General features: G+C 44.9%; 3 protein-coding genes and 1 non-coding gene across 5 annotated transcripts; 2 read left to right on the top strand and 2 right to left on the bottom strand.

The window, feature by feature from the left end:
• Nucleotides 1-6262: 6262 nt before the first annotated feature.
• On the top strand, nt 6263-20269 carry LOC116979188 (E3 ubiquitin-protein ligase MSL2-like). The gene is made up of 2 exons (XM_033030734.1): nt 6263-6472; nt 17088-20269. Exons 1-2 carry the CDS (start codon nt 6313-6315, stop codon nt 18092-18094), a joined length of 1167 nt encoding a protein of 388 aa, XP_032886625.1. The 5' UTR covers nt 6263-6312; the 3' UTR covers nt 18095-20269.
• Nucleotides 20270-111372: 91103 nt separating this feature from the next.
• sh2d1a (SH2 domain containing 1A) lies at nt 111373-150464 on the top strand. The gene is made up of 4 exons (XM_033030975.1): nt 111373-111573; nt 137238-137301; nt 146913-147030; nt 150097-150464. The coding sequence occupies exons 1-4, from the start codon at nt 111440-111442 to the stop codon at nt 150141-150143; spliced, it is 363 nt and encodes a 120-aa protein (XP_032886866.1). The 5' UTR covers nt 111373-111439; the 3' UTR covers nt 150144-150464.
• A 26173-nt stretch (nt 150465-176637) lies between these two features.
• On the bottom strand, nt 176638-1001466 carry tenm1 (teneurin transmembrane protein 1). Of its 2 annotated transcripts, XM_033030732.1 has the most exons (31): nt 1001181-1001466; nt 776538-776820; nt 692100-692360; nt 437076-437319; nt 407887-408125; nt 394296-394466; nt 380270-380484; nt 375282-375492; nt 364295-364396; nt 360387-360581; nt 355128-355328; nt 322858-323043; nt 322727-322753; nt 321021-321167; nt 311668-311884; nt 308457-308576; nt 306306-306567; nt 297313-297580; nt 293922-294065; nt 288420-288669; nt 284432-284452; nt 277931-278163; nt 267483-267637; nt 243508-243874; nt 234719-235229; nt 223570-223742; nt 217454-217689; nt 209780-210076; nt 200938-202546; nt 185091-185233; nt 176638-178455 (listed from the first exon to the last, which is right to left on the bottom strand). In XM_033030732.1, exons 2-31 carry the CDS (start codon nt 776755-776757, stop codon nt 177703-177705), a joined length of 8178 nt encoding a protein of 2725 aa, XP_032886623.1. In that variant the 5' UTR covers nt 776758-776820; nt 1001181-1001466; the 3' UTR covers nt 176638-177702. The 2 variants fall into 2 exon arrangements, with proteins under 2 accessions (XP_032886623.1, XP_032886624.1); XM_033030733.1 differs by lacking the exon at nt 322727-322753.
• LOC116979428 lies at nt 975462-975653 on the bottom strand. The gene has a single exon (XR_004413724.1). It is a non-coding gene; the product is annotated as a U2 spliceosomal RNA (small nuclear RNA).
• Nucleotides 1001467-1010778: the final 9312 nt, after the last annotated feature.

The following is a 1010778-nucleotide window of genomic DNA, read 5'->3' as shown; positions in this document are numbered from 1 at the left end:
CCTTTATTTTGAGACTGACGCCTTATCCAGAACAGATAAAAGTACAGTGCAGGAATAAATTATTTGGCCATTAATGTCTGTGCCAATCATGGTGCAAAGTTTAACTGATCTCGATTGCCTGCATGTGGTCCATACCCCTCCATTCGCTGCATATCCTAGTACCTATCTTAAATGCCACTTAAAAGAAATCAACCTCACTCTAGAATGTTGACAATTCCTCAAAGTATTTTGCATGACATAATGAGGTCACTTGTCACTTCCCATTTTAAATGCCACGGAAGAGACATTTGCCTACTCAATCTCCTGTCATGGCAGTCTTGCCATCCCAGGAACCTATCTTAGTGGATCTTAACTGAAGTCTCTCCATAGCAAGTACATTGGTCAAGCTGCACATCATTGTATAAGACAATTGTGTAAATATATAAGACGTCCCTGCTCTTAAATGCTCTTGCAATAAAAGTGAACATATAATTTGCTTTCTTAAATGCTTGCTGTGCGTGCACGTCTGGTTTCCATGTTTTATCAAGATCCTGTTCAACATCAATATTTCCCAAACTTTTTAAAACAACTTTCATGCCAAAGTAGATGTTAATTAAAAAAAACATTGTTGCTCATTACACTTGTTTGTGTCCCCTTGAATCCTCCCTGCGATTTTATTACCTGCGCACATTCCCATTTGGAAATGTTCCATTTGGCGCCCTCAGCCATATCATTAATACAGATTTTGTATAGTTGAGGCCGGGCAGTGATCTATATTGCCTCACAGACTGCCAACCTGAGAATGTTTTTTTTTTTTTTTTTGCGTTTTCTATTCGTTAATCAGCTTTTAATCCACACTAGTGTATTAGCCCCAATTCCAGGCTCTAACCTGTTCAGCAACCTTCTGTGAGAAACCTTATCATGAGTCTTCTGAAAATTCAACACATCCATTGATGGTTCCAAATCTGTTCAAATAGATGCATCCTCAGAATTCCAACTGTTTGGTTTTAGAGATACAGCCTGGAAACAGGCCCTTCTGCCCACCAAGTCCACACCGACCATCTATCCCCGCACATTAACACTATCCGACACACACACACACACGACAATTTTTACACTATACCAAGCCAATTAACCTACAAACCTGTACGTCTTTGGAGTTTGGGAGGAAACCGAAGATCTCGGAGAAAACTCATGCAGTTACGGGGAGACCGTACAAACACTGTACAGACAGCACCCATAGTCAGGATCGAACCCGGGTTTCAGGTGCTGCAAGCACTACAAGACTCTAGCGCTGCGCCACTGTGCTGCCCTTGATTTAGCCAAACGTGATTTCCCTTTCATAACTGTAATCGCCATTCAATAATTTTCTAAATGTTCTTGGTATCATATCCTTTAAGATTCCAACATTTTCCAACTGTAATGTCTTGCCAACAGTGGATAATTTTTGCTACGCTTAAATCTGCTGGTATGTTGACAAGATGGTTATCGCAGCATTCGCAATCTCCACAGACACCTTATTTCAAGACCTGGGTCATTTAGTCTTTGGGATTTCAGTTTTCAGGCACATTAACTTCTCTAGTGCAACAAAGTGCTGAGGAAACTCTGTGGGTTTGAGTCAGAAGAGGGGTCCTAATCTAAATCACCTGTCTAGTTTCTGCATGGTTGCTGCCTGACCTGAGTTCTTCCAGAACTGTGCTGCTTATGATTCCAGCATTTGTAGTTTTGTGTGTTTCAATTTCTCTGGTAATATTTATTTCTTTACTCAGAATGTATTTTCCAAAAGACAGTTGGTTCTTTAGTATTCTTGCATATGCAATTCACAGGTAAGTCCAGGCCACACAATGTGTTATATTAGCAACTGCTGTTGGATATTGCACAATTCCCACGGTAAAGTCAGTTAAGAAAATGGAATAGGCAAACAACGTGAAGAGTAATCCTGCAAATATTTTGCATTCTGGATCCAAGGATGATTATTTTACCTTCCACTTGCACCAGTTAATATTGTCATGAGGTACAGTGAAAAGTTTTGTTTTGCATTCTATCTAAACAGATCAGATATACTATACATAAATACAATCAAGTCAAATTCAAGTACAATAGATTGAGCAAATGGGAAGATGGAGTGCAGTATATAGTTCTCAGCATTGTAGAGCATCAGTTCCTTAGACAAAGTCCAATGTTCACAATGGGATAGAGGTGAATCAGACAATATCCTAGCTTATGGAAGGACCTAATCTGAGGAAATACATTCTTGCCATAGAGGGAGTACAGAGAAGGTTCACCAGACTGATTCCCGGGATGTCAGGACTTTCATATGAAGAAAGACTGGATAGACTCGGCTTGTACTCGCTAGAATTTAGAAGATTGAGGGGGGATCTTATAGAAACGTACAAAATTCTTAAGGGTTGGACAGGCTAGATGCAGGAAGATTGTTCCCGATGTTGGGGAAGTCCAGAACAACGGGTCACAGTTTAAGGATAAAGGGAAAATCTTTTAGGACCGAGATGAGAAAAACATTTTTCACACAGAGAGTGGTGAATCTCTGGAATTCTCTGCCACAGAAGGTAGTTGAGGCCAGTTCATTGGCTATATTTAAGAGGGAGTTAGATGTGGTCCTTGTGGCTAAAGGGATCAGGGGGTATGGAGAGAAGGCAGGTACAGGATACTGAGTTGGATGGTCAGCCAATATCATATTGAATGGCGGTGCAGGCTCGAATGGCCTACTCCTGCACCTATTTTCTATGTTCTAAAGCCTGGTAAAAGGGCAAGAAGCTGTTCCTGAGTTTGGTGGCGCATTCTTTCAAGCTTCTATACCTTCTGCTGGGTGAGCAGGGAGAATGAGGAATTATCAGATCAGGATAAATCTTTCATTATGGCTGCTTTTCCGAGCCAGTGTGGAGTACATGAAGTCAATGGATAAAATCATGAGAGGAATAGATCGGGTAGATGCAGAATGTCTTGCCCAGAGTAGGTGAATCGAGGACCAGAGGACATAGGTTTAAGGTGAAGGGGAAATGATTGAATAGAAACCTGAGGGGTAACTTTTTCAATCAAAGTGTGGTGGGTGTATGAAACAAGTTGCAGGAGAGATAGTTGATGCAGGGACTATCCCAACATTTAAGAAACAGATGGGGAAATGGGTAGGACAGGTTTGGAGGGCTATGGACCAAACACAGGCAGGTTGGACTAGTGTAGCTGGGACATGTTGGCAGGTGTTGGCCCATTGACCGAAGAACCTGTTTCCATGCAGTATCACTCTTTGACTATGATTGAAGCCTGATCTTTGTGATGGACTGAACTACATTTACAATTCGGCAATTTCTTGTGCGGAACTCTTCCCAAATCAAGCTGTGATACAACTTAACAGTGTGCTTATGGTGCAGAAATTTGTACGTCATTGAAGGTATGCTGAATTTCTTTAGTCTCCTAAGGTACTTCCTCTCTCCTTTTGTGTTTAGCTTAAAAAGTTTGTGATCAATTAAAAAAAAATGTACACATGCAATTTACACTTTGAATTCTCTCCTGTCATTTGCTACAGTTCAGCACTGCTGCTGGTAACTCACATTGACTAACATCCAGGTTTAGGAACAACCCATCAGGCTATTGAACACAACAAACTACCTTGGTTGAACTAAGGACTTTGGGCTTGGTTTTGCATATGCACTTTTTTTTCTCTTGAACTTTTTTTTGTTTGTTTATTAATATGTATTGAGTGTTTATAAATTTGTTGTGCTCCTGCAAATAAGAATTTCACGGTTTCTTAAATCATTCATGACTTGATGTGGAGGTGGAAAGGGTGCAGAGAAGATTTACGATAATATTGCCAGGACTCGAGGGCCTGAGCTATAGGGAGAGGTTGAGCAGGCTTGGACTCTATTTCTTGGAGTGCTGGAGGATGAGAGGTGATCTTATTGAGGTGTATAAAATCATGTAACTCAGTGGGATGGGCCGCATCTTAGGAGAGAAGGAATAGAATGCCTTTTATTGTCATTCAAACAGACAAGGTTTGAACGAAATGTCATTCCTGCAGTCATGACTTTACAAAAAAAAAAACCAAGACACACACTTAACACAATTTACACAAACATCCATCACAGCAAATCTCCAACACCTCACTGTGATGGAAGGCAAAAGTCTTATATCTTCCCGTTGTTCTCCTCCCGTGGTCCAGCAGTCCAACTGCAGTGTCGAGGCGACTGGGGCTCACGATGTTAAAACCTCCGGGTGTTTAAGCTGCATGGGGCGATGTTAGTCCCCGTTCCGAGTCATTTAAACCCCGCGATTCCGGCGGGAGAAGTTGCCGTTGCGGGAGCTCCGAAAAGCGGTCTCCCACCAGGGACTTGCGAGCTCCCGATGTTCATGTCCGCCGGGCCTGCGGCTGGAGCCTCCGAAGCACCGAAGTCGGGTTGCAGCCGCGCGCCACCACAGCTCTCCCCCTCCGAAGTCGGCCAGCTCCGCGATGGCGAGTCCGCAGACACCGCGACTGGAGCCCTCAGGTTGGAGGCCGCCGCCGCCGGCTCCACGATTTTAGGCCCAACGACACCGGAGACACGACAGGAAAAAAGTCGGGTCCTCGTACAGGGGAGAGATTAAACTTGTTGCACCCCCCCCCCCCACATATACAGTTAAAAAATAATAAAAATTAAAACCAAAAACACATCTAACGGGACAAAAATTAAAAAAAACAATGGACTGCAGTTGAGCTGCTGCTGTTAGGTGCCGCCCACACCACACCATCTCCACTTTGACGTTTCGTGTCGAGAAGAGTCTGAAGAAAGGTCTCGACCCGAAAAGTCACCCATTCCTTCTCTCCAGAGATGCTACCTGTCCCACTGAGTTACTCCAGCATTTTGTGTCATATCTTCGGTGTAAAGTAGCATCTGCTGTTCCTTCCTACACATTTGGACGGGTCTGTGGATAGGGCAGCTTTAGAGGGAATATGGAGCCAAATGCAGGCAGGTGTGACTGATGTAGATGGGACAGCATGTGGGCAAGTTGGGCCTGTTTGCACGCTGTTTGAATCTTATGACCAGGTTGCCAAGAACAGTGGAATTCTCTGCCACAGAAGGCAGCGGAGGCCAATTCTCTGGATGTTTACAAGAGAGTTCGATTTTGCTTGGTGGAACAGCGTCTCATATTTCGCTTGGGTAGCTTACACCCCAGCGGTATGAAGATTGACTTCTCTAACTTCAAATAATCCTTGTTTTCCCTCTCCATCCCCTCCCTCTTCCCAGTTATCCCACCACTCTTACTGTCTCCGACTTCATTCTATTTCTGTCCCGCCCACTCCCCTGACATCAGTCTGAAGATGGGTCCCGACCCGAAACGTCACCCATTCCTTCTCTCCGGAGATGCTGCCTGTCCCGCTGAGTTACTGCAGCATTTTGTGTCTACCTTCCGTTAGATTTCGCTCTTCGGGCTAACGGAATCAAGGGATTATGGGGAGAAAGCATGCACTTATTTTGGATGATCGTTCATGATCATATGGAATGGTAGTGCTGGCTCAAAGGGCCGAATGGCCGACTTCTGCACCTATTTTCTATGTTTCTATAACAGGCACTAGTCCGTAAATCTTTTATTAGACTATGCATGGAGGACAGTCAATCAACGCATATCTTTATAAGTACCATTGAAACAGGCAATAGGTATTAAATGAGTCCATAGAAGAGATAGAAATCAAATTTGGAAATGGACACGGATCATTATTGCAATGTTGTAAAAGATATAGAATGTAGATTCATTTTCTAATGAAAGACTTGGGATCTATGTCGACAGACAGACACGCAGACACACACACACACAGGCACAGACACACGGACAGACACACACACATAGACACGCACATACATGTAGACACACACACGCACATACATATAGACACAGACATACACAGATAGACACAGACAGACACACAGACACGCACATACATATAGACACACACACAGATAGACAGACACGCACACACACATATACACGCACTCACACACACACAGACACACGCACACAGACACACACACACACACATAGATAGACAGACAGACACACACAGGTAGACACACACATATACACGCACACAGACACACACACATATACACGCACACACTCACAGACACAGACACACGCACACAGACACACACACACACTCACACATACACACGCACGCACCCCCCCCCCCCCCCCGTGCAGCTTTTGAATGGAGATCCTCCCGCCAAGCCGGTGATTGACGGCCCCGCCGCCCAATGGGGATGCGGGACGGCCCGGGGGGCGGTACAGAGCGGCCAATGGGCGGGACTACAGGGGAGGGGGGGCGGCGTCGCCCCGGGAGCCGCCATGATGAACCCCGTCACCGCCGCCACCACCACGGCCACCGCCACCGAGATCTACGCGGCCGCCTGCCGCTGCGCCATGTTGCTGCCCGCAGCGCCCATGCGGGCCGACCTCGCCCGCCTCGTACCCTTCCTGCGGCAGTGGCTCTCCTGCGCCGTCTGCGGTAAGCGGCCCCCCATCCCTCACCCACCCCGGAGATTGAACACTCACTCACTCATCGGGTCGGGCAGCGACTGAGGGGGAACCTTCCTCACACACACATTACTGTTGATGTCGGGCAGCGGCTGAGGGGGAACCTTCCTCACACTCATTACAGACATGGATGATGACAGAATGGCGGTACTGGACCGAATGGCCTACTCCTGCACCTATTGTCTATTACAGTGGGTTTGGGAGGGCAAAGTATGACAAGTGATGGGTGTAGGAGATAGACACAAAATGCTGGAGATACTCAGCATCTGAGGGAGGGCTTTATACTCATTACTCTGGGGGTCGGACAGCGTCTGAGGGAGAGCCTTCCTTATACTCATTACTGTTGATGTCAGGCAGAGACTGAGGGGAACCCTCCTCACACACATTACAGACATGGATGATCAGCCATGATCACAGAGAATGGCGGTACTGGGCCGAATGGCCTACTCCTGCACCTATTGTCTATTGCTTATTACAGTGGGTTTGGGAAGGGCAAAGTATGACAAGTGATGGGTGTAGGATTTTGTGTCTATTTGTGTCTTTCTTTGGTTTAAACCAGCATCTGCAGTTTCTTCTTATACAGGCACATTATTGTTGGGTGCGGTGGGGGGAGGACAAAGTCTGACAAGTGATGGGTGTAGGAGATAGACACAAAATGCTGGAGAAACTCAGCATCTGAGGGAGAACCTTCCTTATACTCATTACTCTGGGGGTCGGGCAGCATCTGAGGGAGAACCTTCCTTATACTCATTACTGTTGATGTCCGGCAGCGTTTGAGGGAAACCTTCCTCACACACATTACAGACATGGATGATCAGCCATGATCACAGAGAATGGCGGTACTGGCTCGAAGGGACGAATGGCCTACTCCTGCACCTATTGTCTATTGTTTATTACAGTGGGTTTGGGAGGGCAAAGTCTGACAAGTGATGGGTGTAGGAGATAGACACAAAATGCTGGAGAAACTCGGCGTCTGAGGGAGAGCTTTCCTTATACTCATTACTCTGGGGGTCGGGCAGCATCTGAGGGGGGAACCTTCCTTATACGCATTACTGTGGAGGTCGGGTAGCGTCTGAGGGAGGGAACCTTCCTCATGCTCACTACTCTGGGGGTCTGGTAGCGTCTGAGGGGAACCTTCCTCATACTCATTACTATGGAGGTCGGACAGCGTCAGAGGGGAAACTTCCTCACACTCATTACAGTGCGTTGGGGAAGGCAAAGTCTGACAAGTAATGGGTGTAGGATTTAGACACAAAAAGCTGGAGAAACTCAGCGGGCCGGGCAGCATCTGAGGGGGGAGCCTTCCTCACACTCATTGCTGTTGGGTGGAGGCGGGAGGACACAAAGTCTGGCAAGTGGTGAGGTGTAGGAGATGCTGATTTACGTCAAGATTGACACAAAATGCTGGAGAAACTCAGCGGGTCAGGCAGCGTCTGAGAGGAACCTTCCTCACACTCATTTACTGTGGGGGGTTAGACAGCGTCTGAGTTGAGCCTACGACAGACTCATTCTGAAGAAGGGCCTCGACCCGAAACGTCACCCTTTCCTTCTTTCCAGAGATGCTGCTTGTCCCGCTGAGTTACTCCAGCTATTTGTGTCTTTCTTCGGTTTAAACCAGCTTCTGCAGTTCCTTCTTACACAGGCACATTACTGTTGGGTGCGGTGGGGGGAGGACAAAGTCTGCCAAGTAATGGGTGTAGGAGATAGACACAAAATGCTGGGGAAACTCAGCGGAACGGGCAGTGTCTGAGCGGAACCTTCCTCTGACTGATTACAGTTGGGTCGAGAGAGGGGAGAGGACAGATTGACACGTGATGGAATATAGGAAGAAACTGCAGATTCTAGTTTACACTGAAGATAGGCACAAAATGCTGGGGAAACAGTGTGTCGGGCAACATCTGAGCAGAACCTTCCTCTGACTGATTACAGTTTGGGTTGGGCAGCACTTGAGGTGACCCTTCCTCAGACATTACATTACTATGGGGGGGGGGGGGGGAGACAGAGTCTGACTAGTGATGGTGCAGGTAGGAACTGCAGATGCTGGTTTGCACTGAAGATACTGGAGTAACAAAATGCTGGAGTAACTCGGCAGGTCAGTCAGCATCTGAGGGACCCTCCTATAGACTGATTGCAGTTGGATGGGGAGGGCAGGGGAGGACAATATCTGGCAAGTAATGGGTGGATGCAGGTGAGAAGGACGTGCACTGGCCTCATGATAAGCTGCTGGGAGAAATGACCTGCCCATTGGTTAATAGCTGGACATTAATGGCTGGCCATTGAGCAACATCTGGATTGATCAACAGCTGGACCACTGATCGCCATCTGGACTGATTCACAGCTGGCCATTGAGCTACAGCTGGATTAAATAATCATTGCCCATCTGTAAACAACTCAACGGATGAATACCAGAGATAGACACAAAGTGCTGGAGTAACTCAGCGGGTCAGACAGCATCTCTGGAGAAAAAGGATGGGGGACCCTGAGTTACTCCAGCACTTTGTGTCTTTCTTTGGTATAAACCAGCATGTGCTGTTCCTTGCTTCTACATTTCGATTGATGAATAGTTGAACTATTGATCTACAGCTGGACAGAATAGCTAACCTTTGATCAAGATCTTGACTGGTTATTGCCTGGGCAAACGCACACAGGCACGCACCCCAAGGCAAAGTTTGCCCCAAGGTGCAGCTTTTGAACTGCTGTTTAACAGCTAGACTGAATAGGTGTTAACTGAATAGACCGAATAATTGATCACATCTGGACTGATAATAGATTATATTGATCAACATCTGTACTGATAGATGAGCCATTGATCAGCAGCTGGACTGATTAACAGTTGCTACGAACCAAAAGCGGCTGGGCAACACGGTGTCGCAGTGGTAGAGTTACTGCCTTACAGCATTTGCAGCGCCGGAGACCCGGGTTCGATCCCAACTATAGGTGCTGTCTGTACGGAGTTTGTACGTTCTCCCTGTGACCTGTGTGGATTTTCTCCAAGGTCTTTGGTTTCCTCCCACATTCCAAAGAGGTACAGGTTTGTAGGTTAACTGGCTTGGTGTATGTGAGGGTATCGTTGGTCAGCACGGACCCGGTGGGCCAAAGGGCCTGTTTCCACGCTGTATCTCTAAACTTAACTAAAAGCAGGACTGATTTAGAGCTTACAACGCCATAGACCACAGTTGCTATCTGTACAGAGTTTGCACCTTCTCTGGTACATTTGCACGTTCGCCTGTGGTTTCTTCTCGCATTCCAAAGATGTACAGGTTTGTACGTTAATTGGCTTCTGTAAATTGTCCCTAGTGTGTAGGACAGAACTAGCGTATGGGTGATCGCTGGTTGGTGTGGGCCAAAGGGCCTGTTTGCACACTGTATCTCTAAACTAAACTAAGAACTGAACAATTAACATAACAGATTGTCTTTAAAATTAATTAAAACTTGAAGTCTCTAATGTATTGTCCAAAGGCATGTTTATTTTTACTCAGACAAGGAAGCTGTTACAAGTAAACAATACAATAAATTCATTCTTCCTGGTTTCTCACATATATAAGGGATGCGACCCTGTAGTTGTTTGGGTGCCACGTGAGCTTTTCTCCCTCAGGCTGCTAACTGCCCTCATCATCCTTTCATCAAAGTTCAGAACTTTCTCCTTTGATCCTAAGTCATTACATCATCTTTGTAAAAGTATGATCAGTCCAGATCAGCGGACTATGATGTCATTTTTTTCAGAGCTCACCCAAGGTGCATATTCATGAGATTTCCAGCCCTCTCCCCTCCACCTAAACGACAGTCCTGAATCGTCACCCATCCATGTTCTCCGGAGATGCTGCCTGACCTGTTGAGTTACTCCAGCACTTTGTGTTCTTTTGTACATTCACAACTACGCTTTTTTTGACACACTTTCAGGATGTGATTGTTTTAAATGGGAGACTTCAAGCTGTGATTGTTTTGGTAAGGAAGTATTAAAAATCAGATGCAGTGCTGAACCAATAAGCAGAAGATGTACTGATAAAGAACTGGATTAATAACAGTTGGATTAGTTATACAGACTGACCTCGCCAGGGCTCAATCTTGTAGTTCATGGTTTCAGGTTGAGGAACACTCAGATTGTTTAGTTTAGTTTAGAGATACAGTGCGAAAACAGGCCCACCAGGTCCGAGCCAACCAGCGATCCCCGCACATTAACACTACCCACTTGGGACAATTTTTACATTTACCAAGCCAATTAACCTACATACCTGTACGTCTGTGGAGTGTGGGTGGAAAACTCCGATCTCGGAGAAAACCCTCGCAGGTCACAGGGGGAACAAACAAACTCCGTACAGACAGCACCTGTAGTCGTGCTGGAATCCGGCAGCAACTGCGCCACCGTGCCGTGGTGTCTTGAGTAAAACACAAAATGCTGGAGAGGATCAGGCAACATCTCAGCCATTGTCTTCTTTGGCATGCACTTCTTTACACGCCTACTGATCAAGCACGTTACAAAGTGGTATACTCACTTAGGTCCTTGAATATGGACCAGTCCACCGACTCAAAGCAGTCACATAGGATCTCATCTGTTTTACAACTTTCTGGCCCAAAAACAGAAACGTTACTGTTTCAGCTTGTAAGCAGGGAGTAGCAGCACAGCCAGGTGATCAGATTGCCGATAGGCGTTAACAAACCACTGGCATGCTAATAAACACTTTGGTTAATAAATATCTGTGTTAATGATACATTCCTGAAAGCAGCTGGATTAGTGATAAACTACTGGATTTATATAAACGAACAAAATACCAGGTGGCCTTGGAATAATTGTCCTCCTAATCACTGGTCTGTGATTATCAGCTGGCTTGATACATTGAAGGCTTCATACAGTGAGAGGGGAAAGATTTGAAAGGAAGCTGAGGGGCATCCTTTTCACACAGCGAGTGATGCATACATGGACCAAGCTGGCAAAGGAAGTGGAAAGGGCAGGTACAGTTATGACATTTAAAAGACAATGAGCCAGGTACATGGAGAGGAATTGTTTAGAGGATATGGGCCAGGAGCAGGCAGGCTGGTCGAGATTGGTTTGGCAACGTGGATGGATGAGTTGGGACAAAGGGCCTGTTTTTGTCCTGTCTGGTTCTATGACTCGATGTCAACCCTTAAAATTGCAGACTTGTCGGCCTTAATAATGTTCTCAACTCTCAGACTGGGACTTGATCTATGGAACACAGTCAGAACTGAGAGTGCTAATCTCTGGGAAGATGTTTGTTACATCTGAGTAGTTACAAATTCAGAACAGTAAAGCAAGCCTGAGTGATCAGAGTGCTGAAGTGCACAGTGATGAAGGTGAAATTATGTGGCCTTCACCATGCAGATCCCCGTTTTGTTTTTGCCTCAGACACATTTTGGATGTGTCAAAAATATATTGAAAACTCCCAATGTCCAATAGATAGGAAAAAGAGAAGATTAGCATGGTTAAAACTATAGACATTTCCAGTGGAAACCAATGGGACAGGGACTGCAATCCTTGACCATTGGCCGCAGGAAACCAACAGATAATATGAAGAATCCTTGAAATAAAATTGCAGACTAAGATCTCAGTGTGCTTTACCGAAAGTTTATTTCAAACCACCCCTTTTTCCTCCTCCACACCACAACTTACAAAAAAAAAGTTATTTATTAGTTTTGTTACAAAGCAGTCTTGGGATTGTTCGATATGATATTGTTCGCATAATTACTGCGGATGGGCCAATTGTTTTCTGCTGGCATCATCCGAGAGTTTCGGCACATAATCTGTGTTGGTTCATCGCTGATTTACTGGAGGAATGCATTTGTTCCAAACGAAATCTTTCAGATGACGAGTCATTGTAACTGCCAGGACTCGCCACTGAGTTCAGCCATTGTAGGTTCATAAGTTCATCAGTTGTCAGAGCAAAAATAGGCCATTCGGCCCATCAAGTCTTTTCCGCCGTTCAATCATAGCTGATCTCTCTCTCCCTCCTAACCCCATTCCCCTGCCTTCTCCCCATAACCCGTGACACCCTTATTAATCAAACCAGCTTTTAACTAGTCTTTGTGCTTTGCATCAACCTGACTTGCTCTTTTGGAAGGTTATCTACCTGGAATCTTTCTTCACATGTGCTATCTGCCTGCTGAGCATTTTGAGCATTCTTTTTTATTTTAAATTCCACTATCTACAGTGATTTTTTAATGTTTGATCTTATCTTACTCTGCTCTCCTGCTTTCATCCATCCCCTTCTATTTCCATCTCTTCCATGCTATGATTAACTAACCCTGTTATCCATTTACCTGTCACCACCACAAGTCTTCCGTCCCTCACACCAGTGTCTCACTTATCATAAGCATTTATTTTGTTCCTTAAAACCCATCCCATTTTTAATTACATCCTTTTTTTTTCCTATTTGTGGTCAGAAGTTTCTCTGTTTCTTTCTCTACAGATGCTGTATTACTTGCTGAGTATTTCAAAAGTTTTCTTCTTTACTTTCTGATCTGTTAAATCAAGGGCCCGCCCATTTGCCTTAGTACTTAGCTTGTTAAAGCATATACAACCCGGAAGGAATTCCTATCAGTTCGTATTTTTATGGTTTCTTTCACAGTAACTTAACAGAATGGATTATTTGTAACCTCGTACAATTCAAGAATGTACGTAACATCGCAGCCAAAAGTTGAACATGCCTGATCTCTTACTCTAGCTCCTGACTCACTCTTAAACTGTAGAACATCGGGATGGTGAACGGGAGGTCTGCTCAGCCTCACAGGATAACCGTGGTAATGTTGCTTTAAACCTGATGAGAATCACGCAGCTGTAAAAATGAAGCACAGGCCAGGCCCAGCAGCATCTGGCCCCGTGATTATTTAGGATGAATTTCAATGATTTACCTTTCATGGCAGAGAAAACCAATTATTTGTTCATTTACTAGATTTACTTTCCCAGTTAATATTTTTGAAAATCACCAGCAAAGGATACCAATTTCATTTCATACTGGCAGAGAAAGCAGCCATTCGGCCCATCTGGTCCCTGCCAGCTCACAGGACAGCAATCTGATTAATTCCACTCAGTTGTACATCTGATTCTCTCAAACACACACACCCATTAAAACCCATTTGATTCTACCTCCAAGGGATAATTGATGGTAACTAATTAACCATCTTTGGATGTCCGACTGAACAATGCGTATCAAAATAAAATGCAAATGTGCAACACATTACTATTGCAGTGATAAAACAGTGCTACTGCCTCAACTCTAGAGGTCTGCGTTTAACCTTGATCGTGGCTGTTATCTGCATGGAGTTCATATTACTCTCCTGGGTTTACTGGCCGCTTTTACATGTGCAAGTGGTTCTTGATCCGAAACGTCACCTCTTCCATCTCTCCAGAGATCCTGCCTTTCCAGCTGAGTTACTCCAGCATTTTGTGTCTATCTTTGGTGTAAACCAGCAGCTGCAGTTCCTTCCTACACCAGTAGTTCCTTCCTACACCAGTGGTACACTGTTTGTTAGGTTAACTGTTGCTGCAAATTTTCACTAGCGTAGGTGGGTGGCAAGAGAACCAGGGGGGTGGGGATGTGCGGAGGGGAGAGAAAAGCGATGGATTAGTGTAGATGGTTGCACGATGGGAGCATGTCAGTTTCTGTGCATATAACTAATATAGAATCTAGCTCTTATCAGTTGGCAACAGTCAATTCCCCATATTTTCCTTTGCAATGTTCTGCAACTGATACTCATTGCTCACCTTTCCTTTTTGTTATTAATTCTAATAATAATAATAATAATAAATACTTTATTGATCCCCTCAGGGAAATTCAGATGTCCAGAAGCCCCCAACCAACAAACCCACAGATTCAAAACGAACGCAGACAGAAAATACATAGAATTCAATGTGGACACTACCTGAGAGCAATAAATACTTAAAAAGACCAATAATTAACAATTAAAAATTAAAAATTGCAAAATGCATCCCCCTACAGCCGAATTATAAATCTAATGGCTGCAGGGGTGAAGGATCTCCTGAACCGCTCCGTTCTACAGGGCAGGGAGAGGAGACGGTTCTCACGTGCTTTACTAAATTCCCTAGAGTTTGAGTTTGATGGACATTAATCAAAAGCCATTTTTAAATTAAAGCACACCATATCATATAGTTAAAACCACCCATTGGATTGTGGCTTAATTCAAGTCAAGCAAAATTTCCCTCTTCCGTATACATGTTGACTTATGTTTGTTCAGCAACTGTGGCCGGGCTTGAATGCCATCACCTCCTACAAGGCGAAATCAGGAGGCAGGTCAAACAACAGCGAAGCATCACTCCCTGACGAGCTCAATGCGTTCTACGCACGGTTCGATAGGGAGAACACTGATGTGCTTTCCTGAGCCCCCATTCGCCCTGACGGTATTACAGTCACAGTCACAGAGGCCGACGTCAGAAGATCCTTCGGAGGGGTGAACCCTCGGAAAGCGCCTGGACCTGATGGTATATCCAGTCGAGTTCTCAAGACCTGTGCAGACCAGCTGGCGGGAGTTTTTGTGGACATTTTCAACCTCTCACTTCTGAGTTCTGTGGTTCCCACCTGCTTTAAGAGGGCATCAATAATACCGGTGCCCAAGAAGCGTAAGGTGACGTGCCTCAATGACTATCGACTATTGGCACTAATGTCTGTGGTGATGAAGTGCTTTGAGAGGTTGGTTATGGTGCACATGAACTTCTACCTCGACATGAACCTCGACCAACTACAGATCACATACCGCCACAACAGGTCAACGGAGGATGCAATTTCACTGGCTCTCCACTCCGCATTGGACCACTTGGAAACACTTATGTCAGGCTGTTGTTTATAGATTACAGCTCGGCGTTTAATACCATCATCCCTTCCAAGCTAGTTACCAAGCTCACGGAACTGGGTCTCTGCGCATCCCTCTGCAATTGGATCCTCGACTTCCTCATCCACAGACCACAGTCTGTTCAAATTGGCGGAAACACTTCATCCTCAGTAACAATTAGTATGGGAGCACCTCAAGGCTGCGTGCACAGCCCCCTGCTTTACTCACTCTATACCCATAAATGTAGCCCGACATAGTGCGAACTCCATCATCAAGTTCGCCGACGACATCACTGTTGTTGGACGAATCACAGATGGGGACGAGTCAGAGTATAGAAATGAGATCGACCGATTGACCAAATGGTGCCAGCACAATAACCTGGCTCTCAACACCAGTAAAACCAAGGAACTAATTGTGGGCTTTGGTAGGGGAAGGATGAGGACCCACAATCCTGTTCACATCAATGGGACGATGGTGGAGAGGGTCAAAAACTTCAAATTCCTAGGCGTGCATATTTACGAATATCTTTCCTGGACCCAGCACTTATATGCAATTATAATGCAATTATAAAGAAAGCACATCAGCGACTCTACTTCCTGAGATGATTATGGAGATTCGGAATGTCGAAGAGGATTCTCCTAAAGTTCTACAGGTGCACGGTAGAGAGCATTCTGACTGGTTGCATCGTGGCCTGGTTCGGCAACTTGAATGTCCAGGAGCGGAAAAGACTACAAAAAGTTGTGACCACTGCCCAGTCCATCACTGGCTTGGACCTCACCACCGTCGAAGGGATCTATCGTAGTCGCTGCCTCAAAAAGGCAGCCAAAATCATCAAAGACCCACACCATCCTGGCCACATACTCATTTCACCATTGCCATCAGGAAGAAGGTACAGGAGCCTGAAAACTGTAACGTCCAGGTTCAGGAACAGCTTTTTCCCTACAGCCATCCGGCTATTAAACACAACAACAAATAAGCTATGAGCTCTGAATTGCAAAAGACTTATTATTGCACTATATTTGTTATTTATTGAACTTTTTTTTTCTCTTCCCCTATGTACTATGTTTATATATTCACATATTCTGTTGTGCTGCAGCAAGTATGAATTTTATTGTCCCTTCCAGGACATATGACAATAAAACACTCTTGACTCTTGTTATTGATCATCTGCAAGTCTATTCGAAATTTGTATAATGGCAACTTCTGGAGGGGAATTTTTGATATCTTTTCCAAAATACTTAAAACTAAATTGTACCCCGATATAAAACTGATCACATTAGGTATGTCAGAGGCCTGTTCTAAGCTAACGATATTTCAGACGTTTCCTCAACTATGGCCTAATAACGGCAAAAAAATTAATACTTAAATTTTGGAAGCAGACAACAGTTCCTACAGTGAAGATGTGGATTACAGATATGTCCAAGACATTACATTTGGAAAACATTAGGCTTGCCTTGGCGGAAAAACCAGAACAATTTCTTAAGACATGGACACCTTTTACTGAACTTTTACAATAATAGTATGGTGAAACACAAATTTTAATTTTAATTTTAATCCACCCGGCGGCAGGGGGGGGGGGGGGGGGTAGATCTGTATGTGCTGTTCAGACGTGTCAAGGCCATTACCACACTCAGTTACATAATGACAACCATGTAGTGACCAATTAATGGGTTCTGATGTTTGTGAGTAATTTTTGAGTAATGCACAGTTTTTCTTCTTTCAGTTGTGTTGGAACTGCTTCACAAATACTTGTAACCATATTTGAGAACTTTGTTTCTTTGATTTAGGTAATCTCCTGAGAAATCCAGTCGGGCCAAAAAAGTCAGTGTGCCAGCATTTTGTTTGTAAACGATGCACAGGGCAGAAAATGCGAATGAAGCCTTTCTGCAGTTGGTGCAAAGACCATGGAACATTTGTGGAAAATGAGCAACTTCGTATTCTTCTAACTTGCTATAAGAAACTTTGTGACTATATAGCTAGTTGTGCCATAATGGAGGATATTTCAGAAAACAACACCTTACCAGTTAACTTGAATATTTTGTTAAAAGAAGGTATGATGCTGGCGCAGGATGAAATGGAGTCTAGTGAGTTATGTTGCACAGAAAAAGCTATGAAAATAATAAGTAAATTGACGCCTCTCCAGGTGGTACAAGTGCAGGTGGTGCAAAAATCTATCATTTCAAATCAATCAAATGACATTGTCCACGTCAGTGTGAAGGACAGGAAAAAAGCTGTTAATGTCTTTACGAGAAAAATTTGCAAACAAACCATGTTACAGAACAATAACAGTTGTAATGTAGAAAATAATAAGGATAAAAGTGGAATTCAAGCATTCACTGAGCCCATTCCTACATCATCCACGCCACAATGTAACACAAGTCCACCTGCCTTAAAGAAACCGACTGATAACAGACATACTAGTGTCACTGAAAGATTGAAAAATATGGTTAAAAGTTACAATGCTAAATATAAAACAGTAAAGAGATTAAGAATTCAGGAATATGCTGGTTCAGCGAAATCTATGTATAAAAAGCCAAGAGGGAAACCTGGGTGCAAGTGTGGGAGGGCAGCGTGTGCCCCAAGTGTTTTGACTTGCAGGGGGCAGAGGTGCCCTTGCTATGCAAATCGCAGGGCATGTCTAGATTGTATCTGCTGTGGCTGTAACAATTCCTACATGGAAAATGGCACAAAGAAACTGGAATCCTTTGCTGTTCCAGAAATAGCTCATAAGCAGAGCAAATTACTAAAGAGTGTTGACAATTCAAGTTCAATGGGTCAGACAAAACAGATGTGATTCTTTATATTAATAACACTAAGTGTAAAACATTATAAGAAATCTTGAAACATTTTAATTGATCGAAGAAAGAGTGCCAACACTTTGAACACAGTATACCAATTTACATTGCAGTTACTGTTTGACAAAGTGACTTTGCGTACTAATCTTGGCATGGGAGATTTTCTGCTTGTCTTTCGAGGAACCAGTGTGAATATTAGACACTATCACTCCAAAGCAGAAATCCTGATGTCTTAAAATTAGAAGTAGAATTTTACAAGGCTTGTATTTGGCATAATTATGCTGCATTTAGTGCAAAGTTAAGAGCAAATTTGCATTGCAACAGCACTAAATATAAATAGTTTACTCAGATTATTTTTGGCAAAAGCACATTTTTATTGTTCAAAGCTCAAATAGCGCTCTGGCACTGTTAATAGAGCTGATAAAAGACTTCATAATTCTTTATGCACAATGACAAACACAAATAACAGGTGGCTGTCACTGTACAATTTCATTAAAAACTCAAACACTGCTGCATGCAAATATTTACGCATTTTAAGATCTTGCGATATCAATCGGGCCATGTTCACAGTATTTTATATTTCCTTTATTTACAATTTAAAAAAACAGGAGGGATCCCCATTTAATCATTTAGATTCCTAGGACTAGGTTTACTATATCTGAACCAGAAACAACTTCACAACTATTTCAGAAAAAAGAATTGAAGTTGTATTTGTATCATTTTATTTTAAATGCAAACAATTGGTTATACTGACACTGTGGGGAATTTTTATTCATGAAAAGAGCAGATTTGGTAATTGACCTCCTTAAAACAAAAGACTGATTGCATCCCACTCACTTTATTTTTTAACAGTGGGAAGTCAGGAACTGTCATTGAATAACTCCCAGGAGGTGGGTTGGCAATTTAAATATAACAAAGCTGCAAACGTTATATTGAACCACATTTTTCACAATTAACCCTGAATGCCTGAGTTTTTTAGGCCTTGGGATACCTGGCAGATAAAGGGAGGGGAATGCTGAATGCAAAAGGTAAGTACCTTTTTGAGTAGACGGCTGCTTTATTTTCTTTATCAAAGCCCATACGCCTGTCTGATAGGGACTGGTAGACTTCTCTCCTCTTCTCTGCCACAAATAACCCTTTCCAATCAATTCCTCGGCAACTTGTCCGATCTATTTCACAATATCTTGTGATCCTCCCTGTGGTCTTTACTCAATCTGTCTTTTAGATGTTGGTCTCTACCTTTTTCCAATGTCTGATCTTCCCTCTTTCCACTCAGTTTGCAGCCTCATTTACATCTACATCTTACATCTACATTATCCATCCAACCTCTCGGTTTCATTGGTTGGGTCAGGGAAATGGAGATAAATAAATGGCGAGCAGGATTGGGAATTAAGTTTGCCAGTGCCTGCAAGAAAGCCATACCAGTTTCCAGGCCAATGCCCAACTCTAAACCCAAGTCTTCTGCCTCTCAGTTTTTTACCTGTTGCAGCTTATTTTTTGATAATATTGGAATTATTGAACCTGTTCATATGAAGGATTGTCATTATTAATACAATGAGCACTTTAGCCACTGTCACATCAATTGTGCTTATTACACCACCATCTTGGTGCATTAGCTTTGAGTATCTGTTTAACCTCGTTTCTTTCAATGATTTCAGTTTTTCCATTTTAAAAAAAACATTAAAATAAAACAAGGAGAGATGAATATGAATGTAATTCTTTGCAACGTTTCAGATTTTTGAAGGACACTAATTTCCTCCAAAAATGTATTAAATACTATGTGAATTGTATTGAACTGCACTAAAACTTTTGTTTTAATAGATTGCCTTTCTTTATCTCCCACTTCCTGACGGGGTGTAAAGCAGCAAGCTTAAATACAACAGTGTCTAGTGAAAATTCAATCCTTGTTAATTGGAGACTTTTTGCCACCCTTATGGAGTTGAAATGTAACAATATGTAGCTAAGATATTGATACATTTTAATAAACTTAGTGCAAAATGTTTGTGCTTCCGTTCTTGAAACATAAAGTTGCTAAAGTTAGAATTTTCATGGTCCATTCCGAAGAGTTGTACATGCATTGGTTGGATGCTGGGTGGATGTAGGGGTGTGGGCTGAGCTGCAAGAGGATTGATAGCAGTTCATGGTTTGTAAAAATAAATGCTTGATGAAACAGGTTTTAAGTTTTGTTTTATTCTGTTCTGTTGATTTCATAATAATGCTCCCAATTTCCTGTGCTATTTATTTTCCTCATGAATTCTCTGCAAGGATGAAGAGGTGCTGAAGAAGCAGGCCTCCATTTTACATTTTTGCTGAGCGTGATGTAAAACTCTGCCAATGGCTCAGTTCCTGGTCTCTTATGTTTCATTCAACAAGTGCAGCATGCAAATGTGCTGTGTGATTGTAGTTCACTGGATTTGATCACTGGTTAGTGTTCATTTTGCTGACGCCAGGGTATTGTTGCTTTGAATGCCACTTGGCTCCAGTACCTCTGGCGTGCAAATGTGATCAGGAAGTTTGCAACTGATGTCTTTGCAAGCGGTGAGCTAGTTGATCTCTAAGTGGTGTCACAAACATTTATAAGAAGGTTATTATTTTCAAGAAGGACGATGAAAAATTGCTGGAAATAAAAAAAAATTAAAGTTCACTACCAACTGTCAAATTCTTCCATTGTTACTTTTTACCAAATCTCTTATAACACAAACATTTTAGAAAGATTTGTGGCATAATTCCATAAGCTTGCCAGGCCTTGTCCCGCCTCTTTTCCAGCTTTCTTCCTCTCCAACTTTACTATCCTGCCCCCTTTCCTCTCCTCCCCACACCCATTCCCTTCCTCCTTATCCCTCTGGCTTTACATTTCTCTCCTCTGACACCCTATTGTCTCATTTTCACCTCTAGCCTTTGTCCACCCATCTGCAAATCAAAACCCCCCTCACCTGTATCCACCATTGGCCAGGCTAGGATAGTGTTAATGTGTGGGCATCGCTGGTCGGTGTTGACTCGAAGGGACAGTTTCCGCGCTGTATCTCTAAACTAAATTAAACTAAATCTTTGTCTCACCCGTACCTCATTTCCAGCTTTCTGCTCCCGACTACAATCAGTCTGAGGAAGGGTCCCCGTCCCGAAACATAGCTTATTCATGTCCCCTTAGAGATACTGCCTGACCAACGGAGTTGCTCCAGAACTTTGTGTTTTACTCATAATTCCACACTAGATTTAAAAACATCATCTTTTGGCACATGGGCACCGCTGACAAGTGAATAATGTATTGTCCATCTCCTAAATGCCTCCAATGAGCGACATCCTTCATTTGCTGTAGTATTTCTGGTGACGGATCAGTTACTGTGCCACAAGGACATAGCATGATTTAGATCCAGCTATGATATTGCATTTCCAAATGAGGTAACACAATTGCTTTACTAATGCAGTAAAACTCACTTTAATGCGCAAGCTCAGGAAATTGGTGGTGCTGGACTGGTCGATTTACACACTTACATTTTATTTGAATTCATACAACAGTAAACTTTTAGTTCACTTTTTTTCCTAGATGTAGCACAGTAGTATGTACATTTTCCAGCGAAACAGGTAAATTTAAAGGGAGCTTGGCAAATGAGGTCTTGCAAGTTGTAAAGTTATGCCCACGTCCCACTTAGGAAACCTGAACGGAAACCTCTGAAGACTTTGCGCCCCACCCAAGGTTTCCGCGTGGTTCCCGGAGGTTGCAGGTGGTTGCCGGAGGTTACAGGTAGTGGAAGCAGGTAGGGAGACTGACAAAAACCTCCGGGAACCGCACGGAAACCTTGGGTTTGGGCGCAAAGTCTCCAGAGGTTTCCATTCAGGTTTCCTAAGTGGGACAGGGGCATAAGCAAGAGAAACAGACCACAGAGAGTTTCAAGGGATGTGTAGGAAAGAACTTCAGATGCTGGTTTAAATCGAAGGTAGACACAAAATGCTGGAGTAACTCAGCGGGATAGATAGGATCTCTGGAGAGAAGGAATGGGTGACGTTTCGGGTCGAGACCCTTCACACTGATATCAGGGGAGTGGGCTGGACAGAGATAGAATGTAGTCGGAGACAGTAAGACTGGTGGGAGAACTGGGATGGGGGAGGGGATGGAGAAAGAGGGAAAGCAAGGGCTATTTGAAGTTAGAGAAGTCAATGTTCATACCGCTGGGGTGTAAGCGAAATATGTGGTGCGGTTCCTCCATTTTGCGCTGGGCCTCACTCTGACAATGGAGGAGGCCCAGGACAGGAAGGTCAGATTGGGAATGGGAGGTGGAGTTAAAGTGCTGAGCAACCTTGAGATCAGGTAGGTTAAGGCAGACTGAGGGGAGGTGTTCAGTGAAATGATTGCGCTTGGTCTCGCCGGTACACAGGGGTTGACAACTGGAACAGCGAATCCAGTAGGCGAGATTGGAGGAGGTGCAAGTGAACCTCTGCCTCGCCTGAAAAGACTGGCAGGGTCCTTGGATGGATGGTTTCAAGGGAGCACGGGAAAAGAGGATTAGTTTAACTTGGCATCATGTTCGGCATGGACATTGTTGGCTGAAGGGTTGAGTTAAATGGAGTGGCAAAGAGGGGCAGCAGAGTTGCAAGAGTGTTTGGGAAACGAGGCCATGATGAGTTTCAAGGTAGCATGGGAGAGAGAACCAGGCGAGTTTAAAGGGAACTGGGGCCTTCATGTGTACTTTGGATCTCAGGAATCAGGGCTCCAGTATGTTACAGGGAATACAGGAACTGGATCCCAGTGTGTTAAATGTTATAGGTGGGACCCAATTTTAGTGAGCAGGGTTTGCCCTGTGCTAATGTACTTGGGTAACTCAATGGTATGTACTGCACCCAATCCTCAGGCCACAGGTCTCTTACCATGCCTCAGTTTATTGACGTTGGTGGCCATTAGTGTTTTTGGAGCAGATGGCAGAATACGTAGTTTGCGTTTGATCCAAATTCTCATCAAGATAGGTTACCACAATCATCTCCAGATGGTTCTACAGACATGATTGTCATCAGACATATGGCGTGGTAATTCCTAATTACCCTGTTCTGCCTTTTGCATACAAAACCACAAAAAATTAACAAAGCCACAGCCTGGCGTGCTGGAGTCTCTTGAACGGCTGTAAAGCTCACGATACATTCATTAAGAGCTGCATTCTTCCCGTCGGAGCTTCAGATCCCTCAACCAGACTCGGCTTCATTATTTGAATGAAAAATAATCTTTTGGGATCGCAATTGCATACCTATCAAAGATCATTATCATTACTATTTGTAACAGACACAAAATGCTGGAGTAACTCAGAGGGACCGGCAGCAACTCTGGAGAGAAGGAATGGGTAACGTTTCTGGTCGAAACCCTTCTTCAAACTCCAGACTTCAAAGTGAATTAAGATCTCGACCCGGAAAGTCACCCGTTCCTTCTCTCCAGAGATGCTTCCTGTCCTGTTGAGTTACCCCAGCATTTTGTGTCTATCTTTGGTGTAAACCAGCATCTGCAGGTCCTTCCTACACACTACTATTTGTGATGCAGCAGGATAGGAATTCACCCAATTTGGTGATTAGAATGAACATGATGCTACAAAAAGACCTCTGCTGTAAGATTTCTACAACATGTTTCCTAAAAATCAAGCTAACATCTGTTAGCTCACCCACATTTATACTGGTCTACGGTGAATATTTTGACATCTGGTGCTGGTGCAATTAATAGCGGAGAAAGAAACTCGACTCAAGTTAAAACGATCAACCTTAACCTCTAGCCACATCTAAAGATTTCTCTAGCACAGATATTTAATCTTTAGAATCTCAGCTTTGTAAGGTTAATAGGCTCTTTTGTGTTACTGTTCACTAAGGAAACCGACAAGGTTAGAGTAGCAATGTTACAAAATTTTAAGATTTTAAAAATCAAGTCTGCAATTTATCCCATCAGATAAAGCATAAAAATAAGTTTAATTTGACACCTAATTCACTTTCATATCTCAAGTATTTAAAAAGTTATGGCCATTTTCATACTCGGAAATTAGCATCTTGTTCCCTATTGATTTTCTATGGAGATAACAAAAAAGCTGTGATTGTGGACAGTCAGAAGCCCATAACTTTCTTAAAAATTAAGGGAACTGAATGAAATTTTCAGTTATCATAGATTGAAGCATGCTGAAACAAATATAAAATAATCTTACTTGGATGACCTGAAATTAAAGCATATAATTGTATAATTCCAAACTTCAATTACTAGATCTAAACATCTATCCATTTCTTAATAAATGATTAACTTTTTTAAATAGCCTAAGTGTCCAAATAATATTCACAAATAATTCACTATAAAACATGATTTTTAAATCTCATTTACATTAATTTATAGGCCAAATGGAAGGAATTTAGTGTTCAATTGCTGTAAATTAATGGCCATTTAAATCAGCTTTCTAGTGGGATCCTGTGAACGCGCTGGTTTAGAACGTTCACATTGCGGTGGATTTGTGCCCCCAAATGCCCAGAAAAATACTGCGGGATATAATGGGGCCAAAATTAGCTACTCGCAACATTAAACTTTGTATAAAGGGATCTTAAGAAGCCCTTTTTAACGTAAAAATAAACAGCCTACCTCCTGTTGTCCCCTGTATGAGATCTGGCCCGTTGTCGGCGGTCGGGGGTTTAGAGGTTAATTTTTAACCTACTATAACAAGTAAGGAAAGCCCTTAAAACTAATAATAGCTCAAGCGAGGGAATCTTCCAGCGATTTTTCGTTAATAATTAACTAGGCTGAAAATCCTCGATTTGAACAGCCTAGGGGAAATCGCGTTTTAAAACCCGCCCCCCTCTAAACGGCGCCAAAAATCGCGCACACGGGCTGGGACAGATTTTCAGCGACGCTTCAGGTCGGCTTTGCAACATACCTAGTTAGAGTTACCAATAAAATATTCCTTGTTGAATCATCCCACATACAGCTAATAGTCATGGCTGGTACAACAATATGTCAAAAGTCATATAGAAACACAAAACTATAACCATATAACCATATAACAATTACAGCACGGAAACAGGCCATCTCGGCCCTACAAGTCCGCGCCGAACAATTTTTTTCCCTTAGTCCCACCTGCCTGCACTCATACCATAACCCTCCATTCCCTTCTCATCCATATGCCTATCCAATTTATTCTTAAATGATACCAACGAACCTGCCGCCACCACTTCCCCTGGAAGCTCATTCCACACCGCTACCACTCTCTGAGTAAAGAAGTTCCCCCTCATGTTACCCCTAAACTTCTGTCCCTTAATTCTGAAGTCATGTCCTCTTGTTTGAATCTTCCCTATTCTCAAAGGGAAAAGCTTGATCACATCAACTCTGTCTATCCCTCTCATCATTTTAAAGACCTCTATCAAGTCCCCCCTTAACCTTCTGCGCTCCAGAGAATAAAGACCTAACTTATTCAACCTATCTCTGTAACTTAGTTGTTGAAACCCAGGCAACATTCTAGTAAATCTCCTCTGTACTCTCTCTATTTTGTTGACATCCTTCCTATAATTGGGCGACCAAAATTGTACACCATACTCCAGATTTGGTCTCACCAATGCCTTGTACAATTTTAACATTACATCCCAGCTTCTATACTCAATGCTCTGATTTATAAAGGCTAGCATACCAAAAGCTTTCTTTACCACCCTATCTATATGAGATTCCACCTTCAAGGAACTATGCACGGTTATTCCCAGATCCCTCTGTTCAACTGTATTCTTCAATTCCCTACCATTTATCATGTACGCCCTATTTTGATTTGTCCTGCCAAGGTGTAACACCTCACATTTATCAGCATTAAACTCCATCTGCCATCTTTCAGCCCATTTTTCCAAATGGCCTAAATCACTCTGTAGACTTTGGAAATCCTCTTCATTATCCACAACACCCCCTATCTTGGTATCATCTGCATACTTACTAATCCAATTTACCACCCCTTCATCCAGATCATTGATGTAAAAACTATTCCCTTCAATATGTTCATAAACCCAAGGTGGATATTTAGTTTAGTTTAGAAATACAGTTTGGAAACACGCCCTTTGACCCACTGAGTCCATCAATCTCAGCTGACCATCAATCACCGTTCACAAGTTCTATATATATAGGAATGTTACAAAAATCAAGCCTGCAATTTATCCCATCAGATAAAGCATAAAAAAAAACTCTTTAATATTTACCCAATTCACTTTCATATCTGTAGATGACATATGCATGTGACCCTTAATATAGTTACCTCATCACTACTAACCACTCCCCATATCACAAGTATAATTACAACCTCCCCACCCACATATCGCTCTCTAGTTTCCGTGACAGACCACGTACAGCCAGTACTCTCTGTAATGCCACAGTATGAATGTAATAAAGAAGTAAAGTCACAGTGTGTCGATAACACTTCTTTACAATATCTTGAGTATTAAAAAAGTTATGGTCATTTTCATACTAGCATCTTCAATTAGCATCTTGTTCCCTATTGTTTTGTATTGACTTAACTCAAAAGCTGTGATCGAGGACAAGCCTTGTCACTGGGGCCGTTTTACACAAACCTAGAGTATTGTGTGCAGTTTTGGTCCCCTAATTTGAGGAAGGACATTCTTGCTATTGAGGGAGTGCAGCGTAGGTTTACAAGGCTAATTCCCGGGATGGCGGGACTGTCATATGCTGAGAGAATGAAGCAGTTGGGCTTGTACACTCTGGAGTTTAGAAGGATGAGAGGATATCTTATTGAAACATATAAGATTGTTAAGGGTTTGGACACGCTAGAGGCAGGAAACATGTTCCCGATGTTGGGGGAGTCCAGAACCAGGGGCCACAGTTTAAGAATAAGGGGTAAGCCGTTGACGACATCCTGGTCTACGGTAAGGATGCCGCTGAGCACAATTTCAACCTCCGCCAAGTCCTAGACCGGGCCCGGAAGATCAACTTGAAACTCAACCCCAAGAAGTGCCGATTCCGCATCCCCGAGGTCACATATGTTGGACATGTATTCACAGCCTCGGGGCTGAAACCTGACCCACAGAAAACGACTGCCATCTCCGAGATGTCATCACCCACTGATGTGCCCAGCCTGCAACGTTTCCTGGGCATGGTAAACTACCTGGGGAAGTTCATCCCCGACCTCAGCGAGCTGAGTGCACCCCTGAGGGATTTGATAAAGAAGGACACGGCCTGGGCTTGGTTCCCTCAACACCAAAAAGCTTTCGACATCCTTAAGTCCAAGCTGATCAGTACCCCCACACTTAAATTTTTTGACCTGCAACGTCCCATTATTATCACCTGCGACGCCTCTCAGTTCGGGCTCGGTGCCGCTTGTCTACAGCTCCATGACGGCCTGCAACTGCCAGTCTCCTTCGCGTCCCGTACCATGACCCCTGCCGAACAGCACTATGCACAGATCGAGAAGGAGCTACTGGCCGTGGTGTTTGCCTGCTCCAAATTCAAGGACTATATACTCTGCAACACATTCACCATTGAAACAGATCACCAGCCGCTTGTCACCATCCTCAACAAGCCGATCCACGTTGCCTCATCCCGACTGCAGCGCATGATGCTGCAGCTCCAGCGTTTCACTTTCAAAGTCGTTTTCCGGGAAAGGCAAAGACATGTTCGTGGCCGACACGCTATCCCGCGCCCCGCTAACATCCACCGATCGCCACCCCTATGAAATGTCTGACCTGATGGTGCTCAATGTCAATATTGTCCCTTCACAGCAGATGAAGTCCCTGGTCAAGCACACTGCCGATGATCCTGCCCTGCAACAGCTTGCTGCCATCATCCAGCAGGGCTTGCCCGACCGTCGTTCCGCTCTGCCAGCTGGCGCCGTGCCCTACTTCCTGGTCCGTGATGAGCTCGTACTCCACGACGGTAGTAGTGCCTGCTGCTCTGCACGACCACTATTTTCAGGGCGCTCACCGCGGTCATCCTGGGGCCGAAGCCACCTTGTCTCACGCCCAGAGCCAGTTCTACTGGCCTGGTATGGCTCAATACATCCGGGAGAGGGTCTCTTCGTGTTCCACCTGCAACAGCCTCGCCCCCCACCAGCAACGACAGCCGCTTCTGCAGCAGCCTGCACCCGAACTGCCCTGGATGGCGGTTGCCACTGACATTTTCGAGTGGCGAGGCAAACACTTCCTGGTACTTGTCGACTCCTACTCCAACTGGTTCGAGGGTGACCAGCTGCATTCCCTCACCTCTTCGGCCGTTGTCGAAAAGCTGCGCCGCCATTTCTCTACCTTTGGCACCCCGGCCAGCCTGCAGTCGGACAACGGCAGCCAATTCACGAGCTCCGAGTTTAGGGCTTTCGCAACCAGCTGGAACTTCCGCCACTACACCAGCAGCCCTGAGTACCCGCAAAGCAACGGTCTGGCCGAGCGCGCCGTTCGCAGTGCAAAGAACTTACTGGAACAATGTCATTTGTCCAACTCTGATTTCTTTCTAGCCCTCCTCAACCTTCGCAACATATCCCGTGACCCTGCCATGAGCTCCCCTGCTCAGCGGCTCATGTCTCGCACTACCAGACCACCGATCCCGGTGGCCCAGCGCTCACTCGTCTCCTCTGTCCTCAAGCCCGCTGCTGTTCAGGAGCGCATTGCCCTTAAACGCGATGTTCAGAAACGCTCCCATGACAAGTCCTGCCGCCTCCTGCCGCGCCTTTTCCCCGGTCAAGTTGTCCGCATGCAGACCCCCACCGGTCACTCCCGGCTCGCTACCGTAGTCGCCACTGCTGGGTCTCCTCCGTCCTAACTCGTCGACCATGCAGGAACCATCTACCGCCGGTCCCGCCAACATCTGCGGCTCGTCAACGAGCCGCGACCACCACCAGCAGATCCTTTTGCTCCCCCGCTGAAATTTCAGCCTCCAGGCGATGCTCGGCCCATCGCTCCTCGCATGCCACGGTCTCTACCCTCACAGCTCTATCCGTCCGCTCCTCCTCCGGTTCACCCTCCCTCACCTGCCGGCGCGCAGTCCCCGGCGAGTCCCGCATCCCCTCATGCCTTTCTGCCCTTGTCTACTCCGTCCCCGCCCGGCTCACCTGTTCCAGTGCAGCCGTCTGCACCTGTTGCCGTACTGCCTCCACTTGTTCCTGCAGGGAGGGGAGATGGCGAGATGCGAACCCGGTCGGGACGTGTTGTCAAGCCGCCTGTCCGCTATGGCGATTTTGCTTAACCATTTCTACTCATTTGATTGTCAGCGCATGAGGCGTGGTCGCCCTGTCACTACTTTGTTTGTCTTTCGTTTCCAAGGGGAAGGATGTAGATGATATATGCATGTGACCCTTAATATAGTTACCTCATCACTACTAACCATTCCCCATATCACAAGTATAATTACAACCGCCCCACCCACATATCGCTCTCTAGTTTCCGTGACAGACCACGTACAGCCAGTACTCTCTGTAATGCCACAGTATGAATGTAATAAAGAAGTAAAGTCAGTGTGTCGATAACACTTCTTTACAATATCTTGAGTATTAAAAAAGTTATGGTCATTTTCATACTAGCATCTTCAATTAGCATCTTGTTCCCTATTGTTTTGTATTGACTTAACTCAAAAGCTGTGATCGAGGACAAGCCTTGTCACTGGGGCCGTTTTACACAAACCTAGAGTATTGTGCGCAGTTTTGGTCCCCTAATTTGAGGAAGGACATTCTTGCTATTGAGGGAGTGCAGCGTAGGTTTACAAGGTTAATTCCCGGGATGGCGGGACTGTCATATGCTGAGAGAATGGAGCAGCTGGGCTTGTACACTGGAGTTTAGAAGGATGAGAGGATATCTTATTGAAACATATAAGATTGTTAAGGGTTTGGACACGCTAGAGGCAGGAAACATGTTCCCGATGTTGGGGGAGTCCAGAACCAGGGGCCACAGTTTAAGAATAAGAGGTAAGCCGTTTAGAAAGGAGACGAGGAAACATTTTTTCTCACAGGGTTGTGAGTCTGTGGAATTCTCTGCCTCAGATGGCTGTGGAGGCAGGTTCTCTGGATGCTTTCAAGAGAGAGCTGGATAGGGCTCTTAAAGATAGCGGAGTCAGGGGATATGGGGAAAAGGCAGGAACGGGGTACTGATTGGGATGATCAGCCATGATCACATTGAATGGCGGTGCTGGGTCGAAGGGCCGAATGGCCTACTCCTGCACCTATTGTCAGACACATACAGATTAACATGGCGGCAGCCACAATCCGATCTGTATGTACTGTGAAAGTTTTTAGTCAGATATTTAATATGAAAATAGTGATCACGGATAGACAATTACACAATATGGATAATGATCATGTTGCCGATATCGGGGCCTAATTAACTTATTTCGCATCATCAGATTAAAGTTAAATTACACCAAAAACTAAATAAGAGGTTAAATAAACACCCTATATACCTTTTGTTTTCGCGTGAATTTGCGATCCTTGATTTTAAAGGCCTTGAATTTGAGCCCCGACTTTCAAATCCAGCGATTCAATAGATCAGCATCGTGATGAAATAAAAATGGGAACGGATGACAGAATGGGATTTCCTCTACATCATAAGCTTGTTGTAAGAGGAAATCCTCCCTGACAACAATGTAAAACCTGTAGTTTACTCACCCCCCCCCTCCCTAAAGCATCTCGAGTCCCACGCACAGTAGTCGGCAGATCTGGAGCTCCACTGATGGCAGGGATTGCAACAACGCCACTGCATATCTCTTTTTTGCCTCCACTCCCTACACACTAAGGGCAATTTTACAGAGATAAATCAAGCTACAAACCTGGATTAATCTACAAACCAGAGCACCTGGAGGAAACCCACGTGGTCACGAGAAGAACATACAAACTCCACAGACAGTCTCGGCAGTCAAGATTGAACCTGGGTCTCTGGCGCTGTGAGACATCAGCTCTACAAGTTGCATCACTGTGCCACCAACTTGGATATTACCTGGTCCAAGAACTCTATACCTATTTTAATGCACCTTACAATCAAATAAAACATCACCACTTCTCTGTCATCTTCAGGTCTGAATCCTGCTGGAAATCACACATGATATTAGCAATACCCTGAGATCTGCTGTTTCTTTCATAGGACCAAAGTCATTACATCAATTGAAACTTTTTCTGCTATTACAATAGCTATAAATGAGTAATTCAATAGGAAAACAGGCCCTTCGAACCACCGTTTACAACAATCATCAGGCACCATTAACATTAATCCCAATTCTTTTTTTTTTAAATCAAAATCTTTTTTATTTAATTTTCAGGCCATAACAAAGTGCAAAATTGTCTATTTGTTACAGACGGAGTGTACGAAAAGAGTAAATAAAAAACAACTTATGCTAACATATAACAAGACAACAACAATAAAAGAAAAATGAGATACCAAAAATAATCCCTCCCCAGTCACTGCCAGTGAGCATATGCAAATATCAGCCTGCCACAACAATAATCCATGATAAATGAATGTGTAGACTGTTAAGCTGTTAAACTGTGCTTGATGATCAAGCGTTTATAAAGTCTGGAATGCATTTTAAAAATGTCCCCACGCTTTCTGAAACCTTCCATTTGAATGTTGAAGTGATCCCAATTCTGCTCACCAACTCTCTCGAAATTCTACTTCTCACCTGCACAATATGGGCCAATTAACCTCCAACTCTTTGTGTTATGGGAGGAAAACAGCACCAGTTGGGGGCTTATACATTCACAACAAGGATGCTCAAACTCCACGCAACACTGGATATCAGGATTGAACCTGGATCAATGGTAGTGGCTCCAATAGCTGCTGCACCACCACACTGCCTACTTAATCAATATCTGCAGCTGATTATAATTGTCTACAATTAATTGCAGATGCCCAACAGCTTTGGTTTTATAAGTCTACCAAAATCTTTTACTACTGTGGTTGTTGCTATTCATGGTTTCTTCCATGTGAAGTCTGATATTTCCCCAATTAAGATTCTTATGGAAATACAGTAAACCTTTGTTATGATGGACCATGTGGGGAGAATGTTGCCCGTTATTGCTAATTATCCGCTATAACCGAGTACGGTATTATCATTGTATAAGAAGTGGAAACAAACAACTGCAGTTGCTGGTTAATACACAAAAGGACACAAAATGCTGGAGTAACTCGAGCCGGTCAGGCAGCGTCTCTGGAGAACACGGATAGGTGATGTTTTCGGGTCGAGTCTGTTCTTCAGGCTCTCGTTCTGGAACCCAGGTGAGTTGATGGCCCCAGCCTGCTGGCGGCCGGGCATGAGGCGAGGATCGGCGGAGTCAATGGTCGTGGCTCGCAGGTAAGGGATGGTGGTGGTGTCGGCGGTGGCAGGCGCAGCTTGGAAGCAGCGTGAGCCGGGTCTGCAAGCGGCCAGGGATGGCGTGCGGGCAGCCAGTGGCCGGGCTGGCGGCGTGAGCTGGGGTCGGCGTGCAGGCAGCTGGCACTGCAAGTGGCCAGGGAGGTGGGCGAACCTGGGGTGAATAAAAGAAGATGGACACAATAAGCTGGAGTAGGCAGCAGGGAAGACAGCATCTCTGGGTAGAAGGAATGGGTGCCGTTTCTGGGTCGAGACCCTTCTTCGACTTCCTATCCATTATAAAGAGATCTGTTAAAACACGCTTTTACTGTACACTCTTGCCGCTTCATATCTTCTCTTGCAGTGATGAAACCTAGGAATGTAGCAATGAAGCATCCCTTTGGAATAGAGCTCAATGTCTCCTATACAGTTTAATTGGTGCATAGAGTTGCCAAACCTCAAGATTTCGTTACAGCAGAACACTATCATGCCTTGGAAAAATAATAGCATTTCTTAATCATCACAGCAACTCTACCAATCTATATTGTGAGGCTACCTTCAACAGATGAACTGCAGTAGATCAAGAAGGCAAATCTCCACTTCGATGGGCACTTATCAGGCAATATGCAACAGAAACTTTATGGAAATGCTTTTATTTAAATATCCAAAACTGTTACAAGGATAAACAATATGCATAACGCAGCTTCCTTGGTGAGTTTTTCCAATTTCAATAGACAATCGGTGCAGGAGTAGACCATTCGGCCCTTCGAGCCAGCACCGCAATTCAATGTGATCATGGCTGATCATCCCCAATCAGTAGCCCATTCCTGTATTTCAATATACACCTTTCTAGCTATGAGATCCCAACTTTTATCAATCCTTAGAGAGAATAGAACAATTTAAAAACAATTCAATTGTTCCCTTTGTCCATTCTGATTTCGCTGCAAATTGAAATATGAACTAATATTCAAAAGCAAGAATCAGTTTTTTTAAAGTTCCAAATACTGATAGACTTAAAATTTTACTTCGTATTTCAAACATTTGGCACGGAACTGTGCTATTTTTCCCAAATAAATGTTATACTGTCAAACAAAATCTAGTGTGATGAAATGCAAAATCCATTTTTATTACATATGATTTATTGCATATAGTTTTCCGTTCTACAAGGTTTAGAGATTGTTATTGCTTGTGTGCCATATTCCATTGGAACATAGGAACAGCACAGGAACTTTTGGACCACAATGCCAGTGCCAAACGTGATGCCAAGAAAAACGATCTCATCTGCCTGCACATAATCCGTATCCATCCAATATCCATGTGCCTATCTTAAAAACCGCTTAGACACCACTATCGTATCTGCCTCCACCACCAGTCCTGGCAGCACGTTGCAGGAACCCTCTGTGTAAAAAAACAACTTGTCCCACACATCTCCTTTTAAACTTTGACCCTCTCACCTTAAAGCTATGCCCCATTGCCTTTGATATTTCCACCCTGGGAATAAGGTTCTAACTCTCTACCCTATCAATGCCAGTATGTTTGTAATCTCTTAACTTTTTCACTAGATGGCATTAGAGTAAAACAACAGAAAGAGCACCAAACTGGAATGGAACGTACCGGCTAATAAAAATAGGCGGCCATTCCACCCATTAGGTCCATGTTAGCTCCCGGCAAAACACTCCAATCACGCCCGCACTCCCTTTCATTAGACTGTGGTGCATTATCTCACGCAAGCCATCAACTCTCATTTTTGAAACTCTTGCCACTGACCTGCAAAAAGAGTAGAACACAAAGTGCTGGAGGGGACCAGTCTGAAGATGGATCCCAACCCGAAAATTTATCCACACATAGATACAACCTGAGCCGCTGAGGTACTGCAGCGAGGGCGGTACGGTGGTGCAGCGGTAGAGTTGCTGCCTTACAGCACCAGAGACCTGGGTTAGATCCTGACCAAGGGTGCTGTCTGTATGGAGTTTGTACCTTCTCCCTGTGACCCCATGGGTTTTCTCCGGGTGCTCTGGTTTATAGGTTAATTTGGCTTCGGTAAAATTATAAAACTTTCCCTAGTGTGTAGGATAGTGCTAGTGTACGGGGATTGCTGGTCGGCACGAACTCGGTGGGCTGATGGACATGTTTCTGCACTGTAACTCTAAACTAAACTAAACATGTGTTCTACATTAGATTCCAGCAACTGTTCTTTGTGTCTAACTACAGTAGCCACTACAATCGCTACTGTTGCAGCTACTGTAAATTACAGCAGCCAATTAATCTACCAGCACAGCTTTGGTTCCTGGCAGCAATATGCAGGGTAAGATGGTGATCAAAAGAAGAATGCAGTGAATGTTGTCGATGGCTCTCAGAGGACGTACAGGCAAAGTTTTAACCTAAATATTGAGGATCGAAGTTGATCGCTCAGTGAGTGGCAAGCACTCGTGAATTTCTGAATTAACAAAAGTTTGCAAAGGAGAGGTAACCAGCACGAAAAAAATAAAGAACCAAGTCAAGAGTGTTTTATTGTCGTATGTCCCAAACAGAACAATGAAATTCGTACTTGCAGCAGCACAACAGAATATATAAACATAGTACACTGTAAACAATAGCATAAACAAACAGTTACATACACGCACATAAAACAAACAAATAATAACAGTAAGACAGATATGAATTAGTCTTTTGAAGAATATTAATCTGTTTCTATCCTTGTAGAGGCATGGATGGGCCGCGCACTTTAAATTATTGGTTTTACATGCTTTATACCAGCAATCATACTCTAACCAAAGGGTGGCTTAGCTATTTTTCACAGGGAAAGTCATCTCAACCACTTCCTCCACTGGCTGAAGACCTTTTCCATGGCTAGCAGCGTGGATTTTGAACATGATTTTTACCACAAAACAATTCCAAGGAAAAAAGCACAGAATTGCAGGAGAATAAAGCTACCGATCCAAGGTACGATTTAGACACAAAATGCTGGAGTAACTCAGCAGGACAGGCAGTATCTCTGGAGAGAAGGAATGGGTGACGTTTCGGGTCGAGACCCTTCTTCAGACTAATTCAGACTGTAGGTACGATTTAATTATATTAACTAAAAAACTAATGTGATATAAATTAATGTTTTTTTTCCTCCATTGAGTGCGGGTTAACAGATGCATGTTAACCATTTTAAATTGTACCAGGGTCTCTCCACAGAGTTGTGCAACCACTGCACTTTATTATTGTAGACAAGACATTTCTTCACAGTTGTTATCAGGCAACTGAACCGTCCTGTGATCAGATAGTGTGGTCCTGACCAGGGGCGGAAAACCCGGGGGGGCCAGAGGGGACACGTCCCCCCCATGTTTTGAGAGGTGGGCGACATCCCCGCCAGGTTAACCTGCCTGGACCTGCGGGAAATATGGCCAGCGTGGAGAAGCGGTGCTGGTGTCCCGTCAGTCCAGACGGGGCTGTTAGTTAACCCGGTGAGACAGGCAGTTGAGCTGCATTTAGCGCTGGATTGAGCCTCCGAAGCCTCGCGCGCGCGTGTGAATGTGCGCATGCACGCACGGCCGCCAAAAAATTGTGTCCCCTTCCCCTCCATGTTTTGATAGTGAGTTCCGTTCTTGGTCCTGACCTCCCATCTACCTCATTACCAGGTGGCGTCTCACGATGGTAGCCTCTATTTTGTGTGGTTTGTTGCTTTTTATTTGGTCTGACTATGGCAAATCCTCGTACGTTGCAAAATTGCAAAACATATTTGGCTAATAAAGTATGATTTATTAAGTATGATATAGAGAGAGTACAGAGGAGATTTACTAGAATGTTGCCTGGGTTTCAACAACTAAGTTACAGAGATAGGTTGAATAAGTTAGGTCTTTATTCTCTGGAGCGCAGAAGGTTAAGGGGGGACTTGATAGAGATCTTTAAAATGATGAGAGGGATAGACAGAGTTGATGTGATCAAGCTTTTCCCTTTGAGAATAGGAAAGATTCAAACAAGAGGACATGACTTCAGAATTAAGGGACAGAAGTTTAGGGGTAACATGAGGGGGAACTTCTTTACTCAGAGAGTGGTAGCGGTGTGGAATGAGCTTCCAGTGGAAGTGGTGGCGGCAGGTTCGTTGGTATCATTTAAAAATAAATTGGATAGGCATATGGATGAGAAGGGAATGGAGGGTTATGGTATGAGTGCAGGCAGGTGGGACTAAGGGAAAAAGGTTGTTCGGCACGGACTTGTAGGGCCGAGATGGCCTGTTTCCGTGCTGTAATTGTTATATGGTTTGTTATATGGTTATGATTATTGAACTTTCTTTAATTGGACTATATCGGACTTCAATGTTATGTCTTTGCACTAAATGTTGTGCCGATTATCCGTTATCTTTGCACTGTGAACGGGTTGATTGTCTTCATGTGTAATCTTTTTTACTGGAGAGCACACGATCAAAAGCTTTTCACTTTGTCTCGGTACATGTGACAAAAATAATAAACCAAACTAACTAATCTGAAGAGTCTCAAGAAGGATCGCGACCTGAAACGTCACCCATTCCTTCGTTCCAGAGAAACTGCATGTCCCACTGAGTTGCTCCAACATTTTGTATCTAACTAAATTAAAAGGTGCCTACTGCATTGGTCATTTTGGGACAGAAAAATGAGCCAGGGTGGCCACTGTAGGGTGCTCCTTCTAATTGTGTACATCTGAAGTGAAGACCATGGAGAATCACCAATCAGGGTAAACATGGTTCAATGGTTCAATAGAGCTTTATTCGCCACATAAGCAACTGCAGAGTGAAATTATTTTTGCATCTATTACACATGCAGGCACCGCCATATTTTGCCGCCAGTAATCAAAGTCCAATGTCTAGAGGGCGCGCGTGCACTCGATGTACTGGAGCAGTTCCCGTGAACCGATGTCCCTCTCCTCTCCTCGCCCGGCCACCTTTGTGTCCCAGGGGCACCTCCTGCCGCCGACCCTGATGGTGCTGGAGGCATTACCCCGGCTCACCCTCCCATTGGCCCTTGCTCCTTGCGTCCGACCCTCCTGATTAGTACGGATGTCAGAGGTTATGGGGAGGCAGGAGAATGGGGTCGGGAGGGAGAGATGGATCAGCCATGATTGAATGGTGGAGTAGACTTGATGGGCCGAATGGCCTAATTCTACTCCTATCTCTTATGACCTTATGACCTCCAGCTCCCTCCCGGTTACGCCGTCCGACGAGCCTTCGGGCGGGTTTCCCAGTCCCCACTGGCTGACGAGCCTTCGGGAGGGTCCTGATGACCAACAAGCCAGCACCTTACAGAAACCAACAGCTACAATACAAGAACCTGTGCCATCAGTAAATGAAAGGGGGGAAGAAACCCAGAGGAGCAATGGTTAATGCTCAACAGCCAAAAATCTGTAGCCTCCCTTTGATCTGGTATTGTGTTGGTTCACATGCTTGTACAATGGTGTTTTATCATTAATGTTTTATTATTATTAATGTTTAGTGTTTTCTGAGTCATTCGTAACTGTCACTGTATTATTATTATTTTATTTATTTATTTATTCCGAACAAGTAAAGACATTAAAGACATTAATAGTAACAAAATCGAAATTATCAAACAATTGGACATTACAATCAATATTTACAAAGCAATGAGAAGAACAAAAGCAAAGTTACAATGTCCAACTCTGTGTCTGTACAAGCTCGAAAAGGAGTGAGAAGAAGAATGTATGTCATGTTGTTATTTGTGGGTGGAGCACCAAGGCAAATTCCTTGTATGTGAATACTTGGCCAATAAACGTACTTACTTACACATCAATATCCCGACCGTAAACATGCTGCTGCAAAATAATAATCTGTTTCTAGACGATCTTGAAAATCCGCATTCTGTCGATTCATGTCTTTGGATGTTGAGAGATTCGCCCTCCTGCCTGGATCACATTGTATAGCTTGCTGTCGCTGTTGTAGAAATAGATGCACATCTATTAAACTAGATGGTGTTTAAATTCCTGGGATGTCAGGACTTTCATATGAAAAAAGACTGGATAGACTCGGCTTGTACTCGCTAGAATTTAGAAGATTGAGGGAGGATCTTATAGAAACTTACAAAATTCTTAAGGGGTTGGACAGGCTAGATGCAGGAAGATTGTTCCCGATGTTGGGGAAGTCCAGAACAAGGGGTCACAGTTTAAGGATAAGGGGGAAATCTTTTAGGACCGAGATGAGAAAAACATTTTTCACACAGAGAGTGGTGAATAGAAACATAGAAACATAGAAATTAGGTGCAGGAGTAGGCCATTCGGCCCTTCGAGCCTGCACCGCCATTCAATATGATCATGGCTGATGATCCAACTCAGTATCCCGTACCTGCCTTCTCTCCATACCCTCTGATCCCCTTAGCCACAAGGGCCACATCTAACTCCCTCTTAAATATAGCCAATGAACTGGCCTCGACTACCCTCTGTGGCAGGGAGTTCCAGAGATTCACCACTCTCTGTGTGAAAAAAGTTCTTCTCATCTCGGTTTTAAAGGATTTCCCCCTTATCCTTAAGCTGTGACCCCTTGTCCTGGAATCTCTGGAATTCTCTGCCACAGAAGGTAGTTGAGGCCAGTTCATTGGCTATATTTAAGAGGGAGTTAGATGTGGCCCTTGTGGCTAATGGGATCAGGGGGTATGGAGAGAAGGCAGGTATGGGATACTGAGTTGGATGATCAGCCATGATCATATTGAATGGTGGTGCAGGCTCGAAGGGCCGAATGGCCTACTCCTGCACCTATTTTCTATGTTTCTATGTCGAGAGAATCGCTCTCCAGTCTGGATCACATTGTATAGCTTGCTGTCGCAGTTGTAGAAATAAATGCACAGCTATTAAACTAGATGGTGTTTAAATGGGCTGGTTTTGGGCTAAACCTGAGAACATATGGACAGCCTTTTATTATCTGACTAGACGCCATCATATTGTCATGGTTAATTATGTTTGGCTTAAATGGTTCAGGAAGTTCAGTTATATTATTTATAGTTTAGAATTTGGTCCCATTTTGTGTCAACTCGCTTTTGCACAAATAGTATCAAAATCTGACAAGATGATGCAGACTTCTAATTTGGATCAATATTTAGCATTTAACATTCTGTTCCTTGAAAGTGGCGTCACAGGTAGATAGGGTGGCCAAGAAGGCTTTCGCCACATTGGCATTCATCAGTCAGAGTATTGAGTATAGAAGGTATATATCTAAGATGCTGCTGCACCCGCTGAGTTTCTCCAGCTTTTTTGTGTACCTTCGATTTTCCAGCATCTGCAGTTCCTTCTTAAATATTGAGTATAGAAGTTGGGAGGTTTTGTTACCGTTGTACAAGACATCGGTCAGGCCACATATGCAGCATTGTGTTCAGTTTTGGTCACCCTGGTTATAGGGAAGTATGGTGTCCAGTTGGGAAATGTGCAGAGAAGAATTACAATGATGTTGCCAGAACTCTAGGGCAGAGCTATAGGGAGAGGTTGAGCAGGCCAGGACTTTCTTCTTTGGAACGCAGAGGGATGATCTTACAGAGATGTATAAGATCTTGAGAGGAGCAGATAGGGGTTTACTGAGGAAGAACATTATTGCCATAGAGGGAGTGCAGAGAAGGTTCACCAGACTGATTCCTGGGATGTCAGGACTGTCTTATGAAGAAAGACTGGATAGACTTGGTTTATACTCTCTAGAATTTAGGAGATTGAGAGGGGATCTTATAGAAACTTATAAAATTCTTAAGGGGTTGGACAGGCTAGACGCAGGAAGATTGCTCCCGATGTTGGGGATGTCCAGGACAAGGGGTCACAGCTTAAGGATAAGGGGGAAATCCTTTAAAACCGAGATGAGAAGAACTTTTTTCACACAGAGAGTGGTGAATCTCTGGAACTCTCTGCCACAGAGGGTAGTCGAGGCCAGTTCATTGGCTATATTTAAGAGGGAGTTAGATGTGGCCCTTGTGGCTAAGGGAATCAGAGGGTATGGAGAGAAGGCAGGTACGGGATACTGAGTTGGATGATCAGCCATGATCATATTGAATTGCGGTGCAGGCTCGAAGGGCCGAATGGCCTACTCCTGCACCTATTTTCTATGTTTCTATGTTTCTATGTTTACAGAGACTTTTACTCAGATGACATAGGTTTAAGGTGAGGGAGGAAAGATTTAATAGGAATCTGTGGAGCAACTTTTTTTTACACAAACCCTGGTGGTGGCGGGTGTATGGAACGAGCTGCCAGAGGAGGTAGTTAATGCAGGTACTATCACAATGTTTAAAAAACATTTGGACAGGTACATAGGTATAGTTTAGAAGGATATGGGCCAAACCCAGGCACGTAGACTGGGGCATGTTGGTTGGTGCCGACAAGTTGGGCCGAGGGGCCTGTTTCCACACAGTAGGACTCTTTGACCCTATTTTAAGTACTGTAAATAATGCAAGTATTCTTAAAAAGTTAAACATTATCCTTGTGTTTTAAACGGAATATTGTTTTAGCTATTAAGTAAATCAGACATTAGATGAAAGAATAATCAGCAACATCGTGATGGATGCTACAGAATCGTAGAATCATACAGCAGGGAAACAGGCCCTTCAGCCCGACTTGTTGATGTTATGGTTCAGGACCAAAAACACAACGAGACCTGAAACCTATCCATGTTCTCCAGAGATGCTGCCTGACCCGCTGACTATTTTTTTTTGTAAACCAGTATCTGCAGTTACTTGTGCCTCCATCATGCCAATCCAACCACTCCTCTTAACGAACACCTTCTCATCCAGGTAGACTAAAAATGCTGGAGAAACTTTGAGATAGCCTTTGCTTTCTCCCTCCTTCCCCTCCCCCTTCCCAGTTCTCCCACAAGTCCTACTATCTCCGCCTACTTCCTTTCTTTTTAACATCCGACCCCCCCGACATCAGTCTGAAGAAGGGTCTTGACCCGAAACGTCGCCTATTCCTTCTCTTCGTGGATGCTGCCTCACCCGCTGAGTTTCTCCAGCATTTTTTGTCTACCTTCGATTGTTCCAGCATCTGCAGTTCCTTCTTAAACCTTCTAATCCAGGCAGCATTCCAGTAAACATGGATACAAAATGCTGGAGTAACTCAGCGGATCAGGTAGCATCTCTGGAGAAAAAGGACAGGTGACGTTTTGGGTTAGGACCATTCTTCAGACTGGACTACAGAGATGCTGCCTGACTCGCTGAGTTACGCCAGCACTTTGTGTCTATCTTTGGTGTAAACCAGCCTCTGGAGTTCCTTGTTTCTACTGCATTCTGGAAAACTTTTTCTGAAACTCTATTACCCTTTAGATGAAAATGGCTGCACTGTCCATACATCTAACTCTTATTTTTGTCATGTGTGATTTCAACTTTCACTGCAGTGAACATTTGGCTTGTTCTATTTGCCCCTTTCTAATTGCTGGAATGAAGACTGAACCATTCTACACGTGGACTGTAGCCAGGGCTGCTCGTGTCTGCATGCTCATACTCTGAGAAATGATGGGCTCACTTTACTGTTTTATAAATGGTCCTGTGGTATCATTACAAAACCTGTAATTCATTTGATCCCCTGTGTGGTTAGATTGAACCTTTTTTGATCATCGCTGCAGTCAGATGCATCTTTAGCGCGAGTATCTGGGCAATATTTAGAGCAGAATGTAAAGATTTGAGAGGGACGTGAAAGCAAAAATGATAAAGTAGTGAATATGCACCATTTAAGTTGTTGACTTTCAGCATGTACAGGCAGTTTAACCTGGCATCACATCCAGCATTGACATTATGGGCTGAAGGGTCTGTTCCTGTGCTGTATTGCTCTGTGTTCTATGTAGCACTATCTAATGGGCCTGTCCCACTTAGGTGATTGTTTAGGCGACTAGGCTGTCGCCACATGGTTGCCGGGGTGTCGCCTGTATGGTCGTCAGTCGTCTCCTCAGTCGCCCAAAGAGTCGTAGCGTCTTTCTGGTCGCAGCTAGATTTTCAACATGTTGAAATTTTTTCGGCGACAGTGGGTTTGACGCCAATGAGCGTAACTTGACTTCTCCTGACGTAGGTGTTGTCGTAGGTTGTTGCCAGGTTAACGTAGGTTGTCGCTGGTGCAGACCATTTTGTTTAGTTAGAGTGATGAATCTTGCATAGACAATGTAAAATGTTATGTCGTGGGGTGGGTCCAGTCACCGTTTTTTCGGCGACCTGCTACGACTAGGACGGTCGCCGGCAGTCGCCTAAAAAATCGCCCGTGGGACAGGCCCATTAGCCCTTTTTTATTTGCACACACACAAGGAACTACAGATGTTGGAATCTTGCACAGAACACTCAGGCGGTCAAAATGTGTAGGAAGGAACTGCAGATGCTGGTTTAAATCGAAGATAGACACAGAATGCTGGAGTAACTCAGTGGGACATCTCTGGAGAGAAGGAAATGGGTAAAGTTTCGAGTCGAGACCCTTCAGACTGAATGTAGTGAAGGAGAGAAACCTGGAAAAGAGGCAGCAACAGGCCAAAGCCTGGCGAGTGATAGGTGGATACAGGGAGGGGTGCTTTTGATTAGCAGATGGGTGGACAAAAGGCTAGAGATAAAAAGAGGACCAAAGGATGATAAAAGGGGCCTGAAGGAGACAAAAAGGGCATCACGGTGGTAGAGTTGTTGCCTTGCAGAGCCAGAGACCTGGGTTTGATCCTGACTACGGATTCAGTCTGCACGGAGTTTGTACATTCCTGTGATCCCGTCTCCAATTAGATAGATGGTAGCTCAACACCACTCTCTAGTTGGTGATAGGTTGGTTCAATTGCCCGATAACAGCTGGGAAGAAACTGTCCCTGAATCTGGAGGTAGATAAAAATGCTGGAGAAACTCAGCGGGAGAGGCAGCATCTATGGAGCGAGGCCTATTTCCTTCGCTCCATAGAATCTGCCTCACCCGCTGAGTTTCTCCAGCATTTTTGTCTACCTTCGATTTTCTGGCATCTGCAGTTCCTTCTTAAACACTGAATCTGGAGGTGTGCGTTTTCACAGTTCTGCACCACTTCCTTGAGGGGAGAGAGGAGAAGAGGGAGTGGCCGGGGTGAGACTGGTCCTTGATTAGCTGCTGGCCTTGCCGAGGCAGCGTGAAGTGTAGATGAAGTGAATGGAAGGGAGGTTGGTTTGTGCGATGGACTGGGCAGCATTCATGGATTGTATTCGCTGGGGCATGGCATGGAATTGAGAGAGTGGCAATATTTAAAAAACCCGCTGTACTTTTAAAAGGCAGGCAGCTTTTTGATGGAATTAATGACAATGGTTGGAGATCTCTCTGACAGTACCCAGAGGCGACGGGTCTGAACTGTGTACTTGTTCCTCAGAGCAGTAGACAGCACACATGGTTAATTCTCAGATACGTGAATTCTCACTCCTCTCCACATTATTCATTGGAGGTAAATTAAATGTAAGGAAAGCTATGTAAAAATAAAAATGCTGACAATACTCGAGGTTGGGAGGTATCCATGGAGACAAACAAAATGGATGACCTTTTATCCATGCTGGTAAAGGTTAATTGAACTAAAGTATTAACCCTAGTCCTCCCTTGGGTTTGTATGATTGGATGAGTTTGTTTATGAAAGCAGAGACTAAGGTAATTGGATGGTACAGTGGTGCAGCGGTAGAGTTGCTGCCTTGTAGTGCCAGAGACCAGGGTTCGATCTTGACTGCGGGCGCTGTCTGTACAGTTGGTACGTTCTCCCTGCAACCTCGTGGGGTTTTCTCCGGGTGCGCCGGTTTCCTCCCACACTCCAAAGACGTGCAGGTTTATAGGTTAGTTGGCCTCTGTAAAGATTGTCCCTGGAGTGCAGGGTAGAACTAGTGTACGGGTGATCGCTGGTTAGAGTAGACTCAGTAGGGCCGAAGGGCCTGTTTCTACCCTGTATCTCTAAACTAAACCAAACTAATTACTGTTGAGTTTGATGCTGAAGGCCACAAGACTCTGGGTTTGGGCTCTGATCCAGTTCCCATGGGTGGATGTTTGATTCAGACAGTGCCAAACATTGAGAGCTGTTGAGAGATGAGCCTTTGATACGACATTCAGTCCATCACCTAAACCTTTATCATCAACTCCATCCCAGCCTATTTTAGGGCATCTGCTTTGTGAATACATGCAAAATTATGCGAAAAGGTAGAGAGCCAGAAACCTTTTACTCCAAAGTGGAAATATCAAAGATTAGAGGTTATGCACAATGAGGGCTGAAGGGCCTGTTCCTGCGTTTAGATTGTTTGGAGATACTGTGCGGAAACAGGCCCTTCGGCGCCGACCGGCGATCCCCGCACTCTAACACTGTCCCACACACACACTAGCGACAATTTACATTTACACCAAGCCAATTAACCTACGAACCTCTATGCCTTTGGCGTGTGGAGGGAAACCGAAGATCTCGGAGAAAACCCACGCAGGTCACGTACAAACTCTGTACAGACAGCGCCTGTGGTCGGGATCGAACCCGGAACTCTGGCGCAGGCAACAACTCTACCGCTGCGCCACCGTGCGGCCCATGTGCTGTACTGTTCTATGTACTTTATTCGTCCTCAAATGCAGAAACAAGGGGACTAAAATGCATTCTTTATGAATAATTCCCAGCACAGGCATGGGTGATAACTTCAGATTAAGTTAGAGCTGAGTACATTGTTTCCAGTCCTCTGTGGCAGTTTCTGAATGGCCTTGGTGCTACTCGGAGTGACGGTTAGTGGTGTCATTGTATCGAAAAGGATTCTTATGCTGGAAATATCCTTGGCCTTGACCTTGAACAAAATGAGAAGGTTTTGTAGAATCATATGTCTTCCATACAATCTGAAACTTCTTCAGTAACATTCCTGGAATAATTTAGTCCCTTTTTAAACAGATACAATACAATACAATACCTTTTATTTGTCATTTGAACCTCACATGAGGTTCAAACAAAATTTGAACCAAGAGATTGACCAAGAGTAAGCCAATGAGTCGTGTTGGGGCTTTGTAAAGTGAATGCCATATAAAGGGAAGGTGGATAAAAATGCTGGAGAAACTCAGCGGGTGAGGCAGCATCTATGGAGCGAAGGAATAGGTGACATTTCGGGTCGAGACTTCTTCAGATAAAGGTGATACTTTTCACATGTGTCTGCTCAGAGCAAGGGTCTTGTGGGTTGCAGTTGCAATTGGAGTTCTTATCCAATCATTTGTTCAAGATAGGGCAATAAATATAATTACAGGTATAAATGTAAATAAAGGCACAGTTTCTAATTATTTAATTTGTTCATAAGTATTAGGAGCAGAATTAGGCCATTTGGCCCATCAAGTCTACTCTGCCATTCAATCATGGCTGATCTGTCTTTCCCTCTCAACCCCATTCTCCTGCCTTCTCCCCATAACCTTTGACGTCCTTACTAATCAAGAATCTGTCAATCTCCGACTTTAAAAATATCCATTGACTAATAATAATAATAATAAATTTTATTTATGGGCGCCTTTCAAGAGTCTCTAGGACACCTTACAAAATTGAGCATGTAGAGGAAAAACATGTAAGGGGAATGAAATAAATAGTAGAGACATGACTAGTACACAAAGTAAAGACAGAATTCAATACAAAACACAGTATGAGGCAATTAATGCACAGATGAAAAGGGACGGGGACGTGGGGCTAAGGATAGGCAGAGGTGAAGAGATGGGTCTTGAGGCCGGACTGGAAGATGGTGAGGGACACGGAATTGCGGATCAGTTGGGGGAGGGAGTTCCAGAGCCTGGGAGCTGCCCTGGAGAAGGCTCTGTCCCCAAAACTGCGGAGGTTGGACTTGTGGATGGAGAGGAGACCGGCTGATGTGGATCTGAGGGACCGTGAGGGTTGGTAGGGGGAGAGGAGGTCAGTGAGATATGGGGGGGCCAGATGGTGGAGGGCTTTGTAGGTGAGGACCAGGATTTTGTAGGTGATCCGGTGGGAGATGGGAAGCCAGTGAAGTTGTTTGAGGACTGGAGTGATGTGATGCCAGGATTTGGTGTGGGTGATGAGTCGGGCGGCTGTGTTCTGGACCAGTTGGAGTCGGTTGATGTAGGTAGAGCTGATGCCAAGGAGAAGTGAGTTGCAATAGTCCAGTCGGGAGGAGATGAAGGCATGGATGAGTCTTTCAGCAGCAGGCGGTGTGAGAGAGGGTCTGAGTTTGGCGATGTTGCGGAGATGAAAGAAGGAGGTTTTAATGACATGGCGGATGTGAGGCTCAAGGGAGAGGGTGGAATCAAAGATCACGCCAAGGTTGCGGGCCTGGGGAGATGGGGAGACAGTGGTGCCGTCGATGGTGAGAGTGGGGTGAGAGTGAGAGTGAGACTAGGACTAGGCCTCCACAGCCATTTGTGGTAATCAATTCCACAGATTCACCGCCCACCTCATCTCCTTTCTAAAGATACGTCCTTTTATTCCGAGGCTACAGCCTCTGGTCCGAGACTCTCCCACTTGTGGAAACATCCTCCTCGTATCCACTCTTTCACTATTCGTTAAGTTTCAGTGAGGTCCCACCTCAATCACTTGGACGCTTATTGCTTTAGCATTTACACATTTATCAAAAGACAATTTTATTAAATTGAGACTAAATTTCAATGAGGTCCCCCCTCATGCTTCTGAACTCGAGCGAGTACAGGCCCTTCAAAGGCACAACAAATTGTTATCTTGTTTCAACATGTTTTTAACTATTTCAAAGGTTTTAATGCACAAAAAAAGAAAACCAAGCTGGCTAAAACGTGCTCATTTTGAAAATGAACAAGACTATGTATCGAACTTTTAATCTGAAAGTGAAATTTAAAATGTGTTCACGAGGTGGCAGTGAAAGACCATGTATGAAATGGTAGGATTTAGTTTCCCTTGTTCCTTCGCTGGTTCATAGTTTGACCACTAGGTGTGCTGCCCGCTCTTCTGCAGAACCAGACTTTATGCATCAGCATAGTAAGCCAATCCTAGTTCAGTTCAGTTCAGTTTAGAGATACAGCGCGGAAACAGGCCAATTTGGCCCACCGAGTCCGCACCGACCAGCGATCCCCACACATTAACACGGCTCTACATGCACTAGGGTCAATGTTACACTTATACCAAGCTAATTAACCTACAAACCTGTGCGTCTTTGGATTGTGGGAGGAAACAGAAGGTCTCTGAGAAAACCCACGCGGTCACGGGGAGAACGTACAACCTCCGTACAGACAAGCACCCGTAGACAGAATTGCACCCAAGTCTCTGGCACTGTAAGGCAGTAGCTCTACCGCTGCGCCTCCGTGCTGCCCTAATATGGTTATAGAACCATGGAGTCAAACAATATGGAAACAGGCCTTCAGCCCCCAAATCCACGCTGACCATCAACAATCCACTTACATTAAATACCCGTTTTTATTCTTCCCAGAGCGCCCAGTTTAGGAATAAAGGGACGTTCCTTTATAAAAGAGCTGAGGAGGAATATCTTTAGCTAGAGGGTGGCGAATCAGTGGAATTCATTGCCGCAGACGGAGGCCATCTTTGGGTATTTTTAAAGCGGAGATTGACAGGTTCTTGATTAGTAAGGACGTCAAAGGTTATGTGGAGAAAGCAGAACAATGGGGTTTTGGAGGGAAAAGTAGATCAGCTATGATTGAATGGCGGGCTAGACTTGATGGGCCAAATGGCCGAATTCTGCTCCTAGAGCGGCAATGACGATGGCAGCCTCGCCTGTTTTTTCATCTTTTTTTGTTATTTTTAATGTGTTTTAAAAGTTTGTTTTAATGTTCTCTGGTTTGTTTTATGTGGTGGGTGCTGAAAGAACTCCAAGTAAGCATGCAGATGTGGCAGGCAGTGAAGAAAGCTAATGGCATGTTGGCCTTCATAACGAGAGGATTTGAGTATAAGAGCAAAGAGGTCCTTCTGCAGTTGTACGGGGCCCTGGTGAGACCACACCTGGAGTATTGTGTACAGTTCTGGGGAAGTTTGGGGAAGCTGTTCCTGATTCTGGTGCTTTCAAGCTTTTCTATCTTCTGCCCATTGGGAGTGGGGAGATGACCAGTGTGTAAATGAGCCATGATTAAGTTGGCTGTTTTTGGAGTTGATGGTGGGGAGTTTGGTATCATAGAAACATAGAAAATAGGTGCAGGAGTAGGCCATTCGGCCCTTTGAGCCAGCACTGTCATTCAATATGATCACTGCTGATCATCCAATATCAGTACCCTGTTCCTGCTTTCTCCCCATGTCCTTTGATTCCGTTAGCCCTCAGAGCTAAATCTATCTCTCTCTTGAAAACATCCAGTGAATTGGCCTCCACTGCCTTCTGCATGTAAAATGGCGATGCCTGATATAATAAAGAATAAAACTCTTCATTGTGAATGCTACTGGAGAATATTACACCCAATGAATGTGCAAGAGGTCGAGTTGTTGCCTGACAGCGCCAGAGATCCGGGTTTGTTCCCGACTGTGGGTGCTGTCTGTACGGAGTTTGCACGTGCTCCCTGTTTACCGGGTAGGTTTTCTCGGGGTCCTCCTGTTTCCTCGCACACCCCAAAGATATGCAGGTTTTCAGGTTAGTTGGTGCCTGTAAGTTGTAAAATTGTCCCTAGTGTGTAGTATAGTGCTAGTGTGCAGGGCGATGGCTGGTCGGCACTGACTCGGTGGGCCGAAGGGCCTGTTTCAGTGCTGTATTACTAAAGTCTAAAATTCCAAAGTCTAAAGAAGATCTAGAAATGTGGAAAGAACAAATTGTTTCAATCCACCGCTTATACTGAGAGGTTATATATAATGCGTTGGTTGCACGATGGATGCCAAGGCTGCAAAGATTATTAACAGATACATTTAATGAAGCAGTGACAGTGATGGCAACTTACAGTTACTAAATCTTGAAGATAAAAGAAAAGATGAGGTGGGCCAGCTGTTTTATACCTCTGACAAGAGTGCGCACTTTTACCGCAACGTGCAGTGTCTAATGTTCAAAGCCAGTTAGACCCAGATGGTCGATTTCTGAATGGTGCATCTGATCTTTGTAATAACACTAGAATGTTGCCAGCCCAGTCACATTACTATATGTTCCCAGCCTCTAGACATTGGCAGATCCTAGCTCAGTGGTTTTAGTCTCAAAGGTTAGTGTGGGCAAAGGTTTTGGGATAAGGTTTCGGCCTTGAAGGTTGGGCAGTGGGAAGTGGCGCAGCGGTAGAGTTGCTGCCTCTCAGCACCAGAGACGTGCGTTCAATCCTGACTAACGGTGCTGTCTGTATGGAGTTTTTATGTTCTTCCTTTGACTGCATGGGCTTTTCCCCGGGTTTTCTGGTTTCCTCCCCCGCTCCAAAGACGCGCAGGTTTGTAGGTTTGTTGGTTTCTTTAAAATTGTAAATTATCCCTCGTATATAGGACAGTGCTGGTATATGGGTGATTGCGAGTCGGTGCGGGCTCGATGGGCTGAAGGGCCTGTTTCTGTGCTGTATCTCTAAATGCCAAAGGGTGAATACAATCTCTACTTTAGACACAAAAAAATGCTGGAGTAACTCGGAGGGACAGGCGGCATCTGTGGAGAGAAGGGAACGTTTCGGCTCAAGACCCTTCTTCAGATTTTACCTTATCTCTTTTAGATTTTTATTCTGAATAGAACAGATATCACCCATTCTATCAAATTATATCATAGTAATAGCCCCATTGAAGCATATCAAAATAACACTGCATAAATTAATTCAAAACAATTACTCCAGCACGTTGTGTCTTTCTTTGTAAACCTGTATCTGAGATAAATTATCCACATTGCATGAGAGTCATAGAGTGATACAGTGTGGAAACAGGCCCTTTGACCCAACTCGCCCACACCGGCCAACAATGTCCCAGCTACACTAGTACCACTTGCCTGCGCATGGTCCATAACCCACCAAACCTGTCCTATCCATGTACCTGTCTAATTGTTTCTTAAACAATAGGATAGTCCCAGCCTCAACTACCTCCTCTGGCAGCTTGTTCCATACAACCACCACCCTTTGTGTGAAAAGGTTACCCCTCCGATTCCTATTAAATCTTTTCCCCATCGCCTTGAACCTATGTCCTCTGGTCCTCGATTCCCCTAATCTGGGTAAACGATTCTGTGCATCTACCCGATCTATTCCTCTCATGATTTTGTATACCTCGATAAGATCTCCCCTCATCCTCCTGCGCTCCATGAATAGAGACCCAGCCTACTCAACCTCTCCCTATAGCTCACACCCTCTAGTCCTGGCAACATCCTCGTAAATCTTTTATGAACTCTTTCAAGCTTGACAATATCTTTCCTATGACATGGTGCCCAGAACTGAACACAATATTCTAAATGCGGTCTCACCAATGTCTTGTACAACTGCAACATGACCTCCCAACTTCTATACTCACTTCCCAACTTCTATTCTCGTCAATGAGCATACATCAAGCAAGTAGTTGTTCTTGCACGATTGTTCTAAAAGTTTCAACTCTTCAGATGGCAGGGAAAATGCTGTTCCACCTTGTCGTGATACTGACCAGTTTTCCTTGCTTAAGTATAGACAAGTATGCAGAGTTGTAAGAACAGGTTTTGTGTGAGCCTAGTATGCTTCATTTGTTACTCAGAACTGCTGTAGCTTTGGGAGCAACAGCAGCAGGAGTTTAGCAAGAGATACGACTGATTGGCTCTAGCCCAAGTGGGAGGAGAGAAGTGAAAACAGTTAAAGTAGAGGCCAAGGACAGGCAGACTTTACTCAGAACTGCTGTAGTTTTGGGAGCAACAGCAGCAGGAGCTTAGCAAGAGATACGACTGATTGGCTCTAGCCCAAGTGGGAGGAGAGAAGTGAGTCAGTGCCGGGAAAACAGTTGAAAACTGAGGAATTTGGTTTGTAAATTGGTAAATCAGGCAATTTATCAGTCAATTTAAGCAAGACGGCTCTTAGCGAGCGGCAGTGAGTGAGCGAAGTGCCCTGTGAGAAAAGTGTGAGTCTTTGGCTCGAGAGTCTTCGGCGAGGAGGCTGAGGAGAGGAGACCACGCAATACGCTTGAGAGGTAGAGACGAAAGAAGGAGATGTCAGGCAAGCTGATTCAGTGCGATGCTTGCAGTATGTGGGAGGTCAAGGACACCGCTGGTGCCTCTGGCTGCTACAAATGCAAGAAGTGCATCCAGGTAGAGCTCCTGAAGGGCCGTGTTGGGGAACTGGAGAAGCAAGTGGATGACCTCCGGTTCGTCCGAGAAACTGAGTCGTTCCTCGACAAGTCCTACAGTACGATTGTTACACCTAAGGTACTGGAAGAGAGAAGGTGGGAGACAGTGAGAACGGGAGGGAAGCATGGAATGCCAACGTCCCCGGGTGTTGTACCTCTTGTGAACAGGTTCACCCACTTAGAAGCTGTCGGGACAGAAGAGGTGTTTACACTGGGCGGCGGACTGGCTTGCGATGCGAATAGGGCTGTTGAGCCAGAACCAAAAAGGCCTAAGGCAGGCAACGCCATTGTAGTGGGAGACTCCATTGTGAGAGGTACGGACAGGGGTTTCTGCGGCAACAGACGGGATGCGAGGATGGTGTGCTGCCTTCCTGGTGCCAGGATCCAGGATGTCACGGACAGAGTGCAGAAAATCCTCAAGGGCGAAGGTGAACATCCGGAAGTGGTAGTGCATGTCGGCACAAACGATGTCGGAAAGAAGGGGATGAATATTCTGCAGCGTGACTTTAGAGAGCTCGGAAAAATGCTGAAAAGCAGGACCTCCAGGGTTATTATCTCCGGTTTGCTTGCAGCTCCTCGTGCTGGCGAGAGCAGGAACAGGGAGATACGGGACCTGAACATGTGGCTGAGGAACTGGTGCACGGGGCAGGGATTTAGATTCTTAGATCACTGGGATCTGTTTTGGGGTAAGGGGGAATTGTAAGGGGATCTTATAGAAACTTATAAAATTCTTAAGGGGTTGGACAGGCTAGATGCAGGAAGATTGCTCCCGATGTTGGGGAAGTCCAGGACAAGGGGTCACAGCTTAAGGATAATGGGGGAAATCCTTTAAACCGAGATGAGAAGAACTTTTTTCACACAGAGAATGGTGAATCTCTGGAACTCTCTGCCACAGAGGGTAGTCGAGGCCAGTTCATTGGCTATATTTAAGAGGGAGTTAGATGTGGCCCTTGTGGCTAAGGGGATCAGAGGGTATGGAGAGAAGGCAGGTACGGGATACGGAGTTGGATGATCAGCCATGATCATATTGAATGGCGGTGCAGGCTCGAAGGGCCGAATGGCCTACTCCTGCACCTAATTTCTATGTTTCTATGTTACATAAGGTAAGCTATACCTTCACTGTTGCTCACGCCTTGCCAATTTAGGTTGACTGGTTAACCTGTACCAGAGGTTTGCTCTGCCCATTTACTAAACCACATTACACAAAAAACATTTAAAAGCCCTGTCCCACTGTACAAGTTCATTCAAGAGCACTCCTGAGTTTAAAAAATAATCAAACTCGTGGTAAGCATGTAGAATGAACGTAGCGGGTACGTCGGAGCTCGGGGACGTATCTTAGCGGTTCGTAACGCTTACATGCAGCTACTCGGGAAACATGGTAAGCTCGGGAAGACTCGTGAAGATTTTTCAACATGTTGAAAAATGTCCACGAGAGCCCCGAGTACCTACGAGAGGCCATTACCGTAAATCTCCGAGTTCGAATCAGGGCAAACTCGGGAGAACTCTTGAATGAACTCGTACAGTGGGACAGGGGTTTAATGGTGACACAGTGGCGCAGCAGTAGAGTTGTTACCTTACGGCGCCAGAGACTAGTAAGTTATAGGACTAAATAGTAAATCAACCCGAGTGTGTGTAGGATAGTGTTAGTGTACGGGGATCGCTGGTCGGCACGGGCTCGTTGGGCTGAAGGGCCCGTTTCCGCACTGCACCTCTAAACTAAAATAAAATACCAAAGTATACTTTAGCAACGAACTGAGGTCCGACCAGCATCTGTGAAATTGTATATTGCTAAAGGTGTGTGTGGGGGCGGGAGAGAAAATGGAGGGAAATGAAAAGCACAAAGCATGAAAGTATGAAATGATATTACTGAAGGGAAGATAAATTCTAATTAAAACTCATTTACTCCTTTTCCAAACGTATTGTCAACATGGCCAATGAAATGTTATTAGCTATAATGGAAATATTTGAGGGAAATTTGGGGGATGAATTGAGAAGATAACGAGGCCCGTTCATGAAATGGAAACCAGATGACATTTATTGCAGAACACACAGATCTATCTGGTTTCACACAATCATTGTGCCCCAGATGTATGTGCGATGTTTTATACCACGAGACGTTCAACTCAAGCGTAACCGTTAGACACCTTCTTCTTGTACATAAGGATTGTGCTCTTGAATTTAACACCTGCAGCACTGAATGTGTTATATCTCGTAGGCTACCAGTGAGTTGAGCAATCCCACAAACTGATATACAGTCACAGCGTGACCTTAATAAGGTTTTTTTTTTAAACTGACAAAACTGTGTGTTTTTAAAAAAAAACTACTGGAAATAAACTGGAAGGTGATATTTCAGTGGAGATTTTTTCCTCACAACCTTGATTGGAAATTGATATTTTGGAAATCTAACGCAACCAAAAAGTAACTAAATGCCTAACAAAATCAATAATACAGAGATGTAGAGTGATACAGCGTGGAAACAGGCCATTCGGCCCATCTTGCCCACACCGGCCAACATTCCCCATTTACACTAGTCCCACCTGCCTGCGCTTGGCCAATATCCCTTTCAACCTGTCGTATCCTCTTAGAATAAACGGGAGGTCATTTAAGATTGAGGTGAGAAAAAACGTTTTCACCCAGAGAGTTGTGAATTTATGGAATTCCCTGCCACAGAGGGCAGTGGAGGCCAAGTCACTGGATGGATTTAAAAGAGAGTTAGATAGAGTTCTAGGGGCTAGTGGAGTCAAGGGATATGGGGAGAAGGCAGGCACGGGTTATTGATAGGGGACGATCAGCCATGATCACAATGAATGGCGGTGCTGGCTCGAAGGGCCGAATGGCCTCCTCCTGCACCTATTTTCTATGTATCCATGTTTCTTATAGCACATGCCTCAACAACCTCCTCCCCCTTCAGTAGTCGCTGCAACTACTTATGTTAAAAGCTATTTTTGTGTGATTGCATCTGTTTATGTACTGATTTACAATCAATGAAACATCTTAGTAAAGTTTACAGTTAATGGCAAGAATCTTAACAGCAACAATGTAGAGGTTCTAGATCTAGAGGTTCAAGTCCATAGCTCTCTCAAAGTTGCAATATAATTAGATGGAGTAGTAAAGAAAGTATGTAGTTTGTTTAGTTTAGAGATTCAGCGCGGAAACAGGCCCTTCGACACTGAGTCCCCACCGACCAGCGAGCCCTACACATTAACACTATCCCACACTAGGGACAATTTACATTTATACCAAGCCAATCAACCTACACCTGTGGAGCGTGGGAAGAAACCGAAGATCTCGGAGAAAACCCACGCGGTCACGGGGGGAACGTACAAACTCCGTACAGACAGCACCCGTAGTCGGGATCGAACCCGGGTCTCTGGCATTGTAAGCGTTGTAAGGCTGCAACTCTACGGCTGTGCCACCGTCTCCATCTGTCGTGAGTAAATAAAGCCCCTGTCCCACTTAGGAGACCTAAACAGCAACCTCTGGTGACCTTGCCCGCCACCCAAAATAAAATCAAGGTCGAGGTGACCTGCAACCTCCTACCACCTCCCACGCATATGTTGAAAACCTTCCTCGACTATGAAGAAAACCGGCTTCGACTAGACCTGTGACTAAATAATGATCGATTTTTAAAACGGCAACCTATTTTTAGTCAAGGCCGGTTTTAATCATGATGAAAAAATAGCAGCAACCTAGATGAAGCCTCGACCACGCGGAAACCACTTTCAACCATTAGGGAGAGTGACCAAAACCTCCGGTGACCTCATGGAAACCTTGGGTGGCGGGCAAGGTCACCAGAGGTTGCTGTTTAGGTCTCCTATGTGGGACAGGGGTTTAAGGAAGTCATGTTGCAGCTTTATTAAATGTCAGACTCCGGCCTTTGGTGTCTACCTTCAGTGTAAACCAGCATCTGCAGTTCCTTCCTACACATTGATTACATTGTAGCGAGGCCACCTTGGAGCTTGTGCAGTTCCGGTTGCCCCATCACAGGGAGGATGTGGAGGCCTTGGGGAAACTGCAGAAGAGGTAAACAAACTTGGATTATTTTCTCTGGTGTGGCTGGCGTTTCTCTGGTGGTGGTGGGGGGGGGGGGGGGGGGGGGGGGGGTGACCTGATGAAAGTATATACATTTATGAGAGGCACAGTTAAGATAGACAGACAAAATGTTTTTTTATCAGAATGGAAATGACAAAGACTGGAGGTCACGGTTTTACAAGATCACAAGTTAGTTCACGAGTTATAGGAGTAGAATTAGGCCATTCGGCCCATCGAGTCCACTCCACCATTCAATCATGGCTGATCACTGCCTCCTAATCGCATTTTCCTGCCTTCTCCCCAAAGCCCTTGACACCCATCCTGATCAAGAATTTGTCTATCTCTGCCTTAAAAACATCCATTGACTTGGCCTCCACATCCCTCTGCGGCAATGAGTTCCATAGATTCACCACCCTCTGACTAAAGAAATTCCTCCTCACTTTTCTATAAGAGCGCCCTTTAATTCTGAGGCTATGTCCTCTGGTCCTAGACTTTCCCCCCAGTGTAAACATCCTTTCCACATCCACTCCTTCTATGCCTTTCATTATTCTGTAAGTTTCAATGAGGTTCTCCCTCAACCTACGAAACTTATGCTAACCCACTCATTCCTGGAATCATTCTCCTGAACCTGTTCTGGACCCTCTCCAGAGCCAGCACATCCTTCCTCAGATATGGGGCCCAGATTTGCTCACAGTACTCCAAATGTGGCCTTGTAGAGCCTCAGCATTACATCCCTGTTTTTGTATTCCAGTCCTCTTGATATAAATGCAAGCATTGAAACTGCCTTCCTTACTACCGATTCGACTTGCAAATTAACTTTTGGGGAGTCCTGCACCAGCACTCCCCAAGTTCCTTTGCGCCTGTGATTTCTGGACTCTCTCTCTTTGAGATCAGAGAGGGCAAGCTTAGAGGAGATGTGGGGGATAAGTTTTTATACCCAAGGGGTGGATGCGTTGAACCTGCTGCCAGTGGTGGTGTGGAAGCAGAGAGAGTCGGGGCCTTTTAGATAGGCACATGGATATGCGGGGAATGAAGGGATGTGGATCATGTGCCGACACAGGAGATTAACTTGGCATCATATTTGGCTCAGACATTGCGGACCAAAGGGCCTGTTCCCGTGCGAGAGTTACTCAGCGGGTCAGGCAGCATCTCTGGAGGACTGCATAGGCGACGTTTCGATCACTTGCCAGCACTTATCCCACCCCTTCTGCCGCCCCTCTCTCTACCATCGGGACGACAGATGGCACAATGGGCTAAGTGTTCGGCTGGCAACCGAAAGGTAGCCGGTTCGAATCCCGCTTGGAGTGCATACTGTCGTTGTGTCCTTGGGCAAGACACTTCACCCACCTTTGCCTGTGTGTGAATGTGTGTGAATGTGTGTGAGTGACTGGTGGTGGTCGGAGGGGCCGTAGGCGCAGATTGGCAGCCATGCTTCCGTCAGTCTGCCCCAGGGCAGCTGTGGCTATAGAAGTAGCTTACCACCACCGAGTGTGACTGAGGAGTGAATGAATAATGCGATGTAAAGCGCCTTGAGTATTAGAAAGGCGCTATATAAATCCCATCCATTATTATTATTATTATTACCAGCTATCTTGCCTCTACTCCAAGGCATAGACAAGGTAAAGAATCTTTTACCCAGGGTGGAGGTGTCAAAGACTGCAGGACAGAGGTGAGAGGGGGAAAGTTTAAAGGGAGATGTGCAGGGCAAGATTTTTAGACAGAGAGAATATGGAACATGCTGTCAGGAAATCAGTCGAAGCAGATGCGATGGTGGTATTTAAAAGGCTTCTAGACAGGCACATGAACGACCAGACAAGCAAGGGGCAGGCAAAGGTTCCGACTGATCAGGTGGGTTAAGGAGGACTGAGCGGAGCTGTTCAGCGAAACGATTGTCGAGCCTGTGCTTGGTCTTGCCGATATACAGCAGTTGACACCTGGAACAGCGGATGAGGCTGGAGGAGGTGCAAGTGAACCTCTGCCTCACCTGAATTTGCTTAAAATGAGGAGAAGATTTTTACCAATGAAGTTTTATTTTTAGGAGGATGTTTCGGTAACCGGCTTCCGGCTCCCGTCTCCGCACTAGTATCTTTGCTCCGCTACGGGATCTTTAGTGCGGAAACGGAAGCCGGTTACGGAAATGAGGCCGAAAATTACCCATGAATCTGCCCATGATCGCACTGCGTCTTTTTCGTTGAGTGGGCCATCTTGCTCGCGACAGGATCTTTGATGCTGCCTGTCCCGCTGAGTTACTCCAGCACTTTGTGTCCTTTTGTGTATTAACCCGCATCTGCAGTTCCTTGTTTCTACAGAGAAAAAGGTGGTGCAGATTTTAAATGAATTTGTTGAAACCGATATAGGGTCATAGAGTCACACAGGGTGGAAACAGGCCCTTCGGTCCAACTTGCCCACGCCAACCAACATGCTCCATCTACACTAGTCCCCCCTGCCTGTGTTTGACCCAGATCTCTCTAAACCTATCCTATCCATATACCTGTCTAAATGTTTCTTAAACGTTGCGATAATACCTGTCTCAACTACCTCCTCCGGCAGCTCGTTCCACACACCCACCGCCCTTCATTTGAAAAAGTTACCCCTCAGGTTTCTATTAAATCTTCCCCCCCCCCCCCCCCCCCCCCCCTTACCTTAAACCACTTAGGACACTTGTACGGAAACCTCTGGAGACTTTGCGCCCCACCCAAGGTTTCCGTGCGGTTCCTGGAGGTTTTTGTCAGTCTCCCTACCTGCTTCCACTACCTGCAACCTCCGGCAACCACCTGCAACCTCCGGGAACCGCACGGAATCCTTGGGTGGGGCGCAAAGTCTCCAGAGGTTTCCGTTCAGGTTTCCTAAGTGGCACAGGGGCATTAGTCCTCTGGTTCTCGATTCCCCTACTCTGGGCAAGAGACTCTGTGCGTCTACCCGATCTACTCCTCTTATGATTTTGTACACCTCTATAAGAACACTCCTTTCATAGAATCACAGAGTCATGGAAGCAGGCCCTTCGGCCCAACTTGCCCACGCCAACCAACATGCCCCATCTGCACTAGTCCCATCTGCCTGTGTTTGGCTAGATATATGCATAGTACTTACTTAAAAAAAACGTAAACATTATCATTCCAGTTCACTTACGTGTGAAAAGAAATCGCTTGAAACCACAGAGCAATGTACACAAACGTGTTCGGCAGGATGTTACAAATGAAGGTGCAAGTTGGTACATTGAAATGTTATCTTTTTGTGCCCGTAAATGATAAAGATCATGTCAGTTACAAAAAATGACTTTTAACTTTCTGTAAAATCATAAACAATGTAAGCTGCTGTTTGGGAATATTATATGTACCTCTTACTCTCTGCAAAATGATAGGCTGCATGAACGTTGATTTCTCTCATTTCAAGTAACTCCAGCATTCCTTCCTCACCCTCTCCAACCTAGACATCCCACCAGTTCCACTGTTCGCATCCTCTCGTTAGCACCTCTTCCCCAGCCAACAATGGGCCATTATGGACTCCACCCTTCCTGAGGTCATCTGTTGCCAGCCCTGTTCTGTTCTGGCCTTCTCTGTCTTTCATTCCGAAGAAGGGTTCTGATCCGAAACGTCACCTATTCCTTTACTCCAGAGTGAACCAACCGAATAGTGAAAGGCCCGGATAAAGTGGATGTGGAGAGGATGTTTCCACTAGTGGGAGAGTCCAGGACCAAAGTTCATAGCCTCAGAATAAAAAAAATTTCTTTTAGGAAGGAGATGAGGAGGAATTTCTCTGGTCAGCGGGTGGTGAATCTGTGGAATTTATTGCCACAGAAGGCTGTGGAGGCCAAGTCAGTGGATATTTTTTAAAGCAGAGATGGACAGATTCTTCATTAGTACAGGCGTCAGGGGTTATGGGGAGAAGGCAGGAGAATGGGGTTGAGAGGGAGAGATAGATCAGCCTTGATTGAATGGAGGAGAAGACTTGATGGGCCGAATGGCCTAATTCTGCTCCTATCACTTATAAATATAAACTTGATGGCCGGCTGAGTTACTCCAGCAATTTTTGTTCGTCTTTGGTATAAACCAGCATCTGCAGTTCCTTCCTACGCAAAATAATCGGGTGGTTGGGTTCAGGGGGAGAGTGCAGCACGTTTAATCACCAGGGAGTTTCTGACCAGTGGGAACGATCGTAGGCAATGAGACCTGGCACTACCACATGCACACAACCTGCACTTGTCCTCACAATCTGCCCTGGCCCTGGGACTGCACCTGCTGGACTCACTTTAGCATCTTCAATGTGTGGCTTGTAAAGGAAAATAACAAAATGGAGCAAACAGCAACCTTTATCCTGTATCTGAACTCTGCAAATGACTTGATTGTAATCATGTATAGTCTTTCCGCTGCCTGGATAGCATGCAACAAAAAAGCTTTTTACTGTGACTCGTGACAATAGATTAAACTAAACTACACTGACCTAAACTAAACTAAACTAAACTGAGCCAAACTAAACTAAACTATACTAAACTAAACTAAACTACTGAGCTGAACACCTGTGTAAGAATGAACTGCAGATACTGCTTTACACCGAAGATAGACACAAAATGCTAGAATAACTCAGCGGGTCTAAAGAAATTATTTCCTCATCTCCATTCTGAAGGTACGTCCGTTTATGCTGAGGCTTTACCCTCTGATCTAGACGCTCCCATTACTGGAACCACCCTTCCCATTTCCCCACCATATAAGCCTTTCATTATCTTGTTAGATTTCAATGAGATTCTCCCCCCCCCCCCCCCTGTTTCTATGCTGTACAACTCTAATAACGGTGTGAGTTTCTTCCACATTTGAGCGCAGCAGTAGAGTTGCTGCCTCATAGCACCAGAGACCCGGGTTTGATTCTAACTACGGGTGCTGTCTGTACGTAGTTTGACCCCGCTGGTTTTCTCCGGTTGCTCCGGTTTCCTCCCACATCCGAAGACGTGCAGGTTTGTAGGTTAATTGGCTTCTGTAAATTGTCCTGAGTGTGTAGGAGAGAACTAGTGTACGGGTGATCGCTGGCAGGCACGAACTTGGTGGGCCGAAGGGCCTGGCTCCATGCGGGATCTCTAAACTAAACTAAACACATCCCAAAGACAATGTGAAGGAAAGAACTGCAGTTACTGCTTTAAACCGAAGTTAGACACAAAAAGCTGGAGTAACTCAGAGGGTCAGGCAGCATCTGAAGAAGGGTCTCGACCCAAAACGTCATCTATTCCTTTTCTCCAGAGAAGCTACCCAACTAGAATAGGAGGGGCAGGAGGCAGATGGTGAGGAAGCACAATCTTCATACAAAGTTGGGTTGACATAATGTCGCGACACTGGGCAGTGAGAGGGATGTGGTGGATCATTGTGAGGGGTATCTCATTCGGTTCGTTTGGAATGAGTGTCATCCAAAGCGTTATGATTAGAGCCAGGATTTTGCCAAGTGCCTTTTCATGCCCTTTTTGATGATTTCAGGATTTTGCCATTTTGCCTTTTTCACGATTGAGTGCCTAAATCAGCCTTTTTTTGCCGTTTTAATGTAACTTACAAGAAAATTGACACCACCAGGGCAAAACCCGGCTGTAAGTGGGTGTTAAGTGGTGATTGGAGAAGGGTGCATGGGAAAGTGTCCAGTCTTTGCAAACTGGAGTCATGCTTTAAGTAGGTGTGATGTGTTGGTTGCGGTTACCAGGGTTAAGTTTCTGTTTATCGAAACTGCAGTAGAACTCGTTCAAAGGTCATTGGTCAGCTGACAATTGTCCAAGGAGCGGGGGTATTTCCTCTTGTAGCTTGCGATTTCTTGTAAGCCCTTCCACGCTGAAGAAGAGTCATTTGCTGAGAACTTGCTCCACAACTTCGCAGAGTACCTTTCCTTGGCAGCTCTGATTCCTCTTCTCAGCTTGTACTTGGCCTGCCTGTAGAGGTCTGCATCCCAGCTCCTGTAGGATCTACCCCTGCAAGCGTCAAAATGCCTAAAGTCAAGCCAACGCCTTGTAAAAAGCGGAATGATTTGGTGAGAGTGTATGGGAGTAATATATTCTCTACAGCCAACTGTGTGCTGTTTTGCAATGCGTGTGAGAAAGCAGTGAATCATGAGAAGAAATATTTCATCTCCCAGCATGTACAGACAGCCAAACACTAGTTGGCAGCAGAGAAACAGAAGGTAGGAAATACGCAAGCTTGTCGCCTCACAACATTTACTGCTGGCTCCAATCGTAATTCTGAGTTTTCGAGTGACCTGTGCAAAGCATTCATTGATGCTGGAATTCCACAGTGGAAATTGGAAAACAAATCTCTCAGAGGTTTTTTTAGGGAAATACACAGAGGAACATATACCAAGCGAGTCATCATTACGGAAAAATTGTGTTGACAGCAACTTCAACATTGTTGAGCAGAAAATTAGAGATGAAGTTGCATGCAACAAAATATGGATCTCAATAGACGAGATAACTGATGCTGTGGGGAGATATGTTGCCAATGTGGTCATCGGTAAACTGGAGGCAGGTCAACCATCAAAGGAGTATTTCTTGACATCGGAAGTATTGGAGAAGTCAAAGAGCTCAACTATTGCTCAGTTGTTTACATCTTCACTGGCTGTACTTTGTACTTAAAGTTCCTGGTGATGTAGGTAAAGACATACAAGGAAATGTGAAAGAGTGATTTTAGCTAACAAAGATCTTGAAGAAATACAAAACATAGCTAAAGTTCTCAAAGGTAGTTGTAATGCACCATATATCGACATGAATGTAGAGCTTGTAGCTTGTTTCAGGTATGCACCAGTGACCTCAGCTGGGGTAGAAATAAGTTTTTCACTACTGTAGCAAATTCTGTCTGACAGACAGCATAGTTTAACACATGATAATTTGGAAAAATGCTGGTAGTTATGTGCAACAGGCAACTTTGGTCATTTAATGTAGTATACCTTTATAAGTATCATTTTTAACCATATTTTGGTGGTGGAAATAAATGCCTTATTTGTCAATAAATTCAACACCATTGTGCCAGCGCTACTACACTCCAAACCTTCCGAGTTGACTGTGCCTGAACACCTGTCGGTGGATCACCAACTTCCTGACAGACAGGAAGCAGCATGTGAGGCTGGGAAAGCAAACGCTCAGCATAGGAGCACCGTAAGTCTGCGTACTCTCTCCTCTCCTCTACTCTACTCTCTCTACACCAACGACTTGACACCTCTGTCAAGCTTCTCAAGTTTGCGGATGACACAACCCTGATTGGACTGATACAGGATGGGGAGGAATCTGCCTACAGACAGGAAGTGTCACAGCTGGCGTCCTGGTGCCATCGCAACAACCTAGAGCTCAATGCTCTTAAGAGAGTGGAATTAGGGATTGTAGACTTTAGGAGAGTTCCCCCTCCCCTCATCCCACTCATCATCAACAACACCACAGTCACATCTGTGTAGCCTTTTAAGTTCCTGGCAACCATCATCTCCAAGGACCTTAAGTGGGGGGGGGGGGGGGCAACCATCGACTCCACAGTCAAAAAGGCACAACAAAGAATGGCAGCTGAGGAAGCACAATCTGCCACAGGCAATGATGGTCCGATTCTACACGGCCATCGTAGAGTCTGTCCTCACCTTCTCCATCATGGTCTGGTTTGGCTCAGCCATCAAGCACGACATCCGGAGGCTGCAGCGAATCGTCCCATCAGCAGAGAAGGTTATTGGCTGCAACCTTCCCTCCATTGATGAACTGTACCCTGCAAGGGCCAGGAAGCGAGCGGGCAAGATCATCTCTGACCCCTCACCCTGGCCACAAACTCTTTGAATCACTTCCCTCTGGAAGGCGACTCCGGATTGTCAAAGCTGCCACAGCCAGACATAAAAACAGTTTTTATCCACGAGTAGTTGCTCTACTCAACAGCCAAAAATCTGTAGCCTCCCTTTGATCTGGTATTTTGTTGATTCACATGCTTGATCAATGGTGTTTTATCATTAATGTTTTATTATTATGAATGTTTTCTGAGTCATTCGTAACTGTCACTGTGTGTCATGTTGTTACTTGTGGGCGGAGCACCAAGGCAAATTCCTTGTATGTGACTACTTGGCCAATAAACTTACTTACTTACATACCTTTTTCGTGCCTTTTTTGTAATTTTATTTTGCCTTTTTGCCTGCCCATTTCAGAGATTTTTAGTGCCTAAACATCCTGGCTCTAGTTATGACTGTTGAATCTGACAAGAAGCTTAATGAAAGCTAAAGGTACGGAGTTCAAAATCGCAATCAAAAACAAGAGATACTGGAAATACCCTGTTGCCACCTTCATATAATTTGCTACTTGGTTTTTACCTGCAAGCTCAGCGGGATTTGTCCTGTATTCAGTCCTGTTTTCAACTGATTTAAAGAGCGTCCTTACTGACTCAGTGGGGTCAAGGAAAGAGCGTTAACCTCGCGGCCCTGTTTCCACCAATCTTTCCACCACCACGCACAAGAAGCACAAGACGTCATTGTATGCAGATGCCGAGAAGTGTGTTTAGCTCTGGCTGAACAATTTCTAATCTTGTGATGTGGACTCGATAAGGAGACTGACTCGGTTTCCAAAATGTGGGGGTAAATTAACAAGTACCTCGGTTTAAATGTCGGCTTGGACAAGTGTGAGGTGTAGTACAATTGTTAGAACATTACGTTTTTTATGTATTTTCCTAAGATCAAAAGACATAGGGGCAGAATCAGGCCATTCGGTCCATCGGGTCTGCTCTGCCATTCGATCGTGGGTGATTATTTTACCCTCTCAACCCTATTCTCCTGCCTTCTCCCCCCTAACCTTTGATGGATATTTTTATGGTGGAGATTGATACAGTGATTTCAGAAAGTATTCAGACCTCTTCACATTTTCCATATTTTGTTACGTTACAGCCTTATTCGAAAATTGACTAAATTCTTTTTTTTATCATCAATCTACACACAATACCCCATAATAAAAAAGTGAACACAGGTGTGTAAAAATGTTTACAAGGTAATTAAAATTAAAGAACTAAAATATCACATTTAGATAAATATTACGACCCTTTACTCAGTATTTTGTTGAGTCACCTTTGGCAGCGATTACAGTCTCAAGTCTTGGGTATGATGATACAAGCTTGGCACACCTGTATTTGGGGTATGATGCTACAAGCTTGGCACACCTGTATTTGGGTAATTTCTCCCATTCTTCTCTGCAGATCCTCTCAAGCTCTGTCAGGTTGGATGGGGAGCGTCGATGCACAGCTATTTTCAGGTCCCTCCAGAGATGTTCGATCGGGTTCAAGTCCGGGCTCTGGCTGGGCCACTCCAGAACAATCACAGACTTGTCACAAAGCCACTCCTGCGTTGTCTTGGCTGTGTGCTTAGGGTCATTGTCCTGTTGGAAGGTGAACCTCTGCCCCAGTCTGAGGTCAAGAATGCGCTGGAGCAGGTTTTCATCAAGGATCTGTCTGTGCTTTGCTCCGTTCATCTTTCCCTCGATCCTGACTAGTCTCCCACTAGTTAAAAATGTTAATACTGGATGCAATATTAAACAGAGACCAATTCTATCTCCCAGTATTCTATCCAATGTTTATACATTAACTGACACCTCCAAAAATAGTTACAGAGTACATAAGGTCATAAGTGATAGAAGTAGAATCAGGCCATTCGGCCCATAAAATCTACTCCACCATTCAATCATGGCTGATCTATCTCTCATAGAAACATAGAAACATAGAAATTAGGTGCAGGAGTAGGCCATTCGGTCCTTCGAGCCTGCACCGCCATTCAATATGATCATGGCTGATCATCCAACTCAGTATCCCGTACCTGCCTTCTCTCCATACCCTCTGATCCCCTTAGCCACAAGGGCCACATCTAACTTCCTCTTAAATATAGCCAATGAACTGGCCTCGACTACCCTCTGTGGCAGAGAGTTCCAGAGATTCACCACTCTCTGTGTGAAAAAAGTTCTTCTCATCTCAGTTTTAAAGGATTTCTCCCTTATCCTTAAGCTGTGACCCCTTGTCCTGGACTTCCCCAACATCGGGAGCAATCTTCCTGCATCTAGCCTATCCAACCCCTTAAGAATTTTGTAAGTTTTTATAAGATCCCCTCTCAATCTCCTAAATTCTAGAGAGTATAAACCAAGTCTATCCAGTCTTTCTTCATAAGACAGTCCTGACATCCCAGGAATCAGTCTGGTGAACCTTCTCTGCACTCCCTCTATGGCAATAATATCCTTCCTCAGATTTGGAGACCAAAACTGTACGCAATACTCCAGGTGTGGTCTCACCAAGACCCTGTACAACTGCAGTAGAACCTCCCTGCTCCTATACTCAAATCCTTTTGCTATGAAAGCTAACATACCATTCGCTTTCTTCACTGCCTGCTGCACCTGCATGCCTACTTTCAATGACTGGTGTACCATGACACCCAGGTCTCACTGCATCTCCCCTTTTCCTAGTCGGCCACCATTTAGATAATAGTCTGCTTTCCTGTTTTTGCCATCAAAATGGATAACCTCACATTTATCCACATTATACTGCATCTGCCAAACATTTGCCCACTCACCCAGCCTATCCAAGTCACCTTGCAGTCTCCTAGCATCCTCCTCACAGCTAACACTGCCCCCCAGCTTAGTGTCATCTGCAAACTTGGAGATATTGCCTTCAATTCCCTCATCCAGATCATTAATATATATTGTAAATAGCTGGGGTCCCAGCACTGAGCCTTGCGGTACCCCACTAGTCACTGCCTGCCATTGTGAAAAGGACCCGTTTACTCCTACTCTTTGCTTCCTGTTTGCCAGCGAACCCCCAATGCCGTGTGCTTTAAGTTTGTATACTAATCTCTTATGTGGGACCTTGTCGAAAGCCTTCTGGAAGTCCAGATACACCACATCCACTGGTTCTCCCCTATCCACGCTACTAGTTACATCCTCGAAAAATTCTATAAGATTCGTCAGACATGATTTACCTTTCGTAAATCCATGCTGACTTTGTCCAATGATTTCACCACTTTCCAAATGTGCTGCTATCCCATCTTTAATAACTGACTCTAGCAGTTTCCCCACTACCGATGTTAGACTAACTGGTCTGTAATTCCCCGTTTTCTCTCTCCCTCCCTTCTTAAAAAGTGGGATTACGTTTGCTACCCACCAATCCTCAGGAACTACTCCAGAATCTAAAGAGTCAGTTTTTATGTTCCCTGCCAGTTTTCTTTCATAATCTATTTTTCCTTTCCTAATTAAGCCCTTTGTCCTCCTCTGCTGGTCTCTGAATTTCTCCCAGTCCTCCGGTATGCTGCTTTTTCTGGCTAATTTGTACGCATCATCCTTCGCTTTGATACTATCCCTGATTTCCCTTGTTATCCACGGATGTACTACCTTCCCTGATTTATTCTTTTGCCAAACTGGGATGAACAATTTTTGTAGTTCATCCATGCAGTCTTTAAATGTCTTCCATTGCATATCCACCGTCAACCCTTTTAGAATTAATTGCCAGTCAATCTTGGCCAATTCACGTCTCATACCCTCAAAGTTACCTTTCTTTAAGTTCAGAACCATTGTTTCTGAATTAACAATGTCACTCTCCATCCTAATGAAGAACACAACCATATTATGGTCACTCTTGCCCAAGGGGGCATGTACAACAAGACTGCTAACTAACCCTGCCTCATTATTCAATACCCAGTCTAAAATAGCCTGCTCTCTCGTTGGTTCCTCTACATGTTGATTTAGATAACTATCCCGCATACATTCCAAGAAATCCTCTTCCTCAGCACCCCTGCCAATTTGATTCACCCAATCTATATGTAGATTGAAGTCACCCATTATAACTGTTTTGCCTTTGTCGCACGCATTTCTAATTTCCTGTTTGATACCATCTCCAACTTCACTACTACTGTTAGGTGGCCTGTACACAACACCCACCAGCGTTTTCTGCCCCTTAGTGTTTCGCAGCTCTACCCATACCGATTCCACATCCTCCAAACTAATGTCCTTCCTTTCCATTGCGTTAATCTCCTCTCTAATCAGCAACGCTACCCCACCTCCTTTTCTTTTCTCTCTATCCCTCCTGAATATTGAATATCCCTGGATGTTCAGATCCCAGCCTTGGTCACACTGGAGCCATGTCTCCGTGATCCCAACTATATCATAGTCATTAATAGCTATCTGCACATTCAGCTCATCCACCTTATTACGAATGCTCCTTGCATTGAGACACAAAGCCTTCAGGCTTGTTTTTACAACACTCTTACCCCTTATACAATTATGTTGAAAAGTGGCCTTTTTGATTTTTGCCCTGGTTTTGTCTGCCTGCCACTTTTACTTTTCACCTTGCTACCTATTGCTTCTACCCTCATTTTACACCCCTCTGTCTCTACGCTCACACATTTAAGAAACCCTTTCCCTTTAACTCCATCCTCCACTATCCCATTCGACACCCCACCCCCCTTATTCAGTTTAAAACCACCCGTGTAGCAGTGGCAAACCTGCCTGCCAGAATGCTGGTCCCACACCTGTTAAGATGCAATCCGTCCCTTTTGTACAGTTCCCCCTTACCCCAAAACAGATCCCAGTGATCTAAGAATCTAAATCCCTGCCCCGTGCACCAGTTCCTCAGCCACACGTTCAGGTCCCGTATCTCCCTGTTCCTGCTCTCGCCAGCACGAGGAACTGGAAGCAAACCGGAGATAACAACCCTGGAGGTCCTGCTTTTCAGCATTTTTCCGAGCTCTCTAAAGTCACGCTGCAGAATATTCATCCCCTTCTTTCCGACATTGTTTGTGCCGACATGAACTACCACTTCCGGATGTTCACCTTCGCCCTTGAGGATTTTCTGCACTCTGTCCGTGACATCCTGGATCCTGGCACCAGGAAGGCAGCACACCATCCTCGCATCCCGTCTGTTCCCACAGAAACCCCTGTCCGTACCTCTCACAATGGAGTCTCCCACTACAATGGCGTTGCCTGCCTTAGGCCTTTTTGGTTCTGGCTCAACAGCCCTATTCGCATCGCAAGCCAGTCCGCCGCTCAGTGTAAACACGTCTTCTGTCCCGACAGCTTCTAAGTGGGTGAACCTGTTCACAAGAGGTACAACACCCGGGGACGTTGGCATTCCATGCTTCCCTCCCTTTCTCACTGTCTCCCACCTTCTCTCTTCCAGTACCTTAGGTGTAACAATCGTACTGTAGGACTTGTCGAGGAACGACTCCGTTTCTCGGACGAACCGGAGGTCATCCACTTGCTTCTCCAGTTCCCCAACACGGCCCTTCAGGAGCTCTACCTGGATGCACTTCTCGCATTTGTAGCAGCCAGAGGCACCAGCGGTGTCCTTGACCTCCCACATACTGCAAGCATCGCACTGAATCAGCTTGCCTGACATCTCCTTCTTTCGTCTCTACCTCTCAAGCGTATTGCGTGGTCTCCTCTCCTCAGCGAAGACTCTCGAGCCAAAGACTCACACTTTACTCACAGGGCCGCTCACTCACTGCTGCTCGCTAAGAGCCGTCTTGCTTAAATTGACTGATAAATTGCCTGATTTACAAACCTCAGTTTACAAATTCCTCAGTTTTCAACTGGTTTCCCAGCACTGACTCACTTCTCTCCTCCCACTCGGGCTAGAGCCAATCAGTCGTATCTCTTGCTAAACTCCTGCTGCTGTTGCTCCCAAACCTACAGCAGTTCTCTCCCTCCTAACCCCTTTCTCCTGCCTTCTCCCCATAACCTCAGACACCCATACTAATCAAAACTTAGTACTATCTCCGCCTTAACAATATCCACTGACCTGGCCTCCACAGCCTTCTGTGGCACAGAATTCCACAGATTCACCATTATAGAGCCAACTGTTTGATCTTGAGATCTGTTGACAGAACAACAGCAGTTACTGGTTTAGAAATTGTAAGTTCATTAATAATTCATTGATTAATTGTCCCTAGTGTCGGGTCGGATAGTGTTAGTGGTCGGGGATCGCTGGTCGGCGCGGACTCGGTGGACCGAAGAGTCTGTTTCCGCGCTGTATCTCTAAACTAATCTCAACAAAAAAAATGAAAATGTGGGGAGATGGAAATTGGTAATTTGTGGCATTTTATACTGTCATCCTTTAACCCTTCACCCCGCCATAACGGCACCACGCTAACAACTAATTATAATTGTGTAGGAAGGAACTGCAGATGCTGGTTTACACCGAAGATAGACACAAAACGTTGGAGTAACTCAGCGGGACAGGCAGCATCTCTGGAGAGAAGGAATGGGTGATGTTTCGGGTTGGAGACCTTTTTTCAGGCCGAGAGTCAGTAGAGAGGGAGACAGAGAGATATGGAGGGACAAGGTGTGAAAACAAGAGATCAAAGGGGACGATGCTCAAGGAAAATGGAGAATGGTTCATTGCTGGCTGAGGGGAAGGTGCCAGCGAGGCATTCAATCAGCAAAATGTTATCTGGAGGACAGCGAAACTAGTCGGAGAACAAATCATATGTGAATGCATGATGTGTGAAGGAATTGCTGAGTAATAAATAATAGCACAAACAATTCAACGATCTGCGGTTTGTGGTAAGACAATGCTGAAAGTATTTATTTGCATAAAATGAATCGAAACTGGGAAAATAATTTCATTTGATTTGTTTCACTGCAAAAGTGGGAAACGGAAAGAAGGGGGATGATGGAAATAATGTATGTGCAAGTCAACCTGAGAAACATGCAGAGCATGAATAGTGCAGGGCAGGCTGGACTTATGACACAGTTCAGCAAATTCCTTCTTGTGCTATTCCTTTACATTTAATTAAAAAATCTGTGTATTTAATATATATAATTGAACATTATATCATTATTAAATGTAGTTATAGATTTATATAATAATCGCAAGGATAAGATGCAAGGATAAGAGGTAATAATAATAACCGTTCACTAATAACAAAATAAATTAATAATCTATTAAAAGTAATTTAAATTTCAGCCAGGTCTCCTAACTCACACAGCAAGTGCTCCTCTATTAAAGTTGCTTGAAAAAAATTGAACATCTTCCACATTTTCTCACTTCCTTTAGACTTTAGATTGTAGAGTTGTAGGAACAGGCCCTTCGGCCCTGCGAGTCCGGGCTGACCAACGGTCCCCGTACACTAACACTATCCGACACAGAAAGGACAATTTACAATTTTTACCGAAGTCTTTGGGAGTGTGGAAGGGAAGCGGAGCACCCGGTAAAAACCCCGGTGGTCACAGTGAGAACGTGCAAACTCTGTACAGACAGCATCTGTAGTCAGGGTGAAACCCGGGTCTCTGGCACATGCAGTAGGGCAGCAACTCTACCGCTGCGACACTGTGCCGTGCATGTCTGAATAATTGACCAATCCACAGCAGTCCAGACTTGATGTGAAGAGTTCTTAGCAACTGTAGAATCCAAATTGGCTTCCAAGAGCTGACGATATTATAACGCAATGTTGTCGTGGGACCCAGCAGACACCCTTGAAGGCGCTCATGGTTTCTGCAGCATATCTGTTTCTGCAGCATATCTGTTTTGGCAAAGCGTTAAATGACTATTTCCCATCTGTGGAGAAGGACATTCTAGTTGGAGATCTCAGAGAGGGGGAGGGTGTAAACAAGAACAAATTGTCATCGGGTAGAAGGAGATGTTTGATGACTCAGCAAATGTAAAGATGGGTAAAATCTCCAAGGCCTGATGATTTTCAGCCAAGGCGTGTGTGCGTGTGCGTGTGCGCGTGTGCGCGTGTGTGCGTGTGCGTGTGTGTGTGTGTGTGTGTGTGTGTGTCTGTGTGTGTCTGTGTGTCTGTGTGTCTGTGTGTCTGTGTGTCTGTGTGTCTGTGTGTCTGTGTGTCTGTGTGTCTGTGTGTCTCTGTGTGTCTCTGTGTGTCTCTGTGTGTCTGTCCCGAAGATAGACTCAAAATGCTGGAGTAACTCAGCGGGGTCGGGCAGCATCGCTGGTGTAAAGGAACAGGTGATGTTTTGGGATGGAACTCTTCTTCAGAAGGGTCTGAGAAATGGACGCCAAAATATGATGCCTCTTGCATGTTGGCTCCGCGGACTATTTCTGTACACTTAGTTAATTGGGGGGGGGGGATCAGGTTTGGCAATACTCTACTGGACTGTTTGTAAGAAAATAATCTCACTGAGAATAAATCATCATTGAACCATTGAATTGAATTGAATATATTTTATTAGCCAGAGGTTGCAGGTGGTTGCCGGAGGTTGCAGGTGGTGGAAGCGGGTAGGGAGACTGACAAAAACCTCCGGGAACCGCACGGAAACCTTGGGTGGGGCGCAAAGTCTCTAGAGGTTTCCATTCAGGTTTCCTAAGTGGGACAGGGGCATTAGCGACCCGAATGAGTCCTGAACTTAGGACAACATTTAGAACAGCCACTCACACTGAACAAGCATAACCTTTATTTCATTTCCACCTGACACCTTTCTGACACCACATGGTGGTGTCAATTGTAACATTTGCAGCAAATTTTATCCGGTGAAAACTATGCACCTTATCCTTAAGGAATATTAAGTAGATAGACACAAAATGCTGGAGTAACTCAGCAGGACAGGCAGCATCTCTGGTGAGAAGGAATAGGTGACGTTTCAGGTCGAGACCCATCTTCAGATGGAAGAAGGGTCTCGACCCTAAACGTCACCCATTCCTTCTCTCCAGAGATGCTGCCTGTCCCGCTGAGTTACTCCAGCATTTTGTATCTATCTTTGCTTTAAACCAGCACCTGCAGTTTCTTCCGACGCAATATAAAGTTGATGTTGTCCTTTGGCAATATTGTACTTGATATTTGGGCAGAATTGCAGACCGCTGATGTGCTGGAGGCAATGAGCGCGTTGGAAAAAAAATCCGGTTGCAATAATCGCACGCTCATGTTTTGATAACCTTCTGGAAAGCGCCACCTCTACAGTATTTCACTTGCTGTCAGCAGTCAGCCATGAACAAATGGCTTAACAAATTGCAATCTTGTACACTAGAGGCTACAAATACCACTTGCGTAGAGAGACCTTTTAACATGGTCTTGGAACATTGCCAGGTGACTTCCCTTAAATTCCTCATTCTCATCAAAAACATGCAACGCAATAGAAAACTATTTGATGTAGACTGTGTGAATTGGGTGGTAGCAGCATCTCAGGAGAATGAGAGAAAGGATGTGAGGAAGAAGTGAAGTTAACAACAAAGGGCAGCACGGTGGCGCAGCGGTAGAGTTGCTGCCTCACGGCGCCAGAGACTCCGGTCTGATCCTGTCTAGGTGTGCTTGTCTGTATGGAGTTTGTACCAAAGATCCTATAGCAAGCAACAAAGACCACTCCTTCGAAATGCAATGGGCTGACGTGTAGTACGCAATGGAGTGGAACGTGGGCCTTTTTTTCATCCATTTCAGTAACCCGACCCGACTCGCAGTGTAATCAACGTTGCGGGGGAACAGTTTGTGTTAATAAACTATAATTCCGAAAATGAGAAGATTTTTCCCAAATAACTTTTATTTTTACGAGGATGTTTCCGTAACCGGCTTCCGTCTCCGCACTAGTATCCTATGGGATCTTTGGTGCAGAGACGGAATCCGGTTACGAAAATGGGGCCGAAAATTACCCATGAATCTGCCCATGACCGTAATATGTCTTTTTCGTCGAGTGATCTATCTTGCTTGCTATAGGATATTTGCTTTGTACGTTCTCCCCGTGACCTGCGTGGGTTTTTTCCAGGATCTTTCGTTTCCTCCCACACTCCAAAGACGTACAAGTTTGTCGGTAAATTGGCTTGGTGTATGTGTAAATTGTACCTAGTGTGTGTGTGTGTGTGTAGGATAGTGTTTATGTGCGGGGATCGCTGGGGATCAGTGCGGACTTGTTGGGCCGAAGGGCCTGTTTCCGCGCCGTATCTCTAAAACTAGAACTAAAACTAAAACGAAACATAGAACGTAGAACAACACAGCACAGGAAAGGGCCGTCTCTGTGCCAAAAATGACGCCAAGTTAAACTAATCTGTGAGTTTGCGTTTATTTTCACGTGCACCAAGGTACAGTGAAAAACTTTTGTTACGCGCTAACCAGTCAGCAGAAAGACAATACATGATTGATTAGAATCGAACCATCCACAGTGTATAGATACCTGATCAAGGGAATTCAAGTAAAAAGTCCTGCTGTTGGAGTAGAGATTTAAAAGAGTGGAGTGAGTGAATGCGTGATTGTAGATCCACTTGTGTGACCAGTGCACAAAGAGGCGCCTAGGTTGGGCGCCATCTTGGAATGGTTGGAATCATGCTCCATAGAAACATAGAAAATAGGTGCAGGAGGAGGCCATTCGGCCCTTCGAGCCAGCACCGCCATTCATTGTGATCATGGCTGATCATCCCCTATCAATAGCCTGCCTTCTCCCCATATCCCTTGACTCCACTAGCCCCTAGAGCTCTATCTAACTCTCTCTTAAATCCATCCAGTGACTTGGCCTCCACTGCCCTCTGTGGCAGGGAATTCCATAAATTCGCAACTCTCTGGGTGAAAAAGTGTTTTCTCACCTCAGTCTTAAATGACCTCCCCTTTATTCTAAGATTCTAAGAGGGATCCACATCCCTCTATTCCTTTTGCACTTCAATGTGCCGATCTAAAAACCTCTGAAATGCCACTATCGCATCTGCCTGGCACAAGGAGCTGCAGATGCTGGAATCTTGTGTAGAACACAAAGTGTTGGAATAACTCGTAGGGTAAGAAACTGTTCCTGAACCTGGACCTTCCAGTTTTCAGACTCCTCCACCTTCTACCTGACAGCAGGAGTGAAAAGAGAGCATGACCAGGGTGGTGTGGATCCTTGATGAAGCTGGCTGCCTTTTCGTGGCAGCATCTCTGATAGAACCCTTCAATGGTGGGGAGATCATGATCTGTGATGGTCTGGGCTGTGTTAGTCACGTTTTTGTGGTCTCCTTCATTCCTGGGTGTTCGAGTTGCCGAACTCAGCCGTGATGCGAACAATCAACATACTCTCTACTGTACACCTGTAGAAGCTCAAGGGAGTATTCATCTCCTCAATCGTCTAAGGAAATAGAGGTGTTGATGGGCTTTCTTTATGAATGCATCGATGTGCAGATCTTCGGAGTTATGCGCGCCCAGGAACTTGAAGCTGTTGACTTTCTCCATCGATGAAGGCAGGCTTGTGGATCCTTCCTCTTCTAAAGTCTACCTTCTTTAGTAACTTGTCAGTTTCTTTGTTGAACTAAATTAAGGCGCATGTTGCAATCAAAAGCGCTTGATCAATTGGTTGGGAAGAAAGCCAAACTGTAAGAAAGACGACTGCTACTGACATTGAGAGCTGGGTTGTTGTGTCAGCACGATTCAATCAGGCGACCAATCTCTCACCCACACTCTGTCTCATAGTTATCTGTAATTTGTCCAACAGCGGTGGTGTCATCAGGAAATCTGAAGATGGAGTTGGAACAGATCTATGGTTCTGGAGTGAGTAGATCAGGGGGCTGAGCACACAGCCTTGTGGTCCCACACTGATGACGGCTGTGGGTGAGGGAGCGCTGTTGCCAAATTGTACGATTGTGTTCTCTGGGTGAGGAGGTGCATGTGAAGCACATTCCAAAACTGCTGACTATTAAAGGCAAAATAATTCTCACCAACGGAAGTTGAAACGCTAAAGATAAAAATCAAAACCACTGCTGCTGAATTTGCTGCCTTGCTCTGATCTTTTGTGCATGACTAAAGTAAATTTGCTGACTGTGTGGGACATTTATTTAACCTTTTTCTTTACTATGTGATGCCCAAGCATTTATTATTGTCCAGATACACAGAAATGCATTGTTGAGTACAATCCAGGCAGATTATACCATCCACAAGTGCAATCGGATTATCAAATTCAATATTTAGCAACAAATATTAATTTATCTCTCTTATTTTATTTTTCACTATTCAGCATTTTTATTTTCAATAACAACTTTTCAGGACTTCGTTCATAAAATAATAATTCTGAGGCTATTAATCTCAGGACTGAATAAATAGATGGGAGAAAGACTTAATTAATTTTAATATATATATTTTTTTCCTTTTCAAAAACTTTATTCGACACAAACATATCATACAACACATCAAATCATAAACAAAAATTACACTATATCAAGTAATCATTATAATGCAACAGTGCATTCATTGTTTACAATACTCTCAACCCCACGCGGTGACCAGCGCCCACGGAAGGCCTCCAGAGTCCCCGTGGACACCGCGTATTCCCTCTCCATGGGCACACGGGCACGGACGTGGGCCCAAAAGAGGGGCAGGCATCCGACACTAGCCTGACCATCGACCGCCCGCTGCCTGGACCCGCGAATGGCCATCTTGGCCAGGCCTAGGAGCAAACCAACAGGTAAGTCCCACCCCCCCCCCACTCGGCTCTCCCCACACCCTGCCTTGTGTCCAAACACTAGAATCGTAAGACTAATATGCAACCAGAACTTGAGGACCAACCCCTTCAGATATTGGTACAGGGGCAGTAGCCTCTCGCACTCCATATGAGCGTGGAACACAGTCTCTCCCTCGCCGCAGAAAATACAGGCGGCGGACCAGCCCGTGAACCGACTCAAAAGTTTATTACACGCCACTGGGGAAAAAAAAGGGGAGAGAGCGAGAACGAGAGAGATGAGGAGAAAGAACGTAATAGAGAGAGAGAGGAGAGCGCAGAGAGAGAGAGAGTGAGGAGAGAGAGAGAGAGCAGAGCAGAGGAGTAGAGAAGAGAGAGAGATGAGAGAGAAGATGAGAGGAGGAGAGAGAGAGAGAGAGAGAGAGAGTCAAGAAGGAGAGCGAGAGAGAGAGCGAGCGAGAGAGAGAGATGAGAGAGGAGGAGAGAGAGAGACAGCGAGAGAGAGAGCAGAGGAGAGCGATAGAGCTAGACTGAGAGCGGTCGAGCGATCGAAGAGAGCTAGAAGCGAGCGATAGATGCGTAGCGAGAGATAGCCTAGAGAGCAGCCGATAGCTCGATATCTTATCTCTCTTCTCTCCTATATTCGAGCTACGATCTCGCTCTCTCTCTGTCTCTCTCTCTATCCCTCTCTCTCTATCTCTCTCTCTCTCTCTCTCTCTCTCTCTCTCTCTCTCTGTCTCTCTGTCTCTCTGTCTCTCTGTCTCTCTGTCTCTCTGTCTCTGTAACAAATGTCATCAATTTCTTGCGTATTTACAGTCAATTTAAATAGTCTGATTGGTATGTGCAGGAAGGAACTGCAGATGCTGGTTTGCACGGAAGATGGATACAAAATACTGGAGTAACTCAGAGCTTTCTTCAGACTGGAGAAGTCTTCAGACCCGTAACGTCACCCATTCCTTCTCTCCAGACATGCCGCCGGTCCTGCTGAGTTACTCTAGCATTTTGCGTCCATCTTCAGTCTAATTGACATGCTTGAAATAGTGAAAAGAGCTTTCTCCATCACAAGTTATGGAGAGGGTCAGAACTGGACCTAGGGTTGAGATTTTTGATTGGAGAAAGGCTAACTTTGATGAGATGCGAATTGATTTAAAAGGAGTGAACTGGGACATTTTGTTTTATGGGAAGGATGTAGAAGAGAAATGGAGGACATTTAAAGGGGAAATTTTAAGAGTACAGAATCTTTATGTTCCTGTTCGGTTGAAAGGAAACAGTAAAAAGTGGAAAGAGCCCTGGTTTTCAAGGGAAATTGGACATCTTGTTCGGAAAAAGAGGGAGATCTACAATAATTATAGGCAGCATGAAGTAAATGAGGTGCTTGAGGAGTATAAGGAATGTAAAAAGAATTTTAAGAAAGAAATTAGAAATTAGAAATTAGAAATTTCCCCTTAAGGGGGAAATCTTTTAGGACCGAGATGAGGAAAACATTTTTCACACAGAGAGTGGTGAATCTCTGGAATTCTCTGCCACAGAAGGTAGTTGAGGCCAGTTCATTGGCTATATTTAAGAGGGAGTTAGATGTGGCACTTGTGGCTAAAGGGATCAGGGGGTATGGAGAGAAGGCAGGTACAGGATACTGAGTTGGATGATCAGCCATGATCATATTGAATGGCGGTGCAGGCTCGAAGGGCCGAATGGCCTACTCCTGCACCTATTGTCTATGTTTCTATGTTTCTATTCCTATTACATTTTAAAGTAGTTGTAACCTTTTGAGTGATGTGAAATCAAACATGATCACTGGTCAACAATGTATTGCACAATAAATAAGCATAATACAATCAATCTACTATTCAATAAATCACTGGAAGTGTATTCTAACTAGTGCAGAAATCATAAACGAGGCGACCTCTAGCTTAATATTCACCCTGAAATTGTAAATGTAACTGCTTTAAATTAAACATGTGGCGCTGTAACAAAATGATGCAATATTTTACTACTCTGAAAATTTAGGTTTCATTTGAAAAATGTCAATAAATTAAATATGTACTGTGCACATTTGTATTATTGTGTCAGACTTCACACAGCTAAATAGTTTTACCATTTTGCTTTTTTTAGTGATTGATCAAGTAATATTTTCTTATACCTCTTTTAATATTTTCAAGTCAAAATGTGCATGGCTCATAATAGGAAAGTGATTTTATCTGATTTATTCCTGAGCAGCTGACTTTTATGATGGTTTTATGTTGAAACCTTTTTGAAGTCTATCTTGGACCTGCTGGATGGTATTTGTATAATGTGTGGATCAAGTCAAGTCAAGAGACTTCATTGTCATGTGTCCCAGATAGGACAATGAAATTCTTGCTTGCTGCAGCACAACTGAATATTGTAAGCATAAATACAGAACAGTTCAGTTCAATATACACATAAATAAACAGATAAAGTGCAATAGGCTGTTGCACTTCAGAGTCTGTTTGAAGTTGTGTTTAATAGCATGATGGTTGTGGGGAAGCAGCTATTCCTGAACCTGGTTGTAACAGATTTCAGGCTCATGTACCTTCTGCCCGATGGTAGCGTAGAGATGAGTGCGTGGCCAGGATGGTGTGGGTCCTGGATGATGTTGGCAGCCTGTTTGAGGCAGCGACTGCGATAGATCCCTTCATTGGTGGGGAGGTCAGAGCCGATGATGGACTGGGCAGTGGTCACAACTTTCTGCATTCTTTTCCGCTCCTGGACGCTCAAGTTCCTGAACCAAGCCACGATGCAACCGGTCAGCATGTTCTCTACTGTGCACCTGTAGAAGTTCGAGAGAGTCCTCTTTGACATACCAACTCTCCGTAGTCTTCTCAGGAAGTAGAGGCGCTGATGTGCTTTCTTCATAATTGCATCAGTGTGCTGGGACCAGGAAAGATCTTCGGAAATATGCACGCCCAGGAATTTGAAGTTCTTGACCCTTTCCACCACGTTGATATAAATGGGATTGTGGGTCCCTATCCTACCCCTTCCAAAGTCCACAATCAGTTCCTTGGTTTTGCTGGTGTTGAGAGCCAGGTTATTGTGCTGGCACCATTTGGTCAATCGGTCGATCTCACTTCTATACTCTGACTCGTCCCCATCAATGATACGTCCCACAACAGTGGTGTCGTCGGCGAACTTGATGATGGAGTTCGCACTATGACCGGCTAGACAGTCATGAGTATAGAGTGAGTACAGCAGGGGGCTGAGCACGCAGCCTTGAGGTGCTCCCGTGCTGATTGTTATCGAGGCTGACACATTTCCACCAATACAGACAGACTGTGGTCTGTGAATGAGGAAGTCGAGGATCCAATTGCAGAGGGATGCGCAGAGACCCAGATCTGAGAGCTTGCTAACCAGCTTGGAGGGGATGATGGTATTAAATGCCGAACTGTAGTCAATGAATAACAGCCTGACATATGAGTTTTTGTTGTCCAAGTGGTCCAGAGCAGAGTGGAGGGCCAGCGAGATTGCATCCACCATTGATCTGTTGTGGCAGTAAGCGAACTGCAGTGGGTCCAGGTTCTTGTCGAGGTACGAGTTCATATGCTCCATAATCAACCTCTCAAAGCACTTCATCACCACAGACGTTAGTGCCACTGGGCGATAGTCATTGAGGCACGTCACCTTACTCTTCTTGGGCACTGGTATTATTGATGCCCTTTTAAAGCAAGTGTGAACTTCAGACCTCAGAAGTGAGAGGTTGAAAATTTCCATAAAAACTCCAGTCAGCTGGTCCGCACAGGTTTTTAGAACACGACCGGGTATACCATCAGGTCCAGGTGCTTTCCGAAGGTTCACCCCCCTGAAGAATCTTCTGACGTCGGCCCCTGTGACTGTGACTGAACTACCATCACGGCAAATGGGGGCTCGGGAAGGCACATCAGTGTTCTCCCTATCAAAGCGTGCGTAAAACGCATTGAGCTCGCCAGGGAGTGATGCTTCGCTGACATTTGAGCTGCCTCCTGATTTCGCCTTGAAGGAGGTGATGGCATTCAAGCCCCGCCACAGTTGCCGAACATCTGTCTCATCCTCCAGCTTGGAGCAGAATTTTGCCAAATCCTCTTTTGCAGATTCGCTCATCATTACATCCATATACTCGATCGTAAGGCTGTGTCTGGAATATTGCGAGCAATTTTGGGCACCATATCTGGAGAAGGATGTGTTGCCTCTTGGGAGGGTCCAGAGGAGGTTTACAAGAACGATCCCAGGAATGAGTAGGTTAACCTATGATGAGCGTTTGTCGGCACTGGGCCTGTATTCGCTGGAGTTTAGAAGAATGAGGGGGGGGGGGGGCCTAATTGAAACTTACCGAATAGTGAAAGGCTTGGATAGAGTGGATGTGCAGAGCATGTTTCCACTAGTGGGAGAGTCTCGAACTAAAGGTCATCATAGCCTCAGAATTAAAGGGCGTTTTTTTAGGAATGAGACCAGGAGAAATTTCTTTAGTCAGATGGTGGTGAACCTGTGAAATTCTTTGCCACAGAAGGCTGTGGAGGCCAAGTCGGTGGATATTTTTAAGGCAGGGATAGATAGATTCTTGATTAGTACGGGTGTCAAGGGTTGTGGGGAGAAGGCAGGAGAATGGGGTTAGGAGGGAGAGATAGATCAGCCCTGATTGAATGGCAGAGTAGACTTGGGCTGAATGGCCTAATTCTACTCCTACTCCTTATGACCTTATGAATATTCATGGCTGCCTGGACCTCTTTGCTGGAGGCAGATACGAAGCATGGTGTTCGTGTTGTACTAATAAAACATTGAACCATTCAATTAAGTGGCAAAGCTGTATTTCAACTCGCCTTTAGCCCCACAGACCAAAGTTCAACTATCATGGTGCAATCTTGCATAAAACACGGTCTAAACATGGTGCTTCTGAGGACCCCATTCTGGCCACCTTGTGGGTGGCACGGTGGCTCAGCGGTAGGGTTGCAGACTGACTACCTTACAGTGATCTTATGGAGGTGTACAAAACCATGTGAGGAATGGATCAAATAAATGCAGTCTTGCTCAGAGTAGAGGAATCGAGAACTAGAGCTTATGATGAGAGGAGAATGATTTAATAGGAACTTGAGGGGTGTCTTTTTGACACAGTAGGATGGTGGGTGTATGAAATGAGCTGCTGGAGGAGGTAGTTGAGGCAGGTACTATCGCACCATTTAAGAACCATTTAGACAGGTACATGAATAGGATATGTTTAGAGGGAAATGGATGAAATGCAGGCAGGTGAGACTGGTGTAGATGGGACGATGGTAGTTTGGGCAAGTTGGGCTGAATGGCTTGTTTCCATGCTGTATGACTGTCCCCAGCTCTGATGCGCAAGGCATTTGCATAAGATAATTTGTGCTTGCTGATCACATTAGCCCTTCTGAATGAGATTTCCAGTTAAATGTTTAAGGCAATTTCTCAGCCTTGAGCTCAAAGCCATAAGGAATTGAATGTTAAGGTTCTGGGTGAAATGTCTGAACGTTTTATTTGCTTGGTGACAATCTGTCCACACAACATTGCAACAGTGACCTAAATCAAATGTCCCCATCATGGAGCAACAGTGACACAAAATTGCTTCTAAAATGATGTTTAAAAAAATAAACAGACGGTCCCCTGAGGATTAAACTCTTTGAAGGAATATCACTTGCTGAATGGTCTTGGTAAAGGTGCATTATGCAATCAATGTGCAGGCATGATGGTGCTGCAGAATTTAGCTGTGTATCAGGCCAAAGGCACTTCACACTACTCAAAACGCCTTGTAATCTAATTTCGTCACGCCCTTTCTGGCCAAGTTAAGACTCTACATTTTTTAAACTACTTTGGACAAAATGGTGCTGGAAATGTGGTGACTCTGCAGTTTAGTTTAGTTTGGAGATGCCGTGGGGAAACTAGCGATCCTTCGGCCCACCGAGGCCGTGCCGACCAGCAATCCCCACACGCTGTCTCAGTGTAAACTACTGTTCTAACAGTCTTCCACTTCAGCACGATTGTGCTTACGTATAGCGAGTTTTTACTGATCTGTGTGCAAAACACTTTCACGTTCACAATTCAGACTTTAGTCTTTCGAATACAGTGCGGAAACAGGGCCTCCGTCCCAGCGATCACCCCGCACACTAGCCCTATCCACGCACTAGGGACAATTTACAATTTCACCCATGCCAATTAACCTACAAACCTGTACGTCTTTAGAGTGTCGGAGGAAACTGGTGCACCCGGAGAAAACCCACACGGTCACATGGAGAACCTATAAACTCTGTATAGACAGCACCTGTAGTCAGGAGTGGGGTGGGAGATTGCAACCTTCACCCTGTTTCGACGAATGCAATCAACCCGGCGTGCACAATCAAATAAGATCAAATAGAACAAGTTGTCGTACAACTTTAGGCACGCTATACACAAGAAGAAGAAGAAGTAATCAGGAGCGAACCCGGGTCTCTGGTGCTGTTAGGTAGCAACACTACCACTGTGCCACTGTGCCTTTTAAACATTTAAACTTTGCCTCTCTCCCCTTAAAGCCATCCCCTCTAGTCCCGGAAAAAAAAAGGCTCTAACTGTCCACCAATGCCTCTCATCATTTTTTATACTTCTATCAAGTCTGCCATCAGCCTCCGACAATCCAGAGAAAACAATCCAAGTTTGTCCAGGCTCTGTTTACAGTTAATACCCTCTAATCCAGGTAGCCTTGGTGGCAAGATAGAAAGGCACTTGTGTTACAATATCTCATACTGTGAGCAGTTACCCAGGTAAATTGTGTCCACAACAAGCAGAACAAACAAACTCCCACAAATGACATCCCTATCCACCTGACATCAATCATCAGTGAACCACTGGAAGCTGTCCTTGACATATAAGCAGCACTTAAATAAATACTATCTCCCGATGGAGTTTCCACATGGGATTTTCAGGGCCCTTGATTCTTTAGAATTGAGAGATACAGTGCGGAAACAGGTCCTTCGGCCCATCGAGTCTGTGCCGACCAGCGATCGCCCCGTACACTAGCACTATTTACAGAGGCCAATTAGCCCTACAACCTTGTAAGTATTTTGAGTGAGGGAGGTGACCGGAGAAAACCCACGCAGGTCGCGGGGAGAACGTACGAACTCCGTACGGGCAGCACCCGTAGTCAGGATCGAACCCGGGACTCTGGCGCTGTAAGGCAGCAAATCTACCGCTCAGCCACTGTGTCACCCCATATTCAATGCTGTTTCATCGACGCTTTGATACAAACATGAACCAAAGAATGTAATTCCAGAGAGGAAATGCGAATACGTTGCAGTGGTTGAGCTGGTGCCTTATAGCACTTACAGCGCCAGAGGCCCGGGTTCGATCCTGACAACAGGCGCTGTCTGTACGTAGTTTGTACGTTCCCCCCGTGACCTGCGTGGGTTTTACCCAGGAGCTCCGGTTTCCACCCACACTGCAAAGACATGCAGGTTTGCAGGTTAATTGGCTTGATATCAATGTAAATTGTCCCTAGTGTGTGTGTAGGATAGTGTTAATGTGTGGGGATCGCTGACGAGCGTGGACTCGGTGGGTCGAAGGGCCTGTTTCCTCGCTGTATATCTAAACTAAACTAAACTAAACGCCACTGTGGTAGCAGTTGACTGAGTGTAATTTCAGGAACTTGTGCTAGCACAACATTCCCGGAACATCTCCACTGGATGGAGACATTCCATGCACGGCTGGAAGATAGTTGTAATTGAAGCCACTCGTCACAGCCCCAGTTCTAGTCTGCAACAGGTCCTCAGTATCCCAGGCCCAATGAATAACTCTTTCATCAATGATCTCCCTTCTATCAAAAGGCCCCAAAAATATGGACATTTCTTTTGCAGTTTCACAAAAGATGAAGAAGCTGTTCCTGTACAGGACACAATAATGACAAACTTCTGACACGGTTGGTAAGGGGAAAATTACTATTACTTCACTTGAATGCTAAGCTATGACTATTTCACCAGTGAAGTCAAGAGTGTTTAATTGTCGTATGTTTCAACAATGAAATAATGATATTCGTACTTGCTGCAGCTTAACAGCTCCTTAAATACCATAATAACATACTCCAAATGTGGCTGAATCAAAATGTATAGAACTGCAACACAACTTATGCCCATCGAGACTGCGCTGACCAGCGATCACCCCGCACACTAACACTGTCCCGTGCACTAGAGAAAATTTACAATTTTGCTATGCCAATTAGCCTACAAACCTGTATGTCTTTGGAGCGTGAGAGGAAACTGCAGCAGCCAAAGAAAACCCATGCGGTCACAGGGAGAACATACAAAACTCCGTACCGATAGCACCTGTAGTCAGGATCGAACCTGGGTTTCTGGCGCTGCAAGACAGCAATTCTACCGCTGCGCCTCCGCGCGGCCTTAAAATGGTGGATTTCTGCAAAGCAATTGTACATCTGAATTTCCCTTGGTCTGAAGACGGGAGCAATGTGCATGGTGCATGTAAGGCACTCAGTGAGGGAAGTTGCTTATCATTTCAGACTTCGTATGGTCTATATAGCTGGTGGCAACCATACAAACAGCTTGTGACTTAAGCATAAACAGAAATTTCACCCACGATTTGAAAATGTGAGTTTCGTTTCTTCTGGAGGTAAAGGCAAAAATTAATAGTTATTGTGGTTTAAATGAGAAGCAGAAGCTAAAATAGAAAGATTAAACGAGAACTTACCGTTTGAAGATTAATCATTATTTTATGAGAAGTTGAAGTGAGGGACTACGTGAAGAGCCCACCAGCCCGCATGGTGGTCAATCTACAGAGGAACTGTATGAAACCACAGACCACTTGCATGAACTTAAACTATAGAAAGATTAATAACCCTTGACTTACTGAATTATCTTTATGAGAATCAGGGTTGGGAGTGGAGGGCACGTAGTCCCTCACTTCAACTTCTCATAAAATAAAGATCAAACTTCAAACGGTAAGTTCTCGTTTAATCTTTCTATTTTATATCGAAGTCACGTGAGTGACTAGGTGAAGCCTTCAAAGCTCTGTGGTTTCATGCAGTAAACCAATCTGTGTGTGAAACACTTGAACAGATACACCATAAATGGTAGAAAAGACATGGGTTATTAACAACATCATGCTAACTTACATACATGTCTCTTGCCCTTAATCGGACCACAGTCCCAATTGGCTTTGAGCTAGACAATAACTCATGCAACACTGTTCAGAATTCTATCTGCAATCATCCAGACATATTCAACCAAATTTATAATTTCTGAAAGTGCACTATGTAAGCCTCCTGCTGTTGCAAGAAGATGACCAAATGGGAATATCCATTCTATTGGCTGCTAATGAGCCAGCCCCCTTGGAAGAGTGAGACTTGAAATTATTTGAATTCACACCCGCTATTAGCTGCTTCCACTCTATTCATGTTGAGATAGTCTGCACTAGCAATCTCTTGAGAAAACTATTAAATAACAATGAAGAAACTATCCTTCATCTCATAGGTACTAGTAAGCACAGTGTACCTGTATACATAATAACACCCCCAATCTCCGATCTGGTGGGTATGCTGTCAAATCCAAATTGTACCCAAACGTGCCCGTTTTGCTTTATGAGATCATTCCCATAACAAGCTACCCTCATGTCAGTTATGACCCAGAGACCAAGCTGGAGATTGAGTAAATACTGTGTTCTATGTGCTGAAATCAGTTGCTAATAGCATAATTAACTTAAAAGATACTGCTCCCATTAGGAATACAGTAGATGAATATCTGCACAATAATTTTTACTGATACTCATTCCACACTACTATGAGTCTAGGCTTTAGAGTGTTCATATAAAATACACCTTGCATAACGTTAGTCAACAGTGGGTGAATAAACCAATCATTTCTTATTCCACTTATAGTACTAGAGAGAAAGACAAAGCAGCACGAGCAGTGTCAATTGTGCTATAATCACTTCTCTAAGCCCTAAACCGAAAGAACCACAAACCTCTGCTACTTCTGTTTGAAAGTAGCTCACCTGTGTCTTCTTCACAAACTTTCCATACAACCGTGCATAGCTAGCTTCACGTGAAATAGGCTGAACTAGCCATCACTCGTGACTTCGAGTAAGTAGGAGCTTCTTTCAGCCGCCTTTTACAATGGACACCCTGAATGAGTAGGCCAAATTGGCACTATAAAATTCATGCCACCTCATCTTTAATATTGTAATAGGCATCTACTGATAAAACCTCTGAGTCTTATCTGCTACAAAAGCATGTTGTCTATAAACTCCATGACACAGTGCCCTTTTGATCTGAGTAGGGCAGCATTAGCTTTAGAATCTTTGTAAATAGCCTAGGCCTGAAGACAACCCCTAGGTAGAGCCTCAAATTTCCACCACTGGCTTGTCATCAAAAACACCAGATGTATCTGCCTCTCGTGTATAGATATGGAAAAGTATGCATCTTCTAGATCGATTGGAGCCCAAAATCCTCCGAATCAGCTAGATTGCTGAAAGACAATTGTCCATCTTAAATTGGTTAACCAAACACATGATCAGACTAGCCAAATCCTAACCTGATTTGGCATGCTCCACTTTTCTTCAACCTTGAGAAAATATTAGAACTACATCCCTCTTGTTCTTGGGCAGACGACTCATCCTTTGTGAGCTGTCTTTGTTTCCACTTGGATAACCAGTTTCCTTTATTGACCATAAGGACAGAAATGTTTGGCTTCTCTTGCCGTGGAGGAATAATTAACCAGAAAATGAAACTTCTAATCATTCGGCACTCAAATACACCTGGACCATTTCCAACACTTCCCTGCCATTTTTTGACCTCACTATCTCCATCGCAGGTGATAGACTTCTGACCGACATCCAGTATAAACCTACTGACTCCCATGGCTATCTAGACTACTCTTCTTCCCACCCTGCTTCCTGTAAGGACTCCATCCCCTACTCCCAATTCCTCCGTCTACGCCGCATCTGCTCCCAGGATGAGGTGTTTCACACCAGGGCACCGGAAATGTCCTCCTTCTTCAAGGAACGGGGGTTCTCCTCCCCTACTATAGATGAGGTTCTCACCAGGGTCTCTTCCATACCCCGTAACACTGCTCTCTCTCCCCATCCCCCCACTCGTAACAAGGGCAGAGTCCCCCTAGTCCTCACCTTTCACCCCACTAGCCGTCACATACAACAAATAGTCCTCCCTCATTTTCGCCACCTCCAACGTGACCCCCACCACTCGCCACATCTTCCCATCTCCCCCCCCCCCATCTGATTTCCGCAAAGACCGCTCCCTCCGCAACTCCCTGGTCAATTCTTCCCTTCCCTCCCGCACCACCCGAAGTCCACAGGCTGAGCAGGGCGGAGATTCATGCTGGCGGCCCTCGGCAAAGGGATCCCAGGGCTCCACAATGTTTAAATCAGTGCAGCCCGAGGCTGGGAGCTTCGCAAACCACAGCTCCGCGATGTTGCAGCAGCTGGCCCAACACTCCAGAGCTTCAAACGGCGATCCATGTAAGGCATCGCCCACACCGTGGTGAATCCAGTATGTATTTTAAAACCCTGTTTAATGACAACATACAGTAGGGTAGGATCTAAAAGTGTCACACTGTCAATGTCAGGTAGTCATGATCCTCTAGTCGTGGGGGTAGGGGATTGGGAGGGGGGGCCTCACAAGTGAAATAGCTTAGGGCCTCTCTTCATCTAAATCCGGCCCTGCATGGCAGCGTGATGTGTGGATGAATTTTACGATAATTTAATGAAATTGATAAGATCCCACAGCCATTCATGGAAAGGGTTCATAAGGTCCATAAGGTTCATTTATTGTCACATACACCAATTGGTGTAGTGAAATTTCACTGGCCATGTCAGTCATACAATTTAAAAAAAGCAACAGACTCAAAAAACACATTTTAACATAAACATCCATCACAGTGACTCCTACACTGTGATGGAAGGCAAAAATAAAGTTCAAGTCCTTCCCTTTTTGTTCTTCCTTGGTCGGGGGCCTTGAGACATCATGACTTCACAAATGGAATGTTTTAATTGCTTTCTATTCTTGTGACAGGATCTAGTCCAAACATTCACAGCACGACGATTCCCTTAACCGAGTGTAAAATATTGCACCCTCTCTAATTCCTCTTTAATTCCGACCACATGATTTTTTTCATTTGTGAACTAATCTGTCTGCTCAGAATACTTTGAGAAATTAAGGCTATAGAACACTGACTAAGTCATCAAATCTCATGGCACAGATGACTGGAACTCTTGAACAAAGCAATTCGAGTGGAAAAAGCTAGGTTAAGATTATTACATATTGTACTGCAGAAGTTCACAAAATACATGCAATCAATCAGAGCCATTAAGATTATCCTGGCTCATCTGCCACGTTTCTTTCCATCACATCATCCAAGGAATTCATGCTTTTCATCACAAATCTTCCCCTTTAACATGCCAGATTTGCCGGTACAGAAATAATTAATCTACGTTAACAAGAGAGTTGTGGAACTTCTCTTTAATGGGATTATAATATTAACATATTCCCTCACAAGCATATTGAATATAAAGCACTGGAGTAACTCAGCGGGTCAGGCAGCATCTATGGAGGACATGGTGGCACGGTGGCGTGGCGGTAGAGATGCTACCTTACCGCGCCGGTGACCCTGGTTCGATCCTGACTACGGGTGCTGTCCACATGGAGTTTGTTCGCTCTCCCCGTGACCTGCGTGGGTTTTCCCCGGAAGCTCCGGTTTCCTCCCACTCTCTAAAGACGTACCGGTTTGTAGGTTCATTGGCTCGTTAAAATAGTAAATTGTCCCCAGTGTGTGTAGGATAGTGTTGGTGTGCCAGGATTGCTGGTGGTCGCGGACTTGGTGGGCCGAAGGGCCAATTTCCTTGCTGAATCTCTAAACCAGGGGTGGGGAACCTTTTCATGTTGGAATGCTGCATGCTGTAATCTAATAAGGCCGCATCCAAGAAACTTCAATTAGATAGACTTCAAAATGTACATTATTTTGTTAAAATAACCCTCATGACTTACTCATGTTTTAATTGTTGCCGTCAGTCGGGGATGATTATTTTGTTGAATCTTCTTTTGCTCTTTGGTATTTTAAATACATTCATTTTAAGATTAAAATAAAAATAATAAAAGTCGAACAAAAACATATTAATAAAAATAAAAGGATTTGTTCTACAAAACTTGGATTCATTCAAAAGGCCGCACTTAATGGCCTAGAAGGTCGCATGCTGCCTTAAGGCCACAGGTTCCCCATTCCTGCTCCCAACTGAACTAAACAAAGACATAGTGTTTGAGGTGTCTGAAGAAGGGTTTCGGCCCGAAACGTCGCCTATTTCCTTCGCTCCATAGATGCTGCTGCACCCGCTGAGTTTCCCCAGCAATTTTGTGTACCTTAAACAAAGACATAGATAGGTGACGGTTCAGGTCGGGACCTTTCTTCAGACGGATCAAGAGTCCTGATTCGAAACGTTGCCTATCCATGTCCTCCAGAGATGTTGCCTGACCCATTGAGTTACTCCAGCACTTTGTGTTTTACTTAAGATTCCAGCATCTGCAGTTCCTTGTATCTCCTTTAATTATGCCATTTAAATTCAAAAGAGAAATGGGAGCCAAATTATCTCCAGTGAGCTATATTCCGACATTGGCTGAAGATGCAAAATGATTGTTTGATTATGATGCAAAATAGGCAATATTGGATTGACATTTCTGATATGTGCCTTGCCTGATAATATTTTCCCTCATCGTAATTTTAAACTCACTGAGCAATCCGGTGCTCCTGGAGTGGGCTCCTATATATCGATGAGACCAAGCGTAGACTGGGCGATTGTTTCGTTGAACACTTTCACTCAGTCCGTCATGGCCGACTCGATCTCCCGGTCACCAAACATTTTAACTCGCCTCCCATTCCCACGCTGACCTTTCTGTCCTGGGCCTCCTCCACTGTCAGAGTGAGACTGCACGCCAATTGGAGGAACAGCACCTCATATAACACTTGTGCAGCACCTCATATAACACCCCAGTGATATGAACGTTGAATTCTCTAACTTCAAGGAACTCCTGCATTTCATGCATTCGTAAGTGTTCGCAGCAGAATTAGGCCATTAGGCCCATCAAGTCTACTCCGCCATTCAATCATGGCTGATCTATCTCTCCCTCCTAACCCCTTTCTCCTGCCTTCTCTCCATAACCTGTGGCACCTGTACTAATCAAGAAAAAGGCTTTAAGAACCTTTTTGCTATTGTATGTGCCTTCACCACCACCCCCGGCATGGCATTACAGCCACTCTCTTTGCCCCGCACATCTCCTTTAAACTCTGCCCCCTTACCTTGAAGCTGTTTAGTTTAGTTTAGTTTAGAGATACAGCGTGGAAACAGGCCCTTCAGCAAAACTTACAAAACCTGTACGTTTTTAGAGTGCGGGAGGAAATCGAAGATCTCAGAGAAAACCCACGCGATCATGGGAGACTGTACAAACTCTGCACGGACAGCACCCGTAGTCAGGGTCGAACCTGGGTCTCTGGCGCTGTAAGGCAACAGCTCCACTGCTGCACCACTGTGCCGCCCTCTAGTCTTTGACATTTTGACATGTAAGCATCCCCATTTTTATTTTAAATGCATTCATCTCATTAGTCATCACAATCTAAGGGTGGCGCAATGCGGCAGCAGTAAAATTGCTGCCTTATAGCACCAGAGACCCGGGTTCAATCCTGACTATGGGTGCTGTCAGTACGGAGTCTGTACATTCTCCCCATGACCCGTGTGAAGTTTTCTTTGGGTGCTCCGGTTTCATCCCAAAGTCAAAAGACGTGCAGGTTTTTAGATTAATTGGCATGGTAAAATTGTAATTTGCCCCTAGTTTGTGTAGGATTGTGTTAGTATGTGGGGATCACTAATCAGCGTGGACTTGGTGGGCCAAACGGCCTGTGTCTGCACTGTAACTCTAAACTAAACTAATCATCCACCACAATATCCTCCATCAATTCCCCAGTCAATATTGAAGTGAGATACTGATTTAAAATCTCCGTCATCTCCTTGCCATTATCTCCAGCACTCTCCTGCCTTTTGCTTAATGACAATAGACAATAGACAATAGGTGCAGGAGTAGGCCATTCGGCTCTTCGAGCCAGCACCGCCATTCAATGTGATCATTGCTGATCATCCCCAATCAGTACCCCGTTCCTACCTTCTCCCCATATCCCCTGACTCTGCTATTTTTAAGAACCCTATCTAGCTCTCTCTTGAAAGCATCCAGAGAACCTGCCTCCACCGACCTCTGAGGCAGAGAATTCACACACAATCCAAGCAGCAATCTTCGAATGAGGGAATCATCTTGTCCATGATAACAACCTATTGAGCTAATGACCCTATTGAGAATCATCCTTACCTTCTTTTATTGATGTGTGTGTGTGTGTAAAATATTTTGTTATTTTGTTCAACATTACTTGACAACTTCCTTTCATTGTTCCTCAGTCACCTTAGTTCTTTTCTTGACTTCTTTTCTAATCCCTTTTGCACTCTCTCATCATCGATTCCTGCTATGCTCGGTAGTTTTGTGAATGCTTCTTATCACCAATTGTTCCCTTATGAATTTGTTGATCCATGAAGCCGCACAAACGTTTAATTTGTTCTTTCCATTTTGGCAGAACATATTTTTCCTGTATCTTGATCACCAATTTAAATGTTACTTTTATTATTCTCCATGGCCATAATCTTGTTCTTTTTATCTTCCCAATTTCTAAGCCCAGCTCCGGAAAACCATCTTGTCTCGAATCTATTGAGCTGGCTCTTATCATTCCTTCTCAATTATCATCCTTTAACTTATGATCACAATTTCCTTAGATGCTCGCCTACTTTTATATCCCCTTAGCCACAACCAATTCTGAATCCTCTATTGTTGAGTTAAGGTGTCCTGAACACATGACCTGATTCCCCTTCCATCCTTTATTTATTTTTGCAGTCCAATTATATCGGGGTAGTTGAAATCCCCCATGAATATCATTCTATGCTTCTTAGTTATTTGCCTGCACGTTTCTATATTTAAGAGGGAGTTAGATGTGGCCCTTGTGGCTAAAGGGATCAGGGGGTATGGAGAGAAGGCAGGCCTACTCCTGCACCTATTTTCTATGTTCTATGTTTCTATGTTTCCATCTCCACTTTCCACAACTAGGAGGACCGTTATACTTAGTTTAGTTTCATAAGTTCATAAGTGATAGGAGCAGAATTAGGCCATTTGGCCCACCAAGTCTACTCCGCCATTCAATCATGGCTGGTCTATCTCTCCCTCCTAACCCCCATTCTCCTGCCTTCTCCCCATAACCCCTGACACCCGTACGAATCAAGAATCTATCTATCTCTGCCATAGATATATGCATTGACTTGGCCCTCACAGCCTTCCGTGGCAATGAATTCCACAGATTCACCAACCTCTGACTAAAGCAATTCCTCCTCATCTCTTTCCAAAAGGAATGTCCTTTTATTCTGGTCTTAGACTCTCTCACATCCTCGCCACATCCACTCTATCTAGGCCTTTCGATAACTTTCAATGAGGTCTCACCGTCATCCAGCGAGTAGAGGCCCAGTGCTGTGAAATGCTCATCATATGCGAACCCACCCATTCAATATGATCATTGATGATCATCCAAAATCAGTACCCCGCTCCTGCTTTCTCCCCATCGCCCTTTATTCCGTCTGCCCTAAGAGCTATATCTAACTCTTGAATACATCCAGTGAATTGGCCTCCATTGCCTTCTGTGGCAGAGAATTCCACAGATTCACAACTCTCTGGCTGAAAACGTTTTTCCTCATCTCAGTCCTAAATGGCCTACCCCTTATTCGTAAACTGTGTGACCCCCTAGTTCTGGACTCCCTCAACATCGGGAGCATTTTTCCTGGATCTAGCCTGTCCAATCCCTTACTCTATTCTGACTGCTTCTTAAGGCTTAATGGTGAGCTATTTTCCCCGTCACTTAATGGTGAGCTATCCTATTTAGACAAGTTCTATAACTTTAAAATGGTCTTTAAAATGATGAGAGGGATAGGCAGAGGTGACGTGGATAAGCTTTTTCCATTGAGAGCAGGGAAGATTCAAACAAGAGGACATGATTTGAGAATAAAGGGACAGATGTTTAGGGGTAACATGAGGGGGAACGTCTTTACTCGGAGAGTGGTAGCTGTGTGGAATGAGCTTCAGGTGGAAGTGGTGGAGGCAGGTTCGATTTTATCATTTAAAAATAAATTGGATAGGTATATGGACGGGAAAGGAATGGAGGGTTATGGTCTGAGTCCAGGTAGATGGGAGAATAAGTGTTCGGCACGGACTAGAAGGGCCGAGATGGCCTGTTTCCATGCTGTAATTGTTATATGGTTATATGGTTTAGGACATAATGTGAAGAATGGTTCGGACCAAGTGGTGGCAGGGGTAGAATAGTGGTGAGAGAACAGGAACAATGATATGATCTAGAGCTAAGATGGTTGAAAACATGACCACTGATTGTTGATAAAGGAACTAAGAAATGCATAAGATGTGTCCACCATCTCTTCCCAGTTTCTCTGGCTATGCAAAGGAATGTTGTTGGTTTCTCTAATATTTAATTGGGGTGGATGGAACTAGATGACGGAAAATTCCAGGAAGTGGTCAAATGAGATGCTGACCTCCTCTTCCTCTATTCCCCACTCCCTATCTCCCCCACTCCCCTCCCTCTATATCCCCCTCACCCCCCACTCTCCCTTATCACCGCCTCCCTCTTCTTTCCCCTCTCCTCCTACCCTCACCAATCCCTCCCTCGCCTCTCCTTTCCCCTGCCCTCAGTCACTCCCTCCATCCCTCCATAACCCCTCTCCCTTCCCTACCCCCCTCCTCTCCCCCTATCCCCCCCTCCTCCCCCACTCTCTCATCACCTCCCCCACTCCCCCTCCTCACCTCTCCCACTTCCCCCACCCCCTCTCCCTCCCTACCCCATCCTCTCCCTCAATTCCCGCACTCTCCCTCCAAACCTCCCCAGGATCACGAGGTTTCCGCCCCTCTGACCGGAGGTTGCCTTGACTGGAGGACGCGCCAACCAGAGGCCACGCTGACTGGAAGACACGCTGACCGGAAGCCGCTTCGGGCAATGCCGGGAAGAGGCGGGTGCCACTGGTGACAGGCAGCGGAAGCGAACAATCAGTGCGGCGATGGTGCAGGAAGGGGCGTCGCTGTCCCGGCGGTGACTGACAGGAGAGGAGACCAATCTGCTCATGTGCGGTTTCTAAGATTGTTAAACCTTAATAACTTTTAAAATATACCACCGATCGGAACAAACCCTATTGCACTTGCAGCACAGGAGAATGGTGAGTAAGGTGACGAAATATCGTAGTGCTATAGTGTACCGTTTTTGCGCAAATGTAAAAACAACGCAAACCAGAAGGTAACAAGATGAGAGTTTTAGTTATGGACAGATAGACAGATAGACAGATAGATAGATAGATAGATAGATAGATAGATAGATAGATAGATAGATAGATAGATAGATAGATAGATAGATAGATAGATAGATAGATAGATAGATAGATAGATAGATAGATAGATAGATAGATAGATAGATAGATAGATAGATAGATAGATGTCTAGAAACCTGACTAAATATTAAGGGTCTTGAACTTTAGTCTAATTTAGTTTACTTTAGCGAAACAGCATAGAAACAGTGTAGGGAGTTGATGCGAAAGTTGGCTAACATAGAACTAGTGTGAACAGGTGATTAATGGTCAGTGTGGACTCAATGGGCCGAAGGGTCTGTTTCTATACTGTGTCTCTAAAGGAAACTATATTAAACCAACTAAATTGAAGTTATCGTGGTGTTCATGAGGTGTCACGGGTTATGCGGAGAATGAGGTCGGGAGGGAAAGGTAGATCACCCTGAATTACGGATTAGGCTTGACGGGCCAAATGGCCTAATTATGCTCCTGGCACTTGAACTTTTTGGATAGATACATGGTTATACAGGAAATGAAGGAAAATGAATTCCGTGCAGGCAGATCGGTCTTTGGCTTAGAAATGAGTTTGGCAGAAGATAGTGTGACGAAGGGCCTCTTCCTGTGCTGAACTGTTCTATGGATAATGAACTATTTCATCTGATAGTGAAACCAAGTTCAAGTTGAACAACGTTTCAAGAGAACGAAGTCTAGGCATTGCATGCACATAAAGCGCATTCTTATCAGCAAATCAAGGAAAAGCAGTAAAAGGTACATTTCAACTTACTTGTTAAACCACAGCATCCTGGTTTTGTTTATTATGTAGACCTTGAATAATTACAGTTTCAAACAAAGCCCATACACTCTCTGTGGTTTCAATAAAGGTTTCAATTGGGGCTTCAGTCTTGGAACGGTTGTGGGATTGTGTGGGTGAAATTTGGAAGCCAACCAAATAGGTCTAGAAACAAGAAACAAGAAAGCAAATGCAATAGAAATATAGAAACATAGAAAATACATGCAGGAGTAGGCCATTTGGCCCTTCGAGCCAGCACCGCTATTCAATATGATCATGGCTGATCATCCAAAATCAGTACCCCGTTCCTGCTTTCTCCCCATATCCTTCCTCAAATTAGGAGACTAAAACTGCACCCAATACTCCAGGTGTGGTCTCACCAGGGCCCGGGAGTTTAGAAGAATGAGGGGGACTTCATCGAAACATACAGAATAGTGAAAGTCTTGCACAGAGTGGATGTGGAGAGAATGTTTCCACTGGTGGGAGAGTCTAGGACTAGAGGACATAGCCTCAGAATTAAAGGACATTCTTTTAGGAAGGAGATGAGGAGGAATTTCTTCTGTGGGGGCCAAGTCTGTGGATATTTTTAAGGCAGAAAGAGATACATTTTTGATTAGTACAGGTGTCAAATGTTCTGGCGAGTAGGCAGGAGAATGGGGTTAGGAGGGAGAGATAGATCAGCAATGATTGAATGGCGGAGTAGGCTTGATGGGGCCAAATGGCCTAACTTTCCTCCTATCACTTATGACCTTTTGACCTTTTAAACTGCAGATGCTAGTTTACAGGTCAGTATCTGCAGCCTTATCAGATTCAGATTCAATCTTTATTAATAATAATAATAATAATAATAATATATCTTTTATTGTCATTGTACGTCAGTGCAACGAGATTTAGTGTGCAGCTCCACTGATGTACAAGAAAGGTAAATAAATACAATACATAAATAAGCAAGCTGAATTGATTGACGTGACCATCTGAGGGAGACTGTCCAAAGGGGGTGGGTGGGGGGGCACTCATTAGGGCCGGTTCAGAGCCGCTATAGCTCTTGGGATAAAACTGTTCCTGAGTCTGGAGGTTCGGGCGTAGAAGGCCTTGTAACATCTGCCGGAGGGAAGTAGTTGAAACAGACCGTGGCAGGGGTGTGATGAGTCCTTATGGATGCTGAGGGCCTTCCTGAGGCACCGCGTGTGGTAGATGCCCTCCAAGGCTGATAGCTCTGTCCCGATGATCCGCTGCGCTCTGTTGACGACGCGCTGAAGAGCTCTCCTCTCTGCCTCCGTGCAGCTGAGATACCACACAGAGATGCCATACGTTAGTATGCTCTCTGTGGTGCAGCGGTAGAACGTTGTCAGCAGCTGTTGGGGCAGACCAGTCTTTTTTAATGTCCTCAGGAAGAACAGTCGTTGCTGTGCCTTCTTGACCAGCGCGGCGGTGTTTGTGGACCATGTGAGGTCTTCTGAAATGTGAGTGCCCAGAAACTTAAAGCTGGACACTCTCTCCACACTTTCCCCATAAATGGAGATTGGGGCATATTCTCCAGAATGGGACCTCCTGAAGTCAATAATCAGCTCCTTGGTCTTGGAGGTGTTTAGTGCCAAGTTGTTATTGGCGCACCAGTCCGCCAGGTTCTGCACCTCCGCTCTGTATTTTGTTTCATCACCGTTGGTGATCAGCCCAATCACTGTTGTGTCGTCTGCAAACTTCACGATGGTGTTGGTGTCGAATGCAGGGACACAGTCGTGAGTGAAGAGGGAGTAGAGCATGGGGCTTAGTACACAACCCTGTGGTGTGCCGGTGCTCAGGGTGATGGTGGAGGACAGGTGCGGGCCCAGTCTCACTGCCTGCGGTCGCTCCGTGAGAAAGTTCAGGATCCAAGCGCATATCGGTGAGCTGAGGCCTAGCTGGTGGAGTTTGGTGGTGAACTTGGTGGGGATGACCGTATTGAATGCAGAGCTATAGTCAATGAAGAGCATCCTCACATACGTGCCCTGTCTGTCCAGGTGAGTCAGGACAGTGTGAAGGGCCAGAGAGATGGCATCCTCTGTCGATCTATTTGCCCTGTATGCAAATTGATGGGAGTCCAGTGAGGCAGGGATGCTGGATTTAATATGGGAGAGGACCAGCCTTTCGAAGCACTTCATGGGGATTGGAGTCAGGGCAACCGACCGGTAGTCGTTGTGGTTGGTGATTTTGGACTTTTTCGGCACCGGCACTATGGTGGCTGTTTTCAGGCACTTGGGGACCGTTGCCAGAGATAGAGATAGATTGAAGATTCTCATGAATACCTCCGCCAGCTGTCCAGCACAGTCCTTTAATACTCTTCCCTGTACACCATCCGGGCCTGCAGCCTTGCGTGGATTGATCCTACGCAGAGCGCTCTGTACCTCCTGAGTGCTCAGTGTTAAGGCCTGTCCCTCCGCTATGGCCGGGGTTATTCCACACCTGGTGGTGTTGCCAGTATCGAACCGGGCAAAGAAGGTGTTTAGTTCGTTGGCCAGTGTGATATCACCGTGGGGGCAGGCGGGGCTGCTCTTGTAGTCAGCGATGTCCCTGACACCCTGCCACATGCTTCTGGTGTCCGCGGTATTGGAGTGGACTTCTACCCTTTACCTGTGGATGACTTTGGCCTTTTTTATGCCTCTGTTCAGGTTCGATCTGGCCGCACTGTAAGCAGAAGTGTCCCTGGATTTAAAGGCATTGTTGCGTGCCCTTAGCAGATCCTGAACCTCCTTGTTCATCCAGGGTTTCCGGTTTGGGAACATCTTTATTTGCTTGTCCACTGTGACAGTCTCCACACAGCAGTTGATGTAGGAGAGCACAGTGGATGTGTACTCCTCCAAGTCTATCTCTGTACCACTGGTAGCCTGTTGTGCAAACTGGTCCCAGTCGGTGCGATCAAAGCTGTCCTGGAGTTGTAGGGTTGCGTCCTCGGGCCATATTTTGACCGTCCTTATTGCAGGTTTGGTCTTGCGGATAAGGGGTTTGTATGCAGGCAGTAGAAACAGTGAGAGGTAATCGGATTGTCCCAGGGATGGGCAGGGGAGAGCTCTGTATGCGTCCTTGATGTTGGTGTACACTTTATCCAACGTGTTTGAGCCCCTGGTAGGGCACTGCACATGCTGGTGGAATCTGCGGAGTGTGGCACGTAGGTCGACCTGGTTAAAGTCCCCTGCAACAATGAAGGCACCGTCGGGGTGAGCATCCTGCTGCTTACTGATGGCCGAGTGCAGCTGTGCTAGCGCTAGGTTAACATTAGCCTGTGGTGGGATGTATATGGCCATGATGATAACCACAGTAAACTCCCGAGGCAGGTAAAACGGTCTACATTTAAGCAGTAGGTATTCCAGGTCTGGAGAACAGTAGCTCTCTACTGCAGTGTGGTTGGTGCACCAGTCATTGTTGATGTAGATGCAGAGCCCGCCACCCTTGCTCTTACCGGAGTCCTTTGTTCTATCAGCACGATGCAGTGACCGGTTGGTCAGGTCCACAGCCCCATCGGGAACCAGCGCGCTGAGCCTGGTCTCTGTGAAGATCAGCACACAGCAGTCTTCCAGGGATCGCTGGGTGTTGATCGAGAGCCTTACCTCATCCAGCTTGTTGGTGAGTGACCGGACATTCGCCAGAAAGACGCTTGGGAGCGATGGTCTTTGTGGAGCCCTCCGTAGCCAGTCCTTCACCCCCACTCGCCTTCCACGTTTCTGCTTCCGTTCCCGGCGCTTGCTCCGTCTCCTGCCCTCCGGAGTGGTGATCCAAGGGGCTTTCCTGCCCAGCTCCGACGGGACGGTAAGGGTACTGTAGTACTCACACGCCAGTTTCTCGCAGCCACGTCCGATGCTGAGTAGTTCCGAGCGGCTCCATGTGCGACCAGTCGGGATTGCGATGCGGGTCTTGGATTCCCTCGTCCTGTAGGTGAGTTTCTTCTTATGGTTCCTGGGGTTTCCGGGGTTACTAGGGTTCCTATGGGTTCTAGGGGTTCTGGGGTTTTTAATTACCTTGTTTTTCCAGCCGCGTTCGGTACCGGGCTGCTCCGAGTAAACTCGGGCTTGGGAGCGCAAAGCCGCTGCGTCTGGACACGCCGCCATTGTCATTGTGCATTGTACAGTACAGAGACAACGAAATGCAGTTAGCATCTCCCTAGAAGAGCGAACATAGAATAATGAGCAGTAAACAGTAGTAGCAGTGCAATTTTTCTGGGGGATGGAGTGTCCGGGGGGGGGGGGGGGGGGGGGGGTGATTGGCAATCACCAAGGTGCAGAGTTAAGTAGTGTAACAGCCGCGCAGGGAAGAAGCTGTTCCTGGACCTGCTGGTCCGGCAACGGAGAGACCTGTAGCGCCTCCCTAATGGGAGGAGGGTAAACAGTCCGTGGTTGGGGTGAGAGCAGTCCTTGACGATGCTGAGCGCCCTTCGCAGACAACGCTTGCTTTGGACAGACTCAATGGAGATGAGCGAGGAACCGGTGATGCGTTGGGCAGTTTTCACCACCCTCTGCAGTGCTTTATGGTCGGAGACAGAGCAGTTGCCATACCATACTGTGATACAGTTGGTAAGGATGCTCACGATGGTGCAGCGGTAGAAGTTCACCGGAATCTGAGGAGACAGATGGACCTTCTTCAGTCTCCTCAGGAAGAAGAGACGCTGGTGAGCCTTCTTGACCAGTGTTGAGGTATTGTGGGTCCAAGAGAGGTCATCGGAGATGTTGACTCCCAGGAACCTGAAGCTAGAAACACGTTCCACCTCCGTCCCGTTAATGTGGATGGGGGTGTGCGTGCCGCCCCTAGACTTCCTGAAGTCCACAATGAGCTCCTTGGTCTTCTTGGAGTTAAGGGCCAGGTTGTTGTCAGCGCACCATGCTGCTAGGAGCTGGACCTCCTCCCTGTAGGCCGACTCATCATTGTTGCTGATGAGGCCAATCACCGTTGTATCATCTGCATACTTGATGATGGTGTTAGTACCATGTACAGGTGTGCAGTCGTAGGTGAAGAGGGAGTAGAGGAGGGGGCTCAGCACACAGCCCTGTGGAATGCCGGTGTTCAGGGTGAGGGTTGAAGAGGTGTGGTTGTCTGACCTAACAGACTGGGGTCTGTTGGTTAGAAAGTCCAGTATCCAGTTGCAGAAGGAGGGGTCGATGCCCAGGTCACCGAGTTTGGTGATCAGTTTAGAGGGTATAATGGTGTTAAATGCTGAGTTATAATCGATGAACAGCATTCTCACGTAGGTGTTTCTGTTGTCGAGGTGGGAGAGGGCGGAGTGAAGTGCGGTTGAGATGGCAACCTCCATACTCCTGTTCTTACGGTAGGCGAACTGATAGGGGTCCAGTGTGGGAGGTAGGCAGCCTTTGAGGTGTGCCAGGACCAGCCTCTCGAAGCACTTGGTGATGATGGGAGTAAGTGCAACTGGGCGGAAGTCGTTGAGGCTCGCCGCAGTGGAGTGTTTTGGCACCGGCACGATGGAGGTGGTTTTAAGGCACGTGGGGACAACTGCTTGGGCAAGTGACAGGTTGAAGATTATCTTAACTGGATCACTTGTATTTGGATTAGTTGGCATAAGGAACTGCAGATGCTGGTTTATAAAAAAAAGACCGTAAATGCCTGAGTCACTCAACGGGTCAGGCAGAATCTCTGGAGGATATGGATAGATGGCGTTTTGGCTTGGGACCCTTCATGGTGCAATGGTTTCTTTATTGTCACGTGTACCAGGTAAAGTGAAATATATTTTTTTCACACAGCTCCGCAAGACTATCTCCCTACATAAGCACAATCAGTAGAGTATGCACAGAACAGACACTTGAGTCCATATGCAAGAGGTACCATTTTGGCGTCATTGTCCAGTCCCGGCTGCAGTCCCGATGTCCTCTCCACGCCCCTCGTTCCCCTGGCCTCCCGCAGCCGACCTCCAGGGTGCAGAAGATAAGACTTCCCCCGGTACTTCTCACCGGGCCTTAAAATCCTCCCACCCCTCCTCTCCAGTTCCCGATCCACGGAGCGAGCAGGGCCGGGCTCGGCACGGCCATCCCTCTCCTAGTGTCAGGCCCGTGTTCTGGGCTTTGGGAGCAGGCATGATATGCCTTACTGAATAGTGAAAGGCTTGGATAGAGTGGACGTGGAGAGGATGTTTCCACTAGTGGGAGAGTCTAGGACCAGAGATCATAGCCTCAGAATTAAAGGAACTTCCTTTAGGGATGAGATGAGGTGGAATTTCTTTAGTCAGAGGGTGGTGAATCTGTGGAAGACTGTGGAGGCTGTCGATGGATATTTTTAAGGCAGAGATAGAGATATCCACAGACTTGGCCCCCACAGTTTCTTCTTTTGTACGGGTGTCAAGGGTTATAGGGAGAAAGCAGGAGAATGAGGTTTGGGGGGAGAGGTCAGTCATGATTGAATGGCGGAGTAGACTCGATGGACTAAATTACCTAATTCTGCTCCTATCACCTTATGACCTTATGATCTTATGAAACATACAACACAACTTCAAGGACAGAGTTGCTGCCTGTCCCGCTGAATGACTCCAGTACAATGTCCCCTGGGAAAGTTTTTATAAGCAATATGTATTGAGAACTTACATCAGAAATAATGTCACGAATTGCATATTGTAGAATTAATAGAAAGGTTTGAAGTGGGCAAACACGAAATTAAATAGAAAATGTTGAAATTTAAAAGGAAATGTTGAAAATGCAGAAGGAGCAGAAAATCAAGATTAATGTTGTGATTGGGGCTGCTCAGTTGATTCTGAAAGAAATGGTAATGAGTAAATTTTTTCAGCGTCTGACAGTTTTGTTATTGTAAGCTTAGTTTAGAGATACAGCGCGGAAACAGGCCCTTCGGCCCACCGAGTCCGCGCCGACCAGCAAAAAATTAAAAACTAGAGCATTTATAATTTTCCGTTGCCGCCTCTTGTAAAACTCTGGCATCTACATCATTGGGATTTATCAACTTTTAAGCTCATCAATTTCACTAGCACTATTTTTTGACAAGTAATTATTTCCATCAGTTCCTTGTTCTCACTAGAACATTGTTTTTTTAGTACATCTGGTAAGTTTTCTGACGGAGAGTGGTTATTTAATTTATCTGCCATTTCGTTATTCCCATTATAGTTTCCCCCCTCTTTGTCTGCGAGGGTTAGAAATTTGCCCTCACTAGATTTGTTGTACATTCCAATAGTCTGTTTTTATGTTTCCCCTAAGTCTAATCTCATGTTCTATCTTATCATTGTTTAAATCAATTTCTTGGCTTTTTTCCCCATAAATTCTAAAATGGTTTCTGTTATCAGCTTTCTGATTTTTTTTTTGGCAATATTATAGACCTTTTATTTTGAATTAAAATGGGCATCGGCACATGGTCACCTCAGATGTGCTCAGTCCCTGCCTTACTTTCTCTACACTGACACACCTCCCAATGTTATTTTTTTAATTCACCATTGACGCCACCGTTGTTGGACGAATAACAGGAAATAGCAAGTCTTGAGTTGAGGAGGGAGAACATTCATCTGGTTAAGAGGTGTCAGAACAACAATCTTCCTATCAACGTCAGTTTAGTTTAGTTTAATGTCACGTGCACCGAGGTACAGTGAAATGCTTTTGTTGCGCGCTGTGCAGTCAGCGGGAAGACAATACGTGATTAGCTAGACCGAGGTGATGGTTGTTGACTTCAGGAAGGCAAAGCTGGTGGATGAGGCATCTCCCTTCGTTGACGGGACGGCAGTGCAGGGAGTCAAAAGCTTCAGGTTTCTGGTGGTACACATCTTCGTTTAGAGATACAGCGTGGAAACAGGCCCTTCGGCACACCGAGTCCGCGCCGACCAGCGATCCCTGCACACTAAATTAAATTTAAATTTCTTTATTTATATAGCACATTTTTAGTCAACTTGCATTGACCCCAAAGTGCTTCACATAATTACATCCACACACACAGGCAAAGGTGGGTGAAGTGTCTTGCCCAAGGACACACACAGGCAAAGGTGGGTGAAGTATCTTGCCCAAGGACACAACGACAGTATGCACTCCAAGCGGGATTCGAACCAGCTACCTTCCGGTTGCCAGGCGAACACTTAGCCCATTGTGCCATCTGTCGTCCCGTATCTATACTAATACTATCCTACACATACTAGGGACAATTTACATTTTATACCAAGCCAATTAACCTACAAACTTGTACGTCTTTGGAGTGTGGGAGGAATCCGAAGATCTCGGAGAAATCCCACGCAGGTCACGGGGAGATAACGTACAAACTCCGTACTGATGGCATGCGCAGTCATGATCGAACCCGAGTCTCTGGCGCTGTATGGCAGCAACCCAACCGCTGCGCCACTGTGCCGCCCCTCTCTCAGAGAGAGAGAGAGAGTGAGAGAGAGAGAGAGAGAGAGAGATTTTCAAGCTCCTATACCTTCTTCCTGATGGCAGGGGTGAAATGAGAGTGTGGTCCGGGTGGTGTTGGTCTCTAATGATGCTGGGTGCCTTTTTGAAGCAGTAACTCCTGTAGATCCCTTCGATGGTGGGGAGGTCAGTGTCCGTGATGGACTGGGCAGCGTTCACCACCTTTTGCAATCCTTGTCGTTCCTGGGTGTTCGAGTTGCGGAACCAGGCCGTGATGCAACCAGTCAATATGCTCTCCGCTGCACACCTGTAGAAGTTCAAGAGATTATTATTTGACATCTCCTCAATCTTCTAAGAGAGTAGAGGCGTTGATGGGCTTTGTTTTATCATTGCACCATTGACCTGGGTCCAGGACAGATCTTCAGAGAGATGCACGTGCAGGAATTTGATGTTTTTGACTCTCTCCACCACCATCCCGTGAATGAAGACAGCTTTGTAGATCTTTGTCCTTCCTCTTTCAAACAATCAGTTCCTTGGTTTCACTGACGTTGAAATCCAGGTTGATGTTCAGGCAAAATTGGGTCATTGATGCAGAAACTGCTTGGTTCTGATGAAAACAGTCAACCTTTGGACTGAGAGACCCCCATAGCTTACACCCATAGCAAACCTGGCCTCACCCTATCAAAGATACTCTAACCATATCTTCCACATCTCCTCTGCAGTTTAAATCTATCTTTAATTTGTTCTCGAAGGTAGACACAAATGTACCGACAATGAAACAATGAATGAGGACCAGCGAATGGAACGGAGGGTAGTGTTTGGAGTCTGTAGAGTCCAATATTGATTTGGGAAGGCTGCAACGTGCCTACATGGAAGATGAAGTGCTGTTCCTCTCACTTACTTTGGACCTTGTAATGACAAGGCAAATGGCTGCAAGCAAATAGGTCAGAGTGCAATTGGAATGAGAATTAAAATGACAGAGAAGAGGAAATCGAAACTTGGAGCTCCACAAAGTGGTTTCCCAATTTGATTTCTCTACTGCAATGAAGCCCATATTGTGAACAACACACGCAGAGCATTAGGTTTGACAGAATAGAACATTTCCAGCATTTTACTTTAGACTTTGGAGAAAGTCTAAAGTAAACAGGAAACAGGCCCTTCATCCCACCGGGTCCGCGCCGACCAGCGATCACCCTCTACACTAACACTATCATAGACACACTGGGGACAATTTAAAGTTTTTACCAAAGCCAATTAACCCACAAACCTGTGTGCCTTTGGCATGTGGGAGGAAACCGGTGCACCAGGAGAAAACCCTCGCAGTTGCAGGGAGAACATACAAACTCCGTAAAGACAGCAGCCGTAGTCAGGATCGAACTGGGGTCTCTGGCGTTGGAAGGCAGCAACTCTACCGCTGTGCCGGCATGCCGCCCTTTTCTGCTTTCTTTCAGTTATCAAGCAATTAGAGTGCTCTGGATCTACATCTTTCTCCAGGTTCATTAAAACTGACAAAACTCGGGATTAAAATTGATCAGTGCAAATACAATTCTATGACTGGGCATTCTAATGTGTGCCTGGTTTAGTATCAAATATTAGTTGTTTTAACCAATAGTGGTAGTTTAGTTTAGTTTACAGATTCAGCGCAGAAACAGACCCTTCGGCCCGCCGAAGGTGGCACCGACCAGCGATCCCCGCACACTAACACTATCCCACACACACTGGGGACAGTTTGCACTTATAGCAAGCCAAGTAACCTACAAACCTGTACATCTTTGGTGTGGGGCAGGAAACTGAAGATCTCGGAGAAAACAAAACCCACACAGGTCATGAGGTGAATGTACAAACTCCCTACAGACAGCACCCGTAGTCGGGATTGAATCCTGGTCTCTGGCGCTGCAAGCGTTGTAAGGCAGCAACTCTACCGCTGCGCCACAGTGCCACCCTTTCCTGTTTTCTTTTATTTTACCGGCATTTAGAGTGTCCTGGATCTACATTTTTCTCCTGGTTCATTAAGACTGACAGAACTCAGGATTAAAATTGATCAGTCCAAGCAGAATTCTACCACTGGGCATTCTAGTGTGTATTGTATTTAGTATTGTGTATTAGTTCATTTAACCAATAGTGGTACTTGGTGTTTGCAGAGCATTGTGTAATTAATCAATGATATTTGAGAGATGAAACCAAGGTATTTAAGAGGCCAATAAAAATGAAAAAAAAATCCATGATGCATCGTTAATCCAAAATATTAAAGATAGACACACAATGCTGGAGTAACTCAGCGGGACAGGCAGTATTCATGGAGAGAAGGAATGGGTGACGTTTTGGGTCGAGACCCTTCTTCAGACTGAGAATTAGGGGAAAGGAAGACTGGAGATGTGGACGATTGCAAAGAGAATGTAAGGTGTGAAAATGACAGATCAAAGCAGACGATGCTCAAGGAAATGTACAATGGTTCATTGCTGGCTGAGGGGAAGGAGGCAACGAGGCATACAATCGGTAAAATGTAATCAGGAGGCCAGTGAAACTCGTCAGAGGACTAGGATGGGGGCAGGACGGAGAAGGAGGGAAAGCAAGGGAGCTTAGAGAAATCAATATTCATACTGCTGGGGTGTAAGCTGCCCAAGTGAAATATGAGGTGCTGTTCCTCCAATTTGCATTGGGCCTCAATCTGACAGTGGAGGAGGCCCAGGACAGAAAGGTCAGTGTGGGAATGGGAGAGGAAGTTAAAGTGATTGTCAACTGGGAGATCGCCTCGGCCTAAGCAAATCCAAAATATTAATATGGATCACAAATTCTGTACACAAATGAAGAAATGCTTAAGCGGCCTTTTCACGGGGCGACTTGACGCAAGAGTTAACCAGAGTTTAACATTGTGGGAACCTCGTGCGATAACAGTACGGCATTCGTGGACCACCGTGGACCACCGTAGCGCTAACGGCAGGTAATCGTGTAACTTGGTGACTCGGGAGAAAATTCAAGAAAGTTTGAATTTCTCCAAGAGTGACTTGTACACTTGTGGTTGAGTATTGCAACATTGTATGGACGTAGTGGCCAGTGCGATATCCGTAATAACTCTTGCGGGTACCGTGGGAACTCCTGCGAACGGTGAACCCGGAAGCTGGACAGAGGGGACAGAAGGTGAGTAAAAATTGTCTTCTGTGGGATTGAATTTAAAAAATAAATAAAAATAAAGATTTGCATCCGCATATGGACATCAACTTATTCATGAGTTATGTTAATGAGATTCAAGAAAATAACTATAATCTTTAAAAGGGACTTTAAAAGGGACTTTACTGAAAGGTTACGCATTTTTATGGTCCGTGAGAAATTTTTCACATGTACTTCTTTGAGAGATACAGGTCGGAGTCCTCGCCGACTAGCGATCGATGCCTTTCCGAAGCAGGGTCCGGAACGCTACCAATCAATGATGTACAGAGACCCGTGTAAGGAGTGAACTGCACATGCTGGTTTAAACCGAAGACAGACACAAAAAGCTGGAGTAACTCAGCGAGTCAAGCAGCATCTCTGGAGAAAAATAGCTGATGTTTCGGGACGAGACACATCTTCAGACTCAAATCCGATTAGGCTGTCTGAAGAAGGGTTCCGATTCGAATCACCACCTATTCTTTTTCTCCAGAGATGCTGCCTGACCCGCTGACTTACTCCAGCTTTTTATGTTTTTCTTCCCAGATCTGACTCACCTGCTGAGTTACACCAACATTTTGTGTCCTTCTGTGCGTATTAACCAGCATTAACCAGCGTCTGCAGTTCCTTTAGACATTACCTAACTTCAGATTTTAGAGATATAGCGCGTGGGAACTCCTGCGAATGGTGAACCCGGAAGCTGGACAGAGGGGACAGAAGGTGAGTAAAAAAGGTGGTTTCAATATCGACAAGGGAACATGTGTCCTTCGAGGACGTCCCACCTAATTGTCATTGTTGGATAATCTTTTTAACAGGAACACTTGCAGAGATGGCTCCCAGAAAATCTCAAAGAAAGGGGGTAAAGCGTGTCAGAGATGTTTTTGCCATGTTGCTCTATTCAGTTTCTATATTGTTTCAGTTTCTATATCTATATTGTTGCTCTATTCAGTTTCCCAGGGGGTCGGGACGGGACTGGAGTTGGGAGGGAAAGGTGGGGGAGTCGAGGGAGAGGAGGGGGAGACAGATGGGGGTGTCTTCATTTACTGGCGGCGGGTGTCTGTCACTGAAACAGGCAGGTGAGATTTCACATCCACCTTGTGTGTGCCTCTCTCTCTCTCTCCCTACCTCTTACACAGGCTGAGAGACTCTGCCTCTGTGAGTGTACGTCTCTTTCTCCCCCTCTCCCACACACAGTAAGACCGAGGTACTGTGCTCAGTCCATCTGTGTCTCCCACATACACAGTAAAACATGTCTCCAATTGAGCCAATTCAACCAAGGGAGGATATTTATAGTGTGTGAAAAAAAAAGTTACATCATTTGTGTCACGTGTAGTTCACGATGTTCATTCAAGATTTAACGCGAAAGCTCGGGAGACGGACAAGTCACTCGCACAAATAACAGAAATGCCGAGTACCGTGGGAACTCTTTATCTACCCCCCGTTATATCGTGCGAGACTCGTGCTGGACCACGACCACTTCACTCTGGTGACATCTTGCGTCAACTCGCCCCGTGAAAAAGCCCCATTATCTGTACAAATGAAAAGTTTACATTTCATATCTGAATGGGAGATCCTTTGCACTACATTTGCACAATAACACTTACTCAAAGTTTATATTCAGATATTCAAAAAGAAAGCACGGAATCATGTGAAAATAGTTTTAGTTCCACAGTTCATGTCCATGAGTGAGTTCAGTACAAATTACTGTTTGATCTGCTGTTATTTACTTTCTCTTCCACTTTTAATTTGCAACAGTGTAATGCAAAGTCTAAACATGATAAATGGAATTCTTGGTTATGGATAGTGTCATAGAATAAGCAAAGCGTGGAAAACAGGCCCTTCGGCCCAACTTGCCCATGCCGACCAAGATGTGGGCAGGTAGCAATGGCAAGTCACTTGGTTTATGTAGCAGCCGTAACTTAGTACAATCTTCAGTGGCTTCAAAAGAATTATATCAGAAAAGAACTACAGTACTGATCTCAGGACCTCTTACTAGTTGCTGGTAGGATGTCTCAGTTGCCTGATAACAGCCAGGAAGGAAAACAGACCCTGAACATGGAGCTGTGTGATTTCGCACTTCTAAAAATCAATTAAAAATGGTGAAAATTAAAAAAATACTGCAGATGCTACATAGAAACAAAGAAACATAGAAAATAGGTGCAGGAGGAGGCCATTCGGCCATTCATTGTAATCATGGCTGATCATCCACAATCACTAAACCTGTGCCTGCCTTCTCCCATACCCCTTGATTCTGCTAGCCCCTAGAGCTCTATCTAACTCTCTTTTAAATTCATCCAGTGGATTGGCCTCCACTGCCTTTTGTGGCAGAGAATTCCACAAAATCACAACTCTCTGGGTAAAAAAGTTTTTTTCTCATCTCAGTTGGCCTCCCCTTTATTCTTAGACTGTGGCCCCCTTGTTCTAGATTTCCCCAACATTGGGAACATTTTTCCTGCATCTTCCTGCATTTTTCCTGCATCTAGCTGGTCCAGTCCTTTTATAATTTTATATGTTTCTATAAGATTCCCTCTCATCCTTCTAAATTCCAGTGAATACAAGCCCAGTCTTTCCAATCTTTCCTCATATAACAGTCCTGCCATCCCGGGGATTAACGTTGTGAACCTACGCTGCACTTCCTCAAATTAGGAGAGCAAAACTGCACAATACTCCAGGCGTGGTCTCACCAGGGCTCTGTACAACTGCAGAAGGACCTATACTCAACTCCTCTTGTTATGAAGGCCAACATGCCATTAGCTTTCTTCACTGCCTACTGTACCTGCATGTTTACTTTCAGTGACTGGTGTACAAGGACACCCACATCTCGTTGCATTTCCCTTTTTCCTAATCTGACACCATTAATATAATAATGTGCCTCCTTGTTCTTGCCGCCAAAGTGGATAACCTCACATTTATCTATATTAAACTGCATCTGCCATGCATCTGCCCACTCACTCAACCTGTCCAAGTTACCCTGCAGCCTCCAAGCATCCTCTTCGCAGTTCACACTGCCACCCAGCTTTGAGTCATATGCAAATTCGCTAGTGTTACTTTTAATTCCATCATCTAAATCATTAATATATTGTAAATAGTTGTGGCCCCAGCACCGAGCCTTGCGGCACTCCACTCGCCACTGCCTGCCATTCTGACAGGGACTCCTTTATTCCTACTCTTTGTTTCCTGTCTGCCAACCAATTCTCTATCCATGTCAATATCCTACCTCCGATACCATGTGCTCTAATTTTGCCCACTAATCTCCTGTGTGGGATTTCTGAAAGTCCAGATACACCACATCCACTGGCTCTCCTTCATCCATTTTACTTGTCACAACCTCAAAAAATTCTAGAAGATTAGTCAAGCATGATTTCCCTTTCATAAATCCATGCTGACTTGGAGCAATCCTTTTACTGCTATCCAAATGCGCCATTATTACTTATTTAATAACTGACTCCAGCATCTTCCCCACCACCGATGTCAGGCTAACTGGTCTATAATTCCCCGTTTTCTCTCTCGCTCCTTTCTTGAAAAGTGGGATAACATTAGCTACCTTCCAATCCACAGGAGCTGATCCTGAATCTATAGAACATTGGAAAATGATCACCAATGCGTCCACAATTTCTATAGCCACCTCCTTGAGTGCCCTGGGATGCAGACCATCAGGCCCTGGGGATTTATCAGCCTTCAGCTCCATCAGTCTACCCAATACTATTTCTCGCCTAATGCAAATTTATTTCAGTTCCTCTGTCTCCCTAGATCCTCTGTCTTCTAGTACATCTGGAAGATTGTTTGTGTCTTCCTTAGTGAAGACATAACCAAGGTCCCTGTTCAACTCTTTTGCCATTTCCTTGTTCCCCATAATAATTTCACCTGTTTCTGCCTTCAAGGGACCAAAATTTGTCTTTACTCATTTTTTTCTCTTAACATACCTAAAGAAGCATTTACTATCCTTCTACATATTCGTGGCGAGCTTACTTCATCTTTTCACCCCGTATTGCCCTTTTTGTTACCGTCTGATGTCCTTTGAAAGTTTCCCAATCCTCTGGCTTCCCGCTACTCTTTGCTGTGTTACACACCTTTTCTTTTAGTTTTATACCCTCCAGAACTTCACTTGCCAGCCACGGTTGCCTCTTACTCCCCTTAGAATCTTTCTTCCTCTTTGGAATATAATAATCCTGCATCTTCGGGATTATGCCCAGAAATTCCTGCCATTGCAGTTCCACCGTCATTCCTGCTAGGATCCTTTTCCAGTCGACCTTGGCCAGCTCCTCTCTGGTGCCTTCATAGTTCCCCCCTTGTTCAACTGCAACACTGACACTTCTGATGTAACCTTCTCCCTCTCAAATGCTGGAAATCTAAGGCAAAAGCACAGAAGGTGCTGCCAGGAACAGCCAGCAGGTCTGAGCACCTCTGTTGACCTGTTGCTTATTTACAGCTTGATCTGTTTTAGAGTTCTATTTTGGGATGTGAATCATATGGAGGCAGAGGAGATTAGTTTAACTTGGCGCCCTGCACAAAGGGCTGGAGTAACTCAGCGGGACAGGCAGCATCTCTGGAGAGAAGGAATGGGTGGCGTTTCGGGTCGAGTCCATTCTTCAGACAGAATGATGAGATGGGCTCAGGATTAAGAAGGGTCTCCTTTCCTTCTCTCCAGAGATGCTGCCTGTCCCGCTGAGTTACTCCGGATTCCTGTGCCCACGGTGTAAACCAGCATCTGCAGCTCCTACTTCATGTTCAGGCATGGGTATTGCGGGCAGAAGTGCCTGCTACTGTGCTGGGAGGCAGTGGGTATCAGGGTAGATCTAGCCACTGATGTTGAACACATTCTATGCCCCAGCAACTTGCAAACGACGCCAACTTTCCACATCCACCCCCGTGTGTCTGCGGCGAGGATTTGGGGAGTGGATCATCAAGAGGTGCAACTTGTCACTTTCATTTCGCAACCAGGCTCAGCGCGGCTTTTAGAGCAGCGGCTGCCGGAGCCTCGGCCACAAGGCTGTCTGTGTCTGTGCGCCACGCCGAGGGGGTGGGGGAGAGAAGAATGGACCATCCAGTCTACCAGGGAAAGATTAACAGAGAGACAGGCGAGAAACTTCTGGGCAGGAGCGGCAAGGACGGCAGCTACCTGCTGAGGGACAGCGAGTCGCTACCCGGAGTGTTCTGCCTGTGTGTACTGTGAGTACTGTTGTCTCCAACTAGCTGTCATTTAACTGCTGCATCCACCGGTAACATCTAGACCCCCCCCCCCCCCCCCTCTCTCTCTCTCCCCTGACTCTGTCTGAAGAAGGGTCTCCAACCCGAAACATCACCCATTCCTGCTGCCTGTCCCGCTGAGTAACTCCAGCACTTCGGTGTATAACCAACATTTGCAGTTCCTTAGAAACATAGAAAATGTAGAAAATAGGTGCAGGAGGAGGCCATTCGGCCCTTCGAGCCAGCACCGCCATTCATTGTGATCATGGCATGATCATCCTTCCTACAAACCCACCTGTCACCGTTGGGCGATAAATCGCACTTATCAGTACCTTTAAGAAGCACCTTGCCAGTTGCACAAGAGCATAAACGTATTTTTCATAAATTCTTAAGTTCCATTGCAGAATTAGCCCATCAAGTCTACTCCGCCATTCAATCATGGCGGAGTAGTCTCTCCCCCCTAACCCCATTCTCCTGCCTTCTCCCCCTAACCCCTGACACCCGTACTAATCAAGAATCTATCCATCTCTGCCTTAAAAAAATATCCACTGACGCCCTCCGCAGGCTTCTGTGGCAAAGAATTCCACAGATTCACCACTTTTTTTCCAAGGGTTTAAGCTGAAAGGGTAACAGCCTTCATTTATAGACACAGTGTACTGGACTAACTCAGACCAGAAGAAGTCTGCAGAGATGTTCCCCGACCCACTGAGTTACTCCAGCACTTACAGTGGCAGGTAGAGAGGTACATGGTGGATAGGACATGTTTAGAGGGATAAGGGCCAAACGCAGGCAGCTGGGACTAGTGTAGAAGGGACATGTTGGCCGGTGTGTGCAAGTTGGGCTGAAGGACCTGTTTCCACACTGTATGACTCTATGATTCCATGACACTTTGTCTCTATCTTTGGTATAAATCAGCGTCTGCAGTCCTGTCTTTCTGCAGGTTTCAATTAGTTCCCTGCTTGTTCCTGCAAAGTTGTACTGTACATTTAGATTTTCAAGTGAAGCAGTTCCTTCAACCCTTTCCTGTCTGTAATTTGGGCAGCGGGTAATTTTTCAATCCCCTAGTTTTCCTCTTGATTTGTGCATCAAACTATCCGCCCACCACCTCCCAGTTCGATCGCAAGCTTTTCACAACTTTTCACTGTGCCTTGGTACACCGTGACAATAAACTAAACTGAACTATAATACCAATTGAATGAGATTGATTAGTGGAGATTCACTGCCACACTGATCGTGAACATCCACTAACGGCGGCGTGGTGGTGCAGTTGTTAGAGACGCTGCCTCACAGCGCCAGAGACCCGGGTTCGATCCTCACCACGGGTGCTGTATGTACAGAGTTTTGTACATTCTTCCCGTGACCATGTGGCGTTTCACCCGGGTGCTCCGGTTTCCTCTCACACTCCAAAAGACGTGCAGGTTTGTAGGTTAATTGACGTCTGTAAAATTGTCCCTAGGGCGTAAGATGGTGTTATTCTGCGCAGATTCGGTGGGCCGAAGGGCCTGTTTTCGCACTATTTCTGTGTGCTTAAGCAAAGCAAGAATTTCATTGTCCTATACAGGGACACATGACAATAAACTCACTTGAACTTGAAGTTCAAAGTCCCTGGTCATTGCACTGGGACAGTTGGATTTGATGCTTCTTTAAGGTCTTTGCAATGCAGTCCTAGTCAGATTACTTTTTACTGTAACAGGATTTATAGTTTGACACTAATTAACAAAATAAATAGTGTTTGAAGTTACCCATTGAAACAGATGCAGACTCATCGGATCATAAATTCATGGGAGCAGAATCAGGCCATTTGGCCCATCAGGTCTACTGCCATTCAATCATGGCTGATCTATCTTTCCCTCTCAGTGGAATTGTTACATTAGGGAAAAAAGTATATTTGGCCCATTATGTTTGCGCTTTTTTGTGGAACATTCCGTCAACCCCTGTCCTCCATAATACAACCCGGTCTGCTTAAACAAAATATTACAATGGCTTTTGTGGAATATAATGGAAACGTCAGACAAATGAAATATGAAATGAACTGGATTTTGAAGTATATTTGTGAAAATGTGTTGATTTTCATTTAGTGTTGATGAGAAAAGATATGTAAGGGAGTTTGTAAGATAAAGTGGACGATGGAGAACAAAAGGACACAAAGTGCTTGAGTAACTCAGCAGATCAGGCAGCATCTCTGGAGAATATGGATAGGTGACGTTTTGGGTCAGGAGCCTTGTTCAGACTTAGTCCCAACCCGAAACATCACCCATCCAAGTTCTTCAGAGATGCTGCCTGACCCGCTGTTACTTCAGTACTTTGTGACCTTTTGTGTAAACCAGTGTCTGCAGTTCTTTGTTTCTACAGGTGTATTGGGCAAACTGGTCTCCGGCAAAACGTTTGTTATACTGCGTTTTTTTTTCTCCAGTTTCAGGAGCCGACAGACTTGTTTTTCTAAGACTGTACATTAAAGGAGAAAATATATATTTTTAAAGCCGCATGTAGTTAGGCATGAGGGAGAAGTCAGCCAAATGGCCAAAAAGATAACCAATCCATTTACACACTGAAGATAGAGACAACATCCTGGGGTAACTCAGGGGGTCAGGCGGCATCTCCGGAGGAAAAGAACTGGTGACGTTTCATGTCGGAACCTTTCTTCAGACTGAAAGATAGACAGACGTTCTTCAGATTGGCCCATTGTTGGCTGGGGAAGGTGTGATAACAAGGTGGAGGAGGCACTGCCGATGGTGCAGCGGTAGAGTTGCAGGTTAATTGGCTGCGGTAAAAATCGTAAATTATCCCCCGTGTGTAGGATAATGCTGGTGTAAGGGGTGATCGCATGTTGGCGTGGACTCGGTGGGCCGAAGGGCCTTGTATCCACGCTGTATCTCTACAGACTCACGATTAATCAAGAGGGATACAAGCTTGCAGTAGAACTGGTAGGACCTTTACACATCGACTTGAATTTGACACGGAGTTTATTTCGTCAGGAGCAAAGGTCATCGACCACCAGACCCGGGCTGACTTTAGGTGCAGATTGTTGGAAACCGAGATCCAAAGTCAAAAGATAGACACGAAAGATAGACACGAAAAGCTGGAGTAACTCAGCGGGACAGGCAGCATCTCTGGGGAGAAGGAATGGGTGACGTTTCAGGTCGAGACTCTTCTTCAGACCCAAAACACTAGAGTAACTCAGCGGGTCAGGCAGCACCCCGCTGAGATACTCCAGCATTTTGTGTCTATCTTCAGTATAGGCCAGCATCTGCACCTTCTTCCTCCACATCAAAAGTAAACAAATTAAGGAGCTGAAACAAAGTCATTCAACCCACCATGTCTATACCAACTTTCAAACCCCATTTGCTTGCTTTTGATCCTTAGCCGCATATACATTAGCAACTTGAACGCTCAGTCACTGCATGAAAGCACATCATTTGGTGCAGGTTAAAGCCAACTGATGCAATCTAGGAAAACAGTTTATATTTTGAAGCCATTTTTTGCAAAATGTTATTCTTCACTCATTTTTGCTTGCACGCTTTGTTGCTGTTGTCTTACCTGAAGCTGTGGCCATGTTTATAATTTTGAACAATGTTTAAATTTAAGGAATATCCTTACAAAACGATGCTAAGCAGCATTTAGATTTTTGAGATTATGAAGCTAGGTCTTTATTCTCTGGAGCGCAGAAGGTTAAGGGGGGACTTGATAGAGGTCTTTAAAATGATGAGAGGGATAGACAGAGTTGATGTGGACAAGCTTTTCCCTTTGAGAATAGGGAAGATTCAAACAAGAGGACATGACTTGAGAATTAAGGGACAGAAGTTTAGGGGTAACATGAGGGGGAACTTCTTTACTCAGAGAGTGGTAGCGGTGTGGAATGAGCTTCCAGTGGAAGTGATGGAGGCAGGTTCGTTGGTATCATTTAAAAATAAATTGGATAGGCATATGGATGAGAAGGGAATGGAGGGTTATGGTACAAGTGCAGGCAGGTGGGACTAAGGGAAAATAATTGTTCGGCACGGACTTGTAGGGCCGAGATCGCCTGTTTCCGTGCTGTAATTGTTATATGATTATATGGTTATCTGCATTAATCTTCAATCGGCTACATGGATAAGAAAAGTTGAGAGGGATATGTGCCAAACGTGGGTAAATGGGACTAGCTTAGAGGGGGCATCTTAGTTGGCATGAATGAATTGGGCTGAATGGCCTGTTTCCATGCTGTATGGCTCTATGCAGTTGTGCAGGGTATTGGTGAGTATTGTGTACAGTTTTGGTCTCCAAATCTGAGGAAAGACATTCTTGCCATAGAGGGAGTACAGAGAAGGTTCACCAGACTGATTCCTGGGATGTCAGGACTTTCATATGAAGAAAGACCGGATAGACTCGATTTGTACTCGCTAGAATTTAGAAGATTGAGGGGGGATCTTATAGAAACTTACAAAATTCTTAAGGGGTTGGACAGGCTAGATGTAGAAAGATTGTTCCCGATGTTGGGGAAGTCCAGGACAAGGGGTCACAGTTTAAGGATTAAGGGGAAATCCTTTAGGACCGAGATGAGTAAAACATTTTTCACACAGAGAGTGGTGAATCTCTGGAACTGCCACAGAAGGTTGTTGAGGCCAGTTCATTGGCTATATTTAAGAGGGAGTTAGATGTGGCCCTTGTGGCTAAAGGGATCAGGGGGTATGGAGAGAAGGCAGGTACAGGATACTGAGTTGGATGATCAGCCATGATCATATTGAATGGGGGTGCAGGCTCGAAGGGCCGAATGGCCTACTCCTGCACCTATTTTCTATGTTTCTATGTTTCTATGTACTGAAAACATGCTGCGGACATGAGCACACTAAACCTTTCATAGCAAGGTCCCGACCCGAAACGTCACCTATCCATGTTCTAACCAGGGATTCTACCTGACCTGTTGACTTACTGTACTTTGTGTCATTTTTTTGTAAGCCAGCAGCTGCAGATCCTAATTTCTACATTTGAAACTTTCATAGCGATTCACTTTTAAGTTTCATATTCATCGTTAACACTAACTAAAAAAATTAGATCATAGGTTAGCTCTCATGCTGAAAATAAGTATATTTGCACTGCCTTAAAGAAATATATACAAGTATCAAAAAAAATTACTGTGGGAAAGTATACACATGTCACTTCAGTTCTTGGATTTCATAACATTCTTTTAAACATTTAGTGTGGTTTAGTTTATTGTCACGTGTACTGAGTTACAGTGAAAAACGCTTTTGTTGTAAGCTAACCAGTCAGCAGAAAGACAATGCATGATTACAGTCTAGCCAACCACAGTGTTCAAATGCATGATAAATGGCATAATGTGAATAATGTTTACTGCAAGGTAAAGTCCAGTAAAGTCTCATTAAAGATAGCCTGAGGGTCTCCAATGAGGTAGATAGTAGCTCAGGACAGCTCTCTAGTTGTTGGTGAGATAACAATGGCAAGCTGTTTTCAGTTAAGCCTGTGTGTGTATGTGTGTCTCTGTGCACCTGCTTATGATCTGTCTGACGCATGTTCCTTTCGCTAAAAGTTGAGGACGAACAGTTTGATCTGTAGAACAAAGTGGCATGTTTTTAAATTTGTCAGAGATGCAAAGGCAGGTGGCAAGTTCAACTGTGAAGAACTTGCAAGCTGCTGGAAATTTAAATCGATCAGATATCTCGTTCAACAAAGTCAATGGGACTGACTTTCAGAAGTAGGTTGGAGTCATTTATTTGTCACTAATACATTGTACGTTTGAGCTACCAAATAAAACTGAATTTCTGTCCACGAGAGGATGAGTGATGTTAAATGAGCAGTTAAGAAAGTTGTTGAGAGAGTATAATGTGGGAAATGTGAGGTTATTTAATTTGGTTGGAAGAACAGAAATAATAGGTAGGTTTTTGTTAGGAGGTAGGAAGAAGAAGGGTCTTGACCCGAAACATCACCCATTCCTTCTATCCCGAAACGCTGCCTGTCCCACTGAGTTACTCCAGCATTTTGTGTATATTTTTGAATGTGATTGTTGGTTGTGTTTGTTATTTTTATAGCAGTGACTACACGACAGATGCATGGTCCTGATCAGACAAAATTAATTAAACAAATCTGCAACTATCAGTGTTTACATGAAACAGATTTCATCAGAAGATTTACAAGGATTTTGCCAGGACTAAAGGGTCTGGGCTATAGGGAGACGTTGAGTACGATGGGACTATATTCCTTGCTACGCAGGAGGACGAGGGGTGATCTTATAGAGGTGTATAAAATCATGAGGTGTATAAAATCTCTGCCACAGAAGGTAGTTGAGGCCAGTTCATTGGCTATATTTAAGAGGGAGTTAGATGTGGCCCTTGTGGCTAAAGGGATCAGGGGGTATGGAGATGGGGGTATGGCAGGTACGGGATACTGAGTTGGATGATCAGCCATGATCATATTGAATGGCGGTGCAGGCTCAAAGGGCTGAATGGCCTACTCCTGCACCTATTGTCTATGTTTCTATGTTTCTATGAGAGGAATAGATCGGGTTAGATGCACAGAGTCTCCTGCCCAGAGTAGGTGATTCGAGGACCAGAGGACCAGAATCTTCCCCTTTTGGTTTTCCGCAGAGACCTCTCCCTCCGTAACTTCCTGGTCAATTCGTCCCTTCCCACTCAAACCACCCCCTCTTCTGGCACTTTCCCTTGCAATCGCAGGAAATGCTACACTTGTCACTTTACTGGACTTTACCTTGACCCCATCCAAGGACCCACGCAGTCTTTCCAGGTGCGGCAGAGGTTCACCTGCACCTCCTCCAACCTCATCTATTGCATCCGCTGCTCTAGGTGTCAGCTGCTCTACGTTGGTGAGACCAAGCGTAGGCTTGGCGATCGCTTCGCCCAACATCTCTGCTTGGTTCGCAATAACCAACCTGATCTCCCGGTGGCTCAGCGCTTCAACTCCCCCTCCAATTCCGAATCCGACCTTTCTGTCCTGGGCCTCCTCCATGGCCAGAGTGAGGCCCACCATAAAATGGAGGAGCAGCACCTCATATTTCGCTTGGGTAGTTTACACCCCAGCAGTATGAACATTGACTTCTTCAATTTTAGGTAGTCCCTACTTTCTCCTTCTTTCCCCTCCCCTTCCCAGCTCTCCCACAGCCCACTGTCTCCGCCTCTTCCTTTCTTCTTCCCGACCCCTCCCCCCCCCACATCAGTCTGAAGAAGGGTCTTGACTCGAAACGTCACCTGTTTCCTTCGCTACATAGATGCTGCCTCAGCCGCTGAGTTTCTCCAGCATTTATGTCTACTGAGGACCAGAGGACATAGGTTTAAGGTGAAGGGGGAATAGGTTTAATAGTAATCCGAGGGGTAACTTTTTCACACAAAAAGGTTGGTGGGTGTATGGATCTAGCTGCCAGAGGAGGTAGTTGCGGCAGGGGCTATCCCAAAGTTTCAGAAACAGACAGGTACATGGAATGGACATGTTTGTCGGGATGTGAGCAAAATGCAGGCAGGTGGGATTAGTGTAGCTGGGACGTGTTGGCCGATGTGGGCAAGTTGGGGTGAAGGGCCTGTTTCCACACTGTATCACTCTATGACTCTGTGACTATCAAAGCTATCTTCAATTTGACTTCCACCGTTAACCTTTAGCCAAGATATCTTTGGGTATGATTAAGCCTTAAAAATGATCTCAGCAAATATGGATTCTGTAAAGAAGGAGGGGATTAGATGATGGAATATTTCAATTAAAAAAATATTTACAAATGTATAGCCTGTGTCTAATTTTATATCCATTTCATTAATAAAATAATATCCACATATAATTTTAGAATCTCAAAGATACCAATTTGCTATTACATAAAATAAATGGTTTTGATTAAAATTCAATCACAGTTGTAAAATATATTTGTAATATCTATTGCATAATAATCCATGCACTTCATATTGTATCGTAAATTTTTTAAGCATTGGTTTTCTAAGCCTGGTGTTGAGTTCATTCACATAATGAACATATTTTGCTAATTTTCGCTTACACAGATTTAAAATGAAACAGGATATTCGGCCAATATCATAAATTCATAAGTGATAGGAGCAGAATTAGGCATTCGGCCCATCAAGTCTACTCCGCCATTCAATCCTAGCTAATCTATCTCTTCCCCTCAATCCCATTCTCCTGCCTTCTCCCCATAACCCCTGACACCCGTACTAATCAAGAATCTATCTATCTCTGCCTTAATCGTTCATGTTGAACATCATGGTCCATATGAGCCTTGCCCCTCACTATTTTAACCCTTATCCTTGACAGATTATTCACCTTCCTTTGTGTACTCAGCCAATGTGTCTTCAGTTGCAGCTGCATTATCAGATTCAGTTGCTGCTTTCGGTGGTGAGTTTTGCATTCTAAAGGGCCTGTCCCACGGGTGTCTTTTGCACATCACGCAGATAGCGCGCGAAGATTTTGTACATCCCAAAATCCTGGGGCGCTGCCCGCGACCGTGCATCACTGCCTACGTCACCACGCGCGCGTAAAGCGCACCATGCGCGCGTAATGCGCACAATGTACACATCACGTGTGCGTCACGACGCGCGCGTCATGCATCGTGACACGTAAATGATGTTGCGTAAATGATGCGCAAATGCCGCCCGAGTGGGACAGGCCCTTGAGCAATTATTGTACACAAAGGTTTCTCAAAAATCCTCCCTTGAACAGGTTTTGACTTTCCTAAATGAGGAAGCATATTTTCTTCATCAAACCTTTATAAACTTACGGATAGCTATCATAATTGTCCCTCTTCTTCTCTTTTCTTCTGAGAGAAACTGACATTTCTCAAGAGCTGAAAAGTATTTCCAAGGTCAGCATTTGCTGCTTGACCTAGTTGCCCATTGACTTGTTGCAGTCTCTCTGGCCACATTATTTCCCTTGGTGTGACAAGGTATGGAGCTGCTGGACTGATCAGAATGGCTTATGAACCAAAGATAGACACAAAATGCTGGAGTAACTCAGCGGGACAGGCAGCATCTCTGGAGAGACCGAATGGGTGCATTTCAGATCGAGATCCTTCTTCAGACTGAGAGTCAGGGGAGAGGGGAACTAGAGGTGTGGAAGGGTACAAAGAGCACGTAAGGTGTGAAAAGGACAGATCAAAGCAGACGATGATCAAGGACATGTACAATGGTTCATTGTTTTTAAGAAGGAACTGCAGATGCTGGAAAATTACAATGGTTCATTGTTGGCTGAGGAGAAGGTGACAACGAGGCATACAAATGGTAAAATTAATCAGGAGGGCAGTGAAACGTAGGAGAACTAGGGTGGGGGAGGGATGGAGAGAGAGAGGGAAAGCAAGGGTTACTTGGTTAGAGAAATCAAGAATCCTACCACTGCCCAAGCAAAATATGACTTAGAGAATCTGGGGATTGGGGAGTTCCCAAAGACCAACTCTCCTTGTCCGTATGAGTTTCTAAGAGGTTTTGAGAGTAGCCAAGACATGACATATGTAGGCGATGGAGTACACTGCTTCCACCATGCACTAATGGTGGAAGGAATGAATGTGTATGGTAGGACTTTGGCACACTAACCAAGTGTTTTGGCTTGTCCTGGGTGTTGACAAGATAGGCACAAAATGCTGGAGTAACTCACTGGGTCAGGCAGTATCTTTAGCTGTCCTCTACATTTCTTGCGGTCTCAGGCAGAGCTGTTGCAAAACCAAGCTGTGATGCATCTCGAGAGTATGCTTTCTGCAGTGCATCTGTGGACGTTGGTAAGAGTCATTGGAGACACGCCAAACCTCTTTAGGATGTAGAGGCGATGTTGTGCTTTCTTGGCCATTGCTTCAATGTGGTTGGGCCAGGACAAATTGTTGATGTTATTTACTCAGAGGAACCATCTTCACTTTCATAAGGTCATGTGATAGGAGAGGAGTTAGGCTATTCGGCCCACAGAGTCTACTTCCCCATTCAATTATGGCTGATCTATCTCTCCCTCCTAACCCCATTCCTCTGCCTTCTCAACATAACCCCTGACACCAGTACAAATCAAAAATCTATCTATCTCTGCCTTAGAATTATCCATTGACTTGGCCTCCACAGCCTTCTGTGGCAAAGAATTTCACAGATTCACCACCTTCTGACTAAAGAAATTCCTCCTCATCTCCTTCCGAAAGGAATGTCCTTTCATTCTGAGGCTATGACCTCTGGTCATGGACTTTCCCACTAGTGGAAACATCCTCTCCACATCCACTCTATCCAGGCCTTTCAATATTCAAACTAATTTGGCACTATTGCTGCTGATTGTGACGTACTCCACCCTGCTTCCTGAAGTAGGTAGCTATCTCCTTCATCTTGCTGACATTGAGGGTGACACCATGTTACTAGGATCTCTATCTCTACCTTCCTTTACTCTGCCTCGTCATTGTTTGAGGCCTACTATGGCGGTGTCATCTGCAAACATGTAAATGGAGTTGAAGCAGAATTTGACCGCACAGCAGTAAGTGTAATGGCTAGTCCAGTTGAGTTTCAATGGTGAGTGAGCAGTGGTCATGCCTCTGTAGTCCATGGGTTGTTGCTTAGACACTCTCTTGGAGATGGCCATTACCTAGTATTTTTGTGCCCTAAACATTACTTACCAGTTACCAGCCCATTTCTGAAAGACCCTTATGCCCGGCCGTGTGCAGGCATGAACTGTTGCCTTCGCTGAAGAGTGTGAATGGTATTGAACATTATGGAATTGTTAGCAAATCTCCCAATGAAAGGAAGATAGCTGAAGATGGTTATGTTTAGAATACGCTCGTGAAGAACTCATGATCATATCGTGGCACTGAGATGATCGACCTCTAACAACAACAAGCATCTTCCTTTCTGTGTGATGCGCCTCCATCTAGTTTGTTTAGCTTATCTTCACCTTCACACCCATTGACTTCTGTTTTATCTGCATTCCTTGATGCCACACTCGGTCAAATGCTGCCTTGATGTCCATGGATCTTCCTGCCCACTCGGCCACTGAGAAGCATCTCTTTGGGTCTGGAAACATGAAATGGTTCGGCCAACCACCTGCACATCGATTGGCAACTGACATGCAAGCAAGTAATGGACACTTTAACTCGGAACAAAAAGGTACAAAGTGCTGGTCTAATTCAGTAGAAGGTTCCTCGAACAAAAGCCCACCTACTTTCCTGATCTGCTGAGTTACTCTTCGGCCCAGCGAGTCCGCGCCGACCAGCGATCGCCAAACGCCAACACTATCCTACACACGAGGGATAATTAACAATTTAGTTGTAAATTGCCGGTGAGTCTGCAAACCTGCACGTCGTTGGAGCGTGGGAGGAAACCGGAGCACCCGGAAAAACCCCACGTGATCACGGGGATACGCACAAACTCCGTACGGACAGCACCTGTAGTCAGGATCTAATCCAGGTCTCTGGCGCTGTAAGGCAGCAACTCTACCACAGCGCCAATGCGCCCTTTGTTATCTTATATATTCACTGCACGGTGAAATTCTGTTGCATCTGAGTATTTATATTCTATGCATTTCTAGTTGTTCTCACCAATTATATAGGTACCAGGAACTGCAGATGCTGGTTTACAAAAAGAGACCCAAAGTGCTGGACACAAACTCACCGGGTCAAGCAGCATCCCTGGAAAAAATCGACAGACGACGTTTCGGGTCAGGACCTTTCTTCAGTCTACCGATCGTAAACGCCACTTATCCGTGTTCCAGTACTCCAGAGTACTCCAGCACTTATATTCTATAATGGCCCCCACAGTGGTAATTCCAGTCATGTTATTCCTGACGACAAAGGCTGAACGCCAAGCAAGATACAAGTGTAGAGGCCATCAATAGAAGTTATTTACCGATAAAAATTCTGGAAGAAACATTCAATCAGACAATGGTTAGAATGTGAAACTTACCTGGAGTAGTAAAAAGCATTAGGGCTATTAAGGAGATATCAGAGAAGTTGAAGATTACCTGAGGGAAAGATATGGGGATCCATTTTGATGTAATTGCAATTGCACAGCAGTCGATTTAGGGACTTTCTATTGGATTAAGTAGATTGAACAAGGCAAAACTTTCACAAAATAAACTCAGTGTGATTGCCAGCTTGATTTAGCCCCTCTACCCTTCCTGTTTTAGAGTTGAAAGCACAGCGTGGGCCATAGATATACACTATCACTCTCCACATGGTGAAGAATAGTTTTATGCAATACTTATCACATTCTGCCACCCAAATCAAAAGCAGACAAATGTTAATGGGGGAGTGTTGTGTAGATTATATATCTTGATTAGACACCCTAGGCAAATGTGAATTTAACGTTGAATAACCAAAATGGATGTTGAGCATAATTTGTATCTGGTAGATCATTTAAATGTGTGTCTTGTACAACTTTGCATTTGTCAAAGTGATCTTTCATTGTTGCATCTGTGCTAATTATTGTAATTCAATAATTTAATTGTTCCGTTGTCAGCACACATGGTAATAAAACACTCTTGACTCTTGACAAATGAGAAAGTACTTCATGAGTGCAGTACAATTGGAATTGCAGGCACATCTCAGTCCTAAATGGCCTACCCCTTATTCTTAAACTGTGACCCCTGGTTCTGCACTCCTCCAACATGGGGAACAATTTTCCTGCATCTAGCCTGTCCAATCCCTGAAGAATTTTATATGTTTCTATCAGATGCCCTCTCATCCTTCTAAGTTCCAGTGAATACAAGCGCAGTCGACCCATTCTTTCATCATATGTCAGTCCCAAGGAGTTTGTCCGAGGTTATATTCAAATGGGGTAATAATAATAATAATAATAATAATAATAATAATAATAATAATAATAATAATAATAATAATAATAATAATAATAATAATAATAATAATAATAATATATTTTATTGTCATTGCACATAAGCGCAACGAGATTTGGAATGCAGCTTCCATCCGATGTCATAACTTAAATAACTAATAAAATTTAGATTTAGATACCCCGAGAACATGGATTGTAAAAAGAACAGTAAAGCAGTCAAAACAGTTCAAACAGACTAAAATGCAGATGTGTCTGTGCGACGTGGCCATCCGAGGGAGACAGGGGGGGGGGGTGGGGGGCACTCAGCAGGGCCGGTTCCGAGCCGCTATAGCTCTGGGAATGAAGCTGTTCCTGAGTCTGGAGGTGCGGGCGTAGAAGGTTGTGTTGTTGAAATGCTTCACTTAATGCTCATAAGCATAAGGAAATGATCTATCAGAAAGCAATGTTGACTCGTGTTGGTTTAAGTTGATTGCCTAACAGCGCTGGTTCTGACATGAATGCTGAATGAATGACATAGGAGCCAAACTAAGGCACAGTTGTGTGCATGGCTCCATGATGCATCTTATGACCATACGGGATTGTCCTGGTTAAAACGCTGTTCTTCCTAATCGTCTTAATTTTGAAAGAGAAGGAAGTATTTTCTGCAAAGTGAAAAGAATTAGTTATGTTCAATTTGCAACCATAGCTTTCACAGACACAGGATTTCCTGATCCATTGAGCCACAAAATGCGACGTGTTAACTATTATCTAAGTGTTAAAAGAACATTTGTGAAAAACATATTTTAGAAACAAACTAAAACAATTGTTTCATTCGAAGAAGAGCTGTAAGTGGATCACACGGCCAACACTCATTCATCATCCGCCAATTTGAAATTGTTCATTCCATCTTTCACATGTTAGATATGTGAAATGTTGTGTTGATGCACTTGGGTCCCTGTCCAACATTGGGACTTAAGCACATTATTGAATCATAGAGTCATAGAGTGATACAGTATGGAAACAGGCCCTTCAGCCCAACTTGCTCACACACGCCAACATGTCCCAGATACACTAGTCCCACCTTCCCACGTTAGGTCCATCTCCCTCCAAACCTGTCCCATCCATGTACCTGTCTAACTGTTTCTTATTTGTTGGGATCATTCCTGCCTCAGCTACCTCCTCTGGCAGCTTGTTCCATACACCCACCACCCTTTGTGTGAAAAAGCCACCCCTCAGATTCCTATTAAATCTTTTCCCCTTCACCTTCACTTTAAACCTATGTCCCCTGGCCCTCTACTCGATTCACCTACTCTGGGCAAGAGACTCTGTGCATCTACCCGATCTATTCCTCTCATGATTTCATACACCTCTATAAGATTTACAAGCATGTTGCCTGTTGAGGTATTTTGCTTCATGGGACTGATAACAAATGCAGAAGAAATGTACGATTTGCATTCTGATCTAATTGAATGATTGCAATTGTAATTAATTTATTGGCCAAGTATGCCAAACGTACAAGGAATTTGATTTGCCAACAGTCATACAAAAAAGCAACAAGATCCATAACCACATAAAAATTAAACATAGACTTAAACAGCCACCACAATGGCGTGTGAGAATCCCCAGGGCACACAGCATAAGCAGAGACCCACTGTCCAATGTCCGGGCCACACACACGCTCCTTCACCGTGATGTGACCAGTTGTAACGACCGCTATCACTCTCTCTGCGGTCCCAGTCCGCACGAACAGTCAGAAAGCCGTCCACACTTGCACTAGACTCCGGGATATCCTCATGGAGCCATGTCCCCGCAAAACACCGAGATCACTGCATTCACGGCGCTCCCACCAAGTCCTCACCACCTCAGGCAGCACGTCCATCTTGTTTTTTCGGAAACCTCACATTCCCCACCGTGATGGAAGGCAAATAACTTAAACCATCTTTCCTCCTTTTCTTCCGCGGACGGGGCGACCGAAACTCCCACAGTCGGGGCGATCGAAGCTCCTGCAGGCGGCAATCGAAGTTCTCGAGCTCGGGGCAGTCGAAGCTCCTGCGGTTGGAGCTCCCGCAGTCGATCCCTAATAAAGGGACCGCCAGCTCCACGATGTTGAAGCCACAGTGCAGACGGAGATACGATGAAAAAGTCACATCTCCGTCGAGGAAAGAGACGAAAAAGGTTTCGACCCAACCCCCCCCACACCCACACATAATACAAAAACTAAAGGTACACTAAAAACATTCAAGTAAACACAGTAAACCCAGTAAGCAAAAGAAGAAAAAGAGGAGTTGGCGTGGCTGCCATCTATGGTGCCGGCACTAGTCATGTTATGCTTGGCCCTCAGAGTTAACCATTTTGGGTTCATAAATCTGTCAATTCCAGCACTAGAAAGGCAGTCACGGTGGTAGAGTTGCTCCCTTACAGCGAATGCAGCGCCGGAGACCCGGGTTTGATCCCGATTACGGGTGCTGTCTAAACGCAGTTTGTACGTTCTCCCCGTGACCTGCGTGGGTTTTCTCCGAGATTTTCGGTTTCCTCCCACACTAAGCCGTACAGGTTTGGCAGGCTAATTGGCTCGGTAAAATTGTAAATTGCTCCCAGTGTGTGTAGGATTGTGTTAGTGTGTGGGCATCACTGGTCGGCGCTGACTCGGTGGGCCGAAGGGCCTGTTTCAGACTATTATCTAAATGGTGGACGACTAGGAAAAGGGGAGATGCAGCGAGACCTGGGTGTCATGGTACACCAGTCATTGAAAGTAGGCATGCAGGTGCAGCAGGCAGTGAAGAAAGCGAATGGTATGTTAGCTTTCATAGCAAAAGGATTTGAGTATAGGAGCAGGGAGGTTCTACTGCAGTTGTACAGGGTCTTGGTGAGACCACACCTGGAGTATTGTGTACAGTTTTGGTCTCCAAATCTGAGGAAGGACATTATTGCCATAGAGGGAGTGCAGAGAAGGTTCACCAGACTGATTCCTGGGGTGTCAGGACTGTCTTATGAAGAAAGACTGGATAGACTTGGTTTATACTCTCTAGAATTTAGGAGATTGAGAGGGGATCTTATAGAAACTTACAAAATTCTTAAGGGGTTGGACAGGCTAGATGCAGGAAGATTGCTCCCGATGTTGGGGAAGTCCAGGACAAGGGGTCACAGCTTAAGGATAAGGGGGAAATCCTTTAAAACCGAGATGAGAAGAACTTTTTTCACACAGAGAGTGGTGAATCTCTGGAACTCTCTGCCACAGAGGGTAGTCGAGGCCAGTTCATTGGCTATATTTAAGAGGGAGTTAAATGTGGCCCTTGTGGCTAAGGGGATCAGAGGGTATGGAGAGAAGGCAGGTACGGGATACTGAGTTGGATGATCAGCCATGATCATATTGAATGGCGGTGCAGGCTCGAAGGGCCGAATGGCCTACTCCTGCACCTAATTTCTATGTTTCTATGTTTCCTTGCAGTATCTCTAAAACTAAAACTAAAAACTAAAACTGAGGTTTCATAAATATGAAGCTTGATTCCTTCAGAATTTAACTATTGTTGTAAATTAAAAAAATATATACATATACATTGAAAACTGAGGACTGGCTGTAAACTCTGTGGTTTGTTATTTGTCAAATGATGTATCATTTCCATTTCCCACCAGTTTCCTCTTTTAACGTATTCACTCCTTTTTCAAAGTCTTTATTATCATGCATGTATAATATAATGAGGGGACTACACAGGGTGAATGCACGGGATCTTTTTCCCGGAAGGGGAATCAAGAACAAGAGGACACAGGTTTAAGGTGTGAGGTGAAAGATTTAGTAGGAATATGAGGGGTGACCTTTTCATTTAGAGGGTGGTGGTATTTGGATAGCTGACATTTTGGGTCGAGACCCTTCTGTGGTTTCTTGTTCCCCACAGTTTCCTGTTGGCAATAGCATGGGTTCATTGTGCGGCCTCCGTTTCTCAACATGCTCCAACTTGTTGATCTTTAGCTGGTCTACTTGCCTGCGAGCTACAGGACTGTTATACAATCACAACTGTACTTAGTGATTGTTGGAAGGAACTGCAGATGGAGGTTTAAATGGAAGAAATACACAAAATGCTGGAGTAACTCAGCGGGACAGGCAGCGTCTCTGGAGAGAAGGAAGGGGTGACGTTTCGGGTCGGCGCATTCGGATAGCGGTAACAGGATCGGTCCGAGTCAGCATGGATTTCCGAAGGAGAAATCATGCTTGACAAATCTTCCAGAATGTTTTGAGGATGTAACAATGTAATAATGGACGAGGGAGAGCCAGTGGATGTAGTGTACCTGGACCTTCAGAAAGCCTTTGATAAAGTCCCACACAGGAGATTAGTGGGCAAAATTAGAGCACTTGGTATTGGGGGTGGGGTATTGACATGGATAGAAAATTGGTTGGGAGACAGGAAACAAAGAGGAGGGATTAACGGGTCTCTTTCAGAATGGCAGGCAGTGACTAGTGGGGTACCGCAAGGATCGGTGCTGGGACCGCAGCTATTTACAATATACATTAATAATTTAGAGGAAGGAATTAAAAGTAACATTAGCAAATTTGCAAATGACACAAAGCTGCGTGGCAGAGTGAACTGTGAAGAGGATGCTATGAGGATGCAGGGTGACTTGGACAGTTTGGGTGAGTGGGCAGATGCATAGCAGATGCAGTATAATGTGGATAAATGTGAGATTATCCACTTTTGTGGCAAGGACAGGAAGGCAGATTATTATCTGAGTGGTGACAGATTAGGAAAACGGGAAGTACAACGAGATCTGGATGTCTTTGTACACTAGTCACTGAAAGTAAACATGCAGGTACAACAGGCAGTGAAGAAAGCTAATGGCATGTTGGCCTTCATAACAAGTGGAGTTGAGTGTGAGAGCAAAGAGGTCCTTCTGCAATTGTACAGGGCCCTGGTGAGACCGCATCTGGAATATTGTGTGCAGTTTTGGTCTCCTAATTTGAGGAAGGACATTCTTGCATTTGAGGAAGTGCAGCGAGTTCACAAGGTTAATTCCTGGGATGGCGGGACTGTCATTTGATGAAAGAATGGAGCAACTGGGCTTGTATTAACTGGAATTTAGAAGGATGAGAGGGCATCTTATGGAAACAAATCAAATTATTAAGGAATTGGACACGCTAGATGCAGGAAACACGTTCCTGATGTTGGGGGAGTACAGAACTACGGGCCACAGTTTAAGAATAAGGGGTAGGCCATTTAGAATTGAGATGAAATACTTTTTCACACAGAGAGTTGTGAATTTATGGAATTCTCTGGCTCAGAAGGCAGTGGAGGCCGATTTACTGGTGGCATTCTAAAGAGAGTTAGAGAGAACTCTTCGGGCTAGCGGAATCAAGGGGTATGGGGAGAAGGCAGGAACGGGGTACTGATTGTGGATGATCAGCCATGATCACATTGAATGGCGGTGCTGGCTCGAAGGGCCGAACGGCCTATTCCTGCATCGATTGTGTATATATCTATGAGACGCTTCTTCAAGCTACAAACCTGCATGTCTTTGGAACGTGGGAGGAAACCGGAGCAGCCGGAGAAAACCCGTGCAGTCACAGTACAAACAGCACCCATAGTCAGGATCAAACCCGGGTCTCTGGTGCTGTGAGGCAGCAACTCTACTGCTGTGCTACTGTGCGATTTTGGTTCCAGATAGATTCTCACTTTGGATTATCTCTGTGAAAATGTCCCTATTTACCGACATTCCCAACATTGTAAATTCTGCGTTCTGGAGTAGTACCTCAATTGGTCGTATTAGATCTTGGCATCTTGTGATCGTGTTACTTCTAACTTGTGGTTCATCAAATTGTAACCCACTCCTCATTTGTGGTTTTCATTGAAGGGATTGCAAGCGTCACCAATCCTATTATTTCTTTCATGCACGAACGCATCTCAATTATTGAGTCTGCTGCTTCACCTCAAATCTATCATTGTCATTGCCATTGTACCTGGAAAGGTTGCCAGATAGTGATTCAACGATCTGTCTGCTTGCATTACCTCCAGCTGGCAAACCAGAAGGCATTCGAGTGCTGTGCATTCAGAGTCAGACCTCACAACCAGTGGCTTTCATTAAATGCAGTTCATTAAGTCGACCAAAGAGAAATGCATAAATGGACTGCACAGTGGCGAAGAAGTCGAGCTGCAGCTGCCTTACAGCGCCAGTGACCCAGGTTCGATCCCGACTACGGGTGCTGTCTTATTAATCTATGAATAATAAAACTCGACACATTATTACCACATACCACGGCATTAATAAAATAGTATTTAGTTTAGTTTTATTGTAGTCACATGTACAGTGAAAAGTGTTTTTGTTGCGTGCTGTCCAGTCTGTTAAAAGACTATACAGGATCATAATCAAGCTGTCCACGGTATACAGATACAGGATGAAGGGTATAATGTTTAGTGCAAGATAAAGTCCTGTGAAGTCTGATTAAAGATAGTTCGAAGGTCTCCAATGGGGTAGATGGGAGGTCGGGACCGCTCTCTAGTTGATGAGAGGATGATTAAAGGGCCTATCCCACTTGGGCGTCATTTGCGTGTCACGCAGGTGGCGCGGGAAGATTTTGTGAATCCCAAAATGCTGGGTCGCCGTGCGCGACCGCGCGTCACTGCATACGTCACCACGCACCGTGCTCGCGTAATGCATGCCATGCGCGCATCACGTGCAATGATGTCGTGTAAATGACACGCAAATGACGCCCACGTGGGACAGGCCCTTTAGTTGCCTGATACATGCTGGGAAGAAACATGTCCTTGAAACTGCGTTTTCAAACTTCTGTACCTCTTGCCTGATGGGAGAGGGGAGAAGAGGGAGTGACCGGTGTGAGACTGGTCCTTGATTATGCTGCTGGCCTTGCCGAGGCTGCATGAAGTGTAGATGGAGTCAATGGAAGGGAGATTGGTTTGCATGATCACTGGGCTATTACCACAGCTATCTACAGTTTCTTGCAGTCTGAGATGGAGATGTTGACTTACAACTAAGCAGTTAGTGCTCTTTGGGAAGTGGTTGTAGCACTATCAAGGGGGTCTATGGGATCTGCAGTGCAATGTTTCTTGTGGGTTGTGTCTTTCTTTTGAACAACGTACTGTTCAGTCCATTCACTTTTCAGTAATTTCTTGTTGAAGGCGGCACAGTCAACGTGAAAGACAACACACTCAGACCAAAGAACCTTCATTGTAGAACCACCAATGTACAATATGACTGATCGGTTGTGGAACTTGTTTTAATGATGGTAATGTCTTGTCTAATGGGAGCTGTGCGGCTGGAGGGCACGATGGAAACTTAACCGACTTTGCCAGATCAACTGAGTCATGAGTGTTTCATTGTCATACCTACCAACGACAAAGCAATGAAATGCTAGTATTACATAACTGGAAGCACAATGCACACAGATAATATATAATAAACAAACTTTCGATAACCTCAATAGTGGTGCAAAAACCCCCCCAAAGTTTAATGTTTTATGTGTCATTCCTAACTGTCACTGTATGTCATGTTGTCACTTGCGGGCGGAGCATCAAGGCAAATTCCTTGTATGTGAATACTTGGCCAATAAACTTATTCATAAACTTATTTATTCATTCATTCAAAGTCCTTAATGAAACCAATGACCATCCATAGTTCATAGTTGAGGTTCACGTTGTTTAGGATTCAAGACCCTTATGGTTGTTGGGAAGAAGCTCAAGCTATGCAGACTCCTATTCCTTCTTTCTGATGATAGTGTTATAAAGAGAGCATAGCCATGGTGGTGAGGGTCTTTGATGATGTTGAGTACCTTTTTGAGGCAGTGTCTCCTATAGATCCCTTCGATGGTCAGAGGTCAGTACCAGTGATGGACTGGGCTGTGTCCACCAAACCTTTCAATCTCCTTCATTTCTGGGGCTTCTGTACCTGTCTAAATGTTTCTTTAACATTGCAACAGTCCCTGCCTCAACTACCTCCTCCGGCAGCCGGTTCCATACACCCACCACCCTTTGTGTAAAGAATGTTAGCTCTCAGGTTCCCATTAAATCTTTCCCCCCCTCACCTTAAACCTATGTCCCCTGGTTCTCGATTGCTTTTTTACTTGATCTATTCTGACCTATCTTGCTTAGTACGGGTGTCAGAGGTTATGGGGAGAAGGCAGGAGAATGGGGTTATGAAGGAGAGTGAGATCAGCCATGATTGAATGGTGGATTTGACTTGATGGGCCGAAGGGCCTAATTTTCCTCCTATCACTTATGACCTTATGATCTCATGATCTAATTAAAAGTGACATCATCGATGCATCTTTCATAAGAACATAAATTCTTCTTAATATACCTGATAAAACCTCATTAAGAGAACACTTTGTTGACCTGTCTCCAGTGTTAGCAAGGTTTGCAAAACCCATGCCTAACACATTATGTGCAGTGAACATTGCATACGTGTGGTTTCTATCAACGTGATGAAGCTGTTTCACACCAGGCACCACACGGCCATTGTGGAGTGCAGCAACTCAGACGATGGGAGACCAGTCTCTGCTACTTCAGTATAAATGCTCGCTGGTCGGTGAGCCATTTAACACGTAGGCATCTTTTCTCTCAAACGCACACGAACAATCGGATCGAATCGTAGACCCATAGAAAAATAGGTGCAGGAGTAGGTCATTCGGCCCTTCGAGCCAGCACCGCCATTCAATATGATCATGGCTGCCCATTTAAAATCAGGAACCCCGTTCCTGCTGTTTCCCTATACCCCTTGATTCCTTTAGCCCTAAGAGCTAATCTAACTCTCCCTTGACACCGCCCTCTCTTCCCTCTTCATTTGTCTACCCGTTTACCCATCCACTCCTTGACCCCTCTCTGTTCCTGAATCCCTTCACTTTGAGTAGGAAGGAACTGCAGATGCTGGTTTAAACCAAAAATAGACACAAAAAGCTGGAGTAACTCAGCGGGTCGGGCAGCATCTCTGGAGAAAAGGAATAGGTGACGTTTCGGGTCGAGACCTTCATCGGGCTGTAGAAGACTATCCCAACGTGGGAGGTGGGACTAGTGTAGCTGGGACATGTTGGCCAGTGTGGGCAAGTTGGGCCTGTTTCCACGCTGTATCACAACATGCCTCTATAATACATTACTGTTACAGCGTGAAAACAGATCTTTCGGCCCACTGTGTCCGCACCGACCAGCGATCCCTGCACACTAACACTATCCTACAAACATTAGGGACAATTTACATTTATACCAAGCCAATTGACCTACAATCCTGTGGTTCTTTGGAGCGTGGGAGGAAACCGAAGATCTCAGAGAAAACCCATGCAGGTCACGGGGAGAACGTGCAAACTCCATGTTCCAAACTCGAAGTTGGGATCGATCCCGGGTTTCTGGCGCTGTCAGGCAGTAGCTCTACCACTAGGACACTGTGCTGCACAAGGTTGGAAGCTACCTAAGTGGAACATGAGATGCCGTATCTCCAGTTTGCATGTCAGCAATTTAATGTGTAGTGGCACCTCATGTTTGACTTAGGGATTACGCGCTTGAATAGCGGAGCATGAATCAAAAACACGTACATTAAACGTGCACGTGTCTGAGCCGCCAGCAGTAAACTTGAGCGCACTTGTTCCAAAATACCACTGTGTAAATCAGGCTTTGCTATGAAAAGAACAGCTGCATTATTTCAAAAACGCATAAATCAAGTGCACCTCAAACGCGAGGAGCCCATGATCAGCTTTTGCTACCAATCATTTCCAAAGTTCAGCGGTTTATTGCCAGTGCAGAAAAGGATAACCTCCTTATTGTGATAAACTGGACAGTTTTAAGATCAGTAAAGTCCTCAGACTTTCTAGCAGACATTAAACCTGGTGTACCATAACAGCCAGAGTCTGAAATACATCTGTGGCGGAGAATTCCACAAATTCACAACTCTCTGGGTAAAGACATTTTTCCTCATCTCAGTCCTAAATGGCCTACCCCTTATTCTTAAACCGAGACCCCTGGTTCTGGACTCCGCCAACATCGGGATCATGTTTCCTGCCTCTAGCGTGTCCAAATGCTTAAGAATTCTACATGTTTCTATAAGATCCCCTCTCATCTTAAATTCCAGTGAATACAAACCCAGTTGACCCATTCTTTCATCATATGTCAGTCAAGCCATCCCGGGAATTAACCTGGTGAACCTAAGTTAAACTCCCTCAATAGCAATAATGTCCTTTCCTCAAATTAAGAGACCAAAACTGCACACAATACTGCAGGGGTGGTCTCACCAGGGTCCTGTACAACTGCAGAAGGACCTCCTTGCTCCTATACTCAAATCCTCTTGCTATGAAGGCCAACATGCCATTTGCTTTCCTGAACTGCCGTTTGCTGTACCTGCATGCTTACTTTCAGTGACTGATGTACAAGAATACCCAGGTCTCGTTGCACCTCCCCTTTTCCTAATTTGACACCATTCAGATAATAATGTGCCTTCTTGTTCTTAACCTCACATTTATCCACATTATACTGCATCTGCCATGCATCTTCCCACTCACCCATCCTATCCAAGTCACCCTGCAGCCTCAGAGCATCCTCATCGCAGCTCACACTGCCACCCAGCTTTGTGTCATCCGCAAACTTGGAGATGTTACATTTAATTCCCTCGTCTAAATCATTAGTATATATTGTAAATAACTGGGATCTCAGCACTGAGCCTTGCGCCACCCCACTAGTCACTGCCTGCCATTCTGAAAAGGACCCGTTTATACCTACTCTTTGCTTCCTGTCTGCCAACCAGTTCCAGGACAAGGGGTCACAGCTTAAGGATAAGGGGGAAATCCTTTAAAACCGAGATGAGAAGAACTTTTTTCACACAGAGAGTGGTGAATCTCTGGAACTCCCTGCCACAGAGGGTAGTCGAGGCCAGTTCATTGGCTATATTTAAGAGGGAGTTAGATGTGGCCCTTGTGGCTAAGGGGATCAGAGGGTATGGAGAGAAGGCAGGTACGGGATACTGAGTTGGATGATCAGCCATGATCATATTGAATGGCGGTGCAGGCTCGAAGGGCCGAATGGCCTACTCCTGCACCTAATTTCTATGTTTCTATGTTTCTCTGTCCATGTCAATACCCTGCCCCTCATGTTCCCATCGTCACTTTCAGAAATATCTGTAGTTGAAAATACAGTCTCATGAATTCCGTATCAGTGATTACATTACAAGCTAGTACGTGAAACGTTCATTGTCCACTAATATAATGAGCCGCATGAATGAAAGGCTTTATCGGTTACACTTTGTCAACCCTCGAACCACGGGAAGTGCAAAAATGGTGAGATGAAGGAGATTGTGTGGACACCAAAAGCTAACGCGCCAACTGGGAGGAGTAAGTCGATGTGCGGCACGGTGGTGCAGCGGTAGAGTTGCTGCCTTACAGCGCTGGACACCCGGGTTTGGTCCTGACTGCGGGTGCTGTCTGTACGGAGTTTGTACTCTCTCCCCGTGATCTGTGTGGATTTTCTCCGGGTGCTTCGGTTTCCTCCCACACGCCAAAGATGTACAGGTTTGCAGGCTAATTGGCTTGGGTAAAATTGTAAATTGTCCCTACTGCATGTAGGATAGTGCTGGTGTGCGGGATCACTGGTCACCGCGGGCTCGGTGGGCCAAAGGGCCTGTTTCCGCTCTGTATCTCGAAATTAAAATAATGTAGGTAGACACAAAATGCTGGAGTAACTCAGCGGGTCAGGCAGCATCTCTGGAGAAAAGGACTAGGTGATATTTTGGGGCGGAACCCTTCTTCTGACTGAAAGATGGAGAAGTCAGGAAGATAGAGAAGTAGAGGATGCAGAAAAGTTCAAGAACTTTGTCATGAGAGTGGAAGGGCGTAATTTCTCTCATCGGGCACCTCAGATCCTACAGAACTGGAGTGAAAGGAGACTTTAGGAAGGGGATGAGGAGGAATTTCTTGAGTCAGAGGGTGGTGAATCTGTGGAATTCTTGCCACAGACGGCTGTGGAGGCCAAGCGGTGGGGTATTTTTAAGCCGCAGATTGACAGATTCTTGATTAGTCAGGGTGCCAGGGGTTATGGGGAGAAGGCAGGAGAATGGGGTTGAGAGGGAGAGATAGATCAGCCATGATTGAATGGCGGAGTAGTCTTGATGGCCTAATTCTATTCCTATGACTAAAGAACTTATGAAAACAAATCATGTTGAATCCTGAGGGATTATCCAAGAAGATGTCCTTTTCCGGCTCGATAGACATAGGTTTAAGGTGAGGGGAGAAAGATTTAACGGGAACCTGAGGGGTAATTTTTTTTACTCAAAGGGTGGTGGGTGTATGGAACGAGCTGCAGGAGGAGGTAGTTGAGGCAGGCACAATCGCAATGTTTAAGAAACATTTAGATAGGTACATGGATAGGGTAGTTTTGGAGGGATATGGGTCAAATGCAGACAAGTGGGACCAGTTTAGATGGGGCATGTTGGTGGGCGTGGGCAAATTAGGCTGAAGGGCCTGTTTCAATGCTGTATCACTATGACGATGGCTCTATGGCTGCTGAGGTCACAGCTACTCAGTTAAGTTCTCACATTTGTGAGATCTTGCAACACATCAATAGAGTAACACGTTAAAACTGGTTTACAGTGCAAACTTCTACTACCATTCTGGAGAGGCCACAATTGAAGTTGACTGTGTTTCTTGGACTTTTATAACATCACTGCGCGGGTGTCAGGGGTTATGGGGGGGAAGGCAGGAGAATGGGGTTGAGAGGGAAAGATAGATCAGCCATGATTGCATGGCGGAGTAGACTTGATGGGCCGAATGGCCTAATTCTGCTCGTAGAACTTACGAACCACTACAATGGCACAAATCTGTTTTTCGATGGAAGAAGATTCACATAAAAAAACATCTGATAAAATGTGAAATTAATGTGTTGTGGCTGTGTTACTTTGTTCTTTAAACAACTGCCTTTTGAGGTAATTAAAACCCAGTTTTCTATTTGACAGATGTTCCGGGGTGGTTTACACATATCGTGTGTTCAAGACGCCGTCAGATTCGTGGACTGTTGAAGTAAGAGAAATTTACTTTGTAAACAAAATTTGACTGCACTGTTTCCATTCAGTTCGAAGAGTTGGTCTCTCACTGTGTATGTGGACGTTTAGGGTGTCGAGTTCAAAGCATGACAATGTTAAATGTTGTTACTTGTAAGGTTTTTGCAAAGCATGACCGGGGTACTGATTGTGGATGATCAGCCACGATCACATTGAATGGCGGTGCAGGCTCGAATGGCCGAATGGCCTACTCCTGCATCTATTCTCTATGTTTCTATGTTTCCAAGTAATAACAGAGTGAGGGTGCTTTCTGCAGACCCGGTAGTTCTTGTCCGGGAGAGTGAAAGGCTTGGATAGAGTGGACATGGAGAGGATGCTTCCACTAGTGGGAGAGTCTAGGACCAGAGGCCATATCCTCAGAATTAAAGGACGTTACTTTCGTAAGGAGATGAGGAGGAATTTCTTTAGTCAGAGGGTGGTGAATCTGTGGAATTCATTGCCACAGAAGGCTGTGGAATAGCCGTTCAGTCAGGGATATTTTTAAGGCAGAGATAGATAGATTGTTGATCAGTACGGGTGCCAGGGGTTACGTGGAAAAGACAGGAGACTGGGGTGAGGAGGGAGAGATAGATCAGCCGTGATTGAATGGTGGAGTAGACTTGATGGGCCGAATGGCCTAATTCTACTCCTATCGCCTATGAATCTTAGGAGCTTCGATCATCCCGACAAGAAGGCTTGTATATCGGGCCGTCCGTAACGACGACTGCGGAGGGTCAAGGCCCCAAACACGGGTGAAGAATAGGAGGAAGACTGACTGAGCTTTATTGCCTTCCATCATGGTGATCACTGTGGTGGATGTTTATGTTAAGTTCTATCTTTCCTTTTAATTGTGTTGTGTTTTAATTTTATGGCTGCATGGTAACTCAAATATCACTGTATTTTAATTGGTGCATGTGACAATAAATGTGAATGCGAATGTGAATGTGAATGTGAACTTACAAAGTGTGGTTGCGTATGGTTTTGGCAGAACATGATCGGCTAACCCATGTAGGGTAAGACCAGAGAGAGGCTGTTTTCAGCAGACCTGGTATTTCTTGTCTGGGATATGATTCCCCTGTTGGATTTGGCAAGCAAATATTTCGTGCAAGCACTAAAGGCTAAAGATGAGCTAAGAAGGATGCTTATTAAACCTTAAGCATCCTTCTTAGCTCATCTTTGGCCTTTAAGCGGCCTTTTCACGGGGCGACTTGACGCAAGAGTTAACCGGAGTTTAACATCGTGGGAACCTCGTGCGAATACAGTACGGCATTCGTGGACCACCGTGGACCACCCTAGCGCTAACGGCAGGTAATCGTGTAACTTGGTCACTCGGGAGAAAATTCAAGAAAGTTTGAATTTCTCCAAGAGTGACATACACTTGTGGTTGAGCATTGCAACATTATATGGACGTAGTGGCCAGTGCGATATCCATAATAACTCTTGCGGTTACCGTGGGAACTCCTGCGAACGGTGAACCCGGAAGCTGGACAGAGGGGACAGAAGGTGAGTAAAAATTGTCTTCTGTGGGATTGAATTTAAAAAATAAATAAAAATAAAGATTTGCATCCGCATATGGACATCAACTTATTCATGAGTTATGTTAATGAGATTCAAGAAAATAACTATAATCTTTAAAAGGGACTTTAAAAGGGACTTTACTGAAAGGTTACGCATTTTTATGGTCCGTGAGAAAATTTTCACATGTACTTCTTTGAGAGATACAGGTCGGAGTCCTCGCCGACTAGCGATCGATGCCTTTCCGAAGCAGGGTCCGGAACGCTACCAATCAATGTTCTCCAGAGACCCGTGTAAGGAGTGAACTGCACATGCTGGTTTAAACCGAAGACAGACACAAAACGCTGGAGTAACTCAGCGAGTCAAGCAGCATCTCTGGAGAAAAATAGCTGATGTTTCGGGACGAGACACATCTTCAGACTCAATTCCGATTAGGATGTCTGAAGAAGGGTTCCGATTCGAATCGCCACCTATTCTTTTTCTCCAGAGATATCGAGACCCTTCTGATATGCTGCCTGTGGTCGACAAATGCGTAACCTTTCAGTAAAGTCCCTTTTAAAGTCCCTTTTAAAGATTGTAGTCGAGGGAGAGGAGGGGGAGACAGATGGGGGTGTCTTCATTTACTGGCGGCGGGTGTCTGTCACTGAAACAGGCAGGTGAGATTTCACATCCACCTTGTGTGTGCCTCCCTCTCTCTCTCCCTCCCTCTTACACAGGCTGAGAGACTCTGCCTCTGTGAGTGTACGTCTCTTTCTCCCCCTCTCCCACACACAGTAAGACCGAGGTACTGTGCTCAGTCCATCTGTGTCTCCCACATACACAGTAAAACATGTCTCCAAATGAGCCAATTCAACCAAGGGAGGATATTTATAGTGTGTGAAAAAAAAATTACATCATTTGTGTCACGTGTAGTTCACGATGTTCATTCAAGATTTAACGCGAAAGCTCGGGAGACGGACAAGTCACTCGCACAAATAACAGAAATGCCGAGTACCGTGGGAACTCTTATCTACCCCCCGTTATATCGTGCGAGACTCGTGCTGGACCACGACCACTTCACTCTGGTGACATCTTGCGTCAACTCGCCCCGTGAAAAAGCCCCATTAGTGCTTGCACGAAATATTTGCTCAGTTCAGTCTTTAGAAATACAGCGCGGAAACAGGCACCTCGGTACACTGGGTCCACGCCGACCAGCAATCACCCTGCACACCAGCATTATCCTACACACTGGGGCCAGTCGACATTTTTACCAAAACCAATGAATCTACAACTTGCACGTTTTTGGAGTGTGGGAGGAAACCGGAGCTCCTGGAGAAAACCCACGTGGTCACAGGGAGAACGTACAAATTCAATGCAGACAGCATTGATTGATTGATTGAACCCGGGCCTCTGGCGCCGTAAGGTAGCAACTCCACCGCTGCACCACCGTGCCGCCCAGAATTATATATACAAATGCATATATTTATCTTCCTCCTAACTGCGGCCCCACCCAACACGACTTGGTCCAATAGCGATGAAATGATCTAAGATAATAATTTGTCAGTATTAGAATGGTCTAATTGACCATCTCATATCATTTTGATTGTCCCATTAAAGCAATAACATTAAATTCTGAATGGTTTACATAAAGATAGACTGAGATTCAGACCTTATCGTGGTTTGATCTTCAGCAACTTTGCAATTCATTACTGAGCTAAACATATATCCACTGGCTTAATTCTTACACAAATTTATCTCTTTAATTCCTGCCGTGAATTCAGTGTTTCTATTAATCAGTCCTATTTATCTTCCCATTATAATGCAGCTTATTTAAATTCTGTAAGTAGATGGGGTAAAGGGCAGAATCATTTAATATGCTCTGGAGAACAGAGGGACAGTGGGGATTTTCAACTCAATAAATAAAGATGCTAAATAATGTGTTGGCGGAAGTTATTGTCTGCTGAGCCTCCATTGAATTTAACGCCAGAAAAGTCAGTATCATTGCAGTTGATGATATAAAAAGAACAAATACAGTTTGCTTACATCATCTAGTTTTTGCAGATATTTATACCCCACACGAAACTAAATTCCATCCGCACCAACGTCAATTTTCATCCTCTTTAAACTATTCCCCAAAATAGCTGCCACAAACACAACTTCTTCACCCAGTGGGTTGTGAATCTGTGGAATTCTCTGCCCCAGAAGGCAGTGGAGGCCAATTCTCTGTATGCTTTCAAGAGAGAGTTGGATAGAGCTCTTCAAGATAGCAGTCAGGGGATATGGGGAAAAGGCAGGAACGGGGTACTGATTGTGGATGATCAGCCATGATCACAGTGAATGGCGGTGCTGGCTCAAAGGGCCGAATAGCCTACTCCTACACCTATTGTCTATTGTCTAAAATACTTACGCAAAATACCAAGTGCTGGAGTAAGTTAGTGGGACAGACAACCTCTCTTTGTTTTACTCAAGATTCTCGCATCTGCAGTTACTTGCAGTTTGTGTTTTATTCCAGATTCCAGCATCTGCACTACCTTGTGACCCAACTGCATTTCGTTGTCTCTGTACTGTACACTGACAATGACAATTAAAGTTGAATCTGAATCTGAATCTGAAAATACTTACTTAGCTGCACGTCAAACGTTTTTTTTTCAGTTCAACCATGTGGTGGTGGGTTTTACATTCTGACTTGCCCACGGGTTACATATTTCCCAATCTACCCCCGAACTGAATCATATTGATCATGCAGTATGAAGACATCTTTGGAGGCGAATAAAGAACTACCACTGACTATCTTACGCTTGTTACTTTCATTTTGGGTATTCTACATTATCAACTCTCGTGCAGAACTCGATTAACATCAGATGAAGGGCCCCAACTTAAACCATCAACTCTCCATTTCACTGATGAGTTCCTCCTTTTTTCTCAAGCTTCCGGTTTGCATCTGAGAAAGATGAACTGCTTAGTCATTCCTGGTCATAATAATAATCTCACAGTTGTTTAAATTTTTTTTTTGCAATTTCTCGGCAGCACTGAACTTGAGTTTTAGTTTTAGAGACACAGCGTAGAAACAAGCCCTTCGGTCCACCGAGTCCGCGTTGACTAACGACTACCCATACACAAGTTCGACCTTATACAATAGGGACAAGGTACGGAAGTCAATCAACCTGCAAACCTGCATGTCTTTGGAGTGCGGGAGGAAACTTGAGCACCTGAAAGAAACCCACATGGTCACGGGGAGAAGGTGCAAACTTCATACCGACAGCACCAGTAGTCAGGATCGAACCTGGGTCCCTGGCTCTGTAAGGCAGCAACTCTGCAGCTGTGCCACTGTACCACGCCACCATGCCACCCTTCATTCTAAACATGCAATGTTTTTCCAGTCAAATTTCTCATGTAACTTTCATTTAGAGTCATAGAGTGTGGAAACAGACCCTTCAGCCCAACTTGCCCACACCAGCCAATATGTCACAGCTACACTAGTCCCACCTGCCCGTGTTTGACCCATATCCCTCCAAATCTGTCCTATCCATGTACCTGCTTAACTGTTTCTTAAACGTTGGGATAGTACCTGCCTCAACTACCTCCTCTGGCAGCGTGTTCCATACACTCACCACCCTTTGTGTGAAAAAGTTACCCCTCAGATTCCTATTAAATCTTTCCACCTTCACCTTAATCCTATTTAATTTGATCGCAGTCTTGAACTGTCGTTTAGCATCATAAGACCCTTGATGCAAACAATTAAAATCTTGTTATAACTAACCAGGTTTGTTGTATGATTCAGCTTCCCTTTGGTGAAGTTAAGGGGCTGTCCCACTTGGGCGACCTAATTGGTGAGCTTAAGAGAGTTTGAAAAAATGTCATGTTGAAGAGCTCCTTCGACTATGTAGAAGACCTCCTTCAACCTCCTTCGATTATGTTGAAGACTAGCTTCGACTAGCTATGACTAACTTCGGGAAAATTGGACACCGAATTGTGGAGAGTGAAGACGACCTCCTTCGACCTCCCTTCGACTATGATGAAGACTATCTACGACTACCTTCGACTACTTTCGATTACCCTCGATTACCTATGACTAATATGCCGACCTACTACGACTAAACCTACAAGTATAAAAAGTATCGATTTTTCCCATGGCGACCTTTTTTAACTTGCGGGCATTTGTTAACATATTGAAAAAAACGCGGCGACCTAGCTGAGGCCTCGAGTATGTGGAGACCACTCTCGAGCATGAAGGAGAGTTACGAAGACCTCCTACAACCTCGTGTCGACCATGCTGCGAGTATGAGTCGAGGGCAAATTCGCCAGAACTCGCGGATTAGGTTGCCCTAGTGGGACAGCCCCTTTAGCGTCATTCAAGTCCGTTCAAATCAAGTTGTGTTTAATGTCGTATTTGCAAGCACACTGAGTTACAGGTACAATGAAAACCTAGCGTGCAAAATTATCACAGGCCCATGAATTCAGACAACCCTCAAAAACACAAATTATACATAAATAACTTACACCCCCGGCATGGGGGACGGCCATGTGGGAAGGGGAAGGGTGGGAAGAAGAAAGGGGACCTGGTGCGCGGGGGGGGGGAATTGTAAGTTTGTAAGCGCTATTTGTGTGGCGACTATTTGCATACCTACCTTGGGTAGGTTAAGGGGGGACTTGATAGAGGTCTTTAAAATGATGAGAGGGATAGACAGAGTTGACGTGGATAAGCTTTTCCCATTGAGAGTAGGGAAGATTCAAACAAGAGGACATGACTTGAGAAGTAAGGGACAGAAGTTTAGGGGTAACATGAGGGGGAACTTCTTTACTCAGAGAGTGGTAGCTGTGTGGAATGAGCTTCCAGTGGAAGTGGTGGAGGCAGGTTCGATTTTATCATTTAAAAATAAATTGGATAGGTATATGAACGGGAAAGGACTGGAGGGTTATGGTCTGAGTGCAGGTAGATGGGACTAGGGGAGAATACGTGTTCGGCACGGACTAGAAGGGCCGAGATGGCCTGTTTCCGTGCTGTAATTGTTATATGGTTATATGGGTGTGCAAGCAAAGAATTTCACTGCGACAATAAAGTATTCAATGCAATTCAATTCAATTCTGCAAGACTGTAAAAAGAAAATAAGGCTGCAAAAGAAAACAGGTCCAAGGTAGTGCAAGAGGTGATTCATAACTTTCTGTTGCTGTCCCACATTACCCGGACCTCGTGATGTGGGATTTCAGGCTTTCTACTTTCTGTCCAACGATGGGAATCAGGATAGATGTCGGGAAGTCGTGTTGAAGTTATTTAAGAAGTTGGTGAGGCCACATTTAGAGTACTGTGGTCAGTATTGGGCACCATGTTGTCAAGCTGGAAAGGGTGCAGAGATGTTGTCAGGACTTGAGGGTCTGAGCTATAGGGGGAGGCTTCTTACATCCCAGAGGTATGAATATTGATTTCTCTAATTTTAAATAACCCTTGCTTCGTTGGTATCATTTTTTGTATCCGCTCGTTATCACCTTTCCCACAGCCAACAATGGACCATTGTGGGCTCCATTTTTTCTTGATCACCATTGCTGGCTTTGATTTGTTCTTTTCATAACTATCACTCATCTGTTCTTTGCACCTTTCTTGATTAGTACGGGCGTCAGGGGTTATGGGGAGAAGGCAGGAGAATGGGGATAGGAGGGAGAGATAGATCAGCCATGATTGAATTGCAGAGCAGACTTGATGGGCCGAATGGCCACTTCATACCTCGTGTTTCCCTCTCCCTTGACTCTCAGTCTGAAGAAGGGTCTCGACCCGAAACATCACCTATTCCTTTTCTCCAGAGATGCTGCCTGACCCGCTGAGTTACTTCAGCATTTTGTGTCTACCCATCATCTTATTCCTTTTTAGTTCCATTTAACCGTGGAATCCTTTCTCTCTCTCCGTGATCCTGCAACTGCCGGATTAGCTGCACCTAATTTTTATTTCACCAGCCCATTTCTGCTCCTCCTTTCTGATCATTGTCAGCTTATTTTTTTTAAATTTATTTTTTATATAATATTTTTATTAGAAGTGATGTACAATAATATGACATGAATAACATATTACATTTCATGTACAACTTCTTATTTTTAATTTAATAGCAAAGAAGAGTAAGAAAAGCAAGAAATAGAGAGAAAGAGCTCTCTAGCTCGAGAATAGCTCGAAAAAGTAAACAAGAAGGTGATGTGAAATAAGCAAAAATAAAAAGAATAGAGAAGAGAAAAAGAGAAAAAAAAAGAGAAATTGAAAGGGATATACCTCCTTCGTGTCTTTACCCATCCTTCGCCCGGTTCTGAAACAATTAATTTCAAGGTTGTGTTGCACCATATGCTTGTAATAAGTTGATAAATAGCGACCAGGTCTGATTTGCCTGATAGGACGAATCTCATATTTTATTACCTTGGATCGTCACAATGTTAACGTGACTTTGTGAATCATCTGTGGATTGTTGCTCGTGTCTTATTATGTGTGAGTGAACAATTTTTAACTTGCAGGGAATTTACAATAAATTCCGAAGAGCGTTCAAGATGAAGCCGAAAGCAGAAGTTAAAACAGGAAGTGTGGGATGTATTCATGGATTTAAGCACTCTACCCAATTTATATCCTGACGGTTTCAATTTGACTCCTACATTGTTTTCACTTCCTTCTATATCTTAACCAAATAATTTTTTTGGCTAATTTGTAATGGTGGTCAACATCTCGGGCAGCACAGTCACACAATGGTAGAGTTAGTGCCTTATAGCGGGTTGGATCCTTACTACGGGTGCTGTCTGTACGGAGTTTGCACGTTTTCCCTGTCACTGCGTGGATTTTCTCCAGGTCCTCCGGTTTTCTCCCACACTCCAAAGACGTGCAGGTTTGTAGGTTAATTGGCTTCTCGAAATTGTCCCTGGTGTGTAGGATCAAACGGACTCGGTGGGCTGAAGGGCCTGTTTTCATGCTGTATCTCTCAACTAAGCTAAAATAAACAAGTTTGTCCTCGGAATGAATGAATGAATGAATGAAATAATTTAATTGCCACACAACCAAGGTTGGTGGTATTTGGGTTGCCAGCAGCGGTACACTAATAAAGAACACAACCACAATAAAAATTTTACACAAACATCCTTACACATGCATGTGATAATCCCCCTGAATTGTGGAATTGTGGAATTGCATGAAATCATCATGAATGTCATCTGAGCCAAAGAGTTACACGTTGCAGGATGTGACTAATGAAATAAGAGTAATAATGACCATCAACGAAAATATGGCTCTTATTAATGTTGCAGTTATAGAGAGATGAGGAATATAGCTGGGTCTAATCTGAGCTCCGTGGATTGTCACCTTGTCGTGGTGGAGAAGCTTGTGTGGTCCTGAGATCCTGAGAGCGATGCCGTCTGAAGCGATGCTCCTGGTAGGGCCACCCATGGCGGTAAGGTCGAGGGGGGGCACTCTGACAAAGAGCAATCCAACCAAGACCTCAATGGTGGAACAGGCGGAGGACGATGGCTGACCTTAGTGGAGCGTCACAACGGCCGGGAAGGCGGATGAAGGCTGCAGCAGAAAAGGGTCTCCGGTCGTCTTGAACTCCACGCCATTGGATCCTGACCCAGATCTGTCAAGGACCGTGGGGTGGCTGTCTGTGCACCAGTCTCCCCACGTTAAACAAAGTCACGCACCGACGTCCTCCAACCCTGGAGACACCAATGGTCAGCCATGACCGAAGGGGGCTTAAGAAGAATCTGAGCTAGGCTTACTTACAATAGCTATGGAATAAAAGGATGTACCTGTAGAAATGAGATGAGGAGGAATTCCTTGATTAGATTTTCTGTAGAGATTCTTTCAGAGATGATGGTGGTGAATCTGTGGAATTCATTGCCACAGAAGGCAATGGATATTATTAAGGCGGAGATAGATAGATTCTTGATTATAAGGGTGTCAGGGATTATGGGGAGAAGGCAGGAGAATGGAGTCGGGAGGGAGAGATAGATCAGCCATGATTGAATGGCAGAGTAGACTTGATGGGCCCAATGGTCGAATTCTGCTCTGACAACTAATGAACTAATTAACTTTACTTGTGACTAAATTCTCCTTTTCTTTCTTTCCTCATGTGTTCATAGACAGCGCCTGGAGTCCATAAGAGATTGTTTCGAAAGGTGAAGAATTTAATTGCTGCCTACCAGAAGGAAGATCAAGGTTTAGCGATACCCTTATTGTACCCAGTGTGCAAGCAGAAAGGTATCAAATAGTCTTTGCTAAACTGAATCGTATGTGATTGAAAATAATATTGTACTTATCCATCCAAATGCATCTTTCGTACAAGTGCGTCTTGATTGATTGATTGAATGATACAACATGTAACCAGGCTCTTCGGCCCATCAAGCCCATGCTGACCATTGATCGCCCATTCACATTAGGTCCAAGATCCCACATTCGCATCCACTCCTTACACATGCTACAGGCAATCTATGGTCCCTGCCTCAACTACGTCCTGTGGCAGCTCGTTCCATATACTCATCATTTATTACTCCTATTATTGATGTCTGGTGTTCAGTGTTCATTTTTTTTTTAACGTTGAATGATTCTTGGGGCTGATGATATTTCATATGTTGCATTTGAGCTGCAAGTGCAAGCTGTTGATCGGTAATTGATATTGGCTATGCAAGTGATCGCAATGTGTGATAGCTGCTCTTTGCAACTTGCACAATAGATGCAACTGCAGGGTGACCAAGAATGCAAATTTGAGCTAAGTCCAATGTCTTTCATTTTAATAAAATATATCAAAATAATCTTTATCCAGAATAAAAATGATAGACAAAGCAAGAACGGTGCAAAAATTCTTCCAACATTGTCGGAGGCTTTACATACATTCACTAGTGTGGTATTGTGGTGTTCGCATATCATTACTCCTGACACCTTTGCCACTCAGGGTGGATGTAATGCTGAGGCTCTATAAGACGCTGGTAAGGCCGCATTTGGAACATTGTGAGCAATTTTGCGCACCATATCTGAGGAAGGATGTGCTGGCTCCGGAGTGGGTCCAGAAGAGGTTTAGAAGAATGATCCCAGGAATGAGTAGGTTAACCTATGATGAGTGTTTGTTGGCTCTGGGCCTATACTCGCTGGAGTTTAGAAGAATGAGGGGGGGGGGGGGGGGGGGACTTTAGTGAAACGTACAGAATAGTGAAAGGCTTGGATAGAGTGAATGTGGAGAGAATGTTTCCACTAGTGGTTGAATCCTGGCTGAAACCGAGCAGCCATAGTACCCAAACTTTGATCAGAACTTATGTATTGCTAGGCCATTTTAGTCAAGTTGGTGTGCTCTGAAGAAATGGGACAAGCTTCTGAATGGTGCCAGCAAGTCTGTGGCTCAGATCAGTGTTGCATAGTCAATTGACAGATGGATGGGATTTTTGCAGAAGACATCCTAGGAAATGTAAAATGCATGAGGTTAATTGGATAGATGCAAACTAAGTGTACGTATTGTAAATAATGTTGCGAGACAGTTACCCTGTTAAGTGTCGATTGGTTGAAATGTTGAGCCCTGTCAGGTTTGTTGGCATCCCAGGGTAAATGTTGCATTATTCAAGGTTCTGTTAGCCTCTTCTGGAAGCTTCACCTGCAACAATGTAGGAATTTTCTGTAATTGGCCTGTGTACCTGTCAGTAATGTATTATTGTAATTTGTTATACTTGATTGGATTGTAAATATACCACCCCTCTGTAGTTCGGCCCCTCAAGGTTCGGGGACCTAAAAAAGGCAGCCCCCACAAGGTCCTTTGTCGATCTTCTGGAAGAGCGCTTAGGACTGTGTGACCTTTTGGAGTGTCTCTGCTTGCATGAGGCTTAAAGCCTTGGCCAGGCAGATACAAGGATCGAACCTGCGGTGGTTTAGTTGTTCCAGTGCTTGAATCAGTGTTTTATTGACTCACCTAGACTGGGGGGAAGCTTAGAACAAGCTTATTTACAGTGGGAGAGGCTAAGACCAGAGGCCATAGCCTCAGAATTAAAGGATGTTGTTTTAGGAAGGAGATGAGGATGAATTTCTTTAGTCAGAGGGTGGTGAATTTGTGGAATTCTTTGCCACAGAAGGCTGTGGAGGCCAGGTCAGTGGATATATTTAAGGCAGAGATAGATGGATTCTTGATTAGTACAGGTGGTTATGGGGAGAAGGCAGGAGAATGGGGTTAGGAGGGAAAGTTGGATCAGCTATTATTGAATGGCCTAATTCTGCTCCTATCACATGATCTTATGATCACGTGACCCCCTGGGGTGAGATCCTTCTCTTCGTTTGAGGGGCGTCTCCACCAGACGCTGCCCCTCAATATCCAGTCGTGGATGGACCCTAGACTGTGGTCCTCCCCCACAGAGCCTTGGCGTTGGCTGCACCGAGCTTCAGTGCGTCCCTTAGCACGTACTCCTGCAGACTGGAGAGGACCAGTCGGCATCATTCCCCGACGGACATCTCGCTCCGCTGGGTGGTCAACAACGCTCGCGCAGACCAAAGAGCGTCTTTCACCGAGTTGATGACCTTCCAGCAGCACTTGACGTCCATCTCCGAATGTGTCCCTGGGAACAGTCCATAAGACTGAGAATCCTCTGTTACAGAGCTGTTCGGGATAAACCGTGACGGGGATCCTTGCATTCTTCCCCAGACTCTCATCGCAAATCCACACTCACAATAGACAATTGGTGCAGGAGCAGGCCATTCGGCCCTTCGAGCCAGCACCGCCATTCAATGTGATCATGGCTGATCATACCCAATCAGTACCCCGTTCCTGCCTTCTCCCCATATCCCCTGACTCCGCTATTTTTAAAAGCCCTAAATTGCTCTCTCTTGAAAGCATCCAGAGAACCCGCCTCCACCGCCCTCTGAGGCAGAGAATTCCACAGACTCACTACTCACTGTGAGAAAAAGTGTTTCCTCGTCTCCATTCTAAATGGCTTACCCCTCATTCTTAAACTGTGGCCCCTGGTTCTGAACTCCCCCAACAACCCACAAGAGGTGGGAAACCGTCTCGTCTCCAAAGCAGCCGTCCCGAGGGCAGTGTGTGCTGGTAGTGAGGTTACGATGGTGCAGGAAGCATCTGATCGCCCATCTATTCTTTTCTCTTTCATGATCCAGTTTAGATATTGTGGCCAAAGGCACAATTCAGATGGAGTATTGACCAGATATCCATTCATATCGCATACCTTCTGCTTGAGAACTCATATTTGAACTCAGTTTATAGACTCTGATGATAATTTATGAAAAGCTGCACATTTTTGTTTGCTGAAACTGTATTTATCTTGTTATTATCCGCAGGTACTGTAAACGAGGAAGATTATCAAATGATGAAAAGTGCTGAATGATGCCTGCGTTTTTTCAATATCAACCTGAATTTTGACTGAATTCACCAGTAGTGTTTTATGTCAAAGTACATTGCACCAGTCAATTTGCAGACATCTTCACTGATCATTCATTGACTGTCAGACCCACTATTCAACAATATCATTTTCAGTTTTTTGTTTTTAATTTCAGAGTACCAGATGCTTAATATGCAATTAGTCCTTTCCAAAATAAGTTTGAAGAATATACTCTGTCTTCTATCTGTATACTCTACGAAAAAAAGGAATCTTAATTTTCCATGTATTTATTTATTTTTGCTTCAAACCTGTTTGAGAAGGGACGTCTGTACGCTCAGTGCCGGATTTACGTATAAGCTAAACAAGCTATAGCTTAGGGCCCCCACTTTCTAGGGGGTTCCCCGAAAAAATTGAAAAAAACGGGGTGTACATTTCCAAAATATAAGCGTCTTGCACATGCGCACAACCACGGCCAGCGCATCATCGGCCGCCCTGCGCATGCGCACTGCAACGGCAACTGGTCGACGCTGGGCACTTTCTCTCTCGCTTTGAATTGTGGGAGATTTGGCCGCCATCTAAATCCGGCACTGTGTACTTTCTAAATTGTTTCAAGGCAGCTGTTGTGAAGAATGAAGAGTTTTATTGTCGGAACAATGAAGTTGTTACTTGCGCAGCCCAACAGATAAGCAAATGGCAGTACTCTGTAGCTTCCTGGGAAAAAATACAAAAATCTGGATTTTTTTTTTCAAAGGTTGCTTGATGTGTTTTTTTTTAAATAAGCAAGAAGTGCTGACCCTATTTCACTCTCCACATGTGCTAGTGACCTGCAGAGTGTTTACAGCATTTTCTGTTTAAAATGTGAATACATCTTTTAATACAGTCCGAATATCTGTGAATCGTAATGGTGACAGTGTCAAAAAAAAACTTTCTTTGAATGGGTGGCACCTTGAATTTATTCAAGGGTTGTCTTGATTTCTTGGTGAATTGGATTCTATTGACATTCCTCCAATGTACTCCTGTCCTGCCTAGAAGACTGAGCAAACAGTCAATTTCTCTCAATAACAATAATGTAGGTGCAAATGTCCAATTGAATTACATGTTCCTGATCCCGTCACATCCTGCAAAGAAAGCATGAGTTAAGGGGCTGTCCCACTTGAGTGACCTAATTGGCGAGTTTAGAAGAGTTTGAAAAAATGTCATGTTGAAGACCTCCTTCGACTATGTAGAAAACTTCCTTCGACATCCCTTCAACCTCCCTTCAACTACGATGAAGACTATCTACGACTACCCTTGACTTCCTTTGACTACCCTCGATTACCTACAACTAACATACAAACCTACTACGACCTACTACGACTAGGTAGACAAAAGTGCTGGAGAAACTCAGCGGGTGCAGCAGCATCTATGGAGCGAAGGAAATAGGCCTATTTCCTTCGCTCCATAGATGCTGCTGCACCCGCTGAGTTTCTCCAGCACTTTTGTCTACCTTCGATTTTCCAGCATCTGCAGTTCCTTCTTAAACACCTACTACAACTAAACCTACGAGTAAAAAAAGTATCGATTTTTTCCATGGCAACCTTTTTTTACTCGCGGGCATTTTTTAACATCTTGAAAAAAAACGCCGCAACCTGGCCGAGGCCTCGAGTACGCTGAGACCTCTCTCGAGCATGAAGGAGAGTTACGAAGACCACCTATGACCTCGTGTTGACCATGCCGCGAGTATGAGTCGAGGGAAAACTCGCCAGAACTCGCAGATTAGCTCGCCCAAGTGGGACAGGCCCTTTAGTTTTCAATGACATTTAGCAGAGTTTGAGGGCCTGGAGCTATAGGGAGAGGTTGAGCAGGCTAGGACGAGGGGTGATCTTATCGAGGTGTACAAAATAGATTGCGTAGCATCCTGCCCAGAGTAGGTGAATCAAGAACCAGAGAACATAGATTTACGATGAGGGGGGAAAGGTTTAATAGGAACCTGAGGGGTAACTTTTTCACGCAAAGGGTTGCAGGTAAATGGAACGAGCTGTCAGAGGAGGGTAGTTGAGGCAGGGACTATCGCAATGTTTAAGAAACATTTAGGTCTTGAGATGGCTGAAGAGGCCAATACTGGAGCCGCAGACATTATGTCTTTCCGTGAGGAGACTGGTGCACGGACAGCCCCCCACCACACGGCCTTTGACAGAGACAGACCCGGGTCCAACGGCATGGACTCCACCACGGCTGGGAGTCTCTCCCTGCTGCAGCTTTCTTCCACCTTCTTGGCTATGGTGGTGCTCCACTGGCTGGCCTGGCTCCATCCTCTGCCATCGAGGTCTTCTTCTTGGGAGGGGGTTTTGTCAGGAACGTCTCCATTGTCCTTCCCACCATGGGTGACCCTGTCAGGAGAACAGCTCCAGGCAGTTTAGCTCTCAGGATCTCAGGCACACCCAAATATCTCCACATGACAAGATGGTGACCACCGGAGGCGTTTAATTGAACACATAAACATCGATGCTCAATGCAAGATGGCGCCCAACCCAGGCAACTCTTTGTGTGCTTGAAGTGAATCTGCAATCACACAATTACAATCACTTCCTTACTTATAAATCTCTACCGATGCAGCAACATTTCCCTTTATCATGTACCTGTACACAGTGTATGGTTCGTTTGTAGTCATGTATTGTCATTCCGCTGACTGGTCCGCTTCAACAAAAGCTTTTCACTCTACTTCGGTGTACATGACAATAAACTAAACTCAAAGATAGCGAAGATAGACAGAAAAGGTTGGAGTAACTCAGCGGGACAGGCAGCATCTCTGGAGAGAAGGAATAGGAGATGTTTCAGGTCGAGACCCTTCTTCAGCTTAAAGGGCCAGTCCCACTTGGCCGTCATTTGCGCGGCACGCAAAGATTTTGTACATCACAAAATCCTGCGACGCCGCACGCGGCCGCGCGTCACTGCCTATGTCATCACGTACCATGTGCGCATAATGCGCACCATACGCGCATCACGTGCATGTCACGATGCGCACATTGTGTGTCGTGACGCGTAAATGATGTCGCGTAAATTACGCGCAAATGACGGCCAAGTGGGACAGGCCCTTGAGTAACATTTCATTATGAGCCAAAGTTATCAACAATATCGAGCTTCTAGATTTTCACAATGACTTTCCCTTTAGATTTATTAAGAAATATTAGAGATTAAATAAATGTGTGCAAGTATTTGTGATCAAGAAAAAGTTCTACCAGTAGTCAAGGAGTTCCTTCCAATACTTACAACTATAAAAGAAAAGGTATTTTGTCTATTAACATGTAAGGAGTTCTGAGATATGATAATACATAGGAAGTTGACACTTAGGATAACTGCTACAGTGATTTTTTTAAAGAAAATTTGTTTCTATGAAACACACTTGATATATTTCCTGATTTTCTTTAAAGTCTAAATTTTTTGTTGTTTAAAATGTGTGTGATTTACCAATAATCGTGTTCTCTTCAACCTTTCTTTTGTAATCGTGACACCCTTTAATTCAAAGTGTGAAGTTTGATGATACATAGGTTTTTTGTTTGATTAATGCATTTGGCTACTTGGTTAGACATTAAGGTTTGGCAACAATTTGCTTTTGCATTTTTCATCTACGGCAGATCAGTTGTCGTTCCACAGGCTTCCGAAAAAGTGTTTAAAAAAAACCCAACAAAGTTATTTGTAAAGCTAAAAAAAAAAGAATGAATAAATGATACTTCATTGTCAAGTGTGACAAGTCACAGTGATATTCTTTGTTTTGCATACGCAAGGTATGCAAAGAGTTGCCACATAAAGGGCACCGACTGAGTTACAAAGTATCCCATTTTAACACAAACCATCACATGAAATCACAAGAGGATATGATATTGTTTTTGTGTAATAATTATTTTGGATTTTCTGCCATCATCTCCAGAAAGAACTCTTCAAGTCCAAGTATGGATACTCTTCAAGTATGGATGCTAGAAGCCGTTGTTGAAGTAAAATATTGACATATTTCCGCAGACCTTTATCTACTTAGAGTGACCTTAATGTGATCAACCATTCTTACATCCAGCAGCTATTGAATAATAATTCAGACTAGATACGGGTGTCAGGGGTTATGGGGAGAAGGCAGGAGAATGGGGTTGAGAGGGAAAGATAGATTGAATGGTGGAGTGGGCTTGATGAGCCGAATGGCCTAATTATGCTCCTATCACTTGTGATCTTATGAACGTAGGTACTCTGGCTGATTTAAAGGTGTCATTTGCCAGCATAGGATTAATATTCAGATTAATTTTAATGGACTAAAGAAGAAAGTCTCGAAACACTGGGGTAACTCAGCAGGTTGGGCAGCATCCCTGGAGTACAAGAATAGGTGACGTTTCGGGTTGTGACCCTTCTTCAGGAACACACCAACCTCTGACATGATTGAGAACAATGAAAAACAAAACCAGCCTGAATCTTTCTGGCTGATATTGATACTTTGTTATCACATGTGACGTTGCACAATGTAATTCTTCCTTCTGCCTACCATTCACAAGGTATGCAAAGAGTCGCTATGTAAAGGGCACCAACAAAGTTACAAAGTATTAATTACAGTCCCCAATGGTCCCTCTTTGTTCTCTCAGTGCCCCAACCATGATGGGCCACCCTTGTATGTATGGGTATGTGTGGAGCCTATACATGCTCAAAGACTTTATTGCCATTGCCATTGCCTTGGTCTTTTGTACTTAATCAATAGTTTGCAGCATAGTTGTACAACTTTCATAGTTAAAACCAGTAAGGAAATACATTCTATCAGACAGGTACTAAATGTTTATTTTTATATCATGGATTTCATTAAGTAATGTTATTCTATTGAATTTATCCACGTAAAACAAAATAAAAGTATTTTCAACCTAAACTGCTGCTGCTTTCTTTGCCTTCATTGCATATGACGTTATTCCAATAAGCAGAAGAGCAAAAATACTGGAGTTGACATTTAAAATAAAAACAGAGTATACTGGAGATACTTAGACGCACTGAGTCTCTTATCCTGAGTGACAATAGACAATAGACAATAGACAATAGGTGCAGGAGTAGGCCCTTTGGCCCTTCACATTCAATGTGATCATGGCTGATCATCCCCAATCAGTACCCCGTTCCTGTCTTCTCCCCATATCCCCTGACTCCGCTATTTTTAAGAGCCCTATCTAGCTCTCTCTTGAAAGTATCCAGAGAACCTGCCTCCACTGCCCTCTGAGGCAGAGTGGGTGAATTGAGAACCAGAGGGCATAGACATTGTAGTCACAACACTATCAATTCAATTCAGAGGCATTTAAACTTTTAGACTTTAGAGGGAGCGGGAACAGACCATTCATCCCACTGATTCCGCGCCGACCAACGATCACCAGATACACTAGTTCTACCCTACACACTACGGACAATTTTACTGAAGCTAATTAGCCTATAAACCTATAGATCTTTGGAATGTGGGAGGAAACCGGAGCTCCTGGAGAAAGGACACGCTCTCACAGTGGAGAACGTACAAATGGCGTACAGACAGCGCCCGTAGTCAGGATCGAACCCGGGTCTCAGGCGCTGTAAGGCAGCAACGCAACCGCTGCGCCAACATCCTGCCCTAGTCATCTCTGAAACCTTCTGTTTAATATATTTCCTTAAATTTCCTTTGTGCTTTATTTAAATCTGATAGTCCCTCATTTTTTAACACGTGTTAAAATACCAAAATTAGAAAATTTGGGCGTCACAGTGGATTTCACTAATTGTTTGTCTGCTAAATCAGTGCTATATTTTGCCCGAGTGAAAAAAAAATTACATCTTGTTTTACTTTCAAAGTTTAAAAAAAGACTTTCACTTTCTTAGATGATATTTGCAGGCTGCAAGCGGCAAGCAGGCTGTAGATGAGTGCAATCAAAGAGATGCTCCATATTGGACAGTGATACTGGATTCCACCAATCCCCTGTACACCTGTAACAAAACCTCCAGCATTGCTTCTCATTCACATGGCGTCCTGACTTGTGAAGTGTTTTGCTAATGTAAGCTCGCAAAACCCACAAATTTACCCTAGGTTAGAGATATAGAGCGGAAACAGGCCCTTCGGCCCACCGAGTCCGCATCGAGCAGCAATCATGCTATCCTACACACACACTAGGGACAATTTACATCTACTGTACACCCAGTCAATAAACCTACAAACCTGTACGCCTTCGGAGAGTGGGAGGAAACTGAAGATCTCGGAGAAAACCCACGTAGGTCACGTACAAACTCTGTACAGACAAGTGCCTGTAGTCAGGATTGAACCCGGGTCTCCGGTGCTGTAAGGCAGCAATCCATCGCTGTGCCACCATGCCACCCTTTAGGAGTTCTGAAAGTGGAAGCACCATAATTTGTACACCCAGTGTCATTGTTATCCCACAATACGCTGGGCATTTTTGCAAGGCCCTTTGAACAGTGTAAAGGTTAGCACATGCAACAAAGTAGCTACATATCTCGCAGCAACTGTATGCTTTAATTTAGATTGCAAAGCATAGAATCTATGGTCATTATTATTCTATGCCTGATTCAATGTGTGGAATTATTCCTGCGCACATTTCATTTTTCAGTTTCCGTGGCAATATGATTAATCGACTGTGAGAAAGGTTTTCATTTTACCATCCAATGATTCGAAAAATACGTTAAAACCCTTTGCATCTGACAAGTTTGTGAAGCTTACCCTTCCAGTTAGCAGATATGGAAACATAGAAAAATAGGTGCAGGAGTTGGCCATTCGGCCCTTCCAGCCAGCACCGCCATTCAATATGATCATGGCTGATCATCTAAAATCGGTACCCCGTTCTTCCTTCTTCCCCATATCCCTTGATTCCTTTAGCCCTAAGAGCTAAATCTCTCTTGAAAACATCCAGTGAATTAGCCTCCACTGCCTTCTGTGGCAGGGAATTCCACAGATGTGGAGCTTGTAAAAGATTTAGGTAGGCAATGGTGGGTGCAATATTGTAGGCTTCATAATAGAATCAGGAATGTTTATTGGCTGCAGTACAATACAGGTCTACAGTGGAGAGCATAGTGACAGGTTGCACTAGGGCCTGGCTCCGCAATTCGAATGCCCAGGGAGAAAGAAGATTGACGAAAGTGGTGAACACTGCCTTGTCCATCACCTCCCCACCAGTCGCTGCCTCAAAAAGGCTGGCAGTATCATCAAAGACTCACACCATCCTGGCCACACACTCATCTCCCTGCTACCTTCAGGTAGAAGGTACAGGAGCCTGAAGACTGCAACAACCAGGTTCAGGAATAGCTACTTCCCCACAGCCATCAGGCTATTAAACTTGCTCGGACAAAACTCTGATTATTAATAACCCATTATCTGTTATTTGCACTTTATCAGTTTATTTATTCATGTGTGTATATATTTATATTATGGTATATGGACACACTTATCTGTTTTGTAGTAAATGCCTACTATGTTCTGTGTGCTGAAGCAAAGCAAGAATTTCATTGTCCTATACAGGGACACATGACAATAAACTCACTTGAACTTGAACTTGAACTCTAAGGTACCTACAGGGGTTGCTGCCTCAAAACGGCAGCCAGCATCGTCAGAGACCTACACTCTCATTTCACCCCTGTCATCGGGAAGAAGGTACAGGAGTCTGAACACGGTAAAGTCCAGGTTCAGGAGCAGCTGCTTCTCTACAGCCATCCGGCTATTAAACACTACAAACTATTGTATTATAGAGTCATTGAGTCTTACAGCGTGGAAACAGGCCCTTTGGCCCAACTTGCCCACACTGGCCAACATGTCCCATCTACACTAGTTCCACCTGCCTGTGTTTGGTCCATATCCCTCCAAACCTGTCCTACCCATTTACCTGTCTAAATGTTTCTTTAAACATTGCGATGGTACCTGGGACAACTACTTCCTCCAGCAGCTCGTTTCATACACCCACCACCCATTGTGTGAAAGAGTTACCCCTCAGGTTCCTATTAAATCTTTTCCCCCCTCAACCTTTAACCTATGTCCTCTGGTTCTTGATTCCCCGGGCTCTGGGCAAGAGACTCTCACCCTCCTGTGCTTCAAGGAATAGAGTCCTAACCTGCGCTCCATCCATCCATCCTCGAGTCCTGGCAACATTCTCGTAAATCTCTGCACCCTTTCCAGCTCGGCAACATCCTTCCTTTAACATCAGGGAACCTCGTGGAAAAAAGACACAAAGTGCTGGAGTAACTCAATGGGATAGGCAGCATCCCTGATGAATATGGACAGACGAATAGGTGAAGTTTTGGGGTGGGACCTGTCTTTGACAGATTGGGGTGGAGAGAGTGGGGGGGGAGGGGAATTGCAGATGGGGGGGGGGGGGGGGGAGAAGGGAATTGCAGATGGGGGGGGGGGGGGGAGGAAGAAAACTGGAAGTGAGAAGGGGCAGGACAAAGCGTGGAAGGTAATAGGTTGATACAGAACCTTTGCGAGTTTCTGTTCTCACCAAGAACAGGCTGTAGCTGGGGGGATGTAGGGAGTGGGAATGGGGGTGGGAGGAAGGGGTGTTGATAAGGAAACGTTGTAAACATTTCATATTGAAGATCTTTGATTATTTGAAGCTGCACTTCTATGTGTAGAAAGATGCACTAGTTAGTTAGTTAGTTAATTTAGTTTATTGTTACGTGTACCGAGGTACAGTGGAAAGCTTTTTGTAGTGCGCTATCCAGTCAGCGGAAAGCCTACATGTGCTTATAGTTGAGCCGTCCACAGTGTACAGATAAAGGATGAAGGGAATTATGTTTAGTGCAAGATAAAGTCCAGTAAAGTCTGATTAAAGATAGTCCGAGGGTCTCCAATGAGGTAGATGGGAGGTCATGACTGCCCTCTAGTTGGTGGTAGGATGGTTCAGTTGCCTGTTGACAGCTGGGAAGAAACAGTCCCTGAATCTGGAGGTGTGCATTTTCACACTTCTGTATCTCTCGCCTGATGGGAGAGGGGAGAATATGGAGTGGCCGGGGGTGAGACTGGTCCTTGGTTATGCTGCTGGCCTTGCCGAGGTAGCGTGAGGTGTAGATGGAGTTGCTGGCCAGAGTGAGCACCACCGGAAATTGGAGGACCAGCACCTCATATTCCGCTTGGGCAGTTTGCACCCTAGCGACATAAACATTGACCTCCAATTTCCAGTAGCCCTTGCTGTCTCCTCCTCGTCTCAGCTCTCCCTCAGCCCTTGGGCTCCTCCTTTTCCTTTCTCCTGTCTTCTCCCCACCCCCCTCCTCCCACCCTACATCAGTCTGAAGAAGGGTTTTGGCCCGAAACATTGCCTATTTCCTTCGCTCCATAGATGCTGCTGCACCCGCTGAGTTTCTCCAGCACTTTTGTCAACTGTTAATGGAAGTAAAGATGGTTTGCCTGATGCTGTGGGCTGAAGAAACTGTCCCTGAATCTGGAGGTACACAAAACTGCTGGAGAAACTCAGCGGGTGCAGCAGCATCTATGGAGCTTAGGAGATAGGCAACGTTTCGGGCCGAAGCCCTTCTTCAGTGAATCTGGAGGTGTGGGTACACTTAACTCAATATAAAATGGACCAAAAGTGAAAGGTGCAGCTGTGGCAAAATTTCCTCAGCAAAATAATAATCGACGTGCGGAGCAGGCTGTGTGTACAGGTGGTGGACACAAAACTTTAGGGAGCTTCAAAAGGAACGAGGGAAGTTGATGACATCTGAACAGATTCATGGTTATTACAGTTTATGAATAATTAATATCAATTTATCATGAAAGAGGGTGATTATTGAATGATTAGATTAAATGGACACAGACTGCTGTCAGATATGTGTCCTGCTGCAGAATCCTTCATCAATTCTGATTCTGAAATCAAACTTGTCATTATTTGATCTTCCACGGATGCAAGAAACGGTAGACAAATCAGATTTGATTTTATGGTTAAAAATAACTCTCCTCTCCGTAATCTAAAAAAATAACAAACTGCCCGCCAGGCAGTTGAGATTAATTAATTCATTCACAGGATGGAGATGCCACGATAGAGCTGGCGATTATTGCCTGTTCCTGATCTCCCCCTGGGCAGTGAAAACAACACGGGTGGAACAGATGGTAGAAATAGAGTCATGTACATAAGTGATAGGAGCAGAATTAGGCCATTCGGCCCATCTAGTCCACTCCACCATTCAATCAAGGCTGATCTATCTCTCCTCCTCCTCACCCCATTCTCCTGCCTACTCCCCATAACCCCTGACACTCGTACTTATCAAGAATCTATCTATCTCTGCCTTAAAAATTATATGTTTTTGTTGCGTGCTATCCAGTCTGCGGAATGACAACATACGATTACATTTGTACCATTTATGGTGTGTAGATACATAATAAGGGAATAACGTTTAGTGCAAGGTAAAGCCAGCAAAGTCTGATCAAAGATAGTCCGAGGGTCACCATTGAGGTAGATCATAGTTCTGGACTGCTCTCTGATTGTGGTAGGATGATTCAGTTGCCTGATAACAGCTGGGAAGAAACTGTTCCTGAATCTGGAGGTGTACGTTTTCACACTTCTATACCTTTTGCCCGATGGGAGAGGGGAGAAGAGGGAGTGGCCGGGGTGCGACTCGTCCTTGATTATGCTGCTGGCCTTGCCGAGGCTGTGTGAGAGATGAATGGAGTCAATGGAAGGGACTTTGATTAAACACAAAATGCTGGAGTAATTCAGTGGGCCAGGCAACATCTGGAGAGAAAGAATGGGTGATATTTCGGGTCAACACCCTTCTTCAGACTAATCTTCAGACTAGACCAATTCCTTCTCTCCAGAGATGCTGCCTGTCCCACTGAGTTACTCCAGCATTTTGTGTCTATCTTCGGTTTAAACCAGCATCTGCAGTTCCTACACGGACTTAGAATAAAGTTACTGAACAATTTTTTCTGTCAATGTACCATGTCCAAAGATTGTTCTCTTTTCAATAATCTGAACAATTAATCTAAAGTTTAATAATTGTACCGTACCATTCCTTTGTCTGACAATAATGCTCCACTGTATTTAATTTAAATTAATGTTGAATTAATTATCTGCCACTCACAAGCATCTAAATACGCTTGACATTATTATCATTATCAGTTCCCCTTCTTTGTTATTCTAATTGAAGTTAAATAGAATAATTGAAACAGCAGGAGCAAAAATTCAGCAGTTAAGGAATTCAATTTTGGATAGATATTGGAAAGCATCAACCCATGAAGTTCAAAAGATGTTGGTTGCTTCGTTGGAGTTAACTAGATCTAGCTCAGGCAATTGTTACAATAACAAGGGCGGCACGGTGGCACAGCGGTAGAGGTGTTGCCTTACAGTGCTTGCAGCGCCAGAGACCTGGGTTTGATCCCAACTACGGGTGCTGTCTGTACGGAGTTTGTACGTTCTCCCCGTGACCCGTGTGGGTTTTCTCCGAGATGTTTGGTTTCCTCCCACACTCCAAAGACGTGCAGGTTTGTAGGTTAATTGGCTTGGTGTATGTATAAAATAATTGTCCCTTACATGTGTAGGAAAGTGTCAATGTGCGGGGATCGCTGGTCGGCGTGGACCCGGTGGGCCGAAGGGCCTGTTTCCGCGCTGTATCTCTAAACTAAACAGAGTAAGTCTTATATAGAACATAGAATATAGAACATAGAACAGGAACAGGCCACAATGTCTGTGCCAAAAATGATACCGTTAACTTTGTTTCTCTAGAAACTACATAGAACTACTATCTGTTCAAGAAGGAACACAAAATTACTGGAGAAACTCAGCGGGTGCAGCAGCATCAATGGAGCGAAGGAAATGGGCAACGTTTCGTTTGAAGAAGGGTTTCGGCCCGAAACGTTACCCATTTCCTTCGCTCCATAGATGCTGCTGCACCCGCTGAGTTTCTCCAGCATTTTTGTGTACCTTAGAACTACTATCTACCTCGTTGGTGACCCTCGGTCTATCTTTGATCAGACTTTACCTTGCACTAAACATTATTCCCCCATTATGTATCTGTACATTGTAAATGGCTCGATTGTAATCATGTATTTCTGCTGACTGGCCAGCACGCAACAAAAGCTTTTCACTGTACCACGGTAAACTAAAAATGATCTCTCTACAACTGTGGCATACCTTATTAAATATTTATAGATTGTTTTGTTTTATCATCTTGGAGACACAGGAATGTAAGATGAATTTGAGGATGAAGATAATGTTGTAGATATTAAACAAACATTGTAGATATGCAGATATAATGGGGAGCAGAGCATTTAATGATTACCTATCTATATATTACTAAAACTCTCATCTTGTTTGTGATTCTGTGTGCGCGCGTGCTCCCAGAGAGCAGGAGAGGGGAGAGAAGAGGGAGGGGTGAAGAGGAGAGGGAGGAAGTGTTGAGGGATGAGGGGAAATGAGCGGCACCTGCGTAGTTGGGGACTATGGGTGAGTGGTGGAATATTGCGTTGGGGGAACGGGTTACGATGGGGGAATATTTGAGTGGTGGAATATTGCGTTGGGGGAACGGAGCCCAACGGGTCCCACTTAGTCTGGTGGAACATTAATCGTTGAACAGTACAGCACAGGAACCGGCCCTTTGGTCCACAATATCTGTGCCGAGCATGATACCAAGTTAAACTGATTTACTCTCATCGTATATGATCCATATCCCTCCTTTCCTTGCATATCCAAGAGCCTATTTAAAAGCTTATTAACCACTACTATCATATCCGCCTCCACCACCATTCCAGGCATTCGCCACTCTCTGTGTCAAAAAAACTTGCCCCGCACGTCTCCTTTAAACTTTGCAATAGAGTTGCTGCCTTACAGCGAATGCAGCGCCGGAGACCCGGGTTCGATCCCGACTAAGGGTGCTCTATGTACGGAGTTTGTACGTTCTCCCTGTGACCTGCGTGGATTTTCTCCGAGATCTTCGGTTTCCTCCTACACTCCAAAGACATACAGGTTTGTAGATTAATTGTCTTGGTAAATGTAAAAATTGCCCCTAGTGGGTTTAGGATAATGTTAATTGTGTTAATGCGCTGGTCGGCGCGGACCCAGTGGGCCGAAAGGGCCTGTTTCTTTAAACTAAACTAAACTATACTAAGCTATGTCCTCTAGTATTTGCCATTTCCACTCATAGAGAGTCATAGAGTCATGCAGTGCAGAAACAAACCCTTTGGCCCAATTTGCCCACACCGACCAACATGCTCCATCTACACTAGTCCCACCTGCCTGCGTTTGGGCCATATCCCTCTAAATCATTCCTATCCATGTACTAGTACAAATGTTTCTTAAACGTTGTTCTGGTCTCAAATACCTCCTCTGGCAGCTCGTTCCATACACCCACCACTCTGTGTGTGAAAAAGTTACCAGTTCAGCTCAGTTCAGTTTAGTTTATTGTCACGTGTACCGAGGTACAGTGTAACGCATTTGTTGCGTGCTAACCAGACAGCAGAAAGATCGATCCATTTACAGTGGGCGGATACATGATAAGGGAATAACATTTAGTGCAAGGTAAAGCCAACAAAGTCCAACCAAAGATAGTCCGAGGGTCATCAAAGAGGTAGATAGTAGTTCGGGACTGCTCTCTGGTTGTGATAGGATGATTCAGTTGCCTGATAACAGCTGAGAAGAAATTGTTCCTGAAACCCCTCAGGTTCCTTTAAAATCTTTCCCCCCTCACCGTAAACCTATGTTCTCTGGTTCTTGACTCTGGGAAAAAAGTTTGCACTCTCTCCCCAATCTAGGGCATACTTCCCTCCTCCACTTCCTTTCGACACAAGACTCTCTGAGAGCAAAATCCAATTCCTATCATAAATAGGCAATCCCATCTTTTAATCAATGGCACCTAGTTGTAGACTGCCCTACAAGAAGAAACACCTTTTCTTGTTTCGCCCTGTCAAGACTCATCAGGATTGTATAGTTTTCAATCAAATCCCCTCTCAGTCTTTTACATTCCAACAGATGTGAGCCAAGCCTGTCCATTCTTATCTCCTTATCTCAGGCTTTACCCTAACCACTTGGGTATTGTCTAGTAATACTCAACTGCTTCCATTGCGGTTGTATCCATCCTTAAATAAGGGCATTTCAAGTTGAGACCCTTCTTCAGACGGGTCTCGACTCGAAAGGCACCCGTTCCTTCTCTCCAGAGATGCTGCCTGTCCCTCTGAGTTACTCCAGCATTTTGGGTCTATCTTCGGACCATTTATGCTTACTCCCTATTTCCTGTTACTTTGCCAAATGTCGATCCACTTGATATGTTATTTCTTACACTATGAGCTGTTGTTTTCTGCAATACCCTTTGATTTGATACCTTATCTCAGACCTTCTGATAATCCCAGTACAGTATATTAATTGATTCTCCTTGATCCACAACACATGTTATAACTTCAAAGAATTCCAATAAGTTGGTCAAACATTATTTTCATTTCACAAAACCATTCCCTGATAATCATCTAAATTCTCTGCTATAAAATCTATAACAAAAGCTTCCACATCTTGGACGAGAGAGAACATGTTCTTGTTTAATCAAGGTGCTCTCCACGAACAGCTAACCAAGATCGATCAATGCCTAGGATCACAGAACCCGACCTTGGGGCCTCTGAATCCACACTAACCATCAAACACCCAATTAAACTAATCCCACTCTAATCTTACGTTATTCACCCACTTTCACATCAAATCCCTGCACAATAATGAATACACATCAGAGGTAATTTTACGGCAGCCAATTAATCGACAAACCAGCGCATTGTTTGGGAAATAGGAAGAAAACTGAGGACTAGTGTGGCACGGTGGCGCAGCGGTAGAATTGCTGCCTTACAGCGCCAGGGAACCGGGTTTGATCCTGACTACGGGTGCTGTCTGTATGGAGTTTTAGACATTCCTTGGCACTGAGTGGGTTTTCCACGGGAGCTGCTGCTTCCTCCCACATTCCAAAGACATGCAGATTTGTACGTTGATTGGCTTCGCTTAAATTGTAAATTGTCCCTAGTGTGTGTAGGATTGTGCTAGTGTATGGGGATCGCTGGTCGCCGCAGACTCGGTGGGCCGAACGACCTGTTTCGCAATGCATGTCTAAACAAAACTAACTAAGAGGAAGTGCATGCAGTCACAGGTAGAACGTGCAAACTCCATACAGACAGTAGCAAAGCTGTAGGATTGACCCAGGTCATTAAATTTATGAGGCAGCAGCTATGTTGGTTGTGGCACTCCATCCTATTCACTAAAGAACCAAATAGAGGCACAGAGTTGTAAATCCCAATCAAAGGCCCTCCAGCTCAGCACATCCATGCCGATCCCTTTGCCCATTCACACTAATCCCATTTGCCCACACTGGGTCCATATCCTTCTGAATCTTGCCTATTTCAAATTCCTGTTTGGATATCTCTTAAATGCTAAGACTGTATCGGTCTGCAGCACCTTCTCTCGCCAGTGTTTTGTAAAATTGTAGCGTAATGTCCAAACTTTTATATTCTTTGAAAAAATACACAAAGTGCTGGAGTAACTCAATGGGCCAGGCAGCATCTCTGGAGAACACAGATAGGTGGGGATGCTTCTTCAGACTTTTACTTTCTATGCTCTGACCTATGAAGGCAAGCATGCCATATACAATCTTCAGCACTCTATGTAGCTGTGTTGCCATTGTCACGAAACTATTTCTTCTCTGTGGATTGTCACCTTGTCGTGGTGGAGAAGCTTGTGTGGTCCTGAGATCCTGAGAGCGATGCCGCCTGGAGCTATGCTCCTGGCAGGGCCACCCATGGCGGTAAGGTCGAGGGGGAGGTCTCTGACAAAGAGCAATCCAACCAAGACCTCAACGGTGAAACAGGCGGAGGAGGATGGCTGACCTTAGTGGAGCGTCACAACGGCTGGGAAGGCGGATGAAGGCTGCAGCAGAAAAGGGTTTCCAGTCATCTTGGACTCCATGCCACTGGATCCTGACCCAGATCTGTCAAGGACCGTGGGGTGGCTGCCTGTGCACCAGTCTCCCCACGTTAAAGAAAGTCACGCACTGGCGTCCTTAATTTAGGGAATAGCACCCTGGAGACACCCATGGTCAGCCATGCCCGAAGGAGGCCTAAGAAGAAGGAACTATGGATTTGGACACCAAGGCACCGTTGTTCACCAAAATTCCCGAGTGTCCTGTAATCTACAGCCTATTTCCTTTCCCTATTTGACTCCCAAAATGTATTACCTCACACTGGTTGGGAATAAATGACATCCATGAATATCCCACCCAATTTTCATCTTGTGTCCAGCTATATCTAAAACAACTCAACTCACTTTAGATTCAGTGCATCTTTACTTTCTGGACTAGCCTTTGAAGGACCTGATCTACAAAAATGACTAAAGATTCCATCTGTTTAAGAAGGAACTGCAGCTGCTGAAAAAATCGAAGGTAGATTAAAATGCTGGAGAAACTCAGCGGGTGAGGCAGCATCTATGGAGCGAAGGGAAAGGTGACGTTTCGGGTCGAGACTTATGAGTACCGAATGGAATCTCCAATTGATTTTGGGAAGTTTGAAAATAATTTATAGCACGATAGTATTGGATATTCAATTTCTAATGAATTACATTAGAAAATTCTCTATTGGATCCCTTTGTGAAAATTAGCACAATAATTATTGAATACTGCAGTAATAACAAGTTATAATTCAACCAATGTCATTTGGCAACTTAAGGCCACGATTAGGGAATAGATCCAAATTTGCAATTGTAAAATTTCACAAATGAGCAGGGTGAAAATGACAATACCACTAATATTCTGCTGATGGCAGCACAGGTCGTGAAGTTGGGAGCTAATTGCTATTAGAGTCAGGTTTCAGAGTGCTTTAAAATTATTGCAGTCGTCTGTCCTTTTATTTGGCTTTGGCAGTATCAGGAAATGAAGTGAATATCAAAGGCTCGCAGACATTTTTGGGAACAAATACATACATTTCCCATAATAGACACAAAATGCTTGAGTAACTCAGCGGAACAGGCACCGTCTCAGGACAGAAGGAATGGATGACGTTTCGAGTCGAGACCCTTCTTCAGGTCATCCACTCCCATGCACACTGCATGCCCCTGTCCCACTTAGGAAACCTGAACGGAAACCTCTGGAGACTTTGCGTACCACCCAAGGTTTCTGTGTGGTTCCCGGAGGTTGCAGGTGGTTGCCAGAGGTTGCAGGTAGTGGAAGCAGGTAGGGAGACTGACAAAAACCTCTGGGAACCGCACAGAAACCTTGGGTGGGGCGCAAAGTCTCCAGAGGTTTCCGTTCAGGTTTCCTAAGTGGGACAGGGGCATAAGTGGGACAGGGGCATAAGGGGCAATTTACAGAGGCCTGTTAATCTAAAAACCTGCACGTCTTTGGGATGTGGGAGGAAGCTGGAGCACCCGGAGGAAACCTACTTGGTCACATGGAGAGCGTGCAAACGCCACACAAACAGCAGCTGAGGTCAGTATTGCACCCGGGTCTCTGGCACAGTGTGGCAGCAGTTCTACCAGCTGGGTCACTGTGCTGCCAAGTTGTTGGAAGTTTAACAAGCAAGAGTGAAGGATTCATCCAACATGGCGGCTTTTGCCCACCAGCTTAGGTGCTCCTGAAGACTTTGCCCTGTGTACGTTATCTGAGAAATAGGGCGTACATTGGGTTAGACTGTGGGCACATGGTCAAACCGCGGAAAAGAGCGATGGAGTGGCCAAGATTCCAGCTGAAAACTTGGGGCTCGAGATTATATAAGACGTCTGTCTTTGTGAGCTCGGACATTGCCGTTGTGCATCTAGGCGTCCATGTAGAAACCAGTTGGCAGGGTTTCACTGTAGCTCCACAACCTGTCATTGTAGAGTTAGTGTGGGATGTTGAGGCATTGTGCTGTGAGTTGGAGCTCTGCCCACTGTTTGGATGACTTCCTTTATACAATACAACATTGTCTCTCTGCCAGTACTCTTGCTCTGTATCACCTCATCAGCCAACTAATCCATCATGTCGCAATGCAACAAAAAGGAACTGCAGATTCCTGCTCACACCAAAGATAGACACAGAATGCTGGAGTAACTCCGCAGGCCAGGCTGCATCCCTGGAGAAAATGGACGTGATGTTTTGGGTCAGGACCCTTTTTCAGACTTCAGGTTCCCGACACGAAACATCACCTATCCATTTTCTCCAGGGATACTGCCTTGACCACTGAGTTACTCCAGCATATCTATCTCCACTATATATCACAAGTTGTGCCAGAGATCTCTTCCCGCCTCTACACTATTTATCCATATCATAGCTAATATTCAACCTCACCACCACATTCCTGCTCTATCCCTATATCATGTGGGGTGGGGAATGCACAGTTTTCTCTGGGAGTCTGGACTAGTTGGTTAACAAGTGACATGCATTGGCAGAGTTACAATGGTGGGGCTATGAATACAGTTATCTTTAGAGGACGGACAACACACTCAAGAGGGCAATCCCTTTTCCGACAGGTGTCAACCTCGGGACACAGAGGCGGTCGGGCAAGGAGAGGGACGTTGGTTCGCAGGCCGAGGGAGACGGAGGAGGCCCTGGGCTTAACTGGGCTTAACTTGATCAGGGCCACTCCAGTGCATCCAACATGTGGACTGGACTTTGGACTTTGTTTCTTTTGTAAATGCTGTCAAAATATGATGACCTTAGTTTAGTTTTGTTTACTTTATAGATACTGCGTGGAATCGGGCCCTTTGGCCCACCGAGTTTGTGCCGACCAGAGATCCCCGTACATTAACACTACCCGACAGTCACTAGGGATAATTTACAACTACACCAAGACATTTGACCTATAAACCTGCACATCTTTGGAGTGTGGGTGGAAACCGGAGATCCCAGAGGAAACCTAAGCAGGTCACAGGCAGAACGAACAAACTCCGTACAGACAGCACCAGTGGCCAGGATCGAACCCAGACCTTCGTCGCTGTAAGCCAGCAACTCTACCGCTGCACCGCCCTGTGCAAGAATGTTACTGTACATTTTTGCTCATAAAGAACCGATACTAGGCATTTGTGACATTAATTGTCATTCCAGGCACTGGGCCTGTACTCGCTGGAGTTTAGAAGGATGAGGGTGGGACCTCATTGAAACTTACCAAATAGTGAGAGGCCTGGATAGAATGAATGTGGAGAGGATATTTCCACTAGTGGGAGAGTCTACTACCAGAGGTCATAGCCTAAGAATAAAAGGACGTACCTTTGGAAAGGAGATAAAGAGGAATTTCTTTACTCAGAGGGTGGTCAATCTGTGGAATTCATTGCCACTGACAGCTGCGGAGACCAAGTCAATGGATATTTTTAAGGTGGAGATCGACAGATTCTTGATTGATACGGGTGTCAGGAGTCATGGGGAGATGGCAGGAGAATGGGGTTGAGAGGGAGAGATAGATCCACCATGATTGAATGGCGGAGTAGACTTGAGGTGTCGAATGGCCTAATTCTGCCCCTCGAACTTATGAACTTAGAGTAGGGTGGTTGTTCACTGCAGATCAGAGAACATTATGGAGATATTCAATAAAGATAAATATAACGTATTCAGCAAATCTTCCGTAGTCCTGATACAGAAAATTGACAGAGAGAATGTTTCTAATGAAGGGAGTGTTAATGTCAAGAGGACACAGACAAACCATAATGGCAATTTTTTTACAGTGCAAATGATTACAATGTGAAATGCTGAAAATGAAAGGGATAAATCACGGCAAACAATAAGATGCAGGGGCGGTGTGAAGGAATAAAAAGATTAGGATTAATTGGAAAGATTTTAAATAGCTGGCACAAGATGAGACAAATGATCTCCTTGTGTACAAAATAATTGGTGTGATCCTATTTTGTGATTCTGTGCCAGTCCATAAATGTGATGAACACATACAATTATAATATTCTCTATTATATGGTGTTACATAATATTCAGCTCAATTGCTTCTCAAGCTTGTTGTGCCCATTTATGATTCTTCTATGTTCCTCATCTCCCACCATATTTCATCTCTTTCTGAAGATCTCTGAGATAACCCACGAGGTCACGGGGGGAACCTACAAAATCCATACAGACCGTCCAGCTAATTCTCGAAAGCTTCGAGTGGTTGAAGCAAGCATTCCTTTAACATTGTGCAGGAAGGAACTGCAGATAGAAACATAGAAACATAGAAATTAGGTGCAGGAGTAGGCCATTCGGCCCTTCGAACCTGCACCGCCATTCAATATGATCATGGCTGATCATCCAACTCAGTATCCCGTACCTGCCTTCTCTCCATACCCTCTGATCCCCTTAGCCACAAGGGCCACATCTAACTCCCTCTTAAATATAGCCAATGAACTGGCCTCGACTACCCTCTGTGGCAGGGAGTTCCAGAGATTCACCACTCTCTGTGTGAAAAAAGTTCTTCTCATCTCGGTTTTAAAGGATTTCCCCCTTATCCTTAAGCTGTGACCCCTTGTCCTGGACTTCCCCAACATCGGGAGCAATCTTCCTGCATCTAGCCTGTCCAACCCCTTAAGAATTTTGATGCTGGTTTACACCGATGATAGACACAGAATGCTGGAGTACGAAACTCAGCAGGTCAGACAGCGTCTCTGGAGAGAAGGAATGGGTGTCTGAAGAAGGGTCTCGACACTAAACCTCACCCATGCCTCCGTTCCAGAGACGCTGCCTGTCCCGCTGAGTTACTCCAGCACTTTGTGTCTATATTTCTTTAACTTTGTTTGCCTTTACTTTAACATTTTACTTTACAATGCTGACCCTTGTGAACTCAATCTAAGTACTTACATGTTTTATGGCCTTGCTGACAACGCTACTTTTAATTGGAATAATGCTTGATTTCTTCAACCTCACTTAAATATTGTGTGGCTGTCTCATGGGCCTGTCCTACTTAGGCTATTTTTTAGGCGACTGCAGGCGTCTAGACTGTCGCCACATGGTCGCCGGGGAGTCGCCTGTATGGTCGTGAGTCGTCTCCTCAGACGCCCAAAGAGTCGTAGCGTTTTTCTGGTCGCCGCTGGATTTTCAACATGTTGAAACATTTTCGGAGACAGCCGGCGACAGTGGTTCCAGGACTGTAATCCATCGTATCCATTGTTCCAGATGCGGACTCTTATACACCTGCAAGACCAAACGTAGACTGGGCGATCGTTTCGCTGAACAGCTTCGCTCAGTCCACCTGGACCTACCTGATCTCCCGGTTGCCAAACACTTTAATTGCCCTTCCCATTCCCTCACAGACCTTTCTGTCCTAGGCCTCCTCCATTATCAGAGTGAGGCCAAACGCAAATGGGAGGAACAGCATATCATATTTCGCTTTGGCAGCTTACGCCTCAGCGGTATGAATATTGATTTCTCTAACTTCAAGTAACCCTTGCATTCCCTCCCTCTCTCTCTCCATCCCTCCCCCAGCCAAGTAATACCAGCTTCAAAGTCGTCTTGTTTAGTCTCACTACCTGTAACTCATTCTCACCTAACACACAGCTAACATTGGCCTGTTTCCTTTAACAGTGTTACATTTTTGCATATCTTTCATTCATTTGTTCCATTTCTCGCAACATCACTGTCTATATTTCTAATTTCCCTTTCCTCTGACTCTCACACTGAAGAAGGGTCTTGACCCAACACGTCACCTATTCCTTTTCTCCAGAGATTCTGTTTGATCCGCTGGGTTACTCCAGCTTTATGTGTCCATCTCTGGATTAAACCAGCATCTGCAGTTCCTTCCTACACGGTTCCATATCTTTAGATAACACTGTTTTCACCTGATTGTATATTATGCTGAACTACTACATATATTTTTCCTTTCTTTTATTTCCATTCTACTGTCTCCAGCACGATTGAGATAGTTATTTTTTAATATTTCTTTTTGATCCTTAATTAAAATCTCCCATCTTTCTATTTCTGTCATGCCATCTTATTAATTATAAAATTTCTCAACACCAATCAAAAGCCTCGGCTAGTCTATGCTTTACTTCATCTTATCTTTTGTGATAAGCATGAATTTTATTAATGAAAAGGCTACATTAATATGGTTATGCCGCATTTCTTTTCTAATTCGGCTTTCTGGAAAGGCGAGTTTAATTATGGTGAATAATTGCTTTTAGAAAAATAGAAGGAAGATATATTTACAATAGTTGAGGATTACTATATCGTGTGACAGCAACGGAAGAATCTGTGCTATGTCCTTTGTGGAAAGATGTTTCAATAGGTGAGTATGGATGGTCTTGCTTGAGCTAGGACAGTAAATTGCCTTCTCGAGTTTGTTCTGCACCTTTTCATGTCTTTAGTTTCCCTCACCCCTGTCTGAAGAAGGGTCTCGACCTGAAACATCACCTATTCTTTTTCTCCAGACATGCTGCCTGACCCGCTGAGTCATTCCAGCATTTTGTGTCTATCTGCAGTTCCTTGTGTCAACAGTAAATGCTGTTGCAGGAACAGCAAACAAGGTGCCACATGGTGAGTTGGAAGCACAGCAGAATGATGTGCCTGGAATCACAGCAAATTGTTATACAGAAAACAAAACTTATTTACTTGTACAGACAGCACCCGCGGTCAGGATCGAACTCGGGTCTCTGGCGCTGTAAAGCAGCAACTCTATTGCAGTGCCACCGTGCCATCATGAGAGCAATAGACAATACACTAGGTGCAGGAGTAGGCCATTCGGCACTTCAAGCCAGCACCACCATTCAATGTGATCATAGTTGATCACCACAATCAGTACCCCGTTCCTGCCTTCTCCCCACATTACCTGACTCCGCTATCTTTAAGAGCTCTATCAAACTCTCTTTTGAAAGCGTCCAGAGAACCGACCTCCACCAACTTCTGAGAATTCCACAGACTCACAACATTCTGTGTGAAAACGTTTTTCCTCATCTCTGTTCCAAATGGCTTACCCCTTATTTTTAAACTGTGGCCCCTAGTTCTGGACTCCCCCAACATCGGAAACATGTTTCCTTCCTCTAGTGTGTCCAAACCCTTAATAATCTTATATGGCTCAATAAGATTCCCTCTCATCCTTCTAACTTCCAGAGTATACAAGCCCAGCTGCTCCAATCTATCAACATGTGACAGTCCTGCCATCCCGGGAATTGACCTGGTGAATCTACGCTGCACTCCCTCATTAGCAAGAATGTCCTTCCAGAAGATAGTGCACGGCAGAAGCCATTAAACATGAACCACAACACAAGGTGTTGTTTCTGTTCCTTTTATTTGTAACCTCCATGTAACATCCATGTTCTCCAGAGATGCTGCTTGACCCGCTGAGTTACTCCAGCACATTGTATCCTTTTATTGTTTCAGATTGACTTTCCAAGCGTCACCTATCCACCAAGAGTACTTGCAATGAAACAGTCTTCTGAAATAGCAACAATCCATCATTCTTTCTTGCGTTTGAAGCCAGGTTCTGACAGCAGCAGAAAACATGTTGATTGTCTGCAAAATTCACAGGTGAGTCCATATGGGCATTCTTTAATATCAACCACGATATCACACGCAGTCTCAAGTTTAGTTTAGTTTAGAGATACAGTGCGGAGTCCGTACCGACCAGCGATCCCCGCACATTAACACTATCCTACACACACTAGGGACAATTTGAACTTAGACCAAGCCAATTAACCTACAAACCTGCACACTTGGAGTGTGGGAGGAAACCGACGATCTCGGAGAAAACCCGAGAGAATGTACAAACTCCGTACAGACAGCACCCGTAGTCGGGATCGAACCCAGATCTCCGGCGCTGTAAGTGCTGTAAGGCAGCAACTCTACCGCTGGGCCACAGTGCCACCCAAGTGATGTGTTTCACAACACAACACATGGATGCTGTGTCACCAATCCTATCAGATGAGTCAGAATCTTATAGCTTTAAGATGAGCCGCCAACTTAATTTTGACAACAATTGGAAAGGAAAGCACGAATGTACTGCTGTATTCTCTTTATCTGCTGGTATCTGTTGTAAATTGCTGGGATGTCAGCCACGCACCATCACATTTGCTGTATATTTTAATAATTAGGGAATCACATTAGAAAAGCAGCAATCTTCTTTCATTTTATAGTTAAATTTGGAATATGTTTATTTGAAAGATACAGCATGGAAACAGGCCCTTTGGCCCACCAAGACGTACTCTTTAAGCACCTTACCTTACACTGCCCTCTGCTCTATTCTCTCAGCAGGTTCTACGTGAAGCCCCTGAGCATTTCTGGCATTTTCGGTGTCCATTGTTGCAAAATTAAAACCGGTCATAGATTCAATGGAGTTAGGCTCCCTTTGTGTCAAAATATTATTTAATTCTACGTCATTTGGAAAGTGCACGACGACTCCTGAGTTCTCTCGATCGTCAAGGCATCACTTGAGGTCTTGCCAATGAAGGAGTTAGTGTAGGTGTGGTGGACTGGCTTAAAGTGAAGACAATATAGAACAGTACAGCACAGGAACAGGCCTTTCGATCTGGGGTGGCCCAGTTTCCATCCTAAATACGGGTGCTGTTGGTATGGAGTTTGTATTTCTCCCCGTGAGTTTTCTCCGGGCGCTCCAGTTTCCTCCCACATCCCAAAGACGTACAGGTTTATAGGTTAATTGCCTGTGGTAAAAATTGTAAATTGTCCCTAGTGTGTCGGACAGCGTCATGAGAGATAAAAGTAGTATTAGGACATTCGGCCCATCAAGTCTACTCCGCCATTCAATCATGGCAGATCTATCTATTCCTCCTAACCCCATTCTAGCGTACCCCAGCGTTAACCCCATTGCTGGTGTACGGGGATCGCTGGTCAGCCCTAACTCGGTTGCCCAAAGGGTCTGTTTCCACTCTGTATCACTAAAGTCTAAAGACCCACAATATCCAGGGCGAATATGAAGCCAAGTTAAACCAATCTCTTCTGCTTGCATGTAATCAATATCTCTCCTCTCCCTGCATAACCAAAAGCCTCTTAAATGCCACATTGAAGCGCTATTGATTCAAGAACCAATAATCAATTGGATATTAAGTTAGTGCTACTCACAATAAGCTAAACATTGAGTCGTTTAGCTCCATGATGTAGATGTGGGTGGCCACACTAATCATTGACCACTAGGAAATCGAGGTACTCACCTAGATGTGCTATAATGTAATTTCATATATTATACAAAATATTATAATGTATTATCAATATATTTTACATATATCAATGGATATTTTTTGGCAGAGGTATATAGGTTCTTGATTGTCAGGGGCTATGGGGAGAAGGCAGGAGAATGGAGTTAGGAGGGAGAGATAGATCAGCCAATGATTGAATGGCGGAATAGAAGGAACTGCAGATGCTGGAAAAATCGAAGGTAGACAAAAATGCTGGAGAAACTCAGTGGGTGAGGCAGCATCTATGGAGCGAAGGGATAGGTGATGTTTCGGGTCGAGACACTTCTTCAGACTGATGTGGAGGATGGGGGGGGGGGGGGGGGGGGAGGAGAAAGAAAGAGGTGGAGACAGTGGGCTGTAGGAGAGCTGGGAAGGGGAGGGGGAGGAGAGAGAAAGCAAGGACTACCTGGAATTGGAGAAGTCAATGTTCATACAGCTGGTCGTGTAGGATAGTGTTAATGTGCGGGGATCGCTGGTCGGTACGGACTCCGCACTGTATCTCTAAACTAAACTAAACTTGAGACTGCGTGTGATATCGTGGTTGATATTAAAGAATGCCCATATGGACTCACCTGTGAATTTTGCAGACAATCAACATGTTTTCTGCTGCTGTCAGAACCTGGCTTCAAACTGCCCAGGCAACAGATAATCCTCCGACATTTTTGCCACCTCCAACGGGATCCCACCACTGGCCACATCTTCCCATCTCCTCCCCTTTCGGCTTTCCGCAGAGACCGCTCCTTCCATAACTCCCTGGTCAATTCGTCCCTTCCCACCCAAACCACCCCCTCCCCTGGTACTTTCCCTTGCAACCGCAGGAAATGCTACACTTGTCGCTTTACCTCCCCCCTTGACTCTATCCAAGGACCCAAGAAGTCTTTCCAGGTGAGGCAGGGGTGGCTACCAAGGTCTGACCCAAACCAATGTCATAGAGTCGGTCATACAGCACGGAAACAGGCCCTTCAGCCTAACTTGTCCATGCCGACAAAGATGCCCCATTTGTCCCATATCCCTCCAAATCTTCCTAAACCTGTCCAAGAGTAGAGCCCAAACTACACACACACACACACACATATATATGTATATATTTGTGTGTGTGTGTCTGTGTGTATAAATTTGTGTGGAAATATATATATATATATATATACACACACACACATGCGTATATATATACTGATATATACTGTATATGCACGTACATTTATACACACACACAATTTACACACACACACACATATATATATATATATATACCTTTTTATCGGTTATTATCTCATTTATAGTGTACTATGTTTACATATTCTGCATATGTTTGCATATTGTGCTTGCTGCAAGTAAGAATTTCATTGCTCTGTCTGGGACATTTGACAATAAACCACTCTTGACCAGTGAGAAGTTCAGCAAAATCACATTTTGGCATAGTCCTGCATTGATTCACTCCACTATTGGTGAATGAATGAGATTTAATATCCAGCCCCATTGCGCTACATTTATTTATAAACTTCCATACAGAATCAGTTGATTCCACAAATCCAGAACTAATGTCCATCATATCTTGCTTTTGAATGCAGATTGCATACTTAGTACATGAAAACACGTAACAATTAGCAGGTCGCAATGGCTGGCATTAATAGTGTTTACCAGGAACTTTACAACATAATTAAAAATATTAACAACTTGTCCGGCTTGCCCTGCTCATATTGTAAATATGTACTGGGGTCAGCCTAGACTACATTCTAAAATTAATTACACAAAAGTTAGTGAAGAAGTCACATCTCAATGTATACCTCTTGGTATGGTTATACCTGAAAAATAAAACCAAATTGCTCTTTAAACTAGCAATTACACCATCAAATTGATTTTTTTAATTGAGGAAATAACTGTTTTTTTTAATGGTGAACAACAAAGATATGTTTTTTTACTGGGAAAATAATGAACATCAGCCTTTCACTACCACCCACCACCAAAAGCAGTTTAAAATAGGTGTACTGTGCTTTACACACCGATCGACATAGTCTTCTTGTTCACAGTATTATAGACCATTCACAATTAAATAAAAAATAAAGAATATCAAAATTAAACATCTTTAGCTATCCTATGTCGCCCAGTAATGCCATGTATCCGTGGACAGTCACTGTGTGACAGAAAATAAGTGACTGAACTCTTGTGAGGAACACAGTTAGCATTTTTCTCGTTGTACATTAGGGACAAAGTACAGTATTTAATGAATGCACTCAACTCCTACTAGTGTAATCAGGAACTATAGTATAGATTTATGTCTGATCTGGACTGATCACCCCTGGTGTGACGTCTTTGATTATGAACCCGATCAGTTTCCAACCTCTCAAAGGAATGCTAAACAATGGTATTATTCTAATACCATATTTTATCACATTTGAAGGCAGCTTGAAAATCGACATTTCTCCATCACAATATGTACAGGATATCATTCTAGAAAAAGAGTACAGCAAATCAATAAATGTTTTGAAAAACAGGCAGTCTTTGGTGACTGATAGGCAGGCTTTCCCACGCCGTTACCTTTTTCCTATTTCACTCTGCCTCATGAACTGGATGTTGTTGGCACTGTCGGAAAGATCCGGAAACTGTTCCACGGGCAATACAAAATAGCCGTCGTAGCCTTGCACTCGTCCATTGCTCAACAGCTGTGGCTTCTCCCCATCAGTCCAGGACCTCGCCCCTACCTCCCCCTCTTGCAGCCGCCGCTGTTCCTTTGCCCAGGCACGGTCTACGGCCCGCTGCCTGGCCATCTCCAGCACGTGGACCTTCTCCTCGTCGATGGTGGCGCCGTAGCGAATGTTGAAGCCCAGGGCCCCGTACTGCAGCTGAATGTCTGCGAACCTTCTAGTCCTTCTGTTCACCACCGAGGTCATCTGAGAGACGGTCACGTTGACGCCGTTCTCCAGTACGCGGCCTCCCCCCGCGTTGCCGACGATGATCAGGTCTTCCTCCAGAGGCCCCGACTTGACGAAGTAGTGCGTGTCCCGGCCGTCCACGGTGAAGTGGAGGTTCTCCAGGTAGTCGGCCCCGTTCAGGATGGCGGCGATCCGCCTGCTGTCGTCGCTGGCCACCCCGATGATGTCGGCCGTCACCAGGCCGTCCTTCACGGCGAACTTGACCCCCCTGCCGAAGACGGAGGCGACCGCGGCAAACCTCGGCCGCTTGTCCTGGCATTTGTGGTAGTTCCTGATGTAGGCCTGGGGCAGCCGCTCCAGGGAGATGAAGCTTTTCAGCTGCTTCTGCAGTTCGCACTGTATGCCCAGCACAACCTGAAAGAAACAAAACAACTCCTGTTTAGTGCAGGAAGGGACTGCAGGTGCTGATTTAAGCCAAACATGCACACAAAAATGCTGGAGTAACTCAGCGGATCAGGCAGCATCCTACCACAACCAGAGAGCTCTACTGAACTGCTATCCACCTTTTTGGTGACCCTCGGACTAGCCTTGATCAGACCGTGCTGGCTTTACCTTGCACTAAACATTCTTCCCTTATCATGCACCTACACACGGATCGATTGTGATCATGTAGAGACAAAATGCTGGAGTAATTCAGCGGGACAGGCAGCATCTCTGGAGAGAAGGAATGGGTGACGTTTCAGGTCGGGACCCTTCTTCAGACTGAGAGTCAGGGGAGAGATATAGGTGGTACTAGGAGAAATGAGAAGCAGAGGGATTTCCTGTTTAGGAGGAACAGCATCTCATATTTTACAGCCCAGTGGTATGAACATTGATTCCTCTCACTTCAGGTAGCCCCGACATTCCCTCTCTCTCTATCCCTCCCCCACCCTGTTTCCTTTATCATCCTTACTTTTTTGCATATCTTTAATTCATTGTTCTTTATCTCCCCACATCACCATCTATATCTCTTGTTTCCCTTATCCCTAACCAGTCTGAAGAAGGGTCTCGACCCAAAACGTCATCCATTCCTTCTCTCCAGAGATGCTGCCTGTCCCGCTGAGTTACTCCAGCTTTTTGTGTCTTTGTCCTGTTTAGTTCAGTTTAGTTTAGTTCATTATTGTATTGTCATGTACTGGGATATAGTGAAATGTTTATTTTGTTGCATGCTATCCAGTCAGCGAAAAGACCATGTGATTACAGTGCACAGATACAGGAAAACGGATATAACGTTAAGTGCAAGATAAAGTCCGATTAAAGAGTTCAAAGTTCACCCATGAGGTAGATGGGAGGTCTATATGTTTCATGATTTAATATAACTATGTAATGGAATAAAGGTAATATTTCCTTCAGCAGAATCATGAAGAAGTCCAACAATCCGTAAATATTTCTCCCAAATCTGTACATTTTTATCAATATCATCTAAATATAAAACCTCACATTCAAAATGCCATCAACATAAAATTAATATGCCCCAATGTCCAATATACCGAACATAACATTCAACTAGGTGCGGCACGGTGGCGCAGAGGTAGAGTTGCTGCATTACAGAGCCAGGGACCCAAGTTCAATCCTGACTACGGGCGCTGTCTGGATGGAGTTTGTATATCCTCCCTATGACCGCGTGGGTTTTCTCCGGTTTCCTCCCACATTCTGAAGGCATGCAGGTTTGTATGTTAATGGGTTTCTGTAAATTGTCCCTAGTGTGTGGGATAGAACTGGTGTACGGGTGATCGCTGGTCGGTTTGGACTCGGTGGGCCGAAGGGCTTGGTTCCATGCTGTAACTCTAAAATTAAACTAAACTAAATCTAGCTGGATATTCTATGACTCTTAAGGTATATTTCAGGGAAGATCTATTGAATGCGGCTGGTCACGGTATTGTTTGAATAATTCTGAGAATGTATTACATCACAATGATAAAATCATTCATTTAAAAAAGCCTGCCTTAAGAACCGAATAAATTGTTCCATCATTCACTGCAGAGCTGCACACTGATCCAATTTCCCCACCAATGTAGTGATTGACTTGTTTTCAATTGTCACTTGTGATAATCTACTCCCATTCTGATAAGAATCTATGTGAATAAAGTCTCATCTCCTGCACTTCATTGCAATGCATTGCTATAACTGGGGATCAAACTACAGCCCTTTCATATATTTGTTGCGATGGAACTGTTCTTGTGAGAAGAGTAAAATATTAACACTGCAAAATATGATGAAATCTGCAGTATATATATATGATTTGCAGGATACAGCATAGAAATAGGCCGTTCGGCCCACTGAGAAATAGGCCGCTCGGCCCACTGAGAAATAGGCCGTACGGCCTTCCTGAGGACATTAAAAAAGACTGGTCTGCCCCAACAGCTGCTGACAACGTTCTACCGCTGCACCACAGAGAGCATACTAACGTATGGCATCTCTGTGTGGTATCTCAGCTGCACGGAGGCGGAGAGGAGAGCTCTTCAGCGCGTCGTTAACAGAGCGCAGCGGATCATCGGGATAGAGCTACCAGCCTTGGAGGGCATCTACCACACGCGGTGCCTCAGGAAGGCCCTCAGCATCCATAAGGACTCATCACACCCCTGTCACGGTCTGTTTCAACTACTTCCCTCCGGCAGACGTTACAAGGCCTTCTACGCCCGAACCTCCAGACTCAGGAATATTTTTATCCCAAGAGCTATAGCGGCTCTGAACCGGCCCAAATGAGTGCCCCCCCACCCACCCCCTTTGGACAGTCTCCCTCAGATGGTCACGTCAATCAATTCAGCTTGCTTATTTATGTATTGTATTTATTTACCTTTCTTGTACATCAGTGGAGCTGCACACTAAATCTCGTTGCACTGACGTGCAATGACAATAAATGATATTATTATTATTATTATTATGATGACCATCGATCACCCGTTCACACTAGTTCCATAGACAGACACAAAATGCTGGAGTAACTCAGAGGAAAGGCGGCATCTCTGGAGAGAAGGAATGGGTGATGTTTTGGGTCGAGAGTCAGGGGAGAGGCAGACTAGAGATAAGTAAGGGCAAAGTGTGAAAACGACAGATCAAAGCAGACGTTGGTCAAGGAAATATAGAATGGCTTATTGTTAGCTAGTTCTATTTTATCCCATTTTCACATTTGCTCCCGGCACTAGTTACAGAGGTCTAACCTACAAACCTGCACGTCTTTGGGATGTGGGAGAGATCAGGAGAAAAAAGGGGCACCTGGAGTTAACCCCATGCATTCACAGGGAGAACGTGCAAACTCCACATAGACAGTGCCCGAGGTCAGGTTTGAACCCGAGTCTCTGGTGCAGTGAGGCAGCAGCTCTACCAGCTATGCACCACTTTAATATAAAACCTAGTAAAGTAACGAAGCAGACATTTGACAGGTTCTTGATTAGTAAGGGTGTCAAAAGTTACAGGGAGAAGACAGGAGAATGGGGTTGAGGGGGAATGATAATTCAGCCATGATTGAATGGTGGAGTACACACGATGAGCGGAATGGCCTAATTCTGCTCCTGTGACGTGAACTCAATATCAATATATATTTTTATAAAGGTTCTCACTATTTTGGGCAGATAATCCCAATCCTTGCTGAGTTTAACTCTTGATATTGCCCATGTTATCTTGGTTAATTTACTTGGCATTAGCAGATTCTGAACTGAACATGGGATAAAGCAGGGTTGAAAGCAGAGTTAATATATATCAAAGGTATTGAGTATTATGTTTTGATATGTGTCTGCTTACGATATAGGTAAAACTAGCACGTATTAGAGGGAGAAAGATGGCTCTACACACACTTGAAGAATTGAATTGAATTGAATCCTTTATTTGTCATTCAGACCTTTCGGTCTGAACGAAATGCTGTTGCCTGCAGCCATACATGTAATAATAACAACACACAATAAACACAAATTAACATCCACCACAGTGAGTTCACCAAACACCTCCTCACTGTGATGGAGGCAAAAGTCTTAGGGTTACTGTCTCTTCCCTCCTCTTCTCCCTCTGCGCTGAGGCGATCCCCCACCGGGCGATGGTAAGTCAGTCCCGCGGTTCAAGCTCCGCGGCCCGGGGTGGTCGAAGCTGCCGCCCTCCAGTCCAGCGGACGCAGCTGTTGCAACGGGAGCTCCGGAAAACAGGCACCAGCCTGTGACCTGCAAGCTCCCGACGATGTCATCCACTGGCCCGCGGCCGAACCCCGGATTCAGGTCGCTGCCGCCAGAACGCCGCCTCAGCCACCGGAGCACCGTCTCCGCCCCGCACCGGGCCGCCCACACGGGAGCGTCTCAGCCCCGCACCGGGCCGCCCACACGGCAGCGTCTCAGCCCCGCACCGGGCTGCCCCCACGGGAGCACCTTTCACCCGGGAGCCGGTCCGCCCTCACGGGAGCGCCTTCCAGCCGGGACCCAGGCCGCCCTCACGGGAGCGCCTTCCAGCCGGTAGCCGCGCCGCCCACACGGGAGTGTCTCAGCCCCGCGCCGTCCGCCCTCACCGGAGCGCCGAGTCGTGCCGCTGCCCGAACGTCGCCGCAGCTCGAAGACGGCCAGCCTCGCATTGGTGAGTCCTGGCTGGCTCAACCTCCGGATCCTCGAGGTCGGTCGCAGGTTGGAGGCCGCCAGCTCCGCCATTAGGCCTCAGCGCAGGCGGGGGAAGAGAAGGGGGATACGACAAAAAAGTCGCATTCCCCCGAAGGGAGAGACAGAAAGCCCTGTTCCAGCCCCCCCCCCCCCCCCCCCCACACACATAACACAACCTGGTAACCAAACATTTAACTGAACTAGACAAAAAAAACAACACAAAAAAGTAAAAACAGACAGACTGCAGGCGAGCCGCAGCCGTTTCACAGCGCTGCCACTTCCGGATCATGGTGGGATCAAAAGCAAGAATGATTTATTTCCTAGTTAAAGGTCACTGACTGATTTACATAATTATATGCACGAGTCTGAGCAGGTGCGAGAATGAGTATAGCTCATATGCATAAATTACATGGATATTGTCACATATCGTAAACTGCTCATCACAACACAGTGAGATATTACTTTGAGTATACTTTAACCTCTAATTCATGAGAGGGATGATGAATCATATTTCTGGCTGGTAGCTGGCCAGTCTAATGGAGACTTAGGAGAGAGCTTTATGGCATTTTTTTGTTTTTGGGTCAAAATCACCAAAAGGTATTGATGAAGTTTTGGTGAATCATACAGCAATTTTACATTTTTATATGCCTCGTTGTCACCTTCCCCTAGCTAACAATGATCTATTCTACATTTTCCTCGTCCCCTTTGATCTCTCGTTTTCACACCTTCCCCTTCCATATCTCTGTGTCTTCCTCTCCCCTGACTCTCAGTCTGATAAAGGCTCTCGACCTAAAATGTCACCCATTCCTTCTCTCCGGAAGTGCTGCCTGTCCCGCTGAGTTACTGCAGCATTTTGTGTCTGTCTTCAGCATTTTTACACGCTTCTAGTAACTGTATAATGAATACATCATTAACATAGTTTTGAATTAATATGTGATCCAGCATAAAATCAGGGGCAGCATGGTGTCGCAGCGGTACAATTGGTGCCTCACAGTATCACAGACCCGGGTTCGATCCTAACTACCGATGCTACCTGTACGGAGTTTGTACGTTCTCCCCGTGACCGCATGGGTTTTCTCTGGCTGCTCCGGTTTCCTCCCACATTCCAAAGACGTACAGGTTTGTAGGTTAATTGGCTTTGGTAAAAATTGTAAATTGTCCCTAGTGTGTGGGATAGTGCTAGTGTACGGGGAAATCGCTGGTTGGTGCGGACTCGGTGGGCCGAAGGCCCTGTTTTCGCGCTGTATCTCTAAACTAACCAAAACTAAAAGAAAATCAGGGAACATTATAATGCTGGTTACTAAGACTGGGCAAGCTCATTGGTTTTGCGATCTATGGGAATATACTGGTTGTACAAACTGGTTGCTATTAAATGTTAAATTGGAGAGAATGGTCACATTGTTGTTTGGTTACCACGCAAATAAGTGGGTCCTGAATTACTATCTGGAGATTGGACATTATTACCTTCCATCAAAGTGGGGAATGTGGGGAGCCTCTGTGGTGGATGTTTATGTTAACTTTTATTGATGAAGCTGTGTGTCTTGTTGCTTTTCACTTAGTATGGCTGTATGGTAACTCAAATTTCACTGTACCTTAATTAGTACATGTGACAATAAACTGACCTTGAAACCTTGACCTTGAAACCTTGACCTACGAGTTCAAATCTCATCATGGTAGCAGGGGAAATTTAAAGTATGCAATCCTGATCCTAATCCTGTGGAAAATATATTGGGGAGAATTTCAAATGCATTCTTGTAATTTTGTCCGGATTATCGGAGGCGCCGGATCACCAGTGTCTGGAAAATCGATGGTGGACTTGTACAAGGATTATAACCATATAACCATATAACAATTACAGCACGGAAACAGGCCATCTCGGCCCTACAAGTCCGTGCCGAACAACTTTTTACCCTTAGTCCCACCTGCCTGCACTCATACCATAACCCTCCATTCCCTTCTCATCCATATACCTATCCAATTTATTTTTAAATGATACCAACGAACCTGCCTCCACCACTTCCACTGGAAGCTCATTCCACACCACTACCACTCTCTGAGTAAAGAAGTTCCCCCTCATGTTACCCCTAAACTTCTGTCCCTTAATTCTGAAGTCATGTTTTGGATTGGATTCATCCGTAATTTCCTTTAAGTTTACCAACTGCTGAAGTAATTTGAAGATAGACACAAAATGCTGGAGTAACACAGCGGGACAGGCAGCATCTCTGGAGAGAAGGAATGGGTGATGTTTTCGGGTCGAGACCCCTCTTCCTATGCTGAAGTAATTTGCCTTGGTTCATCCATGCAGGACGCTACTTGAAAGAGAGTTTGCAGTGTCAGTGATGTTCCCATAGCAAAATCCATTGCTTTTGTTAAAAAAAAGGGGGAGAAATTGTATAACAAATGAAAACTGGTGGAAGGTATATTTACATGCCATACCTTGCTGGGATCCCAGTCTTGTGTTCTGGTTTGAGTTTTCAGAAGTTCATACGTTGCTTCCATGACGTTCATTTCAGGCTTTGGGAATCCAGGAACCACATTGTGCAACTGAAATCCAAACAGCTCCAGCCAGCTTCCAATGTCTATGACCAGAAGAAGCACAATTAAAACAGTAAGATGAAGTATGCTCATTCAAGCATATCTCTGTCAATTATTATTCTGCTATTGTACATTATAACAGTTCCAACTAACAGTTCAAAGGGTGGCACGGTGGTGCAGCGGTAAAGTTGCTGCTTGTCCCACTTGTCCATCATTTGCGCGTAATTTAGGCAACATCATTTACGTGTAACGATGCACGACGGGCGCGTTGTGACACGCACGTGATGCGCGCATGGTGCGCGTTACATAGGCTGTGATGCGCAGCCGCGCGGCGTCGCAGGATTTTGTGATGTACAGAATCTTCGCACGCCATCTGCGTGACGCGCAAATGACGGCCAAGTGGGACAGGCCCTTTACAGAGCCAGAGACCCAGGTTCGATCCTGACTACGGGTCTGTATGCAGCTTGTATGTTCTCCCCCATGACCGCGTGGGTTTTCTCCGGTTGCCCGGTTTTCCTCCCACATCCCAAAGAGTTTGTAGGTTAATTGGCTTTGGTATAAATGCAAATCGACCCTGGTATCTGTAGTGTAGTGCTAGTGTACGGGGATCACTAGTCAGGCACAGACTCGGTGGGCTGAAGAGCTGTATCTCTAAACTAAAAATAACTAAACTAGTTATCATTAATTGCCCTCAACTGTTCCAGGTTCACTCCAGACATTCACTGCAAACTCTCTCTGTCACACATTCACCAGACAAAGCAAAGAGTTGAGGAGGAATGAACCTATTTGGGAAAACGACCTTTTGATTTTTGCAAATGTTGGCCAATACTTACCCGGTATAACATTAACTTTATGAACTATCAAAGATAGTTCAAGGGTCACAGTTTAAGGATAAGGGGGAAATCGTTTAGGACCGAGATGAGAACAACATTTTTCACACAGAGAGTGGTGAATCTCTGGAATTCTCTGCCACAGAAGGTAGTTGAGGCCAGTTCATTGGCTATATTTAAGAGGGAGTTAGATGTGGCCCTTGTGGCTAAAGGGATCAGGGGGTATGGAGAGAAGGCAGGTACAGGATACTGAGTTGGATGATCAGCCATGATCATATTGAATGGTGGTGCAGGCTCGAAGGGCCGAATGGCACCTACTCCTGCACCTATTTTCTATGTTTCTATGTCTCTGTTTCTATAAATCAGGATGAATGGAGATAACCTTAGATAAGGTGAAAGAGTTGGGGGAAATAATACAGCGGTCTGTATGGAGAGTGAATAAACAACATAACTGGACTAAATCAAACAGTGGGGCATCTAGGAACATATGTAATGGCAATGTGGAGCAGATTTTGCCCTTGTAAGGTCTGGACAGCAACAAGGTCTCTTGCAAAGTGAAGCCCCAAACAACTCCGTAAGTAATGATAGACCAAAATCCAAAATCCTGGAGTAACACAGCGGGGTAGGCAGCATCTCTGGAGCTGGGGGTTGGAGTGTGAGGTAGATCAGCCATGATTGAATGGCGGAGTAGACTTGATGGGCCGAATGGCCTAATTCTACTCCTATTCCTTACGGCCTCATGAGACAAGGAATGGGTGACGTTTTGGGGCAAAACTGAAGAAGGGTCTCAACCTAAAACATCACCCATTCCTTCTCTCCAGAGATGCTGCCTGTCCGGCTGAGTTACTCCAGCATTTTGTGTCTATCTACTCTGATAATATCGATAGACACAAAGTGTGCTGGAGCAAGTCAGCGGGTCAGGCAACATCTGTGGAGAAAATGGATAGGTGACATTTTGGGTCACGAAAGGAGAAGAAAAAACCCAGGACTAATCAGGGCCAGAAACACATGATATCTGGCTAGTAATCTAATAGAAGAGAGATTAGTTGAGGCCTCATTTGGACTATGGTACTTTGTATGATAAGCGAGTCTGAAGTCTATGTTCAGAGGTACAGCATGAAAGCAGGCCATTTGGCCCACGCCAACGATCGATCACCTGTTTAAACTAAAGATAGACACAAAAAGCTGGAGTAATGCCCCTGTCCCACTTAGGAAACCTGAAATGAAACTTCTGGAGAGTTAGCGCCCCACCCAAGGTTTCCGTGCAGTTCCCGGAGGTTGTAGGTGGTTGCCGGAGGTTGCAGATAGTGGAAGCAGGTAGGGAGACTGACAAAAACCTCCGGGAACCGCACGTAAATCTTGGGTGTGGCGCAAAGTCTCCAGAGGTTTCCGTTCAGGTTTCCTAAGTGGGACAGGGGCATCTCAGCGAGACAGGCAGCATCTCTGGAGAGAAGGAATGGATGATGTTTCGATTCTGAAGAAGGGTCTCGACCCAAAACGCCACCCATTCCTTCTCTCCAGAGATGTTGCCTGTCCCGCTGAGTTACTCCAGCTTTTTGTGTCTATCTTCGATTTAAACCAGCATCTGCAGTTCCTTCCTACACACCCATTCACACTAGTTCTATGTTATCTCACTTTCATTTCCACTCTCTACACAATAGGGACAATAATTTTATGGTTGCCAATTAATTTCAGTTTCAGTTTCCCTTTTAGTTTAGTTTATTGTCATGTGTACCAAGGTACAATGAAAAGCTTAACCCTACAAACCCACATGCCTTTGGGATGTAGCTGGAAACCAGAGCACCCGAAGGAAACCCACAAGGTCCCAAGGAGAACATGCAAATTCCACACAGGCAGCACCTGAGGTCAGAATCAAACCCGGGTCTCTCATGCGTGAGGCTGCAGCTTCATCATCTGTACCACTGTGGCAACCTTGTGAAGCTGTGATATGAATGTTGGTGGAAATGCTGAGCCACATATATTGTCTGCTGGATTTCCTGTACCATTGCATGTACTGAGGAAGTACATTTTCCACAGCCCTTTCTGAGGAAGCTTAAACAGACTGCAACACATGAAGCAGACAATTGCTAAGTCCTGCTGTTCATTGAAATTTCCATTGCACAAAAGTGATTTACTGCCTGTTCAACTGGTTCCTGCCTGAAGGATCTGAAAATGGGAACAGCAGTAGGTTGTTCAAACATGCAGCCGTTTCTACCATTCATCTCAACTATTTCAGTTGAATATTCTCTGACACTCTAATGCAAATACCTCCTGATTTTCCTCTTGAAAATTGCAGATAAGTCACTGTTCAGAGGCTTTTGTGACAGTGATTTTCATTGTTCTTTGCATAACTAAGATGGTTCTGATTTTAGTCTGTCATTTTGTTCCATGTACAAAATCATGAGAGGAATAGATTAGTTAGATGCACAGAGTCTCTTGCCCATAGTAGGGGAATCGAGAACCAGAGGACATTGGTTTAAGGTGAGGGGGGGGAAAGATTTGATAGGAACCTGAGGGGCAACATTTTTACACAAAAGGGTGGTGTGTGTATGGAACAAGCTGCCAGAGGAGGTAGCTGATGCTATTGTGTCACTCTACCTATTGCAACGTTTAAGAAACAATTATTTTGCCTGTCCCACTTAGGCGACTCTTTAGGCGACTGCCATGGACTAGTTTTAATGGAATTCACCTACGACACCTGGCGACAACCTACGACAACACCTACGTCAACAAATATTGGACTCTTGCATATGGACCTAGCGATTCTTGCATTTGGACTCAGTGGGCTGTTTCTGTACATTCTGATTTTAATTGGGAATTATACTTATGTGTGGCAATTATCTTACTGATGTGTATGCCAAAATGAATTTCACTGTACCTTGGTACACGTGATCATAAAGAACCATTGAACCTTTAGGACACATTTAGTGGAATATGGGCAGTTGGGACTAGTGTTGATGGGACATGTTGATTGGTGTGGTCAAGTTGGGCCAAAGAGATTGTTCCCACACTGTATATGACTATAACTCCATGAGATGCTGCTGCTAATGAGAAGTGACCACTTAGAAGCAATGGTGCAGGATTGATGAGCAGGAACTGAAGGCAAATGTTTATTAACATTAGTGTTCGCAGTCCCTTGTAAATCCTCAATGCCACTCCTGGTTGACGGCAGATTATTAAACTCAGCAAAAACTAGCAGGGAAGAAGGATGTTCTGTGTCTTTCTTTAATGAAACACATTTGGAAGATTGTTGAGTTGTAATCTATTGCAATGCCTTTGAATATTTTGAGATGGCAGGATATTAAAATGGAATATTTTGCAGAATCAGACTTTTAAGTCTGACACTGTGAGATGTTAGAGACTAGCGAGAGACAAGCCTCATCATGTTCTCATAGATTTCCTGTTGAGTTACTGAGGATATCACGCAACTGATAGAGGTTAGAGATGAAAATAATTCATTTAAGTTTCTCATATCAATTGAGGAGAAATATTGTATTAATTTATGTGCCCATTAAATATTTGGATGACAATGGATGAAAAGTTCATGAGTTCAAAAGTGATTGGAGAGGAATTAGGCCATTCGGCCCATCAAGTCTACCACCATTCTATCATGGCTGATCAATCTCTCCCTCCTAACCCCATTATCCTGCCTTCTCCCCATAATCCCCGACACCTGTACTAATCGGGAATTTGGCAATCTCTGCCTTAAAAATATCTGTCTGAAGAACAGACATAAACTTTTCCACATTACTTTAAACACAAAATACGTGGTGCTTCGTATAACAGATGTAATGAGTAGTGGCTTGAATGAATTAATTTGGATAAAGACTGGGATTTAAAAATACATGTTAAATATTTTTGGTACTTACAACACAAGTGTTGGCATTGCAGGGACATGGGTTAACAGATCTAAAGCAGATGAACTGTGTAGGAGTGAACTGCAGATGCTGGTTTACACTGTGTAAAATATAAATTGGTTTATTCAAGAAATATTAAACGAAAGGTTGGCTATGTAAGGAATGGAGGGATATGAATTATGTGGAGGCAGGTTAGCGTTGGACTTGACATCATGTTCAGCACAGATGTTGAGGGCCGAAGGGCCTGTTCCTGTGCTGGACTGTTCTATATTTTATGTTTCAGATGGTTAAAACATATACTTTGTGGAGAAGCATGACTAATAATTTCTGTTTTCCCCCCCGAACAGAACATGTTGCTGTAAAGACTTTGTCAATCTGTGCATATGACCCACTGGTGATGTCACTGTGACACACATGATGACTATAAATAATTCGGTAGCATCTTGTGACAAACTCCAAAAGCCTACACTCAACATGGATGGCATCGTTTTCTGCACAGAATCTTTGCATAAATTGTCCCAGGGGCTATGATAGTTTTAATTACAGCGCAGGTTTGAATGACAGTGAACCACAAACAGCAATCTGGCCTCTCCACCTAACATAGTGCAAGTTTTTTTGCATTTTCACTGTTTCAAATTAAAACAAGGCTTGGCCACTTTCATTGCCATCAGGAAGAAGGTGCAGGAGCCTTAAAACTGTAACGTCCAGATTCAGGAACAGCTTCTTCCCTACAGCCATCAGGCTATTAAACACAACAGTGAATAAGCTCTGAACTACAAAAGACTATATTATTATTGCACTATAATTGTTATTTATTGAACTTTTTTTTCTCTTCCCTCGTTATGTACTATGTTTACATATTCACATATTCTGTTGTGCTGCAGCAAGTAAGAATTTCATTGTCCCATCCAGGACATATGACAATAAATCACTCTTGAATGTGATTTATTTTCAAAAAGAGCATACCAGAACTAGGAACTATTATATTTCTATATTTAGGCGGCACAGTGGGGCAGCGGTAGAGTTGCTGCCTTACATTGCCAGAGGCCGGGGATCGATCCTGACCACGGGTGCTGTTTGTACGGAGTGTGCACGTTCTCCCTGCGACTGTGTGGGTTTTCTCCAGGTTCCACACTCCAAAGAGGTGCGGGCTTGTAGGTTAATTGGCTTCTGTAAATTGTCCCTAGTGTGTAGGATAGATCAAGTGTGCGGGTGATCGCTGGTTGGTGCGGACTCGGTGGGCCGAAGGGCCTGTTTCCCCGCTGTATCTCTAAACTAAAGTAAAAGTAAAAGACACTACCAGTCATGGAACAGTCATGGAATGTGAAGTGACAGTCAAGGCCACTCAATTACTTTTATGCACCTGGGATCTCGCAGTTTAGTTTAGCTTAGAGATACAGCAGGGAAACAGGCTCTTCGGCCCACCGAGTCCCCACCGACCAGCGATCACCCGCACTCTAGTTCCATGTTATCCCACTTTCTCACCCACTCCCTTCATACTGGGGACAATTTACAAAGGCCAATTAGTCAACAAACCTGCACGCCTTTGGAATCTGGGAAGAAACTGGTGCACCCGGAGAAAACCCACGAGGTCACAGGGAGAAGGTACAAACTCCCCACAGGCAGCACCAGTAGTCAGGATCATAATCGGGTCCCTGGCACTGTGAGGCAGAAGCTTGTTCTCTGTGCCACCCATAGTTATGTCATCATTACACTAAACCACATTCTTCATCCACACCTATCAGGGTTCTTGAACCAACCGGACAACCCTAATCCTATCTTGTCACAGACCACTTTGGACCACCTCTTGCATTGCCATGGACTTAGAACAGAGAACACAGAAAAGTAGAACATGCACTTTGCCCCATAATATCTGTGGTGAACATGATGCCAAGCTAAGTTAATCTCTTCTTTCAGACCAGTTAGACAGGTACATGGATAGGACAGGTTTGGAGGGATATGGACTAGTGTAGTTGGTACATGTTGGGCTGAAGGGCTAGTTTCCACGCTGTATCACTCTACGACAACACTAAATGCCTACACATAGATTCATACGCCGTTGAAACTGACCATTCGGCCCAACTCACCCATGCCGACCAATATGCCCTATCTAAGCTAAATCATTTGACCTGCATTTCTCCATTCCCGGCCTATCCATGTGCCTAGCTAAAAGTCTCCTAAATGCCACTATCATACCTGTCTCCACCACCACCCCTGGCAGCACGTTCCAGGCACCACCACCTTCTGTGTATAGATCAGCCAGGATTTAATGGCAGAGTAGCCATGATGGGTCAAATGGCCTAATTCTGCACCTTTCACTTATGAACTGGCAGCAAACAAATGCATAGGAAGGAACTGCAGATGCTGATTTACACCAAAGATAGATGCAAAAGGCTGGAGTAACTCAGCGGGACAGGCAGCATTTCCGGAGAGATGGAATGGGTGACGTTTCAGGTCGAGACCCTTCCTCACACTGAGAGTCAGGGGAGATGGAGATTCGAGATATTGATGAATAAGGTGTGAAAAGGACAGATCAAAGCAGACGACGATCAGGGAAATGTAGAATGGTTCATTGTTGGCTGAGGGGAAGGTGACAACGAGGCGTGCAATCAGTGACATTCATCAAGAGGGCAGTAAAACTAGCCGGAGAACTAGGGTGGGGGTGGGACGGAGAGAGAGGGAAAGCAAGGGTTACTTGAAGTTGGAGAAATCAATATTCATACCGCTGGGTTGTAAGCTGCCCAATAAATGCATCCGAACTAAAAGGTCCAAATTGCATTCTAATGTTCTTTTGCTCAAAGAGATATTTTTTGGAAAGCACCATCACCTGATTACCCACACTTTGCATATCTTGGAGCAAATTGTCATTTACTGTCCCCGCAAAAAGAATGATGAACAGCTCACAGCTAAAATAAGCACTTTTCTTTGAAGCAGATTAGTGATGGTTCTTGCAACTGTCTGGAACAGAATCAACTCCTTTTTTTAATTTCACACTGATTGAATTTGGTGCATCAAACTCTGACACTGAATGAAATTACTTCATTATATGTTTGTACAGCCCTTTCTGTACTATTATCTGTCAGTCCGCCTTGTAGTTTTCAGCATCCTTAACAGCTTTTAAAAAATGAAATATTCATAAATCTTGACACATTTGAAATAAGAATGCTGCTCAACCATTAAAGCAATCAGTCACCCAGGACCATTTGACAGAAAGTAGGAAAAATCTGCAAGTCTGGAGTATCGACAGCATTTTTAACTTTTTCGTCCATATTACTGCAGGGTGGTGCAGTGGTAATGGCGCTGTCTTTCAGCGCCAGAGACCCGGGTTTGACCCTAACCACGGGTGCTGTTTGCACGGAGTTTTAACGTTCTCCCCGTGACCTGCGTGGGTTTTCTCTGAGATCTTTGAATTCCTCCCACACTCCAAAGACGTACAGGGTTGTAGGTTAATTGGCTTGGCATGAATGTCAAATTGTCCCTAGTGTGTGTAGGATAGTGTTAGTGCGCGGGGATCACTGGTCGGCGCGGACTCGGTGGGCCGAAGGGCCTGTTTCCATGCTGTATCTCTAAACTAAACTATAATTTAAAGAAAAATCTCTAGAAATTGTATTGCATCCTTTAGAGAGCCAAGAGTGTTTAATTGTCAGTAGGTACACAAAAATGCTAGAGAAACTCAGCGGGTGCAGCAGCAACTATGGAGCGAAGGAAATAGGCAACGTTTCGGGACGAAACCCTTAATTGTCATATGTACCGGCAACGGGAAAATTAAATTCCTACATCCTGCACCTTAACAGGCCCATTAATACAAGAACACATAGAACCTGGCGGACTGGTGCACACGTAACAACTTGTCACTAAACACCTCCAAGACCAAGGAGCTGATTATTGACTTCAGGAGGTCCCATAATGGAGAATACGCCCCAATCTCCATTTACGGGGAAAGTGTGGAGAGAGTGTCCAGCTTTAAGTTTCTGGGCACTCACATTTCAGAGGACCTCACATGATCCACCAACACCGCTGCGCTGGTCAAGAAGGCACAGCAACGACTGTTCTTCCTGAGGACATTAAAAAAGACTGGTCTGCCCCAACGTTTTACCGCTGCACCACAGAGAGCATATTAACGTATGGCATCTCTGTGTGGTATCTCAGCTGCACGGAGGCGGAGAGGAGAGCTCTTCAGCGCGTCGTCCACAGAGCGCAGAGGATCATTGGGACAGAGCTACCAGCTTTGGAGGGCATCTACCACACATGGTGCCTCAGGAAGGCCGTCAGCATCCATAAAGACTCATCACACCCCTGTAACGGACTGTTTGAACTACTTCCCTCCGGCAGACGTTACAAGGCCTTCTACGCCCGAACCTCCAGACTCAGAAACAGCTTTATTCCAAGAGTTATAGCGGCTCTGAACCGGCCCTGCTGAGTGCCCCCCACCCCCCCTGGACTGTCTCCCTCGGATGGTCACGACACACAGCTTATTTATTTATTTTACTTTTCTTTTTCATCGGTTGGAGCTGCATACTAAATCTCGTTGCACTGACGTGCAATGACAATAAAATATATTATTATTATTATTATTATTATTATTATAAATATATAACAATTAATACCGTAATTGAATAACCATTATACTTGGTGACCATAATAGTGTTACGCTGAAGTCCATAATGCAACCAAAGATACAACCAAAGATGCAAGGAACTTCAGATACTGGTTGACACCGAAGATAGACACAAAATGCTGGAACAAGCAGCATCTCTGGAGAGAAGGAATGGGTGACGTGTCAGGTCGAGACCCTTCTTCGGTCCCGAAATGTCATCCATTCCTTCTCTCCAGAGATGCTGCCTGTCCCGCTGAGTTACTCCAGCATTTTGTGTCTATCTTCGGTGTACACCAGCATCTGCAGTTCCTTCCTACTGCAGGGACGATGTGGGCCAAATGCAGGTGGGGGGACAAGTGTAGATGGGACATATTGGCCGGTGTGGGCAAGTTAGGCTGAAAGGACTGTTTCCACGCTGTAAGACTCTTTGACTTTATGAGTGTTGATTCAGATTGTGCATGTATATTAGATTCTTGACTGTATTCAAGTATTCCCTGTTACAGGATTGTAGCAGGAGCTATGCACAAATGTCCACAGGGACTTCTGTCTGAAGTGATAACTTGGTATTCTTGAGAGTACAATAAATTATGAATAAATCCCACTTTGTGCCTTGGCTACATTTATTTTGATCCGTCTGGAATCAAACTCAGACTCGATGGTAATAACTGCTTGAAGCAGTCTTTTTAAAGAACAGCTCTGATGTTACCTTAGTCATAAACAATTCATAGTCCAAAAATCCATTCCCTCTGCTATGCATAATAAGAAAAAATAAACGGTTCTATGAAGGCCATGTATCCCAACCTATGATTCTGAAAATAATCCAATTAAAATAGTGAAGTGTTTTATCTGAATAATAAGGCATTTGAACAGGGCAAAATTCCATGTAAAAGTATATTTAATTCAATAAACCAGGGCTCCTTCATGGCTGAAAGTATGATTTAAAAAAAAATTAATGCACTTATTCGGACGACACAGGCATTGGAGGTTATGAGGCTCATATTAGATTAGCTAATCTAATCGATAAATTATATCAAAATACCACATATTGGTGTATCAATACAAATAAAGATAGCCAGAAAATATAAAAAGCTAGCACAAAGTACGATCGATCAATGTAGGATCATATTTAGTTGATAGTTCTTGCATATTTAGAGCATTACAAGATAATGTCTCAATAACAGAAACACAAGAACAAAGCGCAGGAGTGGCGGCATTGTGGCACAGCGGAGGAGGTGCTGCCTTACAGCGCCTGAGGTTGCTGTCTGTACAGAGTTTGCACGTTCTCCCCATGACCTGCCTGGGTTTTCTCCGATATCTTCGGTTTCCTCCCACACTCCAAAGACGTGCAGGTTTGTAGATTAATTGGTATAAATGTACAATTGTAAAATGGTCCCGAGTGTGTGTAGGGTAGTGTTAATGTGCGGGGTCTGTGGGGACTCAGTGGGCTGAAGGGCCTCTTTCCACGCTGTATCTCTAAACTACACTGAGGGAGATTCACTTGTATCGGGGAAGGTGATTGTTCATAGGATCGGGAGGGGGGGGGGGTTGCCCTATGCATAGAGATGAAGCAGACAAGTTCTATACCCTTGAGAGTATAGAACAAAGTGGGGTGTTCCTACTGAGGCATTAAAACATTCTGATGGGTCCTGACAGGGGATATACAGGACTGATCTATTCCTTGAGTAAAAAAATGACACCAAGTGCTGGAGTAACTCATCATGTCCGAAAGCATTTCTGGAGTCTGAAGAAGGGTTCCGACCCGTGACGTCACCTATTCCTTTTCTCCATCAATGCTGCCTGTCCCGCTGTTACTCCAGCATTCTGTGTCTACCTGGAGAACATGGACTGTTTCTGCTGTGTTAGTCTAGCACCTTGTATCTTTTCTTTTCTGTGAACCAGCATTGTGTAAACCACTAATTGTTGATTCACACTGGGAACAGCAGTGGTCCCAGCCCCGATCCCTATGGACCACTGATAATCCCCTTCTTCCATTGGGAATCTCCTTGACTCCGTCAATCTCTGTCTGTCGGCACTGGGCCTGTACTCGCTGGAGTTTAGAAGAATGAGGGGGGACCTTATTGAAATGTACAGAATAGTGAAAGGCTTGGATAGAGTGGATGTGGCGAGGATGTTTCCACTGGTCATAGAGTGATACAGTGTGGAAACAGGCCGTTCGGCCCACCTTGCCCACACCGGTCGGTCAACATGTCCCAACTTGTGGGAGAGTCTGTGACTAGAGGTCATAGCCTTAGAATTAAAGGACGTTCTTTTAGGACGGAGATGATGAGGAATTTCCTTAGTCATAGGGTGGTGAATCTGTGGAATTCTTTGACACAGAAGGCTGTGGAGGCCAAGTCAGTGGATATATTTAAGGCAGAGATAGATAAATTAGTAATGTCAGAGGTTATGGGGAGAAGGCAGGGGAATGGGGTTAGGAGGGAGAGATAGATCAGCCATGATTGAATGGTGGAGTAGACTTCATTGGCCAAATGGCCTAATTCTACTCATATCACTTATGATCTGAAGACGGTGTCTCGACCCGAAACGTCACCCATTCCTTCTCTCCAGAGATGCTGCCCGTCCCGCTGAGTTACTCCAGCATTTTGTGTCTACCTTCGATTTAAACCAGCATCTATAGACCTGTGGCATTAACATCAGTCGCCATGAAGGCCTTTGAGCACATAGTCCTCACCCATCTGAAAACCCACACTGCCCCCATCATGGACCCTTTCCAATTTGCATATAGGGCCAACCGGTCTGTTGAGGATGCTATCAACTTAGCTCTTCACTATTCCCTTCATCATCTGGAATCACCGAACACCTATGCACGCATCCTGTTTATAGATTTTAGCTCGGCCTTTAATACTATACACCCGATTAAACTCTACAATAAAATGTTGGACATGAGCATCCACCCAGCCATGTGCCATTGGATTCTACACTTTCTAACAAACAGACAGCAAAGAGTCAAGGTGGGTGAAAAACTCTCCAGCCCTTTGACTCTCAACATAGGAGCCCCCCAAGGGTGCGTTCTGTCACCCCAGCTCTTCTCACTTTACACCAACAACCTCACATCCCAATGCAGCTCAGTTAAAATTTTTAAATATGCAGACGACACAACAATAATTGGCCTTATCTCAGACAACAAAGAATCACAATACCATCTAACAGTCGATAGCGCAGTCAAATGGTGCGCAGACAACAACCTCCAGCTTAATACTTCAAAAACCTTAGAAATCATCATAGATTTCAGACGCAATCAAAACCACAAACCCCCGGTCCATGTCAACTCTCACCCCATAACCTCCACGAACTCATTTAAGTTTCTAGGCACCTATATCTCCAATAATCTAAAATGGCACATCAATGCAGACCACGTCATCAAGAAAGGTCAACAACGCCTATATTTCCTCAGACAGCTCAAAAAGTTCAGAGTCGATAAACACCTCCTGGTCCGTTTCTATCAATCAATCATTGAAAGCATCATCACCTCCTCAATCACAGTCTGGTACGGTAACACCGATAGTCACTCACTACACAGAATACAACGCATTGTCTCCAAGGCCTCCAGGATCATCAACTCCCCCCTCCCCTCAATCCATTCCAGTTATCTCCAACGTACCTCACAACGGGCCAAAAAGATCATCTCGGACCACTCCCATCCAGCAAATCACCTTTTTCAGTCTCTCCCTTCGGGGAGGCGCCTCAGGTCACTTGCTACTAAAACCACCCGCTTTAAAAACAGTTTCTTCCCCTCAGCAATAAGAACTCTCAATTCCGTCCAATAATCAGACAATAATATGACTTTTGATGTATACAGTGTCTTGTCTATGGTCTTTGTTTGTTCTTTTGCACTATGTATTGTTGGTGAGATTTGTGATTTGTGATGTGGTATGGATGCCCTTTATTACGGTGATCTGTGTTATTAGTAGTATGTAACAAAAGCAGTGTACCATCATGTACCGAACCCAAATAACACCAACCCTGGTTGCGTGGCAATTAAAGATTCTATTCTATTCTATTCTAATCTGCAGTTCTTTCCTACGATCTTATGATCTATTGATCTTATGACTCCCACTCTCCATCCAAGATGGTGCCCAACAGGTGACTATTTGAGTGCTGGCCACAGAAGCAGGTCCACAAACTCATATTACAATCGTTCCACGCTCTGAAATCTGTCTATGCACTGTAAATGGATCGATTGTAATCATGTAATGTCTTTCTGCTGACCGATTAGCACGCAACAAAAGCCTTTCACTGCACCTCGGTACATGTGACAATAAACTAAACTGAACTGCTCTCTCTCCTGAAGCCAGCTAGCAATCCATCTGCGACTTGTTTTCTGACTCCATATTATCTGACAATCATTACTCTATTAAGGAATACTTTATCAAAGGCCCTTTGGAAATTGAGATAGATTTCTTTTCTACTGCATTATCATTGTCTACAACTCCCCGCTACCTCTGCAAAATATTCAATAAGGCCAATCAATCTAGAACTCCTCTTTTGAAATCAATGCTGGTAATTCATTATGATACTTTTCATTACACAGTGGTTTTCTATTCTCTCCTTCAGTGTTGATTCCACTATTTTCCTTGTGTACTGCTGACTGGTATGTCCTTCCCTAGATCTGTCTTGTCCTCCTTCTTAAGTATATGCATTATCTTATGTATTTGGTCTTTTTTAGATTTTACAAAGATACAGTGCGGAAACAGGCCATTCAGCCCATCGAGCCCACGCCGACCAGCGATCACCCTGTACACTAACACCATCCTACACTCTAGGGGCAATTTACAATTTCACCGAACCTAATTAACCTACAAACCTGTACGTCTTTGGGATGTGGGAGGAAACCAGAGCACTCGGGGAAAACCCATGCAGGTCACGGGGAGAACGTACAAACTCCGTATATAGTCAGGATTGAACTCGGGTCCCTGGTGCGCAAGGCAGCAACCCTATTGTCTTTAATGAAGCTAATGGAACTAAATTTTAGAAACAGAATCAATGCATCACTGTTAAGGGCCTGTCCCACTGTACGAGGTAATTCAAGAGTTCTCCCGAGTTTCCCCTGATTCGAACTCGGAGAATTACGGTAATAGCCGCTCGTAGGTCCTCGGGGCTCTCGTGGACATTTTTCAACATGTTGACAAAACTTCACGAGCTTACCGCGTTTCCCGAGTACCTGCCGTTAGCGTTACGAGCCGCTAAGAGACGTCCCAAGCTCCGACGTACCCGCTACGTACATTTTACGTGCTTACCACGAGTTTGATTTTTTTTTAAACTCGGGAGAGCTCTTGGGTAAACTCGTATAGTGGGACAGGCCCTTTACTATACAGCATGCTGGGTTTAGACCCAAAGCATTGACCTCCCTATTTGCCCACAGATACTCCTCGACACGCTGAGTTCCTCCAGCAGATTGCATGGTGCTCTTGTTTCTTGTGTTCTCATCCCTACCAATTGTTATAATTGTGAAAAATAAATCCACACAGAACAATCAAATCTGTTAGAAGGGCTGACAATTGAATGGAATATTAAACATGTCCCATGAAAACTGTGGACCCACAAGAGATTGTGGATGCTGGAGTCTTGAGTGAAACACAAAGTGCTGGAGGAACTCAGCAGGTCAGGCAGCATTTGGAGAGGCAATGGACATCTGAAGACATCTGAAGAATGGTCCTGCTCCGCAGTTTCCTTTCCCAGATGCTGCCTGACCTGCTGATTTCCTCCTTTCCAATGAAAGTTGTATCTCGTCCACTTTAACCTTTATGGAAAGCCATCGTCAAGAGGCATCAAAGGGCGGTGCAGTGGCGCAGCGGTAGAGTTGCTGCCTTACCCAAGAAACAATCCTGACTACGGGTGCTGTCTGTACGGAGTTTGTACGTTCTCCCCGTGACCGGAGTGGGTTTTCTCCGGGTGCTCAGGTTTCCTCCCGCGCTCCAAAGTCGTACAGGTTTGTAGGCTAATTGGCTTGGTAAAATTGTAAATTGTCGCTAGTGTGTGTAGGATAGTGTTAGTGTGCGGGGATCGCTGGCCGGCGTGGACTCAGTGGGCCGAACGACCTGTTTCTGCTCTGTATCTCTAAACTAAACTAAGTTCAAATGGAGCAGATTCATGTTCTAAACTTCAGCTCTTACATGCCAACTCTTACATAAACGTTGACCATCATTTCATAGCTTTTAAGATATTTGAGATCTCCTTTGCACTATAAAATTACATCGAATATAGACACAAAATGCTGGAGTAACTCAGTGGGACAGGCAGCATCTCAGGAGAGAAGGAATGGGTGACGTTTCGGATCGAGTCTCGTCTTCAGACTCTCCAGTGATGCTGCCTCTCCTGTTGAGTTACTCCAGCATTTTGTGTCTATCTTCGATGTAAACTGGTATCTGCAGTTCCTTCCTACACATTTCCTTTGTACCAAGATCTCCTTTGCAGATAATACCAAGTTATGCATTGTTCCTTACCTGTAGTGAATTGTGCGATGTCCTGAACAGTGCTGACCGGGTTGTTACTTTTAAATGAATACAGGTTGAATGGAAAGAGATTGTTATTTAAGTCCTTCCAGAGATCGTAGTTTGGTGTTGTCCAACGACCAGACACAACGTCATAATCACGGCGGCCTAAATGCAAGAGCTGGGTCAGGGGGTCGTAAAGCCCTCCGTGAAAACCAATAATCACTTGGAAATCTGTGTTGGTATCCCGGTAGATATCTCCATAAGGCGTGTATTGCATCTGTTTAATGACCTGTCCAGAATTGCTGAAGACAGCCAGGGGGGTTCCTGTGTTGTCACAGGTCACGTAAAACTCTTCGCCATTGCTGACCTCCATGGCGATGAGATGGCCCTGGAGGTCGTAGTAGAGTGACGTGATCTCAGAGTTGGTGTGGTTGTAAATGTGAGTGACTCTGGTTGGGTTAATGAGGTCGGCGTAAAAGAATTGCAGGTGTTGGCCGGCGTTTGTTTTCTGGGCGACGCGCCTCCCTAACCCGTCGTAGCGGTACAGCACGCTCCAGCCTGCGATGGCACTGTACGCTCTGTCGAGCAGGCCGTTGGAGTTGTAGTCGAATACGGTGTCTCCTCTCTGCTGGAGGAAGCCATCCTCATCCGTCTTGTACGGCACCTCCCCGAACCGGGTGATCCTGTCTCGCAGGTCATATCTCAGCGGGGTTAAATGGGCGCTGTTTTCGTAGCTCATCAAGTTAATGTTGCCGTTCAGGTCATAGTTGTATCGCCACTGGGGTTTGTTGTTGATGGACACGGTTTGGAGCTGCCCGTCAGCGTCGTATTCGTAGGAGTGCTTTGTGAGATTGGTATCGGGACCCACTCTCACTTCGCACACTATCATACGTCCCATGTTGTCATATTGGACCGTCATCCAGTAGGTGATGGACCTGAGGATCTCAAATTGGACTTCTCGCACTTGGCCGTTGGCATTGAACTTCTTGGTGTGTGTCATGACGGTGGTGGTGATGATTTGGTTGAGATCGTAGTAGATCACGCTGAACTTTCCGAACTGCTCGGACCGGCCAGAGACATCGTCATGTCGATACAGATCGATGGGCAGTGGGGTTTCGTTGATCATGGCCTGCATGCTGGTAATCCGGAAGTTATTATAACTGTAGTCAAACCGAGCGTTGACGAGGTCTTCGTCGCTGAACCTAAAGATCTGCCGTGCCACCAGTGGTCCTGTTTGCCTGAATCGGACCGTGCAGGTGAATCCTTCATGCACCAGCTGGATGGTTTTAATCACACCGGCAGCCTCGTCGTAGGTGAAGTTGACCTGAGTGGTGTCGTAGAGAATCTCGGAGAACTTGGACAGTTTGGTGTACTTGTAGACCACCATGCGCCCGGTGCCAAGGAATAATGTCTGGAGCAAGCGGCCGTCCTCCATGTAATCCTGTATGACGGAGGCGCTACCATCAGGCGGAGTGTAGATATTCCTATAATACCCGACGGAGCAAATGGTCTGCATGGTGTGTCGGACCATGCTGGGCATGGTGACTGAGTAAAGTCGATCAGTCAGGTCGTAGTCAAAAATGTATCTTCGCTGGCTGTGCAGCAGGAGCGTCACAGACTGTTGAAAACAAAGACGTTACTTGATGACAATTCCACATACCTGTAAAAATATTAGAGTCATAGTGTGGAAACAGGCCCTTCGGCCCAACTTCCCCACACCGACCAACATATCCCATCTACACGTCCCACCTGCCTTTGGCCCATGTACCTGTTGAAATGTCTCTTAAACGTTGCGATAGTCCCTGCCTCAACTCCCTCCTCTGGCAGCTCCTTCCATACACCCACCACCCTTGGTGTGAGAAAGTTACCCCTCAGGTTCCTATTAAGTGTTTCCCCCCTCGAGGGACCATTGATCAATATATCTGGGTTGATGTGTCGGTGGAATGGGCCGCTGGAGGCCCTGCAGCAGCCGGGAGATCTCGTGGATCAGGCGCTGCTGGCGGCCCCGACAATACGAGGTGCTGCCCGCGCTTGATTAATTTGACAATTAACTGCGTTACAAGTGCACATGAACCAGGCACGTGCCGTCAGGGTAGACAAGGTAGGCCTACCTTAAATAAATTATAAAATGGTAATTATTAAATATAAATAGTAAAGGCATGGGAGAATTATGCCTATCTAAGAGATCGCTCTTAGAGGTAGGCATAATTCTCCACGTCTTTCATGCGCAGCACTTGCATCACGTGAAGGTCTGTGCAGCCCACGTGCTGTCGTCGCTGCTTCAAGCCGTCAATTTCAAGGGGAGCTGAAGGCAGCTGAAATTCTGCCTTTGCTGTACTGCGCATGTGCAGTGCAAGTTTCCTGGCGAGTTTTTCAAATATGGATTGTCATTATCTTAAGTGTATCTTAGAGAGAAGAATGGAGTTCGTGTACCAATAATGTGGTAGGTAAATCCTTTCACAGCGTTTGGGGAATCTGGCCCGGGGTAAAGTTGCGGGGACGGCAGGAGCGTTGTGAAGGAGGGGATCGGGGACCATGCCAGTAATCCACTTGTGACACTCCGGGCACGGAGCCACCGCATTGTGGCCGGGGAGTGAATTAGCTCGGGTCGCTGCGAGCGGCCGCCGGGACCGGGCAGCCCCTTCTACCGGCCCCCACTCACCTCTGGCAGTGCTCTCCATCTGAAAACCTCTCTCCTGCCGCTCGCCGACCTCGCTCATGTCAGCCGCTTCCCGCAAATCTTTAAATTCCGACAGCGCGATCAATTGAGGTTACTCGGCTGTCAGAATTAAAGAATTTGCGGGAAGCGGCTGACATGAGCGAAGCCAGCGAGCGGCAGGTGAGAGATGTTCAAAATGAGAGCACTGCCGGAGGTGAGCAGGCCGGCAGAAAGCGCTGAGATCCCGGCAGCCCTTCGCAGCCACCTGAGCTGCTTCCCTCCCCAGCCATAGTGTGGTGGCTCCGTGCCCGGAGCGCCGCGGCAGCGGTGAGTGAGTGAGTTACTGGCATGATCCCCGACCCCCTCCCTCTCAACACTCCTGCCCTCCCCGCAACTTTACTCCCGGCCAGACTCTCCACACGCTGTGAAAGGAACTCTACCCCCAATTGGTCCCATGAACAAGTATTGCCATTCAATAAGATGACAACTAATTCAACTTGTCCCGGTGTGCTCCCGTTTTTCCCACCATCTTTCCACCTGCCGTCATCCTCCATCCCCCACCCATTCAGTAATTCAAAATGAAGGAGATTTGGAAGCCTTGGGCAAATTGAATTGTTACTTATTTTTATTTTTTATTTTTACGGAGAGGAGAACAATCTGCGCATGCGCGGTTTAAGATTTTTTTTTAAAAAGCCGACTGACTGCCTACCTTGAGTAATTAGTGCCTGACATGAACAAACCAATAATCAGAGCTTGAGAATTCAAGTATCATTCAAGGTTAAAAGCAAATGTTGCAAGAAACCACTCGGCAAGTCAGACTGCGACTGGAGAGACAGAATTAGCACATGAAACCGGTCCACCTGGCCCTCTGATTGAATTTTTGGTATGCATCATAACAGCAGTATTAATTATTTGGTTGAAATCGTGGGAGATTGCGCTGAACTTTCCAAATTGTTCTTACTGGCCTGAGACATCATTGGGTCGATAAAGGTGAATGGGCAGTGGAGTGTTATTGATCATAGCCTGCATGCTGTTAATTCAGAAGTTATTATAACCGTAATCATGAATTACGGGGTGTTCCCAGGGATAAACATAGGCTTGGGTAACATGTGCTGTTGGAAGACCATCAACCTGGTGAAAGAATCACATTGTTCTACCTGAAACCAGTTGGTCTCCCAGCAGAGTAAAACGTCTGCCAGGGAATGTTGCCGACTGGCATATTCCAAATTGCAGGAGTACATGCTGAGGGACGCGCTGAGAGGCTCTCAGTCTGAAGAAGGGTCTCGACCCGAAACGTCACCCATTCCTTCTATCCAGAGAAGCCGCCTGTCACGCTGAGTTACTCCTGCATTTTGTGTCTATCTTTGGTGTAAACCAGCATCTGCAGTTCCTTCCTACGTTGGAGCTCGGTGCAGCCAATGTCCAGGGACCTTGTGCGGCTGGACATTGAGGGGCAGAGTCCGGTGGGGTCACAAGGGATGGGATATCGCCACTGAGGGCCCATTGACAGGCAAGAGTGTTTTATGTAAAGATAGGTGCTAACATTACTGAGTATAACACCACCCTCTGCAACCTTTTGTGTTCGTAGGTCATAAGTCATAGAAATCTATTCCACCATTCAATCATGGCTGGTCTATCCTTCCCCCCTAACCCCATTCTCCTGCCTACTCCCCTTAACCTTTGATGGTCTTGCGAATCAAGAACTTATCAATCTCAGTTTTAGGGTCCAGGAAAGAGCGTTCATGTCGTGGTCCTGTTTCCACCGAGCTTTCCACCACCACACACAAGAAGCACAAGAAGCGACAAGACAGACACCGTTGTGTGCAGATGCCGAGAAGTGTGTCCAGCTCTGGCTGAACAACTTCTAATCTTGTGTGTGGATTCGATAAGAAGAAGAAGATCTCTGTTTTATAAATAACCAATGATTTGGCCTCCACATCGGTCTATGTGGATGATACCTGACCCGCTGAGTTACTCTAGCATTTTGTGTTTTTTGCTCAAGATTCCAGTATTTGTGGTTCCTTGTGTCTTCTGAATGCTTCTGTTGGATCTGTTCTTTTAGATAATGCCCTCTTGGTCGTTAATGTTTCATGAAGGTAAAATGGGAGGAGCTGGCAGTGGGGAAGTGAAACGATGATTGCCATCGTCTGCACCATAGCTTTTAATTTAATTTCTGAGCTCTTTCATATCACTTCATTTCCCTTCATGTTTCACCTTTTGAAGGTTATAGCTCACTATCTTTGAAAAGAAACTTAATTCTTAATTTAGGAGCTACTCCTGATGAAATATCCCGTGGTGTCTTGCAGCATATTTTCATTTATATCTTTTCAAGATCATTTAACTTGGATGTTGGTTTTGGATGATGGGCATAATTTCTCTTTGCATAATTAAACCGGCTACAAGGAGTTTGTTCGACTGGAAATGTGCCACAGGTTGACAGGGTGAGAGCGGAGCTGCAGTAAGTAACAGTGTACTGTAGATAGAGAAGGAATGGGTGATGCTTTGGGTCAATAGACGATAGACAATAGGTGCAGGAGTAGGCCATTCGGCCCTTCAAGCCGGCACCGCCATTCACTGTGATCATGCTTGATCATCCATAATCAGTACCCTGTTCCTGCCTTCTCCCCATATCCCCTGACAATGCTATCCTTAAAAGCTCCATCTAACTCTCTCTTGAAAGCATCCAGAGAATTGGCCTCCACTGCCTTCTGAGGCAGAGAATTCCACAGATTCACAACCCTCTGTGTGAAAATGTTTTCCTCGTCTCCATTCTAAATGGCTTACCCCTTATTCTTAAACTTTGGCCCCTGGTTATGCACTTCCCTGACATCAGGAACATGTTTCCTGCCTCTAGCGTGTCCAAACCCTTAATAATCTTATATGTTTCAATAGGCTCCCCTCTCATCCTTCTAAATTCCAGAGTGTACAAGGGTGAAGACCCTTCTTCAGAATGAGTTGCACATCAGAGAGGGTCAAGAGGAGGTTGACGTGAATGACCCCCCACAAATGAGTGGGTTAGGATCTGATGAGCGTTTGAAGGCACTGGGCCTGTACACGCTGGAGTTTAGAAGGATGAAAGGGTGAGAACCTCATTACCGAATTTTACTTTACCGAACTTACCGAATAGTGAAAGGCTTGGATAGAGTGGATGTGGAGAGGATATTTCCACTAGTGGGAGAGTCTAGTACCAGAGGTCACGGTCTCAGAATAAAAGGGCGTACATTTAGAAAGGAGATGAGGAGGAATTTCTGTAGTCAGACAGTGGTGAATCTGTGGAATTCATTGCCACAGATGGCTGTGGAGGCCCAAGTCAATTGACATTTTTAAGGTAGAGATTTTTGATTAGTAAGGCTGTCAGGGGTTGTGGGGCAAAGGCAGGAGAATGAGATTGAGAGGGAAAGATAGATCAGTCATGATTTAATGGCAGGGTAGACTTGATGGACTGAATGGCCTAATATTCTTCTCCTAGAACCTACGAATCTTGCGGCAGCATATGAACATCATATCATACCCAGAAACACTCAGGACTCGAGGGCCTGAGCTATAGGAAGAGTTTGAGTAGGCTGGGACTCTATTCCCAGGAGCGCAGGAGGATGAGGGGGTGATCTTATAGAGGTGTATAAAATCATGAAAAGAATAGGTAGGCAAATAGAGTCTCTTGCCAAGAGTAGGGTATTTGAGAACCAGAGGGCATAGTTTTAAGGATGGTGAAAATGATTTTATTGGAATCTGAGGAGTACATTTTTCACACCAAGGGTTGTTGGGTGTATGGAACGAACTGTCAGAAGAGGTAGTTGAGGTAGGGACTATCATAACATTTAAGAACCATTGAGACAGGTACATGGATAGGACAGGTTTAGAGGGATATTGGGCCAAATGCAGGCAAGTGGGACTAGTGTAAATGGAACATGTTGGCCATGGTGGGCAAGTTGGGCTGAAAGGTCTGTTTCCACGCTGTATCATTCTGTGACTAAATAATAGTGGCTGTGTCGCTGGTCATTAGGCTGCCTACGAAAGTCACTGATCAAATCTTTGGAGAAGGAAGGACCAGGTAAGCAATGAGGATGATATAAGTCACACAATGACAGAAGTGGATCACCGGGGAAATGTACAACACACAGGTTGTCTGCTGGTGGTCTGTTGGTTCAGTCTAAACATACAATACGACTTAATTTAACCACAAGAACTTTCAGTTTCTCTCCCCACATGTTCCTGCCAGAGCAGAATCAAACGCAGTACTTCTTTGCTTTGTAGTTTGAGCATGTAATTCTGATTTAGGTTACTCCCACAGTTCATGCCTGGTGTGTAAGGGTATAGTGTAATGACTTTTGCAAGAAAGTAGAACAGCGCAGCGCAGGAACAGGCCCACAATGTTTAGAAACATAGAAACATAGATAATAGGTGCAGGAGGAGGCCATTCGGCCCTTCGAGCCAGCACTGCCATTCATTGTGATCATGGCTGATCGTCCCCTTATCAATAACCCGTGCCTGCCTTCTCCCCATATCCCTTGACTCCACTAGCTCCTAGAGCTCTATCTAACTCTCTCTTAAATCCATCCAGTGACTTGGCCTCCACTGCCCTCTGTGGCAGGGAATTCCATAAATTCCACAACTCTCTGGGTGAAAAAGTTTTTTCTCACCTCAGTCTTAAATGACCTCCCCTTTATTCTAAGACCTCCCTTTATTCTAAGTTTGTGCCGAACATGATGCCAAGTTAAACTGATCTCATCTGCCTGGAAATGATCCATGTCTCTCTATTCCCTGCACTTCCACGTGGCCATCTAAAAGCCTCTTAAACGCCACTATTGTATCTGCCTCCACCACCACCCCTGGCTGCGCGTTCCAGACCCCCACCATTCTATGTATAAATTGTGGCCCCCGCACATCTCCATTAAATGTTCCCCCTCTCATCTTATAGCCGTGCCCTCTAGTGTTGGAGATTTTCACCCTGGGGGAAAAAAAGGCTTTGATTGTCTACGATCAACAGATACTAGATATGAGCTATTTTAAAACCACGGAGCATTGCTTTTGTGCCGGTCGGAACTGCAGATGTTGGTTTACACCAAAGATAGACACAAGATAGAAGATAGGCACGGTGGATCATCGGTAGAGTTGCTGCCTTACAGCACCAGAGACCCGGGTTCGATCCTGACTATGGGTGCTGTCTGTACAGAGTTTGTACGTTCTCCCCATGAACAGAGGGATCTAGGAATAACTGTGCATAGTTCCCTGAAGATGGAATCTCATGTAGATAGGGTGGTAAAGAAAGCTTTTGGTGTGCTGGCCTTTATAAATCAGAGCATTGAGTATAGAAGTTGGGTGTAATGTTAAAATTGTACAAGGCATTGGTGAGGCCAATCCTGGAGTATGGTGTACAATTTTGGTCGCCTAATTATAGGAAGGATGTCAACAAAATAGAGAGAGCACAGAGGAGATTTACTAGAATGTTGCCTGGGTTTCAGCAACTAAGTTACAGAGAAAGGTTGAACAAGTTAGGTCTTTATTCTTTGGTGCGCAGAAGGTTAAGGGGGGACTTGATAGAGGTCTTTAAAATGATGAGAGGGATAGACATAGTTGACGTGGATAAGCTTTTCCCATTGAGAGTAGGGAAGATCCAAACAAGAGGACATGACAAACAAGAGGGTAACATTAGGGGAACCTCTTTACTCGGAGAGTGGTAGCTGTGTGGAATGAGCTTCCAGTGGAAGTGGTGGAGGCAGGTTCGTTTTTATAATTTAAAAATAAAGTGGATAGGTATATGGACGGGAAAGGAATGGAGGGTTATGGTCTGAGTGCAGGTAGATGGGACTAGGGAAAAAAGAAAAAAAAAGTGTTCGGCACGGACTTCAAGGGCCGAGATGGCCTGTTTCCGTGCTGTAATTGTTATATGGCTCTATGACCTGTGTGGGTTTTCTCCGAGATCTTCGGTTTCCTCCCACGCTCCAAAGGCGTACAGGTAGGCGGGTTACTTGGCTTGGTATAAGTGTAAATTGTCCCTAGTGTGTGTTAGTTAGGATAATGTTGGTGTGCGGGGATCGCTGGTCGGTGCGGACCCGGTGGGCTGAAGGGCCTGTTTCTGCGCCGTATATCTAAACTAAAATGCTGGAGTAACTCAGAGGGTCAGGCAGCATCTCTGGAGAAAAGCAATAGGTGACATTTCGGCTCGAGACTCTTCCTCAGCTTTTGTGTTACCTTTTCCGAGTAAGTGTAGCTCCATATTTTTCCATCTGCCAGCACCCGGGATATAATCCGGCCGCTCTGATCATATTCCATTCTTTCCACCCAAGTTCCTCTCTGCATGCCTGTAACCAGACCCATTGGGGAGTAGGTGACATTGACCTCGTTGAAGTTGTTGCTGGGTGTCCACAGAACCGGCCGCCCCGATCGGTCATACTGGATCTTGAGAGTAAATTTGCGGTGGTCATCGTAAATCTTTCCGATCCTGGTGACCCGGTCAAAGTCTATGGACAGCAGGTTTCTGTTGTGAGCCTGGTGGGAAAGAATCAGCAGATGTAATTAACGGCATGGCATTGCTTTAGCCTACATGGTCAGGATAAAATATAAAGCAAAGTACTTTGTGATATGGCGTCTTACAGCATGGAAACAGGCCTTCATCCCAACTTGCCCACACCAACCAACGTGCCCCATCTATATTAGTCCCACCAGCCTGTGTTTGGCCCCTAAACCTGTCCTATCCATGTACCTGTCCAAGTGTCTCTTAAGCGTGATATCTGATGCGATACTGATTAGCCTCACATCTAATTTATTTTCAACAGGATTCTCCATGAACACCCTGCAGATCTCAGCCATGTTCATTCAACATGACGAAAGGCTTAATCCCTATGAATTGTAAAGTTTAAGCTAAGTAAAGTGTATTTACTGACTGGATGTTGCAGGACTCATGGGCCTGAGCTAGAGGGAGAGATTGTACAAGCTAGGATGCTGCTAGGACTCGTGGGCCTGAGCTACAGGGAGAGATTGGACAAGCTAGGATGCTGCCAGGTTTTGAGGGCCTGAGCTACAGTGCAGCACATTGGAGCAGCGGTAGAGTTGCTGCCTGATAGTGCCAGAGACACGGGTTCGATCCTGACTAGGGGAGCTGTCTGTACGCCTTTTGTACGTTCTTCCCGCATGGGTTTTCTCCGGGTGCTCCAGTTTCCTCCTACAATCCAAAGATTTTCACGTTTGTAGGTTAATTGGTTTCAGTAAGATTGCAAATTATCCCTAGTGTGTAGGACGGTGATAGTGCATCGCTGGTCGGCATGGATCCGGTGGGCCGAAGGGTCTATTTCTGTGCTGTTATCTCTAAAGTAAAGTCTGAAGATTGGGCAAGAACCATAGAAACATAGAAAATAGGTGCAGGAGTAGGCCATTCAGCACCGCCATTTAATATGATCATGGCTGATCATCCAGAATAAGTGCCCTGTTCCTGCTTTCTCCCCATATCTCTTGATTCCGTTAGCCCTAAGAGCAATATCTATCTCTCTCTTGAATCCATCCAGTGAATTGGCCTCCACTGCCTTCTGTTGCAGAGAATTCCACAGATCCCACACATTCTCTGGCTGAAAACGTTTTTCCTCATCTCAGTCCTAAATGGGCCATCTCTTATTCTTAGGAAAACGCCAGCAGAATATGTATACATTTCACTTTGAATAGGATTTTGAATAGAACCAGTGTTTACAATGATGTAATAGGAGGTGGAAGGTCCATCAATGTTGGTTGACTTCAGACACTTGATCAAAGCATTTAAAAGTAATGCCCCTGTCCCACTTAGGAAACCTGAACGGAAACCTCTGAAGATTTTGCGCCCCACCCAAGGTTTCCGTGCGGTTCCCGGAGGTTGCAGGTGGTTGCCGGAGGTTGCAGGTAGTGGAAGCAGGTAGGGAGACTGACAAAAACCTCCGGGAACCGCATGGAAACCTTAGGTGGGGCGCAAAGTCTCCAGAGGTTTCCGTTCAGGTTTTCTAAGTGGGACAGGGGCATTAGACTTGCATTGAAATACTATCTATTGGGCAGTCCCAAAACACTTAACTAATGAGGAACTTTTGAAATGTAGCCACTGTTGGAACATATAACTATTTTGCCCGAGGCAAGATATTCTAATGAATCAATTGAATTTCAATGTATATAATTCCTGACTGAACAATTTCTCAAGATCTGTGATATTTAGGCAATTGATTTTATTTTGATAAATTAAACCTATTGTTCCACTGAAATATGCATAAGCAGCACAAATCTTGATAAATTATTTGATTGATTAAGTTTAACATTTCTTTTTATAATCTTCATCGATGAGTTCTGGCACAAATGCAGAATTTGAACAGCATGCATTAATTTTTAATTTAATATTCAATTTTTTACCTTTGCTTTTTTTCCCACTACTCATATTTATTTCAATATTTTCTTCCAAACATTTCTGAGACATCCATTTTGCCTTTCCAATTGGGCATTTCTTCCACAACTCCATTAAGACTGTCAAACACAATTTTGTTGGCCAGACAAAAAATGCTGGAGTAACTCAGTGCGACAGGCAGTATCTCTGGAGAGAAGTAATGGGTGAAGTTTCGGGTCGAGACTCTTCTTTAGACTCAGTCTCTCAGTCAGACTCAGGGTCTCGACCCGAAACGTCAATCATTACCATTCTCCAGCATCTGCAGTTCCTTCCTGCACAAATTTGTTTGATCTTTGATCTTCTTTCCCCATGAAGTTGAAGCTGTTTCATCGGTTACTGCATGATACCATTTAATTTAAGAAAGATCGAAGAACTCCACACAGACTCTCTGCTATCGTCTTATCAATCCATTGCACAAGCCTGAGGTGCATACCAACATTTATGGATGTCTGCATCTACATCTATCTCCATTAATTATTGCTATTTTCAATGAGGTAGCAATACTGTGTCTCCTCTATGGATCTCCCCCTTGGCTAATGATGATGCTTAATGGATTTCTTCTCCAGCTTCCCACCATGTACTTGGATACACCAGATCAGGCCCCAGGAGCTTTATCTACCTTCATATGTTTTAAAATATAGTTTTAATCATATATCATGGTTTGGGAGCAGCTCCATCCGATGGATCATTTAATTAGCTTCGTGCGATGCATCATAGAAGGCATTTTACAGGATGCAATAGACAATAGACCACAGGTGCAGGAGTAGGTCATTCGGCCCTTCGAGCCAGCACCGCCATTCAATGTGATGCATCATTGAATGTTTGGGAACAGCTCCATTCAAGAGTGCAATGAAACTGCACAGAGTCGGGGATGCTGATCCTGAGACCGGCCTTGAGCACAATTCCCAGTCAGGAGGTTTGGGTGATTAATTGATTAAAGATAAGGAAAATAATAACCGGAGAGAATTTCAGTCAACTTAATGATGGGAGTATCAACAATGGTAAATCTCAAGATACTCTTAAAGGTGGCACAGGGGCTTACAGCACCAGGGACCCAGGTTCGATCCTGACTAAGGGTGCTGCCTGTACGGAGCTTGTACAATCTTCCTGTGACATTCTTGCCATAGAGGGCGTACAGAGAAGGTTCACCAGACTGATTCCTGGGATGTCAGGACTTTCATATGAAGAAAGACTGGATAGACTCGGCTTGTACTCGCTAGAATTTAGAAGATTGAGGGGGGATCTTATAGAAACTTTAAAAATTCTTAAGGGGTTGGACAGGCCAGATGCAGGAAGATTGTTCCCGATGTTGGGGAAGTCCAGAACAAGGGGTCACAGTTTAAGGATAAAGGGGAAATCTTTTAGGACTGAGATGAGAAAAACATTTTTTACACAGAGAGTGGTGAATCTCTGGAATTCTCTGCCACAGAATGTAGTTGAGGCCAGTTCATTGGCTATATTTAAGAAGGAATTAGATGTGGCCCTTGTGGCTAAAGGGATCAGGGGGTTTGAAGAGAAGGCAGGTACAGGATACTGAGTTGGATGATCAGCCATGATCATATTGAATGGCGGTGCAGGCTCGAAGAGCCGAATGGCCTACTCCTGCACCTATTGTCTACGTTTCTATGTTTCTATGACAGTGTAAGTTTTCTGTGGGAGTTCTGGCTTCCTCTCACACTCCAAGGGTGTACAGGTTGGTAGGTTAATTGGCTCTGGTAAAATTATAAATTGTCCCTAGCGTGCAGGATAGTGCTAGCGCACGGGGATCACTGGTTGGCACCGTCTCTGTGGACTGAAAGGCCTGTTTCCGCGCTGTATCTCTAAACTAAACTAATAATGAGTGCAGGAAAGCAGTGCAGACGCTGGTGTACACCGAAGATAGACACAAAAAGTTGGAGTAACTCGGCGGGTCATTCAGCATCTCTGGAGAAAAAGGATGGGTGACATTTTGGGTCGGAACCCTTCTTCAGATCCTAATGAGATCCAAATCCCCCAAAAGGAGGAATGCGTGGGGATTGACTTCTGCACATAAGCCCCTGACAAAGGAATGACATTAGGGTGCAAGGTTATTCTGTGGAAATAACTGCAGGAAGTTTGGGAGTGGTCTCCTGCAGTAATATTTTTTCTCCGAGAGAGAAAAAAAGAAAACCTTTCAATCTCTCAGCGCTGAAATCAAAGTATCAATCAATTGAATTATTTAAAGCACCCATTTATTAACGTGGAAAAAATATTTATTTTGTATTCAATTTGTTCACACATTTAATCTTCATTTATTGCAATTATTGGTTTATATTAAAATAGGGAGATGTGTGAATTTTCAAAGGATAAATTACTTTGGTCAGTTTGATTAAAAAAAAATCGAATCCATTGTATATTGAAATCTTGATGGATTATTTGCAGAATATTAGAATAAACTGTTTACATATTTATTGAAAAGACCTTGATAAACAAAACATTTTAAATGGAGTCGGGCTTATAACTCACAGCAAGTAGTCTATTGTTCAGCAAAATAAACCAATTTACTCAGTCCCTTTGAAGAATGGAAGGAGCAGAAACTATAAAAACATATCTCAATAAAAACAGGACAATTTCCCCAGCAACTGTTGTGAGGTGAATATAATTATGTTTAGAAAATCAATCTCAGATAACCAAACATACTTGTTTAAGAAGGAACTGCAGATGCTGGAAAATCGAAGGTACACAAAAATGCTGGAGAAACTCAGCGGGTGCAGCAGCATCTATGGAGCGAAGGAAATAGGCAACGTTTTGGGCCGATACCCTTCTTCAGACTAATCCTGAATAGCTTGAAGAAGGGTTTCGGCCCGAAACGTTGCCTATTTCCTTCGCTCCATAGATGCTGCTGCACCCGCTGAGTTTCTCCAGCATTTTTGTGTACCACCAAACATACTTGACAGGTATAGAGCATAATCATATCCATTTTGAAATCTGATCAGTCTGAAGAAGGGTCCCGACCTGAAATGTCAGCTATCCATGTGGTCCAGATATGCTGCTTGACGCACTGAGTTACTCCAGCACTTGCGGTCTTTATTTAGTACACCAACATCTGTAGCTCCTTGTTTCAACATATCCGTTTCTGTTTCCATGCTGTAGGACTCTATGACTAGTTTGCAGATGATGCTAAGATAGGTGGAGGGGCAGGCAGTGTAGAGGAAGCAAGGACTCTGTAGAAGGGCTTGGACAGGTTGGGAGAGTGGGCAGATGAAATTCAGTATAGCAAAGTGCGGAGTCATGCATTTTGGTAACAAGAATAAAGAATCTTAGAATTAAAGGGGAGGTCATTTAAGACTGAGGTGAGAAAAAAACTATTTCACCCAGAGGGTTGTGAATTTATGGAATTCCCTGCCACAGAGGGCAGTGGAGGCCAAGTCACTGGATGGATTTAAGAGAGAGTTAGATAGAGCTCTAGGGGCTAGTGGAGTCAAGGGATATGGGGAGAAGGCAGGCACGGGTTATTGATAGGGGACGATCAGCCATGATCACAATGAATGGCGGTGCTGGCTTGAAGGGCCGAATGACCTCCTCCTGCACCTATTTTCTATGTTTCTAAGCAGATTATTTTTTAAATGGAGAGAGAGTCCAGAAATCGGAGGTGCAAAGGCGCTGGTGCAGGACTCCCAAAAAGTTAATTTGCAAGTCGAATCTGTAGTAAGGGGGGCAAATTCAATGCCAGCATTTATATCAAGAGGACTGGAATACAAAAACAAAGATGTAATGCTAAGGCTCTATAAGGCGCTGGTCAGGCCACATATTGTGAGCAGATTTGGGCCCCATGGCTGAGAAAGGATGTGCTGGCTCTGGAGAGGGTCCAGAGGAGGTTTACGAGAATGAGTGAGCATTTGACGGCACTGGGCCTCTACTCGCTGGAGATCAGAAGGTTGAGGGGCCACCTCATTGAAACTTACAGCATAGTTAGAGTGGATGTGGAAAGGATGTTTCCACTGGTGACAGAGGCAAGGACCAGAGATCATAGCCTCAGAATTAAAGGGCGTTCTTTTAGAAAGGAGGTGAGGAAGAACTTCTTTCGTCAGAGAGTAGTTAATCTGTGAACTTCATTGCCACAGACTGAGGTGAGAAAAAAACTATTTCACCCAGAGGGTTGTGAATTTATGGAATTCCTTGCCACAGAGGGCAGTGGAGGCAGTGGAGGCCATGTCAGTGGATATTTCTGAGGCAGATATAAACAATAAAAATACTCTTTAATAAAATCTGACAATGTGCACTTTAATCACGTGATTTTTTCTATTACAAATCTCAAATTGTGGAGTACAGAGGCAAGTAAATAAATGATGGGTGTTTGTCCTAAACATTATGTAGGGCACTGTAGCCAAATTCTTGATTAGAACGGGTGTCAAGGATTATGTGGAGAAGGCAGGAAAATGGGATTCGGAGGCGGAGATCAGCCATGATTGAATGGTGGGGTAAACACGATGGGCCGAATGACCTAATTATACTCCGACAACTTGTGGACTTGTGAGTATCCAATATCCCCTAGCAACCTCTTTCAATCTTTATTTAATATAATAAACTTGTGAATTTGTGACTCTACCACTTTCCTGAATGAACGTCCTATTCTGTGATTAGCCATTTCCTCAATAGATTTGATAGACAGTGTCTTTGGTTGCACGATGTACTTTGATTTGCACCACCTGGTGTTACTCTTATTCATTTTAATCAATTTTCAAATGATTATATTTTATCTATGTATATTGCGTTTTCGGGCTGCAAGTAAGATTTTTATTGTTTTACTGGGGACCATTGGGGTAGCACAGTGGTGCTGCAGTAAAGTTGCTGCCTTTCAGTGCCAAAGACCCGGGTTCGATCCTGACTGGTGCTCTCTGTGGGAGTTTGTACGTTCTCCCTATGACCGCGTGGGTTTTCTCCAGAATCTCTGGTTTCCTTCCACACTCCAAAGATGTACAGGTATGTAGGTTAATCGGCATTGGTAAAATTGTAAATTGTCCGTAGTGTGTAAGGTAGTGTTAGCGTGCAGGGTGATCGCTGGTCGGCGTGGACCTGGTATATCCATGCTATATCTCTAAAGTAGTAATTGATCTGACTCTTGAGTTTTTGTCATAGAGTGATACAGTGTGGAACAGGCCCTTCGGCCCAACTTGCCCACACCGGCCAACATGTCCCAGCGACATTAGGCCCACCTGCCTGCGTTTGGTCCATATCCCCCCCCAAACATGTCCTATCCATTTACCCGTCTAACTGTTGCGGAAACATTGGGATAGTCCCAGCCTCAACTATCTGCTCTGGCAGCTTGTTCCATACACTCACCACCCTTTGTGTGGAAAAGTTACCCCTCAGATTCCTATTAAATCTTGTCCCCCTTCCACCTTGAACCTACGTCCGCTGGTTTTATTACAAAATCAACTTCCAATTATCAGAGCATCAATCCCGTTCGTCTAAAATTCCCTTCTAAACGTAATGCATTTAAGAAACATACTCACCCTGAACCTCCTCCCAAAGACGGCGAGAGTCCCCTTTGTCTGCTCCTTCCTCTGCCTCCACTCCACTATGTTAGGATTGTGTTCAGTGGGCAATGAGATGTTACATTTTCCCATTGTAGGGTTTGCTGCTCCGGCCAAAAGGTGAGGTTCGGTCTGTAGAGACAACTCCATTCCACTGGCAAAGGTCACTCGCAAGGAGCCATCGGGGCCAACCCAGTAGGTGTTTTGAATGTGCTCTGGAACAGAAAATCCCAGGCATGATTAGTAATTACATTTCATTGCTTTAGTAGATAGACACAAAATACTGGAGTAACTCAGGCAGCATCTCTGGATAGAAGGAATGGGTGATATTACGGGTCGAGACCCATCTTCAGACTGAGCTGAGACTGACCCTTGTTTAAGATGCTGGAAAAATCGAAGGTAGACAAAAATGCTGGAGAAACTCAGCGGGTGAGGCAGCATCTAAGGAGAGAAGGAATAGGCGATGTTTCGGGTCGAGACCCTTCCTCTGTCTGAAGAAGGGTCTCGACCCAAAACGTCACCCGTTCCTTCTCTCCAGAGATTCTGCTTGTCCCGTTGATTTATCCCAGCATTTTGTGTCTATCTTCGGTGTAAACCAGCATCTGCAGTTCTGCATTACAATCGAGCCGCTCACAGTGTACAGATACAGGATAAAGGGAATAACATTAGGCCAAGATAAAGTCCAGTAACGTCTGATTGAAGATTGTCCGAGGGTCTCCAATGAGGTAGATAGTAGCTCAGGACTGCTCTCTAGTTGTTGATAGGATGGTACAGTTGCCTGATAACAGCTGGGAAGAAACTGTTTAGTCTAAACTAAACTAAATTTGCATTAATGATTTACCTTTAGAAATTATAATCATTATTTTTACCCTTGTGGATGATGCCATTAGCAGGGGATTGTCAATATTATGCAGTCTACAACAAATTACAAGATGCTTAGGCATATTTTGATTTAACAAATGTCCATAGTTTTCACTGATCAATGCAAAATTATGCCAATTTGGGCTATGGGTTGGTGTAGTCAATACTGAGGAGGATTCCAACAAAAGAAAGGATGACTGAGTAAACTTGCAGAATGGGCAAATATTTTGGTAAAACGATACTTCAACACAGATAAATAGCAGGTCCAACATATTGTTAGTAACATTATTAGGGTGGCACAGTGACACAGTGGTAGAGTTGCTGCCTCACAGCGCCAGAGACCCGGGTTAGATCCTGACTATGGGTTCTGTCTGTGAGGAGTTTGCCCCTTCATCCCGTGATCCAGTTTGTGTTTTCTCCGAGATCTTCGGTTTCATCCCACACTCCAAAGAGGTACAGGTTTGTAGGTTAATTGGCTTGGTATAAATGTAAATTGTCCCTAGTGTGTGTAGGATATTGTTCGTGTGCGGGGATCGCTGGTTGGTGCGGACTCAGTGGGCCGAAGGGCCTGTTTCCATGCTGAAACTCAGAACTAAACTAAAAACTAAGAAAAATATGCAGGCCACTTATTTATGGAAGTTGAGAGTCAAGGTGGGGGATGTCTATAAAGTCATCAGCCATTAGTTCAGACACAGGTTAGCAAGATCAAAAAGAAACTTCACATCACCTAGGGTTACTTCAAGAGGAATTCAATTGAAAAATATTGAAGGTACATCAAACCCTCTACAAACCTTGCATTCACCACAGAGCATATCATTTGAGACATCAGTTTATGAAAAATAGAAAAATGTAGAACATGTAGTCTTCCTGAAGACTAGCTATAGAGACCACACCACAAACGAGGTGATCTACCGGGAAACTGCAACAAAGACTCTCAGCCAGGACATAGAGGGACGCAGGATGAAATTTGCAGGGCATGTACTCAGAATGTCACCAGAACGTGCACCTAAGATAGCAATGACATGGCAACCTGGCAGAAGAAGGGAAAGACAAAGGTTTTAGGTGAGGGAGGAAGGATTTAATAAGAGCCTGATGGGTAGCTTTTTTATGCAAAGGGTTGTCGGTGTATGGAACAAGGTGGTTGAGGCAGGTACTATCGCAACGTTTAAGAAACACTTAGGCAGGTACATGGATAGGACAGGTTTAGAAGGATATGGTCCAAATGCGGGCAGGTGGGACTAGTGTAGATGGGACATGTTGGCCGGTGCGGGCAAGTTGGGGCGAAGGGATTACATTCCACACTGCATCTTGACCACTTCCTGTCTGCATTGTAATTAAATTTGCGCAAAAACGATCCCCCATAGCGCTACAATTTTTCGCCACCTTACTCGCCATTCTCCTCTGCTGCAAGTCAAATAAGTTTCGTTTCGATCGGTGAAATAGTACAAAAGTTATGAAGGTTTTGAAGGTCCCCCCTCCCCCACATCCCCCCTCCCCCAACCCCACTCCCCCACATATACTTTCCCCCCACACCCCCCTCCACCACACCCCTCCCCCACAAACCCCCGTTCCCCCAACCACCCTCCCCCACCCCCCTCACCTCCCCCACCCCCCCTCCCCCACACCACAACACCACCTCCCCAGAGTGGTGGAACATTGCTTTGGGGGAACGGGTTGCGTTTAGGGAACAGGTGAGTGGTGGAATATTGCGTTGGGGAATGGGTTGCGTTGGGGGTGGGGTGGGGGGGGGACTAGGCCTCCCGTGTGACTGGGACCCAACGGGTCCCACTTAGTTTAGTGACTCTATAACTCTTAGAGAACATTTGGTCGAGCAAAGAGAATCATGTCGGAAAATTTTGCAAAAACTTAATTAAATTTTACAGAACCCTGGTCTCAGTCTGCTGCCAAATGAACCAATGAGAAAAATACTTTTAAAACCTCAGCAATGTTTCCAGTAGTTCCACTCCAGCCCTTTCTAATTTGGCACACTGCTTGCCTTAACCTGGGACAATTTGAATGCACATTTTAAATTGAATGATTGTCAGTAAATTGATTGATTAACAGATGGTTCTGCAGAATAATCCGCTATTGTTGCTCTCTGGAGGTAGAATAGGTTTGACGATTGATAGGAATGACAGAGTTCCATTTTATTTACGACACGCTATCCATCCATTGAGAGTATTGTGATAGAGAAAGATGAGCATAGAAACATAGAGAAACAAAGGATGAATGGGTGCAGGTGAATAATAGAGTAGGCCATTCGGCCCTTCGAGCCAGCACTGCCATTCAATGTGATCATGGCTGATCATTTAAAATCAGTACCCCGTTCCTGCTTTTTCCCCATATCCCTTGATTCCTTTCGCCCTAAGAGCTAAATCTAACTCTCTCTTGAAAACATCAAGCGCCCTGAACAATGGGAGATGATGGTTACCTTTGAAAAGTTTGTAGAGGAGGGAACTGCAAATGCTGGTTTAAACCAAAGAACCACACAAAAAGCTGGAGAAAAGGAATAGGTGACGTTTCAGTTGTGAAGAAGGGTCTCGACCCGAAACGTCACCTATTCCTTTTCTCCAGAGACTTTAGAAAAGTTGTTGACAATGAGACAAGAATTGAAACATCAACCTTAAAGGGCCTGTCGCACTTAGGCGATTATTTAGGCGACTAGGCTGTCGCCACATGGTCGCCGGGGTGACGCCTGTATGGTCGTGAGTCGTCTCCTCAGTCACCCAAAGAGTCGTTGTGCCTTTCTGGTCGCCGCTGGATTTTCAACGTGTTGAAACATTTTCTGAGACAGTCGGCGACAGTGGGTTTGACGCCAATGAGCGTAGCTTGACTTCTCCTGACGTCGGTGCTGTCGTAGTTGTCACCAGGTTAACGTAGTTGTCGCCAGGTGACGTAGGTTGTCGCCGTTGCTGACTTCGGCTTTTTTTGTTGTTAAGGTAATGATTCTATTTCAAGTTTTATGTCGAAGAGGGGTCCAGTCGCCGGATTTTCGGTGACCTGCTACGACTATGACAGTCGCCAGCAGTCGCCCAAAAATAGCCTAAGTGGGACAGGCCCATAACTGGTCTAATTTCTGGTTGTTAGAATTATGAAATATTTACGGGGGAAGATAAAGAGACTAATTACTCTTCATTTCATTAGGGAAAGACAAAGTTTCATCCTATCAATATAAATGGTGAATATCAAGTCACACCACAGCGTCGATAGCAAAACACAAAGTGCTGGAGTAAAGGACCTGTCCCACTTACGCGACCTTGGCTCGCAAATTACGCGACCTCGTGGTCGCTTGAGGCGTACGGGCACCGTATGTCCACACGGGGTCGGTCCCACTTAGAAGCGCGGAGTTGTGCGGAGCTGGTCCCGACATCGCGCGGGGCTCCGAAATTCTGACAGTGGCCGAAATCTTTGCGCGCCAACGGCCTGTCGGCATGCAGGCACATTGCGGTCGTACGCAGCGTCTTGACGTCGTACGCAGCGTCTTGATGGCGTACGCAACGTGTTGACGGCGTACGCCTAGCGCGTGGTGTTGCGTGATGACGTCACCGCCTGGCGTGGCGTTGCCTGATGACGTCACTGCCCGACGCCGTGCGATGCCCAAATTCAGTCGGCCCGCTTCCTGCCCAGCTGATTGGTAAGCATGACGCAAATGACATCACGCACGAACTTAGCGCGTACTTAGTGCGAACTTCACATGAACTCCGCTTCTGTTTGGTCACGCCAAACGCACGCAATCGCATGCAAGTGGGACAGGCCCTTAACTCGCCAGGTCAGGCAGCATTGGTGGAGAGAATGGATAGGTCATGTTTTGGGTCAGGTGCCCTCTACAGAAGTCTGAGAAGGGTTCCGACCCAGAACGTCACCTATCCACATTCTCCACAGATGTTGCCGGAACTGCAAAGTTACTCCAGCACTTGGTGTCCTTTCAAGACAGTTCTTTCTGTTCCTTACACTGAACAGTCAGACTCTGAAATGTCCTCACACTTCAATTAGAAATAGTTTCATGTGCTGACATGTGCACACGGGGGTTCAATGGCGAAATTAGATGAATTTGCAAATGGGAAGTTACTTTAAAATCCTACACAAGCATTATAAATTTGCAAACTCAAGAAAAGAATGACGAGGTACATTAGTTAAAAAAAACAACATTAATGAAGCTGGAGGACTTCAGTAAGGATCTACCTCTTGAGCAAAACACACAGTGGAGGCACTCGGCTGTTCAGGCAACATTTGCGGAAGATAGACTCAAAATGCTGGAGTAACTGCTGGAGTAACTCAGTGGGACAGGCAGCATCTCTGGATAGAAGGAATGGGTGATGTTTCAGGTCGAGACCCTTCTTCATTCCATTCCTTCTATCCAGAGATGCTGCCTGTCCCGCTGAGTTATTCCAGCATTTTGTGTCCATCTGCAGTTCCTTCCTTCAACATCTGTGGGGGGAATCCATGCTCTCCAGAGACGTTGCATGATCTGCAGTATTACTCCAGCACTTGGTGTCCTTTTGTGTATTAAACCAGCATATGCAATTCTTTGTTTCTACATTCTAAGAATTGTTTTGAGTTGATCTCAAAGTTCAGATCAAAGTGTACAACCACTTGAAATCCCAGTTTTTGGCTCACCAAATGTAGTTAAGTTTTAATTCATGGTTTTTTGTTTTAGTTTTAAGTTAGTTTACTGTCACATGTGCCGAGGTACAGTGAAAAGCTTCTGTTGCGTGCTAACTAGTCAGCGGAAAAACTATACATAATTACAATGGTGCCGTCCACAATGCACAGATACACAGTATAAGATCATTAGGGGAATAGATCGGGTTAGATGCACAGAGTCTCTTGCCCAGAGTAGGGGAATCGAGGGCCAGAGGACATGGGTTTAAGGTGAAGGGAAAAGATTTAAAAGGAATCTGAGGGGTAACATTTTCACACAAAGGGTGGTGGGTGTATGGAATGAGCTGCCGGAGGAGGTAGTTGAGGCAGGAACTATCGCAATGTTTAAGAAACAAGTTAGGCAGGTGCATGGAAAGGACAGGTTTGGAGGAGAACCCGGGCAGGTGGACTAGTGTAGATGGGACAAGTTGGCTAGTGTTGGCAAGTCGGGCCGAAGAGCCTGTTTCCACACTGTATCATTCTATGATATGATTCAAGTTCGCAAGCAAATACCAAGTTAACACAAACAAAAAAACAAATATAATGCATTTGCAGATAGAATTTAGGAGGCAACGAAAATGGTCTGTGTATACCTTGCCTGAGTATATAAGCTGCATTGGTAGCTGAGAAGTTGGTTGTAACAGCGAAGTTCTCTTTGTTTGATAGATTTGCCTCCACTTGTACGGATTTGTCCACCTCGCTGTAGAAAGTACTGACCTGTCCCGTTGGAAACGTCACATTTGTCAGGTGGCCATCACTGTCGTACCTGAGTTAAATAACACAAAGGTTTTAAAGAAAAAAAATCAGATCAATAATGTATGTTGGCACCATACAAAGTTACCTTGTTAGAGAAAGTTCTCCGCCAGGGAACAAAGGATTAAATATTAGAACATAGAACAGTACAGCCTAGTAACAGGCCCTTCGGCCCACAATGTCTATGCCGAACATAATGCCAAGACCATTTCTTAAAAGCCTGCACATCATCCATTATGAGTGAAATGTTTAAGTTTTATGTGCGATGCTCCGGTATTCCCTGGGAAACGTCTTCTCATTTTGCACTGTACAAATGTTGCTTTGCAAGATGACAATAAAGGATGATGATGATGATGATGATGATGCCTCCATTCCCTGCATAGCCTATTGCTTATCCAAAAATCTCGTGAATGTCACCATTGTATCTACTTTAACCACTACACCTGGCAGTGCATTCCAGCCACTCACTGCTCTCTGTGTAGAAGAACGTGTGTGGAGGGTTAGGGGGAGAAGGCAGGAAAATGGGATTAGGATGCAGAGATCAGCCATGACTGAATGGTGGAGTGGACTCATGGCCCGAATGGCCTAATTCTACTCCTATAACTTGTGAACTTGCTTTATTTTAGTGTTATTTTCCCATTTGTTTGTTTGTTAGACCAAAGCCAATGATCATTCAGGTTAGCCGGCTAAGCAGTATTGAATACAGCCACTTCAGAGTGTTTTGGGACAACTTGATCCAGGCAGTCAGCTATTCTGATATTGTTCAATCTATTCAAGTGGGTCCAACGTGTGTGCATTTGCCAAGAAGATCTGGAAAAGTAAGCAAGAGTCCTTGTCAAGGTTCATTTTGAGCAGCTGCTAACAGAGGGCTCTCTGATCCTCCTACAGTCATATCTACTGTATCCGCTGTTCCAATTGTGGACTCCTCTACATCGGCGAGAACAAGCGCAGGCTCGGCGATCATTTCGCTGAACACCTCCGCTCAGTCCGCCTAGACCTCCCTGATCCCCGGTTGCTAAACGCTTTAACTCCCCCTCCCATTCCCACACTGACCTTTCTGTCCTGGGCCTCCTCCATTGTTAGAGTGTGGCCTAGTGCAAATAGGAGGAACAACACTTCAGCACTATTTTGCTTGGGCAGCTTACACCCCAGTGGTATGAGTATTGATTTCTCTAACTTCAAGTAACTCTTCCTTTCCCCCTCTCTCCGCCCCTCCCCCACCCTTGTTCTCCGACTAGTTTCACTGTCCTGATTAATTTTACTGATTATATGCCTCCTTTTCACATTCCCTTCAGCTAACAATGAACCATTCTACATTTCCTCATCATCGTCCGCTTTGATATCATTTTCACACCTTACCCTTCCACAGCTCTCTAGTCTCCCACTCCCCTCAATCTCAGTCTGAAGAACGTCACCCATTCCTTCTCTCCAGAGATGCTGAGTTACTCCAGCATTTTGTGTCTGACTTTGGTTTAAACCAGCACCTGCAGTTCCTTCCTGCACATTGTGGGCCCCAAGGGCCTGTTCCTGTGTTGTCCTCACCTATGTTCTATGTTCTTCCTTGTATCTCAATGTTTTGAAAAGCACTCGGCTGCGGATAATCCCACCAAAGATTCACCTAAATTCCCAAAGAGGATAGCAGGAGGCCTTGTGCCAGAGCTGCCACTGTCCTTGTGCCATCCTTGCACTAATGAGGCATCCCAGGACAACACCCAAGGAAAGTAAGGGAAAATAGATAAGTATCAGCAAGGTGAATGACACACAGGGGAACTTAAAACTGATGGAGTTGTCACAATGCTGTTACCCTTATCCTCTCAGTAGAAGTGAGAGGAGGGAAGAAGATGCTGATGTAGCCATTCTGGTGAGCTGCTGACTTGTACCCTGTAGGATTCACTTATTCTGGGTAGGCCCGACTCATTATGGAGTGGATGAATATTTCAGATCACGTAAGGGCGGCACGGTGGCGCAGCGGTAGAGTTGCTGCCATACAGCGCTTGCAGCGCCGGAGACCCGGGTTCGATCCCAACTAAGTGTGCTGTCTGTACGGAGTTTGTACGTTCTCCCCGTGACCGGCGAGGGTTTTCTCCGAGATCTTCGGTTTCCTCCCACACTCCAAACACATACAGGTTTGCAGGTTAATTGGCTTGGTAAATGTAAATATTGTCCTGAGTGTGTGTGGAATGTGTTAATATGCGGGGATCACTGGTCGACGCGAACCAGGTGGGCTGGGTGTCCGCGTTGTATCTATAAACTAAACTAAACTAAACTAAACTAAAAGCATTTGCCAAACAAATTGAACTTTCGTTTATTTTGCAAAATGTCTTCTGGCGTTGCTGGTCATTTAATATTGAAGGTGAAGCTATTACATTCCTTGTGTGGTATGGTGACTGCAACCACTGTTTGGGTCAGTAGAGAGCTATCCTACACTCTGCCTGTGACTGCGGGAGAGATGTGTCTAATCGTTTAATTACATTTTTAATTAACTGTTGAGCCTTCACCATTATTAACAGCTATGAATCATAAGTATACTATCAGGCTTATGATTCAGAACAATGTGGTTTAGTTTAGGGTGGCTACAGTGGCACAGCGGTAGAGTTGCTGCCTTACAGCGCTTTCAGCGCCAGAGACCCGGGTTCGATCCCGACTACGGGTGCTGTCTGAACGGAGTTTGCTCGTTCTCCCCGTGACCTGCGTCCCACACTCCAAAGACGTATAGGTATGTAGGTTAATTGGCTTGGTGGATGTGTAAAATAAAAATGTCCCTAGTGTGTGTAGGATAGTGTTAACGTGCGGGGATCGCTGGTCAGTGTGGACTCGGTGGGCCGAAGGGCCTGTTTCCACGCTGCATCTCTACACTAAACTAAACTTTAGAGAAACAGTGTGGAAACAGGCTCTTCGGCCCACCGGGTCCACACCGACCAACGATCACCTGTACGCTAGTTCTATGTCATCCCACTTTCGCATCCTACACACTGGGGACAAATTTACAGGGGCCGGCTATGCTACAAACTCGCACCACTTTGGGATGTGGGAGGAAAACAGAGCACCCGAGAAAAACCCATGCTGTCACAGGGAGGACATACAAACTGTTCAGACAGCGCCCATGGTCAGGATCGAACCTGGGTTTCTGGCACTGTAAGGCAGCGACTCTACCTCCATGCCACTTTGCCCCTCTGGTAGTGGACCTCCCTGAGCATTGCACTCTTGATGGGATCCTTGGAGCAAACTCATTCAGAGAAAAAAAGTATTCTGGGTGTCACGAAAACCTTCACTTGTTTTTCTGGCATTGCACAGACTAATTTATTTTCAAATGTTAATAAGTATGGTAGGATAGAAATTTGTCTTTGTTCAACGGCACTAGTTGAGCATAAGATCATAAAATCATAAGATCCTAAGATGTAGGATTAGGCCATTCAGTCCATTGAGTCAGCTCCACCATATGATCACCACTGATGTGCTTTTCCCTTTCAACACCATTCTCCTGCCTTCTCCCCCTCGAGCTTTGATGCCCTTACTAACCAAGGAGCATCCTTGGAGTACACTGGACTATCAGCAACTTGTTGTATTCCTCTCCCAACAATCTACACGAGGAAAACAGCATTGCTGATATTCTGCCCACTTCACCAGAGTCAATAGAGTTTAATTTCTGCTTTAGTAAATCCAAACATTTCGTGAAGATAGGCACAAAAAGCTGGAGTAACTCACCGGGACAGGCAACATCTCTGGAGAAAAGGAATAGGTGACGTTTCGGGTCGAGACCCTTCTTCGTCCCTCGACCCAGAACATCTCCTATTCCTTTTCTCCAGAGATGGTGTCTGGCCCGCTGAGTTACTGAAGCTTTTTGTGTCTATCTTCTGTTTAAACCAGCATCTGCAGTTCCTTGTGTTCAAGAAGGAACTGCAGATGCTGGAAGATCGAAGGTACACAAAAATGTTGGAGAAACTCAGCGGGTGCAGCAGCATCTATGGAGCGAAGGAAATAGGCGACGTTTCGGGCCGAAACTCAGTTCCTTTCTACACAAACATTTCATGGTGCAGGTTCTGCAATAGACATTCTGGACACCAGAGGGCGCAGTGGACCGTGGTCTGGCCTCCATTAATTAGAGAAGTCCATTATAAGATATGACAATGGACAGGGAATAACTCTCGTTGAAATAAATAAAACACAATTTAATGTACAATGTGCAACAGGAAATTATGCCCAATCATGTATCGCAAGAAAAATTGAAGATGTTTGTAAATTAAGCTCCATCCAAGACCGTTAAAAATTGCAGAGAATTGTGAACGCATCTCCGACCATCACACAAACCAACCTCCCTTCCATTGACTCCATTTACACCTCACGCTGCCTCGGCAAGGCCAACAGCATAATCAAGGACGAGTCGCACCCTGGTCTCTCCCTTGGATCATCTTTATCTTGACTAGACTTTATCTCTTGTCTATTGTCTATTGCACTAAATGTTATTCTTTGGCTCTTATGATGCTGAGGCTGGACAAGGTGCTGGTAAGGCCACATGAGAATGAGAATGAGAATGAGAATTTATTTATTTGTCATTCAAAACAAGTTTGAACGAAATGTCTTTACCATGCAGTCATAACAGTAAAAAAAATGCAACAAAACACACAATTAACACAATTTCTGCTTTAGTAAATCCAAACATTTCGTGAAGATAGACACAAAAAGCTGGAGTAACTCACCGGGACAGGAACATCCATCATAGTGACTCTCCTCCAGGCACTGTGATGGAAAGTAAAAAAAGTCTTATCTCTTCCTTGCTTCTTCTCCTGCGGTCAAGCAGGAACATTTGGAGTACTGTGAGCAATTTTGGGCACCATATCTGAGGAAGGATGTGCTGGCTCGGGAGAGGGTCCGGAGGAGGTTTACAAGAACGGTCCCAGGAATGAGTAGGTTAACCTATGATGAGCGTTTGTCGGCACTGGGCCTGTACTCGCTGGAGTTTAGAAGAATAAGGGGGGGGGGGACCTCATTGAAACGTACAGAATAGTGAAAGGCTTGGATAGAGTGGATGTGGAGACGATGTTTCCACTAGTGGGAGACTCTAGGTCACAGCCTCAGAATTAAAGGAGGTTCTTTTAGGAAGGAGATTAGGAGAAATGTCTTTAGTCAGAGGGTGGTGAATCTGTGGAATTCTTTGCCACAGAAGACTGTGGAGGCCGTCAGTGAATATTTTTAAGGCGGAGATAGATAGATTGGTACAGGTGTCAGGGGTTATGGGGAGAAGGCAGGAGAATAAGGTTAGGAGGGAGAGATAGATCAGCCATGATTGAATGGTGGAGTAGGCTTGGCGGGCCAAACGGCACAATTCTACTATCCCTTTGACCTTATGACCTTGTGAGTACGAAGATGAGATTGGTTTATCTTGGCATCCTGTTCAGCATAGGCATTGTGGGCTGAAGGGCCTTTTCCTTTATTGCACAGACCAACCTGTCCACATTTGCATTTAAGTCCTTATTGTATTACAAGCAGCAGTGCTCTCAGCACAGCACCGAACTCCACATGTCACAGACCTCCATCCTGAATATTGTCCTTCTACCCAAACCCTCTGCCTTCTATCAGTAAACCCTTTTCAAATCCATACAATCAAGTCACTATTAATCGGATATAGTCTATATTTGAGTCTTTTTCCGTCATATTTAACCATTTAGCTCATATCTGTGGCTCATACATTTTTGAGTGATGCTTTCATAATTTTTATTTAATTCAATGGAATTTTAATTTTTCATAGTCCTATATGTCGGTGGCCGACTAGGAAAAGGGGAGATGCAGCGAGACCTGGGTGTCATGGTACACCAGTCATTGAAAGTGGGCATGCAGGTGCAGCAGGCAGTGAAGAAAGCGAATGGTATGTTAGCTTTCATAGCAAAAGGATTTGAGTATAGGAGCGGGGAGGTTCTACTGCAGTTGTACAGGGTCTTGGTGAGACCACACCTGGAGTATTGCGTACGGTTTTGGTCTCCAAATCTGAGGAAGGACATTATTGCCATAGAGGGAGTGCAGAGAAGGTTCACCAGACTGATTCCTGGGATGTCAGGACTGTCTTATGAAGAAAGACTGGATAGACTTGGTTTATACTCTCTAGAATTTAGGAGGTTGAGAGGGGATCTTATAGAAACTTATAAAATTCTTAAGGGGTTGGACAGGCTAGATGCAGGAAGATTGCTCCCGATGTTGGGGAAGTCCAGGACAAGGGGTCACAGCTTAAGGATAAGGGGGAAATCCTTTAAAACCGAGATGAGAAGAACTTTTTTCACACAGAGAGTGGTGAATCTCTGGAACTCCCTGCCACAGAGGGTAGTCGAGGCCAGTTCATTGGCTATATTTAAGAGGGAGTTAGATGTGGCCCTTGTGGCTAAGGGGATCAGAGGGTATGGAGAGAAGGCAGGTACGGGATACTGAGTTGGATGATCAGCCATGATCATATTGAATGGCGGTGCAGGCTCGAAGGGCCGAATGGCCTACTCCTGCACCTAATTTCTATGTTTCTATGTTTCTATGTCATTTCTTTTCTTTTAGCATAATGATTTATGCTTTTTTTTCAAGAATTAAAAAAAAAAGCCACAATAACATAACTATAACCGTTAGACTCAAAACTTTAAGGACATGGGTTTAAAAGGTAGCCTGACGATTCGTGTAGTTCTTATGAAATGCCATCTTGTGTAATGTCATCATAGCAGATTTAGAATTATTATACCTAGGGATCGGAGTCGGTCGGAGTCGGATACACAAGAAATCAAGGAGTCGGAGTCGAAGTGTTTTGGGTATCAACTCCACAGCCCATTCATTTTAACCTTCTGGATCAGCCTACCATGGGGGATTTTGTCAAATGGCTTACTAAATCCATATAGAAAACATCCAACTCCCTACCCTCATTGATCAGATTTGTCACCTTAAGAAGCGCAATTATGTTACCCAGAAAATTATAGTTCCTTAACCAGCTTTTCCCTAAGTTCCAATTTCCATCAACGTAACACTTCACCTCAAAAAGGCCTCTCTTCCAACGTGGCTGTTCTGCTGAACAAACTCTTTCTTTTATTGGCTGCTGTGCCTCTTCCTCAACCAATTTAACGCCTGCCTTTCAAATGTCCCGCCTTCACATGAAATGAAGCCTCTTTTCAATCAAAACACAGCTTTCTCCCCCACTCTCCCACGATTTCCCTCAAAAGTTGCCCTCTCTCCTCTCAAAATGGCTGCTCATCAATTCTCTATTTGACCCTTTAAAAAAAACCCATAACATTGTGTTCACTGTCCCCAAAATGGATTAGCCTACCATGAAACCCTAGTTACCTGGCCAGGCTCATTCCCCAACACATGGTCCAGACTGCAGATGCTGGTTTACACCGAAGATAGACACAAAATTGTTGGGTAACTCAACGGGTCAGGCAGCATCTCTGGAGAAAAGGAATAGGTGACGTTTCAGGTCGGAACCCTTCTTCAGACTTACAAGGTCAAGTTTATTCCCTTCTCGGGTTGGACCTTTCACATACTGTTTCAAGAAACCCTCTTGGATGCACCTTATTTGTGCAAAACATAAACCTCAGTGTTGCTTCAAACATTATAGGATTTACCCTGTTGCAGAGTTGGATTCTTTTCAACCTTTCACCATGCCGATTGTCGAGGCAGTAAAGAGCAGTCCACATTGAGAGTCCACATCAAGCCTTGTGCATATAATGGATTAAGCCACCTGCTTTTCATTTGTTTTACAACAGTGCGGAGTTACTAAGGAATGAAGGTTAATCTCACTCATATGCTCATTAGAGCATGAAATGTAAATGGATGTAATAATAAATATTCAAATTAATTATGAGCAGTCAACATTGAACTGCTTATATTTATTCTGTCACTGGTAATGCTTTTTCGTCGGATGTTAAAAGAGCGGGGTTTTCTGGGTTTGTTTCTGTTTGAAGTCTGGAAAAGTGGGAGTGTTCGCAAAGATCGAAAGGTCTTATGGGCCTGTCCCACTTGGCGATTTTTTTAAGCGACTGCCGGAGATTGTCATAATCGTAGCATGTCGCCGTAAAACCGGCGACAACCTACAACAGCACCTACGTCAGGTGAAGTCAAGCTACACTCATTGGTGTCAAACACACTGCCGCTGAAAAGTTTTCGGCAAGTTGAAAATTTAGCGCCGACCAGAAAGACGCTACGTCTTTTTGCGCGACTGAGGAGACGACTCCCAGCGACCACCGGCGAACATGCGGTGACAAACTAGTCGCTTGTAGTTGCCTAAAAAATCACCTAAGTGGGACAGGCCCATTAAGGTCTTGCTGGTAAGGTCCTCAAACATATTTGAGGAATAGATAGAGTCTATGCACAGAGTCCTTTGCCCTGTAGAGGGGAATCAAGAACCAGAGGACATAGGTTTAAGGTTTAAGATGAGAGGGGAAAGAGAGCAACTTTTTCAAACAGTGAGTGGTGGGATATGGATGTCTTTCCCATGGTCACTTTCGATATTGGGGGGCAGGTGTGGTGGAGATGCCCCTCAAATAAGGGAAGGGATTCCACCCCAAGGGGCCAAGGAATTTGTTTAGTTTGGTTTAAAGATACACCGCGGAAACAGGCCCTTCGGCCCACCGGGTCCGTCCCGCATATTAACACTATCCTACACACACTAGGGACAATTTTTTTAAACATTTACCAAGCCAAATAACCTACACACCTGTACGTCTTTGGAGTTTGGGAGGAAACCGAAGATCTCAGAGAAAACCCACGCAGGTCACGGGGAGAACGTACAAACTGTGTACAGACAGCACCCGTAGTCGGGATCGAACCCGGGTCTCCGGGCTGCAACTCTCCCGCTGCGCCACCGTGCCGCACTTGGCATGGGTGTGGGGTAAAATGTTGCAAACACTAGGTTACATTGTAGCCTCTGAGAATGTCAGAAGAATTTTTATGCACAGTGCCTGTTCTGTATATATCTTTTACTCTGAATACATTTTATTTGATAAAACAAAACTCTCCCATGCCGATCAAACATGCACCATGTACACTAGTCACACTTGCAGGCTTTTGGCCCATATTCCTCTAAACCTCTCCTATCCATGTACCTGTATAAATGTCTTTTAAAAGCTGTTAGTCGTACGTGCCTCAACTACCTCCTCTGGCAGCTCGTTCCATGTAAACCTCACACAACCATTATTTTAATCCGACATTTGGGGCTTGTTTAGCCATTTGTGATTAGTTTAGTTCAGAAACACAGTATGGAAACAGGCTCTTCAAGTCAAGTCCGTGCTGACCAACGATATCCTGTACACTAGTTCTATCTTATACGCTATTTTTCAGAAGCCAATTAACCTACAAACCAGTAGATCTTTGGAGAATAGGAGGAAACTGGAACAGCCGGAGAAAACCCACGCGGGCCATAGGGAGAACGTACAAACTCCATATTTGCAACACCCACAGTCAGGATCGAACCTGGGTCTCTGGCAACTCTACCGCTTGCCAATAAAAATGATGAAAAGACGTGAAGATAACCATGGAGAACGAAATAACTAGGAACTGGGCTCACCACGTTCTTAACACACGTAGTTAAAAGGATGAGTAAAAGGGGAAAGCTAGACACTGGAGTAACTCAGCGGGTCAGGCAGCATTCTTGGAGAACATGGATAGGCACAAAGTGCTGGAGTAACTCAGCTGGTCAGGCAGCATCCCTGGAGAACATGGCTAGGTCTTTTTCTTCTTCTTGCGTATGGCGTGCATGGCCTAAAGTTGTAGGTCAACTTGTTCTATTTGTTTGTGCACGTCGGGTTGATTGCATTAGTCGAAACAGGGTGGACCAGGTGAAGGTTGCAACCTCCCAACACCATGGATACGTGACGTTTCGGGTCGGAACCTTTCTGCGGATGGATTCATTAGAATAATGAATTGAGTGAAAGAGGAAGCTTTATGTTCTGATTTTAAAGGACAGGCTGCAACTTGCTGTTGAGATTGTGCAAGATCAACTGTGGTGTGCTGGCTGGCTGATAACTGTGAGTTTGAATGGAGATGTATCAGACATTGACAGTCCCTGGGCATCAATGACAGGTTATGGGATAGTCTAGCAGCCCCCTGCACACGCAGCCTGGCTCCGATGATTCAAGGACATGCACACTGGTGGTTTGGTGTCAATTGATGGACCGCCTTGAGCACAGATGGCCAGCTGTCAGAGATTTGACAGGGCCAGCGCTAAGATACTATCAACTTCAAGGAGGCTACATATGATAGCCTCCAAAATGGGTGAGATTTTATGGTGCAAGATTAACCCAATGTTCATTGATTGCAATTCAGTGAGCAAGCCAATCTGGTGCTGCTTACCCATTGATGGCATTGAAGACTTTTTTTGCTTGGATGGTGTGGATGTGGAGAGGATGTTTTCACTAGTGGGAGAGTCTAGGATCAGCGGTAAAATTGGAAATTGTCCCTAGTGTGTCGGATAGTGTTAGTGTACGGGGTGATGCACGGACTCGGTGGGCCGAAGGGCCTGTTTCTGCACTGTATCTCTAAAGTCTAAAGTAAACATGGACAGGTGACGTTTCAGGTCAGGAGTCTGAATGAGTGTCCTGACCTGAGATGTCACCTATCCACCTGTTCTCCATGGATGCTGCCTGACCCAACGAGTTATTCCAGCATTTTGTGTCTTTCCCTGATAAACCAGCATCTGCAGTTCCTTGTATCCTCCATCACCTTCCAATCGAGGTGGTTCAAAATTAATACTCGTCTGTCAATGATAATATTTTATAATTTAACTAATTGTACTTTAGTGTTTAATATGGGGTGGGAGATTGCAACCTTCACGTGGTCCACCCTGTTTCAATGAATGCAATCAACCCGGCGTGCACAATCAAATAAGATCAAATAGAACAAGTTGTCCTACAACTTTAGGCTGTGTACCCCATACGCAAGAAGAAGAAGAAGTGTTTAACATTACACATCATATCAAGTACAGTTAATAAACCACAATCAATAATGTAAGTAACATTATTATCAGCTTACTCGTAAACTGTTGTCCATCCATTTTCATTGTTCTTCGTTGCCAACAGGCCGGTGTTGCCGTGGTAGGTTAGCATGGCCAGGTCGTTGCCATGGGTGGATACCCTTTTCAAGGCTCCGTTGTTGCTGATGGTCAACCAGTACACTTGTCCCTCAGGCACCACGAGCCAGAGGGGTGCCCCGTTGGCATCGCGGCGAATGTGGAGAGAGTTGCCGTTGTTGCCGGAGATGGTGCTGACGTCGCCCTCGCCGTTGTAACTGAAGTTGTAGATGTAGTCGCCCGTTATCAGGTTCAAGGTGTTCAGGTGAGTCCCGTTGACGTTGAAGAGGTACAGCTCCTGGTCGGCGGGCGACGCCACCTCGTACAGGTTGGAACGGCTGTAGCGGGGTTTATTCCGGGTCACGGCGCGGATACGGATGTTGGCAAGGTCCGCTATGTACAGGGTTCCATCCGGAGATACGGCCAGGGAGGTCGGTGTCTTCAGTTTCCCATCCTTGGCATAGCCGCCATCACCTGAACCAATGAAGATACGGCTTTATTAATAACATGGGGATGTCCTACACAGTGAATGGTGGGGACACTGGGGAGTGTTATACAGAGATAGAGATGCAGTGTGGAAACAGGCCCTTCGGCCCACCGAGCTGAACAGCGATCCCCGCATATTAACACTATCCTACACACACAACGGACAATTTACCAAGCCAATTAACCTACGAACCTGTATGTCTTTGGAGTGTGGGAGGAAACCGAAGCTCTCGGAGAAAGCCCACACGGTCACGGGGAGAACGTACAAAGTCCGTACAGACAGCGCCCGCAGTCAGGATCAAACCTGGGCTGGTCAAAAAGGCTTATGGCACATTGGCCTTCATCAGTCAGAGTATTGAGTAGAGAAGTTGGGAGGTCATGTTGCAGTTGTATAAGACATTGGTGAGGCTGCATGTAGAATATTGTGTTTAGTTTTAGTAACCTTGTTACATGAAAGATGTCGTCAAGCTGGAAAGGGTGCAGAGAAGATTTGCGAGGATGTTGCCAGGACTCGATGGCCTGAGCTATAGGGAGAGGTTGGGCAGGCTGGGACTTTATTCCTTGGAGCGCTGGAGGATGAGGGGTGATCTTATAGAGGTGTAAAAGATCACGAGAGGAATAGATAAGATAAATGCACAGAAGATAGATTCAACATGCTGGAGTAAGTCAACGGGACAGGCAGCATCTCCGGAGAGAAGGAATGGGTGAAGTTTCGGGTCGAGTCCCTTCTTCAGACTGATGGTAAATACACAGAGTCTTTTACACAGAGTAGGGGAATCGAGAACTAGAGGGGTCCGTGGGATTTCTCCAAGATCTTCGGTTTCCTCCCACACTCCAAAGACGTACAGGTTTATAGAAACATAGAAGATAAGAAAATAGGTGCAGGAGTAGGCCATTCGGCCATTCAATATGATCATGGCTGATCATCCAACTCAGTATCCTGTACCTGCCTTCTCTCCATACCCCCTGATCGCTTTAGCCACAAGGGCCACATCTAACACCCTCTTAAATATAGCCAATGAACTGGCCTCAACTACCTACCAAGGTTAATTGCCTTGAGATAAATGTAAAATGATCCCTATTGTGTGTAGAGTAGTGTTAATGTGAGCCACCAAGCTGCCTTGATTTGATTAGTTACGATAAAGAAAAGCTTCCCTCCTTTTATGCCTCCTTTACTAAATTATGATGTAAGAGTTTAAACAGTTTTATAAATATCATTTTCAGTTTTAGAAAGTGCGGTGTGATGAGGTGGTGAATACAGGCGTTTATCACTAGTGGCCGGGTCTCTGCTGAAAGTCTCAGCGGTAAGCAGGTTATCTCTCAACTTATTGGAATTTTCTGATAAGTCGCAGCCAAAACCGATCCTGTTAATATCATAGGTACACAAAATTGCTGGAGAAACTCAGCGGGTGCAGCAGCATCTATGGAGCGAAGGAAATAGGCGACGTTTCGGGCCGAAACCCTTCTTCAGACTGATGGGGGGTGGGAGAAAGAAGGAAAAGGGGAGGAGGGGGAGGAGCCCGAGGGCGGGCGGATGGGAGGGTGGGAGGAGACAACTAGAGGGTTAAGGAAGGGGAGGAGACAGCAAGGGCTAGCAAAATTGGGAGAATTCAATGTTAATGCCATATGGACGCAAGGTCCCCAGACGGAATATGAGGTGCTGTTCCTCCAATTTCCGCTGTTGCTCACTCTGGCAATGGAGGAGACCCAGGACAGAGAGGTCGGATTGGGAATGGGAGGCGGAGTTGAAGTGCTGAGCCACCGGGAGTTCAGGTAGGTTATTGCGGACTGAGCGGAGGTGTTCGGCGAAACGATCGCCCAACCTACGCTTGGTCTCCCCGATGTAAATCAGCTGACATCTAGAGCAGCGGATGCAGTAGATGAGATTGGAGGAGATAGGAGATACAGGTGAACCTTTGTCGCACCTGTTAATATCATAATCCTTGGCTGCTGCTAGACTTTTCCCTGGCGACTCAAGTTCACCTGCTAACTGGACAAAAATCAAACGGTTTTCTGGCGAAGTCGGCTTCTTTTTGCCATTCATTGGGTCACCCAAACAGCCCAGTATCTTTTGTGTTACATGTTGCTCAGTTTAAAGATACAGCATGCAAACTGTATGGCCCTTCGGCCCATCGAGTCCCCGCCGACCATCGATCACCCGTTCACAATCGTTCTTTGTTATCGCACTTTCTCATCCACTCCCTACACACTAGGGTGAATCTACAGAGGGACAAATTAACCTACAAACCCGAACGTCTTTGGGATGTGGGAGGCAACCGGAGCACCCAGAGTTGGTGAATCGTGGACCAGAGGACATAGGTTTAACGTGAAGGGGAAAAGATTTAATAGGAATCTGAGGGGTAACTTTTTCACACAAAGGGTGGTGGGTGTATGGAACAAGCTGCCAAGAGGAGGTAGTTGAGGCTGGGACTATCCCAACGTTTGAGAAAGAGTTATAGTCAGGTACATGGATAGGACATGTTTAGAGGGATATGGGCCAAACGCGGGCAGGTAGGACTACTGTAGCTGGGACATGTTGGTCAGTGGGGTAATTTGGGCCGAAGACCCAGAGAAAACCTTCGAGGCCACAGGAAGAACGTGCAAACTCCACACAGGCAGCACTCAAGGTCGGGATGGAACCTGGCAGCAGCTCTCGTAAAATGAACAAAGAATCCTTAGGTTTGCAAAATAAATCTATATTTCAATCACAGGTTTTTTGCCATCAGTAATAAGATTGTGCTGATACTGATCACAGGACTAGGTTTCCCTTCATCATATTGCCCCCATCTATCTTGTTTCCCCCAGCCTGAGAATTTGCTGATATTCATACCGTTGTCTTCACACTGGTGTGTAGTGGGGGGGACGGGGGGGGGGGGGGGGGGGACGGGCCTGATTTGACAATAGGCAAAAATATCAACAAGTTACTGCCAATGATAAAATCCTTTCCCCTGCTCATGAATCATGCATTAACTGTGTTGGCATAACATAGCCCTCAGTTTGAATTATAAGGTCATAAGTGATGGGAGGTTAAATTAGGCCATTCGGCCCATCAAGTCTACTCCGCCATTCAATCATGGCTGATCTAACCCCATTCTCCTGCCTTCTCCCAATAACCCCTGACACCCGTACTAACTAAGAATCTATCTATCTCTGCCTTAAAAATATCCATTGAAGTGGCCTCCAAAGTCTTCTGTGGCAAAGAATTCCACAGATTCACCACCCTCTGGCTAAATAAATTCCTCCTCAGCTCCTTCCTTTAATTCTGAGGCTATGACCTCTAGTCCTAGACTCTCCCACTAGTGGAAACATCTTCCTCAACATCCACTCTATCCAAGACTTTCACCGTTCGATACGTTTCAATGAGGTCTCCCCCTCATTCTTCTAAACTCCAGCGAGTGCCATCAAACGCTCTGTATAGTTCTATATAATAACAACAACAGGGCAATAAACAGAGGCGGAGGTAATATCAAGGAGTATAGTCAACCCACAGGTAATATTTTACTAACTTACGGAACTAAATATTTGAATTTCATGAGGAGCACAGTGAATCTATGCAAGACTTGACAGTTTCATGCCATTCATTTACAACAAACAACAGCTCTGCATCTCAAGAAACATCTACTCTTTAATTCTGACATCTATTTTGCTTCAATTTTCCTCCCCTCTTCTTTCTGTCTGAAGGGTCCCGATGCGAAACGTCACCCATCCTTTTTCGCCAGAGTTGTTGCCTGACCTGCTAAGTTACCCCAGCAGTTTGTGTCTATCTTCAGTATAGACCAGCATCTGTAGTTTCTTTCTATAAAAGTAACACTTGTCACTTAGCTTGCAGATACCTACACTTGCCCAAAGTGCCATTCTCCAAGACAAAGGGGAAAAAAAATAGAACGAAAATTTGCACAAATGTAAAATTTTAAACAATAATCGAAAGTTTGGCCTACTTAAACTAATCTCCCCAACCAGTACGTGATCTATATCTCCCCATTCCCTGCATATTCAGGTGCCTATCCAAAACACTCTTATTTGCCCAAAACATATCTGCCTCCATCACTATCCCTGCAGTGTGTTGCAGGCACCCCCTGTGTAAAAAACTTACCCCAAACATCTCCTTTAAAGTTTGCCCCTTTCTCTCGAGAGCAATGCCTCTCTAGTCCTTGACTTGTCCATCCTGGGAAAAATGTTCTGAGGACCAACCCTATCTATTATCTATCGTCATTATAGCCACTTCTATCAGATTTACCCTCAGCCTCCAATGCTCCTGAGAAAACAATCCAAATTTGTGTAACCTCTCCTTATAGTTACTGTCTACTAACCCATGCTGAATTGTGGCGAACCTACTTTGCATCCTTTTGAAATCCCCCAATCTTTCCTGTAATGGGGTGACCCGACATCACACAATACTCCGAATGTATCGAGACAATAAATCTGTATCACGACTTCCTGACACTAAAGGGCCTGTCCCATCAGCATGCGACTGCATGCGGCGCGCGCGACCTAACGTGGTCGCTTGAGCCGTACGGCCTCGCGGGGCCGGTCCCACTTTGATCGCCGGAGCCGTATGGAGTTGTGCGGGGCTGGTCCCGAAATTGCGCGGGGCTCCGAAAAACTGACACTGTCCAAAAATTCCCCGCGGCAACGGCCTGTTGGCCCGCAGCCGCATTGAGGCCGTGCGCAGCGCCTCGACGGGCGTACGCAGCGTCTTGACGGCGTACGCCAGCGCGTGGAGTTGCGCGATGATGTCACCGCCCGGCGTGCCGTTGCGTGATGACGTAACTGCCCGACGCCTTGCGACGTCCAAATTCAGTTGGCCTGCCTCCTGCCCAGCTGATTGGTGAGTAGGATGTCGGGACCAGCCCCGCACAACTCCTGCGGGCTCCGCGGTTGGAAGTGGGACCGGCCCCGCGAGGCCATATGCCTCAAGCCACCATGTTTAGTCGCGCTAGATGCGTGCAATCGGATGCTGGTGGGACAGGCCCTTGAGTATAAAAAACGCACCGATCAATGAAGGCAAGTATACCATATGCCTTCTCTACCACTCTATCTACATCCAGGGAGCTAAATTAAATGGTGGAGCATGCTTGAGAGGCCCAGTGTCTCCTCCCTGGTCCTAACTAATGTTCATAAACTGCTATCAGAGTTAATGCTCAGCATATGTCCCAATAGATTCAAAAGTGACAATGGTAGTAATACAAAGAAGTAAAAACAATGAGACATGTGAGGGCCAATAATAAATGTCTACTTCAATTCAACACTCTTGCTATGCCATCTTATATATCAAAAAGGGCAGTCATATAAAGTCATAGTCATAGTGCTCGGAAACAAGCCCTTCGGCCCCAAACGTCTATGCTGACCAGAAACCCCATCTAAGGTAGTCCCATTTGCCTGCATTTGACCCACATCCATCTAAATCTGTCCAAGTGTCTTTTAAATGTTGTTATAGTATCTGCCCCATCTACTTCCTCAGGCAGCTCATTCCATATACCCACCAACCTCTGTGTGAGAATGTTGCCCGCCAAGTTCACATTAAATCTTACCCCTCTCACCTTAAACTGATGTCCTCTAGTTTCTGATTCCCCGACACTGGGTAAAAGCCTTTGTGCATTCACCCTTATCATTTCATACACCTCTGCAACATCACCCCTCAGCCTCCTGCGCTCCAAGGAATAAAGTCCTCACTTGCCCGACCTCTCCCTGTAGCTCAGGGCCTCGGGGTCCTGGCAACATCCTCTTAAATCCTCCCTGCACTCTTTCCTTTGTGTCAATGGAAATTTTATTCAGGCCCTCGGGCTTGGTATTGGACCGCAAAAATCACTGAATCAGGTGAAGATGTTCGACTGAAGGGGCATCAAGGTGGTGCAGCGATAGTTGCTGCCTTACAGCGGCGGGTTCGATCCTGGCTACGGGTGCTGTCTGTACGGAGTTTTTGTATGTTATCCCCGTGAGCTACGTGGGTTTTCTTCGAGATCTTCGAGTTTCCTCCCACACTCCAAAGGCGTACAGGTTTGTGGTATAATTGGCTTCGTGTAAGTGTAAAATTGCCCCTAGTGCGTGTAGGATAGTGTTAATGTGCGGTGACTGCTGGTCGGCGCAGACTCGATGGGCCGAAGGGCCTGTTTCCACTCTGTATCTCTAAAACTAAAAACTAAACTTTAATAATATATAAAGAGCAGTCACAATCTCAACCAGCGCAACACAGGTGCCACAGCCGACAATTTGTAGAATACATTCACAACTAAATTGGAGAATATTTCCAATTTTGATACGTCGAAAGTGTGAAACACTGAGGAATATTTCCAATACTTGGCGTAAGCATTTTTGAAATTGCACAGCTTAGCTTTCAGATGTTAAAATTACTGGGCAATCCATTCCCAAATTGCAACCTCCAGACAGACAGCACTTGTCAAATGGCAAACACTTTCCAGTCAATCGAATCACTTAACGACAATGTGACTACAGAACAGGCAACTCATGAGAATAAAACCTTTTGGACCTAATGGCCAGTTTCTAAGTTGCACTACAACTTCTACATTATATTTTCTTTATACTTGGATTTTTCTTGGATTGCTTTCTCCACAGTACAACTAAATGTTGTCGCAGACCGGAACCTGCCAGGTAGGCCTAACCCGCCTGGCATAGAAACATAGAAAATAGGTGCAGGAGTAGGCCATTCGGCCCTTCGAGCCTGCACCGCCATTCAATATGATCATGGCTGATCATCCAACTCAGTATCCTGTACCTGCCTTCTCTCCATACCCCCTGATCCCTTTAGCCACAAGAGCCACATCTAACTCCCTCTTATATATAGCCAATGAACTGGCCTCAACTACCTTCTGTGGCAGAGAATTCCAGAGATTCACCACTCTCTGTGTGAAAAATGTTTTTCTCATCTCGGTCCTAAAAGATTTCCCCCTTATCCTTAAACTGTGACCCCTTGCTCTGGACTTCCCCAACATCGGGAACAATCTTCCTGCATCTAGCCTGTCCAACCTTTTAAGAATTTTGTACGTTTCTATAAGATCCCCCCTCAATCTTCTAAATTCTAGCGAGTACAAGCCGTATCTATCCAGTCTTTCTTCATATGAAAGTCCTGCCATCCCAGGAATCAGTCTGGTGAACCTTCTCTGTACTCCCTCTATGGCAAGAATGTCTTTCCTCAGATTAGGAGACCAAAACTGTGTGCAATACTCCAAGTGTGGTCTCACCAAGACTCTGTACAACTGCAGTAGAACCTCCCTGCTCCTATACTCAAATCCTTTTGCTATGAATGCTAACATACCATTCGCTTTCTTCACTGCCTGCTGCACCTGCATGCCTACTTTCAATGACTGGTGTACCATGACACCCAGGTCTCGTTGCATCTCCCCTTTTCCTAATCGGCCACCGGGGACTCGCATATCTTTCCTAATCGGCATAGACCGGGGACGGAGGACCCGCGCAGTGGATCAGAACCCGCCTGGAATGCCCGGCTCACCCGCTGCCGATTGAGGACCCGTGTGAACCCCCCGGTGCACAAACCGGCTGCGGGAGCGGGCGCGCGGCCTCCAGGGGGGAGTTGGCCGCTGTAGGCCCTGCAGCACCCTGGGGCTCGGCTGGACCGGGCGCCGCTCCAAGAGGCCGAACACGAAGACCGCATGCGACCTACAGCGGTGGAGCAGCAGCAGAGGACACCACGGCTGCACTTGGCCAGGCCAACCCTGCAATGTCGCCATGACAACGGGCCTTCAGGGTCAAGATCCCTGCACTTAAAACTACTGGGACTTGAAAATGGCGCCAAACTGGCGACTCCATACTGTCTCAGTGTACGTCTGCTACACACTCGTACTGTATCTGAGGCTTATCTAAGATGTATCTAAGTGCTTATGTATAGTGATACTTGTACTGAACTGTATACAAAAATAAATGTCACTGTACCTCAGTACATGTGACAAATAAAGTGCCATAAATGCACAGAGAAATACAATCCTCTTGCCCAGTGTAGGTGAATCGTAGATCTAAGGACATAGGTTTAACGTGAACGGGAAAAGGTTTTAGCAATCTGAGGGGTAAATTTTTCACGCAAAGGGTGGTGGGTGTATGGAACAAGCTGCCAGAGGAGGTAGTTGAGGCAGGGACTATCCCAACTTTTAAGAAACAGTTAGACAGGTACATGGATAGGACAGGTTAGGAGGGATATGGACCAAGTGTGGGACTAATGTCGCTGGGACATGTTGTGGGCAAGTTGGGCCAAAGGGTGTTTCCATGGATCTATTGACTCTAAATGGATCATTACCTGAAAAGCAATTGCAGTTGGGGTCGATCTTGCAGTCACATTCGGTTGAGGTGCCAGCGAAGATGAAGATCTCGCCGTTGGTGGTGACCTGCTGTATGCGGTTGATCTTCCTCTCGTCGGTCTCGGCGATGTACAGCACGCCGCTGTGGGAGACAGCGATGGCTCTGGCCGACTCCAGCGTGGAGTGAATGGCCATCTTGCTCAGGAGATAATGGTTGATGCCTGGCACCTGGCAGTGGATGGGCCGGCCTGCCACAATCCGGACCCGGCTCGTTTCCAGAACCTGGAGCACGATGTTGTTGTCGAGCACATAGAGAGAATTATCGATGGGGTTGACGGCCAGATCAGTCGGCCACTCCAGGCGCACCTGCAATAAAATCACTCCGTCAATGAAACATGAGCATCGAACAGTACAGGCTCAAAAAGCTGGATGTGTAGGAAGGAACTGCAGACGCTGGTTTGCAACGAAGATGCTGAAATAACTCAGCGGGACAGGCAGCGAGCGTCTCTAGATAGAAGTTAATGCAGAGATGCGGCCTGTCTTGCTGAGTTACTCCAGCATTTTGTGCCTATCTTCTGTTTAAACCAGCATTGTTAGATCCTTCCTACACATCACTATACAGCACCGCAGCGGGTCTTACGGCCTCCAATGTCCGTGACAAAAAAGGTGCCAAGTTAAACTAATCTCCACTGCCGGCACGTGATCCATATCTCTCCATTTTCTGAATATCCGCATGCTTATCTAAAAGCCTCTGCTATAGCATCTGCCTCCACCACCTCCCCTGGCAGCACGTTCCAGGCAACCACTCCTTTCTGTGTAAACAAATCAGCCCCGCATATCTCCTTTAAACTTTGTCCCTCACCAGATCCATTTTTCAAGACATGGACACCCTTCACCGAATTCTTACAAGGATAGTATGGTGCAACACAAATCTAAATTTAAATCCGATTCTGGGTTGGGTCAGGTGGGAGGGGGGGGGGGGGGGGGGGGGGGGAGGAAGAGGGGCAAGTATATCTCCACTTTCCTTTTTTTTCTCTTTTATCTCTACTTTCTTTCCGGCCACACCACTTTGGTAGTCCAGGGGTCTTTTCTATGTGCTTTTTCGAGCTATCTTTTCACCTCACTTTTTCCCTCTCTTGTTTTCTCTCTCTTCTTTTCTTTCATTTTCAGGTGATAAGGGTTAAAAATGAAGCTGTACAACAATTGTATAATTTTAGATGCCGAATGTTTTGTCTTTGTACAATTGCTTCTAATAAAAATAATTAAAAATGAATATATATATATTTTAAACTTTGCCCCTCTTAAACCTAAAGCTATGCCCTATTTCTTCTCTGTGAGAAAGGTTCTGAATGTCTACCCTATTCCCTGTCTCTCATAAAGCTGTATACTTCTATCATGTCTCCCCTACAAACCTGTACATCTTTGGAGTGTGGGAGGAAACAGAAGGAAACCCACGCAATGAGACATTAAAAACTGCGCCCAAAGTCAGGATCGAATCCGGGTCTCCGGCGCTGTAAGCGTTGGAATATATTGGAACAAAGAATAGACAAGCATGCAGAAAACCCTCCATCATCACCCTCCAAGCTAATTTGGAATCCAATTTGACAACTTACACTGAATCCCATGGGTTCTAATCTTTCGGACCCAGTCTCCCTTGTCAAGGGCCTTTTACTAAAGTGCACATTGACCACATCAAACGTTCTTCATCATCGATTGTGTTACCTCTTCAAACATTTCAATCAAATTGGTCTGACGTGATGATAGACACAAGAAGCTGGAGTAACCCAACATCTTTCAACAATTTTAAGACAGCTACACTCATCAAAAAACATACTTTTGCATCAAAGATAAAACGATGAACAGAAATCAAGGCGTGTTTGAAAAATCACAAAAAAATTGTGTAGACACAACTTACCTTGTTGGATATGAAATAGCATTGACTCTCAGTTTTAAGAAGGGTCTCGACCCGAAATGTCGCCAATTCCTTCTCTCCATAGATGCTGCCTCACCTGCTGAATTACTCCAGCAGTTTGTGTCTACCTTCGATTTACCAGCATCTGCAGTTCTTTCTTAAACATAAGGTATGTTGTACCTTGTGTTTAAACCGAAGATAGACACAAAAATCTGGAGTAACTCAGCGGGTCAGTCAGCATCTCTGGAGAAAAGGAACAGGTGGCGTTTCGGGTCGAGACCATTCTTCAGACTGAGAGTCAGGGGAAAAGGAAACGAGAGATATAGACGGTGATTTAGAGATATAGAACAAATGAATTAAAAATTTGCAAAAAATTAACTGTTTTAATGGAAACAGGCCATTGTGAGCTATGGGTTAGATGATTTTAAAAAGTCTCTGTCAGGTCTCCAGCAACCTCCTCCCTAGTCCACCACAGCAGCCTGGGATACTTCTAATGAAACCCCAGAGATTTATCCATCTTTAAGACTGCAAAGACATCTGACACTTCCTCCTTTTCCATGATAACGTGAACTACAATTTCCCAGCTCCCCACCATCGAAGGGATCTATCGCAGTCGCTGCCTCAAAAAGGCAGCCAACATCATCAAGGACCCACACCATCCTGGCCACGCACTCATCTCTCCGCTACCATCGGGCAGAAGGTACAGGAGCCTGAAATCTGTTACATCCAAGTTCAGGAACAGTTTCTTCCCCACAGCCATCAGGCTATTAAACTCGCCATCAAACAGACTCTGAACTGTAACAGACTATTGCACTTTATCAGCTTATTTATGTGTATATTGAACTGAACTGTTCTGTATTTTTGCTTACAATGTTCTGTTGTGCTGCAGCAAGCAAGAATTTCATTGTCCTATCTGGGACACATGACTATAAACTCTCTTGATTTGTCTTGACAGCTCTAATCCCCAAACTTTCCAGCTACGTTCAGCTATTTTCTTTTGCAGCAATAGAACTTACAAAGAGGCAATCTATGTTTAATTTAGTGATGGCTAATGAGCCATTTTTCGTTAACAGTCTGAAATGTGCAATCATTCATGTTGACAGAAGCATACTGTCGTTGAAGGGCACAAAGTACTGGAGTTATGCCCCTGTCCCACTTAGGAAACCTGAACGGAAACCTCTGGAGACTTTGCGCCCCACCCAAGGTTTCCGTGCGGTTCCCGGAGGTTGCAGGTGGTTGCCGGAGGTTGCAGGTAGTGGAAGCAAGTAGGGAGACTGACAAAAACCTCCGGGAACCGCACGGGAACCTTGGGTGGGGTGCAAAGTCTCCAGAGGTTTCCGTTCAGGTTTCTTAAGTGGGACAGGGGTCAACAGCCCTGACAGCATCTCTGAAGAACATGGATTGGTAACGTGAGGGTCTCGACACGAAACGTCACCCATCCACGTTCTCCAGAGACGCTGCCTGACCCGCTGAGTTACTCCAGCACTTTGTGTGCTTTTGTGCATTAACCAGAATTTGTGGGCTTTTGGTTTGTACATAATGTAGTTAAAAACAAGCTATTAAGATTGTAGATTGTAGATTCAGGTAAAACGCAAAGTGTTGGAGTAAATCAGCGAGTCAGGCTGTATCTCTGGTGACATGGATAGGTGACGTTTTGGGTCAGGACCCTTCTTCAGTCCCGACCCATAATGTCACCTCTCCATTCCCTCCACAGATGCTGCCTGACCCACTGAGGTACTCCAGCACTTTGTGTTTTGCTCAAGATTTCAGCATCTGCAGTTCCTTGTGTCTCCAGATTCAAAATAAAATGCTTTGCCTCTTAATTTGTAAACCAAGGATCCCCTTTAAAATAATTTGAATTTGCAAATCTAACATAGACACAAAATGCTGGAGTGACTCAGCGGAACAGGCAGCATCTCTGGAGAGAAGGAAGGGGTGACGTTTCGGGTCGAGATCCGTCTTCAGACTGGTGTCAGGGGAGAGGGAGATACATAGATAAGGAAGTGTAAGGTGTGAAAATAGGACAAAGGGAATATGAATATTGTTATATGGTTATATGAGTGCAGGCAGGTGGGACTAAGGGAAAAAAGTTGTTCGGCACGGACTTGTAGGGCCGAAATGGCCTGTTTCCGTGCTGTAATTGTTATATGGTTATATGTTATATGGTTATATGGAATAGAGACCAAGGAAAATGTAGAATAGATCATTGTTAGCTGGGAGAATAAAACAACAAAGCAGAGATAAGAAGTAATTGGAGACAGTAAGACTGGTCGGAAAACTGAGAAAGGGGAGTGATGGAGAGAGATGGAAAGCAAGGATTACTTGAAGTTAGAGAAGGCAATGTTCATATCGCTGGGGTGTAAGCTGCCCAAGTGAAATATGAGGTGCTGTTCCTCCAATTTGGAACAGGGATAGATCACTAAAGTGGGAGAACTGGCTTATGGATAAAGCTATAATGAATCTGAAACATCACTGCCTAATTTCTTATTCATGCAACATTGCCATGTGCTGGAACTTACTTTGAACAGTTATAACGCATCTCATTTTGAAGGATATAGGAAGTATTTTGCAGTTGTTCATGAGAGGGAACTAACTGTTCCTGGTTTAAAGGTTTGCATAAGTTGTGCTAAAAAAAATGACGTGACATAGACATACGATGGTAGCCTCGCCAACGGTCCGTCTCGTCATTTTCTTATTTTGTTGTTTTGTCTGTAGATAAATGTATGTTTTAGTGTATCATTAGTTTTGTATCATGTGCAGGGGTGGGGGAAACCTTTTTAATCTCTTTCCTCGACGGAGATGAGACTTTTTCCGTATCGTATCTCCATCCGCACTGCGGACTTGCATTGTGGAGCTGGGGTTCCCTTGGCTGGGGATTGACTACAGGAGCTCCAACCGCAGGTGCTTCGACCGTCCTGATCGCGGGAGCTTCGATCGCGCCGACGCGGGAGCATCGATTGCCCCGACGCGGGAGCATCGATCGTCCCGACTGCGGATGGTTCGACTACCCCGACCGCGGGAGAAAAGGAGGGAAGAAGATAATACGTTATTGCCTTTCATCACAGTGGGGAATGTGGGGGAGCCGCTGTGGTGGATGTTTATGTTAATTTTTATGCAGTTGAGTGTCTTGTTGCTATTTTGGTGTGACTGTATGGCAAATCAAATTCCTGGTATGTTTTTACATACTTGGCTAATAAATTAATAACAATAGCAACAGCTTGATGAGATCCGACAACTTCTTAAAAATAAGACAGTCATGAATATGGAAAATTGTAAACCGTAATGCAAAGCATAAGGAACAATTATGAAAAATTGTAAAAACTACTGAGGGTTCTGGTGATCAGGAAAGATACAGGGAACAACAAAAGGGGGGCAAGGGGGCGCAGCGGTAGAGTTCCTGCCTTGCAGAACCAGAGACCCTGGTTCGATCCTGACTACGGGTGCTGCTTTAATGAGTTTAAACGTTCTCCCCGTGACCTACGTGGGTTTTCTCCGGGTGCTCCGGTTTCCTCCCACACTTCAAAGACGTACTGTATATGTTTGTAAGTTAATTGGCTTTGGTATAATTGCAAATTGTCTCTAGTGTGTGCAGGATAGAGTCGGCGTGCGGGGATCGCTGGTCGGAGCGGACTCGGAAGGGCCTGTTTCCGCGCTGCATCTTAAAAAAAAACTAAAGAAGTTTTAAAACATACAGTATTATCAAAGAGGGAAAAGAATGTACAGAAACTATGGGTGTTCAGGTCAACAGAATAGTTTAAAAACATATAGAGATCAGAAGACCAGAGACCAGGAGGATGTTATTGGCGATGATGACGGATGCGATGGGCGAGGAGTAAGGCCGGTTGGAGAGGGAACTAGGTTTGGCATATCGTGCCCTCAAGGTCTGCTGCGGGAGGCTGCCCCAGGACACAAAGGTGGACGGGAGAGGAAAGGAACGGAACGTCACGTCCATGGAAGGTGATGGCTGCAGGCTCGCAGCAGCCTGGGGCTCGCCTGGATCGGGCACCACACATACGAACTGGACCGTGGACTGCATTTTGAAAATGGCCCCATCTCCCTCTCTCCCCCATCTCCCTCTCTCCCCCATCTCCCTCTCTCCCCCATCTCCATCTCCCTCGCCACTCAAACTCCGGGCACCACGCTTACGAACTGGACCATGGACTGCATTTGAAAAATGGCCCCATCTCCCTCTCTCCCCCATCTCCCTCTCTCCCCCATCTCCCTCTCCCTCCACTCAAACTCCATTAACAGTTCTGCCAGTTCACAACAATGGGATCAAACCTGTCTCTATGCAACTATAGGCCTATCAGGGAACATCCTTGCCTCAGGTAATCTGTTGCTATCCCTGATTTGTCCTGTTTTTGTTTCTCTTCCAGTTCCTCCCCCCTCACTCTCCCTACTACAATCAGTTTGAGGAAGGGCCCCGACCCAAAATTGTCTATTGTCTATTGTCTAAAATGTCAATGGTCCATTTTCTCCAGAGATGCTGCCTGACCCGTCGAGTTACTTCAGCATTGTGGCTGTTAAAATAACACGGATAAGAAAAGATAATCAAAAAGGCAAATAGGACGCAGTCTTTTCCGTCTGGTGGAAGGATAGATTAGCCTTGGATGAAGCACAGGGAGGATTTACTTGGATTACAAGGATTAATTACAAGAAGGGATTACATATACAATGGTTAAAGGGGGAGTTGATCAATTTTCAAGATGCTAAAAGGAGTAGACCAGGCTAATGGAGAGAGGCAATTTCCACAAGTCAGGAGCTCAGACTGATGGGGTAAGGAATAAAAGTTAAAGCCCTGTCCCACGGTACGAGTTCATTCCAAGAGTTCTCCCAAGTTTGCCCTGATTCGAACTCGGAGATTTACGGTAATGGCCACTCGTCGGTACTCGGGGATCTCGTGGACATTTTTCAACATGTTGAAAAATCTTCACGAGTCTTCCTGTGCTTACCTGCCATTAGCGAGTCTTCCCGAGTACCTGCCATTAGCGTTACGAGCCGCTACAAGACGTCCCAAGCTCCGACGTACCCGCTACGTTCATTCTCCGAGCTTACCACGAGTTTGATTTTTTTTAAACTCAGGAGAGCTCTTGGAATGAACTCGTACCGTGGGACAGGGCGATTAGAGTTCAAACTTTGTGGATTGAAGTCAGGGAATAGTTGGGTATCTTCGAAGATAACTGAAGATATCCAGAGAAAACCCACGCGGTCACGGGGAGAAGGTACAAACTGCGCACAGACATCACCCGTAGTCGGAATCAAACCCGTAGTCAGTATCAAACTGTCAACGCTGTAATGGCTCAGTCCCACTTAGACAGTTTTTTTGGCGGCTGGCATAGTCGTAACAGGTCGCTGAAAAAACGGCGACTGGACCCCCCCTACGACAATGTCTACGACAAAGTCTACAACAACCTACCACCTAGTCGACATCCAGCCACGGCAAGCTACCGACAACCAGCGATCAATTAGGACGTCCATCTACGACCACACCTACGACAACCTACATCCACCCTCGACAAGCTACGACAAGGTAAGACAGTTCAGTCGCCGGTACCTGCCGCCGGTCGCCGGTTGACGTAGATTGACGTAGGTAGTTGCCAATGGAATTTATCGAAGTCAGCACCGGTGACAACCTACATCATCCTGGCGACACCCTACGACAGCACCCACGTCAGGAGAAGTCAAGCTACGCTCATTGGCGTCAAGCCAACTGTCGCCGAAAAGTTTTAAACATTTCATAATCCATCGGCGACCAGAAAAATGCTACGACTCTTTGGGCAACTGAGGAGACGACTCACGACCACACAGATGACATCCCGGCGACAGCCTAGTCCCCTGTAGTCGCCTAAAAAATCACTTAAGTAGGACAGGGGCATAAGGCAGCAACTCTAAAGGGGCTGTCCCACTTGGGCGACCTAATTGGCGAGTTTAGAAGTGTTTGAAAAAATGACATATTGAAGACCTCCTTCGACCTCCTTCGCCTATGTTGAAGACCAGCTTCGACTAGCTATGACTAACTTCGGGAAAATTGGACACCAAATAGTGTCAAGTGAAGACGACCTCCTTTGACTATGATGAAGAAAGACTATCTTCGATTACCTTCGACCACCCTCGATTACTTACGACTAACATGCCGACCTATGACGGCCTACGACGACTAAACTTACGAGGAAAAAAAGTATCGATTTTTTCCATTGCAACCTTTTTTTACTCGCGGGCATTTTTCAACATGTTGAAAAAAAACGCCGCGACCTAGCTGAGGCCTCGAGTACGTGGAGACCACTCTCGAGCATCAAGGAGAGTTACAAAGACCTCCTACGACCTTGTGTCGACTATGCTGCGAGTATGAGTCGAGGGCAAACTCGCCAGAACTCGCGGATTAGGTCGCCCAAGTGAGACAGCCCCTTAACGCTGCGCCATCGTGCCGCCCTCAAATAGTAGATATCTGTAGTCAGCTTTTACAGACATCACGCAATACTGTGAAACTTGTTATTTTTAAATCCGAAATTGGTAGATTATTGTTAAATCAAAAGTATTAAGGACCGGTGACAGAGGTGGGTAAATGGAATGAAATGACTCAAAGAGCTGAATGGTTTTTGTGACTATGTGCTCCTAAACCTTTCAAACAGTGTCAACTCTTTCTGTACACAATTTGTGCCTCAATTTATTCCTACATAAACTGACTTACGCCGAACATTACAGCCGTTTAATGGAGAACGGAGCTTCTTGCAAATTGCAAAGGTACTGCGGAGAGCTAGACTTTAAGCTTATAAGACTAAGTGGCTGCATCTTGGAGTGGACGTGATAGTCGGTCTCTAAATGAAAGAGAGCGCAGAATGTGGAATGTGATTTAAAGGCATTAAGTATCCAATTTCAAAAATTCCCTTATAGCACAAAGCAGAAAACACATCGATGTCCAGGGTGAGAGACAGTAAGCCATTTAGATCACGTTAATCAGATCATGGAGCTTCTCTAGGGCACATACTGATTAGTGATTTAAATCAGCTTGTTTACCCAAATCTGATTGCATCCATGTGACTCTGGCTTAGCTGGCTTTGCACCATGACGGAAAGGCAATTTATCTGCTGAATATTCTGAATTATGGGCGGCACAGCGTTGGACTTGCTGCCTTACAGCGCCAGAGACCGAGATTCAGTCCTGACTTTGATCCTGACCACGAGTGCAGTCGGTATGGAGAATGTACATTCTCCCCGTGACCTGCGTGGGTTTTCTCCGGGATCCTTCTGAACCTTCTGAATGTTGTAGTCGGCAAGGCAGAACTCTGCATATCGCCAACTTGGACAACCTTACATTGTTATCAAGCCGATTAACCTACAAATCTGTGCGTCTTTGGAGTGTGGGAGGAAACCGAAGATCTCGGAGAAAACCCACGCAGGTCACGGGGAGAACGTACAAACTCCATTCAGACAGCACCCGTAGTCGGGATCGAACCCAGGTCTCGGGCGCTGCATTTTGCTGTAAGGCAGTAACTCTACCGCTGCGCCACCGTGACTGCCCGCTGGTTTTCTCCCACACTCCAAAGATGTACAGGTATGCAGGCTAATTGGCTTGGTATACGTGTAGATTGTCCCTAGTGTGTGTTGGATGGTGTTAATGTGCGGGGATCACTGGTCGGCGCAGACTTGGTGGGCCGAAGGGCCTGTTTACACGCTGTATCTCCAAACTAAACTTAACTAAAGCATCAGAATTAATAAACTGTATAAAGAAAAAACGTCAACCCTTCATCACTTCAATCTAATTTCTCTGACCTTCAGATATTAAAAGATAATTCTTGCCTTTCATGACTTAGTTTGTTATTTTACCATATGTTGAATATTAACCATATAACCATATAACAATTACAGCACGGAAACAGGCCATCTCGGCCCTTCAGGTCCATGCCGAACACTTATTTTCCCCTAGTCCCATCTACCTGCACTCAGACCATAACCCTCCATTCCTTTCCCGTCCATATACCTATCCAATTTATTTTTAAATTATAAAATTGAACCTGCCTCCACCACTTCCACTGGAAGCTCATTCCACACAGCTACCACTCTCTGAGTAAAGAAGTTCCCCCTCATGTTACCCCTAAACATCTGCCCCTTAATTCTCAAGTCATGTCCTCTTGTTTGAATCTTCCCTACTCTCAATGGGAATAGCTGATCCACGTCAACTCTGTCTATCCCTCTCATCATTTTAATGACCTCTATCAAGTCCCCCCTTAACCTTCTGCGCTCCAAAGAATAAAGACCTAACTTGTTCAACCTTTCTCTGTAACTTAGTTACTGAAACCCAGGCAACATTCTAGTAAATCTCCTCTGTACTCTCTCTATTTTGTTGACATCCTTCCTATAATTAGGCGACCAAAATTGTACCCCATACTCCGGAATTGCCTACCATTCCTTGACCTCACTATCTCCATTGCAGGTGATAGACTTCTGACCGACATCCACTATAAACCTACTGACTCCCATGGCTATCTGGATTACACTTCTTCCCACCCTGCTTCCTGTAAGGACTCCATCCCCTACTCCCAATTCCTCCGTCTACGCCGCATCTGCTCCCAGGATGATGCTTCCACACCAGGGCATCTGAAATGTCCTAATTCTTCAGGGAACGGGGGTTTCCCTCCTCCACCATAGATGAGGCTCGCACCAGGGTCTCTTCCATACCCCGCAACACTGCTCTCTCTCCCCATCCCCCCACTCGCAACAAGGGCAGAGTCCCCCTAGACCTCACCTTTCACTCCACCAGCCGTCACATACAACAAGTAATCCTCCGTCAGCTTCGCCACCTCCAACGTGACCCCACCACTTGCCACATCTTCCCATCTCCCTCCATGTCTGCCTTCCGCAAAGACTGCTCCCTCCGTAACTCCCTTGTCAATTCTTCCCTTCCCTCCCGTACCACCCCCTCCCCGGGCACTTTCCCTTGCAACCGCAAGAGATGCAACACTTGTCCCTTTACCTCCCCCCTCGACTCCATTCAAGGACCCAAGCAGTCGTTCCAGGTGCGACAGAGGTTTACCTGCATCTCCTCCAACCTCATCTATTGCATCCGCTGCTCTAGATGTCAGCAGATTTATATCGGTGAGACCAAGCGGAGGTTGGGCGACCGTTTCGCTGAACACCTCCGCTCGGTCCGCAATAACCAACCTGACCTCCCGGTGGCTCAGCACTTCAACTCCCCCACCCACTCTGTATCCGACCTCTCTGTCCTGGGTCTCCTCCATGGCCAGAGCGAGCAACACCGGAAATTGGAGGAACAGCACCTCATATTCCGCTTGGGGAGTCTGCATCCAGGCGGCATGAACATTGAATTCTCCCAATTTTGTTAGTCCTTGCTGTCTCCTCCCTTCCTCACCCCTCCTGCTGTCTCCTCCCATCCCCCTAGCCTTCGGGCTCCTCCTCCTTTTTCCTTTCTTCTCCCCGCCCTCCCCATCAGTCTGAAGAAGGGTTTTGGCCCGAAACGTTGCCTATTTCCTTCGCTCCATAGATGCTGCTGCACCCGCTGAGTTTCTCCAGCATTTTTGTGTACCTTCCAGAATTTACCATATTGATGTTCCTCTGAATCATCTGTGGATCCACATCTAAATCTGTAGTTTTAACATGCTTGTCTGGCCACGTAAATACCTACTTAATTGATTGAAAATTGTGATAAATATGAATGGGATCAAGTTGATGTTGAATTGGCATGTCTTGTAATGGTTGAAATAAGAAGGATTTTAAATGGGGCTGAAAATACAAAAATAGCATTTAACACGATGGAAAAAATTCTGACTAGCGTTTAAATTAAGCTGGTGATGGGAGACTGTTTTGAATTAACAACTCATTCACAGTCAATAGGCAGAAAATGTACGACACAAAATGCATACTGACAGTGATGGCCTTATTAACATAGATAGACACAAAATGCTGGAGTAACTCAGCGAGACAGGCAGAGAAGGAATGGGCAATGTTTCACGTCGAGAACCTTCTTCAGACATATGCACGATACAACTGACTGCCCACTAAAAGAAGACACAAAGTGCTGGAGTAACTCGGTGGGTCAGGCAACACCAACGGGTCCCACTTGAGAAGGCAGGACAATGGGGTAAAGAGGGAAAGATAGATCAGCCATGATTGAATGGCGTAGTAGACTTAATGGGCTGAATGGCCTATCACTTATGAACTTATAAACCCAGATAATGGCCTCCACAGCCGTCTGCGGCAATGAAGTCTATAGATTTACCATCCTCCGACTCAATAAATTCCTCCCCATCTCCTTTCCAAAGGTACGTCCTTTTATTCTGCGGCTATGCCCTCTGGTCTTAGGCTCTCCCACTGATGGAAACTTCCTCTCCGCATCCAGGTCTTTCACTAAGTTTTGTGGTCCAACCTTATTCTTCTACACTCCAGTCTATGCAGCTGATGCAGGACACTAATGCTTATAGGACAGCATGGTGGCACAGCAGTAGAGTTGCTGCTTACAATGCTTGCAGCGCCAGAGACCCGGGTTCGATCCCAACTACGGGTGCTTGTCTGATTAGGAAAAGGGGATTAGGAAAAGGGGAGATGCAACGAGACCTGGGTGTCATGGTACACCAGTCATTGAAAGTAGGCATGCAGGTGCAGCAGGCAGTGAAGAAAGCGAATGGTATGTTAGCATTCATAGCAAAAGGATTTGAGTATAGGAGCAGGGAGGTTCTACTGCAGTTGTACAGAGTCTTGGTGAGGCCACACCTGGAGTATTGCGTACAGTTTTGGTCTCCTAATCTGAGGAAAGACATTCTTGCCATAGAGGGAGCACAGAGAAGGTTCACCAGACTGATTCCTGGGATGTCAGGGCTTTCATATGAAGAAAGACTGGATAGACTCGGCTTGTACTCGTTAGAATTTAGAAGATTGAGGGGGGATCTTATAGAAACTTACAAAATTCTTAAGGGGTTGGACAGGCTAGATGCAGGAAGATTGTTCCCGATGTTGGGGAAGTCCAGAACAAGGGATCACAGTTTAAGGATAAGGGGGAAATCATTTAGGACCGAGATGAGAAAAACATTTTTCACACAGAGAGTGGTGAATCTCTGGAATTCTCTGCCACAGAAGGTAGTTGAGGTCAGTTCATTGGCTATATTTAAGAGGGAGTTAGATGTGGCCCTTGTGGCTAAAGGGATCAGGGGGTATGGAGAGAAGGCAGGTACGGGATACTGAGTTGGATGATCAGCCATGATCATATTGAATGGCGGTGCAGGCTCGAGGGGCTGAATGGCCTACTCCTGCACCTATTTTCTATGTTTCTATGTTTCTATGTACATAGTTTGCACATTCTCCCCGTGTCCTGCGTAGGTTTTCTCCACAGACCTACAGGTTTGTAGGTTAATGGGCTTGGTATAAATGTAAATTGTTCCTAGTGTGTAGGATAGTGTTAATGTGTGGGGATCACTGGTCGGTGCAGACTCGGTGGGCTGAAATGCCTGTTTCCGCGCTGTATCTCTACTACATAAACTAAACACTACATGGAGGAGTCTACATGGAGAAATTCTGCATGGTGGGCTGCAAGTAAGAATTTCATTGTTCAATCTGGGATATATGGAAAAAAAAAAGTCTTGACTCTTGTTTCTTGAGGAGAATGATCAATGAATCTCAGAGAGAAAATGGGGTGAATATATCTGCTGGAATGTTCTGAAGGGAATCATCAGTTTGCCCATTCAAACAGTAATAAGTTCCAGACATCTGCATGGTGTACAGCGGTGAGACTTGATCCTTGTAGAATTCAACAGCAGTGCACTGGGGAAATTACCTTGTTCCCATGTTGGGTCAGACTGCAATTAGATTGCAATTAGATTAGATTCTGAAGAAGGGTCTCGACCCGAAACTTCAGTCTGAAGAAGGGTCTCGACCCGAAACGTCATCCACTCCTTCTCTCCAGAGATGCTGCCTGTCCCACTGAGTTACTCCAGCATTTTGTGTCTATGTTAGATTGCAAATTCAAATTATTTTAAAGGGGATCCTTGGTTTTCAAATTAAGAGGCAAAGCATTTTATCTGCAATTATTTTACTTCAGTTTGATAATCTTTATGTGGTTTAATTAACTTTATAATAAAATTATCCTTCACTTTTTAAGATCAATTTAAGTGCCAGAGACGTATTCGAATAATAAAATCACTATTTAATATTTAATCAAATATTTAGATGATATATTTATGATATGAGGCTTCTCACTGTACCTCAGTGAGAATATGAAGACTTAGACTTTTAGACTTTTAGAGATACAGATTGAAAGCAGGCCCTTCGGCCCACTGAGTCCGCATCGACCAGCGATCACCCTAGGGACAATTCACAATTATTTTCACCAAAGCCAATTAGCCAACAAACCTGCACACCTTTGGAGCGTGAGGGGAAACCGGAGCACCCGGAGAAAACCCACGCATGTCACGGGGAGAACGTACAAACTCTGGACAGACAAGCATCCGGCATCAGAATCGAACACGGGTCTCTGGCGCTGTTATGCAGCTACTCTGCCGCTGCGCTACTGTGTCGTGGCATTCATTGAATATCTTTTATTGTTTATTTAACTTTTTTTAATGTGCAGTTATTATATGATCTATTGAACACTGCTGTGCAGCTGCAATTGAGAATTTCATAGCCCCCTTTCAGTACATATGATAATAAAGCACTCTTGACTCTTGACGGTAGCTTTTCAGGCTCATAAATGTTATGTACACAGATAAAACAGAATGATAAATATATTCCGTATATTAATAACCCTATTATTAGGTTTGGAAAAATCCGCCAATTGAGTAAAGGGCCTGTCCCACCAACATGCGACTCCATGCGGCAAGCGCGACCTAACGTGGCCGCTTGAGCCGTACGGCCTCGCGGGGCCGGTCCCACTTCGATCGCCGGAGTCGTATGGAATTGTGTGGAGCTGGTCCCGACATCGCGCGGGGCTCTGAAAAACTGACACTGGCCAAAAATTCCGCATGGCAACGGGCTGCCGGCCCACAGCCGCATTGAGGCCGTACCCACCGCCTCGACGGGCATACGCAGCGTCTCGACCCCATACGCAGCGTCTTGACGGCGTACGCCTAGCACGAACTTTCCGTGAACTTCGCTTGAACTTCACGTCAACTCGCACGGGATCACTCGACCTCCGCGCGGCCCCCGCTTCCGGTTTGGTCGTAGTCGCACGCTCGTGGGACAGGCCCTTAAGTGAGATGCCTTTAATAATAACCAACAATGTAGATGTCAGGCCGAACAACTTAATTTAAAAGTCAAAAGAATATTTGGTAACATTCATTCGAGTCTGAAGAAGAGTCTCGACCTGAAACGTCTCCCATTCCTTCTCTCCAGAGATTCTCTTATAGAAACTTACAAAATTCTTAAGGGGTTGGACAGGCTAGATGCAGGAAGATTGTTCCCGATGTTGGGGAAGTCCAGGACAAGGGGGTCACAGTTTAAGGATAAAGGGGAAATCCTTTAGGACCGAGATGAGAATTTTTTTTTTCACACAGAGAGTGGTGAATCTCTGGAACTCTCTGCCACAGAAGGTAGTTGAGGCCAGTTCATTGGCTATATTTAAGAGGGAGTTAGATGTGGCCCTTGTGGTTAAAGGGATCAGGGGGTTTGGAGAGAAGGCAGGTACAGAATACTGAGTTGGATGATCAGCCATGATCATATTGAATGGCAGTGCAGGCTCGAAGGGCCGTATGGCCTACTCCTGCACCTATTTTTCTATGTTTCTATGTTTCTATGCTGCCTGCCCCGCTGAGTTACTCCAGCATTTTGTGTCTATCTTCGGTTTAAACCAGCACCTGCAGTTGCATCTTACACATTTGGTAACATTAGAATTGTGCACTTGAAAATGAAGACTAACGAAGGCTCATGCACTTAAAATGAAGGCTAATTTTGCTGAAGTGGATTTCCAGCCTGGTATCACATCGTTTTGATAGTGATCCAAGGTTTGGTTTGATCATCATTCTTCGATAGCCGATGGTTCGTTGATTAGTGGGCAAATTTATCTTCAGTTCGAAAACTGTACTATGCCAGCGTTTGCCTTTTGTTCTCATTATCCAACATCTCCGAGCAGCGAGTACTAAAAGCATTGACTCGTACATACAGGAATTATGCTATGCGAAACTTCAACTATGTCCATAATGTGTCCTAATGCCTATCCCCTCGGCTGCTTTCTTTCTGCTAAAATATATATGGTGATAAATACTTATGTACGAATTTCATCGCCCCGTTTCGGTACAATTGCCAATAAAACACTCTTGATTCTCTAGACTCTTGGCGGATGCCTTCACGTTGAGATTGATCTCCCTTACACCATATCACATTGTTATTTTACTTCACATATTAGCATTTGGTGATGGAATAAAAGCCAGGAATCTCTGCAGCTCTCTTCACCACCGTTTAGAGGCAAGTGACATATCCCTGCTTAATATTCCAAAGTCGTCTCAACAAGGGAGACAAGCTTAGAAAGGCATCCACAATCACACTGCATAAGAGCATCAGTGGGTTGAGTTATACTCTGCCTGTAAAATACATTTCATTGAATTAAGTGGAGTGGATATCAGAAGAAGAGTACAACACACGATCACTACAATATTTCACCGTTCGTGTTACATGTTTAGTTTAGTTTAGAGATACAGCGCGGAAACAAGCCCTTCGACCCACCGAGTCCGCACCGACCAGCGATCCCCGCACACTAAAGGGCCCGTCCCACTTGGGCATCATTTGCGTGTCATGCAGATGGCGCGCAAAGATTTTGTGAATCCCAAAATCCTGGGGCGCTGCGCGCGACTGCGCGTCACTGCCTACGTCACCACACACCATGCGCGCGTAATGCACACCATGCACGCATCACGTGTGCGTCATGCATTGTGACACATAAATGATGTCGCGTAAATGACGCGCAAATTAGTCCAAGTGGGACAAGCCCTTAACACTGTCCTACACACTAGGGACAATTTACAATTTTAACAAACCAATTAACCTACAAACCTGTACGTCTTTGGAGTGTGAGTGGGAGGCAACAAGAGCACCCGGAGAAAACCCACTCAGGTGACGGGGAGAACGTACAAACTCTATATAGACTGCACCCACAGTCAGGATCGAACCCGGGTCTCTGGCGCTGTAAAGCAGAAACTCTACCGCTGTGCCACCATGCCACGCCATACAACAGGGATGAATTTTAGGCACTTCTACAATTTTGAAAGGTTCAAAGAAATTGGTGTTGGCTTAAAAAGATCTAATCTAATACCAAGAAATATGTATCTTTTAAAATAGATTAATGATATGTATATAAATAATAAAAACCATTGTTGAAAATGTTAGATGACTGATACACCTGTTATTTCACCCGTATTTAGAATATTTAGACAGTAGAACTAAATTTACTGCAGTATGGCTTATGAGGTAGTCGAGGCAGGAACTATCAAAACGTTTAAGAGACAATTAGACAGGTGCGTGGATAGTATAGATTTAGAGGGTAATGAACTAAGTGCGGGCTGGTGGGACTAGCGTGGAAGGGGCATGTTGGTGGGCATTGGCAAGATGGGCAGAAGGGCCTGTTTCCACACGGTATGCCTCTATGACTCTAAATGGCAAATCAGACGTCATTGAAAAAAAAAAAATCAGGAAATTGGGACAGGTTTACTTTATGAAATCTTTCCATTTTGTTTCCCAACCCAACCCTGCCACCCAGCACAACAGCATTAAAATGGAGACACAAGAGACTGCAGATGCTAGACTCTTGCGCCAAAACATCTCCTTTAACCACTCTGAACTTGAAGAGTAGAAGATGGTGCAGGAAACAGGACGACTCTTGTTTACTGCCTCAGCATAATCTACTATCTTGCACTCATGTACTTAGCGATGGTTGTGCCTAATCTACAGGAAGAATGTAACTGAACTGTACGGCAAAATAAATGTCACTGTAACTAGGTACATGTGGCAATAAAATACTATTGAACCATTGAACACAAAGCACTGGATGAACTTATGTACAGGCAGAAACGAGTTGATCATGTCCAGCACAGATGTTATGGGTCGAAGGGGCTGCACTTCTGTACTGTTCCGAGTTTTATGTTCTAACTCAGTGGGTCAGGCAGCATCTGGGGAGGGAATGCACTGGCCATGTTTTGCAGCTGGTCACACCCTTTGCATGCTGCTCAGTGCTTCTGAAAAGATCTCATGTTCATAGGTGATAGGCCATTCGGCCCATCGCGTCTACTTGGCCATCCAATCATGGCTGAGCTATCTTTCCTTCTCAACCCCATTCGCCTGCCCTCCCTATAATCCTTTGACTCCCTCACTAAGCAAGTACATATCAATTTCCGCTTTAAAAATGCCCAATGACTTGGCCTCCACAGCGGTCTGTGGCAATGAAGTCTGCAGCTTCACCACCCATTAATCTGTATACTGTGGATGGCTCGATTGCAACCACTCTTTCTCCTGACTGGTTAGCACGCAACAAAAGCTTCTCACTGTGCCTCGGTACACGTGACAATAAACTAAACTCAATCTCTGGCTGAAGAAATTCCTCCTCATCTCTTTTCCAAAGGTACGTCCTTTTATTCTGCTCCTAGACTCTCTCACTATATGGGGATACACTCTCTCCGCATTCATTCTATCCAGGCCTTTCATCATACGTTAACTTTCTATGAGATCCCCTCATCCCTCTAAACTTTCTGTGTTAAGGGGGTGGTGAGAAACTGTTGTTGAGGGTGGGTGAGGACTTCCCTTAGTAACACCCCACCAAATGGTGGAGACCCTTCCTTCTTCAGACTGAGGGTCAGGGGAAAGGGAAACAATTCCCAGTTTGAAGAAGGATCTCATCCGGTGACATCACCTATTCTTTTTCTCCAGAGGTGCTGTCTGACCCGCTGAATTACTCCAGCTTTTTGTGCCTATGTTACGTTGTAGATTGTACCTGGAGTCCGGACAGACAGCGCCCGTAGTCAGGATCGAGGCCGGGTCCCTGGAGCAATCAGGCAGCAACTCTACCGCTGCGCCACTGTGCCGCCCGTTTGTGGGCAGTCAGAGGAGAATCGGTGGTTACAATGGCTGATCTCCCAGCACAGGGCTGATATCCCATTGCACTGCGGGTGTGCTGACACCTGCCATGTGTCTCCAAATGTGGGATACTAGACTATTAAATATGTGGTAGTGGGGTACTGCGTAAAATAAATGGGGCAGCACGGTGGTACATTAAGGATATCAGATGCTATAGATTTCCTTAAGATAGTATTGAAGTGAGTGTGAATCAACTATTATGTAAGTGCGGCACGGTGGTGCAGTGGTACAGGTACTTCCGCACAGCACCAGAGACCCGGGTACGAACCCGACTACGGGTGCTTGTCTGTATGGAGTTTGTGACCTGCGTGGGTTTTCCCCGGACGCTCCGGTTTCCTCCCACACTCCAGGTTTGTAGGTTAATTGGCTTGGTGTAAATGTAAATTGCCCGTGGTGTGTGTAAGATAGTGTTAGTGTGTGGGGATCGCTGGTGGGCGCGGACTCGGTGGGCCGAAGGGCCTGTTTCCGCGCTGTATCTCTAAACTAAACTAAGTACATAAAAGATGTACCTACCTCTCTGAGTGTTCATCATTGTTATCGCTGGTGATCGGTCAGGTTATCTAGTCATTGTATTTGGAGGATTGCCAAATAATATTTGCAATTCAAGTCAGATTAAAGTGAGTGAATTCACCTAATGCTTCTCTTTTTCCTGGCTCCAATTTGAGAAATAATATTTGCATCGCAAAAAGGCAATTGCCTACAACATATTCTTGGCACGTGGAAAATTGCATTTAATCATTGTGACGGTGAAAATATGCTTCATCTGAATTAATTTATAAAAGCACTACAGGCCAGTAATGTCCCATCTACGAACTCATTCTGTTCTGAGTTAAATGATTTCAGCAAGGCAATGATATGATTATTTAACGGAGATGGGTCCATTCAGTCTATGGCGTTTATGACAACTGAAGGAACAAGCCATTTAGTCTCATTTAGTCCCTGTTGTATCCACAAAACTATGCTTTTTTTTTTTACCATTGTCCATTGAATTTATTCGTAAGAATATAAGAAATAGCAGTAGCAGCAGACTATTTATCCCCTTCCTCATGTTCAATATTAAAAAATAAACTGATCTTTGATCTTAGCACTAGTTTTGTTTTATTAGTTTAGTGATACAGTGCAGAAACAGGCCCTTCGGACCGACCTGCGATCCCCGCACACTAACACAGTCCTACACATTTTCACTGAAGCAAATTAACCTATAAACCTGTGCATCTTAGGAATGTGGGAGGAAACCGGAGCACCCAGAGAAAACCCACGCGGTCACGGGGAGAATGTACAAATTCTGTACAGTTAGCACCCGTAGTCAGGATCGAACCAGGGTCTCACTCGTGGGTTTTCTCCAGGTGCTCCGGTTTCCTTCCACACTCCAAAGACGTGAAGGTTCTGGGTTAATTGGCTTCAGTAAAATTTGTAAATTGTCCCTAGTGTGTAAGATGGTGTCAGTGTGCGGGGATCGCGGGTCGGCACGGACTCGGTGGGCCGAAGGGCCTGTTTTAACACTGTATTTCTAAACTAAACTAAACTAAGCTAAACTCACGGAGAGAAATTGCTGACTTGACTGCCTGTACTTCAGAAAAGATGAACAACTTTTTGTTGTTTGCTGCACGATAGCTTGAGGCAGTGCACCCTGAGGGTTTGTGTGTGTGTGTTGGATGAATAAAATATTCGGTTGGAGTTAGGGAGATACTGCATGCGGCTTGCTGCCCTGTGGGATTCTACAACAGGAAAGAGAGCAGAGAAGTCTTGCAGAGAAAACTGATACTGCGAGAAAAAAAGTTATTGAGGGTGAGAGTGTGACAATTTCCACCTCCAGTAACACGGTCACTACCAAAGCAGTAAGCTAGAGTCATAGAGTGATACAGTGTGGAAACAAGCACTTCATCCCAACTTGCCCACACCGACCAACATGCCCCATCTACACCAGTCCCACTTGCCTACGTTTGACCCATATCCCTCTAAACCTGTCCCATCCATATACCTGTCTAATTGCTTCTTAAACGTTGCGATAGTCCCTGCCTCAATGACCTTCTGCGGCAGCTCGTTCCATACACCCAGCCACCTTTTACGTGAAAATGGTACCCCTCAGACTTGTATAAAATCTTTCCCCCTTACAGACACGTCTTTGGAGTGTGGGAGGAGACCGGAGCACTATAAGGAAACTCATGCAAATTCTGCACTGACAGCACCTGAGGCCAGGATTGAACCCGTGTCAGTGGCACTGTGAGGCAGCAGCACTAACCGCTGTGCAAATGGTGTCATATTTCCCTTCTGTCAATGTTGCATTTGTGTTAACAAGTTCTTTATAAATAAATGCATTAACTTTCTCACCTCAACTGAATCACGCATTGTAATGAATAAACTGGAATGTTTTGATCAGAGATGAAATAACCCTGTGCAGGAAGGAACTGCAGATGCTGGTTTACTCCGAAGATAGACACAAAATGCTGGAGTAACTCAGCGGGTCAGGCAGCATCTCTGGAGTGAAGGAATGGGTGACTTTTCGGTTTGTGACCCTTCTTCAGAAATGCTGCCTGTATAGGGCCCGTCCCACTTGGGCGACCTAATCCGCGAGTTCTGGCGAGTTTGCCCTCGACTCATACTCACAGCATGGTCAACACGAGGTCGTAGGAGGTCTTCATAATGCTTGAGAGTGGTCTCCACGTACTCGAGGCCTCAGCTAGGTCGCGGCGTTTTTTTCAATATGTTAAAAAATGCCCACGAGTAAAAAAAGGTCGCCATGGAAAAAATTGATACTTTTTTTACTCGTAGGTTTAGTCACAGTAGGTCGTAGTAGGTCGGCATGTTAGTCACGGGTAATCGAGGGTGGTCGAAGGTAGTCGTAGATAGTCTTCATCATGGTCGAAGGGAGGTCGAAGGGAGATCTAAGGAGATTGAAGGAGGTTGCCTTCACCCTCCACTATTCGGTGTCCAATTTTCCCGAAGTTAGTCGTAGCTAGTCGTAGCTGGTCTTCAACATAGTCGAAGGAGGTCTTCAACACGTCATTTTTTCAAACTCTTCTAAACTCGCCAATTAGGTCGCCCAAGTGGGACAGCCCTTCACTCCAGCATTTGGTGTTTAAGAAAAAACTGCAGATGCTGGAAAATTCGAAGGAAGCCAAAAAGTCTGGAGAAACTAGCATTTGGTGTCTATCTTTGATGAAATAACCATGTTGCACAATCTCTGCATCCAATTTTTACTCTGGTACAATGAATGATAAAACCTGCATTGCATACAACTGGAAATAAACCCAAAAGAAACAAATTGCTGGAAAAACTCTGTAAAACTCGAAGTATGAAAGAATGCAACGTTGCCTTTGACTGTAGCCTGAGGGATGCTATTCTGGTCTTGTATGAATTATTTATATACCTTATTCTGTGAAGACTTGCGACCCACACATCGCCATATTCTCATCAACATTCTGTCCCTGCACTGCTGTAGGACTCTCACCTCACACCTTAGTGTTGTAGGCTCAAGTCGCGGGGAAGAATAAAGATCAAACTGCAGTCGTATTTGCAATGAATACATCAATTTTCAATTAATGCCGCACGCATTAACTTGATTGAGTTTTACACAGGAAAGCAAGCTCATGACATATTTGGAGGATCAGAGGTGGGATTGCTCGGAGCTACCGACAGTGACTTTGAAGAATCTAAAGATTCTGTCATGTGAGTTGTGGTTTAATTCAGAACCTCCCAGAGCAGCATCAATAAACTAGCGAAGATAGACACAAAAAAACTCGTTATTACTTTGCCGACTTCTTCCCTTAAAACAACAGCGAGCTCAAGAAAACTTGGAGGCTGCTTGTAAGGCAACGACAAGCTTTAAGTACCAGTGTGGCACAGTGGCAGAGTTGCTGCCTTACTGCGACAGAGACTCGGGTTCGATCCTGACAACGGGTGCTGTCTGTGCGGAGTTTGTACGCTCTCCCCGTGACATGCGCGCATTTTCCCCCAGTGCTCCGGTTTCCTCCCACACTCCAAAGATGTACAGCTTTGTAGGTGAATTGGCTTCAGTAAAGAATGTAAATTGTCCTTAGTGTTAGTGTTAGTGTATGGGACTCGCTGGTCGGCACGGACTCGGTGGGCCGAAGGGCCTGTTGCCGCGCTGTATCTCTAAACTAAAAAAAAGAAACGCTAGTCTTTGGAATGGCAGGCGTTGAAAATCTTCACTGACCACTGAGTTATTGAGCAGTTTATTGTGGAGCCAGGAATATTAGCAGTATTATAGCTACTACAGCAATATAGCAATATAGCTACTAACTGTATTTTCATTATTACCATTCATAGAAACATAGCAACATAGAAAATAGGTGCAGGAGTAGGCCATTCGGCCCTTCGAGCCTGCACCGCCATTCAATATAATCATGGCTGATCATTCAACTCAGTATCCTGTCATATCATTGTCCCCACCAATACTCCTCCCAAAAATCATCTCAGAGAACCTTGTTTTAGGCAAAATAGTCTTCTGAATGAATGCACCAATTATCCGTGGAGGCATCACCTTTACCAACAACTCTTGCCAAGAACTTTACTGAGGTATTACACCTCTTCAAACTAGTCCCCAGCTTCTCATTGACACGCATGGAATACGTCAGAATTCTGTCCTCAATCCTCATGCCCATTTCTCATAGTCATAGAGACATACAGTGGGGAAACAGGCCCTTCGGCCCAACTTGCCCACACCAGCCAGCATGTCCCAGCTACACTAGTCCCACCTGCCCACTTTTGGCCCATTTCCCTCCAAATTGGTTCTATCCATGTACCTGTCTAACTGTTTCTTAAACACTGGGATAGTCCCTGCCTCAACTACCTCCTCTGGCAGCTTGTTCCATACACCCACCAACCTTTGTGTGAAAAAGTTACCCCTCAGATTCATGTTCAATCTTGGCTCTTATTATATCGCTTCTACTTCAGCTCTCTGGTTCGAAGGTTCAACGGTCAGTTTACTGTCACGTGTACCAATTGAAGTAGAGTGAACCTCGAATGAAGGCATCTTTACCTGAGAGATATCCATCACTGAGTCGCAGCTCAGAGGTTGCGTTGACGTCAGACCATTGGAGCCGATTATCGTCGTGATGATCCCGTCCTGATTGACCTTTCGGATGGTGGTCCCGTCCACAAAGAAGATAAACCCATACTTGTCTACAGCTATTCCTGTTTGGAAGACACAATGTGAAGAATACATCAGCTAGAGAAGTTCACAAATTCATAAGTTGCAGGTAGGATCAGAATTAAGCCATTCGGCCCATCAAGTATACTCTGCCATTCAATCATGGCGGACCTATTTTCCTCCTCAACCCCATTCTCCTGCCTTCTCCCCATAACCCTTGACACCTGTACTAATCAAGAACCTACTTTTCTCTGCCTTAAAAATGCACTGACTTGGCCTCCGCAACCTTTTGTGGCAGTGAATTCCATAGATTCACCACCCTCTGACCAAAGAAATTCCTCCTCATCTCCTTCCTGAAGGAGCGTCCTTGAATTCTGAGTCTATGACCTCTAGTCCTAGACTATTCCATTAGTGGAAACATCCTCTCCACATCCACTCTATCATTGGCAACCCGTAAAACAAAGTGAATTATTTGTTGTCTTTCAAAATAAACTGGCATCTAAAAATAGGGATGCACAGTGGCGTAGTGGTAGTGCATGGGCAAGTAGGGCCGAAGGGCCTGTTTCCATGCTGCCTGATCCTAGTATTGTACATCTGCATTGTAATTATGACTATACAGTCGGAACTATGGTAGCCATTTACAAACAGTTAGCTCCCACACCTGGTTATTAATTCGCTGTTTATCCAGTCCATTCCATGTGTCCTTTGAGGGACATATCTTGCTTACACAGACTGCATTTATCTTGCAGCGAAGACAAATCTAGCAATCTTCCAGATAAGCATGGGTTAGAAAATAGGATAATACTTCCTCCAGATTTTTTTTTTCCAAAATAATCCCACAGCAATATCAGATCAAGTTATGGAAATGGAAATGAAAAATTTATAAAATCACTGAAGCTCAATGCTATCCGAATTATTGTATGTGCCATGTAACAGGGCACTAGGGGAAGTGGCAAGTTCCAAACTGTAATCAGATACAATTATCTACACATTATGATGCTACCAGTGTGTTTTAGATTAACATAAAATATTTCAACTTAGTACCAAATACAAGAAACAATTACATTTTAAATTCCTGTTAACATATTGGTTGGAATTTTCTACTTTTTTAACCTTTTTAAAAAAAATATTTGAATACATTTTTGCAATTTTTATAAATCTTTTATTATTTTTATAAATGTTTTAAATGTAGTGAGTTTGACATAATACAATATTATGTTAATACTCTACAATAGGCAGCATGGTGGTGCGGTGGTAGAGGTGCTGCCCGACAGCACCGGAGACCCGGGTTCGATCCTGACTACGAGTGCCTTCTGTACGGAGTTTGTACGTTCTCCCCTTGACCTCCGTGGGTTTTCTCCGAGATCATCGGTTTCCTCCCGCACACCAAAGACGTACAGGTTTGTAGGCTAATTGGCTTCGGTATGAATGTAAAATTGTCCCTTGTGTGTGTAGGATCGTGTTAATGTGCGGGGATCGCTGGTCGCCGCAGACTCGGTGGGTCGATGGGCCCGTTTCCGCACCATATCTCTAAACTAAATTAACTATCTTTCAGTTCTGATCTGTTAACGAGTTTTGTGGTGACTTTGTTCGAACTGCGAGCTGACATTTTAACGCATGGTTTTGATGAAAATGATGCATCATTTTCCATTATTCTTTTTGTTGCTTTTCTTTGCAATGGATAAAAAACAATTTGTGTAACTATAAACCACTGGGCATTGCATACATCCCATCCAAACACATAGCAAGTTTAGCATGTTTCATTTTTTATACAGTGTTTATAGAAACATTTAATAATTTGGCCTGGATAGAGTGGATGTGTAGAGGATGTTTCCACTAGTGGGAGAGTTTAGGACTAGAGGGCACAGCCTCAGAATAAAAGGACGTACCTTTAGAAAGGAGATAGGGAGGAATTTCTTAAGCCAGAGGGTGGTGAATCTGTGGAATTCATTGCCACAGACGGCTGTGGGGGCCAAGTCAATGGATATTTTTAAGGCCGAGATTGATAGGTTCCCGATTAGTACGGCGTCAGGGGCTATGTGGAGAAGGCAGGAGAATGTGGTTGAGAGGGAGAGATAGATCAGCCATGATTGAATGGTGGGGTAGACTTGATGGGCCGAATGGCCTAATTCTGCTCCTCGCACTATTATCTCTCTATATCACCGTCTTTATCTCTCGTTTCCCTTTCCCCTGACTCTCAGTCTAAAGAAAGGTCTCGTCCCGAAATGTCACCTTTCCCTTTGCTCCAGATGTTGTCTGACCCGCTGAGTTATTCCAGTTTTTTTCTGTCTATCAATGGTCATACCGTTGGGTTGTAAGCTACCCAAGTGGAACATGAGCTATTGTTCATCCAGTTTACCTGTGGTCTCACTCTGGCAAAGGAGGAAGCTCAGGACAGAAAGGTTAGTGTGGGAATGGGAAGAGGAGTCAACATGGTTGGCAACCAGTAGATCCTGCAGGCCTTGGTGGGCCACGCGCAAGCATTCGGCAAAACTGTCGCTGAGTCCATTCTTCGTGTCGCTGATGTACAGGAGGCCACATTGGCAACACCGGAGGCAAACATTGGAACACTGGATACTTTTTCTCTCACATTTGTGAGACCCTGCAGTTTGCGAAAATAGACAATAGACAATAGGTGCAGGAGTAGACCATTTGGCCCTTTGAGCCAGCACCGCCATTCAATGTGATCATGGCTGATCATCCCCAATCAGTACCCCGTTCCTGCCTTCTCCCCATATCCCCTGACTCCGCTATTTTTAAGAGCCCTATCTAGCTCTCTCTTGAAAGTATCCAGAGAACCTGCCTCCACTGCCCTCTGAGGCAGAGAATTCCACAGACTCACCACTCTCTGTGAGAAAAAGTGTTTCCTCGTCTCCGTTCTAAATGGCTTACTGCTTATTCTTAAACTGTGGTCCCTGGTTCTGGACTCCCCCAACATCAGCAACATCGGAAATGTTGAGTACATTAGATTTCACTGCACCTGATTGGTAACATGTTTTGATGATCCAAAGGAATGAAAGGGTCCTTATTATAGACACAAAGTGGTGGAGTAACTCAGGCAGCATCTCTGGAGAGAAGGAATTGGTGACATTTCGGGTCTGAAGAAGGGTCTTGACCCAAAATGTCACCCTTTCCTTCTCTCCAGAGATGCTGCCGGTCCCGCTCAGCTACTCCAGCATTTTGTGTCTATCTTCAGTTTAAATCAGCATCTGCAGTTCCTTCCTACACAAAGGCTCCACATTTTTCCTTCACTGAATCAGCATTTTTCCACATGTTGATAGTTGCTTTGCCTCTCATTTAGTATTTTCCATTCAGTGCTCCAATTATGTATGAAGGAACAACAGTGAAATGCACGATGGCACAGCTGTAGAGTTGCTGCCTCACAGCGCCAGAGACCCAGGTTCGATCCTGACTACAGCTGCTGTCTGTACAGAGTTTGTACGTTCTCCCAGAGTCCGTGTGAGTTTCCTCCAACACTCCAAAGACATACTGGTTTGTAGGTTATTTGGATTGGTATAAATGTAAATTGTATGTGTAGGGTAGTTTTAATGTGCGGGGATCGCTGGTCGGTGTGGGCTCGGTGGGCTAAAGGGCCTGTTTCCACACTGTATCTCGAAACTAAACTAACCATGCAGGCGCCATCATGTTTTGCCGACATTTCAATGATTACTCATGAAGAATATATTGCATATTTATATGAATCTTAGCATACAACTTTAATCAATGGATGTATTCCATTTCTTATCATTGTAAATAAAGTTATTTCAACCCAGGCTGTTAAAAAGGTTTTCTAACTAAGATGCAGCAGGATTCGTAAACTTGAAATATATAAAAATAAAATACAGGAAAGTCTTGGTAGGTTACCGAGCATCCAATCAGGATGAAATGAGCTGACATGAAAGTTCAGTTTATCTTGTCACAGCTCCTAGCTGAACGTATTCAAGTATTTGCTGGATATTTCTCTACATATAGACTCATAAGAGTCATAGAGTGATACAGTGTGGAAACAGGCCCTTCGGCCCAACTTGCCAACACCGGCCAACGTGTCCCAGCGACACTAGTCCCACCAGCCCGCATTTGGTCCATATCCCTCCAAACCTGTCCTATCCATGTACCTGTCTAAGCGTTCCTTAAATGTTGGGATAGTCCCTGACCCAACTACCTCCTCTGGCAGCTTGTTCCATACACCCACCACCTTTTTTTAAATAATTTTTCACCCAGAGATTTGTGAATCTGTGGAATTCTCTGCCACAGAGGGCAGTGGAGGCCACTTCACTGGATGTTTTCAAGAGAGGGTTAGATAGAGCTCTAAGGGATAACGGAATCAAGGGATATGGAGAGAAAGCAGGAACGGGGTACTGGTTTTGGATGATCTGCCATGATCATATTGAATGGTGCTGCTGGCTCGAAGGACCGAATGGCCTACTCCTGCTCCTATTTTCTATGTTTCTATTTTTCTATGATTGTGTGAAAAAGTTACCCCTCAGATTCCTATTAAATCTTTTCCCCTCCAGTCTTCGATTCACCTGCTCTGGGCAGGAGACAGTCTCGGTTATAGCAGTTTTATTTCTGCCTGTAAGGTTCCATTGCTTTCAGTTCCATTCCTTAGTCATTGCCTATAATCGTGCAGTCTCACTCTTGTGGAAGATATATATTTTAAAGAGTTCCATCAATCCAAATAAAACGCTGCTTCCACAAAGTTCTTAAAAACAAAATGATTATTGACTTGTACTATCATCCTGACCATTAAGATAGCAATAGCATGCAATAAAGACTCTCTAACAGGCCACCAGTACAAAATGAATGATTATGGCCTGATCTTCACAGTAAGCTTCACTGAAGCCTTTCACTGCAATGTTTTGTTCTCAACTTCTGATTTTTTTTGAGTGGAAATGCTTGCAGGTCTGATTGTTAATAGTCAGAGAGCAAATTGAAAGCAAACGCACCATTATACTGTAGGTCACGAGGCAATATTGAAAAATCAGCGTTGCATTATGAAGGCAGTTGATTTTTCTCTTGATAGAAATGATCGCTTTCTGCAAATCTCTGCAGCAAAATGGGTCTTCCCAGTTGTATCTCGTGGGCAATACTTACAATAGCCGTGAGTCACGCAAGGTTAATCAAACTTGATGGGAAAGCAAAATCCAATATTTTGGATAATGTCCTGCCATATATTATGGGGTTTTGAGGTACCAGCGAAATAAAAGCAATCATTTCTCAAACATTGATCATTAGTGTGGAGTTCATGGCTGGGCTTTATAGAGAAAAGACTGGGAACTTGATATAGACTCGAATATAAGAGCCAACAACCTCACTAGTTTAGTTTAGTTCAGAGATAAAGTGCAGAAACAGGCCATTTGGACCCCAAGTCCGCGCCGACCAACGATCCCTATGCACTAACACTATCCCACACACACTATGGCCAATTTTACAATTTTACCAAGCCAATTAACTAACAAACCTGTAGGTCTTTGGAGTGTGGGAGGAAACCGGAGCTCCCGGAGAAAACCCACGCAGGTCTATGGGGTGAACATGCAAACTCCGTACAGACAGCACCTGTAGTCAGGATCAAACTTGAGTCTCCGGCGCTGTAAGGCAGCAACTCTACCGCTGCGCCACCATGCCGCCACTGCCGTGAGCTTGTTGTGCCTTTAATAATCTTGAAAGATACTCAGGCACACTTACCAGCAGAAATAATAGTACCAATTTTTTAATTTTTTAATTAGTGGTTTCACCAAGCAGAAATAACAATTTTCTTCCTTTTTAATTAGTGATTTCACGATCAAATTACCTCTCAGCCTCGACTATTAAAAATTCACATTATATGCATTATTAATTCAGTAGTCCTTTTTACGTTAAATAATGAAGCTTGCCATAAGCCTCCTTGTTAAAACGTAATATTCCATCCCTTGACCATTTATCTTTGAGCATGAAACAAATGTGCTCACAATAGTTTCAACATAGTTTATTGTCATGTGTACCGAGGTACAGTGAAAAGCTTTTGTCGCCTGCTATCCAGTCAGCGGAAAGACCATACATGATTACAATCGATCCAGTGAATGGTATGTTAGCGAATAGCGAATGGTATGGTAGCATTCATAGCAAAATGATTTGAGTATAGGAGCAGGGAGGTTCTACTGCAGTTGTACAGGGTCTTGGAGAGACCACACCTGGAGTATTGCGTACAGTTTTGGTCTCCAAATCTGAGGAAGGACATTCTTGCCATACAGAGAAGGTTCACCAGACTGATTCCTGGGATGTCAGGACTTTCATATGAAGAAAGACTGGCTTGTACTCACTAGAATTTAGGAGATTGAGGGGGGTTCTTATAGAAACTTACAAAATTCTTAAGGGGTTGGACAGGCTAGATTTAGGAAGATTGTTCCCGATGTTGGGGAAGTCCAGGACATGGGCTCACAGTTTAAGGATAAAGGGGAATTCCTAAAGGACCGAGATGAGAAAAACATTTTTCACACAGAGAGTGGTGAATCTCTGGAACTCTCTGCCACAGAAGGTAGTTGAGGCCAGTTCATTGGCTATATTTAAGAGGGAGTTAGATGTGGCCCTTGTGGCTAAAGGGATGAGGGGGTATGGAGAGAAGGCAGGTACAGGATACTGAGTTGGATGATCAGCCATGATCATATTGAATGGCGGTGCAGGCTCGAAGGGCCGAATGGCCTACTCCTGCACCTATTTTCTTTGTTTCTATGTTTCTATTTACAGTGTATAGACACATGATAAGGGAATAACGTCTAGTGCAAGGTAAAGCCAGCAAAGTCCGATCAAGCTAAGTCCGCGGGTCACCAAAGAGGAAGATAGTAGTTCAGCACTGCTCTACCTCAGAACTCTAATGTAAATTTTGAAGATGATCAGACAATTGCGCTGGCTTTTCAAGAACAGCTTGAGCAAAATGAATCAAATCATATCAGATGGAATTTTGTTTTGCTTCTTTCTTCTTTTCAGAAGTAATAGGCTCAGATTATATTATCCAATGTTAACTGTCGATACAAATAAGACACAACATGCTATGGATCTGAAGTAGGCTCCAGAACCAAAACTATATTCTCCAGAGATGCTGTTTGACCCTCTGAGTTACTCCAGCACCTTGTATCTTTTTTTTTGGTATATGCCATCATCTGCAGTTCCATGCACCTCCATCAACCGTGGAGACTTAATTGCAGCTAATGGAATTGCTCTGTCCAGTGTTTCAACAGGTTCAAAGGCCCTGAAACCACACAGAGGAAGTCCGTGGACTTTCAGGGGCTCTGGGAACTAAAGGGTTACAATTTAACCATTTGAAGCCATGAACCTCATGTGTGAAGGCATGCAGAATAATCGAGTCCGTGTCCAATCAACCTTAATGCATTTAGGTGCGGTTGGGATTCAGAGAAAGAGAGTTGTCAGGTTAGAGATAGACACAAAAAGCTGGAGTAACTCAGCGGGTCAGACAGCATCTCTGGTTAGAGAGTTGACAGCGATGCGCTTGAAGGTTGAGTTAAACTACATCTGCATCAATACATTGATCCCTTACAAATCTGTAAAATGGCCACCAATTGGTAGGCCATCATTATTTCTGGTGGGCCACATTTATCTTGCTGCAGTACATTCAATTATTTGATGTTTTCTTCGGGACATATTATCTTACGGGTATTGATTAAAGTAAAGGCTGGCCACACAGTTTAGTTCAATTTCATTCAGAGTTCAGTGAGGTACAGAGTGAAAACAGGCCCTTCGGCCCACCGAGTCAGTGCTGACCTACAATCACCGTGTACACTGGTTCTACCCTACACACCAGGGATAATATTTACAGAAGCCAATTAACCTACAAACCTGCACGTCTTTGGATTGTGGGAAGAAACTGGAGCACCCGGAGAAAACTCACGCAGGTCACGGGGAGAACGTACAAACTCCGTACGGACAGCACCCGTAGCCAGGATCGAACCCGGGACTCTGATGCTGTAAGGCAGCAACTTCACCGCTGTGCCACTGTGAGTAACAATATGGCACTGTGAATGTTTTAATATTATCTGGATCAAAGCTGCATATCTTATATGGTAGGGTAGTTGAGGCCAGTTCATTGGCTATATTTAAGAGGGAGTTAGATGTGGCTAAGGGGATCAGAGGGTATGGAGTGAAGGCAGGTACGGGATACTGAGTTGGATGATCAGCCATGATCATATTGAATGGCGGTGCAGGCTCGAAGGGCCGAATGGCCTACTCCTGCACCTAATTTCTATGTTTCTATGTTTCTATCCAGTGATTGCTACTGGTGATATGGATGAATTAATATATAATATGCTTAGTTATAATATTTCTGCATGGACTACAACAGTAAAGGCAACAGCTCATTTGAGATAACTAACAGGGAACAGAGAACAGAGAACAGCACAGGAGCAGGCCCTTTGGCCCACAATGTCTGTGTTGAACAGAACATAATATCCTTGTTGAAACGGTGGACAATGTATATCAGTGCTACACAAAAATGCTGGAGAAACTCAGCGGGTGCAGCAGCATCTATGGAGCAAAGGAAATAGGCAACGTTTCGAGCCGAAACCCTGGATTTCGGCCCGAAACGTTGCCTATTTCCTTCGCTCCATAGATGCTGCTGCACCCGCTGAGTTTCTCCAGCATTTTAGTGTACCTTCGATTTTCCAGCATCTGCAGTTCCTTCTTAAACACATGTATATCAGTGGAATGTGTCTCATGTTGGTGTTAAGGGCTATGTCTCATATACAGCTCCAGAAATAGTATTGCAGAAGGGATACAATCACCTGTAGCTTCAGGAGCACCAGAAAGTGAATGGTGCAACTTCAGGAAGGAAAAACATGGTTTTCAACCACTAACTCTTAGAATAAACAGGATTATGTGATTGAATTTCTGCACTATTATCGCTAAACTTATGAGCACAAAGCATGGTTTGTATTAGATTCTCACTCTATTATCAGATTATAAACTCAGGAAAATAATTGAAGGACATTTTATACAAAATATGACAACATAGTTTGTAGAACGTAGACCTGCACATCACTGGAACAGGCGCTTCGGCCCACAATGTCCATGCTGAAGATGGTGCCAAGCTAAACTAATCTCATCTGCTTACACGTGGTATATAGGGAATTGGATACGAAGGGAATTAAGTGGATATGCAACGCTGTACACTTATACCAATACCGCCCAAATGTGAGCAGGATTGCCAAATAATTTACTTGCAATTTGCACTTCAATGTTTAACGTGTCACCATGTGGTCCGTCTGATGCTCCAGAAACAATACAATACAATACAATACGGTTTATTTGTCACATTGCACATAAAGTGCAAGTGAAATGAATATGTCAGCAGCGGTACAATGATAAAGAACACACACAAGAACACAATAAAAACCGGGCTGTGGCCAACATTTCCAATCGATCCCAAGGGGAACAAAACCTTGTTATGAGGGTGGTGAATTTGTGGAATGCATGGCTCAAATGGCGGTGGAGGCCACGTCATTGCACATTCTATAAAGCAGAGGTTCCTGATCGGTCAAAGGTGATGGGGAGAAAGCAGGAGAATGAGTTTGAGAAGGAAAATAGATCAGCCAAGATCGAATGGCAGAGCAGATTCGATGGGCCAAATTCTGCTCCTATGTCTTATGAACTTATGAGGTTTTCATGTGATAGGAGCAGAATGAGGCCATTCGGTCCATCAAGTTGATCTATCTTTCTATCTCATCCCCCATTCTCCTGCCTTCTCCGCATAACCCCAGGCCCCCGTACTAATCAAGTTGGACAGGCTAGATGCAGGAAGATTGTTCCCGATGTTGGGAAACTCCAGAACAAGGGGGTCACAGTTTAAGGATAAGGGGGAAAGTCTTTTAAGACCGAGATGAGAAAAACATTTTTCACACAGAGTGGTGAATCTGTGGAATTCTCTGCCACAGAAGGTAGTTGAGGCCAGTTCATTGGCTATATTTAAGAGGGAGTTAGATGTGGCCCTTGTGGCTAAAGGGATCAGGGGGTATGGAGAGAAGACAGGCTACTGAGTTGGATGATCAGCCATGATCATATTGAATGGCGGTGCAGGCTCGAAGGGCCGAATGGCCTACTCCTGCACCTATTTTCTATGTTTCTATGTTTCTGCCTTGAAATACCCATTGACTTGGCCTCCGAAGCCTCTGCGGCAATGAAATCCACAGATTCACCACTCTCTGACTAAAGAAATTCCTCCTCATCTCCTTCCTAAATGAACATTGTTTTAGTCCGAGGCTATGGCCTCTGGTGCTAGACTCTCCCACTGGAAAAACACTTTTTGTAGCTTCTGGAATAAATCTTTGGCTTTAACCGAGCATGCATATTACCTCTGGGACTGGTGAGTGAGGCTTCAAAGGCTCTGCCCCCATCTCCACAATGGTTCTGATCAAATGGGAGACATTGATCGCCGGTTCCAGCCACCACCTGAGAATTCCTTAAGAGGTCTTTGGTTTGCGTGAGGGACTTGACTCTGTACACTCTCCTGGTGCTGGTGTCCGACAGATAGAGCAATCCCGAAACTGGATCGACCGCCAGGTAGTACTTGTGAGCAGGGCTGTGGCTGAAAGAAAAGGAAAAGCACTTCAGAACTTTTGCAGAGTTGGCATTGATTTCCTGTGCAGCCTTCTCGTCTGAAGGAAGAGTTGTGTAATGTTTAAAACCTCGCTGCATTGACAGTCAGATCTTGTAACTGGCAAAGTGCATCTGAAGAAGGGTCCCGACCCGAAATATCACCTGCCCATTCCCTCCGTAGATGCTGCTTGACCTACTGAGTTACTCCAGTACTTTGTGTCTTGCTCCAGATGCCAGCACCTGCTGTTTCGCATGTGTGCATTAATGTTTCTTAGTTTTTGGTTAAGAGATACAGCGCAGGAACAGGCCCATTCGGCCCACCGAGTCCGCAACGACCAGCGATTTCCTTCTTTCTTTCCCCACCCCCCATCAGTCTGAAGAAGGATTTCGGCCCGAAACGTCGCCTATTTCCTTCGCTCCATAGATGCTGCTGCACCCGCTGAGTTTCCCCAGCAATTTTGTGTACCATCCCCGCACACTAACTCTGTCCCACTCATACGACAGAGCTTTGTTTATCTCAGGAGGGAAATTGATCTGCCAACAGTCATTAAAGACATGATACAGAAACATGAAATTAAAATGACGAGTGGAAAGGATGGGGGGGGGGTGCAAAGATTGGGGGGGGGGGGGGGGGGGGGTCAGTCTACCCCACGACAGAAGGGGGAGGTGTTGTACAGTTTGATAGCCGCAGGTAAAAAGGAAAAAGGATCTCCTGTGGCGTTTTGCACTAGGAACAATTTACAATTTTACCGACAAACCTGTATGCCTTTCGAGTGTGGCAGGAAATGGGAGCATCCAGAGAAAACCCACGCAGGTCATGGGGAGAACGTACAAACTCCACACAGCCAGTACCCGAGGTCAGGATGGAACCCGGCTCTCTGGCGCTGTAAGGCAGCAACTCTACCGCTGCGCCACCATGCCGCCCACTGATTTGTTTTTATCATCTTGGTGATATTCATGGCTCTTCACGTCAAGGTAACTTCTCAAATGCTGTTATGTTTCCTGGGAATATTGAGGCCAAGTCCCCTAAAAGTAAATGGTTTCCATGGCTACTAAATCAATAACTCATTCAAGTGGCCCTGAAGTACTAACTCTTTTCCACTCCTCTGAACAGGCTGCAGCAATGACTTTTCAACCATTCTGGGAAATCTTCAAGGCTTAAATGGCACTCTCCTCTCTAAAATTAGCCCAGTAAGGCAGACACAAAACGCTGGAGTAACTCAGCGGGACTGGCAGCAGTGTTGCAGGTCGAGACCCTTCTTCAGATTGGACCCGAAACGTCACTCATGCCTTCTCTCCAGAGATGCTGCCCGTTCCACTGAGTTACTCCAGAATTTTGTGTCTATCTTCGGTGTAAAACAACATCTGCAGTTCCTTCCTACACAAATAACATAGATTTTGACTTGAAAAAATGAGCTGAAGAACTTGGATCAAACTAGATCTTTTAATAAAAGGCACAGCTTTGCTTGATTAGTTTGTGGATTATGGGAAGCTCAGAAACAGATCTGTGGTGAAACAAGGAACTGCAGATGAAATGTATAAGAAGGAACTGTAGATGCTGGTTTAAACAGAAGATAGACACTAAAAGCTGGAGTAACTCAGTGGGATTGGCAGCATCTCTGGAGAGAAGGAAAAGGTGACATTTCGGGTCGAGACCCTTTGAACTGCAGATGGTGGTTTATATTTAAAAAACTCTGGAGACCATGGATAAGTGACGTTTTGTGTGAGGTTCCTACTTCGTACTGATTATGATGGTGGCGGGGGAGGTTGGAGAAAGTCGGGAGAGAAGTAGGGGCAAGACAGAGCCTGGCGAGTGATAGGTGGGATCTCGACCCAAAATGTCACCCATTCCTTCTCTCCAGAGATGTTGCCTGTCCCGCTGAGTTACTCCAGCATTTGGTGTCTACGAGTGATGGGTGGATACTGGTGAGGGGGGTTTCTGATAGACAGATGTTTGGAAATAGTTTGTGTTTGTATGAGGTCATTTTAACTTTAAATTACAGTAGCTTTATCACATATTAGTTTAGTTTAGTTTAGAGAAACAGCATGTAAACAGGTCCTTCGGCCCATCGTGTATGCGCCGACCACAATCACCCGTACAATAGTTCTATCCTAGACCCTAGGGACAATTTACAGAAGCCAATTAACCTACAAACCTGCACGACTTTGGAACGTGTGTGGAAACCGGAGCACCCGGAGAAAACCCACGCAGTCACGGGGAGAATGTAAAACCCCGGACAGGTCCTGTAGTCAGGATCAAACCTGGATCTCTGACAGCAATTATACTGCTTCGCCATTGTGCCACCCAATATTTAGTTTAATTTAATTTAAAGATACCATGTAGAAACAGGCCCTTCGGCCCACCGTGTCCATGGCGACCAGCAATCCCCATGCACTAGCACTATCCTACACACACTAGGGACAATGTAGAATTTTACCAAGCCAATTAGCCGACAAACATGTACGTCTTTGGAGGGTCGGTAGAAACTGGAGCACCCGGAGAAAACCCACGCCGTCACAGGGAGAACGTGCAGAACAGCTCCCGTTGTCAGGATTGAACCCGGGTCTCTGGCAGTGAGCTCTACTGCTGCGCCACCGTGCCGCGCAATGCGTGGAGCTTTGAGGCTGCAGTCTTCCCATTTTTTAAATTTGCAGTTTTTTGTCTGGTACACGACGCCCTTGGGAGCGTTTGAGCATCTGCCACGTCACCGCTGCGTGCTCAGAAGCAGGCAGGAAAATCTCTCAGAAGCGATCATGCTGACTCCACTGATGAAACACCAGCTCTGGCTGGAACCCTGGAGTTAATGCTGCCAAAGAACGGGACAGCTGATACCAGATGGGATGTGTCGCTGAGTGAACTGGCAGCAATTTTGTATGTCCTTCTCTCTCTAAACTGATGACTGATGGCTTGACTGAAGTTGGTCTGTTAAACACTGCTGCGGTGTCTACCTTGAGTGCCTTCGGACAAAACACTTGATGCACCAGATGCACATGTAAGAACTATCGCCAGCTCTCGTCTGACGCCAAGCTGCTAGCCTGAAGGAGAAGCTAACAACAAAATAAACAAAGATAAAATGCAATGGGAGACAGTCAAACTGGTCGGAGAACTGTGGAGGGGGGAGGGATAGAGAGCAAGGGTTACTTAAAGTTACAGAAGTCAATATTCATACCATTGGGGCTGCCCAATAAGCTGCCCAAGCAAAATATGAGGCGTTGTTCCTCCAATTTGCACTGGGCCTCACTCCTGCAGCATTTTGTGTCCATTTTCAGTTTAAACCAGCTTCTACAGTTCCTTCCTACACATCAATGTTTTTCACATTGTTTATCCTGTTCTTTTTCACACGCCAATGTAAAATTCAGTGTAAATCATTCTTAATTTGACTTTGTTTCGTTTAAATTTAAAGATTTTGCCCTTCGGCCCACCTGGTCCACGGCAACCTTCAATCACCCAGCCATACTAGTTCTATGCTGTCCCACTTTTGTTTGTCGACTCCCTTCACACCAGGAGCAATTCACAGCGGACTAGAAACAGGCCCTTTGGCCCACTGCGTCCCTGCCGACCATCGATCGATCGCCCTTCACTATCGTTATCCCACTTCCTCATCTACTTCCTATACACGTGGGTCAATTTACAGCGGCGAATTAACCTACAAACACGCACGTCTTTGGGATGTGGGGAGCGAGTCAGAGCAGCCTAAACTCCACGCAGACAGCAACTGAGGTCAGAACCGAACCTGGGTCTCTGGCGCTGTGAGGCAGTTAGTCTACCACTCACAACATTGAGTTTTGGCAGATACCTATTCATCCAGATACACTATTTAGGTTCCCTGAAATTGGAGAACTCAATGTTATACGTTGGGGCTGCACAAGTCGCCATATTTTGGCACCATTTGGTTTAGTTTAGTTTAGAGATACAGCGCAGAAACAGGCCCTTCGGCCCACCGAGTCCACACCGACCAGTGATCCCCACATGTTAACACTATCCTACACACACTAGGGACAATTTACACCTACACCAAGCCAATTAACCTACGTCTTTGGAGTGTGGGAGGAAACCGAAGATCTCGGAGAAGACCGACGCAGGTCACGGGGAGAACGTACAAACTCCGTACAGATAACACCCGTAGTCGGGATTGAACCAGGGTCTTTGGTGCTGCAGGTACTGTATGGCAGCAACTCTACCGCTGCACCACCATGCTGCGACTTTACATGAAGGAAAAGTCCAAAGTCTGGACCAGGTGCTGGATGCACTGGACAGGCCCGGTCCAGGTACGCCCCAAGCTGCTGCAGGGCCTCCTCCGTCACCCTCAACCAGCTCGAGGTCAACATGGTCCAGTTGGGCCGAAGGGCCTGTTTCTATGCTGCGTGACTCTGTGTCTCTGTGACATTAGATACCCACCCATGTTGAGCAGTTGAGTTTTATCGTGCAAGACACCAAAAAAAAATACCCAACACTGGTCAATAGAGAATGGTCTCGACCCGAAACGTCACCCATTCCTTCTCTCCAGAGACGCTGTCTGTCCTGCTGAGTTACTCCAGCTTTTTGTGTCTATCTTCAGAATTTCTCAGCCCTTGGTAAAATAAATTAAAGTTCTCTGTGTTTATGATACTGTATTGAATTAAAATTAATGAATTTATTCTGTCGAAGCAAATAACAGCATCTGCCAGATGTCATATATGGCCTGAAGTTATTGCTTTTCGACGAATTTGGGTTAATTAAAATGCTGCTCGCAAAGAACTCATAGGCCATAGAAATCTCTTCCAGAAATCTCAACAGAACCCAATACTCATTGGCCTTGAATCAAATCTAATCTAAAATATATTATAATAAATTAATTATATATTCTAATATAATATATCTATTCTATTCTATTCTAATCTATATCTAATCTAAAAATATTCTTGGTGTGGGTCACTATAAAACCATTAATTAATATTTTGAACGGCAGAATAATGATATCTAATTAACACAGCAAACAGTGAATGAAAACATAATTGGAATGTTTTGATTAGATTGTCCTGACTTATTTCATTCTGTAGCTTATACCAACAATATATTATTCTACATTTTTTTCTCATGTCATAAATTGGCAAAAGCTGTTGAGCTCGACCTGATGCTGTTTGACCTTGGGAACGGCACATCTGTGGAGCAAGTTGGATTCTTTTCATCCACATGCAGTTGATGTTTAGAGCATGGAAACAGGCCCTTCGGCCCACCCAGTCCATGCTGGCCATAGAACAAGATGGACACAAAATGCTGGAGTAACTCAACGGGTCAGGTAACATCTCTGGACAAAATGGATAGGTGACGCTTCAGGACGTGACCCTCCTTTAGGCTAAATATTAAACAGTTCAAAATTAGACAGTTCTAATTAAACATACAGAATTAGGCAGTTGTAATATTTGACATTACCCCACCCAAAGATTTCAGACTCACTCACTCCATGTTTATGACTACCATATCATCTTCTCTACAATCTCCTATGTATCCGACCTCTGCTACCTGTTGCTTCTCCCAAGCAGGAACAATTAAACTGGAGATAGACACAAAATGCCGGTGTGACTCAATGGGACAGGCAGCAACTCCAGAGAGAAGGAATGGGTGACGTTTTGGGTCGAGACCCGTCTTCAGTCCTTGGAGCTGGTTAAGGAAAGAGGACACTGGGGAGCGACAAGTCACCAGGTTATATTTCAAATTATATACGTGAACATTTATCATGGTGGCGCAGCGGTAGAGTTGCTGCCTTACAGTGCTTGCAGCGTCAGAGACCCGGGTTCGATCCCGACTACGGGTGCCATCTGTACGGAGTTTGTACGTTCTCCCCGTGACCTGTGTGGGTTTTGTCCGAGAACTTCGGTTTCCTCCCACACGCCAAAGATGTACAGGGTTGAATGTTAATTGGCTTGGTATAAATGTAAAATTGTCCCTAGTGTGTGTAGGATAGTGTTAGTGTGCAGGGATCGCTGGTCGGTGCGCGCTTGGTGGGCCGAAGGGCCTGTTTCTGTGCTGTATCTCTAAATTAAACGAAACTAAACACATCTAGAGAGGCAATTAACTTTTAACTTAACATCAATACATCAGATACATTATCAAATCCTTCTTGATTAGTACGGGTGTCAGGGGTTACGAGGAGAAGGCAGGAGAATGGGATTGAGGGGGGAAAGATAGATCAGCCATGATTGAACGGCGGAGTAGACTTGATGGGCCGAATGGCCTAATTCTGCTCCTATCACATGAACATAAACAATTGACTTACCTGTGCCTCATGTCTCTATTTCTGATGTAGCGGGGGTGAAAAATCAGAATCGGAGAGCGTGGGGAAGAGAAAAGAAAGGCAAGATATAGTTGTCATGTACAACAACAATTTGAGGCATATAAAACTTAATTAAACAGTCGAGTGAATATAAACATAAACTAAATTAAATCATGCTGCATGTGGCCGCACAATCACCTAGAAATCCACCTGCACCTCACCCTTGCTGGTAGTGGATACAAGTTTCATTTAAACACGTTCGAACATGTAGACTTTAGTCTGCTTTCAAAACTCATTCCCTTATGCAATATTAAAGGTCCAAGATATTCAATAAGTCTAATAATATTTTGTGCTCATACATAGTGCAATATCATCTCATATTTCAACAGGACAGTTCCCAGGAAAGGTGCTGATCATTGTACATTAAATCTATCTCTTTCTCTTGCAGCTGCCTTATCTTCCGCTCATTTCAAGCATATTGTTTCTATTTTGCATTTTGTGTCCACATTGTTAACATGGATTGTGAATAGCAACAATGTGAACACTGCTCCAAGGCCTATTCTGCATTTTATAATTTACTCACAGCTGAACATTACACACTACACCACAGGAACAGGCTCATCAGCCGACAAGGCTTGAGGATCACCTTTCTGATGAAGCCATGGGCGGCACATTGGGTGTCATGGCGAGATCTGTTAATGTTCTCTGGAACGATGGTGTAGCAAGGAAGTCAAGTTTAGTTTAGTTTAGTTTTAGATGTACAGTGCGGAAACAGGCCCTTCGGCCCACCGAGTCCACACGGACCCAGCGATCCCCGCACACTAACACTATCCTACGCACACTGGGGACAATTTACATTTATTGCAAGACAAACCTGTATGTCTTCGGAGAGTGGGAGGAAACCAAAGATCTAAGAGAAAACGCACGCAGGTCATGGGGAGAATGTACAAACTCCATATGGACAAGCATGCTAGAGGGATGGAAACATGTTCCCGATGTTGGGGGAGTCCAAAATCAGGGGCCACAGTTTAAGAATAAGGGGTAAGCCATTTAGAACAGAGATGAGGAAATACTTTTTCACACAGAGAGTTGTGAATCTGTGGAATTCTCTGCCTCAGACGGCAGTGGAGGCCAATTCTCTGGATGCTTTCAAGAGAGAGTTAGATAGACCTCTTAAAGATAGCGGAGTCAGGGGATATGGGGAGAAGGCGGGAACGGGGTACTGATTGTGGATGATCAGCTTTGATCACAGTGAATGGCGGTGCTGGCTCGAAGGGCCGAATGGGCAACTCCTGCACCTATTGTCTATTGTCACCAGTAGTCAGGATCAAACCCGAGTCTCTGGTGCTGTAAGGCAGCAACTCTACCACTGCGCCACCGTGCCGCCCCCTCTCAGAAGGACTCAGAATTGGACAGGACATCTTGGCTGAATGATCAATGAGATGGTGTTAGGTATACGGAACAAGCTGCCAGAGGTGGTAGTTGAGGCAGGTACTATAACAGTATTTAAAGGGCAGGTAATTAGATATGATATGTTTAGAGGGATATGGTACAAATGCAGGTAAGTGGCAGGAGCTTAGATGGGGCATCTTGGTCGGTGGACGAGTTTGGCCAAAGGGCCTATTTCAATGCATGACTCAATGACTCTAAGGTCTGTAGGTTAATTGGCTTCTGTAAATTGTAAATTGTTTGTAGTGTGTGTAGGGTAGTGCTAATGTATGGGGTGATCGCTAGTTGGCATGGACCAGGTGGGCCAAAGGCCCTGTTTCCACGCTGTATCTCTGAAGTCCAAAGGTCTTTCTGTAGGATTTCATATAACTCAACAATGATAGGTTTGGAAAAGTTGAGGCTGTGAAAGGATTCTTCTTCAGAGAGGATGAAGTGGGATGTGGTGTCCCTACTATTATCTGGGAGAAGGGTCTCTGATGATGGCCATACCCTTGCCTCCTGCCCTGAGGTCCCCCTCCAAAGCCGAATACCGAACTATGGCCACAACAATACTTTGAGTAATGGTGTTCTACCAGCTTTATCACAGCTGAGATCCCATGGGCTGAGAATCTAATCAGATAAATGCTGGAGTAAACTCCACAGTTTAATTTAAGCATACACAATCGCTGAAGTTTGGGGTGATTATTTATGTCTCTTAATGTAGCTGTGTGCTCCCGTTAGCAGCGCAACATCGAAACACTGTGTACTGGTGAGATGGGCTGATGATGGTGTTCATGTCAGTGTCGGCGCAAATTGGTGTCACATGAATAATGACATCATTAGATCCATGTCTGACATTGAGAAGAAAAGAAAATGCCTGGATAATTTTACAATTGGTGATATTTTACCCCAACATGCCTACTATTGCAATATGCTATGGGTACCTTCAAATTTTGCTTAGTGCTCTAGAATATTGCCGTGTGATCCAATTTCTTATTCCCAATCTGCCTTTGCTTTGTTTTATTTATATGCATGTAAAGAAATTAAATTAATTATTCCTCTTTGCCTTCCTAATTGCCTCTTTTCATTTCTCCCCTGTTGTCATTCTATTCTCCTTCTTCCATTGTCTTTGACTGCTGACGAACCCAGTATATCTTCATTGCCCAACTTCCCTGTTTCACCTTTGTCTTAATTCTTCCGTAACATTGCGATCGTTTGTGTTCTTTATATTTTCTGCCATTATGGATACAGAACCAACATTCTTGCATTGATAGTAAAATGCGTGAATAGGAAATAAAAATGACAGATTAATTATATTCTATCATTTAATATATTAATATAAATATTATTATCATATCAATATATTAATATTAACCAATATATATTTATATCAATATTAAAATATATATTAATTGGTCCAGTGTAGGGGGGGGAGGCACCAAGAGAACAAAGATGGATTATTGGGGACTACTTTGTAACTTTGTCCGTCCCCTTTACGTGGTGACTATTTGCATACCTTGTGTATTGTATGGAAAACAAACAATTTCTCTATAACATGTCACATGTGAAAATAAAATACCCATCAATATTTCTGTTGTGGTGTTTTGTATGGATGGAAGCTTTTCCTTGGAATATTTGAACACAATTTTAAACGTTGACAATATTTTATTTTCCCCAATTCTATTTTCAGCACTCCAGTCCATGTTATACCCATAGCTAAGTACTTGGTATCGGAGAGGGGTGTCAGGGCAGTGGGCTAGGGTTGCCCATCAGTCCCAGTCTATTCCAGAGTATCGCTTTCATAGGTCTTATCTTACACCATGTTAGATGTGGTGCCACTATTGACATTTACATTGACCTGTGACCAAGGGAAGAGAGGTACTGGGGAGGGAGAGAGAGATGGGGGGGGGGGGGGGGGGGATTTGGTTAGTTACCTAAAATTGGAGAATTCAATGTTCATACCATTGGCTTGTAAGGTACCCAAGCGGAATATGAGAATACGGAATGATCCTGTCATTTGCTCCAGTGTACTTTAACTGACTAAGGGTATTAGATGAGAGCAAGGAAGCAATCCATGTGAAATATACACAGTGCTGTGCTTACATTAACTCTTTACACAAAGCCGCCAGATGCAACTGGAAGGTAACAATGAAGCTCAAATACTCAAGAGCTAAAAATAATCTTCTTGCTACGACTGGGAAATACATAGTAAATAGACCTAGGTTACACATCCTGTCCACTAACAACAGTAAAGGCTTTAATATGAAGATAGACACAAAAAGCTGGAGTAACTCAGCGGGACAGGCAGCATCTCTGCAGAGAGGGAATGGGTGACATTTCAGCTCAAGACCCTTCTTTAGACTGAATCAAGGATCTCGTCCCGAAACGTCACCCATTCCTTCTCTCAAGAGATGCTGCCTGTCCCGCTGAGTTACTCCAGCGATTTGTGTCTATCTTCAGTTTAAGCCACCATCTGCAGTACCTTCCTAAACAAATGCTTCAATGTGCCAGGCTTGTCAGAGGTGAGATTTTGAACGTGTAAATTAGTCCAAGTGTGGCGTACCTCAACTCTAAAATATTGATGGCGTTTCCAGACGGGAAGATTCGACGGACAAAATTGAAGTCCCCGATGTAGATGCTGCCATCTGAGCCACACGCCAGTGCGACTGGTGCGTAGAGTTTATTGTCCTTTGCCAGGCTGTTGCAGTTTGGACAGGCCACACTTCGCTGGCGGCCATTTCCCATGATGCTGGCAATGACAAATGGCTGCTGGGATATGAACTGGTTTTCTCCATTGCCTTTGTGCAGTATCCCTGAATGCAAAAATGGAAAGGAGGACGTAACCAAGAGAGATCACATTCATTCTGTTTGGACAATCGCTGTGGATAGATTATACGCGATTAATAGTCTGACCTTGTAAATAATAAATTGCAGATTCAAGTCAGAAGATAATAAAGGCAAATTAAGGTTTCTTGCAAACATAATCTGTGAAACTTGACAAGATAGGTCTGTTCAAATACTTGATCGTTGTTGAACAATGACAAGAATTATGTACACTATATAACGACAGTTCAACATTTTTTCTTCCTCACTTTTTTGTTGGTCACTATTTGTGGGGTGACCTTTCGAGACAACTACCAATTCTGACAAGGCCTATTTTGGGCGGTCTGGTGGCGCAGCGATAGAGTTGCTGCCTTTCAGCGCCAGAGATCCCGGTTCGACTCTGACTACGGGTGCTGTCTGTATGGAGTTTCTCAGACCCTGTCTGTATCGAGTTTCTCATATCCCAGCAGCCATTTGTCTCCCTGTGACTGCATGGGTTTTCTCCGGGTGCTCCAGTTTCCTCCCACATCCAAATGATATAGGTTCATTTGTTTTGGCAAGCGTTAAAATTGCCAAGTCCCTTGTAGTCCCTTGTTTGTGTATGATAGTGTACGGGATGATCGCTGCTCGGCGCGGACTCGGGGTCCTTCCCCCCATCCACCTATGACCTGTCAGGCTTTATCCTGCCACTCTTCTCTTCTAGATTTCTTCTACCCCCATACAATCAGTTTGAAGAAGGATCTCTGGAGGGACCTGAAATGTCATCTATCCATGTCCTTCTGAGATGCTGCCTGACCTGCATCTGCACTTTTAGTTTAGTTTAGTTTAGAGATACAGCGCGGAAACAGGCCCTTCGGCCCACCAGTTTGGCGCCATCCAGCGATCCCCGCACATTAACACCATCCTACACCCACTAGGGACAATTTTTACATTTACCAAGCCAATTAATCTACAAACCTGTACGTCTTTGGAGTGTGGGAGGAAAGCGAAGATCTCGGAGAAAACCCACGCAGGAACATACAAACTCTGTACAGACAGCACCCGTGGTCGGGATCGAACCCGGGTCTCCGGCGCTGAATTCGTTGTAAGGCAGCAACTCTACCGCTGCGCCACCATGTCTTTCTCACTCCAAAGACATTCAGGTTTGTAGGTTAATCGGCTTGGTGTAAATGTAAATTGGCCCTAGTGTGTGTAGGACAGTGTTAGTGTACGGGGATCGCTGGTCGTCGCGGACCCGGTGGGCCGATGGGCCTGTCACCACGCTGTATCTCTAAACTAAACTAAACTAATTACTTTGGGCAATATGCAGTGACCAATTAACCTACCAACTCACACACTTTGGGATGTGGCAGAAATCTCAGGCAAGCATCTGGAGAAGACTCACCGAGTCACGGAGTGAATGCGCAAAGTCTGTGCAAACAGCATCAAGGCTATGATGAACTAGAGTCACTGGGGCAGTGAGGCAGTACCTCCAGCATGTGCCCTAATGCGCCTCAAAGTGCTTTCTTTTCTATTACAGAACCTATCGTGTTGAAGCAAGTAAGGTAAATCTTATGTGTAACATAAGGTGAAGGTGAAACGATCTAAACGGAATCTGAGGGGTAACCTTTTCACACAAAGGGTTGGGGGTGTATGGAATGAACTGCCAGAAGAGGTAGTTGAGACAGGGACTATCCCAACTGTTAAGAAACCGTTAGACAGGTACATGGATAGGACAGGTTTGGAGGAATATGGAACAAACGCGGGCAGGTGGGACTAGTGTTGCTGGGACATGTTGGCCGGTTTGGGCAAGTTGGGCCGAAGGGCCTGTTTCCATACTATTTCACTCTATGACTCTATGAGACTAATGCCCACTTTACCATGAATACGGCATTATGCATCAAAAGGAATTCAGCTTTTCTGCGCTTCACTATTGGAATGGTCTCAGAAGTCTGATAGTTGATTAATTCGAAAAGGTCAGGTGAAAGTGTTTCTTTATTTAGTTTTGATCCTGATGATTCGTGACATTATAATGGATTTTTTTTTTGAACAGTATTTCCACCTGTTGTGCCACTCTGAAAATGCTGGAGGGAATAAATGTAAATAAAGCCTAATTAGTTTTATCGGTGAAGTCTGAAAGCTGTCGTCTTTCTTAAAGCCCCAAACCCATTCCCACAGCTCGGCCAAAGCCTTTCACAGCCTGGGGGACATTTAGTGATTTAGAAAAATAAACTGTGCAACCAGGAGACGCATGTGACCGCAGACGCTGCAGTTACAAAACAAAACAAGATGAAACAGGGGGTGCTGGTGTAATGCAGCAGGTCAGTGATTTATCTGGAGGTCATGGATAGGCGACATTGAATGTTGAGACCCTTCTTCAGACTGATTGTAGTACGATACGATACTATACGATAGAAACATAGAAAATAGGTGCAGGAGTAGGCCATTCGGCCCTTCGAGCCTGCACCGCCATTCAATATGATCATGGCTGATCATCCAACTCAGTATCCTGTACCTGCCTTCTCTCCATACCCCCTGATCCCTTTAGCCACAAGGGCCACATCTAACTCCCTCTTAAATATAGCCAATGAACTGGCCTCAACTACCTTCTGTGGCAGAGAATTTCATAGATTCACCACTCTCTGTGTGAAAAATGTTTTTCTCATCTAGGTCCTATTTCCCCCTTATCCTTAAACTGTGACCCATTGTTCTGGACTTCCCCAACATCGGGAACAATCTTCCTGCATCTAGCCTGTCCAACACCTTAATAATTTTGTACAATAGAACTTTATTTATCCGTGGAGGCCAACAGTCATAAGCCACAAGATACTTGAAACATGAAATTAAAGGATTGGGGGATGTGCCTTGTTTAATTTAGTTTAGTTTAGTTTAGTTTAGAGATACAGTGTGGAAACAGGCCCTTCGGCCCACCGAGTCCCCGCCGACCAATGATCCCCGCACATTAACACTATCATACATCCAGTAGGGACAATTTTTACATTTCCCAAGCCAAATAACCTATAAACCTGCACGTCTTTGGAGTGTGGGAAAAAAAACGAAGATTGTGGAGAAAACCCACGCAGGTCACGGGGAGAACGTACAAACTCCGTTCAGGCTGCACCCGTAGTCGGGATCGAACCCGGGTCTGCACTGTAAGACAGCAACTCTACCGCTGCGCCACCGTGCCTATAGATTGGGGACGGATGGGGGGGGGGGGGGGGGGGGGGGGGGGAGAGGGGAGTCAGTCGACCCCATGATAGACAGGGGAGGAGTTGTACAGTTTGATAGCCACAGGGAAAAAGGATCTCCTGTGGCGTTCTGTGCTGCATCTTGGTGGAACCAGTCTGTTGCTGAAGGTGCTCCTCAGGTTGACCAGTGTGTCATGGAAGGGGTGAGCTGTATTGTCCAGGACGCTCCACAGTTTCAGAAGCATCCTCCCCTCCAAGCCCACCTCCCATGAATCCAACTCCACCGCCAGGACAGAGCCAGCATTCCTGATGAGCTTGTTAATCCTGATGGTGTCCGCGCGCGGACTTCAGGCCTTCAGTAAGGAGGAGTGGGACAAAGTATGGGAAGAGGTCGGACAGGATAAAGCCTGACAGCAGATATAATTAGACCAAATTCATACTTTAGACGTTAGAGATGCAGAACAGAAACAAGCCCTTCGGCCCACCGAGTCTGCGCCGACCAGCGATCACCCCGTGCACTAGCATTATCCTACACACTAGGGACAATTTACAATTTACAGAAGAATGGCAAGTTAAACAAAAGGACCCGCAAAGTGCTGTGATAATGTTGTCGTTCCCAACCCCTCTCAGCCCCACCCCCTGCCTGTCTGTCAAAGGTTCCTTGACATTCAAAAATAATAAAAGTGAATCAAACCACTAAAAACATCAGAAGTTTATTCACAACATTTCAGAATATGAAATTAAAATACTCAAAGAACAAGAGCAAGAATGTAAACGGTGGCACGGTGGCACAGTGATAGAGTTGCTGTCTTACAGCGCCATAGATCCTGACTACGGGTGCTGTCTGTACGGAGTTTGTACGTTCTCCCCGTGACCTGCGTGGGTCTCCTACCACATTCCAAAGACGTACAGATTTGTAGGTTAATCGGCTTGGTACAATTGTAAATTGTCCATCATGTGTGTAGGATAGTGTTAGTGTGCTGGGATCGCCGGTCGGGGCAGTCTCCGTGGGCGGAAGGGCCTGATTCAGCGCTGTATCTCTAAAACTAAAAACGAAACGAAACTAAACAATCAAATAAACTCAGGCAATTAAAACCAATCTAATAGTTGTTCAGACTATCATTTGCTACTTGCGCAGTTCTTGACGTGTCCTTCATGAAGTGCTTCTTCTGCCTGATTGCCCTGATAACTTAATGGGTTCGTTATTGATTAGTTTGTGAAGAACTGCACTTCCAATTAACACATTAGGCACTTTGCTTAGTGTTTAACTTTGTAAGGATGTAGCTTTGTTTTAAAACGATCAGCATTTCAGATCCTTGCTGCGGCTAAATATCAAAGAGCAAACCAGCATAGAGATAAAAACAAAATGAGAGTTTGCTGTGCTTTATCTGCATACAACTATCAGTATTCGGATCGAGATTGTCAAAAGATTGCAACTAAACACCACATGTAGACTTTAGAGATACAGCATGGAAACAGGTCCTTCCGCTCACCGAGTCCATGCCGACCAGCAATCACCCAGTGCAATAGCACTTCCCTACACACGAGGGACAATTTACAATTTACTGGAACCTCTATGTCCTTGGAGTGTGGGAGGAAACCGGAGCTCCAAGAGAAATCCCACGCTGTCACAGAGAGAACATGCAAGTTCTGTACAGTCTCTTAGGAACGAGTTGGGAAAAACATTTTTCACACAGAGAGTGGTGAGTCTCTGGAATTCTTTGCCACAGAAGGTAGTTGAGGCCAGTTCATTGGCTATATTTAAGAGAGAGTTAGATGTGGCCCTTGTGGCTAAAGGGATCAGGGGGTATGGAGAGAAGGCAGGTACAGGATACGGAGTTGGATGATCAACCATGATCATATTGAATGGCGGTGCAGGCTCGAAGGGCCGAATGGCCTACTCCTGCATCTATTTTCTATGTTTCTATGTACAGACAGTGGCCGGTAGTCAGGATCGAACCCGGGTCTCCGGCGCTGTATAAGGCAGCAACTCTATCGCTGCACCACCGTGCCGCCCTTGACGAAGATTGTTTTCATTAATTAATGTCTAAAGCGCTTGGAGTGTCGCTACCTACCACTTTGTACGTTCAACGCATGATGCTTGTCCAAGGACCATCCCCCGAGATTGGAGGCATCCTTTTCAAACCCTTGAAGAATTGCAGTCCGTTTCTCCCAGAGAATCACATCAGGACAGGCTTCATATTCATAACCCACTGAAACTGAGAAAGAATAAAACAAACATTTTAATCTCTTCATATTGAAATCCTGCCTTCAAACTGAATTATGCTTGCAAACAGCATTATATTTTCCCACTAAACATTATTTATTGTCCATAATCGCTTTAATTCAGCTTAGTAAGCTTGCTGTTTTATTTTATTCTCGTGGTAATCTTCATCACAGACAAAAGCTAAAGAGTCTGAAATCTGGCAGATTAATTTTTTGTTGGTTTAGGCCTGGATACCTAAGTGAGTATCTGTCACTCACACTCCATACTAAAGATACTAGAGCAGCTCCTCTAGTATCTTTGCTTCATACTTTTCTCTTTGGTAAGACTATACCAAATAAACTTTGGCGAAAGTACAAACATTTCTTCAGGTTATTCACAGCGCCAGAGACCTGGGTTCGATCCTGGCTAAGGGTGGTGCTTGTCTGTACGGAGTTTGTACGTTCTTCCCGTGACCTGCGTGGGCTTTCTCCGAGATCTTTGGATTCCTCCCACACTCCAAAGATGTAGGTTCATTGGTTTGGTGTCAATGTGAAATTTGTCTCTAGTGTGTAGGATAATGTGCGGGAATCGCTGGTTGGTGGGCCGAAGGGCCTGTTTCCGCGCTGTATCTCTAAACTAAACTAAACGGAATACTTTGAGATACTGGTGAATAAATGAACATTTTCAATCCTCAACATTTCTGAATGAGGTGAAAGGTTTTGTGTAATAAATTCAGCAAATTCCAGGAGATGCTTCTGTGTTACTCTAACACAGAAAATACTAAATACATGAGGACTCAGATATGAATTAATGGCCTTTTTAAGAGAAAGAAATACTCATTGGTTGCTGCTTCAATAATATATTGGCTCTACAGGGCCTTGTCTAGGGAGGTGATAGGTAAAAATCAATAGGTTATATAAAAATGAACCCATATAATTCTCTCCCAATGTCTGTAAATCTGCAAGGAGGTAGTAGTAGAGACATTGAGCGATTGGACATCACGGTGGCGCAGTGATAGAGTTGTCGCCTTACAGCGCCAGGGTACCGGGTTCCATCCTGACTACGGCTGCTGTCTGTACGGAGTTTGTCAGGATGGAACCCGGGTCCCTGGCGTTATCTGCATGAGTTTTCTCCGGATTCCTCCCATACTCCAAAGACTTGGTAGGTCAATTAGCTGGGTAAAATTGTAAATTGTCCCCAGTGTGTGCAGGATAGTTGGTTAGTGTGCGGGGATCGCTGGTCGCCGCGGACTTGGTGGGCCAAAGGGCCTGTTTCCGCACTGTATCTATACACCAAAACAAAACTGAAATTGTTCTCCTTTTTAAGCTCGGGAGACTCTAAAGCTAAATGCAAGACCCTAACTATTATTCCTGTCTTTGTGGGACAGATCAGGAGCCTAAATGGGACAAGCTGGTGGTTTTCAGGTTACAGCAAATTCATACTCAGATTCAGGTTAATTTACTGTCATATACATCAAGTTGCAATGAAATTTCTTATTCATATGAAACGCACTAATTCAGATTATTCCATATAAAGGCACATCGCATTATACGCCTGTTTGATTGATACATTTCTGAAATAATGTGGTTGTTCCCTTAATACCAAAGCATGATTTATACGCTCGTATTATTGGAACAAAGTTCACAAATTTGCTGCTGATAATGTAGTCGGGTATATGTTTGCTTTACACATTTTTGGATTACGTGCCGCTTTTCAAGGACGTAACCCTCCCCTGCACAAAACACAAGGTGCCTGTATTGGTATTTTGGACATTGAAGCTGATGTCACAATAACTTGAACTTTACTGATCAGCTCGATTGCAAAGTGTAAGTAAAGCTACTCTAAAATCAAACAATAGCAAGAAGTGTCCCTGTCTGTTTCGTTGTCAAACAGTACTAAAAGTGAAGGAAGGAACTGTAGACGCTGGTTTAAACCGTAGAAAGACACCGAAAGCTGGAGTAACTCGACAGGTCAGGCAGCATCGCTGGAGAAAAAGAATAGATGATGTTTTGGGTCGAGACCCTTCTTCAGACTGAGAGTCAGGGGAAAGGGAAACTAGAGATATAGACAGTGATTATAGAGAGATATAGATCAAATGAATGAAAGATATGCACTAAAGTAACAATTATAAAGGAAACAAGCCATTGTGAGCTGTGGGCTAGTGTAAAATGAGTAATAGGCATTGAGACTGAACAAGACGACGTGAGTGGGGGAGGGATGCAAGGGTTACTTGAAGTTAGAGAAATAATACTGCTGGGTTGTAAGGTGCCCAAGCGAAATATGGTTCAATTTGCGTTATCCTCACTCTGACAGTGGAGGAGGCCCAGGACAGAAAGGTCAGTGTGGGAACGGGGAAAGGAGAATTAAAATGTTTGGCAGCCAGGAGATCAAGTAGGAGGTGTAGGTTTTAATACTAAAAGTGGTGGCTGTTTCTCCTAAAAGCCATTTCAAAGGCTAAGCTGGAAAATAAGCGACTGATGATGAGAGGGATAGATAGAGTTGACGTGGAAAAGCTTTTCCCACTGAGAGTAGGGAAGATTCAAACAAGGGGACATGACTTGTGAATGAAGGGACTGAAGTTTAGAGGTAACATGAGGGGGAACTTCTTTACTCAGAGAGTGGTAGCTGTGTGGAATGAGCTTCCAGTGAAGGTGGTGGAGGCAGGTTCGTTTTTATCATTTAAAAATAAATTGGATAGTTATATGGATGGGAAAGGAATGGAGGGTTATGGTCTGAGCGCAGGTATATGGGACTAGGGGAGATTATGTGTTCGGCACGGACTAGAAGGGTCGAGATGGCTTGTTTCCGTGCTGTAATTGTTATATGGTTATATGGTTATATGGTTATCTGTGCAAAGCCACGGCCGCCTGCTCCTGAAAGATGGACAACAGTTGCTTGGATGTTTGACTTTATTGTGCTGACCAAATTATGAAGATAAATTAAATATAAATAAAGTGAAATGCAAACTGCGCATCCCTTTGACTAATGCAAAGCAGAGTTACAAAGAAAAGAAAACAAAATTAATGAACACAACTTGATGCAAGGGAAAAATTTAATACTAAATGAAACACCATTATAATTAATAATATCTGAGCGCGTTTTTTCAAGCATATTTTCTGAAAGCAAGATTAGCACAGCAATTTCTAAAGAGCTCCATTAAGTATCATTATCAAATATCATTTCAAAAATTTACAAAGTAAAAATAACACACACACATGGCAAAACGTAGTGGAAGGTTTATGTGGTTAAAGTTAACCTACCTTCCACTCCGGCGAGACCAGATACCTTCTGCCCGTAAACATCTGTTTTGTTCCATGTGAAAGTGTACGCGAGGTCAGGCCTGACAGGAAACCACTTCTGGAAGAGGCGGCCCTCAATAGCGATCATCAGATGGACCTTGACCAATCCAGTTGGGATGAAGCCATGGGCCATGACAATCCTCAACAAAGACTTGTACCCAGGAGCCCGGCTGCTGAGGTAGCTGAGCTTCACAAAACTGGCTGGGACTGCAATCTCTTCCTGCACAACCTGGCAAGGTAGGTTAATACATTTGAGCTCGAGGTCATTTTGTAACATAAAACACATGATATAACGATGTAGCATAAATAGCTTTTTTTTAAAAAATGTCATTCATTTTCTTTGAGAAAATTGAAATTGATCCTTCTTACCTTTTTGCATGCCTTTTTTACCTTTAAGAAACATTTAGACAGGAACCAGGATAAGGAAGGTTTAGAGGGATATGGGCCGAATGAGGTTATGGCGGCAGGTGGGATTAGTGTAGATGGGACATGTTGGTCGGTGTGGGCAAGTAGGGCCGAAGGGCTCCTTTCCACGCTGTATGACTCTCTCTGTGACACTATGACCTTGAAGATCTGAGTTTTTATATTAGAACAGTACGGTACAGGAACAGGCCCTTCGGCCCACGGAGTCCATGCCCGCTCACACTTGTTCTTTGTTATCCCACTTTCTCATCCACTCCCCACAAAATTGGGGCAGTTTATAGAGGCATTTGTGTCTGTTCTTTTGTAAAGCAGCAACTGCGGTTCCTTGTTTGTACATGAACGGGAAAAACCCATATCCTTCGGCAGAAAGATCATTTAACTTGGGAGCAATGCTTTGTTCGTGACGGTATGGTGTGCCAGCACCTCTAACAAATTAAAAACAAACTTGATGTGCAGCAGTCAATGGCATTGCATGGAATGCTGTAGGCGTGCCAGCTCCTTATTAACCACAAAACAAGCACTACCTGGGAGTCATACAGTGTGGAAACAGGCCCTCAGTTCAATTTATCCACACCGACCAACATGTCCGATCTACACTAGTCCCACCTGCCTGCGTTTGGCCCATATTCCCCTAAACCTGTCCTATCCATGTACCTGTCTAAATGTTTCTTAAACGTTGTGATAGTACCTGCTTTAACTATCTCCTCGGGCAGGTCCTTCCATACACCCACCACTGTGTAAAAAAGTTAGCAGTCCGATTCCTATTAAACATTTCCCCCCTCACTTTAAACCAACATCCTCTGGTTCTTGATTCCCCTTACGCTTGGCAAAAGACTGAACGTTTATCCAAGCTATTCCTCTCATGATTTTATACACCTCCACAACATCACCCCTCATCCTCCTGCGCTCCAAGGAATAGAGTCCTAGCCTGCTCAACCTCTCCCTACAGCTCAGGCCCTCGAGTCCTGGCAATATCCTCGTAAATGTAATAACATGTAACAACCTCACATGTAATGAATGATATCAGTGTGAGACTTCTCTTTTAACAATTTATGTGAATGAGTGGAATGAAGAAACTGTAGCGGCACCTAGTGGTGGCTTGGGGCAACATGAACCCTCGCTGTTGGCTGGCGGGGTCACGTGATCGCGGGCGCATTTTCGCGGGTTTTTGGATTGTTAATCAGTCGAGATCCACCCGTGTAGAAGGAGCTTAGTTGTGTTTGGCCGACTCAGAACGCGGTTGTGAAGAAACGCTTTGTTTAACGTTCTAAATAAAGAATTCATTTTCACTCAACTGTGTCGTCTCACGACTCAAAGTGGTGACCCCGCAGGTCCGATCGTCAATTCGGACCTCGATCATGAATGCAGCCGCTAACCCAGACGCCCAGCCTACCCAACAAAATGCTGTGGGCCTGAAACTGCCCGTTTTCTGGGCGGTGCAGCCTCAAGTGTGGTTTGCCGTCATTGAGGCCCAATTCGAAATCAGAAATAATCTTGCGGACGCCAGCCGATATTTCAACGTGGTTGGGGCGATTAGCCAAGAGACGGCAACACGTTTGCTGCCATACTTGCAGGATCCTCCCGTGATCAGCAAGCACGAGGGCCTCAAGGCGCTGCTGCTCCACACATTTGGGCTCAGCCGCCGCGATCGCGCTGCCCGCCTGCTCCATATGGACGGCCTCGGCGATCGAAAGCCGTCCGCGCTCATGAGCGAGATGCTCGCCTTGATGGATGGCCACCTGCCTGCTGTTCGAGCAGGCCTTCCTGGAGCAGATGCCCGACGACATCCGCCTGCTCCTCGTGGGTTCGGACTTCGCTGATCTCCTGCAGCTCGCCGAACGGGCCGACGAACTATGGCTCGCCAAACAGCAGGACGGCGGGTCCATCAGCTGTGTGACCACACCCAGGCACCAGCAGCCTCGCAGAGACGTCCAACCCACCGCTGCCCTCGCCGCGCCGCGGCCGCCTGCCGGTGACCGTGGTACGCTGGGGTGCCGAGGCCCGTCGATTCCGCGCCCCCTGCTCATTTGCGGCAAATGCCTCGGCCGATCGTCAGTAGAGGCCATCGTGATCAGCCAGAATCACCGCCCCTACATTCGGGATCGCTGTTCTGGACTTAGCTTCCTCGTGGACAACGGGGCCATGGTGAACATCTTCCGCCCGACTGGACAGGACACCCCTGCCGGTAAGCAAGGCCCCGTCCTGACTGCTGTCAACAGTAGCCCCATCCGCACGTACGGCACGCGGACTCTCTCTCTCATTTTTGACTCCCGCCCGTATTCATGGACTTTCACCGTCGCGGAGGTTTCCCAGCCGTTGCTGGGCGCCGAATTCCTTCGGACCTTTTCGCTACTGGTGGCCGTGTGGGGCCGGCGTCTCATCCCTCCATAGTCCCCCAGGCCCGCAACCCCGCGGCCCACAGACCCTTCCAGCCCGCAGCTGGGTGCGGTGGTTGATGAGGATGGCCCGTATACCTCACTGCTCACCAATTTCTCGGAGCTCCCGACCCCCCCGTTTTCGAGCAACCGATGTCCCTTTCGGTCCGGCAGGGGTGTTGGTCCTCTGTGACGTGTCCACCGGGAGACCACGCCCTATTGTCCCTGTGAGTTGGTGGCGACGGATATTCAACGCTATCCCTGGTCTGACACAACCTTTCCATCCAGACGACATCTGCGTTGGTGGTGGACAAGTTTGTCTGGCAGGGCCTTCGTAAGCAGGTCACGGCTTGGGCCAGAGTCTGTATTTTCTGCCCGACGTCGAAGGTCCAGCAACATGTGCGAGCGCCAGTGCAGGATTTCGTGGTTCCCTCTGGCCGTTTCCTACGTCCACGTCGATTTGGTGGGCCCACTACCGCCGTCTCGTGGCGCCACACACCTGACCATCGTATGTCGCTTCACGAGGTGGCCAGCAGCAATTCCACTATACATGGCGAATCCTTGCACACTTTGTGTGTGAAAGAATTTCACTGTGACATGGCACGTGTGAAAATAAAGCATCAATCATTCATTCGATTTAAGTCTTAATATTAATGCATGTAACTTTCAGCAAGAAATCCATAAACGGGATAGAATACCATTTCAGATCAAGTTGCACAAAATCTCTAACTTCATACAGTTTGTGTAGGAAGGAACTGCAGATGCTGGTTTACAACGAAGATAGATAATCCGCTGTTCCAGGTGTGGACTCCTATATATCGGCGAGACCAAGCGCAGGCTCGGCGCTCGTTTAGCTGAACACCTCCGCTCAGTCCGCCTAAACCTACCTGATCTCCCGGTTACTAAACACTTTCATTCCCCCTCCCATTCCCACACTGACCTTTCTGTCCTGGGCCTCCTCCATCAGAGTGAAACACAGCACAAATTGGAGGAACAGCACCTCATATTTCGCTCGGGTAGCTTGCACCCCAGCGGTAGGAATTTTGACTTCCCTAACTTCAATTTACCCTTGCTTTCCCTCTCCCTCCATCCCTCCCCCTTCCTAGTTCTCCGACCAGTCTGACTGTCCCTCTGATGATATGTTATCTCTGCATGCTTCGTTGTCAGCTTCCCCGAGCTAACAATGATCTATTCTACATTTTTCTTGAACATCATCCCCTTTGATGTCTCGTGTTCACACCTTACACTTCCTTATCTCTGTGTCTCACTCGCCCCTGATTCTCAATCTGAAACATGGTCTCGAACCGAAACGCCACCCATTCCTTCTATCCAGAGATGCTGCCTGTCCCGTTGAGCTGCCCCAGCATTTTGTGTCTATTTTCTCTATCATCATATAATGAAAGCACATTTGGTCAATTGCTCAGCAAGTCACTTTATAGAAATCACAGTTTGAAAATGTTCTCCTTGTCTTGTTGGGCTGCTAGAATTCTGCCACGTTCCACATTTTGGAAGGCAACTATTTCAAATAACGTACATCGGTCCTTCCTCCTACTATGCTGAGAACGATTGTGTTTCATCAGCTGTGAAGGTCACAATTCCATTTGATTTGCAAGTGAATTGCTGGAAATAATAAATTAGCGCCTGTGATCCCAGGAATGGACATGAAGGGAATAATCATCGACAATACTGAACTCAGCAAGTCCCATGTGATTTGTTGTCAATTAACTTTGATAGCTGCAAACTAGTGATCGGCTGAGAATGTTTAAGTGGCATTTAGCTCCAAGGTTTATGGGCATCCCAATGCGCAAGACCTTTGGTGAAATGTAATCCAGTCAATAGTCCTCAGTCTACCTGCCTTCAAGATAATGGCAAAACCTCTTTAAGGTGAGGAGGGAAAGATTTTATAGAAATCTGAGGGGCAACTTTTTCACACAAACGGTGGCGGATGTATGGAACGAGCTGAGGTAGTTGAGGCAGGTACTATCGCGATGTTTCAGAAGCAGTTAGACAGGTACATGGATAGGACAAGTTTCGAGGGATGTGGGCCAAATGAAGGCAAGTGGGACTAGTGTAGATGGGACGTGTTGGTCAGTGTAGGCAAGTTAGGCCGAAGGGCCTGTTACCATACTGTCTCACTCTATGACTCTAAATTGGAGAAACAAGGGACTGCAGATGCTGGTTTACCAAAAAAAATCCACAAAAGTGCTGGAGTAGCTTTATCAGTCCAGAACCAGGGACCACAGTTTAAGAATAAGGGGTAGGCCATTTAGAACGGAGATGAGGAAGAACGTTCTCACCCAGAGAGTTGTGAATCTGTGGAATTCTCTGCCTCAGTGGAGGCCAATTCTGTTCAAGCTTCTTCTTCTTATCGAGTCCACATACAAGATTAGAAGTTGTTCAGCCAGAGGTGGACACACTTCTCGGCATCTGCACACAACGGTGTCTATCTTGTCACTTCTTGTGTTTCTTGTGCGTGATGATGGGAAGATTGGTGGAAACAGGGCTGTGACGTGAACGCTCTTTCCTTGACCCCTCTGGATGCTTTCAAGAGAGTTAGATAGGGCTCTTAAAGATAGCGGAGTCAAGGGATATGGGGAGAAGGCAGGAACGGGGTACTGATTGTGGATGATCAGCCATGATCACAGTGGATGGCGGTGCTGGCTCGAAGGGCCGAATGGCCTACTATCTATTGTCTATTGACCCAAAACATCACCCATTCCTTCCCCACAGAGATGCTGCCTGTCCCACTGAGTTACTCCAACATTTTGTTTCTATCTTTGATGAAAATCAACCTCTGTAGATCCTTCTTACCTATTCCCCAGTGACAGGTATAAAACGCCAGACTCTATGAATAAGCCAGGTCAGGAAGTAGCACTGGTGATTCACGAGAGAAATGGAAACTCCCCTATATTATTAGTTCCTCCGTCAAAAGATGACATTAATGGCCGTGTAATTGTGTTTTGTGAAACCGAAGAGATGATTGTTATTTACGTCAGCACTGAAAATGATTACACATTGTCTTTATTGTAAGTAGCCAAAAGAGGCAGCTCTTGGACTGTCCAGTCCCTGGATCAATACTGTTTGTTGTTTAATTATATCTTATTAAATATTTTTCCTTTAGAGTGGATTTTCCTACAGCTCTCAAGGCAAAAGTCATAATTTATGCCTTATAAAATGCATTGTAAATTAGAACCTAGAAACTGCCAATGCTTTTTATATGCAAAAGGTCACCAAATGCTGGAGTAACTCAGCAGGTCAGGCCAGGCCGATTCCGTTCTCCAGACTCAATTAGATCTCAATTATAGATTAGGTCCTCTAGCCATTTCTGAATGAAGAACTATCAACAGTGCAATGGCCACTGGAATCATAATTGTTTTATGACCAAGAAAATTAAATACATTTTGAGGCAGATTAATGACAATACATAAGTGTCACCAAAATATAGAAACATAGAAACATAGAAAATACGTGCAGGAGTAGGCCATTCGGCCCTTCGAGCCTGCACCACCATTCAATATGATCATGGCTGATCATCCAACTCAGTATCCTGTACCTGCCATCTCTCCATACCCCCTGATCCCTTTAGCCACAAGGGCCACATCTAACTCCCTCTTAAATATAGCCAATGAACTGGCCTCAACTACATTATGTGGCAGAGAATTCCAGAGATATAAAGTAAGAAAATAATTTGACTTAAGTTTTCAAACTACCAAAGTAAATTTATATTATTTATTTTAGATTAGTTTAGTTTAGTTTAGAGATACAGCGGGGAAACAGGCCCTTCCGTCCACCAAGACCACAGCAACCCGCGATCCCTGTACACTGGCACTGTCCTACACACGCTCGGGACAATTGATAATTTTTACTGAAGCCAATTAACCTACAAATCTGCACGTCTTTGGGGTGTGGGAGGAAACTGGAGTGCCCGGAGAAAACGCTCGCAGTCACAAGGAGAACGTACAAACTCCGTACAAACTGCACCCGCAGTCACGATCAAACACGGGACTCTGGTGCTGTAAGGCAGCAACTCTACCGCTGCGCCACTGTGACGGCCTTGAAAGCAACCACTTTCATTCTAAAAACTCGGATGAATGAAGGGAGCCTAAAAGTTAGAGCTAAGCCATTCAGAAGAGTGTCTCTCTGCTCAGAGTAGCTGAGGTATATTTACTATTGAATAGCGACAGTTAATGTCGAGCGTTGTTTAATAAATCTCAGCTTTAACAGTTGACTTTGGGAGTTATGAGTGATCGTATTGTCCAAAGATACCAGCCGTTGATCTGCCCTCATAAACACAATATTCATGTGATTAGTCTATATATTTCTGGTCAATGATGGATCACCAATTGTTGATGGATTTTGTGAAGATAATATCGTGTTTGTTAAATCTTATCTGTTGGTAAGGCTGTTTCTCAGCACTTATCTGCAGTGTACGTTATGTGCTACATATGAGTTCAGTCCTGATTGTTATGCAGGTCTTGCTACCCGTTGAACAGACTGATTCATTCTTAGAGGAGAAACAGTTACATTCAGACTGTGATCCCGGGAAGCCATGTAAATGTTGGATAAGTGTTTGTTAACAGACTATGGTTCTCTCTTTCCTGAATTATAGTAGGTATGTAGTTTTAAATCTGTAAGAAGGAACTGCAGATGTTGGTTTAAACCGAAGATAGACACAAAAAGCTGGAGTAACTCAGTGGGACAGGCAGCGTCTCTGGAGAGAAGGAATGAGTGACGTTTCGGGTAAATAATGATTCATTTTACGCCCGGGTTGACGTGAATTCTACCTGTTATACAGCACAGAAACAGGTCCTTCGGCCCATCTCGTCCATGCCGACCAAAATACCGCATCTAAGCTAGTCCCATTATCCTGCGTTTGGCCCATGTCCTTAAACCTCTCCTGTCCAATTCAATCAGTCAGTGATATTTTACTGCCACATGTACCTAGGTACGGTGAAATGCACAGAACCCGATAAAACCGTACTGCAGACCTCAAGAGTCGCCACGTTTCTGGCGCCGACAAAGCCACAAAAGTTCACCGAACAGTCCATGCGCATTGGTGTCTGAATGTCTTTTTAATGTTGTTATCGTACCTGCCTCAACTACCACCTCTGACAGCTCATTCCATATAACCACAACCCTCATTATGAAAAGGTCACCCCTCAGGTTCCAAGTAATCAGGTTGCTATTAAGTCTTTCCCCTCTCACCATAAACCTGTACCCTCTGGTTCTTGATTCCCCCAACCCTGGGTAAAAGACTGTGCATTCGCACAATCGATGATTTTACACACCTCTATAAAGTCACCCCTTAGCCTCCTGCGCTCGAAGGATAATGTTTTGAAGAAAGTAGAGGTCTTTGTTACTTTGAAGTAAGTAAAAACATGTTTTTCTGATTCTATGTTCCACATTGCTTGCGGTTAGAAAATGTACCTATATTTTATGATAGAATTAGAAGCAAAATGTAAGCTTAGTAGAAATATATATGTGTAGGAAGCAACTGTAGATACTGGTTTACACCGAAGATAGACACAAAATTGCTGGAGTAACTCAGCGGGTCAGGCAGCATCTCGGGAGAAAAGGAATAGGTGACTTTTCTGGTCAAGACCCTTCTTTAGACCTACTATAAAAAAAAATATATATATATATATGTATATGTATATGTATATATATATATACTATATAAATATACTATATATAAATATAGTAGGACATACATTGTGATTCTTCTTTTTGCATTAATCTTCATTATTTTAAACTTATATTTCAATTTTGGAATGTTTCCTGACCCCACAAGTACAATAATATAAGTTCAGAAGTTACAGGAGCAGAATTAGACCATTCAGCCCATCAAATCTACTCCGCCATTTCATCATGGTTGATCAATCATTCCCTCTTAACCCCATTCTCCTGCCTTCTCCCATTAACGCTTGACACCGGTACTAATCAAGAATTTATCTATTTCTCTCTTTGCCTTAAAAATATCCATTGCCTTGACCACCACCCTCTGACTAAAGAGATTCCTCCCCATCTACTTCCTAAAAGAACATCCTATAATTCTGAGGCTGTGGTCTCTGGTCCTAGACTCTCCCACTAGTGGAAGCATCATATTCATACACCTGTAATACATGTACCAAAAGATGGAGAAGCATTGATTCCTACTTGTATTTCTGGGATGGCAGGTCCTCGCTGCGGACAAGATCCCGTAAACGTGGTCAGCGGCGAAGGAAGAACAATCGGATTCAGAGTCGAGAAGCTACTGAGGTCGCAGAAAGGAGGATTAGATGTTGTTCTCTTCATGATGACTTTATCCATAACGACAAACCTGTTCCATGGCAACCAGAGGGTGCGGTTTACCGTGATGAAGGGGGCGCGCTCAAAGACTAGCGTGATGGAGATCCCTCCAATTGCCACGAGATCAAAACTGGTAGTTAAAGAGAGAGAAAGGGTCACAAATAAGTAAATGTTGAAAAGTTAGATTTGATCTGAACATCATCTGTGCATAACAGTTGTCATGGAAACAAAAGAAGTGCAGGAGTTGGCTATTCGGCCCTTCGAGCCAGCACCGCCATTCAATATAATCATGGCTGATCATCTAAAATCATTAGGTACACAAAAATGCTGGAGAAACTCAGCGGGTGCAGCAGCATCTATGGAGCGAAGGAAATAGGCGACGTTTCGGGCCGAAACCCTTCTTCAGACTTCGGCCCGAAACGTCGCCTATTTCCTTCGCTCCATAGATGCTGCTGCACCCGCTGAGTTTCCCCAGCAATTTTGTGTACCTTCGATATTCCAGCATCTGCAGTTCCCTTTTGAACATCTAAAATCATTACCCTGTTTCTGCTTTTCCCCCATATCCCTTGATTCCGTTAGCAATAAGAGCTAAATCTAACTCTCTCTTGAAAACATCCAGTGAATTGGCCTCCACTGCCTTCTGTGGCAGAGAATTCCACAGATTTAAAACTGTCTGGGTGATTTTTTGTTCTCATCTCAGTCCTAAATGGCATATCCCATATTCTTAATATTCTTAATATTCATAACTTTGACTGTAATGACCTAAACCAACTTTGAACACACCCAAAGTTTGCCTTTGACTGTAACATGTGTTCATTGTGGATTAATATCCTATGTCAAAAGTTTCGGATTCCTTTTGCATATTCCATGAGCAGAAGCCTACTCATTAACCAAACGTCTGTTGCCTCCTTTTCCTCTGGTATTTTATTTCATTCACATGTTTAAACTATAATGTTTTATTCTTAATGTTTTCATGTTTTATGTTTTATTCTTAATTATTTACTGTTGTTACTTGCGAGCGGAGCACCAAGGCAAATTCCTTGTATGTGTACACACTTGGCCAATAAACTAATTCGTTCATCCATTCATTTAGTTTATAAAACTAATTTACAAATATCCAGAAGATCTGGTCTTGTGGATTGCATGTAAAAAAATGAGATAAAATGCTAGTTAATCTTGAGTTATTTCTTGCTTCATGGCAGAGTTTGGAAAATGTAATCAAAATATAAGCTTGGTAATAATGGGGAAACACATTTACAGTTTATTCTGACACTTCGCCTAAAAGGCAACAAGAGCGCTTGAACAATTCAATTAAGTTGATATAAAAATGTATAGTATTCCAGATTCAACAAGCCTTTTAAGGTAGTTTCTCTATCAGAAAGATCTTGTTAGCTATTATAATAGAATCAGCTACATTTAAGTTCAAAGATACAGTGTGGAAACAGGCCCTTCGGTCCACTGAGTCCATGCTGACCATCGATCACCCGAACACACTCGTTTTATGTTATCCCACTTTCTCATCCACTCCCGATGCATTTGGGGGCAATTTACAGAAGCCAATTAACCTACAAATCCGCACGTCTTTGGGAGGAGAAAACTCACACAGTCACAATGAAAATGTACAAACCCATGGCATGGATCGAACACGGGTCTCATTGCCTGATAAACCTGTATGGCTTTGGAGTGTGGGAAGAAACCAGAGCACCCGTATAAAACCCACACGGTCACGGGGAGAACGTACAAACTCCGTACAGACAGCACCCTTAGTCAGGATCGAACCTGGGTAAGGCAGCAACTCTACCGCTGCGCCCAGTATTATGGCTCTTTGGTTCAGTCTAGTTTATTGTCACGAGTACCAAGGTTGCGTGTTGCGTGCTATCTACTCAGCGAAAGACAATACATGATGGGCATCAGTTGGCATCTTATGATGCTATATACACATCTACCATGTACATTTGATTCAGCATGCATGGCTTGGTAAGTGAGACGGAAGGAGTAATGAAAATCATTCTGCTGCACCTGCCATCCTGTCGGCTGATGGTGTACCCATAGTCTTCATGGTTCAGGAAGCTGATGTTCACACCGACCAGTGGGGTTTCATCCACAGCGATCACCTGCCCTCGAACCACACAGACGCTGCTGAAAGGGGAAAGCATGCAGATAAACACAATGCAAATTTCAACTATTCCATTTACTTTGTTTAGTTTAGATTCGAGATACAGCGCAGAAACAGGCCCTTTGGCCCACAGAGTCTGCGCCAAACGGAATTGCAGAACTTCAGTTTGAAGAAGGGTCTTGAGCCGAAACGTCACCCATTCCTTCTCTCCAGAGATGCTGTCCTGTCCCGCTGAGTTACTCCAGCATTTTTGTGTCTATCTTCGGTTTAAACCAGCATCTGCAGTTCCTTCCTACACAAATGCTTTTGGGCGATTGCCCTTTCCATCTGCTCGGTTAAAGGTAACAGATAAGAAATGGGTGCCCGTCAATGTCCAAATCCACCATTACATCCATCGCATGAATGTTATAGTTTGTTGTCAAGTTGTATCTTTCAAGACTGTGAATGTTGCTGTGGACAATATTTAGCTTAGTTTAGTTTAGAGTTGCAGCACAGAAACAGGCCCTTCGGCCCACCGTGCCCGCACTGACCAGCGATCCCTGCACACTAACACTATCCTACACTCACTGGGGACAATTTACAATTATACCCAAGCCAATTAACCTACAAACCTGTACGTCTTTGGAGTGTGGGAGGAAAACGGAGATCCTGGAGAAAACCCACGCATGTCATGGGGAGAACGTACAAACTCCGTACAGACAGCATCCGTGATCAGGTTCGAACCGGGTCGTTGGCGCTGTTAGGCAGCAACTCTATTGCTGCGCCACCCCTAGATTCTAGATTACGATCCTGGATTATATCGACAATATGAACTAAATGATTGTGAGCCGCATTTGCACAATGTCTTCATGGTAACCACCATGCTTATGCATTGGCACTGGATGCAAACTTGCTCCAGATAATTTAACTAGAAACTGGAAGTAGATATTTCAATTGGGCAGCAGTGGAGTTGCTGCCTTACAGCGCCAAAGACCCGGGTTCGATCCCGACTACTGGTGCGGTCTGTACAGAGTTTGTACGTTCTCACCGTGACCTGCGTGGGTTTTCTCCGAGATCTTCAGTTTCCTCCCACACTCCAAAGACGTACAGATTTGGAGGTTCATTGGCTTGATATAAATGTTAAAAATTGTCCATAGTGCAAGATAGTGTTAATGTGTGGGGATTGCTGAATTGGTGGGAACTCAGTGGGCCAAAGGGCCTGTTTCCACGCTGTATCTCTGAACTAATCTAAAAAGAAGTCATCCTTCTACACCACCATCCAAGACATTTGATTCCCATTCAATTGTGTTTGATGACCACTGACCTTCAATGTATGGAGAGGAGACGTGTGACAAATTGTGAAGCAAATTCAGAAACATCATATCTACCGTTTGAAGTAATAAATGTATTGCTGAAGTCAATTTTGCCAAATGCCTTTGCAAATTATGAAACAGTAAAATGCCTTTTGATTAAAATGCCCATAAACATGACAAATATCAGTTTCTGTAATATCCGTCTTATTCGGCTGAACATAATAGGGAAGTCATGGAGGATTATGAAATTAGTCACCCTGCAATCATGACGGACTATATATTTTAACTGCCACGGGGAAATCCAGGAGTTTGAGTGAAGTTTTACTTTACAAGTCTTCGGACTAATTGCATGAAGGTGATGGATTTTATTGAGCTTCTATGATCGCGCTAAGCTAAGTCTGTTTTCTATATTGTGTTCCCAGCTGAGCATAACAGTAAAGACTGTCCTCTGAAATGGAATTTAGTTTTTTCTAGAAGAATTAGATCTCCTGAATCATCCTACCACAACCAGAGAGCAGTGCTGTACTACTACCTCCCTCTTTGGTGACCCTCGTACCATCCTTGACTGGACCTTGCTGGCTTCACCTTGCACGAAACGTTATTCCATCATCATGTATCTTCACACTGTAAATGGCTCGATTGTAATCAAGTATTGTCTTTCTGCTGGTACACAAAAGTGCTGGAGAAACTCAGCGGGTGCAGCAGCATCTATGGAGCGAAGGAAATAGGTAACGTTTCGGGCCGAAACCCTTCTTCAGACCGTCTTTCTGCTGACTGGATAGCACGCAACAAAGGCTTTTTACCGTACCTCGGTACACGTGAAAATAAACTAAACCAAAACTGAACTGAACTGAACTCCTGACACAAAAAAATGAAACACCATCTTATCACTTCTGGCTTTTTTCCCCATATCTTCAAGACTTCCATCAACATTTGGAAACACAGTAACTTCAATAATTTGATTGCTCATTTTAGTGGGACATTTGTTTCGCCTTAACCCCTCAACACCAAGACCTGAAAATGAATATTAGTTTGGGATCTATGACAAAAAAATCAAATTCCTCGTATGTTACAAAACATACTTGGCTACTAAAGTATGATATGATATGATGCAAATGCATCTTTAAGATAAAGGTTTTAATACATTAACCAGGGGGGGTTGTAAAGTAGAGGGGAGGTAGAAGTGTAATGGAAAAGCAATGTTGAATTGACACAAATGCACAGGTCACTCACCGTCAATAGGTGTTGGGAATGCCCGGAGTTTTTAACAAAAATTCTGAAAATATGTCTTTAAGGTTTTAATAGTTTAGTTTAGTTTAGTTTATTGTCACCTGTACCAAGGTACAGTGAAAAGCTTTTGTTGCGTACTAACCAGTCAGCGGAAAGACAATACAACAATTCCAATCAAGCCATTTACAGTGTATAGATACATATTAAGGGAATAACGTTTAGCCTAACAAAGGGATTGTAATCCGGAGAGAGATATAATGGAACGGCAATGTGGGAACGATCTGACTGAAAACAAGATGGACTTTTCATAAGTTCAGCAGTTTTAGAAGCAGAATTAGGCCATTCGGCCCATCATGTCTACTCCACCATTCAATAATGACTGATCTATCTTTTCCTCTCCACCCCATTCTCCTGACATCGCCCCCTTACTAATCAATACCGTTACACACTCTTTGTGTGTACCAGACCTTGTTATCAAAGCTGAATGATCCTAGTAATTTGTATTCAGCATTTATAATCTTGCAATTTATACATGTCACTTTGATTCAGAAATGTTGATAGATACTGTAGAGAATTAAAGAGCTGCAATTACTTGCTGTGAAACAGACCATCATTGGGGAGCACATGGGTATTCCCTTTGCCAACCAGGAACTTGATTCTATCATAGAAGAGTCTTGGGGGGTGGAAGGGAAAGGGCAATTGGCTTTGCTGAATCAGGTCAAGTGGGTCAGGTGATCCTTGGCAGAGCTGTCCAGTGTAACAAATGGTTTGTCTGCAGCAGTCCGGGTCCGTGCAGTCTGTTAAACCATCTGGAAGAAAACAGAAGGGAAATATTGAACATGAGTATTATGGCATCATAATTCATAATATTATGCTGCACATCAAAAGGGCTGTCAAACAATTTTTTTTTCATTTTCATGAACGGCACAGTGGAGCTGTGCGGCAGAGTTGCTGCCTTACAACGCCGGAGACCCGGGTTCGATCCTGACTACAGGTGCTGTCTGTACGTTCTCCCCGTGACCACGTGGGTTTTCTCCGGGTGCTCCGGTTTCCTCCCACATTCCAAAGACCTACGGGTCTGTCTCGAGTGTGTGCGTGTAGAGGGAGAGGTAGAGGGAGAGGGGGGAGAGGGTGGAAAGGAAGGAGCAGGGTGGGGGGTGGAGGGGGGAGAGAGATGGAGAGAGAGGAGCAGACTTGATGGGCCAAATGGCCTAATTTTCTCCCATGTCTATCTTAGTATATATGTCATAATATCTTATGATATTTTCTTTCCTTTGTTTTGAACATTTTCAGAAAACAACCAAAATATAGTTCTATAGTTCATGTCCTTTACATAAAGAACATATAAACATCCAATGCCAGCTAGGCGTCACATTTGCTTGAATTAAACAGATGATATAATTATAGCTGTTGAGAACAAGGAGACATCAGCTGAGATTCAATAGAAAGTGAGAAAAGTGAAGAAAAAGCCCACAACTTTGTTGGATCAATGCTGAAGGGCACTGAACATTTCTTTCTTGTGATAGCTGATTCCTGCTCTAGGAACCATCCTTACTTATGTTAGGACAAAGGAGAGTGTTGAAGCTGAGACAAGGAGAAACAAGGGGCCTGATTGTATAATTAGGCTAGAAACAGCCTCTTGAACCCCTCTCCCCTCTATATTGATAAAACGCTTGTGAAAGGCAACAAGCAATTAATTTTCTTTGACTCATCCTGGCACATGCAAAACTCAAACCTTCAAAGCCTTGGTCCAAAGAATGGATCGACTGGGCTTACATTCGCTGGAATTTAGGATAAAAGGGGATCTTATAGAAACATATAAAATTATTAGGGGATTGGACAGGTTAGATGCAGGAAAATTGTTCCCCACGTTGGGGGAGACCAGAACCAGGGGTCACAGTTTAAGAATAATGGATAGGCCATTCAGGACTGAAATGAGGAAAAACCTTTTTACCCAGAGTGGCAAATCTGTGGAATTCTTTGCCACAGAAGGCAGTGGAGGCCAATTCACTGAATGTTTTCAAGAGAGAATTAGATATAACTCTTTGGGCTAACGGAATCAAGGGATATGGGGCGAAAGCAGGAACGGGGTACTGATTTTGGATGATCAGCCATGATCATATTGATTGGGGGTGCTGGCTCGAAGGGCCAAATGGTCTACTCCTGCACCTATGTTCTATGTTTCTATGGTCAACAGAACAACAGAGGCAGGATGACAGGTGGAACCATCCTTCAGAAAGGGTTGTGTACAACCGCAGAAGAAGTCTGATTTCTCATGTGAGTTACAAGCCTTCTGGTAAGTACAGGGATGTCAACATGTACATGACTTGAATGCAAATGTCACTCTACCCTACATGCCAAATATGATTTTATTGAAAGATTCTTTTATGTTTAAGTTTACATTATTTTTTAGTTTATTGTCAGGTGTACCGAGGAACAGGTTCCCGGATGGCTCGATTGTAATCATGTATAGTCTTTCCGCAGAATGGTTAGCATGCAGCAGCTTTTCACTGTACCTCGGTACATGTGATAATAAACTAAACTCTACAGTGAAATGCTTTTTTTGTTGCCTGCTATCCAGTAGGTGGAAAGACTGCACATAATTACAATCAATCCATCCACAGTATACAGATACAGGATACAGGGAATAACGTTTAGTGCAAGATAAAGTCCAGTAAAGACCGATTAAAGATAGCCGGAGGGTCTCCAATGAGGTAGACGGCAGCTCATGACCACTCTCCACGGATGATTCAGTCATCTGATAACAGCTGGGAAGAGACTGTCTCTGAATCTGTAGGTATGCACTTTTACACTTCTGTACCTCTTGCCTGTTGGGAGAGGAGAGAGGGGTGAAGAGTGAGTGACCGGGGTGAGACTGGTCCTTGAGTGTGCTGGTGGCCTTGCCAGGGCAGCGTGAGGTGTGGATGGAGTCAATGGAAGGGAGGTTGGTTTGTGTGATGGTCTCAGCTGCTAATTCAATTCTCTGCAATTCTCCGATTGCTTTTTGATTCAACACAGTACCTTTCCTGCTATCAATTGACCATCAGTCATGTTTTGAATGTCGAGTCTTACAAGGATTCTTAAACAGAATGTTTGTAAATTACCCATTAATGAAACTAGAGCTTGAGAACAGGAAGCAAAGGGGATTAAATTATACCAGCCAGGGACAATCTGTTCACCTCCAATACCTACATCTTGCTCCATCCCTTGGGGAATTATTAAATATGGAACAAAAACAAAATATATTTTATTCTACTGAGTCTGAGATATAGAGAGATGTTGAGCAGGCAGGGACTCTATTCCTTGGAGCACAGGAGGATGTGGGATGCTCTTATAGAGGTGTATTAAATCATGAGAGGAATAGATTGGGTAGATGTACGGAGTCCCTTGCCCAGAGTAGGTGAAGCAAGGACCAAGGTTTGTGAAGGGGAAAAGATTTAATAGGAATCTGAGGGGTAGCTTTTTCACACATGGTTGTATGGATTGAGCTGCCAGAGGGGGTAGTTGAGGCAGGGACTATCCCAACATTTAAGAAACAGTTAGACAGGTTACATGGATCGGACAGGTTTGGAGCGATATGGGCCAAATGCAGGCAGGTGGGACTAGTGTAGCTGGGACATGTTGGCTGGTGTGGGCAATTTTAGTCCATGACTCTGCTGAGGCCAGAGCAATTTGTGATGTCCCATTGACACCCTACTTATACTGTAACTAACTCTGCATGGATTGCAACCCAAAGTGTTCCTGGCATGTAGGACTCAATGGCTACATCTTCCGAGCCATGGAAAATTCATTTTTTGCTACGTCTTTAAGTCTGACTTAAGTCGGTAAGACTTCCCTGCTTTCTGCTAGCTATATTATGATATATTATGATTATGTTCAGGTTTTAACTCCGCAACATTTTTCAAATTTCAGAGCAAATCGCAAGGTATTTCAGTTTACACCAACCGACAGGATTAGTTGTTAGAAACCTGCAACCTTCTATTTTACCCCAGGAATGATAATAGATTCTATTTTAAAATTCCAGCGTTCACAAGTGAACAGCTTCCAATTATTTTGTTGCGTTTAAGTTGCTTTTGAAAGTGTTGATCAGCTAATAGGTGAACAAGTTGGAGCCCACTTATTCTCCCTCATCTGTGCCATTATTAAGTGCAACAGTTCATGCAGTATCTCAGTTACTGACAGTATCGTAGGCCCACGTTTGCAACCCAGGAACATGACATTTCCACTGGTATTATATTGGTATCCGCAGTTCTGACATTGTCATCGAATGAACTTCAACTGCACATTCCAGATATGTTTTTCTATTAAATGCACATCAGATAACAAGGCTAAAAATAAACTCACAGGCTGTCATTTTGTTTCCCTGACAGTTGCTAAAACTATTTAGGTGGCTCAGCGGTAGAGTTGCTGCCTTACAGAGCTTTAGGCGCCAGAGACCCGAGTTCGTTCCCGACTACAGATGCTGTCTGTACGGAGTTTGTGCGTTCTCCCCGTGACCTGCGTGGATTTTCTCCGAGACCCTTAGTTTCCTCCCACACTCCAAAGACGTACAGGTTTGTAGGTTAATTGGCTTGGTGTAAGTGTAAATTGTCCCTAGTGTGTGCGGGGTAGTATTAATATGCGGGTATCGCTGGTTGGAGCAGAATCGGTAGACCGAAGGGCCTGTTTCTGTGCTGTATCTTTAAACTAAACTGAACTGTTGTTAATCTTCCAGGACTATATTTTGGTTGGGGATTATCATGCTGATCTGAATAGAAGCTCAAATGTCCAATATGATTTTTTTCATTTACTATTTGACCTCCATATAGTTGTCTGATGGAATATTTGCCATGCAATGCCTCGGCTATATTTCATGTTCTTTTTCCACCTGTTCTTTATCTACAATAGGAACCAGAGGGGCAACTTTCTCACACAAAGAACGGAAGGTGTATGGACCGAGCTGCCGGAGGAGGTAGTTGTGGCAGATACTGTCACAACATTTAGAAACATAGACAATAGGTGCAGGAGCTGGCATTTCGGCATTTCGAGCCAGCACTGCCATTTAATGTGATCATGGCTGATCATCCACAATCAGTACTCTGTTCCTGCTTACTCCCCATATCCCTTCATTTCACTAGCCCTAAGAGCTATACATATCTAATATTAGACATTAGTATAATATAAGATATAATATAGAGTTTAAAAGACATTTGGACAGGTACATGGATAGAAAAGGTTGAGAATGATATGGAACTAGTAGCAGGCAGGTGGAACTAGTGTAGATGGGTCATCTTGGTCGGCAGAGGCAAGTTGGGCCGAAAGGCCTGTTTCCATACCATATGACTATGACTATATCTCACTTTTTAACAAGCAAAACTGTGGAAAACCTATTAGGGTATGTGCATTATGCTTACATAATTTTACCATTTTGTTATGACTTTTGTTATCAGCACAGTAAATTAAATATTAATAAATATGTTATGATATTTAATATTTAATTTACTGCGCTGATATTCAAAATCAGATGTAACCAAAAATCTAATTTTAACATTAATTCAACCCCAAGACATGCATCACAATAGTGGCTTAAAACACTGAGTGGCTGCTCGCTGAAGCTTTTTATAGCTCTTCCATTCAATTAACCTTTCATGCACCTCAGATGTGGCATGAGTAATTCAACAATAATTTGGACGTCCTTTACAAAGTAATTACTTTGTAACTCATAGAATACAGTGTAGATTAACTCCCATGTTACATTTAAAAAAATAAATCCCTGCAACCTTCCGTTAGTCGTGAAGTGGGTAGAGCTTTTTTTTCCTATTTGCATCTGGCAGCAGTATTATATGCAAGGCAAATCAGGCATAATGTAAGACCAGCAACAATGGTATGTACTCTGTGTAACAATCTTCCACTTAATAAACTCCACAAGCAGTGAACGGTGTGCTGTACTAAATCAGAACTTTAGTCCACCATGTCTAACTTCCAGTCTCCTGAAAGCACGTCAAAGGTTACTAGGTATGTGGTGTGGCGGCACCTAACGGCAGCGGCTCGACTGCAGTCCATCTGTCTTTTTTTAATTTTTGTCTCGTTAAATGTATGTTTTGATTCTAGTTTTTTTTTTAGCTGTGTATATGTGGGGGGTGGAGGGGGGGGATGTGGGGGAAACCGTTTAATCTCTTCCCTGTACGGGGACCCGACTTTTTCCCTGTCGGGTCTCCGGTGTCGTTGGGCCTAACATCGTGGAGCCGGTGGCGGCCTCCTGCCGGAACCAACCTGAGGGCTCCAGTCGCGGAGCCTGCGGACTCGCCATCGCAGAGCTGGCCGACTTTGGAACGGGAATAGCTGTGGTGGCGTCAGGCTGTGACCCGACTGGAGCTTCGGAGGCTCCGGCCGCAGGCCCGGTGGACAGGAACATTGGGAGTTTGCAGGTCCCTGGTGGGAGACCGTTTTTCGAAGCTCCCGCAACGGCAACTTCTCCCGCAGGAATCGCTGGGTTTAAATGACTTGGAGCGGGGTCTAACATCGCCCAGCGCGGCTTAAACAGCCGCGGGACTTACCATTGCCCGCCGGGGCTTTAACATCGGGAGCCCCAATCGCTTCGATGCTGCAGTTGGACTGCTGGACCACAGGAGAAGAACAAAGGGAAGAGATAAGACTTTTGCCTTCCATCACAGTGAGGAGGTCTTGGAGATCCACTGTGATGGATGTTTGTGTAAATTGTATTAAGTGTGGGTCTTGTTTTTTTTTGTAATGTTAAGACTGTAGAAAATGCAATTTCGTTCAAACCAAGCTGTTTGAATGACAATAAAAAGCATTCTATTCTATTCTAGGTGAAGGCAGGAGAATGGGATCGAAAGTGAAAGACAGATCAGCCATGATTGAATGGCGGAGCTAATTCAAGTCAAGTGTCATATGTCCCAAACAGAACAATGAAATTCTTACTTGCAGCAGCACAACAGAATATGTAAACATAGTATGCAGTAAGCAATATAATACATTTAAAAAAAGTTACACACATACACATATATCTATACACACACACACACACACACACACACACACACACACACACACACACACACACACACACACACACACACACACACACACACACACACACACACACACACACACACATATAAAATAAACACACATAATAGTGCAAAAAGACAAAATCAATGCAACCATGTAAGTACTTCATGCCTCTATGGGCTGAATGGCCTATTTCTGCTCCTATGTCCAGTGATCTTATGATCTCCTTGACTGAGGGCCATAAACTTGCCACAGTCCATCTGCATTGGTGTCCGTCAATGTATTTTTCACTGTGTGGCAAAACATCGCCAACACAATACTCAGGAGCCTCACATGCTTCCATGGAAGAATAAGCCGGCAGTTTAAATGGACACACGTTAATACAAAATAACTATAATGATAACGGAACAACCACTGATGGAACACAGTGGTATTGAAGAAAGCATATATATGTATTACACACTCCTTGCTGAAGCAACGTTATTGATCGGCTTCCAAAGTGAAACACAGTGGTTTGGATTTTATGGAAAAATTAAGAAGGGTTGTCAGCAGGTTAACAGCTGGGCCCATCATGAACGGGTATATGGAATGAAATGCTTTATACTTTATTGTCACATGTGACAAGGCATAGTGAAATTCTTTGCTTGCATCCCCAAGGTATGCAAATAGTCACTACATAAAGGGCACTTACAGTTACAATTGCCGGCTCCTGCTTTGTTCTCCCCCCCCTCACCCTTCCTCATGGTGGTACCCCCACGCCGGGCTTCCATTGTTTTTACCCCCTCCCTCACCCTCATGGCAGTCGACCCCCCGCCCTCATCAACCGCCGACCATAGGCAAACCCGCGAGGCTTCTCCACCGAATGTTCAAATCTTGGCTAAGATCAAAGTGGAATAAACTCATCTGAAACATAAAAGTAGGAAGTGGACAAGATAACAATGGATAGATAAGGTGGGAAGAAGGCAGGAGAATGGGGTTGGGAGGGAGAGACAGATCGGCCATGATCGGCCAGCTTTTTGTGTCTATCTTCAGATATGTTAGTTGGAGGCAGACTTTGTGCTGTGGGCCATGATTTAGAAATCACAATTTGTAGAGTTTAGTTTATTCTCACGTGGACCAAGGTATATGAAAAGTTCTTGTTGCGTGCTATCTAGCCAGCGGAAAGATTATATGATTACAATTGAGCCATTCACAGTGTACAGATGCATGATAAGATGTTTAGTCCAAATTAAGAATGAAAAGTCCGATCAGAGAGAGTCCGAGGGTCACCAGTGAGGTAGATGGTAGTTCAGCACTGCTCTCTGGTTGTGGTAGGATGGTTCAATTGCCCGATAACAGCTGGGAAGAAACTGCCCTTAAATCTGGAGGTGTGCGTTTTCACACTTCTATACCTTTTGCCTGATTGGAGAGTGGAGAAGCCAGAGTGTGACTCGTCCTTGATTAATCTGCTGGCCTTGCCGAGGCAGCGTGAAGTATAAATGGATTAGTAAATATCAACAGTGGTGTATGTCGTTTAGAACTTGTGATAATTACCACATACAAAATATTCCAATTAACAGCTAGTACTTTGAGGAAACAAAGATGGAGGGAGTACTGGTGGAGATGATTAGCTGGATAGAACAAAAGCAAGGTGGAGACGCAATCAAATCTGCTCCCACTCACTATCTCCACTCACTCTTGAATATTAACTACAATGGCATTTTGCTTAGAGATTGTGGCGAGAGTATGGACTTTTATTACTGGGAGAAGTCAACGTTTGAGAAATTTGGACAAGGGATAAAACAAGTCAAGGTCTATCACACACGGTGATTAGGATGACCCCTCTCAAGATCAATTGAATGCAATTTCATAATGGACTGCAATTAAGTCTGTAAATGTTATTGGTTTCACAGCAAAGGTTTGTGGGCAGTAGAAAGAAACAATTTGTCACAACTTCTCACTCACTGTTACAAGAGTTATGGGGACCACATTTTACATGTAAGAGGGGAGGGGGGTGGATACAGGGTTGTTTTGATTTCAGATCAATGGACAAAGGGGAGAGGTGTTTTGATTCATCTTTGCCCACCCTTCTGCAAATCAAAACCTCCGTATCCACCTATCACTTGCCAGGCTTTGTCCTACCCCCAACCCTTCTTGAGATTTTTCCCCTCCTACAGTTTGAAAAATGGTCCTGACCTGAAACGTTGTCTATCCAGGTTCTCTTCCATCATTTGTATCTACCTGTCACTTGCCAGGCTTTGTCCCATCCCAACTCCTCCTTAGATTTTTTTCCCCCGACCACAATCAGTTTGAGGAAGGGTCCTGACCTGAAATGTCATCTATCCATGTCCTCCAGAGATGCTGTCTGACCCATTGTGTAACTCCAACACTTTGTATTCTAACAGCAAATGCCAATGCTTTTGAAAAAGTTAGAAGACAATGAAAATATTTGGAACATATTTTTCCATATCTTACACATAGGAGGATTAATAAACTCATCAGGAAGGCTGGCTCCATCCTGGGGGCAGAGTTGGATTCACGGGAGGTGGGTGGTCTTGGAGGGGAGGATGCTCCTCAAACTGCGGAACATCCTGGACAACACAGCTCACCCCCTCAGGTGACACACTGATCAACCTGAGGAGCACCTTCAGCAACAGACTGGTTCCACCAAGATGCAGCACAGAACGCCACAGGAGATCCTTCTTCCCTGTGGCTATCAAACTGTTCAACTCCCCCCCTTCTGTCCTGGGGTAGACTGACTCCCCCACCCCCCCCCCCCCCCCCCTCCAATCTTTGCACATCCCCGATCCTTTCCACTCGTCACTTTAATTTCATGCTTTATGTATTTTGTGTTTTATGACCGTTGGGAGATCAATTTCCTTCCTGGGATAAATAAAGTTCTATCGTATCGTATCATGTATTGTATCGTAACATTCAATTTGTTGATTACTGTACCTCCATCATTGTCTCGGTTGTCATCACACGCCATCTCCATGATGACGTTGCATCCTGCTCCACTCCAGCCTGCTTGGCAGACGCAATGCCATCCATTTTGGTCCAGTGTACATCTCCCATTTCCATTGCACAATCCGGGGCATCCCTCTGTCCGAAACGGTCGACAAAAACATTAAAGTTGTGCAAATAATAACTCATCCTTAATATGTGCATTTATGAACATAGAGTATTAGGAAGGAAAAGGATAATTCTTATGTTTTAACAGTGACGCACTTAGGATTGACATAAGCTTAAAAAAACAAAAACTCTGCTTGAATAAAAATCAGCGCATGGATCTCGCGAAAGATGCAAGCTGACTTTGACAGTTAAAATAAAAATGCTGGACATATGCAGGGTTTGATGAGAGACAAGCTGGTTCATAAGTTCAGAGTTTATATGTCATAGGAATTAAGCCATTTGGCCCATCAAGTCTACTCTGCCATTCAATTATGGCCGATTTATCTTTCCCTCTCAATCTAATTCTCCTGCCTTCTCCCCATAACCCCTGACACCCGTATTAATCATGTTAGTACGACTTGGTCATGACAACACAAGGAACTGCAGATGCTGGTTTATGAATGAAAGATTTGGCAATTGGCTCACCTACTTTGCATTGTGTAAGAACACTACAGAGAATGCCACACACTGTTCATGAGACTAAGTTGGAGGAAATATGTGCATGTTGCTACCTTATTTACATTTATGTCTTTGGAAAAATGGTTTGGAAGGAAAGGAATTGTCATGTATATGATACGTTAGATCTGTTCATATGGGTTATGGGGAGAAGGCAGGAGAATGGGGTTAGGAGGGAGAGATAGAATGGCGGAGTAGACTCGATGGGCCAAATAGTCTAATTCTGCTCCTATCACTTCTGACCTTATGACCATATCAACTGATATCAACTGACAATTTTAATTGAAATAAACCTTATATTACATGGCCATGACTTTTCTTTACGTAAAATCATGTTTTAATGTAGTTTCTTGTAACTACAGTTTTATTTCTTTGTTGCTGTTTTTTCTTCAGATTAAATTATGTTGATCCCTGCCACAAAGATCTCCATCCATGTGTGGTAGCATTTCGTACGTTATATTCAGTTCCCATTTGTCTTCCCGCCTTACAAAAGCAATTAATTTCAGATGAGGCAGTTGCTACATTGCATTGTAGAGTAGATCAAGTTATTAATATATCAGGCCACAAAATCTGCACCAAAAGAATGAACTTATAAGGGACACACATTTATTTTACTTCCTCTCCATAAATATTGCTGTCCTAGTCATTTCAAATATCCTTTCTTGATTAGAGCATTTCTTGATTAGAACGGGTGTCAAGGGTTATAAGGGAGAAGGCAGAAAAATGGGATTAGGAGGCAGAGATCAGCCACGATTGAATGGCGGAGTAGACTTGATGGGCCCGACTGGCCTAATTCCATTTCTAAGTTATGGATTTATGAATGTGAAATATTGAGGATCCTATTTTGGCCACTTGCTCACTTGGCAAGACCTTACAATCTGTCATGGGCTAAATTAGCTTTAGTTAATTGAGCATAGCACACCTGCAACATAATTAAATAATAATCCCATTCTCAAAGAGTTTAAAGTTAACGTTTTCCGTTCTTACAAACAGGCTATTTGCCATGTGGAAAATATTACGGAATTCATTCTTACCTTTTACAACATTATCCAAATGTTGTGCTTAAAAGAAAGGAAGATTTGAGGCAGGAATAACATCATTATAAAAAATGCTGACAAAATGATTTTTATGCTTGGAAACAAAATGGTATCTGGAGGTATCTTACCGACAGTGCAGTGCTCTCCCTCCCAGCCAGAACTGCACTCACATTTGCCTTCCTTACACTTTCCATGCTCTGTGCAGCGAGGGTGGCAGACATGCTGGTCACAGGCCAGGCCGCCCCATGCTTTCTCACAGTGGCACAGGCCACCCAAGCACACGCCATGCTCACCACAGTCCACCTCACAGATCTCTGCAAGAGATAAAAGGCCAAGAGACATTGCATTTACAAGTTCAGAAGTGTTAGGAGCAGAATTAGGCCATTCAGCCCATCAAGGGGCGGCACGGTGGCACGCTGGTAGAGTTGCTGCCTTAAGGGCCTGCCCCGCTTGGGCATCATTTGCGTGTCACGCAGGTGGTGGGCGAGGATTTTGAGCATCCAAAAATCCTGGGGCGCCACCACTGCATACGCCACCACGCCTCACCACGCGTCATGCGCGCATCACGACATGACAACCAATTTTTAGGATATCGCGTAAATGATGCGCAAATGACGCCCAAGTGGGACAGGCCCTTTACAGCGCCAGAGGCCTGGGTTCGATCCTGACTACTGTTCCTACCTGTACGGAGTTTGTATGTTCTCCCCATGACCTGCGTGGATTTTCTCCAGGTGCTCTGGTTTTCTCCCACATGAAAGTTTGTAGGTTAATTGGCTTCAGTAAAATTGTAAATTATTTCTAGTGTGTGATGGGTAATGTTAATGTGCAGGGATTGTTGGTCGGCACAGGCTCAGTGGGCCAAAAGGCCTGTTTCCGCGCTTGATAGGGGGCGCTGCACTGGCAGCAGCCTGTCGGCAGCGTGTCCGTTTTTTCCCAACTTTTTTTAATTTTTTTAGTATGTTTAAAAGTCTGTTTTTAATGTTTCTTTGTGTGTTATGTGTGGGGGGTGGTGTGGGGGGGTAAGGGGGAAACCGTTTTGGCTGCCTCTTCCATGGAGAGGCGATTTTTTCGGGTCGCCTCCCCCGTGGCCTAACAGCAAGGATCGGCGCGGACTTTCCCGGAGACGCGCCCGGAGCTTCAGCGGCGGGCGCAGCGTGGACTCTCGGTGCGGAGCGGGTGAGACCTCGCTGGAGGGGAGCGCTCCGTTACGCTGGCCCTCGGCAGCCGGCAGCCTGAAGCAGAAGTCTGCAGCAGACTGAAGCAGAGTCTGCAGAACTCCAGCTGGTGCGGCGTCTACAGCCCAGGATCCCTCGTGGAGGACCCGGGGGGAAGAAGAAGCTTCCACCGCCGGCCCGCGGCCGTCTTCTACCGTGGGTGCGGCATGGACTTACCATCTCCCCTGGAGGGGAGCTTCGACCGCCGGCCCTGCAGACTGCGGTGCTTCCGGCTGCGGCACGGCAGGTACTTTAAAACTTTGACCGCCGGCCTGCGGCCTTCACCAGCCTGAAGCCGCGGTCTCTGGTTGGGAAGAGCCGATCCTGGACTCACCTTGACTTTGACTTTGTCCCTTACCATCTGGACGCCCGCAGCAACGGCTGTGGAGGGTGGAGGTCCCGACCACGGGGGAAAACGGAGGAGGACTGGCCAAGCTCTGTGCCTTCCACCACAGTGATGAATGCTGTGGTGGATGTTTGTGTAAACATTTTATTGTGGTTGTGTTCTTTATTATTGTACCGCTGCTGGCAACCCAAATACCACCGACCTTGGTTGTGTGGCAATTAAATTATATCTATCTATCTATCTATGTATTTCTAAATCAAACTAAAAAGTCTATTCCGCCATTCAATCATGGCTGAACTACCCTTCCCTCTCAACCACATTCTTCTGCCTTCCCTCCATTACCCCTGACATTAATAACACCTTCATCATTTAGTTTAGTTTACTTTAGAGATGCAGTGCGGAAATGGGTTCTTCGCCCCACCGAGTCCACGCCGACCAGTGATCCCTATACACTAGCACTATCCTACACACGACGGACAACTTCCAAGTTTTCTTTTTAATTCTTTACGCCAACAAACCTGTATATATTTGGAGTGTGGGAGGAAGTCAGAGCACCCGGAGAAAACCCATGTGGTCACGGGGAGAATGTACAATCTCTGTACAGACAACACCCATAGTCAGGATTGAACCCGGGTCCCTGGTGCTGTAAGGCAGCAACTCTACCTCTGCACTTATTGATCAATCGTCCATTGCAAATGTGGACCACAGGAACATGCCAAGTCCAAATTTCCTTTAGGTCGGCAGAGGGCATTTTAAACATGAACCAAACTGAATTTCACTAATTTAGAATTGGGGAAAACTGAATATTTGGCTGAAGTGCCTGGATTTGGTCCAAATTTGCGGCAGAAATAAATATGTTGTTGTCTATCCTGTGGAGAAGAGCAACATCCGTGCATAATCTCAGGACAGATGGCTGCAGGGCTCATCTCATCTGCAGCATCTCTGTATGTATGCCATGGAGCTGGGTATTGGAAACTGCTCATATTCTGTTTGTTAGCCTGGTCCTTCACTGGTTTAAACAGTTCCCCTGTTTCATAATGAACTTCATCTAGCTGTGGTGTATATAATAATAATAATAATAATAAATTTTATTTATGGGCGCCTTTCAAGAGTCTCAAGGACACCTTACAAAAATTTAGCAGGTAGAGGAAAAACATGTAAGGGGAATGAAATAAATAGTAGAGACATGACTAGTACACAAAGTAAAGACAGAATTCAATACAAAACACAATATGAGGCAATTAATGCACAGATGAAAAGGGAGGGGGACGTGGGGCTAAGGATAGGCAGAGGTGAAGAGATGGGTCTTGAGGCGGGACTGGAAGATGGTGAGGGACACAGAATTGCGGATCAGTTGGGGGAGGGAGTTCCAGAGCATGGGAGCTGCCCTGGAGAAGGCTCTGTCCCCAAAACTGCGGAGGTTGGACTTGTGGATGGAGAGGAGACCGGCTGATATGGATCTGAGGGACCGTGAGGGTTGGTAGGGGGAGAGGAGGTCAGTGAGATATGGGGGGGCCAGATGGTGGAGAGCTTTGTAGGTGAGGATCAGGATTTTGTAGTTGATCCGGTGGGAGATGGGAAGCCGGTGAAGTTGTTTGAGGACTGGAGTGATGTGATGCCAGGATTTGGTGAGGGTAATGAGTCGGGCGGCTGCGTTCTGGACCAGTTGGAGTCGGTGGAGCTGATGCCAAGGAGAAGTGAGTTGCAGTAGTCCAGTCGGGAGGAGATGAAGGCATGGATGAGTCTTTCAGCAGCGTGAGGTGTGAGAGAGGGTCTGAGTTTGGCGATGTTGCGGAGATGAAAGAAGGTTTTAATTACATGGCGGATGTGAGGCTCAAGGGAGAGGGTGGAATCAAAGATCACGCCAAGGTTGCGGGCCTGGGGAGATGGGGAGACAGTGGTGCCGTCGATGGTGAGAGTGGGGTTATTGATTTTGCTGAGTGTGGCTTTGGAGCCTATGAGGAGGAATTCTGTCTTATTGCTGTTGAGTTTGAGGAAATTATGTTGCATCCAGGTTTTTATAGCTGACAAACAGGAGTTGATATGGGAGAGGGGGGGGGGGGGAGTTGTGGGGGGATTTGGTGCCGAGGTAGATCTGGGTGTCATCAGCGTAACAGTGGAAGTCCAGGTTGAAGTGGCGGAGTATCTGACCAAGAGGGAGGATGTAGATGATGAAGAGGAGGGGGCCGAGTACGGAGCCTTGGGGAACGCCTTGAGTGACTGTGGCTGTAGCAGAGGTGTGGTTGTGGAGATATATGAAACGCTCTTGTTGATATGTACATAGAACTGATCTGCTGCATGAACAGATTAGTGATCGGACAGGCAAAATAAGGAAATGGAACAGTGACAGAGAGGATACATTAATTCATGTATGGTTTCTAACTTAATGCAGGCTTTTTCTCATGTTGGACACTGAGTGGAAAAAAAGAATCAGGTAAGAGGTTACACAATTAAAATCATGAGATCATAAGGAATAGGAGTAGGATTAGGTCATTCGGCCGATCAAGTCTACTCTGCCATTCAATCATGGCTGATCTATCTCTCCCTCCTAACCCCATTCTCCTGCCTTCTCCCCATAACTTCTGGCACCTGTACTAATCAAGACTCTATCTATCTCTGCCTTACAAATATCCACTGACTTGGCCTCCACAGCCTTCTGTGGCAAAGAATTCCACAGGTTCACCACCCTCTGACTAAAGAAATGTCTCCTCATCTCCTTCCTGAGAGAACGTCATTTAATTCTGAAGCTATGACCTCTAGTCTTGGAATCTCTCACTATAGACAATAGGCAATAGGTGCAGGAGTAGGCCATTCGACCCTTCGAATGTGATCATGGCTGATCATCCACAATCAGTACCCTGCCCGTTCCTGCCTTATCCCCATATCCCCTGACTCCACTATCTTTAAGAGCCCTATCTAGCTCTCTCTTGAATGTATCCAGAGAACCGGCCTCCACCGTCCTCTGAAGCAGAGAATTCCACAAACTCACAACTCTCAATTCATAGCAAAAGGATTTGAGTATAGGAGCAGGGAGGTTCTACTGCAGTTGTACAGGGTCTTGGTGTGACCACACCTGGAGTATTGCGTACAGTTTTGGTCTCCAAATCTGAGGAAGGACATTACTGCCATAGAGGGAGTGCAGAGAAGGTTCACCAGACTGATTCCTGGGATGTCAGGACTGTCTTATGAAGAAAGACTGGATAGACTTGGTTTATACTCTCTAGAATTTAGGAGATTGAGAGGGGATCTTATAGAAACTTACAAAATTCTTAAGGGGTTGGACAGGCTAGATGCAGGAAGATTGTTCCCGATGTTGGGGAAGTCCAGGATAAGGGGTCACAGCTTAAGGATAAGGGGGAAATCCTTTAAAACCGAGATGAGAAAAACTTTTTTCACACAGAGAGTGGTGAGTCTCTGGAACTCTCTGCCACAGAGGGTAGTTGAGGCCAGTTCATTGGCTATATTTAAGAGGGAGTTAGATGTGGCCCTTGTGGCTAAGGGGATCAGAGGGTATGGAGAGAAGGCAGGTACGGGATACTGAGTTGGATGATCAGCCATGATCATATTGAATGGCGGTGCAGGCTCGAAGGGCCGAATGGCCTACTACTGCACCTAATTTCTATGTTTCTATGTTTCTCTGTGTGAAAAAGTGTTTCCTCATCTCCGCTCTAAATGGTTTACCCCTTATTCATAAACTGTGGCCCCTGGTTCTGGACTCCCCCCAACATCGGGAGCTAGTGGAAACATCTTCTCAACATCCACTCTATCCAAGCCATTCATTATTCTCATCAATTTCATTCATTAAATATGACATGATTATTGTCTACATTGATGGCATGTGATGTTGTACATGCAAATATCGGTTACCCTGGGGTGAACTGTGCTCAAGAGCACATGGTTTCTTGTAATGCACAACTCCAATCTGAAACAGGCAAAACTGCATGAAAGTCTGCAAGATGACTTTGTATGCATTTTTAATTTATAAGAATGTTTGTGGCTCGAGTTTCAATTCATCAAATCATTTTGAGTGACCACACAAACGTTCTAAAGTTCAGTCCACAAACAAAACCCTGCATTTCCAGTCAGATTCAGATCCATTTTCCATATAACCCCTAGTATGACTTTGATTTCTTGATCTCATGCATGGTCTTAATAAACCCATATAACCATATAACCATATAACAATTACAGCACGGAAACAGGCCATCTCGGCCCTACAAGTCCGTGCCGAACAACTTTTTTCCCTTAGTCCCACCTGCCTGCACTCATACCATAACCCTCCATTCCCTTCTCATCCATATGCCTATCCAATTTATTTTTAAATGATACCAACGAACCTGCCGCCACCACTTCCACTGGAAGCTCATTCCACACCGCTACTACATCTTGTATATTTTTATCTTTCTGCGCAGCTGAGCTAATCTTCATACTCTTAAAACAAGGAGAGCTTTCTGTGAAGTTTTGTCAGCTGAAACAAAATTCTGAGCAAAAGATGTATTCATGGTTACCACAGAAGAACAACAATTTTCAATGCGTGCAGCTAATTTTACCTAATATTACACACGTTTTAAACACGCCTTTCCCACGACAGCACCCGATATTAATAATGAAGTCTTGAATAGGAAGTGCAGATGCTGGTTTACAAATAAAGAGACAATGTGCTGGAGTAACTCAGCGGGTCAGGCAGCATATCTGGAGAAAAGAATTGGGTCAAGTATCGGGTCGACTTGAAAAATCACCTATTCCTTTTCTCCAGAGATGCTGCCTGGCCTGCTGAGTTACTCCAGCATTTTGTGTCTAATAATGAAGTGATGTCAGTTGCAAAGAAGTGGGTGGGGAAGGGCAGCGTTTAACAGCACACACTCCCTACTCCATATGTTAAAGAAACATATAATTATCCATATTTTTGCAAGCATTCACCTCATAAATTCAAGGACGCAAACAGATTTCTTTCTAAAAGCCAACACATTTAAATTCTAGATCTTTAGTTTAGTCTAGTTTATTGTCACATGGACCGACGGTCACTGAAGGACTTTTATTGTTGCGTGCTATCCGGTCAGCGGAAAGATGATACATGATTACAATCGAGCTGTCCACAGTGAACAGATACAGGATAAAGGGAATAATGTTTAGTGCAAGATAAAGTCCAGTAAATTCCAGATAGTCCGATGAGATAGATGGCAGCTCAGGACTGCTCTCTAGTTGGTGGTAGGATGATTCAGTTACCTGATAACCGCTGGGAAGAAACTGCCCCTGAATCTGGATGTGTGCATTTTCACATTTCTGTCCCTCTTGTTTGATGGGAGAGGAGAGAAGAGGGAGTGTCCAGGGTGAGACAGGTCCTTGATTATGGTAGTGGCCTAGCCGAAGCGGCGTGGGGCGGTGTGATCTGACTATTTCACAATGTTATTGCCAATGAAAATTATTATAAAGGGAATGATAATTGTAATATTATTATAACGGAAAATTATTATAAAATATTTATTTCTAAAATTATAATGATATTATACATTATTATATATGTTTATTAATTCATAAGTGATAGGAGCAGAATTGAGCCATTCGGCCCATCAAATCTACTCTGCCATTCAACCATGGCTGGTCCATAACTCCATGCTCCTGCCTTCTCCCCATAACACCTGACACCTGATCAAGAATCTATCCATCTCAGCCTTAAAAATATCCATTGACTTGGCCTCCACAGCCTTTTGTGGCAAAGAATTCCACAGGTTCACCAATCTCCTTCCGAAAGGAATGTCCTTTAATTCTGAGGCTATGACCTAGACTCCCCACTAGTGGAAATATCCTCTCCACATCCACTCTATCCAAGCCTTTCACTATTCGGTATAATTGTTGTCTTATATGCGGTATTTCATCCACTTGGATTTCATGTATCAGGGACATAAAGTTTGGTGTATGTAACATTGATAGAAATCACCAATACTCTCAGGCTGTTGTGCTTAAGAAGGAACTGCAGATGCTGGAAAATCGAAAAATGCTGGAGAAACTCAGCGGGTGAGGCAGCATCTATGGAGCGAAGGAAATAGGCAACGTTTCGGGTTGAAACCCTTCTTCAGACTGACTACTCTCAGGCTGCTGTCCTTTTAACAGCTATGACTCTGTTCTCGTTGTGTTGCTGCAATGTTTTCTGAATTTTGGTGAATTTTTACCGGTTGAATAAGGAAAGGCTACGTCGTTTTCGGCGGGATGGATGGAGTGATGAAGATATCAGTGTAAAATGGGCATTTAGGGACAAGGGATTAAGAACACATAACTTTAGCCTGAGGGTTATTTTACCATTGGGAATACTTGAAGCAAACATCAGTGTATACATTGAGAGAAAATTGGACAAATATTTGAAGCAAGAAAAAACGTCAAGCAACATGGATGAGTAAGTCACAAAGTGTAATTCTGGATCATTCTAGCAAAAGGTTGGTGTAGATCCCACACTCCAAAGACGTACAAGTTTGTAGGTTCATTATATCAATGTAAAATTGTCCCTAGTGTACGTAGGGTCGTGGCGATATGCGGGGATCGCTGGTTGGTGTGGACTCGGTGGGCCGAAGGGCCTGTTTCCGCGCTGTATCTCTAAACTAAACTAAACTAAACGAAAGGTAGACACAAAATATTGGAGTAACTCAGCGGGACAGGCAGCATCTCTGGAGAGAAGGAATGGGTGACATTTCGGGTTGATTTAAACCGGCATCTGCAGTTCTTTCGTACACATAAACTAAATTAAACCTGTTTTTTTGTGCTGTATAACTCTATGTCATGGAAAAAGTTATGATCCATCCAACCTCATAAATTAGCATTGAAGTGTATAGTGAAACATGCACTACAATTTCACAGCTAATTCCAGTTGGGCTGCCCCTCTTGGTCAATTACAAGGGCCAGTTCCTTGTTCGGTCACGTCTAAGTAGACCTACATTTTCATTTACCCGACAGTGATTGATCTTTCTATTAGACCTTGATAATTGAGTCTATTGCACTCTCTTTAAAAGTGGCTTTTAGTTCTCTCAATGGCCTATTAGGGAAAATCATTGGTTTCGTACCAGAACATAAAAAATCAGAATCTGAAGGAGTTATTTCTTAATTTGTACTGAGGTGGCTTTTACATTTGCACAGTCTGGGCCTGTGGACTATCTTATATCTGGACTGCAAGCTGCCTTATAATTTTTCTTGCTTAGTATCTGACTAAAAATCAAATGGCATGCTTTGTTCTTATTATAGAAACATAGAAAATAGGTGAAGGAGTAGGCCATTCGGCCCTTCGAGCCTGCACCGCCATTCAATATGATCATGGCTGATCATCCAACTCAGTATCCCGTACCTGCCTTCTCTCCATACCCCCTGATCCCTTTAGTCACAAGGGCTACATCTAACTCCCTTTTAAATATAGCTAATGAACTGGCCTCAACTACCCCCATCACTTTGAACCTCTGGTCCTCGATTCCCCTACTCTGGGCAAGAGACTCTGTGCATCTACCCGATCTATTCCCTTCATGATCTTGCACACCTCTATGAGACCACCCCCTCATCCTCCTGTGCTCAGCCTGAGAGACCCAGCCTACTCAACCTCTCCCTGTAGCTCAGACGCTCAGTGTATGCCATCACCTCTCCTCATTACTTTCCGTGTGTAGCAATAACGTGCACACGGGAAGGGGAGACGAGCAGCGATCAGCGGGGAGTTGGACAGACTTCAGTGACGTGGAAAGAACATTGCCTGGGGACTGAAACACTAATTGACATCCTCCATGGTGGTCAAGTGGTGTTTGTTACACCATGCGTGTCAGGTCAGTCTAGTTTATCAGTTCAGTTTAGTTTATTGTCACGTGTACCGAGGTACAGTGAATAGCTTTTGTCGCATGCTAACCAGTCAGCAGAACGACAACACGTGATTACAATTGATTCATTTACAGTGTGTAAGAAGGAACTGCAGATGCAGGTTTTTTAAACTGAAGATAGACACAAAGAGCTGGAGTAACTCAGCGGGACAGGCAGCATCTCTGGAGAGAAGGAATGGGTGACGTTTTGGGTCGAGTCCCTCCTTCAGACATTTACAGTGCGTAGATACATGATAAGGGAATAACGTTTAGTGCAAGCTAAAGACAGCAAAGTCCGATCAAGGATAGTCTCTCATCAAAGAGGTAGATAGTAGTTCAGCACTGCTCTCTTGTTGTGGTTGGATGATTCAGTTGCCTGATAACAGCTGGGAAGAAACGTGTCTGGAGGTATTGAACGAGAATAGGAAAGGGCTTAATGTTTTGATTCTACCATTCAATAGACTGCCAATATTAAGCTGCCCAGACCTAACATGCAGAAGGGCAATGTGTTTAACAAACTAGAGTGTGCCTATGAATCCTCTGTATATCAACATATATCAATGCCATTAATTGTATATTTCCCCCTTACATTCGATATTCTATCAGTTCCCGTGGATATCTATATATTGATGGAGCATTGTCCTCAAATTAATGCAGAAGAAAACTGGAGGAAAAAAATGTCAGTGAGCTGTATTGGTATTGAACATAACACGTTGAAGATAGACACTAAATGCTGGAGTAACTCAGCGGGACAGGTGTCTATCTTCGGTGTAAACCAGCATAGGTTTCTGCTACGGTGTCTGCAGTGGTAGAGTTGCTGCTTTACAGTGAATGCAGCGCCAGAGACCCAGGTTCTATCCCGACTACGGGCGCTGTCTATACGGAGTTTGTACCTTCTCCCCGGGACCTGCGTGGGTTTTCTCCGAGCTCATCAGTTCCCTCCCACACTCCAATGACGTACAGGTTTGTAGGTTCATTGGTTTGGTAAATGTAAAAAAAAACTTTCCCTGGAGTGTGTAGGATGGTGTTAATGTGCGGAGATCGCTGATCGGCGCGGACACGGTGGACCGAAGGGCGTGTGCCCGCGCTGTATCTCTAAACTAAAACTAAAACTAGGTCTCGACCCGAAACATCACCCATTGCTTTTCTCTAGAGGTGATGCCCGTCCCGCTGAGTTACTCCAGAATTTAGTGTCTATTTACGTTTAAACCAACATCTGCAGTTCCTTCCTACGCATTGAAGATAGAACAGTACAGCACAACAACAGGCCCTTTGGCCCGCAATGTCTGTGGCCGAACACGATGCCAAGACCATCTCTTATGTACTTGCACATAGTCCATGTTGCCCCATGGCTTACACATCCCTGTGCTTGTCCAAAAGTCTCTTAAGTGCCATTATTGCATCTACCTCAGCCACCACCAGGCAACGTGTTCCAGGCACTCATTACTCTGTGTGTGAAAAAAAACTTGCCCCGCTTTTCTCCATTTTACATTCCCCTCTCACCTTATAGCTATGCCTGCCAGTATGTCATTTTTTCAATCCTGGGCAAAAGATTCTGACCGTCTACCCGCTGAGCAGTGATCCCGTAGACTGGCACTCGGGTCAATTTACAATTTTTTACCGAAGCCAACCTCTACAAAGAACACCCGGAGAAAACCCAGGCAGGTCACGGGGAGAACATTCAAACTCTGTGCAGACAGCACCCGTGGTCAGGATCGAACCCGTGTCGCTGGCGCTGTAAGGCAGCTACTCTACCGCTGCGCCACCGTGCCGCACTTTGCTTATATCGTTCTACTGGTTGAATTGACGGGCAGCTTCATTGAGCCTGGCGGTGTGAAGGAGTTTACTTGCGACGATTAACTGTGATACTTTGGCAACTTTCCTATTTAAGTGAGCGTTCAGCCATCCCCTTCACAATGGTGAACTGAGCAACTCCTCCAGGTCCTCTCCCCTGGAGCTATCTGTTGGTTCACTGAAGATAAGTGCCCACACTCAAACAAACACTGCAGGGAAACAAAGGTACTTAATCAACAACATTTAAGGCTGGTTTAAATTTATGTTGGAGGTAATGATGTGGTTGCACTACCTTAAAACGAATGACCCATCTCTCCCGATGATGCAAGGATTGTTAGTCTCAATGTTCAGACATTTACTGCACCATAGAGTCATGGTTATAGAATGATACGGCACATCAATTACTAAGACCAAGTTGACATTTTTTCCCATCTACACTCTGCTATTTACCTGTATTAGGTCCATATCCTTCTTTGTGGAGGAAAGAACTGCAGATGCTGGTTTAAATCGAAGGTAGACACAAATGTTAGAGTAACTCAGCGCGACAGGCAGCATCTCTGGAGAGAAGGAATGGGTGACTTTTCGGTTTGAGACCCTTCTTCAGACTCCTTTGCCTGGCCTATTTAACATGGCCTATATGTCTTCAACATAGTCATTACATCTGACTGCTCCACCACCTCTGGCAGTGAGGTCCAGTTATTAGCTAGACAAAAATGCTGGAGAAACTCAGCGGGTGAGAGCATCTATGGAGCGAAGGAATGGGTGACGTTTCGGGTCGAGACCCTTCTTCAAACTGATGAGGGGTGTGGGGGCGGGGGCAGGAAGAAGAAAGGAAGAGGTGGAGATTGGGAAGGGAAGGAGAAGGAGGGAGAAAGCAAGGACTACCTGAAATTGGAGAAGTCAATGTTCATCTTGCTGGGGTGTAAAGTGCCCAAGCGAAATATGAGGTGCTGCTCCTCCAATTTGTGGTGGGACTCACTCTGGCCATGGAGGAGGCCCAGGACAGAAAGGTCAGATTCGAAATGGGAGGGGGAGTTGAAGTGCTGAGCCACCGGGTTGGTTATTGCAAACTGAGTGGAGGTGTTGTGCGAAGCAATTGCCAAGCCTGCACTTGGTCTCACCGATGTAGAGCAGTTGACACCTAGAACAGCTGATGCAATAGATGAGGTTGGAGGAGGTGCAGGTGAACCTCTGCCTCACCTGGAAAGACTGCCTGGGTCCTTGGATGGAGTCAAGGGGGGAGGTAAAGCGACAAGGGTAGCATTTCCTGCGGTTACAAGGGAAAGTATAAGAGGAGGGGGTGGTTTGGGTGGGAAGGGACGAATTGACCAGGGAGTTACGGAGGGAGCGGTCTCTGCGGAAAGCTGACAGGGGAGGAGATGGGAAGATGTGGCCAGTGGTGGGATCCCGTTGGAGGTGGATCCAGTTGTCAGCTACACACAGTGTATAGAAAGTTCCCTGTACGGTGTCGCAGCGGTAGAGTTGCTGCCTTACAGCGCCAGAGACCCGGGCTCGATCCTGGCCACGGGTGCTGTCTATACGGTGTTTGTACGTTCTCCCTGTGACTGCGTAGATTTTCTCCTGATGCTCCGGTTTCCTCCGACACTCCAAAGACGCGCAGGTGTGTAGGTCGATTATCTTCTGGAACTTGTCCCATGTAGGATAGAAATAGTAGTCGGGTGATTGCTGGTTGGTGAGGACTCGGTGGGCCGAAGGGCCTGTTTCCACGCTCTATTTCTAAAACTGAAAATCGAAAACTAAAAACTCCCTTTTAAACTCCTTCCTCTCAACTTAAACCTCTTGTATTCAACACCTCCACCATGGATAACTATCCTGGCTATGCCTCTTATTGTTTTAACTCCCTCTTTCAATTCATTTCCCCTTGGCATCCTTCACTGTGGGGGAAACAAACATGACCTGTCACTTAAGTCCTGATGATACCTAAAAAATGATACAAAATGCTGGAGTAATTCAGCGGGTCAGGGAGTATCTCTGGAGAACATAGATAAGTGACGTTTTGGGTCGGGCCCCCTTCTCGTCAGAAGAATCCTTCCAGTTAGCACCATTACATAAATGCAGACTTATTTTTGATTTGAAGAATCAATGCGAACATTTTCTTTGCAGCTGAATACAAGCTTGTTGACCTCTCGTGTGTAGGAAAGAACTGCAGATGCTGGTTTAAATCAAAGGTAGACACAAAATGCTGGAGTAACTCAGCGAGTGGGGCAGCTTCTCTGGAGAGAAGGAATGGGCGACGTTTCGGGCCTCGCCTGCTGAGTTACTCCATGTTGGCCTCTCGGTCATTATGCACCAGGGTACTTTAGTAGCAGTCCAGCTGTTCTTTCGGGAGATAGACACAAAAAGCTGGAGTAAATCAGCGCGTCAGCTTACAACCCAACAATATGAATATTGATTTCTCTAACTTCAAGTAACCCTTGCATCCCCCTCTCTCATCCCTCCTCCACCAAAGTCGTACTAGCTTCAAAGTCATCTGAAGTCGTTGAGTCTCAGTGTCTCAATGTAACTCAGTTTCACCTTGCCCACAGCTAACAGTGGCCTGTTTCCTTTATCATCGTTACTTTTTTTGCATCTCCTTCATTCATTTCTTCCATATCTCTCTATATCACCATCTATATATTGCTCGTTTACCTTCCCCCTGACTATCAGTCTGAAGAAGGGTCTCGACGCGAAATGCCGCCCATTCCTTTACTCCAGAGATGTTTAGACAATAGACAATAGACAATAGATGCAGGAACAGTCCATTCGGCCCTTCGTGCCAGCACCGTCATTCAATGTGATCATGGCTGATCATCCACAATCAGTACCCCGTTCCTGCCTTCTCCCCATATCTCCTGACTCCGCTATTTTTAAGAGCCCTATCTAGCTCTCTATTGAAAGCATCCAGAGAACCTGCCTCCACCGCCTTCTGAGGCAGGGAATTCCACAGACTCACAACTCTCTGTGAGAAAAAGTGTTTCCTCGTCTCCGTTCTAAATGGCTTACTCTGTTATTCTTACACTGTGGCCCCTGGTTCTGGACTCCCCCAACATCGGGAACATGTTTCCTGCCTCTAGTGAGTCCAAGCCCTTAACAATCTGTTTATTGGCCCGCTGGGTTACTCCAGCTTTTTGTGTCTATCTTTGGTTTAAATCAGCATCTGCTTTCCTACACAGATCCTTTTGAAGTGTGACCAGCCGTGCAGCTTGGAGGCATTGTAGTGCTAACATGGAGGAAGAGAACATCAGCCAGAGTTGGTGTACTGCTATACCATTCAGGCCCTCCCCTGGTTTAGTTTGGTTTAGTTTAGTTTAGAGATATAGCACGGAAACAGACTCTTCGGCCCACCGAGTCCGCACCGACCAGCGATCCCCGCTATTTACACTATCCTACGCACACTAGAGACAATTTTTTTACATTTACCAAGCCAATTTACCTACAAACCTGTACGTCTTTGGAGTGTGGGGGGAATCCAAAGATATCGGAGAAAACCCACACAGGTCATGGGGAGAACGTACCGTGCAGACGGCACTAGTAGTCGTGATCGAGCCCGGGTCTCTGGCGCTGTAAGGCAGCAACTCTACCACTGCGCCATCATGCCGCCTGAATGTAAGCATATCGTATGTGCAGCCAATATATGAATAAGACCGGTGGGATGGATTTGCTGGCAGCTGTGGGGTTGCAGGCATCTTCTGCCACCAAGTTCATGGCCGTATTTCCGGCTTGCAAACCGTCTAGGTCACAAACAATTCAGAGGAATGAAAACCTGCTGAAGCTGGGTTGTTCCTCTAGAAGCAAAAGTCACGTTCTTAAACTGCCTCAGAGGCAGAACTGATGAAATCATTTACACAGCTGAACAGGAATACATAGGGTAGACACAAAATGCTGGAGTAACTCAGCGGGTCGTGCAGCATCTCTGGAGAAAAGGAATAGGTGACGTTTCGGGTCGAGACCCTTCTTCAGACTCAGCCCATACTAATCAAGCATCTGTCAATCTCCGCCTTAAAAAATACCCAATGGCAGCCTCCACAGCCGACTGTGGCAATGAATTCCACAGATTCACCACTGAAGAAATTCCTCAACTCCTTTCTAAAGGTACATCCTTTTATTCTTGAGGCTGTGCCCTCTGGTCCTAGACTCTCCCACTAGTAGAAAATCATTCTCTTCAAATCCACTCTATCCAGGCCTTTCTCCATTCTGTAAGTTTCAATGAGGTGCCCTCTCATCCTTTTGCCCAAAGATGAGTTTGCACAACACGTTGTGTTCTGCTCAAGATTCCAGCATCTGCTGTCCCTTGTGTATCTCTACTTAATGACTTGTTTGAAGTTAGAGCGTGGCGCAGATTCGGGTCTGTGACAGAAATCACCCGCACTTGCCTTAAACGAGCTTGCCACACACAGGAAAAAAAAAAATCAATGCAGCTGTAATCATCGTAGCTACTGAGAAAGCTGAGACTGTGATGGAGGTGGTCTCCCAATGTGGCTGCAAGCGGCTGCTTGTTGCGACAGTGGATAGGAACTGTTTGGTGAACATTTGTAACTTTGTTGGTGCTAAATCGTGCCGACACTTGTGTACCGCCCAGGTGAGGTCTGCCACATGATTTTACCGGGATGTTTGCAAAACAAAGCATTTCACTCTACCTTCAAACACATGCATCCAGATTCAGAGACAGTTTCTTCCCAGCTGTTATCAGGTAACTGAATCATCCTACCACAACCAAAGAGCAGTGCCAAACTACTATCTTCCTCATTGGTGACCCTCGGGCCATCCTTGATCGGACTTTGCTGGCTTTACCTTGCACTAAACATGATTCCCTTATCATGTATCCATACACTGTAAATGGCTCGATTGCAATCAGGTATTGTCTTTCTGCTGACTAATTAGCATGCAACAAAAGCTTTTCACTGTACCTTGGTGACACGTGACAAAAAACTAAACTAAACAAACTAAACTAAACCAAACCTAGGTACATGTGATGATAATGTATCATTGAAATTAAAATTGTATGTGTAGTTTTGTTAATCGGTCTCCTAGGAATATTAATCTGTGCAGGTCAAGTTATGAAAGCCTTGATTGGCAGCAAAAAGGATGTGTCTAATAGAGTGTCCACGAACATGTTGTTTTTTAAGGCCTGGATTGAGTTCTGAGTTAGAATAAAGATGTATGCTCAAAAGGAAATAAAGTGCCGGAGTAACTCAGAGGGTCAGGCAGCGTCTCTGGAGAACATTGATAGGTGATGTTTCGGGTTAGGACCGGTCTTCAAACTAGGGATGTATGCTCATTTGGATTCCTGTGACCACATGCATCTATGTTCATTAACACAATTTGGCTATACCATCACATGCAGAAGATGCGTTTCTGCTCTATGGATCAGTCAGGAAGGCAGAAGGAATTACCTTTGATCAATAAAAGCAAAATAGCATAGCTAGTATGAACTAGGAAATTACTTAGCTGGAAGTGGAAAGATTAAGCTGAGAATGCTTTGTATTTTATTAAGTTTTAGTTTTAGAGATACAGCGTAGAAACAGGCCCTTTGGTCCACCAGGTCCGCACCAACCAACCTGTACACTAGTTCTATCCCGCATACTAGGGACAATTTCCAGAAGCCAATGCATCTACAAACCTGTATGTGTCTCGAATGTGGGAGGAAACGGGAGCACCCAGAGGAAACCTCAGTCGCAGGGAGAACATACAGACTCCGTACAGACTGCACCCGTAGTCAGGATCGAACCCGCATCTCTGGCACTGTAAGGCAGCAACTCTACCGCTGTGCCACCCTGATTAGCCAATTATTGGTTTATGTCTGGTGAGTTCATCTTCAGAATCACCAACCAAGGACATTACCCAGGGCTCATAAATTAGTCTGGTATATTGACTCAAAGTCATTTCATGTCATATTAGCCCTTAAACTGCAAAACTGATCAGAAAGAAGTACTGCTACCCTTTGGATCAAGAGCTCAAATGATAGATGCTGGTATATTGTTATCTAACCATTCAAATAGTAAACAAAAATTAGAATGGGAGGTACGGTGGCGCTGGGGTAGAGCTACCACCTTACAGCGCCAGAGACCTGGGTTCGATCCTGACTACGGGTGCTGTCTGTATGGAGTTTGTACCTTCTCCCGTGGGTTTTCTCTGAGTTTTTCAGTTTCCTCCCACACTCCAAAAACGCACAGGTTTGTAGGTTAATAGGCTTGGTATAAATGTAAATTGCCCCCAGTGTGTGTGGGTTAGTGTGCGGGGATCGCTGGTCGGCGCTGACCCGGTGGGCCGAAGGGCCGGTTTCCCATCTGTAACTCTAAACTAAACTAAATTAAAGATGAAACCAGGGTGGAACTTGCAATGTTCACTGCTTGTCCACCTACAAGGTTAATTCCCGGGATAGCGGGACTGTCATTTGCTGAGAGAATGGAGCAGCTGGGCTTGTACACTCTGGAGTTTAGAAGGATGAGAGGAGATCTCATTGAAACATATAAGATTGTTAAGGGTTTGGACACGCTAGAGGCAGGAAACATGTTCCCGATGTTGGGGGAGTCCGGAACCAGGGGCCACAGTTTAAGAATGAGGAGTAAGCCATTTAGAACGGACACGAGGAAACACTTTTTCCCACAGAGAGTGGTGAGTCTGTGGAATTCTCTGCCTCAGAGGGCGGTGGAGGCAGGTTCTCTGGATGCTTTCAAGAGAGAGCTAGATAGGGCTCTTAAAAATAGCGGAGTCAGGGGATATGGGGAGAAGGCAGGAACGGGGTACTGATTGGGGATGACCAGCCATGATCACAGTGAATGGCGGTGCTGGCTCGAAGGGCCGAATGGCCTACTCCTGCAACTATTGTCTATTGTCTAACAAGTAAGATTCCCACAGTTGCTGAAAGGAGTTCTAACATTCACAAGCTAATGCAGCGTGTACTCCAGTCTTTAAACTGTGAATGCGTATTATACTGAAATATTTATGATCACGATTAACTACGATCTGATCAGTGTGAAGATGGTGCTGATTGCAGTAAAACTGAGCCATGCTGATCCTAATTATCAGGTTTGCAGCCTTTGCTACATTAAAGACATTCCTGACATTTCACATCTCAGCGAGAGAGCTTCTCAGAAATCTTGGTTTCAAAATGAATGGCAATCAGAAATAATGTAATGGAGATGATGGGATCGATATGGACGGGGAATTAATTCTGCCGAGATCTCGCACCGATGAGTTTTGCTCTCCTGAACCAAAATCCAATTCCAAATGAATGTACTGTATTGATTACAGTCAGCAGTGAAGTATTTTTAGAATCAGATGCGAGATCAATATATTATACGTACAAGAGCCACAATGGCCACAATGAGTCTGTGTCGTTACAATTATTTAGGATTGGACTCATCAACAAGCAATGATATAGAAGTTTCCACAGCTATTTAAGATAGGATTTGCTTTTAGAACATGGGAGGCCATTCTGCCCATCAGGTCCATGTTAGATCCAAGCAGAGGAATCCCATAAAAGGACACAAAGTGCTGAAGCAACTCAGCAGATCAGCCAGCAACTGGAAAACATGGATTGGTGACGTTTCAGGGCAAGACCCTTCTACAGACCCAAATCCTATAGTTGAATCCTACAATAGTTGAAACATTAGCCACAGGAGGCATGGCTAACTGCACCTACTATAATGGGTTGGAAGATAAAGTATGTACAGTAAAGTATGTAAAGAAAGGAGCTGCAGATACTGGTATATGTTGAAGATAGACACAAAGTGCTAGAGTAAAGGGCCTGTCCCACGAGCATGTGACCTGCATGCGGCAAGCGCGACCAAACCGGAAGCGGGGGCCGCACGGAGGTCGAGTGATCCCTGTACAGGGCCGGTCCCACCAGCGTGAGACTGCATGCGGCGAGCGCGACCAAACCGGAAGCAGGGGCCGCGTGGAGGTCGAGTGATCCCGTACAAGTTGACGTGAAGTTCGAGCGAAGGCGTACGCCGTCAAGACGCTGCGTACGGCCTCAATGCGGCTGCGGGCCGGCAGGCCGTTGCCGCGCGGAATTTTTGGACAGTGTCAGTTTTTGGGAGCCCCGCGTGAAGTCGGGACCAGCCCCGCTCAACTCCATACGGCTCCGGCGATCGAAGTGGGACCGGCCCCGCGAGGCCGTACGGCTCAAGCGACCACGTTAGGTCGCGCTTGCCGCATGGAGTCGCATGCTCGTGGGACCGGCCCTTAACTTAACGGGCCAGGCAACATCGCTAGAGAAAAAGGATGGTAGATGTTTCAGGTCGGGACCCTTCTTCGGACTCAAATAAGGTATGCTTATGGTCCAAAATCACAGAAATTGTCCAAAGGTTTAATATCCCAGCACTCTTTGAGAGAACATAAGGCTCTGTAAAATGTATAAGCATCAAGAACAGAATGAAACGGTGAGAGAGAGAGAGGCTGGGAGATGCGTGTCTGACCTCCTGCAGTTATTGACTGCCAGAGTGTTCACACACAGTACTTTAAACTTTAGAGATACAAGCGTGGAAACAGGCCCTTCGGCCCAGCGAGTCCATGCCAGTCAGTGTACACTAGCACCATCCTACACACTAGGGTCAATTTGCACTTTTTTTTAAACTGACGTCGACAAACCTGTATGTAAGTCAAAAAGTCAGGTGGTGTTGAAAAATCCTGAGAAGGAAAACCTTCGAAACGATTCGATAGAACTTTATTCATCCCCGGAGGTCAACAGTCACAACACACAACAGGGTACACGAAAACCTGAAATTAAAATTAAATTAAAAGTGGAAACAAAAAGAAAAAGACAAGCGACTGTTGTTTGGCTGCCGTGTGCAGAACGTGTAACGGGAATGCACAAACAAACAAACAAACGCAGGCTTATCACCTGGGCAGAGGATTCTAAAACTAGAGTGACCTCCCCTTCCCTCACACCAGGTCCCCTTTGTTTCTAGCAGGTAAGAACGATAAGTTATGCAATAAGTTAAACAAGACGGCTATGTTGAAGCTGTGTGTATGTACAGAGCAGCCAAAATGTTTAGTTTTATTTTTATTTTCGAGATACAGCGCGGAAACAGGCCCTTTGGCCCACTGAGTCCGCACCGACCAGCGAACCCCGCTTAACACTATCCCACACACATTAGGGACAATTTACACATACACCAAGCCAATTAACCTACAAACCTGTACGTCTTTGCAGTGAGGGAGGAAACCGAAGATCTCGGAAAAAATCCACGCGGTCACAGGGCGAACGTGCAAACTCTGTACTGACAGCACCCGTCGTCGGGATCGAACCTGGGTCTCCGGCGCCGTAAAGGCAGCAATTCTACCGTTGCACCACCATATGGCCACCCAAATGTGTAGGTAGGAACTGCAGATGCTGGTTTAAACCGATAGTCACCCATTCTTAAGGGGCTGTCCCACTTGCCGATTTTCTCGGCGACTGCTGGCTTCATTGGCTGACATATTAGGTCACCGAAAAATTAGCGGCGTGATGCAGCGTGATGCGTCGTGACGCGGCGTGATGTCGTATGATGCGAGGTGTTTTTTCAAGTGTCGCAACATTTTTTTTGTCGCCGCTAGGTTTTGAAATGTTCAAAATCTTTTGGCGACACTGACATGACGCTGGCAGTTGCCAAAAAAAAATCGCCAAGTGGGACAGGCCCTTTACTCTTCAGCGATGATGCTGCTGAGTCCCGCTGAGTTACTCCAGTATTTTGTATCTCTCTTCGGTATATACAGAGAGCAGGCGTGGAGAAGGCTTTAAACATTTTGTACTTACCTGCTCGGAATGAACCCCAGTGTGAATATGTAATTCCATGGAAACTGCCTCTCCACTCGAAACTCTATTGAAGTGGAAATTGTAATCCCATTGTAATTATTGAAAATGCCCTTGACCACTTAGAGTGTAATTCAGAAATTATGAGTTTGTAATATTAAGAAAATGTATTAAATTCTTGACCCAGATACTGGGAACAGATGGCAGCAGCTTGTTTTCTCAGACCTCTCGAGAGTGGAACTGCCAGGCTCATTCTTAAATCTGCAGACAGCCGGGATCGAACCCGGGTCTCTGGCGCTGCAAGCGCTGCAAGTGCTGTGAGGCAGCAACTCGACCGCTGCTCCACCGTGGCCGCCCTAATCTAAAAGCCTCTTAAACACCTGTACAATCTCCTGGCTGCCGTGTTCAGATAATCACTACTTCCAGATTAATTTCGTATCCATTTATTTCTAACTTTGCAGACATCCCGCGCCATTAGCCATAACATTGATTCCTTATTTTTCTTTTGAATGGAATGCTCCTCGCGCCCTCTGAGAGATGCTATGGACATTTAAATTTGCAGTGGCAGCAGAACAAGTGAAAAGCAAAAAGATTAGGTGCTAATGTGTTATTAAAAAATGATGACCTATCACTGCCAAGGACGGGGGAACTACATCAAACACACCTCCTGCGTGAATGAGGTTATCACCATTTTCTGCTCATCCCACAAATCAGTGCTGATAGAAAGCTATTTAAGTGCTTTAATTTTACTCACTATTCACCCATTTGGTTGAGGTTACATATTGATCTCCTGACTGAAGCTGATACCACAGCAACATCATGAGCCGCCGAGCTCCTTCCACTCTGGTTCATTTTAGATTTCATGCATATTTTCTGTTTTAATCGCGATTCCTGATTGATTGCACGAGAGAAAATCATGAATCATGTATGAAACCACAAGATGAATAGACGGAGTGAATGCACAGAGTTTTTTTAATCTTCCCGCAGAGCAGGGGAATCCAGAAACAAGAACGCATAGGTTTAAGGTGAGAGGGGAAAGACTTAATAGAAACCCGAGGGGCAACATTTTCCACACCGGTGGGTAGATTGAACGAGCTGCCAGAGGGGGTCACAAGTAATAAGTACAAATGCCCCTCAGACAGCACCCATAGTCAGGAGTGATCCCGGGTGTCAAGAGTCAAGAGTGTTTTATTGTCGTGTGCCCCAGTTAGAAATTCCTACTTGCTACAGCACAACAGTCTCTGGCGCTGTATGGCAGCAACTTCACCCTTGCCCAACCGTGCCGCCACACACTGCTTCTCACATTATTTGGCAGATATCATTGACGCATGACGACAGCCAAACCTCTGGTAGTTTTTTTGCAATGGCAATATTGGGGATTACTAGACCAAGTGGGAACTGTTGGGCCCCGTTCCCCGAATGCAATATTCCACCACTCACATTTTTTATGTAAATGACATTCGGGACCCCATTGTGATGTCATTGTGACATCGAACGTGGCTGACGGGCAGGGCAAGTGGAAAAGTGTTTGAAAAGTGATTTTTGTCAAGTTTAAAATGCCAATAACTTGTAGAATATACCATCAATCTGAACGAAACTTGTTTCATTTACATCACAGGACAATGGTGAGTAAGGTGGACCAAAAACTGTAGCGCTATCGTGTACCGTTTTGGCGGGGTTTCGGGATCTCACGCACACGCACGCATACAAACAATCAACCAAGATGAGAGTTTTAGTAATATACTAGACTAAGTGGGACCAGTTGGGCCCCATGTTCACACGGGAGGGCTGGTCCCCCGACACAATATTCCACCTCTCCACCAATTCCATTATTGGTGGCCAGTGGGGGGTAGGGGGGGGGGGGGGGGGGCTTTCTGGAGCGCTGGTATGGGTGTTGTTGGCTGCAGGGACTACTGGTCTCCAGAGGGCTAGTATGGACATTGTGGGCCAAATGGATTTTTGGGGAGGCAGCTCAGTCCCTCAAGCCTGATGTGCTGGCAGCTCACTCACGGCTGGTGGGCTGGCAGTTGACTTGCGGCTATTCCTTGAAATTCCATTTCAAGCAGAGTGCAAGGCCACCAAATTCAAATCCATTTTCCTACCATTTCAAGCAGGGTGCAAGGCCACCAAATTCAAGTGCAGTTTCTTACCTCTTCGAGCAGGGTGCAAGGCCACCAAATTCAGGTTCAGTTTCATACCACTTCAAGCAGGGTGCAAGGCCACCCAATTTAAGTGCAGTTTCCAACCACTTCAAGCAGGGTGCAAGGCCACCGAATTCAAGTGCAGTTTCATACCATTTCAAGGAGGGTGCAAGGCCACCAAATTCAAATGCAGTTTCATACCATTTCATGCAGGGTGCAACGACACCACATTCAAATGCATTTCATACCATTTCATGCAGGGTGCAAGGCCACCACATTCAAATGCAGTTTCATACCATTTCAAGCAGGGTGAAACCACCATAAAACCACACAAAACACCACACTCACAGTAGATATTCAGTGTGTTCAGTTGATTCACAGCTCAGACAGATTTGTGACCCCCATCATGCAGAGACTGAGCCACGCCCACACTTCTGGGTTTTATAATCCCTCCCCCTCCCACCGGAAAAGGTGTGGCCTTCATGGCGTGATTGACAGGAGAGAGATTCTCAAAAATTTTTAAACACTAATAACACTTTTATTTTTCATTGATGGGAAGAATCCTCTGCACATGATGAGCGGAGGGGGACTTAGTAAGATGGCCAAAAATCACAGTCGTAATTGTTGGCTTTTATCTAAAATCAATATAGTGCAAACAGGAAGTTGTCAAGTTTAGACAAACAACCATTTGCAGTGCCTTTTACTTCAACCCAAAACCCCCATACAACCATTTGCAGTGTCTTTTTACTTCAACCCAAAATCCCCAAACAATCCTTTGCAGTGCCTTTTTACTTCAACCCAAACCCCCCAAACAACCATTTGCAGTGCCTTTTTACTTCAACCCAACCATATTTTCATTTTCAAACCACATTAAGGGCACTCACAGTTGAGTAGACATGTGATCAGTGTTATTCAGAGCTCAGAGAGACGTGACCCTCTCGCTTCCTCCATCTTGCAGAGATGGAGTGAGGCACACCACTTCCGGGTTTTATAGTCCCTCCCCCCTTCCACCAGCAGGGGCAGCAGAGAGAATGGCAACATTTTTTAAACCATTAATATCTCACTGATTTTTCATCGATGGGAAATATCCTCCGGTCCAGTCCGGCAGAGTGGGGCTCTGAGCGAGGTGGCCAAAAATGACGGCCCTAAGTAGCGGCGTTCTCTCGGAAATCACATTGCAGTGAGTCAAAAGCGGTCAAGATCTTACTTTTAGTAATATATAGATAGATTTCATGTATATCTTCAGCATCCAGTGGATAGGTTATACGGAAATATGCCAGGGAAAGATTGCTGGGATTGCTTCAAGAGCTGGGATGGACTTGATGGGCAAATGGCCTCTTTTTATCCTGTAAGGATCATCTAACTCAGAACTCATCTAAAGAATTCAAGTGGTGCAGATAGCTTCCAATTTCCGACTGTTCATCTTCCCATTGAAAACACTCAATTAGCTATTGTACCATTTGGTCTCCATGATGCCTCTCCACCCAAAATAAATGTCTGGGGATAGTCTCAAAAGGCGGAAGTAACTCAGCGGGACAGGCAGCATTTCTGGCGAGAAGGAATGGGTGACTTTTCGGGTCGAGAAAAACACAAGATACGTGAAACATGAGAATAAAGTGATGAGTGGAACGGATTGGAGATGTGCAAAGATTGGGGCTGGGGGTGGGGGGAGGGGAGGAGAGTCAGGTCTACCCCACGACAGAATGGGGAGGAGTTGACCAGTTATTTCATGTATATCTTCAGCATCCAGAGTTATACCGACAATGAAACAGACGGAGAGAGAGAGGATGCAGGAGTTAAGGAGTTTAGACTATGACGACATCTCCAAGGATCCTTCATGATTTGCAAATGGAACTGCAGTTGCTATCCAATTTCCTTTCGAAAGCCCAGATTAATTCTGTTTCCACACAGATAATGAGTTCCAAATCATAATCTCTCTGTGCATAACAAAATCTTCCTTCACACATTTCCCTTGTACCTTTTGCCTATTACTTTAAGTCTGTGTTCCTGCACCTGGTAATTTCTACTAATGGAAGCTGTACACTCTGTTTTGAATACTTTAAAATTGTAGTTGAAATCTTGCATTGTTAGAACCATCATGTCACATGTTTTCTGTATACACTCTATTTTGCTGAACTGAGTTAACTGAGTGTAGAATGTGTAGAATGGAAATGTAGATGTAGATAGATGGCATATACCGAATTTAACAAATAAAATTGAAAATAATCCTCCTCTCTCCTCCAGATTTCATGGTGCTAATTGTCTGAAAGCATATTTAATGAACGTGAAATTAAAGTGATGAATGGAAAGGATTGGGGATGTGCAAAGATTGGGATGGGGGAGTCAGCCTCAGTCTACCTCACGATTGGGGGGGCCGGGGAGGGGGGGGGGGTAGGGGGGCGGGGGGGGGCGGGGGTTAATTTGAATAAAAAGGAAGTGTAAATGCTGGTTTATGTCAAAGATAAACACAAAGTGCTGGAGTAACTCAGTGGGTCAAGCAGCATCCATCTCTGGAGAAAACGGATGGGCCATGTTTTGGGTCGGGACTCTTCTTCCAGAAACGTCACCCATCCTTTTTCTCCAGAGTTGTTGTCTGACCCGTCGAGTTACTCCAGCACTTTGTGTCTAACAGTATACTTGTATTGTTTGTTAGAACATACAAGTTCAGTTTAGATTTTCCTGCTCTGCTGCCTTTGAATGGTGTTGTAAAATCCTTGTGGGGTCACTGTGGTGTGGGTTGTGAGAGTTGTGTTAAGATTGAGATCTGCAAATGTGTGGTACAGAGATACATTGCACTGTTTGCCAGTGTGGTATCAGCCTGAAAAGGACAAAACTGGTTTCAGCAAAACGCTCTCAAAGAATTAATTGGACATTTTTGCACCTTATGCACTTATCCTGACAGGGGCAGCCACGATTTAAATGGACTTAGATTGCACAATCATTGAGATATACAGCATGGTTCGGAGGGAGAGATTTATCAGCCACGATTGAATGGCGGAGTAGACTAGATGGGCCGAATGGCCTAATTCTGCCCCGATCACTTCTGAACTTCTGTTCTTCTCCCTTATGCCCCTGTACCAATTAGGAAACCTGAACGGAAACCTCTGGAGACTTTGCGCCCCACCCAAGGTTTCCGTGCGGTTCCCGGAGGTTTTTGTCAGTCTCCCTACCTTCTTCCACTACCTGCAACCTCCGGCAACCACCTGCAACCTCCGGGAACCTTGGGTGGGGCGCAAAGTCTCCAGAGGTTTCCGTTCAGGTTTCCTAAGTGGGACAGGGGCATTAGACTCTTCCTCATATTACTAACTCCCGCACACTTAGTTTCCACAAAGCCTGAATTTGGCACCCAGTCATAATCTATCTGTGCTGGCATGCTTGAAGGAGACTGATGTGATGCATTGACAGTGACATTTGTCCAATAGTGAAATTTATAAGATAAAGGGTGAATTAGACATAAGTTTAACACTCGATGTGACGGGCCGAACCTTCTGTAAGGTAAAACCAACCAGCCACGGAGCTCAAATTTTAAACTGAATTACCCAGTCCAAACATGCTGACACACATGCTGCTTATTTAGACCCAATTATTGACAAATTAAAAGCAATTTAGATTGATTTTCTATTGAAGCTCGACTATCAGGAGGGACTTTAAAGCTATTAAACAGGATAGATATCGTTCCAGATTCCATTATCGTCAGACCAGCGTCTTAGCTTGTCTGCCACCGAAGCATTGTATTAAATGTTAAAAAGACCCCAAGCGCTTTTCCTTATTATCGTTCCCTTTCCCATCGAATAAAAATATTCACACCATTAACAAAATAGGCAGAAAATTACAACATCAAGCATGATTTTATGCAGAGGCTTAAACTTTAGAAGAGAGAATGGTCAGGTTTCATTTATACATTTATATTACTATTGAAATTGTTTTAATTGCCTGATGATAATTTCATCCCGCGCCTTAATTTAATTGGAAGGCATAAAATCCAATGGCCATTTCGTTGTCACTTTTCATTTATTTCCGAAATATAACTGCCTTTAATATCTGCAAATTGAGGGCTGGGCTGTGCTTTGATGTAAAAGATTTTCCACGGTGCAATATAACGAAGGTCAGATGTAATAAGAGAAATCCTTGTCTCTGATCTCATCTTACACTGCATGAGAATTATCATGGAGACTTTTAGGAATTTGGCAATTTCTTTCAATGTCTAGTATCCTCTTGACCTAACAGATCAGTATCAAATTGACTTTAAGTTCGCGGCGGAAATGATGCAGAAAGCCTCAGAAACTTGAACAGATCTGCCTAATTTAGAATGAAAAGTATAGAATTAAAGAAAAAAGATAGACACAAAATGTTGGAGTAACTGAACAGGTCAGGCAGCATCTTTGGATGAAATGGGTAGGTGACGTTTTGGGTTGGGACCCTTCTTCAAACGAACTGAAGTGTGAGGAAGGGTCCCGACCTTATCCATTTTATCCAGAGATGTTGCCTGACCTGCTGAGTTATTTTTTCAAACTCTTCTAAACTCGCCAATTAGGTTGCCCAAGTGGGACAGCCCCTTTAAGCAACCTCCTGACCAGATCTTATAGTCTGAAGAAGGGTCTCAACCTGAAACGTCACCCATTCCTTCTCTCCAGAGATGCTGCCTGTCCCACTGAGTTACTTCAGCTTTTTGTGTCTATCTTCAGATCATGTAGGATCTCTCTCCCATACATGCCATCCCCTTCCCAACCCAATAGATCTCCTGAGACTGGAAAATAGTTGCTTATATAGCAGTACGTCGCTTCAGGAGTTGCCTGGATAGATCTCACCTACTGATGGTAGTGTGGCCTAACTAGCTGCAATCCATCATGTTACAATTGCAACTGTCGAGTGTCAGACCCTGTGCAGCTTTATACAGGGTAACCCATGCTACTGCTCTGTGAGTCTTATGTTTGATGTTCCTGGTTTATGCACTTTCTATAAACAGTGTCACGGTGAATCACAATCATTTTAATGACAAATGTCAATGACATTTCAATAAAATGTCCACTGTCTGTGCTGTTGTGTGACAGTTATTCATCCATTGAGTTTCCTTGTACTAATTATGTTGATTCTAGTTGGTGCTGCAATAATGACAATGGGAATCAAATTGTGTAGTGCAAGGAAACTGAATAAGTTAATGAACGTAATAAATTAATGATCTGAATAAATTAATGACATTTCCGGTACAACAGAATGGAGGTGTAGCAGTGGAGTTGCCGCCTTGCAGTACCAAAGACCCTGACTTTGCGTGCTGTCTGTATGGAGTTTGCATGTTCTCCCAGTGACTTGCGTGGCTTTTCTCCGGGTGCTCCAGTTCCTCACACACACCAAAGATGTAAAGGTTTGTAGGCTAATTGGCTTGGTGTAATTGTAAATTGTCCCCAGTGTGTGTTAAGTGTGCGGGGATCGCAGGTCGGCACGGACTCGGTGGGCCGAAGGACATGTTTCCGCGCTGTATCTCTAAACTAAACGAAAGCACATGCAATGAAACACATCGTACAGTTCTGTGGGCCTTATATTTAATGTTCTTGCTTTATGGACTTTCTAGAAACAGGGTCAGGGTGACTCACAATATCACTTTAATGCCAAATATCAATTACATTAAAAAAGATCCACTTTGCACTGGGGGTTCATTAATTTATTAAGACCCCTTGTTCTCAGCTTGTTGATTCCCATTGGTGTTACTGTATTACACTTCATACTTGATTCTCCCTGTTTGGAGTCATGTTACCAAATATTTATCACTGATTGTGGTGTGGTACTGGTGTTTGTAATCCAACACACATGGTGATTACAACTGCTCTCCACTGTCCACATTAACATAAGACACAACTTTAATAAAAGATTGAGCCTGAAGAATGGTCACGACCTGCAACATCACCCATTCCTTCTCTCCAGAGATGCTGCCTGACCCGCTGAGTTACTCCAGCATTTTTTGACTATCTTCAATGAGCAATCAAAGCTCTAATCCAGATAATTATTTCAGTAAACTAACAGGTGACTGTTAGTCTGACTGGATTTGACCTGGACTTGGAAGGTTGCTAAAGACAACATCTCCTTTATTATAGATGTTGATATGAGAGAAAATGAGTTTATGTTTAGTTCTGGAGTGATGCAGCCTGGAAATAGGCCCAACTTGCCCACACCGGCCAACATGTCCCATCTACACTACTCCCACCTGACCGCGTGTGACCCATATCCCTCCAAACCTGTCCAATCCATGTACCAATGTACAAATGGTCCTATCCATTATTGGTTATGTTTTAGAGATACAGCATGGAAGTAGGCCCTTCGGCCCGTCGAGTTGGGTGATGTGCTTTTGATCAATACAAGAACTTAAGTCGGCACAGTGGGGCGGCGGTAAAGTTGCTGCCTTACAGCAGCAGACATGTGAGTTCGATCCTGACTATGGGTGCTGAGTGTGCGGAGTTTGCACGTTCTCCCCGTGTCCGTGTGCTCCCGTTTTCTCCGGGTTTCTGCTCCGGTTTCCTCTCGCACTCCAAAGACGTGCAGGTTTGTAGGTTAATTGTCTTCTGTAAATTGTCTCTAGTGTGTAGGATAGGACCTGTGTACAGGTGAACGTTGGTCCGCGCGGAGGGCCGAATGGCCTGTTTCCACACTGTATCTCCAAACTGAACCGGGCAAGTGTGTACAGACTCAACGGACAATAGACGACGATAGGCGCAGGAGTAGGCCATTCGGCCCTTCGAGCCAGTATCGCCATTCACTGCGATCATGGCTGATCATCCACAGTCAGTACCCCGTTCCTGCCTTCTCACCATATCCCCTGACTCAGCTATCTTTAAGTCTCATTGCGGGCTATATAAACCTGTAAGGGACCATTGCGGAGTCTTGACTTGTGCCCTGCCAGTGAATCTATCATGCGGAATTGAAAGACAGCATTGCCCCTGTCCTTACAAAGAGATCTTTTCACACATTGAGGAATTATCAAGTGTGTAATCACCAGCTTCAAGCTCTCTCAATATAACTGTCCGACTCAATCTATTTCCCTCAGTTCCCACTTCCTTGACAAATCCCTCTGCTTTTCAGGTGGCTATTTTTAAACCAAGGTTATGGTGTCTTTAATCATGAAATAGATTTGATAAACGAGCAGAGTTGATGCCACCGCGATGAAAACATCATGAAACGATCCAGCAGCGAATGTCGGTGACATCTGTTGTTGGTGGCTCATCGAGTGCTTGGCTACATCCCAGAATTTATCACTTCCATTTAATCTAGATGTCTGCATGTGAATAGATTATGTTAAGAATATTTAAAAACAGAACACCATTTAGGCTGCTGTATTTTTCCTATCTTTCCAGTGCATTCCTACGTGATAGAATCGTAGAGTTATGCCCCTGTCCCACTTAGGAAACCTGAACGGAAACCCCTGGAGACTTTGCTCCCCACCCAAGGTTTCCGTGCGGTTCCCGGAGGTTGCTTGCAGGTGGTTGCCGGAGGTTGCAGGTAGTGGAAGCAGGTAGGGAGACTGACAAAAACCTCCGGGAACCACACGGAAACCTTGGGTGGGGCGCAAAGTCTCCAGAGGTTTCCGTTCAGGTTTCCTAAGTGGGACAGGGGCATAATACAGCGTGGAAACAGGCCCTTCGGCCCAACTTAGGGCAGCATGATGGTGCAGCGATAGAGTTGCTGCCTCACAGCGCCAGAGACCCGGGTTCGATCAGACCACATCCCTACGGAGTTTGTACATTCTTCACGTGTCCTGCGTGACTTTCCTCCTGGATCTCCGGGTTCTTCCCACTCCAAAGACGTGCAGGTTTGTAGGTTAATTGGCTAGGTATAGTTGTAAAATTGTCCCTGGTGTGTGTAGATTAATATTAGCGTGTGGGGATGACTGGTCGGTATGGACTCGCTGGGCTGAAGGGCCTGTTTCCACACTGTACCTCTAAACTAAATTAAACATGCCCACAACGACCAACATGTCCCATCTACACTAATCCAACCTGCCTGCGTTTGGCCCATATCCTTCTAAACCCTGTCCTACATATGTATCAGTCTAAATGTTTCTTAAATGTTGCAATAGTACCTGCCACAACTACCTCCTCTGGCAGCTCGTTCCATACATCTACCACCCTTTGTGTGGAAAAATGTACCCCTCAGATCCCTATCAAATCTTTTACCCTTCACCTTTAACCTGTGTCGTCTGGTTCTCGATTCCCTAAAAGCCCTGTCCCACTGTACAAGTTCATTCAAAGAGTTCTGCCGAGTTTGCCCTGATTCGAACTCAGAGATTTATGGTAATGGCCGCTCGCTGGTACTCGGGGCTCTCGTGGACATTTTTCAACTGTTGAAAAATCTTCACGAGTCTACCCGAGCTTACCGCGTTTCCCAAGTACCTGCCGTTAGCGTTACGAGCTGCTAAGAGACGTCCCCGAGCTCCGACGTACCCGCTACGTTCATTCTACGTGCTTACCTCGAGTTTGATTTTTTTTTTAACTCGGGAGAGCACTTGAATGAACTCGTACAGTGGGACAGGGCCTTTACTCTGGACAAGAGACACTGTGCGTCTACCCAGTCTATTCCTCTCATGATTTTGTACACCTCTATAAGATCACGCCTCATCCTCCTGCGCTCCAAGGAATAGAGTTCTAGCCTCCCTATAGCTCAGGCCCTCAAGTCCTGGCAACATATTGTAAATCTTCTCTGCACCTTTTCCAACTTGACAACGTCTTTCCTCTAACGGTGCGCAGAACTGAACACAATACTCTAAATGCAGCCTCACCAACATCTTATACAACTGCAACATAATGAAGGAGGGATGAGTAGTTTGTATAATGTTTCATGGAAGAACTTACTGACACTTACCTTTGTGTGAAAAAGAGGCAAAAATAGTGAAGGGAACTTAAGGATGTTAAGGGCTTGTCCCACTGTGGGAGGTAATTCAAGAGCTCTCCCGAGTTAAAAATAAATCAAACTTGTGGTAAGCACGTAGAATGTGCGTAGCGGGTACGTCGGAGCTCGGGACGTCTTTTAGCGGCTTGTAACGCTAACGGCAGGTACTCGGGAAACGCGGTAAACTCGGGAAGACTCGTGAAGATTTTTCAGCATGTTGAATAATGTCCACGAGAGCCTCGAGTACCTATGAGCGGCTATTACCGTAATTCTCCGAGTTCGAATCAGGGGAAACTCGGGAGAACTCGTGGTCACGGGGAACACGTGCAAACGCCTTACAGACAGTCCCCGTAGTCAGCATCGAACCCAGGGCTCTGGCTCTGTAAGGCAGTGACTATACCGCTGCGTCACAGTGCAAAACACACTATAGACAAGATATATCTCTAGGAGAATTTACATGTAGTTACCTGTGGAGCAGTCAGACCCAGTCCAGTTGAGGTCACAGTTGCAGGTGTCTGGGTCGGGCAGGAGGGTTCCATGGCCCGAACATTGCTCGTGACAAACTGGAGCTGGCGTTTCACACTTGAGACCTCCCCAGCCAGCAGTACAGTGGCATTTACTCTGCACACACACGCCATGCCCTGAACATGTCGGATCCAAGCAGTCTTCTGAAGAATGAAAAATGAAACATCAGTTTGAGACGCCAGTTGTAGACAAAAATGTTATGTTCATATGTTACGATCACAATCACAATCACAATAATACTTTATTAGCCAAGTATGTTTTGCAACATACGAGGAATTTTATTTGCCAAGTCATTCATACAAATAAAAAGCAACGGACACACAAAATACATTTTAACATAAACATCCACCACAGTGACTCCTCCATATTCCTCACTGTGATGGAAGGCAAATAAAATTCTAATCTCTGCCCTTCTATGCTCTCCCACGGTCAGGGGCTTCGTGCCCTCCATTGACGGGATGATTTGACTCCCGGAGCCGGCGGTGTTTTGGGACCCCCACAGCATCGGGGCGATCAGCTCCTGCATCGGGGGGGGGGTCAGCTCCCCCGCGCCGGCGATCGGACCCCGGGCTGGGGCTGGTCGAACCTCTACATCGTTGGAGCTCCCGACTTGCCTCTCCCGTGACTGAGAGCTCTTGATGGTAAGTCCGCAGGCCGCGGTTGGAGCGATCACAGGCAAGTGATCAGCTCCGATGTTACGTCCACGCCCCACGGTGGGACGCAAATCAGTCCGAGGAGGCCTCCAGCTTCATCAATGGTAGGCCCAGAGCGACCGGAGATGCGATCCGGAAAAGAAATTCACATCTCCGGCATGGTGAGAAACTGAAAAAAAAGTTTCCCCCGACCCCTCCCCCTCCCCCCACATAAAACAAACCGGAGAACATTTACACCAACTTTTAACTCACACTAAAAATTAAAAAAAGATGAAAATTAGGCCATTCGGCCCATCAAGTCTCAGATAAGATGGCCTGAATAGTCATCTGCTATGGCCAAGAGGTGGACAATTGAGAAAAGAGGTACAGTGGACAAAGTGTATAAGTGAAAGGAGCAAAATTAGGCCATTCGGCCCATTAAGTCTACTCCGCCATTAAATCATGGCTGATCTATCACACCCTGCAAACCCCATTCTTCTGCCTTCTCCCCGTAACCTCTGACACCCGTAGTAATCAAGAATATGCCAATCTCCGCCTTAAAAATATCCACTGTCGTGGCCTCCACTGCCTTCTGTGGCAGTGAATTCCACAGATTCACCACCCTCTGATGAAAGAGAAACTGCGATAAAGCAGCATAAATTGTTGAATAGTGTGCAATCGGAATCTGAACAGGATCGTTAATTGACAACCATTGATACCCTGTTCAAGACTCGGATACAGAGGGTCTTATCGAAAAAAGGAGGAGCAGAGGAAGAGAGGTTTGCGGAGAGAATCTGAAAGCTTGGAGCCTAGGGGTTTGAAGTCACTGTTCCCAAGGGTGGATGATACTCAAAAGATCTGAGATTGAGCGGCGTGCAATTTTCATCGGGGCGCAGGGCTGGGAAAAGACATAGGGGTAGGGCAAAGCTGGGAAATTGCAGAGTTGTCCTTGTGTATGTAAGATAGTGTTAATATGCGGGAATTGCTGGTCGGCGCGGACCCGGTGGGCTGAAGGGCCTGTTTCCACGCTGAGTCTCGAAACTAAACTAAACTAGTGGATGGCTTAAATAGTCCAAGGTAGACACAAAATGCTGGAGTAACTCAGCAGGTGAGGCAGCATCTATGGAGAGAAGGGATTGATGACGTTTCGGGTCGAGACCCTTCTTCAGACCTGTAAGGGAATGAAGCCTCTTGACTTACTTTGCATGACAAAGAAAGTGAAGGAGTTTAGAATTCACAATACCAACAGTAAATTTTTCCAACGTGTAAAATTCATCTGTATAGAACCTCTACCTGTTTTAGAAACATAGAAAACAGGTGCAGGAGGAGGCAGTTCAGCCCTCCGAGACAGCACCGCCATTCATTGTGATCATGGCTGATCGTCCCCTGTCAATAACCCGTGCCTGCCTTCTCCCCATATCCCTTCACGAGCCCCTAGAGCTCTATCTAACTCTCTCTTAAATTCATCCAGTGACTTGATCTCCACTGCCCTCTGTGGCAGGGAATTCCATAAATTCACAACTCTCTGGGTGAAAACGTTTTTTCTCACCTCAGTCTTAAATGAACTCCCCTTTAATCTAAGACTGTGGCCCCTGGTTCTGGACTCATCCAACATTGGGAACCTTTTTCCTGCATCTAGCTTGTCCAGTCCTTTTATAATTTTATATGTCTCTATACGATAACCCCTCATCCTTCCAAACTCCAGTGAATACAAGCCTAGTCTTTTCATTCTTTCCTCATATGACAGTCCCGCCATCCCAGGGATCAATCTCATGAACCTATGCTGCACTGCCTCAATCGCAGGGATGTCCTTCCTAATCAGAAGGATGCCCTTCCGTTTTCTATCTGGAGAGAACTTCCCACCTCTCTGCTTTGAAAAAGACCTATTTTTTAAATTCTTTGCAAAACCACCAGGCTTCAATGACCTTGTTTTCCCAGAGACAATGCACAAAAAAGAAATAACAGGCTAACTGCATCCTTTGTCATCACTGCAGTCTATCACCTTGTACAACCGCAAACCTCATGTGTGTGCTGTAGATGCTGTTTTCCCCGTGGAGGTCAGGATTAAGATCACTCTCAGATTCCTTGCTTCAGGATCATCCCACACAGCCACTGATAATATCTTCATAACTCACGGTTTGCTGCCCAATGCTGCATGAGAGAATTCTGCATGGTCATCCAACCCAGAAACAGGCCCTTCGGCCCAAATTGCCCATGGTGACCAAGATGCTCCACGTACACTTGTCCCACCGGCTCGTGGTAGACCCATTTTTCGGAGTGGCGGCGCTGCCCTGGCAGCAGCGGCTTACCGGCAGTCCCGTTTGTTTGTGTTTTTTGTGTTGTTTATTTCGTTTGGTTAGTCTAGTTTTTGGTTCTTAGTTTTGTGTTTTGGGGGGGGGGGGTTGAAACGGGGTTTGCAGTCTCTCCCTGCGGGGGAATACGACATTTTTGTCGTATTCCCCTTCTCTGCCTCCGTCTGCGCTGAGGCCTAATGGAGCTGGCGACCTCGAGGCTCCGGAGGCAGAGCCCATCAGGACTCGCCCTGAGCTCGCTCCCGTGAGGGCGGTCCGGCTCAGGGCTGGAACAGTGCTCCCGGGAGAGGTTGTGACGCTCCCGTGAGGGCGGCCAGCCCAAGGGTGGAACGAGGCTCCCGTCGGAGCGGCCGAGCTCGGGGAGGTGCGGCGCTCGCAGCCCGAGGGAGGTTCGGCGCCCATGTCGGGGCGGCCCGGCCCGAGGGAGAAGCGACGCCCAAGTCGGGGCGACCCGGCCCGGGGAAGAAGCGACGCCCAAGTCGGGGCGGCCCAGCCAGAGGGAGAAGCGACGCCCAAGTCGGGGCGGCCCGGCCAGAGGGAGGTTCGGCGCCCATGTCAGGGCGGCCCAGCCCGGGGAAGAAGCGATGCCCATGTCGGGGCGGCCCGGCCCGAGGGAGAAGCGATGCCCAAGTCGGGGCGGCCCGGCCAGAGGGAGAAGCGACGCCCAAGTAGGGGCAGCCCGGCCAGAGGGAGAAGCGACGCCCAAGTCGGGGCGGCCCGGCCGGGGGGAGAAGCGACGCCCAAGTCGGGGGCGGCCCAGCCCGAGGCTGAAGACGGTACGGTACTCACGTGAGGGTGGCTGGGACGGTGTTCTGGCGGTGGTGGCCTGAGTCCGGGGTTCGGCCACGGGCCAGCGGCTGCGTCTGCAGGACTGGTGGGCGGCAGCTTCGACCACCCCGGGCCGCGGTGTTTGAGCCGCGGGATCTGATTTGTAACATCGCCCGGGGGGTATCGCCTCAGCGCAGAGGGAGAAGAGGAGGGATGAGACTGCAGACCTAAGACTTTTGCCTCCACCACAGTGAGGAGATGCTGGGTGGATCTGTCTGTCTATCTATCTATCTATCTATCTATCTATCTATCTATCTATCTATCTATCTATCTATCTATCTATCTATCTATCTATCTATCTATCTATCTATCTATCTATCTATCTATCTATCTATCTATCTATCTATCTATCTATCTATCTATCTATCTATCTATCTATCTATCTATCTATCTATCTATCTATCTATCTATCTATCTATCTATCTATCTATCTGTCTATCATAGGTCACAGGGTGAACACACAAAATCCATAGAGACAGCACCCGTAGTCAGGATTGAACCCGGGTCTCTGGCGCTGTAAGGCAGCAACTATACTGCTGCGCCACTGTGCCGACCTTGTTGAGAATAACGATGCCGCCCCAGGTAGACAAAAGGTAGAGATTCTCTACAGATGTATTTCACATTGGAAAATTTACTGGTGTATATTATTATGGAAAAATTGCCTGGGTGGAATAAGACACTGTGAAAAATGAACCAAAGTGTGTAAAACCAATGTACTCTAGATTAAAGTGTGGAAAGGAACTGCAGATTCTGGTATCTACCGAAGGTGGACATAAAGTGCTGGACTAACTCAGTGGATCAGGCAGTATCTGCAGCACTTTGTATCTGTCTGCGGTACTTAGGCAACAATTCTACCGCTGCACCACACAGTTAAGGGCCTGTCCCACTTTCACGACCTCTGCCAAGTTTGCCCTTGACTCATACTCGCAGCATGGTTGTCACAAGGTCGTAGGAGGTCGTAGGTAGGTCGTAGGAGGTCGTAGGTAGGTCGTAGCAGGTCGTGATGCTAGTCGTGGGTACTCTTGGCATCAAGTAGGTCGGGGCGCTTTTTCAACATGATGAAAAATGTCCACGAGTAAAAAAGGTCGTGAATTAGGTCGTGAAAGTGGGACAGGCACTTTAGAGGTTCTCTCCAGATGTATTTTGTACGTTGGAAATTCACTTGGTATCAACTGAGGTGTTTTATTGTGGAAAGATTGCCCGGGTGAAAGGAACTGCAGATACAGGTATATACCGAATAGGGACAAAGTGCTGGAGTAACTCAGCGGGTCAGGCCGATGCTGCCTGACTGGCTGAGTTACTCCGGCACTTTGTGTCTATTTTCAGTACTCTGGATTAATCTGATTTCCAAAATCACAGGACAGATTTTCTTTGGAGACTTGCGAACAATTTTCTAGCCTTCAATCTGTGTTTGCAGCTGGGGACCTACCTTCCTCACAGCTTTCTCCACGGTAGCCAGGAACACAGATGCACACCCCCGCGACGCATGTGCCATGACCGTGGCAGGTTGGATCAATGCACTCATCCCCCGGCACGTCACACTCAGGCCCCTTCCATTCATTGTGGCATAAGCAGTGTCCTCTGTCGTACTGGCCATTGGCACTACACAGTACCGGGCACGAGTCTAGAGACAAGACACAACACATTAAACCTTCACCTACCGAAGCCTTCCAAATTCTTTAGACTTTAGACTTTAGAGAGAAGTGTGGAACAGGACCCTTCGGTCCATCCAGGCTACACCGACCAGCGATCACCCCGTACACTAACACTATCCTACACACTACGGACAAATGTACATTTTTTAATTAAGCTAATTAAAACACAAACCTGTAAGCCTTTGGAGTGTGGGAGGAAGCTGCAGCACCTGGAGAAAACCCACGAGGTCACAGGGAGAACATACAAACTCTGTACAGACAGCACCCATAGTCAGGATCGAGCCCAGGACTGGTGCTGTAAAGGGGCTGTCACACTTGGGCGACCTAATTGGCGAGTTTAGAAGAGTTAAAAAAAATGACATGTTGAAAACTAGCTACGACTAGCTACGACTAACTTCGGGAAAATTGGACCGAATAGTGGAGAGTGAAGACGACCTCCTGCGATCTCCTTCGATTATGATCAAGACTATCTACGACTACCTTCGACTACCCTCGATTACCTATGACTAACATGCCAACCTCCTACGACCTACTACGACTAAACCTACGAGTAAAAAAAGTATTGATTTTTTCCATAGCGACCTTTTTTTACTCGCGGGCATTTTCTAACATATTGAAAAAAATGCCAGGTCAAATGTAGAAACAAAAAAAGACACATAGTGTCAGGAGTCAAGATTGTTTTATGGTCATACTAACTAGACCAAACGTGGACCCCTTGGGTTCCCCTCCCCCAACACAATGTTCCACCATTCACCCATACACGAGGCGATGCTCAGTAAAAGTGGTGATCCTGGCCCGGCAACCCTCCCCCAACTGCGCAGGCGCGGCTGACCGGTCCCCGTTGTAACGCCAGTGATCGCCGTTGTGAGTCAAAATGGCGATCTCAAAATAGCGGCAGTTAAGTCCAGAAACGAAAATTACCCATGAATCTGCCCATGACCGTACTACGTCTTTTTCGTTGAGTGGGCCATCTTGCTCGCTATAGGATCTTTGATAAAATCTGCTGAATTCCACTGTTACACCTCCAGCCTACAAAGTCCACAGAACAAAATTGCGCAGAGCGACAATTATCACACTCCAGCAAGCTAGCAATCAGTTTGGAGTTATGCTCAATACACATAAACAAGAGAACTGAATAGCCAGTGGTGAAGAAAATTGGTGCTGATAACCTTCACAGTAAGAGGGAGCACACAGATCCTCTCACACAGATGCTCAAGCCTACTATCTTTTGTCATCAACTACCCTGTTAAAACTTCAACCTGCTTACAATAGTCCTTTCTTTTGACATGAGATCATGGTTGTATAGATTTTCTTGCCTATTATATTCTCCTGAGAACCTCGTTTACTTTGCATCTCACACCGTCTGATGCAAGAGGGTGATAATGGCAGCATAACTCATGCAGGGGACATCCCGTCTTATCACACATGCATTCCTTTATACCAAGCTGAGTGAATGAACGCGGCACGGTGGCGCAGCAGTAGAGCTGCTGCCTTACAGCACCAGAGACCCGGGTTCCATCCTGAGTATGGGTGCTGTCTGTACGGAGTTTGTACATTCTCCTCGTGACCTGCGTGGGTTTTCTCCGGGCGCTCCGGTTTCCTCCCACACTCCAAAGACGTGCAGGTTTGTAGGTTAATTGGCTTTGGTAAAAGTGTAAAATTGTCCCTGATGTGTGTAGGATAGTGTTAATAGAAACATAGAAAATAGGTGCAGGAGGAGGCCATTTGGCCCTTCGAGCCAGCACCGCCATTCATTGTGATCATGGCTGATCATCCCCAATCAATAACCCGTGCCTGCCTTCTCCCCATATCCCTTGATTCCACCAGCCCCTAGAACTCTATCTAACTCTCTCTTAAATCCATCCAGTGATTTGGCCTCCACTGCCCTCTGTGGCAGGGAATTCCACAAATTCACAACTCTCTGGGTGAAAACATTTTTTCTCACCTCAGTGTTAAATGGCCTCCCCTTGGTGTGCGGGGATCACTGGTTGGCGCAGACTCAGTGGGCTGAAGGGCCTGTTTCCGTGCTGTATCTCTACTTACTGGCATGTCGTTCAGTCTAGAACACATTGCAATCTGCTTTGAATCAGTGTGCTGACTTGTCTATTCCAGATGCTTAATTAGTTTCTAAAGCCTCTGTCATAAATTGATAACCTCTACCCCAACAGATCTGAAGTGACTATTGGTCTTGTTTCTGGGAACTTTGGGGAAATAATCCTACTTCACATTTCACATTTTTGTGCACTTGTGGTATGACTTGCGTTGTTCAGGCCACCTCTCTCCATTCTCCACCGATGCTGTCCATTCAGTAACTGCTGGAGCCACAAGCAACTGCAGATGCTGGTTTCGTGTTCAAACCGCAAAGCACTGGAGTAACTCACCGAGTCAGGCAGCATCTGTGGAAGAACGGGTTGGGCGATGTTTTGGGTCGGGACATTTCTTCATACTGGAGTCTGACCCGAAACATTATCTCTCCATTCCTTCCATGGATGCTGCCTGACCTACTGTGTTACACCAGCACTTTGTGTTTTACTCAAAAAAACGTTGCCTGGACAATGCTTTCTTGTTATTCCTGCGTAGGAGCAAAGAAACCTTTATTGCCGACTCTAACTGGCCTGCCATGCTATTCCCTCGTTTCTCTTCAAGTTAATAAGGCTGCTTGCTGTACGGTTTGATAAATAACAATTGCGCAGCACAATACATTCTGTGGTAGCTTCAAGTAACCCTTGCATTCCCTACCCCCACCCTAGTCGTCGTACTAGTTTCACTGTCGTCCTCCTGAGTTTCACTGTTTGTATCTACTAGTTATCACCTTCCCCACAGCCAACAATGGACCACTGTGGGCTCCACTATTCCTTCATCGTCGCTTTAAGAATAAGGGGTAAGCCATTTGGAACGGAGATGAGGAAATACTTTTTCTCACAGAGAGTTGTGAGTCTGTGGAATTCTCTGCCTCAGAGGCCGGTTCTCTGGATACTTTTCAAAAGAGAACTAGAAAGAGCTCTTAAAGATAGCGGAGACAGGGGATATGGGGAGAAGGCAGGAACGGGGTAATGATTGTGGATGATCAGCTATGATCACATTGAATGGCGGCGCTGGCTCGATGGCTTACTCCTGCACCTATTGTCCATTGTCTATTGGCTTTGATTTGCATATCGTTCAGTCATTTGTTTTATGTACTTTATATCTGTCGTCTCCCTCTCTCCTGACTCTCAGTGTGAGGAAGGGTCTCGATGTGAAACGTCACCTATTCCTTTTCTCCATAGAAGCTGCCAGACCTGCTGAGTTACTCCAGCTTTTTGTGTCCGTCTCCGGTGTAAACCAGCATCTGCAGTTCCTTCCTACTCACGTTATTCCCTCGTGTCTCTTCAGGTTAATAAAGGTGCCGCGAGGCTAGATAAATAATAATGGCAGAGCACAATACATTCATGGCCGACAAAAAATGTTGGAGTAACCTAGCGGGACAGGCAGCATCTCTGGATAGAAGGAATGGGAGATGTTTCGGGTCGAGAGAAGGGACTCGACCCATAACGTCACCACGTTCCTTCCCTCCAGAGATGCTGCCTGTCCCGCTGAGTTACACCTGCGTTTTGCGTCTATCTTCAGTGCAAACTAACATCTGCAGTTCCTTCTTACACAATACATTCATGTTTGCCCTGCAGCGTGCCTCAGTTAGCTTTACCTCTCGCACAGTCGGGTCCAATGAATCCTGGAAAACAGTGGCAGTGTCCAGACACGCACTCTCCATTTCCATTGCAATTGGTAGAACATTCATCCATTGATTCTACAAACAATAAAAATAAATGTTCCATGGTTAATTCAGTGCATAAATCCACTTCCATTTTCCACCTTCAGAAAGAAAGAAATAGATTTGAATTAAAGTTACCAAACTGTGGTGAGCGCCTGACATTGTAATATCCCTACATTAAATCTGGAGTCAGCAACATAAATCTTCATAAAGATACATTCTCTAGACACTTCAGTCCAGGGCTCTTGATGGATTATATTCTGAGCACAATATCAACTCTTTCGAGTTTGTGCCAATTTTGTTTCCCAGGAAGAAAACCCTCTTTCCAATAATTCTTATAGGATCATAGTGTGATACAGCATTGAAACAACCCTTCGGCCCAACCTGCCCACACCGGCCAACATGTCCTTCATCATCCTTCATCATGTCCCAGTTACACTAGTCCCACCTGCCCGCGTTTGGTCCATATCCCTCCAAACCTGTCCTATCCATGTGCCTGACTGTCTAACTGTTTCTTAAACGTTGGGATTGTCCCTGCCTCAACTACCACCTCTGGCAACTTGTTCCACACACCCACCACCGCTTGTGTGAAAATGTTACCCCTCAGATTCCTATTAAATCTTTCCCCCTTCACCTTAGACCTATGTCCTCTGGTCCTCGGTTCACCGACTTTTCTTCTAATTTTTTTTCCTTTCTTATTTCCCAGTTCTTTGCGGAATTGAGACACTTACGGTAATTAACAACAGGATGGATGGAGGCAGCAATGCAATAAAATACCTTAGATTCCAAACAGCCATAAAGGGTGTAAGAATATAGATCCAATTGTTAATGAGGGCCTAAGGCATCCTGAGAGAGGCTCTATTGGTCTGCAGGGTGAGACTGAAGCAATATGTGTAGGTCAATTAAGTTATTAGTCCAGAATTAGCCATTTGTATTTATTATGGGCTTCTAGCATAAGCAATCCCTGAAGACGAGGAGGCCAATGAAGAAATAAAACAAAGAGCAGGCACAGGTAATGTTTGAGGAGTTTTAACTTGCCAGACTTTTAGGGGAAGATGGTCCATTCACAGTCAAAAAAGGCAAGGTGCAATATTAACACGCGCTGTAAATAAATAAATAGCAGCGCAACACCTTCAGTTTAGTTTAGAGATACAGCGTGGAAACAGTCCCTTTGCTCAACCGGGTTCATACTGACCAGCGATCCCTGCACACTCGGGACAATTTACATTTATACCAAGCTAATTAACCGACAAACCTGTACGCCTTTGGAGTGCGGGTGGAAACCGATGATCTCGGAGAAAACCCACGCGGGTCACGGGGAGAAGGTGCTGACAAAGCACCCTTTGTCAGGATCGAATCTGGGTCTCTGGTGCTGTGAGGCATTACCACTATGCCACCGTGCCGCCCACAACCTTGATGAAGTTATTAATCTGTCTTTAGGCATGCATGTGGGAAAAGCCTTAATATTATTAAATATAAGTTCATAAGTTATAGGAGCAGAATTAGGCCAGAGACCCAAGTTCGACCCTGGCCTCGGGTGCTGTCTGTGTGGTGTTTACATGTTCTCCCTGTGACCTCGTGGGTTTCCATCAGGTGCTCCGGTTTCTTCCCACATTCCAAAGACGTGGGTTTTGTAGGTTAATTGGCCTCAGTAAAACTAATGTGTAGGTAATGGATGCAAAAGGGGGATAATATTTTCCTTCTACTTGCGTGTGGCGTGCACAGCCTAAAGTTGTCGGACAACTTGTTCTATTTGATCTTATTTGATTGTGCACGCCAGGTTGATTGCATTCGTCGAAACAGGGCGGACCACGTGAAGGTTGCAATCTCCCACCCCGGGATAATATTGAACTAGCGTGAACAGGTGACCGCTGGTCGGCATGGACACGGTGGGCTGAAGAAGGGTCTCTACCCAAAATGTCGCCCATTCCTTCTCTCCAGAGATGCTACCTCTCCCGCTGAGTTACTCCAGCATTTTGTGTCTATCTTCAGTGGACTGATGGGGCCTGTTCCCATATAGTATCTCTAAACTAAACTACAAGACTCCTTCCACAGTGTGACCATTCTGTGATTCAGTGATTGTATGTTAAAGTCAAAATGGTGAGTAACCTACAGACAGCATTGCACCTGTGTATCTGCTTCCCTTTATTTGTTTAGTTTAGAAAATGCAGTGTTGAAACAGGCACTTCAGCCCACCGAGTCGGCACCGACCAGCCATCACCCAGTACACTGGTTCTATCCTACACTCCAAGTACAATTTACAGAAGTCAATTAACCTACAGGCTAACCTGAACGTCTTTGGAATGTGGAAGGAAACCGGAGCACCCGGAGAAAACCCACGCAGGTCACAGGGAGAACGTACGAACTCTGTGGAGACAGCACCCGTAGTCATGATCGAACCTGGGACTCTGGCACTGTGAGGCAGCAACTATCGCTAGGCAGCCGTGCCGCCCTGGAGATAAGTGTGATGTGCGTTGCTGGGCAAATGACTCCCGTGCATTTTGTGGACTGGCTGTCTCTCTCTCCATTCCTCCCCCTTCCCAGTTCTCCAACCAGTCTTACTGCCTACCAACTACATTTTATCTCTGTTTGCTTTGTTGTTACCTTCTCCCAGCTAACAATTCTACATTTTCCCTGAACTCCATTCCCTTTGTCTTGTTTTCACACCTCACACTTCCCTATCTATGTATCTCCCTCACCCCTGACATCAGTCTGAAGAAGGGTCTCGACCCGAAACGCCACCCATTCCTTCTCTCCAGAGATGCTGCCTGTCCCGCTGAGTCACTCCAGCATTTTGTGTCCATCTTTTATGTACCTATGGTGCCTCTGTGGCAGAGTGAGTGATTGCTAGATGCAGTGCCCATCAATGCTTCTTAACACCTTTAAAAAAGAAAACTTACAAGACTTTCTACTTTTCGACCACTAGGCACCTCTACATTTGCAGCCACCTTTAGTGGTGAAATTGTGTAGAAATTATTCATGAGAATGAGATACTTTTGCCAAAATGACAATGGCATAGCTGCTAACAGCATATTAGCCAAATGATTAGACTGCATCATAGAAGACCGACCACATTTATCAAATGGAAGATTAAATCAATTTTTAGCTCCTTAAGATTCATAAGATCAAATAAAGCGTTATGAGGAGTTCCCTATAGCTAATGAACAAACTCAACCTAAACTGTGAAAATTCTGTGGAAAATTGAATGAATACAGTTATTTAAAAATATAACAAGTATTTTGTTGGTCTAGGCTCTGATTAAATATTGAAAATTGAATAGTGTTGACCATTCTTTTCAAATGATTGAAGTTATGTCAAGTATTTATAGCTGCTAAAATTCATTCCCACATTGTTTGCGACTTTATTTTTTATTTGTATGAGATTGCAGTGAGTATATTAATCAGTCAGGAGTTTTGTACGCTGTTGTGAAATATTACTTCCTCATTGAAACATACACAATGGTGAACGGCTTGGATGGAGTGGATGGGGAGAGCATGTCTCCACTATTGGGAGAGTCTAGGACTAGAGGTCATAACCTCAGAATTAAAGGACGTTCATTTAGGAAAGAGATGAGGAGAAATTTCTTTAGTCAGATGGTGGTGAATTTGTGGAATTCTTTGCCGCACAAGGCTGTGGAGGCCAAGTCAGTGGATATTTTTAAGGCAGAGATGGATAGAGTCTTGATTAGTATGGGTGTCAGAGGTTATGGGGAAAAGGCAGGAGATGGGGTTAGGAGGGAGAGATAGATCAGCCATGATTGAATGGCAGAGTAGACTTGATGGGCCGAATGGCCTAATTCTACTCCTATCACTTATGACCTTCAGATAATATGATCCATTCGCAAAGCAGGTATTAATACTAAGGACCAGCACCAAGGCGAATTGAGTAAAAGCACAGAGTACAGATCAGAATGTGATTCTTCCAGCAGCAACTTTAACAAGTCAAGTCAAATCAACTTTATTTGTCACATACACATACAAGATGTGCAGTGAAATGACAGCGGCAATGCCTGTGGATTGTGCAAAAAACGACAGAACAGAATAGAACAGAATCAGTATTTACATGTTAGAAAATAATGTTTTACAAAAGACACAACACAACAGTAAATTAGTCCCTGGTGAGATAAGGGATCAGGGGGTATGGAGAGAAGGCAGGTACAGGATACTGAGTTGGATGATCAGCCATGATCATATTGAATGGCGGTGCAGGCTCGAAGTGCCGAATGGCCTACTCCTGCACCTATTGTCTATGTTTCTATGTAAACAGTTATTAATTTATGAATTTGAGATTAATACTTAGAATTGTAGATTGTCTATGATACTGATAAGTAGCCATGGTTAAGATAGACACAAACTGCTGGAGTAACTGAGCGGGTCAGGCAGAGGAAAAAGGATAGGTGACGTATTTGGGTTGGGATCCTGGTTCAGACTCATCTCCCCGCTTTGTGTCTATCTTTGGTATAAACCAGCAGCTGCAGTTCTTTGTTTCTGCAAGTAGTCACGCTTGCTGACTGTAGATATAACGTTTTGACTGGGTAGACAGAAATAGATAGATTGAATGCACATGGTGTGGAAATAGATGGGTGAATGCACCGCGTTTTATTTTACCCAGAGTAAGGGAATCATGAACCATAAGACACAGGTATAAGATGAGAGAGGACAGATTTAATAGGAACCTGGGGGACAGTGCAATTTTGAACTGAAGGTGGAAACTTGGAGAAGGGTTTGAAGGGCATTAGGGAAACTAATGGGCCTGTCGCACTTAGGCGATTTCTCAGCGGACTGCCGGTGACTGTCAAGTTGCCGGCAGTCGCCTGAAATACCTGCAACTGGAACGGCGACTTTCGGAGTGGAACACACACACAAACACATCGCTTCCTTCACCAGCCCGTTATGCAGGTGGGGGACAGGGCAAGTGGGGGAGCTCTGTCTAAACAATTCACATGATGCAAAGCCAAGGTGAAACACACACACACCGCGATGAACAGGAAGGTTGGCGCTGTAAAAAGATAGCTAAAACACAATGTATGGTAAGTCTTTTAAAAGAGGGGGGAGGAGGGGGGGAGAGGGGGGAGAAGGGGGGAGAAGGAGTGGAGACAACTTTTGATTAGCCAGAGATACACGGCTGTGAAGCTCGGCGGACATTTAACATTACCGGTCGGTTATCCTTGGTTCTGAAAACTACTGCTTACCTTTTTTTCCCCCAATGAGCCAATGAAATTCACCGGTCAGCACCGGCTACAACCTATGAGAACCTTCGACCTCCTGGCAACCCACTAGGTCCTCCTGGCGACCCACCCACGGCTCGAGAATACCCGCTACTCTCCATTAAGTCTAGCTTCCACACAGTATTTTCAATGATTCAATGATACGTTATTGTCACATGTAGCGTAGGTACAGTGAAATGCTTTGCTTTGTATACAATCCGGTAAAGTCACACAGTGAACAGTCACCACGTTTCCGGGGCCGATAAAGTTACAAATGCTTTTTTGAACAGTCTTATCTTCTGCTTGCAGTTGCGAACTGTGTTATTGCCACACGAGCCCGCAGGTGTTTCCCCCTTGTTCTCAGCCCCTTGCCGGGTCCCCCCTACGCTCTCGGCGGCCCCCTCAGGTCCCCCCATCCTTCCTGGTGTCCCCGTCCCCCCCAGCCGGTCCCCCCTTCCTGGTGCCCCCCTCACCGGGTCCCCCCTTCCTTCCTGGTGTCCCCCCCCCCACCTGGTCCCCCCTTCCTGGTGTCCCCCTCACCCGGTCCCCCCCAAAGATTATAGAGCAGAGCTAGATGCGCCACTCTGCGAAAAAAGTGTAGTATGACATGGGTATAGCATGACGCCATTTTAGTGAGCTGCAATTTACAATAATATTAATAAAATTTCCAATAATATTAACTAAATATGTGGTGATCGATTATATATAACACACTGTTCCCCACAACACTGATTACACCAAAGATGATAGAGCGGATCAATCTTTGGAATGGATTACATCAAAGATACTAGAGGAGCATTGCCCGCTGCCTCGGGAGCACCGACCGCGGGCAGACGCTTGAGGCTCTCCCGCCGGCCGCCTTCATCTGGTATCGCGGGGGATCGAGAATCAGTCCTGGATTAACTCAGGAGTGGAGGAAACGTCCTCTTCCCCCAAAGATACTAGAGGAGCCTCTAGTATCTTGGCTTTTCCCTGCGACCTGATGTAAGAGCAGATTGTATAACTGTGGAGTCCGTCCCCGCCACCAAAGATGTCGCGTTTGGCATAAACAAATGGCGGCCGTGACGTTCCGTTACGTACTACACATCAGCCCACTGGATTTCGGAGGAGTGGTCTATCTTGCTCTGCTCTATAATCTTTGGTCCCCCCATTCATTCCTGGTGGCCCCCTCGCTCCTCCTCGCTCTCACGGCAGCCCAGTCCTGTTTGCTGGTTTAGAATCTAAATAAGAAGCGCACAGATGAAAACTGGAGGTAAACAAAAAACAAAGACTGCTTTAATTTAGCTGACACTAAACCGGGGAAGCATTCGGCTCATCCAAATTGTAACACAAGTGAAATATTTAGCGGGCAGAGCACCAGTCTTTGGATCAATACGTCAGGGAGAGAGGCACAAGTTATATTTCATCTGAAGTACCGCACACAGTCATGGAAGGATATTATTCACCTTGAAATGATGAAGCCTGGGGTATGCAGTGTGATCACATACATTAGTAAGCTGATTCATATGGGAATTGGTTTATTATTTCTTCTATTGGATTACTTTGAAGCATGTTTTACTTAGGGCGATGTTCTGTAATATAGGTAATAATGGCAAACAGAGAGTTTAGGCAAAACTCACAGACAAAGGGGTTGAATTCCTTTGAGAGCAATTTCTTGCTCACAAAAGAGCCTTCAAAGAATTTCGCTTGTGCTTCTGACGGGTTGAAGCTCACAAAATCCAAGTCTTTTTAAATGAAAGCTGCACACAAAACCCATTCAGTGACTTTCTGTCCATCAATGTTAATGGCTTGCATTGGGACGCAATATGCTTATGACCACTTTAGTTTAGTTGAGAGATATAGCATGGAAACAGGCTCTTCGGCCCACACTGACCATCGATTGCCCCTTCACACGAATTCTACGTTATCCAACTTTTACATCCAGTCCCGACACACTCAGGGGCAATTTACAGACGTCAACTAACCTATAAACCCGCACGTCTCTGGGATATGGTAGAGACCGGGGCACTTGGAGAAAAACCCCAGGCGGTCACAGGGGGAACATGCAACCACCTGGGGTCAGGATCCAACCCGGGCCTCTGGTGCTGTGAGGCATCAGCTCTACCAGCCGCTTCACAGTGCTGCACTTCTAGTGGAAGGTTCAAGGCTGGAAACATTCATAGAAACATAGAAACATGGAAAATAGGTGCAGGAGTAGGCCATTCGGCCCTTCGAGCCTGCACCGCCATTCAATCATTCAATAAATTAGGTCTTTATTCTCTGGAGCGCAGAAGGTTAAGGGGGGACTTGATAGAGGTCTTTAAAATGATGAGAGGGATAGACAGGGTTGATGTGGATCAGCTTTTCCCTTTGAGAATAGGGAAGATTCAAACAAGAGGACATGACTTCAGAATTAAGGGACAGAAGTTTAGGGGTAACATGAGGGGGAACCTCTTTACTCAGAGAGTGGTAGCGGTGTGGAATGAGCTTCCAGTGGAAGTGGTGGAGGCAGGTTCATTGGTATCATTTAAAAATAAATTGGATAGGCATATGGATGAGAAGGGAATGGAGGGTTATGGTATGAGTGCAGGCAGGTGGGACTAAGGGAAAAAAGATGTTCGGCACGGACTTGTAGGGCCGAGATGGCCTGTTTCCGTGCTGTAATTGTTATATGGTTATATGGTTAATATGATCATGGCTGATCATCCAACTCAGTATCCTGTACCTGCTTTCTCTCCATACCTCCTGATCCCTTTAGCCACAAGGGCCACATCTAACTCCCTCTTAAATATAGCCAATGAGCTGGCCTCAACTACATTCTGTGGCAGAGAATTCCAGAGATTCACCACTCTCTGTGTGAAAAATGTTTATTTGACAATCAGTTCCATGAAGCATGTTTTACCTCGGGCAACAGTCTAGTCTGTATTACTGTAACAGAGAGTTTAGGCAAAATGCTCAACAAAGGGGTTGGTTAGCTTAAAAGCAAACAGAGTTAACTGAATGTGTCGGAAGGAACTGCAGCTGCTGGTTTATATTGTAGGCACAAAATGCTGGAGTAATTCGGCAGGTCAGGCAGCATCTCTGGAGGGGAGGAAAGGGTGACGTTTTGGGTCAAGACCCTTCTTCAGAGTTAACTGTTGTTTGTAGATTAGGGATGAAGTGCGGGCTTATTAATTATTTAGTGCCGCTGCCAATGAGCTCACTGGACTTCACCTCTAGGGTCGTGTTTCCAGAACAGAGACGGTTTGTTAAGGAGGACTCTCTCTAACCTACAGGTGCGCAGTAGAGAGCATGCTGACCGGTTGCATCGTGGCTTGGTTCGGCAATTTGAGCGCCCTGGAGAGGAAAAGACTACAAAAAGTAATAAACACTGCCCAGTCCATCATCGGCTCTGACCTTCCTTCAATCGAGAGGATTTATCACAGTCACTGCCTCAAAAAGGCTGGCAGTATCATCAAAGACCCACACCATCCTGGCCACACACTCATCTCCCTGCTACCTTCAGGTAGAAGGTACAGGAGCCTGAAGACTGCAACAACCAGGTTCAGGAATAGCTACTTCCCCACAGCCATCAGGCTATTAAACCTGGCTCGGACAAAACTCTGATTATTAATAACCCATTATCTGTTATTTGCACTTTATCAGTTTATTTATTCATGTGTGTATATATTTATATCATGGTATATGGACACACTGATCTGTTTTGTAGTCAATGCCTACTATGATCTGTGTGCTGAAGCAAAGCAAGAATTTAATTGTCCTATACAGGGACACATGACAACAAACTCACTTGAACTTGAACTTGAACTTGACTCACGATACTCTGAAAAATCTTCAAGTCAAGCTGTTGTAAGGAGTTACTGACAAACGTTTTCAACAAGCTTTTGTGGTTGAAGGTTGTGTGAGAAAGTATTTATTTGGTGCTGTTCAGTTGTAGTTTTACTGTTGTTATAATAAATGTTTTTTCTCTTGCTTTTATATTGTTTAAGTATTTGTCCTCCATTATCAAATAATCGAAACGTGCTCATATTTCGTGACAATCTTTGACACCAAGCAGATGCTCTGAGGTAAATAGCACCCGAGCGTGCACGGAACAGTTTCCTGATCGTCCTTAGTTATTGGAGAGATCATCATCGGTGTTATTGGCCGTGATGGGCCGCGCAGGGCGAGAAGAATCCAGGGATGCGCCGTGGATGCGCCGTGGAGCCGAACAACTGGCAGGCTGAGACCAAGGGAGAAGGGGGAGGGTAGGTGGGGGGGAGGTGGTGGAAGTTGGGATCTCCCTGTCGATTTGCTCATGGGCCTGGCGGGACTGTCAGACGCTGAGAGGATGGAGCGGCTGGGCTTGTACACTCTGGAGTTTAGAAGCATGAGAGGAGATCTTATTGAACCATATAAGATTATTAAGGGTTTGGCCACGCTAGAGGCAGGAAACATGTTCCCGATGTTGGGGGAGTCCAGAACCAGGGGCCACAGTTTAAGAATAAGGGGCAAGCCATTTAGAACGGAGACGAGGAAACATTTTTTCACACAGAGAGTGGTGAGTCTGTGGAATTCTCTGCCTCAGAGGGCGGTGGAGGCGGGTTCTCTGAATGCTTTCATGAGAGAGCTCGATGGGGCTCTTAAAGATAGCGGAATCAGGGGATATGGGGAGAAGGCAGGAACGGGGTACTGATTGGGGATGATCAGCCATGATCACATTGAATGGCGGTGCTGGCTCGAAGGGCCGAATGGCCTACTCCTGCACCTATTGTCTATTGTCTATTGTCTATAACCCAGCGGGCAAGCCGCCGAGAACAAAGAAGGACCCCATATCTGAGGAAGGATGTGCTGGAGCTGGAGAGGGTCCAGAGGAGGTTTACGAGAACGATCCCAGGAATGAGCGGGTTAACATATGATGAGCATTTGATGGCACAGGGCCTGTACTTGCTTGAATTTAGAAGAATGCGGGGGGGTCTCATTGAAACGTACCGAATAGTGAATGGCTTGGATACAGTGGATGTGGCGAGGATGTGTCCACTGGTAGGAGAATCTGGGACCAGAGGTCATAGCCTGCGATTTAAAGTACGTTCCTTTAGAAGGAAATGAGGAGGAATTTCTTTAGTCAGAGGGAGGTGAGCCTGTGGAAATTTATTCCCACAGGCTGTAGAGGCCGCCAATGTATATTTTTAAGGCAGAGATTCTTGAATAGTACGAATGTACTACGAATGTCTTCAGGGGTTATGGAGAGAAGGCAGGAGAATGGCATTAGGAGGGAGAGATAGATCAGCCATGATTGAATGGCGGAGTAGACTTGATGCGTTGAATGGCCTAATTTCATTCCTATCACTTATGAACTTACGAGGATGGAGCAGGTGCTACCCGTGGCCACGTGCGGTGTTAGACCTGGTTCGGCGCTGCGAGAAGATAAGACTGCGCTAAGAGCTTTGTCGGAACCAGAAACGTGGCGACTCTATGTGTTCTGCCTAGGTGAGGTCTGCCGTATGATTTTACCCGATTGTATGCAAAAATAAAGAATTCCATTGTACGAAGGCACCTGGGTGACGATAAAGTATCTTTGAATCATTGAATCTAAGATTAGCCTTAATGTCAAATCATGCATTAAACACATGCAGAAATTGTTCCAATTCTGAGGTAAAATTTAGATGAACTTTTTGTGACTGATTCAAAGACAAAACATTTCTGTTAAACATAATTTGTATATAACTATTATATATGTAATCGATGATGCCTCACCTATTACAGACGTCAGTACAAAGACCTGTTCCACCTTTTTCCCATCATTGTAGAAGGCAAAGTGCCATGTCCCTGCATCCATATATTCGATGAATCCGGCCTCCTGAAGGGTCATCAGTATTAAATTCTGAGGTGTGTTCTTCGATTTCTCTGAAGTTTTCACTTCATGCTTAATCAATTGCTTTCCATCCAAGAGCTTCACAAAATCAAACTGTGAGGGTACAAATTCATTAAATAATTGACTTCACAACTCAGAATTTCCACAGGTTGTAGACACATTACTTTATGGCTTAGCTTAGTTCAGTTTCAAGATACAGCGTGTAAAACAGGCCCTTAGGCCCACCGGCCAGCGATCATCCACGCACTAGTTCTATCCCGCGCTCTAGGGACAATTTACAAAAGCCAATTGACCTGCAAACCCGTACGACGTTGGGATGTGGGAGGAAACCAGAGCGCCAGGAGAAAACCCACGCAGTCGCTGAGAGAATGTGGCACAGTGGCACAGTGGTAGAGTTGCTGCCTTAAGGGCCTGTTCCACTTTCACGACCTAATTCACGACCTTTCTTACTCGTGGACATTTTTCATCAGGCTAGAAAAACGCCGCGGCCTACTTGATGCCACGAGTACCTACGACCAGCATCACGACCTGCTACGCCCCACCTACGACCTCCTACGACAATGCTGCGAGTATGAGTCAAGGGCAAACTCGCAAAGGTCGTGAATTAGGTCGTGAAAGTGGGACAGGCCCTTTACAGTGCCAGAGAACCGGGTTCGATCCTGACTATGGGTGCCATCTCTGTGGAGTTTGTACGTTCTTCCCATGACCGTGACCAGGGATTCCCCTCTTCCATTATAGATGAGGCTCTCACTAGGGTCCTCGATATCCTACAGCTCTGCTCTTGCTCCCCCTTCCCCCATTCGTAACAAGGACAGAGTCCCCCTTGTCCTCACCTTCCACCCCATCAGCCGTCGCATGCAGCATATAATCCTCCAATATATTTTCGCCACCTCCAACGGGATCCCACTGCTGCCCACATCTTCCCATCTCCACCCCTTTCTGCTTTCTGCAGAGACCGTTCCCTCAACAACTCCCTGGTCAATTCATCCCTTCCCACCCAATCTAGCCCCCTCCCTGGGTACTTTCCGCTGCAACCACAGGAGATGCAACACCTGTCCCTTTACCTCCCCCCTCGGCTCCGTCCAAGGACCCCGACAGTCTTTTCAGGTGAGGCAGGGGTTCACTTGCACCTCCTCCAACCTCATCTACCGATGTCCGCTGTTCCAGGTATCGACTCCCGTATATCGGCGAGACCAAGCGCGGACTCGGCATTCGGGTTGCTGAACACCTCCGCCAACACCTACCTGATCTCCCGGTTGCTCAGCACTTTAACCCCCCCCCTCCCATTCCCAATCTGACCTTTCTGTCCTGAGCTTCCTCCACTGTCAGAGTGAGGCCCAGCGCAAATTGGAGGAACAGCACCTCATATTCCGCTTGGGCAGCTTCAACCCCAGCAGCATGAACATTGACTTCTCTAACTTCAAGTAGCCCTTGCTTTCACTCTCTCTCTCCATCCCCTTCCCCTTCCCAGATCTCCCACCAATCTTACTGTCTCCGACTACATTCTATCTCTGCACCGCTGACATCAGTCTGAAGGAGGGTCTCGACCCGAAACGTCACCCATTCCTTCTCTCCAGAGATGCTGCCTGTCCCGCTGAGTTACTCCAGCATTTTGTGTCTACCTCCCTGTGACCTGTATGGGTTTTCTCCGGGGAGCTCCGGTTTCCTCCCACACTCCAAAGACGTACAGGTTTGTAGGCTAATTGGCTTCTGTATAATTGTAAATTGTCCCCAGTGTAGGATGGTGTTTATAGTGCGTGGATCGCCCGTTGGCACAGACCTGGTGACCCGAATGGCCTGTTTCGGTGCTGTATCTCTAAACTAAACTAAACGTGCAAACCCCAGTACGGACAGCACCCGTAGTCAGAATCGAACCCGGGTCTCTGGTGCTGTGAGGCATTAACTCGACTACTATGCCACCATGCCGGTCTTTTCATGGGCTCTGGGTTTGGACTGGCTTAATTTAATGTATCGCATCAAATGCAAGCAATTCTTTCCTACTGATGGTGCAGGCTGTTAGATCATCTGTGATGAGTTTCATTATTTTGCAATTAGATCCTCCATGTGGAACTATGCCACGTCAAGGAAAATCCCTCGTTACTCATCTCTTTTGTTCCGCGATAATTGCGTTTCTTGTCAGATCATTCGCATTACAATCAGTAATTAAAGATTATGTAATGTCGTTAATGATAATGAACATTTTTTTTTGCGGGCAGTCATGGCAGAAGTGGATAACACTAATCGGTTTTCCCAATTTTATTAAGATTCCAATGGAAGCACATCAGACCTGATGAGTTTTCATTTTTCAGTTGTTCTTAGAAGCGATGATAATTTCCCAGACCGATCAAATCAAGAAAGCAAGTACAAATCCCATGGCGGCTGCAGGATTTCAATTCAATTTACAAATAAATCCGCAAGTTAAAAAAAAAAGTCGCCTTCAGTGAAAATTATCTGAAATTTATTTGATACTTGTAAACTAATTAGTGAATGTTTCTGGGGATGAAGCCTGCTTTTGTCTCTTCTTCACCATGCCTAAGTCTAGTCCAACATCAACTTTATGGGCTCCACCCTTCCTTGGCCATCTGTTGCCGGCCCTGATCTGTTCTGGCCTTTTTTCTACCCCCAGTTTCCCTCCCACCCACTACTTTCAATCTGAAGAAGGGTTCCCACCTGAAACATCAGGAAACATCATCCATCTTTTCCCCTCCAGGTATGCTGCCTGACTCACTGAGTAACTCCAGCACTTTGTGTCTATCCAACATCAACACATAATTGTCCCCCATAATGAGGCGTTCAAACTACAATAAAGAAGAATAAAGGGCCTGTCCCACTTTCACGACCTAATTCACGACCTCTGCTGAGTTTGCCCTTGACTCATACTCGCAGCATGGTCGTCACAAAGTCATAGGAGGTCATAGGATGTCGTAGGTAGGTCGTAGCAGGCCGTGATGCTAGTCGTAGGTACTCGTGGCATCAAGTAGGTCGGGGTGTTTTTTTCAACATGATGAAAAATGTCCATGAGTAAAAAAGGTCGTGAAAGTGGGACTGGCCCTTAAAGGAGTGTACTTGATGGGCCGAATGGCCTAATTCCACTCCTATTCGGGACGACAGATGGCACAATGGGCTAAGTGTTCGGCTGGCAACCGGAAGGTAGCCGGTTCGAATCCCGCTTGGAGTGCATACTGTCGTTGTGTCCTTGGGCAAGACACTTCACCCACCTTTGCCTGTGTGTGAATGTGTGTGAATGTGTGTGAGTGATTGGTGGTGGTCGGAGGGGCCGTAGGCGCAGATTGGCAGCCACGCTTCCGTCAGTCTGCCCCAGGGCAGCTGTGGCTACAGAAGTAGCTTACCACCACCGAGTGTGACTGAGGAGTGAATGAATAATGCGATGTAAAGCGCCTTGAGTATTAGAAAGGCGCTATATAAATCCCATCCATTATTATTATTATTATTCCTTATGACCTCATGACCTAATAAAGAAGAATAAAGCAGTAGACCTGATGGGCCGAATGGCCTAATTCTGCTCCTAGAACATGTGAACATGAATACTGCACATATCCAATGGTTGAGAAAGATAGCTCATCATGGTATTAATGCATGGTAATTGACAACATGGCTGGTGACCCCAATCTCACAGGACTGACAATTCCTTACCAACAAATTACTGTGCAATTTTGGGATTCTCGGCCAGATTATATTCTTAGTTTGTTGTTAAATGCTGCATCAACTTAAGTACATCGATAAATTTACTCTGTTGGCTTGTTACCCCATTAATACAGGAGGCGCTACTTCAAAAAGGCAGCTGGCATCGACAAAGACCCATTTCTCATTTCACTCCTACCAGTAAGTATAAGAGTCTGAAAACCGTGATCACCAAATTCAAGAACAGTTTCTTCCCAACAACCATCTTGAGCATTGCACAACACCAACTAAACTATCAGGAGGAAGGAACTGCAGGTGCTGGTTTACACCAAAGATCAACACAAAATGCTGGAGTCACTCTGCGGGCCAGGCAGCATCTCTGGGGAAAAGAAATGGGCGATGTTTCGGGTTGTGACCTTTCTTTGGACTGAGAGAGAGTGTCGACCCAAAACACCACCTTTTCACCACAGATGCTGCCTGACCCACTAGGTTACATAAGGTCATACGATCATAAGGAATAGGAGTAGAATTAGGCCATTTGACCCATCAAGTCTACTCTGCCATTCAATCATGGCTGATCCATCTCTCCCTCATAACCCCATTCTCCTGCCTATTCCCCATAACCTCTAACGCCTGCAGCATTTCTTTCAGTATTTTGTGTCTACCAACTAACCTATGAATAGTGGACTGTCTTCAGTTGCACCAAGGACTTTGGTCTTTTTTGCACTAGTATTGGGGTTATAGGTTTATTGAATCTTTCGTGTTTATTATTTGTTATTTTAGTTTCATTGGCTAATAAATAAATAAATTACTTGTTAATTACTTATTTGATTTAGAGATATCACGCGGAACAGGCCCTTCGGCACACCGACTCCGCGCCGACCAGCGATCCCTGCACACTAACACTACTCTACACACACTGGGGACAATTTACAATTTTACCAAGCCTATTGACCTATAAACCTGTGCTTCTTTGGGGTGTGGGAGGAAACCGGAGAAAACCCACGCAGGTCACGGGGAGAACATATCCGTAGTCAGGTTCGAACCTAAGTCTCCGGCGCTGTAAGGCAGCAACTCTACCACTGCGCCAACGTGAGTTGTTATCTGTGAGTGTTGCGCTTACTGGCCTGTTATGTGACTGCAAGTAAGAATCTCATTGTTCCATCATCGGTACATGTGAACATTAGATAATCTGGACTATAGATAAAACACAATGAGAGGTAATTACCTGCGTGTGGGTGGGCGGAAGGTTTCGTCGACCATAGATCCCCAATAAGGCATCTTTAGCCAATGACACGTTGAATTTCAGGTAGAGCGGATGATCTGTGGTGACTTGAAACCTCCAGAAGAGACCTGGGGGAATGGTTTGCATCACCTGCATTCCAATATCCACTTCTCCTGTGTCGATGGCCCTCCCTCGTTGAAACACATGCACAGTTTTTCCTGAAAGAAACACACAACAGAAAGACAACTAGTTTGACCGCAGCATGTCGCACTGGAAAGTTCACATTGGTTGCATTCAAGTGGAAACACTGCAGAACTATATCACACTAACCTCTATTGGTTGGGTATAAAACAGTTGAAACAAGTTCAGAAACCTTTCAATGTGCATTTGGAATTTCTCTCTGTTTCTTCATAACACAATAATTTGGTTTTAGTTTAGAGATACAGCGCAGAAACAGGCCCTTTGGCCCACCCGAGTGCGTGCCGACCAGCGATCTCTGCACTCTAGCACGACATACACTTAGGGCCAAGTTACAATTTTACCAAGCCAATTCGCCTGTACGTCATTAGAGTGTGGGAGGAAACTGGAGCTCATACAGACGGCACCTGTAGTCAGGATTGAACCCGGGTACCTGGCGCTGTAAAGCCCCTGTCCCACTTAGGAAACCTGAACGGAAACCTCTGGAGACTTTGCGCCCCACTCAAGGTTTCCGTGCGGTTCCCGGAGGTTGCAGGTGGTTGCCGGAGGTTGCAGGTAGTGGAAGCAGGTAGGGAGACTGACAAAAACCTCCGGCAACCTCCGGAAACCTTGGGTGGGGCGCAAAGTCTCCAGAGGTTTCCGTTCAGGTTTCCTAAGTGGGACAGGGGCATTAGGCAGCAACTCTACCGCTGCGCCACCGTGCTGCCCAATTGTCTTTGTACCCCTGGAGTTATTGACACCCTCTCAGGTCTAATATTCCATAGACTGACCACCCCATTATTTGACCCAGTTGTTGATTACTTGTTAAGAGTACTGGTAAACTTTGTTTAATATTCACCTACACATGAACTCACCTGCACTATGAACTCACCTGGGAAACTAAGGTGGGCGGGCGAGGAGAGGATGTCGGTTACTGGGCGACGGAGGAAGGTGGCGGCTGGAAGCCCGGTAAGACAATGCTCTTAGCAACTGGAACAACTACCCCCACCACCATTTGTGTAAAAAAGTTACCCCTCAGGTTTCTATTAAATCTCCTCCCCCCCCTCACATTCAATCTATGTCCTCTCTTTCTCAATTCACCTACTCTAGGCAAAGCACTGTGTGCGTTTCCCCGATCTATTCCTCTCATGATTTTGTACACCTCTATAAGATCACCCCTCATCTTCCTGCGCTCCAAGGAATAGAGACCCAACCTACTCAACCTCTCCCTGTAGCTCAGGCCATCGAGTCCTAGCAATGTCCTCGTAAATCTTCCTATGGCATTGTGTCCAAAACTGATTTATATTTAACTGATTCAAAAGTGACATTTATCGTAATTAATATATTTTAGCATATGCCCGGAAAAAAATATTGGCAGAGATGAACCATTTTCTTGTTTATTATTAAGAACAATTTAATTTATTTGGGAGATACAGCATGGAAACAGGCACTTCGGCCCACCGAGTCCGCACCAACCCACAATCCCCGCACTATAACACTATCCTACACTCGGGACAATTTTTTACATTTATATCAAGCCAATTAACCTACAAACCTGTACATCTTTGGTGTGTGGGAGGAAACTGAAGTTCTCAGAGAAAACCCATGCAGGTCGCAGGGGGAATGTATAAACTCCGTACAGACAAGCACCCGTGGCCAGGATCGAACCCGGGTCTCTGGTGCTGCAAGCGCTGTAAGGCAGCAACTCTACCGCTGCCACCCAAACAATTGTCATGTTCAGATTGGATATGGTCCAGAAAAGGGTGAGAGATTATATGAAATTAACCAGCTAAAACTCTGAATTCCAATACTACCATATTCATCTCTCATGCTGCACTGGCTCAGCACACAATAGTAAATGATATCCAATGATATCAACTAGGTTGCCAATGGAAACATTGGTCTACAACTTGCAGTTGGAATGATGACAAACCTGTCCACGTTCACAGTTATCTCGTCATGCAGCTGATAGCAATGTCTGGTGCACACATATAAAAACATAGAAAATAGGTGCAGGAGTAGGCCATTCGGCCCTTCAAGCCAGCACCACCATTCAATGTGATCATGGCTGATCATCCACAATCAGTACCCCGTTCCTACTTTCTCCCCATATCCCTTGATTCCGTTAGCCCTAAGAGCTCTATCTAACTCTCTCTTGAATACATCATATATACAATTACGTGTGGAACTCCGTAGTCGTTGTTGCTGATTTCCTGCACCTTCACAAAGCATTCTAATTTGCAGGTTTCCAGAGCACAACCTGCAGAAATCAAGCACTTTAAGCACATCCCAAAGACGTGCCGGTTTGTAGGTTAATTGGCTTCTGTAAATTGTTCTCTAGTGTGTAGCATGGAGCTAATGTTTGGGTAATAGATGGTCAACGTAGACGCGATGGGCCTGTTTCAAGGGCGGCTCGGCGGCACAATGGTAGAGTTGCTGCCTTGTAGCTCCAGAGACATGGATTTGATCCTGACTACGTGTAGATTAGTCTGGCACAGTGGAACCGATAGTTCAATTAATTCCTTAAGAGGAAGGATGTAGATTAATCTGTCTTTACTATATATATATATAGTAAAGACAGATTATAGAAACATAGAAACATAGAAAATAGGTGCAGGAGTAAGCCATTCGGCCCTTCGAGCCTGCACCGCCATTCAATATGATCATGGTTGATCATCCAACTCAGTATCCCATCCCTGCCTTCTCTCCATACCCCCTGATCCCATTAGCCACAAGGGCCACATCTAACTCCCTCTTAAATATAGCCAATGCACTGGCCTCAACTACCTTCTGTGGCAGAGAATTCCACAGATTCACAACTCTCTGTGTAAAAAATGATTTTCTCATCTCGGTCCTAAAGGACTTCCCTCTTATCCTTAAACTGTGACCCCTAGTTCTGGACTTCCCCAACATCGGGAATAATCTCCCTGCATCTAGCCTGTCCAACCCCTTAAGAATTTTGTAAGTTTCTATAAGATCCCCCCTCAATCTTCTAAATTCTAGCATGTACAAGCCGAGTCTATCCAGTCTTTCTTCATATGAAAGTCCTGACATCCCAGGAATCAGTCTGGTGAACCTTCTCTGTACTCCCTCTATGGCAAGAATGTCTATCCTCAGATTAGGAGACCAAAACTGTACGCAATACTCCAGGTGTGGTCTCACCAAGACCCTGTACAACTGCAGTAGAACCTCCCTGCACCACACAGATTATGCATGTTGCACATTCCTTATGTATTTCAGTCCAGATCTTCATCCCTACCCTAGACACAGGTCCTGTTAGTTAGTGTGCAACTCACATAGCTGTCTGAACTTGTTCATTAGGTAGATGGGGTAATCTATAGATTCTGCCAGAATGAACTTTTGGCATCTATAACGGAGAATACTGTTGCCTTGCCCAGTTGCACTGCACTACGGGCGCTGTCTGTAGTGAGTTTGCACCCAGTGGGTTTTCTCCGGGTGCTCCGGTTTCCTCTCACACTCCAAAGACATGCAGGTTTGTAAGTTAATTTGGCTTAGTGTAAATTGTGAATGGTCCCTAGTGTGTGTAGGATAATGTTAGTGCATGGGTTCGCTTGTCGGTACGGACTTGGTGGTTTGAAGGGCCTGTTTCCGCGTTGTATCTCGAAATTAAACTAAACTAAATCAGAATTATGGGTATTTATGAACCATTCCTGCCATTAAAATGTCATGACAGTTTTTGCTTTGTTACATGGTGAGCATGGAAGTATTCACTTGCTTGTTAAGCTATAATTGGTTAAATGCTCCTGTTTCAAAAGACAAATCATTTTACATCTCGGAAGCTAAACACATTCAGGTCTGATTAGGGGTGGATAGTAGATAATTTAAATCTGCCAACCCGAAAATGACCAGTTTATATTTATTCTCTGTTTACCGCAGAAAAATCCTCATTCCACACATTTTTTTAAATGCTTCTTGTCAAATTATTATATTTCCTGATTCACTTTGTCATCCTCCTCTGTTTGTATGGACATATGTTTGGAGTGAAAGACATTTGGACAGGTACATGTATAGGAGAGATTGAGAGGGATATGGGCCAAATGCGGGCAGGTGGGATTAGTGTAGATGAGGCATCATGGACAGGTTGGGCTGAAGGGCCTGTGATTATCCCCTGTCCTATGTATCTATGTGTTTAATGATGCCTTCTGTGGCACTTCATTGAAGTGTGGCACCATGGCATAGTGGTAGAGTTGCTGCCTTACAGCACTTGCAGCGCCGGAGACCCAAGTTCGATCACAACCATGGGTGCTTGTCTGTATGGAGTTTGCACGTTCTCCCCTTGACCGCGTGGGATTTCCCCAGTTCTTCGGTTTCCTTCCACACTCCAAAGGCATCCAGGTTTTTAGGTTAATTGGTTTGCTATAAGTGGAAATTGTCCGTAGTGTGTGTAGGGCAGCGTTTATGTGTGGGGATCACTGGTCGGCGCGGACAACGGTGGGCTATTTCCGCGCTGTATCTCTAAACTGAACTAAACCTTCTGCAAGTCCAAATACACAACATTCACTGGTTGCAACTTATCTCTTCAGTGACTGTAGTTATAAACTCTAAAACACTCTAGAGGATTTGTCACACCTGACTTTTCTTTCTTAAATGCAATTTTTATTTTATCAGATTCTATTATTATTCTCCAATTTCCCCACTATCATTTCCATATAACATATAACAATTACAGCACGGAAACAGGCCATCTTGGCCCTTCTAGTCCGTGCCGAACACTTACTCACACCTAGTCCCATCTACCTGCACTCAGACCATAACACTCCATTCCTTTCCTGTCCATATACCTATCCAATTTATTTTTAAATGATAAAAACGAACCTGCCTCCACCACTTCCACTGGAAGCTCATTCCACACAGCTACCACTCTCTGAGTAAAGAAGTTCCCCCTCATGTTACCCCTAAACTTTTGTCCCTTAATTCTCAAATCATGTCCTCTTGTTTGAATCTTCCCTACTCTCAATGGAAAAAGCTTATCCACATCAACTCTGTCTATCCCTCTCATAATTTTAAAGACCTCTATCAAGTCCTCCCCTTAACCTTCTGCGCTCCAAAGAATAAAGACCTAGACTAATGTCTAAAGTACAGCATTTCCCTAATGCAGTTCTGGCATTTTTCCTGCCACTGAGGCTAATTGACCTGTAACTCCCCATATCATCTCTTCCTGCATTCTTAGACAGTGGGCTTGCAGTTACTGCTATCCAAACCATGGGACCAGTCTATTGAATGGTGGAAGGTGTCAAACTTCTCTCCATTATCTGCAGAGCCATGTCTTTAAAAGGTTTTGTGATGCTTGTGGTCATCGTTTTTTTTTTAGAGATACAGCGCGGAAACAGGCCCTTCGGCCCACCGAGTCCACACTGACCAGCGATGCCAGCACATTAACATTAGGAACAATTTACACTTATACAAACCCAAATAACCTACAAACCTGTACGTCTTTGGAGTGTGGGAGGAAACGCACGTGGTCACGGGGAGAATTGTCTTTCCGCTGGCTGGTTAGCACGCAACAAAAGCTTTTCACTGTATCTCGGTACAGGTGACAATAAACTATACTGACACTAAAAAGTGCTTGCATCAAACCCATCTGTCGCTGGACTTGATGTTGATCCAGCAAAAACGAGACTAGCTGTGATGGGAAGAAAGATTAAGTTGCTTTTTATTAATTTTATAAGTTTGAATTGTTTCATCATTTTTCATGTGGTATTAATTTGTTATGGCTAAAGTTTCTGGGTTTTCAAAACATTACATCAACCAGCAGTTCTTATAAGCCTCTGGATTTCAGAAATATTCAAATATTGTTCATCGCGTGCCAAATTTTCATAATCTAAATTTGTTGTGTATGTGATTAGCATTGAAATATTCTTCGACAGTCAGGTCACTTATTTGTCCAACTTCATTATTTAGGAATGGACTCTGCTCTGCATCCTTCTTTGCAATGATTCAAGGATCAATTCCACATGCTTACTGGAAGCCCTTGCTTACTGGCGGCACATATGTGGTGGCACGATGGCACAGCGGTAGAGTTGCTATCTTACAACGCCAGAGACGTGGGTTCGATCCCGACTATGGGTGCTTGTCTGGACGGAGTTTGTACGTTCTCCCAGTGACCTGCGTGGGTTTTCTCCGGGAACTCCGGTTTCCTCCCACACTCCAAAATACATGCAGGTTTGTAGTAAATGGCTTGGTATAATTGTAAAATGTCCCTAGTGTGTGGGGGTTAGTGTAAGTGTGCGGTGATCGCTGGTCGGCATAACAAGTTAAACTAAAAAGTTATCTCAGTTCAATTAAGGACAGTTAAGACCCTGCATAATTCCTCCATTAAAAAATCCTAAATGAATTTTGATCTGAATTGATGTCTGAGTTATTACTTGCTTTCTTAATATTTCTGACGCGCCTTGGCTGATATGGGCTTCTTGAATCTTAAATAGTTATCCTTTTGCTTTTTTGACTACATTTATTACATGTCACGTCAACCAAGGTCCTCGAAACTTGCCAGCCTTCACTTTATTATTGGATACAGCTTACATACAGGCGGAGGAGATTATTTTAACTTGGTATCCTGTTTAGCTTGGGCATCGTGGACCAAAGAGCTTATTCCTGTGCAGTTCTGTTCTTAGATGGCGAGAAAGATTGGGAGCATCCAGAGATGCTGTCTGCCCCAATGTGTTACTCCAGCATTTTGAGTCTATCTTCGGTGTAAACCAGCAGTTCGTTCCTGCACAGCAATGTCCTATGTTCTATTTGAATTTGCCGGTCCTGAATTCATATCAACATGCCGTTAAAACAACTTCCGCATTTCAGATCTTCCAAAGATAGACACAAAAGGCTGGAGTGACTCAGCGGGACTGGCAACATCCCTGGAGAGAAGGAATGGGTGACGTTTCGGGTCGATACCTTTCTTCAGACTGATGAGGGATAAGGGAAACGAGAGATATAGACAATGCTGTGGAGAGATAAAGAACAATGAATAAAAGATATGCAAAAAAGTTACGATGGTGAAGGAAACAGGCCATTGTTAGCTGTTTGTAGGATGAAAACAAGAAGCTGGTGCGACTTTGGTGGGGGAGGGATGGATAGAGAGAGAGGGAATGCCGGGGCTACCTGAAGTAAGATAAATCAATATTCATACCACTGGGCTGTAAGCTGCCCAAGCGATATATGAGATGCTGTTCCTCCAATTTGCGTTTAGCCTCACTCTGACAATGGAGGAGACCTAGGACAGAAAGGTGACTCTCTGAATTCTACTCTCCCGAGCACCTGATCAACAATGCTGTAGTTTGCTTCTGCTGTAATTGTACTCGCTAGAATTTAGAAGATTGAGGGGGGATCTTATAGAAACTTACAAAATTCTTAAGGGGTTGGACAGGCTAGATGCAGGAAGATTGTTCCCGATGTTGGGGAAGTCCAGAACAAGGGGTCACAGTTTAAGGATAAGGGGGAAATTTTTTAGGACCGAGATGAAAAAAACTATTTTCACACAGAGAGTGGTGAATCTGTGGAATTCTCAGCCACAGAAGGTAGCTGAGGCCAGTTCATTGGCTATATTTAAGAGGGAGTTAGATGTGGCCCTTGTGGCTAAAGGGATCAGGGGGTATGGAGAGAAGGCAGGTACAGGATACTGAGTTGGATGATCAGCCATGATCATATTGAATGGCTGTGCAGGCTCGAAGGGCAGAATGGCCTACTCCTGCACCTATTTTCTATGTTTCTATGCTTTAATTATAATGTACCCCCACTAATGGATTTCTTGCCACTTCACTTTTTCCAGGGAGAATCTACGTGAGCATTAATTTTTCTCTAAACCCGCAAGTACAGCACCGTGGCGCAGTGGGTAGAGTTGCTGCTTTTCAGGGCCAGAGATATAGTTTCGCTCGCGACTACGGGTGCTTGTCTATATGGAGTTTCTACGTTCTCCCCGTGACCTGCGTGGGCTTTCTCTGGGAACTCCGGTTTCCTCCCACCTTCCAATGAAGTACAGGTTGGTAGGTTAATTGGCTTCGGTAAAAATTGCAAATTGTCATGATCATATTGAATGGCGGTGCAGGCTTGAAGGGCCGAATGGCCTACTCCTGCACCTAATTTCTATGTTTCTATGTTTCTATGTCCCTAGTGTGTGTAGGATAGTGTTAGTGTACGGGGGTCGCTGGTCAGGCTAGTTGTGGACTCGGTGGGCTGAAGGGCTTGTATCCGTGCTGTTTTATCCAAATTTGACGAAACTAAAGTTAAGATCACTTCCTTTACGTCCACTATTTCCCTGAAACATGAATATTTCCATTTTCATTTTACTCTGGGTAAAAAAAAGAACATTTCATTTGTGCCCATTGTGCTCCCATTATCGTGCCCAGGATGGACAGCAACCAAAGAGAAGCAATTTAATCATCCAGACTCCTGTCTTAGGTGCAAATCGCTTAAACAAACAAGCTGAGATCCTTTGTGAATTAGCAGAAATAACGCAGTTATTTATAATCACAGGTGTGTTAATCCTGCTTTTGGCAAAGCCTCCGTTACAGAGGAGAGGGCAATTTTCACATTTCAAATGCGTGACAAGGTTGAAATTAGGCAAGGAAAATTCAGGCCACTATTTTGTTCCAAAAAGCGTTTTAAAAAGAGCAATTAAACTCTCAAATCGTCTCACAATCCCGGATTAAATCGTTGGATGCCTGTTGATTTCTGAAGGAAATTTTGTCGAATTGCACATGTCCATATGTTGTAAACTCTCTTTAATTGTTTAGGGAGCAAAATACTTCACAGGTGCTTATGCCTTTGAGACAAACTGAAATCTTCAATTAAATCGACGTGGAAGGCATTAAAAGACACATGAGATTTCACCAGGCTAATTTAATCATGTAATTGTGAAATATATAGTCCTGGAATTAATCTGATGCAACAATTTGAGTCATGGAGTCATACAGGCCCTTCGGCCCAACTTGCCCACACTGACCAACCTAACCTAACCCATCTGCACTAGTCCCACTTGCCTGCATTTGGCCGATATCCCTCCAAACCTGTCCTATCCGTGTAACTGTCTAAATGTTTCGTAAATGTCGTGATAGTCCCTGCCTCAACTTCCTCCTCTGGGAACTCATTCCTTGCACCCACCACCCTTTGTTTGAAAATGTTAGCCCTCAGATTCCTATTAAGTCTATCCCTCTTTACCTTAAACCTATGTCCTCTGGTTCTCGATTCTCCTAATCTAGGCAAATACTCTGTGCATCTACCAGATCTATTTCTCTCATGATTTTATACACCTCTATAAAATCACCTCTCATCTTCCTGTGCTCCAAGGAATAGTCCCAGCCTACTCAACCGCTCCCTAGAGGACAGACGCTCAAGTCCTGGCAACATCCTAGGAAATCTCCTCTGTACCCTTTCCAGCTTGACAACATATTTCCGATAACATGGTGCCCAGAACTGAACACAATACTCTAAATGCGGCCTCACCAACGTCTTATACAACTGCAACATGACCTCCCAACTTTTATACTCAATGCTCTGACTGATGAAGGCCAATGTGCCATGATCCTTTTTGACCACCCGATCTACCTGCGACTCCACCTTCAATGAGGGAAAGGCTGTGATTCTTCCTATGGAGGAAGCTTTGGGATCGCAGTCTATTCCATTAGTCAGTACCTGAATCAGTCTTTTCAGTTGAGTGGCATCACCTACATTGAAGGAAACCATACAATGGGAAAATACCATAAATAAAACTCCCCCTGTTGTTGATGAGGTCAACGTGGCGATATTACTGTAAATCGAAGGCAGACAAAAATGCTGGAGAAACTCAGCGGGTGAGGCAGCATCTATGGAGCGAAGGAATAGGTGACGTTTCGGGTCGAGACCCTTCTTCAGACTGATGTGCGGGTGGTGGGATGCGGGAAGAAAAAAGGAAGAGGCAGATTCAGTGGGCTGTGGGAGAGCTGGGAAGGGGAGGGGAAGGAGGGAGAAAGCTAGGACTACCTGAAATTGGAGGTCAATGTTCATACCGCTGGGGTGTAAACTATACTTGTGGTGCCATTTAACCCACCCAAATTCATACATGTACCCTGAAGTCGGAGGATTAGAATGTGACGGGTTTTACAAAATGCAAAGTCTTCAAGGGATGAACAATTGGGGCTGAAGTGGAGAGAGAGATGTATGCCACTAAATGCTTGCAGAATTTATATATATACATTGGGTTATAGGCGGCACAGTGGTGCAGCGGTGGAGTTGCTGCCTTGCAGCACCAGAGACCTGGGTTCGATTCTGACTACGGGTGCTTGTTTGTACGTAGTTTGTACGTGATCTGAGTGAGTTTGATCCTGTCAATAACTGAGTTTACTCTCAGACTTAACACAAAACATTCGGGGGTATTGGCAGTGAATATTTTGATTCATTTGTACCGATCTGTTATGTTCATACGACAAAAATATCTGGATACATTTCACAAGGACTGATACAGGTGCACAAGTCAATGAGCTTGATTGGACAGTGTTCGGTTAGAAGGGCTCCTATGTTTGCCATTGTAATGACAAGTATTTCAAAGCAAGTTATCAAATGTCAAACTTTTCGTTTCCCTGGGAAGATGCCTACTTTCATCACTGCCGTTAGATTGCCATGATATATTGCTCAATGCAATGTCCATTGAAGTTTAAAGATGTATCAAAACTGCTCATCTTTCTAACGTAGACCACAATCCCCAGTCAATGAATGTGATTCCTCCAAGATGCAGCCACAGAGATATCTTTACCACTCTAAAGCACCATGCCCTATTAAATAGCAAAATAAAATTTCAGGTCAATGAAAGAGTCGATGGCTCTGGTTTCTCGGAAACAAATATTCCCCTCTGAACACTGAGATAATCCTTTTAGTACTGAGAACCTGAACGTATAAAATAAATACTTTTGGAAACTAAAACTGAATTACCGAGTACATTACACGCACATGATACACGTCTATTTGCTTATTCACAGTTGTAGCTAAATATCACTATGCTTAGTTTATTTTTAGTTCAGTATAGAGATTCAGCGCGGAAACAGGCCCTTCAGCCCACAGGGTCTGTGCCAACCAGCGATCCCCGCACATTAACACAACCCTACACACACTGGGGACAATTTACATTTACATCAAGCCAATTAACCTGCAAAACCTGTACGTTTTTGGAGTGTGGGGGGGAAACTGAAGATGTTGGAGAAAGCCCATGCGGTTCACGGGGAGAACGTACAAACTCCGTGCCGTCAGCACCAGTAGTCGAGACCGAACCTGGGTTTCTGGCGCTGTAAGCACTGTAAGGCAGCAACATTACAGTTGCCCCACCGTGTTGCCCCATCCTGTACCACAACGCAGGGCAAGTTAATCAACAGAGAATCAAGCAGTGGTTTACGGCACAAGGATGTGCGGTATATGGAGTGCAGAAAAAAACATTAAAATAAATGACGAATTAGGCTGCTTTTCCTCTGCACTGTTGTACTGTCATCTTCAACTCAACAGACAGGGCGGCACAGTGGCGCAGCGGTAGAGTTGCTGCCTTACAGCGCTTGCGGCACCAGAGACCCGGGTTCGATCCTGGCTACGGGTGCTGTCTGTACGGAGTTTGTACGTTCTCACCCGAGACCACGTGGGTTTTCTCCCAGAACTTCGGTTTCCTCCCACACTCCAAAGACGTACAGGTTTGTTTGTTAATTGGCTTGGTATAAATGTAAACATTGTCCACAGTGTATGTGCGGGGATCGCTGGTCAGTGTGGACTCGGTGGGCCGAAGGGCCTGTTTCCACGCTGTATCACTAAACTAAACTAAACACAAGTATTCCATCACGTAGATGTAGAAATGACTGGAAAGATCTTGAGAAATTGATGGCTGATATTGATGGCATAATAAATTCCCTTAATAATCTGCACACAGTTTGGAATAAAAAATACTCTGGTTAAAATGTAAAATGTAAGAACATTGAATATTGTGATGAAGGACATGGGTTGATGGACATGAGCTACACACAGGCAGGTGGGACCAGTGTTAATGGGGCATCTTGGTCGGTGTGGGCACATTTTTTTTCTTATGTCAAAAATCTTTATTCAAATATTAAAATAATATATACAGTACAGTAAAAAACAAAACAAAACTCACCACCATAATACACGACTAAAGATGAACTATTATACAACTATCTTCAACTCCTTGTCAAGGATGCATTCAATCCCCCGCGGTGCCCAGCGTTCCCGGAAATCCCGCGGGACGCCCGTGGACAGTGCGTAGCCCCTCTCTAACACCACCCGGGCACGGACGTAACCCCGGAAAAGGGGCAGGCAGCCGGCTCGGGCGGAGCCCTCTTGCGCCTGGCGCCGTGACTTCGGTGTGGGCAAGTTGGTCTGAAGAGCGTAGTTCCACGCTGTGCGACTCACTGACTCTATGACATGTTCCTGAAGTCAGCTGCATCGATGAACATGATCGCTGCTGATCCTTTATCTCACCTCCACCTTCCTAATCAACTTATTATTTGCATTTTCCTCCTTGAAGAGCCCTTTCAATCCAGAAATCCATTTAATGACGCTTCATTGCACTGCCTCCCAGGCATGGATATGGTCAGTGTTTAAGAAGGAACTGCAGATGCTGGAAAATCGAAGGTACACAAAAATGCTGGAGAAACTCAGCGGGTGCAGCAGCATCTATGGAGCGAAGGAAATAGGCAACGTTTCGTCCCGAAACGTTGCCTATTTCCTTCGCTCCATAGATGCTGCTGCACCTGCTGAGTTTCTCCAGCATTTTTGTGTACCTATGGATATGTTCAGGATCGAACCCGGGTCTCTGGCGCTGTCGGGTTGCAACTTTACCCCATACCCCACCCTTGTGCCACCATACCATCTTCTCCTGCCATTACCTTTTGAGTCAGCATTGTATCTCAGTCTGTGTTCATTCATGGACCTGCCACTGAAGAAAATCACCCAAAGAACGCATGGTTCCCTTTACATGACAATCCACACACTATAATTAGTCAGGCACTCTATGCTTGATGTATCATGTTCTAACTATGACCTGAGTTGACTGTCTAATGTGCTGTTATTGCAGTGAAACCATAATTTATCATTGCACCTATACAGGAAGCAGATGATACAAATGCTTATTTGACTAAGCAGATTAGTTGTACCCTTCTTCCTTAAATCACCTTATGACAGTTGTAATTCCTTGGTCCATTAAACACTGCCTAATCTAAGTTTTATGAGATGACTTGTGTCGGCTTTTCCTCCCCTACCTCTTCCTGTCAGTATCTGTATTATAATCTAAACAGTATTTGGGACAGAGGCATGGAGTCGTACAGCGTGGAAGCAGGCCCTTCGGCCCAACTTGACCATGCCAACCAAGATGCCCTATCTGTAAGTAGTCCCACCTGCCTGCGTTTGGCCTATAATCCTCTAAACCTATCTTATCCTTGTACCTGTCCAAATATATTTTAAATGTTGGCTCCCTTAAAGAGATAGAAAATATTAAAAAAGTTGAGCTACTTTATTAAAAATTAACTAACTGTGGCACTTATTCGTATGTTCATGTTATAGGAGCAGAATTAGGCCATTCGGCCCATCATGTCTACTCCACCATTCAACCATGGCTGATCTATCTCTCCCTCGCAACCCCATTCTCCTGTCTTCTCCCCATATCCCCTGACACACGATATATACATTAATATTGTTGTCTATGCCTCAACTAAATAGCAAACAGGGTTGCATGATACATACGCAGTGTTTCCTTAATAGCATTATAAATAGCATTAAACCCCACTAAAAATATCAGAGTATCTTCAGATCAGTAAAGTTAACCAGGGGGGTTAAGCCCATTGTTTTTAACATTCATTAGGCGCGCTGCTACCTCCGAGACCTCCTTTGTCTTTCATGTCATCTTTGTCTGAGCCTTTTCCACCCTGGGTCGAAGAGGTGATATCCAGGTTTTCCAGCCCAGTGAAAGATTTGCTTCCCCCGTTCTCGTAGAGTTGTCCGTGGACTGGCTGCAGCTGCCATGTCAGGCCAAACAGATGCACTGCTGCAAAACCAACAGGCGGCTTTTAGAGTCACGCACGCGGGTAATTCTCTGCAGTCAGTTAGATAGATTCAACAAAGGCAAAGTCAGTTAGATAGGCTCAGTGCGCGGGGATCGCTGGCCGGCGCGGTCACGGTGGGCGGAGGGGCTTGTTTCCGCGCTGTGTCTCGAAACTAAAACTAAACAAAGTGAAAAGATCGGACTCCTTTACGCGGGACTTCACCGTTTACCCGAACGCCGCTTACGAGTTTCGTTAAACGTGGCCAAATGATTTGACACAGTGAGCACATCTGTGACAGACTCAGTATTTTCTTGCACTCACCATGTGCATCTTAATATGCTGCTTGCATCCCGTAATTTTGCATAAACTTGTCCCAGAGGCTACGACAATGCTAATTTCTGAGCAGGTGTAAATGCTAAATCATGCTGCAACACATTTGTCCTGGTCATAAAGTGAAATGAGACTTTGAAGGAGGATATTTTACATGTCTGCACTAGAGTTCCATTTCCATGAGGATGCAATTTACCAATTTGATTCCCAGCATCAATCTCATTGTTTTTTCCATAATCCGATCTGGAAAATAAATTGTATGAAGTCATAAAGACTTTGATTTTGATTTGAGGGCTGGTGCTCTGCTGACTAATCTTACAAGACAGTAAACATTTGAGCAGCACGGAGGCACAACGGTAGAGGTGCTGCCTTACAACGCCAGAGACCTGGTTCAAACCTGACTACAGGTGCTGTCTGTGCAGAATTTGTACGTTCATCCCCTAACCGTGTGGGTTTTCTCCGAGTGCTCCAGTTTCCACCCAAACTCCGAAGACATAGAGCGTTGTAGGTTAATTGGCTTGGTAAAATTGTAAAATTGCCCCTAGTGTGTGCAGGTCAGTGCTAGTGTGCGGGGATCACTGGTCGGTGCGGACTCGGTAGGCCGAAGAGGCTGTTTCCACGCTGTATCTCTAAACTAAACAAAACTAAATTAAATTAAACTAAACTGAACAGCAATTAGTATGGGAAGGAATAGGACAGTCGGGAATGTTAACTGATATGCAGTGATTTTTTTTTGTTAAGGGGAGCAAGATTGGACTTGACAGTGACACCACCACCACATTAAACATGGAGGCAGCAACTTTCATATAGGCTGTCACATGCAGTATGACACCTTGGGTGAAGTACTAAATGATGATAGTGGTTCTGCAACTGCATCTCAACATGGGTCAATATCTTTAACCATGGCCTTTCCTAAGCACGGAAGTGTTAGGCGACACATAGTGCCTTTCCCATCAACCAAAAAACCCCATTTAGCAACAAAATCACGAGCTGTTCTTGAAGCAACAATCAAGTCTCACTTTGTTAGACCCTCAAGAGTCATATGGATTTCATTGTTTATTTAAGAAGGATCTGCAGATGCTGGAAAATTGAAGGTACACAAAAATGCTGGAGAAACTCAGCGGCTGCAGCAGCATCTATGGAGCGAAAGAAATAGGCAACGTTTTGGGCCGAAACGCTCCATAGATGCTGCTGCACCCGATGAGTTTCTCCAGCATTTTTGTGTACCTTCATTGTTTATTTGTTTGATCAGCCTCAGTAAGATTCAGTAACATTAAAGGCGCAGTGGTAGAATTGCTGCCTTACAGCGCCAGAGACCCGGGTTCGATCCTGGCTACGGGTGCTGCCTGTACGGAGTTTGTACGTTCTCCCCGTGACCTTGTGTGTTTTCTCCGGGAGCTCTGGTTTCCCCCCTGCACTGCAAAGGCGTATAAGTTTGTAGGTTAATTGGCTTTGGTAAAATGTGTGAAATGATCCCTAGTGTACAGGGTGATCGGTGATCGGCGTAGACTTGGTGGGCCGAAGGGTCTGTTTCCGTGCTATATCACTGAAGTCTAAAGTCTAAAGATCAGGCTCTTTATGTTAAGCTCAATTAATTCAAAATAAATTAAATGAACAATAAAACTTGCATACTTATCATAGCATGTAAACAATGCTACCTGCAACATCTAAATGATTAATTCCTGAAGGAAAATTTGGGGAGGTGAAATTAGGTTTTCCAGTCAATATAATATTATTTCATGACAAAACATTTTCAAAGGGACCAAATCTTCTACATCTGCCAATAGTCAGCAATAAAAGACATGGAAAAAGTATTGGGATCATCAGAAAATTACTTTCAGATGAATATTTCCTTTGAGTAGACATAAAGTAGACACAAAGTTGTAAATGTTAGTCAATCACAATTAGTTAATGGGCTGAACTTGAATATTTCAGTCAAAGAAATTGATTGGAAGCCAAATTGTATAGGAAAGAGCTGCAGATGCTGGTTTAAATCGACGATAGACACAAAATGCTGGAGTAACTCAGTGGGACAAGCAATATCTCTGAGGAGAAAGAATGGGTGACTTTTTGATTGTATGTGGAGTTAAGAGAGAAAGCGTTAAAACAAGGTGCTGGTATCGGACGGCAAGGTGGCACGGCGGTAGAGTTGCGGCCTGACAGCGTCAGGGACCCGGGTTCGATCTGGACTATGGGTGTTGTCTGTATGGATTTTGTACGTTCTCCCCGTGACCTGCATGGGTTTTCTCCGGGATCTCCAATTTCCTCCCACACTTCAAAGACGTACAGGGTTGCAGGCTAATTGGCTTGGTAAAACTGTAAAATTGTAGTGTGTGTAGGATAGCGTTAGTATGCGTGGGATCGATGGTCGGCGTGGACTCGGTGGGCTGAAGGGCCTGTTTCTGTGCTGTATCTCTAAACTAAACTAAACTAAACGAATATCTACCTCAATAAAACTTTACACTCAGTAAATTGTCCAGCCTTGCGTGACAGAATTTTGTAATTTCAATGAGATCACTTCTCATTTTTTCAAGCACCAGAGATTTTAGGCAAAAATCTACTCAGCTGGAGTTACTCAGTGGGTCAGGCAGCATCCCTGGAGGAGATGGATAGACGATGTTTCGGGTCGGCACCTTTTTCAGACTGCCAGTTTCGGATCGGGACCCAGTCTGAAGAAGGGTTCCAACCTGAAACGTAACCTCTTCATGTCTTCCAGAGATGCTGCCAGACCCACTGAGTTACTCCAGCACTTTTATGTTCTATGCAAGGTTCCAGCTTCTGCAGTTCCTTGTGTCTTTATGTCCATGTAAACTCTTCGAACACAGCTAATGCTCTAACCCAGAACCAGTATGCTGAATCATTGTTGTACTCCTTTTATGCTATGACTATTGTTTTTATTTTATCAGGTAAGGACAACAAAAATCCTGAGTTTGATATAGCTCTTCGAACTAACGGAATCAAGGGATATGGGGAGAAAGCAGGAACGGGGTACTGATTTTAGATGATCAGCCATGATCATGCTGAATGGCAGTGCTGGAACGAAGGGCCAAATGGCCTACTCCTGCACCTATTTTCTATGTTTCTAAAACTGTATAAAATATTACAAAGCTCTATAACATTACAATTGTCAAAGATAAATTTGAAAGCTTTAAGAAGACAGCAAGGGAAAGGGATCGGTGGATGGCCTAAAAATGCTGAAAGTCCTCTTCATGTGGCATAATAATTCCGAGCTTTAAAGAAGGTTGAAGCTGAGCCTGTGTACATGGCACTTACTGCAGCCTCCTTTAGTCAGATTCTGTTCTCTGTTGTCAAAGGACAAAGGGTGACTGTAAAACAATGAAAAGAGATTGAAAGGGTAACATGACATTTGCTTCTCTGTAATGGGGTGGAATTGGGTGGTGTTTTCTCTGCTGTGTCTTTGTGAGGTGCATGATTTATAATTGTTACGAGACCATTCGGAAGAAGGAAACGTGCTAAAGTGCATGCTGTAGTAAAGGATAATACTGTATATAAGGGGTAGATGAATCTTTGTTCGTAGAGCAATTTCCTAGATTGCTCCCAGAGGTAATGTATTTGGCGCTCTTAACTAAAGTCTAGATTGTCTTACCCGATCTTTGTGTTGTGTTTTAAAGTTTTCTTTAACACAGTTGGACATCTATTACATTTAATTACGATTAAAACACAAAGTTATAGCACAAGTACTTTGTGTCTTAATAATATTCCCTGCTTTCAATTCCCCTTTGAACACTGACTAAAATAGTACTTAACTTCCCAGATACTGCCTATACCTAATAATGTTCACCCATGCTTATAGAGTCATAGAGGGATACACCTGGGCCCGACTTGCCCACACCGGCTAACATGTCCCAGCTACACTAGTCCCACCTGCCTGCATTTGGTCCATATCCCTCCAAACTTGTCCTATCCATGTACCTGTCTAACTGGGTCGGTTATGGGTCAGTAAAACCTCTGCCCCAAATATTGATTTTTGAAGAATTTATGTAATATTTTAGATTCTGTCTTAACTTGATGCGTGGTATCCATATTTCACTCCTGATCAATTGTGCTTTTGCCTTTTTGATTTACTGTGTGAAAAGTTCATAATGCATGGAGGTCTGAAGAAGGGTTTCGACTCGAAACATCACCTATTCTTTCTGTGCATCCACTGATGATCAGCCATGATCACATTGAATGGCGATGCTGGCTCGAAGGGCCGAATGGCCTACTTCTGCACCTATTGTCTATTGTAATTTACTGCCTGACCCGCTGAGTTACTCAGCATTTTGTGTCTAAGTTCTTAATGTAAATGGGCACGCAGTTGCCTTAATGATAGAGTATTCGCCATGTTTCTCACTGAACGTACATCCAGCAGCAAGGTGTATGTAAGAGGAGGTTTATTGGTGCAGAGGATGCAATATATGGACAATTAATCAGAAGCCAGCAGTAAACACCATCGCCTTGCTGTTGCTTGCCAACATTGAGGCCAATGTTCAAGGTTCATAAGTTCTTGAGTGATATGAGAAGAATTAGGCCCTTCGGCCCATCACATCTACGACGCCATTCAATCTTCTTTCCCTCTTAACCCCATTCTCCTGCCTTCTCCCCATAACCCAAGAATCTATCTATCTCTGCCTTAAAAAGATCCATTGTCTTGGCCACCACAGCCTTCTGTGGCAATGGATTCCACAGATTCACCACCCAGGCTAATGTTCTTTGTAAGGTGTTGGTAATATGTGGAAAGGCAGTGGGATGTACACTCTGCCACTGTTGGCCAGAGAGCAAAAGGTCTGTGATAAGGCGGAAGGCAGGTTGGTGGTTTGATAAAGCAAGACAAAGAATGGACAGTATAGAGATGTAGGTTCAGGTCCTGAAGAATTAGTCACCATTCCTAAAATTTTCAAATTCAATAGATTCCTAGCCTTCCAATCTCTATATCTGGTGTCAGCTGGTAGAGACCTAGCTTCGATCCTGACCTCAGGTGCTGTCTGAGTGGAGTTTGCACGTTCTCTCTGTCACCATGTGCGTTTCCTCCGGGTGCTCTGGTTCCCTTCCCCATCCCAAAGACGTGTTGGTTTGTGGGCTAATTGGCTTCTGTAAATTGCCTCTAGCGTGTATGGAGTGGACGGGAAAGGGGGATTACATAGAACTAGTGTTAATGGGTGTTCAATAGTCAGCGTGGACTCGGTGGGCCGAAGGGCCTATTCCCATGCTGTATCTTGCAATCACATTTTTAAAAGTCGAGGTTTTTCAGGCGAGTGCCCTCGAGCTTGAAGGTCGAAGCCAGTCGCTGAAAAGTCGCGTCAGTGGGACAGGCCCTTTACTGTTATTACGGTAACAATAATTAACAGTATTACTATTAATTAGTGACTGTAATTATGTCTATTGTTTAAATCTGCTTCCCTGTGTATGCACTCCATACCGTATGAGCAGCCTATATTTAAATCAATTTGACATCATTTAGGTATGGCACAGGACTAATGTCACCCCTGTATATCCTGAGGACTTAACATGCACAGGAGTGTCTGACTTTACATTACATTGAGTACTATGTGTGTCATGGGGTGATCACGTTTCACAACTGATTTGACATCATAAATCAATCATTACGCAATTGAACTTCTAACCTCACCGCTCTCTGAAACTGCTGTCTAACTTCTGCAAGTTTTCGGCCTTTTCTGTTTATGTCATTGAAAAAAAATCAATGGGTTGTGGTGTATTCTTGTAATCTAGAGGACTTGTGAGCTCGAGGACTATCTCTGTCTATGTAAAAATTGATTCTTCTGGTCTCCATCTAGGAAATGACATTCACTTGGTAATGATATCAAAATCCAATACAATTTGAGTGGCCAACAATATTCTTTCCAATCGCCACTTGATCAAAGACCAATTCTTAATAATGAGCAGAATAATTGGAGAGTCCTAGAGTCAATGTTTAAGAAAGAACTGCAGATGCTGGAAAATCGAAGGTAGACAAAAGTGTTGGAGTAACTCTATGGTTCTATGGATCTATGGAGCGAAGGAAATAGGCAACGTTTCGGGCCGAAACCAGCAAGGAAACAGGCCCAACTTGCCCACACCAATCAACATGTCATGAGTTCATAATTCATGTGATAGGATCAGAATCAGGCCATTCGGCCCATCAAGTCTACTCCACCATTCAATCGTGGCTGATCTATCTCTCCCTCCTAAGTGTCCCATCTACACCAGGCCCACTTGCGAGTGCTTTACCCATAACCCTCTAAACCTGCTCTTTCCATGTACCTGCCCAATTATCTCCTAAACGTTACGGGAGTACCTGCCTCAACTACCTCCTTCGGCAGCTCGTTCCGTACACCCGCCACCCTTTATGTAATAAAGTTACCCCTCATGTTGCTATTAAATCTTTCCCTCCTCACCGTATACCTATGTTCTCTGGTTATCAAATCCCCTACACTGGGCAAAAGACTGTGCATTAACTCGATCTATTCCTCTCATAATTTTGTACACATTGTCACTCACGTTCAAGTTTAGATTTCGATGAGGCAAATTAATCTAACAGCTAATTTCTTAAAAACATTTATATCTGAAATCCAAGCATTTCTCAGTCAATAATTGGAGACACAAGAGATGCCGAAGCTGGAGTCTGGAGGGAAATGCAAATTGCTGGTGGAAGTAAGCATCTGTGGAGGCCAAGAAATGTGGAGGCAAGAACCTGCATCTAGATGATTCAGTTGAACTGAAATGTCGACTATTTCTCAGCCTACTCAGGTGCTGCTTGACCTGTTGAGTTTCTCTGGAGATTTAGTTTTTTGCTTACCCAATGACAAAAAGCATTTGAAATAAAGCAATGCCCATTTATTCCTTTTTATTATATTAAATGAGAAACAAAGAGAATAATTCAGCTGCAATCATTAAAAATAATATTGTTTAGTTTAATTTAGTTTAATTTCATTTAGTTTAGAGATACAGCGCAGAAACAGCCCCTTCGGCCCAACCTAGTCCATGCCGACCAGCGATCCCCGTACACTAACACTATCCGACACACACTAGGAACAATTTACAGTTTTACCAAGCCTATTAGCCTACAGACCTGCATGTCTTTGGAGTGTGGGAGGAATCTGGAGCACCCAGAGAAAACCCACGCAGGTCACGGGGAGTACGTACAAAAACTCCAGACAGACAGCACCCGTAGTCAGGATTGAACCCGAGTCTCCGGTGCTGTGAGGCAGCAACTCTACAGCATTATTTTGGTTACTTCACTTCAGAGTCGCTTGACACTCAACTGCAGCGAACATGTACACTTCCTCACTTCCTTATGTTGTCTGTTATTCTTCACATGAGCAATCCAGCAATAATATAAAGATTCAGGTCGTTTCTATAAGTAAGGTGCAAAGCGAATAGCAAATATCTGAGCCAGGAGTTTGGGGTTAGATGGGAGGCTACATCATACACTTCTAAAGGGGAATGTGGTTGGAAATGTAGATCAAACAGTATTGCTGATTTGATCCGTGTCTGGTTTTGCTGCTATCGACCTGATCCATAATCCATGTCAGGTTTCCAACACTACCACCTAGCGGCATGTGGGCAGCCATGTTAGTTAGTTCAACTGACGACACCAAGCCTACAGTACTCATTGTGATGGTCTCTGTATGTATTCTGATTAAAGTACTCTGTATCAATAGTACTTTTGATCTACAGAATAGGATCGATGTTCACAGCAACAGGTTAGTTAGAGAACATAAGGCATCAAACAGTGCAGCAGAGAAACTGATCGTTTGGCCCATAATATCCACACCGATCACGATACCTAGTGATATTAATTTAGTTTAGTTCATAGAGATATTGCGCGGAAACAGGCTCTTCGGCCCACTGAGTCCGCAGTGACTAGTGATCCCCGCACATTAACACTGTCCTACACACACATACTAGGGTCAATTTTTAATTTATACCACGCCAATTAACCTACAAACCTGTACGTCTTTGGAGTGTTGGAGGAAATCGAATATCTCGGAGAAAACCCACGCGGTCACTGGGAGAACCCATAGTATAGATAGCACCCGTAGTCGGGATCGAACCCAGGTCTCTGGCGCTGTAAGCACTGTAAGGCAGCAACTCTACCGCTGCGCTACCACGCCACCCCATATCATCTCTGCCTGCACATGATCCATATCCCTCCAATCCCTGCATATCCATGCCCCTGTGCAATGGACTGAATTTTCAAGGAGACAGTGAATAACTTCATCACTTGCACTGATACCTTTCCTGATTGATTTTATCAGCCAGCCTTTCTGTAATAGAATCACTAATATGTTTGAAACCAAACTGGAATGGACTTTGAAAACGATTATGCACAATGGTCTGGCAGTCAGTGTTGTTGCCTCGCAGCCCCTAACCGTGGGCGCTCTCTGTGTGGAGTTTGCGTGTTCTCCCTAAGTCCACATGGGTGTACACTGGGTGGTCGATATCCTCCCACATGAAAAAGACACGGTGGTTAACCGACTGCTGTAAATTGCTGCCAGTGCAGCTTAATAACAGGAAAGTAAGGAGTTGAGGTAGAATGAAGTATAGGACTGAACTGCAGATGCTGGTTTAAACCAAAGATAGACATAAAAAGATGGAGTAACTCAGCTTCTCTGGAGAAAAGGAATAGGTGACGTATCGGGTCGAGACCCCTCTTTAGAGGCAGAATTAATATGGATGCAAGGCTAAAAATGGGTTTATTGAATATTGGTGCATGATGATGAAAAATTAATACAGCCATTCGGCTAATGAAAACGACAACCTCAAATAAGCTCTGAACTACATAGACTATTATTGCACTATTATTATTTGTTTTTTTGTGTGTACATATGTGTGTGTGTGTGTGTATATATATGATCTACTGTATATATACTTATATTTATGAGTATGTGTATATGTAACGTCCAGGTTCAGGACCCGCTTCTTGCCTTCAGCCACCACGCTATTGAACACATCAACAAATAAGCTCTGAACTACAACAGACGATTATTATTATTGCACTATAATTGTTTGTTTTTGAGTATGTGTGTGTGTGCGTGTGTATGTGTCTATATACACACTGAACTTTATTTTTCTCTCGTTCATGTATTATGTTTACATGTTCTGTTGTGCTGCAGCAAGTAGGAATGTCATTGTTCTATCTGGGACACATGACAATTAAATACTCTTGACTCTAGGTCTATTTCCATGCTGCATGATCCTATGACTGCTTCTTCTCTACCTAAGTATGTGCACCAGGCTTGGTTTGCAGTGTGACCCAATCAATGATTGTTTCAGCTTTGAAGATGTGCAGCTCTCAGCCCAGGCTGGATTCACGGGGGTTCAGCGGCTGAGGTCGATGGTGGGATGGTACGCTGAGGCTTTGAAAAAGCTTGAGAAGACCACCAGTCTTTATCCCAGCTTCCTCCGTTGTGGTGTCGTTGGGGAATGAACTTTGTTAAAGTTAGATCGCCTGGTTTGGAGCAGGAGAGAACTCTGGCAGCCTGAATCAGTGGTGCCTCAGGTAGGAAGACGAGGGGGACTAATGATCATGGTCCTTGTGTTAGGGCTGTGATCAGAGTGTGGTCATAGAACCATAGGAAAAAACAGCACGGAATCAGGACCTTTGGTTCAACTTGCACACGCCGACCAGCATGCCCCATCTATACAAGTACCACCTGCCTGCGTATGGCCCATCTCCTTCTAAACCTTGTATCTGTCCACTTGTCGTTTAAGAAAGTTAATAATGGTCGGGGTTGGATGAGGGGGGGAGAGGCCACAGAGGTTGGAAATCACATAGGAGGTTACAGGGTCTAAAGGATAGGAGGACTGGAGGACTAGAGGGATTCTAGGGGTGGTGGTCAGGGCTTGGGATTAACACTGGGCTGGGGGTTGATGGTGGAGGGTAGAGGATGAAGGGGTGAGGGTAGGGGCAACATTTTCAAAAGGCAGCTGAGGGTCTCACTCACCAATTCAATATTGGGGTATGTTTCAGAAGAGGCCAACTAGTGAAGAACATGACCTACGTTCCTCCACAATGCCCCCAAGTGGGCCATTGCAGGGAGATGAAGTCATTCTACGCTGATATAAAAATTAGTGGTTCACATGCATAGGTTTCTCAAGTGACAATTAAAGTAACTGGGAAATAGTCATTATCACATTTCATTCCGAGAAATATTATTTCATTTGAATAACCTTGAACTAAAAGGGTTATGTGATTTAATTTTCAGATAATTATGTTTTATAAGATGGCATTTTAGATTTTAACTTTCGATATTCTTCGCTGAAGCATTCTACTTGGGTCACAGGCATTTAATGTTTCCCAATCGCCTTCACAGAGCGTGGAAACATTCCATGACTAAATAGTGCACGGGACTAATTGTTAATTGGCCATTTTAGATAATTAAAAATAGGGTCTAATGCATTTGAAAGAATAAAAACTGATCACCTGCAGGGTGAATTATTTGGCGACAGAAATTAAAGTCATTAGGAGGCCTGATTGGAAAGTTGGATTCAATTAGTTGACCATTGCAGCAGCTAGCCAGAATCTATAGAAAATGCAATACAAATATATACCGGAGCTGTAATTACCCTCGGAACTAGTTTAAGAGACAAGGAACATATTCATAATTGGGTTTTGCTTTGTACTAGGATATAATAAGACTCCTGTTCTAAAGTCATATCTTAGATCTATTATTAACTCTCCAGTTAATTAATGTGACTTTACAATTTAAGATTTACATGTTACATGTTCTGGAAGTGGCGGCGCTGGTAAACGGCTGCGGCTCGCCTGCAGTCCGTTTGTTTTTACTTTTTTATGTTGTTTTTTTTCGTTTTGTCTAGTTAGTTTTTGTTTTTTAGGTTGTGTTTATGGGGTTGAAACGGGGCTTGCTGTCTCTCTCTTCGGGGGAATACGACTTTTTTGTCGTATCCCCCTTCTCTGCCTCCGTCTGCGCTGAAGCCTAATGGCGGAGCTGGCGGCCTCGAGACTCCGGAGGCAGAGCCAGTCAGGACTTGTCCTGGGCTCGCTCCCGTGAGGGCGGCCCGGCTCGGGGCTGAAACGGTGCTTCCGTCGGAGCGGCCCAGCTCGAGGGTGGAATGGCGCTCCCGTTGGAGTGGCCCAGCCCGAGGGTGGAATGGCGCTCCCGTCGGAGTGGCGCAGCCCGAGGGTGGAATGGCGCTCCCGTCGGAGTGGCCCAGCCCGAGGTGGAATGGTGCTCCCGTCGGAGCGGCCCAGCTCGAGGGAGGAACGGCACTCACGTGAGGGCGATCCGGCTCGGGGCTGGAACGGTGCTCCGGTGGCTGGGACGGCGTTCTGGTGGCTATGACCTGAGTCCGGGGTTGAGCTGCGGGCCAGTGGCTGCGTCCGTTGGACTGGAGGGCGGCAGCTTCGACCACCCCGGGCCGCGGTGTTTAAGCCGGCCCGTTGCGGGGTTCGGTGAGCCGCGGGACTGTTTGTACCATCGCCCGGTGGGGTATCGCCTCAGCGCAGAGGGAGAAGAGGAGGGAAGAGACTGCAGCCCTAAGATTTTTGCCTCCACCACAGTGAGGTGCTTGGAGGACTCACTGTGGTGGATGTTAATTTGTGTTTATTGTTGTTATTATTGTATGATTGTATGTATGACTGCAGGCACGAAATTTCGTTCAGACCGTAAGGTCTGAATGACAATAAAGGCATTCAATCAATCAATCAATCAGAATAAGATTCAGCTCAGTGAGAACATATCTTTAGGTATTATGGGACACCAGCTAAAGTAAGTATATGATTTATCATTTTCTATACCCATTCACTTTGTTTTACAGAATTTAGCATTTGAAGAATGAAATCGAGTGGGTCGTATTCACATGGATAATTGGAGTGGAAAAACAGGAGGAATTAAAGTATTTACAAATAAGTTTGCGTATACGAAATTAGTTCGTTTTTTTAGTTCAGAGATACAGAGCGGAAACAGGGCCTTCGGCCCACCAAGTCCACACCGACCAGTGATCCCCACACATTAACACACACTAGGGACAATTTTACCTTGACACCAAGCCGATTAACCTACAAACTTGTAAGTCTTTGGAGTGTGGTAGGAAACCGAAGATCTCGGAGAAAATCCACGCAGGTCACGGGTAGAATGTACAAACTCCGTACAGACAGCACCCGCAGTTGGGATCGAACCAGGGTCTCTAGCGCTCTAAGGCAGCAACTCTACCACCATGCCACTGTGCCACCCACTATAGCTGTTATCCTGCAATATACTGTTAAAGATGAAGAGGCTTTACCCTTGGCTTGAATTTTATTGTTGAATTGGGAAGGGCGAAATCGACCATATAGGAACCATACTGAAACAAAACTCATCCGTAGAGAAGATAGGAGGGGGGGGAGGGGGGGGGGTGAACTCTCCGATTGACATTGAGTCATATTACTGGAATTAACTGAAATTTAGAAGGATGAGAGGCGATCTTAAAGAAACATATAAAATTCTGAAGGGATTGGACAGGCTAGACACAAGAAAAGTGTTCCCGATGTTGGGGAAGTCCAGAACCAGGGGTCACAGTTTAAGAATAAGGGGTAGGCCATTTAGGACTTAGATGAGGAACACCTTTTGTCACCCAGAAAGTTATGAATCTGTGGAATTCTCTGCCACAGAAGGTAGTGGAGGCCATTTCACTGGATGTATTCAGGAGAGTGTAAGATATAGCTCTTCGGGCAAACAGAATCAAGGGGTATGCATAGAAAGCAGAAGCAGGTACTGATTTTGGATAATCAGCCATGTTCATATTAAATGGCGGTGCTGGCTCGAAGCTGGCTCACCTATTTTCTATGTTTCTATGTTTTATGTATGTGCCTCATACAGGCACACTGTAAGATATAGATGGTATACAAACACAGATGCCCAGTAATTTCCTCTGGTACATGAAGAAGGAGCTAAAACTGAAACTATTATAGGACAGAAGCGGAAACAACAATCAGCAAAATGGAAAGTGTTAATAAATTCATGCAGGTTTAAACAAAAGCACCATTTTTTTCCTTATAACTACCTGAAATGATTTATTTATACGTACAGAATGTATTATGCTGAGCGGAAAATAATGAAGGAATGGAGTAAGAATAAGGAAGAAACTTACCAATAACGTAGGCAAGAAGGAGTGCGAGTGTTACTGTAATAGCTGTTGCACTTAGAGCTGTACACTTCCAATTGCAGCACTTGTAAGGTTTGTTGAAAGTGAAGGCAGGTCTGGAGAAAGTGCTTCTAGGAAGGGGTCTCGGAGGCGGAGAGTAAACAGTGTTCGAGGTCAGAGGATAGCTTGGGTTGGTGGTACCATAGAGACTGGAAGTTCCAGACCCTGGTTTAAACAAGAAATGCCTACAGAGGAGAAAAACAAAGAGAGAGACCAAACAAGATTGAATGGAAGAAATAGGCAGAGAATGTTACCGATTGTTTTGATGATTAACCAACAAAACGTCTGTACAAAAGGAATTGCAAGCGGAGTCTGAAGAAGGGGTCCTGACCCAAAACATCTCTATCTATGTCCTACAGAGATGCTGCATGTCCTGCTGAGTTACGTCTGCGCTTTGTATAGTGCATATGATTAAAATAAGGTTTGCTTTAGTTTAGTTTAGAGACACAGTGCGGAAACAGGCCTTTCGGCCGACCAAGTCCGCGCCGACCAGCGATCCCCGCACACTAATGCCCCTGTCCCACTTAGGAAACCTGAACGGAAACCTCTGGAGACTTTGCGCCCCACCCAAGGTGAAGGTGGTTGCCGGAGGTTGCAGGTGGTTGCCGGAGGTTGCAGGTAGTGGAAGGTAAGACCTTCAACTAGCAACGCAACCGGCTTCGACTAAAAAATTATCGATTTTTAAAACGGCAACCTATTTTTAGTCGCGGCCGGTTTTGAATTTTTTGAAATAATTGCCGGAACGTAGAAGAAGCCGAAACCACTTTCGACCATTGGGGAGACTGACAAAAACCTCCGGGAACTTCCGGGAACCGCACGGAAACCTTGGGTGGGGCGCAAAGTCTCCAGAGGTTTCCGCTCAGGTTTCCTAAGTGGGAACAATTTACATTTATACCAAGCCAATTAGCCTACAAACCTGTACGTCTTTGAAGTGTGGGAGGAAACCGAAGATCTCGGAGAAAACCCACGCAGGTCACGGGGCGAATGTACAAACTCCGTACAGACAAGCACCCATAATCAGGATTGAACCCGGGTCTCTGACGCTGTAAGGCCTGTTAGAGGCCTACCGCTGCGCCACTGTGCCGCCCATGGTGAAAAGAAGTCCTTAGAATTTACCTTGAATAATGCATTATTTTTGAGTCATGAATTTTTTAATCAATGATATTGGAATCATCTCTCATTTATTTGTGGACAAGAAAAGATCAGGATCGAGGACAATCCCTACATTGAGGCTTCCCTGCTTCTCCCAGTATGAATATCACCGCTACTTTTGTCTTTACTAAAACTCCCATGAAGATTATTCTAATTTAGTTTACAGTTCAGTTTAGAGATATGGAGCAGAAACAGGCCATTTGGCCAACCGAGTCCGCGCCGACCAGCGATGGCCACAACACTATCCTACACACACTAGGGACAATTTAAAATGTCACTGTCTACAGTATTTATGTCTACAGATTTATGTCTACAGTACCTTCGGTTTAAACCAGCATCTGCAGTTCCTTCCGACACATAGCCTACAAACCTGTGTGTCTTTGGAGTGTGGGAGAGGACTGGAGCATCCAGACGAAACCCATGTGTCACAGGGAGAACGTACAAAATCTGTACAGTCAGCACCCAGAGACAGGATCGAACCTGAGTCCCTGGCGTAAATAAGCAACTCTACCGCTGCGCCACTGTGCCGCCATCTTTCATTGATGTATGACAAAGTTATTTAATATACTTATACTTAAATTTCTGTATAATGAATATAAGCTTTGGTAAAAATTCCTTGAATTAATTTTGAGTTGCCAATTCAATCAAAATGTTATTCTCTTTTAAATTTTAACATCTCTGATCTATTAATTATCCATACAGGATCTTCTTCAATTGCTCATCTACTTTACTCCAAAGAGGACGGTAATTTTGAGATTTAAGGAGGAAAATTTATTAATTAACAAACCACCAGTTCCCAAAAGTAAATAAATAATTAACAGAAATGGATGAATGGAAAATACATTAAAATGCATGAAAACACATTTAAAAACTTGAAAATATGCACTTATTTCACTTCTTATCTGAAATATTAGCAGTGGCAGCAATGTCATATTGCAGCATGTTTTTTTACATCAATTTCTATGACAAATTTTTTTGCTCCTACCCAATCTCAGAGGTACTTATGAAAATCAATTGGAACTTTTAATATATAATATAAATGATCACCTTTTGGATCGTAAGATCATAAGTGATAGCAGTAGAATTAGGCCATTCGGCCCATCAAGTCAACTCCGCCATTCAATCATGGCTGATCTATCTCCCCCTCCTAACCCCATTCTCTTGCCTTCTCCCCATAACCTCTGACACCCACACTAATCAAGAATCTATCACTCTCTGCCTTAAAAATATCCACTGACTTTGCCTCCACAGCCTTCTATGGCAAAGAATTCCACAGATTCACCACCCTCTGACTAACGAAATCCCTCCTCATCTCCTTCATAAAAATAACGTCCTTTAATTCTGAGGCTATGACCTCTAGTTGTAGACTCTCCTGTTATGGGAATAGCGCCATTGGTGGTGCAGTACCGATGATGCAATACCCATGAGGCAGTAGCCAAGATGGATCCTGAATGGCTGAAATGGCTGAATCCAAGGCTTGAGTGTAAAGCCTCTGTTAATTAGTTGTGTAGCTGTAATGGAGCAGTTTGCAGAAAGGAAACACAATATTAAAACATCTCCCACTAGTGGAAACATCCTCTCCACATCCAGTCTATCCAAACCTTGATGTCTGCTCTTAACCCGCTGACTGGATAGCACACACCAAAAGCTTTTCACTGTACCTCGGTACACATGACAATAAACTAAACTGAACTAACCGTGTCATGCTAAACAATGGCAACCTTCAAACAGACAACTGCTTTAACTTAGAAAAATATCTCTCGGTTTTCTGGGAACATTTGCGTTAGGACTAGTGAAGGGGGTGGAACAATTAATATTAGATGTGTGATAGTCCCACCTTTAGAGGAAAGGAGAATTCTCAAAGAGCCGTAGAGCTGGAGAAGTTGGCGGGTACGCAGATCGGCAAGGCCAAGGAAGGATTTTGGAATAAGCATGGACATTTAAGAATAAAGAGGTTATCCGATCCAGAGCTACCAGACGAGTGAGAGTGAGGGGTGAAGATTGACTGGAACTTTTCCAGAATCTTCACATGGATAGCCAACATTTTCTGCTCATCCTGCAGTGATGTTGAACAAACACCAATGATAGATCATATTTTTCCAAGTGCTGAAAAAAAACTCAGCAGATCTGGCAACATCTATGGAAGGTTTGTTTTGGGTTTTCGACTTTGTTTGACGAAGGGTCACAGATGCAAAACAATGTCTGTTTTTCTTTGCACAGATGCTGCCTGACCTGGTAGGTTTTCCCAACATTTTCTGTTTTATTACTGTCGGTTTCAAAGCTGTATCGATGGTCACTCTAGTGCATTAAATTGCAGATTACAGACCTTTGTGACTGTACATGGTCTTCTCATGCATCATCTCATTCTAGTTTAGTTTATTTAGAGAGACAGCACTGGGAAGAGGCCCTTCGGCCCACCAAGTCTGCTCCGACCATTGATCCCCGCACACTAACACTATCCTTCACACTAGACACAGTTTACAATTTAACTGATCCAATTAACTTACAAACCTGCTCGTCTTTGGAGTGTTGGAGGAAACCGGTGCACCCGGACAAGACCCACGTGGGTCACAGGGAGAACATACAAACTCCATGCAGACAACACCCATAGTCAGGATCGAACCTGGATCTCTCTCGCGCTGTAAGGCAGCAACTCTACCACTGTGCCACCATGCCGTCTGATGAAGGGTCGCAGACCCGAAACAATGTCTGTTTCCCTTTCCACAGATGCTGCCTGACCTGGTGGTGTTTCCCAACATTTTCTCTTTAATTACTGTAAGTTTCAAAGCTGGATGGATGGTCATTCCAGTACAGTGGACTGCAGATTACAGATCATTCTGACTGTACACAGAGTCCTCATGCATCATCTCATTCTTATGTAAGCACACTGACAAATTTCTTATCTGCAGTACAGTGCCAAGTGGAAATACATGACCTTCTGTGCAAGTCAAGGGCTCAAGCCTCTCAGTTATCTTTTGGGCCAAATGCATAAGTAATTGGAGTTATCACAAACATAAGTGACACTGCATTCCTTTATCTTGCTGACTTGACCTTATTTCTTCTCTGATAAATACACATTTATTGAATTTCGTTTCAAAATGTCAACAGAAGGATGTCAGAATATATCAGCGTATTTTGTTAAAGCTAGGCATGGTGGCACAGCGGTAGAGTTACTGCCTTACAGCATCAGAGACCCGGGTTCGATCCAGACTATGGGTGCTGTCTGTACGGAGTTTGTACTTTCTCCCCGTGAGCTGCGTAGGTTTGCTCCGGGATCTCCGGTTTCCTCCCACACTCCAACGACGTGGAGGCTTGTAGGTTAAATGTCTTCGGTAAAAAAATAAATTGGAAATTGTCCCCGGTGTGTGTAGTATTAAGGGACGACAGATGGCACAATGGGCTAAGTGTTCGGCTGGCAACCGGAAGGTAGCCGGTTCGAATCCCGCTTGGAGTGCATACTGTCGTTGTGTCCTTGGGCAAGACACTTCACCCACCTTTGCCTGTGTGTGAATGTGTGTGAGTGATTGGTGGTGGTCGGAGGGGCCGTAGGCGCAGATTGGCAGCCACGCTTCCGTCAGTCTGCCCCAGGGCAGCTGTGGCTACAGAAGTAGCTTACCACCACCGAGTGTGACTGAGGAGTGAATGAATAATGCGATGTAAAGCGCCTTGAGTATTAGAAAGGCGCTATATAAATCCCATCCATTATTATTATTATTATTATACCGTTAGTGTGCGGGGATCGGTAGGCCAAAGGGACTATTTCCGAGCTGTATTTCCAAGCTAAACTAAACTCTTATCCTGTGGTAAGACTCCACTTGTTAAAACCATTGACGTGACTGACAGCTTGTTCTATACCAGAATACAAATTCTGATAATCACCGCACTTTTGTAAGTGACTGAAATACGGTTCAGTTTGGAGTGTGGGGAAAATATTTAAGCAGACCACAATGGTTTCACAGGCATTGAAATTATCAGTGATCAGCAGGGTACAAAGAGATACATGATCAACTGACTGGTGGAGCTGCTGCCTTACAGTGCCAGAGGCCCAGGTTCGATCCTGACAATGGGTGCTGTCTGTACTTGAGTCGATATGTTCTCCCTGTGACCGTGTGGGTTTACTCTGGGAGTTGCGGTTTCCTTCCATGTTGCAAAATTATAGGCTTCTGTAAATTGTCCCTAGGGTGTACAACAGAACTAGTGATTCTGTTCCATTCTGTTTGTAGTTTGTTGGTTGTTTGTTTGTTTGTCATTTTGCACAAAGCCTGCGAGCATTGCCACTTTTCATTTCACCGCACACCTCGTATGTGTATGTGACGAATACACTTGACTTGACTTGACTTGTGTGCTGGTGATCATTGGTTGGTGCGGACACGGTGGGCCAAAGGGCTTGTTTCCATGTTGTAACTCCAAATTAAAAGCTTTGCTGTGCATCCTGTCCCATCAATCCTGATATGTATTGTATTATCAAATCGGACACTACATTGAGTAAATACATCAAGCCAAACTCATGTTTAATAGGTAAAGTAAAGGGAGAGATAGGCGAACAGATAGAAAAGAGATTTAAAAGAGTGGGCAATTATATTGGAATATTGTAAATCTTCCTCTGGGACCAGCACAGAGAGATGTTCTACTCCGGTGGCATCTTTTCTGGAGAGTGCTGGTGAAACTCAGCGGGACAGGCAACATCTGTGAAGTTTCCAACTTCTGCAGTTCCTGGATAGAGTGGATGTGGAGAGGATGCTTCCACTAGTGGGAGAGTCCAGGACCAGAGGTCGTAGCCTCAGAATTAAAGGAAGTTCCTTTAGGAAAGAGATGAGGAGGAATTTCTTTAGTCAAAGGGTGGTGAGTCTGTGGAATTTATTGCCACAGACGGCTGTGGAGGCCAAGTCATTGGTTATTTTTAAGGTGGAGATTGACAGATTCTTGATTAGTATGGGTGTCAGGGGTTATGGGGAGAAGGCAGGAGAATGGGGATAAGAGGGAAAGATAGACCAGTCATGATTGAATGGCGGAATAGACTTGATGGGCCGAATGGCCTAATTCTGCTCCTGTCACTTATGAAAGTTATCCTCTACAGACTGTGCCAAATCTTGGGACATGAATTATTCTTCTGCAAGCGGCACTGAGGCGCAGCTCTAGAGCTAGTTCCTCACAGCGCCAGAGACCTGGAGTCGATCCTCACCACGGGTGCTGTCTGTAAGGAGTTTGTACGTTCTCCCCTTGACCTGCGTGGGTTTTCTCCGAGATCTTCGGTTTCCTCCCACACTCTAAAGATGTACAGGTTTGTAGGATAATTGACTTTGCGTAAATGTAAAATCGTCCCTCGTGCTGGTAGTGTAATGATAATGTGCGGGGATCACCGGTCAGCGCGGGCTCGGTGGGCCGACGGGCCCGTTTCCGCGCTGAATCTTTAAACTAAACTAAACTAATTCAGCCAAAAGATAGGGATCAGACATTGTTCTGAAATTAAATCAATTCTGTAGATCCAATGATTTGCTTTTGACTTAATTAATGCCAGAGAGAAAATATTCAGAAATTAATATTTTTTTAAAATATATATTTTTTAAATTCATTTTTTAATAGAAGCAAATGCATATCATACTCCAAACCAATACAGACTTTGTTTAACAATTCCATATTATTAGTATCTAGGGTCCGGGATCCCAGCTATCAAAATAGCTGGGGTCCTCATTTATCAATTACGTATTAATACTGCTTCTAATTGTTTATTTATATTTATAGATAGAAAGAGAGGAAAGAAAAAAAAAAAAATAAATAAAAAGAGTGAACTATCAATAATACAGCTTAGGAGATGGGTCCGTAGGTTAAAAAACGTAACTCTTCATCTAATCCTAAATTCTAATTAATTAATTCTGATACTAAACTAAACTAAACTAATTCCGCCAAAAGATAGGGATCAAACATCGTTCTGAAATGACATCAATTCTGTAGATCCAATGATTTGCTTCTTGACTTAATTAATGAGAGAGAGAAAATATTCAGAAATTAATATAAAAATATTTTTAATTTAGTGCAAGCACATATTTTAAAACCAACAAATCCTATTGAATATTTATACTATATGTTGGAGCCATTAAGCTTAAGTAAGTTGTAAAAACCGCCGCTACACTATATCTAATATACTAATTCCGTTTTTCCAATGCACTAGAGTTATTTTTCAATGTCTAAACAGTGCAAAGTAGTTGGTAATATGTTAGCTAACTTGTCTGATGTTTTCCATGAAGCTGGATCGATTGGAGTCATTTATTTGATTGTAGTGCCTTGTCCTGAAATTTTTTTTGCAAGATTAATGGAAAACAAACGCCGCTTGCAGCAAACAGACTAAATAAGTATTTTTCCAATAACTAATGATAAAATGGAGCACAAGGAACTGCAGAAATTCTTTATGGATGGTAAATGTCTCTTTCCCTTTTATGACTTAGCTGAAAAAGGGATGTATTGTCACAAGTAATAACTGCTTGGATAGGGTTCAAAAATAGTTACTGGACCTTCGGTACATTTTTGAACTTAACGTGTTACCAATGATGCAAAGTTCACGACACAAAAATTTCATTTGGTGCAATCGGGACACATGGCTTGACAGGTACATTTTAAAGAGTCGGGCAACTGAGTGCTTTCTTCTCAAGAGACAAGACATTTCAATTTTGTTGATAAAGCCTGTGCGGAATTATTCCATTGTTCTGTTATCTGGAGATGTTGAGTAAAGCGTACACGTGCAAGCAAATATTATTTTGTGGATGGTGCTCTAAAGTGGAGTAATGCTGTAGACAATTCTCTGCAATTTTGCTTTGCCTCTACACGCAGGGATCAATGTAAACTAAGCACAGACCCGCTCCGCTATGTCCCATAACAAATTGGATTTAAAGGCCATCTGATTAGTTTTGAACGGTTCCTTGCTTATCCACATTGCAACTGATAGAGTATCCTTGCATCGCCATTGGCAAAGAAGATTTGTTGGAATCCAGTGTTATTTAGAGATATTTTTAGATTACGGCCAGCCATTGAAAAAATACGATAATAATCTGATTTCAACGATGAAAGAACGTATTTACTTAGGAGAGACACAAAATGCATTTCGTTGTCTCTGTACTGTACACTGACAATGACAATTAAAATTGAATCTGAATCTGAATCTGAATCTGAAAAGCTGGAGTAACTCAGCGGGACAGGCAGCATCTCTGGATAGAAGGAATGGGTGACGTTTCAGGTTGAGACCCTTCTTCGGACTTTAGTTAGGAGCTGCCGTGATTTGTAAACTAATTTGCAAACATTTTTAACGCTGGAAAAGGTTAAACCGGCTATCCCAATCAGCAGAGAGAATGGTGCAAACTTGCAAGGAGCTGTGCTAACCTGAGAAAAAAACTTGTATTTATGTAGCATCGTTCAAAGCTTGAGGATATTCCAAAATCCTAAAGTCAACGAAGTATATTTGATGTCAAATAAATCTGGTAATGAGGAGGACAACACGGGTGACACAGTGGCGCAGCAGTAGAATTGCTGCCTTACAGCGCCAGTGACCCGGGTTCGATCCTGACTACGGGTGCTGTCTGTGCGGAGTTTGTACGTTCTCCCCGTGACATGCGTGGATTTTGCCAGAGATCTTCGGTTTCCAACCACATTCCAAAGACGCAGAGGTTTGTAAGTTAATTGGCTTGATATAAATGCAAATTGTCCCTGGTGCGTGTAGGATAGTGTTAATGTGCGGGGATCATTGGTTTGGCGCAGACTCAGAGGGCCGAAGGGCCTGTTTTCACACTGTATCTCTAATCTAAACTAAACAGCTAATTTACCCAAATCAGATCCACAAACACCAGTCTAATAATATTTAGATCATGTATTGATCGACTGATTACAGCATGGAAACAGGCCTTTCTGTCCACCGAGTCCACTCCAACCATCGATCACCCGCTCACACTTGTTCTATGTAGAGACAATGATTTAGATGCTGATTAATGCACAAAAGGACACAAAGTGCGATAGTAACTCAGCAGAATTATTGTCCCTTCACCTTCAAAGAATTACATACATACACAACCCAAGGCCATTGCTCCTGTAAGCTCTTCGTTGCTGTACCATTGCAGCAACATCAGTTCTCTTTACTTTTCCTTTCAAAACAGATCAGCACCAACTCCTCTATGTTTAAATTAATTTGCTGTGTGTCTGCTTAATTTCACCTGAAAGCTAGAGTTGACTTGGCTTCAATAGTCATTTGCAGTAATGAGCCTGTTTTCCAATAACCCTGTTCTCAAATAAAATGTCCCCCTAACCTCTCTTCAGGCAATTAGTGCTAATCCTCCAATTATGCCCCTTGTTGCCAATGTATCAACTAGAATTAAAGTTACTTCACAGAAACAGATGCTTTGATGCAACTAGTTTGTAGTTCACTGCTTCTCCACCATGTTTCTTGTTCCAATCACGTTTGCTTTATTCCTTTTCAAACAATTATCTCAGCTCTGTTTAAAGAATTTAGAGATTCAGTTTCAACATTGGGTTGTGGTGGAGACTTGAATCTTCAACTCGGTGCCGTTAGGATGTTTATCTTGTCAGTCCTTTACTTTTTTTTGTGAGATAATCATCAATTTGTGCCCCGGATTACAAAGTGTGACAAAGTTGGATGGCTTTCTCTCGAACTGTGGCACGGTGGCGCAGCGGTAGAATTACTGGCTGACAGCGCTAGAGACTCAGGTTTGATCCTGACCATGGGTGCTTGTCTGTATAGAGTTTGTAAGTTCTCCCTGTGACCTGCGGGGGTTTTCTCCGAGATCTTCGGTTTCCTCCCACACTCCAAAGACGTGCACGTTTGCAGGTTAACTGGCTTGCTGTAAATGTAAAAATTGCCCCTAGTGTGTGTGTGTATAGGGGGGGGGATCGCTGGTCAACGCGGATGTTAATCCCGGCTAAATTGGAGAGGCTAGGACTTAAAAATGGGGTAAAAGCTTCAGGGCTGCTGGGAGATTTTGTCCATTTGGAATTGCTCTCTGTAAGCTGGGACAAGCTGCGGGATGGTGCCAGTATGTCTGGAGCTTAGCTACAATTTGCAAGCAAAGAATAGGAACATCTGCAGACCCTGTCAATTAGGTGCAAAATGCATAGAATGGATTGGATGGTTGCGAACCAGACATACACCTTGTAAATAATGTTGCAGTTCTGCTTTGCCGAGTGTTGATTGGATGAGGTATTGAGCCTTGTTTGGGTTTCCTGCAGATCAGGGTAAATGTTTCTAAGTTGGCTTCCTTGTGAAGTCCAGTTTGAATACAATGTATTGAGCTGTTGTATGATTGGGTTAGGGAAATGTCTGTTATGAATGGGGTTAATCGATATCTGTAATTGGGTTATTAAGAGACCACCCCCATGTGGTTCGGCCCCTCAAGGTCCTGGGACATATAAAAGTCCGCTACCAAGAGGTTCAGCGTTGATCTTCTGGGTGAGCACTTGGGACTGCGTGAACTTCTGGAGTGTCTATGTCTGAGTGAGGCCTAGAGGGCTTGAACAGGCAGATACGAAGATTGAACCCGCGGTGGGATAGGTACAGTGTTTGAACTGTAATGCGCTTTTGTTAAAATAAAATGTAGTTGTTTCAAGTGCTTGATTCAGTGTTTTTACTGAAACTAGACTGGGGGGAAGCTTAGAAACGAGTAATTTACACTGACTCAGTGGGCCGAAGGGCCTGTTTCTACGCTGTATCTCTAAACTAAACTAAACTGAACTCCTGAGTTTGAGGGGAGACCTGAATATATTTCTATTCTAAAATATATTAAATTATCAGAGGCATAAATAAGGGTAAGCAGTTAGAACCATTTTCCCAGGGTGGAAATGTCAAGGGCATAACTTTAAGGTGAGGAAAGCAAACTTGAAAGGAAATGAACGGGGAAAGTTTATTTACAACGGAAATTTGTGTGTGCCCGAAATGTGGTGCTGGGTTGGTTGTGGAGGCAGATACAATAGTGACATTTAAGAGATGTTTAGATATGGATATGGAGGAAAATGGAGGTAAATAGATCGTGTATAGGCAACGAGATTAGTTGAACCTATCTTCATGTTCATATGTTGTAGGAGCAGGATTACGCCATTTGGCCCATCAGGTCTCCTCCACCATTCAATCATGGTTTATCTATCTCTCCCTCTCCACCCCATTCTCCTGCCTTCTCCCCATAACCTGATACCCGCACTAATCAAGAACCTGTCAATCTCCGCCTTAAAAATATGCACTGACGGCCTCCATAGCCTTCCGTGGGAATGAATTCCACAGTTTCTCTACCTTCTGACTATAGAAATTCCTCCTTATCTCATTTCGAGAGGTACGTCCTTTTGTTCTGATTCCTATTGAATTGGTTCCCTTTCACCTTAATCCTATGCCCTCTGGTCCTCAATTCACCTACTCTAGGCAAGGGACTATGCATCTACCTGATCTACTCCTCTCATGATTTTATACACCTCTATAAGAGCACCTCTCACCCTTCTGCACTCCGGTGATGGAGACAGTGAGATCAAGAAAAGGCAGGGAGATGTCGTGATGGTCCAAGTGAATTTGAGTGCAGGATGGAAATTAGTAGTAAAGTTAATGAAGTCAGTGAATTCTGCATGGGTGCAGGAGGTAGCTCCGATACACATCATCTTTATTCCCACACTTAACAAAACTGTGCACGATACTCCTAGTGTAGCCAAACCAAGGTCTATACAATTTTAAGATTTCATTGTTTCTGTACTGTAATCCTGTGAAGTGCTTTAGTTCAAGTTCAAGTGAGTTTATTGTCATGTGTCCCTGATAGGACAATGAAATTCTTGCTTTGCTTCAGCACACAGAACATAGTAAGCTTACTACAAAACAGATCAGTGTGTCCATATACCATAATATAAATATATACACACATGAATAAATAAACTGATAAAGTGCAAATAACAGATAATGGGATATTAATAATCAGAGTTTTGTCCAAGCCAGGTTTAATAGCCTGATGGCTGTGGGGAAGTAGCTATTCCTGAACCTGGTTGTTGCAGTCTTCAGGCTCCTGTACCTTCTACCTGAAGGTAGCAGGGAGATGAGTGTGTGGCCAGGATGTTGTGGGTCTTTGATGATACTGCCAGCCTTTAGTTACTTCTTTTTGCGAATGAAACATAAATACATCAAAGGAATAGTTAGATCTCAAGCCGGGTGTTGAGCAGCCAGGTTGTTGTCTCCGCATCAATGTCTGCCAGGCCCTGAGCTCCATTTGGTGGATGTTAGAGCAGGCAGTCTGATGTTCTGCTCTGCATTCACGGGCTGGGCTCTGGCGGAGCCCCCTTCCCCACACACTGGCATTGAAACGTTCAACTCCAGTACAAATTCTGTTGAGTTCTTCAGTTACTGTGATGACTCTATAATACTATAGGTATCTCTACCCATTACTATCTCCCTCTGCTCCACCATTTCCTTTAATATCAAGTTCAAGTTCAAGTCCAAGTGAGTTTATTGTCATGTGTCCCTGTATAGGACAATGAAATTCTTGCTTTGCTTAAGCACACAGAAAATAGTAGGGATTTACTACAAAACAGATAAATGTGTCCATATACCATGATATAAATATATACACACATGAATAAATAAACTGGTAAAGTGCAAATAACAGAAAGTGGTTGCTAATAATCAGAGTTTTGTCCGAGCCAGGTTTAATAGCCTGATGACTGAGGGGAAGTAGCTATTCCTGAACCTGGTTGTTGCAGTCTTCAGGCTCCTGTACCTTCTACCTGAAGGTAGCAGGGAGATGAGTGTGTGGCCAGGATGGTGTGGGTCTTTGATGATACTGCCAGCCTTTTTGAGGCAGCGACTGCGATAAATCCCCTCGATGGAAGGAAGGTCAGAGCTGATGATGCACTTGGATGCATTTCCATTCCCTATCGAAATGTCCAATCTGCATTACTTCAGGTTGGGAGAAACATTGAATTGCTCTTTCCCTTGATCAAAATATCCATCTAATTAAATTTGGCTTGCTGTGAAGGAGGATTCACTGCTTAAAAGTGTGGTGGAAATAGATTCAAATTACAACTTTAAAAATAGAATTCAATAAAAGTCAAAGAGATGTTTGCTGGGCTACGGTAAAAGCACAAATGAATGGGGATTGGGTTACTAAACTGGGCAGTACTTAGTTCATAGGTTCATAAGTTGTAGTAGCAAAATTAGGCCATTCTGCCCACCAGGTCTACTCTGTCATTCAATCATTGCTGATCATGGTTCTGCCATTCAATCGCTTTCATGAAGCAAGACTGTGTCCTTTAGGTGAAATAGTCACTTAATGTGTGCTGTATATGTCCATCATGTATAAAACATAGCAGCAGAATTAGGCTATTCGGCCCATTGAGTCTGCTCTGCCATTCGATCATCGCTGACCTAGTTTTCCCTCTTAATCCCATTCTCTTGCTTTTTCCCTGTAATCTTTCCTGCCCTTGCTAATCAAGAACCCATCAATCTCCACTTTAAAAATACCCAATGAGTTGGCCTCCACAGTCTTCTGTGGCAAATAATTCCACAGATTCATCACCCTCTGGCTAAAGAAATTCCTCCTCATCTGTAAAAATCTGCAAAAATGTAAATCCTTTTGCAAAATAAAGTTCAGATCATAATGTCATAGGTGATAGGAGTATAATTAGGCCATTCGTCCCATCAAGTCTACTCCACCATTCATTCAATCATGGCTGATCTATCTCACCCTCCTAATCCAATTCTCCTTTGTTCTCTCCATAACCTCTGACACCCGTACTAATTAAGAGTCTCTGTCTGTCTGTCTGTCTGTCTGTCTGTCTGTCTGTCTGTCTGTCTGTCTGTCTGTCTGTCTGTCTGTCTGTCTGTCTGTCTGTCCGTCTTTGCCTTAAAAATATCCACTGACTTGGCCTCCGCAGCCTTCGGTGTCAAAGAATTCCACAGATTCACCATCCTCTGACCAAAGAAATTCCTCCACATCTTCCTAAAAGAACATCCTTTAATTCTGAGGCTATGACCTCTGGCTCTAGACTCTCCCACTAGTGGAAACATCCTCTCCACATCCACTCTGCCCAAGCCTTTCACTATTCGGTAAATTTCGAAGAAGTCCCTCCTCATCCTTCTAAACTCCAGCGAGTACAGGCCCAGTGCCAACAAAAGCTTATCATAGGATAACATACTCATTCCTGGGATCATTCTTGTAAACCTCCTCCGGACTCTTTCCAGAGCCAGCGCATCCTTCCTCAGGTATGGTGCCCAAAACTGCTCACTATGTTCCAAATGCGGCCTTACCAGCGGCTCAGAGCCTCAGCATTACATCCCTGTGATGTTAACATCTCAGAACAAATGTTAAAGGGAGGTATGATATTGTAGGACACCATAACATTGGGAGAACAGCAATTCATCTGAACCTACATTAATGAAAATATGACTCATAACTATACAATAGGAGAAATGTAGAAACAAGGAACTACAGATGTTGGTTTACACAAGACTTTAACTTTGAAATCAATTATGCCATTTTGATGATACGGACACATGGTGGATTAAATAACGTTGCCAATTCTACTTGAAACAGGGGCGACACGCTGGCGCATCGGTAGAGTTGCTGCCTTACAGCATCAGAGGGCTGGGTTCAATCCTGACTAAGGGTGCTGTCTGTACGCAATTTGCACATTCTCCCTGTGTCCTCCCACACTCCAGAGGTTTGTAGGCTAATTGGCTTTGGTAAAAAATTGTAAATTGTCCCTAGTATGTGCAGGGTAGTGTTAGTGTACGGGGAACGCTGGTAGGCGCGACTCTGTGGGCAGAAGAGCCTGTTTCCGCGCTGTTCCTCCAAAACGAAACTAAAACAATAAAGCTGAGTCCTTTTACTAAAATCGAAGATTTTCATTCAAACGTGTCAGCTGCCTAATCACTCAGAACACTCTTAACAATTCAGGTTGCTTTGAACTGGAGCTAATTGTCTTATTGTTAACACAATAAAAAATCCAGGCATTCTGTGAGCACATATTTAACATTTTTATAAATAACCATGAAATGCTTTAGGTTTTATGCGCAAGTAAGCCATTGTCTTTTTAATCAGTAGAGAAAAGGTCCTTAATAGCACCACGAAGTTGTGAAATTAATTTTGTGACTGCAATTCGAAATGTTGTTCACATTTATTCTCCTGACAAAATGCTTCTGGGCATCACGTGCTTCCACCTTTGCTCAGCTACATGGTCTAAGCCTCTTATTTCTATCGATTCCCAATGGCAAACCCACTATTAGTTATTCTGACATTCACAGGCGACATTTAATAAGAGCCGGAAAACATATTTTAATTTCGGTAAGATAATGTGAGTGCTGAGATTTTCATTTACTCTGCCAATTACTTAATATTGCATTTCCTGCCCAACATGTTTTGGGTCATTTTGATGGTTGTTTGACAGAAAATAACACAAAAGCACTATTTACTTGAATAGTGTGCTTTAAAGTTTTATATATTCACATGGTATGAATGGAGTCTGAGAAAGAAAAGCAATTATACTATTGATCAGCTTTGATTTTGCCTCACGCAACATGATTAAATAATAGTCTAGCCAGTTGCAGAGAGAAAAAATAGATAATTTCACAACTATTGTGCTGCAAAGTTTGGATTTTGTTCAAATGATTTTATGAAAAACGTGTAAAAGCAGAGCCTTTGATATTAAAAGGGTGAATTCCTCAGGTGGTCTTGAGAGTGCATTTTCCAACGTGAAATAACAAAATATGTTATTCTTGGCTAGATCCACACCTCAAAGTCAGTCTGTCTGGTTGAGAAGGACACCAAATGCTTGCTGGGGGCACAATAGATTGCAGTCCTAGACAGGGTGGATGTGGAGAAGATGTTCCCTGCAGTGGGAGAGTCTAGGACCAGAGGGCACAGCCACAGAATAAAAGGAAGTACTTTCAGAAAAGAGATGAGGAGGAATTTATTTTGTCAGAGGGTGGTGAACCTGTGGAATTCATTGACACAGACGGCTGTGGAGGCCAAGTCAATGGATATTTTTAAGGCGGAGATTGACAGATTCTTGATTAGTCAGGGTGACTGGGGTTTAGGGGAGAAGGCAGGAGAATGGGGTTGGGAGGGAAAGATAGATCAGCCATTATTGAATGGTTGGAGTATTGATTGGGCTGAATGGCCTCATTCTGTTCCTAGAACTCATGAGATGCTGGAACCTGGAACAACAGACATTCTAATGATGGAACTCAGCGGGTCGAGCAGCATCTATGGATCAATACTTGGTTCCAGGTGAAAAACCTGCATCAGGACTGAGAGGGGAGATGGATGGTGTCGGCCTTGAGTAGAGTTGGTGAGACAGGAACCAAAGGAGGATGATAGACCAGGGAAGGGCGAAGAATGATGGGCAGATGGAGCCAGGCAGGGGTGGGGGAAGGATGCAGTTGGGAACCAGAGGCAGGTGGGTGACAGATGGAGGAAGACTAACATAAAAGAGTTTGCTACTGACTATGGACACTGTCTGTACGGAGTTTGTACGTTCTCCCTGTGACCGCGTGGGTTTCACCCAGGTCCTCTGGTTTCCTCCCACACTCCAAAGACGTACAGGTTAGTAGGTTAATCATCTTCTGTAAATTGTAAATTGTCCCTCGATGGTTGGACTGCCCCGACCACGGGTGAATAAAGAGGAAGAAGATTAGACTTTTTTGCCTTCCATCACAGTGAGGAACGTGGGGAACCTGCTGTGGTGGAAGTTAATGTTAACTTTCATGTAGTTGTGTGTCTTGTTGCTTTTGTTTTAGTATGGCTGCATGGTAATTCGAATTTCACTGCAACTTAATTGATACATGTGACAAAAACTGACCTTGAAACCTTGAAATCTTGAAGTCAATACTCCGAATGCAACCTCACCAATGTTTTAAGCAAAAAAAAAAAAATCAGTAGCATGTGAACAGATTAACTCATCAGACATTGGATCGCAGTGGAATGCGAAGGTGGAACTGAAAATGAATGGTAATCCTGCCATTTTATAAATCTTCATAGTGTCTACACTGTGAACATTGTGCCTCCTTCTGGATAGTGCAGTACATAATAAAACATTTCGACAGTGGAAAGGATATATAAAACAGTAGTCAAAATAATTGAAGGGCTGGCGGGATTGAATTATGAAGCAGTGTTATATAAACCGAGTACGTTTCCTCTGGAAAGGAGATCGTGACATGACTTGATTCTAGCATTCCAACGGCGCTAGATATTGTAGATAATTAAGATGTTTCACCAGGCCTTGAAGCACACAGGGAACAGACTGGACTTGAACGCAGATAAATTTAAAACTAATCCCTGAAACATTTCGGCAAGGGGTTTATAAATCCATGGAACAAGTTCCTTCAGGGAACAAATAATGTTGCGAGAGGCAGAGATAGGGTTAACGTCAGGACTTTATTCCCAGGGTGGAAATATCCCACATGGGAGGGTGTAGGTTAAAGTCAGAGTGGGTGAAGCTTTAAAGTGATGTGCAGTGTAGGATTTTAAGATGGAGAGTGGTGAGTGCCTGGATTGTGCTGCCAGAGACAGTGGTGGGAGCAGATATGATGGCAGCGTTTACAGTTTAGAAAGTTTCTGCAGATGTTGGTTTACACAGAAGATAGACACAAAAAGCAGGAGTAGCTCAGTGCGTCAGGCAGCACCTGTGGAGACAAAGAAGAGATGACTTTTCGGGTCTGAAGAAAGTTTCCAACCCGAAGCGTCACCTATTTTTTTCTCCAGAGATGCTGCCTGACTCATTGAGTCACTCCAGCATTATTGATTGATTGATTGATTGATTGATTACTTTATTAATCCCCTTATTCAGGGGAAATTCTGATGTCCTTGCAGCACACTAATAAAAATACAACACAGTATTCATAAAGAAATTCAACACCAAAACATCCCCCCACAGTGATTCCCACTGTGGGGGAAGGCACAAAGTCCAGTCCCCATCCTCTTGTCCACCCATAGTCTGGCCTATTGAGGCCTCCACAGTCGCCGCCACGGCGCCCGATGTTCTCGCCGGGTGATGGTACTCCGGCGTCGGGAGAACCCCCAGCGGCTTGGGGTGCCAGGAACGGCCGCCTTCCCACCGGAGCCTGCGGCTTCCAAGCCAACAGACCACGCCAGACGGAGCTCCGCACACTGGTGATCTCGACGAGATGTAAGTTCAACGTCTATTACATCTTGACATTATGTGTCTATTCTGTTATTTAAGGATAACATTCTACCTTAACATCATTTTCCTGCCCTTTCCAAAAAAAAAAAACCCAACTAGACTCAACAGAACTGAACTGAACTAAACTAAACTGCACTAGATTAATTGAACTATTGAAACATGTAAGATTATTGAGGGTTTGGACATGATGCCAATGTTGGGGGAGTCCAGAACCAGGGGCCTCACTTTAAGAATAAGGGGTAAGCCAATTAGAACGGAGACGAGGAAAAAGGTTTTCACACAGAGCGTTGTGAATCTGTGGAATTCTCCGCCTCAGAAGGCAGTGGAGGCCAATTCGCTGGATGTTTTCAAGAGAGAGTTAGATAGATCTCTTAAAGATAGCAGAGTCAAGTGATATGGGGAAAAGGCAGGAACGGGGTACTGATTGTGGATGATCACAGTGAATGGTGGTGCTGGCTCGAAGGGCTGAATGCCCTACTCCTGCACCTATGGTCTCTTGTCTTGGTTTCACTAATATCCAGTAAACTATCAAAGTCTGATCTGAATGAAGTGAACACAAAACTAATATTATTTTTATGCTCAAGATGGAACTGCAGATGCTGGAAAATCGAAGGTACACAAAAATGCTGGAGAAACTCAGCGGGTGCAGCAGCATCTATGGAGCGAAGGAAATAGGTAACGTTTCGGGTCGAAACCCTTCTTCAGACTGATAGGGGGTGGCGGGGAGAAGGAAGGAAAAAGGAGGAGGAGGAGCCCGAGGGCTGGGGGATGGGAGGAGACAGCTCGAGGGCTAAGGAAGGGGAGGAGACAGCAAGGGCTAACAAAATTGGGAGAATTCAATGTTCATGCCCGCCGGATGCAGGCTCCACAAGCGGAATATGAGGTGCTGTTCCTCCAATTTCCGGTGTTGCTCACTCTGGCAATGGAGGAGACCCAGGACAGAGAGGTCGGATTGGGAATGGGAGGGGGAGTTGAAGTGCTGAGCCACCGGGAGGTCAGGTAGGTTCTTGCGGACCGATGAGGAGGTGTTCGGCGAAACGATCGCCCAACCTCCGCTTAGTCTCACCGATGTAGATCAGCTGACATCTAGAGCAGCGGATGCAGTAGATGAGGTTGGAGGAGATACAGGTGAACCTCTGTCACACCTGGAACGACTGCTTGGGTCCTTGAATGGAGTCGAGTGGGGAGGTAAAGGGACAGGTGTTGCATTTCTTGCGGTTGCAACGGAAAGTGCCCGGGGAGGGGGTGGTACTGGAGGGAAGGGAAGAATTGACAAGGGAGTTGCGGAGGGAGCAGTCTTTGCGGAAGGCAGACATTGGGGGAGATGGGAAGACGTGGCGAGTGGTGGGGTCACGTTGGAGGTGGCGGAAATGACGTAGGATTATTTGTTGTATGTGACGGTTGGTGGGGTGAAAGGTGAGGACTAGGGGGACTCTGCCCTTGTTGCGAGTGCGGGGATGGGGAGAGAGAGCAGTGTTGCGGGGTATGGAAGAGACCCTGGTGCGAGCCTCATCTATGGTGGAGGAGGGGAATCCCCGTTCCCTGAAGAATTAGGACATTTCAGATGCCCTGGTGTGGAACGCCTCATCCTGGGAGCAGATGCGGCGTAGGCGGAGGAATTGGGAGTAGGGGATGGAGTCCTTACAGGAGGCAGGGTGGGAAGAAGTGTAGTCCAGATAGCCATGGGAGTCAGTGGGTTTGTAGTGGATGTCGGTCAGAAGTCTATCACCTGCGATGGAGATAGTGAGGTCAAGGAATGGTAGGGAAGTGTCGGAAATAGTCCAGGTGTATTTCAGTGCCGGATGGAAGTTGGTGGTGAAGTGGATGAAGTCAGTCAGTTGTGTGTAGGTGCAGGAGGTGGCCCCAAAGCAGTCGTCGATGTAGCGGAGGTAGAGGTCGGGGATGGGGCCCTGGTACGTATTGAACAACGATTGTTCGACGTACCCGACAAAGAGGCAGGCGTAGCTGGGGCCCATGCGTGTGCCCATAGCTATGCCTTGTGTTTGGAGGAAATGGGAGGAGTCAAACGTGAAGTTATTGAGGGTAAGGACCAGCTTCGCTAGGCGGAGGAGAGTGTCAGTGGCTGGGTATAGGTTGCTCCTCTGATCGAGGAAGAACCGGAGGGCTTTGAGGCCATCCTGGTGGGGGATGGAGGTGTAGAGTGACTGGACGTCCATGGTGAAGATGAGGGGGTGAGGGCCTAGAGAATGGGCCCAGTCGTTCCAGGTGCGACAGAGGTTCACCTGTATCTCCTCCAACCTTATCTACTGCATCCGCTGCTCTAGATGTCAGCTGATCTACATCGGTGAGACTAAGCGGAGGTTGGGCGATTGTTTCGCCGAACACCTCCGCTCGGTCCGCAAGAACCTACCTGACCTCCCGGTGGCTCAGCAATTCAACTCCCCCTCCCATTCCCAATCCGACCTCTCTGTCCTGGGTCTCCTCCATTGCCAGAGTGAGCAACACCGGAAATTGGAGGAACAGCACCTCATATTCCGCTTGGGGAGCCTGCATCCGGCGGGCATGAACATTGAATTCTCCCAATTTTGTTAGCCCTTGCTGTCTCCTCCCCTTCCTTAGCCCTCGAGCTGTCTCCTCCCATCGCCCAGCCCTCGGGCTCCTCCTCCTCCTTTTTCCTTCCTTCTCCCCGCCACCCCCTATCAGTCTGAAGAAGGGTTTCGACCCGAAACGTTACCTATTCCCTTCGCTCCATAGATGCTGCTGCACCCGCTGAGTTTCTCCAACATTTTTGTGTACCTATTATTTTTATGCTGTTTGCAGTGGCATTTCAAGAGTTGTTTGGATAGGCACATAAATGTGCAGAGATGGAGGGATATGAATCACTTGCATTTGAGGGGATTGGTTCAATTTGGCATCCTGCTCATGGCAGAAGGACCTGTTCCTGCACTGTGTTGTACTCTGTTTATGTCAATTATGTCTTTGGATTTCAATTTCTAAAGCATCCTTCCATTGGGAATTAAGAATCTGACATTTGGGTTTGGTGTAGACTGACTGATAGAAAATTGATTGTTGTTTTCGCTCAATAATTCAAAAATCATGTGAATATTAGCAGAGCCAGAGGCAGCACGGATGAATGTTTTATTTTACCTCGCCCGGTGGTTTATTCCACTCTTTCAGTGAGGTATAACATTTCACTACTCCGGTGTTATCCTTCAAATAGATGTTTTGCCGAACGCTACTTAGATTTGATAACAATTGCTCTGCAAATTCACTTGCTGGCGTGATTCAAACTTAACGCCCACTGAATATTTATACACAGAATCTGAACAGATACACATGCAAACAATAACCCTTCAATGTTCTAGTTCTGCTCCCAAGGGGATATTAATGTTCCACATCACCAATCTTGTTCTCATCCATCTATCCATTATAATGTCACCTTAAAGTCATAGACTCATACAGTGTGGTAACTGAAGGGTCTGTCCCACTTGGGCGTTATTTGCGTGTCATTTACGCGACAGCGTTTACGTGTCACGATGCGCGCATGGCATGCATTACGCACGCATGGCGCGTGGTAAGACATGGTGGCGTGGGCAGTGACGCGTGGTAGCGCGCGGCGCCCCAGGACTTCGGGATTCTCAAAATCCTCGCGTGCCACCTGCGTGACGTGCAAATGACGCCCGTGTGGGACAGGCCCTTGACTCTTCGCCCAACTTGTCCACACCGACCAACATCTCCCATCTACACTCGTCCCACCTGCCTGTGCTTGACCCATAGCCCTCTAAACCTGTCCTATTGATTGTAACCATGTATTGTCTTTCCGCTGACTGGTTAGCATCCGACAAAAGCTTTGCACTGTACCTCGGTACACGTGACAATAAACAATAAACAAACTATCCATGTACCTGTCAAAATGTTTCTTAAACATTGCGATAATGCCAGGAATATCCATTCTGTTGTCCTTCTGAGGATAAAACCTTTCACCATAAACAGGATATTTTCCACCATGTTGGGTGTCAGTACTATCGTGCATCAATGTATGGGCTCGGAACAATTCTGGTATTGCAGAACTGGGCATCCATGAGGTGTTGGAGACTATCAGTTGCATCAGAAATGTAGGCCATAACAATGGGTTTCATCATAGCCAGCTTATCTCCTACACAGAGTTTACAAACAATATGGAATTTATTGCCATAGAAGGCTGTGGAGGCCAAGTCAATGGATGTTTCTAATGTGGAGATTGTTAGGTTCTTGATTAGTACTGGTGTCAGGGGTTATGGGAAGAAGACCGGAGAATGGGGTTGAGAGGGAAAGCTAGATCAGCCATGATTGAATAGCGAAGTAGACTTGATTGGCCAAATTGCCAAATTCTGCTCCTACAACGTATGAATGAGCCTGGGATCAACTGTGGTTGAATGAATGCAGACATACATGCGGGGAGCAGCATCAAATGCATTTTAAAATGAGGTTACAATCTGGCAATGTAGAGACAAGGAACTGCAGATGCTGATTTACAACAAAAAAAAAGCACAACGTGCTGGAGTAACTCAGCAGGTCAGGCAGCATCCCTGGAGTACAAACATATACCCACAGTGGAGTGCTCCAGAGATGCTGCCTGACCCGCTGAGTTACTCCCCCAGAGATGCTGCCTGACCCACTGAGTTATTCCTCCAGAGATGCTGCCTGACCCGCCTAGTTACTCCACCAGGGATGCTGCCTGATCCACTGAGTTACTCCAGCACTTTGTCTTGTTTGGTACTCCAGAGGTGTTGGCTGACTCGTGCTTTTTTAAGTTGTAGCTTCAATGTTTGTAATTGGAGGCTGCTCCACCATCATCTCTCAAACCATGACCTTTACCGCCAGGACGCTCAACGAGGCAGGCTTATGGAAACACCACCCATTTCCTTCTGGATCACTTGACAATCTTGACAACACTGAACCAAGGGCCCCTGCCTGAAACATCACCCATCCTTTATCTCCACAGATGTGGTCTGACCCGCTGAATTACTCAAGCACTTTATGTCCAGTAACAACTCTGTAACAACTCTGTGACAAGGACCACAGTAGCTCACAACGGTGGTTCATCATAAGGATGTGTAATAAATGTTGCCCTCAAATTGACAGCTTTCCCAAATAAAGAATAATTTAAAAATAAATTTGCTTCTAAATTTAAAAGGAAGTGTGAGCCAACAGAGTTGGGCAGAGGTAGAGTTGCTGCCTCACAGCGCCAGAGACCCAGGTTCAATCCTGACTACGGGTGCTGTTGTATTGAGTTTGTATGTTCCCTGTGACCCCGTGGATTTTCTCCGAGTGCTCCGGTTTCCACACACATTCGAAGACGAGCAGACTTGCAGCTTTAGGTTGTACGAGTGGGTTTATATGGAGTCTGAAGAAGGTTCTCAACCCGAAAAGTCACCTATTTCTTTTCTCCAGGGATACTGCCTGACCTGCTGAGTTCCAGCATTTTGTGTCTAACTTTGGTGTAAACCAGCATCTGCAGTTCCTTCCTTCACAGTTTTGTAGGTTAATTGAGATCTGTAAATTGTCCCTAGTGTGTAGGATAGAATTAGTGTAGAGGTGATTGCTGGTCTGTGAGGATTCAGTGGGCCGAAGGGACTGTTTCCATGCTGTATCTCTAAAATAAACTAAACATTAAGAATTATGTATATGCAATTGTTGCTGTCAAATCAGAAAATGTACAAATGATTGATCTGAATGCAATATCTTGAGAAAAAAATTGACTGTTCAGGATATTAAGTATAAAAAAGGCAACAATAAAACTGCTGCCTTTACATTTCTCTCAATTTTTATTTCTATTGTGGCCAAATATTTGCAATTTTTTTTGATTTATCATGACTTTATTCTATAACTTCAGTGATATTTGCAATGTTAAAATGTCTTATTTGCGTGCATGTTCCATCCTGGTATACCCTTTAGCACAATTCTATGTTTCCCTTCATCTCATTGCTCAAGTCAAACTCTGTTATTTTATTCCACTCCGATTAAATTGCATCTGGTGCATGTTTGTATTGGATTTGAAAAACTGTCAACATCATTCAGAAATCACTGGTTTCATACACACGTAATTAAACGCATCACACTGTCTGCCTTTGTTGGAAGCTGCTGGCTTGATCTTGTGTAGGAAGGAACTGCAGTTGCTGGTATACACCAAAAATAGACACAAAATGCTGGAGTAACTCGGCGGGACAGACAGCATCTCTGGATAGAAGGAATGGGCAACGTTTCGGGACTGAGGAGGGCTCTCGAGCCGAAACATTACGTTTTCCTTCTATCCAGAGATGCTGCCTGTCCCGCTGAGTTACTCCAGCATTTTGTGTCTATTTTCACTGTCTTGATCTTTTCAGGTGTCTAACAGCATTTGCAACATTTGAGACAATGTCCCTTTGCATCAAATTAACTTTATAAATTATTTCAAAACTTAGTTAAAGAATTTGTTTATTTTAGAGATACAGCGTGGAAAAAGGCCCTTTGGCCAACAGAGTCCATACTGATCACGCCGCCTACCGATCATACTGTCCACTCGTTCTATCCTACACACTAGGGGCAATTTACAGAAGTCAATTACCCTACAACCCTGTACATCTTTGGGAGGACACAGGAGCACGTAGAGAAAACCCATGCAGGTCATGGGGAGAACGTACAAACTTCGTACAGACAGCACACGTCGTCAGGATGGAACCCGGGTCACAGGTCCTGGAAGACAGAAACTCTACCACTGTGCCACCCAATTTCTTCAATGAAGGTAAAGCCAACTGTATTTCTTGACACCTTGCAAGTGTGTTACATGGGTTTTGGTTAGGTTTAGGTTTATTAATGTCACATGTACTGAGGAACAGTGAAAAGCTTTGTTTTGCATGCTATCCAAAGAGATCAGATATATCATACGTAGATGCAATCAATTCAATCTCGGGTACAATAAATAAAGGGGAGAAGAGTAGAGCGATTGTATCGGATTGTAGTTGAATCTCCCCTGAGAAGAGGACTACAAGTTCCTGACTACAAGTTCTGTCTGTATGGAGTTTGTACATTCTCCCCGTGACTTGCGTGAGTTTTCTCCGGTTGCTCCATTTTCCTCCCACACTGCCAAGGTTTGCAGGTTTGTTGTTTCTGGTAAAATTGTAAATTGTCCCTAGTGTGTAGGATAGTGTAAGTGTGGGGTAACCGCTGGTCGGCGTGGGCTCGGTGGGCCGAAGGACCCATCTCCGCGCTGCATCTCTAAACTAAACTAAGCTCTCGTGTGACATCTTTCTTCAGATAGTTTGCCAATCATAAATTGAGCTTTTCACATCCATAGAAAAGTATTTTGCATTGAAACTCATTTCTTGGCGAGTGTGTAACAAAGTATGCGCATTGAACTCAATTTGGAATTTAAATTTGCCAAAGAATCAGAACAAGGCTCGTAAAATTTGGCAGTATCCAAGACAATACTTGATTTGCACCTCCATCCACCGCCTTAACATTTGAACCAGCGATTGTTTCTTTGAGATAGCAAAGGGAAGAATGTTCAAGGTGCTGGATGATCTGCCAATTAAGCTTTGTCTTAGATGCTGTTCAACTTTGTGAACCTTGTTGTGGTTGCACGGTATTCCATCACGAACATGCAGTCACTCTGAGCATCAGGGACTTTCCAGGCATATTAGTACACTGCTCTACTACACAATAGTGAATAATGAAAGGCCTGCGTAGAGTGGATGTGGAGAGGATGTTTCCCTGGTGGGAGAGTCTTGGACCAGAGGCCACAGTCTCAGAAGTAAGGACATACCATTTGGAAAGGAGATGAGGGGGAATTTCTTTAGCCAGAGGGTGGTGAATGTGTGGGATTCATTGCCACAGATGGAAATGGAGACCAAGTCTTTGGGTATTTTTTAAAGCAGAGAGGTTTTAGAATAACGAGGATGTCAAAGGTTCTGGGAAGAAAGCAGGAGAATGGGGTGAGAGGGAAAGCTAGTTCAACAATGATAGTTCAACAATGATTGAATGGCGGAGTAGACTCGAAGGGTCGAAGGACCTTAATTTGCTCCTATGACATGAACTTATGAACAACAGTATAGTCGTACGTCTAACTTAAAACAAAAATACCTCTGGAAGTATTGGTGTAGTGATGGTATTATCTCAGAAAGATCCTGAGAAATGGTAAAGGGGGTTATGATATTGTGGGATATCATAACATTAGGGGAATAGTTATTCATCTGATTTGAGGAAGGACGTTCTTGCTATTGAGGGAGTGCAGCATAGGTTTACAAGGTTAATTCCCGGACTGTCATATGCTGAGTGAATGGAGTCGCTGGGCTTGTACACTCTGGAGTTTAGAAGGATGAGAGGATACTCATTGAAACATATAAGATTGTTAAGGGTTTGGACACGCTAGAGGCAGGAAACATGTTCCCGATGTTGGGGGAATCCAGAACCAGGGGCCACAGTTTAAGAATAAGGAGTAAGCCATTTAGAACAGAGACGAGGAAACACCTTTTCTCACAGAGAGTGGTGAGTCTGTGGAGTTCTCTGCGTCAGAGGGCAGTGGAGGCAGGTCCTCTGGATGCTTTCAAGAGAGAGCTAGATAGGGCTCTTAAAAATAGTGGAATCAGGGGATATGGGGAGAAGGCAGGAACGGGGTACTGATTAGGGATGAACAGCCATGATCACATTGAATGGCGGTGCTGGCTCAAAGGGTCGAATGGCCTACTCCTGCACCTATTGTCTATTGTCTATTGTCTATTGAACCTACATTGAGTCAGAACTATAAAATAGGAGAAATGTGGAAAGGAGGAACTGCAGATTTTGGTCTACACAAAGTGCTGGAGTAACTCAGTGGGTCAGGAGTAACTCAGTGGGTCAGGCAGCATTTCTGGCGAACATGGATAGGTGATATTTTGGCTCGGGACTATTCTTCAGACTGACAAAGGGTACCAATCTGTAACATCATCTATCTATGTTCTCCAGAGGTGCTGCCTGACCTGCTGAGTTACTCCAGGATTTCTGCTCATCACCATCAAATAGGAATATATATATATATCTTTCTATTTCTGCAGAGTAGTTGTTTATTCCAACTGAGTAGAATATTGAAAAAATGTGCCAATGATTGTTTTTTTTAGTCAATTCTTTTTCTGCCAAATATCCTCTCAAAATGATTTTGATACTGAAGTCTCTTCATATTGGTTAAGTATGACTAACACAGTCACTTCAGGTGAAAGGCGCACAAGTGGAAAATCATAGCGTTGCTGTCTGAGTAATATTGCTCTACAATCAGGTTTGTGAAGCCATCTTCTCTCCATCATCCTCATTTACCATTGAAACATGAATGGGTGCAACCAGGCAGTATTTAGATACAACCCAAACATCATAGAAAGTTGAGGCGACTCCACCTTAGTGCCCTTTTAATTAATCTACTATTTATTTATTAATATCAATCGATTTGTCCACCACTGAGTTTTAACTACTGCATTATTCCTCTCATGATTTTATACACCTGTATAACATCACCCCTTATCCTCCTGCGCTCCAAGGAATAAAGTCTCAGCCTACTCAACCACTCCCTGTAGCTCAGACCCTCGAGTCTTATTTAGTTTAGTATAGTTTCGCGATACAGCACGGAAGCAGGCCCTTCGACCCATCGAGTCTGCGCCAACCAGCGATCACCGCACATTAACGCTACCCGACACACACTAGGGGCAATCCCATGGTGGTGTTATCAACTCACAAGGTCACCAGTTATAGGAATAGAATTAGGGCATTCGGCCCACTGAATCTACTCCGCCATTCAATCATGGTTGATCTCTGTCTTCTAATCCCATTTTCCTGCCTTCTCCCCATAACCCTTGACACCCTTTCAAACCAAGAATTTGTCTATCTCTTGCCTTAAAATTATCCACTAACTTGGCCTCCACAGTCCTCTGTGGCAATGAGTTCCACAGATTAGCTACCCTCTAACTAAAGAAGTTCCTCTTCACCTCCTTTCAAAAAGAGTGCCCTTTAATTATGAGGCAACAACCTCTTGTCCTAAACTCTCCCACCTGTGGAAACATCCTCTCCATAATCACTCTATCTACACCTTTCATTATTCTGTAAGTTTCAATGAGGTTTCCCCCTCAACCTTCTAAACTCCAGCGAGTAGAGGCCCAGTGCTGTCAAAAGCTCATCATATGCTAACCCACTCTTTCCAGGAATCATTCTCGTAAACCTCCTCCTCCAGATATGGGGCCCAAATTTGCTCACAGCAGTGACAGCCACACATAATATTAACATACACAGCTTGGGGAAGCGATAGACAGCTTTACATGTCCGACTTGCCACAGTACATAGAAACATAGTACATAGAAAATAGGTGCAGGAGTAGGCTATTCGGCCCTTCGAGCCAGCACCGCCATTCAATATGATCATGGCTGATCATCCCCAATTAGTCCCCCGTTCCTACTTTCTCCCCATATTCCTTGATTCTGTTAGCCCTAAGAACTATATCTAACTCTCTCTTGAAAACATCCAGTGAATTGACCTCCACTGCCTGCTGTGGCAAAGAATTCCACAAATTCACAACTCTCTGGGTGAAAAAGTTTTTCCTCATCTCAGTCCTAAATACCCTACCTCTTATTCTTAAACTGTGACCCCCTGATTCTGGACTTCCCTAACATTGGGAACATTTTTCCTGCATCTAGCCAGTCCAGTCCTTTCAAATTTTATATGTTTCTATAAGATTCCCTGTCATCCTTCTAAATTCCAGCGAATAGAAGCTCGGTCGATCCATTCCCTCATCGTATGTCAGTCCCTGGAGAACCTACGCTGCACTCCCTCAATAGCAAGAATGTCCTATTGCTGTCTGGAGGAGGATACGGGAGTGAAATGTGTACCTGGTCTCCAGTGGTATGTTGCTGTTAAGCACCCAGCTGTTGTGGAGCTGTGCTGTATCTTGTTGGGCGTTGGCAGGAGGCTCAGTCGACGCTGGGCTGAGGTGGCTTTGCACAGTCATTGTGTTTCTCTGCAGTGAGTCCAAGGAGTGGGTTTGTTGGCTTCGACACGTGCAGCCGTGTGGAGGCGGGGGTGGTGGTGGTAGGGGCCTGAATGTGAATTTGCTGTGAGATCCAGCGGGCAGTTCTGGAACGAGAAGAGGCAACGATTGTTATTAGACTTCATGCAACTCCACACATTTTATTACAAACATCAAAAGAGTGCATCAAACTCGAACATAACAATTTAGACTTGATTCTGGATGCCAACTGTGAAAACGCACCATTTGGTTTTCTAGTTGGAAAACGTGGTATTTTTTAATTTGTGTTAGGATGGACCAAGTCAGTCATGTAATCTGCAGACAAAGTAGAAATTGCCTGAGAGAAAGAGAAATAGCGGAAAGGCTCAGCTTGTGTCTGGTATCCAGCATGTCTGTCTGAAAGCATCATATAGAAATGCAGTTCATGTTGAATAGCCCTGTGGTAATGGCACAATCTTCCCAGGCCATAGTTGAACACTTAAACGACATTTGAAATGTGCTTTTGTTAAGTGGGCAAATCTAGGCCAGGGAGTGCACTTAAAGTCCAGCCTTTACCTTCATAGAAAGGCTTAAAGATTCTGGACAAATAAACGGACGCAAAGTGTTGGAGTAACTGTGGTGGTGCAGCGGTAGAGTGCTGCCTAATAGCGCCAGAGACCCGGGTTCGATTCTGATTTTCGGGTGCTGTCTGTATGCATGTTTGCATGTTCTCCCCGTGACCTGCGTGGGTTTTCTCCGGCAGCTCTGCTTTCCTCCCACACTCCAAAGCGGTACAGGTTTTGTACGTTAATTGGCTTGGGTTAAATTGTAAACATTGTCCCTGGTGTGTGTGTAGGATAGTGTTAGTGTATGGGAATCACTGGCTGGCACGGATTCGGTGGGCCGAAGGACCTGTTTCTGCACTTTATTTCTAAACTAAACTCGAAATTAAACTGATCTCAATGGGTCAGGCAGCATCTCTGGGGCACATGGATAGATGATGAAGTTTCTGGGCTTTTGATTGTTGATCACTTGCTAATTGCCTCACATGGCAAGATAGAAACTGTATACATTTGGTGCACAAACCTATTCAGTAAATAGTTTGGTTTATTGTGATGAATACCAGGGTGCAATGAAATTCCTTGTTCACAGAGTAAACAGTATACATACAATAAATATAAACCAAACAACAAATACAAGTGTAAAACAGTATCACGGTGCAAGATTGCAGTGCAATCTGAAAGTATTGCAAGAAAGTAGAATAACGGAGTCACCCGAAGAGGTCAAGTTAAATGCACGAGTATAGGGCAACATCTCCACAAAGGGGATGGATGTAAAAGGATTCTTTGGTTCAAGAGTCTGATAGCAAAGGGGTGGAAGATGCATCCCAAGTCAGGATGTCTGTTCTTTCAAACTCCTGTATCTTCTCCCAGAAGGTAGAAGAGAGAAAAGGATCACGATCTCGGATGCTGACTGTGTGGAGTGTGCATGTTCTCCCTGTGAATGCGTGGGTTTCCTCCGGGTGCTCCGATTTCCTTCCACATTGCAAAGACTTGCGGGTTTGTAAGTTCATAAGTTATAGGAATGGAATTAGGCCGTTCGGCCCATCGAGTCTTCTCGGCCATTCAATCATGGCTGATCTATCTTTCCCTCTCAACCCTATTCTCCTGCCTTCTCCCTATAACCCCCCCCCCCCCCCCGACACCCTTACTATTCAAAATTCTGTCAATCTCCGCCTTAAAAACATCCAGTGACTTTGCCTCCACAGCAATCTGTGGCAGTGAATTCCACAGATTCACCACCCTCTGACTAAATAAATTCCTCCTCATCACCTTTCTGAAGGGACCTCCTTTTATTTTGAAGCTGTGCCTATTGTAGGTTAATTGGCCTCTATAAATTGTTCTGAGTGTGGAAAGAGTGGATGCGAAAGCGGGATAACATCGAACTAATGTGAACAGGTGATTGATGGTCCGCATGGACTTGGTGGGGCGTATTGCCTGTTTCCAAGCTGTTTCTCCAAACTATACTTAACGATTAGGCATGGTCCTGATGCTATTTTCACTTGGGTAAATAAACTGCTCCCACTCGCCATCTCGACTCACTTGAATATTAACTACAATAAGGTTTTTCTTCTTGATTATGGGCACAGTGTGGACTTTTATTACTTGGGGAAGTCAATGTTTGAGAAAATTGGACAGGGAATAAACCAAGTCAAGGTCTATCGCACACGGTGATGAGAATAACCCTTCTATAGATCATTTGGTTCCAATTTCATAATGGACCAATTAATTCTGCAAAAGTTATTGATTTCACAGCAAAGGGATGAGGAGAAAGAAGGATGAAACAATTTGTCACAATATCTTAATCACTGTTACAAGAGTTGTCAGAAGCAGAGTATTTTAGAGTCATAGCACAGCACAGAGCTTTTAGTGTTCTTTTTGATCATCAATCCCACTTGCACTAATCTCCTTTCACCAGCTTATAATCATAGCGTCATAGAGCCATACAGCATGGAACCAGGCCCTTTGGCCCAAATGGCCCATGCCGACCAACATGCCCCATCTGCACTCATCCCACCTAACTCCATTTGGTCCATAACACTCCCTTGTTGGGGAACGGGTGAGTGGTGGAATATTGCGTCGGGGGAACGGGTTGCGTTGGAGGACCAGGCCTCCCGTGGGGGCTATGGGTGAGTGGTGGAATATTGCGTTGGGGGAATGGGTTGCGTTGCGGGACCAGGCCTCCCGTGTGACAGGGACCCAACGTGTCCCACTTGGTCTAGTAACACTCTAAACCTGTCCTATCCATGTACCTGTCTAAATATTTCTTAAACGTTGCGATAGCACTGTCTCAATTACCACCTCTGGCAGCTCATTCCATACACCCACCACCCTTTGTGTAAAATAGTTACCCCTCAGGTTCGTAAACCTATATCCTCTGGTTCTCGATCCATGGTCTACACCTTCACGATACACATTCTTGACTGGATAATCCTGAAGTTTTATGAGCATATCTGCTTCACTCCACTCACTGTAGAAGTGCATTCCAGATTGCAACCATGCTCCTGGTGTACAAAGAGCCAAACTCCTCTGAAGATCTCCCTTCTTCTCCTAAACATATAAGGGGAGACCTCATTGAAACTTACTGAATAGTGAAAGGCTTGGATAGAGTGGATATGGAGAGGATGTTTCCACTGGTGGGAGAGTCTGAGACTAGAGGTCACAGCCTCAGAATTAAAGGACATTAATTTGGGAAGGAGATGAGGAGGAATATCTTTAGTCAGAGGTTGGTGAATCTGTGGAATTCTTTGCCACAGAAGGCTTTGGAGGCCAAGTCACTGGGTAATTTTAAGGCAGAGATAGATAGATTCTTGATTAGTACAGGTGTCAGGGGTTATGGGGAGAAGGCAGGAGAATGTGGTTGAGAGGGAGAGATACATCAGCCATGATTGAATGACGGTATATACTTGATGGACTGAATGGCCTAATTCTATTCCTATCACATGACCTTTGGCTTATACACCTTAAGTGAAGCCAAGCCAAGGCACCATAACAGGCACATATATTTGAATTCAGCAAGAGAGTAAAAGGATAAAAGACTTTGCAAAACTTAAACTGACATCAGTGTAAAAACACAATCGTCGTGCAAGTGTGAATTGATGATCAGAAGACCACGTGAGCCAAAATCCATGGTAGTGCAAGAGTTAGGAATAAACTCAGTGATGTGTAAATTTCCCAACTATCTTCCCTGTATGTTGTCCTCATAGGTTAGTATGCCTCAGCCTGGATCCGTTGAATCTGCTCCGTTCCAAAGAAAACACAAGCCTAGCCTCTCCAGTCTCTCCTCACAACTGAATCAGTCTCTCAGCCGACATCCTGGTGAATCTCCTCCGCACCACTTCCAGCGGAATCACTCAGATCATTCAGAAAGTGTCACATTCAGAGCTGCACACAGTGCAAGGATGGTGCCAGGACTCGAGGGTTTGAACTATAGGGAGAGGCTAAGCAGACTGGGGCTCTATTCATTGGAGTGCAGGAGGATGAGGGGTGATCTTATAGATCTCATTTTTATTCTCTAGCTTTCGACTGGCTGAGACATTGCTCCTGTTCTTAGTGCTTTTAATGTCTTTTAATTTTTACTGTTTTTTTAGTCCTTTGTTTTACGGTTTTTAATGGTTTGTAATAACTTTTTGTCCATGAGTTCTCATGTACAGCACTTTGTGGCAACTGCGGTTGTTTAAAGTGCTTTATAAATAAAGTTATTATTATAGTTATTAGGTGTATAAAATTATGAGAGGAATAGATCGGGTAGACACACAGAGTCTCTTGCCCAGAGTAGGTGAATCGAGAACCAGAGGACATAGGTTTAAGGTGAAGGGGAAAAGATTTAATAGGAACCTGAGGGGTAACATTTTTACATAAAAGGTGGTGGGTGTATGGAACGAGCTTCCAGAGGAGGTAGTTGAGGCTGGTACTATTGCAATGTTTCAGAAACAATTAGTCAGGTACATAGACAGGACAGGTTTAGAGGGATGTGGGCCAAACGCAGGCTGGTGGGACTAGTGTCGATGGGACATGTTGGTTGGTGTGGGCATGGTGCTGAAGGGCCTGTTTCCACGTTGTATGACTCGATGCTCAAGTTATGGGCCAACCAATGTTTTACAAAGCTATATCATAACTCCCTTTGCCCTTGTTTTTTATGTCTCAGTTAAAGTTCTTATTCACCTTCACCACATCATCTACACGTGTGATCACCTTCAGGAGTCCTTGACTTGATCATCCATTGTCTACATCCTATTCTTGTTCGTCCATTACCTTGTACAGTGGGATTACATTTCACATGTCATTAATCTGTCCATTCTACCTCTGATCAATATCTTCCTGTAACCTAAACCCATTCTTCGTACTGTCAACGACATCACCATTTTTTGTGTCATCTGCAAACTTATGGATCACGTCCCTTCCATTCATATCTAAATTGTTAATGCATATAACAACCAGGAAGAGTTCCAGTACCGATCCCTACGATACATGACTAGTCATAGATTCTCAATCATAAAAACCCTTTACTATGAATCTCTGCCGTGATGAGTAACTCACCTTCTGTCATCTCCATTTACTGACTTCATTTACACCTTAGTTTAGTTTAGAGATACAGCATGGAAACAGGCCCTTCGGCCCACCGAGTCCGCACCGACCAGCGATTCCTGCCCATTAACACTATCCTACACACACTAGGGACAATTTACATTTATACCAAGCTAATTAACCCATAAACCTGCACTTCTTTGGAGTGTGGGAGGAAACTGAAGATCTTGGAGAAAACCCACACGGTCACAGGGTGAACGTACAAACTCTGGGCAGGCAACGCCCGTAGTCGGGATCGAACCAGGGTCTCCGGCGCTGCAAGCTCTGTAACACAACAACTCTACCGCTGCGCCACCATGCTGCCCTCGCGTTGCCTCGGCATGGCCAGTAGCATAATCAAGGACGAGTTGCATCCTGACCACTCCCTCTTTTCCCCTCTCCTATCGAGCGAGAGGGACAGAACTGTGAGAACGAACACCACCAGATTAAGGGACAGTTTCTTCCCAGCTGTTATCAGGCAACTGAACCATCTTATCAACAACTAGAGAGAAATCCTGAGCTACTATCTCCTTGAAGACCCTTGGACTTGATTAATCTTTACTGGATATCTTGCATTAAAAGTTATTTATGTTATTCACTTTATCATGTATCTGTACACTGCAGATGGCTCAGTTGCAATCAAGTATTGTCTTTCCACTGTGGTTTGCACACAAAGAAAGCTTTTTACTGAACCTGCCAATATAGTTTAGACCCACCAGAGTAGCAATTGCAAACTTGCCTTCCATGATAATGGTTCCCCCCCAGTTCAGGTGCGACCTCACCCTCTTGTGCATTTCCTCCTTCATGTCTACAAAGCCCTCAATGGGCTTGCCCCCACCAACATTGAAAAGTCTGCTCACCCACCACACCACCTCCAGGTCCTTCAGATCGGCCGACTTGGGGTTGCTGAATATCCCGCGGTCTAGGCATAAGCTCAGGGGCGACCGCGCCTTTGCGGTTGCAGCTCCTAGACTGTGGAACAGCATCCCCCTTCCCATCAGAACTGCCCCCTCCATCGACTCCTTTAAGTCGAGACTAAAAACCCATCTGTACTCCCAAGCCTTTCTTGACATCCTCTGAGCGAGGGCTATATATATGTAGTTTGTTTGTTATACTATTATACAAATGTAAAGCACGAGAGTTGTTTTTTAAATGTGCTATATAAATAAATGTGACTTGACTTGACCTCTGCACCAAATGATATCACAATGGTTCAAAAATCTGAATCCATGCCACCTGCACCAATCCTCAGCCACACATTCAATTGCCCTAACTTTGCCCTCACACTCACTAGCACAGAAAGTAGCAGTCTTGGCATCAATTGCTAGGAATACCAACAATCTTATACTTTTCCTTGTATGGAAAATAACCATTCACAACTTTTGTATCCGTTTCACTCATTCCGTGGAACTATTGCGTTTTATTTTATGGACATTAAACTTGATGTGAAACCTGCTTTTTTAGCAGCACCTTATCAAACGGTTTTTAACATCTAAATAAAAGCACAAAATATTAGAAAGTACTCAAAGTGCTGGAGTAACTCAGCATCATCTCCAGAGAACACGGATACGTGACGCTTCAGGTTGGGACTGTCTGAGTCTTCTCCGGCACCTTGTTAAACTCCAGTCCGAAAAAGGGTCTCTGCCAAAAACGTACCCCTATCCATGTTCTCCAGAGATGCTGCCTGCCTTACTGAATTACTGAGTACTTTGTACCCTTCTGTGTATTAACCAGCATCTGCACTTGCTTCTATAATGAATTGGAAATACTGAGCTTATTAGGAAGCATCTATGTATATAAATAAAGAATATAGGTTTAAGGTGAGGATGGGGGGAAAGATTTAATAGGAACATGTGGGGTAACTTATTCACACAAAGGGTGGTAGGTATATGTAACAAGTTGTCGGAGGAGATAGTTGAGGCAGGTAATATTGCAATGTTTAAGTAACATTTGGACAGGTAGTTGGATAAGACAGATTTAGAGGGAAATGAGGCAAATGCAGACAGGTGGGACTAGTATAGATAGGACATGTTGGACGGCGTGGGCAAGTTGGGCTAAAGGGCCTGTTTCCACGCTGTATGACTATGACTCTAATTAATATTTCAGGACATTGACCTTGAATGCTTTCTCCACAGATGCTACCTGACCTGCTGAGTTTTCCAACTATTTCTGTTTCAATGTAAGCCAACATTGATGAGATTACATAACAGGAGCCTTGGAATTCAATACTTGAGATCAAGATATTTTGAATTCTTCAGTATCTGAGCATGTTGTAAGCAAATCCGATGGTGGCATTTCGTCTATTTCCAAACACCAATATCTCCTCAGTTAATAAGCACAAAAATGTTGATAAAATTAAATCAGATTCATGGGAAGATGCCTTTATTCGACAAAAATATCGGAGTTGAAGTGTAAACACTAAGACAATGTCAATACAGAAATTACCATAGACAATGCTGCCAGCGGCTTCACAAATAGCAGCATAGTTGGTCCAAAAAAAAGATCATTTACGAGTGATTAAACTATGTTAAGTTAATTGAATTATTTAGCTGAACGTGATAAACAATAGCAAGAACACCTTCTGAATTTTAGTCCATCTACCCTTCCACGCATTTGGAAAGAACATATTTTGTTTCCTCGAAGCATAAATATCATTAACTTGAGAAATTTGTAAATGTGATGGATTTCATATTCGATGCATCATTTTAAAATTCTAAGATTAACATAATCAGAGACCCCAGGCTATTCACAGTGTATGTAATATTAAAATTAATTTCGGTGACAGGAAACATCAGACTCCTGTGAATTGATTTTTGAGACAAAATAGATTTCCATCCTGACAATTAATCTGTAGGGCAGCTTATTCATAAAAGTTTGTATTAATGATGCAGAACAGAGAAAGTAAAGCAAACTTACCCACCCCTTCAATGTACGTAACCAGGTGAGAGGCTTAATGTGTAGAAAGGAACTGCAGATGCTGGCATATACAGAATATTGACACAAAGTGCTGGAGTAACTCAGCGGGTCAGGCAGCATCTCTGGAGAAAATGGATGGGTGATGTTTAGAGAAAGGTCTTGGCCTGTAACATCACCCATCCTCTCGCTCCAAAGAATTTTCGTTTGTACAGCAGTGTTCATCACACAGCCACATTGTGCAAGTCCAGGTGTGGAACCGGGTAGGATGGAGGAAGAAATTATGGGTGGGGGTTCATCAGACCACAAGATCATAAGTGATAGGAGCAGAATTAAGCCATTCAGCCCATCAAGTCTACTCCACCATACAATCATGGTTGATCTATCTCTTCCTTCAAACCCCATTCTCCTGTCTTCTCCCCCTAATCCCCATTCTCCCGTTTCTCACCGTTATATGGGGGAAGATATTCCAGCCACACACAAAAAGGGTCTCGACCCGAAATGTCATCCATTCCTTCTATATGACGGTGCAGGCTCGAAGGGCCGAATGGCCTACTCCTGCACCTATTTTCTATGTTTATACAGAGATGATGCCCGTTCCGCTGAGTTACTCCAGCATTTTGTGTCTATCTTTGGTTTAAACCAGCATTTGCAGTTCCTTCATACACACAAGAACTATAGTTGCCCCCTCCACAGATAGATGCAGAGTTTTCCAGCATTTTCTGTTCTCATTTCAGATCCCATATAATTTTGCTTTGCCCGATGGTAATCTATCCTTCAAAATTAAACGCCAACTGATTTGATCTTGGGTTTTATGTTGCAGTATTCAGGAGGATCTTACACCTTTTCAATTATGCATGGGTATCAATTTTTGAAACGAGGAAAAACATGATAACACAGAAAATAGATAGCTTTAATTTCTACATCATATAACCACCTATCACAATATGATTAGACTCTGGTAATTTCAGTGCATTAATTTTTCTCAGACCATTCCTTAATTGGATTTTGTAATCATGCGGCACCATGGTATCAAAACTAATAAACAAACAGGAAAAGCAATTTGGAGGGCAGCAGTTTCAGCTGCCTGCAGATGTGTCGCAAGTATGAAGCGTGGAAAAGTACAGGAAAGAAGTAACAAATTCAATTGAATTGTTGGCAGCAAGTTTCAAGCAATATACTGTGCTGTTCCTTAGTTTTTTTAGTTTGAGAGATACAGCTCGGAAACAGGCCCTTCTGCCCACTGAGTCTGCGCCGACCAGCGATCCTCGTACACTAAAGGGACTGACCCACTTAGGTGTCATTTGCGCCTGATTTACGCAACATCATTTAGGCGTCACGACGCACGACACGCACGTCGTGCCGCACACGTGATGCGCGCATGGTGTGCATTACACTGAAATGGTGCGCATTACATGCGCATGGTGCGTGGTGACGTAGGCAGTGACGCGTGGTTGCGCGCGGCGCCCCAGTATTTTGGGATGTACAAAATCTTCGTGCGCCATCTGCGTGACGCACAAATGACGCCCAAGTGGGACAGACCCTTTACATACGATTCTACACACATTTACAACTATACCAAGCCAATTAATGTACAAACCTGTACGTCTTTGGAGTGTGGGAGGAAACTGAAGATCTCGGAGAAAACCCACACAGTCATGGGGAGAACGTACAAACTCCATCTAGAGAGCACCTGTAGTCAGGATCGACCCCGCTGTAAGCGTTGTAAGGCAGCAACTCTACCGCTGCGCCACCGTGCTGTTCTGTACCCAATAATATTTATCTCTTTATCTGCAAATGTATACCCTAGTCCCACACAAACTGCACATATAATTTGGCTCCTCTACCTTTTTGTTTTGTACCAAAGGTTAAATCTAGGCAATGTACCTTACCTCTTCTGTATTTGAAATCATGCCTCCGTAAACAGTATTCTCACACTTTTCATCAGGAAGGAGATGAGGAAGAATTTCTTTGGCAGAGGGTGGTCAGTCTGTGGAATTCATTGCTACAGACAGCTATGGAGGCTAAGTCTTGGAGTATTTTTAAAGTGGAGATTGACTGGTACTTGATTGAGAAGGGTGACAAAGATTACTGGGAGAAGGCAGGAGAACGGGGTTGAGAGGGAAAGATAGATCAGCCATGGTTGAATGGCACTCAATGGCTGAATGGCCTAATTCTGCTCTTATAACTTATGAACTTATAACATGTGGATGATCAGCCATGATCACATTGAATGGTGGTGCTGGCTCGAAGGGCCGAATGGCCTACTCCTGCACCTGCACCTGTTGTCTATTGAACTTATGATCAATGATACGTTATTGTCAGAGAGACACAATTGCCCCTGAAGAAGAATCTCAACCCGAAACATCACCTATTCCTTTTCTCCAGAGATGCTGCCTGACCCGCTGAGTTACTCTTTGTGTCTTTTTGTGTCTATCTTCGGCTTAAACCAGCATCTGCACATCCTTCCTACGTGCTTTATTTATACTAAATCGGACAACAGAGGTCACCCAGGCAGTACACATTTAGCTGCCGACAAAGTCACAAAAGTTCACCGAACAGTCCTACCTTCTGCCTGTGGCCCAGCCATGGCAGCAGGTGGCTCCCTGTCAGGTTCATCGGGTCAGCCAGCATAGGTCATCAGGTCATAAGGGATAGTAGTGGAATTAGGCCATTCGGCCCATCGATTCTACTCCGCCATTCAATCATGACCGAACCTTCTCTCTCCCTCATAACCCCATTCTCCTGCCTTCTCCCCATAACCTCAAGCTTCTCTAGAGAAAAGGAATAGGTGACGTTTCAGGTCCGAAATAGGGTCCTACAGTCAGCTCTTCAGTGCGTCTTCAGGTCCTGTCACTATTCTGCTTTGTAGCACACAGAAATAGTAGCATTACTAAAACAGATAATGGTCCAATTTACCCCCTATCTGTCGAAGTGCGACTCGCTGAATTCCACTATATGATCTGCTGACATGTTCTGTCTATTTAGTTTTGTATAAACGGAATGAAGAAGGCGGGGCTGATTTGCGATCTCATGCCTCAGTAAGCCGGAGGAGCAAATCAGTGTGATGGAACTCAAAGGTTCATGAATGTTTACAGAGCAAGAGAACATTTAGCCAACCAAATCCGTGCCAGCTGAAAGGTAGGCCATTTATATTAACCTCACTTCCCTGTTCAGATGCAATCCGATATGTTGCACCATTTTAAGTGCAACTGCCTGACCCACTGCGTTACTACAACGTTTGTTTAGTTTAGAGGTACAGCGTGGAAACACGCACTTTGGCCCATCAAGCCCACTCCGACCAGCGATCCCCGCACATTAACACTATGCTACACACTGGGGACAATTTACAATCATACCAAGCCAATTAACCTACAAACCTGTATATCTTTAGAGTGTGGGAGGAAACCGGAGCACCCGGAGACAACCCACGCGGTCACGGGGAGAATGGACAAACTCCATATAGACAGCACCCGTAGTCAGGTTCAAACCCGGTCCCTGGCATTGTAAAGCAGCAAATCTACCGCTGCGCCACCATGCCACCAGGTTCAGGAATAGCTACTTCCCCACAGCCATCAGGCTATTAAACCTGGCTCGGACAAAACTCTGATTATTAATAACCAATTATCTGTTATTTGCACTTTATCATTTTATTTATTCATGTGTGTATACATTTATATTATAGTATATGGACACACTGATCTGTTTTGTAGTAAATGCCTACTATGTTCTGTGTGCTGAAGCAAAGCAAGAATTTCATTGTCCTATCAGGGACACGTGACAATAAACTCACTTGAACACGAACTTGAACTTGAACTACCCAACATTATCTCTCTCTTTATCTGTCAGATCTCTCTTTATCTATCACTTCACTCATTCTGATACAATCCTATATGTTGCAGCATTTTAAGTGCAACTGCCTGACCCACTGAGTTACTCCAACATTAAGTTTAGTTTAGTTTAGAGCTGCAGCCAGGAAACAGGCCCTTTGGCCCATCGAGTCCGGGCCGACCAGCGATCCCTACACACTAGCACTAACTCACGCACTAGGGATACTTTGTAATTATACCAAGCCAATACAAACCTGCACGTCTTTGGACTGTGGGAAGAAAGCAAAGCTATGCCGTCTCATCTTTGACATGCCCACCCTGGGGAAAAAAGGTACTGCTCTATCTATGACAAGGGGATATCTAGGTACAATAAGATTGGGTGTCTCTTTCCATCACAGCTCTGTACTATGAGCTGCAGAACTGCAATGTTCTTATGGTGAAAAGGTTTGCAGCAATCCCCTTTACTATTGTTATTAGCTTAACTCTGCACCCAAGCAATGAATAAATAAATAGGTTCTCCTCTTTCTATACCTTTCAGAATGTATCCATTTCAAGCAAATATGTCCTCTCCCTCTTCTATTCTAAAGTAAATAACCCTAATCCACTCAATCTTTTTGTTGTATAAATAAAATCCTCACCTCCCCCCGACCTCTCCAGTTCTACCTTGCAATGTGGGAATGGAAGATAGACACACAAAAAGCTGGAGTAACGCAACGGGTCAGGCAGCACCTCTGGAGAAAGGGAATTGGTGAGGTCTCGGTTTGAGGCCCTTCTTCAGACGGAGAGGCAGTGGAGAGGGACACAAGAGGTGTGAAAAGGTACACAGAACAAGTGGAACACGCCAGCGACAGGCAAGACAATTGGTGGCAGTACTGCAAATGCAGGGGAAAAACTGAATGCGGCACTCAAGCGGTGGGAGATTAAACCATAAAGCAAGACTCCAGATGTGAGGGGATAGGTGCAATGGAGGTCTCCAGATACAGGGAATAAAACTGAATGCAAAACTCCTGCTGAGGGGGATAACATTAAATGCAGCTTTCCAGATGTGCGGGATAAAATGTAAAGCACGAATGCAAAATGGATGGTTTTGAGGCAGAGATAGGCAGGTTCTTGTTTAGCGCGGGTGTCAAGGGTTATTGGGAGAAGGCAGGAGAATGGGGTTGAGAGGGCCATAAGGTCTTAAGCGATAGGAGCAGAATTAGGCCATTTGGCCCATCAAGTCTACTGTTCCATTCAATCATGGCTGATCTACCCCTTAACCCCATTCTCCTGCCTTCTCCCCATAGCCCCTGACACCCGTACTAATCAGAGGGAGAGATCTTTTTAGAGCTGATATTTGATTTTTAAGCGGATTCCAGGTCTGAAGTGCTAGCATTTTTTTTAATTTGGCTGAACCCATTTAATTGAACTTCATCTGTTCCTTCAATGTAATATACCTGGACCATGAGCCATTTATCATCATGTGCCATGTTTTGGATGCATTAGCAACAGTGACATTTGTCTGAATCAATTTCAGCTGGGATTATCATTGTGTTGGAAAAGACAATACGATGATAAGTGAAAGCTATTATAATGATGATAAATGTATAACCTGTATTCAATGTTAAGTTTAAATTAGGGAATGTATTTCCCAAAGTGCTGTACAGTTTGGTTTAGAGATGCAGCGTGGAAACAGGCCCTTCGGCCCACCGGGTCCGTGCTGACTAGCGCTCCCTGCACATTAATAATAATAATAATGGATGGGATTTATATAGCGCCTTTCTAATACTCAAGGCGCTTTACATCGCATTATTCATTCACTCCTCAGTCACACTCGGTGGTGGTAAGCTACTTCTGTAGCCACAGCTGCCCTGGGGCAGACTGACGGAAGCGTGGCTGCCAATCTGCGCCTACGGCCCCTCCGACCACCACCAATCACTCACACACAGGCAAAGGAGGGTGAAGTGTCTTGCCCAAGGACACAACGACAGTATGCACTCCAAGCGGGATTCGAACCGGCTACCTTCCGGTTGCCAGCCGAACACTTAGCCCATTGTGCCATCTGTCGTCCCAATTGACGTTACTCCACACATACTGGGAACAATTTTTCAATTTGCACCAAGCCAATTAACCTACAAACCTGTACCTCATTGGAGTGTGGGAGGAAACCAAGGATCTCGGAGAAACCCCACACAGGTCACGGGGAGAACATACAAACTCCATACAGACAGCACCCGTAGTGAGGATTGAACCCGGATCTCTGGCGGGTAGCTCTACTGCTACACCACAGTGCCACCCTAAAGGGGCTGAAAAGGCTGTGAAGCCTTCAAACACTGTAAAGGGCATATATTTTGTAGCCACAAGGAGTCTTCACTATAGCATCTTTAGTTCTGTAGTTTCATTCATTGTCGCCAAGATACAGTGAAAAGCTTTTGCCGCGTGCTAACCAGTCAGCAGAAAGACAATACATCATCACAATCTTGCCATTTACACTGTGCAGATACATGATAAGGAAATAACATTTAGTGCAGGGTAAAGCCAGCAAAGTATGATCGAGGATAGTCCGAGGGTCACCAAAGAGGTAGATAGTAGTTCAGTACTGCTCCTTGGTTGTGGTACGATGATTCAGTTGCCTGATAACAGACATAACTTGAGACTGTGTCACATTGACAGACAAGCATTCTCTCCAGGGAGATGTTAAACATCGACCATAGAACAGTACAGCACAGGGACAGGCCCTTCGGCCCACAATGTCCGTGCCGAACATGATACCAAGTTAAACTAATCTCCTCTGCCAGCACATCATCCATATCCCTCAATTTCCTGCATTCTCATCTGCCTATCTAAAAGCCTCTTAAATGCCCCTATGGTATCTGCCTCCACCACCAGCCCCGGAAGCGCGTTCCAGCGACCCGCCACTTTGAATTAAACATTCCCCGCACATCTTCTCCAAACGTTACCCTTCTCACATCAGTCCTTGACATTTCCACCCTGGAGAAAGAAAAGGTTTTGATTTTCTACCCTATCTATGCCTCTCATCATTTTAAATATATTTATCAGGTCTCCCCTCAACTTTAAATCAGGTAAAATTTTCAACCGAACACATTCATTCCTCAACCACCAAAACAAAGGGCAGATTAACTATTTTTTATAACTGAATATTAATCTTCAAACGTGAAATCTGCTGTCATATTTACCCATGGTTATTCTCCTTCAAATGTGATTTATTGCCTGTATCAGCAAACATTGTTAAATAAATGGAAGTTCTCTCCTTCCTGCAAGGACATTGATTTTCGGAATATATTTATAAATCACCAATAAGAATAATTAACGTTTGCATTGCAACAGCTCAATACACCTTAAAATCAGGGGACTCGTCACCAAAATAAAGATTAAAAGAAGTTTTTTTTTTCAACACATACTGAGTGCTGTCAAGAGTGTTTAATTGTCATGTGTATCAGGACAGAACAATGAAATCCAATGTAATTTTAGTTAAGTCAAGGAGGACTCTCTCTAACCTCTACAGGTGCACAGTAGAGAGCATGCTGACCGGTTGCATCGTGGCTTGGTTCGGCAACTTGAGCGTCCTGGAGAGGAAAAGACTACAAAAAGTAGTAAACACTGCCCAGTCCATCATCGGCTCTGACCTTCCTTCCATCGAGGGGATTTATCGCAGTCGCTGCCTCAAAAAGGCTGGCAGTATCATCAAAGACCCACACCATCCTGGCCACACACTCATCTCCCCGCTACCTTCAGGTAGAAGGTACAGGAGCCTGAAGACTGCAACAACCAGGTTCAGGAATAGCTACTTCCCCACAGCCATCAGGCTATTAAACCTGGCTCGGACAAAACTGATTATTAATAACCCATTTTCTGTTATTTGCACGTTATCAGTTTATTTATTCACGTGTGTATATATTTATATTATGGTATATGGACACACTGATCTGTTTTGTAGTAAATGCCTACTATGTTCTGTGTGCTGAAGCAAAGCAAGAATTTCATTGTCCTATCAGGGACACATGACAATAAACTCACTTGAACTTGAAGTTTAGAGATGCGGCGTGGAAACAGGCCCTTCAGCCCACCGAGTCTGTGCCGACCAGCAGTCACCCTGTACACTGGTGCTATTCGACACACTTGGGACAATTTACAGAGGCCAATTAACCCAAAGACCTGCACCTGGCTCTATGGAATGTGGGAGGACACAGCAGCACCCAGAGAAAACCCACAGGATCACAGGGAGGATGTACAAACTCCGTACAGGCAGCGCCAGCAACCGGGATCGAACCCAGGTCACAGAGCAACTCTACTGCTGCACCACCATGCTGCCCCATCTCAGGATAAAGTATCAATGGCTCTTCTCTCTGCCTTATTCAGAGTTATCAATGTGGTGCAGCGGTAGAGTTGCTACCTTACAGTCCAGAGTTCTCGGGTTCGATCCCGATTACGGGCGCTGTCTGTACGGAGTTTGTATGTTCTCCAAGTGACGGCATGTATTTTCTCCGGGTGCTCCAGTTCCCTCCCACACTCCAAAGACGTACAAGTTTGTAGGTTAATTGGCTTCGGTAAAAATTGTAAATTGTCCCTAGAGTGTAGGATATTATTAATGTACAGGGTCATCGCTGATTGGCATGGACTCGGTGGGCCTAAAGGCCTGTTTCTGCGCTGTATCTCTAATGTCATAAGTTCTAAAGTCATAAGTTATAGTAGTAGAATTAGGTCATTCAGTCCATCAAGTCTACACCGCCATTCAATCATGGCTGATCTACCTTTCCCTCTTAACCCTATTCTCCTGCCTTCTATCTTTGCCTTAAACATATCTGTTGACTTGGCCCCAGCAGCCTTCTGTGGAAATGAATTGCACAGATTCACCACTTTCTGGCCAAAGAAATTCCTCCTCATTTCCTTCCGAAAGGAACGTCCTTGTATTCTGAGGCTATGGCCTCTGGTCCTAGACTCTCCCACCAGTGGAAACATCATCTCATCATTCCCTCTATCCAGACCTTCCCATCAAAAGCATTTTAAGGATGAAATGACTTCTTCAGAAAGTACCCTCGTGACAATTCCTCTAATAATGTACTGGTTATTTTTTTAATGCTTAGATTATGATTTGCTGCTTTAACCAAATAGTTCCAGTGAAAAGAGATTTACCAGTCTGGGCTCTCTAGCCTGGAGAATAGTGGAAAGCGCTCTCATTGAAGCATACAATTATTCTTATGGTGATCAATAGTGTTGTAGAATTGATTATATTTCCCCAGTCTGATCTACCCCTCTCTGGAACCAAGAATCAATCCGAAAATAAAAAGTTGGCCATTTAAAATTGAAATGAGAAGACATTTATTTTTCCCAGAAGTGCTTATGTCTTCAGAATCCTCCTCCTAAGAGGACCGTGATTCACACTGATTGTATTCAAAACATAGATTGGAGGGACGTTAGAACATAGACTTTTGGATATTAGAACGCAGAACAGGATAACATAGTATCAGCAGGGCTGCCAGCATTGGGTGAGAGTTGGGAGTGAGGAATTGCGAGAGACCAAGCCCGAGGGAGCATAGCGACCGAGGGGGCGCGGGGAGGGTGTGGGAAGGGGGTGTCCCCCCTACCATGGTACGAAGCTTTGGCATTTTTCAGCTTGAAATTGTGCAATCTGCTGCATACATTAGCGAGTCTTTTAAGTTACACTTGAATGCAATATTTATGCTTTAAATTGGATTAGCTATGAATAAGGTTAGGCTAAATTACATTCCACAATAGAGCCAGGTTCTGATCAATGTGCAGAACATGAATGATCTTAATGTATGGAAATCAGATTGTAATCAAGCACTTGGCCCATGTTGACCAACCCTGGTTTCAATACACACCTGTCCTTGACTCCAGTTGCATACCTTCTCTCATTCCTGACCCTGAGTCCAGCCTTACACTTGGCCCCTTATTCTACCCTGATCATTGCTGCTTACCTGCTTAAGTTCCCAGTGTAGAACACTCCCATTGTCCCAGCTTTGACTGCACACCTAGTACTATTCCAGACCTTGACTCTGGATGCACACTTGGCCTTGCTCCCAGCCCCTCTGCATTGACAATATATCTGGCCCACGCATAAAGCCCCATATCCGACCCCCTGGACTGAACCTATTACATTCAAGACCACAGGTGCTTATCTAATCTTTTATGGGGCACTTCACGGACCTAATTTTGTATAACAATTGCTACATACATTGGCTTCCTTGTTATCTAATATGCTAGTTACTTTGTCAAATAAGTCATCAATTGGTTGAAAAAAAATTCTCATCCATAAAATTATACTCACTCAGCTGTATAAGTATTCTGTTACCATTTCCTTCATTTTCCTAACTGTCCTGAAATCATTTTCAACCCCAATATTTTCAGTATTTTGCTGTCTTCCTCTCAGCTGGGACTTTTCCGAAATGCAAAGTCCAATAACAATATATATTTAAGCAATAATATTCTATTTAATGTGATCTTGAGAGTATATAATATTTTCTGTGGTATTCATAACACAACAATGATAAAAAGATCTTTGTTTTGATTGCACCTACCAACATGCATACATTATTATATTACAGTTAATATGTATAGAGGGCAAATTTTTGTTCCAATGCTCCCCATTCCCGATTACTTTCACATTGAAGTGATTGAAATCCAAGTGAAGTTTAAATAGCATCAGAAAAATAAAACCTCCGGAATGGATGACATTCATTACGTGGTTGGTTGGAGTCAGTATCAGCACAATTACTGTTTTAAACTTTGAATCTTCAGATGTCCTGGTTCAAGATAAAACTAAACACAAATAATAACCTCCTCACACATTCCATGCAAGTATCTTTGTCACTCCTTTAAAATATGCCCCTTCTTTGCACAAGCTCTTAAACATCGCATCTGAAACCGCTTCCATCTGATTACACTCCTTGAGGATGTTCGTCTATGTGTTCATTTAATAAAACAACGAGATTGGGGACATTTCTATTCAACCTGTCAAAGGAATTTGGGGGTGGGGGGGGGGTGGGGCGTGTGGTGGGGAGGGGGGGGGGGTTTAGAAATTGTCAGTGTGGTAAACAAACATAATAGTTGAGTGGCAAATGACGATAGTGCTACCTTCCCAATATTTAACTGAAGGAAATAATGGGTTATTGGGGCTGTATGTTGTGACAGACAGCTTGACACCTTGCATGTCATTTTAATATTACACATATCCCATCCCCCTGGATATTCAGGATAAATAAATCAAGGTTTTGTCAACTAATTACAACCTTGCTGCGTTGGGTGCAACTCATTCACTGCCCGGTCCATGTCTTTCAATGTAAATTTGCATGGGGACATGGTTTGAAGGTGTGTGACGGTTCGGTCAAGTTAGAATAACAGAGAATAAGAATGCTGCTGTCTTGTCAACAGACGCGCACACAAGCAGTTGATATTAGTTTTGAAATTCTCGTTGATCACAGAATTTCTCACGACAGAGCGTGAGAAATTTGTGATCAGCATGAGAGCGTGAGAATTGGGCGAAATGAGTGATTCTCACGCTCAATGCGTGAGAGTTGGCAGCTCTGGTAACAGGCTGCTACTATCTTCCAGGTGAGCGTGGTGCCAAATTAATGAATAACTCCTGCCTGCATATGATCCATATCCCTCATGTACATATCTAGTTTGGTTTAGTTTAGTTTAGTTTATTGTCGCATGTACCAAGGGACAGTCAAAAGCAGTCAGCGGAAAGACAATACATGATTACAATCACCGTCCACAGTGTACAGATACACGATAAAGGAAAAATGGTTTAGCGCAAGATAAAGTCCTGTAAAGTCTGTTTAAAGATAGTCCGAGGGTCTTCAATCAGGTAGATAGTAGCTCAGGACCGCTCTCTAGTTGTTGATAGATGGTTCAGTTGCCTGATAACAGCTAAAAGCCTCTTAAGTGCCACTATCGTATATGCTTCCACCACCATCCCTGGCAGCACGTTACAAACATCTATCACACTCTGTTTAAGCAAACCTGTCCTGCACATTTACTTTCAGCGTTCCCCCTCTTACGTCATAGCTGTGCTTGCTTATATGTGACATTTTCACGCTGGGAAAAGCTTCTGACTGACTACTCTATCTGTGCCTGTCATAATTTTACAAGGTCAGGTCTCTGTTCCCCTCAGCCTCCAACACTCCAGAAGGAAACAGTACAAGTTTCACCAACTTCTCCTTATACCTAACACCCTCTAGGTCGAGTCCCTTCTGCAGAATGGAAGAAACTTATGACCTAAGGGAGGGTAGGATGCAATTAGAAAGAAAGTCCATCAGCACCTCTACTTCCTGAGAAGATTGCGGAGATTCGGTATGTCAGAGATGATTCTCTTGAACTTCTACAGGTGTACAGTAGAGAACATATTGGCCGGTTGCATCACCGTCAGGTTCGGCAACTTGAACGCCCAGGGGCGAAGAAGACTGCAAAAAGTTGTGAACACTGCCCGGCCCATCACCGACTCTGACCTCTCCACCATCGAAGGGATTTACCAGAGTCACTGCTTCAAAAAGGCAGCCAGCATCATCAGAGATCGGCACCCACTCATTTCACCCCTGCCATTTTTAAGAAGGTACAGGAGCCTGAAAACTGTAACATCCAGGTTCAGGAACAGCTTCTTCCCTACTGCCATCAGGCTATTAAACACGACAACCTCAAATAAGCTCAGAACTATTATTGATATTATTGCACTATTTTTGTTTGTTTTTATAAATGTACGTATGTGTGCGTGTATGTGTGAGTAAGTGTATGTGTATATATATATATATATATATATACACTCGCTGAATTTTTTTCTTTCTGTCTCGTTTATTATATTGTTTACAGAGTACTATGTTTACATATTCTGTTGTGATGCCGCAAGTAAGAATTTCATTGTTCTATCTGGGACATATGGCAATAAAACACTCTTGACTTGAAGTCGATCGTTCAAGTTATCACAGAGTGGTCTGGTATTAATTGTCTGATTGCAGTGTCAGCAAAACCAGGGAGCAACACAAGAAAGCCAGAAGCTAACCACAAAGGTAAGTATTGAATATTAATATGACTGACATAAACATGTCATATTAAGGGCTTACACAACCCAGCCGATGAGCAGCAGATTTGCTTATTCAGCATCTTAACAGAAGTATTTATGCACAAGGGAATACATAAATTGTTCCTGTGAGAACCAAATAGAATTTAACAATCTCAATTAAGCTATATTAAGATGACATTGTACATAAAGAGTGCTCAGAAGCAAACAGGTGATCAAGGGAAAATGCCAGCTCAGCTTTTCAATGGCAAACCTTATGCATGAGGAAAGTTCCTATGAGAATAGGTAGGCATTCAGCAGAGCAGACCAAAGAGATGTTGCGCTGTATTTTATATATGGACAGCTGAGATACACACACAGCTGTGATCTCCAGTGCTAGGCAGTGGAATTGGTATGTAGCTACACAGTGAAAGGTATCAGAAGAACCTTATTGCCAAGGGCATTGTGTATGAGCTAGGAAGTCATGGTGCAGCTTAGTTTAGTTTAGCGGGACAGGTCAGTATCTCTGGAGAGAAGGAATGGGTGACGTTTCGGGCTCAGACCCTTCTTCAGACTCAACCCGAAACGTCACCCATTCCTTCCCTCCAGAGATGCTGCCTGTCCCGCTGAGTTACTCCAGCTTTTTGTGTCTATCTTCGGCTTAAACCATCATTCCTGCACATTTAGTTTAGTTTAGTTTAGTTTAGATACAGCATGGAAACAGGGAGCTTTGGCCCACCGAGTCCGCGCCGACCAGCGATCCCCGCTCATTAATTCTATCCTACACGCATCAGGGGCAATTTCCATTTATACCAAGCCAATTAACCAACAAACCTGTACGACTTTGGAGCGTGGGAGGAAAACAAAGATCTCGGGGAAAACCCATGCAGGTCACGGGGTGTACGTACAAATTCCATACAGACAACACGCGTGGTCAGGATCAAACCTGGGTCTCTGGCACTGTAAGGCAGCAACTCTACCGCTGCGCCACTGTGCCACCCTATGCCTTATATCCAGCTCTATAAGACTGAAGATGGACGCAGTATCAGATCAGGCAGTATCTCTAGAGAAAAGGAATAGGTGACGTTTCGGGTTGAGCCCCTTCTTCAGACATCTATTCCTTTTCCGTTACCTTTACCTATTGCTTTACCAGTTCCTTTCTACACATCTATAAGACTTTGGTTAGGCTGTGATTAGAGTATTGCCTGCAGTTCTGGTCATTCCATTACAGGAAAGATGTGGATGTTTTGGAGAGGGTGCAGGGGAGGTTTACTAAATTGCTGCCTGGATTAAAGGGTTTCAGTTGGAAAAAGTTGGATAAACAACCCAGTGGAATGAATATTGATTTCTCTAACTTCAAGTAACCCCTGCACTCCCTCTCTCTCCATCCCTCCCCTACCAACGTCGCACCAGGTTCCCGTTCTCACCCAGCACACAGCTAACAATGGCCTGTTTCCTTTATCATCATTTTTTTTTGCATATCTTTCATTCATTAGGTCTATATCACTCCACATCACTGTCTACATCTCTCCTTTCCCTTTCCCTTGACTAGTCTGAAGAAGGGGCTCGACTCCAAACATCACCCATTCCTTCCTGCCAGAGATGCTGCCTGTCCCGCTGAGTTACTCCAGCACTTTGTGTCTATCTTTGGATAGACTTTGGATTGTTTTCGCTGGAACATCAGAGGTCGAGGGGAGACTTGATAGAAATATATAAAATTATGAGAAGCTTAGATAGGGTAGATAGTCAGAACCTTTATCCCGGGGTTGAAATATCCACCACCAGAGGGCATAGCTAGAAGGTGAGAGGGGGAAAGTTTAATGGAGATGTGTGGGGCAAGTTTAACACTGAGAGTAGTGGGAGAGCCTTGAATGCATTGCCAAGGGCGGTGGTGGAGGCAGATATAATAGTGGTGTTTAAGAAGCTTTTAGATAGGTACATGGAAGTGCAAGGAAGATAAGGTCAAGGGGAATAAGATTAGAATTAGGCCATTCAGCCCATCAGTCGTACTCCGCAATTCAATCATGCCTGATCGATCTTTCCCTCCTAACCCCATTCTTCTGGCTTCTCCCCATAACCTCTGAGACCTGTACTAATCAAGAATCTATCTATCTCTGGCTTAATAATACCCACTGACATGGCCTCTACAGTTTTCGGTGGCAAAGAATTCCACAGATTCATTGTTCCACAGTGTAATTGAATAGCTGCTAGATTGAAACATTGAAGAATATTAAAATAAGTAGAAGAAAATCAGAAGTAAGAAAAAATACGAGAAATACACAGCTCCTTAATGAGCATTTGTTGCAGGATCGTTATGTGAAATACCAATCAATTCTCTGTTGGCTTCTGAAGGCCTGTGAAACATTGCCAATATTCCTATTTATTGCAGTTAGCATAGCTATTCCCTTTTGCTTCTCAATCAGTCCTGCATTATCCTCCCCAGAAGGCAGAGAGGGCGTTTTGCTCCGTCAGATTTCACAGTGAATTAGAAATGATCCTTCATGCTACTTTCTCCCACTCCTGCATGTCATAAGGTCATAAGGTCATAAGGAACACGTATAGAATTAGGCCATTCGGCCCATCAAGTCTACCCTGCCATTCAATCATGGCTAATCTATCTCTCCGTCCTAACCCCATTCTCCTGCCTTCTTACCACAACCTCTGACACCCGTACTAATCAAGAATCTATCTATCTCTGCCTTAAATATATCCACTGACCTGGCCTCCACAGCTTTCTGTGGCAGGGAATTCCACAGATTCACCACCCTCTGACTAAAGACATTTCTCCTCATCTCCTTCCTAAAAGAACGTCCTTTAATTCTGACGCTGTGACCTCCAGTTCCAAACTCTCCCACTAGTGGAAACAACTTGTCCACATCCACTCTATCAGGGGTCCCCCCCTCATTCTTCTAAACTCCAGCGACTACAAGCTGAATGCCGACAAACGCTCATCAAAGGTTAACCTACTCATTCCTGGGATCATTCCTGTAAACCTCCTCTGGACCCTCTCCAGAGCCAGCACACCTTTCCTCAGAGATGGTGCCCAAAATTGCTCACAATATTGCAAATGCGACCTTATCAGCATCTTATAGAGCCTCAACATTACATCCCTATGTACAAGGAGATGACATTGGTTTAACTTGTTTGGCACAAGCATTGAGGGCCGAATGGCCGTTCCTGTGCTGCGCTGTTTGAAGTTCTATGCTAACTCTGGAACACTAACACACAGTATAAGTGCCCTATTTTCAGAATAAACTCAGTTGCTACCTTTTGAGGTGAAGAAAATGTCAGTGGCATGCCTTCTGTAAAAGTAATTTAGTTTTGATTTGCAGTGCGGAAACAGGCCCTTCGGTCCACCGAGTCCACGCTGACCGGTGATCCCCGTACACTTACAGTGTCCTACACACACTAGGTACAATTGATCATTATACCAAGCCAATTAACCTACAAACTTTGGAGTGTGAGAGGAAACTGGAGACCCCGGAGAAAACCCACGCAGGTCACGGGGAGAACGTACAAACTCCGTACAGACAGCACCCGTAGTCAGGATTGAACCTGGGTCTCTGGCGCTGTTAGGCAGCTACTCTACCGCTGCACCACCGTGCCACCCCTAACCAAGGGAAGAAAAGCATGAAGGTTTGCAAAACAGATTTAGATAATATAAAAAGGCATAATATTCAACACAAGCCATAATTTTCAATGACTCCCAAGAAATTTATCAGCATTCCTATTTTACCCATGGTGAATGGCTTTAAATGTGTTTGTTCATATCATAAAATGTACCGAGATCCATAGAGACTGCACCATCTGTATTATATAAACATGTAAAGTTATCAGACTCCTGTGAGTCCCTTCCTTGCAACGAGACCCTCACCATGTTGCATTAACACCGGAGGTAAAGCAACTGAAGATGGGTCTGACCTAAAACGTTGCCTATTTCCTTCGCTCCATAGATGCTGCCTCACCCGCTGAGTTTCTCCAGCATTTTTGTCTACCGGAGATAAAGTAACGAGCAGTTTAGTTGAAAAGTGCTGATTTGGTGAAATTAGAATTATTACAGGGCCTCTGTTGTGGGAAGTGTGTCGTACAGAGAAAGTTGATGTGGTGAGCACAATTTGCGGGGACTGCTGACTTGTTTGGCTGTGGAGGAATGCTAATTAATACCCAACGCTGCCATCTCCATTTCTATCGCGTCTGTTGGTGGCTTCACTGGGACATTGTCCTGCTGCCTCCTAACTACATCAACCCGCCAGAGTTGTGTGGATCACCGACCACCCTTGTCATCTGTGGATCCCCCCTTATCGAAGCCAAACTGTAAAGAGACAATGTGCGGGAAGGAACTGCAGATACTGCTTTAGACCGAAGATAGACACAAAATGCTGGACGAACTCAGCGGGATAGGCGGCATCTCTGGAGAGAAGGAATGGTTGATGTTTCGGGTCGAGAGCCTTCAGTTTGAAGAAGGGTCTCGACCAGAAAACGTCGCCAATTCCTTCTCTCCATAGATGCTGCCTCACCCGCTGAGATTCTCCAGCATTTTGTGTCTACCTTCAATTTTACCAGCATCTGCAGTCCTTTCATAAACATGTTGCCTGTCCCGCTGAGTTACTCCAGCATTTTTTTGTCTGTCTCTCAGTAAAGAAACAAGGTCCTCTTCTCGCGGTTACCATCGGGCAAGGGGTACCCGGTTTCCAACATGTGGAGCTGAACTTCGGACTTCTTCTTTGTAAACGGCGCCAGAAAATGGCGACTGTACATCCGTGGGATATGCGAAAGGATGTCACTTCGCTGTGCAGATGTGACAATAAAGAACCATTGAACCATTAAGCTTGAAGTTCCACACCACTAGGGTAAGGAGCAGCAACATTCCTGCAACCATCAGATTCTTGAACCAATGTGTACAACCCTAATCTAATCCTCCCTCAGCAATAGAACAAAACAGCCCGCTTCATGCACCAACTTGGGCTTGGATTTTAATTGTATTTTCGCACTAATTTCTTGTTTTTTTCTGGAGAGACGCAGCATGCAAGCAGGCCCTCAGACCCACCGATGATGGTTCCATGCGATTACATTAGTTCTATGCTTTCCCACTTTTGCACCCATTCATTACACATGAGGGGAAATTTACAGAGGGTCGATTAATCTATAAACCCGCACGTTTATCTTTAGGACGTGGGAGGATCTTATTGAAACATATAAGATTATTAAGGGTTTGGACACGCTAAGAGGCAGGAAACATGTTCCCGATGTTGGGGGAGTCCAGAACCCGGGGCCACAGTTTAAGAATAAGGGGTAAGCCATTTAGAACTGAGACGAGGAAACACTTTTTTACACAGGGAGTTGTGAGTCTGTGGAATTCTCTACCTCAGAGGGCGGTGGAGGCTGGTTCTCTGGATGCTTTCAAGAGAGAGCTAGACAGGGCTCTTAAAGATAGCAGAGCCAGGGGCTATGGGGAGAATGCAGGAACGGGATATTGATTATGGATGATCAGCCATGATCACATTGAATGGCGGTGCTGGCTCGAGGGGCCGACTGGCCTACTCCTGCACCCATTGTCTATTGTCTATTGAAACCAGTGCACCCTGGAGGAAACCCACACAGTCACAGGGAGAATGTGCAAACTCCGCACAGACAGCACCGGAGGTCAGAGTCGAACCTGAGTCTCTCGCGCGGTAAGGCAGCAACTCTACAAGGTGTGCCACTGTTTTTGTTTTGCATTCTTTTCTTTGGCTGTCTCGGATAATGTCTGTGTAGCTTATGTAAATACATGTATTTGTGTAGTGTCTGGGCCTCTGTGCTGCAAGCAAGATTGTCATTGTGTCTATACCTTGCTGTGTGCACATGACAATTAATAATTGACTTTGACGTGATGAATCTTTACACCTAAAATAAAACGAGTGGATGCTGGAAGTTCTCAGCAGCATCCACTAGTGGTGGAGGAAACAAAGAAAACATTTCAGGGCAATGCCATTTCATCGCCCCAGGACGTAGTTAGAGATATAATACGGTGGCGCAGCGGTAGAGCTGCTGCCTTACAGCACCACAGAACCAGCTTCGATCCTGACTGCGGGCGCTGTCTCTACTGAATTTGTACGTTCTCCCTGTGACCTGCATGGGATTCCACCGGGTGCTCCGGTTTCCAAAGACCTACAGGTTTGTAGGTTGATTGTTCATAAATAATTAAAGAATGAGCGGATAGCGTGGGAAGATGGCGGCTGATGGAAGTGGCGCAGGGAAGAATAGAAGTTCATTGGCTGGTAGAAGGCCAAAGCTTTACCCTGGAACCGGTGCTGTAAAGCTACAACAATAGTAACTTGTATATGTGTGTACGAAGGAACTGCAGATGCTGGTTTATTTATACTAAAGATAGACACAAAATGCAGGTGTAACTCAGCAGCTCTTGTGTAACTCACCCGTTGAGTTACACAAACAATAGCTTGTATTTGGATAGTAACATTACCACAGTAAAAAGGTTCATGATACTTGGGGCGGCACGGTGGTACAGCGGTTGAGTTGCTGCCTTACAGCGCCAGAGACCTAGGTTCGATCCTGACTATGGGTGCTGTCTGTACGGAGTTTGTACGTTCTCCCTGTGACAGCATGTGTTTTCTCCGGGTGCTCCGGTTTCCTCCCAGACTCCAAAGATGTACAAGTTCGTAGGTTAATTGGCTTCGGTAAAAATTGTAAATTGTCCCTAGTGTGTAGGATATTATTAGTGTGCAGGGTCATCCCTGTTTGGCGTGGACTCGGTGGGCCTTAAGGCCTGTTTCTGCGCAGTATATATTTTTCGGGTGCCCCCATTTCCTCCCACATTCCAAACACGTGCAGGTTTGTAGGTTAATTGGCTTTGATAAAAATTGTACATTTTTCCGAGTGTGTAGGATCGTGCTAGTGTGCGGGGATCGCTGGTCGGCGCGGACTCGGTGGGCAGAAGGGTTCTGTTTCCACGCTGTATCTCCAAACTAAACTAAACTAAACTAAAATTTTGCAGGTGCATTATCGAATGCGAGTTAACACTGAAGCGATGGTGACATGGGGACTGATGAATTTAAAAAATGGTTTTATACGTTGATTTTCAGAATCTCTTTAAAGGAAGAGAGAAGCAGAATGATTTTAAGGAAATAATTTCCAGAGCTTGGTGACTGAAGGCACAATGTGACTGAGAGATAAACACCGCTGTACTCATGAGGTCAGAAACTGAGGAGGGCAGATATTTCAGTGAGGTGCAAGGAAATATTTTGGGTTGGAAGAAAAGATCGGAGCTTTCACATTTGAAGCCATTGTAGGTCAAGTAAACAGGAGCAATGGGTGAAGAGAAGCTGGTGCGAGGTTGAAGACCATCAAACATAGGAGCAGAGTTAGGTCATTCGGCCCATCAAGGCTGCACTGTCATTCAATCACGGCTGATCTATTTTCTCCTCTCATCCCAATTCTGCATCTCCTTCCCATAACCTTAGACGCCCTTTCTAATCAAGAATCTATCAATTTCCGCTTTAAAAATACCCAATGACTTGGCCTCCTCAGCCGTCTGTGGCAGTGAATTCCACAGATTCCCCATCCTCTGGCTAAAGAAATTCCTCCTCATCTCTTTTCTAAAGGTACATCTTTGTATTCTGAGGGCCTCTGGTCCTAGACTCTTTTTGTTGAGTTTAGTTTAGATTATTGTCACCTGTCCCCAGTTACAGTGAAAAGCTTTGGTTGCGTGCTAATTGTTCAGCGGAAAGAGACCACATAATTACAATTGAGCCATTGAGTGTATAGAATAGTAAGATTAAACGAGAACTTACCAGTTTGAAGTTTGATCTGTATTTTATGAGGAGTTACGATGAGGGATTACGTGAAGAACCCGCTCAGTGCGCAGGCGCGGCATACTTCCAAGCAGCGGTGCGGAATCACAGATAGACACAGTTATTTTGAAGTAAACATAGTAAAGATAAGGAGACATCAATTTATTAGTTTGATCCATATAATGAGGGTGGGAGCGGAGGGCACGTAATCCCTCATCGTAACTCCTCATAAAATACAGATCAAACTTCAAACTGGTAAATTCTCGTTTAATCTTACTATTTTACTTCGGAGTCACGTGAGTGACTACGTGAAGATTTCAAAGCTCTGTGATTTCAAACCGTGTAACAGTTTCATTTCACTCACTGCCGAAGTTCTTGAGGGAGGAAGTGTTATCGTAATGAACCAATGAGTCTATTTGTAGAAAAACACAATGGTATTTTTTAAACAATAACAACAAAGAATTAAGTTGCTCCCCTGGGCTTAAATTAAATATTTGCAGTTCGTAAATCTTTACTGCAAATAAACCAGGTTTTGCCAACGGCTTATTATAAAATTTCTGAACGGTCTTTTCCCTTCCCACCATCCTGCTGTAGCCAGGATGTGGTGTATAGGCATGTCCATTCTTTAGCCGTCGACATGGATGCTGCCCTGGTGGAATAAAATTTGTACATGTTAGTGTTTATCCCAGCAGTTTCTAGCACCTGCTTGAGCCATCTCGCAATGGTTTGGATCGTACCCCACCATAAGGTTTTTGTGACTGACCCACAAGGCTTTTCATCTCCCTCGAATATTCTGGTTGTGTCTATGTAGGATAGTAGGTAGGTCATGGCACATAACCGTGGTTCTGGTGGGTAAGCCACGACTGGATTAGGTGTTCCTGGTCTGCTCTGTTTGACCAGTCGCTGGATAACGACAGATCTGGTCTGGAGCAGTGATCATGTTGTCCAGTCGCAATAGGTGTAGTGACTGGACCCTCTGAGCAAATACAAGTGCCATCAACCTAAGCGTCTTTAGTGTAGCTTGCTCGAGGCCGGGGGATCTGGCTGGTGGCCATTCCCTGAGATATGTCAGGACCACACTGATATCCCAAATATGGGTATACCTGGGCTTAGGGCTTGATATTGTAAATGCCCTTCATCAGTTTTACCACCAGTGGATGGGATCCCATCGCCTGTTGTCCTGCCGCTGGTTTGAGATAAGCAGAAAGAGCACTCTGCGCTGTGTTGATGGCACTGTAGCTGATCCCTACATCGTGGTGTAGATGGCCAGGAACTCCAGTATGTTGGTGGCTGTAGCTGTTGCGTATGTTGTCCATGTTTCCTGGCAGTACTTCTCCCTTTTTTGATGCTGGTTAAGTACTGCCTCTTGGTGGATGTTCGAAGGGATGCCAACATGGTGGTGATGGTTTGTTTGGACAATCCCAGTTCCAGGTAAGGTCTGTTCAAACTTGCAACCCTGGCGTTTAATTTTCTCATGGCATGGGTGTTTAGCTTACCTGGTAGGTAAGTAGCTGATAGCCAAATATGTCTTTCGACATACCATTGCCAAATCATGTTGACTAATTTGTCGCATGATAATGATTTTATGCCACCCATATGGTTAATATAAGCCATCACCGTAGTATTTATCAATTTGTAACCGAACATGCAAGTGCTGCATATTAGATACATATGCTTTAAAACCATAAAAGGCACCCATCATCTCTAGATAGTTAATGCCCAGTGTAAGTAGTAATGATGACTCTAGTTTAGTCCATCTACCACTTGTGCTGGATATGGAGTTAGTCGCTCCCCAGCCTTGAGCACTGGCATCTGTTTGAATAACTAAAGTAGGGTTAGTGATAAAGATAGGGCTGAAACTATGCCAAACGTTTTCTGCCCACCACTGTAGCTCTGATATTGCTTCAGTGGGTAAGTTCATGACATGATCATAGTGACCTGTATGTCGTTTTATTGCCCGTACCTTTGCTCTCTGTAAATTTTTTGATAGTGCAAAGGTCCGAATTGTGTAGCCGGAAATGCTGCTACCATTTCCCCAATTACTCTTGCTACTTGTCGAATAGTTGGTCGCTCGTTGACCATTAATTTGTTGCATGATTGTGCTAATTCAACCATTTTTGCCTCTGGCAAGGTAACAGTCATATGGACTGAGTTAATTGTGAAGCCCAGGTAGTCCATGATAGTGGATGGCTTCAACTTAGATTTATCTGGATGTAGGACGAACCCCAGAGTTTCGAGGAGCTGTTTTGTAGCTGATACTGCTGCCACAGCCAATTCCATCGTTTTCCCTACTATGAGAATATCCTCCAGATATGCCATGACAATATGTTTTTGTTTTCTTAGTATTGCCATGGCTGGGTTCAATATTTTGGTGAATAATCTTGGGCTGAAGTTCGCCCATAGGGCAATGCTTTGTACCATCCAGATAAATTTTAGGTATCTGCGATGATCCTTGTATATGGGTACTAGATAGTAAGCATCTTTAAGATAAATGCTTGCCATGAAGTGTCCTTTGGAATTCAGTTGTTTGGCAGTAACATATGTCTCCATTTTGAAATGTATATACTTAACAAATTTGTTTAGTGATGTTAAGTCAATGATGATGCGACAGACACCATCTTTTTTGGTTTTAGTGAATATATTCGATACAATTTCCAAAGGTTCATGTTTGGTCTTTTCGATGACCCTCTTTGTGATAAGTCTCACCAGTTCAGCTTGTCCCTCACGTTTCTCTTTGACGGAGGGAGAAATACCCTTTGGGGCCATTGTTGAACTGGCGGCGTTTTTTCTGACATGAATTGTATTTTATATCCTGTAATGTTGTTGAGTATATACTTGTCACTCGTGACCATACCCCATGCTTCTTTAAACAAGTGTAATCTCCCCCCTGTTAATAAAGCACCCTTATTCTCTATATGCTGGTAGGGACCAGACCCACCTACCTCCATGGTTATTGGCGATTCTGTTTCTTCATTTTCCTGAAGATTTTGTTCTGACGTGCTGGCGATGTTGGGGGGAGGCGCATTTTCCAGAGGGTCCGCTGCGGGCCCTGATCTGAAAGATCTTTGGGGATAATGTGCGGACCCCAAGCGTTCACCAGTCCCATATTGCGGACGTCGACTGGTGGATGCCGTGGGATGCTGCCACTTGGGTATCGGAGGTCTGGGGTTTGCTCGTCCCGGGGCCTGCCCTCATTAGGCCGAAGGTTTTTGATGCTTCCTGCATCTCCTTCAGTTTTTATTGAAATCTTTCCCAAATGGCAGCGCGTCCGTCTCCGCAGCTGGGGCTTTACACAAGCCAGCAAATTTGGGATTGAGGGCAGGTCTTATGTTTCCCTCCGGAGATTGTTGATCTCAAATTGTGTGGTACACATTAATGCCAGCACATCTTGCTGGCAGGTATCCATCTCCGTGGTCTCCACGGAACGAGCAAAGGCTGTGATGGCTGACGTCAGGAGCCTTAGGATCCGCTGTAGCTTGAGTTCTTGGGTCTGGATGTGTGACCCACATGCCCCCAGATTTGGCTGTTGACACTTTTTACTTTGAGGGCCTCACCGTTTTCTGGTGCTGTGTTGTTTCAGCACCTCAGCGAGCACCTTTTCCAGTAATGGTTGATGCTGGCCGCCATTCTTGGTTCCAGCGGTGCTCCAGCCCGTGGGGTTGCTACAAGCGGTCCATCACACCCAACAGCTCTTCATGTTCCTGCACCCCTGGCATACTCCCGAATTCGTCCGCCTGCCCCTGTTCCAGACCAGCCCAGCCCTGGTCACCAATGCTAGCCTCCAGTAATGAGGGAGCAGAGGGCAGTGCATGAGGCACTGTGGAGGGGGTGCCTGACCTCCCTCCGCGAGAGCGCTCTTTCTGCGCATCTCGCTGGAGCTGCTCCAATTGCTGTTGGATGCAGCTCAGGCGGCTGTCTCTCCTCCATTTAGGTGGAGACATGTCCCCGTCCGATGAATCGGACGCCACCGGCCGGATGCCTGTTCGGATGGCTAGACATCCAGCCCGCAGTTCAGGCACTAGCGGGACTGGACTCGGCGCGGTGATGGGGATAGCGGGGCGACCGGTAATTGTTCCTACCGCCTGTTGCTGCCCCCCCTTGCAATGGAACGCTCCTCCGCTGGAGTCGAGCGGGGGACAGGTTCTTCTGGAGCTTTTGCCTTGTAGATGCGAGAGCGCCCCTCAAGCAGCGCGTCTCGCAGGCACTTGCTCCGTGAGCCGCTCCAGCGGCTCATGCGGCTCTCTCTCCCCCCGTGCGGGAGGAGAGACGTCCCGTCCGACATCGGGAAACACCTGCCGGATGCCTCTTGAGTGGCTATGCGTCCAGCCCGCTGCTTCAGGTACTAGCGGGCTGGCCTCGGCACGGTGTCGGGGAATTACGGAACTCCGGGTAATGCTCCTACCGCCTGTTGCTGCCCCCCTCCCCAACGGGAAAACGGGGGACAGTTTTGTTCCAGAGCCTTTTTCTCTGCCTGTAAAAAACACAAGCAGAAAAAGGCTCACCTGTAAAAGAAAACCCGACCTCAGGGTACTCACCTGACGGTCCGGTTCATCCTGTAACGGGACAGCCTAACTCCCGTTGCAAGCCGCTGTTGCACTGCTGGCGTAATGCCGCACCTGCGCACTGAGCGGGTTCTTCACGTAGTCACTCACGTGACTCCGAAGTAAAATAGATTTAAGAGTGTGGAGCAATTGTAATATGTGACTGTAGATCTGCTGATGTGATAGCATGCAAATAGTCGCCTGGGTTAGGCAGCATCTTGGAGCACTATTCTCCCACTACTGGAAACATCCACTCTATCTAGGTCTTTCATTATTCTACCTCATTGCAGCTAATGGACTTTTTCTCTGGAACTGTTGAAAAGCTGTATTCTGCATTCTGATAGCCTTCTCTTCACTCTACCTGTTGAACCTGTGTAATGGCCCTGTCCCACTGTACGAGTTCATTCAAGAATTCTCCCGAGTTTGCCCTGATTCGAACTTGGAGATTTACGGTAATGGCCGCTCGTAGGTACTCGGGGCTCTCGTGGGCATTTTTCAACATGTTGAAAAATCTTCACGAGTCTTCCCGAGTACCTGCCGTTAGCGTTACGAGCCGCTAAGAGACGTCCCGAGCTCCGACGTACCTGCTATGTTCATTCTCCGTGCTTGCCACGAGTTTGATTTTTTTTTAAACTCGGAGAGCTCTTGAATTACCTCGTACAGTGGGACAGGGCCATAAGGCTTGACTGTGTGCATGCAGAGTATTAGAGTCCGAGAGTCATAGCGTCATAGACTGATACAGTGTGGAAACAGGCCCTTCACCCCAACTTGCCCACAGGGGCCAACATGTCCCAGCTACACACTAGTCCCACCTGCCTGCGCTTGGTCCACATCCCTCCAAACTGGTCCTATCTATGTACCTGTCCAACTGTTTCCTAGGGGCTCATGTTGTCGACGTCACGGTGGTGAGCCCCCTGACCTCAGTCAGGTGAACGACAACAAATAGAGACAGCAGCATAAATAACAACGAACAAACTACAACAACACATTGAACTGGCTACAACTTCTGCTGCCTCAAACACAAGAAGAAGAGACTGTTTCGTAAACGTTGGGATAGTCTGAGCCTCAACTACCTCCTCTGGCAGCTTGTTCCATACACCCACCATCCTTTGTGAGAAAAAGTTACCCCTCAGATTCCTATTAAATCTTTTCCCCTTCACCTTGAACCTATGTCCCCTGGTCCTCGATTCCCCTACTCTGGGCAAGAGATTCTGTGCATCTACCTGATCTATTCCTCTCATGATTTTTAGACATGTTTTTATATTATCTGGTTTGATTGAATAGCATCCAAGCAAATGCTATTCACTGTATCCCGACATTCAATCCAATAACAATAACAAGGTTGTTGTGGGAACCAAAGTCAATTGTAGGATTGTACATTGAAATAAATTCATTTTCAGTGGGATAAAAATGCACCAAGCCACGAAATAATTAAAAGCCAGCAAACAGATCTAAAATGGTAAATCATCTACTCAAAGTGGTAAACTAGAAAATAAGTTTTCTCTTTGAAGTTATTAAGAACCATGAAGATATAACTTATTTCGATAAAAGGAACGAAACCACGCTGAGGCTTGAAAGTCATGGATAATTGGAAAGAGCATTAATACAGATAATCATAAGAAATGTCGACACAGGAATTGAGACGTAAACAAATGATTTTTTAATGCATTTTCAGGATTGGACGTTACTAATGTGCCCTTGAGAAGCTGGTGCTGACATTGTCTAATCCACTTCCTTGTTCCACTGTATTCTTTGTGGTGAAGGTACTTCAAAAATGGGCGGCAAGGTAGCCTAGTGGTAGAGTTGCTGCTTTACAGCAACCCGAGACCCGGGTTCGATCCCGTCCCCGGGTGCTGTATGTACGGAGTTTGTCCGTTCTCCCCGGGACCTGCGTGGGTTTTCTCTGAGATCTTCTGTTTCTGGCCCCCACTGAGTTACTCCAGCACTGTGTGTCTTTTTTTTTCATATAGTTCATTGGTTGAAGCAGTCAGTAAAAAAAGAGTCAGGAGGCCGTGTGGCAGCCAATATAACACCTGTGTTGACCACATTTGGAGTATTGTGTGCATTTCTAGTGACCACACTGCACAAAAGGTTTGGAGGCTGTGGGGTGGGTGTGAGAGAGTGTGACTAGGATGTCATCTGGATTAGACGGCATCACCAAAATGAGAGTTTGGATAAACTGGTTGTAAACTTGTTGAGTAGAATATTGCTTTAAAAAATGAGGGTGATTTTAAAATCATGGTAAATGCCTGATAACAGGCACCTTAGACTGTTAAAGAAACGAGGGAGAGGATGACTTGAATCCTGGGTACAATTAAAGTCATAACGTTACCACAAAGACACGCAGTCGACGAGAGCGTGGGGGGGCGCCGTGAGGGGGGGGGGGGGCGTGAGGTGGGGGGGGGGGGGGCGTGAGGTGGGGGGGGGGGGGGGGGGATGGAGAACAATGGAGGGCCCGCCGTGGGGGGACCACCTGAGGGAGATGGGGGAGGTAGAACAATAGGGGGGGGGAGTAACAAAGGACAATGGGGACCTGGCGTTGGGGAATCGCTGTGGGGAGAGGGGCGGAGAACAAAAGGAGGAGCCGGCGTGCTTTGTAACTGTGTCAGCACCGTAGGTGGCCGCTAATTGTATACATTGGGTAAACAAGCAACGGATTTCACTGTGCTTTCTCACATGTAACAATAAAGTATTCCATTCCATGAAACAGACCCTTAAACCTAGGTCCTCTGGATTTTGATCACACCTAACCCAGGTAAAAGGATATTTTGCGTATTCTTTGTGCCAATGGACTGGATTTTCTTTTGTTCTACGAGCGGAGAGTAAACCTCAAAGCTATAGATCATCTAGCCCGTCAGTGTGAAGAAAACTGCGGCAATCTATAATTAATTGGGTTTTTGTAGTTTGTCCAATTTTGAAGATATTCAAAATCTTCAATGCAATAAGTAGAATGTATATAGATTTTCTAGTGTTTATAGATTTTCAGAAGGAGGTGTTTTCTAACACGTCTGAAACACATCCTGATGCAAAGGCTTGTTCGGAACATCAGATATGCAGTAAGGTAGAAACAGGATTTCAGCTGACACAAAGGTCATAAGGTCATAAGTCATGGGAGCAGAATTAGGCAATTCAGCCCATCAAGTCTACTCCGCCATTCAATCATGGCTGATCTACCTCCCCCTCTAACCCCAATCTCCTGCCTTCTCCCCATAACCCCTGACACCCGTGCTAATCAAGAATCTATCTATCTCTGCCTTAAAAATATCTATTGACTTGGCCTCCACAGCCTTTCTGTGGCAATGATTTCCACAGATTCGCCACCCTCTGACAAAATAAATTCTTCCTCACATCCTTTAATTCTGAGGCTATGACCTCTAGTCCTGGGACTCTCCTACCAGTGTAAACATCATTTCCACATCCATTCTATCCAAGCCTTTCACTATTTGGTACTTTTCAATGAGGTCCATTTGAAGTTTCAAAGGTAGCAAAGGGCTGTGGAAAATAGAATTTGGGACAGCACAAGAGTTGAAGTTCTGGCATTTAATAAGGAGATTACTAAAGCTTATGGAGAAAACCAGTGACAAGGGAACAGCCATGGTAGTTCCCTTCCCATTCCCACACTGACCTTTCTGTCCTAGGTCTCCTCCATTGTCAGAGTGAGGCTAAACGTAAATTGGAGGAACAGCATCTCATATTTCGCTTGGGCAGCTTACAGCCCAGTGGTATGAATATTGATTTCTCTCACTTCAAGTAACCCCGGTATTGCCTCTCTCTCCATCCCTCCCCCATCCAAGTTGCACCAGTCTCTCAGACAGCTAACAAAGGCCTGTTTCCTTTATCATCATTACTTTTTTGCATATCTTTCATTCATTGTTCCCTTTCTCTCTACATCATCTTCTATATCTCTCATTTCCTTTTCCTGTGACATTCAGTCTGAAGAAGGCTCGACCCGAAACATCACCCACTGCCTCTCTCCAGAGATGCTTCCTATCCCGCTGAGTTATTCCAGCTTTTTATGTTTATCTTCAGTTTAAACCAACATCCACAATTCCTTAGAGTCATAGAGTCATAGAGTGATACGGTGTGGAAACAGGCCCTTCGGCCTAACTTGCCCACACCGGCCAACAATGTCCCAGCTACACTTGCCCACACCGGCCAACAATGTCCCAGCTACACTTGCCCACACCGGCCAACAATGTCCCAGCTACACTTGCCCACACCGGCCAACAATGTCCCAGCTACACTTGCCCACACCGGCCAACAATGTCCCAGCTACACTTGCCCACACCGGCCAACAATGTCCCAGCTACACTTGCCCACACCGGCCAACAATGTCCCAGCTACAGTTGCCCACACCGGCCAACAATGTCCCAGCTACACTTGCCCACATCGGCCAACAATGTCCCAGCTACACTTGCCCACACCGGCCAACAATGTCCCAGCTACACTTGCCCACACCGGCCAACAATGTCCCAGCTACACTTGCCCACACCGGCCAACAATGTCCCAGCTACACTTGCCCACACCGGCCAACAATGTCCCAGCTACACTTGCCCACACCGGCCAACAATGTCCCAGCTACACTTGCCCACACCGGCCAACAATGTCCCAGCTACACTTGCCCACACCGGCCAACAATGTCCCAGCTACACTTGCCCACACCGGCCAACAATGTCCCAGCTACACTTGCCCACACCGGCCAACAATGTCCCAGCTACACTTGCCCACACCGGCCAACAATGTCCCAGCTACACTTGCCCACACCGGCCAACAATGTCCCAGCTACACTTGCCCACACCGGCCAACAATGTCCCAGCTACACTTGCCCACACCGGCCAACAATGTCCCAGCTACACTTGCCCACACCAGCCAACAATGTCACACTTGCCTGCGCTTGGTCCATATCCCTCTAAACCTGTCCTATGCATGTACCTGTCCAACTGTCCTATCCATGTACCTTCTTAAACGATGGGATAGTCCCAGCCTCAACTTTCTCCTCCAGCAGCTTGTTCCATACATGTGTGAAAAAGTTACCCCTCAGATTCCTATTAATTTTTTCCTCCTTCAACTTGAACTTATATCCTCTGGTCCTCAATTCCCCTACTCTGTGCAAGAGACTTATGCATTCAATCAAGGCTGATCTATCTCTCCCTTCTCACATTATTCTCCTGCCTTCTCCCCGTAACCTCTAACACCCGTACCCAAATAAAGGCTTACAGTTTTGCAGATACAATCTAATTTTTCCAGACCATTTTCAACCTGAGCCTCCAGTCAGGGAGGGTACCAGGTCTGTGGAAAACATCATGTCTCGTGCCGGTTCCCAAAGCAGGGCGGCCGACCGAGATCAATGACTACAGACCGGTGGCCCTTACATCCCATATCATGAAAACAATGGAGCGGCTACTCATTCGTCTACTGAGACCACGTCCAGCACGCACTCGACCCACTACAGTTTGCATACTAGGAGAACATTGGGGGTGGATGACGCAGTCCTCTACATGCTGCACCGGATCTACTCCTTTTTGGACAAACCCGGTGGCTATGTGAGGATTATGTTCTTCGACTTCTCAAGTGCGTTCAACACCATCCAACCCCTGATTCTGAATGACAAGCTTAAGAAGATGGGGGTGGATTCCACATTTATCTCCTGGATATACGACTACCTGACGGGTCAATCACAGTTTGTCAAGCTGGGGGACAGTGTCTCTGGCACAGTGGTGTGCAATGTTGGAGCCCCACAGGGAACGGTTCTGGCCCCATTCCTCTTCACCCTGTATACAGCAGACTTTAACTATAAATCTGACACATGCCACGTACAGAAATATTCAGATGATACAGAGATTGTGGCATGTGTAAGGAACGGGCAGGAGGAGGAATACAGGAACTTGACCAGTGCCTTTTGTGCCTGGAGTGAAGAGAACTGTCTCATCCTGAACACAACTAACACTAAAGAGATGGTGGTTAACTTTGGCAGGTCCAAGCTCCCCCTTCAGCCGGTCAACGCTGCAGGGGCTGACATTGAGGTGGTGCAGACATATAAATACCTTGGAGTGCACCTTGACAACAAACTGGACTGGTCTGTCAACTCTGACTCCCTCTACAAAAAAGGCCAGAGCAGACTCTTTTTCCTCAGAAGGCTCAAATCCTTCAATGTGTGTAAGGATATGCTGCACATGTTTTACAACACGGTGGTTGCAAGTGTTATTTTCTACGCTGTTGTCTGCTGGGGCAACAGCATTAGTGCAAAAAACAACAAGAAGCTGGTCAAACTGGTTAAACGAGCTAGCTCAGTGCTGGAGGGGAGAGTAGACTCTGGTATGGATGTGCTTGAGAGGCGTATGAGGCACAAGGTGTAGGTCATCCTGAAAAACCCCGGGCATCCCCTCCATGTAATTCTGGAGAGTCAAAAGAGCACTCGGAACAACAACCGGCTCCTCTCCCTGCCCTGTAGAACGGAGCGGTTCAGGAGATCCTTCACCCCTGCAGCCATTAGATTTTATAATTCGGACCGCTAGGCTGTAGGGGGATGCATTTTGCAATTTTTAATTTTTAATTGTTAATTATTGGTCTTTTTAAGTATTTATTGCTCTCAGGTAGTGTCCACATTGTATTCTATGTATTTTCTGTCTGCGTTCGTTTTGAATCTGTGGGTTTGTTGGTTGGGGGCTTCTGGACATCTGAATTTCCCTGAGGGGATCAATAAAGTATTTATTATTATTATTATTATTATTATTATTAATTTGATTTTTCCAACAAAGAGTTGACAGAAACACGATGGGTTAAAGATCTCCTTTTAGTAGGAGCACTAAATTCATGGTGACTTTCACAAATCTTTGTGGGTTTATAGCACATGTCATTATAATGGAAGTGAATAATTATATTTTAAATGGGTTAATACTTGCAATTAAAAAAGCAGATGAAAATAAAAATCCACATCGATGTATTAAGCATTTGAATGTTTATATGCAGAGTAATTTCAAAGCCAGAGAGATTTTGGTGTCTGATTGGTCAATTTAGATTAGCTTATCAAGTTCCCAGCATGTGTAGATAAAAGCCAAGGTTTATATTTTATAAATTGGTCGTTCTTTAAAGAAATGCTGGCCATGTGACCACCCTAGATTTTCGTTGCTTTCCAAAGCCAGAGCTAAAACCCGGAGTGTCATGAATACCACATGTAAACACGATAAACATCAGCTCCAAATATAGACCCAAGGCGTAGGGCGGCACGGTGGCGCAGCGGTAGAGTTGCTGCCTTTACAGAGCCACAGACCCAGGTTTGATCCTGACTACAGGTGCTGTCTGCATGGAGTTTGTACGTTCTCCCCGTGGCCTGCGCGGGTTTTCTCTGAGATCTTTGGTTTCCTCCCACACTCCAAAGACGTACAGGTTTGTAGGTTAATTGGCTTGGTGTGTGTGTGTGTGTGTGGGATAGTGTTAGTGTGTTGGGATCGCTGGTCGGCGTGGACACACGCTGGGCCGAAGGGTCTGTTTCCCCGCTGCATCTCTAAACTAAACTAAAAACTAAAACTAATTCAGTCCAACTTGTCCTTAAGGGGTTGGACAGGCTAGATGCAGGAAGACTATTCCCGATGTTGGGGAAGTCCAGAACTAGGGGTCACAGTTTAAGAATAAGAGGGAAGTCTTTTAGGACCAAGATGAGAAAATCATTTTTCACACAGAGAGTGGTGAATCTGTGGAATTCTCTGCCACAGAAGGTAGTTGAGGCCAGTTCATTGGCTATATTTAAGAGGGAGTTAGATGTGGCCCTTGTGGCTATAGGGATCAGGGGGTATGGAGAGAAGGCAGGGATGGGATACTGAGTTGGATGATCAGCCATGATCATATCGAATGGCGGTGCAGGCTCGAAGGGCCGAATGGCCTACTCCTGCACCTATTTTCTATGTTTCTATGTCCACAATGGTGTTTACAGTTCATGGTGATTTTCCACTCTAATCTACCTGCTTCATCTCAGCAGTTCAGCAAAGCTTTCAGATCCCTCTCCTCTCCAGTAATCCAGATCCTTTCGTAAAGTACCATAGCAATATATCTTAAATACTTCCTATGATGGTGAGTTTTATATTCTCAACACACACACTTTGAGTAATAACATTTATCTTATAGGATTTTTTGTTTTGGTAACCATAGTCACCATTCTTCTGGATCATGTTATGTGTCAGAAAATTTATCAGGATTCACATGCGTGCTTCCACCATTCAAATTAGCAGCCCTTCTGGACACTATCTCTAAAACCAGGATGCAATTCTCAAAAATATGATATCCAAACTTCGTCCGAGGTTGAATCAGAAACTCGAAATTAACTTGGAACTCACTCTTTCATATTAGCCTTCTTTTTATTTCTGGCTGCACGGGGCTGTGATTTTCTTTGCTTGCCTTTCTGCTTCTGTGCCCTTTGATAACAGCTCTAGTGATTTATCCATCAGCATTGCCTAATCCCTCTCCTCCATTGTAAGCTGCAGAATAGCGGCATTTCCCGCACAATTCCACTGAATATTTTTCTTTCTCGCTTTCTGGTAGTTGGACGTACACGTTCAATTGGATTACACTTTCGTTTCCGCTCTCCAAACAACCCAGGCTTTTCACTCCTACAGAATGAAACCAGTCAAGGTCTAATCGAGGTCGAGTCTCCCCCCCCTGGCCACTCCCTCTTCTCCCCTCTCCCATCGGGCAAAAGGTGCAGAAGTGTGAAAACGCACACTTCCAGATAGGCAATAGACAATAAACAATAGACAATAGGCAATAGGTGCAGGAGTAGGCCATTTGGCCCTTTGAGCCATTCAATGTGATCATGGCTGATCATCCCCAATCAGTACCCCGTTCCTGCCTTCTCCCCATATCCCCTGACTCCGCTATTTTAAGAGCCCTATCGAGCTCTCTCTTGAAAGCATCCAGAGAATCCGCCTCCACCGCCCTCTGAGGCAGAGAATTCCACAGACTCACCACTCTCTGTGAGAAAAAGAAAAAGGGGACAGATTCGGGGACAGTTTCTTCCCAACTGTTATCAGGCAACTGAACCATCCTACCACAACCAGAGAGCGGTCCTGAGCTACTATCTACCTCACTGAACACCCTCGGTCCATCTTTGATCAGACTTTACCAGACTTTATTGCACTAAAGATTATTCACGTTTTTCAGACTTCAGACTTTATAGATAGAGCGTGGAAACAGGACCGTCAGCCCACTGAGTCTGCGTCAACCAGCGATCACCCCATCCTACATACCGGGGACAATTTTACAACTTACCAAAGCCAATTGACCTTGGGAGTGCCGGGTGCTCAGCTTTCCTCCCACACTCCAAAGACGTATAGGTTTGTAGATTAATTGGCTTGGTACAATTGTAAATTGTCCCTAGTGTGTGTAGGATAGTGTTAGTGTGTGGGGATCGCTGGTCGGCGTGGACTCAGTGGGCTGAGGGGTCTGTTTTCGCTCTGTATCTATAAACTAAAGTGGAATAAAGGTGCTGTTCCTTCTGTTGCACTTGGACTCACTCTGGCAATGGAGGAGGCCCAGGACTAAAAGGTCAGTGTGGGAATTGGGTGGGGAGTTAAAATGGTTAGCAAATGGAAGGTCCAGAAGGCCCTGGCGGACCTAATGCAAGTGTTCGGGGGAACTGTTGCCAAGTCTACACTTGGTCTTGCCAATGTAAAATATGCCACATTGGGAATACCATGAACAGGTGATGAGGTTAGAGAAGGTGCTCTTTCTCACTCAGAAGGACTGCTGGGGTCCCTGGATGGATGTGAGGGTGGAGGTACAGGGACTGTTGTTACATCTCTCTGGTTGGTCGGCGTGGGGAAGTTGGGTGGCTCGTTTCCACATTGTTTGATTCTAAAATGTCATCTAAGGATGGCACGGTGGCTTGGCGCTGGAGTTGCTGCCTTACAACTCCCGATCCTGACCTCGAGTGCTGACTGTACATCATTTGTACGTTCTCCCCCTGACCTGTGCGGGTTTTCTCCAAGATCTTCTGATTCCTCCCACACTCCGAAGACGTACTGGTGTGCAGGTTAATTGCCTTGGTATGAATGTTTAAAAAAATTGTCCCTAGTGTGTGTAGGGTAGTGTCAGTGTGCAGGGGATCGATGGCCGGAGAGGACTCGGTGGGCATGTTTCCGCGCAGTATCTCTAAACTAAACTAAACTAGACTGAAGGACATCCCAACTATGAACGAGACAATCTGCACTAATGTAAATACAGATGAAACTGTGCAACTAAAAAGAGGGTCATTGCACATCTTTACAAGGCAACTGCATGGATGGATTTATTGTTTAACCCAACGAGCAGGGAATATATGATGAGATTTCTGCCACCCACTTACATATTTTCAAGTAAGAATCTTAAAATCAGGGGGAGAATGAGTGGAATTTACAAAAAAATAATTAGAGAGCTGATCTACTTCCACTTGAATAGTTCTCCCTTCATGTCCCTATATTTCAGAACTCTGTTCTCATCCATCACTCCCCCACACACAGGCAATGCTGTTTGTCCTTTGGTAAAAGTTACCGACTGATAAAGTGGAAGAGCACCCTTATTGGGGCGAAAAATAAAACCTGAGGTTTTAAAAGGTTAGTATTCTCCGTCAGGGAACAGCTAAGGTTATGAATGTCTGTATATTATGGTGTTTACATGTGAATTATCTGCCACAGCAGGCAGTGGAGGCCAATTCACTGGATGTTTTCAAGAGAGAGTTAGATATATCTCTGAGGGCTAACGGAATGAAGGATATTCCGCTATTCAGCTATTTGTGGCTAACATTCTATAATTTATTTATTTTTTAATTAATATTTTTATTAGAAGCAGTGTACAGTAGTATAAACGCGGCATGTGACAAAATACATTTATTGTATATCTTCCATTTTAATTTTGACAAAAATGAAATAGAAAAAGAGAGAAAGAGCGAGGAAGAGAGAAAGTGAAAGAAATAGTGAATGTGTAAACCCCTAAACTACCAAAGAGTGTAGTCAAAGAGTAAGTAAAAACTTTAAAAAAAAATAAGAAGACAAAAACGAAAAATAATAAATTAAAAAAAAACGTGTTGATATACCTGCTTCATTTCTCACCACACCTCTCACCCTGTCCATAAATCGGTTTAATTCTGAAGTTGTGTTGCACCATACTATCCTTGTAATGAATCAATGAAAGGAGACCATATTTTTGAAAATTGCTCTGATTTTCCAGCTGGGACGAGTCTCATATCTTCAAGATGTAGCATCTTAGACATGCTAGTGATCCACATTTTAAGAGTTGGGGTACATTCTATCATAACATCATTTTCATGCACTATCCAAATAAGGCAACTAGATGAACCAAACTAGATTGAACTAAACTAAACTGCACTAAACTAAACTAAACTACACTAAACTAATGTGTTGGAAGGAACTGCAGATGCTGGTCTAAACCGAAGATAGACGCAAAATGCTGGAGTAACTCAGCGGGACAGGCAGCGTCTCTGGAGAGAAGAAATGGGTGACGTTTTGGGTCGAGACCCTTCTTCAGACTGGTTAGGGATAAGGGAAACGAGAGATATAAACGGTGACGTGGAGAGATAAAGAACAATGAATAAAATATATGCAAAAAATTTACGTGTTAAAGGAAACAGGCCGTTGTTAGCTGTTTGAAGGGTGAAAACGAGAAGCTAGAGCGACTTGGGTGGGGGAGGGGTAGAGAGAGAGGGAATGCCAGGGTTACCTGAAGTGAGAGAAATCACTATTCATCATAACCATACTTTATTAGCCAAGTATGTTTTGCAACATACGAGGAAATTGATTTGCCACAGTCATACTAATAAAATCATACACTAAACTAATGTCTTGGTTTCACTAATATCCAGCAAACTACCAAAGTCTGTTCTGAATGAAGAGAATGCTGGAAAAACACAATGGTTCAGGCAGCATCTATGGAGAGAAAAATTGACTTGACGTAACAGGTTGGAGATCCTTTGTGTGGGAAGGAACTGCAGATGCTGGTTTACACTGAAGGTAGAAAGAAAATGCTGAAGTAACTCAGCGGGACAGGCAGCATCTTTGGAGAGAAGGAATGGGTGACGTTTTGGGTCAAGACCCTTCTTCAGACCTTTGCCCGAAAGGAGACAGCAATCTCTCTGAAGAGTGAAGGAGCATTCCTTGGCATTCCTGGATCGGGAATGATGGTGGATTCAACAGTATACGAAAACCAAGAACAAACAAAATCACTGCAGTTGACGGAAAGCAGAAATAAAATGTACGGTTGTCGACTTAACTGTCTCACTTTCCAAAAGCATTGCTTCTGTAAATTGTCCCTTGAGGATAGAACTAGTGAATGGGTGACCACTGATCGGTGCGGACACGGTGGACTGAAGAGCCTGTTTCCACGCCGTGTCTCTGAAATAAACTAAACTAAAGGCTAATTGCAATTTCCAAACTTCGATAAGCCATCTCAAGATAGAAGGGGAAGCCTTACTGCTGTCTTAATTAAACAAGAAACTGAATGGTACAAGATTTGTTGCCTTTTTTATTTTAACAGGCATGTTTGCATATTTATACCTCTATTAAGTGAAGAGGAAAATAAAAATGACACATTTATTCTTTTTTCGGTAATGTTGAAGCAGCAGTAATTACATTTTTTCAATGCAGCATCTTTTCCTTTGAGGAAATGACCTGCAAAGATTTTTGTATTACAAGAGTTGTGTGTCATATATTTTAAAATAAGTCAACAATTTTCCTCACGTGGAAATTTCTGAGCAGAGAATGGAGGTTTGACAATTCTTTTGTTCCCATATTCGCTTACAAATACAACGTTCAAAACAGATTTATTTGGTAGATTCAGAAGTATAATATTGTAGTACATGGGTGTACTACATGTGGTACATGGGTGGCACGATGGCGCAGCGGTAGAACTACTGCCTGACAGTGCCAGAGACCAGGGTTGGATCCCGACCACGGGTGCTGTCTGTACTGAATTTGAACGTTCTCCCCGTGACCTGCCTGGGTTTTCTCCAAGATCTTCGGTTTACTCCCATACTCCAAAGACGTACAGGTTTGTAGGTTAATTGGCTTGGTATAAATGTAAATTGTCCCTAGTGTGTGCAGGATAGTGTTAGTGTGCAGGGATCGCTGGTTGGTGCGTACTCGGTGGTCATAGGGCCAGTTTGCGCGCTGTATCTCTGAAATAAACTAAACTAAACTACACATTTACAGTATGACTTATATACTGATCAGAATATCAGTTCAACCTGTGGTAAATTTAAAAAGACCACGGAGATGATTTATTTTTTAATGACCTGGTAAATGCGGAGAATTCCTTGAACATAAAATTTGAAAATTATGGAACTCTGAGGCAACAGTTCAGAGTGAGAGGGAGAAAAATGAGATGTTACATATTTAATGTAATATTTAATATATGTGTAGCCAGGTATATGAGGAAGTGAAGAGTAAGCACAGAAGATAATGAAAAAGGAGGTTGCCAGTTCATGTGAAAGATAATATAGAATCTCATAGAAACTTATACATCTTATAGAAACATATAAAATTCTTAAGCGATTGGACAGGCAGGAAAAATGTTCTCCATGTTGGGGGAGTCATAACAGGTAGGCCATTTGGGACTTAGATGAGGAAAAACTTTTTTACCCAGAAAGTTGTGAATCTATGGAATTCTCTGGCACAGAAGGCGGTGGAGGCCAATTCACTGGATGTTTTCAAGAGAGAGTTAGGTATCGCTCTTATGGCTAACACAATCAAGGGAATTTAGAAGATTGAGGGGGGATCTTATAGAAACTTACAAAATTCTTAAGGGGTTGGACAGGCTAGATGCAGGAAGATTGTTCCCGATGTTGGGGAAGTCCAGAACAAGGGGTCACAGTTTAAGGATAAGGGGGAAATCTTTTAGGACCGAGATGAGAAAAACATTTTTCACACACAGAGAGGTGAATCTCTGGAATTCTCTGCCACAGAAGGTAGTTGAGGCCAGTTCATTGGCTACATTTAAGAGGGAGTTAGACGTGGCCCTTGTGGCTAAAGGTATCGGGGGGTATGGAGTGAAGGCAGACACAGGATACTGAGTTGGATGATCAGCCATGATCATATTGAATGGCCTACTCCTGCACCTATTTTCTATGTTTCTATGATATGGGGAGAAAGCAGGAATGGGGTATTGATTTTGGCTGATCAGCGATGATCATATTGAATGGCTGGCTCGAAGGGCCAGATGGCCTACTCATGCATGCATTTTCTATATTTCTATGTTTCTATAAGATGGAGGAAAGAGCAGAACAAGCAAAAAATAACAACACATGAATGACACTGGCACTGGATGTCAGTAAAACAAAATGGAAGCAGTGTAGAGACAGCAAAAGTGTCAGAGCTTGGAGTAACAAGGGACTGTAGATGCTGGTTTACACAAATGGATGCAAAGTGCTGGAGTAACTCAGCGGGTCAGGCAGCATCTCTGGAGGACATGGATAAGTGATGTTGCAGGTCGGGATCCTTCTTCAGGAAAGAAACGTCACCCATTCCTTCTCTCCAGAGATGCTGCCTGTCCCGCTGAGTTACTACAGCATTTTGTGTCCATCTTCAGTGTAAACCAGCATCTGCAGTTCCTTCCTGCAGACATCACCTCTCATGTTCTCCTTGTGTCTTTTTATGTATTAACCAGCACCTGCTGGTTTGTGTTTCTATATAAAACTAGACTAAGTGGGACCCATTGGATCCCAGCATCACACGGGAGGGCTGGTCCCCCAATGCAATATTCTACCTCTCCACCAATTCCAATATTGGTGGCCAGCGGGGGGGCTTTCTGGAGGGCTAGTATGGGCGTTGTGGGCTGAAGGGACTGGTTTCCAGAGGGCTAGTATGGACATTGTGACCCGAATGGATTCTTGAGCTGGCGGCTCAGTCACTCAAGCCTGTTGTGCTGGCAGCTCACTCACTCATAGCTGATGGGCTGGCAGTTGACTCGCGGCTATTCCTTGAAATTCCATTTCAAGCAGGGTGTAAGGCCACCAAATTCAAGTGAAGTTTCATACCATTTCAATCAGGGTGCAAGGCCACTAAAGACAGCGAGTCGTGACCTCTCCCTCCTCCATCTTGCAGAGACTGAGCCACGCCCACACTTCTGGGTTTTATAGTCCCTGCCCCCTCCCACCAGAAGGGACGTGGCCTTCATGGCGTGATTGACAGGAGAGAGAATCTCAACATTTTTTAAACACTAGTAACTCTTTTATTTTTCATCGATGGGAAAAATCCTCTTGTCCTGCGCAGCAGAGGGGGACTCTGAGTAAGATGGCCAAAAATCACAACCGTAAGTGACAGCGTTTTTTCTAAAATCAATATACAGAACAACAGGAAGCGGTCAAGATCAGACTTTTAGTAATATAGATAGATACTAGAACAGGTAAGTGGGTAGTAATTGGGTGGTTAACGGCATTGTTCTCAAAATCTCTCCAACAGAAGCTGTCAGTAAATGTCAAGAATGTCAAGAATAAATTCATAAGTTTTAGGAGCAGAATTCAGCCCTTCATGTCTACTCTGCCATTCAATCATAGCTGATCTATCTTTCTCTCTCAACCCCACTCTCCTTCCTTCTCCCCATAACCTCTGACACCCTTACTAATCAAGAATCTCCTCCATTGACTTGGTTATGGAGGCCAAGTCAATGGGTAGTTTTAAAGTCAATCTCTGCTTTACAAATATCCATTGACTTGGCCTCCGCAGCCATCTGTGGCAATGACTTCCGCAGATTCACCACCCTCTGACTAAAGAAATTCCTCCTCAGCTCCTTTCTAAAGGTACGTCCTTTTATTCTGAGGCCATGGCCTTTGGTCCTAGACTCTCTCACTAGTGGAAACATCCTCTCCATATGTGATGGAGCATCTACCAGGAAGACTGCAGTTGGAGCTGCAATTAAGTTGGATTAGTTGGATCGGCATGGAATATTTTCCACCAGTCGGTATGGTCCTGTGCCAGGAAAATTGAGCGTGACCAATATCCTCAGGCAAAATTACACTGAGCAATCAAAAATGACCATCTAACCAATGATATATAATAAAACCAATAAGTCACAGAAATTAAAAATGCCCTGACATATTTTGGTTCTAGTGGCACACAGATCATATGTACATTTTATTTTTGGCACACATGTTGTGTTTATAGCAAACCTGTCCACAGGAGTGAAATATTGGGATTAAGATTTATGGCCCAAAGAATGACATGGTCACAGCTGGTTAAACACAGAAAGGGCAAAAAAGCATCAAAACACAGGATGGACTCGACATATTAAAGTTAATTGACCAAGTCAACAACGTTGATATCGAAGACATAAATAATAAGATTTATGCTCCTGACCAGATTTAGGATCACGAGCCATCTTTCTGCCACCCAAGTCTGTCGCTACACGAGGAATAGGTGCATCCATTCTGATGTGTTTTAGAGAATCGTGGACGTAGCCCAGACCATCACGCAAAGCAAACTCCCTTCCACTAACACCAACGACACTTCACGCTGCCTTGGCCAGGCCACCAGCAATAATCAAAGGCCATTCCCATCCCGGTCACTCCCTCTTCTCCCTTCTCCCATTAGGCAGGAGGTACAGAAATGGGGAAACAGACAACTCCAGATTCAGGGACAGCTTCATCCCAGCTGGGGTTAGGCAACTGCACCATCCTATCAATTAGAGAGCAGTCCTGATCTACTATCTACCTCACTGGAGACCCTCAGACTATCTTTAATCAAAGTTTACTGGACTCTATCTGTATGCTGTGGACTCCTCCATGCTAAGCATGCATAGTATTTCCCCTGACTGAACAGCATGCAACAAAAGCTTTTCACTGTACCTCCGTACTCGCGACAATAAACTAAACTAAATTGAATTAAATAAAGAGTCTGAAGAAGGGTCTCGACCCAAAACATCACCCCTTCCTTCTCTCCAGAGATGCTGCCTGTCCCGCTGAGTTACTCCAGCATTTTACGTCTCCCTTCGATTTAAACCAGCATCTGCAGTTCTTTCCTACACACCCTGAACTAAATCAATGACTTTTCTTCACAATCTGATTGTTACGTTGGTTCCCCCTGCTGAACATGTGAAACCACCAGTCCTCATTCAGATATAATATTATAGTCATAGACTGATACAGCACGGAAACAGGCCCAATGACCCAACTTGTCCACATCGGCCAGCATGTCCCAGCTACACGAGTCCCACCTGCCCGCGTTTTGCCCACGTCCCTCCGAACCTGTCCTATCCATGTACCTGTCTAACTGTTTCTTAAACGTTGGGATAGTCCCAGCCTCAACTACCTCCTCTGGCAGTTTGTTCCATACCCGCATTGTGTGAAAAGATTACCCCTCGTATTCCTATGTCTCTATGTCCTATGCGACGTTTCGGGTGGAGACCCTTCTTCAGACTGATGACGGGGGTGGGTGGCGGCAAAAAGAAAGGAAGAGACGGAGACAGTAGACTTGTGGGAGAGCTGGGAAGGGGTCGGGAAGGAGGGAGAAAGCAAGGACTACCTGAAATTGGAATTTTCAATGTTCATATCGCTGGGGTGTAAACTACCCGAGCGAAATATGAGCTGCTGTTTGCAGTGGGCCTCACTCCGGCAATGGCGGAGGCCCAGGACAGAAAGGTCGGATTCGGAATGGGAGGGGGAGTTGAAGTGCTGAGCCACCGGGAGATCAGGTTGGTTATTGCAAACTGAGCGGAGGTGTTGGGCGAAGCGATCACCAAGCCTGCGCTTGGTCTTACTGACACCTGGAACAGGGGGTGCAATAGGCGAGTTTGTAGGAGGTGCAGGTGAACCTCCGCCTCACCAGGGGTCCTTGGATGGAGTTGAGGGGGGAGGTAAAGCGACAAGTGTAGCATTTCCTGCGGTTGCAAGGGAAATAGACAATAGACAATAGGTGCAGGAGTAGGCCATTCGGCCCTTGAGCCAGCACCGCCATTCAATGTGGTCATGGCTGATCATCCCCAATCAGTACCCCGTTCCTGCCTTCTCCCCATATCCCCTGACTCAGCTATCTTTAAGAGAAAAAGTGTCTTTTGTGAGAAAAAGTGTCTTTTGTGAGAAAAAGTGTCTTTTGTGAGAAAAAGTGTTTCCTCATCTCTGTTCTAAATGGCTTACCCCTTATTCTTAAACTGTGGCCCCTGGTTCTGGACTCCCCCAACATCGGGAACATTTCTTGCCCCTAGCGTGTCCAAACCCTTAACAATCTTATATGTTTCATAACGATTCCATCTCATCCTTTTAAACTCCAGAGTGCACAAGCCCAGCCGCTCCATTCTCTCAGCATATGACAGTCCCGCCATCCCGGGAATTAACCTTGCAAACCTACGCTGCACTCCCTCAATAGCAAGAATGTCCTTCTTCAAATTAGGGGACCAAAACTGCACACAATACTCCAGGTGTGGTCTCACCAGGGCTCTGTACAACTGCAGAAGGACCTCTTTGCTTCTATATACGATTCCTCTTGTTATAAAGGCCAACATGCCATTCACTTTCTTCACTGCCTGCTGTACCTGCGTGCTTACTTTCATAGACTGATGAACAAGGACCCCCAGATCCCATTGTACTTCCCCTTTTCCCAACTTGACGCCATTTAGATAGTAATCTGCCTTCCTGTTTTTGCTACCAAAGTACCTCACATTTATCCGCATTAAACTTCATCTGCCATGCATCTGCCCACTACCCCAACCTGTCCAAGTCATCCTGCATTCTCATAGCATCCTCCTCACAGTTCACACTGTCACCCAGCTTTGTGTCAGTACGAGGTAAAGTACCAGGTGAGAGGGTGGTTTGGGTGGCAAGGGATGAATTGACCAGGGACTATATTGGCATGTGCATAGCTCACACCTGCTGCACAATGAATTATATTGGCATGTGCATATCTCACACCTGCTGCAAGCAGACTCAGTGGCACAATGGGACGTCAAGTAACATACGGAGCTGATTTGATGCCAGTACTGTGAGTTTTGAAGCTCGAAGCCCCGGCTTTGATTTCTTCTTGTTTTCTGCCACAGATCAACCACCATTTGAGCCTTTCCATTCTTGATCTAATGTTCCACGGTTGACTCTGATCGCAACAATCTGCAGAGACTGGCGTGCCAGGTGCTTTTTGCTGACATCGAGCCTTCTGCAGATGCCAGCTGCTCCCCAGATATGGGAACGTTAGCAAGCGTTCTACCAGCAACCCACGTGACTGAAGGACTGAGCAGAGGACGGAGCACAGGACAAGCTTTTAGACTTTTGGGACTTTAGAGATATGGCGCAAAAAATGGCCCTTTGGCCCACCGAGTCCACACCAACCAGCGATCTCCCCGTACACTAGCCTTATCCCACACACTAGGGGCAATTCATTATTTGTTTTACCGAAGCCAATTAACTTACCAACCTAGAGCCACGGTGTGAAAACTGACCCTTCGGCCCACGGAGTTCTGTGCTGGCCAACAACCACCAATACACTAGTTCTATCCCAAACACTTGGGAGAAGCCAATTCACCTACGAACCTTCACCCGGAGAAAACCCACGTAGATCATGGGGAGAACGTACAAACTCCAAACAGACAGCACCACTGGTTCAGGATCGAACCTGGGTCCCTGATGCTGTAAAGGGCCTGTCCCACTTTCACAACCTAATTCACGACCTCTGCCGAGTTTGCCCTTGACTCATACTCGCAGCATGGTCGTCGTAGGAGGTCGTAGGATGTCGTAGGTAGGTCGTAGGTAGGCCATGATGATAGTTGTAGGTACTCGTGGCATCGAGTAGGTCGGGGCGTTTTTTCTAGCCTGATGAAAAATGTCCACGAATAAAAAAGGTGGTGAGTTAGGTCGTGAAAGTGGGACAGGCCCTTTGGTCAGCAACTCTACCGCTGCGCCACCGTGCCGTTCCTCAGGCTAGGAGGGCAGAAGAATGAGAAGAAGAACGGTCCTCAGACAGTAGCTGGTTCCGCCCGGTGTACTCAGGGAGCATTAGTTGGCAGAAAGAGCAATGTGTGAGACAATAAACCTCACTCACGCTGAAACCTGCTGCCAATGGAAATCAGAGAAGAGCAGACCTACCATTCACAGGAACTAACAAGGTTGCCAGGGCAACGATACTTCAAGAATCTGGCTGCTGCCAGTCTGGATATTGCAATTGCTTACAGTTTGTTTTCACACTGCCCTGAAAGGTTGATTTTTTTCCCAGTTACCAAACATTTAACTCCCCTTCCCATTCCCCCACTGACCTTTCTGTCCTGGGCCTCCTCCACTGTCAGAGTGAGGCCCACATGCAAATTGGAGGAACACCACCTGATATTTTGCTTTGGCAGCTTACAACCCAGTGGTATGAAAATTGATTTCTCTATCTTCACATTATCCTTGCTTTCCCTCTCTCTCTCCATCCCTCCCCCACCCTAGTCCTCTCGCTAATTTCACCATTTGTGTCTCTTCTCTCTCACCTCGTCCCAGCCAACATTGGACCATTGTGGGCTCCACCTTTCCTGAGTTATGGATGCAGGCTTTGCTTTGTCCTGTACCTTTTCATATCTCTAGTCTCCCCTGACTCGAGACCCAAAACGTCGCCTATTCCTTCGCTCCATAGATGCTGCTTCAGCTGCTGAGTTTCTCCAGCTTTTTTGTCTACCTTCGATTTTAGTTTAGTGTAGAGATCTAGCATGGAAATAGGCCCTTCGGCCCACTGAATCCGCGCCAACCAGCGATCTCCCCACACTAACACTATCCTACACACACAAGGGGTCATTTACAATTATATCAAGGCAATAAACCTACATACCTGTTTGTCTTTGGAGTATTGGTGGAAACTGAAGAACACAGAGAAAACACATCCATGTAACGGGGAGAAGGTACAAACTCCGTACAGACAGGCACCCGTAGTCAGGATCGAACCTGGGTCTCTGGCGCTGTAAGGCAGCAAATCTACCGCTGTGCCATCGTGCCGCCAATTTCTTGGAAGAAATGGCAACGGCACTCGGCGTCAAATGATCATAAATGTTTTGCCTTGCTAAAATATAAAAGAAAGCAACGATAAATAGTCGAGAGAATTGTTCTGCTTGTAAAGAAGTCATAATGTTGGATGTTTTAGCGTTTGTACCTCACTTGTCACAACAATGAAGGTAACTCACTGGCCGAGATAGCACTTAGGAAACTGTTGACAGAAGATGCTGTACTTTCTCACTTTGAAGTGTGGGACTACAGCTTATAAAACTAAACCAGAATCTATTACCTTACGCATCTACCGTGGGTTAAAACAAATGTATCCTCACATGAATACACAGGCACCACTTTGAAATGAGTTCCATTATGATGCAAAGGAAAGAGGTGAATGCTCTCTTGTTGAATTATAAAACCATTGTAGTGTGTTGTAGCACCTAGTACAATACGATGTAGCATCTTCAGATACTCACACCACCCTGGTCACACACACTGCCATCGGGAAGAAGGTACAGGAACCTGAAAACTTCAGGAACAGCTTCTTCCCTTTAGCCATTTGGCTATTAAACACTACAGCCTCCAATAAGCTCTGAACTACATAGACTATTATTGTTGTTATTGCACTATTATTGGTCGTTTTTTATGTGTATGTGTGTGTGTATACTTTTTTACAGTGAACTTTTTTTTTCCATTTATCATATTGTTTACAGTGTTACCATGTTTACATATTCTGTTGTGCTGCTGCAAGTAAGAATGTCATCGTTCTACCTGGGACATGTGACAATAAAACACTCTTGACATGTGGCGAGGATGTTCCCACTGATGGGGGAGTCTAGGACTAGAGACCATAGCCTCAGAATTAAAGGACATTCTTTTAGGAAGATGAGGAGGAATTTCATTAGTCCGAGGGTGGTGAATCTGTGGAATTCTTTGCCACAGAATGCTGTGGAGACCAAGTCAGTGAACATATTTAAAGCTGAGATAGATAGATTCTTGATTAATACGAATGGCGGTGCAGACTTGATGGGCCAAATGGCCTAATTCTACTCCTATCACTTATGATCTTATGATCTTGACTTGATATTTAAACACCCTTGCTATGAGCTTGCATTTAGTACTATTATTAAAAATGCAGCTTTTTCAAACAAAACCATGTGTATACTTATTTTATACTCCTATTCCTTATGACCTTAGGACATTGGGGGGGGGGGGGGGGGGGTGGGGGGGGACTCGGACTGGGGGGGGGGGGGGTCAATGGATGGTCGGTGTGTAGAAACAAGGAACTGTGGTTGCTGATTTTCCAAAGAAAGACATTTAAGGGGCAGCATAGTTGCGCAGCGGTAGTGTTGCTGCCTTACGATGCCTGAGATCCGGGTTCGATCCCGACTACGGGTTCTGTCTTTACGGAGTTAGTACCTTCTGCCTGTGCCCGCCTTGGTTTTCTCCCACACTCCAAAAACGTTGGACGTTAATTGGCTTGGTAAAATTGTAAATTGTTCCTAGTGTGTGTAGGATAGTGCTAGTGTACGGGGCGATCGCTGGCCGGCAGGGTGTCAGAGGTCCCGAGGGCCTGTTTCCACACTGTATCCCTAAAGTCTAAAGTCCAAAGACACAAAGTGTTGGAGTAACTCAGTGGGTCAGGCAGCATCACAGGAGAACATGGATAGGTGTCATGATAGACACAAAAAGCTGGAGTAACTCAGCGGGTCAGACAGGAGGGAGTACAGAGAAGGTTCACCAGACTGATTCCTGGGATGGCAGGACTTTCATATGAAGAAAGGCTGGATAGACTCGGCTTGTACACGCTAGAATTTAGAAGATTGAGCTGGGATCTTATAGAAACTTACAAAATACTTAAGGAGTTGGACAGGCTAGATGCAGGAAGATTATTCCCGATGTTGGGGAAGTCCAGAACTAGGGGATACAGTTTAAGGATAAGAGGGAAGTCTTTTAGGACCGAGATGAGAAAATCATTTTTTACACAGAGAGTGGTGAATCTGTGGAATTCTCTGCCACAGAAGGTAGTTGAGGCCAGTTCATTGGCTATATTTAAGAGGGAGTTAGATGTGGCCCTTGTGGCTAAAGGGATCAGGGGGTATGGAGAGAAGGCAGGGTTGGGATACTGAGTTGGATGATCAGCCATGATCATATCGAATGGCGGTGGAGGCTCGAAGGCCTACTCCTGCACCCATTTTCTATGTTTCTATGATCTCTGGAGAAAAGGAATAGGTGATGTTTCTGGGTTGAGACTTTCTTCAGACAGATTGCAGGAAGAAGGACAAATGGTTCTCACATTGGGTTTTGAGATGAGTGATGGAACCAGAATGCAAACAAATCCTTCTCATTCCCAAAGGAATGCCTGCGAAGAATAAAATGTTCACCACAGTGGAATGTGTTAATCTCCCGACATGTCAGTGAAGACCCAAATGAAGTACTTTAATAATAAAAACCATTCAAGGTTGAATTATATTAAGCACCACCAGAGGGATAAAAGGTTGTGGTTTGAATTTTCAATTTTTATACCATTTACATATGTTTACTTATGAAGAACCGGCCTAAAGGGACCTGACAGTCATTGTGCGTTCTTTCCTGACAATGTTTTTATATCAATCTTTTATTAGTATTTTACCTTTTCAATTCCATTTATAATAATTTTCTCCAAGTATAATTTGAAAATGTACGTTGTTTAAAATATGAGCATTTCCTGTACGGAAGAAATGCTGTGAGTTTGTAAATTATTAATATTATAATATGCCATTCTTTGACAAAAAGTCAAAGCAATAAAAAAAAACGAATTGCCCAAACATAGGACCTAAATTAGTTTTTCTAAAACAGCAGCTCGTGATTCACTGTCATTCAGTTTTATTACAGATTACATAGTGAGATGCAAGGATAGTTAGCATAAAAAAAACTCTTGTGGATTTGTAGGCAATAATGCACCATAGCAACCATGTTGAAAATTTTTAAATTGCTTGAGTCACTGGAGCAAATATCCTCCTGTTTATACTTTTTAATCATTTGTTTTATTAAGTTTTAATTCATACTGCAAGTCGTCACAGTGTGTGACATGTTCACCCTATTGGCACCGACATTGCAATGGCAGAAGATACTCTGTTTGGGGAAATATTTTCTTAATATTTCAACACATCTTTTCTTGCCTTGGATAAGTGCAGGTAAAGTTGGAAGGTGGAGACGAGGAACTAAGGATGCTGGTCTACAGGAAAAGACACAAAGTGCTGAAGTAACTGAGCGGGTCAGACAGCATCTCTGGATAGGCCACATTTTGGGTCGCGACCCTTCTTCAGTCAGTTTGCACTAGAGGGGGGGGGGGGGAGAAAGCTGAGAGAGAGGTGGGGCGGGAAGAAGTTTGATAAGTGATAGGTGGATACAGGTGAAGGGGGAGGATTGATTGGTATTCGGTTGGACAGAGGACAAAGATAAAAAGACATGAATTGTTTAGTTTGGAGATACAGCATGGAAACAGGCCCTTCGGCCCACTGAATCCGACCAGCGATCCCCGCACATTAACACTATCTTACACACGTTAAGCACAATGTACACTTACACCGTGCCAATTAAACTACAAATCTGAATGTCGTTGGAGTGGGAGAGGAAACCGAAGGTCTTGGAGAGAACCCACGCGGTCACGGGAAGAACGTTCAAACTCCGTACAGACAAGTGTGAGGTAAGGAAAGAAGGATAGGAGAGACGCAAATGTGAAGTCAGAGAAAGAAATATAGGTGACAGGGATAGGGAGGAAGGGAAAAGGGAGAAATCACGTGTACCGAGGTACAGTGAAAAGCTTTTGTTGTGGCAAGTCACAGCGATATTCTTTGTTTGATATACGCAAGGTATGCAAAGAGTCACCACATAAAGGGCAGCCACAGAGTTACAAAGTATCCCGTGCCAGGTCCTCCTTTGTTCTCTCCCCCCCCACCACCCGCCTTCCCCTCTCCCCCTCACGGTGATCCCCCTCTGCCAGGTTCCTCCTTGTTTTCTCCGTGCCCCCCCCCCCGCTTGCCCGGTCCCTCTTTGTTCCCTTCCATTCCTCAAATAACACTAAATAAGAGATGCCACACTAGATCAGTAATGTCTTCCTTAATCCAAGATACATAAGAACTACAAAGGCCTTTTTACTTCAAGGTATTTGCACCTTTCGCAACGACACAAAAATAATTCAAAGAAACTAATCTCATGAATTGTGTACTAATTAGATCTCTATTCCATTTTGGACATCAGGGCCTCATAGATTACTGCATCATTCATCTATGTGTACAATTGATTATCTTGCTTTTCAGAAAATGCCAATAGCCGTAGCCTGAACATACATGATAGCATGGTTGTTGCCATGTGATGGAACAGGACAAATAAGTTCAGTTTGCAAACATATGGAATTCAATTGATTGTGCCATAGTCTCAGTGTTAATCCTGTGGCAGGCAGCATGAACCTGTCTCACCATGTGCAAAGGCACAGGTTTACATGCATAAGAAAATAGATTTGCTAATGGAAATCACAATGTACTTCATTTCTGCAATACCTCTATTGCAAACAAAAGCCAAACACACAGAAGCATTTAAGAGAGCGCCAGATAAGTACATGAGGGAACAAGGATGAGAAGAATATTTTGATAGGCAGGGATGAAGTGAAGTGTGAAAAGCTTGTGTGATACATAATATATGTGCCCCGATATGTTGCATTAAATGATCAGTTACCGTGCTTAATAATTCACAAATAAAAACAGAAAGTGCTGCCAACATTATCTATTAATGTTTCAGATCAATGATCTTTTATCCAAACTCCTTGTATTTACTTCAGATTTTGGCATCTGCCATTTTTTATTTATTTTACAATTCACACTTGTTTGTTGAAGTGTTTAGACCTTAAGCTGGCTTTTGAAGTTAAATGTTAAATACCAACTTACCATTTATTAATTCTGAAGAGGATTTTGGTTACTTTACGGTTCATTAAATATACCTGAGGAGGTATATTTGGACTGGAAAATAGGCTCCAGTATTCTCCTTGGTTCATGTTAAGTAACCTGTTTTCAGTTATGATAGTGATAAAAGATGCAAACTACACCATTGTTCTTGAATTCACAAGTTCTTAAGTCATCGGAGAAGAATTAGGCCATTCGGCCCATCAAGTTGACTCTGCCGTTCAATCATGGCTGATCTATCTTTCCCTCACAATCCCATCCTCCTGCCTTCTTCCCATAACCCCTGACTCCCTTACTAATCAATAATTTGTCAATCTCCACTTTAAAAATATCCATTGACTTGGCCTCCACAGCCATCTGAGGAAATATGGATCAGCCATAATTGAATGGTGAAGTAGACTTGGTGTGCCGAATGGCCTAGATCTGCTCCTATTACTGAGGAACCTATCAACCTGAACTCTTTCCATCTTCTTCTATTGTTTCTATCGTTACAACTACATTCCCGGCACAATGTCACGAGGAACTTGCAGTTTGCAAGTCAAATTAAGATTTATGTGATCAGCTCCAGTCAATGTTGGCATGAATTGTGAGTCTAAAACAATCTTTCCGATAATACTGCTTAAAGTAACCTAATCTTACAGTAGCTTTAGTTTTTAGTTTAGAGGTACAATGTAGAAACAGGCCCTTCAGCCCACCAAGATTGTACCAACTAGCACACAAACACTACCCCACACGCACTAGAGACAATTTTACATTTACCCCAAGCCAATTAACCTGTACGTCTTTGGAGTGTGGGAGGAAACTGAAGATCTCGGAGAAAACCCACACAGGTCACGGGGAGAACGTACAAACTCCGTACATACAGCACCCGTAGTCAGGATCGAACCCAGATCTCTGGCGCTGTGAGGCAATAGATCTACCGCTGTGACACCGTGCCGCTCTGAATTGAGTTGTTGGGGCTAAAGTTTTTATTCACCACTGAATTTGAATATGCAGCCACACTCACACATTTATTATAAGGCAGAAATAATAACCACTTGTCACCCTATATTCAGGGCTCTGGAAGCTATTATTAGAAGATCAATTCTTTTGGTTGTGAAAAATCAATCTAATCGTCTTCATTACAAGTTTAATGGCAGCTGATCAAATGCTGAGGGGAATCAATGGTGACAATGGATTGGAGCCCAAATCAAAGAAAGGCCACACAATTAGTGGCAACAGGGCAATGGCTATGTCAGTAATTCTTTGCATTCTAGCCAGAAACTGGCACAAACATGTTTATTTTGATGAAAACCACATTGACACAGGTAGGAACACGAAGTGCTGAACAGGCAGCATTTCTGGAGAATATAGAAAGACATAGAAAGGAGTAGAATAAGGCCATTCAGCCCATCAAGTCGTCTCTGCCATTTAATCATGGTTGATCTACTTTTCCCTTTTAACCCCATTCTCACCCTAATCTTTGAAGCCTTCATAATCACGAATTCGATTGAATGCATGTTGGCTGGTGTGAGCATGTTGGGCCGAAGGGCCTTTTTCCACACTGTATCATGCTATGACTCCATAACTGAGTCCAAGTAACAATAATGTATGTATCGGAAGAAACTGGTTGAAACCGAAGATAGACACAAAATGCTGGAGCAACTCAGTGAGACAGGCAGCATCTAGCCTGTCTCACTAAGTTTCTTCCGATACATACATTATTGTTATTTGGACGAGAGAAGGAATGGGCGATGTTTCAGGTCGAGACCCTTCTTCAGTATTCTAAAGTATCATCACCATACATCCCCTTTCCCACATTTTGCCATTTTCTGAAAATTGGACAAAGGAGCACTGTAATCTTGCCGAGAGGCTGTCGATCACGACGCATCTGCCGCAGTGAATTGTATTTGATAACCAGTTAGGACATCCGGATTTACTGAATGCCATTGCAAAACCCACGATAGTTGCATGGGTTCTCTCAGTCCGAGGAGCATCCTCATTGTTCTCCATGAAGAGGGCTGCCGTCAAATCAAAGTTCAGACTGAGTGGAAAACAAATTTCAGAAGCAGTTGAAAAATAAATGAGGGTGCCTATGCCCGTAATTGAAAGGTAACATTGAACTGAGAGAGCATCTATCTTGGTTGTAACTCACTGCGACTGTGGTCTGTGTTAGCATGCGGTGTTCTTGTGTGTCTAAGCAAACCAATAATTCTAAAACCCAGAATAAACACGAGTCCACTTTATCGATAACTTTCTGCAATTGAACTGAACCAAATCAATACCGATACATTTCTAATTTTCCACATATCATTCACAGAGCAGTAACAAACACTATTGTGTAACATTTAATGTTATACAAGTGCGGCACGGTGGCGCAGCGGTAGAACTGCTACCTTACAGCGCCAGTGACCCAGGTTCGATCCTGACTATGGGTGCTGTCTGTTTGGAGTTTGCATGTTCTGCCCGTGACCTGCGTGGGTTTTCTCCGGGATCTCCGGTTTCCTCCCACACTCCAAAGACGTACAGGTTTGTAGGTTAATTGTCTTGGCAAAATTGTAAATTATCCCTCGTGTGTGCAGGATAATGCTGGTGTACAGGGTTATTTGTCAGCGCGGACTCGGTGGGCTGAAGGGCCTGTTTCCGCGCTGTTTCTCTAGACTAAACTAAACATGTTCAAAAGGAAAACTCGCAAAGTAGGACCTCAGCACTGAAAATAACGAGGTGCTACCAGGGGTAACATGAATTCACCTTTGATTTGTTAATGTAACATGTCAGTTGTGGAGAGGAATCATTTTTATAGATTCTCCATTTTGTTCACCTTGTAAAAAAAGCTTACACAAATATTTTGGTTTGTTTTATAAGAGGTATATTATATCCCCCCTGAGACTGAATGACTTCTGTTTTACAAGGGAACAGTTGACTATTAAAATCTAATTTGACAGGCATGCTAAAATATCAAACGTCACATTTAATTGGGTTATTCATCTACACATAAGTCCCCTGTTAGTCACAACATGGCGTGCATTGACATCCTTCAGTAATTGTGTTGATTGATTTACCGGTGTCGTTGCCACGGAATAGTGATTATCACTGTTAGAAATGCAATGCAAGATATTGAGGTGTGCAGTTATTCCATCACCCAGCACTGCTAACGATACGCTATCAAGCAATACCGTCGGGTTGCATTGCAACCTTGCTTTTGGAAACTGCTCTGCCCAAGACGGCGGGAAATTGCAGAGTGTTATGGATAGAGCCCATGCCGTAAAACAGACCAGACTCCTCACCCTTGACTCCATCTCCATTTCACGTTACCTTGGGGAGGCAGCAAACATTATCAAAGTTCCTTCTCCCATCGGTCATTCCTTCTTAGACAATAGACAGTAGACAATAGACAATAGGTGCTGGAGTAGGCCATTTGGCCCTTCGAGCCAGCACCGCCATTCAATGTGATCATGGCTGATCATCCCCAATCAGTACCCCGTTCCTGCCTTTTCCCCATATCCCCTGACTCCGCTATTTTTAAGAGCCCTATCTAGCTTTCTCTTGAAAGCATCCAGAGAACCTGCCTCCACCACCCTCTGAGGCAGAGAATTCCACAGACTCACAACTCTCTGTGAGACAAAGTGTTACCTCGTCTCCGTTCTAAATGGCTTTCTCCTTATTCTTAAACTGTGGCCCCTGGTTCTGGACTCCCCCAACATCTGGAACATGTTTCCTGCCTCTAGCATGTCCAAACCTTGAACAATCTTATATGTTTTCAATTAGTATGTTTCAACCCTTCTCTCTGCTCCGGCCGTCGGGCAGAAGGAATAGAAGCTGGAAAGCGTGCACCACCAGACTCAGGAATGGCTTCTTCCCCTCTGTTATCAGGCTTCCGAACAGTCCATAAGGTTGGGTGCAGTCGGAATCCCCTCCGCCTCATTGCCTCAAGAAATGTTACACCACAGCATTATCCAGTGACTGTCGGTTAACCCCCTCTGTGCCGGCGAAAGCTGAACACCAGTCATCAACGGGGATACACACAAAATGCGGCAGTGACTACACGGGCCAGGCAACATCTCTGGAGAAGGGTCTCGACCCGAAACATCGACCTATTCCTTTCCTCTAAAGATGCTGCCTGTCCTGCTGAGTTACTCCAGCATTTTGCGTGTATCCCCGCTTTCGCTGGCACCAAGGTGGTTAACCGACAGCCATTGGATAAGGTGAGAGGTGCACCTGACGGTCCCCGGCCCATTGGGGAACAGGTTCCTCGGGATTTGGAGCAGAGTTGAGCTGGAGTTAGTGCTTCTTTTCTGTGCTGGCTGTAAGCCTGGGGCCGCCACTGCTCCGGGCCGGTGCCCCGTCAGTCCAGGATCCCCCCCAGACAGGACGGGACACTCGGGAGGGGACGGGGACGGTCCAGTAGCAATTCAACAGCGCTTGCAGCACCAGAGACCCGGGTTCGATCCTGACTACGGATGAAACACAGGTCTGTACACATTCAGCATCTTATAACAATTTATACACAGTTTATACAGCCAGCTTTTTCTTTATCACGAATGACCTTTGACAAATCCCATGATTCCTTGCATCTTTCGGAATACCGAACTCGCTTATTACCCTGTGTAGTTACTTCTGATCATTTTCCTGGGAGCTCTACAGAATACTGCAACAATGTTAATTAAATTAGTCTGAAGAGGGGTCCTGACCCCAAAACGTCACCTATCCATTGTTCTCCAGTGATGCTGCCATTGAGTTATCCCAGCACTTTGTGTCTTTCTTTGTAATCCAGCATCTGCAGTTCTTATTTTCATCTATCAAATCACTGGATGGATTTAAGAGAGAGTTAGATAGAGCTCTAGGGGCTAGTGGAATCAAGGGATATGGGGAGAAGGCAGGCACGGGTTATTGATTGGGGACGATCAGCCATGATCACAATGAATGGCGGTGCTGGCTAGAAGGGCCGAATGGCCTACTGCACCTATTTTCTATGTTTCTAACCCTGTGTTCATTTGAAATTAGGTTGAGATTAGACTTGAGGTTTGTTCTCATTATTTTCATGTGTAGGAAGGAACTGCAGATGGTGTTTTATATCACAGACAGACACAAAATACCAGAGTTACTCATGTTTCGGTGATGTTTCGGGTCGAGATCCTTCAGTCTGAAGAAGGATCTCGACGCAAAGGGTCTGAAGAATGGTTCCATTCCAAATCACCACCTATTCCTTTTCTCCAGAGATGCTGCCTGGCCCGCTGAGTTACTCCAGCTTTTTGTGTCCATCTTCAGATAAACCAGTGGTCGTTGTACTTTAAGAAATGCCTCAACCAATAAATATTATTGTCATTAAAAGTTGATAACTGAATTAGTTTCTGCCGCATAATGTCCTATCTTTGGCAATATTGCAGCTACTGAAACACAATACACGTTCATTCCATAGGCTCATACCTTGAGCTGCAGTTTTTACGTTCACTGCTGGTGATTACATACTTTATGCGTGGTCCTGTTTCAGTGATCCTTATCTGAATCACCCGATAAGATGCGCTTCAGTTACAAAGTTCCTGGAATGTCGACAACTGAGATAAATAATTTAGCCAACTAAGCCGGCAAGACGCTATTCTCAATTTCAAAGCTCTCATAAATGCACGCATCCTTCCGACTAAAGAACTCTTCTGTTATGGAAAAGGGGGACAAGGAGGATTGGGCTAATTCATAAAGGCTGCAAGAATAGACTGGCATACAGCAGATGGCTTTATTCGAAACACAAAGGGTTTGGTGCAGTTCACAAGTTATAGGAGTGGAATTAGGCCATTCGGCCCATCGAGTCTACTCTGCCATTCAATCGTGCCTGATCTATGCCTTCTAATCCCATTTTCCTGCCTTCCCCCCATGACCCATGACATTGTGTTGGAAAACAAAATATAGTGGCACAGACTTGCTGCCTCACACGCCAGAGATATGTGTTCGATCCTGTCCTCGGGCACTGTCTGTGTTGAATTTGCACATTCTCCCTGCAAGCGTGTGGGTTTCCTCCCACATCCCAAAGACGCATTGGCGTTGTAGGTTAACGGGGGGGGGGGGGGGGGGGGAAGAAAGGAAGAGGTGGAGACAGTGGGCTGTGGGAGAGCTGGGAATGGAAGGGGAAGGAGGGAGAAAACAAGGACTACCTGAAATTCAAGAAGCCAATGTACATACTGCTGGGGTGGAAACTACCCAAGCGAAATATGAGGTGCTGTTCCCCCGATTTGCGGTGGGCCTCACTCTGGCCATGGAGGAGGCCCAGGGCAGAAAGGTCAGATTCGGAATGGGAGGGGGAGTTGAAGTGCTGAGTCACCGGGAGATCAGGTTGGTTATTGCGAAATGAGTGGCGGTGTTGTGGAAAGCGATCGCCAAGCCTGCGCTTGGTCTCACCGAGGTTGATCATACGCTGAATAATCCAACCATATTTTTGTTTGGAAGTGGAAAGAAATAATAGAAATTGCATTCATCGCAACGTGTAAAAAGAGTTATTGTAATTTTGCTGCATGTCATTGTAGTATATATCATGTCTTGATTGGTGAATATGTTTAGTTTGTGACTTTATTTGAAACAGAAATAGGTAGTTGAGGCAGGTAGGTTCAGTCGGAGTAGGTCATAGTAGGTCGTAGTAGGTCGGCATGTTAGTCGTAGGTAATCGAAGGTAGTCAAAGGTAGTCGAAGGTAGTTGAAGGAAGTCGTAGATAGTCTTCATCAGTCGAAGGGAGGTCGAAGAGAGGTCGAAGGAGGTCATCTTCACTCTCCACTATTTGGTGTCCAATTTTCCCGAAGTTAGTCGTAGCTAGTCGAAGCTAGTCTTCAACATTGTCGAAGCAGGTACAAGAATGTGTTGGGTCGAAGGGCTTCCATAAAATCAAAACACACAGGCAGGATTGGGGAGGTCAGGATTGAACCTGGGATGCTGGAACTGTGAAGCATCAGTACTAACTGCTGCACATGTTGAAGATGTTGAAGAGATGGTAAAGATTTACTGGGGCAGGCAGATGGGATGAATGTAGATGGGGCATCTTGGTCAGTATGGGCAAGTTGGGCCGAAAGGCCTGTTTCTGTGCTGTATGACTCAATCACTCTAGAAGAAGTGTTGTAGGTTTGTTGTCCTTTATAAATCCCACCTGGTCCACTTTTCTGTTGATTTCAATTATAGGAAAAATTCACTGGGTCAATTTAGAAAAGTAGCCTGGGCGGCAATTTAGAACATTTGCTACCACTGATCTTATAGAGGTGGATAAAATCATGAGAGGAATAGATTGTGTAGATGCACAAAGTCTCTAAGGGAATCGAGGACCAGAGGACATTGGTTTAAGGTGAAGAGCGAAAGATTTAATAGGAATCTGAGGGGCAACGTTTTCAAACAAAGGGTGGTGGGTGTATGGAACAAGCTGCCAGAGGAGGTAGTTGAGGCAGGGACAATCCTAACATTTAAGAAACGGTTAAGCAGGTACATGGATAGGGCAGGTTTGGAGGGATATGGGCTAAAAGCAGGCAGGTGGGACTAGTGTCACTGAGACATGTTGGCCGGTGTGGGAAAGTTGGGCAGAAGGACCTGTTTCCACACTATATGACTCTATGACCCTATGTTTTGTGCTAAACCAACATATGATTTTGCCTACACCACTGCAATGGCTGAATTATGAAGATATTGTACAATCATGACAGGCACTATTTATCCTCATTCTCTCACTTGTGTGAAAACAAGGCCGTGTCATAAAACAGCAAATGGCATCACACCAAAATCATAAATGCACAGTGGATGATGAGGAAGCAGCATCGATCCCAATTCCTCAGTGGTAAATGTGCAGCCGCATCTCAGACTCTCCATCAATTCACGAGAATCTTCAATCTCTCTCTATCTCTGGCAACGGTCCCCAAGTGCCTGAAAACAGCCACCATAGTGCCGGTGCCGAAAAAGTCCAAAATCACCAACCTCAACGACTACCGGCCGGTTGCCCTGACTCCAATCCCCATGAAGTGCTTCGAAAGGCTGGTCCTCTCCCATATTAAATCCAGCATCCCTGCCTCACTGGACTCCCATCAATTTGCATACAGGGCAAATAGATCGACAGAGGATGCCATCTCTCTGGCCCTTCACACTGTCCTGACTCACCTGGACAGACAGGGCACGTATGTGAGGATGCTCTTCATTGACTATAGCTCTGCATTCAATACGGTCATCCCCACCAAGCTCACCACCAAACTCCACCAGCTAGGCCTCAGCTCACCGATATGCGCTTGGATCCTGAACTTTCTCACGGAGCGACCGCAGGCAGTGAGACTGGGCCCGCACCTGTCCTCCACCATCACCCTGAGCACCGGCACACCACAGGGTTGTGTACTAAGCCCCATGCTCTACTCCCTCTTCACTCACGACTGTGTCCCTGCATTCGACACCAACACCATCGTGAAGTTTGCAGACGACACAACAGTGATTGGGCTGATCACCAACGGTGATGAAACAAACTACAGAGCGGAGGTGCAGAACCTGGCGGACTGGTGCGCCAATAACAACTTGGCACTAAACACCTCCAAGACCAAGGAGCTGATTATTGACTTCAGGAGGTCCCATTCTGGAGAATATGCCCCAATCTCCATTTATGGGGAAAGTGTGGAGAGAGTGTCCAGCTTTAAGTTTCTGGGCACTCACATTTCAGAAGACCTCACATGGTCCACAAACACCGCCGCGCTGGTCAAGAAGCCACAGCAACGACTGTTCTTCCTGAGGACATTAAAAAAGACTGGTCTGCCCCAACAGCTGCTGACAACGTTCTACCGCTGCACCACAGAGAGCATACTAACGTATGGCATATCTGTGTGGTATCTCAGCTGCACAGAGGCGGAGAGGAGAGCTCTTCAGCGCGTCGTCAACAGAGCGCAGCGGATCATCGGGACAGAGCTACCAGCATTGGAGGGCATCTACCACACGCGGTGCCTCAGGAAGGCCCTCAGCATCCATAAGGACTCATCACACCCTGCCACGGTCTGTTTCAACTACTTCCCTCCGGCAGACGTTACAAGGCCTTCTACGCCCGAACCTCCAGACTCAGGAACAGTTTTATCCCAAGAGCTATAGCGGCTCTGAACCGGCCCTAATGAGTGCCCCCCCACCCACCCCCTTTGGACAGTCTCCCTCAGTTGGTCACGTCAATCAATTCAGCTTGTTTATTTATGTATTGTATTTATTTACCTTTCTTGTACATCAGTGGAGCTGCACACTAAATCTCGTTGCACTGACGTACAATGACAATAAAAGATATATTATTATTATTATTATTATTATTCCCCCGGAGCCTAGGTTCAGGACACTAGTGGGGAAAGACCATTAATCCCAATTCCTAAGCTGTAAACACACAGAACATTTGTTGAGAAACACAGCAATTCTCGAACTTCTGGGCCGAGGAGCAGGAGAAAAAAATGTTCGAAAACCACAAATGGTTTCTATAATCCCAATTATAAGGGTGCAAATGATTCCTGCATCCCAAATGTAAGGGCGCAGAGCAGTGTCGATACACACGTGGCCCATATTCCCCTCTCGCGAGGGTTCAGGATAGTACTGGAAAATTGCCATTAATCTTACTCCCCCCCCCCCCACCGTAATCAGCACAAGGCACTGGTCCCAATTCTCCACAGTGAAGGAACAAAATATCGATTTGGATCACCATTGATACCGAATAGGCAATGGTGAGGCAGCTGGGCCACTGTTGGAGAGTATCATCAATCATTCATTTTAGTTTAGGGTACACAAAATTGCTGGGGAAACTCAGCGGGTGCAGCAGCATCTATGGAGCGAAGGAAATAGGCGACGTTTCGGGCCGAAACCCTTCTTCCAAACTGCACATTCATTTTAGTTTAGTTTAGTTTAGTTTCGAGATACAGCATGGAAACAGACCCATCGGCCCACTGAGTCCACCCGACCAGCGATCTCCGCACATTAACACTTCCTTACACACACACACACACACACACACACACACACAAGGGCCAATCCTACTAACCTACAAACCTGCACGTCTTTGGAGTGTGGGAGGAAACCAAAGATCTTGGAGAAAACCCACGGGAGAACGTACAAACAATAGACAATAGACAATAGGTGCAGGAGTAGGCCATTCGGCCCTTCGAGCCAGCACCGCCATTCAATGTGATCATGGCTGATCATCCTCAAAACTCTGTGTAGATAAGCACCCGTACTCGTGATCAAACCCGGATCTCTGGCACTGCAAGGCAGTAGCTCGACCATTGTGCCACCGTGCCACCCACATAGGATGTAAGGAGCTGGTCCATCATTATTACAAGCAGCAACCGGGCTTCTGAACGGCCCTTACTTAAACTAGTGTACCGTCCGATTAACGTCTGCCCCACTGCGGACATTGGACTTTGTCTTTGGAACTGGTGTGCTACAATGCTGAGAACTACAGTATATTCTACACTCTCTATTAGCACCTTATTCTACCTACTCAACTTAAGTTTGGTTTGATTGTATTTATATAGTATTATTTGATCTGACTGGATAGCAGGCAAAACAAAGCTTTTCACTGTACTTTGATACATGCGGCATTAATAAACCTGAACCTCAACCTAATATTCTTCGTATTACACAAATACTTTGTTGAGCACCTTTTTTCCCCCATACATGTCTGCAAGAAACATTCCTCTGAAAAGGTTTTCTTTAACAATAAACCATCCCAGTAGTGAGTCTGTATCACGATATTGGGATGGGAGATTGCAACCTTCACGTGGTCCGCCCAGCTTCCACGAATGCAATCAACCCGGCATGCACAATCAAATAAGATCAAATAGAACAAGTTGTCCTACATGTTTAGGCTGTGCACGCCATACGCAAGTAGAAGAAGAAGAAAAATAAGTGGATGATATTGCAGTTTAGAATCAGTTTGAAACTTGTTTAACAGTTTGTGAAGAGAAATGGGCTTAGCAATTCATATAAAGTCATAGAATCAGAGAGTCCAACAGTGTAGAAACAGGCCCTTCAGCCCAACTTGCCCATGCCGGCCAACATCCCCCATCTACAATAGTCCCACCTGTTTGTGTTTGGCCCACATCCCTCTAAACATATCCTATCCATGTACCTACCTAAATGTTTATTAAACATTGCGGTAGCACCTGCCTCAACTACCTCCTCCAGCAGATCATTTCATACACCCAACATCCTTTGTGTAACAACATTACCCCTCATGTTCCTGTTAAATCTTCCCCCCCCATCACTTTAAACCTATGTTCTCTGGTTCTTGATTCCCCTACTCTGGGCAAAAGACTGTATGTGCCAATCCTATCAAGAGTCAAGAGTGTTTTATTGTCATATGTCCCGGATGGGACAATGAAATTCTTACTTGCTGCAGCACAACAGAACATGTGAATATGTAAACATTGTACATAAATGGGGGAAGAGAAAAAAAAAGAAAAAGTTCAATAAATAACAATCACTAGACTAAGTGGGACCCGTTGGGGCCCAGTCACACGGGAGGCCTGGTCCCCCAATGCAACCCATTCCCCAATGCAATATTCCACCATGGTGTGGGAGAGGGGGTGGTGTGGGGGAGGGGGGGGGGGGGTGGTGTGTGAGAGGAGGGGGGGGGGGGGGGCGGGGGGGGGGGGGGGGGGGGGGTGGTGTGGGCCCTAGTCTGCTCAACCTCTCGCTGTAGCTCAGGCCCCCCCCGGTCCTGGTGACAACCTCGCAAACTCCACACCCTGAGGGGAACCTGGCGTTGTGGAGGATGGGGTCCTTGTGTGTGTTGGTCCTGCTCGAGGTTAGAGTGGCAAAGAGTTAAGCCGAAATTCTAATATGAGAAATGGGTCTGACCTTTGAAATAATTCCAATTTTTTACCCTGCAGCTTCGACAAGTGAACAGTGAACAGCCATGATTCAGACCAATGTAGTTAGATATTTTTGCAGAAAGCTGATTTTGGCTAATACATTACTGTTGACATCATTTCAGAAGCTGGATGCCAGAAAGATGTTCTGGGGACACTCAAAAATCTTGCACCACAGAGACTTTACAATCCTAACAATTGGCATTAATTATAAATAAAAGTGTGGAGAATTGATTCACGCCATGTTAACACTACTTCCGCCTGTGACTTGCGACACAGATGGTCTCCTACACCATTCTCGTTACACATCCAAGATATCTTCAGAAAATGGAGACAAAAAAGGGAGGGAAAACCATGGCAGGAGAATTCCTGCAAAACTGTGAAACAAAATGCCGCCAATTCCGGTGAGAAATGTAGCACTTTTCATCTGTGCGCTGTTTTCAGTTGAAGAATGACCTTTGTGTTACACAAAGGCTTTGGCAAAAAAAATTGACAAATGCTAATGCAATTTTGGACAAGGAAAAGCTTTTAAACAAGATGGTGGCTGATAAACCTAGTGGTGTTCCCAACATCACACTGATTCTGTTTAATGAAACGAGATGACGAGGTCAGGCACTGCCTAACTAAATATTCTTTCCTTCTAACTTCATTTCCTTTTGATCAGAGTGGAGTAGATCTACTGTCAATTCTGCAATTCAATCTCTGCCCGGCTTCATGTTTTGTTTGCTCACATTTTATGGCACTTTTTGTCCCCTTTTAAAAGGCAATAAAAGCTTCTCGTGACATGATTTATAAGCATGTTCACGATTACAACCTCCTCCGTTACATCATATCAGCTATCCCTGCGTAGATTGTTTTCGAATTTGGGATAATGCAGTTCTGAGAAGTTCAACCGCCCACAGTGTCAACCTGCCGTGTCATCTTATTCTTATGGACCTAAACAGTGAATGTTGTCAAACTATCCAGGGACATAAACTGCAGACTCCATTTCTTACCAATTCACATTCATGTGCTTATTTTACTAGAAGGGGTGGCTGGATACTCTTTAGCAGTGAGATCAATTGAAGGCACACCCCTGCCATGCACCTATGTCCCATGCAAACTATGTCTCATCATTCTTAGGAAGCACCTGCATTTCCTCCAGATTGGAATGTTGAATTGTTGCTCATGAAATGAACATGGGCTGCCCGGTGGCGCAGCGGTGGAGTTGTTGCCTTACAGCGCTAGAGACCCGGGTTCGATCCCGACCACGGGTGCTGTCTGTACGGAGTTTGTACGATCTACCCGTGACCTGCCTGGGTTTTCTCCGAGATCTTCAGTTTCCTCCCACACTACAAAGACGTACAGGTTTGTAGGTTAATTGGCTCGGTATAAGTGTAAATTGTCCCTAGTGTGTGTGGGATAATGTTGGTGTGCGGGGATAGCTGGTCGGCGCGGAGTCGATGGGCCGAAGGGCCTGTATCCATGCTGCATCTCTAAACTAAACTAAACTAAAACGAAGTCCACTACATTGGGAAGAACAAACTCATATTGGGTGACTGCAAAGATCTCCATTCTGTACACAGGACTAGCCCTGTGTATCAGTGATTTAGAGTCGTAGATGTGTACAGAACTGAAATGAAACATAGAAACATAGAAAATAGGTGCAGGAGTAGGCCATTCGGCTCTTCGTGCCAGCACCGCCATTCAATATGATCATGGCTGATCATCCAAAATCAGTACCCCGTTCCTGCTTTCTCCCCATATCCCTTGATTCCGTTAGCCCTAAGAGCGATATCTAACTCTCACTTGAAAACATCCAATTGGCCTCCACTGCCTTCTGTGGCAGAGAATTCCACAGATTCATAACTCTATGGATGAAAACGTTTTTCCTCATCTCATTCCTAAATGGCCTACCCCTTATTCTTAAAACACAAAACGCTGGAGTAACTCAGCGGGACAGGCAGCATTGCTGGATAAAAGGAATGGGTGATGTTTCGGGTCGGGACCCTTCTTCTGACCCGAAGAACTGATCTGATGAAGGATCTCAACCCGAAACATCACCCGTTACTTCCATCCAGAGATGCTGCCTGTCCCGTTGAGTTAATCCAGCAATTTGTGTCTATCCTAAGTAAATAGAATGTCTGAATTAAATAAACAAGTTGAATTTAAATGAATCTCTTATGATCTAGGGGAAAGTAGGGTACAGGAACAGTTGAAATGGTGGATGTGACTGCAGAGTAAAAGCCCTGTCCCACTCTACGAGTTCATTCAAGAGCTCTCCCGCCTTTAAAAAAATATCAAACTTGTGGAAGCACGTAGAATGAACGTAGCGGGTACGTCGGAGCTCGAGGACGTCTCTTAGCGGCTCGCACCACTAACGGCAGGAAGACTGGTGAAGATTTTTCAACATGTTGAAAAATGTCCACGAGAGCCCCGAGTACCTACGAACAGCCATTACCGTAAATCCCTGACTTCGAATCAGGGCAAACTCGGAAGAACTCTTGAATGAACTCGTACAGTGGGACAGGGCTTTAAGTCTTAGACTCAGTCAGCTTAGGAAAAGAAGAACAAATGTCAAACTCAAAAGTAGTTCAGCATCTCTGGTGGTAAGTTATTGAGATGCGGAAACTGGGTTGGGTAAGGAAATGCAAATGCTGGTTTACAACAAAGGACACGATGTGCTGTAGTGACTTCGGAGGCCAGGCAGCATCTCTGTAGAAAATTAACACAGAAATACTGGTGTAACTCAGAGGGCCGGCAGCATCTCTGAAGAAAATGAATAGGTGACGTTACGAGTTGGAACCTTTCTTAGACTCTCTGGACCTCTGGAGGAGAACATGGATGGGTGTCGTTTTGGGTTAGGACCCTTCTTTAGACACCCTGAAACATGAGCCATCAATGTTCTTCGGAGATGCTACCTGACCTGCTGAGTTTAGTTTAGTTTGGTTTAGAGATACTGCACTGAAACAGGCCCTTTGGCCCACTGAGTACACACCGACCAGCACATTAACACACACTGGGGACATTTTTTTACATTTATACCGAGCCAATTAACCTACAAACCTGTACGTCTTTGGGATGTGGGAGTGAACAGAAGATCTTGGAGAAAACCCACGAAGATCTTGGAGAAAACCCACAAGAGAGTCAGAAAGACCATGTTTACTGAAGGAAATAAAACAGAGAATGGGTTCAGGATTGGTGATCCGTTGCAGTAAACCTCACCTCGAACGATATGCTTGGGAGGCGTTAGCACAATCTTTGTTATGAGGCCTTTTTTTTATTGTTCCTTTATTTAATGAGGGGTTTCATGAGCAAGTCAAATCAGAATTGATGATACATTAATGTTTAATGTTAAATCACATATTGTAGAGAAGATGTCATGTTGTTTTTATTTGGCATTAACGAAGAGCTTGTAACAATAGATGTTAAATTACAGATGGATGGTACATCAGTATTCAGAACTTGAGTGTTAAAATGCACTATGAATTCAGATCAAGCTCGCTTCCCTTCTTCATAAACCCTGTTCCCATCACCAGTGCATGTTCTTCCTGCTCTCTAGTTTAGTTTAGTATAGTTTACAGATACAGCGTGGAAACAGGCCCTTCAGCCCACCGTGTCCACACCGACCAGCGATCCTCGCACATTAACACTATCCTACGCACACTATGGACAATTTACACTTGCACTAACCCAATTAATGTACATACGGGTACCTGTACGTTGTTGGAGTGTGGGAGGAAACCGAAGGTTTTGGAGAAAACCCACGCAGGCCACGGAGAAGAACGTACAAGACAAGCAGCCGTGGTCAGGATCGTACCCGGGTCTCCGGCGCTGCAAGCGCTGTAAGACAGTAACTCTACCCCTCCGCCACCGTGCCGCCCTGTTCTTGAATTGAATTGAATACTTTATTGTCACAGGTGACAAGTCACAGTGGAATTCTTTGCTTCAATACCCAAGGTCAGCAAATAGTCGGCAAATGAAGGGTGCTGACAAAGTGACAAAGTATCTCATGCCAGGTCCCCCTGTCCCACAGTGGTTCTTTCACACAAGGTCCTCCTTTGTTCCTGGAAATGTTGATAAATTGTGATAAAAATTACCAATGGATAGAGGTATTCAAGACACATTCAAGGGTTGTACCTTTCTCATGCATTTAGACTCTCCCGGTTAAGACCCTGGAATGAGGAGGCATCTCAGAGTGAGCAACTTGGTTGGGCCTGGAGTTCCACATTGACTCAACTGATTAGAGTAGAAGATTTCCTTCCTTTTAGGACATTGATGAATCAAGTAGTTTTTACATCGGAGTAGACACGAGCAACTACAAATGCTGGTTTACAAGAAAAGAAACCAAGTGCAGGAGTAACTCAGTGGGTCAGGCAGCATCTCTGGAGAACATGGCTTGGCATTGTTTTGGGTCGAAACCCTTCTTCTGAAGAAGGGTTGTGACCTGAAATGTCCCCGATGCTTTTTCTTCAGATATGCTGCATCGACCCGCTGAGTTACTCCAGCATCTTGTTTCTATCTTTGGTGTAAACCAGCATCTGCAGTTCCTTCATACACATGTTGTCTGCTCCACTGCTAAATCTCCTCAATGTAACTGCCTACGTTGGAGAAGTTCTCCTCCTCTCTCCGATGAGTATCTCTCTCTCTCTCTCTCTCCCAGCCGCCTGAAGAAGGGTCTCGACCCAGAGCATCACCTATTCCTTATCCCCAGAGATGCCGCCTGACCCGTTGAGTTACTCCAGCTTTTTGTGTCCATCTTCGGTGTAAACCAGAATCATCAACTCCCTCCTGCACACGCTACCTGACCCGCTGAGTTACTCCAGCACTTGATGTCTGTTTTAGCTTTTGCATCAGACCGATAGTTCACTGCCAGTATAGCTGAGATTAATTCACTTTAAAATCCCAAATGTATATAATTATTAAATTTGCCAGCATCCATTAATGGGTTTGAACTCATGCCTCCGGTACAATTATGAGAATCTAAGTTGTTCTCATAAGTTGATCATTATCTATCTGTGCCCCTTATATTAAATGTAAGGAATGGCTCTTCGAGAGAAAGGCATTCCATTTTAAGTCTAAGATCGACATAAAAAGCTGGAGTAACTCAGATGGTCAGCATCCCCATCATCTCTGGAGAAATGGAATAGATGACATTGAGGGTCAGAACCCTTCTTCAGATTACAGTCTACTGTCTGAAGAAGGGTTCCGATCTGAAACGTCACCTATTCCTTTGCTCCAAAGATGCTACCTGACCCGTTGAGTTACTCCAGCGATTTGTGTATATCTACAGTATAAACCAGCATCTGCAGTACCTTCTTACACATACTAAATTCTAGGAGCAGAATCCGGCCATTCGGCCCTTCAAGTCTATTCCATCATTTAATCATGGCTGATCTATCTTTCCCTCCTGACCCAATTCTCATGCCTTTGCCACAATACCTCCGACACCCTTAAGGGCCTGTCCCACTTGGGCATCATTTGCGTGCCATTTACGCGACATAATTTACGCGTCACGACGCATGACGCATGCGTCGTGATGCGCGCATGCCGTGCATTACACGCACATGGCGTGCATTACGCGCGCATGGTGCGTGGTGACGTAATAATAATAATAATGGATGGGATTTATATAGCGCCTTTCTAATACTCAAGGCGCTTTACATCGCATTATTCATTCACTCCTCAGTCACACTCGGTGGTGGTAAGCTACTTCTGTAGCCACAGCTGCCCTGGGGCAGACTGATGGAAGCGTGGCTGCCAATCTGCGCCTACGGCCCCTCCGACCACCACCAATCACTCACACACATTCACACACATTCACACACAGGGAAATGTGGGTGAAGTGTCTTGCCCAAGGACACCACGACAGTATGCACTCCAAGCGGGATTCGAACCAGCTACCTTCCGGTTGCCAGCCGAACACTTAGCCCATTGTACCATCTGTCGTAGTGATGCGCGGTCGCGCGCGGCGCCCCAGGAATTTGGGATTCACAATATCTTTGCGCGCCACCTGCGTGACGCACAAATGACGCCCAAATGGGGCAGGCCCTTTACTAATGAAGAATCTATCAATCTCCGCCTTAAAAACCAATTGACTTGCTCTCCAACAAAGATCTTTTGGCTCCACAGCTGTGTGTGGAAATGAATTCCACAGATTCGCCACCCTCTGCCTAAAGAAATTCCTCCTCATCTCCTTTCGCCCAAGGATGCTTAGATTTCCAAACTTTGAACCGAAAGGCGCGAATTCGTAACCGGGGACCTCTCATCCTCTCTGAATAATAAACCACGACCTTTGCCCTGGATAAAATGGGCTAGCTTGCACAGATTTGATAGTTCATCTGGAAATGACTGTAGCTGCTTGCATTAGCAGTGGTCACTCCTCAGCTTCCCCTTCAGAGACGTCAGAACTATGAAAGCTTTAAGTGACAATGAACAAACTCATTTTAAGCCACATACTATATCTTGTGACTCTCTGGCACGTTGAAATCCAGTTAGCCTGCGACTATTTTTAAACTGCACTGTGTGTGTGTGTCATGTGGTTTTTATTTCACCTTGCCATATGGACAAGGGACGCGCATCACCAGTGCCAAAAGCTCTCTGCAAAATGGGCTTACTCAGGCAACTGTATTCCATAGAGGGCAACATCATCTTTCCCTTTACCTCTGGCCACCCTTCAAAGCAAAAACAGTTGAAACACAAATACCTGCCAAAAACACAGAGTTGCTGCTCATGGATTATTTTGTCTGTAGCAAGAAGTGTGAATCACCTGATAATGAAAGTAATTAAAAATGTCACACATCAAGGCTGACATGTTTTCTTCCCACTGATTTTAACTATTTCACCACATGGTTTATTTTTTTGTGCTCCGTGCTATTCCTGTATGAACCTGACAAGGTAAATTAATATTGAACCTTACCAAAGCAAAACAAGATCTCTATATTTCACTGAATGGACAACATCCTCACGCTTGTTCATAAAGGGCCTGTCCCACTTACGTGTCCTTGGCACGCAAATTATGCGACCTCGTAGTCGCGTTGAGGTGCACGGGCATCGTATGGCCGCACGGTGGCCGGTCCCATTGAGAAGCGCGGAGGGGTATGTAGTTGTGCACGACATCGCGCGGTCTCCGAAATTTTTGTAGCGAACGAAATCTTCGTGCGCCAATGGCCTGTCGCGTAATTGACGGCCAAAGTGGGACAGACCCAAGACCATGACACGACGCAACGTCTCACCTCCAACAACAGCAGAAGCAGGCAAACGATCGCCAAACGCGGCCTGGGGCTCACGGCCGTTGCGGTCCAGATCCGCCCCCACTTCTACTCCCAGAGCGGGGCCAAGAAAATTGAAGATGGACACAAAATGCAGGAGTAACTCAGCGGGACCGGCAGCATCTCTGGAGAGAAGCAATTGGCGATGTTTCGGATCGAGACACTTCTTTTCAGACTGAAGAAGAGTTTCAACACGAAACGTCACCCATTGCTTCTCTCCAGAGATGCTGCCGGTCCCGCTGAGTTACTCCAGCTTTGTGTCCATCTTCAAATGACATCACACGCTCCAGACGACTGTGCGTACGCATGTAATCACACCCGACCTTCGCGGGACCGTCGCGGCTCAACGCGACTACGAGGTTGCGTAATTTGCGTGCCAAGGACACGTAAGTGGGACAGGCCCTTAAGTGACAGGAGAAGAAATAGGCCATTCGGCCCATCAAGTCTTCTCCACCATTCAATCATGGCTGATCTATCTCTCCCCCCTAACCCCATTCTTCTGCCTTCTCCCCATAACTAATCAAGAATCTATCTCTGCATTCAATTTTTACACTAACTTGGCCTCCACAGCTTTCTGTGGCAAAGAATTCCGCAGATTCACCACCCTCTGACGAAATAAATTCCTCCTCATCTCCTTCCGAAAAGAGCGTTCTTTAATTCTGAGGTTATGACCTCTAGTCCTAGACTCCTTCACTAGTGGAAACATCCTCGCGACATCCACTCTATCCAAGCCTTTCGCTATTCTGTACGTTTCAATGAGGTCCCCTCTCATTCTTCTAAACTCCAGTGAATATAGGCCCAGTGCAGCATAACAAAATAGTGTATACAGCAGTTTTAGTTTAGTTTAGTTTAGGGATACAGCATGGAAACAGGGCCCTTTGGCCCGCTGAGTCTGCACTGACCACCTCAGGCAATTGAGGAAATTCAGAGTGTCTCCGAGGATCCTCCAGTGCTTCTACGCAGCGGCGGTGGAAAGCATCTTGTCCGGGAACATTACCATCTGGTTTGGGAATTGCTCTGCCAAGGACAAGAAGGCTCTGCAGAAAGTTGTGCGTTCGGCCGAACGCACTATGGGAACTTCACTTGCCCCCCCTGCAGGAACTATACATCAGGAGGTGCAACTCCAGAGCCAACAATATCATGAGAGAACCCTTCCACCCCTGCAACGGACTGTTCCAGCTGCTACGGTCAGGCAAACGCCTCCGTTGCCATGCGGTGAGAACGGAGAGGTTGAGAAGGAGTTTCTTCCCAGAGGCCATTCGGACTGTAAACGCCTATCTCACCAGGGACTAACTCTACTGAACGTTTTTCCTTCCATTATTTATTATGTAAAAGAATATGTGTGTTATGATTGTGTTTATAGTTTGTTTGGTTGTTTGGTTGTTTGTCTTTTGCACAAAAGTCCGCGAGCATTGCCACTTTCATTTCACTGCACATCTCGTATGTGTATGTGACAAATAAACTTGACTTGACCAGCGATCCCCGCACATGAACACTACCCTACACACAATTTTATATTTACACCAAGCCAATTAACCTACAAACCTGTACGTCTTTGGAGTGTGGGAGGAAACCAAAGATCTCGGAGAAAACCCACGCAGGTCACGGGGAGAATGTGAAACACCGGACAGAGCACCTGCAGTCAGGATCGAACCCGGATCTCTGATGCTGTAAGGCAGCAACTCTACCGCTGCACCACCGTGCTGCCCTGAGCACAGTGATGTTCATCATTGTAACTTACTTCTAAGTCTTCCAGTGAAGAATCAGTCGTCACCATAAGACGCAGTTTATCGAAATCAGATTAAATCAGTATTTTTACAGATCTCTGAAGAGGTTAAAATAATCTTCTGGTCACAGATGCAGTTAGTTATTTCAACAAAAGGCGATTACCCGACAACTGAGATGCAACCTGAACAGCAAAGAGTGTATTGACGCAAAGGTTTGTTCAGTAATTTGGATGGATGGAGGGAAGCTAAATTGGTATTTCTTCATGTGGTGGGAGATCGATGCTGGGATGTTCTCCAGGCTTTGCTGCCAAAGCACTGTGCTTATTACTAAAACATCTAAAAGCTACCATTGAGAGATGGTGGGGGGGGTTATACTCTGCAAGGATGAGATCAATGCCTTCATAATCTGAAGCTATTTTATGTCTTAGCGAAACAGTCATGAGTTGAAATCTAAAGGTAAGAATATTTTCTGAGAAGGCTATTGCTTTGAAATGGCTTCAGCATATTTTTATAGTACAACAGTTGAAGATAAGTTTATATTAGCAACTTTGGTAATCTGAGCCTCAGCTCTGAGTTTGAACATTTTTGGCCTTCAGGCCAATGTGACAAGTTATAGTCCTCTCATTTCATTTGCATCCCAAAATCTTCAACCAAGTTACCGGTAATCACTTTTTCAGCACTCATGCATAAGGGAAGATAGCACAACTTGCAATTGTCCAGAACCTTCCACAGACTTGAAATATGCAGCCGATCAAGGGCACAAAGTGCTGGAGTAACTGAGTTGAGTTACTCCGGCACTTTGTGTCTTTTTTGGCAAACCGGCATCTGCAGTTCCTCGTTTCTACATAGTATTCAACCAATATGATGTGTGATGATGGATGGGAGGTAGTTGCTAATTTAATACAACAATGTCCCACAAACATGTTTGCGTAACATTGTTCCAACACATAACGGCAGTCAGATAATTATTTTTATGAGCTAAACACAAAGTTCTGGAGTAACTTAGTGAGTCAGGCAACATCTAGTTTAGTTTAGTTTATTGTCATGTGTACCAATGTACAGTGAAAAGCTTTTGTTGTGTGCTAACCAGTCAGCGGAAAGACAATACATGATTATAATCGAGCTGTCCACGTGTACAGATACATGATACGGGTACATTGCACCACAGAAGACTGTGGAGGTCAAGTCAATGGATATTTTTAAGGCAGAGATAGATAGATTCTTCATTAGCATGGGTGTCAGGGGTTATGGGGAGAAGGCAGGAGAATGGGGTTAGGAGGGAGAGATAGATCATCCACGATCGAATGGTGGAGTGGACTTGATGGGCCGAATGGCCTAATTCTGCTCCTATCAGCTCTTTCTTCCCAATAACCCTTTCTGGCTTAAGCCCTCCCTTCATCACCTCCAGTTTAAATTCCATTTGGAATATTTTGGAGGACCAAGAAACCAAGAACCAAGAAGAACCAAGAATCACTTTTGAATTCATTAACACGATGAAGGGAATAATGTGAATGATATTTTGTGTAAGATAAAGCCAGTGAAGTTTGATCAAAGATAGTGCTAGGGTCTCCAATGAGGTAGATAGTAGTTCAGGACTGCTCTCGAGTTGTTAGTAGGATGGTTCAGTTGCCTGATAACAGATAGGAAGAAACTGTGTTTGTGAATCTGTGGAAGGAATGGACTTCTTCGGGACTACAATTTATCGTTGTGTTGGAAGGAACTGCAGGTGCTGGTTTAAACCGAAGATAGACACAAAAAACTGCATCTCTGGAGAAAAGAAATAGGTGATGTTTCGGGTCGAGGCCCTTCTTTGGACTGAGGGGAGACTGTGAAGGTCGGTGGCAGCAGCGATGGCCCCGGGGAGGCGGTGATGGTCTGAAGAAGGGTCTTGGCCCGAAACGTCACCTATTCCATTTCCCCCGAGAGGCTGCTTGACCCTCTGAGTTACTCCAGCATTTTTGTGCCTATCTGCGACTTATCATTGCTCAATCAGTAAACGAAACTGCCATGGACAGAACTAGGATCTTATTACTCAGGTATTTATTCTAAGAAGAAACTACACAAGATAACTGCTGAACTACAACTGAAATTTTTTTTTCTAATGCCGTTATTTTTAACATTGAGTGGTTCGTTCTTCTTTGTTCAATTCAGTTCTGAAATAATTGCATCCACTGAATATTTGTGAATGAAAAAGATGAGATTATTTCACACACCTGACCTGGCCTTCACTTCAAGGGTTGTCGGGAAGTTCACTCTAAATAAATATTAACTAATCGTGACAAAGATTCATTCAATGAGGAAACAGGATTTTCTCTCAGGATTCAGCTGTGTAGACATGGCTACATATTCAGTGAAAATAAACCGTACCATTGTAACAAGATTCATTGAATGATGGAATAACAACACACAAGGTAGTTCACCTACATGCAGTTCCATGGTAGGCCCATGCAAGAAGTTAGTCCACTACCTGCTCTCTCCCTCTCTCCATATCTCTGCATATTTTCCCCTCACATCTCATATTTCCTTATGACATAGAATGAGGCCATTTGGCCCACTAGGTTCATGCCTATTCTCAGATCACAACCAGAGGCACGGTGGCACAGCGGTAGAGTGCTGCCCTACAGCTCCAGAGACCCGGGCTCGATCCTGACTACCGGTGCTGTCTGTACGGAGTTTGTACATTTTCCCCGGGACCTGCATGGGTTTTCTCCAGGAGCTCTGGTTCCCTCCCACATTCCAAAGAGGTACAGGCTTGTAGATTAATTAGCTGGGTAAAATTGTAAATTGTCCCTATTGTGTGTAGGACAGTGTTAGTAAGCAGGGATCGCAGGCCAGTGTGGTCTTGGTGGACTGAAAGGCCTGTTTCCACGCTGTATCTCCAAACTAAACTAAACAAATCCATCACACCCATCAAAAACAGATTGGAGGAAGAGAAAGAACTTTCTACAATAGATTACACAAAGTTCTCCCACTTCCTGTTATCTATTCTTCCTCATATTCTTATGAACTCCTTCTCAGCCCTACCCCTCAATTCATCCGAAGATAGACACAAAAGTTGGAGTAACTCAGCAGAACGGGAAGCATCTCTAGAGAGAAGGAATTGATGAGATTTCAGGTTGAGACCCTTCTTCTCCTCGACTCGAAACGTCACCCATTCCTTCTCTCCAGAAATGCTGCCTGCCCTGCTGAGTTACTCCAGCTTTTTGTGTCTACATTCGCTTTAAACCAGCATCTGCAGTTCATTCCTACACCCCTCAATTATTCTGGTCAAGTATCGGAGTCAGGGAAAACTTAGAGTGACCAACCCACCATAAAAGAAGCACCAATGTGCTAACGAATAGACACAGGAGTAAAACACTGTGGAAATCTTAGCAAGAAGCAATGGTGTTGGAAAAAAGAAAACATTTAACTTCTTGTGACATTTTCTGGTAGAAATTGAGCGACATTGCATCCTTAGAAACATAGAAATATAGAAAATAGGTGCAGGAGTAGGCCATTCGGCCCTTTGAGCCAGCATCGCCATTCAATATGATCATGGCTGATCATCCAACTCAGTATCCTGTACCTGCCTTCTCTCCATACCCCCTGATCCCTTTAGCCAAAAGGGCCACATCTAACTCCCTCTTAAATATAACCAATGAACTGGCCTCAACTACCTTCTGTGGCAGAGAGTTCCAGAGATTCACCACTCTCTGTGTGAAAAATGTTTTTCTCATCTCGGTCCTAAAGGACTTCCCCTTTATCCTTAAACTGTGACCCCTTGCCCTGGACTTCCCCAACATCGGGAACAATCTTCCTGCGTCTAGCCTGTCCAACCCCTTAAGAATTTTGTAAGTTTCTATAAGATCCCCCCTCAATCTTCTAAATTCTAGCGAGTACAAGCCGAGTCTTTCCAGTCTTTCTTCTACCTAGAAAGAGGTAGAAATGGAAAGTAAAACTATTGAGACTGTGTGCTGCTTTGGTTCTGCCAATATTTCTTCCATCTGAAGAAGGGTCTCGACCCAAAACGTCACCCATTCCTTCTCTCCAGAGATGCTGCCTGTCCTGCTAAGTTACTCCAGCTTTCCGTGTATATGTCTACACATTATTTTGAATATACATATGCTTTGTATATACATATTTTCACAATGATGTCCACCTAATGGATTGCATGCTCAGTATACCCCAAGCCTATCCACCCACATACATGAAACGCTATTATCCAAATTAATTGCAAAAGCACTTTAAAGCAACTTATAAATTCACACAAAGCAGTCGGTCCATTATAAGTTGCCTCGGGCCCTTTGCAAGTTAACCTCTGATCAATCAATCTGCCCAACTTCAGAGGACAGGGTAATTCGAACAAGGGGACTGCACTCACCCAGTGGTGGGCGTTGTGTGCTTCTGATTGCCAGTGTTTGCCATTGTCACATTGTGCAACATCTGGTGGAGATAAATGTGTAGGAAGGAACTGCAGATTTAATCCGAAGATAGACACAAAAAGCTGGAGTTACTCAGCGGGACGGGCAGCATCTCTGGAGAGAAGGAATGGGTGGCGTTTTGGGTCAAGACGGAGATAAATGTTTAGTTACACGTGGAAGTCATACGGTCATAAGGAATAGGAGTAGAATTAGGCCATTTGGCCCATCAAGTCTATTCCGCTATTCAATTGTGGCTGATCTATCTCTCCCTCCTATCCCCATTCTCCTGCCTTCTCCCCATAACCTCTGACACCCGTACTAATCAAGAATCTATCTATCTCTGCCTTAAAATTATCCACTGACTTGGCCTCCACAGCCTTCTATGGCAAATAATTCCACAGATTCACTACCCTCTGACTGAAGAAATTTCTCCTCATCACCTTCCTAAAAGAATGTCCTTTAATTCTGGCCAAGATGTGTGCCCAGGATCTCCTGTCAGTAATTCTTCCCTACGCTGATAGAGTCCTAGAGAGTCATTGAGTGATACAATGCAGAAACAGGTCCTTCGGCCCAACTTGCCCACACTGGCCAACAATGTCCTTGCTACACAAGTTCCACTTGCTTGCGCTTGGTCCATATCCCTCCAAATCTGTTCTATCTATGTACCTGGCTTAACTGTTTATTAAACAATGGGATAGGCCCTGCCTCAACTACCTCCTCTGGCAGCTTGTTCCATACACCCACCACCCTTTGTGTGAGAAATGTACCCCCTCGGATTCCTATTAAATCTTTTACCCTTTACCTTGAACTTATGTCCTCTGGTCCTCGATTCCCCTCCTCTGGGCAAGAGATTCTGTGCATCTACCCGATCTATTCCTCTCATGATTTTGTACACCTCTATAAGATCACCCCCTCATCCTCCTGCGCTCCATGGAATAGAGACCCAGCCTACTCAACCTCTCCCAATAGCTCACACCCTCTAGGTCTGGCAACATCCTCGTAAATCTTTTCTGATCCCTTTCAAGCTTGACAATATCTTTCCTATAACATGGTGCCCAGAACTGAACACAATATTCTAAATGCTGTCTCACCAACGTCTTATACAACTGCAACATGACCTCCCAACTTCTATACTTAATACTCTAACTGATGAAGGCCAAAGTGCCAAAAGCCTTTTTGACCTTCAAGGAACCATGCACCTGTACTCCTAGATCCCTCTGCTCCACAGCACTACCCAGAAGCCCACCATTTAGTGAGAGTCAAGAGCATTTTATTGTCATATGTCCCAGATAGAACAAAGAAATTCTTACTAGCAGCAGCACAATAGAATATGCAAACACAGTGCGTGTTAAGGAACTGCAGATGCTGGTTTAAATCGAAGACAGACAAAAAAAGCTGGAGTAACTCAGCGGGTCAGACAGCATATCTGGAGAAAAGGAATAGGTGAGATTTTGTTTTCAAGACCCTTCTTCGGACTCAGTACTGTGTACTCAACTATAGTGCACTGTAAACAATATAATAAATGAGAATAAAAAAATCAGTATGTGTATATTGTGTATATATACACAAACGTACATATAGTCAAGAGAGTTTTATTGTCATATGTCCTAGATAGAACAATGAAATTCTTACTAGCTACAGCACAACAGAATATGTAAACATAGTACTCTGCAAACAATACAATAAACAAGGGAGGAAAAAAAAGAGTGCTGTAACTCAATGGGTCAGGCAGCATCTCTGGAGAACATGGGTAGGTGATGTTTCAAGTCGGTACCCTTCTTCTAAGCCTAAAGGTCATCTATCCATGCTCTCCAGAGATGCTGCCTGGCCTCCTGAGTTACTCCAGCACTCTGTGTCTTCTTTTATAAACCAGCAACTGCAATTCCTTGTTTCCAGACTTCAAAACTTAATTGATTTTGGATATTATTTGACTAAAATTTCTCTTTTTTTAACTAGATTGCAATTTATTTCTTAATCTTATATGCAAGTTCCAATCTGTGCAATGTAAAATGTTTTAAAAAAATTAATTAAAAATTATGTTTTCCATTTCCATTTTCCATGTTTTCCATTTCCATTTCCTGGTTTGGTGGCCCTGAAAGATATTCATCACAGCATGTGTTTTTTTAGCAAATTTATTCCCCTGACTCGCAGTCTGAAGAAGGGTCTCGACCCGAAACGTCACCTATTCCTTCTCTCCATGCTCTCTGACCCATTGAGTTACTCCAGCTTTTTGTGTCTATCTTTGGTTTAAACCAGCATCCGCTGTTCCTTCCTGCACTTGTATTGAACCAGATGCGTTAACGTCACAGTTGCTGAATGACAGGAATCCCATTAAACCAACACCTAGCAGCAACCAACATCAAGAACTCCACATCAAAGAGAACATTAGATTTTTCACGGGCAACTTCCTCCAATGTTGGCAGCAAACACTAAGCTTTAGTAAGGTCTGCAGAATTCTGCCCATTGTCTGCCTACACAGCACGAGTTTACAAGACGTCTACTGCATTAACCAGCTTAGTCATCTCAATTAGCTTTTTGCCCTTCTATTAGAACATTGAGCATAGGTGTACTTCTATTATATGTGCACTATTTAACAATTCAGTCACTTAACATTGTAATATCATTGTGTAGGATGGAACTGCAGATGCTGGTTTACACCACAAAATGCTGGAGTAACTCAGCAGGACAGGCAGCATTTCCGGAGAGAAGTAATGGGTGACGCTTCGGGTCGAGACCCTTCTTCAGACTGAAGAAGGGCCTCAACCTGAAACGTCACCCATTGCAATGCCAATGTTTTATGTGGAAGCATGTTTTTATAATCGTGTAGGAATTACACAATATCACCAGCAGTGTCGTAAATAATGACCTGGTTGTGACCTCACACACTTAATCTTTAGTTCTATACAATGCATTTGAATCATGATACCATGCCAGTTTTGTAAGTAGTTAAATTACTAACATTGCTGCTTCGAAATAATATTTTTTTTTCACTCTGAAGAGAACAACATCCCCCTTCAGTGGCTTCCCATCACCATATATTTGACAGCTTCAATTAGTAAACATAATGAAGTAAATTAAATTCAATTGAGCATAGCATTTTTTGATAATCATTTAATTACTACGAGCGCAAACAATTATAGGACAATTTACTTCAAGAGCACGGCAGCTTTTAATGGAGTACCGTAAAATACATTTTATTTACAAATATCGTCATGCCCTATCATTATTAACCCTTAGGCACAGGCATGATGTCCCCATTAGCAGGTCCTCTGAAGTCAAACTTCTCATTAAGAAAATAAAAACAATTAATACAGCTATGAGGATTCTGAGCAACAAGTCCAAAATCAACATACTTTGCATGTTAATAATAAGGGTAGTGCAGTTTTGGGGAAGGACAAAGCTACAACCAAGTTGGATACTGTTAGGTCCACAAAAGTGCTGGAGAAACTCAGCGGGTGCAGCAGCATCTATGGAGTGAAGGAAATAGGCAACGTTTCGGGCCGAAACCCTTCTTCAGACTGTTAGATTTGTATAGGAAGGAACTACAGATGCTGCTTTATACGGAAGATAAACACTGAATGGTGGAGTAACTCAGCGGGTCAGGCAGCACCTCTGGAGAAAAGGAATAGGTGGCTTTTCGGGGTCGGAACCCTTCTTCAGACTGGTGAAGGGTCTGAAGAAGGGTTTCCGACCCAAAACGCCACCTATTCCTTTGAGAGGAATCTCCTATTTGTCGAGTTACTCCAGTATTTTGTTTCTGTATATTGTCGGATTTGCATCGTGCTACCAAAGACGAACAGAATGCACAATGTGCTGATGAGAGAAGATTTTCGAATGAAGGATTTTGCAATATTTAATGATTTCCTCAGCAATGAAGGACGATAAATTGTAGCTGATGCAAAAACTATAGTTTTCTGATGTGAAAATGCTTTATCAGTTAATCTCACTTCACCCTGCAATATTGGTATGAGCTACTGCAATGTATGCATCAAAAAAAAGCCAAAGCAATTTTGATAGTGATGCAAACTGATATAACAGGATTATAACCCTTAGAATTTATTACTGGCAATTCTTATTGAAGATTATATTTTGGAAATGGCTTTGAACTCAACTCTGGTATATCTAAACTAATATTATGTTTCAGATTTATCACAGTTCTGGGACTACAGCCTTAGCAGAAAAAGATAATGTTCCCTGGTCCTGTCAAACAAATGTGGATTAGATTAGTTTATACAGAAAAAATACTGTCTAGAAATAGACCCTTTGGCCCACCGAGTCCGAGCCAACCAACAATCACTCGTACACCAGTTCTATCTTACACACTTGGGGCGATTTACAGAAGCCAATTAACCTGCAAAACTGCACCTCGTTGGAATGTGGGAGGAAACCGGAGCACCCGGAGGAAACCCACGTGGTCACAGGGAAAACGTGCAAACTCCGTACAGACAAGCACCCGTAGTCTGGATCGAAACTGGGTCTCTGGCGCTGTAGGACAGCAACTATACCACTGCGCCACTATGCCGCCCACTTATGGGCATAGATTCTGAGGAAATCTTAAATTAGGGCAAAATCCCTCATACTAAAATCTTCTTTCTTTCTTATTGAGCATTCTGACAGTCTGTTGGTGACATCTCTGGCACAGTGCAAATCATAAGATCATAAGTGATTGGAGCAGAATTAGGCCATTCGGCCCATCAAGTCTTCTCTGCCATTCAATCATGGCTGATCTATCTTTCCTTCCTAACCCCATTCTCCTGCCTTCTCCTGTCTCCGGCCGGCTCAGTGGTCGGGGCTGAGCAACGAACGGTCCAGCAGGTGGCAGAGGCCAGAACTCTGAACAAACTGGGTTCAATAATGACCAACCCCACTCACCCACTCCATGCCCTGAAGGTGATCAAGAGCAGCATCTTCAGTCAGAGGCTGATTGCACCAATGTGCAAAACTGAGAGACATAGGAAGTCCTGTTTACCAGCTGCTATAAGGTTATATAATGCGCATAAATAACTGCACTTTTTTTAAATTAATTGTATTTTAACTTGTATTTTAACTTGTATTTTAACTTGTTAAGTATGGAAGCCATTTGAGGAAATGTGTGGTGTTATGTCTGTCTTGAAGCTGTCGTGGCACTGTAATTTCCTGTAAAGGATTATTAAAGGTATAATCAAATCAAATCAAATCAAATCAAATATTCTCCCCATAACTTCTGACAACCGTACCAAATCACACAGAAACTTGATGGAAAATTTTGACGTTGAAGTTGCCTATCACTGAATCTTTCCATATTTCAGTGCCCTTGTGGCTACTTACTATCCCACATTATAGTGATGAAGAAAGCGAATGATATGTTAGCATTCATAGGAAAAGGATTTGAGTATAAGAGCAGGGAGGTTCTACTGCAGTTTTACAGGGTCTTGGTGAGACCACACCTGGAGTATTACGTACAGTTTTGGTCTCCTAATCTGATTCCTGGGATGACAGGACTTTCATATGAAGAAAGACTGGATAGACTCGGCTTGTACACGCTAGAATTTAGAAGATTGAGGGGGATCTTATAGAAACTTACAAAATTCTTAAAGGGTTGGACAGGCTAGATGCAGGAACATTATTCCCGATGTTGGGGAAGTCCAGAACAAGGGGTCACAGTTTAAGGATAAGAGGGAAGTCTTTTAGGACCGAGATGAGAAAATCATTTTTTACACAGAGAGTGGCGAATCTGTGGAATTCTCTGCCACAGAAGGCAGTTGAGGCCAGTTCATTGACTATATTTAAGAGGGAGTTAGATGTGGCCCTTGTGGCTAAAGGGATCAGGGGGTATGGAGAGAAGGCAGGTATGGGATACTGAGTTGGATGATCAGCCATGATCATATTGAATGGCGGTGCAGGCTCGAAGGGCCGAATGGCCTACTCCTGCACCTATTTTCTATGTTTCTATTTTCTATGTTTCTATGAATAATGGACCCTGGAATGAAAGCTACATTCATTTGTGGAATAGGGTGAGTCACCAACAATGTCACGTGAAAAATTAGCGGACAACAAAAACTACTTTCACCTCTCAAAGACAAAACTTGATGTTTTAAACGAGACTTGCTCTGCTCTGGCTGCTTGCACTAAATAGGGCGACACGGTGGCGTGGCGGTAGAGTGGTGCCTTACAACGCTTGCAGCGTCAGAGACCCGGGTTCGATCCCGGCTATGGGTGCTTGTCTGTACGGAGTTTTACGTTCCCCCTGGGACTCCCTAGACTGAAAAAGGTGAATTCATTATGGGGAACAAGGAAATGTCAGATGAGTTGAACAGGTACTTTGGATCTGTCTTTACTAAGGAGGACACAATTCTAATTCTAATTCTAATTCTAATCTAATCTTCCTGATATACTAGTGACCAGAGGATCTGGGGTGACCGAGGAACTGAAAGAAATCCACATTAGGCAGGAAATGGTGTTGGGCAGACTGAAGGCTGATAAGTCCCCAGGGCCTGATGGTCTGCATCCCAGTTTACTTAATGAAGTGGCTCTAGAAATCGAGGATGCATTGGTGATAATTTTCCAATGTTCTGTAGATTCAGGATCAATTCCTGTGGATTGGAGGGTAGCTAATGTTATCCCACTTTTGTGGCCATTCCTCTGGATACTTTCAAGAGAGAGCTAGATAGGGATCTTAAAGATAGCAGAGTCAGGGGATATGGGGAGAAGGCAGAAACGGGGTACTGATTGGGGATGATCAGCCATGATCACGTTGAATGGCGGTGCTGGCTCGGGGCCGAATGGCCTACTCCTGCACCTATTGTCTATTGTCTATTGTCTATTGTCTGACAAGGAGATAAGGCATTTAAACGGACTCGTTGAACACTTGACATATTTAGACAACCAATAGCGTATAAAACAATAATTAGACAGCACTACAATACTGTGTACAGTAACCGTACCATAGAAAGAGGGTGTGAACATTGAACAAGGTGCAGAGAATAATCCGGATGTTGTGAGGATTGGAGAATTATATTTATGAGATGAGAACACGGTAGCGGTAGAGCTATTGCCTTACAGCACCAGAGACGTTCGTACGTTCTCCCCGTGACCTGCGTGGGTTTTCTCCGAGATCTTTGGTTTCCTCCCACACTCCAAAGACGTACGGGTTTGTAGGTTAATCGGCTTGGTACAAATGTAAGTTGTGCCTCGTGTGTGTAGGATTGTGCTGGTGCGCGGGGATCGCTGGTCGCCGTGCAGTCGATGGGCCGAAGTGCCTACTGTGCTATATCTCTGAACTAAACTAAATCTAAACTAAACATGATGAGGTTGGCGTAGATTTCCTTTGTGTAAAAGAAACAGTGGAAGAAGTTTTGGGAGTGGACAGAAATAGTGAGAAAATTCTGGAGACACCAAGAGATTGCAGATGTTGGAATTTTGAACAAATATTCTAAAGCTGGAGGGAACACAGCAGTCAGGCAGCATCAGTGGAGGGAAGTGGACAGAAGACGTGTCCAGGACCACTTCAGACCTCTTCCCTTGTGTTACAAAATTGCACAATTAATTTCCTGTTGTGCATAGGAGCAGTTGATGAAAAAATCTTGCTCCTGATCACTGAAAAGTGGGAGCTTAATTATCAACTGCATGGCCAGCCAAGGCTATAAGTGAAATAACAACCACTGTCGGTGAAGAAACAATGAAAATATGCATTGAAATATACCATACTTCGAATGCTGAGGAAAAGACAATTACTAAGATGCTGAACAAGAATTTTACAAACCAATACTAACTATATTTGTTATTACAGTGGATCCTTAGTCATATACTACTTCATTGCTTATTGTACATCCTGGCTAGTCATAGAGGCAGGACGACATGGTAATGCAGCGGTAGAGTTGCTGCCTTACAGCGCCAGAGACCCGGGTTTGATCCTGACTATGGGTCCTTGTCTGTACGGAGTTTGCACATTCTCACCGTGACCCTCAGGGGTTTTCCTAGAGATCTTCGGTTTCCTCCCACACTCCAAAGACGTACAGGTTTGGCTTGGTATAAATGTGAATTGTCCCTAGTGTGTGTAGGATAGTGTTATTGTGTGGGGATCGAAAGTTGGTGCGGAGTCGATGGGCCGAAGGGCCTGTTTCCGCACTGTATCTCTAAAACTAAAAACTAAAACTAAAAGGAATAGGTGAATTTTCGGGTTGAGACCCTCTTCAGAAGAAGGGTCAGAAGAAGTCTGAAGAAGGATCTCGACCTGAAACGTCACCTAGTTCCTTCTCTCCAGAGATGCTGCCTGACCCGCTGAGTTACTCCAGCTTTTTGTGTCTATATTCAGTTTAAACCAGCGTCTGCAGTTCCTTCCTACACATTTAGAGATGCAGGCTGGGTTGGCTGAAGTGCAATTTGCTTGTTGGCCACTCTGCAGTTATGATACATCAGGAAACAAGACCCATGCCACAATGAAATTTGATACTCATTCACGATGAGATCCAAGTGTCAATCGATATTCCTCAATCTACTGCTGCAGTAAAGCATTATCAGATTGCAGATAAAAGCGCTTCTGCATTTCTTGACAGAGAAAGGGCACTTTTCCAACCAGAGATCGTGAAGGAATTTAACATAGAAACATAGAAAATAGGTGCAGGAGTAGGCCATTCGGCCCTTCGAGCCTGCACCGCCATTCAATATGATCATGGCTGATCATCCAACTCAGTATCCTCTACCTGCCTTCTCTCCATACCCCCTGATCCCTTTAGCCACAAGGGCCACATCTAACTCCCTCTTAAATATAGCCAATGAACTGGCCTCAACTACCTTCTGTGGCAGAGAGTTCCAGAGATTCACCACTCTCTGTGTGAAAAATGTTTTTCTCATCTCGGTCCTAAAGGATTTCCCCTTTATCCTTAAACTGTGACCCCTTGTCCTGGACTTCCCCAACATTGGGAACAATCTTCCTGCATAAAGCCTGTCCAACCCCTTAAGAATTTTGTAAGTTTCTATAAGATCCCCCCCTCAAGGGGTCACAGTTTAAGGATAAGGGGGAAATCTTTTAGGACAGAGATGAGAAAAAAAAAATTTCACACAGAGAGTGGTGAATCTCTGGAATCTCTGGAATGTCCCGCTGAATTACTCCAGCATTTTGTGTCTATCTTCGGTTTAAACCAGCATCTGCAGTTCCTTCTTGAACAACCTGCATTCCCTTCCCCCCTTCTCTCTGCTCCCCTCCCCCACCCTAGACGTCCCACTAGTTCCACTGTCCCTATCATTGTGTCCCTCTCGTTAGCACTTCTTGCCCAGCCAACAATGGGCCATTGTGGGCTCCACCCCTCCTGAGGTCATCTGCTGTTGACCCTGTTTTGTTCTGGCCTTCCCTGTCTTTCAGTCTGAAGAAGGTTTCCGACCCGAAACGCCACCTATTCCTTTTCTCCAGAGATGCTGCCTGACCCGCTGAGTTACTCCAATATTTGTTGCCTATCTGTGGTATCAACCAGCATCTGCAGTTTCTTCCTATACATAAATAAATACTTTATTGGGTTAATTATAGAGCCAGGTGCTACAAATAAATCTGTAGTGGATCTATAAATCGCTGTACAACCTGCCTTGTTACATTCTCCTGGGAATAAGACACTGTCATTCTGCTTTGTGGACAGTTCGGTTACCCTTTCATGAATGTCACTGTGACACCTCTGAATGATATTAACATTCTCCTTGGAGCATGTAATCTCAACAGCACGGCCATAATCATATGTGTCACTTACTCATTTTGCAATGCTTTCATTATGCACTTAGCGTATATAGTGAAACGTTACAGAGAGTGGGCGGTAGTTATACATAGCAGTTCATAAGTTCATGAAACATAGGAGCAGAATTATGACATTCAGCCCATCGAGTCTGCTCCACCATTCAATCCACCATGGCTGATCTATCTTTTCCTCACAACCCAATTCTCCTGCCTTCTCCCCATAACCTATGACACGCTCACTAATCAAGAATCTGTCAATCTTCACTTTAAAAATATCCACTGATAATAAAATATCCATTTACTTGGCCTCCACAGTCATCGGCGGCAATGAATTCCATGGCTTCACCCCCCTATGACTAAAGAAATTCCTCCTCATCTCCTTTCTAAAGGTATTCTGAGGCTCTGGTCTCTTGTCCTGGACTCTCCCACTAGTGGAAACATCTTCTCCACATCCACTTAGTCTTGGTCTTTCACTGTTTGGTCAATTAAGTCCTCCTCCCCCCCCCCCCCCCCCCCCCTCCCACCTGCCCCCAAGCCCCGCACCCCCCCCATGGGTTTAATTAGTGTATTAGAAACATAGAAAATAGGTGCAGGAGTAGGCCATTCGGCCCTTCGAGCCTGCACCGCCATTCAATACGATCATGGCTGATCATCCAACTCAGTATCCTGTACCTGCCTTCTCTCCATACCCCCTGATCCCTTTAGCCACAAGGGCCACATCTAACTCCCTCTTAAATATAGCCAATAAACTGGCCTCAACTACATTCTGTGGCAGAGAATTCCAGAGATTCCTCACTTTCTGTGTAAAAAATGTTTTTCTCATCTCCGTCCTAAAAGATTTCCCCTTTATCCTTAAACTGTGACCCCTTGTTCTGGACTTCCCCAACATCAGGAACAATCTTCCTGTATCTAGCCTGTCCAACCCCTTAAGAATTTTGTAAGTTTCTATAAGACTGCTGACATTCTGCTGACATTGATAAGATCTCAAATTTATAACCTTATCACATGGTCATTAGCGTGCAGATCCATTTTCGGTTATTGTAAACACGTCCAAGTAGCGAAAGAGACACACTCCTCTCTACCACTGTATCCAACTGGCCCTTACATTCTGTGCAACGTTTAGAGATACAGCATAGAAACAGGCCCTGCAGCCTAGCAGGTCCACACCGACCATCGATCACCCGTTCTCACCAGCTCTATGTTATCCCAATTAACCTACAAGCCCGCGCATCTTTGAGACGTGTTGACTGCTTCACATGTCGGATTCTCACCAAGGTGACAAATGAATAACTTTATCAACGTACATGCTTTCCGTAATTCATTTAGGCACAACAAAGAAAAATTTAAATTAACACAATATTTATTTATGTATAGCAATGTTATGGCACCTAATAAAGAAGACAATTGATATAAGATGAACGGCTTGGTTCTTACAGTAAATACTTTAATTAGAACTTCTATCGAGTTTAACTACAGGTCTGCCATAGACCATAAAAAAGTGCAGCATTGGAAGAGGCACTTCAGCCCATAGTGTCCCTGTTGGGCATGATGCCAATGTAAAATAATCTCAACTGATTCGCACGTGATCCATAGTCCTCCATTCCCTGCATATCCAAGCGTCTTAAATTGCATTTAACTCAGACTTTTTCTCTTTTCGAGGCAAGGAGTCTTACAGCGTGGAAACAGGCCCAACTTGCCCACATCGGTGAACATGCCCCTGCACTATTCCCTGTGTGTGGTCCATATCCCTCTAAACAAGGAACTGCAGATGGTGGTTTAGGCAAATGGACACAAAGTGCGCGAGTAACTCAACGGGTCGGGCAGTATCTCTGGAGAGCACGAACAGGCGACGATTTGGACTGGGACAATTCTTCAGACTGATTATGGAGGGGAGGGAAGAAAGCTGGAAGAGAGAGTTAATGGCAAAGCCTGGCAGGAAACAGGTCTATCTTTGGTTTCTCAGGGTTGATTATATCTGAAAATGTACACACTCAGCACAAAGGTAGAGTGCCATTGTCACCATAAATCTATGAATGTGTTGTGACTGCAGCAAGCTAAACACATGTTTGCACTTTACCTCAATTAAGTCTTCGTATTTCATTCTGTTGGAATGCAATGCATCTCTGGCCACTAACAAAGAACAATAAATAAACATAAGATAGTCACAAAAATCTGGAGTAACTAAGCAGGGCAGGCAGCAACTCTGGAGAGAAGGAATGGGTGATGTTTCGGGTTGAGACCCTTCTTTAGACTTCCCATAATAATGAAAATAAGTAAACAATGTCAGGAAGCAATGCATGGCAGGCACCCATTGTCGAAGAGTATAAGGTCATGTTTGAATAAAAGGAAACCGATCAAGTTATTGTCAACTTCAATTCTGGACCTAATATTAACGTGGTAGTTAGTACATCTATTTTAGTCTGAAACATAGAAACATAGAAACATAGACAATAGGTGCAGGAGTACGCCATTTGGCCCTTCGAGTCTGCACCGCCATTCAATATGATCATGGCTGATCATCCAACTCAGTATCCTGTACCTGCTTTCTCTCCATACCCCCTGATCCCTTTAGCCACAAGAGCCACATCTAACTCCCTCTTAAATATAACCATATAACCATATAACAATTACAGCACGGAAATATAGCCAGTGAACTGGCCTCAACTACATTCTGTGGCAGAAGAAGGGTTTCGACCCAAAACCTCACCCATTCCATCTCTCCAGATGTGCTGCTTGACCCGCTGAGTTACTCCAGCATTTTGTGTCAATCTTTGGTGGAAATCAGCATCTGCAGTTCATCTCCACACATCTATTTTGGTAGCTTTCCTGATTGTAACTGAATTTAAATTAACTAACGGATGTTCCACAGGGCTGGAATAATGCTGGAACAGCACGATGCACACTCGGTTCCAGGGTCATCCTCTTGTGACAGAGTAGGTTAACCTATGATGAGCATTTGTCGGCACTGGGCCTGCACTTGCTGGAGTTTAGAAGAATGAGGGGAGACCTCATTGAAGCGTACAGAATAATGAAAGGCTTGAATAGAGTCGATGTGCAGAGGATGTTTCCACTAGTGGGAGAGTCTGGGACTAGAGGTCACAGCCTCAGAATTAAAGGACATTCTTTCAGAAAGAAGATGAGGAGAATTTTCTTTAATCAGAGGGTGGAGAATCTGTGTAATTCTTTGCCACAGAAGGCTGTGGAGGCCAGGTTAGTGGATGTTTTTAAGGAAGAGATAGATAGATTCTTGATTAGTACAGGTGTCAGAGGTTGTGGGGAGAAGGCATGAGGGTGGATTTAGGAGGGAGAGATAGATCAGCCATGATTAAATGGCAGGGTAGACTTGATGGGACGAATGGCCTAATTCTATACGTGTTCCTTATGACCTTATGACCTTATGACATGCAGGAGTGGGAGAAAGTAGCATGAAGGATCATTTCTAATTCACTGTGAAATCTGACGGAGCAAAACACTCTCTCTGCCTTCTGGGGAGGATAATGCTGGACTGATCGAGAAGCAAAAGGGAATAGCTATGCTAACTGCAATAAATAGGAATATTGGCAATGCCTCACAGGCCTTCAGAAGCCAACAGAGAATTGATTGGCATTTCACATAACAATCCTGCAACAAATGCTCATTAAGGAGCTGTGTATTTGTTGTATTTTTTCTTACTTATAATATTAGAATATTATATTAGAATATTAGAATATTAGAACAATATTTTAATATTCTTCAACGTATCAATCTTCTCACGACCAAGGAAGAACAACAAGGGAAGGACTTGGAACTTATTTTCGCCCCTGGATCCTCTCCAGAGCAATTGCACCCTTTCTACAATATGTCATAGTCTTACAGTATGAAAACAGGCCCTTCATCCCAACTTTTCCTGAAGGTCAAGATGCCCGATCTAAACTAGTCCCATTTATCCGCATTTGGCCAATATCCCTTTAAACCTTTCCTGTCCACGTACCTGTCCAAATGTCTTTTAAATGCTGTCATTTTACCTGCATACTTCACCTGGCAGCTCGTTCCACATGCCCACCATCCTCTGCGTGAAAATGTTGTCCCTCAGGTTCCTATTAAATCGTTCCTCTCTCACTTTAAACCAGGGGTGTCAAACTCATGAGTGCAAGTGTGTATCAGTGTGGGTGAGGGTGTGTGCGAGGGTGTGTGTGTGAGAGTGTGTGTGAGTGTGTGTGTGAGTGTGTGTGAGAGTGTGTGTGAGAGTGTGTGTGTGAGAGTGTGTGTGTGTGAGAGTGTGTGAGTGTGTGTGTGTGAGAGTGTGTGCATGAGTGTGTGTGTGTGAGAGTGTGTGTGTGTGAGAGTGTGTGCAAGAGCGTGTCAGTATGTATGAGAGTGTGTGTGAGTGTGTCAGTGTGTGAGAGTGTATGTGTGTGTGCGTGCGTGTGTGTGAGAGCGTGTGAGAGTGTGTGTGAGAGTGTGTGTGAGAGTGTGTGTGAGAGTGTGTGTGAGTGTGTGTGAGAGTGTGTGTGTGTGAGAGTGTGTGTGAGAGTGTGTGTGAGAGTGTGTGTGAGTGTGTGTGAGAGTGTGTGTGAGAGTGTGTGTGTGAGAGTGTGTGTGAGAGTGTGTGTGAGTGTATGTGAGGGTGTGTCAGTGTGTGAGAGTGTGTGTCAGTGTGTGTGTGAGGGTGTGTCTGTGTGTGTGTGTGAGTGTATGTGTGAGGGTGTGTGTGTGAGTGTCAGTGCTGTGTTTACTCAGTACTACTGCAAATAGGAATTTCAGGATAGTGTTAGTGTGCGGAGATTGCTCACTTCAGGTAGCCCCGGCATTCCCCCTCTCTCACACACCAGCTCGTTCTAACCCAACAATGGCCTGTTTCCTTTATCATTTACATGTTACATTTTTGCATATCTTTTATTCATTGTTCTTTACATCTCATCCATATCTCTCCCGTGACTTTCAGTCTGAAGAAGGGTCTCGACCCGAATCTCTACTAATCAACTATTATTATCAGAACAATAAAATAATATTATCTAATTTATATTTTGTGTGATCCTCTTTTAAATGGTGAATTAGGGAAGGGTACCTGTAAATGGCATTTAGAGGAGGGCACCTGCAAAAGGTGAATTAGAGGAGGGCACCTATAAAAAGGGATTTAGAGGAGGGCACCAGTAAATGTGTGGGATTAGGGGAGGGCACCAGTAAATGTGTGGGATTAGGGGAGGGCACCAGTAAATGTATGGGATTAGGGGAGGGCACCTGTAAATGGGGATCCAACCACAGGCCCCCTTATGCGCATCAGTTGTACGCTATATTTTGCCCTTCTGTAACCCCTTCTCCCCTCCCGTCCACTCCCCCTCCCCTCCCCCTCAATATCCCGTCCATCTCAATGTCCCCCCCTCACCCCTCCCCTCATCCTGTCCCCTCCCCAACCCTTCCCTCCCCTCAGACCCCTCCCTCCCTCAATGTCCCCTTCCCCTCACCTCCCTTCCCCCCAATATCCCCTCCCACCCCCCCACCCCCAAATTCCTTTGACAGGTTGAATAGAAATGTCCCCAACCAGCCCCGACTCCCCGTCCGCATCAGCCGCCGCCGCTGCGTCTGCTTCCATCACTCCCTCCCTCCATCCCTCCTTCCCTCCTTCCCTCCCTCGCTCCCTCCACCCCGGCTCTCCAACACCCGCGGCACCCGGTTGATATTAGTTTTGAAATTCTCGTTGATCACAGAATTTCTCACGACAGAGCGTGAGAAATTTGTGATCTACGTGAGAGCGTGAGAATTGGGCCAAATGCGTGATTCTGACGCTCAATGCGTGAGAGTTGGCAGCTCTGGTACATGCGACAAAGTGGAGATCAGCGCGCCGCCTTCTTGAGGTTGCACTTTGCGTCGATGATTTCAATGGTGGGGAGGGCTGTGAGGTGATGGCCCAGACTGAACCTACAACCTCCGGCATTCCTGTGCATTGCATCACGCCATGATGCAACCAGTACTGGTGTCAGGGGTTACGGGGAGAAGGCAGGAGAATGAGGTTGGGATGGAGAGATAATTGAATGGTGGAGTAAACCTGACTGGCCGAGTGGCCTAATTCTGCTCCTGGAACTTATGAACTTATGAACAGTCAGGATACATTCCACAGTGCATCTACAGAAGTTTCTTAAAGGATTCTGCGGCATGCCACATCTTTTTTAAATTAAAGTAGATGTGAGGTGTCATCCTCACGATTACATCTATGTTCTGGGACCAGGACGTCAGTAATTAAACCATTTCATATTGATTCCATTAATTCTTTGAAGTGTTAATCAAGGTGAATAACAATGTCTTGTCCTGGGACTGAGGTAGAATTCTATTTTCTTTATGTGGATCGGTTGTTTATAAATGAGACCAGAAAAAGTAAAACTATTAGCCACACAATTCCAAAAAGGACAAACACAAAAAAAAATATCTTGAGAACATTTCTCCTTCAAATAATACAGTGGCTCAGACAACACAGGCGACATGGTAGAGTTGCTGCCTTACAGCCCCAGAGACCCGGGTTCGATCCTGACTAAGGGGGCTGTCTGTACAGAGTTTGTTCATAGATTAACAGATTCATAGAAAATAGGTGCAGGAGTAGGCCATTCGGCCCTTCGAGCCTGCAACGCCATTCAATATGATCATGGCTGATCATCCAACTCAGTATCCTGTACCTGCCTTATCTCCATACCCCCTGATCCCTTTAGCCACAAGGGCCACATCTAACTCCCTCTTAAATATAGCCAATGAACTGGCCTCAACTACCTTCTGCGGCAGAGAATTCCAGAGATTCACCACTCTCTGTGTGAAAAATGCTTTTCTCATCTCGGTCCCAAAGGATTTCCCCCTTATCCTTAAACTGTGACCCCTTGTCCTGGACTTCCCGAATATCGGGAATAATCTTCCTGCATTTAGCCTGTCCAACCCCTTAAGAATTTTGTAAGTTTCTATAAGATCCCCCCTCAATCTCCTAAATTCTAGCGAGTGCAAGCCGAGTCTATCCAGTCTTTCTTCATAGAAAGTCCTGACATCCCAGGAATCAGTCTGGTGAACCTTCTCTGTACTCCCTCTATTTCAATCTCCCTCTGACCTGCGTGAGTTCTCTCCGGGTGCTTCGGTTACCTCCCACACTCCAAAGACGTGCCGGCTTGCAGGCAAATTGGTTTCGCTAGAATTGTAAATTGTCCCTTGTCAAGTCAAGTCTATTTGTCACATACAGATACGAGATGTGCAGTGAAATGAAAGTGGCAATGCTCGCGGACTTTTGTGCAAAAAGACAAACAACCAAACAAACTATAAACACAATCATAACACACATATACCTTTACATAATAAATAATGGAAGGAAAAACGTCCAGTAGAGTTAGTCCTTGGTGAGATAGGCGTTTACAGTCCGAATAGGCGTTTACATATGTGTGATGTGTGCGAAATGTGTGTGTAGGATAGTGTTTGTGTGCGGGGATCACTGTTCAGTGCAGATGCAGTGGGCTGAGGGGCCTGTTTCTGCGCTGTAACACTAAACTAAACTAAACTAAACTAAATAAACTAAACAACACTGTATTGTCACAAGCTGCAGACTTAGGCTTGAGTCCCAGTCATAGAGAGCCAGCTAACAGCCAAAGTAGCAGCTGGGATGTGGGGCTGGTCATTGGCCCCTGTCTATGGGGATGTTACGTAAGCAAAGGATCGAGCCCTACTGTCCAAGCCAACATCCTCTCCTGAATCAGTGCCACTGAACATTGATAATCACACTTATATCGGGTGACAAGTATCTCCTGTGGGGCTTGTCACTGCTGCTGGAACTGTGTGGCCTGTGTGATTGAAAATGCAATGGTGATGGGGAAAAACACAAGGAAGACTATTCCTGAGTTGTTCTAATTCATTGCTGGTCAGCGCGGACTCGGAGGACCGAAGGGCCTGTTTCTGTGCTGTATCTCCAAACTAAGCCTCTCTGCTTATTGAAAATATTGCAAGCCAGATCATTTTGCACAAGGCTCTCTATTAGTCCACTGGTTACAGTTCTTCTCTAATGCCATGGAGCACAGAGAGGGAAAGAAAAGGTGGGGTAAGTGAGAGATGTGGCTGAACCCTGGAATTTCAGTCAATGTAAAGGCAGAGCACTCCCATTGGTTTCAGAAAAGGGGGAAAAAAAGGTCATAGCCTCAGATAATGTCCTAAAAGGACATTCCTATAGGAAGGAGATGAGGAGGAATTTCTTTAGTCAGAAGGTTGTGAATCTGTGGAATTCATTGGGTCAAGTCAATGGATCTTTTTAAGGCAGAGATTGACAAATTCTTGATTAGTACCGGTGTTAGGGGTAACGGGGAGAAGGCAGGAGAATGGGGTTGAGAGGGAGAGATAGATCAGCCAGATTGAATGGCGGAGTAGACTTGATGGGCCGACTGGTCTAATTCTACACCTATCACTTATGAAACTTATGAAACGCAGTCAGCTTAACCAGGGACTCATTCCGGGAAGTTCATGCTAATAGACTTTTTCATTCCAGCTTATCCAGGTATCGAGTGAGAATCTTGATACGAGACCTCAATGGCTCAATAACCTGGTTAATACACATTATTTTGTTTAATACAGGAAGAACGAGAGGCGTCCACAGGATTTTATTCCTGTGAGAGTTTCCATTACAGAGGAGCGCAGAAAATCAGTGTGGAAGAAGTGCTAAATAACCATTACAGCGGTGATGAGATGGCAATTGAAAATGTGGAAGGTACTTCATGATCATTTATATCAGTGATTGACTAATATTGCTAAAATAACTCTCATATTCCAGTGGGAACTGCAGATGCTGGTTTACACCGAAGGTAGACACAAAATGCTGGAGTAACTCAGCGGGACAGGCAGCATCTCTGGAGAGAAGGAATGGGTGGCGTTTCGGGTCGAGACCCTTCCTCAGACTGAGAGTCAGGGGAGAGGGAACGGACAGATATAGATGGTGATAGTGAGATGTAGAACTGGCGACAGCCTCAGAGTCTGAAGAAGGGTCTCGATCCGAAATGTCACCCATTCCTTCTCTCCAGAGGTGCTGCCTGTCCCGCTGAGTTACTCCAGAATTTTGTGCCCAGCGTCCGCATGTTCCAAAGGTTGGTTTGTCGGAGGAAGAGGACAGTGCGTATATTTGAAACATGAATTCACATCCAGCTCTGAGTTATGCAAATGGAATGGAGAGAGCATTGACTGCCCAAGGACATGGTTGGGCCAGCTCCCTCTGGAATCTTGCTTGCTTTGAAATGTGCAAAAATGCACACAGAGGCCTGCAAAGATCATCGATGGACAAAACTGTTTTATCACAAAGTGACTTTGAAATGTTGCAGTCCTCCCCTTTCCGCGGAGTTTAATGTTATAATAGAGCGATTGTTTCTCCTTTCTTTTTCCTTCTTTTCTAGGGTCTACTTTCTTTCTTTACTTCCTTCTCTAACTTCTTTTCTAAGGGGCTTTCTTTTCTCAACACTCTCTTGCACCTTCACGACTCTTGCGCACTGTCTTTACTTTCTTTACTTCTATCTTTTTCTTAAAGCTCAAAAAATGAAGCGGTACAAAAAAATGTATTAAGACATATGTGTAGTATTGTAATTTACCGTACTTCTAATTTAAAAAAAAAAAAAAAAAAAAATGTTGCAGTCCATTTGTGCCACTATGCTGATGGTCTTACCGATGCTATTGTACCGTGCTTTTGAACAGCCATTCTGATAGAGGAAACAGAACTTGATTAATTTCTATAGTCCTAATAATGTCCGTGTCTCCTCTTCAGTGATCAAAGCTAGACCAGAGAGACTGCAAGTTACTATTGAGTAGATTTAGAGTTTACTTTACATTTTAGAGATAGAGTGTGGAAACAGGTCCTTCGGCCCACTGGGTCCATTCCGACCAGGGGTCACCCCGTACACTAGCACTATCCTACACACTGGGGATCATTTAGAATTTTTCCCCAAACCAATCAATCTACGAACCTGTACGTATTTGGAGTGTGGGGGGAAACAGGAGCACCTGGAGAAAAGCCCCACACAGTCACGGGGAGAATGTATAAACTCCGTTCAGACAGTAACCGTAGTCAGGATCGAACGCGGGTCTCTGGCGCTGTAACTCTATCACCCTGCCACCCAAATTTATATATCAGAAATGAAACCAACCCACAACATGTGCTAAGATTAATGTTGGGATACATATTATCTGAAGCAAAATTAAGAAAATACTCATGGTCCCATATATTAATAATAATAATGGATGGGATTTATATAGCGCCTTTCTAATACTCAAGGCGCTTTACATCGCATTATTCATTCACTCCTCAGTCACACTCGGTGGTGGTAAGCTACTTCTGTAGCCACAGCTGCCCTGGGGCAGACTGACGGAAGCGTGGCTGCCAATCTGCGCCTACGGCCCCTCCGACCACCACCAATCACTCACACACATTCACACACAGGCAAAGGTGGGTGAAGTGTCTTGCCCAAGGACACAACGACAGTATGCACTCCAAGCGGGGTTCGAACTGGCTACCTTCCGGTTGCCAGCCGAACACTTAGCCCATTGTGCCATCTGTCGTCCCGAAAAATATATATTCTAAGGCTGAGAAAATGTAAATAATTTACCGCAAGGAATAATTTTTTCCACGTGCTTAATACCTTCAAGAAGAGCCTGTGGGATAACATTCAAAATGAACTATAATTAGAGCAGGATTGTCATGGCAGAATCAGTGAGCCTTCAAGCCACTGATATTGCACCTGATCTTTGAAAGAAGGCAGTTGCCTTCATTTTCACTGTTGCTGTGTTAGAGCTGACCTGAATTGGGCAGAGATCAACTATTAAATAAAGGGAATTAATCATTTCAATCATTTTGAATTGTGCCGCTATCAAGATGAGGGATGTCAATGCAGGAAATTGATTTTATTCCCCCACACTTTGGACTCATTTCCGGCACGGTGGCGCAGCTGCCCAGCCCCTCATCGGCTCTGACCTCCCCACCATCGAAGGGATCCATCGCAGTCGCTGCCTCAAAAAGGCAGCCAACATCGTCAAAGACCCACACCATCCTGGCCACGCACTCATCTCTCCGTTGCCATCGGGAAAAAGGTACAGGAGCTTGAAATCTGGAACATCCATGTTCAGGAATAGCTACTTCCCCACGGCCATCAGGTTATTAAACACAACATCATATAAGCTCTGAACAATAACAATTTATTATTACTATTGCACTTTATCTGTTTATTTATTGTGTATATATATGGTCTATGGTCTATAGACACACTGAACTTTTATCTCCTGTTCTGTATTATGTTTACATATTCTGTTGTGCTGCAGCAAGTAAGAATTTCATTGTCCTATCCGGGACACATGACAATAAAACTCTCTTAACTCTTGACTGGTGGAGCTGCTGCCTCACAGTGCCAAAGACCTGGGTTCGATCCCTACTTTGGATGCTGTCTGTGTGGAGTTTGCGCACTCTCTCTGTGACCACGTGCGTTTCTTTTGGGTGCTCCAGTTTCCTCCCACATCCCAGTCGTGCGGGTTTGCAGGTTAATTGCCCCCATGTAGAATTGTCCCTAGTGTGTACGGAGTGGGATAACATAGAACTAGTGTGAATGGGTGATTGATGGTCTGCATGGACCCAGAGGGCCGAAGGGCCTGTTTCAATGTTGTATCTCTAAACTAAATTAAGGGACGGCACAGTGGCGCAGGGATAGAGTTGCTGCCTTACAGCGCCAGAGACCCGGGTTCGATCCTGACGACGGGTGCTGTCTGTATAGAGTTTGTACGTTCTCTCCATGGCCTGCGTGGGTTTTCTCCAGGATCTCCGGTTTCCTCCCACACTACAAAGACATACAGGCTTGTAAGTTAATTGGTTTGGTATAATTGTAAAATTGTAAAACAAGTGTGTGTAGGGTAGTGTTAATGTGCGGGGATCACTGGTCGGCACGGACTCGGTGGGCTGAAGGGCCTTTTATCTGTGCTGTATCTTTAAACTAAACTAAACTAATGTCAGCATTGAGCTGAGAAGTTGCGGCTTTCTGCAAGAGACTACAGTTGATATAAAACCTTATGGAATGCCATATGCATCTCATAACTGTCAGAACTTAATTTTGATTTAAGGGTTTTGTGAGTGTTATGTGCCATCATTTACTTGTGATCGATCATTCAACCTATCTACTCTTCATAACATCTTAGCCTGCGCAATTTTCTCTGCTTCATTCGCTTAGACTGTAACAATGACTGGACCTTAAAAGTAAATCATTGATTATAAAGCACATGTGGGATATTTCTGAGGCTATGAGTCGATGAGGCAACGGCGGTAGAGTTACTCGTTTTTTCAAGAGTCGCAACATTTTATTTTGTCGCCGCTGGATGTTGAAATGTTCAAAATCTTTTGGCGACTGATACGTCGTCCAAACAATCGCCAAGTGGGACAGGCCCTTAAGTGTCTTGGAATCCTGGAGGGAAATGGAACTCGCTAAACGGAAGGATCGACATCCTAAAAGAAAATCTGTAGGAAGGAACTGCAGACGCTGGTTATGAAATGCCGGAGTAACTCAGCGGGACAGGCAGCATCTCTGGGGAAAAGGAATAGGTGACGTTTCGGGACGAGACCTTTCTTCAGACTAAGAGTCGGGGGGGGGGGGGGGGGGGGGGGGGGGAGGGAACTAGAGGTGTGAAAATGTTCAGAACAAATCAGAGCCGGCACAGATAACCAAGGAAATGTGGAGCCCACAATGGTCCATTGTTGGCTGTGGAAGAGATGATAATGAGCAGATATAGCGATATGAAAAGTGGAACAGGCGGGACAACTAGGGTGGAGAAGAGGCGGAGAGAAGAGGAATGCAGAGGTTACTTGAGACGAGAGAAATCAATACTCATCAATATTTGGGTCTCCTCTCGAAACATCACCCATTCCCTTTCACCAGATATGCAGCTGGCCCGATGAGATGTTGCCGGGACCGATGATGAGGTTCTTGTCCATACTTTGACCTACACCACCTTTCTACTTCTTGGCTCAGCAGCTCCATGGTGCAGGGAGAAATCCTGTGATTACAACTCCGGAGCTCCCACTTTTTAACCTCCAACCTGACTCTTTAGACTTTTGACTTTAGAAATACAGAGCGGAAACAGGCACTTCGGCCTACCGAGTCTGCGGCATCCGGCGATCACCCCGTACACTGGCACTACCCTAAACACACTGGGGACAATGTTTACAGAAGCCAATTAACCTACAAATTTGACATTCTTTCTTTGTCCTGCCCCCTCCCCTGACATCAGTCTGAAGAAGGGTCTCGACCCAAAACGTCGCCAATTCCTTCTCCCCATAGATGCTGCCTCACCCGCTGAGTTACTCCAGCATTCTGTGTCTACCAACATACAAATTTGTACTTTTTTGGAATGTGGGAGGAAACCAGAGCACCCAGAGAAAACCCACGCCATCATAGGGTGAACATGCAAACTCCATACAGACAGCACCCATAGTCAGGATTGAACCTGTGTCTTTGGTGCTGTAAGGGAGCATCTCTCCTGCTGCATCACTGTGGCTACCTTAATTCTCCTTGACCTCATCTCCCTTCCTACCTACATCCTTGGCAAACATGGACCATGATCTCTGGCAGCTCATCTTCCTCTCTCAGGATATCCTGTGCGCTCTCCGAAGCATGCTTGACCCTGGCACCAGGGAGTCAACACCTCATCCTGGAGATGCACACAAAACGCTGGAGTAACTCAACGAGGCAGGCAGCATCTCTAGAGAGAAGGAACGGGTGACGTTTCGGGTCGAGACCTTTCAAGGGTCTGAAGAAGGATCTCGACCCGAAACGTCACCCATTCCTTCTCTCCAGAGATGCTGCCTGTTCCACTGAGTGACTCCAGCATTTTGTGTCTATCTTCGGTTTTAACCAGCATCTGCAGTTCCTTCCGACACATGACTTCCTGGAGTCTCGCTCGCAGCCACAGAAATACCTAGTCTGTGCCCCTGACGACAGACTCCCTGTGGACTGAAGCCCGACTTTGCTGTTCAGTCAGAGCCAGACCTGATGCCTTTGTTCGGACTGTTAATGAAGCCCATTCACCATGAGAGTCATCCTCCCAACGGCATCAAAAATGGCACAGCGAAAGGAACACTCCCTGCACCAGATCTCCTCATCTGACCTTCAGCTAACAAAATAATTCTGGCCCCGACCCGGGGTTAGGTCGCCCGGCGCGGGGGAGCCGAGAGTCCCCCCCGATGCAGGAGCTTGAGCGCCCCGACGAGGAGGTCCACTGCCGGCTAAGGGAGTAAGATCATCCCGTCAACGGATGGTTAGAGCCCCCTGACTGCTGGAGGACAAAGAAGGGAGAGATTGAACTTTTTCTCACCTTCCATCACAGTGAGGAATGCGGAGGAGTCACTGTGGTGGATATTTTGTGTGTTCTGTTGCTTTTTATAAGTATGACTGTATGGCAAATCAAATTCCTCGTATATTTCACAACATTCTTGGCCGATAAAATATGATTATGATGATGATGATTATGAAAGCAGGTATGTTCAAATATCAGCTGAGCAGTTTAGTTTCGAGATACAGCCTGGAAGCAGACCCTTCGGCCCATCGAACGCTCGCCGATCCCCGCATATTAACACTACCCTACACACACTAGGCACAATTTTACATTTGTACATTGATTCCAAGCCAATGAACCTACAAACTTGTGCACCTTTGGAGTGTGGGATGAAAACGAAGATCCCGGAGACGGGGAGAACGTAAGACAAGCACCGGTAGTCAGGACCGGACCCGGGTCTCCGATGCTGTAAGGCAGTTGTGCTACCGCTGTGCCGCCAGTGTTGTGATTAAGAAGCCAGATCTCCCATACTAAACAAACAGCCTGTTCCCCCTTCTGCCTCTCACTAATAATGTAAATGCATGCATGGTTCAATAATTCTAGAGTGTTTATAATTATGTTTAATTTCCAGAACAGTAAATTCTGACATTTACATTGTTCTAATCCATACTTGCAATCTAGAGTGTAACAATTACAATATTTAACAATTCACTTTATTGTAGCCTGGAGCTACAATGTCGGTGGAATGAGAAATATCGCCATTTGTTTTGGTGAGCAGGCAGTCTTGTGCTTTGCCCTGCCAACAGGGAATATCTTAGTGCTGCTTAACATTAACCTCATTTCCTGCAGTCTGCTGCTTGTTGAGGGGAAGTCACGGGCTACAGAGGGCTGTTTTCCCGATATGTGATGGCTTGTCAGTTAATCAAAAGACAAACTGTCTACAAGCAAGGGTGTAAATGGATCCTATTTTCACCTTTGATTTTTTGCACCACTTTACTATTTCCACTCCAAATCAATTTGGTTCAAGTGACCTGCAGGATGTAAGTTAGAGTGTCACGAAGCAATATACCAAGAATATATAAAGTCTCAAAATTGAATGAATACTTTCTATGGGGATGAAAGGCACTGGTGTGAGCCAACATAGTTTATATTTAGTTTTTGTTGATTATTGTCACGTACTGTATACCGATGTACAGCGAAAAGTTTTTGTTTGCATGTTAACCAGTCAAGAAAGTTGTGTGTTTGGGGGGGGGGGAGGGAGAACAAAGGAAGACTTGGCATGGGGGGAACCACCATGTGGGAGGTGAAATAGCAGAGTCAGGGGATATGGGGAGAAGGCAGGAACGGGGTACTGATTGTGGATGATCCGCCATGATCACGTTGAATGGCAGTGCTGGCTCAAAGCGCCAAATGGCCTACTCCTGCATCTATTGTCTATTGTCTATTGAGAAGGGGGGGGGGGGACAAAGGAGGACCTGGCATGGATACTTTGTAACTGTCGGTGCCCTTTATGTGGCGACTATTTACATACCTTGAATAGACAAAACAAAGAATTTCACTGTGACTTGTCACATGGGACAATAAAGTATTCATTCATTCATTCATTCATTCATTCATTCATTCATTCATTCATTCAAAGAAAGACTGACTATACATGAATGCAACCGAGCCGTGCGCAGTGCACAGATTAAGGATAAAGGGTAGAACATTTTAGTGCAAAGATGAGTTTGTTTAGTTTATTGTCACGTGTACCAAGGAATTTAGAAGATTGAGGGGGGATCTTATAGAAACTTACAAAATTCTTAAGGGGTTGGACAGGCTAGGTGCAGGAAGATTGTTCCCGATGTTGGGGAAGTCTAGAACAAGGGGTCACAGTTTAAGGATAAGGGGGAAATCTTTTAGGACCGAGATGAGAATTTTTTTTTCACACAGAGAGTGGTGAATCTCTGGAATTCTCTGCCACAGAAGGTAGTTGAGGCCAGGGGCGGAAAACCCGGGGGGGCCAGAGGGGACACGTCCCCCCCCCCATGTTTTGAGAGATGGGCGACATCCCTGCCAGGTTAACCTGCCTGGGCTTACGGGAATATGGCCAGCGCCCATCAGTCCAGACATTGCTGTTAGTTAACCCGGTGAGACAGGCAGTTGAGCTGCATTTAGCGCTGGATTGAGTCTCCGAAGCCTCGCGCGTGTGTGTGAGTGTGCGCATGCGCGCGCGGCCGCCAAAAAATGGTGTCCCCCGTCCCCTCCATGTTTAAGGAGGGTATAAATTGTGTCCCCTTGTGACTAAAGGGATCAGGGGGTAATGGAGAGAAGGCAGGTACAGGATACTGAGTTGGATGATCAGCCATGATCATATTGAATGGCGGTGTAGGCTCGAAGGGCCGAATGGCCTACTCCTGCACCTATTTTCTATGTTTCTATGTACAGTGAAAAACTTTTGTTTCATGCTAAGCAGTCAGCAGAAAGACAATACATGATTACAATCGACCCATCCACACCATAGGTACATGTTAAAGGGAATAACGTGAATATCATTTAGTGCAAGATAAAGTCCAGAAAGGTCCGATCAAAGATAGTCCAATGGTCTCCAATGCGGGAGAGTAGCTCAGGACTACTCTCTGGTTGTTGGCAAGATGGTTCAGTTGCTTGATAACAGCTGGGAAGAAACTGTCCCTGAATCCATTGAAGCCCGATAAAGTCAGATTAAAGATAATTCAAAATCTCCATTGAGGTAGATGTGAGGTCAGAACCACACTCTAGCTGATGAGAGGACCGCTCAGTTGCCCGACAACATTTAAGTTCTTAATACGTGCAGTTTCAGGGTTTAGAAATAAGAAACCATTGAAACACAGTACAAAATTCAATAACCTTTTAACGAAACTGATTATTGACAATGCTGCTGATAGTTTAATTTTAGATTTCATAAAATAAATTGATAACATTGCGACACAATGTTCTCAAGTAATCTATGAATGCTTTCAGGGAATAAAGTTGAAATGGAGGGTATAAATAATGATTCAAAATGTACTAATAATTTAGTCAATACATTTGATTACAATTCAATAAGCTGAAATTCTGGTGTAACAACAGCTGTGGCTACATCAGACAAATCTCTGAGGAGTTAGCAATACTTATGTCAATGGCACTGGTTTTTTCCCCTCCATTTTTTGCACATAGAGCAAGGAATTTTTCTTGTCAGAGGGTGGTGAATCTGTGGAATTCATTGCCACAGAAAGCTGTGGAGGCCAAACCAATGGATATTTTTAAGGAGGAGATTGACCGATTCTTGATTAGTGCGGGTGTCAGAGGTTATGGGGAGAAGGCAGGAGAAAGGGGATGAGAGGGAAGGATAGACCAGCCATGATTGAATGGCGGAGTTGACTTGATGGGCCGAATGGACCAAGAACTTATGAACCTACACTGAGCGATGGAAAGAAAATGTATCCTGAGTATAAATACAGGATTTATTTGTACTGGAAATATAGAGGGTTTTGAATCCCCTACATACCTGTGAGTTTTCTTATGTTATTAAAATTAAACATCTTACGTATGTACAAGTGTTCACTCCTACGAATGGAAGTAGAGCGCTCTCTCTCTCTCTCTCTCTCTCTCTCTCTCTCTCTCTCTCTCTCTCTCTCTCTCTCTCTCTCTCTCTCTCTCTCTCTCTCTCTCTCTCTCTCTCTCCTTTTAGTAATTATTCTTTCTTATCAATCTGATGTGTTTATAATTTCCATTTATTACAATACATTGGAGGTGCATTTACCATATTGATTGACTTTTATTTCATATTTCAATTCATAATTTGCTTTGTCTATGCATATTATTGTCTATGCCATTGGCGGCGCGACTCACCCGTTGCAGCGGCCCCTACAGCCTGTCTGTCTTTTTTTTATTTTTTGTCTAGTTAAATGTAGTGTTTGGTGTTTTTTAATACTGGTTTTAAATGTGTATATGTGGGGGGCGGGGAGGGGGGGGGAACTGTTTAAAATCTCTTCCCTGTCCGGGAGACCCGACCTTTTCCCTGTCGGGTCTCCGTTGTCGTTGGGGCCTAGCACCGTGGAGCGGCCTCCAACCTGAACGACCCGGGGGCTCAGGAGACTGCGGAGCTGCGGACTACTCACCATCGTGGGGCTGGCCGGCCTCGGAGCGTGGGGAGCGGTGGTGACTCGCTGCTGCTGCGACTCGACTCCTGGGGCTCGGAGGCTCCAGCAACGCAGCCGCAGGTCCGGTGGACTGGGACATCGGGAGCTCGCAGGTCTGGGGGGAGAGAGAGACCGCTTCCCGGAGCTCCCGCAACGCGACTTCTCCAGCCCGTGTCGCGGGGTTGGAACGACCCGGAGCGGGGCCGTACATCGCCCGGCGCGGCTTCATGGCCGTGGGACATTCCAGCGCCCGCCGGGGTTCCAACATAGTGACTTTTAGACCGGGAGCGGGGCCGTAAATCGCCCGGCACAGCCTAGGGACTTATCATCGCCGGCCTGGGGCTTGGACATCGGGAGAGAAATTGAGAGCAGGGGAGAGAAAATACTTTGCCTTCCATCACAGTGGGTTCACTGTGATAGATGTTTGTGTGAATTTAATTGTGTGTATGTCTGTAGGAAATTGTCTTTGTTTGTATGGCTGTGGAAACTGAATTTTGTTTGAGTCTCACTGGGGCTCAAATGACAATAAATTTGTATTGTATTGTATTGTATTGTATATATATATCGACTCACATGCTTCATGAAGACATGGCCATGCAGAACAAACCCTGATCGAATGATGGAGATATCAGACAGAACTTTCACCCAAATTGATGGATTTTAATGTGAAAAAGAATGGGTATTGTCAATATCACTTTGAATTAACAGCAAAGACAGATTGTGTTTTGTACATTTTTCTAATTTGATGTTTAGCGTGAGATATTAAACAGTTTAATGTATTTCCCATTTACTAATGACAATGGGTAGATTTTTGGGCTACTATTTTTCTAAGGATTTCAAGGTTTTGTTTTCAGAAGCTTTTCGGGCAGCACGGTGGCGCAGCGGTAGAGTTGCTGCATTACAGCACCAGAGACCAGGGTTCAATCCTGACCACGGGTGCAGTCTGTACGGAGTTTGTACGTTCTCTCTGTGACTGCGTGGGTTTTCTCCAGGTGCTCCGGTTTCCTCCCACATTCCAAAGACGTACAGGTTTTTAGGTTAATTGGCTTGGTATCAATTGTGAATTGTCCCTGGTGTGTGTAGGATAGTGTTAGTGTGCGTGGATCGCTGGTCAGTGCCGACTCGGTGGGCCGAAGGGGCATGTTTCTACACTTTATCTCTAAATTTAAAGAAAGTCTTTATTTACAATCCTTCTAATTCCTAGTTTAAATGAAACAGTACGAACGTTGTTTGGGGTGTCAAGCCATAGTGGGCTCTGTATAACTCAATAACTTACAATGGAAAAGACAAGATTAAATGGACGAAAATGCCAGAGTCGTGACGGATACGGTGTCATGTTCACATCTGTTCTCTGCGGAGGATCAATTTGTAGAGTGCAGCCTTTCTTCCTGGGCATGTCGTCAGTGTGTCTGTGATTGAGGTGCCAGGCTGGCATCTCTGGGAGGTTAACCACTACACCACATGCATCACAGAAGGAACGGTTACACAGTCAGAGCGGTGACATATGCCACATCAGCCAGGAGGTTCTGCAGCTGTATCAAGAAAGGGGACATGTGCCCCCTGTGAAGTAGAGTTATCAGTGAACAACCTGGCACGGAATGTATTCCAAATGCCAGTAGATGGCACCCATGTATTGTTAAAACCATTATACCTGACCGGTGCTGAGTCAGAAGTGAGGCACAGTGATGTCCTCCATTGAAGGTCAACTCAAAGGGCAATAATCCTATACTCATGTGTAGAAAAGAACTGCAGATGCTGGTATATACTGAATATAAACACAAAGTGCTGGAGTAACTCAGAGTAATGCCCCTGTCCCACTTAGGAAACCTTAATGGAAACCTCTGGAGACTTTGTGCCCCACCCAAGGTTTCCGTGCGGTTCCCGGAAGTTCCCGGAGGTTTTTGTCAGTCTCCCTACCTGCTTCCACTACCTGCAACCACCTGCAACCTCCGGGAACCGCACGGAAACCTTGGGTGGGGCGCAAAGTCTCCAGAGGTTTCCGTTCAGGTTTCCTAAGTGGGACAGGGGCATAAGGGTCCCAACCGGAAATCCATTTTTCGCCAGAGATGCTGCCTGGCCCGCTGAGCTACTCCAGCAGTTTGTGTCTATGTCCTTGCACCCAAGGTCAAGTTGAAATGCTGCTATATACAGGCTTTGGGTTTAGTCATTCATGATTGAGCCCCCCCTGGTTAATCTCACTCAAAGTCAATTTCCACAGATGCGCCTCAGAAAGTATTTTATCAGGATGCATCGCAGCATAGTTTGGGGCGGGCTCCATCCAGACCGCAAGAAATTGCAGAAGCAGCCCAGACCATCACGCAAAGCAACCCCCCTTCCATTGACTGCACGCTGCCGCGGCAAGGCCAGCAGCATAATCAAGGACCAATCTCACCCGGTCACTCCCTCTTCTCCCTCTTCTCCCCTCTCCGAGCAACTCCAGATGTTTGAAAACGCGTCCCTTTGGGAGAGTTTCTTCCCAGCCGTTATCAAACAAATGAACTGTCTTCTCACCATCTATAGTGAGGTTTTGACCTCTTTGGAGATCTTTGAACTATTTTTAATTGGGCCTTTACCTTGCACTAAATGCTGTACCCTTCACCTCTAACCATAGACTTTGGATGGCTAGACTGTCATCATTCTTTTTTTTGATTGGATAGCACGCAAAAAGCCTTTCACTCCATCTCGATATGCGTGACAATACTAAACTAAAACAAAACTCACTCATCCCAAGGCCAAACTAACCAGTGATAGGCCTAATTGTCCTGAATCACCCGATCTTGGATCAAGTGGTACAACATGAAATCAAGTAGGTGACCCTGGACCATCTGACAGCTTTTCTCGGTGCAAAATTGCAGAATTTTGAATATGAAATGCTTACTCCATGTTGAAGATGTTTCTGTACTATTCTGCCCAGGGACATTCTTAACCGTGGACAATCAGACTGGTATTGGTGCTGGTTTATTATGGTCGCCTGTACCAAGAGAGAGTGGAAAGGTTTTGTATGCGTGCTATCTCATCGCATCATAGTCATAGAGCATTGAAACAGGCCCCTCTGCCCAACTTGCTCACACCGCCCAACATGGCCTCGTTACACCAGTCCCATCTGATCAGATAATATTATGCAAAAATGCAAAACAATACAAGTGCAACAGGTAGAACAAAGGGAAACTATCAAGTGCAGAATATAGTGTGACATCATTAAAGCATTACAGTTCCAGAGAAAAAAGTCCAATGTCTGTAATGAGGTTGGCTGGAGGATGTACCCTAGCTTATGAAAGGACTGTCACCGGGCTGGTAACAGAAGGGAAGTAGTTGTTCCTGAGTCTGGTAGTATGTATAACAGGAAGAGATGTATCAACAGAGCCATCTCCATCATCAAAGACCCCTACCACCCATCGCATCACATATTCTCCATCCTGCCATCTGGGAAGAGGTACAGGAGCATTAGCTGCAAAACCAGCAGGATGCTCCTCAGCTTCTTCCCGCAGGCTATAAGACTGATAAACGGACTTAGCCCCCTGCCAAAGTATCGCGCACCAACCATCAACCTGGACACACTGCAGCAGCTGTCGATCGGAACGCCTGTTGATGTTTAGTAGAGAGTAGAGTGTTTAATTTAATTTGTTCATGATATATGTTTTTTATTTCTAGTTATTTGTTGTTATTTGTACTGCACACTGAATGGACACTGGTTGAGCAACGTTTTTTTGTTTCCTCTGGGTATGTGAGGACTCAGGAAATGACAATAAAGATATACTGATACTGATGTGTGTTTAGGCTTTTGTATCTTCTGTCTGCAGTGAGAAGAAGGAATTACCGGGGTGAAAACAGCTCAAGATTAAGTTGGAACGTAGAAAGAAAGAATCGCAGGTGCTGGTTAATATAGAAAAGGTCACAAAGTCTGAAGAATGATCCAAAATCAAAACATCACTTATCCATGTTCTCCAGAGATGCTGCCTGACCTGCTGAGTGACTTAGATGTGGAGAGGATATTTCTACTGAATTCATGAACGTATGGAAAACACTTTCTGTCCTTTTCTAGATTGTTGAATGTTTTCCAGAAGCAGCTTGCCACATGGTCTGCTTGGGCAGCTTACAACCCAGCAGTATGAATATTGACTTCTCTAACTTCAATGAACCCTTGCTTTCCCTCTCTCTCCATCTCTCCCCCATCCTCGTTCTCTGACTGGTTTGACTGCCATCCTGATTACATTTTATTTTCTATGCTTCGTTGTCACCTTCCCCTTGCAAACGATGATCTATTCCACATGTTCCTTGAACTTCGTCCCCTTAGATCTCTCGCTTTCACGCCTTCCCCCTTCCACATCTCTCATTTCCCTCTCCCCTGACTCTCAGTCTGAAGAAGGGTCTCGACCTGAAACATCAACCATTCCTTCTCTCTGGCGATGCTGCCTGCCCCGCTGAGTTACACCAGCGCTCTGTGTCTATCTACACTAACACCTGGCTGGTTATGAGTTAATCGCACGTGGGAACAGCATGGGTCCACCACCTCTGCATACAGAACGGAATGAGAGGAGATTTATATTGGATTGCTGTTGTAGGTAATATGAGTGACCTTCGAGAGGGTTGCTGTCCCTGTGGAATAAAAGTCCATCATTGTAAACCTCATTCCATTAGCAATTGGGAATGTGGGGGAACAGAACACATTAGTCAAAGTCCATCAGCGGTCATGGGCCTTCAAGTGTTTCATCCTCCTACACCAGTCATTGTGATAAAGGTGCACATTGTCTCCGTATGCCACCGAAGGTTTGTTGGGATAACAGTAAGATCAAATGACTTAAGACAGATGCATCTCCAGACAGTAGGAGCAGATTAAGGAACGTGGCTTGACTGACTGAGCCTACTGGTGCAGGTAAAGTACTTAACTCTGTGGAAGGTAGCCCGCAGATCCCACTCATATAAGTCCTCTTTACCCTTGTCAGGAAGCTTGATATAAAGGCAATAAGTGTCAATTTTCCCAGGACTCGCTGGCAAGAACAGCAATTCAGCTCAATGAAATCAAATAGCCTATTAGGAGAGGTTGAACAGGCTAGGTCTCTTCTTCATTGAAAAAGGAAGACTGAAGGGTCACCCCGTAGATGCTTTAAAAATTATGAACGGTTATAGTTTTGATCCTTGGAAGCGGAAGAATAGGAAGAGACTAAAGTGGAGATTGAAAGACCCATTTTCATTTTCACACGGTGTATTCTGAATATATTAGAGGTTTACATGTAAAATCTATACACACAGGTGCCATTTCTTATATTATTTTCACCTCAGTGAAATGTTTTAAGACTGATCATATGAAAGGAAAGAAATTCATAGGGTAGACGCCGCTACTGACAGGAATACTGCTGGATTGTTTGTTGATAATAAAAAATGGTTTTGAATATAGTTTTGAGACGCACGTCTCAAAACTATATTCAAAACCATTTTTTATTATCAGCAAACAAAACAGGCCCTTTGGCCCACCGGGTCCGTGCCGACCAAGGATCCCCCGTACACTGGTGTTATCCTACACACTAGGGACAATTTACAGAAGCCAATGAACCTACAAACCGACACGTCTTTGGAATTTTGGAGGAAACCGGAGCACCGGTTTTGGAGGAAAACACACGCAGTCTCCCATCATTTCCCTTTCTAAATCTCTCAAGACGTCTTCATTCTGTTCTCGTTTAAAACCTAAGCACACTTTTATTTTTCAGTCTTAATATCTAAGTGTCGAGCTGACAAGATGTGTGATGGTTTACTGCAAAAACTATAAAAAATACAAGTTGACGTTAATTCCCGGTCTAGGCTGATTCTATTGCCGCCAAATGTTAAAAATGACCAAGGACCAGAGGACATAGGTTTAAGGTGAATGGGGAAACGTTTAATGGGAACCTGAGTGGCAACTTATTTTTGAGGGGGCACACAAAGGGTGGTAGGTGTATGGAACGAGCTGCCAGATGTGGTAGTTAAGGCAGATACCATCACAACGTTTACAAACATTTGGGCAGGTACATAGATCTCATAGGTTTAGAGAGATATGTACCAAACACAGGCAGGTGGGACTAGTAGCGGCGCCGACTTTATCATCGGGAGCCTGGGAGCTCCAAACCGGCGCGGCCTTGTCGGCTTCGGCAGCTGCGGGATCCAACCAGGAAGCGGCCGTTCCAGGTGGCCCAGCCGCCGAGAGGACTCTCCCGACGCCGGGGCAAGACCACCCAGTGAGAACGGCCAGGGACATCGGGCCTCCGTAGAGGCAATTGCGGTGGCCTCAATAGGCCTGACTTTGGGGTGAACATGGGGTGGGGACTGGACATTGTGCCTTCCTCCACAGTGCTATCCACTGTGGGGGGATGATTTTTTTGTCTAATTTGTAGTCCTGTAGGTCTGTGTCCAAGATGGCTGCCATGAAGAGACAGTGGACGCTAGCGCGCTTTGGCTGCCGCTGCTCTCTCTTCACACTGTGTATTTGATTTTCTGTTTTTGGATTGAATTCTGTTTTTAATTTGTGTCTCTGTGATGTCTTTATTACTTGTTATATTCCGATTATATGTTATTCCGATTACTATGTAAGGTGTCCTTGAGATGTCTGAAAGGCGCCCATTAAATAAAATGTATTATTATTATTAGTGTTGATGGGGCATGTTGGTTGGCATGGGCAAGTCGGGCTGAAGGGCCTGTTTCCATGCTCTATAACTCTCTGACCACAGTAGCTTAGAGATACGGTGTGAAAACAGGCCCTTCGGCCCACTGGGTCCGTGCTGACCAGCGATCCCCACACATTAACACTCTCCTACACCCACTAGGGACAATTTGTTTACATTTACCAAGCCAACAAACCTGTACGTGTGGGAGGAAACCGAAGATCTCGGAGAAAATCCACGCAGGTCACGGGGAGAACGTGCAAACCCCGTACAGACAGCACCCGGAGTCGGGATCGAACCCGGGTCTCCGGCGCTGCATTCGCTGTAAGGCAGCAACTCTACCGCTGCGCCACAGTGACCGCCTTTTAAGCTTTTCAGGAAGACTATTTTTCACCAGTTGCAATTCTGCAATGTTGTACAGAGAGAGCCTGAGAACACAGGTTCCCTCATGCATTACTGCCTTTGTTGTCTATACAATGCTTCTTCCTCTTCTCGTCAGCATGCATCCGATGTCATCCCCTCTCACCACAGTGCTTTGATGTGCTTCCCCTTTCTCTGCTTCCCCTCTTTTGTATTGACGATAGACAAAAAAAAAAAACTGGAGTAACTCAGCGGGTCAGACAGCATCTCTGGAGAAAAGGAACAGGGGGGGGGGGCCTTTCGGGTCGAGACCCAAATCTCCTGCTCTTCCTTCCCTCCCTCTTTGTGTTGTTCTATTTTATGATATACGGGAAAAGGCGATCGGCATGGGAGAGACTGTGTCAGAGGTTGCACTCTGTAGCTAGAAAAAAGCTTGCGGGAGAAAATGAAACACTCTGTTTTATGCTGAAATCACCATCCTAACACCTCTTGATTCCCACCCCGCTAGAAGATATTGATCGCAAGGATGGATATTGGTAGGAGCATTCCGGGATTTTTCTATAGGAAAGACATGGCACGGTAAGCAATCTTCATCCCTTTAATTCAAAGCGTTATTTCCTTCCCTTCCTTTCACTGCGAGACAGTGTGCAATCTGTAAAAAACATTTAGTTGCTACAGCAACCCTGATGTTGCAACAGGCTCTCTTGAGCTGAACTGCGGAGAGACTTCTACAGAAGGAAATGGTGGACTAGTCTTTCTGTTTGCTCCTTATCAATTGGAAATTGAATCATCCGCTATCTGTGCTTTGTTCCCAGCTGTCTCTTTCCTACAGAAATTACACACGCTCTATCATTTATCACGCTGGATTAAAAACAAAACCCTGTGGATTTTTTCATTCCATCCAAACAAAACATCAAAACCCATGTCTGGGCGACAGAGGAGAATCCAAATGGCATTTGAAGTGGAAATAAAACTGGCAAGACATTGTGTAGGATTACGAGAAGCTATGGAGTCATTGAATCATAGAGTCATAGAGTCATACAGCATGGAAACAGGCCCTTCGACCCAACTTGCCCATGCCGACCAACATGCCCCATCTACATTAGTCCCACCTGCTTGTGTTTGGCCCGTATCCCTCCAAACCTACTCTATCCATGTCCCTGTCTTCATGTTTCTTAAACGTCGCAATAGTACCTGCCTCAACTACCTCCTCCGGCAGCTTGTTCCACCCAACCTCCACCCTTTGTGCAAAAAAAGTTATGCTTCGGGTACCTATTAAATCATTCCCCCCTCACCTTTAATAATAATAATAATGGATGGGATTTATATAGCGCCTTTCTAATACTCAAGGCGCTTTACATCGCATTATTCATTCACTCCTCAGTCACACTCGGTGGTGGTAAGCTACTTCTGTAGCCACAGCTGCCCTGGGGCAGACTGACGGAAGCGTGGCTGCCTATCTGCGCCTACGGCCCCTCCGACCACCACCAATCACTCACACACATTCACACACATTCACACACAGGCAAAGGTGGGTGAAGTGTCTTGCCCAAGGACACAACGACAGTATGCACTCCAAGCGGGGTTCGAACCGGCTACCTTCCGGTTGCCAGCCGAACACTTAGCCCATTGTGCCATCTGTCGTCCCAATGTCCTATGTCCTCTGGTTGTTGGACATGGTGAATAAGGATGCCTCATTTCCTTGGCACAAGAATGAATAGTCTGTGGTCAAAGATGTAAAAGGAAACAGAAGCATAGAAGGTTTACAACATAAAAGGGGTCCCTCTAGCCCACTGCGTTTATGTTGATCGATAAAGAGCTATCCAACCTAATCCTCCCGTCTTGTGTGGAGAAGTATCCAAGAAGGTCCTAAGTTCATAACAAAGGACTTTTAAACATGATGAGAGTTTACATTTCTACCACCCTTTCTGATGGTGAGTTCTAGACCCCTGCTTGCAGTATGAGTTTGAGCAAGAGTTTGAGTTTAGTTTGTTGTCACATATATAACAAGGTGCAGTGAAAAGCTTTTGTTTCCTCTCATAGATATTAAACATTGCTTATTTTGTTTAGTTTTGAGATACAGCTCAGGAAACAGACCCTTTGGCCTACCAAGTCCACGCCAACCAGGGATCCCTGCACACTAATACTATCCTTTTCACACTAGGGACAATTTATAATTTTACCTTATCTACACGTCTACACTTATCTCCAAATCTACACGTCTTTGGAGAGTGGGAGGAAATCGGAGCACCCGGAGAAAACTCATGCAGGTCAAGGGGAGAACGTACAAACTCCATACAGAGATCACCCATAGACAAGATGGAACCCAGGTCTCTGGTGCTGTAAGGCAGCAACTCTATCCCATGCAGCCCCAAAACCAAACACTTATCTTCCCCCCAATTATTCTACCAATTATTTTAAAATCAATGCCCATGGATTTTTTACTTCTCTTCTAAGGAATAGGTTCTTCCTAATGAATCTATCTAGCCTCAGCCTCCTCTGTAACAAAGGAAATAGCCTTAGCCTATTCTACTGGGTCTCACAGCTACCAGCCTTGGCAACATCTTCATAACTCTCTCGCTGAACTCTCCAGTGTAATCACATCTTTACTGTAAATACAATGGAAAGAACTGCGTACAATGCTCAAGCTGTGACCTAACCAGTGTTGTGTACAACTGCAGAATAACCTGCTGCTCATATATTCTATGCCTCGGCTAATGAAGGAAAACAAAGTTATTGATTCGATCTGCTATCTGTAAAGATTTGCGGACCGACACTCGAAACTCCCTGGTCCTCCACTCCCATTGATTTCCTCCAAATATTTTGTTCTAAGTCTGTGTTTATGATGATGGAAGGGGTCCTGTGGATAACAAAGAAACACAAGGCTGATGGCAACAACACCACAGTAATGACATGCACCAGTACAGTTTACAGAAGCCAATTCACCTACAAAACCTGTACATCTCTGGAGTGCGGGTGGAAACCGGGGCACCCGGAGAAAACCCACGTGGTCACGGGGAGAACGTACATACACCGTACAGACAGGCACCCGTAGTCAGGATCGAACCTGGGTCTCTGGCACTGTAGGGCAGCTACTCTACCGCTGCGCCACTGTGCTGCCCGAAGATACGATTAAATTCAAAGTAATAAGCTGAAGAGAGAGAGGGTAGACAAAAATGCCGGGGAAACTCAGCGGGTGAGGCAGCATCTATGGAGCGAAGGAATAGGTGACGTTTCGGGTCGAGACCCTTCTTCAGACTGATGTGGGGGGGGGGGGGGGGGGGCGGGAAGAAGAAGGGAAGAGGTGGAGAGAGTGGGCTTTGGGAGAGCTGGGAAGGGGAGGTGAAGGAGGGAGAAAGATAGCGAGGCATCTGCCGAACAGCTAGTTTTACAGAGACTATGATTTAGATCTCTACACCAATAACAAATAGCACCAAATCTGGGGACTCTGTATACTGTCTCAGTGTACTACTACCACACACTCACACTGTATCGGAGATGCTTATCTAAGATGTATCTAAGCGCTTCTGCATAGTGATGCTTGCACTGAACTGTAAACAAAAATGAATTTCACTGTACCTCGGTACGTGTGACAAATAGAGCCATTGAAGCATTGTAATGCCCCTGTCCCACTTAGGAAACCTGAACGGAAACCTCTGGAGACTTTGCGCCCCACCCAATGATTCTGTGCGGTTCCCGGAGGTTTTTGTCAGTCTCCCTACCTGCATCCACTACCTGCCACCTCCGGCAACCACCTGCAACCTCCGGGAACCGCACGGAAGCCTTGGGTGGGGCGCAAAGTCTCCAGAGGTTTCCGTTCAGGTTTCCTAAGTGGGACAGGGGCATTAGGGAGGTGGAAACATGCAGGTTTGAGGATCGTGGAAATAGATGTAATCAGTGCTTCCAAAGGGGGGGGGGGGGGGGGGGGGTGGGAGGGGGGGGGGGGGGTGGACAGAAGAAAATTAGAGTAATTTGGAAGGTAATATAGAAAGTGAGGAGGATTAGGACTGATGAGATGGCTTCACCGAAAATTGACACAAAATTTGATGGGGTTAATAGTCTTCATTTGTGCCATTACAATTGGACGATCTTATGATGCCTCAGATCATTTGAGGATCATTTGGAGAGGCAGTCGAGTCAAGGGCATGCCGCTGAGAGGTGGTCGGGCCACACTGTCGAGACCAAACAGGCACTGGTGGGGTGGGGGACGCAGAGAACAAAGAGGAACCAACGTGACTCTTTTGTGTACATTGTGTATTGGATGCAATAACAAAGAACTTCACTGTACCCAGATACATATGCCAATAAGGTTGCACGGAATTGGACTTTAGGCTTGGGTTAGAAAAGCCTCTGGATTTGCTAGATTTTCTGACGAGGTTAAAGAAATGCAAAATTTCTATTATGAATTTCTATTATTTCTACTATGAAGTTCAGGCCAACGTTATTTGAAACTTAAGTGTTCTATCTCCAAATCAAAATCAAATCTCACTGCATTGTTTCCGGTTCCAACTTATTCTATTCCTGACCTGATGCAGGTCAGGAATAGAATAAGTTGGAACCGGAAACAATGCAGTGAGATTTGATTTTGATTTGGAGATAGAACACTTAAGTTTCAAATAACGTTGGCCTGAACTTCATGGTCAGCAGTCGACCAAAGGCAGCCAGTGATGACTTCAAAGCAAGCTGACACCGACATGTGTAAAATGGACAGGTCGCTTTGACGCTGATTGCCACTAAGTATCAGCTGATGGGGTGCCCTGATTATGTTATGTTGCCATTTGATAAAAATCAAGCCAGCTGAGGAGCACGTCACCGTAAAGAATCCTAACAAGTCATAAAATGAGGAGGAAAATGCACAATATTTTTGCCAAAATGCAAACACTTGCAGAACAAAGAGTGACCCGGTGGGGAGATCGAAGAGTGACCAACATGACTCTAATGATAAGAAAGACACAAAAAGCTGGAGTAACTCAGCGGGACAGGCAGCATGTGTGGAGAGAAGGGTTGGGCGACGTTTCAGGTCGAGACTCTTCTTCAGACGATTCTAATGAGTACGTGTAACATACTCAGCGCCAGTAATGTGGTGACGCTTTTGTGTACTGTATGCAAACAGTGCAGAGGCACCAAATGAAATTGATAGAATAATATTAAGGTAAACCTTGTGAACATATTATAAACATTATTTATGCAATTTTCTATATTTAAAATTGAATATATATTAATATATGTTTTAATGATTTTATTACAAATTGTCAATGAGTGTCATAGATTCATACAATGTGGAAACAGGCCCTTCAGCCCAACTTGCCCACACTGACCAACATGTCCCACCTGCCTGCGTTTGGCCCATATCACTCTAAACCTGTCCTATCCATGTACCTGTCTAATTGCTTCTTAAACTTAATTCAGTATATTCTCTTTCAATGACTGAGCTCACCATGCAATGCTTAGAAAGTCACAGATCTCATGTAATAAGGTGTCAACCATTATCAGGCTATTTTAAACCATAAGACACAGGAGCCGAATTAGGCCATTGTGTCTGCTCCACCATCCCATCATGGCTGATCCATCTTTCCCTCTCAACCCCATTCTCTGGCCTTCTCCCCCTAACCTTTGACGCTCTTACTAAAGAAGAACACTTTGCGCTGAGATTAGTTGTAAACGCCTGAACATTTTTGCCAACGGGACCAGGGGAAACAAAGCTGCAAGATGGCAGCCTGCAGAGAAGAATGGTATTATAATGGCCGCTAATATCTCCTGCATTAAAATATGGATTTATAGAAATCCAAAACTAGCCGCCTGGAGTAACACGTTAAACATTGTTAGTTTGGACATCATTACAGCCAAGAAATCTGATCAGTTATGGTTATAAAAAAGCATGCTGCCAACACACCCTTATATCAATTTTATACGGGGTAATTTCTTTCACAATTTGCTCCCAATTGGAAGCATCTCTACACTAAGAGAATCTATCAGAAATCCCATTATTATAAATGTTCCCAGTATTAGAGGTATTGCTCACTAGCAAGTCTGAAGAAGGGTCTTAACCCGAAATGTCGCCCATTGAGTTACTCCAGCATTTTGTGTCTGCTCACTAGCAAGACTGGAAAGTTAAAATAAATAAAAACACTGCTCGGGGGAACGGCAAGCTTCTGTTCGTGTGTGGGAACGTTGACTTGTTTCTTCCATTGCAGTGGGTCTTTTAGTTCAGCTTAGTTTAGTTTAGTCTGTGTGTGTCTCTGTGACGCTGATACAAACAAGATTTTCATTGTATCTGCACCTCACTACATGTCCGCAAGTTTCTGCTTTGATCTGTCCTTTTCACACCTTAGTTGCTTAGATGTCTTTCAGCTCCACCTGGTAGTTTCCCTCTCTACTGACTCTCAGTTTGAAGAAGGGTCTCGACCCGAAACGTCACCCATTCCTTTTCTCCAGAGATGCTGCCTGTCCCGCTGAGTTACTCCAGCATTTTGTGTCTATCTTCAGCATATTCATGTGCTCCCGAGAGATGCTGTCTGACCTGCCGAGTTAAGCCCCTGTCCCACTTAAGAAACCTGAACGGAAACCTCCAGAGACTTTGCGCCACACGCCAAGGTTTCCGTGCGGTTCCTGGAGGTTGCAGGTGGTTGCCGGAGGTTGCAGGTAGTGGAAGCAGGTAGGGAGACTGACAAAAACCTCCGGGAACCGCACGGAAACCTTGGGTGGGGCGCAAAGTCTCCAGAGGTTTCCGTTCAGGCTTCCTAAGTGGGACAGGGGCATTACTCCAGTACTTTGTGTCCATTTTAGCTCACATCAACTTGCTGCCAAATTCTGCTCTGGCTGTAATAGGTGTTGAACCATCATTTAATAAAGTCAAAAAATATATTATCAATGTTATACCATTTTAATTAGTGCTTCAGAGATCTAATCCTATGATAACTTTGCCTTGAAGATGGAGAATCAACAGCTTTAATTTTAAATTGGGGCATTTTGTCAATAAATATCCTTTTAAGATGATTGCCTTTTTTTCCTGGACATCTGTCCTCAAAGTTTAATGGTCTTTTTTTAATCTGCGTGATTCTCGGCTGAAACTCAGTGCTAAATGAATGACTCTGTTGCTCCCAGCGAACCATCGCCTATCCGCGTTAATTAGTAATCAAACGAGGATGAAAGAAGAAACAGTATGGTTCCCCACACACATCCTGCTCTGTAATGGTAATATAGCATTCAGTGTCGAGCTGTTAAGGTCATACCATCATCAAGCTTGACATTTTGGCTAACAATATGACAGCAGCTGATGACCCCCCCATCACACAGCCTGTGACAGGACATAACATTTGGCCATTTAATGTGTAAATGCACGCCTGAATCTGACAAAAAAATCACCGCTGTTTACTTTTTCATTTACATTTTATTCGCTACATAATTTCTACCACGTGAATAAGACACGGAATCTAAATGTCAGAACAAGCCAAGAAACTCTGTGTGTGTTCCGATGGGTTGTGCTACCCATGAAAAGCGGGTACTAAATCAAGTTAAACCCTCGTACAGGAATAGGAATGTTAAACCGTGGGCTATTAACGAGCTAAAGTGGAATACACACGCAACATGATCGCATTATTATAACAAGGTTAATTCCCGGGATGGCGGAACTGTCATATGCTGAGAGAATGGAACGGCTGGGCTTGTATACTCTGGAATTTAGAAGGTTGAGAGGGGATCTTAATAAGATCATTAAGGGTTGGGACACGCTAGAGGCAGGAAACATGCTCCCGACGTTGGGGGAGTCCAGAACCAGGGGCCACAGTTTAAGAATAAGGGGTAGGCCATTTAGAACGGTGTTGAGGAAACACTTTTTCACACAGAGAGTTGTGAGTCTGTGGAATTCTCTGCCTCAGGTGGAGGCCCGTTCTCTGGATACTTTCAAGAGAGCGCTAGATAGGGCTCTTAAAGATAGTGGAGTCAGGGGATATGGGGAGAAGGCAGGAATGGGGTACTGATTGGGGATGATCAGCCATGATCACATTTAATGGCGGTGCTGGCTCGAAGGGCCGAATGGCCTACTCCTGCACCTATTATCTATTACACACAGCAAATGTGAGCGAGAAGAGGCTTCTGTTGGACGTAACATAAATGCCTCTCAGTTGAAAAACGAGGCCTTTCTGCTTTCTTTACAAATCTATAACATGTTCACCTAGAGGCTGACAAATGACGATGTTAATTTCATCAAAGTGTGGGGTAGAGTCCTTCAAATCACAGGCGAGACTCTTGCAGAGAACCTGGTGAAATAGACTGCTTGCTTTCAATTCCTACCCTGCTTTCTTTTGAAAGAGAGACTTGGAAAAAAGCAGACGCACAAAAAAAAAATAGCAGGGACTGTGAGTTACTATGTGAAAATTTGCTGCATATTTCCTGCAGTATAATAGCAGCAGTGTCTTAGAAATACTTAATTGACCGGAAAATCTTGAGATTATAAAATGCTTTATATTAATGCAAGTCTACCGTTTAAAATATATTGGGATCAATTGGTCCTTATAGATTTGGCAGTTTCGAAGCATAAAATAGGGAGGAAGCTTTCATGATGAGACATCTGTCACTTAAATCTATACTTTACTTTAAACTTTAGAAATACAGCGCAGAAACAGTCCCTTTGGCCCACTGAGCCCTTGCCGACCAGCGATCGCCGCACACTAGCACTATCCCACATACTAGGGAGAATCTACAATTTTACAGAAGATAATCAACCTGCACGTCTTTGGAGTGTGGGAGGAAACTGGAGCACCTGGAGAAAACCCACCTGGTCAGGGGGAGAACGTACAAATTCTGTACAGACTGCACCCGTAGTCAGGATCGAACCTGGCTCTCTGGCGCTGTGAGGTAGCAACTCTATCGCTGCATCTCTAAATAGATTCTCTATTTGATTTATTTTGATTACATTAAATTAACCTGCATTTTTACGTGTGTTTTTAGTTTTGGTTCAGAGAAAATGTTTATTTTCTTTAAATGTGTATATTTTTTAAAAAGAATTGCGTCATGTTTTTGGAGCTTATGATTTATGCGACAGCTTTGACAAGCTGTGAGCCTGTGGTAAGGATCATGTCAGCTGGCGGGGAGTGCGGCCAGCACTTGAACTGGGCTGTGCCAGTGAGATGAGAGCTGGCCTCCTGTGGATGGCTGGGCCTGGGACCATGTTGGAAGAAAGAATGTGGTCCCAGGGCAGGAAGCAACTGATCGCAGCTTGTTCAGCTGGCAGCGGAGATGCAGAGCGATATTTTCTTTTAAAAAACTATACGGTCTTCATCTGGTCGCGGGTTTGCAAGAGAGTTTAATGCGTTACGATAGCTTTGGGCGGCGCAGTGGCGCAAATGGTCACGCTCCTGCCTCGGAGCGCCAGAGAGTCAGGTTCGATCTTGACCTCGGGTGCTACCTGTGCAGAGCTCGCACGTACTCAAGTTCAAGTTCAAGTGAGTTTATTGTCATGTGTCCCTGTATAGGACAATGAAATTCTTGCCTTGCTTCAGCACACAGAACATAGTAGGCATTTACTACAGAACAGATATGTGTGTCCATATACCATGATATAAATATATACTCCCTGTCACCGCGTGGGATTGCCCCACGTCCCAAAGACTCGCAGGCTGGTAGGTTTATTGGGTCTCTGTAAACTGCCCCTTGTGCGTAGAGAATGGATGCGAGAGTGGGAAGACATAGCACGAGGGTGAACGGGTGATCAACGGTTAATCGACTACGTTTACATTCACGTTCAAAATTATCGCAGCAGAATTATGCCATTCAGCCCATCCGTCATTCAACCATGGCTGATCTATCTTTCCCTCTCAACACCATCCTCCTGCCTTCTCCCCATAACCCCAGACACCCGTAATAATCAAGAATCTGGCAATCTGCACCTTAAAAACTCTCGTCGGATATTTTACTTTGCTCTGCGAGGAAAGGAACTGCAGATGCCGGTTTAAATAGAAAATAGACACAAAATGCCAGAGTAATTCAGCGGGACAGGCAGCATCTCTGGAGAGAAGGAATGGGTGAAGTTTCAGGTCAAGACCCTTCTTCAGACTGATACCCAATGACTAGGCCTCCACATGCCTATACATTGTCCCCCTAGTGTGTAGAAAAAGGGTAGTCATGGTTGTGCCCACAGGGACTACTTAAAACTGGCTGGCATCCACTGGGCTGGCTTGCATTCGAGCATTCTTTAAAACAGCTTGAAATAATACCAGCTTTGAAATAGTTACACATCCACCAGGTGGCGCCGTACGATGGCAGCCTCGCCAACTATCTGTCTTGTCCTTTTCTTCTTTTGTCTTTAGTCTGTTGTTAAATGTATGTTTTAGTATATTTTGTATGTTTTAGTATGTTTTAGTGCATCTTTAGTTTTGTATTACGTGGGGGAAATTTATAAAATCTCTTTCCTCAAAGGAGATGCGACTTTTTCCGTATCGTATCTCCCTCCGCACTGCGGCCTAACATCGAGGAGCAGGCGGCCTCTTGCTGGGAATCGACTTTGGGAGCTCCAACCGCGGGAGCCGGCGGACTTTAACATCATGGAGCTCGCGGTGCCTTGGTTAGGGACCCACTTCGGGAGCTCCAAGCCGCAGGAGCTTCGACCACACCGATCGTGGGAGCTTTGATCGTCCCAACGCGGGGGCTCGATCGCCGGCTGCAGGAGCTTCGATCGCCCCGACTGCAGATGGTTCGACTGCCCCATCCGCGGAGAATAAGGAGGAAAGAAGATGTCTTTATTGCCTTCTCCACAGTGGAGAATGTTGGGAATGTTTGTGTTAACTTTTATGTAGTTGAGTGTCCTGTTGCTTTGTTGGTGTCACTGTATGGCAAAAATAATTCTTTGTATGCTTTTACATACTTGGCTAATAAATTAATTACAATTACAAATCCTGCTGACATGCTCTGCCAGTCAGTAATTGACGGCCTAGATTGATGCCTCTGCATACAGTTTATTGTATGGCTTCCAAATTCCCTTTGGCCCTTCAGGCCACCGAGCCAACTCCACCAGTCAATCATGGCTGGTCCATCCTTCCTTCTCAACCCCATTCTCCTGCCTTCTCCGCATAATTCTTGACACCCTTACTAATCGAGAACCTGTCAATCTCTGCTCTAAAAATAGCCATTGACGGCCTCCATAGCTGTCTGTGGCAATGAATCCTTCGGTTTATTTAACTATCCACCTATATATTCTACCTATGTCAGAGGTGATGGGGAGAAGGCAGGAGAATGGAGTTAGGAGGGAGAGATAGATCAGCCATGATTGAATGGCGGAGTTGCCTAATTCTACTCCTACCACTTATGACCTTATTTATCTATTTACCTATTGTAGATCAGGGGGAAAAGACCAGAGATGGTCTCTATCGTACACGTGCTGGCCGTGTTTGTAGACCGGTTGTGAAGTACCCTGGCTATGTTTGACTTTCCTCCAGTTTATCATCGATTGCTATGCATGCCTTACTTAGTTTATGGGTTTGTACTGATGTTGATTCTTTCAGAGGGTGGATGTAGATCAGTGTACCTCATGTCATGAGTCATGCTTTTGTAGTTACGCCCACTAGCTCTACAGCAACCCTCCCTGCCTGGTTTCCTTTAGAATTAGAGAGACGTGCAAGTGTGAAGTCATATTTGCTATGTAGTTAATAAAGTCTTTGGACCTTTACCTTGGTGTAAGTCTCCAGTTATTTACAACAGTCGAAACACAACACCTAGCTATTCATTTATTTGTTTATCTACATATTCATTCATTCATTTATCCACCTATCCATCCACCTAATTGTACTTTTAATTATAAATATACTTTGTTTTGTTTCTTAATTAAAGATACCTCCATTTCAGTGTTTTAATGTGAGTGGATTTGTTTTAGTTACAAGCGTTTGTTCTCTCCCCCCCCCAATGTTCTCTGCTGTGAGTGATGGCATCTTGTGCTCCACCCCCATCATTGGTGACACGCCAATCACCAGCATCCAGACAAGCCCATTCTGTAAATGGATGGTGCACACCATTTCAATTTACTCGACTGGTCTTGTGGGAAATCACGTCAGTTTCACTCTGTACCTTCCCAGACAGCCTTGCCTGTAATTGCAAGCTCGCTATCTGGGAATGTTCTCACCATTCTGAAACACGGCCCATTAGCTGCCGTACATGGCACGCTCCAGCGCGACTGAATCCAAACCATTTTAATCATTTGGTTTTGAATTGCTGCAAGAGCAATGCTCAAATGTATGTAAAAGGTATGTAAAAGGTATGCTGAGGAACCTTTAAATGCTGAGGTACTTTCAAATCAGTACGACAAACTTGAACACTATTATCAGCCTTAAGGGTGAATCTACATCCCTGATGAAACCAGATAAGGGGCTTTGTTCTGTATCTCTCGATATCACTGTCTATATCTCTCTTTTCCCCTGACCAGTCTGAAGCATGGGCCGTGGAAGCAGGGGACTGGGAGGGCTGCAGCCCCCCCCACTTTTTTGGCTAGACATGTTTCAATGTCTCCGGCTTTGGACGAGGCGCTGCTGTGCTCTGAGCAACCTGGTTGTGAGTGTTGGGGAGCCGGGTCGGAGGGAGGGATGGAAGCAGAAGCAGCGGCGGGGGACAGATGCGGACGGGGAGCCGGGGCTGGCGAGTGTTTGCCAGACTGGTGAGTTGCTCGCTGCAGCTCTGGCCATGGAGCAGCCTCAGTGCAAGAGTCCCGGGCCGTCGGAGGCGTCGCAAGCGTTGCGCCGCTGCCATGAGAGTCTCTGCGCCGATTTTGCCCTGGTGACCGGCATGGACCATGCTGTGGCTTGGTGCATCCTGGAGGATAACCAGTGGCTGCTGGAAGTAGGTACCAAGCACTGGGTAGAAGCAGTGGAAGATAGTGGACTTCAAATGGAAGTGGTTGGTGAAAGCATCCTGCTTGCCTGTTAGATTTTCACTTACTGTAACTGCAGGAAAAATGGTCCCAATGTTTGGGGGGGGGGGGGGGGGGGTCCAGAACCAGGGGTCACAGTTAAGAATAAGGGGTAGGACATTTAGGACTGAGATGAGGACAAACTTTCTTCACCCAGAGAGTTGTGAATCTGTGGAATTCTCTGCCACAGAAGGCAGTGGAGGGCAATTCACTGGATGTTTTCAAGTGAGAGTTACATTTAGCTCTTGGGGCTGGCAAAATCAAGGGATATGGGGAAAACAGGAAAGGGGTGCTGATTTTAGATGAACAGCCATGATCATGTTGAATGGCAGTGCTGGCTCGAAGGGCCGAATGGCCTATTTCTGCATCTATTTTCTATGTTTCTACGCTTGAGTATATGGCAATAAAACTCGACCACTTGATTTTGAAGCATTCATGCATGGTGGAGGTATAATGTAGTCATAGAGTGATACAGTGTGAAAACAGGCCCTTCGGCCCAACTTGCCTACACCCACCAACATGTCCCAGTTATACTACCTGCTTTTGGTCCATATCCCTCCAAACCTGTCCTATCCGTGTATCAGTCTAACAGTTTCTTAAATGTTTAGATAGACCCTGCCTCAACTACTTCTCTGGCAGCTTGTTCCATACACCCACCACCCTTTGTGTGGAAAAAGTTATCCCTCAGATTCCAATGAAATCTTTTCCCCTTCATCTTAAATCTGTCCTCTGGTTCTCGATTCACCTACTCTGGGCAAGAGACTCAGTGCATTGAAATGTATATTTCGAATGCATTTTAGATTTCTCGAAAGTCTTACTTTAAAAAAAGTAACGTTTCCACAAACATATACCCCCTTTATTAATGTCATGGTTTGATGGTTCTAAATTCAAATCAAAATGAAATATACGTCAAAAAGACAATAGACAATAGTTGCAGGAGTAGGCCATTTGGCCCTTCGAGCCAGCACAGCCATTCAATGTGATCATGGCTGATCATCCCCAATCAGTACCCCATTCCTGCCTTCTCCCCATATCCCCTGACTCCGCTATTTTTAAGAGCCCTATCTAGCTCTCTCTTAAAGAATCCAGAGAACCTGCCTCCACCGCCCTCTGAGGCAGAGAATTCCACAGACTCACCACTCTCAGTGAGTAAAAGTGTTTCCTCGTCTCCGTTCTAAGTGGCTTACTCCTTATTCTTAAACTGTGGCCCCTGGTTCAGGACTCTCCCAACATCGGGAACGTTTCCTGCCACTAGTTTGTCCAAGCCCTTAACAATCTTATATGCTTCAATGAGATACCCTCTCATCCTTCTAAACTCCAGAGTGTACAAGCCCAGCTGCTTCATTCTCTCAGCATATGACAGTCCAGCCATCTCAGGAATTAACCTTGTAAACCTACGCTGCACTCCCTCAATAGGAAGAATAGGAGAACACATACTTTCAAAATTCTCAGATTTTTTTCCCCGGGCAAAACATAATTTGTATGAATTTGCAAAATCAGGAAATGTTATGATTATTTCTTGTCACTTTTTCCAACTACAAACAATAAAAATACCACTTGAAATTATGACACATTTAAAATATTTTTTGTCAAATTTTCAGTACCGTGGAAGGTACTGCCGTTGATTGGGGGGGGGGGGGGGGGATGGGGGATATAACCCCCACTTTTTGAGGTGGGGGTGGCTTGTATTATTATCCCCCATTTTTTGGAGGACGAGCAATAACAAAAATAATAATCACCTGCCCCTATCTCTCATGTAGGCCCCACATTATCTTAAAAATACTTCAAACGAGAAACATTGAAATCATACTTCTACAATGCACCAAAACATGATTTTAATACATAAAATTTCAAAAGTCCCTACACCCTCCCCCCACTCAGTCGCTCCCCTCCCACACCGGGTACCCCGAAGGCCAGTGGTCAGTGATCGCTCAGCTCCCCCACTTTCAAAAACGCTCCGCGGCCCCCTGCGAAGAAGGGTGTCAACTAGAAACATCACTCATTCCTTCTCTCCAGAGATCCTGCCTGTCCCACTGACAGCATTTTGTGTTTATCTTTAGTTTATAGATACTGCATGGAAAAAGGCCCTTCGGCCCACCGAGCCAACCAGCGATCACCCGCACACTAACACTATCCTGCACACTTTAGGGACAATTTACAATTTTATCGAAGCCAATTAACCCACAAACCTTTTATCGAAGCCAATTAACCCACACACGCCTTTGGAGTGTGGGAGGAAACCAGAGCATCCGGAGGAAACCCACGCAGATCATGGGGAGAACGTATGAACACCGCACAGACAAGCACCCATAGTCGGGATCGAACCCGGGTGCTGTAAGGCAGCAACTCTAATGCTGCCCGTGCTGGCTATTTTGACAATAAGGGAATATTAACATAGAGAATGTCAAAAAATAGTGATGGGAGGTGAAATATGCCACATTTTAATCGATGCAAAACTCAGAACTATTCACAAATTAAACATAACAAAAAAATCTCAACCATCATTTTTTCATCATTAAAGTGCAAAATTCCCAGATTGTTAAAAAAAAAGTTGGAATTCTTCCAAAGCGTGAAATATTGTGTGTGATTAAATTCTGATATAGAATTATACGCAACTGCACGGATTTGCATTTGGAGACGCTCGAGTTGGTAAAGTGAATGTTGAAAAGCACAATTATAGTTTACATAATACGTGCCTGTTCCTATGATGACCCAACAACCCAAGCAAACAGCAACGTTCCCAGAACTGATGTCCAATCAGGATCACCTCACTTCAGTCCAGGCAGCACCTGAGATTTCACTTACGATTTAAATCAATTGAACCACAGTAAGATTTTACCGTTAAAATGAGCTCATAAGTAATTTATTTTGCGTTGGTCTGTACTTAGGAGCTGTGGAGATGGTTCATTAAAACTACATGATCCAATTTACTATGGGCAATCCTTGCAGCACCATCTCAGTTTCAGACCATGGAAGACTGAATAGTGTAAGGCCTGGATAGAGTGGATGTGAAGAGGGTGTTTCCACTAGTGGGAGAGTCCAGGACCAGTGGTGGTAGCCTCAGAATTAAAGGACGTTCCTTTAGGAAGGAATTTCTTTAGTCAGAGGATGGTGAATCTGAGGAATTCATTGCCGCAGAAGGCTGTGGAGGATGTCAATGGATATTTTTAAGGCAGAGATAGATAGATTCTTGATTAGTACGGGATTATGCGGAGAAGGCAGGAGAATGCAGTTCAGAAGGAGAGACAGATCAGCCATGATTGAATGGCAGAGTGAGACTTGATGGGCAGAAAGGTCTAATTCTGCTCCTATTAACTTTTTAGTCATTTTAGTCAACTTATGAAGTCCACCAAATATCAGAGGATAGGAGGCATGGCAAGGGGGCATCAAAAACAAGCATAACAAACTCAGACATGGCAATAAGTTAAGACTTGCTATTACAAGAATAAAACTGTGTATAATTGCAAGGAGCTGATAAGGAAATATTTTAAAATCACGGACTAGTGGAGAGAGTTAGCACTGGCTATTACTCATATGAAAGCAGCACAATAAACACTGCTTGATAAAGAATAATTCTTTATCCAGCAGTGAGGATGATGGGGTTTTTTGCCTGATATTAAACTCCATCTCCAAGGCTGACTGGGTACCAGTTCAATAAATCAGTCCAAAACCAGGAAGTCTGGAAGCCCCAGACTCCCGTGAAGTAATTAAATTGGCAAAAGGGAAACCCTAGGTTGAACAATGTGATGGCAACAACTTGATACATTTTCAATATTCCAAACACGTCCACAACGTGGACGGATTGAGCGCGGAGTGAAATACCACCAGATTAAAAGTTGTCTCACTGACGCCAGGTTTCGCTGCCTGGGAACAAAAGACACCAAATCCAAATAAACAAAATGACTAAAAAGTGACAGAAACCTCCAACCAGCAGGATTCAAACAAATACTGAAGCCGGCTGCCTCAGGCAGGCTTGTAAAGGAGGAATCCGTGATGAAGTCACAATCCACAGGCACTGGCTTGATGAGCCTTTTCGCTTAAAACCTCTCAAGTAATGTAAGTCAGCCCTGCCGAATCCAAAGGGCGTGATGCCATGTCAATTAAATCACTGGCTTAAGGCAACTCTGATGGTGGGAAGTTCAAGAGGAGACCAAGAAGTACTTAGTACGGGCATCAGAGGATGTGGGGAGAAGGCAGGAGAATGGGGTTAGGAGGGAGAGATAGATCAACTACGATTGAATGGCGGAGTAGACTTGATGGGCCGAACGGCCTAATTCTACTCCCAGCACATGATCTGATGATCTCATGAAGAAGAATTACTAGCTAAGAACTCTCTTAAGTTTTCTCCAGTGCCCTGGTTTCCTCCCACACTATATAGGCGTGCGGGTTTGTAGGTTAATTGGTGATGGTAATGTACGTGGGATAGTGCTCGTGTATGGGGACCGCTGGTCGGTGTGGACATAGTGGTATTTCCGCGCTGTACCTCTAAACTATACTAAACCGAATCTTTGAATGAACAAGCATGAAAACCCTTCACTTTGTTTATTTCCTTCTTCGGCTGTGTTGCCATTGAGATTGGGGTATCTATTAACCATACTTCACCAATGCATTGTCCAGCACTATATTTGAATTTAGTTTTATTTAGTTTAACGCTAGGTACAGTGGAAAGCTTTTGTTGCGTGCTAACCTCTCTGTGCTAACTTTCTCTGCTTACATTTCCCAGGAATAATTGGAATCAACTCCTAATTGACACTTAATGATGTTACATGCTGGTAAAAAATGACTACACACAGTTTAGAGCACAGTTTTAATGTAGCTATCACCCAAGAAACTTCCCTGCTACAACCACCAAACCCTGACATGCAGGTATCAGTAGCAAGTGAACGTAGATATATTTTGATTAATATATTGAAAGTTACAGCATGGAAACCAGTCCTTCAGTCCATCAAGACCACACCAACCATTTGGACCAGTTAGTTTAGTTTAGGTTAGAGATACAGAGCAGAAACAGGTCCTTTGGCCCATGAGGGGGCGCTGTCCTGTGCACGGCTGCCCAGCCAGCAGCTGTCTGTCTTTTCATCTTTTTATTTTTTATTTTAGTTAGTTAAGTGTTTTGTTTGGAGGTCTAGACTTTTTAATGTGGGGGGGGGGGGGGAAAGGGGGAAACTACCTTTCAGGATCCCTACCTGGTCGGAGAGGCAACTTTTCTCCGGGCTGCAGCTTCGACCCGTCCTCGCGGCCTACCAGCGGGCCTGGAGCGGCGTTTCCTGTCGGGGACCGCCCAGAACCTCGGCTTCGGCGGCGGCACAGCGCTGGAGCGCTGGAGCGCTATCGCGGAGCGGGCGATGCCTTACCTGGGTCGCCGCGCTGGAGCTCCGGTGAGCTGAAGATCGCTGAGGAAAACATCACGGAGCTGCGGGACTGTGGAGCGACCAGCTGCGAGCGGCGGCGCTGACTTTACACCGGGAGCCTGGGATCTCTAGATGAGATCGCCAGTGGTGGAGCTCCAACCGGCGCGGCCTTGTCGGCTTTGGAAGCCTCGGCCTCCAGTACGGAAGCGGCCGTTCCAGGGTTCCCAAGCTGCTGAGAGGACTCTCCCGACGCCGGAGCAACATCACCCGGCGAGAACGGCCAGGAACATCGGGCCTCCGTAGAGGCAACTGTGGAGGCCTCAATAGGCCCGACTATGGGTGAACTGGGGTTGGGGTCTGGACTTTGTGCCTTCCCTCATAATGGGAACCATTGTGGGGGGATGTTCTTTATGTTTAAAACTCTTATTAATGTTATGTCTGTATTCCTTCTTTATGTGCTGCAAAATGGCAAGAAGCATTTCACTTCACTACACCTAGGTGTATGTGAATGTGACCAATAAAATACCTTTGATACCTTTGAGTCCACTCCAATTAGTGATTAACACTATCCTACACACACTAGGGACAATTTAGAATTATACAAAGTCAATTTACCGAACATGCCTGCACGTCTTTGGAGTGTGAGAGGAACTCAAAGATCTCGGAGAAAAGTTATGCAGGTCACGGGGGAGAACGTACAAACTCCGTACAGACAGCACCCGTAGTCGGGATGGAACCCGGCTGCTGCAAGCACTGAAAGGCAGCAACCCTACTGCTGCACCACTGTGCTGCCCCACTTCTATGTTATTCCACTCTTGCATCTGCTCCATGCACCTGAGGGGCTATTTTCACAGAGGCCCAATTGAACTACAAATCTACACATCATAGGGATGTGGGAGAAAAACCGGAGCAGCCAGAGAAAACCCACGCTGTCACAGGAAGGGGACGTGTAAACTCTACACAGACAGCACCCAAGGTCTGGATCGAACCCGGGCTGCTTCACCGTGCCGCCTTGTTGCATGGTTAATGGGCACAGCAGGAACCAAATCAGTTATCCTTTTTAGCTGGACATATTTCCTGTGCTTGCATCTCTAATTAAAAGTAAATGTCATCTTGCAGAATAGGGAATGTAACAGAATGTGATCTATGGGGATGTAAATCAGGATAAATGAAACACTGTTGACATGCAAACCCCATGTACACATGCTTATATTTATCTTCTAAAAAGCACTGGGAAATCAAATGGTAATCAGTCATTGCTGGTTGAAAACATGTATTCTTATTAAAGATTACAGGCGCAACTCATTGTTGCACCGAGTGAACAACTGATCGAAGGATTTACCAGAAATAAATGGCTCAAAAATGATGCATTCTGAAAATTCAATGCCAAAAGTGGAAATCTGCAAACTAGATGCCATTTTAATTTCAATTTAAAGCAAGAAGATAAATCAGGGAGATGGGCACGTTGGCGCAGCGGTAGAGTTGCTGCCTTGCATCGCTTTCAGCTCCAGAGACCCCGGTTCAATCCCGACTACGGGTGCTGTCTGTACGGTGTTTGTACGTTCTCCCCGTGACCGCGTGGAGATCTTCGGTTTCCTCCCACACTCCAAAGACATGCAGGTTTGTAGGTTATTTGGCTTTCTATAAATATAAATTGTCCCTAGTGTGTGTAGGATAGTATAAATGTGTGGAGAGCGGCACGGACACGGTGGGCTGAACGGCCTGTTTCCACGCTGTATCTCTAAACTAAATTAAACTAAACTAAAACTGGAAAGCTGAGGTTAAATCAGAAAGAGCTAAACATTCTCAAATGGTCAAACAGCATTTGTGAGGAGATACGTAGAGATGCATTTATAGTCCAATGGATCTTCATCAGAACTGCCGAACATTGAGACATATAAAACCAGAAAATGCTAATGAAAATGGTCCTTTGGAAAAAAAAGTCACAGAATTATGGAAATTATTTTTGTCTCAACTATTTTTGATTCCCAACAGCTGTTGGTTCTCCTTTTCAATTATGTTTAACGGTTTGAAAACTTTAACGTTAAAAACCTCAGTGATTTATTTTCACTTTAGAGACTAATTTTGAATAAAGCAGGTGAAAGAGATCTGGACTTGTCCCACTTAGGTGATTTTTTGGGCGACTACCACAAAATTTTCAACATGTTATAACATTTTCGACGACAGCGGCGACAATTTTTGCTGTCGAAGGTTGTCGCCAAGTGTCATAGGTGAATTCCATTAAAATGAATCCCTGGCAGTCTCATTACACTCTGCAGTGACTTTAGATGTATATTGTATTTTGTATTTTGTTCCACAGACAACAAAACGTGTGAAGCAATTAGTCAGAATATAATTTTTACAAGGGGCGGCATGGTGGCGCAGCGGTAGAGTTGCTGGTTACAATGTTTTTTTGAAGTTTTAGAGATGCCGCGCGGAAACAGGCCATTTCGGCCCACCGGGTCCGCGCCAACTAGCGATCCCCGCACGTTAACACTATCCTATACCTACGAGGAACAATTTTTACATTTACCAAGCCAAATAACCTACCTACCTCTACATCTTTGGAGTGTGGAAGGTAACCGAAGTTCTCGGAGAAAACCCACGCAGGTCACGGGGAGAACGTACAAACTCCGTACAGACAGCGCCCGTAGTCCGGATCGAACCTGGTTCTCCGGCGCTGCATTCGCTGAAAGGCAGCAACTCTACCGCTGCGCAACCATGCTATGACCTGGATTTGACCGTGTCTACGGGTGTTGTCTGTATAAAGTTAGTACGTTCTCCCCGTAACTGGGTGGGTTTTCTCCAGGTGCTCCAGTTTCCTCCCACACTCCAAAGACGCACAGGTTTGTAGGTTAATTGGCTTCGGTAAAATTATAAATTGTCCCTAAGGTGTGCAGGATATCGGGTGATCGCTGGTCGGCGTGGACTCGTTGGGCCGAAGGGCCTGTTTCCATGCTGTATATCTAAACTAAACTAAAGATAGACACAAAATGCTGGAGTAACTCTGCGGGTCAGGCAGCATCTCTGGAGAGAAGGAGTGGGTCAGAGACGTTCAGGTTTGTAGGTTGATTGGCTTTGATAAAGGCTGTAGATTGTCCCGTGTGCTAGGACATGATAGTGTCAGTGTATGGAGTGATCGCAGGTTGGCACGGATTTGGTGGGCCGAGTGGCCTGTTTCTGTATTGTATCGCTAATCTAAACTCATAATTTATCTTGACTTTGATCAGTAGCAGAAATATTTGCACTAGCATTAGAAATTGCCCAGATTCGGAGCAGTAGGGTATGTTAAATCATTTGCCAAGATTTTGACCCAACAATGAAGGAAGCACATCATGTAATTCCAAGTCAGGAGGATATGTCTCTTGGAAGAGATGCCGGAGGTGGTGGTATTTAAGATTCCTCCTGCCATTGTCGAAAGCATGAAACACGACAATGTAACATTTCAAAAAACACTAAAACGCAGCCAAATTGAATGTGTAGGTGTTGTGTAGATGGGACATGCTGGTCAGTGTGGGCAAGCTGGGCCGAAGGGCATGTTTCCTTCCATGCTGTATGACTCGATGTTTCTTTGCTGTTGTTTGACATGAGGATTCATTATTCATCGAAATGTCTAGAAATATTGTTGTAAATGTTGTTGATAAGTCACACAAGATGCTGACGTCAACACGCTGTTCTGATCCTTCGCTCCACAAACATCTAAGTGAATGTTTTACTGATTAATCATTTTACGTTTGAAAAGACATCTCACACCATTGACAGTCTGTCTGAATCTTTCCTGTTTTTGCTGCTTTCATTCCTCTTCTATTTCAGAGCCATCTACAAACTCAGACTATTTTGTTTTGGAGATAACCTGAATAATTAGGGCGGCACGGTGGCGTAGCGGTAGAGACCCGGGTTCGATCCCGACTACGGGTGCTGTCTGTGCGGAGTTTGTACGTTCGCCCCGTGACCGCGTGGGTTTTCTCCGGGATCTTCAGTTTCCTCCCACGCTCCAAAGATGTGCAGGTTTGTTCATAAGTTCATAAATGACAGGAACAGAATTGGGCCCTTCAGCCCATCAAGCCTACTCTGCCATTCAAACATGGCTGATCTATCTCTTCCTCCTAACCCCATTCTCCTGCCTTCTCCCCATAACCCCTGACACCCTTACAAATCAAGAATCTCTCTATCTCAGCCTTAAAAAAATCCATTGACTTGGCCTCCAAATCCTTCTGTGACAAAGAATTCCACAGATTCACCAACCTCTGACTAAAGAAATTTCTCCTCATCTCCTTCCAAAAAAAAAGCATCCTATAATTCTGAGGCTATGACCTCTGGTCCTTAATTCTCCCACCAGTGGAAACTTCCTCTCCACATCCACTCAATCCAGGCCTTGTAGGTTTGTATTTGTCCGTTAATTGGCTTTAGAAATTTGTCCGCAGTGCGCAAGATAGAACTGGTGTACGGGTGATTGCTGGTTAGTATGGACAGCGACACAAATGTGAGGTTATCCACTTTGGTAGCAAAAACAGGAAGGCAGATTACTATCTAAATGGCGTCAAGTTGGGAAAAGGGGACGTACAACAGGATCCGGGGGTCCTTGTTCATCAGTCTATGAAAGTAAGCTTGCAGGTACAGGAGGCAGTGAAGAAAGTGAATGGCATGTTGGCCTTTATAACAAGAGGAAAAGTAGGCATGCAGATGCAGCAGGCAGTGAAGAAGGCAAATGGTATGTTAGCATTCATAGCAAAAGGATTTCAGTATAGGAGCAGGGAGGTTCTACTGTAGTTGTACAGGGTCTTGGTGAGACCACACCTGGAGTATTGCGTACAGTTTTGGTCTCCTAATCTGAGGAAGGACATTCTTGCCATAGGGGGAGTACAGAGAAGGTTCACCAGACTGATTCCTGGGATGTCAGGACTTTCATATGAAGAAAGACTGGATACTCGGTTTGTACTCACTAGAATTTCGAAGATTGAGGGGGTATCTTATAGAAACTTACAAAATTCTTAAGGGGTTGGACAGGCTAGATGCAGGAAGATTGTTCCCGATGTTGGGGAAGTCCAGAACAAGGGGTCACAGTTTAAGGATAAGGGGGAAATCTTTTAGGACCGAGATGAGGAAAACATTTTTCACAGAGAGAGTGGTGAATCTCCGGAATTCTCTGCCACAGAAGGTAGTTGAGGCCAGTCCATTGGCTATATTTAAGAGTGAGTTAGATGTGGCCCTTGTGGCTAAAGGGATCAGGCGGTATGGAGAGAAGGCAGGTACAGGATACTGAGTTGGATGATCAGCCTTGATCATATTGAATGGCGGTGCAGGCTCGAAGGGCTGAATGGCCTACTCCTGCACCTATTTTCTATGTCTATGTTTCTATGAATCGAATATAGGAGCAAAGAGGTCCTTCTGCAGTTTTACAGAGCCCTAGTGAGACCACACCTGAAGTATTGTGTGCCGTTTTAGTCCCCTAATTTGAGGAAGGACATTCTTGCTATTGAGGGAGTGCAGTGTAGGTTTACAAGGCTAATTCCTGGGATGGCGGGACTGTCATAAGCTGAGAGAATGGAGCAGCTGGGCTTGTACACTCTGGAGTTTAGAAGGATGAGAGGGGATCTCATTGAAACATATAAAATTGTTAAGGGCTTGGACATGCTAGAGGCAGGAACAATGTTCCTGATGTTGGGGGAGTCCAGAACCAGAGGTCACAGTTTAAGAATAAGGAATAAGCCATTTCGAATGGAGACGAGGAAACACTTTTTCTCACAGAGAGTGGTGAGTCTGTGGAATTCTCTGCCTCAGAGAGCAGTGGAGGCAGGTTCTCTGGATGCTTTCAAGAGAGAGGTGGATAGGGCTCTTAAAAATTGCGGAGTCAGGGGATATGGGGAGAAGGCAGGAACGGGGTACTGATGGGAGATGATCAGCCATGATCACATTGAATGGCGGTGCTGGCTCGAAGGGCCAAATGGCCTACTCCTGCACCTATTGTGTAGTGTCTATTGACACAGTGGGCCAAAGGGCCTGCTTCCACGCTGCATCTCTAAACTAAACAAAAAAGAATCCAAATTGACAAAAATTACAGATCGGCATTTTCTTTCAACGCTGCTTAATTTGCAGAAAAAAGTAAGAAGGAAACCAAACTTTTCCAATTCCTTTTAAAGGCAAATTCCTTGTATGTGAATACTTGGCCAATAAGCGTGTTAATTAATTAATTAATTCAAACAGAGTTAAAAGGAGAAACCGGCCAAGGCGCTTTCATGTATTGGTTCTGTACCAAACATACGTCAGGGCTGGTGTTGTAGCTTGACCAGGGAAGGTGTAATATAAATGCACATTCATTCTATCCGAATGAGCACTAACCTTAAAACTGCCTTTCTTGAAACTCACAGGTGGCGGCAGGAATGCCATTTTAAAATTCCATTATGACTTAAGTGCTGAATAAAAACAGAAACTGTTGGAAGAGCGCAGGAGGTTAGTCAGATCTCAAACAGAAAAATTGATGAGCTTTGCGAATGGCAAAAAACCTTGATCAGATGCCCTGGGACTTGGCTATCCAGCAGGATTTGTCTGAAGAACATCTCTAAGAATATTTCTTAAATGTGGGCATTATCTCAACAACAACACGTGCTGTCCAACAGATAATTCATATTAAGTTATTAACCAACTAAAGGCCTGGATAGAGTGGATGTGGAGAGGATGTTTCCACTAGTGGGAGAGTCCAGGACCAGAGGTCATAGCCTTAGAATTAAAGAAAGTTACTTTAGGAAGGAAATTAGGAGACATTTATTTTGTCAGAAGGTGGTGAATCTGTGGGAGTCATTGCCATGGAAGGCTGTGGAGGCCAAGTCAATGGATATTTTTAAGACAGAGATAGATAGATTATTGATTACTACAGGTGTCAGGGGTTATGAGGAGAAGGCAGGAGAATCGGGTTAAGAGGGAAAGATAGATCAGCCATGATTGAATGGAGGAGTGGACTTGATGGGCCGAATGGCCTAATTCTGCTCTCATGTATCCCTATTCACTGTGACATTTGTGACCTCTCTGTGCTGTTTTTCATGTTGGATGTAAATGTTTTTTTTAATTTGATGACAATTCTCTCTACTATTGCTAATTTGTGCATCTAACCCGTGTAAAGATCAAGCACTAGTAAACAAGAAAATTAGAGTTCATTTTGGGCCTTAGAAGGCTAATTTTCAAATTTTATCACAAATTGGCATAGTGGGGTTTTTTTTGACGTGTGCATTTGACGTTATTAAATATTTAAGTTGAAGAACATTGTTCAGTAATCTGAACCCAATCAAGTTTGATTGCGTTGAGAAGAATCAAGAAGTCTGAAAAAGGGTCCCAAACAGAAACTTTTCTTTATCCATGTTCTCCAGAGATTGAGACCCACATCTCTGACCCGCAGAGTTACTCAAGCACTTTGTGTGTTTTTTTTAAAACTCAATTAAGATGAGTCAATTTGTGGGAAGATTTACATCTCATTCCATTTCATTGACCTTGCATTTAACTCTTTAGAAATACAGCGCTGAAACAGGCTATTTGGCCCACCAGGTCCGCGCTGACCAACGATACACTTGCACGATCCTCCACACTAAAGACAATTTACAATTTTACTGAAGCCAATTAACTTACAAACCTGCACGTCTTATGAGTGTATGAAGAAAAGGGAGCACCCAGAGAAAGCCCACACGGTCACGGGGAGAACGTACAAATACCGTACAAGCAGCACCTGTAGTCAGGATCTAACCCGGGTCTCTGACGCTGTAAGACAGCAACTCTATCCTCTTTTACAAATTTCCAAGATCCAATGCCGTAAACAAAGCCTGGTTTAACATTGGAATTATATAAGCAAACACAAGCATGGTGAGGCCACTTCAGCTGCCATTCTGCCTGACCATACAATCAGATCCCCAAAGCTAAACAGACTCTTATACATCGGCGAGATGAAACGAGAACCGCACAGTCCACCTGAACCTACCTGATCTCCTGGTTGCTAAACACTTTAATTCTCCTTCCCATTCCCACACTGACCTTACTGTCCTAGGTCTCCTCCATTGTCAGATTGAGGCTGAATGCAAATTGGAGGTGCAGCATGTCATATATTGCTTGGGCAGCTTACGGCCGAGTGGTATGAATATTGATTCCTCTAACTTCAAGTAGCCCTGGCATTCCCTCTCTGTCTATCCCTCCCCCACCCAAGTAGTACCAGCTTCTCATTTTCACCCAACAAACAGCTAACAATGGCCTGTTTCCTTGATCATCATTACCTTGTTGCATATCTTTCATTCATTGTTCTTTATCTCTCTACATCATCGTCTGTATCTCCCATTTCCCTTATCCCTAACGAGTCTCAAGAAGGGTCTCGACCCGAAATGTCACCCGCTCCTTCTCTCCAGAGATGGGTTTCTCCAGCTTTGTGTGTCTATCTTCAGTTTAAACCAGCATCGGCAGCTCCTTCCTACACATTCATTTTCAATCATTGTCTTTACTTCAAATATTTCAAGTTTAATTCCAGAATATATTGTTAAACGAAACACTGTTGGCAATGAAGCACACATTTCTGCTTTACATAATGTGCTTTCTAAAACAAGAATATCGTCACTATGAACATAGCCATATTTAGTTTCATAGTTTCAGAGGTGCACAGCCCGAAAACAGGCCCTTCGGCCCACTGGGTCTGTGCCGATCAGCAATCCACGCATATTAACACACACTAGGGACAATTTTTACATTTCCCAAGACAATTTACCTACATAACTGTACATCTTTGGAATGTGGGCGGAAACCGAAGATCTCGGAGAAAACCCACGTGGTCAAGGGGAGAACGTTAAAACTCCCTACAAACAGCACCCATAGTCAGGATCGAACCGGGGTCTCCGGCGCTGCAAGCGCTGGAAGACAGCAATTCTCCCGCTGCGCCACTGTGCCGCTGTTATTCCTAACAGATTCTCACAGCATCTTTCAGCGAACAAAACTCATGGCACCAAAGCTTCAAATCTCTGCTGGTTTCAATGAACACAAAGATATATCCTGTCTTGGATCAACACAGGGACTCTGGATGTAATTGAAATGAAATGACTGCTCGTCAGTGCAGTTACAGCGGGATGACACTCTCTCAGTGTCGTGCAGGAACGAACTGCGGGTCTTAACCAGAAGATAGACTCACAATGCTGGAGTAACTCAGCGGGACAGGCAGCATCTCTGGAGAGAAGGAACGGGTGATGTTTCGGGTCGAGACCCTTCATCAGAATGTCTAAATAAACACTCGTCTGACCAGATGCAAATTCTGATATAATTCGCGCCTTCGTCACGGACTGTACATAAAATGGCGATTTCTTCAGCAGCATGACCCTCACCTGAAAGAGCAAAGAGTCTGAAGAAGGCTCTCGACCAGAAACGCCACCCATTCCTTTTCTCCAGAGATGCTGCCTGTCCCACTGAGTTACTCCAGCATTTTTGTGTTCATCTTCAATTTAAACCAATATCTGCAATTTGTTCCTACAAAGAGCAAATTAAAATATCCAACGAGAGTTTTGCACCATCCTCTCTCGCTGTTCCCCCTCTGTGATTCCTCATGCTCCCCAACCATGTTTTAACCCATTCGGTACCCTCTAGTTTCCCTCTCCCCTGACTCCCAGTCTGAAGAAGGGTCTCGATACGAAACCTCACCCATTCCTTTTCTCCAGAGATGCTGCCTGGCCCGCTGTGTTACTCCAGCTGTTTGTGTCTATCTCTCTCTTTCTTTCTCAGTATCACTTTGTTTCAGCTTCTGTTTAGTTAGAATCCGGTCTAATCCCATTCCTCTCATTCATTCCCTCCTGCTCACCATCCCACCCCAAGCCTCTTTTGTTCTCCCCACCTGCCTCCCATTCCCGGCAACTTAAAGCTCGCTTTATCTCCGACTTTTCCTGGGTCTGATGAAAGACGTGGTGCATTAAAATGTTCTCGCTCCACAGATGCCGCCTGAGTCGTTTCAGCATTTTTCGTCTTATTTCAGTCTTCCTCTATCTGTGATGCAGGTGTCAGAGGTTATTAGGGAGAAAGCAGGAGAATGGGATTTGGAGGGAGAGATAGATCAGCTATGGTTGAATGGCAGAGAGGACTTGATGGGCCGAATGGCCTAATTCTGCCTCTATTACTTATGACCATATGACATGGATCAGGTTAATTGGTCCAACAACCTTTAATCTCATTCAGCTGTGGCTTGTTTGTCCGTTGCTGAGGTGGGAGTGGACCTTAAAGAGGACATGTCGTCACACAGCCTACTAGTCTATCCCAGTTTATATTCATCATTAGTTTAGTTTAGTTTAGTTTAGCTTAGAGGCACCGCATGGAAACAGGCCCGTCTGCCCTCCGAGTCCACACTGCCCATCGACAACCCGTACATTAGTTCTAAGTTATCCCACTTTAATAACCTACACACTAGGGGCAATTTACAGAAATTACTAATTAACCTACAAACCTAAAAAACAAGTGTGGTGCAAATGCTGTTATAAGATCGGTCTCAACTACCTGTTCTGGCAGCTCGTTCCATTTACCCATATATCCATATATTTCCATATCCCATATATCTAGGGGGGACCCGATTGAAATGTACAGAATAATGAAAGGCTTGGATAGTTTGGATGTGGAGAGGATGTTGCCACTAGTGGGAGAGTCTAGGACTAGAGGTCATAGCCTCAGAATTAAAGGACATTCTTATAGGAAGGAGATGAGGAGAAATTTCTTAAGTCAGGGGGTGGTGAATCTGTGGAATTCTTTGCCACTGAAGGCTGTGGAGGCCAAGTCAATGGATATATTTAAAGCGGAGATAGATAGATTCTTGATTAGTACGGTGTCAGAGTTTATGGGGAGAAGGCAGGAGAATAATGGATGGGATTTATATAGCGCCTTTCTAATACTCAAGGCGCTTTACATCGCATTATTCATTCACTCCTCAGTCACACTCGGTGGTGGTAAGCTACTTCTGTAGCCACAGCTGCACCGGGGCAGACTGACGGAAGCGTGGCTGCCAATCTGCGCCTACGGCCCCTCCGACCACCACCAATCACTCACACACATTCACACACAGGCAAAGGTGGGTGAAGTGTCTTGCCCAAGGACACAACGACAGTATGCACTCCAAGCGGGATTCGAACCGGCTACCTTCCGGTTGCCAGCCGAACACTTAGCCCATTGTGCCATCTGTCGTCGAATGGGGTTAGGAGGGAGAGATAGATCAGCCACGATTAAATGGTGGATTAGATATTATGGGTCGAATGGCCTAATTCTGCTCCTATCTCTTATGATCTTATGACCCAACTGTGAAAAGATTGCCCCTTAGGTTTTTAATAAATCTTGCCCCACTCACTTCAAACTTATGTCCCCTTGTTTTTGATACCTCTACCTTCGGTAAAAGCCTGTATCGATGTATATTCATTGTGCTACTGGTCATTAAAATACTCTGGAATAGTGATAACGTCCCTAGGCACTTTAAAAATTAAAGTATTTTCGTGGTGATTGGGGGATAATGTAAAACAAAGGCTGTGAAATCACAAATAATTGTGTTTGAGTTCCAGTTATCTAGCTGATTGGAAGATATGCAGATGCAGAGATGCAGAGTTCAAAGGAGACTGGGGAGCATAATTAAGATAGTTTGGCAACCTTCCTGCAACAATGCAGAGTTCTTGCCTCTGAGTATATTTATTTTAAGAATTTGATTAGGTGTCCACTTTTGATGCATTCGAAGCAAGGAGACGAAAGCCATCAAATCATTGGTAAGATCATGTGGGTACAGAAGGATTGTGACTAGGGTGGCACAGCGGTAGAGTTGCTGCCTTACAGCGCCAGAGACCCGGCTTCGATCATGACTAGGGGTGCTCGCTGTATGGAGATTGTACATCCTCCCCGTGAACTGCGTGGGTTTTCTCTGGGAGCTCCGGTTTCATTCCCACACTCCAAAGACGTACAGGTTTGTAGGTCGATTGGCTTGTTAAAACTGTAAATTGTCCCTAGTGTGTGGGATAGCGTCGGATAATGTTAATGTGCGGGGATTGCTGTTCAGCGCGGACTCGATGGGCCGAAGGGCCTGTTTGCGATCTGTGTCTCTGAACTAAAACTAAACCAAACTAAACATATGTGGCCGGGTATCGTGATACTACAGCAAATGCCAGGATGATTAGTTCTCTGTAACCAGTATGTCACAATACACCGTGAACTGCATTGAAGGACGGGTTTTCTACATGGCAGTGTTACCTTAAGACGGCACAATAACCATATAACCATATAACAATTACAGCACGGAAACAGGCCATCTCGGCCCTACAAGTCCGTGCCGAATAACTTTTTCCCCTTAGTCCCACCTGCCTGCACTCATACCATAACCCTCCATTCCCTTCTCATCCATATGCCTATCCAATTTATTTTTAAATGATACCAACGAACCTGCCTCCACCACTTCCACTGGAAGCTCATTCCACACCGCTACCACTCTCTGAGTAAAGAAGTTCCCCCTCATGTTACCCCTAAACTTCTGTCCCTTAATTCTGAAGTCATGTCCTCTTGTTTGAATCTTCCCTTTTCTCAAAGGGAAAAGCTGATCCACATCAACTCTGTCTATCCCTCTCATCATTTTAAAGACCTCTATCATGTCCCCCCTTAACCTTCTGCGCTCCAGAGAATAAAGACCTAACTTATTCAACCTTTCTCTGTAACTTAGTTGTTGAAACCCAGGCAACATTCTAGTAAATCTCCTCTGTACTCTCTCTATTTTGTTGACATCCTTCCTATAATTGGGCGACCAAAATTGTACACCATACTCCAGATTTGGTCTCACCAATGCCTTGTACAATTTTAACATTACATCCCAGCTTCTATACTCAATGCTCTGATTTATAAAGGCTAGCATACCAAAAGCTTTCTTTACCACCCTATCTATATGAGATTCCACCTTCAAGGAACAATGCACGGTTATTCCCAGATCCCTCTGTTCAACTGTATTCTTCAATTCCCTACCATTTACCATGTACGTCCTATTTTGATTTGTCCTGCCAAGGTGTAGCACCTCACATTTATCAGCATTAAACTCCATCTGCCATCTTTCAGCCCATTCTTCTAAATGGCCTAAATCACTCTGTAGACTTCGGAAATCCTCTTCATTATCCACAACACCCCTATCTTGGTATCATCTGCATACTTACTAATCCAATTTACCACACCTTCATCCAGATCATTGATGTACATGACAAACAACAAAGGACCCAACTCCGATCCCTGAGGCACCCCACTAGTCACCTGCCTCCAACCCAACAAACAACCATCTACCATTACCCTCTGGCTTCTCCCATTCAGCCACTGTTGAATCCATCTTGCTACTCCTGCATTTATACCCAACAGTTGAACCTTCTTAACCAACCTTCCATGAGGAACCTTGTCAAAGGCCTTACTAAAGTCCATATAGACAACATCCACTGCTTTACCCTCGTCAATTTCCCTAGTAACCTCTTCAAAAAATTCAAGAAGATTAGTCAACCATGACCTTCCAGGCACAAATCCATGCTGACTGTTCCTAATCAGACCCTGTTTATCCAGATGCTTATATATATTATCTCTAAGTATCTTTTCCATTAATTTGCCCACCACTGAAGTCAAACTAACAGGCCTATAATTGCTAGGTTTACTCTTAGAACCCTTTTTAAACAATGGAACAACATGCGCAGTACGCCAATCCTCGGGGACTATTCCCGTTTCTAATGACATTTGAAATATGTCTGTCATAGCCCCGGCTATTTCTACACTAACTTCCCTCAATGTCCTAGGGAATACCCTGTCAGGACCTGGAGACTTATCCACTTTTATATTTTTCAAAAGTGTCAGTACTTCTTTTACTTTGAAACTCATAGTATCCATAGCTACTCTACTAGTTTCCCTTACCTCACATAATTCAATATCCTTCTCCTTGGTGAATACCGAAGAAAAGAAATTGTTGAATATCTCACTTGTGTGTGAATGTGTGTGAATGTGTGTGAGTGATTGGTGGTGGTCGGAGGGGCCGTAGGCGCAGATTGGCAGCCACGCTTCCATCAGTCTGCCCCAGGGCAGCTGTGGCTACAGAAGTAGCTTACCACCACCGAGTATGACTGAGGAGTGAATGAATAATGCGATGTAAAGCGCCTTGAGTATTAGAAAGGCGCTATATAAATTCCATCCATTATTATTATTATTATCTCCCCCATCTCTTTTGGCTCTGCAGATAGCTGTCCACTCCGTCTCTCCAATGGACCAATTTTATCCCTCGTTATCCTTTTGCTATTAATATAGCTGTAGAAACCCTTTGGATTTACTTTCACCTTACTTGCCAAAGCAACCTCATGTCTTCTTTTAGCTTTTCTAATCTTTCTTAAGATTCTTTTTACATTCCTTATACTCCTCAAGCACGTCATTTACTTAATGCTGCCTATAATTATTGTAGATCTCCCTCTTTTTCCGAACAAGATGTCCAATTTCCCTTGAAAACCAGGGCTCTTTCCACTTTTTACTGTTTCCTTTCAACCGAACAGGAACATAAAGATTCTGTACTCTTAAAATTTCCCCTTTAAATGTCCTCCATTTCTCTTCTACATCCTTCCCATAAAACAAAATGTCCCAGTTTACTCCTTTTAAATCAATTTGCATCTCATCAAAGTTAGTCTTTCTCCAATCAAAAATCTCAACCCTAGGTCCAGTTCTGACCCTCTCCATAATTATATTGAAACTAATGGTATTGTGATCACTGGACCCGAAGTGCTCCCCAACGCATACCTCCGCCACCTGTCCCGTCTCATTTCCTAACAGGAGGTCCAACACTGCCCTCCTCTAGTAGGTACCTCTATGTATTGCTGCAAAAAACTATCCTGCACACATTTTACAAACTCCAAACCATCCAGCCCATTTACCGAATGTGTTTCCCAGTCTATGTGTGGAAAGTTGAAATCTCCCACAATCACTACTTTGTGCTTACTACTAATATCTGCAATCTCCTTACATATTTGCTCTGCCAATTCCCGATCCCCATTTGGCGGTCTATAATACACCCCTATAAGTGTTGCTACCCCTTTCCCACTTCTCAGTTCCACCCAAATAGCCTCCCTAGATGAGCCCTCCAATCTATCCTGCCAAAGCACTGCTGTAATATCTTCCCTAACTAGTAATGCAACACCTCCACCTCTTGCCCCTCCAATTCTATCACACCTGAAGCAACAAAATCCTGGAATATTTAGTTTCCAATCACAGCCCTTCTGCAACCATGTTTCACTGATCACCACAACATCATACTTCCAGGTGTCTATCCAGACTCTAAGCTCATCCACCTTTCTTACAATGCTCCTAGCATTAAAATATGCACATTTAAGAAACCCCCCGCCTCTTATTCTCTGTTTATTTCCTTTTTTTTCTTTCTCCTCTTGTGCCCGAGTGCTTCCCTTTTCTGCTTCCTGCCTCCCATTCTGTCTACTAGCTTTCTCTATTTGAGTCCCTCGCCCCAACCGTTCTAGTTTAAAGTGATGCGAAAAGATTAATGTGACTTAACCATGTATGAGAGTATCTTAAATTATCAAGGCACTGACACACTCCATAGAGACTACAAGTGATTGTTTCCGTAATTGCATCAGTTGGAGCAAGATACAAAGAACTGAAATAAAATAAAGTTTAAATTTACAGTTCCAGCCAGAAGACGACTGATACCTTGTGATGGGTACAATTAAAAGGAGCACCAGTGGAATTTATGTCTAGGGGTATCAATAAGACTTTATGTAATCTGGAAAGGGCTAATCAGTTCTTTCATGGCGAGCAATGTTTCAGGGGAGAGAGATTGCAATTTGATAGATCGTTAGAATTCAGTTAGAATGCGACACAGTTCCTCAGTTCGGGACACACAAAGGCAGTCAGAAACTACTGTAAATTCTTGAAATAAATAGATAAAGCCAGTTATAGAGTCATAGAGTGATACAGCGTGGAAAGCCCTTCGGCCCATCTTGCCCACACCGGCCAACATGTCCCAGCCACATGTCCCACCTGCCCATATCCCTCCAAACCTGTCCTATCCATGTACTTGTTCAACTGTTTCTTAAACTTTGGGATAGTCCCTGACTCAACTACCTCCTCTGGCAGCTCGTTCCATACACCCACCACCCTTTGTGTGAAAAGGTTACCCCTCAGATTCCTATTAAATCTTTTCCCCTTCAGTAGTAGTCTGGAGTAGTTCCTGAGGATTGGAGGGTAGCTAATGTAACACCACTTTTTAAAAAGGGAGGGAGAGAGAAAACGGGGAATTACAGACCAGTTAGTCTAACGTCGGTAGTGGGGAAATGCTAGAATCAGTTATTAAAGATGGGATAGCAGCACATTTGGAAAGTGGTGAAATCATTGGACAAAGTCAGCATGGATTTATGAAGGGTAAATCATGTCTGACGAATCTTATAGAATTTTTCGAGGATGTAACTAGTAGAGTGGATAAGGGAGAACCAGTGGATGTGGTGTATCTAGACTTTCAGAAGGCTTTCGACAAGGTCCCACATAAGAGATTAGTATACAAACTTAAAGCACACAGTATTGGGGGTTCAGTATTGATGTGGATAGAGAACTGGTTGGCAGACAGGAAGCAAAGAGTAGGAGTAAACGGGTCCTTTTCACAATGGCAGGCAGTGATTGGTGGGGTACCGCAAGGCTCAGTTCTGGAACCCCAGCTATTTACAATATATATTAATGATTTGGACGAGGGAATTGAATGCAACATCTCCAAGTTTGCGGATGACACGAAGCTGGGGGGCAGTGTTAGCTGTGAGGAGGATGCTAGGAGGCTGCAAGGTGACTTGGATAGGCTGGGTGAGTGGGCAAATGCATGGCAGATGCAGTATAATGTGGATAAATGTGAGGTTATCCACTTTGGTGGCAAAAACAGGAAAGTAGATTATTATCTGAATGGTGGCCGATTAGGAAAGGGGGAGATGCAACGAGACCTGGGTGTCATGGTACACCAGTCATTAAAAGTAGGCATGCAGGTGCAGCAGGCAGTGAAGAAGGCGAATGGTATGTTAGCATTCATAGCAAAAGGATTTGAGTATAGGAGCAGGGAGGTTCTACTGCAGTTGTATGTACAGGGTCTTGGTGAGACCACACCTGGAGTATTGTGTACAGTTTTGGTCTCCTAATCTGAGGAAGGACATTCTTGCCATAGAGGGAGTACAGAGAAGGTTCACCAGACTGATTCCTGGGATGTCAGGACTTTCATATGAAGAAAGACTGGATAGACTCGGTTTGTACTCGCTAGAATTTAGAAGATTGAGGGGGGATCTTATAGAAACTTACAAAATTCTTAAGGGGTTGGACAGGCTAGATGCAGGAAGATTGTTCCCGATGTTGGGAAAGTCCAGAACAAGGGGTCACAGTTTAAGGATAAGGGGGAAACCTTTTAGGACCGAGATGAGGAAAACTTTTTTCACACAGAGAGTGGTGAATCTCTGGAATTCTCTGCCGCAGAAGGTAGTTGAGGCCAGTTCATTATCTATATTTAAGAGGGAGTTAGATGTGGCCCTTGAGGCTAAAGGGATCAGGGGATATGGAGAGAAGGCAGGTACAGGATACTGAGTTGGATGATCAGCCATGATCATATTGAATGGCGGTGCAGGCTCGAAGGGCCGAATGGCCTACTCCTGCACCTATTTTCTATGTTTCTATGTTTCACCTTAAACCTACAGTATGTCCTCTGGCCCTCGATTCACATACTCTGGGCAAGAGACACTGGGCAAGAGAATCTCTGCATCTACCCGATCTATTCCTCTCATGATTTTATACACCTATAGGTGTGATGTACACATTACCTTGAGCTTGGTTTAATTTAGTTTATTGTCATGTGAACTGAGGTACAGTGAAAGGCTTTTGTTGTGTGCTAACTAGTCAGCGGAAAGAAAATTCATGAGTACAATCGAGCTGTCCACAGGGTACAGATGCAGGGATAAAGTGAATAATGTGGATAACGTTTAGTGTGAGATAAAGCCAGAGGCAGAGAAGGCAGAGGGCAGGGAACTACTTCAAAATTCATCACAAATTAACATTTTATTTTTTATATAACACAAGAAAGGATAACAAAAGAGGTATTAGATCAAAAAGGAAATTAATATTTTTATGGGTCACATTATGTCGGAGGATTCGGGGCAAAAGATAATGACAAAAGCTGATTAATAATAATTTAAATTAAATATGAAGAAATATATAATAAAAGATCATGACTGAACATATAATAATGTTAAAAAGGAAGAGAATTTGAATTCAGGGCCAGAGGACATAGGTTTAAGGTGAAGGGGAAAAGATTTAATAGGAATCGGAGGGGTAACTTTTTCACACAGAGGGTGGTGGGTGTATGGAACAAGCAGCCAGATGAGGTAGTTGAGGCAGGGACTATCCCCACATTTAAGAAGCAGTTAGACATGTACATGGTTAGGACAGGTTTGGAGGGATATGGGCCAAGCTCAGGCAGGTGGGACTAGTGTAGCTGGGATATGTTGGCCGGAGTGGGCAAGTTGGGCCGAAGGGCCTGTTTCAAATAACAATCATCATCATCATCGATGAAACATCAATGGATAAGATGCCTCACAATGCCGTGTACGACAGTGATCGCAACTTCTACTGAAGTGTGGATAGCCGTTGGCTCGCTAGGAGCTCATCCGCCCTTTGACTGGTCTTGTTTTTGGTCCTGCTGGGGGTCCGCAGCCCCCTCCTCACCTGGCAAACCAGGTGGGGGAGACGGTTTAGTCGCCGACTATCCGACCATGGAGCAGGTAGCACGTGATTACATGGTAATGGTGGCGGGGGGTGGGAACTCCCCCCGACCTGACCTGACCTGCAATAACAATGCTCAGCAGAAATTATGCCTGCAGTATTTCTCTTGCAAATTCAGGGGTAAAACAAAATTGTAGCCAAGAAATAATTGCTTGGAACATAGAACAGTACAGACTAGGAACAGACTTTGCTGAGCAGGATGCCAATTTAAATTGCACACTGGTGCAGCAGAGTGGAGCAGTGGTAAAGTCACTGCCTTACAGCACCAGAGATCCGGGTTCGATCCTTACCACACGTGCCAGCCCTGAGTTGTTCGGGTCTTGTCTCACCTCTAGCCCCCCTCCCACCTTTATCAGTCAGAAGAACGGTTCCCACCCAAAACATCACCTATCTATGTTCTCCAGAGATGCTGCTTATCCCGCTGAGTTACTCCAGCACTTTGTGTCCTCAGATCAGATAGAGTCTGTGGGTGACACAGCTGGTAGAGCTGCTACCTCACAGCAGCAGAGGATGGGGGCATTTCCAACTTTCATTGCCTTCCAATCTGCAGAATGTTTGAATTGCAAATCCCTCAGCCATGAAAAGCAAACGGAAAGAAGTGAACTGGGAATAAGGCGAGAAAGACAATACATTCATGGGCTTTGCCACAAAAAACGTGCAATTCACTCTGTTTGCCTCAATAAGTTTTGGGATCAGTGGCTATATTGGATACGACTTGAATTCATGACTTTTGTGTGCGGACAAGTTTAAGAAACAAATTTCACAGGATTTCAAGGACTTCTGGTTGGCAAACACTTTCATTCCCCTTCCCATTCCCACACGGACCTTTCTGTCCTAGGCCTCCTCCATTGTCAGAGAGAAGGCTAGTCACAAATTGGAGGAACAGCATCTCATTTTTTGCTTGAGCAGTGGTAAAAAATATGTTTTCTCTAACTTCAAGAAACCCCTGCATTCCCTCTCTCGCCATCCCTCCCCCACCCAAGTCTTACAAGGTTCCCGTTCCCTAGTACACAGATAACAATGGCCCGTTTCCTTTATCATTGTTTCTTTCTTGCATATCTTTCATTCATATGTTCTATATCTCTCTACATCCCTGTCTATATCTATCACTTCTGTTTCCCCTGACTAGTCTGAAGAAAGGTCTCGACCCGAAAGGTCACCCATTCTTTCTCTCCAGAGATGCTGCCTGTCCAGCATTTGCAGTTCCATCCTCCACAGGATTTCTAGTCTAATCCAAAATGTTCTCAGAGGAACATCATTGTTTGCCGTGTAAATTTAGTCAGCTTGTGTTCACTGGACAAAAATCAAATCTATCTTAGCGCAACTTTCTTGACAAATTGCAAAAACTATGAACCTACCTGATGAGAAGCCAAGACTCAAATCAATCGGAGGAACCGTTGTTTAAACAGAAACTAATTGGATGCTGAGGTGATGAGAAGATGGGTTAACTAGAAATGTGAAAGAGCATAGGAAATGAATAATCCACCGTTACATAGTCCAGTCCCACAGAAATGCCATATGCAGGTGATTGAGTGCGGTAGAGACAGATGTATGCCACGAACAAATCAAAGCAAACTCTCTTTTCTTTTTTAAAAACAACAGTGAATATTCTCTGATTTAGTTACGTTCTGGAGCTTTCAAACTTCTTCTTAAAGATTCATAGAGTCACAGAGTCATACAGTGTGGAAACAGGCCCATCAGCCCAACTTGCCCGCACCGGCCAACATGTCTCATCTATACTAGTCCCACCTGCCTGTGTTTGGCCCATATCCCTCCAAACCTCTTATCCATGTACCTGTCTAATTGTTTCTTAAACATTGCAATAGTACCTGCCTCAACTCCCTCCTCCAGCAGCTTATTCCATACACCCGCCACCCTATGTGTGAAAATGTTACCCCTCAGGTTCCTATTAAATCTTTCCCCCCTCGCCTTAAACATATATTCTCTGGTTCTTGATTCCCCTACTCAGGGCAAGTGACTGTGCATTTACTTGATATCTATTACTATCATTAGGTCAAGTTCTGAATTTGTGGAGCGTTCATATTGTGAAATGTTGGAGTTAGATTTATCTCTTAGGGCTGAAGGAATCAAGGGATATGGGGAAAAAGCAGGAACGGGGTATTGATTTTAGATGATCAGCCATGATCATATTGAATGGCGGTGCTGGCCCAAAGGGCCGACTGGCCTATTTTTCTATGAAAATATGCAGGGGTATTTTGGTTTTGCGTATTTCCATTCCTTTTACTTAAATTCAACTGTTGCTGTTATTCTGAATTTACAGATGTGCAGGAAGGAACTAGAGATGCTAATTTAAACCGAAGATAGACACAAGAAGCTGGAGTAATTCAGTGAGTCAGACAGCATTTCTGGAAAAAAGGAATAGGTGCCTTTTTGGGTGTGAAGAAGAGTCCCGACCCCGAAACATCACCTATCTATGTTCTCCAGAGATGCTGTCTGACCCGTTGAGTTACTCCAGCTTTTTGTGTCTATCTTCTGAATTTACAGATATTCCAAATGTCTCTTTCTTTGTCCCACTGAGGTGATATTTTAGGCGACTACAGGTGAATAGGCTGTCGCCACCTGGTCGCTGGTGGTTACCGGGGTGTCGCCTGTATGGTCGTGAGTAGTCTCCTCAATCGCCCAAAGAATCGTAGCATCTTTCTGGTCGCCGTTGGATTTTAAACATGTTGAAAATTAGGCGACCGTGAGTTTGACGCCAATGAGCGTAGCTTGACATAGGTGCTGTCATAGATTGTCGCCAGAGTAATGTAAGTTGTTGCCAGGGTGTCATAGGTTGTCGCCAGGTGATGAAGGTTGTCGCTGGTGCTGACTTCGGTGAATTCCATTGTCGTATTTGCCGGCAGTTACCTACAAAATCGCCTAACGCCGCCGATTTTTCGGCGACCTGCTACAACCATGACAGTCGCCGGCAGCACCTAAAAATCACCTAAGTAGGACAGGCCCATTAGGAACTCAAGATGCTGAAGTTACTGAAATCAACCTCTCCCCTTGTTCAGTGTTCCTTTTGGAGTGAATAGATGAGACCATCATTTATTAACCTGGTGGGCAAAGAGTAATGTGATGGTGTCAGTGGTGGGGAATACCAATCGCATAGGATTGGCAGGGAAATAAATTCAAAGAAAACTTGCCTTTCCCCGGGTGTGGAAGATGAGAGCATTATTGAATCGATGATGTTGGGACGGGGAGCGGATAGACTTGTGGTGGTGAGATACAGATCGTGAATAGTCCAGAAGCGCAATATCCAATATGTAAAACCTCAGAGGACAAGAAGTGTTGGAGTAACTCAGCGGGTCAGGCAGCATCTCTGGAGACCAAGGATGGGTGATGAATCAGTGACTTAGTCTGAAGAAGTGTCCTGATCCAAAACGTCACATATCCATGTTCTCCAGAGATGCTGCCTGACCCACTGAGTTACTCCAGCACTACGTGTCTTCTTGTGTAAAGCAGCATCTGCAGTTCCTTGCTTCTAAATTTCTATGGTAATGCAGGCGGCATGGTGGCACAGCGGTAGAGTTGCAGCCTTACAGCGCCAGAGACCTGGCTTCGATCCTGACTACGGGTGTAGTCTGTACGGAGTTTTTACGTTCTCCCCATGACTACGTGGGTTTCCTCAGAGTTCTTCGGTTTCCTCCCACAATCCAGAGATTTATATGTTTTTAGGTTAATTGGCTTGGGTTTGTATACTTGGTACATGTGTAAATTGTCCCTAGTGTGTGTAGGCTTGTGTTAATGGGCAGGGATCGTTGGTTGATGCAGACCTGGTGGGCCGAAGGGCCTGTTTCCACGCTGTTTCTCTAAACTAAACTATATAAGATTTCACATAGTCTGCCTCAAATTAGGAACATTTTTGGATTGGCTCACTAAACACGAAGAACAAGACGGCATGCTGGCACAGCAGTAGAGTTGTTACCTTACAGCACCAGAGACCAGGGTTTGATCCTGACTACAGGTGCTTGTCTGTATGGAGTTTGTGCGTTCTCCCCCGTGACCTGCGTGGGTTTTCTCCGGGATCTCTGCTTTCCTCCCACATTCCAGGTTTGTAGGTTAATCAGTTTTGGTAACAAAAAACTATAAATTGCCCCTAGATGTAGGATAGTGCTAATGTACGGGGATCGCTGGTCGGCGCGGACTCAGTGGGCCGAAGGGCCTGTTTCCGCACTGTATCTCTAAACTAAACTAAACTAAACTAAAAGAAAACTTGACTATTTGGAACTAGATCACTGTGGACTATTAAAAAAAAAAAATTAGGATTAAATAATGTTCAATTATTTTCCTCATCATTCTGATATAGCAACTCAGCAGACTTTTCTAAAATAAAAAAGGAAGTTGTTCCCAAGAGATCTTGTTGTAAAGACATTTGACTAGGTAATTCCATTAATAGATCAGACAAGATGGGCCTATCTGAAAAATGTCTCATTATACATTTCAAGGCTCAGATGTTTCTTTCCGTCAGTATTCTTCAAAGATCAGTCACCAAAAACGTGGGATTTATTTCAGCATTTTCTAGGTAACTGGAAAAATGCACTTTAGTGTGAACCAAGTATGAAGAGAATAAAATCTGTTTGAACATTAGTGAATGTTATTTCACGTAGAAAAGGCAAAGACTTTACGCACAAAGGAATAAAACAGAATTACTTCCCTTCAAAAGGGAAGGAATAAAGAAATTGACAACTCATTGCCTTTGGAAGTGTGGGTTAGTACATCTTTAACATACAAGGTCATTTGAGAGTTCTTATCAAAACTTTGACGTGTGCTGTGGCAGCGGAGAGATGATGGAAAGATGAGTTGTCCCTTGTTTTTGTGGCTGTCAAGAGCTTTCAGCACTCATAAAAAATCCCTTCATCAAAGCTTTCCCAAAGGGTCTGGAAAAGTTGTATATCACTCCTGCAGCCAATAGGGTTCAGCCTCTGGACTGTATTCCGCAATAAAAACAAATCACAGGAAAGTAAGGGGCTGTAATAAGTGTTGGGTGGGAGTGTTGGGCTGGAATTCATGTCCCATGGCTATCACAGAGACTGCAGGTTCATTGCTCCAAGCACCTGCAACATTAGACATTTGTTTTTTTAGAGATGCAGTGTGGAAACAGATCCAATGATCACCAAGGATAGTGACGCAAACTGAGATAACAGGATTATAACCCTTAGAATTTAGGACTGGCGATCCTTTTTTGAAGATTATATTTTGGAAATGGCTTTGAGCTCAACTCTCGTATTTCTAAACTAATAATATGTTTCAGATTAATCACAGTTTCTGGGATAAATAATAAGATAATGATTACTGGTCATGTCAAAAAATGTGGATTAGTTTAGTTTAGTGTAGAGATACAGCGTGGAAACGTGTCCTTCGGCCCACCGAGACCGGGCCAACCAGCGATCACCCGTACACTAGTTCTATCCTACACAGTACTAGCCTATTGTAGCCCATTAACCTACAAAAACCCGTAAGTGTTTGGGATGTGGGAGGAAACCCGGAGCAGCCAGGAAATGGAAAAGAATGTTGGCATTCATAGCAAAAGGATTTGAGTATAGGAGCAGGGAGGTTCTACTGCAGTTGTACAGGGTCTTGGTGAGACCACACCTGGAGTATTGCGTACAGTTTTGGTCTCCTAATCTGAGGAAAGACATTCTTGCCATAGAGGGAGTACAGAGAAGGTTCACCAGACTGATTCCTGGGATGTCAGGACTTTCATATGAAGAAAGACTGGATAGACTCGGCTTGTACTTGCTAGAATTTAGAAGGTTGAGGGGGGATCTTATAGAAACGTACAAAATTCTTAAGGGGTTCGACAGGCTAGATGCAGAAAGATTGTTCCCGATGTTGGGGAAGTCCAGAACAAGGGGTCACAGTTTAAGGATAAGGGGGAAATCTTTTAGGACCGAGATGAGAAAAACATTTTTCACACAGAGAGTGGTGAATCTTTGGAACTCTCTGCCACAGAAGATAGTTGAGGCCAGTTCATTGGCTATATTTAAGAGGGAATTAGATGTGGACCTTGTGGCTAAACGTATCAGGGGGTATGGAGAGAAGGCAGGTACAGGATACTGAGTTGGATGATCAGCCATGATCATATTGAATGGCGGTGCAGGCTCGAAGGGCTGAATGGCCTCCTCCTGCACCTATTGTGTATGTTTCTTTGTTTCGATGAATAAGAGAAAGAGAGATGTATGAAGATAGTTAGTAAGATTATAGCCAGAACACGGATTTAAATCACTGGACTGAAGAGGGTGCAAAGTATCCATAGTTTGATGGATTAAAAGGTACAGCATGGAAATGGGCCCTCTCCCCACCGGAAAACCCACGCAGGTCACAGGGATAACGTGCAAACTCGGTACAGACGGCACCCGTAGCCAGGAACGAACCTGGGTCTCTGGCGCTGTGTGAGCAGGAACTCTCCCGCTGCGCTATGTGAATTCTCTGCCAATTATAAAGGAAAATTAAAGTGACAGGAAGCCCCTTTAAAGTCTCCTTTCGGGTTGATATTGCACTGCGGAGATCGTGAAGCTGAAAGGATGTAAGGTCACCTCCTAGAGCTACTTTTGCACCTGAATTACGTAACACAGCTTGCATTATTTAGTCTTATTCAGTCAATTCTCCTCTTCAATCCACCAGCCCCGCAGGTATTGACTGCTGATGAGGCTGATGAGCAACATGCAACGTATCTGTCAGCAGTCAGTGTGGAAGCTGGTGCACAGTCATTATTTATGTGGGTGTCCTGACATTCCCTGCAGTGATTCAGGTTAGAGGGGTTGCACGGAGACATCTGCTGTTGTTGCAACGAGCTGCACATTTACTACCAAAAGTTGCTAAATAGTATTTAAATAATGTATTGTGTACACAATAGAGTATTGTATAGATTATTGCGCTCAGTTTTGGTCACCACATTAGAGGAAAGATTCCGTCAAGCTGGCAAAGGTGCCGAGAAGAATTTCGAGGATTTTGCCAGGACTCGAGAGCCTGAGATATAGGGAGAGGTTGAGCAGGCTGGGACTCTATTCCTTGGAGCTCCGGATGATGAAGGGTGATCATAGAGGTATACAAAATCATGAGAGGAATTGATTGGGTAAGCGCACAGTCTTTTGCCCAGTGTAGGGGGATCGCAAACCAGAGGACAAAGGATTTAGGTGAGGGGGGGAGAAATAATAGGATTGCTTAAGAAACATTTAGACAGGCACATGAATAGGACAGGTTTAGAGGGGTATAGACCAAACATAGGCAAATGGGACAAGTAAGGATGGGAGATGCTGGACGGACTGGGCAAGTTGGACTGAAGGGCCTGTGTCCACTTTGTATGACTCTAATGGAAACATGTGCAGTTGTTAGGGCATTTATAATCCAATACTGACTGGTAAAATCTGTGGAATAGAAATACTGCAAGTGATGGAGGGAAAATTAGGCTTACCAGCTCTGAATGTTCTCTCTATATACAGTCAACCATTAGAAATCTATAACTACATTTTAGGAACTAAAATTAATTTTGCAGAAAAAAAAGTACAAACAAGGAACTGCAGATGCTGGTTCACAGAAAAGGACACAAAGTGCTGGAGTAACTCAACGGGTCAGGCAGCATCCCTGTAGAACATGGATAGGCGACGTATCGGACTCCTTTTCAGACTGAAGAAGAGTCCCGACCTGAAACATCACTTGTCCATGTTCTCCAGAGAAGTTGCTCGACCCGTTGAGTTGCTCCAACACTTTGTGTCCATTTGGCTTTGTGCAGGGAACTTTTCTTTGAAGCAAAATCAGTAGTAGAATCTCGAAACAATTCCCAAGGCAGACAATTACATCCATTTGTTCTTGCACAACTTCAAACTGAAGTTTAATAAGAGCTATTAGGAAGGATGCTAGATTGCTCTTTCAATACTTTGCAGGGTCATTCACAAGGAACGATGCCAATGATGGTTTGGTGGGCTGAAGTAATTATAACTGATGTTGCCATGGCTATATTCCATTAAATGCTTCAACTCAGCACTATATGCATTTTTACAAACCTAATATAAACACTTCTTGAGTGGTTTAGTGAAAAGCTCTTAGTCGTTATTTGACAGTAATACATTCTGAGATGTCCTGCTGATCGTTTTGGTGAGTGACACAACATAGTAAAGATTATTAGCAGAGGTTTAAGTTCCAGAAGAGCAAAAAGGGGCCAGGAGATAGCTCTGGTGGGTAGCATGAAGGACAATCCCAAAATATTTTATAAATACATAAGGGGGAAAGGATAACTGGAGAGAGTTGAACCTCTCAGGATTCAGCGGTCACGTCTGTGTGGAGCCACAGGAGATGGGCAAGGTCCTAAATGAGTATTTCTCCTCTGTATTTACCGAGGAGAAAGACAGTAGGATGGAGGAAATTGGAGCAGTAACTGGAAGTGTCTTGAGAGCAGTCAGGGTTACTGTCGAAGAAGTACTGAAGGTAGTCGTGTTTGAAGCTACACGAATCTCCAGGGCCTGATCTGATATATCTGAGGACATTGTGGGAAACTAGAGAGGAAATTGTGGGAGGCCTGGTTGAAATTTACGAGTCGTCCTTAAATATAGGAGAGGTGCCGGAAGACTGGAGGATGGTAAAAGTTGTGGTGTACAGAGGCAAATAAATAAATGATGGGTCTTTGTCCCAAACAGCATCAGGGCTGCCAACATTGGTATGGAACATTTGCATTTTCAGCTTGAAATTGTACAATCTGGTGCATAATGTAGCAAGTCTTTTAACTTATACTTGAATGCAATATTTATGCTTCAAATTGGATTAGCTATGAATAAGATTAGGCTAAATTACATTCCTAATTACATTCCACAGCAGAGCCAGGTTCTGATCAACAGGTGCAGCACATGAATGATCTTAATGTATTCATGTATGGAAATCAGATTATAATCAAGCACTTGGCCCATGTTGACCAACCTGGGTCTCACTGCACACCTGGTACTACTCCTGACCCTGATTCCAGTTGCATACCTTCTCTCATTCCTGACCCTGAGTCCAGCCTTACACTTGGCCCCCTATTCTACCCTGATCATAGCTGCTTACCTGCTTAGGTTCCCAGTGCTGAACACTCCCATTGTCCCAGCTTTGACTGCACACCTAGTACTATTCCAGACCTTGACTCTGGATGCACACTTGGCCTTGCTCCTAGCAACTCTGCACTGACAATATATCTGGCCCACACATAAAGCCCCATATCTGACCCCCCTGAACTTAACCTATTACGTTCAAGTCCACAGGTGCTTATCTAATGCATTAATCTTTTATGGGGCAATTCACAGACCAAATTTTGTATAACAAAATTTGCTACATCGATTGGCTTCCTTGTTATCTAACATGCTAGTTACTTTGTCAAAGAAGTCATCAATTGGTTGAACACAATTTCTCATCCATAAAATTATACTCACTCAGCTGTATAAGTATTCTGTTACCATTTCCTTCATTTTCCTAACAAACTGTCCTGAAGTCATTTTCACCCCCAATATTTTCAGTATTTTACTGTCTTCCTCTCAGCTGGGACTTTTCCAAAATGCAGAGTCCAATAACAATATATATTTAAGCAATAATATTCTATTTAATGTGATCTTGAGAGTACATAATATTTTCTATGTCTGCCCCCTCTGACCTTCCTGAAGTCGACAATGAGTTCCTTCGTCTTCTTGGAGTTGAGGACGAGGTTATTATTGGCACACCAGGTTGTCAGGTGCTGGACCTCCTCTCTGTAGGCTGACTCATCGTTGTCACTGATCAGTCCACCGTGGTGTCGTCAGCAAACTTAATGATGGCGTTGGATCCGTACTTAGGGATGCAGTCGTGGGTGAAGAGGGAGTAGAGGAGAGGGCTGAGCACACAGCCCTGTGGAACGCCGGTGTTCAGTGTTATAGTGGTGGAGGTGAGGTTGTTGACCCTAACAGACTGTGGTCTGTTGGTGAGGAAATCCAGTGTCCATTTGCAGAGGGAGGTGGAGATGCCAAGCCCGCTGAGTTTGGTGATCAAGCTGGCGGGGATGACAGTGTTGAAAGCGGAGCTGAAATCAATGAACAGCAACCTGATCTAGGAGTTGTTGTTGTCCAGGTGGGTCAGGGCAGAGTGTAGGGCCGCCGATATGGCGTCCTCTGTAGACCTGTTGGCCCGGTAGGCAAACTGATGGGGGTCCAGTGTGGGGGGGAGGCTGGCTTTGAGGTGAGCCAAGATCAGCCGCTCAAAGCACTTAGCAATGACAGGGGTGAGTGCCACTGGGCGGAAATCGTTGAGGCTCCCTGTGGCTGACTGTTTGGGCACTGGCACGATGGTTGATGTCTTGAGGCAAGTGGGGACAACACCCTAGGCCAGTGAGAGATTGAAAATGTCGGTAAAGACTGGGGATAGTTGTCCAGCACATGCCCTAAGCACCCGGCCAGGGATGCCATCGGGACCGGCAGCTTTGCGCTCATTCACCTTTCTCAGTGCATCTTGTACAGCAGAGGTGGAGAGACTGAGGGGTTGTTCATTTGGGGGTGGAGCAACTTTGATGGCTGGGGTTTTGTTATCTCGGTCAAAGCGAGCATAGAAATGGTTTAGTTCGTCAGGAAGGGTGGCGTTGTCTGGGGGAGGGGTGTTAACTTTCTGGTAATCGGCAAGGGATTTGATTCCTTGTCACATGCGCCTGGGGTCAGAGTTGTTTTGGAAGTGCTCCTCAATCCGCCGTTTGTGATTGAGTTTAGCATTCCTAATTCCCATTTTCAGATTGGCCCTGGATGAGCTGTATCCCTCAGCGTCACCAGATCTGAAAGCGGCATCGCGAGCCTTCAGTAGGAGTCTGACCTCCCTGCTCATCCACGGCTTCTGGTTAGGGAAGGTCTTTATTTCTTTGTGGGTAGTGACATTATCGGTGCAGAATTTTATATAGTCCATAACTGTTGAGGTGTATGAGTTGATGTCCACTTGTGAATTGAAGGTGGACTGGGTAGCAAACAGACTCCAGTCTGTCTGCTGAAACTGCTGCTGTAAAACAGAGACAGCCCCCTCAGGCCAGACCTTCACTGTCCTGTGGTAGGTTTCACACGTCTGATCAGAGGTGTGTATTTGGGGAGCAGGAACAGAGAGAGGTGGTCAGACTGACCAAGGTGGGGGAGGGGGAGGGCTTTGTAGGCTTCAGTAATATTAGTGTAAACTAAGTCCAGAATATTGTTTCCTCTGGTTGGGCAGGAAACATGCTGATGGAACCTGGGGAGTACAGTTTTAAGGTCGGAGTGGTTGAAATCACCCGCAACAATAAATGCCCCCTCTGGGTGAGCAGATAGATGTTTGCTGATAGCTGATACTTATCCCATCGAGCCAACTCTACCATTCAATATGATCATGCCTGTTTATCTAAAAAAAGTACATCTTTCCTGTTTTTTCCCCATATCCCTTGATTTTGCTAGCCCCAAGAAAATCTAACTTTCTCTTGAAAACATCCAGTGAATTGGCCTCCACAGCCTTCTGTGGCAGAGAATTCCACAGATTCACACTCTGGGTGAAGAAAGTTTTTCCTCATCTCAGTACTAAATGGCCTGCCCCTTATTCTTAAACTGTGACCCCTGGTTCTGAACTCCCCCAACATCGGGAACATTTTTCCTGCAGTTATAGTAAGTGTAAATCTAGCAAGCAAGATGATGCTTTCTTTCTCCAACAACCCCCATTTGAAGGCCACTATCTTCCACCGTTTCTACCCAATGCTTGGTATCTACTTCCATCAGCCACTGGTCGTCCTCCAGGATGCACCGAGCCGCAGCGTTGTCCATGCCGGTCACTAGGAATTCGGCACAGAGTCTCTCACGGCCGCAGCGTAATGCTTCCGACGCCTCTGACGGCCCTGGACTGTTGCACTGATGCTGGTCCATGGTCAGAGCTGCAGCAAGCGACTCGCCAGCCCGGCAAACACTCGCCAGCCCGGCAAACACTCGCCAGCCCGGCAAACACTCGCCAGCCCGGCAAACACTCGCCAGCCCCGACTCCCCGTCCGCATCTTCCCCCGCTGCTGCTTCTGCTTCCATCCCTTCCTCCCCCCCTGGCTCTCCAGCAACGCCTTGTCCAAAGCCCCCCCAGCATCCGTCCCCCCCGGTTCCACGTCCCATGTGAACATCTCTCTCCTGGATCTCACCCGCCTCGCTCTTGTCAGCCGCTTCCCGCAAATCCTTAAATTCCGACTGCCGCCGGGAGCAGGACATGGCCTTACTTGCTGCGCTGGGTGCAACTCATTCACTGCCCGGTCCGTGTCTTTCAATGTAAATTTGCATGGGGACATGGTTTGAAGGTGTGTGACGGTTCGGTCAAGTGAGAATAACAGAGAATAAGAATGCTGCCGTCTTGTCAACAGAAGCGCACATAAGCAATTAATATTAGTTTTGAAATTCTGTGATCAGCTCGAGAGCATGAGAATTGGGCGAAATACGTGAGTCTCACGCTCAATGCGTGAGAGTTGGCTACTATGCATTATGGAGGGCACTGTACAGGGCAAGATTTGCAAGTTCGTTGATACAAAAGTTAGTGGTTTTGCAGAGAGTGAAGATGGTTGTGAACGATTGCAGCAGGATCTGGATCGATTGGCCAGGTGGGCAGAGGAATGGTTGATGGAATTTAATACAGACAAGTGTGAGGTGTTGCATTTTGGGGCATCGAACAAGGGCAGGACCTACACAGTAAATGGTAGGCTTCCGGGTAGTGTTGTGGAGCAGAGGGATCTAGGAGTACAAGTGCGTGGTTCCTTGAAGGTGGAGTCGCAGGTAGGTAAGATGGTCAAAAAGGCTTTTGGCACTTTGGCCTTCATCAGTCTGAGTATTGAGTATAGAAGTTAGGAGGTCATGTTGCAGTTGTATCAGACGTTGATGTGACCGCATTTAGAATATTGTGTTCAGTTCTGGGCACCATGTTATAAGAAAGATATTGTCAAACTTGAAAGGCTTCAGGAAGGATTTACAAGGTTGTTGCCAGGACTAGAGGGTGTGAGACAATAGACAACAGATAATAGGTGCAGGTGTAGGCCATTTGGCCCTTTGAACCAGCTCCGCCATTCACTGTGATCATGGCTGAACATCCACAATCAGTACCCCGTTCCTACCTTCTCCCCATATCCCTAGACTTTGCTATCTTTAAGAGCTCCAACTCTCTCTTGGAAGCATCCAGAGCTATAGGGAGAGGTTTAGTGGGCTGGGTCTCTATTCTATGGAGCGCAGAAGGTTAAGGAGTGATCTTATAGAGGTGTATAAGATCAAGAGAAGAATAGATCGGGTAGATGCACAGAGTCTTTTGCCCAGAGTAGGGGAATCGAGGACCAGAGGACGTAGGTTCAAGGTGAAGGGAAAAAGTTTTAATAGGAATCTGAGGGGTAACTTTTTCACACAAAGGGTGGTGAGTGTATGGAACAAGCTGCCAGTGGAGGTAGTTGGGACTATCCCATCATTTAAGAAACGGTTAGACACGTACATGGATAGGACAGGTTTGGAGGGATATGGACCAAGTACAGGCAAGTTGGACTAGTGTAGCCAGGACATTGTTGGCCAGTGTTTCCACACTATATCACTATATGACTCCATGATTCTCCATCTGAAAGATCTCTCACGCACAATCTCTCGAGGATGGCAATTTAATGTATGCAAGGGAATGGTTAGTTTACAAGCCACTTCCTCTTCTGACTCCATCAAATGACCTTTCCTTATGCCTTATGAACAATTACAAGCTTTAGACTTTAGAGGTACAGCACAGGAACAGACCCTTCGGCCCATCGAGTCAGCGATCATCCTGTACACCAGCACTATCCTACACGCGAGAGATGATTTATAATTTTTACCAAAGCCAATTAACCTACAAACCTGTAAGTCTTTGGCATGTGGCAAAGTGGCCAGAGTTGCTGCCATATGGGCTTGTCCCACTTAGGCAACTGCAGTCACCACATGGTCGCCACATGATCGCGGGAGGTTGCTGGGGAGTCGCCTTCATGCTCGTGAGGAGTTCCCGCATTCGGGGAACTAGTTGCGGCCTCATTTTGGTCGCCGCGAATTTTTCAACACGTTGAAAAATTAGCGACGACCAAAATGAAGCCGCCATGGAGAGAAGCGAGAGTTCTCGTGCTGCAGGTGGGTCGCCAGGGGGTACTAGTGGGTTGCCAGGAGGTCGAAGGTTCTTGTAAGTTCTCGTAGATTGTAGCCGGTGCTGACCGGTGAATTTTATTGGCTCATTGGGAAAAAAAAGGTAAGCAGTAGTTTTCAGTCCCAAGGATAACCGACCGGTAATGTTAAATGTCCGCCGAGCTTCACAGCCGTGTATCTCTGGCTTCTTAAAAGTTGTCTCCACTCCTCCTCCCTTCTCCGCCCCCCCACCCTCTCCCCCCCCACCTCTCCTCCTCTATTAAAAGACTTACCATACACTGTGCTTTAGCCGTCTTAATTACAGCGCCAACCTTCCTATTCATCGCGGTGTGTGTCTGTATCACCTTGGCTTTGCACCGTGTGAATTTCACTCAGACAGCGCTCCCCCCGCTTGCCCTGTCCCCCGCCTGCATAACGGGCTGGTGAAGGAAGCGATGTGTGTGCGTGTTCCACTCTGACAGTCGCCGTTCCAGTTGCCATTTTTTCATACGACTGCCGGCAACTTGGCAGTCACCTGAAAAATTGCCTAACTGTGATAGGCCCATTACAGTGTCAGCGGCCCAGGTTCGATCCTGACCACGGGGGCCGTCTGTATGTAGTTTGTTCGTTCCTGCGTGCGTGTCCCCGGGTGCTCTGGTTTCCTCTCACACTCCCAAGACAGGCAGGTTTGTAGGTTAATTGGCTTCGGTCCCTAGTGCATAGGAGAGTGCTAGTGTATGGGGTTCGCTGGTCCGCGTGGACTTGGTGGGTGGAAGGGACTGTTTCCGCGCCATATTCTAAAACTAAACTAAATAATTACTTTTCAAACGATATTGCCTCGAGCTGCAGTTTAAAATATTGTTGTTAACGTTTTCTGAAATCGAAACGGAAGTGCGTTGCAGACTTTTATGTGAACTGAGTTTGATTCTAAGTCGCAATCTACTGCAAATCAGTGTCATGCTCACATGCTGTGTTATTAAGTCCAAGAGAAAGCACAGCAGGGGCACTTTGCTTTTCCTCACCACTCTTTGCAGCTCAGCAACATAAAAGACTAAGAATTCAAATGAATATTCCGTTTGCAAAGCTGTGTGGATGTGGATATGCTCTGGCTAGGTGCCGGCTGGCGATATCTGGGAGTCCTTGATCATTTAGTTGTTTCACTGCCTAAATCAGACTAAAACATTGGAAAATACTTCAGAAGTCCAAAAGTTCATAAGCGATAGGAGCAGAATGAGGCCGTTCGGCCCCATCAAGTCTACACTGCCATCCAATCCAAGAAGGCAGGAGAATGGGGTTAAGAGGGAAAGATAGATCATCCATGATTGTATGGCGGAGTAGAATTGATGGGCCGACTGGCCTCATTCTGCTCCTATCACTTATGAACCGAGCATGGCTGATCTATCTCACCCAATCTTAACCCCATTCTCCTGCCTTCTCCCCATAACCACTTCTACAATCCGAGTTGCAGCACATGTTTGGTGAGCTGTTTAGGACTAAGATAGTGGCCGTGTACGGGGTGATTGCTGGTCGGCGCAGAACCAGTGGGCTGAAAGGTCTGTTTCCATGCTGTGCCCCTAAACTAAACTAAGATTAAATTGTTCAGGAGGGCAAGAGTGGGCAGGGTTCTGATGACGGTAAATTCAGAATGTTGTACAAGTTCATGTTATAGGGATAGAATTAGGCCATTCAGCCCATCGAGTCTACTCCGCCGTTCAATCATGGCTGATCTCTGCCTCCTAATCCCATTCTCCTGCCTTCTCCCAATAACCCTTGACACCCGTTCTAATCAAGAATTTGTCTATCTCTGCCTTGAAAAATATCTACTTTCCACAGATTAACTACCCTCAGACTAAAGATTTGCTACATTTGATTGTACTGTTTTAGATAGAACAGGTTTGGAGGGATAGTCATAGAGTGATACAGTGTGGAAATTGGCCCTTCGGCTCAACTTGCCCACACCGGCCAACATGTCCCAGCTACATGAGTCCCACCAGCCTGCGCTTGGTCCATATCCCTCCAAACCTGTCCTAACCTGTCTAACTGTTTCTTAAATGTTGGGGTAGTCCCAGCCTCAACTACCTCGTCTGGCAGCTTGTTCCATACACCCACCATTCTTTTTGTGAAAAAGTCACCCCTCAGATTCCCATTAAATTGTTTCCCCTTCACCTGAACCTATGGTCCTCTACTCCCCTACTCTGGGCAAGAGACTCTGTGCATCTACCCGATCTGTTCCTCTCATGATGGGCCAAATGCAGGCAGGTGGGTCTAGTGTAGCTGGGACATGTTGGCCAATGTGGACAAGTTGGGCCGAAGAGCCTGTTTCCACGCTGTACGACTATGACTAGCTCGATGTTCTCACACTTTCTCATCCGCTCCCTACACACTAGTGACAATTTACAGAGGCCGAATACCCCAAAACACCACTTCTCTTTGGGATGTGGGAGAATATGCAAACTCCACACAGACAGCATCCGAGGTCAGGATAGAATCCGGCGCTGTGAGGCAGCAGTTTTACCAGCTGTGCCTCTGTCACACGACAGTAACTCGATTTTTTTTCGCAGACTGTTTTCGCTGGGAAGAAGAATCCCCTAATCAAGACTGCGTCACGGAGAGGTCAGGTTGGGATCTTGATTCTTCAGGCAAGACATCATCAACGTTATTCTGGCTTCAGCATCTGCTGTTCATGGTGTCTCATGGGCCTTCATGGATGGTTAGGTGTGTTGACTAAGCAGATGCTAGTACTTTGACAGACTACTTGCAACAGTGTTGTATCGGATTTGCTAAATGGGAGATTTTATGATGCCTCGGATGATTTATGAACAAGAAGATTGCTTAGGGTCTACAAATGATTAATGGCACCTTCCTACCATTTAGTTTACCTTATGGACCAGGTGAACATGTACTTCAGTGGACAGGCATGCACAATGCAATTCTCTTGTTTCTTAACTCTGGGCATTATCATTGCTCCTTGACCTACGATAGGGTTACGTTCCCATAAAGCCATCGTAAATCGAAAATATCGTAAGTCGAAAATGCATTTAATACACGTGATCACGTGACCGGAAAGCGAGCTGTGGCTTGCTGCCGTTGCCCAGCTTTCGCACCAGTGTAAAGTCGAAATGTCGTAAGTCGAAAATCGGGGAATATCTGCATATCAGCAAGATCTTCCTCTTTGCCTCAGCAAAGATAAACCAAGCATCAATGTACTAAACCCAAACCCAAAGTATGTCCTTGAGCCCCAATTGTCAATGTTTCTAATCTCCCAGTATAATCACAAACACTGCCACATTACTATGACATTATGTAATTAATTGCCACAGAAGGCCGTGGAGGCCAAGTCAATGGATATTTTTAATGTGGAGATAAATGGATTCTTGATTAGTATGGTGTCAGGGGTTATAGGAAGAAGGCAGGAGAATGGAATTGAGAGGGGAAAATATATCAGCCATGATTGAATGGCAGAGTAGACTTGATGGGGCAAATGGTCTAATTCTGCTCCTATCACTTATGAACTTATGAACCCACGAGGTCATGGTGAGAATGTGCAAATTCCACGTACAGACAGCAACGTCAAATTACTTCATCTTTCAATCAATACAAACATACACTTTAACCAAAACTATTTTTCGTTCAGGCAGGAGAAATGGAATGGCTATATTGGGCTGAGAACATAACTCCAACCAGGAAAGAAAAAAGCAATGGACAATAGGTGCAGGAGTAGGCCATTGAGTGTGATCATGGCTGATCATCCCCAATCAGTATCCCGTTCCTGCCTTCTCCCCCTATCCCCTGACTCCGCTATCTTTAAGAGCCCTATCTAGCTCTCTCTTGAAAGTAGCCAGAGAAGCAGCCTCTGAGGCAGAGAATTCCACTCACAACTCTCTGTGTGAAAAAGCGTTTCCTCGTCTCCGCTCTAAAGAGTGCTAGTTGAACAAATTTCTGCTGCACCTGAAGTGTAATTTTTCTGTTGCTTTGGTTGAAACTTAGGATGGAAGTCATATCGAAATAACTGATACATAAGGTACATAAATAGCTGATATGTAAGCTTGCTTGATGCAGCAAGTTTACATATCCTGGCATCGTTGGTGTGATGTCAGACAATTAGTCTAATCTTCAGTTACCAAAGGTGTCATTTGATTTTGCTATTTTGTTTCAAGTTGATTTCAATCTTTTATGTCAAAGTTATCACTTTATTCTTCTCCTGAAGGTGACCCCAACAAGACTATTTTTGATTAATCCAATGTGCTTTAATAATAAGAAGAACACAGACACTGACCATGTAGATTAAACCAAAGAAATTAATTCAAAGCAGTGAATTCATCAGACACCATCATCTCCGGCGAACACACTGCTGTCATGAAATATTAAAAATTAATTGTATAACGTTATTGAGCCGTGACCGCTCAGTTATCTTTTTCATCCGTGCCAGTGTTTTTGAAAAGCCATTTTAATTTGCACATTGAAAATTGAGAAATATACATACCAAAATAATGAGATTATATGCAACAAAAAAAAAACCTCAAAGGCACAATTGCAACAGTTGAAAGTGCCCTTGTCAGGGAATAGAGGAAAATCAAATCTTGTTTTCACATAGTCCAGACTAGTACCACCACGAGAACGTCATAGAAGATTAACCTCCATTTGTGTAGCAGCTCCTATGACTTCAGGACATATATAAGCTCTTTATTTCCAATTAAATCCTTTGAGATAAAGCCAGTGTTGTCATAAACTGCAATTCAACACATGGATAAATCTCACAAACAGCAATAAAACAAACTATTCTGCTTTTGTGGTTTACTTTTACTTTAATTGAGGGAATATTTTAGTCAGAACTCTCTTTCAAATACTGCCATTACAATTTATGCACGCACCCCTGACAGTTTTACATGACTTTAGTTCAGTTTAGTTTGTTATCACGTGTACCGAGGGACAGTGAAAAGCTTTATGCTTTTTGTGGAGTGCTAACCAGTCAGCAGAAAGACTATACTCGATTACAATCGAGCCATCCACAGTGTATAGATACATGATAACGGGAATGGTGTATAGTGCAAGAACACAGTGGGCAGCCCAGTGGTGCAGCAGTAGAGTTGCTGCCTTATAACGCCAGAGGCCCGGGTTCGATCCTGACTATGGGTGCAGTCTGTATGGAGTTTGTACATTCCCTCCGTGACCACGTATGTTTTCCCCTGGTACTCTGGTGGTTTATCCAACACTCCAAAGACGTACAGGTTTGTAGGTTAATTAGCTTCGGTAAAAGGATTATAATTTGTCCCTGGTGTGTAGGATAGCGTAGTGTGTGGGAATCGCTGGTTTGCGCAGACACAGTGGGTCGAAGGGCACGTTTCCGCGCTGTGTCTCTAAACTAAACTAAATATGATAAAGGGAATGTGTAGGAAAGAACTGCAGATGCTGGTTTAAATCAAAGATAGACAAAAAATGCTGGAATAACTCAACGGGACAGGCAGCGGGACAGAAAGGGATGAGTCAAGAGCATTCCTTCGCTCCAGAGATGCTGCCTGTCCTGCTGATTTACTCCAGCATTTTTTGTCTATCTTCGATGATAAAGGGAATAACATTTAGTGCAACTTCCAGAAGATTGAACTTCTAAAATCATTCAAAACAGCCATTGAGGGTATGCTCATCGCCTGGAAGAACTTGAACCCAGGACGTCCAAACGCTGAAGAAACGATTCAACCTGAAACGTCACCCATTCCTTGCATACAGAGAGCAAGCTGCCTGTCCCGCTGAGTTACTCCAGCATTTTTTGTCTATCATCCAAACTCAGAGGTGGGTTGCAGTATCATTGAGTCTTGCCTCAACCCTGAGTGCCAGCAAGCCAGTGAAAAAGTGGACACATTTGTAATTTACCAGATTGAGTCCCTTTCTATTTTGATTATCAACTGTGAGGAGTCTTAGCATAAATAATAAATAAAACAGTTTTCCTATAAGACATCGAATATCATCAAGTCAAGTAGATAAAAGTATATAAGATTATGAGAGACATAGATAGGGTAGACAGCCAGAACCTTTTTCTCAGGTTGGAAATATCCACCACTAGAGGGCAGAGTTATAACGTGAGAGGGGGGAAGTTCTATTCCTCACATGATTTGGTAAACCTCTATGAGATGGCCCTTTAGCCTCCGGCACTCCATATCTTTGAGAAATATTGCTGGTTAACTGCTGATTAACATACTGGTGGAGTTGCTGCCTCATGGCGTCAGAGACCCTGGTTCAATACTGACCTTGGGTGCTGCCTGTGTGGAGTTTGCACCTTCTCCCTGTGACCGTGTGGGTTTCCTCTGGGTGCTCTGGTTTCCTCCCACATCCCAATGTAAATTGCTGCCTGTCCTGTTGAGTTACTCCAGCATTTTGTGTTTGATCTTTGGTTGAAGCCAGCTTCTGCAGTTCCTTCCTACACATAGAACTAATGTGAACCGGAGATCGATGGTCGGTGTGGACTGAGTGGGCCGAAAGGCCTGTTTCCATGCTGTATCACTAAACTAAACTGCAATGTTTCCAGAAGGCTGCTCACAACCATCTTCTTGAGGAAAACCACACCTAGTTAATAATTGTCTGAAGAAGGGTCCCTTCAGAGATGTTGCCTGTCCCGTTGAGTTACTCCAGCATTTTGTGTCTATCTTCTAGTAAACAAATGCTGGCCTACTTCCCAACCATCCCTATTTGTGATAAATGCCACCTCCAAGAAGCGACCATAACCCATTCTTTTGCTTCCTGTATAAAATTACAAAACTTCTGGAGCGGAATATTTGATAACTTCTTTAAACTACTTAAAATTAAATTGGAACCAGATATAAAACTGATCACATTAGGTATGTCAGAGGCCTGTTCAAAGCTAACGATATTTTAAAGACGTTTCCTTGACTACGGCCTAATAACGGCGAAAAAACTAATACTCAAATTTTGGAAAAAGACAACAGTCCCCACAGTGAAGATGTGGAAAACTGATATGTCCAAGACACTACATTTAGAAAACATTAGGCTAGTTTTGGCTGAAAAAGCAGATCAATTTCTTAAAACATGGTCGCTTTTCACTGAATTTCTGCAACAACAGAATGGTTAAACACAAATTTAAAACCGATGCCAGGGATGGGTGAGGGCGGGGGGCGGGAGGGGGGGGGGGGGGGGGGGTATATCTCCATCTTCTCTTTTCTTACTTCCTTACTTTCCTCTTGCACTTCTTTGGTAGTTTAGGGGTCTTTTCTTTTCTTTCCTTTCCTTTATTTTACTTATTTTTTTTCAATCTCTCCTTTTTTTTTCTTTTTGATTTAGGTTTCAATGGTAAAAATGAAGCTGTACAATAATTGTATAACTGTTATGTCGATTGCCTTATTCCTGTACAATTGTTTCCAATAAAATTAATTCAAAAAAACAAAAAAACAAATGCTGGCCTTACCAGCAATGCCCAGATCAGCTCCCTCCCTCCCGATAAAAAAAACATCTTAAAATCTTTGCAATTAAAGATAGAGATTTTGATTGCTTTACTTTTGGCACGATTTAAATAAAAGCCCCAGTGGTGAAAGATCCAAACTTAAGTCACTGCCAAAGATGATCTCATCCCCATCTCCAACCACACAGATCTGAGAAGTTAGAGCCGATAATAAAAATGGCTTCCATTTATATAATACCTTTAGTGTAACTATGACATCCCAAAGCACTTCAAAGGAGCATTTACAAACAGAAAATGGGCTAAGAAGTGAGTAAAATAATTTTAGTATTGTTGTGTGGTGATGCATTCAGGTAAAAAAGAACAGTAATTATATTTAATGGAAATAGACTCTGTATTCAGAAAGAGCAGAGGGACTTGGGGACATTGGTTCACAGAACACCAAGGACAGCACTTCAAAGCTAATGAAGTTCCAGCTTTCATCTCTTGTGACATGTAAAAGCTGGAAAGTAAAGATGACCCATTGTAAAACGTTGATGCTGAGTTTGAGAACGTACAGCGGCAGAGGCCCAGGTTCGATTCTGACTCCGGGTGCTGTCTGTACAGAGGTTGTACGTTCTCCCTATGACCGCGTGGGTTTTCTCCGGGTGCTTTGGTTTCTGCCCACATTCCAAAGACATGCGGGTTAATAGGCTTCTGTAAATTGCCCCTAGTGTGTAGGATGCGAAAGTGGGATAGTATAGAACTAGTGTACAGGTCGACGCGGACTCGGTGGGCCAAAGGGCCTGCTTCCAGGTTGTTTCACTAACCTAAACCCAAATTTCAGGTGGACCATCCTCTGGCGTTGTTATGTTTTATTTGGCTTTCTTCAGCACAAAAGCAGTAAAATGGTTATCAAGGGCAGTTAATTGCAGTCAGTGCCTCTGTTTAGTTTAGTTTAGAGACCCAGCATGGAAACAGGCTGTCTGGCCCACCGAGTCCAGGACGACTATAGATCACCCATACACTAGCACTATTCTACACACTAGGGGAAATTCACAGAAGCCAATTAACCTACAAACCTGCACGTCTTTGAACGAAAAAGGAGCTCCCCGGGAAAACTCAGTACATGGGGAGAACGTACAAACTCGGTACCAACAGCACCTTTAGTCAGGATTGAACCCGGGTCCCTGGCGTTGTAAGGCGGAAACTCTACCGCTGCGCCACCGCTGGTAAGGCCGCATTTGGAATATTGTGAGCAGCTTTGGATGTGCTGGCTCTGGAGAGGGCCCAGAGGAGGTTTACAAGAATAATCCCAGGACTGAGTAGGCTTACCTATGATGAGCGCTTGTCAGCAGTGGGCCTGTACTCGCTGGGGTTAAGAAGAATGAGGGGGGGGGGGGACCTCATTGAAACATACAGAATGGTGAAATGGTTTGGATAGAGTGAGTGTGGAGAGGATGTTTCCACTACCGCGAGAGTCTAGGCCTCAGAATTGAAAGATGTTCTTTCAGGAAGGAGATGAGGTAAAATTTATTTAGTCATAGGGTGATGAATCTGTGGAATTCTTTGCCACAGAAGGCTGTGGAGGCCACGTCAGTGGATATTTTTAAGGCAGAGATAGATAGATTCTTGATTAGTGCGGGTGTGAGAGGTTATGGGGAGAAGGCAGGAGAATGGGGTAAGGAGGGAGAGATAGATCTGCCATGATTGAATGGTGGAGTAGGCTTGATGGGCCGAATGGCCAAGTTCTTCTCCTATCACTTATGCCTCCCAGTGTTCACCTGTGAGCAAGTAAATCACAGCTTCCACATGACGCAAAGGATATTGAGAATACGGGAGAATGGAATACAGATTTGACCCTGCCATGATAAAAATACAAATAGAATGAATGAAAATTTTTTTTTTTGAAGTTAGTATGAACAACATAATTGCCAGATTTTGCGGCAACAATGAAAATGAAATCTATTACCGTTCGGCAATGTGACTTTGTGAGAACGACAGCAGTTTCAAGATTTCCCAAGTAAATCTCAAATTTACCGTCAATAATTTAACACCTCTCCACAGGCTCCGCTTTTCCCAGTATTTACCAACATAATCCAGGGAAATCACATGAACTGATGTGAATTTAAATAAGCTATAAAATACTCACTGTGAAATACCCTGAAATCACAGAAAATGTGACATAAGGTTTAAGTGAGCTTTGAATGATATACTAAGCCATAATAGATGCTCAGCAAACTATCTGGCCATATAAAAATAATTTCATGGTAGAGTATTGTAATCGCCTCCCATAAATATTTCAAAATATAAGGGATTTTAAGATGTATTAAAAAAATCTAAGTTTATTTATAATACTCCATCCTTAATCTGCAAAGCAGTTTCCAATTTTTATTGAGGACCTGGTAAAGTGTTTTTAAAAAAAATGATTAAAATAGGAACTGTTTGCCTTCTGGTCTGCTGCCTGTCAGAAGGCTTCAATATGATTATCTGCTCAAGCAGCTTGTTAACCTCACAGTTGCTGGGTGCCAAGGAACCTATTAACCCAGCACCTGTCAGCAGCGGGTCTCAGTCAGAGAGCAGCTCTCTCTGCAGAAACTGCCAAGTCTTTGAGGCTTGAATTCAGACTAGTTCAGTTCAGTTTGGAGATATGGCGCAGAAACAGGCCCTTCGGCCCACCGGGTCCGCGCTGACCAGCGATCCATGCACACTGACGCTATCTACACGCACCAGGGACAATTTACAATTATACCAAGCCAATTAAGGGTGGCATGGTCTGTGCAGCGGTAGGGTTGAAGCCTTACAGACACGGGTTCGATCCCGACTACAGGTGCTATCTGTACTGAATTTGTACATTCTCCCCGTGACCTGCGTGGGCATTCTCCGAGATCTTCGGTTTCCTTCCACACTCCAAAGACGTACAGGTATGTTGGTTAATTGGTTTGGTATCAATGTAAATTTTCTCTATTGTGTGTGGGATAGTGTGGGGGTCGCTGGTTGGTGCGGATTCGGTGGGTTGAAGGGCCTGCTTCCTAAACTAAACAAAAAAATCGAAGCTCCCAGAGAAAACCCACGCAGGACACGGGGAGAATGTACAAACTCCGGACAAACAGCACCCAAAGTCAGGATCAAACCCGGGTCTCTGGCATTGTAAGGTAGCAACTGTACCATTGTGGGTTAGAGTCATAGACATTGGATACAGGCCCTTCGGTCCAACTTGCCCACATCAGCCAACATGTCCCAGGAACACTAGTCCCGCCTGCCCGCATTTTGTCCATAATCCTCCTATCCATGTACCTGTCTAAATGTTTCTTAAATGTAGGGATAGTCCCAGCCTCAACTACCTCTTCTGGCGGCTTGTTCCATACACCCACCACCCTTTGTGTGAAAATGTTACCCCTCAGGTTCCTATTAAATAATTTTCCCTTCACCTTAAACCTATGTCCTTTGGTCCTCGATGCACTTACTCTGGGCAAGAGACTCGAGTTAGATGTGACCCTTGTGGCTAAAGGGATCAGGGGGTATGGAGAGAGGGCAGGTACAGGATACTGAGTTAGATGATCAGCCATGATCGTATTGAATGGCGGTGCAGGCTCGAAGGGCCGAATGGCCTACTCCTGCACCTGTTTTCTATGTTCTATGTTTCTATGACTCTGTGCGTCTTATAGAAATTAAGGGTTATAAATCTGCCTGTGGAAATTGTACTTTGTGATAAGCATGAAAGAAGGCAGATGACATGAAAAACTAACCTATTTACAATCTGAAGGCCACATTGTTCACATACAAAATAGTTGAACTGTCAACCCCCATTCTGTCAATAGATGTAGATGGAAATGGAATGCGATTATTATACTGTGAGAAGATGTGATTCGATTTTTTTTTAAATCGTGAAACATTTCCATTAAATTGTGATACTAACTCTGCTAATTCAACAGGAGGCTAAATTTTCATGTCAACTTAATGAGCAAGTTTGCAACAACACGTGTGAGGCATTTATTTGATTGAAATTTCCTTCCATTATTCACATCCTTATATATCTTATAACATTTGACAGCAGGACCCTAATGAATTGAACATAGAATATCATAAGATCATAAGTGATAGGAGTAGAATTACGACATTCGGCCCATCAAGTCTACCCCGCCTTTCAATCATGGCTGATCTATCCCCCCCCCCCCCTCCTAACCCCATTCTCCTGCCTTCTCCCCATAACCTCTGACACCCGTACTAAACAAGAATGTATCTTTCTCTGCCTTAAAAATATCCACCGACTGCCTCCACAGCCTTCTGTGGCAAAGAATTCCACAAATTCTTCCTCATCTCCATCTTAAAAGAACGTCCTTTAATTCTGAGGCCATGACCTCTATTACTAGACTCTCCTACTAGTGGAAACATCCCCTCCATATCCACTCTATCCAAGCCTTTCATTATTCTGTACATTTCAATGAGGTACCCCCTCATTCTTCTAAACTGCAGCAAATATAGATCCAGTGCTGTCAAACGCTCATCATCTGAAGAAGGGTCTTAACCTGAAACGTTGCCTATTTCCTTCGCTCCATAGATGCTGCCTCACCCGCTGAGTTTCTCCAGCATTTTTGTCTACCTTTGATTTTCCAGCATCTGCAGTTCCTTCTTAAACAATCATATGTTAACCTACTCATTTTTGGGATCATTCGTGTAAACCTCCTCAGGACCCTCTCCAGAGCCAGTATATCCTTCCTCAGATATGTTGTCCAAAATTGCTCACAATCATCGAACAGTGTAGAGCAGGAACAGGCCCTTCGGCCCACAATGTCTGTACCGATCAGGATAAACTCATCTGCAGGCACATGATCAATATCCATCCATTCCACGTATATCCATTCAGTCAAAAGGGAATTTATTATGCAGCCATTCTGGCTGAAGTAAATTGTCAGCAACCTTTGAGAACTATTTTCCCAATCATAAGTTAATTTATATTAGTAAAATAATAGTTGCCTTTACAAAAATGAGATTAGCAAGAGCACGCATCATATTAATCTTCATAGCTCATAGGAGTAGAATGAGGCCATTCGGCCCATCGAGTCCACTCCACCATTCAATCATGGCTGATCTATCTTTCCCTCCCAACCCCATGCTCCTGCCTCCTCCCCACAACCCCTGACACCCATTCTAACCAAGAATCTGTCAATCTCCGCCTTAAAAATATCCATTGACTTGGCCTCCACAGCCGTCTGTGACAATGAAGTCCAGAGATTCACCACCCTCTGACAAAATAAATTCCTCCTCATCTCCTTTTATCCTGAGGCTATGGCTATAACCTTTGACACCCTTGCTATTCAAGAACCTAATCAATTAATTAAGAATCAATCTTAACATAAAAAAAACCCGAAGATTTGGTCTCCATGGCCGTGCATGACAATGATTTCCACAAACACACCACTCTGTGCATCTATCCAAAGTTAAACAGGGGTCTCAAACTTGGTAACATTGTAAATCAAACGCCATGTCTGAAGAAGGGTTTTGGCCCGAAACGTTGCCTATTTCCTTCGCTGCATAGATGCTGCCTCACCCCAGCTAAGTTTCTCCAGCACTTTTGTCTACCTTTTTTCCAGCATCTGCAGTTCCTTCTTAAACAAAGCCATATTTATCTTGTGCTTTACAATTTTATTCCAACATTTTGCAGGTGCTCTGTTATCAAACATAAAGGAGATCTAGTTCATATAGTTACAGCATTCCCAGATGAGGAAAAGTTTAAGCAGGAACTGCAGATGCTGGAAAATCGAAGGTACACAAAAATGCTGGAGAAACTCGGTGGGTGAGGCAGCATCTATGGAGTGAAGGAAATAGGCGACGTTTCAGGTCAAGACCTTTGTTCAACCCGAAACGTCGCCTATTTTCTTCGGTCCAAAGATGCTGCCTCACCTGTTGAGTTTCACCAGCATTTTGTTCTGCCCCAGATGAGGAAAATGTTGTTTTCTAAACTGCATGGTGTATAGCAGATTTGCATGGTCTTAATCTTCATTGAGTTTTAAAATGTTGTTTCTTTCCACCTCAATAAGAGGTTGAAGCCACAGAAGGCAGAGGTACAGATTACAGTGCCAGGACAATCTATCAAACAGGTCATAAGAGTTGGGTACCAGGTGGTTAACAAATTTACAATAGCAAAGCACCACCGTTGCAAAACCTCTCAAACTCCTGAGTGCACATTTACTGCGTGGGAAATTGTATGATACTTCATGCGTGAAGGTCTTCTTCATGAGTGAAAGGATAATAAGTAGCAGGATCGCCTTGCAATTCTAGAGTCAATATTTATTCAGTCTGGTCTTCTGGCAACTGCCAAGTCAGTCTATCCATTGGATCCTTCACCTTTATACACCTATTCAAGTCCAAGTAGCCTCGGTGTTGCTAAAATTATTGTGTCTTTCTCTGAAGATAAACATTAGTTGGTTCTCGCTTACCATGAAGTGCAATAAATATCTCAGAAACTGAAAGACACTTAACAGCAACGTCGGCGCAGCGGTAGAGTTTCTGCCTTACAGCAAATGCAGCGCCGGAGACCCGGGTTCGATCCTGACTACGGGTGCTGTCTGTACAGAGTTGGTTCGTTCACCCCGTGACCTGCGTGGGTTTTCTCAGAGATCTTCGGTTTCCTCCCGCACTCCAAAGACGTACGGGCTTGTAGGTTAATTGGCTTGGTAAATCTAAAAATTGCCCCTAGTGGGTGTAGGATAGTGTTAATGTGCGGGGATCGCTGGTCGGCGCGGACCCAGTGGGCTGAAAGGGCTGAAAGGGCCTGTTTTCGCGCTGTATATCTAAACTAAAACTCAACATCTTACGGAAAAATGGAACATAATGGTGATGAATACGTTTTAAATGATACCAATGCATTATGAGAGTTGAGGCACGGTGGCACAGTGGTAGAGTTGCTGCCTTACAGCGTAGAAATATAGAAACATAGAAAATAGGTGCAGGAGTAGGCCATTCGGCCCTTCGAGCCTGCACCGCCATTCAATATGATCACGGCTGATCATCCAACTCAGTATCCTGTACCTGCCTTCTCTCCATACCCCCTAATCCCTTTAGCCACAAGGGCCACATCTAACTACCTCTTAAATATAGCCAATGAACTGGCCTCAACTACATTCTGTGGCAGAGAATTCCAGAGATTCACCACTCTCTGTGTGAAAAATGTGTTCCTCATCTCAGTCCTAAAAGATTTCCCCTTTATCCTTAAACTGTGACCCCTTGTTCTGGACTTCCCCAACATCGGGAATAATCTTCCTGCATCTAGCCTGTCCAACCCCTTAAGAATTTTGTAAGTTTCTATAAGATCCCCCCTCAATCTTCTAAATTCTAGCGAGTACAAGCCGAGTCTATCCAGTCTTTCTTCATATGAAAGTCCTGACATCCCAGGAATCAGTCTGGTGAACATTCTCAGTACTCCCTCTATGGCAAGAATGTCTTTCCTCAGATTAGGAGACCCGGGTTCAATCCTAACTCCAGCTGCTGTCTGTACGGAGTTTGTACGTTCTCCCTGATATAATCTTCATCTCCTCAGCATCTCTTCTACCAATCCCTTGTGGAGGTTTTCTTCTCATTAACTTCACATTCAGCTTCTCTCCATATTCCTGGCTGCACTTCCACAATATTCCTCTTGCATTCATCGAACCTTTACTCCCCCATCTTTTACGCCTCACAGTCCACCTCGACAATCAAGTCTCCTCCTTTAACATAACAAACTGCCAGTAAAATTGGTCCGCCAACCATCATAAAACACATGAAACATGAAATTAAAGTGGTGTGTGGAAAGTCCAGGATTGGGGATGTGCAAAGATTGGGGGGGGGGGTCGGGTGGGTGGAGGAATCAGTCTACCCCAGAAGGGGGAGGGGTTGTACAGTTTGATAGCCACTGGGAAGAAGGATCTCCTGTGGCGTTCTGTCCTGCATCTTGGTGGAACCTGCCATTTGCTGAAGGTGCTCCTCAGGTTAACCAGTGTGTCATGGAGGGGGTGAGTTGCATTGTGCTCCAGGATGCTCCGCAGTTTAAGGAGCATCCTCCCCTCCAAGACCACCTCCCACAAATCTCCACTCCCAGCCTTCCCGCTGAGCTTGTGTACGGCAATCTACTGCTGTCTGGAATCTGGCATATTTTCAGACCCTTCAAGACAGCTTCAAGACAATTAACTTTTAATTAGCGCTCAGAAATTGCATAGCCTGCAAGACCAATTAACAATCCTAATAACCTACAAATTAATTTTAAAATATATCATCTTATCCGCGTTAAGAGCTGCCTGACTTGCTCATACTTCAGAATGACCCTATTACATAACAACTTACTGACAGCATTACACCAGACAGTGAGGAAAATCACCGTAGAAGTTTGTCAGCACTAAAAGCTTCTAGACTCATTGCGATGAGCTCCCAGCAGCATTATTCAATACATAATTGCATATTCCATTGGTCATAAAGGAAACACAGTGCTGGTCTTATAGCAAGTGCCAGGTGTTAGAATCTCCCTGGAAATTTTCATCACACCGTTTATGAGCCTAGTTTAGTTTAGAGACACAGCCTGGAAACAGGCCCTTCGGCCCACCGAGTCCTCGCCGACCAGCGAATCCAAGTCAAGTCAAGTCAACTTTATTTGTCACATACACATACACGATGTGCAGTGGAATGAAAGTGGCAATGCCTGCGGATTGTGCAAAAACAACAGAACAACATAACAGAATAGAACCAGTATTTACATTTTGGAAAAAAAAAATTAAAAAGACGCATCACAACAGTAAATTAGTCCCTGGTGAGATAAGAGTTTACAGTCCTGACGGCCTGTGGGAAGAAATTCCGTCTCATCCTCTCTGTTTTCACAGCGTGATAGCGGAGGTGTTTGCCTGACCGTAGCAGCTGGAACAGTCCGTTGCTGGGGTGGAAGGGGTCCCCCATAATGTTGCTGGCTCTGGATTCTGCACCTCCTGGTGTATAAATCCTGCAGGGGGTTGAGTGAAGTTCCCATAGTACGTTCGGCCAAACGCACTACTCTCTGCAGAACATTCCTGTCCTGGGCAGTGCTGTTCCCAAACCAGATTGAGATGTTACACAAAAAAGCTGGAGAAACTCAGCGGGTGCAGCAGCATTTATGGAGCGAAGGAAATAGGCAACGTTTCGGGCCGAAACCCTTCTTCAGACTGAAGGGGGGCGGGGGGGGCGGGGAGAAGAAAGGAGAAAGGAGGATCCTCTACAGTAAAGCACTGAAGGATCCTCAGAGAGACTCTGAATTTCCTCAGCTGCCTGAGGTGGTAAAGGCACTGCCTTATTCACCAGTGCGGCAGTGTGTGTTGTCCATGTCAGATCCTCTGTGATGTGGACTCCCAGGTATTTAAAGCTGCTCACCCTATCCACAGTAGTCCCATTTATCCCCAGTGGCGTGTACGTCCTCGGATGTTGAGCCCTTCCAGTCCACAATCTTTAGTTTTTGTGACATTCAAGAGGAGGCTGTTGTTCTGACACCAGAGTGCCAGATCAGCCACCTCCTCCCGGTAGGCCTTCTCATCGTTATCGGAGATCAGGCCCACCACCACAGTGTCATCAGCAAACTTGATGATGGAGTTGCAGCTGAACCTGGCCACACAGTCATGTGTGTACAGGGAGTACAGTAGGGGGCTGAGGACGCAACCCTGGGGGGATCCTGTGTTCAGGGTGAGGGGGTTGGATGTATATCTCCCCATCTTATAGAAACATAGAAAATAGGTGCAAGAGGAGGCCATTCGGCCCTTTGAGCCAGCACCGCCATTCATTGTGATCAAGTTCAAGTTCAAGTGAGTTTATTGTCATGTGTCCCTGTATAGGACAATGAAATTCTTGCTTTGCTTAAGCACACAGAAAATAGTAGGCATTTACTACAAAACAGATAAATGTGTCCATATACCATGATATAAATATATACACACATGAATAAATAAACTGGTAGTGCAAATAACAGAAAGTGGTTGCTAATAATCAGAGTTTTGTCCGAGCCAGGTTTAATAGCCTGACGGCTGAGGGGAAGTAGCTATTCCTGAACCTGGTTGTTGCAGTCTTCAGGCTCCTGTACCTTCTACCTGAAGGTAGCAGGGAGATGAGTGTGTGGCCAGGATGGTGAAGGTCTTTGATGATACTGCCAGCCTTTTTGAGGCAGCGACTGCGATAAATCCCCTCGATGGAAGGAAGGTCAGAGCCGATGATGGACTGGGCAGTGTTCATGGCTGATCGTCCCCTATCTTGTCCCCCTGGGGCCTGGCGGTGAGAAAGTCCAGGACCCAGGCACACAGGGGAGTGTTCAGCTCCAGTTCCAGCAGCTTCTCAGCAAATCGGGTGAGGACTATGGTATTGAAAGCTGAACTGAAATCAATGAACAGCATCCTCACATAACCCTCCCTTCTGGCTGCCAAGGTGAGAAAGAGTGGACCGACACTATCCTACACACACTGGGGACAATTTACAATGTTACCAAAGCCAATTAGCCTGCAAACCTGTACGTCTTTGGAGTGTGGGAGGAAAGCGGAGATACCTGGTGAAAACCCCACGCAGGTCACGAGGAGAGCGTACAAACTCCGTACAGGCAGCACCCGTGGTCAGGATTGAACCCGGGTCTCTGGCGCTGTAAGGCAGCGACTCTACCGCTGTGCCACCGTGCCGCCCTGTATGCTGCAAAGTTTATTCCAATCAAAATTTCTCCAGAACATATCGGATGTTCCTGATCCATATCAAACTGGAAGGATTTTTGCCTGAGTAAATTGTCAAAAGATAGTCTAAGCCATTTATTAGAATTTCGTCCGGTTTTAATTATTCAAATACTATTAGAGGAACTCATCTTCAAACTAAATTGCCCTGTCCCTACAATAGCAAAAACAGCATCTCATTATCTCTTGACTGAACTTATATTACTCATTTCATTGACTTTATCTGCATCGCTTGTCCCATCGTTGCATTGTTCTTAGATGAAAATAAAATAGTGCATAACTTCCCCATTTACTTCTAATTTCCAAATGATTTAATTCACGTCCCCTGCTAGTTGAATCCTATTTCACAGTGAGCAATTTACTGCCTCTGAGTTCCAGTTATTTTACAAAATCTTTTAAAGTTACATTTATTCACCTTGTTCTCGGGTTTCCTTTGCAACTTGAGGGATAAGGGAAAGATTCAATTGACTGTTTTTTCCTCACTAGCTAACCTACAAAACAACAGCCCACGCACTTGCACTGTATCTGAGATGCTTATCTAAGATGTAGCTAATTGCTTCTGAAAAGTGATACTTGTACTGAACTGTATACGACAATGAATTACACGGAACCTTGCCACATATAACAAATAAAGCATAAATAACCCCCCCCCACCCCCCTCTTTGGAGCCCCCTCTCTTCCCTGTGCCCCATCTGGAAATGCAACCATTTTCTCCTCCCCCCCATTGTCAGCTTCCAAAGTTAATCCTCTGGCTTCACAATTCACACTTTTCACATCTATCCTTTTCTCCCATTTTGTCTTTTTTATCGCTGGCTTTTGACCAAACATCTGCCCGTCAACAACTCCTATTGCCTGCCTGTGTAAGAAAGAACTGCAGACGCTGGTTTAAATCAAATGCTGGAGTAACTCAGAGTGTGAGGCAGCATGTATGGAGAGACAGAATGGGCGGTGTTTCCAGCCAAAACCCTTCTTCAGACATGGCGTTTGATTTACAATGTTACTGAGTTTGAGACCCCCTGTTGAACTTTGGATGGTGACACAGTGATGAGTTTGTGGAATTTATGGTCACACATGGCCGAGACCCTTCGTCAACTGAAAGTCACCTATCCATGTTGCCCAGAGACGCAACCTGAAGCGTAGTGACTAACCCCTTCCCTCCGCCTGTTTCCTCCACCCTAGTCGTTTTACCAGCTCCGCTGCACTCCCCCGCTTCTCTCTTTAGATCACACTTTCCCTATCCAGCAATGGACCTACCAGACAATACCCTGCCTCAGGACATTTGGTCTTGATATTTCCTCGCTTCAAGCTCTTCACCCCTCCCACCCCTCCATTCAATCTGAAGAAGGGTCCCGACCCAAAACTTCTCCTATCCTTTTCCTCCAGAGATGCTGTTTGACCCATTGAGTTATTCCAGCACCATTTGTCTATCTTTGGTATAAACCAGCATCTGTAGTTCTTTGTTCCTACCTGCGGCCTGACTCATTGAGTTACTCCAGCACTTTGAGTCTTTTGTTTGCAAAACATAAGGTTCCCTGTGCTTGGTCCCCTATGTGTGCCCTACTCATATCCAGGGTCCATGCTATCCAGAGATGCTACCTGATGGACAATGACAACCCCTCCACTCCCTCCTTGCCTGTTTCCTCCACCCTCGTCATTTCACCAGCTCCACAGTTCTGGTCCAGGAACGCCTAGGCCGTGTACAAGAAGGGACAGAGCCGGCTGTACATTTTCAGAAGGCTCCGGTCCTTCAACGTTTGCAGTAAGATGCTGCAGAAGTTCTAACAATCGGTGGTAGCCAGTGCCATCTTCTTCGCTGTCGTGTGCTGGGGCAGCAGGGAGAAGGCTGCGGACTCCGACAGGATTAATAAACTCATCAGGAAGGCCGTCTCCGTCCTAGGGGCAGAGTTGGATTCGTGGGAGGTGGTCTTGGAGGGGAGGTTGCTTCTCAAACTGTGGAGCGTTTTGGACAATACAGCTCACCCCATCCATGACACACTGGTCAACCTGAGGAGCAACTTCAGCAACAGACTTGTTCCACCAAGATGCAACACAGAACGCCACAGGAGATCCTTCTTCCCTGTGGCTATCAAACTGTACAACTCCCCCCCCTTCTGTCGTGGGGTCGACTGACTCCCCTCACCCCAATCTTTGTACATCCCCGATCCTTTCCACTTGTCACAAACACTATCATTTGCACACAAACACTATCCTACATACACACAGACTAGGGACAATTTACGTTTATACCAAGCCAATTAACCTGCAAACCTGTACGTCTTTGGAGTGTGGGAGGAAACCGAAGATATCGGAGAAAACCCACGCAGGTCACGGGGAAAACGTGCAAACTCCACACAGGCAGCACCCGTAGTTGGGATCGAACCCGAGTCTCTGGCGCTACAAGGCAGTGGCTCCACCGTACTGCCCATTCTCATATTCTCAGAGATAGTGCGATGTATGTATTATAGAAACATGCGTACAGAGTGTGGTCGGAGAAAGTGGAATAAATAAGGTGAATCGAGGACCAGAGGACATAGGTTTAAGGTGAAGCAGAAAATAATTGATAGGAATCTGAGGGGTACATTTTTCACACAGAGGGTGGTGGGTATATGGAACAAGCTGGGAGAGGAGGTAGTTGAGGCAGGGACTATCCCAAAATTTAAAAAAAACTGTTAGACAGGTACATGGATAGGAAAGGTTTGGAGGGATATGGACCACACATGGGCTAGTGTAGCTGGGACATGTTAGTCAGTGTGGGCAGGTTGGGCTGAAGGGCCTGTTTCCACACTGTATCAGTCTACGACTCTATGAAGTGTTTTACCAGTTCTCTTTGTCTCTCAGTAATTCATTATATTCCTGGCATTAATGTGAGAGCCACAATTGATGACCCAAATTCCCAGACGAGAGTGACTCGATGCGGTGCGCTGGGATCCCCCTCAGTGGGATGTGTGCTCTCACTGCGCCGCAGTCTTTCAAAACCAAGACGCTTAATGTTCAAATCCAATTTATATGCAAAAAACCTGAATTATAATTAAAGATCTGGGCTGCGTCAGATCTGGCAGATTCTGCAACAAGGTTTAGAACGGGGACAGGTGGCACTGCAGAGCTGGAATGAAAAACTATATAGATTTACAGATTAAGTTATTAAGATTGAAAACTGATGGAGCAGCCCCGACACAATGGGCAATGACAGCTTAGATCTAGATTGCTGCTGCCCTCACTGGTCACTCTGCCTATGTTAGTTTAGTTTAGTTTAGAGATACAATACAGAAACAGGTTCTTCGGCCCACCGGGTCCACATCAACCAGCGATCCCCGCACACTAACACTATCCTACACACACTAGGGACAATTTACAATTTTTACCAGAGACAATTAACCTGCAAACCTGTACATCTTTGGCGTGTGGGAGGAAGCCAAAGATCTCAGAGAAAACCCACGCAGGTCAAGGGGAGAACGTACAAAATCCGTACAGGCAAGCACCCGTAGTCAGGATCGAACCCGCGTCTCTGGCGCTGTGAGGCAGTAGCTCTACCCGCTATGCCACCATGACACCCAATAATGCTCCAAATGTATGTTCAGTTCAATTCAGTTTAGTTTATTGTCACATGTACCGAGGTACAGGGACAAGCATTTGTTGCGTGCTAACCAGTCAGCAGAAAGACAATACATGATTACAATCGATTCCTTTACAGTGTATAGGTAGATGATAAGGGAATAACGTTTAGTGCAAGGTGAAGCCAGCTAAGTCCAAACAACGATAGTCCGAGGGTCACCAAAGAGTTCAGTAGATAATAGTTTAGCTCTGCTCTCTGGTTGTGGTAGGATGATTCAGTTGCCCGATAACAGCTGGGAAGAAACTGTCCCCAAATCTGGTTGTGTGCGTTTTCACACTTCTATTCCTTTTTCCTGCTGGGAGAGGGTGTAACTCATCCTTGATTATACTGCTGGCCTTGACGAGGCAGCGTGATGCATAAATGGAGTCAATAGATCGGAGGTTGGTTTGTGCGATGGTCTGGGCTTTGTCCAGAATTCGCTGCAATTTCTTGTGGTCTTGGATGGAGCTGTTCCCAAACCAAGCTGTGATGCATCTCGATAAAATGCTTTCTATGGAGCATCTGTAGAAGTTGGTGAGAATTGTAGGGGACATGCCAGACTTCCTAAGCCTTTTAGGGAAGTAGAGGCAATAATCACTAAAACATTGCACCATTTCATTTTATTTTCCCACATTTGTTTTCATTTACCTATGAGATATGGTGGTGCTGCGGTAGAGTTGCTGCCTTGCAGCGCCAGAGACCCGGGTTCGATCCTGACCATGGGTGCTGTCTGTATGGAATTTGTATATTCTCCCATGTGGGGTTTCTCCGGGTGCTCCGGTTTCCTCCCACACTCCAAAAGCGTACAAATTTGTAAATTAATTTGGCTTTGGTAAAAATTATAAATTGTCCCTCGTGTGTAGGATAGTGTTAGCGTACGAGGTGATCGCTGGTCGGTGCGGACTCTGTGTTTCCGTGCTGTATCTCTAAATTAAACTAAAGGTAGAAGGGATTAATATGTAGTTCCCCTTGAGAGTAAAAATGACAAAATTAGACAAATTCATCAGATATGGGCTTGGGCAGCTTACACCCCAGCGCTATGAATATTGACTTCTCTAACTTCAAGTAACCTTTGCTTTCCCTCTCTCTTCATCCCTCCCCCTTCCTAGTTCTCCGACCAGTCTGACTGTCCCCCTGACTGAATTCGATCTCCGTATGCTTTGTTGTCACCTTCTCCGAGATGACAATGAATTTTTCTACATTTAATTTGATCTCATCCCCTTTGATGTCTCGTTTTCACACTTTACACTTCCTTATCTCTGTGCCTTCCTCTCCCCTGACTCTCAGTCTGAAGAAGGGTCTTGACCCGAAATGTCACCCATTCCTTCTCTGCAGAGATGTTGACTGTCCAGCATTTTGTGTCTATCTTAGATATGAACCTTATTCCTGCTACAAGTGTATGACAGGTGGAGATATCCTGTACGTAGGTGTGCTGTGATTAATAATATTTATAACACGTTTTCCTTGCTTGCTCAGAATAAAAAACACCTTCCGATAAATGCACACTTTTAAAGTATCATTAGATTTAAAGCTTAAATATAAAGTGGGACATGTATGAGTAAAAAGTAATCTGAAAGAGATTTAATTTCACCTTAAAAATATAGATATGGTAAATCATGGCTGATCTATCTTTCCCTCTTAACCCCATTTTCCTGCCTTCTCATAGAAACATAGAAAATAGGTGCAGGAGTAGGCCATTCGGCCCTGCACCGCCATTCAATATGATCATGGCTGATCATCCAACTCAGTATCCTGTACCTGCCTTCTCTCCCTTTAGCCACAAGGGCCACATCTAACTCCCTTTTAAATATGGCCAATGAATTGGCCTCAACTACCTTCTATGGCAGAGAATTCCAGAGATTCACCACTCTCTGTGTGAAAAATGTTTTCCTCATCTCGGTCCTAAAGGATTTCCCCCTTATCCTTAAACTGTGACCCCTTGTTCTGGACTTCCCCAACATCGGGAACAATCTTCCTGCATCTAGCCTGTCCAACCACTTAAGAATTTTGTAAGTTTCTATAAGATCCCCCCTCAATCTTCTAAATTCTAGCGAGTAAAAGCCAAGTCTATCCAGTCTTTCTTCATATGAAAGTCCTGACATCCCAGGAATCAGTCTGGTGAACCTTCTCTGTACTCCCTCTAGGGCAAGAATGTCTTTCCTCAGATTAGATTCTCCTCGTAACCCCTGACACCCGCACTAATCATGAATCTATCAATCTCTGGCCTTTGTTCCAACTATCTGCCTGTCAAAAACTTAAAAGAGGATGCGTGGCCAATTATCTTTACATAGAGGTCGGTGAGTGCCTGGAGCAGAGACGATAGTAGCGTTAGTGGCGTTTGGATAGGCATGTGGCTATGGAGGGATGTGGATCACGTGCAGGCAGAGGAGAGTAGTTTAACGGGTGTCACGGGCTGTGGGGAGAAGGCAGGAGAATGGGGTTGAGAGGGAAAGATAGGTCAGCCATGATTGAATGGCAGAATAGACTTGATGGGCTGAATGGCCTAATTCCGCTCCTATCGCTTATGAATGCCATCATGCTCAGCACAGACATTGGGGGTCAATGAGCATGTTCCTATGCTGTACTGCCTTGTCCTGTGTTTTATGAGACAGCTGATGCTATTAGGTCTACAGTGTTTGACACACATTTCCATCTGTCTGCCACAAAATATACATCAGGAAACTGACAGAATCCATCGAGATTTACCATATCTATTGTTTTAAGGTGAAAAAAATGTTTCAGTTTGCTTTTCATTCATACATGTCCCTTTTTATATTTGAGCTTTAAATCAAATGATATTGTAATGGTGATGACGTTGTGGTTCTGAGCAGGCAAGGAACATGTGTTATAAATATTATTCATCACAGCACACCTTCAGTATGTCGATCTGCACCTGTTACACTCTTGTAGCAGACATAAGGTTCATATCTAAGATATGAGAAATAAGGTTCAACTTAACAACTCAAGTCAACTCAACTTGCATGACTTTTTGTCTACCAGTCTTTAGACAAGTAAATTTAGGCCCCATGTCTGGGTTGGAGGCCTAAACGCCCACTGCTGCTTTAAACATAAATTATCTTGCTGGTCAAGAAGAAAATGCATGGGGTTATAGATAAGGCATTAGGGTACCTCGCTTTGTGGTACTCGCTTGGCCTATCACAACTTTTAAAACAGGTACATGGATACAACAGGTTTAGGGGGATATGGGCTAAATGCAGGCAGATGGGACTAGTGGAGATGGGGTATGTTAAAGCCCTGTCCTATGGTACGAGTTCATTCCAAGAGCTCTCCCGAGTTTGCCCTGATTCGAACTCGGAGATTTACGGTAATGGCCACTCGTCGGTACTCGGGGTTCTCATGGACATTTTTCAACATGTTGAAAAATCTTCACGAGTCTTCCCGAGCTTACCTGCCGTTAGCAAGTCTTCCCGAGTACCTGCCGTTAGCGTTACGAGCCACTAAGAGACGTCCCCGAGCTCCGACGTACCTGCTACGTTCAATCTCCGTGCTCACCACGAGTTTGATTTTTTTAAAACTCGGGAGAGCTCTTGGAATGAACTCGTACCGTGGGACAGGGCTAGTAGTAAGTGTGTAGAAATTGGGCTGATGGGGCTGTTTCCATGCTGTATGACTCAATGAGTTTCCACTGTTTGTTACCAGGTAGATTTTCCACCAGTTTAATTGAGTTTAATTTAGAGATACGGTGTGGGGTCTCGAGGTACTAGCAAAAGAAAAGCTAACATTTCTCAAACTTATTGATCACTAGTGTGGAGTTTATGGCTGGACTTTACAGAAATAAAACTGGGAACTTGATATAGACTTGAATATAACAGCCATCAACCTCACTAGTTTAGCTTAATATAGAGAAACAGAATGAATGAATGAATGAATGAATGAATGAATGAATGAATGAATGAATGAATGAATGAATGAATGAATGAATGAATGAATGAATGAATGAATACGTTTATTGTCATTGCACAATACTGTGCAACGAAATTCCATTACATCTCCTTCGGTTAATATAGAGAAACAGCGTGGAGACAGGCCCTTCTGCCCACCGAGTCTGTGCCGACCAATGATCCCCGTATATTAACACTATCCTACACACATTAGGGACAATTTACAATGATATCAAGCCAATCAGCCTACAAACCTGTTTAAGAAGGAACTGCAGATGCTGGAAAATCGAAGGTACACAAAAATGCTGGAGAAACTCAGCGGGTGCAGCAGCATCTATGGAGCGAAGGAAATAGATTTCCTTCGCTCCATAGATGCTGCTGCACCCGCTGAGTTTCTCCAGCATTTTTGTGAGCCTACAAACCTGCATGTCTTTGGAGTGTGTGAGGAAACCAGAGCTCCCCGGAGAAACCCCAAGCAGATCACGGGGAGAACGTACACACTCCGTACACTCGAAGCCGGGTCTCAAATGCTGTAGGGCAGCAACTCTACCGCTGTGCCACAGTGCGGTCTCTGAGGTGAAACAAATTCTGGAAACGAGTTGCTAAGTATGCCAGCATATGCCTCCTCACACCAAACCCCCCCCGTGTAAACTGCCACTAATCCTCAACCATCATGCGCACGCCTTGAGGGAATTTTAGATTTATTTTCTCCTGGAGACAACATTTTCCAACTGTCATGTCTCCTTATCACCGACGTCTCATTATTGTCTCATTTCTCTTCTGTGAATTGTTCAATCATCTTGATGTCCAATCTTGTCTGACAATTAGCAGATCCAAATCCTCCCATGTGATACTTATATTGCAATCACACACAATTCCATGATTTTCTTAAGTTGTTAGTCCGTCGGCTTTGAATGGCTAATAAGTGTTAAAGTCACGGAGTGAGACTTTAAATTTACATGTTAGCCAATTTGTTATAAATAACCCATTGTGGTAATTCAGATTCAATAGAATCTATTTCCATTTGAATTACTGAAGCACAAGGCAAGTAATGTATTATTCTAACAATTAGATTATGTTTCTTGTTTGTTCAGAATGTCCGTGGAATGAGAATCCTAAGAAAACTGCAACAATATTTATCCTCGGACCAATATTTGAACGACCTTTTGTCATGATTTACTTTGAATAATTTTGGAAGAAATTCATCTCCTAGAACTCTAAGAAAGGGTGGCACGGTGGCGTAGGGGTAGAGCTACTGTCTTACAGCGCCAGAGACCCGGGTTCGATACTGACTATGGGTGCTGTCTGTACAAAGTATGTATGTTCTCCCCTTGACCTGCATGTGTTTCTATGAGATCCTTGGTTTCCTCCCAAACTCCAAAGACTTACAGGTTTGTAGGTTAATTGGCTTGGTATGAATGGAAAATTGTCCCTAGTGTGTAGAGGGGAAACAAATTCTGGAAATGAGGCCCTTTGGCCCACCGAGCCCACACCGACCAGCGATCCCTGCACACTATTATGGGCCTGTCCCACTTAGGCGATTACAGGCGACTGCCACAACATTTTCAACATGTTGAACATTTTTCAGCGACAGTGGTGTCAATTTTTGCTGTTGTACGTTGTCGTAGGTTGTCATAGGTGTTGTCGTAGGTTGTCGCCAGGTGTTGTAGGTGAATTCTATTAAAACTAGTCCCTGGCAGTTGCTGAAAGAGTTGCCTAAGTGGGACAGGCCCCTTATAGTGTGCAGGGATCTCTGGTCGGTGTGGGCTCGGTGGGCCAGAGGGCCTGTTTCTGCCCTGTATCTCCATCTCTATAACTATCTCCAAACTGAAATCCAGTTATCTAATTTACATTTACACTCGGAGAGGAAAAAGTGATAATTATCATTGTGTGGCGGCTCCCAAGGGTCGTGCCATCATACTGTCGAACCCCTCGGCACGGGAGTGGTTCAGTCCGGAGGCGGCCCTTAGCCAGAGGGTTTAAAGGCAGGGGTTTGGGTGCCATCTTTCTCTTGTTTGGTCTTCCCTACAACCGGGAGGAACATAATAAAAGGTGCCTCTCAAAGCACTGGACTTCGTGCTTCCTTTTGAGACCCACGCACTACAACTGACAATTATTACTTTATTTTTGTTTTCTCTGACAGATATTTTATTTATTCTCCAGCTCTCTTGGAGTTACTGAAACCTATGGAATACAACGTTCATAGAGATAACAGAGCAGGCTGTGTACAAGAAGGAGTGAACATAGACAATAGAACAGGACAGCACAGGATCAGGCCATTCGGCTTACAATATCTACGCCAAACATGATGCAAAATGAAACTAATTTCCTCTATCTGAATGTAATCCATATCCCGCCAGTCCCTGCATATCCATGTTCTCATCTAAAAGCCTCCTACATGCCACTATTATGTCTGCAAAAAGTTGTGAACACTGCCCAGTCCATCACTGGCTCTGACCTCCCCACCATCGAAGGGATTTACCGGAGTCGCTGGCTCAAAAAGGCAGCCAGCATCATCAGAGACCCACACGACCCTGGCCATTTCACCCCTGCCATTGGGAAGGTACAGGAGCCTGAAAACTGTAACGTCCAGGTTCAAGTACAGCACTGAACTACATAGAACATTGAAACATAGAAAGTAGGTGCAGGAGTAGGCCATTTGGCCCTTCGAGCCTGCACCGTCATTCAATATGATCATGGCTGATCATCCAACTCAGTATCCTGTACCTGCCTTCTCTCCATACTCCCTGATCCCTTTAGCCACAAGGGCCACATCTAACTCCCTCTTAAATATAGCCAATGAACTGGCCTCAACTACCTTCTGTGGCAGAGAATTCCAGAGATTCACCACTCTGTGTGAAAAATGTTTTCCTCATCTCGGTCCTAAAAGATTTCCCTCTTATCCTTAAACTGTGACCCCTGGTTCTGGACTTCCCCAACATCGGGAACAATCTTCCTGCATCTAGCCTGTCCAACCCCTTACGAATTTTGTAAGTTTCTATAAGATCCCCCCCTCAATCTTCTAAATTCTAGCGAGTACAAGCCGAGTCTATCCAATCTTTCTTCATATGAAAGTCCTTACATCCTAGGAATCAGTCTGGTGAACCTTCTCTGTACTCCCTCTATGGCAAGAATGTCTTTCCTCAGATTGGGAGACCAAAACTGTACGCAAATAGACTATTAATCGTATTATTGCACTATTATTGTTTTTTGTGTGTACATATGTGTGCGTGTAGATGTGTGTATATATATATATATACACATCTACATCTACATTTATTATATATATATATATATATATATATATATATATATATAATAAATAAATACATTTAATATATCTGATCTATATATATATATATGTGTATTTGTGAGTATGTGTATATATACACACAAAACTATTTTTCTCTCTCTAGTTTATTATATTGTTTACAGCCTACTATGTTTACACATTCTGTTGTGCTGCTGCAAGTAAGAATTTCATTGTTCTATCTGGGACATATGACAATAAAACACTCTTGATTCTTGCCTTCACAACAATAGTTGGCAGTGCGTTCCAGGCATCCACCACTCTATGCGAAAAACCTGCATCTATTTTAAACTTTGTCCCTCTCACCTTAAAGCTATTCCCTCTTAACCTTGACATTTCCATCTGGGATAAAACTATCTACCCCAACTATGTCTCTCATAATGTTATAGATCATAAGTGATAGGAGCAGAATTAGGCCATTTGGTCCATCAATACTCCGCCATTCAATCATGGCTGATCTATCTTTCCCTCTCAACCCCATTCTCCTGCCTTCTCTCCATAGCCCCTGACACATTTACTAATCAAGAATCTGTCAAACTCCATCTTAAAACTATCCATTGACCTAGTCTCCAATTTCATAACTCTCTCTCACTCACTCATTATCATCTATCTCTCTCCCATATACTCTCGCACTCACACTCACACACTCGCACACTCACCCACGCACACACTCACACATGCACTCACGCACACACACACCATTTCAGGAACATGCTTACTCCTCAAAATGCCAGCGCATTTAAATTTCTGAACACTATTCTTTCCTAGATAGTGAATGGTAGTAACTTATTCATAAATAAGATCTGGATTTGCTGTTGAAGGCCTCATTCATGTCCACCAAATATTTGTGCTGAAGGAAGATACTAAAAGCATGATTGACTTTCACCTTCCTCGAATTATTGGACTTAAAATAGTTAACAGCCCCATCTCTGGTGTGGTACACCTGGAATTAGATCTATAGCCCTTTGAACAATCTGGCCAAATTACTTGAGCCAGGTGCTGATTTTAGAAGCAAAAGTCACTTTCTTAAACTGCCCCAGAGGCAGTACTGATGAAACAATTAACACAGCTGAACAGGAATAATTATGGTAGAAACAAATTGCTGATGTAACAGCATCTCTGGATTGAAGGAATAGGTGATGTTTAGGTTCGAAACCCTTCTTCAGACTGAGAGTCAGGGGAGAGGGAGACTTGAGATATGGATGGGTAAGGTGTGAAAACTACATATCAAAGCAGACGATGTTTAAGGAAATGTAGAATGGTTCATTGTTGGCTGAGGGGAAGGTGACAAAGAGGCAAACAAACAGTAAAATTAATCAGGAGGACAGTGAAACCAGTCGGAGATCTAGGTTGGGGGACGGACAGAGAGAGAGGGAAAGCAAGGGTTACTTGAAGTTAGAGAAATGAATATTCATACTGCTGGATTATAAGCTGCCCAATTTTACGATAATAATAATAATAATACATTTTATTTATGGGTGCCTTTCAAGAGTCTCAAGGACACCTTACAAAAATTTAGCAGGTAGAGGAAAAACATGTAAGGGGAATGAAATAAATAGTAGAGACATGACTAGTACACAAAGTAAAGACAGAATTCAATACAAAACACAATATGAGGCAATTAATGCACAGATGAAAAGGGAGGGGGACGTGGGGCTAAGGATAGGCAGAGGTGAAGAGATGGGTCTTGAGGCGGGACTGGAAGATGGTGAGGGACACGGAATTGCGGATCAGTTGGGGGAGGGAGTTCCAGAGCCTGGGAGCTGCCCTGGAGAAGGCTCTGTCCCCAAAACTGCGGAGGTTGGACTTGTGGATGGAGAGGAGAGCGGCTGATGGGGAGAGGAGGTCAGTGAGATATGGGGGGGGCCAGATGGTGGAGGGCTTTGTAGGTGAGGATCAGGATTTTGTAGGTGATTCGGTGGGAGATGGGAAGCCAGTGAAGTTGTTTGAGGACTGGAGTGATGTGATGCCAGGATTTGGTGTGGGTGATGAGTCGGGCGGCTGCGTTCTAGACCAGTTGGAGTCGGTTGATGTAGGTGGAGCTGATGCCAAGGAGAAGTGAGTTGCAATAGTCCAGTCGGGAGGAGATGAAGGCATGGATGAGTCTTTCAGCAGCGGGCGGTGTGAGAGAGGGTCTGAGTTTGGCGATGTTGTGGAGATGAAAGAAGGAGGTTTTAATGACATGGCGGATGTGAGGCTCAAGGGAGAGGGTGGAATCAAAGATCACGCCCAGGTTGCGGGCCTGGGGAGATGGGGAGACAGTGGTGCCGTCGATGGTGAGAGTGGGGCTATTGATTTTGCTGAGTGTGGCTTTGGAGCCTATGAGGAGGAATTCTGTCTTATCGCTGTTGAGTTTGAGAAATGATGACAGGCAAGTTCTACTTGAACCACAGTTTTAGTTTTCTAAATAGGTTACATATCACCGAGATGCTGATAGAAATGTGGAACATTTGCATCTTCTTGAAGACCTTTTAGATTAAACTATAGACCCCTGAAGTGTCCCACAATATGCCACCTCTGGTCTTCAATCAATATGCAATTGGCTTAGAAAGGCCATGATATTTTACATAAGCAAATTTGATTGCTCTAAACTTTGTTGTTCTTGCTGTTCCAATAACTATATATTAGCTTGGGTTCATCCTCCAGAGGTGTGCCTGGTGCAGACAGATCTAATCCTCCAAAAGAAATTGCACTTATATCTTAAGAACACCTTAATTTTTCCCAAAATGGAGACAAGAAATGCTCTTGCTAAGTCATCCTAAAAAATGCCACTTCCAGACAGATGTCACCCATATCACTCTATTCCTTGCATTTCCATGTGCCTACCTATCTAGAAGCCTCTTAAATGTCTCCATCACATCTGCCTCTACCACTGTAAATCCTAGCCAAAACAGAGCTAAAATAAAGCAAAGGAGTATGCATCTACAAGGCATGTTGGCCTTTTTCTGTGTAAGAAGCCACAGGCTGCGAGCTGGTGCCAGGAAGTCTAGGTCCCAGATCAATATATCAGATAAGGAGAGGTCCAGATGTGCTCTCAATTGATAATATGTATGAGGACTTTTGCAGAGAAACTGTAAGGTGTTGTAGATGCATGGTTTTGATTGGATTACTGCAAAGTGATTGTAAATAGTGTTAATAATGTTGCAGGACAGTTACACTGCTGTTTGATGATTGGCTGAATTGTGAAGCCCTGGCTGAATTGTTTGTACTGCCAGGGTAAATGTTGCATTATTAAGTTGACTTCCTTCCAGAAGCTTCTGTAGAAACATGGTGTGGGACTCTTTGTAATTGGGTTGGGGTCAATAATACTATTAAAGTCAATAAAATATTAAAGTCAATAATACTTTAATGTAATCGATATGTGTGATTGGCTTGTAAGGTGAGCCACCCCTATGTAGTTCAGCCCCTCAGGGTTCGTTGACCTATAAAAGGTAGCCCCCACTTGGGTCGTTGTCGATTTCTGGAAGGGCGCTTGGGACTGCATGACGTTTTGGTAGTGTCTGCATGCATGAGGTGAAGGGCTTGGCCAGGCCAGGCAGAGACAAGGATCGAACCCACGGTGGTTTTGGTATCGTATAGGGGAATTTGTTGTTTGTTCAAAAATAAAGTTTAGATGGTGCAGTGCTTGACTCAGTGTTTTACTGAACTAGACTAAGTGGGGTAAGGTTTAGGAGCATATTTGCACCACCACCCCAGAACTGCATAACAGGCCTGACCACTCTGGGTAAATAAAATAAACACACACATCTCCATTAAATGTTCCCCTTCTCACCTTATAGCTAAGGCCTCGCATGTTGGACATTCCACCCTCAGAACAAAGGTCTGACTGTCTATCTCATCCGTGCCTCTCATAATTTTATATACTTCTTTCAAATCTCGCCTGAACCTCCAACGTTCCAGAGAAAACAATTCAAGACAATAGGCAATAGACAATAGGTGCAGGAGTAGGCCATTCGGCCCTTCGAGCCAGCACCGCCATTCAATGTGATCATGGCTGATCATCCCCAATCAGTACCCCGTTCCTGCCTTCTCCCCATATCCCCGCTATTTTTAAAAGCCCTATCTAGCTCTCTCTTGAAAGCATCCAGAGAACCTGCCTCCACCGCCCTCTGAGGCAGAGAATTCCACAGACTCACAACTGTGAGAAAAAGTGTTTCATCGTCTCCGTTCTAAATGGCTTACTCCTTATTCTTAAACTGTGTGCCCAGGTTCTGGACTCCCCCAACATCAGGAACATGTTTTCTGCCTCTAGCGTGTCCAAACCCTTAATAATCTTATATGTTTCAATGAGATCCCCTCTCATGCTTCTAAACTCCAGAGTATACAAGCCCAGCCGCCCCATTCTCAAGACAATCCAACATCTCCCTGTAGCTGAAACCTTCTAATCCAGGCTGCATTCTGATAAACCTCTCCAACGTCTCCACATCTTTCCTGTAACAGGGTGGGCAGAACAGCATGCAATACTTTAAATGTGGCCTAACCAAAGTCCTGGAGAGTCGCATATTGATTTCCTGTCTCATATATTCAATGCCCCAAGCAATGCCCAGTTTATAAGCTCTGCTGCCTCAGAGAATGAAACCGACATTTCTGCCACAATCCTTTGCGATCATCATAACCAATGCAGAAACAAAACCATACAGAAACAAAATTATCTGGTGTTTTAAGCTGCACGGTAGTGCATGGAGTTGCTGCGTTCGAGCGCCCGAGACCCGCGTTCCATCCTGACTGCGGGTGCTGTCTGTACGGAGTTTGTACGTTCTCCCCGCGACCGCGTGGGTTTTCCTCCCACACTCCAAAGACATGCAGGTTTTTTCTGGTGATTTGTCTTCGGTAAAGACTGTAAATTGTCCCTCGTGTGTAGGATAGCGTTGGCGTACGGGGATCGCTGGTCGGACTGACTCGATAGACAGTAGGACCAGTTCCCGTGCAGTTATCTCTAAACTCATCTGATTTTTTTCCGCACACCTGAACTGGCAGAGTGCACAATTCAGAAGTTGGCCAGATATCAGCTTGACCGTACAATTATTCAATCATCAGATTCTCCACTGCCTCATCGCAATCCTTGACCTTCCACAAGAGAGGTTAATAATTTTCAGAATGATGTGCACCACCAGCAGATAATCGGAGATAATTAAGTTATGCGGAAATACTAGGAGCAATATGGCTCCTCACTGCTGACATTACCCTCTATCTTCTCTAGAATGCCTTATTTTAGGCTTCCTAAAAACGATACAGTCTGCTGCATTAGAATCTCACAGACATGAGGGAGATTTGCTTGCCGTTCCATCCAATTTATTTTCATCCTGATTTCTCAGGAGAAGTGTAAAGAGATGTAAAGTTATTCAGTCACTTGCTTCAGAACATGTCCAATCATGCCAACATTCCAGTAAATAAATCAAGATTTTCAATTTTCCTGTAACTATTAATGTCCCAAGATGCCTAATCAAGTCGAAGCAGGGCCGGGAAATGCCACATATATTTATTTCATTTCATTTACATGAGGTTGCCTTCAAGCCATCCCTCGCCAGTCAGAGAGAGAAAAGTCGGTGATTGAAAAACTAAAATCAAAATTTGGATCAAGCAGTGCATTGTGCGGTTCTTAGAAAACAAAGAATTATTTCAGAATCCTCCAGACCTGCAGAGTTTTCACAGCATTTTCTCTATTTTTTATTTCTAACTTCCAGTAGGTATAACTAACTAAGAGCAAATATGGGTGTGGGGGGAATGGAAGGATATGTATTGTCTGCAAGTATGTAAACAATGGTCTCTGCACCATGTTCGGCACAGACATTGTGGGCTGAAGGGCCTGTTCTTGTGCTGTACTGTTCTATGTTCAGAAGTTTCAAGAATTTGCATGTTCAACTGAGTGGGTATTTAAGGTAGCAAATCCTTCATCCTGTGGCTGTCTGGTGAAAAAGGAATAGCATTTGAAGATTTAGTTTAGTTTAGTTTAGTTTAGAGTAGGGGTTCACAACCTTTTTTGGCCTGTTTACCCCATGCAACTTTAATACCACATAACAACGTTATTTCACTTACTTATGAACAACTAATGATGAACGGATACTGGTATACCAGAACCAAACACAGTCAGTCAATGAGAAAAAATCCAGAATCAACAAATTTACCCCTGCAGGTAAATTTTACCCCAGGTTGGGAACCCTTAGTTTAGAGGTACAGCTGGGGAAACAGGCCTTTCGGCCCAACGAGTCCGTGCCGACCAATGGTCACTCATACGCTAGTCCCATCCTACACACTTTACAGTGACAATTTACAGAAGCCAATTTACCTGCAAACTTGCACGTCTTTGAAATGTGGGAGGAAACTGATCACCTGGAGAAAGCCCACGCAGTCACAGGGAGAATGTACAAACTCCGTATAGACAACATCTGTAGCCAAGATTGAACCCGGGTCTCTGGCTTTGTAAGGCAAAGCTCCACAGCTGCGCCACTGTGAAATCTTTTACAACCTGGGAGAGTTGACAACCCTAAAAGATCTGCATATTCTGTAATATGTCTGACTTTCAAAGTGGGATTTTCTGGAAGGCAAAGATGAAAAGTGTAAATGTGTCGGAAGGAACTGCAGATGTTGGTTAAAACCGAAGATAGACGCAAAAAGCTGGCGATTACAGTATATTAATTGGGAAAAAATTGATATTAAAATTTTGGAAAGGCCCAACAACCCCCACAATCAAGATGTGGATTATGGAGATGTCGGAGACCTAACATTTGGAAAAAATTAGATATGTCTTAATTGACAAACCAGAATTATTTATTAGAATATAATCTCCATTTATAGATTACTTGAAGGGGTAGATCGGACCGGCACGGAGGCGGGACTGAAGCCTGAACCCAGGACTAGATGAATAGTTATGATCTCTGACCTATGGACCTATCTCCTAAGTTGTATTATTGATAGTTTATCCTATTTTTCTAATTTCTTTCTTTCTTTCTTTCTTTTTTTCTATCTATAAATATAAATAAATAATTAGAGGCAATGTTAATATGTAACCGCTAAAGGAGGATCCCAGCTACTTTGTTAACTGGGTCCCTGGAAACCTGGATACTTGATATGTAACCGTTAAACAAAGTCTGTACCGGTTTGGATTATGATATGCAGATGCCTCTAATAAAAATTTATAAAAAAAAAAAAAAAGCTGGCGTAACTCAGCGGGACAGGCAGCGTCTCTAGAGAGAAGGAATGGGTGAAGTTTCGGGTCGAGACCCTTCTTCAGACAGGTGAGGGATTAGGGAAATGAGAGATATAGACAACGATGTAGAGAGTTAAAGAACAATGAATGTAAGATAGGCAAAAAAGTAACGGTGATAGAGGAAACAGGCCGTTGTCAGCTGTTTGTTGAGTGAAAATGAGAAGCTAGTGCGACTTGGGTGGAGGAGTAGGGGGAAGGATAGAGAGAGAGGGAATGCCCGGGCTACCTGGAGTTAGATAAATCAATATTAATACCACTAGGCTGCAAGCTGCCCAAGTGAAATATGAAATGCTGTTCCTCCGATTTGCGTTTAGCCTCACTCTGACAATGGAGGAGACCTTGGACAGAAAGGTCAGTGTGGGAATGGGAAAGAGAATTAAAGTGTTTAGCAACCGGGAGATCAGGTAGGTTCAGGCGGACCGAGCGAAGGTGAAAATCGAGTGCTGCTTGTTAAATTTGGACGTACCTGTGCGAAGTATATTTTTCAGTGTTTGCCACCTTCAAAACCGCCTCCCTTCCATCCTCCAAGATAATATCCAGTTCAATATGACAAATTGCTTTGGTCTGCTGTGAGTAGGGTTGCCAACTTTCTCATTCCCAAATAAGGGACAAAAGGTCAAAATACAGGACAAATTCCTGACGGCAATTTGTTGACCGACTCAGCCGTGGCTGGGTGAATGATGAGTTGGTGCTGGACTGCACACAAAGCCCAGCCGGCGGGCCCGCTGAGGAGTTTTGGCCCGCACTGGCGCGCAAAGTCCGGCACCCCATCCAACTTATGAACCGATGATTGGCCATGAGAAGGAGGGGTGGTGGTGTCGGTGGGAAGCAGAGGTCCGAAGGTCGGACAGCTGGCCGGGCTGCCGACTGACGGGGCCACGGGCGAGGTGCTGCTGCTGCACTCCATGGGCTGCACTACTTCGGGACGGGTGAGGCGGGGCCGGGCGCGGCGCTCCGACCTGACAGTCTCCTTGACCTGAGTAGTAGCAGTCAAGTACGGGACAAGGGTGGTCCTGTACGGGACAAACCAATGTGGCCCAAAATATGGGATGTCCCGGCTAATGCGGGACAGTTGGCAACCCTAGCTGTGAGCCCCAGTGGCTGTCATAGCCTTGTGCATGAGAGGGGTTGGATGATACTGAAACCCAGCCAGCCTGTCTCGCAGATACGGCGACAATAGTCTCAATCCATCTGGGCTCTTCCCAGATACAGTGGGCCCGACAGGCTGACCTTCCACTCCAGAGCGCTGTTGATGTTGTAGAGTGAGCTCTGAGCAGGGACAAAGCCTCAAGTGATCTACTGCTGGTTCACTGGTCTGGAAAACTGCTGACTAATGTCTTTCAATTTTTCAAAATGACCATGATGGTTGGGGCATCTTCAGACAGAGTCAGGGGAGAGGGGGACTAGGGATATGGATGGGCACTGTGTGAAAATGACAGATCAAAACCTATTCAAGCAACTATAAGTAATTTAAATTGAATTAAATTAATGTTCATATGTCATAGGAGCAGAATTAGGTCATTCGGCCCATCAAGTCTGAAGAAGGGTTGCCTATTTCCTCGCACCATAGACGCTGCCTCACCCGCTGAGTTTCTCCAGCACTTTTGTCTACCTTCGATTTTCCAGCATCTGCAGTTCCTTCTTGAACATCAAGTCTACTATCTGTCTCGTCTACTATAGTATCTACTATCTATCTTTCACTCTCAACCCCATTCCCCTGCCTTCTCCCCATAGCCATTGACCCATATTAATCAATAATCTATCAATCTCTACTTTCCTTACAATTAAGAAACAAAACTTCTGTGCACACCCGGGTTAAAATAACATTCAGTGACATGGAAGAAGCCATCAGCTCATTCTTATAAATGCTAGGAAATGGGTGTTTGGCAAGATAAGTATACTTATATTGTCATATACTCATATACTTACTTGATAAATATACTCAATGATAGCCTCCAGAGCCTTCTGCGACAATGAATTCCGCAGACTCAACACCCCTTGAATATAGAAATTCCTCCTCATCTCCTTTCTTAAGATATGTCTTATTATTCTGAGGCTGTGGCCTCAGGTCCTAGATTCTCCCGCTAGTGGAAACATCCTCTCCACATCCACGTCCAGGCCTTTCACTATTTGGTAAGTTTCAATGAGGTCCCCCCTCACATATTGACTCCTATGATAAATTGAACTAAAAACACCATAATATACTAATGACTACAAAAATAATGTTACCTATACTTAACTCTTTCCAGAGGATTGGTGATCACATTCAAATTAATCGGGTTAATCTTTCTATGGGGCGGGATGGTGGTACAGCGGTAGAGTTGCTGCCTTAAAGGTTCGATCTTGACCACAGGTGCCGTCTGTACAGAGTTTGTATGTTCTCCCTGTGACCATGTGGGTTTTCTCCGGGTGCTCCGGTTTCCTCCCACACTCCAAAAGACGTACAAGTTTGTAAATGAATTGGCTTTGGTAAAATTGTAAATTGTCCCTAGTGTGTGGGATAGTGCTGGTGTATGGGGTGATCGCTGGTCGGCACGGACTCGGTATGCCCAAGTGCCTGTTTCCGCGCTGTATCTCTAAAGTATAAAAGTTAAGTCTAATGACTGAGAGTGCCCAGGTTTACACAAACCAGAAGCAGTGGACATAGGTAGGGATGTTCTCCAGAGATGTTGTCCGACCAGCTGAGTTACTCCAGCATTTTGTGTCTTTTTTTTAAAGTATAATAACCCTGCCTATTTAATGGTATCTTTAAGATTTTTGCAACAACAACCTACATTCAGGCTGAGACGTGTTCAAGATGAGGGGTCAAAGATGTCCTCTTTCAGATGCAACATGAACAAAATAACAATAATAATAATGGATGGGATTTATATAGCGCCTTTCTAATACTCAAGGCGCTTTACATCGCATTATTCATTCACTCCTCAGTCACACTCGGTGGTGGTAAGCTACTTCTGTAGCCACAGCTGCCCTGGGGCAGACTGACAGAAGCGTGGCTGCCAATCTGCGCCTACGGCCCCTCCGACCACCACCAATCACTCACACACATTCACACACAGGCAAAGGTGGGTGAAGTGTCTTGCCCAAGGACACAACAACAGTATGCACTCCAAGCGGGATTCGAACCGGCTACCTTCCGGTTGCCAGCCGAACACTTAGCCCATTGTGCCATCTGTCGTCCCATTGCGCCATCTGTCGTCCCAATGGTTCAAAGCTTCTTCTGATTCATTGGGAAATAGTCAGTCTGAAGAAGGGTCTCGACCTGAATCGTCACCCATCCTTTTTCTTCAGAGATCATGCCTGACACGCTGAGTTACTTCAGCGCTTTGTGTCTATCTTCAGTATAAACCAGCATCTGCAGTTCTTTGTTTCTATATTTCGGCCTACACCTCTGTAAAATCTCCTCAAGGTATGCCTACTTTGAAGAAGTTCTCCTCCTCCCTCCGATAAGAGTCCGAAGAAGGGTCCCGTCCCAAAACGTCAGCCATCCTTTATCTCCAGAGATGCTGCCTGGCCCACAGAATTACTCCAGTACTTTATGTCTATCTTTGGTATAAACCAGCATCTGCAGTTCTTTGTTTCTCCTGTCTATCAGAGTTTCCTCGCTGACAAGTCTGCCTGAGGCAATACTACCAGGAACGTGAGCTTCTCAATTATTGCAATGTTGTTGTTTTCTATTATTTATCAATCGGTTGATGCAATAAATCTAATCAATAACATTCACTATGTTTCAAAAATCGCTCATTGTACCAGAAGTTTTTGTGATCTCTCTGAAATATTAGTAAATAATTTTAAATCCAAGACCTTTGAACCTACATAAAATGGGTTCCAAGAATCTGCAATCAAGGATTAAAGACTTTCCCATACGTATGATCTATTTTTGTTCTTTATACATTTTGAAGTGATTGATAACTTAAAGAATGTTTTGAATGAGTCAGTCATCAGAATGTTTGCGAGAAATTCAATAATATAAAATTCAGCTCGGAAACCTTTCATTTTTCAATGCTTTTGTCTCTGTGTACAATGATGAGTTATTTACTTATTTTACAGGCAATCGATTGTACTCGTTCTAGATTATAGGGCAAAAAGAGAGATCGGATCTGAATTCAAGACTAGTTTGTTCCAAACTCCACAAAACTTTCAAACTCCAATTTACAAAAATGATTTGTGTAAGTTCAAAACTGTGATTTCTTTAAAATTAGTCAATGTTTTCTTTCTCAGCCATTTTGTTATCTCCGAATCTTCCCTTTGGAATCCATAACAAGCTCATCAGGAAGGCTGGCTCCATCCTGGGGGCGGAGTTGGGTTCATGGGAGATGGTCTTGGAGGGGAGGATGCTCCTCGAACTGTGGAGCATCCTGGACAATACAGCTCACCCCCTCCATGACTCACTGGTCAACCTGAGGAGTACCTTCAGCAACAGACTGGTTCCACCAAGATGCAGATACAGTATGCCACAGGAGATCCTTCTTCCCTGCGGCTATCAAACAGTACAACTCCTCCCCCTTCTGTCGTGGGGTAGACTGACTCCCTCCCCCCCTCCCCACAATATTTGCACATCCTCAATCCTTTCCACTTGTCACGTTAATTTCATGTTCCATGTATCTTGTGTTCTATGACTGTTGGCAGATCAATTTCCCTCCTGGGATAAATAAAGTTCAAGCATATCATATCGTATTATGTCGTATCGTATTGCATAATCACATTTTTTCTCTTTGTAGGTTTTGCAGGGCTGACAAACTCAGTTAACTTGTGTGAGGCGTGTGTGAGCATAGTTGTACTTCAGTTGGTGGTAAACTGACCTCAGAGGCAGAAGGGAGTGCTGCACCTTTGGAAGCTCTGAGTTTTGAGTGATATATCGAGCTCCATTTACCCTTTCAGATGGATGTAGAAGATTCCTCTGCACTATTTTCACGAATTTCCGGGACATATCCCCAGTACCCTCACTGACGGATATCCCTCAAGTCATGTCTGAAATGACTCATCGGATCTTTATCGCATTGTTTCTTACAGGATTTGCTGCTAATCCATTAGTTGCCACATTTGCTCCACTGTAAAAATAACTTGTATTACACTAGTAGTTCACTGACTCGAGAGTCAATTGGAATTTTCTGAAAGTTTGTAAGTCATTGGAGCAGAATTAGGCCATTCGGCCCATCGAGCCTACACCGCCATTCAAGTCGGGGAAGTCCAGAACAAGGGGTCACAGTTTAAGGATAAGGGGGAAATCTTTTAGGACCGAGATGAGGAAAACATTTTTCACACAGAGAGTGGTGAATCCCTGGAATTCTCTGCCTCAGAAGGTAGTTGAGGCCAGTTCATTGGCTATATTTAAGAGGAAGTTAGATGTGGCCCTTGTGGCTAAAGGGATCAGGGGGTATGGAAAGAAGGCAGGTACAGGATACTGAGTTGGATGATCAGCCATGATCATATTGAATGGCGGTGCAGGCTCGAAGGGCCGAATGGCCTACTCCTGCACCTATTTTCTATGTTTCTATGTTTCAATCGTGGCTGATTGCTCTATCCTGCACAATCCCCTTCTCCTGCCTTCTCCCCGTAAGCTTTGATGCCCTCCTCAGATATGAGGGCCCATAAACTGTGCACATTACTCCAATGGAACATCAAAGATGCTGTATAAATACAAGCTTTTATTTTAAAAAGGTTCAACAGTCTGTGGTCCTCTGTATCATCAAGAAATGTGCTTAAACGACTTTGTGGATTTATCCAGAGGTAAAAATTCCTGCCAGGTTGTGTATCTGACGGCAGTGATGCCTGCTACCTCTAGCTGAACAAGAGTTGCCAATTAAACAGTTATAATTTATTCCTTCTCTTCCATACAAGGTGGTTTGGGAAAGATTGCACAGGGAATGGAGGAGCGCAGTTATAGGGTGCTTTGCATTAGTTAGTTTCTCATTGAGTTACCTGCTCTCTCCCTGGCTCGAGATTCATTTATTATTTATAACAGGAGTATTATTTATAACAGTCGATAATTAAGCACAGGCTTTTTCTTAATTGGCGCCTCATTATCTCACAAAATTGTCCAATATGGTGAGTGTAAATGCATGTCAGAAGCAGCACGGTGGAGTTGCTGCCTTACAGCGTCAGAGACCCGGATTCGATCGTGACTACAAATGCCATCTGTACGGAGTTATTACGTTCTCCCCGTGACCACGTGGGCTTTCTCCGGGCGCACCGGTTTCCTCCCACACTCCAAAGGAGTGCAGGTTTGTACGCTAATTGGCTTGGTAAAAATGTAAATTGTCCGTAGTGTGTGTGGGACAGTGCCAGCGTATGCGGATTGCTGGCAGGAGCGGACTCGGTGGGCCGAAGGGCCTGTTTCCGCGCTGTGCTTTAAAAGTAAAACTTAACTAAAAACTATAATGCATGGCATTAATTTTTCGAAAGGGAAAGCTCCAAGTTTCGGTTTTAAATTCCCCCTTCCTATTCACAACCTTCAGCTTTAGGAGGGTATAAGAGAAAGAAAATAACCAACAAGTTAATAATTTTTCTTCTGCTCGGTGCCTTTGAGACTATCCAAATCAAGAAGAATGAGTTTGAACTGTCAGTTATCAGCCTTAGATAGTAAACTCTCCTAGGGCTGGAGGCAGCTCATATCTACCAAGTGTATGGCCAAAAGTAATGGTCCACAGAACTGAAAACAAACTAGAGGGAAGTGATAGATCACATTAGTTTCCCATTCTTTTCCCTAATCTTCCTATTTGCGGGCAAATGAGCCTAAAATTAGTCTGTTATGTATAATTCAGCCCCATTATAATGGAAGCCATCTTGTTTTTCAGCTTCTGTTGAATTCTAGCAGTGATTTCAACTGAGTTCATATTTCTGAAGTTGTCAGAGCCGATTTAGGCCTTTCGGCCCATCAAGTCTACTAGGCATTCAATCATGGCTGATCTATCTTCCCCTCTCAAACCTATTCTTTTGCCTACTCCCCATAACCCCTGGCACCCATGTTAATCAAGAATCTATCTATCTCTGCCTTCAAAATATCTTTTGACTTGGCCCCCACAGCCTTCTGTGGCAATGAATTTCACAGATTCACCACCCTCTGACTAAGGAAATTTTGCCTTCCTAAAGGAATGTCCTTTAATGATGAAGAAAGACACAAAAAGCTGGAGTAACTCAGCAGGGCAGGCAGCATCTCTGGAGAGAAGGAGTGGGTGACGTTTCGGGTCGAGACCCTAATGACCCCTGGTCCTAAACTCTCCCACTAGTGGAAACTTCCTTCTTCCCATAACCACTGACAATGAAAAGACTAAACCTATCAATTTATGCTCCACTACCAAGCCTAGCATTTTGCAACAGAATCACCTTCAAGAGTGTTACTTTATATTTTTGTTTGTTTTCATAAACTTTTAAATGTTTATCTCAGGTTTATTTAAAAAAAAAAAAATCTCACAGACATTGTTGAAATAATTGAAAACTTCACAAAGAGCAAGGTCTCACCTCCCATGTTGTCAAAGATTGCCAATGTTATTTTCTTAGGAGTGAAGTATTTTTCTCCTGGTGTCCAGTCATGTAATGGACCACACTGCTAGAATCCAGGGTGCTGAGAACCAGTGAGATAAGCCCTCCAGCACGAAGGGGCCCGACCGGAAATTTCACCTCCCCATTCCCTCCACAGATGCTGCCTGACCCATTGAGTTATTCCTGCACTTTGTGGTTTGCTCATGATTCCAGCATCTGCAGTTTCTTGTGTCTAGGTAAGCCTGCGTTTTGGCCCATTATGTGGAAGCATGCGGAGGTTAATTCTGGGCAGTGAATTTGGCACATTGCGATCTAACCCATTTAGTTTCAGTACTGTATCTTGTCTTCGTCGGCCATTGTTGCTTGACATAAACATTGTAGCTTTTATTTCTAATCCTAGTCATAAGAGTCATAGAGTGATACATTGTGGAAACAGGCCCATCGGTCCACCTTGCCCACACCAGCCGACATATCCCAGCTACATTAGTCCCACCTGCCTGCACTTGGTCCATATCCCTCCAAACCTGTCCTATCCATGTACCTGTCTAACCATTGACACCATCTCCTGCCACTGGCTTCTGCAGTTGAATAGTCTGCTGAAACACGTTGCTAATAGGCCCTTTTGACGAATCTCCATGGAACTGAATAACAGTGAAGTGGCAACACCAGAGTTACAGCAAAGGGGAGGAAATCACTGAGTAAGGCATATGAAATAAAAGCTCGACTTATTTATTCCCACATAACAGAAGATGAATCACTCGATCGGCACTCAGCAAAGATGGAACACAAAAAAAGATCAAGCAAATGTCACTTGAAGCTAAAAATATAAGCATTTCCAAACAAATTGTACCCAAAAGAAATATTGTAATTGGAACTGGACCAATTTACCACATGGTTTTCAATATATTTTTTTCCGAGTTACACAGTTAACATGACAGGCCCAGCCCTGTTGACATAGAGATAGCGAGCTTTGGGAGATCCTTTATGAAGAGCCTTCATTGCACTGGGTTTTCTGAAGAGAACAAGCTGTAAAATTCAACGCTGAACGATATCAGTATTAGTTCAGTTCATTTTAGAGATAATAATAATAATAATAAATTTTATTTAATGGGCGCCTTTCATACATCTCAAGGACACCTTACATAGTAATCGAAATAAAACATATAATCGGAATAAAACAAGTAATTAAAGACATCACAGTGACACAAATTAAAAACAGAATTCAATCCAAAAACAGAAAATCAAAAACACAGTGTGAAAAGAGAGCAGCGGCAGCCAAAGCGCGCCAGCGTCCACTCTCTCTTCACGGCAGCGCGGAAACAGGCCCTTCGGCCCACCAAGTGCGTGCCGACCAGCGATGCCCGCTCACCTCCTCTATCATACAAAGCAGGGACAATTTGCAGATGCCAATTAGCCTACAAACCCACATGTCTTTGGAGTGTGGGAGGAAACCGAAGGTCTCGGAGAAAACCCACGCAGGTCACTGGGACAACTTACAAACTCCGTATAGACAGCACCCGTAGTCAGGAGCGAACCAGGGTCTCTGGGGCTGTAAGGCAGCAACACTACCGCTGCGCCACCGTGCCGCTCTAGTTGGAGTGGGTACCATGCTACAATAGTGGAGTTGTGAAGAATTCAAGGGGTGCTGGACATCAAGGCTCCAGTACCAGTCTGGATTATTTTAATGGTTAGCTAGTAGTTCTATGCATGAGGAGTAGCACAGTGGCACAGCTGGTAGAGCTGCTGTCTGTGTGGAGTTTGCATGTTTCCCCTGTGACCGCTCAGGGTGCTCTGGTTTCCTTCCATGTCCCAAAGATGTGCGGGTTCTGTAGGTTGATTGGCCGCAGTAAATTACCCCTAGTGTGTAGAGGGAGGGTGCAATAATGGAATAACATGGGACTCAAGAGAGTGGCCATTGACGGGCGGGGAGGATTTGGTTGAAGGGCCTATTTCTTCATCATAGGGTATGACCTCCTTTGCCCAAGCCACCCTGACCATCCCTAAAAAGTCAATGATTTCCAGATGTGTGTCGATATCCTATCGATAAGAATCTTCTCCAATAAGTTTCCTATCGCCAGCCTGTAATTTCCTTGTTTGCCTCTTATTGCCCTTCTTAAACAAAAGAACAGGTTATGGGTTGGTCAGCACCTTAATTGGCCATGTGTTCCGTCTGTGGCAATAAATTCCACTAATTCACCACCCTCTGACTAATTAAATTCCTCCTCGTCTCCTTCCTAAACATAGAAACATAGAAAATAGGTGCCGGAGTAGGCCATTCGGCCCTTCGAGCCTGCACCGCCATTCAATATGATCATGGCTGATCATCCAACTCAGTATCCTGTACCTGCCTTCTCTCCATACCCCCTGATCCCTTTAGCCACAAGGGCCACATCTAACTCACTCTTAAATATAGCCAATGAATTGGCCTCAACTACCTTCTGTGGCAGAGAGTTCCAGAGATTCACCACTCTGTGTGAAAAATGTTTTTCTCATCTTGGTCTTAAAGGAATTCCCCATTATCCTCAAACTGTGACCGCTTGTCCTGGACTTCCCCAACATCGGGAACAATCTTCCTGTCCAACCCCTTAAGAATTTTGTAAGTTTCAATAAGATCCCCCCTCAATCTTCTAAATTCTAGCGAGTACAAGCCGAGTCTATCCAGTCTTATCCGAGTCTATCCGAGTCTATCCGAGTCTATCAAACGTCCTTTGATTCTGAGGCCATGACGTCTGGTCCTAGACCCTCCCACCAGTGGACACATCCTCTCCACATCCACTCTATCCAAGCCTTTGACAATATTTCAATCTGGTGAAGTTAAGGATGGATATCCAATTGTTGCTGACCAACATACTGAGCTCTGCTAAAAGATTTCCTGAAATGGCATTTTCAAGGTTCATGGGTCAAGGTCAGTTTATTGTCATGTGTACCAATTAAGGTACAGTGAAATTCAAATTCATTTTGCCACTGATTCAAAATTCAAATAATTTTGTGCTTATCTTTTGTGCTTGGACTAACTGACCAGAAACAATCCCAACAGATATATCTTCTAACACCATGGAAATGTTAAATTGCTACTGAACACCTCTCCAGGACTTAAAATTAATTATAGAGACTCATTCCTTTCTCAGTTTTTCTATTCTCTCTCAGTTTTTCCTCACAGATATTAATATGTTTAAAATTAAACTTTATTTTAAATATTTCTTCTTGTCTCCCTTAACCCCTTCTTTTCCATCTAATCTCTCTTTTCCTCTCTTTATTTAGCATGCCAAAATCAATATTCTGACAAGATCCGATTCAGAACCAGCTCTGTTCATTGATAGACACAAAGTGCTGGATTAACTCAGCGGGTCAGGCAGCATCTCTGGAGAAAAAGCCTTCTTCAGTCTACAGTGTACAGATGCAGGATAAAGGGAATAAAGTGAATAACGCTTAGTGCAAGATAAGGCCAGTAAAGTCCGATCAAAGATAGTCCGAGGGTCTCCAATGAAGTCAATAATAGTTCAGAAGGTAGACACTAGCACTGGAGAAACTCAGTGGGTGCAGCAGCGTCTATGGAGCGAAGGAAATAGGCAACGTTTCGGCACGAAACGTTGCCAATTTCCTTCGCTCCATAGCTGCTGCTGCACCCACTGAGTTTCTCCAGCACTTTTGTCTATCTTCGATTTTCCAGCATCTGCAGTTCCTTCTAAAACATCAATAATAGTTCAGGACTGTTCTTCTCAGTTCGGGCCGAGTCCAAAATTCATGACAAATTCTGGTGCAAATCTACAGAAAGTAAATGAAAGTAAATCTGCAGTTGCAGGGCTAATGGATTGTGTCCACAAACCAGCCCAAACCAGCCCATTAAAATTAAATGACTATTATCTGTGTACTAAGAAAGAATCGAAAAATATGTTAAATAGCTGAATAATTTGTAATTCATTAAATAGGCATTTACAACATGATAGCTCGTGAATAATTCATGCATTATTAAAACTCCACTGTGAACTTCTGGAATAAATAAGCATCAACTGCATATTGCACATGTGGTTGACAATAAAACTCTCTTGACTCCTCACTTGATGATTGTCTGCATTTCGAATTGTCTAATCAAAAAGCGTTTAGCATCACGTCAACAGGAAATGTGTAGGAATTAACTGTCTGAAGAAGGATGAAACGTCATCTACAGTATTCCTTTTCTCCAGAGATGCTGTCTGACCCGCTGAGTTACTCCAGCACTTAGTCATAGAGCCATATAGTGTGGAAACAGGCCCTTCCGTCCAACTTGTCTACACTGGCCAACTAGACCCATCCACACTAGTTCCACCTACCTGCGTTTGGGCCATATCCCTCCAAACCTGTCCTAACCATGTACCTGTCTAACTGTTTCTTTTTCTTTTCTTTTTTAAAATTTATTTTTGTTAGAAGTAAGTACAGGAATGTGGTACCACAGTCCCTGATACTTGTTGACATATTACATTTCATATACAACTTCTTATTTTTTTCATTTAATAATAAAACAGGAATAAGGAAGAAAAGAATAGAAAAGAGGAGATAGAAAAGTGGTGCGTGAGATAGAAAGATAGGCCGAAAAAAGAAAGAAGAAGAATTAGAAAGAGAAAGAGACGAAAAAGAGAAAAGAAAAAGAAGAAAAAAAGGAAAAAAGGAGATTGAAAGCGATATACCTATTTTATGTTCCAGGCCACACGTCACCTGATTCTAAAACATTTTATTTCTATGGTTGTGTTGCACCATATTCTTGTAAGAAGTCGATAAAAGGAGACCAACTCACTAAGAATTGGTCTACTTTCCCTGCTAGGAGTCGCATTTCTTCCAGATATGCCATTTCTGATTGAGCGTTGGTGTTGGTGTAGTCGAACTGTTTCTTAAACATTGCGAACATAGTCCCTACCTCAACTACCTCCCCTGGCAGCTCGTTCAATGCACCCACCACCCTTTGTGTGAAAAGGCTGCTCTTCAGATTCCCATTAAATCTTTTCCCCTTCAATTTAAACCTATGTTGTCTGATCGATTCCCTTACTCTGTTCATCCACCCGAGCTATTCCTCTCAAGATTGTCCGCACCTCCACAAGACACTTTGTGTCTATCTTCGACGTGAACAGGAAATCTCGGTATCAGATTCATGCTGTTGACACGACGATTGCTGTGAATAATTCTTGGTGCAGAGACACTGTTGCCTTATGTTCTTGTATTTACTCTCTGTCAGCAGGCTGAACGCTGAGAGCAAAGTATCTCTGGATTCATGGAGCAGGTCCTGATAAGTAAAGGAATTGGAGCCCAAGGCTTTTTTTGTTAATGCAATGCAAAGTTAAAAATGACAGAGACGTGTGTTCTCCAAGGGTATCACAAGCCCTATGAGATGCCGCCCCTTTGATAGGTCCTGAGGTGATTAAGACATCTGCTGCAGAACAACCCGAACGTCTGTTCCACACAAACCCAGGACATTAATCTAACTTTACAACCTGTCTAGTACATCTTTAACCAGTTGCACCATGTAAATGGCACAAAGCACAATGTTCCGTAGAGACTTTTAATACCCATTTCCTCTCAATCCCATTCTGATGCTTAACAAGTCTCTTAAGATGGCTTCACAGACAGTGATTAGCGAGGTTTAGGACTCCGAAAGCAATGACAACCAGTCCCAAACATCGCTTCATGTCAACAGCCATCAGGTTTTTGCACACCACTCGACGTTCGGTAGCTATGCAATGTTTACGAAACATTTAGACAGGTACACACATGGGACAGGTTTAGAGGGATATGGGCCAATCGCACGCAGGTGGGACTAGTGTAGCTGGGATATGTTGTCCAGTGTGGGCAAGAGGGGCCGAAGGGCCTGTTTCCATACTGTATCACTCTATGACTCTCTGTGGCTACACAACACTGACCACAACTAGGAACTTGTCTGGCCAACAGGTGGCGCCAGCAATGGGTGCCTCGCCTATGGTCTGTCTGTCCTTTCTTTTGATTTTGTTATTTTAAGTACGTGTTAAAGAGTATGTTTTAGTGTTCATTGGTTTGTTTTATGTGGGGAGGTGGGGGCTGTGGGACACTTTTTTCAATCTCTTCCCTTGACGGAGGTGCGCTTTTTTTCCGTATTGTATCTCCGTCCCCACTGCGGCCTAACATTATGGAGTGGCGCAGCCTTTCCTGGAGACCAACTGCGGGCGTGGCGCGGACTTACCATCATGGAGCTTGCGATCCCTTTGCCGGGGACCTGTGGACTTTAACATTGTGGAGCCCGCGGTCCTTGGTTCGAGACTGATTCGGGTACCCCAAGTCACAGAGTGTTTCAACTGTCCTGATGCGGGAGTGTCGATCACTCCGTCGCTAAGGCTTTGGATCGCCGACTGCGGGAGCTTTGATGGCCCTGACTGCGGATGGGTCGACAGCCCCGACCACGGGAGAATAAAGAAGGAGAAGATTGGACTTTATAAACTTCAATCACAGTGAGGATTGCGGGGAACCTTGTGGTGGATGTTTATGTTAACTTTTATTTTATGTGGCTGTTTGTCTTGTTGCTTTTTACTTAGTATGGCTGTATGATAACTCAAATTTCTCTGTACCTTAATTGGTACGTGTGACAATAAACTGACCTTGAAACCTTGAACTTTAGATTGGTCATGGTGGCGTTAAGGAATTTGGGCTGTTTTGCACTAATATTGGTGTTATTAATATATTGCATTAAACAAAACTATATATATTATCCATGTGTATTGGATATTTTAAAAGCAGAGACAGATAGATTCTTGATTAGTGCGGGTGTCAGGGGCTATGGGGAGAAGGCAGGAAAATGCGGTTTGGAGGGAGAGATAGATCAGCCATGATTGAATGGAGGAGTAGACTTAATGGGCCGAATGGCCTAATTCTGCTCCTTTTACATGACCTTCTGTGTTGTTTACAGGCCTGTTATGCTGTTCTCAAACTATTCTCAGCGGGCAGCACGGTGGCACAGCAGTGGAGTTGCTGCCTTACAGCGCCAGAGACCCGTGATCGATCCTGACCACGGGCGCTGTCTGTACGGAGTTCGCACGTTCTCCCCGTGACCTGCGTGGGTTTTGTCCAAGATCTTCGGTTTCCTCCCACACTCCAGAGAAGTACGGGTTTGTAAGGTTAATTGGCTTTGTGTAAGTGTCGATTGTCCCTGGTGTGCGTCGGATAGTGTTAATGTGCGGGGATCGCTGGACTCGGTGGGCAGAAGTGCCTGTTCCCGTGCCGTATCTCTAAACTGAACTAAACCAAACAGCTAATTCCCTACAAGTTGCAGAATCTTGAACCAAATTGCACAACCCCAATCCTACCTTGGTAAAGGATCACTGCAGACAAGCAGCTCTTGCACTACTGCGGACTTGTTTTACACCACTGTCTTGTTTTTTTGCACAATGTTTTTCTTCTACGTACCTGTCCTGCAGGACTTGCCTAAGATTTATGGACAATTTATATTATTAGGTGTTATCTGAGTCTCTTTGTGCCTATAATGTTGCTACAAGCAAGGCTTTCATTGTGTCTGCTCCTTGGTATACTTGTGCATAAGGCAATAAACTCAACTTGACAGCACTATTACTCTTGCTATGTAACTGTGTTTCACAAGTGTTAAGTGACAAAAGTATTTTCTTTCCACATATCAACTGAAAAATATCCGAAATTATAAAATGGAAGACTTTTAATGATGTTCACAATATGGCTTAATTAATACTCTTCTCTTATCTAAGATGTATGCTATAATTACTAAACATGTTTAATGGAAACTGAACGTTCAAATTATTTTAGAAAGTAATTAATTGTATTGCCTTCTAATCAAAACAGATGATGTGGCACGCTAACACGACGATGGGGCTTTGTACATTAAGATCATAAGGTCATAAGGGATAGGAGCAGAATTAGGCCATTTGGCCCATCAAGTCTATTCCGCCATTGAATCATGGCTGATCTATATCTCCCTCCTAACCCCATTCTCCAGCCTTCTCCCCATAACCCCTAACACCCGTACTAATCAACAATCTATCTATCACTGCCTTAAAAATATCCATTGACTTAGCCTCCACAGCCTTCTGTGGCAAAGAATTCCACAGATTCCCCACCCTCTGACTCAAGAAATAAAGAAGACTATGTAATGCTGTAATTTCTACATGGTGAAACCAAAATGTGTAAAAACGGACTTTATTAAAATCTGACAATGTGCACTTTAACCACATGTGATTTTTTTTTCTATTAAAAATCTCAAATTGTGGAGTACAGAGGCAAATAAATAAATGATGGGTCTTTGTCCCAAACATTATGGAGGGCACTGTAGAACATAGAACAGTATAACATATGAACAAGCCATCTGGCTCACAATGCCAGTGCCGATCATAACGCCAACTCTTATCTGCCTGCATATTATTCATATCCCTCTATTCCCTACATATCTATGTGCCTATCAAAGAGTATTTTAATGTATTACTAATGTATCTGCTTCAACCACCACCCCCGATGGTGGATGCCAGGCACTCGACAACCACTGTGTTAAAAATTTGCCCTGTACTTTAAACTTAGCCACTTTCACCATAAAGCTATGTCCTCTAGTAATTGATTATTCTATCCTGGGGAAAAAATAATTCTGACTGCCTAAACGATCTATTCCTCCTCATCATTTTGTATACTCTATCAGGTCTCCCCTCAACGTCCAGCATTCCAAAGAAGACAATCCTAGACTGTCCAACCTCTCCCTGTAGCTAAGACCCCCTAATCCAGGCATCATTCTGGTGAACCACCTCTGCACCCTTTCCAAAGTCTCCACATCCTTCTTGTAATGTGCTGACCAGAACAGCACACAATACTCCAGATGTGGACATGTCAAATACTGTACTCCAAGTTCTATAAAAGCAGGGTCATTCGATACCAATCAGCAGTGGTGGTCTTTAGTCTGTAGAGATACAGAGAGGAAACAGTTCCTTTCGGCCCACCGAGTCCGCACCGCCTAGCGATCACCCCTGTACACTAGCGCTATCCTACACACTGGGGACAATTTCCAATTTTAACAAAGCCAATCAATCTATAAGCCTGTACGTCTTTGGAGTGCAAGAGGAAACTGGAGCATCCGGAGAAAACCCACGCAGGTCACAGGGAGAACGTACAAACTCCATATGGCAGCGCTCATAGTCAGGATTGAATCTGGGTCTCTGGCGCTGTCTACCGTTGCGCTACTGCGCTGCCCCTGGATACAGTATGGATCGTTATCTCTACATGCTGACCTGAGTGGCTCAGCTGTGTTCAGGTCTCTAACTCTAATGCTCCATTCTAAGAGAGCTGCCTTTGAATGCAGAGGAATAAGTGTTGGCACAGTGGTGCATCGGTAGAGTTGCTGCCTTACAGCACCAGAGACCCGGGTTCTATCATGACTACGGGTACTTCCTGTACAGAGATGGCATGTTCTCCCTATGACTGCATGGATTTCCTCCTGGTGCTCCGGTTTCTTCCCATACTCCAAATATGTATAGGTTTGCAGGTTAAAAAATAATGTAAATTATCCTTAGCATATCTAGGATAGTGCTAGTAGACGGGGTGATCGTTGGTCGGCACGGACTCAGTGGGCCGAAGGGTCAGTTTCTGCACTGTCTATCTAAACTGAACTAAACTAAGCTCTGTTGGAAGGAACTGTTTAAATCGAAGATGGACACAAATCGCTGGAGTAACTCAGCGGGACAGGCAGCATCTCTGGGGAGAAGGAAGGAATGGGCGACGTTTCAGGTCGAAACCCTTCCTCAGATTGAACTCTAAACTAAACTCTACTATTTCCAGACCCTCACTGAGTGAGGTTGAAAGTTTTGGACCGTCAGAAACATAACAGAACTGTAACGTCCAGGTTCAGGAACAGCTGCTTCCCTACAATTACAATACACATTTATTGTCAATTACAATACAATACACATTTATTGTCATTTGAGCCCCAGTGAGACTCAAACAAAATTTTGTTTCCACAGCCATACAAACAAAAACAATGTCCTACAGACATACACACAATTAAGTTCACACAAACATCCATCACAGTGAACCCACTGTGATGGAAGGCAAAGTCTTTTCTCTCCCCTGCTCTCAATGTCTCTCCCGATGTCCAAGCTCCAGGCGGGTGATGCTAAGTCCCACGGTCATTTTAGGCCGCGCGGTGCGATTTACGGCCCCGCTCCCGGTCTGAAAGTACAAGGTCGGAGCCCCAGCATGCGATGGTGAGTCCCACGGCCATGAAGCCGCGCCAGATGATGTACGGTCCCGGTCCGGGTCGTTCCAACCCCGCGACACGGGCTGGAGAAGTCGCGTTGCGGGAGCTCCGGGAAGCGGTCTCTCTCTCCCCCCGGACCCGCGAGCTCCCGATGTCCCAGTCCACCGGACCTGCGGCTGCGTTGCTGGAGCCTCCGAGCCCCAGGAGTCGAGTCGCAGCTGCGAGTCACCACCGCTCCCCACGTTCCGAGGCCGGCCAGCCCCACGATGGTGATTAGTCCGCAGATCCGCAGTCTCCCGAGCCCCCGGGTCGTTCAGGTTGGAGGCCGCTCCACGGTGCTAGGCCCCAACGACAACGGAGACCCGACAGGGAAAAGGTCGGGTCTCCCGAACAGGGAAGAGATTTAAAACGGTTTCCCCCTCCCCCCCACATATACACATTTAAAACCAAGCTTAAAAAAACACAAACACTACATTTAACTAGACAAAAATAAAAATAAAAGACAGACAGGCTGTAGGAGCCGCTGCAACGAGTCGCGCCGCCACCAGGCTATTAAACATGACAACAAATAAGCTCTGAACTGCAACAATTATTTTTATTGCACGATATTTGTTTATTTATTGAATATGTGTGCATGTGTATACACACACTGAACTTTTATTTCTCCCGTTATGTACTACATCTACATAATCTATTGTGCTGCAGCAAGTAAGAATTTCATTGTCCTATCTGGGACATATGATATTGAAGAAAGAATACGCATTCTGTCAATCGGTTCCACATCCTGCAGGCAGTGATGACCAATCCAGTTTTTGTGCGGCCCATTGAATTTCAAATTGATTGATTGGATCATTTTTACAAGTCAGTGCAGGCCACGGGAACCTCACCTACTTCTCGTGCAAATTGGAAGTGCTGGCACATGCAATTCATGATCATTTGACCACAAAGATTACATTGCAGATGAGCCGATTCCCTTGGTACCAGCAAAGTACGGAATTGGCTATGGATATGTGTAAAGCCACTGACAGCAAATAGAGAAACTTAAAAATAGAAATAAAGACAGACTAACCTATTCATCCCCAAGTAAAAGATCTCGATGTAATCATGAGTCAAGAGGATTTTATTGTCATATATCCCAGAATAATGAAATTCTTACTTGCAGCGGCATAACAGAATATGTATACATAGTGTTCTGTAAACAAGTGTGTGTGTGTAAAATTGTGACTAGACTAAGTGGGACCCATTGGGTCCCATGTTCACACGGGAGGGCTGGTCCCCCACATAATATTCCACCTCTCCACCAATTCCAATATTGGTGACCAGTGGGGGAGGGGGGTTCTGGAGCACTAGTATGGGTATTGCGGGCTGAAGGGGCTGGTTTCCAGAGGGCTAGTATGGACATTGTGGGCCAAATAGATTCTTGGAGTGGTAGCTCAGTCATTCAAGCCTGATGTGCTGGCAGCTCACTCACAGCTGGTGGGCTGGCAGTTGACTCACGGCTATTCCTTGAAATTCCATTTCAAGCAGGGTGCAAGGCCACCAAATTCAAGTGCAGTTTCTTACCACTTCAAGCAGGGTGCAAGGCCACCAAATCCATGTGTAGTTTCATACCACTTCATGCAGGGTGCAAGGCCACTGAATTCGGGTGCAGTTTCCTACCATTTCAAGCAGGGTGCAAGGCCTCCGAATTCAAGTGCAGTTTCCGACCACTTCAAGCAGGGTGCAAGGCCACCGAATTCAAATGCAGTTTCATACCATTTCATGCAGGGTGCAAGGCCACCACATTCAAATGCAGTTTCATGCCATATATATATAGTTACAGTTTTTAGGCTACTATATCTGGCTTCTATATCTGCAGGAGTGAAATAAGGGGGTGGCCAGGGTGGTGTGGGTCTCTGATCATGCTAGTTGCCTTTTTCAGGCAGTGACTCCTGTAGATCAATTTGATATCTCTGCCTAATGCTAATGCGTTCTGTCCATGTGAGAGGGAAGAAACCCAACCTGCGTCTGCTACATACTGTATGCGTACAACATATATAATTTCTACGCTGTAACCCAAGTCACCCACAGGCAGCCACCGATTCCACTTGGACCTCTTGATTAGATTGCTGCCCAGACAAAATGCAGCATTCTATACATGTCATTCCCAGTTGTGATCAAATCTGGTGTTGCTTCACATCAGAGAGACACAAAATGCTGGAGTAACTCAGCGGAACAGGCAGCATCTCTGGAGAGAAGGAATGCGTGACATATCGGGTCGAGACCCTTCTTCAGACTCTTCAGTCTCGACCCGAAACGTCACCCTTCCTTTCTCTCCAGAGATGCGGCCTGTCCGGCTGAGTTACTCCAGCATTTTGTGTCTATCTTCGGTGTAATCCAGCATCTGCAGTTCCTTCCTAACACACTGCTTCACATACAGTATATAGCAGAAGCAGAATGGGTTTCTTTCCTTTCAAATCAATACAGCACTCACGTAAATGCGAGGCATCTCTATTACAAGTATCGTAAAGATCGACTAGATTACAGTGTTTGCAGCTAACTGGCGGAGCTGTGGCCAATGTTTACAGGTACACTACGGTTCTGTTCCGCTGAAGTAGGCTGTGAAGAAGGAACAGCTGAACTTTAATGTATATAAATCATTTTTCAAGCATTGCTGTGCATGTTCTCACGTTGTTCTAAAGGGCCTGTCCCACTTACACGACTTTTCAAACATTGAATATTTTCAACGTTGAAAATCCAGCAGCGACCAGAACAAGGCACGACTCTTTGGGCGACTACTCACTCACGACCAAACAGGCTTCACCCCGTGACATTTCGCCAGGGTGTCACCTGTATGGTCGTTAGCAGTCTCCTAGTCACCCAAAGAGTCGTAGCATCTTTCTGGTCGCCGCTGAATTTTCAACCCGTTGAACATTTTCGGTGACCTATGCGACAGGTGCCATCAGTCACCGAAAAAGTTGCGTAAGTGGGACAGGCCCTTAACACATTTCCCTTTTTTCTCAGCTTTAGTAGAATCCCTTCCTCTTAATAACTATGTTTGGGGCTCAGAACATATTTCAGCATTTTTAGTTCTGTACTTAAAGTCTTACAACAATTGCACAGAACATAGAACAGGCCAATGTGTTTAAACAAAGAGCTTACATAATGCTGCAGTTTGGTGGATAAAGGTGTCCAACTTAGTGAAAGTCATTTCACCTTTACAGAAGAGATAATATATAGACTTAGGGCAAGGATTCATAACCTGGGGTAAATTTACCACAGGGGGTAAGTTTTGCCTACCCAGGGGATAGATTTGTTGATTCTGGGTGCTGGAGCCATTAAGCTTAAGTAAGTTTATTATAGTCATGTCCAGTTACCTTTAATTATTATCTGCCTGTGTTAATATGGGTGGGATTTTATACATAGTCTGGGGCGTGTTTTTGGCCAGAGGATTCTGGCGCAGACGCTCAGATGATTAGTTTCAGTTTGATGTCGGGCATGGATTGTACCCGTGTTCTACCATGGTCACCAGCATGACCGGGACATATATATGTTGTCAGACGATGTACTTCTGCAAGAAGACGTTTTTATGATTTGAATGGAACGATGATCAACAACGGAAAGTGATGAGTCGCTTATCTATTTATTTATTTATTTAATTCTTTATTTCGAACAGAATAAAAGAATAAAAAGCAAGTGTGAAACAACATACAAAAAAAACAAAACAAGAACATTTATAAAGTGACATAAACAATATCTATAAATAAATGAAATCGTATGTGTCCGAAAAGGAGCAGGAAGAAGCCAAAGCTTATTAATTCCCACCCCTTATTCAACTGCTTGTCATTATCTTATATAAATTTAGTAGCTATATGTACACCATATGTACACCAGCAGCTATATGTACACCAAATTATTTACATTTATACACCAGTCAAATACTTAGAAGGCCATACTAAAAAGAGAGAAAAAAAGACAAAATGAAAAGAAAAAACCCTCATATACTATACAGTATCTTAGTCATATATACAACCCATCACCCTATAATCACCCTTCCCAATACAATCAGTATAACAAATATCCCCCTCACAATCACCTATCCTCATCCCAATTTCATTGTTTTGTGTTACTACAATAAAGAAGCTGTTGATCAAGAGACTACTTCTGGTAGATTCATCTTTGCTGTTTCAAATGTGTCGTGGAGTGCGCGAGACTACTTTTGACATCATACCCGACAAATTAGTGGCTATCAAAATTGGATTTTGAGAAGTTGTGAAAACCGCCACTACACTAGATTTGTACATATTGTTTTCTCATTGACTGACTGTGTTTGGGAGGTTCTGGTATCCGCTCATCATTAGTTGTTCATAAATAAGTGAAATAACACTGTCATGTGCTATTAAAGTTGCCAGGGGTAAACGGGACGAAAAAGGTTGGGAACCCCTGACTTATGAGAAGTTTGTTGGAGGTGTTTGTAGCATGGGTACAGGCCCTTCAGTCCACAATATCTGTGCCGAACATGACACAAACTCACCTCCTCCACTATAACACTGCCACAGGGCTCTGTGCTCAGCCCTCTCCTCTACTCCCTCTTCACCCACGACTGCATCCCTAAGTACGGATCCAACGCCATCATTAAGTTTGCTGACGACACCACGGTGGTAGGACTGATCAGTGACAACGATGAGTCAGCCTACAGAGAGGACGTCCAGCACCTGACAACCTGGTGTGCCAACAATAACCTCGTCCTCAACTCCAAGAAGACGAAGGAAATTATTGTCGACTTCAGGAAGGTCAGAGGGGGCAGACATACCCCCATCCATATAAACGGGACTGAGGTGGAGCGCATCTCCAGCTACAAATTCCTCGGGGTACACATCTCGGAGGATTTGTCCTGGTCCCTCAACACCTCCAAGCTGATCAAAAAGGCACAGCAGCGCCTTTACTTCCTGAGGAGGCTCAAGAAAGCTCACCTGTCCCCCCAGATCCTGACCAACTTCTACCGCTGTACCATCGAGAGCATCCTGACCACCTGCTTCACGGTATGGTACAGCAGCTGCACTGTTGCGGACAGGAAGGCACTACAACGGGTGGTGAAAACCGTACAGCACATCATCGGTGCCCCGCTCCCTGCCATGGATGCCCTCCACCGAAAACGGTGTCTGAAACAGGCTGGGAAGATCATTAAAGACGCCTCCCACCCCAACCATGGACTGTTTGCCCTCCTCCCATCAGGGAGGCGGTACAGGAGCCTCAGGTCTCGTACCAGTAGGATGAGGAACAGCTTCTACAATTATACCGTCGCATTGCTGAACTCGGAGTCCCGCCAATAGATTCCTCCGGTCCCTCCGTCCCCATTGTTTAATTATTCTGTATTTTTGATTATTCTGTATCCTCTTTTTTTTTAATTTCTATATTGCACTACTACTACGGACTGACGCAAAACTGCATTTCGTTGTACCCATACTCAGTATTTGTGCAATGACATTAAAGTTGAATTGAATTGAACTTAAACTGATTCCCTCTGCCTGCATGTGATCCATATCCCTCCATTTCCTGCACATCCATTTAAAAGCCACTTAAACACCACTATTGTATCGGTCTCCATCGCCACTGGCAGTTCGTCCACTCTACGTGAAAAAAACAAACTTGCCCCACACATCACATTTAAACTTTGCCTCTTTCACTTTAAATGTTGCCTCGAATTCTGAGGAGGCAGAATGAAAATAACTTTGTTTTCTCTTAATTTGCTCAGGATCCTTTCAGGAGCATGATCCACTCTTCAGCTAATATTCACAAATGAGAACTTCTCACTGGCAGTCACTACTTAGTAAATAGCCCGAGGACCTGTTGTTGAGATAGTCTCTTTCCTATTCATGACTGAGTCATGACCTATTGTGCAAATTGTCAACCTTGCTGTTGGCAACTAACTCGGCACAGATTAAAAATGGAACTGGGAACAACAATTCTGCTGATTTTTACAAGTCGGTTGTAGTTCTGTTTCAGTGAAGTAGGTCATGAAGCAGTGTGGATTTGCAAACATCGCCAGAACTCACCAACAAGCACCAAGACCTGGCTTGGCTGGCGGTGAGGGGAGCCCTCCCCAGTCAGATCCATCCTGCACTGTCGGAACCTCACGACCAGCGCACGCTGCCCTTGGGACGGCTGCTATGGAGACAAGACGGTTGCCCACCTCCTCGCAGAGCGTGGATTTGCAAGAATTCTGGAGAAGTTTGCAAGAGTCCCTGTCACAGTTTATTCCGAACAGCTCCATAACGGAGGTTATGTGGTTTATGGATGCATTCAGAGACGAACAACGAGTGATGCTGGAAAGGTCATCAACAAGGTGAAAGACGCTCTTCGGTCTTTCCAAAACCTAGCTCCTAGCAGAGCGAGATGTCCTTTAGGGAATGTTGCCGACTGGCCCACTCCAGACTGCAGGAGTACGTGCTGAGGGACGCACTGACACTTGGTGCAGCCAACGCCAAGGCTCGGTGGGGGAGGACCACAGTCTGGGGTCCTTCCGCTGCAGGACATTGGGGGACATGGTGTGGTGGCGATGCCCCTCAACCGAGGGAAGGAACATCACCCCGGGGGGGGGGGACACACAAGTGGCAAGGGTGCGGGGCATAAAGATATTTCAGTGAACACTATCATACATTGTTAATGGATGTGCGTAAAGCTTCCGAGAATGTTGGAAGAATTTTTGCACAGTTCTTGTTCGTATATTTTGTATTTTGTACATATTTTTTTATTCAGAATAAAGTTTATTTTGATTTTTTTTTTTAAAGTAAGAGCCCAACATTAATGAAAGTAAATAATTTTGCTGACATTGTTATGTATGTTTGTACAGAACAATAAAAAATAATATGTCCCTCCATCCGTTCAAACATTGCCCTGAGTAATAATAGTCTTAGCAGGGAAACAGGTCTTTTAGCCCAACTCATCCATGCCGACTAAGATGCCCCATTTAATCTAGTCCTGCATTTCACCCATATCCCACCAAAATTGCCTATCCATGTACCTTATGCCCCTGTCCCACTTAGGAAACCTGAACGGAAACCTCTGGAGACTTTGCGCCCCACCTAAGTTTTCCGTGCGGTTCCCGGAGGTTTTTGTCAGTCTCCCTACCTGCTTCCACTACCTGCAACCTCCGGCAACCACCTGCAACCTCCGGGAACCGCACGGAAACCTTGGGTGGGGCGCAAAGTCTCCAGAGGTTTCCGATCAGGTTTCCTAAGTGGGACAGGGGCTTACGTCTTTTCATTTGATTTAGAGATACAATGTGGAAACAGGCCCTTCGGTCCACCATGTCCACGCCGGCCAATGAAGGTGTGAGACTAATCGCAGCGTGACACTTCCTTATCTATGTATTTCCCTCTCCCCTGACATCAGTCTGAACAATGGTCTCGACCCGAAATGTCACCCATTCCTTCTCTCCAGAGATGCTGCCTCTCCCGCTGAGTTACTCCAGCAATTTGTGTCTCTATTAAGATCTTCTTGATAGTTTGGTCGGCATGATTAGCAATTTACTGCACTGAATATGTTTGAATAGCGAGTTTGATGATTGTGTGTGATTTTCGACAGGTTTTGATGGTCGGTACCTTGCCACCTCAAAGAACAACTTCATCCAAATTTATCTACGAAGTGTGATCGCTGTAAATTACTGGTGGTTTTCCACGGATAAATAGCAGCAGGCATTTACTGTTAGAAATAGAATAGAATAGAAATAATTTTATTGCCACACAACCAAGGTCGGTGGTATTTGGGTTGCCAGCAGCGGTACAATAATAAAGAACTCAACCACATTAAAATTTTACACAAACATCCACCACAGCATTCATCACTGTGGTGGAAGGCACAGAGCTTGGCCAGTCCTCCTCCATTTTCCCCCGTGGTCGGGACCTCCACCCTACACAGCCGTTGCTGCGGGCGTCCAGATGGTAAGGGACAAAGTCAAAGTCAAGGTGAGTCCAGGATCGGCTCTTCCCAACCAGAGACCGCGGCTTCAGGCTGGTGTAGGCCGCATGCCGGCGGTCAAAGTTTTAAAGTACCTGCCGTGCCGCAGCCGGAAGCACCGCAGTCTGCAGGGCCGGCGGTCGAAGCTCCCCTCCTGGGGTGATGTTAAGTCCATACCACGCCCGCGGTAGAAGATGGCCGCGGGCCGGCGGTGGAAGCTTCTTCCACCCGGGTCCCCAACGTGAGATCCCGGGCTGTAGACGCCGCACCAGCTGGAGTTCTGCAGACCGCTGCTTCAGGCTGCCGGCTGCCGGCTGCCGCAGGCCAGCGTAACGGAGCGCTCCCCTCCAGCGAGGTCTCACCCGCTCCGCGCCGAGAGTCCACGCTGTGCCCGCCGCTGAAGCTCCGGGCGCGTCTCCGGGAAAGTCGGCGCCGATCCTTGCTGTTAGACACGGGGGAGGCGGCCTGAAAAAGTCGCCTCTCCATGGAAGAGGCGGCCAAAACGGTTTCCCCCTTACCCCCCCACACCACCCCCCACACATAACACACAAAGGAACATTAAAAACACACTTTTAAACATACTAAAAAAAAATAAAAAAAAATGCCTTCCTATCAAAATGCAGCTCTCCAGCAATTGCTCCAAGGTTCAAAAGTACAAGAGGAACTGTTTAAATGCTCCAAGATGAACAACAATAGATGTTACGTCCACGAGCGGCATGGTTGCAGAATTTAAAAGAAACATCTTTAAAAAGGAATACGTTTTCAAATTGTTCTTTTCAAAAGGTGTATAATGGGATGCGATTTGCAGCATATTTACACAGATATTCATTGTAGATTAAGTGCTTGCAAAACTCGTTTCAATCGTCCATATTTATATTCCATGTCCTTTTTATGACCATGGGCATATTAAACTTAAATAGAAGTGACGTACAAAACTATATTCATGTACAAAAGTACATCAATGTACTAAAGCAATGCACAAAATATGCTGAGACAGTTTTGAAAAGTTGCCATTGTAACATTCACAGATGTTAGTTTGTTTACTTTAGTTTATTGTCATGTGTACCAAGGTACAGTGAAATGTTTTTTAAGGTCATAATGAATTGGAATAGAATTAGGCCGTTCGGCCCATCAAGTCTACTCTGCCATTCAATCCAGGCTGATCTATCTCTCCCTCCTAACCCCATTCTCCTGCCTTCTCCCCATAACCCCTGACACCCGTACTAATCAAGAATCTATCTACAGTGTATCTCTGCCTTAAAAAGATCCACTGACTTGGCCTCCACAGCCTTCTGTGGCAAAGAACTCCAAAGATTCACCACCCTCTGACCAAAGAAAGATTCACCACCCTCTGACCAAAGGCAGACTGGAGTCAGGCTGTGAGTAGATTCCGCTTGGGCAGTCTGCATCCCGGTGGCCTGAACATTGACTTCTCCAATTTCCGGTAGCCCTTGCTGTTTCCTCCCCTTCTTAGCTCTCCCTCAAGCCCTCTGGCTCCTCCTTTTCCTTTCTTCTTCCACCCACCTCCCCCCTGCATCACTCTGATGAAGGGTTTTGGCCCGAAACGTTGCCTATATCCTTCGCTCCATAGATGCTGCCGCACTCGCTGAGTTTCTCCAGCAATTATGTCTACCAAAGAAACTTCTCCTCATCTCCTTCCTAGAAGAACGACCTTTAATTATGATGCTATGCCCTCTAGTCCTAGACTCTCCCACCAGTGGAAACATCCTCTCTGCATCCACTACATCCAACTAATATTAATTTTCTTAATATGAATATAATTTGCCCGAGCCAGATGCTTGCCCCTTTTCCTGGGTTACGTCCCCGGGTGGTGTTAGAGCGGAACATAGTATGGTAGTTATTTAGTATATTTGTAAGGATTGCAACATAGTTGCCTGAAAATTTAGTGTTGAGATAATTTGGTGATTTTGTACTGTGGTGGTGGGTGTGTTTGGTTTATGTATCGTGATCATAATTAAATAAATTATTTTTGATTTTAAAAAACCCAAAAAAACATCCTCTCTCCACTAAACTGCCTACTGCCAAAATTCCCCTCGACGATCATTTGGGTGTCAAGAGTTATTAGGAGAATAGGGTTAGGAGGGAGAGACAGATCGGCCATGAGTGAATGGCGGAGCAGACTTGATGGGCCGAATGGCCTAATTCTGCTCCTGTCGCTGATGAACTGCTGATAATGTCTTTGGTTTTCTCTCCTCATTAGGCGATGGTGTTCTCCTTCAAATCTATTGACATCATCTCTCCAGATAAAAAGTCACCAACCATGACCCTGCCTGCCGTTGTTGCAACGCGAAACCGCAGCGACGCTTCCGTCCCCCTCCCCTCTCCCCTCTCCAAAGTCCTTGAGAGTGTTGTTGTCTCCTAAACTCACATCCATCTTTGCTGCAGTCTAATTAGTCTCCTTGTCACAGCAACAAAACGCTTCCCGTCAACTTCACACATTGCATCTCATGCGACTGTGACAATGGTATTCCATCACTCCCCGTCCTCGCTGGCATGTCTGCATCTTTTGACATGCTTACTACATCACTCTTCCCCATCACCTCAATGCCAGCGTTCAGCTTCTTGGGTTCACACTTGCCTGCTTTCATTATCACCCTTCCAGCCATAACTGGAGATTCACGTTCACTGACTTTTCACTCCGATGCTGTCACTTCTGATTTCTCCCGCTCCATCCATTTCGTTCACACCTACTGTGTTTCTCATTTGCATGTTTCCCATCAGAAGCACAAGCTCAGTCTCTACATTTACACAATGCTGATAACCAACTCACAAGCACCACTTCTTACCCCTTCATTTACTCTCAATTCCACTTGGTGCAGGATGAGCCAGGTATTCCTCCATGTAATTATAGGGAAACCAGAAACATAGACATAGAAACATAGAAAACAGGTGCAGGAGTAGCCCATTCGGCCCTTCGAGCCTGCACCGCCATTCAATATGATCATGGCTGATCATCCAACTCAGTATCCTGTACCTGCCTTCTCTCCATACCCCCTGATCCCTTTAGCCACAAGGGCCACATCTAACTCCCTCTTAAATATAGCCAATGAACTGGCCTCAACTATCTTCTGTGGCAGAGAGTTCCAGAGATTCACCACTCTCTGATCGCTCATAGCAAAAGGATTTGAGTATAGGAGCAGGGTGGTTCTACTGCAGTTGTACAGGGTCTTGGTGAGACCACACCTGGAGTATTGCGTACAGTTTTGGTCTCCTAATCTGAGGAAAGACATTCTTGCCATAGAGGGAGTACAGAGAAGGTTCACCAGACTGATTCCTGGGATGTCAGGACTTTCATATGAAGAAAGACTGGATAGACTCGGTTTGTACTCGCTAGAATTTAGAAGATTGAGGGGTAATCTTATAGAAACGTACAAAATTCTTAAGGGGTTGGACAGGCTAGATGCAGGAAGATTGTTCCCGATGTTGGGGAAGTCCAGAACAAGGGGTCACAGTTTAAGGATAAAGGGGAAATCTTTTAGGACCGAGATGAGGAAAACTTTTTTCACACAGAGAGTGGTGAATCTGTGGAATTCTCTCCCGCAGAAGGTAGTTGAGGCCAGTTCATTGGCTATATTTAAGAGGGAGTTAGATGTGGCCCTTGTGGCTAAAGGGATCAGGGGGTATGGAGAGAAGGCAGGTACAGGATACCGAGTTGGATGATCAGCCATGATCATATTGAATGCAGGTGCAGGCTCGAAGGGCCGAATGGCCTACTCCTGCACCTATTTTCTATGTTTCTATGTTTCTATGTAACCCTGGTCTCTGGCATTGAAAACGCACACCTCCAGATTTAGAGACTTTTTCTTCCCAGCTGTTATCAGGCAACTGAACCATCCTACCAACAATTAGAGAGCAGTTCTGGCCTACCATCTACCTGCTTGGAGTCCCTCAGACTATCTTTAATCGGACTATACTTTGCACTAAGCGTTATTCCCTTTATCCTGTATCTGTACACGCTGGATGGTTTGATTGTAATCATGCATAGTCTTTCCCCTGACTGGTTAGCACGCACCAAAAAGCTTTTCACTGTATCTGAATAAACTAGATTGACGTCTGCAACTTTTCATTCTTTAATTATATTCCACTGAGTCTGAGGTTCTGTACATTTCTAATCCCTTTACTGGCATTGGTAGACATTCATTTTAATAACCCGCCACCAGACTCTGGAATTTTTTGCAGAAACAAGTAACTGCAGATGCTCTGCTTCTCATATGTTCATACGGTCATAAGTGAAAGGAGCAGAATTAGACTATTCTACCCATCAAGTCTACTCCACCATTCAATCGTGACTAATCTATCTCTCCCTCCTAACCTCATTCTCCTGCCTTCTCCGGTAGGCGGCGCGACTCTCGTCAGCAGCGGCCTCTGCAGTCCGTCTCCGTTTTTATTATTTTATGTCTATGTTTTTATGTAGTTTTTGTTATTTTTTGTTGGGGTATGTGTGTGGGGGGGTGGGGGTGGTGTGGGGGGGAGGGGGTAACTTTTAAATCTCTCCCTGCACGGGAGACCCGACCTTTTCTTTGTCGGGTCTCCGTTGTCATTGGGGCTGCAACGAGGAGCGGCCTCCAACAGGAAGACCGGGGGCTGTGGTGCCGACTACTCACCTCACCGTCGCGGAGCTGGCCGGGTCCAGAGCGGGTGGAGCTGTGGTGGACGCTGCTGCGACCCGACCCCCGGAGATTCGGTGGCTGCAACTGCGGGTTTGGCGGGCGGCACCGGGAGCCCGCGGGTCCCTGGAGGGAGACCGCTTTTCGGGGCTTCCGCAGCGGCAACTTCTCCCGCCCGAGTTGCGGGGTTGAAGAGCTCCTGGAGCGGGGCCTTACAGCACCGCCCCGCGCGGCTTGGAATGGCGGCGGGTCTCTGCGAGCGCACGCAGGGGGCTCTAACACCACGACCCGGTGTGCGGCCTTGCATCACCCGACGTGGCTTTAATGGCTGCGGGACAATTCGCCATCGCCCGCCGGGGGCTTTGACTTTGACTCTGACATCGGGGGGGGGAAAGTGCAGTGGAGAGATAAGTTTTTTTGGCCTTCCATCACAGCAATGTGATGGATGTTTATGTAAATTATGTTGTGTCTTGGGTCTATTTGTTTGTAATGTATGGCTGCAGAAACGACATTTCGTTTGGACCTCAAGGGGTCCAAATGACAATAAATTGAATTGTATTGTATTGTATTGTATAATTGTATTCTCCCCATAATCCCTGACACCCGTACTAATCAGGAATCTATCTATCTACGCCTTAAAAATATCCACTGACTTGGCCTCCACAGTCTTCTGGGGCAAAGAGTTCCATGGATTCACCACCTTCTGACTAAAGAAATTCCTCCTCATCTTCTTCATAAGGGAACATCCTTTAAGGGCCTGTCCCACTTGGGCGTCAATTACGCGTAATTTACGCGACATGATTTACGCGTCACGATGCACGACACACGACGCGCACATCGTGACGCGCACGTGATGCGAGCATGGAGCGTGGTCACATAGGCAGTGACACGCGGTGCCCCAGGAATTTGGGATGTTCAAAATCTTTGCGCGCCAACTGCGTGACGCGCAAATGACGCCCAAGTAGGGCAGGCCCTTTAATTCTGAGGCTTCCTTTATGCCTCTTCCTTTAAGATCTCCGTCCGACCAACCTTGACAATTAAGCTTTAAGTCACTGCCAAATATGACTTTATTGACTTGGCATGCATTACATGACAATATCAACATTCAATTAAACACTTAGGACGATGTTTTATATTAAATGCACCATATACATGCAATTTCTTATCACTGCATTGATATTGTTGAAACACAGAAATATATTTTTTCTGTTTGCACTTGGAGCTAAACCTATGCTTTAGATTCTAAGCTTTTTGCTCCTCTGATTTTTCACAACATGTGTCTTTATTCCTTAGAGTAAACTGCGCTCCCTTTCTTCCTACAGCCTTGTCAAGACCTTTCTATTTATTTCTCTATTGATTTCTATATATTGCACTATTGATTTAGTAATCCACTCAGGGTCACATCTATTTAATTTCAGCTCGCTGATTTTAGATACTTATTTATCATGCAAAACTCAACACTAATGTCCTTAAAAATGTTCTCTGTCACAGTGTTCTTGAATAGCCTCTGCTATCAATTATGAATGTTAGCTTTGACTAAGCAATAGCTTATAAATTCACTGCCACACTTGACCATGAAGCACTAATGCAAAATGTATATACCATCGTGATTATTTCATTTCATAACAGATTGATTAAAATCAACCCCATTTGAACACTCTTCTACCACTTCAGAGCTAATAGGCTTTCTTCTTCAGTTTAGTTTAGTTTAGTTTAGTTTAGGGACATGTTGGTTAATTGGCCTCTGTAAATTTACCCAGGCATATAAGGAGTGAATGAGAAAGTGGGATAACATAAAACTGGTGTGAATGAGTAGATGCGGTGGGCCAAGGGTCCTGTTTCCATCCTGTGTCTCTAAACTAAACAAACTTTTAGACTTTAAGGGGTACAGAAGTGAAAACAGGCCATTTGGCCAACCGAGACCGTGCCGACCAACATTCACCCATACACCAGCCCAGAGGTGGAACATTGAGGTCTTACTGCACTTTGTATCTGGCCCACTATTGCATGTGAAGGAGAAAAGGCATGCGGACAGCAACCCTTGAAAAGTATAGTTGACCTTGCTATTGAGGGAGTGCAGCATAGGTTCACCAGGTTAATTCCCGGGATGGCGGGACTGTCATATGCTGAGAGAATGGAGCAGTTGGGCTTGAACACTCTGGAGTTTAGAAGGATGAGAGGGCATCTCATTGAAACATATAAGATTGTTAAGGGCTTGGACATGCTAGAGGCAGGAAACATGTTCCCGATGTTGGGGGGAGTCCAGAACCAGGGGCCACATTTAAGAATAAGGGGTAGGCCATTCAGAATGGAGACGAGGAAAAACTTTTATTCTGGGATCTCCGGTTTCCTCCCACACTCCAAAGACGTACAGGTTTATAGGTTAATTGGCATTGGTATAATTGTAAATTGTCCTTAGTGTGTGTAGGATAGTGTTAGTGTGCGGGGATCGCCGGTCGGTGAATACGCAGTGGTTCTTGGTTTCTTGGTCCTCCAAAATATTCCAAATGGAATTTAAACTGGAGGTGGTGAAGGGAGGGATTAAGCCAGAAAGAGTTATTGGGAAGAAAGAGCTACTTTAAATTTAGTTGCATCTGGTTGGGTAACTATAGTAGGGTGGTGATCATTCCATGCTTTAATTGTGCGGGGGAAGAACAAATTGCTGTATACATCTGTCTTTGTAGCTGGGATCACGAATTGGATCGAATGCCCTCGTCTGCTCCTAATTGGTTTGGGTTTGGTGTAGGTCTTGTAATCTATGTTGAGCTGACCATTTAACATTTTGTAAAAACAGGTCAAACGGTGAGCTTCACGTCTGTCTTGGAGAGGGTTCCACCCCAGAGAATTCAGAAGTTTGGTGACACTCGCTTCTCTCTCATAGGTGTTAGTAACAAATTGAGCTGCCTGTCTTTGGACACGTTCGATGGAAGAAATGTTTTTATTTGTGTATGGGTCCCATGCTGCAACTGCGTAGTCCAAATGAGATCTAACGAGGGTGAAGTATAGCTTCTCCTTGACAGGAGTTAAACAATTATGAAAGTTGCGCCTCAGAAAGTTTAGGACACCTGTTGCTTTCACCGTTGCATGATGAGTCTGACCATTCCAACGCAGATCATTCTGCAATTTGATGCCAAGGTACTTGGTTTGTTTGGATTCTTCAAGGGTGGCACCAAGTATATTGTAAGATGTTTCGCCTGGATTCCTCTTTCTGGTGACACGCATGGTTTCACATTTGGAAGGGTTGAACTGCATGCCCCATTGTTGTGACCACTCAACCATAGTATCGAGATCCTTTTGGAGAGCATCTTCATCATCAGCTGATTTAATTGGACGGTACAGCAAACAGTGTACACACAGACGGTGCAGTGGGTCCAAGGGCCAGCTTCCGCGCTGTATCTCTACACTAAACTAAACTTCTCCGTGAGTCAATTAATCTTTTTTTTCTTCGGGGTCTTGATATTTCCCAATGAATGCTATAAACTTTGGCTATTGTTTATTGATTCGGTGGTATTTATCTTGCAGCTTTTTCACACTGTTTATTGTTCTATCCATCCACACTACAATCGATCATTCAAGTACACACAAGATTCATGGCCAGTTATAGCACAATAGCCACCCTGCTGCAATTGGTACTTTCACAGTATCAATTGGTCATTTACTTCAAAAATTACTTTCACATCAAATCAATGGATCTGTCCAAACTTCTAGGATTTCTATTTCCGTCAGAGATGTTGAAGTGCCTTGATCCAGTCAAGATATGGAATCAAGGGACCATTCTACAAGAAATATTATCCTATGCGTTCAAAGTCAATGTGAAATATATTTCACCAAACTGCCATAAACCCATGGCACTTTAGAGAAGTAAAATAAAGTTTTACAGGAAGAAAACATATATCTAAGTGGTTTCCATATTACTCATTCAAGCAATGGCACTGATAACTAACAGGATTTATGGCCCATAGCTAATTACAGTTCAGAAGGTGGGATGGAAAAACAACAGTGAACGCAGAGATTTAGGTGAGCCAACCATAATTCCATGGCAAGACAAAATGTGCTGGAGTACCGGATAGTGAAAGGCTTGGATAGAGTGGATGTGGAGAGGGTGTTTTCACTAGTGAGAGAGTCTAGGACCAGAGGTCATAGCCTCAGAATTAAAGGACGTCCCTTTAGGAAATAGATGCGTAGGAATTTCTTTAGAAATATAGAAAAACATAGAAAAATATGTGCAGGAGTAGGCCATTCAACCCTTTGAACCAGCACCGCCATTCAATATGATTATGGCTGATCATCTAAAATTAGTACCCCGTTCATGCTTTTTTCCACATAACCCTTGATTCCTTTCGCCCAAAGAGCTAAATCTAACTCTCTGTTAAAAACATCCAGTGAATTGGCTTCCACTGCCTTCTGTGCCAGAGAATTCCACAGATTCACAACTCTCTGGGTGAAAAAATGTTTCCTCTTCTCAGTCCTAAATGGCATACTCCTTATTCAAAATCTCTGACCCCTTGTTCTGGACTCCACCAACATCGGGAACATTTTTCATGCATCTAGCCTTTAAGAATATTATATCTGTATTACTAAAAGTCTGATCTTGACCGCTTTTGGCCAACTGTGGTGCGATTTCCGAGAGAACACCGCCACCTACGGCTGTCATTTTTGGACACCTCGCTTTGAGACCCCCTCCGCCTTCCTGGACCAGAGGATTTTTCCCATCGATGAAAATTCAGAGAGATATTAATGTTTTTTTTTTAAATCCCCATTCTCTCTGCTGCCCCCGCTGGCGGCAGGGGGAGGGACTATAAAACCCAGAATTGTTGTGCCTCAGTCAGTCTCTGCCAGACCCAGGAAGCGAGAGGGTCACAGCTCTCTGAGCTGAGAATAACACTGAACGCACGTCTACGCCATGGTGAGTCCCCTCGATGCGGCTGTAAAGTGGCTGCAGCCCAATTGTTTGCCTCGCCTTTTTTTAAATGTTGGTATTCACAAAATGAATTTTGGTTGTCAGGTGGCTGCAGCCCAATTGTTTGCCTCGCCTTTTTAAAAAGGTTTGTGTTCACAAAATGAATTTTGGTTGTCAGGTGGCTGTAGCCCAAATGGTTGCCTCGCCTTTTAAAAAAAGTTTGTGTTCACAATATGAATTTTGGTTGTCAGATGGCTGCAGCCCAATTGTTTGCCTTGCCTTGGCTTTTAAAATCGTTGCAACAGTAGGCTGCCAGCCCAAGAATCCATTCGGCCCACAATGTCTACACTAGCCCTCTGCAAACCAGAATCTCCCCCCAACTGGCGAGCAATATTGGAATTGGTGGAGAGGTGGATTCTAAATGCAACGTGGAATGCAAGTAGCTTTAGTTTAGTTTTTAGATTTAGAGATAAAGTGCGGTAACAGGCCCTTCGGCCCATCGAGTCCGCACCGACCAGCAATTCCGGCACATTAACACTATCCTACACACACTAGGGACAATTTACACTTATACCAAGCCAATTAACCCCAAAACCTGTACGTCTTTGGACCGTGGGAGGAAACCAAAAATCTCTGAGCTGCAGAAAAACATTTTCACCCTGACAGTTGTGAATCTGTGGAATTTTCTGCCACAGAAGGCAGTGGAGGCCAATTCACTGGATGTTTTTAAGAGAGAGTTAGATTTAGCTGTTAGGGCTAACAGAGTCAAGGGTTATGGGGAAAAAGCAGGAACGGGGTACTGATTCTGGATGATCAGCCATGATCATGTTTAATGGTGGTGATGGCTCGAAGGGCCGAATGGCCTCCTCCTGCACCTATTTTCTATGTTTCTAGGCTGTGATTACCTCCGCGATAAATTGGCAGCTGAAACGTATGAAATGGGGACAAAGGGAAGATGCGGGGACTGTGTTATTAGTGAAATCATTTCTATGAGGTGAATCAGGCAGAGGAAAGGGAGAGAAAGCTGGGGGAAAAAAAATTAAGATGTCTCCTTTGGTCAGCTAAAAAAATGACCTTGTCGTTATCCTTTGACACGTGCAAAGTGTTGCACAGTGCTAGATCCTTCACATCATGGCAGACGTTCTTATTTGCTGCATCATTGCCGAACGAAACTAAAGAAATGTCAAATTACAAGTCAGCCTCATGTAGTAAATACATGCATTATAGTCTGGAATGGTAGAAGTATTTTATTAGCAGCAAGGAGAGTTGTATTATCATCTTAGGGTGCAGCCATCCATGTACCGAAGAGGTCGTATAGCTCTCTAGTGGATCATCACAACTTTCTTCAGAAAATAACAGATTTACAGGAGCACTGTATACTATACACTGACTTCAACCCTGGGATATGTATTCAAATCAACCCCACGCGAATGCTGAAACCCAGTCTAGTCACCATCTGTCACTGACTGTTATTGTCAAATATCAAATGATCTCTGAATGTCCCAAAGTGATATTGAGCCAATACATTTGAAATGATGAAAGAATGGATTTACTGGGCTTATATTCACTAGATTTTTAGAAGGATGAGAGGCGATCTAAACGAAACATGTAAAATTCACAAGGGATTGGACAGGCTAGATGCAGGAAACATTTTCCCATGTTGGGGGAGTCCAGAACCAGAGGTCACACAGTTTAAGAATGAGGGGTGGGCCATTTAGGACTGAGATGGGGAAAAACGTTTTCAGCCAGGGTATTGTGGATCTGTGGAATTCTCAGCCTCAGAAGGCAGTGGAGGCCAATTCACTGGATGTATTCAAGAGAGAGTTAGATAGTGCTCTCAGGGCTAATGGAATCAAGGGATATGGGGAGAATGCAGAAACGGGGTACTGATTCTGGATGATCAGCCATGATCATATTGAATGGCTGTGCTGGCTCGAAGGGCTGAATGACCTACTCCTGTCCCTATGTTTTTATGTTTCTGTGTTCAATGTAAGAAGTATTCTCGCTGAAATTTGTCAAGGCTTAATTTCGTACGTTAATTCAGCGAAATAGGAATGCAAATCGGCAAACCAACAATACGTCTCGACCCGAAACATCACCCATTCCTTCTGTCCAGAGATGCTGCCTGTCCCACTGAGTTGCTCCAGCATTCTGCGTCTATCTTCAGAGTAACCCAGCATCTGCAGTTCCTTCAGCACACATTTCGTCAGCCCCACTGCGAAAGCTCCTCAAGGTATGCCGACTTTGAGGAATTTCTCCTCTCTCCAACGAGTGTTGTAACATGTTCTCTCGCTGATCCCCCTCTGTGATTGCCACAGCTCTCCGACCACGTTTTATAACAATGATTTATTCTACATTTCCCTTGAGCTTAGTGCCCTTTGATGTCTCCTTTACACACCTCACCTTTCCATATCTCTGGGTCTCCCTCTCCCCTCCCTCTCACTCCCAGTCTGAAGAAGGGTCTCGACCCGAAACGTCACCCATTGCTTCTCTCCAGAGATGCTGCCGGTCCCGCTGAGTTACTCCAGCATTTTGTGTCTATCTCCAATCGTCTTGGCCCCGCTCTGTGAGTAGGAGTGGGGGCGGATCCGGATCCGCAACGGCCGTGAGCCCCAGGCCGAGCTCGGAAATCGTTTGCCCGCTTCTGCTGTTGTTGGAGGTGAGACGTTGCGCCACGCCAGTGTCTTGGGCCTGTCCCACTTTGGCCGTCAGTTACGCGACAGGCCGGTGGCGCGCGTAGATTTAGTGCAGGACGAAGTCCACACTCCTCAATGCTACTCCACACCCCTCCACACCACTCCATGCGCCCGTTCCGCGCTACCCACATGCGAGCAGGTCGTGTAAATGGCGCGCGAATGACGGCCAAGTGGGACAGGCCCTTTACTAATCAAGAATCTGTAAATCTCTGCCTAAAAATATCTAATGACGGCCTCCACAGCTGTCAGTGGCAATGATATTGCACAGATAACATCACCTTTTGGCTAAAGAAATTCCTCCTCATCTCCTTTCTAAGGGTATGTCCTTTTATCCTGAGACTATGACCTCTGGTCCTAGACTCTCCCACTAGTGGAAACATATCTTCACATCCACTCTCTAGGCCTTTCTAATATCAGCCATGCTCAGGTGAAGAGAGCTTAGTTCTAACTCTACTTTGATCAGGACCTTATCTGATCTGACATTATCACATTACAGCATGTGTGCAATATGTACATACAATTCAGATGTTATGTTCTTCAACTTCTAGATTAGTTAGTTAATGATGGACACAAAATGCTGGAGTAACTCAGTGGGACAGGCCAGCATCTCAATGGTCCCTCTTTGCTCTCAGAGGTCCCTCCCACGAAGGGTCTCTCTTCGTTCTCAGTGACCCCCCCCCCCCCAATGTATTATGTATTTCTCCGTGCAGTATTTATCGAGCACTGTTCCCCTTGTACACAGTGAGCATATTTATCCCAACAGACTTTGTGTCCAAGGCATTTAATGGTAAATTGTCCCCATCCAAGACATTCAGTCTTTTGTAATTAAACCAAACTGTAAAAAGGATGTCCCTTGTAGAATTTTGACGGGAAACCAATCTGAAGTTCTCTGGTTCAGATGAGAGTCGGGATGAAAAGTTATCTACCACAGGGCTTTGAATTTGTTGGAGCAGTTTATTTCTTAACTGTGTTTGCTGCTTCAGTCATGACTGATCTTGTGCAAGCTTCAACCACGACCAGTTAGTGATGATTATATATTAGGAAATTATTTAATAGTTAATGAGGTGTTATCTAATCATTAAACGCCTGTCACTGTCCAAAACAGTATTGTTTACACTTGTTGGTCCTGATTCTTAAATTGACTTTTACAGATATGGAAAATATTAATTTGCTGAAGAACGTCCCGATTTAAATGATCAGTAGGTCTTGAAAAGAAACGGTGAGAAGATTGGGAGGCACGGTGGCATATGGATAGAGTTACTGCCTTACAGCGCCAGAGACCATCAGAGGGTTCGATGGTCCAATTTTCTCAGATTTCTTCAGTTTCCGCCAGGTTTGTAGGTTAATTGGATGGTATAAATATAAAATTGTCCCTAGTGTGTGTAGGGCAGTGTTAATGTGTGGGGATCGCTGGTGGGTACAGACTCGGTGGGCTGAAGGACCAATTTCCACGATGTATCACTAAACTAAACTCAATAAAAGAAGCAAACTGACTTCTACTTGGCATTGAGCAGAAATTGCAAACATTACTCAATTATTCAAAAGGAAATTAGGGAACAAGAATGTCCTACCTCCAGAAAAAGGAAAAACAAAAGCGAAATTGAGAACACACGAGGTAAAAAATTCTGAAACTCTTCAAAAGCTAAAAGGCAAAGCTAAAATCAACAGCATCCCAAGAGATAGTTTGTTTTTAATCTTGCACTGAGAATAATGCAGAGGAATGACAAGATACTGATAATCATTGCAAGATAGCCAGTGGATGTTGACCTATTTTCCGAAAATTCGTGAATTCAATAAGTGTATCGAGTCTTTATCAATATCTATGTTGATAAAATCAAGATAAACAACTATAGATCCTATCATCATCACAGTTTAAATAAAATTGATTATCACAAGAGAAAAATATCAAATATATTAACCTGGTTAAAAAGCAACCAGAATACATGGTGACCTTAAAGCCCAGTCCCACTGTACGAGTTCATTCCAAGAGCTCTCCCGAGTTTAAAAATAATCAAACTTGTGGTAAGCACGGAGAATGAACGTAGCGGGTCCGTCGGAGCTCGGGGACGTCTCTTAGCGGCTCGTAACGTGAACGGAAGGTAAGCACTGGAAGACTCGTGAAGATTTTTCAACACGTTGAAAAATGTCCACGAGAGCCCCGAGTACCGACGAGTGGCCATTACCGTAAATCTCCGAGATCGAATCGGGACAAACTTGGGAGAGTCTTGGAATGAACTCGCACCGTGGGAAAGGGCTTTGAGATAGCAAAGCCTGGCCAAGGGACTTAGATTCTTAGAAGTAGCGACCCAAGCCAATCATGGTAAATGCTCTGTCTTTGCCCAGCGAGAACTAAACATTGCTCAATGGTAAAGACGGCTTAGATTGTCACTGCACTGGACATTTCCAAATTTAAAAGGCCACTTTCCACATGAAAGGCTCAGCAAAAATAATTAATATGAAACCATTTTTTATTACAATGGTTTCATATAGGGTATTATGCACGTGATCAAACTCCATGCACTTGTGAAAATTCATCTTTTCATTTTTTCTACTTACAAATGCTTTCATGGAAGTTATTTCCCATCCCAGTCTTATATAATTTCTCTCATGCCCTGAAGGAGTTGACTTCTAATGGGCACAAGCCACCCATTTGGCTTGTTCCACATGTGCTCTTTACTCATGTATGAGACAAAAATGTTACTGCCAGCAGGATATTAAAGTACCACCACACCAGACCCATGGTTGAGTTCAACGGCAACCTATAATTGAACCTCCATTGGGAGTCACATTGAGTCAGGGGATAAGTAAGTAGAATACATGGCAAGCCAGCTACAAGATTGAGAATTGATGACGGAAAGGCGAAACAAGGGGAGAAAGGGTGGAGAATGTAGTCCAGCATGGGTCTGGACAAGATCATAATCGTTCACAATTTATTACAACGATTAAACAATGGAAACCAAAACAATTTTAAAATTTGCTTCTAAAGGGGGCTTTATCTGGTTGGCTGCCAGTGAATAGTGGAGTTCCGCAAGGGTTGCTACTCTTCACGTTGTATATTAATGATTAGGACGAGCTTTGGATTGAAGGCTTTGTGGCAGATGATACATAAATAGGTGGAGGGGCAGGTAGTAAAGAGAAAGCAGGGACTCTGTAGGACTTAGACACTTTGGGAGAGTGGGTGGAGAAGTGGCAGATGGAATATAGCGTAGTGAAGTGTGGAATCATGCCTTTTGGCAGTAGGAATAAAGGAATTAATAGACTATTTTCTAAATGGGGTGAGAAACCAGAAATCAGAGGTGCAAAGGGACTTGGTAGTGTTGGTGCAGGATTCCCAAAAAAGTTAATCTGCAAGTAGAATCAGTAGTAAAGAAAGCAAACTCAGGGCTAGCATTTATTTCCATAGGGCTTGCATACAAACAGGGATGTAATGTTGAGGCTCTATAAGGCGCTGGTAAGGCTGGTAAGAGGAGATTCACAAGAATGATCCCAGAAATGAGTCCGCTAACTATGATGAGCATTTGTTGGCACTGGGCCTGTACTCGCTGGAGTTTAGAAGAATGAGGACCTCATTGAAACATACAGAATAGTGAAAGGCTTGGTTAGAGTTGATGTGGAGAGGATGTTTCCACTAGTGGGAGAGTCTAGGACTAGAGGTCATAACCTCAGAATTAAAGGACGTTCTTTCAGGAAGGAGATGAGGAGAAATGTCTTTAGTCAGAGGGTGGTGAATCTGCGAAATTCTTTGCCACAGATAGCTGTGGAGGCCAAGTCAGTGGATATTTAAGGCAGAGATAGATAGATTCTTGATTAGTAAATGTGTCAGAGGTTATGGGGAGAAGGCAGAAAAATGGGATTTTAGTTTGGTTTAGAAATACAGGGTGGAAACAGGCCCTTTGGCCCATTGAGTCTGTGCCGACCTGCGATCTCCGCACATTAACACTATCCTACATACACTCGGGAGAATTTTATCTGGGGAAAACCCACGCAGGTCACGGGGAGAACGTACAATCTCTGTACAAACAGCACCCATAGTCAGGATCGAACTCGGGTCTCTGGCGCTGTAAGGCACAACTCAGGTAGAGGGGTAACTTTTTCACACAAAACAGTGCATGGAATAAGCTGCCGGAGGAGGTAGTAGAGGCAGGTACTATTGCAATGTTTTAAAAACATTTAGACAGGTACATGGATAGGATAGGCTTGGAGGGATATGGACCAAACGCAAGCAGGTAGGACTGGTGTAGATGGGACATGTTGAGGGTAAGTTGGGCTGAAGGGCTTGTTTCCACGCTGTAAGACTCTATGATTCCAAGAGCCGAAAGACCACATTATGTGGCATGGTTGAGGGAATGGATGTGAATATGTTAGGTAGAGTTTGCACCAAGAATGAGAGGGAGGTAGGTGAAGGGGAGCAGAAGAGGATGGAATCAGATGAGACTGAAGTCATTGAAAGTGAGAACTTGCTCAGTTGAGGGGCCACAAAGGAAAGGAAGGAGATTGATGGACCTTGCTCGAAAACCAGAGATAAGGTTTGAGAATCGGCTGAAATATTTACAGTATAAATGCATCACCGTAATAGCTACGAAAAGCCAAATAAGGAGTTTAAAAAAATAACATGCATCAATAAAGATTCAATTGAATCACCACTGTAGCAAGTCATGGGAGATTATGTGTTTGCCTCTGTATGTGGGAATGGTTATTTTCCTTCAGGCCTTTTTCTGTTAAAACTCCTGAACACATCGAATGGTAAATTATGGATGTGTTTTTTGATTTTGACTGATAATCACTGTGATTTGAATCAAGATATCTACACTCTTATCAGTATAGATCCTTAAGGATATTAGTTCCTAATGTCGTGTAATAAAATTTTCATACCCCAGTAACCACCTAATGCATTGGCATAATTTTTAACTAGATGAAATATTTAAATAATAACATTGTACATTTCAGGTGCCCGGTCTGAATAGGCTTATGATTTCATAAATATTAAAACAATTTGCAGCAATTATCATCGGGTACTGCAGAGGTTTGCAATATAAATTTTGGTGTCACTTAATTCTATAAATACTTTATATCCATTAGGATCTATGATGGGATCAGCTGACAAAGACCTGTGGCCTCTTGAACAAGAATTCTGAATGACATTGCAATCTGCACAACGGCACACAAAGTTATACAGATGAGAAATTAAACTCAAAGTGCATAATATGACAAAAAAAAACATGATTTGAAAATCCAATGCGTCTGTCAGCCTCTGAAAATGATAGGATGGCATGGGTGAATGGGATGAGCTGCCAGAGGAGGTAGTTGAGGCGGGGACTATCCCAACATTTAAGAAACAATTAGACAGGCACATGGATAGGACAGGTTTGGAGGGAAATGGGGCAAACGCGGGCAAGTGCATAATATGTAGTTAAATGTAGTGTTTGGTGTTTTTTAATACTGGTTTTAAATGTGTATATGTGTATTTGTGGGGGGCGGGGCAGGGGGAAACTGATTAAATCTCTTCCCTGTCCGGGAGACCCGACCTTTTCCCTGTCGGGTCTCCGTTTGTCGTTGGGGCCTAGCACCGTGGAGCGGCCTCCAGCCTGAACGACCCGGGTGCTCGGGAGACTGCGGAGCTGCGGACTACTCACCATCGTGGGGCTGGCCGGCCTCGGAGCGTGGGGAGCGGTGGTGACTCGCTGCTGCGACTCGACTCCTGGGGCTCGGAGGCTCCAGCAACGCAGCCGCAGGTCCGGTGGACTGGGACATCGTGAGCTCGCGGGTCCGGGTGGAGAGAGAGACCGCTTCCCGGAGCTCCCGCAACGCGACTTCTCCAGCCCATGTCGCGGGGTTGGAACGACCCGGACCGGGACCGTACATCACCTGGCGCGGCTTCATGGCCGTGGGACATTACAGCGCCCGTGGGGGTTCCAACCTAGTACTTTCAGACCGGGAGCGGGGCCGTAAATCGCCCCACGCGGCCTAAAATGGCCGTGGGACTTAGCAGCACCCGCCTGGGGCTTGGACATCGGGAGAGACATGGAGAACAGGGGAGAGAAAAGACTTTGCCTTCCATCACAGTGGGTTCACTGTGATGGATGTTTGTGTGAATTTAATTGTGTGTATGTCTGTAGGAAATTGTCTTTGTTTGTATGGCTGTGGAAACGAAATTTCGTTTGAGTCTCACTGGGGCTCAAATGACAATAAATTTGTATTGTATTGTAAGTGGGACTAGTGTAGCTGAGACATGTTGACCGGTGTGTTTCCACGCTCTATGACTCTATGACATTTTTCATTTGAATTTTGACAAAATTGTATCTGACAAAAATATTAACCTGGAAGTCTTCAAATGTCTTCCAATATATTGGGAAATTATTCTGCAATAACTTATTATATTCACTATTGTCCTGACTTTTCCTTCCAGGTTGAAGGCTAAAACTGAAAGAAAATAACATTTATTTCAAATAAAAATAAAATGCAAGATGGCCTACTTGTAAACAATTATCTCAAGACGTTGTACGACATTTTCCTCAAATATTTCACACAATGGTGAATCATCATTAGTACAATCAGGGTGAATCTTCCTCTCATGGCGTTTGAAGCAATTTTGTTGATTTAAATCTCCAGTCCCTATTCCAATTTGGGGTGGCAGTCATGCAGGCAAGGCCAAGGGGTAGAGTCGGCAACAAAGGAGTGGTGGGGAAATCTGTCCCACCTTCAGATACAAAAGTCCTTTTTTTTGTCAGGAGCAGAATTAGGCCATTTGGTCCATCATGTCTACTACAACATTCAATCATGGTTGAACTATCTCTCCCTCCTAACCCCATTCTCCTGCCTTCTCCCCATAACCTCTGACATCCATCAAAGGGACCTGCAGGAAGCGATGCCTCAAGACGGCACCATCACGATGACGATATCATCAAAGATCTCTCACTGTAATACATTCTTCAGCAAAATGGTAGAACATTTTATCATCCATTTGCAATCATATTGTTTTCCAGATTCGTGAAAGGAGCAGAATTAGATCATTCAGCCCATCAAGTCTACTCCACCATCCAGTTATGGCTGCTCTATCTTTCACTCTCAACCCCATTCTCCTGCCTTCTCCCCATAACCCCCAACTCCCGTACTAATCAAGAACCTATCTATCTCTGCCTTAAAAATATCCATTGACTTGGCCTCCACAGCCTTCTGTGGCAATGAATTCCACAGATTCCTTTGACTAAAGAAATTCCTCCTCATCTCCTTCCTAAAGGAACGCCTTATAATTCTGAAGCTATGACCTCTGGTCCTAGACTCTCCCACTAGTGGAAACATCCTCTCCACATCCACTCTATCCAGGCCTTTCACTAATCGGTAAGTTTCAATGAGGTCCCCCCCCTCATCCTTCTAAACTCCAGCAAGTAGAGACCCAGTGCCGTCAAACGCTCATGCTATGTCAACGCTCATCATATGTCCTCCATGAGCTAATCCTTTAGCTCCAGTGGACTTCTATCCAAAACCAATGGAAGAAACAAGAGCCAAGTACCAGGCAATGTAAGAATACCGATCGAGGACGGACACAATAGTCCTCACCATTGACCTCATTGGTTGAAATAGGATTATGGAGCACATGTGAACAAGGAAGGACCTCAATGGGACATTCTTGGACTGGTTTTCCTTTATTTCCTGTTCCCAAAAGTCAATCAAAGTAAAAACACCATAATTCCTTAGCTTTGGGCTCTTCCACCTAGTGTTCTACTTCCTGCTTGATTAATCTAGTGTAATGGCACAATAATTTTCCATACAGGTTGGCTGGCAAGCTGATTATCACATCCCGACAATGGAGGACCAATATATTGATTCATTCTGTGGGTGTTACCGTCAAGGACTGCATGTACTCACCGTCCATGGCTGAGTTGAGGTGACAAATCCATTTCTGGAACTGTTTTTCGACATCGTGCACATAATTCCATAATGGTTCGTGCTAGAGAGCTCGAAGCATATGATTCAATGGGGACAGTATGTGGAATTGGCGGTGGTCTTGTTTCCATTCATCTATGACTCTACTCCTCATGGTGATTGTCCTCTCTTGATGAATGAAGTTATTCACAAACGGATGTGGGAGAACTTCAGCGTTTTAACCTGATCATTTGTTTGTGGGACCGCCTATTTTCCTCAACAGCACTTTAGTTAGCATGCATGCCTTCCCCTGGAACAGCTTTACCAGGTTGGTCAAGTTGGCACCTCATCTTCAGTTGTGCCCATCATGCTACTCAGGTCTGAAGAAGGGTCCAGACCTGAAATGTAACCAATCCATGTTTTCCAGAGGTGCTGCCTGACCCACTGAGTTACTCCAGTATTTTGTGTCTATTTTGTGCAAATCAGCATCTGCAGTTCCTTGGATAGACACAAAACGCGAGAGTAACTCAGCGGTCAGGCAGTATCTCTGGATAAAAGGAATAGGTGAGGTTTCTGGTCGACCCTTCTTCAGACTAAGGGTCGGAGAGTCCCTCTCAGTCTGAAGAAGGGTCTCGACCGGAAACATCACCTATTCCTTTTGTCCCGAGATGCTGCCTGACTCGCTAAGTTACTCCAGCATTGAGTGTCTATCTTCAGTAAACCAGCATCTGCTGTTCCTTCCAACACACTTTGCAAGAAAGAAGCAGTTCTTTGTTTCTGCATGCTACTCACACACCTCTGTTACAATCTTCATTCAGTTAAGGTTGGTCTCCTGGCTTGATTATTATAGTTGTATGAGGGACATGTCTTGGATGAAGGTTGCAGCTTGTAATAAATATAATTCCATTGCTTTTGATGGACCACATGTAACATGGATGCCCATCGGTGAACTATTTCATCTGTACAGAATCTATCGCACACTGACGTCTGTGACGGATACATGCTGTTAAAGTTCAAGATTTTCCACATAGAGAAACCAAGAAATGTGCACGAACTCTTATCCCTTATGCCTTCCCAAACTTTGTTGGAAAAGAAACAAGAGGAACTGCTAGGAAAGTAAAGGGCCTGTCCCACTTTGCGATTTTATGGGCGATGACGGCCGTCAATGACTGACGCCCGATGTCGACTGAAAACTGTCAAGTAGTACAACAGGAAGCGTCAAGGTACGTCACTCCGCGTCACCAATTTCTACGCGTCACCATGCATCACCATGGGGACAGCATCTGTGACGTCACAGCCGTCAATGTACGTCCACCCGCGACGCGATACGGCAAGATACGACATGTTGCGTCATCTGGGGTGCGTGACATCATTTGATTGACCAGCTTCCCTATAAAAGGGGACGTGCCGCATTAAGGGCCTGTCCCACTGTACGAGTTAATTCAAGAGTTCTCCCGAGTTTCCCCTGATTCGAACTCAGAGAATTACGGTAATAGCCACTCGTAGGAACTCGGGGCTCTCGTGGACATGTTTCAACATGTTGAAAAATCTTCATGAGCTTACCGCGTTTCCCGAGTACCTGCCGTTAGCGTTACGAGCCGCTAAGAGACGTCGCGAGCTCCGACGTACCCGCTGCGTACATTCTACGTGCTTACCACGAGTTTGTTTTTTTTAAACTCGGAAGAGCACTTGGGTAAACTCGTATAGTGGGACAGGCCCTTAGTGACGCACGACGACATACGTGCGATGCATGGTGAAGCACGGTGGCGCAAAATAAATGAGCATAGTCAATGACCGTGCATCATCATGCGTCACCACGTGTCACCCGTACGTCACCGTGCGAAAGCGCGCACGACATAAGACACCTAAATATCGCGCGAGGACTTTGAACATTCCAAAATCCTGGGCGGCATGGAGACACCGCGCATACCGCACGTCACTACATGCGTCACCATGCGTCACAACCTGACCACGATGCGACAACCTCTTTTTAGGCTGTTGCCTAAAATGTCTCCCAAGTGGGACAGGCCCTTCAACTGCAACACATCGTGAGGTTGATCTTATCCACCTCACCGCCCCTTCCATGTTTAACAAAATGATTCTAACGTCTGCAAACACACACACACACACACAGAGTTTGAAATGTAACTCGAAACACTTGAATCCAATGGGGAATGTTTCTCGTGGACAAAGTGAAGCACATCGCTGCAATTTAAATCACCACAACTCTGTGGCTCCCATTGAAACTTGTAGTTGCAAAATATATTGCACATGCAGGGAAAAGCGGTGAGAGCATTGGAAAAATCCCCGCACCTGTTGGAAACTGAGAACAGGCAGCAAGATCTCAAAACTATAACAATTGTCGGCAAACTTTACAAATATTGTAATCGTAAATCAGCACAATTACCACCCAATCCACAGCCTTGAGAACCAATGCAAGATAAAGACAGGTATCCAGTTGCCATAATATTCATCCAATGGCCAGTTCTATAAGGTTATACAATAGCAATCCCTTACATTGGAGTTTGGAAAAGATCTCATTTCTTACTGCGCCTTTGCAATTGATTTTCCTGTCACCTGAGGACATGCGACTGCAGAACAATATTTTACAGTAATGCTTAGCTTAATGCCTTACCATTTTCTGCATCAGACTTCCTTTCCTGTTCAGTGTCAGTGAGGGAAAGCATCGAGTTTGCTCGGCTTGAGAGACATGAGCTGTGTTCCGATTTGATTTCCCGCATCCACAACCGTAAAGCGTGATCCGGAGACGTCGCCCCTTCTGTCTCGGTGTCAACATCAGATCCCATTATCATTGGGTATCCGTGCTGGGAAGGATCGCATCTGTCTGTCTGATATCCACCACACAACACTGATGGAGCTTCACAGAACTCTATAGCTAAAACAAACACACAGGAAGAGAGAGAGAGAGAGTCAGACGCTGAGCATATTGAAATAATAATAATCTGAAGACAAGTCAACAAGACAATGTATGCAGGAAGGAACTGCAGGTGCTCGTTTGCATAGAAAATAGACGCAAAATGCTGGAGTAACTCCGTGGCACAGTGGCGCAGCAGTAGAATTGCTGCCTTACAGCGCCAGAGACCCGGGTTCGACCCTGACTACAGATGCTGTCTGTACGGAGTTTAGACATTCTCCCCGTGACCTGAGTGGGTTTTCTCCAGGTGCTCGGGTTTCCTCCCACACTCCAAAGATGTACAGGTTTGAAGGTCAATTGGCTTTGGTAAAATTGTAAATTTTGTGCAGGATAGTGTAAGTGTGCGGGGGTCGCTGGTCGACGCTGACGCGGTGGGCCGAAGGGCCTGATTCTGTGCTGTATCTCTAAAACTGAACTACACTAAACTCAGCGGGTCAGGCAGCATCTCTGGAGAAAAGGAATAGGGGATGTTTTAGGTCGAGACCCGATCCGAGTCTAAAGAAGGGTCCCGACCCAAAACATTACTTGTCCCTACTTTCCAGAGATGCTGCCTGAACCTCTGTGTTACTCCAGCATGTTGTGTCCATCAACAGGGCAACATGCCAGACTGTCTTTCAACCTTCTGAAGAATTCCATCGCATAAAACTGGCAGTGGATATTTGCACAACTCAAAATTATAAAGAAGTATCTGATCGATGAGAGAAAAATATTCTTCAGTCATCCGAGCCCTCCCTGTATGATCTAAATCTAAAATCATTCCAGTGAAACGGTTAACAAACAAATCATTAAAAAAAAGTTTTACAGAGGAAGAACTTATATTGAGCCATGGTGCTTGCCCTTGTTACTTGTAAGATCAAGTTGTTTTAGACCTACTGCTCTGACTAAACCCAATGATTCAATGACACTATATCATCACATGTAGCACAACAAAATGTGTCCAATACTCAAAGAGTTGCCACGTTTCTGGTGCCGACAAAGTAATGGGCCTCTCCCACTTAAGCAATTTTTTGGACGACTACAGGCGACTGCCGCAAAATTTTCAACATGTTGAAAATTTTTCGGGGGCAGTGGCGACAATTTTGCTGTCGTAGGTTGTCGTAGAGGTTGTCGTAGGTTGGCCCCAGGTGAATTCCATTAAAACTGGTTCCTGGCAGTTGCCTAAAAAGTTGTCTGAGTTGGACAGGCCCATTACAAAGTACTCATTAGAGTCATGTTGATCCGTCTTCATTCTTGGAGTGCTCCCCCACCTGGATCTCTCTTAGTTCTTGGCAGTCCCTTTCATATTTGATTCTGTCAGTTTTATTTCAACTCTCGTGACCGATATGTTTTCTCACCACTTTGTCAATATGCTATTGATAACTGATAGGACTGGGGCAACAGTCTTGGAGCCTCCCCAGCTCCAGTGTCGGAGGTTCAATCCCAGCTTTGGGTGTGCTCTTTGTGGATTCCATTCATTCTCTCCACAACCATAGGGCTCCCATTGGGTACTCTGGTTTCCTCCCATACCCTAAAGGGCCTGTCCCACTTACGTGTCCTTGGCACGCAAATTACGCGACCTCGTGGTCGAGTTGAGCCGCGATGGTTCCCCGAAGATCGGCGCGATTACATGCGTACGCACAGCGGTCTGGAGCACGTGCTTCTGCTGCTGTTGGAGGTGAGACGTTGCGTCGCGCCAGTGTCTTGAGCCTGTTCCACTTTGGCCGTCAGTTCCGCGACAGGCCGTTGGCGCGCGAAGATTTCGTTCACTACAATAATTTCAGAGTCCCGTGCGATGTCGCGCTCAACTACATTCCCTTCCGCGTTCTTCTGTGGGACCGGCCCCGCGCGGCCATATGATGCCCGTGTGCCTCAATGCAATCACGAGGTTGCGTAATTTGCGTGCTAAGGACACACAAGTGGGACAGGCCCTTAACGAATTACTCAGAGATTAACTGTAAATTACAATTGAGCATTGAGCAATTGATGGGGCATCAAAGGGAACCTGCTGCTTCTGTGGAAGTCCATTAGTTCTAGGAGCCGAATGAAGCCATCAAGTCTACTCCGCCATTCAATCATGCTGATCTATCTTTCCCTCACCCCCATTCTCCTGCCTTTGCCCCATAACCACCCGTACTAATCAAGAAAAGGGTAGTTAGGGGGAAATAAGTAGGGTGAGGGGATAGATGGGTTGCACTGACATGACTCGAACTGGCTGAGATACCATCAATACCACCTTCTGTGTGGCAATTAGTATGTAGGTTTTAAGGGTGTTCGCATGGACATCAACATTTTTCAGCTCGTTTATGCCTTTTTGTTTATGTTCAAACGTTCTAGGAGATGAATTAGGCCATTTGGCCCATCAAGTCTACTCCACCATTAAATCATGGTTGATCTATCTTCCCCTCTCAACCCCATTCTCCTGCCTTCTCCCCATAACCCCTGACACCCTGTTTTGTTCTTATCTCTAATTGAATTTTCAAGTTTCAAAGCGCATTCCTGAACATCTGTTGGCAATGAGCTCCAGCTTCCATGTTTCTGCCCATTTCACCGTTCCACCCATCTATTCCAGCATCTGATGGCCATGCATCTACATAAAGGCAGGAGAACGGGGTTGGGAGGGAGAGATGGATCAGCCATGATTGAAAGGCGGGCTAGACTTGATGGGCCAAATAGCCTAATTCTACTCCCATTCCTCATGACCTTATGTCAAACCGTAAGTGCTGCTTTCTATATTCTATATTATTGGTCCATGGAAATAATATGACGGTAATATTTGATGCTAAAAACTGATCACTGGTGAATGCCTTTGCAAGCTCAGCACATTTACCCAACATTTGTATGGTACACCGCTTTCGCAGAATGATTTCTGGCAGCTCATTACTGAAGCTGTTCACTTTTTAGCTTCTATTTTTGGCTCCAACAAGAAAGGCCTGTGACTGGTTTGATCACATCCTTCCTGAAGACCAGCTGGAAGCACCGCGTGGTGGAACGCATCCTTAACAAGGATGGGGAAATAGTAATTTAGGAATATTTGTTTTACTTAGAAACATAGAAAGGAATAGGCTATTCGGCCCTTCGAGCCAGCACCGCCATTCAATATGATAATCTAGAATCAGTACCCCGTTCCTGCTTTCTCCCCATATCCCTTGATTCCGTTAGCCCCAAGAGCAATATCTAATGGGCATGTCCACCTGTACGAGTTCACCCAAGAGCTCTCCCGAGTTTAAAAAATGAAGCACGTAGAATGTACGTAGCGGGTACGTCGGAGCTCGGGACATCCCTTAGTGGCTCGCAACGCTAAAGGCCACTCAAGTACTTGGGAAACGCAGTAAGCTCAGGAAGACTCGGGAAGATTTTTCAACATGTTGAAAAATGTCCTCGAGAGCCCCGAGTACCTACGAGCGGCTATTACCGTAATTCTCCAAGTTCGAATTCGGGGAAACTCGGGAGAACTCTTGAATTAGCTCGTACAGTGGGACAGCCCCATAACTCTCTCATGAAAACATCCAGTGAATTAGCCTCCACTGCCATCTGTGGCATAGAATTCCACATATTCACAACTCTCTGGGTGAAAAAGGTTTTCCTCATCTCAATCCTAAATGGCCTACCCCTTATTCTTAAACTGTGACGGCTGGTTCTGGACTCCCCAACATCGGGAACATTTTTCACTGCATCTGGCCTGTCCAATCCCTAAAGAATTTTATATGTTTCTATAAGATATCCTCTCATCCTTCTAAATTCCAGTGAATACAAGCCCAGTCGATCATCATATGCCAGTCACGACATCCCAGCAATTAACCTGGTGAACCTATGCTGCACTCCCTCAATAGCAAGAATGTCCTTTCCTCAAATTAGGAGACCAAACCTGCACACAATACTCCAAGTGCGGTCTCACCAGGGCCCTGTACAAATGCAGTAGGACCTCCTTGCTCCTAAACTCAAATCCTCTCGCAATGAAGGCCAACATGCCATTAGCTTTCCTCACTGCCTGCTGTACCCGCATGCTTACTTTCAGTGACTGATGTACAAGCACACCCAGGTCTCGTTGCACCTCCCCTTCTCCTAATCCGACACCATTCAGATAATAATCTGCCTTCTTGTTCTTGTCACCAAAGTGGATAACCTCACATTTATCCACATTATACTGCATCTGCCATGCATCTGCCCACTCACCCAATTTATCCAATTCACCCTGCAGCCTCATAGCATCCTCCTCGTAGCTCACACTGCCACCCAGTCTTGTGTCATCCGCAAACTTGGAGATGTTGTACTATGGTGGTGGGTTTTGTTTTGAATCATTTAGTATTGTACATATTATTATTGTATATAATTGAATAAATTATTTTTGATTTAAAAAAAAAAGCTTGCTCATGCTCCTCTGGCTGAAACCAAACTAGGCCTGTCTTGTAGAGACACAAGAAACTGCAGATGCGGGAATCCTGAGCAAAACACAAAATACACAGGGATTTGACCCACTGACCTCCTCCAGCAGTCTGCATCAGTCCGGTGGATGGTTGCAATACATTAGCTGCAACCTGCTGCTTGTAAGAATGTAACCTTTGGATAGACACCAAAGGCTGGAGTAACTCATCGGGACAGGCGGCATCTCTGGAGAGAAGGAATGGGTCTAAAGAAGGGTCTCAACCCGAAACATCATCCATTCCTTCTCTGGAGATGGTGCCTGTCACACTGAGTTACTTCAGCATTTTGTGTCTAACGTTAGGGTAAATTACCAACTGAATTCCTTTCTAAGAGAGAGAGACAGAGAGGGAGAGAGAGACAGAGAGAGAGAGTCAGAGAGAGAGACAGAGAGAGAGACAGAGAGAGAGACAGAGAGAGAGACAGAGAGAGAGACAGACAGAGAGACAGACAGAGAGACAGACAGAGAGACAGACAGAGAGACAGACAGAGAGACAGACAGAGAGACAGACAGAGAGACAGACAGAGAGACAGACAGAGAGACAGACAGAGAGACAGACAGAGAGACAGACAGACAGAGAGGGAGAGACAGACAGACAGAGAGGGAGAGACAGAGAGAGAGGGAGAGACAGACAGAGAGGGAGAGACAGACAGAGAGAGAGAGGGAGAGACAGACAGAGAGAGGGAGAGGCAGACAGAGAGCGACAGAGAGCGACAGACAGAGAGACAGACAGACAGAGACAGAGAGACAGAGAGAGACTTTATATATACAACATAAAAGCATCAGTCTGAAGGTTCGTGACCTGAAATGTCTACAGTGAAACCCCTCCCTTTGCCTATGATGACCTATTACCTGCCATGCTTCACCCTATCTCTCTCCTTTTCCAGCTTTCTTCCTCCCCACTACAATCAGTCTAAAGATGAGTCTCGACCTGAAATGCCACCTCTCTATGTTCTCTTGGGCTGTTCCCTGACCCGCTGGGTTACCCGAGCACTTTGAGTCCCATTCTGCATTAACCAGCATCTGCAGTTCTTTGTTTCCCTATAAAGATAACTTTGGGGCGAGTTCATCAGACCCAATGCCTTTAAGCTTTGAAGAGGTTGTCTATTCAAAGTCACATGTATTCAAGACAAAGTCTTTTAAATATATTTTGGGAAGTTCAGAATAACAGTCACTGACCAATTCAAACCTTTGTGTAAGAAGGAACTGCTGATGCTGGTTTACAGCAAAGATAGTAAACAAAATGCTGGAGTAACTCAGCGGGTCAGGCAGCATCTCTGGAGAGAAGGAATAGGCAATGTTTCGGGGCAAGACCCTTAATCAGATGAAAGATCTCAACCTGAAACATCGCCTATTCCATTTTTACAGATATGCTGCCTGACCCACTGATTTACTCCAGCATTTTGAGTCTATCTTCAGCTCAGATTTAATCCTTAAATAAAAACTGTTTATCTGCTTAATTAATGTTGATTTCTTGTCACATGTTCAAGGACTCACTGCCAAATTACAGTTTTGGGTTCCTTTCAATGGGCACCTTAATCGGTAGCCAGAGCACATGCTGTGTATCTTAATTGGGTAGCTTTGGCTTTCTGACCTTGTATAATGTCAACCGAAATAAAATTCCATCATTGGCCATAAATTTTCCTTTTGTGGGATCAGATCCTTTGAACAAGCAGCAATGTTATATATAGAATGAAATTATTAAAAGGTCCTTCCAAAATCGAATAAAATATTAATGTACTATATTAGGCTCATACTAATGTTAGAAGACAATGCTGATTTTTTAATAGATCTGAAGAAGGGTCTCGACCCATTCATTCTCTCCAGAGATGCTGCCTGTTGAGTTGCTTCAGCATTTTGTGTCTGTCCAAGATTTATTTAGGCAATTAGAGATAGAGTTTTACAGAGTTATACAGAGGTATACATAGAGTTGTGAAAATGGCTGCAACAAGGAATTGCAGATGCTGGTTTACAAAAAAGACACAAAGTGGGTCTGGCAATATCTCTGGAGAACATGGATCGCTGACATTTTGGGTTGGGAGCCTTCTTCAGTCCAGTCTGCCTGACCCGCTAAGTTACTCCAGCACTTTGTGTCCTTTTTTTTTGTAAACCAGCATCTGCAATTCCTTGTTTCAGCCATTTTCACCCACTGGTTACTCCAGCACTTTGTTTTCTCTTCTGGAAGAAAATAGTAAGGCAGCATCTCTGAATAAAAAGGATGGGTGACCTTTTGGGTTGGGACAAATTCTTCAGACTGATTGTAGTAGGTGGGGGGGGGGGGGGGGAGAGGGGGGAGGGGGAGGGGGAGGGTGGGGGGTGGAGATGTGGAAGCAAGAAAGAAACCGGGACAAATCTGGGCCAGCAACAGGTGACCTCAGACAAGGAGGTTCCCCGATAGGCCGATTGTTACATAGAAATGATGTGTTCATCTCCATGTTCTCCAGAGATACTGCCTGACCCACTAAGTTACTCCAGTACTTTGTGCCCAATCTTTGGTACAAGCCAGCACCTGCGGTTCCTTCTTGTTACATTTATTGCAAAAACAGGTGACGGAAGGAATAAAAACAACAAGTATTGTCGAGTAAATGTGATTATTAGTCTCTGTGGTAACCAGATTAACATTGATACTGACAACAAAATCAATATGTTGATCAGAGAATCACAAGTAGTCAACTGACCAATTTCTCATCAACCCCAAGCTATCAGGTAGTGAGGATTTGGTGTTGAAAAATGGGGCTCAACCTAAACGGATTGGACAATGATCTTACAATAAACTAGGGACGAACCAATTACAGTGTGATCGTAATACATAGACAAACATAGTGTTGCTAGCTCATTATTCCCATTTTAAAAGGAAACCTTGAACCAGACTCAGTTTGACAATGCATTGTTCATGTAATACTGAGGTGATAGCAACTACCATACGATACGATAGAACTTTATTCTTCCCCGGAGGGAAAATGGTCTGCCAACAGTACAATGCACAATCAGGTACACGAAAACATGAAATTAAAATTAAATTAAAAGTGAAAAAAAAGGAATAGACAAGCGACTGTTGGATGGCTGTCGTGTGCACAGCTCCTTAACCAGAACGAACAAACAAACATTTGTTTATCCCCGGGCAGAGGATTCTAAAACTAGAGTGCCCCCCCCCCCCCCCCCCACACCGTGTCCCCAATTGTTCTCACCCGTCCCTCACAGCGCCCCCCCCCCCCCCCCCCCCCCCCAGGCTCTCCATTGTTCTCCCAACTAAGGAGTAAGTTTAGTTTAGTATAGAGATGCAGCCCTGAAACAGGCCCTTCGGCCCACCGAGTCTGTGCTGACCTGCAATCCCCACCTACTAACGTACCGACTCTGTGCAGACAACACTCGCAGTCAAGGTGGAACTCAGGTCTCCAGCGCTGTGAGGTAGCAACTGCCGCAACCACTGTGTCGCCCTCAATTATAACCAGTTACATGTCCAAGGGATATATTCTATTTGGTTTTATGATGATAAAATAACGTATCAAAATCCTGGAAAGAATATAATTAGTAAAATGATTCATAAATATTTCGACCTACTGTTATAAAGTTGGGTTAAACTGAAGTTAGTTTTACCACTGCCTCTTCAAAGTCACATTTACTGGGCTGCATTGTACTGTGTAAATAACTGATGCGATAGAACTTTAATGATATGCTCTGTGGTCTGTAACTATGTAAATTATTTATATTTTAAAATATCACCTGAACTAAAATATATTTGGAAGGTTTTAATGCAAAGTAAAAAAACAGGATAGGGCAAATCTGCATGCAATTGGCAGGATTCTTAAAAGAATAAAGAGAGGAAGCTACAAACAGTGTCAGATTGAGATGGACTTTAGATTAGTTCAGAGATACAGCGGGGAAACAGGCCCTTCGGCCCACCGAGTCCACGCTGACCAGCGATCCCCGCACACTAACACTGTCCTACACACTCTAGCGACAATTCACAATTTTTCCAAGGCAATTAATCTACAAACCTGTAGCGTGGAGTGTGGGCGCACTTGGAGAAAACCCACGTAGGTCAAGGGAGGAACGTCCAAACTACGTGCATTCCAACGAAAGATCACCCGGACACGAGACAATTTGCAGAAGCCAATTAACCTACAACCCTGCACGTCTTTGGAATGTGGGTGGAAACCGGAGCACCCGGAGTAAAACCCATGCAGGTCACAGGGAGAATGTACAAACTCCGTTCCCCATTCTTGGTTGGGGAAGAGGTGATAACAAGAGGAATACAGAGATGCGAACAATCGACTGGTAGGACAACGAGGGTGGTGTGAGAGTGGGGGGGAGGGAGGAACTTGAGCGGTGACTTGAAATCAGAGAAATCTTCGTTCATGCCACTGGGTTGCAAGCTGCCCAAGTATCTGCAATTCCTTCCTACACATTTTATCAGCCTTCACATGTATCGATTGGCTCTTGTTCAAGGGCAAACTTCTATAGCCCTGTCCCACTGTACAAGTTCATTCAAGAGCTCTCCCGAGTTTAAAAAAAAATCAAACTCGTGGTAAGCACATAGAATGAACGTAGCGGGTACGTCGGAGCTCGGGACGTCTCTTAGCGGCTCGTAACACTAACGGCAGGTGATCGGGAAACGCGGTAAGCTCAGGAAGACACGTGAAGATTTTTCAACATGTTGACAAATGTCCACGAGAGCCCCGGGTACCTACGAGCGGCCATTACCGTAAATCTCCGAGTTCGAATCAGGGCAAACTCTGGAGAACTCTTTGAATGAACTGGTAGATTGGGACAGGCCTTTAAGTTTTTAAAGGCCTCTTTTTGCATCTGATTCAGAACAGGAGTTGTGATGAGCACAATGCGGGTACAAAACCAGGTCAGAGGCTCAGAATCTTGGAGCAAGTAACACCAAGTGGCACGGTGGCGCAGCGGTAGAGCTGCTGCCTTACAGCGCTAGAGACCCAGCTTCGATCCTGTCTATGGGTGCTGCCTGTGCAAAGTTTGTACGTTCCCACAGTGACCGCGTAGGTTTTCTCCGGAATCTCCGGTTTCCTCCCACACTCCAAAGACGTACGGGTTTGTAGTTCAATTGGCTTGGTGTCATTGTAAATTGTCCCTAGTGTGCATTATTGTGTTGGTATGCGGGGATCGTTGGTCGGTGTGGACTCGGTGGGCTGAAGAACCTGTTTCCGCGCTGAATCTCTGTGCTGCTGCATTACAGTGCCAGAGACCCGGGTTCGATCGTGACGAGGGGTGCTGTCTGCAGTGAGTTTGCACATTCCCCCTGTGACCGCGTGGGTTTTCTCCGGGTGCTCCGGTTTCCTCCCACATTCCCAAGAGGTGCGAGTTTGTAGGTTAATTGGCTTCTGTAAATTACCCCTGGTGTGCAGGACGCGGAAGTGGGATAATATAGAAACATAGAAACATAGAAAATAGGTGCAGGAGTTGGCCATTCGGCCCTTCGAGCCTGCACCGCCATTCAACATGATCATGGCTGATCATCCAACTCAGTATCCTGTACCTGCCTTCTCTCCATTCCCCCTGATCCCTTTAGCCACAAGGGCCACATCTAACTCCCTCATAAATATAGCCAATGAACTGGCCTCAACTACCTTCTGTGGCAGAGAATTCCACAGATTCACCACTCTCTGTGTGAAACTACTGCCCAGTTGATCACTGGTCGGTATAGACTCGGCGGGCCGAAGGGCCTGTTTCCACTCTGTTCCCTAGCCTAAAGTAAAGTCAAAATTTGTATAGAAAGGAACTGCAGATGCTGGTTTACACTGCTGAGTTACTCCAGCATTTTGTGTCTAAGCTCAAAATATTTATTTCATTTCAAAACGAACTTTTCACTCTATTTGAAGCTATTATTTGAAGTCCTGACTAGACCAGCTGTGCAGAAGAGAGGGTTGCTTTGCTTTAAACTAGTAGTCACACTCAAGTAGGCCACATTTCCAAATCATGCCCTGGGGGTTATAAATATTTCAATAGAGAGAGTACAGAGGAGATTTACTAGAATGTTGCCTGGGTTTCAACAACTAAGTTACAGAGAAAGGTTGAATAAGTTAGGTCTTTATTCTCTGGAGCGCAGAAGGTTAAGGGGGGACTTGATAGAGGTCTTTAAAATGATGAGAGGGGTAGACAGAGTTGAAGTGGACAAGCTTTTCCCTTTGAGAATAGGGAAGATTCAAACAAGAGGACATGACTTGAGAATTAAGGGACAGAAGTTTAGGGGTAACATGAGGGGGAACTTCTTTACTCAGAGAGTGGTAGCGGTGTGGAATGAGCTTCCAGTGGAAGTGGTGGAGGCAGGTTCATTGGTATCATTTAAAAATAAATTGGATAGGCATATGGATGAGAAGGGAATGGACAGTTATGGTATGAGTGCAGGCAGGTGGGACTAAGGGAAAATAATTGTTCGGCATGGACTTGTAGGGCCGAGATGGCCTGTTTCCGTGCTGTAATTGTTATATGGTTATATGGTTAATAGCTATGTAATCAGTTTCAAATAAAATGCTCATAAAACTCACACTTTGTAATGCATTGAATGTACAAGTTCTGAAAGCATTATAATTACCATAATTTTAAAAAAGTATTAGAAGGCGGCACGGTGGCGCAGCAGTAGAGTTGCTGCCTCACAGCGTCAGTGACCCTGGTTCGATCCTGACCACGGGCGCTGTCTGTACGTTCTCCCAGTAACCTGGGTGGGTTTTCTCCGGGTGCTCTGGTTTCCTCCCACACTTCAAAGGCATACAAGTTTGTAGATTAATTGGCTCGGTATAAATGTAAATTGTCTCTGGTGTGTGTTGGATAGAAACATAGAAACTAAGTGCAGGATGAGGCCATTTGGCCCTTCGATCCAGCACCGCCATTCAACCAAAATCAGTACCCCAGTCCTGCCATCCCGGGAATTAACCTGGTCAACCTAGGCTGCACTCCCTCAATTGCAATAATGTCCTTCCTCAAATTAGGAGACCAAAATTGCACACAATATTCCAGGTGCGTTCTCACCAGGGCCCTGTACAACTGCTGTAAGACCTCCTTGCTCTTAAACTCAAATCCTCTCGCAATGAAGGCCAACATGCCATGCCATTTACTGTCTGCTGTACCTGCATGCTTACTTTCAATGACTGATGTACAAGCACACCTAGGTCTCATTGCATCTCCCCTTGACACCATTCAGATAATAATCTGTTTTCCTGTTCTTGCCACCAAAGTGGATAACCTCACATTTCTTCACATTATACTGTATTTGTCATGCATCTGCCCACTCACCCAGCCTGTTCAAGTCACCCTGCAGCCTCATGGCATCCTCATCGCAGCTCACACTGCCACCCAGCTTTGTGTCATCTGCAAACTTGGAGATGTCACATTTAATTTACATAGACTTAGTTCCTCCCACACTGTTGAGTGCATTGGGCAGCAAGCTTTCGCCATTCTGTTCGGTTATGAGCAATGTCTTCCACCCTCGATAGGCTTGCGTCCCAAGCTTCCAAATCCTTCTGGAATGCGCACCTCCACGTGAGTTTTGGTCGGTCTCTTTTCCTTCTTCCGCATGTCATTGCGATCTTAGTTGCACGTTCTGGTGACATTCTGGGTAAATGTCCTAATAATTTCATCCTGCGTCCCTCTATGTCTTGGCTGAGAGGCTTTGTTGCAGTTTCCCGGTAGATCTCCTCGTTTGTGATGTGGTCTCTGTAGCTAGTCTTCAGGATCTTCCTCAAGCAACTTTGTAGGAATGCATCCAATTTATTTTTCCTCTTCACATTGATTTTCCATGTCTCACTGGCATAGAGGGCTGTAGGGAGGACTACGTACTGGAAGAGCTTGACTTTTAGCATCTTGGATATCCCGCCACTAGACCATATTGGCTGCATTCGTCTGAAGACTGATTCGGGAGTTGATGTTGACCTCTACCTCCATCTACTGTCAACGTGCTGCCAAGATAGGAAAAGCTTGTGGCATTTTCCACAAGTTCCCCATTGATTATCAGTTGGTCAATTGGCTGCTGGTCTCCAGTCTGCATGGTCTTAGTCTTCTGGCAGCTGATCTTTAATCCAACCTTTGATGCATGCTCCTCCAGTTGTCATCTCGTGAAGGGTGTGTCGGCTAGTGGTGCAATGTCATCGGCAAAATAGACAATAGGTGCAGGACAAGGCCATTCGGCCCTTCGAGCCAGCACCGCCATTCAATGTGATCATGGCTGATCATCCCCAATCACGGGGATGATTAGGTCTGTTCTCCACGGTATTCCATAGTTCATTGTCTTCCGCATTATATAGTCGATCGTGACAATAAACAGTAAGGGGGACAGAAGGCAACCTTGTCTATCCCTGTGACAATGTCAAAGAATTCTGTGTTTCCTGAATCAACCTTGAAGCAGCAACTGGATCCCTCGTAAGGATTCTTGAAGTTTATGGAAGCCTCTGGGATGCCATACACTGTATTTCCCTCATCTAAATCGTTAATATATATTGTAAATAACTGGGGTCCCAGCACCGAGCCTTGCGGCACCCCACTAGTCACTGCCTGCCATTCTGAAAGGGACCCGTTACTTCCTACTCTTTGCTTGCTGTGTGCCAACCAGTTCTCTATCCATGTCAATACCCTACCCCCAATACCACATGCTGCAATCTTGCACACTAACCTCTTGTGTGGGACCTTGTCAAAGTCTTCCTGAAAGTCCAGATACACCACATCCACTGGCTCTCCCCTATCCATTCTGCTTGTTACATGCTCAAAAAAATTCCAAAAGATTAGTCAAGCATGATTTCCCCTTCATAAATCCATGCTGACTTTGACCGATCCCATCACTGCTTTCCAAATGTCCTGCTATAACATCTTTAATTAATCATTAATAATTAAAGACACCTTTAATAATCGACTCCAGCAACTTCCCCACTACCGATGTAAGGCTAACTGGTCTATAATTCCCCGTTTTCTCTCTCCCTCCTTTCTTAAAAAGTGGAGTTACAATGGCTATCCTCCAGTCCACAGGAACTGATCCAGAGTCGAGAGAACATTGGAAAATGATCACCTATGCATCCACGATTTCTAGGGCCACCTTTTTGAGTACTCTGGGATGCAGACCATCAGGCCGCTGGACAAAGCAGACTCAGTGGGCCGAAGGGACTGTTTCCGTGCTGTACCTCTAAAGCTAAAACTGAAAACAAGTAGATAGACACAAAAAGCTGGAGTAACTCAGTGGGGCAGGCAGCATCTCTGGTGAGAAGGAATGGGTGACGTTTCGGGTCGAGACTCTTCTTCAAACCCGAAACGTCACCTATTCCTTTTCTTCAGAGATGCTGCCTGAGTTACCCCAGCTTGTGGTGTCTATCTTCGGTTTAAACCGGCATCTGCAATTCCTTCCTACACTAAAAAGTAATAACTCATATTGTTTGCAATAATATCTGAGCAAGTGATAGGCTGGATAGACTCGGCTTGTACTCACTAGAATTTAGAAGATTGAGGAGGGAATCTTATAGAAACTTACAACATTCTTAAGGGGTTGGACAGGCTAGATGCAGGAAGATTGTTCCCGATGTTGGGGAATTCCAGAACGAGGGGTCACAGTTTAAGGGTAAGGGGGAAAACTTTTAGGACCGAGATGAGAAAAACATTGTTTACACAGAGAGTGGTGAATCTCTGGAATTCTCTGCCACAGAAGGTAGTTGAGGCCAGTTCATTGGCTATATTTAAGAGGGAGTTGAATGTGGTCCTTGTAGCTAAAGGTATCGGGGGTATGGAGAGAAGGCAGGTACAGGATACTGAGTTGGATGATCAGCCATGATATTGAATGGCGGTGCAGGCTCGAAGGGCCGAATGGCCTACTCCTGCACCTGTTTTCTATGTTTCTATAGTGAGTGGCCTAGTTCTCTGTAGTTTCACCGTGAATAGTTACGCTTACTTCTTTGCAGTTAGCCCCTGCTTCTCATTGATGTAGGCTGAAGTCTATCTGTTTGTCTGACTGCTTTGGCGGTACTGATGTGTCTGTGAGCATCGTCTCATTTGACAGCTCACCTAGTGAGCTCAATTTTATTCCTTTAAAACGTACACTGGAGATAAGCAATTGGATTCTGGAGACAAGCTCTTAAGATTCAGTGTTCTCGTAAGCGCAGATGGTCTGAACTGAAGCACAAGGAACATGGAGAGAATTGTCAAAGTATGTCAAATCGCAGTTAGATTATCAGGGAAAAATGGCAACACGAAGATCAATTATTTCCAGGGCCAGGGCGAAGAAAACATTTGCAAACAAATGCATCCCACTCACACTATCTCACAGTTTAGAAACATAGAAACTAGGTGCAGAAGGAGGCCATTCGGCCCTTCGAGCCAGCACCGCTATTCGTTGTGATCATGGCTGATCGTCCCCAATCAATAACCCGTGCCTGCCTTCTCCCCATATCCCTTGATTCCACTAGCCCCCAGAGCTCTAACTCTCTCTTCAATCAATTAATAAATTAATAAATTAAGTTTATAACAGAATATCAGTTTCATTCAGTGGGGAGGTTGTGACATATTTACATGCTGATTATAACATCTAACTAATAATGGACATCCTAACTAATAATCAGCCAAGTGACAGTTCATAGGTTACAGGAGCAGAATGAGGCCATTCGCCCCATCAAGTCACTCCGCCATTCAATCATGGCTGATCTATCTTTCCCTCCCAAACCCATTCTCCTTCCTTCTCCCGATAACCCCTGACACCCGCACCAATCAATTGTTCGAGTTGCTGGTCCATTTGTGATAGAGGGGGAATTTTTCTTCTTCCTGTCACACAGCGAGACCCACCAGTCCCACAACTCTTCTTTGCACAACTCCCTATCCTTTTGTTTTCTCTCCGATTCCTCCATTGCCTGCAGTTCTTTGCTTTTCGTTGACCATTTATCCCTGGTGTTACGGAGTTACTGCTCTGCAGAATGAGTCCACAGACAAGCTTCTCTCTGTATTTCAAAGTAATATACGACGAGATAATGTACTGTGAGAAAAATGTTGAGGAGAAGCTACATTATTCTCAGTGAAGACAGAACTGGAGTGAATGACATTTAACATAGAAGTTATCATTGTCGAACACAGTCAATCATTCACACCACAGCGATGGAATTAACTGATGAAATTTCATACCCCATAGTTTTATTTTCAGCTTTATTCTCCTCCTTTTTAGTCGATCCTTACCCATATGTCTAGCTTATTTTAGAAAGTGACGTGTTTGAGAGCATAGTTACCAATAATATATATTTTTTAAATTGCAATTGTCTAAATTACTAAGTTAGAAACCTGGGACCGATCCCAACTACGGATGCTACCTGTACAGAGTTTATACAAAGGACATTTATTGTCACATACTGTACACCAATTGGTGCAGTGAAATTTGAGTTACCATGCAGCACACAAATAAGATAAACACAACACTATAGAATTAAACATAAAAACATCCCCCCAAAGCGGAATCAATGTTTCCCACTGTGAGGGAAGGCAACAAAGTTCAGTCCTCTTCCTCTTGTTCACCCATGGTCGGGGCCTATTGAGGCCTCCGCAGTCGCTGCAACGGCGGCCTGTAGGTTCAGGCCCTCGAACGGAAGAACACACTCAGCGGCTTGGAGTTTCCGAATCGGCCGCTTCCTACGGGAGACCGCGGCCGATACGTTCTCCCCGCTGCTGACACTCGTTCTCCCCGCTGTTCTCCCCGCTGCTGCCGCTCGACTAGTTCCCGCCCTGCCCACCTGCCCACCTGCCTGCCTGCTCAGGGGGATGGGTAGACGGGACTGCCATTGCCGCAGAGGACGGGCAGAGGAGAGGGGTGGGTGATAAGGGAGAGAGAGACGGGACCAGGGCCTCCACTGAACCCCCCCCACCGCGGCTGCTGCCTGTGGTGGAGGAGACGATAGACAAGTTACTGTGAGGAGGGGAGAGAGGAGTTTGTGAGTGAGGCGGGACAGACAGCCGCCGGTGGGGCGTCGCCATCCCTGCCATGGCATTGACTGACAGGAGAGACCCATCTGCATGGCGCTGACTGAAGGAATCTGCACACGTGCGGTTTTTAAGATTTCTAAACCTCGATAACTTTTATAATATACCACTGATCGGAATGCAACTTGTTGCACTCACAGCACAGGAGAACGGTGAGTAAGCTGGCGAAAAATCATAGCGCTATCGCATACCGTTTTTGCGCAAATAGAAAAAACCCGCAAAGCGGAAGAGCACAAGATCAGAGTTTTAGTCATATATAGATAGATTCAGACGGGGACATAAATAGGAAGGGCAGAGAGTTTTATGGGACAAATGCGGGCAAATAGGACTCGCTTAGATGGTACATCATGGTTGGCCAAAGAGCCTGTTGCCATGCTGTGTGACTCTTGAATATTTTGATGCAGAAGGCCATTGAGTTTAGGACTTGAAATTGATACAATGATGGGAAGGAGAGGGAGACCAAAGCATGGGTGGCCTGGCGGTAGAGTTGCTGAATTACCGCGCCAGAGACCTGGGTTCGATCCTGACTGCGGATGCTTACCTATACGGAGTTTGTACGTTCTCCCCGTGACCTGCACAGGTTTTCTCTGGGTGCTCCAGTTTCCTCCCACACTTCAAAGCCATACAGGCTTGGAGGTTAATTGCCCTGGTATAATTATAATTTGTCCCTTGTATGTGGGATAGTGATAATGTGTGGCGCAGACTCGATGGGCCGAAGAGCCTGTTTCCACGCTGTATCTCTTAACTAAACTAAAACCAAAGGCTAGTAAATCAGAATAAGGACCAGAAACTATTGCAAACTCTGGTGTCAATTTCAAAACAGTCAACCTCACTTTTATCTTTGGGCCCGTAAAATATAATCTCAGAAAATGTACTTAGACACTGGATTTTATTATACTCTTTCCAAGGAGTCAACATTCAAATCCATGAAGAACAAACAGAGGCTGGAATAAATTGAATAGCTATTTCAATAAACCAGCAATTGTTCAATGGATCATGCGGCTGCCTCTTATCAATCTTTCTGCTGCATTGCTTCTTAACAGTTCAAAACCAAACAGAGTCAAAGCTTCATTGTCTAAACTTTACTTTCAAGTGCGGGCTCTCAGTAACTGTAGATTTTGTTTTTTAAATCTTAACATTTTGCACCATCCATATTGCACTCTGAAATGCAAAACTGATTTTCAACCAAGTTGTGATGATTATTCAGGCATTGACCTGTGATAGTTCTATGATAAGCTATAAAATATTCCTATCAAAACCCATGCTTGAAAATAAATTCTGTCTGAAATATTCCTCATAACAGCTGAAAGATGAATTTTTCAGTTCATTGCTAAGCGTAAATTTATTTTTGTTTTGTTATATCTGTAAATCTGAAGCTTCCCCTTGTGGTAAAATTAGGTTAGTTTAGTGTAGAGATATAGCACGGAAACGTGCCCTTCGGCCCACCGAGTCCGTACCGACCAGCGATCCCCACACATTAACACTGTCCTACACACTGGGAACACTTTACAATTTCACCAAATCTTATTGGCATGCAAACCTGAACGTCTTTGGAGTGTGGGAGGAAACTGAAGGTCTCGGAGAAAACCCACGCATGTCACGGGGAGAACGTACAAATTCGGTACAGACGGCACCCGTAGTCGGCATCAAACCAGGGCCTCTGGCGCTGCAAGGCGGCAACTCTACCGCTGCGCCACTGTACAGAAACAACTTTAATGGGACGTTGAAAGTTGAAATAGGATTGATTCCCCAGTCAATTGCAGATTTAATGTAGTTTTGTGTCAGTGTTAATCTGCTTAATTCAGCAATCTATAGGCAATACCAAATTTTCCTGTTGCCTTTTATGTTATTGAGTAAACCTAATTGATGATTTAGGGTCACCTTGTAGATTATTATAAAAGCTGAAAATAATATGAAGAGATGCCGGTTAGGTCAAGTGGTAACAAACTGATTGTACGAAGCTTGAGGTGATAGAAGTGGAGAGGATGTTTCCACTAGTGGGAGAGTCTAGGACTAGAGGTCGTAGCCTCAGAATAAAAGGATCAAGCTTTAGAAAGGAGATAAGGAGGAATTTATTTAATTAGAGGGTGGAGAATCTGTGGAATTCATTGCCACAGATGGAGCAGCTGTAGAGTTGCTGCCTTACAGAGAATGCAGCGTCGGAGACCCGGGTTCGATCCTGACTACGGGTGCTGTCTGTACGGAGTCTGTACGTTCTCCCCGTGACCTGCGTGGGTTTTCTCCAAGATTTTCGGTTTCCTCCCATTCTCCAAAGACGTACAAGTATGAAGGTTCATTGGCTTGATAAATGTAAAAATTGTCGCTAGGACAGTTAATGTGCGGGGATTGGTGGTCGTCGCAGACCCGGTGGGGGAAAGGGCCTGTTTCCGTGCTGTATCTCTAAACTAATCACAGTGAGAAGGCTGTGGAGGCCAAGTCAATTGATATTTTTAAGGCAAGATAGATAGATTCTTGATTAGCAGGGGTGTCAAGGATTATGGGGAGACGGCAGAAGAATTGGGTTGTGAGGGAAAGATAGATCAGCCATGATTGAATGGTGGAGTAGACTTGATGGGCCGAATGACCTAATTCTGCTCCTATCACTTATGAAATGAGAATTTGGAAAACTATATGACTGTAAAAGGATGGTAAAGTGTTCTTCCATTTGGCTGAAGAATGTATTACGGTGAGAGACAGGGAAACACATCTTGTTTAAAATACCATAAACATTCAAGATGGTACAACATTATTTATCGTATTGACAAAAGTCTCATGCACATTGTAGTTCATTAAATGGATGAATGCGTAGAATGTCACAGCTACCGCGAAAGATCAATTTAATATCGTGTGCTTAGAGTCCATCAATTTTGGTGACCTTGGAGAAGGCTTTGCCTCGGAGGCTAGAGAATTAACAGAAAGAGGAGAGAGCTTGCTTTTGCAATAAAACACATGTGCCCTGTTTTTCCAGGAAATTATCCTCTCCAACTAGACGGATGGACTGCAATAAAATCTGCTCTTTGGGCAACAATAATCTAGACGACAACGGCAGAATTCTTTTGGGCCTGTAATAAAGTTTATTGTTCTAATTGCTTTTTGGATGGAATGGTTTCCCCCCAACTAACGTTAGGGATGAAAAAATGTTGCTTTATTAAAATCATAGAATGGGGATGTGCTGTTAGATTAATGAAGTGCAGAGATGGGAAGAAAGTCAGGCGGCTCGGTGGCACAGCGGTACAGTTGCCGCCTTGCGCAGTCAGGATCCCACCTTTGATCCTGACTGCGGGTGCTGTCTGTCCGGAGCTTGTACGTTCTCCCCATGACCGCATGTGTTTTCTCCGGGTGCTCCGGTTTCCCCCCACATTCCAAACACACATAGGCTTGTAGGTTAATTGGGTGCGGTTAAAGCAAAATTGTAAACCGCCCCAAGTTTGTGTGGCATAGTCCTCCTAGTGTGCGGGGATCGCTGGTCAGCGCAGACTCGGTGGGCCGAGGGGCCTGTTTTCCCGCTGTATCTCTAAACTAAATTAAACTAAAAATAAAAGACGGATTGATTGACTGATACTTTATTGTCCCTTGTATTTGGTCCAGTGAGATTCATTGTTTGCATACATAGCGAGTATGCAAGAGTTGCCACGCAAAGGCCGCTGGCAAAGACACAAAATTATTCAATGTAGGCTCTCTTCCTTCACCCTTTGTGCTCTGCGTCCCCCCCCCACGTTGGCTCTCTCTATGTTCTCAGCGGTTCCCCCCCCGCCCCCCATGTCGGGTCCCCTCATGTTCTCTGCACCCCCACCCTCAAACCCCCCCCCCCCCTCCCCACGCCGGAACCCTCCTTGTTCTTGGCGGCGCGCCCTGCATCCACCGCCGGCCCTCATGCGGGCGACGACTCTCCACAAAGGCCCTCCACTCTCACTGACGGCTCTGCTGGCTCCACCTGTGTCCCCCTCGCTCGCCGACGTCTCTCCTCTCATCTTCATGCTCTGTTGGATGTTAGGCCCGGCACTGCTCGGCTCCACGCTATGCTCCACGCTCGGCTCCACGCTCGGCACGGCAGGGCAGCGATCGATCGCCGGAGGCTCCGGGTGCAGAGTAACGACCATTAAGGACGTCAAACATTCAAAGACAAGTATTGGAAGTGATAACATAGGAACATAGACAATAGGTGCAGGAGTAGGCCATTCGGCCCTTTGAGCCAGCTTTATATCTAACTCTTTTGAATGCATCCAGTGAATCGGCCTTCAACTGCCTTCTGAGGCATAGAATTCCACAGATTCACAACTCTCTGGGTGAAAACGTTTTTCTTTTTCTCAGTTTTAAATGGCCTACCCCTTATTCTTAAACTGTGGCCTTTCGTTCTGGACTCCCCCAACATCGGGAACATGTCTCCTGCATTTAGCTTGTCCAATCCCTTAATAATTTTATATGTTTCTATAAGATATCCTCTCATCCTTCTAAACTCCAGTGAATTCAAGCCCAGCCGCTCCATTCTCTCAGCATATGACAGTCCCGCCATCCCGGGAATTAACCTTGTAAACCTACGCTGCACTCCCTCAATAGGAAGAATGTCCTTCCTCAAATTAGGAGACCAAATCTGCACACAACACTCCAGGTGTGGTCTCATCAGGGCCCTGTACAACTGCAGAAGGACCTCTTTGCTCCTGTTCTCAAATCCTCTCGTTATGAAGGCCAACATGCCATTCGCTTTCTTCACAGCCTGCTACACCTGCATATTTTCTTTCAGGAAGGTGGGGGGGGGGGGGGGGGGGGAAAGGGGAAAAGAGTGTTGGATGTTATGCCCACCATTGTTAAATAATTTATGAATCCTGATATTTTGGTGTCTGAAATCCAATGGTATAATCAAGACACTTCATTGAAGAGCATGAACTAGCAGTGTTGTGAAACTGCACCCAGCAGCGATCAATACCCGACAAAACGATTGGATGAAAATGGAAATAGATTTCACATTTCTGCACCGTTTTATATTCTGTTCTGAGATGAAACGTGCCAAAATATTTTACCTTTATTGCCACTAAACGAGTCTCCCAAAAATCTATCATTCATTTAGCTAAACCCGAAAAGTTAAAAAAAAAAATCAAAAAAAAAAAAAAGAAAAATCGCACAGTGATAAAATATACCTGGACCTTAGAAGACCATTACTTAATGCATTTGGCTGGATGAATCAATGGCATCTCTTCAGCAGAATATTTTCTATACAAGTGTGTCTGTATAATGGACATTTTAGGACTCCTTTTCAACCAGAACCTATTTAAAACACCTCTTGTGCAAGAAGCCCGTGCCATCTTGCACTCTATATAGGTCCCTTGTGTCACTTTAAGCACAAGATTTGTTGCACAGAAATTCTCACAAACCTCACAAAAGTCAGTAACAGTAACGTGCACTCACACACAGCCTGCAACATAAATAAGGACTCAGGCGTCAGGTAAAAGCTGAGAACACTTTGTGGGGAGGTGGAGCGATTGGTTTGAAAGAAATCTGAATGAAAGATTTGGCTTAGTTTGGTTTCGAGATACAGTGCGGAAACAGGCCCTTCGGCCCACCGAGTCCGCACCGACCAGCGATTCCCGCACACCAACACTATCATACATACACTAGGAACAATTTACATTTACACCAAGACAAATAACCTACAAACCTGTACATCTTTGGATTGTGTAAGGAAACCGGAGATTTCAGAGAAAACCCACGCAGGTCACGGGGAGAACGTACAGATAGCGCGCCGTAGTCGGGATTGAACCCTGGTCTCTGGCGCTGAAAGCGCTGTAAGGCAGCATCTCTACCGCTGGCTTAATTTTTTTCCAGTGACTCTAGATAACCTTGGCTGAAGTGCTCCTGTAAGTGTCCAGTGATAGGCCCACAAACACAGGCTGAAGAGGGCGGGGCGTGGAGAGGGACGACAGTGATCAGAAGGAGGTGACGGTTGCAATGGGCCTTTGTGTCCAGCTGTAGCTGGGACTGTAAAATGGCACCTCTTGTATACAGACTCAGTACGCTGCTCTGTACATTCTGTACTAACCGGGTGATTGTGCTTATGTACGGAGATATAATATAACCAAATAACAATTACAGCACGGACACAGGTCATCTCGGCCCTTCTAGTCCGTGCCGAACACTTATTCTCCCCTAGTCCCATCTACCTGCACTCAGACCATAACCCTCCATTCCTTTCCCATCCATATACCTATCCAATTTATTTTTAAATGATAAAAACGAACCTGCCTCCACCACTTCCACTGGAAGCTCATTCCACACAGCTACCACTCTCCGAGTAAAGAAGTTACCCCTCATGTTACCCCTAAACTTCTGTCCCTTAATTCTCAAGTCATGTCCTCTTGTTTGAATCTTCCCTACTCTCAACGGGAAAAGCTGATCCACGTCAACTCTGTCTATCCCTCTCATCATTTTAAAGAGCTCTATCAAGTCCCCCCTTAACCTTCTGCGCTCCAAAGAATAAAGACCTAACTTATTCAACCTTTCTCTGTAACTTAGTTGCTGAAACCCAGGCAACATTCTAGTAAATCTCCTCTGTACTCTCTCTATTTTGTTGACTATAATTAGGCGACCAAAATTGTACACCATACTCCAGAATTGGCCTCACCAATGCCTTGTACAATTTTAACATTACATCCCAACTTCTATACTCAATGCTCTGATTTATAAAGGCCAGCACACCAAAAGCTTTCTTTACCACCCTATCTACATGAGATTCCACCTTCAGGGAACTGTGCACAGTTATTCCTAGATCCCTCTGTTCAACTGCATTCCTCAACTCGCTACCATTTACCATGTACGTCCCATTTTGATTTGTCCTGCCAAGATGTAGCACCTCGCACTTATCAGCATTAAACTCCACCTGCCATCTTTCAGCCCACTCTTCCAAATGGCCTAAATCTCTCTGTAGACTTTGAAAATCTACTTCATTATCCACAACCCCACCTATCTTAGTATCATCTGCATACTTACTAATCCAATTTACCACACCATCATCCAGATCATTGATGTACATGACAAACAACAGTGGACCCAACAGAGATCCCTGTGGCACCCCACTAGTCACCGGCCTCCAACCTGACAAACAGCCATCCACCATTACTCTCTGGCATCTCCCATTCAGCCACTGTTGAATCAATCTTGCTACTCCAAGATAGTCTTGCTGAGATGTATGCCTAGTTCACCCGGAAACAGGCCCTTCGGCCCACCGAGTCCACGCCGGCCAGCAATCTCCGCACATTAACACAAGCCTACACATACTAAGGACAATGTATACTTATACCCCAAGTATACCAACCCAAGCCAATTAACCTATAAACCTGCACATCTTTGGAGAAATGCAAAAAATGTATTTCACTGTACCCGGTACACGTGACAATAAACATGGAAACATAGACAATAGGTGCAGGAGTAGGCCATTCGGTCCTTCGAGCCAGCACCGCCGTTCAATATGATCATAGTGGATCATCCAGAATCAGTACCCCGTTCCTGCTTTCTCATTAAACCATTAAACCATTAAACCATCTGCAAATTGCCTGAGTGTGTGGGGAGTGGGTGAGTTGGTTGGATGACATTGAACCAGCGTGAACATCGGATGATCGATGGTCGGCGTGGACTCGGTGGGCCAAAGGGCCCGTCTCCACGCTGTATCTCTAATCTCCGATCACTGATTTAGAAGCAGCTCCTCAGATCTATGCTCACAGGCTAGAAAGCAAAAGATTGCAGAGTCTCTATTCTCGGAGTCAGATCACAGAGTCATTAATTCCTCTGACACACCTTTACATTCACTGTGTTATGGCTAGAAACCCTCTTAAAACAAACTATTGATTGTAGGTGGATTTGTCGGACCTGCTCGCTAAGAAAGGCAAATGGCAACACATCTGCAATCAGAACCTATTGAAATTGTTTTGCCAAACACTTGAGCTCCGCGTCCCATTCCCACACTGACCTTTTGGGCCTCCTCCATTGTCAGAGTGAGGTCAAACGCAATTTGGAGGAACAGCACCTCATAGTTCGTTTGGGCACCTTACAACCCAGTGTATGATATTTATTTCTCTAATTTCATATAACCATTGCATCCTCTCTCCTTCTGCAGTTGTACAGGGCCCTAGTGAGACCACACCTGGAGTATTGTGTGCAGTTTTACCGGCTTGTAGGTTAATTGGCAACTTGTAAATTGTTCCTTGTGTGTGCGTGTGTGTGTAGGATAGTGTTAGTGTACGGGGATCGCTGGTCTGCAGGGACTAGGTGGGCCGAAGGGCCTGTTTCCGCGCTGTCCACTAAACTAAACTATATATTGAAAGACGTCAAATCTGCTGTTCATTGCCTATTACTCAGGTACAATTGTATATTTTAGAGTTGTTTCCTGGTTTCCCAAGCAATATGCTTTTCTGTTTACTGGAATTTGCTTAATCATAGTTCCAGTACGTAGAGTCATACAGATGCAGTGTGGAAACAAAGCTTTCACCCCAACTTGCCCACACCGGCCAACATGTCCCAGCTACACGAGTCCCACCTACCTGCGCTTGGTCCATATCCCTCCAAACTTGTCCTATCCATTTTCTTAAACTTTGGGATAGTCCCAGCCTCACCTACCACCCTTTGTGTGAAAAGGTTACCCCTCAGATTCCTATTAAATCTTTTCCCCTTCACCTATCTTCTCTGGTCCTCGATTCCCCTACTCTGGGCAAGAGATTCCGTGCATCTACCCGACCTATTCCCCTCTTGATTTTCATACACCTCTACAAGATCACCCCTCATCCTCCTGTAGTCCAAGGAATAGTGACCCAGCCTACTCAACCTCTCCCTACAGCTCAGACCCTCTGGTCTTGGCAACATCCTCGTAAATCTTCTCAGCAAGATTCTATTTCAAGCTTGACAATAGCTTTCCTATAACAATGTGCCCAGAACTGAACACAATATTCTAAATGCGGTCTCACCAACATCTTATACAACTGCAACATGACCTCCCAACTTCTATACTCAATACTCTGACTGATGAAGGACAGTACAGTAATGTTTTTAGTGACTGTATGTGCCAGCACAATAAATCTCTTAAAAGATAATTATTTCGTCTTCCAGCTCGTGACGTATGTTTATTGAAGGTGTGCTCCACGATCTTTTTGTTTACATTAAAGCACTGTAGCACCGTATGGCTTTGTGTTACAGTACTGACTATAAATAACTTTCAATAAGCCTGAAAGCATTCATCATACTTTAATATTCATTTACTGTCCTCGCACTGTAGATAATGCAGTCTTACTGCAAGTTTAATTAATGCACTGTAATTAAGGCATGCTTGCTGTATTTCAAGTGCAGCTGATGCAGTATTACTGTACGCTCACTGTAGTTAATATAGTCTAGAGAAGCAGGCTTTTAGACCTTTAAACTGACAGTATGATCCTTTGAAATACTGCACTGTTCATTTGTATGTCAGTAAATCAGCCCTAGGTTCATTTTGGGTCCACTGCATCTTATATTCACAGCCTCAACTTTTGCTCATTCTCTTTCCCCAACTCCCACCCCATCACGCAGAACAATCTGCTCCATGCAAGTTCACAAGTTATAGGAGTAGAATTAGGCCATTCGGCCCATCAAGTCTACTCCGCCATTCAATGTCTGATCTCTGCCTCTAATCCCATTTTTCCTACCTTCTCCCTATAACCCTTGACACCTGTTTTAACCAAGAATTTGTCCAACTCAGCCTTAAAAATATCCACTGCCTTGGCCTCCACATCCCTCTGTGGCAATTAATTGCACAATTAATTATCCGCTGACTAAAGAAGTTCATCCTCACCTCCTTTCTAAAAGAGCGCCCTTTAATTCAGATGCCCAGGTCCTAGACTCTCCCACCAGTGGAAACATCCTTTCCACATCTACTCTACCCATGTCTTTCATTATTCTGTAAGTTTCAATGAGGTTCTCCCTCAACTTTCTAAACTCCAGCGAGTGGAGGCCCAGTGCTGTCAAACGCTCATCATATGCTAACCCACTCATTCCTGGAATAATTCTTGTAAACCTCCTCTGGACCCTCCCCAGAACCGGCACATCCTTCCTGAGATATGGGGCTCAAATTTGATCACAGCACCCCAAGTCACCAGCGCCTTGTAGAGCCTCAGCATTACATCTCTTCCCAAACAACTATTTCTTCAGGCATCTAAAGTGCTGATGTAACTCAACGAGTCAGGCATGAAAAGCTGCGGTAACTCATCGGGTCAGCTCTGGAGAAAAGGAAGACCCTTCTTCAGACTGAGAGCCAGGGGAAAAGGGAAACAAGAGATGGTGATGGCAATGGAGAGAGATATAGAACTAATGAATGAAAGATAAGCCAAAAAAGTAACGACGATGAAGGAAACAGGCCGTTGTTGGCTGTGGGCTCGGTGAAAACGAGTTATACAGACCATGAGTCTCAACAAGACGACTTTGAAACTAGTACAACAATTTGGGTAGGTGGGGGAGGGAGAGAGAGGGGATGCAAGGGTTATTCAACTCAGCATAGATCCACTAATGACTCTTTTACTCAACGAGAGGGCTTTTGACTGATCCCTTGTTCCTCGGTTCACAGGGGAGAGGGACACGGATATTTTGACATAAGATTTGCACGCAGTTCTTCAAAAAGCAAACTGCTTTGGTCGGCAAAAGGCACTGGACCAAGACAAGTGGAAAATGAGCTCAAATGATGGGCAGTGTCAGCTCAGCATCTCAATCGGTTTCTCCTCAAGTGTAAACAGATAAAAAGCAGCTGCAAAAGAAAAAAAACTCCCCACATATCTGCTGCCAACACAGTTGGAAAATACATTTATATTTGGTGGCTCCATATCGGTGTTTTCAACTGGGACCTTCCTGGGGTTTTTAAATCCGCTCTATATTTTAAATCAGTTCCGTGACATTTTAATATTGAAACTCCACACTTTGTTCACTCATGCTACCAATAGACAATAGGTGCAGGAGTAGGCCAGTCAACCCTTCAAGCCAGCACCGCCATTCATTGTGATCATGGCTGATCATCCACAATCAGTACCACGTTCCTGCCTTCTCTTCACATCCACTATCTTTAAGCGCTCTATCTAACTCTCTCTTGCAAGCATCCAGATAATTGGCCTCCACTGCCTTCTGAGGCAGAGAATTCCACATTCACAACTCTCTAGGTGAAAAAGTTATGTTTCAATTAGATCCCCTCTCATCCTTCTAAATTCCGGTGTATACAGCCCCAGTCGCTCCATTCTTTCAATATATGACAGTCCCGCCATCCCGGGAATTGACCTCGTGAACCTACGCTGCACTCCCTCAATAGCAAGAATGTCCTTCCTTAGATCTGGAGACCAAAACTGCCAGAAGCCTTTCTTACTTACATTTAAACCGCTGACAATGTGTCGAGAAGTCATTATATACCTTCCCCTCAGAGCCTCGCACTCCTCAAGGTATTAAAATCAAAAGACCTTCAGTTCACATGCTAAGTTTCTGAATCTGCGTTCTTCCTTTTAATTTAGGCCCTTAGACACCGGGAAAAACAAGCCTCTTGTGCAGTTCTCTTCCATGGTTACTTAATAATCTAGTACCAATAAATGTTAATATCTCATTTTGCAAATGGCTAAATTCCAACTGAAGCATGAGGCTTATTTCTTTCCTTGGCTATCATTGCAGAGAATTGCGGGCGCAGCCCAGACCATCGCGCAAACCAATCTCCATTCCATTGACTCCATCGACACATCACACTGCCTCGGCAAGGCCAGCAGCAGAATCAATGATGAGTCTCGCCTCCCCCTCTCCCCCTCTCTCCCTCTCATATCGGGCAAGAGGTATAGAAATGTGAAAACGCACACCTCCAGATTCAGGGACAGCTTCTTCCCAGCTGTTAGCAGGCTACGGAACCATCTTATTACCAACTAGAGCAACATGAGCAACCATCTACCTCATTGGGGACTCTTGGAATATCTTTAATTGGAGTCCTTTTACTGGACTTTATCTTGCACTAAATGTTATTCCCTTTATCCTGTATCTCTATAGTATTTCCACTGACTGGATATCACGCAACAAAAAGCTTTTCACTTTACCTCGATACACGTGACAATAAACTAAATGCTATTAATGTTTAAACCAAATCCACATGTTCTACAGTTGACCTATTAAGCTACCTGGTTAAAAGACATAATGAGATCTTAAAATGGCAAGTGACATTTCACCCAAAAACACATACCAGGTGGAAACATTTCTGTAGCAGTACCCTCTTCAGCCAGGATATCCTCAGAAACCTTTAGAGGTATCCTTCAATAAGTGTAAAAAGGATAATAGAGTATTATTATATAGAATAGATATTAGAATCCTATAAGAAGGATAACAGAATATCCTTCTGTTCCTTAATTCTTGTTTACTTTAGTTCAGAGGTGCAGCACGGAAACAGGCCCTTCGGCCCAACGAGTCCGTGCCGACCAGCGATCCCCGCACACTAACATTATCCTACACACCACTGGGGCCAATTTTTACATTTACACCAAACCTATTAACCTACAAACTTTGGAGTGTGGAAGGAAACCGGAGTACCCGGAGTAAACCCACGCAGGTCACGGGGAGAACATACAAACTCCGTACAGACAAGCACCCAGAGTCAGGATCGAACACGAGTGTCTGGCGCTGTAAGGCAGCAACTCTACCGCTGTGCCACCTTTCAGGAGTAACCTCTAATTAAAACCAACGAGGAACAGGAAGTTCTACACAAAGGAATGCCAGTTATCCAAAGATGTCGCAGCCATCGAGATGTCTTGCAATCTTAAATTAGATTTGTTTATTAAAGGATTTAATGACACTTCTAATCTTGGTCTACTGCATTTGGTGTTCGCAATATGGCTTCCTCTACATTGATGAGACCAAGCTTAGGCCAGGCAACTGCGTTACAGAGCACCTAATTGAAGGAACAGCACCTCATGTTTCGCTTGGGCAGCTTACAACACAGCAGTGTGAACGTTGATTTCTCTCATTTCAAGTAAGCCCTGCATTTCCTCTCCCCGAACTGCCCCATCCTCCACCCTAGTCGTCCTACTAGTTCCACTGTTCGCATCCTTGTATCCCTTTGTTGGCATCTTCTCCCTCGCCAACAATGGCCCATTATGGGGTCCACCTTCCCTTGGTCATCTATTGCCGTCCTTGGTTTGTTCTGCCGTTTTCTTACCTCCAGTTCCATCCCCTCAATATTTCATGCTGAAGAAGGGTCCCGATTCAAAAAAAGTCACTCCTCCTTCTTCTCCAGAGATACTGCCCGACCCACTCTGCTACTCCAGCACTTTGTGTCTATCTCTGTCCACAATGGTCATCTTGAGCTCCTCATTGCATGTCATTGTAACTCTTCCTCCCATCCCCACACCGACCTGTCTTGCCTCGGCCAAGTCCACGGCCACAGTGAGGCCAAAAGGGAACAGGATGGACGACATCTATCATTGCATTTGGGTAGCAAACATCCCATGGTATGGCTATCACTCAAGTAGTTCTCTTAGTAGTCAATACTAGTTCACTCAAGTCTATTTGATGGTTGAGATGGATCTGATGAGCAGAAGGATCTGCTTCTGTGCTTCATGACCCTACGGCAGCTCCCGCCACATATGCAAGACCATCTACCAAGAGGGACAAGGAAACGAGCAGATAGAATTTATCACCATCTGCACATTCCTGGCCTAGTCATGCCTGCCCCATGCTGACTTGGAAACATATCACAAATCCGTTACTCTGGCTAGATCTAAATCATAAAATTCCATTCCCAAGTAACTTACTGTACAATTCACTGATGTTTGCTGCTGGAACTGAATATCCTGCTGCCTTGTCCTACTAATCGATGACCAAATAGTTTCCAAAGCATTTAAAAATATATTTCAGAAGGCATTGTGCAAATGAAGGCTTCATATCATGGAAGATGCGCCAACCACGTTGAAACATTGAAGCAGCTCAATGGGTCTGCCAAAGCCAGGAGATGAGCCAGTTAACACATTGCAACATCTTGCAGAGGAGCTGGCAGCTCCTGCCATAATCACGGCCATTTATATTGCCTTTATTTTGGAAGCAGTCACTTGGGAATCTGGTGGGCCTCTGACCGTTCATTCACTCTGTCACCTTATGCAAGCCAATTATTCCAATCTTTGCAACAGCAGGAGATCTCTGCCAGCAACAACAGAGGTACCAGGGACATTTTTCAGTGCAGCTGAGTCGTAGGACAATAGGTGCAGGAGTAGGCCGTTCGACCCTTCGAGCCAGCACCGCCATTCACTGTGATTACGACTGACCATCCACAATCACTACCCCGTTCCTGCCTTCTCCCCGTATCCCTCAACTCCAGCTCTATCTAACTCTCTCTTGAAAGCATCCAGAGAATTGGCCTCCACTGTCTTCTGAGGCAGAGAATTCCACAGATTCACAACTCTCTGGGTGAAAATGTTTTTCCTCATCTGTTCTAAATGGCCTACCCCTTATTCTTAAACTGTGGCCCCTGGTTCAGGACTCCCCCAACATCGGGAACACGTTTCCTGCCTCTGGTGTGCCCAATCCCTTAATAATCTTATATGTTTCAATCAGATCCCCTCTCATCCTTCTAAACTCCAGTGTATACAAGTCCAGTCGCTCCATTCTTTCAACATATGACAGTATCGCCATCCCGGAAATTAGCCTCGTGAACCTATGCTGCACTGCCTCAATAGCCACAAAATTGTTATCTGAGGCCTCAAAATGAGTGAGTCTCAAGGAAGTTCCATGGATTCTGCCTCAGTCAGGAGCTGGGAGAGAGGAGTGTGTGTGTGGGGTTGGGGTGGGAGGGGACGTGCTTGGGTTTGTGGGGACAGGGGGATATTGGGAGAGGGAGCCCCTCAACGAACTCATATTGACATAAACAACTGAACAGTATACAAATTATAACAATATTTAAAAGACTTTTGGACAGGCATATGGATGAGAAAGGTTTGGAGGGAGATGGGCCGAACGTGAGCAGATGGACACAAAATGTTGCAGTAACTCAGTGGGTCAGGCAGCATCTCTGGAGAAATAGGATGGGTGACATTTTGGGACAGGACCCTTCTTCAGATTCTGAAACTTCATTCATGAAGAAGGGCATCAACCCATAACGTCAGCCAGCAGTCTGAAGAAGGGCCCCGACCCGAAACATCAACCATCCTTTTCCTCCAGAGATGCTGCCTGACCTGTTGAGTTACTCCAGCACTTTGCGTCTATCTTCGCTATAAATCAGCATCTGCTCTATGACTCTATGACATACACCATAGCAATTTCAACCGGAGCTCAAACATGAAGATGTGCACAAATGCTCGAATGGCTGGTGAATTAATTACTGCATAGAATTACTTTTCATTCAGATTAAGTTGAAGTACTCAAATGTAATGTGATATGATTTTCTTTCTTCCTGCTCACATATCTGGCTTTTTTGCAGACGGTGAATTTTGTGTTTCTCTGACCTTTGTTGACAACCCTCTCTACTTCTATTTAGGATCAGTATGAAGGCTTTTCACTGCAATTTTACCACTGCATGTTTACCTGTGTTTATGAGACGCCATTTATAATGAATCCTCTCTGTAATGTCAGAAGTGTGATGTTAATCTTTAATCTACACTCTGTGGCTTTGACTGTTCATGTATTTTTTCTGCAGTTTTTTTATTCCTCTTAATTATATTATTGCTTTCAAACAAGCATTTTTAACCCTCTCTCGGTTTCCCCCAACCATTAATAACCCCAGTCTGCATGAATAAGGTGATTTCACGAAAGGTCACTGGAGCGTAGATCCGCACCCACGTGACCGAAAATTTTAACTGGAATACATGCGTCACTTCCGGTACATGTTAGTGAATGGGAAAACACGCACTTTCACACCCGTTAAAAACATCGAAAACGGCCCGTTTTTGAGCTGCAATTTACTGTGCCAGTCGGGGTGACTGTGAGGCACAGCTACCTAAATTTACAGTCCAAAAAAAAGATAGAAACTAAGGTAAATTCAAGAGTGAGCTGAAGGTGTAAATACAGCGGAAGTGCTAGCGGACATTTGCCGTGGAGATTTAAAGATCCAAAATATGGGAATTATCGCGTTTGCTCGCTGCATTTCATCAAAAGTGGCATTATTGACTTTTTATCTTTATTCATTTGTTATATGAAAAGTATTAAAAGTTAAAAATCCGTCAGTAAAATTGCAAAATCGCCCATGGTTCTCAGGTGGGTTTTAACATGCAAAATGAAAACGCTTCTGAAGCTCCATTTACCATTTAAATAATCGTAAACTATCAATGCGTTTTGAAATAAATTTTACTGAGATGCAAGCTAAGGAATGGGATAATTGTCAGCTGTTGGACAATTGGACTTGCAGAGCTATAGATGCTTGAGCTGCAACCAAATCTGCTTTAATACTCTCTTCTTGTTGCACGTGCATGGCGTTCTTGTGCACATTGTCTATCCTGCTCACAGTGGGTGCCCAATCAGGATTGTTGACATCATTCCATGCTGCAGGCTTGTCTGTTATTAGATGATAAATAAATAAATAAGTAGTTTGGGTGATTGTGCAGGCTTTAAACAAGAAACATTGAGAAATATATTTTGGCAAATAATAAAATGTCCTGCTTTTGTCCAACTAACAGCTGACAGCTTGCATCTCAGTAAAATTTATTTCAAAACGCATTGATAGTTTACGATTATTTAAATGGTAAATGGAGCTTCAGAAGCGTTTTCATTTTGCATGTTAAAACCCACCTGAGAACCATGGGCGATTTTGCAATTTTACTGATGGGTTTTTAACTTTTAATACTTTTCATATAACAAATGAATAAAGATAAAAAGTCAACAATGCCACTTTTGATGAAATGCAGCGAGCAAACGCGATAATTCCCGATATTTTCGATCTTTAAATCTCCACGGCAAATGTCCACTAGCACTTCCGCTGTATTTACACCTTCAGCTCCCTCTTGAATTTACCTTAGTTTCTATCTTTTTTTTGGACTGTAAATTTAGGTAGCTGTGCCTCACGGTCACCCCGACTGGCACAGTTAATTGCAGCTCAAAAACGGGCCGTTTTCGATGTTTTTAATGGGTGTGGAAGTGCGTGTTTTCCCATTCACTAACATGTACCGGAAGTGACGCATGTATTCCAGTTAAAATTTTCGGTCACGTGGGTGCGGATCTATGCTCCAGTGACCTTTCGTGAAATCACCCTATACCATTGCTGCAGTTGCTTAGAATCTCACTGGTGTTCTCTAATATTTTGCAGATATGAACAGTTCTAAAAAAAAAAATGACACCTGTGTCACTTTCCTGTGTCACTTACTTTAGATATACAGCGAGGAAACAGACCTTACGTCCTACCGAGTCTGCGCCGACCAACGATCACCCCGTACACTAGCACTATCCTACACAGTTTACAATTTTTTACCGAAGCCAATTAAACTACAAACTTGTACGTCTTTGGAGTTTGGAGGAAACCGGAGCACCCGGAGAAAACCCACGTGGTCACAGGGAGAGCGTACAAACTCTGTACAGACAGCACGGCAGTCAAAATCGACCCTGCGTGTTTGAGGTACGAGTAACACTAAGTTATTAAACTTCATAAAAAGGACTTTATTAAGAATATAAACAGAGACCATAACATCGGCTGCTGTAAGCCTCGGTATCATAGATTAAACCGAGTCTCAGCTACTGTGCACCACCAGATGGCATGGTGAAGACCCGGTATGGATCATGGATCGGGTCGGCAATAACAAGACCAGACATGGATCACAATCAGCAATAGTGATTGACCTACATTGTGTCTCTGTCGCTGCAAGGCAGCAACTCTACCGCTGCGCCACCGGGTCACCATCAGCACCACCACATTTTCAAAGAAGGTTTAAGCATGTCTCTTAAATACAAGGGGATCACTTAGCTGTTGCCTCTCTTAAAGGCCACGGTTGAAGGCAATAGTTATTCGTAGAGAGATTATATGTGGGAGAGCGTGTATACGGAGAGTGACATTGGACAAGCAACTCCCTCTACTGAGCCAGTTTTTTCAGTATTTCTACTGTACTGGTGGTGGATGGTTCATGAGGATTAAGATGTTTAAGAAGGAACTGCAGATGCTGGAAAATCGAAGGTAGACAAAAGTGCTGGAGAAACTCAGCGGGTGCAGCAGCATCGATGGAGCGAAGGAAATAGGCAACGTTTCGGCCCGAAACTTTGCCTATTTCCTTCGCTCCATTGATGCTGCTGCACCCGCTGAGTTTCTCCAGCACTTTTGTCTAGCCAGGAGGATTAAGATATCAGGTACGGGAATTGAAAAGACTATTCTTTGGGATTGCGCCAATACGTTTGATACCGTCAAGTCACAAGCCCACCCTCTTAGTGACCTGATGGAAGGGGAGATTGCTGAACCCAGCAGGTATTTGTGTCTATCTTAGGCATTTGATGGGGGTCACCAAGGAGCCATTGTGGCTGTTCCTATCATGTATGAAGCTGCAAAAACAGCAAGCCAGCATCAGCACCTCCTTGTGTCTAGACCAGGTGTTATGTTGCACTGTGGAAGCAGACCACAAGACCTGTGAATAATTACACCTGCCACATTTTACACAGGATAGGTAGCATTCATCTTGGAATATCACCCTCAGACAGCAGCAAGCTGTCTGGATGGAAGTGACTTCATGCATTTAGCCCGAGCTGCCTGTATAATACAAAAATGCAATTTCTTGTTGGAAACATGAAACGGTTATTTGTCAAGGCAAACCCTGTGTGGTGAAACTAGCTGAGTGTTTGTTAATTTGCTGGAAGACGACAATAACAGACTAAACACAAAATGTCGGAGTAACTCAGTGGGCCAGGCAGCATCTCCGGAGAGAAGGAGTGGGTGACGTTTCGGGTCGAGACTCTTCTTCAGACTGGGAGTCGAGGGAGAGGGGGACAGAGGGATATGGAATCTTGTTGTTTGTATGCCTTGTCGTCACATTCCCCTCAGCTAACAATGAACCATTCTACATTTTCCTTCAACATCGTCCCCTTTGATCCCGCGTCTTCACACCTTACCATTCCATATCTCTGTGTCTCCCTCTCCCCTGCCTCTCAGTCTGAAGAAGCTTCACCCATTCATTCTCTCCAGAGATGCTGCCTGTCCCGCTGAGTTACTCCAGCATTTTGTGTCTATCTTCGGTGTAAACCAGCATTTGCAGTTCCTTCCTACACAATAAAGATTTGAAAAAGCTTTCTTCCTCTGCCCAAACAAAGATGCTTAATTTTAAGCCATTCGGCCCATCAAGTCTACTCTGCCATTCAATCATGGCTGATCTGTCTTTCCCACTCATCCCCATTCTCCTGCCTTCTCCCCATAACCCGACACCCTTGCTAATCAAAAATCCATCAATCTCCGCATTATAAGAACATCTACTCCATTTCTATTCTTCCACGTCCTAAATTAACTTTCTCTCTGATGCCACTTGTTAGAATTTCATTTCATCCCAATGATATGTCCCTGTGGTCCACTACCCACCAAGATTGGATAATCAGTATGACCTCCCTAATTCAATGGTTCACGTTTATTTACTATTTAATACATCAATGGAATAAACACTTTGCAAGTGGAATAGATCCATAAAAAGTAAATACAGAGTTCTCAAAAGGGATTCAGAGACAAATATCAGGTAGTCATTTTTTCTTCCAGACTGACAAAGATCTTTGAAAAATCAAAGGACGTTCAAGATAACTCGGTAGTTGAATCAGGAGAAGTGGCCAAAGATACAGTTGAACTGGGTTTATAGTGTTCAGTGGCTCAGCAGTAGAGCTGCTGCATTACAGCGCCAGAGGCCCTGGTTCGATCCTGACCACGGGTGCTGTCTGCGTGGAGTTTGTATGTTCTCCCTATGACCACGTGGGTTTTCTCCAGGTGCTCCCCCCCCCCTACCTCACACTCCAAAGATGTGCAGATTTGCAGGTTAATTGGCTTCTGTAAATTACTCCTTGTGTGTAGGATGGAACTAGTGTGCGGGTGGTTGTTGGTCGGCTTGGACTCTGTGGGCCGAAGGGACTATTTCCACACTGTATCTCTAAACTAAACTAAACTACACTCTCCTTTATGGTCAAACGATCTTAAATACAGAAAATGTTCTGCATGCAAAACATATATTCAATATTCAAAACAAAATAGTCTAAAAGATTAGCATTATGAGGCTTGTAAAGAGACTCTTCTGAGGGAATGCTGCCATCAGCAATAAAGTGCTTCCTCCCAACAGCAGTTAATATGCAGAGAGCAACTATCCCACTGTTTCAATGCCAGATTGTGGTGGGAGTCATCCAAAACTAATCTCACTGTGTTATATTGGATTAGGTACTCAAATTCTGATTTGGCCCCAAACCAATAACTTTCCGGCCTCGATGCCTGGGAGCAAACATACAAGCAAAACTGACAATAGGCACAAAATGATGGAGTAACTCAGCGGGACAGGCAGCATCTGTGGAGTGATGGAATGGGTGATGTTTTGGGTCGAGACCCTACTTCAGACTGAGAGTCAGGGGAGAAGGGAGACAGAGAGATAAATAATCTTGCTGATTGTATGCCTGTTGTCACCTTCCCCTCAGCTAACAATGAACCATTCTACATTTTCCTTGATCACTGTCCCCTTTGAATGAATGAATGAATACGTTTATTGTCATTGCACAATACTGTGCAACGAAATTCCATTACATCTCCTCCGGTTAAAAAAAATACAAACACGACAACCATTAACACATATGTACACTTATTAGTAAATAATAAATAGGTATTTTAAAAGAATTTAAAAGAATTTAAAAGAATTTGGCGGCATTTCTTGGAATTACATTTTGCTTCCCCAGCATTCTCTGTTGGAATTTAGCTCTTTTATCGCACATGGGTAGAAACTATTTTTTAGTCTACCGGTGCGAGCCTTCAGAGTCCTGAATCGCCTCCCAGAGGGTAGCAGAGTAAAAAGGTGGTTGGCAGGGTGGGATTTGTCCTGCTTGATATTTGTGGCCCGGCGCAAGCATCGGGCCCTATATATGTCATCCAAGGAGGGCAGTTGGGCGTTTGTAATGTTCTGCGCAGTTTTTATAATTCCCTGCAGCGCCCTCCTCTCAGCCACAGTACAGCTAGCAAACCACACCAGGATTCCATAGGAGAGGATACTCTCCACGGCACATCGGTAGAAGGACAACAGCAGCGGCTGTGAGACGTTTGCTCTCCGCATATGTGTTTGCATTAACACCCAGATCAGACAGTTTGTCCACCATTCTGCTGGGGATGATTGTATTAAATGCAGAACTAAAATCTACAAGTAACATCCTCACATATGAGCCAGGACGCTCCAGATGTGTCAGTGCAGAATGTAGAGCTATGTTGATGGCATCCTCCGTTGACCTATTAGCTCTATATGCAAACTGATGCTGATCCAGGATGGGAGTGAGGACTTAATGTGGGCCTCTCGTTTGATCTCTCGTTTTCACACCTTACCCCTCCATATCTCTATGTCTCCCTCTCCTCTGACTCTCAGTCTGAAGAAGGGTCTCAACCCATTCCTTCCCTCCAGAGATGCTGTCTGTCCAGCTGAGCTACTCCAGAATTTTGGGTCTAACCTCGGTGTAAACCAGCATCTGCAGTTCCTTCCAACACAAGTAAAACTGACAAATGCAGTGGCCACACTAACCCAGAAGATGATCAATTTTCCTATAAATACAACTGTTCATCCATTGCTGCAGATTTTGCTCAAGATTCCAGCATCTGCTGTTCCTGGTATCTCTTTGTGATTCCTTATCTGAGTCAAGGTCAGACAACACTGTCAGATCACCCCACGACAAAGCAAGTTATAGTTTAGCCTTATTTATTATTGTCACCTGTACCGAGGTACAATGAAAACCTGTTTTTGTTGCATGCTAGCCAGTCAGCGAAAATACTCTACATGATTACAATCAAGCCGTCCACAGTGTACAGATACAGAATAAAAGGAATAAAGTTTAGTGCAAGATAAAGTCCAGTGAAGTCCGATTAAAGATAACCTGAAGGTAGACAAAAAGCTGGAGAAACTCAGCGGGTGAGGCAGCATCTATGGAGCGAAGGAATGGGTGACGTTTTGAGTTGAGATCCTTCTTCAGACTGATGAGTGTATCCAATGAGGTAGATGGTAGGACAAGACTGTTTGATGGTTCAGTTGCCTGGTAACAGCTGGGAAGAAGCTATCCCTGGAGATAGACACAAAATGCTGGAGTAACTCGGTGGGTCAGACAGCATCTCTGGAGAAAAGGAATAGGTGACATTTTGGGTCAAGATCCTTCTCAACCTGAAACGTCCTTTTTTCAAGAGATGCCATCTGACCCACTGAGTTACTCCAGCTTTTTGTGTCTACAGTATCTCCGGCTTAAACTAGCATCAGCAGTTCCTTCCTACACACTAGATGAAAGATAGGCTTTCAAGTATTGGGGGCCGGGGGGCCTGCTCTTGTGCTATACTGTTCTATGGTCTTAGAATCCAGCATATTTTTATTATTTATCATGCATGTTATCTTAATGACCTGTTGGTTCTTCAATAGACAATAGGTGCAGGAGAAGGCCATTCAGCCCTTCAAGCCAGCACCGCCATTCAATGTGATCATGTGATCAAAGATTATTACAAGATGACAGTCAGGGCAAGGTTCAAAATTCTGCCAAGTACATCCGTGTCTTCAATGAGGATGACATTTTCCTGTCACATTTATCCTCAGAATTTATAAATTGTGACTAAAATTGAACACTGCAGTTCATGTTATTTTCTCTGGGTAGTAAAGCCACAGGTCAAACTGAATATCAATAAAGTCACAAATCACCGGATATTTCAAAAGAAGAGGTGATTATGAATGACATGTGCACACAGAGTAATGAACCTGGGTGACAGATTTACAGACCTCAATCGATCCTCGGTTGTTAAATCATTGTCAGGCATCCTCAATGCTGCTGTTTCTGAACCCTAATCCCATCTGCTCCATCTCGCACGGAGATTCTGCAAGTCAACCTCTCTGTTAATATATTGAAAAGCTGCCCAATTTTTCAATTACAGTAGCTGTTGATAACAAAGGGAGCTACAACATTGACGTTTCTATTTGCCTCATCAGGAAAAGACCAAATCATGGTTCAAAAAATGGACCTTTCCGTCTTGACATTCGGTTCGGGACTATCATTCCTCCAAGGACTGTAAGCATGACACCGAGATTTAAAATATTCTCGAGATGCTGGAGTTACTCAGCGGGGCAGGCAGCGTCTCTAGAGAGAAGGAATGGGTGACGTTTCAGATCGAGACCCTTCTTCAGACTGAGATTCGGGGGAGAGGGAGACATAGAGATATGGAAGGGTAAGGTGTGAAAATGATAGTAAGGAATGGTAGAGATAGTAAGGAATGATAGAGATATGGACAGGTAAGGTGATCAAAGCAGATGATGAACAAGGAAATGTAGAATGGTGCATTGTTAGTTTAGTTTGGAGATACAGCTTGGAAACAGGCCCTTCGCATCCGCACCGACCAGCTATCCCCGCACACTAACACTATTATAATAAAAGATCTACACACACTAGGAACAAATTTTCTTTGATACCAAGCTAATTAGCCTAGATTAGATTAGATTATACCTTTAATAATCCTTTACAGGAAATTACAGTGCCACGACAGCTTCAAGACAGACATAACACCACACATTTCCTCAAATGGCTTCCATACTTAACAAGTTAAAATACAAGTTAAAATACAAGTTAAAAAACAATTAATTAAAAAAAAAGTGCAGTTATTTATGCGCATTATATAACCTTATAGCAGCTGGTAAACAGGACTTCCTATGTCTCTCAGTTTTGCACATTGGTGCAATCAGCCTCTGACTGAAGATGCTGCTCTTGATCACCTTCAGGGCATGGAGTGGGTGAGTGGGGTTGGTCATTATTGAACCCAGTTTGTTCAGAGTTCTGGCCTCTGCCACCTGCTGGACCGTTCGTTGCTCAGCCCCGACCACTGAGCCGGCCTTCCTGATTAGCTTGTCCAGTCTGTTTTTGTCCGCTATGCGGGCGCCATCTCCCCAACAGGCCACAGCAAAAAACAGAGCACTGGCCACCACTGAATGGTAGACACTGCACAGTAGGGGTTGGCAGATGTTAAATGACCTCAGCCTCCTTAAAAAATACAGTCGGCTTTGTCCCTTCCTGTACACCGCCTCCATATGACACTTCCAGTTCAGCTCACTGTCAAGCTGCACCCCAAGGTACCTGTGGTTAGCGACCACCTCCACCTCAGTGCCCTTAATGGTGATTGGTGTTGCTTGAGTCCTCCTCCTCCCCCTCCTGAAGTCCACAACTATCTCCTTGGTTTTTGTGGTGTTAAGATGGAGGTTATTGTGTGCACTCCACTCCACAAAGTTACTTATTATGTCTCTATACTCCTCCTCATTGCCCCCTTTAATGAGGCCGACAACAGCTGTATCATCCGAAAACTTCTGCAAAAAGCAGCTGTTGGTGTTATATTGGAGATCCGCTGTGTAGATGGTAAACAGGAACGGAGCCAGCACACTTCCTTGTGGAGCCCCTATGCTGCTCAAGATGGTGCCCGAGACACTGTTCTGTAGGCGCACGTACTGTGGTCTGAGGGAAAGGTAATCCAAACACCACAGTACCAGTGATGGATCCACTTTCATCTTCTCCATCTTCTCCCCTAGCAGTCGGGGCTGAATTGTGTTGAAGGCGCTTGAGAAGTCAAAAAATGTAATCCTTACAGATGCATCAGTAGTGTCCAAATGTGTGTACACCCTCTGCAGCATGTAAATGAGGGCATCATCGACACTGATGTTAGGCTGATATGCAAACTGTAAAGGATCCATTTGATTTGACACACTAGTCCTGATGTAGGAAAGGACAAGTCTCTCAAATGTCTTCATTATGTGAGAAGTGAGCGCTACTGGTCTGTAGTCATTGTGGAGAGTGGGATGGGTCTTCTTTGGGACAGGTACCAGGCAAGATGTTTTCCACAGCCTTGGAACCCTCTGTAGACGCAAGCTCAGGTTGAACAGGTGTGTTAGAATACCACACAGCTCTGAAGAGCAGGTCTTCAGTAGCCTTGGGCTGGTGTCATCAGGCCCCACTGCTTTCCCTGGCTTCAGTCTGTCCAGCATCACCTTGACCTGAGCAGTATGAAGAGTCATGGGTGGGGCTGCCGGTGGAGTGGGAGGTGGAAAGAGGGGACTCCGTACAGGTGACATCTCAGGAGTGATGGAGAGAGGGAGGGGAGGTGGAGAGGAAGCAGCAATGGTCAGCAGACCAGGTGGGGGAGGCTGGGGTGGTGTGGGGCAGTCAAATCTGTTGAAGAATCTGTTCAGATCATCAGCCAGACTCTGTTCACCATCAGGCAGTGTACCACCATTCTGCTTCATGCCCGTGATCTTTCGCATTCCAGCCCATACCTGCTTCACACCATCTTGCTGCAGCTGTCGTTCTAATTTGAACCTATAGGCTTCTTTCCCCTCCTTAATCCTCACCTTCAGTTCCTTTTGAAGTTCTTTGATTTTATTCCTGTCGCCCTCCCTGAAAGCCTTTTTCTTCTCATTTAGTAAGACTGTAAACCTGTACTTCTTTGGAGTGTAGGAGGAAACAGAAGATCTCGGAGAATACCCACGCGGTCACAGGGAGACCGTACAAACTCCGTACAGACAGCACCCGTAGTCGGGATCAAAACCGGGTGTCTGGCGCTGTAAGTGCTGTAAGGCAGCAACTCTACCACTGCACCAGCGTGCCACCCATGCCGAGGGGATGGAGACAATGAGGCATGCAATCAGTAACATTAATCAGGAGGGCAGTGATCCAGCATCTGCAGTTCTTTCCTTCACATTTAAAATATTCTTACTATGTCTCAGGTAATCACTATTTGCTCTATGAAGTTAATACCCAAGGCCCATTTAGTTTATCTACCAGCCTGGTAAGGGTATAATATTACAACAATGGAGTTGTTGTTTAATTATTGTGATCCATCTCTATCAGCGAGTCTACTATAGTGACGACGAGAGGAAAATCTTCATTGGGGGAATTGCTTTGAGATTAATAGGTTCAAAGACACTAGTTCTTTCCAAGTGACCACAATTACTTTATAGCAACTCTTAATTTATCCGTATATCGTATTTCCAGATATTTATGTTGGTAATGTACAAATTCTATTTATAAAACTAGTTCCTTTGCAGTTACAATAGTCTCCAAATAAGAATTATGGCTAAGCATGAACTTTACAATATCTGCAACAGAAGATCGTGATATTTTGATGATGTTTTATGCGACTAATTATATGGGACACTGGGACGTTCCTGCCTTCCAGCGCCCGAGACCCAGGTTTGATCCCATTATGGGTGCTGTCATACCTTCTCCCCGTGACCGCGTGTGTTTTTCTTCGAGATCTTCGGTTTCCTCCCACACTCCAAAGACGTATAGGTTTGTAGGTTAATTGGCTTGGTATAAATGTAAATTTTCCCGAGTCTGTTAGGATAGTGCTAATTGACTTTTTAAAAAAAAATATGTTCGATTTTATCATTTAAAAATAAATTGGATAGGTATATGGACGGGAAAGGAATGGAGGGTTATGGTCTGAGTGCAGGTAGATGGGACTAGGGGAGAATAAGTGTTCGGCACGGACTAGAAGGGCCGAGATGGCCTGTTTCCGTGCTGTAATTGTTACATGGTTATATGTACAAATACTTTTATTCAGTAAACAAAAACAAACGTACATAAGGGTAACACGATCAAAACTGCCTTTGTGGCAGTTTACAAAACAACAGTCATCAATTTTAAACTAACGTCATCCTCATCAGTTACGCACTCGGCCTCCCGCGGCAACCAGCGTGCACGGAAGGCCTCCAAAGTCCCCGTGGACACCGCGTGTTCCCACTCCAGCGACACGTGGGCACGGACGTCGGTCCGGAAAAGCGGCAGGCAGACGACCTCGGTGTGGCCATCCACTACCTGCTGCCTGGACCCACGAATGGTCATCTTGGCCAGGAGTGTACAGGGATCGCTGGTCGGCACGGACTCGACAGGCCGAAGGGCCTGTTTCTGCGTTGTATCTCTAAACTAAACTGAAACTAAACTAAATTTATAAGTCCCTTGATTTTTCTGGATAGGGTCACACCACAGTTTACCTGTGGGGAAGTACTATGTCACTAACATCAATTTTAGTGTTAACTTTCCTCTGTTAAACAACTCATGTGGAGATCCCAAAGTTGCTGACAGTGTCAAAGTATAACAATGCTATAATTACAAAATCCAAACCCAAGCCATTATCTAGTGAAAGGAATCTAAATCACATTTGAATGAATCACCCTTGTCTGCTTCCACTGTCTTTCTCCGGAGACTGTACTAGGTCTTTAGTTTCCAAAAATTGGTTTTAACATTATTTTATCATCGTGAGAAAGGTATGCCCTTTATTTCTACTGATCGTGACATAATAAAAGACCTAATCGTGGTCTATATTATTGAGCTCGTTTAGAATATCAACCATTATAAATCAATTTTACAGAGTAAGTATGCCCATTTTATGGTAATCATAATTCAAACCCTCCATCATTCTGTATCTCTGAATAACTTGAAAATTCTTTCAGAAGCTTTCATAGTATTCTACTTGGGGTTGGCTGCACCAATGATTGATAGTGTGTCAACATTAGCTTTACATACATGCATATACATTGATCAATTACGATATAAATCATATTGAAAAATATGCTGTTCCTCATAAGGCAAGCTGCCATTCTGTTGCCGAAGATCACTTTGACAGTCTTCTCAGGGATGTAATGTTCATCAACATAAAACTGGACGATATTCTTTCGTTTACTTCAGAGTTGCAGCGCGGAAACAGGCCCTTCGGCCCAACGAGTCCGCACCGACCAGCGATTCACACACATTTTGTGATGTTTTGGCTTTTAAGTCCTCTCCAGTTCTTGCATGTCAAGGGTAATCCCATTATAATCATTGGCATTTAAAGGCATTACCAATGTTTGTGTTAGATATATGATCATCAGGATTACTCTTAGTTAAAATTAAGATCTTTTATCCCATTTTACAAGTAGAGTCTTCCACTTCCAATTATTTATTTCCTGACTTTACAGTTGAGCCAAGTGGGGCACGGTGAAACCGGCGGTAGAGTTACTGCCTTACTGCGCCTACATTGCCAGAGACGCGGGTTCGAATCCAACTCTGGGTACTGTCTGCATGGAGTTTGTACGTTCTCCCCGTGATTGTGTGGGCTATCTCCGGGAGATCCGGTTTCTTCCCACACTCCAAAGACGCACAGGTTTGTTGGTTAATTGGCTTGGAATAACTGTAAATTGTCCCTAGGATAGTGTTAATGTGCAGGGATCGCTGGTCGCACGGACGTAGTTGGCTGAAGGGCCTGTTTCCACCCTGTATCTCTAAACTAATTGAAATATGATTGTCCCAGTTAATACAGGTACACCACCGACTTTCTGGCAATGGATGGACCGGCACCTTCTTTGATCTGGACACAGCTACAAGAGCATTTCTTTTACAAGAGCATGGTTTTCCAGACTTAGGAACAGCTTTCCCAGAGCTACAGCTGCTCTGACCCGGCCCTGCTGAGTGCCCCCCACCCCCACGGACTGTCTCCCTCAGATGGTCACGTCGCACAGACACATCTGCACTTTAGTCTGTTTTGACTATTTTACAGTTGTAATGTTCTTTGTACAAACCATGTTCTCGGGGTATCTAAACCTAAATTTTAGTAGTTACTTAAGTTATGATGTCGGATGGAAGCTGCAAACCCAAATCTGGTTGCACTTATGTGCAATGACAATAAAAGATATTATTATTATTATTTGATCAGAACACTCTTCCAGAATATGTCTTTCCATCCTGAAAGAGTAAAGGGCCTGTCCCACTTGGTGAATATTTTTTGGCGATTGCTGGCATCATTTGACGTATCAGGTCACCGAACAATTTGCGGCGGTGATGCGGCTGTGATGACGTATCGACGCGCAGCATTTTTTTCAAGTGTCGCAACATTTATTTTGTCGCCGCTGGATCTTGAAATGTTCAAAATCTTTTGGCGACACTGATATGATGCCGGCAGTTATCCAAAAAAAAAAAAAAATTGCCAAGTGGGACGGGCCCTTTAATTGTTTCCTTCTTTGTTAATTATTTAAGTTTCTAACAGTCCAGGGTGCCCCAGAGACACGGGAGGGGCATAATTAGTGGGTCAGAGGAGTCTTGGTGAATTATTATCACGTGACCTCAGTTGGTTCGGCACAATGGATAATCCAGCTTGTCTCTGGACCCAAGGGTGCTGGAAAATCAATGGTGTGTTTGTATATTGAAGATTCAACTACATAAGCCAAAGTGAGTGATTTTGGAATAACAGTGGTGATTCTTGAGCTTTGTAGACAAATGACACTTATTCATTCAGTCCCTAAATCCAGTGAAGTGCTTGTGGACCTAATCTATACAGAATGATTGGGTGTGATTGTCAGTCTGGTTCAGTTAGCCGATCCCAGCTTCAGTGGAGACATTACAATTCCCAATACACTTGAGCCCATCGCCTGGTTGCAGCAGAATAGAAGGAGTCAAGGCAGACTACCCGGTCAATGTCAACGCAATGTTACTCTGAGAGCCAGAACAATGCAGAGAAAAGTTGGAGAATAAAGGATTCATAACATCTGAGTAAAATTATTTGAAAGTCATATTTCTTCAGTTGCATCCAACATCATGGCAATGTTTATGCTGTGCCGCTAGTCATGAAACCAACCAACAAAGAACACATTGACACACATACATTAAGATGAACTTACCCGATAGGCTTTATTTCCATTGACAAACAAGAGCATCTAGAATCATCAGAACAGCTTCCTCCCTCCCTCTCTTCCCCAAGGTTTATAAGGGCAAGGATCAGATTAATTGGTCCAATAACCATTAATCAGACCCAGATACAGCTCGTTTGCCTGTGGCCAGGATCTGAGTGCACTTTAAAGGGGATGTGCAGTCACCATGCATAAATATGAACTAACTCTGCTGCTGGGATGGTGAATGGCTTCAGGTTCCTCAGCATCCTTCTCCCCAGCAAGCTAACCTGATCCCTTCACCATGATGCGGTGAAAAGGCATAGTGGTGCCGAGGCAGATTTTCTGCCTTACAGCACTAGAGACACGTGCTTGATCCTGACAATGGGCGCTGTCTATATGGAGTTTGTATGTTCTCCCCGTGACCTGCATTAACTAAACTCAACATCAGTATATTTACTTCCTTCGAAAATACGGCACGTTCAGAAGGATTCTCTCGAACGTCCACTGATGCACACTAGAACGTAGTCCGATGGGATGCATCCCAGGCTGGTGTGGCAACTGCTCTGCTCTTGAACGTCTGAGTTGCAGAGGGTGGTGAACACAACCCAATCCACCACAGATTAGTTCTTGTTTAGTTTAGTTTAGAGATACAGTGCGAAACAGGCACTTCGGCCCACCGAGTCGACGCCGCCCGAAAATCCCCGCACGCTAACACTATCCTGTACACACACTAGGGACAATTTACAATTTTACCAAGGCCAATTTACCTACAAGCCTGTACGTCTTTGGAGTGTGGGAGGAAACCAGAGCATCCGGAGAAAACCCACGCGGTCACAGGGGGAGTGTATAAACTCCGTACAGACAGTACCCGTAGCCAGCATCATACCCGGGTCTCCGGCGCTGTAAGGCAGCGACTCTACCGCTGCGCCAACGTGCTGCCCACAGGCTTGTCATTTTGTTTTTGTCCATCTTCACAGTGCGTTGCAACGGGATGGCTGCAAGTATCGTCAAAACGAGGCAATCTTTTTCTCTCTTCTAGTTTCTTGGAGAAGATGCCGGCTCCTGAATGCAGTCGGAAGCAGGGTCCCGTCCCAAAATATGGTCCATCTATTTCCCACCGCAGTTATTGCCTGGTCTGCAGAGATCCTCTGGCAATTTGTTTTTTCTTCCTAAACACCGCTTTCACACCAACCACCTGGAGATGCTGCCATAAAGCCTTACTCTTAATTGTACCTCATTTTAGTTGATCTCAGGTGAGAGATACAGCATGGAAACAGGCCCTTAGGCCCACTGAGCCCGTGCCAACCATCGATCACCTGTCCCACTCCCGATACCGATACCCAGAGGCCAATTAACCTACAAACCTGCACGTCTTTGGGGTGTGGGAGGAAACGGGAGCAGCTGGAGGAAACCCACTCGGTCACAGGGAGAACGTGCAAACTCTGTAAAGACAACACCTGAGGTCAGGATTGAACCCGGGTCTTTGGCACTGTTAGGCAGCAACTCTACCATTAGGACTTAGGACTAGAGGGCGGAGCCTCAGAATCAAAGGATGGTCCCTTAGGAAGGTTACATTTCTTTGGACAGAGGGTGGTGAATCTGTGGAATTATTTGCCACAGAAGGCTGTGGAGGAAAGTCAATGGATATTTTTACGATAAATAGATTTGTGATTAGTACGGGTGTCAGGGGTTGCGGGGAGAAGACAGAAGAATGGGGTTAGGAGGGAGAAATAGATCAGCCATGAATGAATGGCAGAGTAGACGTGATGGGCCTAATTCTGCCCCTATCACTTATGACCTTGTGACCAGCAGCACCACCGTGCTGTTGCCACCGTGTTGTTGCCAGTCAGTTTTTGCACGACTTTAGATTGCACTACATTCTGCTGTACTTCCATTCATCACTGTATGTTTTGGTACATTTATCATTAATGTATGTGTATTATTTACTCTGCGAGCCCGATGCAAGCAGAGAATTGCATTGCACCCTGGTGAATATGCCAATAAACTAATCTGAATCTGACTTTGAATTTGGATCTAATCTAAATCAAATAAGGCAATTGTTTTATTCTGGTCTGAATCAATAAAATGTCTGAATAGAAACACAGTAAATAAATGCAATGGAGAAGACAAACATTTGAATGTTTAATATGTAGCAGTGTATCATGTGGAGCCAGAGATAGTCAGGATGATCACACTTGGCAATACGGACAATTTATAGAACATGGAAGATTTTGCTGGACACTTTCATTCTCCTTCCCATGCTTACACAGACCTTTCTGTCCTAGGTCTCCTCCATTGTCAGTGAGGCTAAACACAAATTGGAGGAACAGCATCTCATATTTTGCTTGGGCAGCTTACAGCCCAGTGGTATAAATTTGGAATCCTCTCACTTCAGGTAGCCCCGGCATTCCCTCTCTCTCTACCCCTTCCCCACCCATGTCACACCAGCTTCTCATTTGCACCCAACAAACAGCCAATACTCGCCTGTTTCCTTTTATCATCGTTACTTTTTTGCATATCTTTCATTCATTGTTCTTTATCTCTCCACATCACCGCCTATATCTCTTATTTCTCTTTTCCCTAACCAGTCTGAAGAAGGGTCTCGACCCGAAACGTCGCCAATTTCCTTCGCTCCACAGATGCTGCCTCACCTGCTTAGTTTCTCCAGCATTTTTGTCTACCTTTGATTTTCCAGCATCTGCAGTTCCTTCTTAAACATGTAGAAATTACAGCTGTTTTGGTACATAGTCTTCCCATTTCTGGGCACCATAATGCCTGGGACACAGGTGGCTTCACAGGTGTTTGTAATTGCTCAGGTGTGTTTAATTGCCTCCTGAATGCAGGTATAAGAGAGCTCTCAGCACTTAGTCTTTCCATCACCTTTAGAAACTTTTATTGCAGTTTATCAACATGAGGACAAAAGTTGTGCCAATGAAAGTCAAAGAAGCCATTACAAGACTGAGAAATAAGAATCAAATTGTTAGAGACATCAGCCAAATTTTAGGATTACCAAAATCTAAGAAGAAAGAGCACACTGATTACCTTACTAATTGCAAAGGGACTGGCAGGCCAAGGAAGACCTCCACTGCTGATGACAGAAGAAATCTCTCTATAATAAAGAAAAAAACCCAGACACCTGTCTGACACATCAGAAACACTCTTCAGGAGTCAGGTGTGGATTTGTCAATGACCACTGTCCACAGAATACTTCATGAATAGAAATACAGAGGCTACACTGTAAGATTCAAACCACTGGTTAGCTGCAAAAATAGGATGGCCAGGTTACTGTTGGCCAAGTACTTAAAAGAGCATCCACAGTTCTGGAAACATGTCTTGTGGACAGATGAGACCAAGATTAACTTATGTCAGAGTGATGGCAAGAGCAAAGTATAGAGGAGAGAAGGAACTGCCCAAGATCCAAAGCATACCACCTCAACTGTGAAACACGGTGGTGTGGGTGTTATGGCCTGGGCATGTATGGCTGCTGAAGGTACTGGCTCATTTATCTTCATTGATGATACAACTGCTGATGGTAGTAGCATAATTAATTCTGAAGTGTATAGACACATCCTATATGCTCAAGTTCAAACAAATGCCTCAAAACTCATTGGCCGGCGGTTCATTCTGCAGCAAGACGATGATCCCAAACATACTGCTAAAGCAACAAAGGAGTTCTGCAGAGCTAAAAAATGGTCAATTCTTGAGTGACCAAGTCAATCGCCCGATCTGAACCCAATTGAGCATGCCTTTTATATGCTGAAGAGAAAACTGAAGGGGACTAGCCCCCAAAACAAGCATAGGCTAAAGATGGCTGCAATACAGGCCTGGCAGAGCATCACAAGAGAAGACACCCAGCAACTGGTGATGTCCATGAATCGCAGACTTCAAGCAGTCATTGCATGCAAAGGATATGCAACAAAATACTAAACATAACTACTTTGATTTTCATGACATTGCTGTGTCCCAAACATTATGGTGCCCTGAAATGGGGGGACTATGTATACATTTCTGCAAAATATGTAAAAATGGTCTTTATTAAAATCTGACAATGTGCACTTTAACCACATGTGATTTTTTTTCTATTACAAATCTGAAATTGTGGAGTACAGAGGCAAATAAATAAATGATGGCTCTTTGTCCCAAACATTATGGAGGGCACTGTAGATGTACCTCCCACTCCCCTGACATCAGTCTGAAGAAGGGTCTCAACCCAAAATGTCATCCATTCCTTCTCTCCAGAGATGCTGCCTGTCCCGCTGAGTTACTCCAGCATTTTGTGTCTATCTTCGAAAAGCCTCTTAAACACTACTATCTTCTCTGCTTCCATCACCATCCCCTTGTAGTACATTCCACGCATCCGCCACATTCCTCCGACATCTCCGTTAAACATTTCCCCTCTGACCTTAAAAATATTTCTTCTAATCTTTGATATGTCTAACCCTGGGGAAAAGATTCTGACTGCCTACCCTATCTATGCCTCTCATCACTTTACATAGTGCAAATCAGGTCTCCCCTCAATGTCTGGAAAAAACAATCTAAGTTTATCAAACCTCTCATGGCTATTGCCCTTTATTCCAGGCAGCATGCCAGTAAACATCTTCTGCACTATATCTAAAGCCTCCGCATGCTTCCTGTAATGGGGTGACCATAATTGCACGCAATATTCCAAATGTGACAATACCAAAGTTTAACAAAGTTGTAACATGATTTCCTAACTGTTATAATTAATGCATCGATGTCCATATTTACCATTCTATCTACTTGTGTTGCCTCTTTCAAGGAGCTGCGTACTTGATTTCCAAGATACCTACGTACATCCATGGTGTTAATCGTGATCAGCCATGATCACAGTGAATGGCAGTGCTGGCTCGAAGGGCTGAATGGCCTATTCCTGCACCTCCTGTCTATTGTCCATTGTTAAGGGTCTGGCCATTACCACTGTATTCTTTCCCTTGACATTCGACCTCCCAGAATACAACGTGGTTCACTTGTGTGGATTAAACGCCATCTGCCATTTTCCTTGGCCATATCGATGATTGATGGGCAGTGGGTAGGTGCTATAGACCTGCACGGGAAGGTAGACGCTCCCGCCCCCACGAGTCTCGGGCAGATGGGGCTCGTCCGCCTGTGAAGGCAGTCCATCCAGGAGAGGGAAAACTCTGATTTAAAACCTCCACTGCCTTGTGGCCATATCCAGTCATGGAAAAGGCTCCAGGAGTAAACCTCAAGAAAATCCGGAGCCCCTAAGGCAGTTCGTCGTTGTCTACAACCTCGCTCTGGCAGCTCCTGCGACGGCGCTGGTGCCAAACTGTAACGGCCCTGTCTACCTTTGGATCGATCAGCGACGTGGAGAGGGGGGATGTGCTGCATGGGCAACAGCCTGTCCTCCATATGACATCGCCCAGGCTTGCATCCGACCACACATCATCGTAAGCGACGCTGCTCTAGCTGAGGATTGGAGCAAGCAGCCAACAACTAGGATGACATGACCGAAGGGGGCTTACGAACCGATGATTTGACAATACTATTGTATCTTTTGACAGACTTTTGGTGTCATCTGCAAACCTATTTACCAAACCCATCTATATTTACACCCAAGTCATATCACTAACCAACACATCTACATTTACTTTCAGATAATACTACTAAACACTTGTCATAGATCTCCAGCCAAGACAATTCTCCACCACCACCAAGGAAAAGTGGAGCCTTGCTGAGTTTCACTGTCTGTATAATTCGTTATCACCGAGCCCACACGCAACAATGGACCTTTGTGGGCTCCACCTATCCTTGATCATCGGTAATTTTTTCATATCTTTCATTCATTTGTTCTATATCTCTCTATATATCACCGTCTATATCTCTCGTTTCCCTCTCCTCTGACTCTCAGCCTGAAGAAGGGTCTCGACCTAAAACATCACCTATTCCTTTTCTCCAGAGATGCTGCCTGTCCCGCTGAGTTACTCCAGCTTTTTGTGTCTATCTTCGATTTAATCCAGCATCAGCATTTCCTTCCTACACCTACCAATGTTATATTTAGGTTGCTGAGACAGATAATGGCATGGTATTGGGTTGGTATATGTTCTATGGTCTTTGCTTCGGTTTCTGGATGACTACAATCATAAACTTTCCATTTGAATGCAAAGTATCCACATTTGTGGATCCCCAGATTTGTGGGGAGAAGGCAGGCACGGGTTACTGATTTTAGGCCAGGAAGCGAGCGGGCAAGATCATCTCTGACCCCTCTCACCCTGGCCACAACCTCTTTGAATCACTTCCCTCTGGAAGGCGACTCCGGACTGTCAAAGCTGCCACAGCCAGACATAAAAACAGTTTTTATCCACAAGTAGTTGCTCTACTCAACAGCCAAAAATCTGTAGCCTCCCTTTGATCTGGTATTTTGTTGGTTCACATGCTTGATCAACGGTGTTTTATCATTAATGTTTTATTATTATTAATGTTTAGTGTTTTCTGAATCATTCGTAACTGTCACTGTGTGTCATGTTGTTACTTGTGGGCGGAGCACCAAGTCAAATTCCTTGTATTTGAATACTTGGCCAATAAACTTACTTACTTACTTACTTAGCTGATCAGCCATGATCACATGAATGGCGGTGCTGGCTCGAAGGGCCAAATGGCCTCCTCCTGCACCTATTTTCCATGTTTCTATGTTTCTATCTCCTCTGGTTTGTGCTGACATGACTTAATGATCCTCGTGAGATTTGTGGAAGGTCATAGGTAGCAAAGTTTGACATCAAAACTGCCGCAGGATGCTAGGTCAGGACTTCTAATCTTCCATGAAAATCCATTATCATTTGCAGGTGAGAGCATCAAATTTTCAGTAAAAAAAAAAGATTTACGTGAGCACTTTAAACTCTTTAGCACTGCCATATAATTAAAGAGCGATTAAGTGTCAGAATTTAAGTATGAGCCAGTAAATTAGCACTTAAATAACAGACAAGATTAGTAGAGTAAGCTGCTCAAAGCTAATTACTGATGTGCCAGGAACAGTGTTTCTGAACGTTGTCTTTTTAATAAAACGTTCTAGATACACAGCTGGATGGACTTAACTGGGAGGCTTAGTTTTCATTGCTTTGCCATCCTGATTGCAACCAAGCAGAAGGTGGAGTATGCAGGACAAGGCTGTGGGATGGATGATGCCAAGGGATGACAGATGGCACAATGGGCTAAGTGTTCGGCTGGCAACCGGAAGGTAGCTGGTTCGAATCCCGCTTGGAGTGCATACTGTTGTTGTGTCCTTGAGCAAGACACTTCACCCACCTTTGCCTGTGTGTGTCCTTGGGCAAGACACTTCACCCATCTTTGCCTGTGTGTGTGGATGTAATTATGTGAAGCACTTTAGGGTCAATGCAAGTTGACTAAAAATGTGCTATATATAAATAAAGAAATTTAATTTAAATTTAAATTTAAGGAAGCTGCAGGTTTCACATCTGCCACAACGACTAGGAAGAGTTTGCCAGAAAGGTTGTTGGGATTCAGATGCGTCACAAGACACGGAACTATTCTCCATCTGCTCCGCACAACTGAATAAAGGTCCCGACCCAAAACATTGGGATGTTCTGCTTAACAAAACTTGGGTTAGGCCACATTTGGAATATTGTGTGCAGTTCTGGTCACTCCATTGCTGGAAGAATGTGGAGGCTTTGGAGTGGGTGCAGAAGGCATTTACCTGAACGCTGCCTGGATCATGAGGAATCCATGCATGGAAATGGATTGCAGCAAAGGACAGCCGGTGCTGGAGTAACATTGCGGGTTAGGCAGCATGGCTGGAGTACATGGACAGGTGCGGTTTTGAAACGCCACCTATCCATGTTCTCCAGGGATGCTGCCTGACCCACGAAGTTAGTCCGGCACTTTGTGACAATGTTTATTTGTGAGGTTTGAGGAAAGGAATAATATCATCAAGAGTGTGAGTGAGAGCAGAGATGTCCTGCAGAACTTCCTGAGAAATAAAGGAAGGGAGTAAGGATGGAGGAAGAGTGAAGGGACTGTCCCACTTACGCGACCTTGGCTCGCAAATTACGCGACCTCGGCTCGCAAATTACGCGACCTCGTGGTCGCTTGAGGCGTATGGGCACCGTATGACCGCGCGGGGCCGGTCCCACTTAGAAGGGCGGAGGGGTATGGAGTTGTGCGGGGCTGGTCCTGACATCACGCGGGGCTCCGAAATTCCTGCAGTGACCGAAATCTTTGCGTGTCAAGGCCTGTCAGCCCGTGTACGCATGCAGGCGCGTTGCGGTCGTACGCAGCGTCTTGACGTCGTACGCAGCGTATTGACGGCGTAGCCCGACGCCGTGCGACGCCCAAATTCAGTCGGCCCGCCTCCTGCCCAGCTGATTTGTAAGCATGACGTAAATGACGTCACACGCGAACTTAGCGCAAACTTTGTGCGACCTCTGCGCCAAACGCACGCAATCGCATGCAAGTGGGACAGACCCTTAAGAGTGAGCAATGCAGTGGCTGTTAGAGAGATGCTGCATCACTGTACCAGACACCCAGGCTCAAGCCTGGCCTCTCATTATAATCAGCGAACAATTTAACAGAGGAAATCAACGGATTAGTCACTTAGAATATTGAACAGGATGCTGCTGTATCCAGGACTAATCATTTCACTTGATTCGCCTTTTGATTTTTAACATCCAACTGCTCACACACACTGACGGATTTGCGATGGGTATTTTTACCCACATCCTTTCGTTGGATATACACGGCTGTCAAATGATTTTGAATTAGAAAATAATTCCCTCCTGGGATAAATAAACTTATATCGTATCGTATCCTATTGTATCGTGTTGTATCCTTACATGCTGTTCACATTTGGCGGTCTCTGTGTCTCTGTCTCTCTCCCGCTCATTATGTAAGACTTCTGATCCTTCCCTCTCAGCTCTCTACACAAAGTTCATAAAGGATAGGAGTAGAATTAGGCCGTTCTGCCCATCAAGTCTACTCTGCCATCTAGCTGATCTATCTCTCCCTCCTAAACCCATGCTCCTGCTTCCTCCCCATAACCCCCAGTGCTGCCAACATTGGGGGAGAGTTGAGAGTGAGAAATTGCAAGGGAGCGTAGCGACCGATGGGGGGAGGGTGTGGGAGGGGGTGTTCCCCCTCCCATAGTAGGCTCCGGAGGCGGCACCAACGCCCCCACTCACCCAGTCCGCTCCTGGCTCCGGGCCGGGGTTAAAACTCCATGGGGTGTGGACAGAGCGGTCGACGGACATAGAGCCGCCGGAGGTGAGGGTGGGAGGTGTGTGCCGTGCCTCAGGGGGGAAGGGGGAGGGGGGTTGGTGCTGGGACCACCTCCGCCGTGTCTCACCTATCACACCATCTGCATGGGAGAAACTAAACTACTTTTTACCCCCCAAAAATCATCCCGCAGGCCGGTAGTTTGATAGCCCTGCTTTAAACCTATCCCCTCTAGTGCTTGAATCACATATCCTGGGGAAAAGACTATGCATTCACCTGATATTCCCCTCATGGTTTTTACTCACCTCTAAAACAATTTTTGCTTTATTTTGAACTTTCAGCACCCGCAGATATTTGAGCGTGAGAAATTTTGTGATCAGCGTGAGAGCGTGAGAATTTTGTGAAATGCGTGAGTCTCACGCTCAATGCGTGAGAGTTGGCAGTCCTGCTAATAATGCAAACATTTTATGCAAGTTCCAATTGTTTGGACAAAAATCACTTATTACTGCTTTATAACAGTTAAGTTACTTTAAGACCATTTCAGAAATGATGGCACTCAACAAACAATCAACTAACAAATTAAAGCAAACTAAAAATAAATAACATGTTCCCTTTACTGACTCAACCTCATAAGTACTTTAACGCTGTTAACAGAGCAAAGGGATATTAATCTCAAGAATCAAAATGGGGAAAGTGGGGGCAATTTTGCTTAAATGGTCATTCAAAGCCCATTCAGATCTTCATAGTGTCAGAGTTATACAACATGTACGTGGCTGGCCCAATTTGTCCATAATGATCAAGTTGGCATTCTGCGTGCCCAGGGACTGGCTGCCGTTCCCAGATCAGCTCGCGTCCCAGGGACTGGCTGCTGTTCTCAGGTCGGCTCGCCTGCCCCGACCCTGCGAAAACGAATTGAAAAAAAACGTGGTTTTTCGGGTTACGGGCCGGATTCAGCCCGTGTGCCGTAGGTTGCCGAACCCTGTCCTAGATGTTTGGCCTCATTGTGGTCCTCCCCATGTTTTACAACCGATTCACCTGGTTAGTTTTATCTCCGGCTGCTTCATGTTGTGTGCGGCTGCACATCCAACCAAGAAAGAAGAGAAGAGAAGATGTCACTCATAGCCGCCAACTGACGCGCTTCCCCAGACTGCACAGATCGTTGTGATGTGGCGCAAAAAGACAAACTAGGCATGGACTGAAGACAGCGTGAGAATTCTGTCATCAGCGTGAGAATTGGCAGCCCTGTCTAAGGCCAGGATGTGACAACAGACGCACAGGGAGACACATACACAAAGGAAGACACACACACGCACACAGGGAGACAGACACACACACACATAGGGAGACAGACACACACATACACAGACAGACAGACAGACACACACACAGGGAGACAGACAGACACACACACAGGGAGACAGACAGACACACAGGGAGACATACACACACACACACACACACACACACACACACACACACACACACACACACACACACACACACACACACACACACACACACACAGGGAGGCACAGACACACACACACACACACACAGGGATACACACAGGGAGACAGACACACACACTCAGGGAGACACACAGAGACACACACACACACACAGGGAGACACACAGAGACACGCACACACACACAGGGAGACACACACAGGGAGGCACACGCACACATGGGGAGACAGACACGCACACACACAGGGACACACACACACACACACAGGGATACACACGCACACAGGGAGACAGACACACACACACAGGGAGACACACAGAGACACGCGCACACACACACACACACACACACACACACGGGGAGACACACACACACCCACAGGGAGACACACACACACACACACACACACACACACACACACACACACACACACACACAATCACACACGGGGAGACACACACACACACAGGGAGGCACACACACACACACACACACACACACACACACACACACACACACACACGGAGGCGCACACACACACACACACACACACACACACACACACACACACACACACACACACACACACACACACACACACACACACACACACAGGGAGGCACACACACACACACACACACACACAGGGAAACAGACACACACACACCTTTCCCCCTCCCTCCCTCCATCCACCCCATCCCTCCCTCTCTTTCTCCCCCTCCCACTCTTTTTCCTCACGCTTCCTCTTTCTCCTTCCCTTCCTTCATCCCCTTTATACATTCCCTCCCCCTGTCTCTCTTTGCCTCCATCCCTCCCTTTTTTTCTTTTTCTCTCTCTCGTTCTCCCCTCTCTTTCCTGGGCCGCCCAATGGGGAGTCTGGCGGGCAGGGTGTAGCGTGGATTGGCGGCGCTGGCGCTGTCGTGTGAGTTGAAGGGCAGGAGCAAAGATCCTATAGCGGAGCTATAAGATCTTTGGGCAGGAGGGAGGGAGGGAGGGAGCGAGGTTGCCGCGGCAGCCGGAAGCGCAGCGCTCGCAGACGGCGCCCAAAAGCGCTGACACCCGCTTCCCGGGACCGACGCGCTTCCCCAATCCTTGCAGATCGCTGTCATGTGGTGCAAAGAGACAAACTGTGCAGGGGCTGAAGACAGCCTGTCAGAGTGAGAATTCCGTCTTCAGCGTGAGGGCGTGAGAATTGGCTGAAATGCGTTAGTGTCACGCTCAAAGCGTGAGAGTTGGCAGCCCTGAACCTCTGACACCCGTACTAATCTGTCATTTCCACGTTAAAAGCATCCATTGACTTGGCCTCCACAGCCGTCTGTAGCAATGAATTCCACAGATTCACCACCCTCTGACTAAAGTTTGAATCATCAGTCCCTGCCTCAAAAAGGCTGCCAGCATAATCAAGGACTCACACCATCCTGGCTACACACTCATCTCTCCGCTGCCATCAGGTAGAAGGTACAGGGGCCTGAAATCTGGTACATCCAGCTTCAGGAACAGCTTCTTCCCCAGAGCCATCAGACTATTAAACACAACTTCAAACAAACTATGAACTATAACAACCTATTGCACTTTATCTATTTACTGATGTGTGTGTGTGTATATATATATATATATATATATATATATATTCTATGGTATATGGACACACTGATCTGTTCTGTATTTATGCCTACAATATTCTGTTCTGCTGCAGCTAGCAAGAATGTCATTGTCCTATCTGGGACACATGACAATAAACTCTCTTGACTTGATTTTCAAAATGTACTATTTTATTTTTTATACAAATGTATTTGGTTTCAAACATTTTTCCAAACTTCCGTTCTTATATTTTATGCAAAGTAATTCATATAATAGTTAGAATTAGCAGTTGGATTTGCAGGTGAAGAAATTACATACCTCAGTTGCACGCAACACAACTTGTCGCTCTCTGTCATTCCTTCGTCTCCTTGTTCTTATCTGTCAGAAGGTACAGAGGCTTGAAAGCACGCACCACCAGACTCAGGAACAGCTTCTTCCCCTCTGTTATTGGCTTCTGAACGGTCCTTCTATAAGCTGAGGCACTGTCCGATTCACCTCCACCCCATTGTGAACATTGGACTTTGTATCTGGAACTGATGCTGTAGCGGCACCTGCTGGCGCACGCAGTGATCGAACCTGGCGTTCGGAAGCCGCGGTCACGTGACTTGGGAGGGTCCGCTTGTTTCGCGCGGTTTTTGCTTGCGCGTGTTAATTCAGCGCTGACCACCGTTGTGGGCAGACGTGTCCGAAGAACCTGTATACTGGAAATCGAACTTTCGAATAAAGATCTGTTGGAAACCCCAGTTGTCGTTTTTCAGACCGCCTAATTGGTGACCCCGACCTGTCTAGCCATCGTTAGACAAGAAGAATTATGCAGGAAGCGAGTGTTCCCGCAGAATCGGCCAGCACGAGGCAGGGCTCACCGGCCTTCAGACTGCCAGCTGTTTGGCCTGACCAACCTCAGGTGTGGTTCGCCCATGTTGAGGCACAGTTTCACCTCCATCGCATCATGGCGGACGACCCAATATATTTCCATGTGGTGGGGGCTTTGCCGCAGGACTGTGCCTCGAGGTTGTTGCCCTACATCAGGGACCCGCCGTCCATCAGCAAGTACGAAGGGCTGAAGGCCCTGCTGTTCCACGCTTACGGTCTCAGCCGCAGAGACAGGGCAGCGAGGCTGCTACACATGGACTGTGTTGGCGATCGGCGGCCATGCACCATCATGGCAAAGATGTTAGCCCTGATGGACGGACACCGCCCATGTCTACTTTTCGAACAGGCGTTCCTGGAGCAGATGCCGTACTCAGAGATCGAACCCGGCGTTCGGAAGACGCGGTCATGTGACTCGGGAGGGGCTGCTTGTTTCGCGCGGTTTTTGCTTGCGCGCATTAGTCCAGCGCTGACCACCGTTGTGGGCAGACGTGTCTAAAGAACCTGTGTACTGGAAATCGAACTACTGAATAAAGATCTGTGGGAAGCCCCAGTTGTCGTTCTTCAGACCGCCAAAATGCGCTACAGTTCTGAGAACTATATTCTGCACTCTGTATCTTCCCCTTTGCTCTGTCTGTTGAACTTGAGTTTGACTTGACTGTATTTGTGAAAAGTATTATCTGACCTGTTTTGAGAGCAAGCAAAACAAAGCTTTTCACTGCAGCTCAGTACATGTGACGGGGTGGGAGATTGCAACCTTCACGTGGTCCGCCCTGTTTCAACGAATGCAATCTACCTGGCGTGCACAATCTAAATAAGATCAAATAGAACAAGTTGTCCTGCAACTTTAGGCTGTGCACGCCATACGCAAGAAGAAGTACATGTGACAATAATGAGTAAATAAACCTAAAAGCAAAGTGGTCAGAAATTTCCTAATATCCTAAAATCAGATAAAACGGATGCTTATAGGACTCTTGTGGTTTCCAAACTATCTACTCTGCTGATTCAAACAAAATTATAATGACCACATTGGATGTACGTACAACCAGCTAAATTGAAAGTTGCTCTGATTATCAGGCTAACAAGGGTTGCCTCGTCTAACGCTACATGCACATATATAAATGAGATACTTTCATTAGATCTCAAGAAAGTAGTGTTCCAATCTAACCCGTGACCTTTGTACCGTACTCTCCTATCCATTCATCCGCTGTTCATAAGAATGACCTTTTAGGAACCAGAGAGAATTTCTTGAACAAAATAAGGCAATTTGGTTCTCAATTTTCTTTTCAAATGGAAACTCCTTGCATTTTTTTTTAAATCAAGGCAAATTGGAAAGTGCATTGTCAGAACACATCAAGATCCTTATATTCACAGGAATAGTGAGGAGAAAAAAACCGCAGACATTTGCTATCAACAGCTCTTTTTAAGGTTGAACATTGTTTTACAAATTAAGTCCATTACTAATGCTCTTTTCTTTTCAAATGTAATTACAGTAAAGACAGTATTTTCAAAGAGGCAGGTGAAATTACTTTCCAGAGCAGAGTTAAATATGTAACATTATAAATCGCAGAAATCTCACATGCATTTTCAACTAGCTTGGAAAATCTCACTGCAAACCCACAAAATGGCTACAGGAAACAAGTCAAAGGGTCCCGACTTGAAACATTCTCTGCCCATTTCCCTCCACCGATATTGCCAGCACCGCTGAGTTACTCCAGCAGTTTGTTTTTAACTCAAGACTCCAGCATATATTGTCTCTTGTGTTTCCAATCAATTAACCATATTAGAATTAATGGTCTTAATCTTTCATTAAAATAGTGAACAAGGCATTCTGTCTAAATACGTTACTGTTATATTAATCATTTTGTGAGCCAATATCTCGCATCATCTTGTCACTCAAATGATATATATAGACTAAGCAGTATTTTGGGAGACTTCTGAAATAGTTCCCTTTGTTAAAATGTTACCAAATCTTTATTGCCGACACCATGAAGCAAACCAACCTCCCTTCCATTGACTCCATCTATACATCACGCTGCCTCGGCAAGGCCACCAACATAATCAAGAACCAGTTTCACAGACACACAAGAACAGACACTCCCTCTTCTCCCCTCTCCCATCAGGCAAGAGATACAGAAGTTTGAAAACATACTCCTCCAGTTTTTTCGTTTTTAGTTTAGAGATACAGCGTGGAAACAGGCCCTTTGGCTCCGACCAGCGATCCCCACACATTAACACTGTCCTACACACACTGGGGACAATTTGCACTCAAACAAAGCCAATTAACCTACAAACCTGTATGTCTTGATAGTGTGAGAGGAAACAGAAGATCTCAGAGAAAAACCACGTGGTCAAGGGGAGAACGTACAAACTCCATACAGACAGCATCCCGTCATCGGGATCGAACCCGCGTCTCTAGCACTGCAAGCACTGTAAGGCAGCAACTCTACCACTGCACCACCATGCAGCCCTATTCATGAACAGTTTCTTTCCAGCTGTTATCTGGCAACTGAATGGTCCTCTCATCAGCTAGAAACATAGAAACATTGAAAATAGTTGCAGGAGTAGGCCATGCGGCCCTTCGAGGCTGATCATCTAAAATCAGTACCCCGTTCTGGCTTTTCCCCCATATTCCTTGATTCCCTTAGCCCTAAGAGCTAAATCTAACTCTCTATTGTAAACTATTGAGAACACCAGTAAATGGGCATTAGGGGAGAACCGGTAAATACAACCAGGTCAAACTCAAGTATTATAGGTAGAGCAAGGGTAAGATAGAAACATAGAGAATAGGTGCAGGAGTAGGCCGTTCGACCCTTCGAGCCAGCTAGAAAAAGATCCTGATGTTAATCCCCAAAATCATGCTGTTTTTGGATGCTTGACAGCCTTGTCTGAGTGCAGAATACTCAAATCCATTGATGTCATGTTGATTGTGTGGAGCTTGGATACTATCTGTGACCTGACCTCCCATTTGTCTCAATGGAGAGCTTTGAAATGCCTTTGCTGTAAGTTAGTAAGTAAGTTTATTGGCCAAGTATTCAAATACAAGGAATTTGACTTGGTGCTCCGCCCACAAGTAACAACATGACATACAGTGACAGTTACGAATGACTCAGAAAACACTAAACATTAATAATAATAAAATATTAATGATAAAACACCATTGATCAAGCATGTGAACCAACAAAATACCAGATCAAAGGGAGGCTACAGATTTTTGGCTGTTGAGTAGAGCAACTACTCGTGGATAAAAACTGTTTTTATGTCTGGCTGTGGCAGCTTTGACAGTCCGGAGTCGCCTTCCAGAGGGAAGTGATTCAAAGAGTTTGTGGCCAGGGTGAGAGGGGTCAGAGATGATCTTGCCCGCTTGTTCCTGGCCCTTGCAGGGTACAGTTCATCAATGGAGGGAAGGTTGCAGCCAATAACCTTGAATCGGACTTTATCTTGCACTTAATGTTGTATCTTTCATCCCTTATCTAGGCACTGTGGACGCCTATATTGTAATCGTGTACAGTTCTTTCTTTCACTGGATAGCACGCAGACAAAAGCTTTTCACTGTACCTCGGTACATGTGACAATAATAAACTAAACTAAAGTAAAACTAAACTAAACTTGATTACAACACAGCCTTAGGAGGGAGAGATAAGTCAGCCATGATTGAATGGTGGAATAGACTCGATGAGCCGAATGGCCTAATTCTATTCCTATCACTTATGACTTATAACCAACCTGTAAACTATCCTTGGACCCATCAGAAACGATGCAGTTCTTGTGATAATAGACAATAGACAATAGGTAGCAGGAGTAGGCCATTCGGCCCTTCGAGCTAGCACCGCCATTCAATGTGATCATGGCTGACCATCCCCAATCAGTACCCCGTTTCTGTCTTCTCCCCATATCCCCTGACTCCGCCATCTTTAAGAGCCCTATCTAGCTCTCTCTTGAAAGTATCCAGAGAACCGGCCTCCACCGCCCTCTGAGGCAGAGAATCTCACACTTTACATGTACTGAATTGATCAGTCGTGAAGCGTGGAAAGGATGCTTGAGGGCTTTAGATTTTGCTTTGTATGAAAGACGAGGGTTTGAAACCCCCATGAAGTTGATGCTTGCTATGCAACTACAGTAGGAGGGTTATGGACCAAGCGCAGGCAAGTGGGACTAGGGTAGCTGGGACATTGTTGGCCGGTGTGGGCGAGTTGGGTCCGAAGGGCCTGTTTCTACACGGTATGACTCTGTGACTCTGCAAAATAATTTGTGAAATCTTTCAACCCTTTCCACCCGTAACTTGCAGTATCTCAGAATCTCAAAACTTTTTCGAATGTGGGTTTGATTAATGGCACCTTCTTCCTGCTGCAAATTGCAGCCTTTTCATACAAGAAATAAATGTATTCTCGTGACCTGCTTTGGTAAGCTATGCAGACCAGAAGCAGAATGAGCAGAATAGATGAAGAAGCAGGCTCATTAGTTACAAAAAATGCTGCTGTCACAAACTGTGTGAGTTGCAAAGGTTTTAATAAAACAATTAGGGAAACTGAGCTGAAACTGAAACTCCATCAACCCACATTCTTATCAACCTTACGAATAAATCAGAAGAATCTGGTATTTAAGTGGCAAGGCTCTGTACATTTGACTTACTTAATTATTGTGACATTTTATTCTCCTTAAATTTTTCTCATTGCTCCAAACTGTTGAAGCCAAGGCCCAGAACAGAATTGTTTTGTAGGTTTCGTTTAATTTAAAGATACAGCGTAGAAACAGGCCATTTGGCCACTAAGTCCGTGCCGACCAGCGATCCCCACACACTTACACTCTCCTACACATGCAAGGGACAATTGATCATAATACCAAGCCAATTGACCTCAAAACCTGTACGCCTTTGGAGTTTGAGAGGAAACCGGAGATACTGAGAAAACCCACGCAGGTCAAGTTCAGGTTCAAGTTCAAGTTACCGGTACATTTATTGTCACATGCACCAATTGGTACAGTTATCATACAGCCATACAAATAAAAATAACACAATTCACGATGGAGTTGAACATGAACATCCCCCTACAGCGGAATCAACGTTTCCCACTGTGAGGGAAGGCACCAAAGTTCAGTCATCTTCCTCTTTGGTCACGGTGAGAACGTCCAAACTCCATACAGACAGCACCCATAGTCGGGATCGAACCCGCGTCTCTAGCGCTGTAGGCAGCAATTCTACTGCTGCGCCACCATGCCACTCATACATGATGTTTTACACATGGAGAACAAACAGGTTGAGGTCTGAATACGGTATGGGTAGAATTCATGCACTCCCCACTATATTGGATCAAATCCATTTAAAAGGTTAATAGATGTATTAAAATAGTCACTGATCTATTCAAAATAGGCTCTTCCTTGGGAATATTTCTTAGCAATTGGCTTCTCTCCCCCAAGCATATTTAGTACTGAAAGACTGAAGATATTATGACACTTGATTATAAGAGTCAGGATGCCTTGTTGCACCTTTATAGGACATTGGTTAGGTCACATTTGGAGTGTTGCATGCAGTTACAGGAAGGACAAGGGGGCTTTGGAGAGGGTGCTGGACAGGTTTGCCAGGGTGCTGCCTGGATTAGAATGTATTGGCCATAAGGGGAGATTGGACAAACTTGGACTGTTTTCTCCAGAGGTTGAAGGAAGCTCTGCTAGAAGTGCATAAAATGATCAGAGGCAATGAATAGGGTTGTGACAATCAGAACCTTTTCCCAGGGTGGAAATGTCAAAGACTAGAGGGCATGGCTTTAAGATGACTGGGAATTCTTTACACTGAGGGTGGTGGGTGCTTACATTGTGCTGCCGAGAATGAAGATGGAGGCAGAGATGATAGTGACATTTAACAGGCTTTTGGATGGTTAGAGTCCGAGAGTCATAGAGTGATACAGTGTGGAAACAGGCCCTTCGGCCCAACTTGCCCACACTGGCCAACATGTCCCAGCTAAACTAGTCCCACCTGCCCACGCTTGGCCCATATCCCTCCAAACCTGTCCTATCCATGTACCTGTCTAACTGTTTCTTAAACGTTGGGATATTCTCAGCCTCAACTGCCTCCTCTGGCAGCTTGTTCCATACACCCACCACCCTTTGTGAAAAAGTTACCCCTCAGATTCCTATTAAATCTTTTCCCCTTCACCTTGAACCTACTGTATGTTCTCTGGTCCTCGATTCCCCTACTCTGGGCAAGAGACTCTGTGCATCTACCCGATCTATTCCTCTCAAGATTTTGTACACCTCTATAAGATCTCCCCTCATCCTCCTGCACTCCAAGGAACAGAGGCCCAGCCTACTCATCCTCTCACTCTAGCTCAGACCCTCTAGTCCTGGCAACATCCTCGTAAAATATATGTTTTCCATATCCGCAGCCTGAGGAGATTAGTTTTACTTGGCAGCATGTTCGGCATAGACATTGTAGGCCAATGATCCTGTTGTTGAACTGTTTTATGTTCTATATTACTCAGCAGCATGTTATAAGAAGCTCAAGACAGATTGGATCTGTTATCCATAATCTGCATCCTACCACTGATTTGTGATATTTAGCTTTGTTCAATTGAGGTTAGAGATACAGCGCGGAACAGGCCCTTCGACCAACCAAGTCCGCGCCGGCCAGCGATCCCTGTACACTATCCCACACACTGGGGACAATTTACATTTTTTCCCAAAGCCAAATTAACCTGCTCACCTGTAGGTCTTTGAAATGTGGAGAACCCGGAAAACCCCACGCGGCCACGGGGAGAACATGCAAACTCCGTACAGACAGCACTGTTAGTCAGGATCGAAGGTACACAAAAAAGCTGGAGAAACTCAGCGGGTGCAGCAGCATCTATGGAGCGAAGGAAATAGGCAACGTTTTGGGCCGAAACCCTTCTTCAGACTGATGGGGGGGGGGGAGGGGGGAGAAGAAAGGAAAAAGGAGGAGGAGCCCAAAGGCTGGGGGATGGGAGGAGACAGCAGGAGGGCTGAGGAAGGGAGGAGACAGCAAGGACCAACAAAATTGGGAGAATTCAATGTTCATGCCCCCAGGATGCAGACTCCCCAAGGTGAGGTGCTGTTCCTCTAATTTCCGGTGTTGCTCGCTCTGGCCATGGTGGAGACCCAGGACAGATATACAGATAGTCAGGATCGAACCTGGGTCTCTGGTGCTGACAGGCTGCTTGACTGCTTTGGGACATAATTTAGACTGGCACAAGGAGAATGGCTGAGAAAATTGTGAATAATAGGAGACACAGAGAAGGAAAAGACCATATTGGAGATCTTTGGTGAGCCCAAGAGGAAAATAGCTGTTGTATTTATTTCACTAAAGATGTCATTATATTCCATCATATTTTGCTGCATCCATAAACCTGGATGCCTAGAAAATTGGCAATGGACCAAAACTCACCTTCTAAACCCTGGCCCAAAGAATGAACAGCACAATCGGCAGTCTTTTAAGTTTAGTGTGGTTCACTTTTGTTCTCATTGCACCAGAGACATCTCAAGTTTACAAGGTAGTCAAAAGATGCTGAAGAAACTCAGCGGGTGAGGCAGCATCTATGGAGAAAAGGAATAGGCAAGGAAATGTCACCTATTCTTTCTTCAGACTGAAGTCTTAAGAAGGGTCTCGAAATGAAACGTCGCCTACTCCTTCTCTCCATAGATGCTTCCTCACCCGCTGAGTTTCTCCAGCATTTTTTGTCTACCTTCGATTTTTCCAGCATCTGCAGTTCTTTCTTAAACATCAAGTTTACAAGTGTAAGTTTATGTGTACAAAATCATGAGAGGAATAGATTGGGTAATCGCACAGTCTCTTGCCCATAGGGGTATCGAGAACCAGAGGACATAGGTTTAAGGTGAAGAGGGAAAGATTTGATAGGTTTAATAGATTTAACCTGAGGGGTAATTTATTTTACACAATGGGTGGTGAGTGTAGCTGCCAGAGGATGTAGTTGAGGCAAGTACTGTCACAACGTTTAAGAAACATTTAGACAGATAAATGGATAGGAAAGGTTTAGAGGGATATGGGCCAAACGTGGGACTAGTGTAGATGGGACATGTTGGTCGGTGTGGGCAAATTGGGCCGAAGGCCAGTTTATATGCTGTATGACTCTGTGACTCTAAGTTTGTTGTTTACCTTTGTGTGGAAAGGAGACAGTGAGGCTAAGACTAAAATCAATATGACTTTCCTGACAGGAAAATAAGTAGACAAATAGATCTTATCTTTACAGGGGCTGTTGACTGCAGCATATTCCTCATCTCAGTCACCTCTTCCAAGCACATTCCAATGTTTTCATCTCCATTTCCATTACTTTCTCACGATCCTTGCCACCAGATCCTTTACAAGCATCACCTAATCCAAAACCTCTGCAGAAAAGCTACTGTGAATCCTTCTCTTCCATAGAGTTGTCTTGTGTATTTCCTTTCCGCTGGATGGATAGTACGCAACAAAAGCCTTTCACAGTCCCTCAGTAAACGTGACAATAAACTAAATGGAACTGAGTTGGCGTCTTTCGTACTACGAGGAGGTTTAGTTTAGTTTAGAGATACAGTGCGGGTAACAAGCCCTTCGGCCCACCAGGCAAGCGCCAACCAGCGATCCCTGCACATTAACACTATCCTACACCCACCAGGGACAATCTTGTTTTACATTTACCAAGCCAATTAACCTACAAACCTGTACGTCTTTGGAGAGTGGGAGGAAACCGAAGATCTTGGAGAAAACCTACGCAAATCACGGGGAGAACATACAAATTCCGTATAGACAGCACCCGTAGTCGGGATCGAACCCGGGTCTCCGGCGCTGCATTCACTGTAAGGCAGCAACTCTAGTGCGGCGCCACTGTGACCGCCCAAAGTTTGTCCAAGTATGAGTTCATGTTTAATGGTTACAGAAAAATTAGTTTTCCTATCGTAAATCTTTGGTAAGGATCTTTTTCCTATATTGCAGCCAGTCCGTTATGCTGGAATCTTTATTCCCATCTGTAATGTGGTGTAAGAATAAAATACCAGATAGTGTGCAGAGAATCATTGGGTATCAGCGGGTCAGGCAGCATCTTTGGATGAAATGGACAGGTGATGTTTTGGGACTGGAACCTTCTTTGGTAATTGGGAGGGGTGGGGGGGTGGGGGGGTTTTGAAGGTGGGGGGGTGTGGGGTGGGGGGGAGGGGTGGGTGGTGGAACTGGAAGTGAGAAAAAACAGGATAAATCACAGCCAGCAACAATTACTTCAGGCAAGGAGGTTCCTAGATGTGCCGATTGTTGGCTAGAGACAGTGTGATCTGGATCTGGATCTAGATGAACGCTGAAAAGCTCTAGGTAGAGCATCACTCAGCACTGGACAATTTTTTACATTTTATCAAGCCAATTAACCTACAAACCTGAACGTCTTTGGAGTGTTGGAGAAAACCGAAGATCTCGGAGCAAACCCACGGGGAGAAACTACCATCTCCATACAAACAGCACTCGCAGTCGGGATCGAACCCAGGTCTCTGGCGCTGCATTTACTGCTGCATCACCATGATACCCAAAGGGATACATTCTTGCAAACTGTGGAACTGGTTAAATGACATTTCATGGAGGGAAGGGAAAGGGGGTGGGGAGGGGGGAGTAAGAGGGTGCAAAGTTGGAGAGATATGTATGTAATGGTTATCTAAAATTAAATAATTCATCCATACGCTGCATTTGTAAGCTACCCATGCATAATATGAGGTGCTGTTCCTCCAATTTGCTTGTGGCCTCAATCTGGCAATGGAGGAGGCCCAGGATAGAAAGGTGAGTGTGGGAATGGGAGTGGGAAAGGGGAGGTAAAGTGGTTAGTAACCAGGAGATCCAGTAGACCTTGGCGGATCAGAGAGTAAGTCTTCAGCGAAATGGTCACCGGGTCCACGCTTTGTCCCGCCAATGTACAGTAGATCATTTTGGGAACACCAGATGCAGTAGATGAGGCCTAGATAGTAGATAGAGTGCAGAGGTGGTTTACCAGAATGCTGCCTGGGTGAGAGGTGTGATTTATAAGGAGAGGTTGGACAGACATGGATTGTTCTTCTCTGAAGCACCAGGGGTTAAGTGAAGACTTGAGATAAAATTATGGGAGGCCTAGATAGGATAGACCGTCAATACCTTTTCCCCAGGATGGAAATATCAAAGACTAGAGGGAATAGTTTTAAGATGAAAGATGAATAAATAAATGAATACGTTTAATGAATAACTTTATTGGCCAAGTATTCACATACAAGGAATTTGCCTTGGTGCTCCGCCCGCAAGTGACATCATGACATACAGTGATGGTTAAGAATGATACATAAAACATTAATAATAAAACATTATTAATTAAACATGTGAATTAAATAAAATAAAATACTAGAGCAATAAAATACCAGAGCAAAGTTTAAAGGAGATGTGCAGGGCAGGTTTTTTTTTTACACAGAGCAGTGGGCAGATATGATAATGACATTTAAGATGCTTTTATCTAGGTACTTGGATATGTAGGGACATGAGGGATCTGATCAGGAGATGAGGGAGTTCAGGAACAGGGATCATAGCCTCAGAATAGAAGAACTGATTCTTTAAGAAGGAGATGAGGAAGAATTGTCTTTAGTCAGAGGGTGGTGAATCTGTGGAATTCATTACCACTGATGGCTGTGGAGGCCAAGTCAATGGATATTTTTAAGTAGGGGATTGACAGATTCTTGATTAGTAAGGGTGCAAGCGGTTATGGGGAGAAGGCATGAGAATAGGGTTGAGAGGGAAAGATAGATTAGCCATGATTGAATGGCGGATTAGACTTGATGGGCCAAACGGGCTCATTCTGATCCTGGAGTTTATGAATTTACTTGTATGTGCAAGCAGTTGAGATCAGCTGATCGTGGCATCATGTTCGGCACAGGCATGGTGGGCTGAAGGGCCTGCTCCTGTACTGTGCTGTTCTATCTTCAAATATAAGGAATTATTGAATCTTTGTTCTACTCTTTCATGCCCGAGAATAAATGGAATAATATAATCTACAAGAAATGCATGAATTAGACTTCATTACATTGAAGGAGCGTGTTATCAAAGCCCATCAAATGTTCATTGGAGCCTGAACTGAGTTTCACTGATGAACATAGTAAGTGCAGTACTTTGTTATCAGAGAGAACTGACATATCATTCATAATGTTCGCTGGGCTCATTACAGCAAAAGAAGTAATTAGTATAAATTTAGACTATGTTCAGACAAGGTTTGCATTTAGCATTAATCATTCTGATTGTGAACTTTGTGAAACTTTAGCTTCCGATTGCAAAAAAAAATCTTCTGAGGTAGGGATGAGTGAGTAACATAAGCTTACGTTTCTTTCGGGACGGAGGTGGAACACGTTTCCAGCTTCAGGTTCCTGGGGGTCAACATCTCCACGATGACCTCTCTTGGACCCACAATACCTCAACACTGGTCAAGAAGGCTCATCAGCATCTCTTCTTCCTGAGGAGACTAAAGAAGGTCCATCTGTCTCCTCAGATTCTGGTGAACTTCTACCGCTGCACCATCGAGAGCATCCTTACCAACTGTATCACAGTATGGTATGGCAACTGCTCTGTCTCCGACCGGAAAGCACTGCAGAGGGTGGTGTAAACTGCCCAACGCATCACCGGTTCCTCGCTCCCCTCCATTGAGTCTGTCCAGAGCAAGCAATGTCTGCGAAGGGCGCGCAGCATCGTCAAGGACTGCTCTCACCCCAGCCACAGACTGTTTACCCTCCTACCATCCGGGAGGCGCTACAGGTCTCTCCGTTGCCGGACCGTATGTACGTATATATATTTATTGCTCATATTCTATGTTCGCTCTTCCAGGTGAGATGCTAACTGCATTTCGTTGTCTCTGTACTGTACACTGCACAATGACAATAAAGTTTGAATCTGAATCTGAATCATGTGTATCTTTGCCTGTCCATATACACAAGCGAGGGATGGGGAATGGTAATGGGGAGACTGCCAATAAATACTATCTTTCTGAAGGATGTCATTGCTACAGTCAGTCCCAGCATCCTCACCATCATCAACAGTTCTCTGGCCACTGGCACTGTTCCTACCTGCTTCAAGCACGCAGTGGTCCAGCCCCCTCCTGAAAAAACCTATCCTAGACCCCACTACAGACCTATTTCTAAACTGCCTTTCAAAAGTCCTTGGAAAGGTAATTTAAAATCAACTTATGCCTTATCTCCACCAAAAATTCCATCCTGGAAACTTTCCAATCAGGTTTCAGGGCCCACCACAGCACAGAGTCTGCCTCGTTGAAGGTACATAATGACCTACTTCTCACCATTGACTCTGGCGACTGTGCAATCCTGCTCCTTAGCGCTGCATTCGATACAGTCGACCACACCATCCTAATTGACTGTCTCCAGTACGGGGTTGGTATTGATGGCACTGCCCTGAGCTGGTTCGTTTCATATCTCAAAGATAGGTGTTTCTCTACAAACATAGGTAACTCTTTCTCCTCCCCAGCTAGCCTTTGCTGTGGGGTTCCACAAGGCTCCATCCTGGGCCCCATTCTATTCTCCCTGTACATGCTACCCTCAGGCCAAGTCATCCAGAGGCACAGCATTTCCTTCCATTGCTATGCAGACGATACACAACTCTATCTCCCCCTCAAACCCAACAAACGATCTAATCTACTCAGCCTTTCCCACTGCCTCGAGGATATAAAGAGTTGGATGGCCCAGAACTTGAGCTGATCTATCACTCACTCCTAACCCCATTCTCCTGCCTTCTCCCCATAACCTCTGACACCCGTACTAATCAAGAATCTATCTATCTCTGCCTTAAAATTATCCATTGACTTGGCCTCCACAGCTTTCGGTGGCAATGAATTCCACAGATGCACCACCCTTTGACTAAAGAAATTCCTCCTCATCTCCTTCCGAAAGGAACATCCTTTAATTCTGAGGCTATGACCTCTGGTCCTAGACTCTCCAACTAGTGGAAACATCCTCTCTACATCCACTTTATCCAGGTAATGGAGAGACAGCCAATAAATGGTATAATTTGTTCTCACCCCAATTGCTTTCGGAAATAAGACTTAACCAGTCAGTCAACAGAAAGTTTATTTATTACAGCTGATAATAAGATGTGGTGTAAAAGAAATTCTGGACTGTTTTTGTCTCAGTTTGTTTCTGTATCATTTTGTTCCATCTGCTGCTTGATTTAAAGTAATGACCTTGAAACTATGGCCTATGCTCGACCATAGAGACTGTTCTTTCCACCTCCCACTCTCTGCAACTTTCAACAGGCTGGCTTTCGCTGTTCACCAATTCTTGACCTGCACCATTGACCTACTTTCAGCTTTCTCTGTTTTCATCAAGGGAAATGTAACCTGTCCATGAATTCCAAAAATGCTGCCTGACCTATTGAGTTACTCCAGCTCTTTGTACTTTACTCAAGAATCCAGCATCCGCAGTTCCTTTGTCTCCGTTTTGGGCTTCTCTTCGAGGTGCCAAACCCTATCCGTACACTGTTACAGTCCAGAACACACTCACCAATTTGCCTCACTTCCAGAAATTTAGTTTAGTCTAGTTTAGTTTAGAGATACAACGCGGAAACAGGCCATTCGGCCCTCACCGTCCATACCGGCCGGCGATCCCCGCACATTAACACTACCCTACACACAATGAGGAACAATTTACAGTTATACCAAGTCAATTAGCCCGCAAACCTGTACGTCTTTGGAGTGTGAAAGGAAACCAAACATCTCGGATCAAAACCCACGAGGTCACTGGGACGACGTACAAACTCCGTACAGGCAGCACCTGAAGTATTGTGAGACAGCAACTCTACCACTGCGCCACCATGCCACTACATTTGCCGTCACTGTCAAGATCAATTCCCGCATTTCCCTCTTTCCAACAAACCCCGATCATCTCCAAGTCGCTCAAACCTTCAATCTGCGGAGGATTGCCTGGTTTAACACTTCCAGTTATTAAATATTTTTATTTACAAAAGCTTCCTTTCGTGGCAGAAATAATATTGCCCAATATTGCTCTTAAGGTTTATATGGCGCAAAAATTCATAAATTCATGTGATAGGAGCAGAATTAGGCCATTCAGCCCATCAAGTCTACGCCACCATTCAATCATGGCTGATCTATCTCTCCCTCCTGACCCCATTCTCCCCATAACCCCTGACACCTGTACTGATCAAGAATCTATCTATCTTTGCTTTAAAAATATCCATTGACTTGGCCTCCACAGCCTTCTGTGGCATTCTTACTTTACTTTGCTTAAGTTACGAAGAGATAAAACTCAGCCTTTTAGTTTCAGGGCCTCAAAGATAATGAGAGAACTTCATGGTTGTAGATCATGGTCTTACTCACCCCACTGAAATAGAGAATCAGCTTTCTCATCATTTCCGGATGAGAAGATTAAAAAAAAAAAAGGGGGGATAGATTTAATGGGAACCTGAGGGGTATCTTTTTTAACCCAAAGTGTGGTAGATGTATGGGACGAGCTGCCGGAGGAGGGAGTTGAGGCGGGTACTTTCGTAATGCTTAAGAAACATTTGGACAGGTAGATGGATAGGAAAGGGTTGGAGGGATATGGACCAAACGCAGGTGGGACCAGTGTAGCTGGGACATGTTGGCTGGTGTGGGCGTTGGGCAGAAGGGCCTGTTTCCACACTGTATGATTCTATGACTCCAGATATTCATCATATTATACAACTTTGCCAAATGCACAATGCTGAAAAGAATGCTCTGATGTTTCATAGATGAACCTTTGTTAGACCGAAAATGGACACAAAGTGCTGGAGTAACTCAATGGGTCAGGCAGCATAGTTGGAGGAAAAGGGTGGGTGGCGTTTTGGATCGGGTCCTTTTGTTAGACTACCCTCTCAAAATATTATTTTTCCCGATATATTCCCGCCTGTTTTTTGTTTTGGCATTTTCAGAGGATTTCTCATTATCAACGCAGAAATATTATATTTTTATCTGTGCTGAATAATACCAACTGACATCATAATTTTCAGGCTAATAGGAAACAGAAGGAGGCTCAATAAGCAAATGTCTGTTTTGCCAAGAAACTGTTATTCTGAAGAGTCTGAAGAAGGGTCTCGACCCTAAACGTCACCCATTTCTTCTCTCCAGAGATGCTGCCTGTCCTGCTGAGTTATTCCAGAATTTCTGTGTCTATCTTTGGTTTAAGCCAGTTTGTGCAGTTCCTTCATACACATCTATTATTCTTCATTCACCTTAATCCCCTCACTTTCCAGAAATGCACGCCTGGATTCCTTTCATAATCCCAATTTTCAATTTTTTTTTTTTTTTTTTGATTTCTGCCCTCTGAACCTCCTTCCACTTTCGTGAGGAATTAACTTGTACAGTAAATGAATGCCGTGCATTTATCAAAAGATCAAGTACAGCGCGGATGATTTGACATTCGGCACAGATGAAATCTCTTTAAAACACTTACAATCCAAGTTCGCAGCTGCTATTAAGATGTCAATATGGGGTGTTTGAATCTTAATATTCTCAGCCCTATTCTACTTTGTTTCCCATTTCATTATAGTGGTTCTCCTGGAGAGAGTGTAAAGTAGTCGAACTGAATAAAACTGCATTTATAAATGATCGTGTCAACCTGAGGCAATCAGAAATATTTTACGTAGTTGGGAGGTATCTTCAGTGAGTTGGAAAGTCTGATTAAATAATCCTGATTTATTTCACTATCGTTTTTTTGAGATGTGTAGGGCAGCACAATGGTAGCCTGTAAAGCTGTTGCTGCCTCACAGCGCTGGAGACTCATGTGCTGTCTGTGTGGAGGCCGGCAACAGATGACCAAGGAAGGGTGGAGCCCACAATGGTCCATTGTTGGCTGGGGAAGAGATGATGACGAAGGGATACAAGGATGCGAACAGTGGAGTGTTAATCATTTCTAAACATTTATTTTACTCTGTCAACAATCAGGGGATATTCTATCATCACCACAGCCTGGTGTGTCTAATGAATCTCTGAACTAACACGTACTTGCTGCTTTTTTCCTCAGTTGAGATTACTGAATCGACAATAGACAATAGTGCAGGAGTAGGCCATTCATCCCTATGAGCCAGCACCACCATTCAATATGATCATGGCTGATCATCCACAATCAGTACCCCATTCCTGCCTTCTTCCCATATCCCCTGACTCCGCTATCTTCACGAGCCCTATCTAACTCTCTCTTGAAAACATCCAGAGAATTGGCCTCCACTGCCTTCTGAGGCAGAGAATTCCACAGATTCACAACCCTCTGTGTGAAAACGTTTATCCTCTTCACCGTTCCAAATGGCTTACCCCTTATTCTTAAGCTGTGGCCCCTGGTTCTGGACTCTCCCCAACATCGGGAACATGTTTCCTGCCTCTAGCGTGTCCAAACACTTAATAATTTTACATTTAATGCTGCTGGTTTACAAAATAAAAGACACAAAATGCCTGAGTAATTCAGTGGGTCAGGCAGCATCCCTGGAGAACATGGATAGGTGACATTAGACACAAAAAGCTGGAGTAACTCAGCGGATCAGGCAGCATCTCTGGAGATACTCCAGAGATACTGCCTGACCCGCTGAGTTACTACAGCTTTTTGTTTCTATCTTTGGTGTAAACCAGCATCTGCATTTCTTTCCCACACATGGATAGGTGACATATCAGGTTGAGACCCTTTGTCAGATCTGATTGTAGGGGTGGGGGTAGAGGGGGGAGAAAGCTGGAGGAAAGGAGGACAAAGCACAGCAGTTAATAGATGAATACAGGCGAGGGGGGGGGGGGGGGGGGTGGGCAGTTGATAGGAAGATGGTTGAACAAAGGCCAGAGATTTAGTTTTGAGATATGGCGCGGAAACAGGCCCTTCGGCCCACTGAGTCACCGCCGACCATTAACACTACCCTACACACACTAGGGACAATTTTTACATTTATACCAAGCCAATTATCCTACAAGCATGTACGTCTTTGAATTGTGGGAGGAAACCGAAGATCTCGGAGAAAACCCACGCAGGTCACGGGGAGAACGTACAAACTGCGTACAGACAGCGCCCGCAGTCAGGATTGAACCCTGGTCTCTGGAGCTGAAAACACTGTAAGGCAGCAACTCTACCACTGTGCCACCGTGCCGCTGTGCAGATGAAACAACAGAAGGTGTGATACAAAAAACTGGAAGAGTTGCACATTGTGAAGCCAGAGGAAGGAATGGAGGGGGAGGGGGAAATTAGATGGGAGTCCAGGTGGGGTCATCAAAGTTTACCTAAAATTGGAGAATTTAATATTCATACCGCTGGGTTATAAGCTGCCCAGGCAGAATATGAGGTGCTGTTCCTCCAATTTGACTGTGACCTCACTCTGACAATAGAGGAGGCCCAGGGCAGAAGGTTCAGTATGGGAATGGGAAGGGAAATTAAAATGGTTAGCAACCGGGAAATCCAGTAGGCCTTTAATGTTGAAGGCAGACACAAAATGCTGGGGTAACTCAGCGGGACAGGCAGCATCTCTGGTGAGAAGGAATGGCTGACGTTCCGGGTCGAGACCCTTCTTCAGACTGAGAGTCAGGGGAGAGGGAGACTAGAGGTATGGAAGGGCAAGGTGTGAAAATGACAGATTGACGATAATGAAGGAAAAGTAGAATGATCTCCTGACTCTCAGTCTGAAGAAGGGTCTCGACCTGTAACGTCACTCATTCCTTCTCTCCAGAGATGCTGCATCTCCCACTGAGTTACTCCAACATTTTGTGTCTATCTTCAATGTAAACAAGCATCCGCAGTTCCTTCCTAACATGAAGCCTTAAACATGTGAGAAGGAACTGCAGATGCTGGTTTAAACTGAAGATAGACACAAAATGCTGGAGTAACTCAGTGGGTCTCAGTGGGAAACAGCGTGGAAACAGGTCCTTCAGCCCAACTTGCCCACTCCGGCCAACATGTCCCATCTACACTGGTCTCACCTGCCCGCGTTTGGTCCATATCCCTCCAAACGTGGCCTATTCATGTAGCTGTCTAACTGTTTCATAAACATTGGGCGAGCCGCAGTTTCCACTACCTCCTCCGGCAGCTTGTTCCATACCTCCTCCACCCTTTGTGTGAAAAAGTTACCGCTCAGGTTCCTATTACATTTTTTCCCCTCCACCTTAAACCTGTGACCTCTGGTCCTCAATTCACCTACTCTGGGCAAGACACTCTGTGCATCTACCCAATGTATTCCTCTCATGATTATATACACCTCAATAAGATTACCCCTCATCCTCCTGCGCTCCAAGGAATAGAGTCCCAGCCTACTCAACCTTTAGACTCAACAAGACGATTTTGGAGCTAGTATGACTTGGATGGGGTCTTGAGTTTGGCCATGCAAGCCAACTGCAGAGAATGATGCATTTGCTTCCTCCTCACCACCTGAAGTGCCGATCACGGTGAACTGTTTTCAAGCACGACCAGCACTTAACATGGCAATCAGCCGTGAGAAAATAGCTGTCATGTCACCATGACGCTGACAACCCATCCAATATCTAAATTCTGCTATCAAGCTTCACCTCTTATCAACGTACCTAGTCTTTGCAGCCCAATTGCTGTCTAAATTGTCATAGCTTCTGTCAACTCTGACAAGCTTACAGCATGCCTTGAATAACAAGCTGCTGAGCCTGAATATAAAGGCTTCCATGAATTAGGTTTGTAGCTCCATGCTGCTCTCAACGCCAGTGAAGGTACACACTCACCGCGGGAGAAAAGACAATAGTTCAGTGTTTTCAAAAGCTTCAACATCTCCAAACTATCCATGGCCATTTGAGATCAATCGGTTGGTAACAATGAGACCACTGAAACAGGGCGGCACGGTGGCGCAGTGGTAAGGTTGCTGCCTTATAGCCCCGGAGACCCCGGTTCGATCCTGACTACGGGTGCTTGTCAGTACGAAGTTTGTACGTTCTCCCCGTGACCTGTGTGCGGGTTTTCTCCGAAATCTTCGGGTTCCTCCCACACGCCAAAGACGTACCGGTTTGTAGGTTAATTGGCTTGGTATATGTAAAATGTGTCACGTGTGTGTAGAATAGTGTTATTGCGCGGGGATCGCTGGTCGTTGCAGACTCAGTGGGCCAAAGTCTTGCTTTGCTTCAGCACACAGAACATAGTAGGCATTTACTACAAAACAGATCAGTGTGTCCATATACCATTATATAAATATATACACACTTGAACTTGAACAAAGGGCCTGTTTTGTCTGTGTCTCTAAACAAACTAAACTAAACAAACCTTCTCACAATCCACCCAGATTCCACAACACGCTCATGCGTTTTAGAGTTTTAGAGATACAACATGGAAACAGGCCCTTTGGCCCACGGAATCCACGCTGACCATCGAATATCCTTCACCCAGGTTCTATATGTTATCTCACTTTCCCACTCCCTACATTTTGGGGCAAATGTTTTCAGAGACCAATTAACCTACAAATTCACACGTCTTTGGTATGTGGGAGGAAACCGGAGCACACGGAAGCCCACATGGTCACAGGGAGAACATGCAAACTCCACACAGACAGCACCTGAGGTCAGGATTGAACCTGGATCTCTGACATTGTGAGGCAGCAGCCCTACTTTAGACTTTAGAGATACAGCGTGGAAACAAGCCCCTATGGCCCACCATGTCCGCGCCGACCAGTGATCACCCTACACTTTAACCCTATCCCACACACGAGGGACAATTTACAATTTTACCAACGCCAAATAACCTACAAACCTATACGTCTTTAGGAGTGTTGGAGGAAACCGGAGCACCTGGAGAAAACCCACACAGTCACAGGGAGAACGTGCAAACTCCCCACAGACAGAGCCCGAGGTCAGGATTGAACCTGGCTATCTCTGGCGCTGTGAGGCAGCAGCTCTACCCGCTGCACTACTGTGCTACCCATCTATACGTGATCGGAAAATATTGTCTTTCAAATCCAATGCTCTGTGGATTAGGTAATGCAGTGTGGTATAACATTAAAATAACACAGACAGCTACATGGATAGGAAATGTTTGGAAGGATAAGGGGCATGCTATCACCGTTGAGCAAATTAGTCATAATGGACAGGTTGGGCCAACTGGCCTGTTTCCATGCCGTACAGCTCTGGGACTCTAACTGGGCAGAGTAACAGTTTCATTGTTCTCAACGCTTGACCTAAGTGCCATTGATTAAGGAAGAGTGTAAATCAATGCACTGAATACATCTGTATTATTGCCTGAGAACACCATCTTGGCCGGTATAACACACTTGGCGGGGGAGAAAACAAACGTTTTAACACAATATCAAAAATCATAAACATCGAGGCTGTGCGCATGTGGCGGAAGGAACTGCAGATGCTGGTTTAAACCGAAGATAAACACAAAATGCTGGAGTAATTCAGCAGGAAAGGCAGCGTCTCTGGAGATGCTTAAGGCAGCGATAGACAACTTCTTGATTAGAAAGGGGAGTCAAGGGTTATGGGGAGAATGCAGGAAAATGGGATTAGGAGGCAGAGATCAGCCATGATTGAATGGCAGAGTGGACTCAATGGGCCGAATGGCCTAATTCTACTCCTATAACTTGTGTACTTGTGCATGAGTCTGAAGAAGGGTCTCGACCCGAAACGTCACCCATTCCTTCTCTCCAGAGATGCTGCCTGTCCCGCCGAGCTGCTCCAGCTTTTTGTGTCTATTTCAGCCTGTGTACAACCTATTTATGTAATTGTTGACTGACAATGGGCCTATTTAGCGATTACACTTTCTAAAATGTATGCTGGGTTTTCACAGGATCTCTTACCAATCGGGACATTTGAGAATATTCATTTGTTTCACAATTTCTATGACGTGTGAACAATCATTTCTGGATCAAAAAATTAAACATGCATTCATCGGAACAATCATACAGGAATCCAGAAGTATTTAGACTAGATATCCAAAATGTACTCAAGATACTTTAGTACACGGTGGCGCAGTGGTAGAGTTGCTGTCTCACAGCACTTGCAGCGCCAGAGACCAGGGTTCGATCCTGACTACGGACGCTGTCAGTACGGAGTTTGTACGTTCTCCCCGTGACCTGTGTTGGTTTTCTCCGAGATCTTCGGTTTCCTCCCACACTCCAAAGATGTGCAGGTTTGTAGGTTAATTGACTTGGTGTATGTGTAAATCAGGGGTGGAAGTCGCTTTTAAAACATGGGGGGGGGGGGGCCACAATGAGGCCTGACATCTAGGACAGGGGTCGGCAACCTGCGGCCCACGGGCCAAATCCGTCCCGGCCCAGGTCCTGGGCGCTACAGCCAGTCCCGGGGCATGCAGGCGACCTGGGAACTGCAGCTAGTCCTGGGCTGCTAGATTCTAGGAGCTGGCGGTCTCCAACTGGAACGGACCTTGAGGGCTCCGGTCGCAGAGCCTGTGGACTTACCATCACGGAGCTGGAGGACTTCGGGGGCGGTGGTGGCGTTGCGGCTGCGACCCGACTTCGTAGGCTTCGGTTTTGCTGCGACATGTTTCGTGAAACATGGGGGTGTATTGTCCCCCACCTCTGGGAAAATGGGGGGACAGGTGCTCCCCGCACCCCCTCCCCAGCTGTAAATTGTCCCTAAGTACTGTAGGATAGTGTTAATGTGCAGGTATCGCTGATTGGTGCAGAATTGATAGGCTGAAGGACCTGTTTCCATGCTGTATCTCTAAACTAAACTAAACACTATATAGTTAAGATAGACACAAAATGCTGGAATAACTCAGCGGAACAAGCAGCATTTCCGGAGAAAAAAAGATAGATGAAAAGATAGGTGATGTTTCGAGTCGAGACCCCCTTCAGATTGATCTTTGGCCAAATGAGTCCCTGCTAACCAACAATCATCAGTACACTAGTTCCATGTTATCGCAGTTTAGCATCTTACCCACTGGGGGCAATTTACAGGAATTGAATTGAATTGAATTGAATACCTTTATTGTCATTCAGACCTTACGGTCTGAACGAAATTTCATGCCTGCAGTCATACATACAATAAAAAACAACAATAAACACAAATTAACATCCACCACAGTGTATCCTCCAAGCAACTCCTCACTGTGGTGGAGGCAAAAATCTTAGGGTTACTGTCTCATCTGGGCGATGGCACAAACAGTCCCGCGGCTCACCGAACCCCGCGAACGGGCCGGTTCAAACACCGCTGCCCGGGGTGGTCGAAGCTGCCGCCCTCCAGTCCAGCGGACGCAGCCGCTGGCCAGCGGCTGAATCCAGGACTCAGGTCACCGCCGCCAGAACGCCGTCCCAGCCACCGGAGCACCGTTCCAGCCCCGAGCCGGATCGCCCTCACGTGAGTGCCGCTCCTCCCTCGAGCTGGGCCACTCCGACGGGAGTGCCGTTCCACCCTCGGGCTGGGCCACTCCAACGGGAGTGTCGTTCCACCCTCGGGCTGGGCCACTCCGATGGGAGTGCCGTTCCACCCTCGGGCTGGGCCACTCCGACGGGAGTGCCGTTCCACCTCGGGCTGGGCCACTCCGACGGGAGTGCCGTTCCACCTCGAGCTGGGCCACTCCGACGGGAGCGTCACAGCCCCTCACGAGAGAGTCTCAGCCCCTCGTCAGGCCGCCCTCACGGGAGCGAGCCCAGGGCGAGTCCTGACAGGCTCTGCCTCCGGAGCCTCGACGTCGCCAGCTCCGCCATTAGGCCACAGCGCAGACGGAGGCAGAGAAGGGGGATACGACAAAAAGTCGTATTCCCCCGAAGGGAGAGACAGCAAGCACCGTTTCAACCCCCCACCGCCCCCCCCCCCACATAAACACAGCTTAAAAACCAAAAACGTAACTACACAAAACGAAAAAAACAACACAAAAAAGTAAAGACAAACGGACTGCAGGCGAGCCACAGCCGTTCCCAGCGCCACCACTTCCGGAGCCAATTAACCTACATAACTGCAAGTCTTTGGAATGTGAGAAGAAACCAGTGCACCCGGAGTAAAACCCACTGGATCACAGGGAGAATGTACAAACGTTGCACAGGCAGCACGCGGAGTCTGGATTGAATACAAGATGAGTTTGGGCAGACTTGGATTGTTCACTCTGGAATGCCGGAGATTGTGGGGAGACCTGGCAGAGACCTGTGTGAAACATTATGAGAGGCATAGATAGGGTAGTGATTCAGAACCTTTTGCCCAGGACGGAAAAATCAAACACTAGAGGGCGTAGCTTTAAGGTGAGAAGAGAAAGTTTAAAGTTTAAAGGCAAAAATAGGGACAAATGTTTTGGGTGGCGAGTGCCTGGAATGCGTTACTGGGGGTGATGGTTGAGGCAGATACATTTAATTGACATTTAAGAGTCCTTTGAATAGGCTTATGGATATGCAGGGAATAGATGAATATGGAATATGCGCAGATAGCGGAAAGACGATACATGTTAAAATCGAGCCACACATTATGGACCGAATGGTCTGTTCTTGTGCTGTACTGTTCTCTGGCCTATGAGGAAATTATCATAATATGCATAATATTAGTTATTTTCGGATGCGGATAATTTGTTAAGTTATCATTTTGTCTTCGATGCCACAAACATCTCACTTGGGATCTCATTAATTCTGCCAAAGGCTTCCAAATTACCTAAAGGCATAACTGCTTCCCAAACACCTGAAATTCACAGCAGTTCACGTGCAAATGCATTTGATTACGCCTGAAATAGCTGAAAATGGTGCCACCACCAAAGACACATTGGATCATCAACAGTATTAAGTTGCACGCGCACAAATATCCTGAAGTTGCTGTCAGCTTCGTTGAGTAATGATGGCAATCACCGATAGTATTGCTGTTTAAGAAGGATTTTATGTGACGGCTGGTAGGGTGGAAGGTGAGGACAAGGGGGACTCTGCCCTTGTTACGAGTCGGGGGATGGGGAGTGAGTATAGCTGTTATTATTACCACAGTAATTCAGCCTGTATTATCAATGTAATAGCAAATTTCTTGTAAGCAATAGTCCAGATATTCAAAATTATTAATTGACATGACACATATTGATACTGCTCTTCCTTTAAAACATACATTATGCAAATTCAAATCAGTTTGCAATCCATTTTGAACATATTCTCTCGCCTCCTCTCTTCCCATCCGGCATAAGGTGTAGAAGTGTGAAAACGGACACCTCCAGACTCAGGGACAGTTTCCTCCCAGCTGTTATCAGGCAACTGAAACATCCTACAACAACCAGAGAGCAGTCCTGAACTACCATCTACCTAATTGGTGACCCTCGGACTATCCTTGATTGGACTTTGCTGGCTTTACCTTGCACTAAACTCTATTCCCATATCATGTATCAATACACTGTATATAGCTCGATTTTAACATGTATCGTCTTTCCGCTGACTGGATAGCATGCACGCAACAAAAGCTTTTCCCTGTACCTCGGTACACGTGACAATAAACGAAACTAAACTACAAACTGTCGTCTAAAATACTAGGACAACTTCTACACTTACAAATGCTTGAGAGACCATGGCTGGCAATTAGAAAGAACACACTGGGACAGATTTCATGATTTGTTACCACTGGCCAATTTGCAAGATCTGAGATGTATTTCTGTAGAATACATTTCTGCTTTATTACTGTCAGCATATTAATAGTTTTGTTGATAAACCACATTTTAAAAAGAACTAGGCTAATTTATAAATTGGAGCTGTATTTCTGCCCAATCTAATTGAAATGCAAAGGACATATTAAAAGAAGCAAATTTGAGAGTAGAATTCCTTTAAACTGCGGATTATCAGGTTGTCTGCCAGAGAGGCTGGCGAGAGAAATTAGATTAATTTTCAACCTGTCCCATTCAATGTAACATGTTCAGTTTGCTAATTTTCATTCTGACAGCTTGTTTTAAGTCGGGTGCTTTACATTTCCAGATATGCATTTAATATTTAATGCACACACACACACATAAAAACATGGCCATACCTTGCCTCGATTCTTCAACTGTTTGCATAATATCTTTCTTATGACAGTTGTAATTCATCCGCAACTCATTACTGTATTCGTGGAGCGTTTCCCTGGAGTCCAGAGATTTGTGGGGGCTCTGGCCATCGTCGCTCTCGTCTGACGAACTTGTGTACGCTAGTTCCATCTCGCACCGAACTTTGGGCAGCGGCTGGTAAGGTTTACAATCCATCTGATCCATTCTGCGTGTCGATGGCACATGGACATTAAACCAGGGAGGCCAAAATCCTTAATCGACAAAGACCTGTGCAGACGAAGGCAAAAGTACGTGAATATATCATTTTCCCCGCACCTGTATTTAATAAAATAAATACAGGTGGATCGGCAACACAAAAAGAGAAGCATCTCACGACATTATCTCACGACGGTTAGTTTATCCTATCTACATAGTTACTGTTAAAACTGTAATAAATCACAGAAATATACAGCACAAGAAACAACCTTCCGCCCTAAATGCTTAAACGGGTTCTGTGAAAGACCTGGTCACTTTGTTCCTTTTTCAGCCTCCTGGCAAAATTCACTTAAAGTGGTTATTTTTCAAATATTTCTCCCTTTCCTCCTTAAAAGCTATTTCTGATCCAAGTGGGAAATTCACGACTTAACAACAGCCTGTGAAAAAACATCTCTTAGCATCTCCCTCTGTTCTGCTGCTGATGATCTGAACTTTACAGCTTCTTATTATGAGCCCACCGGTGAGAGATATTATTTCCTGGTGTCACAGTCATAGAGTGATACAGTGTAGAAACAGGCCCTTCGGCCTAACTTGCCCACACCGGCCAACATGTCCCAGCTACACCAGCCCCACCAGCCTGCGTTTGGCCCATATCCCTCCAAACATGTCCCTATCCATGTACCTGTCTAACTGTTTCTTAAACGTTGGGCTAGTCCCTGGCTCAACTACCTCCTCTGGCAGTTTGTTCCATACACCCACCTCCCTTTGTGTGAAAAAGTCACCCCTCAGATTCCTAATAAATCTTTTCCCCTTCACCTTGAAACTATCTCCTGTGGCAAAGAAGAATGATCTGTTCTCATGTGGTGTGTCATGACTCATAATTCTCGACTCCCTTTTCATATAGAAACATAGAAACATAGAAAATAGGTGCAGGAGTAGGCCATTCGGCCTTTCGAGCCTGCACTGCCATTCAATATGATCGTGGCTGATCATCCAACTCAGTATCCTGTACCTGCCTTCCCTCCATACCCCCTGATCCCTTTAGCCACAAGGGCCACATCTAACTCCCTCTTAAATATAGCCAATGAACTGGCCTCAACTACCTTCTGTGGCAGAGAATCCCAGAGATTTACCACTCTCTGTTTGAAAAATGTTTTTCTCATCTCGGTCCTAAAAGATTTCCCCCTTATCCTTAAACTGTGACCCCTTGTTCTGGGCTTTCCCAACATCGGGAACAATCTTCCTGCATCTAACCTGTCCAACCCCTTAAGAATTTTGTAAGTTTCTATAAGATCCCCCCTCAATCTTCTAAATTCTAGTAGCGAGTACAAGCCGAGTCTATCCAGTCTTTCTTCATATGAAAGTCCTGACATCCCAGGAATCAGTCTGGTGAACCTTCTCTGTACTCCATCTATATCTTCTCTTCACCCTCAATTGTAATGAACCGAGGCTCAGGTTTTCTCCACTTATATCTAGGATTTCTAGAGGCTAGTTAACCTACAAACCCATACGTCTTTGGGATGCGGGGGGATGCTGAAGCACCCGGAGGAAACTCACAGGGTCACAGGGAGAACGTGCAAACTCCACACAGACAGCACCCGAGGTCAGGTCTCTAACATTGTGACTCAGCAGCTCTACTCTAGAATTTAGAGATACAGGGTGGAAACTGACCTTTCGGCCCACTGAGTGACCACCAGCCAGCGATCAACCTGTAGCCTAACACTATCTTCCACACTAGGGACAATGTACAATTTTTAGAGCAGCCAAATTAACCTACAAACATGTACGTCTTTGGAGTGTGGTAGGAAGGCGGAGCACACGGAGAAAATCCACGAGGTCTCATGGAGAGCATGCAGACTCCGTACAGACAACACACGGAGTCAGGATCAATAGACAATAGGTGCAGGAGTAGGCCATTCGGCCCTTCAATCCAGCACCGCCATTCAATGTGATCATGGCTGATGATCCCCAATCAGTACCCCGTTCCTGCCTTCTCCCCATATCCCCTGACTCAGCTATTTTTAAGAGCCCTATCTAGCTCTCTCTTGAAAGTATCCAGATAATCTGACTCTACCGTCCTCTGAGGCAGAGAATTCCATAGACTAACAACTCTCTGTGAGGAAAAAGTGTTTCCTCGTCTCTGATCGAACCTGGGTCTCTAGCACTGTAAGGCATCAAGTCTACCGTTGCGCCATTATGCCACCCTGTTGTCAGATACATCTTTGAATAGAGAGTGAAGATAGTTTGAAGGGGATGACAAGAGTGGGCTGAGTTTAATTTAGCGCGAAAGAGCCATTTACTGTCAGAGAGCGGTGCTGAACTACTATCTACCTCTATGGTGACCCTCAGACTATCCTTGATCAGACTTTGCTGGCTTTACCTTGCACTAAACAGTATTCCCTTATCATGTATCTATACACTGCAAATGGCTCGATTGTAATCATGTATTGTCTTTCCGCTGACTGGATAGCAGTCAACAAAAGCTTCTCACTGTACCAGGGAGCAGATGACAATAAACTATACTAAACTACAAACTGTAGTCTAAATACTACTTTTACAAGTGCTTGAGAGACCATAGCTGGCAATTAGAATGAACACACTACACAGATTTCATGATTTGTAACCACTGGCTAATTTGCAAGATCTGAAGAGATCTTTGGAATACATTTCTGCTTTATTACCATCAGCATATTAATAATTTAGTTGAAAACCACATTTAAAAAAGACTAAATGTTATTCCCTTATTATGTATCTCAACACTGTAAATGGCTTGATGGTAATCATGTACTGTCACTCTGCTGACTGGCTAGCACGCTCTGGCAGCTTAGTCCATGTACCCACCACTCTTTGTGTAAAAAAAGTTGCCCCAGAGGTACCTATTAAATCTTCCCCCCCACCACCTTAAAGCTATGTCCTATTTGCATCATACATGCAACTTGACATTTATTCCCTTAAACCTATGTCCTCTGCTTCTTGACTCCCCTACTCTGTGTAAAAGACTCTGTGCATTTACCCCATCTCTTCCTCCATGATCTTATACGCCTCAATAACATCACCCCTCATCGTTCTGCTCTCCAAGGAATAAAGTCCTAGCCTGCTCAACCTTTCCTTCAGTCAGAGGGTGGTGAATCTGTGGAATTCTTTGCCACAGAAAGCTGTGGAGGCAGATAGTCGATAGATTCAAGGCAGAGATAGACAGATTATTGATTAGTACGGGTATCAGGGGTTATGGGGAGAAGGCTGGAGAGTGGGGTTGAGCCCCCCGTCCCACTTTCACAACCTAATTGGCGACCACTGCTGAGTTTGCCCTTGACTCATACTAGCAGCATGGTCGCCACAAAGTCGTAGGAGGTCTTCGTAACTCTTCCTCATGCTCGTGAGTGGTCTCCACGTACTCGTGGCCTCAAGTAGGTTGCGGCGCTTTTTTCCAGCCTGATAAAAAATGTCCACGAGGGAAAAAAGGTTGGCATGGAAAAAATGGATGCTTTTTACTCAAAGGTAGGTCGTAGGTAGGTCGTAGTAGGTCGTGATGGTAGTCGTAGGTAGTCGTAGATAGCCGTGGGTATTTGTAGGTAGTCGTAGGTCGGTAACTGGTCTGAGAAAAAAATGCAAACATGACATCGTTATATCATGTGATCATTTTCCACTTGTAGCTAGTCGTAGTTGGTCTTAGGTGTGGAAGACTGAGGTCGAGGAGGTCATAGGTCGTAGACATAGTCGTATGAGGTCGTAGACATAGTTGTAGGAGGTCGTAGGAGGTCTTTTACTTCGGCGAGTCAACACGACCTTGACATATTTTTCAACTCGTCCAGGGTCTTCTAAACTCGTGGATTAGGCCGTCCAAGCTGGACAGGCCCTTTGGGAGGGAGAGATAGATCAACCATGATTGAATGGCGGAATAGACTTGATGGGCCAAACGACCTAATTCTACTCCTATCACTTATGATCTTATGATCGTAGCTTATCTAGCTTGCCTATATTTAATCAGCATGTGCTTCCTTTTTGCTCAGTCGGAGAATCAGGCAATCATTTATGTCCCAATAACTTGTAGCATTGATTTCTAAATCTCTGTGCCTTAATATGCTCAGCAAGTCTTCAATTAAACACCTTTTAAAAATCTATATACGGAACTGTTATATTACCAGTATCAATATATAACTTTAAAAACTAATTTGGTTTATTGAACTCCTATTTGATGATTACTTTTGATGAGTTGGCAAATTTCTATGTGAAGATAAATTTGATTCTTATTGATCTGAGAAGTCAACTTTATTTCTCGTTCTACATATGCTTGCTGGCTCACAGTGTATCTGCAGTGCTTCCAATATTAATTTAATAACTACACCATCTGCACTAGTTTACATGTAAATTTCCATCTGCATTATGGTCTGTACAAGCTGCCAGATCTCTGCTCACTTGTTGTAGCTGAGGATGTCTTAGCTTTGGTGCCTTATGTCCAAGATTGTCTGTAAATAATGAAAAGCCTGGATAGAGTGGATGTGGAGAGGATGTTTCCACGAGTGGGAGAGTCTAGGACCAGAGGTCACAGCCTCAGAATACAAGGACTTTCCTTTAGAAAGGATGTAAGGAGGAGTTTCTTTACTTTACTTTAGAGATACAGTGTGGAAACAGGCCCTTCGGTCCACCGAGTCCATGCTGACCAGGGGAGATTGGATAAAAGTATATAAAACCACGAAAGGCAATAGACAGAGTCGACAAATCTTTTTATAATCTTTTTAACTGGTTTGCAATATCGAAGACTAGTGGGAATAATGAAAGGCCTAGATAGAGTGAATGTTTCCACTAGTGGGAGAGTCTAGGACCAGAGGCCATAGCCTCAGAAAAAACGGATGTAGCTTTAGAAAGGAGATGATGAGGAATTTCTTTATGAACTTATGAGAGGGACAAAGTTTAAAGGAGATGTGTGGGGAATTGTTTTTACATTCGGAATGGTGGGTGACTGGAACACACTGTCAGGGGAGGCAGATACAAGACTGATATTAAAGATGCTTCAAGATAGGCAAATGAATATGCAGAGAATGGAGGAATATGGAACACGTACGGGCAGTGATTAGTTTAACGTGGCATGGTACGGCATTAGTTTAACTTGGTCTCACGTTTGGCATGGTCAGTGTGGGCAGAATGGCCTGTCCCTGTGTTGTATTGTGTTCGATGCTCTATGTTCTCGTTTTTACAATACATTCAACTCAAGTGCCTTAAGTTCGCATACAGCTCCATTTTCTTTCAACAGAATCCGTCTGCGTCAGCCATGCAGGACCCCAGCCTTCAGCCACTGGATAAGAATCCAGCAATCACTTCGATTCACACTGATCACAGAACAAATATTTGACCTTTCTTAAAATACCCCACTTATCACGACTTTAATCTTTGAAAATTTGTTCCTCATTATTCGATCTGCCCTTTTTTTTCTCAATTTAAACTATTTGCCACGATTCAATCACGAACACTGTCTGATCTTTACAATAAAGATGGGAGTCTCTATTTGGCACAAAATACAATCCAAAATCATTTTTTAATTTTCTTCTGCACTGCATGGAGACATGGTTGGCCATTACTGCTAAGGGTTTCTTTATCTTGCAGCCAACGCTTGCTTTAACGACTGCCAGAGGAGGTAGTTGAGGCTGGGACTCTCCCAGCGTTTAAGAAACAGTTAGACGGGTACATGGATAGAACTGGTTTGGAGAGATATGGGACAAACGTGGGCAGGTGGGACTAGTGTGGCTAGGACATGTTGGCCGATGTGGGCAAGTTGGGCTGATGGGCCTGTTTCCACCCTGTATGACTCTATGACTCTGTGACTGGCCCATCCATTTATTAGTACAGAGAGTACGCTCAAACAATTAGCATGGAGGACAATTATCATGAGGAATGATTTGGAATATTACTTATATGGATCAGTGTAAAATAGTGCAAGGATTAATACATGTTACCATTATTTCAGAAGGTCAAGTTCCTTGGGAACTACTGGAGAAAAAGGATGGGTGACATTTTCAGTCGGGACCTTTCTTCAGTCTGTTGGGTCTGAAGAAGGGTCCCGACCCGACACATCACCCGTCCTTTTTCTCCAGAGATGGTGCCTGACCCCGTTGAGTTACTCACGCACTTTGTGATAATACTTTGGTATAAACCAGCATCTCCAGTTCTTTGTTTCTAAATTATTCCAAGAGGAGTAAATTAGTTCAACCCTTCTTGTTATTTGATCATTAATTATATTAAATTACATTATCGTGGTGTTGGTAGAGTGGACCACTGGAGGCCCTCTCTACGGCCTGGGCCTCAATTAGATGAGGCTCCGCTCCAGATGGCAGGGCATAGGGATAGGATGTGGCCTGCAGTGGGGAGGACACCGGCAACATCACCTGGACAGGCCGACCTTGCAGCACCAACCCAGTGTTGCTGCAAGGATAACGGGCCTTTATGGCCAAGTTAAGACTCTACACTGGTAACTGAAGACTTGAAACACACAAAATGGCAGCAGAAATGTGGCAACTCTTGCGACTTCGGTGGGTTGAAGGGCCTGTTTCCGCGCTGTATCTCTGATGTCTGAAGCCTAAAATAAAGTCTAAATATATTCCAGGCTGATGGCGCAATGTAAGTACATCAAAGAGTTCAGCCTAACTCTTTTGAAGCAGTATAGTTAGCTTTGAGTACACTTTGAAAGCACATGGACATTAGGAATAGGAGTGGGAAGTAGACCACTGGGTCTACTCCAAGTCTGCTCCATCGCTCATTACGATCACGCCTAATTGTCGATCTTGGTATCATTTGCCTGAATTATCTTTTGAGCTCCAGAAATCTGCCAAGGGTAAACAAAAATGCTGGAGAAACTCAGCGGGTGAGGCAACATCTATGGAGAGAAGGAATAGGTGGCATTTAGGATCGAAGAAGGGTCTCGACCCGAAATGTCGCCTATTCCTTCTCTCCATAGATGCTGCCTCACCCGCTATTTTTGTCTACCTTCGATTTCTCCAGCATCTGCAGTTCTTTCTTAAACATAAATACGCCAGTCGCTGTTTTGAATAAACTCAATGACTAAGCATCCCAATCCTTCGGGATGGAGGATTCACCATCCTCAACATGAAGACGTTTCTCCTCATTGCAATCCTAAATGTTCTGACCCTTATCTGTGATGGTGACCCTCTAATGCAAGGCTTCTCAGACAAGGGAAGCATACTCCCTGCATCCAGCCTAGCAAGTCCTGTCAAAATGTTGTAAGCTTTGAAAATGTCCTCAGAATGCAAATATACTGTATGTCCTTACTGGTTACCACAAGATAGTTAATAATGTATACAGTCCTTCAAAAGACCACTTGTACAAGCCAAGTCCATTCATGAATATCCCCAGTGGGATTTTGGAAAAGATATGTGAGGAGGAACAAAAACAAAGACAAAGTACAACGAATAATCCGAAAATGACAAAGAAGATGAAAATAATGGAAATGTATTCAGCAGGCCAGGCAGTATTGACAAAGAGAGTAACATTGTGCTAACAATTCGTAAGGTTGATTTTTCATCAGAAGTAGGATTAACTGCACCTGACCCAGAGATATATAGGATGGAAACATGCCCTTTGGCCCCACTTACCAAGCCCACGAACATGCCCCATTGATGCTAGTCTCACCTGCTTGTGTTTGGCCCACAATCTTATAAAGCTATCCTATCCATGTACCTGTCCAAACTTTGTGATTGTACCTGCCCCAACCACCCACTCCAGCAGCTCGTTCCACACACACACACACACACACACACACACACACACACACACACACACACACACACACACACACACACACACACACACACACACACACACACACACACACCACACACACACACACCACACACACACACACACACACACACACACACACACACCTACCTATGCATGGATACAGCGTGGAAACAGGCCCTTCTGTGCTGACCAGCGATCCCCGCACACTAACACCATCCCACACAGACTCGGGACAATTTACAATTTTTATCAAAGCCAATTAGCTCTCAAAGCTGTACGTCTTTGGAGCTTGGGGGGAAACCAGAGCACCTGGAGAAAACCCACCCAGGTCCCGACGAGAAGGTACAAACTCCATACAGACAACGCCCACAGTCAGGATCGAACCTGGTTCGCTGGCGCTGTGTGGCAGCAACTCTAACCGCTGCGCCACCGTGCCACCCTTATTCTTCCAGTGTATAACTCTGTTACGTATTTGGAGATTTCTATTAAAATATCAATGGAAACCGGTGGCAGAAATCTGTAGCAGTTCACATTTTTACGCAGTGTATTCCATAGTTAAAGATCTATGTGAAAAGCTTGCCAATCCATCTCAGGATGCTGCCCTCAGCACAATGGATACGGTTCTTTGGATACAGAATTCAGTGACCTTTGAATGAGTTACCAAATACTTTCTTGTCCACAAAGGATTTTGTTTTTGTGACCTTTCCATCATATTGCTGACAGGAACAATCTTCTGCTCAGAACTTTGCACAATATTGCAAAGATTAAATGTCCAAACAATAGCTTGGGGGGCGGGGTGGGGGAGGAGGGGGTGGGGACATAAATCGTGAAATTCCTATTCTCTGGGTTATTTAGGCCAAGGAACACTGTACTACACCGCTGCCTGAGATGGCATTTAAAAGAAACCGAAGTGAGAAACCATTGACTTAAAATTACTTCCACATCCACTCCATCCCCTCTGACCAATGTAAACAACAAAGAACTGCAGGTGCTGGTTAATAGGTCTAAGGTCGGCACGGTGGCGAAGTGGTAGTGCTGCTGATTTACAGCACCAGAGACCCAGGTTCGATCCTGACTACGAGTGCTGTCTGTACGGAGTTTGTACGTTCTCCCCGTGGACTGTGTGTGTTTTCTCCAGGAGTTCCGGGTTCCTCCCACATTCGAAAGACGTACATGTTTGTGGGCTAATTGGCTTGGTAAAATTTGGTAAATTGTCCCTAGCATGTGCAGAATAGTGTTAGCATGCGGGGATCGCTGGTCGGCATGGAATCGATGGGCCGAAGGGCCTGTTTCCGCAGTGTATCTCTAAACTAAACTCATACACAAAAGGACACAAAGTGCTGGAGTAACTCAGCAGGTCAGGCAACATAGGTAGGAAAAAAGCAACTGCAGGTGCTGGTTTACACCAGAGATCGACACAAAGTGCTGGAGTAACTCAACGGGCCAGACAGCATCACTGGAGACCATAGATAGATGATGATTCTGGTCGAGACCCTTCTGCAGACGGAAGAAGGGACGTTGGAATTAGGTTGGATTCCATTATTTAAGTAACTGACTGTGTCATATTTATGTACCAGCTCATGATAGCAATGTTGAACCAGATACGTTTAACCAATGTGAATTGTATACAGTTCACTAAAGCAAGTATGGAACAAAACTTGGCAAAGAACACAAACCAACAAAAGTTAGGTTGGTCATGAATAAACATAATGAGCAATGTATATAAGCTGCCCGACACATTGGACGAACACAAAGTGCTGGAGTAACACAGCTGGCTAGGCAGCATCCCTGGAGGATTCAGATAGGTGATGTTACGGGTCAGGACTCTTCTTCATACTGAAGCATCCTACCAACAACTAGAGAACTGTCCTGAGCTACTATGCACCTCATTGGAGACCACGGTCGGTCTTTGATTGGATTTTATTAGACTTGCACTAAACGTTATTGATATTATTCCCTTTATCATGGAACTGTAACGCGATGGATGGCTCGACTGTAATCATGTATTGTCTTTCCACTGACTTGTGAGCACACAACAAAGGTTTTTCGCTGCACCTCGGTACACGTGACAATAAACTAAACTCATTTGAAACTCAGACTCACATTGAGACATTGGAAAACAGGTTTTGACAAAGTAAAACCCCTGTCCCATTTTCACAACCTAATTGGCGACCTCTGCTGAGTTTGCCCTTGACTCATACTCGCAGCATGGTCTCCACAAGGCCGTAGGTCTTCGTAACTCTTCCTCATGCTCGTGAGTGGTCTCCACGTACTTGTGGCCTCAAGTAGGTTGTGGCGTTTTTTCCAGCCTGATAAAAAATGTCCACGAGTAAAAAAAGGTCGGCATGGAAAAAATTGATACTTTTTACTCATAGGTAGGTCGTAGGTAGGTTGTGATGGTAGTCGTAGGTAGGTCGTAGGTAGGTCGTAGTAGGCCGTGATGGTAGTCGTAGGTAGGTCGTAGGTAGGTCGTAGTAGGTCGTGATGGTAGTCGTAGGTCAGTAACTGGCCCGAGAAAAAAAATGCAAACATGACATAATTTTATCATGTGATCATTTTCCACTCATAGCTAGTCATAGTTGGTCTTAGGTGTGGAAGACTGAGGTCGAGGGACGTCGTAGGAGGTCGTAGACATAGTCGTAGGAGGTCATAGGAGGTATTTTACTTTGGCGAGTCAACACGACCTTCACATTTATTTCAACTCGTCTAGGGTCTTCTAAACTCGTGGATTAGGTCGTCCAAGTGGGACAGCCCCTTAAGGCTCCAGGTGCCATGTGTATTTTATGAAGTTGCTTCATATATTACAGCCAAGTTGATCCCATGAACTTCACAAAACACAAAAAAACGTGGTGACAATTGTTAAGAATTAGTAAAAATATAGAATGCTTCATGAGAAGAAGGTAAAAGACTTATTACTATTCTTAACATTGTTGCTGACAGTTCCAATATAATTAGTTAGCATTGACAGCACAGTGGCACAGCGGTAGAGTTGCTGCCTTATGGCGCCAGAGACCTGGGTTCAATCCTGACTACGAGTGCTGTCTGTATGGAATTTGTACATTCTCCCTGTGACTGCGCGGGTTTCGCCCGGGTGCTCCGGTTTCCTCCCACATTCCAAAACCGTGCAGGTTTGTACGTTAATTGGCTTCAGTAACATTGTAAATTGTCCCTAGTGTGCAGAATAGTGCTAGTGTACGGGGTGATCGCTGGTCGGCGTTGACTTGATGGGCCGAAGGGCCTGTTTACGCGTTGTATCTCTAAACTAAACTAGATACAGTAAATCAAGATATCTTTGTCTACAATGATCATACAAACCTAAAAGAGATCAGGTAGCTAAGCCAGGAAAACCCTTTGTTGCATAGATCTCTTGCCCATTGTGTAATATAACTCTGAACTAAACTAAAACTAAATTAAAAACCTGGTCAAATTGAATTGAATTGAATTGAATAAATGTTATTAACCAAGCATGTAAACATACAAGGAATTTGCCTTGCTGCACGTGGGTACTATATATTCAAGTAATCTGCTTATCGTGGCTTAATGTGATTCTACTACAAGGAAACGAGTACAGGAATTATTTCATTAAAATGCGACTGTTCTCCTTGCAGATAAAGCAAAGTCACGTTAGCAGCAGGACAGGAGGAGGGAGATGTATTTATCATACTACAGTTGGTGCGAAATTGTATTAAGCATATCCTGCTCAACCAATAATAATGATAATGTTCCAAGGCCCACTGAATAATTGGGCATCTGGTCTCACGGACATTAATTGCTCAGCTGTCAGCACCAGTTAGCCATCCCAATGCAACTCATCAACCAAGCTGACACCAAGGAGGAGTACTCCTGCAGATTAACTATGACGTGGGCAAGGAAGAGATGAGTGATAGCAGTGAACATCCACTTACAAAGTCCACACATCACAGAAACTGGTCAATGGATCTGAAAAAGTCTACATTCATGTTGAAATTCCACACAAGTCTCCTCTTAGCCATCTTAGTTTGTACAGGGCCCTAGTGAGACCACACCTGGATTATTGTGTGCAGTTTTGGTCTCCAAATTTGAGGAAGGACATTCTTGCTATTGAGGGAGTGCAGTGTAGGTTCACAAGGTTAATTCCCGGGATGGCGGGACTGTCATATGCTGAGAGAATGGAGCGGCTGGGCTTGTATACTGTGGAATTTAGAAGGATGAGAGGGAATCTTATTGAAACATATAAGATTATTTGGACATGCTAGAGGCAGGAAACATGCTCCCGATGTTGGGGGAGTCCAGAACCAGGAGCCACAGTTTAAGAATAAGGGGTAAGCCATTTAGAACGGAGACGAGGAAACACTTTTTCACACAGAGAGTTATGAGTGTGGAATTCTCTGCCTCAGAGGCCAGTTCTCTGGATACTTTCAAGAGAGAGCTTTTAAAGATAGCAGAGTCAGGGGATATGGGGAGCAGGCAGGAACGGGGTACTGATTGGGGATGATCAGCCATGATCACATTGAATGGCGGTGCTGGCTTGAAGGGCCGAATGGCCTACTCCTGCACCTATTGTCTATTGTCTATTGTTTAGTTTAGTCTATTATTGTCACGTGTACTGAGAGATACTGTGTAAAGCTTCTTGTTACATGCTATCCAGTCAGCGCGAAGACTATACATGATTACAATCAAGCTGTCCACGTTGTATGGATACAGAATGAAGGGAGTAACGTTTAGTGTAAAGGGCCTGTCCCACTGTACGAGGTAATTCAAGAGCTCTCCCGAGTTTAAAAAAAATCAAACTCGTGGTAAGCACGTAGAATGTACGTAGTGGGTACGTCGGAGCTCGGGACGTCTCTTAGCGGCTCGTAACGCTAACGGCAGGTACTCGGGAAACGCGGTAAGCTCGTGAAGACTCGTGAAGATTTTTCAACATGATGAAAAATATCCACGAGGGCCCCGAGTACCTGCAAGCGGCTATTACCGTAAATCCCCGAGTTCGAATCAGGGGAAACTCGGGAGAACTCTTGAATTAGCTCGTACAGTGGGACAGGGCCATAAGATAAAGTCCAGTGTGAGTCCGATTAAAAATAGAATGAAGGCCAGTAAGGTCCATGAACAAAGCTCCCTCCCTCCTGAATTTAGCCAGGTACCTCCCAACAAGCATTTATCATGCTAGTCTCAACCATTCCTTATGACATTAGGCTCCACATTAGATCCATTCTCTGGGCAAAACACATTTCCCAGCAATTAGGTTTGATCATAGCTATGCTTATTTCAAAGGCTGGTTTCACCCTCAAGCGGGATGATCACCTTAGGCTTTCCACTCGCCAGGGATTTATCCAAAAGAATGCAAAGTGCTGGAGTAACACAGCAGGTCAGGCAGCATCGTTGGAGAAGGGTCAGAGGAATGGTCTTGACCTGAAACGTCACCTATTCCTTTTCTTCAGCGATGCTGCCTGACCCGTTAAGTTACTCCAGCATTTTGTGTCTATCTGCAGTTACTTCCGACACATGTCTGGAGAACATGGATAGGTTGCGTTTCGGGTCGGGACACCTATCCATGTACTCCAGAGATGCTGCCTGACCCGTTGTGTTACTCCAGCACTTTGTGTCCTTTTGTGTAAACCAGTAACTGCAGTTCCTTGTTTCTACATGGAAGGTCCAGGTTTGCTTCTACCCATGAAGCCTGTTTTTTACTTGGAGCAAACCCCTGAACAGAATTATCCACAAGGAAGCTGGCCACCAGCTAATTGGCAACCTGAACGTTGGGGGAAACCGGAGCTCCTGGAGAAAACCCACGTGGTCACAGGGAGAACGTGCAAACCCCGTATAGACAGCACCCGGGGTCAGGATCGAACCCGCGTCTCTGGCGTGGTAAGGCAGCAACTCAACTGTGCCACTGTTCTATCCTGGATCCCTTCAAAACGAAGTCAAAGCTAGAGACATAGACCCAGTATTCAGGGCATGCATCCAACTAAGTTTTTATCTAAGTTGAATATAACTTTTCTGCATTTTAATTTTATTCCATTGGAAATAAGCCCGAGGGTTTTATTTTAATGATGTTATTAACCTGCATCTTACCTATTCCTGCACTTATTCCAAATATCCTCCATTCCTCATTATTTCCCAGAAAGTACTTACTGTAGCTTCCTTATCCTTCCCATCAAAATATATTATCTCCAATTTATCAACGTTAGTCCATTTGTCTTCTGCACACTTATTCTGCAGGTTTATTTATATCTTCTCAAATTGCATGCACCTCACGGACTACGCCACTCAGTTTAATGTCAATTCCCAATTATGATTTAATGTTTCATAGAAACATAGAAAATAGGTGCAGGAGTAGGCCATTCGGCCCTTCGAGCCTGCACCGCCATTCAATATGATCATTTCTAATCCTGGAATCCAAATCGTTTTTTTTGTAAATATTGAACAAAAGAATTGCAGCACAGGTCCTTGTGAAAGGTTATTTTCTGATATTTGCCAATGCGTGCAACTCCCATTAATTCCCGTCGCCATTTGGCATCCAGATTTCTATCTATTTAGCCGCTTGCTCCGTGAATTGTCCATTGTCCACATTGCTGCCAAGGGTGGTGGTTGAGGCAGATACGACAGTGGCATTTAAGAGACTTTTGGATAGTTTAGTTTAGTTTAGTTTAGTTTATTGTCACGTGTACCGAGGTACAGTGAAAAACTTTTGTTATCCAGTGCTTTCCAGTCAGCAGAAAGACAGTGCATGATTCCAATTGAGCAGTTTACAATGTATAGATGCATGATAAGGGAATAACGTTTAGTGCAAGGTAAAGCCAGCAAAGTCCGATTGAGGATAGTCCGAGGGTCCCCGATGAGGTGGACAGTAGTTCAGGACTGCTCTCTCGTTGCAGTAGGACGGTGCAGTTGCCTGATAACAGCTGGGGAGAAACTGTCCATGAAACTGGAGGTGTGCGTTTTCACACTTCTGTGCCTTTTGCCTGATGGGAGAGGGGAGATGAGGGAGTGGCCAGGATATGCAGGGCATGGAAGGGTATGGATTATACGCAGGAAGATAAGGGTTGATCTTGGCATCATAGATTTCATAGATGTCATAGAATAGTACAGCACAGGACCAGGCCCCGTGTGCCCAACTTGATACAAAGTTACACAAAATGCTGGAGAAACTCAGCGGGTGCTGCTGCACCCGCTGAGTTTCTCCAGCATTTTGTGTACCTTCGATTTTCCAGCATCTGCAGTTCCTTCTTGAACACGATACAAAGTTAATCTGATCTCAGGTGCAGGAAGGAACCACAGATGCTAGATTACACTGATGATGGACACAAATTGCTGGAGAAACTCAGCGGTTCAGGCAGCATCGCTGGAGAAAAGGAACTGGTGACGTTGAGGATCGAAAACCCTTCTTCGGACTGAGGTTCAGGGGGAAGGAAACTAGAGGTATGAAAAGGTTCAGAAACTCTAGTTTCCCTCTCCCCTGAATCACAGACTGAAGAAAGGTTTCGACCCGAAACGTCATCCATTCTTTTTCTCCAGAGACTAAACTGATGTCATCTGCCTGTACATGATCCATATCCTCTCTATTCCCTGCACCTCTGTGGTTGGACGAATCACAAATGGGGATGTCAGAGTATAGAAGTGAGATCAACCGATTGACCAAATGGTGCCAGCACAACAACCTGGCTCTCAACATCAATAAGACCAAGGAACTGATTGTAGACTTTTGTAGGGGAAGGATGAGGACCCACAATCCTATATCATGGTGGAGAGGGTCAATAACTTCAAATTTCTGTGCGTGCATATATCACAAGATCTTTCCTGGACCCAGCACACCGAAGCAATTATAAAGAAGGCACATCAGCGACTCTAATTCCTGAGAAGATAACGGAGATTCAGCATGTCAAAGAGCATTCTCCTAAACTTCTACAGGTACCCGGTAGAGAGCATTCTGACTGGTTGCATCGTGGCCTGGTTCGGCAACTTGAACGTCCAGGAGCAAAAAAGACTACAAAAGTTGTGACCACTGCCCAGTCCATCACCGGCTTCGACCTCACCACCGTCGAATGGATCTATCGTAGTCACTGCCTCAAAAAGGCAGCCAAAATTATCAAGGACCCACACCATCCTGGCCACACACTCATCTCACCATTGCTATCGGGAAGAAGGTACAGGAGCCTGAAAACTGTAACGTCCAGGTTCAGGAACAGCTGCTTCCCCACAGCCATCAGGCTATTAAACACAACACCAAATAAGCTATGAGCTCTGAACTGCAAAATACTATTATTATTTGTTATTTGCACTATATTTGTTATTTATTGAACTTTTTCTTTTTTTTCCCCGTTATGTACTATGTTTACATATTCACACATTCTGTTGTGCTGCAGCAAGTAAGAATTTCATTGTCCCGTCCGGGACATATGACAACAAAACACTCTTGACTCTATGTGCCTATCTAAAAGTCTCCTCAACACCACTAATGTATCTGCCTCTGTCACCAACCTTGGTAATGGGCTTCAGTCCCCCACCTCACTCTGTGGTAAAAACTTGTCCCACACCTCTCCATTAATCATTCCCCCCCGCACTTTATGGCCATGCCCTCTATTATTGGACATTTCCATTCTGAGAAAGTTTCTGTTTACCTTTCCTGCCTCTCCTCATTTTATATACTTCTATCAAGTCATCCCTCAACCTCCGACGTTGCAGAGAAAACGATCCAAATCTAACCAACCTCTTCCTGCAGCTGAAACCACCTAATCCAGGCATCATGTTCAGTGCACACATGGTGGGCCCAAGATCCTCTTTCTGAGCTGTGCTGTTCTACGTTCTATGAAGATCAAAATACATTGGGGCAGATCTTTTTCAAAATCAAAATACATTGGGGCAGATGGTTGCTGGTTGTCTGTCCCTGGATCATATTGTTCTTCCGGTGTAACCCTGAGAACGTGGACTGCCAGAAAGGTAAAAGGAAGGGTAGCATTACATACCACCAGGGGAGCCGGGACGATGGCTGCTCCTCCGGCAGTCTGTCTGTTTTTTCATTATTTTTGTTATTTTTAGTGTTGTTAAAAGTTTGTTTTAATGTTCTTTGGTTTGTTTTATGTTGGGGAGGGGGGATGGGATCGGGGGAAACTTTCTTTCAGGTTCTTACCTTGCCGGAGATGTGAATAATTTTCGGATCACATTCTCCGGTGCCCTCTGCGGCCTTCCATCGATGGAGCTGGCAGCCTCTTTGAGCCCTCTCGCGGGGCGCGGACTTAACATCGGAGCTGATCCCTTGCCTAGGATCTCTCCCACTGCGACCACCGCGGACTTTACCATCAAGAGCTCGCAGTCTCGGGAGAGGCTAGTCGGGAGCTCCGACGTCGCGGAAGGTTCACCAGCCCCGATGCAAGGTTGGATCGTCCAGCGCGGGGGAGCGGATCGCCTCGACGCGGAGGGCTCGAACACCGCTGGCTACGGGAGTCAAGATCGTCCCGTAAACGAGGGCTCGAGGCCCACGACCGAGGAAGAACTAAGGGAAGAGACTTGAACTTTATTTCGCCTTCCATCACAGTGAAGAATGTGTAGGAGTCACTGTGGTGGATATTCATGTTAAAATGTGTTTTTGAGTGATCTGTTGCTTTTAATTATATGACTGACTTGGCAAATTAAATTCCTCGTATGTTGCAAAACATACTTGGTGAATTTGATTCTGATTTGGCCTTTCCTATAACCCACCTGCGCCGACAGCTTGGTTTGGGAACAGCTCCATCCAAGATCACGAGAAATTGTACGGAATTGTGGACGCAGCCCAGACCATCACACAAACCAACCTCTCTTCCACTAACTCCATTTATACCTCACGCTGCCTCGGCAAGGCCAGCAGCATAATCAAGGATGAGTTGCATCCTGGTGACTGGTAAGCTGACTGGTAAGCTCGCAACAAAAGCTTTTCATCGTGCCTCGGTACACGTGAGAATAAAACTAAACTAAACTGAACTGAGAAGACTTTGCCATTTTCCATCCCCCAGGGCCCAGCCAGTATCAAAGCCGGCACGATTGCGGTATGCTTGTGAATGTCTTTGACATTCTAAACCTTTTGGGACTCGTTAAAAACTGCAGGGAAAACCTGGAAAATTACACATACAATTAAACATATTAATTAACCTCATTAAACCATAGATTGAAACCAAAGATTCCCCTACAGCAGTTTTTATTTTCCCATTCATTTCAATGGGAGCATTTTAGTGCTCCAGTTGCAACAATACAAGTATGCCAAGATGGAAAGGCTGTCCAGGAAGAGCCCAGAGCCCAGTTATGGGTCCAACCACTAACAGTTTAGTTTAAGAAGGAACTGCAGATGCTGGTTTAAACCAAAGACAGAGTTGTGGGAGGAGGTATTGCGACAAGTGTTGCATCTTTTGCGGTTGCAGAGGAATGTACCTGGGGAGGGGTTGGTTTGGGTGGGAAGGGATGAGTTAACGAGGGAGTTGTGGAGGGAACAGTCTCTGCGGAAGGTGGAAAGGGGTGGAGATGGGAAAATGTGGCTAGTGGTGGGATCCCGTTGGATTTGGCGGAAATTTCGGAGGATTATGTGACGACTGATGGGGTGGAAGGTAAGGACTAGGGGTACTCTGTCTGTGGTGACTATGGGGAGGGGGAGCAAGGGCGGAACTGCGGGGTAACGAGGAGACACGAGCCAGGGCCTCATCTATGATGGGAGTGGGGAGGTACAGTGAAAAGCTTTTGTTATGTGCTATCCAGTCAGCGGAAAAACAAATGCATGATTACAATCGAGCCATTTACAGTGTATAGATACATGATAAGGGAGTAACATTCAGAGCATGATAAAGCAGAAAAGTCCCAACAAGAATAGTCCAATGGGCACCAACGAGGTAGAGTGCAGTTCAGGACTGCTCTTGGGTTGTTTAATGAAGATCATTAACAGTTTAATGAAGAGATAGCGTGTGGAAACAGGCCCTTTGGCCCACCGAGTACCGGCGACCAGCAACCACCCGTACACTAGTTCTATCCTACGCATTAGGGACAAATTACAGAGGCCAAATAACCGAGAAGCCTGCACGTCTTTGGAGTTAGTGGAAACTGGAGCGCTCGGGGAAAAAAACACGCGTTTGCAGGAAAAACATGCAAACTTCATACAGGCAGCACCCTTGGTCAGGTTAGAACCCGGGTAGAGGCAGAAAAGGCCAATAGAAATGGAGGCGTCAAAGCACCAGGACAAATCAGGGCCTGCAACAGGTGACCTCAGCTAGGGTGGTTCCCTGATAGGCCAATTGTTGGCTCAGGCCGGTGTGATCTCAAGAGGAACACATTGTCACAAACTGTGGAACCGGTCACGTTCACAAGTGATAGAAGCAAAAATTAGGCCATTCGGCCCATCAGATCTACTCTGCCATTCATTCATGGCGGATCTGTCCTTCCCCCTTCACCCCATTCTCCTGCCTTCTCCCCATAATCCCTGACACCCCTACAAATTAGGAATCTATGTATCTCTGCCTTAAAAATATTCATTGACGGCCTCCACAGGCCTTCCCTGGCAATGAATTCCACAGATTCACCACCCTCTGACTAAACACATTCCTCCTCATCTCCTTCCTAAAGGAATATGCTTTAATTCTGAGGCTGTGACCTCCAGTCCTGGACTCTCCCACTAGTGGAAACATCCTCTCCACATCCACTCGATCCAGGTCTTTAAAAAACCATGGCGGATGAATGGGGGGGCTCCTTTTTTGGTTTCATTGACCGAGTTAGTGACAGTTTGAGGGAAGTCCTTAAAACACTAATTAAAAGCCCGGTTTGAATATTGAATATAGATGCAGCAAACATGTGCCTTGCAGCAACAGGCATTTTATACAGCAGTAATACTGTCTGTTAGAAGCAAAGGACAAGTCCTAATAAATATCTCAGATGAATGTGGAGATTTACAAGCAAGAACGCAAGGGAGACAACACTCCAGGGAGTACAAAGGGCAGAGGAAGTGGCATAAGATAAGGACTCATTTGGAAAAGGTTGCATGGTATCACCACAAATCAAACTCTGATGTTGGCTTCAGCTATGAAATAGAGGATAATTCATCAGCTGGAACCTGTTCTGAGCAGTCCAGTCTGTACATTAAAATGGTCCAGTTTCAGAATCTAATGCCATTTGCATCAGAAAGTGAAAAAGGACTTGATATTCTGGTATTGTAAATATCTGATTGGAGTCCCAGCCGTCTCAATCTGTAAATCTGTGCCATATCTGGGAGTGTAAAAAGCACAATATTATTGATCGAACATCAGGTAAATGGTGGCACAATGGCGCAGCTGGTAGACGGCAGAGTGGCACAGCACCAGAGACCCGGATTCGATCCCGACCTCGGGTGCTGGCTGTGTGGAGTTTGCATGTTCTCCATTTGACCGCATGGGTTTCTTCCAGTTGCTCCAGACCCCCCCCACCCCCCCCCCCCCCCCCCCCCCCCCCCCATGTTTCAACGAGATGCAGTTTTGTAGATCAATTGACCTTTTTAAATTGTCACTAGTGTATATGGAGTGGACGAGAATGTGAGATAACAAGGAACTAGTGTGAACGGGTGAGCAATGGCCAGCATGGACCTGGTGGGCCGAAGGGCCTGTTTCCATTCTGTTTCGTTGAATTGGGGTATCAATGTGGAAACGTCAGTCAAATAGACTATGGAACATTTGTAGTGTCTCTAAACAAGGCTCCTGTTAATGACGCCAAGGGCCAGAATCTATCATCTGATACTGTTTGGGCCAAAGTCAGGGGTAACTGATCAGAGAGAGTCATAAGTATGAGATGTAGAGATATTATTGTACCACCTGTGCTGAATATAGCTGATATGTACTCCAGAGTTACAACAGTAAATTGTGGAACAGATTACAGGAGCACATTACACAAAGCATTGGAGTAAAGGGCCTGTGTCACGAGCATGCGACTGCATGCGGCAAGCGCGACCTAAAGTGGTCGCTTGAGCCGTACGGCCTCGCGGGGCCGGTCCCACTTCAATCGCCGGAGCCGTATGGAGTTGTGTGGAGCCGGTCCCGACATCGCGCGGGACTCCGAAAAAGTGACACTGTCCAATAATTCCGCGCGGCAACGGCCTGCCGGCCCGCAGCCGCATTGAGGCCGTACACACCGCCTCGATGGGCGTGCGCAGCGTCTCGACGCCGTACGCAGCGTCTTGACGGCGTACGCCTAGCGCGAACTTCCTGCGGACTTCGCTCGAACTTCACGTCATCTCGTACAGGATCACTCGACCTCCGTGCGGCCCCCGCTTCTGGTTTGGTCGCGCTTGCCGCATGCAGTCGCATGCTGGTGGGACAGGCCCTGTACGGGGATCACTCGACCTCCTCGCGGCCCCCGCTTCCGGTTTGGTCGTGCTTGCCGCAAGCAGTCGCATGCTGGTGGGACAAGCCCTTAACTTAGCGGGTCAGGCAGCATCTCTGGAGGATAGGAATATTCAGTGTTTCGGGTCGTTTACTTCTACAGACTGAAGATGGGTCACCACCTGGAAAGGGTGCAGAGATGATTTACGAGGATGTTGCCAGGACTAGAGGGTCTGAGCTATAGGCAGAGGTTGAGTAGGCTAGGATTCCATTCCTCGGAGCACAGGAGGATGAGGTGTTATCTTATAGAGGTGTATAAGATCGTGAGAGGAATAGATCAGGTAGACGCACAGGGTCTCTTGCCCAGAATAGGTGAATCGAGAACCAGAGGACATAGGTTGAGGTGAAGGGGAAAAGATTTAATAGGAATCTGAGGGGTAACATTTTCACACAAAGGGTGGTGGATGTATGGAACAAGCTGCCAGAGGAGGTTGTTGAGGCTGGGACTAATCCCATACATTTAAGAATCAGTTAGACAGGTACATGGATGGGACAGGTTTGGTAGGAAATGGACCTAACATGGGCAGGTGGGACTATTGTAGCTGGGACAGGTTGACTGGTGTGGGCAAATTAGTTCGAAGGGACTGTCTCCACACGGTATCACTCTATGACCACCTGAAATGTTGCCTATCCATTTACTCCAGAGTTGCTGCCTGACCCGCTGAGTTACTCTACAACTTTGTGTTTGACACAGGGTCCCAGCGTCTGCAGTTGCTTGTGTCTGCGGGAGAACACGAGCCTGTCGAAAATCATGACTAGAGACCTTCCAATGTTTATCTCTGAATGAATCACAAAATGTTCCCGAAGCAAGCAGAACCCTACAGGTAGAATAGGTTGTACTATTTACAGCACAGACTAACGGCTTGTGGATCTATTTAGATGTCCCCACTGTATTTAATATAAATCTGGCACATACTGTAACTTCTTTCAGTAGTACATCAGGTGAACACTGCATAATAACACCCATAGCACCAGTGCAATGCTAACACAGTAAAGATAAAACAGTGTTTAAGAAGGAACTGCAGATGCTGGAAAATCGAAAGTACACAAAAATGCTGGAGAAACTCAGCGGGTGCAGCAGCATCTATGGAGCGAAGGAAATAGGCAACGTTTCGGGCCAAAACCCTTCTTCAGACTGATGGGGGGGGGGGGGGGGGGGGGGGGGGCGGGTAGAAGAAAGAAAAAAGTAGGAGGAGCCCGAGGGCTGGGAGGGGACAGCAAGGGCTAACAAAATTGGGAGAATTCAATGTTCATGCCTGCAGGATGCAGACTCCCCAAGCGGAATATGAGGTGCTGTTCCTCCAATTTCCGGTGTTGCTCACTCTGGCCATGGAGGAGACCCAGGGCAGAGAGGTCGGATATGGAGTGGGAGGGGGAGTTGAAGTGCTGAGCCACCGGGAGGTCAGGTTGGTTATTGCGGACCGAGCGGAGGTGTTCGGCGAAACGATCGCCCAGCCTCCGCTTGGTCTCACCGATGTAGATCTGCTGACATCTAGAGCAGCGGATGCAATAGATGAGGTTGGAGGAGATGCAGGTGAACCTTGCTTATACATGGCACCTTATACATGGCACCTTATACAACGTTATTTCCCAAATCACTGCAGCCAATAAACTATTTCTTGCAAATGCACTCCACCCTTACCTGTCTCCACCTATCACCTTAGATAGACACAAAAAGCTGGAGTAAGTCAGTGGGTCAGGCAGCATCTCTGGAGAAAAGGTCCATAATCTATCATGTAACATTGCTTGGGCCAAAATCAGGGTTAACTGATCAGAGAAAATCACAAGTGCGAGATGTAGAGACATTATTGGACCAACTGTGCTGAATATACTGTAGCTGACACTTCTTCAGCCAAGGTACACAAAAATTCTGGAGAAACTCAGCAGGTGCAGCATCTTTGGAGCGAAGGAACGCCTTCATCCATAGATGCTGTTGCACCCGCTGAGTTTCTCAAGCATTTTTGTGTACCTTAGATTTTCCAGCATCTGCAGTTCCTTCTTAAACACTTTTTCAGCCAAGCATGAAAAAGGGTCTTGACCTGAAACGTCACTTATTCCTTTTCTCAAGAGATGCTGCCTGACCCGCTGAGTTACTCCAGCGTTTTGTGTCTAACTTCGGCGCATACCAGCATCTGTAGTTCTTTCTTACGCCTATCACTTGTCGGGCTTTGTCTTGCCTTACTTCCTGTCACGTTTTCTCTGCCCAATTACAACCATTCTGAAGAAGGATCCCAACCTGAAACATCGCCTGCTCATGTCCTCCACAGATGCTGCCTGACCCGATGAGTTATTCCAGCACTTTGAGTTCTATTGAAAACTCCTTCATTATTTCAGTGGAAGAAACACAGCAGCCAATATGAGCACAAGAAGCTCAGATAAACTGCAATGAAGCAATGGCTATTGGTAACATTGATTGAAGGAAAAATATTGGTTTATCACTAAAGATAATACTCCCTCAGTTCTTCTTCAATATCCACCCTGGAAAGTAAACAGGGACTCTGATAATTCTTCTGCAAGAGGGCAGAAGATGTTGGGATGAAAATATTAGCTCAATATATATTAAAAATAAAGTAAAGAGTTGGGATAAATGGGTCGTTTTAGTTTAGTTTTAGTTTTGCTTATTATTCTCACGTTTGCCAAGATCTAGTGAAAAGGTTTTTGTTGCCTGCTATCCAGTCAGTGAAAAGAGTACACATAATTACAATCAAGCCGTACTCAGTGTACAGATAGAGAATAATGATTCTTGCAAGATAAAGTCCAATAAAGTACACATATTGATAGACACAAACTGCTGGAGTAACTCAGCGGGACAGGCAGCATCTCTGGAGAGAAGGAATGGGTGACATTTCAGGTTACTGAAAGTTTGTTTAAGTTTCAGACTGATGAAGGGTCTCGACCTGAAATGTCACCCATTCCTTCTCTTCAGAGATGCTGCCTGTCCCGCTGAGTTACTCCAGCTTTTTGTGTCTATCTTCGTTGTTAAGGGGCTGTCCCACTTGGGCGACCTAATTGGCGAGTTTAGAAGAGTTTAGGAGAGTTTGAAAAAATTTCATGTTGAAAACCTTCTTCGATTATGTAGAAGACCTCTTTCGACCTCCTAGGACTATGTTGAAGACTAGCTTCGACTAGCTATGACTAGCTACGACTAACTTCGGGAACATTGGACACCGAATAGTGGAGAGTGAAGACAACCTCCTTCAATAGAAAGATAGAAACATAGAAAATAGATGCAGGAGTAGGCCATTCAGTCGTTCGAGCCTGCACCGCCATTCAATATGATCATAGCGGATCATCCAACTCATCCAATCTCCTTCGACCTCCCTTCGACTATGATGAAGACTACCTACGACTACCTTCAACTACCTTCGAATACCCTCGATTACCTATGACGAACATGCCGACCTACTACGACCTTTGTTGAAATATACGCCGCGACCTAGCTGAGGCCTCGAGTGCACGGGGACCACTCTCGAGCATGAAGGAGAGTTACAAAGACCTCCCACGACCTCGTGTCGACCATGCTGCGAGTATGAGTCGAGGGCAAACTCGCCAGAACTCGTGATTAGGTCGCCCAAGTGGGACAGCCCCTTAAATCAGCATCTGCAGTTCCTTCCTACACAAAGTATGAATAAAGATAGCTCGAAGATCTCCAATGAAGCAGATGGGCAATGTGTAACTGTGATCTGTCATCTGATGGGATTGGCATGGCCAATATTGAGAGAAAGGATTTAATACATTTCTCTAATTGTGCAGATTATAAAGATGTCACATGGTCTGCTACTGCATGAAACCATCTCGAGGATGCCTGACTTGCATTCGCCGTGATTTTTGAGCTGTTGTCCCCGGCTGCCCAACATGCCCCTGGGATGAAGAACAAATAAACACCTGGGTATGATGCTGGTCTGGATCAATAGCCAGTGAGCTCTGCTGGTAGGTCACACACAGACACCAGGTAGGAACACCATCACATTCTGTTCAATGTCATCCATGGCCAAGAACATCAGGTATTTGCTGCAGGTACACAAAATTGCTGGAGAAACTCAGCGGGTGTAGCAGCATCTATGGAGCGAAGGAAATAGGCGACATTTCGGGCCGAAACCCTTTTTCAGACTGATGGGGGGTGGGGGGGGGGGAGAAGGAAGGAAAAGGGGAGGAGGAGGAGGAGCCCGAGGGCGGGCGGATGGGAGGGTGGGAGGAGACAGCTAGAGGGTTAAGGAAGGGGAGGAGACAGCAAGGGCTAGCAAAATTGGGAGAATTGAATGTTAATGCCATCCGGACGCAAGGTCCCCAGGCGGAATATGAGGTGCTGTTCCTCCAATTTCCACTGTTGCTCACTCTGGCAATGGAGGAGACCCAGGACAGAGAGGTATTTGCTGCAATTGTGAACAGAAATGAAGAGGAGGCATTCAGTTAAGATACCAGAGAGTATCGAACACTTTCAGGAGAGGGATAGAGTTGTAGAAGTTTAATTTAGTATAGTTTAGAGATACAGTGTGGAAACAGGTTTGAGGTGAGATCTTGTACCGATCATCGATCGCCCGTACACTAGTTCTATCTCACACCCTAGGGACAATTTACAGGAGCAAATTCACCTACAAACCTGGAATGTGGGAGGAAACCGGAGCACCCGGAGAAAATCCAAGCGTTTCTGGGAAAACATTCAAGCTCCATACAGATTGAACCCGGGTCTCTGGCACTGTAAGGCATCAAGCTCTACTGCTACACCACTGTGCCATCCCGAATTGGTAAAAGAACCATTAAAATGCAATTATTTCCCACAACACCGCGTTACTTCCCGTCCGAATTTCCGGCATTATTTGGAGGGGTCAAATTGCAAAATTGATTCATCACTGGTTTCAATGGCACTCTTGTCAGTGATCCTCAGCGAACAAACGTGCTAATTCATTTTACCGCTGCAATCTGCCTCATGGGATGGCGATGAATAAAAGAGAGCCTGACAAGTGTGTGAAAAGTTTGCTTTGGTATATAGGATGTGATTCTTGTAATATTGACATTCGCATTATATCACTCCAGCGCTGCTTTTTATTTGAATCTATTAACAGTGCTTCAATCAATAGTGAAATATTTGGGACAGATTTGACTCGAGATGCGACTTTGTCTGCAGGTTTTTCGGTTTGTCTCTGTCCCGTCTGAAAAACTGACACTGAAAGATTCACTTGCAGTCAAAGGCCATCTGATCAGATGAAGGCATAACCAACCACTGCAGCCCAGTCATTACTCCAATGAACTCCAAGGAAGCCACATTCAAATCCCGTTTTCACGCCTTAGTTTAGTTTAGAGATACAGCGCAGAAACGGGCCCTTCGGCCCACCGAGTCCACACCGACCAGCGATCCCTGCATACTAACACTCTCCTGCACACACTAGGGACGGTTTACAACTTTACCAAGCCACTTATAGATAGATAGACAATAGACAATAGGTGCAGGAGTTGGCCATTCAGCCCTTCGAGCCATTCAATGTGATCATGGTTGATCATCCACAATCAGTACCCCGTTCCTGCCTTCTCCCCATATCCTCTGACTCCGCTATCTTTAAGCCTACTAGCCTACTTAGCCTACTAACCTTCACGTCTTTGAAGTGTGGGGGGGGGGGGGGGGGGGGAACCGGAGCGCCTGGAGAAAATCCACGCAGGTCACGGGGAGAGCATACAAACTGCACACAGACAGCACCCGCAGTCAGGATCGAACCCGGGTCTCTGGCGCTGCAAGGCAGCAACTCTAGCGCTGTGTTACCATGCCGACCATCTGGACCAAAAATGTATATGCCTGCTGCTTGGAATTTGGTAGAGAGCATATTGACTGGTTGCATCAGAGCCTGGTTCGGCAACTCCACTGCCCAGGAATGAAAGATTAAATTAAGTGGAGAACAGTGCCGAGTCCATCGAGGATACTGACCTCCGCACCATTGAAAGGATCTATCAAGAGAAGCTCTCTCAAAAAGGCAGCCTGCATTATCAAGGTCCCACACCAGCCTGGCCACACTCTCATTTCGCTCATGCCATCATAAGATCAAAAGTAATAGGAGTAGAATTAAGCCATTTGGCCTATCAAGTCTACTCTGCCATTCAATCATGGCTGATCTATCTCTCCCTCCTAACCCCATTCTTCTGCCTTCATCCCATAACCTCTGACACCCATATTTATCAAGAATCTATCTATCTCTACCTTAAATCCATCCACTGACTTTGCCTCCACCGCCTTCTGTGGCAGAGAATTCCACAGATTCACCATCCTCTGACAAGGGAAATTCCTCATCATCTCCTACCTAAAAGAATGTCCTTTAATTCTGAGGCTATGACCTCTAGTCCTAGACTCTCCCACTAGTGGAAAAATCCTCTCTACTCTACCCACTCTATCCAAGCCTTTCACTATTCCCTGCGTTTCAATGAGGTTCTAAGCTCCAGCGAATACAGGTCCCGTGCCGTCAAACGCTCATCATAGGTTAACCTCCTCATTCCTGGGGATCATTCTTGTAAACCTCCTCTGGACCCTCTCCAGAGCCAGCACATCCTTCCTCAGTTACGGTGCCCAAAATTGCTCACAATATTCCAAATACGGCCTGACCAGCGCCTTATAGGGCCTCAGCATTACACCCTTGTTTTTGCTCACAAACCCTCACGAAATAAATGCTAGCATTGAGTTTGCTTTCTTTACTACCGATCGGGAGGAAGGTATAGGAGTCTGAAAACTATGAAGTTTTAATTTAACCAAGCACTATGTTGGAGCACTGTGGGCTGAAGGGCCTTTTCCGATGCTGTACTTTTCTATGTTATGAATGTTCTTAAACTCTTGGCAGAAACTAAATTCCTGAGAGGGAGCTGGCATCTGTATTTAAAAAGGTTGTGGCGAGGAAATTGTGATATTTTTGAATTGTTCAGTCTCAAATCCAGAAGGGATGCAGAGCAAATCATACTTGAGGACATAAGATCTCAAATTAAATGGACCTTGCAGGGTCTAATGTTCAGTGGCATTCAGTTGCAATTAAAAAAGCCCCAGCAAGGAATTAGTGTTCAGAGCCAAGCCTCAAAATTGTCTTCTGTAACATCACAACATTGAAAATCTGAGACCAAGAGGATCTGCATTTTGCATCCACATGGTCTGATCTCTCCCAGCGACAGTATAAACATTACTTGCAAGCTCATTATGGGAAATAGGCATAATCAAATTTGCAGCGTTTGATCCAGGCAAACATTAATTTTTATACAGTATAATACATAGATACATATATACATATACAATAGGTGCATGAGTCGGCCATTCGAGTCAGCACCGCCATTCAATGTGATCATGGCTGATCATCCACAATCATACCACTTGATTCTGCTAGCCCTAAGAGCTCTAGGGGCACTGATTGGGGATGATCAGCCATGATCACATTGAATGGCGGTGCTGGCTCGAAGGGCCGAATGGCCTACTCTTGCACCTATTGTCTATTGTCTATCTAACTCTCTTTTGAATGCATCCAGTGAATTGGCCTCCACTGCCTGCTGACGCAGAGAATTCCACAAATTCTCAACACTCTTTGTGAAAACATTTTTCCTCATCTCAATTCTAAATGGCCTACCCCTTATTCTTAAACTGTGGCCCCTGGTTCCGGACTCCCCCAACATCGGGAACACGTTTCCTGCATCTAGCGTGTCCAATCCCTTAATAATTTTATATGTTTCGATAAGATCCCTTCTCATCCTTCTAAATTCCAGTGAATACAAGCCCAGTCGCTCCATTCTTTCATCATACAACAGTCCCACCATCCCGGGATTTAATCTCGTAACACGATAGAACTTTAATTATCCCAGGAGGGAAATTGATCTGCCAACAGCCATAAAAACACAAGCTACATGAAACATGAAAATAAAGTGACAAGTGGAAAGGCTTTGGAGATGTGCAAAGATTGAGGAGGTGATGGGGGAGGGGAGTCAGTCTTAGTCTCAGTCTAACCCACGACAGAAGTGATGGGAGTTGTACAGTTTGATAGCCATAGGGAAGAAGGATCTCCTGTAGTGTTCTGTGCTGCATCTTGATGGAACCAGTCTGTTGCTGAAGGTGCTCCTTAGGTTGACCAGTGTGTCATGGAGGGGGTGAGCTATATTGTCCAAATTACTCCGCAGTTTGAGGAGCATCCTCCTCTCCAAGACCACCTCCCATGAATCCAATTCTGCCCCAGGACATAGCCAGCCTTCCTGATGAGTTTGTTGATCCTATTGGCGTCCGCGGCCTTCGCCCTGCTGCCCCAGCACACGACAGCGAAGAAGATGGCACTGACTACCACCGATTGGTAGAACATCTGCAGCATCATACTGCAGATGTTGAAGGAGCGGAGCCTTCTCAAAATGTACAGCCGGCTCTGTCCCTTCTTGTACACGGCCTCCGTGTTCCTGGACCAGTCCAGTTTACTGCCCAGGTACACTACAAGGTATTTGTACTCCCTGGTAAACTGCACATCCACACCATTGATGGAGACAGGGGACAGGGTGTTCCTCTCCTCCTAAAGTCCACCACCAACTCCTCAGTCTTGTCAGTGTTGAGCTGCAGGTGATTTCAGCCCACACCACTCAACAAAGTCATTGACTACACGTCTGTATTCAGCTTCCCTCCTCTCACTGATGCAGCCCATAATTGCAGAGTCATCTGAAAACTTCTGCAGGTGGTAGGAGTCCAAGTTATATCTGACGTCCGAGGTGTAGATGGTGATCAGGAAGGGAGAGAGGACCGTCCCCTGTGTTGCTCACTACCATGTCCGAGACACAGTTCTGTAGCCTGACATATTGTGGTCGTCCAGTCAGGTAGTTGGTCCAGGACACTAATGGAGCATCCACCCGCATCTTTGTCAGTCTTCACCTTAGCAGTGCAGGCTGGATGGTGTTGAAGCACTGGAGAAGTAAAAAAACATGACTCTCACAATTCTTCCCGGCTTATCCAGGTGAGCAGAGGATCGATGGAGCAGGTGGATGATGGCGTCCTCAACCGCCATCTTTGTTTGGTAAGCAGACTGCAGGGGGTCCAGGTAGGGTTTAACCAAGGGTCGCAGGTGAGTGAGCACCAGCTTCTCGAGGGACTTCATGATTATGTGAGGTCAGTGCCACCAGTCTGCAGTCATTGGAGGAGCTGGGGTGGGGCACGTCCTCTTTGGCACAGGAAACCATGCAGGATGTCTTCCACGTCACATGCCAGTAGCCGAACAGTGGTTCAGCGCAAGAGCTGCTGCCTCACAGCGCCAGAGACCCGAGTTCGATCCTGACCGCGGGTGTCGCCTTTGTGGAGTTTGCACGTTCTCCCTGTGACCTCATGGACGCGAAAGTGAGATAACAAAGAACTAGTGTGAGTGGGTGATCGTCGGTCAGCGTGGACTTTGTGAGCTGAAGTGCCTGGTTTCCCATACTGCATCTCTGAGCTCAGCAGTCAATTGGTGTTGAAATCCATTCTTAGTGTAATCGTCTCCCGTTTATTTCCACCCCCCTTCTCCTCTAGTTTCAGTCACAAGACAGGTTCTGACATGAAATGTCACCTGTTCTGTTGCTCTAGAGATGCTGCCTGACCCGCTGCATTACTCCAGCGTTTTGTGTCTATCTTGGCAATGGGAACGACTGTATACCAATAGTATCTTTGACCATGGGATAGTTCCAATAGGCATTAAATTATAATTTAAAAACTAATATCTCTTTGTCTATTTATTGTTCCACCAAATGCTATCAGCTCATATACTGATTATCACCGATAAATACAATATACTTGTGCAATAGTCTGCTGCAAATGCAATAAATAATGAAGATGGGAGGTGCAGCGGTAGAGTCGTTGCCTTACAACACTTACAGCCGGGTCCATGAAAGAGCGTTCACGTCGCGGCCCTGTTTCCACCAATCTTTCCACCACCACGCACAAGAAGCGACAAGACAGACACCATTGTACGCAGATGCCGAGAAGCGCGGTCAGCTCTGGCTGAACAACTTCTAATCTTGTATGTGGACTCGATAAGAAGAAGCAATTATAGTGCCGGACACGAGGATTCGCTCCTGACTACGGGTGTTGTCTGTACGGAGATTATACGTTCTCCCCATGACCACGTGGGTTTTCTCCGAGATCTTGTGTTTCCTCCCACACTCCAAAGCCATACAGGTTTGGAGGTAAATTGGCTTGGTATAAATGCCAATTGTCCCTGATGTGTGTAGGATAGTGTTACTGTGCGGGGATCGCAGGTCGGTGCAGACTCGATGGGCCTGTTTCCCCGCTGTATCTCTAAACTAAAAACTAAGCTAAATTACACAGACCCCTTGGACTTGCATTTGTCAGTTCACTCAGACAGACCTTCATCCATTTATTGTGAACATCTATTTGCAAAAACAACCTTCAATCCAATTAGCTAATATGCCACAATTTTCCCCCTACAAACAACCTGACAGATGAACCTTTTCAATATCTTCTGAAAGTTCAAATATATTATATGCATGGGATTGCCTGTCAAGCCTGTTAGTTAGAGACACAAGATGATGCAGCTACAGGAATCGAGCAAAACACCAAGTGAACAGGCACATCCCTGCAAGAGTGAAGGGCAAGGCAGGCAGACATGAGGAAAAAGGAAAAAGGAAAAAGGAAAAACAAAACAAAATAAAAAAACTAAAAGTTTATAAAATTATGAGAGGAATAGATCGGGTAGATGCAAAGAGTCTCTTGCTCAGAGTAGGGAAATCGAGGACCAGACCACATAGGTTTAAGGTGATGGGGGAAAGATTTAATAGGAATCTGAGGAGGTTATTTTTTCACTGTGGGTGTATGGAACGAGCTGCCAGCGGAGGTAGTTGAGGCAGGGACTATTGCAATGTTTTAAGAAACAAGTAGACAGGCACATAGATGGGACAGGTTTTGGTCTCCTAATCTGAGGAAGGACATTCTTGCCATAGAGGGAGTACAGAGAAGGTTCACCAGACTGATTCCTGGGATGGCAGGGCTTTCATATGAAGAAAGACTGGATAGACTCGGCTTGTACTCGCTAGAATTTAGAAGATTGAGGGGGGATCTTATAGAAACTTACAAAATTCTTAAGGGATTGGACAGGCTAGATGCAGGAAGATTATTCCCGATGTTGGGGAAGAAGTCCAGAACAAGGGGACACAGTTTAAGGATAAGAGGGAAGTCTTTCAGAACCGAAATGAGAAAATCATTTTTTACACAGAGAGTGGTGAATCTGTGGAATTCTCTGCCACAGAAGGTAGTTGAGGCCAGTTCATTGGCTATATTTAAGAGGGAGTTAGATGTGGCCCTTGTGGCTAAAGGGATCAGGGGTTATGGAGAGAAGGCAGGTACAGGATACTGAGTTGGATGATCAGCCATGATCATATTGAATGGCGGTGCAGACTCGAAGGGCCGAATGGCCTACTCCTGCACCTATTTTCTATGTTTCTATGTTTCTATGACAGGTTTGGAGGGATATGGGCCAAACACTGGCAGGTGGGACCAGTGTAGATGGGACATGTTGGTCAGTGTGGGCAAGTTGGGCCAAAAGGTCTGTTTCCACGCCGTATCACTCTATGACTCTATGCTGGACCAACTCACCAAGTCAGGCTGATTCAGTTTGGAGCGGACCTGCTGAGTTAGTCAAGCAAGTTAGTTACCTCCACTGGGCATCCCTGCAAATCTGTTAGCCACTAGATCCTGGGCACAAACTTATGCTGTTTATCTTCTGATAAAATGATCATTACCAAGATAAGAAACTTGAACATCTAACTTGAGGATTAGCTTAGATGGGCCACCTTGGACTTAGTTGGGCTGAAGGGCCTTTTTCCATGCTGTATTATTGATTCTAAGCTATTGAAGATGCAATGCATCATCTCAAATCCGTTTAGTGTCTCTGTATGCTTTCATTTCATAATGCAAATTAAATAACCTCTTGTAAATCACACTAACCTGCTGTAGTCTGTGCACTGTTTACAAAGAGAGAAAGATGACTGTACCTGCAGAAATGTTGGGGGATTCATTGCAAGCCTTAATGGTTTTATAATTAATGGCAAGCTAACAGATTGTTGATTGATGGGACATTAAACAGGTGAACATCTTCCATAATGTGACAGAAATGTATCCAGGCTACGTTTTTACTGATGTAAGCAAAATGCCCGTGGTCTCTGCTCTTCTATGCTTGTAGATAGCTGATCTTGTTCGGTCAGGCCATCCCTGAGAAAATTAAAACAAGAAGATAGAAACAAAATGCTGGAGTAACTCAGTGGGACAGGCAACATCTCCGGATAGAAGGAATGGGTCGACACCCTTCTTCAGAACCCGTCCCGCTGAGTTACTCCAGCATTTGGTGTCTATCTTCGGTGCAGTCCAGCATCTGCAGTTCCTTCCTATAAATTAAAACAAGTCTGAGGATTACAAACAATGTAACAGAGTGAAAAGGTATAGAAGTGTGAAAACACACACCTCCAGGTTCAGGGACAGTTTCTTCCCAGCTGTTATCAGGCAACTGAATCATCCTACCACAACTAGAGAGCGCTCCTGAACTACCATCTACCTCATTGCTAACCCTCGGACTATCCTTGATCGGACTTTACTACATAGAAACAGAGAAACATAGAAAATAGGTGCAGGAGGAGGCCATTCAGCCCTTCGAGACAGCACCGCCATTCATTGTGATCATGGCTGACCGTCCCCAATCAATAACCCGTGCCTGCTGCCTTTTCCCCATATCCCTTGATTCCACTAGCCCCTAGAGCTCTATCTAACTCTCTCTTAAATCCATCCAATGACTTAGCCTCCACTGCCCTCCGTGGCAGAGAATTCCATAAATTCACAACTCTATGGGTGAAAAAGTTTGTTCTCACCTCAATCTTAAATGGCTTCCCCTTTATTCTAAGACTGTGGCCCCTGGTTCTGGACTCGCCCAACATTGGGAACATTTTTTCCTGCATCTAGCTTGTCCAGTCCTTTTATAATTTTATATATTTCTATAAGATATCCCCTCTTCCTTCTAAACTCCAGTGAATACAAGCCAAGTCTTTTCAATCTTTCCTCATATGAAAGTCCTGCCTTCCCAGGGATCAATCTCGTGAACCTACGCTGCACTGCCTCAATCACAAGGATGTCCTTCCTCAAATTAGGAGACCAAAACTGTACACAATACTCCAGATGTGGTCTCACCAGAGCCCTATACAACTGTAGAAGAATCTTGCACCGACAGAAAATAAAATAAAGAATTACAAAATGCAGGCTTTCGGTATAAAATAGAAAAAATACGTACGATAGGTTTAGAGGAATATGGACAAAATGCGGGCAAATGGGACTAGCTTAGATGGGCATCTTGGTCAGCATGGCTGAATGGGGCTGAAGGGCCTGTTTCCATGCTGTATGATTCTATGACTCTAGGTCATTGAAATTACTCTATTGTGATTCCAATGCTTTACACAAACCTGTTCATTATTTATGTTAAAGGAAGGCCTGGCAAGTGGGTCATCTTGTTTGGCATGGAGGGGCCTGAAGAGCTTGTTTCCGTGCTCTATGAATCAACAAATGATACTACCTCACACACATGGATAGCAGCTCCATTCTTATGGTCTTTTCCATGCCGTGTGAGCCTATGACTCTATAACATTCATATAGTGAATGTGTAGTGGATTTTTCAACTAGGACCAAAGGGCACATTCTCAGAATTAAGTGACGGACATTTAGAAAGGAAATGAGGAGGAATTTCTTTAGTCAGATGGTGGTGAACTTGTGGAATTCATTTCCACAGATGGCTGTGGAGTCCAAGTCAATGGATATTTTTAAGTTGGAGATTGACAGATTCTCGATTAGTGAAGGTGCCAGGGGTTATGGGGAGAAGGCAGGAGAATGGGGTTTGGAGAGGGAGATAGATGAGCCATGATTGAATGGCGGAGTAGACTTAATGGGTCGAATGGTCTAATTCTACTCCTAGAACTTATGAGCATATGACACTCAATGCCGCCAAGTTGAAACATTAAACAAACTTTAAAAAAAACATGTTAGACACACTGGTCAGGCAGCATCTCTGGAGAAAGGGAATAGGTGACGTATTGGGTCGAGACGTCGGGAGAATGGGGTTGAGAGGGAGAGATAGATCAGCCTCGATTGAATGGCGGAGTAGACCCGATGGGCCAAATGGCCTAATTCTGCTCCTATCTCTTATGAACATCAACTTATGAGTCTCTTATTCTTCTCTTTTTCCCCTGCAGAAACCCCATTGAAATCAAAGGCCGTGAGGTTTGGGAATTCGAGGAAGCTCCCCGCTTTGCTGGAAGCCCCGAAGGGAACAACATGAGAGCAAAGTTAGAAGTGGGCTTAAAATTGGCCGGTACGTTTGAGCTTGCCGTTTTCCCGTGGGAAACATGAAGCTTACCCGCCGTTATCCAAGGAAAGACTGACGGTTCCTTTCAGAACTGAGGGCACTTACGAGCAAAAAATAAAAAACCAGGCCAACTGTTTCAAAAGCACTGGATCTCTACGGACAGCTTGCATGCGTTTGAATTTCAGCTCACTTGTCTCGACGGCAACAGCCAAAGATGGATCCATTAGCAAGGGACTGGAATTGATCACAATCCTGTGAAGTCTTTCAGCAGCTCGGAGAGCTGTTGAGAATTGAGAGAGGGCAGGCAACACTCGGAGATGGACTTATTTCTTTAAAAGGAAGCCTAATGCATGCACTTAAGTACATTTTTTATCCTGCACAGCCCTGCGCATTTTGAATGATAAGTACATCTTTCATGCCTGAAAATACATCTTCCTTTGTAAGGCAGGCAAACACTTCATGCGACATTGCTTTCATCAGAAAGCAGCAATCCTTCTCCGCATTTGCCCATAAACTTACCTGGAGATGATGCAATTTCAAAGAAATGAGTCCTTTACAAAATTGTCCTGTTTGCTTCAGCCCCGCCGTTGCAATGAAGGTGACGCAAGATTCTACCTTTAATTCAGCAAAGCATCTTATACATCCTCACATGGACATCAGCATGAGTCCAGGATACACGGTATGAAGTTAGTTCAATTGTTACGTTGATGGTATTTAGTTTAGTTTCACCTCCAGAGTCAAAGTCAGAGTCAGTTTCTTCCCAGCTGTTATCAGATGACTGAATCATCCTACCCCAACCAGAGAGCAGTCCAGAACTACTATCTACATCATTGGTGACCATCAGACTATCCTTGATCAGACTTTACTGGCCTTACCTTGCACTGAACGTTATTCCCTTACCATGTATCTGTTCCCTGTAAATGGCTCGATTGTAATCATGTATTGTCTTTCCGCTGACTGGATAGCGCGCAACAAAAGCTTTTCACTGTACCTCGGTACACGTGACAATAAACTAAACTGAACTGAGAAGACTTTTAATCGATCTGTCTTCTTGGTCAAGAATCAAAAGACTCGTAACCAGGTAACTCCTAATTACGACCAAGGAACTCTGTTGAAAATGTGCATATGGATTGTTCAGGTAAGGAAAGAATCAGCCTTCAAACACAAAATACTGGAGTAACTCAATAGGTCAGGCACCATCTTTGAAGCAAATTAATATGTGGTGTTTTGGGTTCTTGGTTCTTGGTTTATTGGTCCTCCAAAATATTCCAAACTGAAGGTGGTACCCCATCTCCCCCCTCCCCCACACCTCTCTCCCCCTCCCCTCTCTCCTCCCCTCCCCACCCCTCTCTCCTCCCCCTCTCCATCTCCCTCTCCTACCCCTCTCCCTCTCCACCCCCTCCTTCTCCCACCCCCTTCCCTCTCCCCCCATCCCCCTACCCCTCTGTCCCTCTTCCACCACTCCCCCTACCCCTCCCTCCCCACTCTTCCACTTCTCTCCCACTTACCCCACCCCTCTCCCTCTCCCTCCCCCACCCCTCTCCTTGGGACACTACTTAAGAAGAAGGGTTCCGCCCTAAAACGTTGTCCATCCATTCCCTCCACGGAAGCTGCCTAACCCACGCAGCCTCTCCAGCACTTTGTGTTCCACTGCGGTTTCTTGTGACTCTAAAGAATCAGACTTGCTGGAAATACCATGCATACACTCATCGTAAAAGCTTTCTGCAAAATACCGAAGCAAGATGTGTCCTTGGAATCAGATCTCAACCAGAAACCAACGTCCCCAGAGAGAGGGAGCGGAAATAAAAACATTGTTGAAATTTATAAAAAGGATGGTTAGAAAACAATGCGTTAATGGGGGAACCAACAGTAAACAACAATTGCATTTCTATTTAAAGTAAATACAAGATGTCTGCTGGCTAGCTGGAAATATCTTACTCAATGGGAAACAGATCCATGCAAGGAAGGGTTCCTAGCTTAGATATCTGATCTCTTTTAGATTTACATGATCACTGTAGACAAAGGTCTAAACTAGATCCATCCATCTAGATTTACCTAGTTTAGTTTAGTTTAGAGATACAGCCTTTTGACCCACCGAGTCTGCACCGACCAGCGATCCCCGCAGCCGAGCACCATCCGACACACACCAGGGACAATTTACTATTTTACTGAAGGCAAATAACCTACCAACTTGTATATTTTTGGAGTGTGGGAGACAAAACGGAGAAAACCCACGCAGGTCACGGGGAGAACGTACAAACTCTGTACAGACTAGCACCCGTCGTCAGGATCGAACCCGGGTCTCTGGCGCTGTGAGGCAGCAGCTCTACCACCGCGCCACTATGCCGCCGACACATCCTATTCAGTATCCGATTGATTCTGGATTGATTGCAGGCTCTCGCCTCATGCTGTCGAGAGGTTTGCATCACGATGTGCAGAGGAATTTATTAACTTAAGTCCTATTATGATGATCTACAATTTTCAATCTGTGCAATCAATACCAGTTTAATAGTTCAATTTAATGCAATTAGCAGAGGTCTAACGCTGAGTGCTAAAAATCAGCCTGAAGGCCCCTCAAATAGATTAAGGAACGTTATCTTGAGTTTCCACACCAACGTGCTCCCTGACTTATCAATAAAGCTGATGATATTCATGCACAATTACTGCTTGACCTATCAATCCAGGGTGACCGGGAGCCTTTTGGATAGATGGTCAGACTGTTGAGAAAAACTCTGTTAATTGTCCATTGTCCTGCTCCAAAGATGGACACAAAGCGCTGGGGTGACTCAGCGGGACAGGCAGCACCTCAGGAGAAAAGGAATAGGTGACATTTCAGGTCGAGAACCCTTTCTTCAGACTGAAGAGTCAGGGAAGAGGGAAACATAGATATATGGAATGGTAAGGCGTCCCCTTTGATATGTCGTTTTCACACCTTACCCTTCCATATCTCTCTGTCCCCCTCGCCCCTAGACTCCCAGTCTGAAGAAGGGTCTTGACCCGAATCGTCACCCATTCCTTCTCTCCAGAGATGTTGCATGTCCCGCTGAGTTACTCCAGCATTTTGTGTCTATCTTCAGAGGGATATGGATTATCTGCATGCATATCATATTCGGCGGGCTGAAGGACCTGTTCCTGTACTGTACTGTTTGAGTCTCTATGCTCTCTTTGTGCCCTGTAAGAATCAATAGTTCCTTCGCTGAGATTTAATGATTGGTAAAAAACTGGACAGATTTAATTGAAGGGAACAAACATTATTATTGTGCAGGAAGGATCTGCAGATGCTGGTTTACAGTGAAGATAGACACAAAATGCTGGAGTAACTCAGCGGGACATGCAACATCTCTGGAGTGAAGGAATGGGAGACGTCGACCCGAAACGCCACCCATTCCTTCTCTCCAAACATTATTCTTGCTCTCATTGTCAGGGTAACAAGGGCAGATAATATTATTTTCTATTTCTATTTTTAAGATGCAAATGGAAATCACTGAGGTGTTGTCAACTAACTACAAACTCAAGTTTTTATTTAAGAACAGGCAATTCATGCACCTACTTTAATAGCATTAAAGTTTGTAGATTGATCATCATGGGCCAAGCTGTTGTACGATTCCTGTGCATGGGAGAATTTAGTGGAACATTGCTTCCGCAAGCACGTTTAGTCGGCTATTATTACTAAGACTAACTTTAACTTGTTCAAAAGCTGGCAGCGTTAATGCTGCACTTTATCACTGAGAGTCACATGTGTTGCTTTTCTGCTGGTCTGCCCGTGATTATAAGCAGAAGTGGCTCTTAACCACACTGGTGATAAGCATTATTAACAGTGCATGGCAAATAGAAGATGGCATAAATGCCCCACATGCCCATTTACCGCGGAGAAAAACTATGACACAGTGAGAATGAAAACCTCCCGTTTGCAAATACCAATTGGAAAAGCACGACCCATTACTAGCTGTCCAAAGCTGAGTAACAAATACTCCTTGCCTCTTAGGAAGGTGCAGTTGTACAGTATGGGGGGGGGGAAAGAAGCATCACTCATCTGGGTAAACAGCTATTTAGTTCTCAAAAGTATAGCAACGTAAAAAGCCCGTGGCCAAAGAGATGCAAATTAATTTTATAATCATCGATGGAAAGAAACTCACATTTATTCTACTGAGCCATAACAGAGTATCATTAATGGATTGTCAAACGAAACTGCTGCTGCAAAAGGCAAACTTAGTTTAGTTTAGATAGACACAAAAAGCTGCAGTAACTCAGCGAGCCAGGCAGCATCTCTGGAGAAAAGAAGGAATAGGTGTCGTTTCGGGTCGAGACCCTTCTTCAGGCTGAGATTCAGGGGGGAGGGAACTGAGAGACATGATAAGGTACGTAGAACAAATTCATGAAAGATTTGCAAAAGGACAGATCAGAGCGAGCATCGATGATCAAGGAAAGGTCCATTGGTGGCTGTGGGGATGGTGCTAACATGAAATACGGACAATTAAACTCAGCAGGATAACAGTGAAACTAGAATGACTAGAACAGAGAGAGAGGGAATGCAAGGGTTACTTGATGTTCGAGAAATTAATATCCATGGGTTGTAAGCTGCCCAAGCAAAATATGAGGCGAGTTCCTCCAAATTGCATGTGATCTCACTCTTACAATGGAGGAGGCCCAAGACAGAATAGTCGGAATGGGAATGATTTGTTTAGTTTGGAGATACAGCGCAGAAACAGGCCCTTTGGCCCAACGTGTCTGCATCGACCAGCGGTCCCTGTACACTAACACTATCCTACTCACAAGAGATCATTTCTTTGGAGTGTGGGAGTAAACTTTTAAGGAAGCCAATTAATGTACAAACCTGTACGTCTTTGGAGTGTGGGAGGAAACCGGAGCAACCCGGAAAACCCACGCAGGTCATGGGAAGAAGGTCTAAACTCCATACGGACTGCGCCCGTAGTCAGGATCGAACCCGCGTCTCTGGCGCTGTGAGGCTGCAACTCGATTGCTATGCCACCATGCCGCCCTTGCCAAGTGTCTGACAACTTCTCAAGTCTGAGTACTTCTCAAAATGTATTGGAAAACTAAAATGTCCTCAAGACTTCATCCTGTGCATTGGTGTCCATTAGACATGATATCAACGCTGTTTTGAAATCACAAATTGCATTCCTGGATTTTTTATTTAATTTGCAAGGTTTCTGATTTCTCCAAAATATTGGGTGCATCTGGTGCAATGGTGATTTTAACACTAATATAAATTCTCATAGTCTCAAGTGAAATTGGTAGTCTTGTTTACACTTGTCTCGACTTTTACTTCGTAAATAGGTTTATTACACTAGGGCGACAATGCACCCATCTTTCTTCAGATAGCAAACCTCTCTTATGCAAAGTGAACTCAAAACCTATGTTTCAAATTAATTGGGGTGGACTCTTGAACAGGTGTCTTGAATAGAGTTACTCCAGCAGTTTGTGTCTTTTTTTCGCACCCAACATCAGCAGTTCTTTGCTTCGACTTTTGAACACGTTTCACAGGAAGATCTGTTGCCCTTTGGAATACCAGCAATTCATGCTCGTCTCACTTTGGGACATCTTTCTATAAGATCTCCTCAACTCAACAATGGCCAGTTTGTCTTCATAGAGTGTGGAAACAGGCCCTTCGGCCCTACTTTCCCACCCGTCCAACATGTCCCTTCTACACTAGTCCCACCTGCCTGCGTGTGGCTCATATCCCTCTAAACATATCCTATCCATGTACCTGTCCAAATGTTTTTCTTAAACGTTGTGACATTACCTGCCTCAACTACCTCCGTTTGATGGCAGCTGCTCACAGTTAAAATCAAGCTAAAAGACGGCAACTTATAAGAGCGCGGGGCGGCACGGTGACGCAGCGGTAGAGCCTCACAACCTGGGTTCGATCCTGACTGCGGGCGCTGTCCGTACGGAGTTTATACCTTCTTCCCGTGACCTGTGTGTTCCCCGGTTGCTCCAGTTTCCTACGTTTTTCCCGTGACTTGCATGGGTTTTTTTTACGAGATCTCCGGTTTCCTCCCACACTCCAAAAACATACGGGTTTGTAGGTTAATTGGCTTGGTATCATTGTAAATTGTCCCTAGAGTGAGTAGGATAGTGCTAATGAGAGGGGATCGCTGGTGGGCGCGGAGCCGATGGGCCGAAGTACCTGTTTCTGCGCTGTACGTCTAAACTAAACTAAACCGCTCCGGGGTTTGAAGGTAAGCGAGGTCAGTGGTATATGTTATACAACTTCCCTTCCGCTGGAAGCTTTCTAACTTTTCAGAGCAACAGCAACGTGCAGAGTTTGTTTGATGCTTGATGATATCCAACCAAAGGACTGATGACAGAAATCCGTTGCCTTTTGTGTAAGAGTAATTTCCAGCTCACCGCAGGATGTTAATAACAGAGAATAAAATGATATGTAGAAGGGATCCCATGATAACCCCCCCGACACTGCGAGGATTCGAGATTATCATGAGCTCTGGACAACCCTCAGGCTTATAACTGTCATCTGTACGATGAGATCTTTGCTTTGAAAACTCTCAGATATTGAATATTTCTTCTAATACATTCAGAGGATTTGCCACTGTGGTTTCAAAGTCCTTTCATGTATTTTGCTACTTGAAGCTGCCCTGCAGTTGAAATTTCTGCACTTTGGGATTAACCATTGTAAAATAATCAAGCTCGCTGTATCCAATGATACCAAAGTCAATTACAGTTAGTTACCATTTATTGTGAATCTTCTGCTAAACATAGATTGTAGAGATGAACAATTACCTTCAGAGATTAGCTTCACTTACATAGAAACATAGAGAATAGGTGCAGGAGGAGGCCATTCGACCCTTCGAGCCAGCACCGCCATACATTGCGATCATGGCTGATCGTCCCAAATCAATAACCGGTGCCTGCCTTCTCCCCATATCCCTTGATTCCATTAGCCCCTTGAGCTCTATCTAACTCGCCCTTAAATCCATCCAGTGATTTGGCCTCCACTGCCCTCTGTGGTAGGGAATTCCACAAATTCACAACTTTCTGGGTGAAAACCTTTTTTACTCATCTCAGTCTTAAATGGCCTCCCCTTTATTCTAAGATTGTGGCCCCTGGTTCTGGACTCGCCCAACATTGGGAACAGTTTTCCTGTATCTAGCTTGGCCTTTATATTCTTCAATAACCTCCCTAGAGTCAGTGAGCCATACAGCGTGGAAACAGGACCTTCAGCCCACACCAATAAACATGCGCCATCTATACTAGTCCCACCCGCCTGCACGTAGCCCATACACCTGTAAACCTGTCCTATCCATGTACCTGTCTAAATGTTTCTTAAACGTTGTGATAGCACATGCTTCTACTACCTCTTCCGGCAGCTCATTCCATACACCCACCACTCTTTCTGTAAAAATGTCACCCCTCAGGTTTCCTTTCCCCCTCACTTTGTTCTGGCTTCCAACTATTACTTCATTTTTCATGCATTTACAATCCCCTTCTCCCATATCCGTCTCTCTGTCTTTGCATTTCACTCCCATCTTAATCTGACATTCCTTTGTCTACATTTTGTTTCCTTTAGTCGCCCTTCTTCAAACTTTTGTCTTCTTTTCTTCTATCCTTTGTCCACCCATTTGCCAATGAAACCTCGCTCACCTGTATCCACCTGTCACTCCCGTACATCGGCGAGACCAAGCGCAGGCTTGGCGATCGTTTCGCTGAACACCTCCGCACGGTTCGCCTAAGCCTACCTGATCTCCCGGTTGCTCAGCAATTTAACCCCTCTCCCCTTTCCCATTCCCAATCTGACCTTTCTGTCCTGGGCCTCCTCCATTGTCAGTGGGGCCCAGCACAAATTGGAGGAACAGCATGTCATATTTCGTTTGGGTAGCTTACACCCCAGCGGTATGAACATTGACTTCTCTAACTTCAAGTAGCCCTTGCTTTCCCTCTCTCTCCATCCCCTCCCCCTTCCCAGTTCCCCACCAGTCTTACTGTCTCCGACTACATTCTATCTCTGTACCGCCCACTCCCCTGTCATCAGTCTGAATAAGGGTCTTGATCCCGAAACGTCACCCATTCCTTCTCTCCAGAGATGCTGCCTGTTCCGCTGAGTTACTCCAGCATTTTGTGACCTCCATCACTTGCCAGGCATTGTCTCACCCCCCACCTCTCTTTTCTAGCTTTCTATCCAGCCTCAAATCAGTTCAAATAAGGTTGCTGACCCAGTATTTTGTGTTTTATTATTTACAAAGTGCACTTTGATAGTATACATTTTTTTTGTGATAGGAGCAGAATTAGGCCATTCGGCCCATCCACTCTGACATTAAATTATGGCCGATCTATCTTTCCCTCTTAACCCCATTCTCCTGCCATCTCCCCATAACCCCTGACACCCATACTAATCAAATATAGGATGTCATTATTTAGTGATTTTCTTCATTCACCTACTTTCTTAGTACCTGTTCCTAAAACATAAATCGCTTAATATATTCGCTTGGGCAGCTTACAACCCAGCAGTATGATTATTGATTTCTCTAACTTCAACTAACCCCTGCATCCCCTCTCTCTCCCCACCCCCACTCTTGTCATCCTACTAGTTCCACTGTTCACATCCCTGTATCCTTTCGTTATCACCTCTTCCCCAGCCAACAATGGGCCATTAGGGGCTCCAACCTTCCTTGGTCATCTATTGCCGACCTTGATTTGTTCTGGCGCTTTCCTACCTACAGCCCCGCCCCCCCCTCCCCCTCCGCCCCTCTCCCCTCCCCCCTCCTCCCCCCCCCCCCCCCTTCGCCCCTCCCCCCTCTGCTTTCAGTCTGCAGAAGGGTTCCAACCCGAAACATCACTCATCCTTTTTCTCCAGAGATGTCACAAGTGATAGGAGTAGAATTAGGCCATTTGGCCCATCAAGTCCACCCTGCCATTCAATCATGGCTGATCTATCTCTCCCTTCTAATCCCATTCTCCTGCCTTCTCCCCATAAACCCTGACACCCGTACTAATCAAGAATCTATCTGTCTCTGTCTCCATTGACTTGGCCTCCACAGCCTTCTGTGGCAATTAATTCCATAGACTCACCACTCTCTGACTAAAGAAGTTCCTCGTCATCTCCTTCCTAAAGGAATGCCCTGACCCACTGAGTTACTCCAGCACTTTGTGTCTATCTTTGGAATAAACTAGCATCTGCAGTTCCTTCCTGCATATATTCCCCTTTTAATTATCAATTTTCCTCAATCCCATTCATAATTTTGAAAAATTACCTCAATGTTTACCAGAAAGATAATATACTCTATTTCCCTAACTTTTCTACCTGATTTCTTTCTCATAACATGCCAGTGATGAAGCCCAATTCCCCGTTCTCAGCAGAGTTACAAGTTATGTAGAGTTCTGAAGTCTCCCCAAGTCCATGGACTACAGTCCAAGATTCTCCATAACTTTTGATTCACTGGATAATTGCTGTCTACGTTGACAAAACCATATCACTTATCGCTACCAGGAATACAATTTTTTTTTTCTTTCTTCCAAACATCTAAGTGCTCAGCTGTCAGGTAAAATCATGCTGAAATCTCAGAAACCAATTGGAGCTTTTCACATTGATTGCAGTTTGTCAGTATTTAAAAAAACACACACAAATAGACCTGTCTAAGTCTTTGTGCAGTCAGATGCACAGTCAAATGAATGAAGCAAGCTGACAACTTGGCCAGTAGCTACTGAAGAATTAGTCACTGGCACTTTCGATCTGTCACTGCTGAATGCCATTGATAGCAAAGTAAGGACACCTTGAACACATCATCTTCTCACACCCACGTACAAGCCCCATTGTTTTCGAAAAGCTGGAAAAGAACTGGGGTGGCATGATGGTGCAGCGGTAGAGTTGCAGCCTTACAGCGCCGGAGCTCCGGGTTCGATCCTGACCACGGGTGCTGTCAGTACAAAGTTTGTACCTTCGTCCCGTAACCGCGTGGGTTTTTTTTTTTAGATCTTCGGTTTCCTTCCACAGGCCTCCAAAGGCGTACAGGTTTGGAGGTTAATAGGCTTGGGACAAATGTAAATTGTGTATAGGATAGTGTTAGTGTGTGGGGATCGCTGGTCGGCGCGCGGCCCCGGCGGGACGGAAGTCCCGTTTCCCCGCTGTATCAACAACAAAATTAAAACTAAAAGTAAACTGGATAGAGTGAATGTGGAGAGGATGTTTCCGTTTGTGGGAGAGTGTAGGACCAGAGGCCATTGCAGGACTCAGCACAGAATCCAAGGTTAGATCGGAGTCCGCTGAGCTGAGGGTTCAGTACTTCAACCAGTGGCATATATGGTGAAGAATGGATTCTCAATGTCAATGGAAAAAGGCAACTGCGGGCAAATGAACCTGGGCCTCCGGCACTGTGAGGTGGCAACTCTCCCTGTTGTGCCACAGTGCCACACAAAGGGCACAAAGGGCAATTCTGAACTCCATGAGTGAGATTCGGAAAATCATTTGTGAAATACCACTTGATTGCAAACACGGGCTAATTACGTAATGACCTCGTTCCAAAGTCATATCTTTAAATTATATTTCTGATCGAGACAATTTTCATCACCAATTAGCAAGCTGTTGATTGGTAATGAGTTGAATCAGACCTTTCTGATTAAAATATTCCTCTGGATTCAAAAATATATTGGAAAATATATTTAACAAATTCAATTATAGCAGCCTAGTTTTAATATTTCCATAATTTGTATCACTGGAAAATTAAACGTTAAGGTACAATGTTACATGTGTACATCTCCCTATTCACTTCTTATATAGTCATGAAGGCATAGCATCAAGCAGCGTATCAACAGGCCCTGCGGCCCAACTTACCCACACCGACCAACATGTCTCATCTACACTCGTCCCACATGCCAGCGTTTGACCCTTATCCTTCAAAACCTTTCCGATCCATGCACCTGTCCAAATGTCATAGATTTACCGAGTCATGGTGATATAACGTGGAAACAGGTCATTCGGCCTAACTTGCCCACACCGACCAACATGCCCCATCTACTCTAGTCCCACCTGCCTGCGTTTTGGCCCATATCCCTCTAAACCTGTCCTATCCGTGTACCTATCTGATTGCCTCTTAAACGTTGCGATAGTTCCTGCCATTTATCCGGATTTGATTCTGACTACGGGTGCTGTCTTTATGAAGTTTCTGTGTTTGCTTTGGGTGACCCCATGGGTTTTCTCTGAGTGCTCTGGTTTCCTCCTACATGCCAAAGACTTGTCCATACAAATAACTTCCTATGTGTGTGCCATATCAAAGGTTTCAAAGGTCTCATAGATTATCTCCCAATATTTAAATTTCACATTATTTTATTAAAATGGTGTTATGGTATTTTGAAATACACTTTTATTAACACTTGTTTGAAAGTTATTACATGCACAGAACAGCAGCTGACAGGTGTATTAAATTGCAGACAGGTTTCTGAGCCTGAAGTTGAGGTAATTTGACATTTTGATGACTGTCTGCGAACATTTCTGCCACCATCCTTGCAGAAGGGTCATTATGAAGTTAGACATCAGTGTTCAACACTTTTAGCATGAGAAAGATAGTCAGCTTGACAGAAAGATGTAACTAGTTAAGCTTCCTTTCACACAGTGTGCCTGGTTTAAGAAAAGCGTGGCACGGTTGCGGAGCAGTAGAGTTGCTGCCTTACAGCACCAGAGACCCGGGCTCCATTCACCAAAGTCAGCATCGGCGACAACCTACGTCACCTGGCGACAACCTACAACATCCTGGTGACAACCTACGACAACATACGACAGCACCTACGCCAGGAGAAGACAAGCTATGACAAGCCTAGTCGCCGGCAGTCGCCTAAAAAATCGCCTAAGTGGGACAGGTCCTCTGGAGATACAGTGTGGAAATAGGCCACCGAGTCCACGCTGACCAGTGATCCCCGTGCACTAGCACCATCCCACACACTAGGGACAATGTACAACCCTTACTGAAGCCATTTAACCTACAAACAAACCTGTACTTCTTTGGAGTGTGGGAGAAAACCGGAGCACCTGTGGAAAACCCACACGGTCACAGAGAGAAGGTACAAACTCCATACAGTTGATCTCCATGGTCGAGATCAAACCGGGGTCTCTGGCACTGTAAGTCAGCAACTCTACTGCTGCCCAGACTATTGTTATTGCTGGAAATTATGGACCACATATTTCTTCAGGAAGATCTTAATCAGGGTAAAATTCCATGTGTTGCTTTGAACTGGGGTGCAGCTCCCAGTTCATTGCCCAGATCTAGCACAGCTCAGTACAGGGACTGTCTGGACATCATCAACAGGCTCCGTAGACAGTTAATGAATCTCTGCCTTCATTTCTATTGAATTTCATTGAGACTAAATGTTTGTTAACTTCTCTGATTGAATCAAATTGATTTGAATGCATTCATTGTTCATCATGTACTCTGTTTCATTTTTCAATTTAAAAAATGATTTTAAATTATAGGGCGGCAGTGGCATAGCAGTGGAGTTATAGCCCTGTCCCACGGTACGAGTTCATTCCAAGAGTTCTCCCGAGTTTGCCCTGATTCGAACTCGGAGATTTACGGTAATGGCCACTCGTCGGTACTCGGGACTCTCGTGGACATTTTTCAACGTGTTGAAAAATCTTCGCAAGTCTTCCCGTGCTTACCTGCCGTTAGCGAGTCTTCCTAAGTACCTGCCGTTAGCGTTACGAGCCGCTAAGGGATGTCCCCGAGCTCCGACGTACCCGCTACGTCCATTCTCCGTGCTTACCACGAGTTAGATTTTTTTTTTTTAACTCGGGAGAACTCTTGGAATGAACTCGTACCGTGGGACAGGGCTTTAACTGCCTTACACAAGGCAGTTGAGGCCAGTTCATTGACTATATTTAAGAGGGAGTTAGATGTGGCCCTTGTGGCTAAAGGAATCAGAGGGTATGGAGAGAAGGCAGGTACAGGATACTGAGTTGGATGATCAGCCATGATCATATTGAATGGTGGTGCAGGCTCGAAGGGCCGAATGGCCTACTCCTGCACCTATTTTCTATGTTTCTATGTTACAGCACCTGGGTTCGATCCTGACTAAAGGCGCTATATACACGGAGTTTGTACGTTCTCCATGTGACTGCGTGGGATTTTTTCCGGGTGCTTCGGTTTCCTCCCACACTCCAAAGACATACAGGTTCGCAGGTTAATTGGCTTTGGTAAAAATTGTTAATTGTCTCTCTGTGTAGGATAGTGCTAGTGAACCGGGTGATCGCTGGTCGGTGTGGAGCTGGTGGGCCAAAAGGCCTGTTTCCACGCTGTACATCCAAACAAAATGGAAGTTTATCATCTTTATTTCAATTAAGTTAAGTATCCAAATCAATTAAACTATTGAAAAGTAGCAAAAGAAAAGTTTAACTTAAAATACAAAAAAAGATGTAAATGCATTTAAAACAGCAGAATGCATTTAAAATAATTAAATATATTTAACTCAACGTAGTTACATCAATTAGGATACAATAACGCAATGGTTGAGTTACTGGGCGCATTGCCAGAGTTGTGGCCCATTAATCCAATGTCATGAGTTCAAATCTCACCGCTGAGGAATTTAAATGGGTGATTATTTTAAGAAAAATGCTACCACAAAGTAATGCTGACCATGATTGTAAACCATCTGGTTCACAAATATCTTGCAGAGAAGGAAGTCTTTCAACCATAGCCAGCCTGGCCAGCCTGTAACCAGATACTGCTCACTGCCCCTTTCAGTTCGAGAGCAATTAGGTCTGGAGAATAAACACGGGAACTCACCGCAGTGTTCATCCTTCTTGAATGAATCAAACATGGAGAGTACCTCAGACTTTTTTTTAAAATATTTTATTTTATTAGAAGTAAGTACAGTCATATGGCACCAAAGTGCCTAATATATATTTTCATAATACATTTTATGTACAACTTCTTTTTTTTTTTTTGTTACATTGAAAAAAGATTAGAATAAGAAAAAGAAGTTAGATAGTGAAGGATAGAAAGATGTGAAATATATAGTGTGTGAAAAAAGAAAACGAGTAAATGAAGAAAGTTGAGAGAGAAAATAGAGAAAATAAAATAAAATAAAAAAGAAAAGGAGATCATTATTTATAATCTTGACCAACCCTCGTCCAGTCCTGAAACAGTTAGTTTTTACAATTGTGTTGCACCATATGATTCCAAAAAAACGACGACTGGAGACCAACTCGTTATGAATTGGTCTGATTTATCCATTTACCTCAGACTTGACCTTCTGGTGTGCTGCTGTTTCTTCTTATTGACAAAAAGAGGGCAGTGCGGTCGGGCAGCGGTAGAGTTGCTGCCTAACGGAGCTTTCAGCCCCAGAGACCCGGGTATGAACCTGACTACGAGTACAGGGTATTGTCTGTACGGTTTCAATGTAAATTGTCCCTAGTGTGTGTGGGTGTAGGATAGTGTTAATGTGCGGGGATCACTGGTTGGCATGGACTCGGTGGGCCGAAGGGCCTGTTTCCGCGCTGTATCTCTAAACTAACTTGTAGTGTGGGAGGAAATTGAAGATCTCGGAGAAAACTAACGTGGTCAGGGGGGGGAGAGTACAACTCCGTACAGACAGCACGCATCATCTGGATCGAACATCTGGTGGTGTAAGTGCTGTAAGGCAGCAACTTCACCTCTGCGCCACCGTGCTGCCATGGGCGTGTGAGCACTGGCTCTCTCCTCATTCTGGAACTCTCGTCTTTAATCTGTGTTTGAACCAAGGTCATAAAAGATTTTGAAACCAGATACAGATAGAGCGATGACTTTGTGGTTCATCTGTATTCTGTCCACGAGGTGGCCTTCCAGTTGACTACCACTTTAACTTTCCTTCCCACTTCCATCCTGGCCTGTCTCTGGTCCTCTACACTCTTCCAGAGAAGCTGTATGTAAATATTTTCTGTCCAAACACTTTGCAGTCTTCAGATTTAATATTGTATTGGCCGATTATGAAAAGGGGAGATGCAACGAGACCTGGGTGTCATGGTACACCAGTCATTGAAAGTAGGCATGCAGGTGCAGCAGGCAGTGAAGAAAGCGAATGGTATGTTAGCATTCAGAGCAAAAGGATTTGAGTATAGGAGCAGGGAGGTTCCACTGCAGTTGTACAGGGTCTTGGTGAGACCACACCTGGAGTATTGCGTACAGTTTTGGTCTCCTAATCTGAGGAAATACATTCTTGCCATAGAGGGAGTACAGAGAAGGTTCACCAAACTGATTCCTGGGATGTCAGGACTTTCATATGAAGAAAGACTGGATAGACTACCTTGTACTCGCTAGAATTTAGAAGATTGAGGGGGGATCTTATAGAAACTTACAAAATTACAGGCTAGATGCAGGAAGGTTGTTCCCGATGTTGGGGAAGTCCAGAACAAGTGGTCACAGTTTAAGGATAAGGGGGAAATCTTTTAGGACCGAGATGAGAAAAACATTTTTCACGTAGAGAGTGTTGAATCTGTGGCATTCTCTGCCACAGAAGGTAGTTGAGGCCAGTTCAGTGGCTATATTTAAAAGTGAGTTAGATGTGGCCCTTATGGCTAAAGGGATCAGGGGGTATGGAGAGAAGGCAGGTACAGGATACTGAGTTGGATGATCAGCCATGATCATATTGAATGGCGGTGCAGGCTCGAAGGGCCGAATGGCCTACTCCTGCACCTATTTTCTATGTTTCTATGTATTCTGCCATTTCTTTTGCTTAGAATGTCTAGAAGCGAACTGCAGATACTGATATATACAGAGGATAGACACAAAATGCTGGAGTAACTCAGCTAGTCAGGCAGCATCCCTGGTGAAAAAGGATGGGTGACACTTTGGGTCAGGACCCTTCTTCAGACTGATGAAAGGGTCAGAAGAAGGGTCCCAATCTGAAACGTCACCCATCCTTATTCTCCAGAGATGCTGCCTGAACCATTGTGTTACTCCAGCACTTTGTGTCAATTTTCTTGGTTGTTATTTGTACCAGAACTAGAACGTTTTACTGTATATTTTTCATCTGTAATGTTGGCCCAATTTTCCAGCAGCTTCGGGTTTGCATTTCACCGCTTGTACATTCCTTTGTTTATGTTCTCTCTCTTTACAATTGCCTTTATTAACCTCATCACCAGTTTATCCCAATAGCAATCCTACACCTCACCCTCTCGCAGAAATGCCTATTCTTCTGGCTATTCTTCTCCTGAAGTTGAACATTTACTTTTCTCTCTTTCCTAGTTCTGATGAAACTGAAATGTTATCTAGAGTTTAATTTAATTTAGTTTATTGTCACATGCATTGATGTACAGTGAAAAGCTTCTTATTGCATGCTAACCAGTTAGTGGAAAGACTATACTCGATTACAATCAAGCTGCCCACAGTGTACAGATACATGATAAAGGGAATAACGTTTGGTGCAAGATAAAGTTTAGTAAAGTCTAATTAAAGATAGCATGAAGATCTCCAATGAGGAAGATAGCTGCTCAGGACCACTCTCGAGTTGTTGAAATGTCCTCTTTTGACGAATGGAAAAGCTGCAGCGAAGATTTTACGAGGATGATTCCAGGACTCGGGGGGCCTGAGCTATAAGTAGGGGTTGAGCAGAGTGGGATTCTTATTCCTTGGAGTACAGGAGGATGAGTGGTGATCTTATAGAAGTGTACAACATTTTGAGAGGAATAGATTGGGTAGGCGCACGGCATCTCTTGCCCAGAGTGGGGGAATCGAGAACCAGAGGGTCATAGGTTTAAGGTGAGGGGGCAAAGATTTGATAGGAACATGAGGGGTAACCTTTTCACACAAAGGGTGGTGGGTGTATCATGGATCGAGCTGCTGTAGGAGGTAGTTGAGGCAGGGACTATCGCAACATTTAAATGGGTATACATGGATAGAACAGGTTTAGAGGGATATGGGCCAAATACAGGCAAGTGGGACTAGTGTAGATGGGACATGTAGGTCGGCGTGGGCAAGAGGGGCTGAAGGGCCTGTTTCCACACTGTATGACTCTAAGTGCTGACCTATTGAACATTTCCAACATTTTATCTTTTTATTACCTGTTTATTCAAACTAAGGTTGTAAAGAGATCTGGAGTAAAGTGATGTTGGAAGAATGGAAGCTGAGCATCGGTAAATGTTTCTTGATAGCACTGTGCCGACCTCTGCCATCACTTTCCCAATCATTGTATAGGGACTGAAGGTCTGGAGAACATGCTTATGTTAACTTTTGTGTAGTTGTGTGTCTTGTTGCTTTTTTCGGTATGGCTGTATGTTAATCGAATATCACTGTACCTTAATTGGACAATAAACAAACCTTGAAGCCTTGACTCCTTGACCCAAAACGTCACCTATTCCTTCTATCCAGAGAGGCTGCCTGACCTGCCGAGTTACTCCAGCTTTTTGTGTCTATATATTGGATGGGTCAGCAATAGTTGACATTCGATTTCTTCCGCTGTTAGTGGAAATTCCTTGCCGATACCAAAGTTGAATCTTTAGAGGAGCTTCTGGGTTAGACACAACACAGTTACTTTGAGCTCTTTAAGTATTACAGCTGAACTGTGTTATGTGTTCCCATGGCATTTTGTTGTGTCCAGTGCTCCCAGCCATGGCTTTGACATCACATGGAGTAAAAACAAATTGGCACAGACCTCATTATAGTGAGAGAGAGAGAGAATACTGGCCAGGACTTAATATGTTTTCATCCTCGGGGCTGCTGGCATTCAAAGCTCAGCAAAGGAAATGTTGACGGGGAAAAAAAACACAATCACCCGAGAAGGTCTTCTTCATCTCTTCTGAGTAACTGCAAATGATTTCTGGAGCCTGGCTGAACAAGCAGATGAAGCCTTAGGCTAGCATTTTACCTCCAATTATGCAGCAACTCCTGCAGTGCATTACTTGCTCAGTTTATGCTTCCAAGTGTCAGTGTTGGCTTCAAAGGCTTAGTATCATGCCACCTATTAGGTTGCTCAGAATCAATTAAAGTCTAAGATGGTTCAGTTCAGTTCCGTTTAGTTTATTGTCACGTGTACCGAGATAGTGAAAAGCTTTTGTTACGGGCAATTCACGATAAGTGTGAGTCTGAAGAAGGGTCTCGACCCAAAACGTCACCCATTCCTTCTCTCGAGATGCTGCCTGTCCCGCTGAATTACTCCAGCATTTTGTGTCTAAAATCTAAGATCGGCGATTAGTTTCAGTTCACAATTTTACTATTTGTATGCCTCCTTGTCACCTTCCCTTCAGCCAACAATGATCCATTCTACATTTCCTTATCATCATCTGCTTTTATATGTGTTTTCACACCTTACCCTTCCATATCTCTATGTCTCCCTCTCCCCCAGTCTGAAGAAGGGTCTCGACCCGAAACGTCACCCATTCCTTCTCTCCAGAGATGCTGCCTGTCCCGTTGAGTAACTCCAGCATTTTGTGCCCATCTTCAATTAAAGTCCAATATTGTTTGAATAGAGAAGTCTGTACTGATCAAAATGCCTCCACTGCAGATCACATATGTAACATCTTTAAGCTGTTGACAAATCAATTTTAAAAAACAATTCATGTTGATTATGGGTTACAGAATCACTATAAATTATAATCATGAAATCTCCATGGAAATAAAATAGACAAAAGAAACAATAAATAACACAAATAACACAAAAATAAAATCCATGACTGTTGATTAAGAAGTAATGAATGGAAATGTGATACAAGGATAATTAGGTTGAAGGTAGATAGGTCAATAAATCAGTTTTTTATTTTTATTTTATGCGCCTCGGATCAAAACAACTTTGAAACCAATTAAAATGTCATCAACTTCGTAAAGTGCAGCCAAGAGAATGTATGGAAAAGCAAATGAGTTTGGCTTCACTCTGCTACCAAGTCTGTATATGATACGGGGGGTGCCTGGGGTTATGGGGAGAAGGCAGGAGAAAGGGGTTAGGAGGGAGAGGTAGATCAGCCATGATTGACTGGCGCAGGGCCGAATGGTCCAATTCTGCTCCTATCACTTATGACCTTGTGAGGCATGCTGTTCGAAGGGCAATAGATCTACCATCTCCTGATTCCCTAGCTTTACCATTTTCATCAATTCATACCGCACACATGCTATGATTTACAAATGTTTGATTGAAAAATATTTGCTGCAGCTTAATTGACTCATTGCACTCTCTGTCCTCAATATTAAACTGTGGCACCTACAAAGAGAGGAACAGTACTGATGCCCCTTCTACAGATGCTGTCTGACCTGCTGTGTGTTTCCTACATTCTGAATCTCTCATTCAGATTTCCAGCATTTGCAGTCATTTACTTCAATTACTTCTCAGGATCTTATGCGTTTCGCTTAGTGAACACCTTGGAATGAATATTATGCAAGTTTTATTATCTTAAATTTAAGAATTATCCATTAACAAAATGATATGCCACTAATTTACAGACTTATCTTGATGTATTTTCAAATGTCTCGTTTTCTTGACTGATATTCTTGGACTGGAATAAATTAGAGTTTTAAAGTTGAAACTAATGGGAAACACCCTCTCAGTTTATGAACATTGGCTGAATCAAATGTTTTCCTGGATGATATAACTCTTTATATGTAGGAAGTAATTGCAGATGCTGGTTTATATTGAAGATAGACACAGAGTGTTGGAGTAACTCAGTAGGTCAGGTAGCATCTCTGGTGATGTTTTAGGTCGGAACCCTTCTTCAGACTTAACCCTTTAGTAAGTTGAAGGATACCTACATCGTGATCATTGTACTACAAGTATTTCATTCTTTATCTGAGTGTCATCAGTCCATCAAGCTTCAATAATCATTCAATTAGTGGAGGTTAGTCCGTCTATCAAACTGTGTTACATAAAAAAACACAAAGTGCTGGAGTAATTTAGTGGGTCAGCCAGCATCTCTGGGGAATATGGAATTGCCACTGGAAAATATCAAAATTCATATTTTAACTTTTTTTATTATGTAGGTTAAGTGAAAAACTGGGCAGCATGGTGGTGCAGTGATAGAGTTGCTGCCTTACAGCGCCAGAGACCCAGGTTCGATCCTGACTACGGGTGATGTCCGTATAGAGTTTGTACGTTCTCCCCGTGACCTGCGTGGGTTTGCTCCGGGATCTCAGGTTTCCTCCCACACTCCAAAGACGTACAGGTTTATAGGTTAATTGCCCTGGTAAAATTGTAAATTGTCCCCAGTGTGTGTAGGATAGTGTGTTAGTGTAGGGGATCGCTGGTCGGCACGGACTTGGTGGGCCGAAGGGCCTGTTTCCGTGCTGTATCTCTAAACTAATCTAAACTCAGTGGGCCAGGCAGCATTCCTGGAGAATATGGCATTGCCAATGGAAAATATCAAATTTCATGTTTTAATTTTTTTATTATGTAAGAGGATATTAAGGATATGGAACTAAGACAAGGAAACACAGGTTAAAAGATGAAGAAGGGTCCTGACACTACCCAGTCCATCACTCAAAAAGGCAGCCAGCATCATCAGAGACCTACACCACCCTGACCCACAGCTTCATGTCACTCCTGCCATTGGGAAGAAGGTATAGAAGTCTGAAATATGTAACATCCAGGTTCAGGAACAGCTTCTTCACAACAACCATCAGGCTATTACACACCACAAAGACCAACTAAACTCCAAACTCAGAATTGTACAGGTTTGTAAGTTAATTGGCTGTAAATGTAAAAATTGTCCCCAGTGTGTGTGTAGGACAGTGTTAATGTGCGGGATCGCTGGTCGGCGCGGACTCAGTGGGCCAAAGGGGCTGTTTCCACGCTGTATCCCAAAACAAAACTAAACAGTGATACCAAGCAACTGTATTGGTTGGCAATGACAAATATATAGGAAAGGAATACACATTACACTGCAATCCTGATCAATATACTTCCATTCTTACAATACTACAATTAACCTGCATGGAAATCTACCAAACAAATACAAACAAAAACTAATTATTTAAAAGTACCAGTGAAAAGCTACATTTCAAACCCTGTAAGTAGCCAATTAAGTAGCCAATATTAAAATAGCACCTTAGCCTGGAAGATAAATGTGCGTAAAAACCATAGACTCTGAACCATTTTCATCCTTTCCTTCACCCATGTGTGGGTGTATAACTGCCATTTTAATTTTTGGTTGCCACCCATAATTCTCCATATTAAATTGCACTAGATTATTATGCATAGGTTAGCAAACAAAGAGACCAAATCATTTTTGCTACGTTGTATTGAAGTGGGTGTTAATCCGGTTATCATTTGGCTTGCATTGGCTGCCCATCGCCACACATTTCTGAATGGGATTAGGGAAATAATTGGCATAATCTGCCAGCGACAAGGCCTCAAGTGAATCATGTGCATTCATTATCTTTCTTTCCTCATGCAGAGAACAAAGAGTGTTTATATTTGTGACTTACTTGAGAGCTTGTGATTTAAACATTGGGTTCTTGCCATTACTCCCCTTCTCCTTCCTGTAGGCACTTGACTTACTTGTGGACCCTGCCATTGGCTGTCTGCTTCAGTGCCTGATAGATTAATACCTGACAAATAACTCCATCTTTCATGAAAGTAATGTTTTTCCTCCAGATCTTAGTTTGGTTTAGTTTAGAGGTACAGTTTAGAGAGATTACATACTGTACGTAGTCAAGATCGAACATGGGTCTCTGGCACTGCAAGCCAGTAGCTCTTGTAGCACTGTGCCGCCCAATCTTTTCTTAAAACATGTTTTTCTTGTATTTGGACTTTTCCCAAGTGATAAAGTTCCCTGCAACAATTTTGTAAATCCCTTCGAAAGCTCTTTTCCGCTTGAAAAGACAAGGCTGAAACCTGACCTAATAAAGCTTTTTAAATGGTGAATGGGCAAAAGTAGAAAATATATTTCCACGCATGGGTCGACCAAAACCTGAAGTCATAAATATAAAAGCATTATTAATAAATTCAGAACCAGAGGACATAAATATAAGATGGTCGCTGATAAATCCAAAGAAGGATTCCGAATACTTATTGAGGCAAGATGGTGAGAATGTGAAACTTGCCAAGTGGTTGGTTGAGGCATATTATAGTGACACTTCACAGGGCGGGGAGAACAGTACAGAAGAATATCACAGGCGACCTCCGGCAGCCGTGATAGGTCGTCGAAATTTTCAACATGTTGAAAATTCAGCGGCAACCAGAAAGACGCTACGGCTTTTTGGAGACCTCTCACGACCATAGGAGACTTCTCACGACCATGGTCATGAGAGGTCTCCTATAATAATAATAATGGATGGGATTTATATAGCGCCTTTCTAATACTCAAGGCGCTTTACATCGCATTATTCATTCACTCCTCAGTCATACTCGGTGGTGGTGAGCTACTTCTGTAGCCACAGCTGCCCTGGGGCAGACTGACGGAAGCGTGGCTGCCAATCTGCGCCTACGGCCCCTCCGACCACCACCAATCACTCACACACATTCACACACATTCACACACAGGCAAAGGTGGGTGAAGTGTCTTGCCCAAGGACACAACGCCAGTATGCACTCCAAGCGGGATTCGAACCGGCTACCTTCCGATTGCCAGCCGAACACTTAGCCCATTGTGCCATCTGTCGTCCTATGGTCATGACAGGTCTCCTATGGTCGTGAGAGGTCTCCAAAGAGCAGTAGTGTCGTTCTGGTCGCCGCTGAATTTTCAACATGTTGAAACTTTTGGCGACCTATCACGGGTGCCGGAGGTCGCTTGTAAAGGTCACGTAAGTGGGACAGGCCTTAAGAAGTCAACATGCATGCTCAACATGGGGAAATCTGGCAAATACCTCATTCAAATAATAAGCCAATGTGATTTGTACTTTGTGGAGGAAATATGGTTGAAATCCATCTCTACTTGCAGGGCCTTGAAATGTATGTGGTTTATGAGGGAAGATAGACACAATAAGGTGGCATTACTCAGCGGGTCAGGCAGCATCTCTGGAGAAAAGGAGTAGGTGATTTTTCGGGTCAAGGCCCTCTTCTGACCTCCCCACCATCGAAGGGATCTATCGCAGTCGCTGCCTCAAAAAGGCAGCCAACATCATCAAGGACCCACACCATCCTGGCCACGCACTCATCTCTCCGCTACCATCAGGCAGAAGGCACAGGAGCCAGAGATTTGTTACATCCAGGTTCAGGAACAGCTACTTCCCCACAGCTATCAGGCTATTAAACTCACCAACAAACAGACTCTAAACTGTAACAGCCTATTGCATTTTATCTGCTTATTTATGTGTATATTGAACTGAACTGTTCTGTATTTTTGCTTACAATGTTCTGTTGTGCTGCAGCAAGCAAGAATTTCAATGTCCTATCTGGGACACATGACAATAAACTCTCTTGACTTGGCAGAGTGAGAGTCAGGGGAAAGGCAAATGAGAGATATAGACAGTGATATAGAAAGATAGGGAACAAATGAATGAAAGATATGCCAAAATGTAATGATGCAAAAGGGCCTGTCCCACGGCGATATTTTTCGTCGACTGCCGGCGTCATATCAGGGTTGCCTAAAGATTTTGAACATTTCAAATTCCAGCGGCGACAAAAAAAATGTTGCGACACTTGAAAAAACACCGCGCCTCAATACCTCATCACGCCATGTCACGCCGCATCACGCCATGTCACGCCGCATCACGCAGCGTCATACGTCATCACGCCGCGTCACGCCGCAAATATTTCGGTGACCTGATACGTTGGTCAATGATGCCAGCAGTCGCTGAAAAAAATCGCCAAGTGGGACAGGCCCTTAATGGAAACAGGCTAGTTAGCAGTTAGCTAGGGGCTAGGTGAAAACGGGGAACAGACAATGAGACTCAACAAGATGTCCATAGATGCAACAAGCTCCATAGATGCTGCCTCACCCGCTGAGTTTCTCCAGCATTTTTGTCTACCTATGAGACTCAACAAGATGACTTTGAAGGAATCAATTTGCATTAAGTTTGATATACTAGGCTGCCAAAATAACTTCAGAACAAAGTCTGCTATGCCTGAGAACCTATCAATGCCTTGAGATCTTCTGGTTCGATTCACTTGTCCCTCAGCTAATGTGATGTGCCAGCAACTTTACTGAACTACAGCAGCTAAATACTCACTTGTGCTGATGTTGCAAAGCTTCACTGCCAAGCGACATTCTCCAAAATTAATTTATTAACATTTGCTTCTCATGGTGCAGAACGAAAACTTATTTTTAAATTCAGGATGGTGCATTGAGAACAATGTTCCAGCAGTCTTTCCTTCAGCAATGTTCCTACAGTTCCATGGACATTGAACAAGAAATATTGGTCAACAATTAATTTACTTTAGTTCAGAGATACGATGAGGAAACGGGTACTTCAGCCCACTGTTTCCACGAGGACCAGCGATCCCAGCACACTAACACTGTCCTACACATACTAGGGAAAATTTACAATTTTACCAAGCAAATTAACCTGTACCTCTTTGGAGTGCGGGAGGAAACCGGAGCTCCTGGAGAAAATCCACTCAGGTCACAGGGCGAACGTACAAACTCCGTACAGACAGCGTCCGCAGTCAGGATCATCTCTGTGCTGTGAGGCAGCAACTCTACCCTGCTGAATCTTTGTGGTAGAGTTGCTGCCTCACAGCGCCAGAGACCCAGGTTCGATCCCGACTATGGGTGCTGTCTGTGCCGAGTTTGCAAGTCCTCCCTGTGACAGTGTGAGTTTTCTCCGGGGGCTCAGGTTTCCTCCCACATTCCAAAAGATGTGCAGGTTTGTATGATGCGAATGTGGGATAACATAAAACAAGTGTGAATGGGTGATCGATGGTCGGCGTAGACTCGGTGGGTCTGTTGCCACTTTGCATCTCTAAACTAAAACTAAAACCAGCTTGGATTTCATTTAGTTCTCCTTAAAATACAAATAGCTGCCTATATAATCAAACTGAGACTGAGAGAATGTGTGTAAAGCTCAGTTGCATTACTTTCATCGCTAATGCTCTCCCATATGTGCCTTGGGGTAAGCTTCTGACAATGATGTGTTCTACAATGGTTGGCAGCTTTTGCGAATCTTGCACACTCAATATACACACAAGGAAGCTTCGAGTGTGTGTGGTGGCAGGTGCGTGACCATAGTGTGCATCATATCCAGACCTGAACCTGTTCTCACAGAGGTGGACGCTTGAAATGCTTGATTCGGAGAAAATATTCCATTGTGTGGGTTTCCAATTCCGATTCCAATTCCAATTCTCCCTGAGACTGTGTGAATGAACCTGTCTTGAAGTTCCATATCATACCCTTGTCATCATCAGTCACGGGGAGTTGTACAGAGGGGCAGCGGGAAGGTTGTTGCCTTACAGCACCTGAGACCCGGGTTCGATCCTGACTACAGGCGCTGTCTGTATGGAGTTTGTACGTTTTCCCTGTGACCGCGTGGATTTTATCTGGTTGCATAGAAACATAGAAAATAGTTGCAGGAGTAGGCCATTCGGCCCTACGAGGCAATACCGCCATTCATTGCAATCATGGCTGATCGTCCCCTATCAACAACCCGTTGCCTCCCACACTCCAAAGACATACCGGGTTGTAGGTTAATTGGCTTCAGTAAAAAGTGTAAAATTGTCCCCAGTGTTTGATAGAGCTAGTGTAATGTGTGTACAGTCACTGGTCGGTGTGGAATCGGTGGGACGAAGAGCCTGTTTCCACACCATATCTCTAAAGACTAAAGTTTAAATGGTGGTGAATCTGTGGAATTCATTGCCATGGACGGCAGTGGAGGCCATGTCATTGGGTAGTTCTAAAGTGGAAATGTATAGGTTCTTGATTAGTAAGGGTGTCAAAGGTTACAGGGAGAAGGCAGGAGAATGGGGTTGAGAGGGAAAAATAGATCAGCCATGATCGAATGGCAGAGCAGACTCGACGGGCCGAATGGCCTAATTCTGCTGCGATGTCTTATGAGCTTATCAACCGTCAACATTTCGCACCATTTGCCAAGTTACACTATTCGGCTACTAATCAAGTTACCCCACAAACAAGTTGACGATTTATCAATAAGCACATGTTTTATTTTTTTATTTATTTTATTTTATTAGAAGTTAATAGAGTGCAAAACAGTACAGTGGAACCTAATTTTAGGTGCCAACTATGTCATACCGTAATCCATTCTAGGTACAACCTCTAGTTTTATGTTTTGAGAAGAAAGTAAGCAAGACAAGAAAAAAAAACAATAGAAAGGGGAAAAAGAGGAAAAATAGATAATAATAATAATAATAATAATGGATGGGATTTATATAGCGCCTTTCTAATACTCAAGGCGCTTTACATCGCATTATTCATTCACTCCTCAGTCATACTCGGTGGTGGTAAGCTACTTCTGTAGCCACAGCTGCCCTGGGGCAGACTGACGGAAGCGTGGCTGCCAATCTGCGCCTACGGCCCCTCCGACCACCACCAATCACTCGCACACATTCACACACATTCACACACAGGCAAAGATGGGTGAAGTGCCTTGCCCAAGGACACAACAACAGTATGCACTCCAAGCGGGATTTGAACCGGCTACCTTCCGGTCGCCAGCCGAACACTTAGCCCATTGTGCCATCTGTCGATGGTAGAGAATAGAAAAACGTGAAGTGTGTATATAAAAAAAAGAAAAAGTGGAAAGTAGAAATAGGAGAGAAGGCCCCTTAAAAGAGAAATTTTCAAATCTTTATTCGAAGATGTAGATCTATCCACGAATAAAAATTAAGAACATGTTAAAAACCCACTGTGGTATTACATCACACGGCTCTGACCAGTAACTTGGCGAAAATGCATCTTAAAAAGAAAACATAGTTATCATCATGGAAAAAGGCTAAAAAAAAAAATGAAGCTTTGGTCTAGTTTCTGACAGTTGCTAAAAATATATTGTTTTCAGTTTTGTCGACATCTATTGTTTAATTTAGAATGCTCAGTCGATGAGGGACTTGGTAGCAGGAGACAAAGTCAAGTCCATCTGTGAAAAACACTATTTTTGATACATCTTCAGAGACACCACAGCCTACTTGGACAATGCCGATGAACAATGTATGTTACGCTCAGGTTTTCCAAGGCTGTCATTGTTGCTGTTTTCCCCTCTCAATCCCATTCTCCTGCCTTCTCCCTGTAACCTTTGACACCCTTACTAATCAAGAACCTATAAATCTCTGCTTTAGCAATACCCAATGACCTGGCCTCCACTGCCGTCTGTGGCATGGATTTCGCATATTCACCACATGGAGGGGAGTCCGTCTACCCCAAGACAGAAGGGGGAGGAGTTGGACAGTTTGATAGCTGTGGAGGCCAAGTCAATGGATATTTTTAAGGCAGAGTTACTGTAGATAGATTCTCGATTAGTGCGGTCAGGGGGGGGGGGGTATGGGGACAAGGCAGGAGAATGGGTTTGGGAGGTAAAGATAGATCAGCCATGATAGAATGGCCGAGTAGACTTGTTGGGCCAAATGGCCGAATTCTGCCCCTAACAGGTGACCTTATGATCAAAGGCATTTACAGGAGCGTCTGCCTCTAAACGGCAGCCAGCATCATCAGAGACTCATACCACCCTGATCACTCACTAATTTCACACTTATATAATAACCATATAACAATTACAGCACGGAAACAGGCCATCTCGGCCCTACAAGTCCGTGCCGAACACTTATTTTCCACTAGTCCCATCTACCTGCACTCAGACCATAACCCTCCATTCCTTTCCCATCCATATACCTATCCAATATATTTTTAAATGATAAAATCGAACCTGCCTCCACCACTTCCACTGGAAGCTCATTCCACACAGCTACCACTCTCTGAGTAAAGAAGTTCCCCCTCATGTTACCCCTAAACCGCTGTCCCTTAATTCTGAAGTCATGTCCTCTTGTTAAATCATCAGGAAGAAAATTTAGCAGCCTAAAGACTAAAGTGTCAAGCCCTTCACTGAGTGTTGAGTCAACCAAATGTTGTCCTGTCAGGCAATGATCAGGCTCTCGATTCAGTGCATGTTTTTGGGTATAAACCACAGTAGCGCATCGTTTCAAACTGGATTACGGCCAGTATTATAATTGTTTGCAAGGGCTTTGGCCAAGTTTACAACTGTTTGTAGGGAACCGAGGTAGCTGTTAACACAAAACACTGCCACCGTTTAGCATGCCAAAAAGGGTTTAATTCAATTTCTATTCAATAACATTTTAAAATGAAAAGGTTGCAATTGGCAATAAAAGACAATAAAGCACCTTCCCATAAGATATAAAATAGATGTGATTTTCAATTCATAATGTGGAGATATTTGATTAAAGTCCTGCAATTCATAAAAGCCCTGTGCGATTCCTCCCAAAATTAACTTCCATTGGAAGAAATATATTCACAACAGAAGCAAAACATGCACTATTTAACAAGAATGCAATGTTTATTATGGCAACGATGGTAGTTGAGGCCACAGTTCATTGGCTATATTTAAGAGGGAGTTAGATGTGGCCCTTGTGGCTAAAGGGATCAGGGGGTATGGAGAGAAGGCAGGTACAGGATACTGAGTTGGATGATCAGCCATGATCATATTGAATGGCGGTGCAGGCTCGAAGGGCCGAATGGCCTACTCCTGCACCTATTTTCTATGTTTCTATGTTTCTATGTTTCTATGTATTATGAAGAGAGACACAAAAAGCTGGAGTAACTCAGCGGGACAGGCAGCATCTATGGAGAGAAAGAATGGGTGACGTTTCGGGTCAAGACCGTTCTTCAGACTGAAGTTACTCCAGCTTTTTGTGTCTATATTTAGTTTAAACCAGTATCTGCAGTTCCTTCTCACAACGATGTTTATTATGTGTGGAAGACTCGAAAGTCAGGCCATGCTGCAGGATTCTTTTAATCCTATTGTTTTCCACAAATCACATTCTCGTTACAACTCATACATCAACTACTGCAAGAGCATTAATCCGCCCCCTTTCCTCTCCCCCTACATTCATAAGTTAATAAGTTCATAGGAGCAGGATTAGCCCATCGGCCTATCAAGTCTACTCTGTAATTCAATCATGGCTGATCTATCTCTCCCTCCCAACCCCATTCTCCTGCCTTGTCCCCATAACCCGATACCCAGGAACATATCAAAAACCTATCAATCTTCACCTTAGAAATATTCATTGACTTGGCCTCCACAATAATTTGTGGCAATGAATTCTACAGATTCACCACCCTCTGACTAAAGAAATTGCCCCTCTTCTCCTTTCTAAAGGTCTGTCCTTTTATTCTGAGGCTATGCCCTCTGGTCCTAGACTCTCCCACTAGTGGAAACATCCTCTCCACATCCACTCTATCCAGGCCTTCCTCCGGCCTCACTATTCACAGCACTTAAGTCCTTTTTATTCTCACACCTACTTTTTTTTCCATCTCTGGCCTTTGTCCAATCATCTGACTATCAAAAGCACCCCTCCTCTCTTCCAACTTTCTCACCCTCCCCCCTCCAAAAATCAGTCTGAAGAAGGGCCCTGAGTTGAAATGTCACCTATCCACATTCTCCAGAGATGCTGCCTGATCTGCTGAGTTACTCTACCACCTTGTGTCATTTTTTGTAAACCAGCACCTGCAGTTCGTTGTTTCAGCTTGAGTCCACGTCTGAAAGTATCCAACATTGACAGGGGATAAGTTATCCATCCTTATCAGCCGAGGCAATGCCTAACATCATGGGCTCGTCATTAATGTCATGAATGTACCAGTCATACACAAGAATACAATAACATGAGAAACTAGGAGGAGGTGTAGGCCACCTGATGTCCCAAACCAGCTCTGCCATTCAATATCATCATGGCTGACTAGAGGGCTGACATAGCCCTTAATTGCTTGATCTTTAAAAAAACACATCTACCTCCTAGGGAGTCATGGATTCATAGAGTCATCGTGGGAACAGGCCCAAACATGTGCTGGTGGGTAGTTTAATTGGCCAATGTAAACAAATGGTAAAACTGGCCTGGTGAATGATCACTCAGAAAGCTGCCATGGGCCACAGGTCTTCTCTATGTCATAGGGTGATATAGCATGGATACAGGCCCTTTGTCCCAACTTACCCTTGAAAACCAAGATGCCCCATCTGCACTAGTCCCACCTGAATATGTTTGGCCCATATCCCTCATTCCTATCCATCTACCTTTCCAAATGTATTCTAAATGCTATTATAGTACCTGCTGCAAATATCTCCTCATCCCATATACCTTTTGTGTGAAAATGTTGCCCCTCAGGTTGCTATTAAATCTTTCCTCTCTCACCTTAAACCTAAGTCCTCTGGTTCTTGAGTCCCTTACTCTAGGTAAAATATTCTGTGTATTTACCCCATCTATTTCCGTCATAATTGTATACAACACCTCTATATGATCATCCCTCATCCTCCAAAGAATATTCCTAGCCTGCTCAACCTCTCCCTATAACTCAGGCCCTCAGGCTTTCTGGAGCGCTAGTATGGGTGATGTGGGCTGAAGGGACTGGTTTCCAGAGGGCTACTATGGACATTGTCACTCGCTCAGTCACTCAAGCCTGTTAACATAGAAAACAGGTGCAGGAGGAGGCCATTCGGCCCTTCGAGCTAGCACCGCCATTCATTGTGATCATGGCTGATCATCCCCAATCAATAACCCTGCTGTGTTGGCAGCTCACTCACTCTCGGCTGGTGGGCTGGCAGTTGACTCACAGCTATTCCTTGAAATTCCATCTCAAGCAGGGTGCAAGGCCACTAAAGACAGCGAGCTGTGACCTCTCCCTCCTCCATCTTGCAGAGACTGAGCCACGCCCACACTTCTGGGTTTTATAGTCCCTCCCCCTCCCACCAGAAGGGGCATGGCCTTCATGGTGTGATTGACAGGAGAGAGAGAATCTCAACATTTTTTAAACACTAATAACTCTTTTATTTTTCATCGATGGGGAAAATCCTCAGCACCTGATGAGCGGAGGGGATGTCTGAGTAAGATGACCAGAAATCACAGCCGTACGTGGTAGCATTTTTTCTAAAATCAGTATAAAGCGCAAACAGGTAGTGGTCAAGATTTGACTTTTAATTAGTTGCAAGGCAACTTTAATTAGGCAAGACAACTTTAATTAGGCAAGGCATTTCCAAACCTAAGGCAACACACCTTTAGCATTTCCAAACCAAAGGCAACACAGCTTTAGCATTTCCAAACCAAAGGCAACACAGCTTTAGCATTTCCAAACTATATTTTCAAACCACATTAGTAAAACGACTCACAGTTTAGTAGACATGTGTTCACCGTTATTCACAGCTCAGACTGAGAGATGTGACCCTCTCACTCCCCCATCTTGCAGAGACACTGAGGCACTCAACAATTCTGGGTTTTATAGTCCCTCCGGAAGGGGCGTGACCTTCAGGAGAGAACACCAGGAAGTGGTCAAGATCATACTTTTAGTAATATAGATAAAAGAGTCTGCGTGATGTACCTGGCATGACCAAGTTTAGTTTAGTTTACTTTACTTTAGAGCTTAGTTTAGAGTTTAATGTAGAGTTTAGTTTAGTTTAGAGATCCAGAGCAGAAACAGGCCCTTGGGCCCACCGAGTCCGCACCGACCCGCGATCCCGGCACACAAATACCAACCAACACAAATGAGGACCAATTTACAATTTCACCGAAGCCAATTAGCCTACAAACCTGCATTTCTTTGAAGTGTGGGAGGAAACCGGAGCACCGAAGAAAACTCACACGGTGAAAAGCAGAACGTACAAACTCCATACAGACAGTACCCGTCGTAAGGCAGCAAATTTACCACTGCGCCCCCGTGCTGCCCAGTGGCCGGTGAAGGGTTGATAGATCTATGAGAATGCAATGGGGCAGGCAAATGGCCGGTTCAAGTTATGAATGATGGGGGTGAACAAGTGGACGCGTACTGTGCTTGACTGGATCGCAGCAGTTATTGGGAGATGCAATTTGGTGATATTTTCACTGACATTTACAATAACTACAGTATTAGGCTGCTGGACCTTCTGAGCCACTGCATCGATGCCCTTGGGGTTTCATTCCTGGTATTGAAACTGAGGTGTGATTTTGTTTTCCGTGTGGTTTAATCTTGGACTTGGCGAGATTCCTGGACTCCTGTGGACATTGGACCTTTCCCATTTCACCTCATTCATCAAGTGGGAAAGTTGGCTACTCTCTTCTGTGTTCTGTCAATATTTCCCACAGAAAGACCTCACTGCAACTTGCAGGTCACTCCATATTAGACAGTCAAAGGACCACCAAGGGCGCCGGGGAGATGGCTGCCCTGCCGGCAGTCTGTTCATATTATCTTTCTTTTTGTTATTTTTTTAGTTTGTTAAAAGTTTTGTTTTAATGTTCTTTGGTTTGTTTTATGTGGGGGAGGGGGGAGGGGATCGGGGGAAACTTTTTTTCAAGCTCCTACCTTCCCGGAGATGTGATTCAGATTCAGATTCAGATTCAGATTCAGAAAACTTTATTGTCTGTCGTAACAGAAAATCTTCTTTGACGTGGCTCAACATACAGCCAGGACAATGTACTGATAAGCAGTCATACAACACAGATTTCTGTGTATAGATCTTAAAAGCAAGTATAAAGATTAAAAACTGTAAATATAGACAAGATAAAAGTTGTGGATACGTATAAAGTGAGTGCGTCAGGGTTAATTTGTCCCTTGTTCATTTTTTATTTAAACTGTTTATGGCAATGGGTATGAATGAGTTTTTGTGGATGTTTTTCTTGGATAGGGGGACTTTATATCGGCGGCCTGATGGCAGAAGTTGGATGGACTTGTGCAGGGGGTGGGTGGGATCCTGTGTAATGAGGTTGGCTTTCCTTTTAACTGCCTGGGTGTGGAGTACTGATAATTGATTTTGAGTTTTGCCAGTTATTTTGCTTGCTTGATGATCCGGGAAAGCTTTGATTTGTCTTTGACAGAGGTGAGAGTGAACCAGGATGTGATGTTAAAGGTGAGTACAGATTCTATAAGTGATTTATAGACAGCTGTTAAAATGTCCTGTCTGACATAAAAGCTCCTGAGTTTCCTCAGCAGGAACAGGCGTTGCTGTGCCTTCTTGTACACAGAGTCTGTGTGCTGGGAGAAGGACAGGCGGGTGTCAATCTCTGTGCCCAGGTATCTAAAGGCCTCTACCTGCTAAACTGTTGATTTTCGGATTTTCGGATTGCATTCTCCGGGCTCTGCAGCCTTCCATCGATGGAGCAGAAAGCCTCCTCGGACTGTCGTGAGCCCCACCGCGGGGCGTGGACTTAACATCGGAGTGGATCCCTTGCCTGGGATCGCTCCCACCGTGACCATCACGGACTTTACCATCAAGGGCTCGCAGTCTCGGGTGAGGCTAGTCGGGAGCTCCAACGCCGCGGAAGACTCGACCAGCCCCATCGCAAGGTTCAATCCACCGGCGTGGGGGAGCCGACATCCCCCCGATGCGGGAGCGGATCGCCTCGACACGGAGGGCCCGAACGCTGCCGGCTACGGGAGTCAAGATCGTCCCGTCAACAGGGGCTCGAGGCCCATGACCGAGGAATAACTAAGGGAAGGACTTGAACTTTATTTCGCCTTCCATCACAGTGAGGAATGTGTAGGAGTCAGTGTGGTGGATGTTCATGTTAAAATGTGTTTTGAAGTGATCTGTTACTTTTAATTGTATGACTCACCTGGCCAATGAAATTCCTCGTATGTTGCAAAACATACTTAGCGAATAAAGTGAGATTCTGATTCTGATTCAATATATATATACAGTGGCTTGCAAAAGTATTCTTACCCCTTGAACTTTTCCACATTTTGTCACGTTACAACCACAAACGTAAATGTATTTTATTGGGATTTTATGTGATAGACCAACACAAAGTGGTGCATAATTGTGAAGTGGAAGGAAAATTATACATGGTTTTCAAATTTTTTTACAAATAAAAAACTGAAAAGTGTGGCGTGCAAAAGTATTCAGCCCCCCTGAGTCAATACTTTGTAGAACCACCTTTCGCTGCAATTACAGCTGCAAGTCTTTTGGGGTATGTCTCTATCAGCTTTGCACATCTAGAGACTGAAATCTTTGCCCATTCTTCTTTGCAAAATAGCTCAAACTCAGTCAGATTGGATGGAGAGCGTCTGTGAACAGCAATTTTCAAGTCTTGCCAGAGATTCTCAATTGGATTTAGGTCTGGACTTTGACTGGGCCATTCTAACACCTGAATATGCTTTGATCTAAACCATTCCATTGTAGCTCTGGCTGTATGTTTAGGGTCGTTGTCCTGCTGGAAGATGAACCTCTGCCCCAGTCTCAAGTCTTTTGCAGACTCTAACAGGTTTTCTTCCAAGATTGCCCTGTATTTGGCTCCATTCATCTTCCCATCAACTCTGACCAGCTTCCCTGTCCCTGCTGAAGAAAAGCATCCCCACAGCATGATGCTGCCACCACCATGTTTCACAGTGGGGATGGTGTGTTCAGGGTGATGTGCAGTGTTAGTTTTCCGCCACACATAGCGTTTTGCATTTAGGCCAAAAACTTCAATTTTGGTCTCATCTGACCAGATCACCTTCCTCCACATGTTTGCTGTGTCCCCCACATGGCTTGTGGCAAACTGCAAACGGGACTTCTTATGGCTTTTTTCAACAATGGCTTTCTTCTTGCCACTCTTCCATAAAGGCCCGATTTGTGGAGTGCACGACTAATAGTTGTCCTGTGGACAGATTCTCCCACCTGAGCTGTGGATCTCTGCAGCTCCTCCAGAGTTACCATGGGCCTCTTAGCTGCTTCTCTGATCAATGCTCTCCTTGCCCGGTCTCAGTTTAGGTGGACGGCCATGTCTTGGTAGGTTTGCAGTTGTGCCATACTCTTTCCATTTTCGGATGATGGATTGAACAGTGCTCCGTGAGATGTTCAAAGCTTGGGATATTTTTTTATAACCTAACCCTGCTTTAAACTTCTCCACAACTTTATCCCTGACCTGTCTGATGTGTTCCTTGGGCTTCATGATGCTGTTTGTTCACTAATGTTCTCGAACAAACCTCTGAGGCCTTCACAGAACAGCTGTATTTATACTGAGATTAGATTACACACAAGTGGACTCTATTTACCACTTAGGTGACTTCTGAAGGCAATTGGTTGCACTGGATTTTATTTAGGGGTATCAGAGTAAAGGGGGCTGAATACTTTTGCACGCCACACTTTTCAGTTTTTTATTTGTAAATGAATTTGAAAACCATGTATCATTTTCCTTCCACTTCACAATTATGCACCACTTTGTGTTGGTCTATCACATAAAATCCCAATAAAATACATTTACGTTTGTGGTTGTAACGTGACAAAATGTGGAAAAGTTCAAGGGGTATGAATACTTTTGCAAGCCACTGTATATATTAAATTCAGTGCCAGCTAGTTCCAACTGATATCAGCCACACAAAACCAATGGATTTCCTCTAAAGCAAAAAGATGATGCTATCTGGACTTAAACTCATGACAATGAGTTTAAACTTGAAATACAGCACGGAAACAGGCCCTTCGGCCCACCGAGTCCCTGGCGACCAGCGATCACCCCATACACTAACACCATGCTACACACTGGGTACAATTTTTACAAAAAGACAACTAACCTACACACCTGTATGTCTTTGGAGTGTGGGAGGAAACCAGAGCTCTGGGAGAAAACCCACGCAGTCACAGGGAAAAAGTACAAACTCCACCAGGCAACACCCGTAGTCAAGATCGTAGTCAGTAGTTTAGCCAATGGTAACGAGGGCTTTTTTTGCATAAATTACACATGTGGGCACCGCCATGTTTTGCCACCATTGTTCAAAGTCCAAAGTCCAAAGTCTGGTCGGCCCGCTCGCTCGATTCACTGCAGCAGTTCCCGCCAACCGACGTCCCTCTCCTCGCCCGACCATCTCTGTGTCTCGGAAGTGCCTTCTGCAGCTGACCTTGAGGCATTGGAAGCATTACCCGGGTTCACCCTCCTAACGGCCCAGTTCCTTCCTGGTTACTCCATCCCACGAGCCTTCGGACAGGTTCCGGGTCCTGCCGACCGAAGAGTATTCAGGTGGGCCCCAAAGAGCCTACAATCGGGCTCCCGGTCCCACCGACCGCTGAGCCTTTGTTCGGGCACCACGGCCACGGCACCTCGTTCTCGGTATTTTGTTAGCTGATCCGAGCTTGAAATGCTTCGTAATAATCATGTCTTCTCTGTTTAAGAAGGAACTGCAGATGCTGGAAAATCAAAGGTAGAAAAAAATGCTGGAGAAACTCAGCGGGTGAGGCAGCATCCATGCAGCGAAGGAAATAGGAAACATTTCGGGTCAAGACCCTTCTTCAGACCGATGTGATCACTTTTGTTTGCCTCTCCTGACCTTCTGTCAAACTGACAGAGACAATGCTGGCAGTGATCGATCAAAATGGCAAACCCAGTGCAACCATTCGCAGGCATAGTTTTAATGCAGAGAAACATCACCATATGGTACAGAACACAGTCCACATCCATCACTATCTTCTTCAGCAACCATCCTTAATGTGGAGTTAGTCGAGTGAAACTCCACAGAGATATGTAAATAATATTAGACCTAACCAGCTATCAAAAACAACTACAGAAATTACAGACTGTTCCTGATAGCTGTTAAATTCTCAGCTCAGATGGTATCCAGTAACATCCTTGATAAATATAAATAAATACTAGACTAAGTGGGACCAGTTGGGTCCCTGTCACACACGAGACCTGGTCCCCCAATGGATTGGATTGGATTGGATTCAATTTTATTGTCATTGCACTTTTCAGTGCAACAAAATGGTTTAGCCTGCAGTCATAACATAGAATAAATAACAAAACAAACACTCAACACAGTTTAAAGTCCCAAAGTCATTGTCTCTTCCCTCCTTGCTCTCCCTCTGCGCTGAGGCAATCCAGGCCTCCGATGTTGTGACCCCGCGGGGTGATGGTAGGTAAGTCCCGCGGCTGAATCCGTGCTCCGCAAACGGGCCGGTTCAAACTCCGTGGCCCGGGGCGGTCGAAGCTGCCGCCCTCCAGTCCAGCGGACGCAGCTGTAGTTGCGGGAGCTCCGGAAAAACAGGTCACCAACCTGCGAGCTCCCGACGATGTCGTCTACTGGCCCGCGGCCGAGCCTCCGAGGCTCCAAAGTCGGGTCGGAAGTTGGGTCGTCCCGCAACCACAGCCATGAAGTCGGCCAGCCTCGCGTTGGTAAGTCCTGGCTCTGCCTCTGGAGCCTCGAGGTTGGTCGCAGTTGGAGGCTGCCAGCTCTGCGATAGGCCTCAGCGCAGACGGACACGGAGACGGGGGATACGGCAAGAAATGTCGCATCTCCCCCCGAAGGAAGAGTCAAAAAGCATGTTACACCCACCCCCCCACACATACACAACTAAATAAACCGAAATAAACTGTAAAAACGGGACAAAAGAAAACAAAAAAAGAAAAGACAAACGGACTGCAGGCGAGCTGCAGCTGCAAGGCAGCGCCGCCACTTCCGGTACCCATGCAACCCATTCCCCAATGCAATATGTTCAAGAAGGAACTGCAGATGCTGGAAAATCGAAGGTAGACAAAGTTCCCCAATGCAATATTCCAGCACTCATCCGTTCCCCAATACAACCCGTCCCCACAACGCAATATTGCACCACTCACGCATAGCCCCCAACTGCGCAGGCACGGCTCATTTCCTCTCATCCCCCAGCACTCCCTTCCCCACCTCTTCACCCGGGTCACGGGGAGAACGTACAAAATCAGTACAGACACATGCACCCATAGTCAGGATCGAACCTGGATCTCTGGCACTGTAAGTTCTGCAAGACAGCAACTGTACCGCTGCAACACTGTGCCGCCAATAATTTCAATTACATTAATTTGTCCAGACACTTTTATCTGGGTAATTAATCATGAAAAGAAATATTATCTGGATGTTTGATGCTGTTCCCAAATAGCACTGAGGTGACTAACTGGTTCTGTTCATCGATTGATCATCCTTCTCGGTGTTATGATGTACACTTATTATTAAGTTCTTTATGCTGTCTGGCAGCGGAGGTGCTGTAAGCCACATGAAGCTCTCCAATTCCTTTACCATCTGTAATTGAACATACTATTCTGCTTCTAATCAGGGCCGAGTAAAATTTAGGCGATGCAAGTTTCATGACTTTCACTGAAAAGAATCCCCTGCAGTGCTCCCTGCAGAACTTCACAGCTGGAGATCGGACACAGACATCAAAAACCCCAAAGGCCTCGTTTGAAGGAGAATAGGGAATTCTTCCAGTCTTTTCATGAGCATTTCCCTTCAATCAATACTACTGAGCTGAAAAGTGCAATACCCAATATTCAACTCCAGCAAATAGCTGACACAAGTGGTGACATCAAAATAATCAATTCGTTGGAAAGAGGTACTTTGAAATGTTCAGAGGGAGGTAATAAGAAGCTATCTAAATGCAATAAAAATTAAACTAAAAGATGAGCTTCCTCAAATAGCAGAAACCAATACTGTCCCGACTTTTCACCTTTTCTGAATAATATTTTTGTGTTTTACATTTAATTTTTTTTTTGCAAATTAGTTTTTCCTGCATCTCGCTTGTCCAGTCCTTTTATAATTTTATACATTTCGATAAGATTCCCTCTCATCCTTCTAAATTCCAGGGAATGCAAGCCCACTCTTTCCAATCTTTCCTCGTATGACAGTCCCGCCATCCCGGGGATTAACCTCGCGAACCTATGCTCAATAGCAAGGATGTCCTGCCTCAAATTAGGAAGTAAAGGGCCTGTCCCATGAGCATGCGACTCCATGCGGCAAGCACAACCTAACGTGGTCGCTTGAGCCGTACGGCCTCGCGGGGCCGGTCCCACTTCAATCGCCGGAGCCGTATGGAGCTGGTCCCGACTTCGTGCAGGGCTCCGAAAAACTGACCGTGTTCACGAATTCCGCGCGGCAACGGCCTGCCGGCCCGCAGCCGCCTCGACGCCGTATGCACCGCCTCGACGGGCGTGCGCAGCATCTCGACGCCGTACGCAGCGTCTTGACGCCATACCTCATGCGCGAACTCCCCGCGGACTTCGCGCGAACTTCACGTCACTCACTCGACCTCCGCGCAGCCCCCGCTTCCGGTTTGGTAGTGCTCGCCGCATGCAGTCTCATGCTGGTGGGACCGGCCCTTTACAGGGATCACTCGACCTCCGCGCGGCCCCCGCTTCCGGTTTGGTCACGCTTGCCGCATGCAGGTCGCATGCTCGTGGGACAGGCCCTTAATACTTCAATTTAGAAGGCAGGCAGAAATTGTTGGCATGGAGACTTCTGCCCATTAGACCCTGCCCATCCACCCAAGCAATGAGCATCAAATAAAATGGAACAAAATTACCCAATCTGCCCGTGAGCACGGGATGATAAAAGCAATAATGTTCTTCAAAAAGGAATAATTTCTCAGCAAAAAAAATTTCATCTCAGAACTCATATAATGGTAATAATAGTTTGAATATTGCAGCGAAAATTTATTACACCTTCGAACTTGCTCAACAGGACAACTAGAAATCCATCAGCTATCTATTATTCAGGATTTTTGACATGATAATTTTTATCTCGTGAAGTAGAAACAGCTGCTTCTCATATTAATGTTTGCATTTATATAGTGCAGCGGGCTGCGTTGAAACACTCCGTGCGATGGAGCATGCTGACTGGCGGCATGCGGAGGGGATGTGGCAAGCCATCCTGCACCAGCAGTTTCTCGCAAATATTATGAAGCTGACTGAGCACTAAAGGGCCTGTCCCACTGTACGAGGTAATTCAAGAGTTCTCCCGAGTTTCCCCTGATTCAAACTCGGAGAATTACGGTAATAGCCACTCGTGGGTACTCGGGGCTCTCGTGGACATTTTTTCACATGTTGAAAAAACTTCACGAGCTTACCGCGTTTCCCGAGTACCTGCCGTTAGCGTTACGAGCCGCTAAGAGACGTCCCGAGCTCCGACATACCCGCTACGTCATTCTACTTACTTACCACGAGTTTGATTTTTTTTAAACTCGGGAGAGCTGTTGGGTAAACTCGTATAGTGGGACAGGCCCTGAAATCTATTGTTTGAAGCATTGACCAAGGAAAATATTATTGGGTACAAACAACAAGCACAACATTTCAAAGACATTGGGAATACACACAGAATGCTGGAGAAACTTAGCAGGACAGGCAGCATCTCTGGACAGATAGAGTGGGTGACGTTTTGGTCTGAAGAAGGGTCTCGACCTGAAACGTCACCCATTCCTTCTATCCTGAGATGCTGCCTGTCCCGCTAAGTCACATGATGCTACATGTCCAGCATTTTGTGTCTATCTTCGGTGTCAACCAGTATCTGCAGTTCCTTCCTACACATCAAAGACATCAGGACAAGTACACGGGTAGGAAAGGTTTAGAGGGACATGGGGGGAAATGAGGGCGGGTGGGACTGGTGTAAATGGGGTATCTTAATTGGGCTGGGCAAGGTGGGCTGAATGGCCTGTTTCCATTAAGTTTCCTCTTAAGTGATCAGTTTAGTTTAGTGATACAGTGTGGGAATGGGCCCTTCGGCCCACCGAATCTGTGCCGACCAACAATCACTCGTGCTCTAGTTGTATCCGACACACTCGGGACAATGAATAAAAAACAATTAACATTGCACTTTTTTTTGGAATGTGGGAGGAAACCGGAGCACCCGGAAAAAAACCACGCGGTCACAGGGAAAACGTGCAAACACCACGCAGGCAGCACCCGTAGTTAGGATCGAACTCGGGTGTCTGGAGGTGTAAGGCAGCAACTCCACTGCTGCGCCACTGGTACCATGGGGTTTGGAACTTTGACTGAGGCCCTCCAAAGCAGTAGAAGGAACACCGAGACAAAATATAAAGTTTCATTTCAATCTTGCAAACTGTGACATCGTTGTACACATCAACATTAAACTGGAGTGCCTCCTGAAAATATAACCTGAATTGCTACTACAAATTCCTGCACATAATTCCTGCCCAATCTTCCAGCCCAGAGGCAGGGATTTTATCAGCTGACATCCGTGCTAATCAATACTTACTGTAAGTTATTTTTGAATGTTCAAATGATCCACACAGCTGCTGTAGCATTATTGTTCAATAAATTGGACTTTATGCATGAGCAAAGTTTAGTTTTGTTTAAATCAGAGATGCAGCACAGAAACGGGCCCTTCGGCCCATCGAGTAAGCACCGACCCCGCACACTTATCTATCCTGCACACACTAGGGACAATTTATTATTATACCAAGCATAATTATCCACAAACCTGTACGTCTTTGATGTTTGGAATGAAACTGGAGGGGGTGGAAGATAGCAACCTTCATGTGGTCCGCCCTGTTTCGACTAATGCAATCAACTCGACGTGCACAAACGGAAGATCAAATAGAACAAGTTGTCCAACAACTTTCGGCGTGCACGCCACACGAAAGAAGAAGAGGAAACTGGAGATCGTGAAAAAAACCCACGCAGGTCATGGTGATAATGTACAAATTCCGTACAGACAGCACCCGTAGAAAGGAACAAACCCAGGTCTCTGGCGCTGTAAGGCAGCGAATCTACCTTTGCGCCACCGTGCCACCTGTCGTATTACTGATGTAGCATCAATTAATACAATTATTTTTAATTACGGTAAATGGAAGTAATGTCAAAGTTGTTATGTGTAAAGCTGTCCATAGTTACTCAGTTCAAGTAACGGTGGACATCCTTCCCTACCAATCATCCAAATTGTTTACAATGAAACATGCAACGAGATTTATCCTAATGGAATAATTGCCGGATAAGATTAGATAATCAGCATTTGAATTAGCTGAGTAAATCATTATTACAGCTGCAAGTATGGACACATAGTTTTTAGGATTTATGTTTAAATTACGAGGACCGTACTCGATGAATATATGCACTGTAGTTTCCCAAACACATTTATTTCCGACTGTAAGATTGCAAAGGAAGTGCCTAAATCATACTTTCCGAAATTTATTGTATGTCCGCATGCGTGAAATAAGTTTTCAACTTTCGAAGCATTAATGATCCGTTCGGTCACAAAATTTGTCTTGCTTACAAGTAACATTCCTACATGCCCACCTCTTGCCCAATTAATAAAGGGCAATGAATTGGATCTCGGGTCAATTAAGATGAAGGGGCGTCACGGGTGGTGCAGTGGTAGAGTTGTGGGCTTACAGCGCTGGAGACACCGGTTCGATCCTGACTACGGGTGCTCTATGCATGGAATTTGTACATTCTCCCTGTCACCACGTGGGTTTTCTCCGGGTGCTCCAGTTTCCTCCCACATTCCAAAGACATGCAACTTTGGAGGTTAATTGCCTTCTGTAAATTGTCCTCAGTGTGCAGGATAGAACTAGTGCACAGGTGATCGCTGGGGTGCATGGACTCTGTGGGCCAAAGGCCTGTTTCCATGCTGTTTCTCTAAACTCAAACTAAACTTAACTAAGATCTCACCAAATGACTGATCAGATACAGGGGATTAAAAAGTTAGCTCAACAATCTATGTTTTCTAAGTTGACTGCACAGCTTCCATTAGGTTTTGAAAAACATTCCTAAAAAAAGGCCTTTTGAGTTGAATTTACGCACACTATTTAAACATTTGACGGCAAGTGCAATCACACCATAAACCTCACAGAGTTGAAGGAAGACACAAGGAACCGCAGATGCTGCAAGCTTGAGAAAAACACAAAGTGCTGGAGTAACTCAGTACTCAGGCAGCATCTGTGGAGGGAATGGATGGGAGGCGTTTTAGGCCAGGACTCTTCTTCAGACATGTAGGAAATCTTGCTCAGAATATCAACAAATAATAGCCATGTACAGCACAGGCAAGATGGACCGAATGGCCTTCTACTCTGTTATTTGTTCTCGTTATATAATGAAAGGCCTTGAGCGAGTGGATGTGGAGAGGATGTTTCCACTGGTGGGAGAGTCTAGGACCAGAGGAAAAAGATGTAGGCCTCAGAGTAAAAGGATGTACCTTTCGGAAGGAGATGAGGAGGAATTTCTTTAGTCAGAGAGTGGTGAAACTGTGAAAATCATTGCCACAGATGGTTTGGTCGGCCCAGTCAATGGACATTGGTAAGGCGGAATTGACAGATTAGTACGGGTGTCAGGGGTTATGCGGAGAAGGCAGGAGAATGGGGTTGAGAGGGAAAGATAGACCAGCCATGATTGAATGATGGAGTAGACTTGATGGGCCGAATGGCCTAATTCTGCTCCAATAACCTATGAATCAATGAACGTACACCCTCTCATGCTCTTCAAACAAATAAGCACTAAAGATATCACACATTTATCTTGTGAAGGTTGACAACAGAATCCCAACTTCATTTGCATTATTATTACATGTCAGCCTGTGGCCTCTATACAATAAAGTCTACACTGTGGCCCTCTCCATAATGCTACCATTGGCAGAGCCTCTAATCATCATGGCCCGACACAAGAAGTCACTTCCTAAACTCACCCATCTTGTTCAGATTTTCCAAATCCACAAGAGTGCCTCCTCAAAGCTTTTGTTCCCTCCTTTGACAATCTCATTTACCTTGTTGCCAAATGCTCTGCATCCAACAAGCTGCTTTTTCCTGTCCAATTCACTGTGTTAGAGTCATGTCATGACTTCTGGTCAGGCTCCATCTTTTAATTAGCTGTGTAGGAAGGAACTGCAGATGCTGGTTTACACTGAAGGTAGACACAAAATGCTAGAGTAACTCAGCGGGTCAGGCATCATCCCTGATGAAAAGGAATAGGTGACGTTCTGGGTCGAGAACCTTCCTCAGACTCATAGGTGATGTTTTAATTCGAGTCCCTTCTTCGGTTTCAACCCGAAATGGCACCTATTCCTTTTCTCCAGAGATGCTGCCTGACCCGCTGAGTTACTCCAGCACTTTCTGTCTATCAAAAGTGATAGGTGGATACAGGTAAGGAGTGCATTTGCTGCTCTTTAACTTGGGTACATTCAACATGTTTAACTCCCAGTCCAAGATGATATGGTGAAACTGCATAACATTTTGAATCACTGATGTGAAACAAGTGGAATGTCTTTTGAAAAATGCATCCAACTCATCCTTTGACTGAAAATGTGATATATGAAGTGAGCTGTCAGAGGAGGTAGTTGAGGCAAGTATGACAACAATATTTTAAAAGGCATTTGGACTGGTACATGTGCAGGAAGGAACTGCAGATGCTAGTTTGAACCAAAGATAGACACAAAAAGCTGGAGTAACTCAGCGGGACAGGCAACATCTCTGGAGAGAAAGAATGGGTGATGTTTCAGGTCGATACCCTTCTTCAGACATATAGTTTAGTTTATTGTCACATGTACCAAGGTACCGAGTCTTTTTGTCGTATGCTAATCAGTCAATGGAAAGATGCTACATGATTACAATCAAGCCATCCACAGCCTGAAAAAGGTTCTCTACCCGAAACGTCGCCCATTCCTTCTCACTAGAGATGTTACCTGTCCCGCTGAGTTATTCCAGCTTTTTGTGTCTATCTTCGGTTTAAACCAGCATCCACAGTTGCTTCTTACACACAGTGTACAGATGCATGTTGTAGGGAATAATGTTCAGTGCAAGATAAAGTTCAGTACATTTTGGATTATAATCTTCAATGATAGGAAAGATCCGAAACAACGCAAAATGTAGGCAGGTGGGTCTAGTGTAGATGGCGCATCTTGGTCGGCATGGGCAGGTTGGGCCGAAGGGCCTGTTTCCATGCTGGACGACTCTGTGACTCTATGTGATTCAAATCCGAATACTCAACCTTCGCCTGTGAGCTGTAAATCATGCACAATTCTGTCCTAAAGTGGCTGGAATATCTCACACTGCGGTCTATTAACTTCGTCAGATTAAGCAGCAGCACCTTCAACTCAGAAAATGTGCTGTGAAAAATGTGTTGCCCCCAATAGTATTTTCATCACTGGCGTGGTCTTTCACTGAGAGATTGGCTTTTTCAATGTCATCTCACGCTGGATTTCAATTTTGAGGCACTTAGTTACTTGGTAGTCTTGTGTGAGAAATCTGGTCCCCGTGAGGATTGAACTATAAATGTGAGTTAACCTGGATTTGGAATGATTGATTGAATACCTGAAGGCTTCAGAACAATGATACAAGGTTTCATTGCAGCTTGTAATTTAACCCATTTCTTCGATCAGATAGTGTATAGCCAGTTATCGAGCAGGGCAAAGCATGTGCATTAAGATAATTCAATGCTCCCTTCATGAATATTAATTCCATTGCTTAACTAACATCCCATTTTAATGGCGCATGTGCGACCAATGAACTTAAGATTTCCAACACTTATGTTTAAAATATAAATAACCAAGCCAGCTTGACTTTTGCTTCTTTTATATAATAAAATGGGTTTGAAATTGACTTCAGCTAAATCAAAACAAACCATAGTGAGAATAAGAGAATTGATTTAGATTGCTTTTCCTGATCCCCTTAAGGGCCTGTTCCATTTGGGCATCATATGCGCGTCACGCAGGTGGCGAGAGAAGATTTTGTGAATCCCAAAATCCTGGGGCGCTGCGCGCGACCGCGCATCACTGCCTACGTCACCACGCCTCACCACGTGCCATGCGCGCGTAATGCACGCCATGCGCGTAAATGATGTTGCGTAAATGACACGCAAATGACGCCCTAGTGGGACAGGCCCTTTACTAATCAAGGATCTGTCAATCTCCCACTTAAAATTATCCATTGACTTGGCCTCCACAGCCTTCTGTGGCAATGAATTCCACAGATTCGCCACCCTCATGACTAAAGAAATCCTTCATCTCCTTTCGAAAGGTTCATAGTTTAATTCTGAGGCTGTGGCCTCTGGTCCTAGACTCTGCCACAAGTGGAAACATCCTCTCCACATCCACTCTGCCCAGGCCTTTCACTGGTCCGTACGTTTGGTATTGGTATTCGGCAATGTGCAGGAGCGAAGGACTTTTTTTCTGTGTTATACGATTCTCACTCTAAATTCAGGAAGAAATAGAAGAGTGCTTGAAGGTAGATCTTTGGAGGATGTTACAGATGCTAAAACGGAGAAGGAGGATCATCCCAAGCTGGTGGGAAAGTTGGTCTCCTAATCTGAGAAAAGACATTCTTGCCGTAGAGGGAGTACAGAGAAGGTTCACCAGACTGATTCCTGGGATGTCAGGACTTTCATATGAAGAAAGGCTGGATAGACTTGGCTTGTACTCGCTAGAATTTAGAAGAATGAGGGGGGATCTTATAGAAACGTACAAAATTCTTAAGGGGCTGGACAAGCTAGATGCAGGAAGATTGTTCCCGATGTTGGGGAAGTCCAGAACAAGAGGTCACAGTTTAAGGATAAGGGGGATATCTTTTAGGACCGAGATGAGAAAAACATTTTTCACACAGAGAATGGTGAATCTCTGGAATTCCCTGCCACAGAAGGTAGTTGAGGCCAGTTCATTGGCTATATTTAAGAGGGAGTTAGATGTGGCCCTTGTGGCTAATGGGATCAGGGGGTATGGGGAGAAGGCAGGTACAGGATACTGAGTTGGATGATCAGCCATGATCATACTGAATGGCGGTGCAGGCTCGAAGGGCCGAGTGGCCTACTCCTGCACCTATTGTCTATGTTTCTATGTTTCTATGAAAGGATGCTACTAGGTGAATGAAGCAGGGTGATGAAAGAGAGGCACTGAAGAGCAAATGCATTGTCAAAGGCTGCAGGCAGATTGTGAAGGGAAGGTCACGCTCACAAAGAACACCTCTCGTGGCTTTGAGCAAAGCTGACTCGACACTGTGGTGGAGGCAGCGACACAAATGGGGCGAGACACACTGCTTCAGGAATCATCAATGGGGAGCCGCTCTCAAGGATTTTGGAGGGGAAAGAGAATTTGCAGGTGGAGTAATCAATAGGATCGAAATAAATGCTCCATGAATCAGCGTAACGAGGATGTTTAACCCATTAGGTTTGGGTAAGGGAGTGAAATGGCTGAGGCAACTGATGTTGAATTTGACGTCAATGTTGGTTGTGAGGTGAGTGTAGAGGAGACACAGACAATGAGTGTAGAGATGGCAGAGAAGCAGAAAAGTTAGAGGGTGGAGGGTGTGGTGGTGGGGATTAATCTTGCCTTCCATGATGGAAGTGAAGTAGAGATAGATAAATAGGTTGGACATCCGGTGGCGCTGTTGCTAGCTGCCTCCGCCCACTGTCTGGATGTTTTTTTTTACTTTGTTAAGTTTCGAGTGTGTTTTTCTAGTTTTTTTCGGTATTTTATGTGGGGGGAGCGGGTAGGGTAAGGGGGAAACCGTCCTTCAGTCGCTTCCTGGCGAGGGAAGGACGGCTATTATCCGAGTCGTGTCCTCGCCCCCCCCCCCCAGCAGCGTACCAACTGGATTGGTGCGGCCTCTCCTGCCGGGACCGGAACAGAGCTTCAGCAGCGGCGGCGAGGCGCTGGAAACATAGCGGAGCGGGCGAGGCCTTCCTGGGATCGCCGCTTTGTGTTCCGTAGTGCTGGGCCGCTGCTCCAACATCGCGGAGCTGTGGGTACGGAGCTTCCAACGCGGGCGGCGCTGACTTTGGCATCGCGGAGTCCTGGGACCCTTTGCCGGGGGTCGCCAGCGCGAGTCTCCGCCCAGCGCGGCCTGTGGACATCGGGAGCCGCGGACTCCGGTGGAAGGTGGCCGACAAGAGGTTCCGGCGAGAGGGCCTGAACATCGGGCCGCCCGTAGCGGTGACCACGGGGTGCTCGGGGGGCCCCGACCACGGGTGAACATTGGGGAACATCAGCGAGGAGGTTGACTGGACTTTGGTTCCTTCCCTCACAGTGGGGGAACTTTGGTGCTGCTGTGGGGACGTTTGTGTTGTGGACTACTGGGTTCTGGGTTTTGTGCTTTTTTAAAAAAAATTATTTTTTGTATGACTGTAAGGGAAAAATAATTTCTTTGTCCCTTCATTGAAGACAATGGCAATAAATTAAATCAATAGGCAGACAGACAGACAGACAGACTGACATATAGATAAGATTGATAGATTGCAGGAATGGGGTACTGATTCTGGATGATCAGCCATGTTCGAAGGGCCGAATGGCCTACTCCTGCACCTACTTTCTATGTTTCCACAAAAGAGTTGCCACAAGACAGTGAACAGTTTGGTACCGAAAATCCAGATTGGTGTGTAGTACAACTAGATCTGGTGGGTAGCTACCCCACTTGTTCACTACAAATGTACCTGTTTGTAACCCTTGAGAGTCAGAGCCAAGAAAGGACTCAAAGTGCTGGAGTAACTCACCAGATCAAGCAGCTTCTCTGGAGAATATGGATCGGTGACCTTTCGGGTCGGGACCCTTCCTCCGTCTACAGCCTTGAGTCTGATAACATCGGGTCCCAACATAATAGGGGTCCCAACCTGAAGGGTCCCGACCAGAAGTGTTCCCTAGATACCCAGATTCTCCAGAGATGCTGCCTGACCCCGCTGAGTTACTCCAGCACTCTGTGTCGTTTTTTTGTACACCAGCATCTGCAGATCCTCGCATCTCCATCGAATAGAACCTTGTAGTGAGCAGGCAAATGGAAGGAGAACGATGTTTGAACAAGTGCTAAGGCATTAAATAGAGGGTGATACTCTATTAACTCCGAAATACATTATATAATGAAGAGAAGATTAATGTATTTTACATATTAATATTTCTTTGCCTGGGAATTAATTTCCACTTACCAACAATCTCCACTCTCCGCTACATGTTCTGTGCATCATTATCATTGACCAAGAATGCTGCAGACTGAGTAATGACCTTCCCCAGGCATCCAACAGGAGAAAGGCTTCAAAGACTGGCCCAGGACATCTTGGCCATGGGCCAATAAACTGGACTGGGAGTTGGCAATATCAGAGGGTGCGAACAGACGGGGTGAATGCATAGAGCCTTGTACCTAGAGTAGAGGAATCAAGCACCAGGGGACATAGGTTTGAGGCGAGAGGGGAAAGATTTAATAGGAACCGGAGGGGAAACACAAGCAAAGGGTGGTGGGCATATGGAACGAACTGCCAGAGGAGGTAGTTGAGGCAGGTATTATCACAACATGTAAAAGACACTTGGACAGTTACATGGATGGGAAAGGTTTACAGGGATATGGGCCAAACACAGGCAGGTGGCATTAGTGTGGAGGGGCATGCTGGTCGACATGGACAAGTTGAGCCGACAAGTTGGGCCTGTTTCCATGTTGTTTGACTATGATTCTAAGATTGAAAGGACATTGAGGGACGGTGAAATAAAATGGCACCTGGATCAGGAAGGATAGCACTGATGTCATCCTCAGATACTGCCTGATCCTTTGAGTTGCTCCAGCACTTTGTGTTCTGCTCAAGATTCTAGCATAGAATCATAGTCATAGAGTGATAAAGTATGGAAACAGGCCCTTCAGACTAACTTACCCACACCGGCCAACATGTCCCAGCTACATTAGTCCCACCGGCCTGCGTTTGGCCCATATCCCTCCAAACCTGTCCTATCCATGTACCTGTCTAACTGTTTCTTAAATGTTGGGATAGCCCCAGCCTCAACCACCTCATCTGGCAGCTCGTTCCATACACCCACCACCCTTTGTGTGAAAAAGATAACCCTCAGATTCCTATTAAATCTTTTCCCCTTCACATTAAACCTATGTCCTCTGATCCTTGATTCACCTACTCTGGGCAAGAGACTCTATGCATCTACCCGATCGACATCATCTGCAGTTCTTTGTGCACGGCTGCCCAGCCAGCAGCTGTCTGTCTCTTCATCTTTTTATTTTTATTTTAAGTTAGTTAAAGTGTTTTGTTGGAGGCCTAGACTTTTTTTATGTGGGTGAGGGTGGGGGGGGCGGGGGGAAACGGAAACTACCTTTCAGGGTCCCTACCTGGTCGGAGAGGCGGCTTTTCTCCGGGCTGCAGCTTCGACCCGTCCTCGCGACCTACCAGCGGGCCTGGAGCGGCGTTTCCTGTCGGGGACGGCGGCGGCACAGCGCTGGAGTGCTATCGCGGAGCGGGCGATGCCTTGCCTGGGTCGCCGCGCCGGAGCTCCGGTGAGCTGAGACCGGCGGGAACAACATAGCGGAGCTGCGGGTCTGTGGAGCGACCAGCTGCGGGCGGCGGCGCTGACTTTACACCGGGAGCCTGGGATCTCGCGACGAGATCGCCAGTTGTGGGGCTCCAACCGGCGCGGCCTTGTCGGCTTCGGAAGCCGCGGCCTCCAGTACGGAGGCGGCCGTTCCAGGGTTCCCATGCCGCTGAGAGGGCTCTCCCGACGCCGGAGCAACATCACCCGGCGAGAACGGCCAGGAACATCGGGCCTCCGTAGAGGCAATTGTGGAGGCCTCAATAGGCCCGACTATGGGTGAACTGGGGTTGGGGTCTGGACTTTGTGCCTTCCCTCATGATGGGAGCCATTGTGGGGGGATGTTCTTTGTGTTTAAGACTCTCATTGGTGTTATGTCTGTATTCTTTTTTGTGTGCTGCAAAATGGCAAAAAGCATTTCACTTCACTACACCTTGGTGTATGTGAATGTGACTAATAAAAACCTTTGATACCTTTGATACATTGTGTATATTACATAGTTCCTGTTTCACTCTACAATTCATACTGGAATCCTATCAACCACATAATCTGGATTGTAGCGTTTGGATAACTCATTGTCAGTTAAGCCCAGTTTTTACTTACTGTATATCTGGAGCTAAAAGGTGAGGTGTATTTGACATTACCGGCCTAAACCCCTGTCCCACGGTACGGGTTCTCCCGAGTTTGCCCTGATTCAAACTCGGAGATTTACGGTAATGGCCACTTGTCGGTGCTCGGGGCTCTCGTGGACATTTTTCAACATGTTGAAAAACCTTCACGAGTCTTCCCGTGCTTACCTGCCATTAGCGAGTCTTCCCGAGTACCTGCCGTTAGCGTTATGAGCCGCTAAGGGATGTCCCAGAGCTCCGACGTACCCGCTACGTTCATTCTCCGTGCTTAACACGAGTTCGATTTTTTTTAAACTCGGGAGAGCTCCTGGAATGAACTCGTACCATGGGACAGGGCTTTTACATTAGTTTTTTATCTAATAAGCAAAGTTCGTTGTACACAGCTTAAAAAGTTATGGTTCACTCCTGCGGCAGTATCATCCGCGTAGAATTACTGTAGAACAACAACTGCAATTGGGTTATATTTCGGTTATGTAGCATTTCATTAGAGCAAAACATCCAAGGATTCTTCCCAAAGTAATTACTAACGTCTTGACTTCCTCTACTCCCACCTTTTTAGATTGTGGGCGAGATAACATTTAAAAAATCACCCTGCAGAGATGCTTTCAGTGTTTTGTCATTTCTTTTGACATCTTGCACTATCTGCTGTGCTCTTCTGCTGTTTCCTCAAGTTGTTTTGGGACGTTTCATTGTGCAAAGGGCGCTGAATAAAATGTCACTTTTGTTTGTAAATGGAGCGGCAAATTATTGCCCTTCTCAATTGATGCTTCTGAACTTTTGTTTCCACGTGGCAAAGGTTGTTTGTTTCCCAAGACATCTATATATATATATACACATGTAAGGTTATACAGCCTTGTGGATAAGGTCATAAGTGTTAGGCATAGAATTAGGCCAATTGGCCCATCAAGTCTACTCCGCCAATCAATCATGGCTGATCTATCTCTCCCTCCTAACTCCATTCTCCTGCCTTCGTCCCATATAGGAGAAGATGACATGTTTTTCTATCATTCTGCTCTCCTTTATTTTTCAGGATAAAATGCTGGAATGTGGATGGGAATATGACAATTTCCAACTTAAATAACAGGGTGACTATCATGGCAGTAAGTTGTCGTTTGTAACTTCTATGTTCCAACATGCTTCTTTGAAAGCAGGGGTGGTGGTGAAGGCAGATATGATAGTGCCATCTGAGTGGCATTTAGGAAAGGCAGTAGAATGGGGTTACGGGGGAAAAATAGTTCAACCATGATTGATTGGAAGAGTAGACATGATTGACCAAATGGCCTACTGCTGCCCCTACGTCTTATGAGCGATATGGATCATGTGATGGTAGATTAAATAAGTTTATATTAGCATTATGTTTGGCACAGACATTGTGAGGTGAAGGGCCTGTTCCTGTGCTGTACATATTTATGTTCGATATTCACCATGGCACGGTGGGGTTGCGTTAGAGTTGCTGCCTTGCAGCACCAGAGACCCAGGTTTGATCCTGACTACAGGTGCAGCCTGCATGGAGTTTGTGTATTCTCCCTGTGACCTGCGTGGGTTTTCCCCAGGATCTCCAGGTCTCTCCCACACTCCAAACACATACTGGTTTGTAGGCTAATTGGCTTGGTTAAATTGTAAATGCTCCCTAGTGTGTGTAGGATAGTCTTGCTGTGCGGGGATCACTGGTCGGCGCAGACTCGGTGGGCTGAAGGGCCTGTTTCCAAATAGCTATATCTCTAAACTAAACCAAATTATCTAAAACAACAAATGTACTCTGGCCCAATGTTTGAAACGTAAGCACCCCACAAGCTTCATGGTTTTATTTTACACATTTCGGATCAGACATCTGTATATTTCTCCAGTAAGACCATGAATTTAGTGTTCTTTCAGCTAACTGAATCTTAACCTCTCTCTAAATCTTGCACATAACGAGATCTATCCCAGCTTTTGAAAATGGCCTTCTTTTCAAGATGGCATTGCTCCGTGGCCTAGTTCAACTCTTTTATCTCACTCAAAGGCTTGAGGTGTTTCATCGCAGCGGATAGATATTTTGGGGTTTCGGGAAATCTGGAGTATTACAAAATGGGAAGTGGTTTGAATCTGAACCAGATCCATTTAATTAAGAACGCTACACTCATTAATCAATGAGCTTTTTGTTCAATCAGTTTTGGTTCAGACTGTTTGTTCAAGATTTTCAAATTAAATATTTAATCTTTCTTTCTTTAAACACACATCAAAGGCATTGTCTGATTTCAAAACAAGACAGATCTTTTTTTCTGAGGGATAAATAAATAAGAAAGTTCAGAAAATTCTGGTGCTGTAAGGCAGCAACTTTACCCGCTACGCCACCGTGCCGGTCCACATCCGTGACTCTTTGCGCAGATTATGATCTGTTGAGCATTTTATGCTTTATTTCACTTGTTTCCTTAATATTTGTGCTTACATGTACGTGTACATGCACTGGGCAATGGCCAGGGATGGGTGGAGAAACATTAGGGTGGCATGGTGGTGCAGCGGTAGAGTTGCTGCCTTACAGCGCCAGAATCTCAGATTCGATTCTGACTATGGGTGCTGTCTGTACAGAGTTTGCACCTCCTCCTTGTAACCATGGAGATTTTCAGCGGGTACTCCGGTTTCCTCCCACACTCCAAAGACAAGTAGGTTTGTAGGTTTATTGGCTTTGGTGAAGATTGTAAATAGTATGTGTAGATGGTGCTAGTGTACATAGTATGTGTAGATGGTGCTAGTGTACAGGGATCGCTGGGTGGCGTGGGCTCAGCGGCTGAAGGGGCTGTTTCCGTGCTGTATCTCTAAACTAAACTAAACTTAGTATTCAATGTCCTGCTCTCGACACTAAAAGCAACACGGTGGATGATGACGATTTATAGATTATAATAGTGAACCCACAAATCAAATCCAGATTAAAGTCAGACCATCCTTTTTTTAGTTTTAGAGAAACAGTGCGGTAACAGGCCCTTCGGCCCACTGAGTCCGCACCGACCAGCACACTAACACGATACTACACACACTAGGGACAATTTACATTTATACCAAGCCAATTAACCTACAAACCTGGACGTCTTTGGAAGGAGATAGGCAACGTTTCGGGCCGAAACCCTTCGGTTTCGGCCCGAAACGTTACCTATCTCCTTCGCTCCATAGATGCTGCTGCACCCGCTGAGTTTCTCCAGCATTTTTGTGTACCTTCGATTTTCCAGCATCTGCAGTTCCTTCTTAAATACATATAGATAAGCACCCATAGTCAGGATCGAACCCAGGCCTCTGGCGCTGTAAGGCAGCAACTCTCCCGCTGCACCACCATGCCGCCCCAAATCTACATCTAAATCTAAAAACAAACGATATTTTAGCTAAGTTCCCAATCGAACATGCCTCAGTTTGTCTGTCAACAAAGATTCCATCATTCTGGTCCGCGGTGCATTAGGTTATGAAGGCTGCTTTCTCAGTTTCGAAAGTACAAATTGAAACACAGGCTCATAAATCATTAAGTGAATGGAGAGAATATTGAATGAATCAAAGACGTCAATCAACATTAATTATTGAAGCCTTGCAAAATATTCATGACATAGGAGGGGCAGCACTCCCTGGAATATAATGGTTGATTTATACGATAACAGCAGCAAAGTGCGGCATAGTGGCGCAGTGGTAGAGTTGCTGTTTTACAGCGCCAGAGACCCGGGCTCGATCCTGACTACGGGTGCTTGTCTGAACACTCTCCCCGTGACCTGTGTGGGTTTTCTCCGAGATCTTCCGCTTCCTCCCGCACTCCCAAGATGTACAGGTTTGAAGGTCAGTTGGCTTGGTATAAATGTAAATTTTCCCTAGTGTGCGCGTGTGTGTAGGGTAGTGTTAGTGTGCGGGGGTCGCTGGTCGGTGCGGACTCGGTGGGCCGAAAGGCTTGTTCCCGCGCTGTATCTCTAAACTAAAACCAAATATGATGAACACTGGAAAAATAAAACAAGCCATTTATATCTCTTCCAAAAGCTGACCTGTTCATTGCAAAGAAAAAAGTCTCAAGTTTAATTCACACACATGCTGAGTCGACTGACTTCAGCCAAGGTAGCAGATGGACTTAACACTGGGTATGTTATTTATAAAAATAAATCTCTCTGAATAGTACAAGGTGGTCTCGAAATCATAAGGTGTCTTTGGCCTGGGTTACACAACACAGTTTCTGGTATAATTCAAGTGGGAATTTATGCAAGGTAAACATTAATGTCTGCTTGATCTGAGATATATCAAAGATTTATCAATTTCATACATGACTTGGAGTTACGAGGTTTGCAAACAAGCACCTGCAGTTCCTTGTGTCTACAAAAGCCTGGCTTTAAGCATCGAATATTACAAATACAGAAAAAGGCCAATAATTTTGATATAAAATCTAAACCTGAGAAGTTCAGAATATGGAGAGGATGCAACTAAAGTAGACACCAAATGCTGGAATAACTCAGCGGGTCAGGCAGCATCTCGAGAGAAAAGGAATAGGTGACGTTTCAGGTCGTGACACTTCATCAGACTGAGAGTCTATATTCCTTTTCAATCCAGAGATGCTGCCTGACCCGCTGAGTTACTCCAGCATTGTGTGTCTATCTTTGGTGTAAACCAGCATCTGCAGCTCCTTCCTACACTTGGAACTAAAGAATATTGGTTAGGTGGGGGAACGAGACAGAGAGCAGTGGACAGAATTTAGTATTGGTTCAAGGTGACATATTATTTTGCTAAAAGTTGGCATTAGAGCTAGGAAAGTAAATGGGGATAAGTGGCTCTGCACTTTTGAGATTAACATTCCCATGATGAGGGGAAGCATTGAAAGGGTCTGAATGCTTTCCACGGGAAAACAGAAAACACTAAAAGTGTCCCACTTGGGCAATTTTTTGAGCGACTGCCGCAAAATTTTCAACATGATGAAAATTTTTCGGCAAAAGTAGCGACAATTTTCGCTGTTGTAGGTCGTCGCAAGTTGTCGTAGGTGCTGTCGTAGGTTATCGTCTGGTGCCATAGGTGAATTCCATTAAAATTAGTCCCTGGCTGTCGCCTAAAGAGTCGCCGAATGGGCCTGTCCCACTTAGATGATTTTTCAGGCGACTGCTGGTGACTTTCAAGTTGCCGGCAGTCGCTTGAAAAACGGGCAACTGGAACGGCGACTGTCAGAGTGGAACACACACACACACACACATCGCTTCCTTCACCAGCCCGTTATGCAGGCGGGGGACAGGGCAGGCGGGGGGAGCGCTGTCTGAGTGAAATTCACACGTTGCAAAGCCAATGTGATACAGACACACACCGCGATGAACAGGAAGGTTGGCGCTGTAATTAAGAAGCTAAAATGCGCAGTGTACGGTAAGTCTTTTAAAAGAGAGGGGCGCGGAAAGGAGGGAGAGGGGGGGGGGAGAAGAGGGATAGAGGGGGGAGAAGGAGTGGAGACAATTTTTAAGAAGCCAGAGACACGGCTGCGAAGCTCGGCGGACATTAACATTACCAGTTGGTTATCCTTGGTTCTGAAAACTCCTACTTATGTTTTTTTTCCCCAATGCACCAATGAAATTCACCGGGCAGCACCGGCTACGACCTACAGGAACCTCCTAGAACCTTCGACCTCCTGGCGACCCACCTACGGCGCGACAATTCTCGCTACTCTCCATGGCGGCTTCATTCTAGTCGCCGCCAATTTTTCAACATGTTCCCAGGTTGCAGGAACTCCTCACGACCATGAAAGTGACTCCCCGGCAATCATCCGCGAACGTGTGGTGACTATGTGGTGACCGCATAGTCTCCTGCACTCGCCTAAAAAGTCGCCTAAAGGGCCTGTTTCACTTGGGAGTCAGTTGCACGTCACGCAGGTGGCGCGCAAAGATTTTGCGAATCCCAAAATCCTGGGGCGACGCGCGCGATCGCGTGTCATTGCCACCACGCCTCACCACGCGCCAAGCGCGCGTAATGTGTAAATGATGTCGCGTAAATGACGCGCAAATCACACCCAAGTGGGACAAGCCGTTAAGTGGGACAGGCGCTTAAGACACGAGGAATTCAGATACTGGAATCTTGAGCAGAACATAAAATGCTGGAGGAAGTCGACGGGTCGTGGAGGGGATGGTCAGGCAACTTTCAGATTGGGACTGACTGATTGTGATGTGGACCCGTGACCCGAAATGTCATCTATCCATTCCCTCCACAGATGCTGCCTGACTTGCTGAGTTCTTCCAGCACTTTTGTGTTTTGCGGAAAACATTGAGCTGGGTCCCACAAGCAAACTCCCCACTAATCTTCAGCAGTCGATGTTAAAGCACGTTGATCGATCTCTTTAACAGATTAAAGTTTATGGAAGGAGAGGCAATTAAAATAAATAACTGCAGAAGACCCAAGAGATTATATCTCTAATTTGTAGATGTACTTGAGGAAGAACATTAACAAAGTAGAGAAATTGCATGCTGTTCCCAAGAAAGTGGACTGAGTAGCATTTGTTCAATTAGACTGTAGACTTTAATCTTGAGACACAGTGCAGAAACAGGCCCTTCGACCGACCGACACCGTGCCCACCAGTGATCACCCAGTTCACACGCGCTATCCACACACAAGTGTCAATATTTTTTACAAGTGTATTGTAGCCAATTATCTAACAAACCCGTAAGTCTTTGGAGCGTGGGAGGAAATCGGAGAATCCGGAGAAAACGCACTCAGGGAGAACATACAAACTCCGTACAGACAGCACCTGTAGTCAGGATCGAACCAGGGTCTCTGGTGCTGTAAGGCAGCAACTCTACTGCTGCACCACAAAATGCAAAGAATTTCACTTTCATATATGTTAAAGGCAATAGGTGCAGGAGTCGGCCATTCGGCCCTTCGAGCCAGCACCGCCATTCACTATGATCATGGCTGATCATCCACAATCAGTACCCCGTTCCTGCCTTCTCCCCATATCCCTTCACTCCGCTATCTTTAAGAGATCTATCTAACACTCTCTTGAAAGCCTCTAGAGAATTGGCCTCCACTGCCTTCTGAGGCAGAGAATTCCACAGATGCACAACTCTCTGCGTGAACAAGTTTTCCCTTATCTCCGTTCTAAATGGCTGTGAGCAAATTATTCTGGAGATTAATTCTAGGATAAAACTGGACTTTAACCAGGCCTGGTTAAAGAGCTCCAATGTACTGCCTGACCTTTTCCCTGGCATCAGAAGCACACCCAATGACTTCATTTTTCAGTGTACGTCCATTTCCGCCCACACTTACGTCAAACAAATCAACAGCCATGGAACAGTCGCACTAGAATTTGTGGTGAATTGTAATACTTTGTAACTGCTTTTGTTATTAAATGGGACCTCCTGCTGTTAATCCGATGCCTTGGCTCGATGCCTGCAGACGAAGGCTGCTGCAGCATCTTTCAAAGTCCAGAGAAGGTGCTGCAACAAAAAGGTAAGTGCTTTGTACTGCATTTATCATCAGCCGAGAATAAATTCATGTGTTCATAAGTTATAGGAGGCCATCGGGCCCATCATGTCTACTCCGCCATTCAGTCATGGCTGATCTATCTCTCCTTCCTCACCCCATTCTCCTGCGGTCTCCTCATAACCCCTGACAATCATACTAATCATGAATCTATCTATCTCTGCCTTGAAAATATCCATCGACTTGGAAGGTAGACACAGAATGCTGGAGTAACTCAGTGGGACAGGCAGCATCTCTGGAGAGAAGGAATGGGTGACATTTCAGGTCGAGACCCTCCTTCAGCGAAATCCCCTCTTCTTTCCTATCCATTGACTTGGCCTCCACAGCCTTTTGTGGCAATGAATTCCACAGATTCACCACCCTCTGACGAAATAAATTCCTTCTCATGTCCTTTCTCAAGGTACGCCCTTTTATGCTGGTCTTAGACTCTTCCACTAGTGGAAGCATCCTCTCCACATCCACTCTATCCGGGCCTTTCACTATTCGGTGTGGATAGTATTTGAATCGGCAACAATAGTGTGGTTGGTGTCATTTATCTAGATTTGCAAATTAGCTTTGATTAGTTACTTCCACAATAAACTGATACATTTGGTCAGAGAATGTGGAGTCAAGGAACCATAAACAGAGTCTGGGAGAGAGAGGTAGCTATTCATATTGGTAGATAGCGAACTGTGCTTTTCCATAAGGATCAGAGCTGGTACATTGCTGTTCACAAGATTATGCATTAACAGCTCAAGGGCCTGTTCCACTTAGGCGATTTTTTCAGTGACTGACGAAAAATAGGCTGTCGCCACAAGGTCATGGCGTGACGCGGGGTGACGCCTGTCTTGTCGTGAGCGGTATCCTCAAGTGTCGTTACTTATTTCTTGTCGCCACTGGATTTTGAAATGTTCAAAACCTCTCGGCGACTGTGGGCTTGACGTTGCGTGACGTTGCCCGTCTTCTGTCATAGGGGCTGTCGTAGGTTGACGCTAGGTGACGTTGGTTGTCGCCGGGTCATGCCTTGGTGAATTCCATTGGCGACAACCTACGTCAACTGCCGACTGTTCCGGTGTCAAGAGAAGTCTCCAGTTGTCTTCATTTGTTGCCAACAGGGTCGTAGCTTGTCGTAGCTTGTCGCTGGTGGAGGCAGGTTGACTTTGGGTGTCGTAGGTTGTCGCTTGTGTGGTCGAAGTTTGGCGTAAGGTGTCGTAGGTGTGGTCGTAGGTGTGGTCGTAGGTGGATGTCCCAAGTCGCGAGGAATTGTGTCGCCGGTTGACGTAGCTTGTCGTAGCTTGACGTCGACGAGGTGGTCGCTTGTCGTGGACATTGTCGTGGACATTGTCGTAGGGTGCGTGCATTTCCGGCGTCATGCTGCGACAACGACCATCGCAACAGTTGCCTAAAACATCGCCTAAGTGGGACAGGCCCTTTAGGATCAGGAATCTGGAGCACAATTTCAAATGAAACTAATTTAGGCAAGAGAGGGGTAATCAATAAGGGGAGAACTACACCTAATATAGGGGAGCTCGTGAATAAACCTGAGGATTATTTGAATAATTGCATTCAACACAAGACACATGCTAGAATCTTGAGAAATATACAAAGCGCTGGAGTAATTCAATGGGTCAGGCAGCATTGTGGAGGGAATGGATAAGTGGCATTTTGTGTCAGGATCTTTCTTCAGACTTTGGATCAATATCGGGGTAGCTGGCAAATATTAAGACTTTTTTTTTTTTTTATTAATTTTTTTAATTTTTGTTAGAAGTACAATAATGTGGTACCACAGTACCTAATACATATTGACATATTACATTTCATATACAACTTCTTATTTTTAATTTAATAATAAAATAGAAGAAAAGAGTAGAAAAAGAGAGACTATCATAGAGATGGATGCGTGAGATAGTAAGGTTGCCCGAAAGAAGAGAGTACACGAAAGGTACAGAAGAATGGAGAAAAGAAGAAAGAGAAAGAGAAAGAGAAAGGAAAGAAGTAGGAAAAAAGGAGATGGAGGGAGATATACCTATTTAATGTTCTTGGCCACCCATCACCTGATTCTGAAACATTTTATTTCTTTGGCTGTGTTGCACCATATGCTTGTCAGAAGTCGATAAAAGGAGACCAACTCACTAAGAATTGGTCTGCTTTACCTGCTAGGAGGAGTCGCATTTCTTCAAGATGTGCCGTTTCCGACATATTTGACATATAAGCTAAATACGTTTCAAAAATCTCTCCTTAATTATGGTTTAATAACGGCAAAAAAACGTACTTAAATTTTGGAAAAGTGCGTCAACACCAACGCTCAAAATGTGGATTTCAAATATTAAGACTTTTGTATAGCAAGAATAGGGAGATGGTATTGTGTGAGTGCGATCTTATTGATCGAAAAGTGTGAGACTTAGATAGGTTGGTGAGCATGAGATCTCAGGGAACAAATACACTTCTATCCAGAGATGCTGCCCGTCACACTGAGTTACTCCAGCATTTTGTGCACAAAATATCTTTGCGGAATAACTGATTATCACCGATGGTTACCAATAGTACAGCACAGCAATAATCACACAAGGAAGATAGACACAAAAAGGTGGAGTAACTTAACGGGACCAGCAGCATCTCTGGAGAGAAGGAATGGGAATCGTCACCCGTTTCTTCTCTCTGGAGATGCTGCCTGTCCTGCTGAGTTAGTCCAGCTTTTTGTGATTATCTTTGGTTTAAACCAGCATCTGCAGTTCCTTCCAAGGAAGGCCAGGTGACACGCAATAATCACTCTTAGACTGGTCTTGCTGGTCCCCTGCACTCATTACAAGACACTAATAAATGATGCTGCAATCCAGCTAATGAAATGGCTCATTACGACTGATCCCAATGGCCGGCTGTTCATCAAGACATTTTTTTCCGAGGATGTGAGATTTATTGTACATTGTTCAGCTGCATGAAGATTGTCAACACCTGGAAGGATCAACTGGAGCTGTCGCTGGCGAGGCTTTCCTTATGTAAGCCCTGGCAGGTTCCTGACACATCTTGGTCCTGGCATTCATCTCGCTGCCGAGATTGTCCCAGGATAGTTCAGAGATACAGCGTGGAGGCAGGCTGTCCGGCCCACCGAGTCCATGCCGACCAGCGACCACCTGTACACCAGCACGATCCTACACACTAGTGTTTACAGTTTGCTGAAGTCAATTAACCTGCAAACCTGAGGTACACAAAAATGCTGGAGAAATTCAGCGGGTGCAGCAGCATCTATGGAGCGAAGGAAATAGGCAACGTTTCGGGCCGAAACCCTTCTTCAGACTGATCTTCAAACCTGCACATCTTCAGAGCGTGGGAGGAAACCGGAGCACCCGGAGAAAACTCACGTGGTCACAGGGAGGACGTACAAACGCCGTACAGACAGCACCCCGTCGTCAGGATCGGACCAGGGCAGCAACTATACACTACAACACTGTGCCGCCCTGTTGTGCTGCTGCACGTGAGAATTGAATTGGGATCTGTGACAATAAACCACTCTTGACCCTTGACCCTTGACTTGTTGCCATAGTAATCCTGCTCGGTAGGAGAGGAACCTGAGGTTTCACCCAGACAGTTGTGAATCGGTGGAATTCTCTGCCTCAGAAGGCAGTGGCCGATTCTCCAGGTGCTTTCAAGAGAGAGTTAGATCGAGCTCTCAAAGATGGCGGAGTCAAGGGATATGGGGCGAAGGAAGGAACGGGTAATTGATTGTGGATGATCAGCCTTGATCACAGTGAATGGCGGTGCTGGCTTGAAGGGCCGAATGGCCTACTCCTGCACCTATTGTCTATTGTCTAATGTTTGGATATTTGGTGTATATACTTGGCTGAGAAGACAATGGTGTGAAGCCACCACTCGCGGGATTATGACTGAACGCATCCAAATCTGAATCCCGCCTAAATATAATGGCCCCCTAACGCAGAGTCTCGCTGGTTGGCCTGGGATAACCGGGTGACACGCAGCAGCGGTCGGTTTGAAGTGCCGTTTGCTACCAGCCTGGAGTGTGGACAGACTTGCGCAGCCTCTCACCCATTCACCAACTCAGCGGTTCAGAGCTGGAGAAACGAATTGGTGACGTTAGATAGCGGAGTCAGGGGATATGGGGAGAAGGCAGGAACGGGGTACTGATTGTGGATGATCAGCCATGACCACAACGAATGGCGGTGCTGGCTCGAAGGGTCGAATGGCCTACTCCTGCACCTATTGTCTATTGTTACAGGTCGAGACCCTTCTTCAGACAAAGAGTCAGGGGAAAGGGAAACAAGACATATTGCTCAAAGCTAACAATGGCCTGTTCCCTTTGTCCTTGTTACTTTTCTGCATTCTCTCTCTCTCTACATCACCGCCTCTAACCTCTCGTTCCCCTTTCCCCTGACTCTCAGTCTGAAGAAGGGTCTCGACCCGATAAAAGCCCCCTATTCCTTTTCTCCAGAGATGCTGCCTGACCCGTTGAGTTACTCCAGCTGTTTTGTGACTATCTTCACGAGGGTGGCATTCATTTAGCCTTCCTTTCTCGCTGAATTGCTCGCTGACGATCACTGTGCAAGCTCCCGAGTAATGAATGGACACATAAGTGACACGTTGTCCCTTATTCACTGGTCTGGAGACCAATTAGAGCACTCCAAATGCTGATAAGAGCAAAATTAGCCAGCACAGCACACAGCAGCATGCGGAGAATCATTAATTTTTGTCTTGCTGCTTCATAGTTATGGATATTCTAACAGCCAGTTATTATGTGTGCGTCTGTAGATTACATCGCTTTTTTAAATTTCTGAAAAATTCGTAGATATTACAATGATACCCACGGTATCCACACAAAGATATGTGTTCCAAGATAATGCACTGTCTCTTAGTAATTAAAACGTCACCCTGGTTGCCTTTAATTTTCTGCATTTCTCATATAAACGCAGCCATTTGGAGGCAAATACAAGCTAATGATCATCACATTGCCGTGACTGATTGAAGGCACAGCGATATTTGCACAAATGCATGAAGGGAGGAATAATGAAACAGTCCAGAATACACAGGGCAGATGTTATGAATGTAAATTGTATAGAAACATAGAAACATAGAAATTAGGTGCAGGAGTAGGCCATTCGGCCCTTCGAGCCTGCACCGCCATTCAATATGATCATGGCTGATCATCCAACTCAGTATCCCGTACCTGCCTTCTCTCCATACCCTCTGATCCCCTTAGCCACAAGGGCCACATCTAACTCCCTCTTAAATATAGCCAATGAACTGGCCTCGACTACCCTCTGTGGCAGAGAGTTCCAGAGATTCACCACTCTCTGTGTGAAAAAAGTTCTTCTCATCTCGGTTTTAAAGGATTTCCCCCTTATCCTTAAGCTGTGACCCCTTGTCCTGGACTTCCCCAACATCGGGAGCAATCTTCCTGCATCTAGCCTGTCCAACCCCTTAAGAATTTTGTAAGTTTCTATAAGATCCCCTCTCAATCTCCTAAATTCTAGAGAGTATAAACCAAGTCTATCCAGTCTTTCTTCATAAGACAGTCCTGACATCCCAGGAATCAGTCTGGTGAACCTTCTCTGCACTCCCTCTATGGCAATAATGTCCTTCCTCAGATTTGGAGACCAAAACTGTACACAATACTCCAGGTGTGGTCTCACCAAGACCCTGTACAACTGCAGTAGAACCTCCCTGCTCCTATACTCAAATCCTTTTGCTATGAAAGCTAACATACCATTCGCTTTCTTCACTGCCTGCTGCACCTGCATGCCCACTTTCAATGACTGGTGTGCCATGACACCCAGGTCTCGCTGCATCTCCCCTTTTCCTAGTCGGCCACCATTTAGATAATAGTCTGCTTTCACACACATCTGAAAATGGTTGAAAATGGCCTAGTTATTTTGATGGCTTGCTGCTGATGTTGTTCAGGTAAAAGTGACATTGATTTTCTCATATAATATTCCACTCGTGCCTTGCACAAGTTCAAAATCAAAGCTTGAGGAAGGACCATACTTTGAGGCAGTTACATTGCCACAATAGATGAAGGCAGATTCTAAATCTGCAGCAATATGGCTACCTGCAATTTTCTTCCTCAATTCTTTTCCCCCTCTTAATAGTTTTGTTTTAGAAATACAGTGCGGAAACAGTCCCTTCGGCCCCGCCGAGTCTGCAATCCCTGGACACTATCCTGAATTAGGGATAATATTTACATTTATACCAAACCAATTAATGTACAAACCTGTACGTCTTTGGAGTGTGGGAGGAAATCAAAGTTCTCTGAGAAAACCCACGCAGGTCACGGGGAGAACGTACAAACTCCGTGTAGACAAGCCAGAACTGTAGCTAGGAACGAATCCGGATCTCTGGCGCTGGTAGCATTGTAAGGCAGCAACTCTAATGCTGCGCTACCATGCAGCCCCTTGTATACATGCGTATACAGTTGAAGTATACCATTTGAGGTGTGATATCGTCATGAGTGCTTAATTGTCATATGTACCAACAATGGAACAATGAAATTCTAATGGGCCTGTCCCACTGAGGCGATTTTTAGGCAACTGCCAACGACTGTTATAGTCGTAGCAGGTCGCTGAAAAAAACAGCGACAGGACCCCCCTTCGACATTAGAGCTTGAAATAGAATCATTACTTTAACAAACAAAAAAAACGAAGTCAGCACCGGCGACAACCTACGTCACTTGGCGACAACCTACGTTAACCTGGCGACAACTACGACAGCACCTACGTCAGGAGAAGTCAAGCTACGCTCATTGGCATCAAACCCACTGTCGCCGACTGTCTCCAAAACATTTTCAACATGTTGAACATCCAATGGTGACCAGAAAGATGCTACGACTCTTTGGGCGACTGAGGAGACAACTCACGACCATACAGGCATCACCCCGGCGACCATGTGGCGACAGCCTAGTGGCCTGCAGTCGCATAAAAAATTGCTTAAGTGGGACAGGCCCTTTACTTGCAGCAGCTTCATTGGCCTATAAATAATACACATAGTTAATAAATTATAAACAAAGATTTAATAAACTGATAAACACGTCACTAGTTCAAAAAGCCTGAAGTCCTTGGTGAGATCAAAGAATAAGTATATTGTAAAATATATTATAATTTTCTCTTCCACTTCATATGAGTCAATCATCACTATATTCCTGGAAGGTGGTAATTCTTTCATATTTGTTGACCTAATCCATTTTTACCTTTTTGATTATTTATTGTAACATATGCGGCTCATGTTTTTTTGGATATATAGCATTTAGACAGGTTTAGAGGGATATGGGCCAAACGCAGGTAGGTGGGACTGGTGCAGATGGGGCATGTTGGTCGGCGCGGGCAAGTTGGGCTGAGAGGCCAGTTTCCACATTTTATGACTCAATGAACTTCATTAAAGGTCATGAACTCCATTAAAGGTCAGGAACTCCATCAAAGGTCATGAACTCCACTAAAGGTCATGAACTCCATTTAAGGTCATGAACATTAAAGGTCATGAACTCCATTAAAGGTCATAAACTCCATTAAAGATCATAGTACGCAGCCTCTATGGAGTAACTCAGCGGATCAGGCAGCATCACTGGAGAAAAGGAACAGGTGACGTTTCGGGTCAAGACCCTTCTTCAGCGAAGATCATTTGTAGATCAATAGGCGATGTCCCAAAACATTACCTATACTTTTTCTCTAGAGATGCTGCCCGACCCGCTGAGTTACTCCAGCGTCTTGTGTCTATTGTCGGTGTGAACCAGCACCTGCAGTTCCTTCCTTCACATACTATGGGGCCAACAGTGAATATGCACTGCAAGAAATGTCTAGGGAGAAGATGCCAGAATATCTGTCTCCGTTGAGAAGCTTCCTGTCTGACAGTAGGCTCTTTCATTTGTTAAAGTAGTTTGTTAGTTTATTTATAACCAGTAATCCAGTACCTTAAAGATTGACACTAATAACATCCACCTACCGAATGACAGCTTCCAAGTTACTTGGTGGACATCAGCCTGAGCTGCATTTCCAATTATTCCTCTTCTCTTCCTTATGATCCTGGTCACACAGACGGTGGAAGGCAATACAGCTGAATTCTCCTGCAATTCGTGCAGTTTTTCATCGCCCCTAACTGGATAACGAATCAAGAGCTAACATCTTGACTGATCTTCCCTCCGTGGCCAAAGAAATTAAATGCCGGCAGCAGTGAAACGCTGATAATGTGGCATGTTCAGAGTTCTTGTGGTGTCAGACGGGCGGATATTCCAGACTGATGGATGGTGTACCGATTAGAAACAAAGAACAAAAACCACAGAGAAAAATAGGTGCAGGAGTAGGCCATTCAGCCCTTCGAGCCAGCACCGCCATTCAATATGATCATGGCTGATCATCCAAAATCAGTACCCAGTTCCTGCTTTTCCCCCATATCCCTTGATTCCTTAAGCCCTAAGAGCTATATCTAACTCTCTCTTGAAAACATCCAGTGAATTGGCCTCCAGTGGAATGCCACAGATTCACAAGTCTGTGGGTCCAGGAAAGAGCGTTCACGTCGCGGCCCTGTTTCCACCAATCTTTCCCCCACCAAGCACAAGAAGCGACAAGACAGAAACCATTGTATGCAGATGCCGAGAAGTGTGTTCAGCTCTGGCTGAACAACTTCTAATCTTGTGTGTGGACTCGATAAGAAGAAGATCTTGGCCGGTGAAAAACAAAATCTGGTGGTGGGGGGGTGGGGGGGGGGGGCACAGTGGCACAGCGGTAGAGTTGCTGTCTAACAGCGCCAGAGACCCAGGTTGGATTCTGACTACAGAGTTTGTCTGCATGTTCTCCGTGTGACCGAGTGGGTTTTCTCTGAGTGCTCCAGTTTCCTCCCTCACTCTAAAGATGTACAGGTTTGTAGGTTAATTGGCTTTGGTAAAAATCGGAAATTGTCCCTAGTGTGTAGGATTGTGTCGGTGCAGTGGATCGGTGCGGACTCAGTGGGCCAAAAGGCCTGTATCTCAAGCCTAAAATCTTGGAGTCAAGCACCAAGCTATGCTAACTTAGATCCTCTGAGCTGGATTTTCTGTGTAAAATACTCCGCCTATCTGGTATCTGTTATTTATATGGTTTGGCATCTGCCCCATTCATTTGCAGACAAAATGTGTAGGAAGGAACTGCGGATCCTGGTTTACACCGGAGATAGACTTGCAAATATTACATAATTAACCACCACTGTCCTTTTTGGAAAAGTAAATATTGTTTCATTGATGTCCCATCTGTGAAATTGAACTGCAGGAAGCTATAGTGCTGTAACTGCAGATCATATGCAATCTATGTGGTCAAAATACAATGGGACGACTCTAGTTTCAACGTCTGATGAAATAGAATTAAATAAGGCACAAAATGCTGGAGTAACCCAATGGGCCAGGCAGCATCTCTGGAGAAAATGGATAGGTGACGTTTCGGGTCGGGACCCTTCTTCAGACTGATTTTGAGGGTTGGGGTGGGGGGGGGGGGGGGGGGGGGGGGGGGGGGGGTGGGGAGACTGGAAGCAAGCAAAGACCAGGACAAATCAGGGCCAGCAGCAGATGACCTCAGGGTGGGAGTTTTCCCGATAGGCCTATTGTTGGGTAAGGACAGTGTAATTCCAAGAGGGATACATCGTTGAGAACTGTGGAACTAGTTGACCGACGTTTAGTGGTGGAAGGGGGGCAAGGGGGTGGGAGAACGAGGGGAAGGTGGGGATACAATACAATACAATACAATACAATACAATTCAATTTATTGTCATTTGGACCCCTTGAGGTCCAAACGAAATGCCGTTTCTGCAGCCATACATTACAAACAAATAGACCCAAGACACAACATATTTTACATAAACATCCATCACATTGCTGTGATGGAAGGCCAAAAAAACTTCTCTCTCCACTGCACTCTCCCCCCCCATGTCAGAGTCAAAGTCAAAGCCCCCGGCGGGCGATGGCGAATTGTCCCATGGCCATTAAAGCCACGCCGGGTGATGCAAGGTCGCACACCGGGTCTTGGTGTTAGAGCCCCCGGCGCGCGCTCGTAGAGACCCGCCGCCATTCCAAGCCGCGCGGGGCGATGGTGTAAGGCCCCGCTCCAGGAGCTCTTCAACCCCGCAACTCGGGCGGGAGAAGTCGCCGCTGCGGAAGCCCCGAAAAGCGGTCTCCCTCCAGGGACCCGCGGGCTCCCGGTGCCGCCGTCCGCCAAACCCGCAGTTGCAGCCACCGAATCTCCGGGGGTCGGGTCGCAGCAGCGTCCACCACAGCTCCACCCGCTCTGGACTCGGCCAGCTCCGCGACGGTGAGGTGAGTGTCGGCACTGGAGTCCCCGGTTTTCCTGTTGGAGGCCGCTCCTCGTTGCAGCCCCAACGACAACGGAGACCCGACAAAGAAAAGGTCGGGTCTCCCGTGCAGGGAGAGATTTAAAAGTTTCCCCCTCCCCCCCCACACCACCCCCACCCCCCCACACACATACCCCAACAAAAATAACAAAAACTACATTAAAACATAGACATAAAATAATAAAAACGCAGACGGACTGCAGAGGCCGCTGCTGGCGAGAGCCGCGCCGCCTACACATGGGAGTATTGGTAGAAATTATCTAAAATGAGAGCATTCAATGTTCATACCGCTGGGTTGTAAGCTTCCCGGGCAAAATAGGAGATGCTGTTCCTCCAGTTTGCGTCTGGCAATGGAGGAGACCCAGGACTGAAAGGTCAGCAAAGATAAGGGAGGCATGGAGCCGCAGAGGTAGAGTTGCTGCCTGACAGTGCCAGAGACCCAGGTTTGATCCTGACTACGGGTGCTGTCTGTACAGAGTTTGTAGGTTCTCCCAGTGACCGTGTGGGTTTTCACCGGGTGCTCAGGTTTCCTCCCACAGTCCAGAGACCTGCAGGTTTGTAGGTCAATCGACTTCGGTAAAGATTGTAAATCGTCCCTGGTGTGTGTAGGATAGTGCTATTGTACCGGGATCGCTGGTCGGTGCCGACTTGGGTGGGCCGAAGGGCCTGTTTCCTCTAAATTAAACCAGTGCGGGAGTGAGCCTTTAGAAGATACACTTGGTAAAAGGGAAGGGTTTTTCTGCTCAAACAAATTGCATAATGCTATTAGTGAAAATCATTCTCATACTGACTGGAAACTTATGCTAAGATGCACGATTGTTGCACTTCATCACTTCTGATTCATTTTAGGAACCGCGTTACGTGCCGCACCTTATAAGACTTGCTGCAATGACAAACCATTGAGACATTGCTCAGAAATGTGCAGGCATCTCCAAGCTTATCACCATTATTATCCTTGAGTGATAAGCTTTCAGCCTCACATGGGCCGTGCTAAAGTGATATTTTATCAGGTAAACCATGCAGAGATCTTTTGTTGGCAACAGCATTAATATATGTAGTCGCCATGAATAGAACAAACGGCCCAACATCAATGCAGTTTTAACAATCTTGTCCAGTGGATAATTAGCCTCAAACTTTAGTTACATGACTGAAACAAAAGTTTAAATTAGTTCTTTTGGATAGACATGACAACTGGTTGCTTTTGTGTCTGCCACATAACTTGATCATCATTATAAACAGATTTTTTCCGCAGTTCAAAGAGAAATGATGGATTAAATAACAGCATTTGATAGACTTGTAATAAAAACCTGTAATTTGACATAGATCTTGATAATATTACGTGGAAAGCAAACTGATTAAAATCTCTGTTAAAATGACAGACTTAGTAATGTTATATTCACATGCCTAACACTTCTGCACCAATGTTCACAGAGCTGTTTGCCCCTATAATGAACAGCTTGTATTTAAATTAACTGTGAGTGCAATATCAAGAGAGAATATTAATATCAGTCGTCAAAAATCCTTAATGATTATTCCACACGTCTTCACCCAAAGGTGTCATTAATTATAATTTTAAGATGCATTACCCAATGTCATGCTGAGCTAGCAACTTCAGGATTACATGTTTGTCATTAGTACTGTTAGTTGATCTCAGCAGGACAGGATCTGCGGTATTAGAATGAGTGTCCCACAGCTCAGGAAAGTGGCGAAAAAAACAGCCCAATGTCTCTTGCGGCTTTCTTGGTCTCTCCCTGCAGTTGTTTATTCATGAGGGCAATAGAAGGGAAAATGAATGAGCCTGTTTTTTTCTGTGGTTCAACAGCAAACACTGAGGCCTTGATTTGAAGAGCTGGTGGAGATCCAGAGGGAGCTGTTTACCAAACCTGAAGACCCGGGATGGGAGAGGATGGGGCCAGGGACAACGGACACGAGGAGCAAGGCCGGTGGGAGAATTATCCGGGGTCTTGCCTTCCGCAAATGTGGACATGCGAGGAGAGGGAAGTCTGTTTGCTGGACGATCGGGCCAAAGGCAACAGAGGACATAGGTTTAAGGTGAAGGGAAAAAGATTTAATAGGAATCTGAGGAGCAACTTCTTCCACACAAAGGGTGGCGGGTGTATGGAACAAGCTGCCAGAGGAGGTCGTTGAGGCAAGGACTATCCCAACATTTAAGAAACATTTAGACAGCTACATGGATAGCACAGGTTTGGAGGGTTCTGGGTCAAATGCAGGCAGGTGGGACTAGTGTACTTGGGACACGTTGGCTGGTGTGGGCAAGTTGGGCCGAAGGGCCTGCTTCAACGCTGTACCACTCTATGACTCTAGGCCCTGCAGCAGCCTGGGGCTCGCCTGGATTGGGCTCCGCTCCAGAAGGCCTAGAGTGCAGACCAGACTGGATGTTGGAATGGCGTCTAAACCTGATGCCTCATGCGTGTGGTCTCAGTGGATTATTTCTGTGCACTTTTGCTAACCGGTTGTGATTAGTTATGGCAACACTTTACTAAATTGGTTGGAAAAAAAAAAAATTTCACTGTGCATTTGCACGTGTGACAATAACACACCATTGCATGGAACATGAATCTTCTGGGAATCTCTAAGGGAGAACAGTCCTTGACTCAAATGAGATATCAATGGCTTGCTACCTCTTGAGGCAGGAGATAGGCAAGAGCAGGATAAATGCAAGCAGCAGAAAAATATTGCATTCACATGCGTCGCAGGTGCCTATTGTGGGTCAATAGGTAACATGCAAAGTACGTCAGGTATGGGTGTGACTGTGGGCATGGTTTGGCTGCAAATGTAGGATTGTGTGTGTTCGCAGGTCCATTAATCTATTGTTTAGTTTATTTAGTTTAGAGATACAGCGTGGGAACAGGCCCTTCGGCCCACCAAGTCCGCGCCGACCAGCCATCCCCGCACATGAACACTGTACTACACACACTGGGGATAATTTACATTTAGACCAAGCCAATTAACCAACAAACCTGTACGTCTTTAGAGCGTGGGAGGAAACGGAAGATCTCGGAGAAAACACACGCAGTCACGGGGAGAACGTACAAACTCCGTACAGAAAGCACCCGTATCCGGGTCTCTGCCGCTGTAAGCGCTGGAATGCAGCAACTCTACCCCATGCGCCACCGTGCCGCCCGTGCCACTGTGTTATTTCAAGGATGCCATTTCCAAATGTGCATACAATGCATCTACTAAAGGCCAGTCAATGTTCGCAACAAATTGTCCTCGCCTTTTCATTCAATGTCTTTGTACGTGTACAGGCACTTCATTCCCACTAGTCTTTTCATGGTTCTCCCTTCCTCCACTCTTAGCTTTAAAGATGAATGCATTCCACCTTTGATGTTAGTGATGCTTCACTCTGTTACCATTTAGGTTAGTCTTCCTTCCACTGCAATTTGCTTTAATGTGCTATTTGACATTTCTCTGCATGAAAGTGAACTTGCATTTGATGAATACTGCACAAATTGTACCCATGTCCTCTAAAAATCTCATCCATCCAATGTCCGTGTGTGCTGTACCTCCTAATTTAGCGTCATCAAACAAAGATATTATTTTTGTTCGTTTCTGTTCCAAATTAGCCCATTCAAAATCCATTGCCGTGAATATCTCTGAAAAGTGAATGGATTCAGCTTTAATTCGCCCTCCTTCCCCTCCTCCTTCCCAGCTCTCCCACAAGCCTACTGTCTCCGCCTCTTCCTTTCTTTTCCCACCCCCCGACATCAGTCTGAAGAAGGGTCTCGACCCGAAACGTCGCCTATTCCTTCTCTCCATAGATGCTGCCTCACCCGCTGAGTTGCTCCAGCATTTGTGTCTATCTTTGATTTTTCCAGCATCTGCAGTTCCTTCTTAAACACTGCTTTAATATATGTTTGCAAACCAGACAGTTAATCATTTCCAGCTGAGTTACAACGACTACGCCACGCATTTAATTAAAAATCATCATCACATCAAAACCCAAACCAACATAACTTGCAGCAAATTCAAATGTTTCACAGGTAAATGCAACCTAGTTTCTCCAGTAGACTATTTTAATGACCTAGTCTCACTCACCTTTACCTCAGCAATCTCCTGCCAGAGGCTGGTGGAATGAACATGGCCAAACAACAGGAGTAGGATGTATGAAGGAAACAGGCCATTCTGTCCGTCCCTCCCCCACCCTAGTCGTTGTACTAGTATCAATGTCGCCCTGCTGAGTTTCATTGTCTGCAACTCATTTTCATCTAGCCCTCATCTAACAATGACCGGTTTCCTTTATCATTGCTACTTGTTTGCACATCTTTCATTCATTTGTTCCATATCTCTACGTCACCATATGTATCTCTCATTTCCCTCTCCCCTGACTCTTAGTCTGAAGAAGAGTCTCAACCCTAAACGTCGCCAGAGATGCTGTCGGACCCGCTGAGTTACTCAAGCATTTTGTGTCTTAATGTAGTCCAAACAGTGCTAACATTTTTTTTTGAACAGGAGAGGCCTATAATAAAATATATCTCAGTCTTATTATGTACAGGCATAAATTAAAAAATATATAAAATAAAAGATGAAGGAAATTGAAAATATTATTGAGTGGGTATTGTTATTAATCAACGTCAGGATCATCTTATGACCAATGGATTGATCTATTCCTTTTATCCAGAGATGCTGACCAACCCTCTGATTTACTCCAGCTTTTTGTGTCTATCTTCGACCCAAGAGATTATCTTGTCGGGGTCTCTGGCCCGATACTAGAACATGCAAACAGAAGCCAGATCTTCATAGACCACACTGAACTATCAAAAATATAGATCGATGTCACCTGGGACTTGTGTATATTCGAGTGTCCAAAATTATGAGAGAAATAGATCGGGTAGACGCACAGAGTCTCTTGCCCAGTGCAGGGGGATCGAGAACCAGAGGACATGGGTTTAAGGTGAGGGGGGGAAAGATTTAATAGGAAGCTGAGGGGTAACTTTTTCACACAAAGGGTGGTGGGTGTATATGGAACAAGCTGCCAGAGGAGGTAGTTGAGGCTGGGACTATCGCAATGTTTCAGAAACATTTACACAGGTACATGGATAGGACAGGTTTGGAGGGATATGGGCCTAATGCAGGCAGGTGGGACTAGTGTAGATGGGACATGTTGGCCGGTGTGGGCAGGTTGGGCCAAGGGACCTGTCTCCACGCTGTAAGACTCTATGATTCTATATGAGTGGGTGCATGGAGTCCAATTGTTCTGCATGGCAGGGTGGGGAGAGAGGGTGAAGGCACAAGTCCTAGTGCAGCCGCATGTGTGGGCATTGTGCAGCTGCAAGTACCGGCTGAAGTAGGGGCGGCATGGTGGTGCATCGGTAGATTTGCTGTCATACAGCGCTTACAGTGCCAGAGACCCAGGTTCGATCCCGACTACGGGTGCTGTCTGTAAAGAGATTATATGTTCTCCCCTTGACCACGTGGGATTTCTCCCACACTCTTCAGTTTCCTCCCACACTCCAAAGATGTATAACTTTGTAGGTTAATTGGCTTTGTATACATGTAAAAATTGCCCCTAGTGTGTGTAGGGTAATGTTAGTGTGAGGGGATCGCTGGTCGGTGCGGACTCGGTGGGCCGAAGGGCCTGTCATCGAGCGGGCAAGATCATCTCTGACCCCTCTCACCCTGGCCACAAACTCTTTGAATCACATCCCTCTGGAAGGCGACTCCGGACTGTCAAAGCTGCCACAGCCAGACATAAAAACAGTTTTTATCCACGAGTAGTTGCTCTACTCAACAGCCAAAAATCTGTAGCCTCCCTTTGATCTGGTATTTTGTTGGTTCACAACCTTGATCAATGGTGTTTTTATCATTAATGTTTTATTATTATTAATGTTTAGTGTTTTCTGAGTCATTCGTAACTGTCACTGTATGTCATGTTGTTACTTGTGGGCGGAGCACCAAGGCAAATTCCTTGTATGTGAATACTTGGCCAATAAACTTACTTACTTACTGTTGCGCTGTGTCTCTAAACTTAATTAAACTAAGATTGCAATAAAGGTACAGAGAAATGATGCAGCAATCTAATTCCAGTTGGTTTAACTGCACGATGCAAATTGATTGATTGAAAGATACAGCACGGAAACAAGCTTTTCGGTCGACCGAGTCCTCACCAATCATCGATCATTCATTCACGCTAATTCTATGTTATTCCACTTTTTGCATCCATTCCCTACACACCAGGGGAAAATGATTTATACTTTCTATTCTATTATCTTTCTGGTGATTTCATTCACTGTCATCAGGTCACCTCAACCTCCCTACCTCCAGGCCAAATACACCAGGTTGGTTTCGTTTTGTTCAGTTTAGAGATACAGCATGGAAATAGGCCATTCGGCCCACTGAGTCCATGCCAACCAATGATCACCCATACTGTCTAATGATCACCCATACTGTTCTGCCCGACACCCTTGGTGATAGGGTGGTAAAGAAAGCTTTTGGTGTGCTGGCCTTTATAAGAGCATTGAGTATAGAAGTTGGGATGTAATGTTAAAATTGTACAAGGCATTGGTGAGGCCAATTCTGGAGTATGGGGTACAATTTTGGTCGCCTAATTATAGGAAGGATGTCAACAAAATAGAGAGCGTACAGAGGAGATTTACTAGAATGTTGCCTGGGTTTCAGCAACTAAGTTACAGAGAAAGGTTGAACAAGTTAGGGCTTTATTCTTTGGAGCGCAGAAGGTTAAGGGGGGACTTGATAGAGGTCTTTAAAATTATGAGAGGGATAGACAGAGTTGACGTGGATAAGCTTTTCCCACTGAGAGTAGGGAAGATTCAAACAAGGGGACATGACTTGAGAATTAAGGGACAGAAGTTTACGGGTAACATGAGGGGGAACTTCTTTACTCAGAGAGTGGTGGCTGTGTGGAATGAGCTTCCAGGGAAGGTGGTGGAGGCAGGTTCGTTTTTATCATTTAAAAATAAATTGGATAGTTATATGGACGGGAAAGGAATGGAGGGTTATGATCTGAGTGCAGGTAGATGGGAGTAGGGGAGAATACGTGTTCGGCACGGACTAGAAGGGTCGAGATGGCCTGTTTCCGTGCTGTAATTGTTATATGGTTATATGGTTATAATGTACAGAGGCCAAAGAACCTACAAACCTGCACGTCTTTGGATGTGGGAGGAAACCGGAGCACCTCACTGTCACAGGGAGAACGTGCAAACTCCACAGAGACAGCACCTGAAGTCAGGATCAAACCCGGGGCTCTGCCGCTGTGAGGCAGCAGCTCTACCGGCTGCAACATCGTTTTGGCTTGTGAGTTCAGAACTGGATCTAATATCAGATTGACATCCAAAGAAAATTGGAGGAACAGCACCTGATATTTTGCCCAGGCAGCTTGCTTCCCAGTGGTATGAATATTGGTTTATCTAACTTCAAGTAACCCTCGCTTTCCCTCTCTCCGTCCCTCCCCATCCTAGTTCTCTAGCTAGTTTCTCTGTGTTCCTCATTAAATTTTAACAGATTGTATGCCTCGTTGTCACCTTACCTTCAGCTAACAATGAACCATTCAACATTTTCCTCAATCATCGTCCCCTGTGATCGGTGTTTTCACACCTTACCGTTCCATATCGCTTTGCCTCCCTCTACCCTGACACAGTCTGAAGAAAGGTCTCCACCCGAAACGTCACCCGTTCCTTCTCTCCAGAGATGCTGCCTGTCCCGCTGAGTTACTCCAGCATTTCATGTCAATAACTGGATCTATGATTGTGGTTTGCTAATGGATTTCCATGGATTTCAAAACCCAAAATAAAACAAGAGGAAAACAAAATCTCATCAATGCCAATACTAAAATCAGATAGAGGATGCCCGTTGCTTCTCTCAAGAGATGCTGCCTGTCCCGCTGAGTTACTCCAGCATTTGGCGTCCACCTAAAAGCAGATATTGTTTTTACTGCAAAACAGCAGCATTCCTAATTTTCATCCAATTCGAAGCAGCAAATGTGGTCATGCCCATGAATTCTAATGTTGCCGGAATGGATCAAAAAAGTGTACATGAATATTTATCCTTCCATTTTAAAGGCAAGTGTAGTGTTTTATTGACATGCTTTATTTCATGATTTATGATACCTATCTCTGTCAGCTGCTGACTTTTCTTTGTTAGATAACAATGTGGACTGGTACATGGCTGGAATGAGCAAAAACATTCAGCTGGTGATTTGATATTCCAAACACAGAGCAGCACTTGAGGCAACATTTTCCTTTTGTAGCCAACAAATAAGGATTAACTGGCAGATACCACAAATAGATTACCGTTTACAAACAGCAAGGTAACCAACGCTGTTACCTTCGTCATTCTGTTTCTTGTTAGATCAGTTCAACCACAATAGGCCGAGAGAGATAAGGCACTGACAGGGGGAAGGCAAGGAAATGAAACCTTATGGGCCTGTTCTACTGAGGCGTCTTTTTGTGCGACTGCAGGAGCAGTCGCCACATGGTCACCACATGTTCGCGGGAGGTTGCCGGGGAGTTGCCTTCATGGTCGTGAGGAGTTCCCGCATTCTGGGAACTAGTCGCGGCCTCATTATGGTCGCCGCAAATTTTTCAACACGTTGAAAAATTAGCGGCGACTAGAATGAAGCCGCCATGGAGAGTAGCGAGAATTCTCGTGCCGTAGGTGGGTCGCCAGGAGGTCCTAGTGGGTTGCCAGGTGGTTGAAGGCTCTCATAGGTTCTTGTAGGTTGTAGCCAGTGCATTTCATTGGCTCATGGGGGAAAGAAAATGTTAGCAGTAGTTTTCAGAACCAAGGATAACCGACTTGTAATGTTAAATGTCCGCCGAGCTTCACAGCCGAGTTTCTCTGGCTTCTTAAAAGTTGTCTCCACTCCTTCTCCCTCCTTCTCCCTCCTTCTCCCCCCCCCCTTCTTTTGAAAGACTTGCCCTACACTGTGCTTTAGCCGTCTTAATTACAGCGCCAACCTTCCTGTTCATCGCGGTGTGTGTCTGTATCACCTTGGCTTTGCACCGTGTGAATTTCAGACAGTGCTCCCTTCGCTTGCCCTGTCCCCCCGCCTTTGCGATGTGCTTGTGTGTGTGTGTGTTCCACTCTAATGCCCCTGTCCCACTTAGGAAACCTGAATGGAAACCTCTGGAGACTTTGCGCCCCACCCAAGGTTTCCGTGCGATTCCCGGAGGTTGCAGGTGGTTGCCAAAGGTTGCAGGTAGTGGAAGCAGGTAGGGAGACTGACAAAAACCTCCAGGAACCTCCGGGAACCGCACGGAAACCTTGGGTGGGGCGCAAAGTCTCCAGAGGTTTCCGTTCAGGTTTCCTAAGTGGGACAGGGGCTTAACAGTCACCATTCCAGTTGCCGGTTTTTCAGGCGACTGCCGTCAACTTGACATTAGGCCCATTATTAGTCCGTGTATTAAATCCCGCAAACCACATCTAGACACAAAGTGCTGGATAACTCAATGGATCAGGCAGCATCTCTGGAGAAAAGGGATAAAAACACACAGTGCTGGAGTAACTCAGCAGATCGCGGCAGCATCTGTGGAGGGATTAGGTAGACAACGTTTTGGATCAGGACCCTTCTTCGGACTGCTTGACCCAGTGAGTTACTCCAGCACTTTGTGTTTTTTTTCAAGTTTCATTGAAAGGCAGCGCGTAATTCAAAAACGTGTAAATATACACATTTAAACTATTGAACGGGCATTTTATTTGAGTGAGATATTACTGAAATACACGACGTAAATCAGGTTTGCAAGTGTGTTATTTTGAAAAATCATAAAATGCATGTATTACCTTTAAAATGTGCTTATTCCGACCCAGACCAACAACATCAGGTCAGTTCCTCAATACATTCTGCAGAGGATCGGAGGATGGGGGAGATCTTGTAAATGTAAAGCAACTAAGTATCTATGTAAAGGAGACAGAAAGAAAAACAGGAAGAGTTGCTTTGCCAGGCCTAATGCTTTACAAGGAGTTCCATCATAGTGTCTTTCAGAAATATTGAATGGTGTTATTGATTAAAACAGCTCATAGTTCATACGCCCTGAAACCTGTAGAACTGCAACTATCAGTTGCTCTGTGCCAAAAGGGATCAAATCGTAGTATATTTGCTGCATATGCACCATTGCCCGAGAGACCGAGTGTCTACACAGTGCATGCATCATACATAATGAATCAGATGCGCTGTGACTGATCTTTTTAAGATGCAGACTGTACCAACAGTGCCATGATTGACAATGAAGCCTTATCTCGCAAGAAACTTCTAAAGGTTAATAGATTCTGGCAAGGAAACGTTTTGGTACCATGCACACATAAATTTTAAATCAGGCACACGTATAAAATCAAAGATGCTGGTTGATAGTGGATATCAGCAGAAAAGGAGAGACTGGATAAAGCCTCAAGCATTTCCTTAGTGATAAAGGTTTGTGGCATCAGACCCCGCTGTTTGTGAGAATCCGCATTTATTAAACATTCAGAACAGTAGGTAAACTTGCCAGTAGAAAGCAGATTTCAACCTCAACTGTGTAGGAAGGAACTGCAGATGCTGGTTTAAACCAAAGATAGACACACAAGGCTGGAGTAACTCAGCAGGACAGGCAGCATCTCTGGAGAGAAGGAATGGGTGACGTTTCGGGTCGAGACCCTTCTTCAGACTGGTTAGGGAGAAGGGAAACGAGAGATGCAGACGATGATGTAGAGAGATAAAGAACAATGAATAAAAGATATGAAAACTCAACGAGAGTTGTTTGAGTGTTTTCGCAAAAGATTATTCCATTAACAGCTATCCTCATTCTTCATAATATACAACCTATAAAGGATGCGATAAACCAAAGTTATGATAGTTGAGCAACAGACTGCCCCAGCCAGAGGCAGGCAGTGCCAGAACTGTGCCTGGTTAGAAGATAGACACAAAATGCTGGAGTAACTCAGTGGGTCAGGCAGCATCTCTGGAGAAAAGGGATAGGTGACGTTTCGGTTCAGAACTCCTCTTCCCCTTTGGTTAAATCCAGCAGGATTCTCGGAAACATATTTTTCTCTTCCCTTTCACTAAGGGGGGACTCACTTGAGGCTTTATCCACACCAGATTCCAATCAGCACCTAATTTCTCTCAAGCACATAGCAGTCACAATATTGGGAGGTCTCTTACCAAACTTCATAATATTAGCAAAATGTAAATTTATCAATAAAGTTGTTTCAGAGAATATCATCTCAATGAAACCTACAAAATAATGAAAGGCCTAGATAGAGTGGAGGTGGGATCTCATTATAACAATGAATTATGAAAGATCAAGATAGAGTGGATGTGGAGAGGATGTTTCCACCAGTGGGAGAGTCGAGTACCAGAGAGCACAGCCTCAGAATAAAAAGATGTGCCTTTAGAATGGAAATGAGGAGACATTTATTTTGTCAGAGGGTGGTGAATTTGTTGAATTTATTGCCACAGATGGGTGTGGAGGCTAAAGGGCCTGTCCCACCTTCACGACCTAATTCACGACCTCTGCCGAGTTTTCCCTTGACTCATACTCGCAGCATGGTCGTCACGAGGTCGTAGGAGTTCGTAGCTAGGTCGTAGCAGGCCGCGATGTTAGTCGTAGGTACTCGTGGCATCAAGTAGGTCGGGGCATTTTTTCTAGCCTGATGAAAAATGTCCACGAGTAAAAAAGGTCGTGAATTAGGTCGTGAAAGTGGGACAGGCCCTTAAGTCAATGGGCATTTTTAAAAGGGAGCTTGATAGGTTCATGATTAGTAACAGTGTCAAAGGTTATGGTGAGAAAGCAGGAGAATGGGGTTGAGAAGGAAAAAATAGATCAGCCATGTTTGAATGGCAGAGCAGACTCGAAGGGCCGAATGGCTTAAATCTGCTCCAATGTCTTTTGATCTTCTGATCATATATTCATACTCTCTGTGATCTGTGTATTTGATTTGTGCTCTGCTGGATTAATTTTGCTTTTGATTTTCAGATGTGATGCCGCAGGCAATGTATTTCTGGGCACATCATTGAAATGTAAATATCTTCATTTTATAACTTCATTTGGAACAAATATGAAGTATTATCGTTTGTCACAAGAATGTCAATAGTGAACTCTTATAGAAACATAGAAATTAGGTGCAGGAGTAGGCCATTCGGCCCTTCGAGCCTGCACCGCCATTCAATATGATCATGGCTAATCATCCAACTCAGTATCCCGTACCTGCCTTCTCTCCATACCCTCTGATCCCCTTTAGCCACAAGGGCCACATCTAACTTCCTCTTAAATATAGCCAATGAACTGGCCTCGACTACCCTCTGTGGCAGGGAGTTCCAGAGATTCACCACTCTCTGTGTGAAAAAAGTTCTTCTCATCTCGGTTTTAAAGGATTTCCCCCTTATCCTTAAGCTGTGACCCCTTGTCCTGGACTTCCCCAACATCGGGAGCAATCTTCCTGCATCTAGCCTGTCCAACCCCTTAAGAATTTTGTAAGTTTCTATAAGATCCCCTCTCAATCTCCTAAATTCTAGAGAGTATAAACCAAGTCTATCCAGTCTTTCTTCATAAGACAGTCCTGACATCCCAGGAATCAGTCTGGTGAACCTTCTCTGTACTCCCTCTATGGCAATAATGTCCTTCCTCAGATTTGGAGACCAAAACTGTACGCAATACTCCAGGTGTGGTCTCACCAAGACCCTGTACAACTGCAGTAGAACCTCCCTGCTCCTATACTCAAATCAAACTTATGGGCCTGTCCCACTTATGCGTCTTTTTAGGCGTCTACGGGAGACTATGAGGTCACCACAAGGTCGCCACATGTTCGCTGGAGGTTGCCGGGGTGTCGCCTGCATGGTGGTGAGTCGTTCCTGCATTCCCGTAACTAGTCGCAGGCGGCTTCATTCTGGTCGCCGCTAATTTTTCAACATGTTGTAAAGTTAGTGGCGACCAGAATTTTTACGCCATGGAGAGTAGCGAGAATTCTCGTGCCGTAGGTGCAGTGGTAGTGGGTTGTCAGGATGTCGTAGGTTGTCGCCGGTGCTGGCCGGTGAATTTCATTGGCTGATTGGGGGAAAAAAACGTAAACAGTAGGTTTCAGAACCAAAGATAACTGCCCGGCAATGTTAATAGTCTGCCAAGCTTCACAGCCGTGTATCTCTGGCTTATTAAAAAGTTGTCTCCACTCTGTCCCCCCCTTCTCCCCTCTCTCCCCCCCCCCTTCTCCCCCATCCCCCCCCCCCCCTCTCTTTAAAAGGACCCTTCCCGTACACTGTGCTTTCACCGTCTTAATTACAGCGCCAACCTTCCTGTTCATCGCGGTGTGTGTCTGTATTACATTTGCTTTGCACCGTGTGAATTTCACTCAGACAGTGCTCCTCCCGCTTGCCCTGTCCCCCGCCTGCATAACTGGCTGGTGAAGGAAGCGATGTGTGTATGTGTGTGTGTGTTCCACTCTGACAGTCGCTGTTCCAGTCGCTGTTTTTTTAGCGACCTGCTACGACTTCACAGTTGCCGGCAGTCACCTGAAAAATCGCCCAGTTGGGACAGGCCCATTAGAGTCATATAGCACAGAAACAGGCCCATTGGCCCAATTTAGCCATTCCGGCCAAGATGGCCCATCTAAACTTGTCCCACCTGCCTGCATTTGGCCCATATCCCTCTAAACCATTCCTATCCATGTTCCTGTCCAATAATGAACTCTTCTTACCCCAAATTGGGCGTACCTGTATGAAATTACCCCTCAGTCAAAGTCATAGTCATACAGTGTGGGAATAGGCCTTTTGGCCCAACTTGCCCACACAGACCAACATACCCCATCTACACTAGTCCCACCTGCCTGTATTTGGCCCATATCCCTCTTTTTAGTTTTAGTTTCAGTTTTAGTTTTAGTTTTAGAGATACAGCACGAAACCAGGCCCTTCGGCCCACCAAGTCTGCGCCAACCCGCGACACCCACACATTAACATTATCCTGCACACACTAGGGACAATTTTACATTTATACCAAGCCAATTAACCGACAAACCTGTACGTCTTTGGAGTGTGGGAGGAAACCAAAGATCTCGGAGAAAACCCACGCAGGTCACGGGGAGAACGTACAAACTCCGTACAGACAGCACCCGTAGTCAGGATCGAACCCTGGTCTCTGGCTCTACTGCTTCACCACCGTGCCGCACTCTTGGTTCTGGACCAGATACATACCACATATGAACATCACTGATAGACAAAAGTGCTGGAGAAACTCAGCGGGTACAGCAGCATCTATGCAGCGAAGGAAATAGGCAACATTTCGGGCCAAAACCCTTCTTCAGACTGAATCATCACTGAAACATCTCACAGATTTAAGATTTACGTCGTAATTCTAATGCAAGCATCGTGCAACTGTACAACTGCTGCTTACATGTTTCAACCAACAAAGCTGTGAATATCTTGAAGATTAATGATCTGATATGCTGCGTAAGAATGACACATGAGGAATGAGTGGCTTAACATACGATGAGCGTTTGGCAGCACTGGGTCTCTACTCACTGGAGTTTAGGATGAGGGGGAATCTCATTGAAATGTACCGAATAGTGAAAGGCTTGGATAGAGTAAATGTGGAGAGGATGTTTCCACTAGTGGGAGAGTCCAGGACCAGATGTCATAGCCTTAGAATTAAAGGATGTTCCTTTAGGAAGAGGAGTAGGAATTTCTTTAGTCAGAGGGTGGTGAATCTGTGGAATTCATTGCCAGAGACGGCTGTGGAGGCCAAGTCAGTGGATATTGTTAAGGCAGAGATAGATAGCTTCTTGATTTGTGCAGGTGTCAGGGGTTATGGGGAGAAGGCAAATGATTGGGGTTAGATAGATCAGCCATGATTGAAAGGCAGAATAGACTTGATGGGCCGTTTGGCCTAATTCTACTCCTATCACTTGTGAACTTATGAACTTATGAAGTCTGAGAAATAGTATCCCAGGATTTGACTGCTGGGGACCTGACAGATGTTTCATATTCCTTAACCACAGCTGAGGTACTTATGACTGGAGAATAGTTAATGGTGTTCCTTTATTTAAGAAGGGCCTCAGGGATAAACCAAATAACCTCAGGCTCTTACATCTGCGGTAGGGGAAATAGCTGCAGAAATATCTAAGTGACAGGTTTATGTACATTTCAAAAGGCAGGGACAGGTTAGGAATAGTCAGTGTTAGGGATTCAGGAGCGATGGAATTGTGTGGATAGCAGGTTAACTAACCTCTGTAAATTGCCTCCAGTGTGTAGGGAGTGGATGAGGCCTAGGAGCACATTTAGGCCATTCGGCCCATCGAGTATATTCCACTATTCGATAGCTGGTCTACTTTTCCCTCTAAACCCCATTCTCCTGCCTTCTGCCCATAATATTTGACACCCTGGCTAATCAAGAATATATCAGTCTCTGCTTTAAAAAATAACCACTCTCTTGACCTCCACAGCCATCTGTGGCAATGAAGTGCACTGTTCACCATTTATGCTGAAGAAATTCCTCCTCATCTCCATCCAAAAGTTACTTCCTTTTATTCTGAGGCTATGCCCTCTGGTGTTAGACTCTCCCATTACTGGAAAAATCCATTCCACATCCATTCGATCCAGGAGGGTGCCTCATCCTTCTAAACTGCAGTGAGTAAAGGCCCAGTGCCATCAAAATCACTCCTCATACATGAACCGAATCACCCCAGATCATTCCCGTACACCACCTCTTGACCGTCTGCAAAGCCAACCCATTCTCTCTCAAATACGAGATGCAAAACTGCTCCTAATATTCCAAATGTGGCCTTATAAAGTCTCAACATTACGTTCTTGATTTTATACTCTAGTCTCCTTGAAATTAACGGTAGCTCTGCATTTACCTTCCTTACAAATTGACTCAACCTGCAAGTTAAATTTTTACAAGATACAAGATACATTCATTTGGCGCAGTGAAATGTGATCGCCATACAGCCATACAATAAAAATAAAGAACACAACACACGATAGAGTCAAACATAAAACATCCCCACAGCAGAATCAAAGTTTGCCACTGTGAGGGAAGGCACCAAAGTCAGTCCTCTTCCTCTGATGTTCACCCGTGGTTGGGGCCTCCGGAGCCCTCCGCAGTCGCCGCTACGGGCAGCCCGCCGCTCAGGCCCGCTCGCCGGGATGTTGGAACTCCGACTTCGGAACAGGAGGCCAACCTCAGCAGCTTGGACCTTCAAAACGGCCGCCACTTCCCACCGGAGTCCGCAGCTCCCGAAGTCCCCAGGCCGCGCTGGGCGGAGATTCACGCTGGCGGCCCTCGGCAAAGGGCGCCAGGGACTCCGCGATGTCGGTCAGCGCCGCCCACTCTGGGAGCTCCGGGAACCACTGCTCCGTGATGTCGGTGCTGCAAGTCCAATGCTTCAAACGGCGATCCAGGTAGGTATCGCCCGCTCCGCGGTGAATCCAGTGCCGCGCCGCCGAAGCTCTGGTCCGGTCCCTGGTCTCCGGTAGGAAAGGCCGCTCCAATCCAGTGGTAGGCCGCGAGGTGGGGGCGAGGACGTGACTTGGAGAAATAGTCGCATGCCCGCCAGGAAGCGACTGGGAAATGGTTTCCCCCTCCCCCACATAGAAAAACTAACGTATCCCCTAAACAAACTGGTTAGACAAACTAAAATAAAAAAAGATGGAAAAAAACAGACAGACTGTAGGCCTTCAATGCAGTGCCCCTAGTGGACTTGGGAATCCTGCACCAACACTCCCAAGCCCTTTAAGCACCTTGAGTATTAGAAAGGCGCTATATAAATCCCATCCATTTGCATCTTCAAATCCTCTCCCCATTGAGAAAGTAGCCGAGGCCTTTATTCCTTCGACCAAAGTGCATGACCATACACTTTGCTACACTCTATTCCATTTGCCATATCTTTGTCCACTCTCCCAAGAAAGTGGGATAAAATAGAACTCCTGTGAATGGGTGATCAATGGTTGGCATGGATTTGGTGAGTCAAAGGGTTTGTTTACATTCCATATCTTTCAATCAGTCGGGTGGCACAGTGGCATAGTGCTAGAGCTACTGCCTTACAGCGCCAGAGACCTGGGCTCGATCCTGACTTCAGGTGCTGATCTGTACGGAGTTTGTGTGTTCAGACGTACAGGTTTGTAGGCTAATTGGCTTGGTATGAATGTGTAAATGTGAATAAATTGTCCCTGGTTTGTGTAGAGTAGTGTTAGTGTGTGGGGGTCGCTGGTTGGTGTAGACTCGGTGGGCCAAGAAGCTTGGTTCCGTGCTTTATCTCGAACTTAAACTAAACTAAACTCAACTAAACTCAACTAAACTAAACAGTCAATCAATACAGACCTAATGGAGGCAAATGGAATCAGCGCAGATGGGCAAAAACCTCAGCATGGACATGATGGGCTGAAGGGCCTGTTACTGAGCTGAATAACTCCAATTCTATGACTATGAAAACTATAAGGGCTGCACAGTTAGAGTATTAAATGGAACTTGTACTGAATATCAGGATCAACACATGTTTTAGTTTGAGAAAACGTCCAGGCAATGGCAGCACTCTGGAAACTGATAAATTGAACGAAAATAAGGCCATGGCATACAAGTTAAATTACCTTGTGGCAGAGGTGGATACCATGCTGGTGCTCTCAGCAAAATTAATCAAGGGACTTTGCAAAATCAATGCGAGCAAAATAAGCGATGAAGAAAATAATGACATTGAAGAGTGACAGATTCCCAGGCATTTAGACAGACTCTTAAATAGGTGTCCACAACGACAAAGGGAGATACAACATGGAAACAGCACTTCAGCTCACTGTCTGCTCCAGTCTGAAGAAGGGTTTCGGCCAGAAACATTGCCTATTTCCTTCGCTCCATAGATGCTGCTGCACCTGCTGAGTTTCTCCAGCATTTTTGTGTAACTTCAGCTCACTGAGTCCCTGTCGATAATCAGCCACCCATTTACACTAATCTTGCATTAATCCCTTGTTTTAATTCTCCCCACATGCTTCAAGTAACATTTGCGTTTCGGCTCATATTGTCACATGCACCGATGTACAGCGAATTGAGTTTTGTTTATTGTCACGTGTACCGTGGACAGTGAACTGCTTTCGTGGCGTGCTAACCGGTCAGCGGAAAGACAATACATGATTACAATCGAGCCGTCCACAGTGGACAGATACACGATAAAGGGAATAATGGGAATAACGTTTAGTGCAAGATATGTCCGATCCGAGGGTCACGAATGAGGTAGATGGTAGCTCAGGACTGCTCCCTAGTTGTCGGCAAGGTGGTTTGTTTGTTTGTCATGCTATCCAACCAGATCAGATATATCCCATATAAATACAATCACATCAAACTCAAGTACAATAGGTGGAGCAAAGTGCAGAATATAGTTCTCAGCATTGTAGCGCACCAGTTCCACAGACAGAGTCCCATATTCTCGAAGGGATAATCAGACCATTCCCTGGGTTATAAAAGGGCCATTCAGATGCCTGATATGTCATCAATTTTCTCAAAGTTCTGTCACACAATTACACACCAGGGATACTGTACACAACTACACACCAGGCACACGTTGTCTCTGTACTGTACACTGACAATTAAAGTTGAATCTGAATCTGAATTTAAAGGCTGGTTGCTTTTGGGATGTAGGAGGAAACTAAAGCATCTGGAAGAAACCTGTCATTCACAGGGAACGTACATAAAATCCATGAATTCATAAGTTCATAAGTCCAAGGAGCAGAATTAGGCCATTCGGCCCATCAAGTCTAATCCGCCATTCAATCACGGCTGATCTATCTTTCCCTCTCAAGCCCATTCTCCTTCCTTCTCCCCGTAACCCCTGACACCCGCACTAATCAAGAATCAGTCAATCTCCACCTTAAAATTATTCATTGACTTGGCCTCCACAGCCGTCTGTGGCAATGAATTCCACAGATTCACCACCCTCTGACAAAAAAAATTCCTCCTCATCTCCTTTCTAAAGTTACGTCCTTATAAACTCAGGCTGTAGCCTCCAGTCCTCGACTCTCCCACTGGTGGAAACATCCTCTCCACATCCACTCTATCCAGGCCTTTCACTATTCGGTTTCACTATTTACCAACCACAGGTGAGGATTGAAGGTAGACAAAAATGCTGGAGAAACTCAGCGGGTGCAGCAGCATCTATGGAGCGAAGGAAATAGGCAATGTTTCGGGCTAAAACCCTTCTTCAGACTGATGTAGGGTGGTGGTGGGGGGGGAGAAGAAAGGAAGAGAAGGAGCCAGAGGGCTGAGGGAGAGCTGAGAAGGGGAGACAGTGAGGGACTACCTGAAATTGGAGAAGTCAATGTTCATGCCGCTGGGGTATAAACTGCCCAAGCGAAATATGAGATGCTGCTCCTCCAATTTACGGTGGTCCTCACTCTGGCCATGGAGGAGGCCCAGGACAGAAAGGTTGGATTTGGAATGGCAGGGGGAGTTGAAGTGCTGAGCCACCGGGAGATCAGGTTGGTTATTGCGGACCGCTCGGAGGTGTTCGGTGAAGCGATCGCCAAGCCTACGCTTGGTCTCACCGATTGTACCTGGTTTTCTGGCACTGAGAGGCAGTGCTTTTGCCGCCTGCTTTGATGTGATGCCCTATGCTTGAGACCCTGTACATAATCCACTTTGTGATAAATTGAAGCCTTATTTTGCACACATGGCAAATTGTTACTGAAGACTCTTTGAGTCTTTAGTCAGTATGTTCAAGGACTAGTCGGGAGCTCAAATCAAGTAAACCAAAGTTCAAGATTTTTAAATCACACCATGGCAGATTCCAGTTTTATTTAAAAAGAGTAAAATCAAGTCAATTCTGTTGCACTGCACATTGCCTTGGCAACGAGACAGGGGTAATAACTATGACTCTGGTTGAATCTCATACCGTGAGTGAATTGCATAAGGAAAGGAGGTGTAGTAGTACATGTTGCAATTGAGTGGTAGCTGTACAAGCAATCAATCACTTGTATTGTATGCTGTAACAAGACATTAAAACTGGACTGTTGCCGAGATGGATTGAGAAAAGTTCAAACAAATAAGGCATTGGCTCCATCATACTTAAGTACAAGAGTGTAGAAATAGTAGATTACACTGGGATACCACGCGAATCATAGAGTGGTACAGTGTGGAAACAGGCCCTTCGGCCCACCTCGCCCACACCAGCCAACAATGCCCCAGCCACACTAGTCCCACCTACCTGCCTGCCTTTGGTCCATATCTCCAAACATGTTGCCATGTTTCCGGTGCTATTTTATGTGATTCAAGTCCAAAGTTGTTAAAAAATATAGAGTCTTAACTTGCCTGCCAGGTCTTGTTGCCATGGCACTAGTGAGAGTTGCAGAGGCCGACCGGATCTGGCGACGCTGGGCCAGAATATAAAGCCATTTGACATATTTTGCCACCATTTATATTTCAGTGTGGCATTTATTTTGAGTCAAAAAAATGACATGAGTTGAACTGCCTGATTAATGACCAACGATACAAAGGTGTTTAATACAGAAACAAGGCACTGCAGATGCTGGTTAACAAAAGAATGACACAAAGTGCTGGAGTAGTTTAGTTCACTGTTGTCCCATGTACCGAGATAGAGGGAAAAGCTTTATGTTGCTAGTTATACAGTCAACAAAAAGATTACACGTTGAGATAGTACCTGCCTAAACTACCTCCACCGGCACCTCGTTCCATACACCCACCACCTGTGGTAAGATAAAGTTACCCCTCAGATCCCTAGAAACAATGTGGAAACAGGCCTTCGACCCAGCGATTCCACACCGACCAGTGGTCCCTGCAACCTTTTTCTTTACACTTATAGCAAACCAATTAACCTACAAACCTGTACACCTTTGGAGGGTGGGAGGAAACCGAAGATCTCGGAGAAAACTCATGCAGGTCACGGGGAGAACATACGAACTCCATGCAGACAATTCACAATAGACAATAGGTGCAGGAGTAGGCCATTCGGCCCTTCAAGCCAGCACCACCATTCAATGTGATCATGGCTGATCATCCACAATCAGTACCCCGTTCCTGCCTTCTCCCCATATCCCCTGACTCCGCTATCTTTAAGAGCCCTATCGAGCTCTCTCTTGAACGTCTCTAGAGAACCGGCCTCCACCACCCTCTGAGGCAGCAAATTCCACAGACTCACAACTCTCTGTGTGAAAAAGTGTTTCCTCATCTCCATTCTAAACAGCTTACCCCTTATTCTTAAACTGTGGCCCCAGGTCCTGGACTCCCCCAACATCAGGAACATGTTTCCTGCCTCTAGCGTGTCCAAAACCTTAAATAATCTTATATGTTTCAATAGGATATCCTCTCATCCTTCTAAATTCTAGAGTATACAAGACAGGGTATATAGACAGACTACACACTTAATCCGGATGGAACCTGGATCTCCGCCGCTGGCAAGCGCAGTTAAGGCAACAACTCTACCACTGTGCCGTCCAATGTACTCCAACTCATTGTACTAATTTCAGCACAACTGACTGTGCCAAAACCCATAGACAATTAATCAAATCAAATCAAATCGCCCTGGAGAGGAAAAGACTACAAAAAGTAGTAAACACTGCCCAGTCCATCATCGGCTCTGACCTTCCTTCCATCGAGGGGATTTATCGCAGTCGCTGCCTCAAAAAGGCTGGCAGTATCATCAAAGACCCACACCATCCTGGCCACACACTCATCTCCCTGCTACCTTCAGGTAGAAGGTACAGGAGCCTGAAGACTGCAACAACCAGGTTCAGGAATAGCTACTTCCCCTCAGCCATCAGGCTATTAAACCTGGCTCGGACAAAACTCTGATTATTAGCAACCACTTTCTGTTATTTGCACTACCAGTTTATTTATTCATGTGTGTATATATTTATATCATGGTATATGGACACATTTATCTGTTTTGTAGTAAATGCCTACTATTTTCTGTGTGCTTAAGCAAAGCAAGAATTTCATTGTCCTATACAGGGACACATGACAATAAACTCACTTGAACTTTATTGTTATCCTGCAAAGCAACAATTGTACAGTGCAAAATGAGAAGACGTTTCCCAGTGAATACCGGAGCATCGCACATGAAACTTAAACATTTCACACATAATAAAACAGTAAAAACAATCCAGTCCCTGATGAAACAGTATAAATAGTTAAAAGCAGGTAAAACAGCAACATTAAAATACAGTGAAAACAGTAATTAAAATGTCCAGGGCAGCTGATTTGAGTGGCCAGTGCCAGAGTTATTAACATGTCAGTGCAAAGCCGCAGAATCAGGTGGAGTGACTGTTTAGCAGCCTCACAGCCTGTGGCAGGAAGCTGTTTAGCAGTCTTGTAGTCTGGGCTTTGATGCTACGGTATCTCTTGCCTGATGGCAGGAGATCCAGATGTGTGTGGAGGGGGTGCAGTTTGTCCTTAGCTATTCTCAGAGCTTTTTTCAGACAGCGGCTCTGGAACAGTTCTTGTACCGAGGGTAGGGAGACGCCAAGGATCCTCTCTGCTCCCCTCACTACCCTCTGCAGAGCCGTAACGGAGAACCGATAAATAGTTATCCACAATACAGTGCTCCAAGGGAGGTCTGCGAGAATGTGACAAACACTAAGGGAACTAATCTGAAGGGTTATCGACCGATGCCGGGATGTGCAGTTGGGCAGAGGCCAGGGCTACGAGGCATCTAACCTGCACGATCACAGCTCGTGCCACGATTCAGCAATCGTCAAAGGAGAGAGAAGCTAGTTCAAGTCTTGTACTGTCGACATACAACAAAGCCTCCAGTGGCATGTGTGCAGCCAGAGATACATCACACCAAAAGAGCTCACAGATGAATGAGATATGTTATGATGACGGTTCTGTCCTGTGGTAACTGGGGCTGACAGCTCAGTGGACTGAGCTCCTGATCTCAGGCATTCACTGGCATCACCGCCTTCATCTTAGTCACCCTGACAAAGGATAATATATGTTTTAAATATAAATCTGCACCGACTGAACACTGCACTGAGCACTGCAAGTTCAGGAGACCTTTTAAATTCCCACCCGTATTTTGAAATCCTACTTGGGCGATTTCCTTTCTAATTTCAATCATCTCCTCCACTGTAGGGCAGCACGGATAGCACGGTGGCGCAGCGGTAGAGTTGCTGCCTTACAGCGCCAGAGACCCGGGTTCGATCCTGACTACGGGTGCTGTCCGTAAGAAATTTGTACATTCTCCCGTGACCTGCGTGGGTTTTCTCCGAGATCTTCGGTTTCCTCCCACACGCCAAAGACGGGCAGGTTTGTAGGTTAAATAGCTCGGTATGAATGTAAATAGTCGCCAGTGTGTGTAGGGTAGTGTTAATGTGCGGGGATCGCTGGTCGGTGCAGACTCGGTGGGCCGAAGGGTCTGTTTCCGCGCTGTATCTCTAAACTAAACTAAAAAAATAACTCCGGAGTCTCCAGTGAATCCTGTGCTCCTTCAAGTTAGATATTGCAGACACTGGCCTCTGCTCGCCCCGAAGATCGGGAATCGGAGAGGAGGTGGAGGGAGTCTGTGACAGCGGGGGGGGGGGGACACTGGACAAGACACAAGAGGAAGAACTGAGGAGTCTTACTGTCCTCTCCTTCAAGTTTAGTTCAGTTTAGTTTAGAGATACAGTGCGGAAACAGGCCCTTCGGCCCATCGAGTCCACACCGACCAGCGATCCCCGCACATTAACGCTGCCCTACACTCACTAGGGGCAATTTACACTTATACCAAATATACAAACCTAGCCAATTAACCTACAAACCTGTACATCTTTGGAGTGTGGGAGGAAACTGAAGATCTCAGAGAAAACCCACGCAGGTCACGGGGAGAACGTGCAAACTCCGTACAGTCAGCACCCGTAGTCGGGATCGAACCCGGGTCTCGGCGCCGCAAGCGCTGTAAGGCAGCAACTCTACCCCCAGTGCACGAAAGTTGAAGATCAACCAGAAAACAGTCCGGAACTACTATCTGCCTCATTGGTGACCCCTCAGACTATCCTTGATCGGACTTTGCTGGCTTCATCTTGAACTAAATGTTATTCCCTTATCATGTGTCTGGACGATTGTAATCATGTACTGTTTTTCCCCTGGCTGGCTAGCACGCAACAACAAGCATCTCGCTGTACCTCAGCACACATGACAGTAAACTAAATGATGACTGTAACTGGAGGACAGCCGGGCAAGGAGGAGGACAATGGTTCGCGGGATGATCGGATGGAGCCGTTGATTGCAACGGGCCTTTATGGCCAGCTGTGGTTGGGACTGTGAAATGGCACGAAAACCCGGTGACGTTTGTGCATCGATTCAGCCGGCTTTTTCTATGCATTATGTAATTCACTATTTCTTGGAGCGCAGGAGAAGGAGGGAAGGGAGATCTAATAGAGGTACATAAAATCATGAGATGAATAGATCAGGTTGATGCACAGTCTCTTACCCAGAGTAGGGGAATCGAGGACCAGAGGACATAGGTTTAAGGTGAAGGGGAAAAGACTGAATAGGAATCTGAGGGGGAACTTTTTCACACAAAAGGTGGTGGGTGTATGGAACCAGCTGCCAGTGAAGGTAGTTGAGGCTAGGATTATCCCATCATTTAAGAAACAGTTGGACAGGTACATGGATGGGACAAGTTTGGAGGGATATGGACCAAATGTAGGCAAGTGGGACTAGTGTAGCTGGGACATTTTGACTGGTGTGGGCAAGTTGGGCCGAGGGGCCTGTTTCCACACTGTATGACTGTATGACTATAACTGGGGATTGTGTGTTAATATGGCAATAATATCACTAATCTGTATGCAAAAATAGAATATCACTGTACCTTGGTACACATGATGATAAAGGAACCGATCAGCCACATTTTCATTGCTCCACTATTAATAACTATTTATTGATTATATTCCTGCAACAGCCTTGGTTTTGGAATTCGATCCATAAATTCTTCCAACTTCCAATCTCCCTGCTCCATGAAGATGCTCTTTAAAAACGTCCTTTTTAATCAAACTTTTCATTACCTATCTTAATATCTCCTTAAGTGGCTTGGTGGCAAATTTTATTTGTTGACGCTGCTGTAAAGTGCCTTGGGACATCTTGCTGTGTTTTAGTTGCTGTATAAATCCAAGCTGATATTGATATTAAGAGATGTTCAGTTTAATGTTGGTGTTAACTGCACCTGCGAGAGCAGAACAATAATCGCAAGGTGCATTTTATCTAATTATCGTACGAAAAACAAAAACAAAATATAACTCTGTCCAGTTCATGTATACTAACTGTTCCCAAATGACCTTAAGCAATATACTGTGAGGCACACTATCATTAATTATCTCTGTTCCTCGTTCAAGGTTCACACGAACAGTATGACCCTCTAAATGACGGCACGCTAATGCAGGCATACAAAGTCATCATGTTTGGCAGCAATTTTGTCCTCGGAAAGAAGTCAAGTGGATCAATATCACTTTAGCGTCTACAGTGTTTATGTGACCATCGAGGTAGATGGGCCCAGCTAATCGCAGACACATTTAGAAACATAGAAACATAGAAAATAGGTGCAGGAGTAGGCCATTCGGCCCTTCGAGCCTGCACCGCCATTCAATATGATCATGGCTGATCATCCAACTCAGTATCCTGTACCTGCCTTCTCTCCATACCCCCTGATCCCTTTAGCCACAAGAGTTACGTTGTGTTATAGCTCCACCATACATAATCACCAAGCAATGCATGGCTGACTCAACTTTAAAAAGCAAGATCATTATTTAGTTTAGTTTAGTTCAGTTTAGTGATATTGAGCGGAAACAGGTCCTTTGGCCCACCGAGTCCGCACCGACCAGCGATCCCCGCACACTGACACTATCCTACGAGGGACAATTTTACGTTTATACCAAACCAATTAACCTACAAGCCTGTACATCTTTGGAGTGTGGGAGGAAACAGAAGATGTGGGAGAAAACCCACGCAGGTCACGGGGACAACGTACAAACTCCGTACAGTCAAGCACCTGTAGTCAGGATCGAACTCGGGTCTCTGGCACTGTAAGGCAGCAACTCGACCACTGTGCCACCGTGTATTCGATATATAGGGAATATGTGCAAAGATGCAGATGTTAAAAGCTGATGTTACCAGTAACTTTGCTGAGGAATGTTTGATGTTAGATGCACTGTTCCACCCTTCTTTGTCTACCCCTAAAAACCTGATTCATCCTCAGATCCATAAGAGCCTGAAACGGTGCACCAGACTTGTCGGAATCCTTCCTTTTCCACAATATCTTTTTGCAGATTAAAGTCAACTTGAAGATATCAGATGCCACAAATGGTTTCAAATTAATACCAAGTAAATCTTTGGCTCATTCCAGCATCATTAGTTGGAGCAAACTTGGATATAAGCTATTTATCATTTCCTTGAAAGTGGTTGAATGGGTTCAGATCCATCCTCCATTAATTAAGCAAGCCAGCAATTAAAGGCATGTTAGGTACTGATGAAACTACGAGACTGTTGCAAAAAATAATTGTTTGGCTCATTAGTATCCTCAAAGGAAGAAAATCCGTATGTCACAGCGCTGATTCCTAACTGCCCTTTCAGATGGCTCAGCAAGCCAGCAGGACGCATGGTGGCGCAGCGGTAGAGTTGCTGCCTTTCAGCGCTTGCAGCACCAGAGACTGACTACGGGTGCTCTCTGTACGGAGTTTGTACGTTCTCCCCGTGACCGCATGGGTTTTCTCCGAGATCTTCGGTTTCCTCCTACACTCCAAAGACGTACAGATTTGTAGGTTAATTGACTTGGTGTATGTGTAAACAGTCCCTAGTGTGTGTAGGATAATGCTCGTGTGCGGGAATCGCTGGTCGGTGCGGACTCGGTGGGCCAAAGGGCCTGTTTCCGCGTTGCATCACTAAACTAAACTAAATTAAGCTCGAAACTGTGGTTAAGTTTAGTTCAGTTTAGAGATACAGCACAGGAACGGGCTCTTGTGCCCACCGAGTCTGCGCCGAACAGCGATCACCTCATGCACTAGCGCAATCCTACACACTAGGGACAATTTACAATCTTTACTGAAGCCAATTAACCTAGAAACCTGCACATCTTTGGAGTGTGGGAGGAAACCGGAGCACCCGGGGTAAACCAACACGGTAACGGGGAGAACGTACAAACTCCGTACAGACAGCACCTGTAGTCAAAATCGAACCTGGGTCTCCGGTGCTGTAAGGCAGCAACGGCACCCTGCCGCCCCAAACAAACCACTCTAATCTGTTCAAAGAGAGGTCCTTACGGCTCCTGCCCCCAGCACATTTAAGGATGAACACTCAGATCGGAAAATGAATGGAAAAGTACAATGCATCTTCACTTTAGTTGTGGGAACAAAGATTCTATCTACATTGTATCGAAGTCGCTGCCTCAAACAGACAGCCAACATCATCAGAGACCCACACCATCCTGGCCACACACTCATTTCACCATTGCCATCAGGAAGAAGGTACAGGAGCCTGAAAACTGTAACGTCCAGGTTCAGGAACAGCTTCTTCCCTACAGCCATCAGGCTATTAAACACAACAACAAATAAGCTCTGAACTGCAACAAACTATTATTATTATTGCACTGTATTTGTTATTTATTGAATATGTGTGCATGTGTATACACACACTGAACTTTTTTTTTCTCCCGTTATGTACCATGTTTACATGGAAAATAGGTGCAGGAGTAGGCCATTCGGCCCTTCGAGCCTGCACCGCCATTCAATATGATCATGGCTGATCATATTCTGTTGTGCTGCAGCAAGCAAGAATTTCATTGTCCTATCTGGGACATATGACAATAAAACACTCTCGACTCTTGAATCACTTCGTCATCTATTCTTAAATAATGAAATATCCTTCATTTTGTTAACTTTGTTCTTGCTAACAAATTGCACCAATTATGATTTTTACATATTTTGTTTGTTGAGATTGATTTTGAAAAATAACATGTTTCTTGATCATGAAATAGGGATTGATATGAATGCTTTCTTCACAAAGTGTTTCTCCATTATTCATTGAAAAAGTGAAAAAGCACCTGTAACAAGGTTAGTGCGAGTCCTACTATCTACTTTCAACCACAATCAAGTCAGTTATTGAACCGTTTAGGAAGGAACTGCAGTTGCTGGTTTACACCGAAGATAGACACAAAAGGCTGGAGTAACTCAACGGATCAGCCAACACTGCAGAGAAGGAATTGGTGACGATTCGGCTCGAGACCCTTCTTCAGACTGAGAGTTAAGGGAGAGGAAGCGAGAAATATAGATCGGTTTGAAGAATGGTCTCGACCCGAAACATCGCCTATTCCTTCGCTCATTAGATGCTGCCTCACCCGCTGAGTTTCTCCAGCAATTTTGTCTACCTTTGAACAACTTAATGTCCTTTTCCCCCAGAGATGCTGCCTCGCCCACTGAGCTTACTCCAACTTTTTGTGTCTATCTTCTGTTATTGAACCTCTAGGTTATAAAATTGTAAGCTTTAATATTTAGCAGTGTGGGCACAGCTTAAATCTGTAGTCTTCACAGAAGGCTGTGTTGAAGAGAGAGTTAGATATAGCTCTTTGGGCTAATGGAATCAAGAGATATCATAATCATAGTCATAATCATACTTCATTAGCCAAGAATGTTTTGCAACATACGAGGAATTTCATTTGCCATACAGTCATACAAATAAAAAGCAACAGAACGCGCAAAATACATTTTAACATAAACATCCACCACAGTGACTCCTCCACATTCCTCACTGTGATGGAAACGGAAAAAAAAGTTCAATCTCTTCCCTTCTTTGTTCTCCCGCGGTCGGAGGCCTCGTAGATCTTGGCTCCCATAGCCGGCGGCATTTGGGCTCTCACGTCCGGGCGAACAAGCTCCAGGATCGGGGGAGAATCTCAGTTTCCCTGTGCTGGGCGATCTGACCCCGGGTCGGGGCTGGTCGAAACCTTCTGTGTCGTTTGGAGCTCCCGACATCAGTCTCTACCCACAGTAATAGTGAGAGTGATTTACTGACTGATTTTGTTAACATCCACTCACTGTGGGGGGCGGCCAATGAACGAGGATGCAGGAATCTCAAACCAGAGGATGGAGCTTCAGAATAAGGTTGTCTTATTAAGATGGAAATCCTTTTCACAGAAAGTCATTCACCTTTGGTATTCTCTTTCTCAGAGAGTTGTGGAGACTGAATTATTGAATAACTTCAGTCTGTGACTCACAGATGTTTGTCCATGGGAGTGATAAGGGCTACGGTGAAAAGCCAGGGAACTAGAGCTGTGATCATCTATGGTGTTATTGAATAGGGGAGCAGCCACAAAAGAACCATTTTGCCCACATTTGCATTTGTTCTCACATTTTCTTATGCAAGATTTGGGCCAAATCTCCTCTGATGATAAGGGATTTCTTTAGTCTGCGGGTGGTGAATCTGTGGAATTATTTGCCACAGAAGGCTGTGGAGGCCAAATCAATGGATATTTTTCAAGAAGAAATAGATAGATTCTTGATTAGTACGGGTGTCAGGGGTTATAGAAACATAGAAACATAGAAAATAGGTGCAGGAGTAGGCCATTCGGCCCTTCGAGCCGGCACCGCCATTCAATATGAACATGGCTGATCATCCAACTCAGTATCCTGTACCTGCCTTCTCTCCATACCCCCTGATCCCTTTAGCCACAAGGGCCACATATAATTCCATCTTAAATATAGCAGGGGAGATCATTGTGGGGAGAAGGCAGGAGGATGGGGTTAGGAGGGCAAGATAGAGCAGCCATGATTGAATGGTGGAGTAGACTTGATGAGCCGAATGGCCTAATTCTGCTCCTATTACTTACGACCTTATGACTTCCTGTGCGATCTTGGCCAAGTGGACATTATTAACATAAGAGGCCTTGAACATATTCTGTGTGAATGATTAACAAATGGACTAATGCTTTTGTATTAAATTCCTTTGCCAACAATTTAATGGATAAAGTGATGAGGTGCCAATTTTCAAGGGCAGAAGGTCCATTTGTTCAGCTCATCCAACCCCCCCCCCCCCCCCCCCCCCGCCCCCCCCCCTGTCTTTCTTGTGAGAAATTATCTCAAAGATGTCTTTGACAAATCTGCTGATACCGAGTACAAAATGCTCTAACAAGGATGCTACATCGTGAAATACATAATGCAGTGTCTAATCTGGATTATTATCTAGGGATATTCCAATGGAAAAGCTGGTGGTGTAGAAAGTCATTCAACATGCAAAGAATATTCGCCAAGGGATAGGAAGAGACAAGGTTGCTACGCTGGGACTGCATAGATGGACTAGGTAAGGCATTGACCTAATACTACACATGTAACTGGAAAGGTCTAATGGACCGGGGAACATGCTGAGGAGATTTATGAGGAAGTTGCCAGGACAGATTGAATAAGCTTTCATATTCATGTTGTCTTACTGGCATAGAATAAAAATACATTCAGCCCATCATAAGGTCATAAATAAGAAGGAACAGAATTAGGTCATTTGCGCCATCAAGTCTACTCCGCCATTCAATCATGGCTGATCTATCTTTACTTCTCAACCCCATTCTCCTGCCTTCTCCCCATAACCTCAGACACCCGTACTAATCAAGAATCTGTCAATCGCCACTTTAAAAATATCCATTGATTTGGCCCCCAGAGCTTTCAGTGGCAATTAATTCCACAGATTCACCACCCTCTGACTAAAGAAATTCCTCCACATCTCCTTTTATTCTGAGACGATGGCCTCTGGTCCATGACTCACCCACTAGTGGAAACATCATCGCCACATCTACTCTATCCAGGCCATAGAGTGATGTGCTCTGTCTGCTACTTGCACTGTGCTTTCCCATCTTCACAATGCTAGACTCAGGGATCTCAACGCCTCTCCAAATGCTCCCTCGCTATTTTGTGCAGTCACGGCAAGGCATTTCCATGATGTTCCATCCAAGATGTCCCACCTAAGCTAGTATCATTTGCTCACATTTGGCCCATAGACACCATGCATGGAAGCAGACCCTTCGGCCCACCGAGTCAACACCAACGATCAAATCACCTGTTCATACTAGTCCAGTGTTATCCCATTTTCAAATCCTCTCCCTACACGCTTGTTCTGGAGTAGCTCAGCGGAACCGACACCATCCCTGGAGAAAATGGACAGGTCCTAAGACTATGTCTGAAGAATTCCTCCAACAGTCCCATTGCCTGTTCACATGTCCTTTAACTATTGTTATTGTACCTGCCTCAATTACCTTCCCTGGCTTCTCGATCCATATTGGGACGACAGATGGCACAATGGGCTAAGTGTTCGGCTGGCAACCGGAAGCTTGGAGTGCATACTGTCGTTGTGTCCTTGGGCAAGACACTTCACCCACCTTTGCCTGTGTGTGAATGTGTGTGAATGTGTGTGAGTGATTGGTGGTGGTCGGAGGGGCCGTAGGCGCAGATTGGCAGCCACACTTCCGTCAGTCTGCCCCAGGGCAGCTGTGGCTACAGAAGTAGCTTACCACCACCGAGTGTGACTAAGGAGTGAATGAATAATGCAATGTAAAGCGCCTTGAGTATTAGAAAGGCGCTATATAAATCCCATCCATTATTATTATTATATACCCACCATTTCAAAATACACTTGGATTTTCTGAAGCAGTGGTTCTCACTGGTACATGTTTAAGTTTGTATAGTAAAAGAAGTGACCACATTGAAGTACAAAACCTTTTATCAGTCGGAGATTTCAATTGAGGAATCTGATCTTTGGGATACATCATTGATTGCACAAGCTTTGTCTCCTTGTGCCCTTCGTATGGATGACAGAAGCCTGCCAAAGTAGCACCTGAATCACTAAAGACCTTGTGTAGAGCAGACATCTTCTCAACCCGAAGCAGAAATGCTGGAACCAACTGCGTAGGAAGGAACTACAGATGTTGGTTTAAACCGAAGATAGACACAAATAGCTGGAGTAACTCAGTGGGTCAGACAGCATATCTGGAGAAAAGGAAGAGATGGGTCTCAATCCGAAACTATTTTTGTAACCAGCGTAACCAACTGTTTGTGTCTATCTTATGCTAGAACGAAATATTTCCACATAATAAAAGAGGACACACCTCAAAATGAGATGCTACCATCTGCTGGTGATGCTCTGATGTAACCGAGAAACAGTGTCTTTTGGAACAAGGGGGAAAGCAAGTTAAATTTACAGTTTACAGTTCAGTTTATTGTCCCGTGTACCGAGGTACAGTGAAAAGCTTTTGTGCCTGCTATCCAGTCAGTGGAAAGACAATACATGATTACAATTGAACCATTTACAGTGTATTGCACAATAAAAGAATAATGTTTAGGGCAAGGTAAAGCCAGCAAAGTCCATTCAAGGATAGTCCGAGGGTCACCAATGAGGTTTAGAACAAAGAACGTGCTCTGAACGTGCAGGAAAATATTGTCCACCCAGGGGTTTTTGGTTGTTGGACTTTTAATTTTGTTGTTAACATCCTTTTTAACCTTAGATAGGCACAAAATGCTGGAGCAACTCAGTAGGACAGGCAGCATCTCTGGAGAGAAGGAATGGGTGATGTTTCGGGTCGCGACCCTTCTCCAGACTGCGGAGCATCCTGGACAATACAGCTCACCCCCTCTATGACACTGGTAAACCTGAGGAGTACCTTCAGCAACAGACTGGTTCCTTTCTGAATGGCAGGCAGTAGTGGGGTGCCACAAGTCTCAGTGCTTGGACTGCAGCTATTTACAATCTATATAACTAAAAGTCTCATCCTGACCACTTCCTGTCTGCGCTGTATATTGATGTTAGTAAAAACGCTACCATATATCGCTATGATTTTTGGCCATCTTACTCCCAGTCCTCCTCCGCTGAGGCAGCCCTGAGGATTTTTCTGATGGATGAAAAATAAAAAAGTTATGAGTGTTTAAAAGACTTAAGATCAGCTGATTGATCCTCTCGCCTGTCTCCACAACTAAAGTAATGTCCCTTCCGGGGGGGGGGGGGGGGGGCAGGACTATAAAACCCCGGATGCCTGGACATGAGTCAGTCACTCTGGAAGATCGCGAGGGAGAGTCCACAACTGTGATTCTAAGCTGTGAACCAACTGAACTGCGCATCTGCAATGTACTTACAATAAATGATTTGTTAGCCCTTAATGACAATGCAATGAGTTGTTTGGCAATTTGGTGGCCTGCACTCAGCTTGAAATGCAATGAAATTGAATTTGGTGGCCTGCACTCTGAGTGAAATTATATGAAATTGAATTTGGTGGCCTGCACTCTACTTGAAATGCTATGAAAATGAATTTGGTCACCTGCACTCTGCTTGAAATGCTATGAAATTGAATTTGGTGGCCTGCACTCGTCCTGAAATGCTATAAAATTGAATTTGGTGGCCTCCACTGCTTGAAATGCTATGAAAGTGAATTTGGTCACCTGCACTCTGCTTGAAATGCTATGAAATTGAATTTGGTGGCCTGCACTCGGCCTGAAATGCTATGAAATTGAATTTGGTGGCCTCCACTCTGCTTGAAATGGAATTTCAAGGAATAGCCGTGCCTGAGCTGCCAGACCAAGAATCAATTTTGCCCACAATCTCCATACTAGCCCTCCAGAAACCAGTCCCTTCGGCCCAGCAACACCCATACTAGCGCTCCAGAAAGTCCCCCCCCCCCCCCCCCCCCCCACTGGCCACCAATATTGGAATTGGTGGAGAGGTGGAATATTGCGTTGGGGGACCAGCCCTCCCGTGTGAACATGGGACCCAATGGGTCCCACTTAGTCTAGTATGTATTAATGATTTAGATGAAATAATTAAATGTGACATTAGAAAATTTGCAGATGACACAAAGCTGGGTGGCCGTGTGAACTGTGCAGAGGATGCAATGAGGACGCAGGGTGTCTTGGATAGGTTAGGTGAGTGGGCAGATGCATGGCAGATGCAGTATAATGTGGATAAATGTGAGTATATCCACTTTGTTGGCAAGAACAAGAAGGCAGGTTAGGAAAAGGGGAAGTGCAATGAGACCTGGAGTCCTTGTACATCAGTCAATGAAAGTAAGGAGCAAAGAGGTCCTTCTGCAGTTGTACAGTGCCCTGGTGAGACCACAACGGGGGTATTGTGTGCAGTTTTGGTCTCATAATGTGAGGAAGAACATTCTTGCTATTGAGGGAGTGCAGCGTAGGTTCATGAGGTGTATCCCCGGGATGGCAGGATTGTCGGGGGAGTCCAAAACCAGGGTCCACAGTTTAAGAATAAGGGGTAGGCCATTTAGAACTGAGATGAGGAAAAACTTTTTCACCCAGAGAGTTGTGAATTTGTGGAATTCTCTGCCTCAAAAGGCAGTGGAGGCCGATTCGCTGGATGCATTAAAATGAGAGTTAGATAGAGCTCCTAGGCCTAGTGGAATTATGGGATATGGGGAGAAGGCAGGGACGGGATACTGATTGTGGATGATCAGCCATGAACACATTGGATGCCGGTGCTGGCTCGAAGGACCAAATGGCCTACTTCTGCATCTATTTTCTATGTTTCTATGTTTCCACCAAGATGCAAGACAGAAGGCCACAGGAGATCATTCTACCCTGTGGCTATAACTCCTCCCCCTTCTTTTATGGGGTAGACTGAGACTTTCTCCCCTCCCCCCCCACCCCCCCCCCCCCCCCCCCCCCCCCAGAGCCCCATTCCCAATCCTTTCCACTCGTCATTTAGAAACATAGAAACATAGAAATTAGGTGCAGGAGTAGGCCATTCGGCCCTTCGAGCCTGCACCGCCATTCAATATGATCATGGCTGATCATCCAACTCAGTATCCCATACCTGCCTTCTCTCCATACCCTCTGATCCCCTTAGCCACAAGGGCCACATCTAACTCCCTCTTAAATATAGCCAATGAACTGGCCTCGACTACCCTATGTGGCAGGCAGTTCCAGAGCTTCACCACTCTCTGTGTGAAAAAAGTTCTTCTCATCTCGGTTTTAAAAGATTTCCCCCTTATCCTTAAGCTGTGACCCCTTGTCCTGGACTTCCCCAACATCGGGAGCAATCTTCCTGCATCTAGCCTGTCCAACCCCATAGGAATTTTGTAAGTTTCTATAAGATCCCCTCTCAATCTCCTAAATTCTAGAGAGTATAAACCAAGTCTATCCAGTCTTTCTTCATAAGACAGTCCTGACATCCCAGGAATCAGTCTGGTGAACCTTCTCTGCACTCCCTCTATGGCAATAATGTCCTTCCTCAGATTTGGAGACCAAAACTGTACGCAATACTCCAGGTGTGGTCTCACCAAGACCCTGTACAACTGCAGTAGAACCTCCCTGCTCCTATACTCAAATCCTTTTGCTATGAAAGCTAACATACCATTCGCTTTCTTCACTGCCTGCTGCACCTGCATGCCCACTTTCAATGACTGGTGTACCATGACACCCAGGTCTCGCTGCATCTCCCCTTTTCCTAGTCGGCCACCATTTAGATAATAGTCTGCTTTCCTGTTTTTGCCACCAAAATGGATAACCTCACATTTATCCACATTATACTGCATCTGCCAAACATTTGCCCACTCACCCAGCCTATCCAAGTCACCTTGCAGTCTCCTAGCATCCTCCTCACAGCTAACACTGCCCCCCAGCTTAGTGTCATCCGCAAACTTGGAGATATTGCCTTCAATTCCCTCATCCAGATCATTAATATATATTGTAAATAGCTGGGGTCCCAGCACTGAGCCTTGCGGTACCCCACTAGTCACTGCCTGCCATTGTGAAAAGGACCCGTTTACTCCTACTCTTTGTTTCCTGTTTGCCAGCCAGTTCTCTATCCACATCAATACTGAACCCCCAATGCCGTGTGCTTTAAGTTTGTAAACTAATCTCTTATGTGGGACCTTGTCGAAAGCCTTCTGGAAGTCCAGATACACCACATCCACTGGTTCTCCCCTATCCACGCTACTAGTTACATCCTCGAAAAATTCTATAAGATTCGTCAGACATGATTTACCTTTTGTAAATCCATGCTGACTTTGTCCAATGATTTCACCACTTTCCAAATGTGCTGCTATCCCATCTTTAATAACTGACTCTAGCAGTTTCCCCACTACCGATGTTAGACTAACTGGTCTATAATTCCCTGTTTTCTCTCTCCCTCCCTTCTTAAAAAGTGGGGTTACGTTTGCTACCCGCCAATCCTCAGAAACTACTCCAGAATCTAAAGAGTTTTGAAAGATTATTACTAATGCATCCACTATTTCTGGAGCTACTTCCTTAAGTACTCTGGGATGCAGCCTATCTGGCCCTGGGGATTTATCGGCCTTTAATCCATTTAATTTACCCAACACCACTTCCCGGCTAACCTGGATTTCACTCAATTCCTCCAACTCCTTTGACCCGCGGTCCCCTGCTATTTCCGGCAGATTATTTATGTCTTCCTTAGTGAAGACGGAACCAAAGTAGTTATTCAATTGGTCCGCCATATCCTTGTTCCCCATGATCAACTCACCTGTTTCTGACTGCAAGGGACCTACATTTGTTTTAACTAATCTCTTTCTTTTCACATATCTATAAAAACTTTTGCAGTCAGTTTTTATGTTCCCTGCCAGTTTTCTTTCATAATCTATTTTTCCTTTCCTAATTAAGCCCTTTGTCCTCCTCTGCTGGTCTCTGAATTTCTCCCAGTCCTCCGGTATGCTGCTTTTTCTGGCTAATTTGTACGTATCATCCTTCGCTTTGATACTATCCCTGATTTCCCTTGTTATCCACGGATGCACTACCTTCCCTGATTTATTCTTTTGCCAAACTGGGATGAACAATTTTTGTAGTTCATCCATGCAGTCTTTAAATGTCTTCCATTGCATATCCACCGTCAACCCTTTTAGAATTAATTGCCAGTCAATCTTGGCCAATTCACGTCTCATACCCTCAAAGTTACCTTTCTTTAAGTTCAGAACCATTGTTTCTGAATTAACAATGTCACTCTCCATCCTAATGAAGAACTCAACCATATTATGGTCATTCTTGCCCAAGGGGACACGTACAACAAGACTGCTAACTAACCCTTCCTCATTACTCAATACCCAGTCTAAAACAGCCTGCTCTCTCGTTGGTTCCTCAACATGTTGATTTAGATAACTATCCCGCATACATTCCAAAAAATCCTCTTCCTCAGCACCCCTGCCAATTTGATTCACCCAATCTATATGTAGATTGAAGTCACCCATTATAACGGTTTTGCCTTTGTCGCACGCATTTCTAATTTCCTGTTTGATACCATCTCCAACTTCACTACTACTGTTAGGTGGCCTGTACACAACACCCACCAGCGTTTTCTGCCCCTTAGTGTTTCGCAGCTCTTCCCATACCGATTCCACATCCAGCAAACTAATGTCCTTCCTTTCCATTGCGTTAATCTCCTCTCTAATCAGCAACGCTACCCCACCTCCTTTTCCTTTCTCTCTATCCCTCCTGAATATTGAATATCCCTGGATGTTCAGCTCCCAGCCTTGGTCACCCTGGAGCCATGTCTCCGTGATCCCAACTATATCATAGTCATTAATAGCTATCTGCACATTCAACTCATCCACCTTATTACGAATGCTTCTTGCATTGAGACACAAAGCCTTCAGGCTTGTTTTTACAACACTCTTACCCCTTATACAATTTTGTTGAAAAGTGGCCCTTTTTGATTTTTGCCCTGGATTTTCCGGCCACTTTTACTTTTCACCTTGCTACCTATTGCTTCTACCCTCATTTTACACCCCTCTGTCTCTACGCTCACACATTTAAGAAACCCTTTCCCTTTAACTCCATCCTCCACTAGCCCATTCGACACCCCACCCCCCTTACTCTGTTTAAAACCACCCGTGTAGCAGTGGCAAACCTGCCTGCCAGAATGCTGGTCCCACACCTGTTAAGATGCAATCCGTCCCTTTTGTACAGTTCCCCCTTACCCCAAAACAAATCCCAGTGATCTAAGAATCTAAATCCCTGCCCCGTGCACCAGTTCCTCAGCCACACGTTCAGGTCCCATATCTCCCTGTTCCTGCTCTCGCCAGCACGAGGAACTGGAAGCAAACCGGAGATAACAACCCTGGAGGTCCTGCTTTTCAGCATTTTTCCGAGCTCTCTAAAGTCACGCTGCAGAATATTCATCCCCTTCTTTCCGACATCGTTTATGCCGACATGCACTACCACTTCCGGATGTTCACCTTCGCCCTTGAGGATTTTCTGCACTCTGTCCGTGACATCCTGGATCCTGGCACCAGGAAGGCAGCACACCATCCTCGCATCCCGTCTGTTGCCGCAGAAACCCCTGTCCGTACCTCTCACAATGGAGTCTCCCACTACAATGGCGTTGCCTGCCTTAGGCCTTTTTGGTTTTGGCTCAACAGCCCTATTCGCATCACAAGCCAGTCCTTCGCCCAGTGTAAACACCTCTTCTGTCCCGACAGCTTCTAAGTGGGTGAACCTGTTCACAAGAGGTACAACACCCAGGGACGTTGGCATTCCATGCTTCCCTCCCGTTCTCACCGTCTCCCACCTTCTCTCTTCCAGTACCTTAGGTGTAACAATCGTACTGTAGGACTTGTCGAGGAACGACTCCGTTTCTCGGACGAACCGGAGGTCATCCACTTGCTTCTCCAGTTCCCCAACACGGCCCTTCAGGAGCTCTACCTGGATGCACTTCTCGCATTTGTAGCAGCCAGAGGCACCGGCGGTGTCCTTGACCTCCCACATACTGCAAGCATCACACTGAATCAGCTTGCCTGACATCTCCTTCTTTCGTCTCCTCGCCGCAGACTCTCGAGCCAAAGACTCACACTTTTCTCACAGGGCACTTCCCTCACTGCCGCTCGCTAAGAGCCGTCTTGCTTAAATTGACTGATAAATTGCCTGATTTACCAATTTACAAACCAAATTCCTCAGTTTTCAACTGTTTTCCCAGCACTGACTCACTTCTCTCCTCCCACTTGGGCTAGAGCCAATCAGTCGTATCTCTTGCTAAGCTCCTGCTGCTGTTGTTGCTCCCAAATCTACAGCAGTTCTGCTGTTTAATTTTGTGTTTCATGTATTTTGTGTTTTTATGATTGGTGCAGATCAATTTCCCTCCAGGGATTAATAAAGTTCTATCATATCATATTGTATATTTTTGATAGTGAGGGGAGAAAGTTATCATTATCTCATGTTCACTAGAAGAGTTGATTTTATCACCTGATGTGAAATGTTGCATCTTCTAGCTCTAGACATCACCACATCATCAAGGGTGGTGAATCTGTGGAATTCATTGCCACTGAAGGTTGTGGAGGTCAAGTCAATGGATATTTTTAAGGCGGAGATTGGTAAATTCTTGATTAGAACGAGGGTCAGGGGATATGGGGAGAATGCAGGAAAATGGGGTCGGGAGGGAGAGATGGATCAGCCATGATTGAACGGGGGCGTAGACTTGATGAGCTCAATGCCCTAATTCGGCTCCTTTAACTTATGAACTTATGACCTTGTGGACTATCTTGAATACAAATTTAGATTCTGCGAATAATTCTAATGGCAAATTCTGCCTCAAAGGCACGCACTGCATCAATTGAGTCAAACACGTATTTAGTTTTTAGTATTCAGAAATAAACTACTTGATACAGATAAATCTCCATGCTGTTGGCTGTTTAAAAAAAAACAATTTTATGCTTGGAAATAGCAAAAATATGGCTTAACGTGATCAAATTTCTTGACACCATTTACTGTCAAGATTCTTACATGGATGGTAGCACGTCTGAAGAAGGGCCTCGACCCGAAACGTCACCCATTCCTTCCATCCAGAGATGGTGCTACCTGTCCCGCTGAGTTATTCCAGCATTTTGTGTCTGTCTTCGGTAGCAACTTGGATGTTATTCCAGATGGTTATTGATTGATAGAATTGATAGAATTGATTGATAGAATTTATTGCCACACAACCAGGGTCGGTGGAATTTTGGGTTGTCAGCAGCGGTACAATAATAAAGAACACACAACCACAATAAAAATGTAACACAAACATCCACCACAGCATTCATCACTGTGGTGGAAGGCACAGAACTTGGCCAGACCTCCTCCATTTTCCCCCGTGGTCGGGACCTCCACCCTCCGCAGCCGTTGCTGCGGGCGTCCAGATGGTAAGGGACAAAGTCAAAGGCAAGGTAAGTCCAGGATCGGCTCTTCCCCACCGGAGACCGCGGCTTCAGGCTGGTGTAGGCCGCAGGGCGGCGGTCGAAGATTTAAGGTTCCCGCCGCGCCGCAGCCAGAAGCACCGCAGACCGCAGGGCCGGTGGTCGAAGCTCCCCTCCAGGGGTGATGGTAAGTCCATGCCGGACCCGCGGTAGAAGTTGGCCGCGGGCCGGCAGTGATGGCTTCTTCTTCCCCCGGGTCCCCAACGAGGGATCCCGGGCTGTAGACGCCGCGCCAGCTGGAGCTGTGCAGACCGCGGCTTCTGGCTGCCGGCTGCCGCGGGCCAGCGAAATGGAGCGCTTCCCTCCAGCGAGCCCCAGCGAGGGCTCGCCCGCTCCACGCCAAGAGTCCACGCTGCGCCCGCCGCTGAAGCCCCGGGCGCGTCTCCGGGAAAGGCCGTGCCGATCCTTGCTGTTAGGCCACGGGGGAGGCGACCTGGAAAAAGTCGCCTCTCCATGGAGGAGGCGGCCGAAACGGTTTCCCCCTTACCCCCCCACACCACCCCCCACACAAAACACACGAGAAACATCAAAAACATACTTTAAAACATACTAAAAAAATTTTAAAAAGTTGGAAAAAAAACTAAGGCGCTGCTGACAGGTTGCTGCCACTGCAGCGCCCCCTATCTTATAACCAGCAATGAGGCTGTATCATGTCAGCAACCAAGGCTTTTAAGTAGTTGACAGGATAGGGCGTGGGAACTCATCTTGAATATATATTTTTAAAAATGAGTATCCCTGTAAATAAATATCTAAAGTAATTTTTTTCAGAGTTACTCATCTTAATCCACTTCAATAAATCATTTTATGTAGATTTAAACCCCTGATTATGATTGAACGGTTAAGTACTCTCTATACATAATCACTTTGTGGACTGCAGACATGTATGACTCCCAAATCAATTATAGCTGTGCAATTGTAATCCAAACAGTCCAGGTATGAGTTTTGCTTAAGACCAGAATCGGTGTTTATCCATCTCCAGCTCATCACTCACTTAATCTGCTTTAACAGCATGGGAGACGATTCCTAAATTGCAAACCCGTAAACTGAATGATTGCTCTCAGTAAAAAGGATACTGTTTTCATAGTGATCCTCCCATGTTATGGATTCCAACTCAGAGATTTTATTTGCAGGAAGGAACTGCAGGTGCCGGTTTACATCAAAGAGAGACACAAAATGCTGGAGTAACTGAATGGTGAATCTATGGAATTCCCTGACACAGAGGGCAGTGGAGGCCAAATCACTGGATGGATTTAAGAGAGAGTTAGATAGAGCTCTAGGGGCTAGTGGATTCAAGGGATATGGGGAGAAGGCAGGCACGGGTTATTGATAGGGGACGATCAGCCATGATCACAATGAATGGTGGTGCTGGCTCGAAGGGCCGAATGGCCACCTCCTGCACCTATTTTCTATGTTTCTATGTTTTTATGTTTCTAATGGGGTTAGGAGGGAGAGATAAATCAACCATGAATGAACGGCGGAATAGACTTGACGGGCCGAATAGCCTAATTCTACTCCGATCACTTATGATCTTATGACCTGATGACTTAACTCGGTGGGGCAGACAGCACCTCTGGATAAAAGGAATGGATAACTTTCCCGAAACATCACCCACTGTTTCTATCCAGAGATGCTGTCTGACCCGCTGAGTTACTCCAGCATTTTGTGTCCATTCTTCAAAGATTCGCTAAAAATGTTGTTTAGTTTAGAGATACAGCGGGGAAACAGGACTGTGGTCCACCGAATCCGCGCCGACACGCGATCCCCGCACAATAACACTATCCTACACACACCCCAGGGTTTAGTGGTCTGAGAAACGACTACTGGAGTTTCCAACAGATCTTTATTCAAAATGTCGATATCCAGCATACAGGCTTTTCAGACACGTCTGCCCACAACGGTGGTCAGCGCTGAACTAACGCGCGCAAGGGAAAAACCGCGCGAAAACAACAGCCCCTCCCGAGTCACGTGACCGCGGCTTCCGAACGCCGGGTTCAATATCTGCGTGCGCTAGCAGGCGCCGCTACAAGGGACTATTTATAATTATACCAAGCTAATTACCCTATAAACCTGTACGTCTTTGGAGTGTGGGAAGGAACCGGAGCTCCAAGAGAAAACCCACGTGGATCACGGGCGAACGTACAAACTCCGTACAGACAGCACCCGTTGTCAGGATCGGACCTGGGTTTCTGGCATTGTAAGGCAGCAAATCTACCACTGAACCACCTTTCTGGTTTTTACTTACTTAATTCTTATGATATGAACGTGCCAGCAAGTCTGAAGAAGGGTCTCGACCCGAACTGTCACCTATTCCTACTCTCCAGAGATGCTGCGTGCCCCGCTGAGTTACTCCAACATTTTGCGTCTATCTTCGGTGTAAACCGGCATTTGCAGTTCCTTCCTACACATGTCGTCTTTGTTTATTGTTCATCGGGACATGTTTAATGCTCTCGTGTGACTATTGTCCTGAGCAATCACATATCTCAAACATATTTAAGGCACCTTTCAGGCACGGGAAGTGACTGGAAATTCCGCCACTTGTGTTTTCATCTCCTACTCATAGTCACAAACACAAAAAAGAAAAATGTCTACTCTAATCAGGAAGAAAGTATAATCAGGGAGCCTTAACTTGCGGCAGGGGTGGGAGATTGAAACCTTCACGTGTCCCGCCCTGTTTCGACGAATGCAATCAACCCGGCGTGCACAATCAAATAAGTTCAAATAGAACAAGTTGTCCGACAACTTTAGGCTGTGCACGCCACACGCAAGAAGAAGAAGGACTTGCGGCAAATACAATCTAACATCAGAAGAACGTAAAGAGCGCAGGGGGAAATTGAAAAATGATGTCGGGATAAGGAAGTAGAGCGGCTTCAAGAAAGAAGTGGCCAAACTGGCAAAATGGGCAATCTCATGCAATTCATTGTGAGGTGATGCATTGTGGGGAAACCAGTGGTTGCAGGCAGCGTGGGCGAAATGTAACGTTTGAGGGTTCTGCAAGAACAGAAGGATATTGTGCCATGAACTCAGAAGTCTTTGAAGGTAGCAAGCAACTTGGCCGGTGAACAAAACTGATGGGAAACTTGGTTTTGTACAGATGGGTACAGAATATAAAATCAAACGAGACGTGCCAGACCTTTATAATTCCTTGAATAAGTCTCTGCTGGTGCATTCTGTAAACATCCAGACACAGCATTTCTGGAAGGTCGCCAAGGCTGAGATGGCGGATACATTTATGTGGAGAGACGAAAGAAAACGGGATTGTGTTGCTTGGAGCCAAGGAGGTTTATACAGGCATTCAAAATGATGAAGGGTTTGGAACAGCAGGCAGGGAGAACCATTTCCCTTGGCATGTAGATTGTTAACCACAGTCAAAGTAAATGGGAGAAGAAAACACGAGAGGAAATAAGGAGATTTTTTTCACTTGGAGAGTTGCTGATATCTGGAACAGCCTACGTAAAAACTTACGAAATCGGATTCCATAGCAACTTAAAATAACGTTTGCACATAGCTACAGAGGATAATTTTTGAGGTAAAGAGATAAATAATTGGCTTGAGATTAATTTCCAACCTGTTTCAAAGACCCAGCATAGTAGTGAAGGGTTGAATGGCATCTTCTTGGCCTAAGATTCAGGCTTTGCCTTTAAACTCTTCTCTAAATATTGTCCACGGGTCTTGTCAAACGTCAAGTTTTATTGTTGGGGTGTTTCTGCCTGCCAAGTTGTCCTTTTCTCATTATTTCATCAGTTATCTCTGTACAAACTACGCAAACTACAAAATCACGACAGGGGGGGGAATCCAATAAAAGCTTTCTTACTGAGTGGGGGTGAGAGTGAGGATCCCATGGCATCATTGCACAAAGAAGAAGTTATTTGCTGACAATTACTCTGCCAACATCATTGCAGATTATTCTGCTACTATTCCGTCATGGTGAGAAAATAGTGCCTGATTTTTCTTTTTTGGATTTGTACCCCCAGGAGGTAAGATACCCAACCACGAACATGAATTCACAAAATTATCCCTCAGATCAAAATGTGTGTAAAATCCCTATGCAGTCTCTTTGTATGGCTGGAGATGCAAAATTTTACACAAAAGAACTAAATGCATTTATGCTTGAATTGCAACATCACTGATTGTCATGTAATGCTCACAGATAATGACCCTCACAATGAATGTTTTCTCCGACCAGGGTACTGGGGAGAATTTCTATTAATGTAAATCCACTGGGTGGGGGGAGAACTAAGGAGGACCCGCTGTGGGGGAACAGCCATGATGGACGGGGTGGCGGGGGGGGGGGGGGGTGGCGGAGGGGGGTAGGGGAGATAGAACAAAGGAGGACCTGGCACAAGGTACTTTGTAACTTTGTCATATAAGAAACAGCAAAGCGACATCCTGCTTTCTCATAAGTACATGAGTGATTGGAGCAGAATTAGGCCATTCGGCCCATCAAGTCTACTCCAAATCTAATCCAAAACGTCATCTGCCCATTTCCCTGTACTGATGCTATCTTGGCATGCTGAGTTCCTCCAGCACTTTGTTCTTTGCTAAAGATTCCAGCATTTGCACTCTTGTGTTTCTCCGTATCCAAAATGCCTTCCTCACCATCTTATCTGTTTCGCTTGCAACCTTGAAGATCATTGGACTTCTACACTGTAATCCCTCACTCCTCCCTAGATCCCAACATTTATTAAGCCCTTGGTGAATTTAGAGGAGCACTCCTGCTTCTCTCCTTATAAACGTAATGTCTGGATTGAAAACAAACCACTGGAGGAACTCAACAGGTATTTTTAGTTTTAATTTTCTCTTTAGACATACAGCGCAGAAACAGGGCCTTCGGTCTACCGAGTCCGCGCTGACTAGCGATCCCCGTACACCAGCACTATCCTACATACTAGGCACAATTATACAAATTTACCAAAGCCAATTCAGCTGCAAACCTGCACGTCTTTGGAGTGTGGGAGGAAACCAGAGCACCCGGAGCAAACCCACACGGTCACAGGGAAAACGTACAAACTCCGTACAAACAGCACCAATAGTTATGATCGAACCCGGGCCTCTGGTGCTGTGTCACAACTCGACCCTGCACCACTGTATGGCCCTTTGACAAGTGAAGAGGAAGAGAATATTTAAGGGAAATGGACAGGTAATGACAGCAATATCATCTGCCCATATCCATTTCCTTCCCCAGCTGCTGCCTAACCCACTGGGTTCTTCCATAAGTCTCTCCAACCGTTTCGGTGGGGCAGCGGTAGAGTTGCTGCCTTACAGCGCCAGAGACCCGGGTTTGATCCTGACTACGGGTGCTGTCTGTACGTTTTCCCCGTGACCTGCGTAGGTTTTCTCAGGGATTTTCGGTTTCCTCGCGCACACCAAAGACGTACAGGTTTGTAGCTTAATTGGCTTGGTATTAAAATAATGTAAATTCTCTCTAGGATAGCGTTGGTGTGCGGGGATCGCTGGCCGGCGTGGACTCGGTGGGCCGAAGGGCATGTTTCCGCACTGTATCTCTAAACTAAACTAAAGTAAAAAATGTTGTTCTCCGCTGTTTGGCTTTGCTTTGAAAGACTATCATTGCAATGCTTCCAGGATGAACTCCTCTCTGCAGAGAGACAGGATAAATCCATTGGGATCATTTCCTTGTTGAGGGACTTCAACTTCATAAGATCATAAGTGATAGGAGCAGAATTATGCCATTCCGCCCATCAGGTCTACTTCGCCATTCAATCATGGCTGATCTATCTCACCCTCCGAACCCCATTCTCCTGCCTTCTCCCCGTAACCTCTGACACCCGTACTAATCTATCTCTGCCTTAAGAAATATCCATTGACATGGCCTCCACAGCCTTATGTGGCAAGGAATTCCACAGATTCACCACCCAGTTACTCCAGCATTTTGTGTCTCTCTTTGATGTAAACCGGCATCTGCAGTTCACTCCTGCAAAAGATTCTCTGAGTTGGAATCCATAACATGGGAGGATCACTATGAAAGCAGAATCCTTTTTACTGAGAGCAATCATTCAGTTTACGGGTTTACAATTTACAACAGCCTTCTGTGGAGGCAAAGAATTCCCAGATTCACCACCGTCTGGCTTGTATGAATTCACGAGTCTACCTAGATTTGGTTTGGGTCTCGGGCTCTCCAGGGTGAAATGGTAAACAGAGTTGAAAGTGTTAAGTTCGTCATCTCCATTTTGACTTCTCCAGTGCTGCTCGGGTCATACTGGGAAGAGGCAGGGCAGTTCAAATCAGCCATTAATCTCTGGTCTACTTACTCATAATGCCACCGCAAGCAAAGAGACACCGCTGGGCACCAGATGGGAAATTAGCTGTCAGTTAAGGGTTTACTGCATGGGCTGGAGTATAAAACCAGTGGTCAGCGAGGAGCCTCACTAATGATAATGCAGTCTGGTTCAACTGTGAGCAGCTGTGCTCCTCTATTTTATTTCGCAGGATTACACATCGACATTCTCACTACATCTGTCCAGTTTCTTTTGCTGGATACCAGACAAGCAAACATTTCCGTATACAATCCTCGTTAGGTTGAGATGATTAGATGTCACCCAAGTCCCTTGGGCACAGGATTTATACTGGAGTTTCCACATGCACTGATTGTCGTGTAACAATTGTCAGAGTATTAATCTAGCCATTCCCCCCCCACCCCCTCCCCCCCTACCCATAGAGTCACAGAGTCATACAACGTGGAAACAGGCCCTTTGGCCCAACTTGCCCATACTGACCAACATGGCTCATCTACACTAGTCCCACCTCCCTTCATTTGGCCCATATCCTTCTGAACCTGTTCCATTCTTGCCAACCTGCCTAAATGTTACTTAAACTTTACTCTGGGTGGCACGGTGGCACAGCGGTAGCGTTGCTCCCTTCCAGCAACAGAGGCCCAGGTTCGATCCTGACTACGGGTGCAGTCGGTACGGAGTTTGTACGTTCTCCCTGTCACCTGCGTGGGTTTTTTCCGGGATCTCCAGTTTCCCCCCACATTCCAAAGACATGTCCCTAGTCTGTGTAGGAAAGCGTTAGTGCGTGAGGATTGCTGGTTGGCGCAGACGTGATGGGCCAAAGGGCCTGTTTCCATGCAGTACCTCTAAACTAAGCTAAACTAATATGTCGGTGCCCATTTTTACAATGCCAGAGCATATTTCTTTATGTACAATTCTATGTATTTAAAAAAATCTTGTTTATGAGACTGTATATAAAAGGCCTACTGCAAACCTATTTTAGCAGCACTTATCCCACGGCCTACCGAGACCAGGCTGACCACCGATCCCCGTACACTAATGTGAAAAATATCCATCTTCTAGATGCTCTGGGACGTATCCTCAGTGATTTGACCAGGGGTCATCGGGTGTTTCGGGTTTCACAACATCAGGCACCCTCGCCCAGGTGACCCAGCCGGGGTTGATCTGGCCCCGACTTGCATCCCAGCAGCAACTGCCCACGGATCAGCCCTCTTAGTAACTACTCTGCAGGGGTTGGGAGACTCTAGTGCGTGGAGGGAATGGGGCGAGTCCTGGCCAGGCTCCTCCTGCGTCTCACCAGGTTCAAGGCCTGTGCGCTGCACCTCTTTCTCCTTCTCCGAGCATTTCATTCTCGCCTGATGGATTTTTCGGCCACGGTGGTTCATTAGGCCTTTCCGTTGCTTTATTGGGTGCCTTTCTCACGAAAGACACAGACTGGGGTTCTAACCCAGCCTGCCCCGGGTGCCGTCTGTCTCTCCAGTAGTCACCAAACTATTCTTGGTTGTCACCCAGTCTATTCCTAGGGGCCACTGACTGAGCCAGACTCAGCACTATCCTACTTGTAAAGGGACAATTCACAATTTTTACCCGCCAATTAACCTACAAACCTCTACGTCTTTGGAGTGTGGGAGGAAACCCACGCAGGTCACAGGAAGAACGTAGAAACTCCGTACACACAGCGATGGTAGACATGATCGTACCCGGGCTTCAGGCGCTGCAAGGGGGAAGCGACTCTAACGCTGCGCCACCGTGCCGCCCGTGTTAAGCTTGCTAAATGGCACTTACATATCGCAGCTTTTAACATATGAGCAATATTGTGGGAAAGTTTTTTGAAGCATTGTCTCTCACTTACACTATGTATATCGCATTGGATGCAGAAGAATAGGCAGGGTGATTGATGAAAAATTCTGTCAGGTTGAGTTCTTGCAATCGATGCAACTCTTTGCAATTTCTCCGGCAACAATCATCATATTGTACATTGTTGCTGCTCAATCATTCTTTAAATAATTTTAAGAACACACACTTCTGCAAACTTTTACCTGAAAGCTCACGTCCCTGCTTTGATGGGATCCAAAATAAATATTGTGGGAGTCATAGCATGCATACAGAATTTGAATTATCTGGCTCAAGTAAGTGTCCTCAATTGGTATGGAAGGCAAGGATGTTCGGATTAATGTGTGCTTTATTGATTTTGAACAGGATTCTGCTGAGAATGCTGACCTGAAAGATACAGCATGGAAACAGGCCCTTCAGCCCACCAAGCCCACGCTGGAGTACAGTAACTCTGTGGGTCAGGCAGCATCTCTGGAGAACACGGACATGTGATGTTTCAGGTCGGGACCCTTCGAGTCGGGACTGATTGTGGGGGGGGGGGGGTGAGCAGGAGAAAGCTGGGAGAGAGGAGAGGCAGGACACAGTGTAGGATGTAATCAGTGGATACAGACAGGGGGGGAGGGGGGGGGGGGATTGATAAGGAGATGGTTGGAACAAAAGCCAGAGATTAAAACAGAAGGTGTGAGACCGGCTGATTGAAGAGTAGCAAAATTGTGAAGCCGGAGGAAGGACTGCAGGAGGAAATTGAGGGGGGAACATATCTGGGAGTTCAGGTGGGGCATCGGGGAGGGGGCGGGAAAGAGGGGGTGGTGGGTGCGGGGGAGAAAGGGACAGGAGGGGGGGTTGTTTGAGGTTACCTAAAATTGGAGAATTCAACATTCATAACGTTGGGCTGTAAATTACCATTCACACTAGTTGCATGTTATCCCACTTTCTCATCCACTTCCTACACACAAGGCAATTTATAGAGGCCAAACCCACACGTTTCTGAGACGTAGGAAGGAACCTGGGCACCAGGAGGAAGCCCAAGCTTGTTCCTATTCTATTTCGTACATTGAAAATATAATTGGTATGAACAAGAATTCCTAATTTGAAATTAAAAAGCTGGTATAATTCACAGGGGAGGGTGGCATCTCTGAGGAACATGGATAGGTGATGTTTTGGTTTGGGACCTTCTTCAGACTGATTGTGGTTGGGGGGAGAGAACAGGATAAGAGATGGGGGTCGGACAACGTCTGGCAAGTGATAGGTGGATACAAGGTGAGGAGGGACAGATTAACAGATGGCTGGGGAAAGGCTAGAAATGAAAAGGAGACAGATAGGTGTAAGATACGGAGAGAAGAGAAGTAACATGTAACGCCAGAGGGAGGTATGCAGATGGAGGGGATGGGGGGATAGGGGAAAGGGAGAGAGGTAGGGGGCAGGATAATCGAGGAAATGGCTGCACACCTAGGTTGGGCAGAGGAATTTGCTTGAAACATATACATAATTTGAGGACTGAATTCTTTCAAATTTGATCAAGGCTGAAGAAGGGTCTCGACCCGAAACGTCGCCTATTCCTTTTCTCCAGAGATGCTGCCTGACCCGCTGAGTTGCTCCAGCTTTTTATGTCTATCTTTGATCAAGACTAGTTTGAATTGCCTAAACTGTTTCCTGTTGCAACATAATCTTTACTTCAATTGTGTAACTCCATTTAAACCCCTTTTCTCAAATTTAAAGGGAATTACAAGGTCATCGTATGCGAAGACCAACCAAGCACAGATCTTTCTTCAAATAATTATTCCAGCAATTTTGCATTACGGGAAATGGAGTGCAGTCTAAATAGAAAAATGCATGTTTAGTGATTCTATGTCAACAGGCTTTAAAATGCATGCCCACATTAGCATTCTGCCAATTGCATTTAATCCAATGTTATATTTTCCAAAGAAGATTACTGGAGTGGATAATTTTCTTTCTCTTTAAACTGCGGAGAGCAGTTAGTGGGCTGATGTTGCTTATTTTAAAAGCACCACTAAAGGCTACCTAATTGACGTCTTTAATAATGCAGTTGTCATCGGCCCTTAAGCTAATTACTTTATCATGTTTCCAGCTCACCCCTGCTCGAAGATCAGCTTCTTATGATTATCTAGGTCAATGCATTATGATATGAAATGCACTCCATAACCACAGAGAAAAAAAAATCCAACCGTCTTGCAAATTGAGTGCTTGGACATTGATGACTATTACAGCAGTAATGAGGCTCCAAGTTGTGCCACAGGCTGGGCTGAAAGTGAGCCTTGGTTATACATAATTGGAAACTGGAAATTGATTTGTTTCATTGAAACCCATCTCAGATTTTGACATTACATTCTCTCCTTTTTAACCCAGGGAAACAATTGGCTTCATAAGTTCATAAGTTATCGGAGCGGAATTTAGACCACTCGGCCCATCAAGTCTACTCCGCCATTCAATCATGGCTGATCTATCTTTCCCTCTCAACCCCATTCTCCTGCCTTCTCCTCTCCACATAACCCTTGACACCCGAACTAATCAAGAATCTGTCATTTTCCGACTTAAAAATATCTATTGGCTTCGCCTCCTCACCGTCTGTGGCAATGAACTCCACAGATTCACCACCCTCTGATGAAAGAACTTCCTCCTCATTTCCTTTCCAAAGGTATGCCCTTTTATTCTGAGCCTATGGCCTCTGGTCCAAAACACTCCCACTAGTGGAAACATCCTTTCCACATTCACTCCATCTAGTCCTTTCATTATTTGATACGTTTCAATGAGGCCCAATGCTGTCAAAGGCTTGTCACATGTTAACCCTGGGATCATTCCTGGGATCAATCTCGTAAATGTACTCTGGACCCTCTCCAAAGCCAGCACATCCAGCACATCCTCTCCAAAGCCATCACAGCCATCTAGCAAAGCAACATCCACTGATTCCTCTTTGTCTATCCTGCTATTTACTTCCTCAAATATAGGCGTTTTATATATTGCCTTTCACATCCTAAAATCCCAAAGAACTTTACTTGTCTGTTAGTTTTAATTTAAAGGTACAGCATGAAAAAAGATCCCTAAGCCCACCGATTCCAAGCTGAGCATCGATTATCCATTCACACCAGTTCTATGTTATCCCATTTTCTCATCTACTCCCAATACATTAGCAGCAATTTTATAGAAGCTAAGTAACATAACAAAGTTGTCTTTTTAAAAAAAAAGTTTTTTGAGATACAGCAAGGAAGCAGGCCCTTCGGCCCATCTGGGCCGCACCGACCAGCGATCCCCGCATATTTACACTACCCTACACAATTAACGTTGGTCCAGGAACAGCTTCTTCCCTGCGGCTGTTACATTACTCAACACTGTACCTCGGTGATTGCCAACCCCACCCCCCCCCGGACACTCCTCCCACCAGGAAAAAATAATTGCACTACTATGACTGTATGCACGTAAATATATTTATTTATTGCTCATATTCTATGTTGCTCTTCTAGGGAGATGCTAACTGCATTTCGTTGTCTCTGTAATGTACACTGCACAATGACAATAAATTTGAATCTGAATCTGAATTTGAATCTGAATCTGAAACCTGTACGCCATTGGAGGTGTGGGAGGTAACCAAAGATCTCGGAGAAAACCCAAGCAGGTCACGGGGAGAACGTAAACATTCTGTACAGACAGCACCCGTAGTCAGGATCAAACCCAGGTCTCCGGCACTGCAAGCACTGTAAGGCAGCAACTCTACCGCTGCGCCACCGTGCCGCCCATAAATGATTGATTTAGGATGTGGGAGGAAAACCCATGCGGTCACAGGGAGAACATGGAAACTCCACGCAGACAACAGGATCAGTGGTCAGGATCGAACCCAGGTCTCTGGTGCTGTGCGGCAGCAGTTTTACTAGCTGCACCGTTGCGTCATCTACACGGTCTCATTTTATGTCAAACAAATTTCCAGATTTGGAGATTATATATGTTGAATTTTACTGCAAGGTTGAACGTAGAAATTATCCAAAAGTTCTAAGTGTTCCCCTGGCACCCATGAATACTGATTACATTTGATATCAATGAGATGAAAAGAAATGCATGTAATGCAAAACTCCATTCCAAGTATAGCATTGTGACCTGTTCATCATGCATATATCGGATGACAGCACACTGTCTCAATGCTGAGTTTTAATAGCCTAAAGGCAGCATTCAGGTCAAGAGTAGTGTTTGAATCTCGTCCTAAATCAAACCCTGAGTCAAGACGATTCTTATCATTATCTTTTTCATTGTTAGCTATTTGTTTGGCTTACTGTGAAAACTCATAGAACATTGAACATATTGTGGAGAGGGTGTTTCCGCTAGTGGGGGAGTCTAGGTCCAGAAGCTATTGCCTCAGAGTAAAAGGATGTACCTTTAGAAAGAAGATGAGGTGAAATTTATTTAGTCAGAAGGTGGTGAATCTATGGAATGCATAGCCACAGGGGACTGTGGAGGCCAAGTCAATGGATATTTTCAAGGCAGAGATTGACAGATTCTTGATTTGTATGGATGTCAGGGGTTATAGGAAGAAGGCAGGAGAGTGGGGTTGAGCGGGAAAAATAGATCAGCCATGATTGAATGGTGGAGTGGACTTGATGGGCTGAATGGCCTAATTCTGCTCCTATAACTAATGAATATTAACTTCTGAGAATGCACAGGAACAAGTCCCTTTTGCATGGAATGTCTATGCAGAACTTGATGCCAGAACTAATCCTCCTATATAATAAATATATATACCAATACTATCACAATATTTAAAAAAATATTTGGAGAGGTACATAGATAGGATAGGCTTAGTGGATTTGGGCCAAGTATAGGCAGGTGGGACTAGTGTAGATGGGGCATGTTGGTCAGTGTAGGCACATTGGGCCATAGGGCCTGTTTCCATACAGTATAACTTCATGACTACACTGCCGGCAAACGATCCATATCCTTCCAGTCCCTTCATATCAATATGCCTATCAAAAAGCCTTATCTATGTCACTTTCATATCTGCTTCCACCCCCACTCCTGGCAGTACGTTCCAGGTACCCAACGCTCTCTTTGTAAATAGTTGCCACGCACACCTCCTTTACATTTTGCCCGACTCAGTTTAAACAGAAACAGAAATAGAAAATGGGTGCAGGAATAGGCCATTGGGCTCTTTGGCCATTCAATATGATCATGGCTGATCATCCAAAATCAGTACCATGCTCCAGATTTTTCCCCATATCCCTTGATTCCCTTAGCCCTCAGAGCTAAATCTTTTGAAAACATCCAGTGAATTGGCCTCCACTGCCCAGGTTACCCAGTAACACTGCCCAGTACCAGCTTTAAGTTTCAGGGCACTCACATTTCAGAGGACCTCACACGGTCCACCAACACCACTGCACTGGTCAAGAAGGCACAGCAAGGACTGTTCTTATAGAAACGTACAAAATTCTTAAGGGGTTGGACAGGCTAGACGCAGGAAGATTGTTCCCGATGTTGGGGAAGTCCAGAACAAGGGGTCACAGTTTAAGGATAAAGGGGAAATCTTTTAGGACCGAGATGAGGAAAACTTTTTTCACACAGAGAGTGGTGAATCTTGGAATTCTCTGCCACAGAAGGTAGTTGAGGCCAGTTCATTGGTTATATTTAAGAGGGTGTTAGATATGGCCCTTGTGGCTAAAGGGATAAGGGGGTATGGAGAGAAGGCAGGAACAGGATACTGAGTTGGATGATCAGCCATGATCATATTGAATGGCGGTGCAGGCTCAAAGGGCCGAATGGCCTACTCCTGCACCTATTTTCTATGTTTTCTATGTCTATGTTTTCTTCCTGAGGATATTAAAAAAGACTGGTCTGCCCCAACAACTGCTGACAACCTTCTACCGCTGCACGACAGAGAGCATATTAACGTATGGCATCTCTGTGTGGTATCTCAGCTGCACGGAGGCAGAGAGGAGAGCTCTTCAGCGCGTCGTCCACAGAGCGCAGAGGATTATTGGGACACAGCTACCAGCCTTGGAGGGCATCTACCACACGCGGTGCCTCAGGAAGGCCATCAGCATCCATAAAGACTCCTCACACCCTCCGGCAAACGTTACAAGGCCTTCTACGCCCGAACCTCCAGACTCAGGAACAGCTTCATTCCCAGAGCTCTAGCGGCTCTGAACCGGCCCGGCTGAGTGCCCCCCCTCCCCCCCCCCCCCCCCCCCCCCCTGGACTGTCTCCCTCGGATGGCCACATCGCACAGATACATCTGCACTTTAGTCTGTTGAACCGTTTTGACTGTTTTACTGTTCTTTTTACAATCCATGTTTCTCGGGATATCTAAATCCAAATGTTATTAGTTATTTATGTTATGTCATCGGATGGAAGCTGCATTCCAAATCTCGTTGTGCTTATGTGCAATGACAATAAAAGATATTATTATTATTATTATTATTATTATTATTATTATTATTATTATTATTATTATTATTATTATTATTATTATTATTATTATTATTATTATTATTATTATTATTATTATTATTATTATTATTATTATTATTATTATTATTCTGTGGCAGTGATTCACAACTCTCTGGGTGAAAAAATGTTTCCTCATGTCAGTCCCAAATGGCCTACCCCTCATTCTTAAACTGTAATCCCTGGTTCTGGACTCCCCCAACATCAGGAACATTTTTCCTGCAAAGCTCTGCAGGACAGTATTTGACATTTCCACATGGGAAAAAAGTTTTGGCAGCCTATATTTGCCTCTAACAATTTTATATACTACAGATCTCTCTCAGCCTCTGACACACCAGTGAAAACAATCTCAGTTTGTCCAATCTCTCCTTATAGCTACATTCTGGTTAACCTCTTTCCAGTACCCTTTCCAGTTTCCTCCGACACTCCAAAGACGTACAGGTTTGTAGGTTAATTGGCTTTGATAAAATTGTAAATAGTGCCTAGTGTGTGTAGGATAGCGTTAGCGTGGGGGGATTGCTGGTCGGCATGGACTCGGTGGGGCAAAGGGCCTGTTTCCACGCTGCATCTCTGAACTAAACTAAACTAAACTAAACTAGACTGAACTGAACTGAACTAAACTGACCTAAACTAAACTAAATTAAAATGAGAAGCAAGGTTGGAAGGTTTCTCTTGTAGTCACGTTGGCCTGTTGGCATAGCTCCCCTTTCTGGTAACAGAATGGATTGAGGTCACTATCATCACAAGCGGCCAAGAGTTTCATGAATTTCTCTCTGTGAGCTGTCACACTAAATCTTAATTAGAGCCTTGATTTTGCATTTTGCTCCTTTATTCCACTATCCTTCCTTGAGCAACTGACAGGAGCTGATCAGTGTTGCTGGTAATTCAATCGTGGAATCAGTTTCCTTTGGCACGGAAGAAATTATCATCCATCCCAGTGTGAAAATGATGGCTCTTTGAAAGAATTGTTCAGTTTAGCTCATATCCAGCTGTCACCTCTTAACTCCGCAAATCATCTCCTCCAGCAACGTGTCTGATAGCCTTTTTAAAAAAAATTCCACAGAATCTGTCTTCATTCTTTTTTCAGCGTGCCCTGGATCTCAATAACTCTACGAGTTTTTAAAAAAAACTTAATTTCCTCCGTAGATAGACACAAAATGCAGGAGTAACTCAGTAGGACAGGCTGTATCTCTAGATAGAAGGAATGAGTGATGTTTCGGGTCGATGATCTTCCTTCAGACTCCTTCCACTGAGATACAGTGGAAAACTTGCCGTGCTACACAGTCAAAGAAAAGACTATACATGATTACAATCAAGCCTTCCACAGCGTACATATAAAAGATAAAGGAAATAAAGATTTAAAAGAGTGGAGTGATTGTAATGTATGATAGCAGATCATCTTCTGGGAGCAGAACAGTGTGGCACGGTGCTGCATTGGTAGAGTTGTTGCCTTACAGCGCCAGAGACCCGGGTTCGATCCTGACCATGAATGCTCTCTGTACGTTCTCCCTGTGACCGCATGTGTTTACTCCGGGTGCTCCGGTTTCCTCCCACACTCCAAAGACGCACAGGTTCGTAGGTTGTGTAGGAAGGAACTGCAGATGCTGGCTCCAACCGAAGATAGCCACAAAAAGCTGGAGTTACTCAGCGGGTCAGGCAGCATCTTTGGAGAAAAGGAATAAGTGAAGTTTTGAGTCGAGACCCTTCTTCAGACATGTTCGTAGGTGAACACAAAGTGCTGGAGTAACTCAGCGAGACAGGCAGCATCTTTGGAGAGTAGGAATAGGTGACGTTTTGGGTCGAGACCCTTCTTTAGACTGATGTCAGGGGAGGACCTGGGACAAAGATAGAATGTAGTCGGAGATCAGGGGAGGGGCCGGGACAAAGATAGATGTCCTGCTGAGTTACTCCAGCATTTTGTGTCTACCTTCGATTTAAACCAGCATCTGCAGCTCTTTCTGACAGGTTTGTCGGTTAATTGGCTTCAGGTTAAAAAAAAAGTAAATTGTCCCTTGTGTGTAGGATAGTGCTAGTGTAGGGAAATCATGAGTTGGTGTGAATTTGGTGGGCCGAAGGGCCTGCTTCCGCACTGTATCTCAAAACTAAACTAAGGACAGAAAGAGATGCTTGGCTCCGACGCCATCTTGGTTTTACTTTCCAGTTGTCTCCACCTTTGCAAACATGAACGGAGCACCCCAGACAAGATGGGGAAGGGGGCAAGCATCAGGTGTGGGTCCTTGAAGATCACTATCTGGCCCAATGGAACGAGAGAGTGGTGCAAGAAAAGTCTCGGAGCTAATTAGGGTTATTTGCGTGCAGAACCAGCTGTATTTTTGCACAACTCATTTGATGTGTTGCGATGAAAATTAAAATTCCAAGTGCTGGCAAGCGGAAATGAAAACAGAATAACCCCCAAGTGCACCACAGATCCACGAGAATTACTGCTGCATTTGGAAATTCACCAGGTATCTCGGATGAAGCCTTCTTTCCCAAATGGCAATGAACTTGCTTAACATTCCCAGCAGTTTTCAATTTAATATCTGAACAAATTATAGCGTGAGTTAGCGCCAATCTGGCTTTACGGTACCAGAGAGAAGAGTTCCGAGCCGAAACGTCACCTATTCTTTTTCTCCAGATATGCTACCTGACCCGCTGAGTTACTCCAGCATTTGTGTCTTTGGTATAAACCAGCATTTGCAGTTCCTTCCTACATATTTTACAGTATCCATGTTGGCTCAGGTCAACAAACCTCCATCCCTTTCCTTGCACACTGCAAAAATGATCAAGTTCCAACTTTTGGTTTATTTTGGAGATACAAACAGGCCCTTCAGCCCACCAAGTCCGCGCCGACCATTAACACCTGTACACTAGTCCTATCCTACACCCCAGGGACAATGTACAGAAGCCAATTAACTTACAAACCTGCACATCTTTAGGACACCCGGAAAAAACCCACGTGGTCACAGGAAGGCATGGTGGCGCAGCGGTAGAGTTGCTGCGTTACAGCACTTGCAGCACCAGTGACCCAGGTTCGATCCCGACTACGGGTGCTATCTGTACGGAGTTTGTACCTTCTCCCCATGACCTGTGTGGGTTTTCTCTGAGATCTTCGGTTTCCTCCCACACCAAAGATGTACAGGTATGTAGGTTAATTGGCTTCAGCACATGGAAAAATTGTCCCTCGTGTGTGTAGGATAAATTGCTGGTTGGCATGGACCCGGTGGGCTGAAGGGCCTGTTTCTGCCTATTTCTAAACTAAACTAAAGGGAGAACGTACAAACTCAGTACAGACAGCACCTGCAGCCAGGATTGAACCTGGGTCCCTGGTGCTGTGAGGCAGCAACTCTTCCACTGTGCCACTGTGCTCTAACTGTTGAACATCATCCAGTGTCTCTCCACATAAGCTGATCTATCACTAAAATATTCATTGATACTTTAAACCCATTTTTAGGCTTAATTATTTTGTTGTTGTTCTATCTACTCTCCATTAAAATTCAGTTCAAACAAACCTTTATTCATAGTCCCAACCCATCCAAGTTCCACTCTACTTATGTCCTCAGCTTAATGACTCCCTGGCTCCCAAAACACAATTTATATACCAACGATTATTCTCATTCTAACCTTCTCTCATTGCTAATCCTTTACCTCTTCTGGATTTGTAAGAATGTAGAAGCAAGGAGCTGCAGATGCTGATTAGTACACAAAAAGGACAAAGTAACACAGCGGGTCAGGCAGCATCACTGGAGAACATGGATAGGTGACGCTCCAGGTTGGGACATTTCTTCAGACTCATAAGAAGCTTCTCTTCCCTTCCAAATGTGCTCAGTCCTTGAACTTGGCCGCTCATATGCTCTGTAAGAAGGAGCTGTAGATAATGGTTTACACCAAAGATAGAAACAAAAGACTGTAGTAACTCAATGGGCAGGCAGCATCTCGTTTAGTTTTTGCTTTTTTTATTTCCTATTAATGTAATTAATGCAATATCATTTCAAGAGAGATTTAGATTAAGCTCCGAGGGCTAAAGGAATAAGGGATATGGGGAAAAACCAGGAAAGGGGTACTGATTTTAGATGATCAGCCATGATCATATTGAATGGCGGTGCTGGCTCGAAGGGCCGAATGGCCTACTCCTGCACCTATTTTCTATGTTTTTATGTTTCCTTGTTTCTATGTAAATTTTGCCAATGATATTGAGAAAGACCAATGCAAAGATTATCAATATCTTATGTAGCAGGACTGCGAAAAACAAATACTAACTCAACGGGTTAGGCAGCATGTAGAAACAAGGATGCTGGTTTATACCAAAGATAGGCACAAGGAGTTGGCTCGAAGGGCCGAATGGCCTACTCCTGCACCTATTTTTCTATGTTTCTGTCCTGGGCCTCCTCCACTATCAGATTGTCAGAGTCTCTGACAGTGGAGGAGGCCCAGGACAGAATGAGATGCTGCCTCACCCACCGAGTTACTCCAGCTATGCCTGCCTCTGTCCAATTTTCTTTTGAGAACAGTTCTACCTCTCATCTAGCAATTGGAAGGAGAACATGGTGCACTTTAAGAAGGGCTTAATAATGCCCTTCCATTGGAGGATTTGATCTGACCATTTATCTTCCCCATGGACATGTTTAAGTTTCCTGGCTGGCACTTGTCCTGGCTGGCTCTTATGTTTCCGGGCACGGTGGTGCAGCGATAGAGTTGCTGCCTTACAGTGCTTGCAGCGCCGGAGACCCGTGTTCGATCCCGACTATGGGCGCTGTCTGTACGGAGTTTGTACGTTCCTCCCGTGGGTTTTCTCCGAGATCTTCGGTTTCCTCCCACACTCCAAAGACATACAGATATGTCGGTTAATTGGCTTGTTGTATGTGTAAAATTGTACCTCGTGTGCGTGGGATAGTGTTAATGTACCGGGATCGCTGGTCAGTGCCGAAGGGCCTGTTTCCGCACTGTATCTTTAAACTTCTAGATATCTAATGAAAAGAGAAATCGTGCAAGAATTCCACCATTTGCATCTGATGAATTCATCAAAATGGCTTTGATTACCTTCTCTATCTCTCAGGACAGGATGTACCTAGTGGGACAGGTTGTGGGTAAGTTTCCACTGCCATACGACTCCACATTATGGCCAACATCCTGTCAAAATTATATTCAAAAGATGAAAATTCAGGCTGACACCAGTCCCACTACAATGCAGAGAGCCGAGAAGGGGGGCGCAGTGGCACAACGGTAGAGTTGCTGCCTTACAGCGCCAGAGACCTGGGTTTGATCCTGACTACCGGTGCTGTCTGTACGGAGTTTGCACGTTCCCCTTGTGACCTGCGTGGGTTCTCCCCGGCTGCTCCAGTTTCGTCCCACGCTCCAAAGACGCACAGGTTTGTATGTTAATTGGCTTCAGTAAAATTGTGAAATGTCCCTAGTGTGTAAGATGGTGTTAGTGTAGCGGGCATCGCTGGTCGGCGCAGACCCACTGGACCGAAAGGCCTGTTTCTGCGCTGTATCTCGAAAGACTAAAGGCCAAAGAGACCAGCACAAGGCTCCAAAAATACTTGGCATTCTGTCTCTATAACAGTACATGCAAGCTGCCTTTCTTTTCATTCTGGTGACCATTACTCACTATTTTCCCTTGTGCGCTCTGCTTTTGACTCTGTATTGATCAGCTGCAACTCTCTAAAAGCAATGCCAGATTTCTCACTGAATGTAATAATCGAATGTGCTACTTTAGCCTCAAGGAATATGTGTTAGTCATGGATTGAAACAGGGCCTTTGGCTCAACTCACCCATGTCCACCAAGATGCCTGCACTTTGCCCATATTCCTCAAAACCTGTCCAATCTATTGACCTGTCCAAGGGTTTTTTAAATGCTGCATAATGTGCCTGTCTCAGTTATCTCCTCTGGCTGCTCGTTCCAGAAAACACCATCCTTAGAGTGAAAATGTTGCTCCTCAGGCTTGTATTACGTCTTGCCCCTTTCACCTTAAACCTATATTGACTATATTTAAGAGGGAGTTAGATGTGGCCCTTGTGGCTAAAGGGATCAGGGGGTATGGAGAGAGGGCAGGTACAGGATACTGAGTTGGATGATCAGCCATGATCATATTGAATGGCGGTGCAGGCTCGAAGGGCCGAATGACCTACTCCTGCACCTATTTTCTATGTTTCTATGTTTCTATGTCCTCTGGTTTTTGATTCTGCTATCCTTGGTAAAAGATTCTGTACATTTACCCTATCTGTACCCCTCATAATTTTATAGACCTCCATGCCACTGGATCCTGAATCCAGATCTGTCAAGGACCGTGGGGTGGCCGTCTGTGCACCAGTCTCCCCACGTTAAACAAAGTCACGCACTGGCTTGTAGGGAATATAGGGACTAGCACCCTGGAGACACCCATGGTCAGCCATGACCTCAGGGGGCCTAAGAAGAAGAAGAAGACAAGATCAGCCCTTAGTCCAGAACCAGGGGCCACAGTTTAAGAATAAGGAGTAAGCCATTTAGAATGGAGACAGGGAAACACTTTTTCTCACAGAGAGTGGTGAGTCTGTGGAATTCTCTACCTCAGAGGGCGGTGGAGGCCGCTTCTCTGGATGCTTTCAAGAGAGAGCTAGATAGGGCTCTTAAAAATAGCGGAGTCAGGGGATATGGGAAGAAGGCAGGAACGGGGTACTGATTGGGGATGATCAGCCATGATCACATTGAATGGCGATGCTGGCTCGAAGGGCCGAATGGCCTACTCCTGCACCTATTGTCGATTGTCTATTGCCTCCTGTGCTCCAAGGAATATAGTCATAGCCTGCCCAACATCTCCCTATAGCCCAGGCCCTCGAGTCCTGGCAATATCTGTGTAAATATTCTCTGCACTCTTTCCAGCTTCATGACATCCTTCTTATAGCAAGGTGACCATAAAGGAATACTGTACTCCAAATGTGGCAACAGCGATGCCTTTTACAACTGTAACAGAACGTCACAACTTCTATATTCAATACCCTGACTGATGTTGTCCAATATACCGAATATACCCCCCTATCTACCTGTGACGCTACTTTCAGGAAACTATGTACCTGCACTTCCAGAGCCCTCTGCTCTACAACATCACACAAACCATCATGACTGAACTTCATTGCCTTCCATCACAGTGAGGAATGTGGATTCCATTGTGGTGGATGTTTATGTAAAATTGTGTTAAATGGTGTCCTTGCTTTTCACTTTGTGTGGCTGTAATATAACTCAAATTTCACTGTACCTTAGTTGGTCAAGTGACAATAAACACGAACTTGAACTTGAACTTGAACTTCTATTGAATCATAATCAGTACAATCAAGGATGATCAAGGGGGAAGTCTTTTAGGACCGAGATGAGAAAAACTTTTTTCACACAGAGAGTGGTGAATCTCTGGAATTCTCTGCCACATAAGGTAGTTGAGGCCAGTTCATAGGCTATATTTAAGAGGGAGTTAGATGTGTCCCTTGTGGCTAAAGGGATCAGGGGGTATGGAGAGAAGGCAGGTACAGGATACTGCATTGGATGATCAGCCATGATCATATTGAATGGCGGTGCAGGCTCGAAGGGCCGAATGGCCTACTCTTGCACCTATTTTCTATGTTTCTATGTTTCTATGAGTCGCACCTCTGTCACTCCCTCTTCTCCCCTCCCCCATCAGGCAAGAGGTATACAAGAGTGAAAACGCACACCTCCAGATTCACGGACAGTTTCTTCCCAGCTGTTATCAGGCAACTGACCATCCTACCAACAACTAGAGAGCGGTCCCGAGCTATTATCTACCTCATTGGAGACCCTCGGACTATCTTTGATCGGACTCTACTGGACTTTATCTTGCACTAAACGTTATTCTTGCTATTCCCTTTATCAAGTATTTGCCCACTGTGGACGGCTGGATTGTAATCATGTGTTGTCTTTCCACTGACCATACCTGTGCCAATAGACTAAACTCAAATTAATTCACTGTGAAGGTCCTGCCCTGGTTTGGCTTCCCCAAATAGCAACACCTAGCTCTTATCTGCTTTAAACTCCATTAGCCATTCCTCAGCCCACTTGCTTAGCTAATCAAGAGCCTGCTGTAATGACTAATAACCCTTTTCACTATCTGCCATACCGCCTACTGCAATGTGTTATCCCATTAAATGACACGTTGCTTATGTAACAACGAGCTTGCCAACAGAATATCAAAACCGAGATGGAAAATAAACAACCCTTTTTGACCTGACTGTCACGTTCCTTTATTAATCAACTGCTTTTGGTTCCAGCAACATGATCTGCATACAAGTCGAAACTCCGGCAGCCACAAAAACAAAAATGATGCATGGGTGACAGACTCGTATGTGAGAGAAATTGTCATTTGACTTTTCAATAAGGCACCATCTCTCCTAGATAATGACATGTCAAAACGCAGGTCAGAATGAGTTGCCAATTTCAATGCTGCAGCTTCCACGCATCACAGCAGTGAAACTGGAATAGTTAATCTCAAGACCTCTTGAGAATTGCAGTATTACATTCAGAAACTGGCACTAAGTCATTCTGAATGTTATAGATTTTCTCCCAAGTGATCCATTTAGTGACTTGAGTTATTCTGAATGATTTTGGATGTCCAGAATGATAAACATGATTATCACAAATTCTTTGAATGATGGAGTCAGCTAAATGTGGACACAATTCCAGAGACTCCAGATCTGTGGCTTTCTTTTTTGCCATAGCAAGCATTTAATATCATTTGTAATTTGATGGTTTATTTATATGCATTATGTTGCTTCTCACAGCTTTTAAAAGTGGCAGAACCAGACATATTACCATAAGGCTTGGCAGGGTTGCTCTAACAATATTTGAAAAAAACCTTCCCCCAACATGAATTTGCTTTATTACAGCATATTCTTTAGTTTTTAAAGCTACAGGCACTTTGATCCATGGATTCTGCACCGACCATTCATCACCCATTCACGTTAGTTCTATGTTATCCCACTTTCTCATCCATTCTCTACATATAAGGGTGGCCCAGTGGTGGAGCTCCTGCCATACGACACCAGAGATCCTTGGTCGATCCTGACTATAGGTGCTGTCTGTGCCGGGTTTGTACGTTCTCCCTGTGACCCAGAGGGTTTTCTCCGGGTGCTCCAGTTTCATAAGGCCAGAAGTGAAAGGAGTAGAATTAGGCCATTCGGCCCATCAAGTCTACTCCGCCATTCAATCTTGGCTGATCTATCAATCCCAACCCCGTTCTCCCGATAACCCTTGACACCTGTACTAATCGAGAATCTATCTATCTCTGCCATCAAGATATTCATTGGCTTGGCCTCCACAGCCGTCAATGGCAAAGAATTCCACAGATTCACCACCTCCTAAATTCCAAAGATATGCAGGTTTCTAGGTTAATTGTTTCTATAAATTGCCCCTAGTGCGGAGGATGGGACTAGTATGTACGGGTGATTATGGTCGGCGCGGACTCGGTGGGCTGAAGGACATCTTTCCATGCTGTATTGCTACAAAAATACTAGGAGGCATTTTGCACAAGGCAATTCACACTTCTCTAGGATGTGGGAGGAATCCAGAGAACCGAGAGGAAACCCAAATGGTCATAGGCAGGACATGCAAACTCCACATGGACAGCACCCAAGTTCAGGATTGAAACAGGTGTCTGGTGCTGTGAGGCAGCAGCTCTACCAGCTGCGTCTCTGTACCACAGGGGTACATAAGACAATTTTGTACAAGAAGCCGGATTTGGCGAAGTGCCTATGAAAGGTACTTAGAAAGGTTGTAGAGATTGGGAATGACTAGCTGATGGAACTTGATCGAAGGGATGACAATCTTCAACTAACCCTTGCTTTCCCTCTCACTCCACCCCATCTCCCCTTCCCAGCTCTCCAACTAGTTTTACTGCCTCCGACTACATTTTATCTCTGTTGGAGCTGGATCGACCGTCAACACACACACACACACACACACATACAAACACATCGCAAAGCCTTGGAAAGCGGGGGAGCACTGTCTGAAATTCACTCCTGCGATGAACAGGAAGATGAGACAGGTGGCACAGTGTACAGTAAGTCCTTTAGAGAGCGCGGGGTGGGGGGGGGGGGGTGGAAGAGAAGGGAAGAGAGGGGGAGAGAAGAGGAGAGAAAGGGAGAGAAGGAGAGAGAAGGTGGGAGAAGGAGGGGGAGAAGGAGTGGAGACAGCTTTAAGAAGCCAGACAACTTATAATAATGTTTAGCGGGCATCTAACATTACCGGTCGGTTTTCCTTAGTTGTGAAAACTCCAATGAGCCAATTAAAATGCCCGGTCAGCAAAGGAGATTGCCTACGGCTACCTCTACTGCCTGTAACTACATAGCGACCCCACTCCACTGCACTACGAGCTCAAAAGAACCATGCCGACACAATTTTTCCTTGCGGACCAATTTTTTCAGCATGCTGAAAATTTTTCCTCGACCAAACTGAGGCCGCGAGTATGCGGGAACGTCCCACGGGCATGAAGGAGAGTTACAGTGACCTCCTAGGACCACGTGTCGACCATGCTGCGAGTTTGAGTCGAGCGCAAACTCTTCTAAACTCGCAAATTAGGTCGCCGCAGTGGGACAGGCCCTTCAGGGATTTAGTGCCAGGACCTGATGGCAGGATGTAAAATGATTAGATATTGTATTGTATTGTATTCAATTTATTGTCATTATCTCATATTAGAGACAACAAAATGGATTTTCCTTACAGTCAAGCAACATAAAAATAAATAATAAAGAAATAAAACATATTTTTAAAAATAAATAAATAAAAAAGCACACACAGAAGTCCACGATAATAATAAAAAATAAAAAATAGATTAAAAGAAAAAAAAGAAGTCTACGACACAACATAACCCCACAGCGGCACCAAAGTTGAGGAAGGAACCAAAGTCCAGCCAGCCTCCCCCCGATCTTCCCAGATGTTCACCCGTGGTCGGGGCCTCCCGAGCACCCGCAGTCGCCACCACGGGTGGCCCGATGCTCAGGGATGATGGAACACCGGCACCGAACCCCAACGGAGAACGTCCTCAGCGGCCCGGACCTCCAGATCAGCTGCCTCCCACCGGAGATATATAGTTAGGGTTACGCCATGGAACATTCAAGCATCCAATGAGTTGGTTGGCATGGCCACGTTGGGCCGAAGGGCCTGTGTCCATGCTGTACAGCTCCATGACTATCACTTCAACTAGGTGCCTTATATCAATTGCCGCATTGTATTAAAAAAAATCCACCCAGCCAAGTCCACAGACGGATGATATATGGAAAGCTACAAAATGTAAACAAATAATGATTTCAGCATTCTTGATGGTTGCTATAAAACCTGACCAAGTGGATGAGATCTGAGTGAAAACACATTGCGGGAACTATTGAGCAAGTTTTAGCACAACATAAATGCATTCACGCAATGTCACAAATTACAGGCATTACAGATTGGTCCGGCTATTTTATTTCCTGGGGCTGAATTGCTAATTGGATTTAGGTTTCTTCCACTTACTGAACACTTCCAAAGCAACTTGCAACCAGAGTTGTAAAAATGGCTCCATCACAATCCCCAGTAACAAGTTTGTTTCACTTGTGTTCAACCCGGGCCGTCGGGGAGAGAGGAGGGTTGTAGGAGAGAGAGAGGGCCGATGGAGAGAAGAGGGTTGTAGGAATGAGGGGAGGACCGTCTGAGAGAGAGGCGAGCCTTCAGAGAGTGACCCAGCAGGGTGGCACCAGGAACAAAGCGAGACACGGCGGGGGCTGGGGCTAGGGTGTTGGCAGGGATGGGGGTGTGAGGAGGGGGTGGGGAGGCCTGCTGCTTCCACATGCAGAAGCAGGTAGTAGATAGGAACTGTTCGGAGAACTTTAGTGACTGTCGGCTGCACTTGTGCACTTCCCAGGTGAGGTCTGCTGAATGATTTTACCGGGTTGTGTGCGGAACAAAGCATTTCACTGTACCCAGGTACATGTGGCAATAAAATATCATTGAATTACTAAATCATTGAAGGGCAGTGGTGGAGGATCAGCAAATTTTAATGCCCAATATATTGGCAAGAGCAAGGGAAATTAGATTAAACAACGTTGCCAGGATTTTACTGTTACCATATGGCTCTGAGGAAAGTTATAAATTCCAGTGCAAACATGTGTCCTCCATTATAATAATTTGAACACCAGCCAAAGATTCTGTCCATATTTGAAGTTAGATCTTGCTGCCTCTCTACATTCTCCCACAAAGTTTGAACAAAAACACTTTAAAATGAGCACAAGTGAATTCCATAGAAAATACTGGGATTATACAGAATGTCAAGTAACTTGTCAGAAGAAAGATCATTCATAATATTTGAATGTTATCCTTCAACAAAGGGACAACATTTAAAAAAAAAGGACTTTAAGTCATTATTCATTGTTTGAAAGGGTGGCACAGCTGGTAGAGCTGCCGCCTCACAGCGCCGGTGACGTGGGTTTGATTCTGACCGCGGATGCTGCCTGGGTGGAGTTTGCACATTCTCCCTGTGAGCACGTGGATTTTCTCCAGGTTTTCTGTTTTCCTCTAAGCCTTATATATTCATCCCTCATCCCTCCTCTCCCCTCCTCTCCCCTCCTCTCCCCTCCTCCCACATTCCCCTCACCCCCCCCCCCCTGACTCCCCCTCCCAACCACAATTTTTGCACATCCCCAATCCTTTCCACTCCTCATTTTAATTTCCTGTTTAAGTCCTCTAGGGCAGAGATTTATTATAGTTTTGTTGATGAGCTTTCTTGCCATCTGTGTTGTGAAGACTGGACTCCTTATTTTGAGGCTGTGACCCCTGGACTTTGGTACCTCATCCAAGGAACACCTCATCTAAGTCAGGCCATGTATTCACTGAGTCAAGCCCATTATAATTGTCACGAAAAAACTGCAGTTGCTGTCTTGCGAAATTAAAAAAAAAGTCACAAAGTGATGGGGTAGCTCAGCATTACAGGCATCATCTCTGGAGAACATGGACAGGTGGCGTTTCAGGTCGGGACCCAAAACTCAGCATATCAAAATTCTCCGCAGATGCTGCCTGACCCACTGAGTTACTCCAGCACTTTGTGTCGTTTTTTTGTCCCACTCTGATTGTGTTCATTTCAGGGAGATTGTTTACATATTCTGTTGTGTCGCTGCAAGTAAGAATGTCATGGTTCTCTCTGGGCCATATGCCCATGAAACACCCTTGACTCTTGAGGTCACCTCATTATTCCATCGGGAACAAGTGTTGTGCATGTCAGGGAATTGGGAAATAGATAAGTATTTCACAGCATTCCCAGTAAGGATATAATTATGTCCACTTGGAAATGCCCAGTGATGAGAGTTGCAATGAAATTTCCCCTGAAATGTTCAGTGAAGGGCCTGTCCCACTTCCGCATCATTTGCGTGTCATTTACGTGACATCATTTACGCATCACGACGCACGACGCGTGCATGGCATGCATTACTTGAGTATGGCGCGTGGTGAGGCGTGGTGGCGTAGGCAGTGACGTGCGGTAGCACGCAGCGCCCCAGGATCTTGAGATTCTCAAAATCTTCGTGCGCCACCTGCGTGACACGCAAATGACGCCCAAGTGGGACAAGGACACTGACATAGGCAATGATACACAGTAAATTACTTGGCGTTGCAAGGAGATTTGTAAGTGAATTACCTATTTGCATTTTGCCTGTGACATTGAAACCATAAATGCTTTAACATTATCAAACATTATCAAACACTATCTTTCCCAATTTACAAAAATGGTCGTTATCTATTTTCATTCATGGGAAAAAATGAATAAAGATAAACAGTATTTAACAATTTAACTTCAAAAAATGTGCATCTTCAAGTCATTATTCAGGTAATTCAGTAAAGACAGAATTTGTTTGTTACTCATCATCTGATAATAGAAGTGGGGGTAAAAGCCTTGACTTGGTTTATTCCAACAGGCAACCTTGGATATATACTGTAGACTCAGAGATAGCCTTTCAGCACATAAATTCATGTTTATAAGTTATAGGAGCAGAAGGTGTATAAAATCATGAGAGGAATAGATCGGGAAGATGCACAGAATCTCTTGCCCAGAGTAGGGGGAATCGAGGACCAGAGGACATAGGTTCAAGGTGAAGGAAAAATGATCTAATAGGGAACTGAGGGGTAACCTTTTCACACAAAGGGTGGCGGGTGCATGGAACAAGCTGCCAGAGGAGGTAGTTGAGGCAGGGACTATTCCAAGGTTTAAGAAACAGTTGGACAGGTACATGGATAGGACCAGTTTGGAGGGATATAGCCCAAGCACAGGCAGGTGGGACTAGTGTAGCAGGGATATGTTGGCCGGAGTGGGCAAGTTGGACTGAAGGGCCTGTTTCCACACTGTATCTCTCTATGACTATGTCTCTAATTTAAAAAAAAAATCAAATAACAATCATCATCATCATCGTCATTTTTAAGAAGGAACTGCAGATGCTGGAGAAATCGAAGGTAGACAAAAATGCTGGAGAAACTCAGCGGGTGAGGCAGCATCTGCGAAGGAATGGGTGACGTTTCTGAAGAATGGTCTCGACCCGAAACGTCACCTATTCCTTCTCTCCATAGATGCTGCTTCACCCGCTGAGTTTCTCCAGCATTTTTGTCTCCTTCGATTTTTCCAGCATCTGCAGTTATTTCTTAAACAATGGTATGAATATTGATTTCTCCAACTTCAAGTATCCCTTGCATCCCCCCTCACTCCATCCCGCCCCCTCCCAAGTCATTCTAGTTTCAAAGTTGTCTTCTTGAGTCTCATTGTCTATAACTCATTTTCACTTGGTCCCCAGCCAACAATGGCCAGTTTCCTTTATTATCTTTATTTTTTTCTCATATCTTTCATTCATTTGTTCTACATCTCCTTATATCACTGTTTATGTCTCTCGTTTCCCTTTCCCCTGACTCTCAGTCTGAAGAAGGGTCTTGACCCGAAATGTCACCTATTCCTTCTCTCCAGAGATGCTGCCTGACCCGCTGAGTTACTCCAGCTTTCTTCTGTCTATCTTCGGTTCAAACCAGCATCTGCAGTTGCTTCCCACACAACTGTGATACAATACTGATTTTTCAGTTTCAAGAAACCTTCGCCTCAATCAATATCTACCAGTAATTACCCTGGAACTGTGCTCACTTGCTCCTTTATTTTGATTCTATGAATCCTTTGATGATTCACCCTGAAGCTGATTAGCAATGTCTTCCTCCCCTTCTCCTCCATCAACCCCTTGGGTTTCTCCAAGTTTTATGCATTTATGACAGATTCCTCCAGCCTAATTTTAAGACTAAAACTGAAGGCTCAACAAGGACCAAAGTCACTATTTGTGGAATTTAATAGCAATTAAAAAATAACAGTTTGAGACCTGAACTCCATTGTTTACAGATATCATGGCTTTAGAAAGTATTGTATTAAATATTGAAAAGCTTCCAATACTGATTTTTCTTGAACATGCTGTGTTGGATGTGCATAGAGGATGGATTGACGCCTGTAAATATTAATACAAAGTGTTGCTTACAGGCGGTATGTGATGTAAGCTGCATGGTTTGAATTCTCCCAATTTTGTTAGCCCTTGCTGTCTCCTCCCCTTCCTCAGCCCACGGGCTGTCTCCTCCCATCCCTCCGCCTCCTCCTCCTCCTTTTTCCTTTCTTCTCCCCACCACCCCCCATCAGTCTCAAGAAGGGTTTCGGCCCGAAACGTTGCCTATTTCCTTCGCTCCATAGATGCTGCTGCACCCGCTGAGTTTCTCCAGCATTTTTGTGTACCTTCGATTTTCCAGCATCTGCAGTTCCTTCTTAAACGCTGGTTTTCTCACTCCTTTGGTAACATATTTAGTCTTACTTGCTTCATTTTATGTTTGTGTCTCACGCTATTGAGAAAAGATGTTTTGGTGCAAAGAGGGGATTACAGTTTTGGAAGGGACAGGGCAAGGGGAGATAGAATGGAATCAAGGTATTGGGAGAATGGGAAGGGTCATGATAAGGGAGGATAGGATAAACGTAAGGCATTTGGAGATTCAGAAGTGACAGGAAAAAAGAGCCCCAACCTGAAACGACATCTATCCATGTTCTCCAGAGATGCTGCCGGTTCCGCTGAGTTCAGCTGAGCTGGGCTGAACTGAGTTGAGTTGAGTTGAGTTGAGTTAAGTTTAGTTTAGAGATACAGCATGGAAAGAGGCCCTTTGGCCCAACCGAGTCCATGCCGACCAACAATCACCCATACATTAGTTCCATCTTACATACTAGGGACAATTTACAGAAGCCAATTAACCTACAAACCTGCACATCTTTGGAATGTGGGAAGAAACCGGAGCACCCGGAGAAATCCCACGCAGTCAAGGGGAGATCGTGGAAACTCTGCGGAGATAGCGCCCATAGTCAGGATTGAACGCGAGTCTCTGGCGCTGTAAGGCAGTAACTCAACCGCTGTGCCCCCATGCACCAGCAAAGTGCTGGAGGACCTAGATTTATCTTGAACTTTGTCTCCTGCGTTGGCGTAAATACTGGCAGATAAGATTGGAACAATAATAGTCACAATTTTTATTGTCTTGTCTTCTTATTGACACACACAAATTCAGAACTCGCTGGGGAAAAGATTTAATTGGAATCTGAGGGGTGATTTTTTCACACAAAGAATGGTGGGTAAATGGAACAAGCTGCTGTTGATTGAGGTTGTTGAGGCGGGGACTATCCCAACGTTTAAGAAACCGTTAAATAGGTACATGGATAGGACAGTTTTGGAGGGATATGGACCAAACGCGAGCTGGTGGGATGAGTTCAGCTGGGACATGTTGGCCGGTGTGGCCGTTGAGCCGAAGGGCCTGTTTCAACACTGTATCACTCTATCACTCTATCATGCTGTGTTTCCTTTCTTTATATTAATATCAGATTTGACATCCATAATATTACTGTCTCCATGTCACAAGGCTAAATTCAGTCTCATGGCAAAGGCTTTGCACATGTTGAGCTATTCTGAGGGAGCTCTGACCTATAAGAGGTGTTATCCTTCATGTAAAACAAAAAAAACCATGTCTTCATCTGACAGTCATATTGTGGCCTTTGTATTCCTTAGCATTTTTGAAGTCAATGTGCTCGTGACATGTAACTTCTTTCTATTAAACTAACACCTGTCGGGGCAAAGATCCTTCTGTCCACATCATTCAGTGGACTCTGAAAATCAACAAAAAAAATGTTTTTGCTGAAAATCTGAAAAAAAAAGAGCATTTGGAATGTGGAATTCATTGCCACTGACGGCTGTAGAGGATAAGTCATTGGGTGATTTTTAAGTGATAGTAAGGGTGTCAGGGGTTGTGGGGAGAAGGCAGGAGAATGGGGTTGAGATGGAAAGACAGATCAGATTGAAAGGCGGAGTAGACTCGATGGGCCAAATGGCCTAATTCTGCTCCTATGACTTGTGAACATAAAAACATTGGAAACATTTAGTGGATCAGACAACAACTGTGGAAGGGAATACAGTCAAAGTCTTGGGTCTGCAATGTTTTGGTGCTGCCTGATGTCATGAGTTTTTCCAGCATCTTTTTTTGTTACAAACTTCAGACTGATCATTACTCAACAAGAACCTGCCACATTTTTAATTTCAAGTTATCAGCCTGAAACAAATCTTGTGCTTTTCCTTTCTGCAACTCAACCCTGCTGAGTTTGTTTTTCATCATTCTCTATTTTGTTTCAGATTTCCATCGTCTGTAGTTATTTGGCTCTCGAAGAATCTGCAATTCCCTTTCTTTCACCAATTCATCAATTCTCAATCAAGATCCTGATCGTAAGCAGGAATCTGGAACAGTGCAGAGAAGATGTGTGAGGATGTTGCCAGGACTCGAGGGTCTGTTGTCGAGCGGGCTAGGACTTTATTCTTTCAAGTGCAGGTGACTGAGGGATGATCTTACAGAGGTGCAAAAGGTCATGAGGGGAACAGCTACGGTGAATGGTCAATCTTTTAACCAGAGTAGGAGATTCAAGAATTAGATGATTTCTGTTTAAGGTAAGAGGGAAAAGATTTAATAGGAACCTAAGGGACAATTTTTTCGCACAGATGGTGGTGGGTATATGGAATAAGATGCCAGAGAAGGTGTTTGAGGCAGGTACTATTACAACATTTAAAGGACATTTGGACAGGTACATGGTTAGGTCTGAAGAAGGGTCTCGACCTAAAACGTCACCCATTCCTTCTATCCAGTGATGCAGCCTGTCCCGCTGAGTTACTCCAGCATTTTGTGTCTATCTTAGGAAATCTTTCGATGGATATGGGCTAAACACGGGCAGGTGGGACTAGCTTAGATGGGCATCTTGGTTAGCATGGACATATTGGGCTGAAGGGACTGTTTCTGTGCTCTAACTCTTATCTGGGATACCTTCCACAAAATTCTTCCATTCAAATCTATATATAGATGGACCGTCTGGGATATGGCTGTGACTGACCTCTTCAGTAATTGATAGGTAGTTAACCTGCCATTTTACACCCAGTTACAAGCACTAATACACTAAAATCTGAGTGGTGTCTGTGCTTTGGTGGACTCCTACTTCCACAGGGAACATGATGTGCTTTTTAATAAATTATTTAAAGGAACATTATGTAATCTGTGATATAATTCTTCGACTAGATTCCAAAAGCCCATTTACTCATAATGGGGAAAAAATGTGCCTTTCTTCAGTATTCTGCAGAGAATGAATGCATAGACACACAGTGCTAGAGTAACTTAGACTCATTCCTCAGTCTGAAGACGGGTCCCGACCCCAAACGTCCCCAATATGTTTTCTCCAGAGATGCTGCCTCACCCGCTGAGATACTCCAGCATCTTGTGTCTATCACTGGGTGATTCCTCCAGCATTTTGATGAGCTAAAATTCATCCACCTCCAACCTCATCTACTGCATCAGCTGTCTCTACATCGGCGAGACCAAACGTAGGCTCTTTGCCCAACACCTCTGCTCAGTCCGTACTAACCAACCTGATCTCCCTGTTGCCCAACACATCAACTCCCCCCTCCCATTCTGAATCTGAGTCTGTCCTGGGCCTCCTCCATGTCCAGTGAGGCCCAGCGCAAATTGGAGGAACAACACCTCATATTTTGCTTGGGTAGTTTATCACCCAGCGGTATGGACATTGACTTCTCTAATTTCAGGTAGTCCTTGCTTTCCTCCCTCCTTCCCCTCCCCTTCCCAGCTCTCCCACATAGCCTACTGTCTCTGCCTCTTCCTTTCTTTTTCACACCCACCCCCGACATCAGTCTGAAGAAGGGACTCATCACCCAAAATGTCGCCTACTCCTTTTCTCCATAGATGCTGCCTCATCTGCTGAGTTTCTCCAGCATTTTTTGTCTGCTTAAAATTCAACCTATGTCATTCCCAGCATCACGGTTGCATCTTTGCCATCAAAACCAAAGGAAGGAAGGTCAGAACCTTAATGAAACATCTCCATGGCAACTACAGCTGCCGTAGAAGTAGGTTGCCATAGAGATGAGGGACAGAAGAGGGGACAGTGACACCATTGTGAGTATTCACCACAATGACATCCGGCAATGATTTGATTCAGTGTCAGAAGTCCGAACTCTGTACTTTATTTTAAACAGTGACAACAATCTGACAGTGGGCTCTTGTCAACTTGTGTGGTTAGCTCCTTGTTCGACTTGGGGTAAATGCTCAGATCATATGGTGCACAGCTTGCTCCAATGTGGGTTGCAAAGTTGGAAAGAAGTCTTGATGGCATTTTAACCTGGGTGAATGATGTCAGGATAATGAGACCCAGCCTGAGGAGAATTGAATCTGAAGAGTTTACTGCACATTCCAGAACTTCCATCAAAAGTAGATACAATCCAAATAAAAATGGTACATATTATTTTGTAATTGTTTTAAGTAGAGTGGATGATTATGGGTTCAATTTCTGGGCTAAAGCCTCCCAATGCTCACCTTTAGGTTAGATTAGTTTAGAGATACAGCATGGAAACAGGCCCTTCGGCCCAAGGAGTCCGCGTCGACCAGCGACCCCCACACACAAGCACTATCCTACACCCATTAGGAGCAATTTACAATTTTTATCAAGCCAATTCGCCTACTAATCTGTATGCCTTTGGGGTGTGGGAGAAAACTGGGGATCTTGGAGAAAACCCACGCAGGTCACGGGGAGAATGTACAAGCTACGGACAGATAGTGCCAATAGTCAGGATCAAACCCAAGTCTCTGGCGCTGCAAGGCAGCAACTCTACCACTGCGCCACCGTGTCGCACAGACATACGTCACCACCCATTCCTTCTCTCCAGTGATGCTGCCTGTCCCGCTGAGTTACTCCAGCATTTTGTGTCTATCTACTCAAAGATAACATCGCTTCCAGGCTTATGTAGAATCATGCTGTTGAGCAAGAGTCTACATGTTTCCATAAGATGTCATATTCTGAATGTACAGCCAAAATAATGTACAGGCTACCTAATTAATCTCATCAAACATTATTGATACGCAGTGGCATTGTGTAAGATTATCTTCATTTGTAATTGACAATGACTTGCCATTCAGTATAGATAGTTGCTGAAGTGATCACTTTGGATATTCTGGACAAGAACAGTTCATATTATAAAGGACACTTCACCGTTAAGCTTTGATATGGAAATGGGCATAATTCATAAGATAATTAAACTATCTCGCATTTCCATTATGTTAACGCCTCTTTTAGCTTCCATGAAATTGTGATTTAAGTTGAACTTAAGGGTGGCACGGTGGCGCAGCGGTAGAGTTGCTGTCTTGCAGCGAATGCAGCGCCGGAGATCCGGGTCTGATCCTGACTACGGGCGCTGTCTGTACGGAGTTTGTACGTTCTCCCCGTGACCTGCGTGGGTTTTCTCCAAGATCTTCGGTTTCCTCCCTCACTCCAAAGATGTACAGGTTTGTAGGTTAATTGGCTTGGTAAATGTAAAAATAAATTGTCCCTCGAGTACGATGATGTTAGTGTGCGGGGATCGCTGTCCCTAATGGGTATAGGATAGTGTTCATGGGCGGGGATCGCTGGTCGGCGAGACCCAGTGGGCCTATTTCCCCGCTGTATCTCTAAATTAAAAAACGAAACGAAACTATGTTCTGGCCATTTTGCTTACCTATAAGGCACGTCTAATCTTCAAGCTCACTATTGCTTCTCCAGTCTATACTCCATCATTCTGTCAATGTTGTCCTATACTGACCTACTGTAGATATCAGGTTGCTTGGAATTGCTTATTTCAGCACTAAGTGAACGAAAATGCATAAATCATCGTGAATAAAATGTTATGCAGAAAGGTGTGGTGACATTGTGCAAGATGTTATAGTGATTAACTCAGTCCAACTCCAGATATTTAAACCGCACAACTTGGGCATTCACATCGAACTTGGTTTCCGAATACAACATTTGATCACGCTATAATCAACGCGTCTTTTTCAACGTCATAGTTTAGTTTAGAGATACAGAGCGATCACCGCACATTAACACCATCCTCCACGAGGGACAATTTTTACATTCATGCCAAGCCAATTAACCGACAAATCTGTACGTACGTAGCTGTACGAGAACCCACGCAGGTCATGGGGATAACGTACAAACTCCATACAGACAGCACCCATAGTCAGTATTGAACCCGGGTCAGTATTGAAGGCAACATCTCTACTGCTCCACAATGTCCTCAAGGGTCTATTCTCACGTCTGAAGAAGGGCCCCCACCCGAAACGTCACCCATCCTTGTGCCCCAGAGACGCTGCCAGACCAGTTGAGTTACTCCAGAACTTTGTGTCTTTCTTTGATACAAAGCAGCATCTGCAGTTCTGTGTCACCACCAGACTGGCATGTCATATTCATGCTAACCTTGTATTGTTTGGCAATCTCCCTGCGCCTCACGTGCCACAGTAAGAAACCCCTTCCGACTGCCGATCTCTTTACCCAATTTCCTCAGCTCCACCCACACACTGATTAGTACGGGTGTCAGGGGTGATGGGGCGAAGGCAGGAGAGTGGGGTTGGGAGGGAGAGATAGATCAGCCGTGATTGAATGGCAGAGTAGACTTAATGGGTTGAATGGCTTTATTCTGCTCCTTTGACATGAACCTGAGAGCATTGGAAAAATTTAATAGATCGGGTGATATCTGTGGAAGGAGGAACAGTCAATGTTTTTGGTTCACTTAAGAACTGATCATCGTTTAGTCTGAAGAAGAGTCTCGACCCAAAACGTCGCCTACTCCTTCTCTCCACAGATGCTGCCTCACCCGCTGAGATCCTCCAGCATTTTTGTCTCCCTTCGGTTTTTCCAGCATCTGCAGTTCTTTCTTAAACACATCTTGGAGCGAAGAAGGTTAAGGGGGGACTTGATAGAGGTCTTTAAAATGATGAGAGGGATAGACAGAGTTGACGTGGGTAAGCTTTTTCCATTGAGAGTAGGGAAGATTCAAACAAGAGGACATGATTTGGGAATTAAGGGACATAAGTTCAGGCTTAACATGAGGGGGAACTTCTTTGCTCAGAGAGTGGTAGCTGTGTGGAATAAGCTTCCAGTGGAAGTGGTGGCAGGTTCGATTTTATCATTTAAAAATAAATTGGATAGGTATATGGACGGGAAAGGAATGGAGGGTTATGGTCTGAGTGCAGGTAGATGGGACTAGGTGAGAGTAAGTGTTTGGCACGGACTAAAAGGGCCGACATGGCCTGTTTCCGTGCTGTAATTGTTAGATGGTTATATGGTTATATGGTTATATGGACATTGTTTAACCTTTGATCAGCCGACCAGACGTTTCCCTTTGGCGATCACAATCCATCATCATCATCCCAGCTACATACTCCCAAAGTAAGGTACTTCCATTATTCCACTTCATAGATCCCAACTCTGATCCTGAGCCAAACCCAGCTCCCTTTAGCTGATCATTTGACCGATCACCAACTGATCTCCTGGACCAGGTTGAGCTACATTGCCTGGCTCTCCCTAACCCCTGGCTTTGATCTCAGGTGGCATACTTCGAACCACAAGTAAATATCACATCTCCGCCTCCATTGATATCTGCAGCAACAGACCCACACATGTAAATATGCTGACACACCTTGCAAATAGTGAAAGGCCTGGATCAAGTGGATGTGGAGAGGATGTTTCCACTAGTGGGAGGGTCCAGGACCAGATGTCATGGCCTCAGAATTAAAGGACGTTCCTTTGGAATGGAGATGAGGAGGAATTTATTTAGTCAGAGGTTGGTGAATCTGTGGAATACTCTGCCACAGAAGGCTGCGAAGGCCAAGTCAATTGATATTTTGAAGGCAGAGACAGATTCTTGATTTGTGCAGGTGCCAGGGGTTATGGGTAGAAGGCGTGAGAATGGAGTTAGAGGGGAAAAGATAGATCAGCCATGATTGAATGGCGGAGTGGCCTTGATGAGCCAAATGGCCTAATTCTGCTCCTGTCACTTACAAACTTATTAACATCCATTTAATACTACACATTTCTTCAAAGTTGATTAAATCTTCAAAGATTTACAAGGATGTTTGCAAATTTGTGAGAATGATGCCACAACTTGAGGGCATAAGCTAGGGGGAGAGATCGAGCCCACTAGGGTTTTATTCTTTGGAGCACAGGAGGCTGAGGGATGATCTGCTTGAGGTGTATAAGATCATGAGAGGAATAGATAGAGTGAATGCACAGAGTCATTTACCCAGAGTAGGAGAATCAAGAACCAGAGGACATAAGTTGAAGGTGAGATGGGGAAAGATTCAATGGGAACCTGAGGGGCAACTTTCAAACAGATGGTAATGGGTATATGGCATGAACTGCCAGAGGAAGTAGTTGAGGCAGGTTCTATAATAATATTTAAAACACATTTTGGAAAGATACATGGACAGGTAAGATTTAGAGGGGAAATGGGCTAAACACGGGTAGCTGGGACTAGCATAGATGTATCTTGGTCACCATGGACAATTTGGGCCGGGTGACCTGTTTCAGTGCTCTTTGAGTCTACATGTGTAATGTACAGAAGATCATAACATCATAAGAGATAGGAGAAGGATTAGGCCATTCGGCCCATCAAGTCTATTCTGCCATTCAATCATGGCTAGACTATCTCTCCCTCCTAAGCCCATTCTCCTGCTTCTCCCCAAATATTGTGTTTGCAAAGAAATGATTGTTGAAAGACTGGTTCAAACAGCTGCTCATAGAATAGAGTTTCCACCTCCAACTCCACCCTTGACCATTTGCAAAGCTCAAGGATTAAATCTCAGGAGAGTAATTTTGTTTGAGATATAATTAGATGTGTAATGGCAGTTCCATTGGTCACATTTGGACTCGGGCAACGGGAGTCAACCTCCTGCGTGAACACACTGTTGGCACAAATGGATGAATCACCTTTCCAATCAACATTAAAATGAAATAAAATGAAATAAAATAAAATGAAGAAAGACTGGATAGACTCGGCTTGTACTCGCTAGAATTTAGAAGATTGAGGGGGGATCTTATAGAAATTTACAAAACTCTTAAGGGGTTGGACAGGCTAGATGCAGGAAGATTGTTCCCGATGTTGGGGAAGTCCAGAACAAGGGGTCAGTTTAAGGACAAGAAGGAAGTCTTTTAGGACCGAGATGAGAAAATCATTTTTTACACAGAGAGTGGTGAATCTGTGGAATTCTCTGCCACAGAAGGTAGTTGAGGCCAGTTCATTGGCTATATTTAAGAGGGAGTTAGATGTGGCCCTTGCGGCTAAAGGGATCAGGGGGTATGGAGAGAAGGCAGGTATGGGATACTGAGTTGGATGATCAGCCATGATCATATTGAATGGCGGTGCAGGCTCGAAGGGCCAAATGGCCTACTCCTGCACCTATTTTCTATGTCTATGTTTCTAAATAGCTGAAACAAGGAACACAGATGCTGATTTACCAAGGAAAGGCACAAAATACTGGAGTAACTCAGTGGGCCAGGCTGAATCCCTGGAGAAAAACACAGATGGGTAACGTTTCAGGTCGAGACCAGCATAATTACTGACGAGTCGCACACCTACCACTCCCTCTTCTCCCCTCTCCCATCAGGCAAAAGGAATAGAAGTATGAAAACGCGCACGCCCAGAATCAGGGAACGTTTCTTCCCAGCTGTTCTTAGGCAACTGAACCGTCCTACAATAACTAGAGGGCAGTCCTAAGCTACTATCTACCTCATTGGAGACTGTTGGACGACCTTTGATCGGACTTTACTGGACTTTATCTTGCGCTAAACGTTATTCACATTATTGAAACATATAAGATTGTTAAGGGCTTGGACACGCTAGAGGCAGGAAACATGTTCCCGACGTTGGGGGAGTCCAGAACCAGGGATCACAGTTTAAGAATAAGGAGTAAGCCATTTAGAACGGAGACGAGGAAACACTTTTTCTCACAGAGAATGGTGAGTCTGTGGAATTCTCTGCCTCACAGGGTGGTGGAGGCAGGTTCTCTGGATGCTTTCAAGAGAGAGCTAGATAGGGCTCTTAAAAATAGCGGAGTCAGGGGATATGGGGAGAAGGCAGGAACGGGGTATTGATTGGGGATGATCAGCCATGATCACATTGAATGGCGGTGCTGGCTCGAAGGGCCAAATTACCCACTCCTGCACCTATTGTCTATTGTCTATTGTCTGTTTATCATGTAGACACATGATAAACAGACAATAGACAATAGACAATAGGTGCAGGAGTAGGCCATTCGGCCCTTCGAGCCAGAGGATGGATCTGTGAATGGATTGATTGTAATCATGTATTGTTTTATCCGCATGCAACCAAAGTTTTTCACTGTAGCTCGGTTCTCATGACAATATAAAATATCTGAAGATGTGTCCTGAGCCAAAATGTCACCTATCCATGTTCTCCATGGATGCTGGCTGACCGGCTGAGTTACACCAACACATTGTGGCTTTCATAAGTGAAAAAGTATTGCTGGACTGTTGCAGCTAATTCCAACACCCGAAATGCTGACTTTGTCAAATTTACTTAGCTTTATACAAATAGGGATTGAAACTATATGCCACACAACATGAATTTTATATGTAGGCACAGAGTGCTGGAGTAACTCAGCAGGTCAGGCAGCATCTCTGTAGATATATTTGAGGGCCTTGTCTATGACAGAAAGAGGGGGAACCCACATTTCCTGAAGAATGAGGACATCCCAGATGTCCAAGTTTAGTCTAGTTTGGAGATACAGTGCACAAGCAAGCCCTTCAGCCCACCGAGTTCCCACTGACCAGCGATCCCTGTACACTAACGCTATCCTACACACACACTAGGGACAATTTACATGTATACCAAACCAATCATGGCCGGAAAACCTGGGGGGACAGGGGGGAAGGGGGGGCACGTCCCCTCCCCTCCTTTGAGAGTTGGGGGACAATCCCCCCCCCCCCCCCCATGTTTTGTAATCTGGATTTTATCAGACGCTCTCTAAGGGCTGAATTGATCCATTCGTGGGGCCTTTCAGCACCCGGTGCGGCTTAAAATCAAACTGCTGCATCGAGACGATCGAGGCTCCCGATGTTGAAGCCCCCGCTGGCCGATGAAAGACCCCGTGAACGGGCCGCTTGAAGCCCCACGATTCGGGGCGGACAAAGCTGCTGTTGCTGGAGTTCATAGTCGGTCACCAACCAGGTCAGCTCCCGATGTTACCATTCACAGGGCCCACGGCCGAAGCCTCACGAGTGTGCGCATGCGCGCGGCCGCCAAGAAATTGTGTCCCCCTCGTGTTTTGATAGCGATTTCCGTGCCCGAAACCAATTAACCTAAGTGATAATTAACTATACATCTTTGGAGTGTGGGAGGAAACCAAAGATCTCGGAGAAAACCCACGCAGTGGCGGGGAGAACGTACAAACTCCATACAGACAGCGCCCACAGTCGGGATCGAACCAGGGACTCTGGCATTGTAAGGTAGCAGTTCTACCACTGCGCCACCGTGCCACCCCTAGTGTGGAAGATCTCATCTTGCGAGCAGAATTGAGAGTATAGAATTTTATATGACAGATTTTAAGAACTATTCTTACAGCGTCAAAACAATAACGTCACTGCGTTATGCCTAATGAACGTAATTGAGTTTCTTCTTTTCCTGATTTGTCAAACGTAATTATCTTTGAAAATAGTACCATAATCTTCCAGGAGGTACATTTCATCTTTTATCCTGGCTCATTACATCAATCATATTCAACTCTATAAATGTATCCTGGCCTGTGAAGTCATAATTTATTCCACTAATATTAATGAGGGTATGCAACAGTCCAGAGGGAGGTGGGAACTGATTTCCCTTCTCCTTGACAGTAGGGATTTGATTATAAAACAACCAATGTCATCGACAGGGCAGCACTTTTACGCAGCGGTAAGGGCCTGTCCCACGAGCATGCGACTCCATGCGGCAAGCACGACTTAAAGGGCCGGCCCCACCAGCATGCCCTTGCATGCGGCAAGCGCGACCTAACGTGGTCGCTTAAGCCGTACGGCCTCGCGGGGCTGGTCCCACTTCGATCGCCGGAGCCGTATGGAGTTGTGTGGAGCTGGTCCCGACATCGCGCGGGGCTCCGAAAAATTGACCATGTTCAAAAATTCTGTGCGGCAACGGCCAGCCGGCCCGCAGCCGCCTCGATGCCGTACGTCACGCGCAAACTTCGCTCGAACTTCATGTCACTCACTCGACTTCCGCGCGGCCCCCGCTTCTGGTTTGGTCGCGCATGCTGGTGGGACCGGCCCTTTAGGTCGCGCTTGCCGCATGGAGTCGCATGCTCGTGGGACAGGCCCTATAGAGTTGCTACCTTACAGCGCCAGAGACCTGGGTTCAATACTGAGTACGGGTGCGGCCTGCGTGGAGTTCCCCCCTGTGACCTGCGCGGATTTTTTTTCTGGGTGCTCCAGTTTCCTCCCACACTCCAAAGACGTGCAGGTTTGTGGGTTAATTGGCTTGGTGTAAATGTAAAATTGTCCCTAGTATGCATGGGACAGTGTTAATGTGTGGGGATCGCTGGTCGGCGCGGACTTGGTGGGCCGAAGGACCTGTTTCCCACTGTATCTCTAAAATGAAAAAAAAAATATATAACTCACCACTGGAATATGTGAATTAATAATGGAATATAAGTGAATTAATTAATGATATGATGACTCTCAGCTCAGCAACACATTAAATGATTGAAGATCAACAGCTTAGAATGTCCGTTTGTTCTGAATGTATCATGAATTCTAATCATTTCGGGGAATGTTGAAGCAAAATATTTGAAAGCATGAGATGTAACAAAAGCCCCAGCCAGCTGAAGGTCTCGTGGGGAAAGTGACGCATTTCTACACATCTTCAGGATGCACACAAGCTTGTGATTTAATGTTTTGTTAGAGACATTCAGACAATCGAGATGGTTCGAACATCCCAATTCAACAGTGAGCAGTGACTAAAAATAAATTTTAACTCAGTAATTTCTTTCCAAAATCCAAAGCAGCACAGCTTTGGAAGAAAGGCCTTTGAAAAAGTGCTTGTGAACTGGAATGTCGATGAGAAAACAATTAAAACAAAAATACAAGAGTGTTCTGCTGTAAAAACTTAATCTACTTATGTAATAAGCCTGAGAAAATCAAGAGTCTTTTGGTAGTGTTGGTATTGATCATAGAAACATAGAAACATAGAAAATAGCAGGAGTTGGCCATTCGGCCCTTCGAGCCAGCACCGCCATTCAATATGATCACGACTGATCATCTAAAACCAGTACCCCATTCCTGCTTAAGCCCCTGTCCCACATTCACGACCTAATTGGCGACCTCTGCCGAGTTTTGCCCTTGACTCATACTCGCAGCATGGTCGCCACGAGGTCGTAGGAGGTCGTAGGTCACTTCTCATGACCGTGAGTGGTTTCCGCGTACTCGTGGCCTCAAGTAGGTTGCGGCGTTTTTTCCAGCCTGATAAAAAATGTCCACGAGTAAAAAAAAGTCAGCATGGAAAAAAAATTGACACTTTTTACTCGTAGGTAGGTCATAGTTAGGTCGTAGAAGGTCATGATGGTAATCGTAGGCAGTCGTAGGTCTGGCCCGAGAAAAAAATGCGAACATAACATAATTTTATCATGTGATCATTTTCCACACCTAGCTAGTCGTAGTTGGTCTTAGGTGTGATCGTGGGGGGTCGTAGGAGGTCGTAGACATAGTCGTAGAAGGTCGTAAGAGGTCTTTTACTTTGGCGGGTCAACACGACCTTGACATTTTTTCCAATTTGTCTAGGGTCTTCTAAACTCGTGGATTAGGTCGTCCGAGTGGGACAGGCCCTTTAGCCGTTAGCTCAAAAAGCTATATCTAGCTCTCTCTTGAATTCATCATGCTGGTCTTCAACGTAGCTTTTTTACTCTGAAGTTAACCAGCTATCTATGTTACATTGATTAGTTAATTCTAGTTTAGTTTTAGTTTAGTTTAGTTAAGAGATGTGCTGGTCTTTAGACTTTAAAGAATTTGTTGGTGTTGTTTTTGCTTAGTTTAGTTTTGGAGATACAGTGTGGAAACAGGCCCTTCGGCTCACCGAGGCCGCGGCAACCAGCTATCCCCGCACACAAAGACTATCCTACGCAAACTAGGGCCAATTTACAATTTTTCCAATGCAGTTAAACCATAAATCTTCGGAATGTGGGAGGAGACCAAAGATCTCATGGAAAACTCACGCAGGTGACGGGGAGAATGTACAAACTCCGCATAGACGGCACCCTGTAAGCAAGATCAAACCCGGGACTCTGACGCTGTGAGGCATCAACTCTACCTCTGCGCCACTGTGCCGCCCCTATCTCTAAACAAAACTAATCAGTGGCGCAGCAGGTAGAGCCGCTGCTACACAGCAGCAGTAGGTTCGATCCTGACCTCGGCTGCTGCCGGTGTGGACTTCTTTGTATGTTCTCCCTGCAGTGGGGTTCCTCCGGATTCTTCTTTCCCAATGACGTGTGGGTTTGTAGGTTAATTGGCTTCTGCAAATTGCCTGCAGGAAGTAGTTGAGAAAGTGGGAGCTATTGTGATCAGGTGATCGATGATCGGCGTAGACTCGGTGGGCCCAAGTGTCTGTATCTTTCAATCTATTGAAACAAAACTACAATGTAGCTCCTCTACTTTAAGAGACGTCCCACACAAGCAGAGCTAATCTTCAGGACAAATGAGAAGGTGCAGTAATTATAACTCTAACGCAAGGTCATCCAGAGATAAATCGGTGATCTGCGGCATGCAGTCATCTCTTCCAGTTGCACTGCACTTGGAAGCCGAGATCCGAGGAAGTTGATTTTGTTCAACAAAGTGTGTAAGATAACGATCATTACATTTAACCTCTGCCAAACAAAGGTCCTCAACCACCAATGCCTTGTGCAGAGTGAAATCCAGATCCACAACACTCTGGATTTTGCTCACATTCTCCCTTGTATATTTTACCCAGCCTGGTAAATCTCTGTATTTGGAGACAAAAGGGACTGCTGGCTCACGAAAACAATGACAGAGTGTTGGAGTAACTCCGAGGTTCAGGCAGCCTTTCTGGAGAACATGGATAGGTGACATTTTGGGTCAGGATTCTTCTTCAGACCTTAATAAGAACTTTGTCTTATAGGACGACAGGGTGGCGCAGAGGTAGAGCCACTGCCTTACAGCGCCAGAGACCCAGGTTCGATCCTGGCCATGGGTGCTGTCTGAACGGAGTTTTTGCATTTTCCCTGTGACCTGCGTGGGTTTTCTCTGGGATCTCTGGTTTCCTCCCACAATCAATCAATCAATCAATCAATCAGATTTATTCACCACATACACAATAAAGTGCAGTGAAATGAATTTGCCAGCAGCGGTACAATAAAAAAGAACACACAATACACAATACAAATTTAACACAAACATCCACCACAGCATTCTTCACTGTGGTGGAAGACACAAAGTACAGTCAGTCCTCCTCCATTGTTCCCCCTTGCTCGGGGCCATAAACCTCTGCAGTCGCCGCTGCGGGTGGCCAGATGTGCAGGCCCTCTCGTCTGGAAGGTAAGTCCCGAATAGGTGCTTCCCTACCGGAGACCGCGGCTTCAGGATGTTGTAGGCCGCAGGCCGGCGGCCAGAGCTCTTCTCCATCGGCGAGGGATCCCGCTCCGGATGATAAGTCCACGCCGCGCCTGCGGCTAGAAGCTCCGCAGATGATGTTGAAGGCCGCAGGCCGGCGGTCGGAAATCTTCTCCTCCGGGGATCCTCAACGAAGGATCCCAGGCTCCGGACGCCGCGCCTGCGGCTAGAAGCTCCGCAGACCGCGGCTTCAGGCTGAACAGTCCGCCCTGCTCCGCGATGAAAAAGCCCACGCTGCGCCCGCTGCTGACTCCACGAAAGGCCGCACCAATCCATGGTGTTATCCCGCGAGGGAGGCGACATGGAAAAATTAATCTCTACTTGGAGGAGGCGACTGAAAACGGTTTCCCCCTTTCCCCCCTCACCACCCCCCACACAAGACACACCAAGAGACACGAAAACACACATTTGGACATAGTAAAAATGATGAACACGCTGCTGGCAGGGCAGCCTTCTCTCAGCGCCCCCACCGACCGAACCTCCAAACATGTACAGGTATGTAGGTTAATTGGCTTGGTATAAATATAAATCGTCCCTAGTGGGTGTCGGATAGTATAGTGTGCAGGGATCACCAGTCGGAACGGACTCGGTGGACCAAAGGGCCTGCTGGTGTGCTCTATCACTAAACTAAACTAAACTAACGATGATGAAAGAGGGAAGCCATTTTGAGTTCGATAAAGAGAAAGAGAAATGCATGACTTCTAACAATGTTGACTAAATACACTGTTGGTTTAATAAACAAGCAAATGGGCGATGAGCAATCTTTCAAATATGCACATTACTTACTTCATCACAACTTGTTGATGTTCTCGTTGCTCCCAATTATCACAGTGGTTTGTGCACTTAAGATACGTGAATACAGATAATTGTTCAGCCAGAGCTGCAAATGGCACTGTCCGATCGGCCAATTTCAAGCCAGATTTAACACAGCAGATGAGCTTCCCCCAAAGTAATATCATCAGTCAGTCTGGTCGAACACATCACTAATTTGAAGTGGAGTAAAACTTCTACTTAATGGACCAAAGTGTGGACACAAGATGTTGGTTTACAAAAAAAAAAGACACAAAGTGCTGGAGTAACTCAATCTGCCACCCAGCATCCCTGAAGAATGTGGATAGATGACGTTTCGACTTGGGACCCTTCTTCAGACTTGACCCGAAACTTTGCCTACCCATGTTCTCCAGAGATGCTGCCTGGCCCACTGAGTTACTCCAGCACTTTGTGCCTTCTTTCTCTAGCTCTGCAGCTGCTCAATATATTTTGGTGGATGTGTTTTCTCAACAGTCACCTTACATTCTCCTCAAAGGAGCGACTATGAGTTGGCAAACTGTGCTTAGTATACAGGGGACCACGCTGACCACTGTGCCATCAGTTCTGTAAACTAGCCACGGTGTTACCATTGAACCTGCAACCATTGAAATATGCCGATAGGTACTCTACAGTTAGAACACAGTGGCGCAGCAGTAGAGTTGTTGCCTGACAATGCCAGACACCCGCATGCGATCCTGACTAAGCGTGCTGTCTGTACGGAGTTTGTACGTTCTCCCCGTGACCGCGTGGGTTTTACCCGGGTTCTTCGGGCAAAAGATACGGATGTTTGATAATACCCACCACCAGACTCAGGAACAGCTTCCTCCCCTCTGTCATCAGGCTTCTGAATGGTCCTTCCTTAAGTTAGATGCTGTCCGATTCATCGATTCACCTCAAACCCATTGCAGACATTGGACTTCGCCTCTGGAACTGGAGTTGAGTCCTCCAGATAAATGTTTATCTTTGTATGCTTCGTTGCCATAGCTACCAATGTCCTATTCTACATTTTCCTTCATCGTCGTCCCTTTTGATGTCTAATTTTCACACCTTACCCTTCCATATCTCTGTGTGTCTCTCTCCCCCCCAATTCTCAGTCTGAAGAAGGGTCTCGACCCAAAACATCACCATTACCTTCTCTCCGGGGATGCTGCCTGAGCCTTCTGCCAGCATTATGTGTCTCTCTTTGGAGAATTCCAAAGATCCACTAGACTCTGAGTCAATAAATTTCTCTTGATTTTAGCACTAAATGATCTGCCACTTTTTTTGAGATAGTGACCACTTGTTCTGACTTCCTCAGCTGTGGAAAGCTAATGCAAGGAGTAATTGCCTCTTATTTTTAAATTCCAGAGTGTAAAAGTCTTCCAAATGCCACATTTTGTCATATGATAGACCCACCCTCGCCAAATCCAGTTTGGTTTCAGGGATTGGTGATAAACGAGGAGCCAACATGATTTAATGAAAAGAAAATGATATTTGACAGATCTGAAGAGTGTTTAAGAATGTGACCTGCAAGGCAGAGCAATGATAAACTAATGGATGCAGTATATCTGGAATTTCAAGAGACATTTTACATAATGCCGCACAGAAGGTTGTCACTTAAAATAGTGGCTCATAGGTTGGTAGAGAATGCTTCCGAACCGATTTGGAATGAATGGTTTGTTTTTCATCCTGGGCACTCAGCTATTTGCAATCTACATTAATGAACTGGATCGAATAACAGAGACTATTGTATTCAAGTTATGTGACAAGGTACAATAGTACAAGGCGGCACGGTGGCCTAGCAGTAGATTTGCTGCCTTGCCGTGCTTGCAGCGCCGGAGACCCAGGTTCGATCCTTACTACGGGTGCTGTCTGTACGGAGTTTGTACGTTCTCCCCGTGACCGCGAGAGTTATCTCCGAGATCTTCGGTTTCCTCGCACACGCCAAAGACGTACAGGATTGTAGGTTAATTGGCTTGGTATAAGTGTAAATTGTCCCTAGTGTGTATAGGGTAGCGTTAATGTGCGGGGGTCGCTGGTCGGCGCTGACTCGGTGGGCTGAAGGGCCCGTTTCCGCGCTGTATCTCTAAAACTAAACTAAACAAACCTGTGAAGTGCAAAGAGTCGGCAAATGGCTGCAGTTAACTCAGGGTGGATGGGTTGGACAAGAAGTGGAACGTAATGTGGATATGTTCAAAGTTATTCATTCTAGGTGATTATTGTAGGGGGGAAAATTGTGAGGGCTGATAACTAGTAAATAGGGATGTGGATTATGCTAATGTGGTGACAGGGAACCGTAGACAAAGCCTAAACGTAGACACATGGAATGCAGCTGTGAGCACACTCAAGTTCCAGCAACTTCATTGATTATGTTATAGCGTGCACCTATAACATAACAGAAAAGTGGGTCAATTGTCAACTAAGTAAGACTTCTGGATCATAATTTTCTTGTCTGTTACCTTATTAAGTCTTTGTGTAAGCTTTGTGTAAGCATGGTGGCGCAGCAGTAGAGTTGCTGCCTTACAGCTCCAGAGACTCGGTTTGATCCTGACTACAGGTGCTTGTTTGAACGGAGTTTGTACGTTTTCCCCATAACCTGTGTGGGTTTTCTCCAGGAGCTCCGGCTTCCTCCCACACTCCATATATGTGCAGGTTTTTAGGTTAATTGGCTTGGTATGAGTGTAAATTGTCCCTGGTATGTGTAGGATAGTGCTAGTGTGCGGGATCGCTGGTCGGCGCAGATTCTGTGGGACGAAGGGTCTGTTTCCCGCGCGGAATCTCAAACCTGAACTTAGCTAAAGCTCCATTCTGTAATCGACCTTGTTTTACTGTTGATCAAGTTTCTAAGTAATCTTGTCCAGTGAGCCTCATTCTGTGATCAAGACCTTGTTTTACCGTTGATCAAGTTTCTATGTAATCTTGTCATCTGAGAATTTACAAATTGTACCAAAGTCGCACTTGTGAAATCAGCTTTGACTGGTCCCCTGGTTCGCACCAGTTTTAATAAACGCCAATTCTATGTGGCATCACCATTTTTGTTTCAACAAGATCAAATGGCGAAAACGGACTTTGTTTTAAATGGCGAGAAACTGGTGGCGTACAGAGTGTCGCTATGAAATACATCGCACTAATGTACAGACACAGCAAGTCTTCGGAAGATGAATGGTATGTTGGTTTTTTAATACAAAGGACTGAAGCATACGTGTGAAGAATGCTTCCTGCAGTTGTGAGGAAATATGGAGCGAAGACTGTTGGATTAGACATGCTGTTTTGATCTCCGTACAGCAGGAAGAATACATTTGGTTTGAAGGCAATTCAATGTGGAATTTACACAAACGGTTGTCCTCTGAGGAAGGATTGAGTAGCTCGAAGCCAAGCTCACTGGAGCTGAGAAGAATCTTTTGCAGAAGTACTATTCCTGGGATTTGTAAGATTTACTACATTTAGTTTAGTTTAGAAATACGGCGCGGAAACAGGCCCTTCGACCCAACGTGTCCGCGCCGAGCAGCGATCCACGCACACTAACACAATCCTACACGCACCAGGGACACTTTACAATTATACCAAGCCAATTAGCCTGCAAACATGTACATCTTTGGAGTGTCGGAGGAAATTGGAAATCCCAGAGAAAACCCAAGTTGGTAACGAAGAGAACGTACAAACTCCGTACAGAGAGCACCCGTAGTCAGGATCGAACCGCGGTCTCTGGTACTGTGAGGCTGCAAATCTACCGCTGCGCCATCGTACCACCCATGCATTGTTATCAGGTTACGGTGCAACTGCAACATTAGCAACTGATTTTAGCATCATGTATTAATGGTCTTAATCCTTGCGAACATACTACCAAGGTTGAATTCCTGCTTGAGTGTAGATGTCACATCTTATAACATTGGACTCCAAATGGCGTCTGGCAGGGCAGTACAAACATTTAGTCACTTTACAGCAGATTCACACGGAAATCTGCCTTCTAAACCTTTTCCCATTTGAACTTGATGCAAGAATACTGCTCTTTCTTTCATTTAAGGATGCAAGTATTTGTAATGTATTTGATATTAAAGAACTTTTGTTAAAATGTTTATAATTGTTAAAAGTTATTTAAACATTTTAAAATTATGGTCCGTGTTTTTAGGTATTTGAATTTTTTTATAGGTTTTTTAACCTAAATGTCAATGAGAAAGATTCACAATTTTTTTATGGCAGATGCTCTGACTGAAGGAGGGATGTGTCACTTTGTTTTTCACATGGGATTTATTTGGATATCCGCCCCCAAGTGTGTAGGATAGTGCTAATGTACGGGGTGATCGTTGGTCTGCATGGACTCGATGGGCCGAAGGGCCTGTTTCCATGCTGCATCTCTAAATTGAAGTCTAAATTCTATCCTGTGGGTCTGCAAAAGGCCTGAACAGCTCCTTCAAATTCCATCACACTGTGGGCTTATGAGCAACAAATTATTGCACTAAAATTAACAAAGAGAGAGGCAGCCAGCATGATTCAGATTTAAAAAATGACAATGTAGCCTTGTTTGGATGATGGAATTCATCTCCTGGCTGGTGAAATAATCATGTTACTGACTTTGAAGGGCAGCTTTGGTATTCAGTTCAGCAGCACTCAAAGAAAAATGGCAGCTGGCAACGTTTCGTACCACTGACAATAGCTATTTATATTGTTGCATAGACTCTGCTGCCAACAGCGAGGCTTGAAATCAGTCCAGTGCTTCAGATGTTGTTCCAGAGTGCTGACAGTACTGGAGCCCCGGATATTTACAACCAGCGCCACCGATCAAGTCACAGATCCACCCGCATTCGCAGCTGTAAGATTGGCACAAAATGCTGGAGTAACTCAGCGGGGACAGGCAGCATCACTGGAGAGAAGGAACGGGTGACATAGAAACATAGAAAATAGGTGCAGGAGTAGGCCATTCGGCCCTTCGAGCATGCACCGCCATTCAATATGATCATGGCTGATCATCCAGCTCAGTATCCCGTACCTGCCTTCTCTCCATACCCCCTGATCCCTTTAGCCACAAGGGCCACATCTAACTCCCTCTTAAATATAGCCAATGAACTGGCCTCAACTACATTCTGCGGCAGAGAATTCCAGAGATTCACCACTCTCAGTGTGAAAAATGTTTTTCTCGACCCCGACGTTTCGGGGTCGAGACCCCTTTTCAGTCTGAAGTCTGACGTGCAATTCTTGAGTCTGAAGAAGGGTCTCGACCCGAAACGTCACACAGTCCTTCTATCCAGAGATGCTGCCTGTCCCGCTGAGTTACTCCAGCATTTTGTGTCTATCTTCGGTGTAAACCGGCATCTGCACTTCCTTCCTAAACATTAGCAGCTTGATGTAAATACACTGAATAATGACTGTAGGCTGCTGCTTCTGTAAACAATTGGTAGATTTGCTCTCTGTATAATTATGCTTTGTTTATTTTGGCTTTAATTGCATTATCTCTTGTTCTAAATTAGTGTTAAACTCATGCCGTTTTGAGGCAGCATAATAGTGGTAAGTTAAGGTATCTGTGACGAGAGATTCCAACATCTCTTAATTATGTTTGCAAAATCATATCTTAATATTGATTGCAAGATATGATTTGTATTTATTTCATTTGTGAAGGAACAGAGGGAAAGAATAAATAGTTTTATTTTATTGCAAAGGCCACTTGTTTTAAACTGCGAGTGAATCTCCAAGAACTGAAAATGTATTTCCAGAGATCTTGACAAACAACTTGGATTAAGATTGAGTCCAAACAGGGTCGGCACGGTGGCGCAGCAGGTAGAGTTGCTGCTTTACAGCATCAGAGACCTGGGTTCGATCCTGACCATGGGTACTGTCTTTAAGGAGTTTGTACGTTCTTCCCGTGACCTGCGTGGCTTTTCTGCCGGGTCCTCTAATTTCCTCTCACAGTCCAAAGACGTGCAGGTTTGTCGGTTAATTGGCTTCTGTAAATTGTTCCCAGCGTGTAGAATAGAGCTAGTGTCTGGTGATCGATGGTCAGTGCAGACTCGATGGGCCGAAGGGCCTGTTTCCACCTTCTATTCCTAAACTAAACTAACCTTGAAACTAAAATCTGGACTAGACTAAAAACCAAACTAAACTAAACTAATCTAATAGGAAAAAGAAACAAGAGCTAAATAACAAAGTCCCATTCCCTAACTCCAGGCTGGTGCAAAATGGTAGAGGTTTAGGCCAAAGTTAGTTCAACTCAGTCACTTACACTTCAGCCCACAATTACGAAAAAAGATTTATTGAATTAACTAATCAAGTAAATATGAATAATCCAGTGTTTCTCATTAACACCAAATATCCAACATAAAATAGTAAGATTAAACGAGAACTTACCAGTTTGAAGTTTGATCTGTATTTTATGAGGAGTTACGATGAGGGATTACGTGAAGAACCCGCTCAGTGCGCAGGCGCGGCATACTTCCAAGCAGCGGTGTGGAATCACAGATAGACACAGTTATTTGAAGTAAACATAGTAAAGATAAGGAGACATCAATTTATTAGTTTGATCCATATAATGAGGGTGGGAGCGGAGGGCACGTAATCCCTCATCGTAACTCCTCATAAAATACAGATCAAACTTCAAACTGGTAAGTTCTCGTTTAATCTTACTATTTTACTTCGGAGTCACGTGAGTGACTACGTGAAGACTTCAAAGCTCTGTGATTTCAAACCGTGTAACAGTTCATACTTCACTCGCTGCCGAAGTCATTCGAGGGAGGAAGTATGTTATCGTAATCAACCATGAATCTGTTTGTAAAAACAATAATGGTGTTATTAACAACAACAAGACCAATTGCTCCCCCGGGCTTAAATTATATATTTTTTGCAGATTCTTTTTCTGCAAACGATACAGGTTCTGTCAGTGGTTTGTTATAAAAGTTTGGAACGTATACTCCCTAGACCACCCTGCAGTAGCCAGGATGTGGTCCATAGGCTCGTCCATCCTCTTAGTTACTGACGTGGAAGCTGTTCTGGTGGAATAAGATTTTATACACGTTAGTATTTACTCCAGCAACTCCCAGTACCTGCTTGAGCCACTAGAGATAGTTTAGCTCGTCACCCGACCATGAGGTTTCCTGTGGCTGACCCATAAGGCTTTTTCCTCTCCCTCGGTATTCCTTATTGTGTCGATCTCTAAGTGGGTCATGACACATAAAACGTGGTTCAGGTGGGTATGCCCGGAATTTCATGACTGGACCTGATGTTCCTGGTCTGTTCTGTTTGGCCAACCCTTGAATGGGCATGTGACACTATCTGGTGTTATAACCATGTTGTCCCATCGCAGTAGATGGGAGAGCTGGCGCTTTGTGTTGATGTAAGGCCACCAGCATGTCCATCTTCAGGGTAGGCTGTTCCAGGGTGAGTGACCTGGCTGGTGATCATCCCCTAAGGTATGTCAGGATTTCACTGACATCCCAATTTGGGTGTACCTATTTCTGGGGAATGGATTGATATACCTCTCCTGTATCTGATCACCAGTGAGCGGTACCCAAGTTGAGTAGGCTAACAGAACATGTCCTTCATTGTGGTGAAGACCTGCCAGGAGCTCCAGTACAGTTTTTTGTTATAGTTGAATGTGTAATTCCTGTTTTGGAAACAGTGTACCATTTCTTGATGCTCCTCAGGTATGTTCCCTAGGATATGCGACGGAATGCTGTCATCAGGTTGATAGTGCTCCTGATCCAAGCACAGCAATGGTCTTCCCAATTCTGCAATTCTTTTAATGACCATGTCGAGGATCACTGGGAACCATGCTTGTGGACTTGGTCCACTGTAATTTGCGTAGTACCCGACTGATGAAGCCGTAGTACCTATTGAAGAGGTAGAAGGAAAGGAAAACATAGAGATTAGGTTCCCCCCACCCCTCAATACGCGGGAATGTCTCCATTGCCGCTGCCTTGAGATTGGTTTCATGTGTCATAAGTTAGTACGTGGTGATTTAATTGGATATAAGGAATCGATATCTGGTGTCCATATTGCTTAGTGATTTCAGCAAATATTTTTGGTTTAAATGTATGTTTACAGTATTTAGCTCACCTGATAGGTGAGTTACTGATGGTCAAACATGTTTGACGACATACGGTTTCCAATTGTTAATAAATTGTCCCCTAATATCGATGTTCTCCGCCCAAGTGGTTTGGTATATGCCACCACTGATGTTGTTATCTTATAAACGAACATGCAAATTTGGTGGATTACTGAGCAAATGCTTCACTAGAATTAAGTAAGTTAATATATAACATGTTTAAGTCAATTCATATTGGCATTAAGTATTACAAGCTCAGTAACACATCAGGACACATAAGATGTTACTCAAAACAGGTGGAAGTGTACAACCATAATCCTTCCTGCCGATAAATTCCATGATAACACTACAGATTAATCCATTTGCCCCCATATTACAGGTATGGAGATAGTTTTGAACACTAGTATCTCAGCTCATAGGAAAGGTACAAAGTTCAGTAGCTGGTAATGCTGCTATATCCCAATTACTTTGCCATGTAGTTGATTGGTGGTTAATGCACCATGACTGATAGTCTTAATGAATACCAGATAACAACGTTGTGGATGGTCAACGTAAATATCTGGATATATATTTTGTGCACCGTTCCCAGAGGCACTGCAATACTGGTTCGATGCGTGGAGTGGACAGAGCAAGCCCCTATTCCATCTCCCTGTTCCAAAATTCAATTTAATATATGGTCCCTAGATAAGGGACGTATCAGATTATTAAACTGATAAGAACAGATACTACACTTGATCTTAGCCAAAAGGCCGAGAAGCGATGCAGCTAAAGCTGTATCCAAGGATAGTTTGTCGTTAATATATAGACATGCCATGACGGAATGTTTCTAAGTGTCAGGGCTAGTTGATTCTGGATAACTTTGACTTAAATGCCGCAACGCTCATCATGGTTACTCCATCCAGGTAATTGCGGTATATCCGAAACTTATATGAGAAGGTACTGAATAGTGTGCATCTTCAAGGTCGATGTCTACCATAAAGTATCCTTGGATCCATGGTAGTAGTTACAAATCCCATGAATGGGTATACCTGGTGAAATACTCAAGTGGTTTATCAACGATGGTGCGACATTCACCATCGTGGGAGGGTAGACCACTTGGGGTGCTTGCTGAATTGGTGGCAAGATATTAATTCTATTCCCCTTGTATTTATTTTTTGGTATATAACTACCAAGAGTGATAGCTTCCTAACCAGGCGTGATTCATCCACCCCTTGTTAGTACAACCCTTAACCTTTATGTGATGGTAGGAACCATACGTATCTGTCTTCATTGTTGTTTTCTTCGGTTTCTGGTTCCTTGTTCTTGTAGGGACGATGTTTGTTGGGGGGTGGCACATTTTCCCCTGGGGCCTGCTCTGGGCCGTGGCCTAAAATGCTACAGGTTTGGCATGCAGGCCCCGAGCTTTCACCAGTACCATGAGGTAGACGCCCTTGGTGGACACGTAGAGGTACTGCTGTCTGGTTTAGAATGGTGCTCATTCCAGACTCTGCCCTCTTGTGCCGAATAGTTTGAACACTTCGTCCAGTTTTTTAGGACTGGTTTGGTAAGTGCCAGGTAGCAGGATCTGTGCTTATGAGGTCGGCGTTCTCATAGTCCTGTTAATTTCATAGATTGAGGGCAGGTTTGTGAGTTCATTTCAGAAGTTATGAGGTATACCGTTGAACAGTAGGGTCAGGTGTTTTGCCATACTACCCTGCCCTTCTGGAATGAGCAGGTGGACATGATAGCCGACGTCAGGGTACCAAATGCATTTTTAAAATATTTAGGTTAAATGCGCTGCTCAATGTATCCCCCAATAATGGCGGGCACTTTGAGTAAATGCAATTTAGGGGAGGCGTGATAAAACCAACGCCTCATGGCTACCTGTCTTGGAGAGGTTTTTTGGAAAAGGCAGGTAGTAAGCTGGCCATCAGTTGAGACTGAAAAGCCATCTCGCTAGTGGTGGAGCCACATAGCGGCCACACCCAGCAGCTCTTCCTGATCCTGTACCTCAAGCATACTCCCGATATTGTTCAGCCAGTGACCCCTCTTCATGACCAGCCCAGCCACTGGTCACCCCAAAGCTAACCACACTAAGGAGGAAGCGATGGGCAGTGCCTAGGCACTGTGGAGGGTATGCCTGAACCCTCCAGCGAGACTGCCCCTCACGTAGCGTGTCTCGCAGGAGCTCCTGCTCCAGGAGCCGCTCCAGCGGCTCAGGCGGCTGTCTCTCTCCCTGCGGGCGGAGAGACGTCCCCTCCGACAAGTCGGAAGCCACCGGCCGGATGCCTCTTCGGATGGCTGAACATCCAGCCCGCAGCTCAGGCACTAGCGGGACTGGCTTCGGCGCGGTGTGGGGATAGCGGGGCGCCCGGTAATTGTTCCTACCGCCTTCTTCTGGAGCTTTTGTGCCTTGTAGTAGCGAGAGCGCCCCTCAAGCAGCGCGTCTCGCAGGCACCTGCACCGAGAGCCGCTCCAGCGGCTCAGGCGGCTCTCTCTCCCCCCGTGCGGGTGGAGAGACGTCCCGTCCCAAATCGGGGACACCTGCCGGATGCCTCTTCGGGTGGCTATACATCCAGCCCGCTAGCGGGCTGGGCTCGGCACGGTGTCGGGGAATAGAGGAACACTGGGTCGCTCCTACCGCCTGTTGCTGTCCCCCTTCCCCCCGACGGGAAACGTTCCTCCTCGAACGGGGGACAGTTTTGTTCCAGAGCCTTTTTCTCTGCCTGTAAACACAAGCAGAAAAAGGGGCTCCCCTGTAAAAGAAAACCGACCTCAGGATACTCACCTGACGGTCCGTTTCTCTGTTGCGGGAGTGCCTAGCTCCCGCTGCCGCTGTTGCACTGCTGGCGTAATGCCGCGCCTGCGCACTGAGCGGGTTCTTCACGTAGTCACTCACGTGACTCCGAAGTAAAATAAGTAGATTTCTCAAAGTCCTTTCTGATCTCTGAAGCATACATCCCTGATATAAAGTGATGTAATTCAGTAAGGACCGAATACTTCAACAAATCTAATTAATTAACAGTGTTGTAATAATTCCTCGATGACGTGACATGGTTGCAGCTGTTCTTTGAAGTTAGAACTCCGACTAAAAACCAATATCTTTCCCAATTAAAATGTTGTCAATGTGGTGTCAAGTAATTATTCATGGTTCATCATCTCAAGTGGTGGTAGAACCTCTGTGTACAGGACAATGAAAGAGATTCACATCAAAGCTTGATACCCAATTATGGAATCCCACATCTGAGAAGCTGTGTCGGAAGGAACTGCAGATGCCGGTTTACACCGAAGATAGACACAAAATGCTGGAGTAACTCAGCGGGTCAGGCAACATCTCTGGAGAAAATGAATGGGTGACGTATAAAAATGTATAAAAATGGCCTTTATTAAAATCTGACAATGTGCACTTTAACCACACGTGATTTTCTTCTATTACAAATCCCAAATTGTGGAGTACAGAAGCAAATAAATAAATGATGGGTCTTTGTCCCAAACATTATGGAGGGCCCTGTACATCAATGATATGGAAAGAACATACAGGGCAAGATTAACAAGTTTGCTGATAATACAAAAGTGAGTGAGTTTGCAGATAGTGAAGATGGTTGTGAAAGATTGCGGCAGGATCTGGATCGATTGGCCAGGTGGGCAGAGGAATGGTTGATGGAATTTCATACAGAGAAGTGTGAGGTGTTTAATTTTGGGACGTCGAACAGGGGCAGGAGCTACACAGTAAATGGTTCCTTGAAGGTCGAGTCGCAGCTCGATAAGGTGGTCAAAAAGGCTTTTGGCACTTTGGCCTTCAGCAGTCAGAGTATTGGGTATAATAGTTGGGAGGTCATGTTGCAGTTGTATAAGACTTTGTTGAGACCGCATTTAGAATATTGTGTTCAGTGCTGGGCACCATGTTATAAGAAAGATATTGTCGAACTTGCAAGGGTTCAGAAAAGATTTACAAGGATGTTGCCAGGACTAGAGGGTGTGAGCTATGGGGAGAGGTTGAGTAGGCTGGGTCTCTATTCCATGGAGTGCAGGAATATGAGGGGGTGATTTTATAGAGGTGTACACAATCATGAGAGGAATAGATCACGTAGATGCACAGAGTCTCTTGCCCAGAGTAGGGGAATCGAGGACCAGAAAACATAGATTGAAGGTGAAGGGGAAAAGATACAATGGGGTGGGATAGCGTTTTCGCACAAAGGGTGGTGGGTGTATGGAACAAGCTGATGGATAGATACAAAATGCTGGAGTAACTCAGCGGGACAGGCAGCATCTTTGGATTGAAGTTTTGGGTCGAGACCCTTCTTCAGACGGAGGAAACATCATCCATTCCTTCTATCCAGAGATGTTGCCTGTCCCACTGACTTACTCCTGTTTAATTTTATGTCTATTTATAGGTGATGTTTTTGGTGAGGAACTGAAGAAGGGTCCTGACCCGAAACGTCACCCATCCATGTTCTCCAGAGAGGTTGCCTGACCTGCTGAGTTACTCCAGAACTTTGAGTTTTTTTAGTAAGCCAGCACCTGCAGTTCATTGTGCCTATGAAGATAATAATATATTGCAGTTACTGAGCATGAGCTGCAATGAAACCTTGAAGGTCAATTGTCAAAAGACATTTCACATTTCTACTCAAGTTCAGAATATCCACATTTGTATTGTATGTCTGTACTTGATAAGGCTAAATTATGCAATAAAGGTCATTTTAACCACACTCCAAGACAGAAGTCAGACTGATGCGCAATTAAAATTCATTATGAAACTTACTCTCTCGAATATTGTAGACACAAATGCTGGAGAAATTCAACGGGCGAGGCAGCATCTATGGAGCGAAGGAAATAGGCAACATTTCGGGTCGAGACCCTTCTTCAGACCCTTCTTGAGTCTGAAGAAAGGTCTCGACCCGAAACGTTGCCTATTTCCTTCGCTCCATAGATGCTGCCTCACCCGCTGAGTTTCTCCAGCATTTTTGTCTACCTTCGATTTTCCAGCATCAGCAGTTCCTTCTTGACCTCGCGAATATTGTTATCTTTCTTTAAGCTCCAATCTTATCTTGGTGATCTTAGTTTAGTTTAGAGATACAGTGCAGAAACAGGCCCTTCGGCCCACCGAGTCCGTGCCGACCGGCAATCCCCGCACACTGACACTATCCTACACACACTAGGGACAATTTACAATGTTACCTAAGCCAATTAACCTGCAAACCTGCACGTCTTTGGAGTGTGGGAGGAAACCGGAGCACATGGAGAAAACCCATGAAGGTCATTGGGAAAATGCACAAACTGCGTACAGACAGCACCGTAGACAGGATCGAACGCCGGTCTCTGGCGCTGTACGGCAGCAACATTACAGCTGCCGTTATGCTTTGACAGTACTACTTTCATGAAAGTCCCAGACTTTACTGCCATTTAAACAACATTAATGTTGTTTGGTTCTTTGGAACCAATAACATTACACGGCAAGATCCTACTGATAGTGTTGATTGAGATTAGAATAACATCCTCCGCTGTGGAAAGATTTTTTGGTCCCCAACTTTGGCCTTTGTGAAACATAATCCTCTTTACATCTCTGCAGTAGCAGCAATGCTAATGCTTTCAGTAATTTGAGTCCAACACACTGAAACTCCTTACTAACACCTTTGAACACTTTTAGTTTATTAGTTTAGTTTAGAGATACAGCATGGAAGCAGGCCCTTCGGCCCATCCAGTCCGCACCAATTAGCAATCACCCCGTACATTAGTTAAAACGTACACACCAGGGACAATTTGAACAAGCGGTACCCCTTGGGGAAGGTCATTCCTAAGTGAGGAAACACTTTTTCATCCACAGATTTGTGAATCTGTGGAATTCTCTGCCACAGAAGGCAGTGGAGGACAATTCAATGGATGTTTTCAAGAGAGAGCTAGATATAGCTCTCAGGGCTAATGGAATCAAGGGATATGGGGAGAAAACAGGAACGGGGCACTGATTTTGGATGATCAGCCATGATCGTATTGAATGGCGGTGCTGGTTCGAAGGGCCGAATGGCCTACTCCTGCACCTATTGTCTATGTTTTATGTTTTTTTTCCTAATTTACAGAAATGAATTAACCTACAAACCCGCACATCTTTTGGAGCAAGCTGAGGAAACCCGCGCAGGTCACGGGGAAAACGTACAAACTCCGTACAGACGGCACCCATAGTCAGGATCGAACCGGGGTCTCTGGCGCGGTGAGGCAGCAACTCTACCGCTGCGCCACCGTGACCCCCCTTCCGACTTTGACTTCTTTCAAAACAATTTAAACACACACATTTAAACAGTATTTTCAGCTTCCATTCCTAACTCTTCTCCCAATATTGTTTCTGTTTCAAAAGTCTTTCAGGCGCTTGAAGCGCTATGTGAGTGAAGGGTGTAGTTGCCACTCGCTGCTCGGGCTGTCTGGAAACTGCCTTTGAGTTCGAGAGAAGGGAGAAAACTGGAGGGATTTTCTGCCAACTTAAATAATCGTGTTGCAGCTTTGACCTGAGTGAATCTCTGTCTACAATAGCAGAATATAGCTACACAGATCCGCTGAGGTCAACAAAGCGTGGGGTTAAAAGCTCAGAAGTCAGTTGCCAGATTTTCTTTTTGATAACAGGGTCGGCTTCACAACCAGTCAAAGAAAAATGTATTGAAAAGCGCTGACATTAAACCACACGGCCCTTGAGGTAACATGCCGTATCTGCAACACCATCTCGTTTTGTGTTACTTTCTTTTATCATTCCGCCCTGCGCTTTAAAAATTCACGAGTATGGATTACATTTTTTAGAAAGAATCGTAGGCTGAAAATTAATCCCCGATTGGGAAGGATAAGCACACGCTGCATGAGAGGATCAATGCTCAGCGCTCCACATTCCAATGTCTTCCTCGAAAGTCAATTTCTGAAGCAGATTACACTGTACTGCAATGGCAATTTAGTGTCATTTAATTCCCATCTTACAAATTCTATCACGTATATTAGGGTGAATGGACATTCTTTCACCCAGGGTATTGGGAGCCAAGAACCGAAGGGCATAGGTGTCAGGTGAGAGGGGAAAGAATTTTAATATGAACCTGAAGGACACCTTTTCCATTCAGAGGGTGTCAGGTATAAAGGGCAATCACTCTACAAAGCCTTGAGTGCACTGGGCATCAATGGAATGGAGAGGAGAAGAGCCATCAAGAACACCACAGAGGCAGCGGTGAAAGCCTCGAGATGGCTCTGGATCAGGGGAGAAGGTCCATGGGGAGGAGCGAATGCCACCTGAACACAAGTCGTGGTCTGATCAACCACAACTGGGTCGCCTGGGTGAGGGCGTCTGATGTTGAAAGACCCGAAACACCCAATGACCCCAGGTTACATCACTGATGATGTGTTCAGGAGCATCGATAGATGTCTTTTTATCAATAGAAGGGTGGGCACGGTGGCACAGTAGTAGAGCTACTGCCTCACAGCGCCAGAGCCCGGGTTCGATCCTCACTACGGGTGCTAGTCTGTGCGGAGTTTGTACGTTCTCCCCGTGACCTGCGTGGGTTTTCTCCGAGATCTTCGGTTTCCTCCCACAGTCCAAAGTAGGTTCATTGATTTGGTATAAAATGTAAAATTGTGCCCAGTGTGTGTAGGGTAGTGTTAGTGGGGCGGGGATCGCTGGTAGGGCATTCATACTACTGCCATGTTACTAACAGGTGATTAAGACAGCTAGTTATGAACGGGAGATTTATTTTCCTTCTTTATTTTGTTGTTGGCTGTACTGGAATTTATCATTCTCACCCCCCCCCCCCCCCCCCCCCCTCCACCCCCCCCTCCACCCCACCAACTTCTACAGATGCGCTGTAGAAAGCATTTTATCGAGATGCATTACAACATGGTTTGGGAACAGCACCATTGAAGACTGCAAGAGGTTGCAGAGGATTATGGATGCAACCCAGACAATCACACAAACCAACCTCCCTACATTAATGCAATCTACACTTCACACTGCCTCGGCAAGGCCACCAGCATAATCGGGGATGAGTCGCACCCTGGCCACTCCCTCTTCTCCCCTCTCCCATCAGGCAAAAGGTATAGAAGTGTGAAAACAAACTCCGTCAGATTCAGGGACCGTTTCTTCCCAGCTGTCATCAGGCAACTGAACCATCTTATCAACAACTAGAGAGCGGTTCTGAGCTACCATCTACCTCATCGCAGACCAGCGGACTATCTTTAGTCGGACTGCACTTGACTTTGTCTTGCACTGTACATTATTCCCTTTATCCTGTATCTGTACACTGTGAGTGGTTAGATTATAATCATGTATTGTCTTTCCGTTGACTCGATAGCAGGCAACAACAAAAATCTTTTCACTGTACCTCGGTGACAACACGTGACAATAAACCAAATTATACTAAAAGTGAACTAAATTGCCCAGTGTACAGTACGTGCTTGCAAGGCCATTACAGAGATAACCACATTGGTAGGTAGACAAAAATGCTGGAGAAACTCAGCGGGTGAGGCAGCATCTATGGAGCGAAGGAAATAGGCGACGTTTCGGGTCGACCCGAAACGCCGCCTATTCCTTCGCTCCATAGATGCTGCCTCGCCCGCTGAGTTTCTCCTGCATTTTTGTCTACCTTCGATTTTTCCAGCATCTGCAGTTCTTTCATAACCACATTGGTAGGTGACCACTAGTAGCTAATGTGACTAATGCTATAAAAATATAATTGCTTGAAAACGGAGATTACCTGCTGGAAACACTTGGCAGGTTATACAAAGAGAGGAACAGAGTTGTCATTTCAGGTCAAAGACTCTTTGACAGAAGGGTGACAATTTTTGGCCTGATAGAATTTAAATGTAGCTAATTAAACAACTCAGAATAGAGGCTTAGTGTCAACTTCCTGGTCTCTATCACTGAGAATAGGATCACTTAATTAAACTGAACTTACATTCCGCAGCTACCGTGGGATGTTTCAGACTCGTGCCTGAATATTAGTCCAGTACCTGAACCACTCTGAGATCATACCGTACATACAAATGATATGTATAGGGCAGCTGCCTTACAACGCCAGAGACCTGGGTTCAATCCTGACCTCGGAAGCTGTCACCTGCTGCTCCAGTCTCTTCTAAAATTTCTAATGTGTGTGGTTTGGCAGGTTAAGTAGCTACTGTAAATTACACCTCGTGTCCAGATTCTGACCTCTAGGGTCAGGAACAGTTTCTTTCCAGCTATTATCAGGCAAATGGTGGTGAGTCTGTGGAATTCTCTGCCTCAGAGGGCGGTGGAGGCGGGTTCTCTGGATGCTTTCATGAGAGAGCTAGATAGGGCTCTTAAAAATAGCGGAGTCAGGGGATATGGGGAGAAGGCAGGTACGGGGTACTGATTGGAGATGATCAGCCAGGATCACATTGAATGGCGATGCTGGCTCGAAGGGCCAAATGACCTACTCCTGCACCTATTGTCTATTGTCTGTTGTCTATAACTGCACAGTCCTCTCATTAGCTAGAGTGCGGTCCTGAGCTAATCCACCTCATCGGGGACCTTTCAACTAACTTTAATTGGACTTTACCAGACTTGAGTGTTATATCCTGCACTGAATTGTGTATCCTTTATCCTTTCTGGATGGCTTGATTCTATCCATGTACAGTATTTTCTCTGACTGGATTAACACGCAGACAAAATATTTTCACTGTTCCTCAGTACACGTGGCAAAAATATATCACATAAAACAAAACTATGTATGTGCCAGAATCTGTTGGAATTTGATGGTTGCAGTAGTAGTGTAAGTGGGTGCTTGATGGCCAGCATGGTCTCAATGGGACGAATGGCCCATATGAATGTATCTATGACAGTTATAAATGTGGAGTTCCATCACAACATTTATTGGATAAAATATTGGCTACTTCAACTAATAAGCACAAAACAATTGATGAAATGTAAAAGAATATTGCAGTGGCACAGCAGGGTTAATATTTTCAAGGTTCATAATCGCCCTGTCCCACGGTGCGAGTTCATTCCAAGAGCTCTCCTGAGTTTAAATAAAATCAAACTTGTGGTAAGCACGGAGAATGAATGTAGCGGGTACGTCGGAGCTGGGGACGTCTCTTAGCGCTAACGGCAGGTACTCGGGAAGACTCGCTAACGGCAGATAAGCACGGGAAGACTCGTGAAGATTTTTCAACATGATGAAAAATGTCTACGAGAGCCCCGAGTACCGACGAGTGGCCATTGGCGGCGCGACTCACCCGTTGCAGCGGCCCCTACAGCCTGTCTGTCTTTTTTTAAATTTTTTGTCTAGTTAAATGTAGTGTTAGTGTTTTTTTAATACTGGTTTTAAATGTGTATATGTGGGGGGGGGAGGGGGAAACTGTTTAAAATCTCTTCCCTGTCCGGGAGACCCGACCTTTTCCCTGTCGGGTCTCCGTTGTCGTTGGGGCCTAGCACCGTGGAGCGGCCTCCAACCTGAACGACCCGGGGGCTCGGGAGACTGCGGAGCTGCGGACTACTCACCATCGTGGGGCTGGCCGGCCTCGGAGCGTGGGGAGCGGTGGTGACTCGCTGCTGCGACTCGACTCCTGGGGCTCGGAGGCTCCAGCAACGCAGCCGCAGGTCCGGTGGACTGGGACATCGAGAGCTCGCGGGTCCGGGGGAGAGAGAGACCGCTTCCCGGAGCTCCCGCAACGCGACTTCTCCAGCCCGTGTCGCGGGGTTGGAACGACGGGGTTGGGGACGTACATCGCCCGGCACGGCTTCATGGCCGTGGGACATTACAGCGCCCGCCGGGGGCTCCAACATTGTGACTTTTAGACCGGGAGCGGGGCCGTAAATCGCCCGGCACGGCCTAAAATGGCCGTGGGACTTATCATCGCCCGCCTGGGGCTTGGACATCGGGAGAGAAATGGAGAACAGGGGAGAGAAAAGACTTTGCCTTCCATCACAGTGGGTTCACTGTGATGGATGTTTGTGTGAGTTAAATTGTGTGTATGTCTGTAGGAAATTGTCTTTGTTTGTATGGCTGTGGAAACGGAATTTTGTTTGAGCCTCACTGAGGCTCAAATGACAATAAATATTGTATTGTATTATATTGTATTGTATTTACCGTAAATCTCCAAGTTCAAATCAGGGCAAACTCGGGAGAACTCTTGGAATGAACTCGTACCGTGGGACAGGGGTTTAAACCAATACCAATCCCAAGAGGGGTGGCACGGTGGCGCAGCTGTGGTGTTACAACCTTTCAGCACCAGAGACCCGGATTCAATCTCGACTACGGGTGCTGTCCTTACAGAGTTTGCACGTTCTCCCCGTGACCTGCGAGGGTTTTCTCCAGGTGCTCTATGGTTTCCTCCCGCACTCCAAAGACGTACAGGTTTGTAGGTTAATTGGCTTCGGTAGAAATTGTAAATTGTTCCTAAAGTGTGTAGAATAGTGTTAATGTGTGGGGATCGCTGGTCGGCGCGGACTCGGTAGGCCGAAAGGCGTGTTTGCGCGCTGTCTCAACTAAGCTACACTAAACTAAATAGACAATAGACAATAGGTGCAGGAGTAGGCCATACGGCCCTTCAAGCCATTCAATGTGATCATGGATGATCACCCATAATCAGTACCCCATTTCTGCCTTCTCCCCATATCCCCTGACTCCGCTATCTTGAAGCTCTCTATCTAGCTCTCTCTTGAAAGTACTCTCTCTTGAGAGAACCGGCATGTACCGCCCTCTGAAGCAGAGAATTCCACACTCATATCTCTCTGTTCTAAATGGCTTACCCCTTATTCTTAAACTGTGGCCCCTGGTTCTGGACTCGCCCTACATCGGGAACATGTTTCCTGCCTCGAGCGTGTCCAAACCCTTAATAATCTTATATGTTTCAATAAGATACCCTCTCATCCTTCTAAACTCTGCAGTGTACAAGCCCCGCTGCTCCATCCTCTCAGCATAGACCTACGCTGCACTTCCTCAATAGCAAGAATTAATCTAAACTAATCTTATCGAAAGCTGACAGGAATTGGGTAGAAAGACAGTCTTGATGCTATCATGTGACTGGATGAACTAACTTTGATGCCAACAACATACTTTCTTTCTTAGCTGGTGATCTGTTTTGCTGGAATCAGAAAGACAATGGCAAAAAGCCATCAGCAGATGGCAATGAGTCATTTTCTTCAGCATTCTTTCTGTTATCTGCTAGGATATTTCTGGATGGGAGAAGTAAAAGCCTTTCTTAGACATCAGTACGTAGATTTTTTTAAATACTGACCTGTTGATATTGGTCTTGTGTAATGTATGCAATGTCAATTTTACATTCCATTCTTTGTTCAACAAACACTGTCCTCTCATCATTGGGGCATCTGTTTGATTTCACTTCAAACAGATGGGAAGAATATTTCCTCGCCCGCACAGTTATCACGTGAACTGCGCGGAAATGAGTTTGGGCAGTTTCAACTTGGCAGTTTCAACCAGTCAACAGAATAAAACCACTCATAGTTTGGCAGTAATTACTGTCTTATTCCACCAGGTTTAGTCTGAGAAACATCAAGCATTGGGGCAATGAACTGGATATTTTGCTCATAAAGATAGACAGAACGCTGGAGCAACTCAGCGGGACAGGCAGCATCTCAGGAGAGAAGGAATGGGTGGTGTTTTGGGTCGAGACCCTTCTTCAGACTGAGAGTCAGGGTTAAGGGAGATTAGAGATATGGAACAGTACCATCTGGGTTCAATCATGGTTGTCGAGCTGGGGAGCAGGAGGCGTCACAGAGGGGGAGCAACGTGCGTGGGTGTTGCAGAACTCTCGTTGGATAGTTTGCTCTTTCAGATGAGGGTTATTCTGCTGAAGGAATCCATTTTATGGACCATCATTGACAAAGGCATGAATTATATCAGAATTTGCATAAATGTTTATGTAGACAGACTGATGAAGGGTCTCGACCCGAAACGTCACCTAGTCCTTTTCTTCAGTGACGCTGCCTGACCCGCTGAGTTACTCCAGCATTTAGTGTCCATCTTCTAGCAACTGATGATTGGATGTAAACCAGCATCTGCAGTTCTTTCTGACACACGTGTTCTAATTAGTTTAGTTTCCTTTACAGGTACAACGTGGAAACAAGCCCTTCGAGCCCACCGAGTCCCCACCGACCATCGATCACCATTCGTACTAGTTTGATGTTATTCCACTTTTGCATCTGACCCACCAGGCAATTTACCAAAGCCAATTAACCTACAAACCTGCACGTTTTTGGAATTTGAGGGGAAACCGGAGCACCCGGAGTAAACCCACAGGGTCACAGGGCAAAAATACAAACTCTACACAGACAAGCACCCAAAGTCAGGATCGAACCCGGGTCTCTGGCACTGTAAAGGGCCTATCCCACGGCGATTTTTTCGGCGACTGCCGCGATCATTGACTGAAGTATCAGGTCAAATCAGAAACATTTGCGGCATGATACGGCGTGACGTAGTGTGATGCGGCGTTGACGTGGCGTGATGACGGGTTTTTTTTGTCGGCGCTGGATTTTGAAATGTTCAAAATTTTTTGGCGACACTGATATGAGGCCGGCAGTCGCCGAAAAAATCGCCAAGTGGGACAGGCCCTCACGGCAGCAACTTTACCACTGCACCGTTGTGTCGGCCTATTTTCTCTTCTATTTCACACATTGCTAACTGTATCTGTTGTGAAGCAGCATACTAAAGTGTTGTTGCGTAATTTTGTTTAACAAAAATTATATTAGAAATATTCTGCAATATTTCAGTACATGTGACAAGTGTGGTACAGTTTCAAAAGTTCAGATGAAAATGAGGTTATCACAGAACTAACGTATTTTTAATCATTGCCAACAGACCAGCTGAGCATAGCCTGATTTTAAACTGTGAAAACATAACTTAAAATAAGAACCATTTGCTCATTCTGTTGAGGTGCAAAAGCAAATATCTCATCAATTTAAAATAAATCGTATTTAAATACTTTAAAATGGATGTAGCCCAGTCCATCACACAGACCAGACTCCCCATCAACGACTCCATCTACATTTCACGCGACTTTGGAAAAGCTACCCACAGAATTAAAGACTTGTCTATCCCATTTCTCCCAGTTTCCATCAGGTGGAATATACAAAGCTTGAAAGATCACTCCATCAGGAATGGCAGAGTCATAGAGTCTTACAGCATGGAAACTGACCCTTCAGCCCAACTTACCCATACCGGCCAACATGTCCCATCTGCCTGCGTTTGGCTCAGATCCCTCCATACCTGTCCTATCCATGTACCTATCTAAATCTTTCTTAAACATTGTTATAGTACCTGCCTCAACTACCTCCTCCAGCAGCTCGTTCCATACATACACCACCATTTGTGTGACAAAGTTACCCTCAGGTTCCTATTAAATCTTTCCTCCCCCCTCACCTTAAACCTCTGGTTCTTGATTCACCTTCTCTGGGCAAGGGGAATAGCGTCTACCCGATCTATTCTTCCCATGATTGTGCACACCTCTATGACAACTGGTGAGATCGCGAAGGAACAGCCAACAACCGAGTGAGGTAGAGGATATTTGTCAATGGTCGATGCTCCCTAGAGGAGCAAAGGGCTTAAGAAGAAGAAGAAGAAGAAGATGACATTACCCCGCATCCTACCCCCGGCAGCTCAGGCCCTCACGTCCTGGCAAAGTCCTCGTAAATCTTCTCTGCACCCTTTCCTGCTACTTCCCCTCCGTTATCAGGCTTCTGAATCAGCGAGGGTACTGTCCAATTCACCAATACTCCACTGCAGCCATTGGTGTCCGTTCTCTGTACCTTTTCCTCTGCTCTAGCTATTGTCCACGAGCTTGGCTTGATTGTATCTATGTGTGCTTTCATCTGATTTGATCAGATTGCATGGAAAACAAAGCTTTTCGCTGCACCTCAGCACCATGTGACAGCAATAAACCAAAATGTTTCTCTGCCCAGGTGCATAAAATGTACCTTTTTGGTGTTTTCAGGATGACTTGAAAACCTGCTGTTAAAGGGAGGAAGGAGACAACGAACTGCAGGTGCTGGTTTACACCAAAGATAGTGGAGCAAAGTGCTGGAGTCAGTCAATGGGTCAGGCAGCATCTCTGAAGATAAAGGATGGGCGATGTTTCGGGTTGGGGCCCAACATCAGATGGGTTGGTGACTGGTTTAATCTGGGAGTGTCGCAGGGTGTGCAGGTGGGGGTGTCTTGAAACAGGCAAGATCACAAAGCCTGGCTGTGCCTCAGACTGAACTTTCGCTAAAATCTTGATGCAAACTTTTTTTTTTTCGGCGCTGCTGTTTGGTGAACTCTGCAGATAAATGTTTGTGCAGCCAAGCGGAAATTCCATCCGTTTCTATTTCAGGCATCTGAGATTAACAGCACACGTGATAGGTCAGGAACAGAAGGCTGAAGTGTGGAGTAAATCTTACGCTGAACCCAATCAGTTCTGTAGCTGCAAACGATTCTGTATGATATTTTCCATCTGCCATTCCGCCCATTCTATGACGCACTGACTAAATGCTTCGATACAGCACAGAAACAGGCCCTTCGGCACACCGAGACCGTACCAACCAGCGATCCCCGCACATTAACACTACCTTTGTTGGCTAAGGCTTTGCCCTTGTGCCACCTTGTGTCACTGACGGTTCTAACCTTCCACAAATTTAAAAAAAGAATGAATCAATTGAAAGTAAACTTGCCGTTTAGTTTTTTTTAAATTTCAATTTATATGGACACTATTATAAATTTCAAAAAGTATCTGTTTGCTTTCTAAACAAAAGACTTTAGGAAAAAGAGAAAACAAGATTTATTCAGCAAAAGCTAAGCACTGCAGTTCATTCACTGCCACGTATTGGATCTAATCACACGTGGAAGGGTCCCCATGTTTTTACTTCATGATTACATTTTTTAATCGCCGACACAGGGGCGCAGCAGTTGAGTTGCTGCCTTACAGCACCAGAGATCAAGGTTCGATCCAGACTACGGGTGCTGTCTGTACATAGTTTGTATGTTGTCCCTGCGACTACGTGGGTTTTCTCTGGGTGTTCTGGTTTCCTCCCACACTCCAAAGACATACAGATTTGTAGGTTAATTGGCTTTGGTAAAAAGTAGCAAATTGTCCCTAGTGCATAGGATAGTGCTAGTGTATGGGGATCGCTGGTTGGCGCAGACACGGTGGGACGAAAGGCCTTTTACCATGCAGTATCTATAAACTCTTAACTAAACAAATCTCTAACTATGTATCATATTGACATTTTACTATTTCCCATACATGCTCTCCAATTTTACTTTCCTGGCTTTCTCGGGTATAAATTAGATATACCCCACCTGTTTTATTGAATCCTTTTGCACCTTAATGAAAATGGGATGATTTTGTGGATCGTCATGGCAAGTAAGTCTCATCTTTGGAAGCACAGCCAGAAATCAGAAGGGATTTGGCTGCATCTTTCTCTCATACAAAAGATGACAGCAGGATGTGTCCTTGTGACTCAGGAAGCCTTCGAAGTTGACCTTTATAAAATCCTCAGCCGTGCTCATCACAGGAATGGAATAAAAAACATTCTGAGAGTACAATTTTTCCCTTTTTGAAACTAAATGAGTGGAGTCAGCATCTGCATGTACTGGCCATGGTAACTGTACATGTTGCAATCATTCAATAGAGGGAGTTTGCCAATGATGTGGTTCAGTAAAGCACAGCCCGCATAACATTTCATCTGTGTAGGAAGGAACTGCAGGTGCCTGTTTAAACCGCAGATAAGACACAAAAATAACTGAAGTAAGTCTGAAGAAGGGTCTGGACCCGTAAACGTCACCCATTCCTTCTCTCCAGAGATGCTGCCTGTCCGACTAAGTCACTCCAGCTTTTTGTGTCTACATTTCATCTGTGCTTCTGGTCTGAGATTCTATCAAGTCAAAAACTTCCAAATGAATGGGGGAGAGGCATCTGATTGTCTTTTACTGCTATCAGAACCATCCTACCACAACCAGAGAGCAGCCCTGAACCACCAATAACATCATTGGTGCCCCTCGGACTATCCTTGTTCAGACCTTGCTGGCTTTACCTTGCACAAAATGTTATTTCCTTATCATGCATTTATACATAATGGCTTGATTATAATCTGGACAGCACGCAACAAATGCTTTTCACTGTACCTCGATACATGTGACAATAAACTAAACTGAACTATCCCTCTCTTGGTAAGCACAATCCACCGAAGGGCTTTTGTGCCCAAATACTTTTGAAAAACTTCAAATTAAATTTAATGAATTAATATTTACTTTCATAAGGTCATAAGTGATAGGTGAATTAGGCAATTTGGCCCATCAACTCTATTCTGCAATTCAATCGTGGCTGATCTATCTCTCCCTCCTACCCCCATTCTCCTGCCTTCTCCCCATTACCTCTGACACCTGCACTAATCTAGAATCTATCTCTGCCTTAAAAATATCCACTGACTTGGTCTCCACAGCCTTCGATGGCAAATAATTCCACAGATTCACCACCCTCTCTCCTCATCTCCTTCCTAAAAGAATGTCCTTTAATTCTGAGGCTAGGACCTCTAGTCCTGGACTTTCCCGCTAGTGGAAATATCCTCACCACATCCACTCTATCCAAGCCTTTCACTATTCTGCATGTTTCAATGAGGTGCCCCCTCATTCTTCTAAACTCAAGCGAGTACAGGCCCAGTGCCGACAGGCGCCCATTCAGCCAAAGATCTTGAGGAAACACAATGAACATAAATGAAAAGGGGGTTCCCAGGGTGCTAAGCTTTGGAAAGGCCGCATTACATTTAAAAAAATCAGGTGTACTATTGAAAAGGCAAATAGGGTTTCATAGTGGCATCCTTCATTGTATTTTGATAATTCATTTATCATTTCTCGGATTAACAACAAAAAAAATCTTATACGCTGATGTATTGTCTGTCAAAATCAATATTACTACAGTAGCAAACACCATACCAACATACTCAGAGGACTGAAACGTACCAATCTACAGAAGTAAACATCCATTACATTTATACTGTACACATTTCCGGTTGTTACCTAAGCCAATAGTCATTAAAATTTAAGTAAGTCTTCTGCAGGATAGAGACAATGAGTTGATTGACTGACTATTAATCAGTTTCAAGGCAGTACATTAAAAAATAATTCATCAGAATAATGTGAAGAGATATTCCTCCTCTCAAGTTTAAAAGTGCAGCCATGTTCTGAACCTTTGAGAAACAATTTAAAGATCACGGCAATGTAATGGTGACACAATGTACCTCCAAAGTTACAGCAAGTACGAATTTCAGTGTTCCAGTTAATATGACATGCGTATTTAGTTTAGTTTAGTTTAGAGGTACAGCATGGAAACAGGACCTTAGAACCAACGAGTCCCTGTAAACCAGCGACCACTAGTTCTATTCCATACACTAGGGGCAAATTTCAGAAACCGATTAACCAGCGCGTCTTTGGAATGTGGGTGGAGACCGGAGCACCCAGAGAAAACCCACGTGGTCACAGAGAGAACGTACAAACTCCGTACAGACAGGACCCGTGGTTGGAATCGAATCTGGGTCAGCAACTCTACCGCTGCACCGATGTGCCGCCTTACATAAATGCGCTCTTAACTCTTCCCTCTGTGTGTGTGTTGTTCCCATTGAAACATAGAAACATAGAAAATAGGGCCATTCGGCCCTTCGAGCCTGCACCGCCATTCAATATGATCATGGCTGATCATCCAACTCAGTATCCTGTACCTGCCTTCTCTCCATTACCCCCTGATCCCTTTAGCCGCAAGGGCAACATCTAACTCCCTCTTAAATATAGCCAATGGACTGGCCTCAACTACCTTCTGTGGCAGAGAATTCCAGAGATTTACCACTCTCTGTGTGAAAAATGTTTTTCTCATCTCGGTCCTAAAAGATTTCCCCCTTATCCTTAAACTGTGACCCCTGGTTCTGGACTTCCCCAACATCGGGAACAATCTTCCTGCATCTAGCCTGTCCAACCCCTTAAGAATGTTGTACTTTTTTTTGAAATGGAAAATAATTAATACATTTTGAAGCGGCCACCGCTTGTGCTGCAAATCTTTCTGTCTGGCACGTGAGGTTTTAATTGTGATCGGACACACTTTGAATGGTTTCGATTGAATAACTATCAGAGGCTGTCTTCACATACCCAGTACATTTAAAGTGGAGCCATTACATTTGTGCAGGGAAGGAACTGCAGATGCTTGTTTACACCAAAGATAGACACAAAAAGCTGGAGTAACTCAGCGGGTCAGGCAGCATCTCTGGTGAAAAGGCATAAGTGAAGTTTAGGGTTTAGACCCTTCTTCAGACTGAGTTAGGGGGGAGAAAAACGAGAGATATCGAAGATAAACAGAACAAATGAATGAAAGATATGCAAAAAGCAACGATGACCAAGGAAAGGTGGAGCCCACAAAGGTCCATTGTTGGCTGTGGGGAAGGTACTAACTCACAGGACGACAGAGAAACCAGTACAACGACGAGGGTGGGGGTGGGGCGGAGAGAGAGGGAATGCAAGGGTTATTTGAAGTTAGAGAAATCAATATCGTTTTGCATGTTAAGGTAAGATTCGCACTGAAAATAGTTTTAAAAGGGTTAAGGCGTTAGCATCCATAATACTAATTAAAATTATTCAGCTTGTAATCAATTGTTTCTGAAGATCTGGCTGGATGGTGTGTTTGATTTTCGTTCAGCTCCATAGTAAGTAGCAAAGGAGCACAGTGAGGGACAGTTCGTGAGTCATTGAGAAGTATTGCCTGAGGCTGGTCCTTCAGCAAGGTGCCTGTCCTGACATCCCGGAGGATATGAATTGTAATAACTCCAAGCCTGCTGTCCAACATGTCCTTTCAAACAGCAATAAAGGATGAAAGACTAAAGGGCCTATCCCACTTGGGTGTCATTTACGCGTCACGAAGATTTTGTGAATCCCAAAATCCTGGGGAGCCGCCACGCCTCACCACGCGCCATGCGCGCGTAAATGATGTCGGGTAAATGACGCGCAAATGACGCCCAAGTGGGACAGGCCCTTAATAGCCCCGTCCCACGGTACAAGTTCATTCCAAGAGCTCACCCGAGTTTAAAAAAAAATCAAGCTCGTGGTAAGCACGGAGAATGAACGTAGCGGGTACGTCGGAGCTCGGGGAAGTCTCGTAGCGCTATCGGCAGGTACTCGGGAAGACTCGCTAATGGCAGGTAAGCACGGGAAGACTCGTGAAGATTTTTCAACATGATGATAAATGTCCACGAGAGCCCCGAGTACCGACGAGTGGCCATTACCGTAAATCTCCGAGTTTGAATCAGGGCAAACTCGGGAGAACACTTGGAATGAACTCGTACAGTGGGACAGGGGTTTTAATCTGGTAGAATAACTTAATACTGCCCTCTTAGCTATTTTATCAATTTGGGATTGTTTGTAATTGATAATTCCTAAACGGTCTGTTGTAGTTCAGGCAACTGAATCATCCTGTTACCAGATCGGGAACCAGTCCTGACCCACCATCTACCTCAATGGAGACCCTCAGATTATCTTTAATCCAATTTTACCAAGGACTTTACTGGACCTTGTAATGCACCAAATGTCATTCCCTTTATCCTGTATCTGTACACTGCGGACGGCTCGATTGAAATCATGTATTGTCTTTCCGCTGACCGGTTAGCACGCAACAATAAAAAGCTTTCCACTGTACCTCGGCACACGTGACAATAAACTAAACTAAACTAAAACTAGACATTATTCCCTTTATCCTGTATCTGTACACTGTGGACTGCTTGATTGTAATCATGTATTGTCCTTTCGCTGGATAGCGCACAGCATGAAAGTTTTTCACTGAACCTTTACAATGACACTAATAAACTAAACTAAACTCAACTGTGTTTCTGAAGATATGCATTTGCAACAAATGTTTGTCGAAAGTGGTTGTTGCTGGGCGCCATTGCTGGGTGCAATACTAGGCAGTGTAGGTTTAAAGTTAGAAGGCGGAAATTGAAAGTAAATTTGCAAGGCGATTTTCTTTCACACTGCGAATGGTGGGTGCCTGGAATGTATGGCCCGGGCCGGTGGGAGAGACAGATACAATTGCAACATTCCAGGGGTATTTAGACAGATAAATGAAAAGGTCAGGAATAGAGACAAAAGTGCAGGCAAATACAATTATTTAGATTGGTATCATGGTTGGCACAGGCAACATGGAGTGAAGGGCCTGTTCGGCGCGGAACTGTCCCATGTTATACCATATCTAAGGTTGCAAATGTATACAGCAATTGGAAAGACCTAACATATGGAAACAAGGAACTGCAAGTGCTGGTTTACCAAAAAAAGAGAGGCAGTACTGGAGTGACTCAGCAATTCAGGCACCATCTCTGGAGAACTTGGATAGGTGACGTTTCAGGTGGGGACTGGTCTGAGGTCTGAAGAAGGGTCCTGACCCAAAACGTTGCCGATCCACTCCCTCGACAGATGCTGCCTGACCCGCTGCGTTGCTCTCTAGCGCCTTCTTCGGAACAATCATGTGTTGAGAAAGAGGCGTCTCGCTAAAGCACTGGAGTTTTGAATTAATTATTCTCACTGATTTATCATGAAAAGCACAAATTTATAATCAAGCCGCTGGAGGAGGAAAGGCGAGCAGTTGGGGAATTCTATTTTAGACAGACGAAAAAATCGGAAAAAAAAAACCTGCCCCATGATCAGATATGTATGTTTTACCGTCTCTATCTTTTGATGTGCAGAGTTCAAATGGAAAATCTCCCTTTCAATATCATATGATCAGAGGCTGTAGTACTGGGAATTATTTCGCATTTCTGGCCCATAAATTCATCATTAAGAATGCAGTATTAGATTCTGACAATGTTGTGGATCTGAAAGACGATGAGATTACTGTTCATCAGCCGTGAACTGAATTCCCTCAGTGAGCTTTCTTTTTGAGCGAACGCATCTTATTTCCCTGCCTCCTCGGCTGGCTGTCATTACAAAACAGGCGTATGAATCTCAAATCATTCATTATGCTAATCCATTGTGTTAATTTGTTTATAATCAGTGATTCACCGGGTGAGATGGGGGGGGGGGGGGGGGGGGGTTGGTGGATGCTGGAGAAAGAGAGTGATCAGGACATCCATTCCAGCTTCAAGAAAATCGTCAATCTTTAGGTGACAATGATCAAGATAGATGAATCCGCTAATCCTGTCACGGTTCTAAAAAAATACTACAAAGAAGTATGGATGGCACAGTGGCACAGCGGTAGAGTTCAGCACCAGAGACCTGGGTTCGATCCTGGCTACGGGTGCTTGTCTGTGCGGAGTTGTACATTCTCCCCATGACCGGGAACTTCGATTTCCTCCCACACTCCAAAGTCGTACAGGTTTGTAGGTTAATCGGCTTGGTTTAGTGTAAATTGTCCCTAGTCTGTGTTGGATAGTGTTAGTGTTGGCCGGTGCGGGCGTGGTGGGCCGAAGGTCCTGTTTCTCTAAATCAAACTAAACATTGGTTTCCTCCCACACTCCAAAGGCGTACAGGATTGTAGGTTAATTGGCTTGGTATAAATGTCAAAATAAATTGTCCCTCGAGTACGATGGTGTTAGTGTGCGGGGATCGTTAGTCGGTGCGGACTCGGTGGGCCGAAGGGCCTGTTTCCGCGATGTATCTCCAAACTAAACTAAACCAAACTACAGACAGTTGTTGCTCTAGAGAAAGCACCGTTAGGTTTTGAGTTTTATTACAGAATATTGATCATTAAATTTGCACAAAAATGGATCAAATCATTTGCACCTCCTTTCCTGTATATTGATTTCCCGTATACTCTACCCTGGGTAGAATAGCGTTATGGTTAGTTTACAACAGTAATATTCAAGGACGGGCGAGTGATCCAGAGACGTGAGTTTGAATCCCACTATGAACTCTGGTTAATTTAAATTCAAAGAATTGCATAAATCATGACATCATAAGACGTAGGAACAGAATTAGGCCATTCGGCCCATCGAGTCTGCTCCTCCATTCGATCAAATCGGGAGTTTAAATGTAAGAAACTGAGAAAGAAACGATGACAATGAAAACACTGAATTACTTCAAAAACTAATCTGGTTCTCGAATATCCATTAAGAAATTATATTTGTTATCATTATCTGTTCTGGTTCTGTTCCCGATGTTGGGGAAGTCCAGAACTAGGGGTCACAGTATAAGGATAAGGGGGAAATCTTTTAGGACCGAGATGAGAAAAACATTTTTCACACAGAGAGTGGTGAATCACTGGAACCCTCTGCCACAGAAGGTAGTTGAGGCCAGTTCATTGGCTATGTTTAAGAGGGAGTTAGATGTGGCCCTTGTGGCTAAAGGGATCAGGGGGTATGGAGAGAAGGCAGGTACAGGATACTGAGTTGGATGATCAGCCATGATCATATTGAATGGCGGTGCAGGCTCGAAGGGCCGAATGGCCTACGCCTGCACCTATTTTCTATGTTTTTATGTCTATGGTTTATATTTGACTCCAGGCCCACCGGAGAAGCCGACTCTAACCAGTCTCCGATGTTCTGACGTAAATATGGCAGGATAATAAATACTGGCATTACCAATAATGTTTATATACAGAGAATAAATTTTTTTTTTTAATGCTTTGTGACTGGGGAAAATCAATTGAGCCAGAGAATGACACAGCGTGTGATCAGGACCTTTGCCCTATCTAGTCCATGCCAATCATTAGCCACCCATTTACACAAATCGTAAACTAATCCCTATTGTAATTCTCACACATTCCCATCAATTTCCCTCAGGTTTCACCATTCACCCACAAACTAGGGGCAATATGCGGCGGGTCGACATGTTTGTGATGCGGGAGGAAAACGGAGCACTTGGAAGAAATCTGCGTCGTGGCTGGGAAAGTGTGCAAATCCCACACAGACAGACAGCAGCAGAGATCAAGATTCAACCCTGGTTGCTCGAGCTGCGAAACAGCAGCTCTTCCAGCTGTGCCACTTTAATCTCCTAACGAGTGGTCTACGATCTCTATGTAGAGAACCAGAGCTGGGAACTTAAGATGTGTTTGCTGAAGAGAAATCTCCATAATACCTGTAACAGCAACTCGCAAATGGCTTCATGCAATGACAGAAAGCTACTAATGCATATACTCTGTATCTTCCCCTTTGCTCTACCTATTATACATAATTTTGACTGGATTATATTTAGTCAAGTCAAGAGTGTCATGTGTCCCAGATAGAACAATGAAATTCTTACTTGTTGAAGCGCAACAGATTAGTATATAGTATAGTATTATCTGATCTGACTGGATTGCATGCAAAACAAAGCTTTTCACTGCACCTCTGAACACTGACAATAATAAACCTAAACCTATATATTTTAATTAATTTGATTTGAACTCAAGCATCATTTTAGCCACTAATCTAGTGAGAACTTTCCCTTCGGCCAAGCTTTGGATGGTGTAACAATGTTTGTTTTTCCTTTACTCCGCCTTTATTTACCACCATCTAACTGTTTGTTATGGTTGATGTTATTAACTATTTCACTCAGAGTCCTCAGTCGCTCTCTGATCATTTCACTCGAATCACTGCACTCGTTTCATGTTGTATAAAATTCCCAGAAGCAGTTTTTTTTTTTTTAAATGTTGTGCCTTGACTTTGCTAAGAAACTGGGAGTCCTCATTTCGATGTCACTCCCCACAGCGGAAGCAAGAGGCCATAATATCAATGTTTCTTTCCCCTTTCCCGCTGCTCCACCACCAGCAACAGGACAGATTTACTTGTGGATGGAACTCCCTCTGGTGGAGCAGCTGAGAAAGAATGGAATCAGTTGAGCGAGACAGGGGAAGTTTCAAGGGTTATCTGGACTGATAACAAAACTCCTCGCTCGCATCTCAGAGCCCAGCCCAGCAGCTCGAGGAGGAAACCATTTTCGAAACTCAATTTTCTGACACATCAGAAAAACAGAAAGGTTTTTTTTTATGGATGAGGAAAGATAACTTTGGGCTCTTGGTTCTGCCTTTATGATATCAGTTATGGTACATTTTGCAGCTCTTCAATGAAACATCATACCAAGCCAATGTACAAAAGTAAACCTTTCTACTGCAGGTCGTGCATCATATTTAAAGGTGAAATCCCAGAAGATGACCTATTATGCTTTATCAGAAACCCAACTGACTAATACTAGGAGCCAATATATCTTGAAATAACATTATAGTATTGAGCCAATACATATCTTAGAGCCAATTCAATTGACTAGGAGCCAATTCATATCTTGAAGTAACATTATAGTATTATATAACATCTAGCTCCACAATGCAAATTCAAAAGCTCTTCTATTTTCTAACACCGTAAGCAACTAACACTAACATGTTTTTAACAGATGCAAGCACATTTCATTTCTCCAGTTAACAATATACCATGCAAGTTCCTGCTCAGAAATCCATCATTCACTGGTCAACCATTGTGAAAAATATGCATTTATTTTTGTTACTCAGAAGATCGTTCAGGTCACCCACCCCACCCCCTTCCTCTGATCAGAAACTGTAAGGAAAGGAAAATGACCACTATTGGCACAATCCACTGACTTCGACTAAATGAACTTCACAGACACCTGGAAATAAGTCACCATGTATCAAGGAGCATTAGTCAGCTGCGAAGATGATCTTATTTTATATTCAGACATTTCTCTTTGATCTAAGTGAGATGATGTTCTAAAGATTGTCATTCCAGCAGCAAATGCCTGATCTCTAAATAGCTGTCACGCAATAATTTAAACAATACTTATATTTAGACCCTCACCGCAAAACCACACACACAGCACACACACACACACACACACATACATATACAGACACACCCACACGCACACACACATACACAGGAGCAAATTGTTGGGGCAATCGGTGAACTGAAGTTGAACGATCCCTGCGAGGTGCCCATTCTGCCCACGACAAGTGTGCCAGGGCACCTGAGAAGCCAGTCAGTGAAAGAGCAGGCAGATGGCACATCACGTCCATTCTTTTCGGGACCAAACTGCACACTCACAGCATTAGGGGAAGCCACCGTGCTGTCCGCAACGAGCCCTGCTCTACCCTCGAATTAAGAGATAACGGAGCAAACAAAATAAAAAAACAAGCCAAAAAATAATAATTCCTCTTTCATTTGATCTTGGGATCCACGAAAGCGACATTTGTCAGAGTGACAATAATTTCTGTAGTGTGGTGCGCAAGCAGCCTCTGAATCTTTGCACTCTAGGTGTAGCGCTTGATACCGTTACAGATCAAGCAGGCTCGCATTCCTTTCAAAGGCAGACAATGCACTCAACATAAACATCCACGCACATACACACACGTTTCAATCGCGTTCCCAAGCCCACAGTTCACATTACCATGCTGAAGTCTTGGCATGCTGGAGGGTTACGGCCATTCCATCTCCAAAATCTGCACTCTATCGAAGATGAAATAAATCCACTTTCATCTTCTTTCAACAAAAAAATCCTGCAGGTTCCTTGACGCGAGAACGGACTGTATGTATTACACCGAGCTGTGCCTGTGTGTCGGGCTTCTGCTGAGCATTAGCTAATCCCTTTGTGGATGCGGAGGCAAATCAGCTAAACGCCACAGACTCCTCACACTCTGGCTACCTCAGTGACAGAAGATAACTAGCAGTCTCCAAACTGCTCGCACTGTATAAGCAGGCACAGGAGCACACACATATCAACATCACTGGAACCTACCACATTGCTGAAGGGGGAGACAACACACGAAGACTCGACATTGTTACCTTGCAGCAGTATCATCATCTTGTTTGAAGAAAACGATGTATTAACCTGTGTGCCACTCCTAACGTTTTTTTTGCAAAAACTATAATGCTTCCATTACAAAAATAAACTGGCCAATGAATTAAATATGCAAAGAATTACCACCTGCAGTTCTATGAGTCAAGTTTTCAATATTAAAATGCAAGATCCAGTTTCACTACTGATGTGTTCTTGGAAGTTAGCATGCAACGTAGCCTTAAGGTGAGGGGGAGAAAGGATTTAATAGGAACCGGAGGGGCAACTTTTTCACACAGAAGATGGTGGGTGTATGGAACGAGCTGTCGGAGGAGGTAGTTGAGGCAGGGACGATCTCAACGTTTAAGAAACATTTGGACAGGTATATGGATAGGACAGATTTAGAGGGAAATGGGCCAAATGCAGGTAGGTGGGACTAGTGTAAATGGGACATGTTGGTCATTGTAGACAAGTTGGGCCAAAGGGCCTGATTCCACACTGTATGATTCTATAACATAGAACATAAAGGTGACACGGTGGCACAGCGATATAGCTGCTGCTTTACAGTGCCAGAGTCCCAGGTCAGATCCTGACTACGGGTCCTGTCTGTGCGGAGTTTGTACGTTCTCCCTGGGACCATGTGGGTTTTTCACCGGGTGCTCTGGTTTCCTCCCACATTCCAAAGAGGTGCAGGTTTGTAGGCTAATTGGATTCTGTAAATTGTTCCGAGAATGTAGGATGCAAATGTGGGATAACATGGAATTTGGGATGTTGGGGTGATCGATGGTCAGCATGGACTCAGTGGGCAAACGTCCTGTTTCCACGCTGTACCTCTAAAAACAGTACAGCAGAGAGACAGGCCCTTCTGCCCACAGTGTCTGTGACAGACATGATTCCAAGACCAAGATATATTCTCTAAAAATTCTGTCGGGTGTGTCCTCTTTATAGAACTATTTTGACTGTAAACATACTTAAGTTTTCTATGTGACCTATTACCATGTCTTTAGTTATTTTTCCAGCTTTGATGAGTAATATGGGCCCAAGGTGATGAATCTGTGGACTTCTTTGCCACAGAAGGTTATGGAGGCCAAGTCAATGGAGACAGATAAATTCTTGATTAGTACGGGTGTCAGGGGTTATGGGGAGAAGGCAGGAGAATGGGGTTAGGAGGGAGAGATAGATCAGCCATGATTGAATGATGGAAGAGACTTGATGGGCCTGCTATTCTGCTCCTGTCACTTATGACCTTATAGCAGACCAGTTATCCTGGGCATTAAGTCATGAAATACAAGTGCTATCAATCTATGGGTACCATCTCACAATCTAAGATCTTAGTTTTAGTTTAGGTTAGAGAAACAGCATGGAAACAGGCTCTTTGGCACACCGAGTCTGCACCCACCAGCGATCCCTGCACATTAACACTGTCCTACACACACTAGGGACAATTTTTTCAGATTTACACCAAGCCAATTAACCTACAAACTTGTATGTCTTTGGAGAGTGGGAGGAAACTGAAGACCTCGGAGAAAAGCCGAGCTGGTCGCGAGGAGAATGTACAAACTCCATACAGACAGCACCTGTAGTCGGGATCGAACCTGGGTTCCTGGCGCTGTAAGGTAGTAATGCCCCTGTCCCACTTAGGAAACCTGAACAGAAACCTCTGGAGACTTTGCGCCCCACCCAAGGTTTCCGTGCGGTTCCCGTAGGTTCCCGGAGGTTTTTGTCAGTCTCCCTACCTGCTTCCACCACCTGCAACCTCCGGCAACCACCTGCAACCTCCGGGAACCGCAAGGAAACCTTGGGTGGGGCGCAAAGTCTCCAGAGGTTTCCGTTCAGGTTTCCTAAGTGCGACAGGGGCATAACTCTACCACTGCACCACTGTGTTGCTGACCCTGCAAAAAGGAATGGTTTTACAGATGCTTCCATAATACCTTAAGTGAAACATTATTCCCCATAGCTATCTGTGCCAATAAATGGAGTAATTCTGCAGCCACCTTTTTTTGATCCTTTTTCAAAACTCCACTTGCATTGTTAACCTAAGTACAGCACAGGAACAGGCCCTTTGGCCCACAATGTGTGTGCTGAACCTGATGCCAATATCTACTTGTATCTGCCCAGTTAACATTCATTTCCTTTCATTGCTTGTATATCCATGCCCATCCAAAAGCCTCATAAATACCTCCACTCTATCTGCCTCCTCTACCACTCCTCTAAATATATAAAAAAGCATCAAAGTAATTATTGTCAAGTCATCATACACACAAATATTAATGTGTAGGAAGGAACTGCAGATGCTGGTTTACACAGAAGAGAGACAAAAAAATGCTGGAGTAACTCAGCGGGTCAGGCAGCATCTCTGGAGAAAAGGAATAGGTGACGTTTTGGGTCGACAAAAACCTCTCCCCTGACACTCCGTCTGAAGAAGGGTCTTGATCCTAAACATCACCTATTCCTTTTCTCCACAGATGCTGCCTGACCTGCTGAGTTGCTCCAGTATTTTGTGTCTATATACAGATATAAATATATAGGCCAGGCAGTAGGTTTTAGGGACCTTTGGTCCTAGACTCTCCCACTAGTGGAAACATCCTTTCCACATCCACTCTATCCAGGCCGATCACTATTTGGTATGTTTCAATGAGATCCCCCCCACTTCCTTCTAAACTCCAGCGAGTAGAAGCTCAGTGCCGTCAAACGCTCAGAAAGAAACTCAGAAAGCACTGCAGACCCTGGCCTTTTGCTTCACAACAGGCCTGGCTGTGATCCCTGTAAGTACAACTTATAGATTCAATAGACAATAGACAATAGATAATAGGTGCAGGAGTAGGCCATTCGGCCCTTCGACCCAGCACCGCCATGCAATGTGATCATGGCTGATCATCCCCAATCAGTACCCCATTCCTGCCTTCTCCCCATACCCTCTGACTCCGGCATCTTTAAGAGCCCTATCTAGCTCTCTCTCGAAAGTATCCAGAGAATTGGCCTCCACCACCCTCTGATTCATAGCATCATACTGCATGGAAGCAGCCCCTTTGGTCCAACTTGCCCATGCCGACCAAGATTCACAACTTCATGTTCATAAGTGATACGAGCAGAATTAGACCATTCGGCCCATCAAGTCTACTCCGCCATTCAATCATGGCTGATCCATCTTTCCCTCCTAACCCCATTCACTTGCCTTCTCCCCATAACCCCTGACACCCATACTAATCAAAAATCTATCTATCTCTACCTTCAAAATGACAGCCTCCACAGCATTCTGTGGCAATTAATTCCACGGATCACCATCCTCTGACTATAGAATTTAGATGTTCCATCTTTCTAAACAAGATGCCACATCAAACTTGCATCCAACTACTGGCAGACTACTAAAGTCACCAGCGACATGCTCCTGTAAAGCTTTGTTCTGACACTGTCAGGCTGCCCGTACTGTAGCTACCACTTTGAACCAGTTTATTGATCTTTGAATCCCTGGTTCCTAATTGCATTCTATCCTCTGCAAGCCCATTTACAAAGAGATGTACAGAGCAACAAAGGTCATAGCCTTGAAGCTCAAAGGTCATAGGTCCCAGGTTGCAGGTCATAGCTTCAGAATGAAAGGATGTTCCTTTGGGAAGGAGATGTGGAGGGCAAGTGCAATTCATTGGAATCCATTACCACAGAAGGCTGTGGAGGCCAAGTCAATGGATATTCTTAAGGCAGAAATAGATAGATTCTTGATTCTCGGAGCGGGCGATCCCTTCGCCAGTAGTTGGCCTTTGGTGCTCCAACCCGCAGGAGCTGCGGACTTTAACATCTTGAAGCTTGCGGTTCATGGTTAGGGGCTGGTTTCGGGAACTCCGAGCCTCGACATGGGAACTCGATCGTCGGCTGCGGAAGGTTCGGCTCCCGCCTGACCGCGGGAGAAAAGTAGGGAAGAAGATACGACTTTATCGCCTACCGTCACCAGTGGGGAATGTGGAGCAGCCGCTGTGGTGGATGTTTATGTCAAATTTTTATGTAGTGTCTTGTTGCATTTTTGGTATGGCTGTATGGCAAACCAAATTCCTCGTATTACGCAAAACATACTTGGCTTATAAAATATGATTATGATTATGATTGGTAAGATTAGTACGGGTGTCAGATTTTGCAAGGAGAATGGAGAGGGAAGAATAGATCAGCCATGATTGAATGGCGGAGTAGAATGGCCCAATTCTGATGCTATACCTTATGGGCTTAAGATCCCTTTAGAGTAGGATTAGTGTAAATGTGTGGTTGATGCTCAGCATAGACTGGGTGGGCCAAAGGCCCTGTTCCCCTGCCGTATATCTCTGTGAATAAAGCTAATTTCTGCATGTTGTGGAAACGCTGAGGCAATTTCAGTGTTATACTGTCTGACATTGAAAATGTTGAACGTGTCCTAGTCAAAATTACCACTCCCACTCAAATTGCTTGCAAACAGCAACTACATTATCTGGTCTTACAGAGGTGCAACAAAGACTTGTTGTGCTGAATATCAGTTTAATCTCAGCAAGAGAGGGGGGAAGCATCAACTAATAATAATGTTCAATCAGCTAATGTTAAATCAGCATTAGTTTCAATCATGTGTGGGAAGGAACTGCAGATACTTTGGTTTAAACTAAAGATAGACACAAAAAGCTGGAGTAACTCAGCGGGACAGGCAGCATTTCTGGAGAGAAAGAATGGCGTTTCGGGTCTGAAGAAGGGTCTCAAGCCGAAACTTCACCCATTCCTTCTCTCCAGAGATGCTGCCTGTCCCGCTGAGTTACTCCAGCATTTTGTGTCCGTCTTTAGTTTCAATCATACTTGATCATCAACACATTTTTCCCAATTGTGCAAATACTCGTCTTTTTTTAAAATTATTTTTGATGTGATTAATAAAAACATTGAATAACTGTGGCAGCACAGTAGTGCAATGGTAGAATTGATGGTTGACAGTGGCACAGACCTGGGTTCAATCCTGGCTATGGGTGCTCTCTGTATGGAGTTTGTGCATTCTCCCTGTGACTGCAGGAGTTTTATCCGGCTCCTTCTGCACTCCAAAGCATCACAGGTTTGTAAGTTACTTGGTTCCTGTAACCTGTTCCTAGTTGGATAGTGTTGGTGTACGGATAATCGCTGGTTGTCACGGACGATGAGGGCTGAAGGGTCTATTTTCACGCTGTACCTTTAACGTCTAAGGTTCGAAAGGAGATGAGGAGGAATTTTTTTAGTCAGAGGGTGGTGAATCTGTGGAATTCAATGCCAAAGACAGCTGTGGAGGCCAAGTCAATGGATATTTTTAAGGTGGAGATTGATAGATTCTTGATTATTAAGGGTGTCAGGGGTTATGGGGAGATGGCAGGAGAATGGGGTTGAGAGGGAAAGATAGATCAGCCATGATTGAACGGCGGAGTAGACCTGATGGGCAAAATGACCTGTTCTACACCAACTATTTGTGAACTGAAGTCCAACAATTAACAAAGATTAGTCCCTGGCTCAGTATACTTCTGGTAAAACAAACTCATAGCTACGTTTAGAAATTGAAGCACGTGACATTTTCTTTCAAGGAACAACTTGCAATAAAATCACAAATGTGCTTATTTTTGATTACTTGCATCGAGTTTTAGTTGAAGTCCCATTTTCCTGGAAAATTTAAGAGTCAAGCACCAAGTATGTTTAATTGTCATATGTGTCGAAAACAGAACAGTGAAGTTACCCAGCATTTCCAAGCATGGCTGACATTGTTCAACATCATTTGTGCACATTTTAGTTTGGAAATACAGCTTAGAATCAGGCCTATGGCCCATTGAGTCCAAGCCGACAATCGACCACCCATTCACACTAAGTCTATGTTATCCCACTTTCTCATCCACTCCCTACACACTAAGGGCAAGTCACACTTGCCAATTGAAAAACTAAATCCACACATCTTTGGGATCTAGGAGGAAACCTGAGCACCGGAAGGAAATCCACAAGGTCATAAGGTCATGTGATAGGAGCAGAATTAGGCCATTCGTCCCATCAAGTCTACTCCGCCATTCAATCACGGCGGATCTATCTCTCCCTCCTAACCCCATTCTTCTGCCTTCTCCCTTGACACCCGTGCTAATCAAGAATCTATCTATCTCTGCCTTGTAAATATCCATTGACTTGGCCTCCACAGCCTTCTGTGGCAAATAATTCCACAGATTCACCACCCTCTGACCAAAGAAATTCCTCCTCATCTCTTTCCTAACAAAACATCCTTTAATTTTGAGGCTATGGCGTCTGGTCGTAGACTGCCCCACTGGTGGAAACATCCTCTCCACGTCTACACTGTCACAAGGGGAACACACAAACTCCACACAGGCAATACCCAAGGTCAGGATCGAACCCAGGTCTCTGACGCTGCGATGCGGTGTCTCTACCAGATGCACTACTGTGCCGACCAAAGACACGCTGATCTTGTTAAAGTGTGATGCTCCATAACTGTGATACAGCACAGAAAGCTCAACTCATCCATGCCGACCAAGATCATGCATCTAAGCTGGTCCCATTTGCCTGCATTTGGCCCATATTCCCCCTAAATCTTTCCTATCCACGTATCTGTCCAAGTGTAATTGAAATACTGTTATAGTACCCGCCTTAACTACCTCCTCTGGCAGGTCATTCCTTTTACCCACCACCCTCTGAGTGAAAAAGTTGCCCTTCTGGTTTGTACTAAATCTTGTCCCTTTAACTTAAAACCTATGCCCTCTAGTTTTTGATTTCCCTATTGTACCTGCAGAAATAGAACTTGGAAAATATAACCTATGACCAATATTTTTTATTCACATATAGACAATCTTGAAGCAAATTGTCAAGCAGATATCAGTTATAAAGTATAAAAAGTATAAAGTATCCTTGATTGTCATTCAAACTTGTCAGTTTGAACAAAATGACGTGCCTTGCATGACTGCAAGAATAAAGTAACAGAACACACAATGAACACAGTTTAACATCCACCACAGTGAGTCTACCAGGCACCTCCTCACTGTGATGGGAGGCAAAAGTCTTAAAGTCCTTGTCTCTTCCTTCCTTGTTCTCCCTCCGTGTTGAGGCGATCCAGGCTTTCGATGTTGGGCCCGCGGACGAATCCGAGCTCCTCGAACGGGCCGTTTCAAACTCCGCGGCCCGGGGTGGACAAAGCTGCCACCCTCCAGTCCAGCGGATAAAGCTGTTGTCGCAGGAGCTCAGGAAAATCGGTCACAACCTGGGACCTGCGAGCTCCTGATGTTGTGGTCCACTGGGCCCACGGCCGAAGTCTCCGAGGCTCCGAAGTTGGGCCGCCGCTGCAGCGCCACCACAGCCCCGAAGTCGGCCAGCTTCACGATGGTGAGTTCTGGCTCTGCCTCTGGAGCCTCGAGGTCGGCCCCAGTTGGAGGCCGCCAGCTCCGCGATTAGGACTCAGCGCAGATGGAGACGGAGACGGATATACGACAAAGAAAAGGTCGCATCCCCCCCGAAGGAAGAGACTAAAACAAGTTTCCCCCGCCCCCCCACCCATACACAACTAAAAATAAACTAAAACATACGTCCAACAAGACAACAGAAAACAAAACAAAAGAAACAAAACAGATTTGGCAGCGCCGCCACTTCAGTTCAGTTTAGTTCAGTTTAGTTTATTGTCACGTGTACCGAGGTACAGTGAAAAGCTTTTGTTGCATGCAGTCAGAAGAAAGACAATACATGATTACAATCGAGCCATTTACAGCGTACAGATACATGAGAAGGGAATAACATTTGGTGTAGGTTAAGCCAGCAAAGTTCGATCAAGGATAGTCTGCGGGTCATCAATGAGGTAGAAAGTAGTTCAGGCCTGCTCTCTAGTTGTGGTAGGATAATACACAGTTGCCCGATATCAGCTGGGACAGAGTTGACGTGGATAAGCTTTTCCCATTGAGAGTAGGGAAGATTCAAACAAGAGGACATGACTTGAGAATTAAGGAACAGAAGTTTAGGGGTAACATGAGGGGGAACTTCTTTACTCAGAGAGTGGTAGCCGTGTGGAATGAGCTTCCAGTGGAAGTGGTGGAGGCAGGTTCGATTTTATCATTTAAAAATAAATTGGATAGGTATATGGACGGGAAAGGAATGAAGGGTTATGGTCTGAGTGCAGGTAGATAGGACTAGGTGAGAATAAGTGTTCGGCACGGACTAGAAGGGCCGAGATGGCCTGTTTCCGTGCTGTAATTGTTATATGGTTATATGGTTATATATGGGAAGATCTGAATAAAAATGTCCCAGCACAATTAAATTTCACCTTCTGCAAGTCTCTGACACTGGTACGATGCATTGTCAGATCGCATAAGTATGCATGCATGCAACTCTGCTGCCTTATGAGGCTGGGACTGTTGGTGGGCTGAGGCAACTCGCAACAGAATGCTTTTCTTTGAACTGGTCAGGGTCTCCGAATGGGTCAACACAGTCCTAACCTCCGTGACCACACATCGCAATGTGGCGCGATTGAACATGTTCGGTTCAGATGCCAGGACATATAACCTCCTGCTTCACTGATGAACCAACACTAAGTCCTGCAGTAAGACACACTTGTACCAGTCTCCTGGGTTTATGCCAGACATATGTGGTACGGTCAAATCATTTGAATCAGTTCACCGACCCGGCTGGAAAAAGTATGTGAGGGAAAGTGGTTGTTTTAATGTTAATTAATATCACGGTCAAAGAGTCATAGACACACAACATGGAAACAGGCCCTTCAGCCCAACTTGCCCACACCACCCAATAAGTCCCATTCTACACTAGGCCCACCTGCCTGCATTTGGCCCATTTCCCTCTAACCTATCCTATCCATGTATCTGTTCAAATGCTTCTTAAACGTTGCGCTAGTACCTGCCTCAACTACCTCCTCTGACAGCGCGTTCCATACACTCTCCACCCTGCATTATGACTCCATTACTTTATCTATTTTATATAATGAAATAGTACTGGAAAGGACTTATAAAGACTATCACGTTAGGACGGCATGGTGGCGCAGTGGTAGAGTTACTGCCCTTAAGCCCCTGTCCCACTTAGGAAACCTGAACGGAAACCTCTGGAGACTTTGCGCCCCACCCAAGGTTTCTGTGCGGTTCCCGGAGGTTTTTGTCAGTCTCCCTACCTGCAACCTCCGGCAACCACCTGCAACCTCCGGGAACTGCACGGAAACCTTGGGTGGGGCGCAAAGTCTCCAGAGGTTTCCGTTCAGGTTTCCTAA

This window comes from Amblyraja radiata, chromosome 12 (assembly GCF_010909765.2).
Source record: "Amblyraja radiata isolate CabotCenter1 chromosome 12, sAmbRad1.1.pri, whole genome shotgun sequence".
Taxonomy (NCBI): Eukaryota; Metazoa; Chordata; class Chondrichthyes; order Rajiformes; family Rajidae; genus Amblyraja; species Amblyraja radiata.
The sequence above is the reverse complement of the archived record's forward strand: the minus strand, read 5'-3'. Positions and strand labels throughout refer to the sequence as shown.

Excerpts from the sequence above, each read along its gene's own strand:
- sh2d1a (XM_033030975.1), top strand. The coding sequence starts at position 111,440 with ATGGACCATCCAGTCTACCAGGGAAAGATTAACAGAGAGACAGGCGAG. Across the intron at positions 111,574-137,237 it reads GTGTTCTGCCTGTGTGTACT|ATGTTCCGGGGTGGTTTACA; the intron begins GTGAGTACTGTT and ends TCTATTTGACAG. Across the intron at positions 137,302-146,912 it reads CAGATTCGTGGACTGTTGAA|ACAGCGCCTGGAGTCCATAA; the intron begins GTAAGAGAAATT and ends ATGTGTTCATAG.
- tenm1 (XM_033030732.1), bottom strand. The coding sequence starts at position 776,757 with ATGGATCAGATGGATTGTAAACCTTACCAGCCGCTGCCCAAAGTTCGG. Across the intron at positions 375,493-380,269 it reads TTCCGCCCACCCACACGCAG|TTTGATTTTGTGAAGCTCTT; the intron begins GTAATTACCTCT and ends GTACCCTCACAG. Across the intron at positions 355,329-360,386 it reads TGGAGAAAGCTGTGAGGAAG|AAGACTGCTTGGATCCGACA; the intron begins GTAGGTCCCCAG and ends TTCATTCTTCAG.
- LOC116979188 (XM_033030734.1), top strand. The coding sequence starts at position 6,313 with ATGATGAACCCCGTCACCGCCGCCACCACCACGGCCACCGCCACCGAG. Across the intron at positions 6,473-17,087 it reads GCTCTCCTGCGCCGTCTGCG|GTAATCTCCTGAGAAATCCA; the intron begins GTAAGCGGCCCC and ends TCTTTGATTTAG.